Source organism: Pararge aegeria, chromosome 19 (assembly GCF_905163445.1).
Source record: "Pararge aegeria chromosome 19, ilParAegt1.1, whole genome shotgun sequence".
NCBI classification, from domain to species: Eukaryota; Metazoa; Arthropoda; class Insecta; order Lepidoptera; family Nymphalidae; genus Pararge; species Pararge aegeria.
Genome location: NC_053198.1, coordinates 11,403,205 through 12,250,481, shown reverse-complemented (window position 1 = coordinate 12,250,481; position 847,277 = coordinate 11,403,205). Strand labels below are relative to the sequence as shown.

Sequence of the window (847,277 nt, the reverse complement as noted above, 5' to 3'; positions counted from 1 at the left end):
TATAAAGATTTGTATGATGTGTGGCTAACTAAATAAGTACTCAATTTTAATGAGGTGAAATTTACACCAATGTATTTTGACCGAATTTACATTGCGAAACTAATGTTGAATTTGCTATTACAAAATTTTAAATGTAAAGATGGAATTACATTACCTTTTATGCATTGTGAAATAAGACGTAAAACTATAGATAACATCAAAGAATGAAAAAAATATAATATGTAATGTAAATCTGAATGAAATTAACACATATTTGACACAAATCTCACGCTATTAATTTCGCAATGTTTTGGCTTGCATTACATTACAAAAGTTTGGTGGAAGATAGATATAAAATATTATGTACACATTATACTATTTGGCATGTTGCACCCCTGTTTCCATATGATTTAAACTAGATTCACTTCGGTATTTTTAAGTGGGAGCCTCTTCTATTTGGTCGGGCACACTTTTTTCTTGAGTCCTGTTAAGTAAGAAATCTAGGTCGTTCGATATTTTGTTCAGCATACGATCCGTTTCCGGAGAATCGTAGGCCTTATTCCACTCTCTGTTGACTTGATCGATGTCGGATTTTGATTTATGCTCTTCTTTGACTTCCATGGACGGGAGAGATATGCTCGAACTGAACTCTTTCTTAGTCTTTTTCAAGCAACTTTTTATCGGAGGGGAGGTGAGTTTGGAAACATCTGGATTAGATTGCACGCAGATTGAGCACGCTTCTTTGGATGTGTCGAAATGTTTGTCTGTGTAGGGCTCGAAATCAACGGAGCATGTGAGAAGAGGGGATGGTTTTTCTGAGGGAGGTGTTTTTAGTACGCCTAGCTCTAAGCAGACTCTGGCCATGTATTCAGGCTGGGGCAGAAGGGGCGACGTGTGGTGATCGGCGTGCGGTATGAGGTCGCAGACCGCGTGCGTGGTGGTTATTCGGTGGGGGTCAAATCTATGAGGACTCAATAAAGAGTCTCTGTATTCGACGCATCGGACTATGTCTGCACGGCTGTCTGGTGTTGACTGTCTCCTGTAAAATATTAATATATATTGTAGGTAAATGATGCCAACTCGAATTAGAACAGCAACTTAACTTTGGAGTGAAAGAAATTTGTCAAATTTGTATGAAGTTGTCGAATCTTGACGTGAACGAAACTGATAGATTACGGAAGGACCTTCCGTAATCTAACAGATTTACGGATTTTCCCATATCATCATCACCCTTAAACATAAGGCATCCGATTTTGTGAAAACGTGCATAAATCTTTGTCCCTTACTATGACGTACATACTTATTGATTTCGACAACACACGAAAGATGTAGGTCTATGAAGAGGTCGCTATGTAGAGCTATAGGGAGGCCAAATTGTACCCTTTTGCTCTAATGTATTTCTTTTATCTTTGTACTTAACTACTTTTTCTTTGGTGTACAATATTCATTCATTCATGAATTGCTTATAATAAGATTTATCAATTTACCTCAATAAATAAATAATAATAAATAAATAAATATACTGCGACAATACACACATCGCCACCTAGCCCCAAAGTAAGCGTAGCTTGTGTTATGGGTACATGTTATGGGTCAATATCTGGACGTCAATGTGAACGACAAAATGTTAACATTTATTTACTATGAGTGTTTAATACCTATACTAAACTAGATGTGGAATTTATGGAAACAAACCAAAAAAGTTTAGTGAATCGCCATGTTATGTGGGACCTACTTACTCGTACATGGGCAAGTTCAAATGTGCAGCGTATTTATAAGTCCCATGAGGTCCGATGATTTAAGTTCGTAACAATAGCTTTGTGGTAGAATCTAACTGCGTCAGTGAGTTCTTTGTAATTGTTTTGTGGATGAAGTTTAGGAGAAAATGTCTGAAAATAAAGATTTCTAAAAATGTTTGGTAATATACGAAGTTCGTTTGCAAATGGTGGTTAAGTACCTGTGCATCTTAGCAGGGCTTTCAAGGCGAGGTGCGCGCCAGTAGGATGTGACCGGGGAGATGGGAGATGGTGAAGAGGCGGTTTCCATCACGCCGACACCTCCGCGGCTCTCCACCTCTCCGCCTTGCTTGATGTACACTGGAACAATTCTGTCATTCGTTAACCCGATAGTGCTCGTTTTCACTAACACCGAACAGGGTTACTCCTTTGATTAGGTGTTACTTACTAAGGCAATTCCTAAGTCACCTTATCAAAGGAGATTTCTTGAATCTCCTAGAATCAAGGGAGATTCCTAGAATCTCCTTTGATAAGGTGACATACTCGTACATACTGGCATACATTTAACTTTTAACAATCGAATTTCACCAGGCAACTCATATGATTCTTCTCACAAGGAACAAAACAATCGAATTTAATTTTTTTTTACGTTTCAAGTGTCAATTTTGTTCTAATGTGTTTATATCTCTGTACCTAACTACGTTTACCTTTACAATAGAAGTGTATTCCTTCAATAAATTATTCTCTTATAATAACCAGCTTTATAAATTTATCTCAATATTTGGACAGAATTTTCGTAAAATACAAAATGTTAACATCTGTATACTATGAGCGTTTAATACCTAGGTACCATATTTTTTCCTAATAGAGAATTTGAAGAAGAAGAAACACTTTATTGCACGTATTACATACAGGAAAAGAAACAGTAAGTTACAGTAGTTTACAGTACATAATGTAGACATGCAAAGGCGGACTTATTGCTGCAAGCAATCTCTTACAGGCAACCTTTATAGATAGGACTTACAGCAAGAGAACAGGATAGTGCCAAGAGTGTTGATAGATATACATAAATACCAAAATGTAAAGATACAAATACATAGATAATAAACTATAATTTTAATACATAATTTAAAAGAAAGAAATATGAAGAATTGAATTTTGTATTTATATGTAATATATATATATATATATATTTATTATACTTAAAGATTTTATTTATATATTTGTATAATTTTTAAGTCTTATTGATTGCACCTCCGACATCTTTTCTATGTTTTATCCTTTTACGCCTTTGGTTGCCTGGAAGAAATCGCTATGTAGCGATAAGGCCACCAAATTGTACTAGCTTGCTCTGTATTTATATCTCTCTGTAACTACTTTTTTTTCTTTGGTGTACAATAAAAGTGTATTCATTCATTCAATTTTGAATTTGAATTTGAATCCGTTACAAAATGTACAACTTTAATAATATTTGACAACGATGATGTTTTGATTGCCTGGTTGGTTCGTAGATCTAGGAATACGAGGACCATCTCGACCACGAATGGTTCTTGTGGTTAGTATGAATAAAGGACTGATACTTACAACTTAGTGAAGTATCTCCGACCGGCGAATCCTGCCAGTCGCGATGCGATGGCAAGGAAAGTACTCTTCGTGCTGACTGCAAGCATTCTTCGTCACGGATGACGTAGCATACGAGCATCGCCAAACCCTGTAAAGCACAAATATTAGAAATATTAACTAACAAACAGAGATTTATGTTTCGTTTTTTAGACGCAAATTTTATTTTTGCAATGACGATATTTACGTTTGTAAGAGTAGTAGGCGTGAAATGTAAAATTGATAACAATTATGAAAATAGTATAACGTAGAGGTGCGTGCTGGGATTCGAACTCGGGCCCCCGAAAGTTAGGTCAAGCTCCTACTCAATGCGCTATCAGCGCGACGTGTATGTGAATACCTTTAATATTAGTTATATCTTTAGAAATATTGTCTTTTAATGAATCTCTTATTTTAACGCAAATAAAAACATGACGTTGTTTTATAGTTATGTGTCAGACTCTTAATTATACTATTTTCATACTAAGTTATGTGAGTTTTAAGTAATTCAAATATTACTTGCTTCAACTGTGCAGGAAAACATCGTGAGGAAACCTGCATGCCTGATAGTTCTACATAATGTTCTCAAAGGTGTGTTGAGTCCACCAATCCGCACTGGGTCAGCGTCATTGTGGGAGAAGACCCGTGCTCTGTAGTGGACCGGTAACGGGTTGATGACATACATTAGCAAGCGCCGCAGCGGATAGCACGATGACTTGCGGCAGTGTCCGCAAACCGGGCTGCGCCCACCACACGCCTGCCGCCTGCGCGGCCGTCGTGGTACCCAAAACCAGCAGTGTGTGCCGCACTACGCGGCTTCTGTAGTAAAACATAGGAAGGTGTGCTGTAACGGATGCGCTGTACACGAGGAACTATTTAATTAATTCGGGGGGATCTATACCTACCTATATTCGTCGAACGAATCGCACAAAGGATTTTCACACGATTAATACATCCGCCTTTCCCTAAATACATATTACAATCTCCTCCCGCTAAATGAGAAAGACTCAAAAGAGGAAGAGTAAAGGAGTGCGACCTTCACACTATCAAAAACCGCAGCATATATTAGGAAAGCTGCTTCAAAGGCATTGCCAAAGACCATGCCGTATTTACAGAACACGGAAATAAAAAATCCAAATAAGGACTTTTCGGTTTTGATTGGATTTCCCTGCGTCCCTGCTGACGCATCAGAAGGACCTTCAAGGACTGTAGTTGATAACGACCATAAGGCCTGTAACAGCGTCCTTGTTAGGTAAGAGCGAGCGCGAAGTGCTCCTACATGCGAAGGAGATATTTCCTCCACGGGAAAGGACAAAATGTTTCTCTTCAAAAGTTTTGTTCCGTATATCAAACATTTCCAAACATTGAAAAGGAATGTAAATATCACGATTCCAAACGTTCGCTAGCGCCACCTACCTATCAACCTTTAAAATGTCATTCGCTTTCGGACTATTCTCGCTAACGTACAACGCGGCGCGGCGCGCACGTCCTTGTTAATTCGGGACTTCAACACTTTCTTATCATCCACGATCTTCGATTATCGCTGCCAGCATCTATACTTGAAACCGCCTATGAGACCTATGGAGCCAGGAGCGGGGTACCCCAAATAGGAGAATCCTGCATCGACTGGTAAGTGGCATACGTGCATACTTTCAGTGTTTGAACTTCAATACGTTACAAATATTCCATACAAGTTTTACCCGTTCTACGAGCATGGACGTAAATAATATCCAAATATTAAACGCGTAAAATCAATCATCGTTGCCGTGCTTCGGAAGGTAGCCGAGCTAAATATATCCTTGTAGAGTGGATATAATCGTAGGATGTAATTTTTGACTCCTGTCTATGCTTGATGTGTAAAAATTGAATCCCCAGGGCTCGCAGACATCAGAGGGGAAGAGAGAGAGACGTCGAACGGCGTTTTCTGGTAGAATTCACATTGCGGTGTTTATATTGTTAAGGCAATACCAAATAAAAACGTCTGAATTAGTGCCAACCCTTTCGATGTGTTCTTTGTGAAAAAAAGAACTATTTATAGACTTCTCAATTTAGTTTAGTAATTTAAAGATTTGTGTACAACAGTAATTGCCAATAAATGTTCATATTTACGTACCGTACTGCCTTAGATATCAAATTAACTCACCTTTCCTTTAAATAAGTGCGTCTTTCGACGGGCACTTTGTGCGTTATCGTCCGCAGCCTCAGAGTTGCACACACAGCCAGCGCGAAGCACAGCACAGTAAGCATAGCGCAGCCCGCAGCGCACACCGCTTGCGCCGCGGAACCTATTTGTAGCGGTGCACCGCCCCAGAGCCGCGCGGTTAACCACGCCAGTGTACACACCCCTGAAATTAAAGTGCCCGTTTTCACTAAGGTCGAACAAGGCAATGCCTAATTAAGTAACGCCTTATCAACCACCTTTCACCAATCGATATTCACTAGTCAACTCATATAACCTAACGTGCCTATGATTCTTGCCACAAGATGTGACATTTTGTGTTGGTTTTATAATATTTTAATTTTTCGTGTAAATTTAACGTTATTAAAAAAAAAAACAAATTTATATTTTTTTCATGTGTCGAGTGTACGAGTACCTTAAGCAATACGCACCGCCGAATCAGTGTCTTTTTCTCTACGCATCAACGAAATAAGGCATTCGATTAAAGCGTTTCTTAGGTTTAGTAAAAACGGGCATCAGACTCTGTACTGAATACTATGCCATATATCTATGTTCCTCTTACGCTCAATAATACTTGGAGGTATAACACGCGCCGTAAAAAAAAGGTTCTTTTTATTTCGCTCAATTTAGCCATTGACTGCAATTTCAGATTGTAAGTGATGATGCAGTCTTAAATGGTGGTGGAATAACCTTTTACAGGCAGTTATAGCCCGCCGTAGGGCTCCCATACTTTAAAACCTGGAATTGGAATTTATATGTAGTTATTTCTACATCAAAATTCCAATTCCAGGGTTTCAGTATGATTCTGAGTCCGCTATCATCAAAGATCAACACATCAGGTGATATTGCAGCTAAACTACTGAAAGGCTAACTTTTAGGGACTAGAATAAAATGTAACGTTTATTAACAAGGCCCATAGAATTAAAGTTTTACAAATACTTTACAACAGTTAAATAATAAGACCCGTTAGAGTTAGAGTTAAAGAAAACAACAAATATTTCCATCACGTAGTAAATTACAATACCTGCAAGAAGACCAACGGAGGGTGCGCGTTGCGCACGTCCAGCTAGTTCGGCTTGTAGCAGCAACGGTTGAGCACATAAAGCCGCACAGCCCGCGCACCAACAAGCTGCGCAAACCCAGCCCAATGCGCCTGGACACGCTTCTTCCTATGAAGAAAATCCAATGTCTTATTATCTTAAAAAAATGGTGGGAGGTCTCACCGTCTGCCGACCGACTTAGCCAAAGTACTAACTGCCTTGTTGCTCTAGTGGTCAGCACGGATTAGTTATTATAATTATTTTAATTGTTTAAACTGCACGTAACTCCGAAAAGTTAGAGGGGAGTGCCAGGGATCAAGACCCCCCCCCCCCCCCCCCCTCTCCGAAACTTATACAACTTCGCGTCAACCTTCAAATATAGTCATATATACTGTCACGGACTGGTTTTTAGAACATTTAAACTACTTTTACTATATATTTTGAAAAACCGGTTAGCTTAAACATAAAAGTCATACATATGCTGTCGCGATCTTTTTTATAGGCATTATCAAGCTCTACAACTTTTGTCTAGAAATCATCTCTCATAGTTAAGGCAGCGTTCGTAAGAAAAGTTTTCTGTTGACCGTCTTTTCTCCGACTTACTTTGCCAATCCGACTACCACGAAAGGACCTTCCAGTTTTCAGATTAATATATCGCCTTATGCATTCATTAATAATGTGGCTTTATATTGGTACAAGAATTTTCAAAATCTGTTAAAAAGATCCTGAGATTATCCCTTACAAACTCACAAACTCAAAAACTATACCTCTTAGAAAAATATAGTGACATTTTTTTAAATGAATACCATAAAAATAATAAGGCTTAAGCGACAAAAATCTTCTTTTTTATTACTTTATAATAATAACGATGATAATTAAAATATTGTAATGAAAACATCTTGTACCTCTTTTTATGTGAACAATAATCATCCCATGAGTTGTATAATATATACGGTGTACATATTTACAATGTAAATAGATTTATTTTTTACTACTATCGGCCGCCCCCAAAGACTGCATGTTTTATTTTTTAATCCAAAGTTAATGCACAGATATAAATTTTAAAGGCTTACCTGTCTCGTATCGCACTCTAAAAGAGTGAGCATGGCAGCAGAATGCGTGCCCGCTGTTGCTGCTTTCATGAAAACAGGCAGCCTCGCCCTTCTCCCCGGCACCAAACTCAACAGTTGTAGAGCGGCTGCAGCAAGGCACATTGCGCCGCCCAAGCCCACTGTAATCTTGACCACTCCTCGCAAATCTTTCTCAGCGTCCGTCTGAAATAGTACAGCTCATATATTATTAATTTTAACTTTGAGTATAGTTTTATGTCATGAGAATAGAGTACGTTTAAGTATTTTATTTAATTATTTTTATTTATTTTAATTTTTTTATTTAATTTAATTTAAACGCAGAAAAAGTACAGGACAAAATTTGAATAATTTTCAAGCAAAAAGCGACCTTATAGACCGTATAGTTAGACCGTATAGTGTATCTCTTCCGGGCTACTTTTACGAACAGAGCCAATGAGACACTTGAGAGGCGGACGCGGAGACAAAATAATAATGAAGATAACCAATAAAGTATACAGATAGAAAAAGCAGAAAAATAGTTCCTAATTTAAAAATTTATATATACAGAATAATTCCTTACACGATATCCAAAAACCGCTAAAGATTATTCATGAAATCTGTCGATAAGTTACTTATTTGTAAAATATTTGATAGAATTGTTTATAGTAAAATTATAATAACAAAATCTTATAAAATTAATATAATAATAGGTAGGTAGGTATAATAATAGGCAGTTATAGTTTTTTTCCCCATAGACAGTAACTAAATATCTGTCTCAGACAGCATTTATTGAATTCCTCGCTACGCTCCGGATTCTACTATAGAATCCTTTGCTTTGCTCTAAATTCAAAATAACGATCTGAATTAGTAGGTAATAAGATGATTTGATTATGACAAACAATGGAAATAAATAAACGAGTTTGGAATGTATCCGCATAATTATTATTATCGATGATACTGAAATAATATTAATCGCTCAAATAGTGATTAAACTATAGGATTAAAGCGAATTGGGTGGAGTGGTCCTTATATTTCATAGGATCCACCGTCTGCAATGAGAGGTATTTTCTCAAAAAGCAGGTACAAACAAGGATTAAACTAACGGTAAGATTCACTGAAGAGGAAATCCCTCAATGTTAATAACGATAAGCTTTGGGAAGTTCGACTTCTTAAGTCATTGGTGGGCTTATCTGTTCGATAATGTTAGATTATATCTAATAATTTAAGTAGACTCAAAAGTGGTGATAGTCTAGTGGTTAGAACTTCAGTCTCCCTTTCGAGCGACCGACCGAGTTCGATCCCCAGCACCTACCTCTAACTTTCCAGATTATAACCCTGTTTTTAATTTTATTAATTATAATATACTAGTTGTACCCTGTCACGCTGTGCTGTGGCACATTTTTATGGAATGGTTGAGAAATGAGAAACATAACAAAGAATACATTAGATACATATAGGCAGATGGCGCGGTTACTGGTATATCGATTGTTAAAAAAATAGTAGTTTCGCGGTCGCGGATATGTGACCGATGCAAAAAATAGAGATAAAACAATCCTTGATGCGGATTATATATCATGCTAAAATTACAGCTCGATCGGTGCAGAACTTTTTGAGTTTTTGATGCGTACACAAACCAACATAACATTTTTATATATATAGATATATAGGAAGCGGTGATAGCCGAGTTCGAATGCGTTTGTGTGTTTAAAGCAATTAAAATATCACTTCCTTCAACGGTGAAGGAAAACGTTGTGAGGAAACCTGTAGCAAGCCCGAGAGTTGTTCTTAAAAGTGCGGACTCCATCCACGAATCCGCTCTGGCCCAACGTGGTGGCCTTAGCCCCTTCTCATTGTGGGAGGAGACCCGTGCCCTGAAGTGGGCTGGTAATCGGTTGATATGATGACGATGATGATGATCATAGTTTACAATATGAATTGCTTTAAAGGTGAAGGAAAACATCGTGTGGAAACCTGAATGCCTGAGAGTTCACAGGAATTGTGAAGTCTTCTAATTATGACTAGGCCAGCGTGGTGGTCTACGCCTAACCCTTCTCATTCCGGAAGGAGATCCGTTCCCTGTACTGGGCCGTTAATACTTTGATAATGATGACGAATGTAGACAAGAGGTACCTGAGGAAGCTAGGATGTGGTGTCACATCACATTACTCACAAGGGTAGATCTGGCGATAGTAAATAGAGCGTAGGTGCCCAACCCTCGGCATCGACAAGCCACGTAGGTTGGTTCGGGTATCCGGACTTCACAGGACTTGATGATCCACGTTCTAGGTTCTGAAGATGTGCGTAGTCCACATGCAAGTTTGGAAGCTGCAAAACATGGTTTTGGAAATGTTTATATTGAGATGAATGCTCAAATATGACTACAGTATACGAAAGAAAACTCAAATACTAAAACGTGACTTAATATTTGAGGGCATCTCAAAAAAGATTAATGCTTAGTTATACAACACATTATGATGCAATATACGTATATTTCCGCGGTTTAAAAAGAACATACGTTTTTCCGCCCTTCTTTTTTCAATTTTTTTTATTGGATCATTAAACTGGTAACATTCAATGACATTATCATGAGAATAACAAAAATAAAAGAGAAAAATAGGAGATTGAAACTTTCTGGAAATGACCGCAGCATGCTTAACTAAAATAATCTAAAAGCTAAAAGCTAATCAACTTACAAAGCAAAGTTTAAAACTATATCTGTGTATAAAAAAATCTGTACAAAGAAAAGGGATGATAAAAAAGTAAAGAGGAAAATAAATAAATAAATTTAAGCTATGTAAGTACATGTTTGACATGTTTTTTGAATGAGGTCAAAGAACTACTAAAAATGTCACAGTTGTTTCATAGCATAGCATTCAGTTGTAAGCATTTAAAAGTGAGCAAATTCGAAAGACAGGCAACAGCATGTCTCCATTGATGACTTTGTAAAAAAGATCATGTCTTTATTTGGAGTGCTATAAAAATAGATTCAATATTAATCAAGGGTATATTATGTGGATAGTGTGAAATGTGCCTAATCGTATCATTCTATTCTTTTTACGGTCTTAACTTTAAATACAAGATTTTTTTAATAAATTTCGGTTTTTCCGCTACAAGTTTTAGTGTTTCATTCAGGTACTTAACCTTTAATTTTCGAAGATCTGCTGATCGGGTTCTTATATGTCTCTATATAACCAACATATATTATTTTATCATTGCGAAAACCTGTTATTACTGATATTATCTCGAAGTTAACTAATTTATGTACTGTACTATTTTAACAGCTGTTGGGTTCCATTTAAAGAAAAAATAAAATAAATAATAAATGATAAAGCATTTTCGTACTTCCTATGCGCCATAACTAAGCAACATATCGACTTGAATTTGGCATAGTTTGACGACCTCCTTGGCGCAGCGGTGAGCTCTGTGGATACAAGTGGGAGGGCGCGGGTTCGATACCCGGCAGGGGAATTTTGGGAATTTATAATTTCTGAATTTTTACTCTTGTCTGGTCTGGGAGGCTTCTGCCGTGGCTAGTTACCACCCTACCGACAAAGACGTGCCGCTAAACGATTTAGCGTTTCGGTACGATCGCGTAAAAACAGACTAGGGGTATGGGTTTAATATAACTGCCATACCCCTAACAGGTTAGCCCGTTACCATCTTTGACTGCATCATCACTTACCAGCAGGTGAGATTGCAGTCAAGAGCTAACTCGTAGCGGAATAATAAAAAAGTTAGCTAAAAGGACGGAGAGTAACATAGGCTACTTTTTATTCCGAACAAAAGAACGGTTCCCACGGGATTTGTAAAAACCGTAATAGATGCGGACGAAGAAAGCTGGCAAAAGCTAGTCAAATAATATTATTATAATATGCTAACCTATAGCTGTATAGTTCCTGGAGTGTACAAATAACAGTGTGACGGTGTGCTGCAGTGAGGTGTCCACTTGACTCGCAGTCAGCTGCACCTGTGCCGACGCCAGCCGATACTCGAGCTCGCGACCGCCCCTGGAAGCCAATGTGCTACACACACGCCAAAACACGGGAGTAAACAGAAAGTAAACCGAAACTAAAAAAAAATGAAAAGAACTCCAGAGGAATTGACAACAGTCGTGGAAGTTCGACGTGAAAAGGTCCTTTTTAAATCAAAAAGGATTAAAACATAATTTATAAACAAAAACAACAGAATACACATCAAGACACAACACAAGTTTTTTTTAATAAATAAATAGCGAGAAAACGAGCAAGTGGGTCACAGCACCATAGGATCCGCCAATGTGCCGCCCGACGGCCTTTGAGATATTTGTTTATGCGCCCCTTAAATAATCCCGTATTGAAATCACCGCGGATGGAAGCTGGTGTCCCAAACAACTCTCCAGAACACTCCTCATTATACAGATGGTAGAAAAACCCATAAGTTGTGCCAAAGTATCCAGCCTGCTGGTAATTTTGGGATTGTCAACAAGTCTAATTTGAATCCGACTAAATGGTTGAGTTGGTATTTCGATTTTCGTGCCCAGAATTGTGAGCAATACTCCATTTGAGGTAAGTATTGGATTACGGCATCATTGGTCTTGATGACGTTTTGCTTCAGGAAATTGGTGATGTATATCCCCGTTTTTTGGAGAGCACCTTAAGCCGTCGGTACCAGATTATTATCGATAAACGCGAACTTAAAAATTCTGGTTGGTCTAAGCTCTAAATGAGACAGGAGGGAAGCCTTTACCCAGTAATCGGGGTGAGGTGAGGATAAAACCAATCCGCATTTGTTTGAGAGGAGAACCCTGCTTTGCAGTGGGTCGGGAATAGGTTGATAATGATTGTGATAATAATTGATAATGCCCGCCCACTATATCGTGGCAGGTATAAATTCTCACTCTCTTACGAGCTAGGAGGATTTCAGTAAGCTGAGGTTTACAATGATCTTATTTAACTCAGAAAATAAATAATCAAATATTAACGGTTAAGCGAATCAAAAACTAACACCACTTCATCGATGTTAAAGTTGTCAGTCAACCTAATGGAGTACCAACTTACTTGAACTCTATAGATCTTCTCAACGAAGGCAGTCTGGCAGCCAAGTTATGGTATTGAACAGCGACCACTGAAGAGTTCCCATTTCTCGCCACTAACTCCACACCAGCTGATGTTAGTAACCATTCATCGGAGCTGGCTGTCGGTATGAAGCTGAAATGAGCTGCACCGTCTTCTCGTACTTGTTTACTCTTCACTGAAAACTCTTGTAAGTGGTAATCCACGCTGTCTCTCATTGCGGCTGTATCTACTAACGCGTTTTGGAGGTCGTAGATTTTCTGGTAAAAGACAAATGTTAAGTGTTTAACGTATGTGAATTTGGGCGGTTCACTTTGAAATTTTAGATGGGTAGTATGAAGCAAGAAATCAGGGGTCTAAATAAGAGCCTAAATAAAATTTACGCTACCTAACCATGAATACAATTGAGCTAAATTAACATACCCTTTTAAATATACTTTTTTTAGTTTTTCTTGTATTTTGAGGTAAGACTCAATAACGACACATCCAGTTCATCATTCCTGGCCGCTTATTACAAAATCCGAGAAGCGGTCGTGTCTGATATACGCAATTTTATTCTTTTAATTGACACAAGAGAAGAAATAGACTAGAAAATAAAAAAGTTATACTAAAAACAAGAAAGGTTGGATATTCCCAAGAAAGGTTGACGTCAGGCAAGCGGTTCGTCGCAAAACATAAGCCAAATGAAAACACCAATCCTTTCTTCAAGTTTGAAAAAGACACATTATGGTGACCCCATAAAACGTGGGATAGAAAGAAGGAAAGAAATTATTTTTTATTGGAGCAAGACGAAGAAGAAGTGTCAGAACATAATTCATTGCTTAACCAATTTATACTTTCAACTAACCTCCTCATCTAAGAACGTGTCAGGATGTTTTAGCAAGGTGTCGTATATTATCAGAAGGTGTTCGACACTGTCGTGTCTGTCTTTCGGTTTTCCAGCAGAAGAAAGGAGATAGTGCAGCATCTCCCTCGTGTGTTGAAGAGGTAGGGTTCCTTCTCCAGGATGAGCTGGTAGAGAGCGCAGCACCGCACCATATTGATGGGCTACGTTCGAGACATTGTCCCATGAGTACCCGTAGGATATTCGATTAAACTGTAAAGAGTAACAAAAAATAATAAAGTAACAAACTATTGCGAACGAAGGTCTCTGTTTGAAGACATTAATGATTGTATAACGTTTAAAATTTTGATATTTATTGTTTACTTTCTGTTTTTTATTGTTTGATATAGTTATATTGCATGATATGTTTAGAATTTTGCACGCCATGTATTTTAATATTATATATTTAGTAAATTTATTTGCAATAATAAAATAAACACAAGAAGAAACATAAATAAATATACTTTATAGTGTGCAAAAGCAAAAAAATTTGTGTATGTAATTCCAGTACATCGTAATATACCTATTCAGCAATATAGCCTAGGTATGCAATGCAAATAAAAATAGTCGATTCTTTATGGTATAAGGGTGGAATTGATAACCTCCTCCTTTTTTTTAGTTGGTTAAAAACAGGGTTTAAACCCAATCTTTTTATTTAAGCGGTACTTATTTTTATGAAGTTAAATGTACTAACCTGTTCATATATGTCACGTAACGAATCGGAAACGCAGCCAGAAAAATCTGGAAGCATCCACTTCACGCCGTGTTGAGTTGTCTTCGGCTCGCAAAACCTGATCCACGATAAATCCTATTAAAATCTACAGAACTTACTGCGCGAAATAACTAAGTAAGTTATTGAATTCGCTATCCAGTTTACGTTGCCTGGATATAAATTAGTGAAAACTTCGTTGTGGAAGTTTATTAAAAACTTAAAAGTAATCAAAAACGTGAGAGGAATGTTGCTTAACACAAACCCATCTTATACTATGATTTATTTTAAGTTCATATTTAATATTTGAGTTTTTAAATAAATAGCCCTTCCTTTACGCTATAACTTAGCAAACCAATCAACTTGATTTTTGGCATGGAGTTAGTTCAAAGAACGGAGAGTAACATCGGCTACTTTTCATCCTAAATAAACTGTTTCCGATTTCTAAAAAAAATATAGTAAAAGCGGACAGTAACAGCTCGTATTATATAAATAACAAATTTAATAATTTAATTCATCCTAGTCTGAATGTAATAAACACAAATGACTAATGCTGACGCCGAAATATCTGATCAAAAAACCTTTCTGTTAACCGACAAAGGAAGGCTTTGTCGGTTAACAGAAAAGGTTCAATACCAAAAAAATAGGAGTAACGTCTACAAAATGAAGGCCTAGACAAAATACCTTGTAGACTCTCCATTATGCCCAGGCGGGCAAGTGGCAGATGCATGGGCCCCCGGTGCTGTCTTCGGCCATCGCAGACCATGTGAGGCCTCACTTTCACAGGCCTCATCTTTGGGACCGAGGGCCCACATCGTTACTCCCCTCGCGTTTTTTCCAGCCACTGACGACACTTGGCAACGAAACTCGCTCGATTTCTGGAAAGAGTATTTTTATTTTATTTAATAAAAGTATACGACGGCCGATTGGCGCAGTGGGCAGTTACCCTGCTTTCTGAGTTCAAGGCCGTGGGTTCGATTACCACAACTGGACAATGTTTGTGTGATGCACACGAATGTTTTCCAGTGTCTGGGTGTTTATCTATTTGTTATAAGTATGTATGTAAACGTATTCTTCAGTTATCTTAGTACGCATAACACAAGCTACGCTTACTTTGGGACTAGATCGCGATGTGTGTATTGTCGTAGTATATTTATTTATTTATAAAGCCCTGAGAATTCATAGGTGGTGGGGTCCCAGGGAGCTGGAGTAGCGTTGCATTGCACCACAAAGCATTGCGTTCGTAGAAGTAGGTGGACAGATGAGATCAAAAAGGTCATCCAGCGACCAGTGTGCACAGGGTTTTTGACCAGGGTATGCATAAAGAAGGCAGATGGCATATATTTGAAAAATTATTCCCCTGAGCAATACAAAAATTGTAAGGGTAGGCAGTTCTTTTGTTCGCATGTACGAAGTGCACGACCGTTCCTATCCTCGTGTAGGGATAAGGTATCCGAGTTTAATTCCCGAGTCAGCGTACCGATTCAGCTAGCTTTCCAACTTGGTAGGTTTCCAATTTCCTACATCGGATAACTTTAAATGGTAGTAACTGATGATGCAATTTTATTTGTTAGCGGGTGAAATTTTTTGGGGGTACGCAGTTGATAAGAAACCAATATCCCAAATCGTACGTTATATAGTTAGCTTGGCGGCGCGTCTTAGGTCTTATAGTGGTAACTGGCCGCGGCCGAAATCATAATAGACTGTACAGTTTGAGTGTCAGGACCTACTTGTATGTTATACAGTTTGAGCACACTTCCGGCGGGATACAAATCCTCCCAGACCTCTCTTCCAGGTTCCAGGCGGAGCAATGTTCTCTCCCGCGCCCAACTGAACCCGAGAGTTCCGTGGACCCGACCAGCGCCGGCCAAACATGTGATGCTTACATTATCTCCCTGTGAAAAGAACAAGTAATAAACATTCAAGGAGATCTTCTTTTACGTTTCGCGCTTGGGAAAACGTCATTCAATAGGAACAAATTTTAACACACTTATAAATTTCGTAGGTAGCTATTTGCCGGCTCATAACAAAATCAACACATCAAGAAAGAATGTGACGGGAATCATTTTAAAATTATAATTACTAATAAGAACACTGAGTAGTTTAGATTTTTTTACTTAGTTACTATTAATTCTAGGGAAAACATTTTAGTAGTCGTGTTTTGTGGCAGAGCTCGTCCGGAGAAGTATTCGCCGTGTTTATTTTTGCTGCCAAGCAATGCTATATCCCGGTCTAATGAGTGTCGTTGCCGGTGTATTTACAGGCAGACGAGGCTAACCTACGATAGGTTGTCAGGGTGGCACTTTGTAGGACGTAATCCTTGCATGCCCATGGAGAAAGTAAGTTTTTTTTTTTTTAGAAAAAGGTAGACGATTATCTTAATTGTTTACGCATAGAAAATTAGGCAACCTGATGCTTGACAATACTCATGTATGTCAACAGGTCAGTTACTGTACTACCTCTTAACATGCCCGATTTCGCTCGGAGTACAACACTCCGCGACCTACAGACTTAAACCTCCTACATACCCCGACCGTCCTTCCCGGACCGTAATACGCATGACTTCAGAAAGGGGGCTGTCTGATCAGGCTTCGTCTGCCTTTTGCCGATCCCATTCGTCCTATACTCTTTTTGCATAATGTTCTGAAACTTCTGATTAAAACCATGAAATACGTATAATCACATCACACTTACCTTGGTAACAGTGAGACTGGATGGCACAAGTCTTATGCCAGGAGGACGTAAGATGGTCAGTCTGAGAGCACTGCATCTTCTCCTACCCGCGTCATCGGCAGAACAGGACCATCGTCCACTATCAGGTTTCTTGGCTTCTGATACACCCAAAACAGACATGCGCCGCCCCAGGGCGTCTTCTGCTACGGTTCGGGTCCAGATATCTCTGGAAAAGGAAAAGTAGAGTTCGGTTCTTGAGTACTCTCAAGAACCGAACTAGTTGGGTATGAATTTAGGTGGAGTTTGTTAAGCAGTCAGACCCTGTTTTTATCCCTCTCATCCCTCTCTACTATGGAGAGGAGGCCTATGGGCTGTGCTCAGCAGTGGAATATTTGGATGCTGTGAAAAGACTACACGGTGAGAGCGAAAAAATCTTAGTCACACGCAAAAGTGAATTGGTTTTTTTTACTATTTTCGTTGAATCGACCTTGATGAATTTTTTTTTTAAATTCATGTTTTATAGATTGATTTCGGTGCCGCCATCACCATTATACCTTAGAATAAGCAGACGCCTAGAGCAGCGGCGGAAATAATAAGTTCTTCACTCTCTAGGCACTTTATAATAAGTGCAGGCTAGAAACTTAAACCTCCTACATACCCCGACCGTCCTTCCCGGACCGTAATACGCATGACTTCAGAAAGGGGGCTGTCTGATCAGAAAAGAATGTATAATAATCATTCCCGTTTAACATAAAGCGCAAGCCAAACAATTATAAAGAAAGGATTCAAAGTACATACCTCGTAGTACCATTAAAGTTCACCTTGATACCGTCCTTGTACCAAGTAAACTCAATATCGGGGGATCCGTACGCCATACAGCTCAGAATAAACTCAGACCCCTCCCAAACTTCTGGCCGTTGGTTCACGATCAATGCCTGCAATAAAATGCTGAATTTGCATACGAATTGTAAGGAAATGCTGGAAACTAGACGAACATTTTTACAGCGTAATGAAACTTTTATACCCTAATTCATGATATACCCTTGTAGGGGAAGATTTTACGACTTCTTTCTTATTATATAGTCAGTTGTTTACAAAGTTTATCTACTTGAAAGTGATATAATGTTGATATATGTATGGAATATTTTAACGATATTGTTTACATTATATATTTACATAAAAATCGGCTACCGCAAGTTAGTGTCCGCAAAACTGAAAAAGTAGATAATAAATTGACGTTTAATGTATGCAACATGTTACATCTCTGTACAAGAGTGTTTTATATATTTTTTTATTAGTTCTCATTCCTCAAGTTGACATTTTTAGTTTCCTTTATTGAACGCAGTTCGTGTAATTACTTTCAGTAATTTTTTGTATCTTTCAGGATTAATTCTCGTTCGGACAATGCAATTGGTTTTCAAGGGCTCTTTTCTTTTCCTTTTTCTTATTTCAATATACTACGACAATACACATATATGGATACTAAGATAGCCAGTGAATATGTTTTTGAATATACACGTAAAGACATATAATATACAGATAAACACACAGACATTAAAAATCATCCATGTTCATCACCAAACATTTTCCGGTTGTTGGAATCGAACTCACGGCCTTGGACTCAAAAAGCAGGGTCGCTGACCACTGCGGTCGCTTCAGATGATTGATGATTTGTGCAATGTTGTTTTTTTACAACTTACGTAGTTTATTGCAATTTTGTGCAAAACAAACAGAGAAAACGACGTGCTGTAATTAGAAACATTAGATTCTTTTTCCGTTTCGTCTTTTGATCCAGTAACAAACAATAAACGCCTTAATGAAAGCTTAAGCGGGTTTTGGTGAAGTACGCAAGTATCCAGATTAAAATCCACTCAAAACGGGTACCGTAATTAAATACGAGTAAATCACTTAAATCATTGAAAGTATACGAGTATAAATTTTAGAGTCTATTTTAAGGGTTCCTTAACGAAAGAATCCTTAGTTACTTAGTGAAAATTTAAGCGGGTTTTAGTGAAGTTCGCAAATTTACATTAAAGACCAACCAAAATATTATGTACTGCAATTAAATACGAGTAAATCACCCAAAGCATTGAAAGGTTATTTGGGATCCGTATCTTATATAGGAAAAATAAAATTACATACTCTATTTACTTATCCCCTAGCTAATTAACGAGTTAATTATGTTGGAGAGTTACGCAATATTTTGTCTCTTTCTTTTGAATGGTAAATTACAGATGACAGATAGGGAGAAAACAATGTTTAACTAATCACAAGCAATACAACGTTTTCTAGCAAGGCCCTTAATCGTTAATGGATATGCTAGTGTTTAGAGTTGTAAGTTGACGACAGAACTAAAAAAATTTATTCTGATTTTTAGGGTCGATTTAAAAAACAAAATAAATAGGTAATTAAAAAAAAATCTTTTATATCTAAGTAACTTGTATAACTAAGAAGATAAATTGCTAGTAATAGGAACATATTATATATATTATATTAAAATTATTTTAAAATTCATACATCAAACATATTCAAGAAATAATATGTGAATAAAATATACAAATATGTAGCGTTTTTCCTTTCTTCCTGTGGCCCTCCAATCAAATAAAAATACGAATTATAGGACCTCACTCAGATTATGACCAGAGCCTCGTCTGCAAGGAGGTCGTCAAATCATACATTGAGAGCCGAATCGACCTTGATGAACGACCTTGTCGACTGCGCCAGTGAGCGGCGACCCTGCTTTCTGAGTCCAAATTCGTCGATTCTTGAAAATGTGTGATGAGCATAAAAGTTTTTCAGTGTCTAGGTGTTTATCTGTATATTATAAGTATTTATGAATTCATAAAAAAAATCATCTATCTTAGTACCCATATCATAAGGTATGCTTACTTTGGGGCTAGATGGCGATGTGTGTATTGTCGTAGTTTATTATATAAATTTTTTGCTACTCCTCTGCAATAAAAGACAAGTTGCTAATGAAAATAGATCTCATTGTTTGTTAAAGTGCAGTGCTCAGGTGGCTTCGGGATGCGTTATGAAGTAAGCTATCAAATACTTTTCAAGTTGAGACAATCTTGCGGACGTAGTTACTCCAAGTTGTTGAAATAGATAGAGTTTTATACTATGGTGAACGCGTACGTTTATATTTATATGCCATAATATTTGACATATTCTCATAAAAGTTTCCTGCTTACACTATCCGCACCGATCATTTTCATCGGACTTTGTTTCTTATTCTTGGTTAAAGTGCTGTTCTATGTTTACTTACATCCGTGCTCCAAAACACGCCTTAATGTTTAAATATTTTTTAAGTATTATATAATATTTAAATATTATGATATTGAAGCTTAAATAATATGATAGCCAATTAAATATTATGATAGCCAAGTGGGTAGGAGTTGGAATTCACTTTCGGTGGGCCAAGTTTGAATCCTAGCACGCACCTCTAACTTTTCTAAGTTATGTACGTTTTAAGCAATTAAAATATCACTTGCTTCAACGGTGGAAGAAAACATCGTGAGGAAACCTGCATGCCTGAGTGTTCTCCATAATGTTCTCAAAGGTGTGTGGAGTCCACCAATCCGCACTGAGCCAGCTTTGTGGACTAAGGCCTTAACCCCTTCTCATTGTGGGAGGAGACCCGTGCCTTGTATTGGGAAGGTAATGGGTTGCTATGACGATGATGATGATGATGATACTTAAATATAAAATCAGTACTGTGGAAGACATTTCCGCTAGAGTGGTACCAAGACACGGGCAAAGCCTCCGACCAGAAGAGACCATAGAAAATTCAGAAATTATCAACATGTATGTATATGCGTCTTTACTTTACTTCATTTAAACGTAATAAAAATTTTGATGCTAGTATATATATAGTAGACAGAATAATAGGCATACTTTGTATTTACAAGTGATGCGAAGAGGAAAAAAACATGTGAAGAGAATTTGTAGGTAGGTATGTCAAAGAAGTGCGGATGTAAATGTGTAAATTTTAAATCTAAAGCTATTTATTAAGAATACAAATACATTAATGATTACGCTTATCTTAACTATTAAAAAATACATTCTGTAATGTAAATGGAACTTGTAGGAATGGGCCGGGTGTACGTGTAAAAGGGCTAATAAGTGTAAAAGTGGATATTGAGTTAACCATAGGCGTACAGAGAGCGGTGGAAATCTCGCAGAAAGTGTTCAAACTCTCTTAAAAAATGTTAGGCAGTCGAGTCAGACATGCAGATATGAAAAAAAATACAGTTTTGGCTTCAGTGTCGATTATAGACGGCGATCTGACCTAAGATAGAATGCCGGGGGAGCTAGATCACCAGTTGGATACGTCCATGGAGATGATAGAAGAAGATAATAGAAGTTAGTGGAAAGAGAAGACATGTGCTGAGCGCACTTAGCGCGGGATAAAGGTAAGAAGAAGATTTTTTTTACATGTAAACTCAGAGCAGGTTGCATATCGAAGTGGAGCGTAGCGGGTAGGAGACGCAGGCGGTCGGTGCGCGTACGTGTCGCAGCCAGGCGAGCAAGTGCGGTCCGTAGTGCGCCCGCTTCTCTGCGTGCTCCCCAAACACGTAGCCAGACAGTACGTGCGCTATTTATGTCTGGTGAACTGGAAATAAGGCATGAATTATTCTCACTATAAATCACAATCCCTGTAGCATATTAAATGAATTGTGCAATGCGTTTCCAATGAACATACGACGATAAAAATCACTGGCGATATTTTAATAAGCAGACGACTTATATTATTTTATATGTATTAAATATATTATGTATGATGTATTTGTGTAACTTAGCTTATGTAGCTATTCGCAAAAAACGACCTCCACCTCTATCCTAGCCTGTTCTCTTTTTTCCTAATTCTAAGGTTGCCTGTTAGACACAGCTATTTAAGCGACAGGGCTACCTTTTTGTATTCTACGAGTACTCCTTTCTTCATGTTTATGTTTTTTTGTAATATTAATGTGTAAGTGTAAAAATAAAGAGTAATAATTATAGTAATAAATGATATGATGCATTTTAATTCAATTTCATCGGGTATCAGTAAATTTTTGTGTAGCTTTTATAAAATGGCAATAAGAAGAAAAAATTTGGACCTAGTAATGCGCAAGTTAAAACAAAGTATTAAAACACATTTAGTGTAACAAGGTTACTAAACAATTGATGAATTTCTAAATGTTCTCATTAAGAAAATCAAGGGTGTTTGGAAGCATGCTAGCTTTGCTTTTATCTTTCACATGATAGAATAATGTATGTGCGTTTTTATTTGTTGATATTGGAAAAGAGCAACTTCTGAATTTCTAGATGGCTTCTTCTCGTAAAGTCGGTAAAGTCATTCTAAACAGCCAGACTTGACGTTTCATAGTGCTTATATCAGGCCTACTTGAAATAAACAAATTTTGAATTTGAATTTACAATTGAAATTTTTAGAATCGTAGCTCTGGTGTTGTGTTATTAAAAAATAGCTCACCTTATATTTAATATTTCTATTTCATCGTGAAGAGTTATATTAGATGCCATCAAATAGTTTGTTATCTGGAATTGAATTAAATAATTATGAATTAATTAATTTCATGATAAATATCTATTTATTGTTTATTAATTAATAATAGTTTGTGTTACCTGTTTAATGATTTCTTCAGATATGTTTTGAGTTCCTTGGTCCATTATTTGTAGTCTTGTTTCAAAACGCGCTGATGCTAAAAACACAAATAAAAGTTTAAAAGAATTACTTATCAGCGCGAAAGCTAATTGCAAAGAAAATGGTGATTATTATAAAAATTCAAATTTCAAATTCTTTTTATTTGCATAAAACATTGTATTTTATATTATAAACAAAAACATTATAATTTATATTATAATGTTTCGGATATGTTTTAAACATCTTTTAAACTTTTTAATATTTTCAATATACTTACAAACATCTGTGTCTTTCGGATTACAGTCACAAGAAGTTCCCTTTTTACAACCCTCGGAACATTCTTCTATACCGCACTCTGCGAAACAAAAAATATTTAAGCCGTTAGGATCTAAGGATACAGTACCGCGATGGGGGAATTCTAAAGTTTCAGTATGAAACACCATTGAACCTATCAATGCATGTAATGTGTTAAGGTCATTTATTACAGCGCCGTTACTTGAAATTGATGAATTTCTAAATTATATTGTTGCTTAAAAGCCATCGGCTCCGCTCTACTCTCCTCTACTCTCCCGCAATATAGTAAAATGGCTGTAAAATGTTTATTTTGAGACACGAAGAGCAACTGCGGAGCTTATTGCCGGTTTCATATCCGAAATCTACCCTATGAACCAGTAGTGGAGTCGTTACAACCAGTCACTTACAAAAGTGCTTATACAGTAGACCTACTTATAAGAAACTGCGTAAATTAGTTATAATAAATTGCCTCATAATTCCCTAAATTATAATAATTTTATATTGATTTGAATTTCAAGACAGGAAACAGTATCAAACGCGTGTTCTATTTTTAAATATTATAAATAAATTTTAATGGTTATGTAAAAGTGATATTAATTTGATGAATTTAATAAAATGAATATACTCGTAATTTACCCAAAAACGACATACTTTTCATCATTTGTAATGAAATAGTTATCTGACTCATTCAACAATATAAAAAGGCGGAGCTCGAATTTTAAGCGGATTATTGCGTTTGAATGTTGAAGTATAATATAATTGCATACAATTCTACAATAAACTACCCATTGACATCTTGGAGATGTCTCTTAAAAAGTTCAAAGTTTGTATAAAACGTAAGCTTATAGAAAAGTCCTTTTATGGTATTAAGGACTACGTAATCGATAAAAAAGCTTGGGGGTGTGTGATTGCTCTAACTAGATTGCTCTTCTAATAGTTTTAAATAACAATATGAGATGGTGATAACAAAAAAAAAACACCCGACTAAGTTTGTTGTGGGCTTCTTCTTAGACCAGGAAGCGCTTGGAACCCTCGTAGCTTAAGTTTTAAGTTTACGAATATGGTTATGGCCATCATCTCACTACCGTGTAATTCTCATCTAATGTAGTTTTCAAAAGTGCCAACTATGTGCCTACTTAAATAAAGATATTTTTGACTTTGACTGTGAGTCTGAATCGTCTACTGTGAGAGTACTGACTATCTTATATAATTAAAAGAAATAACTTCTAAGAAGTATGACAGTTATATAATAATATTAAACCCATACTCATAATCGGTTTATGCGCGTTATCGTACCGGAATGTTCAAGCACGTGGCGTTGTCAGTAGGGTGATAACTAGACACGGTCAATGCCTGCCACTAGACCAGGTAAAATTAAAAAAATATAACCTCCCAAAGTAACCTGATTTATTTTTCGATCGAACCTGGTATCACAGCTCTAATTGCTGCGTAAGGGAGGGCGACAAAAATAACTTTATTGCAAAAGTGTTATGGAGATAACAAAAAACCCGGCTAAGTTTGTATTAGTGGGTTTTTCTTAGACCACGGCGCGTTTGGAACCCGCGTAGCTTTAGGTTTAAGTTGGTGAACGAAGCTGTCACCATCCCCTTACAATTATGTAAACATATATGTATGAACGCTTCAAACGTGCCTTTGATAGGCCTACATGGATAAAGAATTTTTTTTTTAAAATTTGATATGACAAAAAAACAACAAATACACTTTTGTATAACAGGTTATACTAGTGTTTATTGGCCTCTATTACCAAAACGTTCATAAGCTGACAATAAATTACCCCACAGCCGATTGAATACAGAAATTGTGGAGAAAACGAAGTTGTCTACGTATCTCACAGAGGCAATCACCTGGAGAGTTATTATCGGTACGTGGGATACCCTATATCGTGTTAAACATCTGAATTTATGATAAAAACAAGACCATATTTATATGTTAAAATAACTTACAATAACTATAAACAGATGACATAGTATATAAGAAATAAACACGATAAAATAAATACCACGAAAAAATGTACACGTAGTTAAAGCAAATATTTTAAATTGGGCGGAGGTTGTTGTTTTTGCTATAAACGAATGTTTACTGACTGAATTTACGGAAATGTTCATAAGTAGCTGGAGGAAAATGGCAGACGAAGGAAAATATTTGTGAAAACGACGCTGCTCTTTACGCGAGCCATATCTCCGAAGGGCTATTGACCAAACTTGGGTTTTACACAGTTCGCGCTACTAATGTTTACAGACTATATTATTGTATCTTATAGACCGAGATGTGTCCCAATGTAGAGCAAATGCCTTACTTACCACCTTTTTAGGCTATTTCTCTTTTTGGTCGTTTCTATAAATTATGCGAGTCTCATTTAGTAGGCGCGACTTTGTCTGCCTTAATCACTTACGTCTTGATGAAACGAGATACCTACTTGCCAAATTTAATATTGTTAAAAGGTTGGAGTGAGAAAATGAGTATTACGATATTCCTACAGGGTACCGATGTAAAAGCTCTCCTATTACCTAATATACATCGAAGTAATAAATTGTAAACTAGCAATTCTGCAATTTGCAAAATACACACTCGCGCTATTGCACGAACTTTTGCTTGAGTAACGTAAATTTCAATTACCGCATAACAGTTCAATTAAAAACTTGGCAATTATAAGGAATAAAAACCTGAAGTCAAACAATAAAGTTGAAAATACATCTAAAGCTCCTTTGAGATGAAAACGAGCGAAACAAACCCACTTTAATTTCCAAATGTTATATTCGGAAGCTTCCTGCATTACAAAATGTTAGCAGTAATGATATCCGTGAAATATTTTGCTGCTGCGATTAAATTTGGAAGGGTCAGTTTATTTGCTTCATTAAAATGAAAGCTTTTAATATACATTCATCAGCCAGAATTATAGGATAAGGTGATTTTTGTTTATTCTATACCGTTTTTGATTGAGGTAAATCTTGTGGTAAAAGTTTTGAAAAGCTGGTACGTTATATTGGTCTATAGTACGAAATGTAAGAAAACTTTACCAATTTATTAACACCTAATCAATAAACCTTTTGCTAGAACTTTTTCGGATTTCAATTACATTCCACTGAGACTAATAAAATAGATGGACTTCATTTGAATTGCTGAAGCGATCCATATTCGTGATTGACCTTGTTTAGTGAAAACGATATCTGCTTAGGTAGTTCAGGACAATGATGGTTTTATTCGTATATGTCTATTGTATACATTCAACAAAAAATTCAACATCAATTTGTTTCAAGTAGGGCTAGAATAAGTACTTTTGAAACGACAAATAAATCTGTTCGGACGGCAGATTTTACCGAGGACATACTGAAAAAAAAACTCAGCAGTTGCTCTTTTCAAACATCATTTAACAATTAAACAATCATTGTTCTATCTAGTCTGAGATGAAGGCGGAGCGGCTTGCTTCCAAGCAACCTTGTCATTAAGAAATTAATCAATAGTTATACTACGTAACCTTGATGTAGTAAATTGGTCTTGATACCCTCTTTAAACTTATGTAAAGGTATTTTTAATATTACCTTCGGTATCATGTTAATAAAGGTCACAAAGGTTTTCTGGACTTTTCTAAGACGATATATATGATATCACAATACTAAGTCACATATGAATTCTTCAATATTATATTAATAACAGCTTTTAGCGTGCGTGTAGCCGGCTCCATCGAATTATACTTCGTGCTTCATCCTCGAGATAAGAGAACAATTGTAGTCTCGCGTAGTGAGTCGCTAATCTTACACTATAGTTGAAAATGCATTTTATGAGCAATTAAAATTAATATAAAAGTAATTTTTAATTTTTATGCTGGTATTACCAAGCTCCCCGCCAATGTAATGCTACCTTGCGGTCGAACCTCATTCGCTTTTTAGTGCTGCGCTAGTCTACACGTCATAATTTTATTTCGTGTTTTGTATTTATACTACCCTACATTTAACGAAAAGTTATAATGCCAAAAAGGAAGAGTGATGAGGATAGTGATGAATACATTAGACGCAAGATGAGGAAAATAGAAAAGAAATTACGCAGGCGCAAAAAACGTTCTCGTCGTTTAAGTTCAAGTAGCAACGACTTGGAATCAATCTGTGCGTCGCCCGTGCTGTCACTACCTGAAGGTACCTTTCAATTTTTATATTTAAATAACTAAGGTTAATTTTTAATAGTCTATTTTAACAATGAGTAATGATGTTAAAAATTTTAGACAATTTCAAGATATAATGTACAAATACTAGCATAATATATTCCCTCAGTGTGAGTAATAACGTTATGCTTGGTGAATAATTTTGTACAAATGTGTCATTCATATTTTTACCATAATATTCAATTTTTGAAAAGACTATTTATAATTGGAATTTTATTTTTTATCTACCTCAATTACGATATAAACGAATACTTAGCGTTTATCGCTTTGTAAATAATTTTGTTTTTCGTAATCAGACATATATATTAGAATGTCATAAGTAAGTGCACAGTAATAAAATAAGAATTTATTTTATGCACTTCTTTCCAGATGGCCTACCTTTGATCATTAATGATGAACAACATGGCCTACCCACACAAAATGTGGATCTGGAAAATCTGGAGCCTCTTCCAGGACTATCCTCACCAGTTCTAACTGTTTCGGAGGAATATCCTTTAGACGACGATATCCTCGAGATGCTAGGCGCATCCCCGAATAAAGCCAAAAAAACGGGGGACAACATTCAAAAGGATATCGCAATCAGATGGCAGCATATTGCTACCTCAGGGCTTACAAAGGAAACTCGCAAAGAACTACTAGATAAACATCTTATTCCTAGTAACTGCACTAAGTTAGCTGCCCCGCTTTTAAATTTAGAAATAAAAGCGGCATTGTCAGACACTTTGATAGGCAAAGATAAGAGCACTGAGTACAGGCAAAATCAAATTGCATCAGCAATTTCGTGCATTGGAGTGGCTCTGACAAAGATATTTAAATCGGACTCAAAAGACTCCACGATAATAAAACCTTTACTTGAGGGTGCTCAATTACTGTGCGACTTTCAATTCTGCGAGTCAATGAAAAGAAGAAGCCTTATTTGCGCCTCTATCAAGAAAGAAATTAAGAGCCAATTGTATGAAACCGAAATTGATACCTACCTATTTGGCGAGAAACTGGCTGATACTCTTAAAGCTGCTAAAGCTATCAGCAGGTCGGCCTCTGAGATTAAAGCATCTAAGCCCAAGACCACAATAGGACGTCCTCAGTCTCGTGCTTTAAACTCCAAGCCTCAGCCGGTGACCAGCAGGCAGCCAGGCAAGAGGAGGCAAGAGCCTGCTGCGTATACGCAGATTCAAGCCGTGTATCCACCTCCTATCCCACAGCAACGGCGACAGTATATGGCACCACTGCCACCACCACCGCCGCCACCCCCTCCACCACTACTGCTGCCGCCGCCGCCATTGCAGTCACAACAGCGATCCAGGCAGCAGCGCCCCTATCAACGACGCTAGACTCGGTACGTTGCTCTGGTCGTCTTTCTATGTTTTATAAACAATGGTGTCAAATAACCAACGACGAAAAAATTTTGTCGTGGGTACAGGGCTACAGCATACCTTTCGATAGACCTGTGGTACAAAAATATATTCCCCAACCGCCGAAATTATCTACAACTGAAAGAGCACAATATGAGGAAGCCATAAATGAATTGCAAAAATCTGGTGCTATTTCAAAATGTGAAGACCGTGCAGACCAGTTTCTTTCAAGCTATTTTCTTATTAAAAAGAAAAATAGTAAAAACCGTTTTATTTTGAATTTAAAAGCTTTAAATAAATTTATAAAGACCGAGCATTTTAAATTGGAGGATCTAAGAACAACCCTGAAATTAGTATCCAAAAATTACTTTATGGCTTCCTTAGATCTACTCAATGCATACTTTCTAATTTCAATAAATCAATATTATAGAAAGTACCTGAGATTCAAATTTAAAGGAAATACTTTTGAATTTAATGTCCTACCATTTGGGTTGAGCACAGCTCCCTTCGTATTTACTAAATTATTAAAACCTGTCATGTCACTATTAAGGACAATGGGCTATTTGTCAACCATTTATTTGGATGACGTTTGTTGTATAGCCCCTACTTATGAGGAATGTACTAATAATATTACTCAAACCAGAATACTTTTCGAATCGCTAGGCTTTATTATTAATGAAGAGAAAAGTTGCCTTATACCGTCTAATAAATGCACTTACCTGGGTTTTATCATAGACACAAAAAAAAAAATTCCACATTAGTGTAACTGACTCTAAGAAAGATTGCATTTTTGAAGAAGTAGTCAGATTGAGTCGTCTTAAGCGCTGTTCGATACGACAATTTGCTCGTGTGATCGGTTTGCTTACCTCAGTTTGCCCAGGAGTAAAGTACGGATGGCTCTATACAAAACAGCTAGAAAGATGTAAATATCTTGCCCTTTTGCAGTCAGGTAGCTATGATAATTATATGAGTATCCCGACGTACTTGCAAGAGGACTTTAGTTGGTGGATGAATAGCATAAAGTGTGCAATAAATCCAATAAGAGTAGACAATTATACTCTAGAAATTTTCTCCGATGCTAGTAAAACTGGTTGGGGGATAGCATGTGGGGAAAGAACCGCAAGTGGTCAGTGGAGTGCTGAAGAATCTTCTAAGCACATTAATTTTCTAGAGTTACTAGCCGCATTCTTTGGTTTAAAAATATTTGTTTTTAAAATGAATAATTGTCAAATTTTACTAAGAATTGATAACACCACTGCTATTTCGTATATCAATCGTATGGGGGGAATCAGATTTCCACATCTTAATATATTGACTAAAGACATTTGGAGATTTTGTGAAAAAAGAAACATATATATTTATGCCTCATATATAAGGTCTCAGGATAACCAAATAGCAGACGCAGAATCCAGGCGGCTTCATCCCGATACAGAATGGGAACTTAGCGACAGTGCCTTTAAGCGCATAGTTAGCACGTTCGGTAACCCTGAAATAGATCTTTTTGCTACAAGATTAAACTCAAAGTGTCACAACTATATATCTTGGCACAGAGACCCAGGAGCATGTGCCGTCAATGCTTTTACCTTAAATTGGAACAATTTAAAATTTTATGCCTTTCCCCCTTTTTTCCGTCATTGCAAAAACTTTACGAAAAGTTATCACTGACCAGGCCCAGGGAATAATTGTAGCACCCTATTGGTGCACCCAAGCCTGGTTCCCTTTGTTCAATAAATTACTGATATCTGATCCAATCATCTTTGAACCAACTGAAACCCCTTTAATTTCTGTCTCCAACAGCACGGCAACGTTACCACAGTTCAAACTTATGGCCGGAAAATTATCAGGGAAGCTTATGCCAGAAGAGGTGTACCATCAAATTCATTAGACGTAATCTGTGCTTCTTTATCAAACAATTCAGAAAAACAATACACTGTGGCATTTAAACAATGGTTCAGTTTTTGTGATGGAAATAATGTAGATTATTATGAGGCGTCAATTCCCAAAATTATTTATTTTCTGACAGATGAATTTAATAAAGGGTCTCAATATGGGACACTTAATAGTTACCGTTCCGCCTTGTCATTAATTATAGGAACACGGGTGTCTTCCGATGATAGAATTCGAAGACTTTTTAAGGGCTTTTACAGACTCCGTCCGCCTTTACCAAAATACAATATCACTTGGGATACATCTATCGTATTAGATTTTTTGGCAAATTTATATCCTCATAACGAAATTTCTTTAGAACAATTAACAAAGAAAACAGTGACTTTAATAGCACTCATCACTGCCCATAGAGTGCAGACCTTATCGCTAATAAGGATCGCACAGATTACACGTTGCTCTAATATGATTTATATAAAAATACCGGATATAATAAAAACCTCAAGATTAGGCGCCCACCAACCGTGCCTTAATATACCGTTTTATCAGATAAAGCCTGAAATCTGTCCTGCACTTACCTTGTTTAATTATTTAGATATTACTCGTTCATTAAGAAGTGATAACGATGATTTCTTATTCATAAGTCATAAGAAACCCAATAAGTCTGTTACCAGTCAAACTTTAAGCAAATGGATAAAGAATACACTCTATGAGAGTGGAATTGACACCTCAATATTCTCTGCCCATTCCACCCGACATGCTAGTACCTCCGCTGCTAGCAGACTCGGTGTGAATATCGATGTAATTAGAAGTACTGCCGGGTGGAGTGGAAGTTCCCATGTGTTTGGAAAGTTCTATCACAGAGGCATTGATAATCATAATACAGATGACTTTGCTTTATCAATCTTAAGAAACTAATTATTATCATTTATATTTTTTTATATTGATCTCAATAATTAAAACGAAAATAATATAATAATTTAGATGTTGATATTAGAAAGTACTACTAATAAATAAGTACTCCTTGTAGAAGTAATCATAAATAATTATGTACTATTATAATCCTCCTGATTATTATAAGTTATAATATGATGGTCATCAAAAACTGTCAATATTCGTATAAACATAAAAATTCAACATTTACTTTATAACAAATCAGCCATTGATATTTTATTCAAATAACATTTCGGCACCTCTCAAGGTCTACAATTGTTCTCTTATCTCGAGGATGAAGCACGAAGTATAATTGATGATTAAACGAACTTACCTTAAGTGATGTTCTATCATAATTATACGAGGGCTTCATCCGAAGAGATAAGAACCCACCCTCCCAATGTGACCCGTTACTACGAAATGAATATTATTTGAATTGATTGTTAACTACTAAACTCATCTACGATGAATGTTATGGTTCTTTCAACTAAATGAGGTTCGACCGCAAGGTAGCATTACATTGGCGGGGAGCTTGGTAATACCAGCATAAAAATTAAAAATTACTTTTATATTAATTTTAATTGCTCATAAAATGCATTTTCAACTATAGTGTAAGATTAGCGACTCACTACGCGAGACTACAATTGTTCTCTTATCTCTTCGGATGAAGCCCTCGTATAATTATGATAGAACATCACTTAAGGTAAGTTCGTTTAATCATCAATTATAATGCGTTGTCACGTCAAAAGAAGAAGAAACACTTTATTGCACGTATAACATACAGGAAAAGAAACAGTAGGAGTATACAGTAAACAATGTAGACATGCAAAGGTGGCCTTATTGTTGCAAGCAATCTCTTACAGCCTTTGTAGAAAGGAATTACATCAAGAGAACGGGATAGTGCCAAGAGAGTAGTAAGGTATAGGCTACAGGTGATGTTTTCAAAACGTTTGTACTGTAGTGTGAGTATTTAAAAAATATAACTTAATTGGTTTGTTCTGTATGGAGCTTACATGATCACAATAGGGTCTGAAATTTGTATAGTTGATATCGATGCGTTGATATTTAAAAAAAGTGATGGAACTTAAGGCAGTCAGCCAATTTATATTGACTTATTAGACATTGCTATACGATTCATTTGTAATCTATTTCGAAAATTGCCACAGGGATTGATTGAATAAAAAGTTTCCCATTTTGTTTGATTACTGTTAGGAATAAATTGGGCAGTTAATTAAGCTGAGTTGACTGTTGCGTCATTTGTTTTTTTGTTCCAGCCTTCCACTTTACAGCAGTTTTTTTGTCAGGGGTTGATTCGAGCTATTTCACTAACATTACATTTGATCATTGTTGAAAAACGCCTCCTTTAAATCTTTTCTGAAACATTTGGATGCTATAGTCCGCATGTTTCGCTCTAAGTACTGTGTGCTGAGTGCGAGATTTTGTATATATTCGATCGCGTAAAAGTTAACTTTGATTTGTATGACATAGAAAGAGCGTCTCTATCTCCCATCTAGGGACCAGAGATGGCGATCTTTCGACGCCATACAAATCATAGTTAACTTTTACGCGATCGAATAGATGAGAAACTTCGCACTCAGCTCACTGTTGGCATAAATGTATTGGATTTAGTACCCGTTGTATTTAATGGTTTCTTTAAGTGTCTAGAAATCGCATCGATATCGAATCGTTATCACTAAACTAAAGCGTTTTTATTCCAAAATAGTGATAGAATTTAACTCAGCCAGTTTATATTTACTTAATATAGGAAATTGGTGTTCAATTAATTTGCTATCTATTTCAAAAGCTAGCTATTGGGATTGATTGATTGATTGATTTATAAAAGTTTTACATTTTGTTTGATTACTGTTAGGAATGAAATTGTGGACTTAATTAAGCTAAGTTGTTGCCTGTTGCATCAGTCGTTTTTTGTGGCATCCATTTTATGGCAGTAGGTATTTTCTGTAAGATTGAGTGATTTGATTGAAAAATATTATTGTGGCGAGATACTTGAATTGTCTTTAAACGTTTCTATGCTTATCTTGACTTTTCTTCCACCTTCTTTTGTCTGAGAGACGTTTAAAAACATTCTCATTTTCACACTCAGACAGAGATACGAGTTCTCACACCCCCACGCTACTGGGGGTCTCCAACGATTAAACATACACATAAGTGTTGACAAACGGGGCTTAAGATTTAACGTGCTCTTTAGAAGACACGGTAGAAGACAAAACGAATTTTCTAACTCCCGGCTGAGGCACAAAAACCTAATGCCTAACAATTTTATACCATACTCACTCTAGTAACGTATACAGCTGAGAACATGCCTCCTCACTTATATGAAAATGTTTTTAAGCATCGATTCACGACGCTGCTTCAACGCAGGTTGGTGGGCTATTCAGCATTAATTATTACGCGCAGTTATTATTAAAATTTTTAAAAATCTTGTGAACTACTTTCACGTTAACTCTGACTTTAAAATATACTAAAAGAACTTAGGACGTTTCTTTGAAACTGTTTAAAGTATCCAAGTCCAGATTTCCAATATCTGCTGCATCAATTTGCAGCGGATATTGGAAATCTGTTTCGTTCGGAGGTACTTTGGTGGCGTTGATATTAAATTTCGTAACAATCTATCATAGTTTTACAAAGTATTAAAAATTTCCTAATTTGTCATCCATCTTTGATATGGCTACCTAAGTATAATGACTGTTGCCTTACTTTGTTTTCGCAGTATTTCTGGTTTTTTTTTGCAGTTTAACTAGCATAGAATATTTCTAGTAGTCTTATGTCTATTGAACTGTAAAGGTTTTATCAAAATCAGGTGTTGAAGCCTTTTTACACAAGCTTTTGTATTACTATGCCACCTATCTCTCCATAGGTTATTAGAACGTTGAATTATTTATCTAGAAAAAACGTTATCCAAGTGTGTTGAAAATAAACTTATCGTACAACTTTTATACTTATTTAAATATTTTTTCATAGGCTGGCCTGCCCGGGCCGTTAAAACGTTTGCTTGGTTATTAAGGGTAAAAGCGTGAAAAAAATATAGCCATTATTTTTTATAAATTAATATACAATTTTATAAAATATACATTTACATAAATTAATATATATCTCTGTTTGAATAGAACTTTGTTAAGATTTTATGAGTTTCAATAACCATGCGCGAAACCCTAAGTCTTTTTCCGAAATAAAATAACTCATAATTGTAGTAACTCTTAATACATCCCAGTGAAAGTCCCGCCAACAGACTGACAAACATAGACAAAATAAAAAAGGAACGTTTTTTTTATTTTTGTCTATGGCTGTGTAGTTTTATCCATATTTGTAAATTTTTTTAGCATTCCAAAATAGACCATTTTATTTTGTAGAGTGAAGACTGTAATAACGATTTCTATTCTACAGATCTTATAGTCTTCATCAAACACCTGTTGCCGATTAAACTTAGTACGGCTAACTTCTTGGGAGCTTGATATATGACGTCCGCTGTCTCGAGCACTTTGTAGCGGAAATATTAGAAATCTGTTCGCTTTCACAGTTGGCGTTGATATTAAAGTGAATGTCAATCCATCTCACTAGTTTGCAGTTCAATAGCGTTCTGTAAGACTTGACGAATTGATTGTTCTTGAATCGACATTTCATTACTGGCAAATCAGAGGAGTTTAATATTTGAATATTTTTTTAATAGGACGTCATAGGACGTGCACGTCAGGTGTTTTGTCGAAAATAATTTTTTTTTGTACAGCATAAACGATTATTGATAAATAACAATTTTGGAAGTTTAGTAGGTATTTAATAACTGTGTACTTAGGTATATTTTGTTCCTGGCTTCAAAACCTTAATATCAACAGCTGTAAGTTTGGTATAATTACAGACATATCATGTAAGTAAACAAATTTTGTATTATTCTTCACATTAATAAATAAATATACAACGACAATACACTCATCGCCATCTAGCCCGGAAGCATGCGTAGTGTTAGGCAAAGAGTTAAGAACATACAGAAACCGTGTACACGACTAATATTGAAGCATCGAAAACCGCTCCAATTTAGAATGGTTTCTCGAACCAACAGTTAGTCACTTCATACCATTTAGCAGTTGATAGTAATTATTTTACTTCTAATATTCTAAACGTTTATCACAAACTGGGTAAGTTTGTGAGCTAGCAACATTCCGCGGGTGTAAAGTGAGACGTGCGCGGGGCGTTTGCACTGTTTTTGGACACAATACACTGCATACAATAATGGCTGAATCAGGATTCTGTATGTTCATAATTCAATGGTGATATTAATTTCATTGGTATTCTTTGTAATGTATCTAACTATCTGACTAAATTAAAACAAACTACTTCTAACGCAAAGTTGAAGTACGTTTTGCTTGTTTATTTATTAGTTTAAAGATAATTTTTATTTGAACTACTAGCTGATTAGTTATAATTTATATGAAACTAGCGGAACACAGCGCCATCTGTCAGGCTGATTTGTGAAATCATGCAAGGTGCCACCCAAACGCATACCAAAAAATTCATTCAAATCGGTCCAGCCGTTTAGGAGGAGTTCAGTGACATACACACGCACACAAGAAATATATATATACAGACAAGAAATATATATATAAGATAAGTCACAAATAATACCGGGTTTCGAGCGGGATTCTGTGCTTACGTTGCAATATATCTCATTGTCAGAGGCCACCGTACCGAATCCTAATTCTCTGGTATAACGGTTCTGTCAGTAGCGTGGTGTCCAGCCGCAAACGAAAGTCCACCTAACCTAATAAGATCTGAGCGGACCGTAATCAAATTACAGAATTCACGAAGGAAGCTATTTGATTTCCTATTCACATATAATTTAATGAACATTTCCAACGGTATATTCGTGAAGTAAAAAGCAGAAGCTAAGTATTGGAGTTTCGACTTTAAATTTAACCGCGGCACCTTTAAAAATGGAACGGAGCAGTATTTAGCCACTATTAGACTCGTCGAGTCATCCAATCAAACAACTTCAGCCAGCGACCAACTAGGAGGTAACCAATCTAGGAGGAACGACTTAAAATACACGCCCAATAATATAATCAGGGATGTCAATATAAGCGCTGATAGCCCAGTGTCTTGGGGGGGTGTGTTTTAATCTCTACATTTTGTATGCACACAATAGCGTAAAGGATTACGTATTGGGTGTATTATTGCTCATACCAGGCTTGCTCTTCTTATTATTTTAAATGACAATGATATGGTGATAACAAAAGGGAAAACCCGTTAAGTTTGTTGTGCGCGACGGTGCCTGCCGTGGCCTGTGCGGGCGCGTCTGCGTCGGTTCTAACTAATTTATTTTACCTGCGGCAGCGTGTGCGTGTACACGCTCGCGTATCACTTAACATGTTAGACTCACACCTTGGGAACGGCACGGCGTGAAACGTAATCAGCCGCACAGGCATCCACAGGCGTCGCACGGTCCGGCCTGGCCTGTGATAACACGGGCCGTGTGACCCCACCTTTAGGCGACGGCGCGTTTGGAACCTTCGTAGCTTCAGTTAACGAATACTGTTATCGGCATAATCTCACTACCATGTACACATTTTTCGTGTAATGTACGCATCATGAGTGCCATCTATGGCCTACTTTGATTTTAATTAATAATTTAAGTAAATTAAACCTCATTTGCAGCACTCAGCTCCTAAAAGTCTAAACTGGAAAGCGAAATTTATGATAATCATCCAAAATGCAGCTAACAAGAATGACGGTATTTAGTGCGATATCAAAAGGCAATAGCAGAAGTACTTACCCGGAGCAGCAATTAGCGACTCGCAGAGGTCCCCGGTGTAGCCAGGCGCACAGATGCAGCTCACGGCCGCGGGGCCCATTTGTCTGAAACAGACATCATGTTGTAATTATTACTGCTAGCTGTATTCAGGTGATATTATTTAATGCTTTGTGTAATATATTTGTTGATTGCCTCGACGGTCTAGAGGTTGGTATGTACAAGTTCGGATCGTTCGGACGAGGTCCTGGGTTCGAATACCGAGTCGGGCCAAAAATTGTTAGGTGTTGCGTTTAAGAATTTTTAATATCAGTTATCAGTTATGAAATTGGAGAGCACGTTAGGCCGTCGGTGCAATAGTCTAGCTTGTCTAGTCGTTAAAGTCTTCCAACGTATTGGAGCAGTATGGTGGGTGTCTCTAACTGGTCGCTCTAACAGCGTCCCTCCTATGCTGTGGCGTGCACAAGGTTTTTTGACCAAGCTATGCATGAAGAAGGAAGATGGCATGAAATGTAAAAAAAAACCTTTATGAGACATACAAAAATTCTAGGGTAGGCAGTGCTTTTGTGCTTGTATGAAGTGCATGCCACAATTCCTATGAGAGAGGAGCCCTGTGCCTAGTAGTGAGACCTTAATTTGCTGCAGATTATGTATATATTTGTATTGGCTTATCCATATAACCCGGCTTAGTTTGTTGTGGGATTCTTTTTAGACCATAGCACGCTTGGTACCCTCACAGCTTTCATTTTAAGTTTACGACACTATGTACATATTTCGTATGTAACGAACACATCAAAAGTGCCATCTATGTACCTATTTGAATAAAGAAATCTTTTACTTCGACTTTTATTATACGAATAAGTATATGTAATATATTATATTTTGCCTTGTGGTAACGGCAGATCTGACGGCAGACAGTTTTCGCCACCCTTCCTCTTCCCACGAGTGTCGTAAAAACGGGTAGAAGCGTCCTCCATGTTACTACTACGCCATACGCTTGGCGGCGGAAATAGGCATGGCGATAATACTTCCCGAACGAGCTCTGTCGTAAAAAGCTCTGGCACTACACTTTCCAGAACACTCCTCACTTTAGAGACGATAGAAATTACGCATCAGAACTGGAGGCGGTAATTTGATTTATAGACTAGTTGTTATCTACTTGAAAGTTGTGTCAGTGTGTTATATCACACTGATACAAATCACAAAGCCACCACGCCAGGCTGCATTACTGAGATACGACTTCATATAAGGAATTTCGCCGGGGGTAACGCCAGTGGCAAGCTATTATACACTTCAATGGTTCTAATCAGGCAATAGTCGTTTTCATAATGTAGCTTCCCCAGTATTCCGCCCCTGACCTCATTTCTCACTTGACACTTCACTGTCTGTACGAGCAAGTTTATGTCTAGACATAAACTTATCATAATTTCATCAATATCCTGGTATGATAAGTTTATGATGCTGTTTTTTTCTTTTTTGTCTACTTTCACTTTAATAATTTTCTGGGACTATCGAGGTTATTATTATAATTTAAATACTTCAAAGCATCATTATATGGTAAGCTGTGATCGCCAATTCGTTAGAGCTACGGTCTCTCTTACGGTGTCACCAAGTTCGAATTTGAGCTATTAAATATAATTGTGTCGGCGGTGAATAAACAAAGTTGTTGTTAAATGCAAACTCAAGCAAAATTGAGCCCTTCCATGATTCACGCGAGGTGGGACGGAACGGTCGCTAGCGGTTGACGACGACGATATAAAATCATGTGCAGTGTAGTTTTATCGAGGTTTCCCCTGATGTCGTCGAGCCCTGGGGCTCTTCGCATCGTGGGCCTTTCGCGCTCGCCCCACTCCCCCAGTGACGCCGTAACGACCCCTCAGGTGGTTATAAGTGTCCATCCGAAAATCCAAATCATTTTATCGAGGCCGTCGTTCCGTAAAAACCTCCGAGTCGTGACACGGTTCACACGTGATCTATTATTGAATTAATTTTGTTTACTTAACTATACTGACTATCAGTTTAATTAATAAAGTACTTTCAACTCACATTATGAAGTTTTATTTGTGAAGTGTCGGAGACTGACGAACAAGAAGCTGACCCTAGGGGTCGTGATATTCCTTTACTAGTTCTACAGTAACCGGTTCCATCTGAAATATGCTTTAACGGTTAAAGAAAACATCGAGGAAACCTGCATGCCTGAGAGTTCCTCAAAGCTCAAAGGAGTGCGAAGTCCACCAATCCCCTAGAGGCCCAAGCAACCAAGCGGGTTGACAACGGCCTGTCATTCTCAGAGGGGACATGTTCCTTCTAGTGGGCCGGTAATACGTTCACTATAATGATGATGATAATATTACATTTATTTATTACTTATTTTTTTTTTTATTTATTTGTAATAAACAGCGTTACAATAAAAAAACAGTTATAAATTGTCTCATATAAATCCTCGGAGCCACAAGGATTACATAAATATAAGACTCGAAATGCGGTCTCGGATTTAAATACTAGACCAATCGATCAAAAAACAATAAGACAAAAATTTTTTCATCGCAGCATGTGAAAATGAGCGTATACATGTGTTTACCATGTTTTTTTATTAAATTAAGTTTATAACAATAAATATATTATACCTATTTAAAAAAATGACAATTTGAATATTACTTTATATTACAACTGAATATTAAAACTTTCAGTAATAACGTGAATTTAAATAATGCCAAGTCTTTCTTTCCCGCATCTGTGAAATCGATGAAGACACAAACACTGCATAAAACTTTAGTACAGTGAAGATACACGCAACGTTGAATGACGTATCACATTAAAACAAAATTCTGTTTTGCTTCCGAAACGTAAATACTTAGTCAACGAGTTCAAAACGTGTTAATTCTTTATCTAGCTCCTAAAAAATATGAATGTCTTAGGGCAACTGCATAATGTGTTCATAAGATCACGCTTATAATACGCAAACCACGGGGTTGTATGGAAATTGATGCTGTTATCGCAGCGTCGAGTGCACTCCACGCAGCAAATATATTACGTCGCGCAAACAGCTTGAAAGCTTTCCACATTATGCGAACCACTTTGCATGCGTTTCATGCATGGACATGTTTTCAAGGTTTTTCAGCTCACATGTAATATAATTAGTAAAATTAAGGTTGAATTCGTAAATATGTAATTCGTAATATCGTAATAGTATGCCGCTTTGCACGTAAGTGTTACATGTTTGTTTTTACTCTCTACTACTCTGACTGAACTCACAAAGGTTGCTTTGTGGTGCATTTGCTACTCTGGTAAAGTTTAGTGTGTAGGTAGGCATCAGTATCTACGCTAGTGCATTAGGAAATTCCTGTAAACTAGTCGTAAGTTGGAAATAAATAAATAAATAAATAAATACTGTTTTTTTAAAAATCAATACTCGGTTTGAAAACCTTAAAGAAAATTGCATTTTAAACTGTAGAAAATTATATTCTTCTTCCAACACAATAATTCTTACAGCGTTACTTAATATTATAAAGACGAAAGTGTATTTATTTATTTGTTCTTCCATGACGCTCTAACTTAGCAACAAATCAATTTTATTTTGGCATAGAGTTAGTAGAAAGGACAGTACTTCCATCCATACAAGATTCCTCACTATGTTTTCCTTCACCATTAAGTTGAAAATACATATTATTACTCCGAAAAGTTAAGAGGAGCTTGCGAGGGGTCGACATCGTACCCCCGAAAGGAAAAACGAAGCCTTACCCTCTGAGCTATCACCGGATAAAGTTTTCAGACGGAAAGATCTTCCTCATTTATGGCACATTGAACGTCACTGCAATATCCAGTCTCTTGGGTTGTATGTAAATTGATGCTATTATCACGACGCTAAGTGCGGTCTACGCAGTAAATGCATTCCGCCGAGTAAACAGTTTCAAAGCGGTTTCACATTATGCGAACCGCTCATCATGCATTCCACGGAATGTTTCAGTGGAATGCTATCTCTGTTCATCGATAAGAATTAATTAAGGTAACTTTTCTGTAGGCAACATAAAGGGGTTATGGGCAATCCCGTAACTTTAAGCAAGTGACTAAAATTGTGCTTATTAAGTCACAACAAACTTACTTAAAAAAAAAAGTATGTGTACTTATGTATACGCGATAGAAGCTACGAGATGAAATCTTTTCAAAAATTTTATCTTTCGCCTTAGTCTACGTTTGTAGAACAAACTACACTAACAATAGAAAAAAAGGTATTGTTTTAATTATTCAAAGTCAACTGTCAAACCTTTTTTAGAAAAACTAAAATCTTGACTATAGCTAACTTCATGTTTCGTCGGTTTTTTGTGACGGCGCATCGTAAAAATTTACTCTCATCATTTTTCCCTGACGCGCCAAAAGATGTATAACTTCAAAAACTCTATTACTACTCGACTACAGGGTTTTTGGATTCTAACTTAACTATGGAACAGTTAAAGCTCAAAGTTACTACTGTCTTTTTTGATAACGCATTAAGCTTTCCATCCTCATCATCATATTACCGACCCACTACAGGGCACGGGTCCCCTCCCACGATGAGAAGGGGTTAAGGCTGTAGTCCACCAAGCTGGCCCAGTGCACACACCTTTGAGAACATTATGTAGAACTCTCAGGCATGCAGGTTTCTTCACGATGATTTCCTTCTTTACTTTATTTTATAACAAATTACCAAATGAAATCTTTGAGATGTCTCTCAATAAGTTCAAAGTTTATATAAAACGTAAGCTTACAGAAAAATCCTATTATAATATTAAGGATTATTTAAACGATAAAAAAGCTTGGGTGTGAATTGTTCTAGCTTCATAGCTTAATATATATTTACTGGAAGATGGTGATAACAAAAAAATAAATTTACCCGGCTAAGTTTGTTGTGGGCTCTTCTAAGACCAGGGCGCGTTTGGAACCCTCGTAGCTTTAGATTTAAGTTGGCGAACGATGTTATCACCATCCACAATTATGTAAACAAATATGTATGAACGCTTCATAAGTGCCTGTGATAGGCCTACATGAATAAAGAAATTTTGAATTTGAATTTTCACCGTTGAAGCAAGAGATATTTTAAGCGCACGTGACTTGAAAAGTTAGAAGGAAAAGTCGAGCTTCTACCCTCTGGGCTATCACCGCTTCTAAAGCTCTGTCACTCAATGCTTAAATTTATTGGCGTGCTTAAAACAGTAACACTGTTTCTTTTTATTTATTTTTGTACACACTTAAGAAAGTACAAGTGTTTCGCAATTATCAAATCTTTCGTTAATACATAATCATTATTTTATCAGTATTATCGAACCGCTGATAGCACTTCGACTTTCATATATGCGCATGATTTATATGATGCAAATAGCTTGAAAGCTGTTCACATTATGCGACTCATCTACGTGCTCTGCATAAATTTCATGCATGCGCGTCATTGGACTTTATCGTCGCGAATATTATACAATAATTTGATAATAAATAATATTACCCATCTACACTATTATATAACAGAATAATTAAAAAAAAAACTTACATGAATAATTTATATTAAATATACAAAAAGTTACAAATAAGAATTCCTGCTTCATTTAAGCTTGCTTCATAAAATTAATAATCGAAAACGAAACAAACGAATCTGGGCTGTTATTTTTATTATTCCACTACAAGTTAGCCCTTGACTGCAATCTCACCTGCTGGTAAGTGATGATGCAATCTAAGATGGTAACGGGCTAACCTGTTAGAGGTATGACAGTTATATTAAACCCATATCCATAATCGGTTTGTACGCGACATCGTACCCGAACGCTAAATCGCTTAGCGGCTGCGGTTGGTAGGAGGGTAATAAGCCACGGCAGAATCCTGCCACCAGACCAGACCAGAGAAAATTTAGAAATTAATTATTTCCGAATAGTCCCTTTTTTTATATTAGGAGAGGAAAATCCTCATGGACATCCCTATGGATAGTGCCGGACTCCTACCGACTAAAAACCCCTCCTGCCTTCTAAACGTTAGTGTACCTGCCATTTGGCCTACCACTAAACCGAATAGTCCCTGCTGGGGATCGAACCCCGGACCTCCCACTTCAATCCACAGCGCTCAACGCTTTGCCAAGGATGTCGTCAACCAACTGTTTTTCAAACAACACATAAAAATACATCACGGAACTGGTCTCCCGCACATGAGAAGGGTGGACTCCACACGCCTTTGAGAACATTATGGTGAACTTACAACCATGCAGGTTTCCTCAAAATGTTTTCCTTCACCGTTTAGGCAAGTGATATTTTAATTACTTGAAACGCACATAACTTTGAAAAGTTAGTTATATTACAATTGCTTTTTCTCTGATTTTATTTCACAAAAAGTTAGCAATTGAATCTGACTTGGACGTTGTACAAGTACATTTATGAAGTATACTTATGTTATTGGTGGAAAATTATACAATAATTTGCCTACGGAATTTGAAAATTTGACTCTTAGCATGTTTAAAAGTAAATTTAATAGATATCATTTGGAAAAAGTTTATTACGATCATAATGAATATATAATGTTATTTATTGTCTACTTTCATTTTTAAATTTGGATTTACTTTGACATATTTATTTAGAAATGGTGTTTTGTAATGTTCGAATTCTAGTAATTATTTTTACTTTTATTTTTATCTTGTAATAGCTGTTCCGGCGAACTTCGTACCGCGAATCTTTTTTTTTTTAATGAATGTAATATTTTAATACTTATTATCCTATTCCGGACTAAGAGAAATCCAAAAAATCTAATATCATAAAAATTGGTCCAGCCGTTCTTGAGTTATAAATGGCGTAACTAACACAACTTCCTTTTATATATATAGATTTGCACACTATTCATTTAGTTTAATGTTATGGCATATTAATAATAAAAATTGTATTTACCATCACACAATATAATGTACCAACATTCTGGCAAATAAATGATATTATTATTATTATTGGTAATATGACTAACCTTTAAAGGTCATGGCGATATATGAAATCCATAATTCTAGTCACTACAATCATTAAATCGCTTTATCTCTCTATCTAGGGCGTAACTAGCCACTGCCGTAGCCTACAATGAGATACATATAGAACCAGAGAGAATTCTTAAATTATTGCTCATACCGGCATAAATGAAACCGGGACCTCGCACTTATAGAACGACAGCGACCACTGCGTCAGAGACGTGTCTTGTACTACGCAACACCACACAGATCTCCCCAATATAAACTCTCTACGCAGGTTTTGCTCCGAAATAGAATCCATTCTCAGGATATATTGACTTCTGTTGGCTTCTATCCAATATTGTCTTGATACTTGATATGAGTTATAGATTATTGAATTGCTGTGAAGTGGTGATAGCCTAGCGATGGTATCTTTGGCCTCCCTTTCGGGGGGACCGAGTTCGATTTCCGGCACACTGTTTTAAATTTTAAAATAATCCTTGCTTTATCTGTGGTGGAAAATATTGTTAAGAATGTGTGAAGTTTACCAATCCGCACTTAACAATTATTCATTGTAAAGTCAACATCTCCTGAGGATGCTCCGGTTTCGGAGCGAAACGTGCGTAGAGGGTGAATTGCCGAAGATCTGTTTGGTTTGGAGTATAAGGATTGAAGAAATTATAAATTACACCACACAGATTCTCCTGCTTTTCGCGGAGTATAGCAAATTAAGCTTAATTTCGATATGGTGGATTACGGAGCTAGCTATGCTCTTCGCAATTCGAGACCCGCACCCTATAGTCGGCCGTTAATGGGTTCATGAAGTAAGATTGTCTATAGTTTTATTGATTGAAAGTAGATATATAATAATACAGCTGAACGAAGAGTTTGTTTTTAGATTTAAACGCGCCAATCTCTAGAATTACGAATCGGATTCGAAAAATCTTTTTTGCATTTCATAGACCAATTCGATTTTTTTAGTTTGACAATTGAAATGGGTTTTAAGAGTACCAGAGCTTTCTGTGGCAGAGATAATCCAGGGGAGTACTACCGCTATGGTTATTTCTGCCACTAAGCTGTATTGCGGTCTGTAGACAGGGTTGCCAGATCGATTCTTACTGTTATAGGGATCAATAACCGATTTTTCGGGATTTTAGGGCTTTGGTCGGGAGAAATAAAAAAAATAAATTAATAATATTAATTATACATAATATATTAAGTAAACAAACATATTTTTACATTGCACTGTAGATATAAGAAAAAAAAACATAGTAGGTATTTGTGACACATAAGATAAGAACCGAATGAGCATGTTTATTGTTTTTGTTCTTGCCATAAGTACTTGTCATTTTTTTTTGTGTGTTGCTTGCGAAAATGTGAACTTATAATTATCGAACTTGTTTTTGGGAGATTATTTGCTTTGTCGGGAGTCGGGAGGACATACAAAAATTCGGGAGAACCTCGCCAATTCCCAACCGTCTAGCAACCCTATCTGTAGAGCGTGGTAGCCGGTGCAATTACAGGCGCATGAGGCATAGCACTTATGCCCCAGGTGGACGGACACAGAGCGACAATTTGTAAAATGTGTTTCTTGCCTGCGAAGTGTCACTATGTTTATAGAACCTCGTTCTTCATCTACCATCAGGTGGGCCGCCTGCTTGTTCCGTCAACTGTTTCTATAATTAAAGATTTTAATAAAAAAAAACTTAAGAAACCTCCGCCAATAGTTGTTTAGTCTTTTCATTTGATACCCATATTGAGGGAGACGTGGAAATATAAATGTATTTGCCATTTTCTTATTTTGGCCATCTTGGATTTGAAATAAGATACCAATATTGAGGGACCTGTGATAGAATATTTAATCCGCCATTTTATAAAGGTGGCATTCTTTGACCGAATTGCATCAAAACACCGACTCCCCTGACCTATTCACCTTTCAAACGAAAAACGTGTGTGTACTTAGGTACACGCGTGCATTATACGTTCTTTGGCGTAACAAGATAAAAATCTTTTAAAAAAAATATATCTCTCGCCTTATTCTACACTTGTAGAAAACACGACAATAACAATAGAAAAAAGGTAATAAGTTAAAGGTTTTATTATAACGCATTATCTAGTTCAATCAAATTTATTTAAATGTAACAAAAAACATGTTTCTATAATAATTAAAGAAATGGACATAATTAAACTGGGCATACTAATAGACTCATTTTCGGAAAATCAAGTTTCATTCAACATTAAAATTTTTTGTACAATTGAATCAATTCAATCACCGGAATGAGTCCGCAGACTTTGTCAATTGAAATTTTACACTGTGAAACCTTATAGCTAACTTCAGGGTGTCGGTTTTTTGTATCGTTAACTCTCATCATTTTTCTCTAACGCGCTGAAAGAAGTATAACTTTGAAAAGACAAAATCAAAACTTTGAAAAGACAAAATCGGTTCATCCGTTCGGGAGGCTGATGCTTCGGGGATTCAAAAGTCGTTGCTTTACATGTTCATTGTTTTTAACACCGACGTTATTTACAAATATAATAAGTACTTAGTGTTTGTATTACATTTAGCGCAGCCACATTCCGAAAGTCATAGCAATTTCCCCGCCGTAATGAGTTTTGCGTCCGGTATGGTATCCTTCCGTAATATAAACTTTCTGTAGTTTTCCAATCAATAGGCATTGTTTGGAATACAATTTATAAATTAATAAATTGTAAGCTTTATAAAATAAACTAAACAACATATTCCTTCGTCGGCTCTTCTTCATACCTATTTCTATGTGTCATCATAATTGTCCCATTCGTGTGATTTTAAGAGACATGTGTATGATATGTCTCTAATTAACATTTAACGTGAATTTTATAAAGCTTACAATTTATAAAATTTATAGATTGTAAGCTTTATAAAATAAACTAAACAATATATTCCTTCGTCGGCTCTTCTTTACCCCTATTTCTATGTGTCATCATAATTATCACATTCGTATGATTTTTCTTCACCTTCACAATAAATGTAAATTAGAGACATGTCATACACATGTCTCTTATTTACATTTGTTAAGCGACATCCTACTTGCTGCGGATGATGGTCCCAAAAAGCTAGTAGGTACTGGCAAAACGTAGCACAAGTAGCTACAATCTAAAACGTGCCTGTAAAATTTATTACAAGTTGCCTACAGAATTTTAAAATTTGACTCAAATTAGGTATGTTTAAGAGTAACTTAAAGGCTTTGGCGATTAGAAAAAGGTTACTACGATTTCAATGAATATTTAATGTATTCTGTGTCTTTTTTTAAATTTCAATGGATATATACTTATAGATTACAATTGTTTTAATTTACCTTTGTGACACATTTTGATTTTGCAATTCGTTTTATTATAATCCGTTTCCATAATATGATTTGCACACTATTAATTTAGTTGGATGGTATGGTCTATTTATGAAAATTTGTAATATCCCTTTTGTACAAACATTCTGGCAAATCAATGATTATTTATTTAAGTCTGAAAAGTTTAAGCCGGGATCGAACTTGGCTGAAATCTCTAAACACTAGGGTATCAACGCTTTGTGATCACTGCTATACAGTAACTAACATTGTCCATCGTTTTTAACACCGACTAACTTTATAAATATAATACGTAGTTTTAGTTTACATATTCCATTTAGCGCGGTCACATCCCTTAAGTCTTAGAAATTTCCCCGCTCTAACGAGTTTCGCGTCCGGAATGGCATCCTTTCGAACAAGAAAGTTCCCCTTGTTACAACTTGTACACTAGGTATTCATACAAGAGGTCTTATGTCGAATCCACTTAAAATAAGAATGAACGACCAAAGTAATTAATGAATTACCGAATGAATGAATACACATACCTATCCCTACTAATATTATAAATGTGAATGTAAGTTTGTTTGTTACGCTTTCACGCAAAAACTACAAAACTGATCATCATGAAACTTTGTACACATATTTCTGAAGGTATTAGAATTAATATATGATGCTTTTTATCCCGAAATTAAGCTCAGTTCTTTTGGGAAAGGTATAGAAGGTGTTTGATGATTTTACACCATAACGCCGTCAAATGATAACCGATTTAAATAATTACTTTTGTACTTAAGAGGTAATAATGTCTGTTTAGTTTTGGCCAAATTTCGTGTAGATCCGATGAATGTGATTGGAGATAGAGGACACAACTCCTCGGCGGACGGCAGCCAACCCGTCATTTAAGGCTTAGCTATCCTAAATTATACATAAAGTGCGTAGAATTACACCTAAATCGAATGCCACATGTCTTTCGAAAAACAAAAACAGACGCAGACGAAGTCACGGGCAATAGTTAGTTTATTATAAACCATCATTATTGTGAAAAATCACAAAAAATGTAAATACCTCCGGCAGAGCTATATAGCAATATCTTCCGGGCAATCAAGGCGTAAAACGAAAAGAGCTCATTCAAGAACGGATTATATTTACATAGTTCACAGTTCATTCATGTACAAATCATGCGTTTTAAGTTCACAGCTCGTTCATGAATTAATTATATGTATGTATATTAGCTTATTTACAATCATACAAACATTGTTCACAGATCGACGACCTCCCTGGTAGTCTTGACCCCTGCATTCTTATAACTGGGAGCGCCCATTCGCCCTCGATTCCTGGCAGTTGTCAATTTTTGATTTCTGATTTTTTTCTGGTTTTGAACTGGACTTTGTCAGGACGGAGGCTTTAAGACATGCCATGCGATTTAGCGTTTCGGAGCGATGTCTTTTAGAAACCGATAAGAGGTGTAGATTTAATGTATCTATTACACCCCTAACTGTTTAGCCCATCCTTTTTACCACCAGTTCGTTTTCGAGTTTGAAATAATTCAACATCGGAGCAAAATTGATTTTATTAACATAGAGTTAAAGCTCACATTTGCCTACAATTCTTTAGCTTGGACTTTTGACAAAACGTTTGCTAAACAAAAATCAAAAGTACATAATTTGTCATTTTAAAACGAGTGACATTAGGTCCATTTTAATAAGACGATACAGAGTTTGATATGCGTAAACTTCTCTTCGATTACGAGCGTACAAATCTTGTAAAAAAGCTTTGGATCATAAGTTTATTGTTCACACTCCACAGGCTGTCGAAAACTATACGGTGATGCCAACAGGGTCTACGTAGCGTAGGCCGGTTTCGTAGAACTAAAGAGAATGTATTGTCATTTCGAATTGTCGTTCTATCGATCAAAAAGAATCCCGTCGTGGCATGGAACTCGTTATTTTGAGGAAATTGCGACGACTTGAGGATGTGACCTCGTTTCGAATATCAAAACTATAATATTCTAGCGCTGAAATAAATGAACAGAAAATACAGTGCAGTGTAAATTTTGTATAAAGCTAGAGCTTCTCTTATTATTAAACTGTGTATTAACATAGCAGTTTCATTCGCAGTCCTTGTGTTATTTAATGTATTTGATAGGTTAGGTTTGCTTGTTATGTAACTATTTAATAACTAACTAATAGTTAGTTACATAGAACTTGTTCTATATTTAAACGCCTTCTAAACTTATCTACCAACTTTTCGGCTTTATAAATATTAGGAGGTATACGTTTAGTAGGTATCTTTGTTGACTCTACGTGTGATTTTTGATTATTACAGAGAAAGGCAGGGGTTTAAATTTTATCAATGAACACACGCATGTGCCGGACTTCCGTTAGTATCATGTTTCGGATGTTTCCGTTTTGTACATTGTTAATTACTCAAATTGGAGTCTGAAATTAAACATTTGTGATGAATACGAAGAAACCATGCTTAACTTTAATCATTATTAGCCTATTGACATTCTACAGGTTTCCTCGTTCTTGAAACAGAATACTTCACAAGTGTATGGTTGTATTAGAAATATTACTTACGTCTACGGAATGTATGGAGATTCCTGGTAGTGAAAGATTTTCGTTCACTCTGGGAATAAGATTAACTGGACGTGTATTACATCATAGTGGGTAAATGCTGGCCTTATAAAACAGAGAATATAAGAAATTACACGAAAATCACTTTATTTGCATAAAAATTCGACGATCATAAGGCAATAAAGAGGGCAATCCGAACAATCATAAATATCAACCGCATCAGCTGGCGGACCGAAATGAAATGAAATTTCTAATAACTGTCATGAATTTTAATCGCAAAAGTCATGAATTTTGATTAGGGGATACAACGGAACTGTATTGCGGCTTCATTTCGAGTGTTTCTGTTTTCTGAATCTCGACGAATTTTCATTACTGCATACAATGAGAAAGATCTTTGTATTAATGTCATCGCTTCCTTTTCTCAACAATACTTTAATATTTTTTGCATAATAATGTACTATTTTCGTATGTTAATTATTGGTACCAATGACATAGTCGAGGTTATTTATTCTGACAACCTAAATGTATAAAAATCACAGAAAAGTTAGTAGTTTATATACCTAAAAAATAAGAAAATCCCTATTAAAACATACGTTGGTTCAAATTATCTACCTATAGTTGGACTAAAAGCGTTGAAGTCTACAGTACGATCGCTAAATAGTTTACATCCTTTGAAAGCGGCATTCAGCATTCGGCGGTGCGATATAAGTACTGTTTGAATTGCAAACACGTAATACAATAAATTTCAAGTTTGTGATTTCTTAATGTACCTAACACTATCTAAATCGATAGTTATAAAATGTTTTAATGATTGCAATAGATAGATGCTAAAAGTTAATTCAATAGTTTTAATGATTTCAAAATTTTAATTCAATAAATCTCAGGTGTCTACTTACTTTAGATTTTTTGTTTTGACTTTAGCTATCTGTGTGCTGAGTGCGAGATTTTTTATCTATTCCATCGCGTAAAAATTAACTATGATTTGTATGGCGTCGAAAGAACGCCATCTAGGGACCAGAGATCGTATCTTTCGACGTCATAAAATGATAGTTAACTTTTACGCGATCGAATAGATGAAAAATCTCGCACTCAGTGTGCTGAAGCAAAAAGTAAATCGTCTAGAAAGACAATAAATATTTCAATCTTTTATCAAAATAGCATAATACATCTACTTTGAAAGGTCGACACGGGTCGCTTACCTGCAGGTCCCTCCATTTTTGCACATGTTGGGGGTCCTCGGGCACAAAGGCCCAACGCCGCAATCGGTCCCAGAGTAGCCTTCGAAACAAGCGCAGTAAAATTCCCTGGGAAAGAAATATTGTATGGTTAGCCATAAATTATATTCTCTAGGATATTTTGGTCTTCCTACTTTATTCCTTAGCTAGATGAAAACAATAACCTACGTTCATTGGATATGATTACCTTAATCAATTGGGGTTTTGAGTTTTTCGTCTCTACTAAGACCATCTCTTTCAATGTGTTAAGGTTAATAGTCTGTGGTGGTTAATACTTTTAAAGTTAAAACTCCTTGTTGAAACATATTAAATCGATGACTTTTTGAGTGAACAAAAATAATGGAACTCGCGTTATCGTCAAAAAAACATTTTCCATGAGCTATATGTATACTATATATATATGTAGAATGTAGATATACCTTGAGTTTTATATATACAAAGAGTACAGCAAATACATGTAAGAACTAAGTAAATTGTAAATATATTATTTACAAGTTTCATAGTTTTAACTTGTGGGCAGTCCTGAAAGAGTGGGGTTTTTTTCTTTGTTTTAAGTGTTTTTTTATAGTTTTTGTAGTTCAGATGACATTTCTCAAGTTTTGTTTTCCCCATCGTATTTAAGAAGACGAAGACAGTTTTAATTCCTCCTCGATTATGGATTGCGTTATTTATTACGAAGCCTGGAATTTTAAATAGGTACTTTATTCGCAATATTAAGTTGTGATCATTATAAAATTTACATATCATTTTGACCCATAAGAATTGTGCTCCATATATTCAGATCATTTTATATTTAAAGGTATTAATAAATAAAAATAAATTTATTAATATATATAATAACAATAAACAGATCGCCATCTAACACCACAGTAAGCCTAGCTTGTTGTATGGGAACTATGATAGTTGATAAATATTTTTATGAATACATACACGTAAATACTAATAATATACAGATAAACACCCAGCCACTGAAAAATATTTATGTTTATTACACAAACAGTTTTCTAGTTGCGGGATCGAACCCACGGCGTTGGACGCAGAAAGCAGGGTCGCTGCGCCAACCGGCTGTCAAATGAGGTAATGTACAAAATAAGACAAAGTAAAACATAGCTAACATACCACCCCACTATTTTGTCAGGTTAAAAAAAAAACTTCAATCGACCACTACAAAGTCGCAATGAAAATAATCTTGCCGTGATTGGAGTTTTGGCCTCGTGATATTCCAAGTAACATAAAATTCATTAATCCGTAAGACAAAGCTTTCGACTATTTAATCACCAGTCAGAGTCAATAGCCGATTATACTAATTGTATAAGCTCTATAGTAATTTTCGTCGAAATCACAAATTGGATTTCGATGGTGCCGGGTGAAAAATCATGAATATTTTAAGTATTAATCTTTATTTAAATGGGGTTTCGAGCCTATTGATTCCATTAGTGATAATTGTAACAATTTACTTAAGCTTTAAAATATTTAAATTAGGTTCAGCTGATATTTTTTTTTGACGGCCGACTGGCGCAGTGGGCAGCGACCCTGCTTTCTGAGTCCAAGGCCGTGGGTTCGATTCCCACAACTGGAAAATGTTTGTGTGATGAGCATTAAGTGTTTTTCAGTGTCTGGGTGTTTATATGTATTTTCTAAGTATTTATGTATATATAATTCATAAAAAATATTCATCAGTCATCTTAGTACCCATAACACAAGCTACGCTTACTTTGGGGCTAGGTGGCGATGTGTGTATTGTCGTAGTATATTTATTTATTTATTTATTTATTTTAACCGCTATTGCTTTCCTTATTAGAACTTTAATTGTTATCGTTTCAATTCATAGCTTATGAATTTCCCACTGTTGAGCACATGTTTATTCTCAGGTTCTCCAACAGGGGAGCTCAATTTAGAGCTAAAATTTCTAGAGTTAGAGAGTTAGAGCTAAATACTCTTGTGATAATAACAACGCTAATCTCTTAATTAAGGATAAATACATAAAATATCTTGACATAAAATACCCACTACCTCACAATTACGATAATACGAAATCTACTAATCTGTTCTTAGTATCATAATCGTCCCTCGAATCTATGTATAAAATTACTCTTTAAGCAATTAAACATAACTTGCTTTAATGAATGAAAGCATCGTAAGGAAACCTGCATCCCTGAGAGCCTACAAGGCGTGTGAAGTCTACAAATCCGTACTTGGCCAGCGTGTAGTATGGCTTGAGCCAGTGACATCTGAGAGAGGAGGAGACCTGTGCGCTGTCACAGTACAAAATGGAGTACGAGTTTTAAAAATTTAAGGGAACGCTACCCTATATATGATGAGGAGCAACCAAGAAAAATGGGCTAAGGATATAACCGAATGGTGTACTGTGTACTGTGTGTGTACCACTGGTAGTGAACCGGTAATGAATTAATAAAACTTACTCATAATCATGTTTAGCGTAGCAATGCCCAAGTAGACGACACTCGATGGCACTGCAGGACGTGGGGCCAGGCATGTCGGTTGGGCCCTTCACCACGTACGTCATGTTGAAGCCAAACACTGACAATAAGCCCAATGCCCGAAGCTGCGTCCCTTCTAGCCTGTCGAGATTCAGTTCCACCACCAAGACTGGACTTTGGACCTGCGAAAGAAAATTTTCATATTCAGCGACTCAATTATGAAATAAATAAATAAATAAATATACTACTACAATAAACACACCGCCATCTAGTCCCAAAGTAAGCGTAGCTTGTGTTATGCGTACTAAGATAACTGATGAATATTTTTTATGAATAATATATATAAATACTTATAATATACATATGAACACCCAGACACTAAAAAACATTCATGTTCATCACACAAACATTTTCCAGTTGTGGGAATCGAACCCACGGCCATTGACTTAGAAAGCAGGGTCGCTGCCCACTGCGCCAATCGACCGTCCACCAATAATAATTCAGTATATATATTAAAAGTAATTAAAAGTATCACTCGCTCCGACGGTGAAGGAAAACATCGTGAGGCAATCTGAGAGTTCTACATAATGTTCTCAAAGGTATGCGGAGTTCACCAATCCGCATTGGGATTTATTTTATTTATTTATTTATTTATTAGGACTACCAACAAAATTAAATGTATTATAGTTATGAATAAAGCTAGCCTTAGGTTACTAATGACACATAATTTCACTTACAGGTAGTCACAGCATGCACTGGTTAGTATGTACGATAACTCAATTTTATACAAGCATTATTAAAAGATATGTATTTATATAATTATAAAATTTAAACAGAAATAAAAACTTACATTACCAATTTTAATACTTAAGGAACTTAGAAAACAAAGTTGGGGTACCTAATCATTAAATTACGAGTCACCTTCTAGCGAAGAGCCAAACGTTTTAATAATTTTAGTTTTAAAGTTTCCTAATGTATCGTTCAACAAATCGATACACTCACTTTTTGCACTAAATTCGCTATACACTCTACTGAGCCTAAGTAATAAGGAGTGGTGGCCGAGATTAGTTATATAAAATTTGTGAGTGAACAGTGTACCGCGGCATACGAGAGGGAACCTAAAGGTATATTTGGCTCAACAATTCAGAGTTATCAATGGTGCCGTTTATGAGCGTATATAGAAATACGTGTAGTTATGAGCGTATTTGTAACGTGATTTTACGGAGTATATGCTGCAAAAAATGCAATAGGTTCAGAGGTAAGTATTAATAAGTTAAATAAAGTAAAAGTTTTATCTGCGTAATGGCGTTTTTGCAAAAAATAAAACCATTTTTTGTTTCCGAAAAGTCTTAAATATGGACTTTAGAAGCAAATCCATATCTAATACACCATTTTACTCAGTTCGTAAAACCATTTTTGATATGCATGAAATATTGGGGATAAATAAATAAATATACTACGGCAGTACACACATAGCCGTTTAGCCCCAAAAAAAGCTTGTGTTAATGGTACTAAAATAACTGATGCATATTTTTATGAATAATATAGATGCACATAAATGCTTATAATATACAGATAAACACCCAGTGACTGAAAAACGTTCATTTTGGACTCAGCTTTGGCCTCAGAAAGCTCCCTGCTTTCTGCGTCGGGAGGGTATGGTAGTTTTATTAAACCTATTCCCCTAATCGGTTTTAAAATTTACCCTGCCAGGGATAGAAACCACGACTTCCTACTTATAAAACCACAGCGTGCACCACTGCGCCATAGAGGACATCATAAACCCGTGCCTCGCCAATTTTCAAATCCGGGCTCGTGTTGAAGCAAAAAGTGTATTACATCTACATTTCTTTATTTATTAGTCTAAGGTTATATACAAAGTGCCCCAGTAATACGATAAAACACAATTACAAAGCTGCGCAAAGTCGGTGGGATTTGCTCCTCTCCGTACAAGCGATTAGGCTAGCACTAAAGCTTTTATTATGCTAATTCCGTTGCTTACTTCTTACTAGGAGTGCCGCTATTACATGTTGATTTAAATAATGAGCGCTTCGGGAAAATACATACAGAATAGTTTTTGGGCTACCAAGCTTCACTCTTTTTTATCTCTCCTGAAATATTAACATTGTCTCAATATAATAACTTAATACATCAAAAATATTACTAATATTACTTTAAATATTACTAATATTAATACTCTCCTTAAATATTAACATTGTCTAAATATAATAACTTAATACATCAAAAATATTACTAATATTACTAATATTAATACTCTCCTTAAATATCAATATTGTCTAAATATAATAACTTAATACATCAAAAATATTACTAATATTACTTTAAATATTACTAATATTAATACTCTCCTTAAATATTAACATTGTCTAAATATAATAACTTAATACATCAAAAATATTACTTTAAATATTACTAATATTAATACTCTCCTTAAATATTAACATTGTCTAAATATAATAACTTAATACATCATCATCATCATATCAACCCATTACCGGTCCACTACAGGGCACGGGTCTCCTCCCACAATGAGAAGGGGTTAAGGCCGTAGTCCACCATCCTGGCCCAGTGTGGATTTGTGGACTCCACACACCTTTGAGAACATTACGTAGGACTCTCAGGCATGCAGGTTTCGATGTTTTTCTTCACCGTTGAAGCAGGTGATATTTTAATTACTTAAAACGCACATAACTTAGAAAAGATAGAAGCGCGTGCTGTGATTCGAACTCGGCCGCCCGAAAGTGAAGAAGAGCTCCGACCCAATGCGCTATCACTGCTATGCTATTGTTAATACATAGTATAGTGTTTTTGTTTCTTTGTTTGTTTGTCCTTACTTCACGCTCTAACTAAGATACCAAATCGACTTATTTTTTTAACATAGGGTTAGTTGCAAGAATGTAGAGTAACATGGACTACTATTAGTCGTGGAAAAACATCAAATTGACGACCGAATTGCGCAGTGGGCAGTGACCCTGCTTCCTGAGTCCGAGGCCGTGGGTTCGATTCCCACAACTGAAAAATGTTTGTGTCATGAACATAATGTTTTTCAGTGTCCGGGTGTTTATCAGTATATTATAAGTATTTATAAATTTTACTAATAAAATTAAAAGTTGTGAGATTTTTTTCTTTTGAGAAGGTATAACAGTAAGAAGAAGAATCAGCACAATGTAATATTTATATGAATGTGAATTAATACAATAATAATAAATTTTAATTTAAACATTATCTTAATAGGAAATTTCACACAGACTGTCTAAACACATTTCCAAATCATGGTAAGACTTCTATTTTTTTTTTTTTAATAAACTTAGATTCTTTTTAATTGTATAAAATAGCGCCCCTTAGATTTCCCGGCGGTAAAATTCTGTGGATTTTAGCAATATTGTCTTTGCTAACCGACTTCATTTAATATTGCGTAGTACGCTGTTTGGAAAGGGCTCAGTTGGACCCGGGTGCTCTGTAATAGAAAAGCAGAAATATAATTTGTTTTATCAGAGGTTGGGCCATTTTTACGCACGATTGAGTTTTGTTGAGGGTTGCCTTACGATAACAAAACAATCCAAATGTTCATTTCTCTTTTCTTTACTTACAATGTACTTAACTGTAACTGGATGAGTTCTGCACATTAAATGTATTTTGGGAGTTCTTATTGGGAGATGCTATAATAACTTTAAACAACTCAAATCAGTATTTTTTTTTAAGTTCTTGTCTGTATGTCTGTTTATAATTGGAGATAGACCATATAACTTCTCAAAGGTCAACCGCAAAACACTCACTTAAGACTCCCGATACATTTATATATTTATTATTTATGTACCATAAATTGTGATTGTGAACATATGATACATGAAGTGTACGAAGGAAAGCTTATGATCTGAATAAGATGATTTAATTGTGGTATAAAATTCAAAATTCAAAATTCAAAATTCATTTATTTCAAGTAGGCCTAATATAAGCACTTTTGAAACGTCAAGTCTGTCTGTTTGTAGAGACTCCACCACCGGTTCGGAAGGCAGATTCTACCGAGAAGAAGCCGGCAAGAAACTCAGCAGTTGCTCTTTTCCAACATCAACAATTTACATTTTGCATTTTAACATTCATTTTTCTATCTTGTGAGAGCTGAAACCCTCACCCTGAGCAGTATGGCTTCACTAAAGGTCGTAGCACAACGGACGCAGGCGCTAAACTTATAAAACATGTTTATGATGCCTGGGAATGTTCACAGAACGCCATGGGTGTTTTTTGTGATCTATCTAAAGCTTTCGATTGTGTTGATCATAAAACCTTGCTTCTTAAGCTAAGCCACTATGGTATCCAAAACGTTGCACTAAATTTGGTTGCCTCTTATCTCAGCAATAGAACCCAAAGAGTTTGCATAAATGATGCAAAGTCTCAGGGTTCAAATACCTCAATGGGTGTCCCACAAGGCTCGATTTTGGGTCCTTTTCTATTTTTAGTGTATATAAATGATCTACCGTACCATGTCAGTGGAACATGCGACATTGTATTGTTTGCAGATGATACATCTCTAATTTATAAGACTGATAGGAGTAAAGATAACTCTGACGAAGTAAACCGTGTTATGTCGCATGTGTCGCACTGGTTTACAGTTAACAACTTACTTTTAAATGCAAAAAAAACAAAGTGTGTCGAATTTATCTTACCAAATGTAAAGAAAATTGATAAAAATATAATGATAAATGGTGAATCACTAAAAATAGAGACTTCCACAGTTTTTCTGGGCGTGACCTTGGATAATAAGCTACAGTGGGGTGCCCATATAGATTCACTAGCGGGTAAACTAAGCTCGGCTGCCTACGCAGTCAGAAAAATTAGACAGATTACTGACGTTGAAATAGCTAGGCTAGTTTATTTTGCGTACTTTCATAGTGTTATGTCCTATGGAATCTTGTTATGGGGTAAAGCAGCTGATATCGAAACTATATTTATATTGCAGAAAAGAGCTGTACGGTCAATATATAAACTTAAATCACGCGGAGCCGGATGCTTCCAAGCAACCTTGTCATTAAAAAATTCATCAATTGTATAGTAACCTCGCTGTAATAAATGTGTTTTAACAAATTCTTTAAACTTGTGCATTGGCAGGTCCAAAATCACCTTAGGAATCATATTATAAAAGCGTATACTCAATCCCACAAATGATCCCTGTACCTTACGCAGACGATATGCAGATGACACTAATTTATGACCATTAGGGCATATAGGGCAAATAAAGATACAATATATTATATACAATATATGATACATTGCGCGCTTACCAAGTAAGCCACTGTGATAAACGACTAAGACCCCGGGAGGTATCTCTGCATCGTTCGAGTCCATGTAGGACTGGATTGCATAGAAAATGCACCCGTATTTATATCAAAATACCCACCAACTCAATGCCATGAACATAAATATCTGGCAAATATGAAGTTATAGTTATCAAAAATTATTTACCCACTTTATAAATTTACTGTAACAACTGCTACAGCGTAACGCTGAGGCGTTTCTCTGTTTGGAAAACCACCCCACAAATATGTTAACGTTAGTATTATGACACTGCCAGCATAGCATTATCTGAACTTAGATCGAGTCGTGCGCTGACTTTGAGCATGCCGTTCCACAAAACGAAGTTTTATAAGCATTCGTTCTCTGTCAAAGCTACTGGATTGTGGAATGCACTCCCATTGAACATAAGACAGTCGAAGTCATTGGGCATATTTAAAAATGCTGTTAAGGCTCATTATCTCGCTCAGTAAAGACGACTATTATTATTTATTTATCTACTCAAACTGAATTTAAGTATTTATGGTATATTAAGATATGTATTAGTATATTTATTTTTTATATTTATCAATAGTATTTTTTTTTATTTGTGTAGTCTGGTCTGTATTAGTATGTAGATATTCGTATGTACGAGTATGTACTAAATAGTGTACCCCACCTATTTGTTTTCTTTTTAGTTTTCCTAATCCTAAGCTTGCCTTTTGTATCCTGCTTCATTCTTCATGTGTTTGTTCCTTTTTTTGTCTCGTTTTTCTGAGTGGTGTACAAATAAAGAGTATAAATAAATAAAAAAAAAATTATATTAATTTTTTTTTAGTTTATGTTCTCATTGGTATGTGTGTAGCGTGTACTATATGTGTCGTTTTTTTCTAAAACAAAGATTTATTGCGAGCTGATCACAGCAAATGCCGCTAGCCGGCAGAAATAAGCACGGCGGTAGTACTTCAACGGATGAGCTCTACAACAAAAAGCTCCACTCCTATTCTTCGATTTTGTTAAATTTAAAGATCGTTCATGAAGGTATGTTTATTTAATGCCACTTTTTTTAAATAAAAGATAACGTATTATGTTATTAAACAATTTCCCCATCCATTGCCATTTTCAATTTAAAAGTTTACTAGCTGCCCCTAGCGGTGATATATCCGCGGTGAAAGTCATTTAATTGCTTTATTAGGAAATGATGGGAAGATGACATTTGGTGTAAAAAATCGAAAATTTCTGTAAATCGACATATAAATGGTTTTTCCGTGATTAAAAGTAGACGATGTTACTGACTTTGAACTAACTAAATCTTAAAAATCAATTCGATTGGTTTCTTAGATAGAGCTTTAAGGAATGACAAACAGACAAGCACTCTCTCGCATTTATGATATAAAGTATGTCATTATCCATTGCCATACTCAAGTTTGTTAGATTATGTTTGTGTACCCACAAAACTATGTTGTCAAAATGTTTTTGTGTAATAAAATTAACGTGATTATTTGAGTGTGACGCCCCTAATTCAGACAAGCTATCACTATGTTTCGGACAAAGACCTCGGACTAAACGCTTCGGTTGTCCCTTTTCATAGGTCTTAATGGGATTAGATTAGATAAAACACTACGTATTTGTTTATATATTTTTCGTTACAATATTCTGTCCTAAGGAATTAGTTTCGATATAGTTGATTAATCGTATTAAAACAATGGCGAAGTTTCTCAACCTGTATGTTGTACAAACAAAGGTGTTTTTATGTTTGTACAATCTATAATACAAGGTGCGAATCACGGTAGAGTCACTACACACAGACAGACTTGACGTTTCAAAAGTGCTTATAGAATTTTATAATTTAGAAAAAGTGATAGCTAAGTGATTAGGGCTTCGGCTCTCGATAGATCCCCGGCACGCATCTCTAACTTTTCCTTCACCGTAAAAGCAATTAAATATCACTTGCTTTAACGGTGAAGGAAAACATTGGAGGGAACCTCCTGAGAGTTCTTTATAAAGTTTTCAAAGACGCGTGAAGTCTACCGATCCGCACTTTGCCAGCATGTTGGACTAAGGCTTTTCGTTCTGAGTCCCGGGCCCTCTGTGGCGGGCTAATGGGCTAATATGGTGACGTTGATATAAAATCTTTCTAGTGTGTTTTATAAAAATGAATTTATTTTTCATTTTATAAGTATGCACGTTATTATCAATAACTATAGTCGTCAGTGAAAACGTGCAGTTATAAAAAAATACACTTTTGTCTCTTCCCCACTGACGTACAGCGCTCATATATTTTATCCCTATTATTTTTATTGTACACATTTGTTTTTATTCTATTTTTCAAAAGTTACAAAAAAACAATGAAAATATTGTTTATAAAGATGTCTCTCAGCAAGTTCAAAGTTTTTATAGAAAAGTTCAATTATAATATTATGGATTACTTAATCGTATTAAACGGACTTCAGCGATAATAAATAACAGTTTAAAAAGCTTTTTATAGAAAACCGAACTAAAAAAATGAAAATAAATTTTAATAAATTTAAATTAAGAATAGTGTTAAAAATTTCAATAAATATAAATTAATAATAGTGTGAATAAAAAAAAAAAATTTAAAAAAAAAAGCGTGGGGTGCTTTTTAAGATATGGTAATTATGTAAACATATATGTATCAACGCTTCATAAGGGCTTGTAATAGGCCTACGTGATAAAGCATATGTAGATTTGATTTTTTTTACCTTAGTAAAAGGTAAAAAAAATAAGAGTATGCGTCCAACGAATTAACCAAACCATGCCGCATAAATTGTTAGCAATCTAATGATGGAAACATTCCTCCCCTCTCATAGGAGAGAGGGTTTAGAGCGTAGATCGCCGAGCTACTTTAATGAGAGTTGGCGGGCTTATATGATAACTATCACATTTTGATAACAATGACCAAAGACTTAAGGTACTCTACCAGACATAGGGGTTGATACCGCCAGAAACCTAAATTATCAATTTATTTTACCTGATTTGGGAATCGAACCTAGCACCTTATGATCGTAGTTTAACATGCTTACCATGTTCTGTATGTCCAAAATGTACCTACAACATAATATGTAATGTATGTATCGATATCACGCTTTTCTTTTACGAAGAATATAAGGTACGTTCTTCGTAAAAGAAAAGTACCTTACTCTATACATGATTGTACCTTTCATTTCATTTTTCTCCCGCAACCTTTTCATTTTTGGTGCTATAAATGCAAAGGGGCGTCGCAATCCAGCGCTATAGCGCTTTCGGCCATTATCGTCAAGCGCTTCATTTGCTTCTGAATGTAATTCGCGTCAGAGGCGTAAATGCTTTGGAAATTTCACCATTTCTGTAATGGTGTTTTAAGGTATTTAGGTCTTCCTTAATTTACTGCACACGCCTAAAAGCGCTTTTGCCGAAATGGAGTTCGGTTTACCAAATACCGAACGAGTGTAGCTACACAAAGAATGCGGTGGCTTTAAGGAATTTGAGCAAAAAGCTTTGTCTTTTCAAGCAACGAGGTTACGATTTAAGCAGGTATATATCGGATAAAAGTTTGTGTCAGTTATATAAAAAAAAAAAAACTACTATTTCTTTTACTATTTATCTGTATATTGACTATAATATACCTTATAGGTTTGGCAAAATAACATTTTTGTAAACTTGCTTTGAGAATGTCATAATTGTCTGAAGTGATAGTTCACTACCAATAGCAGAATCGGGCACCTGGCCTTGTGTATGTGTGTGTGTATGTGTGAGTGTTTGTGTGTATGTGTGTATGTGTGAGTGTTTGTGTGTGTGTGTGTGTGTGTGTGTGTGTGTGTGTGTGTGGGAGTGTGTGTGTCTGTGTATGTATGTGAGTCTGTGACATCGTATTTCGTGATAGATGAAAGCGATTTTGATTTTGTTTTTTGTTTATTGAACGGTGAATTAGTTGAGTTTTCTTAATTTGATGAAAGTCGGTCCAAGGTGGCCGGCTGAATAGCGAATTAAATATTGTTTCACAACTCTCACAATATAGGTATCAATTTGCAAATTGGGCTTAACTTGTAGAATACATACACACACTATATTGAAGTCGAGGATTTTTAAATTAATTTGTATATAAAAAACCTCGACACTGCAAAAGCAATGTCCGATGTGAAAGTACTTCATAAGTTAATCACAAGGTAATCTAATCTTTTTTAAACTATTAATCTTACCATATCGTGTAATGCGGATATGTCCATACAGTAAAAACCAAAAAAAAAACATATGTAACGTTGCTATGTGAAACATGAAATTAAATGTGACTGAGTATTTCATTATTAAATGTAAATAAATATACGTTCATAAAAGCTCAATTACGTGTTAACACGATCAGTTTAATAAAGAATCGATGGTGGAGGTCGTTGAAACATTATGTATTTGTTTTCAATATTAAACAGAAATTCGGTAAATTAAGCAGTTATTTGTTTTACCGGATGAATATTATATGAAGTGGATTCGGTACTTTAGCTTCACTGTTAATGCATATCTGATGTAGAGTGAATTTGGGTATTTTCAATTAAAATCTACCACCAACCAATGGTTATAATTACATATTTATGTCTATACTAAGCGGTGATGAGAATATATGTATATGTAAATTAAAAAATATAATCATTTATATGCGTATATAAATTTCATCACACCTGCTCGTAATATGGACCTTGTGTAGTATATACAAGACATTAGACACAAGTGTTTTTTTTAAAATTACCGTACTTGTGCTTTATTTATGATGACCTAATTAAGTTTAGTTTGTACCTTTCTGCAAGTTATATATATAAACATGGACCATTTTTAATTTAGCGGGGTACAGATTTTTTTTTAACCAACAAAGAGGTTTTCTGGGGCTCGAAATAGTAGCCATTTCCTTAAATTTAAAAATATTTTTACCTTCTCAATTATAATGTTAAATGAACGTTAAATCAAATTATTCACAATTCAAAACTAGTTATGTTTTTAACATGTTTAAAATACGAAAATATTCCCTTGATTTTGATGTAGTCTATATGCAGTGAACGATGCTGGCTGTATATCGGCTTACCTTGGTGCGGGCAAATAAAACCAGCGCCCATTTTCCGTCATTAATATTTTGTTGATATTTTCGCTTTTTGGTCAATTATTAACTATTTTAAATGTCCAGTTTGAATTGGAAAAAAAGCAATAGTAGATTTTACGCCACCGGGAATAATAATCGAGGCAATCACGAGTGAATAACTTGTTCAAACCAAAATCTAGAGAGCGGCCCACGAAGTTTTCATACAGTGGAGAGTATTTATTACATAAAAGTTTATCCAGTTTTTTTCCTCGCAAGTGCGATAGAGATCATCGTATGAAACGCGTAAGGTAAATTACTTGTTACACTCTCGGCTTTCTTAGGGCCTACGCCTCTTAGCTCACGCGCCTAATACCGCCTCAACAAACAAGCATTGCAGTTTACTTGATGTATAATCTACTATAATAAATTAATTTATGGTGCTATGTATTTCAGTAATTCGGTTACGTTTACGTTCTCCACTTTTAATTTTTTTCAGGTTTTCATGATGATAATGTAGATGATTTTTTTTTCTCTTAGAGTAAATAACCAATAAGTTTTTAGTTTTAACAATCTAAATAAAATCCTGTCTCAGTAGTCCTAACTTTACTGTTAGCAACAGACTGACAAAGGTTTTTTATTCCGCTACAACTTATTGTGCAGTCTTAGATGGTAGCGGGCTAACCTGTTAGAAAGTATGGCAGTATGTTAATCCCATGTCCCTATTTGGTTTCTACACCATAGGGTGGTTACTAGCCTTGGCTGAAGCCACCCACCAGACCGGAAATTAATAAATTATAAATTCCTATATTGACTCTGCCGGGGATCGAACTGGGGAACTTTAACTCAAAACCACAGCGTTTACCGCTAAGCTAGGGAGGTTGTCAATGATGTATACGCTATACTTCTGTAAAACTGTAGAGTTTATATTGTTTCTGAATTTTGTATTATAAGTATGAAAAGTTTCTGCACAAGGCAGCGTAGTCAATTCAAACGAGCAAAATTCTAAAATTTCACACCGGAAGATCTTCCGAAAGAAAAAACACAAGAAACTATATTCTTTTCCGTGACCTGTCAACGATAAAAACCTAGTTTTCCACGAACAAAACGATCACCTACTGTTCGAATGCGAGAGAGCCCCATAAAGGTTTCCAACCTTGAAAGGAATAATCCCCTCCCGATGTCACGTAACGCTTTAGCGCGAACATTTCTAGATTTCATCTCGGGCAAAGTAAATTATTTCGCCCCGCTACGTTTCTATCTCAAATCCTATCTAACGAGTCAACATTGCCGAAGAGTTTTTAAAATTAGCCTTACATTTTCGTGACACTGTCTCTAGCGTCGCTTGGGGCCTCCTGACTAATGTTTACCCTCGAATAAAGATCGCACGAAGTTTAAATTATGAAACAAAGAAGAAACAAGGTAATTTTGCTGTTATTCTTAACTGACATAAAAAAACAACTCTGGAATAAAGGGCAGATTTTATTCGTTGAGTATGTCTAAGAACAAAGAATTAAGAACATACAGAAACCGTGTACACGACTAATATTGCAACACCAATAACCACTTCGCTTCGTAGTGGTTCTCGAATAAACAGTCGGTCATTCATACCATTTAACAGTTGCCAGTAATTCTTTACCTCTAATGCTCTAAACGTTTACCGTAAAATGTAAAAATGGGAAAAAGTTTGTGACCTTGCAACATTCCGCGGGTGTAAATTGAGACGATCGCGGGTTGTTTTTACTGTTTTTGGACACAATGCACTGCATACAATAATGGCTGAATGAGCAATCTGTATGTTCAAAGTCAAAGTCAAGTATTTCTTTATTTAAATAGGCACATAGATGGCACTTTTGATGCATAAATTACATGTAAAATATGGAATAGAAGTGAGTTGATGACGATAACTAAATTCGTCAACTTAAAACTAAAGCTACGAGAGTTTCCAACGCGCCCTGGTCTTAGAAGAAGCCCACAACAAACTTAACTTAACTTATTTTTTTTGTTATCACCATCTCACATTGTCATCAAAACTATTGAAGAAGCAAAATTCTTAATTCTCTGTCTAAGAATGTGACAAGCTAATTTAGACTATGTAATGCAATAACTTGTTCTTAAACCGGTTTAGTAATTAAAGAAAAATAACGCCGAAATAAAAAACTAAACGAACGCACTGACTGTTAAAATAAATCCACAGCGTGTCCCCACTTTAATCTGAATACAAATTTATTGAATGTTGGAAACAAAGTTGGTCAAATTTTACCTATTTGTTTAGTTTGGTTAGTGGAGGGAGGGTCTATTCAATCTATTTTTGAATACACAAACTCGGAACAAATGTTTACATGAGATTTACATAGATACTTGATATTTGATCGATATAGTCTGTATATCATCAACAGCCCACAAGCGTCCACTGCTGAACAAAGGCCTTTCCAAGAGCGCGCCACCACACACGGTCTTCCGCCTTTCTCATCCAGCCGCTTCCAGCCATCTTTTTAAGGTCATCCGTCCAGCGGGCTAGAGGTCGTCCCACACTGCGCTTACCGATTCGCGGTCTCCACTCCAGAACGTCTGCCCCAACGGCCATCGGTCCTACGACAGATTTGACCCGCCCACTACCACTTCAACTTGCTTATCCTTTGAGCTATGTCGGTGACCTAGTTTCTACTAAGGATTTGTGGATCAGGTCGACTGTCAGTGTCCACGTATCCGCTACATATGTCATTACAGACAGGACACACTCGTTAAAGACTTTCGTCTTTATCCATTGGGGTATCGGCGAATTGTAAACTTGTCGCAGTTTACCTAAGTACGCAGTACCAGTCGGTATATAAGCAGTTATAAACAAGAAATAAAATTAAAGTAAGCAGTGGTAAGTAAACTGAAAATATAATTAAATATATAAACTTTATCAGTCATATGTGGGGATTTATTATTTTAACGAAGAACATACAAAAAAATAATGTTTGCGTATACTTAGTATACACGAAGTGAAACTTCTTTATGACGTATTTCTAAAAAAATATTCTTCTGTATTTCTAAAAAAATATCTACTATATGCTACTTTAAAAAAATTGGCAAAAATAATACAATTACTTCATTTTACCTTATTACTACTAATATTATAACAGCATTTCATTAATTGGAATAAAATTATAACTATCATTTTTATCGTTATTATATATTTTTGTTATTAATGGCTTATGGTAACTGAAATTTGAAATATATTGTTTACATTACTCAAAATTGAGTAACCGAGTAAAAACTCCATCAATTGTAATGCCGGATCTTGTTGTTGACGTTTGAGGACTGTTTTTCATGGATAAATTCAATTTATCTTTCAAAAATAGCTTCAAAGATTTTCTGATGCAAAATTGACATTAAAATCTACACTTAAAATCATCGGTATTTTATCATTATTTTTAGCGAGTAAAGAGGCATCACCGCTTGTGTATGACAACAATGAATGGTGAAGAAAATTAATAATATCTTTTATTTTTTTTTTTACAATATCATCCAACTTTTGATTAGGATATATAATATAGTGCAACAATCTAAATTTACATCCTATTTTCCATTTGGCATTGAGCCATACATAAATCACCAACTGCTGAAGCTAGTGAAAGCCATGAAAGTCAGGAGAAAGAACCGAAAAATCTATCGATGAAGTTAAAATTTTAACAACATCATTAGAATTATGATATATTCCTACATCTCCCGCTCTCGTGTTCAGCCGATTAAATTTTGCGATGCATTTGAAGTTCGAATAAACTCGAATCAACCGTGGTAGGGACAAGATAAGATGGCGCGTAACGAAAAAATCTGATAAAGAAGTTTCACTTCAATAAAAATAAATACCATAATCACACCCACGTGTTAGTGTATTGAAAAAGATGGCGCGTAACGGAAAAATGTGACGCGTAAATTTTTTTTCCAACACTGATAAAGAAGTTTCACTTCAACAAGTTAAAATAATGGCAGTCTTGGTATACCTACATTAAATTTTCTTTGGTGACTTTTAGTATTGATACCTACTTACTCTGTAGGCATCAAAAACAGACGTCCTCGGTATAAAGAGCGTCCAGATCAGAGCTTACGTCTCATTTAACGATGAATAGCGCTTTTGTTAGCGCCATTGACAAAGGGGTTGTTTCTTTACTTTTCCGGCCTTGATCGGATTTTTTGGTAATAACCACGATATTCTCAGTTCCGTGGAAGCTATTCGGTTATTTTAGCTCTTGTAGCGTTAGTATAAGATTTGCGCGCTCGCAGTCAAGGAGTCGTTTTCGAGTATGGAAATACATGAACATGGCAGTAAAATCGATCTGGTTCGCCTTGCATTAAAGTTTAAATTTGCCTACGATTTAAAGTTTGTAAAACAAAAATCAGATGTACAGGATACGCGACTCCAAAACAAGCGAAATTAGGTCCATTTTACTTTGCCGATACTCTGTTTGATATACGAAAATGGCTCAATCAAAATATCCATGAACTTTACACATCGAGCCCATACGCGATGTCAATAAAAATATAACCATCTGCCAGAGTACAAAAAGAATACTGAAAATAAACAATTAAATATATATAACAAGCACATTCTGTGCTTGTTATATATATTTAATTTACTCAAATTAAATCGGTTTCGTTCCCTAATTTATAGCTTTTATAATATATATATATATATATATATATATTTATGTTATGATAAAATTACTATGGCTAAACTGGGCATTCATACTACACGTCAAATTAATATATAAATCTGAAGTGTTTGTTTGTTTGTTTGTTTACTTGAACACGATGATCTCTTGGGGGCTCAATTATTACCATAAAAAACCCTGATCCGGACATCGGAATACGTAGTTGCATATGCCAACCTCTATACCATCGAATAAGTTATTAGGAATAACTCTTTAATATTTTCAACCTTCTTTACTCTGTGGTAGACGTACCAAGTATTTTTACTACTATGAACATCCTTCTTTACTCTGTGGTAAACGTACTAGTTTGTATCCTCATTGATACCGGGTAGTGAGTAAAAACTTATTTGTGTACCAACTAATGAATTTCAAAACTTGCAGTTAGATTTACCCGATTCGCGGTCGGCTGGCACTAACTTTCCTTAGCGTTTGAGAGAATCCGCGTTAGTTAGATCAGCGGCATATGTTCGGCTTGCGGTTGCTTTCAACTCCGGCGATCGATGAACGATATAAATCATTACGCCCTGCATAAAGATTCCAAATTTAAAATTCTATTATTTATGATCATCATCATTGTAAGGCTGTTAACCAGAGCTTCAAACGCCATAAATTAATTTTGTCTGGTGAAAGGATTTACCGTGTAGGGGTATAAGTTTAATATAATTTACCCCTAACAGGTAAGCTCGCTACCATCTTTGACTGCATCACCACATACCAGCAGGTAAGATTGCAGTCAAGGGCTTGTAGTAGAATGAAAAAAAATCAATATTAATATGCTGGTGAAGGTAATGATTATGAATATACATCAGTTCTCTACCACTATATATCACTTTAAATTAGTGATATCTGCATATCGTCTGAGAAAAGTACAGAAATCTTTTGTGGGGATGGGTATATGCTTTTATAACATGATACCGAAGAAACACATTTAACAAATCGTGGTTACTACACGATTGATGAATTCCTTAACGACAAGGCTGCTTGGAAGCAGGCCACTCCGCTCTCATCTCTCACAAAACAGAAAAATTCTAAAGATTGTTAAACTTTAAAATGATGTTGGAAAAGAGCAATCTGCTGAGTTTCTTGCCGGCTCTTCTCAGTGGAATCTGCCTTCCGAGCCGGTGGTAGAGTCACTACAAACAGACTGAATTGACGTTTCAAAAGTGCTTATTCAAAAGGGCCTACTTGAAATAAATGACTTTTGAATTTTTGAATTTGATAATGCCGCCCTTGCTCCCCTTACACTATGTATGTATTGTCTTTATTTTTCGTTGTATTGCTTCTTTGTGTTTTATGGCAATAAAGTTATATCTATCTATCATTAAAAAAACTCTTTAATAGATATATGAACATGGTTAGTACAATGTGAATGCCTCTGGATAGATACTGGATACTGAATAAGATACTGGATACTGGACCCCTCTAGATGTCACTAACAACCATTTATTGCACTATAGGCTTACCAAAGAGCTTTGGAACAATTTTGGAAAGCAGTGCGCTCGGTATAACCTGAGAGATCGGTTCAGACGTCTTTTATCGTCGATTTTCGAGAAATCGAAGGAAAGCTTTTGTCCAATCGTGTGACAGCACCGCAAACTAGATTAGATGTGTCTAGGTATCCGAATCTATAGCTCAGTGAACTTCTCAATCCTTATACACAGAATGTTTAGAGGTTCGATGTTCTCTGTGTCATAGGAAAAAACATTAAAAATTAAACAATTCAGAATTGGCGCTCTAAAGGCACCTTGAAATAAAATTACTCTTCTATTATTTATAGGTAAGAGATAAAAACTGAAACTGCTGAAACGATTTAACAACTCCTTCACCATTCAAAAGCTGTTTTATAGGCATATATTTTATTTGAGTAATTATAAGATTTGACTAGATAAGATTCGTAAGTCAGAAGAAAACGTATTAACGTTGTGCTTGCTTGTGAAAGCCGAAGCTTTATCCAAAAGGCTATCCTAGCTTTACAAGGCTATCACCACTTTAGGAGATAATGAAGAATTAAAATAAAAATACGTAGGGAATTTAGGTACGTTTAAGAGTAAGGCACCCACGATTCTTGCTTTATTAAATCCAACATTTCGTTATGTCTACTAGTCAAAGCGGGACAATTAGTACGTAATTTCTCATCTCATAAATTACTCGACATAATTTTTTATACAAACCATTTCTCTCAAAGTATTTTTACTCTATTGATTGATTGATTGAAGGACGAATAAACAAGACACATACTTTTTCATTTACAATATATATGTAAGTTGGTACAGTAATGTACATCCTTAGATAATAGAGATACCAGAAAACGTCGCCCGGATGCGGCCATTAGATGGGAAACTAATATAGACGATGTCAACTTAGTGTCCCGGGGAGGATTTAAGGAAAATTGGAAATCGTGCAGCGACCTCCGTGGCCGGCATTACGTTGCAGCGTGGCCCCAGAATAACATTATACGTAATAATAAAACTCCTCCGCAGAAAATGACTTTATACAAGCTGTTAGAATATAACGAATATCCTAGTCTTTAGTATGTCATGATGTATAGTTGTCTGTGGTCATTGTTATTCCAAGCAGTACATTCTTATTGTTCACTTTAAAGTGCGACCAATTTATCCGTGGATCAAATGTAACCAATCAAACAAACAGATGATAGGTCGTTCGCCAAGTAAAGGGTAAAGAATATTTTAGTCTTGTGTAAAAATTAAAGTCAATTTCAGTTTTAGTCTTTTGTAAATATTAAAAGAGTACTAAAATAACCTAATCCAGGGGTAATTAACCTGATCTTAAATATTATCACTAGGTGATCGACCTGTCATTTGTTTGCGTACATCATTTGGTCTGCGAATAAAATGACCGTAATTTAGTAATTTTATTACCGTTCATTTTCTGTACAATGTTTCAGAAATTTTCATTAATAAATGAGGCAGTTGAATAGTGAAGACTGTATATCAACATAAGCGATTTAAGAAAATGTGTGAAAAACAGTGGTGAATGCTTATTCGTTGATAGCTGATATGTATGTTTATCCTCGGAAAATATTTTATCACGCGGAAAAGAAAATATTCAACGCCGAGGCATTCTGCCAGTAGTTTGCGTCGCGCCGTGTTAACAAACTTATGGCACAGAATCCTAAATGGTTTTAGACGGGCCTAAGCCATCCAAATACATGTGACTTAAGCTTTTAAAGCCGAATAACTTTCTATGGTGTTAAGTTATTCTTTGAAACCTCCTCCAGTAAAAAAAAAGGTTTATAGATAGCCTTGCGGCTTCGGCCCCTTTCGGGGGCCTAAGTTCGAACCCTGGCACATCTAACTTTTCGGTGTTATGTGCGTTTTTATAATTTTAGCAATTAAAATATCCCATGCTTTAATATCGTGAGGAAACCTGCATGCCTGAGAGTTTTCCATAACGTTCTGAGCTGCAGAGTGAGGATTGCCAATTCGCATTTGGCCAGCTTGGTGGCCTTCCACGTTCTGAGCTTCTCATTCTGTGAGTAGACTCGTGTCCTGTAGTGTATCGGTAATGGGTTGATAATGAGGATAATAATGATCTATTAAAAGTTGTCCTCGTTTTTGTCTGCCTCCGTTTTATGGTAGGTAAGTTGTTCTTTTATTCATACTATGGATATATTGTTTGGATGGATGGATGGTAGTTACTAGTAGGAAGCCTTTGCGTCTTCTCCGTTATATTTCCTTAGTCGCCTCAACGACACCTGCGAGAAGAGGTGGGGTGGCGACAGCTGTTTCTGATCAGCTGTATTCTGATCGACACAACAACGGAACAAGGAACAACGAAACCTTTCGTCAATACAAATAGTTGGGCTATTCAAAACAAAGTTATTGACTTAAGCTCAGTTATTGCTTAATTAACAATACGTTCGGACGGAGAGTAAACATAAATTGTGCTTTCAAAACAAAAGGGAAACTAGTCGAATGTGTAAATAAACCCATCGGGGCCACTGAATGGAATTTAAAAGTTTTGCAAACACAGCGTGAATCCTAAATATTTCGAATACATTAAATATTTGCTCCGGCCTGAAATGGAATGAATATCAAACTCGATTTTAATATTTTTTAGGCTTTTGACTGAAGTGAACTTTTAAAGCTAAACTCCGATCAAGTACTTACTGGCAGAATATTTTTTATCGGTAAAAGCATATTTTTATTATTAGGTCCTTAGTTATGAAATTGGCGTTTTTTCTTACCTTTGATCTCAAGTATCTCTTCTTTGGTTTGGAATCCGGTTAACGGTTCGGTGATTTTAAGTCAGTTAATTGTTATCCTATCCTATCCCACTAATATTATAAATGACAATGTAAGTTTGTTTGTTACGCTTTCATGCAAAAACTACTTAACCAATCCTCATGAAACTTTGTACACATATTTTTGAAAGTGAATGAAAGTGTTTGTATATATTTTTTGTACTATAGAGGTTATAATATGTATTTAATTTTGCCCAAACTTTGTGTAGATCAGATGAATGTGGTTGGAGATAGAGGACAGAACTCCTCAGCGGACAGCAGCAAACCCTAAGGCTTAGCGATACTGAATACTTTAATTTTTTTTAGAACTAAAACTAAATTGAATGCCACATCAAAAAAAAATCATAAGCAGACGAAGTCGCGGGCAATAGCTAGTAAAACTATATATTTTCATTTATCAAGATTGATTAACATTTTCAAAACGAATTGATTGATTTGATGAAGTTGCTACGGAATTGCTTGAAATACATCAATATTAAAATCATTCAGCCTTTGTTCTTAACATGTTACAAATGGCATTAAGAGAATTTTATGTAACAAATGGAATTTCATGGAAATTTATCTTCGAGGAGTGGTACACAAAAAGGTTTGGAGAATTTCTCGAATATTCCCCTGGGCATGGAAGCGTGAACAATAATTTAAGCTTTTGCCTTTATTTTGGAATGTCCGAATATTAGGAATAGAATATTTTCTGTGTGATCCAATTTGACAGTATCTACTTGTATGTGAGAACTAATGAATGTAGTTAATTATATAAGAAGAAACAATAACAAAGACGCACAAACACGCGATTTTTAAAACCTTTTGTATATCTGCATTCCCTTTAACCGGCTTTTTGTAGCGATACAGACTAAATCTATTAGAATTCAGATAATGCCTCGTGCCCAAGGGGTGTACATGTAAAAATGTTAATTTTGTTCGGACCAAGTAAATGCTAGATTTGAAATCAACAGCATTTAAAATAACTTTCCACCCATTTCCGGCATACTACGAGAGATACATTTGCACCACTACGACAATGTGAAAGTCATAATCTGAACAAATATGGTGTTCCATTTTTTATGCACTCAGCCACGTATAATATAATATTTTGTTTATTTACGTAGAGAAATGAATAATGTATTTTTTATTTCTCCACCGACCTTTTCCGTTGCTCTTGACTTTTTCATCGCAATTTCCCCGTGACAAGCTGTAACAAATTGTCTTTCCAGGAGGAAAACGTTTGGTTCCCTTGTTTTTTATTAACTGCCCAGCTGGGTTGAGTTGTTCCTTTATTTATTTATATATTTTTTTGCTTATATCATTCATTTAGTTGAGTACCTTTTTGTTATTTTATAAGTTTGGGATTCTTATGTCTTAAAAAGCTATAATAGCCAAGTGACTAAGGCTCCTTTTAACACTGAACGAAACATTGCGAGGAATACTGCATAACTGAGAGACCGCCATATTGTAAGAGAATCGTACCTTGCAGTGGGCCGGTAATGGGTTTGTAACGTCAATAAAATAGGCTTTTAAATAATACGAAATTCAATGTTTGTTGCAGTTAATCAGATATTTTATTAGGTTAAAGTTGATATTGTGCTTTCTTCCGACAGGTAGAGTATAATTTTGATTGTAAATTGGTGTCACTTGAGTACAGCATCAAAAATTTAAATTATTTTAAGAATTTAACATTTTGTTTCGGTCTGCGTTATTATTCTGGTAGGCTAAATCGCAATGAATTTCTTGCGTGCGCGCCACGTTCGGCTGTCCTAGGATCTTTTTAGGCAATTTTTATAGAAAACTTCATTATCCACAATGTTTGTCTCACCTATTTTTATGATAAAACTTACCGTTTGAATGCAAAACAGAATACCCAAATTTGCTAATTTACCCTAAATACCATTTTTTGACGGTGAATTCTACTTTAATTTCATTATAGTGGTGGTTTAAGCATTAATAGCAATTTTCAGCTTTATGCTACGTTTTGTAAGCTTTGATGTCAACTTTACCGAACTATAAGAATCGTATTTGTAATGGCCGGTACACGGCCAGTAGTAGGTACTTCTAATTCGCTGGCTCACTATTACACACAGTCACAAGTGCAGGCTCATGTCCAATCCGTACCTTTGGACGATGATACGTTCTTCACTTCACGTTTGGTTGTTTAGAATGCATGTATCTATATCACTTTATAAACTAACCATTCCGTTCATATCCCCTTATTAACAAGCGTGGCATAGTATTGGATTAGTTGAGCCATTGATTTAAAATGCTCATTTTCTATATTCAATCTATCCCTAATCTATAGATAGATTGGCAACGCTGTTATTGTAAAAAAATATCCATATTACAGATTACAGATGGATTGAATATATGTGCCCAGCAGTTGGCACGTACATTCATATTAATAGGCTGAGGATGATTAGTTAATATTCCCTGTTTTTTTTTAACTTTTTGTTACTATAATAATTGAAGGACCAAGCAAATGGCTCACCTGTAAAACCATCACCTTAAACAGAGCACTTTGCAAGGCATGCATGAAGATCGTCATACAAAGTGCAGCCCTGAGTCCATCATAAAGGAGGTAGAAATATGCATGACTGAGTAATTTTGGGAGGTGCATATTGGTGATAATGGTTTATAGTTTTCATCATATCGACCGATTACCGGACCACTACACGGCACGGGTCTTCTTGAGTAAGGGTTAAGGCCGTAATCCACCATGCTGGCCCAGTGCGGATTGGTGGACTCCACACACCTTTGAGAAAAGTGTGGAGAACTGAACCAACCTGGTGTGGTGAACCATTGTAACGATTTTTTTTTTTGATTTGTGAAGTTTACTATGGGACTGGAATGTCCCCAGGGACAACAGTTAAAAACATAATACATATTAAAAAGAACACTATTTAAAAACACAGCTGAAATAATTTGAAAAGTTTGAACTAAAACCTCGATTTAAGCTTACTAGGTTAGGTATTCTACATGCCTCAAGGCTTTATCCAGATTTCAAAATGGCCGCACTCGTTCAGAATAAGCAAACGCAGTAACAACTTGGCTGCATTTTATGCACGCTTGAATGTTAAATAAACAAACAACTCCGAGATTATCTAACTATGTCTTTTAAAATACTGCTTATGAGCTCGCTTGAACTGCCAAATTTTCAAGAAAGAGAATTTTATTTCACAGAAAATTTAAATTTCGATGCCAAGCAAAACATTCGTATTTTAATCCTTTTTATACGACTGTACGTATATGACTTTCGTTATTAACTTCGTAACTTATAAATATGTGGATTTATAACGTATTATATTAATCTGTTTGCACAATCCCGAGTCGCTTCGTCGTTAAATTATATTAAAACTATAAGCTATGGCGCGGTGATAGCCCAGCGGGCCCGAGCTCGACTTCACTTTCGTGGGGCCGAGTTCTAATCCCAGCGCGCACCTCCAACTTTTCTAAGTTATGTTCGTTTTACGTAATTAAAACATCACTTGCTTCAACGGTAAAGGAAAACATCGTGAGGAAACCTGCATGCGTGTAAGTTCTAAAAAATGTTCTCAAAGGTGGAGTCCACCAAATGCCAATCCGCACTGGGCCAGCGTGGTGGACTACGGGCTTAACCCCATCTCATTATGGGATGAGACCCGTGCCCTGTAGCGGGCCGGTAATGGGTGATGATGATGATGATGACTATTTTAATAAAAATAGGTTCATTTTAAAATTAAAGCACAAGGAATCATCTTATATCTGTGTAAGGTAACAAGGTGCGTGAATACTAAACATTTTCATATCATAATGTTCTAATTTCGGCGGTGAAATTGCCTGCGCCGGCTCTAAATCTCCGGATACTCTCATAGTTTAGTGGCTTTAAAATGAAATGAAATGTTGCTGAATTATGAAGCTTTAAGGATAATAAAAAGAATGAGCTTACAAATGTTGTTTAATTCAAAGAATTAAAAGCAAAAACCTCGTATATAAAAGTAAATGTTAGCTTTCATGGCGCACTGAAATGTATATTTAAATAGCAGTTCTTTTGCTGCGTAGGCCACAACGCTGCGAAGTTTAATAGAGGTGAACTGAAAGGTTCGCAAAAGCGGCTAGTTCAACTGGTTGCTAAAAAGTAAGATATCTAACACAAACAGAGTGTTGGTTTTTAAAGCAATTGACTGCTCCAGAGATTAGCGTGTACACACACTCACATAGTATTCAAGATTGATTCACATACAAAATTATTTACTTTTTAGCTGGTGTAACAATCATCGGTTTTTTTGTTAAAAAATATTCTATCTCGTATCAATATTGACGGCCGACTAGCGCAGTGGGCAGCGACCCTGCTTTCTGAGTCCATGGCCGTGGGTTTGATTCCCACAACTGGAAGATGAATGGTGATGAACATGAATGTTTTTCAGTGTCTGGGTGTTTATCTGTATAATATAAGTATATATGTATACCTATACTTATCATAAAACTGTAACTGGAAGATTTCTGTACATTTATATTTTGAAAATGTTGACCGGGGGATGCTTTATAATCGATACTGAGTCCAAAACAGATTTTTATTTAATTTTTGTCTGTCTGTGTGTCTGTCTGTCTGTCCGGGCATCACGTGAAAACTACTGAACAGATTCAAATAAAATTTGGTATAGTAGTAGCTGATATTCCGGGTCCGGGCTACTTTTTATTTCGATAAACAATAAGCTTCTCCCGGGAAATAAGATGAAAATTTTTATCAATTTTACTTCATAGCTCCGTTAAATTTGAACCAATTTTAATAATTCTTTGTTTAAATGAAAGCGTATACTATCAAGCATGTATTGTATGTATTTTAATGAAGATCGGATTAATATTGTCGGAGATAAAGGACATAACTATTCACAGATAACAGCGAGTCGCAAAGCATATGGAACAGCGATCGAACGCATGTGTACCATCCTACTTATATTATAAATGCGAAAGTTTCTGAGTAAGGATGTATGGATGGATGGATGTCAAAACACGGGTACAACAATCTTAAGGAGGTGACGTTCCTATCAGATAAATAAATAAAAAAATTCTCTTTAAATTTTTCAAATTGGACCTATCGTTTAGACGTTACTACGGTTATAGAAATGCTAAAAGATATTAAATCCGATAATAACCGATTTGATGCAGACGTAGTTGCGCGGGTCAGCTAGTTATTCATAAAAATATTCATCAGTCCTCTTAGTACCCATAATACAAGCTGCGCTTACTTTGGGGCTGGATGGCGATGTGTGTATTGTCGTAGTATATTTATATATTTATTTATTTGTAATATTATTATAAGATCTGTTTTGTGTGGAGTATAAATAATGAAGATTTGACATGGTTTTAGCGGTTAATAGCAAATTAAGCTTCATGTTAATCCTCTCCAATCAATTAAACACGTAGCTACTAAAACAGCAAAGTTATCTAACCTTAACCTAACCTATACTTCAGTATTTTTCAGTAGTTATCTGTTTGACGTAAGCCTGTCAGACATCGCCAATAACGATAAAAACCTTAGACAAAATAGAATATAAAAGTTATAAAATGTCTTACCTGTGAAATTATGTCGGTTTAGTATGCCTCTCACCCTCCGTATCCTCCAAGAATTAGGTACGTGACATCTGACACTGCGGTCCGTTGCAAGATCAAATATTACATCGCTGAGTTAGAGGAATTTTTGGTTTAACTGCCTTTTGCCCGTGGCTTTTTAATATTTAAACCCAGTGGCTTGACGGTAGTAGCTTAGTGGTTAGGGCTTCGGTTTTCAGTTTTCCGAGCTATGTGCATTTTTGATTTGAATCGGTGAAAATATCACTTAAACGGCGAAGGCAACCTGCACGCCTGAGAAGAGGCGATCAATTATTTTTAAAGGTGTGTGAAATCGAGCAATGCGTTCGTGGCCAACGCTTGGAATTAACTTTATTTTAACAATTATTGTTAACTCTCCGAGACGTGACGAGACGAGACCTGTGCTCAGGCGTGAGATTCTAATCCATCATTGGCTAATTCTTCTATAAGCAGCGTGACGTATTGTTACGACTTTTATCAAATATGTGGGATAACACTCAGGACTATCGGCTTAACGTGCTTATGTATGGATGCTTGCAACGTGCATGGAGGTGGACACAAGCAATTTTTGTACTCATGGTTTTTTTACAGAAAAACACAACACAAATATTTGCCCCAACCTGGGAATCGAACTCCCGCGTGATCTGTAGTAGGATCAACGAGTTTGTTACTCGATTCGACTACGCGCGTAGTGAGACGGAATCATATACTAAAAATTACAGAGACATCCCTCAAGATAATAAAACTTTAATGCACCTTTATTTTGTAAGGCTTTTAATATAATACGCTGAGCGCCCGTCGAAGTTAATCTTTACAGAAATGTAATATTTAACACGGTTTGCGTACAAAATGAAATTTCACATTTAAAAGCTTCTCGTACAACTTTTTTTCAGGGATTAAAATGGAGTGTCGTTTTAAGTGGTATGAAAAATATTTTGCTTTACCATTCCTGTATCACATTTGACTGGTCTATTGTTTGCTTAATTTAGTATGTCAGGTACATTTATTCGTAGACTTTGTATTTATTTATTATTCCAAAGGTGTAAGTAAAATTGTATTTAATAATTGTGGAAATTTTAATATTAATAGTAACCATTTAAACTCAATAAAAAACAATTATTTAAATGTTTGTAAACAAAAATGAGCGGTGTTAGACTTCATTTTGGGGGTGGTAGAGTGCGAATAGGGCCCCCCCAAAATTACCTATACTTGCTTTCACGGCAAAGGAAACATCGTCAGGAAACAGGCATGCCTGAGGGTTCCCCATAATGCTCTCAAAGGTGTGTGGAGTCCACCAATCCGCATTGGGCCAGCCAACCTATCTAATGAGATTAATAAAATACAGGGCACGGATCTTCTCCCACCATTGTGGGGGTAGTGGGCCGGTAATGGGTCGATATGAAACCACAATAAAAATAACGTTAAAAAAAAAATATAAAACGTCTTTGATAACAGGAGGTACAGTAGGTACTCAAGATTCCCCTTTGAATAGCCAAGGTAATTCCTTAGCCAAGGAAACTTTTTTTTTTATGTTACTCTCCGTCCTTTCAACTAACTCTTTCCGAAAAATCTAAGCGATTTATTGCCTAATTTAGGCGTAAAGGAAGGACAAACTTGCATGCAAACTTTCTCATTTATAATATTTATTGCCTGTGTCAGCACGCTATAGACATCAGAGTCTGAAAGAGATGTGAAAATGAAAGAATAACGAATTTCATTTAATTGTATCACTGTAATAATGAAAAATAATAGATACTTGCGAAGCTCGCGGAAGGGAAGCCCCGAAAAAGGGTAATTAAATGTAATGGGCACTAAATAATGGAATTTTCATATTCTTTTCTTGGAATTTGGCAGAAAATCCGAAAGAAGCCGTAAATTATTGCTTACACTCCCGTTCCCCGGAGATTGTCCCCGGGACCTTTTTACACGTTGAATAATTAATTATTCACGGAAATTCATTCATAGAAGTAGAATTTCCTTTTTTCGAGTGAAAGATAGAAAAGTAGAAAAGTTAATAATATAATTTAAATTTAAAAGTACGTGGCATTAACCTTTAAAAAATATTAATAATGTAAACTGTGAATATGCCATCAAAAACGGTTTCATTTAATTAAAAATAATCAGTGAAATTATAAGCCTCAATATTTTCACAAATTTTTCGCAAACACAACTAGGAATAAAAATTGTTTGGAATATTATTCTATCCAAATATGTTGCTGAAAAATATGATATTAAACACGACTAATATCATAATGTACCTACATCTGTTCTCATAGAAAAGATGGACCAATAGACCTCGATCCATTCTCATAAGAAAAGGTATCAGGCAACAGAAAAACAGGCTCTTCAGCCCGAAACATAGCAATGCTGCTAATGGCGGGAAAATAAACATGGCGGTAGCAATTCCCCGCACAAGAGCTGTTACAAAAAGCTCTACTAGATTTCTAACGAGGTTCATAGAAGACTGCCTCCAATGTAGGCGGCATAGACTTACTGTACGTAAACTTCATATAAAGTTTTCAAAGTACAATAATTAAGTTATCCACTTACACACTTCTTTCATAACAAAAGTTGGACCATTACGGAAGTTTCGCACACTTCGCCCGTCCTGGGGACATGACAATTTTGTCGCCCAACCTCTAATAAATTATTTGGAGAACCCATAAGTACGGGGACGGGGTAACTTTGGATCAACTTTTTCTAACATTATGTTAGACAATTAAATAAGGCAACAGTAGTTATTGACTAAGGCCTAAACATGCCATAACACAGCTCAAAATTGCGAGTGTCATTGCAGATTGCCCTAGTTAGTATAATCATTTGAATGTTTACATACTATTAAATTTGTTGAATATTTTAACACCAAAACATGTACCACATTCTAGCAAATAAAGTCATTTTATTCTATTTGTTATATTCAACGAGTCGCGAAGATGAAGTGGCAATGGGCAGGGCACAGTTTGGAGAACCCATGGACCGGAAAACGTAGCATTGGTAGAACCCCGACAAGGTGGGCAGATGACATCAAACGAGTCGCAGGGAGCCGCTAGATCCGGACGGCACAAGACCGCTAAATAGAATCATTTCAAATGTCCAGCCGTGGACGTCCATTAGTTTCTATGACATGTTTACAGTAAATGCTAAAATAATTTTTATTTAATCAAGGAAAATCAGACAAATCTGCATGGTGCCTATTTCTGTAACTGCTTAGATCTTCCAGAATGCACTATCTACGCACGTTTCCCTCCGAAACCGATGCATCATCAGGAATGATTTAAAACATATCCTTTCGTTGATCCCCTCATAAATAAATAAATAAATATACTACGACAATACACACATCGCCATCTGGCCCCAAAGTAAGCATAGCTTGTGTTATGGGTACTAAGATGACTGATGAATAATTATATGAAAAATATACATAAATACTTATAATATATAGATAAACACCCAGACACTGAAAAACATTCATGTTCATCACACAAACATTGTCCAGTTGTGGGAATCGAACCCACGGCCTTGGCTCAGAGAGCAGGGTCGCTGCCCACTGCGCCAATCGGCCGTCGAATGCCCTGCTAAGTGTTTGTTTAAACATAAATATGTATGTTTATAGGCAATGGTTTTCGACAGGTGAGTCATCTGTACCGACAATTCTTATTACAAAAAAAAAAAGCTTTAATCTTGACAGTCAAAGCCGATAATCGCATAGGCAATCGAAAATATTAATTACCTTCTCATTTCCAAGCGGACGGCTTCAGCTGTTAAAATGAATATGCACTATCGAGACGCAATTACCCCTTTGATCATGTGCATTGCATCAGAGTAAGCGGCTTACTGCGATTCCATAAGCGGTCGAACTGTAATAATTGATATTGAATTGCTTCAGTGCACTTCAATGTTTCAGCATGCAGGTTTTACGAATGATAGTTACAACGTGGATGATGTGTATAAGTTATCATCATTCGATCCCTGGAATTTTTATAAATGAATAGATGAGTCCTGCGGCTTCGCCCGCGTAATTTTGGGAGGCAGCGTTCTGCTTCATAGTCTACACCTATAGTCATATATGAGATTTTTTCTCAAACATTTTTCATGTAATTTTTTTTTAATGAAAGTATACTATGTTATTTCTAATACCTCCAAGAATATCTATAAAAAATTTCATGAAGGTCGGTTCAGTAGTTTTCGCGTGAAAACGTAACAAACAAACTTACATTCACATTTATAATATTAGTAGGGATAGGGATTGGTGGCGATGGCCTTTTAAGCAGTAGGTAGCGCTTTTTGTAACAGAGCTCGTCCGGGGAAGTACTATCGCCATGCTTATTTCTGCCGCTAAGCAGCAATGCAATGCTGTGTTCCGGTCTGAAGGCGCGTGGTTGCCGGTGTAATTACAGGCACCTGAGGCTTAACACCTACGCCTCAAATTGATGGACACAGGCGGCATATTGCAGGTCGTGCTCCTTGCACGCTCTGTGAAGTTTTGCTCTGTTAAAAGGCGATGGTTTTGCATTTTCCATCAGGTGGGCCATCCGCTTGGTCCGTCAACTATCCCTAATAACCTATCCCATCCTATCCTATCCTATACTATCCTATCCTATCCTATCCTATCCTATCCTATCCTATCCTATACTATCCTATCCTATCCTATCCTATCCTATACTATACTACTAATATTATAAATGTGAATGTAAGTTACAAAACTACTAATATTATAAATGTGAACGTAAGTTAAAAATACTAAGCCGATCATCACGAAACTTTGAACACATATGCCTGAAGGTATTATAAGTAATTGTACTTTATAGGTTATAATATCTGTTTAATTTCGCCCAAATTTCGTGTAGATCTGATGAATGTGATTGGAGGTAGAGGATAGAACTCCTCGGCGGACGGCAGCAAACCCGTCATTTAAGGCTTAGCCATCCTAAATATATAAAGCGCTGCCACATTAATAAGGCCCTCAGATTACACGTAAATGTTCTTCGTTAACTTTGTGAATCAACTAATAATGCTACTTCGATTACTATTCTTTTTAAGTGATAAGGGGAGCTGAGACTGATTAGATAGTTCTTTTTAGATATTGTTTATTATGTGAATTGAAAAAAATATTCCTAAAAACTGCACCAGTTCTTTTTTTATAGAAGAATACACAACTTAAACATTTCAGTAGAATTACACCTAAATTGAATGCAACATGTCTTTCGAAAAACAAAAACAAACGCAGACGAAGTCGCGGGCAACAGCTAGTTACTATATAAAAGGATTAGTGTCTAGGGTTTCGGCTCCCTTAGAGTAAGCGTTCGATTCCAGCTCCTCTAACTTTGTGTGCATTTTAATTTAAACAATTAAAAAAAACCACTAGCTTTAACGGTGATGAAAAACATCGGTGAGAAAACCTGCATGCCTGAGAGTTCTTCATAACGTACTCAAAGGTATGTAAAGTATACGAACTTGGTCAGCATGGTAGAGATTACAGCCTAACCTTCTTTCTCATTCTGTGGAGACCCGTGTCCTGTAATGTAATGTAGTGTAATATAACTTTTTAATTTGCACAAATTTTAAACTGCCCCTTGAAGTGTTAGCAAGATTAAAACGAAGTTCTATTTTCGGTTAAAGTTCTCTATGGTACGATATGAACTATACAGTTCATTTAGCTCATATCGTACCGTTCTTTTTTGGTTTCAGCGAATATTCTTTTGAGTATACCATGTTATTCCCGAGAGAGAATGAAAACCAAGAGGTAGAGAATTTAATTTCGAAGTGTCTTTTATCAAGTTCTACTTTTTATTGCTACCTCATTATAACGTAAATCACGGAGGTTGCGTTTCCACCCACCTTGAACTAAAAAACAAAATATCAATAAATAATCATTATCAGCCTTATAACGCCCACTGCTGGGAAGGCCACCTCTGAAAAAGGAGAGAGGCCACCAGGCTGCTCTGATGCGTATAGGTGGGTTTCGAAGATGATTATCACACATCAGTGTCAATATCGGGACACGTGGTTAAATCAAGGTTGGCTGGTAGAAATTGCTTAAGCATTAAGTCTGCATTTTGTAAGCCGATTTATGGTTGTACAATAAAGAGAAAAAAAAAGCTCTCTGAGGTATGGGGGTGGACACCGCTTTCCAACTCCAGAAGGTAAGGCGATTTATTCAACAAAAAAATTGGTTGTCTGTAAAGTCGGCTTACTGACGATAGTTGAACGTGACAACGTCGTAAGAAAATACTGATGGAATGGTTGCATTTTTCAAAAGAAAATTTTAATCAAACAAGATAGATTTTATCGTTGCTATAAACAATTGACACCACATTCACTTTTCACTGCAGTTCATCCTTGCCGAAAACATGTAAATGTATTATTGTATAGAAGCTGTCCACGCGGACGCATCGCTCACTCAAGTAGGAGAGAGACAGATGTCGAACGCGGAGGCCGACTCCTCTTCGTCGCTCGTTCCACGCTCTCGCTTGCACTTCAAGCCTTGAATGGAACGCCTCAGAGCGAGGTAACGCCGCATACGTCATGTTTTTTCGTGCGTGCAGCCGGCTCCATCGAATTATAAGACGTTGTCACGTCAATAATATTTCTTAACTGGTATTGATCAAGATTATCGTGTTTAAACATGGCTCGGATGCAAGCTCTTTTCAAACTAACCCTGTAAATATATCAACTTGGGATTTTGGTAAGAGCTTAAAAAGAAACACAGTGGGCATTAAAGTTTTACTATCTCCACAGTTGAATCGACAAGAGTTCTGCGACAAAGAGGTAAAAATGTGTTATACTATACCCAGTGTAGTGGATTTAACGTGAGTTTGGTACTTGTCTTTTGGCTGCTCTCCAACAGTAAGGTCAGTGCAGACAGACGAATTGCGGTAGGCGCGCGTAACTGTCGCTACACGACTCGTCACCGCTTTTGGTGTTTATTCTAAAGTTACGAAGGATAACAGTGCCGTCAAATAGTGGCAATAATGTAGCGACGAGTAAAGTCACAGAAAAAGTTGTCTAGACTCTAGGCGTTATTTCAAAGGGTGGTGTTCCGTGGCAGCCATCTTTACGGTGCTGAGTAGGTCAAAACACATTTCAAAGGCTTCTAAAAAATTACTGGAAAATCTTAAAAGAATTATTTTAATTATTTTCTCTTATCTTGTATCTGCGAATAGAATTATAATTTTTAAGGCATTTTAGATAAACAATAACTAGACAATAATTGTGAAGTGAAGTACCACGATGTATTTAATATATAGATAAACTGTACTGTGTTTGTACTTGCAGAATACGCACGTACCAATAACGTTTTCTGTAGGGCTAGCAAGCTCACCACGAGATAGTCATCTCTACCCGTTACTCGTATTTTTTCTATAAAGATTGACGAGATAATGGGTAGACATAACTCTTTCGTGGCGCAAATCCTAGGCCTACTGGAATATTACGACTTCATCTTCTAAAAAGGATGAATATCTCCAGGCCGCTCGCAGGGTGAAAGCGTACCTCACGACAGGCATGCAGTAAAAACTAAAGTAAAAATACTAAAGTGACGTTTGACGGCAAAGATTACGCCTTTCGCAAGCCTGTTTTCAGATACATAACCACCCTGCAAGTCTCTGTGACAGATGGACTGGTCTCCGCCACCATTTCGCCCGTCTACGCTGATTCTAAAGCCAATCGTGACTATCAAAAGAGGTAACGAGAGACAATAACGAGTTTTAAAAAGCTATATTTGTGTACTATGAGCTGTTGTTAACCCCCACAATAAACTGTACTAAAATTGATTCATTTATAAAAAACACTTTAATCGGTAAATTCACTATGAAATGGGGATACGTTGACTTTTAATTGGCATGCTCAAGCTATCTTTACATTAGTAAGGATAGCTTAAGCGTGATAATATTATTTACAAATGTGAAAGTGTGTTAGTCTGTTTGTTTGTTTTGTTGTCCTCCCTTCACGCCCTAACTAAGCTACTAAACAGTAGTTTATACCAGTAAAAAAAATAGTTCCCATGGGATTTGTTAGAAACAGTAATAAACGCGGACGAAGCATGCTGGCAACAGGTAGTATGAGTAATGCCCGTTTTCACTAACGACGAGCAAAGCAATGCTAAGGAAGAAGCGCTTATCTAAGAAATTAGCAGTCATGAATCTACCTTTGACCAATAGTTATCACTTAAGAGTTGGTGAAACGTTTTTAAAGTAAAACTTCTTTAGGCGCGACTAGGGAGTAACTCAGATTTTTTTCTGACAGAAGTAACGCTTACGTCAGATGTCTGTGTAGTTTTCGCTATTTAAAAATAATAATTTGGATTGGTCGTAAATATATGCCATATAACGCTTCTTGACTTATACGCCATCTAGTAGTTACACGCACACAATTTTCTATAGACATCGCTTAAGTCATTAGACATTCGATTTAGGCGATTCCTAGGTTTATTGAAAACGTGCATAAGTATCATAGGGCCGTTCCTTTATATTCCTTATTCATAGCTTACGCTTTAGAGAAAACAGCGAAGTTTGTGGAAGTAAATGGCACTTATGCTTCAAACGGGGTACCAGGTAAGTAATGCATGTGGAAACCAACTGCAGGCGGACATGTAGCGTTTGTGTCAGCGTCCAGTGACACGGGAAATATACAGCTGCCTGAATTTTATTTGAACTGCGCAGTTACTTCAATTGATGGTATTGCGTTTTAAAACGTTCGCCCGAGTTAGAAGTTTATCTTTCAAATGTACGAAACATGTTAGTTAGAATGTGCAGTACTAGATTGTTCAACTAGGGAGTAAAACATTGACTTAGGTTACGGGCACAGTAGTGTTGCCCAAATTCAGTCTTGGTCTTGCAGTCTTGGTCTTGTTCTTGCGTTTTTGCAAGACCAAGACCAAGAACAAGACCGCGTATTTTTAGCAAGACCAAGACCAAGACTGACCGTGCAAGACTTGAGCAAGAACAAGACATAGCCTGCAAGACTCTTGCGTCTTGCAGCTAGGACTTAGCGCTATTTCACGGAGTAGTTAGGTGTAACAGTTCGGTGTATAGGTAGGTAGGTACGCTTAGGAATTCTATGAGACGCAAAAAACTATATCAAAGAATATGAAAAACTGGACCTATGCGCATTACGACTAATACCATAAACATAGCGAATAAAAAAATATCTATTAAAATCAAACTGAGTGCATGCATAGTTATGTTTTAACCATCGGCACTTTGATAATGCGGCATCAAAGGTTTTGTACTTACTTCTCAAAGAAATTTGCCGCTTTTCGGAAGTACATGGTTATGATACACGCGCCGGCGGCTTCTTTTGAAATCTAAAACAATCGTTGCCGCCGCGCCGAAATCATAACATTTGACACTATTCATGCAAAATAATTTCGAATTTTAAGAGTACCTACAGGTGTTCCAAAGAATAAATAAGTTTCAGATTGGTGATTTTAGATTGGTGGAGGACGCATGAGACAGAGTATCCGATTTTATCGAAAATGGCCCGTGATTTTCTCTCAATACCTGCAACTTCAGTACCTGCTGAGAGGTTATTTTCTAAAGCATCATTAGTAATTAGAAAACATAGAAATAGGTTAAGTGATGAGTCAGCCAGATGGTTACTTTGTATTAATTCTTGGTCAAAAGAATTGATATAAAGTATCATAACCTAATGATAAAGCTGTTGATTTGTGTTGTATTTTATTTTTTATTCAAATAAATGATAAATCGTAAAACTCTTTTATTAAATTTCTTATAAGTTGAGGGTTCAATCTCTTTCTAGACAGATAAGTATTGTTCTTTAAAATACAGTCAAGTTATTGTAATTAATTTGTTTTTTTACATGTTTTAGCAAATGTAAGCTTATAAATCATAAATGTTTATTAAGAAACAGTTACTTCCATGGAAAACGACATATAGGTCAGTTGATTTTTTGAATTTCTTATCAAATCTTCAGTTATTTATTAATCTGCTTGATCTTTACTATGGCTATGTTAATTCAAGCTCACAATGTTCCAATTCTAATACGTTTTTCTAAGATTTAAAGTAAACTTTAATAAATAGTAATAGACTAATAGGTAATTGCAAGACTTGCAAGACTCTTGCTGCAAGACCAAGACCAAGACCAAGACTGGGAGCGCAAGACCAAGACCAAGACCAAGACCAGGTGTATTGGCGCAAGACCAAGACCAAGACTGGCTAAGTCTCGTCTTGTTCTTGCATTTGGGCAACACTAGGGCACAGGGATAAATCCCAAGAAAACGAGGGAGTTTGAGTAACTCCCGCGAGTAGCTTGGTTGTTGCGTCTAGAATCCTAAGTGTAGTGAGGTCTTTATGGTCGCCCAAAGTGAACGCAGGTTTAACTCTGAGGTGAACACTATACTTTTCACACCTCACGAGACAATAAAATCAAGTTTTGGGGCATTTTTTTAACTAAGTAGTTAAATATTATCTTCTTTGACTACTAATTTGTTAAATTAAGGAACATTTGCATCGAACTAAGCCATATTATAGACAATGGTAAAACTAAGTGCTAAAATCGGCACCCTGCTAAGTTTTTTTTGTGCTCTATTTTAAATCAGGCTTCGTTGTGTGACGAATACAGTCATCACCGTTCTTTTACTACTTATTTGTTAAATGAAGGAACATTTGCATCGAACTAAGCCATATTATAGGCAATGGTAAAAATAAGTGCTAAAATCGGCACCCTGCTAAGTTTTTTTTGTGCTCTATTTTAAATCAGGCTTCGTTGTGTGACGAATACAGTTATCACCGTCATCTCTGTACCCAGTAATAACGCATCAAATATATCTTATATCCTATTCCTATTAGAATGAAGCAATTTGGAAGTAATATTTGGCTTTGACTATATTACTAAACTAGATGTGCCTTGCGGCTTCGCCTGCCTTAATAACAGGACGGATTTAATCCTAGCACTGAATATGGTATATTATTATAACCGGGTTGCTTCTTTAATAGTTTTAAATGACAATGTAAGGTGGTGATAAAAAAAAGATATTACAACCGGCTAAGTTTGTTGTGGGCCAGGTAGACCAGGGCGCGCTTAAACCTTATCAGCTTTAGTTTTAAGTTGACGAATTTATTTATCGCCATTAAGTAACTTCTATGTAATTTTTACATGTAATGTATTCATCAAAAGTGCCATCTATGTGCCTATTTGAATAAAGAAATATTAGACTTTGACTTTATACATAAACGTGGCAATACTTTATCGTATCAGTATCGCTAAGTTTCTAGTTTATGAGATAAACATGAAATCTGGGCAAAACTAAACTGATAGTATAACCTATCCAATACAAAAATAATCTTTTAAATCGGTTAATATTACACGTAGTTAAGGTGTATCAAACAATTGTATCGTCAAACACTTTCGTCCCCTCTCCCAAAGGAACTGAGGAATTCAATCTGTTACAGTTTTATTATGAGTATAGAAGTCGCGTCAATACCCATCGCACGCCTTTATATAGAACTTAATCGATTTCCAGTTTGTAAATGCTGCCAAAGCTTCAAACGGCAGCACGAGGTAAATAATACACGTAGCATTTCCATCTGCTCTCGAGCACGTAGCGCTTTTGTGTAAGTTCCGTGACATAGAAATACCTATACAGCTGCAAGCGTTATATCGCACTATGAAAATAAGTGAATTTATGTTTTTTACTGCATTTCAACATGTGGGCAAGTGGTTACGCAGTCTAAGGTGGTCGGGCTAGCCTGTACGTAGTATAGCTGATAGCTGATATAATAAACCCATTACCACTAAAGGGCATGGGTCTCCTCCCACAATGCGTAGGGGTTAAGGCTATAGTCCACCACGATGACCCTGTGCGGATTGGTGGACTCCACACACCTTTGAGAACATTATGGAGAACTCTCAGGCATGCAGGTTTCCTCACGATGTTTTCTTTCACTGTTGAAGCATTGAAGGTGATATTTTAATTGATTAATAAACCCTTAACCGACACCAAGCTAAGTTTTTCTTTAGCTTCTGATTAAACGCTAAATTGCTTCGAGCAAGTTTTCTTTAAGCATTCCCAAATTGCCTTTGCTGGGATCAAACCCTCAATCTCCCTCCACTCATGAAACCACAGCACTCACCACTTTTTTTAGAATTGATTTTTTCTGAATTTTCTATTGCCTGATCTAGTTGGAACTTCGGCCACAGACAAAGATGTGCCGCCAAGCGACTAAGCGTTGCAGTGCGTTACCGTTTAGAAACCGCAGGGGTTAGGGTTTAACATTACAAAAGTCATACTTAAAACAGGTTAGCCCCCTACTGCCATAGACAGCATCCTCATTTACCGGTTACTGCGGTCAAGGGCTAACTTGTAGTGGAAAAGAAAGGAGCGGTTTTTTCGTTAGGAGCCATCAATTTAAATATGTGTGTTTTAACTAGAATATTAGGTAGGTATATAACATTTGAACATCATTTATGGAGACTGCGGGTCCCCTTAAGTTTACAGGCCCCGGAGTAGTGGAGGATAGTCACGACACTGAACTTGGTGTGGCGTAAACAGCCATGAATTACAACGATGGCCACGAGTTCGAGGGTCCGACTGCCCATGATGGACCTGATGGGCGCCCAGCAAAGGCAGCGCCAGTGATTTTAAGAGGTCCTATTGGCTCTTACGTGGATAGATCCAGGCGGTTAAATGGCAAGGGATCCCCCTTTAGCCCTTTATTAGCCCCAGGAGGTTGGGCCACCAGTGAACAGTTCTATAAAAGCCAACTCGATAGTAAAACCATTCAACTCTGTGTCTACAGCAAGTTCGTAATAAACCGGCTACGGAGACAAAGTGAATAGCATCGACTCATCGACATCGCAGTCCACTGAAGATTGCACAGAGAGTCGATGCTACTCACTTGTTGTTGTGACTTTGTAACTGACCGGAAATTATTATTTTCGCAAAAGTAGAAGAACCCGCAGGATTGGTGCGACGTCAGCAGAAAGCGAATAGGAAGTACCAAAGAGGTACGGACGATTTTTAACCAGAAACTAATAATAAAGATTGTTTTAGAATAGAAATATTTGCGAGTTGGAATATAATCAGTTTAAAAATATGCATTGTGCATTTCCCCATTATAACTTCTGATAGTTTTCGGCCGCGTCGCGTCGCGCCTTCCGCCTGCGTTATTTCTTCGTTGCTTGGCTACTAAGGTACGCAGTGGGATCTAACTTAGCTAATAACTGAGCGAACAAAATAGGGTGTAAACATATAAACCCAAATCTGACTTTGAGGTTGAAAGATAAGCGCGTCTTAACATAATATAAACTGTTGTCCACTATTCATATATAAAACTCTCCGTTAAATCAAAAAATAAAAAACTATGTTACAACAAACAAACAAACAATATATAGAGTGTGCGCAAACACAGGTGCACTTTCTATGTATATATCTCTATGAGAGATGCAGGATAGATAGCTTGACGTGCTCTCCGAGGCACGGGGGTTAATCATTTCTTAATAGAAAAACCCAATACTATTCATAAGCCCGACCCGGGTGTCAAACCCAGGACCTTGTGATCTGAAGTCGAATATAATAGCCAGACTAGACCAACGAGGCAATTATTTTATTATATTGATATTAATAATGCGAAGGTGTGCCTGTTTGGAACCTACGAGTATGTATGGCGGATCTTGTTGAAATTCGATACAGATATACTTTCTTGCATACTGGGTACTGAAGGATGCTTTTAAACCAGGAAAAATAAACGCTCCGTGAACTTTAAAGAACCAAAACAAATTCACGGGCAACTGTTAGTAATGAATAAGCTAGTAGATATGCAGAGAAATCTCCAAATAAAAAGAAATAAAACATGAAATATAACATTTCTTCCTCCTTCAGAATATACGTGACTCATGCGTAAAGGTCTTAACCTGTGAAATATCGCTTATTTCGTATGCACCGGATGTCGAGTCCAACATTTTATTATAAAGAATTATACGAGCTGTCTGATTCAGAGGAGCTGTCTGATACGCCCTGTCTACCCTGATGGTAGACAGGGCGTTCACTGGTAATTTTTGATTTATTAAATAAGATATTTTTGCGTTCATTTTGAGATTTGCTCTTTTAGTTTGACAAATATTGTTTGAGTTTTTTCTAGGTTAGCTATATTTATAAATAACATCCTGAGGCTTAATATAGATAATTATTTGATTAATATCAGTTTTAAGTGACACTATGAGATGGTGGTTAAGTTTATTGGGCTTTCTTAGACCAGCGCGTTTGGAACCCTAAATTAAGTCAGATATTAATTAATGTAGTTATCACCATCAGCACACAACAATCAAACAGTATATGTTTAAGCTTTAGACTTTTTTTAATAATTTTAGTAGGATAAATACAATCCTACTAATATTATAAATCCGCAAGTTTGTAAAATGGTCTCTTTCACGCAAAAACTACTGAACCAATTTGACTGAAATAGAGATAGATAACCACATAGGTTGCTTTTTATCCCTTTTGGTTTCTCATGAGTTCTCGCAGGACTCATGAGATACCAAAAGACCGCGTACAAAGCCGCGGGCAACAGCTGGTATTTTTAATAAAGATTTTGTTTTTATTTGGATATCATTTTCTATCAAGGAGAGTCAAACCTCTGAGCTCACTCTCTGTCGAAATGAAAAGGTGTCCAAAATTCTTTATTTGTTCATATCACCAAATCGACATAAATAAAAGCATTGTGTGCAAATTGAGCTTAGAAGTGAGCTTTGGGTAGGACTGCGCCTTTACTCTCGGGGGCCGAGTTCGAATCCCAGCATGCCCCTCTAAATTTTCTAAGCATTTTTGAGCAGTTAAAATATCACTTGCTTCAATGGTTAAGGAAAGCATCGTGAGGTAACCTGCATGCCTGATGTTCTCCATAATGTAAACGCAGGTGTGTAAATTCCATCAATTCGCACTCGGCAAGCGTGGTGGACTACGGCTTTGGCCTTCTCTTTATGGGAGGAGACCCATGCCCTGTAGTGGGCCGGTAATGGTTTGATGTGATGATGATGATGAGCGAGTGCCGATTATATCCGCGATTGCCACTATGTGACTTAAATTGAAACACCTCTTCACATAAACACTATCGGACGATTCCATAGGGAGTTGAATATGCAAAATACTGGATGTTGGCGGTAGCTTTGCTGTTCGGACAACATTAAAAATATCTCCAGAGAGCTTAATGCCCTCCTTAAATAGTATTATTCTATATGACGTCAGTAAAATAGGATCATTGTTCTGAACTCTTGTTTCAGAACAATGATCCTTCGCTTTGCAGGCTAAAATAACGATGTTATTTGGATTTTATTTCAATTATTCTTTTTTATATTAAGTAAGGTATGGCAATAATGAAAGAACAGAAAACCAAAATACCGAATCACAAGTCTTTGGTTTGGTTGTCATTTGGATATCATTATCAAAATTAAGCTTCATTTGGTATACTCCGCGAAAAGCAGGAGAATCTGTGTGGTGTAATTTATAATTTCTTCAATCCTTATACTCCACACCAAACAGATCTTCGGCAATATACTGTCTACGCACGTTTCGCTCCGAAATGAACAATTGTTAAGTCTAACAATTAAGTCAAGTTAAATGTTAAGTCTAACAATTGTTCATTGTAAAGTCAACATCTCCTGAGGATGCTCCGGTTTCGGAGCGAAAAAAATATTATTCTATATGACGTCGGTAAAATAGGATCATTGTTCTGAACTCTTGTTTAATATCAGAACAATGATCCTTGGCTTATGCTTTGCAGGCTAAAATAACGATATTATTTGGATTTTTTTTTATAAATAGGAAGCAATAGGATAGCAATAATGAAAGAACTAAAAACAAAAATACCTAAGCATAACAACTCTGAGCTAGGGAGGTGGACAAAGGCCGAGTTTGATGATGAATTCCACACGGGATATAAAATTAATGAGTTTCCCTTTTATTCCTTCACTCTTGCCAAAATACGAACGAGTATATTTGTGTCAAATTTCATGTATGTAGATCGCTCAGGAATTAGGTTAGGTCACGTGATAAGTCAGTGAATGGAGTATGAAGTGCGCTTTGAAATAGCATAACTTTTTATATAGCGCTGTATTTTTTGATGCTGTGATATCGCATTGGGTAGGAGCTTGACTTCACTTTCGGTGGGCCGAGTTCGAATCTAACGCACGTCTTTTTTCGATTTTCTAAGTTATGTGCGTTTCAAGTGATTAAAATATCACTTGCTTCAACGGTGAAGGAAAACATCGTGAATAAACCAGCATGGCTGAGAGTTAAACATAATATTGTCAAATGTGTGGAGTCCACCAATCCGCACTGGGCCAGCGTGGTGGGCTACGGCATTAACCCTTTCTCATTGTGGGAGGAGGCCCGTGCTCTGACGTGGACTGGTAATAGGTTGAAGAGCTGATAGATAATACATGTAACTTATCCTTCGTTATCCACAGATATTGACAATATGTGTTCTATAAAGTTTTGCTAATTTATTCCGATATTTCTTCCGGGTGTAAGGTAAGAACAGTTTAATGAAAATATTTTATACAACTGATTTATGATGACTTTAACTTCCGACTTGATATGTGTGCAATAACCTTTATTGTGTGGGAGTTAAGCGGGAGGTAAAATGTAAGTTTGCCAAAAGGAACATTAGTGCGATACTTAAAAGCCTACTTATGTTAATCAAATTGCCTAATAAATTAGGACTTGCTTAAATTATGAGCTTGACTTGATGACTATTGCCTAGGCATGTAAGAATAAAGTTATTTATGCCTAATTATTCATGTCGAAGTCTTTTTTCTGTACTCGTATTTTTAGATATTATAAAAAAAGGACCTTTTATTTGACGACCCAAGGCAGAAAATTTATTTCTATTGGAGGTACAAAGGTCAGGACCTTTAAGAATTGGAGGTCCGAATTAGACATTTTAAAAGCAAATAGTTAATAAATTGCCAACTTTATTTTAAAACTAGCGGACCCTTGCGACTTCGTCCGCGTATGAGTTAACTTTATAAAATAGTCGTATGTTGTCAAAGACTGTTTTTTAGAACACTAAAGATACGATTCCGACAATTCCGATACACTTTCTACATACTTTCGTTGTTTGGCGTAACGTTTACCGTCCAAGCATCGCACGCTTCGGAATTTCTCAAACATATATTTGTTATTTTTTGCAGTTTTTGCAACATTTCTCATTATTAATAGAGCGTAGTCGAGGTATTCATTTCTCATTATTAATAGAGCGTAGTCGAGGTATTCATTGGTCTTAGCGTAATGTTATATAGCCTTTAAAGACAATTTGAATTTTTGAAGACAAATGCGGAAAAAATAGCGATTCTATCCTGCTGTTGCTGTGAGCTGTTTGCTTTTCCTATGAGCTATTCTGGACTAAATTGTATGTCTCCACAAAATTTCAGCCAAACCGTTTCATTCTACATCATTCGTTAGACAGACAGAAAGACAGACAGACAGACAGACAGACAGACAGAGTCAGATAAATAAATAAATAAACAAATAAATAGATAGATAATTGTTTAAATTGAATGTTTGATTTATTACACAATTGATTTTTAGTAGTCTGTGGTTACTTGTTATGCGTGGCAAATACTTAGTGGGCGGTATCCATCAATGAAGTACGACAGTATCTGCATTAATTTTACCGGAAAAAACTACAAAACTTGACGGACAAACTTGGCAAAAATTTTATCCTAAATTAAACAAAGCTAGGCACCCTGAACTATGTAGGTGCACATAGATTATACCATTGATGAAAGAATTTTCTGTATTGGTATTTCAGTTTATCAATTATAGACAAACAAACACATAAACATATAAAAAACGTTATCTATCTTCTGTAAGTATTAGTCTAGACAATAATTTTGAAGAGAAAATAACTATATTCACAGTTGTTTAAACCGTTTGCCAATACATGCCAGTACTTACTCATAGAGAAGAATGTTCTTGGTTAACACAACAACGTAGACGATATGTAGAATAACTCTCCCTCAAATGTATTATGTAAGTAAGTCTTCAAACTTAGTATGTTTGCAAGTTGCCACAACTTTGTCCAGGAATATACTACTACTATGAAATACTCGAAAGGTATTCACTGTGTAACATTGTATTTTCTATAATTAACACTAATGATCGCTTTTGTTGCCTTACACGTATTTTGTATGCTAAAGTGTGGTATGTTTACCATTTTATCACGCACGTTGGATCAATAAATTAACATATTATTAATTTTAAAAAAGCCACAACTACATTTTTCAAGAGTTTATCATATGACGATACTGAAAACCTACTTACTATTTTAAAATAAAAAGCGCACCCTTTTTCTGTCAAAATTTAATTTATTTACTAACCAACCATTTAATTTAATTTGTACCCTTTACACACATTCATTCTCATGAATGAATACAGTAATACACACCCTCACTTAAATACATCACACACACACACACAACAGACATACCTTTATATTTATTATATTTTATAGAGAGGAACAAGTAGTAAGTTATATATTTATAATCAACCTTTTACAAAAATTATAAAATGTTAATGTTAATAAAGATATTTTGACTTTGACTTTGACTTTGGTTAAAAACTATGTCTTATATTCTACATCCATTTGCAGGATGTGCCAAATTTCTTCAAGACAGCTTAGAGTAGCACGCTCCCTGTATGTAAAACTTAATGTGTTTGCATACTAAAATAAAGTTTAACAAGATTTCGAAACTATTCCACTGTATAGATCAGTTCGTAAACAATCTTGATACTATTATGTTACTAAGTTTAAAATAAGAATGTACATACTCTCTCGTATGAATTGTACTCTACATTGCATTGTTATACCTATGATATAGGTATAATAATGTAATGCTAATCCTAGAGAGCACAATTTATAATAGCGAGTATGAGAAGTACACGTGGCACTAACTGTTAGTGCCACGTTTGTCTGGTGGTAAGCATGTCTACAGATCATCGGGTCGGGCTCCGGAAATTGACTCTGGCCAACCGTGCCTCACAAAGGACGCTAAGCCGATGTAATGATAATCGTTACAGCCAAAGCGCCACAACAAAAAGATTAGACATAAGCCTTCCTATAGTTCCTAACTTTACCGCGGGTCGTGCTATCGAAATTTTACAACATAATTTGGCTACTCTAGTCATATCCGTGCATACTCCAGACGCTAAAGCCAAGGTGTCGCCGTTGACGGATACTTATAGAGGACACCATCAATCATTACAGCCCATCAACCCGTATTATTGCAGCGTGGTGTTTCTTTGCTTTGGAAGCCTCTTTGCTATGAGAAGGACGTCTGTGGCCAAGACTGGTACGAGGATAGGCTGAGGATGATCACGTGAATTAGAAGGGTGAATAAAGGGATTGAGAGTTGGTAGATGCGTAAGTTTAGTGTTGCGAATATTATAAAGTGCTACAGTAATTTTATTAAATGAGTAAATAGTGATAACTATAAATACATATTTGCCAGATATTTATCAAATTTGATTAGGATTTTTATCAATACGCTGAAAATTATTATTTAGTTAATGAATAGGCTTCAAGAAACAATTAAAATAATATTTGATAAACAACCAATGTTCTCAATAACATTGAGTTGGTGTGTATTTTGATATAAATACGACTGCATTATCGATACACTTCATATACTGTACGGACTTGAACGATGCAAAGATGCGGTGTCTTAGTCGTTATCAAAAGTAAGAGTAAAAGTGTATTTATTTTTTCGTTCGCTTTAACCACCATAACTTAGAAAGAAATAAACTTGATTTCTGGTATAGAGTTAGTTGAAAGGACGGAGAGTAACATAGGCTTTTAATCAAACGGATCCCATCGGGTTAAGAAAAACTTAATAAACGTGGATGAAGAATTCGGGCAACTGCTAGTAGATCATGGAAAAACTATAAAAAAGAAAAACGGACCAAATGGACATTGAAGTTCCGAACCGATAAACCGCGTACACGCCTAAATCCGTAGCAGGCGCTACGGCTCGTAGAGAGTTGTAGATCGCTACAAGCAGATCGAACGCCAGTACATTTGTGTCTCGTTATTGAGAAAGCGGTGATAGCGTAGTCGTTAGGACTTCGGCTTTATTTTGAGGGACCGAGTTCGAATTCCAACCGGTAACTTTGGACGTTTTGACTTAACGATTTAAGCTTATATTAACATATCACTTGCGTTAACAGTAAAGAAATTACATCGTGAGGAACCTGAGAGTTCCCCATAATGTTCTCAATGGCGTGTAAAGTCCACCAATTCGCGCTGGACCAGCGTAGTGGACGGTAGTTGGTTGATATGATGATGATGATGAATATAAAGAAATAAATATTGTATCAGGACAAAATTTCGAGTGAAAAACCTTATATTGCTTTTTGTTTTGTCGTTGTTTGTGTAGATACTTGCGTTATATTAGTATTGGTTACTTTACCACGTTATTCCGGGAAAAAAGATTTGAATGTATTCCGGCACACAATTAAACTAATTTGGATTAGCCGATAATGCTCGTATTGCTGGAAATTATATAATTCTCTTACATTCTATACAGACGAATTCACAGGCGGAAACTAGTTATCATAACTACTTTTTGGATCTAGAAAAAGTGTACGATAAAATACGAGCTAGCTTTTTTATTTGAAAATGTGTTCTCGACCAGAAAATTCGGATTGTAATTTATTCTTTCCTAAAAATAATTTATAGGCCCTGGGGAAGCCAAATTGTCATGTTTTTCGCATTGGCGAAGTATGAGAAACTTTGCTAATGTTCCAGTTATGATTTTTGTTATACCTACATGAGGGACAAAAGAGCTTTGTTGTAGCACACTAATTTTTTGATATAATGTATGAATGAACGAATAAATTAATGATTACACTTATATTGCACGCCGCATAAAAATACAGAAAAATTAACAAGTATGGATTGGCTACTTATAAAATAAAACTTAATAAATATAATATGAAAAATTAGCTTCTTACTAAATGGAAGTATTTTGACGGCCGATTGGCGCAGCGGGCAGCGATCCTGCTTTCTGAGTCCAAGGCCGTGAGTTCGATTCCCACAGTTGGAAAATGTTTGTGCGGTGAACATGAATGTTTTTCAGTGTCTGGGTGTTTATATGTATATTATAAGTATTTATGTATATTATTCATAAAAACATTCATCAGTCATCTTAGTACTCATAACACAAGTTACGCTTACTTTGGAGCTAGATGGCTATGGGTATATTGTTGTAGTATATTTATTTATTTTATTTATATACAGACTTAATAAAAAATAATTTTGTTTGTCTGTCTGTTTACGTGTTCTGAATTATTCGCAAACAGGGAGAGGAATTAAACGACTGAATCGTTTCATTTCAGAAAAGCTACTTGTTATTAAAAAAAAAGTGGCTATTTTATTGACTTGCCCACGTTTTTCAAAGTAAGATTTTACAAAAGGAGCTTATTTTCTTTTTAGTAAAATGACAAAAAGTCGGCTTTTTCATTGGCAAAGCACATCTAGTAATACATTCAAAACATATAGATTTATTCCGACATACATGTTTCAAACCATTTGTCATGTACGTTATGATGCCTAACCTAATAAACAACGCGCTTCGTTATAAGGGTAATAATTCACCCAAAACTTGACTAACATCACTAAAGCACGCCTTATCATGTGGAGCTGAAACTTTGTGAGCATATTAGGGTTGGCGAGCCAATCACTAATACCGCTTTATGTTATAAAAGTTCTAGAGGTCTTTGGAATAAGAACCCTCGCACTTCACTACTTTTATCAACTCTTAATTTCTTGCCGGCTCATTGAGTTTCTTTCCGGCTCTTCTCAGTGGTATCTGCCTTCCGCACCGGTGGTAGAGACACAAACAGACTGACTTGACGTTTCAAAAGTGCATATAAACATGGCCTACTTGAAATAAATGTATTTTGAATTTGAATTTTGAATTTGAACTCAACACTGATTTGGCTGAAATTAAGACATTTGAATGTAATCTTTATGTTATGTGGCATAAAGCAAACTTTTTCATATTTTTGTGCCAGTAGTATACGACGATACGATAAGACAACAACCGAAAATTAAAGATATTTTAGTCTACGTAAGAGAAATGAATGTATGAAGGATTTAAATTAAAGATGTTTTTGTTCACCTAAGATAAATGAATGTAGATGGGCAGGTTCACATGATGTGGTGGCAGTTGAGGAATTACAACCACACCAGGGCGTTATGAAATAGCTTGCAGGAGGCCTCTATATAGAGTAATAAAAGGTTTTATTTTCTAAATGCGTATGCTATACGTCGAGTGGAATACATGTTGCTCTTGCGTCACACACTTCCAACAATTTCATGCCACATGACAATACGTATAGCGTAAAAACCGCTTGATATTAATCATTTTATAAATAAGAATTACTTGAAAATGACTTATTTATAAAAGTCTTCAAAAATAAGCAAACAGGAGTACTGTTAAGACTATAACCGTTCGTATAGTACTCGTATGGACCACTACACATACAGTTAGATAAACAGTAAGTTAAACTTTCTAAAAACTTGTAGACACCGACACAAATTTCAAATGATGACTAAACTCAGAAACCACCCCTCACGTCTCAAGTCATTTTGAAAAACGAGCATCCAACTTGATTTGTTGAAATTGCATGTCATATATCGGCATTTTCATCGCAAAGGTTGATTGAGTTTAATTACTATTCAAGATTCTTCATCACGTGGACCAACGTGTGTTTCGAAAGTTAAAGTGGAATTTTTAAACATTGGCTTTCTACACATATGTAACTTAAATTATATTTCTAAGCAATAAAATTAAAATAATCTAACTAAAACGCGACTGCCCTGATTATAACAAAAAAACGGGCTTGTTATAAAAACATTTACGGTATACCTAGTTTTTGCTGTCATAATTTATTGGATTAAAACCCGAAAGGATAACACATATTAAATGGATTATATTACGTAGAAAATACGTACTTTAGAGCGCTTAATATTGGGTATACACGTAAGTACTGGTTATGTGTCGGAAGTTCACAAGATACAAAGGCGTGAAGTCTACCAATCCGCACTTTGCCAGCGCGCTGGACTACAGCCCTTCGCACTTCCCTTGAGAGCAGACCCGTGTCCTGTAGTCGGTTGGTAATGGTTTGATAATGATAAATAGGAACTTTAGGTCACTTACAACTACATACGTATACATATATAGGTTTCGAAAATCTCTATACATTTGATCTATATAAATCCGAAACTGTGTCTGTTCGTTTGTTTTTTTATGATAGCTGACGCAATCATTGTCTGAATAATACACCAATACATAAATATAAAAATCCGGGATTCATATACTAATTGTCGCAAAACCTTGTAAGTACATATTGCGTTGAATTTCAATGTAATGGTGAGTTTGTAAATTTTGTTATATATTTTTAAACGGCTGTAGCGTAGCGGTTAGATCTTCGGAGACACAAAATTCGCTCCTTGGCACGCAGCTCTAACTTTTTGGAGTTATATCACCTGCTTTTGCGGTGAAGGAAAACATCATGCCATGCGTTCTACATAACTATTTCAAAGGTATCTAAACCGCGCCGGGTCAGCGTGAAGGAATACGGGCTAAACCATTCTTATATGGGTTGATAATATTATGATGATATCTTTTTAGTTTCCATGTAGTCGTCTTAGCCACATTATAGGCTCTGTAATAAATAAACTACAAGAGTGTTGCAGAGATGATGGGCAATAACAACATTAAATATTAACGCCAATACTAAAAATAACCGACTCGGAATCTCCCACAAGACCACGTTTAAAACCTCTTGATGTCTCGTACATATTCAGCGGGCCATCTTTCACAAGTGCCTTGTAATATTTTATAACAGCGTGAAGGGTCGAAGCAAAGAATAAACATTTTACGACAGGCCCGGGACTGGGAACGACAGATGAATAAATAAGACCAATGAAAGATTTCGACAAATTTCGCCGTATATACTCGTATCATAGGCGATATAGTTCTCGCACTTTCAAAGCGCCCGTCAGTTTATGCCAAAAGACTGGCGTCGGCTATTTCAAACACTCGGCTTTTACGGTACAGTGTTATACCCGCTGTTATATTTGTGTATCACGGTTTGGAGGATTCAAATGATTAATAAATCATTTTTTCGACGTACTGATTATTCATTTATTGATTGATATTGTACTGATTGTCACATAGTTGCAGGCTTCGGTTATCAGGTTTTGCAATTTCAAATCTTCGATCCTTAGCACGTAATAATATTCATAACGAAAGCTAGCAAACGATACATAATTAACTGTTGATCATATCGCTTAGTATATAATAAAATACCGCGGTGCGTTAAATGGGATCTAACGATGTTCCAACTAGCTGAAAATTTATTAATTAAATGGCAAGCTCACATAAGCTTGTTTAATGTAGCTAGCGCGTCGCGTCGTAATGCGAGTTAGAGCGTTTTCAGATGACAAATTATAATTTACTACGCGTATTTTACGATCCCGCGCTATTTTTGTTCATCATAATCATTATCATTATCAATACTCAGCCTACAGGGTACGGGTTTCCTCCCAGGGTGAGACGGGTTGACGGCTCAAAAATAAATCAAATAAAAAAAAACTTTATTGTCCACCAAAAACAAAGAAACAGAACAAAAAAAACACAAAATAAAAAAGATAAGGTATGAAAGGCGGCCTTATCGCTTAAAAGCGATCTCTACCAGGCAACCTATCAAAGTACATGAAGTTAAGAAGAAGGGTTAGGGTGTACACCAAATAATACTTAAATAATAAACAAAAATTACAAAAATGAATAAAACAAAATGAAATGTTAGTATATTACTTCATATAATATATCAAACGTACACTTATAATTTAAAATAAAGAATGCATATAACGTCATATCACACGCCCTTGAGAATATTATAGAAAACTCTCAAGCAAGCAAGTTTCCTCGCGATGTTTTCCTTCACCGTTAATTAAAAAAGCATATAGCGCCGAAAAGTTACAGGCTTGCTGGGGCTTGAACTCGATCCCCGGAAGGGAAGCGGAAGCCTTACCCACTAGACTATCGCTGACAGGCAGACATCGCTTTCTTTTGTGTTAAAGCACCTATTTTTGTTTAACTTATGTCTCTTTATATAAGTTTTGGAATACATTTTTAGCTACCCAAAAATTTCAAATGTATTTAATTAAGTATTTTTTAAGTAAACTAAGACCTATTGCAAAGTGCAGGTCTACTTTTTTTATTGGAGAGAGGGTTTTACATCATAGACGTCACACATAGACATCATAGACAAAGTGACGATGTAGATGACGATTGTAATAAAATTTGTCACAACACACTGTTTATTAAAATCAGTTTCACAGGGATGGTACTACGGGCTCCGATTTAAGATTGATCACAAGGTAGCAACCACAGCTAGTTTTGACCTCAAAAGAAGCACTTAATATTTATGTTAGTATCTATCTTTTATTTTGCTAAGTACGCTCTGACTTGCAATGTTAGCAAACCTCTTAATAGCTTTAAGTTTTCATGTAATTGAATATTTTTCTTATGGAAATAATAACATTTCTTAAACAACATCTTATAACTAATATGGATCGAGTGTTTTGATTGAGTATAAGCATTTATATGCAGGATGCCATTGCTGCTCCCACGGGCCCTTAGCTTAGGTTTTCATAAGCCAAATAGGTTCAACGCACGAGTAAATTGTGCATTCTAAAGTCCACATCTTTTGAGGATGAGTCGATGATGAGGCGAAACTTGCGAAGAGGAAGATCTTAGTGGTGTGGAATATCCCTATCTCTATCCCTCTCCCTATACCTATCCCTACTTCCCTACTATAATATTATAAATGTCAATGTAAGTTTGTTTGTTACGCTTTCACGCAAACACTACTTAACCGATCCTCATGAAATTTTGTACACATATTCTTGGAAGTGTTAGAAGAAAGATAGGATACTTTTTATCTCGACATGAAGCTCAGTTTCTTTGGGAGAGGGGATAAAAGTGTTTGACGATTTTACACCATAACTCCGACAAATTATAACCGATTTAAATAATTATTTTTGAACTATAGAGGTTATAATTTGTATTTAATTTTGACCAAACTTTGTGTAGATCTGATGTACGTGGTTGGAGATAGAGGACAGAACTCAAACCTCTCATTAAATGAGGGGCTTGCTGCTGTCCGCTGAGGAGTTAGCGAAAAACTAAATTGAATGTCACATCAAAAAAACAAAATTAAACGCAGACGAAGTCGCGAGCAACAGCTAGTAAAGAATAAATAAATAAATAAATATACTACGATTATACACATATCGCCGTCTAGCCACAAAGTAAGCGTAGCTTGTGTTATAGGTACTAAGAAGACTGATAAATATTTTTATCAATAATATACAAAAGCATTCATGTTGTTCGCACAAACATTTTCCAGTTGTGGGAATCAAGCCCACAACATTGGACTTGGAAAGCAGGACTGCTGCCCACTGGACAAATTGGTTTAACTTGTAGATCAATAAAAAAGGGACTGGTTTAAGCGGATTAAAGTATATTGAGCCTAATGTTCATTTATATATCATGGGATTCGGCAAAATAACGTCTGCTCACCATTTAAGTGCCAACAAGTTGAAAATACATTAATTAATTGCGGGTTTCCGTAAGCATGTGCCGCGGAGTCCGTACGAATACGGGAACGGGTTGGGGTTGAGAAATTGCCAACTATAATTCAATAGAGCCGCTTGAATACGACAGTTTGACTACAAGAGTTAAGCCTTAATCGCAGTGCGGTTCTTTGTCAGCGGTACAAGGCAGCCTGCACGACTAGATAAATACAGGACGCCGGCTTATTTAACACCATGTGTGTGACTTAGTTATTAATCGACTTCACTTTCGGGGGGCCGAGTTCGAATTCCAGCTCGCGTCTCTAACGAATCTAAGTAAGGTGAGTTTCAAGTAACTAAAATATCACGTAATTCAATGGTGAAGGAAAACATCAAAATTCGAAATTCAAAATTAATTTATTTTAAGTAGGCCTAATATAAGCACTTTTGAAACGTCAAGTCTGTCTGTGTTTAGTGACTCTACTACCGGTTCGGAAGGCAGAAGAAGCCGGCAAGAAACTCAGCAGTTGCTCTATTCCAACATCAACAATTTGCATTTTACATTTAAACATTCATTTTCGTGAGGAAATCTGCATGAGAGTTCTACATAATGTTCTCAAAGGTTTGTGGAGTTCACCAATCCGCACTAGGCCAGCATGGTGGACTACGGCCTTAACCCCTTCTCATTGCAGGAGGAGGAGACCCGTGCTCTGTAGTGGGGCAGTAATGGGTTGATAATGGGTGATAATGATGACGTGTGACTTAGTTATTAGGACGACAGAATGTCAGACTTTTATAACCCGCACGAATAAAGAATAGATTTATAGAAGATGGACATTGTGGCGACGGCAATTTATTAATTGGTTAACAACCTACTTATATTAATTTCAATGCTATCAAAAGTATTATGTGGCGGAACAAGCATATGGCCAACTGATAGTAAGTAGAATATCATGGCTCATAAACTTAGCTAAACTACGCAGGGAGCCAAGAACACGCCCTGCAACGGTTCGCCCTGTGCCCATCAACATAAGGTGTAGTTGTTAAGCCATAAGCCATTTTTGCCGCGGTTTCTGAACCGATTGCAACCTTACTTTTTTCTTAGAAGCTTTGCCGGCTTGTATGGCGCGGGAAACGGAAAAACAGATAGTTTATTATATGTGTAGCTAAAACCTAGATACGCTATACCTATATTTAGAACTATAGACTATAAGTAGAGTAGTTGGGGTTTCGACCAGCAAGTTTCGTAACAGCGCTATATATCATGCTTAAACTAAGCTTTCGAGCTAGACGTCTAGCCAAATGGACATTTTGAATACATAAGAGATTCTGTATGACGTTTATATGAGAACTGGCGTTTCCACGCGTCAAAATCTGATTAAGTTTTATGAGAAAATGCCCTCAAGAGTGTTTCAATCTACTAAGCTCACAAGGTCATACTCAACGCTCCTCTAATGCAGATATACTTGCCTTTCCTAAACACAACTCTAAGCTATATTCAGATTCTTTACATCTACATAATATGTTTTATGTATTATCTTTACTTCGTATTTTTTAATATTGCGTTTCCTAATCTAATCTTTATTTTGTTCTTATTTTTTTTACAATATCTCAAAATCTTTTTATTTTGTCATCTTTTCCTTTGAGTCTTCTTTCTCTATCTACGCATAATTTTTAAAACCCTGTCCACATTACTAAATGTTAGACTGGTAGAATGTCTCCACGCCTATTAACGCTAAAGTTTCACCTATGTTCATATTAGTTTTTAACTGTGCAATAAAGTTTCCTAAAAAAACTGTCATTCACTATACCACGACCCATCGTGTCCCATCTCCCACCCTTGCTATTACCTACTTCGTTTTCTTGGTGATGGTTGTTTGTTACTTATCTTCTGATCTATAACTTGTAGCTCAACTATTGATTTTGTATCCTGGTGATGACCATAACATACATTTTATCCCGAAAAAGTAACTAGGAAAATGTTTTTCGTTAAATTTTTTTTGACAAATCTAGGCAATAATTTTTTTTTTTTTTGTTATCTCCAAATATAGGACAGAACAACATTTGCTAAGAGATCAAAATTGCTGTGCTCCTTAGTTGGTGTTGAGTTAGTCCTACACGGCAGTTTCGTGAAGACAGAGTTTCAGACATCTGTTAGAACTGTAAAATATTCTAACCGCACTAGTTAATTTAACGAAGCTTCAGGTTTAATCAAATGTATGTAAGGAAGATAACAAGACTTACAAACTTTCTTAGCTTTAACAAGAATTTTGCTAGAGTAGCGGTCTGGCCACGACTTTCGACTGAGGCGTGCGCTTGCGAGCTGAGCGTTGTCCATGCAAGAGGCGGGTTGAAATTGCATTTGCGCGTATTGGTTTTGCGTGGGTTCATTCGAGGATAAGCATAATAATTTTAAAAAGCGATTATTTCACTAGTTGCTTCTATATAGTAACAGCAGTTAGTAACCGTGACTACTTTTGTTATGGTTGCAAAGAAATGCGAACATGAGTCTCATAACGAAGTAAGTAATAATGCATTGAAGGCGTCGATGACTGAGGTAAACGTATCCGGACATGGCTTTATTAAAGCGGGGTTACATTGCTTTGAAAATTGATCGAGTTTGGTGAATATATTATATGATTTACTTAAAGGTTCGGAAAAGTTTAAGGAGCACATCTTTCGATTACTAGCACCTTTTTCGAGGAGATTGCAAGTATAGTATTGCAATATCTTTGTTCTTACTCCAGTGTTGCAATTTTCTTCATAAAAAATATTTTTATGAAGTTTCGATTAGATGCCGCTCCATGCATCTCTAGTCTTCTATTGCGACACCATCAGTCGTAGTTTCTATTAATTACCTCAACAATTTTGTTGAAGTATGTAAGAGAATTTCGCGAATTAGAGCACATTACACTTAATGTTACTTGTATTTCAGCGAATGTCTGCTGCTGAAATACAAGCTGTGCATAGGCATTCTCATACAAGGGGGATATTCATGCAATGCGGATATTTTTCATACATCTCTACTCATTTTTAACGCTCCGCGCTAATCTGCCGCTGAGAGTGGTAAGGTCGTGGCCCTAGGCTGTGAATCTTTCGAGAGTTTAGAACATTTTCACGCTCAACTTGTTGATTACTATTTACTCAATTGCTTAGAATGTTTTTGATTGGATGTACCTACTAGCAATCGCTTCGTTGATTGCAATATTCTTAGAATGCTCAAGTCCATTCTTTAAAAGCTGATTTGTTGAGATGGAAAGCTAGCTTAGGCGTTAAAGAGATCTTAAAATATTATCAAATTTTAGCACGTTTAAAAACTGCAAACGGCTTAGAAAGGAAATTTTTGGACTCAAGGTATAGCGTTAATGACTAAACAATTGACTGAGCAACCGAGAGGTACCTTTGCATCGTCTGAGTCTCATACAAGTCGGAACAGTATCAAAAATGCACTTGTATATATATAAAAATACCAGACGCTACAATGTCATGAACATTGGCTGTGTATAAAATATAAGTTTAATTATTTCTTGAAACTATTTATTATTTAAAAATTTACAAGAAAATATTTATATATTGTTAGCAAATTAATAGGCTTATCTATTTAATAAAATATCTAGCAGCTTAGATATAGTTATTAAAAGTTTAATTATTTACCCAGTTTATAACTGTAGAAAGTACAGAAATCCTTTGTGGGGACGGGTATATGCTGTTATAACATGATACCGAAGGTAATATTAGATCTACCTTTACCTAAGTTTAAACAATATATTAAAACACATTTAACAAATCGTAGTTACTACACGATTGATGAATTCCTTTACGACAAGGCTGCTTGGAGGCAGGCCACTCCGCTCTCATCTCTCACAAAACAGAAAGATTCTAAAGATTGTTAAACTTTAAAATGATGTTGGAAAAGAGCAGTCTGCTGAGTTTCTTGCCGGCTCTTCTCAGTGGAATCTGCCTTCCAAACCGGTGGTAGTCACGACAAACAGACTGACTTGACGTTTCAAAAGTGCTTATTAATTAGGCCTACTTGAAATAAATTAATTTTGAATTTGTAACATTTGGTATACTATCATTTTATTATGATTATGTGTTTCCTTTTATATATTTTAATATAATTAAGAGGGTACTTATGAGTGTGCGCTTTTCGTAACACCAAACATTTATTTATTTTGACTCTGGTTATTTTTTCTTCATTTCATCAAGATATAAAGTGAGCGCTGTGGATTCAAGTGGGAAGTCCCAGGTTCAAAAATTAAATTTGGTTATTTATAATTTCAGAATTTTCTCTGGTCTGGTTTGGGGGAGGCTTCTGCCGTGGCTAGTACCACCCTACCGACAAACACATTTAGATTTCCGGTACGATGTCAATTTGAAACCGATTAGGGGTATGAAACCAATTTAACCCTAACAGGTTAGCCCGTTACCATCTTAGACTGCATCGTCACTTACCAGCTCGTGAGATGACAGTCAACGGCTACTAGCTTGTAGTAAAAAAAAACAATTTTTAATAGCTTACATGTAATATCTACTATAAGACCAGTGGTTAGGACTTCGACCACACTTCCGGGGGAGCAGAGTTCGAATCCCAGCACGCACCTCTAACTTTTCTTATTTAAGAAGGGAAAAAATTGTTTCACGATCTATTATGTAATATCTTACGACTTTAGGCGCCTTCTAAAGTAACGACAGCAAGTTTTGGAGACTCGTAAAATGACGTTTGACAGATGATAATAATATAAATTCTTTTGATAATAATATTTTTTAATAACCTTAATTCGATACGAAAAATGAAAAAATACTGCCAACACAAAATACCTCACCTTGTAGCAAGAACCATAGACAAGTTAGGTTATATGAGTTGCCTTGTGAAAATCGATTGGTGAAAGGTAAATGTATGTATGCCTAGGAATCTTCTTTGATTAGGAGTTACTTACTTAAGCATTGCCTGGTCCGTCGCGAGCGAAAACGGGAATAAGTGCTTTAATTAAGTATCATTTAAAAGTACGTAATTTTAAGTGCTTAGTAGTTCTTATGGCAAAATTTGTTATATTTCGTTATAAATAAATAAATATACTATGACAATACACACATCGCTACCTAGCCCTAAAGTAAGCGTGGCTTGTGTTACTAAGATGACTGATGAATATTTTAATTAATGATAAATTCCTATAATATACAGATAGACACCTTGAAAAACATTAATGTTCATCACACAAACATTTTCCAGTTGTGGGAATCGAACCCACGGCATTGGACTCAGAAAGTCGCTGCCCACTGCGCCAATCAGCCGTCACATTATACCGTTATGTTAGACGGCATCAGCTATTTAAATACGAAGAATAAAAGACTCGTTCAAGTAGATATGTTATAACATAGATGCAGTAATCTCGATTAGACAGCACACCTTTATACGTAATCTGTGTGTTTAATATAGTCGCTGAGGTGGTAAAGAATATTAACTCAGTAAAAGCAATTACGGGTTATATCCTGCACTAAGTTCTCAAAGTTAAGTTTTGCATCTATTCAGTCTTAAGTTACGCTACGCTGAGCTCCATTAATCGTTAATTTAACCGAATAAATGCCAACGTTTAGTACGACTTTGAAGGTTTCTAAAGGAATAAATAATTTCGGTACTATCGCTTTAATTTAATGAAATAACTGTTCGTCGGTTCACTTGTACTGCCAATCAATTTATAGAACCACAGTGCATACAAGAGTGTTTATATCACTACAAATTAGCCCTTGACTGCAATCTCACCTCATGGTAAGCGATTGTACAGTCTAAGATGGTAGCGGCCTTACCTGTTATCATTAACTGTTATGGCAGTTACATTAAATATAAATAAATATACTACGACAAGACACACATCGCCACCTAGCCCCAAAGTAAGCGTAGCTTGTGTTATGGGTGCTAAGATGACTGATGAATATTTTTATGAATAATAAACATCAATACTTAGAATATATATATAAACACGCAGACACTGAGAAACATTCATGCTCATCACACAAACATTTTCCAGTTGTGGGAATCGAACCCACGGCCTTGGACTCAAAAAGCAGGGTCGCTGCAAACTGCGCCAATCGGCCGTACATTAAATCCAATATCGGTTTCTAGAACGGCCGCAACCTCTTACCAGAGCAAATCGAAGTAGATTCAAAAATTATAAATTCCAAAATTGCCCTCGCGCGCATTGAGACCGGGCCTTCCACTAACAAAACACAGCGCTGCGTCAGGGACGCCGTCCAAATGACACTGTACAGTATAACCGTAGTTTGACGCCTATAATCTCGTGGCAAATGCCGACATCGTCTGGACAGCGTTGAGCACTATATAGGATCCTGACTTCTTAGGCCAATAAGGGTCATTTCCTCGCTCCGCACTTACGTTTTGCACAATTGCACTGTATGGACAGTTTCGGCGGGCCTTTATTCTTCTATCATATTAAATGACAGACCAAGCAGATGGCTGTCCTGATGATATGTCGAAACCATTCGAAACTTCGCAGGGCATGCAAGGTATGTGTCCTGCAAAATGCCACCTTGTGTCCATCAAGTGTTAAACCTCATTTTCCTGTATTTATAATTACTTCTAGTTTAAGTTACTCTTCTTTAAGTCTACTTAACAATTATTCATTGTAAAGTCAACATCTCCTGAGGATGCTCCGGTTTCGGAGCGAAACGTGCGTAGAGGTTACATTGCCGAAGATCTGTTTGGTGTGGAGTATACGGATTGAAGTGATTATAAATTACACCATACAGATTCTGCTGCTGTTCGCGGAGTATAGCAAATTAAGCTTAATTTTCATAATACTTCATAACTTCACCGTTCAGAGCATTGCAACAATGCTTGTTTTTATTTCAGTACCTACTAGAGCTGTTTGTGTCAGAGCTCGTTCGGGGTATTACCACCATGCTTTGTTCTGCCGCTAAGCTGGATGGTTGCAATCCTGTGTTCGTTTGTATTGCGTGGGTACCGGTGTATTGCCAGGCCATCTTTGCCTCAAATTGATGGATAGGACGTGTTCCTTGCATGCCGTGCAAAATGGTGCTCTGTTTATAGGCCTAAACCTCTTCTAGTAGACCTATTAAGGATTATCCTTACTCTGTGGTAGTTCATTTATAAATACCTTCTCTTGATTAAGATACCCTCGCCCATTCATCAAGTTTACGATGCCGAATACACGCGTAAGGTACTTGTAACTTTAGTTACCTTCAACAAGTTACATGACGAAGGCAATCTGAACTCACCCTTAACGTTATTAAACCTTGGTCGTACCGATAATCTTAATTATATCCATTCAATCATACTGTATTGTCTTCCGAATAAAAATTGGATTTTAATAATTGTTATATGTTATTGGAAAGTTTTTTATACATTCTACTAATAAAATTAAAGTACCAAGTAGATAGCTCAAATGATGCTAAGTGCATGTTCTACGAAGTGCCACCTTTTGTACATCAATCTGAGTAGTGTAGGCGCCTCATGTGCTGATGAAAATAAAGCTTAATTTGCTATACTCCGCGAATCTCTATAGCAAATTACTTATTAAATTATTTAGACGGCCGAGTGGCGCAGTGGGCAGCGACCCTGCTTTCTGAGTCCAAGGTCGTGGGTTCGATTACCACAACTGTAAAATGTTTGTGTTATGAACATGAATGTTTTTCAGTGCTGGGTGTTTATCTGTATATTATAAGTATTTATGTGTATTATATTCATAAAAAAATTTTCATCAGCTATCTCAGTACACATAACACAAGCTACGCTTACTTTGGGGCTAGATGGCGATATGTGTATTATCGTAGTATATTAATTTATTTATATATTTTAATTTTCATAATATATCATGGATTTCCGCAAAGTAACGCCGCCTGCTTTTATCCCTTATGTGTTTGTCATTACACCAAAAACCACGCCGATTTAAACCGGAATAGGCATGCAATGTCACAAAAATAGGCATGGCAGTAGTACTTCCGTGGAGCTGTCACAAGAAGCTTTACTACTAGTCCATGATATAATATGTATTATCCAGATAAATATTTCTTATCAATTATTCTTGAATATATTATAAATAAGTACGTTAGAAAAAACTCTTAACGATTTGGATCAAGTTATGTTTTTAGATAAATAATAATAATAATCTCTTTATTAAGACAACTAAGGTCCACCTTTGTTAGTAATACTACTTAAACGACTATTTTAGTATTAATTAATTATATTAAAGAATTATATTATATTTTAGGATAAATTTAAGTTCTAAATAATTTATATAAATAATATATAGATAACTTTAGTTTTCTGTTTTGTTGCAATAAAGGTTGGGTTCAATACAATAAAATAAAATAAACATACAGACGCACTCTCGTTTTTATAATACTAGTATGGATTAAGTTTATCTTATTTTTTAAATAATCGCGTAGCAAAAATGTGTATGCAATAAATATTTAAGGCATTCATCGTAATAACCCATTACCGGCCCACTACAGGGCACGGGTCTCCAACAAAATGAGAAGGGAGGAAGGTCCGGAATCCACCACGCTGGCCCAGTGCAGATTGGTGGACTTCACGCGCCTTTGAGAACATTCTGGAGAATTCTCCGGCTTGGAGGTTTCCTCACGATGTTTTCCTTCACCGTTAAAGCAAGTGATATTGTTGTTAAGTTGATGCGTGCTGGGATTAAAACTCGGCCACCCGAAAGTGAATCCGAAGTACTAACTCTCTATCTATCTAGGCTTTAACCGCTTATTTAAGGTATTTAAGGCACCATGAAATTTAAATTATTTGGATTGGTTTGTATACTCAATTTTACCGAAACTAAAGCGATGTTACCGCTTTAATTATTAAGCAAACCAGGGTAGTAATGTGTTGATTTATGTTATACTTACTCTTGATTAAGGGACCCTCTCCCACTTATCCAATTAACAGTAACGTATCCACACTTGTACTATAGATACAAGTCGGTACGCATTCACATTAAAGGCAATCTGAAGTTTAATTTCGACCGCATTCTCCGTTAATAATTCTGATTGTATCCAATCAATTGCACGGTAATTTTTAATTACTGCTCAAAGTGCCAGAATGAATATTTTTGATATTGATAATTTTGAAGACCAAAGCGGTCTTCAAAATTATTGGAAAATAATCTTAAATTACCTACTCTTAGCGTTATTAAATCAGAGCGGCAATTACCGATAATCCTAAATGTATCCATTCGATAGTACCTACTTCAATTTGCTTGCAAAATTACTTTTTGATTAGCTGCGCGATCCGAGGTTTTAGAGTTCATATATTTTTTGTTTTGATTGAAATTGCATTTAGGCCGTCTACCCGACTGGACCTTTGTAGTAGTGTGTCTGTCTATGGCATCGTATTTTCCGTACGAATGAAACAATTTTTATTAATTTTTTTTATTTTGTTTGAAAGGTGATCTAGTTGGGAGTGTGTGACTTAACTATGTTTGATAAAAATCGGTCGAAGATGGCGAATTACATTATTTTTTCTCATCTCAAAAAACACTATACACTATTTTGAAAGTCAGGGGTTTTGAGCATTGCAATATATGCTGTATGCCCATCTTCCTGAGGCGTAGGTGTTAAACCTCATATGCCGGTAATTACACCGGCAACCACGCCCTTCAGACCGGAACAGCATTGCAACAATGCGAGGAACGCGGCCTACAAAAAGCCCCTGTATGCCCAGCTGCTTGAGGCGTAAGTGTTGAACTTCATATGCCTGTAATTACACCGGCAACCACGCCCTTCAGACCGGAACACAGCATTGCAACAATGCGAGGAACGCGGCCTACAAAATGCCTCTGTATGCCCAGCTGCTTGAGGCGTAAGTGTTAAATCTCATATGCCTGTAATTACACCGGCAACCACGCCCTTCAGACCGGAACACAGCATTGCAACAATGCGAGGAACGCGGCCTACAAAATGCCTCTGTATGCCCAGCTGCTTGAAGCGTAAGTGTTAAATCTCATATGCCTGTAATTACACCGGCAACCACGCCCTTCAGACCGGAACACAGCATTGCAACAATGCGAGGAACGCGGCCTACAAAATGCCTCTGTATGCCCAGCTGCTTGAGGCGTAAGTGTTAAATCTCATATGCCTGTAATTACACCGGCAACCACGCCCTTTAGACCGGAACACAGCATTGCAACAATGCGAGGAACGCGGCCTACAAAATGCCTCTGTATGCCCAGCTGCTTGAAGCGTAAGTGTTAAATCTCATATGCCTGTAATTACACCGGCAACCACGCCCTTCAGACCGGAACACAGCATTGCAACAATGCGAGGAACGAGGCCTACAAAATGCCTCTGTATGCCCAGCTGCTTGAGGCGTAAGTGTTAAACCTTATATGCCTGTAATTACACCGGCAACCACGCCCTTCAGACCGGAACACAGCATTGCAACAATGCGAGGAACGCGGCCTACAAAATGCCTCTGTATGCCCAGCTGCTTGAGGCGTAAGTGTTAAACCTTATATGCCTGTAATTACACCGGCAACCACGCCCTTCAGACCGGAACACAGGAATGCTGCTTGGCGGCAGGAAAAAGCATGGTTATATAAATCTTCCATCAAGAACCTCACACCGCTAGTGCGTGCATAGAGGGTATGCACAGGTTATGCAGATTATATGTAATCTCCAGTACGAGCTATAAAAAACTTAAGGATAGGCATTGTAAGAGTTATAAAATGCCTACCCTCGTATGCCTATAATCTTTGTAACTAATACTGGAGATTTTCTTCATTTTATATCATCTGCATACAGTGTGCATACCCTCTATGCACGCCAATGTACACCGCTCACCACTCCACCAAGAAAGTCGAATAATAATTAATTGTATAATGAAAATATCTTTTGCTGTAATTTCCAAATAATTTTCTTATCTACCGTATTTTTCCTGTACTCCGTTTACATTAGTCTTTTTATTAAAAGCCATATTTCCAGTTTTATTACTTTCTCATATTGAAAATGTTTTATCCCAAACTTAATAACGGATTTATCGGGAAGTTGTATGATTTGTTTAATAAATTATTATTAAAATTGTGGATATTTGTTTGTTTATGTACGGTTCAGTCAATGCACAGAACGAGATGAAATATGCTACAAATATACAGTTAGTTTTTATTTGGTTGGAAAAACCATTACAAACAATAATATATTATTTCCAAACTGTGCCAACTCGGGAACCCAACTCAGGATCTTCTTCATAAATACTTACTTACCTACATATAATGTGTTCCTTTGGTTATATCCTTCGCATTAAGGTAACGTACCTGAAACAAACAATAATTACATTTTTAACATATTGTTAATCTTTATATACCAAAGCAAGCAAGGTCAACGGAATCTCATCTGATGGTAAGTGACGATGCAGTCAAAGATTTTAGCGGTAAAGTCTGTTTAGAGGTATGATAATATTATTATATAAAACCCATTTTTTTATTCCACTCATCGCACCGGAACACTAAATCGCTTAGTGGCACGTCTTTGTCGACAGGGTGGTAACTAGCCACGGCCAAAGCCTCCCACCAGACCAGACCAGAGAAAATTCAGAAATTATAAATTCCCAAATTGCCCCTGCCGGGAATCGAACTCGGGACATCCTGCTTAAATTCACAGCGCCCACCGTTGAGCCAGAGAGGTCGTCAAAACATCATAACTCTATTGTTTCTACACAACGCTTAATCATTTGTCGGTACGTCTTTGTCGGTGGGGTGGTAACTTGGTACATCAGAGGCCTTTCACCAGTCCGATAAATTACTGTACTGTAAACAATTTTAGAAATAATAAATTTCCAAATTGCGCTCGCTAGAAACCGAACCCGGCGAACGAAGTCCCAAACTTTTGAGGTGTATGTAGAAGGTCCCGCGTAGCGGAAAATATTCAATTTGTCGTCTAAATTATGAGTCTTCCCATAGCTATTGCTCGGACTGAGATATTTAATTTGGCGGCATGTCCCGCCTGCCTGCCTCCCAGTATTCGGAATAATTCACTCTCATCAATCAAAATCAATTTCACAACGCGCCAAAAGAAATAAGTAGATATGTTCTAATTCAAATCTTTATTTTCGTGATTGCAGGTTAACAAATTTGATCTTATAATAAAACATAACAAGTTACGTGCTACAATCTGCCATTCCATGTCATGCAAATTATAATAACACCTTAATTTTAAAATTATTTTTCCAATTTATAGAAAATGTCAGAAAATTGAGGTATCAAAATTTGTGAAATTAAATTACAATGTCAACTTAAAATTAAATAATGCAAAGTAAACCAAAATATAAACCTAGAAACAATAATTTAAGCCTTTAATTTAAGATATTCGTCTACTGAATCAAATTGACGAAGCATAAGCCATTCAATAATTTTAATCTTAAATTTAGTCAGAGGTATGTCAATTAAAGTTTTGGTTTATGCTCACAAAATATCTTTGTTTACTAGCACAACGTTCTCTGACCGGTACCGTTATGCTGATCTATTCATATCTTGAGCACGAAATCCATAAAATCTATTTGACTACAATTCCCTTACACCATCACTCTTTGATACGAACTACAAAAGGCATTTGTGGTGTCGGATCAAAAATCGAATACGTGGCTCACAAAAGGTACGGAGGTATTGGTAGAAATATTCTTAGCATTGTGATACCAAATAATCTTTCTTGTGTAGTGCCCACAAAAATAGGTTGTCGATCTCATTTACGAAATCTGTCATTCAATTTTGTATTGTATTCCGACACAAATTCGGTATATTTTAGCGTGTTAGAGCCACAAAGGAACCCATAAGTACCCGGTTGGGTATAATATCTTTTCAAGCGATTCTAGCAATGGTCTCGTTTTCTACTTGGTCGTAGAAACATCATTCACCTTTGTGCTATAAGAATAGTGATTGAATGATAAAGCAATGAAATAAATAACAAATACAAGATAAAATCTTAGCTTTGGTTGTGTTTGTAGTTTACGGGAAAAATGGAAAAATACAATAATACGATGCAGAAAATAAACGTCTTTGATCTGATATTAATGTTGCGAAAAATTGTATTCGAATCGGAACCGACGGCTATGAGGTTCAAATGTAAATAAAAATCAAAGAATATACTCGTAAATAGAAGATTTACTTTGAGTTCGACTATCCAAAAAGACAACATTATTCTGTAATGTAGATAATCTAAAAACGGCTAAGCTACTTTTGCTTCGCAAATGTGCTGCTTTGCCAAAGTATAGATGCAAAAAAAATAAAGAATAGATATTTAAAAAAAAAGTTGCCGTCGCGCTGAGGTCTTTTATTTTTTTTCGGATTATATATAGTCTGTAGTCATCTGTTTAATCCTAATGATAGATAGCGCTGAGCCTTAACTCATATACCGACTGGCGCAGTGGGCTGCGACACTGCTTTCTGAGTCCAAGTACACCCTTTCTGTCTGCAGGTGTTAAACACAGAAATTGTTACTATATTATTATAAGATGTACTGTTTGTAACACTTAACATGAACAAATGTATTTTCTTTCTTTCTTTTTTAACAATTATTCATTGTTAAGTCAACATCTCCTGAGGATGCTCCGGGTTCGGAGCGAAACGTGCGAAGAGACACATTGCCGAAGATCTGTTTGGTGTGGAGTATAGGGATTGAAGAAATTATAAATTACACCGTACAAATTCTCTTGCTTTTCGCGGAGTAAATCAAATTAAGCTTATATAATTTTCATAATATTCTAAAATTAACTCATCACACGCTATAAATCCTTGGTTGAGAAGCAGCCTAGTATCTCGTTAAATTATATTTTATACCTATTGTTTATTTTCGGTAACTTTGCCAAGTTGAATAGAAAAGCATTATGATTGATAAAAATAAATATAATAACAGCGTCTCTTTGAAATTTTGCGACAAACACGGAAAAATACTCGTCGTTTCATTAGGCTAGTCTTTTGATCTCACTGTAATGTTACGTTAAATTTATTACAATTTATATTCATCTTGTCTTTCGTACAGTCGTAAATAATATAATAAAGAAAAATTTGAATAGCTGTGTAACGACCATATTTCTTTTCAATGTTAAGCGCCAAAGAAATTTAGCATTTCTATTAAATATTTTATATGCGTAACATCTTCTAACAATCAACTGTTATGCAAAGTGTACAAAGCGAGAAAATGCTATCGAATGAACGGAAACAGTAGGTGTGTGTAGACGATTTAGCGAAAGCAAAAGAAAGCGAGCGATAGCCTTTGTTTTCACGTCATCGGTACATCAAAGGAGTATCTAGCGAAACGGCGGTCTGTGTATACCAGGGATCGTTACCGGAACGACACTGGAGAGTGGAGTAAAGTGTATCAACATTTTCATTTCCGTCTTCGGTGGTCCACTGTTGTACGTTGTAGTAGAACCAAAGAGCGCTGTCACAGCTGCTCATCAGCGTTCCTCATTTTTCAGACACTGCTCAGTTGCAAGAACAGCAAAGAATAAAATGTATACTTATGCAAAAAGACACGACTGATTTGAAGAGTCCAATACGTAAATGTTAAACATGTTAGGAAATAAGGGTATAAAATTTTACGTCGTGCGCCAACCACTAACTTACTTCAGTCAGGCCAAGAGTCCAATACGTAAATGTTAAACATGTTAGGAAATAAGGGTATTGAATTTTACGTTGTGCGCCAACCACTGACTGTCAGGCCAAACTAGTTTACGCGTACTGTACAAGACAATAGGCAAGAGGAGTGTGGTAAGGCATCAGCAAAATATTCAGGTAAGCTACGACATGCTACTGCCGATTGTTAGGGCACGTCCACAGGTTTTGCGGATGCTGCTAAGCGAAACATTTGCCTTGGGCGGCAAGACTTGGTGCTTGGTAAGGATTTATCTATAATGTCTAAATAAATGTGTGGAGTCCACCAATTCTGACTGGGCCAGCGTGGTGGACTACGGACTTAACCCTTCTCATTATTGGAGGAGACCAGTGCTCTGTAGTGGGCCGGTAATCATCGGTTCTCCCACTCGGTCGGGTCTCCTCCCACAATGAGAAGGGGTTAAAGCCGTAGTCCACCACGCTGGCCCAGTGTGGATTGATGGACTCCACACACACTCCTTTGAGAATATTATGTAGAAATCTCAGGTATGCGGGTTTCCTCACGATGTTTTCCTTCGCCGTTGAAGCAAGTGATATTGTAATTACTTAAAACGCACATAACTTAGAAAAGTTAGAGGTGCGTTAGGGATAACAACTCTGCTCCCGAAACTGAAGTCAAGCTTCGACCCAAAGCCCTATCACCACTTCTAATGGTTTAGTAAAAACAAACTGTCCATAAACTTCTAAATGATATAATAATGTCTGAATACTCACTTAGTCTCACTTCTTTTACGTAATATTATGTAACACAGAGATTACGAATGATATTTATATAGGGCCATGGAGACACTCCTTACTTAAAGGATTTTCCAATAATCCGCAGAAAATCTAATGATATATGGTTTTGTACGGAGCGAAGACTTAAAAATACAGAATACGGAATAAAGACCTTTGTAGGATAATGTCCATATAAAAGTAATTGTTACAACGACACAACGACGTTGATGCGATATTTTTCGAGAGCCGTATTTTATTTGCATGCCGGATGTCTTGATACCACCACAAGTATTTTTTTTTTCTATGTACTACGACAATACACACACAGCCATCTAGCCCTAAGTGAGCGTAGCTTGTGTTATGGGTGCTAAGATGAGTGATGAATAATTTTATGAATAATATACATAAATACTTATACATAAGGATAAACACACAACAGTATTCCTGATACTATGGTTCTGTGATTGGCCCGGTAGCACACCAGTATTGGTTAACCGTACGCTCGCGTCGGTGGCTCCCACGTGTCTACCTACCCAACTGGTGCTCAAGAAAGTATCATGTTCTATCATCATCATCAACCCGTTACCAGCCTACAACAGTGCACGGAGTATGAGAAGGATTTGTCCGTAGTCAGTGGCGTGCCATTCATTTATGCGCAAAAGCACTGCCTACCCTAATATTTTTGTAGGTCTCAAAAAGGAGAAGGATTTTTCCATTTCATGCCATATTCCTTCTTTATGCATACCCTGGCCAAGAACCTCGTGTACGACACTGTCCGTAGTTCACCGCACTAGCTAAGTTCGGATAGCATTACTTAATACGCCTTTGTGAAAATTATGGAGAACTCTCAGGCATGCAGGTTCCCTCGAAAAAGTTTTCCTTCCAATTGATATTAAATTGCTTAAAACGTACATAACAGCAATAAAAGATAAAAACAGGGCGGGCCAGGGATCTAACTCAGTCCCCTATATAGAGATCGAGTTCTAACCTGACCTAGGCTATCACCGCTACACCACTAAATAGTTTTTTTAAAATGCAAATGTTTACAATATTCGACGGTTTAAAGTACAACCGATTATAAGTACCGACGCAGGTAGAGCGGGCTTGTTTAGGAGATACTTACTCACTCTTGATTTTAAGAGGGTACCTTTAAAGCTAGAGTGATTAACGATCTAGTTTTGAAATCGAATCTCGAAGATCAATTTCCAAAGGTAATTCTTAGGTACTGAGTTTAATTGTCAAGAAATTATGAAAGACACAATTAGAATAGGAAGTTTAACCAATTTTATAAACTGTTTCAGAACTTTAACTACAAGTATAGAAAACATTTGAAATATTGTCTAAAAGCACTCCTTAGAGCGGATGAAATGTGAGGGCCGGGGATCTGGGACAGTAAAAAAAGTTAAAAAATGTACCATAATATAAAACGTAAGTAACTACTATGTTATAGTTTTATTATTGCGGTCTAGAGAACGAAAAGTCACAGTTGGGAAAAAATAAAAACTTTCCTCTAGCTTATACTAGTAAGCTTATCAGGGATATTTTATTTTCTATTACCTCTATTGTAGGGGGAGCTACAATCCGATCCAGTGCGAGGTTTATGGCAGATCAAGGGACCGTTTACTCGCTGCATCGAAGTTGTGCGCCATATTTTCCTAGTTTCCCGACACCAGCCGTAGCTTGTTGTTTTGTTTATTGCTACAGCTGGCTGGATAACAGATTTTACCTAGAATTTATCTGCATTCAAATTTTAACTTTTGAGTCTATAGAATTGGCTAGACTAAATAAATGGCATCGCTGTCGGACACCGGCCATTCAAGCTGATGGCTAGTCGCCAGTCAAGCGTGGTCATTGTTGGTAAATCTTGGTACAGATGACCACAGATAATTTAGAAATTATGAATTTCAAAATGCCCTAACTTCATTAGGGAGATCGAGGAAATCGCTTTTTTTTGTTGAATAGGTCAAAGCAATGCAAAATGCAGGAATCACATTGACTTTCATTTTTGTACACTTGTGGTTTTGATGGGATTCCATATTTGCCACATCTACCACGATATCTTAAACATTTCCGATATCCAGCTTGCTATTTTGAAATCCACGCAACCAAAGTCAAGTATAATAAAGTGTGATAGGAGACTTTATTAATATTAAGTTTTTTGAATGATGTGCTATAGATACATCTCTTGGCCGTTTGTCGCGGAAAATTCAAACCAAGGTTAGATCTTTTTACGAGGCGCTTATGTTAATTGAAAGCTCTAAGGCGGAACTTGGAGGATATTTTCCGTGTTTATAATGTCAGATAAATGTAAATTATTGTTGGAGGGTATTCGAGCAACAAGGATTCCCTCTTTGTGAAAGTTCTTGTCTTATGTTACGTACGTAATATGGTTTGAATTTGTTTACTTACAAAATATGAATTTTGTAAACAGATACATATATTAGTAATTAACTTGTAATTTTTTTTAACGTTAGAGGATAGTGCAATACCGATACCGACTCAGTGGAGTTTCAGGACATCAAGTCACGTATGTATACCTACGTAGTCAGGAGTCCTGACTGAATGTCAATGTCAATGTTAAATATTTCTTTATTCAAATAGGCACTTTTAATGCGTACATTACATGGAAAAAATGAGATAGAAATAACTTGATAATATATAAAACTAAATTCGTCAACTTAAAACTAAAGCTACGAGGGTTCCAAACGCGCCCTGGTCTAAGAAGAAGCCCACAACAAACTTAGCCGGTTCTTTTTTTTTGTTAGCACCATCTCACATTGTCATTTAAAACTATTGAAGAAGCAACCTGGTTAAAGCAATAATTTACACCCGAGCAATTTAATCGTTGACGTAGCCCTTAATACTATAATAGGACTTTTCCATAAGCTAACCGAGAAATAAAAAAATAAACAGTTGCAGACTATTTTAAAGTTATTGTGAATTATATTTGTTTTGGGAGTATTCTGAGAGCTACGTCTCAGGTTCATACACAGGGCGGCACGTTGCAGGACGTATTTCTTGCATGCCCTGCGAAGTATTGCTCTGTTTATAGGCGTTTTCGACAAATCATAAGGTTATTGGCTTGGTTTTGAGTTACGGTGCCATAGACAATATAAATACAGATTCAGATACTCACGTTAAACTTTCAACATCCATAAATTAGAGTTGGCTATTTAAAAAAAGAAGCGATTCTGTGAGTAGGTTGTACACAAACTCCTCTCTCGTACGAAAAGGCAGCCTTAAGCAAAGTTAGTTAAGTCTATACAGTTCGCAACCACTTAACCGCCAACGCAAACTAAGATGCATCCTGCCCACACGTAATAGTTTGTAATTATGTTGGCCGAGCTAAATAGGACCTAGAACCAAACTAACCGGACGTACCTACCTGAATATCTCTTTAGGTTAATGAACAATATCAATGGAAAAGTTTTAATCGATGGAAAGTTTATAGCCGAGGAAGTTATAATTGTTTTATCAAGTGACTATAAAATATATCTATATAAAGTTGAATTTCCATGCGTTCCTCGCCTCTAAAATGACTGGACTTATCTGATTTGTTTGTCTGTTTGATTGCTTCAATATACGATAGTTAAATGTATATTGAAATAATAAGCAAAAGGGGCCGGAATTTTGATTATTTTAATATATGGCGTTCTTAATGTAGTAAGAAGTTTATATCGCCTGAATGAGTATTCTGTTGTATTCTTATGTTTTAAATTTTAATGCCCTTACCCTTAATAGATGAACTAGTAGATAAATATCAATTGAGGACAAAGAGTACATTCGTAAAAGAACCCGTGTTATAGTTATAGTTAAAGTATATAGTTGAATAAGCTGTAAGTCAAAGTCAAAAATATCTTTTTTTAAGAAGGCCCATAGGTGGCACTTTTGATACGTACATTACAGGAAAGTACACCGTAGTGAGATGATGGCGATAACCATATTCGTATGCTTAAAACTAAAGCTACGAGGATTCCAAAAACGCCCTGGTCTAAGAAGAAGCCTACAACAAACTTAGCCGGGTGTTTTTTTAAAAAAATTGACGGTAACTTTTTTCGTCGTACAACGGTTAATAGTTTGGTGTATAAGAGCATCATATGTTGAGTGTGAGCTGCGCGGTGCAGTGGCGGTATCAATCGAACTGTTACTAAATTGAATCAGTTTTAACTTTATATTACTGGCGATGAAACTTCAATGATAAATGACATGTTCGACGAAAAAAAAATCACGGTGTATTCTCATTGTGTATATGACTAAATTAATTTATAAGTTTTTTGTGGCTAGTTTATCTCTATCCCTTGAATTTTGCATCGCATCCATGCGAGTACAAGATATGATAACCCTATAACTGTATACAGAGTGTCTGCACGAATACATTGGTCTGGCATTATAAACACAGAGAACTTACAACCTTACTTCGAAAGACCGCAATTAGCATAAACACATTGTAAAAACACCCCTAGAGAGTCTGCCACCGCGATAACATGGAATGAACAGGTTACTATAGTCCGGACTGCATTGGTTCAAACTTTTTAGAAACAAATTTAGTTAAGCTTACACTTACATTTTCTTATACTTTTTTTTTGTGTTACAAGCACAGTAAACCACATGTAGTCCTAGAACGTCTAATGTGTTCTATCTCATCTCTCTCGCCGGCTGAATCCTATACATTTATGTGTTCGTGTCTCTATGGACTTATTTTTTCGTTTCATCGAGTTTGAAATCACAACGATTCTAAAGAAGTTTCACTTAAAAAATTTTTTTATATTTTTTTTTTTTTTTTTGTTAATAAGCATAATCAAAAAATTCGTCAATATACGCCTGCATCTACAAAATATCAATCCTAACATATTATTAATGCTTAACTGTGATTCCTTTTCTTCCTTCACGCTCTAACTATGAAACTAATGAACTTTTGATCCTACGAAACGTTACGTTTCCCAAGGTAGTCACACAAATCTGCATGGGCCAGCGTTGTGGACGACGGCCCCCTCATTTTAAAAGGAGACCGATGCCTTATAGTGGGCCGATAATTGCGCTTTTCGAATAAAATAATCAGATAACTGTTTAATATATGATCTAAATGCTTTGCTACTTTTGACTAGAACGGTTTTGTTATTTAAGCGACGATAGTAATGTAATTTTTGTTTACCTATATGGAAAAGAGTAATGCATAATTCTGCTCAGTAGACTACAGCTTCATCTAGATTTGTTGAAGTTAGGGAAATCGAGCACCGTATTTACTTATTCAGACTTTATTCAGACAAAGATATTAGCCATTGTGATGTCAACATAACTTTGTTTTCGGTAAAAATAAAGCCTGAATCGCGTAAAGTTTATACAAAAATAAATCTCGGGGGGAAAATATGTATTTGTGATTTATTGCTTGAGGACAAAGTATTTGTAAACAAAGTAATAATTTGATTGTTATGATACAATTTTATAAAAGCAATGTTTTAAGGGTTCTCAAAACATTGCTTAAGTAACTTAACAATATACCCTATTTTAAGCACAGAATTAAGAACATACAGAAGCCGTGTATACGATTAATATTGAAGCATCAAAAACCACTCAGTTTTAGTGGTGTTTCTCGAACTTCATCCCATTTACCAGTTCACAGTAATTATTTTACCTCTAATATTATAAGCAGGGGAGAATGGGAAAAGTTTGTGACCTAGCAACATTCCGCGAGCGTAAAGTGAGACGTGCGCGGAGCATTTTCACTGTTTTTGGACACAATGCACTACATGCAAAAATGGCTGAATGAGGGTTCTGAGTGTTTTTAATTCTGTGATTTTAACCGGTTAAAGTTATTTATAAAGGAAGAGAGAAAAGTTACAATTTACAATATTGCTAAAATGTTTGTGAATGAAAAAATATGTAAAACTGTAATATTGACCACTATTATCACAACAAGATTCAACAGCAACTACAGATCGCATAGATTTTTTTATCAATATTTTAAACAAAGATTTTATTTCAATACAATTTAGCCAACTGTAATCTCTTAATGGGTTCGTTGTATATTTCATTTGAAAGAATGACGTTTTTTCGTTTTTATTTCAAGGGATTAAACCCTTTACTGCAGTCTGGTATGTTACAATGTTGCTTTAGATGGTATCTTAACAGCCAGTTACGGGTATCACAGAAATATTAAGCCCAAACTCCAAACTAGGTTCTACCAATTGGTCTAAAAAGGAAAAAAAATCTATCCCAAATTAAAATTAAATTTAAAATCCTTATTTGCGTGATTGCAGGTTAACAAATTTAACTTGTAATAAAACATAACATGTTCCGTTCTACGATTTGCCATTCTGTGGCATGCAAATTAAAATAACATCTTAATCATAAAATTATTTTTCCATTTTATACAAATTTTAGAAAATTAAATAACAATTAAAAATTATATAGAATATAAAGTAAACCAATATATAAACCTAGAACAGAATAACTAAAACCTTTAATTTATAGATATTCGTCTATAATAATAAAACTGCCAAAGCGTAAGCCATTCAGTAATTTTAATCTTAAATATGAATTAAAATGATGAGTACAGATTCCTCTTTAGATTTGACTTTGTTAAAATACATTTTCACGTATAGCTCTAAATCAAGCGAATCATCCGTCTGGGCAGCACCACAGATAACTGTGTAAACGGCAATATTTCAGTGCAGGCGGACATGCAGCCTAACGAAATACGCCAATGGTGATAAATTACTCAAAACAAAGCCTGCCATTCATTACGGTTTCTTATACTTTTTTTTTGTGTTACAAGCACAGTAAACCACATGTAGTCCTAGAACGTCTAATGTGTTCTATCTCATCTCTCTCGCCGGCTGAATCCTATACATTTATGTGTTCGTGTCTCTATGGACTTATTTTTTCGTTTCATCGAGCTTGAAATCACAACGATTCTAAAGAAGTTTCACTTAAAATTTTTTTTTATATTTTATTTTTTTTTTTTGTTAATAAGCATAATCAAAAAATTCGTCAATATACGCCTGCATCTACAAAATATCAATCCTAACATATTATTAATGCTTAACTGTGATACCTTTTCTTCCTTCACGCCCTAACTATGCAACTAATGAACTTGAATTTTGGCTACTTTTGATCCTACGAAACGTTACGTTTCCCAAGGTAGTCACACAAATCTGCATGGGCCAGCGTTGTGGACTACGGCCTTAACCCTCATTTTGAAAGGAGACCGATGCCTTATAGTGGGCCGATAATTGCGCTTTTCGAATAAAATAATCAGATAATTGTTTAATATATCATCTAAATACTTTGCTACTTTTGACTAGAACGGTTTTGTTATTTAATCGACGTTATTAATGTAATTTTTGTTTACCTATATGGAAAAGAGTAATGCATAATTCTGCTCAGTAGACTACAGCTTCATCTAGATTTGTTGAAGTTAGGGAAATCGAGCACCGTATTTACTTATTCAGACTTTATTCAGACAAAGATATTAGCCATTGTGATGTCAACATAACTTTGTTTTCGGAAATAATAAAGCCTGAATCGCGTAAAGTTTATACAAAAATAAATCTCGGGGGGGAAAATATGTATTTGTGATTTATTGCTTGAGGACAAAGTATTTGTAAACAAAGTAATAATTTGATTAGTATGATACAATTTTATATAAGCAATGTTTTAAGGGTTCTCAAAACATTGCTTAAGTAACTTAACAATATACCCCATTTTAAGCACAGAATTAAGAACATACAGAAGCCGTGTATACGATTAATATCGAAGCATCAAAAACCACTCAGTTTTAGTGGTGTTTCTCGAACTTCATCCCATTTACCAGTTCACAGTATTTATTTTACCTTTAATATTATAAGCAAGGCAAAATGGGAAAAGTTTGTGACCTAGCCACATTCCGCGAGCGTAAAGTGAGACGTGCGCGGAGCATTTTCACTGTTTTTGGACACAATGCACTGCATGCAATAATGGCGGAATGAGGGTTCTGAGTGTTTTTAATTCTGTGATTTTAACCGGTTAAAGTTATTTATAAAGGAAGAGTTCAAAAAGTTACAATTTACAATATTGCTAAAATGTTTGTGAATCAAAAAATATGTAAAACTGTAATATTGACCACTATTATCACAACAAGATTCAACAGCAACTACAGATCGCATAGATTTTATTTCAATACAATTTAGCCAACTGTAATCTCTTAATGGGTTCGTTGTATATTTCATTTGAAAGAATGACGTTTTTTCGTTTTTATTTCAAGGGATTAAACCCTTTACTGCAGTCTGGTATGTTACAATGCTGCTTTAGATGGTATCTTAACAGCCAGCTACGGGTATCACAGAAATATTAAGCCCAAACTCCAAACTAGGTTCTACCAATTGGTCTAAAAAGGAAAAAAATCTATCCCAAATTAAAATTAAAATTAAAATCTTTATTTGCGTGATTGCAGGTTAACAAATTTAACTTGTAATAAAACATAACATGTTCCGTTCTACGATTTGCCATTCTGTGGCATGCAAATTAAAATAACATCTTAATCATAAAATTATTTTTCCATTTTATACAAATTTTAGAAAATTAAATAACAATTAAAAATTATATAGAATATAAAGTAAACCAATATATAAACCTAGAACAGAATAACTAAAACCTTTAATTTATAGATATTCGTCTATAATAATAAAACTGCCAAAGCGTAAGCCATTCAGTAATTTTAATCTTAAATATGAATTAAAATGATGAGTGCAGATTCCTCTTTAGATTTGACTTTGTTAAAATACATTTTCACGTATAGCTCTAAATCAAGCGAATCATCCGTCTGGGCAGCACCACAGATAACTGTGTAAACGGCAATATTTCAGTGCAGGCGGACATGCAGCCTAACGAAATACGCCAATGGTGATAAATTACTCAAAACAAAGCCTGCCATTCATTACGGTGCACCCACTATTGAAAGTGAAAAACGAACGGCTTTAGTACTCATTCGCAGTAATATATTTCTACTCTTATCAACAAGAAGGATATTCATACGAATATTTTAAGGCGTTTGCCTGCGGATTCGTCTGCGTTTATTTACGGATTATCAAACGGTTATATTGAAGAATCAAAACCACTCCACTTTAGATTGGTTTCTCGAAAAAACGGTTAGTCATTCGTACCATTGACACACATGACAGTAATTATTTTACCTCTAATGGTTCACCATAAAATTTGAAAATGGAAAAAAGTTTGTGAGTTAACAACATTCCGCGAGTATAAAGTGTGACGTGCGTTTTCACGGTTTTTGGATACACTACATAATAATATGGCTGAATGAGGATTCTGGATTAATTCAATGGGGTTTATTAAAATTTCTTTATTTTCCGGGGATTAAAAATGCCGTCTCCAGTACACAAACAATTTTTATGCAAAATTGCTCCAAGATAAGTGGTCAAACCAAGCATAGGTGACAGATGCAAATTTTTACATTCAACTGGAAAACCCAACAACCATAAAAGAAAGGAAAGAAAATATGTCTGTTTGTTTGTTTGTTACCTATGTTAGGCATAACCACTGTGCCGGTCTTGTTTTAGTTTTACCGAAATTCAGTACAGGCATAAAGTAAAGAAATTCCCAGGGGCTTTAAAAAAACCTTTAATGCTATTTTACGGCTTTATTTTAAACCAACCTTGGCGTAACTTTCCATCCTGGAAAGAATCCTGAAATAGAGGATACTTTCAACCCTGGAAATCCAACAGGCCCCGCATTTTTTTTAAATAATCGAAAAAAACGCGGTCAAACCTGCGATCAACATTGTATAAAAAATATAATTATAAATGGCTACAACAGTTGCAGTTTTAATAAGCAATGATTAAAAATAGCTTAAATAATTGTAAAGCTATATATAACTTTAATGATTGTTCGTTAGAACATAACTTGAGTATGACGTGTAGTTATTTTAACAAGAGTTTCCTTGTTGTGTGGGAGGAGTAAGAACTAAGAAACTAGGGCGGAACTCGGAGGTTTAAATCAAACTTCGCGTTAACTTGCGGATGCGTTTTGTGTCCGTAAGACTGTCTAAACAATGTGAGTAAGAAGTACAGAGAGTTCTAACACTGTTGTTGAAGCTTGGCCATATTTATACATCCATTATTGGTATGGGGATATAACCCTTCTGACCTATAGGTTGGTATGGTGGTTATAGTGCTTTTTGTAACTGAGCTCGTCCGGGGAAGTTCTACTGTAATAGTTATTTTGGTCTGTCGGTTGAAGGTCACTGTTCAGCACTTTGCAGGACAAGTTCCTTGCATGCTCTGCATAGTGTGGCGCTCTTTATTGGCTATGGGTTTCCACTTATCAGATGGCACACTGCTGATACTGATTTTCTACATATAACAGTTAAAGTAAGCGTACATTACATGAGTAATACACTATAGTGAGATGATGGCGATAACCATAATATTCGTAAACTTAAAACTAAAGCTACGAGGATTCCAAACGCGTCCTGGTCTAAGAAGAAGCCCACAACAAACTTAGCCTGGTGGTTTTTTTGTTATCACCATCTCACATTGTCATTTGAAATTATTAGAAGAGCAACCTGGTTAGAGCAATCATTCACATGCTTTTTTATCGATTACGTAGTCCTTTATACTAAAATAGGACTTTTTTATTAGCTTAAGTTTAATAAAAACTTTGACCTTTTTAAGACTCCTCCAAGATGTCAATGGGTAGTTTATTGTAGTATTGTATGCGATTTCCTTAAAACGAATTATGAATTGTATATAACCTAAAGATAAATGTATCTAAATACTAAGCGCAGTCTACGAATGCACGGGGTTAAAAAGTATCCAATCTTCCAGGAAACCGCTCTATGAAAATGTTGGCCTAATTCTCAGCTATGAAGCTTTGCAAAGCTTCAGATAAAGTTTTTCATATGCATATGAATCCCGCGAAAACTATATCAGGAGCTTTACCGTGTTAAAAAGTTTTGTGTGTCCATCTCTACGCTGCAAGCTACATTGTGCCAAAAATCAGGATCACTACAACGGTTAAGCCGAACGTAAGTTATAGAGAAATGAACAAACAAATGTACATACTTTCCTACTAATGCAGATTACGAGGTTACGGATATGTCGATATGTGTTGAGCACAACATATTTTCATTTTGAATTAAACTAATCAAAGCAATAAAAAACACTCGCCATGACGAATAAGCAGTTGAGTTTCAGGAATCAATAACGTCAAATCAAAAGTGATATATTCATCCGCGTACTGCTGTTATCGATAACTAATCATATGACTGCTTTAAAATTCAAATTCAAATCATTGCTACTAATAATAATCACTCTAAATGATATCCCAATAGATACTGTTAAAATTGAAGCGCATGTCAATAGACGGCTGGTGCAGTTGGCAGCGACCCTTCTGTCTGCGTTCGAGGCCGTGGGTTCAATTCCCACAACTGGAAAAATGTTTGTGTGATGAACATGAATGTTTTTCTGTATCTGGGTGTTTATCTCTATATTATAAGTTTTATGTGTATTATATTGTTAAAAAAATATATATCAGCTATTTTAGTACCCATAACACATACTACGCTTACTTTAAGCTAGATAGCGATGTGTATATTGTCGTAGTTGTTTATAATTATTTAAAATGAAGTTCAATATTTAAGTGCCGTCTTAAAGACTACTATCTGTCTTTGAGTGAAGTAATTTGAACTAATATCGTAATTAATGTGTATTATTTGTACATTTTTTCCTCCATTATATAATGTATATATATATAATCTTTGTTTATGTGTGTCTATTTATTTTCCCAAATATATGTATATATAATTGCACTATCCCGCGTTCTTGCAGCTTTTCCTTCTGCCAGAGGTTGCCTGTAAAGATTGCTTGCAGCAGTATATAAAATAACCGCCTTTGCATACCTACAATTCTTGTTCTTTTGCTTATTCTTTATTGTATTTATATTTTGATGTTTGTGTGCAATAAAATATTTCTTCTTCTTCATTTAGTTAATTCGATAATTCCCATCACATTTGAAGTGAATTAGATCATTGAAAAATAAATATTGTACTTTTGGAATATATAAATCCATGAAAAAATAGAATGTTGTTTGACTAAACGAATAATAAACTATTATTATTTGTTTAGTCACACTACATACATAAAACATGCAGTTTCAGTAAGTTATAAGTAATGCACTTGTTGTCTTATAACGTCTTAATATGTCCAATTTATATAATAAAATAACTTAAAATGACAATTTTAGGTTATATAATTATGCAACTAGCGGGTACGTAAATATATTTTCCCGTGAAATATTTAACTATTGGAAACTTAATTTTTTTCTCCATGACAAATTGGAATGTAGAGTGACACGCATCAATAACGTTAAATCAAGAGTGAAATATTCATCCGCGTACTGCACCAACAGATAAAGTATTTGAACGGCAGTATTTTAGTAGAGGCGGACAAGTGGCCTGTCGAAACACGCCTGTAACGATTAATAACTCAAAATGGAGCCGGAATTGACACTATTCAAATAAAGGCGCATTTTAAATGAAGTATGCATTATTGAGGCTTTAAATTACTTTGATTACTTAACCATTAACATGGCCTGATGTCACAGACAATATTCAATATTCAATATTCGCAGAGTATCCCTATAGAACACTATATTAATATCATGTCTTTTATATATATGTCTTTTATATGTTTAATTTCATCATTCATTCATTTGTCGTATAGTTATCCATAAGTTATGTAGTTAGTATAAGTGGCCCTACCGTACTAACAAGATGTAGAATGAACAAATTAATAAATAGAAATGTTTTTACCATGAACTATTATTACACGTTGACGGTGCAAGGTAAGTGTTGATAACCTAGTGGGTACAGCTTCCGCTTCCTTTTCGGGGCTCGATCGACAGAGTTCGATTCCCGAAACACACCTTTAACTTCGTTGAGTTATGCTTGTTTTACGAGTAAGTAATTAAATATCAACTTGCTTCAACGGTGAAAGAAAACATTGTGAGGATACCTGAGTGAAGACCAATCCGCAATGGGTCGTGTGGTTGACAACCTAGTGCGGAATGGTATTCCAAAGAGGAAATGGTAGGGCCGTTTAAAACCCTTCTAATTCTGAGAGCCTGTGCCTTGTAGTGGGCCGATAAAGAGTTATAAATTACATTCGCCATGACAAATTAGCATGTAGAGTATCCTATATTACTTCTAACACTTCCAAGAATATGTGTACAAAGTTTCATGAGGATCGGTTGAGTAGTTTTTGCGTGAAAGCGTAACAAACAAACTTACATTGACATTTATAATATTAGTAGGGATAGGGATAGGGATAGGGATTGGAAACTTATTTTTTTTCTCCGTGACAAATTGGAATGTAGTGTGACACGAATCAATAACGCTAAATCAAGAAAGAAATATTCGTCCGCGTACTTCTGTCACAGATAAAACACGTGAACCGTAATATTTCGGTGCAGGCAGACAGGGGGCCTTACGAAACAAGGCCGTAACGATTGATCACAGCAATTCGAGCGCAAAGCACTTCAAAAGAACTGCATTTATAAAATCCAATTAATTGAGATGAAAATTATATATGTTACTCTCCCATTTGAATAGATGTGTGGTAGCTACCTAAAGAAATTTCTTGTATATTTTTTGCGTTTGGGAATATATACTCATATATTATAGAGATCAAAAGTTTGTGAAGTTGTAAGGGATAAACTCAGGATTTACTGAACCGATGTTGAAAATTCTTTTACCAATAGAAAACTACATGATTTGTAGTGTATAAGATTAACCTGAAAAATGCAGACCTTTTTGTGGTATTCAGATGGGCAAACTAAGTAGAAGAAGATAAGGGGCAAACGACAACTTTTATTACGAACGATGCCTTAACAATGAGTTAGTTTTAGAGAAAAGTTGCAGAGCTTGATAATGCATAGAAAAAAGTCATCGATCTCTAATATTTACAATAAGTAGTTTTATCTGAAAAAAACTGCTAGTTTTACTTAACTCTCCTAAAAAGTGGAGGCGTCAATTCGGTGGATTTTTTTTTTGTTTGTTACCTCAGAAATCTGTGATTTGTAATGGGATTAAAATAAAAATTGTATGAAACGATATACCTACTTCTAATGTGATCTCAATTTTTCAGGACAGAATCTGTTGAAGGAATCCTGGAGAAATCGAGAGAACTCTTCAAATATAAAATTTTTATAAAATTGACGTCAATTTTATAAAAATAACAATAAATAGTTCTCAAAAATACCAAATATACAACCAAAATAAAGCAAAATATACACAACTTTAGAGGGAGATTTTGACACCCATATATTTATTTTTTCTAGAAGCTTTCACTTAAATGCAGCATTCTTTACACAATACAATTCCAAATTCTTTTTATTTGCCGGCACTGAGACGGATCTCTATCTACCTTTGACACAAAATTACATTTATACTATTTCAGCTCGTGCACGGAAGCGTAAAGTATATGGGAGAGATACATCTGAAGCTACTTTAGCGGCGATGCTAAATTGTCGCCATGATCTTTTATGTAAATATATTGTATAATCTTAGAATACTACATTTTCAATGAATAAATGAATGATAATACTTTTATTTCACACGATAGAAAAAAATTAACAAACAAATACTTTAACCTTTTTGTTTCTTGTAACCTTTAAATGTTTTATTTAAGCCAAATAAGGGGGGGGAGGGGGTCACTCATGATAAATATAAATTAAATGTGCATTATTGCACATACTAGCTATTGCCCGCGACTTCGTCTGCGTTTGATTTTGTTTTTAGATGTGGCATTAAATTTAATTGTAGATCTAAAAAAAATTAAAGTATTCAGTATCGCTTAGCCTTAAATGAGGGGTTTGTTGCTGTCTGCTGAGGAGTTCTGCCCACTATCTCCAACCACAGTTTGGGCAAAATTAAACACATATTATAACCTCTATAGCACAAAAATAATTATTTAAATCGGTTATAATTTGTCGGAGTTATGGTGTAAAATCGTCAAACACTCATCCCCTTTCCCAAAGGAACCAAGCTTAATTTAGGGATAAAAAGTATCCTATATTACTTCTTACACTTCCAAAAATATGTGCACAAAGTTTCATGAGGATCGATTAAGTAGAATAGAATAGAATAGAATTTGTTTATTTACCAGAACAACACAAACAGACTTACATACTGAGTAACTTAAAATTTTGTACTTAATTATTAATAGCTTAAGTAGTTTTTGCGTGAAAGCGTAACAAACAAACTTACATTGACATTTATAATATTAGTAGGGATAGGGATACTGTAGAATTACTGTTAAAACCTATTAATTTGACATCCATATTTCAAAAATTCAAAATTCAAAATTCATTTATTTCAAGTAGGCCTAATATAAGCACTTTTGAAACGTCAAGTCTGTCTGTGTGTAGTGACTCTACCACCGGTTCGGAAGGCAGATTCTACCGAGAAGAAGCCGGCAAGAAATTCAGCAGTTGCTCTTTTCCAACATTAACAATTTACATTTTACATTTCAAAATTTTTTTTTCTATCTTGTGAGAGATGAAAGCGGAGCCGGATGCTTCCAAGCAACCTTGTCATTAAGAAATTCATCAATTGTAAAATAACCTCGCTGTAATAAGTGTGTTTTAACACATTCTTTAAACTTATGCATTGGTAGGTCCAAAATTACCTTATTGGATTATAAAACATATCCGTATCGTTCATCATCATAATCAACCCATTACCGGCCCACTACAGGGCACGGGTCTCCTCTCAGAATGAGAAGGGCCACAGTCTACCACACTGGCCAAGTGCGGATTGGTAGACTTCACACGCCATTACGGAGAACTCTAAAGCATTCAGGTTTCCTCACGATGTTTTTCTTCACCGTTTAAAGCAAGCGATATTTCAATTGCTTAAATTAAAACGCACATAACTCCGAAATGTCAGTGGTGCCGGGGCTCGAACAAGGTCTTCACGAAAGGAAAGCCGAAGTCTTAGCCACTAGGCTATCACCGCTTCCATATTAACATAACATTATGAAAATCTTACTTTTCGCTTATTGGCTTTGATTTGTTAAAATTCTTACGCTCTTACTCATACGAAAGCAGCAAGCTCTGAAGACAAAAAAGAGAGAGAGATTATGAACAAATAATTCGTAGGTTACTGAGAATTTGACTCAACAGCTGCGTATGTATTCTGGGAAAATCTTAATTAAATCTTATCCTCAATACCGAGATATCAGCGATCACACATTTTCTCATATATCTATGAATTCTGAGTACATACACTAGATGACTAGCAGAGTTTTCAGAATGCTCTAAGGATCCTTCGTATTGTATTTGGGATAAAAACCCACTCAAAGTCGAATTTCACCTCAATCGCGACTTTGCTGTAAATCGCTATAATCGGTTATCACTGCCTCGAATCGTAAACATATTCGTGGAAAATCGAGAAAATCGAATATCGAACGCGATTCACGAGTGCAATTCCGATTTGAAATGTAAATAGAATGTCGATATATTTTTATGAGGCCAATTTGCAAATAATAACCCTCATATAAACACAGATCGTCGAACTTATTGAACTCTGTCCTTATGAAATATTCATACGAATAGTTTTACATGGTTTTTGTTGTAAGTCAGTCGGTTTTGTGAGGCCTTTCAAACTCCACAAAACTGTGAAGAGACGCTGAATACCACCAAACGTATTAATATTTTCATTTCCAACGATGAAATAGACCATGAACTATTATGGAAGGCTTGAACAAGGAAATGAAAGCAGGGTCGCTGCCCAACTGCGCCAATTGGCCGTCAAACGTTTAATCTCTATTTTGTGTACGTCCTAATCTTTATCAAAAGAATTCCCCTTTTATTGACCAAGCGAATTGAAAAAGATACGAGCTTAATATTTCCATTATCACGGAATAGCCTCATTGTGTTTCTTAATTAACCAATGAATTTTGGAGGATACGAAAAGTTTTCAACTTGTTTAAACCTAATTTGGCCTAAAATTCTCGTTGTAAGTTTCGCTTAATTCTATTTGTGTTTATAAAAATAATTAATTATTAAGTTTTAAAAAGTTTCTTTACAACAAATTGTTGTCTTATTTGTGCAAATGAAAACACTTGAAAGGCTATTTTTTCTACAACATTGCGTCCCGATATTTCTTTTCATCGCATTTCTTGTTATATTATAAAATTTAAGTTTTATTTGCTATACTCCGCGAAAAGTAGGAGAACCTGTATGGTGTAATTTATGATCTTTTCAATCTCTATACTCAACACCAAACAGATCTTCGACAAAGTACCCTCTACTCACGTTTCATCAGGAGCATCCCCAGGAGATGTTGACTTTACAATGACTAATTGTTAAGACTTAACAATTATTCATTATAAAATAATTGTTAAATAAAATAAATAAGTATAAATATCAGATAATAAAATCTATTCTCTTTAAAATATAAGTATAGTCTATAGACATAGATAAAGCTTCTTAAACCTCACTAATACTGCATGATATAAAGAACTAACTCTATACAGAGGACGTCCAATCTGCTATAAACTCCATTTAAAGCCTCTCTAATACGATTTCCGGAGAGTTCATTCTATTTATTGTAGTTTACGAAGGGTTTAGCTGATAAATAGTTTTGTTTTAAACTTTAAACCGAAACAAAATCTTAGAAGAAAATAGTTATTCTTGTCTACATTTTATTTACTTACTAGCTTTTGCCCCCGACTGCGTGGACTCCAGTATTGGTTTTTAATCCTACCACGGGAACTATTTGAGAGATCGATATAGAAAGTAAGGTACAGTACAGGTCTTTTTTCATAGAGGTTGCATTCATACCAAATTTCAAAGCTGTCTGCCCACAGCTTAGCTCGTAAACAATTTTCAATTTTCCCTCGAGAACTTCTTGAGGAATCGGGATAAAAGGTGGCTTATGTAGGCCAAATTTCATCCAAATCCGTTCAGCCATTTTTGCGTGATTGAGTAACAATCCACACTTTCACATTTTTAATATGAGAAGGATTTGCTGGGGGCTTAAATTATATTTATATGTATACTTAATATGTAGATAAATAGATATCCTATAAAAATTAAAAGTTGATTTTGTTTGCTTGAGCGCACAAATTTTAGCAACTACTCGTACTAGTAAACAAACACTAAAGCTGTTTGCTTTTGCAAATAATTTATTCGCTAGAACTACATTTTATTTGATCGATCGATTGATTGATTGTCAATATAATTGCTGTTGGACGTAGAAAACTGCACCATATTGTTTCGTTTTTCTACCATTTTGGCGTCAGATCCCTTAAAAGAGACAAGCGAGTTAAAATCAAAAGTTAGCTTTATCGCTAAATTATCAGTTAACTTGCTAATTGTCTAATTGCGTAGCGAATAAGGAAAAGTGGTACTAACTTAACTTTGGAAATAAACTTTTCCGCTTTAAATATCAATTAACTAACTACTTAGTAAAGATTCCTTGTAATTAGAATTAATAACATTTATAATTTACAAAATGTTGTTCATAGGTGAAGCGAAATAACCTTTTTTATTAAGCTACAAGTTAGCCCTTGACTGACCTTAGAGTAACTCAAAAACTTGTTCTTACCTAGCATAATTTTACTGTTTAGCAATCATTTTTTTCTTGAGAGATAAACGCGGAGCGGCGTGTATTATATTGCTATAATTATATTGGGGTTATTAAAAATATACATATACAAAGTACTTTATGAGATGAACCACAACCAACGAATTTTCCAGCTCCATATATGTTGACGACGTCATATTGCACAGTTTAATAGCCATATAAATTTTAATCTATGCATATTATTAAGAGATACTCTATGCATACTTAGGTAGGCCATGAGCATCTTTAAATAATATGCGAAACCCTTTTTAACTTTTCAACAAGATAATGCAACTTATTTGCATGCAAGGCATAAACAAAATTGAAACTTCCACAGAGGAAACAGTAGACAAAACTGCAGTAAATTTCGAGATATGACCGGAACTTTTACGTGTAGAATATGAATGGTGCGCTGAACAATATGCATCATATTTTAGTGGCAAGCCGCAATACGGACGCGGTCGCGTTGCGCATCGGAAGTGCGAGGTAGCCATGCGAAATTCCATAGTGCTAGCTGTTCCCAGCCTAGTTGGTCGAGTGGTGACCATGATCGAATGAGGATCACAAGGTCCTGGGTTTGATCCCCGGGAAACTCATAGTACATAGTAGTACATGACCAACAGTTATTATGGATTAAAAATTTAAAACACCCCGCACCTTCCACCAAACCACTCATAAAATACGTAAGGGCACATATTTGGTGGCCTTATCGCTATATCTTTATCTTACTTGTATTCTCAACAAATTTACTTATTTTTTTGTGTTGTTTGCAAAGCTCACTAAAGATTTTCTCGAAAGGAGGTAGGTCCTTTAGTACGTTAAAATAGAGCAATGCTCGGCTACGGCTTCGTAGTTTGTATAACACTTAAACACGTTAACAATTAAACAACACTTAACAATTTCACGTTAAGTTGTCTGACTGTCAAGTGTCAAAAGTCAATGACATTGGTAATTACAATAAACGTCAATCAAATAATGGTCGATTTACGTTCCATATTTATATGACATTCACTGAATGTCAATTATCACAATATCAAAACATTACTTTCCAATGATTCCTTGATTCCGGTTAGACTTTTTTTTAAATATAAATAGAGATTACTGACTGAATATTTTTTACATGATTAAAATATAATATTATTAATAAACGCCACCATTGCTAGCGGGCACAAAAAAAACTGTCTTCTTTATGTGCAGTAAATCTCCTCATTCATAAAACATGTCAAAAATTTACTTGCGTAGCTTAAATTAATTTATTTTCCGTTTTACTTTTGCATCATCACTTTTCATTGTATAGTATTGCAGGTATTCAATTTTAAACTTTGCTTTGTTAGTTGATTAGCTTTTAGATTATTTTAATTGAGCATGCTGTGGTCATTTCGAGAAGGTTTCAATCTCCTGTCTTTCTCTTTTATTTATGTTATTCTCATGATGATGTCATTTATTGTTACCAGTTTAATGATCCAATAAAAAAAAAACTAACTATCTGGCGACCATTTAAGGAAATTCAAACTATCTTGCCCCAAATTGTTACATGGGTATCTTGTATTACGAGCCGGGTTGAGTTGAAACAAACTCGTTAAGCTATAAATCGCTGAGCTACTAAATATTCTATCTAGATGAGAGCGATGTTTGCGGAGTTATTTGCTCAATCGGCACTGCTCGACAACTGAATGTATTCCATGTGGAATCTAGGAATTTATCTCAGACCAGTGAATCAATGTGTGCGCACATAACGGATGAATAGTTATTTACCTACTTAGTCGTTTAGTAGAGTTTTTTGTGGCAGAGCTAGTGCGGTGTATTACTATCGCCATGATTATTTCTTCCACCATACATTGCTTTGTTCTGGTCTAGAGAGCGTGGTTGCCGGTGTAATTACTGGTAAAATAGGCTTAACATCTCAGGTTGATGGACACAGGGCGCCAAGTACAGGACAAGTTCTTTGAATGCCCTGCGAAGTATAGCTCTGTTTAACGCTAGTTCTCCACAAACATCGGGCGGGCTATTTGATCGTTAATTATTACCAAAGATAGAAAGTATGTCTGTTTGTTTATTTTGGTGCTTGTTACCTATATTTGACCTTCATATTATTAATTGGTGTTTGGATTCAACCTTCGCACCCTTTTTGATGATATTCGACACATATTTAGCTCCTGGAGATAAATATATCCCGGTAAAGCACCAGAGTAACGTTTAGGGGATTTAAAGACATATGTTTGATATTTAATTAAACATGATGATTATCTAAACATAAGTATATTGATATATATAATGATTTTACAATTCTTGAAAGATGTAAATTAAACTAAGACTCAAAAATTAACAAAGACGTTACGTCGCGTACGTTCGAATAGTATTCTTTCTCGTTATTTATGTCTATTTATTGGTTGGCTAAGACTCATAGGAGCATAGCCTCAATTAAGAATGTTTCAAAATCGGGTTTTTTCTCAAACAGGTAGTAGTCCTTCAGGCGACTCTTAAATACCGGAAGGGAATTACTCCAACGGATTTCAGCGGGCAGATTGTCCCAGAGCATAATTAAGAGACTTAAAGGTGAAAGCCTGAAGTGTATAAAATTATAACGAAAACCAATTATTGTCGCAAACTATTGTTATATTCATGTTCAAAAGCACTCGATAAGGTGTATACCTTATTTGAGCATTCATATTATTCATTGGTATTTGGAATATTCGCAGACATTTGCGCAATCAGCAAAGCCGTTTGGGAGCTCAATCTATTGGGTGGAAGCTCACAATTGATTTCAGGCAACCGAGACGAAATCCTGCAAGCATCTATACACCACTCGTAGAATATTATCTATTGCGTTTGTTAATATGTGTATCTAGATCACAGAGTAATATGGTGCTTGTATAGAGTAATTGAAATACCCACCAGCCGATTGGCGCAGTGGGCAGTGACCCTGCTTTCTCAGTCCAAGGCAGTGGGTTCGATTCCCACAACTGGAAAATGTTTGTGTGATGAACATGTATGGTATTCAGTGTCTGAGTGTTTGTCTGTATTTTATAGAATTGATGTATATAACTCCTAAAATATTTCAACAGTTATTTTAGTACTCATATCACAAGCAACACTTACTTTAGGGCTATATGTCGATGTCTGTATTGTCGTTGTATATTTTATATATTTGTTTGTCCCATTATTAAATAAGAATAAAAAATATACAAACAATATTCCACACCTTAAAGTCACTGACAGAAGCTTTAACTATTTTTCTTATCTCTATTTAAATAAAAAGGCCAGATCTTGTATTTTTTTTTTGGCAAAACTCATAAAGCTGAAATGATGATTAGTTGTTTTTACACAACTTTAGCTTTTTATTTAATCGACAATGTTTATCGGGTAAACCTTGTTGAAATGTTTCCTTACATCAGCTTATTCTATAATTTAAAGATAAAACGTATGCAAACGAAGTTTTTACTGTTGTGAGGCATGGGAACAAACTAAAAATTAAGAAACAAATTTGTAATAATTTAAACGGAATACCTGTTTAATTCTTATTTGTTACACGTAATGAAAGATCACAAAACGTTATCTTAGCCCATCAACCCGCATCGAAGAAGCATGGTGGGTTCAAGCTCCACTATGTGAATTTTAAAATGTTTTAGGTAAGGTTTACACTAGTAATTCGTGACTATTCGATAATCTATTTGGATTATGCTGACGTCGACGCTGACAAGCAAGCAATTTATGACGTCATAACTCAGTGGAGGCACCGTTGTTCAGAGTTCGTTTGCAATTTGCTGCTTATTAGCTGTAATGGCCGTTTTGGGACCGTAGATTCTCTACACTATGACATCGCCCTGTGCAAAATTACATAAAATGTTAAAAAGCCTATGGAAAAAAACTCGTTTACTACGTAGGTACTTTTAGCGTGTATCACATGACTCAGTTAAAGTTTTCAAATAAAGAATTTCTTTATTCGAATTATCTTTATTTGAAAATGGACTTCAATTCGCTCAGAGACAATTCCTATTTCAAAAAATAACAGCAAGTCAGTTTTACTCAAGCATTAGCTTGTCAAATATACGCAAAATTGTATGAATCACAACGGCTATGTCAACCAAAAATTAAATAAGTAGTACAAGCAAACACTCTACATCGCTGTAACGAGGTTCTAAAACTTTTAAGATATACGAAAAAGTCTCACAACGTTCTTTATATAATAAGTATTATATTGCTGTAATGGGAGTTAAATAGATATCTATTTATTATTGTTTTCACTAGGCAGCTTCTTACTTTCTACACTTAAGAAGATTTTATCATGAAGTCGAATCTAGAAGGGTGATCCGTGATCGAGTTCCAATCGACGAAGATGACCTCAAGTCTTAATTAATTTTTTTATGCAGTCTGTACTTTCATAAGTTCTACAGGTCATTTCTTAATCATTCTTCAACGGCACGGGGTATAGGATATCACGCTATTTTAGTCAGTCTCAGTGCTGCCTTCTGCGGAAAAAATAGAAGACAATATGTCGATTTCAATAACAAAAATAATAACAAAAGAGTTTAGTATTTATTCCTGGTGCTCTTTACTCTTTGATTATTATGCTGACGACGATGCAACATAAGCGACTAATATACAACGTCATAACTCAGTGAAGGCTGTCCTGATGCAGATTTAGTTGGAATTTGCTGCTTATTAGCTGTAATGGCCGTTTCGGGACCAGGGTTACAGCACGCTTTGACGACGCTTTATACAAGTTTACACGGGAAAACACGAGCGCTTAGCGTACGAGTAAGTTAGCTGAGTTTCGTAACTGCGTATTATTAGTTTTTGGAGTATGAACCAGTTTCGCTTTGAGGTTTATTTGAAAATGTTTTCTTGGTCCGATCCGATATCCATTGGGTTAAATTCATAGAGCATTCGCGATCAAAATATTATCATCTTTTATTTCTTTTTATTTTTATTATTTATGCACAACAAATTGTGATTAAAAACACAGTATTTTAAGTCAACGAACGTAAACTTATCTCTGTAAGAGATCTTTTCAAACCACCCTAAGATTTGAGTAAGATAATTTTATAAGGTGATATAGTTGAAATAAAAATACAATATAATAAATGCTAAATACTTTGAGATTACGAATGTAAGTAATTAAAGTATCACTTGCTTCAACGGTGAAGGAAAACATCGTGAGGAAACCTGCATGCCTTAAAATTCTCCATAATGTTCTCAAAGGCGTGTTTAGCCCACCAATCCGCACTGGGCCAGTGGGGGGCTACGGCCTACACCCTTCTCATTGTGGGAGGAGATCCGTGCCCTGTAGTGGGCCGGTAATAGGGTTATATGATGATGATAAATGATTGACGGCCGATTGGCGCAGTGGGCAGCGACCCTGCTTTCTGAGTCCAAGGCCGTGGGTTCGATTCCCACAACTGGAAAATGTTTCTGTGATGAACATGAATGTTTTTCAGTGTCTGGGTGTTTGTATGTATATTCTAAGTATTTATGTAATATGTATATTATTCAAAAAAATATTCATCAGTTATCTCAGTTCCCATAACACAAGCTATGCTTACTTTGGGACTAGATGGCGGTGTGTGTATTGTCGTAGTATATTTAATTATTATTATTTATTTAACTTCCAAAAATACACAATCCTTTCGCTATCAAACAGACCTTCTTTTGTAAACGGTATCTAATAGTCTTTTGTAATAGTCTTTTGTAAGAATTTTCGAATATTGTATAATAGCGTTACTTTGCGGAAATCCATGATATATTATGAATATAATTCAAAGAATTATTCATTGTAAAGTCAACGTCTCCTGAGGATGCTCCGGTTCGGAGCGAAACGTGTACATTGCCGAAGATCTGTTTGGTGCGGAGTATAAGGATTGAAGAAATTATACATTACACCATACAGATTCTCCTGCTTTTCGCGGTGTATAGCAAATTAAGCTTATATTTTCATAATACAGCATTTTCGAATTCCATGAGTCCATCGTGAGAGGCGCATACAATTATTGTGTGTCCAAATCGTGAGAATGGCGTTGCCATGTCAACATAATGGGATTCAAGCACCCATTGCTCCTTCCACTGCCAATAGGTTCGAAACCTAAATCGGCAGAAGAAAGTAATGCTTTTCAGAGTGGCTTTTCTTTGAATTTCTGATCACGTATATCATCGGAGATAGTGTACCATCGCCCGTTGAGTATCTCTCAGCATACCTATTAGTTGAAGTTTTTCATTCCCAACCAGTAAAACTAATCTATCTATTATACACTAATTATTCAAGTGTTCAGGAAAGCGGTGCAATGGGGCTTTATCGTCTATATGAGAATTGCATGTTCCCCAAAGTTAGGGGTTAAAATTCAAATTCAGAAAATAGGATTCTTTTAGGGTTTCGGTATTCTAAGAACGATTTAATTGGAAAACGTCTTTTAAATCTACTTTAGTTGTAAATAATTTTTAAACCAGCTTAGAATAGAAGAGTTCGTATGGGTAAAAGTATATTGTAAGTATTACTGATTGAACATGGACAGAGACGCGGAAAATCGCTAATATTTCATGAATCCTGATAAATATCATTCATTAGCTGTTGACGTTGAAACAAATTTACACTTTTCCCCGATGAGATATAAACTGGCTTTGTAGCCGGTATCGACTGATATACTCGTTAATCGAACTAAATTGCGCAATATTTTATATATGAAAACATAACAGGCTATATGGGGAGAGTAACACTTTTATTTACATGACCGTATGTTAAAATATATAGATAGAAATAGTGCCTAATCTCTTGAATTGCTTCAGTGTAAGTATTCGTAAACTAACCTCATCAAATCTGTAATTTTAATCGCAATACCAAATGTCAAAACTTGACAAGTTCATGCAAATTTGACAGATTAAATCGTTAATTTAATAACTTTTACTATAAGTTAATTAGACCTTAGATCTAGGTAGACCCGCAGTTAAAGAACGTCAATTTTCCGAACACCTGATAAGAAAATCCTAGCCTCAAAATGCATTATCTAATCGGTTGTATATTTTAAAAGTAGATAATAGGAAATAAAAAATATATACCAATATTATGTTATATAAAATTAAATAATCGCCTTATTTCAATTTATTTTCATGACATAACACAGTAATTTTTAACATAATTGAATGACTAAAAATTGGCTGATCAATTATTTAATATTACAATAGATTTATTACTTGACGATATTTACTAGTAAAATTAATCTGACTTCTGATATATATTTATAAGGGTCAAACTGTTTCTTATTTCTACGCCCTGACATGGCCTCATGACTATATAAATGCATGGAAGCAAGTAAATAAATAAATATTTGTGTTCCTCAAAGGCAAACTCATTTCGAATTCCAAAAGTAGACATTTGACACCACTTAAACCGAAATGTTGTTATTGAGTAGGTACGATTCTTATAGGATAACCATTTGTTTCCATTTGTTCGATAGGCGTTCGCGTGAAACGACGATTTGTTACCGAAACGAGCCTCATCCTGTTACAGACATTTGTGCCTATTGCCTTGTAGTTTGGAAGACAATATCTCAAGATGGCACATTTTGGAATTTAAGGAAAAAATATCTTTATGTGAAATGCTTAAGGATTATTCAAATTGAGCGGTAACTGTTAGGATGTGTTACTCTCAGTCAAGTACTTACGTGTGTATGAGTGTGTATTGTAATAATTTATTATGCTAACTTGTCATCTACATTTCGTAAATATAGTTCGACGGGTACATGCCACGTCGTGTCGTGGCCACGATCCACGCAACTGGGTCGAAATATCGACAAATACAAAAATATTATCGTGGTATGTACCCGTTATACTATATTTAAGAAATGTTGATTAACCAATCATAGTTTAAAATCTTTAATTGTCATCTACAAGTAATTACGTACCATTAGAAATGTGAACGTAAAATTTTTACGTACTTAGATAGATAGTTAGACTAATTCTTTATTGCGCATGATTAAAAAAAAAAACAATACATATGGGAATTGAGTGAATAAAATGTACTTATGCCCTTTCTTACTAAACCTAGGTATCGCCTAAATCGACCGCCTTATGAATTTAGGTCCAAATGTCTGTAGAAAAAAACGTTTTACCAACTCTTAGGTGAAAACTAATGGTAAACAGTTGATGTATGCCTAGGAATCTCCTTAGATTAGTTGTTACTTATTTAGGCATACATACATAAAAATATAACAAATTTTAAAAAGAAAGTGGACTGTAACAATATTAATACTAGAAGTAAAAATAAACTTGTAGTGCAGTTTACTAGGCTGCATAAAATTAGTAATTCATTTGAGGGTAATTGTATATCTTTTTGTAACAAATTACCAGATGTAATCCTTGAGATGTCTCTGAAAAATCTCAAAGTTTATATAAAAGTAAACTCATAGAAAAATCCTATTATAATATTAAGGATTACATGTATGATTAAAAAGCTTGGATTTGAATTTCTCTTACTTCATAGCTCAACATTAACTAGACTGTGAGATGGTGATGAAAAAAAACGCGGGTGCGTTTGGAACCCTCCTAGCTTACTTTTAAGTTAACGAATGCAGTTATCACCATTACTAACATTAGTGTAACATGTTAAATGTATGAACGCTTCATAAGTGCCTGTAATAAGGTCAACATGAACACAACATTTTTGAATTTTTAAATTTTTTGAATTTCAGGCATTTCCTAGTTCGGCGTTAAAAAGGGAATTATTTATTGATTAAAATACAGCTTTGCATAAGAAATGGATTACTTGCGGCCTAGTCACTTTCCTTTGACGAAGGTCGGACGAGCATCGGAAATACGCGGCCTAAATTCAGCCTGTTGGAACTTTGATGTAAAACAGTTATAATGCTAGTTTTCACACAGTTGGTGTTTTGAACCCGCACACGAGAACCCGATCAACAGATCCTCAAAAATAATAGATACTAGGAAGAAAAATAAACGAAAAAATCTTGCAGCGGAGTAAACGAATTTATTTCAAATTTTGGTATTTAAACTTTTGATCATAAACAATAAGGATAAGGCACTTTTCACACTATCTAGTCACAAATATAGGAAGTCCACAGTATCAGCTTAATCGGGCTGCTGTCATTGGCGTTGACACCTATCTATTTATCATTTTTGCATATACCTATACGAAAAATCATATATACCTGACTCCATAAAAGAACATCTGGAAGAAAGAATTGTTACGGCTCGAAATAAGTCACAAAAAATTTGACGGGCAACATCATTTCTTAACAAAATATTTATACGCCGTCGGGAAATCGCGAATTTGAATAGTAGATTTCCTGTGAGTAAATAAATTTTGTTATTTTCCCCGCTTTGTCGACAGACGTTGGTATAAATATTACCTGTGTATGAGTGATACAAATAGAATAAATAAATAAATAAATAACAGAGCAGGTTTCCTCTCAATGTTTTCCATAACCGTTGAAGCAAGTGATATTTAATTGGATAAAACGCACATAAATTAGAAAAGTTTGAGGTGCGTGCTGGGATTCGAACTCGGCCCCCCAAAAGTGAAGCCGAAGTCTTACCCACTGGTCACTCACTGCTTTGATGATGTGCCTAGGCTTATTCTTTGAACTCTTAACTCCCACTTTGCAAAAAAACATCTCTTGCTCTGTGAAAAGCAAGAACAACTAACTCTATCTCTCGGGAACCGTACATTTGATTTAAATCCGGGATAGAAAGAAGCCTATGTGCCAGACCTAATCTATCTCTATGCTAAAATTCATCTAGATCCATTCAGCCATTCTAGCGCGATTGACTAACAAACATTCATCCATACAAAGTTTAGCATTTATGTTATTAAATAAATAAATAAATAAATATACTTCGAAAATACACACATGGCCATCTAGCCACTAAGTAAGCATAGTGTTATGGGAACTAAGAAAACCGCTAGCACTAGCTAAGTTCATAAATTATATAAGGCGATCTTAAATAGCGGTAGGGGTCAACGTAATTATTATATTAGTCTTCTGCTCATTGCGTACTGTCGACTAGTCAGTATCTCAGCTACTTGTTTAAATAGTGAATCAGTGAATAAACAGAGAAAACAGAAAATGTTACGCTGATTAAACGTATTTGTTTATGCTATTAATATTAGCATTGTTTTTTATAAAATCTACTACGCTCTGAGGTAACAATTTTTTCACATTTACATTTTCTTGCATAACATATGTAAATATCAAGCTTGTATAGTCATAAATAATAAGGCCTTGACTGACGGACATGCGGAATGACGGTTATATGAACAAAGCGCGTATTTAGCGAATTACACCTAAAAAATCTCTTAAAATTGAAATAATACACGTCAGATAAAATTAACAAAATAGCATAATATAAAGTACCAGCAATGAACTTACCCCCCTACCTACCTAACCGATGGCCATAGATTAGCAGATTTTAGAAAAGTGCCTCTAAGCGAGGAGGTATTTAAGAGTTTTTATAAATATATGCCAATGATATAAGCTCGTCTGCGGAAGTTTTACAGTAACGAGATACATGGGTCTGAGGAAACTGTCTTGATAGAGCAATGCTCATACTGGCCTAGTAGTAAGGAACCGACATAGCCTCAATATATTGTCGCGAGTCGCTGTCAAGACGATGTCGGCATTTATCACGAGATCAAAATCGTCGAACTACTGTTTCTCTTCTTAATACTGTGCGACTAGTTTAAATTGTATTGTACCCAATCGACACAAACATCTACTGGATACGTTTCACTCATACGACGCAGTTTACATATTGACATAGATTGATTAATTGTTCAGTGTGTTTGTTTGCCGGAATCAATGGGAAATACACGTAACATTCCAATCATCGAGGGTATACAACCTGCAGAAGCCAGAAGGGTAATATATACAGTATACACTTGCCCCGGGGCCTAGACAAAATCGATTTATCATTTGTGTATGTAGTAAACTAAGCAAACAATATCATCATCATCCTAATAAAGACTCTTTTAAGCATACGTAATTATATGTTATGATAAATAATTTAAGGAGTATTTTGACATTAGAAGACATTAAAATAATTTATGAACTTAGCTAGGGCCTAGCGGTTTTCTTAGTTCCCATAACACTATGCTTACTTTGGAGCTAGATGGCCATGTGTGTATTTTCGAAGTATATTTATTTATTTAATATCATAAATGCTAAAGTTTGGATGGATAAATGTTTGTTAGTCAATCACGCTAGAATGGCTGAATTGACCTAGATGAATTTTAGCATAGAGATAGATTAAGTCTGGCTCATAGACTACTTTCTATCCCGGATTTAGCATACATTTAGCATAGGTATTTGGTATAGAACTATTCAATGTCAGCCTCCTCGTTTTCCTTGGTTTGCTAATGTAAGATTAAGTAGAGAATAAATAGTAATAGCTCATAGGTTGCATTCTGGACATTATCCATCTAATAAATTCGCATTTCTAATGAAGAAAGCTGATTCTGCCAACTGCGATATTTGCGGTACGATAGACGATGTCCAGCATGTACTGGTAGAATGTAGCAGATACAATTTGGAGCGACTAGATGTTATGCGGAGGTTTAACATCAACAGATTTGACGTAGGTGCTCTAACGAGCCTTCTCTCTCAACTGAACACAGATTGTTTGACTAAAGAGAGGGACATAGAGCTTGAACCTACACGATGGCCTCCATGATGTATCCGTCAACGGCGATATCTTGGCTTTATCGCCTGGAGTGTTCACGGAATTGACTAGCGAAGCCAAATTTAGTTTTAAAAATGCGATTGAACGACCCGCTTTAAAGTATTATTGTATAACTTGAACCCATATACAGCCGTACTGCTGAGTTTCTTGCCGGCTTCTTCTCGGTAGAATCTGCCTTCCGAACCGGCGGTAGAGTCACTACAAACAGACAGACTTGACGTTTCAAAAGTGCTTATATTAGGCCTACTTGAAATAAATGAATTTTGAATTACATAACTAACCAATTAACTAACTAACCTAATCCATAACTAACCACTACTCTATCACCCATTTTTCGATTCGCTTGTATATACTTCTATACTAATTTTGATTTTGTTCTTTTTTACCCAATAGGCTACCAAGGGACCAATTTGAACCATAACTTCGCCAAAAGAAACCATCATGAAGTAGCATCAGATTCGGTAAAAAAATGGCTATGTTTTTCCTATTAATTTAACTATATATACATAGTTATATCGTCAATATAGATATATAGTAGTATATGAAGTGGTTTAAAAAACGGGCTAAATTCAAATTTTAAAAACAAACCTTCCATTTATGTTGAGTGGTGTTAAATGAAGATTTTAAAACGCAGGTATATACGAGTATAACACTTTAAAATTGTTATCAGTAAATACAGTAGAGCTTTAGAATTAGCACATAAGCAACACTAAAATAAATTTCATCCAATGAGCCAAATTATACAGTATCGGACACAAATACCTTTTGGCTACATTACACACATTGTTACAAACTAATTTACATATTAAATACATAAATCGTCGGCCTGTATGTTTGCTTGTATCAGAAAATACACGCGATTAAACATCAATATAACTATTCTCCAGAGATATTATATTCACTGTGTTCATGCGTAATTAAAAGGAATTGTTTGATATATTATATTGTGAGAGTACGAGTAAATTCTGTCACCTCTATAATACGGACAGTATTATCTGTTTGAAGTTATTACCCCATCCCCATTTTCTAATTGCGTCGCAAAAATATTTAATTAAGGTAAGGAAGTATCATGTTAACTGTCATAAAAATGGAAACAAACTTTTCATTATTATTCAGTATAGTTTTAAAAAATAAGCGGTGACAGCTTTATGGGGCTTTTCATAACTAAATTAACTAAATAATAAATAAATAAATATACTTCGACAGTCACATCGCAATCTAGCCCCAAAGAAAGCGTAACTTGTGCTAAAATATAAGTTTGAAACTAGAAAATTTTACCCTGCTCAGTATAAATAGATTAACCCGAGACGTCATTACCAGTTAAGTAGAAAAGTGAATACGGTGTCATCACCGTATTCACTTTTCTACGTAACTCTTAGGTCATCCAAAGAGAAGATATGAGGAGAGGACCAAGAAGAAGGAAGAGTAAGAAATAGCGTTAAAACTAAACTGCAAGTGTCTTATAGTTTAAGTACATAAATAAATAAATTTACTACGACAACGCACACAACGTCGTCTAGCCCCAAAGTAGCTTGTGCTATGGGTACTAAGATAACTAGAAGAATAGTTTTATAATACTAAGATGAATAGTTTTATAAATAAAATACATAAATATTTATAATATACAAATAAACACCCAAACATTAATTATATAAATTTTCGAAATTTTAAGGCAATCAAGTATCATTTGCTTTGAAGGTGAGGATACCTGTGTTCTCCTCACTTCCACAGATTGTCCTCACTTCTACAGATATCACTTCTACCCGAACTTTAGTAAACAAAGCCACATACCAACTCTTGCAAATAATCCTTATTTTCTCACATCAAATCACAAAAAATCTTAAAGGACTGTGCGGTTGAGGCATTTCCCTAAAGAAATGACCGCAAAACGACTTATGATTTATTCTTACATCCTCTGTGTTCTGAACCAGGAAAATGAGTATAATACATTTTACTACGCTCTGGAAGTTTTTATTGTCTCTGTTTATTTGTTATGTAACAATATATTTTTATAGTTGCGAGAAATGGTAATAATAGGCGTCTTTAATCTCTTTTTGTAAACCAAATACCCAGCAAGAAGCCTAATAAAATATGTTCCTTTCGTTAAAAAGCTCTAGAATTACATTAGGATCGCACCAATGTCACGACTGAAGCCATGACCGTGGCTAAACCAGACAAAATTCACTGTACAGTGTAGAAAATTCTGGTACGAGTACCTGTAGTATGTACCTTTATTTGAGCAAAAGTTTTGCTGTCCGATTCCTAAATTCTAGCGCGTATATATTAGTATAGATTTCTTACCACAGTTCTGCAGTCACTGGGGATTATCGTTCAGTGCGTTTTATTGATGATCCGGTTGTTGAATCCCCTTGTAACCGGTCGGATTAATTCTCTCACGAAGCTTCTACACATCGGATTCTTGTTCCCACGGGCTTTACGTGTATTGCCCGAGAGTTTAAATACTTGTATACTATACATAGGTATCTGTTAATAATATACAAGTAGTTAAATACTAACATGCTACAATCAAATAATTTTTTTTTTATATTTGGAACAGTTACGATGGTATTTAAATTATGGCAATGGTGGCAATAGTACCTTCACGTCTATGTGTATGCATGTGTGTGCGCGCGTGTGTGTGCGCACGTGTGTGCGTGTATGCGTATGTGTATGTTTATGTGCATATATGGTCTGAGCATATTATATGTATATATTATAGGATGTCTCTACGTGAAATATTTGTGATTAATAAATTAAGATTAAGATTTTATCATAGTCAGATTAAAAGTTTATATTAATTTGGGATTTTTCACAAAAAAATACAGTAAAAATGTAAAGGAAACAAAAGTAAAATCACACAATTAAAAAAACTTGTTGAATCATCTAGGTACGAGTTTCCAAGGTTGATCTTTGAAGGGAAAATTACCGGGAAAAGAACACCTTGGAGACAGAGTAAGAAGTGGTTTGACGATAGACCGAGACGAGATTGGACCGGACATGCCTATTTGGAACTGAAGAAGATGGCAAATCATCGTACGATTTTTACCGGCTGACCTCCGAACTTCAATATGAAGATAGCACCCAGTGATGATGAGTTAATTAGATATTAATATCCGATATTAGTGTTTCTACGAATTTAATCTCGTACATATTCAAATTTAACTTAACGCCAAAAATTTACACAAATTGTAGAGAACCAAGCAAAGGTATGTTTACTTAGTGCCTCACTGCTTATTCAAATATGTTGACTGAACGCAATGTAAGAGGGATACCGGGTAATGGATCGTATCTTATGTACCTTTGAATTGGTAGCTTTAACGTTTCTAATGCGCAATGCTTACTGAATAAACTGCCTCATTGATCCTAAGGTTTGCATTTTCAACTGTTCGATTAACTTTTATATAATTCCCAGTTCAAACCAAAAACTAATTTGGTTCTATCAATACAAGATCGGAATTTGGATATCGGTCACTCACAATAATTTAATGATTGCCTAGTGGCTATCACCACATTTTTACCGCTTTTTACCGCTAAAGTCAAATAATAAACAGAACAATTATTAATGTAATTATATTATATCTATAGTAGGCGGTGTGGTGCTGCAGCGGTATAAATTGAAGAATGCATTCAGAAAAGAGCATGATGAATCCAGAAACGAAACATGATTTCCTAGTAGCTTTTATGTGGCAAACTCAAATTATTTTCAATATTGTTACGTGTTACCATAGATCGGATACATGTACACTGGTTAGGCATGAAGGAAATGTTCGACGATAAAAAAAAATACGGAGTATACAAAACTTTCACTGAAACCCGTCTTTTATACGAAATTACTTGATTTTCACCAAACTCTAACCCTCACTTACCGATATGTCAAGTAGCCGGACTGTTGTGTTGTCAAAGGCAAGCGATAGTATACTTTGGGGACAGTTTTACTTTACCGTGGAGTGTGGATGCAGAACTTAACCCTTGTCGAGTCAAATGTCACTGACAAACGAGCGTATTATCGCGCCGATGACTGTCAATATTGAACCTCTCGCGTTTGTGATTTATGACTGACATTTACGAGGTATGGATCACTCCTGGAGGATAACATTATTAAACAACCCTCAACTATACTATGGGCTGTGGATTAAGTTTTTGCTGCTATTTGCTTTGAAACTGCTTACTTATACATACATACATACATATACTACGACAATACACACATCGCCATCTAGCCCCAAAGTTAGTTAAGTGTAGCTTGTGTTATGCACATCATCTTAAAAGTATTAACGATCTATATTTAGAAAACGACTAACTAAATTTAAGCTAGGACTCCCCAAAAGTACTACTAGGTATTATGAGTGGTAAAACTGACAGCCGATTATATTCATAAAATATTCATCAGCTATCTTTGTACCCATAACACAAGCTACGCTTACTTTGGGGCTAGATGGCGATGCGTGTATTGTCATAATGTATTAATTATTAATCAAAGTGAAACGATATTCACTAATAATAAACTGTTCACAATAAATAAATAATTAAAAATATCCGGCCTTGTTTAGTGTCAGTTTCTTTGAAGATTAGGGCGCGTTTGGAATCCTCAGAGCCGCGTAGCGTCGTAGCTTAGTTTTAAGTTGTTGTATGTGTGTGTGTATATGTGTATGTGTTTGCGTGTGTACGTTAATGTGTGTATGTGAGTATGAGTGTGTCTGTCTATGGCTTCGTATTTCAAAAACAGATGATCCAATTTTGATTGAATTTTTTGTTTGAGAAGTGAATAAGAAGGGTGTCTAGCTAGCTTAGCTAAGTTTGATGAAAATCGGTCCGAGATGGCCGCCACCGCAATATGACGGATTACATATTTTTTCACAACTATCTCGATATGACTATCAAATTATTGAAGGGCTGTTTTAAGTTGTACGAAGATGTACCCTTGAAGAAAATCTGTTTTTATATATTCTTTTTCAGATTTTTATAATATTCTTAAAACATTATTTTAAAATAAAAAAACATGAAAACTATTCACATTATAAACCAAGAGAGACGATATAGACTAAAGTTAGCATATCCGCTCAAAAATGGAAAACAAAAGATTTTTTTCTTTGATAATGATTGGCGGACCAAGCAAGTGGCCCACCTGAGGGTAAGTGGAAAATCATCGAGACCCACGAAGAGCTGCCCGGTGTCTATCAAGGTTTTTAGCTTCAGCCTGTCATTTCAGTGGAACTACGCTCTTCAGATCGAACCATAATAATCGGTGGCAGAAATTAGCATGTTACCCTGGACTGGCTTTGTCACAAAGAGCTTAAAAAAATAAAAAAAAACACTAAAAGATCTAAAAACAAACATAGTACGAAAATTGTAGAGGTGCCTTTGATAGGCCTAACTGAATAAAGATTTTTTGCCTTCATTTGAATGAACCAATTGAGTTTGATATTCAGACAATAATTACGCTTTCCGGAAATTCAACGTCGTAAAAAAAGCTGTAATAAGATAATATTATATTACTTCCGGAGGCAAATTTAAAAGTAAATCCTCCCCAAATTAATTCGAACGAATAATATTCGCTAGGAACAGGTGGTAGGTGGCCGATATTAAAGAAGGGAGAATGTACGGAAAGTAATTGAAAAAAAAAAATCAATAACGTTTTGTTCTGCTTTTGACGTGAAAAGGTGTTCAAGGCAATCATTATTTTCTTTCTCTATTTACCACCTAGAACGTCTTGATATAAATATTGTGATAAGGAAAAGGTTTATAAAAATACATAATAAAATCCTTTGTTTGTACCAAATGTTCTTGTTTCTTTTTCGATTGAGATAATAGTAGAATTTTAGTCCGTGTTGGTATAGTCTATATACTCGTAAATAGATTTTGATGGCTTTTCCCATACCTATGGGACCAAGTAAGGCACCGCGAAGCCTTGTTCTCGCGTTGAAATTAAACATTAAAGCCCACCAAGCCTCATAAGAGCAGCGCGCTTTGGAAAACTCTTTCCTATATACCCTTTCATAATGACGTTCCAGTTTTGTGACGGAGCTTGTCCAGGGAAGACCTGGACAGATGCTTTATCTGTCAGATGCTTTATTTTTTCGTCAAGCAGTATTGTTGTGTTCCGGTCTGAAAGGCCTTTTTGAAGTTGCTATTAAAGGCACATCAGGCATAAATCCTACACTTGAGCTTGATGGAGAGACCGCTGCTCCAAAAAATGATTTGGTAGACTTTCCTTTTTTTCTGCGGCCAGGCCTTCTTCCGCCCGCCTCTTGACCTTGTATGATAAGTTAAGAAGGTCTTACTTTTTGGTGTTCTGCATTACATGTCCAAAATTTAGAATGGTGGTTGTACAAAGATGTTAATTGAACTTTTGAATTGAGCACACTTGCTAAAATATACCAATCCGACTATGAGCAAAGCTCGAAGTGAATAGGATAAAACCCAAATATTCATATCTAATACCAATGTTTCCCATAAATTATGTGACAATGTTACCAAAGAGGCATGAAAGCAAACAGTTTACGTGCGTAAAATCGAGATTGTATGTTCCGTAAATTGAGTTTCTACGTATCATAAAGGGACGACGTAAAAGTAAAAGCCTTTATTTTACATAAATTTTACTTTCGTTGATTGTAAAACTCGAATCGGGTAAAGTTGAACAACTTTGCGTAACACTGATGAAGTATTTGTTTTATATTAACAGAATACGAGTGCTTCGTTCAAATAAACAATTTATAATCCACGCAAGTCTACTTCTTAAGTGTTTCATTTGAAAGAAAGAACATATTATACTAACATAACTTGCATATGTACCTACATTTCTCTCTTCTTAAGGCAGGAATTTTTTCCTATAGGTTGCTACTTTTTTATTACGGCTTATAAAACCCTTAATAAAATACTAATGCCTTTGGTATTTGGTACTAATAACTTTGGTTGTCTGTATTCTTTCACACAGCAACGTAACAACGGATTGAGGTAATTTTTTCGTGCCAAATTGTACCTTGATATTTAATGGTGATCTTTCTCTGAAATACTGCTTTGGCCAAGGCTAGTGTCCAACCTACCGACAAAGACCTGCCGCTAAACGATTTAGCGTTCCGACATGATGTCGCGTGTAACCGTTTAGGGCTGTGGGTTAAATATAACTCCTAACACGTTAGCCTGTTACCATTTTAGACTGGATCATAACTTAACAGCAGTTGACATTGCAGCCAATCTACCTGTTGTAGTGAAATAAAAAGGATGAAAAGAAAAATATTCTCTTTTCTGCATGCATTCTGCAATTTATACCGCTGCCGCACCAGACATCCTACACTATATACTAATTTATTAAATTTTCTTAATATTTTGTTATCTTCCTTATTTGACTTTGGACAGATTGGCTAGGTCATTCTTTACGACAGCCATCATAGATGTCAAGGGCTAACTGGTGGTGAAGTGCTATGAAGTATTCTTCATAAATAAATGAATATATATTTTTCTGAATGTATGAGAGATAGAATTTAAAAGTAAATTTCAAGAAAGTATATAATAATTCAAAATTCATGAGGCATGCTCCATATTACGTAAGAATCCGTAAGAAAAATCATAAATCTCGCGGCGGTCATATCTTTAGGGAAATGTGCTAACCGCATATTACCTCTTTTCTAAAGAAATTTACTCTTCAAAAGGTCTTTGTGGTCTGTAAAAACGGTCCTCATGAAACCATTCTTCTCGAGAGGATGGCAGCATTGTTAAAACACTTTGTGGAAACGGTCCAATTTGTTTCAATATGATATAATTTCAAATATATTTTTTTTCAAATTTATCTTTTGTGTATAATAAATTAGCCTACCGGAAAGGTAGTTTCACGCTACAAAGGAATCAAGCAGAGTCAGTGCTTGGATTTCAGTTTTCAATAATTTTCCGTCCGTGTGCCGTTACATTCTGAGGGCAAATTAAAAGCAGTTCGTAAAAAAGTTATACTCGTAGAAAACTTATAATATTTATTCTAGTGACCGGTTAATTAGTGTTTTCCTTGTGAAAGCGATGAGTTGATTGACCATTCGTGTTCGAGCAACGTTTTACTAACTCATGGGCAAGAAACAGATTACAGAGCGGTTTATATATTGTTTCCAAATCAATCGGATTGAACGGAACGCAAATAAAAACGAGTTGACCTAAATAAATATCGGCTATTTCGAAAATTCGAGTTGTAAATAATAAAGTTGAATAATAATAAACTATTGTCAGCTTATTGCCTTTTTGGGAATTTGATAATAATTAGTTGTTAATTTATTGAATAGTTTAAAGTAATATTATTAATAATATTAGTTTTACTGCGAGTCACGTCACGTGATGTCTGGTGGTATTTTCGTATAAATATCGGCTTGATACATACGTGTGTCTATCTGAGAGACAGCAACCAGTTTTGGACGACCGAGCACTGTAAATTCGAGCAGGAGGGTTCGATTCCCGTTAGGGGCACTTTGGAAATTTATCTGGTCTGGTTTGGCTAAAGCTGGAGGCTTTAGCCGTGGCTAATAAAGTATTTCGTGGAGACCGAGTTCGAGCCCCGGCCCAATCCACTGAATTTTCGAAGTTATGCGCGTTTTAAATTTAAGCGATTTAAATATCACATTGTAAGGAAACATGGATGGCTGAGAGTTCTCCATAATGTTCTCACCGGCGTGTGAAATCTACCGGCGTGTGTAATATAACTACGGCCTAAACCCTTCTAATTCTGAGAGGAGACCCGTGCTCTGTAGAAGGTCGGTAATAGGTTGAGAGTAAGTTATTCGATAAAATAATAATTTGAATACCTTCTGTTTTGAGATATTATTTGTTAATTGCCAAAAAGTGGTCATACAGTAATTTATAAATCGAATACCTAATACTTATGATTTATGTGAATTGTGTAGTCCTTACATTATATATGTTTATTTTAAAAATAATTAGGCGGAAGTTGGATTATGCGGACGTTTTAGGACAGATGAATCTTTGTGCCTCGGGACGGTTCGCGTGGCGCAGGCACAGGCGTCCCTGCTGGCGGTGCTACGCGGCAGCACCAACTTGCTCAACAAGGCGCCGCTGACGAGCGCGTTTCGCACCTTTAACGCATAGCTTAGATACGAGACATAGCTTAGAGAACGGATATGTTTTGTTGTACTCTGACTGAACTCATAAAGGTTGCTCTGTGGTACAATTGTTACATTGATAATGTTTAGTAGGTAGGCTAACAAAATATACTTTATAATATCTGTAGATAGGTGCGTCAGAATTTACGCTAGTGAATTAGGAAAATTCCTGTTGTCGTAAAAATCCAGAATGAATTTTCATAATAAAAGACTGCACTTCACCCCCAATTTCCTCTTTCGGAGGAGTTCACGAAAAGTTGTAAGTCATACTTTATGTGTTCCAATGGTTTGTTTTACAATCGTTGGCCATAAAATGAAAACTTTATTGTTAAATGCTTGCGTGCTACACTTTGGTATTAACGGAGAATAAACCACCTAAGACCAAATCTGGCAAATTTTTTATATAAATTAAAATAAAAATAATAATATTTATTACGACAAAATTTAAATTACTTGTTCTTTTTTATTTATTTCTGTTTCGTCATCAATTCCCAAAGGAAGCGGAGGTTAGGGTTTCATCCCTGTGTGGTTAATATCCCAAAAACCGCACGAAGCGATTTGCATCTTCTTTTTTTATACGCATAGCTAGGGTTTGGACCACCCTTCCGAGTTATGTGTTTCCTAATTCTTACAACTTTGGTATCTTTTTTTATGAATAATAATATATACAGATAAGGCCAACACGCTGGCCCGGTGCGGATTGGCGGAATCCACACACCATTGAGAACATTATGTAGACCTCTCAGGCATGCAGGTTTCCTCACGATGTTTTCCTTCACCGTTGAAGCGCCGTTGATATCTAAATTATTAAAAACGCACATCACTTAGAAAATTTAGAAGTGCGTGTTGGGATGCGAACTCGGCCCCCCGAAAGTAAAGTCGAGCTACCAAATGCGCTTTCACCGCTTCATGCGCTATCACCGCTTCTTACTAATATCGTCTAGCTAGCTGAACCTTGTAGCCTGTATTTCGAAGAAAACTTTGTAAGCATATATCTTTCCGAAAGCGTCCAAAGACATGTAACAGCTCTAGCTCGTTTTGAATGAAATGGCCGATTTACGCTAGTGCCTTCGAAAATAGATACAATTGAAATTTATTGTTGCGATTCCGTATACGTGTCCCATTGTCCATCTTTGGCATTTTAAAATTATTGAATGCTATTCTTCGTGACTTATTTCTTTCTAATCATAGAAATGGTCCATTGCTCATAAATTCATATTCAATTTAAAAATTCTTTGTTCATGTTGGCCTATCACAGGCACTTATGAAGTTGCCATAATTTTGAGGCGATTGTGAAAACTACATTCGTTAAATTAAACCTAAAACTAGGAGGGTTCAAATGCGCCCTGGTCTATGAAGAGCCCACAACGAAATTAGCCGGTTTTTTATCACCATCTTACTGTCAATTAATATTTAGCTATGAAGTTAGAGAAATTCTTACCCAAGCTTTTTTATCGTTTATGTAATTATTATTTATTATTATAATAGGATTTTTGTTGCAAATTATGGAATAATCCTTTTATATCTATTGAAAATTTCTATAAAAAGCAGTCTTCTATTAATAAAAACTAAGATTAAAATAAAAAGTTGAGAGACCTGATTTGAAATTTCTAAATTTCTCAGTCTAAGGCTGCCTATGACCCGTTTGCTGTCTACTGTTTATTAAGTATGTTCAGTTGTTCTGACGATCTCCCTGGCGCGGCGGTGAATCCACAGTGTTTACCGCAGCTTCAAGTGGGAGGTACCGGGTTCGATTCCCGGCAGGGGCAATTTTAGAACTTCTAACTTCAGAATTTTCTCTGATTTTGATCGTGGCTGGATACTGCACTGCTATCGACTAAGACTGTCGCAAAGCGATTTAGCGTTCCGATACAATGTCATTAGGTGTATAGGTTCAATATAACTGCCATAATCCCTAGCAGGTTAGCCAGTTGTCATCGTTGATTGCATCATCACTAACCACCAAGGAGTCAAGGGCTAACATGTAGTGGAATAAAAAAATGTAGTAGTTTTTTTATTTCCTTTTTTAATATAATATAATTTTCAATATAATTTTTACACCTGCAAGTATAAAGTCTTTCTGGTAGAAATTTTCCGCAGTTACGAGTGACCAATTCGTCTGATATGTTATTTTAAAAATCAGCTTTTCCAAAAACAACACCATACAAGTCGATTACGTAAGCGTCTAAAGACAGCTCGTTCCAAATAAAAATGGCTCATTTACGCGAACCCCTTCGAAAATAGAAACAAATGACCCCTATCGACAACAATGCTTTGAAATGGCCGCGGTCCAGCAAGACTTACAAAATAGATGATAGCGATTTGTATGCACAGGAATAGAGGCTCCCAGTTTCTGGAATCTGAAGCTATTACAAGAAACATAAATGCTCTCTATAAGCTTTTTATATACTTACAATAAAGAGGTATGTGCTGTTTTGTAATCCTATAGCCCAGATATGCAGATGACAATACTACGGCCCAATTTAATACAATGGCAATAATTGTTTTGTACGATAAATTATTCGTACAGTATCGATTATAGGGTGCCCTCCAAAATAAGTTTTTATATATTTTACCAGAATAGGACAAGCTAATAAGTAATTATAAAAACTCATTGTTTAATTTATTAATTTTTGTATTAAATTCAAATTCGATATTTAAAATCCAAAATGCATTTATTTCAAGTAGGCCCAGCTTATAAGCACTTTTAAAACGTCAAGTCAGTCTGTTTGTAGTGACTCTACCATCGATTCGGAAGGCAGATTCCACCGAGAAGAGATAGCAAGAAACTCAGCAGATTGCTCTTTTTTATTTCTTTTATAATTGTCTTTAGCACAGTAGGGTATAACATCGTCAATTACCTTTAAGATGAGGACAAATAATTAAACCATCTTTTAGTGGTAAAATAGGGTAGTTTAACAATTGTTGCGAGATGAATAGAGTCATCCATAATATATTAATTGAGATATTTCCTACGATAGTTTAAACTTAATGGCAGAATATAATAGGTGACAGAAAGTGGCGTGCATAGAGGGTATGCACAGGGTATGCAGATGATATAAAATGAAGAAAATCTCCAGTACGAGTTATAAATACTTAAATGTAGGCTTTTTATAACTCTTACAAAGCCTATCCTTAAGATTGTTATTACTATAATATCTTTAGTAACGAAACGAATGTTAGATAAAATAAAATCAAAGAAAAATAGGCAACAAATTGTATCAATTCAAAAGTGTTTGCTCATAAACAATCACCACGCTGGGCAGACGTGTTTGCTGATCGCAGTGTATGGTAGTAGTAGCACAGAGGACGCTGCTGCCCGATCTCCGTTTTTTTTTTTTATGATCTTCGTTATATTCCCTTGGTCGCCTCGTAAACACCCACGGAGGGGTGGTGACAACGGTATTCTGATCTAGTAATAAACAATTATACTATCAGGCTTTTAACTAATAAATTTAAAACCACAAAAATACATCAGTTATCTCATAATTCCACATAATCCAGAGCAAACCACCTGAGTCTGGTTTCACTTTGCGCAAAAATTTAATTCTTTTGCCTAAATTCGATTCGTAAATATTTACGTAACACAGCGTGTACGGTTCCCATTACGCTTACGTCTCTCTCTTTTTCCTTAATATTCCCAAAAAAAGGGTGAATTCCCGCCTTAACGGCTTTTCTTTTTAAAATATTACCTTTAGCCGCGCGTAAAATGGTAATAGATATACGAGAATGGGTGGTGAAAATGGGATGGAAAATCATAATGGGAACTTACGGTATAAAATACGTGGGGGAAAGAAACCTGGTATTTTAATGAATACAAGTTAGTCTGTTGCAGAAACGAGCTAGGTAGGTAGGTAACTTAACAACGTTTTAGACAATTAACTAAAAAATTGATTTAAAGTTGTTAAAAAAAAAAAAAATCTGTCGAAACAGTGCGTCTCAGGTACTCTTTTTCACAGAAATTCAGATACAATTTTAAGCTTATACGCTGGCGTATACGAAATAATAAAGTTACCGGATGGTCTACTGTTATTAAGATTTAACAATTATTCATTGTAAAGTCAACATGAGAATACTCCGGTTTCGGAGCAAAACGTGCGCAGGTACATTGCCGACGATTTGTTTGGTGTGGAGTATAAAAAATTAAGAAATTATAAATTACACCATACAGATTCTCCTGCTTTTCGCGGAGTATAGCAAATTAAGCCTAAGTAACATTCATAATGTATCATGAAATTTAGCAAAGTAACGCCTGCTGCTATCCAATATTAAGACTTCGTTTTTTAGAGTGCCCTTTATTTATGGAGGTTGGCAATCATTAAGCTATCTTGACTTTGAATACCTTTTCTCTATATAATGATTTGGCGCTATTTCAAAACCGTTGTTGTAGGTTTTTGAGCCAAGATATTCTTCTGCGGCCAGGCCTCCTTCTGTCTGCCGTTTTACCTTGCATGATAAGTTGATACTTCTGGTTAAATATTTATAACCTCTGCCAGCGCAGCAGAGGTTATATTTAACCAGATTATTTTTCTTATCAGAAGAGAGAGGTAGATTCACTTCTCTGTGACAACACCGGTAACCACGCCATCCATCAAAACCGGAATACAGCATTGCAACATTGCTGCTTATTTTTGTAGTATAGGTCGCCATAATTTATAATAATCATCATTAGAGCTTGAAAAAATGGAGAAGCATGGTGATTCAAATGCTCTTAAATCCCTCTTATTACAGGAGGCCCGTGTCCACTAGTGTTACGTTGATATTTATCTAAGGATGATGTATCCTCAAAAAGAGTATCTATAGGCAATAATTCAAAACAATTTCAACCAAATAAAACAATTCAAAGATATGATATGATTTTCGAACCGAACTGAAATATGACCGTTTGATACAGCGCTTCATCGAGTCGCTTACAGATTAATTATACTGTCCATTTAAATGATGGCCGCTCGGAATGAGCGCAAATTAAAATTGAAAAGCGGGTAAGAGTAATAAAGGGACACCCAGGCGTCCAATTAAGTTTTGCGAAAGGGGAAAATTAAAATCTTGTGACATTTTCTCATTACGGTTTATCTCCAGAATACTGAGTGCTTGGTCATCGTCCATCCGTTTCCAGGATTTGTCAAAAGCTCGACAGACAGCGTTTTATTACAGTATATGCAGGCAATGGCTGGATTTATTAACCGGGTGAAGCGAGGGCTGCTAGGTGTTTAGCCTCATGTCCCTATAATTATTTTTTTTCCTAAAAAGTTTGCATTGGCAATCCCGCCCGGAATGCTGGTTGACGCTTAATAGTAGTACCTTCCTGCTACGAGCTATGTCACAGAAACTCTCCTGCTTATAAAAATTGCGATTTACAAATAAAGAGCAAGCTTCAGTCAATTGATATAATTTACTAGAAGGTCTTGAAATCTTTTTCCTCGTATCGCGAGATTCAAATTAGTGGAGAATCAATAGACTCTGATCTATACACTAAGTGAACCTCTATCCCAACTTAGTATATAATTTCTGGAACAATCGAATTGCAATGATATCATGGCACAAAGACGATTGTCAATATTGGATTACCACGGAAGATGATTTATGGCCAACGCTAATGGCTTTTTGATTAACATCCATGTATAATTTAATTAGGAACTCTAATCAGTGGAAACCAGCTGAGCTATTATCTATAGTGACGCATTCAGTAGCAAAAGAACTTTTTGTGACAGCGCTCGTCCGGGGAAGTACTTCCGCCTTGCTTATTTGTGCCGCAAAGCAGTTTTGCCGTTGAAAATCATAAAAACAAAATGTCTTCTTCTTCCACTCTCTTCTATTAGCCGTCATCTCACTTTCTTTTCCTTCTACACGCGTATCCATAATCTATCTATCGCTCCTTTGGCCTTCTTTTTCTTTATCCTTTCACATAAATAATTAACATTCTTCTGTTATCATATTTTCTTCCCTCTAATCTACTTTTAAATAAAATCTATATAATTGTCTTTAGTAATTATTTGTAAATCACCGCATATTTTTTGTCATAAAATTGATTATAACACTAAAAACTAATATATTGTTGAACGTAGAAAATAAGTAGCCAAGACTAGTTCTACTTTTTGTTTGGGGTGGTTCTATAGACGCTGTGGAAAAGTTCCAAGCGAAGTCATTAGCGAAAGTTAGTTTTGCTCAGTTATATACTTAAATATAATAGGGGAAGTTTAACACTCCCTTATTTGTATGCAAATGAGTTTAACTTTCTTCTAGCTTTTGTTGGGGTTATTGTTAGATATTAGAAACTTCATTTTCTAATTAATTAAAGTAAGTTTTAAAGAAAATAACTAACGATTTAATTAAGATTTTTGAGGAATCTGTTAGTAGACAGTTGGCATCTTCCGAGACGATACTACTACTTAACGGAAACAAATATTTGTTGTTTTTTTACTGCATTTTTACCTTGTATAATCGAATATGGAGTGCACCTGTTTGTATACACTCGTAAATGTATAGCGATTATACACTGGAAAATCTCTCTGGGAGATTTACCACCGTATCCGAAATCGGTCAGGGAAACTGGATTAATTGTTTTGATATAAACGATCAATAGCAATACTTTATTGACTTATATTGCTTATATAATTCCAATATGCATTAGAGTATCGCATATTACTGAGAGTAGCTCATTTTTATTTTTATTTATGTTGTGGAAATAAATCGTACAATTTTATTATTGCTGGTGATTGGAAAGAATATAAAACGGAAGACAGCTATAAAGTACAGTATGAGTTACAATTTCGTGTATCTACTCTCATGAATTATTATAAAGGAAATTGTTGGACGAAAGCGTCAGCAATTTATCATGAAATTTTGTAAAATTTCTATCACAGGCGTGAATGAAACCGAATGGTGTGTGTTCTCCATATTCATATTAGATTTATAGCTAAAATTTATAGTTTCTTTTAATACTTACTCTTCTTCTAGTCAATTTTAGCTTAATTTTGTTAAGGATTTTAGTTATATATACTTTTAGGTACAGGCTTAATTTTTGAATCCAATAAAATTAGGATTAATATCATTATATAAATTGTTATTATTGTTATAACATACTTCATGGTAGATGTGGCATTACATTTAGTTGTAGTTCTAAAAAAAATTAAAGTATTCAGTATCGCTAAGCCTTAAATGAGGGCTTTAGTGCTGTCCGCTGATAAGTTCTGTCCTCTATCTTCAGCCACAGTTTGGGCAAAATTAAACACGACTCTATAGTACAAAAGTAATTATTTAAATCGGTTATAATTTGTCGGAGTTATGGTGTAAAATCGTCAAACACTCATCCCCTCGCCCAAAGGAACCGAGCTTAATGTCGGGATAAAAAGTATCCTTTATTATTTCTAACGCTTCCAAGAATATGTGTACAAAGTTTCATGAGTTTTTGCGTGAAAACGTAATAAACAAACTTACATTGACAATTAGTAGTATATAATATTAGTAGGGAAGTAAGGATGATAAGAAAAATGGACCCGTACGATTATTTTATAAACCTACTCATGGTATACCTACATAGCTTTGATTTTAAATTTTTTTTGAACACATTGTATTCTAGTAGGAATCGCATCAAAATTTAAAGATATTTTTTTTAAATATAGATATAGCGCATTGGGTTCCCTTGATTTAGAATCCCAGCATTCACCTCTAACTTTTCTAAGTTATGTGCGTTTTAAATGATTGAAATATCACTTGCCTCAACGGTGAAGGAAAATATCGTGAGGAACCTGCGTGCCTGAGATCTATGTGGTGGAGTCCACCAATCCGTACTGGATCAGCGTGGTGGATTACCTGAGCCGTGCTCTGTAGTTGGCCGGTAATGGATGTGATGATGATGATAAAGATATAGACTGACAATGATTATTGTGAACATAATCATAACCATCTCTGAAAAAATTGCCAAGGTTGGATCGATACGATACCATCACAAAGCATTTCAAGTTCTGCTGCGGACGTAGCATTCACACACATTAGTGTACACAGAAAATTAAACCCGACGTACCGTAATAGACCCGACGATAACATCACCCTTGAAAGCAAGTAGGTGTGAAAGACAACTCACGTTCGCTCAGAAGCCGAAAGATAACTTCTAATCCAGTATGAAGAAGAAGAAGACATCACCACTCTTGCAAGGCTAGCCTGGACAGGAGACAATTATATCCCCGGGGAAAGGATAAAAATGTATCTTCTCCCACAGCTTTATCAACTCTCAGAGCACTCTGCACGCACAAGTGGAAATAATATCCATATAACATATGTGTATTAATAGAGGAGGTAAACTTCTCCCGTTCCATGTTCCAGTGATTTAGCAGGTAGGCACGCTAATTATAACCCTTGTCAGGGGACATAAGTTTTAACTCCCGCCCGTGCTAGCCCTGCTGATAAGGCTGTGGCCCATGTTATCCGATTGCTCAATATAAATTGGAAAAGACTAAATAAAACCAGTCCCTAATATTTGTACATCAAAATAGCACATGTGTAACAGTGGATACGTTACAAAGTTTTGGAATCCAAACAAGGTCTTAAGGCGAGGACGCAAGATCCCTTTTTAAAAATCTGCCAACACTTGTTTTGCTGCGATATATAGTATGTAGGTGTAAACTGATAATATTTGTCGACGCATTAAATCTATTGGTCACCAGTGGTAATTTAATACTGTGACCATCGTACCAGTTTTGAAATTAACAGGGGCAAAGCCAGGAGTGTAAGCCACCTAATTTTTTACCTATACTTTTATTAGTATACTAGCTTTTGCCCGTGTTATTTGTCGGCGTTTGTTTTTCTAGGATAAAAAGTAGCCTATGTTACACTCCGTACTTTCAACTAACTTTATACCAAAAATTTAGTTGAATGGTTGCCAAGTTATGACGTAAAGGAAGGACAAACAAACAAAAACACTTTCTCATTTATAGTATTAGTAAGCACAACTATTGTGCCTTCATAATAGATGAAATGAATGGAAATAAAAATATTTCTATTATGAACAAAACAAATAATGGCTTGAATAAAAATTCAATGTCATTCCTCAACAAAATATTTGGCGTAAACGTAAAATTGCTTTTTGAATTGCAAATTTTCATTCGGGCAACGTTTTTGTTTTATTATACTCCCAGATATAATTCGTTTGTATTACAGCATTACGAAACAAACCTTTTATTGGTGGTATATTTAATAGGATCGAAAAAACAAACGATACACAATACAATGTGCTATTATACTATGAAGAGAGTAATAAAATGATCAAAGAATATATAGATATCAGGAATCAGCACATCATACAGTCTAAACAACATCAATGATCCTTGAAACTGGCAACGTTCAAAACGCGCTCCATCTTACATTCTAAACTTTACAACTGTCAAATATATTGCTCATAGTTCCAAACAAGTTGATAGTTCATATATAAAGCTATGACGAGCTACGAACTAGTATTAGTTAGCAGATATTCATGTCATGCAAGTGTTAATGTAACTAGCTAGCAGTTTATCCTGGCATAAAATAATATTTTACTTTATCTATTCTTTATTAATAAACCTACGAAAATATATTTTTCTAGGGAAATAATAATTACAAATTAAAATTATATTTACAATAAATATAAGCTCTCACTACACTGTAACTGCTCACATATGGGCATGGTACCCAAAATGTTGGCGCGGTTGTCCATTTGAATTGCTAGACTTAGTCGTTGGGCTAAATAAGCGCCAGCTCTTGGGTCACCAGACGAAGGGGCGAATTTTTGGGACACGATGTTAATAAAATTGTTCGTGTCCGAAGACCATGGGCCCAGAATATCAAAATCGAAATCATTACAAATAACGGAGTATTTACGGCGCTTAAGCATTTGAGAAGATTTGTCGCTTTTTAGGACGTACTCGGAGACATGGGCTCAGTAAAGGAGGTGGGCATCTTGCGAGATAATTTTTACGTTTGTATTTTAAGGTACAATCTTTGGTTACCAATGTTAAAAACAACTTTACTTGTGGGTAACTTGCTTAGACATACCGATTGATAGATATGATAACTTCATTGCAACAAAACAAATACATAGTGTATAAAAGTACACAGTTTTAGGGTGTAATAGATCACTTAAAGTGACCTATATACCTAACTCGGTCATGTACTACTAAGGCCAATATAGGCCCATATAGGCCTGCTTCTCCCTGCTTCTCCTCGCACTTCCGCAGGATTGCTCAGTTTAGACAGCTTAATCGGACCTCTGTTTCGCTATACTCTTTTCTAGTGTTGCAGTTATTTTGTAAAGTGGGTAAATAATTAAATTTAACGATAATTAATAAAATTTAATAAATGAATAGTTTTCAAGAAACAATTATAATTGTAATTGACTTACAACCAATATTCATGACATTGGTATTTTGATATAAACACGGAAGTATTTGGTTGGAGACTCAGAAACTCAATAGTTGCACCGCAATAAATACTCTTTCTATTAAATGTAGCACATGTTTCTACAGAGTAGCCTTAAAATAAAAGGCTACACGTGAAGACGTCCAGCGAAACGTGCCTCGTTCCCTATTAAATTGCCGATGTACGTGAACGCCTTTGAGAATGGAAACTAATGTTGTTCCGATCGAAATGAATGCTCCAAAATGGCCACGATACAAAATACAAGATATCATATAAATATATTTAGTGCACACGAAATTGATTCTAAATCACTTGGTTTTAAAGAATAAAATCACTTGCATATAGTGAATAGCTCTTTTGTTTTCTATTGTCAAATATTTGAGTTCTTATTGTTTTTCTTGTTTTACAAAAACCTGATATACAGCGGTTTTTTTTTCTTTCATAAAATCATTTTTTTTTGGAGAAGATTATATGTTTCGACAAACATTAAGGGAAAATAAATAACATCGCAATCAACGAATTTTGCAACATTGCGAATAAATAGCTAATTTTTGCAGCCTATTGCGATATGCAAAATGTATGTATTTATTATACCAACAAGACAAGATTTGCTCGTTTTTTATTTTATTAGTTTAGATTTAGCCCGACTTATATTGACCATTACTCATAATGATTGATAGTGAATGACTCATGGCTTTGATACGTAGTAGGCTGTGGAACAAACGTGGACCTCATAAAAAAGCTCAGTGACTCAGCGAGAGATAGAGAAAGGGAATGCAAAGATTATCTTCACATAATCAAATCAGACATGAGGAGATCTGATCTTATCTACATAGAAAAATAATCTATATATGTTTCGAATCAACAGCTCGGACAGACTCTGGGATCCAAGGGAATGGCCTTTTAAAGGTTTTTGATTGATGATAGGATCCCGAATTGCTAGTAGGTTGTAGCTACGAGTAAGTCGCACCGAAAAAATTTACCAGGGAATCAGACATCAACAAGCGATTCGAAGAGCGCCGTTGTACACAAGTGGAACGAAGCCGGACCGAAGTGGGAAGTAGATGTGGAAATTACCAAAGACCATTGACCAGCATTGATGTCTATTATTTAAACATGTAGTGAGTCAACTTCTTACAACGGTACTCGCAAGTATAGCCGAGCCGAACCACTAAGCGCATGATAATAGATAAAACAGTTCTCCAATATTACAATGTCCTGGGATGTGATATTGTTGTTATAGCACTAGGAGACCTGTATGGCGACAACAAAAATGAATAAGAATGTTTTAGGTCACACTACAGGACTTGACACGCATTTGAGAACATCATGGAGAGCTCTCAGGCATGCAAGCATTAAATTAAAAAGGTATTATTTAACTTCTAAAAGTTAGAGGTGCGTGGCGGAATTCGAACTCGGTCCCTACGAAAATGAAGCCGAAGTCGTAAAATTTATGCCATCATCCTGTATACTTACCCATGTCAATAAAACTACCCAATATTTGCCAACCTTTGCAAACTGAATGAGTTAAAGCCGGATGGGTAACATTTGGTTGGATTCACGTTGGATTAATCAAAGCGCCTGTTAATGAATACCGCAGAGATTTTCGGGTATCAAAGACTAATGGATGAATAAATCGGCCGATATTTTATCGTAATTACCTTTCTGTTTTACCGATATTTATGCTATTTATTTATATTGATAGTAAACGATAAGGAAACTTATATTTGTAGTTTGCGTTAATGGTCACTTTTATTAATAACTAACGGCATTTTTTTGATATATAGTACCCTACAACAGATATTAGAAATTCTTAACGATACGTATGCTCTGAGTATGAAAATGAATGTATCGTATACTGTTATGATACATACTTACTAATACAATAAATGCGATAAAACTACCGCATGTTTGTTTGTTCGTCCTTCCGTCCGTTCCGTCAGACGCCCTTACAAAGCTACTGATCAATTTTTTTTGTGGAAAAAAGTTAGTTGATAGCACGCAGTGTAACTACTTTTTATCCCAGGAAAGCAAACGCTTCCCACTGGGTTTGTATAAATCTTAATTAACGCGGACGAAGTAATTTAATAATCCTCAGTACCAAACCTAAGTAGTTGAAAGATGTAGGCGTTGTCAGCCCCAGTGCGTCGGAAAGCATTTAAAACCTAGATTCTAGATTTTGTGTGATGAACATGAAAGTTTTTTTTGTATTTTATAAGTATTTATGTACAGTATTCCTAAATTCAATAGCTGATATTCAATAGTTATCCTAGAACCCATAATGCAAGCTACGCTCACTTTGCGGATAGATGGCAATGTGTGTGTTGTCATAATATTTATTTCATTCGCAATGTAGCTTCATCATCACAACAACCCATTGAGACGGGGTTAAGGCCATAGTCCACAACGCTGGCCCAGTGCGGATTGCTGGACTCCACACACCTTTGAAAACATTATGTAGAACTCTCAGGCATGTAGGTTTCCTCAGGATGTTTTCCTTCACCGTTGAAGCAAGTGATATTTTAATTAATTAAAACGCATATATTTTAGAAAAGTTAGGGGTGTGTGCTGGAATTCTAAATCGGCCCCCGAAAGTGAAGTTGAGCTCATACCCAATGCGCTATCACCGCTACTCTCTCTCAGAGGAGGTTTTCGCTCAGCAATGACTTGACTGAGATGTCTATTTGATGGCCTTGAGAATGGTTTCTCAAGACAGCATGACGATAGAAGTCTTACAGTCTAGTTTTTTGCCCCCATAACAAACCACAGGGTAATGAGGGCATAAACTAGTACTCAATCTGTACTTAGCATAGTGCTTCAAATGTACTGATAGATTTCCCAGTAATGTTTGTGAATGCGGCTGAAAATTCAACGAGAGGTGCCGCTGTCATGTTACCCACAATTCAAAATTTGGACCTGCCTCGTGAATTATGTTCCTAAAGGTGCCGAGACCGAATACGCTGCAAATTCTAAAATGGACTCAGTAGTATTGTATCAGTTAGAAAGTTATGACATCGTAAATTAGTCCCTTGTCATTGTCCCCGTAGGGTACTTTCAACGGTATTTAACCAGCGTATCTAAAGCGTCTGTTTTGTAAATGGATGGTTAAGATTTGGACGACATTTTGAGTAATTGGGAGGCACTTTAACAGATGTTAAAGTTGAAAACTACACTGGATTACGCTTGAGATTCTAGACACTTTCCTTTTATTGTAACTTTCAATCTGAACCTGTGATAAAGTCTCCACACACAACCTTTTAATTAAGTTATTGACGCGTCATAGATTTAAATAGATTATACTTCCACGTAAGATTGGCCCACAGGAATTTAATAGTATTTGTCTATACTAATGTTAAAATAAAAGATTTTATTATTTCTTACAGGAATACACAATTTAAAATAAGCTTTCAAAATCAAACGCGGACGAAGTCGACAAAATCGCAACAGACAACACATCTTATATTTTTGATCTTTAAACTTGCGTCCTTGTTTTAATGAATAGACATTGTCGTCAAGGGGTCATAATGGTTCAAATCCGTGGTCGGGCCAAATTTTAAGGTACAAAATAAATATGTTTAGCAAACTTTTTTTTTATTAACTACAGGTTAGCCTTCGACTGCAAGCTCAACTGGTGATGATGATGATGACTAAGTAGTCCTAATAGGTTTCTATGCGACTTCCGGTATGCTAAATCGCTTGGCAGCAAGTTTTTGCCAGTTGGGTGGTAACTAGCCAAGGCTGAAACGTCCCAAAATTCTAATTCTGTACCTCCACTTTAAGCCACAGTGCCCACCACTGCGCAAAGTGTTGCCAAAACTTTAAGTATCAGTCCGGATTTAGGAAATTGGTTTCGTCCGCCACCTTGCAACATGGGACACGTTAAACCAGCAGCGCCAGTCCGAGTTAATATGGACTGAGAATAATTGGACCTTTGAGACTTCATTTTAAACAAGATTGTTATTAGGAGATCAGAGTGAGTTGCTATGTTACAGTTAAGAGTGATGCAAAGCGTTGAGACAACATGAATATATTGATGCCATCCAAAGGTCAGCACGTTTACAAAGCTCCAATAACTTATGGCAGAAGCAATTATTCCAATCGCAGTATCGAGCCATGTTTCTGAAACGATTATATATTCTAGGCTTGTTGGTCTGAAATAATGCCCAGCTTGCCAAGTCGCATACTAAAAGCGCACTGAGCGTTTACATCCATCAAAGCCTATCAGTATAATATGAAAATTTTAGTTTAATTCTACATTAATTAAGGTTTAAATGATATCTTTAGACAGTTAATGCGTCCGCGTTGTTCTTCAATTTTCTTCATACAACCTTTTATTAGGTGCTAACAAAAAATAACTTAAAATTTGATATCATTATCATCAGTTTCAATCCATTACCGGCCCACTACAATATAAAAGAGAAAGTGTGTGGGTATGTTCCGTATAGGCTTCGAAACGGCTGAACCGATTTCAATGAAACTTTCAAGGAATCTCCGAATTGACCTGGCGAGTAATCCTGTAAAGTTTGGTGACGATCGGAGCATTCCTATTTTTGAACTGTCAAATACAGCTTTTATTTACTATGTTGATATTCTTTTGTTGGGTGTACATGGGTGTAGATAATGATGTTCACCCGCTCGAGAAGAGAATAGAAGACAATGAATATGGAGAGAAATAAATGATTTAATATATTATGACACTTAAATTAAAAATTTAATGATTTAAGTTTATTGTTTAAATAAAATAAAGCAAAAGCTAGCCCGGCAAAGCGGGCTGGGTACGCTAGTAAGTAATAAATAAACACACAAATAAATAAACGAGCAGACACGTTCACATTAATAAGTATATAAGTTTACATTTCAATTTAATGTCGATGTAAACTTTATATTTTCATATTTTAATGCCCGGTATTAACAGTTTGTTCGAGTCGTGAGAGTTAATAAATTTAACTTCTCCGCTCGCTGCGGCTGAGACACTGTAACTAGCTCTTTGAATTAAACATTGCTTTTGCGTTTGTTTTATAATAAACCACGTATTTACCAAATACACAAATTTTACAGTAGTTATTTTTGGAGTTCTTCGGAAGGAAAATCCGAGGAAGGAATTCAGTTTACTTTTATTTATTTTCCAAACTAAAAACTATATCAACAAATTATCATCAATCGCGACTTGAAAAGTCTACTAATCCGCGCTGGGCCAGCGTGGTGGACTACGGCCTAAACCCCCTATTGTGGGAGAAGATCCGTGCCTTAGAGTCAGCCGTTAATGGGTTGATATGATGAACTAATTACCGTTTCGTTATCAACACCTACGGCCACAGTCTATATTTTTCGCGAGAAAATAAAATAGAGTAAAAAATTGGTAAATTTCACACGTCCTTGAGAACATTATGGCGGACTGCATTAGGATTATATTAGGTCTTTCTTTTATATTAGATCTACTCCATAGATTAAGTCTATAGGATAGACCGATCTTGGCATATGACATAGAGGCCAGTGCGTACCTAAGGACTTATATATACATATTATAATAATAATAATATAATAAATATACTACGACAATACACACATCGCCACCTAGCCCCAAAGTAAGCGTAGCTTGTGTTATGGGTACTAAGATAGCTGTTGAATATGTTTATGAATATAATACATAAATACTTATAATATACATATAAACACCCAGACACTGAAAAACATTCATGCTCATCACACAAACATTTTCCAGTTGTGGGAATCGAACCCACGGCCTTGGACTCAGAAAGCAGGGTCGCTGCAAACTGCGCCAATCGGCCGTATAGTATTTATTTATTTAATGTAAAAAACGTAATGTATTTATTTATTTATTTTTAATAAATATAATGTATATCTTTTACAAACCTTTACAGCTATTAGTATTTGAGCAAGAATTTTAAGAAGTTCGACATTCGAGGGCGAAAGCTTAATTATATGAGAGTCTAGAAACCATTTTCTCTGGCATTGATAGATGAGTACTCTTATGTCAAGGTTTGGCTTCTAATTTTCAGCACAAATTTACTCAAAATTCTCATAGGATTTTTAAAATTAAGTACAAATACGCCTTAGCATGACCATTAATCTGTTAAATTATGAATTTTGTGAATACAATCTGACATTAAGGTGCTTGTAAAATGTGAAACACACAAAGCGAATCCAATTTAACGACTTTTAATTACAACGACATCCACGCCACACACAGCATCGCTGCTTGGCGGCACAAAATAAGAAAAGCGGTTATACATCCCCGCATAAGTTCTGTCAAAATAAGCGATTGGTTTATATTGTACCGATACCGCGTAGCATGAGATAAGAGCAAGGAAAAGAATCCATTTTTCTGACCTATATAACTGTGACTGCAAACTATGCTGTAATCGTATTAGACTTTTTGGCTTCGTTCTGCAACTATTTTAACACAACTTGGCATATTTGCAAATAAAATGTACGCACGCCTCACGATTGCATTGCAACTATGCTGTATTGCGGCAGAAATAAGCATGGCTGTAGTGCTTTCCCGGAGGAGATCTGTCACAAAAAGTTCTACTACTACTGAAAATTCATAGCTGTGACCGGGTCTCTTTGGTGGTGAGCATAGTAAATGGTGCGCTGAACAATATGCGCCATATTTCAGCGGGGACACTGCAAAGCCGGATTCGTTACGATTCCTGAGTATATCGGAAGCGAGACACTCGGGTTAGCTTGCACAATGTGCACACATTTACTACATTTGTGTGATGAACATGAATGTTTTTCAGTGTCTGGGGGTTTCAATGTATATTATAAGTATTTACGTATATTATTTATGCATATATTCATCAGTCATCTTTTATAAGCACAAGCTACGCTTACTTTGGGGCAGTAAATCTAGACAGCGTGGAAGCGGTAATGAAGGCACTGTGTTTATCCTAGATCACACTTAGGTCTGCAACTTGTAATGTATAGGTTGCAGAAAAATTGCGTCAAACATAGATACCACCACTAGAAACAGAATTTAGAACATACGTAATACCCGTAAACAAATAATATTGAGGCATCAAAAACCACTCCACTTTAGTAGTGTTTCTCGAACAGGCGTTTAGTCAATGCAATCCATTTAGCAGTTGACTGTAATTATTTTACCTCTATGTTCTAAACAATAAAATGGGGGAAATGGAAAAGTTTGCAAGCTAGCAATTTTGCGATGTTTTTTTTTATTATTTTTTATTATTAACGATAGGCCAGCGCTTGACGACAATCATGCCCTATTCACTCTAGCCTTGAAGGTACTCAAACTATACGTGGCAGGAAACACAGTTGCCGGGAGGGCGTTCTACATCATAGCGGCACGTATCAGAAACGTGGATAAAAAGCGTTTCGTGGGTGTTGATGGAATATCAACCACATAAGGATGCCACCGCTCACGGTGTCTCGCTGTTCTGTGGTACAACGGGGAAGGAGGAACAAGATTGTAAAGTTCCTGAGTACACTCACCAAAGTATATGCGGTAAAAAACCGATAAACAAGCAACATTGCGTCGGTGCTGGAGACTATGTAGTTTGGAAACAATGCACTGCAATAGACAAAATGCGTCGAAAGAGGTTATTAAGTTTTTACTCCCGTTTATTTCATTTTCATAGTTTAATTATTGTCTAACAGTAGGATGGTAATAGCCTAATGATGACGATGATTATGGTGCTCATATGACGCTTAAGGTTCAGGAGAGACTTTCACCGCTTTCAAAAGTTCAACATTCTTAAGGTAAGGCTGTTATTTAAAACATACAAAATTATGAAACATGGCAAACTAATGTACGTCTCTGAAAGTGCAGAACTTTAAATTTCTGCACTGAATTTGGCAAAAATCATTTCTAGTTTACAACTTTTGTTTGAATGCTGGTTTATAATAACTTTACACCACCGGTCCCTTCTCGCAATTGTTGTCCTAATCCTAAGGTTGCCTGGCAGAAATCGATACTAAGCGATATAGTTGTAAAGACGGAGAGTAACATAGGAAGCAGTATGTTACTCTCCGTATTTTCTACTAACTCTATGCCATAAATCAAGTTGATCGGTTGCATAGTTAAGTTGTGAAGGAAAAACAAACAAACAATCAAATAAACTGTCGAACTTATTCGCAGTTAGGATAAGGATAAGTACAGCTGTATACATAAAGACAGGGTAGAATGGAAGCAGCCAGCCTCGCTCTCATCTCCCGCAAGATAGAAAAATGGTTGTAAATGTTGTTGTTGGAAAAGAGCAATGAGTTTCTTGCCGGCTCTTCTCGGAATAATCTGCTTTCCGTACCGTGGTAGAGTCACTACAAACATACATTCTTGACGTTTCCAAAGTCCGGAGAAGATTCAGAAATTATGAATTCCCAAATTCAACTTTCCGAGGATTGAGACCGCGGTGCAGCTATAATGTTTATTCTATAAGATTTTGCAGCGTTCAAAACGACATAAAGGTACTCGTAAAATAGAAAACTTACAAAGCGAATTCAATTGAAAACTGCACAACGTACGTACGTTCCGTGCATAAATTCAAAGCTGTGACCGGATCTTTTTATATCGTGAGCATTGTAAATGGCACGCTGAACAATATGTGCCGTATTTCAGCGGCGACACCACAATACCGACTGCGCAACTAACACTGCATATCCGAAGAGACACTGGCTTGTATTTAGCACAATATCCTGCATTTAGATCCTGGGTTAAATCCCCCAGGTTGCTTAAACATTTCGGTACTAGATTTTTCTGTTTAGTACCTATTTATTTATTTTACATCTTGTAAGTACGGCAGGGCCACTTACACTAACTAGATGGAACTATTCATAAGCCAAACTCGAAATGGAATGTTTATCAACAAAACGTTGCTTGGCAACCGATGACACGCAGATGTTGTGAACCTATTGAAAAATATTGACATTATTTTTAATTAAATATCAGACTGCTAGAAAAAAATATATAATATTATCTATATATTTAATATTTCAGCATATTTCTGTTAATTAAAACAGTTTTAAGTAGAATTAATCACAGATCGATGGGCACGCTCTTTTCGTTTGCCAAGAAAATTTCACTACACTTCCAAGTCCTAGTGGACTACAGTCGGATAAAGCAGAATGACTCTTCATAATCAGGTTCGTTAATTGAAAAAAAAAAATTTCATACCTTTTGTAGTCAATTTAACGATTGATAGAAAAAGTACCAAATGTTACTAAAATATAGGGTTTTCAAAAATGTAGTAGGGGAGACAGGGGCTTGTTGTAACGGGGGTAAGTAGTAACAGCTTAATAACTCAGCCAGCTTATTATAAAAATTGTTTTGATTTTTAACTAAACATGCTCTTTAAGATACTGCCTACTACGTAAGCGCAGCCAGCACAGGGCGGAAGGCCGCCGTGACCGATTTTCAGCAGGAGTACTAATTTTTGCCTGTTAACCAAAAAAATATATGCTCGTAAAATTTGATTTCAAGGTCATACTGAGTGTAATTGAAAGAAAAATCTATTAATTTTCGTTAAGCATTTATTAAACTATTGCTAGATAGTACTTTCATATTACTCAAGCCAATGATTTTTTGTAATAAATAAAAAAGTTAATAAATTCGGTTCTGGGCTTGTTGTACCAAAATAAGGGGGGCAAGTAGTAACCTGTTACAAAAGCAAAAAAATCGTCTTGTATGTCATGTGTCATTGTTAAGATACATAAAAAAGAAGAACAATTTGCTCTTACTGTTGATAATATTGGTATTAACAACCTTGTCCATTATAAGTGCAAATTAATTTATTTTAACTGATGATTGAGTTTTTTAATAATGAGTTTAATTAACCTAAGTTTACACTATTGGTGTATTTTTGTTAAAGAAAATAATAAGTATTCACTACATAAGTTCGTAAGATATATAGTTTTCTTATTATTTGTTTGTTAATTTTATAATACAAGCCTTAAATAATGAAACCTGCATTTTGAATAAGAAGTTACTACTTGCCCCACCCTAGTTACAACTTACCCGCAACCTTGTCATTAAGAAATTCATCAATAGTATAGTAACCTCGATGGATTAAATGTGTTTTTATTCATTCTTTAAACTTATGTAATGGTCAATCTAATATTACCTTCGGTATCATGTTATAAAAGAATTTCATTAACCCCACAAAGGTTTTCTGCACTTTCCCAAGACGATATGCTGGTAATACTAATTTATGACCGTTTGCAGTACGTCGATTGTTTATAGATAAACAACCTGAAAAACATCCATGTTCACACAAAAATGTTCCAGTTGTGGCAATCGAACCCACGGTCATGGACTCAGAAAGCAGGGTCGCTGCCCACTGCACCAGTCGCACGTCAGTTTATATGGGAAATAAAGTATTAACATGCAATGCGCTTACTTGTTAACACATATTATAAAGCCATGTTCCCGATTATATTTCTGATCCATTGGTCTGCAATAATTCTCAGCTAGCCAAGTCCTACATACTAAAGGGGCACTGACCGTACTTCCGTTCATGAGGCTACATATGAAACTAGAACAGAAATATTTATGAGACTGCTCTACGAATACAGTAATCCCTTCTATAGTCGATATATAATTATCAACATCGTATTTATCGGAAGCGAGATAAACTGGCCTTTATTAGGACCCAGTTATCTAGATTTATTAAATAAGAAATACCCTTAACCCGCACTTGTTTTCGTTTCTTAAAATCTCTTGAGAACTGTTGAATTGTCTCTTGAAAAGGTATTGAAAGGTAAATAGTTTGGCAAGCCGTAGTAGGTACATAGATAACAATTTCTATTATAATAGTTTATTTTATATCCGTACTGTTATTTCTCCGAGACAAAGCGGCTAGGCATAGCACACAAATTAAAATATTAAAATCAAATTTCATTTATGTCTAGTAGGCTTAATTTCTTGTCATTCTGTTTGTATTGACTCTATCATTCACCATCATTATCATCACAACAAGCCATTACTGGCCCACTACAGAGCACGGGTCTCCTCCTACAATGACAAGGGGTTATGGCCGTACTTCACTACTGACCCAGTGCGGATTGGTGGACCCCACACACCTTTGAGAACATTATGTAGAACCGTCAGGCCGGTTTCCTCCCGATGTTTTCCTTCACCGTTGAAGCAAGTGGTATTTTAATTACTTATAAAAACGCATATAACTTGGAGGTTGGAGGTGCGCGCTGGGATTCGAGCTCGGCCCCCGAAATTGTAGTCGAGCTCCTACCCAATGCGGTACTCCTGCTTCTGACTCTATCATTAGTTTGGATTAATTTGATCTCTGATTGTCGCAAGACTCTTAGGTAATTTTGGCAGTAAGATAAGATCGTATCAAACGTGTTAGCGCGTTGCGCTTTCAATATAAAAAGAAAAAACCACAGCATCACTATCTTAACGACATTTTGCATATAGATAGCATGCATTCTGGATGCACGAATAGAATTCACTTTAAGGGTTTCTCAAAGTGTTCCCGAGAAAAATCGGTCAAAGTGCGAGTTGGACTGCGAATGGTTCCGCACCATTACCTATAAAAACGACAAAGAAGTCGTGTCTGCTGTATGGCAGCCCTTTTAAAATATTTAATTTAATAATTTTATTCCGGTTTTTAATTTGTTATTTGTTTATTCGTTATTATAGCGGCAACAGAAATACATTATCATCATGAAATTTTCAACTGTCCAACTATCACGGTTTATGAGATACAGCCTGCTGGACCCTTTGGGTACGGAACCCAAATAACGATCAAAATTGCGGACGAAGTCGTGTCTTTTTGCTCATATCAGTAAAAGTGGGTTATGCTATTTTTCGAGAGCATATATTTAATAATGAAATTAAGATTATCTATTTGAATAAATTCGCCGCGCTGCGACACTCCCTATTTATAAAACGACAGCGAAATGCAAACTCCTATTAGCTATTGTTTAATGAAATTCATGACGAGCAAAATTGCTAATTAGCTGCACTATTTGCATTCGGTTCGCCCGTTCTCTTTTCGTTTCCCTACGAATTTTTGCAGAAAAAAATATTAGTTCGAACTAATAAGTTTCAGTTATTGTTTTCAATGTATACTTTCAACTGAGGTTTTTTTTATTCGTATATAAAAGTTTATATTATGAACTACAATTTTACAAGTAAGAATAGTGCGTACCTTAATGTAGCCTTTTTCTCTACCTGTTTTTATTCCCCAGAGGTTCCAGAGGTGTACCGATAAAGTTAAAAACTTATATGATATCGTTATCTTACAATTACTTAACCATTTAATGTGTTACGGCAGACTTAGTCTCACTAGAATCTGCATTAATAAGCGATTGTAGAGTTATTATTCGTTTGATGTTTAAAAAGAATAAAGTAAGCGTACTTGAAATAAATAAATAAAATAAATATACTACGACAATACAGACACCGCAATCTAGCCCCAAAGTAAGCGAAGCTGTGTTATGGGTACTAAGATGACTGATGAATTATTTTATGAATAATATACACAATTACTTATAAAATACAGATAAACACCCACACACTGAAAAACATTAATATTCGGGGATTCATAGTTGTGGGAATTGAATCCACGGCCTTGGTCTTAGAAAGCAAGGTCGCTGCCCACTGCGTCAAGTGAGACTATACAACGAGAAAATGTTTGACGTGGACCTGTTTTTTAGTTCCTTAAAGGGAATTAAAACTGCATCTTCTAGAAAATACCTTCAATATACCTTCAAATTTTTTCTTGCTTGCTTTCGATTATAATTACCATGTACCTATTCTTTATTACTGTTCTGCTCCATGCTTTCAACATTGTTTCCTTTCATAAATTGATGTACTCTTTCGGAAATGTTTTGTCTAGAGTGTTATTATATCTATTAAGTTACTGCTATGTAATGACTGTTTTTGCGTAAATAAATAAATAAAATAAACAGAACAACACATCGCAGGGTATACGAGGGAAACTTTCTGCGAAGTACCGCCATGTGTTCATCGAACTGAGGCATAGGTGTTAAGCCTAATGTGCCTGTAATTACACCGGCAACCACGATCTTCAAACCGGAATACAGCAGTGGTCCTTTGCGTCTTATAAGAACTGATTTGATGTTTATTGACGTGACATCTTATAATTCGATGGAGCCGGCTGCACCTACGAAAAAACATGACGTATGCGGCGTTACCTCGCTCTGAGGCGTTCCATTCAAGGCTTGAAGTGCAAGCGAGAGCGCGGAACGAGTGACAAAGGGGCACAGTCGGCCTCCGCGTTCGACATCTGTCTTTCTCCTACTTGAGTGAGCGATGCGTCCGCGTGGACAGCTTCTATACAAAATAATACATTAACATGTTTTCGGCAAGGATGAAGTACAGTGAAAAGTGAATGTGGTTTCAATTGTTTATAGCAACGATAATATCTATCAAAAATTAAAATTTTCTTTTGAAAAATGCAACCATTCCATCAGTATTTTCATTCGACGTTGTTTGACGTTCAACTATCGTCAGTAAGCCGACTTTACAGACAACAATTTTTTTTTTTTTTAACTTCACGAGAGCTTGCAACTATTACTAGTATATAGTATACATAGCCAGTAAATTGGTTTTAGTTTTTCAGTCCACGTATCTTATTAAACTTCTAGATAGAACTTTGTATCGCATATCTCCGTTAAAAGTCCCAGTTAAAAAGCGTGTAAGTACACTGTTACTAACTTCGCAGGAGGGTCGGAAAACTAATAGAATTTCTAAACTAATTCTGTGCTACTAGAAAAAATAAATTGCCAAAGTTTTTCTGTAGCTACTTGAATAAATTTCCGATTCATTCACACCACGTTTCTGGTTACTACTCAACAAACTCACCACCTCACCACCTAGTCCATTCGGAATACCGAATGCCAATGATTTTAGTGGCACAGCTAACTAACTTCTCATTCAGTTCGAATCGTAGGCATTAATTTATTTCTTATTAATCTTTGTCTCTCTTTGGAAAAGCTCGCTGTGTAGCCATAAGGCTTCCAAACTGGACCCTTTTGTATCTTTTTCTATTTATATGTCCGTATATTTTTTCTGTGGTAAACGATAAATATGTATTTATGTCATCACCATCGTTCTACTAAGGTAAGGTGTCCTAATTACTGGTAGGCACATGGAGAGTGTTGTAGAGCAAATACCCACCATGCTGCATTAGTAAATATTAAAGAATTTGAACGATTATTATCACAGTTCACAGTTCGTAGCTTTAGTCTATATTTTACGAATGTGGTTATCACCATAATCTCATTACCATGTACCATTTATGTAATGTATGAAATCTATTGCAGAAAAAATTGTCTTATTAGTGATAATTACCGGGATTGACGGCTTAGCGTGCTCTGCGAGGTGTTTCTTTTTAAATTGTTAAAAGAATTGTTTGCATTGAACTGCGTCGCAAATTGTGTTATTTTTATTGTATAAATAAGTTAAAAAAATTACTAAAAAATAACCAAAATGTAAAAAAAGAACGAATAAAACGAAAATAATTAACAGTAATAATCGAAGCGTACATATTTAACAGTAGAAAGGTGTAAAAGAAATTGTAGAAAAAAAATAAAAAAAACAGTACAACAAATAAACTAATAAACTGGATGAACGAAAATTTATTAGCAGTGCAGCAGTTAATTCAAACAATTAGTAAACAAAGAAACAAACATAATATTAGCATAAACAAACGATCGCACTACATAACAAGTGCTGTCCTCTAGCTCCGAAGATCTTTCGCTTATAATTTGTTTTAGATGAATACCGCAGTACTGCAACACCAGACAAAACAAATTGCTAAAGTTAGTTGCACCTCCACTTGAATAAATTCCCCATTTATTCACTCGACAACCCTTAACGTTGAAAACGAGAGTTGGTATAATGCAAAGTTACATTACCATTGTGCAATTAAATTTACGGCACATAAAAATTGTGATTTGGTTTATTTGCATTTGTGCATAGAGCAAAATGAATTAAAATTTTCAAAACTCTCTGTGCTATGCGGTTGCACCCGCATAAACCACGGTTTGAAGCGTACTGCTACAAAGTTTACAACCTTTATCAGTGAATCAGCTTCCTAAAGTTATGATTTTTACAGATAACGTTGTACAGATAGCAGAGATATAAAATGAGTGAGCAGCACACGAATAATATATCCATTCTTACTCTTGAAGCTTCAATCCTCCACAATTTGAAACAATGTCAATCGTAAATGACCGCCGCGAGGGCCTACTTCAGTATGTACTAAGTATAGTGAAGCCTTATGTGGCAGGTCTGTTGCTCTCTGCTGAACAGTTCTGTTGATCTATGTCTAATAAATTGATAATACAACCTTTCCAATGCAAAAAAAATATAAATAATCGGTTCACTTTAGACAGAGTTATTGTGTTAAATCGACCAAAACCTTGAAGAAACCTTCTCCAAAGGGTAACTAAACTGAATTTCGGGATAAAAAGTATAATTTCTCCTACCTCGTAGTTTAAAGTCAGATCATGCCAAGTTTAATTTGAATTAATTCACTAGTTTCGGCATGCAGATGCGAGGCAGATAAGATACAAACAGACCGACAACAATGATACTACACAAATAAAAAAGTATGAGTAGCCCCTCGGCTGAGGACATATACCTACATAGGAAAAAGTCAGCTGCACCACAACGTGGTACGATTCCAATATCTACACTCGAATGACGAACTAATTTTACAAGTGGAACTCTTTCTGGCTATTGACATTTAATTTGCTTTCTATAGCCCAAAAATTGACGTAAAATCGTCGGGAAGGGATCTCCAGGACGTCAGTGAATGGTTGGACGACATAAAGGGGTGGAACTGATTAGTTACTTACGAGTAGATCTAAAGAAAGCCGCTCTTAATAGGAAGGCTTTTGATTGTTGACCGCCAAACTTGAATTTAAAGAAAATGGCACCCGATGATGATGGTCATCAACATAATGGATAAAACTAAACTAACTTTTTTTTTGGTATTTCATTGCAATTTTTTATCGTAGTCATTATTTATTTTTATTTATGTAAACAACTTTATTGCATAATAAAGGAAACACACACAGGAAAACTTACATTAACATAAATTATATGCAAAAGGCGGCCTTATCACTAACAGTGATCTCTTCCAGGCTACCTTAACTATTGGAATAAGGCAATGAGAGACGGGAAATTGCAATTATATATTGAAAAAAGTATATATATATATATATATATATATATATATATGATATACATAAAAAATTAAATAAAATAATAAATGTAATAATATAGTCATTATTTACTTATCTTAACAGTATTTTTTGGCCTGGATTTAAAACATCTATTACTATTATTAAACTGTAAAATTTAGTTTTTGGGTGCACGAAACGATTGTTAAACGATACTCAGGATTGATCAACTACTTTTTGTAGATAGAAAATAAATGTGGTCAAAATGTTTCCGGTATTCAATAAATGTGCACACACAATGAAACGAATTCCGATGAACAAATTATTTAAAACCACAGAATTATTCACGATCAATTTTATAAAGGTCTAATCAAACCGTTCAACACTCGACAAAGTAAATTGCCAAAGTTGTTGCACCTCCACTTGAATAAAGTCCTCATTTATTCGTCGTTTGTGAAACTCGAGCAGAATCTACCAGATGACCATTGTGTAAATAAATTTGGGGTGAATAAAAATGCTAATATTCCCAGAGTTATTTGCAACCGAGCGCTGTGTTTTTCTTTCCATTTCCTCTCTATGTTCGAAAATAGTCTACGTGGTTGCGGAAAAATCTCATCTAAAATGCTCTGCACAAATTATATTTCAATATATTATTATAGCGTACTATTGTTAACACGTAAATTAAAGACATTGTCTGATATTTAAGTGAGTAATTAAGTGTACTAATGTATAATAGTTTTTGGGGCATTCAATCCAGGTAAGTTTCGAACTTGACCCATAAATCTAAATGTTTTTTGCATCATTTGAATCATTTAATCTTTTTCATTAAGACCGTTTGCAGACCAGTGATTTATTAAAGCAATACATATTCAGGTTGTCCGTGGTTCAATCTATTTAGTGATACGTGCAAATTTATAAAATCATTTTAAAGACGCCCACTTCAATCCAAATTGGCGATGGGGATCATGAATTAAGTGAACTCATTCATTTTACATTTGGACACGTACGATACGATACGAGTACGATTTGAGCTTTCCTAATAAAGCGGTTCAAATGTTGGGAGCATTCGAGCGCAGTCAGGTCGTGTCGCTAGTTAACTAGTAGATTACGCAATAATTTTATAACTCACAACAACATATTTCCCCGTAATGAAGGACAAACCACAACAAGGTCACACTCGTAATAATAAATTGCCAAAGTTTGTAGCACCGCCTCTTGAATAAATTCTCCATATATTCGCCGTTTGTGAAACGGAGGCACACCCGGCACGAATTAACCGTTATGTAATTTAATTTATGTCCACACAAAACTGCTGATTACACTTATGTTGGCAATGGTCGCATGCAGATACATAATATTATTATAATGCACGAGAGCTTGTCAGCCAGTTGTCAGTCAACGGTGTACTTTATTTTTTGTTACTCGCAGTCCTTTCAACTAACTATGCCACAAAACAAGTTGAATGGTTGCTTAGTTAAGGCGTTAAGTAAAGACAAACAAACACACTTTCACATTTATAATATTACTAGATGTGCCCTGCGGTTTCGCCCGCGTAATTTTGTGAGGCAGCGCACTGCTTCATAGTAAACATAAGATTTATAGATTTTTTCACAAACATTTTTTTATGTTACGTAATTTTTTTTTCAATGAAAAGTATACTATATTATTTCTAATACCTCCAAGAATATGTAAATAGTGTTTCATGAAGATCCGTTAGGTAGTTTTCGCGTGAAAGCGTAATAAAGAAACATACATTCACATTTATAATTTTAGTAGGGATAGGGATTGTATTGATTTGCCTGTGTATTGTTACTTTAATATGGAGGAGCTGCAGTCACGGAGGACAACCTACTTACTAGCTAGAGGACAAACTAGCTTACAGGTTCGGCTCAAACTGAGGAACTGAAGAACACGAAGGATGTGTTCCTCAGTTTGGAATCTTAGCGCGAGGAGAGAAGAACTACTTACTGTTGAAGAGTTTGTCAATAGGTTTGAACGCGCTTATCTCCATAAAAAAATAGCCCCTTAAAATAAATACTGTGTGACAAAAAAACAAAAAAATTACAAAAATAAACAATAACTAATAAATAAAAACTAAATTATAACTCAAACATATTATGTTAATAAAGTAAACCGTTATTTTGTTAAAACATAATTGCAACCACATAAATATTTCCAATACCTTCATTTATAAATAAAAGGCAGAAAGTATCCAAAAAAAATAAATTGAGAAACACTATACAGTGCGTGCACATCGCCTGTCTAGTATTACATTATAGCTGACATCAAAATATTTCCGCGTAATAAAGTACAAACCACAATACGGTCACTCTCGTATTAATAAATTTTCAAAGTTTGAAGCACTGCCTCTTGAATAAATTCTCCATATATTCACCGTTTGTGAAACGAGAGCCACAATCCGGCACGAATTAACCGTTATTTAATTTAATTTATGTTCGCACAAAACTAATGATTACACTTATGTTGGCAACGGCCATAGGCGGATCAACATCGTTATCACCAACCCATTATTGGCCCACTAAAGGACACGGGTCTCCTCTCAGTGAGAAGAGTTTAAGCTGTAGTCCACAAAAACGCACTTGACCTTTTTTTTTTGTTTATACACGAGCGCTTGACTGCAATCACACCTATGGTAAGCGATGATGCAGCCTAAGGTGGAGCGCGCTTGCCTAGAAGATGCCTATTCACTCTTGATTTGAAGGTACTCATAGTGTAGGAACTGGGGAAAATGGAAGCTGGAAGAGTATTCAGGATCCTAGCGGTGCGGATCAGAAACGAAGATGCGAAGCGCTTCGTACGCGTCCGCGGTATATCGACCACGTATGGATGCAGATCGCTAGCCTATATTATTATTTGTTATTATTTTTCAGTGTCTGGGTGTTAATCTATATATTATAAGTATTTATCTATATTATTCATTAAAATATTCATCAGTCATCTTATTTCCCATAGCTGGAAGATTTCTGTAGATTTAATATATTTTGAAAATATTGACCGGGAGATGCTTTATAATCGATACTGAGTCCAAATCAGATTTTTGTTTAATTTTTGTCTGTCTGTCTATCTGTCCGGGTATCACGTGAAAAATTCTAAACGGATTAAAAAAAAATTTGGTATAGTGGTAGCTGAAATCCCGGGTCAAAATATAGGATACTTTTTATCCCGATAAACAATAAGTTTTCTCCGGGAAATGGAAAGAAATTTTGTATTAATTTTACTTAACATCTACGTTAAATTTGCACCGATTTTAATAATCCTTTTTTTATTTGACAGTGTGTACTACCAAGCATGTATTGTCTATTAATGAAGATCTGATGAACATTTTCGGAGATCAAGGACATAATCGTTCACAGATAACAGCAACTCACAAGGCATATGGGACAGCGATCGAATGCATGCGTACCATCGTACTAATATTATAAATGCGAAAGTTTGTGAGAATAGATGTATGGATAGATAGATGTATGTATGTATGGATGGATAGATAGATGGATGTTTGTTACGCTTTAACGCCACAACGAATGAACCGATTTGGCTAAAATTTGGCATAGATACCTACAATATAGACTAGAATAGCTCATAGGCTTCTTTTTATCCTGGAAAGCAAACAGCTTCTACAGGATAGTATCGCTATTTTTTCCGCATTTGTCTTTCAAAATCCGTGAAACGGAGTTTTAGATTGACGTGGTTTTTTGGATATATGTTTTAGACTGGTAGTAACAATTATGGCTTTGTAACATCACGCTTCGATCAATGGCTACTATCATTAATGAGAAATGTTGCAAAAACTGGCAAAAATATCCTTTTTGAGAGGTTCTGATGCGTGCGATGCGCGAACGGTAAACGTTACGCCAAACGACGGAAGGAGGTAGTAAGTATATCGGAATTGTCGGAATTGATGTTTCTTTAAATTCCTATAAAACAGTCTGCGACAACATACGCGACTATTTTATTAAGTCGACTCATTCGCGGGCGAAGTCGCGCCGGTCCGCTAGTCAATATAATATAAATATTCAGAGGGTAGACTAAATTTATTAGTGCTTTCCTTTATCTACTCTTCCGTTTAGAAAAGGGTAGCACTACTCAACTCAATCTGCCATTTGAAGATTTGGATTAGTTTGATTTTTAACTTCGGGCGTAAATCAAATGCAAAATTTATATCAATATTTCACATAAACTGTGCAATACATAAAACGGAGCAGGCTATGTTTTACGATGTAAACCCCGTGCGTTTGCCAAAAAGCACCATTAGCTGAAATGGGAAATAAAAGCCTACTTACGCTAAGTACGTGGACTAACTGTTTGTTGGGAAATTTATGTGACTTATTCTGGTAACAATTGCGCGCTAAACGGGGGCTTTTATGTGCTTGTGGTTTTGGGTAACTGAAAAAAAAAGAATGTCTGTACAAGTGAACACTGTTGAGTTATTGCTACACTATTCGAGAATTAAAGCGAATAAAACGATACTGCATATGAGACAAGCTGGAATTCTCTTCCAGAGAATATGTGTATTATATACTAAAGATCAGTGACGCCACTATGCACAAAAGCATTGCCTACCCTCAAAAAAATTTTAGGAAGAGGATTTTTCCATTTACGCCTTTCATCCTGCTTTATGCCTATCCTGGTCACAACCCTTGTGCACGTTACTGCTTAAAAATCGTGTCATCACCGGATTCGTGATCAGTCAGTTTGTAAGTTGCAATTTAAATATTTACACCACCACCCACTTCCCACTTTTTTATCGGCTTCGTACGCTCAGGTTGCATTTAAAAGGTCACTTTTAGTGATAAGGCCGCCTTTGCACCCTAACACTAAGTACTATTACTGTTTTCCTTATATTTTTCCTATTGTGTTGTGTTGCAATAAAGTTTTTGTATTCTATGCTATTTAATGTATTCACGGAGTCGTCGAGACATCATTTATTATTTTACACTGGAAGGAAATATCAGGAAATAGTTTTCAAACCAGAGAGAATACTTTTTATTTATAATAATTAGATGTTCAATTATAATATATAGTTTGGACAAAGACCTTTTCCATCCTACACTAGCGGTGATCGCTGTGGTCTTATAAGTATGAGGTCCCGGATTCGAACTCCGGCAGTGGAAGTGAACTCAATTGATGAATTTTCTCTGCTTTAGTTTGGTGTGAGGTTCTTGCCGTGGCTGGTTACCACACTGCAGACAACGACGTGCCGCTAAGAGATTTAGCGTTCGGCAATCACTGCTCACTCACTGCTTCACTTTTCCATACAATAAATAAACAAAAGTGACGTTTGACAGCAGTGATTGCAAGATTTACGCCTGTCGCAAGCCTGTCGCGAGATACGTAATCACCCTGCCGATACGATGCCGCGTAAATCTTAGAAGCCCATTAGTTCATATTTCTAACAGGTTGGCCCGCTACCATCTTAGATTTTATCGTCATTTACCACCAAGTGAGGAAAGCGGTTAAACTTGTAGTATAATTTAAAAAAAAACAGATTTCCACATACCATGTTTCGGATGGGTCATGAGTAATAAACACCATAAGGGTTGGTTAACCAAGACACTAAGGGGTATGGGGTGAGCGTCAACTTCGCCAAGAGCTAAGCCCTGGATTCGACGACATCGAGGGTGTATCGGGGGGACGTTGACCTATTAAGGGTGCCTCCTGTGAGGCTCGAACCTCACGTTTCGAAAGTGTGGGTTTTTTGATTAAGGTTATTCACGGTCACGGGTGCCTCCGGACTAACCGGATGCCTCCGTGACCGTGAATAAGTCGAATATGTCGATGATGCCAGAAATCGTAGTCCCCTTTTTAATACCAACTTGTATCAAGGGTACAGAACCAAATTGTATGTTCCTCAAAGTGCTGTGTCAACTTTAAATATATTATTCACTAGCTATTTCCCGCGACTTCGTCTGCGTTTGATTTTGTTTTTTGTAGTTCTAAAAAAAATTTAAGTATTCAGTATATCTATGCCTTAAATGAGGGGTTTGCTGCTGTCCACTGAGGAGTTATGTCTTCTATCTCCACTTCATTAGATCATCATCATCAGATCTACATTATAATTTGTCGGAGTTCTGGTGTAAAATCGACAATTTTCACACTTTCATCCCCTCTCCCAAAGGAACCGAGCTTAATGTCGGGATAAAAAGTATCCTATATTTCTTCTTACACTTCCAAGAATATGTGTACAAAGATGAGGATCAGTTAAGTAGTTTTTGCGTGAAACCGTAACAAACAAACTTACATTGACATTTATAATATTAGTAGGGATTATTCTATAACTATAACACCCCTTCGTTTTTGCGTCGGAGGTTAAAAACAAGAGGCGTTTAAATAAGTCAGTGGGAAAAAAGTTATGCACACTATCTTATGGTTACAGCGCTTGCAAGCTTACTCCACTTGGCAGCATTTCAATGCGATGTAATATTTTATTCCCATACTGCTGAGTAAGAGCAGCTTTTCGATTCGGAGGAAAGTTTTGACTGAATATGTGGTTTTAAAAAGATTAAATCTTAATTCGGACAAATACAATATTATAAAAAAAACGTGTGTGTACTTATGTACACGCGTTAGAAGTAATACTTCTTTGCTGTAGCAAAATAAAAATCTTTTAAAAAATTCTACGTTTGTAAAAAAAAGCGACACTAACAATAGAAGAAAGGGATATACATTGAAAGTTTTATTACAACGCATTATCTAGTTAAATAAAGTGTATTTAAATATCACAAAAAAATATTTCTACATAATTAAAGAAATGCATATAATAAACATAATTACATTGGGAATAAATAAATAAATATACTAAGACAATGCACACATCACCACCTAGCCCCAAAGTGAGCGTTGCTTGTGTTATGGGTACTAAGATGACTGATGAATATTTTTTTATGAATAATATACATAAATACTTAAAATATACGTATAAACACCCAGACACTGGCAAACATTCATGCTCATCACACAAACATTTTCCGGTTGTGGGAATCGAACCCACGGCCTTGGGCTCAGAAAGCAGGGTCGCTGCAAACTGCGCTAATCGGCCGAATACTAATAGACTCATTATCAGACAACCAAGTTTCACTCAAGATAATAAAATTTGAGATGTTTGTACAATTGAATCATTTAAATCACCAGAATGAGCCCGCAGACATTGGAAATTGAAAGTGTACACTGTCAAACCTTATAGCTAACTTCATGGTGTCGGTTTTTTGTGACAGTGTGCGCGCGCATCGGTAACATTTAGGTACTCTCATAACTTTTCCATAACGCGCCAAAAGAAGTAAAACTTCAAAAAAACGCTATATTATACGCTAATTCGTATTCAAACTACCCGCGTCATCACCAGCATACAACTGTGTTACATACTAAGTAAATTTTGTCTGTACAAACGTCCGCTATTCGTTCGGCCCTTCGCGTTGCATCGCGCTATAAATTCGCTTTCTCGATTATTAAAGAGGTAATATTAAAATGTATAGATTATTGCCTATAAGCTTTATTATATATTATTATCTATATTTATACTAGCTGTTGCCCGCGACTTCGTCTGCGTTTGATTTTGTTTTTAAAGTATTCAGTATCGCTAAGCCTTAAATGAGTATAGTTGTATATACATATAACATGTGACTGTAAATTAATTATAGACAAATAATTTGCAATAAAATAAAATTGTGACTTTACTTAAAGATCTAAGCTATCCTATCTCTTAAGTTCGACCAGACTGCTTACGGAGTGCCAATTTAATTTAAAATCGGTTCAGTAGTTCAGGAGTCCATCGCGGACAAACATCGTGACAGGAGATTTATATATATTAAGATATAGAAAGAAAAACCTTCATATTAAAAAAAAACTATTCAAATTGTAAAGCGTTTGAATATGCTTTCCTATTTGAATTGATTTTATTCTCACAAGTTTATTACGCACTGTAGGAGGACTTTATAGGTTCAATGAATAGTTATGCTGTTAGAAAATTATTTTGGAGTAGATACCCGACACCAAAATAGACTCAGGGTGAAAATATGATGTTTATTACTCACATCATAATCAGTGTGCGTTTATATTTCGTCGGACAAATACCGCTTTAGTAGGTAATATATTATTGCCCAATGTTTTCTTCCTTACCTTTTATTCGCCGATATCTAAGAATATAGAGCCTCTTATGGTTGCCTTATAAGAAAATATATGTCGCAATTTCAAGGATCCATGATACATAAAATGTTATTGAGGGTGAAATAAGGATGAAACGCTGCTTCGTCTCCTCAAACCATTCCACTGGACGAAATAGGGCACTGATTTCATCTAATAAAGGTTCAAAGGAATCCTTTTCTGCTCTTAAATGAACCTCTATAAAATACAGGCCACATCCTCTCATTTGAATTTATTTGCAAACTGGAGATCTTCCGGTTTATAATTGTTCGTTACATCTATGGCCGGAGGTATTTATCGTTTTCAATAAAATTCCAAGTAAGGATTCTGAGAGTCTAAAATCCTTTAAAGTTCAAATATTTTTATTAAAAAAAGTAAACTTTAAAACTATAAATTAAAAAAAAAAGTTAAAAAAAAAACACACGCGTAAAAAAACGAGAGGACGATCACTTGACTTCAAAATACGTGTACAAATAAATTTAAGTTTCACTGTATGCAGTGGATCTTTTCCAATGAAGATACGAGTTACTTATGAAAATTAAGCTTAATTTGCTATACTCTACGAAAAGCAAGAGAATCTGTATAGTTTAATTTATAACTTCTTCAATCCTTGTACTCCACACCAAACAGACCTTCAGCAATGTAGTTGTTAAGAAAATCATTGTTAAGAATTGTCTTACCATTTATTCATTTTAAAGTCAATATCTCCTGTGGATGCTCCGGTTTCGGAGTGAAAAGTGCGTAGAGGGTACATTGCGCAAGGTCTGTTTGGTGTGGAGTATAAGGATTGAAGAAATTTTAAATTATGGAATGTGATAACTGGAGACATATTGAGTATAATTCAGGGCGACTGTGCTTAAGCATTTTTTTCAAACTTTCCCGTAAATTGGATGGTTATAATGCTCATCGTCGCCCTTGTTGTCCTAATCCCAAGGCTGCAGAGATCCCTTCGAAGCGATAAGGGCGCATTTTGTATTCTTCTCCAGTCTTTGTGTTTCTCTCTACTCGTCCTTTATTTTCCCGACTGTGTAGTGGTGCATAAAGAGTTTAAATAAATAAATAATCCAAAATAAATAAAATAAAATATTAATTAAACACGGGTGTTTTATTTAACATTATCGCACTTGCAATACTTTTTATGACGGACAAAAGGATTTTTCCTACCCGAACCAGTATTTTCAAATATTATTTTATAATTTTTATTTTATATAATTGTGGACTGAAAGGGCTCTCTGTCAAATCTATGGAAAATATTGTTACCAGTCTGTTCCAAAAGAGCTTGTTTACTAAGCTGCTCCCTGTATGAAGAGGCTCAAAACAGTGCTCCTAGTGAAAAAGGCACAATACAGAGTTGAAATAAATCCAAATCAACAGTGTCAGACCCTAACGTGAGTACCCCGATCCATCAATGCCGGTAAAGAGGCAAACGCAATACTTCAGACTCCATTTATTAGGAATTTAGGAAAACTCACTAAGAATATACTGTACCTACTTCTAATATATACTGTGTTTCCTGCCACGTATAATTTGAGTATCTTCAAGGCTAGAGTGAATAGGCTTTTTCTAGGCAAGCGTGCTCCAACCTAGACCTCATCATTGCTTTCTAACCGGCATGATTGTCGTCAAACGCTGGCCTATCGTTAATAAAAAAAAAAATAAAAAAAAATAAGGATATTGACATAATGGTAAAAAGTAAGAAACTTTCGTACAAGGATTTTTTTTCGTATTTAACAAAAATAGCCCAGCGGGTAGGACCTCGACTCCAAGCACGCACCTCTAACTTTTCTACGTAACGTGCGTTTTAAGCAATTAAATAATCGCTTGATTTGACAGTGAAGGAAGACATCGTGAGGAAACCTGGATTCCTGTGAGTTCTCCATAACGTTCTCAACGTATGTCGGTGATGGTCATTTCTAACATTATTGACGTTATTGCCCCTTATCTAGCCGTAATTTTTAATGAATGTGTTGATATGGGTATTTTTCCGAACCTAATGAAATGTAGTAAATTAATACCCCTTTTTAAATCCGGTCATAAAAATGACCTTAACAATTACAGGCCTATTTCAATCTTGCCAACTCTTAGTAAGGTCTTTGAAAAAATTATACTTTATCAACTTTTAAATCATTTTAATGTAAATAACTTACTTCATCCGGAGCAGTACGGCTTCACTAAAGGTCGTAGTACAACGGATGCAGGCGCAAGACTCATAAAGCATATTTACGATGCCTGGGAACGTTCGCAGAATGCCATTGGTGTTTTCTGTGATCTGTCCAAAGCATTCGATTGCGTTGAACACAAAACGTTGTTATTAAAACTAAGCCACTATGGCATCAAAAACGTTGCACTCAATTTAATTGCCTCTTATCTAAGTGATAGAGTTCAAAGGGTATGCGTAAAAGACATAAAGTCTAAGGGATCATCTGCCTTAATGGGTGTCCCACAAGGCTCAATTTTGGGTCCCTTATTGTTTCTGGTGTATATAAATGATCTGCCACACCATGTCAGGGGCACTTGTGAGATTGTACTGTTCGCAGATGATACATCTCTCATTTTTAAGACTGATAGAAACAAAGATAATTTTGACGACGTAAACCGTGCTTTGTCACATGTGTCAGACTGGTTTACTGTTAATAACTTACTTTTAAATGCAAAAAAAACCAAGTGTTTGGAATTTGTTTTGCCTAACGTAAAAAAAATTGATAAAAACATCATAATAAATGGAGAAACACTTAAAATAGAAAACTCCACTGTTTTTCTAGGAGTGACCTTAGATTGTAAACTACAGTGGGGTACCCATATAGAAAGCCTAGCGAGTAAACTCAGCTCAGCTGCATATGCAATCAGGAAAATTAGACAGCTTACCGATGTTGAAACAGCTAGGCTTGTTTATTTCGCATACTTTCACAGTATTATGTCCTATGGGATCTTGCTGTGGGGAAAAGCTGCAGATATTGAAAGTATATTTATACTACAGAAAAGAGCCGTACGATCAATATATAAACTTGGATCACGCGAATCGCTTCGTGAAAAATTTAAAGAAATAGGTATTCTTACAGTAGCTTCGCAATACATTTATAATAATATAGTCTTTGTGAGGCAAAATATTACTCTTTATAAATCAAAAGCTGAAATTAACAATCGACTTACCAGAAACGGTCATAAATTAGTGATATCTGCATATCGTCTGCGAAAGGTGCAGAACTCCTTTGTGGGGTTGAGTATACGCTTTTACAACATGATTCCTAAGGAAATTCTTGACCTACCAATGCATACATTTAAAAAATGTGTAAAAACGCATCTAGTACAGCGAGGTTACTATACATTTGATGAATTCCTCAATGACAAGGTAGAATGGAAGCAGCCAGCCTCGCTCTCATCTCCCGCAAGATAGCAAAATGATTGTAAATGTTGATGTTGGAAAAGAGCAACTACTGAGTTTCTTGCCGGCTCTTCTCGGTAGAATCTGCTTTCCGAACCGGTGGTAGAGTCACACAAACATGCATACTTGACGTTTCAAAAGTGCTTATATTAGGCCTACTTGAAATAAATGAATTTTGAATTTTGAATTTTGAACGGCGTGTAAAGTCTACCAATCCGTCCTTGGTCAGCGTGGTAGACTACGGCCTAAACTTCTCATTCTCTCATCTCTCTTCTCATTCTGGGAGGGCACCTGTGTCCTGTATTGGGCCGGCAATCTGTTGATGATGACCAGCATGGTATGTATTTTATCCTTATATAGAGGGTAAATTTTCAGTCTTAGCTTAATAACTATATAGAAAGTAAATTTTCAATATATATATACTAGCTGTTGCCCGCGACTTCGTCTGCGTTTGATTTTGTTTTTTTTATGTGGCATTAAATTTAGTTGTAGTTCTTAAAAAAATTAAAGTATTCAGTATCGCTAAGCTTTAAATGAAAAATGTGGCAACAATTATGTATTCAGTATCGCTAACTTTTAAATGAGGGGTTTGCTGCTGTCCGCTGAGGAGTTATGTCCTCTATTTCCAACCACATTCATCAGATCTTCACAAAGTTTGGGCAAAATTAAACACATATTATAACCTCTATAATACAAAAATAATTAATTAAATCGGTTATAATTTGTCGCAGTCATGGTGTACAATCATCAATTTTCCCACTTTCATCCCCTCTCCTAAAGGAACCGAGCTTAATGTCGGGATAAAAAGTATCCTATATTACTTCTAAGTTCTAACACTTCCAAGAATATGTGTACAAAGTTTCATGAGGATCGGTTAAGTCGTTTTTGCGTGAAAGCGTAACAAACAAACTTACATTGACATTTATAATATTAGTAGGGATAGGGATAGGGATATAAGTATATTAATATAAAAGGAGTCCAAAAATATAAAGAGGTAGATTATATCCTGTATACAACGCTACAGACAGAACCGTGATACCAGAGAGTTAGGATTCGGTGCGACCTCTGACAATGAGATATATTGCAATATACGCACAGAATCCCGCTCGAGGCCCCGGTATTACTGTGTGTGACTTGTTTCATATACCCGTTATTTTTAATAAGCTTGTAGTAGTTCATATAAACGCCAATAATGAAGTATAAAATTACTGGTTGCTTACTAAGGGCGTTAAGTAAGGACAAACAAACAAACACTTTTGCATGTATAGTATTAGTATGGATTCTGATCTTCATTTCCAACATGACAGCAATATGATATGTGGAAGTGAGTGATTATGTGGCAATATGTCTTTGTGAGTAATTACAAAATTAAGTTAAATTCTGAAGTATCATATACCACGTAGACAATACGTGTAACGTCTCCAAGTCAACACGGAGTTTGATTAAGATTGCCGAACACGGAACTGCTCGCTTTAATCAAAACTTAAGCACATCGAAAACTTGCAAGTGTCTTAAGATACGGCAAAGTTTAACCAAGTCCCAGATTTTGTATACCATTGGAATTTTATAAACGAACAAAATGTTTCATATCAGCGCACAACGACTATGCTTAAACAATTTTTTCGGCTCATCCATGATATTCTGTATATTATAAGTATTTATGTATAATATTCATAAAAATATTCATCAGTCGTCTTAGTACCCATAACACAAGCTACGCTTACTTTGGGGCTAGATGGCGATGAGTGTGTTGTCGTAGTATATTTATATTAAGCACACGTGTTTTATTTATCATTACCGCAATTGCGTTTATTCATAACCAGCAAAAAGATTTTTCTCATTCAAACCAGTAGTTCTTGAGAATAGGGCGTTTAACCAAACCATTTCTTAAGTTTTATAAGTCAATTTCCAGATAAAATTAGGTTTGTACCTCACTGCATATGTATGAAGATATATGCAATTTAGCACTATCAAAGAGTTTTATGCGGCTAAAAATAGTGTACATTTCTTAAATGAACATATGGTTTGTACCATCTTCAAATTGTTTACCTTACTTCTCTCGTGAACTATTCTTCTAATTAACTATTTCTAGCGCTCTTAAAGAAGCTCTTTTAGTTAAAAAAAAGAATAAAAGCAGCGTCGTATTAGCTTTTGCAAATTGTGTTTGCAAAGGCGAATTAGACGAATCTGCGGTAGTTTGAATTGTATTGGCCCCCGAGTAATATAAATCTGCCAGTAAAATTACGGGGCACTCAATTTCTGCCTGTTAATATTGTATGGGTAAAATTCTCATGATTCAATAATGCTACCTTTATCAAAAGTACGAGTAGATTTTATTCGTAAAATTTCAAGATATTCCGTGGCAGTCAGATTTGCGTAAGTATTACGTAAATACAGTACGTACTCGTAAGTTCATTGTCCCAATAGATTACTTGTAAAGACCAGGAACGGATGTTACCTGAAACAATAAGAAATATTTTCTTCATATCAAGTTTGTTTATTCCTAGACTGATTAAAATATTCCTGGTTCTAAACGGAATATTCAACTTTTTCCTTTCGTTTACACGCGCCGACGAAATAAACATTTTAAAAATTTAGAAGAGTTTATAACGCTAGAAGTTCATAGTGCTGTCGTTATCTACAGGGAAGAGTAAGTAAAGGATAGCACTATTGAACTCAATCTGTTATCTGAAGATTTTGGGTTACATTGATTTTGAATTTCAGGTGTTTTTCATAGTCAACGAATGGACGACCACTGCCTGGTATTTGCAAAACTTACACACACATTGTTCAGAGACTCCCGGTGACTTTAGGTGGAATGTAGGTATACTTAGGGGGGGTTCAACTCCAGAGCTTTGGTTCAAACGTGACTGCTCTGCACATTATCTCTTCTATATTTTTGTTGAGATGCTCCGAGCATAGCTCTCCGAGTGCGAGAATAGCTCTCCCATCTCTCTCCCATTGAGTCTGACCCATTTTATGAGGCCAATTAATGAAAATTTCACATTATTGGTATACTTACTGAACGTTTGCAACCTTTTTAGTTCTTCGGTCGGATAAAAATGTACTGACGAAAAAATATCTTGATAGACAGAAAACTCGACTATCACATAGCGCAAATCAAAACGAATATTCATGCCGCTCTGATTGAGGCAGAGGATATATTTGATAGACACAGGCTAAAAGCAATATTTTTTCCCTTTTATTCCTGATAAATGTGACGTCGGAAATAGCTCAATTTCATGCTTTGTTACGTCAGGTCGTCCATGATTATGGGACTCATTGGAACCACGAGAAATAACACTTTAACCAAATGATTGAACAACCTAGCGAATTTGAACTCACGACAGACACATTAAGGTTCAATTTCGTGTAGTAAATAAGTAAGTCATAGCATATTATCATATTTAATTTTAATGATTGTAATTTTTGCGAATAAGATTTTTTTAGGGCCGGTTACCATTAATTAAATGATAGAACAATTTAACTTTTGTATAACGTTAAATTTAATCGTAAAATTAAGGATAACCTATACAGTTTTAAGTTTAACAAATTGTGTTATCGGAATTAAATTTGTATGGAGTCAAATCGCGTCTATAAGCCATCCATTGCATACGACAGGTTAACGCGATTTACGCGACATTGTCACGTTTGTTCACTTTCTAGTAAAAAATATATACGGGCTAGGAAATTAAATAGCAAAAACAGTTTGGTATCGGATATTCGATTTTTCCGGGCAAAAACTTGACATTGGAATTCCTTCATACGTTTGAGATTAACGATTTTAAAACGTACAAACAGGCCATATATTCATATGGGCTGTTTTTATACGAAACGAAAGGAAATCCTCTAGAAAACTATGCTCGTTAGATAAAAGCAACAGAGGATATTTTTTTAAAAGAAGACACCCGATGACATTAAGCCCCTAATTCTATGAATGGTGCGTATAGACGCTGTACCAAGTTTTATGGTACAGAATTATAAATTTAACGCCAACATTTTGGAACAAAATGCCAAATTAGGGCCAGGTGTAGTTAGTTAACCCCGCTCTAGGTTGCGCTGACTTACTAACTACTGACTTTCACAAACTAAGCCAGTTCCATAGGCAAATAAGCGACAAAAAAGTTGTCCATCACGGGAATTCAGGCAAATATGAAAAATTTTATTTAACACAAGAATTTTTAATTAATATAAACTATTAAAGAAAATATGGAGTATAAATTATAAAAAATAGTAGTTTCCTTAAAATCTTTTTATATAGTCGTAGCACTAAAATTATAATAATAACTTTAGAATATATATAAAGTCTGTTAATAAAAAAAAAATTAACTACAGTTAGTATTCTGTGGTATACGCGCACGGTTGTATGATGGCATAACATAGTGCCCAGTACCTACGTTTTATCGATCGAGTAAAAGTTAACTAAGATTTCGTATCGTAGGAGTGCCCTCCTACGATACCATATAAATTCGTAAATACCATATAAAATAAAAAAGTTCGGTTTCCTAATATCGCAACTAGATGGCAATCTAGTTGCGATATTAGGAAACCGAACTGTCACTAGATGGCGCTCTTTCTTCGTTGTTAACTTTCACGCGATCTAATACGAAGGTAGAAAATTTTATACTTGGCACTCTGTAACGCGATCATGCCATGCTCTTTGTGCGCGTATACCAGAGAATAGGTACTAACTGTATTTACTTGGCACTCTGTGCAGTATGCCGTGTCTAACATTGTTATTTAACACGTAACTATTGTGTTAATAATTATGAAATATTATACACCCAAATTTGAAAATATGGCTAAAAATGCGTGGGTTGGAATGGGTTACTGCGCAGATTCAATTGCCACATAGTCACTAATACCAAATGTTACGGGTATCTGTAAGTAGTTGTGCTCAGGAGAGGGAAGTCAAACAAATTTGCTTAACCTCCCTTTGCGTTTTTGACGATTTCCCTAGCGCAGTAGGTCACCCACCCGACAAAGACGTGCCTCCAAGCGTTTTACAGTTTCGGATGCCGCGTATAAACCTATTATAAAGGGTATCTTTATAGAATAGCATGACCCCTAACAAGCTAGGTTTCTAGGTTCTTTAGGATAAAAAAAAAAACTCCCCTCCGGCCACAGACGGTCTCAATCACATCTGGGTCTTATTCGGGTCACGTAAGGGTCACATAAGGGTCACATACGGGTTACGTCCATGCCACCTCGGAGTTACATCTGGGTGACACCCGTGTCACTGTGTCACCCCCATTGTAAGGACGTGTCAATGATACACCAGCGTTAGGCATGTACTGACTTTATTCTTATAACTATGCACCTCATACAATATTTATTATTAACCCACCCTCACATCATTCCCCTTAAAAATAAACTAAAAATTAACAATCACTCTCACCTTCCTCTTTCCAAAATTAATTAAATTACAAATCAATCAAATAATCATTTCATCACAAAATGCATTTGAGATTAATTAAATCGTAAAGATTTTAAAGACAAATTTACATTACATACTAATTTTTTCAGCAAAATTCTAGTGTAAAAATACAAAATCAATAAACACATTAACCTTATTACATCAATAACCTTATTTTTTATCCATGAATTTAAACTCAATATTGAACTTATATCAAATTTACCACATACATAATAATATTTTTCTTAACTATTATATTATGCACATTTTCGCCGTAAAGCTCCTTATTCCGAGCCAGACTGGTAGTTACGTAAACCCCCATCTATCCGGAGGCCTCACTGTCCTGCCAGAACGAGACACATAATTATTCTCTATCGTACCTGTACGCATATTTTGAGTTTGGTAAGGTTCTACGTTAACATCTGTATTTAAGCCTATATCGTCATACTCAAACCCATAGTGAAGCGTGTCTTGTCTTTCCGGCCTATCTACCGTAATATGTCGCCTGTTACGAACTATTTTTTTGCCTTTTGAATTTGTAACTTCATACGATCTATTATTCAAAACGCGGGTTATTGTACCTGGTATCCATCTTTTAATATTTAAATCATAAATCCTTACTTTTTGTCCTACAATTAATTTTTTTAAGTTTTTAGCATTCCGATCATAATAAAATTTTTGTTCGTCCTGTCTAGTTAATAATTTATGTCTTATGTTTTCGTGTACTTTTGGCTTTAACAATTTTTTTGATATGGGCAAAATGCTTCTTAACTTCCTACTCTGTAGTAACTCTGCCGGCGAAGGTAACTCTAACGATAATGGTGTATTTAAATATTCCAATATAGCTAAACGGTAATCAGACCCCGTTTCTTTAGTTTTAATCATTATATTTTTTACCGTCTGAATAGTACGTTCTACTTGTCCGTTCGATTGTGGATAGTGAGGCGAGGAAGTTACATGTTTGAATCCCCATTCCATAGCAAACTCTTTAAAGAAAGTTGAGTTATATTGGGGCCCGCAATCTGAAATCACCACAGTTGGAATTCCATAATGGCAAAAAATATTTTTTAAACATGTTATTATATGCATAGAATCAGTATACTGTAGTTCCACTATTTCAAAAAATTTACTATAGTAATCTACTATAATTAAATAATTGACACCCTTTAGTTGGAACAGGTCAGTGCCAACTTTAACCCACGGACTATCTGGAATTTCATGAGGCTGTAATTTTTCTTTTTGATTCAATTTCTTATGCGCGAGACAAACATCACAATCATTTATTACATTTACTATGTCATTATTAATGCCTGGCCAAAATATCGTTTCTCTAGCCCTTAACTTAGTTTTTTCCAACCCCATATGACCAATATGTACTCTACTTAACATTTCTTTTCGTAATGATTTGGGTACCACAACCCTTTCATTTTTCCAAATAAGACCATAAGCAAACGACAAATCCTCCTTATATTGCCAATATGGTTTCACTATATCCAACACAGCATTTTTTTCGACCGGCCAACCCTTTTTAATGTACTTTGACAGCTGTTTTAATTCACTATCATTCTCAGTGGATTTTTGTAACGCAGCAAACTGTGCGTTTTCAAAATATTGCGTAAGCGCCGATGCCGCATCCCGCGTGACGGCACACACCTCGTCATAAAGACTGTCTTGACTCGAGTGAACGGTCTCGGCAGGTTCATAAGCGCGCGATAATGCGTCGGCAATATAAAGGTGCTTGCCAGGCTTGTAGACTAACTTAAATGTATAGCGTTGCAAGCGTAACAACATTCTTTGTAAACGCCCAGGAGCATCTGTAATTGGTTTCTTTATTATACTTATGAGTGGCTTATGATCGGTTTCAATAATAACATTCGTTTTCCCATAAATGTACGCATAAAACTTCTCGCATGCAAACACACACGCAAACAGTTCTTTCTCAATTTGTGCATATCTCTGTTCAGCCTTAGTTAGCGCCTTGGACGCATAACATACCGGTAAATTATTTTGCATCAAGCACGCACCCAAGCCACTCTTACTCGCATCTACTGATATAACTATTGGTTTATTGACATCATAATATTGTAACACAGGGCGACTAGTCAAACAATGCTTAATATCCCGAAAACATTTCTCATGCCTTTCGTTCCAGTGCCAATCAGTTTCTTTTCTTAATAACTCTCGTAATGGAAGTACCTTATCCGATAGATTAGGAATAAAATTACCTATGTAATTAACTAAACCTAAAAATCTTTCCACATCCTTTTTATCATTAGGGATCGGCATTTTTGTAATCGCCGTGATATGACTGTCATCAGGATACAGGCCATTTTTTGTTATCCTGTGTCCTAAATATTTTATTTCTTCCAAACCAAACTTACATTTCTTTTCATTTAATTTTAAATTAATTTTCCTACATCTTTCTAACACTCTTCTTAACCTTTCATCATGTTCTTCTTTATTTCTACCATAAATTAGCAAGTCATCGATATACATGCACACTCCTTCTATGTCATCAAAATTTTCTATCATTTTTTTATGAAAGACTTCTGACGCTGAACAAATTCCATAAGGCATTCGCAAGAACTTGTATCTACCAAAAGGAGTGTTGAATGTGCAGTACAAACTACTCTGTGCATCTAAGGAGATATTCCAAAATCCTGAAGAAGCATCTAGCGTACTAAAATACCTAGCCCCTGATAGTCTCGATAGAATTTCATCCAAAGTCGGCAGTCTAAAATGTTCCCGTTTAATAACCATATTTAGTTCCTTGGGATCTAAGCATATACGCAGATCGCCATTAGGTTTTTTAACCACAGTAATACTGCTAACCCAGTCCGACGGCCCTTCAACCTTAGCAATAATTTTCTTAGTTTGCATTTCCTCTAACTTTTTCCTCACATCCTCCTTTAAAGCAAACGGTAATTTTCTAGGTGCATGCACCACAGGAATAGATCCCTCCTTTAAGTGTATTTTATATTGACCCGGTAAGCACCCTATTCCTTGAAACACATCTTTAAAATTCGTTACAATATCCGGTTTGCAATCAACGGTTTGTATCGACATGACACGTCTCACTACGTCTAGTTCTGTGCAAGCATAACGTCCTAATATCGGTACAGACTGAACATCAGCTATCTTAAATTCGAGCATATAATTCTTTACTTTATAAATCACATTTAAATATATCTTCCCTACGACGCATATGCTTGCACCAGAATACCCATTTAATCTCGTGTGTGTTTTTAATAAACAATCCTGTGGTATTTGCAATTTTTTCAGATAATATAACGGTAAAACATTAACATCTGCCCCCGTATCTAATTTAAATTTAATCAACGTGCCACAAATATTTAAGCTAAGATTCCAATCACTGTTATTTAATGAATATATTACCTTATCATCAGAGTCCTCAATATAATTCACCCCACAAACTCGGGCAAAATGATTCATCCTTAAACACCGCGCACACTTTTGGCCATAGGCTGGGCACTCAAACTTTTTATGCACTATTCCACAATAACTACACTGATTATTCGAACCCGCAACCGAACGCCACTGGCTCGCGCCACGGCCTCTGGTCGGCAGGGGGCGCTCGCGCGGCCCAACAGCGCGCTGGCAACGCGACTCCGCGCGATCGCCGCGCCCTCCACTCCATCGCTCGAACTTCGCTGCGTCGTCGGGTACCTGGCTTCTTATTTGTCCTCGTGACGATGATATCTTCGACTTTACAAGTGCAACGTGATTTTGCATTTGTTTTACTTGATGAACATTATGCATATCTTCTCTTTCAGGCTTAATCTTCTCCGAATAGGTCCGGGATGCCACGGCAGCACGGCAAATATCCATCGCCTTTTTTAGTGACAGGTCATCCTCTCTTAATAACCGTTCACGAATGGCTGCACTTGAAACGCCACACACCAGCCGATCTTTGATCAGTTCGTCGTGCAAATCACGAAACTCACAATTTTGAGCTAATTTTCCCAACTCAAACACATACTGCTCGATAGTTTCGTTGTCACGTTGATCACGAATAAAAAATCTATGACGTTCAACCGTTACGTTTCTTTTTGTTTTGAATTGTTCATCCAACTTTTTCCATATGTTTTCAACAGTCGTGCATTTCTCTGGCAGTTGATCTAAAATTTCTCGACACTGCTCACCCACCACGTGCAATAAAATGTTCACCTGTATTTCCAATGATTTTTTATTTATTTCACACGCTTTACTGTATATTTCATAACTTCTTTTCCACTTGATCCATTTGTCATGAATGTTATTTGCGTCCGATGCATTTTTGTCAAAACAAAACGAAGACGGCGGCGTCAATATACTTTCCATGTTTCCAGAGTTTTCTACTTTAATGTTAATTTCCCGACTGCGCCATGTAAGGACGTGTCAATGATACACCAGCGTTAGGCATGTACTGACTTTATTCTTATAACTATGCACCTCATACAATATTTATTATTAACCCACCCTCACACCCATGTTATGTCCGGACATATACAACTTCACATGACTTGTCATGATGAGCAAATTTCGTTTTAAGACCAACGTTCATTTTCCAAATATAATTATAATGATAAATCTTTATTTCCGGCGTTTGTCCATAGAGTTTTAGTACTACAATGTATTAAATTAAACCTTTTTAGTTAATACTCAAAAGCTAGCCGTTTGGGAGCTACGATGCCACTGAGAGAACCACACATACACACACACACACACACCCACCTAAAACTTAGAACACCTCGTCGTTGTTGCGTTTTGTGGGGGTTAAAAATAATATTATTATACGCACATGAATACCTTATATTATGTCATATAACCTACTTGAGTACATCCTGACGCATGCGTGCTCACCATCCAGAGCTGTCCAGCCTGAATGCCTGTGTACTGAGGAAGGTATTGGTGCTACTCACAAGCCTGCTTATCGTTGAAGCAGCATGCTTGCGGATGATGGCGCAGAAAACATCTACTCCAAACAGCTCTGACGCACTACAACCTCGTGGCTTCATCACGAATGGTCCGTCCACATACTGCACGTGTAATATCATTGACAGTACGCTCTAAATAAAAATATAAGAGTTCCTAGAAAACATTCCTGTTCGAGTATAAAATACTACGTTTTCGCCAAGTCAGATTGTCTACTATTTCCATTCCTACATAGCAAATTGCATTCGATAACGCACATTATCTGTAATACCGACTTCAATAGTTCTGACTATTACATGGACTGCTGTGAAAATTGAAAGATATTACTATTCTGAGAACTATCCAGTTTCTGTACGACGTCCAGTGAATCAGGATTACGACCGAGTAACCGTATCTATCTTGGACTACTTACTCGTATATTGGAATGTTTTCTACTGAAACTTTTTTTTGGTACGGTAAGGAGTAAATAAATTTTATTTTATTTACTAAAACAAACTTACATTCACAATTATAATATTATTTATTATTTTATTTATTTATTTAACTCTTTATTTGTACACCACAATGACGTTAGGAAAATAAAAAAACAAAAGAAATACAAAGACAGAAGTAGAATACAAAAGGCGGCCTTATCGCTAAGTAGCGATCTCTGCCAGGCAACCTTTGGATTAGGACAAGATGAGAGAAAGCGGACAGGTGGTGTAAAATTATTATAAACGTACATTCAAATAGCTAAATACAAATACATAAACAAAATAAATAAATATAAAATAATAAACTAATATATACTCAATCATACATATATGAACATATAGATAATAAAAATAAACATAATCAAGGTATAATAAATTAATATTAGTAGGTTAGTTAATTTAATATTAGTAGGGATAGTGTGTCAAAAACTTACCCAGCTAAGTTTGTTACAGTTTTAAGTTATCGAATGTAGTAATTATTACGATCATCTTGCAATTATACAAAAACCATGTTGGTATACATTATGATTCGTATGCACAATTGATAGGTCGAATGGTAAATAGTATACCATAGCCTTTTATAATAAATAAATAAATAATAAATAAATATACTACGACAATACACACATCGCCATCTAGTCCCAAAGTAAGCGTAGCTTGTGTTATGGTTACTAAGATAACTGATGAATAATATACATAAATACTTATAGTATATAGATACATATATTATATAGATACAGACACTGAAAACATTCATGTTCATCACACAAATATTGTCCAGTTGTGGAATCGATCCCACGGCCTTGGACTTAGAAATCAGGGTCGTTGCCAAATGCGCTAATCGGCCGTCAATATAGTTTTATAGGCGATGGTTTACCAATTACCAAAGAACAATACTTTGCAGGGCTTGTAAGGAATACGTACTGAAAATAACCATCCTGTTTCCATCTAACTAAGGCGTAGGTGTCAAACCTGGCACATGAGCCAGTAATTATGTCAACCTTTCCAGAAATATTTTGCATGCGTATTTCATTGATATAAATAGAAAGTTAAGCTAAGAAATATCTATTTATAACTGGACTTCCGTCTAGTCAAATATTAGTTGACATGAATCTGTAATGCTATAAATTTGTGCCTTGTGGTGATGAAACATTAGAATACAGTTGTCACCGAGGCGACTAGGGGTATTTAATGTAGAACGGGTAGCAACATCTTCCTTGCTACTCCACCAGTGGACTGCTATAGGATATTGATGCTATAAATTTTGTTCTGACCTTGAGTTGAATATAAATAAAACTTACATGGTAAACTTTTATGTAGGCAATAAATTAAATGAATTTATTTATTAGACACATTCTTACGCAACACGTAAGACACACATAAGTGTTTTCCTGTTTGTCCCAATTTGTAATAAATTAACGTAACTTACATAGAACAGGTTTTTATAGACCGCGTGTGCGATGGAAACTATGTTTTTGCAGCGGCCTAATTCCGAAACTAGGAATGACAAAGTTTATTTCTTTTTCCGTATACAGTGACAGTACGGTACTATTATTTTAAGAGTAATATTTTTTTATTTTCGTGAAGGCTCTTGCTAATTGGCCTTAGATCGGACACACTTGCGATAGAGATATATTCATTTTAGTTTCAAATAAACCTGTGTGCAAGAATCTGAGAACACATATAAGTAATAAATAAATATACTACGACAATACACACATCGCCACCTAGCCCCAAAGTAAGCGCTTTATAGTAGCTTGTATTATGGGTACTAAGATGACTGATGAATATTTATATGAATAATACAGACACTGAAAAACATTCATGTTCATTACACTAATATTTTCCAGTTTTGGGAATCGAAGGCACGATAAAAACTGCTTTTGTACGCACGGGGAGTGGAAAACGCCTAACCTAACCTAACCCTGAGCTGGTACTAGATATTTCGTAAGAGTTAATCCAAAAAAAATTGAGCGTCGATAGCTCAGTGGTTAGGACTTTGACTTCACTTTCGGGGAGGCGAGATCGAATCCCAGCACGAACCTCTAACTTTTCTAAGTTATGTGTGTTCTAAGAAATTAAAGTATCACTTGCTGCAACAGTGAAAGAAAACTTCGTGAGGAAATGTGAGAGTTCTCCATAATGTTATAAAAGGTGTGTGAATTACACCAATCGCCACTGGGCCAGAGTGGTGGACTACGGCCTTAACCCCTTCTTATTGTAGGAGAACACCCGTGCCCTGTAGTGGGTCTGTAATGGGTTGATATAATGATGATGACGATGAATCCAAAACTTAACAATTTTATCCAATTTTCATACCAAATGCTTAGTCGTACATGCCAGAGTAAACGGGTAAAGCGTCAGCTTTAATATTGACTGATACAGTTCTACTATTCGGTAAAATATACATTATCTGCGGGAGTAGGTACTATAAGTTATCCAATTACAATAATTGCGATAATCGCAATGAAATAATCACAAGTTTCGCAATAGAGCTATTTTAGCTCACCTAACAAATTACAAGGTAGAGGTATAACGATAAGCTATCTACTTGAAATTCGCCTTTATTATTCTTACATATTAGGAAGAGTTTTAGAGCGTCGACCCACCACGCTGCTTCGATGCGGGTTGGTGAGTTTTACAGTGGGTATTCGAGGCCAGTCCCGATTATTATGAAAACATGGTAATAACCGCGACTGACGCGACCGAGCTTGCTACTGGTATATGTCTTAGAGCCTTCGGGCGGATACTTATAATTTTAAACAGATTAAACCAAACAGCTTACACTTCGTGGCTCAACCACGTAAAGGAATCTAGGACCCCATTATCCGTAGTTAAAAGTGTGTTTGCAACTAATTTAGCCTTGCGTGGCCAAAAATTCATATTTATTTTGGGAAATCTTTATTTATTTACCTTAAAGTGTATAAGCTAAAAAACGAATATTTCACGAAAAAACACATTTTTTCGTAAAATATTGGTAGTTTAGCAGAAATAATCAACTATCGGCTATGGTAAAAAAAATACATTTTTTTTTTTACTTTCTTAAACTTGCATCCAGATTATTAGCAAAGATTTATGTATGTTACTTATTTTTCGTTGATATGGTCATTAATGATGATTTTCTTAACTCACATGTAAGTAATTCCCTAATAACGTTCTTTAAAATGTGTAGAAGAACTATGGCACGATGATTCTTTACCTAATATCTATTACTTAAATAATAATATAATTTTATATATATTTTTAGATTAGTATTGTTATTATTTTAAATTAAATATGTAAGTAACAAAAAAATTTTTGAAAACAAAAACATATTTTGTACCAAATCTTTATTTCGATGCCAAGTAAAATGTAAAATTAATAAGTAAAGATTTACTTTGTTACTTAACAACTCTGAAGTATATCTGACATCTGGTTGGCGCAGTTTGTAGAGATCCTGCTTTCTGACTGGAACATGTTTGTGTGATGAACGTGAAAGTTTTTCAGTGTCTGGGTGTTTATCTGTATATTATAAATATTTATGTATATTATTCATTAGTCATCTTAGTACCCATAACACAAGCTACGCTTACTTTGGGTTAGATGGTAATGTGTATAGCAGTAATAAAAAAAAAAAAAATATTGTAAAAAAAAAAACTTTTTTAATTCGCACTTTTATTAATTTATATTTATTGAAATTTTTAACACTATTCTTAATTAAAATTTATTAAAATTTATTTTCTATTTTAATTAAAATTTATTAAAAAGCGTGTTTTTTAGTTTTTTTAAACTACATATTATTTATTTTCTACTTTTTAGTTTGGTTTATTTTAAACTGTTATTTAATCTAATCTACTATCAATTCCGTGATAACTCTAAGTAACTGTAATTATTTTCCAAATTATTAATGTGTACCGTAAGAGCCCCATTACCCGCTCAAGAATCTATATTAAGACGTAACTACCATAACAGTCCCTACGCGGGTGCTGCTAAGCTGAGGGCCCGATCAGAGTGTCTCTCGAAATGCAAGTTCTAATAATTATTTAAAATAGCCCATTAAAAGTAATAGCTAACGCCCTCTACTATCTAGTAGCTTAAGGTTTTCTGTGGAATTTGTTAGGTACGCGAACGCCATCTATTGGTAATGCCATAGGTTTTTACACGCTTTATTTACATTTGGGTTAGATGGCGCTAAATTAATAGTTCGAAAAAACTAAAAAATCTTATTTTTTATATTGAAAATTGGAATAATCTTCTCAAATTTGTGTATTGTCATCGGTCCTCGTTTTGTCTACAAAGTTTGAACGAAATCTGACCGTTTAAAGTGGGTCAAAATAGCGTCCAAAGAAATCGGTTACAAACATACAAGTGAAGCTTATAAAAGCGTGTTAAGGAAGTCCAAAAATTGGTTGATAATTGGCGGAGTAATTGCATAACAGATATACAAAAAACACAGTCTAATTGAGAACCTTTTTCTATTTTTAAGTTGGTTGATAAAATCATACTAATTTTAAGATTTATAGGATAGTAACTTAGTCCCAAAAGTATTACCTACTTAATTATATTTTACATTTTAACCACGTAAAGTTGTGTTCTCCGTAAAATAAAGTACTTATTGCTCTTTTTTAATTAAACTTTTTTATATAGTAGGTACGCCATATTGAGGATACTTGATGTGTTAAGGCCAAAGTTTAACAAAGTTTTGAACCACTTAATTTAAAAAGTTAAAGCGTTGCAGAGTACTCGGTGGTAAAATTTTTATACTTCGCCTTTCCTGTATTAAATTTGCAACTTTGCATTTCGTCAAGTTTTGCAGATTATATTAATTTTGAATGCTCGGGAGTTTAAAGGAAAGCGCTTTCGAAATTGGCCTTCACAACGTTTGCCCTCTTTTTCCGGTTAACCTTCTTTACCTGAAACTTTTTATATGTCTTGAATGTGTAGCATGTCAAAGTAACAGTCAAAACTTTCTTGATTCAAATTCATCTATGGAAGGGAGTTTAGGTAAGTACATATTTACAATTATCCAATGCATTGGGAGAATCTGTGATAGCGCAGTGGCTCGACTTCACTTCCGGGGAACCGAGTTCGAATCCCAGCACGCAACTCTGAAAATACCGTGAGGAAACCTGCGCGCCTGAGAGTTCTACATAATGTTCTCAAAGGTGTGTGTAGTCCTCCAATCCGCACTGGGCCAGCGTGGTGGACCACGGCCTTACTTAACCCCTTCTCATTGTTGGAAGAGACCCATGCATGAATGCATTAAGATGATATTGGTGAGTAAGTACATATTGTTAACTTAAAACTTAAAACAAAGGCTACGAAGCAAAAGCAAAATGGTTGTGTCGATACCCTAGTCCAGGCAACCTCGTCAATGGTGGGTACGGCTGCTGCCAGTGAAGAGCAGGCCAAGAAGTGCAAATATGTAAACCTTAATAGCAGTTTCATTATTGTGCTCTAGCTCTTTTTAAAGGATTGTCAAAAAGGGTTAACGAATCTACAGGTGATCCTGTTAGGAGAGCGGCAGTTACCTTGTCCAAAGAATTTGGTTTGCCATTCAAAGGAACAATGCTGCCAGCATCTTAAGCACTATGCCTCGCTGGGATATAACCTATGTACCAAAATAAAACTAGATTTTTGATTATGAATAAAAATGTATAAATTCCATGTTATAAAATAATCATAATAAGAAAATACCAATAATTAAAACTTAAATGCTTGTTGAAACGATTTATTTGCTTTGTGAAACAAACACATCTTTCGAGATATGGATACATATTTTATACCTAAAGGAGCTATAAAAATATATGGTGTCCGAATGACACTAGTTTTTGGTGCAAAGTTATACTGTTTTTTCGGCTATATTATTTGGCTACTTACTTATTTTGGGGATCTATGATTTGGACATTTTGCTGTAGGCACTGTCGCTTCTTGGTTAATAGGAAACTAGTTATCACGCGGGTATGCCTTGTTATAACCCTCATTTTACTTACTTTAGTCAAGTATAAGTATACTGAATACTGGCTAAACAATAATTGGTTCAAAAAATTACTTGGTAAATCCTGATAACATTATTTTACTCAAGGAACTACAATGTTTTACTCTGGAACACAAGCTTAATCTGTAGAAGCTTGCGTAATGATCGGTACTTTCTTTCTAGACTCTTTCAGTTATCCTTATCCGTAGTTATCACATTTTATGATTTTAGTATCGATGTATTCGGAATGGTTTCTTTCGCCGTTAGAAAAAGTGATATTCTAAATTACTTAAACTTAAAGAGGAAACCTGCATGCCTGAGAGTTCTGTATAACGTTTTTTTAAATCAAATCTACAAATCTACTCTTGGTCTTGGTTGGGTGTAGGTAAACTATTTTGAGAGGAGACCCGTTCTCTGCATTGAGCCGGTATGATGATGATGTTCTCGTATTTCTGTGAGACTTAAATAAATAAATAAATATACTACGACAATACACACAATGCCATCTAGCCCCAAAGTAAGCATAGCTTGTGTTATCGGTACTAATATGACTGATGAATAATTATATGAATAATATACATAAATATTTATAATATATAGATACACACCCAGACACTGAAAAACATTCATGTTCATCACACAAACATTGTCCAGTTGTGGGAATCGAACCCACGGCCTTGGCTCAGAAGGCAGGGTCCCTGCCCACTGCGCCAATCGGCCGTCCGGTTCGTATATGGTCGGTAAGTATATGGTCTACCTTGTTTCCTTATTAAATTATCGAACGATTCCGAGGTTGAGAATCTTTACTGCTCCCAAACGTTTCAATTTTTACGAGTGCAAGTTTTATATTATAAGTTCAATGAACACGAAGCGATTCCGAAGTCATATCCCCAACGGCTTTACGGCTGAGGTGCTATGGAGAAACTTTGTCTATAAAATTTAATATTCTATCTATACTCAATATTGTGAAACTGTTCAAGGGTACGTTACAGTGTATATGCCTGGGTTCATCTTTCATAAAGGGTATCCTCGTAAAGTCCTCCTATTTCTGTTGGTAGATTGATAGAAAAATATTCTCTTTATCTATCTAGAAAAATCTCTCATAGTTTTCCCTTGATTCCTGAAGATTTCAGCCTCAAACGGGTGGGGCTACAATTGTTTTCAGCGGCTTCAGTTGGAGGCTATTTTTGCGATGGTGTAGAGTTTTGATGTTGATTTTGACATAATATTATCTTACTTCTAACTGATTTATATATTATGTATTCTCTAGAAGGACACCCTTGACGGCTTAGCCCATCAGGTTGGGGAATACCTTTTGGATCTTTTGCTTTGTCGCGGAAGGTTTTAAAGCACGAAATAAAAAAAAAACTGTAGAAATGCGCTAGAGTGTATTTGCGTAGGCACAATTTGAGGATGATACAATTGAATTTTTAACTTATATTTAAAATAAAAGTAATGGTTTCTAAATCTAATGTAAAGTTGGTTAGGTAAATTCTGTCACATTGAGACTTGAGTTCACATGCAACACGATTGATAGCGCTGAAATATACCAGAAGGGAGTTTTGAAAAGCCATTACTGATAAAATCTTCGGCCTAATCTCCGAGGATCTCGGGGTGATGTCGTTAGACGTCGCGACGAAGTCATTTTTGTGAATCCGTATTGAATAGTGCTTTGAACTATACTTTCAAATTGTTAAAATTTCGAAATAGTGGTGTACGTAGTACAATAAATTCGTCGGGGTGCAAACGATGAAATGGAGCAGTAACATGGACATTGACAGTGGTGGTGTCAGTTTCCACGTGTCCATTGCTAAATGTTAATTTGCTCAGTGTCCTTCGAGTCTCGCTGGGGGTCAAATTTAAAAGAGCGTGATCTGTAGTTGAACATGCTAACCACTAGATTAACAACTCAACAGTTGTAACTCTAGTTTAGTTAGTATTAAAAAGGCATAACTTGATAATTATTTCTAGAATTTTCTCGTCCTATTTTTATGACATAAGGTGAGATAATGGTGGCCCCATTGGTCTATGCAAACTGCAAACTCTGTCGGTATATATACTCGTATTTCTGTTAACACCATCTCAACGAGTCACTTAGGAACTAAGTGCTATAAAAGAGGGTTCGTTAAACGTTCGATATTATTAACGGTGATATATAACTCTAAAAGAGCGATCTAAAAAGCTATTACTGATGGAAACGATCGGCTTAATCTCCGCGGATCGCTGGGCGTTGACGGCGTAGGCACTTCGCAAGCCTTTAACGATTGTATTTGGTGAGTTAAACTTAAAGATTTTGAAATAAAAATGAGAGTATTAATAGAAACTTAGAAATTAATCTTTGATATGACCTTTGCATATCAAGTTGACACGATACCGTCTCGGCTGAAATTAAAGCACTGGAATTTGAACTTTATTATATCTGACATAGAATATGACTCCGTAAACATCGTACTTTCTCAACAACAGCGATGGTTAAAAGTAATACAAAGTGGCTATTCCATTAAAATAACCAGTTTATATTTTTTTGAGTTTTCGGATGCTCTTCTTCAAATTTTATTTATTACAAAGGCATCCCAGTATTCATTCCAACAAAAACAAGTTAAACCATTTAAATCGGTCAAGCCTCGTTTTAGTATTGTGAGACACAAAATTGATTTTTATGCATGGTGAATCACTAAAAATAGAGACTTCCACAGTTTTTCTGGGGTGTGCCCATATAGATTCACTAGCGGGTAAACTAAGCTCGGCTGCCTACGCAGTCAGAAAAATTAGACAGATTACTGACGTTGAAATAGCTAGGCTAGTTTATTTTGCGTACTTTCATAGTGTTATGTCCTATGGAATCTTGTTATGGGGTAAAGCAGCTGATATCGAAACTATATTTATATTGCAGAAAAGAGCTGTACGGTCAATATATAAACTTAAATCACGCGAATCCCTCCGTGAGAAGTTTAAAGAAATAGGCATACTTACTGTAGCTTCACAATATATTTATAACAATATAGTATTTGTAAGACAACATATTAGTCTTTATAAACAAAAAGTGGACATAAACAGTCGACTTACAAGAAATGGTCATAAATTAGTGTCATCTGCATATCGTCTGCGTAAGGTACAGGGATCATTTGTGGGATTGAGTACGCTTTTATAATATGATTCCTAAGGTGATTTTGGACCTGCCAATGCACAAGTTTAAAGAATTTGTTAAAACACATTTATTACAGCGAGGTTACTATACAATTGATGAATTTTTTAATGACAAGGTTGCTTGGACCCATCCGGCTCCGCTTTCAGCTCTCACAAGATAGAAAAATGAATGTTAAAATGCAAAATGTAAATTGTTGATGTTGGAAAAGAGCAACTGCTGAGTTTCTTGCCGGCTTCTTCTCGGTAGAATCTGCCTTCCGAACCGGCGGTAGAATCACTACAAACAGACAGACTTGACGTTTCAAAAGTGCTTATATTAGGCCTACTTGAAATAAATGAATTTTGAATTTTGAATTTTTATAGGTACACCAATATATGTACATATATTTATCTTTATTTTCATGATTTGAAATTATTTAAAGAAGTTATCTCAGGGTTGAATTCAAAAGGAACCGTTCAAAAATCTGGTAAGTTCAAATCTGATCTTAGATGAGTTTAAGCGGAGTATTATGGATAATATTATAGGAGAAGAAGATACGCCATATGACCGACGTAGAAACTGCGAGACTGGTATATTTTAGTTACTTTCACAGCATTATGTCATATGGAATTTTACTTTGGGGTAATGCTGCTGATATTAGCACTATTTTCGTGCTGCAGAAGAGGGCTGTTCGTTCTATCTACAAAATGGGTCCGAGAGAGTCATTGAGAGATAAATTTAAAGATTTTAAAATAATGACAGTGTATAGTCAGTACATATTTGAAAATTTAACGTACGTTCATAAAAACATCTCTAAATTTAAGAAAAAATGTGACTGCAATAATTTAAACAATAGAAGTAAGAATAAACTTACAGTGCAATATACTAGGTTACATAAAATTCATAATTCGTTTAAAGGAAATTGCATACAATTCTACAATAAACTACCAATTGTCATCTTGGAGATGTCTCTTAAAAAGTTCAAAGTTTGTATTAAACGTAAGCTTATAGAAAAGTCCTATTATAGTATAAAGGACTACGTAAACGATAAAAAAGCTTGGGTGTAAATTATTGCTCTAACCAGCTTGCTCTTCTAATATTTTAAAATAACATTGTGTGATGGTGATAACAAAAAAAAAACCACCCGGCTAAGTTTGTTGTGGGCTTCTTCTTAGATCAGGACGCGTTTGGAACCCTCGTAGCTTTAGTTTTAAGTTTACGAATGTGGTTATCGCCATCATCTCACTACCGTGTGGTTCTTATGTACGCATCAAAAGTGCCACCTGTGGGCCTAATTGAATAAAGATATTTTTGACTTTGATTTTTTGACTTGAGAGGTAATATTAGTTTAGCACTAATAAAAAAAACAATATTTATAAAAAACAAATAGTCCTTTAATTTATTTCATTCTTAATCACTTTATTGCCATTGATTCTTAGTCAATGCACATAATTGATCCCAGACCCGAATTCAAAATGAAACGAGAAACTCAATTTGCATCTATCTCCGTGATTACAAAGGAACTACTCGAAGGTCAATAGAAGTTTCCGTGGCATCTGTAAATTTCTCGAATCGATTAGCAATGAAAATCAACTCGGCAACGAAGCACTCGATCAACCGAGTCAAAGTGAATAATAATAGAGTTCGCGTGAACTTGTCGACGCAATCGAGTGGTCTTCACTGAGACGTGCCTGGCCAACTTCTTGGAGTAAATTACATCGAAGTAAATTCCAGGAAATCCATGAAGTGTCTTGGGAGTTATGAACTGAATTGAGATCAGGTGTTAGATACTATGGATAAAGGTTTCTAAGATAGTTAGTAAATATAAAACCAAGAGTTTGCGCACTTTTAAGTAGCTGGCTCATACCGAAAGGCGCGCATCGACTATTTCATAGACTAGGCACGTGGGCAGCAGCATTGTACATAGATTAGTTTCAATTTACAGAACCAGAGGACTAATATTTAGTATTTAGATTCTATGGAGCCTGTACACAACACGATATTTAAAAATTGACGCGCGAAGATACACACGCGCGTTTAACATCACGTCTGTATCGCTACAAACGCGCGTTTGTATCGATTCAAACGCATCTGGCTACCAACGGGCGTTGACGGTGCGTTTATAAAATGGTGTGTGCTACGGTATTAGGTATTCCGTCAAGAAATTCTAAGTGTCAGCTTAGAATTTTTGTTATACTTCTAATATATTTTCCGTCAAAGCCCGCTTTGAGAAAGTGTGGAAGGGTGAAGCTCTAATACACTCTTTTCAAGACAGACGATGCCAGTTCCCAGCTGAGGGACACTAAAAGCATAACGATGAAACGTTTTGCTAATGCAAGAAGATTTCGGACACTAAATTCTATCTCAACGAGCACAAAAGGTAGATAAAAATATTCTTTTTAACAATTGTCTCTCCTAAAAATTCAAGCACGACGTAGCCGTGACCTGTGCGCTTAGAGAAATCTTGTTCGTGTCCGAATGCAGCTGATGTCGATGCAATATGCATTCGCTATGCATTATTTATTTTCCTCCAACTTACTCGTAAGGGCCTATATACTATTACAAAAAAATATTCAACTGGCTCTTTTACCCGACTTAAAACAAAGAGGAGGTTCTTATTTCGACTTTGTTTTTTTCTGTACAACGAAATAATACGTCAGAAATTTCATCATCGCCATCAATCTATTACCCGCCTACTACCTGCATGGGTCTCCCACAGAATTTAGACAAGGCGGTAGTCCACCATGCTGTGCAAGTGCGGATTGGTCGACTTCACACGTCTTATAGAAGATTATGGAGAATTCTTAGGCATGCAGGTTTCCTCACGATGTTTTCCTTCACCTATAAAGCAAGTGAGCAAGTATTTAATTCTTAAAACCCATCCGATGTTAGGCTTTAAAACAATATGTAAACCGCCATTTTAAGGCGTTGGCCATCTTGAACCGATTTTCAATTAACATATCTATAAACACTCCCGACTAATTACCCCATAAAAAAAAGTCAAAATCGGTTCATCCATTCGGGCGCTACGATGCCACAGACAGACGCACACACACACACACACACACACACACACACACACACACACACACACACACACAAACAGACACACACAACACAAACACACCCCCCGTCGTTTTTGCGTCGGAGAGTAAGAAAGGCCGATAACAGTCTCAAGTAAAGTTTAGAAAGAGGGTCCTGCTTGTTGTGCTTTGGGCACGGAACTCTAAGCTAGAATGTAAGAACTATTTTTTATTCCTTAATCGTTGAGAAGATTAAGGCTTAACAGCCACACCTCAGGTTGATGGACACCCAGGGCGGCACTATGTAGGACATGTTACATACATACCCTGCAAAGTGTTGCTCAGTTTATAAGCGGTAGTTTTCCATTCACCGGGTTTTTTATGGGCGTCCATCCATAATACTATAAATAAATCTGCGTGGTAAATCCATTATCACTATAGATAAATAAAACCTACCAATTTAAGTTACAGTAAAATTATACTATATAGGCCTAAATCTCGTCTTTCAATTAAAAATCTATAGCTACGAGCAAAGTAATTTTGAGTTTTTGGAAGTATATCCGTGGTAATTTAGCTTCAAGTTATTGACTTCTTTAGGTAATATGTACTTACAAAATAACCAACTAACAAAAAATATTTTTAAAATGTTCTCTTTAAAAATATAAAAGTTCAGTCAAAGTTCAAATCAATTTTACCCTTTGCTAAAAGTTTGCTATCTTTAGGTACGCTGTTAACCTTCATGAAAAGGTTAAGGTTGTTTTAAACTTTTCCAACTTTCGGAGAAAATCAGTTATTGACTTGTACAAGTTAGAAAGTTACCATTCAAAATTTCCTTGTAATCAGGCTCAATTCTTGAAAAATAACTTTTTACGCCCATTTAAGGAGTTTAATGTTTTTATGGTTCATGTATGTATGTACGTCTGTATTATTATGTTACACTTAAAATCAGTTTTAGTTCAAAAAGTATTTTCGCAAGTTTTAAGGACATTAGTAATAGTATTGCTTTTTAGATGGATAAATTAAACCCAAATCCATTTTGTCTTCTGTTATTTTTTCTGTGGATACCTTTAGAGTATCTGTAACTGTTTTTCGTTACTAGGGCGTCGAGCATGCGGTTCAAAGATCCTATAAGTGCTACTAGATCTAAGAGGCTGCATCAGTTCGCAGCACGTTTCAGTAGCCCACACACTTCTTTGATTTAGTTTGTAGGTCATTATTTGTACGAATAAATTCTTATTAAAAGTGACAGAACTAAAATCAATATAATCTTTAACAATAAATCCAGGGGAAATATTTATATTTAGGTTATTAAAAGTTTGGTTCACGTATTTTTTTACCAAATCAGTTAGGCATCGTAAGGTATGCTATGTAATATTCTATAGGTCACTTACACATCAACGAATATGGTGAAATGTTATGTAACCAACAGTGCAGTTCGTGATTATAGTGATGATCTCTCAATCTCTTTCAAAATACCGCGATACAACGCAAGGTTACATGGTTCCCCATCAAAGATGTATCATCATTTCGAATAAGCCTTCACACGAGACTTATCTTAAGATTCGAAAGTAAGACTTATCCATAGTTTGTATTCGAGTTGCCATCAATATTGTACCTATAAGCACATACATAAAATATATTTATTTATTTTAACATACGTTACAAGTGCTTCCAGACTACCTTGCTAATAGATTAAAATAATAATGGTTTTACCAACGTCGCTAAAACTGTTATTTAAGGGGTGTCTAGGTAATTATGTGATATTAAACTGTAATTTTCAATATAATAATGCTTGAAGCGATTGTGGTAAGTACCTTGTGTATTATTTAGCGGGCTTCTAACACCGTAATGTAGAGCGAATCTTATTACAGACTATTTTTTAACATACTTCAAATTTAAATAAACTCGATGAAGCTTCATCTATTGTAATTTGAGACGAGCAAAAAAAGTAAAAGCGGGTGATGCGTCGCGGTAGTTCCGGGTATATTGTATACCTATTGTTTAGGTACCGGTTGAAAGTTTTTGTCGAAAAATGTTTGCTTATTAGCAATTATAGACAGACGAATTCGCGGGGAAATGCTGGTAAATAGATAAAAGGTATTATTTCTTTTGTTTAAAAGCTTCTGTAGCCAGTTTGTGTCCTCCACGAGTATAACATTGCCACGTCAACCATTGTATTATTGACAAGGGTCAAAGGTTAAAAAGTAGTGTTTATTTTCTCTTTGAAAGTGCTCTTTTGTTAAAAGCTCTATCTCTCAATGTCCCCTTTGGACATTTGCCAAGAGCCTAAACAATCCGAATAAGTCCAGTAGAAGTTTAATACCAACATCAGCCTGAAGGGAAAAGTAGCAGTTAAATATAATACCAAAAGACTTTTGCCTGATTGTTATGTCAAGAACAACTGATGGCTTAGTTATAAGATTATATCTCTTACAAAAATAAATAAGTCAGGTTTTTGTCACTAGATATTTTTTGGAATATGTTCAGTGTATGCTTATTTCTTTACTTTGAATATCATCATAATATTATTACAAAAATTCCGGGGAATCCCCTTTTTCATAAAACAGTAATAATTAACGAGCATCTAAATTCTTAGAATTAATTTCATCGATGTAAGAACATCGATGAAATTAATTCACTGAAAACGAAAAGATTATAGATAAGTAGGAAAGTTTAAAATGTATACATGAGAATTGAACTAAAATAAAGGACATATTCATACATACAAGTCTTGCAAAAAGACTCAAATGACTATATTTGACCCTTTATTAGTCAATGACGGTCCAGCCCTACCAAACAATTGATGTGAATCTTAAGTTCGGCTTGATAAATTAAATTAGCGTTCCGATTAAATAGGAATAACAGTAATATAAATCTTTATTTAAACCAAAAGCCTTTTTATGTTTCACCTGATAATATTAATGTTTCTCAGATATCTCATAAATTTCCAGCTTTCACTTCCGACCGAAGAACCACGATCCGTGAATTTGGAAATCTTTTGCACGAATTTCTGCGTAGATTAATTTCTAAATATTTCTTTCGCGTTAAAAAATTTCAGGCCGCTTTCCGTATTTATGAATGTAAGAATAATGAGAAATCTTTTTCCTTTGTAAGCCACTTATTTACAACATGGTTTAGTAGCACGCAAGTGCTTGCAGAATAGTTAACCAGGTTTCATAGTTCAGTGCGTCAGTAGATTGTACCTACTGAACGTAAATCCCCGGTGGTTGTAGTACAGTTGCAAACAAAGGGTATATACAACGTGTAAATCAAAACTGAAGTATTATTTCACATGCTTTAGAGGTACATTATTTACTGTCTCGGAGATTTATCTGTATAACCGATAAGCTTATTGTTTTAAGGAAAGCACTGCAATAGTTTTTACTGAAAGAAATCAGATGCAACCTTAACATCCCGTGCAAAATTAATATCAAGTGACTCGTAGCGTAGGTACTATGCGCGTGTCGGTCTTTTATCTCCAATATGGTTGTCATAAGTAAAAACTTAGTGTTCGCGCAGTTTACCTTCTCTGTCGATAGATGGCGCGATCACCCTCTGGGATCGCTATCGTTGTGTTTTTCCCAGAATAAAAGTAGGTACCCATGTCGATATGTACAGTCAGTTCAAAGCTAGATTTATGAAAATTACGCTTAATTTGCTATACTCCGCGAACAGCAGGAGAATCTGTATGGTGTAATTTATAATTTCTTCAATCCATATACTTCACACCAAACAGATCCTCGGCAACGGCCTTGAGGGTACATGGTGAAATTATAAATTACTTACCATACAGATTCTCTTGCTGTTCGCGGAGTATAGCTAATTAAGCTTAATTTTCTTAGTAATATATTATGGATTTCAGCAAAGTAACGCCTGCTTCTATCCAATCAAAACCAGATATGGTACAAATGTGTAATAAAGAAGAGTATAGTAAGAAATCGTGAATCGTGTTTCCTTTATGGACGAACGGCAGTGATTAGGTAGCCATTGGTCCTACATCCACGACAATATACATTTTGGTTTTCGGTAAATGGCCCAGTTTTTTTAAATTTCACCTCCAAGAATTAAAAAAGGACATAAAAGATTATAGAAAACTGTAGGTAATTCTTATGTAGGCAAATTTTGGTATTTCTATTTTCATTTGCTTTTAGCTTTGCCTGGAGCTTGCTTACTGGAGACAGGAATTTCTTAATCTCAAGGGATATTAGAAATTCTACGCAGTCGAACGCAGTTGCTGGATTTCGCTTGTAATATATATATATATATATATATATATAAATAAAATAAAAACACACCTTATTATGGAAAGCTAGTTAGGTGCGTTAGGTAGTTAGATGCAATTTTGAGCAATTGAAATATGACTTCTTCTAACTAATCAACTCTTCTTTAAGAATTCTTTTAACTAATCAACGTCATCTAATCAACCGATAACTGATTGATTTTACATGAATCGATACTGCACCTGCTGGCCACGAGATGCTAATCGCGGGCGCAAACGATGTACATCGTGCGCGCGACTGACGATGTGTCTACTGGTTGAAGGACACGTATGAAAATATACCAAGCATGCCACAAGTAGCTACCCATACTGCATACATAAGTTACGTCACGTGAAAATTTATGCAATTTGTTTAGCACGCAAATCATAAATTTCATCCATACAAAGTCGCGCGCAATCGCTAGTTATATTGCGATCATTTTGCATACCGCTTTCAGTTTTCATTTCGCACCAATGTTCCATTAAAATTATTTTGTAATTATTTGGAATCCGTGTTCGGAATGATTTACCGCTTTCGGCATTAGTGAAAATACGTTTTTAATTAACATTTCGAACGAACACAATTCATCATGAAATTTTTCATGATAATTGTCATAATACATTATAAACAAAATTACGTAATCAATTTTAATGGCAAATATTTTAATGATATAATTTAAATTGATAAGTGCTATGTGATTTTGTGTTCATTAAAGCTTGCGGTATTATTTACTTGTATTTCTTGCATTTTTAATACCCTACTAATAGTTTTAAAGTCTGGTGGATACAATGTTTTTGACGTGACAACGTCTTATAAATGGGTTTGCCGGGTGACACTTCAAGAAACTGCGTTACGCTCCGCTCACGTTATGCGCTCACAATGAGAGCAAGTGAGAGGCACGCGTCCCTTCCACTCGGGCATGGTTAGCCCGCCTAAGAGCGAGAGAGACAGACATAAAAAGTGAAAGGCACGCGTCCCTTTGTAGTAAACGCTGTTTCATTGTACGCAAATGTATTGCAAGTTATTGTATGTATATTTGTATATAAATACGTATGTATTTGTAAAGGTAAAAATAAAATTTTGTTAATATGAAATTCAGTGCGAGATTCTTTGTATAAATTAATGTTTTAAATATAATTCTTTGTATAAATAAATGTTTTAAATTGTTACTATTATTTCATCCTTCTTCCTACTATACGAATGAATATTCACATTAAAATTATTTTACCACTCAAAGTCGTTGTCACGTAAAACTTTCGCCCGTATACCGACTTTACAGGCAACCAATTTTTTTTTTAATTACGAGTATAGAGATAATAATTTTTAGTTGGAGTCTTCTGACACAGGGGTAGTAATACTACTCGATGAACTAAAGAGGACTAAAGGGATATATTCATACCACTTTTCTTCTTACTGAAATAAACTATGTATTTTTAATTTAAAGAAAAAATCTGTACATGGAAACCCATCGTCTTTAATCAGAGAAACGCTTCTCAGGATATGTCAGCTGCACTTTACAGGTGCCCCTCAGTGACGACCATCAATCTGGGGCGTAGGTGTTTAGCCTCATGTGTCTGTAATAAAACCGGGGTTCACTACTGATCCTGGGGTCAAATTTCGGGCCAGTCTAATATTGTTAACCTTTATGTTAAGAATTCAAATGCCTTATTAACAGTTTCGCCACTCGAGCCTCTGTCGACCAATGATAGTTCATTAATGAAAAATATTACAAAAACTGCAAAAAATATTCTTTTTTAGAGATTCTGATGCGTGCGATGCGTGAACGGTAAACGTTACGACAAACGACCAAAGTATGTAGTAAGTATATGGGAATTGTCGGAATTGTTTTACTTTAAATTTCTATAAAACAGTCCGCGACAACAAACGACTACTTTTTGAAGTCAACTCATTCCTGGACGAAGTCGCGCGAGTCCGCTAGAAGATAATAAGATAGCTTAACGATCTGTCTAGGGCAAGACGTCAATTTCCAAATTCCAGACTGGACTAGGTGGTTATTGAAAAGTGAGAAAAATTAATCTTCAGAACATTACCTGCCCACTACGAGGTGATATAAAAAGGATACCGCTGGCCACTTGCGGATTGGTACACATCAGACCTTTAAAAACTTAAGGGAGAACTCTTAAGCATGCAGGTTTCCTGAAGATGTTTTCTTTCACCATAAAAGCAAGGGATATTTAAATTGCTTAGATTAAATACGCACGTAAGTCCGAAAAGTTAGAGGCGCAAGCAGGGGATCAAACTCGGTCCCTCGAAAGGGTAACCTAAACTTAACCTAACCACTAGGATATTACCGCTTCTTAGAATAATATAAATAAACCGTTTTACATAAATTAGTTTTCTTTTTGCTAGTCTTAATAAAATGTCTGAAAGGATGTCACAGTTAATATAACACGTTTTGATAGACGCTCGTTTATTATTTTCGTCGCGTGTGCTGATGACACTCGTCCGATACAGCCGTAGGGGGTAGATAAGAGCCATATCAGCACACTTACTGAGAATAATAAAGATGGACGTTAATGTATACCACTTTTTACTTTTTACATCATTGGTTGTATGAAATAAAAATACGCGAGACCATTTCAAGCAACACGGTTTTGACGTAATTTTCACGCAAGAATTTACTTCTAAAATTATTATCAGCGACGTTTGCCTCCCTGCGATTATATCTCACGTCATATTAAAAACAACACGCTTAAGAAACAATAAAAGATCACGTACAATTCCCTAGGTAACAAATTGTACTTCTTTTGGCGCGTTAGGGAAAAATGATGAGAGTAACTTTTTACGATGCGCGCGCACACCGTCACAAAAAAGCGACACCCTGAAGTTAGCTATATTCGACATTTTAGTCTTCAAAAAAAGGTTTGACAGTGTACACTTTGAATTGTCAAAGTCTGCGGGCTCATTCCGTTGATTTATTTGATTCAATTGTATTAAAATCTCAAATTTTAATGATGAGTGAAACTTGGTTGTCCGGTAATGAGATAATTGGATATAATAAAACTTTAAAGTACTAAACACCTTTTTTCTGTTTTAGTTTTTTACTACAAACGTAGAAGGCGAAAGATTTTTTTAAATAATTTTTATCCTATTACACCAAAGAGGTATAACTTCTAACGCGTGTACATAAGGAAGCTTGTACATGTGTGTACACATGTTTTTTTTTGTAAATCCTACGAAATCTGTTAGTTTTTCCGGGATAAATGATGAAACGGGATGCAAGCTATCATAAATAGTTTACTGTATCTAACATAAGTCAGTTTATTAAAAACATAATTTGGTTTAGGCTCTTTTTATCCTATTACACCAAAGAAGTATAACTTCTAACGCGTGTACATAAGGAAGCTTGTACATGTTGTGTACACATGTTTTTCTTTTTGTAAATCCTACGAAAACTGTTAGTTTTCCCGGGATAAATGATGAAACGGGATGCAAGCTATCATAAATAGTTTACTGTATCAAACATAAGTCAGTTTATTAAAAACATAATTTGGTTTAGGCGGCACTAAAATTAATAATTCAAAAATATTCTTGTTTTATTTTATATTCAACAAACCAATTAAATATTCTAAATTTAATCAGAGTTAAGTCAATTATTGCGTTTCGCCACATTCCACTTTATCTTGAATCCTATTTAACAAGTAAACACTGCAGACTCCAGCGTACCTATTTCAAAATTAGCTCTGAATTCGCGATTCCAAGTTTTCACCCAGTTGAGAACTTTTAGATAAATTACCTCTAATTTGGTTCCTAAACTCGCTTTATATCTCAGAGCGGGATGTCTAGACTATTTCAAGTTGATAACCATCGGTAACGCTTTAATAGATTAAGGAGTAAAAAATCTTACATCTGTTATCGGCATCGAATCAGTTTTCGGAGATGACTTACGTAGCAAATGTAACGTTATATTCGTTAAATTAAAGAAATAAAATTCATTGATTTTAACAGTTATATACTAAGAGTTCAAAAATAATTAACTACCTTCGTACTAGGAACCAGTCATCACACAACTGTAATATAGAACATTGATCGTACTTGTTTATTGAAAAGAGAAGAAACGAATCCTTAAACGCGGGAAAAAAGATTGTATCAGTTTTTTAATACTAATTAGCGTAGACGTTTTTCAGATTTGTTGACGTTTATGGTCACATTATATAATAGCATTTAACACTTTATTCAATAAATAATCTATTTAACGACAGACTTTCAGATTAGCAAGAACAAATATACATACAAAGACAAAATTCATCAGACTTATACAATTAAGAGTCAAAAAAGATTATATAATAAACATAAAAAAAAGCTCGCAGGATGGTTAAAATTGTTGGTATGATGCTGTTTATTTTTAATGCGGGTATTAAACATACAGTGACGCATCCTTTCGTATCTTCCCCAGAGAGCAAACAACAAAGGATACTGACGTTCTTATTGTGTGTGACTGTACGATACCCGAGGCAATGCTGCGTTGTTATTGTGCCCGTTTTATTAAGTCAAGAAAAATAACAATATAATACGAAGAAAATGACGGGCTGAGATAATGGGAGACCAAAAAAAATAATAGTGATTTCTTGAAAATACAAGCTTTTTTGTCTCTTTTTTATATGTTAAGTGTGGTAGTTTGTTTATTCTAACTAAGCAACCGATAAACTTCATTTTTGTGCTAGACTTAGTTGAAAGGACGGCAACATTGGCTACATTTTATTAAAGTAAAACAAAGGTTCTCACGGAATTTGTAAAAAACCGGGTAGCAGCTAGAAGTAATATAAAACTCTTCCCTACCAGTAGGGACAGCAGGAAAAAAATCCCGCCCTTCCCCACCAGCAAGGCTAGAAAAGGCAGGAGACAAAAATTATATTCCCCTGATTATTTACCCCGACAAGGGGATATAACTAATGTTACCACCTGGTAAAGCACGGGAATAGTAGAAGTTTACCCACGTTTATCATGACACATATCATCATCATCATCATAATTTCAACCAATTGACGTCCAGTGCTGGACATAGGTCTTTTGTAGGGAGTTCCACAATGCACGGTCCTGGGCCGCTTGCCTCCAGCGGCTCCCAGCGACTCGCCTGATGTCATCTGTCCACCTCGTTGGGGGCCGACCTACGCTTAAGACCCCAATGTCTCCGAGCTATGTGCCCTGCCCATCTTCTACGGATCTCCTCATTTCTGATTTGATCCCGTATACTCCTAGCATAGCTCTCTCCATCGCTGCTCAGTGACATGTTTATTTTTTGCAAAAGTGGAAATAGCATGGGCAGGAGACAATTATCTCCCCGGGAAAAGGATAAAAAAATCATCTTTTCGCATCGCCACAGCTTTATCAACTCTCAGAGCATTGGTGCACAAGTGGAAATAATATCCAAATAATATATGACACATATATTATATAGAAGATTGGGGGGGACAGGGGAGATTTTTATGTAGGGACAACTGGAACAGCCCAACTCCACACCTCACGATTAAAATGAGATTGTAAAGTAATGTAAAGACTGGAAAACTAATTAATTTTTTGATGGCGATGTCCTTCATTTGGATGTTCAATTCACAGCCTCACTGGATGAAAGCTTTTAAGGCATTCGCGTTAATTAGCTCACGGGATTTCCTCAAATTTCCATTTAAAACGTTTAACCGTATGTCTATAATCCGAGAAAGTTTGGATAACAGTACTCAAAGCTAAGGGGCTTTAAGCTGCATTGCAGAGGAAACTTTGTCAGTAGCGAGAATTCAATCCATATGTTAATTGGTTTGGAATTCGGAAAGCCTTACTTTGATGGAAGTTCGAATTACCTGAAACAATAAAAAAAGATTAATATGTTAGTCACATAGTCGAATGCAATAGACATGATTTTATACAATTTTATATTTATATATTTTATAGATTTATATATATTGTTACACTTTAGTTTATTTAATGAAACACGTAAGCTAGATAGTATTACAGATTATTTATTGGCACAACAGGATTTCTACCATTTACTTAATATATAAGAATTTAGGTGGGTTCTTGCACACTCATAGGATTCCAGTATCCGGCACATAACACCACTTAACTTGCACTGTTGCGGAGAGTAGAGGATTCCCGTATCCGGCACTTAACACCACTTAACTTGCACTGTTGCGGAGAGTAGATGGAACGTAGAGGACCAACAAGACAGCCGAAGTATTATTCCGCAGCAGTAGGTGGGAAAAACCCTGAAATCCACAGAACCAGACATTTCACTAATTGTCTGATTTTGCAACTCGACTGCAACATCGCTACTGACTATTGATGTGACAATCTCAAGCATAGCAAGTGTCAAGCAAAGATCTAGATGAGGCAGTCCAGGCAAAATCAACAGGAATATAGAACAATTCGTTTTAGGTTAATACAATGATTGATATGTAGGTACATTGATTATAAATTACACAGTTGTAGGAATGTTGTTCTATTAACAAATACCGAACTACTCAATTAGGCATTTATTAATTATTATATATTTTAGATAATCAGTGCTTACATTTTATTATACTAGGCTGTGGTAATCAGAAGGGTTACTTTAGCATAAGGCAGCGTAATTTCAATTAGCAATTTAGCGGAGAACACAGTACACCCTTTTGGTTACGTATAATGACTCAATAACTATAATCTAATTACTATTAACTGAATTACTTATTAAACAAGAGTTTAATATTATAATGTTGACAAATAACAAAAGACTAAAGGCGAACAGTAGGCAAGTGAAGGTAAGCATTATATTGTTATGTTCGTTTGTAGCATGGAAAATTCTAGATATTAACTTAACTTAATCTTAGATCTTACAACACTTACCCAATCCGGGGTTATTTAGCACTATACTAAGGGCACAAGACTTCACACGAACTAATTATTATCAAGTTCAATTTGTATGTATTTGGTAGGAAGATTATAATTAACGCGTCCACCTCAGCCGTGAATCGCGATTACTTATGCACACTCGTACTCCCCTCTGCGCGGGAGTGCGCGAGTTGCGCGGGGGAAGGGTCGTAGCCGGAGTGTTACATACCCCCCTTTTAAGGATAGGATTTTACCTAGGTACAAATCCGCTACACTTATGTACTCAAGGTATCTATAGATATTATTCTTTAGAAGCATCATTCAACGTAATTTCTAAGTTTTAAATCCTTAATGTGCCAAATTCCTAAATTATTACCGTTACAGTCTTCAAGTTCGTAGACTAAGGGGGATTTTTTTGAAATTATACGACATTTTATAAATTTAGGGGCCAGCTTTTTTGCAAAACGATTATCTTTATCACTTTGGTAATATGTCCTTTTCCAGACGACATCACCAACATTGAATTCAACCGCTTTCCGACGTAAATTATATTGAGTACTACTTCTTGAATGAGCTTTTAGCAAGGCTGATTGGGCCTTATCGAAGTATTTATGCAAGTTACCAAGATTTTCAGCGTACTCATCGCGAGGTGAGAATATTATATCACTCGTTAGATCTTTATCAACATAGTAAGATCCGCAACTGACTAATTCGCGACCGAATACTAGAAATGATGGGGTAAAGCCAGTTGCTTCACTAACAGAACTATTGAGAGCAAATTGTATTTTAGGTAAATTCTTATCCCACGAGCGATGATCATTTTCAACATAAGATGAAACTGCAACCATAATAGTCCTATTATATCTTTCAACTGTATTTATTTGTGGTGTATATTTAGGCGTATAACGAACATTAGGAATATTGTAACTAGTAAATAAAGCTTTAAGCACGTTTCCAGTAAATTGCTTTCCATTATCCATTAAGATTGTGCTAGGAATTCCATGAATAAGAAAAACATTATCTTCTAGAATGCGTGCCATTATTTCAGAGGTAGCACGCTTTATAGGAAAAAGCATACAGTACTTAGAGAAACAGCAGGTAATGACAAATATGAACGAATTCTGTTTACGTGACACTGGTAATGGACCTATAAGGTCCATACTAAGCATTTGAAAAGGCCTGCAGCATTCTTTTGGTTTGCCCATCGTACCTAAGGTAGGGTGATTAGGATGTTTATAAGCGTTACAAGTGTCACAATTAAGTACAAAGTTGGTGACATCACGGTGCATATTGGGCCAAAAGTAATTCAAACTTACACGTTTCAAAGTTTTATAGACACCAAGGTGGCCAGAAGTAGGTTCAGAATGGTTTTTATGGATTTTTTTCAGTCCTGAGTTCTGCCGGTATAACTTCCTTCCACTGGAATTCTCTAGTTAAGGGGTTTAGGCTTTTAACGTATCGGTAAAGTTTATTATTCGATATGCGATAATTTAGAAAAGATGTTGGAGAATTTAGAGTACCATTATAAATATTCAGATACCAGGGGTCTGATGTATTGGGGGGGGCATTTTTACTAGAACTTTCATTTATTACAGCTATCGGCACAGAACGCGAGAGGCTGTCAGGAACGACATTTTCAGAGCCCTTACGATGTTTTATTTCAAAGTTGTAAGCAGATAACCGAACACCCCAGCGAGCTAGTCGACCGGTAGGATTATTTAAATTTAAAAACCATTTCAAGGAAGCGTGGTCTGTATATACTATGAATTTATGTCCGTTTTCTAAATAGCATCTCCAATGTTCGATAGCAGTAAGTACGGCTAAAGCCTCTCTCTCAGTTGCACTATAGTTGCGTTCTTGGTCGTTAAGAGATTTGCTCATATAAGCTATAACTTTCTCATTACCATCCAAAGTTTGCGTAAGCACAGCTCCTAAGCCAAAATCACTTGCGTCTGCGTGGACTTCGAATGGTTTTGAATAATCAGGGCAGGAAAGTACTGGTGCAGTCACTAGACATTCTTTAAGTTTTTTAAACGAACTCTCTGCTTCAGGTGTCCAACAGAAGGATGGAGCATTTTTCTTTTGAGATGTTAGCTTATTTAAAGGTGAGGCCAAGGCGCTAAAATTAGGTATAAATCTTCGGTACCACGATGCGGTACCGAGAAATCTTCTCACTTCTTTACGGTTGCCTGGTGTTTTATAATTAAGTATTGCTTCAATTTTTGTTGGATCAGCATGAAGTCCTTTGCAGTCTACTACATAACCTAAATAATTTAGTTTATTTCTAAAAAAATTACTTTTTTCAAAATTTATAGTTAGATTAGCGATCTTAAGTTTATTTAGAACACGTTTTAATAAGGCGATATGCTCTTCAAATGTAGGTGAGATTACTATTATATCGTCAACAAACACGAACACCATGTGTTCAAATTCTGGGCCATAGAAAAGAGTATCTACAAGCCTTTGTTGGGTAGCTGGTGCATTAGTAAGACCGAAGGGCATTGACTTAAACTGAAATGTACCACGAGATGGTATATAAAAGGCAGTTTTACATCGGTCTTCTTTTTTAATTAGGATTTGCCAGAAGCTCTTAGATAGGTCCAAACTAGAGAGATATTTAGCATCACGAAGGTTATCAAGTATATCTGATATATAGGGTAAACTGTAGGCATCCTTTTTCGTAACTGCATTTAATTTTCTACTATCCAAACAAAATCGAAGTTCTCCATTTTTTTTTGGAGTTAGCAGTACGGGAGATGACCATGGGCTTTCACATGGTTCAACGACGTCATCCTGAAGCATCTCATCAAGTTGGCGACTTAAAATGCGTTGCTTCTCTGGAGACATCCTGTAATATCTCTGACGAATGGGGGCAGCATCCCCAGTGTCAATCGTATGAGTTATAAGAGAAGTTCTACCTAAACCACGCGTTTCATATGAAATTTCTTTAAATTGGTCGATAATAACATTAGCCGTTCGTCTTTGGTTTTCCGTTAGACTATCGTAAGAACAAAGACGATCATTTTTATCGGTTATAGTTTTTACCAGAGTGGAGTTGGACCTTTCTACCATTTGGACAGCATCTAAGTTATTTGGGAAAATATTAAATGTTTTCCAAAAGTCCATACCTAGTATCAATGAATTTTTAATTTCTGGAACTATATAAATGTTTAAATTGTTAGTTTTATTTTTAAAGGTAATCGGTAATAGCGCTACGCCTGTAGGAATTAATTTTTGTCCACTAGCCGCTGTAAAAACTATATCGCTCGGACATTCTTGAATTTTAGCGTTAGTGTCTGTCAGTTGCTCATGAGCTCTATTACCTAATATAGACACTGAAGATCCAGTGTCCAATAATCCTATCATATCATGCTTGTTTGCAATACTTACTGTTACGTAGGGTCTAGAAAATCTATTATGACGGACGGAGGAAACAGTGTAGCAAGAAAAAAAATTCGAAATAAAACTTAACCATTCATTCCATTCTGATTTGTTAAAATGCTTACCCCTATTTTTGGCACGGTCTCCCCAATCCGTCACAATTAGTTTTTTTGTTGGTTATTACTGTGACATTCAGGGCAATCTGGGTATCGAACATCTTTCTTACCGCATTTAAAACATATGAGAAATCGTGGTTTGGTACACTGTCTAAGGGAATGTGTTTCTGATCTACATCTGGGGCAATAAACTTGTCTTTTTTCTTCTGCAACATTGGCTGATACTGCGGCAACTGCAGGCAAGTTCTTATTAGACTGATTTTTGTACGTTTGGTTGAAATTGAAAGGGTAAGATTTGTAATTATTAAAGAGTTTTGCATATTTGTACGTAGTATTAGCTGGTGAAGTCGAAGCATACGCAAATTCTGGTGCGACTGTATCCGAGGTGACTTTAGGAGGCTCGTGAAACTGGGTTAGGCGAGACTGAATGGTTTCGTAATTACGGCATAGTGTTTTTAATTGTTCAACATCGCTAATTTCCTTCGCTGATGCTAATGTGCTCGCGTAACATGGTCTGATATTATGTAATAAAATTTCTAATTTATCTTCATCACTAATTTTTTTTCCTAACCTTGAGAACATTCCATGCATTATAGATAAATACACAGCAATATTCTCACTTTCGCCCTGGGTTCGTGAACGGATTTCAGCTAAAAGACGGTAGTCATAATCTTGAGAACCGAAATCCTGTTTAAGAAGTAGCACTAACTCATTCCAGGAGGTAGCATTATCTTTAACGCAGCGATACCAGTGAAGTGCATCTTCAGTAAAAATTTCATAAGCAAAAGTAAGTAGTTTATCATATGTAATACTTCTAGAGGTAACAAATTCTTCCACTTTCTGAATGAACGCGCGAACGCAAGTTTTACCGGAATATTTTATTTTGCTTATCTCGGAAATTAGGTTCCTTTCACATGTTACAGACAAAATAGTAGAATCTGACTGTTTGTCTGATAATTCTTGTGAGGCTTGAGGTTTCAGGCCAAGCATATCCCTATAAAGAGACTTGAAATGAATATGGGTAGATTTATACAGATCCACAGTATCAGGTGTTTGGGAAATTCTATTAACCCTATGGTACAAATGATTCAATAAAGTCTCCGTTCTCAAATAAAGATTCTTGTCGAACTTAGTTTTTAGAGTAGATAAGTTATTACTAGCTTTTGTTAGAGACTCTTTTACACATTTAAGATCTTCACTAGGTTCTAAGTAAGACTCTAAAATATCCTCGGGTGGTAAATCATTACAAATTTTGACTATTTGTTTACGTAATTCTTGGACAGAGTCTCCTGGTGTATAGCCACGAACTGAAACTTCGTATTCTAATTCCGGTTTTTGTAATGACAGATACTTAATATGGAAGGACATTTTTAGATATAGTGCTAAAATCAATTTTAGGTATGTGTTGTAAAATTAAATTTAAACTATGTAATTAAGACTAAGACTACAATATTGTTGCTTTACTGCAACACTAAACTAAATTTAATACACCATAAAAATACAGAAAAGCCTTAGAGCAGCCGTCACCAAGAACTACCATAACACGGGAACCCAAATGAGTGTGTTGCTCTTAATATTAGGCGCCATATGTTACACTTTAGTTTATTTAATGAAACACGTAAGCTAGATAGTATTACAGATTATTTATTGGCACAACAGGATTTCTACCATTTACTTAATATATAAGAATTTAGGTGGGTTCTTGCACACTCATAGGATTCCCGTATCCGGCACATAACACCACTTAACTTGCACTGTTGCGGAGAGTAGAGGATTCCCGTATCCGGCACTTAACACCACTTAACTTGCACTGTTGCGGAGAGTAGATGGAACGTAGAGGACCAACAAGACAGCCGAAGTATTATTCCGCAGCAGTAGGTGGGAAAAACCCTGAAATCCACAGAACCAGACATTTCACTAATTGTCTGATTTTGCAACTCGACTGCAACATCGCTACTGACTATTGATGTGACAATCTCAAGCATAGCAAGTGTCAAGCAAAGATCTAGATGAGGCAGTCCAGGCAAAATCAACAGGAATATAGAACAATTCGTTTTAGGTTAATACAATGATTGATATGTAGGTACATTGATTATAAATTACACAGTTGTAGGAATGTTGTTCTATTAACAAATACCGAACTACTCAATTAGGCATTTATTAATTATTATATATTTTAGATAATCAGTGCTTACATTTTATTATACTAGGCTGTGGTAATCAGAAGGGTTACTTTAGCATAAGGCAGCGTAATTTCAATTAGCAATTTAGCGGAGAACACAGTACACCCTTTTGGTTACGTATAATGACTCAATAACTATAATCTAATTACTATTAACTGAATTACTTATTAAACAAGAGTTTAATATTATAATGTTGACAAATAACAAAAGACTAAAGGCGAACAGTAGGCAAGTGAAGGTAAGCATTATATTGTTATGTTCGTTTGTAGCATGGAAAATTCTAGATATTAACTTAACTTAATCTTAGATCTTACAACACTTACCCAATCCGGGGTTATTTAGCACTATACTAAGGGCACAAGACTTCACACGAACTAATTATTATCAAGTTCAATTTGTATGTATTTGGTAGGAAGATTATAATTAACGCGTCCACCTCAGCCGTGAATCGCGATTACTTATGCACACTCGTACTCCCCTCTGCGCGGGAGTGCGCGAGTTGCGCGGGGGAAGGGTCGTAGCCGGAGTGTTACAATATAATATACATATATAAATCTCCTGTCACGATTTTTGTCCGCAATGGACTCCTAAACTACTTAACCGATTTTAAATTAAATTGGCACACCGTGAACAGTCTGGTCCAACTTAAGAGATACATTGCAAATTATTTGTTTTTAATTAATTGACAGTCACATGTTATGTATATATAGAGGTCCTATCAAATATGATAACACCTCTCAGAATGAGTGGACTTCACATACCTTTAAGAAAATTATGTAGAACTCTATAAGCAGGTAAGGTAAGCAGGTTTTCTCACGATTTTCTCCTTCAACCTTAATGCAAATATCACTTAAATGCTTAAATTAAAAAAACAAATAACTCCGAAAAGTTAACGATCCCCGGGATCGAACTCGGTTCTTGCGAAAGGGAGGCCAAAGCGCTAAACACTAAACTATCACAATTTCATACAATAGCTTTGAATAAAAAAAAAGTGTTGGTAAGGTTAGGAGCCAGATTGGCGCAGTGAACAGAGACCCTGCTTTCTGAGTCCGAGCCTGTGGGTTCGATTCCCACAACTGGAAAATGTTTGTGTGATGAACATGAATGATTTTCAGTGGCTGGGTGTTTCTGCATCAGTATATTATATTCACATATTCATAAGACAAAGAAATTTTTAGTCATCTTAGCACCCATAACAACAAGCTACACTTACTTTGGGGATAGATGGCGATGTGTGTATTGTTGTAATACATTTAAGAAAAAAAAATGCTTTTATAGGAGTCTGACGTGCTCCTAAAACATTATGAATGATGCTAACCTTAGTCTGTGATATGATTATTAGACCACTCCAAAAAATCAAGCTCAGTTGCTTTTTTTTTATGTTTATAGACGAGCGCTTCACAGCAATCCCACCGGATGGTGAGCGATGATGTAGCCTAAGATGGAGCGCGCTTGCCTAGAAGATACCTATTCACTCTTGATTTGAAGGTACTCATATTGTAGGTACTGGGGAAAATGGAAGCCGGCAGGGCAATCTTTACTAGCATCCATTGTTATTGTTAGCTCTAATGAAATAACTACCTAAATAATGCCGTATAGTATCTTATAGTCTCTATGTGAGATTCATTCTTTATTTACTTGTATACGATTTTTAAAGTAAGTAATAATAGAAAAGTCGACTTAAAAATTATCAAAGTATTAAATAGCGCGGAAGCGGTTATAGCCCAGTAGATAGGACTTCGGCTACACTTTCGGGGGGCCGAGTTCGAATCTCAGCGCACACCTCTAACTTTTCTAATTTATGTGGGTTTTGAGTAATTAAATCAGCACTAGCTTCCGTGAAGGAAAAGCATCGTGAGGAAACCTCATGGCTTAGAATCCTCCATAATGTTCTCAAAGGCGTGTAAAGTCCACCAATCCAGACTGGGCCAGCGTGGTGGACTGCGGCCTGGACCCTTCTCATTGGGGGAGGAGACCCGTGCCCTGTAGTGGGCTGGTAATCGGTTGATACGATGATGATGATTTATTAGTCTTCGTCTTTTTAAAGAAGACAATGTCAGCACAGACTTATTTGTCCGCCAAGATAATGACCCCCCTCTATGCACGCCACTGCCTGAAGATGATATATATGAAGATGATATAAAATGAAGAAAATCTCCAGTACGAATTATAAAAAACTTAAGGATAAAAATTGCAAGAGTTATAAAAAGCTCACTCATACTGGAGATTTTCTTCATTTTGTATCATCTGCATACCCTGTGCATACCCTCTATGCACGCCACTGACCGCGGGTAGTAGGTATTGTAAACATGGTCTAGGCAGAAGCTTTTATTCTGATAGGTACTTTCTATAAAGAAAGTTTAGGTACATTTAGAAAGTAATGCTTTTAACTTTTACAATGCACTAAAAATGGTATATATTCTGTAGCATTGGATTCAATCGTACCACCATTTAGCCGTGCTGAGCGTTAGAGGCCACGAAAGGACTATTTGTGCCCACGTAAAATTTTATGTCCGCACTCGTCGACACAAGAAAGATTTTTATTTTTAACGCTATTGCTGGTTACTAGCTTTTATCTGCCACTAGCTTTGCACTACGGTTTCATGTTATATAGACCAAAACAATTCTTATTATATAGCTTGGGAAGTTCAAACATACAAACAAATCAGTTATTTTTTTATCATAATTTTTTTTATCAATAGTTGCACAAATGTAACATGAACAAATTTCTCGCCAAACTGGTTAACCAGTTTATTGGCTAGTTAGCGCTCGTCTTATGTATGCACCTAAAGCTAGAATATAATAAAAACAATAAAGAGTATATCTTATTCCTATTTAATAATATTTTAACGAAAAATTAAATTTATACAAATTCCGATAATATGTAGCGATAAGGCCGCCTAATTGTATACATCGTGAAGAAATTAAAGTAGGTAGGTGTTCCTTCAATTTCTTCGTAAGAACAACTATACTGACATTATTATCTATCCTAGGCAACTCAATCTTAGTAAAGATTTTATGCACAATGAATCGATTCAGCCTTTTACCATAGTAGTTCACAACTTTTGTTAAACCAGTTGAAGCAGTTAAACTTTTATTACTAATCGGTTGCTACGCGTCGTCATATCGGAACGATAAATCCATTGATGGTCTTCGTCATAAGCGAGTTAGCACGCGTGACGCAGTGGCACTTATGTCAAGTCTGAGACCGGCGTCGTGGGAAACGGCAAAGCGGGAACAATTCGTTGGAACTAGGAACTGTTGAAGCCTCTCAAGGTTTCAATGTATCAAAACACTGTAATACCTTGCATTCAAGTGCAAATATGTTCGCCCACACTTCTATGTCAGCCACAATAAAAAATCAGTAGAACAGAATGTTCGATCCATTTTACGTCGACTTTATTGTCTTTCGATACTTAAAACTACACGTGATTTCATACGTGCAAGTCTAATACTGAGTCAATTTAGAAATCATAAATATAAAAAAAGAAAAACCGAATCCTGAACTTTGTATAATAGGATACACACATCTGCGTCATAAGGTTCGTCGAAATCCGTTGGGAACTAATTTTCCATATTTTCTAAGCTGACATACGAAACAATAGGGAATGAAAAAGCATTCACGGCATCACAAAGGCTAAAGTTCGTCATGCATCGTCATCAAAGAACGCCACGGACAATTGGATGTCATAAAAACTAAGTCACTATGTCAACGGGCAAAGTTGCGAAATTAATTAATTGAAAACGTCAAACGCATGGACTATTTAGGCAGGTGACATTAAATTGATTATCAAGACAATAATTGTACTACTACGTAATACACATAGCTATTTGAAGTTATTTTTTAGTTAGTTAAATAACTAACAAAAGAAGAAAACAAAATCACGACTGTACAAATTTTCAGATTTGAAAATGACAACGGACATGGGTAGTGATATAAAACAAAAAAATATATAACTAGATAATGTAACGTTCCTATCAATACCTCAGTTCTCATTGATTCAAACCAGTTCAGGCATTTAGAAATTATGTTGGAATTAACAAACATATACAAATACACACACACACTCTCACACATGCACACACGCGCATACTTACAAAAGTACTATTAAATATATTTTAATGTGCTTTTGTTAACTAAATTTTAATTAAATTAATGCTTCTGTGTAGCATGTTTATTATTTCGAATATCATCACACAAATTATTTTCTGCTTGTATAGCTACTCTCCTTTTTATGTTTATTTCTTGTTATGGAAGAGCGGTGTTTACTGACACAGACATTAACGTTTACAGTAATTTTATTTACCCAAACAAACTTTTTTTATTTTTGTTGTTATTATTACCTATTTGTTTATATATAGGTAAGAAAATGGAGAAGAGAATGGTCAGAGAATGGCAAAGGCTATTCGGGATAACAAACCCAAGTGAAAATCAATGTCGTAAATTTTCCAAGCTGTTTTATTATTTATGAATTTGCAGAAAATTCGGGCAATGTCACCAAAAAATAATAAGGAACGTCCTATTTTCACTTTCATTATAACCGACTCGTATGCATTGCAAATATAAAACGTAGGTAAACAGCAAGAAAAAAAGAGAAAGTCGCGCATGTATGCATGAGGCTGGCAATCTGCTTTCGCATGAATAAATAAATAATACAAAGCGCTCTTTTGTGTTACCTGCCTGGTGTAAGCGTTACCGAGGTAGATACACCATTCTTTTGTTCACAATTTAAGTTAAAAATTCGCAGATTTTTCAAGTTATAATAATATATGTTAGCGTTATATTTTGTTGTGCAAGCTTTTTACGGGTGTAATTTTAAAACATGATGACAACATATTTAAAAAAGATCTTATCTTAACACTAGCTTTTACCCGCGATACCCCCTTTGCCCGCGTGGTAATTTGAAAACCTTAGCCAGGGGGAATGTTACACCAACCGTGAATAAAGAACAGTGCACTATTTAAGGAAGCATGTTAAAATAATAGTGTCTTTTCATTTACCGCTAAGACATGTTAAATTAAGAGCCTTGCTCACACGCGCACATGCCATATATAGCTGCCCATTTCAGACATGTAAACTGCCCTTGGGAATTTGATGTTCTTTCGGGGCCAAAAGTAGCCTTACTCTACGTTCTTTCAACTTACTCTGTGCCAAAAATTACGTCCATTGGTTGCTTAGCTAGCGCGTGAAGGAAGGGCAAACAAACAATGAAAAAACGAGGCATAAAATTTAATAACCCACCAACTTGCATCGCAACTTAGTAGTATATTCAAACGGTAGAGGTAAATACGATGGTAAATGTCATTCCATCAAAAAGCGCTCGAACCGAAATTCTACTTCACCGACTTAAAAATAAAAGGAAACATGTTTACTGTTTGCTAAAACCGTTAAAAGCATCCCGAATTCCCCGAAGTTTATTTTAAATGCCAAGTACAAAGTTGAAAAAGGAGCAAAATTTTAAAAGGATTTTTGTGACTCAAAGTTTTTAAATCCTTTCGACACATGATATTCGTAGAAGGTATCATTCGAACAATTCTGACTAGCTGATACTTCCCGGATTTACATGATTTACCTTTATATAAAAAATACCTAGGTTAGAACAAGTTTATTCTACTAGTCAAGTCCTTTTATTCAAAACGCATACTGAGGGGTTTGTGAAAAATATGTTATCCGCTAATTTGTGGCTGCGGCCATCTTGGTCCGATTTACATTAAACATTGCTAAGAAAACTCCCGAGTAATTACATCATTTGGTTGCTTACTTCAATTTTTAGACAAAAAAAAACATAATCAAAATCGGTTCATCCGTTCGAGAAATAGGATGCCACAGAGAGACTCATACACACATACGAGTACAAACACGTAAAACTTATAACACCCCGTCCTTTTTGCGACGGCGGATGAAAATAGTATATTTTATAAGCACCTTTTTGTCAAAATACTTGTCAAAAAGGTCAAGTTTATTTTAGATAAAGGGAGAGCCAACATGTGTTAGGTATTGGGGTTTTCGATTAACAAATTTATTTATTATCCGTGCTTGGAGTTAATGGTGGCCACTGTGCCAAAGATCATATTAAATCCATTTCGGTCCCATTTATTCTCTTTGAATAATGTTATGATAATAATTGTCAAAGATAGATAAACCATGGTTTGTAAAAATAGCACGCTAACGAGATGAAGATGTTGAGATGGGCAGCAGGTGTAACAAGACATAGATAGACATGTTATATAGAAATTCAGTTGCGATCAAGTAACATGCTTTGATGTGAAGGGCAAACTTTATCTTGACCTTCTTGACAATAGAGTGCCTTCCTTTGTAAAGATATAATATTCTGTGCCTGAAAATGTCGTTTCTAAATCACATTATAATCGTTAAAATCGGTCCAGTACTTTCGGAGTTTATTCGGTACAAACAAACAAACGAACAAAAACCTTTCGTTTTTACAATATAGTATTCATGTAGCAACCAAATCTGTCACGTGATATCAAAGTCAAAGTCAAAGTCAAAGTCAAAAATATCTTTATTCAAGTAGGCCCACAGGTGGCACTTTTGATGCGTACATAAGAACCACACGGTAGTGAGATGATGGCGATAACCACATTCGTAAACTTAAAACTAAAGCTACGAGGGTTCCAAACGCGTCCTGGTCTAAGAAGAAGCCCACAACAAACTTAGCCGGGTGGTTTTTTTTTTGTTATCACCATCACACAATGTTATTTTAAAATATTAGAAGAGCAAGCTGGTTAGAGCAATAATTTACACCCAAGCTTTTTTATCGTTTACGTAGTCCTTTATACTATAATAGGACTTTTCTATAAGCTTACGTTTAATACAAACTTTGAACTTTTTAAGAGACATCTCCAAGATGACAATTGGTAGTTTATTGTAGAATTGTATGCAATTTCCTTTAAACGAATTATGAATTTTATGTAACCTAGTATATTGCACTGTAAGTTTATTCTTACTTCTATTGTTTAAATTATTGCAGTCACATATCACTAGCGTATCCGCTACCGCTATCGCTAGTTGTAAGTGAACACACACACTTCAGGATCATTACACCGGTTTATTGAATTTAACTTTAATAGCTTCATTGCTAATGTGTGAACAGGGACTGCATTTGTTTCCCTCGTAAAAGCGCGCTGGGTAATAAAATAGCCAGGTGGTTTCATAGGCAATAAAACCTCATCTTGCGAGTTATGAAACACCTGCGTATGTAGGACGAGAGGAGCTTGGCTAAATTCTTCACCACCTTCATCAATGTTATGTTGGGCCCATACAGCCGGGTGGTGACAGCAGACCAGAAACACTTGTCAACACACCTCCTCTTCCTGAATGAATGAATGAATACACTGTGAGACTATATAACGATGATATTTTTGACGTGTACCTGTTATTTTAGCTCAATAAAGAAAATTAAACAGCATCATTTAAAAGCTTTTGATGTACCTTTATACTTACCTTTATCTTTAACTATATCATTTTCGAGCTTGCTGTGTTCAAATAAATACGCTGTTATTGTACACCAAAGAAAAAAAATATATTGTACACCAAAAATAGTTACAGAGATATAAACATTCAAAAATAGAGCAAGAGGGTACAACTTGGTAGCCTTTTGGCTACATAGCGACTTCTTCCAGGCAACTAAAGGCGTAAAAAACAAATAGACAAGAAATAGGTGCTGCAATAAATAAAATATAAACATTACACAAATATATAAATATAATCCCATAGTATTTTTTAAAAGATCCCAGGTGTCTTACAGCACCCTCTATGGTACTACTACCATCTACTGAGATCAATAACGCGTCCGCCAAGTTGAGTTGTTTTGTGCAATCCGTTTGAAATGGAATTTATCCAGCATTAGACTGATATAGGCTGATGATGATACTAATGGAAAACCAACGTCTTTAAACGAAGCAACACTTTGCAGGGCATACAAGTAACGTGTCCTAAAAAGTGCCACCCTGTGTCCTTCAACCTAAGCCTCATATGACTTAAATTACACTGGCAACCACACCCTTCAGAATGCTTTGCGACAGAATGCTTTTTTGTTTAATCTAGTTCCTCCCTCGTCTTTTTATCATCGGACCGCGAGGCAACGTAAGTATCTGCATCACTACGTGGTCGATATACCGCGGACGCGTATGAAGCGCTTCGCATCTTCGTTTCTGATCCGCACCGGTAGGATATGGAATGCGTTTCCAGCTTCCATTTTCCCCAGTACCTACAATATGAGTACCTTCAAATCAAGAGTGAATAGGCATTCTAGGCAAGCGCGCTCCACCTTAGGCTGCATCATCGCTTACCGTCAGGTGTGATTGCAGTTAAGCGCTCGTCTATAAACATAAAAAAGAGGCGGTAAAGAGGTAATTCCCCGGACGAGCTCTATGATGATTCCTAAGGTAATTTTGGACCTACCAATGCATAAGTTTAAAGACACACTTATTACAGCGAGGTTAATATACAATTGATGAGTTTCTTAATGACAAGGTTGCTTGGAAGCATCCGGCTCCGCTTTCATCTCTCACAAGATAGAAAAATGAATGTTAAAATGTTAAATGTAAATTTTTGATGTTGGAAAAGAGCAACTGCTGAGTTTCTTGCCGGCTTCTCGGTAGAATCTGCATTCCGAACCGGTGGTAGAGTCACTACACACGGACAGACTTGACGTTTCAAAAGTGCTTGTATTAGGCCTACTTGAAATAAATGAATTTTGATTTTTTTGAATTTTTTGAATATAACTATGAAGATAACGCGCTGTCTACGAAAGTGATGACTGACTTACCTGTGCGCCATACCGCCCATAGCTAGACCACATAATGTATTTACTGTGAAGGTAGACCAGCACCTACCTCGTCATCTAGTGACAAAATGAATTCCAATTGGAAACTATGCCCCGAACAGTAAACAAGCTTGTTTATAAAGTCGGCTACCGTTCAATACGGGTAAAACGGTACGGGCAAAACGTTTAACCAAACAATTCATGCCACATTCGAAATATTGAAATCTATTTTATTTGCATTTTGTCTGTTAGGGGTACAAAATTGAATTAACCAATCGAAATTCACTTATTTACGTTACTAATGAGATGAGGGTGATATCTCATTTTACAATCTACGATCTATTCCTACATCTGGCAAAAAGGAAGGCAAAAGTTTACGGTGCGCAGCCTGATGAGCTGGTCTGAACAGATTCACTCCACACCCCCGTAGATCTGGTACTTCTTATGCTTGGCTAGCCGCCTCCATCCACGACTTTTCTCGTCACGCTGGTATTTCATTCCATCACTTTGAGAGCGTCGCAGACGGGGGTGCAGCGAATCTGGTCAGACCAACGCATCAGGCTGCGCCCCGTAAACTTTTTCCTTCCTTTTCACTAGATCTAGAAATAGAACTTCACATCACCGAAGCGAAGCTAAAATCACAATAAACATATAAACTTTAAATTTAAAAAGTAATTCCTTAAAATATATTTATTATGAAATTAATGTGTGCGAGGATTTTGTCCGCTACAAGAAAACTTTACTGTGAAGTCTGTGAACCAGGGAAGTTTTATAAGTACGACTTTGACGGCAAGGTGGTTACGAGCCGCCCGATAGGACTCTAGCTTTACATTTTTGAAATTCCAATGTATTCCTTGTAAGGAATCAAACCTTACATTTATAAGGCCAAATACCAACCACTGCGTCAGATAGATCGTAAAAATTAAATAAAACTTCAGCGATATTTGTATTAGTAGCTTGTTCAAACTAATTTGTGAGAGGCTTTTGTACAGAGGGCCTGTTTCGTAACTCCACAAAACAAGAAAAGTTTCAATTGACGTTATTACCGAGTTGTACCGTTAAAAATCTATATGTATTTACTTGTCGGCTTGTAATTATTGAATTTGTTGACGCGTTGGTATCCAACACCTGTTGTACCTTTTGGTCTTGTACTTGACTACGAATCAGGAAGTCCTGGTTTCGAAACCGGGGTGTCTTTGATCCATAAAAATTCTTAGGTATTGGACTTATTTTTAACAAAATTTGCACGTCCAGCTCGGCCTATGACATGACAAGACCGATGCTCAGAAGTAGCACATCAAATAGATGATGCGGAGTAAGTCATGGGCAACAACTATAAAATAAAATTTGTTTATTTAGATATTATTAAACTTTTTTTTTTAGTCCACTACAAGTTAGCTATTGATTGCAATCTCAGCTGATCGTAAGCGATGATGCAATCTAAGATGGTAGCGGGCTAACCAGTTTGGTGTATCACACCCCTAATCGGTTTCTGCGCGGCATCGTACCGGAACGTTAAAATGCTTCGCAGCACGTCTTTTTCTGTAGGGTTGTAAGTAGTAACGGCTAAAGCCTTCATCCTGTCCAAAAGTCTTTCATTTGCTATACTCCGCGAACAGCAGGAGAATCTGTATGGTGTAATTTATATTTTTTTCAATCCGTATACTCCACACCAAACAGATCCTCGGCAATGTACCCTCTACGCACGTTTCGCTCAATAAAATACATATGAGTTTTGACTATAATGATAGCTATATTTAAATTAACTACGACTAGGAGCTCGACTTCACTTTCGGGGGCCGAGTTCGAATCCCAGCCTCTAATTTTTCTAAGTAATGTGCAGTTTTAGCTTATTAAAAATATCACTTGCTTCGACGGTGAAGGAAAACATCGTGAGGAAAGCTGTATGCCTGAGAGTTCTACATAATGTTCTCAAAGATATGTGGAGTCCACCAATCCACAATCCGCCAACGTGGTGGACTACGGCCTTAACCCCTACTCATTGCGGGAGGAGACCCGTAGTGGGCCGGTAATGGGTCGATATGATGATGATGACAGAAAGTCATTAAACTTACGATGCCTAACTGATTCGGTTACTTTACGAAAAGTGCTATGCGAATTAATTAATGTTAATAACAAAACTGAAATCTCTCTTCTGAACTCTTTGTGGGGACAGAACGTTAACTGGTAAACAAATTATAGTTTCCGTTTTGTCAAAATTTTGTTTGAGCTTCCACCTGGTAAAATTAAATTATTTATACTTAAGTTACGCTTGTTCCACAAAGTTCCACTCAGCGTTTTTCAATTTTGCAATACGTACATAGTTCTGATTGTAAAAGGATTAGTTGTACCGCTTCGAAGCTTAGATGCCTCGTTGGAGTTTTAATACGTCGGAACAGTCAGCAGGTGTTTTTAAAGCGCTTTTCTAAAGGATTTAACCGTGCACTCCGACTGCAAAATGCATCTCCGTAGCGAGAAACATCAAGTGTAAACGTTTTTTGGTTCACTTTTCACTATTGAATCAAAACAAAGAGGTATTTTTTCAGTGGGGCCTCGAGTCTATTTGAGTTGTTAGTCGGCATTCGTTATACACGAATACGATTTTCCATTTAAAGGAGGTTTACCTGCTCTTTCGAATAGTCAAAGTATTTTTCAAAACATTTCATTTTGAGTCTAGAGTAATCTTTGTAATGTACCGTGGGAAATTTGATATATTATTTAAAGTTTATATTAAGAAGTAGGATGAATAAAAATTACTTCTCCCCTCGCTTCACTCGCGTTAGCTACAAACGTGGTAACGAAATTTTATTTTGGCCGCGCAAACTTCTCACTCATGGAACCTGTACGTACGTCCCGTAATATTAAGATTTTTCCTCCTAAACTATGTGATGAAATAACATGCTGTAAAAAAGCAAGCGTTATATATATTTACGATTGACTTTATAAACTGACTTATATTAATATACCGTGCCTAAAATTTCATTTTATTTTATTTATTATTCTACATAATTCGTTATTTTGGCTTATTTATAAGAGATAAGCATATGGTTTCACAAACTTTTTTTTAATATACCGAAGACTGGTAATTTTGTAGTAAATAGTAGTATGACTGGTTGGACAGCGTAGGTGGATAAAACAGATCGCGGTCGTTTTTTCTTCTAGCTTGGTTTACGAATACCATTACTTCTGAAAAAATTGCCTTTGTTTCCTTTACAGCTTAAGCTATCTTGGAGAAATTTAGCTTACAGATAGCTTGCATCCAGAAGGGCACTGGATACGTCTGGGCCGGGTAAACAAATAATTCCGAGCAAATTAAAAAAATCCAAAACAAACGCAGTCGAAGTCACTGGCAACTACCTGTATAAAATACAACTCATGTCACTATTAAGGCGCGTACTTACTTGTGTGTGCACACAAAATGTATACGTACGGCTTAATGTCATTCTCAGTTGGCAATTTACCAAATGTTGCCGCTGCACAATGCATGTCAATATTTACGAAGACGTTACTGCTTGCTTTCAGGTTGGCTTATTCAATTCGGGCTGAAGGAATATCTTAGTGCAAAAATACGATTGTGATTTTCAAAAAAAGAACTTTTATTTACTTACTAGCTACCGCCCGCGACAGTGATAGTACAGGTTTTTTTAAAAACCTGTAGGGAATTTTAGTTTTTCCGGGCTAAAAGTATGCTAAATCCGTGTCTAGGATGCAAAGCTATCTCCAAGCCAATTTTCATTAAGATCAGTGCAGCCATTGAGCCGAGTATAAGTAACAATCTAGCAGTGGATTCTTATTTTTACGGCCGATTGGCGCAGTGGGCAGCGACCCTGCTTCCTGAGTCCAAGGCCGTGGGTTCGATTCCCACAACTGGATAATATTTGTGTGATGAACATGAATGTTTTGAACAGTGTCTGGGCGTTTATTTATATATTATAAGTATTTATGTTAATTATTCATTAAAATTATTCATCAGTTATCTTAGTACCCATAACACAAGCTACGCTTACTTTGGGACTAGATGGCGATGTGTGAATTGTCGTAGTATATTTATTATTTATTTATTATTTACTAGCTGTTGCCCGCGACTTTGTCTGCGTTTGATTTTGTTTTTTGATGTGGCATTTAATTTAGTTGTAGTTCTTAAATAATTTAAAGTATTCAATATCGCTAAGCCTTAAATGAGGTGTTTGCTGCTGTCCGCTGAGGAGTTCTGTTCTCTGTCTCCAACCGCATTCATCAGATCTACACAAAGTTCGGACAAAATTAAATACATATTTAATTGTTTGTTTAATAATTATTTAAATCGGTTATAATTTGTCGGAGTTATGGTGTAAAATTGTCAAACACTTTCATCCCCTCTCCTAAAGGAACCGAGCTTAATGTAGGGATAAAAAGTAACCTTTATTACTTTTAACACTTCCAAGAATATGTGTACAAAGTTGAATGAGGATCGGTTTAGTAGTTTTTGCGTGAAAGCGTAACAAACAAACTTACATTGACATTTATAATATTAGTAGGGATTATAGGCTATTGATTTAACTATTCCAGCTTGGATTTCGTCGTCGAAATAATTTTGGAGGTTAAAATGGAACTGAGATATTTGTAGCACTCGTTTTAAATATTTGATGGTAAATCCATAGCTGAAGCGGGGATTTCAAAAATCATTCTAACGATTGCACCAGCACAAAGCCCTTGGAGCGGACGCAGCCTTCCGGATGTCCATTCAAGAGCTCCGAGGAAATTACCATTTTAGCGGAAATTTTTCAATTGTTCTTGTAAATGCTTTCGTTTGCTTGCTTCTAAAAAATAATTTCTAATAAAAGGCAGCAGAGAAATACGCGCTATATTTTTCCGAGCATTCATTCCAAGATTCGCACGCTGGAATATAAATATTCGGTACCAACTTGAAAATGAAGATTGATATTACAAAGCGTTACTTTGCGGAATTATTTATAGTTTAACTAGCTATTGCCTGCGTTTTTCATCCGCGTCTTTTCCTATTTTACAAATCCGTGGGAATTGTTTGCTTTTCGGAAATAAAAAGTAGCCTATGTTACTCTCCGTCATTTAACCTACTAATATTCCAAAAATCAAGTCGATTGTCTTAGTTAGGACTTAAAGTAAGCACAAACAAACAAAAAACATGCAAAACAGTTTTGAATTCATAATATTAGTATGGATGGAATGCTATGTCGACCTCCAGGCGGTTAGGTGAATAAATACACCCCAGCCAGCAGGGTCGAGATACCATGACAAGAGGCGCATACGCATATACAGGTTGTTCTCAGAATAAGATATTAATATTCTTCTAATTTAAGAAAAAACTTTTTGTAAACATTCTTAGTGCTGTAGATAGTTATTCTACAGACGAAGATGTGCTGGTATGATGCAATTTAGGTTGGGTTTTAAATTTGCCTTTTAGATTGCATAGTCACTTACTCCAATGCTGGAATGGCAGCCTCGAACTGGTAGGCGCAGCGTTGGTCGACCCCAACGAGGTGGACAGACGACATTAAGCACGTCGCAGGTAGCCGCTGGATCCAAGCGGCACAGAACCGTGGAATTTGGAACTCTCTACAAATGACCTATGTCCAGCAGTGGACGTCTATAGGTTGATGTGATGATGATGATGATATAAACAGAATATGATATTGGGTGATCTTTAGGTAGCTTAAAGATTACTCAACGTCGGAGTGAAAAGTTTGAATAGCGTTCGTTTCTTAGAAGGTAATACTAGTCGAGAACCTTCTCCAGATTTTTCATAAATATCAATCCATTACCGGCCCACTACAGGGCTTCTCCTTTCTAGACTGAGGATGGTTTGAGTTGACATCCAGTACCCGTATCTGCTATATTTGTAGAAACGTCATGTTTCTATAATTGGTATTTGTTTGAATAAAATATAGAAAACAATGCGGTAAAAAACAGTGAAATATAACCTTAACGTTTCAACTTCATTTTTATAAGAACAAGATTCGAAAAGCTGCAAGTATATCATTTAAATCGCTTATCTAGAAACATAAAATTTCAGAAAAAGGGCATTGACAGTCTATGTGTCAAAACCTTAATGAATGGACGAAGAGGCAACAAAGTTGCGTATATCCATTACGAGGTCAAAGGCCTAATTTTGTCAAACAGTAGGTAATATTATTAGCACGTAGAACCACCGAATTTAATGAAAATCCGCTGGAATCAATGTTCCTACTTCCGAAAGAAAAAATTCGACAGAAAATAAAAAGATTCAACGGATTCAACGTAAAGTCTGATCATTATTGCATAGCTTTTTACATCATAGGGAAATCATTTCCAAGGAAAACATTTTCAAACAAACTCACTCACTCGAACTAAAAAGTTGTATTGTTAACGACGTGACTCAAGAAACTTGGTGTGCGTTTGTTTTGAATAACGATTTGGATTGGTTCAATTTCTAAATATCACGATGTTTTTCTGCTCTGATTAAATTGTAGTTTGTTTTTAAGTTGCAAAGTCGGTATGTATTCTCTGACGTGAATTTCTGAGATTAAAAGTCTGAAAAGTCCGAGCAAAATATATTTGCATATTATTTATATTACAGATTTAAGAACATACAGAAACTGTGTACACGACCTATATTGGAACATCAAAAACCACTCCACTTAGGAAGTGTTTCTCGAATAGGTAGTTAGTCAAATTGTTCATATAGCAATTTACAGTAATTAGTTTACCTCTGATGTTGTAAACGTTTACCATAAAATTGGAAAATGAAATAGATGAGATATACAGCTATAAAGAGTACAACTCTTTGAGCAATTTCATTGAATTTTTTATCAACTTAGCTAACTTCCATAAACAGTGTAGGAACTCAAAAAAAACAGCAAAAGTATTATTAGCTAACTCTTACCTGTAACCATTTGATCCTAGTGATATTTTCTTCAGTAACACTCAAGGCTTGCCTCTCACCCAACTTATACGTTTCGTCGTAGTACATGTACTCCGTAAACGTCAACCCACTTGTGGTGTACTGCTGCGTGAAGTAAATCGATATAGTTCCATTTACAATGTCATGTTCGATAATCCATTTGCACTTGATAGGGACGGGAAACGGATTGGGGAAGTGTGGGGTCTGGATCACGCCGACAGGCCCTTTCAGCCGACCCCCGCATGTCTGGGGACCCTGGTGTTCCCTGATGTCTCCATCAGCCGAAACGATGTCCGCTGTGATGGTGATTAGTGTGATGCTTATAAACTGCTGCATCGTCAGCCTGAAACAAAGAAATACGTATTTTTAGATTACTTTTTTTTAGATAAAGACTCGCCGTCAATTTTGATCTCACTACCGTGTTAAAAAATCTTGTGTGTTTGTTCATTTATTCTTCAGTTGCAACCAATCTACATGATATTTTGCATAAAGTAAGTTAAAAGGACGGAGAGCAACGTAGGCTACTTTTCGGAAATGTAACCTCCTGCAAGTCAACATCTCCTGAGGATGCTCCGGTTTCGGAGCGTAACGTGCGTAAAAAGGTACATTGCCGAAGGTCTGTTTGGTGTGGTTCTAATAATTTTAAATGACATTGTGAGATGGTGATAACGAAAAAAAACCCCGGCTATGTTTGTTGTGGGCTTCTGCTTGGAACCTTCATAGCTTTAGTTTTAAGTTTACGAATGGTTATCGCCATCATCACACTACCGTGTAATTCTTATGTACGCATCAAAAGTGCCACCGTTGGGCCTCCTTGAATAAAGATATTTTTTACTTTGACTTTGACTTTGACTATAAATTCCACGATACAGATTCTCTTGCTTTTCGCGGAATAAAGCAAATTAAGCTTCATTTTAATAATATGAAAGAACAGTTAGTATTGAATGAAGAGCTCGCTTGTACACACCTCTAAATTTTCAGAGTTATGTTCGTTTTTAACATGCTTTAATGGTGAAGTGCAGCAGGAGGAAACCAGCATGCCTGAGAATTCCCCACTATGTTCTCAAGAGCGCGTCGAGTCTAGCAATTTACACAGGGCAATCGTGGTGGATTATTGCCTGAACCCTTCTCATTCTCAGAGGAGACCAATGTCCTGCAGTGGGCCGGTACTTAATAATGATAATGAGTTAGTTGTATTTACCTTTAACCACGGGTTTTTAAACAAAACGAATATACTCGTTTGAAGTAGCGTGTTTTATAAAAAAATCACACGAAGCTGACATTTACAAACGACATTTCAGTCCTTTGGGAACGACGCCCAAAAACTCCCGGAAGCTCGTAATTTAAGCTATTTTTGGTGAAAATTAAACGAGGTAAAACTTTGAATAGTTTAATGAAAAAATATATGAAATCCTTATGAAAAATTACTTGCTTTAGCAGAGTGGTAAGCATCTGTGAGGTTCTAAGTTAGATCCAGAGGTAGAGCAGGGGTTATTTGGGATTTTTTTTTTATTGTGTTCTGTAGAATTTAGAATGAAGAATTGAGCCGTAGATTACTGTCAAAGTCATGCTATCAAGTGATTTAGCGTTCCGGTACATTACCCCGTACAAACCTATTTAGAAGTATATTATAACACTTCTATTGCCATATCCTAATAGGTAAGTAAATGTGAGTTATTGTTCTAACCAGGCTTGCCATTCTAATTATTTCGAATGACAGTATGAGATGGTAATAACTAAAAAAAACACTCGGTTAAGTTTGATGTGGGCGTCTTCTTAGACCAGGACACGTTTGGAACCCTGATAGCTTTAGTTTTAAGACTACGAATATGGTTATCGCCATCATCACACTACCATCAACACATTTGTATGCATCATTTATGACTTTGACTTTGACTTTGGTTTGCCTTCTATCATCTTAGACGGTATCATCACTTGCTTAGTAAAATAAAAAGAAGAAATGATTATTGATGTTGCATTAAAGGCGCTACGTTGCGGAAGGTCATACATACTAAACAGGAAGCTCAAGGTGTCATAATGGAAGATAACCTTACAAATATGTGTAGTATAAAACATATGTGTAGTATGTCTGTTTATGACACTGGTTATCAAATCGGATTTCTTGTTTTTTGTGATATAAAAAAAATTGCATTGTGATATAAAAAAATAAGTAGGTTTTATTCCTACTTTATCGCCTAACTGAATAAAAGATGAATTTTGGCTATTAGATCGGGATTTTCTTCCATAGAAAATTAGAAAATTCGTTTTAAAGTAAGCTCACAAACATATTAAAAGCGATATATTTTTGTAATTAATTTGATATGCTCCGCGAAAAGCAGGATAATCTGTACGGTGTTAATTTCATCAATCTTTATACTCCACACCGAATCTATTGGCAATGCACTGTCTACACACGTACGTTTACTTGTAAGACACTTAACAATTATTAATTGTAAAGTCAACATCTAATGAGGATGCCCCGGTGTTGGAGCGAAACGTGCGTAGAGAGTAAATTGTTGAAGATCGGTTTGGTGTAAGATTGAAATAATTATAAATTACACTGTACAAAATCTCCTGCTTATTTTTCTATTCCACTACAAGTTAGCCCTTAACTGCAATCTTACCTGGTGGTAAGTGTTGATGCAGTCTATTATGGTCATAGAAGATAATCATATTTCTACTACGCAGTGATTTAGTGTTTCTACGCGAAATCGCACCGAAACACTAAATCACTGAGCGGCACTTCTTTGTCAGTAGGGTGTTAACTAGCCGCGGCCAAAGCCCACCAGACCAGAACAAAGAAAATTCTTTTCGCGGAGCATAGCAAACTAAGTTTATTTTCATTGTGTATCATGGAATTCTGCATAGTAACACCTGCTTCTATCCAATAATAAAAGCAATTTAATATTAAAGATATTATATACTAACACTATCAGAAAAAAGAACATTTGCACGAACGTACAGTGGTTGCTATGAATATTAAAATCACAAAGTATTTTCCGGGAGTCCTAATTTACTAACGACATGTGCATCCTTTGGGAAAAAATGCCCCAAATAACTGTTTGCAATTAGTGCTAATTTTGTTTTAAGCAGAAATGTTTTTCTGGGGAGTCTATGAAAAATCTTAAAATGGTTTTTGATTTTTAACGCACTTTTAAATGGACAAAAAATTTAAATTTTTGAATTGCAGTACAATGAGTGTCATCTTAAATACCATAAAGTAGTTTTTAAGAAGTTCGTGGAGTACACATAAAATGAGAACTTAAATTTTTTTTAGAACTAATAGTTATAGTTCTAAAACAAAATCAAACGCAGACGAAGTCGCGGGCAACAGCTAGTATAGTATAATCTAAATAGTACCTACAACGATCTATTTCAGTAGTAGTAGAGATTTTGTGACAGTGCTTATCCGGGGAAGTACTATCGCCATGCTTATTTCACCGCCAAGCAGCATTGTTTCAATGCCGTGTTTCGGTCTGAAGTTGCTGGTGTATTTACTTACATGAGGTTTAACACCTACGCCTCAAATGTATGGACACAATGCGGCATGTTTCAGGACTTGTTCCATGCATGGCCTGTGAAGTGTCGCTCTGTTTATAGATGGTTTTCCCCCTAACATCAGATGTGTCATCTGCTTGGTTGCAATTATCTTTATATATATAATTCTTCTGAGTGTGTATGTCACTGAACTCCTCCTAAGCGGCTGGACCGATTTGAATGATTTTTTTAGTATTCGTTTGTGTGGCACCCTGGATGGTTTAGATTCACAAATCAGCCCGACAGATGGCGCTGGGATCCGCTAGTTAATATATAAAAAAACAAAAACAAAAAACATGAAAAAATATCTAAAAGTATAAGACAGGTTATGAAGGGTTTTAACAGAGCCTTGTGGACTGCGTTTCTTTGGATTACCAAAGAAACGCAGTCCACAAGGCTCTGTTAAAACCTTAGGCATTAGCCTAAAGTCTTCATTTTCATCTGCTTTATATAATGTGTCACCCACCCCGCTGCTTCAACGCGGACTGGTGGTTTTATTACTTATCCAGTATGGTACTTTTTAAGTTTTAATAATATGTAAAATACAGAATTTGTATATATTTTAAACAAAATGCTATGTTATACCTAACGAATTTTTAGTTGCAATTTAAAATTTTAGTTGAAAGCTCTTACGTAGTACGATACTCTAAGAGAAATAAAGCAAGTTTAAAGTAAATATAGTTTATAACCTCAGGGCGACGCTCGAGCAAAAATCGCGAAACGTACTATGAAACTACGCTTTTATATTATCTCCATATAAATGTGGGAGCTTTTTATTTGTACGAAAGTTTCATTGTGAGAATTTTAATGAAATCTAACATAACATATTTTTAGACAGGCCAATTTACTTCCATATCGGATCCGATTACACGTACAGTCACTATAATATATATTATTTGAAATCGTAATCTTAGCCACTGGTACGGCTAGTTTTTTTTAATATAAACACGAGCATTTAGTTGCAATCACAAGGAAGACGGTAAGAGATAGAAGCCCAGCCTAATTTGCCTAGAAGATGATATTCATTCTTGATTTAAAGGAACCGACATTATCGGTATGGGAAAGATAGGTAAGAATCCAGAAGGTCATTCTAGATACTTGCGGTGCGAATCTGGAAAGATGAAACAAAACGCTTCGTACGGATGAACGGTGTAACGAATCTACCTTTTTATGCTAAATAACGTAAAATAGAATGTAAATTGGACCTCATAATTTTAATTCGAAACCAAACTTTGCCTGATAATTAAGTTTTGAGACGGACTAAAACATGGCATTATTAAATAAATAATGTTGTGAAGTTTAATTTTTCATATCTGCATGAGGCCCGCCTCGTAACTACTGTAAGGGGCGATGCGATCGGACACACTCAGCACTCCGAAGCCGAAGTGTTAGTATTGTGTCTCACAATCGAACTTGTTTTTAATCCTAGCTCGGGTAGGAGTCCACCGTTGCGCTGCGTGTGTTGGAGCTCGCAACTGCCATTATTTCTATAAGAGATAATGGTACCATAAAAGTCTTCTTCCTGTACGAAGAAAAAAGAGTGATACATAGTAAATCCACTATGCCGTTAAACGGAGATATGAATGCCTGAAGTAGGGAGATGAAGTTGAATATGCTATGATGTATTGAAAGATGAGTGAAGAATATATTATCTTGATAATAGGACCTTGATAGTGGTTATCTAAATACTATTTTAATGCCATGCCATTTAAGGAAAATCTGGACTTGCTTCTGTCGTTCTCAAAGTCTTGAGTTATTATGGGCCAACAAGATTAGGGTCTTAATCTCTGGAGGGTCAGTGCTTTTATTATTTGGGACCTTTGGTATAGTTACAACGGTTGGGCACATTACTATCTTAGACTGCATGATCACATATTAAGCAATAGAATAAAAGATACTCGGAGCTTCGAATCATCAAGCGATTTATCGCTTGATGATTCGAAGTCGGTAAAACATTTGCCAAAACCTCAGTTAATTAAATAGTTTGTGTGTTTACCGTTGCGGTTTTATCTTTTATCTGTAAGCTTTTAATTAATCTGATTAGAATAAGCAGAGAGAAAGTTGGAAAGGTAATCACATTACTGTTAGCTTGGGGCGTTAGTCGATGAGAAACAAAGTGGGGATATGTACGGTTTGTCGGCTTGAATAGTTAGTTAGGCAGTACAACCACAAGCTGTTTGGAAACTGTTTGAATGTAAATAAATAATTACAAAAATCGCCTAATAGAGAAAATATTATACTTAAAACTATACTAAGCGGACTATAACTCTATATACTATATGCAATATCTATTAACATAACTAAATGCAGCTAAAAAGAAAATGTAAGTATGAGCGGATAGTTACACAAAATTTACCGAGCAACAAAGACTAAAACAAACATCATCGTCGTTTACTGAAAACGACTTATAGTTTCATACTATTTGTCTTCTTTTTTATCAGATAGAAGATTTAATACGATATTGTTTTAAAAATTTTCATTAATTATAATTTTTTTTTTATTACGAGTCCTACAATATGCCGCCTTTATCCATCGATCTAAGTCAAAGGTGCTAAGCCTCATATACCTGGAATAACGCCCTTCTGACTAGAATACCGCAACGTTTCTCTGCGGTAGACAACATGCATGGCGGTAGTACCCCCCCGGACAAGCACTGTCACAAAAAGCTACTACTAAAACCCTAAGGTTTGTTTGATTACTCTAATTTGTCATGTACATACTAGAAAAGTGGCGAAGTATTGTCAAGCGAGCCACAAAACCCAGATGACGACCACGACCAGTCTGTCAAGACTGAAACGACTAAGAAGAAGAAGACATACTAGAAATGTAGATGGCATCTGTGATTGATAGACCTTGTGATTATTCGCTTATAACCTACTTCATATCAAGTTTACATATTAAAAAGGTAATATAAGGTGACATTTATTAAAAGTAAGTGATTGTCATATTAATGCCAGCGAACGAAAAAAACATGCTCAGAAATTCAATAACACATTCCTAAACTGTAAATGGCTGCTCTAAAAACCTCTCTGGCACAGTGGTGAGCCGTATTGATTTTTGAGTGGAGGTCGCAGGTTTGATTCCCAAAAGAGGCGATTTGGGAAATTTTTCCGTTCAGATGTGGTGGGGGGGGGGGGGGGGGTGTTTAGTTACCAGCCTAAAGGAAAAGTGACGCAAAGCGATTTAGCGTTCCGTTACAATGTCGTATAGAAAGCGTTTACGAGTATTTAAATATAACTGCCAAACACATAACCGGTTAGCCCGTTGCCATCTTAGACTGCAAGGTCGCTTAGGAATTGCAGTAAAGGGCTAATTGTAGAGTAATAAGCCAATTATTATCTGAGAGACTACTAACGAGAGAAGCTCCAACGCTCGCGTACCTTTAAGCTTAAAGCACTGCATTTTAGTTCGGATTTAGTTTCGTCTTGGGTAGCTTTTACTTACCGTAATGTGTAGAGCATAGTAAACACGTGTGCACTCATAATTAATCCCTCAGCGCTATTAAAACTTGCGCCTCGACTTTAATACAAAGACAGCCGACTGGCGCAGTGGGCAGTGATCCTGCTTTCTGAGTCCATGGGTTCGATTCCCACAACTGGAACATGTTCGTGTGATGAACATGAATGTTTTTCAGTGTCTGGGTGTTTATCTGTATATTATAAGTATTTATGTTTATCATTTATAAAAATACTAGCGTACCCAGCCCGCTTCGCCGGGTTAGATTTTGCTTTATTTTATTTAAACAATAAACTTACATAATTAAATTTTTAATTTAAGTCTCATAATATATTAAATCATTTATTTCTCTCCGTATTCATTCTCTTCTATTCTCTTCTCCAGCGGGTGAAAATCATTATCTACACCCATGTACACCCTACAATAGAATATCATCATAGTAAATAAAAGCTGTATTTGACAGATCAAAAATATGAGTGCTCCGATCGTCACCAAACTTTACAGGATTACTCGCCAGATCAATTCGAAGATTCCCTGAATGTTTCATTGAAATCGGTCCAGCCGTTTCGGAGCCTATACGGAAATACCCACACACTTTCTCTTTTATAATATATAGAAGATTCATCAGTCATCTTAGTACCCATAACTCAAGCTACGCTTACCTTGGGGCTAGATGACGATGTGTGTATTGTCGTAGTATATTTATTTATTATTTATTTAATATCCAAGTATGCGCGCTTTAATTATCTCAATGGTTCATATTAAAAACCTATGACGGAATCAATATTGACGATCCGTAAAAATAAGTATATAATTGTATTGAATGTTAATTATTATGATATCTTAAGACCGATCTTTCTTCTTTTAGATTAAGTTTAACATAAATGAAATTATAAAACAAAAACTTTGCAAACTCATAGCTGAACTGGGAGATTTTTCAGCAAAAGAAAATTAAGCGAAGTGATTTAAGCCCACGACGCAAGAACGACGGGGGTGTTTTAAGTTTTACGTGGCTGTATGGATGTGTGTGTGTGTGTGAGTGCGAGTGTCTGACTGTCTGTCTGTCTTTCTGTCTGTAAACGTTCGGAGTGTTCTTTCGAGAAGCTATGTTTGATGGCCACATAATGGCAGATTACATATTTTTTCACAACTCCCATCAAATGAGAGGGACTAGTAGTACCATGCTAAATGACAAATTTCAAATCCTTCAATGTGGGTATCAAATGAATGGGCTTGGTTAGTAAAATAATTAACACTTTTAATAAAGCGTTATATTAAAGGTCGGAGGGTTTTTAAATTTATACTAGTAGAATATGAGTGACAGGCGGCCACATTATTTCTACATTAGCTAAAAATAATTGATAATTTCCAAACGCATTTATGAAAAAAGATAGGTGGTAGAATAGCACCCCTCTTTCGCATGGGTGGTTAATGGATAACAATTCCGCGGTCGACGCACTCGCGAATTTGTGCAATAAAACAACTTGCCTGTTTTATTCCTTCAAATAACCATAAATTAGCTCCTTTTTAGGGTTACTTACCATAATGATATAAACGAACCCTTTTGGTGAGAATCTCCATAACTACTATACTGAAATTGACTTGGAATAGAAATTTCTTGTCTAATCTTATTGTAAATTAAAATTGATTTAAGTAATTTTTGTTCAAAACGTTAAAGTGGGGTTATCGACGGTCAAGTGAATCATGAGGCATCTATCTTTGAAATTTATTAAGCAAATAATCCACAATCCGTGGATTTCATAAAGATTTACGTAAATCGATGTTGATTATCATAAAATTTTATGAAATCCAGGAATTTTGGGTTTATCGCTTTTATGAAATCCATTCACACCACGCAACAATTATATTGCAATATTATAATCCTTTTGACATATTTCATACTTGTTCAAGTCAGTGGTTTTGAGACGCTTGAATAATTAATGAAAATGATTAAAAATAATATATTAGCAATGTTATATCTTTACACATTTCCTTGTGAGATACAGAACCCTCAGTCCACGAGTCTGACTCGATCGGTTTTGTTTATAAAACATCTTGAACGCGACCTCGTATAACAAATAAGAATGAATAGCAGTCTGTGTAATAAATCTTTCTTGAACCACAAAATCGTTCTACGTATTTTTTAATCGAAACGTATCCAAATAATTTATTGAGGTTTGGCAATGTCACGTTTATATTAATGTAGTTTTTGAGATTAAATTTCTCTGTAATGTCTCGTAATTCTGTGCGACGATGTGATTTGAGATAGTTAAAAAAGCATTTATGTTATTAGAGTTTTAAACGTAACGTAGTAGGGGTTTGCTTCGAGCTGACACTCTGTGAACTTTCTACATTTCGAATTTTTTATTGTTTTGTTACAAATAACTGTTTTAAGTTATATTTGACGCATGTGAATGGCTGTTTGTGTCCTAAATCTGTGGTTTATTATGTGAAATTAAAAAAAAGATATCAAGTACCGCGTAGTTCCATGACGGATTTTGTAGTATTTATACTACATGAAAAATCTGTATTGAATACAAATATTATGTACGTATTTTAAAAAAATGATATCCGAAGAATTCAAATCTTCCCTCCCCTGGCTAAATAATAAAATTGGAAGACATTTTCACTGAAATATTAATACAACATAGAAAAAAAGAACATTAGGCACGCAGTTTAAGAATAATATCCGAAAAATTTAAAACCTTTCGCTTTTTTAAGTTGTCTAAAATACCGTACCAAAATTTTCGATGTCAAATCCTCAGAAAATACCTATGAAATAAAATGTTGCCGTAGCTTTCACGTATTGAATTCAGCGATAAAAGAACCTTTTCGATGCTTTTTGCAAAATAGGCGCGAAATCAAGCTTTTTAGTGGTGTTACCGATGTTGTACGGGGATTAAAAAATGCAGATTCTTTTAAATTTCTGTTGAAATGAAATGGGTTAAAAATAAATCAGAGCTTTAAACATTTTAATTCATTTTTTTTCCGATGCGAGATTTTATGCAGAGGAATATATGAATAATTATTTTATTTCAAGAAAGCTTTATGAGCTCTTAGTCTTTTTTTAAGTCTATACCCCTGGCATAGTCACAATAAATAGATCAAATGTAACTCTACAATGGGACTCTATCATCACATCCACCTGTTACAGGCCCACTGCAGAGCACGGCATAACTCCCACAATGTGGCCTCCACACACCTTTCAGGTTTTCTCACGATGTAAATATCCATCATACCACCCAGATGCGTAAAACACACATCAAGTGGCTTCTGAGACGGTACAAGTGTTTTGTCTACATGTCGTGTCGGTTCCCCTCGTCTCACTTTTCAGAGCCCTCATTTATATGTAGTTCGTGATTCAATGCTTTTTGTAGGGGAATACATATATTCTCTGATTAAAAATATGAAAGAGTTAGACTTTTAATGAATCGGTATAATTATAGGTGTCCAAACCGAGCTTGAAGAAGTTTAAATTTATGTTTACACATCTTAATTTTTTTTTTTTTTTCGTAAGACGTATGTGTCCCTTAGGCTAATTTCCACATTATCGAAAAAGGCTTGTAACCAAGCTTCTCGGTTTCAACGCAGAATCAGTTAGGTAGTTTGGCCTAATATACTTCAAGTATGTCTGTTTGTAGTGGCTCTACCACCGGTTCGAAAGGCAGATTCTTTCGAGAAGAAGCCGGCAAGAAACTCAGCAGTTGCTCTTTTCCAACGTAAACAATTAACATTTTACATTTTTAACATTCATTTTTCTATCTTGTGAGAGATGAAAGCGGAAGAGGCTGCATCCAAGCAACCTTGTCATTAAGAAATTCATCAATTTTATAGTAACCTCGCTGTAATAAATGTGTTTTAACATATTCTTTAAACTTTTGCATTGGTAGGTCCAAAATTACCTTAGGAATCATATTATAAAAGCGTATACTCAATCCCACAAATGACTTATGTAACCTTTCGCAGACGATATGCAGATGTCACTAATTTATGACAATTTCTTGTAAGTCGACTGTTTATATCCACTTTTTGTTTATATAGACTAATATGTTGTCTTACAAATACTAAATTGTTTTAAATATAATGTGAGGCTACCTATTTCTGCCAATTTCTATAAATTGTTCACGGAGAGAATCACGGATTCACGTGATTTAAGTTTACATATTGATCGTACAGCTCTTTTCTGAAATATGAATATAATTTCAATATCAAACATAAAACAACAGACTTCTAATCCTAGAGATTTTTATCACGTGCATATCATTTCGTTCACAAAAGCAATGGCCTAGGGATAGCAATAAAAGAAACTTTGCAAGTAACTGGCTATATACGCAGAGAATACTAATATTTCGAGGCTCGTTATTCGCAGGGAAAAGTATTGAAAACGTTTATGTACAAGCTTACATTCACGATAACATGTATGCCCTAGATGTCTTTATAGTCCTTCTATTGTTTAACTGTCATTTAGTTATTTTATGGTAAATATTACTTGCTTTAACGGTGAAGGAAAACATCGTGAGGAAACCTGCAATCCTAAGAGTTCTATATAATGTTCTCACAGGCATGTGAAGTCTAAGAATCTACCCTTGGCCAGTGTGGTGTGGAAAATTATATCCCCCGATTATATCCCCTGACAAGGAATATAATTAAAGTGCCCACCTGCTAAATCACTGGAACATGAAATAGGAGAAGTTTACCCCCGTCTATTACTACACATATATATTATTTTTATATTATTTCCACTTGTGCGCCAATGCTCTAAGAGTATATAAAGCTGTGGGAGAACATAAATAACATAAATTTATATCCATTTCCCGGGGATATAATGTCTCCTGCCCATGCTAGCCGTACTGTTGTGGGCATTGGTAATGATTACGATGATGATAAATAAAACAAGAGCACCGGTTGTTTGTGTTTTTTTTTTTTTATTTTGACTCTACTCAAAAAACGGCCATTTGTTCGTAGTGGAGCTTTTTATACTTGTCCGGGTAAGAACTCCCACCAGGGTTTTTTCTGCCACCAAGTAGGATCACTGAGTTACTAGTATGGAGGGCGCGATTGCTGGTGTAGTTACAAGCGCATGAGTTTTCACATCTACGCATAACATTGATGGCGGCATTTTGTAGCACTTGTTCCTTGCATGCCCTGCGAATTTTCTCTCTGTTTTCGGCGATTGTTTTATCGTATTTTAAGATTAGTGGATCGTAAATGGAAAACAATTGCCTAAAAACTCGTATGCATAAAACGTAATATATGTTTTTATAATACACTGATGTATACGCGTATGTGTAAAATATTATTGCAAGTATTGACCAAGCAAACGAAAAATCTTGCAGAAAATTGCACCTGATTCGTCTATCCGCCCATCTATCTGCCTAAAGTTGAATACATTTTAGGCCACTGATCGTAAGTAGTAAAGCTACCCATATACCACCAACCTATTTTCTGTATTTGTTTTATTCGCCATTGGTTGCCTGGAAGAAATCGATATGAAGCGATAAGGCCTTCAAATTGTATAAGTTTGTTTTGTTATACTTTTCTATTTTATGTACTTCTTGTGGTGTTCAATAAAAGTATATTCATTCATTCATTCTTGCCTTACAAGTAATGAGTTTCCTTTTAAGTTAAGGAAACAACGGGACGCCAGTTTGCACGTACTTAGTCTTTATTACAAATTGAGAGTCCAAAAACACAAGTAGCTCGCGATCATGTCAACAATTTTCAAACCATGCTCGGCAGTAAATTAGAAACTCCGGACCTAAAACCTAATTTCCCGTGAACACGTTTGCTCTTACCTCTTGTACTGCGATGTGGACACTCGATGCTAATTAGACTGGAAACCACGGGGGAGTATATTTTTTAAATGAACCGTACCTCAGGTGCTTCTCTCACTATTTTTTTTCAGTTCAAAGCACTCACAACGCTGAGCCATCGCGCATTTCACTCATTTAAAAACTAATTTCTAAAATGTACAGATGACATAGCGAAATATGTTATCTGTCGTAATTTTAAACCCCAGACGTTAGAAGAGACGGGTATTTGAAATTTGACTAAGTTGTCTGTTAGTCTGTGTATCTTTGTCATAGAAAGTAGATTTTTTCATTAAAATAAATAATTATTTTACTACAGGATTAATTAAATTACTTTTTAGAAAAGAGTTCTTAATGCCTCTGGCCAGCTTTATAACAACGAGGTGCCTTTATTTTAGTTCTGGTGTCGATTTGCGAATATTAAGTTCTATAAAGTAGCTTTTATAAGATGTCGCGTCAAGCCACTAGCATTTTTATACGATGCCGATGACGATGCCAGAAAACGGAAAGATATTAGAGATATAACTTTTATTAAACTGCCACACCCCTTTCAGGTAAGGGGGGGAGGTGGGTAAGTTGAGGGCGGTGAAACGTATATGGCATCGACACTGATCTGATGCTGCGAGATTTTACAATAGAAAGGTTTCCTTTTGATTCTTTTTTTTTATATAATAAGCATTCAAGTCCACAAATCAGCAATTGAACAGCTAAGCTCTACTATGCTATACATATTACTCATACGAAACTGAGACAGAAACGAGTTGTGTAGATATTTATTTTAAAATTTACTAATAAAAAACCAAAATATACTGTCAATGGCGTAGCAAAGGAGTGTTATTTTTAAATAATAGTTTCATGAATTAATGAATTACACTTTATTGCTTATCCAACAAAAAAAACAGGAAAAAAATTATAATTATACAACACAGTGTATAAAATTATCGGCCTTATCGCTACATAGTGATCTTTTCCAGGTAACCAATGATATAAATAATAATAATTATAGTACTATTGTTGAGTCGACCGTTATTGTTCCGATCGTCGTTTCAGCCAATGGTCTTCTCGTAAAAAGCCTCGACCAACATCTTAAGAAGCTTTCGCTTGGTTGTTGGATCACGAGTCGGATACAGAAGGCAGTAGTCCATGAAACGGCCTGTATTGTGAGGAGGTTCCTTACTCTGGAGCCCTGACCATCGGTTGCTTGGGCATTCAAAAGCCCCGACAGCGGAGGGTGGATGTTTTTCTTATAAAATGTTAATAATGTTTTTTATTTTTTAAGCATAGTTAAGAATTAAAAAAAATGAAAATCTATAAATGATAGGCTATAAAAAATTATACCACGACAATATACACATCACCATCTAGCCCAAAAGTAAACGTAGCTCGTGGTATGGTATCTAAGATGACTGATATATTTATATTTATGAATAATATACATAAATACTTATAATATACCGAATAAACACCCAAACACCGAAAAACTTTCATGTTCTTCAGCCAAACATTTTCCAGTGTGGGAATCGAATCCACAGCCCTGGGTTCAGAAAGCAGGCTGCGCAATGCGCTAATTGGTCGTCACGACTTGCCTAATATTATTCTGAAACTATATTTAACTTTAAGAACTTGCCCAGATGAATATCTGTATATATATGATATGAAAAATCGCAATATAATAGTAGCCAGTAGTTTTCAGGAAAACAGTAACAACTCGCACAATGAAATATATAAAAACCTTCCCGGATGTATATCCATAAATATTTTATGCAAACCACCGCACTATAATTAAGCCCAAATTCCTAAACCTTTAATTAAGTAATACGAGAAACCGCATTATAAAAGTAGGCAATAGTTGTTCCGGAAAACAGTATAAATAAAACGCACAAACACACAGGATAAAACTGCCCAGATGAATAACTATTTAATACAAGGAACGACAAATAGATTTTAAGAAAAACAGTAAAAAGCAAATGCACAAAAACACACATTTACAACCCCCAACCCCTACTACATAATTACCGCCTGTGTTTTACCGTGGACAACGTGCAAATAGAAACAAAGAAAACTTTCTTATTGCCTTATTTATTGTAGCAGTGCAACACACACACCTAGTAACTAAATCGTTCTCGTTATCAAACAGTAATAAAACCCTTGAAATACCAAATCCCGTGCCAAACTTAAAGTTTGTGTTTCAAACAAAACCTCCAATGGAAGAGACGTTTGTTCAATTTACTGTTAAACCGATAATGGTTGTAACTGCGAGTTAAGTTGAAATGTTACAGGATTTTGAAGTGTGCAAATGGCTGATCGTCAAAGTTCAATGAACTGCAACTAATGTTGGATTCTGACTGATTAATGACGATTGCAGGGGCGACTGTTTAGTGAATCGGTTTTCGACTCAGAGTTGGTAAATGGGTACATTTGAAAATATGATAACTGCGTTTTTTTATACACAATGTAAACTCTATACGGTACTATAAAAAAACATCATATTAACCGATTACCGGCTCACTCAAGGGCACGGGTGTCCTTCCACAATGAGAAGGGGTAAGGACCGTAGTCTACAGGCCCAGTGCTGATTGGTCGACTAAAAGAATAAATAGGCTTAAAAACAGATTTGGGATTTTTCCATCTAGCTTCTATGAAGCAATAGAAGAAATAGATACTATGAAGAAATAGAATTAAAAAAAAAAACTAGCTTCTCTGAAAAAGATTTAAAAAAAAACTAGCTTCTATAAATTATTTGTCTGTTAACCAAGCAAGCTATTATTTTCGTTTTAAATACCCACTTCCTAGTGTCCAAAGATGTTCGCTTTATATAGTTTGCACAGTTCTAAAAACATTTTAATAATAGTAAAGTCTCCGTTATTTAAACCCGTCTCTCCGAAATACCTTGACAAATTTGGCCATGGCTTTATATATCATGTATTTTTTGTTTTGCCCAACGGTCCATCCGTGCGTTAAAAATGTTTTGACGAATATTCATTAAAATCGGATAATAGCACTGTAACAAAGGGATCTACAAAATAATTTTAACCAAATCAAATTTAACGAATCGACAATATTGGCTTAATTTGACGACCAGTTTGTGAAACAATTGGTAATACAATTATTTAGACACGTTTTTTTTTTTGCTGACGCCAGCGAACGTTTTTCTAATGTCGAAAACGAACCCTGTCGATGGCCAACCAGAAACGCGCATAAAGTAACAAGCAAATCATTTTTGTCCAAATAAAAAAAAGGAGATTAAAAATTCGATTGGTGCGATGTATGTTATTTTATGGGGTTTACAAAATATTTAGTTTTTATCTATTAGGGCTTTCAAACAAGTATTAAAAATTCTACCCCCGAAACCATTTATCGATATTCTGCTTTACGAGATTCTACATAAGCTTAGAAAGTGAAAATTATCTATCTCTTGTATTCGAAGTAATTGTACATCTTTAACCAGTTGGTTTTATGATCAGAAACAGTCTGTCTCCTCCGTTAGCAAAACTAAAAAGGGCGTAATCGACTGATATAGTTCTTACATCATTTATATTAATTTTAACGATCAAAGTTAGCCGCCCTGCACAAACGTACCAACTACAGATCTCACCAACTATTCTGTCAAATAAAAATTGTGCCTTAAATAAAAAAAAAACTCACGTTACCACAGTTAATAGTAAGTGTTACTTCTCGCCAAGCGCGCTCTTATCACAGCCTCATCATTGCTTTCCATCAGTTATGATGGAATCCCGCATAATAAAGTCAGAATCCCTGCAAGATAGTTTCAATGTATTTATGATTTGCCGAGTTAGTTCAGAATGATAGCGCATTGGGCAGGAGCTCGATTGAACTTTTGGGGGGCCGAGTTCCAATCCTAGCACGTGCTAGGACGTACCTGTAACTTTTCTAGGTTATGAGCGTTTTAAGTTATCATAATATCGCTTGCTTCAACGGTGAAGGAAAACATCATGAGGAAATCTGCATGCCTGAGGTATCTTCGTAATGTTCTCAAAGGTGTCAAAGTCAAAGTCAAAGTCAAAAAATCTTTATTCAAGTAGGCCCATAGATGGCACTTTTGATGCGTACATAAGAATTACTCGGTAGTGAGATGATGGCGATAACCACATTCGTAAACTTAAAACTAAAGCTACGAGGGTTCCAAACGCGTCCTGGTCTAAGAAGAAGCCCACAACAAACTTAGCCGGGTGTTTCTTTTTTTGTTATCACCATCTCACAATGTCATTTTAAATTATTAGAAGAGCAACCTGTTTAGAGCAATAATTTACACCTAAGCTTTTTTATCGATTACGTAGTCCTTTATACTATAATAGGAGTTTTCTATAAGCTTACGTTTAATACAAACTTTCAACTTTTTAAGGTGTTCCACACACCTTGTGTCCATCGCACTGGGCCAGTCTGGCAGACTACAGGCTTAACCCCTTCTCATTGTTGGAGGAGACCCGTGCTCTGTAGTGGGCCGGTAATAGGTTGATGTGATGATAATGATGAGCTCGTTCAAGGAATTACGAAGTAAGGTTGACAAAATACCTTCGACATAATACTTCCGAAGACCAAAGGGCATTTGTAACCAACGTGCTGGAATCGCAAGTCGTATCCGCAAACGCAGCATTGGTGGTTTTTTTTATAGTAATAATTGACGGACTAAGCAGATGGTAAATAGAAAGTATTACCCATCGACTATAAACGCGCAACACTTTGCAGTGTATGCGCGGTACACGTCTTGTGCGTCACCAATCTGAGGCGTAGTTCTTAAGCCGCATGTGCCTGTAATTACACCGACAACCACGCCGTTCAGACCGGAACGCATCAATTCTACTTGGCGGCAGAAATAAGCTTGGTATGGTAATATTCTCGGACGAGCTCTGCCATAAAAAACTCTACTACTACTTATGCTATGGAATGGTTTACCATTAGGGGGCTAGATTACTTCAAGCGTCTCGTAAGAAACACCGCGCTGGTTGGAAGCGGCTCAAAAGTGCGATGTAAGGGAATTGGAGAAGTAGACAACGGTTAAGACGACAATTATATACTTTAAGATTTTAGTCGTAAAACGGTTTCCATACAACAACCTCTCGACGCTGAATGTGGGTGCCAAGCCAAAATTCGTGCTCAATTTACTGTGAAAGCGATGATAGTGAAAAGATTTTCAAATGGCTGTTGGATTGATTTTTGCGCCGAACTTTTCCGTTCTTGTTATTCAAATTGGTATTTTTCTTTTAGTGTTTTCAATCTGGTCACCCTGACTCATTTGATTCAATCGATATTTTATAGATTTCCAGCTGCTGACAGATACCATAATATTGACACCACGGAAAGATGTTATACCAAAAATAAAATAGATACTCTGTGACCTTTATAATATAATAACTAGAACGCCAGTGGCATGCAAGGCAAGGTGTTGATTAAAGTGAGCAATATACTCAAGTATAACTAATTACAATACGTTCGGCAATCATATCAGTTAACCCTTCGTTAATTATCTATGAGCACTGGGCAGGCTCATATAAATTTATTATGCAAACTGAAATAATCAAGTCAAATAAATTCCCTCAAACTAAAATCATACTTACAATCAAATTAATTGTGTTTTTCATTCGGTCAAAGAAATGCGCCCACTCAAAACGTACGTGAAACAATTTGCTCTGGTAAAACTGTTACGAAATATACAGTAGCAGTTCTTCGTTTAAAATGCAGTGAGCATTTTGCACCTCAGGCAACGAAGCCACTCAGTCGTAACAGCGAACAATATGTAGGATATTGCTGCTATGATACTCCAATGGCACCTCTAGGATTTTCGAGTCGAGATTCAAATGTTTATAGCATAGATTTTATTGTCCCTTATGTGATCGCAAACCTTTTGCTTTTAGTTTTAGCCGACTAGGATATACAGTCTAATATAAATAATACTTATTATTATTATTACTAATAACTGCCTCGTTGGTCTAGTTATTGACATGTTCAACTACGGATCTCGAGATCCTGGGTTCGAATCCCGGTTAGGGCGAATATTAATTGTTAGGTATTGTTTTTTCTGTTATAGAATTTTCAGTACCAGCCCGGAGTTTGGAAATCGGCTGTATAAATCCCCGTGCCGTGTTGTTAGTAATACAATCTATAAATACCTACAAATTAAAATACACAATTTACTTTAATGAATTACCAATGAATACCCTAAAGGTTTATAGAATTTACAATTTTTAAATTATACCTTTTATAATATATCGTTTAAATCAACAAGTAATTATCTAAATCCTTTTATAAATGATGGAGTTCTGAGATAACAAACAAACGTTTCAGTTACAAATTATAACGAATAGATCTATTATTTTTTTATCAACAGGAATATTTCTGCCGTGATATATACAGAGCTATATAATTAAAGAAAACGTTTAACATCTTACCTAACGCTACTGCACTGAAGCCTCTTATTATTGCAAGTACCGTAATATTCTCGAATAGCGCTAATTACGCTCTTAAAGCAGCAATATCCACTGACAAAGACATTGTCGTGTTCCGTTGAACATGGAGAACTCCTTCCTTTTACTTTGAGAACTTTTGCACTTACTTTTAAGATCAAAGTTAAAAAATTACGAACGATTTACTTTTAAAGTCAATTGTTGATTCATTTATTATTATTTATTTAAACTCTTTATTTGCACACTACTACACAGTTAAAAGCTAAGATAAAGGAAGAATAGAGAGAAACACACAGACTGGAGTAGAATACAAAAGGCGGCCTTATCGCTTAAAAGCGATCTCTGCCAGGCAACCTTGGGATTAGGACAACAAGAGCGAGAACAAATAGGTGGTGTAAAATTATTATAAACCTACATTCTTATTACTACCTACGAATACATAAACAATATATACACAAATAAAACATATATATATATATATATATATATATATATATATATATATCAATACCGAACCGTTTTTACGAAACTTGTAGTTAGGCAGTGATAAAGGCAACCCATCATCCTAGAAATCCCAAATGGTGGGTATGAAATGGACTGAATTGTATTAAATTCTTTTAAAAAGAAGTTGTTAAGTTGAGAGACGTTTAAATCTATTAAGTAAGCAAAGTACGCAAGATGTATTTCATAAAAACATAAATGTAAAATGGAAGCCTAGTTCAATATTAATATATTTCTTATATGGTATTGGCCACGCCGACAAAGATCTTCTGGGGTGGTGCTCTTCGCTTAAATTTACATTTCTAGAAATGTTAACTGCCACTTTAAGTAAAGTATCAAGAAAAAAAAGTGTGTGTCAGCTCCGACGCACGACTGGAGTTTATTCCTTATGTACGATTGTCGAAAGATACACAAAAAGAGTTTATTTAACTGAATAAAGATTGATACCATATGAAAGGGAAAATCCTGTGCAATTAATTCACACACGGCGGAAGCGTAACTTCTTAAAAGTAGCCTCCGGGAGATTGAGTTGGATGTAGATTATCAGAACTATTAGGATATATATTATTTAGTTTTCATGGTAACACGAATAGAAAAAAAAATGTATAATGTTTTCTATCTCACTCCGTCCTATATATTTATGTGTTCGTTTCTTTACCTAGAGAATATTCGGTTTTCTTGGTAAATTTAATAGGAAAAATAAGTTAATTAAACGAAAGCAAAGCATAAACGTAACGAGGTCATTCATCAGTAGATTGTAGTTATCACATTTTTCTCAAACCGGGCGCCTTATATATGAAAATCGATTCTTAAGGAGTAAACTCCAAAAAATAAATAGAAAACAAAACATTTTTATTTTGTCTACACAAAAATACTGTTTATGTGAGCTCTTTACATTTACAGTTACAGTTGTTTCCATAATTAATTGCTTTGAAGGGGAATTATTTATAACAAGGCTGTAAAGGCAACTAGGCTGTCTCTCGTATCACATGCGTTACAAATGTTGACGTGAATAAATATGAGCACTTCGGAGACACCTGATATAGCTACTGGTAGGTATAGTTACGATATAAAAGATACAAGGCTCACGTAAAGAAGCTTCAGTTTTTAGACTAAGATTTTCGTGGTTTGTTAAGATTTCTTTACAAATTGTTAAAAGGGTACATATTGCGGGGATATTTCGACCCAGTTATATGAATCGTAGTCAAGATGGGACTCAACCAAGTTCAAAATAATGTTATTCCTTATGTACCCGTTTAACCATTTTTAAGAAAAGTTTCAATCTTGTACATGTGTTTTGTAATAGAGTTAAACATTCGTGAGCGTGCTCATTAACTTCATAATCTCTCTTTCACAGATCACACATGTTCATCACCATTCTAATACAAAATAGCGAGACGGTGCATGCTTCTGTGGTTTATAATCCATTAACACGTTTATCTGTCGGTCTGTTTGTTATTGCTGTTCTTGAAAACATCCATTTTGACGCGACTTTTGGAAGTAGCTTAGGCTACTTTTTTTATTTCGTAAATCTGTGGTGAAATAGGGTTCGAAGACTAAGTGAGGGAGGTAGGTATGTTTTAAAAATTAGAGTCAATAAAATTTATGGTACACTCCTATTAATTATTTTATTTGGTAAGAACGAGTTTTTTTTTTAATCTACCCCTAAACGAGTTAAACGGGGGAAATAGAAGTCGTTATATGTTTTTGAAATTCATCATCTGGCTTATGGCTTATTACCGCCCCACTGCTAGGAACAGACCTTGTCTTTCAAATGAGTCACGGTTCGAGAGCTTATACCCAACACGCTGCTCCAATGCGGGTTGGTGGGCTTTAACACAATTTAGTAATAATAACCGGGACCGACGGCTTTACGTGCGTTCCGAGGCACAGGGACTAACACCCCCAAATTCCTAACACTTTTCTTTCTGGCACCGAAAATTCTTTATTAGAAAATACACACTACCTTATGTAACTTGGCCCGATCCGGGATTCGAACCCAGTGCCTCGTGATCCGTAGTTGAACATATTAACCACTAGACCAACTAGACAGTTATGTTTTTGAAGTAAGGGTATTAATATCTTCATAGTTTCAGACATACTCTAAGTGTGTTGTTGCTAAGTTAAGTTTGTTGTAGGCTCTTCTTAGACCAGGGCGCGTTTGGGACCCTCGTAGCTTTAGATTTAAGTTGGCGAACGAAGTTATCACCATCCCGTTAAAATTATGTAAACAAATATGTATGACCGCTTCATAAGTGCCTGTGATAGGCCTACATGAATAAAGAAATTTTGAATTTTGAATTTGAATTTTTGTGTTTTTAAACAACTCTTAATGTTTAAATGGAGGATAAAATATTATTCGATAAATTTTACGTATTACAAATTGTACTCAGACGAACATAATACCAAATAACTAGCTTGGCCTCAATCGCTTTCTTGGGGGATACCCATTCAATTTTCATTTGAAGTACAGATATTAAACGAAAGCGGAAGTCAGGAGGACAGGATATTCTAAAAGTGGAACTTTAAAGTTTCCAAGATTGTTAATACTAACTACCTTTGTGACAATGCCTTATTTACTCGTAACTCTGTCTTTTGTTAGAACTAAATTTGTTCGCCATTCCTGTCTCAAAGTAACTTCAAGTTGTTCTCTTGCTACAAGCCGATTCGCTCAAGTAGGTAAGTACTTACCCGCGGGTAGGTCTTTGTCAACTTAATAACTTTAGTTCTGTGTGTATTTACTTCATTATCAAGGAATTAAATCAAATGCATAACGTTTGTATGAATATTGCGCAGAATTAAGAACATAATAGATACTTTTATTGTACACCGTAGGGAATTTATATTTTTATATTATATTTATATATATATTTCTCTAAACGGCTGGACCGATTTGAATGAATTTTTTTGGTATGCGTTTGGGTGGCACCCTGGATGGTTTAGATTCACAAATCAGCCCGACAGATGGCGCTGGGGTCCTTTAGTATATATATATATATATATATAATATAAGCGCAAAATTATTTAAGAGCAAATTTTCTTTCTTTATTGGTTCGATTGTCCCTCCTTCACGTCCCTTTTTTTTGTTATCGGGGGGGAAATCTTCAAAGATACCCGACCTCAGAGAAGATCGGGTTATGTGGGATTTTTACCCACTAAAACCCCCTCGGTGGCCATACTCGACTCACAATTGGGAGGCTCCGGGATCTCTTAAGAACGCACTGGTGGAAACAGCGCATGCGCCTCGTACAGCGCATGTAGAGCTCGTCCCGGGAGAAAATATTCCCCCGACCTTATATATGTAATAAATATAAGAGAAATTTAATCTTTTCTCTTTATTAGTACACAAAAGGAATGGAGGTATATTTTTCATATTCGGAATAATGATGAGTAAATAATAATAGTTGGTGTAAAGCTACGCGTATGTTTACCCCATTTGTCACTACCAAGCTACAACTCCCCCGCCCACGCGACTACCTACCCACTTAAACGCAAATAGTCGTGGGCGTAGACTGTACTGGGAACAATAAATCATGGCTAACGTCTAAACTTCTAGCAATTGAGTGGATCATTGGCTCAATTTATTTTATGTCAGGCAAACTATACTCGTAAAACACGTTTAACTGTCACCCGGAGACAGCGAATAATAAACAAACCAATAGCAATATTATTGGCAATAAACGGTGTCGGGATAAGATAATTTGGTCGTTCCTGGACAGAAGCAATGCCCTTGCGAGACTGAGATGCTAAACGCAAGCTTTTCTTATACAAGAAAGAATACTGGACCCGTAGGTCGTAAATTTTACGAAATCTTATCAATGTGCACGAATTTCTAATGTTTGACTTGGTAACGTCTTATAAATCGTTGAACGCCGGCTGCACGTAAGAAAAAGCATGACACATTGTCACGTTCCACCTGAGTCAACCATGCAAGCGAGAGCGCGGAACAAGCAATAGATCAGAGACACGATGGTTTGACGCATTTATTTATCTATTACTAAGACGCACGTTATCACGTAAAATTATCTTCTGTCAACGGACTGTACAGGCAGATAATTATTTTTTTATTTTACTTTCTAGAAAGTTATTATTTTTCGTAGAATGATTAAAGTCCACTTTTGACTGGACTTTTAGAAACAAATACGTGAGACGCCTATCGGAAACAGTGTAGTAGTTCCATAAACTAATTTAGACGAACAGACGTTTAAAACGCTTTATAACAGATAGTAATTTTGAATTGAAATACAGATACTTAAAAAATATTTATTATTACTTAGTTCAATAACTCTTAAAAGTAAAGCATTTCACACAAGCATATGCATTTCATGAATCACGTAAATCAACTTTGCATCCTTCTTTTTATTATAGAAAACTTTGTTTTATAGAGAACTGTGTGTGTTCTTTGAAGTAAATTTGACGATGGAAATCTACATAGACTAAAGACGAAACTTATCGAAGTAAATTACTCGCAATTAGATTTCAGAAATTAATTAGTCTTTTAGAACCAAGTTCTAAAGTTCATTGTTATTTTATGATGGTGCGTACCGATGTATTGGAATGTGCTAGACTTGAATAAAGGAAACTGCTAACTGCAGCAACTATGCTATTAATAATTTATGTTTCCGATTGGTAAATACTATGCTACTTATTTCCATGCACACCTACGTTATTGGAGTGAGAGCACAATAAATATATAGCAAATAGCAATATAATTCCTAAAATAGCGAGCTCGAATTTAATTACTTTACAAGAACTTATTGCCCCTCCTAGACGTGTTTCTCTATATATAAGGCTGCGAAATGTCTTCGATACGGTCGTAATGTCAATGGAAATTGTTGCAAATCACAAAATAAATGAGTCCTCAGGAATCCAGTTAAGACGTAAATCTTAACTTGTCTTAGAATACAATAATAATTTGAAGTGTGGTGATTAAATTAGTTGCGGAAAGCCTCCATTTCAGTTCCCTAGGTACCATGGATTATATAATTTCAAACAGGTTATTTTACGTATACACAACGATTGCTTCACTATTTTTTGGTGATTGATCCTTGAACCCTTGAATATTTATGTAAAAATAATGTGTTCTCTAACGATGCCGTATTAGATGGTAGCGGGTTAACATTTAGGGTATGGATTAAATAAAACTGACGTACTTCTTAACGGTTAGCGCGCTACCATCTTCTGCATCATCATTTACCACCAGGTGAGATTCCAGTTCATTTGTTTCAGCTAATTTGTAAATTAAAATTTAAAATTCATTTATGTACTTGACATAAATGAATTTATCTGTTTGTAGTGACTCTGTGACCGGTTTGGAAGGCAGAAAAAGCCGGCAAGAAACTCAGCAGCTCTTTTACAACATTATTTTACAATTTAACAATCATTATTCTTTCTTGTGTGAGATGAAAGCAGAGCGGCTTGCTTTCAGGCAATCTTGTCATTAAGAAATTCATCAATAATATCGAAACATCGATTTATTAAATGTCTTTTTATACATTCTTTAAACTTATGTAATGGTAAATCTAATACTTAGTACTTTCGGTATCATGTTATAAAAGCATATCCTCAGCCCCTAAAAGTGGTTTTCTGTACTTTTCTAAGACGATATTCTGATAGCACTAATTTATGACCGTTTCTAGTAAGCCGATTTTTTTATATAAATATTAATGTTATGTTTTACAAAGATTAAATTACTAGGGGTACTGCAGTCATATATAAATTATATATATATATATATATGACTTCAGTACCCCTATATAGATTTATTTATCTACTGATCCAAAATCTTCAAATGGCAGACTGAATTTATTAGCGCTATCCCAATATATAAGAAGAGTAGGTAAATAATTGCATTGATTCAATTTTTCATCGTAAGATTATTTAAAGTAGAATATATTTTGAGCCAAGTTGAACCAAACTAAACTTGATACGAGACGTTTTCATCGCACGGATAATTTACATGAAGAGGATATAATCCGATACCTTGTTTGCTCTCAAAGGACTACCCTGCAGAATGGATCACTTTCAATCTCCTCACGAGATATACGGGCACAAATAATGCGTCGAAAACTGTGATATCCCTATTGAAACGGCTAAAGCTAGGGTAGAGACATACCATACCAATAGAATCAACACGAAATCGGGCCTATTGTTTTGTCACCTATGTATTTTGGCACAATTGTAGCTGGCCCTAAGATGGACTTTAGGTTTTATTATACAATGAGCGTATCAATGACTTTTAAAAAATGTTTTGAAGCACTCTACACTGAGTTTAAGAGAAGCCGTGTGGTCGAAAACTATTATTTTTCCGGGTATTTGTTAAGGCAAAAATAAATTCAAAAAAAAATCAAAATTCAAAAATGTTTTGTTCATGTAGACCTTATCACAGGCACTTATGAAGCGTTCATATTTTTAACATGTTAACAGTACAGTGCAGTCTTCTAAGTTAGTTGAACTAACTAAACTAACTTAGAAGAAGAAGAGCCAACAACTTACTTAGCCAGGTTTTTTTTTGCTATCACCATCTCTCACAGTCGAGTTAATGTTGAGCTATGAAGTTAGAGCAATCCATACCCAAGCTTTTTCATCATACATGTAATCCTTAATATTATAGGTTTTTTCTATAAGCTAACGTTTTAGGTAAACTTATAAATTCGAATTTGCACTTAGTCAGCTTCCAACAGTTTACGTCAGTATTTTTGTTTAAGCGTGGGGAATTCACGCACATACATTTTGGGAGTAATAGTTTGGCGAATAATTAAAAAAAACTCGCGGTATATGGGCTACTAGAATGATGCTTGAACTGCAAATTGCTATGTTTATATGTCTATCTCTACTCTAACTAACTCTTTATTTATCATTTAGCTGCCTTAAGACAGTATGCGCTCGATTTTCTGCAAATCTGCACCATATGTAAATTGATCATCTATTGCATATTTACATCTAGAATTGATTAAACCGACAAAGCACCGTGATAGTTTCGGTAAATATTATACAAAGGGGAGATCCGATCCTCTGTTTCGTCTCAGAGGAATGCCCTCCAATATGGATCACTCGGCCCCTGTGGGGCAAGCTGTTACGAATTCTGAATTCGCTATTGGATTATTTTGCAGTAGAATAATTAAAGCATATTTAACAATGCTAAAGAGTTTATACTCATATCTGTAGGTATACTAGCAGTTTCGCGTGACATTAGTAGCAGTAGTTAGTAGTAGTAGAGGTTTTTGTGACTCCGCTCGTGCATTCTAAATCCAAACGCTTCGCATTGCCCGGCCCAGTTCCTAAGGGTCGTAGCCGGATTTCAAAAACAAAGAATTCTTTAGGAATTGGGTTATTAAATGCAAAAAAAATAATGAATTTTAGAAGTAGTAGTCGAGCTTTTGGAGGTAGAGCTCGTCCGGGGAAGTACCGGTAGTTCTTCCCCGTCCCATGCTCATTTTTGCTGCAAAGCAGCATTGTTGCAATGAAATCTTGGACCGTCAATTATTACTATCAAAAACAGATTTTTTTAAACGGGTTGATATTTCCATAGACTTCTATACCAACTTTCATTCCCTATGACGTCCTCACGTAGGTCGCCACTTTATTTAAACCTACAACAAAAAGTATCTAATGACCTTACTCAAGGTCCATTTTATCTCTGTACCAATTTTCACCAAAATGGGGTTAGTTGTTTAAGCGTAAAATCGTAACAGACAGACAGAATCACTTTCACATTTATAATATTAGTAGGGATTATTATTAGCCCTAACTACATCGTGTGTTAGACTAAAGATCGGTCAAGAATGACCTCAGCTAGATTGCGTGCGGTAATTGGCTGTAGTTAAGACTTAATCATTAGCGTTTGGAAACCACATTCTGCTACATGTTACTTGGATAGAATTAACTGGCTTTGGGACGTGCCTATTAACATCCCACAGTTTAGGGGTATGATTTTATTATACCTGACATACCAATAACGGGTAAGTCTGCTATTATTTATGTACTGGAAATTTTACCATTGTACTCAACTGTAATACCTACAACTTTATATATACGAGTATAGTAAAATTAAATTACATTTACAGTGATTTTAGATTTTATTATTACTAATTATTAGTGAGATGTAGTCAAAGGTGTAGTGTAATAAAAAAGTAGTCTTTCTTTTTATTCCACTACAAGTTAGACTATCGGCCTCATAAGAATGCTCGGAGTCGTGGAGAGAGCTATGCTGGGTGTATCTCTACGTGATCAAATCAGAAATTAGGAGATCCGTAGAAGAAAGAGTTACCGATATAGCTCAGCGGGTCGCGAAGCTGAAGTGGCTATGGGCAGGGCACATAGCTCGGAGAACTGATGGACGTTGGGGTCTCAAGGTGCTGGAATGGCAATGGTAAACGCAGCGTAGGTCGCCCCCCAAGGAGGTGTACAGATGACATCAGGCGAGTGTCTGGGAGCCGTTGGAGGCAAGCGGCCGCAGGACCGTAGATTGTGGAACTGCCAACAAAAGACCTATGTCCAGCAGTGGACGTCAATTGGTTGGAATGTTGATAATGATAACCAGTTAGAACTTGACTGCAATCTCAACTGCTGGTAACTGTTTATGCAGTCTATGATGCAGTCTATGATTGATAACACATATTGTAAAACTTACACATCACGCGCAATGGAATTAAGAGGTGATTTTTAGCTGTACAGCAGGTACCCATACCCTAATCGGTTTCTACGCTACATCATGTCGAAACTGTCCAACCGTCTTCAGCGGCATATCTTTGTTGGTAGGGTGGTAACTAGCCACGGCCGAAACCTCCCAGAATAAACTGCTCATGTAGATGTACAATCGTTGCCTCTAGCGTAGTTCTATGAAAATATTTCTGAATTACTCTTAATTATTTCGTGCTTTCTTAATTAAATTATTTAGTCTGGCAACCCGCAAGTAATCTGCGAGTCAAGCGGTATTAGCATTATTACCGCGCCTAAAGTATTACCAGCTTAATTTATTTCGCCCTTTGTTTACTAGCTGTAAGCCTTTTTGCAAACACACAGGTTTACGAAAACAATTCCGCGGGTTAAAGAATTAAAACTTTTTTATTAAAACGTTATGTAATAGCAGTCGCGTGTACAGGGTTTTTAACCCTGTAAGGATTAAGCCGACAGGGTAAAGCATTATTTATCTCTTTTTTCGAATTTAAGGAATAATTATTAAAAAAACTTACTTAGCAATAGAAGAAGGAGAGGAAAGACATTATTGCAAGCAAATCATAAAGTAAAAGAGATTGTTACAAGTTTACAGTCAAGGGCATTGTTGGCATGCATGCTTAGATTGTAATATTAAAATGATAAAGCTTCTACGAATAGCTTCTGTTTTTTCGCGTTAAAAACTCAATAGTCTTACTACTGAGAAAAACGAAGAAGCTTAGCAGCATCGCTTAAAACAGTCCTATTTTAAAATCACAGTTTAAAAGGATAACAATTATGAAACAAAACTTATCATGAAAGTTAAGTCATTAAAGTTTGCTAAACTCCGCAAAAAGCAGGACAGGACAGGAGGAAAAGGAGTCAAGTCAACTTATTAGGTTCTCCTTTCGCGGAGAATGCAAATTAAGCTTAATTTTCATAATATATCATAGAATTCCGCAAAGTAACGCAAAGTAGCACAGGACAATTATTGTCTTAGCGGATCTTTAATTAATTGTAGCATTGTAGCTGTGAATCCATAGAACTATGTGTAATGTGTGGGAAATATGTGTGTAGAGTTATACTCAACACACATATTTAGGTCTAACAAAAGACTTTGTTAGAACGTTTAACTGGTGCCCTCATAGTCTTCTCTTAACTGTATCTCCAATAAAACGAAATTCCATATCTTACAAAATGGAAATCATTCTCCGATACAAGTAATACGAAACTTAAGGGAAAGCAGTGCTTTGATGCAAGATTCAATATAACTACATTGCACTATGAAAGAACGCATAATAAACACTGAGTTTTGGCGCCCTTCTAACGTTTTGTTGGATTAAATTCGTGGATTTTCTTTTATTCTTGCTATATCTGATAAGTGTATGATAAGTAAATTGGACTATACGCCCGATATTGCATAATCGGTACGGAAATTACTCATAATTTATTACCAATAAAGTTAAACTTTATAATAAATCCCTTGAGTCAGATTAGAGATTAGATTGTGTATAAATTTGTACATAGCTTGGTTTTTTTAAAAAACGCACTTGATTCAATTTTTTTGGATTATATATTTCTCTTAATGTCATAGTCATCGTTGCAATATACACTACATGCATATATTTTTCATGTAGTGCATATTGTACAAAGTAACTTTTAATCAAGAATTTAATATGTTCGTTAACTATGAATCAGAAGTGTTATAAAAAATTTGACTTTCACGATAATTAATAATAATTATAAATATATATTTTTTCCTTTTCAAGTTAGCTTTTGACTGTAATCTTACTTGCTGTTAAGTTTAAAGGGTACGGCAGTTATATTAAGCCCATGTTATATTAAATATATACCTCTAATCGGTTACTAAGTGACATTGTACCGGAACACTAAATTGGATAGCTCTTCTGACATATGTCGTTAGGGTGGTAACTAACCATGGCAGAAGATTTCCAGCAGACAAAACTATGAAACATTAAAAATCATAGAAATAGAAGGGAAACTGCCTATTTTGTATCTTGATTATAGAAAGTTTTGACTTTTAAGATTGAACTTATCATTATAAGTTAACAGGTAGTCAATTTTCTTAAGTAGCCTCAGCCAGAAAACTCATTCAATAAAAAAGGGCTCCTAATATTATACTCAAACATGCATAAGTTATAACGAGCCGTTAGCTCTTAATTGGCCTATAGCGACGGATGCGAAGCACAGATGCGTTGATGCAGATACTCCCATAATACACGTGACTGAAATCCACAGCAAAGCAGCGGACATAAACCCATTTGTTACGCACTATGGATTTTCGTTACATTTGCCTAAATTATATGAAATAAGAAGTAAAATAATATTATTTGGAACCGTTTGTAAAATCGAACTCAATTTATGTACTTTGGCGCACGACTTCGTCCGTAATCTTTTGTTATTACAGGTTAAAAAATAGGCTTCTAAACTCACTCTCCAGCTAACTTTAAATACTTAAAGATATATAGGAAAACATCAATTCGGTTTTACATTCCTGTGTGAACAAATATTTCCTGCGCGAAAGTACATAACAGGTACAACAAAATGTAACATAAAGTATGTATTGTACCGTTATGTAAAGTAATTAAAGCCATATGATGTGCAGTCATAATTTTACTGTTTTGCTTTGATAGTGTTTACAAAATACTAGGGTGGGAGTCGAAAATATTAAAATAACAAAGTGCTATATTTCGTTCTCAGTATTTATTAATCCTATTGATGTTTTATGATGAAAAGTGTTTATTTCTTAACTTTCACTAGACGAATAATAAAAAAAAAAAAAATTCAAGTCGGGCGTAAAAAAGATATAAAAAAACACAGATATAAAAAAAATGCAACTGACATTAAGTATTATGTTTAGTGCTAGTTTTTATATGTCGCTCTCTGTACCGTTGGTATACTAATCCAGCAGATAGCCCAAACAGTGAGTATTTGTCCATATCAAACTGCTCAATATTTCGCAAATGACGGCATTAGATTACTTGATATTTGGTGATAAGCACTATTTCGTAACATATTCCACGATTAAAGCAAAGCAGTAATACAATGATGCATCGGGAAACGTCCATAAAGATGATAGAGCGGTGTGTATAAGTGACTGTAGTACAAAAGAAAAGACGCCAAGAAGTGCTGGAAATAAAATAAGTTGGGAAGACGATAAACAGCAAAAGAGCGAACTCGATTAATGTCTGGAGAAGAACTATGCTACAAAACCGGTTGTTGATAAATTTAATTCAGATATTGTTGAAGTGAAAACTTCTATAGCCGCGTTTAGCGTTTTTTGGTTGTAGAAAAAGTTCTGGGTTCTCGTCACCGTCCTCAATATGCTCGAGATGAATCGCGATTGATTAGTTATGCGTAATTGTTAACACAGATTGACACTTATACAATGTTTGTACTCCATTGTAACATTTTCATGTTTGTCATTTATGGGTGAAATCGTCTACGACATTATGTCGTAGCAGTAAAGTAATATTTAACATAATATTGTTACTACTTTTTATAACTATACATTATGCAATTTGAACATCACTTGATTCAACGGTCAAGAATAACATCGTGAGGAAACCGGAATGCCTGAAAGTTCTCCATAACGTTTTCAAAAGCGTGTGGATTCCACCAGTACGCATTGGCCCAGCGGGGTGGATTACCTAAACCTTTTTCATATGTGCAAAACCCATGCCCTGAAGTGGGCAATGGGTTATGGGTTTATGTCATGATGATAAATAAATAAATAAATATACTACAACAATAAACACATCGTCATATAGCCCCAAAGTAAGCGTAGCTTGTGTTATTTGTACTAAGATGACAGATGAATAATTTTAAGAACAATATACATAAATACTTATAAAAAATACAGATAAACATCCAGACACTGAAAAACATTCATGTTCATCGCAGAAACATTTTCCAGCTGTGGGAATCGCACCCACGGCCTTGGACTCAGAAAGCGGGTGACTGCCTACTGCGTCAATCGGCCGTCGATGATGAAACGAAAAGAGAACTAGTAAAATTAGGAAGACCTATTGATTACACTTTCCAAAGTAACGCTTATGAAAATAGTCATATTAATCTTTTTAGTTTTACGAACTCCGTTACGGGAAGACATACTAGATGCTTTATACGCCTAAGAATCAAATACGTGGTAAATATCCGATACTACGGCTCAGCAGCATGATTTAGTGCGGGTCGGAGTAGTGAACTTCTAGTGTGCTCGGTCTCAGAAGTTAAAATCCTATAAGCTCAACAACCGACCGTAGATCAATCAAGAAGGAACTAAAACAACATAAACAACAACGTTACTTCTCATAGTAAAACCATCATCGGAAACTTGCTTTATACTTACTTGTTGTTTGTTGTTTGTTGTTTGTTTAACTAAACTAATTAAGTTAATTTAATAGAAACAATATTTTGTTATTAATTAATGGGATCACGTATTAATTTCCTTACAGTTTTTACTACTATAGATAGATACTACGTGATTGGTTTTTTCGTTGTATCAATTTGTGCTGATTTATAAACTTAAACTTATCTAATTAGAAATTAGTTTTAACTGAAGAACACTTTTAAATGAACTGACATGCCTAAATTTACTGCTGTCCTAGTAGTTACATTCCATGTTCTAGAAAAGGAAAGCACTATTGTTAGAGCGGTTAGTTTAGTTGAGAGATTTAGGTTCAACATTTTAAACAGTGGTTTTTTTTGGTCGTACAAAAAAGTTTCAGTAAATCTGTCCAAATTAATTTTCCAGGAAAAAAATGTTAAGAAATTAAATGAATAATTTTATAATCTCTATCAAAGTGTTTTAAGCCGCACTTGGAGGTAATATCTAATTTACAAATTTTTTAAATAGATACAATTTTTTTATATCAAATTAAATAAGTTTGATGTCAAAAAAAGCATCCTCTTGAATTGCTGTTGTTTTATACAGCAGAAAGAACTGTTTTCGAATATTTAATCAGCTGCGTCCAAATTTCTTAATTCAGAATTTAATTTTTTTTTTTTTATGACTGGTGTAGTCAACTTCACTTATTTTGGACATTATGGCTATATATTAAAACGTATGTCAGTGATCTACGATGAAAAAAAAAAACAGTGTGTAATTTTTGTATCTCAGAGGCTGTGTAGATTGAACCTGATAATAAGTAAAAATTAAAAAAAAAAATCCACCCAGTATGTTTAGCGAGTTTACTTTAACCATATAAATGGTGAAAGAGAAATCTACACTTTATAGTTTACTTGTACGCAATCTCGAGTAACAGCTGGTTTTAAATAAATAAAGTTAAGTCGGAGCTGAATCTGAGAAAACAAAATTTGCAAGTAGGCTATCCTAGTTAGTTAGTATTCGTGCTTATTTTTCGCGCCACACTTTTGTAACAGTATTTTTCACAAGCAAAAGACAAATTACCACTTTAATAGCAACAAAGAAAAACAAAGTGGCACTCGCCCAACTTCGCCCACAATAATATGGCTCGAGTTATCTCAAGTTAAAATCCTCTACACTTCACAGGCACGGAGATCAATCATGAAATAAACAACGAAATATACACAGCCTTTTCAAGTTTATTGCTATTGAGAACTTGTTTATTGCTTTGGGCCACAGAATTAGGAACATACAGAAACCTCTTTCAGCCACTATTACATGCAGTGCATTGTGTCAAAAACAGTGTAAACGCTTTACGCACTGCTCACTTCACTCGCGCGGAAAGTTGCTGGCTCACAAACTGTACCCATTTTTCCCATTTTATGGAGAAAAAGGAAAGAAAACATTTTGATTCTATTTTTATATAATCTTAAATGTCTTATAAATTGCATTTTCGAGGTAACCGCGTTCGGACGTTCTCAACATAATTTTAATGAGTTTGTATTTTAAATTTTTGGCTAAATGCTAGTGCCTGGCTTAAGAAGAAGAACTTAGATCTTAGACTGTCTACGTTGATGCTACGATTATGTGGGTTTACGAAATGTAATTATATTTCATCTATATAATATATATATTATTTTTAAACACTTTATTTGTACACCACAAATAGGAAAAAAAAAATGGACACTACAAAAATGAACTTAAAAAGTAGGATAAAAAGGGCGGCCTTATCGCTTATATTATTATACGTTACATTATATTATACGTTTATACAAAAAATATAGATGAGATGTTTATTTATTTTGGATTTGAAAGTCCGATTAAAATTACAAATATGAAATAAAAACCGGGCCGAAGATTTAACGTGCTCTCCGAGACCGAGGCGATTTTCTCGTCAAAAAGCTAAAACAATGTTAATTAAAAAAAACTAAAATTTCATATTCTTGTAATTTCACGAAATCGTGTTACGCATTGTGGGGAAATAAAATTAAGTCACAACGAAATTTAATCAGATGGAGCTCCATTTAACTATAAGTTTATGAAAAAAAATGAATTGAAATAAAAAACCGGCGAAGTGCGAATTGAACTTCATCTGGAAAGGTCCTTTGCGTACTTTGTGTACTATAAAGTGTAGTATTGAAATAATTGTCAAGATCGAGCAAAAAAAAAAAGAACGCGTTTCTGAATCATAATATTTCCCCCTTTCATTTTGAAATTTTATTTATTTGTTGTTTATAGTACACATACTCGTATGAGAGGATGTCTGTTGATACAATAAAATATACTTGTAACATAATGTAGCCAATAAATAACAAATAAGCATTCTGTAAAAAATTCAATTCTATTACTATTAGAGCTCATTAGATACATCAGGCATGTACGGAGAGAAGGATAGACAAAGGCATGGACGGATAGAAGGATAGAGAGACAAATCGACGGACAGATGGTCCAGCACGCTGCGGTTACGGAACCCTACAAATGTAAAATCGTAGGTTGAGACAGTAGGGGCTAGTTATAAATTTATATTGCGTTTTTCTAGCCGAGTCAGTATTAAGGAGCGTGCGCAGAATGCATTCTAAATTCATGTTCGTACGAGACACAATTTCTGTGGTTCGGCCATTATTCAGAACATAAATAAAGAAGCGAATAGCAATACAATTTGGCTCGAGTTACCATGTATTTTTATAGCGCTAAGTGCGCTAGTGCACAACACTCGATACGAGTGCGAGATACTACGGATATTTAACGTGATGGGTCGAATTTGGATCGTGTGCATTGCACAAGCGATAAACCATTATTGTTATTAAAAACTTCTGTTCTTTCAACTGGGAAACCACCCTATCACACTAATCGCACTACTGAAAGTACGTTTTGGTGCGATGCCGCGTAGAAACCGATTTGGTTAGATTTACAGTTGAAGTCTAATATTTCTTTATTCAAAAAGCCCATGGATACACTAAAACAAACTAACCTGTTACGGATATATAACTGCAATATCCGTAACAGGTTAGTTCGACGGCCGATTTGCACAGTGGACAGGACCCTGCTTTCTGAGTCCAAGGCCGTGGGTTCGATTCCCGCAACTGGAAAATGTTTCTGTGATGAACATGAATGTTTTTCAGTGTCTGGGTGATTACATGTAAATTATAAGTATTTATGTATATTATTTATAAAAAATATTCATCTGTTATCTTAGTACCCATAACACAAGCTACGCTTACTTTGGGACTAGATGGCGGTGTGTGTATTGTCGTAGTATTTTTATTTATTTTATAGGTTAGACCGCTACCACTATAGACTGTTATCATCACAGATTGTAGTGGAATAAGCCTAGCCAATCTTCACTGTAGGTCAGTCTTTAAATATAATAGTTTTTCAAATTTTGACAAACAGCGAACAGTAACTTCAACTATCAATCGTAATTTCCAATCGTAAATTGCATGTTTTTCAAATTTATGTTGTCATTTTATTTATTTTAATATTTTCAATTAAAAGATTGCGACCAGGCCGGCAGATTATGTAGAGATAAAAAAAAGTGTACCGAAAATTCTTCTTTCACTTTTTTGGTCTGGGAGCTAGATCCGTTCAAAGCGAAAAAAAAATCTGGCAAAGTTCCATCGCCTAGGTACATATTATACTAAGACTACTGATGGAAAGTGATGATTCTCCTGTACATGGGAATCCCTTAAAGATCTTATTTTAAAGATAGCCTTCTGTTTGGTGAAATACATACTTCTCTTAGCGTAAGGAAAATAATATGTTAGGACCTTCGAAAACGGAACTCGTTAGAACTGAGTGCACGACCTCTCATACAAATAAAACCAGACGGTGTTTTCTCGGATTCGAATCGGGGTAGTGCACAAACGCTCTAAAACCTTTTTGTGGTAAAAATAAAGATCCGGAATAAAATTTGAAATATGTGGAACGACGTGGGATGGTTTTATTTGTGAAGAAAAAATATGAACGATTTCTTTAGACGAAATTAATATTCGTTTTTCTGTAATGACGGAGACAAATAAATCGTTCGTCCTTTAGGTATTTAGCTTTGCAATTAGGGTCGTATCCACTTTTGAATACCTTCTAACGTAACTTTGTTTTTAGAATTTTTTATCCACGAAGGCGAAATTTGTGTGTAAGGTTTGTGTGTGAGTTGCATATTTGTGTGTAAGGTTTGTGTGTGAGCTGCGTGTTTGTGTGTGATTGCGTCTTGCTGTATCTCCCAAAGCACAAAGCGAATTTTAATGAGATTTTTTGCATAAAGTATAAAACACTTCTGAGCAAGACTTTTTAATGTTGCTATCCAGTGTACATTACAAAATCAAATCTGTTTTCATTTATTTTTTATTTGAAAGGGTTTCTGGTGCAGTTGGCTACATTTAAGTATTATCTTTATTAAAATTAGTGTCTGATCTCCATTACAGTAAATTCATAACATAGGAACTGCCTTCATCTAACTGTAACTAACCATAGAAAAAATCCCAAGGCTTCTTCAATATCATTCAAATTACTCAGAAATATTGTAAGAAGATCTTGTAAAGGTACACGAAAAGAATCCACTATGTTGAGCTTGCAAATTTATTCAACAGCAGTAATTGCATTTGCTTCTATCGTCCTAGATCCAGGAGCTTGAATAATAAACGACCATTCCGATAACACTGGGGGACGTCAATTAGTGGCCCTAGACTTTCTTGTAAAGCAATTTGCACTGAAGAGACCTATTGCAATTCCAACGACTCTGTTATTTTTTTAACATTATTTAGGCGCACCACAAACTTATGATCTTTACGTTACCGACACATAACTAGAAACTGCTACATTTAAATGTAGGCCAAGCCACAGTTCTAGACATACTTGTAGTGTTATTCCAATGTCTCTATAAAAATGTAAAGATTTTTATCTCGGACATAAGACACCATCATTAGCGTCTGAGGTTGCAGGAACCGGCTACGGTTTTTACAGTTGCCGTGCTCGAATAATACTGAGTTGGCAATAGTTCGCACTATTGCAATGTTACCTACACAATTTTTAAGTCAAATAAGTAGAACAAAGAGCAATTTTGAAAGTTTCGTCGAAATATGCATAAATAATTAAGAACATTAAATATTCACTTCTTGATACCAGATGTTGTACAACTTATCGGTAACAACTGTAATTCTATATTAATATCCAGCGTTCTAAGGATTATCTAAAAGAAGGCCAAAAAGTCATCAGAGCCTATTGTTATGAACAAAGCTTTTATAAAGTTTACAATTTGATGTCAACATATAAGATACGATAGTAGTTTTCGTATGTTACATGCGTAAATACGTGTCGGCTCAGATGTTTATATATAACTCTACATTATGTATATATTTTAATATACATTATATATTTGACGCTCAATTGACGCAGTAGCTGTATTTATTTATTTATTTTATATATTTTTTTAAATAAATTTTGTTTACCTGCTTTTAAATTCAAACTTAATAGATATGGCAGACTGACTCTTCTAAATTACTTATGCCTAAGTAGGCATTTTACAAGTGAGTTCTTGTGATTTCCTTATTAATTGTTTGTAATTATTTTCTTCCTGTCTGTTCATAACAGGAGTGTTAATGTATGTATGTTTGTGAGTTTCTGTTAAATATTATAGTAGCTGTATGGCACCAAATTCAATAAAAAACAGAAAAATTCTAACAGTGCTCGGTATTTTTTTTATCAAACATACATATACACATACTATTATACACTATACTATTTATACCCATATATGTTGCAAAAACGTATTAATCAAATTTCGGTACCGACGGGATTTTAATTCTCATTTCTTGGCAAAAAAGTGGCCACCAATGGTCGTTTTCTCAGTGCCGAATTTATGATATTTGTCTCAATATGTGATTAACGTAGATCGTGTAGCCGCGTAGCATTTCACGTAGCACCAGCGTCCAACGAATCACGGTCCGGGGTGTACTTATTTGATCACGTAGAGAAAATCCGAGCATTTTACATCATCTGCTATAATTGATTTAGTGCGATATTTGTAGTTACCTGTCAATTGTATTGAAGTCCCTAAGTACTGCTAATATTGCGAGTTCCCACAATATTTGAAGTCTTTAAGGCTCAAGATGTTATTAATTCATTTAATTTATGCTTTTTATATGTACTCGTACCTATATATATTGAGTAATTAATAAGCAAGAAGAAAACTCAAAGCTTTAAGAAAGAAGTAATGTAACGAAGGTTGCCTTAGAATCGATTTCTGCCAGGCAACTTTAAGACTAGAGGAACACGAGAAAAATAGACTACTACTAAAATTCTACTTTATACATTAAAAAAAATGTATTGAATATATATTATAATATTTTATTTGTGTTTATACACAAATAAGATATTCAATTTTTTTTTTTTTTGAAAAACAAGCACAGCATTTATAATTAATTGGCCTTATCGTTACATAAAGATTCCATCCAGACATATAAAACTGACTACTCCAGCAAAAAAGGATTGACATCAATTTTGAGAACACTGTCCAGCCTGCCTTATATATGTCGGTAGTAAATCAAACTAAACACCTCCTTTTTACAACAGTAAGCCGCACAAAATGGAGCAGTGCTAGTTCTTTGCTTAAATATGAGGTAGGTAGGTATTCTCACTTAAGATTTAAACGTATTCCGAAGCAATAATCACATTTGCTCCCAGCGTCGTCGAACCATTTAAGTGCTTGAATAATTAAGCGACCATCCTGGTAACGTTCTCGGACATCAATTAGTGGTTCCGTTGCTTTCTTGTAGTATAATTTTCATGAGTAAGGAAATGTGGTTAATTGGACTAGGTACCATGATTTTAGCGTGAAGCTTCTTAGAATTTTAGGACCACTTAACCTCGGTTGCTCTATACGAAGGAAGGTTAGGCGCAAATTCAATAAAAGTGCTATTTAATATTAATAAATAAATAATATATCGAGGATATATCTTAATATTACGAGAATTAATATTGTCTCGTACATCAGTAGGTAATTCATTAATAAGGCGAGGAACTAGGTAAACGTTCGTGCGCTCGCCATACCTATTGAACGCACCCGAAGTGCATAACCGGCCTCGACTGACGGCCCGCGTGCATACAGGATTTTACGCACATCCTTACATCCTTAGTACGTTAATTACTTATATTATGAATATTAATAATATAAGTATTCTTTATTATTATAATTTGCTTGGTGGTTTAGGTGTTTTATAAAAATAGATATAGGAGACAGGAAAAATTTGGTTTTTAAATTTATATTATTGGTATATTGAACTACTTATCAACATTATGAAAAAGACTAAATTTTTTTGTTTTTTTTTAAATTTAGATATATGTTATATATGTTATATAGACCTTTCAAATCTTTTATCAAAATAAAGCAAAATTGCAATTATTCTCAGTTTTTTGTGAACAGGCTGTCACTATAAACGTAATAGACCATCTCCTTTTTGGTTTGATTAAGATTAAAGCTTAGGTATTCATTTCATGTCTTATTTGTTAACTAAAGCCTTTAATTTTATGTTTTGTAAGAAAATGAGACTGCTTTGTCGTAAAAACTTTGCCTTACTCAGTTGGAGCTAGGCGGTGTAACGACGGTCGTAAAATGTTTTTTATTCCATCCTTCGTTCGTTTGCGTTTAGTAACGATTTTTCACATTCATAAACGGTTTACCTAACCATAGGTTTCCTTATCATAAAAATAATTTAATTCTATGAGCGAAAAATTAGAAAAACCCACAAGGAAAACAAAATTTTCGCAATACGTCCTCGCGGTCTTTTATCTAAAAACATAACTTTGATTTTGGCACCGGCGGTAAGAGAGCTGTAGCTTAGCCTGTCGAAGCTTAGTGATACAATGAGAGCGCAAGTAAGTGTACTAGATAATGCATTTTAATCACCAGACATAGAGTTCAAAATACATAAAGCCAGTATAGGATAGGCTAGGATAAACGGTTAGTAGTTAAAGCGCTCATTAGGCGCTTAGTAGGCAGCGATGACCAGAGAGAGACCAGAGACCAGATGAGAATCTTGACGGTTCCGAAATCTTAAATACATTTAAAAAAAAAAAAAAAAAATTATTAGGGCAAAAGCAATAAGCCCTATTAGAGCATATTATCTGCTGTAAGATGTTAAAAATTAACCAGTCTGCAGACTAATCTTCTGTAGAATGGGGAATACGGTGGAATGATCCTTTCATAGGACCGATCACCTGTCTGGCAATGGCAGGCGTCGCCTCATTAAATATATATATATATATATATATATAAGCTTGTAACACGATCTTCCATCATCATCAAAAGCGCTATTTTCTGCGGGCTACTAGATTATATAATCCTTCACCTTTCTCAACGAGTTCACTATCCTCTATCATCACTACCGTTAGCATGTTGACCTACGTAAGTATGCAAGTTGGCTTACTATAAATAATAGGACAGTGCCCAAGTTCAGAATATGCTCAGAATATACTCAGTAGAGCCACACCGAATTGCAAAGCGTAAACCCTACTCTTTTTATATTTTGACTGCCTAGCGGTGCTGCCCGCCTAGTACAAGAAAAGTAGAAAAATGAATAAATGTTTTTTTTTTTTCTGTATTATTTATCTTTTGTTATTATAAATAGTGTGTAAGTATTTGAAGCAATCTTTTTTTGATCAAAAAGTCGGCTTGGCCATTTCTTGGTTACAAATATTCTAGCAATGCCAAAGTTCTATTAAACGGCTATTATACTTCTAGACCAAAAGCTAGGATTTGTAGTCTGTTCTTGGTAAGGAGAAAGGGTCAGCTCTTCATAAGATCTGATTACAGCTTTTTTGGGTTATAACTATTTAGATCAACTAAAACCATTAATTTATTATTACCTTTATTACTTTATCTATCCTTAAACATCATTTAATTTTTAATAAATTCTATAATGCATGTAGTGATATCTGTAGGTTTCTCTTGAAAATAAAGATGTCATATTATAAGTTTTTGTTTAAAAGCACTCCAGAAAAACTCGGAAAGGATGGAGGGACTAGCAGTTCGTAAGAACAGAAAATTACTTGCAAACATGATTTCATTTACTTTTACTAAATAAAAGGAGTAGATAAAGATTTTCGTCTGGTGTTCTTCCATTCGGTACACACGAGCTCTTTGTGTCTTTCGAATTCAGGTCTACACCGTGAAACTATATTATAGTAACTGTTCAAAATTATAAATATTAATTATCAAAGTATTACAAATAATCCTAAAAAACGCATTTCTAGAGATGCGCCGTACGATTATTTTTTTACCTAAAAAATTAAAATACTACTTTATTTTTCGGTAAACGAAAACATCAGAAATCTAATTTCTCCATAATGTTTCCGGCATGTGAAGTTTAGCAAGCCGCATTTGGCCAATATGGTAGACTAAGGACATTCTCATTCAGCGTAAAAGTAATGGATCAGTAGTGATGATTATAACAGTGCATAACCTAACTGCCCTTATGTACAAATGACATGGTATAACTGACAACAGATCAGATAAGTTTCTGGTTTCATTCAGTACCATGCAAGATGAAAGTTGTGTTGTAAATTTTATTTTTTGTCTTCTAAAAGGCAGTTTTTGAATCATATCGTATGCATTTATGAACAATGTAAGAGCATAAAAGTATTTCCATTAGAATATAACACTGTAAATAATAAGTTTATTTTACACTGCAAACTGGTTCACAGAGGTAGAGCAATTTATTAAAATAATAGATATTGTAAATTGAAACTACCTTGTAAATATAGGTTTAATAAAATAACGATGCCTGATAGAGCCTTTCTAGTTTACCATGCACAAAGTGATGCTTTCACGTTGAAACCAGACACCTTTTGCGAGCGTATATTTACGAGTAAGTGAGGAGTGAGGAAACGCTGTTGAGCGTAGCCCGAAGATCAATGTCATATGTATCACATAATAATATTTACTATATCAATATTGTTATTAAAAAGATTGGTTGTCTGTAAAGTCGGTTTACTGACGATAGTTGAACGTGACAACGTCGTAAGAAAATACTGGAATGGTTGCATTTTTCAAAAGAAAATTTTAACTTTATTTGTTTGATAGATATTATCGTTGCTATAAACAATTGACACCACATTCACTTTTCACTGCACTTCATCCTTGCCGAAAACATGTAAATGTATTATTGTTTAGAAGCTGTCCACGCGGACGCATCGCTCACTCAAGTAGGAGAGAGACAGATGTCGAACGCGGAGGCCGACTGTGCCTCTTTGTCGCTCGTTCCGCGCTCTCACTTGCACTTCAAGCCTTGAATGGAACGCCTCAGAGCGAGGTAACGCCGCATGTGTCATGTTTTTTCGTGCGTGCAGCCGGCTCCATCGAATTATAAGACGTTGTCACGTCAAAATATTATTTCCTTATTATATAGATTTTACACTTTGTACAAGTACTTTGAATTTATTATGTAATCTAGATGGACACCGCAGGCGGATAATACAAAAATTATACCGATAAGACTGTTTTAAATGTGTAAAAGAATAACAAACGGGGATAGGTAAATAACATATATATGTATAATGATCCCCAAAATAATAATTATTCGTTTTTTTTTTTATAAATTTTAAAAAGCATGCGACTTTCTGCCAATCGCGGCCTGAGCGCTTCTTCCATTTAAGCTACGGCTCTCCTACCAACGATGCCGAAATTAGTATATGCCTTTTTACATCAGTCTTATAGCGACTGTAGGAAACGTTGCAGTTTCGATCTACGTTTTCAAAGGTCCATATAACGATGTGACACGTATGAAACAAGAGATGACACATTGCTTTTTATAATTTTTATTAGTGTTTTTACCTACACATGGAGGAATTATCAATTTTAAAAAAGAACAAAAAAAAACACTACAGTTACATACTCATTTTGTATTACTTCCAACAAAACATTCTCTTTCGGTGTGTTATAGTAGATTTTTTAACGAGATGGAAATTTCCTCAATCACAATCAATGTTTGTAAGCACGAGCGTAGCAAGGGCTGCATATGTGTTTATTTAAGGGCGTGAATGGGTTTCCCGAGTTGAACATACTGATTAAAGTATATATAATGAAGAAAAGGTTGCGGTGAGAAAACGGCTAAAATATTTAGAACTTTATTTTACTATTCTATCTTGCATCACAGTATTCAATATTTTATATGCATATTTTTTTCTTATGCCTGTATTTATATAGAACAAAGGGTTAAATTAGCGTTAGAAATACTTAATTAACATTTTACATAAATAAACGATGCATAAAGTTGTGTGCAAGAAGTTTTTAAAATTACGACGGAATTAAAATATCAAGTTTTTTTTTAAATTTTATAACATTAGATACTAGTGTGACCTTGATTGCAATCTCACCGGGACGTAATAGTTAATCCAGTCTAAGATGATAGAGGGCTAACCTGTTTGTGGTTTAATGTACGGGCAGTTGTATTAAACTGATACGCCTAACCGGGTTCAAGATAGCACCGTACTGGAATGCTAAATCGCTTGTTGACACGTCCTACCATTCTAGTCGGTAGAGTGGTAACTAGCTACGGCTTAAGCATCCCTTTATTCCAAGATGTTATCTGTTATCTATATCTAAGATGTACTGTCCAAAAGAACTTTTATCTTAGGCTAAAAAATAGACTTATCTATATATATAAAAAAAAGTGTGTGGGTATGTTCCGTATAGGCTCCGAAACGGCTGGACCGATTTCAATGAAACTTTCAGGGAATCTCCGGATTGACCTGGCGAGTAAACAACTGTCAAATACAGCTTTTATTTACTATGATTATATTCTGTTGTTGAGTGTACATGGGTGTAGATAATGATCTTCACCCGCTCGAGATTAGAATGAATACGAAGATAAATAAATGATTTAATATATTATGAGACTTAAATTAAAAATTTAATGATGTAACTTTATTGTTTAAATAAAAAAAAAGCAAAATCTGGCCCGGTGAAGCGGGCTGGGTACGCTAGTATTATATATAAGACTATTTTATGACATAACGTAATGCCTCGTGTCGGGAAATCTTTGATTTACAAAGGAGGATATTCTGAAGAAAAACTCTTAATCTGGAATCGCTTTATCAGTTGAAAAGGTATGAATATAACAAACCTCGCATTTTCACGTGTTTTATCCCTTTGGAAGATAGATCAAACGACTTATATTTGTTTACAAGAGTAACATATACGAACGTTAAACCGCTAAGCGGCTTTGATGCTTGTTGATATTTTAGAAAAGCAATTGTACAAACCTTGCTGGTATTTATGAAAAGAATGCACAAATACTTTTTTCTTTAGCAGCTAATTTCTTCGATTCGCATAATGAGAAATAAGGAAAAAAGGTAGACGATAAAACGGGTTGACAAGAAATTAAACTAATTCGTATTAGAAACTTTGTATCGGTTAACTTACCTGAATAATATAATGTATCTACAGCTCACGAGAGTTCAAGAAGAGTTGGTTAGGAGTAATAGTAGGCAGTAGGCTCACTAGAGTCTGAAAAGCTTTTCAATAATGTCACTAAGTATTAATGTAGCGTTGTGGCCTGAAGGTCTAAGCTCTATATCATATAGCAGAGAGCTACCTATAACCTAGAGTTTCTGGGATAAGTCGTGTAACATTATTGAGGTACCCAAATACATTTAAACTAGCGGTTTTCTGTGACTTCACACTCGTTATCTACTGGAAATGTTCAATTTTTTGCGACCCACCGCGTTGTCCCGCCCGCCAACTCCTAGGCTCGTAGCGTGATATTAAATACCCTGTTCCTCCTTCATCATATCAACCCATTACCGGCCAACTACAGGGCACAGGTCTCCTCCCGCAATGATAAGGGTTTTCGGCCGTAGTCCACCTCGCTGGCCCAGTGGGGAATGGTGGAATTTACACACATTTGAGAAGGAGGTACCTATTAATCGTACCTCCTTCCAAAATAATAATATATTTTTACTCCCATTTTAATTGTAAATACCAATTTACATCGATATAACTTAATAAATATGTCTGGCCTTTAATATTTTCATCCTGTGTTATATATTATGTATTATGGGATTGAAATTTTAATAGGTTATTTAACCTTAAGCGTTGTTTACAAACGCAAGAAGAAGCGCTGAAGATTAGAGCATACAAAAACAAAAACAAGCGATTCAGCTTTATTATTTGGTAAATTCTTAGACATACATGAAAAAAATCTGCACGTTTGTTTGTAAACTTCTGCCAAGTCCCAATCCCGTTTTTTCTTATATCTGTGGTTTATTGGTGATCCTGGTATCCTTGGTAGTAAAAACTTTGTCTTAGTCCGGTCGGTCGTCGAGGCGATCGACGTAAACAAAGTTTTTATTGCGTCCGTTTCCGTTCGCGTTTAGTCTCTCTTAATTAGAATTATTTCGTCCAATGAAAGAGGATTTGGAAGTTTCGATGTCTTATTTTTTCAAACAAACAGCAATTTCTGCCACAAAGCAGAATTGTTCCAATGTTCCGGTCAAAATCTAGTATTTTCTGGTATAATTACCAGCATATGAGGTTTAACTACGCTACTAAGGATAATGGACACATGGCGACCCTTTGTTTGACGTGCTCCTTGCAGGTCCAGCAAAGAGTTGCTCTGGTCTTACCATCAGGTGGGAAAGCCATGGCTGGCTCCATCAATTATTACGATAAAAAACAGAGGCAACTGACTTTAAAATGTGGTCAAAATCTAAAATAATCAAGAACAAAGAACAATATTTTAAACCAGTACCTTACCAAAGTTTGGTAATCAGTAAAAAAGAAAACTAGTTCCAAGCAATGACAACATATTGCCATTTTATAAACGCGGCTATTTAAACCTAGCCTTACTTGTACTATTATTATCGAATTATTCTTTGAAGAGGTCGAGAATTGATTACGGGCGCCCTCTCAACGTTTTCATAACAAGCTCGACAAGTCACGTAGACACTTTGCCAGGACACGTAGCGAGCCGTTTCCCTAATTGAAAACAACAAAATATATCCGGTATATTTTAATATAAATAAAATATAAAAATGTATTTCTATCTAAGGATAGAAGCTGGCGTTACTTTACTTCAGTGACATAGATACAACCATTAAACTCGTAATATATCTGTATCTGACCACATATATTCTAAATAATATTAAGACCTTTCTATAATTTTTCTCTACTGCACGTTTAACAAGAAAAATAACAGTCCCTTTCTTTTCAAATTGAACATACATAACAATTCAACCGAAAATAAAAAACGAATCCTAGTTTTTTAAATTTTTTTTTGAGTATATTCGCAGAAAAATGTGCTGTTAAATTTAAAAAATTATGATATTATGTTTTAACGCAAAATTGTTCTATTGTAAAAATTAAGTTACGCCAGTTATTGTCGTTATTGGCAGTAATGGTTCGTTATTATTTTAATTGTAATTATGACGACATTCAAGTTGGTTTCCCCTTTTATAGCAAAAGAATAGACTATATTATAGAATAGGAAGTTGCTCCTATTCTTTTTTGATTTCCTATTTTTTGATTTGCCAAACTAACTATTTTTAAAGATTTAGGTATTTTAACAAACGTACGATATTAAGTGGTTCCTGAACAAATTACAATCGATCGATATTAGTACGAGGATACGTGTCCTAACCTAAATTGAGATAATAATTTAAGATAGAAAAACGCGGTGGAAACTTCGCTTCCAAATAAATTGTGCTAAAAGTTTTAATGGTGGACAGAGAGTGTGGACCTTCCCACAGAGTGACGTCATGCTATAAAAAACATGTTGCAGTTGTACCGTTGCCTACACCTAAAATTGTGTGTTAACTTTGAGTTCGGTTTTAATATAAATTTTAAACCTCTATTTTGCCCCCTTAAGGTATGAATTTTCTAAAAACTTATTTATTTCTTAAATATAGTTCAACGGGTACATACCACGATAACATCGTCATGGAACTGCGTCGAAATGTCGACAGATCCAAAATATTATCGTGGTATGTACCCGTTGAACTATATTTAAGAAATGTTAATTAACCACGAAAATCTTAGTTTAAAAATCGTTAACTTATTTATTTATTAAGTGTAAGTATTAAGTTCAGTGATTTGACTTGTGCGATAATAGATCAGTCAGTCTCTCGGTCACCTTTGCCTTTTATATATCCCTACTAATCCCTATCCCTACTAATATTATAAATGTGAATGTAAGTTTGTTTGTTACGCTTTCACACGAAAACTACGTAATCGATCTTCATGAACCTTTTTATACATACTCTTAGAGGTATAAGAAATAATATAGGATACTTTTCATTGAAAAAAAAAAATTATGTAAGATAAAAAAATGTTTGTGAAAAAATCTCAAAATCTCATATATGACTATAGGTTTAGACTATGTTGCTCCCAAAATTACGCGGGCGAAGCCGCAGGGCACAGGTATAGATATAAATTTAAAATTTAAAAAACCCCTGCCTTTCTATAGTGTACTAGTAATAGTAAACTACTAGATAGCCGTAACTTGAAGTTCTGAAGACCGATAATTCGAGATAATTATCATCATATCAACCCATTACGGGCCTGCTTTAGGGCACAGATTTCCCCTCACAATGAGAATAGGTAAGACAGTAGTCCACAACGCTGGTCCACAATCAGCACGGATTGGTGGACTCCAAAATCCTTTGAGAACATTATGGAGAACTCTCAGGCATGCAGGTATCCTCACGATGTTTTTCTTCACCGTTGAAGCAAGTGATATTTAAATTGCTTAAAACTTACATAATTTAGAAAAGTTAGAGGTGCGTTCTGGGATTTGAACTGGGCCCCCCGGATGTTAGGTCAGAGTCCTTCCCACTGGGATATCACCGCTTCAATAATTATAATGGAATGCAAGGATGAACAGATGGTAAAGGTCAAACCACGGCTATGAGCACACCTGGACATTGTTTTAATTAATGGTAAAAGTTTTTTTTGGTTAGCCCAAGCCCTTAGTTGTGAAGTTCCCATGCCCGGAACTATTTATATGTGGGCAAACACAGGACAACAAGATCACGGAATTTTATCATACCTTATATTTCGGGCATGCATCACTCATCATGCAAAAGTAGTTCTTTGGTTGAGACTAATATAATTGTGAAAATAGCTTAAAAGCCCTAATGATATTATATATGTTTGCAGCGACCCTGCTTTCTGAGTCCAAGGCCGTGGGTTCGATTCCCACTACTGGAAAATGTTTGTGTGATGAGCATGAATGTTTTTCAGTGTCTGGGTGTATATATGTATATTCTAAGTATTTATGTATATTATATATAAAAATATTCATCAGCCATCTTAATACCCATAACACAAGTTACGCTTAAATTGGGGCTAAAGGGCGATGTGTGTATTGTCGTAGTATATATTTTTTTTTTTATTTATAATATGTGTGAGTACTATTAAGGACCTTATATCCTTGTCAGTAGGCGATGCAGAGAGCTATGCTCGGAGTATCTCTACGTGATATAATCAGAAATGTGGAGAGTCGTAGAAGAACCAGAGTTAACGACATAGCTCAACGAGTCGCGAAGCTGAAGTGGCTTTGGGCGGGGCAGATGGTTCCGAGAGAGGATGGACGTTGGGTGCCCGAGGTGCTGGAATAGCTGCCTCGCACTGGCAAGCTCAGCGTTGGTAGACCCCCGAAGAGGTGGACATGCGACATTAAGCGCGTCGCAGGTAGCCGCTGGATCCAAGCGTCACAAAACCGTGTAATTTGGAACTCCCTAAAAAAACCAATGTCAGTGGACGTCTATCAGTTGTTATGAAGATGATGATCCTAGTAAAAGGATCTATCTGACATCGGATCGTTTGTATACTGAGTATACCTACTTTTTGCTGAGCAAACGAGCGTGACAAGGCTGTTTGCAGATTCAACACAACGAGTTGCCTGATACATTTGTCCGCTTTATTACTTGGCACTCTCCAATTCTACACAATAGATCTACAAATAACTATCACCCTAGCAGCCTTAGACATAGAGTTGTAATTTCTATAGAAACGTTCAGTAAATTCGATACAAAATATAAATATTTGCTTAATTTTTCACGTATCCCGGGTTATGGTCGAACTGAATGAATAGCCGCATATACGATCGTAAATTTAAAATACGTGCCTCTTTCTAGCGCTATAATATATTTTGATAAATATTAAATATAGAATGAAATCATGTTACCAGCTAATTCAGAACAGGGGTATCGTATTTGTAATGTATTGTTTTACTTTTTCAACGTTCGATCAGCAGGTTTGATTTTTTGCCTTCAAGACTCTGGGCCATGGAGTATCGGGTTGGGATCTTTTAAGTTTAACCTTACTTCAGACTATAATAGTTAAAGCGAGAAGAAGTTATAGGTGCCCGAATTAAATATTTCTTTTTTTTTAAATCATCTATGTCTGAGCATAGTCAAAGTACACTCTATACCCAAATTTTTGATAAGCTCACCAAATTGTATGTGTATTGTTGTATTAACTTGTTTTTTACAAACAAATAATCTGTATTTTATTTGATTGTAAAAAACAAGTTGACATGCTGCATTGCATCTTATTGTGTGTGCTTTATTTAGTTAAAACGTAGAATATGTTGTCTGTGCAACATTTTGTTGCATTCCAAAGAAGTAAGTAAAAACAGAAACAATAAAAAATTGTAGTAGCCGTTAAAGAAAGGCTATTTGGATGTAAATGTCACTTGATTTTTTCAAAACATGTCAGATTACAATAGGGTTATAATATGTCTCATTGTCTGTATTCCTAATATAATTTGCGTCGCACAGAACAAGCGTGACACGGCAGTTTGCAGATACGACGCAACGAGTTTCCTGACACATTTGCGAGCTTTATTACTTGTCACATTCCTATCCTACGTCTATATTACAAGTACTTTGGCCTTTATCACCTTGGGCATAAAGTCTCAAGTTGCATAAAATTGTTAGGAAGCCATAATATATAGATATGTGCTTCATTATTCATGTTTCGCGTTATGGTGAAACCGGAGAAAAGCGTCACGTACGATCATGAATTTAGAATGCCGTTGTTGCCATCCAGCGTCTTAAAATAAGAGCAGGTATGAGGCAGGAAAATAGCCATGTTTCATATAAATGTATTTCAACCAAAATTAATCCTCAAAGATTTTTCATTCATTTTGTATTGATTTAAATGGCATGCTAATTAATTACTAAAGTTAAAAATAACAAAATTAAACAGCATTAATATATTAATGTTCTCTTTTCGCGAATGCGAATTTCAAAGAAGTTTGCTTCAGGATCTATCCTAGCGAACGATTGCTCTTCAATAATTCCAATTAATGTACTCTGTAGTGTGTTACGAAATATATTCTGTATTAAAAAAAGACCTTTTTTAAAGTCAACTCTGTCTGTTCGTAGTGACTGTAACAGCGGTTCAGAATTTATAATTTTGTGTAGAAATGCGGTAAAGAAACACGGGTGTTTAAAAATCAATGGTTTAAAATATCTTTATTAGGAATTATGTGAAAATGCAAGCGGAGCTAAAGGTTAGGATAGTCTTCTTTTCTTATAAAAACAACCCGTTAACGAGGTATCTTGTAACAAACTGCTAGTATAGGAGAAGAACAATATCTTAATAAGAAAGAAGATAAGTATTACAAATCATATATAATATATCCCCTTTAGAAGGAGATAATCAATTGTACCTTTGACAACGTGTTTGCAAAATTTCATGATGACCTATTTAGTAGTCAAGGCGTTGAGCAACAAACTCTCATTCGAATTTATAATTTAAAGTAAGAATAAAAACCCTTTAAAAATCTTAAGAACAGAGCTTTAACTTAGGAGGGTAATTTATGAAGAATATAATTTCTAATCCACTATAAGTGCCCGCTGGCTCCAACATCGTTAATACCGCGTAATTGTTTAATTACTTAAGCTTGTCTCTCCTTATAGTAAATTAGCTACCATTTCTCTACGTCCAGTGACGTCATGAACGGAGTATTATGAAGTGAAACGTCTTTTTCATCATTCTTCATATGTGTAAAGGAAGGTATTATTTTACCTTTAACAGGATTTAACAGATAGGAATCGTAAGGAAATAGCATTATGGCTTTTCCATGGGAGTCGTTCAGTTCCAGCCGGCGTAGTTCAAATATTATCGTCAAGCGATAGAACTTCGGTCTTCACGAAGTTTCCTGATTGCAAACGTTTTTCTGATCAAACTTTAACTTGACTTACCCTATATGAAGAAAATATTCGGACGTCGACAGACGCCTGGTTTGAAAATTTACTTACCTGAAACAAGATATTTAATTCATTATTTTGTTAAAACTTTGTTGATAGAAACATATTCTATATCTCTAGCCACCAGAGCGAGGGCTTTGCTCTACCACCATTTCCCTTTAATTGGTATGAATATTCTCCGCTTTGATCTGGTGGGAGTTCTCGGGCATAGCTAGTTACCATCCTAAAGAGAAAGATGTTATATATATATTATATATGGTATAAAAGACCGTCTAATTATATATGGTATAAAAATTTATTGTTGTTATTGCATATATTTTTTTAATGAAAAGTTTGGTTATAACATAACTTATCAGGCGCTATAAAAACCAGAATTAACAGAAACACTTATTTCCATTTTAATTTTGACAAAACAGCACATAGAAACTTCTTTATCTAACCAATTACAATCGAAATTCCCAATCATAATTGACCTTAATCTTAGTGTTTTACAAAGATACGTTGATATTATTGTTTGTCATTTAGCACATAAGAACGGTGACTTAGAGATCATAACGAGTTAAATTTGTCCTTTAGGTAAATGGGCGTGCTCAAATTCAAGACCCTAGGAGCGCCACTGAATGCCGTGCAAAAACGAAACTGTACTCATAGATACATATGTGTAACACATGAAACTGATTAGAGGCATGGGTTCAAATTAAACTGTCTTACCCCTAACAGGTTATCCCGCTACCATCTCAGACTACATCTTCGATTAGGTACTCCCAGGTGAGGTTGTAGTCAAGGGCTGATTTGTAGTAAAAATAAAAATTATAATAAACGAGCGATAGTTGGAAAATCCAAAAGCCCCATAATCTCATTTAATACATAAAATTGAGATTATTTGTAAATAATTATTAAACTACATTTAATATTACCTTGAAAGGTAATAGGCTTCTATTCCTCAAAATAATGAAGCCTATAAAAAAAACCTCGTTATCGTGACCACAAGATACGGGATTCGCACATACAGATACACGTACATACAAGATAGAACTTTTTTAACAATTTTTTAATTAGTTTAAATAATAAACCGAGAATTAAAAATATCATGAGTGTTAAAAATGGTGTTTTTTCTCAACATTTGTCGAGCAATTCGTCAATTGTATTAGCTTAATTTCAACTCAGGCATGGTACCATGATTTGACGTAACTGTCTAAGCCAGCCACTTATTTAATCTTCTTTTATGGTATAATAATGTAGAGTCATTTTGAACTAACTTGCACCCTACGCCGCTGTGTTAAGAGCGCTATTAATCAAGTTAATTAAGTTATTCAATTGGTTTCCTTTTGTTTAAGAATTTTGATTCGGTGGCAGTTGAAAGGCGATTTTCAAGAAAGGGGAAGGATGTGGTGATGGCATTATTTTATTTAATACGAGTATATATTATGAAAATAATATCCGAAGTAGAAGATTCTGGATTCTTAGTTATATAAGCAACGTGCTAAAGCTGTACAATTCATGCGATTTTTTTTTTATTCATTGTCATCTGTTAAGTGTTTAAGCAGTACAAAGCGGAGATACTTAACCTTTTGAGTAGGAGCTTGACTTCACTTTCAGGGGGGCCGAGTTCGAAACCCAGCACGCACCTAAAACTTTCCTAAGTTATATGTATTTTAAGTAATTAAAATATCACTTGCTTCACCACGAAAACATCGTGAGGAAACCCACATGCCTAAGAGTTTTCGATAATGTTATCTAAGGTGTGTGGATTCTACCAATTTGCACTGGTGGACTACGGCGTTAACCCCTACTCATTGCGCGAGGTGATCCGTACCAGTAGTGGGTCGTCGATAGGTTAATATGACGACAGTACAATAAACAGATCAACGTTACGCAGCCCATGCTTAAAACACATCTTATAAAGTGTTGCTAAGCTTGAGGCGAGGGTTTTGAGCCTCATATTCCTGTAATTACACCAGCAACCACGCTCTTCAGACCAAAACACAGCTATGCTGCTTGGCTTCAGAAATAAGCACGGCGGTAGTTCCCAGTTCGAGCTCAGTCACAAATATCTCTATTGCTTCAATGCTTTTTCAAGAGTTTGGAGACATGTTTTGCCGATCCCTTATAACGTGAAATAAAGGAGAGTAAAAGATAGTTTTATACAAAGCAATAACCACAGTCGTCCCTATGCAAAAAATTTAAACCAAGTCTATAACAAGAAATGGCAATAAATCGAAACGAAGTGGATATTGATAACATTTCGAGAGCTGATCTAAAAAAGTCTCTCTAGGAAAATGCTTTTAATCAAACGAGAAGGAAAATTTATTGCAAGATATCCTTTCAGGGCGAGACATAACAAAGCTTCGTCGATCGCCGACAACAAGGTCGTTTATAAGCGAACTGGAACAATCGAGCATCAATCACCATCTTGATTCCATCAACGAATTCCAAATGGTCGGCGATGATGGTGTTATGGATTACAAAGTAAAGACTTTTAAGGGGGAAAAGTTTTGAATAGTGGAGTTGGAATAAAAATAAATAAAAGAAAAAATAAACTTTATTTAAGAGATATAACTAGCTGCAAAGACAGCTGACTTTTTTCTCAACCCTGAAGTTTTAACTCGTAACAATATAGCTACCCTCCTACCTTACAAGTAGGCAGCTTATTGAGAAACGTTATATATAAAGAATAGTATAAAATAAATATCAATATTGCGCGTAGAAAGTAATATTTACCGTAATAACAATGATCGTTTGTTTTTATTTTTGGTAAGAGTAACATATCAACTTTAAGAGTCTCAAGATTGAGACCTTATCTTTTTATTGTTGATTTCAAATAAATATTTATTTTTGCCTTAGTAAGTTCATGAGAAGCTAATGGAAATGTAACAGTTTTTTTTTTATCGAGCCAACAAAGTTGAAATTATTGATCTGACAAGTCCATCCACCGTAAAGTTTGACTGAAGTGTTTTATGATAATAATAATAATTCTTTATTTGGTAACTACGACCCATCTGCACTTTTCTAGAACACAATAATAAAAAACTAAATCAAAAAAACTTACATGAGATAATAATGTTAAATATACAAAATAATTACAAATTAGAATCGCTGTCTGCAGGCAGCCCTATGTTATGATTTTATTAGTGTATATGCGTTTCAGGAATACACATAAAAAGCATAATTTATATATAATTTAAAGGTATATAATTTTTTACCTTTTTAAGCTAATTTCTTATATCTCTTCTTTATTCAGCTTATATCAATCTCACTATCTAGACTACAAATAATAGAATAAAAAATCTTTTGTTTAATTGCGATCCAACCTCTAGATACCTCCAGACTTTAATAAAACCTTTTTTGACGCCGAAGATTAAAAGTGAAGCAAGTAGTATTGTTCATCGAGTATAATGAAAATCGTCTAAAGAAAAATACTGAACGCAAAAATAATATTTTGGCAAATTAGTGCTATATAAAAATGTAAAACACAAAGAGCCTTTGTAGAATAAAATATTTTCTCCGTTCTAATGATAAAAGCAAACACATGCGCCTTGTTAATATTGTCATTCCAGCACTCATAAAAGAAGAATGAGCAAGACGCAAGAGAATTTCCCTTCGAAACGAGCCATTTGTCCCGAACAAATAAAACTTTATTCACGTCGTTTTAGAAACATCCAATTATAGACGGCGTCAAATGAAAACGTTTACATTATTAAAGGGTAATTATGTTAGTATAGGGAGTAAATGTTTTTACAATAGTTTGTGGTCTCGAAGCTGTATAATTTGTATTAATTTTCTGGCACTGCGATAGTACAATGATTTAAATATTTTTCAAAATAAAATGCTATTGATGCAAACTTCACTAAAGTCTTTTGAGTTTTCTTGAGATCATCAATTTCAATCAATCGATAAAAAATGGAGTGAGGTTTTACAATTATTATTTACTAAACCAGAGAACCAAATAACACTATTAATACTTTACACAACCAGTGTGCTATATTGGTCATAACTCGTGCGAGACAATTAGAGAAAGGAGATTTTAATGATTAATGTACACGTGTTTCATACCACGTTTGTCAACAGACTTGAAAGGGCTAAACTTTCAAACAGGTACTTCACGAAAAATGCGCATTTTGTAGGTATATCTGAAAAGATTTAAGTGGATCAGGCTACTCGCATTTTATTCCATAGTTAGTTGTCCCAGTAGATACAAATTTTTGTATCTATTATAGAGTCGATACTTTTGATAAAGATCAACCACACTTCCAAAAAGTTTTCAAATATTTAAGGTGAATGGCGCAATTTATTTTTTGTAATGCAAGCCTCAAAGCGATACAATAAGATCCAAGTATCGAGCAATTGTGATGAAAAATATGTTACAGTAAAACGTACAGTATTATATTATCTACTCTGGTAAAGTTTACTAGCAGATATAATATGTTCCAGCTTTGTGTAAATTATTCATTCATCGGTCGAATACTTGACTGATGATAGCCCCTTTAGTTGAAACAGTATCCTTTTGCGGCCAGAAGCCGGAACTTTGGTTAAGTTTAGATACTGATACGTAGAACAAAGCCGAACTTTGTGACCTTTGGGAAAGGTATGTTTTGGGAGTAATTCAATACTTGCTCGTTCAAATACTTAGAATTGTTACGTTTTAAGTTTTTCTGTCTAGAAACTCTCAGTACCAGCTCGGGATTAAGGCATTGGCGTTAAGCCAAACAATTGAATCAACTTGGATAGTATAACCTCTAAATCCCTTCTTCTTGTAACAGAAATAATCTCTTGTGTGAAGACGTGGAACATAATAAAAGATCTAGGATGATGAATATGGGATTAAAAATGATACAATACCAATCTGGATTTGCTCATACACTACTACATAATACATTTTTATAAGTTCAACTTCTAAAGGTTGGCAGTTCTAGTAACTGTTTGTTATTGCCAAAAAAAATGTTTCCGTTGCTGACTACCTTGAACTATGCCTTACTGTATACGTATCTACAAACGTACTAACGTTAATCAGGTACTCCTTTATGTACACAGTTTAAGTTATTTTATTTATGTGAATATATATTTCTTTATTATTTACAAAAAATATATTAACTATTACTAAATTGATAAGAGCTTAGAGACATCTTTGGCAATATAGGCAGAACTCAACGGATATTGTTCTGAAATTCCTACTGTTACAGATTATGGACAGTAAAAACCAAAAAAAGTTTCCATAAAATGGGCGGTTATCTTAAACTCACAGTAATATACGATTGCGGCGGTAACGTTACTTTATGGAAACTACAAGGATTTTCTAAACAACGTCATCATTTACTTTCCACAACAATTGCAACCGTACTTCATGCTTTATGCAGACTTTATGGTATAACAACTGATGTATGTGGTTTTTAATGCGCCTATTACTCGTGTACTTTATGGACTGTTTCTGCAGAAGTATGTTTTATATAAATATAAAGATTTATGCTTGAGTTATTCACCCCTTCTTAAGCTTATAAACATTCTTATATTTGAACTGGTTTTGTATCCGAAGGCAGTTTTGATGTCAGGGCTACATCTCGAAATGTACATATTTTAAGACGTTGAGATTTTGTGTAATTGAATACATAGCTATACATAAAACTTTTCTTTTGAATTTCTAAGATTAGGCCTTATCGTCACTCATTTTTTACCTTTGGGTAAGCATTATTCATCTGCTTTCAACTAAAATAACTCTTTCGTATGTACTAATTATTGAGTTATTACGCGTGTGTTTGATTCAAAAAAGCTTGAACTCGAATGTCGCAGTATTACTAATTTTACAAAAGGATGTTATTAATAAAATACATGATTAAATATAAACCTTTGTTTCATGGTTTTATTAGAATAGAATTGTTCTTTGGAAACTCCGGTTACTGCGGCCCAAGTTTGCACGATATTTTGTTGAGTTAAATTAATATATATTATTTCGAGTAAACTGAAAGCGACGGCAAACGGAAAACTTCTTAATTACTCACCGATTGAACAGAGTGATATAGGAAATTAATGAAATTAATTACTGCTCGCGGAAGTTTCAGTTCAAATTTAAGATATTAGTTAGACTAAATATTATAAAAGGTTTAAGGTAAATCTGCTAAATTTTTACGTAGAAGTTTTGTGCATAAATGTTAAAGGTTTCAAATAACTTGTTAGGTTCATGGAGCTCCTTGTAATCTTTCATCTTCCAACAAGATGTAGCAATAAAATACGCTACAAATTATATTTATATTTAGTAAAAAAGATTACGTAAAAGATCGAAACGCTAAACGATTGCTCTAACTAGGTAGTTTAAAGTGACAATGTGAGTTAGTAGTAACAAAACCAACACCGGGCTAACCTTGTTGGCGGGCTTCTTTGAAAAAAGTTGCGTTTGGAATGCTCGTAGCTTCTCATAGGTACGCAATATAAGTACCTATTATGGGCCAATTTAGTTTTGACTTGGCCTCCAAAAAGATTAGCTCTTTCTAGATAGCCTTAGTAGATTTGCTGCTTTTTGAAACGACTTAAAAATGGCCTGTCTCGTTACGTGAAAAAAACGATTTTTGTATAAATGCTATGTAATGAAGAGTGTATCAGAATTCTACTGCAGGTTGGGCTAATTTAGATATTGTAGGATTACCGTTTTTATTGCCTTTTAGCAGAGTCTAGTTATCGCTCGATCATCTTTCCGTCTGTCCGTAAAAAGAATAATACTTTTGGTAAGAACAATCTAAATTCCGGCGCTCAATCAATCGTTACAACTTTACTCGTCTAAAATTCTTTTTCTTTCATTAGGAGAATGTTGTCTAAAATTTGGAAGACCAGTATTTTATCAGTGTTTGCGTTAAATAATATCAGTTTAATGCACTGAATATGTCATTCAGGAGAAATGGCTGACGTTACTAACAATTTGTTTTAGAAATGTTCTAATTAAAGAATAAAACCAACTAGGAAAAATCTTTGAAAAGTAATTCCGTTAAAATGCTCCGTATCAATTTAGGGTTGTTAAAAACCTGTCACAAACAATACCATCTTATCTCTGTATATTGAATCAGAAGCAATTAGAAAGTTTTGCTTGATATTTCTGCCTTATCTTTATGTATACATTCATAAAGTTCTTTCCAATGGGTAGATACCGATATCTAAAAAACAAGGTCTTTACCCGAGTAAAGACCCTGTTTTTTAAAACCTTTTTGTATGCATGGTTGTCACCTTAAATAAAGGTTTTAACGTTTTTCGGTTTTGAGTTATATGTTTACAGGTTTTCAGCAATAGTAGACTTTGGGTCTTGTTCCTTTGTACATTTTCTATTACGTACATAGATGTAAAAACCAATATGCTGCATTTCCAGATTTCAAACGCTTGGCTTAGGTGTTCGGTATTTTTTTCTTGGAGTTCCTCTCGAACTAGCAAATGTTGATACAATTTTCAGCAGCAATCACGATTGTGATCTATGCTTAGGTGTTTTTATTATTATTGGGTTACAATTCATCAAGCTATTGAGATGGTTATAACAAATAGAATACCCGGCTAACTTTTTTGTGGGCTTTTTCAAGTGGCGTATAGCAACCCTTTTTCTGGCTTTTCATTTATGTAAACAAATGTTGTTATCGTCATCATCTAACTATCATCTCATTACACATTTCCTATGTCGTTTACGCTTCTATTGCCTATTTGAAAACAATAATTATTGACTTTAACTTTTATAAAGCGATGTTTCCACGTGTTGTACAGCTGATGCTTTATTTTATCAATGATTACGTACATAAAACTAAAGTCAAGAAAGAAAGTGCCATACAAGAATTTACGTTAAAAATTTATAACACATTCTCCTAGCGCAGCTAACTTGAGTACACTTTTAGTGCGCCGAGGTGGCCCTTAGCTTACTAATTGAGTTCATTGTACACCTCAGTCGCGTACAACGAGCACTTTATAACTTTGACGAAGAAAAAACTATTTCTTGTATGAATCAAAGCAGCTGTGTTGTTACTTTGCAAAAGTCCGCGATACACCAGTAACACTAAGGTTTTTTTTTTGCTTTAATCCACAAAAACTAGATAGATTTAAAATCTATTTTTTTATGATAGTAATAACTGTTGGATGATGTGGAAAACCATCGCCTATAAACAGAGCTACACTTCGCAGGGCATGCGAGGAGCACGTCTTACCTGCCGCCCTGTGTTTATCAACCTGGGCACTTAAGGCGTAGGTATTAAAGCTCATGTTCTTGTAACTAAACCTTCAGTAAACCTACCCTCAGACCAGCAGGGTGGTTACGTATCTCGCGACAGGCTTGCGAAAGGCGTAAATCTTGCAATCACAAACGTCACTTTTCCACACAATAAATAAACAAAAGTGAGGTTTGACAGCAGTGAATGAAAGATTTACGCCTGTCGTAAGCCTGTCGCGAGATACGTAATCACCCTGCGGGATACAACAATGCTGCTTGGCGGCAGAAATAAGCATGGTTGTAGTACTTACCCGGTACTTACCCGGAACCACTACTCCTTAAATTATTGGACTATGTCATTATACTTAATATAGCCGTGGTATCAATATATTATCCGCCTTAAATTGCAAATTAAATCTATTACACGCTAAGAAAAGAACAGTATATACAAGGATAAAGTAAAAATAATAAAAGCTCTCGGCCTATAGCTGTTTACATAAAAACTAACAACTTCTACTGTACGCCTTTTTTTTAAACTTTATAGTTTGTGTTATATTCAATATTCAATATTTTACATAGATATTCTACTTGTTACTACAATGAAATGTACTCTTTGTGCAGTCACTGACCCGACTACGCGACGTTGTCGAATCATATATATATTGTTTTCATAGTGTAATTTCTTTTAACCCTACATAGTGTATTTTCTATGAGCATTACTTTTAATCATGCAAATATTGTTAAGTAAATTTCTGTACAAACATAATTATAGCAATGTTCACTGCACTTTATATTCTGTACAGTTGAATTAGCTTTAATAAAAGGCTATATCGCTAACTCTCTCTTTATTCCAAAATCTACACGAGATACCTAGTTCATTACATAAATTGAACAAAACAAGCTTTGTATTGTTAGTTGTTTCAAAGAACATACCCTAATTAACGCAGCGTTAATTACTGCAGAGAGTATTCAATATTTTATACAATAACCGCACTGCAACCTCCCACTTGAATTTGTTGAAAAGTTTTGAAGGATAAATTATTATTTACTAGCTGTTGCCGGCGACTACTTCCGTGTTTTTTTTTTATTCCGCGGTAACCGTTATTTTTGACGTGACAACGTCTTATAATTCGATGGAGCCGGCTGCATGCACGAAAAAACATGACGCATGCGGCGTTACCTCACTCTGAGGCGTTCCATTCAAGGCTTGAAGTGCAAGCGAGAGCGCGGAACGAGCGTCAAAGAGGCACAGTCGGCCTCCGCGTTCGACATCTGTCTCTCTCCTACTTGAGTAAGCGATGCGTCCGCGTGGACAGCTTCTATACAATAATAAATTTACATGTTTTCGGCAAGGATGAAGTGCAGTGAAAAGTGAATGTGGTGTCAATTGTTTATAGCAACGATAACATCTATAAAACAAATAAAATTAAAATTTTCTTTTGAAAAATGAAACCATTCCATCAGTATTTTCTTACGACGTTGTCACGTTCAACTATCGTCAGTAAGCCGACTTTACAGACAACCAATTTTTTTTACCTGCATAAAAAGTATCTTAAATCAGTGAGCAAGACGCCAACTATCTCTATTCGATATTTCCCTAACATATGTTTAGACTACACTCCTTATTGAAGAATTAACAAACATAATACTAACAAAGATAATATATGCCTTGGATGAGTACCCTATTGGTCTCAAAAGGTCAACTGAATTCTGATTGATAAAATTTAGAATAAGTGGCTAAAAACCGTCCACTGCTGGTCCTTTTTTTGTAATAATTAAGTATACGACCATACACATCGCAATAGTAGCCCCAAAGTAAGCGTAGCTTGTGTTATGGGTACTAAGATGACTGATGAATATTTTTATGAATAATATACATAAATACTTATAATATACAGATAAACACCCAGCCACTGAAAAGCACATGTTTTATAAATTTTTAGTGTAATAATTCAGATTCACTTTATATGATAATTAATGGCAAGGTTGCTTGAAAGCATCCGGATCTCATCTCGCTCTTATATGTCACAAGATATAAAAATAAATGTTGAAATGAAAATTGTTGATGTTGGAAAATAGCAATTGCTTATTTTCTTGCCTTGTCTTCTGAATCGGTGGTAGACTAACCACAAACACACAGACTTGACGTTTAAAAAGTGACAGTTGAGTAAAACTAATTAAATTACTGAATTATGAATTGAATTACAATTACATTGAATCATCAGAAACCACTGAATCGGTTAGTAAAAAAACTATTTTCTTCTAGAGTAACTCTTGAAGATGACAGGAAAACAATATAATAAGCTTCTATTCCATAGTAATATAGTCAGGACTCAGCACTTCATTTAATTACAGAGTCAACGGCTTTTCAAGTCAACTAACTAACTTCAGAAACAATCTAGTCATTAAAGATAGAATGCCAAGCTAATTGAATAAGGCAGACTACATCTGCAGGCGTCAGTTGAGGTGATGATTTAACTAAATAATTAATTCATTGTTCACTAATGTCGTGAAAAATGAAATATCCAACAGTGTTGTGTTGCTAGTTATAACATATGAATATGGCTCCGAAACATGGTTGAGACTTCGATATGAATCACTAAGCACGCGGTAGAAAGATGCTCGTTGTTTCACTTCGAAATAATATCAGAAATAGGGCATTGAAGAATGAGTGGTTAGAATTGAACAATACTCCTTTTCACAAACCTCCCCTCACGCAGAATTTCCGTCTTTATCTCTTCATCATTATCAATACATTACAGACCTACACATTACAGGGCACAGGTCTATTGCAGAAGATATCACACGACGTTGAGAACGTTGAACTAGCGGGCATACAGGCTTCCTTACGAAATTTTCTTTCACAGTTAAAGTAAGTGATATTTAAATAGGTCAAGAACACACATAGAAAAAAGCTCGGTTACCCGAAAGGAAGGCCGATAATATTATTTTAAGATATTACTTTCTGGTAAATTATTTCACTAACTATATTTTAGTGATAAATCTATTTGAAAAAAAATAAATCACTAAGATTCAAATGATAACGAATTATATGAAGCAAAACATTACTATTTAAGCAGAATTTAATTAAAGTTGTAGTGACCAGCGAACGGATAAAACGTGACTGACAATATGTTATATGGCGTCGCTGTTACGTGTCCATCGCTACGATAGAAGTTCCGTAGAGGATTTATATTTACTAAGTAACAAAAACCGAGTTGACTTGCACAAGTAATATTCCGTACCAAGATACAATGCGAAACACTACATAGCATTTGCACATTTTCAACCGACTTAAAAAAATCTCTTTTCGACTGTTTTTTTTTATTTATGCATTTTTAGTTTTGAACAAAGACTGTTATTTTTTGACAATATTTTTTAATAAAACACGGTCTTTGTACTACGAGACTTTCCTCTAACTTACTACTACTATTTTTAATATAACTCACGATACATATTATTATTATATTTACATATTTCCATGTACTGTAAATATAATTCAAAATTCATCTACTTAAAAGTAATGAATTTTATTTTAGTAAATTTTGAATGAAACTAGACTTGGAAACATCGAGGTATCCGTGACATTTCCACGCCACGTATTGGCTAAGTCAAGTCAATCAAGCGTATCCTTATTCGTAAATTGAGAGTTAGCTTGAGACGCGGCGCATCTTAAGCGCGGCTGTTCAGCGAGATTACGGTGTCAAAGCGCCGACTGAGAATCGTAATTTAATTCACTCGAAGCGCCGCCTCAAGTACAGACAATTTGCTATATCTTAGTTGATTTTCACCTTCACGGTACTTAGCTGTACGTGATGCAGTCTACCTTTTACATATCATTTACAATCTCAGCATTCTAATGCCTATTTTCCGAGCTTTGTTGTCTCATGATATGATTGATTGAAATAAATTATAACCCAAGAAAACTACCTCTACTGGCCGTTTTGTTTAAACAACTGAAAAGATGTCTTCAGAATTTCATTTAAAAAGTTATAGCAATCGAAACACTTTCTCGGTACAGGGCTTTGCACAACATATAAATTTAGTTACAGGGTATGTTCAAAGGAATCCATACTTAATATCTGACGAAATTTTACCCAGATATAAGTAGCGTCTTGGAGACAGAAGAGGTTCTTTTATTAGCATGGTTTAGCCGCTTAACAAAACATGACGAAATTAGTTACAATAGATACTTTGTATTCTATTTTTGTGCTGGGAAAAAGGATAGGCGAGAACTTACTATTTACAAAAACTGAATCGAACGCGAGTAGTGGATATTGGTTTGAAACAAACTACTTTTATCCGGTTGGTTGCATCATCATATTCTATTTCGTTATGATTGCAGTCAAGCGCAACTTCATAGCCATTTATTACGGACGAGTGCCGTTTATTTGTTGCTTATGTGGATTTTTTACCATAAAAAAGGAATGTAAAATATGGAAGCTGCTGCGATATACGATACTATTGAAATGCTTTATACGGACAGAATGGGTGGAAGTAATTGCTGCGTAACGAGCGGCTGTGTGAGCGCTGTATATAAAAATCAAAGCCTTCACGCTTCAATAGAACACAGAATTTCGTCTCATGCCATAGCTATCTATAGCTACGGATCATAATATAGAAATGTAGTTTTCCAAACAACTGGCTCTACAATGCTTTCTTCTGCTTATCTCTCTCTGAACCATGTTCAGCACGTTAGCAGCCTCGCTTTTTGTACGTAGAAAATCATCATCGTCGTAATTGTTATTGCAGTCCAATCTGAAAATGTCTTATTACATGACCTGTTTTTTATAGTATCAACTGATGGTTAGTCAAAACCACGGGCATGACTTCATGAAGTCATGCCAAAGTCAGACAAAGTCAGGGCGTAGATGTCAAACTTCATGTGCCTGTAATTATACCGACAACCACGTCCTTCAGATGGAACACAGAATTGAAACAATGCGGCATAAATAAGCGAGGCGGTTGTAGTTTCATGAACGAGCACTGTCACAATTAACTCTTCTACTAGTACTAATCTCAATGTAAAGTTCGTCATTACATTCATTAAGTTTAGCGGGTTTTTATTGGCTGTAATGTGATACATTTTCTTTTCTGTTCTTTCAAATTCAGACTAAGTTATGTTAATTCTTATATTGTTATCCTGGTTCGACGAATGATAGCATCCATCTTTGTCGTTGTTGTTTATATGTTGCTACCACGATAACCTCGCTCCGGTTAAGTGTATCTAGTAGCATCACTAAATATGGAATTATTACGCACACAATATTCTAAGGCTATATATAATACTTCACAAGCGTATTTAGATTGAAAAAACGAGTGTCATCTGTTTTCCGTATTTTGGTCATGGAGAAAACACAGCGTAAGTGATTTTTCATGACACTCGAAACTTAAGACAACAGTGAAAGTGAAAACGAAATGAATGCCATTTAGAACGAAGCGAGCTCATTTAAATTTACGAAGCTACTGACACTTTTATAATGGTAATCAAGAAATCAACCTTATTTATGTTAGTTCCAAATACGAGGACATAATTTTGATGAAAAGGTTTTTTTTGTAAAAACTAAGATTTCTCTTAAGCTTATATTAAGCATTATACCATTATAATAAATATATGATACCTTTTGTTTGTACTCAAAAAGTGCCCTAAAAATGGCAACTTGTGTTACGAAAAAGTGTCATCATAGATTTTGTATAAACCACATAAGAATATTTTATAGTACGTTCCCGTGATTTAATAATTGATAGTGTGTCTTTACGAAATGTTATAATAAAGCCACTCGCGTGGGTACCTTACTAATAAGCTTAAAATTCATTTTAATTTTTGGTTATCTCATAAGCAAGACGTTATTTAGGTAAGGTTTATCTATTTCACTTTTTTTTGTAAATATTATTTTTCACTTTTTTTATTTAATTCCTAATAATGACAATAGAAAACAACGATTTAATCTTTAATTTATTTTCGTCATAAATTGCCATAATTTATTTTCGTGGCTTGGTTCTGAGAAATCGTCATATACTACAACGATTTAATCTTTAATTTATTTTCGTCATAAATTGCCATAATTTATTTTCGTGGCTTGATTCTGAGAAATCGGTATATAGCCTTAGATTATAGATTTTTTTAACCGCGATGAAAAATCGATATTTGGGTTAAGAAACCACTTAGTTATTATACATATAATAGCAAATAAGTGCGTTAAAGTCGGTTCAGAAGTTCCAGAGGCTCCAGAGATTACAAACAAATCTGTCCTCATTTTTATTATTACTTTAGTCTACTTACTAAAGTAATAATAAAAAGAGGACTATAGTAATAAAAAAAATAAAAAGTATAGATAGAATAGAATTTCTTATCTGTATCGTATATATATCATATCGCTGCATAAACTTGCCCGCAGTACGGCATATAATCTGCGATTTTCACACTTGGTTCACCCCTAATGAAGCATACAAGTGTATTCATTATAAGTAGGGCTGGCACCATATTATAATTGAGTGACTATTTTGTTTTATTGAAGTTGTATAGCTTAATATAGTTTAAAGCTCAAGCTAAAATAATGTAAGTGTGATTGTACCTACATTTCCTATTTTTCTATGGCTTACCATTTTAGACCAATTTCGAACCTAATTCGACCCATAACGTAATTATTTCATCCTATATCACGAGTACAAAAAAACATACCGGTGCATGTGTTGTATGTTATGAAGTGTTATATCATGGTTTAATACTACGAATAATGTATGTATAACAAAGAACAAAGACTACAAAAGTGGAGAAGACTCGCGCGGGAAGCCGTGCAATCCAATGATGCCTAACGCAATGAAATTCATCTCAGCGGCCACGACCACTCTGACAAGAGTGCATGACTAAGAAGAACAAAGACTTGAAGCGGATTAAAAAAAACATACCGCCTACGGTTCCCTAAGGCTCAGTCAGATATTGATTTTGATTAATTTGCTACCGTGACAAATGATGTATAAAAATTCATGATAATCTATACTTATAAAAAAAATGGAACTGGAAGATTTCTGTGCATTTAATATATTTTGAAAATTTTGACCGGGGGATGCTTTATAATCGATACTGAGTCCAAAACAGATTTTTATTGAATTTTTGTCTGTATGTCTGTCTGTCCGGGCATCACGTGAAAACTACTGAACGGATTTAAATAAAATTTGGTAGAGTGGAAGCTGATATTCCGGGTCAACACATAGGTAGTCTTTTTATCCCGATAAACAATAAGATTCTTCCGGGAAATGGGATGAAATTTTTTATCAATTTTACTTCATAGCTCCGTGAAATTTGAATCGATTTAATAATTTTTTTTGTTTGAAATTGTATACTATTAAGTATGTATTGTCTAATTTTAAAGAAGATTTGATAAATATTGTCGGAGATAAAGGACATAAGCGAAAAATATAGTTTGGGAATAGAACTGGACCTGGCGGGCGCTGCAATTAGTTTCTGTGTGTTTTTTAAGATGTTAAATGATAACCCGAATTTGGTGCAGACGAAGTTGCGCGGGTCAGCTAGTTTTGTATATAGAACTCATCTACGCAAGCTACTACTCTGCTTTCTGTGTTTTGCGGACAGGCATTCAGAATTACATTTTTGATGCCAGTAAATTATTAATTATTAATGCCTATGTTAGTACGTTGTACAACCCTGTTTAAAATTTATGTTTGAAATGACGCCAGTGTACCGACCGAGCCTCCGCGTGGCAATGGAAACCGCATTTTGATTGAATACAGATTTTGTTCCATATTTAAATTTCAATCTGTATTTATCAAACCAAGCTGTCATAAATAACGTATTGGTTTAACGTACGAGTACGATCTACTCTGTGTGTATTTATTTTATTTCTTCTTCTTTAGGTGCCTCTCCAACTAGTGAAGGTTGGCCGTCAGTTTTTGATATTTTTCCTTTTCTCTCGCGAGGCTAAACAGCTGGGCGGCACTCGCGATCCCAGTCCACTCCCTTATATTGCGCAACCAAGACTTCCTCTTGCGACCGATGCGTCTCTTTCCAGCAACTTTGCCCATCATTATCAGTTGCAGTAGCCTGTATCTATCATGCCGAAGCACATGCCCTAGATAAGCAACTTTTTTCTTTTTGACGGTCTTCCAAAGTTCGCGCTGACAACCAACTCGTCGCAAGACTTCCTCATTGGTAACCTTTTATTTTATTGTAAATCTGTATATTATAAGAGAAGCGGTGATAACCTACTGGTAAGGAATTCAGCATCTCTTTCTGGGGGCCAAGTTTGAAGTTATTAAAATATCAGTTGCTTCAACGGTGAAGGAGAACATCGTGAGGAAACCTGCATGTCTGAGAGCTCTCCATAATGTTCTCAAATGCGTGTGAAGTCCACCAAGCCGACTTTGGCCAGCGTGGTAGACTACGGCCTTAACCTTTCTTATTGTGGTAGGAGAGCCGGTAGTGGATCGTTAAAGTGATATTTCAATTGCATGAAATGCACATAACTTAGAAATGTTAGAAGTGATGCTGGGGTTCGAACTCAACCCCCCGAAATTGAGGCCATAGTATTAACCACTGGGCTATCACCGCTTGAAAGCCAATAAATAGTATTAGGTAATTCTATCAAGAAATTGTAAGTACAAGCGAGGAGTTTGGAAATTAGCAGTGATTGATCCCCGTGCCTCGGAGACAGTGGCGTGCACTTCATATATGTACAAAAGCACTGCCTACCCCAAAATTTATAAGTTAAGGATTTTTGCCGTTTTATGCAATTTTCCTGCTTTATGCATACCCTGGTAAGAAACCCAGTGCAAGCCACTGCTCGGAAAGCACGTTAAGCTGTCGGCCGTGAGCCTGAGATAATGAGCCGGTTGTTTTGGAGCTGCCATCCCATTGGACTATTAAAGTGACAAAACAGAGAGTGCACCTGCGTTTGCGAACACGTTTGTGCAATATAGACCGCGTAGTTGGAAAATTTCTCTGGATCACAGCTGCCGAAATCGGTCATTGAAACTGTTTTTCTTTCATGCTAAAAAATATATTCCTGAAGTGAAGATGAAGTATAATTGTGTTGCATTTTTTTTAAACGTTTATAACGAGCGCTTCACTGCAATCACACCTGATGGTAAGTTATGATGTCGTCTAAGGTGGAGCGCGCTTGCCTAGAAGATGCATATTCACTCTTGTTTGTTCGTTGCTCTACATGGTTCTGAGATCAATTTAAAACTTCCGTCACGTAATATGTAAAATGTCTGTGCGTTAACCCTGCCCGAAATGCCGGCTTGTCACACACAAGCCTTCGCAATACCAATGGAAACCACATTATAATTGAATACAAAATTCATTTCACGGTGTTCAAATTTTAGCAATTGCATTGGCCGATGTTCAAACCGAAAGCCATGCTGGTATTATCATGATTGCTAGGATAGTTTACTAAGCTAGGCTTTACTCGTTCGCATTCGATGCCATTCGATGCCTGTATGTACTTACATGTCGGGAGGAGAAGGGGGATGTTTGTATATGGCAGCATATATTTGTAGTAACTCATTTTGAAACATAATAGTATGTATTTATTTGTTTAGTACCGCAAAGTTTAAACTAACATAAAAAGGACCGGACGTGCACAAGCACAAATTATCTCTAATGAGATTTCTTCAGAATGTAAAAAAAATTTAAATATTTTTTTTTGTATGCATAACCTACGTAATATACATACAACATACGAGTATATATAAATATACACTACGTCAATAGACACATCTCCGCCATCTAGCTCCAAAGCAAGCGAAGCTTGTGTTATGGGTACTAAGAAAGCTGATGAACTTACAATATAGGTACAGATAAACACCCAGACACTGAAAAGAATTCATGTTCATCACACAAAAATTTTCTAGTTACAGGAATCGAACCCTAAATGCAGAAAGCAGGGTCGCTACCCACTGCGCCAACCAGCTTTCAATTAAATAAATAAATAAATAAATATGTTATGGGTACTAAGATGATACTGATGAATATTTTTATGAATAATATACATAAATACTTATAATATACAGATAAACACCCAGACACTGAAAAGCACTTATGCTCATCACACAAACATTTCCCATTGGTGGGAATCGAACCCACGGCCTTGGGCTCAGAAAGCAGGGTCGCTGCCCACTGCGCCAGCCGGCCGTCAAATAATAAATGAAATGAAAAAAAGTATCTAAGATGCTAGCGAAATTTAATGGCCAAACTAATGATTTGACAGAAAAATTAAGCTATCGAGGTTATTTAATTTACTTTATCCACTTATTAATTAAAGGGGAGGACAATGCTAAGGTAAATATGTAATCGTAAAGACAATTTTCGACGCCATAAACTTAAGTACCTTTCAGAGGCGACGAAACAGAACCAGTTAGCGTATATCCGCGTGGTTACAGTCGCAAAGCGACGGCTGAAAGTCGTAATTTAATTCACACAAACGCTCCAAGTACAGGCAATTTGGTATATCTCAGTCAATTTTCGCGTTTACGATTTCTGGTTGCGTGTTGAATACATAATATTATGTGAAAATGCTAACAATACGCGCTAAGATCCAAACCCTCAATTTACTAGATCTATAAACCACCGAACTCTTATTTACTCTTCTTTTTTTACTCGTATTTGTCTGCGAATCTAAAAATATTAAAGATCGGCAGGCCTATTTTGTATATCGGTGGGTATCAAATTACTTTACAAAGTATGTAAATTTCCCATGAACCAAATATCATACTATGCATTCTGTTACCACAGTTACCATCTGAGATGAAGCCACTATAATTTTCAACAGTCTCATTCCATCTTCCGTTTCCCCTTAGGCTGCAACATCACGTCAACAGGAGTGATTGCGACATTCGATTAAAAAAAATTTATGCTGTTTATTTTAAATAAAAAATCATTATTGTCTTCATCTCATATTACGCTAATCTTAATAAAAATAATATATATACTAATCTAAATACTTTGACCTTGCTCACGAGATTACCGCCCTGGCCGCCGGTTGCTAGGGCATACAAAAGCCCCGCAAGCGGAGAAGTAAAAGTTTTTTTTAAATTTTTAATAGTGTTGTTTTTATTTATATAATTAAGCGTTGTTAAGAATTAAAATGAAATCAATAAATTATAGAATAATAATTATAAGAACTAATTATAGAAACTCCTGTTCAATGTTTTATTAGGTAGGTACACCTGTTAATTGCAGTAAGGTCAAAGCCAAATCTATGTGCAGTAAAATGACTGAAACATAAATTCAGAAAAACTTTACCAACCACAAAAACTTTCGTCACTAGACTTTTTTACGTGAAAAAAAAACTGTAAAACGGACGTTTAATGCTTATTTGTATTCCCCGAAGCGCAAAGTGCTCAGGGTCAACAACTTGATTCATTCAAAAGCACGTAAACCACCAGCTCGGCTTTTAAAACCTGTTTCAATCCGTCGAAAAACGGAAATATTTGTACTATGGTTAATATTTCAAGAGAAAACCACGGCTCTGAGAGTACCGGTCATGGTTTTGACGCGAAAGTGGTAAACTCTGTCTGATATTGTACCCGAATAAGGTAAAATGAATGGCGTGCAGTGGCGTGCATTGAGGGTATGCACAGGGTATGCAGATAATTTAAAATAAAGACTATCCAGTACTCCAGTACTAGTCCACCACGCTGGTACAAGCGGATTGGTGGGCTTCACACGCCTTTGAGAACGCTATGGAAAACTCTGGGGCATGCAGGTTTCCCTACAATGTATTCCTTTGATATTATAATTGCTCAATAAAATACCCACATAACTTAGAAAAGTTAGAGGTGCGTGCTAGGATTACAACTCGTCCCTTTCGCGACGACGAAAATTTAAAAGAGTTGGTAAAGAGCCATTTGGATGTAATCAGAAAAAATCTAAGGTATTTCTCTTAAGTTACTCTATAAAATCATAATGAAGTACAAACGTAATTAATGAAGGGCAATTTTCTTAGAGCCCAAGTTAATTTGAGGCAACTTGTTTCAAGTGCCACCACAATTCAAATTGAGTTTTGTATTTAAGTTCCTGTTAAGGGTAATTAATGACTATGGCTTGTAGAACTTGGCCTCAGCTTAAATATTTTCATATAAAAGGGGTAAGTTAAATCTTATTCATTTTAAATTGAAGCGCTTTTTTGCGATGGTATTACGATTCATTTTTTAACCGACTGACTAAAAAAGTGAGTCAATAAGACTTGATTTTTTATCCACGTTTCTGATACGAACCTGCGCGGAACGCTCTTACGGCATCTTTGTTTTCAGCCACGTAGACAGTCCACCTAGCACCTTCAATGCAAAAATGAATTTTCGAAGAAGGTGCACCTGAACCTATATTCAATTCGTAATATCATAAGTCATAATAAAATATACAAAAACTGAAACCAGAGAAGAATTTAATTTTGATATAAGTATAAAAACTGGGCAGGTTAAAAGCTCAAAACAAGTAGGTACCTATAAAATAATTTAATAATAATTATCTTATATTTTTCAAAAGGGGATAGTCGGTGGCCACTATAGTGGTGTTGCCAACACAACTAACCACCAAACTCGGTTGAGTTTAGTTGCCAACCAATTCGACTAACCTAAGCTACGGCCTATTGAGCGAGAAAGAAAGCGCAAGGGAGAGAAAATACTACCTTAAAGTCATCTTAAAGTCTACTCCGAGGCAAAAAAAGTGTTAACTAAAACGTTCTTTTTTCTAAAAAACATTTTGTTTAAATTGAAAATTCAAAGAAAAAATATATTATTCATCTAAAACTGCAACATAAACATCGTAAACTTTAACATTTCAATATTTAAAGCGATTTAACAAGTTTAAAATGCCGTTAGTGGTTTCCGTCCTGTTAAACGAATTATACCCTCCCTTGAACATTTTACGCTCCAGGTACATGGGAAGCTGGGTCCGTTTAGATGTATTTTCAGTTTTTCTATTTTTGTTTCGTATACGTTTTAGTCAACCTGAGATAGTTGTATAACTGAGTGACTAGTGTGAGATCTTTTGCCAAAATCTACGTATTCGATCGCGTGAAAGTTAACTACGATTTGTATGGAACCGGAAGAGCGCCACCTAGATAAAATACTAGGAACTACTAAATACTAGGAAGAGTATTGTTAAAACATAGTAAGCTATGTACCAAGTTAGTATAAGTATTAATTTGGTTCAATGTTGCTTAACCAGTGCTTTCGTATTGATTTACTGGGTCATACGTATTGGACATTAAAAGTTTGACTACCACTGCGTAACGAATGATTTGATTAAAAAAAACATAAGCTCATAATAGTCGGTAAAATTACAAGTAACGAGTCAAATTCAGCCTTTCTGTACTGTCAGATTAGAACCCCATAGGTAACAACGGGATGAAAAAAAATCTAGGTAAAAATCAACTAAACTGATTTTAGCGAAACTTTTCATCCCAGAATAACTAACAGCTCCCGCGGGGTTTTAAAACGAACGCCGGCAACCGCTAATAAAATATATAGACCCCTAAAATACCACATTTCACATAAATACTACAATTCTGGACATATTATCAAAAATACTTTACTAGACGTAATTGACTTTTTGAGCCGTTACCAAAAATACATAAGCATTTTATAACGTACTTCCGTTTTGAATCGGTCGAATGACTTCATACATTGGCTTCGACCTTAGTACAAAGAGATCGGTGCCACAGTAAATAGAAAGTCGTTGATTCAACTTCAAAGACGAAACCATGCGAATGTATTGTGGAAATAACCCCTACATTAGTTAGAGCGTTTCATTGCAGACCCTATTTCAGGAAGCGTAAAATTTTTTGTAGCATTGCAATATTTAACATATTGTGTAACCCTCATGTAAAGTCATGAAACACTTTTAATTCATTCAACAGCACGGTAACCACACGGTTTTTAACCCAGTTAATTTTTATTTTTACACAAATAAAAACGTTTACAACGCTTAAAATTTACATGATATTTAAACAAAGGGAAATATGTGAGTGCCAAAGCTATAGTGCCACTTTCGGTTAGAAAATAATATCGTTTAGATTCTATATAGTTCTAAGTAGAAGCACACACTAATTTGCGGAATTTCATAATAAAAATTAAAACTTAATTTGCTATAATCCCGACAAGTACATCAAATTGTCGTGTATTTTTATACGCACATAATTCATACTACATCTAAATAGTCCGTTCTGATATAAGACCACAGTTAGCGGCGGCTTGTATATAATGACCGCGAATTATATCATTTAATTCAGTAAACTTGTCCTGTTGCCTGCGACCATGTCGCAGGCAACAGGACATGGTCGCATTTTGTCAAAATTTGATATAAAAAATAAATATATAAACATTAAGTATTATGTAAGTTTATAATAGCATAAATATATATCATAAATATCTATTTTAGAATATATAAATATATATCGGTATTTTAATAGTTAATATGTAAATGTTGTATGTATGTATGTTCATGTAAGTTTTTTTTTGTAACATCCTTTATGCACCGCCCACTTTTCACTTTTTTATCGGCTTCGTACGCTCAGGTTGCCTTTAAAAGATCACTTTTAGTGATAAGGCCGCCTTGTCACCCTAGCACTAAGTACTATTACTGTTTTCCTTGTATTTTTCCTATTGTGTTGCAATAAAGTTTTTCTATTCTGTTTACTTGGTATGTAATAAGTACATCTTATCCACTAACAAAAACGCAAACACACGATAGATTCAGAAAAAGAAAAAATATATAAGGACAGTAAAATTTGCATACGAATCGCCGAGCCAAAGCGGATGAAGAGAACGGGTGCGTGTAATTGGTCTCTCAGAGACATTCGAAAATCAAAGGATTTACACTCTACAAAAGTGTTACGTAAAGTAGGATTTTGGCCACGAAGGCAATTCTAGGCTATTCAGATTTGAATTAGGCGGAACACTTTCCGGGAAATCGTAGTTTTTTTTTAATTATAGAGGGAAATTCATATTTAGGCGTACCTCAAAAGTTTTTTATTTAAATCTTTATTCTCAAAGTCAAAAACTCAAAAATACGCTAAAAAGCCTTCCACGTGTCCGTTTTCCATTTCGAAAAACTAAATGCCAAACATTTACGGGTCCAACCCAAAAATCAAACCACCCGAAGTATATAAATATTAATAAATATACTACTACAATATACACATAATCATCAAGCCCAAAAGTAGCTTGTGTTATGGGTACTAAGATGACTGGTGAATATTTTTGTATGTTCATCACACAATTTTTTTCCAGTTGTGGGAATCTAACCCATGGCCTTGGAGTAAGAAAGCAGGGTCGCTGCCCACTGCGCCTCAACATTCGGCCGTCAACATTAAAATCGTATAAAAGACGGTATTTTATATCCCTGCTGGTTAATACGCTGAAAGACATTAAAATTGTTGAGAGAATGAGAGACCAGATAAAGACACTAACCTATGAAGAACTGAGACGCTTCTTCAATTTACACCCATTAAAAATACAACGAGTCACATGCACACACACACGCAAGAAGGAAGGTCATGCATTTTTTTTTTATTAAAGATAGACCAGCGCTTGACGATAGTCGACAACCATGCCCGTTAGAAAGCAATGATGAGGTCTAGGTTGGAGCACGCTTGCCTAGAAGAAGCCTATTCACTCTAGCCTTGAAGGTAGCCAAATTATAGGCATTCGTAAAAATTTTACTGCGTCCGTTGCACGGTTGTCACCGTAAGTCGAGGATTGATTAAGGTTGTGGTGACTTCCGGATTCAATATTGTTGCTGTGATACCTTGATTGGGTTGTGGTGACTCATCGGTTTGATATTGGACACTGGCTAGAGGTGTTGAGGTTAATAACTTCGCGGTTTGCACATGCTAGCATATTGTACGGTGTGCTGCATATCGTCTGCGAAAGGTGCAGAAGTCATTTGTGAGATTGAGTATACGCTTTTATAATATGATTCCTAAGGCAATTTTGGACGTACCAATGCATAAGTTTAAAGAATGTGTGAAAACACATTTATTACAGCGAGGTTATTACACAATTGATAAATTTCTTAATGACAAGGTTACTTGGAAGCATCCGGCTCCGCTTTCATCTCTCACAAGATAGAAAAAAGAATTTTAAAATGTAAAATGTAAATTGTTGATATTGGAAAAGAGCAACTCCTGAGTTTCTTGCCGGCTTCTTCTCGGTAGAATCTGCCTTCCGAACCGGTGGTAGAGTCACTACACACAGACAGACTTTTTTTGTGAAGTGTAAGCTAATAGGTTGGTTACTAATTCTCGAGTTACCCTCGACGTGTCTTTCAATTCAGTTGCCGCACTAAAGGAGCTATTGTTTTTAAGTTGAATGCTATCTAGTCGGAGCGCAGCGATGACTTATCATTAATCTACGCTCGATACATTTGTCTTTACAAGGAATTTCTTACATTTACCTATATATATTATGGTACCCGCAGATTCAACATAGTTAATATTAAACCAAAGGAATTTAATATTAAACCTACCTTACTCATAAACGTAAACTCCCCTACCGGATCTCATTCACAATATCTATTAAAATGTCATTGTCTTCAAAACGAGATATTAAGGAAAAAGTGTAAATAAGATATAACTCTCTTGGTAATAATAATTATGTAACGATGAATATTCCATGCATAATAAAAAAGTCTTATAATATTAAAAAAATACTTTGTACATAAAATGTATATCGTAATAATTCAACCAAAAATATAATTCCAAAAAATACTAGCAGTTCACGGTGACTTTATCCACGTTGCCAGCCAGGTATCACTTTCCTAATACCACCAAAATCAGCTAGCTGTGATGTGGTGTGTTCAGGTTACTAAAGGTAAGTAAGGTAAGGTAAAATTTTCCGTGTACGTTGCTTCGTTGCTTTCCCGGAATAATAATCATATTTTCGTCTCTAGGGTGCAAGCTATGTATATCCCAAATTTAGTCACTGTCCGTGCAGCCGTTAGCTAACCGATACCGTTGAGCCGATAGCTAACGAATAAATAACACACTTTCAAATCCATACTCAATATTATAAATGCGAAAGTATATCTGTCTGTCTGTTTTATGTTTGTTTGTTTTTTGTACTTGATGGATCAGCTTAACTATTGCAGTTCAATAGCAGTATCTTGAGAAAATTTGGCACGAATATAACTTACATCTCGCAGGATAGGATTATATTTATCTCGGAAATGCTTCACCTAGAAGTAACGGGACGTTAAAAAAAGCATTTGTTTCCGAATAATGTTTTGACTTAATATATAGGTGAAATGTTGTGTAGAAATATTTTGCATCCTCGAGACAGCAATAGGATCTATTAAATTAAACATGGACGAACTCACGGGCAACAGCTAGTTTATCGTATTAGTATAGATACATACGCAGACTGTAAAACACAGTTTCGTTTAATTACCTAGTCTTACATTGGGAGCGGAAATTAAACTATTCTCGCTTGATTCCCGCATTGGAAGCAATTCGGACGCTCGTTTGGCTTTGATTAAGTTGATTCATATCTCGCTATCACTGAGAATACTGGTAATTTCCAGCGAGGTCCAATTTCAGGATGACACTATTTCCAAATTGGTTCTCGTTTTGTTAGGAGGCTTACTACCACCGCTTAAAGAAGTATTGGTTTTAAATGACCATACCTTTGCGTTCCTGAAAACAATCGGCTTGATTTTTGGCATTGAGATATGTTAAAGTACGGAAAGTAACATAAACTACTTTGTAACTTACAGGGCACGGATTCTCTTGAAATGAGAATGGTTTAGGCCATAGCCCACCACGCGGGCCAAACGCCGCTTTTAAGACTTCGCAGGCTTATGTAAGCGTGATAAGGAACTCTTAGAAATACAGGTTTCCTCACGATGTTTACCTTCAACATTATGATATTTTATATTATGAATTTAAAACGCACATAAGGCTCCAAAAGGTTCGAGGTGTGTGTGGAGGATTGCACTTGGTCCCTCTAAAAAGTAGGCATGTGTAAGCCACAAAGCTATCACCACTCTCAGTCCGCTGACAAACAAACGGACGGACGGACGGATGAACGAGCAAACGGAGGAACGGAGACACCCGCTGACAGAGGATTATGTTGTCAGCCATCGGTGTCCAGAACCCTAAAAAGCAAATTTAAACATTTACTTACTATGATCGTTCTGTAAGAGCCTTATTTAAACAAAGCTGCTTATAAGGGCAATGAACTCTGCGAAATATCATAGTATTTTATCATGTTGTGCCTTGAAAGTACCTACAACTTAAACCTGTTATATTATTCAAAGATATTATAGTAATTTTATTTAAAATTTCGATTATAATAATTGTTTTATTGGAAAAATAGTAATGGCTGTCAATTCGATCAAATCATAAAATCGATAATCGAATATGACACTCCATTTTCAATATTCAATCTATCCGTAATCTATAGATTTAGGTATTACTTAGTAACGTCGATATTGTCAACCAAAAACCATACAGATTTAACATATAACAACTTTGCAAAACAACCTATCTACCGGTAACAGATAGATTGAATATAGAAAATGGACGTTAAAGAAGGGCTATCTTTTCCTTTAAACAAAATTGTAAAATTATAGTGTTAGTTTCAAAGAAATCAAAAGTTTAGTTAAGAGATATTTTACACACTTTATTGAAAAAAAAAAGATTATAATTATTCTTTTATAGAATAAACATCCTGCTTAATTTGCTACAATCCCCGAACATAACGGATTTAATAAATGCACTTTCTACGCAGGTTTCGTAAATTCAATGTTTCATCTAAAGACTTTGGATTCGATTTATTACTCATTACGGGCGTAGACAAACGAGACAGTTACAATGTTAAATTTAGAGGCATTATTGCCAAAAGCCATATACGCATATAAGAAACAGAAAGAATATCTAAATAGCATCTATGAAACGATAAGTAGTGAAGCTATTACTCAATGACAATTAACCATCCGACGCGGTCAGCCGCTACAGCAAACAAACTGATGAGGGTCGCTGGACTGAGCTCGATGCGGGCTAACAAATATCTAACTCGTGTTAGTACTTTCTTTCTTGGGAACCCTGTGTGAACAAACAATTTATCAGCGTAATTCTATAGCGGTTGGCCAACTCACACTAGGTAGAATAATGATCGGTTGAATAATGTTGAAAATGGGCTACTAGAAGTTTATTTTTTGCTGTGAAACGTGTTGGCGCGCCTGGGTAGTAGAATATCTGTCCCGTATGCCGTCATGGCAATCGACATGACGCTCTCTTACGCCGTGATGCCACACGCTTCTATATTATGTACCGACGTGTGCAATTTTTTATTTGCCGTAAATTGTAACTAATATTATAAAATTATTGGGCGATGTAATAGCCCAGTGGATAGGAGCTCGACTTCACTTTCAGGGAGCCGAGTTCGAATCCCAGCAAGTGATATTTTATGTAATTAAAATATCAACAGGGAAGGACATCTACCCCCCCCCCCCCCCCCCCCCCCCCGATTATCGTTAATACATCAAAATATTAAAATATATTTACCTACTACTTCCTAATTGGCCTACTGCGAGCACAATATTTTACACGGTTGCGTATACTTATAATTAAATAATATCATCAATTTATCAAACTCAAATAATCATGTTAACGGAACTGCGGAATTATCAGCATCCAAATTGAATTCGACAAGCAACGCGTCATTAACTCAACGTAGCGCTAAATGTATTCGTGCTAAGGGATAAGACATCAGTAGTCCAAGGTTGTACAAACCACAGATTAAAAGACCATGGTTTCAGACTAGCATTTCAAGAGGCTTCATCCAATCCTTCCAATCACTTTAACAGCTACAGAGTAATACAACGTGGAATTTATTGCCAGTGGACGTAGTGACTGCATTATCACTGAATCTGAACAAACAGCAAAAGTACAAAAAGCAATTATACAGGTGTATCAGCGAAAGCTACTAACAGCATAAAATGCGATTTTTAGAATGAAATTTGCATTAATTACTATCGTAGTCTTATACGTTATCAAAACACTCTAAGATTAAAGTAAAATCGTCCTAATGGCATTCGTTTTAAAGTTGTAAATTTAATTGTGATTCGTATGGCAGAATTTTTTTTCAAATTCAGGTATGTATCTTATAATCATAACAATTCATATGATTTATAACTAGAAACATACAGTAAGTGTAATAAAACATGTACATGGGACATCAACTACGTAACGGTGTTGATCCTTACGATGCCTTGCAGTTCGATGGTAGCCAGATTAAATAGTTCCTGAGCACACTCTCCGAAATATATCTTGTAGAATACCAAAAGACAGAACTTTGCGACGGGGTTCAAAATTTTGCCCTTTGTCGAGGTCTCCTCGCTCGGCGATCCACCGAATCCAAACTCTTTGTATACTCATTGGGACTACCGGCGCGCAAGCAAAACCGATTTAACTTATTACCAGGCAATCATGTTATCACATCCTTAGAATCTCTATTTTAAAGCCAAATTGGTAATAAATGGGTATGCAGATGCAGCCTGGTATGCTCACCTTAATGTTTTCTGCAAGAAACGAAGAGGTAGATCCCTAAATTCTGATTTCTTTAATCAATCACCTATCTAGTTACTGCAATAGACACAGGTTAAAATCACGTGTGCTTTCCGCCCAAACGTACTTGTTAACACTTGTAAATAGCCCTCCTACACTTGTAAGTATTTGACTTAAGGTGTTATGGGATCATTTGGGTCGAAACAAAATCCGTTGTTTGATATCCCTCACCTGATCCTTGTCAGGGTAAACGATATATCTTATTAAGGTCGGATTAATTTATTTCATAAACAAACATAAGCATGTTGTGTTATATTCACCTTATATAAATTCTTTAATTTTTTTCAAGCGTATATTTCTCGTATATAACGAGAAATATACGCTTAAAAAATATATTTATGTATTTAAGAAGGTTTTTTGCGTCAGAAATTTCAAGTTAAAGAATGAATTTATTTCCAAACTAACATATTAAATCAATGTTTAATTCTTACAATTTTATAATTGTATGACACTGGTTTCTTAATGTCCTGAAAATTACAATTCGTTGCTAATTTTATTGCATATTATTATTAAGGAAATGCACTGTTTTATCCATAATAACATTATTAATGCAAACATATCTATTTTGTTTGTTACCTGTGGTCGGCCAATCTTCATGAAAGGCATATAATACTATCCCTGCTAATATTATAAATGTCAATGTAAGTTTGTTTGTTACGCGTTCACGCAAAAAGTACTTAACCGATCCTCATGAAACTTTGTACACATATTCTTGGAAGTATTAGAAGTAATATAGGATACTTTTTATCCCGACATTAAGAGATAGAGGACAGAACTCCTCAGCGGACAGCAGCACACCCCTCTTTTAAGGCTTAGCGATACTGAATACTTTATTTTTTTTTAAGAACTACAACTAAATTGAATGTCAGTTAAATCGAATATATCATCTTGGAAATAGGATAATTTTTATATCAGAAAATCATGTGGGAAATGTTTCCACTGAATTTCAAAAATATTCTGTTAACAATGCACGGACATCGGATATATTAGATAGTAGTAGAGCTTCTTGTGACTGTACTCGTCCCGGGAAGTAGCGACATACTTGTTTTCCACTTACTATCAGCTGAGTAATCTGCTTCGTCCATCGATTAATGCGACTTAAAAAAAACTACGGGATTTTACAAAAAGAGTCCAACGCGGATAATGTTGCAGGTAATTGGTATAGATAGATAGATAGATAGATAAGCCATTCAATCCCAAGTAACATATTAAACATCTAATTACAAAAAAAAAAAGAAATAAATAAAATAAAAGAGAATCTAAATAATATACATGCATTAGTTAGTTGGGTACCCATCTTCGGGTAAAGGCCTCCTCCATCTTGCCCCACTGCACTCTATTGGTGGCGAGCCTCGTCCAAGTGGGCCCTGCGACAGCTTCAATGTCGTCTCTCCAACTAGCGCACGGTCTTCCGCGCGGGGCCACCTGTGGACGAACGGACTCGCTCGCTCCACCGGTCATCTTTCGAGCGCGCCACATGACCCGCCCATCGCCATTTCAGTTTGCACGCCAGTTCCGCGGCGTCAACTTACTGTGTTTTCTTTCTTAATGCTGCGTTTCTTTGGCGGTCAATTAATCTTAAGGTAATTGGTATACAAACCAAAAATACTTTTAGTGTAAAGAAAAACGCCGCTGTCCTGCGTGGTGGACTACGGTCTTAACCCCTTCTTATAGTGGGAGGAAACTCGTGCCCTGTATTGGTCCGGTAATGAATTGATGATGATCATAAAGAAAAAATAATATTACAATATGAACATTGCACATTTTCCCCGCTTCAAAATATTTTCCAAGAGTTTTAATTAAATAGTGTCGTTAGTGGAAACAAGTATAACTCCTTTGTTTCCACATCGCGTTTTTCCTTGAGCTAAGAAATATTATTACAACTTTCAACGGTAAAAATAAATTAAGCTAGGGATGAAAAAGAGAAGAGAGAATTGTCTTGTTACATGAATTACCGCAAAATCTGATAGTATTTTTGGATATTTCCAGCATTTACCTAAACTTTGAATACAAAAGTGAGTTTGTTGTTCTACTCTACTTTTACGCATTAAATTTCGGATTTAAAATACGAGAATAAAAAAAATTAACTGATATTATAACTTGTCCATTTTCTAATTAAAGTTTTAAACACTGAGAAGGAGCGTTATATTAAATTAACAAAAAATAATGTTTAAAGTAATTATAAGGTGGGTCGTATATTATGCAAGACATACATACTAATAACTACATACAAATACTTAAACCAGATTAAACACATGTAACTTGTAGTGGAATAAAAAAATTAGATTACCTTTGTAAGAACATACAAAGGTCAAAGTTAATAAAACACAAGGCTGGCAACTTTAGTGCTATTAGGTAGAAATATCTTAAAGGCCGAGAATACTTCACGCCCGTATCAAAGTGATTTACCTTTCTGTTTGTTTATGAATGTTTCGGTTCACATCGCTGCCTTCGCTTTTGAACCTTTTAATAAAACTGCGAACTACTCTTGGCAAGGCTCTTTTAACGAAAGTTGTACAAAAGGTTAACAAAATATGAAACTGTGAATTTATTCCTATTGTTTCATATTTGAAAGTATGGTAATTCATAATAGAAACTGTGCTCGAAACTTAACATACCGTTCCTAGGCACATAGCTTGGATAACCGATGGTCCTTGGGGTCCCAAGGTGCTGGAATAGCGGCCGCGCCGCTGGGAGCTGATGGAAACGAGCGGCCCAGAACCGTGGATTCCAATTTAAACCAATTTAAGTCCACTTGGTGTGATGATTCAATTCATCAAAAATGACAGTGCTATTTTTAGGTTTTATTTGATTTGAATTAAGAATCTGGATATTTCGATCAGAGTCTTAGTTTTAGTTATTTCATGCTCGAGTGGAGACCACGACTCGGCAAGCGGAGTGTAGGGCACCCCCCAACTAGATGGTTCGACGCCTACCGGAAAGTGACAGGTATCCATTAGATGCAAAAGCCGACGTGTAGAAAGAGTTTCCGCTGTTTAAAAAACGTCTATAACCAGCAGTGCATGTATATTTGGCTGATGATGATAACGATATGTACCAATCATATCAATGTCTCTCTATCATTTACACTGTCCAGACTCATTATTCACAATATTATAAACTTACAAACGCTTCCCGCAACTTCGCCTGCGTATAGCATCTGATAAGTTTACCATATAAACTTATAGAGACAGGAAATTTAATGTTGTCTACTTTAACATACCTCAATCTTAGTCTGAGGTTAACCTCTATTATTAAATTACACATTCGAAGTTCTTCATACGTGTAACTCACGCAGATGAATCTAGCAGACGTTAAATTACGTTGTCGCCACGTCCCCTTTATTTAGGTCTCCGTGATAATAAACTGGGGCCCAAAGCGGTCAAGTCTTTGTTTAATTTCCGGCCCGCTTAATTGTCGTGAAGTTGCGGCAGTCATAAACCGCGGCATCGGGATTGAGGGATAATAAACGACACAAGGGATAAGGGCGTAAAATGTAAAGCCCTGGAAAATGTTGTTCGCATGCCATTGTTTGTTTACGTCGCCCATTAATTTTTAGAGGAAGAGATTTTAATGCTTTTGATTAGTCTGTAAACATATTTTATCGAAACGTATTAGTCAGTTTATATAATTATTCATTGTAAAGTCAACTTCTCCTGAGGATGCTCCGGTTAAGGAGTGCAACGTGCGTAGAGTTTGCCGAAGATCTGTTTGGTGTGGAGTATAAGGATTGAACGAATTATAAATGACACTACACAGATTCTCCTGCTTTTCGCGGGGTAAATCAAATTAAGTTTAATTTTCGTAATATATAATGGAATTCCGCTAAGTAGCACCTGCTTCTATCCAACCCGGCCAACGACTAAAAGGCCCGTAGGACAAAGCGCGGGAAACCCGTCTAACACAAAATAGAATTTCAAAGTAATGGAAAAAGTTTAGCAACTATAACCCGAGGCGAATTATTATCAATCAAGCCAAACCAAAATCTTTAGATGACAAATTAAATTTAATTGTGCGTTCTTTATCTACAGGAAAGAGTAGGAAAAAGATAGCGGTACTAAGTTCTATGTGCCATCTGAAGCGTTTGAATTAGATTGTTTCTTCATTTCGGCCGTTAATCCACTCGTTAAAAGGTATAGATACGTCTAGCTTTCTAGAGTCATGTAGATTATCGGTAAAGCTGAATTTTGAATAGAAAATATGATACCTCGCCCCAACGCGTCACTTTTTAAATGAAACTTGAAACTTAAATTACAAACTGCACCCAATCAATTTATATAAGCCATCTCTGAAAAATCGTACGACCTTTTTTAAATCCTTTTCATGTAAAAATTTCTTCCAATAAAATTCATAGTGTAATAACGTTTTATCTTAATTGGTAACGAGTATGCGCCTGTCAATAGTCCCCAGATGATAGTGTCTGTCTGTGCAATCATGTGGTTGGTTGGATAGAGGATGGATTTTCTGGGTGTCGCTTATCATTGACAAGGGGATTACCGTTCCCCCTAGAATACCCCTTCACTTTACGGGTGCAATGTTGAGATTATGGCTGGATCGTGACTAGCTTTAATAATAATAATAATAATAATAATCTTTATTGAAAGGTATAAACCCAGTTATAAGAATATAAAAAGATAAATTAAATAACAAAATAATAATAATAAGTAACAGTATTGCAATATAAAAATATTGCAAACTCACGTCCGTCATAATAATAATCATTAATTACATAGTTTGTCATATTTTATGGGTTTTCTTATACCTAACCTTTACAAAAATCACTACAGTTTATTTTATTCGTTTATTAGCTTTAGTCAGGTTATCCCAAATTTAAGGGTTTAGTAAAAATATATAGAAGGGAAAAACATTTTAGAACAATTAAAATAAAAAATTTAAATTTATGTAAATAAATCTATTCGAAAAAAAAAAAAATTATTATTATAAGATTAAAAGATTAATTCCTTTGCTGGTACCGTTTTCCGATGAAATCAAAAATAACCTTATATACATTAAAATTTTATAAATTTGCAGTCTTAACTTAAGGAATTTTGCTTTAAGTTATATGTTTACCTACTCAACAAATTGCCAAAACAGACATGGTCTACGGTTTTAAGTAATAAATGGAGATTTTAAGCGGTCAAGTATTCCCGGCTTGCAAGTTCCATACGGTCTTAACTAGTTAAGAAGATTGCGAAGTTGTTGCGGAATTTTAATAGCACGTATGGGACAGCTGTTTTAATGAAGAGTTAATGTTTCATGCATATTTTTCTAAATTTAAATGTACCTAACTTTGTAAAACTTTCCTTTTTTCATATTATTATCTTCCCACTCCTATTTTCACTCCTTCATATATCAAATCCACCCCATTTTAGTAAATCCTTTTTAGTGGATGCTTACAATATGTAACCGTAGAAATAAAACTTATAAAATTAAATTTCTCTAACTTTACTTATTCATAACACATTCGTACAATTTTCAAACTCCCATTTTCAATTCTCTTAAGATTTCCGGTTTTAAAACAAGCCCTGTACGGGTCTCACACACTTCAATAAATAGGTATCTGTTTAAGTCCGTCAAAGTTGGATAAGCCGGTTCAAAGTTAATTTAAAATAACACTTCTATTATTGCTAAACTATTCTATCAAGATTCGTCACAAATTTCAAACAAATCAACGAATGGTAAAATTTCATACAAGTCTGGATTAACTTGTATGAATTTTATACCGGATCTCGCAGCCTTTACCATACGCGAGCTTAATTGGTTTTTCAATTTTACTTTTTGATGAAAACTGGAAGGTACAATAAATTTTGAAACGAAACGTTTACCGTATCTCGTCATTTAATTGTATTCGAACTTTTTACTTTTGATCCCTTTGTAAATTTAATTTTTATTTGTTTAATTTGGAACAGATTTAAGGTAGGCAATTATTGAATATGTATGATGATGTTAAGTTCTAAAAAAAAAAGTTAATTTTACTTAGTAATATAGGTATAGTAAAAATGTATTTTCTTTACAGTATTTTCTTAATTATAGCGGGGGTATTTATTTCAAAATGATTATTAATTCGAACTGCCGGAGAAACTATTACATCATCATCATCATCACTTTAACCGTTCACTTCTGGACACTAGTCTTTGGTTAATGGCGGGAGGTCAACCAACGATGCGTTTACCTGTTGTTTTTAATTATTGCACTGATTTTAAATTTGTTTGCTTGTTTTTTACATAAAACATTCTTTACAAAATTTGTAACATAAATAATGCCATCCCATGATGGACAACATCAAACTGCAAAAGAAGTTCTTTGAAGTTCTGTGAAGTCAAGTTCAAAAGACGTCCATTGGGTGACATGTTGATGATGCTGAGAACTTGCAGCTCCAAGATTAAGATTTACATTTATTTTCAAATTTTATGCACAGAGGAATTCGAAACACAAATTTATATTATTTATCACCGAGCGGGTGATCAATAATACCTGGGTGATAGTCCAATGGGTAGGACTTCGACTTTACTTTTGGGAGACTGAGTTAGAATCCCCGCTCGCACTAACCTTTCTAAGTTATGTGATTTTTAAGAAATTTTAATATCACTTGCTTCAATGTTAAATTATCGTAAGGAAACCATCGCCTGAGATTTTCCATAATGTTGTCAAAGGTGTGTGGAGTCCACCAATCCACACTGAGCCAGCTTGGTGGACTACGGCCTTAACGGAACTCCCATTGTGGAACGAGACCTGCTCTGTAGTGGGCCGGGTTGATATGATAATGATGACTGATGACTAATAGACAGTGTCATATCACCAAGTATACCCGGAGGAGGCGGAGAAGTCATAGCCAGAAAATTCCGCTGTTCTTTTTTTTAATTATTATTGGTTGGAAATTTTAGGTAGTTGTGATCACAATATAAATATATAACGATCGCATCTCATACAAGGTGGAGATCAGTTGTAACCGATAGATGCATTACCTTTATTGGCTTACGTCATGATATGCCTACACAATTCTCCGCTTCTTATTCTTTACCGAAGCCAATATTTTACTCGTATTTTACGCCTTTTTGGTAAATAAGGTCCGCTATAAACATTTCAAACCCGTATCAAAGCCAAAGGTGTTCCTTCAATTTTCTCGTTTATGAATGCCTCGCTTCACCTCGCCGCCTTCGCTCTCGAACCTTTGTAAACGTAAGGAATATTTCTTGTAGGAAATAAATCAGAACCCTCATTCTCTGTGGCATTTAAGTCATATCTAGATCGGAAATGCATTGCACTTGACGACTATAATGCCTGATAGCAGAAGTAATGATGAAGTCTAGGTTAGTATACTTACTTATAGAGAACAACAGTGAGAAATAAGCATGGCGGTAGGTAGTACTTCCCCGGATGAGCTATGTCAAAAGGCTCAACTACTACTAAAAGGTCTTTATTGAACTGACCACTTTTTGTGGACTCCACACCCCTTGGAGAGCATTATGGAGAAGTCTCAGGCATACCTATACCTTACGATGTTTTCCTTTACCTTTATTTTAACTGCTCAGAACGCAAATAACTTAGGAAAGCTAGAGTGCTGAGATTCGAACTCGGCTGAAAGTGAAGTAGCAGTCAGTCAGTCAGCTTACTGGGATATTAATAAGGGCCCCAAAATGGCTTAACCTAACAAGTCAGATTCTAATGCAGATGGACATTTCCGAGCCTCAAGTGACTTTACAAGTAAGCAAACTTGTTCACTGGTTTTGACATATCGCCGTTAAACTGCGAAAACCAATTATCTCTTGATAGGATTTTCGTAAATAGATTTGGTGAAAATTGAACTCGTTATTCTAGTGGTTAACATTTTCAATTAAGGATCTCGAGGTCCCGGATTCGATTCTATCCCAGACTTAGTAAATAGCGGTCTCTACTAACGTGGAGTGGTTTTTAATGCTTCAAAATTTTGGATAAGCAGGCGTTACTTTGCGGAAATCCATAATATATTTTGAAAATTAAGCTTAATTAGCTGTACTCCCTGAACAGCAGGAGAATCTGTATGCTGTAATTTATAATTTCTTTCATCCGTATACTCCACACCAAGCAGATCCTCGGCAATGTAGGGTACATTGCCGAGGATCTGCTACGCACTTTTCGCTCCGAAACCGGAGCATCCTCAGGAGATGTTGACTTTACAATGCCTTAATAATTAATAATAAATAATTATAATTATTAACAATTAATAATAATTAATTATAATTATTAACAATTAATAATAATTAATTATAATTTATGTGCGTTTTATATCATCGGTGTTGAGTCGATAAATGAGCCAAGTAAAATCCTTACTTGTGTTATTAAACACAATACCAATACAAGTTAGCCCTTAATTGCAATCATATCTCGTGGTAAATGATTATGCAGTCTTAGATGGTAACGGGCTAACCTGGTAGGTGTTATGGCAGTCATATTAAACCCGTAACCCTAATAGCTTTCTAGCCGAGATCGTACCGCTATATTGCCAATGCTAATTGAACTATAAATTTCCAATTTCCATTATTAATTAAAATAATTATAATTAATTATTATTATTAACAATTATAAGTCTTAACAAATTATTAGACTTAACAATTATTCATTCTAAAGTTAACATCTCTTGAGGATGCTCCGGATCTCCGGAGATTTTCCTGCTGTTCGCGGAGTATAGTAAATTAAGCTTAATTTTCATAAGCTTGAAGCTTATATTTGTCGTGTAAACGGTTTCTGTATGTTCTTATTACTGTGGTTATAATTGGCAGACCAAGCAGATGGCCCACCTGATGGTAAGTGGAAATCATCGCCTATGAACACAGCAACATTTCGCAGGGTATGCAAGCATCATGCCGCCCTGTGTCCATCAATTGTCAAAGCCAAGTTTTAAGCCTCAAAAGCCTGTGATTACACCGTCCAACCACGGCATCTACACACAGCATTGCAACAATGCTGCTTAGCGGCAGAAATAATAATGGCAATAGAACTTTTTGGTACGAACTTTGTAGCAAAAACCTTGACTTCTACAAAAATTATTGTCTCAAACATTTTAAGACAATGATAACTCAAGCCTTCCAACCCTTATTGGTGCAGCGCCTATGCTCTAGAACCTTCTTTATCATGTTAGAGGTGCCTATCGAACCTGATAGGCTTATCATTTGACGGCCGACTGGCGTAGTTGGCAGCGACCCTGCTTTCTGAGTCCAAGGCCGTGGGTTCGATTCCGACAACTGGAAAATGTTTGTGTGATGAGCATTAAGTGTTTTTCAGTGTCTGGGTGTCTATATGTATTTTCTAAGTATTTATGTATATATAATTCATAAAAATATTCATCAGTCATCTTAGTACCCATAACACAAGCTACGCTTACTTTGGGGCTAGATGGCGATGTGTGTATTGTCGTAGTATATTTATTTATTTATTTATTTATCATAAAGATTGTTAGTCAAAATCTCTAAGTATAACTAATTATTTACGTTACTTCAACATAATATATCACGTTAATCCAATCCTTTGCGTTTCGTGGAAGACGGACAGACGTTCGCATTTACAATATTAGAGGGCGGAGGTTTCTGGGACAAACTGACAACGGCTCAGGGGGATTTCGTTCTAATATTTATAAGGGTCGCATGTTTAGTAATCGGCTGTTCCCCACAAGTAATTTGTTCATATTTGAACAAAGTGCCCTTAAACATAAGGGGGTCTAATTTGAATAATTTCAATTACGGAACGATTTGGGACGAGACCCATCGTCGTAAGTAAGACAGTTATTTATTTCTGGTAAACAAACTTCCTGACCGAGTGATATATTCTATACTCTCTACTTCTATATTTCAATCGATTTAATAATTGATGATATTGCGTTGTTGCTACACAGTATGTTTCAGATATGAACCGATTTGTATATTTTATTTTTTGACGGCCTTCCTAGCACAACAGTGAGAGCTGTGGTTTTAAGTGGGATATCCCTGGATCGTTCCCTGGCAGGGGCAAATTGGAAATTTACAGTTCAATTAGCATTGGCAATATAGCGGTACGATGTCGGCTAGAAAACTATTAGGGTTACGGGTTTAATATGACTGCCATAACACCTACCAGGTTAGCCCGTTACCATCTAAGACTGCATAATCATTTACCACGAGATATGATTGCAATCAAGGGCTAACTTGTATTGGTATTGTGTTTAATAACACAAGTAAGGATTTTACTTGGCTCATTTATCGACTCAACACCTTTTCAAATGTATCTTGTTGTTCCCCATCAACTATAAGTAGTTTTGTAAGTTATGTGCGTGTTGGGATTCGAACTCGGCCCCCCAAAAGTGAAGTCTAGGTCCTGCCCACTGGGCTATCACCGCTTGATAATCTATACTTATAATAAAACTGTAACTGGAAAATTTCTGTACATTTAATATATTTTGAATTTATTCCAATAAATAGAGATGAGAGATCCAATGAATAGAGTCCAAAAAAGATTTTATATTTAACTTTTGTTTGTCCGTCTGTCTGTCTGTCCCGGCTTCCCGCGAAAACTATTGAACGGATTTATTTTAGCTGAATTTCTATTTAGCTGATATGTGCATCATATCTATTCTAGCTTCTTGATTAACTCATACGCGGACAAAGTCGTGAGGGTCCGCTAGTGTATTACTAAAATTAAATATTGGATGCATTTCCACCTCGAAAAGATCAATGCGAGTGAACGCGTACGACCACTAAGTATGACGATTGTTCATTGATGCTCATCGGAACGAAAACCAATAGCATTACTTCCACGCAAATGGATTTTTCATTGGAATTGTTTAATACTGTTACAGTGGTCATACCGCACGCGGATTATAGCATAATCGAGTTCTTTATGGTATCACAAACTAGCATATACTGCAATTATACTACATGGACAGTAAACCAACACCAGCTCCTGTTTCTTTCAAACTGCGAGGGTTCTAGTGTCTGCATCTTAACGCTATATCCCATCGTCTTGTTTTTTTATATGGCAGCTATTTGTTTTTTTTCTTTTGTGTTAAGATTCTTAGTTAGCTTTTGTTTTCCTTTATGTCCCGCTTATGGTATTATGGTAAATAGCTATGCTAAAAACGTACTACAAAGTGCGCCCTTAAATCAACTTTAAGCGTAGGTGTTAAATCTCATGTGCCTGTTATACGCTACACGGAATACAGCATTGTAGCTGTCTGCTGGGCAGAAATAAACATGGCGTTTGTGCTTCCCCGGGCAAGCTCTGTCACAAAAAGCACTGCTACAAATCCCTATCCCTACTAATATTATAAATGTCAATGTAAGTTTGTTTGTTACGCTTTAACGCAAAAACTACTTTACCGATCCTCATGAAACTTCGTACGCATATTTTTAAAACTGTTAGAAGTAATATAGGATACTTTTTATCCCGACATTAAGCTCGGTTCCTTTGGGAGAGGGGATGAGTGTTTGACGATTTTACACCAGAATTCCGACTAATTATAACCGATTTAAATAATTATTTTTGTACTAGTTATAGAAGTTACAATATGTGTTTAATTTTGCCCAAACTAGGTTTAGAGATAGATGCCAGAACTCCTCAGTAGACAGCAGCAAACCCCTCATTTAAGGCTTAGCGATTTTTTTTAGATCTACAACTTAATTTAATGACACATCAAAAAACTAAATAAAACGCAGACCAAGTCGCGGGTAACAGCTAGTAAATAATAAATGTTAGTTGTAAAGAGGAAGTAGTACCAGTCAGCGTCTTAACTTGCTAACCTCACGTGCCTACGATGCCCTGCCGAATTACCAACGAGACTCTGGTGACCGACTAATTAAAGTTTTCCAGCCATTCCTTATTCAATCCACTGACAGTACATTATCGGTGCGAGAGGACCTGTGATCACCAATGGGTATGCAAAGCGTTGTGATTTTTGTTGTAACTTTTTTGCCGACTACATTGAACTTTGGAAATAGCGTCATAAACCCCTGTGCCTTGGAGAGCACGTAAATCCATCGGTCCCGGTTATTACACTAACACGTGATTAAAATCGTAAAACTCGACCTACCCGCATTAGAGCAGCTTGGAGGGTTTAAGCTCTTAATCCTATATAATCGCTTCTCTGAGGAGGCCAGTGGGCTTACTACCGTCGCACAAAATAGTATTATTCTAAAACTACAGTTTTATACGCAATACCTTGATGCCCCTAACATAAGGGTTATAATTCTAAAACAAGATTATTGTCTGATGGAAGACTTTGGTCGTAGTTAATTAGCATCATCCTAACGACAGAGTATTTATTTATACATATAATTGGATAAAACGCACATAACTTAGGAATGCTAGAACGGTGAAGCTCAATAGCTATTACCGCATCAACTCTCTATTATTCCCTCCAGATAGCTTGCATCTTGGAGACAGCCAAACACTACTTTTGATCCCCATGAAACAATTCAGACTTTTCGTGAGTTTTACAACATATATTTCGTTATTTGCACGACTCATGATGCGAAGCATCAGAGAGTGCTTTACGATCGAAAAAAACACCAAAATAGGTCAAAAAAATTTCCTGTCCGTCATGTGTGAAACCCGAAAACACTCTAACTTGTGAAAAAATCCATTATTTGTAGTCGACGATTGTAGGTCACTGAATGCGAATGATTAATTAATTCAGTGTAGTTTAATTGCAATTAATAAAAAACGAAAACTGCAAGACTGTATATCTATATTTATCCATGTAAAATTAACATGGATGGTGATATATCTATGTCTATAGATATTATGTACATTTTATTCCACCAGGGGCGCCTGTGCATCACTTTCCTAGTACAGCTGTTTTAAAATTTTTTTTTTTTTTTATTATTATTTTTTTTTTTTTTCAATATTTGATAATTAAATGAGCATTATGAGTCGTGCACTTTTGGATTTTCCAAATTTTTTATATAATAATGCACAGCAACAGATCATGACAAATGTTGTATAGAAACATTTTTGCCGACGGCCGATTGGCGCAGTAGGCAGCGACCCTGCTTTCTGTGGTCCAAGACCGTAAAAATTTAAAATTCAAAATTCATTTATTTCAAGTAGGCCTAATACAAGCATTATTGAAACGTCAAGTCTGTCCGTGTGTAGTGACTCTACCACCGGTTCGGAAGGCAGATTCTACCGAGAAGAAGCCGGCAAGAAACTCAGCAGTTGCTCTTTTCCAACATCAAAAATTTACATTTTACATTTTAACATTCGTTTTTCTATCTTGTGAGAGAGATGAAAGCGGAGCCGGATGCTTCCAAGCATCCTTGCCATTAAGAAACTCATCAATTGTATAATAACCAACCTCGCTGTAATAAATGTGTTTTAACACATTATTTAAACTTATGCATTGGTAGGTCCAAAGTTACCTTAGGAATCATATTATAAAAGCATATTATATAAGCTTAGGTTCGATTCCCACAACTGGACAAAGTTTGTGTGATGAACATGTATGTTTTTCAGTGCCTAGGATCTATATATTATAAGTATGTATGTATATTATTCATAATATTATTCGTCAGTTACCTAAGTACCCATAACACAAGCTACGCTTATTTTGGGGCTAGATGGCGATGTGTTTTGTCGTAGTATATTTATTTTAAACCCACGACGCAAAAACGACTTATAGCATAAGTTTGGTGTTTCTGTAAGTGTATTTTGATTGTGTTTTTTTCTTTGATTAGTCGGGATTTTTCTTAGCTATGTTTAATGAAAATCGGTCCCAGATGGCCGCCGCGCCGGCACAAATGGTGAATTTCATATTTTTTTCACAACTTCCTCAATATGGGTATCAAATGAAAGGGTTTGGCTAGTAGAATACTAAACACTATTACAAATTTCTAATTCAAGATGGCCGCTACCACAAAATGGCGGATTGGCTCGGCTGCCATATGCTGATGTACATTTTATTTAATGCCAAGACCTCGCGACTTATTGAAAGAAAATTATTAGATCGACAAAAAAAGATACCTGTGGTTTTTTTAAAAACACGACTTAATCACTGACGAAATAGCACCATCTAGGTTATGTAAAACCAGCTGTTGCCTAAGGCTTCTTAGCTTTCTCATATATGCTGCGGCACGTAAATATTTCCGAAGTAAAAGGTAGCCTAAATGTTAATCCAGAGTATAATCTAAATACATTCCAAATTTCAGTCAAATTGGTTTTGTAGTTTTTGCGTGAAAGAGTAAGAACCATCCATCAATCCATCCTTACAAGCTTACACATGTATAATATTAGTGGATGGATTTGTTTTGGCCGACATACTATGAGTGTTATCATCACAAGTTAGTGTTAGAATAAGTAAGTAACTAAAATGTGTTATTATTATAAATACTTCTTAGATTATTAAAAGTGTTTTCTAATATTTAATTACAAAAACGTAGTGGAATGATGCCATGATGTGAAGACGAGCCGGATGATTGAGTGATGATGGCAAAAATTATAGCTGTCAACTGTCTTTTCACTGGAAACTTAGTTCCCCTTTATTCAGATCAGAGTTTTCGAAGGCCGGCTCCTATGGGACACATCTGTGTAGCAATAGTCTATTGAAGAAACGTGTACATTTAATGCGAAAAATAAGTCAAATATTCGGGATCCTATGAATATTTATACGTCAATGTTTTCGTAGATATATTTTTTCCCTCGAGTTTTATGAGCAGTCCTCATTTATGCGCAATTGTAGTTATGTGAAAGAATATGAAATATATATACGACGGATCGGTGGAGTTCGAATTTTTAGACTGACTGGTATTTGGTGCTGAATTCGAGAATTACATTTCTAACCTCTCTTTTGAGAATGTCAAGGATGGGCTTTGGTACCTCAATCACTTCATAACATATCTTTGTTTTTAATAGGAAAAGTCAAGTAATACGAATCATGATAAATCTTATTTAATAAATGGATAAGTTTGCGATCTTCTTAGAGCAGAATTGAGGGCTGTAGTCTTATATGTGCACATCGATTCGGATTTAGTTAATTTCTAAATTTTCTCTTGTCCGATCTGGTGTGAGGGTTCAGCACCTACTACGAACACGTGGCGCTGAGAAAGTTTTCCGGTACGATGCAACATAGAAACCTGTATGAGATATGAGTTTAACTTAGCAGCCCTCCTCATACGCGGTCAGCAAGCTATCATCTTAGACTGCATCATCACTTACCTCGTGGGCGGCGTTGAAGTCAAGTCTTTTTTTTTTTCTAGTGGAATGAAAGCAAAGTCCTAAGCTCCCAGCTCGCTATTCTTTGCTCTGGCAATGTTTACGAGAGCGCTAATCAATGAAACCAACAAAAAGGAAACAAATATGACTGATATTAGTTTTTTTTTTGGATTTGCTAGCTCAAATGTTAAGGAAGGCTGTATCGTATTTAACATCAAAAAGGTAGGATGCCAGGCGAAATTGAGCCGAACTTTTAGAGTCGATTATCAGGTTTTTTTTTAAATAATATAAAGCAGTCTGTTTTTTACAAGTAAAATTAAAACAGCACGCAAAATTGAAATTAATTTTAAATCTTCTTTCCAGAATGAAACTCAATAAGGCACCATTTGTTGGGAAAAAGCTCTCTATTCCATCAAACGAAATAATGATTTTTCTTTACTACAGAGGAAAGTTTACTTCGCATTCGAGCTATTACGCAAGCCAAAGTGGGAACCTTTTTTTTAATAACCCTTGATTTTGTTTACCGCAGCGCGCTAACGAGGCGCCCTAAAGCTTTGTTCACGCGGCAGTACGGAAGTATTGTACCTGTGCCGCTTGGCCTAGTTATTTTAGAGCAGGGATGGCAAACCATTGGCTAACTGGCCGATAGTGATAAAAATGGCATGCGATTGTAATTTCTAAGTATGCCATTAATTATATTACTTGTAGTTATGTGAAGGAAGAAAGGGTAAATGTTATGTGGTGAATAAGTTGATATAAGCTTTTCGTACACCACAAAATGCTGTGCAGGTGTTGAAAAATTGATGTTCACTGATATATAAGGCCGAATTTAAACTTCAGCAGGGAATTAAGAGCCTTTTTTGAGTATACTTGACTTTTTTACAACAAGCAGCGCCCAAAGAGCTTGTTTACGCGGAAATACGGAAGTATGGTACCCGTGCCGCTTTGCCTAGTTATTTCAGAGCAGGCATGACAAACCATCGGCTGAATAACCAAGCATGTAAAAGATGGCATTCGACTGGAATTTGTATGTCATGAATGATATTATTTGTACTTATGTGAAGGCAGATAATATAAATGTAATGGCGTTAATAAGTGTACATTAGCTTTCCGATTACACCACAAAACGACGGGCAGACGTTGAAAATTTGAGGTACACTGGTACATATGACCGAAATATAAGTTTAGCGGGCAATGTGGGCCCTTTTTTTTGACAATCCTTGTTTTTTTAGCGCAATGCCCTAGCGAGGCTCCCTAACACTCTGTTTACGCGGTAGTACGGAACGATTAGACTGGGGATTGTGAACCATTGGCCGACGCGACGTTGAAATTTCTGGGTACGCCATTAACGATGAAATTACGGTAACAAATAAAATAACATGCATATGTTAGTAATAAAATAAGATAACCAATTTTGAGAAAAGTTGGCCAAAATTAAAAAGATATACCGTTTTTAGTTTGCTGACTTTTTTTGCCAAAACGTTAAAGAAGTATTTTTTTCAATTGTTTTTTTCTTTTAAATTGCCATTCACCTTCCGATTAAAAAACTCATAAAATCCATAGACATATTTTGATTGATTAAAATATTACTAAGCCGTCTATTAAAAATAGCACAACTTACCTACATTTTTCTACCTAGATTTAAGAGTATCGACTTGTTGTAAACTTGACTCAGTTTTTTTAGAATACTGACAGCTGAATTATAATGACAGTTTCCTTTTCGAAGTTAGTAATTACAAGTTATAGTAGCATGTAAATTTGTAATTGGCTGATTTATGTCGCAATCCGAATGTTGTATTGAACAGTAATGCAATTAATTGCTATCGCGACAGATCGCTGGATTGTGGTTTACCGCTTCGTTTGCTACGATTTGAGGGGTCGAGTATGGATACAAAACAATTTGTAAGCTGATTTGTTGAATGATTAATCGTCCAACTTTCAAATCAATTAATATATTAATCTTGCTAACAAGTGTTAGTTGACGCCCATGGTGTTTGTATTATGATGAATCCAACAAGTGGCGTATGGTGATGGCAGATCAGAATACAGTTATCACCACACCGCCTTTTTCCGCGGTGACCCTATGAGGAGACTAAGTGAATGTGACAGAGAACGGCCAGAAGCATCCTCTGTGCTAAAACTTGCTACCATCTACTGTGATCACCAACTTGTCTGTCCAGCGTGTCCAAGCAAAGGTATTTAGTCTAGCAGTGGACTTTTATAGACATTGATATAATAGCCTAACATAAATAATTACAAATAAAAAGTTTGTTTTACATTGACTGATAAGAGCGTGTCGGATTCTATATCAGAACGATGCACACTAAAACTCAACCTTAAATGCTACGTGTCTGCTTGGCGCGCTTTTTGATTTCCATTCTTTTTTACTGTAGTTACCTATCTATCGGCAAGTTTCTTTTATTTTGTTTGAAACGGTCAAAAATTATTGGGTAGGTCCAGGAGAAATCGAGGGATTTCTTCAATATGTTAAGCACACCATATTTTTGAAGTAAAAACTTCTGCAAGCGCGTTGAACACTTGGGTAAACAAAAATCATGGAACCCGCATCATCGAACTCTTTCGATGAGCTATAATATGTATACTGTGTTTATAATATGTGTACATTTCTAGTGAACAAAAGGGTGAAACGCGCATGCTTCCTATGAGATATATTGTTTATAAATATATGTACATAGTTAAAACCCTTGATCATAAACACTTCTTTATAAACCAAAAATAATTTGAACATAACAATCAAAATGCTCTACAATACAATTCATATATCTCAAGGCACAAGTTGAGTAGTTTTCAAAAACGGCCCCGCATTTTTTTTCGCGGCGAAGAACTTACTAGCTTTTATAATAGTACCTATATATTTCTATGTTGTTAAAACCTCATTTTGAAATACTCAGCATCTTAACAGTTATAAATATCTGTGAAACGTTTCTCAGCTGTAAGCAAGCGCTAAAGTTGCAATGCGATTTTCACTACTTTTACTCGGAAACTATTAGAAAAGTTTTCGTTCCTGAGTTTTACTTGCTTACTATTCCAAGAAAGTTTTAATGCAGAAAATAAATACTTGCTGTTATTTGAGGCTCGCCTGGTATATGTGCGACATGACATGAAAATATTCACCAACTCAATTCATAAACACTGGTTGTGAATCAAATATAATATTAATTGTTTCTTGAAAACTAGTTATTACTCAAATAATTATTATTAGCGCATTTATAAAATTCCTAATCATTTCGATAAAATATCTGGCAAACATGAATTTATAGTTATCAAAACTTGAATTATTTACCCACTTTATAAAATTACTGTTACAACTGTCAACATTCTGAGCCTGAACCTTTTTATAGATTTAACATATCATAGACCTAAACTTCCGGTCGGATTTTGATAATCTTTTTTGTATTAGATAGCCTGCCTATTCTTGAATAAACGAAGCTTATAAGCTATTCACCATCACATCACTAACCTATGAATTTATGCAACAAGAAAAAAAGTCAGGAAATGCTTAGCGCAATCGAAGTGCGGACGGGCATATAGCATTGGATGAAACTTTGTATAAGAAAAAATTTCTTATCAGAAGTTTTTCGCTAACGAAGTTCCAACGAACGGATACATTCCAAGTAAAAACGCTGGCTTTAAGTTAAGACGTCAGTAAAACTACGACGTCAGTCGGTCTGAGATGTTTATGACTCGCTGTCAATTTTATGATATTTGTCCAAATTCGTTTGTTGTTTACCACCGACCACTCTGCTTACAATGGATGTTCCTTTTTTATTAAACTTTCTATTTTTGAAACTATTTATCTACATTTAAAGGAATTTGAGAAATCTTAAGTTTTGTTAACTGTCAAATTTTCTTATGATTTAGTTGGCAACCACCCTGGTACAGTCGCGGCTGAGGCCATTTGGAAATTTATAATTTCTGAATTTCTCTGGACTGGTCTGATCCTGGTTTGCCGTGTCTAGTTACAAACAAAACAACAAAACGCTAAGCGATTTAGCTTTCTAGTACGATGTGGCGTAGAAACGGATAAAAGGTATGGGTTTAATATAATTGGCATACCCCTAACAGGTTAGCCCATTACTATATTAGACTTCATCGTCACTTATCAGGTGAGATTGCAGTCCAGGATTATCATGTATTTAAATTTAAAAATATAGATAAAGGCATTGCCTAAATAAGTAATGCCTAATCTAAGAAGATTCCGGTCGATGTATGCCTAATACATCAACCGCTCACCAATAGTTATATACTATACTACGACATTACACACATCGCCACCTAGCCCCAAAGTAAGCGTTGCTTGTGTTATGGGTACTAAGATAACTGATGAATATTTCTATGAATATAATACACAGAATTACTTATAATATACAGATAAACACCCAGACACTGAAAAACATTCATGTTCATCACACAAACATTTTCCAGTTGTGGGATTCTAACCTACGGCCACGACTCAGAAAGCAGGTTCGCTGCCCTCTGCGCCAGTCAGCCGTCGAATTTAGTTTTTTTTCTATAGATAGCGCCAAAATCATTAGGCATTCGATTTAGGTGAAGCTCGTAAAAACGGGCATAAGCTGCATTTGTTCATTGTATAGCTGTTACTTTTCACGTCATGGAAACTAAGGTTACGAGGGTGTGCATAGAGGGTATGCACAGGGAATGCAGAGGATATAAAATAAAATGAAGAAACTCTCCAGCACAAGTTATAAATACTTAAGGGTAGGCTTTATATAACTCTTACAATGCCTATCCTTAGGTTTTTTTAACTCATAGTGGAGATTGTTTTCAATCCCTGTATGTACGCGACTGGTTATGAGAGTATTGTTCACAACAATGATAACCGATGGCTTAGCTTGTTGTCCAAAAGTTGGAGGGAAGGTAAATCCAGTAAGTTATCTGGGTCAAACCGACTAGTTCTCATCCACAAAACCCTTAAGCACTTTTAAGCTTAAATAAAACGTTTTCCACGCATAACAGAACCAATTCACTAATCAAACGTACATGAATAGCATTAATTGCGTATTTTATTTACCTTTTGATAAAACGGTATTCCAATTTCCGTGTGTGCCGGATATGAGTACACATTCGTTATGAGGTCGCTGCGGGAGTTCCAATTAAGGCTCCGATATAATTTGTAATACCACACGTCGGGGCGATAGTTCATTAACGCTCCACGCAGCTTCTGACATTAATCGGTCGGAAAATATTCCTTATTAATATCGCTTCGCAGAAACCAATTGACAATACTATCCCATTGTCCAGAGGTTGCTAGTTTGAATCGGCGTGCATACATTGTATGCACTAAACGATATAAAAAAATTAAAAAAAACTCCTGTACGAGTTATAAAAAATATAAGGATAGGCATTGTAAGAGTTATAATAAACAACCTTGAAGTTTTTATAACTCCACTGATAGATTGGCCCTACCGCCTTTCTTATTTCTCCCTTAGCACTATTACTGTGTTCTTAAGACCCATAGAATTAGAAACCATACAGAAACCTCATCCAGCCATTATTGCATGCATTGCATTGTGTCCGGCAACAGTGAAATCGCCCTGCTCATGTCTCACCTCACACCCGATGTTGCTAGCGTACAAACTTTTCCAATTTTCCTCATTTTATGGTAAACGTTCAGAACATTAGTGGTAAAATAATTACTGTCAGCTGCTAAATGGAATGAAGTTACTAATCGCATGTTCAAGAAACACTACTAAAGTGGAGTGGTTTTCGACGCTTCAATATTATTCGTAAACACGGCTTCTGCTTGTTCTTAATTCTATTGTCAGATCTTAACACAGCGATCGTTCTTGTTATTGTAATTACAGGTACATTGCACCTATGCTTGAGGTTACCGTCAACGTAAAGACGGCCATGGGGCGACAATTTGTAGGAACTGCCCAACGTAGTATTGCTCTATTTCTATATAGTCTTCTATTACTATCAAGCGGGCCAGACCAGAATTTAGAAATTATAAATTCACAAATTTCTCATGCACGGAATCGAATTCAGTTCCTCTAACTTATTTTGTAAAACGAAGCTCTTCAGTAATTCTTCAACCTTAAGGTAATTATGCTCTGGAACAATCTGCCTGCTGAAATCCGTGAAAGTAGTTCCCTTCCGATATTTAAGAGTCGTCTGAAGGACTACTACCTCTCTTTGAGAGATGGAATTTGAAGTAGATTCTTTATATTCTTTCTTTTAAATTGTGTGCTAAAATCTACTTATATATATTATGTTAGTTATATATTTATATTTATATATAACGCATATTTACTTAAATTATATATGTATTTGTATCTTTACATTTTGGTATTTATGTATCAACACTCTTGGCACAATCCCGTTCTCTTGCTGTAAGTCCTATCTACAAAGGTTGTCTGTAAGAGATTGCTGCAGCCTTTGCATGTCTACATTGTGTACTGTATACTCCTTACTGTTTCTTTTCCTGTATGTTATACGTGCACGAAAGTGTTTCTTCTTCTTCTTCTTATTTGTAGGGACACAGTGTTCCCCACGGCTCTCATAACTGCTCCAAGTTCTTCAGAAGAAGGTTCTTTATCTTTATTGAGAGTGGATTAAAACAATAAGTACTGCATTCATCTGACTCGTTAGTCGACAAAATGATACAAGTTTCAAAAAAATAAGCTTTTTTCTACAAGCGAAACCTTTGAGTACTCGATGAAATACAGAATACCGACCGCAAACGATTGGATTTATTTCTCACTAAATTTTATTTTTGAAGAATAGACAAGTCCATGCGGCTGGAGCTTCACCAATAAAACGTTTAACATTGTCGCTTTATATCGCCTTTATATGTTTCCGATAACCTAGTGGCGTCAACCAGCAATAATCCAAAGCGTTTATAGGTTTTAACTTAATCTTTTATGGGGTTGCATGTGTGTTTATCGTTTTGTTTTGTTATTAAGACCATTTTATTTTGTTATGGAGAGATGAACAATGATGTTTGCTGGAAGAAAAAGTACTTCCCCGGACGAGCTCGGTCACACAAAATTACTTAAGTCCTACACATATAAGACCTACCGTGTTGACTTACCCGCTCGCCTTGCTCGAAAATCCCACCTTGCTTAAATGTATGTATATTTGACGGCCGACTGGCGCAGTGGGCAGCGACCCTGCTTTCTGAGTCCTAGGCCGTGGGTTCGATTCCCACAACTGGAAAATGTTTGTGTGATGAACATGATCGTTTTTCAGTGTCTGGGTGTCTATCTATATATTATAAGTATTTATATGTATTATATTCATAAAAATATTCAATAGCTTGTGTTATGGGTACTGAGATGCTATGCATCTATGGGGCTAGATGGCGATGTGTGTATTGTCGTAGTATATTTATATTTATTTATTTAATCATATCGAATAGCATTTCGATCTGATGGCTGATATTAAGCAAGTAACTTTTGATTCGATGATTAGTTTACATTTTAATTACGCGAGTACCGATGCGTTGCCGGCTTTTAAGGAATCTGTTTATCCGCCCCTTGAATAACCCTAGATTGTATTTTCGTAGAAACACATCAGATGGGAGATTTTTCCATAATTTGCAAGTGCTCGGTAGAAATGAACTGGTATTTCGAACAGTAGAAGAATACCAGGCATCCAGATGATGAGGGTGGAATTTATTTCTACGGCGTGAGGTGCGGTCAGAGAACAGGGAAGGAGGTATCAACGCAAACAACTCTTCAGAACATTCTCCACTATAGATTCGATATTGATTACTTTCAGTTTAAAGTTTGTTAAGTGTCAAAAGGTGTAATGTTAATTGTACACCGAATGCGAGTATTTCGTGCTACTTATTTATGCTAACCGTGTAGTGTTTACGGTATAGATCAAAATTCTTATTTAACATAATAAATAGAATAGTATATCCGCGGAAGTCTACCGCGTTGCTTATTTCTTCCACCAAACATAATTTTTGTGCTACGGTTTGAAGTGATTGCCGGTTGCACATGAGGTTTAAACCCACAACACGGGTAGATGGGCACATGGCGGCACTATGTCGGACGTGTTTCTTGCCTAACCTGAGAAGTGTTGCTATGTTTATAGGCTGTGTATAACAATAAATATAAATTAAAACAAACCGCAAAGTCCCCCTTTGCTATGTGCGTTAAATTCTACAATAAAGTAGATGCAGATCTAAAAAATCAACCTACGCGTTTTTTTAAGAAAAATCTGACGCATTGGCTGAACCGACTTCGAATTAAAAAAAAATATATTATTTTACATTACTATGATACCATTGACATTACCTGTATATAATTATAATAATTTTTTGATGTTTGTTCAACAAGACTGTTGTGCACTTTACATTTCGCATGCTTAATAGTACAATATAAGGGTATACTATATTATAATAAAACCCTATGAAAGCTCATATTCAGCGAAAAAAATTATTTCATTTCATTTCATTTGAGCCATAATTTTTCGCTTACAATCAGCTAAGATATCTACTCGGTCTGTCAGTTATTACAATTAAAAAAACTTCTCACTTGATATGAGCAGAAAGTACTACTTTTTTACTTCACATTTTGTCATACTGAGAGACAAACGCGGGAGGTAATACTATCGGGGTACCTTGTTTGATTAGCGAACACTCAAATAGAGTAAGTAACTCGTTTTCCCAAAAAGCACTCAGCAAACGAAACAGATTCCAAATAGCTCAGTGTAAAAGCTTTGAGTTTCTCTAGAGGACTAGACTTTCTTTGAATAATTCTTTAAAAAGTTCACTACGCTCTAAATAAATACCAATAACAAAACTGTTTTCTCTTACCTAGTTCTATGTTCTGTTTAGAAGTAATTTATAACTTTTAACAGCATGTAAAAAAACATGTGTACTTAATGTTACTAGAAGTTGTACTTAACACATATAAACTCTCAGATCATTCTGAAAGTTTAACAGGAACTGAAAACATCTATGTTCATCACACATACATAGATGTTTTCAGTTTCTGTAATGTCTGTAATATACGAGGATTATAAGTATTTGTGTATATTACTAACTGATGATCTCATTCTCATTATCCATCTCATGATCTGTTGGTGCCAATTGCCATTCGAATAGAAAAGTAAGTTCGGGAAGCTTTGGGCCTTATAAGTGCTCACTTAGACCTGGAGCTGGGTTTGATTCCGCTATAATTACTGTTTTTTATGTAGTTAGTAACCTACCGACAAATCCCTGCGCCACTAAGAGATTCAATGTTCAAAATGATCAATAGAACTGACTTACCCTTAACAGCGTAGCCCGCTGCCAAGTTGGACTTCATCATCACGTTTAAAAAACACCACAAAGCGCAAACTTGTAGTTGATAGAAACAACCTAAAAACAAATATTTACCCTTGCTAGGATATTTACCGCGCCTGAACATCTATATTTTACTGAGACACATTCCTGCGAAAAGTTCTCACTCGTACGGACGTAGCTATGCATAAAGAATTGAGACCTTCATCGAGAAATGAGTGGCATGTCCCATAAAATTGTCGAGATGATCGGCTGGAACACCAATTTGCATATTATTGCATTCCCGACTGAATAATGAGGTATCAACGCAGATTCCGCAAATCTCGAGAAGGATGATTAGGGGCCCTTTAAGCTTACAACGACTTTTCTCATGTTTAGTGTAACGTTATTTACATCGTATTGGACTTATCCTTAACCCTTTCATGTTTTTTGCTACGAGTAACGAGTTTTCTTCTATAAATAACTAGCGTACCCAGCCTGCTTCGCCGGGCTAGATTTTGATTTATTTTATTTGAACAATAAACTTACATCATAAAATTTTTAATTTAAGTCTCATAATATTCTATTTTCTTCTCGAGTAGGTGAAGATCATTATCTACACCCATGTACACCCAAAAATAGAATATCATCATAGTAAATAAAAGCTGCATTTGACAGTTTGACAGTTCAAAAATAGGAGTGCTCCGATCGTCACCAAACTTTACAGGTTTACTCGCCAGGTCAATCCGGAGATTCCCTGAAAGTTTCATTGAAATCTGTCCAGCCGTTTCGGAGCCTATACGGAACATACACACAATTTTTCTTTTATATATATAGATTGCTCGATGAGGCCTAATTGTATACTCACTTTTGTGCGGTGTACAATAAAGGTGTATTTGTTGACGACCGCTTGGCGCAGTGGGCAGTGACCCTGCTTTCAGTGAGTCTCTGTGAGCCTGAATCGGCTTTGAGTTCGATTCTCACAACTGGACAATATTTGTGTGATGAATTGCTTTTCAGTGTCTGGGTGTTTATCTGTATTCATAAAAATATTCATCAGTCATCTTAGTACCCATGACATAAGCTACGTGTATTGTCGTTATATATTTATTTATTTATTATCTATATAAATCACAATAAATCCTAATTAGACATAAAATATTAAAAAAAAAAAAGAATGCGATCCTGTCAAAATGCTCTCTTCTAGGCATGGTTATTGAATCGCTGGTGCTTGTCTTTTTGAATAGCTTAAACAGTGCTAAGGTGCTAAGGTTACCAGACTCGTATAATAACTATCGGGACACGATACAGGAGAAATGATTATTGTCCAATGACCCTGGGTCTAGAGTGTGAAACGTTAGGTTTGAGACTGTAGGCTCAGGAATCAAGATCAACGGAACGAAACCGCAGCACCTTTTTTATAACTGACTTCGTGAACTAAAATTTTCTATAACACGTATTGAATTACGAGGAGAAACACTATATATTTTATTTATTTATACTCTTTATTTGTACATCACATCAGTCAGAAAAACAAAAAAAAATAACAAAAGCTTTTTTTTATATAGAAGCTCCATTCCAAACAAAATTGCATCTGCAACGAACACATTAGTAACGAGTAGTAAAGTAACGTAGAAGAATCCCTGCAAAGGCTTCTTGATATATAATATGATAATGAAAAAGTTCGACCGAAATAAGTTCAGTTATTCACGCGGTAAAAATAGCTTATTGTGTAACTTGCTAAAGTTTTGTCAAATCTTAAAGAACGTTTATGCTAAAGTCATTCAATTAGCACTAAAATATTAAGTTTTAAGACACATTTATTTTAAAACAATAGATAAGAGCTCGGATGCAGAATGATAAGAGATAAGATTAAAGTGTCCCGCACATCCAAGCTACTTACAGAACTTATAGAACAACCAGGGCTGGGCCTTTATATAAATCTGAAGCGTTGCGCCAACTATTTAAGGTAGTTACAAACTTTCAAGCATCGAAATTGGCTTGAGAATTTTGAGCTGCGTTCAAGTTTAAGGTTCAAACATTTATTAACTTTATCTTCGTTGTACTCGTATTACATGCCAGTTTCAAACGGTTTTAATTACTTATAGGTAATATGCATTCACTTCGCAATTGCAACGGTATTATAATGGAATTTATATATTTAAGAGAAAAGTAAATATACATACGCGTGGTGACAGCAGATCAGAACAGTTACAGTTGTCACCACCCCTCCTCTTCCCGCAGGTGTCGTTTAAGGCGACTAAAGGAATACAATGGAGCGATTTCCAGCAGTATCCTTTGTGCTACTACTACCATCTTATGCCCATTGGGAAAGGTTTTTAATCTACTCTCACTCGATCTCTCTCTCTCCCCCTCTCCCATTCCCTCTCTTTTTCTCCCTCTCTCTCTCTCGCGCGCTCCCCCCCTCTGTCTCCCTCTCTTTTTCCCTCTCTCTCTCTCTCTACTACGACTAGCGCACTTAAAGTTAATATTAACTAATATGGTTTTAATTCAACACATTTAAGGCAACACAGCAGCATCTATAATCATTCTAAACACTATTTAACTAGTGATATGAATCTATTCGGAAAAAATACTAAAATCTGGACTCTGTAAGTACATTCCTCAAATAATAACACATATTGCTCACATATTTTCAATTTACGTAATAATAAATACGAAACAGAAATTTAAGGTAATTATTATAAGGGTGCTTTATAAGGCAGTTTATTTTCGATAACCAGCCATTCGTGCTGATATTAGCCGAATTGCGGCCCAGCTACGGATCTGCCTGCCGGCTACAATAAGCTAACCACGTGAGCACATAGAGCCGTAATACCTTATTTAGGTGCACATCTCGAACAATGATTAAATAGAATAGATAGTGTTTTTTGTGTTTTTTATGTAAACCATGTGCCAGAATCTAACACAGCCTAAAATAAGTACAATTCAAAATTCCATCATACTCGTCCTATTGAATACTTTCAGTGGGAATTATCATTACTTTTAAAATTCTACTCAATTTAATTAAAGATCTGATACTAGTTTCGTTCAAAAATCGCCAACGAGTCATACCAAAAGCGAAATACCTCTGCAACAAAGCCATTTTTAATGAAAAATTCTCACTTCGTGGAGCACAAAAATTAATTTTTCGCTTAAACAATTGAGAATAGCGTCCACATATTTCAATTTTCAGCTGCAACTAAGCGCCAAAGTTGCAATGAGATTTTCAATACTTGCTAAACTGTGCAGGTTTCGTTCATTACGTTCCTCCTTTAAAGTAAAACTGATTTTTATATGTCTGAACATTGTACCTCAAACTAAATTATTTTTATAAAATTAATAGTATGAAAAGTATACTCAAAGTTGTCATTGCATCCTAAGCTATGTGAAAGTATGTCTTTTGGTTTGTCTGTTTGGTATTTATAACACAAACAGACAAGTGTACCGATATTATTGTAACTAAGCACATATACGAGTGTTTCTTGTATCCTGGATTAAGTCATAGGATGCTGTGTATCCCGAAAATGCAAACAAATTTAAATGGTTTAAAAATAATCTTTCTTTATATACCTATTTTGTATTATGCATGGTTTTACAGCTATACAGCAGAATGTTGAGATATCTTGCATCTTAAACAAGCGCGTGGGATACTGTTTATACTGGGAAAACTATCGGTTAAACTTTTTTTACAACACAAAAAAAAAAGAGTGTAAAACTTTAATATTATTTTGTAATCGAAAAGCAATATTATATTTTATTCAATAAACTTGCCCGATGGGTATTTGTCGATGATTTTTAATTTATTATACTGAAAAAGTCTCACGGAAAAACGGTAGTTCCTCTACGAATAGAAAATTTATTCTTGAACAGCTTTCTATTTCCTCATAAATTCCGATCCTATAATAATAAAGTGGGGTCCAAAGTGGTCAAGTCTTTGTTCAGTTTCCGGTCCGTTTAATTGTCGTGAAGCTGTGAGCTGTCGTAAACTACAGAAACTATTGCGGTACAAAGGGACTTATGGGATGGCTGCGGCATATTTACACAAAGCTAAAGAGTTTTATGTAGGCGCAATAAAAGTCTTCGCTTGCCTCAACCAAGATTTTCAATTGTTTTTAAATTACATATTTCAAGTTTGACGACTTCCCTGTTGCAGTCGTACGTGCCCCGGGAATCGCACCAGTCCTTTGTTAGACAAATTCTGAATTTTCTCTGAACTGGTCTGGTTGGACGGCTTCGGCGGTGGCAAGTTACCAACCACCCTACCGAAAAATACGTGTGGCACGTCAAGTCGGCAAGCGATTTAACGTTCCGGTACGATGCCGTGATTTTTTGTATATAAATAAATACCTACCAAACGAGCAATCAGGTCACCTGAAGTTAAGTGAATACAGCCGCCTTGAGAGATGTGAGACCGAACTTGCGCTCTTTATAACTGCAACAGTCACTTCAATTTATTGAATTTATACCGCCAACGCACCGCGCCACTGAAACTCGTAATAGGAGGTTCCTAATACAGAAAACGTTATTTTCTTATTTTTTTTTTTTGTTTTTAATGGTTACCGATTCATAGTAGACAGTGAAATAATTAACAAACGAACAAAGAAGAAAAAAAGTGTATTCATGAAAAACAAACGTACGGCAATCATAACATTTAGCAAGGTAAAAAAAACTTGGAACCTCGACGTCGGTACATGATGTTTGGTATAACAAATGATGTCAGGCCTTAATTGAGATTCCCGCTTTGATCTCATAACGTATGTGTTCACTGCGGATATTGGATACGCACGTTATCTGCTGTAAATTAGTTAGATTTGCCATTTTTTCGACATCCAACAAAGGTTATTTACCTTAATAAATGATACAATGGCAAATGAATTACGTACGCGATGATTCAGAAATACTTTTTGTTTAACAAATCAATTATTTTAATAATCTAAAAAAGGTTTTACGCAATCCTCTTTTAATTTTTATTTTAATTGTAGTTTTTACTTTTTTTTTAATTGTTAAGTGCGTTAAGGCGTAACAAACATCCAACCATCTATCCCTCCTTATATACATCCATCCATCCATCCATACATCTATTCTCACAAACTTTCGCATTTATAATATTAGTAGGATGGTACGCATGCATTAGATCGTTGTCCCATAGGTTGCGACTTGCTGTTATCCGTGACGAATTATGTCCTTGATTTCCGACAATATTTATTAGATCTTCATTAAAATTAGACAATACATGCTTGGTAGTACACACTGTCTAATAAAAAAATAATTATTAAAGTCGGTGCAAATTAAACGGAGATATGAAGTAAAATTGATACAAATTTTCATCCCATTTCCCGGAGGAAACTTATTGTTTATCGAAATAAAAAGTATCCTATATGTTGACCCGGGATATCGGCTACCAAATTACCAAATTTTATTTAAATCCGTTTAGTAGTTTTCACGTGATGCCTGGTCAGGCAGAAAAGCAGACAGACAGACAGACAAAAATTAAATAAAAATCTATTTTGGACTCAGTATCGATTTTAAAGCATCAAAATTTTCAAAATATATTAAATGTACAGAAATCTTCCAGTTACAGTTCTATTATAAGTATAGCTTAGAATGAGTTTTAAGCAGCTTTCCGTAACAGAACAAGGGCAAACTATTAGTGGAATAAAAAAAGATATAGTAACGCTTCGTTGCCAATGAGTTTTAATGGAAATGTCAGGAAAGGTGATTGGAGAATTATGATCCTTCAAAGACACCTGCATCGATCGATTTCTGATCATATAGCAAGACAGCTCGAGATCATTGTCTTCTCATGAAATCTGATATCCACTTGCCAATTCCGGTGAATTTCTTGTATGCAGGAAGCTTGTTCAGGCTCTCAAGTAACTCGGTCGAAAGCATTCGGAGCCTCAAGTGAGACGGTAACTATTTAAACCTGGTTGTATCATCAAGGTTTGGCCTCAAATGTAAATTGAATACACATGAAAGAGTCATGACTTCTTCCAAGTTTCTATTTAATAAGATATATATCTTATTAAATAGAAACAAATCATAATTATTATCTCACCTACAGCAGGTGCGCAAAGCGGTGATAACCAAGTGGGTAGGACTTCGACTTGGCTTCGCTTCGAAGGGCCGGGTTCCGAATGTCAGCACGCACACGAAAACGATTCGAATAATGATTCAATTAACGGTCAATAAACTTTGTTTGGCCGGCAATTTTATTGCTGTATCGCCCAATCCATATTTACTGTTTGATGCCGCAAACAATGATATAGGTACCAATAAAAGAGATATTCAACACAAAATATTATTTCATCGCCTGTATTAGTAGTGGGCGACACGTATCGTCAATTGCTCGGGCGACGGAACTTGTAAGAGTAACTTGATGTGTCGAATTTCTGGGTTCCAAATTTAACGGAACTTGTTCGAAATTGAAATAAAACCATTGATAAGTTACCTCCTTGGTTGCCATGTTTTGGAGTAAAAGATCGTTCCTTTTTTAAATTACACGACATATATGAGTTTAGTATGTAATTTATTTTGCCACTAAACCACGAGAGATATGGATTTTCGTACAACTTAAATTTGCCGGCCTCTGGTCGCATTTATTTGGCCAGTACAGCAATTTCGACTCGTCTCGAAGGAGGTTGTCAAAAAAATTCTCAGATTTCCAAGCATTTTGAGATAATAACTTATACCTGTCTTCGAGTTCGATACCAGAATAGATCATGCAACCATGTCGTTGAATAACGAAGAAGACGTGAGAAAGTATCGTTTCTTCAATTCAAATTTCCAATACAAAAATCGTGGCACTCCAACGATTAGAAAACAAAAATAAAAAAGCACTCTGATTTCCGGGTCAGAACGAATCCGGAGCGGGCAGATCCGGCGTATGCATATTAATACTTTATTGGACATAACGTGCCATTTAGATGTGCAAAATATGGATATTTCCGCCGCGATATGAATATTTATAAGTCGATATTTTTCTTATAATGTCCCTTCGCAATATCTTTTCAGTTCTTCCAGACATGTGGATATTATGTATTAAGCTTATCGCATATCCGTGAGTATTGCGACTGAGACACCAGGCAATATTCTTTGCGCACTTTGAGTCTCGATACAAGTCAAAAGTGCATTGCTATTGCAGACATATTTATACAGAATACTATCTTGACAATGCCAACTACTTGTCAAATCAAATATAACTTTGTTATTTCTTGGAAATATAATAAATAATAATTATTATTATTTTGTAGCATTTCCACAAGCATTTTTCAACTATACGCATTGGGCCAGCATAATGGACTACGGCCTCAGCCCTTAATTATTCTTTACCGGCCCACTACAGGTCATGGGTGCTACCAAAATGAGAAGGGTTTAGGCCGTAGTCCACCACGATGGCCTAATGCAGATTGGTGGACTTTACACGCCTTTGAGAACATTATGGTGAACTCTCAGGCACGCCGGTTTCCTCACGATGTTTTTTTCACTGTTTAAGCAAGTGATATTTTTATTAAACGCACATAACTTAGGAAAGTAAAAGAGGCGTGATGGGATTCGATCAGCAGAATCGGTGTAGTAACTTTAGACGGCGCCTTACATCGTTAGATATCACGTAGGAGTTCGTGAAACGATTTTTTCTCTACAAAACACTCAAATTCGTAGCCAACCGATTAAGGCGATTCCTAGATTTAGTGAATACGGCATAAGATCCTCACGATGTGCACAGTTTTATAGTAAAAAGGTGAGTAAGGATCATATCAAATTCTTTTCTTGAGCACACCTCTCCTATATATTTTTGGTAGAACATCAATGGACAGATCACCTATTGACATTGCTCTTGTGAGAGAGAAGTCGTGTACCCAGCCATTCCATCAAAAGTCAACCCTTGACTTCAATATCATCTGATAATTAGCGATGCTGCAACATAAAATGGTAATGGGCTAACCGTTAGAGGTATGGCAGTTATGAGCCGAACCCATAAAAACTAAATTTTTAGCGACACGTCTTTGTCGGTAGGGTTGTACCTATCCATGGCCTAAGAGCCTCCAACCAGACAATAAGGCTGATGATGATAGGAAGTCTTAACGTACCATCTGTTAAGTGAAAACCTATGTCAATGTCATATTAAATAACATTTCGAAAACGATTTATTGTATTTAATTAAATTATCCATTATTTACAGAGGTTCTTAATTAATAACGTTGATTAAGGTAACCTTAAGCCCATCCAGCGGAACGTAGGTACCTAATTAATACAACGAACTTGTACCAGTACGAACTGAGTATACTAATAATATTAGAGTCTGAGTTAATTAGCGACGGAATGATATGTCTCTACCAAAATATTTTTTTCTGTAGTTATATAAACGAAATCTTCAAAGAAATATGTAACAAGAAGAAATATTGAAGCGACTCTAATCGTAGGTACCTCCTACCTATTTATTTTAGCTCTCCCGCTCGAGCTCTTATGTTGTCAAGGGGCCTTACTATAGACGCTTTAATCAGTGTTACTTTAATAATGTTACGTCTCTTGTTTCAGAATTATAATTCTTACAAGCTGTTTATTATAATTCTTACAATTCGTACAAGCGTTAAATTATCTGGAATAAAAAAAGTCTATATTACTCTCCTTGCTTTCAACTTACTCTATGCAAAAAACAAAGTCAATTGGTTGTTTAGGGCTTGAACGAAGGACAAACAAACACACTTTCAATTTTATACTATGTAATAGTAAAAATAATGATTTTGGAGACGTCAAGGTATATATACAAAAGAGTTTCTTGCCGGCTCTTCTCGGTAGAATCTGCTTTCCGAACCGGTGGTAGAGTTACTACAAACATACATACTTGACGTTTCAAAAGAGCTTATAAAGTAGGCCTACTTGAAATAAATGAATTTGAATTTGAAATAGTTGAATTTGTCTTTTGAAAAAAAAAAATCTTAGCGATCGTATCAAATCCACTGAATATGTAAGCGAGAAATTCGACTCAACGATTTAACAGTATTTCATTAAAATCGATGAGTGGAACTTCGATCCTACTTAGTGATTCGAACCTTATTAAAAATGTTGGACGTTATAGTACGTCGTTAGTTGAGCGGTAAACTCCGAATTCATATCACAAGGTACTCAGTTCGAATCACTACCATTTGATAATAATCGGTTAAGTTCTCTAATCCATAGAAAAGCAGCGCGGAGGGTCCAAGGTATGAATCTCACTCCGCTATAAGTTGGAGCACTTAATTCTGTCCAATACACAAATTAACAACTGCAGTTATTACAAACTAGCAAGGAAAAAACCTGAAAAATATATTTATTAAAAAAAAAAAACAATAATTCATTTACAGTGCATATTCATCTCAAGGTAAAATAAGATTTAAATCTCTTGGTATGCTTAAATAAAGGCGCTACAAAATTGCAAAATAACTCTTGTTTTCTTTTGATTAAGGCGTGAATAAGTTGCATGTACCTGTAAGTATGCAATTTGTGTTCAAGAAAAATTGCCGTAGAAATTGAATTGCACAAGAGGAATTGTTTTAAAGCACAATTTCCTTCGTGCGAAGGAAACGAAATACGAGGTGAAATATTTTATAAAAGCTTTTCTTAAGGTCGGACTGTGATTTCATAATTCCATAAGAAATGAAAAACAACGGCCAAGTTCAACTCCTTGCCTTCTAAAGGTTTCGTTCCCTCGATAGGGATAAAAAATATTTTTTTTTATTGAATAATTATTCGACAGCTAAAGTTTGTTTGCCGAAATAGTCGATTTCTAATATATGGTTGCTAATAAGGGAAATTGCTTTATTTTTCTTTGAACATGCCGCCAAGAAAATTATGCGCTGAAAAAGTTACTAGCATTCGCTACTTTATATATAAAAAAAAACACGTTCAAATAAAATAAAATATGTGATAAATTATACTCAGAAAAAAACGAAACTACGCAGGTGTTATCTCCGAAAAGGTTAATGATGTATATAAAAACGGCACGAAAACCTCATTAAATATATCCAGCTCACTGCTCACGCTATACCAGAATTACCTATTTCTTGATTATTATTGACGGCTCGTCCTGCTCCTATTTCTTAACCGGGAGGTAAAATGTCCCGGGATCAATTCTTGTTTAGTTTATTTGCTTTCGATATTGTTATGTTCAAGGGATTTCCAAACGCTGCAATGCATTGAGCAAAATAACAGAATTTTAATATATGCATATGAAAATGTATTTTTACTTTTAACGAAAACCAACTCTTTATATGTTTGTTACAGATAATCTTCGAAACGGTAGGACCAATTTTGACAGGACTTTCACTGGCACATAGAAAATGTTATGATAAGGACTTAACTAACACTAATTTTTATTTAAGAAAATATTCTTAATAAAACCTCAAACACATTTAAGTATGAACAAAAAGTATAAATTAATTTTAATAATAAAAGGTTTTACTGTTCGAAGAGTTGAAAAATTTGAATAAATAATTTTCGGAAAAAGTCAAGAATTTCTTCCGGCAGAAGTCAAGGGGAACCGCTAGTACAGTAAATACATTAATGATGAAATCACGTTTAAATTAAAATCATTTCTGGTGATTTATCTTTGTCCAATTTATACAAAATTTATACCTTAACAACGAAATTAATAAACAATATAGCCTAGGCAAAAGATATACTAAACCACCTCAGAAACACTTAGCTGGAGGTCACATTATTTTCTTCAATAAGTATTCCAATAAGATATTGTGAAGGGGAATAATATTACAGCTGTTAAATTTAATATCTTTAAAAAAGGAATACGGTGGGCCACGACTGCGTTTGCTTTATATTTGTAGTACTTAGAGTTACATAAATTTTTTTGACTACAGCCTAAATCCCTCGCATTTTAAGAGAAGACCCTTGCGCTGTAGTGGGCCGATCATGGATTGATAATGCTGATGATGATGATGGCATTTCTGTTATGATAAAAATCTAAATTGGTTTAAGAAAACAAAGTGTTAATTTGTACAGATTTTATTGAATTCTTAAGTAAAAATTTAGGCTTAAAAATAACTCAAGCTAAAATTAAATAAACTAATCGTTCACCAGCTCTTTAACTAATATATTCAAACGATCACAAATCAATAGCAAAACGAGAGCGCGGAGAAATCAAAAGCGAAATGCGGAATCGTCTATTGAATGTGCCCCGTAAATAATCGGGAGGAAACCTCACAAAGTAGCGGAAAGTTAATTAAGTCCATTGTAATCCATTGTCGACTATAAAGCTAGATGCAAAGGATTTATTTCACTTTGCATGCAATTCATTGCAGTTGCCAATAGTTTTCCATTCTGCTGTTTCATGAATACGTTAAAGAAAAGTTGAAAGGTAATGATTGGGAGTATTGAGAGACTTTTTTTAATTATTCACTGGCATACTATTATCGTGAGGAATAATGTTTTTCCTACAATGCACCGAGAAAAGTTTTGTATACACAAAGTTATATACTGAGCTCCTTTATATTTAAAACCGTTAACAGTAAAAAAGTTTGATAGATAGTGGAAGGGGTTTAAAGCGGTTGAAAAAACAATAGATACAAGGTAAGTGGATGTATTTTTATTGTTTCTAGAATACAACAATACTAAAAAATAAGATGTGACAGTCTCATTTCTTAATACCAAATGAAATTGCAAAAAAGGGCTAACTTGTAGTGAACTCGATTGAAAAGAAGCCTTCTCAGGTGCGCAAAGAATATTCTAGCACAATGTCGAATTTCAACATTTAGTCTCTTTCTATGTTTCGGCTGTACATAGGGGGGGCTACAAGTTTTATGTTTTGATAATCGCCATCTTTATGAAATACATAAGATGAGAAAATGAACATATTCCAGCCTGTCCTCGCAATGACGTCTTCACACCAAAGTGAAAAACATTTAAATAACAAAATCTAATTATAAATTATCTCATTTATTAATTTAATTATTAATCTTTATTGCCAAAGAATCAGTTTGGCCATCCAAAGGTGCCAACATCTTAAGAACTGTGCCTCGCTGCGGTGGTTTCGAAGACGTTTCAGGTTTTATTTAGTTTTACATAGTTTATATTTATAGAAGAAATAAAATAAATATATTAAAAAAAAATTATAGATTGTAATTTTTTTTATTAAAACTTGAGACATACCTAGGTACGATTAAGGATAAACGATATGTTTGGAAAATAATAATTGTAAAGTTGGCAGATCACTATATAGAAAATTAACAAAAGGACTCTTAACTTATAAGTTTTATTCGATTTTAACACGGGTTATGTAAATACAATAAAAAATAAAAAGTTTAATGACAAGAAGTTGTGAAAATATTCGCAGCAGTAGTTGAAACTTTGAAAAAAATAGGAAAATTCTACGAGCACTGAGTGCGTCGAGTTAAAAAGCGAGATTTTTTGCATGCGCGTACGGTCCCTCAATTGAATACAAATAAAGGCGACTAATTTAAGTTTTAGTTCACTGTTGTCACCTTTTTTATTATTAACTTAACGTATATATTTTAACAAGATAATAAGATTGCAATAAAAAAGTATTAACTAAAGATGTAGGGAGTTTTATTCTCTACATCTTTAGGCATATTTACCAGTATTTAACTATGATTTTTATTGAAAATCCATTATTGGTTCTGGTAATAAAATGTCCTCACATGCATTCTTAAATTCTTTGAGTAAATCTTGACTCTGAGTATTGTCATGAGTTATAGAAACAATATAAGACATGTTTTATGTATAGCAGTAACTGAGAGGTTAATTAACTATGAAAAGGATATTAGTACATACATGGGTGGTCTGATGCATACAACGCGAATGGTGGATGTCCCAAGCTACAGTGCCAGTAATTAAAGCCAATCTATACGGACATGTATCTATCTTCCGCATAGAATCAACGAGGTTTAACTGTAATGATCAATAAATAAAGCAGTTAAATAGCTGTTAGATTCTTTGAAACAGGAATAAGGAATATTTAAGCAGGATGTATTATGTACAGTTTTTGGAACTCTAAGATTTTTGCCACAAAGAATGTAGATTAATGCCCTTTGTTCAGCAATTAATTAAGAGGGAAACTCAACGTGTTTAAAAGTTTGAACTCAAAGATCAATATGGTGTTACTTCATTATTTTACTTGGTAAATATAATTATAAGTATGCTTCGGAGACTCGGAGTCGCCATCATTAATATCAATAAAGCCGGCGGCGGAAAAACTTGAAGCCTCCAAACATACATTTGCTAAACGAGGTTTATTGCCAATGATTGATTTATTATTCAGTATGAAGCAGCGAGTTTTTATAGAAATATATTTATGCTGCCTTCCTTATTAACTGGGCGGTAAAAGAGCAAAATGAAAATTTATCACCCACTGTTTCGAATACCAGTATGAGATTTGTATGTGAAGAGATTACATTCGTATAATAATCGTGCCATTCAGTGTCAGTTTTTGTATATCAAACTGCTAAAATCACTTCCTTAATTCAATATTTCCTCCATTACTAAAATACTGTCAGTATTTTTTTTAAAGTTTATTTCTCAGTTTTTTTTTTAATGTAATGACCAGATGCTTGGTTCAAACTGTGATCACCATCCTTCCGAACTAGCCTGAATATAAAGATTATTATGAAAATTAAGCTTAATTTGCTATACTCCGCGAAAAGCAGGAGAATCTGTATAGTGTAATTTGTAAATTCTACACTCCTCAAACTCCACACCAAACAGATCTTCGGCAATGTACCCTCTAGGTACGTTTCGTTCCGAAAGCGGAGCATCCTTAGGAGATGTTGACTTTACAACGAATAGTTGTTAAGACATGGAATTTTGCAAAGTAACGCCTGCTTCTATCCAATCTATATCTATACTCTATACTAATATATAAATCTATAGAGTTTTTTACGGTTGTTCCGTTAAAACTATTAAACTATACATCCGACTAAATTGAAATTTTGCATCCGTGTAGAGGATACATTGACTTAATGGATCTCCGAAGTGTATAGCGGGGGCGTTAATGATTAGAAAAAAATCATAAAAAACTAAATTTTTAATTTTAACTCTTTTAGACATGAAATTTGGACAGAATTTTTTTGGGCTATGTAACAAGAATGTATTGAATGAAGTTTAAATTTATTAGGTGTTAAAATTATTTATATAATTATAATTGTTGATAACATCCTAAAGGTTTTTTTATAGTAATAAATGAACCAAGCTGTGGTAACCTAATGGTTAGTGAAAAACCATAATTTGTTACATAAACAGAGGAACACTTTGTATGCCATGCAAGACACCCTTCGGACTAGAACGCAGCTTAGCAGCTTAAATAGGCATGGGGGTAGTAGGGACTTCCCTAGACAAGCTTGGCCACAAAATGCTTTAATAGGTACTACTATTAAAACTTTAAGTGCGGAAGAGTCTATGTAAGATTTGATTTAATGATTGCAACTATCTGTAATTTCCAAATAATACTGGTTGCCTCTGGAAGTAGGAGGGACATCTTTAGTGCTAAAACACATATCTATATATATAAAAATGTTATGTTGGTTTGTGTAAGCTTCAAAAACTTAAAAAGTTCTGCAATGTTCGGGCTGAAATTTTAGCATGATATATAATACGCATCAAGGATTGTTTTTATCTATTTTTCTCAACCATTCAATCACAATGTGCTACAGCGAAGCGTGGCAGAGTACAACTAGTATTCAATATAACGACTCCAGTTAGTGATCATTTCCATGGGATTTGGGAAGATATTGACAATGTGCGGGCAGCCTGAGAGATTCATTTATAAATAAGACCGCCTTCACACATAATATACATCTTGTTAGATGTACATTGTTTGAGGATTAAAATATTCTTAATATAATAAAAATTACTCGCAGGTCGTAACATCTCATATATTTCAGGAAAATAACGAGTAATATCTGGGTACCCTTACCGATGATGTAAGAACCCTATTCCACCGATGATGTTATCGTAAAATAGCCTGAAATGACGTTAAACCTGAGGAACGGCCGTCCAGACCTATTTTATAGCATTCGGCCAGTAAGCCTCAAGATATAGGTATTAAATAGGAGTAGGTAATAAGTTATTAACTTGTGTACCTACTGTTTGAACCTTTTCGTTCATTTTGGTAAGGGCGTTTATTTTCCATACCTTTAAGATCTTCACTGACTTTTAACTTAATAATTTCTCATAGTTCGGTCGCTCTCAACTCTGAAGAAGACAGGGTTTTCATGTACTAGTAACTTCAGCAAAAGCAAAAAGTTAAGATAGACAAGGTGTTTATTTGTAGACCCCAAGTAGACAGACTATTAATAAGGTACGTGTGGCTCGATGCACCCACACCTACACACATACGCTTAATATAAATAGAATAACATACATTTTCTTTTTGGTTTGGCTTCAATGTTACTAGATGTGATGTTCATAGATGTGCTAATGAAAATGCCGAAAATATTATTTACTTAGCTCTTACAGTTACTCAAAGATAATGTTAGACTCCAGATATCATAAGTAACAAAATTAGCCTTGTACAGGATTTGCTCGCCATTGAGAGTCGTTTTCGAGTATGGAAATACTTTTAAATCGAAGTAAAATAGATTTCATTCCCGTTGAGTTAAAGATCAAATTTGCCTACAATTCTTTAGCTCGGCCTTTGAAACTCGCTCGCTCGACGTTTGTAAAACGAAAATCAGAAGTATAAGATTTGCGACTCTAAATCGAGTGACATTCGGTCTATATTACTTTGACGATACAGAGTTTAAAACCCGAAAACGAATCCTCAGCTCTAGCAAATCTTGTATTAAGGCTACAGTATCCTCAGCAAATTCATACTTGAGGCCTATTTCACCGTTCAAACAGGAACAAACAAACTTAAATCAGTGTACGCGGTTAAATGGCTGCAGTTTTTAAAACATGTGAACGAATAGCAAAACATGGTTTTATACTTGATTTTTGAAGCGAATGGTGGAATCAGCCATTAGTTTCTGAATATTTTATGTATATTATAAGTATTTATGTTTATAACACAAGCTACGCTTACTTTGGGGCTAGATGGCGATGTGTGTATTGTCGTAGTATATTTATTTATTTAGTTTCTAACAAGGTTACTAGGAAGGCTACTATGCCGTTAGATTACAAAATTTTTCATGATATTGAAAACTTTTGTTCTACAACTTTTTCCTGGTACCAATCTTTTAGAGGAGTAACTAGACAAAGTTTCACGAAAAAATACCCGGCAAAAATCATAACATAGGTCGTGTTTACATGAAAAATCTAATTGGGTTACGAATTAATAAGGCAATAGTAAAAAGATTGAGGTCACACCCCATGTACATATAATGTGATGTTTAGTAAAACAATAAGCTAGGGATATAAATAAAACTGAAATATACGATACTTGAAGTTCGAATCATTTCTCTAAATCAAGCAGGCCACATAAAAAAAAAATTACTATAGATCACTTGTAGTTAGAGCTTTTAGTGACAAAGCTCTTTCGGAGACGCTCTACCACCATGATTATTTACAATTTAAATGGCGTGGTTGCCGGTGTGATTACAGGTACATGAGGCTTAGCACCTACTCCTCAGGTTGATGGACACAGGATTAATCATCATGATCATCATCACTTCAACCGATTGAAGTCCACTGCTGGACATAGGTCTTTTGTAGAGAGTTCCAAAATCCACGGTCCTGGGCCGCTTGTTTCCAGCGGCTCCCAGCGACTCGTTTGACCTCGTATGTCCACCTCGTTGGGGGCCGACCAACACTGCGTTTACCTGTGCGGGGTCGCCATTCCAACTTCTCGGAAACCCAACGTCCATCGGTTCTCCGAGCTATGTGCCCCGCCCATTTCCACTTCAGCTTTGCAACTCGCTGAGCTATGTCGGTAACTCTGGTTCTTCTACGGATCTCCTCATTTCTGATTTGATCACGTAGAGATAATCCCAACATTGCTCTTTCCATCGCCCGCTGAGTGATTCTGAGTATTCTTATGAGGTACATAGGAATAATCCATGCCAAATTTCATCCAAATCCGCTCAGCCGTTTTTACGTGATTGAGTAACAAACACCCATACTTTCACATTTATAATATTAGTAAGATTATAGATTTATCGAAAAGCAAGTATTTTAGAAATCAACTATAAAAGGCGACTAAGGAGATCTTACTTCATAAGGCGATTCATGTTTTCAAAGCGGTCGAAACTAACCTAACTAACTAACCAAATAACTATTTATACGTTTCCTTAACGAATACAGTCGAATCGAAGACGCGTTAGTCTGTATGAAAGAATAGATAAATAATCACATATGGCACTTATTATGAATCCACCAAATTATTGTTTTGTTTGCAATTAATGTTTGGACACCGATACGTCCAATTATATTTGTTGATTGATATTCGCGTGGATGAGATATCGTCGATAGGATATTCTTATAATGTTTATATTGCGGTATTTCATACTATTTTTTGATGCGTGCTTGACAACGATACCAAAAGATATTATCGGTGATAATTACAGATATAACACGATAATATTGTATATTTTAACACCGTATTGAAATGTTAGCATTTTCTAACAAGTCTTATCAACGGAAGTGAATGTTTGTTGGTGGTTTTTTGTGTGGTTACTAGCATAGATCAATATAAGATTGTTACGGGCATTTGTGAATTTAGTAAGATTAGATCCTTCTTACTATTTTATGTACAATGTGTTAATGAAAACCGAAATAATACTTCACAGCCTTAAGAGATACATTATGTCTGGTCACTGAGATTTATCTGTGAAACCGAAATACTTTCTAAGTAAACCATTGCCATAGTTATGAGCTTACGCTTAAGGCTCACGATCGCGCTTACTGGCTTTCTTTCTTGCTTGCTTGCTTGCTTTCTTGCTCGCTTGCTTACTTGCTTGCATTTTTCCGTAATAAAAAGTAGCCCATGTAGCCCATAAACTATCTCAATGCAAAAAATCGTCATTGAGGGGAAAACCAATAGACTAACAAACAGTTGAGTAGTTGAGCGGACGCTACATTTGGTCCTGTAAAAACATCTAATCCCCATAAGGGTGGTTTACAGGAACATTAAACAAAAAACATGAAAAATCCTTCATTCACGTCCTAACAAAGTAGTTAAGCGACTTATTTTTGGAATAGAAATAGTTGAAAGGACGCAAAATAAAGGAGACACAAGCACGCACTGTTCTGTATTCATGATCGGGACCTATTCCTGCTGGCAAAGTTTTTCAAATTACCTCGCTAGCGAAGCCGTGGGTAAAAGATAGTTCTTTTTATAATTAATAAATATAAACTTAGTGCGAATTGATAGTCGTAACTGATATTCGACACGGCATCCATTAATTATTACCTTATTAATTATGACTAACAGTAATGTAAGATAATCTACAGGCGCTATTAATTTAATTTCGCCGCCATTCATTAAAATAACCTAAACTCCATAACATGTATTTAATACTTGTATTGAGTCTTTTTTTCAATGATAAGACCTAAATTTTCAATATCAAGTGAAATAACCTTTCGAATTGAGACATTTTAATAATTATTTTAATGATTTCTTGTAAATTCTATTTTTACTAGCCCCTTAACTTTCAAGACATTTGGACTAGAGTTCTAACATAACTTAACATTAACGTTGTAACAACATGGCGATTGGAGATGATTACCGCATTTACTCATAACCGATTCATTAACTTCTTACATTGATCTACTAACAATAGGGTAATGATCTGTCAGATATAACGAACCAGCCAACATGGCTGTTCTCTCACCGACTCGTTAGGAACTGTTATCGAATTCATAAAACGCTAGTTAATTACATAAAAGCTCGTAACAAAAATTATAAACTACTGTGGAAGTTATGAGTAAGGTGCTCATTGCTTTAGTTAAAATTGTTGGCGAAACCATATTTCACACAACTTCAGTGTGTTATTATCAGCAAATGGTTATTATTACATAATATCCTCGTAAAACATTACCGCTTTAGACCCTAGCTAACGAGTTTTGCAACTGTTTAATGTTTGTCTCATAATGTATTCCTCGGCCATTTTGGAGCGTTTGAACTGGCTGCTAATAAATGCCCCTCTAAGCTTCGAAACATCGTTTAGTTAGGCTGTACTCACAAAATTCATGCTCCGAAGGATTAGCGTTAATCGACAGGAATAAGCTGTGCAACAAGAAGGCTGAATTACTAGAAGCTTTTTTTTCTTGGAATTTTTTAGATTGTCTTTAGATAAACTACTTTTGAAGCGTTGATTGAGAAGCAATCATAGCCTAGTGGAATAATATTTATTTATTTGCCAAATTGTGGGTACATAACAAGTATATATTTCATTAAACAGACAATCAACTGTCACAGACAGTGGGCAAATGTTTTTTACAAATAAAAATAAAACATAAATTACAATTGCAAATTGGAAATAAAAATTAAATATTAAATAAAATAAAACATAAATTGAAATTGGATATCGACTTCATTTTAGGGGGGCCGAGTTCAAATTCCAGCACGCACCTCTCACTTTTCAAATGTGTGTTTTTAAGCAATTAAAATATTACTTGCCAAAACAGTGAAGGAAAACATGGTGAGGAAACCTGCATGCGTGAGAGTTCTCCATAATGTTCTCAAAGACATGTGAAGTCCATTAATCTGCAATGGGCCAGCGTGGTAGACTACGGCCTTAACCCTCTTTTTACTGTGCGAGGAGATCCGTGCCCCGTAGTATTGGGTTGATATGATGATGACATTGATGATGAACATAGTGGCTTTATTTGTGTTTTAGTCAGTAAACTCTTACTGGAAAGCAAACCAAGATAAAACATTAAATCGCTTGTATACGTCAGTCATAAAAAAAATTAAAAATAAATACAGGTGAGCATTTTTTAAATTGTTTAAATTTTTTTCACAACGAAAAGAATAACGCTACAACATCGCATTTCTCTCCCGCCTTTATGCTTTCATCTTCGGGAGTCCTTATTGCAGCTAAAACGGGATCTTTTTCCGTACTAGGTTTATAATTAACTTAAGAATTTTGATGTGAAAGTTCTTTAGAATCGTGATTTCAAATACGATGAAACGAAAAAATAAGTCCATAGAGACAGAAACACATAAATGTATAGGATTCAGCCGGCGAGAGAATGAGATAGAACTCATTACACGTTCTCGGACTCCATATGTTTAATGCATGTGTTTGCGCCTGCGTATTAAAAAGTTTTAGTATAAGTGTGTTGATTGTTGATGAATTTTTATTTGTCAATATTTTCATCTCCTTAAAAAATAATTTTAAATTATGCCAAAAACTAAAGTTGAAAAAAATCGTGAATACTATGAATAAAAATGAAAATATGTAACATTACAAAAAACGCAATACTGACCCGCTAACACTAGATGGCGTTAGTTGTAGTTGCGTGAAATGTAAATCGCGCTACAGAGATTTTTTCCCACTAGTACAAGACGGTGCCGCGGCCAACCATTGTCAATCACTAGCGGTACCTGCCTGCAGTGATTCAGCAAACGCTTTCCTCTCGAAGACACTTGCCGGACGCTGTAGTTAGGAACCTTGCTAGTGAAACCTACAGGACGTGCTTCCAGCTATTGCTTCCACTGCGTGAGACTTTAGCCAGGGACACTGTTCTTGCCTGTCAAGAAATTCTTAGTGAATTCTAAATACAACTTTGTTCTTCACACGTGTCTTATAATTCCGTCGCCACTTTTGCCCCGTCACGTAGTATTGGTTATAAATACAATTTAAAAAACCGCAAAAATTTCCACGGAACGTGTCCGAGAATTTCGTGCACGTCAAAAAAGTTATTTATGTACTTATAAATATAAAGTTTACATGTAGTGACTGTTAATTTTTTTAATCAGAGACTTTTTAAAAATTTCACTTTTACCGTGTGCAAACACACACACACACACACTTTTTGTCATTGTCATCCTTGACGAAACATTCTATATTGAGACAGACGAATAACCGGTACTTCGAAAGTACTAAGTCAAAGTCAAAGTCAAAAATATCTTTATTCAAGTAGGCCCACAGGTGGCACTTTTGATGCGTACATAAGAACCACACGGTAGTGAGATGATGGCGATAACCACATTCGTAAACTTAAAACTAAAGCTACGAGGGTTCCAAACGCGTCCTGGTCTAAGAAGAAGCCCACAACAAACTTAGCCGGGTGTTTTTTTTTTTTTTGTTATCACCATCTCACAATGTCATTTTAAATTATTAGAAGAGCAACCTGGTTAGAGCAATAATTTACACCCAAGCTTTTTTATCGTTTACGTAGTCCTTTATACTATAATAGGACTTTTCTATAAGCTTACGTTTAATACAAACTTTGAACTTTTTAAGAGACATCTCCAAGATGACAATTGGTAGTTTATTGTAGAATTGTATGCAATTTCCTTTAAACGAATTATGAATTTTATGTAACCTAGTATATTGCACTGTAAGTTTATTCTTACTTCTAATGTTTAAATTATTGCAGTCACATTTTTTCTTAAATTTAGAAATGTTTTTATGAACGTACATTTAATTTTCAAATATGTACTGACTATACACTGTCATTATTTTAAAATCTTTAAATTTATCTCTCAATGACTCTCTCGGACCCATTTTGTAGATAGAACGAACAGCCCTCTTCTGCAGCACGAAAATAGTGCTAATATCAGCAGCATTACCCCAAAGTAAAATTCCATATGACATAATGCTGTGAAAGTAACTAAAATATACCAGTCTCGCAGTTTCTACGTCGGTCATATGGCGTATCTTCTTTACCGCATAGGCAGCAGAACTAAGCCTGTTCGATAAATTTTTTACATGAGGGCCCCATTGAAGTTTAGAATCTAACGTTATTCCTAGAAAAACTGTCGTATCCTCCAGTTTCAGTTCCTCATTATTAAATAGTACAGTGGTTTTCACGTGTTTAACATTAGGTAAAGTGAATTTTATACACTTGGTTTTTTTTCCGTTAAGAACCAAATTATTAGCTTCAAACCACTGTACCACTTTAGCGACAGAGTTGTTTACGTCGTCAAAAGCTAGTTCACGTCGATTTATTTTAAAAGTCAGTGATGTATCATCGGCAAACAGAACTATCCCGTGTTTGTCCTTGGCAAGGTAAGGAAGGTCATTAATGTAAATAAGGAACAGAAATGGTCCTAATATAGACCCCTGTGGGACACCTATTTTCATAACTGATCCATTAGTTTTCCATTCACGTCGACTTTCTGAATTCTATCACGTAGATAGTTACTCATTAAGTCTAGAGCTACACCCTGAATTCCATAGTGGTGTAGTTTCCTATCTAACGTTTCGTGTTGAACACAATCAAACGCCTTAGATAAGTCACAGAACACACCAAGTGCATCACGTGACTCCTCCCAGGCTTCAAATATGTTTTGTATTAGCTCAACACCTGCGTCGATTGTTGAGCGACCCCGTGTGAAACCAAATTGCTTAATATGAAGTAAATTATACTTATGAAAATGGTAAAGTAATTGATTTAAAATGAGTTTTTCAAAGATTTTACTGAAAGTGGGTAGTACGGATACTGGTCTAAAGTTAGTGGGGTCAGAAGTACTACCCGATTTAAACAATGGAACTATTTTACTAAGTTTCATTAAGTCAGGAAACACACCACAATCTATACAATTATTAAATATTAAGGCTAAATCGGGTGCAACAATATCAATTAATGATTTGACAACGTTTACGGAAATGCCCCACAGATCATTTGTTTTTTTATTAATTAATAATTTAAAGGCTTTAATAACGTCAGAGCCACTAACATGCGTGAATTTAAAAGAATGGTTACACTCAGGCACATTTTCCTTTAATAGAGAGAGAGCCATATCTGGTGAAGAGTTTAATGATTCTGTTGTGGAGACGGGAATGTTGGTAAAGAAGGTTTCAAAAGCAGTAGCCACCTCGAAATCTGTTGTTAAGGCTTTATTATCTACATTAAGTTTAAAGTTAATATTTCGTGGTGTTACTCTTCCCGTCTCCTCATTAATTATGTTCCAAGTAGTTTTGATTGCATTGCTGCTATTTTTAATTTTATTTTTGATGTATCGCGTCTTTTCTAAGTGGCAAGGGCGTTTAAAATTCTTGGAAAACAATTTAACATAATCCCCAAACTTATCACAGTGTTAAATTGACGTTCAGCATACAATTCAAAATATAATATATACACAATATACAATTCAATTCAAATACTTGCGGCTGCGGTATCAATTCAATTAATTACGGTTGTTTAAAAATATTCTTATTTCTAATAGGTATGTACTTAATTTGTTTTGCTTTACTTAATTTGTTTTAATTATTGAATTTTTGGTCACTGGTGTAGTAAGCTTAAATTTTAATGTTACAGCTACTGTAGGTAGATCTGATGAATGAATGTGTCTGCCGATGTTCGTCGATAAAAAATCACAGTGTATAAACGATACAAAATATTTATAACATCATAAATTCTCGAAGCAGTTAAGATTTACAATATAATATACTTAACCTAGCTCATTCCCGGTAAACACCTAGGTCCGCCATATTTCCTTTTTATGAAGACGTAAAGTAGAGTGGGGCGCGAGAAAACGGGTGCCGTGAAATAATGTCCCAGTACTATGTCAGGGTAATTTACAGCTGTCGAAGAGACCCATTGGGGCTCTTATTGAATTGTACGCTTAAGAATGTTAAACTATGTTCTGGTTTTTAAGAAAATTTATATGTGTTTGAATTTTCTTAACCTTTCGGACCCCCTTTTTGGCTTAGTGTTGAACATTGTGGCTTAAAAGTTCGTGGTCCGTATAAGATTTCACAGATGTGTCATACTGAAAATATATATTTTCTACATTGACTCGAAACTCGTCTGATGTGCTACTTGAATTGCAGCTTTTTACCATGTAATCGTCAGCAAGTGTTAACGTTTGTAGGCTTTCGCTACCATGGAGTAGTCAAAGTCAAAGTCAAATATTTCTTTATTCAAATAGGCATATAGATGGCACTTTTGATGCGTACATTACATGTAAAATATGACATAGAAATAAGTTGATGGCGATAGCTAAATTCGTCAACTTAAAACTAAAGCTACGAGGGTTCCAAACGCGCCCTGGTCTAAGAAGAAGCCCACAACAAACTTAGCCGGTTGTTATTTTTTTGTTATCACCATCACACATTGTCATTTGAAACTTTTAAAGAAGCAACCTGGTTAGAGCAATAATTTACACCCGAGCATTTTTATTGTTGACGAAGTCCATAATACTATAATAAAACATAGCATTAACTGATATATACGCTTCCACAGATAAAATATTTAGTTTTTATCAGATAACGAGTACGTTTAAATGGTTTTTAAAAGTAATTCTGGTGGGGGATTTGTAACACATTCTGACACATTGATCATTACGTAAATAACTTCAAATCTATACTTTAAAATCGTCTCTCCTATGAGAAAGGGGGTCTGTGCTCAGCTGTGAGACGTTCATGGGCTGTGGATAAGATAAGGATGTCTAGAAAGAATAACTTGATCATTTGCCCTCTCAAAGAGAATAGTTTAAAAGGAGGCCGCTTCAATGATTCGGGAAGCATTCTTCTCAAAAGCTCACATAACTAGTCGGTCTATACCGTTTCTACAGTTAAGTGGCTGTTTTCTTGTTTTTTTTACAAATAGTACTTAAATCCATACAATTTATGCTAATATTATAAATGCGATAGTGTGTTTGTTTGCCCATCTATAACGCATCAACGGATTGATGTGAATTTTTGCAAAGAGATAGTTTATGGGCCGGAGATTGACATAGGTCACTTTTAATCCCAGAAAAATGCACAGTTCCTGTGGTAACGCTTACGATTACGTTTTGTTCTTCAATCGCACAGCAGCAGAGCAATGGATTGATGTGATTTTAGGCATAGAGATAGTTTATGAGCTTTAGAGTGGCATGGGCTACTTTTTATCCCAGAATAAAGCAAAGTTTCCGTGGGAAGATAAGCTTACCCTTACTCCTTACCGCTCACGCGCTCGCGATTGTTTGCGTTATTTAGTTAAGAAACCTATCATTAACCAGTTGAGTAGACCATAGGCCGTTTAAAAATATTTAAGATTTACCCAATCTATCAAAAACAATAAAAGAAAATCTTTTGTTTTTAGATAATTTCTAAAGCTAGCTAATTTCAAAGCGCACTCTTGTCTGAGTGTAAGCCTCAGAAAACTAGCTATCACACTTAAAAAACAGGATGAAGAATTTTCCCATTAATTTAAACAGGGTTCGCTTATCATTCTAACCCAGCGGGGCCGGGCTAATAGTTTTACATTTTATGATTCTACTTACGGTCGCAGCTAGTTAAGAGCAAATTAGCCATGCATAACTTACAATAATTTTCCATTATCACAGTTATATTTTATTATTCACCAGCTGTTCTCTGCGGTTTCATCCACGTTAATTAAGGATCTGACGTTTTATCATAAATTATAATATTACTAGCTGACCCCATCCGTGATATACCGAAAAATTCATTCTGAAAAATTCATTCAAATCGGTCCAGCCGTCTAGGAGTTCAGTACATACACACGCACACAAGAAATATTATATATATATAAAGATAAAAGACAACATTTCAAGTAGACCTAATAATAAGCACTTTTGAAACGTTCAAGTACGTCTGTTTTTAGTGACTCTACCACCGGTTTGGAAGGCAGATTCTACCGAGAAGAAGCCGGCCAGAAACTCAGCAGTTGCTCTTTTCCAACATCATTTTAAAAATTAACAATCATTGTTCTATCTTGTGTGAGATGAAAGCGGATCGATCAGCTTGCTTCTGGGCCACCTTTTCACTAAAAAAATTCATCAAGAGTATAGTAACCTCGATGTATTAAATGTGTTTTTATACATCCTTTAAACTTATGTAATGGTAAATCTAATAATACCTATAGTTTAAGAATCCCGTAACCTAGTCATAAAACGTAATACTCGACCCCAGTGAAGCCTAGTGCGAACCTAGCGACAAATATTTAAAGGAAAATAATGTGTGCCTAAAATGATGATTGAATTTATAGTTATTTTTTAAACGCTTTATTGTCAAAATAGGTAAAAGACTTATTTTTAAATGTATGACATACAATTCTGTCAGCGAACGCGAATAAAGGAGCTCGTTAACGGTTTTTCTTCTGGCTGGCTTAACGAATACTATTATTTCAGGCCGAAATGTTATTATTACTGACATAAAATAGGTATGTTTTTGCTGAAAGTGTAGCTTTACACAAGCGAAAGAATTATGAAGATCGGTAAAGTAGTGTTGAGTTTATCTATTAATTATATATAATCATTGCCTTTTTCCATTAGTTAAGGTAGCCTGGAAGAGATTACTTTCAGTGATAAGGCCGCCTTTTGCACTTATATTTAAGTAAATGTTCCTGTGTGTGTTTCATATCTATATTTATAAAAGGCAGAGGTGACTGACTGACTGACTGACTGACTGACTGATCTATCAACGCACAGCTCTAACCACTTGAAGGATCGGAATAAAATTTTGCACATAGATAGCTATTACAATGTGGATGCGTGCTAAGAAAGGATTTTTGAAAATTCAAACCCTAAGACGGTTAAATGAAAGTTCGTATAAAATCCTTCATTTATCAAGTTAATTCCATGAAACTTTGATTTTAGGTTTTCGATTAAAAAAAAAAGAAATATGTGTTTCACATATTTTGAAAATTCCAACTCCAATGGCATCAAATAAGGGATGAAAATTTATATGAAAGCTTCTGATTTTTCTGTGTGACATTTTTTTTAAACCTTTGTAGTTAAAATTTACCAAATCAAAAATTTAACTTAACGTGAGCGAAGCAACGGGCAAAAGCTAGTTATGCAATTTATGTTTCAGTTGTTTAAATAAATAAAAATAAAATAAATCACGCATAAACTATATGTATAAGCACACATATATTTATTGCTCCGTTGCACTTTCGCATCTACACTTCCATGAACTAATATTATAAATGTGCACAAGTATATTTATATTTGTTTGTTACCTATGTTTGTTTTCACCAATACGTATTTATTTATTAGGCACATATAATATATTGCATCATGGAAATGGATAGTTCCCAGTGGCGTGCATAGAGGGTATGCACAGGGTATGCAGATGATATAAAATGAAGAAATTCTCCAGTACGAGTTATAAATACTTAAGGGTAGGCTTTTTATAACTCTTACAATGCCCTTCAGTTTTTAATATCCTTTAGTTTTTTATAACTCGTACTGGAGATTTTCTTCATTTTATATTATCTGCATACCCTCTTTGCACGCCACTGATAGTTCCTGGGGCATTCAAAAATAGCTGAGCTAAACTAATCTTGGCAAAATATTTTTGAGACGAACACAGAATTCTTATAATTGCGAAAAAACTAACAGTTGCAGCGGGATTTTCAAAAAACCGAGTTAAACGCGAACATAGGCATTCAGCTTAACCAATCTTGGCAAAATATTTTTGAGACGAACACAGGATACCTTAAATTGCGAGAAAACTAACAATTCCAGATGGATTTTCAAAAAACCGAATAGAACGCGAACAAAGTCGCGGGCAATAGCTAGTTTGCAATACAAAGACAACGATAAGGATAGTATAATTATAGTGCCCTTAGAAAACGTCGTTGAGCCGTGGCACAATTGTCTATATCATATATTAATGTTACCAATTTATCCAATATTAAAAATATATCGCAAATATCCCCGTAAGCAGCTTATTGGATTCACGCTCCGTTGATCGGCAACCTTAAGTAGCTAAAAAAATCCCTTTGAAGGCAGGCGAACTGAAACGAATCATCTTATTAATAAATCCTCTTAAAACATGTATCGTTTTCGATAAGTTAAAAAAGAGCAATGCCCACGAAATTCTCTTTTTCCCGTATTGTTTTTAATTAATTCGAGATGTATTTAACCCGGGACACTCGTTGGCTATTTTTATGTTGGTATATTTTTGGCTATCTCACTAAGAAAGCTTTACGACACTTACGCAAATGTCTACCGTGAAAATTCCATTTGAATCGATTCAGCCGACTTAATAACAATCATGAAGCCTGCTTCTTAAATTTTTTGAATACAAAAACATACAAGATATATATAACCATACAAATGAGGTAACGCGATGTTTATTGAAAAAAGATAAATGTACTTACATTAGGGAAATCGTCAAAATATCAAACTCGATTGAGGGCAATCGATTCACATTTGCTTGGAAAAGTCGTAATCAAGTTTACTTGATCTAACTTAAGAGCCGAACGAATATTACCGACTGTTTTTGTTCCAAGCATTTGAGAATGGTGGAAAGATTTTTTAGCTCCGAATAACGCATATTTTATACAAACCGCTCTAGTCTTTTAGGAGCTTTTGCCCAGCAGTATAACACCAATAGACTAAATTATAAAACGTAAGCTTATAGAAAAATCCTACTATAATAATAAGGATTACAAGGATGTCAAAAAAGCTTGTGTATGAATTGCTCTTACTTCATAGCTCAACTTTAACAATACTGTGAGATGGTTATAACAAAAAAAAACCTGGCTAAGTTTGTTGTGGGCTCTTCTTAGACCAGGGCGCGTTTGGAACCCTACTAGCTTTAAGTTAACGAATGCAGTTATCACAATCACTAACATAAGTGTAACATGTTAAATGTATGTACGCTTCATAGGTCCTTTAATAAGGTCTACATGAATAAAACATTTTTGAATTTTAAATATTTTTTAATTTTAAAAAGTCAAGTCAAAAATTCGGTAAATTCGGCTATTAGACACATTCTAATTTAACTATAGTTATGTTTTAAATTAAGCATTATATACTTGCCACAGCGAGTGCCAAATATACTTTGCACTCGATGTGCCAAGTATTGTATTGTTTTTTATTAATTGTTCAATATTTTCCTTCAACTTTCGCAGTTTTCAATAAAGAAAATTATTACAATCGATAGGTCTATAGAATAATAGTATGTATCAAATAATCAAATCTGTCGACTTTAAGAAGCCTTTATGAATAGAGCAAGTTTTTGCTTTATTCTGAATCAATTTAAAAGCGTATAGTTAACGCTTGTACGTGTTTTTATACTCTCACAACTAACAATATGGCATAAAACAATTAATAGCAACAGTACCAATTACGAATTACTAGTACGTTTGAAAGGCCTTGACTAGTGCAATACTATAATACACTATGCAAAAGTTCAAATCCAAGATAGCCGCCACCACATTACCTACTCACTATGACTATCAAATGGAAGGGCTTGCTAATGGACTAGTAGAATAATGTACACCATATTGCAAGGTTTATATTTTTTTTTCATTAAGCTGGGGACATCTGTTCTTTATATTTAAACTTACCTATTTTGTTAGGAACAATCTTTTGTTATTCGTTTACGTGTCGCAAAATAAGCGTGAGTTGAAAGTCACATATTTTCGGTCCCGTAATTTGCAACTAAATTTTCGCAGACGGAACTGAAAAAAATGCAATATACAACTAGAAACATAATTTTTATCACACCCTTTCCTTTTTGTATGAAGCTATATATCTAACTTAATCTAAATTAATTTATAAAAACACAGCCTGCGTATTATTGTTCACTTCTTTTGGACTCGTCCTCCAGTTCCCGACAGAATTTCGTGTTCATTTTTTATTCGAATACAAGTAAGCACTTGACTGCAACCTCACCTGCTGATAAGAGATGATGCAGTTTAATATGGTAACGGGATAACATATTAGAAACTACGCCAGTTATAGGTATTTCACCCATACTCCTAATCGGTTTCTACGCGACATAGTGCCGGAACACTAAATCGCATATGTACACGTCTTTGTTAGTGGTGCGGTCACTAGCCACGGCCAAAGTCTCCCACCAGCCGAGACCAGAGAAATGTCTGTAATTATAAATATTTTCCCTGCTAGGGGATCGATTCCGAAACCTCCCACTAACAACTACAGCGCTGACCGCTGTGTCAAGGAGATCGTCAAACATACGTGCGTGTACCATGTGTAGTACTTTCGGACTTTATGATCAAAACTGATGTTAAAAATGCTCGACTCAAATCTGCAACTTTAGTGACGAGAGTCTGATGATCTTCTCATCGTTCATCACACATCCATAGATACATTTTTTTTTATAATCCAAAGATAATACCAATCTTCCGTAGCTTTCCTTGATGATAATTACTTAAGAAATCTCAATTCCTGCTCTGGGAAGACACTTGTGTAATACAAACAGCATATCTAATCATTAAAATACTGTTCGGTGTAATCACAGTTACGTGAGGCTTAACACCTACGCTTCAGGTTGATGGACACAGGGCGGCATGTTGAAGTACGTGTCTCTTATATGCTCTAAGAAGTGTTTGTCTGTTCATAGGCAATAGTTTTCCACTTCCACTTTCCAGCATCAGGTGGGGTATCTGCTTGGTCCATCAATTATTACTATAAAAAAATTAAAAACGATTTCATCAGATCTTCGACAATGTACCCTCTACGTACGTTTCCATCCGAAACCGGAGCATCCTCAAAAGAGTATTGGATAGAAGCAGGCGTTACTTTGCGGAAATTGATAATATATTATAAAAATTAAGTTTAATTTGCTATACTCCGCGAACAGCAGGGGAATCTGTATGGTGTAATTTATAGTTACTTCAATCCGTATACTCCACACCAAACAGATCCTTGGCAATGTACCCTCTACGCATGTTTCTATTTTCTTCTACTATTTTTAACCATTATTAATTGTAAAGACAACATCTCCTGAGGATGCTCCGGTTTCAGAGCGAAACGTGCGTACAAGGCGCATTGCCGAAGATCTTTTTGGTGTGGTGTATAAAGATCGAAGTATATAAAGATATAAGTGTAACTTATATCTTACCATACAGAAGCAGAAGAGCTTTTCGCGGAGTATAGCAAATACCAATTTCATTTGTTTATCTATATTACCTAATAAGTATTTGTCTATTTCCTGCCATTATTGTCCCCTTTTTGATGTTTTCCACAACACCCTTTTGTTTATCGATTTGCTTATAAATGTAATACTCACTGTTAATCAAATTAAAATTCGCAAGCCGATCGTAACGACAACATTGCGTCAAAACTGATTGGTTTTATGTTTTTCAGGTGCCTTTCAAATAATAAAATATTCGGTTTATATGTCGAATTCCATTACGTGAGGGCAAATTAAACCATTTGTGATATTAAAAGATAAAACTGTTACGCCAACGATTGAATGACAAATATGTTTACCGGCAAGCACTTACTAATAAATGCTCTTTTTGTAAGATGGCAAATAAAACTTAGGTAAACAAAGGTAATTTTATTTAATCGTTTTCAGAATGTTTTACTTGTATAAAAAGTATACTACATTAACAAAATGCAATATTATATTCTTAATTTCATAAACATATGTGCAAGAGTTCAGTAAATCTTAGGTAATAAGCCTTTAAACAAACATACACAGTTTTACATTTATGATATAAGTAAGCATGGGAGTACGGATGCCGCTCAATCTTGGGAGTCGATTTCCAGTTTTAGCACATTATAACGTAGAAAAAAAAGCCTCACAAATTCTAAAGGTATTAATGTTGTTTATTAAATCAACCTTCTGCTAAAAGCGCCGGCTGGCAGGTGGGCGAGGCGATGAGGTTTGTCGAGACAGTGTGTATAAGGCAAGTTTTGTACGGAAACCTATCAGTTATACAAAAATCAAGTCGCGGGAAAGCCCTAGCACTATTCATACGAGTATATTGCCAGTTTAATGAACATAACATTACTATTCTGAAATACTATTTACTTTCTCATTTTTAACCCCCGACGCAAAAACGAGGGGATGTTATTAAGTTTGACGTGTCTGTCTGTGTGTGTGTATGTGAATGTAGCATCGATGCGGCGGAACGGATGAATCTATTTTTATTTTATTTATTTTTGTTTGAAAGGTGCATTAGTTGTTCTTTTAACAAAGATTAGTTATGTTTGATAAAAATCGGTCCAAGATGGCCGCCACTACAAAAAGGCGGATTATATATTCTTTCACAACTCTCAATATTCGTATTAAATGTAAGGCCTTGACAAGTAGAATACTGGTGAATTACATGTATTCATTATCTGTCGTAGTTTTTATTTATTTTAATGTATAGCTATTTAAACAGTAATAAAATAAAGATAGGTATATTTAAAAATGACTTATCTTATGTCAAATCGACCCAACCTACCCACGAGCGTGTAGTAACTTTCCCCTTCCATGACGCCGGGTAACAGAGATACGAAATAACATTGAAAAAAACATGGAATTGAACCCGTCGGTTGAAAAGAGAAAATTCCAAAAATAAATCCCGAATAAAAAAACATTCGATAAATATATTTTAGCAGGGGCAGAATATCAACCCATTTTGCTTTTAGCTCTTCGATTTTATTAAAATTGGCAAATTTCGTTTTACGGGGAGTGAAATTAAACACGGCCGTTGTTTGTTTATTGCGAGCGGTGTACAATTACGTAACTTTACTCCACACAAATCAGATTTTTTGTCCGAAACTGCACACGTATATAAAAGTTTTTTCTTTATTTAATAGTAATAATTGACCTAGCATATGGATGGGACGGTATCGTCTACAGAGTAACACTTCGTAGAGCATGCAAGGGACACGTCCGTTCAACATGCCGTCATGTTTCCACCAAACTGAGGCATGCTGACGATGCATACATACGAGTACAACTAGGTAACTACATCGTCGAGACAGCATTGCAACAATGCTGCTAAGCGGCAGAAATAAGACACAGCTCGTCCGGGGAATTACTATCAGTATAGTAATTCCCCGGACGAAAGCTATACTATTATTACTGTTAAGTTTTTGAAGCTAAATATTCCTTGCAGCATTATCCTCAGCCTATTAAGGGCCACTGGACCCAAGCCTGCTCTCTCACAGTAGAGGGATTGAGTGCGTAGAACCAACATACTGCTTCAATGCGGGTTGGCGGGCTTTGTCGATTACTTCTTACATTATAAATGGAAACACAGTTGATGGTTGTCACTGCGTAATTTTGTATGACAACTTTGTGCAACTATTTATCTTGAAATATTGATTGAATTTTAGTATTATGTATATCGTATGTAATAAGCATAACTCATCAGCTTTCTAGCAACGCTTGCTTTTTCAAGGTTTTTATTTTTAAAAAAAAGTTACAGTTTGAATTGTATAAGCCGCATAAAATAAGCTGTAGGAAAATTATGAGCCAGCATGGAGAAAAGGAGAGAACTATTTAGCTCACAAATTAAATGAAAATTCAAGTTTGTGTAAAAAGCACTTGAATTCAACGAGCTTTGATTGCGTTGATTTTAGCGAGAAAAATATATTCCTTCATTTAGTTAATGAGCCACCGGGAATATATAAGAAGTGTTTATTCCGAGCGGTTTATTTGAAGTGTGAATAATGGGTAGAAGTTTTTTGAATTGTATTTATCTCTGCTATAAATTTATTATTCAGCCTGATGTTTTTTTTTATTTTAACATTCGGAGAGCCTCATAAAATTAAACATAAGTGTAATGATGTGGGCAACATCAGGTTTTTGACGTAACGTCGTCACTTCACCACTCTTTCATTATATTATCTGTGTTTGTATTTCTAAAAATGTACAGTTTCAACGCAGTAAGTAGCTGGCATTTCTCTTTGGCCGGTCTCCAATACAATTTTGGCGATGTAACTTATTGCTTTAAGGGTCTGATATATTACTTGACTGATTACCTACTTACATCACTACAGTAACTTTCTCCTAATTTTATTGGGTACAACAATATCGGAACACTTTTTTCTTGTTTCCAAGGTCTCACGTATTTAATTTGTCATACTTTTAGCGTAAAAGGGATGTGTAGTCTGTGGCACGGGTGTAGGTTAAGAGAGAAGTAGTTTTTCTATTCTATTCTATTCTATACATTACAATATATATATGTGTTTGTATATCTATTTTAATAATACATACAATAGTAAAGCAACAAGGCAATGCCTAAGTAAGTAAACACAATGTAAAGGAGCATTATCTATCGTTGTCATAATATATTTAGCACTGTTTACTTATTATAGATATATATTTATATTTATCTTAATATATATAAATCTCCTGTCACGATGTTTGTCCGCGATGGACTCTTAAACTACTTAACCGATTTTAAATTAAATTGGCACTGAGCAGTCAGGTCCGACTTAAGAGATAGGGTAGCTTAGATCTTTAATTATAGTCGCAATTTTATTTTATTGCAAATTTTTTGTCTATAATTAATTGACAGTCACATGTTATATATATATACTACTATACTCATTTAAGGCTTAGCGATACTGAATACTTTAAAAACAAAATCAAACGCAGACGAAGTCGCGGGCAACAGCTAGTATTATATAAATATTTATTATATTATTTTTATGTATTTTGTATATATAGTTTATTCAAATGTTATTGTATTAGTATGTAGAATTTTGTTATTATTTAGATATATTAAATATACTTAGTAGTTATGAAGTATATTGTACCTTTATTTGACCTATACCACAATTAAATCATCTTACTCACATCCTGGGGTAGCTGGAAGGCTTTATGTATCTTATGTTCACAATCACAATTCATGGTACATAAATAAATAAATAAATAAGTAACGCTATAATCAAATAAGATTCCTTGGCGTACGCGTACGGCATACCTTTCATCGATTGCTTTTCATTAGGCAGCTCATATAACTTAACTTGTCTATGATTCTGGCCACTTGTGTCGAATTTTGTGTTCGTATTATCATATATTTTGTTTTAAAAAACGAATTTATACTTTTTCATCGGTCAAGTGTCAGTTTAAGAGTTCCCTAAACAGTACGCGGCGCCGAATCTGTGTTATAACTTTAGATGGCGCCTAACGTCGTTAGTCATCATTTGAGATGGCCTAACGATTTTTCTCTACGCATCACCGAAATCATTGGGCATACGATTTAAGCGTTTCCTAGGATTAGTAAAAGCGGGCAGTAATAGTCCTTCAGCCGACTATTACATATAGGAAGGGAATTAATACTACGGATTTCAGCAGGAAAACTGCTCCAGAGCATGATAGCCTTATATATTAAACGTGAAAGAATTAACGGAGAACTTCGTTTTACAAAATCGGAGTACCAGACGTTTATCATGGCGAATATCAAGAAGATGAAAATTCTCAAACGTTTGTTTAGGTTATACTAATAATTATTCACGGGAGTATGGCTATTAATCTATATAAATAAAAGGCAAAGGTGACTGACTGACTGACTGACTGGTCTATCAACGCACAGCTCTAACCACTTGATAGATCGAGCTGAAATTTTGCACACAGATAGTTATTACAACGTCATCAACGGCATCCGCTAAGAAAGGATTGTTGAAAATTCCATCCTTAAAAGGGTTAAATGAGGGATGAAAGTTTGTATAAATCCTTCATTAATCAATTTATTTGTTTAGTTACATCCATGAAACTTTGATTTTAGGTTTTCGATTAAAATAAAAAAATACGGAAATGAAAATTTCAGTAATCTACGTTCATATTTTTCTATTAGCAGCAAGACTTTTTTTAACGGTTGTAGTTAAATTTACCAAATCAAAAATTTAACTTAACGTGAGCGAAGCCGCGGGCAAAAGCTAGTCATATTATAAACATTTTGTCATTCATTTCTTGGCACAAACAAAAAACCAAATATCCTTTTCTCTGTATCAATTTATTTGGTTGGTACCTAAAGCAGATCGGTCTTATGTAGAACGCTGCAACAGTTTACTGAACTGAAAGCAATTTTCACTTTATAAATCGCTAAGGGAGATCTTAATATGACGCTAGTTACGGATCGCCTCCCATCAAAAGCATTTTCCTGTACGTGCTTAAAGACGATCAACGGAGCGTAAAAGCAATAAACACTCGATATTTTGCCGCCGCTGGTACGTTAATATGGCATATCTAAAAGAAGGTCCATCTTTGATCATCGACGTACGTTCTTACCAGTACTAAATTTATTGGTTCCAATTCTGTTGGCACGAAAATCTCTAAACTACTGGGTACGGGCAATCCTCATTCGTAGAAATAAATATTTCAGAGCACATACCCACCGACCTGCTTTAAGATGGAATGACGAGATCAACGCTCGCAGCCCACGGCCCACGGCTGGGCCGTTAATAGCAGCGGCGTATCAAAGGAGAGACGCTATTAGAGCATGGACAACCACGTTGCTCCAATGCAGGTCGGTGGTCTTTAACGACTTTTATCACAAGTAAGTCATAATAACCGGCATCGGCGGCTAAACGTGCTCTTCGAGGCACGAGGTTTAAAACCGCCGATTTCTGGCGCTGTTACTGAAAATTCTTTCACAGAAAATACACAATACCTTATTATCAAAATGAAGCTTAATTTGCTATACTCCGCGAAAAGCAGGAGAATCTGTGTGGTGTAATTTATAATTTCTTCAATCCTTATACTCCACACCAAACAGATCTTCGGCAATATACCCTCTACGCACGTTTCGCTCCGAAACCGGAGCATCCATTGTAACACACACAGATTCCCCTGCTTTTCGCGGAGTATAGCAAATTAAGCTTCATTTTGATAATATATCATGGATTTCCGCAAAGTAACGCCTGCTTCTATACAATACAATACCTTATATACTTTTTGGCCGGCCCGGGATTCGAACCTCGTGATCCGTAGTTGAATATGCTAACCAATAGACCAACGGGGCAGTTACAACAATAATATTTACTTATTACCCAATACAACACACTTTCTGGCTTAACCTGGTAATTCAACCAGGGCCCACAAATTTAAGAACATACAGAACCCTCATTCAGCCATTATTGCATGCAGTGCATTGTGTCCAAAAACAGTGGAAACAACCCGCTCACACTTCACTTCACACCCGCAGAATGTTGCTAGCTCACAAAATTTTCCCATTTTCCCATTTTAAGGTAAACGTTTAGAAACTTGGAGGTAAAATAATTACTGTGGATTGATGTGACTAGCCACCTGTTCGAGATACACTACTTAAGTGGAGTGGTTTCATATTAGTCGCGTACACGGTTTCTGTGTGTTTCTAATTCTGTGCTATGACTACGTGTTTTGTAGTGAAGCATGCATGACAAACTAGCCAGAGAATTCCTCAATAACATCTACATATACAAAAGAAAGCTAATAAATAAATAAATATATTACGACAACGCACACATCGCCATCTAGCCCCAAAGTAAGCGTAGCTTGTGTTATGAGTACTAAGATGACTGATGAATATTTTTACGAATAATATACATAAATATAAACACCAGGACACTGAAAAACATTCATGCTCATCACACAAACATTTTCCAGCTGTGGGAATCGAACCCACAAAGTTGTGTTAGTTCCACCATTTATAACTCAAGAACGTCTGGACCAATTTTTAGGATATTTGTTTTTTTGGATTTCTCTTAGACCGGATAGGATAATAAGTATTAAAATATAACATTCATAAAAAAAAAAAATTGATCCGCGGTACGACGTTCGCCGGGACAGCTAGCATTCACTAAACTGATTGTACCTACCATCTTATAACTAATCGATGCAATTGGCTGATTTATGCCAACATTAATATTGTGTTGAACCGTAACGTATTAATTGCTAGTGCGACAGAGGCCTTCATTGCCACCGCTTCCGTTCCGTTCACCGTTCCCTACGTTCAAAGAGTCTACACGTTAGCCAAACTCGATGTAGAAACTTATTAAACAAACCCTATGTAATCATCATCATTCATACTTTTGATAATTGTATATTTTTTTGTAATTCTAATCGCAACTTTACCGTTTAATTTCCTTCCTACCATCGAACTGCGAGGAACCGAAAGAATCTGCACCGTTAAATTGTTGAAATACCATCAACACGTACGAAGCGTTTTGCTTCTTCCTTTCTGATCCGCACCGCATCTGGAATGCCCTCCCATCTTCTGTCTTTCCGGATACCTTCAAATCAAGAGTGAATAGGCATCTTAGGCTGCATCATCACGTATCATCAGAGGTGTATGCAGTCAAGCACTTGTCTATATATTAAAAAAAGATAAGTCCTAGACATAAATTGACAAATGTTAGACTTGGATACAAACTTTTTTCCCTAGTCATACCCTAACCACCAATAAAAAAAAATATTTAATGTAATTTTTGGGATTCTCGTAGAATAATCCGTCATAATCACAAATTACTTTGTATAGCGGTTTGGGTCTTGGGTTATAAAAAGTCTGTCAGTCAGGAGCCTTTTTTTTTTAATTTATAAGTTAGCCTTTGACCGCAATCTTACCTGGTGATAAGTTATGATGCAGTCTAAGATGCACATATAGATGGCAGTTATATTTGACGCATACCCTTAATCGGTTTCTACGCGAGATCGTACTGGAACGCTTAATCGATTAGCGGCACGTCTTTGTCGGTAAATTTTCCCATAACTAAGTTTTTACCATCTGCCATGGATACCGCCACTTCGCTTATAATTTGGTTTAGTTTTCGGGCCCATGTCCTAGTAGACTAGGTACATCTTAAACTTTTCCTGAAAATTTCATTTCAGCTCTCTCGAACTCTTATATGTCAACGTGGTTCTAAAACAAACAATACAAAACCTACTCATTCCATATTTAGAAAGCTTGCTGACGTCTAGTAAATGTAACAAAGCAACAAAAGGGAATTTTAAATGCCCTAAAGCTGATACGTGTCTTGTCATGCCCGCGGGATTCATATCAAAAAGGTCTTTTTAAGGAAGCTATACCAGAGCGAAGCGATGCTCGGAATACTTTTGAAACCAACAAAAATTAAAGCGTTACTTTCTTGGCTTAGCTAAGTTTAGATCTGCTGTAGGGAGGTTCACAATACACATTTAAAAAACGTGTGTGTAAACGTACACTCGTTAAAGTTATTCTTATTTGGCGTAACAAAATAAAATTCTTTTCAAAACTTTTATGTTTCGCCTTATTCTTTCGTTTGTAGAAAAAACTACACTAACAATAGAAAAAATACTTACGGTATTTAATACATTGAAACTTTTATTATAACGCATTATCTAGTTAAATAAAGTTTATTTGAATATCATAAATAAATACATATCGTGAATACAGTTGTCAGTTATATTGTACTTATACTTATAAGTAATGTGGAGAAATAAATAAATCATTGATTCATTCATTCAGTTCTCATCTTTCATCTTCTCTCTCCCCACTTTTGCTTTGTTAACTATAGCTAATTCAGGGTGTCGGTTTTTTGTGACGGTGTGCGCGCGCATCGTAAAAATTTACTCTCATAATTTTTCCCTAACGCGCCAAAAGAAGTATAACTTCAAAAAAATATTCCTTCTTTCTTTTCTTCTTATTTTCTTTTTACATTCATGTTCTCATGTAATATATATTTTTTTTCATTTAGTTTTTGATTATTACTGTTTATAATTATTCTGTTATATAATAGTGTAGATGGGTCATAGTTACCAAATAAAGAATTATTATTATTATGAAGGGTTTTTATATCAGACTAGCCTTGACCCGCGTGACCGTCCGCGTTTGTTTAGGATTTTAGAGAATCGCGTAGTAGCAATTAATTCAAACAGGCTTTAAATTATGCAATGTCTATCTCTAGGATGCAAGCTATATCTGCGTAAATTTTTCAAGATCCGTTTTGCTGCTAAGTAATTCGAAAATAAGCTAAGCACTTTTTTCATCCGGAAATTGTAGGGTCCAAGGCCGTGGGTTCGATTCCCAGAACTGGAAAATGTTTGTGTGATGAGCATGAATGTGTCTCGGTGTATATATGTATATTATAAGTATTTATGTATATTATTCATAAAAATATTCATCAGTCATCTCAGTAGCCATAACTCAAGCTACGCTTACTTTGGGGCTAGATGGCGATGTGTGCGTTGTCGTATATAAATTAAAATATATTGAAAATAATAAATGTCTAAATCCTTACGTACAATGAAAGGACTATGCCCAGCAGTGGACACAAATAAACTGCATAGTATAACTCTCGCGCACCTTCTTCGTACAAATACTTCATTCTCCGTTACCCATATTTAAAGGCTACACATTTTGACAGGTAAGTTTTTTCATCTCCCTCTTTCAGAAGCTACTTTTCACAGGTGCAGTGGAGAACCGGCCTAAGGCTAAGTAGAGTCCTCAACTAAAGTGCTCTTTATGTCTGCCTCTTTTATCTGTCACTCATAATTGACTCGATTTGTATTGTGGACTGAAAAGGTTGCATGGTAAGTTTTTCTTTGAACTTTTTACAAGTGATAAATGAAAATTTTTTAAAGGGCCAGCATAAAGCTAACTTCACAGCGCGTGGGCTTACCCAAGCCTGCTATTGCAAATAAATGAATAAACGTATCGTTGTTAAAATATAATGTCTAACCAATACTCAAATAATAGTATTTTTGTTACGCCATTCCTCCGCCAATTATGAACCGATTTTGACGATTCTCTTTCTGTTTGGTATGTCATACCGCATAGGTGGTATCATTTGGCGAATATCTCTTGGAGGGATCCTGGAAAAATCGAGGGAACTCTTAAAATAGTATACGAACCCCTATAGCGATTTGAGTATATTGTTTAATGTAACTTGAGCATTTTCTTTTGAAAAGCACCATTTGATCAAGTGAGAGTGATATGATATGAAGACGATGCATGAATGAATACACTGGTTGTGCTTCCTATATGGTATATAGTAGGTGCATATTTATGTTCGTCACAATAAAGGAGCTGAAGTTGAAGTAAACGCAATATTTTGTAAGTGGTAGTTGGTAGAACTTAGATATAATTTCAAAGTGCCCATTTGTGCCCAAAAAAGTTTTGACGAAAAAACCGACTTACTAAAACAACTAAAAAGAAAGTAGAAAATTACTAGATACTTTCCTTGCTACTATTTAAAAGGCAACCCTTATAGAAATTATATTTACTTTACCTGGCACCAACTTAAAAATTTTGTAGAAAATATTTATTTCATGCTTTTTAGTAAAAAATGTTTTGTCCATTTTTTTTCTTAATAAATTAATAGTAAGATAACCTAAAAAGTAAACATATAGTGTGCGTGGACACTAAATGAAATTTTATTTTTATTTTATTATAGTGTCAAATAATTAAATATTTTATATTTTTATTCCTCGTAGTACTTTTAGTCTTTAATCGACTGCATTTGCAATAGCAGTTTGTGGTTGAGCCCTTGGTGGCATTTAACCTTAAAACGCAGCGGTTTTATGTCAACCTAAATAAAACCACTATCTATAAAAATAGGTTTTATATTATGGCAATAACATTAGTTAAATGAATTAAAATTTTTATAATAACAACTGTATTAATATATTATCAGATAAACTTGCTTTTCATAGCATTTAATTTGGACACATAGTTTAGAGAACAATGTAAAACAAAATATTGCGCTTTCGAGTCGCGTGGCGGGAGGGAAGTTTACGTCTATGAGTAAGGTATACGTTCGGCTCATAATTGTGCTTAGTATAAAACTACATTACGACTCATTCGACTTCATTTCGACTAAACTACTGGTAGGTTTATAACACTACGCAACAACTAGGAATGATAAAACCTATAAAATAAACTCTATTCAATTTGAACAGGTAAATAATTAACACTAGTAGGAAGTAGGAACTATAATAATCGCCATAGAAATCCCATCAGCAGCTTTCATAATAAAGCACCTCTGAGCGTTAATTAAGCTTCGCAATAAGTAAAGTGTGAAAAAAACGACGTTTATATTGGCAGAACAAAATGAAGGTTATTGGTATAAAAGTATCATCAGATTGAACAATATATAATGTTACTTTGGAAAGTTTATGTGATTAATGCGATTATTATCTTAGTTCTAGTTTTTGTTAAAACCTCTAATCCTTTAATACTTTATTTACAAAGTCAGCTATTTTTAACTTGTTGTTAAGAAAAGCTAATAAAGATATTACGGTCGCAGTAAGGCAGTTGTCCCACCAACGACGAGAAAACTACTAACTATCGGCTATTTTCTCGCTCAAGAAACGTACAATAGATATACTTTCCGTGTGAACAAAAGAGATGCATATACAAACAGTTGATCGCTGACTGTTGACACTGCCGGCGACCACTCGCTTCACTAGTTTGTCGCTGAGCGACAAGAGCCATGAAAGATAACACTCGCTCGGCGATACTCGCCAAGCGATTAGAACTCACGCCGAGAGAGCAACCAGTGGTCATTTCTCTACAGTGCGTATCTGAAAGTACACGTTTTTTTTATTTAATATGAATATCGAAAAATCATTTGAATTATCATTGTTATCTAGTTCAGACGACGATGATGATGAATTCTATGATAGGATTTGAGAGTATATATACTATGAGCGAGTGATGTGAGTAATCGCCCACCTCACTCGCACACTCGCCTATAGCCGAGCTACACAAATATCGGAACTACGCACTCGCTCCCCGCGTCTCGCTAACTCGTTTCTAGTTCTAGCTCTACTCGTTACTCGTTAATCGTTGCCGGTGAGACAAGTGCCTTAGTAAGGTAGTTTAAATTATGCATAACTGTACAGTTATGGGTATGGTTTGGACAAGACAACATGGTTAAGCCATTATTATCTGTCGTAACTTGCTCTAAAAACCTCTGTTCCATGTAAAAGAAGACCTACGCACAGCAATGCCAAATATGCTACGGTTGATGATGATAAAGCCTTTATTGATGGTATTTGAAATATGGGATATGGAAACTTCAACTTGCTTGTAATGACTAGCAAGATAAAAGAATCGACTATACTATTTAATGAAATAGTATAGTCGATTCTTTTATCAAAAAGAGCACTTTTCATTAAAATATATACATATATATTTCGACAATAAACAAATCGCCATTTAGCCCCAAAGTAAGCGTAGCTTATGTTATGGGTACTAAGATAACTGGTGGATATTTTCACGAATAATATAAATAAATACTTATCATTTATATAAACACCCAGGCACTGAAAAACATCCATGTTCATCACACAAAACATTTTCCACTTGTTGGAATTGAACCCACTGCCATCGACTCGGAAAGCAGGGTCACTGCCCACTGCCGCCAATCGGCAGTCAAATCAAATCTACTGATCAGTTTCCCCCGATGTTCTTTTCGAAAAACCATATGAGAACAGAACATGGTTGTGTATTGGATAGAAGCAGGCGTTACTTTGCGGAAATCCATGATATATTATCAAAATTAAGCTTAATTTGCTATACTCCGCGAAAAGCAGGAGAATCTGTGTGGTGTAATTTATAATTGTTACACTCACTTAACAATTACTCATTGTAAAGTCAACATCTCCTGATGATGCTCCGGTTTCGGAGCGAAACGTGCGTAGAGGGTATATTGCCGAAGATCTGTTTGGTGTGGGGTATAAGGATTGAAGAAATTATAAATTACACCACACAGATTCTCCTGCTTTTCGCGGACTATAGCAAATTAAGCTTAATTTTGATAATAGAACATGGTTGCCTATGACATCGTCGGTTTATAAAACAAATGCAAAAACGCTACTTTCATATAATTAATCCTCCATCTCCATAGCATCTCATTACAGATGGATATTAATAAAATTCTTTTGCGGCAGATATTTTGAATTTTTCATTCAATATACCAATCCCCATAATAACCAACTTTAATTCTTGATAGCTACTTTGTATTCCGGAAATCTGGGTTGCCGGAATAAAAATTACTTTGTCCGCCCATAACCCGTATTGTCACTGGTCATCATATTATCCTCTGTATCTTGGTTGCGTGGAGATAGTTTTAAATGATAAAACCGCCCATTGTACAACTATAAAGCTTTGTGTGGTGTATAAATAAATAATAAAATAAATAAATATACTACGACAATACACACATCGCCATCTAGCCCCAAAGTAAGCGTAGCTTGTGTTATGGGTACTAAAGATGACTGATGAATATTTTAATGAATTATATATACATAAATACTTAGAAAATACATATAAACACCCAGACACTGAAAAACACTTATGCTCATCACACAAACATTTTCCAGTTGTGGGAACCCACGGCCTTGGACTCAGAAAGCAGGGTCGCTGCCCACTGCGCCAGTCGGCCGTCAAATGTTGTTGTGTATGTATTTATATTGTCACTGTCTCTACAGGTTTTTGACGACCTCCCTGGCCCAACGGTGAGAATTTAAGTAGGAGGCCCCGGGTTCGATTCCCGGCAGGGCCAATTTGGGAATTTATAATTTCTGAATTTTCTCTGGTCTGGCCTGGTGGGACGGCTTTGGCCGTGGCTAATTACCACCCTGATGACAAAGACGTGCCATTCGGACCGCTTTACAATTTGTCCGTAGAATGTTGTGTGTCATATGATTAGAGCTAAATTGCCATATTCGAGACCATCGACAATGATGACTTATGACTCCTAAAACAGGTCGCAACGTATGGGCTTGTTAAGAAAACTTAACCAGTCAGCGGGTATTACAGGGAACACCCAAAATAGTAACATCATGTTGAGGATACATACACATACATACATATATACATACATACATACATACATACACGTGCCGCCAAGCGATTTAGTGTCCCCCTGCGATGTCGCGAACCGATTAGGGGTATGACTACCATACTCCCTAACAGGGTAGCCCGCTAACATCTCAGACTGCATCATCACTTTCCACCGGTCAAGGACTAACGTGTAGTGGAATAAAAAAAATGAAAAAATCGGGACGCCTGGCCGATGTGAAACATCGAAATTGTTTTGTATAAGTTATATGCATAAAATAACAGATTACAACAGGAGTCAGATGTGGCATAGTGAAAAGATAAAGCATTACAATCATAGTGTTAATTTTCTTGCTTTGTAGGAGGCTGCACACTTTCACTTCCTGAATTATCGTTGTCAGACATATATTATTGTTAAAGTAGTTTTTTAAGTAAAACTGTGGCTATCCTGTCTAACGTAGTAAACAATACTGTATACACTATACACACTACTACCTATGGACTATGTACGTACATATGCGCGTGGAGATTCGTCGCCACGGCAAGTATCGCCACGCTAACAAACAGGTTTACCCCAGTCTATAGATGTTTCACAACAAAAAAATACAGTATAATAATACTTTCTTTCTTACTTTCTTTTAAGTGGTTAAAATCCTGTGCTTGGAATACTGTATCGTTCAAATAATTTTTGGGAATAGCTGTTGCTTGAGTTCTTCGTCCGCGTTTATCACGGGTATAAATTCCGTGGGAAACGATGGTCTTCCAGGGATAAGAAGCAGCCTCTGATACTTTAAACTAATATGCTATCATTAGTAAAAACAAGTTGATTGGTTGCTCAGTTAGATCGTTAAGGAAGGACAAATAAAATTATTGACCCAACACACTTTCGTCTTTATATTAGGACGTGATTTTTAGATAGGCTCATTACTTTAACTAGCGCAGTGGGTAGGAGCTCGACTGCACTTCCGGGGGGCAGAGTTCGAATCCCTGCACGCACCTCTAACTTTTCTATGTTATGTGCGTTTTAAGTAATTATAAATAACACTTGTTTCGACAGTGAAGGAAAACATCGTGAGGAAACCTGCATGCCTGAGAGTTCTACGTAATGTTCTTAATCCACCAATCCGCACTGGGCCAGTGTGGTGGACTTTGGCCTCAACCCCTTTTCATTGTGGGAGGAGACCCGTGCATTGTAGTAGGCCGGTAATGGGTCGATATGATGATTCGCATTTATTTATTACATATAATAAAAAATATATATGTCAATAGCACGGCAAAAGTCAAATTAGATCGTGAAGGCAAATGGTTTAAGCTGTCAAGAGGTGTAAAACAGGGAGATCCTATGTCGCCAAAAATTTTTAACGCAGTTCTTGAAAATATATTTCGTAGATTAAGTTGGGAAAACCAAGGAATAAAAGTAGATGGAAAATTCTTAAGTAATTTGAGATTTGCGGACGATGTAGTCTTATTCTCTGAAAGCCCTACTAAATTAGAATCAATGTTAAATGAACTACTGTATGAAAGCAAAAAAGTCGGCCTGGATATGAATATGCAAAAGACAAAGGCAATGACAAACGGAGATCATAAATGCATTAAAGCTAATAATATGGAGATAGAATATGTGGAAGAATACATTTATCTCGGGGAAATAGTGTCTACAACAGACGCAATAAGTAAGAAAATAGAACGTCGAACCACAAATGCATGGAATAGGTACTGGATGTTTAAAGAAGTGATGAAATCGAAAGACATGCCAATGAAATACAAACAAAAAGTTTTCGATATGTGCATACTTCCTATATTAACCTACGGAAGCCAGGCTTGGGCTTTAACGCAAAAGTTAGAACAAAAATTAGCAATTTGTCAGCGCTCGATGGAACGTAGTATGTTACATGTTAAACGATTAGACAAAATAAGAAATGAATCACTAAGAAAAGAAACGAACATAACAGATGTTAAAGTAAATATCCGAAAACTAAAATGGAAATGGGCGGGACACGTGTGCAGGTAAAAGCAAGACAGGTGGGCAAAAAGAGTTACAGAATGGTATCCGAGAGAAGGGAAGCGATCTAGAGGACGGCAGAGAATTAGGTGGAGCGATGATTTTGTCAAAATGATGGGAGCAACATGGCAAAGACTGGCGCGTGATAGAGATGCATGGAGAGAAATGGAGGAGGCCTTCGTCCAAAGGGCGTACTGAACTGCGAAACTGTCAAATATAAATAATATGTTAAGAAAAATAGTCATAAGGAAGATTGTGTTTTAAATAATAGTTTGAATATTTATGTTTTTTTTTTGTTAACAATCATGCTTTTTTCAGTAATAAAGGGCTTTATTATTATTATTATTATTATTATTATTATTATTATTATTATTTATTTATTTAAATATTACCAACATCTGAAAGGCATCTAACAAAAATAAACAAAAGAGCTGACGCGTTGGGTTAAGCACCGTCACTTTATTAATTACGAGTACTTGAACGCGACGTGTTCGTATATATTGAATTAGGAGTTTATTAGGGGCTTACGGGAACAAATAGCTTAATACTGCTCATTATTCTTGATGTTTTGAACCACAATTACGCGGTATGAGTAAATATTTACTACAATTTACTGGGCACCAACTTAAAAATGTTGTAGGAAATGTTTATTTCTTGTATAACGGTTCTTTTTTGTCATAAAAAAAATTTCTTCCTGTTTAGTGGGGAGATTTGCAATCATATCGAAGTTATTTAATATCGATCAATATTTTGTAGAAGGTTATGAACAGCCGAATGTCAACTGCTCATAACCTTCTACAAAATATTGCTTTTCATGAAGTCGGGGCGTTAATTCTTAGGGACTTCTCCCGGCACTTCACCATCAGCTCCTTTATTGTGACGAACATAAATTGCTTACCTACTTTATAACTACTATATACTAAATAAAAATTGAAGCTCAACCAGTGTAATACTTATTAATGTGCAGTTCCGGTGGCCATCAGTGTTCTGCATCGTCAGTTTCAACTTGACCAAATACTGCTTTTTGATAGCAAATGCTCAAGTAACTTTAAATAATACTCAAATCGCTATAGGTGTCTCTATACTGAGGGAACTCTTCCGATATTATAACATTGGAAGAGTGCCATCAATTTCTCCAAGATCCCTTCAACAACTGACTTGGGGAAAACGGGACTACATGGGAAGTATACCGTCTGAAATAAAAAAAAAAATTTTTTCAATCGTTTTATAAATGACCGAGTTCTGAGGTAGCAAATAAAAATAAAAAAACCGAATTGATAACCTCCTCCTTTTTTGTAAGCTGGTTAGAAAAACTCTAAAGTGCGATGAAATGTTCCATACATTTCATCGCACGCGGATTACGTACAACGTTAACTGTGCGTTTTCTTGTTTCTTAACAAATACTATTTTTTTTATTCTTAGGATCTTTTCAAATAATTGAAACCATTATGTTTAATTTAAGGCTACTGCAGGTTTACACGAAATCGCAAAGATCGTTTCCCTTTGTTTTCCTTTATCCTGGAACGCCTATTGTTGTCAGCATATTTTGGAGACCGCTTTTTAATCAGCGCATTTAACTCAATCACTCCTTTTGAACAAAAGAACTTGCAATGGCCCCTTTTACAAATTTTAATCTAAACACTTTTTATGCTACTGTGTAAAGGCTTAATAAAATATAAAAAGTTTTCAGACAAAACGTGAAATTGTAATAATTTATACTCGCACCAAAAAAAATATTTTTTGTTTCGAATGTAGTAGCCATTACATTATTTTACTCCATAATCACTCTTGTGACAGTACTTTTTGGAAATTTTTGACAATAATTGGCAATCATCTTGATCATGTAAACCCACTGGCCCACTACAGGGCCTGTGCCCTAAGCGATCAGCTAGTAGCTAGAAGACTCGTGTCTCCTCCCACAATGAGAAGTAGTTAAGGCTGTGTTCCACCACGCTGGCCCAGTGCGGATTGGTGGACTCCACATGCCTTTGAAAATATTATGTAGAACTCTCAGGCATGCAGGTTTCCTCACGATGTTTTCCTTCACCGTATCAAGTGATATTACAATAGCTTTAAACGCACATTACTTAGAAAAGTTAGAGGTGCGTGCTTGAATTCGAACTCGCACCCTCGAAAGTGAAGTCGAAGTCCTACCCACTGGGCTATCACCGTTTCGCTAACTTGTAGTGCAATGAAATATATATATTCGTTTATGAATAACTGGCGGTACATAATGGTGATCGAGTAATGGGCGGCATGACAACGACACCGACACAAACACGATTAGTCGCGGCGGCTTTATTTTTATTTTATTATTTGCTTTATTATTTTTAATCCCTTTTGTTATTTAATTCCAAATGGACACCATTTTTAATCTACTTTTCAAATTAGTGTAACAAAGTCATATTTAAAATTGGCTATAGTTAAAATACTTCACCCTTATCCCACGCGCTACTATTAAATAAATACAAAATAATTATACGATTGTGTGCATCACGGGGGTGCGGTGCGTGGTAACTAAATCATGCAACTCACACGCGTACTTGAAGATTTGCATGCGTACACAACATAATACGCATGCCGACACGACACCAGTCGGAGACTGTCGGCATGGTGCCGACACCGACATGTCGTTGTCGGGCTTGGCAAGCGAGATAACGTGCCATATATAGTATCATTGCCGTGCCGAAATCGGGCAGTGTAATGAAGAAACGCCCAATATTAATTAGAATATGCATGTAACTCTTGTTAATATAGTGTTGAAAGTCTAATTACCAGGACTCTATGAAATGAGAGTGGTTGCCTTTGTGTGGAAGGAGTTTAATGAGCTGCCACTTCACTTTGTTAGGTCATAAAAACACCAGGCTCTTAATCCCCAGGCCTCGTAATAGTCAAAGGTAATCTATTAATGAGCCGCAGACAAAGGCCTCTATGCTAACGAGCGGATTTCAAGCTTAACGGTTTCGATGCTCCAGTTCCAATTTACCTACGTGTTTTCGAATTGCATCCATTTACGATAACACTATCGGCTTGACCAAAAGTCATCATTTTGTTGAGTGTTTGTTACGTGTGTGATCGATCCAGAAGCTTCTGCACCTACGCAGGAATTCTAATTTGGAAATTAGTTATAATATCTCTGCATCGTCTGAGTCTCATAAAAGACTGAAGGGTATCGAATACACCCGTTTTTACGTATTTATATAAAAATACCCACCCACCAATGTCATTGACTGGGAATCAAACATAATTTTGATTATTTCTTGAAATCTATTTACAAATTAAATAAGAATTACGGTGACATTTGCTAAAATGATATACAAAACGGCAAATAACATTATTTAGTCACAACTCCCCCAATATGGGTGACAAATGAAAGGGCTTGACTAGTTGAATAATGTAGCCTGAATTAAATGTCATTAGTTTTTAAAATATTTTATATATATATATTTTTTATTTTATTTTTTAGTCCACTACAAGTAAGACCTTGTCTGCAGTCACCAAACAGATCTTAGGCAATGTACCCTCTACGCACGTTCATTAGTGCCTCTGAATATATTTAAGAATATAATCAGAGGCACTAATGAGGTGGGAGGGGCTTAGATAGATAAGGTAGGGTAGGGGGGTAGGGTTAAGAAAGGCCGAAGATTTGTTTGGTGTGGAGTACAAGGATTGAAGAAATTATAAATTACACCATACAGATTCTCCTGCTGTTTTGCGGAGTATAGCAAATTAAGCTTAATTTTCATAATATAAGTCAAAAGATATAAAATAGATATAAATAAAGTGAATACTCAAGTATAAAAATTAATCGGAAATGAAAACACTGGAGAGCTCAGATTCGTGTCATCACAGGGAAATAATGAAGTGATTACAGTCGGAAAAATTTGTCACGCGGCGCTAAGTCCGGGCCTTTCCGTTATTAATGACCGTTCCCCGCTTTAGATAATAAAAGAACATTGTAAATGACTCCTTAGAGGGTTCCGTATGAAAAAATGAGCCCCGCGGAGCGATTTATGTCCGTCGTTGCAAGCTGTACTAACTGTCGACGGAATGGTCTTACTATATTATCCTTATATTTTATCAAGTCTAATCAGGTTGAAAGGTTTATTTCTAAGACTAAATTTCTTATATACTACAGTAACATACTTAAGTTTTTTCCAGACTCCTGATATACATCTGCTCCTGAGATTGCTGTGCTTGTGACTTCACACGAAAGAAATGTCAGAGCGCACAACTAACCATCTTCTTAACTCGCCGACATTAAAGCCTTATTGTCGACGGGTTAGTCAACAGTTTTGGTGTTTAGACAGACACCCTTAGGGCCCAAACTGGTGACCTGAAATTTCAAGTTTGTGACCCTATTATAGTACAATGCTAGATTGATAGATTGTAGGTCATCGGTTCATGGGTATATTTTATAAATTTATTAGTCAACTACGGTCAGATTTAGTGATTTACGAAGCTTAAGATAGATTTGGCTTCGCTAAAGCTGTGTCAGTTATTGTAGTATCCCTACGGATAGATTAATCGCTGTTTGAGTATTTTTAAGGTCCTTTATACCATAGTAAACAAACAGGTTTCATAAATATCAAACCATTGTTTTTGAGATACTTATCTACTTTTATTTTCATATTGATCGCAATGTTTTGCACTACTTTATATTTATGGAATGCACTACGTTTTCTCTGAGACTTTTACTAGCTCATATCATATATAACACATAAATATTGTAGTAATTTCAAAAATTCGCCTTTATTATATACTATTATATACTACTGCGTTTATTATAAAATACTAGCTTTGAAATGGAAGTAATTCCCTTCCGATATTTAAGAGTCGTCTGAAGGACTACTACCTCTCTTTGTGTGATGGCATTTGCATGTCCGCCTTTGCATGTCTACATTGTGTACTGTATACTCCTTCTTGTTTGTGTTCCTGTATGTTATACATGCAATAAAGTGTTTCTTCTTCTTCTAGCTGTTGCCCACGGTTATTATGGGTTTTTACTAATCCCGTTTGAGACTTTTTTTCAGGGTTATAAAGTAGCCTATATTACTGTCCGTCTTTTTAACTAATTCAATACCAAAATCGAGTCGTTTGGTTGTTTAGTTAGGGCGTTAAGAAACAAAGGACAAACAAACAAAAACACTTACCCTTTATAATATTAGTAAGGACTAGCTAACGAATCGATTCTTATTAGATTCTCGCATTACTAATACTGTCGCAAAACTTAAATCTTCTTCCGATATATTATAACTTTCAGCAAACTTCCAAAGCACAAACTCCCACCCACAACAATACTTTCTTACTTGCAAAACTTTTTGCACATATTCAGTAGTTTTGCTTTAAGAATTCATAACGGCTTCCTCGGTAAATATTTGTTTGAATATGTTGAACGTGGGCATACTTTAAATACATATTCAAAACTTATAGTTACGTAAAAGTTTTTGAAATATTCGATCTACGCAGGAATTCTATACGAAACTTTATACTATATGCAAGTTTAAAGTTATTCGCGAGCTGAACGCGGTCGAAGTAGGTTACACTTGATTTAGCAAAGAATCATGTACAACGATTCCGATGAATTTGTCGGAACTGAGCGAGACTTGAAAGGAATAAATCGCAGGTTCAGGTCTTGAGAAATACTTTTTCTGTTTTAATGCTGGTCACAGATATGTTTTCTGCCTTAATATTTCGTCTAAATATCTCTAACAGGAAAGAACGCGACATATACAATATGTGCCTACCATCATATACAGTATGACCTTAAAAAGGCAAAGCTGCTGGATGAAATGACAGAAAGCTATATACTGCCGCTCTATCTGAAAGGCTTAGAATTTCGTTTCTTAAATTTTTTCACGAAAACCTTCATTTTACCAGGATAAGTTTTGTCGTTACTATTTTTTGACGATCTCAGTATTGCAGTGGTTGTTTTCGATCGATTTCGATCTTCGACGGTGGCGATTTGGAAAGTCGTAGTTTTTGAATTTTCTCTGGTCTGGTTTGGTAATCACCCTACCGAGAAAGACGTGGCGCCAAGTAATAAGCGTTCCGGTATGATGTCGCGTAGGAACCGATTAGGGGTATGGCTAATACACAGAAGGGGTTAGCCCACTACCATCTTAGACTGCATTATCACTTATACCACATGAGGTTGCAGTCGAAGGGTATCTCAAGGAAAACGTTTAATACCTTTTACATTTTAATTTTATAAAATAAATATAAAAATGTCCGACATATAAAATAGTGATAGAGTATAAAATATTCCAAAACAAAACGCATCAAATTGATAAAACACCTCTATTATTTTGGAGTTAATTAATGAACGAATAGAATGAACTATGAAGCCTCATTCATCATTATGTCAAGTCTTCAAACAAGGGTTGACCTACATTAACCCGCTCGCTTCTCAACACAACGTGTTATTTATATGATTAGGCATTGCTTCTTACTAAAGGGCTTCTTACTTTTTTTTTGATATTTTAATACTATTGAGAATGTTAAAATGACTTTGCAGGTGAGGCCAGGGTCAAATTATTGGTGTAACTTCTGGTAAGTACCTTTTTTCCATATAAACTTTCATTTCACTCTACACAATATGCTCCAACACACTGCGTTGCATCGTCCACTCTCTGTATTACTTGGTTACTCATAGCTTTCTTCTTACCTTTCTCAGCTCATAAGGCGATCCTTACGCTGCGATCAGCGTGACGTAAAATAGCCATAATTAAATTGCTTCAAGAATTGGATCGAGGTATATATTTTAAGCGTACGTATAATTTGAGTACCTTCAAGGCTAGAGTGATTGGCTTTTTCTAGGCAAGCGTGCTCCAACTTAGACCTCATCATTGCTTTCTAACGGGCATGATTGTCGTCAAGCTCTGGCCTATCGTTAATAAAAAAAAAAAGCATTTGTACAAATCCTTCTCTGCATTTATTGTAGGAAGTACGCATTCTTCTTCCCATTATACTACTCCCACTGGCAAAGTGAAGATACTCAATCTACTTGTGACACTATACTGCCGTGCTAATGAAGAAAGCGACTTTTCGACAATTTGCTGAAACTGAGTTCCACACCTAGCTTGCAGCGCCGAAGAAGGAGCCACCAACGTATCGTTAAGGAGCTCTGTTTTCTACTGCATTCTACGTCTTTCTTTAGAGCTCTTTTGCTGATGCAGGACCAGTCTGCAACTTAGTTTTAACAAAATGTCAAAAAGTTGCCATCTTAATTAGCTGAGAAGTGGTGATAGCTCAGTGGCATTCTGGACGACCGAGTTCGATCCCCGGCACGGACCCCTTACTTTTCGGGAGTTATGTGCTTTTTGATGTAGGTACATAATTATTATATAACTTGGTTTAACGATGAAGGAAAATATCGCGAGGAAACTTGCTTGCCTGCGAGTTCTCCATAACGTTCCTAAAGACGTGTGAAGTCTACCAATCCGCACGTAGCTTGGTCGACTACAGCCTAAACCCTTCTTATTCTAAAAGGAGACCCGGGCTCTGTTTTGGGCCGGTAATGGGTTGATGGCACCGCCGTGTACCCATCATATTTGGATAGAAGCAGGCGTTACTTTGCGGAATTCCATGATATATTATGAAAATTAAGCTTAACTTGCTATACTTTACGAAAGCAGGAGAGTCTGTATGGTGTAATATATAATTTCTTTATTACAATATATAAATGTTAACAATTATTCATGGCAAAGTCAACATCTCCTGAGGCTACTCCGGTTTTTGAGCGAAACATGCGCAGAGGATATTTTGCCGAAAATCTGTTTGGTATGGAGTATAAAGATCTTCGCCCTTCAGAAGAAGAAATTATAAATTACACTTTACAGATTATCTTTATGCTTTTCGCGAACTACAGCAAATAAAACCTAATTTTCATAATTAAAGTCATCATATTAAACACACTATCGCTACTGACATCTTAATTTCGCTGATTTGAAATCACATTGTTATCGATACATTGCGCTAACTTGAGCTTCTTCTCACGTTCCTACTTTAGCATTATCAGCAAATGCAGTCGTAGGCTAACGGAAAAAATGAGCGATAAAAAAATCCATTACCAACTCATTCTCACACTTCAAACATTTGTCTTATCACTCACATGTTCGAGACGTCATCAGTTGAACGATAAAATATGGAACACGCTGACAAGGGCTCGGCGTGACAAAGAGTTATCACGCATCCTTACGAGCCTATTTTTTGTTGTTTATGGGAGACGCTCTTGACATACTTGTGGATATATGTTTTTCGGAGCGGAGTCACTTACCGCGCATTCGTTACTTTTGGTCTGACAATACTACCTGACATATACCTATCTGACATAACTCAAGGAATTAACTAACAAATACTGAAAGTAGCCAGCGACCTATAAGTCTTTATCATTATTTTCACTTCAACTGATCGATGTCTACTTCTAAACATACATTTTCTTGAGAAGTTCCAAAATCCTAGGCCGCTTGCTCTTTCCAAACCATGGTTGTCGGTTTTTGAGCTTTGAGGTTTGAGGTTTTCAGGTTGAGCACTGAAAATCGTCTGTGGCCAGACCCTCTTCTGCCTGCCACTACCTATACAGTACTCAGGGATAACGTGTATGAAAGAAGATAAACCTAAAATAATCTATACTTTCAAACAAATCTATGAGCGTTTCAAACGCGCTTTAAAATGATAATAAGCCACGAGATAATTATGTCAACCCATTTTCTCGTCTTATATATTATATTATACAGTAATAATAACCCACTGCTCAGTATTCACCCTCAACCCTTATGACATCAACGCTGCTCAATGTATTTGGGCTACAAGGGTCCGTAGATCCCCTACGCTGCTAAAATGTGAAAGCGTTACTTATTAACGTTTTCTAACTGAAACTAAGCCTAAAAGTACTTGTCTGTATTTAGATGGTAATTTGTCTCTTAAGGTTTGTTCAAGAAAATACAAAGGTAAGGTACCGTAATTTTGTTTCGAGTAAATTAGATTCCTTACGGTGTACTGTGGCTCAATAGTCTTGATATTTGGATTACCCTGCGCAGACACTAAATAACTTTACACCTTCATTATCTATGCAAAAACAAAAATATAAGCCCCTTGGCAATCCAAGACATGTAAGCTAAAAAACAATAAATGAGAAAAGCATGCAATAATGATTATTGTCTCTCTCTATGGTCGTTCCTTCATGACTGAAGATCGTGGTCCTGGTGAGATCTCAACTTCGCGTTGGTAAACTGTCTCCATCGACTTCTGTTGGAGGCCATTTTTGCGATTTGATAGACGCGGTCTGAATTTGATTTTTTCAGCTGGTCTGCCCATCTTGTCGGGGACCGGCCTCTAGGTCTTTTGCCTTCGGTGTTACCCGTAACTATAATTTTTTCCAGGCTATCATTCCCCCGCCGCATTATGTGCCCGAAATAAGAAAGCAAACGTTGGTAACATATAGACGAAAGTCAAACACTAACTCCTAGCTGCGCCAGGATAGACACATTTGTGCGCTGGGCTGTCCAGGGTATTCTCAACATGCGCCTCCCACACCACATCTCGAACGCGTCTATCCTTTGCCTTTCTCTGAATGAATGATTATTGTATGTTTTTCTTATTAATGAGATTATAATCTCATGAAAATTAGCAATGAATAAAATAAGACTAATCAAACAGCGCTTTGTAGATTAGAATAAAAAACTGTTATCCTTTCATCATCATCAAATTGGAGTATGAATATAATGCATAGTATGAGTGAATCAGCGTCATTATCACATGAATCCATTACAGGGCACGGGCCTCCTACCACGAAGAGAAGGGTTTAGGCCGTAGTCCACCACGCTGATCCAGTGCGGTTCGGTAGACTTCAAACGCCCTTGGAAACATTATGGAGAACTCCCAGGCATGCAGGTTCCCTCACGATGTTTTTCTTTCTATTCTACTACTACTATACTATTCAACAACAACAACAACAACAACAACAATTATATCACAATAATTGATTAAAACGCACATAACTTGAGAAATTAAAGGTGCGTGATGGGATTCGAACTCAACTCACCGCTTTGATGTTATATAGACTATAAAAAATATAATGAAAGCATCAAGACTGTGTTTCCTCTGTAAAAAGATACCAAAGGGCCAAGGAGTCGAAAGGATTTTGAGATTAAGACAACCCTCGAATTGTATCAAGTCTCACTAACGTCTTTGTCTTTTTCAGGAGCCAATTATTCAACAACGAGAAAGTGGTGAAAATAGTAAATTATAATTTCTGCGTACAGAAAAGATGGTACGAACCTCGCTATTTCTATAATTGCTATTAACAATTATCTATACCTACTTATATTATACACAGGGTTTTTTGTACCCAATTGGCTCGGAAACTACTGAACCGATTGTGTCTTCTTGATAATTCATATCACGAAGTTACATAAGCTATAATTTTTTTTCCAAAAAAATTAGAGATCTTTAAGATAACTTCAATAACCTATCATACACATAGTAGCAAGATTTTAAACTATTGATGATACATAACAGTTATTTACTACCATTTGTTTAATATGTTACTATGCAAGCTCACTGTGTACTACATGATTAATTCTTATTATGACCTATGCAATATCCCCGGTAAAACTGACGATCCCCGCGGCATTGGTAACGCGGACGATCGCGGGCAACGCTAGTCTATCAATAAAGTGGTGCAAGTTACGTGTGACTACTGAGCAAAACTATTACAGATGACTCATATCGAGAACATACCCTCAGTTGTTAAACCGTACTTGTATTCAAGTTTTAGGTCTCCGACGCAGTTAATAGATGAAGAAAAATTTGGAAAATCCAAAAGTGCACGACTCATAATGCTCATTTAATTATCAAATATTGAAAAAAAAAAAAAAAAAGAAAAAAAAAAAAAAAAACATTTTAAAACAGCTGTACTAGGAAAGTGATGCACAGGCGCCCCTGGTGGAATAAAATGTACATAATAACTATAGATATAGATATATCACCATCCATGTTAATTTTACATGGATAAATATAGATATACAGTCTTGCAGTTTTCGTTTTTATTAATTGCAATTAAACTACACTGAATTAAATAATCATTCGCATTCAGTGACCTACAATCGTCGATTAGAATTTTAAAAAAAAAATTAACTCAAATAATGGATTTTTTCACAAGTTAGAGTGTTTTCGGGTTTCACACATGACGGACAGGAAAATTTTTTGACCTATTTTGGTGTTTTTTTCCAATTCTATTGCAGTAAATCAATTTTTTAAAAGTATGGAATTAATCTCCATTAAATTATCTCGACAATAGTATGCAAAATATCTTGATTCCGTGAACTGACAAGGCTATAATAATAAAAATAGCCGCCGAAATGAGGCGAAAAAAAATTTTTCGATCGTAAAGCACTCTCTGATGCTTCGCATCATGAGTCGTGCAATTTTAGAAAATATGAATGCAAATGGAGTTATATTCAAACTAGCTGCACTGTCATTTGCTCGTTTTCTTAGGACGTGATTAAAGGACGATATTGTAAACGTTCCCTAAGAATTTGATGTTTTTCCAGGACCAAAATTAGCCCATGTTACTCAGCCTCTTTTCAACCAACTCTGTATACTAAAATATCTTTTCAACTAACTGTATATACTAAAATATATTTTCAACCCACTCTATACACTAAAATAAAGTCGATTGGTTGCTTAATTAGGGAGAAGTAAGGATTAAAAAGTAATTGAAATACTTTACTTGCTTCAGCGATGAAGGAAAACATCGTGAGGAAACGTGCATGCCTGAAAGATCTACATAATGTTCTCAAAGGTGTGACCACCAATCCGCGCTGGGCCAACTTGGTGGACCACGGCCCTAACCCCTACTCATTGTGCGAGGAGACCCGTGCCTTGCAGTGGGCCGGTATTGGGTTGTATGATGATGATGAAGGATAAACAAACAAACACTCTTTCGCATTTATAACATTAGTATGGCTAAGCAAGGCTGTGGTAGTCTACGTACTCTTTGCTAAGATCTAGTTCGAATTCCCTCAGTACACCTTTCGCATATAAATCACTAGTTTCAATATTATGCTCTCACCACTCGCCCGTTTATAAATCCGTGAGTGGATTTCAAGATCACTCAAGCACTTGAGCTTTAGTGAAAATATATGTATGGAGTTTCTGATATGAAACTCATGTAACTTTATGCGCAAGGTTACATTTACAGCCCGAGTGCAGAATGTTTAAGTAGAGGAGACATTTTTGCACGAATTTAGCACTTTACTTGAAAAAAATAACTTTGCTTTCCGTGTTGAACTTATATTTTTCCTTTTTATTGTTTTTAAAATTTCAATGCATTTATTTGACGGCCGATTGGCACAGTTTGCAGCGACCCTGCTTTCTGAGTTCAAGGCCGTGGGTTAGATTCCCACTACTGGAAAATGTTTGTGTAATGAGCATGAATGTTTTTGAGTGTCTGGGTTTTATAGGTATATTCTAAGTATTTGTGTATATTATTCATAAAAATTTTCATCAGTCATCTTAGTACCCATAACACAAGCTACGCTTACTTTGGGGCTAGATGGTGATGTGTGTATTGTCGTAGTATATTTATTTATTATTTATTTCAAGCAGGCCTATAAGCACTTTTAAAACGTCAAGTTAATCTGTTTGTATTGACTCTACCACCGGTTTGAAAGGCAAATATTGCTCTTTTTTAACATAATTCTACAGTTTCACAATATTCAGAATTTTTCTATCTCCTTAGAGATGAGAGCGGAGCGGCCTTCTAAGCAGCCTTGTCGTACACCATCATCAACCTATTCCTTCTTCATCGTTCTACAGTTTTGTTATGCATTTAGAAGACACGCGAACGCGTATGAGCCAAGTTGAAGCCAAGAGAAACCATTTATAAATAATAAAAAAAAAAGAAAAAAAAAAGCCTTTTATTTCTTCATACATTTACATGGTTTCATATTTATCCTTAATTTTAGGTATATAAAGTGAAAAAAAAAAAAAATAATAATAGTTATAATAATTAAATAAAAAAACTCCGTTATGAAGAACCCTTTTACAAGGTCAAGGCCTCCTCCAGAGACAGCCAGAGCTGCCTGTTTTTTGCTTTCAGCATCCAGTTTGGTCCAGCCACGAGAAACCATTTAGAGCACACTTAATAACTCAAAAACTATTCTCAATACTTTTGTCGGCGATGTCGATACCACATTCTTCATACTAAACTTGGCTCACATCTTTACATTTATGTTTTTGATGGGATTTTTACTTACATAAATATAATTTTTTTACTTCATCATGATAAACTATAACTATAATATGAGTATTTTGTTTAAGTGAATATAAATAGCAACTAAAGTAAGTACAAAAATGTGAACCAAACAACTGTTTCTAAGCGTCTTAAGCGACCATACCCTTTAGTTTTACTTTTACCCTTGTCATTTAGTCAGTAAGTAAACGGGCAACTCGTTTAAAATACCATTACTATCCAACTCTGCCCGTCGGTGTGCGGAGATGTGTGGAGTAGAGAAATTTGCGGAGGTTGAGTTATGCTGATGACACATTCGTTTGCAAGCGCCGCTTTTATTATCCATCGGCGCATGCTTATCGCGCTTGTGACGCAATTAAAAAGTTTGTTTACTAAATAGGCAAAGTACGTCATCAATACCATACGTCATTAAATTTAGTTAAGGTCGTAATGTGCTTTTTGTTACTCTTACAATGCCTACTTACTCTTACGATTCCACTGTGGTCTTATAAGTGGGGGGAGGGGGGCGGTTTTGATTCCCGGCGTTGGAAATTTATAATTTATGAATTTTCCTTGGTCTGGTCTGGTCTGGTGGGAGGTTGGCTGTAGTTAGTTACCGCCCTCCCAACAATCCCTGCCGCGAAGCGATTAAGCGTTCCGGTACAATACCGCTTAGAAACCGACTTGGGTTGTAGCCGTAATATACCTAACTGCCCTACACCTAACAGATTAGACTGCTAATCTTAGGCCGCATTATTACATAACACCATGTGTGATTGCAGTCAAGGGCTAAATGGTAGTGAATAAAACAAAGTTATTTAAGAGTTACCTATACGGAACAAGGCTTTGGAATACAAAGACATCGATTTTTCATAGATAATTCCATTAATAAACACGTTTCGGTTGCGACATTGCTTGCATAGCATGTTGCGGTATGCGATCAACATTGGGAAGCCATTATAAACTTTGAGGGGAGAGCCTTTCAAAAGTACATGAAGAGATTAGAAGTAACTGCCCATCGCCCTACCGTTGACCCTCAGAGTTGCTTAATGTTCAGCAAAGTTGCCAACTTTGTGTATAACCCCAGAATTAATCATATTTTTATGATAATACCAACTAGCAGTTTTTCGGAACTTCTTCCGCAGAGAAATGTTTTCCCATCGAGTTACATAGTAGCTTTAATATCTTACAAAGTTAGTATTCTGCTTAGAATCAGTCCAAAGAGAGGGTCAGTGAGAAATAATATTATTTTAACTTAGCACCGGATTATATCGCCCGAGCCCACAAACCCGTTTGGTAGAGCATCGCGGACCTAAGCACACTTTTTCGCCTGAAAAGAAGTCGATTCCTAGCCTGTATCAGGTCACAGTTCGACTAAAGGCCAACGGAAATGTTTACCCAAATCCACCACGCTGGGTAGAGAGGTTAGTGGTCGCAGTAGATCATAGTAGTAGAACAGAGAACGGTGCAGCCCGTACTCAGTTTTATTTCCTCAGTCGCCTCATGTCACTCACGGAAAGAGGTGGGTGGTGAAAACTGTATTCAGATCTGAACACACTGCACGACATGATGAACAACAATTGTGAAAATCTCGCCCAACACATAAAAATCCAGATAGCATTAAAGCTAATAGCAAATGAAATTTTAATCATTAAATGTCGCACCGCACAAACTTCGTACCCAGTACCATTGAAACTCTTGAGCATAGAATTTCGCTCTAGCAACGAAAATATGAAATAAAACAGAGAAAACATGCAAGGCCGCTCATTAAAAAATATAGATTCTTTTTTTTTTTTTGCTTTTAGCAACATTGTATGGACTATGTAATGCACCAGTTCTCCATCTTTATGAAAACGTTCGAATCAGCGGCACAGATTTTTTAAATTGACTAAGCCTAGACAATGTAAATAGGCTGAGAGCTAATGATTGATTATTCAATTTAAAGCTATGTATTGTAAATTGTTCTGAAGCGCCTGTTACTTATCAATACTTTCATACTGGCATTCAATGCAATGCTATTGTATTTTAAGAGGCGGAGTAAAGGGTTTCGAGAACCATTCAAAAATAGTCCAATGAGGTGAGGATATGTATATAGATAAATCATATACCATTGGTTGAAAGCGAACTTTGCTTAGTAATACGATATTAAAAGAATACAGGTGATAATAATGATAAACTGAGTAGAATAAACAACCAATAACACTATTAAACCATTCACTTAAAATAACGTTTTACCTGTTGCATGCCAATATAGAACTGTATGATTTGAAGTAACAGTATAAATACTATGAACACATCATTGAATAGCTCTTAAACTATAATTGTGGTTCAGTTCATTTCATTCCTGAACGAGCACCACAGACAAGAGAGCAACACTCCGACATAATTTTCATAGACCAACGATTTTAAACATAAAACTAAGCGGAAAACTCGTCCTCTAGAGGTTTTTTTCAACGCAATATCGTTATGAATATGCATTGTTTGTCGGGAAAAATATTTTCTCGTTAACTCTAAGTTGCATCTACTTGAATTTTATTAAGAGAAGATTTATATTGGTTTTGCGTACACATTGATATGAAAGTCACTTTTTAATTTACGAACTTTAATTTCAGTTCTTTTTGTGATTTGCTGCGCGCGCTTCTTTCTTTTTCTTTGCAATTAGCTAAAATCGTAGACATAACATGGGATTTTTTATTCCTAAAATTTAGTTTTTTTGTATTTAAAAATCTTAATTTTTTAAGAACCGCCACAAGTCTATTTAAAAAGATGTATAATTGATACCATTCTTCTTCTTTGCAACGAAGTAGGATTCGCACACAATACGAACTAGGCTTAGCATTTATCAAAGGGACTAACTAGCGCGTATTGCATAAACCGGTTAATTTAGGTTTTAATAAACGCTATGTAATCGTTACGGTTCGTTCAATCAATTAGCCGGTTATACGTAGAACATTAAAATTAACCGGTTATTAACCAATTTATTCTGGTAAATTGAAACCGGTTCCGGGCCCTGATTGCCGGCATTATAGTTTTACTGACAGTGACGTAATTCATAAATAGTGTTTACAGATAAAAACCTACCGCCGATATGACATTCGTTTACTCGAGACTTTGACCTTGATATGCCTCGATAGATCCTCAATGGATGAGATCGGACGTTGTTGTTACAACATGACTAGAATTATTATTTTCAGTACCCTTTTTTATAAAGAAATGGAAATCGTGCCGAAAATGTTAAATAGGTTACTGTTTAATTCACTCTCTTTGTTTTGAAAAGGCGTTTTATCATATTCTTTAAAGATTTTTAGGTAAAATTATTATAGTTCGACGACCAAGTTGAAGTATTCGTGAAAACCTTTAATCATTTACTCACTGGCTCATAATCTTTGAACATGTTTAAATTCCCAGAAGATAAAGAGCACCTAGTGACGCTGCCGCGTGGTGGCAGATCGGAATACAGTTGTTAACACCCCACCTCATCCCGCGGGTGTCGTTTTGGGCAACTAAGGGAATATAACAGATACCGGGCAGCAGCTTTCTCAATGCTACCATTATCTATTGCGATCATCAACCCGTCTATCCAGAGAGATGATAGGCAAACCTTTAGTTTATAACTATAGTTATTATTTGACTTCTGGCACATTATGTGTGTGTGCTAAAAAGGCAACAAATGAGTTAGTATAACGGAGTCTGGGGGACTCCGTTATCTTGCTGAGACTCTTAAAAGAAGGCTGGCTTGACTTTGCTTGCACACCGGTACTCCCAATGAGTACACAAAGTTCACTCACTTTTTATTCATTAGGCTTGATATGCTTTAAGCATGTTATTAGATATGTATCAACACTAATAACTATTTTCCAGACTTTTCACCTTAGGATATAGAAGTAAAAATCCCGTTGCGTTATAAAGACGTGCATAAAATTATTACCCAGGGAAAATTTATTCTTATAGGAAATCGGTAATTTTACGCTGACAAGCTTGCTGGCTAGGACTGGTGTTTATTAAATAGATGCAAATAGAGACCGTAGCACATAGCCGATGTATAAAAGGGTCGCTATGAAATAATCAATAATTTAAGTTTGTCTCGCAATCATTACGGATTGAGACTCACTTCTTCACTTGTGCCTGTCGAACTGTCGATGTTGCTGATGACCAACATGTTGTAACTCCTTTCTATGAAAAAGAGTTAGAGTATGTTTGTATGAAAGTTCTCTGTTTTGGACGGTCGTGCCTTTTTATTGCATAAAATTAGTAGATCATAGATTAAGGTGGAAGTTAGCTAGTAAAAATCGTTACATAAAGAAAAACCGTTTTGTGTTCCCATGCGATTCGTTCGGTTCCGTCCGACGTTGTTCGGATATCGTCGAGCTCAGGCCAGTCTTTTTTCGTTGTGTAGTCGAATTTGACTTTTTTCCAATGTTCACAGTAGATTATAGAATTCCGTTTGTGTCCGGGGTTCCCCGATCACAGTTTTTTTTTTTTTAAATATAGACCTTAGCACCCTTTCATTAAGACTAAGCACCTCAAGCCATTTTCTAGTTTTGATTTCAATAGCTTCGCTATCGCAAGTAAAATATATTGTTTTGATGGACGGACAAATTGCCATGAATGAAATTATGTGTACTACCGTAAGAAACCCAAAGAAAACTTTTGAATCGAGAATCAAACCCTATTCATTCTTAATACAGAGTGGTCCTGTATTCTTCATTTGAACTTACAATATGATTTAATTTTGTTGAAAGTATAATAAAATAATATGTACTCTCGGGTTTTATATAGATCCTTGATTTCCTCATTAGGCGGCTATTTGTCTAGCAGTTCGATTCAATGCCCCATCCTATTAACTACCAATGTATGTTCTCGTATTTGTTAGTTTAGGCATTACCAAAGGTCAGTGACTGGACTTCTAACAAGAATGTAATGATGAAACTACCAGCTTTATTTCTAAGTTAATTTCGAAGTAAACTATCGAATTATTTTCTTTAAAGTAAAATATGAGAAGGATAGCTCAGATTTAATTTATGGTATTCAGCCGCTGGTAGATTTAGTAAAATTGTGAGTAATTCTGTAAATCAGTGAGCAGTGAACGCAAGACCAACCCGTGGCGTTCAAACTACGTTCTTAGCGACTGCGACCAATAAAAAAACCCGCGTTCCAGCAAGTGGCTTGTGGTTGGTCAATTTCAAGACGCGACTTGAACCCCGCCGCTGAGGACACTGGATTTTATTCCTCTACAAGCTACCTCTTAACTGCAGTCATATCTCATGGTGTAATGATGCAGTCTAAGATGGTTACTTTTTGTTTCATTTCATTCCAAGTTGTGTACGCACACTTTGGGTTTTAGCTTAGAACAAAATTGTTATTATTTATATTAAGATGTAACTATAGTTTTCACATTACTATTACCCCAAAAATAATTCAACGGAACGGAACTGAACTGCGGGTTGGTTGGTGCTTCAAAAACAATGGTAGTGAGATAGTCTTTACCCCTTTTGAGTAAATAAATAAATAACGCGCTAACCTGCTAGGGCTTTGGCAGTCACATCAAACCCTTAGGAGTAAGGCTTTTTTTTAAGGAATGCTACTCGAAAAATATTTTACGTTTGTGAACAGCGGTAGAAAGAATAAGAGTAGGAATGCCGCTGTAAATTGTATTTATAATCTTGCTGGCGCAAACAATAATATTGATTTACTTTGTCAAAAGCCGAATTATTTTAAACGTGCTAATATTTCTGCTTTGTCAAGCAAACCGAAATGCACTTTTGGTTAGTTTAGTTAGTTACTTTAGTTTGTTTTTAATTTTTAGTTTTTCTTATTGTAGTTTTTAGAACTTTTGTTTCATTTTATTTGATATATTTTATTATAGTTTGTAGTGTTAAAATCGGTTGTTTTGTATTAAACGCTGTGCACACCTTTAAATGGCTGAATAGAAACAAAATATTTGTAGCTTTCCTTTAATATGTATTTGGACAAGCTGTTGGTTCACCTTAGATAAAGCCCATTTTCGGCCCAGTACAGGCACGCTGGCTAAGTGCATCCCTACTAATATTATAAATGTGAATGTAAGTTGGTTTGTTACACTTTCACGCGAAAACTAATAAACCGATCTTCACGAAACTTTTTATTGATATTCTTGGAGGTATTAGAAATAATAAAGTATACTCTTCATTGAAAAAAAAATTACGTAAGATAAAAAAAAGTTGTGAAAAAAATCACAAAATCTCATATATGACTATAGGTGTAAACTATGTAGCAGTACGCTGCCTTCCAAAATGTCGCGGGCGAAGCTGCAGGGCACATCTAGTATTGGTATAAATAAAGAAATAAAAATAAAAAGGCCTTTTAATTCTCGCTTACAATACATAGATTTCATTGTAATATATATTAAGATTTTCACGCCTTTCATTCTCGCTTACAATTCATAGATTTAATTGCAGTATATATAAAATCTTAATATTTTAAGTGAAAATATAAAATACAAATATGAAAAACAAAAAAATTAAATATATAAATTAAAAAAGTACCAAGTGACCACCGGTCTCTATCTTTGGTTACTTGCATCCAGTTTTTGCCGGCAACTTTAACGATATTGTCTTATCATCTTGCAATCGGTCTGCCTGCCTTTCTATGGTCCGCTGGACCTGGCCATGATGTCTGCCTTGTTGTCCAACGGTCATCGCCCATCCTTGCTATGCAGCCTGCCCATCCCCATTTTAATCTTTGGCAGTAATGAAGAGCATCTGTTACCATTGTCTTTTGAATAAAAATATATTAATTTCGCTGATAAATCCTTCAATGTAACAAAAGACTGCATGTATTCTTCATTAGTGTGGCTTATAAAATTACGATGATGATGTACCTACAAGTGTCTCCATCGTTATTTTGTTTTTAATTACGTGAGCCGTACAAAGTTTGCCCTGATTTCTGTCACGACATGTCACGAGTCTGTTGAATTGTTGTTGAAAGCAATTTATATTATTTTTTTATCATTAATTTTATTTTATTCGTGGCTCTTGTTGGATAATTATATGATTTGGCTGTCAATGATCATTACAATATTAAATAGAACGCATATAATCGGTATGCGGTGATAGCCCCGTGGGTAGGAGCACGACTTACCTTTCGGGGGGCCGAATTCGAATACCAGCACGAACCTCTAACTTTTCTAAGGTAAGTAATTAAATATCACTTGCTTCAACGGTGAAGGAAAACATCGTGACGAAACCTGCATGCCTGAGAGGTCTTCATAATGTCCTCAAAGGTGTGGAGTCGACTAATCCGCACTAGGCCAGCGTGGTGGGCCACAGCCTAAAGCCCTTCTCAATTGATTTGATGATTATGATGATGATGACTTAGTCGGTAAAAGAAGATGTTCCGATAGCAATCAGAAAAAGGTCCCAAAAATCTTCTTAAATTAGAATCTGACAACAAACTAGATATTAGGTATGTTAAAGATGTTGTTATAAAGTTACCGAGATATCAGCCCCTCAACGAAGTCAAGCTGAAGTTACAATTGACGTGGCACATAGCTCGGAGACGTTGGTGTCTCACGGTACTGGAATGGCGACCCCGCAACGGTTAACGCAGCGTTGGTCGGCCCCCAACGAGGTGGACAGACGAAATCAAGAGAGTCGTTAGAAACAAGCGGCCCAGGGTCGAAAGTTAAATAACTCAATACAAAAGATCTATTTCCAGCAGTGGGCTTCAATGGGTTCGATGATGATTTATACGTCGTAAAAACCTCTTCCACGCAAAATCCTATTAAACGTATACGTAATTCTTAGAATTTTCTAAAGGCGGACAATAAAAGTAAATTTTAAGTGCTAATGGAGTCCTTCAGCCAATAGCATTCAAAAGTGTTCATTGCTAAACAAATGACTGTCTGCAACAACTTTAAGTTTTATTTTATTGTTACAATGTCGTTATTCTAATCTTTTGAAACTTTAAGTTGTAAGCTTTAATACGAGGACTTTGAAATTGAAATAAATGTTTTTCGGCTTGTGAACTAAAAACATTATTGGAAACAAATACTTTGCATTAACTACCTCGTTGGTTTAGTGCAAAAAAGATTACGATACGGTGATGGAGAGAGCTATGCTACGAGTATCTCTATGCTATTAAATCAAAAATGAGGAGATCCGTAGAAGAACTAAAGTTACCTCTGCCAATTACATGAAATAATTGGAACGACAATATAAAATTGCAATCGCTTTTCTAGAAAAATTTTTTAGCGATCAATTTTAATAAACGAGTTTCTCTATAATTTTATTTTTGTCCAAAACTCGACACGAACGTCAACGCTTTTTAAAATAAATATCAAAACTATAGTGCCAAAGTAAAAATGTCCTTTTAAAAGTTGTACATTCCGAAACTGCCGATATTAATATCACAAAGTGAACGTCAGTTGTCGATAAATAAAGAAAGTCGAGGATTAGTTCCATTTTTGTCGTTCGAATTGTGTGCAACTGTAAATGAACTGCAACAGTACAGTTGCAGTAGTCACTGGAAGGTGTGATCGCAGAAGTACAGGGTGCCGAGTTTAAGACGTTCTACCTAAGTTTACTTATCGAACTCTTGAAAGTTAACTAGAATTTATATGGCCATAAAGCGCCATCTAGTTACGAAATCGAGGAAACAGAATTATCAATAGCAAGTCTCGTACTAGGCTCTCTGTTTTAGGGCTCGAATCAGACAGGAGGAACAATTTACTTTGAATTTTAACTTGAAAACCAATATAATTCAAATCTCTATGTGTATGTAATCAAATTTTCAACGAAATAAACCGATATCACTACACGAATACACGGGAAGTGAGAATCTTCGTATTCATATCCTAATACTACTCTTATCGTAACCCAATTAAAATATTATTACTATGCGTGTCATGAATTTTGCAACAAACACCGCATTTAAAGCCAGTTTAAAATAATCATGTTGTATCTAAACAATCAGAACAACCAAGGCCATGAATCAAAAGGATAGGAAGCCGTCTAATATTGGACCATTAGACGGCTTTAAATTTCTCAGTGTTAAAGAAGCATAATGTGTAATGCAGTACACAGTTATCACCTAAGAATATATCATCAATAAACAGTTGCGGAGGTTGCAGGATATGCAGTCCGTATAAAAATGTGTCCAGCCAAATCTTTGAGATACGAGATCGAAGAAATAAGCAGCATTTTTCCATTTCAGGCACGATCTCAATCCATTTAAAAACAAGGGATCCTGGGATAATAATTCTTCATTGGATTATAACGGCGGCGTCGATATTTCATCCTTTGAACGAATTGTGCCGTACACAACATCCAAATATTTTTTTATTTTATTATCCGACTATGGAAGGTAATTCAAGCTTTGCGGGATAGTTTTCTGTTTATCCGCATATATATTTAATTGATCATCCATAATATCCCAAACATTTATAAAATTTTGACACAACTTTAAGGTATCTTAACCCATCTCCTATGTTACGCTACAGGTTCTATTAGAAAGACGGTAGGGAAAAGTGTTAAGATTAAATTGAAAAGTGAAAAGATAACCTGTGATAATTATTGATAAAGCAAACCTGGACCAAGTAATATAGAAGAACATGAACATGAAGAATGTTGTGGTAAAAAGTAAAACAGTCGAGCGTTATCATTATTAATATCCAGGTGAAACCGCGCGGAAAAATCACTTGTTAATAAAACCTCATAAAAATTACAGCGCAAAAACTACATGAACGTTTCCGTGCTTTTATGAAAACTCTTTTTTGAGATGCTCAGCATATCATATCTCTCTAGGGTTCAGAAATATCCCAGTGGAAAGGAAATGCTTACCTAATTAAAATTCTTGAGGCGTGGAGGGATTTGCGAAGAATATGACGGGTAATTAAGCTGCAGCTAATATAATTTTAACAAAGTTAGCGAGTTGTTTTTATTTCTTTCTTCACCAAGGTAATTAAGTTTATTAGCGATGTTGCTTTGTTATATAACGAAGTCGGACTTTTTGTCTCTGCATGCCAGATGCAGAGACAAAAAGTCCGACTTCGTTCAGGTCATTATCAAATGACCATTATCAAAACAAAAAACCTTATCCACACTACCAAAGCAATTATCGTAAACGAATAAATCCGGATTCCCCTTGCACCCACTGGTGGGAGAAGCCGATGGGTGCACGGGTCCCTTCCCAATAATTGTTATGTTCGAATTGTTATATTAGAAAACCAATTCGCACACACTTGGAGGATTTTTTTTTCAATTCTTATGGTAATCATTGGCGCACCTGATGTTAACTGGAAAACCATCGCATATAAACAGAGCAACATTTCGCAGGGCATGCGAAGAGAACGTCGTAGAACGATGCGTAGGTGTTAAACCTCACCTGCCTGTAATTACACCGGCAACTACGTCCTTCGAACCGGAACACAGCATTGCAACAATGCTGTTTAGCGGCAGAAATAAGTATGGTTATAGTATTTCCCCGGACGAGCTTTGCTACATAAAGCTCTCTAAAAATATATATCTACTTAAAATATTAACTACAAAACAAGCATTTTTTTATTTCACGCTTGAAATAAAAAAATCTTTTCACAGATAGGGGATCATACAGTGACATCGGTTTATGTTTATTCCAGGAATGCACTCCTAGAAAGTTGAAATAGAAGTTTAATTGAATAATACTTTTGTTGATTATAGTGATTGAAATTTGTATGGTGTTTTAAAGCTATTAATATGGTGGCAACCAATAAGAAAGATATTTACTCAAATACACCCTCACATAGGGGTCGGCATTTTGTATGGAAGTCCCTTTTCTCTGAGCCACAATCAAATTTGCAGTTGGATTATATAAATAAAAATAAATTAATAACAAAACGATAAATTATAATGAAAGGTAACATTATTCCAATCACATTTCCATAAAATTATTAGGGGTTAGGCAACAGAGAAAATAATTAGTTAGATATATTCACATTAAAAATGTTGTTTCTGCGAAAGAATTATCAAGAGTATAAAAAAGTGTACGCGCTAAGTATTCTGTAAAAATTATTGATTCTTTCATACGAATCGAATTGAAAACTTCCCTTTTTATTAAGTCTGTTAACAAAGTTTATATCGTAACAAAGAATTCAATTTGGTATGCATATGTAAAATGAATTCAATTTCCGAATTACCTTGGAAAGTCACGCTCGTCAATTTTTCATTTCCAATTATTGCTTCGAACGACTCCAGGGATTTCCACATTCTGCTTTCAATAACGAGTTTGGAAAGGCATAAAAAGTAATTCCTTTCACATAATGCGGGCGGCGTAGTTGAACGCATAATAAAAAAAAATTGAAGTTAGAAGCTCATGCATATGCAATACGCAGTAGGATAGGATTCCAAAAATTTACACCAGCCATGCATGCCAGCACATGTTCGATACATACAGACATATAAATAAATTGAAATGCCTGTTTGTGATATCAATTTTTTGCAATATTATATTTCGTGTACACCTTAACTCTTCTATTTAACATCATGTCCTTACTTTTTTGGTAGTTTGCCTGCTAGAGATCGCTTTTTAGGAAGAAGGCCAAAAATTGTTCCTATATTTATTACGAAAATGTATTTTTATTCTTCCTTAAAAGGTACTTATAACAACAAAAATATCCTGAACTGTTTCACCAACCATGACTGAATTTTAACTAGCAGATAACTGTTGACTGAAGAAGAAGTTACAAATGCTGCTATTATTTTAATTAGAGATTTTACTCAAGAAATTGTGATTTAAATCCTATTTAAACGGGTAATAAGTATTTTAATGATAATAAAATCCGCACTAGGCCAGCTTGGTTGACTACGGCCTTAGCCCCTTCTCATTGAGTGAGGAGACACGTGTATTGGGACCCAGTACGGGCCCAATACACGTGTCTCTATGATTATGATGGAATTTATAATTTCTGAATTTTTACTGGACTGGTCTGGTGGAAGGCTTCCGAATAAGATGTGCCGCTAAGCGATTTTTTATTTTTTAATTTTTTACTAAGGGTAGGTGAGCCCGCTATTATCTTAAGTCTAAGATCATCACTGCCACTGGGTGAGATTGTTATGAGGCGCTGTAATAAAATTTAAAAAAAAATACGAAGTCGTCAAAAGGTGATATAAAAATAGTAGGGGTATTGTTATTGCAGTGCGATTTTTACTTGTGTTTCAACTTCACTAGTTAACACGATTTCTAACGTCATCCCGACTTTAAATCAAAGGTTACCAATAGGCGATTCGAAAATGAAGATTTATTTACAATTGCAAAATATTAATCTATCGTCTAAATAAAATGAGAAAGCCAGAGTAAACAAAAAAGTCATTTCTAAAATAAGTACGGAAATATTATTACTAAAAAAATGTTAACATAAAATAAATAACGTTGGCCTCTGATAAGTTATTATTATTAATGAAACAAGATTCCCGATAAGCACTTCGAAAATGGCCCGTTAAATAAGCGCGTATTAAATCATAACCAACTTAAAATTTAGTTTTATTTGAGACTAAATAGTTTTGTACTTATTTAAAAAAATACTTTTTTATTTCATCAGCCATTTTTAATTTATAATAATTATTTTTGTTAAAATATCACAATGTTGTAGGTACATTTAAATGTAATACTTTTTATTTTTTTATTTTACAAGTTAGCCCTTGACTGCAATCTCACCTGGTTGTAAGTTATGATGCAGTCTAAGATGGTAGCGGACAAACCAGTTGGGGAGTATAGTAGTCGTACCCCTAATCGGTTTCTACGGTACGGTACGGTTGCGCACTGGAACACTAAATCGCTTAGCGGCATGTTTTTGTCGGTAGGGTGGTAACTAGCCTCGGCCAAATCCTCCCACCAGACCAGACCAGAGAAAATTCAGAAATTATAAATTCCCAGATTGACCCTGCCGGAAATAGAACCTGGGACCTCCTACTTAAATTCACAGCGCTCACCGTTGCGCCAGAGAGGTCGTCTAAACTAATCAAAAGTCAATGACAAAGTCAATTTCCATGTTGAATTTTGAACATACTTTTCTCAACACATCGTATCAAGAAATGGGATTCCTTGTAATCCATTTAAGCGGACGAGTAATATACTAATGTAAACACCGAATACATAAATTTATAATGAAACAACCTTCCCGGAATTAAGTTGAGCGCTTACGGGTAATTCATAAGTGTTCTCTTTGCAAACATTTAGGCTCCGTTTATTTTTAATAAACAATTCTTTTTGCGAGATAATAAACAATTTATTATGTGTTTTCTTTCTTAAGTTGTTTATAAAGGCGTTAGTCTGTTTTGCGTTAGAAATTATTATTCCGACAAAAACAGCTTCTTTAATATTTAATTTAGAATCCCGTAAGCCAGAACGGTAAAGCGAATTATATAAAAATCGCAATAGACTGCTGCTGCTAGTAATGTAAAATAAAGCAGTGAAGCTTTATTTTACATTACTTATATTAGCGGTTGCCAACCTGCTACCTGCGTTACGCCATATTACATGTTGTGACGTCACTAGAAGATTCATAAATATAGAATTGCTTGCATAGTTACAATTTGCTTTATATTATTCGTAATAATTCACATCTTATATTTAATATTTTCCAAAAAGATAAACAACTATATAGTTTCTGATATAACTTACCGGAAACTAATATCGTAAAATATTATTATTGGTTCGTTTTCGACCTGAGCCGTATAAAAGTAAGCATAGGTTTTATGGTGTAAACTTTACACCATTGGTACTACTCTATTGGTGTAAATAAAGTTATTTTTTCTCAACTAAATATCAATCGTCTTACTACCATCGCTTAAACCAGTATTATAACGTGGTCTTTAATAAATAATGAGATGCTGGATTCGATTTCCGGCAAGGGAAATATAGGAATATACAATTTCTGATTTTTTTCTGGTCTGGTCTAGTGGGAGGCTTCGGCCGTGGGGAGTTACCACCCTACCAACAAAGATTTGCCGCTAAGCGATTTAGTTTTCCGGTGCGATGTCGTTTAGAAACTGATTAGGGGTGTGACTACCATACTCCCTAACAGGTTAGCCCGCTACCATCTTAGCGTCTTACCATCAAGCTATTGCAGTCAAAGACTAACTTGTAGTGGACAAAATAAATTAAAAAAAAACTGGTTGTCTGTAAAGTCGGCTTACTGACGATAGTTGAACGTGACAACGTCGTAAGAAAATACTGATGGAATGGTTGCATTTTTCAAAATAAAATTTTGATTTTATTTTTTTGATAAATATTATCGTTGCCATAAACAATTGACACATTCACTTTTCACTGCACTTCATACTTGCCGAAAACATGTAAATGTATTATTACTATAGAGGTTATTATGTGTTTAATTTTGCCCAAAATTTGTGTAGGTCTGATGAATGTGGTTGGAGATAGAGGACAGAACTCCTCAGAGGCCAACAGCAAACCCCTCATTTAAGGCTTAGCGATACTGAATACTTTAATTTTTTTTAGAACTACAACTAAATTGAATGCCACGTCAAAAAACAAAATCAAACGCAGACGAAGTAGCGGGCAACAGCTAGTAGTAAATATATATTATCTTTAAATGACTTCTGCACCTTTCGCAGACGGTATGCTGACGTCACTAGTTAATAAAGTATGGCGGTCTAAAATTTATTCTATAGCGCATATTCAGCTGAAAATGGTAATTTGTATGATAGTTGCTCGAGTGTTGTCTTCGCAAACAACACTCTGTTTGCCTTTGTGGAGCTACTTCCCGTGATAAAAATGAAGCATCTTCTCTTGTTTACCATACAATGGTCGCGTTCTTAAGGAAGAGACAATTCAGTTAAGGTTTTTTTGCCGTGCCGCTAAGCGATTTAGTGTTCCGGTGCGATGTCGTGTGGAAACCGATTAGGGGTATGCCTACCATTCTCCCTAACAGGTTATCCGGCTACTATCTTAGACTGCTTTATCACTTACCACCAGGTGAGACTGAAGTCAAGGGCGAACTTGTGAGAAGTGGAAGTGGAATAACTATATATATATGTATATATATATAGATATATTAACCGGGATGATGGCTAAACCAACAAACTGCCGGACGTAAATTGAATGTGGAATTCGAAGCTCATACGCGTATCCTGTTATCGATTTAGACAATTCCAAACAAATGATTTGCACATCTAAAAACAGCAAGCAAACAGATCAAAACCATTAGTCAAAACTATGAATCTTGATAAATTAAGGATTCGCTTTTGCCTTAATTAGATAGGATACGCTATAAAACAAATTGTATTACATCAATGTTCTAGTTATTTAAAGGCGATAGGTTTACTTCATCACAGTTTATTACAGACAGGCAGTAACAAAGTCACAAAACTACAATTACATCGACTGTACGTCGCGTCGCGTCGTCAAGTGTTCTCGTATGCTCGTACATCATCTAAATGCAAATCCGTGCGAATTAAACCCTTCATTTGTAATCTGTATCTTCAATCTAGTAGCAAATCTAGTTAAGTCAACTGAAGCCCGTAGGTGGGTATGGCATTCATCCCGGAAATTTGAGACGTGTCTCATCATTTTAATAGATTAAATTCTATCACTATTTGGTTTAAATTGGGATTAAAGTTAACAGACTTAAGTTACGTGGAGCGTCTTTACATGTTTAGCAAATCAATGATTTCGATTCCTGAGTTGAAAAGCATTATCCTCTTTTGAATCATTGAAATTCTTCTGAAATCATTGATTGATACAAGGATTCAACACTTGTGCTAGAGCTTTGTTCCGTTATTCAAGATATGTCTTCGGGAAGTATCCGAGGATTTAATTATGAACACAAAAACTTAGTTCTATAGTCGCTTAATGGCAATTAATGACAAAGCGCTGTTGTTTTAAATAAGTAGTTACTAGAGTTTCGTTATTTCTTTCTATTATATTTAAATATAGGTTTATAAGAAACAATTGACATATTGAGGCAACAGACTCTTTTTTTTAGCAACATCTGTTTTTTTTTTTTTTTAATAACATTTTTTTTTTATAATAACAGCTCTACGTTTTGGTTCAATGGAAGTAAAAGGCTGTAAAGGTGAGTTCTGCACCGTTACTTGACATTTTACGGACATGCACGAAGCGATTTGCTCCGTCATTATAATAGGCATTGCGAGGATCTAAAATGTGGATACCTTTAAATTCTGAGTTGAGATCGTGACATTGCCGGATTTTATATAGCAACGTTTCAAACTAAAGCACGACCTAAAATGATACGTGGCTGTTCCGTGCACTTTTCTATTTCCACTGCTTTGACGTGACAACGTCTTATAAATTGGTTTGCCGGGTGACACTTCAAGAAACTGCGTTACGCTCCGCTCACTTTATGCGCTCACAATGAGAGCGAGTGAGAGGCACGCGTCCCTTCCACTCGGGCATGGTTAGCCCGCCTAAGAGCGAGAGAGACAGACATAAAAAGTGAAAGGCACGCGTCCCTTTGTAGTAAACGCTGTTTCATTGTACGCAAATGTATTGCAAGTTATTGTATGTATATTTGTATATAAATACGTATGTATGTGTAAAGGTAAAAATAAAATTTTGTTAATATGAAATTCAGTGCGAGATTCTTTGTATAAATTAATGTTTTAAATATAATTCTTTGTATAAATAAATGTTTTAAATTGTTACTATTATTTCATCCTTCTTCCTACTATACGAATGAATATTCACATTAAAATTATTTTACCACTCAAAGTCGTTGTCACGTAAAACTTTCGCCCGTATACCGACTTTACAGGCAACCAATTTTTTTTTGCAATTTTTAAAATAGGGTAAAGAAAAGATAAACAAAATTAAAGAAAGGCAAAATAATCAGAGATCGCCCCTATACAAGTATATATATTTTTTTAATTTATACCCAATTTTTTATACATATCTATCGAAACTAAACCAAAATGGCGTTACAGGTAACTTTAAAATTATTTTTCAGCGTATCTCGTATGCCAGTTGCAATTTTTTTAATTTTGCAATCAGCAATTAAATTTAAATATTACTATTTTTGTGTTTTTACGTACACTTGGGAGGAAATATCAGTATAAAACAGATAGTATAACATAAAGAATAAGTTTAAAACAGCCAAAATAATGTCTACATACATACATATATAGTATTTGGCTATAAAAATATAATATATACGTACAAATATATTACATTTACATTTTTTAACCTAATTTTGGAATACCTACTCAGTATATTAACGGACACAATATAGGCATAACCTGTAAACCTATAACAATAAACTGCACCAGGAAGAAGTATATAAATATATATTATTGCTTTTACTCGTCCGTTGTTTATTTTTTACCAATTTAAAGCCCAACCGCTGAACTAATATTGACGAAATTTGGCAAAGAGATTTTTAAAACCGAGGTGTTTCTGAAAGACTATTTTCAAATAAATTATTATTGTTAAGCCTCTAGCAATAATTATAAAAGTGGAAATTGTGGCTTTGTTGGTCCATATATGTTCACGCAGTAGGGAAATAAAGGACAACGACGTAGTGATTCTTTGCGTAAACATAGATTTTGCATAAACGAAATCAAGTAATGAAATAAAATTATACATAAAGCTCATTGCTCTTGTGCCAGTAGACATGGTATCCGGAAATACTCTAAAACTTTATTCATTCTCACGATATAGAGACAAAGTTATTTGCAATGTGTCATCCGGTGCCCTAACTTTGTATCGACGATGGAATGGGGATACAGACGCGAAATAATTTTGAGAAACGAGACTGGAATGAGTCGGTTTCGAGATATCGAGTTTCCCACTTCCCCAAACTTTAGCGTATCGTGAAAAACACACGAGTGAAAGCGATGACTAATATATCAGCTTTTACCAACACTTTCGTACGTGTTTTATCTTATTTATTTTCTTCTAGCTTTCGCACGCGACTTCGTACTCGTTTGTTTTTTGTTTTTAAAGCATCCCGTAGGACTCGTTTATTTAGGAGTTCTGTGGCATTAAATTTGGGTATAGTTCTATACATATTTTAAAATTGTGTATTTTTGAATAAAAAAACTTTTAAAAAGAACTTTTTCAATTAAGTGTATTTATAAAAAAAATTGTTTTGCTTTGGTGTATTAAAATATTACACCTAAACTATATACAAAAAAATAATACATGCATAAAAACTATTTTAGTTTTAAAATAAGTAATCATTACACAAATGATATTTGCAAGTCGTGTGTAATGTTTTGTTGATGATGAGTGCTATGAGCACAAAAAAAGTGTTTCCCTTCAAGTTTTGGTTTTGCATTTTGCTTTACCAAAGAATCCTCATATGGCTAGAGTTGTGTAACCGACTAACTTTACGTACACGTCTTATAGATTTCACTGTTTATTGAAAGAAAGAAAGAAAGAATAAGTAAATAAATGATTTATATACTACGGCAACGCACACATCGCCATCTAGCCCTAAAGTAAGCGTAGCTTGTGTTATGGGTACTGAGATGACTATAACATACATAAATACTTATAATATACATATAAACACCCAGACACTGAAAAACATTCATGCTCATCACACAAAAATTTCCCAGTTGTGGGAATCGTACCCACGGCCTTGGACTCAGAAAGCAGGGTCGCTGCAAACTGCGCCAATCGGCCGTCCAAGAAAAGAAGGAAAAAACTTTTATTTAGATATACATACACTAGAATAAAAATACAAATTATAGGTACGGTGTGATCCCAAAATGGTCTTCACTCAGCATGTTTGCTGTGCCTGTTAAAGACACAGCGCTGATCTTCTATGAAGCCAGACGTGACGTTTGGACGGTTTTGTTTTGTGATTTATGGATATTTATGTACCAAAGTCAATATTGGTGGTCATACACTAGAATAAAAATACAAATGATAGGTACGGTGTGATCCCAAAATGGTCTTCACTCAGCATGTTTGCTGTGCCTGTTAAAGACACAGCGCTGATCTTCTATGAAGCCAGACGTGACGTTTGGACGGTTTTGTTTTGTGATGGTACATAAATATCCATAAATTTATGTACCAAAGTCAATATTGGTGGTTATTTGCGCTCATGGTCTCAATAAAGAAATGATTCAAACATAAAAAACTAATATAATGGAACATTCTCGCATAATACGAAAATACTAAATACTAAGACGTGACTACTAGTTACCTGGAATTATTATTTACTGGCTTTTACAAATACTGCTACTTTTACAAATCCCATAGGGTCTGATTGTTTTCCTGGTAAATGTCCAGGGATAGCCTATGCTGCTCTCTCTTTTCTTTCACCTACTTGTCAAAAAACAACTTCACACAACTTGATAAAAGACGTAAATTACAAAATAAAGCTAGCTAATTCTTAGCCATTTTGAAAAATATCGATACAATCTTGTAATTGTTTAAAAAGCAACCTTATAAAATTAAACAAAAGGTGCAGGTAGCTAGTAAAATTGTGTTTCCCTTTTAAGCCATTTTAAAAAGTGCATAAAGTTACAGCACAATAGAGGTGGAAAATTCAGAAGCTTCTCTCGCAACGAAACGAGTTCATTTGTACAAAGCGGCTCAAAAATGAGCCAAAACAACGCTTTTGAACCCGAAAGCGGCATGTAAAGACTGACTGGGCACTAATTGTTCTGCCTTCCAAAGTTTTCTTTTGGCTGGTTACGTAAATTACGTTATATCTTTTCACTCTATGACACGGTTGCCAGCTGAGGTAATGAATGAAAAAGTTATTTTTTCGTAGTTTTGTGTGGGCGCGTCTATTTTTACACACGCAGCTTATTGCGTGGAATTATATTCCATCAATAGCCTATAATCTTCCATTGCTGGAATAAAGGTCTGTCTGATCATCACATTCAAGTTCCAATTAAAAAATTCTTTATTAATGTAGGCCTATCACAGGCAATTATGAAGCGTTCATACATTTATGTTTACTATTACTACTATTATAGTAAGGTGATGGTGATAACTTCGATTGCCAAGCTAATTGGGCGTTTATTAACAACATTTGTCAGACATTGGTAATCGCATTAGATGTTAGTAATTGCACAGAGGACGCTGCTGCCCCGTAGTCACCCAATAACACAACAAACCCCTGGGTGATTACAACTGTATTTTGATCGGAAGTCACCACACTGCAGAAATCCAACACATCTCCATAGCCCGCTAAGTGGCTCTGATGAAGCCTAGAATAAGCGACCACGTTTCAGATCACTAAGCCTTACCCTGCTCCGAACCCGGTACCTCCAGCTTCTTACTACAGCTGTCACCACTGCACCAGGGTAGTTGTCAAAAGGGAAATCGTTATACATTTAATATCTGTGGTCATTGCATCAACGAGTTTTCACTCCGATAGGAAAACATTATTTTAGTTTGAACAACAGCGTTATTTCAATGCACGCGCGTAATGTTTACGTTTACAAATACCACATTTACCATGTTTGTATATCATGTTACATATGATATAGTTGTCTAGCTTATCAATGGTAAACAGAAGCTCAAATGTGGGTTAATGTTATAATAGCACATGCTTGTTTGGCATTTTTATCTAGAGATTATATAAAACAAGTATAATAACTTTCCTCCTTGTCATATATTATTTTTTATAGAAGTATGTAATATGTTTATTGTAATATTGTTGCTTTTCATGAATAAATGCGCGCCTGTAACTTTTCTGAGTTATGTGCGTTTTAAGCACTTAAAATAACACTTGTGAGGAATCCTGCATGCCTGAGAGTTCTGCATAATCTTCTCAAAGGTGTGTGGAGTCCACCAATCCGCACTGGGCCAGCGTCGTGGACTACGGCCTTAACCCCTTCTTATTGTGGGAGGAGACCCGTGCCCTGTAGTTGGCTGGTAATGGGTTGATGATGATGATGTATAACGTAAAAGCCTTTTTTTGCCAAAAATAACTTTGTTTAACTAAAAAGCAAGAAATAAACTTTTCTATAACATTTTTAAGTCGGCGCCAAGTAAAACGTTCCTTCACCGTGAAGCAAGTGTTTTTTAATTGTTTAAAACGCACATAACTCAGAAAATTTAGAAGTGCTGGGATTCGAACTTCCCCCCCTCCCCCCAAGTCCTAACCTCATGGCTATCACCGCAATTTTTTTTTTTTTTGGTAAATGCACATCCATATTACAAAATTAGAAATTGAAGGAGTTTAATATGATCATAAGATGAACGGAAACGGGGTCAACGGCTGCGCACGGGCAATTTGCACCCTTAGTACGAATCGTTGCTAATTCGATAGTTATCGTAATTTTAGATACTAGTTACAATATCTTTTTTTTTTTTTATTAACGATAGACCAGCGTTTGACGACAATCATGCCCGTTAGAAAGCAATGATGAGGTCTAGGTTGGAGCACGCTGGTGCGGCTGAAGCGAGACTTTTTGAGTTCCCGCTTGTAGGATTTGGCGGCTGATCTGAATAAAATGAACATTAAAATATAACTCCTTATTTCAATTTGTATATTTTTATAAGGGGCTGGATTTAGATTTATGGGGGTACTTTTTGAATGATAAATTTTTAAGAAAACCTCCTTATCATTTTATCCAACTTAGTCAAAAGCATAAATGTTGCGTACTTCGACGTTGTGGTATCAAACTGCTACCGCATTTCGATACCACAGTTGAATATTATTAGTAGGTATACTCAGTGGCGTGCAAAGAGGGTATGCAATACTTAAGGGTAGGCTTTTTATAATTCTTAAAATGCGTATCATTAAGTTGTTTATAACTCGTACTGGAGATTTTCTTAATTTTATATCATATGTATACTCTGTGCATACCATCTATGCACGCCACTGAGTATACTAATACTAATCTTGTTAATCCAATCAACAGATTGTCGGATTTGCGAACTCGTACTGAGGATAATGTTTATAAATACGTTTAATATTAATAGCATTGCAAAATATCTATGTATACGATGCTCGTTGCAAATGTCTTGGCGAAGTTTATATAGAGGTGTAAACGTGGCGCGGACGCAAGTCTACCGAACATAGCGGACACGATGAAATATTTAGACGGCTCAACGGCTTGAGACTGGTCTCAAAAGAATCGATATTTACTGAGTCTTTCGGTTTCGTTCGAGTGATTGAATTTTTGGGTCATCGCACTTCGGGGGCGATAGGGCCGACCATTTTTTTCTTAGACCAATGTAAACACAACACAGGAAATTACCTATTACATTACGAATCTATTGAATTATAATAAACTGTTAAGTACTTCCTTAATTTAATTTCATTAATGTAACATTTTTGATATTGTGAAATGAATTGTGTATAATATACAACTGGTACAATGACTGGATTCTATTTAATATTATAAAAACTCTATGTACCTACATTCTTGTGGATAAATTATTATTATTCAAATTCAAATTTCAAAATTCATTTATTTCAAGTAGGCCTAATTAATAAGCACTTTTGAAACGTCAAGTCATTCTGTTTGTAGCGACTCTACCACCGGTTCCGGCAGATATATACCTTTGCGTTTGCTTATATTATCATTATATACCTTTGCGTTCCGCTCATGCTGTAGATGCTAAAGGACGGATACTGATTACCTAACATTAGGCGGCCCACCTGCTTATTGGCTGGCTGTATATTCATAAAAAAGAAATTATGCCAAACTTGTTTGAACACGACTTGTGTACCGGGTGGTGCCGCGTCACTTGACGTGATGCCTTACTGCGGAGACGTGGCGACGCCACATGGCACTGATAAGCCTACATCAAGTACAGTGGAAACGTGGCGCGCACACTTGTTTCCTTATATACTAAGTAGATATAGCATAAATTAAACACATGTGATGTGTCGCGAGCACCGCTAAGTCTTCGTAGAATTATCTCCATGCTACGTACTAATGGAATGGCGATCCCGCAACGGTAAACGCAGCGTAGGTCGGCCCCCAACGCGGTGGACAGATGACATCAGGCGAGTCGCTGGGAGCCGCTGGAGGCAAGCGGCCCAGGACCGTGGATTATGGAATTCCCTACAAAAGAGCTATATCCAGCAGTGGACGTCCATTGGTTGAAATGATGATGACAATGATGACGTACATCGCTCGCCAAGTGAAATGCGTGCCTCATCGTCTTGGTAGCAGTGGCGTGCACAGGGTCTTCCACCAGGGTATGCATGAAGCAAGTACATGGCATAAAATGGAAAAATTCCCCTCCAATACGAGTTATATAAAATAATTTGGGTAGGCAGTGTGTAGCAACACGCACCTGGTGGCCCGTGCAGTGACTGCTGCGTGGAATTCAGACCTCTAATTTTGAATACGATGACGATTAATCGATTCAAATAGGCAACAACAATACAATGCACGTACGTACCTTGGACTGCTGCTTGCACTCGCTGATCTTGATCAGATACAGGGACTTTAGCTAGAATATGCGACGCGACGCATTCGTTGCAACGGTAGGTAATTTTGAATTAACAAATGACAGCTGGTGTCACTTTTGAGTCGCACAGCTCCAACTTCCGACGAGAACGACGTGCATGACAGTTTGAAGCTGTGTTGCTATTGCATATAAAACTGTCTAACATCGATAATTTCGTGGTGCAAGATATTTAGATTGTAATTAAGTTTATGGTAACGAAACACAGTGCTTGGTAGTCTCGTCAAAGATTGATCACAGCTACACAGGCTAGTGCCTCATATTTCCATTGACCTTTTGACCTATAAGAATGATTGCCAAGACACTCATTCCATTCGGAAGCGAATTCGATCCTCACTGACTATAGAGCTTTGTGCATCGCTTGCATTAACGGTGAAGGAAAAAGTCTCATTCCGCTACGTGAATAAACAAGAACCAAACTTGTTAAGTAAAACATTAATTTAAATTTTGATCATTGAATTTCCAATGAAATATTATAAAATTCCTGAAGCTTAATGATAAACGAATTTTGAATAGCACACAGTAAGTTATATCAAAAGATCTGCTAATTACCACTTACTGAAAAGTTACTGCAGAATGGGTAGTTACGTACCTGAAACAAAGTAAAGTGTTAAAACAAAAAACTGCCTTAAACTTTTTGAGCCACACTAAAGCATGTCTTTCAAAAGTGTTTTTATAAACATTAAATAAAACGAAAGGTCACAAATAAATATATATATATATATATATATATATATGTAGAGTATATTAAAAGTAGCGTGCATAGAGGGTATGCACAGGGTATGCAGATGATATAAAATGAAGAAAATCTCCTGTACGAGTTATAAATAATTATGGGTGGGCTTTTTATAACTCTTAAAAAGCCTATCCTTAAGTTTTTTATAACTCGTACTGGAGATTTCCTCCATTTTATATCATCTGCATACCCTGTGCATACCCTATATGCACACCACTTAGTATATATATATTTATATATACTAGCGGACCCCAGCGCCATCTGTCGGGCTGATTTGTTAATCTAAACCATCCAGGGTGCCACCCAAACGCATACCAAAAAATTCATTCAAATCGGTCCACCCGTTTAGGAGGAGTTTAGTGACATACACACGCACACAAGAAATATATATATAAAGATAAATATTATTATGTGTCAGAATATATATACATATGATGAATATGATACATTTTAGCTTATCGGTTCAAGGTAGTGGAAGGTGGGTACTTGTACCCACTTTTATCGTAATATGATAGAATTGTTTACCTATGTTTTGACATCGTAAGCGCATATGATAAAAAAGTATTGTGTGGTTTTATGAAACCACGGTAAAATTCGAACTATTTTTCACATTATATCCACTAAACTAAAAAATTTCGGAATAACATTCCATTAAGGGTAAAAAAATCGCTTCATCAATCTTAATTTTATATTTGGAAAATAGGAATGATAATGGGAAATGATAAAAGTAGACCAGGTCTACGACTTATATTTTTATTGAACTCTGTATCTTAGAGTACGTCATACATAATAATCAACAATTTTTTAGATGATTTATACATATTATAAAACTAAAAACAATATTTTTTAATCGTTAAGTCATTTTGATTAGTTTTTCAATTATTTTCAATAATTCTATTATCAATTTCATCTTCATCATGAGTTTCACAGTTTATAAATGTAACCAATATTTCATGGAGCACTGGCACAAAGGAGTGATAATCTATACACAACACGGTCAGCTGATGCGAACAATAGGCGCCGCCATATTAGCCTCGGCTGATCTGACGAGTGCCTGTCACTTTATCGTTAATCCGCGCCCGACAGTCACGCGACATGCAACACACAGTCGAAATATTCTGAGACGATGTAATAAAAATTTCACTTTTCAAGTTTTAAACCCTTATTTAAGAAAAAAATATCTTATAATTTACAATAGGTGTAGTTGGTGGTAACATTTTCCACTATATATACACAAATAGTGGATTAACATGGTCACCCCGCAATACAGTGGCCACCGACTACGCTTTTTTTTCTATAGCTATATTTTTTAAATCAGAGCTTGAAACTTTTAAGAGCCTTTTTTTTTACTTTTTGTCCAGTTTTATATTTCTATATGAAAATAATATCTCCGTATAGTCAGATTAAACTCTTATTTTATTATGAATACATAAGCAATCTGTTACATGTCATTTGCAACAACTTTCGATCTGACCCGATAATACATTTCAAGGGCACAATAGTATATATTATCTGCTTTCTATAAGTACATAGTATAGTGATAATCTTATTCTTCTAATGTTAATACTTTTAAGATAGGTGGATAGTCGAGTTTCTACCCAATCATTTTGATCTCATGACCACATTTCAATGCACTACAGTTATTTGATATTTGCTTTGTTTGTGCCATCGAAACGTGATTAATTCTTGGTGGAAACGTTACAGTAGCAAATTACTGTCAGCTACGATTGTCAACAGTCACAAGGTTACGGACAGAAATTAATGCGTAGGTTAGTGTTCTACCTATTTCCGCAATCGCTCTATTTACACATGATTTAACCGTGCAGATTTGCTCGGAACTACTTTTACGCTCTAGGTCAAGTGTAGCAAACCAATGAAACGTGTGACGTTATTTTTAATCCAATATCAGGATCCCTTGACTGCAATATCACCCGGTGATAGGTCATGATTCTTCTGAGTAAGATTGCGTGGCACTAGGGAGGCAACTAGCCCCGACCGAAGCCAACTAGACCAGAGAAAACTCAGAAATCATTGATTCTAAACTGTCCTATCGAGAACGACCTCCCTGGCGCAGCGGTGAGCGCTATGAATTTAAGTAAGAGGCCTTGGGTTCGATTCCCAGGGGTAATTTGGGAATTTATAATTTCGGAATTTTCTCTGGTCTGGTCTGGTTCCTTTTCTATTTCGATAACGAACATTCTAAACATACCACTTTCCATCGCTGAGTGACTCTGAGCCATCTTATGGTGCCCTTAGCAAACGATTTACTTCGTATACGAGAACCTATTAGTTTTTCCTCGAAGCGATTGGTTCGCAAACATTTTCAGACAGTGTACATTCCACTTGAAAGTATTGCACGGCACGATTATTATCGGCTGTCAATTACTGTCAACGCTCGCAAAATGGTTCCAAGGTACCGTGTGAAGGTTAGCGACATCATTTTGCTAGTATTCTATTTGTGTTACGTAAATACTATCGTTAGAAACATGCTCCAACAATAACTCGGCATTACTCACGCGTGTCTTGGTTGGCGTATGCCCGACGTTAACACGTGGACTTTACGACTAAGGATCCCGGACGTATTCCAAAGTTGTCGGGTGCATGAAGTTTGTATTACACTCACGATAGTTTACATTCCTATATATTACTTTGCTATTATAAAGAGGCATTAGTAAATTATATATTATGTAAGAGTGTTTTTTTACTCCTCTACAAGTGAACTCCTGACAGAAATAACGCCTGATGTTAAGTGATGATGCAGTCTACGATGGTATCCGGCTTACCTCTTAGGAGTTTGGTTGTTTTATTAAACCCTATTACTTCAGAACAGAACAATGGATACTGAGCTATACTTGCTACAATTAATATACTAGGTTAATTTTATAAAGATTGGTGCAGTGGTGAGCCTAAAATACACAACAAAGAAACAACGAATTTTTTATTATTGTTTTGGATGGTTGTTTTGGATGTGCCTCCATACAGGAGAGGTTTAAAAAAGCAGAAAAAATAAAAAAATGTAGTGTATGTGAATTGCCACTTCAGATAAAGGTGGCGTACTTTAGCTGGTGCTGGACTCATAGATAATTAATAGTCTTTAATATAGACAAGGAAAGAGATGGGACGATCAACAAAAGGAATGCGAGCTCGCGCTCTTCCTGCCTGAAACATATACAACTTCGCGCGTTGGTAACAAAACGATAAAGTTGCGCCCGCGCAGTTAAATTAATGTTGTTGTTTTTACGACTGGCGCGTGTACTCCGATAGTTATTTATTTATACTTGCACGTGTTTTCGTTTTGTTCCGGACACCGTGTGAATTAGATATTATCAGCGTTTTTTTTTTCAATAAAAATGTTTGAGTGCGATTTTAATATATCGTGATTCATATGGCTTTTTCAATTCTTATCAATACAAATTCTTTAAATGCCACGTTTTTTCTTAACTTATTTATTACCTTTGTACAGATAAGTGTCTACAATCACGGACTGCATCAGAACTGAAAATTGCGTTTTCGATGCAGTTTCAGTGCATCAAAACGTGTTGTTATGCAGTCTTAGTGTAGGTAGATTCTTGATTCAACCGCATCCAAACCGCAATTGGGCAGCTGACGTGTGTGTAGAGTATATGCCTCGCATCCAGGAGATGCGAATTCGGATACCTGAGAAGTTTTGTATACTAACAAAACAAACCGGCACGGCTAGTTAAAACTTAATAACATAATAATATACGTTACAAAAATGGTATACCTACTAACTACGAGGACATTTTATTAGAAAATATATTGCGGCAATCGTGAAATTATGCAAAAGGAAAAAAAAAATGTTCAGGGGCAGTAGTCTGACCTTATTGGCCGCTCTGGACTCTGAAACTTTTTGGCCGCTCTGACCTACGAGCAAGGTCACTTTAGGGTGGCCATAAAGTCTTGAGACTACTACACCTCTATTTTCAACACATTGTACTGGCTGCCCATATTACATCTTAAGTTTTTTCCTATATGAAGCACAACATAAGACATACTCGATTTCCTCTGTAAATAATAGTAAATAGAGTTGTTTTAAGTACCTAATACTAAATTTAGTTTCTTTTGGTCTCGTATTATAAAGTCACACTTACAGCGCACAAATGGCGTCAATCAATTGGAGACTAAAACAAACTGACAGCATTCTGTCCACAGATAGGTTATAATAGAGGCATTGATTTAATAAGCTACTATCGAATAGATGTGAGTGACTGTGTCTCCCAAACAAACCGCGGAATTCCCTTAATAAGGCAATCCAACCTTGACTAATTAGGTATTGTCGAAACGTTTAAGCAAATGTAAACATTGTATCACTTCAACTGAAGATTTAATTACAAACAGCTTAGTTTTGTTTTATTATTAGAAGCGTAGGTAGTTGTCGTGTACAAAAAGGCTTAATCCAATTTTCGGCTGGTTCGATTAACGGAATAGTGACCTTTTGCAATGTTATTTGGCATTGGATTCCTGTAGGTTACAGTTGCAAGCGTGGACGTCGTCGCTAACTATGGGCCTCATAATTTGGCACGGAGTCGCTCAGTGGGCGATGAAGGGCTATGCTAGGAGTATCACTACGTGATCAATTTAGAAATTAGGAAATCAGAGCATCCGAGAATTGAGCAGATACTCGTTTAACGCGAGCCATTGTAAGTTTTCATATAAACAAATGTCCAGCCCGAGCGTAATTTTGGATCGCATAAAAGAGCAGAAAAATTAAAATCAAATCAGTGTACAAGTTGATAATTTGGTCTCTTTGGTGATAAGTTGGATCTTTCCAGGTAACCAATGATGGACGGCGCATATACAGACACAGTTATACAGTATGTATGTGCCACGCGATAATTATGTCTATCATTTTCTCGTCCTCCTATACATATATATAATGTATGAAATAAGAAGAGATAAAGGGTAGGAATATAATTTAATAGACCTACAGCACAATAGCGACTTTCTCTACGGAAAAAGGACAAAACGTAAATCCCCTCCCACCGAAAACATCGCAACCCACTTATTTAATATATTATTGCATGGTAGAGATAGGAAAAGTTTTCTTATTTACCTACTTTATAGAAATTACTGTGAGGTTACCTTCGTTTCACCATTAGACGCGTTGTTACCTCGCAAACAGGAGGTACTTAGTCCAATTTCCGGTTGGGTCGATTTGGGAAATGATCTTTTGTAATTCGCTTCAGGTTTGTTTGCTTTAGAGGAAGGATTTTAGCGATTTACTTTTCCTATAAAATGTTATTGACTAGCAGTAAATTACATGTAGTACTATTTATTCTATCATATATTTATATACTTTACTCTTAAATTTTCAACAGTGAAATTATAAAAGAAAAATAAAAAACAATATAATTTTTTTTTTTTTTTTGTTTAGTCAAAAGATATGTATATAGTCAAAAGTCAAAGTCAAAAATATGTTTTTTCAAGTAGGTCCATATGTGGCACTATGTATGCGTACATTACATGAGAATTACACAGTAGTGAGATGATGGCGATAACCATATACTTAAACTTAAAACTAAAGCTACGAGGGTTTCAAACGCGTTCTGGTCTAAGAAGAAGCCCACAACAAACTTAGCCGGTTAAAAATGATCATCTGAGTGGACAAACATACAGTACATGTTATAAGACTTATAATTGGTTAACATTAAATGAAAAACTACAAAACTGTTACCGAACTGCAAAAAATATGATAGAAAAGAACTAAGGTTTTGTGACGTGATGGAAGTTATATGGCGAGAGATGATTAAAATGGAAACGGTTCAAATCTGTCTACAGTCAATATCAGTTGACATGGGTTAGGATTGAGTACACAATGTTAGCATACGTCAACGCTAGAAATCCTTAGGCTGTGGCCAGTGTGAAGAGCGTTCAGCGCGTCGTACATTGCACTAACGTAGCCCAAAAATGAGTTGTTGAAAAAAACTTTGTTAGTATTATGAGTGCTGCTAACATTATGATACGCTACCTATTGTTAATGTACTGCAATGTTTTCGCTGTATCCTTAGCAACAAATTGAGGATTTTAAAGATCGAGTTCGTCCAAGTGTATTGGGAGACCGTACGAGCAACTCTGTTGGATAAAAAAGCTAAAGCGTAATATCGCCCATAAAGCTGTGTCCATAATTAAATAAATTGCCAGATCCCGTGTCCAATTTATCGTGCGATATAAATTAAATAAAAAAACCATAAACACCGTTTCTAGCCTCAGTGGAGCAACTCTAGTAATACGTTTCTATGAATCTTACTGGTTTGTGTATTGCAATGGAGCCCAAAAAGTCACATTTCATCTTTTACTTTGTAATAGTAATACCTAATCAGTACCTCTGTAAATATTAGTTGAAATATTGTAATAGGTCTAAAAAGTGGTTTAATTTATAGCCTTAATCCCTAACTGTTTAAAGGTGGTCTGAAATCAAAAAGTCAGAAATCCAGCTAAAGCTTATACCGTTCTTTTGATAGATTAAAAGAACCCTAGAAGCCTTATCTTATTTATTTAGATCTGAAAGCTGATTGGCGCAGTGGGCAGCGACCCTGCTTTCTGAGTCCAAGGCCGTGGGTTCGATTCCAAATGTTTGTGCGATTAACATGAATGGTTTTGCAGTGTTTGGGTGTTTATCTTGTTTATATATATTATAAGTATTTATGTATATTATTCATTAAAATATTCTTCAGTCATCTTAGTACCCATAACACAAGATACGCCTACTTTGGGGCTAGGTGGTGATGTGTTTACTGTCGTGGTATATTTATTTACTTATTTATTACCTCTACAATGCATACCCCGCTAAACGAGGCCCACTCAGGCCTCAGCTTAAAATCACAGCGTCGGTGATGATTGTACCTATACGTTGCAGCGTTATCACACGCGTGCAATGATTGCTCTCGGATTGGCACATCCATTTACACTTGGCATTGTTATATAAACAGTTCCAAATTCTGTTAAAGTTTCTGCATATTTGAAGCGAGTTTACTTCTCGCTTGGCGAGAGACTGTTTGTCGTGTTGTCTTTACTCTGTTACTTTTTTTATTCATCATATCAACCCATCATCGGCGCACTACAGGGCACGGGTGTCTTCCCAAAATGAGAAATGTTAAAGCCGTCACGCTAGCCCAGTGCTGATTGGTGGAGTCCACACACCTTTGAGACCATTGTTTTCGAAAGGATGATTTCCTTCATTGAAGCAAGTGATATTTTAATTTTAAAACTTTTAAAGCTTTAAAAACGCACTTAACTTAAGCTGGGATTCGAACTAGCCCCTCCGAAAGTGAAATCGAAGTTCTACTCACTGGGCTATCACCGCTTTTTTTATTCATCATCATCATCATATCAACCGATAACGTCCACTGCTGGACATAGGTCTTTTGTAGGGAGTTCCAAATTCCACGGTTTTGTGCCGCTTGAATCCAGCGGCTACCTGCGACGCGCCTAATGTCGTCCGTCCACCTCGTCGGGGGTCGACCAACGCTGCGTTTACCAGTGCTGTAATTCCAGCACTTTGGGACCCCAACATCCATCCGTCCTCCAAACTATGTGCCCCGCCCATTGCCACTTCAGCTTCGCGACTCGTTGAGCTATGTCGGTACCTCTGGTTCTTCAACGGATCTCCACATTTCTGATTTTATCACGTAGAGATACTCCGAGCATAGCTCTCTCAATCGCTCGTTGAGTGTCTCTGAGCCTTCTTATGAGGCCCATAGTACTTTTTTTATTAATACGGTAAAATGAGTACCAGAGTAATTTGTGGTGACTTTTTTTCGTGGTACAACAGGCCCAGTAAATCTACTACTCAGTGATGCAAAATAGTAATAAATTTATAAACAAATTTATCCTAAAATAACCTATGTGCCAGAATAAAACTAAAAAATCTAAAACGTCTTCGAAACCACCACAGCGAGGCGCAGTGTCTAAAATGCGGGCAGCACTAATTATGCCTGCTCTAGGATAACCGGTAGACTTTAATTAATAGAGTACCTAGTAGTTTATACAACAATTCATTAACCCTATATAAGGTGTCAGCTACGCGGTGCGGCGGCGGTATCGATTTAATAAATTGCGTTCTTTATATGCAGCAGAAAAGTATTCGAATAGATAATTAATTTGATCAGCTGCTGCCAAATATGTTATTGCAGAAATGAGTTTTAATTCATTATCACAGGCTAAGAATTTTTTTTTAATATTGCTTAGAGTTTGTTTAGTTTGTATAGATCAAAGGTGGATCCGATGGATAAAAAAAAGTTCCAAAGATGAAATGTGTTATGAATATAATTTATCTGAAATTAAGCGATTCACAATTTATTTACCTTTGATATTCCCATAAAGGTGCGGCTTTCCGTAATATTTTATATGAAAGCCAGTTTACCTTAATTCTGAATGTGGTCCGTATAATATCCAAGTACATTTAGCTTATCATGCTCGTGTTTTGTGATTGGATGAAAGACCCCGGGGTGGTTTTTAGAAAAAATACTCGTAGCATTAGATTTAATCCTAGAGACGTTTCTTAGAAACTGTAATACACTCTTCATTTACAATAATACCTACCGAGTTTGATCTCTGGCACGCACCTCTTACTTTTCAGGAGTTATGGGCGTTTCAAGGAATTAAATATTCAGTAGTATTAATGGTGAAGGAAAGTATCGTGAGATAAGATGCATGCCTCATAATGTCCACAAATAATGTTAAGTCTACAAATCCGCGCTTGGCCAGCGTGATAGACTACGGCCGAAACCCTTTTCATTTTGAGAAAACCCTTGTGATCTGTAGCCCTAGTACAAGTTTTGCTTGAGTAGTTTTCCAGTATTGAAACACTTGAAAATCGACGTAAAATGGATTTTACTTGCCTTCAATTCTATAGCTAGGGGCTTTTGACATAACGTTTTTAAAACAAAAATCAGATAGATTTACGTTCTAAAACGAGTGACATTAGGTTCATTTTATTTTAGAATAGAATAGAATAGAATAGAATGTGTTTGTTTACCAGAACAACACAAACAGACTTACATACGGTGTAACTTAAAAATTTTGTACTTAATTATTAATAGCTTAAGTCTATGATGTGTCGTGCCAATAAAAAGGTTCTGACTCAGCTTAATGTTCCGGATACTAATGTACCCACAACGCTGGCAACATTTTGACGATACATAGTTTAATACTCGAAAACGACACCTCGATTGTGAGCGAGAAAATCTTGTATGCTACTGTAGTCGGCCGTTGCGCAATTAACGCGGAGTTCTACTTCAAGTTAGCCCAAGTTCTATAATATCTGTCCTATCTCTAATTTCATCGCCACCTACATTTATGACATCATCATAACCAGCTTATTGTAGTCCCACTCCTAGTATAGGAGAGAGTGCCTAAGCATATTCCTGGTGGTGATGCCAATTCCACCTGCTGGTAAGTCGTGATGCAATCTTAGATTTGGTAGCGGACTAACCTTTAAGGTGTATGGCAGTTATAATATTAAACCCGCACCTTTGATCGGTTTCTACGCGTCATTATACTGGAACGTGAAAACTAGCCAGGTCGAGCCTGGTCTGGTCTGGTCTACAAAAATCCTCCCACCAGACCAGACCAGAGAAAAGGAAATTTTAAATTCCTAAAATGCCGGAGATTGATACCGGGACCTTTCCACTAACAAGACCTCACGGCTGTTCACTGCGCTATGGAGTTCATCAGGAAGATCTCCCTGTCGTAGAAATACTTACGTTTTATTACGCTTTGAAATTTCAAAGGTGCTGACGTTATGTCACGTTTTAAATGAGAGCGATATAGTTTTAGAGCGTATGCTCTCCACGCTGCTCCAGTTTGGGTTGGTGAGCTCTAATTATTATGATTAGTATGTGATAATAAGCGGAACTGACGGCTTATCGTGCTCTGCGAGGCACGTGGGTGGGCAACGCCAATACCTTTTCGGAAAAACCATCAGAAATATATGCGCACGTAGAACGGGCTAGTTGTTCATCTGTGTTACGTTGTTCAAATAAACATGAATGAACAACGTAACACAGATGCATTACAGATTTGAAAACAGTTATTTTAAGTTGTTATATATCAATAGCTACGTAATATATATTCGTTCATGCAATATGCAGTGACCTTCACTTACACGTGGATATCATCTAGGACGTGTTTACATTGTATTCAATTTCACCGTTTAACTTTGTAAGTAATCAAAACATAATCTTTATATATATATTTCTTGTGTGCGTGTGTATGTCACTGAACTCCTCCTAGACGGCTGGACCGATTTGAATGAATTTTTTGGTATACGTTTTATTGGTACCCTGGATGGTTTAGATTCACAAATTAGCCCGACAGACGGCGCTGGGGTCCGCTAGTACACTTATAATGTTGTCAGTAAATTCTGTTCGACAATTCAGCATGTTTTTATTGCCATTTAATGTAGTGTACTGTGTAGCGAAACTTCTTAGGAAGCGAATGGATATTTTTTCGGACGAGAATAAGAAGTCATCGTTCGTCACATTTATCAAAATAATTGTTGTTTTTTTGTCAAAAATCACACCTTTTAGTGGGTAGGTTAACAATTATCTTTTTGTAATAGCCAAATGCTAACTGCTCATAACCTTTAAAAAATTTGAAAAACCCGGCACTTCCACCATCAGCTCCTTTATTGTGACGAGCAAAAAAGGCTTACCAACTAGGTATATACCAGTGGCGTGCACTTCATACATGCACAAAAGCACTGCCTACCCTAAAATTTATATATAACTCTTACAAGAGGAGGATTTTTGCTGCTTTGCGCAACTTTCCTGCCGTATGCATACCCTGGCAAGAAACCCAGTACACGCCACTGGTGGTGCATCTGCCACAATCGAAACGCAACCCGTGTAATACTTATTGCTGTGTAGTTCCGGTAGCCATCCGTAGTCTTCATCATCAGTTTCACTTGAGAAAATGAAATGCACCCTAATGAAAACTGGACCAAATGTTAAGTATACCGTTTCAAACAAAAAAAAAATCAAAATCGTTTAATAAATGACAGGGGTAACAAACATAAAAAAAACAACATTATTAATAACCTCTTTGCTTGGTAAGAACCTGTGATAGGCTTATATGAATAAAGATTTTACGAATTTTAATTTGAATCATCACAATTTATAACACCTTAGGTATCCATTAAGTTACAACAATCAGGTGATACTCAGGCGCTTCAACTACTTGAGCAAAAATAATATAATCTTTGTCAACCTAGTAAAAGGTTCCAGATCAGCCTCGGTTCAGCCGTCCTCATTACGTGGACGAAAAGAGGAACAAAAGCTAGTTCCTAAATAACTCCAGTGGAATGCGGCTCATAACATTCTATTGCCTCTCATAAGCCCGCTTATGTATGTAAGTATAGGTACAACAAATATTATGAAATGTTGCTTACGAGATATGAGATATGTAATATAAATACTTATAATATCCTTATTATTTGATTTCCCAAACTTGTTGAACTTATTCAACAAATCATCAACTTATATATAGGACACTCGTGACACGGTGTTTGTAATCACACTCCTCCGAAATGGCTTGACCTGCTTTGAATGGTAGGTGATTTTTTGTTCCAGGTTTATTTATTTTTTTCGTAAATCCCATCCCCACACACTTAGAATATATTCGTTGTTTTTATTTAACTATTAAAATATGCAATAATGTATATGGCAGAAAAATGTTCGCCAGTTGAAGTTTTGTATTTTTTTTTATCTGTGTTTTGCAACATTCAAGAGTTTGCTCCAACTTTTCTAACATATTTTAAAATGTAAAAAAATCTTTTCATTAGATTTTAATAATGTTTTAATTTTTCTAAAACTTAAAACATTATTAAAATCTAAATTTTAAGCTAACAAGGTAACGTAAAAGATCCTTCATATATATTAGGCATGTGAAAAATGTACTAAAGATACATTTTCCTTTCTGCCTATAGCACCTTTTTCTTTATATTATTAGTTCTTTTCACATTATAAGCAAGAAATACATTCTAACTGTAATGAGGTTTAAAAGACATTATGTCAGGTAACAATCATGTCTGCTTCTAAACGGATACGTTTGAAATAAACGTGAATTCAAAGTAAATGTGGCATGCTTTGAAAGTAGCTTTATTGTTATTTTATTTCACACAGTATAATATAATGCCAATTTTACGTTCGCACAATCGTGTTGTACCGTGATGCATCGAAAGTTCAAACGAAGCTAATAGCAGTACCTAGAACGACCTAGCTCATGCAGCAGTATTACTGCATTTGTATCTGATGACAGTAAATATTTTAGTAGAAAACAAGAATTAATTTATTGCACACAAACATCAAAATATACCTATAATAAAGTAGTAAACAAATACAATTATTTTATGCATGCAACAGCTGCAAGAAAGCGGGCAATTATATTTAGCTTATGTTTGATGTGCCGATGATCAGTAGCCTTAAAAAAATGCAAGAATTTCTCGCTCGCAATCGAGATGTCGTTTTTGCATATCGAACTCTGTATCGTCAAAGTAAATTTGACCTAATGGCACTCGTTTAAGAGTCGGAAGTCTTGTTGTTCTGATTTTTGATTTACAAACGTTGGTCATAGTTCGAGCTAAGGAAGTGTAGGCAAATTTGAGCCTTTTTACCACAATACCAACGAGGTCTATTTTAATCCGATGTTGAAATATTTTCATACCCGAAAACGAATCCGCAATTGCGAGCGATTCTTATACATACAGATTCTATCTTCAAATTGAAGTTCAAAATGTTGTCGAAATTTTGATCTATTTCTTTCTCTGCCTCATCGATTCTCTTCTCGGTATTTTTTGCCTTCAACAATCCTCTTCAGATACTCGTGCCGGTTAACTCTTCACAGAAGGACGAAAAATGCAATCTTCCTTCGCATGGGGGTTATTATCAACCTACGTTTGGAGTTGGCCGTTTGTACTTGAGCATTCTAGACGTTGTCTCAATAGTATTTTCAAAATAATACCCGAGCGATACAAAGCAGCCGAAAATAGCACAAGTGGATCTGTTTAAATGTACTCGTACAATTTAAGAAAATATTTATAAGTAGCCTTAGTACAAAATTTGCTCTCGAAATCGAGGAGTGGTTTTCGAGAATTTAACTCTGTGGACCTAATGTCACTCACAGTAGTAGAGTCGCCAATCCTGTAGCTCTGATTTGAGTTTTACAAACGTTTTGTCAAAAGCTCCAGTTAAAGAATTGTGACAAAAATGCGAATGCGATACATTTTACTCCGATGTTCAAGTATATACTCGAAATATTTACGAGTGAGCAAATTTTGTACTAGGACTACAGGTGTAGGAGGAGGTATTTAAAGAGTATTTGTAGTTTGGAGAACAAGGAGTTTTCTGCCCTCTATTTGATTTTTCCCTAACGCGCCAAAAGAAGTATAACTTTAAAAATCTGGTGTAGTTTTTAAAAACAACTTTTTCATTTCGTACTTTTATTCATTTATTTATTTTATTTTATGACACAAAGTACTAAAATTAATATTCTTCGCATCCTGAGACTCATATGAGCTTGTTTGGACGCTGCAAAGTCCTCTTATATCTAATAAGTTTAAATAACACACAATATCATTTAACCTTTAGTAGCACACTAATAAAATAATCCAGTGTAGCTAAAACAACTTAAATTTTACAAACTTGCGATAACTTAGATTTACGATTGGATTTTTTCTCTTTTCATAAAGTTCCACGCACGCGTGAGACTTTATTAAAATTACAGTCTAGCCTTAAGACTAATAAGTAACATTTATTTTACCTAAACTCTAACATGTACTATACGATTGGAATAAATTAAAAAATATTTTACTGCTATATATAAATGAAAATAAATCTATTTATTTGAATAAGAATAATTAATACTGCGGTACTAATGTAACCCAATTTTGTTTTATTTCGCTTCTGTGGACTGGACCCTCTACAATGCTCAACAAAACCATTCAACCGTCTATTGAACAGTAAAATTAAACAGTCTATCGCTCAGTTATTTCATTTATCACTGGGGCTTAATATGTGTAGGTACAGTCGGTTATTCTAAAAGCATAAACACTTCAATTTTATTAATTTATAAGGAATTTCGGTCTTCAACCATGATGCGTGAAGGACTATAATTAAGGCTATAGGTACACTCTGTTTCATTTTCCTAGTCCATTAATTGTCTGACCGCCATTGTGGTAACAGTTAAGATCGCCTCTCTAAATAATGGCTAATGGAGCAATACATGTTATTTGTGTTGTTAAACTCGCGTTGGGTAAATAGTTTATGTTAAATGTTGTTGGCATGTCCGTTAAATGTTTAAAACACTTCAGCAGATTTTTTTTTTTTTTTAAATTAAACTACTTACTACTACAACTACTTTAGGCGCGACAAGGGAGTAACTCAGTTTTTTTTTGTCTGTATAGATGTATGTATAGTTTCCGCTATTTAAAAATAAAAATTTGGAGTATATGTCATATACTCCACGCTTCTTGACTCATACGCCAGCTAGTGGCAAATATCATAACCAAGTAGGATTATTTATTTTCAATATTTTAATTACTAGGTATAAATCCGCACAATATCAAAGGATTTCCGTTGAAATTTATGGCTTTTGGCGCGTACAATCCGCTTAAACTCCACACACATTTAGCAGGTTTTACCTATAACTGTGTTGTTATAGGTGAAACCAGCTCTTTCTCTATGAACGCAACGCGTGCATTATGCGTATACAGCCAGGTAAATCCTTTCCGCAGATAATGAGTCACCGCTTCTGTCACAAGATGAGGATTTTAAAAGAAGTGTATCATAAATCTGTTTTTTCACATTTAGGGATCTTGCTCATACAAAATGAATATTTGTAGGAAACCAGCTTACTGAGCTAGAAACCCACTGTATTTACTATAGCAGCTATATACGTTCCTTCGTCTTTCCTAATGTTGTCTGGAAGAGATCGCTTTAGTGATAAGACCGCCTTTGCACGCCCTATTTTCTATTCTAAGTTCTATATATTCTCTATTCGATAAATGTGTTTAATTCGTATAAAATGTGTGCGTGCAATAAAGTTTTCAAACAAACAAACAGCCTGCTATATATGTATACACATTTGATCGTCCGTTTGTTAGACCGCCATTATGATGGTTAAGATCGCTTCTCTAAATTACGGCTAATGGAGCCATACATGTTATTTGTGGTGTTGAACTAGCGTAAGGGCGCATAGTTACTGTTTAATGGACCGGTTTTAAGCATCCGGGTCCGTTAACTTGTACACGTAGTCCATGTCCAGAACTTTCAATGTTAACTCAAACCTTAAGGTGGCAATTTGAGCAATAAAAATAATTGAAGGAACACGCAGATTGAACACGCAGATCACATAATAATTTTAAATGACAATTTAAAATTATGTATGATGTATCTATTTACACGATTTATTTTTTTTCACAATTTTAAGTAATATAAAAAAACAGCATTATTAAAAATTTATATTCAAAAATATCAGTATCTCAGCTTGCCGAGCTTTTGGATGCCCAAGTAACAGGCGGTGAGGGCTCCAGAGTGAGGAACCTCCTCACAATTCGCGCCTTTTCAAGGACTACTGCCTTCTGTATCCGACCCTTGAGACAACAACCAAGCGAAAGCTTCCTAAGATGTTGGTCGAAGCTTTTCGCGAGAAGACCATTGATACATTTTAATTATTATGACAGCTACAGTAGAAGTCGGTTAAAATATTCTTCAGTGCAAAATGCAAATGCTTGCTAAAATAGAATTGGCACGAATTGAATAGCCATTGTTGCGTGCATTCACACTTGGCAAGCGGACGAAAACTTGCTTCCTAATTGCGTATATTGTAGAATAAAATTTGTAACCAGGTTAACCAACTAAGAAGAGGGCATTACGCACTGGTCGCTATTTATATGCTTTTATTTGTTGCTAGCACCCAAAGCGGTTATAGCCTAGTAAGGCTCGGGTTCCCTTTTCGGGGACCAAGTTCGATCTCCGGCACGCATCTCTAACTTTTCGGAGCTATCCGCGTTATCAATGCATGCCTGAGAGTTATCCATAACGTTCTGAAATGCGTGCAGTCTACCAATCCGCCCTGGCCAGTGTAGTGGACTACGCCCACATGTGATAATAGTCGTTAATGCCAATTGCGGGCATTATGGGTTTTATTTCTCACTCCCTTTGACCTATGAGAGAAGAGGCATATGCACAAAAGTAGGATACAGTGGTCTGAAGATTATAGCTAAGGCTATGAATGGCAAAGAAGGAAGAATCCTCTTTTTAGTCAATTAAAAATACAAATCTCCTAAATTTATTATAGATAAACGAATAAAAATGTAATCGTTAAATCCCGATTTGTTATTACCGTGGGTATGAATTAACATCATTGGGAAATGATTGCCCAATTTAGAACCCTCGTTTCAGGCAAGTCAAAAAAATGCAAATTTACCCTCCAAAGGGAAAATTATTAAAAGAATTTTGAGAAATTGGCGAAATTGGTCTCCCTCGAATACCTAGTTAATAATATCCGATTTTAGAATATCGATGAGGAAGATGGAGACTTTTCCCCCACGACGAATCAGCGACGGACAGATTTCAAAGGTTTGGTGTTTGTGCGTGTAAGTTTGTATTTTTGATTATTGCCATGTAAGTTGAAACTGAAAAACTACAAGATTTTAAAGCGTCTTAATTTTAATTTGATATGTTCCCACGTTCCCGAGAAAAAGGATCTTTACTGACACGCAGACGGGCAACGGAGTTATACTGCTGTGTCTGTTTTTCTTTTGAGGTACTGACCCTAAAAATGGTGAAACAGTCACGGGTCAATGACCTGATCTGCCTGAATAAACCACTATTTGGCAAAACTCCAAATTTAAGACGCGTATCCAACCCCTGTTTCGATGAGACTATGAAATGCCATCTTGTTAAATCTTTTGGTCAATAAAAGATCCCGAAATTAAATGAGCAAAGTTCGGTTATATCGGAAATCTTATTAGAAATCTTCTTCCCCAATTTAGTTGTTTAAAACTTTTATGGTATTTACTATTTAATGTCCGCATCTTCTCTGTCTTGACTTTTCGATGAAACTACTCGTAACACGAAAGCATCATTAGTTACCAGCAATCATCATCATCAACTCAATACCGCCCTACCCCAGGACACGGGTCTCCTCTCAAAATAAAAAGAGTATAGTCCCAAGTCCAAAACGCTGGCCAAAAATGGATTGGTAGACTTCCCACGCTTTTGAGAACGTTATTGGGAACTCCTAGGCATGCAGGTTACCTCACGGTATTTTTCGTTCACCGTTAAAGCATGTGATATTTTAAGTGCTTATACCAGAAACGCACATAGCTCAAAAAACTTAACGGTGCGTGCCGGAATCGAACTCGGACCATCTCAAGGGTAGGCTAAAGCCCTAGCTACTAGGTTATCCCACTCAAAGAGTATACTTACTAATTCCCACCGCCCACGCCGGCTCACAGAGCAGAGTTATGGGGTCTAAACTCTATATACATCTCTTATAATATATACTTTAATAGAATGATATTGTACAAGTATTACTAAAATATTTTTTCAAATTGCGTGATACTGCGTTGCGTTACGTGAATATAATGGAACGTACGTAGGCTAAGAGCTATTACATTATTCATTAAATTTAATTAAACAACGTGACCTTCGTACTGACCTGACGAGGCCATGAAACCATCTCGAATGCGAATAGTTGAGTAACATGTAAGTAGGTAATATAAAAAGCCGACTAAGCAATAGATTATGTACAAAGATACATCGTACATAACTAATAAAACTATAAACTTTTTTATAGTTTACTATTTTCTCGCTTTACATCGGTATTTCTTTGATGATAATCACTTTTAATACACTAGTCACAAAATTATTAACATTTTCATTTAGTTTCGAAAAACTATTCAAGTTTTTTTTATTGCTATAGTAAATGACTGGAAAGGTGATTGATAATGCCGCCGCAGATTTATTTGAGCTTCTAAAGCTCATTACTGCCCCACTGTTGGGCGCGGGTCTCTTCTCTTATGTAAGCGATCGATAAGAGATTTGATCCACCATGCTGCTCAAATGACAATAGCCGGAATCTGCGCACCAATATGCCCTCCGGCTCAACAGGATTGGATTGGATTACCAATCCAATAAAAAAAATTGTCCGGGCCCGGGAATCGAAATCAGAACCTCGTTATCCGTAGTTGATACACTAAACTACCACACCACTAAACGAGATAGTTACGACCACTTTTTTACTGAAAATAGTAATATTCCTATGGATGGTTCTAAAGCACATTTTTTTTCCAAATTCTATTGCCTATAATCCTGAAAATTTATAAGTTAACATTTGTCCGCAGGTTCAGTCGCGTTGCTATAGATTTTGTCAATCCCGTACTGACTGACAAAATATACAGTTTTTAACCTTAAAAAATTTTGGTTATTATAACTTAAACATGTCAAATACACCACGTATTTGACATGTTTATAATATAAATAACCAATTAATCTGTTCGAAATGCCTCGAGAGTTGAGGACCTGTCAGGGCATGTCAATGAAAGCAAAACTAAATAAATGAAATTAGTATTATAATCGCTTTCGTAGAAACATAATAAAATGGCTGTAGTTGACCTAGTCTGAATTTTTTTTTGGTTTTTTTAATATGTACGGGCGTATGACTAATGCTCCAGTGTAGTGTTAACACGAAGAGATCAACTGTCGAAGCCCGCAATGTAGCACACCCGACGAAAGCATGGACGTTCGCATGCCCGACGCACCCACGCCCGACGCACCAACGCTCGACGCACCCAAGAAATGTACGCACGCACGCACGCACGCCTGACGCATGCACACACTCACGCTCGCAAGCAAGCTTGCATACGAGAAGGTAGACAGAAGATCTACAGCAAAGTGAGAAGTCAAAACACTGTACACTAGTAAGGCTTCCAGTCTCGGAGGGTATTTCTGTTGCGGTCTAACAATATTTTATAAATGAATGCTTTCTTAAAGCAGATTAAGCCTATTACTAAAGAAGAACACCCATTTCGTAAATACTTTCAAGGGATTGCAGTTTATCAATAGCCGTATTGGCATCAGACAGGCTGTCAAAGTTTTTTATTGCTAGAATAAATGATACAAGTAGGTACTGCAAAGCCGACCAGGCTAGTGCAATGTGCACAAAATGCAATGTTTATTTTGTGTTCTGTCGGTGCCTCCTTAAGAAGATTTTTTTTAACAAATGAAAGACTCACCTATAGATAACAATGTATAGTAGGTATACGTCAGTGAGTATAATACACAATATTCCACATTGTAACATTAACGTATTGTAACAGGGGCAATGGATACATATTGTTTGTCAAAAGCCGGCAAATATATATGTTTTTTAACACTTTATTAACGTTCGATACTACTAATAAAGTAACAAAATATATATTTTTGTTGTTTTTTACCAAAAATATCTGCAACTTTTAGGGTTAATAAAAAATAACTGTTTTGTGATAATGAAGAAGTAAGCTCGAAAACAAGCGTGGATACCAACATCAGAAGTGCCGCCATTTTCTTGGCAAAAATCCAAGTATTTTCCAGTTACTGTCATACTGAATGGCACTCACTGTAGGTACATAATAGCGTAAAAGCAAGAGAACTATGCGTTCTAAGATTTTTATAGGTAGGTTATTACCTGGAATTTTTTGCAAACTATCAAGAATGATCTATGCAACTGGGAAGAAATATCGACAAATCCCGTAATATTATCTTGGTATGTACCCGATGAACTATTTTTGGAGCAATTACATTATAATTGTTAAATCTTAACAATTACTCATTGTAAATTCAACATAATAATAATATAATATTTTTTAACTCTTAACAGTTATTCATTGTAAAGTAAACATCTCCTTAGGATACTCCTACGATATTTTCCTTCACCGTTAAAGAAAGTGATGTTTTAATTGTTTAAAACTAAAAAAAATAGAACTCGGCCCTCCGAAAGTGAAGTCAAGGTACAACATACTGGGCTATCATCGCTTTCTAAAAGTATCACATACATTCCTATAAGTATCTATAATTATCGATATAGATAAATTAAAAAAGGGATCCTTTTTGATAAATTTCAACTTTTCAGTCTAAGGGTTTGTGAGTGTGTAAAGCAGTCAGTTCCATAGACATATTGATATTTCGTCATTATTGACTATTCCATAAAATACATTATTTCTTTGGAAAACTACTATTTAATACATCGCATACTTGGCAATATAATTATCATCGGCAGGTAGGTAAACCAATCGTGGTTCGGAATCTTCTTTTCGTTCGACAACAATTTGACGCTTGACTGCTATACTTGAGTTGACCGCATCTCTATATAAAAATATAAACTAATATAGGAGGTAAAGTTTGTTGGGGGTAATCTCCGCTACTATTTATACGGTTTTGAATATTTTTTCACTGTTACAAAAGTATACTATTGTTTAGTGAATATAGATTTTTGGTTAATAAATATTTTCAATGATTAATCGCAATATTAATTTTCACAATATATTTATAACAATTTAATCTTTGTAAAACAAAAAATTAATCTATATAAAAAAACTGGATATAAACAATCGACTTACTAGAAACGGTCATAAATTAGTGATATCAGCATATCATCCTAGGGTTTCTTGCCTGCTTCTTCTCGGTACAATCTGCCATCCGAACCGGTGGTAGAGTCACTACAAACCGACATTCTTGAAGTGCTTATATTAGGCCTACTTGAAATAAATTAAGTTTGAATTTTTTTAGTAATAACTGTGATTAAAGTCAGCAAGTATTCTATAATATGGCGTGTGCTGACATTTGGTTTTAAATAAAGGTATTAAATCTGTTGCAATAATATTCTTTCTTGAAATCGCAATCTAGCCTTAAAGTAAGCGTAGCTTGTGTTATGTACCCATATAAGACGACTGATGAATATATTTATGAATGATATACATAAATAGTTATAATATACAAATAAACACCCAACCACTGAAAAGCATTCATGTTCATAACACAAACATTTTCCAGTTGTGGAAATCGCTTCGTTCGCTGCCCTAATCGGCCGTTTAAGGGACCTTAGTTCCCGCGGGATTTTCTGTTAACCAAGAAAACACGGATGTGAACAATATTTTTTATCGAAATATATTTATTGCTATAAAACATTAAGCATATCGTTCACCAGCTATACCAAAGGACATTTTGTTAAAAATATTCCATCAATAAACTTAATCCCCCAAATTGAATTAAAAAAGTTTTCCCGTAAAGGAAACCAAACGTTATTGGGAAAGCCTTTCTGAGTTTAAGGTGAAATTGTTTTATACTTTATGATGAAAGTTACCAATTTTAAACCAAAAATTATTTAACTTTATGACGCTTACAAGCAGGGTCCACTAATGAATTTATGAGATAATGCTTTGAGAGGCTTTTTAGTCGTTTTGTTTTTATTAAAACATGCTTATACTTTTTAAAAACTTTGATCAGCCTCAAACGGGGAAAATTCTTATCCTTACAAATTATTATAAATGCGAAAGTGTGTTTGTTTGTTTGTCCTTCCTTCACGCACTATCAAAGCAAGCAGGTAATGAATTCTTGGCATAGAGTTAGTTGAAAGGATGGAGTAGCATAGGCTACATTTATCCCAGGAAAACAAGCGGTTCCTAAGGGATTTTTAAAAACTTTAATAAACGCAGCTCAAAGGCCTCAAAGCAATATTGTTATCCTTATTTTAGAAATCAAGTTATCAAGGGGCATCTCCTAAAATAGTAAAAGCAGGAGATAAAAAATAATAATTTAAAAACCTCATTCAAATAACTCATTGTTAAACCCTAAGAGTTAGTTCCTTTTATGATACCCAGTGGCGTGCACTGGGATTCTTACCAGGGTATGCATACAGCAGGAAAATTGCATTAACGGCAAAAATCCTCCTCTTATTCGCGTTATATATAAATTTTAGGGTAGGCAGTGCTTTTGTACATGTATGAAGTGCACGCCACTGGTGATACCTACACAGTGGTGAAAAGCGTTCAAGAACAAAGGAGCCTAAAAAAGTACCCCAAAGATCCGGAATGCCCTTCCGGCTTCCGTTTTGATATTAATGTTTTTTTCATAACCTTTCATTTAAATCGTGAAACAATGCAGTGTTTACAATTCATTTATTTTTATGAGTATAACATAATTCATATACCATTAACAATGCAACAAAGGTCCAACACGATCAATTACTGTTTTCGGTCGTTACTCACAATAACGGCTTGGTCAGTCAATAATGCGGTAATATTCGCTTCATTATAACGGCTTTTAAAACAAACATATCCATCAAAAACATTTTGTAACAATACGTTTTAATATACATATATATATAATGGAAAGCCTTGTAAGTACACAATTCGGTTTCAAAACCATCAAGTAGGTAGTTCGTTATTATTTATGAGTTGTATTATATTGTAACCTACCGTTGTTTGTTTTTTGCGGCATAAATACTAACTGTTGTAAAGTTGAAATTCGACCGCCTATATAATATATATTTTAGGATAAACAATATTGCCCTTTTGATAGTTTCTTTACATCATAATATAATATTCGGTGGGTGGGTGTGCTAAGAAACTTCAAAATCTTACGGATTACTTTCAATCGATGGCGTTTGGGTGCCAAAAAGTTACCGGGTCGACTAGTAAAAACATTAAAATAGCAATAAACTTAGTAAATTGTGATAAACTGCCGGTAGTTGACGTAGTTTTGGTACTCTGCAACAATATATGTGTTCGAGAGTCTCTTATAAAGAAGAATGTTTGATTGGGGCGCAACTTTTAATTGTGTTTACGCCCAAATTCACATTCAGACTATAGGTATCGAGGTAGACGGAAGATGGAAGGGCATTCCAGACCTGTGCGGTGCGTATAAGAAAGGAAAAATCAAAGCGCTTCGTACGTGTTGGAGGTATATCCACTACGTGACGGTGCAGACCAACCAATTTGAATAACTCCGGAGCGCAATCTCCGAAAAAATAAATGGGCAATGCAATGGGTGGTGATCGCAGTATATGGTTGTAGGAGCTCAAAAGACGCTGCGCCCCATTCTCCGTTACTTTCCCTTAGTACTTACGACACCCGCGGGAAGTTCATATTATAATTTTTTTTTATACAAGGTTGCTTGGCAGCTCATTGCTCCGCTTTTGTCTCACACAAGACAGAGCAATGAGTGTAAAATTGTATTTTAGAGTTCGAAAAGAGCAACTGCTGATTTTTTGCCGGTTTTTTCTCCTTAATTGACGTTTCAAAAGTGGTTATATTAGGCCTACTTAAACAACTATAAATACAAAATTGTATTCATTAACTCTAGCTCCGTCAGTAAGTATACCGACTTATCTACATTTCACTTGCAAATCGCAAATTGCAGTCATTTTAAACATCTTATACAATACTCACATTACGGATGATATCATAAGACAATAAAATTTTACATTATTTTCTATCTTGTTTGAGTGCAAATTTCCATTCCATTCAGAAAAAATAACAGATGTTATCAGAAACTCGTTCTTACAATTTGAAACCAAACTTCTTCGTTTGAGATTTTTTTTTAATCCTCCTTTAAAAACGGAGAGTAACATACGCTAAATTTGGTCCTGGAAATCATTGATTTGTTTTATTGCAATCAATTATATACGTGTACAGACTAAATTTACCGCGAGTAACACCACGGAGCACAGCTAGTAGGTACTTTCTTAAAAGCTTCGATACAACTTTCATGACTTTATATGGAAGAGAGAAAAAAGTGGTGTGCCTAAATAACTAAATAAATAGGTAAGGAAACACTAATTACGCTCTCTTGAGAGCAATTAATATTGAAATTAAGAAGATCGTAAAACTAGGGCAAATGAGTAAAAATGCCTTATTTAGAAATATTTTATTTATTTCATACAGATGGAAATGGAATAATATATTAGGCTCTGAGTTAGAGAAAACAACTCGCACACATTAAAATTATGAATCTGAAAATTAGAGTTGTTTGAATGTCCAGGTGCTTGGATGGATTTAAAGGGCAATGGCTACTATATAGCGGCTTTACATATTTTAGTCCTTAGGTTATCGGTTTAATACGCGACTTCGTACCGTAACGCTAAATCGCTTGTGTTGCTTCTTTGTCGGTTAAGTTGTAGTGGTAGTAGTCACGAACCATTTTCGAATACTAATAAAATCATTCAGTAGAAGGGCCGCATCTTTGGCGATCGACTTTATGTCGGCCGATTGGCGCAGTTTGCAGCGACCCTGCTTTCTGAGCCCAAGGCCGTGGGTTCGATTCCCACTACTAGAAAATGTTTGAGTAATGAGCATGAATGTTATTCAGTATCTGGGTGTTTATATGTATATTATAAGTATTTATGTATATTATTCAATAAAAAATATTCATCAGTCATCTTAGTACCCATAACACAAGTTACGCTTACTTTGGGGCTAGACGGCGATGTGTGTATTGTTGTAGTATATTTATTTATTTATTATTATTTATTTATTTATAATATTAATTAGGATAAGGATTTACAGAATTCCACTTGATAATAAAGAACCTTTATTAACTTTATGTTATTCATCTGTCCTATACTTGGGACAACGGGATTTAAGAGGACTTGAGTATTATGTTAACCATGTTATATTTGTAAACACTAACAAGCTTAAACCGAAGAAATAAATAATTGTATAAATGCAAATCCGACGGTCTACTGATCAAAAGTTCGCTATCCGGCCTTGGTGCCCTAAAGGGAAAACTAACCTAACTACAAGAACAATCTCCCATCTAGGATAACGACAAACATTAGATATAACGAGTAATTGATAAGGATGGAGATAGATTAGTATTTCGAGTAAGTTTTCTGAACCTAACCTAACCGAAATATGGAATAAGCTACTAACTTCAACATAGTCTTCTTATCGGAGGCTTGGATTGACCGCAAAACAACTGTCTTTTCGCGGTCGCGGATATGTGACTGATGCGAAAAATAGATAAAAACAATCCTTGATGCGTATTATATCATGCTAAAATTTCAGCTTGATCGCAGAACTTTTGAGTTTTTGAAGCGTACAGAAACCAACATAACATTTATATATATATAGATATATACATAAATACTTATTATATACATATAAATACCCAGACACTGAAAAACATTCATGTTCATCACACAAACATTTTCCAGTTGTGAGAATCGAATCCACGGCCATGGACTTAGAAAGCACGGACGCTGCTCACTGCGCCAATCGTAAAGCCCCTTCACAACCCAGACGGTCAAGTAACTAGGCTTTATTTTATAAGTCACAGGGACTAGCACCTACGACTTCGACACACCACCTTCGCCGCCAAGATTTATTGAGATCAGAAATCGATTCAGATATGACCTGCTTATTGCGGGACAGACTCTCTGGCAGACTGTCAGCGAGAACAAAAACGTCATATACACAAGTAGATAGTGTAAAATAGGTAGGTAACTATTTTTTACTCTAACGGATAAATTATGAACGACTAGCTGTTGCCCGCGACTTCGTATGCGTTAGATTTTGTTTTTTGATTTCATGCTTTAAATTTAGTTGTAAGTCTAAAAAAAGTTAAAGTATTCAGTATCGCTAAGCCTTAAATCGAAGGTTTGCTCCTGTCCGCTGAGGAGTTCTGTCCTCTATCTGCAACCACATTTCTACACAAAGTTTGGGTTTAATTAAACCCATAATATAACCTCTATAGTACAAAAATAATTATTTAAATCGTTTATAATTTGTCGGAGTTATGGTGTAGAATCGTCAAACACTTTCATCCCCTCTCTCAAAGGAACCGAACTTAATGTCGGGATAAAAAGTATATTACTTTTCACACTTCCAAGAATATGTGAACAAAGTTTCATGAGGATCGGTTTAGTAGTTTTCGCGTGAAAGCGTAACAAACAAACTTACATTGACATTTATAATATTAGTATGGATAAGTGATAAATCTTAGTTCAATGTCCCAGCATTGAAAGCATTTTTGTTTTCCATTTATAATTTATGATTTTTTTTGACTGACAAAAACGAATTATGTACCTAATTAGCTGCGAGACGCCATTCCTGATGTGTTCCACCGACATAAAATGCAAATGAATTGCTTTTATTTATTAAGTAGGTAACTAAGGCTCATTAATTAATTATTCATCTAACAAAATAAAATTATTCTTCTTACATAGTTCTTAATTTTTAAAAAATTAATAGTAGATATAAATTAATAATATATCTTGTTACGGGCGCCGCCGGGATAAATCTCAAGCAAACCAGGGATTTTAGAGTAACTCCCGAGCGTACCGAGGGTGTTGCATCAAGAATCCTGAGTGTAAAGAGGGTTTTTTTATAATCTATACTCTATGGTTCGCGCTTCACAGGTTCTCGTGAGTGACAGGGATGCCATCATAGGTTAGAGCGAGAAAGCAATATTGTAATGAATAGGTTTTATTCAGATACGCCGTGCAGGATATTCCTTATTCAAATCACCTAGGGACTCCAGTATAACATTACTTACCCACTAAGCCTATAATATGTATTGATGTACTTGAACTTTCAATACTAGGCTATGTAATAAGGCATTGCCGAGCGGGTGGTGTGAAAAATACTTTTTTTACATAATGCAGCTAAAAAATTAATGGATACTTTAGGGAGAGGCCTAATAAACTGTTAACACCCGATTAGATCGCTTTCCTCTTTAATATACCTATCTACCTAATGGACTGTATCTAACAGACAGACAAGATAGCAGTGAAGTACTAACTTGTTACCGAAAAGTAACGATGGTTCAAATAATTCAAATTTATTCTGAGAAACTCTATACCGTAATTAAATAATTACCTAAGCGTACAACTTGATCCGAAGTTCCGAATCCTTCGAAAAGACGTCTTGAATTCCATTGAATCTTTGAATCCACTGAGCTCCTTTCCTTTTTAGCTTGTTTACTTTAATTAAGTAGCATTTTCAATTATTGGAAACCTTTCAAAGCATTGAATGGGAGAAAGGACGAGCGTTTTCATTATTTATCAATCCGCCTCTTGAATTTAAACTGCACTTATTGTATTCTGATAATAAAAAAAATGTTTGGCATTCGAACGTCTCATTTGATAGATAGAATGAAATTTACGTGTTCCCAATTATGGTGATATAACGTAAATTTAATTCCTCAAAAGTAGGTATAGGTACTTCTTGTATCACATTTGTTATTAAATTTACGTGCTCCGAGTAACAAAAATCATAAAACTTGAAAAGAAGCGGTTATAACGCATTGAGTAGGAGCTCGACTTGACTTTCTGGGGGCCGAGTTCGAATCCCAGCAGTCACCTATAACTTCATTAAGTTATTTGAGTTTTAAGTAATTAAAATAACACTTGCTTCAACTGTGAAGGAAAACATCGTGAGGTAACCTGCATGTCTGATAGATCTACATAATGTTCTTAAAGTAAATCCGTGGAAGTAGTTTAATTCCGATATTTAAGAGTCGTCTGAAGGACTACTACCTCTCTTTGAGTGATGAATTATATTTGAAGTAGTTTCTTTATTACTGTTTTAAATTATGCATTAAAATCTACTTATATATATTTGTTATATATTTATATATATTATGTATATTTTATATTATGAATATTTATTTAAATTATCTATGTATTTGTATCTATACATTTTGGTATTTATGTATATCTAACTACCTTTCTGGGGTACTTCAGATCAGTCTAAGGGGGAAATTGAAACGATATGGTGTAATTAGGAACTATTTTGCATCGTTTTTTTTCTCAGTGGAGTTCGAATATTAGTTATTCTACTCTGTTGAAGACAATGTGATATGCAGTACAACAAACTACCAAAAATATATAAGAAACTCCGTTAGTTCGTTTAGGTCTGCCATTTCAATCGTTACTAAGCCGTACTGATGGAAAATGGTAGGTTTATACTACACAAATGTTTCGAGTTTGGTATTCCACCGTTATCATCATCATCATGTCAACCAATGGACGTCTATTGCTGGACATAGGTCTTTTATTGGGAGTTTTAAATACCAGAGTCTTGTGCCGCTTGGGCCCATTCTGCGACACGCTTGATGTAATCCGTCCACCTCGTAGGGTCTACCAACGCTGCGTTAACCACTCAAGCACCTTGGGACCCCAACGTCAATCGGTTCTCCGAGCTATATGTCCCGCCCATTGCCACTTTAGCTTGGCGACTCAGTCGTGGTAATCAATGTAAATTAATATTTGTACATTCGAAAATATGGCCGTGGTAATTCATTTGTGGTAATATTTTTAAAGTTTCCTAGACGTTTTGTTTTCTTATTTTATTTTGACACGCATATTATATCGCTCAACTCCAATAAAACTAAAAATATGCCGTCAAGCCGCGATCGAGAATTCACATGAGACGCTCCTTTGATGTTACATAAATAAATCGGGACCCCTCGGTAATAAATCAGGCCTATATATATATATATATACTATAAGAAGTTAGCTGCAGATATTATTGACTTGAAATTAAAAACGTTTTTTTTAGGATATTTTAAGTTTTCATTTAAAAACAAAAAAAAAAATTGATTAGAAAGAGACTTACTACTCAGTTTGTTATTAGAAAGCCTTCAGGTCACTGTAATAGAGAGATTTCTTTACCCCGACCTAGGAATCCCCTGGACCTCGTGATCTGTAGTTGGATACACCAAGTAGTACTCCGACCAGACAGTTTATTTGTTTATACTAAAGCACAGATATTCGTTCAGACCACAAAAGCTCACGCCCCGCGCGCTTCACAATATAACATGAGCTTAATTATAACATAATATCACGTTAATAATGCTCAAAACCAATTCACCCAATTAGGAAAGTGTTTATTGTAATAATAAGCAATCATAGGATCACGCTGTATATATAATTAAGCAGAGAGAGTTTAATTATTATTTAACACAACATTAGCGTTATGTTCCAAAGCTGGACACGGTCTCTCATAGGATAGAGGGTTCAAGAGCCACCATGCTGCTTCAATAAGGCCAATTCGAAATCATGTACAAGACGACAACCAGCGACGGGGACCCTCGCAGCACGCCTTGCATCTTTTTGCCGGGTCACTTGTTCAATTTCATGAATAGGAACGCCAAAAGTATACGTAACTAGTGGGGCATGTTGCAACTGTGTAATGCAATATTTCATTCATTTAAAATAGTTCATGGACATTCTTAATGTCAGAACATTAATAATACGCTATTCATTTTATTGAGGTTCTGGCATTCAGAATGTCCATGTTCAGCTTTCACGGCACGATAAATTTTATTCATTCAAATTAAAGTCATTTCAATAGTAGAGGAAGACAGAGAAAATACTATTGGACTGAAGCCAACTTTCTTCAGGTGTCTTTAAACACGTGGATTATTTTCAAGAGCTTATGACAAGTGATATTGACACATTGACTTTTTTATCATTTTGCATTGGCGTAATTGGAGAGGCGTTGTGGGTCTTTGGTCTATAACTCTCGCTCATATGAGAGATGCCTGCTCCTGGCCTCAGAGGTGAAATTGGTGAGGTGAATCCGGTTATTATTCGGTTGAAAAATATCTTTGTGCCAATAAAATTATCAGTTTACTTTTATTGCTACAGGATTTTGATGGAAACAGGTAGCGAAGGAAACCTCATACCTCATTTATTTTAATAAATTATATAGTCGGCATGAACCCTTCTCATTCTGAGGGGAGACTCGTGCCCTGTATTGGGCTGGTAATGAGTATACAGCCGGCACTGGGTAAATGTCACCATTATAATTTGTGCAGGTGCAGTGGGCAGCGACCCTGCTTTCTGATTCCCACAACTGGAAATTTTTTGTGTGATGAACATGAATGTTTTTCAGTGTCTGGGTGTTTATCTGTATATTATAAGTATTTATGTGTATTATATTCATAAAAAAATATTCATCAGCTATCTTAGTACACATAACACAAGCTACACTTACTTTGGGGCTAGATGGCGATGTGTGTATTGTCGTAGTATATTTATTTATTTATAAATATTAAGCAATAAATGGGAAAATCTCTTTATGGAGTACTGGGTTGTTACACACTCCTACACCAAGTGCTCATGAGGGTACTTACCTTGATTAGGAGATATTTAAATTTATAGGTTTGACCAAATTTTAATGTACAAATTAAAAAATAAGATAATTGTTACTACCTATGGATTTTTTCCGAAATAAACGTTATTATTATTGTATTATATTGCATTGTGCGTTGTGAGCATTCAGAACTAGTTTTAATTCAATATTAACAAACAATTATTCTATTGGTAGGTTCGTTCGATACATAAACTGGATTGCCTTCTCACTTTGGACGAAATCAAAGTAGCTATAACTGTATTTTTAACGCGAAAATCGAGTACCAAAGTGGGCTAAAAAGAAACATTTTATTTTTTATTTAATAAATTATCTTCTATGCCTATCAGTGATATATGTTAGGAATTATATGTGATTGTTTACGAACGAATAGCCTCATTAAAATTCGCGGCGGGATGCGTTGTCCCAGATAACACTGCTACGGTACGAATTTTTACCGGTACTGCACCATAAATTTAGGAACCCTCTGTCCAGAGCTTTTGGGTACCAATAAATTTATAAGATACAGAACGAATTGGTCTGTTTTATTACATTAATGATCAATTACATTTTAACTGGTATTTACAAAAATAATATTGTATGGTAATAAAAAACTCAGAGCCGGTGTCACAGACTTTAAAGTGATAAAACTTTGATTGGCATAAAAAATAATTTACATTATTTTAGTACTTTCTTTTTTATTTTACTACACGTTGCCCTTAATGGCTATCATCTATCACCTGGTGGTAAGTAATGATGCAGTCTTATATGGTAAAAGGCTAACTTGCTAGAGGCGTATACTGACGTCCTAAAGAAACGAAGCCATTTGATAGCTAATAAATATATAATGGCAGGGGAGGAGAGGGGAGGGAAGGTGAGGGGAGGCGATGTGAGGGGAAGGGAAGGGGAGGGGAGGTGATGTGAGGGTAAGTGAGGGGAGGTGAGAGGAAAGGAGTGGAGAGAAGAGAAGAAAAGAGAAGAGAATAAAAAGTCATTTCAAATATTAAACGTTAACACATTAAAGTCGATTTTGTTTTCTTATCAACTATTCTATGCCGTTAACTATTGCGTAACTAACATTTGTGGAAGAAATAATTAACTGTATAAGGAAAAAAAAATATATACGCGGTATTTGCATCATAAAAACTTTTTATTAGTGATCGATGGCTATTTAGCCATGCTGAGCTACTATTAACGGCAATATCAACTGTATCTGCGTGATTTGTAAGTGACAGCTAGGTCTGTTTTAGCCCAAGTTTTTCGTTTAATCATAAAGTATTTTATCCTTTGCATTCATTTCAAAATCATATATAAGGTAACGTTAAAACATAAATTCAATTAAAAATTTAGAACATCTATTATGTAAGTTATTCAACGGCAAATGACCGGACGGTGAATGAACTAATAAACATTAGACACGCCTGTGTTTTGCTGGCATTAAACTTCACAGCACAGCAAGGTCGGCGTCACATTTTCCACACGTTTTAGCACTACTTTACTAAAGCAGCGTTATTTATTGGTGCTTAGTTGTCAATTTTATTGGTTACGCTGACTACTAAATCATCTCTCATAAAATTTTACGATGTAAACAAAGGTGTATTTCACACGCACGTGGATTTTGGATTTATGGAGGGGAGAATAAGTTGTATATGCTTCACGGGGCTAATTAATATCCCGCTGTGTTTATTATATTCCTCTAGACCACCTCGTGTTTTAATCATAATTAGCTATACCTTCAAGACAAAACTATAAAATTCTAAAATTCAAAATTCATTTATTTCAAGTTGGATTTATAAGCACTTATGAAACGACAAGTCAGTCTGTTTGTAGTGACTTTACCATATATAATTATGATCATCATCATATCAACCCATTACCTACCCAACCAACTACAGGGCTCGGGTCTCCTCCCTCGATGAGAAGGGACTAAGGCCGTAGTCCACCACGCTGGCCCAGTGCGGATTGGTGGATTCCACACACCTTTTAGAATATTATGGAGAACTCCCAGGCATGCAGGTTTTCTCACGATGTTTTCCATTTCTAACGATGTTTTCCTTTACCATTTTAGCAAGTGATATTTTAATTGCTTAAAAAAGCACATAACTTGGAAAAGTCGCAGTCGTGCTGGGATTCGAACTCTGTCCCCCGAAAGTAAAGTCGAAGTCCTACCTATCTATATAGTGAAGGGATATCACCGCTAACCACACCAAACCGGCGCTCGTACCCGCTATACGACAAAAAAGTTACCTTGTAGCTTTATAATATCGATGGGGGCTTCAACATAAGTATTATTTTTAGTTAGAAAACATAGCACCAGATAAAAAAGGTAGACCGTGTTTTTTTTTTTTTATGTATGCAGACGATGATAAGTGATGTTGCAGCCTAACGTGGAGCGCTACCCTGCTTTCTGAGTTCAAAGCTGTGGGTTCGATTCCCATAACGTTAAAATGTTTGTGTGATGAATATTAATGTTTTAAAGTGTCTGGGTTATAAGTTATTAAAGTTAAGTTATTTATTTTCTAGGTTATAGGTATTATAAATATTTACTTATATTATTCATAAAAATATTTATTCATCAGTCATCTCAGTACTCATAACACAAGCTACGCTTACTTTGGAGCTAGATGGCACGTATATTGTCGTATTATTTATTTAAAAATACAGAAATATTTGACTTTGAATTTTACTTTGGTGCTTATAGTTACCACTTCATGCTATGTGTTATACTTATTAATGCACGGTTGCATGTTGCTGTTACATCCATCTCACACTTTTAATAAACTGGACCTGTCCCAAATAGATGGTATATTACCAAAAAAATAGCGCCACGCATTCAAAACTACGCCATTTAGAGCCATAACGGGTTTAAAATGCAAATTCCCTTAAAATGAACGCAGTATTTTTTATAAAAATGCCTATAAATACTAACAGTATTGTAAAAGGGCTGTCAGAAACATTTTAGAGATTTTTTCAATACAATTTACTGGATAGTTTTTACTTTTTATTCAATTATATTTTATACAAGTAAAAACGGTTTAATCCTAGGCCAGAGTTCCGCCTCTTCGAGTTCTAGCCTCGTCACGCACCTCTAACTTTTGGGAGTTTTGTGCGATTTTAATTTAAGAAATTTAAAATGTCACCGTTCAAGGTGTAAGAAAACGTCTTGAGGAATACTGAGAGTTCCCCATTAGTTCCATAATGTTCTCAAAGGTGTGGAAGTATAAAAATCCACAATAGGCCAGCATGGTGGACTAAGACCTCAAACTTTCTTGTTTCGAGGGGAGACCCCTGCAGTGTTGGTTGACAATGATGATGATTCCTATACAAGTAGGCCCTTGACTGCAAAGTAATGATTAACTGGAAAGAAATAATGTAGTTCATAATCGAAGCGGACTAAAATGTTTTTTATTCCACTACAAAATAGCCCTTCACTGCAATTCCATGCGTCGTGATTATATGATGATGCAGTCTAAGCTGATAAGCCAATCACCTCATGCACTAAGCGAATTGATCCTTCATAGCTTGTATCACCGAGTTTGAATCACAGCGGGCTAACCTGTTAGGGAGTATGGTCATACCCTATATACCCCTGATCGGTTTCGACGCGACGTCGTACCGGAATACTAAATAACTTAGCGACACGTCTGTGTCGGTAGGGTGGTAACATTTGGAAGGGATTTTCTATCAAAATTTGAAATTAAATTTCTTTTGCGAGTGGAAGCTACTTGTAGCACATAATAACCAAGCTTGAGTTATTCAAAAATGTTTAAACTTTTTAGTTTGTATGACATTTATTTCAGAAATCTTACTAATTCTGTCTTGGCTTTTGAAACATATTAAGCTGTCCTAGACCCAGACTGGTGACAAATAACAAACACACAGTGCCCTCTACTTAACAGTTATCAGTAATACATACTCATTTTCATGCTCGAATTTGCCTAAGCCTAAGCAATTGTTTGGAAAAATGGCATCAGATATATGTGCCTGAGCGTACCCAATGGCCGTGGTGTACCACGCGGCGTACGACGAATTTTAATGAGCCACGTACACCGTACACCCCCGTAAACAATCACTATCAGGGCTTAAATTAAACCGTAGACCGGCGTAATAGCTCTTAGATAAATCTATATTATATAAAAATCGGAAAATCTCCTGATTACGAGATACCCGAATTGTAAATAATTGGGTTATGAGGGATTCTACCCACTAAAACCCCCTCGGTGGCCGGCCTCAGCACATGAAGGGAGGCTCCGGGATCTCCTAAAAACGCACCGGTGCCTCCCGTGTACGACGCCCTTTGGGCACGTCCCGGGAAAAACACTTACATACTTTCCCAAATTTATTTTTCTGGAAGAGTGGACGGTCAGTTCCCCCACTCAGACCGCTTTTGACCCCAGATTCCCTTCGCCTGGGACAATTAAGTGCGCCGATCTAGCTGGTTGCTATCGTGACGTCGGCGCTTTCTTCTCCGGGCAGGATTAGCTCTCTCTAGATCCCGCTCTGCAGCCTCCTTTTTCAACATAACGGTTTCACAGAAAGAGGCCGCTGCCTTCCAAGCTAGCTTATTGAGTCCTATGAAGTCTAGATCTCGAAATTGTTGAAAATCCAAGTTTAGTGAAGCCCTTTCGAATGCCGCCAATCACGATCCAATCGATCAAGCATACAGACATGATAACACCATCGCAGGAATAGTCAGGAAAGCTTTCTAGGACCTCAAAACGTCGACATCTGATGAAAACTCGATTTCCGAAAAACGCGGTGAAACCAATAACTTCCCAACTTTTGAAAAAATTTAATTTTCTTAGCGGGAAATTAAAAAACATTTTAACTGCTCGGTTAAAACGTTTATAACCGGCTTCACATATATAGTCCGGACGCAAGCAGTTTGTAGGAAGGTTAATGCCCGATGCACTGTCGACTGGCCCATATAATTAAACTGGCTAGTTTATAAAGCAAACTACACGGCTATCCATAAATAACGCCCCCACAATCGCTTTTAAGGCCATTACTACACGCTTTATGACGTGCAGTCGTGTGATTATGTTGCGGCGAAAGATGGGTGTGGAAATTAACTTAAGATTTTAAGTAGTAGAAGAGTTTTTTTGTGACAGAGCTCGTCCGGGGAATTATCTTCATGCTTATTTCTGCCGCTAAGCAACATTGTTGCAATGCTTTGTTGCGGTCTAAAGGGCGTGGTGGCCGGTGTTATTAATAATAAATAAATAAATATACTACGACATTACACACACCGCCATCTAGCTCCAAAGTAAGCGTAGCTTGTGTTATGGGTACTAAGATAGCTGATGAATATTCCAATGAATATAATACACAGAATTACTTATAAATATACAGATAATCACCCAGACACTGAAAAACATTCATGTTCATCACACTTTTCACTTTTCACTGTTTCAGTTGTTGACTGAGAAAGCAGGTCCGCTGCCCACTGCGCCAGGCCGTCTAATACGTCTATTTCAGGCACATGCGGCTTAACATCTACGCCTCAAGTTCAGGGCGTTAACAGAACAATATATTGCGGACTTTGCAGGACGTATTCTTAGCGTGCAATAAAAAAAAGCCAGGCGTTTCTACAACTTGTAATCGAATTTCAAAATAATGTTGTGGAAGGCATAAGTTTATCTCACAAGGAATCACTCTATAAAAATATTAAATCAAAAGAGGCATATTTATTTTAACATACAAAGGCATTCGAAACATTCTCAGTGTTTACTTGAAGACAAGCCTATCGAAGATAAAAGACGCGCATAGTACCTACGCTACGCTGCGCGTTCCCAAGAAAGTGACAGGAGTCACATGATTTTAATTTTCCATGTGATGTTAAGGTTGTATCGGATTTCTTGACGGCCGATTGGCGTAGTGGGCAGCGAACCTGCTTTCTGAGACAAGGCCGTGGGTTCGATTCCCACAACTGGAAAATGTTTGTGTGAAGAACATGAATGTTGTTCAGTGTTTGGGTGTATATATGTATATTATAAATATTTATGTATATTATTCATAAAAATATTCATCAGTTATCTTAGTACCCATAACACAAGCTACGCTTACTTTGGGACTAGGTGGCGGTGTGTGTATTGTCGTAGAATATTTATTTATTATTTATTATTCTTTAAGTAAAAATTATTTCCAAGAAGACTCTATTTTTAATTTATTTCGTCTTTAGCCTACTTAACATAATAATAATTGTAGCCTCATCTCTGGTTAAAAATGAAGACGAATTAAAAGGCAAGAAAATTAATTTACCACTTAGCTGTGAAAATTAATCTTATGACTATACTGTCCATGTCTATACTGTCAAATCCAAATCTAATTAAGGCTTCTCATTTGGCGTTTGTAATGGTAACTTCAATTTTTTTTACCACTTGAAAAGGGTTACGACACACAAGATATATTTTCACCGTCATCATATCAACCCATTACCGGCCCACTTCAGGGCACGGGTTCTCTGTAGGTCGGCACCACATTGAGATAGGGTTAAGGCCGTAGACAGACACGCTGGCCCAGTGCGGATTGGTGGACTACACACACCTTTTAAAACATTATGTTGTACTCTCAGGCATGCAGGTTTCCTTTACCGTTGAAGTGATATTTTAATTGCTTCAAACGCACATAACGTAGAAAAGTTATGGGTGCTTGCTGGGATTCGAATTCGGCCTCCCGAAAGAAAAGTCGACTACCTATTTAACAACATTTTACATTTTAAATCACTGAAATGTTGGATTGAAATTTTTTATGCATGTTTGGAGGACGTTTTGCCGCTTCTATCAAATCGCCAAAATGGCCTCCGACAGTAGCCGATGGAGACAGTTTGTTAACCAACGCGAAGTTAAGATCTCACCACACCACGATCTTCGGTAATGAAGGAACGACCAGAGAGAGGAGTAAGGACGTTAAAGTGTCAGTTTAAAAAAATGCACTAAAGCGTGTTTTCGAAAAACAGATTGAATATGTGGATTAAAGTTGGTGGGAAAATTGTAATGTTAAACGCGAACTACGAGTAAGTCGTGACCAACCGCTTCTAGTAATAGTAATAAAACAAGTTTACAGTGCATTAAGAATATTGCTTGAGGCGGTAATTACCTACGTGAATATAAGACTATCATCAATTTATAAATTTATTCAATTTATAAATTTTATAAATTTATAAATTGATGATAGTCAGTCAGCATTTATAAAATGGTTCCGACTGACCATAACGTAAATTTAATCAATGAATAATCAAGACATCTGACTGACATCCACTGTTGGGCATAGGTCTTTGAAGTGAGTTCCAAATTCCAGGGTATTAGGCAGCTTGCATTTACCGGCTTACTGCAACTTTTATGATGTATAAAATTGATCTAGCTTATAGAAAAAAGCTATTATAATATTAAGGATTACATGACTAATAAAAAAAGCTTGGGTATGAATCGCTCTAACTGCATAGCTAAATATTAACTCGACAGTGAGATGGTGATAACAAAATAAAAACCTGGCTAAGTTTGTTGCGGGCTCTAAGACCAGGGCGCCTTTGGAACCCTCCTAGCTTTAGTTTTAAGGCAGTTATCACCATCTCCTGACAGTTTTTAGTGATAACATGTTAAATGTATGAACGCTTCATAATTGCCAGTGATAAGGTCTACATAAAAAAACATTTCTGAATTTGAATTTGATCGCTCACTACCGCAAAAGGCGCAAGAGCGAAATAGTATACATTTCCAATAATCCATTTATTTTTGCATTATTATATCAAAGCCACGAATCGGTCGCATCTGAAGCAAAAGATCATCGTCATTCCTTAGTCGTGACCGATGTTGACGTCTATACTTTTAACGTTCCGTGTAACTGATATCGGTCTACCATCAACTTTATCTCAAATGAAACAACACTAAAGACTATTCAGAAAATTATATTTCCTAAACTTATCGTAACAGGAATCAAACCCGACCTTACGCTTGCTAGGCGTAGCACCAGGTCAAAAGGTATACCGAGGAAGCACCAGATGAGGCTTACCTGTAACAAAATAAAACATAATTTTAATATAATCATCAACCCATTGCCAGCTGACACAATACAACCAGTGGCGTGCACTTCATACATGCACAAAAGCACTGCATACCTAAGTTATTTTATATTACTCGATTTGAATGGGAGTTTTTCCATTTTATGCCATGTACCTGCTTTATGCATACCCTGGTCAAAAACCCTGTGCACGCCACTGAATACAACACAATGAGAAGGGGTGACGTGGTTAGTCTACATCAGTGCAGATTGGTGAACTCCACATACCTTTTATTATTATTATTATTATTAAAAGAAAACATAATAATACATCTAATACGGCGTAACAAAAAACCTAATCGGGTTCATCCGTACACCGGTATTCATCGTTCAGCGCTCGGAATTATGAGTAGGTAAGTATTTTTTAAAGCTACATACAAAATATGATGTAGCTTTAAAAAAATATGGATGAGTGAGGGTGGTACTAAAAAATTATTATTGCGTTGGAGTTAGTACTATCTAGTACGTAGTTCAGCATATCGCACTTTATCGTTTGAGAACATTATGTAGAACTCTCAGGCATGCAGGACACCTCACAATTTATTCCTTCACCGTCTAATAATATTTTTTTTACTCAAAACGCACATAACTTAAAAAAAGTTAGAGGTTCTGGGATTTCAATTTGGCCCCCCAAAAGTGAATTCGAGCTCCTACCCACTGCGCTATCACCGCTTCTTTTTATTTTAATACAAAGCTCACTCATAAATATTTTAAGTTCAATCTGGCATTGAATCTACCCTTCCCGTGGCTAGCATACCACACAGCAGGTTTTCGTAATTTTGAAGCTAATGCCACGACGCCCTTTAAAGGAGTCGTAACACGGCCGGTTCTAAATTATTTATTGTAGCTCCTTGAAGCTATCTATCTATCTCTTTCAAATTAGTTTCACTTGGTAGAGAAAAAACAGGGACACAATATAAAAACCTAAGGTACGGCATCTAGAAGTTAAATAATTTAAAATTGAAGTATTATCCTTCGTTTGTGATTTTCTGCGACGAGTTTCATCATATTTTCAAAAGTGATTAATATCGATAGATTTTTACCTTGATACTGTTATGAAACTTAGGGACTACACTAAATTAAAAAAATAACGTTTTTTTTTACACATTTTTTATATTTTTATAATATCTTTTTCTGCCTCCTTTGTGACAAGTGATTTTCTTTAAATAGTATGAAAAGTAAACGAACATAAGGTTTACTTTCACTTTAATTAAAGTTTTAGAGATGTAATTATTCCAGTAACTCATCTTTGACCCGCCCGCGGTATAGCACGTTATGCTTGGCAGGTAACTGAAAACTTGAAAAATTCTATCTACTTTTTATATTGGCCCGGGAAGGGACCCAAGATTACCGCCAAAATAAGAAAAATAATAATAAATGTATTTCTTCTTAGCACAGCATACAATAAGCGCCATATTAATAATGCATATGCGTAACGTCAGAGTAGTTATGCAGTGTTTTGTCACGCTTTGACATTTGTAAGTTGGATAGAAGCAGGCTATGTTCTGCAAAAAGCAGGAGAACCTGCACGGTGTAATTTATAATTTCTTTAATAATCTGATAATTTATATTAGTGTATTTACCTACACTTGAAGGAATTATCAATTTTATAAATTTAAAAAGCATAATAAAAATTTTCAGAACTGGCAGGATTTTAACCTGCTAATCTCTGGCTCAGGCCTAGAGTGCCAAATTTTAAAAATATAAAGTAAAGATAAACAACAAACAACTTGACTGGTTTTTCAGTATTTGCAAGTTACGCTTGCTGCGGCAATCGGCGATCGACTCTTTAGAACGCTTGTCGGCTATTATTAAATCTCAAGGCCCTTTCAATATTTCAAGACTATATCTATTTATTTATTTATTCAATTACAAGTCCATTACAATGTCATATAGATAACATAATTATTATATTTTTCAAAAAGAATGTCAATCCAATGTTTACATTTGAAATGGAACCCTGTGATGGCGCTGAAACCAGATTGAGAGGCGGACTTATTATTGTCAATATTAAATATTCTCATTTATTCGCTTTCTCCAGCAAGTAATGTTTTAAGGATTTTGTAAATAATTTTTCTTTTATATGTTCCGGGATTTTGTTGTAAATTTTGGTGCACATGGGTGGTATATATTGTTTTGGGCTGGTGCTGTGGATTTTTAATTTTGATGGCGGTAGGACCAAGTTGTGTTTGCGCATGCGCCGCAATGTATCCTGCCGGGGCATGTCTTGGAGTTTTTTTTTTAAATTCGGGATGTTTTCTTACAAATTTGCATGTTTCTAATATGTATATACAAGGCACGGTCAAAATTTTTACCGATTTAAAATGAGGCGCACAGCTTTCCGTGTTTTTAACATTTTTTATAATACGGACGCATTTTTTTGTAGTACAAAAAGTTGATGTACCTCTGTACTATTTACCCATAATAGGATACCGTACCTTAGCCAGGCATTTGCATACGCGATGTAGGCTAACAGTGTCGCTTCTGTGTTCGTTGATTTTTTAGCTCTCTCAATGCGTATGTGAATCGAGACAGTATATCATGAGCCATAAAGATTACTCTTATCGGCGCCATCAATAATCTCGAAACTCTGTCCAGTTCCACAATTTATAGGTGGATGGAGAGTTTAGCAGACTGTTGATTTCATTTACGAGTTTTAAAACATTACTACAAACTTCTATCAAAAGTACGATAAACAAATTCCTTAATCTTATCAATATTGCGTCATGGAAAATGCTGAAAAAACAAAGGCGGCAGCTTGGAAGTAAAACCGTCCGTCAAACCGACCGACACGTAGTTGCCGTCACGGCAAACTACGTGTCACTTTCTTATGCCGTCATACCTCTGCGTCTTTATTTTCGACTTTCGACTTCAGTGTTTGTTTTCAGTCACTAATAAAGCAATTAGAAGAATAATGAATGAAATATAAGTATTGAACTATATTTTTAGTCAATATTTGTTTCATTAATTATTACTTCTACGGTCTACTATCAAGTTTCAGTGTTTCTCATCTGCCAAACGTTCTGTGACAGCTATATTTTATGTATGCAGGTTAAACTAGATGTCCGTTTAATATAATGGACTTCTGTAACGCCTGTTTCTGTCCAAATCTTTTACAATGTCGAAGAACATATAAACTTGCAATGTCAATATATATAATCTATACTTATAATAAAACTGTAACTGGAAGATTTCTGTACATTTAATATATTTAGAAATTTTATACCGGGGGATGCTTTATAATTGATACTAAGTCCATAACAGATTTTTATTTAATTTTTGTCTGTCTGTCTGTCTGTCTGTCTGTCTGTCTGTCTGTCCGAGCATCACGTGAAAACTACTGAACGGATTTAAATAAAATTCGGTATAGTGGCAGCTGATATTTCGGGTCAACATATAGGATAGTTTGTATCCCGATAAACAATAATTTCCTCCGGAAAACGGGATGAAAACTTTTATCAATTTTACTTCATAGCTCCGTTAGATTTCAACCGATTTTAATAATTCTTTTTTTATTTGAAAGTGATTACTATCAAGCATGTATTGTCTAATTTTTATGAAGATCTGATAAATATTGTCGGAGATAAAGGACATAACTCTTCGCAAATAACAGCAAGTTGCAAGGCATAAGGAACAACGATCGAATGCATGCGTACGGTCGTACCATCCTACTAATATTATAAATGCGAAAGTTTCTGAGGATGGATCTATGGATTGTTTAAGTTGATACAAACATACATATGTATGTCTCAACTAAAACAATGACAACTTACTAAGTCAGTATACCACGTCAAATAAAAATAGGTACCCGTACATAGCTAGCCACGATGATTATAATGTTAGCATCAGATCTATTCTAGATTCTCGATTGACTCATACGCGAACGAAGTGGCGAGGGTCCACTAGTGAGTAATATAAGTAATCCTTTCACTAAAATTACGGATCTAATTTAATCCCAAGATCTTATCAGTGATTCAAATTGCTTCTTAGAGACTACTTAAGACTGCGGCATTCAAATTGCAACCTCATTCAGTTCTAAAGCTTAATAGTCATTGCTTAATTCAGTTGCTGCAATCCTTTTATCTGAGACTTCTCGCGAACTTGAAGTACGTTTCTGCGGGTAAGATTTTTAGATGTTTTTCTATTCGGGTGTTAAAAGCAAATAACTAAGCGAAATAGGTAAAATTTCCATAACATGTATTCTAATATTAGATTATTAGATAGATATTTCTAATTTTAGTTATTATTTACAATATTCTTTTACAAATGAGTTGTAAATATTCTCACTATAGTAAAATTTAAATTTCTTTCGAGAAAATAAACGTCTTTAATAATTTGACACAAAATGTTAAACAAACATTGATTATTTAATTGCTGCACAGTCAAAAATTCGCTGCTAGCTTTTAGATATTTTTTTCAAATCGGGTGCTTATTAATTCGATGCCCATGACCAACGTGAGCTCGTGTCAGTCTGTAAGTAAAAGAAACATCTGATCATTGCTGTCCTTATTAAATTCCAAGAACTAAACAGAATTTCAAGTCGTACGCCATAAAGACTATTTTAGACGACAGAATTCAAATTGCAACCCCGTTCAGTTCGCAGGCTTAATGGTCAATGCATAATTTAGTTGACGCAAACCTTTGGTCTTAGATATCTTGTGGCACAAATTTACATCGCACAAACGTAACGTCCTGTCTGTGATCTAAACCAACCAGTGAATCATTAATGATGTAATTGAAGTGCCGTGATGCTAATGTCCTTAGGAGTCACTTGCGACCGGAAGCGCCGTAGCGTCACAAAGTCACAGACGATTGCATAATATCTTTGATACTGGAGCTTGATTTTTCTTAACGAAAGAAATAAAGGGATTCGAGTCCTTGTTAATTGTAAGAAAATAATTTCAATTGTTTCATTATATAACAGTTGCGTTTGTATCGGCCAGTTGCGTAAAGCCTTAAAACTATTATAACTTCAACGAATTTATTTGGATACATATTTTATCACACTATATACTGTGTGATTATATGATAAGTAAGTTTGCCTGGAATTATAATCACTGGAATTCAAAATCCAAATCCAAAATTCATTTGTTCCAAGTAGGCCTACTATACAAGCACTTCTGAAACGAAAAGTATGTCTGTTTGTTGACTCTACCACCGTTTAAAATCAGTTTCAGGGCCGGAAAGAAACTCAGTAGAATATAAGGTATACAACTTATTTGTATCGACGATATTGTAAGAAGGTTACGTAGATAGATCATATTTTGTCGATTTAGTCATAAAGCTAGAGTGGTAGTTGTACACCTTCAATCTTTGACAATGCGACCACGCATCACTGGCTTCTATTATTTATTTATTTATTTATTATAAGTACACACACTTTAGTTATACATTTAACCTACTTCATCATTCGCTGTTGACGTCCCACTGCTGGGCGCAGGCCTCGTCTCGCATAGGAGAGACGGTTTAGAGCATAGACCCACCACGCTGCTCCAATGCGGGTTGGTTGTTTAACTTTAACCACTCATTTATAAACACGTAAAATAATTACTTAAAAAGAAAAATTTGCCGTATGTTTGAGAAAATATTTGACTCCTAACTAGATATCTGTGTCGAGTATATCATAATAAATCTACCACAAATTTTCGGCTTATAAGTACGTATTATGTTTATTTTTTGTCGTAGCTAACCAGAATATTTAGTTATGGACATATAAGCAAATGCGAGCACTAATTATTACCATTGGGTAAGCTGTGTGCTATGTTGTCGGTTAAAAGACGCCATTTTGGCGCTGTACGTTGGGAAGCTGTAATACGAGTGTCCAAGGAACTAAAAATATCTATATACTCGTATATAAAAGAGAAAGTGTGTGGGTATGTTCCATATAGGCTCCGAAACGGCAGGACCGATTGCAATGAAACTTTCAGGGAATCTTCGGATTGACCTGGCGAGTAATCCTGTAAAGTTTGGTGACGATCGGAGCACTCCTATTTTTGAACTGTCAAACTGTCAAATACAGCTTTTATTTACTCTGATGATATTCTATTGTTGGGTGAACATGGGTGTAGATAATGATCTTCACCCGCTCGAGAAGAGAATAGAAGAGAATGAATACGGAGAGAAAAAAATGATTTAATATATTATGAGACTTAAATTAAAAATTTAATGATATTAATTCCAGGCACGCAAAATTTAATTTTTAATTTTTTTAAGGGCAGGCATTCGGGTTTTAATTCAAGCATTCTGTATAACAATACGAGTTGGACACGGCGCTTAATAATTGTCGTCCATGATACGTGCCATAACTGTTACAATAACCTCGTTAGTCTAGAGGTTAGCATGTTCACGGACCACGATGTTCTGGATTCTACTCCTAGTTCGGACCCAGAATTTTTAGGTATTGAAAGTTCTCAGTACTAGCTCAGAGTTAGGAAATTAGGAGAGTCCGCCCCGTGCTTCAAAGAGCATGTTAAAACGTCAGTCTCGGTTATTATCACTCACATGCGATAATATTCTTAAAGCCCACCATCCCGCATTGGAACATCGTGGTGCCCAGCAGTCAGTGGCGTGCACTCGTATTCTTACGGAAAATTGCATAAAACAGCATAAATCCTTCCGCTATACGAGATATATATCCATTTTAGGGTATGCAGTGCTTTTGTGCATGTATGAAATGCACGCCACTGCCAGCAGTGGCATGTAAATAGTCCTATGATAATCATGATGATTGAATAAATCGGCAACGTTTCTGAACTGCCGTCCATTATGCCCCATAGTTTGTAGAACTAAGGCTGTCGTTAGCTCAGTTTAAATTAATGTGCTATGAGTTAACAGTTTATTGCAAGATAATGAGATAAGTTGAGCCATTAATTTGATTCATTACCCAAGTGCGGGAAGATGGCCGTAGGGATTAATGTAGTGATTTACAAATGTCCACAATGTACTCTTCTGTGTAATGTAAAATTCAACAACTGTTTCTTACTCGACTGTAACTTATGTTGCACTTAATGAGTTCGCGCTTCCGATTTTAACCGTTAAGATATATATTTATTTATTTATTTTTCTTTAATTGGAAAACCAACAGTTGTAAATACTAAATAGTTAACAAATTGGTTGACTTAAAACTAATAACAGGTTTCCACAGATAAGTTTTATACTAGCGGACCCGCGCGACTTCGTCCGCGAATGAGCCGACTGATTTATAGAAATTTAAAGAAACAACAATTCCGCCAATTTCGATATACTTACTACATAATTCCGTCGTTTGGCGATACCCATGTTTATATGGGTATCAATTATTATTGATTAGATTTATGAAGAGGTAGTTATGAATGAAAAAATGTAGTTCGCCATTTTGAGGTGACGGCCATCTTGGATTTAAAATGTTACATAGTTTATTCAACTAGTCAAGCCCTTTCATTTGATTCATTTGATAGCCATATTGAAGGAGTTGTGGAAACATATAATATGTCATCATTTTGTAACGGCGGCCATATTGGACCGATTTTCACCAAAAATAGCTAAGAACAATCCTGACTGATTCACCTTTCAAACAAAAAATCGTTCGTTCGGGAAAAACGATGCTACAGACAGGCATACACACACATACACACAAACACATACATACACACACACACATACACACACACACACGCACACACATACACATACATACACACACATACAGACACACACACATACACACACACACAGAGACACACACACACGCACTTACGAACACGCTTATTATTTTACTAATTAAGCCCTTTCATTTGATACCTATATTGTATGAGTTTTCTATATCTTCCATAACCCTAACAAACCCGCTTCTTATCATCTTCCACTGCATCATCACTTACTATCAGGTGTGACGTAGGCAAGGGTCACTTGTAATGGAAAAAAATCATGTCCCTACCATACACCTAGATATTACTGCTATCTGCAATATTATATTTATAACAAACTTGAGATATTATATATCTCAAATATTAAAACTAGAGCAAGAAAATGAACGTAACAATTTCACCAACCATTATTATATGCTGTTAGTTTTGCACATTTATATTTCTGATATAAGTACGTTTATTTATCGGTCTGACCCCGGCCTTCTCAGAATATTCGGCAGCAAGCCAGGTCACATTGTAGCTACAAATAAAGACTGCCACCAGTATAAGTGTTATTTGTTTAAATACTGCTACTGTAGCCTATTTACATATAATCTTTGTCAATTTCAAAGTAAATCTTTCTAAGGTCGGTTTTAGTTAGGTTGAGGTGGTCCTTTTTCCGAGAAGGATCCTTTATTAAATTTTCTCATTTGCTTTCCATCGGACTATAACTTTACGTCTTACTAGGAAGTCTAATATTTTATCAAAATAATAATAAGAATGTTTATTTAATTTTTTGAATGGCTAAGCATGAAATACTTAAATTTTATTTAACGCCAATGTTTACCACACATTTTGTGTAAATTCTACTTTACAGCTAGACTCAAAAAACTTTTTATTTTTTTAATTGACTATTGACTTAAAACGTTGACATTATAAAGAAAAAAAAATATTCAGCGCCGCACACACAACCTGGTTTTATCGGATGGATAGTCGGCTCCTACGACACTCACAGAAGGAGACAACAGTATTTTAGACGAGGTTGCTTGGCGTATAAGTATAGTAGTAATACTGAAAAAAATTCAAATAAAACATCCTATTAAGACTTTGGTTCAGATTTCTCTACTACAATAAGATTGTGCATTGTCCAGAAAAGCTGTCTGTTACTAAAATTTAAGCTAAGTTCTGGCTTAGTCAATTTTGCTTTGAGAATCCGCCAGACACTGCTATGCAATTTCTGCTGAATAGCAACGTTCAGTGTTAATAATTACGGTTGGCATGTTGACACTACTCCAGAATTGAAATGTGGTTTACCACTATAAATATTAAATATATCATTCATTTGATTTCCAAATAGTGTTACTAAAGCACCAATCATTTAAACTATACAAATACCTACTATTTAAATATAGAGGAGATTGATCTAGAGAAATAATAATAATTTTAAATAAATAAAAAAATGGCAACCGACAAAAAGTGGGCGTTCATAAAATACGGGGGGGAGGGCGTCGAGTCAAAACTCATCTAATCTTACCCTCGAGAGGTCTCGGCAAATATCACGCATTTAAATTTTTATTCCACTTATAATTAAACTCTCAGCAATATTGACAAGTAGTCTAAACTAGTCGTAATTTAACGTTTCTTATGTAAACAATCCAGCGCATTTACGTAAGAAACCCACATTTTGAATAATCTCACTTGAGATTGGGGTATGGGAGAGGGGGTAGAATAAAATCTCACGACATCTCACCAGGGGGGAAGCAGGGACAGAAAATTAGAAAATTATTAATAGTAAGTGTAATGACTGTAAATCAAATTCACGTATGTGTTTGCGTAGGGACGTGTATGTGATTTTTTGTTATTATGTTATCTTGAAGCTTTATTTTTCTTCTTTTTATTATTTCCAACGAATATTGTGACCAAGTTGTTAAAAGTAAACACGGCTACAGAACAACTGTTATAGTTTCCACCGAGTACTTTTTTGAACAGGACAGTTGTTTCTCCAAAACGAGAAAGTTGTTCATACTGTAAGACCTCATTACCATAGAGTTCATACCTCTTTTTCAACTAGCCTTGTATACCGTTGGTTGCTGATACTGACTTCAGTACTATAATAATTTTACCACCGATTTCGTGTCATTTTGGCGATGTCGTTCCATATGTTTCCTTCTGAATTTGAGTCGATTTTCGTAATATATAAGATTTGATCATACAAATCCGTTTTTGGTTTAGTCACTGTCTAATTATTTTTTCGCATTAAAAATAAATTATAAGAGTAATGTTATTTATTTCATTCAGTACACTTAAACCATATAGTTATGTACAGAATAAAAATACTTAAAGGTTGTTTCAAAAACAATTGAACGGAGATTCAGATGTCTAGAAATCTAGGTCATTACCACCAGTTCTTACTCGTGTTAAAGAAGTTTAACCCATTAATATTTACTTAACAGTTAATCTATACTTATAATAAAACTGTAACTGCAAAATTTCTGTTATTTAAAAATAAGTTTATAATCTATACTGAGTCCAAACAGATTTTTATTTAATTTTTGTGTCTGTCTGTCTCTCCGGGAATCACGTGAAAACTACTGAACACAATTTGGTATAGTGGTAGCTGGTATTCCGGGTCAACATATAGGATACTTTTCATCCCGATAAACAATAAGTTTTCTCACAATAATTTTAATAATTCTTTTTTATTTTAAAGTTTATACTATCAAGTATGTATGTATGTGTAATATGTGTAATTTTAATGGAGATGTTATAAATATTGTCGGAGATAAAGGACATACTTTATACATAGGACTCTTCACAGATAACAGCAAGTCGCAAGGCATATGTGACAAGGATAGAATGCATGCTAACCATCCTACTAATATTATAAGAGCGAAATAAATAAAATTAAAAAATATAAATATTAAGTTTGATTATAACATAGATTGGAAATAAAACTGGAACTGGTAGGTAGCGCTACAGTTAGTTTCTAGGTTTTTTAAGATATTAAAACGATTTTGTGCAGACGAAGTTAAGCGGATCAGCTCAGTTCATCAGTGACCTTGGCTTCGTTTGCATTTTGCCACGAGAACCGTTCATGTTTATATTTTTGAGTGAAAGACTAATAAAACATCCATTTATCTGTATAGTATTAAATAAAATAACATTTATAATATTAGTAGCATACATTCGCGATAGTAAAAGTAATCTGTCCAATATCAAACGGACCTTTTATAGTTCTATTAAATCAACAAGCAAATGCGGGCAAGTATTTTGTTGCCACTGCGAAAGTACGGCATAAAATAAACAAATAAGCTTATTTCACCATACATTAGTCACGAGTTCAGAGAGTAAAAGTGGGTTAGGACGGATGCGGGATAACTAAGCCTTTGTAAACTCGGACTCACACGTCGTTGAGCTTTTGCAGTCACGCGCTCCGCTGACTGAGAAAATAGGAGGACGGTTTGAAAAATCCACAGTAATCACTGTAAAAGTAGAGCATTTCCCTCCTTTAACCGACAACAAAGAAATAGTCGGACCCAACGCGTGTTCTGTGGCTTGCCGTGCTGCGTTCCCTACCAAACTTTTTTTATAGTAATAAAATTGCAACTGTCTACTACCTACTCGTACATAAGTATAGTATAACTAGAGTTACAGACATAGCACAGCGAGTCGCGAAGCTGAAGATTAGTTCAGCTAAATAATATATTCAGAACAGAACCGCTGGATGTTGGGATCCCAAGGTGCTGGAATGGCAATACCGCACCTATAAACAAAGAGTTGGTGGGGCCAAACGAGGTGGACAGACGACATCAAACAGAACTCGCTGGAAACAAGCAGCCCAGAACCGTGGATTTAGTCCAGCAGTGGATTAAGTGATGACCAAGAAGATGGCTCACCTGGTGGCAGTTAGAAACTCATTGCCTCAAAAAAAAGCAACACTTCGCTGGGTATCCAAGGGCGACGAATTGCGTGTTCATAATCCATCCATCCATGCGTGTCATCCACACTGAGTTGTAGGTGCTTAGCCTCATATGCCTGTAATTACATTGGTAGCCGCACTCTTCATACCCGAAAACAACAATGATGTTTGGTAACAGTCTGCTTTCTGAGCCCAAGGCCGGGGGTTCGATTCCCTCTACTGGAAAATGTTTATGTGATGAGCATGAATGTTTATCGATGCTGGGTGTTTATGTGTATTTTCTAAGTTTTTATGTATATAATTCATAAAAATATTTTTCAGGCATCTCAGTACCCATAACACAAGCTACACTTACTTTGGGGCTAGATGGCGATGTGTATATTGTCGTAGTATATTTATTTATTCATTATTATAGTAATACTGCAGAAATAAGCATGGTGGTAGTACCTCCCCCAAGGAGCTCTGTTACAAAAGGTCTACTCCTACAAAAAACATTAAACGACAACTGAAATGGATGAACTGGTCAATTCCTCCGCCTTTTTTACACAAATTTAAATGACTTGTACCTTTGTTCTCTTTTATTTATTTATGTTTTGTTCTTGTGTGCCATAAAGTATTTGTTTAAATTTTAAACTTGACCCCAAGCCTCAAACAATATTGCCCAAACTCCTTAACGTCACAAATTATGAAAAAAAGTGCGTCACGATTTAAATGCAATAGACAATCAGGGCCGTATTAGCATTGAATCGGATCGTGAATGCAAAACTTGCTATCACGGCAATGATAAATCATTTCTACGTAATTTAAACAGAATCAGCGCAAAGATAATGCACGGGACATTAACTGCAGTAGTATTCATGCAATTTATTAAAACTTTTATGAAGATTTTTTCCATTTTAAATTATACTAAAATTTCGCTGCGGTGGAATGTTATTTTCAACCGAATTCTAAAAAGACAAGGTTATAAATTTAACGTATAATTTAAAAATTGTTAAATTTTTTCAAATTACCAGTCCAAAGTTGGCGATTGTCCAGCAGTGGGATGTTAATAGGATATGAAGATTTCAACAAATCAACAACCGATTTCGATGCTGTTTTATTTTTTCACTTACAAATGTACCTTTGTAGTACTTACCTAGCTATACGTCAGTTGGCCCTCATTTAATATTTATAAACATGAAGGTACTTCCGAGATTTAAGGGTGGAAGTTGAGGGAATAGTAAAAGGGAAGTAGTAAATAACTTATTAGTATAAAACATTGATGGGATATATAAATCAACAATTATTAACAATTATTTATATTAAAGTCAACCTCTCCTAATCCGGATTCGCAGAGAAGCGAGCGTAGAGGTTTCTGGACTATAATTAAATGGTAATGAGATGATGGCGATAACCACATTCGAAAACTTAAAACTAAAGCTACGAGGGTTCTAAACGCGTCCTGGTCTAAGAAGACCCCACAACAAACTTAGCCAGGCGTGTTTATTTTGTTATCACCATCTCACAATGTCATTTAAAATTATTAGAAGAGCAACCTGGTTAGAGCAATAATTCACACCCAAGCTTTTTTATCGATTACGTAGTCCTTTAGGACTTTTCTATAAGCTTACGTTTAATACAAACTTTGAACTTTTTAAGAGACATCTCCAAGATGCCAATTGGTAGTTTATTGTAGCGTTAGCGGTATACCAGTTATATCAAACCTATACCCCTAAACTGAGCCATATCGTATCGGAACGCTAAATCGCTTAGCGGCACGTTTTCAAATTCATTTATTTCAAGTAGGCCTAATACAAGCACTTTTGAAACGTCAAGTCTGTCCGTGTGTAGTGACTCTACCACCGGTTCGGAAGGCAGATTCTACCGAGAAGAAGCCGGCAAGAAGTTTTGTCATTAGGGTAACTAGCCACGACGGAAGCCTACCACAAGATTAGGAAATTCAGAATTCCTGAATATCCCCTGGAGAACCCTGGACCTTATATACACCCTCATATACCACGGTGTTCGCCATTGCGCCAGGGAGGTCGCCAAAATGATGATGATTTATATTTACACCTACAATGTACCTACCAAAAGTTGAACGAACGAATTCAATAGAAATTGATTCACAGATGATTATACGTTGTACATATTGTAGTAGTATTATGTAAATGTGGGATTTGCCTTTGTTCCCCGGAGGTCATATGTCAGTTTTGCAATTACACGTTTCATTGGCCGATATTAGAAATTAGCTTAGACAATTTAAAAAAAATGGTTGTCTGTAAAGACGGCTTACTGACGATAGTTGAACGTCGTAATAAAATACTGATGGAATGGTTGCATTTTTCAAAAGAAAATTTTAATTTTATTCGTTTGATAGATATTATCGTTGCTATAAACAATTGACACCACATTCACTTTTCACAGCACTTCATACTTGCCGAAAACATGTAAATGTATTATTGTATAGAAGCTGTCCACGCGGACGCATCGCTCACTCAAGTAGGAGAGAGACAGATGTCGAACGCGGAGGCCGACTGTGCCTCTTTGTCGCTCGTTCCGCGCTCTCGCTTGCTCTTCAAGCCTTGGATGGAACGCCTCAGAGCGAGGTAACGCCGCATACGTCATGTTTTTTCGTGCGTGCAGCCGGCTCTATCGAATTATAAGACGTTGTCACGTCAAAAAATGTTTCTATAATACCTTCTATATAGAAATTTCGTGTCGAAGAGTTGTGGTCTCCTAGAGGCGAAACGTTTGGAGCGATTTTTGCTAAATATTTTATGTACGTTTGGTAGGCTTCAGAATAGGTGTTAAACTACGAGTATATAGCATTCCGCTAGATGATTAAAATGTCCCTTTTAACTTATTATCATATTTTTAATCGTATTTTTTATTTTGAATCAAAAAATCTATCTGTCGCTGCTGCTGCCGGTGTGTGTGTTTGTGTGTTGCAAATTTTGACGACCTCCCTAGCGCAACGGTGAGCGGTGTGATTTTCACTGGGAGGTTCCGGATTCGATCCCAGGCCCGGGAAATTTGGGAATTTCCTCTGGCCTGCTCTTGTTAGTTACCATCCTACCGACAAAGATGGCAAGCGATTTAGCGTTCCAGCACGATCTCACGTAGAATCCAATTAGGGGTATGGATTCAATAGTAAGTTAATAATTTAATAATAAGTGTTTGGTTAAGAAATGATTATCTTTCATGTAAGAACATTGGGCAGTAGCTAATAAATCTTGTCGAAGAGCATACGTGTTTTATTCAAACCTATCTACAACCTGCAAGCAAAATTAAACCTTATTTCTTTAAGAGTAAGTAAGCTGTCATAACCCTAACGGATTAGCCCGCTAGCATCATCACTTACCAGCAGGTGAGATTACAGTCAAGGGCTAACTTGTAGAGGAAAAAAAATATCTCAAATACTTCAAGTGGCATTGGCTGGTGGGAATAATATATTTCTTTATAACAAATATACATTCATGCAATTTCATACCCTTTTACATTGTAACAATAACAACGATTGTAGTAGCAAATACACTTATTTTAGTACTTATTTTGTCGTTAATTTAATAGCCCTCGTACCTTACTAGTAGCCTTTTGTACAAGAGCCACTCTTATTATTTAAACACTAGCACCCAAAGACGGTAAAAGCCCAATTCCCGAAGCAATGTAAAAACACACTCATGTTAAGTGTACGACCGCTTAAATATTGAATGGAATAGTCTAGAAATCCGATGCTGAACCGAAATGGCCCCCGAGGGGCAAACATGGGTCTTCACCATACATAATTAAGCTGCCCAAAAATGTTTTACCATAATTCTAATTTAAAAGTTGGCAGTGAGTGCGCTTGTAATGGATCGCTGGTTTGTTTGATACAATATTAATGGTGTACTGGGAATCATGCTGAAATATGTAACCTATTATAGTATAAGTAAAAGGGAATTAATTTTAGTACTAAGACTAGATAGAGGAAGAATTAACATTGCGGAAGTCGAATATTTCTCTCTCTCTAGTCGTTTCTTCATTGCTTCCACTGGCTTCTATCCAAGGGGTTTCCCAGCTTGCCCATCCAGTCTGCCCATCTTGTTGGTGAACGGCCTCTCAGTCTCTAGCCTACGGTTTTTCTCGTGATAATAAGCTTTTATCGGGCATGTCCGCTAGTCAGTATATATAGTTTCAGTGTCACGATGGTTGTCCGGGTTGAACTCCGAAACTACTGAACTGATTTTAACTTTCTTTATTTTAAATGTATGTTGTGTTCTTACTTAAGAGATAGGATAGTTTATATTGTACTAGCTGACCCGCGCAACTTCGTCTGCACCGTATCAGTTATTAGAGGTTCTAATATCTTAAAAAAACCTACCAGGTCCAGTTTTATTTCCAAACTGTGTTATTCGCGGCCGGGCGGCCCGCTACTTGCTTTTTGCGTTTCTATACCCGTCGCAATTTCTAAGCGATAGGTTCAATTTGAAAAATTTAAAAAGGAATTTGCAGGTATAATCAAAATTAATAGTTATATAACTATTTAATTGGATAAGGATTAATATTATGATAGGAATGTCAACATATTAGAATTATACCAGTGTTTTGAAAGAAAATTAAAAAAAAAGTAGTTATTGTGACTTAACCATAACAGTTAGACATATAGCCTCGTGGTTTTTTTTATAGATACTCACGTTTACTTAAACATGTAGTACATTATATTCAAGTATCAACAATCATTTTTGCGGCGTACGCCAGTAAAACTCTAAATCAGTATTTCAGCCATTTTACAGAAAACCATAGTAAAATATACACTAAAACCATCCATCTATACTTGGATCCATCCAACCATACATCAATCCTCACAAACTTTCGCATTTATAATATCAGTAGGATGGTACACATGCATTCGATCGTTGTACCATATGCCTGCGACTTGCTAGTGTCTGTGAAGAGTTATGTCCTTTATCGCTGACAATATTTATCAGATCTTCGTTAAAATTAGACAATACGTGCTTGTTAGTATACCCTTTGAAATAAAAAAAGAATTATTAAAATCGGTTCAAATTTAACGGAGCTATGAAGTAAAATTGATAAAAACTTTTATCCCATTTCCCGGAGGAAACTTTTTATTTATCGGGATAAAAAGTAGCCTATATGTTGACCCGGAATATCAGCTACCACTATACAAAATTGTATTTAAATCCCTTCAGTACTTTTCACGTGATGCCCGGACAGACAAACAGACAGACAGACAGACACGACCGAAAAAAGCAGATATAACTTTGCAGAAGTCGAATATACGATAAGATCTTTATGACACCTCCCTGGCGCAACGGTGAGCGCTGTGGTATTAATTAGGAGGTCCCGGATTCAATCCCCGATAAGGGATAATTGGGAATTTAAAATGTATGGATTTTCTCTAGTCTGTTCTGCTTCGGACGTGGCTAGCCAACCTACCGTAAAGACGTGGCATTAAGCAGACTTTACTTTGCAGGAGTCGAATATACGATAAGACGAATGACACCTCCCTGGCGCAACGGTGAGCGCTGTGGTATTAAGTGGGAAGGCCCGGGCTCAATCCCGGGAAAACTGATAATTCAAAATTTTTGAATTTTTCTGGTCTGGTCTGGTCGGAGGCTTCGTAGCTAGCCAACCTACCGTAAAACGTGGCATCAAGGAATTTAGCGTTCGGGTACAAGACCTTGAACGTATGTGATTTAAAAATTTGTTTACGTATTGAAAGCGTTGACTTATAAGGAAGTTCATAGGTATTATATGTTTAATTTTGGAGAGGCTATTTTGCAAAACAACCTCACACGTGTAGACTTTTTGAAGCACTGTTAACATTTATTTGAGCAGAACTTGTCAAACATTCTTCATTTTCATTTTCATTTGTATTATGTGAGATCGTCGATAATACAACTTATAAGTATCTCATAATTTATTTGACAAAGTGTGAATAATGTGCTTGCCATCGAAAGCAGCACCTTTATATAAGGTAAAAAAGTGCTACGTTTATTTTTACGTAGGTGATAAGGTTAAGTTTTAGTTATTGTATTTTTATTTACTCATTGTATATGTTTACAAAGGTGTATTAGCCTAAACAACAAAACAATATTAGTTAGCAATAAGAACTTAAAATATATATTTTTTAACATTTCTTATATTTTATTGACAAAATAAAAAAATCAAATCAAACAACTAGACACGCTTTACAATTACATTTTGTATTGCTATTTATTATTCTAAAAATTATACCTAAACCATTTGCTATCTGTTATATAATATAAGTAACTAGTGCAGTCGGCGTCTTCCTTCAAGTTTTGTTTTAGTTTTTTAAAAGACCCACTGCAATTTTTTGAAAATTCTACAAAATCTGGTCAATTTCCCTAGTGAAGTCTGGAGGAAGGTTTCGGTTCTAGTTACCACCCTACAGAAAAAAAGACGTGCCGCCAAGCGATTGAAGCGTTCCGGTACGATGTCGCTTTAAAAACCGTTTAGTAGTAGAGTACCTAGAGTAGAGAGAGTATCTATGGCCATAATATAACTGCCATAGCTATAACAAATTAGCCAGTTACCACGATAGACTGCATCATTGTTGATGACTTACTACTTATTTGTTTATTCACTTTATTTCACAATCGAAAAACGGTATACAAAAGGCGCCAATTCTACCAGCCAATCTTCGGACGTGCGAGAAAAGCGAGTGAGGGTATGGCCAAAACATTTTAGGAAGAAAAAAAACATATATATACATGTAAAATACACAAAAAATATATATACATGTACGATTTATAGACATAACTGTACATTTAAATACCTATCTACTACTATCAGGTGAAATTGCAGAAAATGAATAAATTGTAGAAGAATAAAAAAGATAACACCAATATACCCCACCAAAAACGCCACATGCAAATAAGTAGCGCATAATTAACTTACAACACCAACAGATACAAATACTTTAACCACTAACGTAAAGCGTATTTTACATTATATATTAGGTTTCACTGTGAACAATATTAATTTAAACCCCTCCAGTTTTAAGACCGGGACGTCACAAACCCGTTTACGATTCCTGTCTGTTTCTATACAAAACGAAGTTAAACCGGCATGCATCAAAAAACTTGCATTTTTTAAGACTGCGGTTAGAAATGAACCACAATGAAAGCGGATGCGTTTTGAGCTACCCTAGACTCTTCGCATCACTGCACTAGAAATCAGAGAAGCCACAAAAATAACTGTTATCGACTTCGGCTATCTTGTGATTTCTCTAGAAGCTGGAAGCATTGAGAAAAATTGAGGTATCATAACATTTCATCACCATCTGGATTTGTCGAAATGTACATCTAATGTTTGTTGTGGGCTTCTTTTTAGAACAGGACGCGTTTTGGAACCCTCGTAGCATTAGTTTTAAGTTTACGAATATGGTTATTGCCATTAACTCACTACCGTGTACTTCCATGTAATGTACGCTTCAAAAGTGCCACCTTGTAGAATAATATGTTTGACTTTGACTTTACACCAGATAAAAGTTATGTTACCAAGAACTGTCGCGCTTTAACACAATATTTGACTAAGCCAATACAAAGTAGCCATCTCTATTTTATGCATGCCTTGTACAGGCGTCATTGCAAGTAGGTATGTAGTGCATTTTCAGAATTGAAATGACAAAAAAATGAAATGAGAAAGAAATGACGGCCGATTGGCGCAGTATGCAGCAACCCTGCCTTCTGAGCCCAGGGCCGTGGGTTCGATTCCCACAACTGGAAAATGTTTGTATGATGAGCATGAATGTTTGTCAGTGTCTGGATGTTTATATGTATATTCTAAGTATTTATGTATATTATTCATAAAAAATTTTCATCAGTTGTCTTAGTACATACACAAGTTACGCTTACTTCGGGGCTAGGTGGCGGTGTGTGTATTGTCGTAGTATATTTATTTATTATTTAATTAATTTTCTACAGCTCTAAACTTGAGTGTCACTCTACAGCGTCACAAATGGGGCCTGCGTGGTAGGCTCTGCAAAATATTGAGCCCTAGGACTAAAATAAATCAGGGAGAACGTCTGTGACTATTAGTGTAAAGGATTAGTACCACTTGGGTATGAAGCATTGCATGCACAAGTATCAGTCGTTGTTTGATCTTCATCGTAAAGGGCGTGTTTGGGGTGCCTACTGAGAGGTTGTGCGCTAGGGGCGTAAGGAGTGCATGAAAGCGTGATTTTAGGGGAGTATTTTCTTAAATTCGGTCGATTTTATTGTTCTAGTTAGGCACATTGTTTGATTACGGATGCGTGAAATTCGTCAATTATGATAAGCTTACGACGTTAGTTTCTTTCAAGAAAGCATAACATAGCGTTTCGTAGACACTCACCTCATGCACTTCAATACTAAGATGACGGGTAGCGTTTTATTATAAAGCTATTTAACGTCTTGCTATTGGAAGGTATTATCTATGAGCGTGGGGGGTCTATGCTTCAAAAACCGTCTCTCATATGGGAGACTAGGCCTGAACCTTGCAGTGGGTCTTGAATAGGCTGCGGATAATCTATGACGAACTAGGCTGGACGCTATCCAAGCAATTCCGAGTTGTTTTTTATTCCACTACAAGTAAGCTCTTGACTGCAATCTCACCTGCAATCTCATCTGATGGTTAGTGATGATTCAGTCTAAGATGGTAGCGGGCTAACCTGTTAGGGAGTATGTCAGTTATATTTAAACCATACTCTCAATCTACGCGAAATCGTACCGGAACGCTAAATCCCTTAGTAGAACGTCTTTGTCGATAGGGTGGTAACTAGCCTCTGTAGAAGCCTCCGCCAGACCAGACCAGAAATATTCTGAAATTATAAATTTCCAAATTGCCCCTGCCGGGAATCGAACCCGGGACCTCCAGCTTAAAGCCACAGCGCTCACCGCTGCGCCAGGGAGGTCGTCAAACATATTCTGGAGAAAATTTTATAGTATAGTAATAAAAACTTATATCTAGATATTTGGCTACTTCTTGCCAGATAATCAAACGCCCAAGATGGTAATTTCATCTAGATTCACTTGTTAACCGTGTGTGTATTTGCCTGTTAAACGCTATGTTATGCTTTCTTAAAAGAAACCAACATCTTAAGCCTATCGTAATTGACGAATTGCACGCATCCGTAATCAAACAATGTGTCTACCGAAAAACAATAAAATCAACCGAAATTACACAATATCCTCTCCTACAATCACAAGTTCAGTCGTATTAAGTAATCCCTACCAACAAATCACACTATCACCCTTATCAAACCACCCTATTAAAGCCAGCGTGTGTGATTCTTTATGGATGGGTTATCCATAAAGAACCACACACGCACGTTGCACAATCATCTTCATTATTAAAACCATGCGGAGCACAAGAAATTCTCTTACAACCTGTTAATATTGAAACGAATCGTGAATGCGAAACGAATGCGGTATCACAGCGATGATAAATCATTTCTGCGTAATTTAAACGGAATCATCGGAAAGATAATGCACGGGACATTAACTGCAGTGGAATTTATGCAATTCATTAAAAGTTTCATGAAGTTTTTTTTTATATTTTTTAAATTATATTAACCCATTTCGCTTCGGTCGGATTTTAATTTCAACCTACTTTCAACATCAACGGGTTGTCATTGATGCGTATATATATTTTTAAATAGTCAACCTACTTGTTGCGCGCAATACATTTTATAAGAATAATTTTCTTTTTATGAATGAGGTCGGAACTCCTTAACAGTAGGTACAAAATTACAAAAATTAATAATTAATAACATACAGAACCCTCATTCCAGTGTGTACGTGAAAACGCCCTGCGTGCGTCACAATTCACATCCGCGGAATGTTGCTAGCTCACAATCTCGTCCATTTTCCCCGTTTTATGGTAAACGTTTAGAACATTAGAGTTGAAATGATTACCGCCAAATGCTTCATGGAATAAAATAAATAAATAAATACATCAACATCATCATCATCATCATATCAGCCGATAGACGTCCACTGTTGGACATAGGTCTTTTGTAGAGCGTTACAAATTCCACGGGTTTGTGCCGTTTGAATCCAGCGGCTACCTGCGACGCGTCTAATGTCGTCCGTCCACCTCGTCGGGGGTCGACCAACGCTGCGTTTACCAGTGCGGGGCTGCCATTCCAGCACTTTGGGACCCCAACGTCCATCCATCCGCCAAACTACCCTGCCCATTGCCACTTCAGCTTCGCGACTCGTTGAGCTATGTCTTTCTGATTTTATCACGTAGAGATACTCCGAGCATAGCTCTCTCCATCGCCCGCTGAGTGACTCTGAGCCTTTTTAGGGGGCTCATAGTTAGCGACCATGTTTCGGAGGCATAGGTCACTGGCAACACGCACTGTTCGAAGACTTTGGTCTTCTCTCGCTTTAATATTATTAACGTATACGGTTTCTGTATGTTCTGAATTATGTGGGTAAATCATGCGTATCAAACAGTTTATTAAGCTCTTATACATTTTGATAAACTATTAGACAAAACAATTTTGTACAGACTAAAAAAGCAGCACCAAAGTTAAGTGAAAACATTCTATATTCAAACAGGTATATTTGTTTTCCCTGTAATAATTTTCCTTTTGTAATAAGGTGAAGAGAATAATTTTCTGTATTCGTTATCCTAAAACAAATCCTAAAACAGGAATTGCAAGAGGTCAGCAAAATCGTCGCAAAATGCATTTGGGCCGCAATAGACGTTGAAACCCGGCTAGAATCCAGTCCAATGTCCATTGTCCAGTGTGTCTCCAGCCCGATCCGCCGGTAAAGAGGGCGCTGGGTGAAGGACAGCGAGTACACTTTATGTGGTAGGCATACACCGTCGGTGGTTATAATACAAGAATAAATAAATAAATAAATAAATAAATATACTACGACAATACACACATCGCCACCTAGCCACAAAGTAAGCGTAGCTTGTGTTATGGGTACTAAGATAGCTGTTGAATATTTTTATAAATATAATACATAAATACTTATAATATATTTATAAACACCCAGACACTGAAAAACATTCAAGCTCATCACACAAACATTTTCCAGTTGTGGGAATCGAACCCACGGCCTTGGACTCAGAAAGCAGGGTCGCTGCAAACTGCGCCAATCGGGAATATATTTGTAAACAAAGAATAATTATCCAGCGGTGAAAGCCCAGTGGGTAGGAGCTCGACTTTACTTTCGGGGGGCCGAGTTCGAATCCCAACACGCACTTCTTACTTTTCTAAGTTTTTGTACGTTTTTATTTTCAAGTTTATATAAATATATGTTAGTTTAATTTATTATTATTATAGTTGTGGATTTATTTAGTTAGTTTAGTACAATTCGTTTTATTGTTGAATTTTTTTTTCGATTGATTTTTGTTAAACTAAGCATTTAAATTAAAATATTAAAATGTGGTCAGTCAGTGGATAGCTACGTTCCGTGGTGTTACCTGGTACAAGGTGCCAACTGAAAATCAGCGCTGTATGCACCCACTGGCGCATGCAGCACAATGCTGAGTTGGCACCTTTTTTTTAAGTTGTGCCACACTTAACATATGTGGTGTTGTGAATATTGTAATGTGTGGCGCAATGTAAAAAATATATGTTTTTTCTTTCTTTATGTGCGTTTTAAGTTATTAAAATATCACTTGATTCAACGGTGAAAGAAAACATCGTGAGGAAACCTGCATGCCTGCGAGTTCTACATAATGTTCCCAAAGGTCTGTGGAGTCCATCAATCCGCACTGGGCCATCATGGTTAACTAGGGCCTTAACCCCTTCCCATTTTCGGAGGAGAACCGTGCCCTGTAGTGCCCGTGAATGGTATAACTTAGAAAAGTTAAAGATGCGGCTGGAATTCAATCTCGGTCCCCGAAAGTGAAATCGAATTCCTTCCCACTCGGTACCACCACTTCACTTGACTAGATAATTTGTAGTGGAATAATAAAGAAAATAATAACAAAAAGATTCAGAGTTTTTTAGAGTCGGTATAAATAAACGCTTTTGAACGTGGCTTCGCTCATATTAAATTCCATATTCGTAAAAATTTCAAACCCAAATTTTGCTCCCTTAGGGGATTATGTTTCAAAATGCCTTTCTTAGCCGAATCTTACGATATTATAGCTGTCTGAACGCCAATCGTTGTTTGTTTATAAATCAGTCAGGTCCCTTTACCTTTTATATATACACAGTAGAAAATAACTATTCCCTCGAAAACAATTGTTACATAACTTATTCGGATCACGCTAAGCACGCCATGTTTACCAGTCGATGACGTCAAAGGTCAGAGGTCAGAGGTGGCCGAAATAGTTACCGCCTCCCACGTTCCGTATTCTAATTAATCAAGTCACATGTTTGTTAGGTTTCCAAAGAAAATTCTTCTTTTACGCAAAATGATCTCCTTTATCAAGAATATGCCGTTTAATACCATAAAATTGTAAAAAAAATACTAAAATACATCGTTCGTCTTGTCGTTTTGTTTTAAATTAACGTTTTTTTATTTTACTTTAATCTCCTAATTTTGTATATGGGTGCCCGACCTGAAATATTTTTTTTTTTTATAATCAAAGCTAGTTGTAATGTGCATTTACATAGTTTTCAATTAATCACGAAACCTGTCAAAACAAATATCTTCCCCGCTTCCCGCCTTGGAAGTTTTTGTATTAATAGAAGTTTATTTAAATGTAACAGAAACAATTTAATAACTATGCTTTGTCTTATTTGGTATGATAATTTTGACAGATCACAGAACTGATGTGATCTTATATTTTTATTAAATTATATTTAAAAGCTACACATCTATGAATTTTACATGCTACACGACTGGCAATATGCATGTAAAACGATTTCTAATTATATTTTTACAAAAATAATTTTATAACTAACAGTTAATTTTAACAAATAATTGCGTGATAAATTGGAAATAATTCATAATAACATTAATATTTCCAAATATCTTTATATAGTCACATTACTGTGTTTTTTTTAATTATTTATTTAACACAAAACAGATCATGACATAACATAAATATAAGAAAAACAACCAATAACAATAAATCTAGCCACTCTCCACCACATGCGCGTATAAATGCAGCTAATAGATGTGACGGACCTAAATTCTGGGATATTTCCCTAAAACAAAAAAAAAAAAAATACATATCATATAAAAGAATATAGTGTTAGAGTACAGTGTAGAGTTAAATTATGAAAAATTATTTTATTTTTTACATTTGTCAATTAGAGTGCAGAGATTTAATAAAAGAAACAGATTTATGATAAAATATGTCAAGATCACTGGAGGAAACCAACTCCTTATAAAGGCGCCACATTCTAACCACAGGATTGTAGAAAAAAGTGTACTTTTAGTATATGTTAAGACTAAAAGTTTTAGTGGTTTATTTGTATGCTCGATTTATTTTATTTCAAAACCGATTTTCAACAGTTTCTGTAGGTACTTATGCATACACTAAGCGGGTGCATCGATGAAGTACGACATTATCTGTATTGTATTTTACCAGAAAATTTACGAAACTTGCCGGGCCAAAATTATCATCCTTAATAAGACAAAGTCATAAAACTTTATATTATAATTAATTAAGCAACTATGAAACTATTAAAATTCACCGCATTCTGTGGTAACGTCCGACCAGTAGGCGATGTTCAAATAAGGCTTCCATTTCGCTATCAAAGAAGGAAGGTAAATATTAAGCCAACAAACAATGCAAACTTAATACTCTTAATAATACCCAGGATGTTGTCGACTCTACCCCTAGGTGCCAGGAATTCTCGCGCGCGCTTAGCCCCTGGATTCATTTTAATTAAAGCGAATATTATTTCCCTGGCTTAGTTAGAGCATTGTATGTTCCGTTTATTAGTTTATTTTGAGACCGAATAAGTAAATACATTCCGTACGGGCGTAATAAATGTGTTATTTAATAGAATTTAAACAAGGTTCATGATAATTCAGTAGTATAATGCGAGCACAGCCCGCCCGAAATGGGTTTAAGCATCGCAGGTAAGTAAAATATCACTTATCATTATATTTTACTGGTACTTGAGACTTGAGTGTCGTACAGTAAAACTGTTGGAACATTTCCAAATAAACCTTGAATTTTGAAACATAACACTTATGATTTTACATTACATCAAGGTGTATTCATAGTATTACATATTACCGCTTTCTTAAAATGAAAATGTATGTTAATAATGTCAAATAACAGCTTTTTACTTAACGCATATAATTTCAAACGTTACTTAAAATAATATAATGTTTATAACAAAAAAAAAATTTACTGTCCCTCCAATTGTTACAACAAATATCCGAAACGGTTGGACCGATTTTGACAGTGCTGACACTAGTAGATAACTGGAAAAACTTAAGCTGCGTTTGTTTTAGAAATAAATTCAACCCACGAAATTGTAAACAACTGTATATGCAAAAATATATATAAGAAAAATGAATATGTGTATTACACATATATACACATACATTTATATATTACATGTGTACATGTATATATTTTATACTTCCTAAAGTTGTTGGCAAAACCCTCACTCGTTTTTCTCGCACGTCCGAAGGTTGGCTGGTAGAAAATGATTTAGCATTAAGTCCGCCTGAAATTAAGTAAATATAAAAATAAATCTATCGCTCTTACCATGCCCTTCTTTTAAGACAGGCGCGTTTGAGCTCCTGGTAACTACAGTTTAATATTAACATATGTATTTATCACCTCACTTCCCTGTACAAATTTTATATGTACGCATCAAAACTTCTATCGGCTCATGGAACAAATACATTTTGGACGTTGCCTTTGACTTTAATAGGCTTATGACAACGATGAATCTCTTTAATATTGAAGTTCCAATAAGAAAAACGCTAACTATGCCTCATAAGATTGCTCAGAGTCACACAGCGGGATATGAAGAAAGCGAAAAGAAAGTATCTCTACGTCATCAAATTAGAAATGAGGAGATCTGTAGGAGATCTATAGTTGAGTTACCGACAAAGCTCAACGAGTCGCGAAGCTGAAGTGGCAATGGGCAGGGCACATAGCTCGGAGAACATTGGGGTCTTAAGGTGCTGGAATGGCGTCCCCGCACCGGTAAACGCAACGTAGGTCGGCCCCCAACGAGGTGGACATATGTCATCAGGCGAGTCGCTGGGAGCCGCTAGAGGCAAGCGGCTCAGGACCGTGGATTGTGGAACTCCCTACAAAGGACCTATGTCCATTAGCGGACGTCCATTATTTAAAATGACGATAATGATGAATAAGAAAAATACACAATAGAACATAATCGATAACAGAAGAGTTAACTACTATCACAGAGCGTTCATAAAGCAGCGAATTGATTGGACACATCGTCCATGAAAGGGCCCGAGGTCTTTGTTAGTTTCTCGGCCATTTCGCCCCATCCGGTAATGCGGTTGACGGATTACAGCCATTTCCGTAAATGCTGCACGTAGGGTCACTGCACATTGCAGATTACTGTCAATACAATTTTTAATGATAAACAATTAATTTTTGTAAGAGCAGAATTCTGCGAATGAATTTTACAAAATATGTGTTCCTTCCCTTTTTTTCTCCGACATGGTAGTCGGAGAACTCTAGGTCAATATAATAATAATAATAATAATAATAATAAGTGTCTTTATTGTGTCTCATTTACAACGGATTTTTATAATCTAAGGAACGGTAACAACTGTATTAGTTAAAACTGTGTTCAGCTATTAACGCCCACCTCCGGGTTTGCTTAAATATAAAAAGATTAAAACAAAGAAAATTAAAATATTACAACAACTAAAACAATACAACCTCCAATTTTAAAATGTATCCACGTGCTCGTGCATGCGTACGTGTGCGACGCACGTGTGTTTGTTTGTGTGTGTGTGTGTGTGTGTGTGTGTGTGTGTGTGTGTGTGTTAGTGTATGTGTGTGTGTGTGTGAGAGTTCGTTCGTGTATTTGCGTGTATGTGCGTGTAATAATAGTTAGGTACTATTTAGCTCAGTTATTGCATTTGCTCTGCGTTCTGTATTCTCATGTATATTGAAGTGCAGTTTAGTCATTCTTCTCTATAACACTTATTGATGCACTTCTTCACAGAATTAAGAACAATCAGAAACCGTGTACACGACTAATATTTAAGCATCAAAAACCACTCCACTTTAGATTGGTATGTCGGACAAACGTTTAGTCATTTTACACCATTTAGCAGTTGACAGTATTTATTTTACCTCTCATGTTCTAAGTGTTCTATGAGAAAATTGTAAAAATTTTGACCTATAAACATTCCGCGGGTGTAAAGTGAGACGTACGCGGCGTTTCCGCTGTTTTTGGGCACAATGCACTGCATAAAACAATGGCTGAATGAGGATTCTGAATTTTCTTAACTCAATGCACTACATTTAAATTACATCTATTTACCTACATATTCGTCTTACTTTTTTTTTTAATTTTTATTAGTGTACGCTACAGCCGCTATAAGACAGATGTGAAAGGCATATACCAATTTCAGCATCGACGGTAGGAGAGCCGTAGCTTAATTGGAGAAAGCGTTCAGGCCGCGATTGCCAGAGAGTTGCAGGTTCAAATCCTGTCGATACCGAAAATTTTTATATGCATTTTAAGTTTATAAAATTTGTCTTACTAATTTTACAGTACCTACAGGCTAATAATAACTGACTGGTAAATAATAAGTACTTGTTATAAACTAATAGCCTGATATACTGGTAATGGTTTACTCAAAATCTATTAGGTTTCGATTTCACAGATAAGTCTCAGTGACACAATGTACCTCTAAAGCCTGTGGAGAAATATTTCGATTTTTCATTTTAAACCTTTACTAAAACTTTTGTTTTGATGTTACAAACAGACACTAAGCTTCTATTTATTTTTAACCATAATAACAAACTATCCGTTATATATAAATATGTAAGCCGTGCTATATCGCATGTGTCGCACTGGTTTACTGTCAATAATTTACTTTTAAATGCAAAAAAAACTAAGTGTGTGGAATTTATTTTACCAAATGTAAAGAAAGTTAATAAAAATATAATAATAAATGGAGAATCACTAAAAATGGAAGATTCCACAGTTTTTCTGGGCATGACCTTGGATTGTAAGCTTCAGTGGGGTACCCATATAGATACACTAGCAGGTAAACTAAGCTCGGCTGCCTACGCCGTCAGGAAAATTAGACAGATTACTGACGTAGGAACAGCAAGACTTGTTTACTTTGCGTACTTTCATAGTGTGATGTCTTACGGGATCTTATTATGGGGCAAAGCTGCTGATATTGAAACTATATTCATATTGCAGAAAAGAGCTGTACGGTCAATATATAAACTTAAATCACGTGAATCCCTCCGTGAAAAATTTAAAGAAATAAGTATCCTTACGGTAGCCTCACAATATATTTATAACAATATAGTATTTGTAAGACAACATATTAGTCTTTATGAACAAAAAGTGGATATAAACAGTCGACTTACAAGAAATGGTCATAAATTAGTGACATCTGCATATCGTCTGCGAAAGGTGCAGAAGTCATTTGTGGGACTGAGTATACGCTTTTATAATATGATTCCTAAGGTAATTTTGGACCCACCAATGCATAAGTTTAAAGAATGTGTTAAAACACATTTATTACAGCGAGGTTATTACACAATTGATGAATTTCTTAATGACAAGGTTGCTTGAAAGCATCAAGCTCCGCTTTCATCTCTCACAATATAGAAAAATGAATTTTGAAATGTAAAATGTAAATTGTTAATGTTGGAAAAGAGCAACTGCTGAGTTTCTTGCCGGCTTCTTCTCGGCAGAATCTGCCTTCCGAACCGGTGGTAGAGTCACTACACACAGACAGACTTGACGTTTCAAAAGTGCTTATATTAGGCCTACTTGAAATAAATGAATTTTGAATTTTGAATTTTTGAATTTATCAAGTCACAGTAATTATTTAAATACATGCATCCAACCCATTTCATTCATTGACGGTCCATTGGCGCAGTGGGCAGCAACCCTGCTTTCTGAATCCAAAGCCGTGTGATCGATTCCCCCAACTGGAAAATGTTAGTGTGATGAACATGAATGTTTTTCAGTGTCTGGATGTTTATTTGTAAATAATTAGTATTGATGTATATTATTCAATAATAAATATTCACCAGTCATCTTCGTACCCATAACACAAGCTACGCTTTCTTTGGGGCTAGATGGCGATGTGTGTATAGTCGTTGTATATTTATTTATTATTTATTTATTTATTTAAAACCATAATAATTATTTTACACGTAAATACTCGCAACTAACAAACAAACAATAAACTAAAAAACATTTAATTTCCTAATGTTACGTAAACTTTAGGCGTGAGCTCATCACGATTATCTAAAGGCAACTATGAAAGGGCCGTAAATACAAGTAATCGTTTATTTGACCGTCTCTGACGTAGTAAAGATTAGGAAACAGTTTTCTTTTATGGGTGTTGTGTGAGCTTTTTTCTACACTTAAGTGACTCTTATATACGTTTGGGGAAACTCACTAATCGGTTAGATTTTACGAGATCGTTGAGACGTTTATATTTAGGGCTGCCGGACTTTCGTCAATAAAGATATTGGTAGTCTACCGACTACTTAGCACTTTCTATATATTTATCTTTCATCCATAGCGTATAAATCTTTTTTTTTATATAGTAACTAGCTGTAGTACCCTGCCACGCTGTGGCACATTGTTATGGAATGGTTGAGAAAAATAGATAAAAACAAAAGGCACAATCCTTGATGCGTGTTATATATCATGTTAAAATTTCAGATTTTCGGTGCAGAATTTTTTGAGTTTTTGAAGCTTACACAAACCATTTTTACATAAATAGATAAATAAATAGATATACCATGACAATTCACACATCGCTGTCTACCACCAAAGTAAGCGTAGCTATGGTTACTAAGACTGATTTTTATAAATAATATTCATAAATACTTATAATGTACAGGTAAACACCCCGACACACAACATGAAAAACATTCATGTTCATCACACAATCATTTTCCTGTCATGAGAATCGACCCCACGTCCTTGGACTCAGAAAGCAGGGTCGCTGCCCACCGCGCCAATCTGCCGCCGTAGTAATATTTGACGAAACAAGCAGATTGCCCACCTCATGGTAAGTGGAAAACATTCGCCTATAAACAGAACAACACTTCACAGGGCATGCAAGGAGCACGTCCGCACCTGTGTACGATTTGAGGCGTAGGTGTTAAGCCACATGTGCCTGTAATTACGCCAGCAACCACGCCCTTTAGACCGGAACACAGCATTGCAACAATGCTGCTTAGCGGCAGATATAAATATGCCAATAGTACTTCCCCTGCAAAGCCTAGCAACAAGGAAAAAGAGAAGTTAACCCCACCTCATGGTAAGTGGAAAACATTCGCCTATAAACAGAACAACACTTCACAGGGCATGCAAGGAGCACGTCCGCACCTGTGTACGATTTGAGGCGTAGGTGTTAAGCCACATGTGCCTGTAATTACGCCAGCAACCACGCCCTTTAGACCGGAACACAGCATTGCAACAATGCTGCTTAGCGGCAGATATAAATATGCCAATAGTACTTCCCCTGCAAAGCCTAGCAACAAGGAAAAAGAGAAGTTAACCCCAATTTGATTTTATTTAGTTTTAAATCGTTTATTTTAAGGGCCTAAAGTATTTGACCACTGTGTCCTACCCAATATGACATATGGAGCAGAGACATGGACCCATACAAAGAAGGTGGTGCACCGGCTCAAAGTGGCTCAGCGGGCAATGGAAAGAGCGATGTTAGGTTTGTCTCTTTTAAATAAGGTTCCCAACGTAGAGATCAGAAACCGAACTGGAATCACTGACATCGTTCAAAGAGCAGCGGCCCTGAAATGGAACTGGGCGGGTCAAATATGTCGAAGGGAGGACGGGCGGTGGAGCCGAGTGAATCTGGATTGGCAACCGCGCACTGGACACAGAAGCATTGGCCGACCACCAGCTCGATGGAGAGATGATATTGTAAAGGCAGTAGGCAAGAACTGGATGCAGCTAACCAGCAATAGACCGAGATGGCGTGCAAATGAGGAGGCCTTAGTCCAGCAGTGGACTGAGATAGGCTGATGATGATGAGTTTATTTTAGGTTATATTTATAAAACAAATTTACAGTGTACACTTTGAATTGTCAAAGTCAGCGGGCTCATTGCGGTGATTTTATTGATTCAATTGTACAAACAAAAATCTTAAATTTTAATGATGAAACTTGGTTTTCCGACGATGAGATACTAGTTATAATGCGTTATAATAAACGTTTCAATGTATTAAATACCTTTTTCTTTTGTTAGAGTAGTTTTTTCTACAAACGCAGAAGATAAAAAGATTTTTATCCTGATACACCAAAGCAGTATAACGTCTATCGCGTGTACATAAGTACACACACGTTTTCTTTTTCCTCCCGTGCGACCATGTTCGGAGAGTGGATAAAACTGAGTAAATAGAAATGTATCCTTATCCCGTGGAGAAATGTCACGTACCCATGTTAGCCGTGCTCATAATTGGCCCGGCCCGACCCGGGCATCGAACCCAGGGCATCGTGTTCCATCGTCGAACATACAAACCATCGAGGCAGTTACATCAGACAAAAAGAAGTAACCTATTTCAGATTTTTATTTTTACTTTCATTTGACTAAGGCAAACAAAAATATATAGAATTCAAATAAATTACTAATCAAAAAATCCTCTCTTAAGTAAAGTTATTTTGGACTTCAATTAACACCGGATTTTCGTATCGCGAGCGTAATTAAATAGGCTGTGTTTTTGTTTATTTGCCTTATTTTTTACTACATTATTTTTTAGTAAAAAAAGAATTTACATCAGTAATTAAAATAACCTTAAAACATTATTGGTACAAATACCCAATACCTGAACGTAGCGTCTGACTAGCAGTTATTCACTTAAATAATAAATAATTTATATACTACGACAACGCACACATCGCCATCTAGCCCCAAAGTAAGCGTAGCTTGTGTTATGGGTACTGAGATAACTGATGAATATTTTTATGAATATACATACGAGTACATAAATACTTATAAATATACATATAAACACCCAGACACTGAAAAACATTTATGCTTATCACACAAACATTTTCCAGATGTGGAAATCGAACCCACGGCCTTGGACTCAGAAAGCAGGGTCGCTGCAACTGCGCCAATCGGCCGTCAGACTTAGGTGGCCCACCCACCTAGTTTCAGGCCCATTCACCTGTTTAGTTTTAAGTTTACCAATATGGTTGTCGCCATCATCTCATTACCGTGTGATTCTCATGTAATGTATGCATCAAAAGTGCCACCTATGGGTTTCCTTGAATAAATATATTTTTGACTTTAACTTTATTCCAATGTTCTACTCTGTTCAGGCTTCTTACAGTGGGTACTGTAATTTTAGGTAAAAATCAATAAACATCTGCTTCTACTATTAGTATTAAATTTAAACTTACGTATTCATACTTCTATGATTTTTATGCGCGAAGTACCAGTAACAACAGTACCAGTACAAATTTATTGGTAATTCGATACCAGCGCACTTCGTTAACTATATGTTACCATCTGTTGCCCTCATTTTTCTATAGCGTTTATTTCGGTTTTCGCAAAAAGCTTGGGTGTGAATTATTGCTCCAACCAGGTTGCTCTTCTAATAACTTTAAATGACAATTTGAGATGGTGATAAAAAAACACCCGGCTAAGTTTTTTGTGAGCTTCTTCTTAGACCAGGACGCGCTTGGAACCCGCATAGCTTTAGTTTTAAGTTTACTAATATGGTGGTCTACATCATCTCACTACCGTGTACTTCTCATGTAATGTACGCATCGAAAGTGCCACCTATGGGCTACTTGAACAAAGATCATCTATCGGTAACACGGGTTCTTAGAATGTAGGTACTCTTTGTCCTCAGTTGACGTTTATTTACTAGTTCATCGTGACGTTTATTTATTAATTCTGGTTATGAGGGCATCTTGACATCGCAACCGTTGGGAACGGTTGATTAAAATTTAAATTAAACTGTCATATAAAACCACTCCCACTTATATTACGAGGTCTTTATGACAGTGTAAATGTTTGCGCCTCTTCACTAGGGAGTAGGGAAACATGAAACAGGGTCACTAGACGGCACTTGCTAATTAACTGAATTTGACGACCTCCGTAGCTTGGCGCAGTGGTTAATACTATAACTATAGTTTAAAGTTAGTTTTAAGTTGAGGGTTCGATTTCCGGCTAGGGCAATTCGGGTATTTATTTTTTCCAGATTTTCTTTGGACTGGTCTGCTGGGAGGCTTCGGCCGTGGCTAGTTACCACCAGCAAAGACGTGCTATACATAATATATAACAGCCATATTCCCTAACGCGTTAGGATGCTCCCATCTCAGACTGCATCATCACTTATCACCAGGTGAGTTTACAGTCAAGGGCTAAATTGTAGTGTTCTAATAATACCTTCGGTATCATGTTATAAAAGCACAAAGGACCCACCCCCACAAAGGATTTATGTACTTTTCTCAGACGATGTGCATATATATGTAATAATTTATGTCCGTTTCTAGTAAGACTATCGCTTAATCGACTTTCAACGACAAATGGGGCCTTATAGAATAACGAAGGAATATTCGCCACCAAAAACATTGACGTATTTGTGAAGCGAGGCCATTCGGACTAGTTTTAATTAAAGGAAGTCTTTAGGCGCGCTTAATTAATGGACTGCCGTTTGTTTTGTACACCAGATTCCGCCACGGGCGTTTTGATCACATTCTAATATTTTGCGGCCTTTTTTTGGTTTACTTATAACCCACATCCACTCCATTTTATCTTACATATCTTCTTATTATTTAAACAAACTTTTAATGTCAAGATCATTTTGATCTTTGATCTTTGATGATCAAAAACAATAAAAGCATACATTCATAGACAATATCTTTTTTTTTAATGTTTTTATTCATCAACATCATCAGCCCACTACAGAGTACGTCCGTTCTCTCAGAATGAGAAGGATTTAGGCCGTAGTCTACCACGCTGACCAACTGCGGTTTGGTAGACTTCACACGCGTTTGAGAACTTTATGGAGAACTCTCAGGCATGCAGGTTTCCTCACGATGTTTTGCTTTCTCCTTTCTTTACTAAGTTATTACCGTCGGAACAACGTGCCCCGGGAACTTCCTGCCCCGGCCTCCCCTACTTTATGACTTATAACCTACATCCAATCCATTTTTTTCTTATATATCTTCTTATTATTTTTTCATACACAATATCTCTTTTTTATTTTTTTTATACATCATCATCAATCCATTACTGGCCCAATACAGAGCACGTACCTTCTCTCAGAATGAGAAGGATTTAGGCCGTAGTCTACCACGCTGGCCAACTGCGGTTTGGTAGACTTCACACGCGTTTGAGAACTTTATGGAGAAATCTCACCGTTAAAGCAAGTGCTATTTAAATTGTTACGCACATAACTCCGAAGGGTTAGAGGTGCGTGCCCGGGTCGAACCTCTAACCCGTGCCGGGGGCCCAAGCGCGCTAGGCTATCACCGCTTGATAACACAAATTATAACATGTAATAACATCTTGTTCCGCGCGTTCTATGCAGTAAATTAATTAATAGCCTAACCTTCTCAACACGCTTCATTAGCTTATTATAATAGATAACATATGCAACATTAATAATAATGGCCTGATTAATCATCTCATAGTAAACAGTTGGTAATTCTATTGAGTTCAACTCAAATTAACACACTGGTTAGTTTACAGGACGCTTCATATAATTAACAGTATTCTAATCGATATTATGTAGTTATCGTCTTATAGCTTCACTTCACGTTGGCCATTATGTTCGAATAGATAGGATTTCAGCAGGATACACTATAGAACATAATAATAGTTAAATTGGAGAATCACTAAAAATTGAAGATTCCACAGTTTTTCTGGGCATGACCTTGGATTGTAAGCTTCAGTGGGGTACCCATATAGATACACTAGCAGGTAAACTAAGCTCGGCTGCCTACGCCGTCAGGAAAATTAGACAGATTACTGACGTAGAAACAGCAAGACTTGTTTACTTCGCGTACTTTCATAGTGTGATGTCTTACGGGATCTTATTATGGGGCAAAGCTGCTGATATTGAAACTATATTCATATTGCAGAAAAGAGCTGTACGGTCAATATATAAACTTAAAACACGTGAATCCCTCCTTGAAAAATTTAAAGAAATTGGTATACTTACGGTAGCCTCATAATACATTTATAACAATATAGTATTTGTAAGACAACATATTAGTCTTTATAAACAAAAAGTGGATATAAACAGTCGACTTACAAGAAATGGTCATAAATTAGTGACATCTGCATATCGTCTGCGAAAGGTGCAGAAGTCATTTGTGGGATTGAGTATACGCTTTTATAATATGATTCCTAAGGTAATTTTGGACCTACCAATGCATAAGTTTAAAGAATGTGTTAAAACACATTTATTACAGCGAGGTTATTATACAATTGATGAGTTTCTTAATGACAAGGTTGCTTGGAAGCATCCGGCTCCGCTTTCATCTCTCGCAAGATAGAAAAATGAATGTTAAAATATAAAATGTAAATTTTTGATGTTGGAAAAGAGCAACTGCTGAGTTTCTTGCCGGCTTCTTCTCGGTAGAATCTGCCTTCCGAACCGGTGGTAGAGTCACTACACACGGACAGACTTGACGTTTCAAAAGTGCTTGTATTAGGCCTACTTGAAATAAATGAATTTTGAATTTTTTTTTTTTTTTTTAAATTATTTAATAATACATAGAAGCGATGAGCCCAGTGGGTAGGACTTCGGCTTCTCTTTTGGGGTAGCCGAGTTCTTATCCCAGCACCTCTAACTTTTTAAGTTATGTGCGTTTTAAGCAATTAAAATATCAATAACTTAAACGGTGAAGGAAAACAACGGGAGGATACCTGCAAGCCTGAGAGCAGTGGCGTGCACTGAGTTTCTGACCAGGGTATGCATAAGGCAGGAAAATTGCATGAAATGGCAAAAAATCCTCCTTTTTTACGTGTTATATATCAACTTTAGGGTAAGCAGTGCTTTTAAGCATGTATGAAGTGCACGCCACTGCCTGAGAGTTCTCCATAAGGTTCTCAAAGGCGTGTGGAGTCAACCATTACGCACTCGGCCAGCATGGTAGACTACGGCCTTAACCCCAACCCCTTCCCATTGTGGGAGGAGACCCGTGCCCTGTAGTGGGCCGGTGAAGGGTTGGTATGATGATTATGATGTTAGCATCAGATCTATTCTAGCTTCTCGATAGACTCATACGCGGACGAAGTCGCGAGGGTCCGCTAGTAAATAATATATGTGTAATAATAAACGGAGGTAAACTTCTCCGATTCCATGTTCCAGTGCTTTAGCAGGTGGACAATTTTTAATTATATCTCCTGTCGGGGGATATAATTTTTATCTCCTGCATGTGCTAGCCCTGCTGTTTTACAATAAGTAATTTTGTTGTCCTGATTGATTGATTGACATTATTTTTGTCTGGTCTGGTGGGAGGCTTTGACCGTGGCTTGTTACCATCCTGAAAAAGTGCCGCTAAGTGGGTAGGTAAGGTATGGGTTAACTATGAATGCCATACCCTATATATGGTATGATGAATAATACAAAAATTTAAATAACCCTTGACATATATTATGAAAACAGACAGACTGACTCACTGTCACACACACATAACACACACACACACACACACGTCAAACTTATAAAACCGGTCGTTTCTGCGTCGGTCAGTTGCGTATTAAAATATACGTTGCCTCCTGGTTAACTATGAATGCCATACCCTATATAGGGGGGGATATCATACTTCAACTTTTTCTTGTTAATTTAGTATGCTGTTATTGCACACACTTGGTTCAACCTTTCAACGGTGGTGACCCAGCGTTTACTATGTTGACCAACGTGAAGCCATTACCGTCTATAGAACACTGGCTCATGAATCATCAAGATACGAAGCCGTAACGGAATAGACAAAGGCCGAAAGGTTATATCTCAGCTGAATTGGATCAGTAAGAACAATGTACTAACTACTAAACCTGTAGAACGAAATGGGTGCACAATAGCATCGTAGAATAATGCGTCTATTAAATTTCGATTGGTTTTCTTTGATTCAGTTACAGTAGGTCACCATTATAATGAATAAACATACTACGACAATACACACATCACCATCTAGCCCTACAGTAAGCGTAGCTTGTGTTATGATTACTAAGATGACTTATGACGATTTTATGAATAAAAATTCAAAAATTCAAAATTCGAAAATGTTTTATTCATGTAAACTTTATTACAGGCACTCATGAAGCGTTCATACATTTAATTGTGACACTAATGTTAGTGATGGTGATAACTGCATTCTTTAACTTAAAACTAAATCTAGGAGGGTTCCAAACGCGCCCTGGTCTAAGACGAGTCCACAACAAACTTAGCCAAAGTAAATTAAACCCACTGTATATGTTAAGGCATTCGGTCTAAATATGTCTCTAAAGGAATTTCATGTTGATATCTCTAGAAGTTAGTGGAATAATTGGCGGTGACCATAAGAATTTCGTTTCTACCGTTTTGATACGGAATACCAAAATTCACTACGCCATTTTGATATCCTCGCATACGGCAAACTATATGGGTTTTATGTCTTGATTATGTTCCCTTTTTAAATTTAGCTTAAACTTAATTTAGTTTTCTTTTTATTCGTAATGTAATGTTGACAATATTATTTATATATATACATAGCTCATAAATATCATATCATAAAATCTTGCTATTCGGTCATATTTGGCCTTCGCAAATATGACCATGTTTCCGAATTTCGACAAAAACTCAAGTGGCTTCCTATTCGTCGTCGCCGGGATATGCATGTACTTTCACTTCTGCACTGTGTGTTATTTCATCTTAAAACTCCCTCGTATTTAAAAGAGAAGTTCACTTTTCTTGGTGAGCAATCTTATTTAAGATCGTGCCGTGCGCTGACGCTGTGTATGCCTTATCATAGGAAAAAAATTTATAAGCGTTCGTTTAGCGTACGAGCTGTGGAACTGTGGAATGCGCTTCCATTGAGCATACGACGATCCAAATCACTAGCAATATTTAAAAGAGCAGTTAAGGCCCATTATATTGTTAACGACTATTAATAGTATGTATATACTTACTCATTTATTGTATGTTATAGTATTTAAATATGTAAGTGTTGTTATTATATATATTAGTTTATTTTTATTTATTAATTATATTATTTAATTTTTGTCTTTTTGTGTACACTAGTTTATGTATTAGCATGTAGTTATTCGCATGTATGTATTTTAATATTTGTACCACCAGCAGTCTATTCTCCTCTTCTTTTTTTTTCTAATTCTAAGGTTGCCTGGCAGAGATCGCTATTAAGCGATAAGGCCGCCTTTTGTATTACTACTTCTTTCGATATGTTTCTATTTTTGTTATATTTTAAATATGTTAATGTTATGGTATACAAATAAAGAGTTTAATAATAATAATAATAATAATAATAGCTCTAAAACTCTAGAAGTTAGTAAAATAAATGGCGACGATAGACGGACGATTAAAGTCGCACCATGAGAAGATCGTTTCTACCATTTTGGTACGGAGCACCAAAAATCACTACCAATGAGTATAACTAAAAATAACCCAAGTAAAAATAAAAAAATAAAAATATCAAGCTTCTAAATTTTCTAAGAGTTAATATTTAAAATTAAAGAAAATTGAGTTAAAGAGGAGCCCCGTGGCGTATTCTGAGCTCGGGTTACGAACGTTACTAAAGGTTCATTCTAAAGTATAAGACGATATTTATTAACATCTATACTGGCAATCTTTCTTTTAGGTGTTCCTTATTAATTGTCCCTATATAAATATTAATGTTTTTAATTACATATTTAAAATGTCAATGTGAGATGGTGAGAAAAAGAACACCCGTTTAGGTGCGTTGTGGGCTTCGTCTTAGACCATGCCGCGTTTGCAACACTACCATGTATATTCAATGAAATGAAATCATAAGTGCCCTCTATGTACCTGAGTAAAAAATATATTTGACTTTGAATATAAAGCTTTATAGCCAACCATATATATATATGGTTACTGCAGAATTAAGTCTGACGGACAAGCTGAGTTACAAAAAGCTTTCCTACTTCTGAAATTAATAGTAATAATTGTTTATCGTTTATCTAATGTCTGACATTCAGTTAACGAAAAAATAACACACAAGATAATTCACCGCTAACGTATACCTCACGATAACTGGAAAGTAACGATAATAGGACCTCGGTATCGTGAAAAGGAATATTTTTTTTCAAATAAACATTCCTCATGAGAATGGAAAAGAGAAAATGAAACAATAATAAAACAGCTCTTGATATTATATCCTGGTACAATATATTATCTAAATAAATCGTTTGTATTTACTCACCTTCCGGTCGAGAATGAAAGAATAGTAAATATAAGGTTCCGTATCGTGTATCTAATCTGCATCTGTTAATCTTAATCTATAAAAAAAATTGTTCTGACCACTAAGTTTTCTAATCAAAAAGCCTACCGAAACGGCTAAAAATAGAAATTTTGTAATGATAATACTATTCTTTGAGCATAGCAGTACGGCTAGCTAGACAGAACCATTTTTTTATCCCCCAGCTATATCCACTGATAAGGGATATAATTAACTTGTCCAACTGCTACATATTTTTCGTCTTCTCAGTCGGTTCCCTCCTGTCAGAGCGGTCGTGGACGTCTTTTAAGTGTTTTGGCACGCTTCTGTCCGTCGCCTCTCTTCTCTTCCGACTGCAGCTGCCTTTCAAGTACACTTATGTAGCTTCTACCTTTATTGGTCAGCCTATACGCCTTTATACGCCTTTTTTGGTCAGCCCATCTTAAGGGCGACCTTCCGCGACCTCTTCCTTGGACAACTAAACGTTCAATCGAGTCATCATCTCTTCGATACGCGATCAAAGAAAGTGAGAATATGAACCTATATAATACCTGTATAATGGAGGATAGACTTCTTCTTCTTATCTTCTTCTTCTCACTTTCCCGCAGGTTCCACGTTTCCGAAGCATAGAGGATTAAGGGGAAAACAAGCGCTCTGACTACTTGGATTTTTGTGGCTTTGGTGGTTTAACACGATTATTATTTGGATAATATTTCCACCAGCGCGCGTTCAAAAAGTGGATAAAAAGTGGAGAAAATCTCTATCGCCTATGCTAGCCGTGCATTTATTTTTAACTTTGCCCCTTGGAAGAAATTTTGCATGGAAGTCTCTAATTTTCCAAGAAAATCACATTTTAAAGATGGGCTAAAAAGGATAGGACATAGGATAAAAATATGCATTAATAAAGTATTTCTTTTTTCAAGTTGTACACATGAAGTTATTTCGTCTTTTATTTGCTGCAGGCAATGTTAACTTTCTGTAAAAAAGTTCTTAATCTCACGAAATATTAGAAATTCGAGAACTAATAACACTGAAAAGTTTGTTTCAACGCGCTTATGTTAGGAGTTACGTGTTTGGAAATCTTTTTTGCATTTGGTATCTCGAATATTAAATTGTTTGGAACGATCCTGAGGAGTCGAACAACAGGCGGATGTTGCGACGAGGAGGGTCGAAGAATGAGAGTTTACTTCTCAAAAGTTGTACGCAGACAATCCGATCGTCCGTCTGTCTGCTTTTCTAGTTAGAAAAAGTAAACATTATTCAGGCATTCCTAAAAACCAAATTGTTTTTGCTTATAAATATCCTATTTAAATATAGACATTGTTCTTAGTAGTCGCACAAATAACTACACATTATCTTAGTTTGCTCATATCTTGTGAGTTCGTCAACTCCATTGAGTTTACATAAGCTTATATAAGACTCTTATATCATGGCTATACTATAAGGTGGACTATTATCGCATATCGCATCGCATTATCGCATATTATTAGATAGATGAAAAAAAAACTCTGGGTTTATAAATTAGTATATTTATATTCTTTATGTATTCATACTAATTATAAAGCGATAGTGTTTGTTTTTTGTTTGTTTAATGTGTTAATCACTGACAATATACTCATAAACATATGTGAGGCGGTGATACACCAATGGGTAGGACTTCGACTTCACTTTCGGTGGGGCGAGTTCGTATCTCAGCACCTCTAACTTTTCGAAGTAACCTGCATACATGAGAGTTCTCCATAATGTTCTCAAAGGTGTGTGTGAGTCGACCAATCCGCACTAGGCCAGCGTGGTGGACTACGGCCTTAACTCCTTCTCACTGTGGGAAGAGACCCGTTCCCTGTAGTGGGCCGATAATGGGTTGATATGATGATGATGATGATGAAACATATGTCATATACTTAGGTATTTGGTCGAAACAAAACCTTATAGGAACGAAAACTCCACCACTTACTCTTGATAATCTAACTATGAATGAATTAATGAATATATACTTTTATTGCACACCACAAAAAGTACGTAAAAAAAGAAAAGTATAACAAAACAACGTATACAATTTGGCAGCCTTATCGCTTCATAGCGATTTCTTCCTGGCAACCAAAGGCGAAGATAAAAAAAACAGAAAATAGTTAGGTGGTGCGTCTATACATATACCTATAAAGTTAATATTTCATTACTCAAATAAATATACATAAAACAATATTTATAACTAAAGAAAAAAAAATGAATAAGTAACCAATATGAATATACTATATAAGAATGACATTTACTTAAAAATAATACAAAAAATCCTACGTGTTTAAAGCATTTTACAAAAGCAGTTCCTTTCGGGTAAACATCTTTTAATTTTTAGAAAAGGAATGTTGAGAGATACGACATTGTTAACGGCTTGCAGCGAACTGTTCCTGGAACTAATAGCTACATGTGTGACCGCCTTAATTACACTTTACCGAGTAACCGACATCCGGAGTAAGGGATTAATACAAATATTAGTATTAAATTAGTTTCCACGTTGGTGTGGATCGCTGGCCAATTAGCGTCTCTATTTGTTTTGCATATTAAACACCCTTAATTACGGCAGGTAACACCCGGGTTGCGCACTTGAATTAAATAGGGTTGGCGACTGAGATGTTTATAACTTTTAATATCACACGGAGACCTTTATTTTGTTGCGATTTCATTTTATACGATAAAACTTCGGCCGTGGCTTGTCACCACGAAGCGATTTAGCGTACCGAAACGATGTCGCGTGGAAACCGACCAATTCAGTAAACCCGTCACTCTTCTTCGATAAGATTTTTATTTGTAACTTTTTTTTATATTTTACTCCCTTGATTGCAGTCTCACCCAGTGGTATTTGAAGATGCAGTCTAACATGGTAGCGGTCTAACATGTAAGGGGCATCACAGTTATATTAAACCCTATTTGAGCATCATACTTTAATCGCTTGGAGGCACTTCTTTATCACTGGCATAATTGGCAACTTAAAAAACCTCCCACCTGCCAGACTAGAAAAATATAAAAAAAAAACATAATTTCATTAATTGCCTTTGCCGGGGATCCAACCTGGGACCTGTGGGGCGCTGTGGTCTTATAAGTAGGATGTCGACATAAATAAAGTATGTGTGCTTTCTCCGACTGTTGGTATTCGTAGGTGCTAGTTCTAAGTTATTTCACAGACATGTGGCGCTCACGCATTCTGCGATCCGAGCCGTATATGAGAGCGTGAGATTATTGTGAAAATGTTTCGCGAAGAACGCAGACGCGAACTGTAAAACGCGTGAATGGGTGTTAATTAGACTTATAAAGCTCGGCTTTTTAATTCTTTTTCAAGGCTATTTACAATCCATAGACGCCAATACTTAAAGTCGATTACTACATTTATAACTTTTATGATGAAACCTGTAGCAGGAGTATAGTTTTGTACAAAAATGATTAAAACGAACTAACTGTTCACGGTGCGTTTGTGTCCGTCCGTATCCTTTACATGACTGTAGAAGTGTTTATTTTTGAAGCACTAAGAAGATGGCCCTGGCCCATCTGCAGGTAATTGGCAAACCATCAAAAAAATTAAAAATAGTTTATTTTCAAATTTTTGAAGTTATACTTCTTTTGGCGCGATGGAGAAAAATGATGAGAGTGAATTTTTACGATGCGCGCGCACACCGACACCTGAATTCTACATCGTAAAGTTAGTTCTAGGTGACATGAAAATCGATAACTAAATTGTAGACTACTAAGAAAGATAACACAAATATTAGGTAGTTAAATTTAGTATATCCGGCCAATTAGTATCTATTTGCTTTGCATATTAATCATCCTAAGCCTAAGTGTACTTACTTCGAAGTTAACGTGTGCTTAACCCGTTTTAAGGGATTATTAAATAGGCAAATACTTATCTATTCATATTAGGGTTGTCTCAAATGGAACACTGTGTTGATAACAAACAAATGGGGTATAATAAGGGAAGCTATTAACATAACTACTTCATTGTTCTAGTAGTAAGCATGTATCACTACGGATACAAGGTCCACTTTTCAATGGATGGTCAAACTTGACAGGTTGGGTTGGCAAGAAGCGTCGGAAATGTCACCTTCAGACTGACACAGAATGTGATACAAACATTCGAAATTTGGATACCTTGAGTGTGAAATATTAACCCAAAACCGAATAATGAATATTAAATTTTCGCAGCTGTGTGTGCTGTGGTTATAAGTAGCAGTCTCCGGGTTCTATCCCCTTCAGGGGCAATTTGGGAATTTATAATTACTGATTTTTCTCTGCCGTGGCTAGTTACCACCCTACCTAAAAGGACAAGCGATTTAGCGTTCCGGTACAATGTCACGTAGAAACCGATTAGGGGTATATTATTATATGTCTGTCTGCCTTAGCCCTAACACGAAAGACCGTTACAATTTAGACTGCATCATCGCCAGCAGGTGTGATGGCAGTGAAAAACGAAATTGAAGTGGAATAAAGAAAAACAAATATTATTTGTATACCACTGTATTATTTTGTCCGACCCAGAAATCGAACCAAATACCAATTAACACGTGATTCTACACGCTGACCAACGAGGCAGCTAGTAAAAATAATGGTGCCCTTATATGGTTTTGTATGTTGGGTAATGGTTTTCGTAACCTCGATACAGATAATATCTTTACTGCACTCGCTAAGCAACAATGCCGTTATTCACCAATATTATGTTTCGAGTGAGTGTGTGACCAGAGTGAAAAATCAAATTTATGCTTACTTACTTAATAATTGTAAGTCGTTAACGCAAGTTTGAGCCATTAAAAATACGGGTTGCTTGGTCGACGATTGTTGACAAGACTGAGAAATAATTAAAGATTTTAAACTAAAACTTTCGTGGTAAATCAACATTTCTCAAATTATATTTAAGAAATCAACATTTCTTAAATATAGTTCAACGGGTACACCGTTGAACTATATTTAAGAAATGTTGATATATACAAAGAATGGTCACTACGGAACCACGATCCATGCAACTGGGTCGAAATATCGACGAATCCAAAAATATTATCGTGGTATGTACCCGTTTAACTATATTTAAGAAACGACAGAAATAAGTTAAAAAATAATATATGTATTACTGATTTTTTGGTGGTTTAACGCGTTCTAACTAAGGGTCACTTTTTATAGAAATAATTGACGGACCAAGTAGATGGCCCACCTTATAGGGAGTTGAAAACCATTGTCTATATGAGGATGCTCCGGTTTCGGAGCGAAACGTGCGTAGAGGGTACATTGCCGAGGATCTGTTGGGTGTGGAGTATACGGATTAAAGTAATTATAAATTACACCATACAGAGTTCCTGCTGTTCGCGGAATATAAGCTTAATTTTCATAATATAGTGAACTCGTAAATAATAAAAGTAACAATTTCATACAGAGGTAAATGTAAACAATCCGTATTCCATAGAATTACTATTGTTAATATTCTAAATAGCTTATTATACTGTTGTATTACCTACGATGCATTGCCTAGTTAGGTCTAATGAAAGTGCTTTCAGTGGGAACCACGCCGCAACAAATTGAAATAAATGAATTTTGAATTTTGAATTTTTTGAATTTTGAACAATGAAAATTACCAGATGAATACGGGCCATGTCTCCCGTTAGTGCGCTAATTACACTATTTGAAATAATAAACCTAATTAATGTCATTACAAAAGAATTACAATGTGAAGTTCGAAAACATAACTGTACTACTCACTAACTCGACTGTATCATCGGCACGGGTCTCTTCCCACAGTGAGAAGAGGTTAAGGCCGAAGTCCAACACGCTGGCCAATTGCGAATTGGTGAACTCCACACACTTTGAGAACATTATGGAGAACAGGATACAGGTATCCTCACGATGTTTTCCTTTACCGTTGAAGCAAGTGATATTTTAATTACTTAAAACGAACCTAATTTTGAAAAGTTAGAAGCCCGTGATGGGATTCGAACTCCCCCAAAATGAAGTCGAACTCCTACCACTGGGCTACCACTGGGCTATCACCGCTACTTGACTTTATCATCATCATTTTATTACGATCGTCTATACCTATATAAGAGTGCCTGTCTGATAATAAGAATATTAATATTGCGTATTTAACGCTCGACGCAAATGCGACGGAGTGCTAAATTTTATATGTCTGAGTGTGTGTCTATCTGAGGTATCGCAGCGGATATACGGATCAACCGATTTTGATATTGTTTTTTTTTGTTTCAAATGTGAATTAGTCGGAATGTCCTTAGGCTATGTTTGATTAAAATGGTCCAAAATAGCTGCCGCATCAAAATGGCGGATTGTATACTTAATGTAAGTTTATGTTACAAATAAATCGCTTTCCGGCCACACATTGACTAGTAGAATATATTGGTTGAAATAAATGATCGTGGACGACGACGTATAAATATCGCGGGTTGCTAGAACACAGAGAGTGGTATTAAAAAAACATCAAAAAAATCTATCTTACGAAAACGGTAGATTTTTTCAGTATAAAAAATTGGTTGCCTGTAAAGTCGGTATACGGGCGAAAGTTTTACGTGACAACGACTTTGAGTGGTAAAATAATTTTAATGTGAATATTCATTCGTATAGTAGGAAGAAGGATGAAATAATAGTAACAATTTAAAACATTTATTTATACAAAGAATTATATTTAAAACATTAATTTATACAAAGAATCTCGCACTGAATTTCATATTAACAAAATTTTATTTTTACCTTTACACATACATACGTATTTATATACAAATATACATACAATAACTTGCAATACATTTGCGTACAATGAAACAGCGTTTACTACAAAGGGACGCGTGCCTTTCACTTTTTATGTCTGTCTCTCTCGCTCTTAGGCGGGCTAACCATGCCCGAGTGGAAGGGACGCGTGCCTCTCACTCGCTCTCATTGTGAGCGCATAACGTGAGCGGAGCGTAACGCAGTTTCTTGAAGTGTCACCCGGCAAACCAATTTATAAGACGTTGTCACGTCAAAAAAAATATTTTTTTAATTAAAAATAAACTTAACTCTTTTAATCCGTTTATAGCGACGAACCTTCAAAGTGACAACGTAAGTAGAGAAAATAACTTGTAGGTAAGTAAAACCGCTTAGTAGGAAAATAATTACAAACAACAAAAAATTTAATCAAAGATAAAAATCTATATCAAATTTAAGTCCAACTTTTGAAACGGTAATCTTATAAAAAGCACCAATTAATTCACAATATTGTTCTAGTAATCTTATTAAACATTCTTTCCGATACAATACAATGTAAAATGTTTTGTCTTAAAATTCCAAAACCGTTTGTACAATATTTTTAATCGGATTAAGCGTCTTTATTCCTTGTAAATCTGTTATGCACAGGCAGCTTATGTCTTCCTATTTCTACGGGAATTTTCTATTACGAAGCACAAAATATGGGACTTTAAAGTTATGACTATAGTATTTACGAATATAGTGGTTTTAAATCGTTTAGCAAATCTTTACTAGGTAGTCATATAAAAATTCAAATTGCTTTTATAAGCAACGGTTGGATAGAAGCAGGCGTTACTTTGCGGAAATCCATGATATATTATCAAAATTAAGCTTAATTTGCTATACTCCGCGAAAAGCAGGAGAATCTGTGTGGTGTAATTTATAATTTCTTCAATCCTTATACCCCACACCAAACAGATCTTCGGCAATATACCCTCTACGCACGTTTCGCTCCGAAACCGGAGCATCATCAGGAGATGTTGACTTTACAATGAATAATTGTTAAGTCTTAACAATTATTCATTGTAAAGTTTCGCGGAGTATAGCAAATTAAGCTTAATTTTGATAATAAGCAACGGTCTTTGACCTGCGTGGCGCACTTGTAAGCCTTGTGATCCTATTATATTTGTAAGCTCCCGGGTGTGATCCACGATACGGTAAAATAGTTATTATGAAAATTAAGCTTAATTTGTTATACTCCGCGTAAGTGACTTAACAATTATTCATTGTAAAGTCAACATCTCCTGAGGATGCTCCGGTTTTGGAGCGAAACGTGCGTAGAGGGTACATTGCTGAGGATCTGTTTGGTGTGAAGTATAAAGATTGAAGAAATTATAAATTACACCATACAGATGCTTGTTACACCTGCTGTTCGCGGAGTATAGCAAATTAAGCTTAATTTTCATAATATATTATGGATTTCCGCAAAGTAAAGCCTGCTTCTATCCAATATGTAAATTAGTTATATTTATATACTTAATAGTGTTTACCATTCTTTACTAAGAGTACAATGCCTTCAGCTTTCACCAGCCTCAATCAGTAACGGCATACGCATATTTATGCACATATTACGTTCGTAAAAATAGTTTTTTATCCTTTTTATGTCACATCTTAAACTTAAGATTATTCATAATTAAGTATTAAATTATTAGTTACTCCGTATGTAAAGTATGTGTTTGTGTTGTTCTAATAAAGAAACATATTATATTTTATTAAAAACGAACTGATATAAAAATATATATTAAAGATGTTGTAACTATTAAATAAAAATAAAATACTAAAGACAGAATGTATTATGGCGACTACAAATCTTGAAAACAGTCACTATTTGTTGAATAATTATCCACAAAACCTAGTTCCAACAAAAAACAATAAAATATTTATTTTCTAACCGAATCTAATTTAACTGTAGTTATTTGTTGTAGTACGACAATAAGACTGTAATTTTATCACTTGGTATAAAATTTGCCCACACAGTATTCCCATTCGCCCAATTTGTTAATTTTTCGCAGTTCTATTTTAATGCTGCTAATTTTTATTCGCCCTATTCATTATATCCTTTCAGAAATAGTGTTTGTGGAAGTATTTGACGCAATCTACCATTTCGGAAATTCTTTGTAAACTCCTGAATTTTTTTTATTCGTTTCAACATTCCAGCATACACGAAAATCCTATGAGTGCCTACATTCAATATTTACAATATTGTTGACAAATGTATACTGTATTTTCATTCATTATGCATGTATCTTTTCATACTACCTGGCGCAGTGATGAGAAAGTGATCGTCCTTCGTTACGTAGGAAGTCTCGCATTGGATCCTCATCAAAGGCAATTAGGGAAGATAAAACTAAATTAAAATAATTGAACTAAATTAAATAGTTTAGATAAAACTAAATTAAAATAATTGAAAACGCGGCTTACGATTAAAAAAAAAACCCAATGAATATTCTTAAAGTCCCGGGAGTTCCCTACTTTAAGAGTTTGATTGTAGGCTGGCTCGTGTCCCGGTACTTTGAAATTGTCAGGAATTCCCAAACCTTAGTGGAAACCGATTGTACCCGTTAGGGGTTATCTTAGTATTCATCATTGTCCACCAGGTGAAATTGCAGACAATTGTCCATAAAAAGACAAAAAATATGTCATAAATAAAAATGGGAAGTGAATAATTTTGTCTCCAAAAACTTGAGACAATGGCTCTTAGACTATGCAATACAATCCGCAACACATTTGCTATTGAGGACAGTCATGCATCCAGCTTCTCAGCTACGCAAAAACGTACGTGCATCATCAAACAAGACTGACAAGTCACATTAGCACATTATAATGTTACAAAGTAACCAGACATATCACAGACTCAACGCAAACGATGGACGAAAATTGCACGATGATCACGATTCTTACGACGCGTCGGGCTTGTACATTATTTATTTATTTGCATTCACATCACTTTTCAGAGAATGCCAATAAAAAAGCCAGACCACCTATCATGGTTCTTTAAACGGCATTGACTTTCAAAATGATTTATAGAACCTGAAGTCTGAAAACAATTATATAATAAATTAAATAGTTCAAACAAACTAAAAAACACGCTTGGTATAAAAAAACTAAACTAATTTCTATATTTTAGTTTATTCATAATAGCGATTTTTTTTTAGTTTTTCTTGATCTATTATTTTTATTAGAGCAAAATTAATCGGTAACCCATCCACCACTAAAGAGATAAACTATAGATAAAATAATTTTTTTTTATTCAGTGTGCCCGTCTCTCGAAATGCAAGTTCTAATTATTATTTAAAACAGGACATTAAAAAGTAACAGCTAACGCCCTCTACCATCTAGTAGCTTAATGTTTTCTGTGGAATTTGCTAGGTACGCGAACGCCATAGGTTTTTTTTTTGGGTCTAGATGGCGCTGTAGTAATTAGTAAAAAATCTTATTTTTTATAGTGAAAATTGGAATAATCTTTTCAGATTAGTGTATTGTCATCGGTCCAAGGACCGATGACAATACACTAATCAAGATATGTCTACAAATTTTGAAAGAAATCTGACGTTTAAAGTGGGTCAAAATCGCGCCCAAAGAAGTCGGTTACAAACATACATACAAGTGAAGCTAATATAAAGCGTGTAAAAACGGAAAGAATGCGTCACGACTCAAACTTTCATCCTAATGATGACCTTAATGTCCTACAGATACAGCTTAGATTCGCTTGATTGGAATAGAATTTCGAAACTGCACTTTCTTGTGACTTTTGATCAGTGTTTTGAATAATTATTTCTTCGTGTTATTTTCAGAGCTGCACTATTATTTGAATAAGAACTATTGCAAATGAACTTATAAATAGCATAAAATTCAAAACCTAACCTAATCTTACCACTGAATGAAGATGTGATTAAGGTCTTCAGGTTAAATAAAATTACCAGTAAAAAGTTAGCTTGCATCCTGATAGACGTTTTCAGATCCGCTATAAACAGGATCAGATCTTACCACCATATAAGACTGCAAACAAGCGCTAAGTTATAAAGGAATAAGGCTTACGATTATTCTTATGATGATTAAAAATTACTTAAAGATACACGACCACACGCCGCCTTGCAAGTAATTTGTGAATAACAAACGCGGGGCTTAGTGACAAGATGTCCAGAAACAACAGGCGTTGTTGAGACACCTTTCGAAAAAAAAAAATAGATAGGTATGGTTATATGTTGCGGATGTTACTACACGATTGTACACTGTCGCGATGCAATTTTGTGTCTATGGAACTTACACAACTGGCTCCACTTTGTGTATGAAAAAATGTCGTTTGTGATAAGTCCGTCTTTCTAATGCCTTTAGTCTGCGAGAGATGCATTATTTATTTATAAACCTTGGGAAATGATGTTGCGTATTGTTTATACGAGCGACTACACTTCAATATCGATTCTATAAGCATTCTAAATAAGTCGATTATCGACTGCAGGCAGTAATTGCATGTTGCAGCTAATTGTTTATTCTATATTCCCGTAGGGTTGCGAACTAGCCAAGCCAGCCTGAGGCATTTATCATGACCGTAAATCCTCGTGTAAAGTTTTCAAACTAACTTAATATCGTCAACTTCGTTGGCGCAGTGATGACAGCTGTGGTCCAATAATTGGGAGGTCCCGTTTTCAATCCCCGGTAGAGGAAATTTGGGAATTTATAATTTCAAAATTTTCCCGACACACTACCCTACCGATAAAGAAGTGCCGCCAAGCTATATAATGTTCCATTACTACGCCGCACTAAAACCAAGTAGGGTTAATATAACTGTCATTTCCTTAACAGGTAAAGATATATAACTATTAGCGTTGAGTTGGCATCCGTACGCTCGAGCGAACTTCGTGTTTGGTGAATTAACGATTCCATACAAAGGCTTAGCGTAACTATGAAGCTACAATACTTTTAACTTAAATACTTACACTATGATCTCGGACTGGTTCTCCCAGGATTGACACAAGTGGATTTTATCATAATGCGAAGAACGATTTCAATGAAAAGATTATTTTATCATTAAGTAGGTACTTCTATTCTTCAAAACGCTGCGGACACAGGCAATATAATATCCCAATTTGGCCCTAGCTAAACAATTTGATTGATCAGTAAAATAATATTTAAATAAAAAAGTCTATATTAATCTTGATATTAGAGAAACGTATTTGTAGATAACAACTGTTACAGTAATATTATAATTCAAAAAACTTATTTTATGTAATAATATACGTAAATTCATACTTTAACGGCCGATTGGCGCAGTTGGCAGCGACCCTGCTTTCTGAGCCCAAGGCCGTGGGTTCGATTCCCTCAACTGGAAAATGTTTGTGTGATGTGCATGAGCATGAATGTTTTTCAGTGTCTGGGTGTTTATCTGTATATTCTTAGTATTTATGTATATTATTTATAAAAAATATTCATCAGTCATCTTAGTACCCATAACACAAGCTACGCTTAAATTGGGACTAGATGGCGATGTGTGTAATGTCGTAGTATATTTATTTATTTATTTATTTATAGTTATCTGTATAAACACCAGCACTGAAATGCATGCATGTTCATCATACAAACAAAGAATTCCCGATAACGTTCTCAAAGGCGTGTTAAGTACTAATCAGAAATAAGCCAGCGTGGTGGACTACTGCCTAACCTCGTACCCTGCAGGGCTAGGACAAACAGGAGACAAAAATGATATCCCCTGATAAAGCACGGGAACATGTTATAGGAGAAGTTTACTTCCGTTTATTATTACACATAAATTATTGGGATATTATTTCGCGCGTGCTCTGAGAGTTGATAAAGCTGTGAGAGAAGATCTATTTTTAGCCTTTCCCCGGGTCCCATGCTAGCCGTACTGTAGTGTCCCACTTCCCAGTACTATTGTGTTGATAGTCAAACTTATTTAACTATTGAAATCATATGCCTGTGTGGAATCGACAACCCTAGCTGGATTGAGGAGTGCCTTACAACTTTCCATATGTAGCTCTCAGACTGCGTCAAGTTTTCTCTGTAACGCTGTTATGTCAAGGGCATCAAAATAATATCATTTATCATATTTAATATGACCTACAGAAGTTAGTACAGAGGAGGGCAAGCTTTAATAACTATGTTATCTAATACCTTATTATAACCTTATTATGCCTTGACAATGCACGGTCGTGTGAGATTTAAATCTTTAAATATGCCTTCGTTTTTATTGCAAGTTTGAGGGACGAAATCCTCAAATCTGAACTAATATTATAAAGCTGAAAAGATTATTTGGTTGTACGAGCTAATCTCAGGAACTACTGGTTTGAATTGTTTTTTTTTGTTGAATGATTTTGGCAAAGTTTTGCATCGAGATAGCTTGCATGCTGTACGAGTAAAAATATGACACTTCCTCACCGGCTTCTGAGCATGCATGGAGAAGAAGAAAAAACACCAACGCACGTGTTCCTAATGTGTGTGAGAGGTCTTTAGATCCCTAACCACCTGGGTGACCTGGAGGACTTCTGGAACAAGCTAGTTTGTCTTTGGTAGCGAGCACAAAGGTCGACGTACAAAAAGCGAAGCACCTACTTATGGCCCAGTGAGATGTAATGATATGAGATGAGATGAAGATATTTGGTATCCATCGCAAAACCGTTAGTTCCTGCGAGATTATTTAAAAAATGATGCGAGATTATTTTATAAATATTAACGCAGAACAAGTTGCAGGCAACAGCTAGTAAATAATAAATTAGTGACAGCGGGGCAGTTTTTTTGCTAATAAAAAATGTTAGTTTCCATTCCTCGCAATATTTCTTTTCCCACCGGTAATTATAATTCAGTCAACCTATTAATGTATGAAAAGATCCGGTTTTGCATTCATGCAATGTTTTGATTAGTTATCTAACGAAGCCTGTAGGTTATGTACCAATTTTCCAACGCTAACTAATATCTTGAAAACGTTTTTTAATACATATGACAATTTTTCATAGATACAGCTTTCGTTTTTAGCAATTTCTTACTAAGCCTGTGAAATAGAGGATCCGGTTGTACAAAAAAAACCGTTTTGCCGAAATGTGATGTCAAATGTGATTGTCAGTACATGTATACAAAAAGAGGTAAAATAACATATACAAACTTAATAAATAGGCGTATAGGTACAACGAGGCAATCTTGTGGATAAACAATCGCTTAAGCGCTCTTTCAAACAACCTTAACGCTTTGGAAGTATTAAAAAGGAAAGTAGTGGTAGGTGGTTTATATTCTAAAAAATGTAAATGCGAATATTATCGAAATTAGCAGTAACATACGTTTATAAAGTTTGTGTTAGTAAATTATAAAATGATAATTAAAATATAATATTTCCGGCCCTGCTAATGAAAATACCATGTTGTTAAAAATGAGCTTCAGACTTTTCCTAAATGTGTCAAACTATGTAGGTACAGGTAGTTCTTTTAAAGTATCTTAGGAAAGGGTTGTTGAACAAAAGGTTAATATAGTCATAGCCCCGACGCCATAGTACGACAGAGTAGTCCCTTTCCAAAGGATCTTGTCATGAATTCGCAATTATGATATTTATCTAAGGGTGTTTATGAATTCATTTATTAATTTGTTCATAATGGCACCTAAATTCCAAAACTTACCTCTCCACTCATTATCGATTCGTTCATGTTGCTCGTAATTTGTCGGCCCGTAATCATCAAAATAATGCATCAATACATTCAGATCACGGCTTTGTATCGCATTATATCAGTAATCACAAACCGTATTTATGCTTCCAATACAATAATTATATACGGGTGTTGCGGGCCATATGCGCTAAGTGTAAACTCTTCACAACACCATAAAGAAATTAAAAGAAATCTTTCTGTTCAAACAGTACATCTTATCCTAAAATAAAAGTAGGTTTGTCTGTAACACCAATCAGAATGGGTGCCAAACAATAGTTTGTATTATGCAATACATACGGGCCTGATTTTACAGACCCCAGTGACGTTACAGCAAAATAACCAAAAGTATGATAAACCTTGCGAACTCTGTCCAAAAGCGCTCCTTTGTGGTAGAGTTCTTATTGCTAAACATAAACGATGTGTTTACATAAAACAATCAACTAATGTTAAAAAACAGATAAGCCATTTATGTTTTTATTATGGTACCATCATACGAACTTAGAAAACTTTCCAACTAACGTTTGGAACGGTTAATAACGCTGCGTCGATTATTGAAGTAAATAGGAAAACAACTGCACTTATCTAAGGGGTTAATCTGAGGGGTTTTTATAAATAAACCAAATTGTTTTTATAAATAAACCAAATTGTTTTTATAAATAAACCATGTGCTTATGTTACATTGATTTCGAGTTATTAATAGAGCAAAATTGCCTCTAAATGGTTCGTGTAATATGACTCAAGGTAACTGCGTCGCCAGTGACATATTCTTGGCTGAAACATGGCTCTTGGATTCTACGCCCATGGTCGGAGCAAAAAAGGAACACAACTTCACATATGTGAAGAATTCAAACAGATGTAGAGTAAAGAAAAAAGGTAAAAAACCTCTCAGATTATCGTTAGCCGGGATTTTTTTATTAATATTGTAATTATAGTGGGAAAAAAAGAAACACAACTGCACTTATGTATAGAAATCCAACTAAAACAGAGTAAAAAAATAAAACATTTAAAAGCCAAGTCTCAGCACCCTACCGACGTAGAAAGCTCTCCGACTATATACGACAAGGCCATTTATATAATACTACGTTTTTGATAGAAAGAAAACGAAACACAAAATCACTTATGTGAAGAATTCCAATACCTATGAGTAAAGAACCAGGCAAAAAAAACCAGTTGTTGTGCCGATCAACCGACTTAGAACACTCTCCGACTATTATGGCGAAAGGGCAATAAATAATTCTAAGTTTTTGGTCGGACGCAAAAAGAACAAACAAAAAAAATTAAACGTTCCCAATATGGATCAATTGCCATCCTAATGATTAAATATTTTTCGCTCTTACAAAAAAAACCTCTTTATTATGGTGAACAAGCGTAGATTTTTTTATTACCTGACTACAGGTGGGTAAAGAGTTAATAGTCACCTAAAAAACGTGTGTGTACTTATGTACACGAGTTAGTTATATTTCTGTGGCGTAACAAGATATAAATGTTTTCTAATGTTTTCAATAGAAATCAAATTCTCTCAAATTATTGAAAGTCAACTGTAAACTTTTTTTGAAAAACTAAAATGTTGACTATAGCTAACTTCATGGTGTTGGTTTTGAGTGACGGTGTGCACGCGTATCGTAAAAATTTACTCTCACCATACAAAGCAGTACCTATAACTTCAAAAGTACATGTGTAACGTAATTCGGTTTTACATTGTACGTACGTGTTCTACGTATATAAAACGTATAACCGAATTACGAAATCCTGTTCGATGCATTAGAATACTTCATAAGGAATCATCCTGTAAAAATATTGAATCAAAAGAAGCATAATAATGTTTCCATACAAACTATATTAATTCAAAACATTCTAAGTGTTTTCTTATGACAACCCTAGTGAAGAAAAATGGCCAGCACGTACATAGTACTAGATACATATTAATTTTGCATGTGTGAATTTGCTATATTTCATTTGTCTCAGTTAAAACTATAGCAGTTTCAAGATAGATTTACGTTTATAAGTTAGATTTACTCAAAAACTATTAGAGTTTCGGTTTCACAGAAAATTTGCAAAGACAGTAAATAATATCCCTACATCTTGGATAGAAGCAGGCGTTACTTTGCGGAAATCCATGATATATTATCAAAATTAAGCTTAATTTGCTATACTCCGCGAAAAGCAGGAGAATCTGTGTGGTGTAATTTATAATTTCTTCAATCCTTATACCCCACACCAAACAGATCTTCGGCAATATACCCTCTACGCACGTTTCGCTCCGAAACCGGAGCATCATCAGGAGATGTTGACTTTACAATGAATAATTGTTAAGACTTAACAAGGATTGAAGAAATTATAAATAACACCACACAGATTCTCCTGCTTTTCGCGGAGTATAGCAAATTAAGCTTAATTTTTATAATAATCCCTACATCTAAAACATGTAAAGTAATATTCCAGTTTTCATTATAAAATTTATACTACGATAACGCATACACATATACTTACCTGTGTTTTGGGTATTTAGCTGACTGATGAATATTTTTCTCAATGAATTTGTTACATGTCATTATTACCTACCCAGACATTGGCCCGTAACATAATATACAAACAAGCACGTTTAACATTTATTTTTAAAACTTACAACTTACCTATCGACAGTTTTGAAATTGTTTTACTGGAACGAATTGAAATCACTGTTTTATCGTTCATTAAATGCGTGCTTAATATTACAACGTAGTCTTATGATCAATTAAATTGATGAAATCGCAAGCTGTGCGCTGCGTTTTCGCCCGCAGTATGGTGATCCCGCCTAACATTCCTCTATACAGAACTTCAATTAAGTAGTTATGTTAATTATGATTTAACAACAGCTTTGAACTTTATGCATATAAAAATTAAAATGGGGGCGGTACTTAAATTTTTTTTTTTATTTCTGTCTGTCTCTTTGATCGAGCTAGTCTCAAAAAGGGCTGGATCGACTTTAACTGGTGAATAGACAGCGGGTGACAGAGGCTTACAGTAGCTATAAGAATATAGCTTTTCAAATAAAGGCAATATATTAATTTCAACATCGGAGGTATGAGAACCGTAGTTTAGTGGTAAAGCGTTTAAGCCGCGATTGCCACTACTACCATATACTGCGACGACCAACTCGTCTGCTCAGCATGGCGTTTATGGTCATTATTTTTTGTATGTATTTTGTATTTTGTATTAAATAAATATAAAATAAATATTCTACTACAATACACACATCGCCATTTAGCCCAAAATTAAGCGTAGCTAAACTAGTAAAGTAAGTGTTAGGGGTACTAAGATGACATAAAAATTCTCGTGAATAATATACATCAGTGGCGTGCATAGACGGTATGCACAGGGTATGCAGATGATATAAAAAGAAGAAAATCTCCAGTAGGAGTTATAAAGAACATAAGGGTAGGCATTGCAAGAGTTATAATAAGCATACTCTTGAGTATTTAAAACTCGTACTGGACATTTTCTTCATTTTATATCATCTGCATACCCTGTGCATACCCTTTATGCACGCCACTGATATACATAACACTTATAATATAAAGATACACACCCAGGTCCCAGACACTAAAAACACACTCTCCCGTTAGAGAGGCCTTTAGTCTACCGGTTTTTTACAGACTTATTGATGAGGATGATGAAGAAGATGATGATGATAAGCATACTGAATAAACACTGTATGTAAAAATCTCGTAAAATTAAGGAAATGTGGGCAAACACTAAGCTTAAATTTAAAAAAATAACTTTCTTATATTTGAACGATTGAATTACCACCTCATCAAATTGCAATTCACATTCAAACAAATATTGTAGAATTACAGTGCGGAGTATGTCGAAACAGGGGATGAAGTTTATATGAAAGTCCATCATTCTTAAATTAGGTTATATTGAAGAAACTTATTATTCAAGTTCAAATTACATGTGTAATAAAGACTGTAATCTATATATATAAAAGAGAAAGTGTGTGGGTATGTTCCGTATAGGCTCCGAAACGGCTGGACCGATTTCAATGAAACTTTCAGGGAATCTCCGGATTGACCTGGCGAGTAATCCTGTAACGTTTTGTGACGATCGGAGCACTCCTATTTTTTAACTGTCAAGTACAGCTTTTATTTACTATGATGATATTCTATTGTTAGGTGTACATGAGTGTAGATAATGATCTTCACCCGCTCGAGAAGAGAATAGACGAGAATGAATACGGAGAGAAATAAATGATTTAATATATTGTGAGACTAAAATTAAAAATTTAATGATGTAAGTTTATTGTTTGAATAAAATAAAGCTAAATCTAGCCCGGCGAAGCGGGCTGGGTACGCTAGTAGGCTTTAAAAATATTCTACCCCTAAAGGGGCTTAAATAAATAGGGGATGAAAGTTTTATTTGACACCCTAAACCCAGGAGATACCAATCCGATTCAAACCATATTTTTGTTGGCCAGCCCAATTCTCGAGAAAAGCAAGCGGGTGATTCGACTAGGTGGGTCGAGGTATATTCGTACAGCGGATGAAAGTTTTTGTGGGATACTTATCAGAATTATACGCGAACGAAGTCGCGGGGGACCGCTATTTATAAATATTTTCATAACATAGCGATGAACAAAAACACGTCGATAAATCCGGTGGCCGGAGAGTTTTTTTATCTCAAAGAACATTTTTATTATAAACGTTGCTCTCCAGATAAGTGAGAGCTTCTTGGGCATCATGGCTATATTTAGTGACAACCACTAAGACACACATATATATATATATATTATATATTTATATAATATTGAAACTGTCATTCAAACTCTATTATTTAAGTAAATAATTATTATTAGTATATTCGTTAAAATGCTTACTTATTTAATAAATATAAATTAATAGTTATATTTAATTTATCTAAAAGGTTTCGCACATAATCACTTACTCTCTTGCATACATAACACCAATATACACATATTTGCATGTTATAATTAATTATAAATGTTACTTTAAATGTCAAACATGTACACCTACTATACTACTCAAATTACTTTGCATACATTCACTACACACCCCTTATACATATCTACATATACTTAGCACCCCTAACAACCAACAAATATCTACAATACTGTTATTTAAATTAAATTACAAGCCTAGATTCTAAACTCATGTATTTAGTAGTAGTAGTTTAAGTAGTAAAAGGATTAAAACATTTGGTTCGGAAGGTAAATGTTACGGAAAACAAGCCGGCAAGAATTTCAGCAGTTGCTCTTCTCTAACATACAGACTTCAGAATTCTACAATCACTAATCTATCTTGCGTGAGATAAATTTGAAGCGGTGTGTTCAAGTAACCTTGTCATTAACTAACTTTAAACTTTATGTAATAAATGAGACAAATTGAACAATTCTTATAAAGGAATATGTAATAAATGAGTACACAATGCACACAATAAGTGAGTACATTGTTTAAACTTATGTATTGGTATGTCATCTACTACTGTATTGCGTATCAAAATCAAGGTCAAATATAAGGTATAGATGTGGATGTTTTTTTTCTTCTGTGTGTGTAATGTGTTTATACTGGAATTAATAAAACTTCAAAAATAGAACTGTTTGATGAAAATGTGCTATTTTTAAAAATGGAACACTTTCCATTCAGTTCGTTCGAAATTCACACTTGAGAGTCGTGTCGTCGTATTCACATCGAACCTATTGATAGCGTTGCACAAAAAGCCACTTTTTGTTTATCAAGCGGTAAGCTAATAACCTTGTAACCTACTTGTTTAGTGAACTCCAAGTTCATGTTTAATCCGACAGCGGAATATTTTTATTTATCGCTTACTAGTTATTGCCCGCGTTCTTCGTCCGCATTTATTACGGGTTTTTTTTTACAAATCCGTTTGTTTTTCTAGGATAAAAAGTAGCTTATTTTACTCTCCGGCATTTCGATTAACTCTATGCCACAAATCAATTGATTATCAATTAATCAATTTGGTTGGTTGCTAAGTTATTACGTACGACAAACAAACAAACGCATACGCATAACGCTCTTTATAACATTCTGAAGTTTGATTGCTTTATTGTTGTATTTATAGATAGTACCTAACCTAACCTTCAATTGCTCGTCGAGAATCACGATTAAAGAACCGTCAATATCACGGTCTTAGCAAAGGCACGTGATTGATTTAGTATTCGCATCATTTTGAATGGAACTACTAGTTGCATCTATTGATTTGAATACTACTACTATAAAATATAATTACTACAAATGGCTATACTAATCTTGACGAAATTATGCGTATTATGATGGCATCCTAAAGAATGGCTTGGTTAATTTTTCGGGATTAAAATAAACTACGTCGTTGGTCAGAGCTGAAGTCTGATATACATTAAAATATTGATGCAAAAGGTTTAAGAATAAATGCTGCTTTATAAATGTTAAGCTATGTTTTATAATATAAATACTGACATGATTTTAGAGTTTTATAGTCTGTAGCAAAAATTTTACAGATGCCAACTCGTATATGATTGGCCACTGAGAAATTACCGCGTTTCCCGCTGTTTTCCTTTGGCCAATCAGATATTTTCCCGCTGAGACGAGTGGATTAGGAGAAAACAAAGAAAATGTTGGCAGAAAATGGAAAAAAAAGGTTGGTTGGACGAGTATTAGCGCTGTTATTGTAGAAGGATTATTGTTACAGGTTTAAGAAGTAAAAGGAAACTGTCAATTAATTCGTCCGGAAATTTGTTAAATATATCAAATTTGAAAAATAGTGATTACAATTAAAAATAAAAATAAATCATTGTAATTAAGTAATCGTTTCAATATGACCACAAGGAAGTGGCTCATAAAAAATACTCAAACCAGTGATGATCAATTGATGATGACAATGGACTTGGGTACTTTCTTTATTACGAAGTAAATATTTTCCTTTTTGATTTAAATCACTAGCTTAAAGAAGAAGACATATTGACGGCCGATTGGCGCAGTTTGCAGTGACCCTGCTATCTGAGTCCAAGGTCGTGGGTTCGATTCCCACTACTGTAAAATGTTTGTGTGATGAGCATGAATGTTTTTCAGTGTCTGGGTGTTTATATGTATATTCTAAGTATTTATGTATATTATTCATAAAAATATTATTCATAAAAATATTCTTCAGTCATCTTAGCACCTATAACACAAGCTACGCTTACTTTGGGGCTAGATGGCGATGTGTGTATTGTCGTAGTATATTTATTTATTTTATTTTATATTTGACTGCCAGATAGGAAGCCAGGAGAAATGTTAAACATGTCATTTTAGCCGCCCGCGCCATTAATAAATAGTACCTATAGGTAATATTAATGTGCAAAAAAAATGGAAAATTTCATGGATTTGAACTAAAAAAACAGTATTTATTTGTATTTTCATTTAATTTGAGCACTGTACGAGGAATCTTTCCATTGTTGTATTAGGAGCTTTTTGTTTATTTCTGCCGCCAAAACATTGCTATGTTTTGATCTGAAGTACGCAGTTGCTATAGAAACGTGCGTAGAGATTGCCAAAGATCTGTTTGGTGTGGAGTATAAGGATTGAAGAAATTATAAATCACACCATACAGATTCTCCTGCTTTTCACGGAGTATAATAAGGCTTAATTTTCATAATATATCATGGATTTCCGCAAAATAACGCCTGCTTCTATCCAATGCGTAATTGCTAGTGATTTACCAAGCTTAACACCTATTTCTCAGGTTTATGGACACATTGCGGGACTTCGCAGAACGTGTTTCTTGTGCATACAAGAAAGCGAAGTCCTGCGATGTGCTGCAAAGTGACGGTTGAAGGCGATGGTTTTCAAGGCACAATCAGGTTGTGCCATCCGCTTTGTCCGTCAATTATTGCATTTATTTTTTATTTTACTACAAGTTAGTAAAGTTAGTTATTAAACTTATACACCTATCGTTTCCACACGACATCGTACAGAAATGCTAAATATCTTTGCGGCACGTCTTTGTAACATCTGTTGTGCGATAACAACGCCCAAAGCCTCCCACCAAACCAGACCAAACCAGAGAGAAAAGTCAAAAATGACTGTATGTATATTCCCAAGTGTTTACCGCTGAAGATCGGACCCGGGCCCTCTCTATAAGGTCTATAACCGCTCACCAATGAGGCGGAGGTCGTCAAAATATATATAAATATAAATGGACTGTATTCTTTATATTTAATTAGTAAACTCTGGGTTTTCATTTATAAAGTATGGATATAAATATGCAATGATATGTAACTCGACCAATGACCAGCCGCTTAGGTATCAGTGATAAATACTTTGGCGCCGCAATACTCGATGTAAATGCAAATTAAAAGCGTGTTAAGTCACTTTCAACCGAATTCTAAATATGAGGAGGTTATTCTATATTCTAAGTATAAAGAGGATATACGTTAACTAAAAAGTTGGTGGGACTGTAATTAGCTACACAGCACTAGCCCCAAAGTAATCGTAGCTTGTGGGTACTAAGATAACTGATGAATCTTTATAATAATATACAGATATCGATATCTTATAATATCCACATAAACACCAAGACCAGTTGCGGGAATCAAACCCACAGTATTACGGCTATAACCACTGGAATACGGTATAAGGTGGAATATATGGGTCTAAACTTTCTCTGTTCACGAAGATTCTCGCGTGAAAGTGAGTCTTGAATGATGAGAAATCTAGAATGCTGATGAGTGTGCGTGTGTCGGTCTGTGGCATCATTTTTCCCGAACTGATGAACCGATTCCAAATTTTTTTTTTATTTGACAGTTGGAAGTATTCTATATTCGATGAAAATCGTTCTAAGATTGCCATGGCCACAAAATGTAGGATTACATATTATTTCACAACTGCTATCAAATGCAAGGCTTGACTAGTAGAATAATATACAAAATTGAAGGGTTTTGATATTAATATTTTATATATCATTAAACACAGAACTTCAAACTGAATCTACGGTAACATGATATATACTTGTATATTAAATGTGTCAGAACTGCCTTCTCTGGAAACTCACAACACATACCAAAGCCGATCAGAACGGCCCACAAAAAGTATTCAACTTTCACACATTTAGACAGTAAGTATTTGTATATAACACCCTAAATTATATTTGGGTTTTTATTTCGTTATTTTAATTTCATTAAATTGTTGTGTGTATCTTTACCGTGTTATTTTCGTGGAATATGGAAATTGTCCTAAAATAACAGCGTCTCTTATCAATATTACAACTAAAAACATTAGCTATTCCGGTAACTAACTATTTGCTTCAGCTGGAAATTCTTAATAATTATAGATGCCTATTCATACGAATTGGCATCTTCTACGAAAGCATTGACCGCCTTAGGGTCACCATCAGGTATGATTGCAGCCAAACGCTAGTCCATTAATACAATCCCTTCTCAATGTGGGAGGAGACCCGTGCTCTGTAGTGGGCCGATTAGTCCGCCTAACAAATTTAAATGGAAAAGTTGATAGTCAGACTAATTTTGTCGTCATATTGGAAGGATCCACAAGCGAATGTTTTAAACAATTTAATAACGTGACTTATTAGCTTAGCACAGTTTTGCTTGGAATAGATGTTGAACGCGATTACGACGTTTGTCATTTACTCACTCGTGACTCATTAGATGAATTGAGTACGAGAATAGAAATAGACGCGAGTTTAGTTGATGCAGTGCGTTTGCGTGACCAGTAAGATAAATTTATCTTCCGTGCAAGACTATTTACTAGTCATACGCGTTGTAAAATATTATTTGACTTTTTGATAACTGACTGATATTTTTTATTGCAATTATAGTAAATCGATATGATTTTATTTTATTTATTTATGTGTTTATTTAAATAATTTTTTTTGTTTGTTATTCTTTTTAATTTTGTTAGCATTTTTTAATTATTATATTCTATCATTTATTATTTTTCTTTTTTTTTTAATTATTAACAATGCCTAAGAATAAATTAAAAAACACTATTAAAAATTTTTATAAAAAAAAAAAAAAACTTCCACCTTCCGCTTGCGGGGCTTTTGAATGCCCAAGCAACCGGTGGTCAGGGCTCCAGCGTGAGAAACCTCCTCACAATACGCGCCGTTTCAAGGACTACTGCCTTCTGTATCCGACCCTTTATCCAACAACCAAGCGAGAGCTTCTTGAGATGTTGGTCGAAGCTTTTCGCGAGAAGACCATTGACTGAAACGACGATCGGAACAACAACGGTCGACTCAACATTGTTAGCATTATTATTAGTGTCTCTCACTTTTCAATTTTTGTACCATAATTTAAAAAAAAAAATACATATTGTTGGTGTTGTTCATAAATATAATGAGAATAATAATGTAATTGTTAATTAGTGTAAGTGGATTTGTCCGTACTAATATTTTTTTTTTACTACGGCAATACACACATCGCCATCTAGCCCCAAAATAAGCGTAGCTTTTGTTATGGGTACTAAGATGCCTGATGAATATTATTTATGAATTATATACATATAAACACCCAGACACTGAAAAACATTCATGCTCATCACACAAACATTTTCCAATAGTGGGAATCGAACCCACGGCCTTGGGCTCAGAAAGCAGGGTCGCTGCAAACTGCGCCAATCGGCCGTCAAAATTAATGTAAATTGATAATAAATAAATGAATCATTTATATTCACGAAAGTTACTGATACTGTTAACTTGAAATAGTTCCATTGGTCGATTGCCAAGGCGTCGTCAGTCGGCCAGTCGGATGGCTACACAATACAGCACATGAAGTAGACCATTTGAAAAACGTGTAATTTTATCTTAGCACTTTTTTGGTCAGAATGTACTTTAAGATTACGTTCGACATTTATAATACACACGTAAATCATTAGCTGAATTGAGTAGTTATAGAGTTTATATAAAACGTAAGCTTACAGAAAAATCCTGTTATTATATTAAGGATTACTTCAAACGATAATAAAGCTTGGGTGTAAATTGCTCTAGCTTCATAGCTTAGTGTTAATTTACTGTGAGATGGTGATAACAAAAAAAAAATACCCGGCTAAGTTTGTTGTGGGCTCTTCTTAGACCAGGCCGCGTTTGGAACCCTCGTAGCTTTAGGTAAGTTGGCGAACGAAGTTATCACCATCCCCTTACAATTATGTTAACATATATGTATGAACGCTTCATAAGTGCCTGAGATAGGACTACATGAATAAAGAAACTTTTGAATTTTGAATTTTTAGATATAAATAGACGCAAGTTTTATTTATGCGGTGTGTTTTTATGACCATCCAGATAAAACCTACCATACGTTGATACTTGCACCTCACGACCTATCTACTACCCAAAGATCTACCTAATCATTACCCAAAAGCGACCCACTTCAGTCTCCGAATAAGTAAGGTTGGTTCCGTGGCCCACCACGCTGGTAAAGTGCGGATTTGTGGACTACGCAAGCCTTTGATAACATTTTGTAGCAGACATTTAAAATGCATAAACGGGGAACTGAGTGTCCCCCGAAAGTGAGGTATTGTACCTACTCATGTTTTGATGCACATAATTTTCGGTTCTTTTATATGTACCTGGACTAATTCTATTGTATTTTGGTATTAACGTATCTTAGGTTACTTTACATACACATGGCACTTTTTATCCCAAAAAAACAACTTATTTTAAAAACACGAATGCGTGTAGTACACGCGAATATTACACGTGTATAATACACGTAAACAGTACACGCGTACAGAAAACGCGTATAGAACATACGTATAGTAAAGTCCTATAGTAAACTCGTATAGTTCCTACATACGTATAGTGCACGTGAATAGTACGCGCGTACAAAGTAAAAAAATCTGTACAATGTTTATTTTTGATTCAACAAACGTTTGACCAATAGCGCTTGCCATAGTAGGTAGAACGAGTGTACACTAGTTTGACCTCTGAAATGATTCCGATTGCGATTCATCTTTATTTCGTCGCAGAAGTAAGCTGCGAGTGTAGTTACGCGTCGGTAGTCACTCTACCGCCCCACTGACTTTCTGATACCGAATTTTGAAATTCTGCGCTCCGATACCCATGAAGTTCGAGAAGTGAGAAAGTCATTTGACTTTTACTAAATAAATTATTGTTAGTGAAAGCTATAGTACCTAGTTACGGCCACTAATAAGCTTTAGCACGACATTGATCAATAACACAATACAATGGAATTAATACAAAAAAAGGACAACCCGAGGTTAAACGTATCATTAATTCGCAGTAGAACCAAGCTTTGAACTGTATCTGTTATTGTGCAACGTACGCCCAAATTCGAGCAGAAATTTCCAGTTTCCAATAGTTAAATAAACAATTCCGATATCTGTTAACTGTCACCGGTATACCGAATGGCTGCATTTGCAGGTTTGTCTGCTGAACGAGCGTCGCATTTTGTCAACGTGTCACGCAGTACAATACGTTTTAGAAAACGGGAAAATGTTCTCCAAAAAAAGCTTCATACGTTGCGATTGATTGCTTTGAAAACAGTCCCTTTATTACGAAACGTGATCAAAGAACTCTGTATTGGTTGGCAGTGGTGGTGCCCGTTATTCGAAACAAATCTTGTTTTTTTTTAACTTTAGTTTAAAAGCTTTTTCAACCCAATTAGGATTAAGTCGCTCTGTAGAGGACACAATTTATAATTACGAGTTCTATATAGCGTTTGTACTAATAATAAACAGTATTAAGAAATTTCTTTAATTTATAATTAGTACAAGCAGTATTAAAATAACATAACAAAATACAAATTTTGCAATTAACATTATTTTTTATTTGTTTTAGTAACATCGTGTCCCAAAAATTGGTCTTGACGTCTGGTGAACCAAAAGCTGGCGCTTATTTAGCCCCACGGCTAAGTCTAGCAATTCAAAGGGGCAATAGAGCCAGCATTTTGCGTACCATGCCAATAAGTGATTGTAATTTTTATTATGTATTTACTAATTGAATTATATAGTTGAGTTGAAATAAAATAAAAAAAAATGCAATTCTGTTACAAACATAACAAAAAACAAGTTCTACAGGCATTTACTTTAACTGCCTCATTGGTCTAGTGGTAAGCCTGACGAGGTACGGTTCACGAGACGAAAGGAAATGTTTAGTGTCTTCCCATATGCTTTGTGTCGGTCTCCATAATAATCGTTAAAGGACACTAACCTACATTAAAGCAGCGTAGTAGGTAAGTCTAGGTGGTGGCGTACGTGGCTATTAAGGGAGCATAACCGAAGGGAGGCAGCAGCGTTCTCTGTGGTACTACTACCATCTACTGCGTTTACCAACCCGTCTGCCCAGTGGTGACTATGGGAAACCCCTCACATTGAGAGGCTTTCAGTCCAGCAGTGGACTGTTGTTGATGAAATTCTAAATTCAAAATTTCTTTATTCATGTAGGCCTATCACATATATACAGGTTTACAAAAATCGAAAAAAAGAATCATAATTCCAAAAACTATAAAAAATCGCGCAACATACATTGATTCGGATGCCCAACAATATACCGGACCTAAATTTTTTTTTTAACGTCGATTGACTGGCCACCATGTATATGTTAACACAATTAAGATGATGAAGAGTAGGTAAAAAAAATGAAATTTAAAATATCAAGCTTCCACATATACGTTCGTCGTTCCAAATATCAGACTGAACTACAGCGAAGGATGGACTAGTTTAGCTAGTTTAATATAATCATACTTAATTACGGATTGAATTGTGTAAGATTATACGTTTAAAGGCACCAGTAATTATACGAAAATCGTTTAATGTAAATAGGCCTAACATTATTGTCTATGTTGAAATGTCACGTCGTCCCATTTATAGTGACTCTTTACTACCAGTTCGAAAGTAGGTTCTCTTGAGGTCTGTTAACTCAATAGGTGAGGCTATCATCACCAACCCAGTTGATGGGTTAGTCGTGATTATGATAATGAGACCGGTTAAGGTGACTTCACATGTCTTTGAGAAGGTTTTGGAAAGCTCTGAGGCGTGCAGGTACTTAAGACGCACATAACTTACAAAAGTTTGAAACGCGTGCTGTGATTCGAACTCTGTCCCCTGAAAGCGAAGCCAAACTCCTTTCCACTGGGCTATTACCGTTTCAATAATCTTTCGAAACATCTGAAATTGAATACAGACGCGTATCGGGGGCCTCTTTCATGAAATAAATTGCACAAAGTAGAACAGTTGTGATATTTATAGCAATCATCGCAGTTAGATGCATCACATAAATCACAATATTCTTAATAGACTAGTCTATGGATATATGATTTTTGTCAATCTCCCTGACACAGTGATCAGTCCTATGGTCTTATAAGTTGGACGTTCCGGGTGAAGCCCCGTCAAGGAAATTTTGATATTTATTTTTTCTAAATATTCTCCGATCGTGTCTGGATGTGTTGCCATGTTGGTGTGCCGCTAAACGTTCCAGTACGATGACGCGTAGAAACCGTAGGGGCATGGGCTTAATATAACTGCCATACCTCTAAAAGTTTAGCCCACTTCCATCTTAGATTTTCATTAACACCATCAGGTGAGTTTGCAGTCAAGGGCTAACTTATAGTGCAATGAAAAAAAAAAGTTTAAAAACGTATTCCGTTAATTATACTGCTCGCGTATAAAAAATTAATTGGAAACATGGTGGACCAGGACACTAACAATAAAAAGTACCTATTTTATATCCTAGATTTATTGAAATTTAATGCACATATACTTTTTTCATTCAAAAATAACCTTAACATAAATTGACAATCCTAAGTAAATGTGTGTATTGAAGTCGCATTCACACGTGTGTGTGTGTGTTATGAACGTGAGTGTGAATTATTGTTTAAATATTATGCAAACCTTTTACTTCCAACATGGTAATCTGTGACTTTATTGAACTATTAAAATAGAAATAGATAATTCTATAATTGTCACTGCGTTTTTTATGACAACTTTGTACCTACATTTATATCTCTAGAAGTATTGATCCTGGATGTAAGTTGTGGACTAAAAGTTTTTCTTCTGTTTATTATATTCTCTAATAACGTTATTGTTATAACTTGTACAAAGTTATTGACACAAATAAAAATTCCGTTCGGAGGCATTTCGAAAAACAATTTACCGAACGCGGCCTATAACCAAAAGCAATTTCGCAACAATTCGCTTTATAAAAAGCACATTAGCCAAGTTTCTTTACTTACGGGCTGTACGAAAAAGTTTGACCAAATACGCTTCCCCGAAAAAAGATTAAAAGGGCCTGCGGAGGGAACATAACGAAATAAAAGGGAATTCTTGTTACTCTGTGTTGAAGGAAGTGAATGCATTTGTCAGTCATGGATTATTTAATTATCCAATGATTTTATGTTATGCTGATTTCGACAGCAGATCTTCGGCAGAGACAATTTGAGAAAGTATAATTTATGAATTTTCTCAGGTCTGGCTGGTGAGAGACTGCGTCAGTGGCCAGTTTCTTTTTAATAGTGGGGAATCCATCGCCTATAAACATGCCGTTGTATGTTTCCTTCTTTCTGAGTCCATGACCGTGGGTTCGATTCCCACTGGAACATGTTTGTGTGATGAACATGAACGTTTTACAGTGCCTGGGTGTTTATATATATTATAATTATTTATGTATATATTATAAGTATTTATGTATATTATTCATAAAAATATTCATCAGTCATCTTAGTAACCATAACACAAGTTACGTTTGCTTTGGGGCTAGATGGCCATGTATGTATTGTAGTATATTCATTGAATTCGTATAACAAGCAAATCAAAGGATTCCAGAAACATTATATCTGAGAGTCTGGCAGTAGAGTTATCTCTTACTGAGTCTGAAAGTTTATTTTCTTATAAATAAGTTTCTAGACAATGCGAAAATATCACCTAAGTGGGATGAAATTGACGTCAGACATAATACATACCTACTAATGGCTTCCAGATGAATGACCAAACAAACGTGAGCACACTCTGAAACGATGTTACCTTTTAAACACATTTAAGGTTTTCACGACCTTATCAGCGAGTGTCCTGGTTTGGTGAGAGGCTTTGGCCGTGGCTAATTACCATCTTACGACAAAGATGTACCGCCAAGTCATTTAGCGTTCCAGTACGAAGTCGCGTTGAAACCAATTAGTTGTATATTTTGAAAATAATTGCAAAGTAAAAAAAACGAATAATACCAAACAGCAAATTTTTTATGAACTGATGTTTAGGATCATTTTGTTCATTAATATCATCATTAGCTGTAGACATATATACATATTAAGAAAAGTTTCCTTTTCATAAATTTCATCAATAAACTTCTCTTAAAAGGAAGCCTTTTAAGAGAAGTTTATTGTAGTGAAATGGATGTTTGACGATTTATTGAATTTATGTGTTTCAAGTAACTAAATAAATTATTGAAATCATAATGTGTATGGTTAATACTTTTAGGGTAATAACTTTAAGGTATAGCAAATCAGAGTTACCATAAGAAAATTTTACTCATCTAAAATTGTATGTGGACGAAGTCGTGAGCATCCGCTAGTTTGGGAATATAATTTCAAGAAAATATTCAAACATAAGATTTAATATCTTATGTTTGAATATTTTCTGAATACTAGAATCCGCTTGCTCACAAATATATACAAATCGAATCCAAATATACACTCAAAGTAGTTCTGCTTTCCGTACAAATTCAATATAAGATGGATGAAGTTCGAGAGGTGGCGTCCTTTGAAGGAATAAATAAAACGAAAATGGTGTTGGAGGTATTTTGCACTCATTTCAGTATGTGTCCCACTCATTCTGCACTTATCTTGAGTACTCTAACGACTTTGAAAGACCCTTTGTCGCTATATTTTACCGCCAACTCCCTATCTCCACCTATTTCTGCTTTTGCGTAATCAGATAAGATGTGTTAAAGCCAAACGGGAATTGGTTCTAAAAACAATTTTAGATTCGATTAGATTCCATTTAATTGGTTATATATGAGTGTTTCCAATTAAAAATCCGATTTTATAATTTATTTCTTATTCAATGTACGAATAAAAAAATATATTGGTGTTTTATATGGGTATACAAAAAACTGATATTTTATTAAAATTGGAAAGTGGTTGCACGGTAATCGCGAGTACTACTTTCGAAATCCTTAAAAGTTAATAAAACTAAAAGCAAAAATCCACATTCATTTATTTAAATAAGGCTTATTATGTATGCACTTTTGAAACCTTACTTGTGACTGTTTGTAGTGACTCTACCACCGGTTCGGGAGGCAGATTCTACGAAGGAGAGGCCAGAAATAAACTCAGAAGCCAGAAGGCCAGGAGTTATCCTTTTCTAATTTACAAATTGACATTCATTTTAATATCTTGTGAGAGGTGAACGCAGAGCCTCTAGGCAACCTTGTCATTAACAAATTCATCAATTGTATAGTAACCTTGGTGTAATAAACGTGTTTTAAAACATTGTTTAGCCTTATGCATTGTTGGATCGTTCGAAGTGAGTACGTTGAACTATATCGTACTTATACCTATTATATTTTCTAGTCTGTTATCATGGGAGGCTTTAGCAGTGGCTATTTATCACAAAGATAACCCGCTTAGCGATTTAGCGTTCCGGTACTATGTCGTATTCATCATATTACCTGTAAAATACTAGCATTAACTAATAATACGGGAATTCCACTGTCTTGCTAGCCATACCCCATAAGCACACACCGCACACCTCGTTCCCCGACCTTGGACCCCCAGTTGACAGTTGACAGTCGACAGCTGGCATTTGACTCTCCTCTACTACAACCTCTGTCGACTACCCTACATTATCCCAATGCCGGACTACTACAGGGCACGGGTCTCCTAAAACATTGACAAGGGGTTAAGGCCGTTGTCCACCACACACCTTTTCCATTATGGAGAACTCATAGGCGTGGTTTCATCACGATGGTTTCCTTCACCCATCCAATCCCATCTAAACATTTAAATCATCTAAAAGTTACTTTGAGTGTTTGTGGGAGACGCAGGTGCTAATATATCATCTACTAGCGGTGCCCCGCGACTTCAACGGCGTACAACTTCAAAATTCTGATAAGTAAATTAATCCCTTACAAAACTTTCTTACACGATCCACCGCGTAGCATAACTCGCCCATTGATAGACCTATAGGCGCCGAGAGGGCAAACATAATAATTAAAGAATAGACAAACATAATAATTGCTCTTCGGTTTGGCCTTATCAATTTTGAGATGCCTTACTATAGGTACGACCCGGCCAGTTCTTGAAAATAGCAGTGCATTGCTCTACTGGGATCGAACGATTATCACTGACAGGTATATTACAGCTAATAGACCTGATATAGTGCTAGTCGATCGATCAGTGCGCCGTGCAATAATTGTTGACATAACTATTCCACATGACGATAATCTGGTGAAAGCTGAAAAGGAAAAAGTATCTAAATACTTGGACCTTGCTCACGAGATTACCGCCATGTGGAATGTTGAGTCGACCGTTGTTGTTCCGATAGTCGTTTCAGTCAATGGTCTTCTCGCGAAAAGTTTCGACCAACATCTCAAGAAGCTTTCGCTTGGTTGTTGGATCAAGGGTCGGATACAGAAGGCAGTAGTCCTTGAAACGGCGCGTATTGTGAGGAGGTTTCTCACTCTGGAGCCCTGACCACTGGTTGCTTGGGAAACCCCAAGCAACCAGTGGTCAGGGCTCCCGCAAGCGGAGGGTGGAAGTTTTTTTTTTTTATACATTTTTAATAGTGTTTTTTAATTTATTCTTAAGCATTGTTAATAATTTAAAAAAAAAAAAAGAAAAATAATAAATGATAGATAAAAAAGAATAGGATATAAATTATCATTATCAATATTGTATGTTCAAAGTTTTTTAAATTTATCTAACCTCTTTTTTGCTTATTCAACAAATGACAAAGAAGTCTACTTTTTGCACGGATTTTTATGCGTTCAGATGTGCCGGCTATGAATCACAAAAAGTTGTACCTGCTTAACGTTTCTTAATGAGGCAATGAACTTAACTAGTGGGAACATTTTATGGTATCATAGCTATAAAATTAGTGTTATTACTTAATTACTTCCAGTAATTTTAGTTATGTATAAAATGAAATGATATGTAAAAGTTTATTGACACGAATAAGGATAGGACTTGTTCTTAGTTATAAAAAAAATTATCACTGAGCTTATTGTTGTTCTTGCTAGTTAAAATAGGTATATAGCGCGTTAAACAAAATCTATGAGCTCTAGTTGTCCTTGAACCTTCGTAATATTTAAAAAAAAAATTGGTTGTCTGTAAAGTCGGCTTACTGACGATAGTTGAACGTGACAACGTCGTAAGAAAATACTGATGGAATGGTTGCATTTTTCAAAAGAAAATTTGAATTTTATTTGTTTGATAGATATTATCGTTGCTATAAACAATTGACACCACATTCACTTTTCACTGCACTTCATCCTTGCCGAAAACATATAAATGTGTATAGAAGCTGTCCACGCGGACGCATCGCTCACTCAAGTAGGAGAGAGACAGATGTCGAACGCGGAGGCCGACTGTGCCTCTTTGTCGCTCGTTCCACGCTCTCGCTTGCACTTCAAGCCTTGAATGGAACGCCTCAGAGCGAGGTAACGCCGCATACGTCATGTTTTTTCGTGCGTGCAGCCGGCTCCATCGAATTATAAGACGTTGTCACGTCAAAAAGCTACAATGTAAAAAAATATTGTTAAAAACGAAACTAACGCTCGTGAAGATACGTCAGCGGAACGTACCTACCTAAAAATAAAATAAAAATCGTTTATTTCGGTTAGAAGCGTGGTGCTAATACATCGAATTTTAAGTGTTAAGTTAATATTTATATGCAAAATAAACTCATAGTAAATAAGAAAATTGCACGCCAGAAAGTGGCAAACTGTTGCCACTGTTCCCATTAAAAAAAATTGCTCACGTTTAATTTTTGGTTTTTCGTATCAACCTATTAATGCCCCAAATCCCAATGCTGGGAACAGGGCTCGTCTCCTTTCAGAAATTGGGGTACTACTCCGATGCGGCTTGGGGAGCTCTAACAATTATGATCACATGTTAAAAGCGTATAATAAAGAAGAACTACGACGTGATGTTTATCTAGTTCAATAAGTTCTGAATTCAAACTACGTATATATACAGTAATTATATAAATACCTACCTAGAGACCACTTTTATTATAAGTAAGATAAAATCAAATTATTTAAAATTCTCACTTCCTGCATTAATTAACAAACTTAATTATGTCACGATTAGTTATTTCTACCTAATTATGTGGCGGCTGTATGGATTTCAAAACTCAGCGGTCACTCAGATTAGTTTTGCGCGCTATTTTGACGGTTTGTGCCAATTACAAAATAAATTAACAATATTTTAGTAAAACGATGAATAATACTTTAATTACTACACTCTACCATATATAAGGTAATTTTTTTTAGGTTGGTAGGTATTCCTTTGCTTGAACTATTCTCATCTGTGTGTGACGGTGCACGAAAATAAGTTTAAAATTTAATCCCACGCCGACTGCTTTCTTTCATTGGGACTTTTAAAAAATAATTTATTGATGATGTTTTTACAATAAATTACTAGTAAGTATTTACTTTATTTCACACGCACCAATTTGCGATTTTTTAAATATGCCTGTCAAAGTTTTTGTAATTCGGCATTCATTAGTATTCTATATATGAATTAGAAAAAATATATATTAAACATACCACGCAGATTTGACTGGTTACAAATAAAATTACAAAACTCCCAAGATTTTTCGAAATAAATTTTCGGAAAAAAAAAAATTATTTTGAATATACCTACCGCCACAAATACTCCTATAATTTAATATATTTATTAATCCTTTCTAATATTAGAAATAATTTCGTATTTATAATATCCTTTGCGGCCTGGTAAAGCAACTTTGACGGCCGATTGGCGCAGTGGGCAGCGACCCGGCTTTCTGAGTCCAAGGCCATGGGTTCGATTCCTACAACTGGAAAATGTTTGTGTGATGAATATGAATGTTTTCCGGTGTCTGGGTGTTTACATTATTCATAACAATATTCATCAGTCATCTTAGTACCCATAACACAAGTAACGCTTAATTTGGGAGTAGATGGCGATGTGTGTATTGTCGTAATGTATTTATTTACTAGCTGACCTATGCAACTTCGTCTGCAACAAATCGGTTATTACCGGAAAACACGAATAAAATTACATTTTCTAAAAATGAATCTTAACTAGATCGATTCATCGCCCCCGAAACCCCCTGTATTTCATGAAAATCGTTGGAGCCGATTCTGAGATTCCAATTATATATATACGAGTATATACGACAATTGCTCGTTTAAAGGTATAAGATTTATTTATTTAACGAATTAACTTGAATTGGCATAGAATTAGCTGAAAGGATGGAGAGTAACATGGGCTACTATTTATTCCAGGAAAAGCAACAGGACCCACGGAATTTGTATAAAAAACGTTGGCAAAGAGCTTTAATTATATGATATAATTTTTTCTCTTAATAATACTGTGCCTTTTGTAAGTGTGATCTGAAAAAATATAAATTAAATATATACGTGCTACAGAGGCATTAATTAGGCTAATATGGCTCTGGAATAAAATACTAATTCATATACAAAATAAATTTTGATACGTCGCGGGCTATTTATTTTATTGATTTATTTATTTAAACTCTTCATTTATACTCCACTACACAGTTATGGAAATAAAAGACGCATAGAGAGAGACACAAGGATATGAGCAGTGCACAAAAGGCGGGCTTACCGCTTAGAAGCGATCTCTGTCAGGCAACCTTAGGATTAGAACAACAAAGCGAGAAAAAATAGGTGGTGTTTAATTATTAAAAAACTACATTCAAATAACTACATACGAATTCATTAACAAAAATTACACAAATTAAAATATATATATGAAATAAATAATAAAATAAACTAGCGGATTTAAGGAAACTAGGGGATGCCAGCTGCTTTTTCTGCGTAGAACGTCTGTGATGGAGTGATATTAAGATTTTCTCTCGGTAGGTACTGACCTATGCCCGTTGACGGAAAGCTAGCAAAATTAAAAGCAAATAAAAGTCAAAATACCCCAGCTTATAATAAAGTATAGTTTACTATAGTTATATGATATTTATATAATTTTTTTTTATCTTAAATAAATATGCGTATCTGCATTATGTATCTTCGAACAATATCTCTACATTTTGTAATACTTTATAATGTCATAAGTTTTGTTTTTAACCACACCCACGCTCGTTTTTCTCGTACGTGCGAAGGTTTTCTGGTAGTAAATGCTTTAGTATTAAGTCCGACTTTTGTAAACCGTTTTTTTTCAATAAAGATTATTAGAGAAAAAAAACCTGTGCAATTTATTCACACATGGTAGAAATATAACTTCTGAAAAGTAGCCTACGAGAGATTGAAGTGGATGTAGAGTATCAGAACTATTAGGATAAATGCGAGGTTTATTATTTAGTTTCCATGGTAACTAGAATAGGTTAAAAAAATGTATAATGTTTTCTATCTCACTCTGTCCTATGCATTTAAGTGTTTTTGTCTCAATGGACTTATTTTTTCGTTTCATCGAGTTTGAAATCACAACAATTCTAAAGAGTTTCACTTCAAAAAATCCTTTGTGTTCAAACTTTCTTCCCTTCTATATGGGGAAGAAAGTTTATATGTGGGATATTTATATTTGCATTCAAACTTTCTTGCCCTCGATATATACAAGTTTGTATGTATGTATATTAAGGGGAACTATTTTTCAAAATCCTTTCTTACACCTCTAGGGAGCTCAAAGAATATTCTCTCTTAATTTTAAATGTCTGATTTCAGCCGTTTTTGCTATAGCTTGCCGCTAGATTTAAGTTATTTACAGTTTAAGAAGATAGAATATAATGATTTCGGAGGTATTTTTGGGGCTTATCTTAAATATTTAAAAACACTTTTGTAAAAGTATTCAAGTTAAATATCTAAAAAGGAGTTGAAACAATATTCCACGTAAATTCCCACATAACTCAGCTATTCGTACCTCATAAAGTAGCTCTACTTCATAAGGACACTCAGAACTTTGCGCGGAGGAAATTTCCCTTTGGCGACAAGAAAGCCTTTTATTCAAGACGTATTTTCCTGCCTTTGATTATGTACCTACTTCGTGAGTAGTAGACGAGAAATTAAGTTTTTTTTTCTTGTATACAACAAAAACTTGTTAAAGAAAGTAGAGTTTTATGTGGTACAATGTGGCAGTGTTTTCTAACCTTTATGAACACGCGACCACTAAGGAATTAAATGAAAATAACTTATAGTTGATGTCGTCTGGGTACCTCGGTTACCTATTCCAGCATCTTGGGATGTCCCTTAATGTCCATCGGTTCGCCGATGCCCGCCACTGGACACAAGCGGCCTAGAACCGTGGATTCAAGGAACTCCCTACAAAGGAGCTACGAGTATGTCCGGCAGCACGTCAATCGTTGATGAGATGATGATGATGATGCTTTAATTGGTCTATTTTTTTAATAGTATTATGAAATATAAATAATAGAAACAGCAAATAAATAATTACTATTATTATTTCATTTCTAAAAAACGTGTTATCTAAGTGCATATATTATATGTTGATCTAAGTGAAGTAATATGTTAGATAGATAAAGGGCATAAAATATGAAATAACTCTTCGCAGCTTATCCGTTTACTATTCGTATTACTTCATCATTATCCATATCTATGCTATTATTATGAATGCAAAAGTGTATCTGTAAGTATAATAAATAAATAAATATACTACGAAGAATCAGCACGTAAAAGATACCAGCGTGATTAAAAAAAAATCATTTGTTATTAATGCATGGCTTGACCGCTTAACTTGGTTAAAATTTGCACGGTAATACTTGGATCCTGGCGACGGCCATATGATACTACCCCGGAAATATGTAAGTGTTGTTAACATGTAAGTGTTGTTTTTTGATTTATTGATTATTTGTAAAAACCATAAATACACGTTGACAAAATTGCAGGCAACAGCTGTAAAACAATATTATCTAATAATTTTATCACTAAACATACCAAACACATTGGCTCGTTTACAATATTAGTTGGTAATAGTACGTGGACTACATCGCAGGCAATCACTAGTTTTGTTTATTTTAGTTACTATTTTTGGATCCTGTCGGATGTTTTAAATTGACGGATATTTTTCTAAAATAGAGACGAAAGATAAAAGCCTTTAAACGAATGTTATTTATATTCATTCTACGTCCGGCCATTACCGAAGGTAAACCCTAGTCTTAAGATTCATGACCCAACAAATAACTTGTGAAAGTTCTCAGGGCTGTCAAATTTTTTCGAAATATTAGAATCAATCAAATATTAAACCCACGACGCAAAACAAGGGTTATATTGGTTCTAAAAATGTTAAAATGAGTATTTTGATAACAATAGAAACGTGTGAGCCGTCACGGGACGCCTGGCAGATGTGGAACATCGAAATTGTTTTCTGCAAGTTATTGCAGATATTGCACAATGAAAAGATAAACCATTTCTAATTTTTTTCACAAACAAAAAAAATTACAACCAAATCACCACTCCTTTTTGGAAGTCTGTTAATAATGACTTTTTTGTTACAAAATTAATACTCATTTTGATTGTTACATACTAAATACAAAAATTCAATCATATAGCATGGCGATGCGTCGCCACGGCCTGTGTCGCCACGGCCTGTGTCGCCGCGCCAACAATCAGGTTTACCCTCCCCTCCGCCTATAGATGTTTCACGTCAATAAAAATATAACAAAAAAAAACGCCGAATAAACTTTGATGTGGTAGATACAATTTATCAGAGAATCGGTTCCGAGAATTATATGTAACGAGCTAACCTTTTTGATCTGAACCAATTACAAGGAAGTATAATAAATAAATAAGTGCCTGTAATGTGCTTTGATCACATTAATATGTAAATTTATGGAGCATGAGTCACTTCTATCTTCTTGCTATCACTATCTATTTCATATTAAAGCCCTTTTAAAAAGACTCAATTCAAAGTTTAGACCAACGTTATTTAAAATGCTATATTTATCCCCAGGGCTCGACGACGAAGCTTGTTCTCATCTCTCACAAAATAGAAAAATTCTAAAGATTGTTAACTTTAAAATTATGTTGCAAAAGAACAATCTGCTGAGTTTCTATTAATTAGGCCTACTTGAAATAAATGAATTTTGAATTTTGTTTTATTTTTAATTTTGAAGAGATCTCATAAAAGCAAATCGTGACTTTAGTTTTGTCTTTCCAGTCATGCAATAATTAATAATTTCAATCTTTTAATAGTCAGTAGCACTTTATCTGACAATAAGGCATTCGAAGTTAGTGGATTTGTAGCAGTGGCGTGCACAGGGTATGCAGACGATAAAAAATTAAGAAAATCTCCAGTACGAGTTATAATAAACTTAATGATAGGCATTGTAAGAGTTATAGAAAGCCTACCCTTAAGTGTTTATAACTCGTACTGGAGAATTTCTTAATTTTTTATCGTCTGCATACCCTGTGCATATCCTCTATGCACGCAACTGATTTGCAGAAATCATAAAATAAGGGGGTCTAACCCATTACCGACAAACATGGCAATAAAAAAAAAGACTGGCTTAAACCTTGAGTTGGCAGTACATGCAATTTTTCTAGGAAGTTCTCCTTTCGAATGAAAAAGCCAATTGTGTAATTAACTTGATTGTTTAGTTTCAGATAATAATAATAATAAATATACTATGACAATAAACACATAGCCATCTAGCCCCAAAGTAAACGTAGCTTGTGTTATGGGTACTAAGATAACGGATGAGTAATTTTATTAATAACATATATAAATACTTATTATCTTCAAATAAACACCCAGACACTGAAAACCATTCATGTTCATCACACAAACATTGTCCAGCTGTGAGAATCGAACCCACGGCCTTGGACTGAGAAAGCATGGTCGCTGCCCACTGCGCCAATCGGCCGTCAAATAGAACCTGGTAATACCTACCTACTAGTGTTGCCCAAATGCAAGAACAAGACGAGACTTAGCCAGTCTTGGTCTTGGTCTTGCGCCAATACACCTGGTCTTGGTCTTGGTTTTGGTCTTGCGCTCCCAGTCTTGGTCTTGGTCTTGGTCTTGCAGCAAGAGTCTTGCAAGTCTTGCAATTACCTATTAGTCTATTACTATTTATTAAAGTTTACTTTAAATCTTAGAAAAACGTATTAGAATTGGAACATTGTGAGCTTGAATTAACATAGCCATAGTAAAGATCAAGCAGATTAATAAATAACTGAAGATTTGATAAGAAATTCGAAAAATCAACTGACCTATATGTCGTTTTCCATGGAAGTAACTGTTTCTTAATAAACATTTATGATTTATAAGCTTACATTTGCTAAAACATGTAAAAAAACAAATTAATTACAATAACTTGACTGTATTTTAAAGAACAATACTTATCTGTCTAGAAAGAGATTGAACCCTCAACTTATAAGAAATTTAATAAAAGAGTTTTACGATTTATCATTTATTTGAATAAAAAATAAAATACAACACAAATCAACAGCTTTATCATTAGGTTATGATACTTTATATCAATTCTTTTGACCAAGAATTAATACAAAGTAACCATCTGGCTGACTCATCACTTAACCTATTTCTATGTTTTCTAATTACTAATGATGCTTTAGAAAATAACCTCTCAGCAGGTACTGAAGTTGCAGGTATTGAGAGAAAATCACGGGCCATTTTCGATAAAATCGGATACTCTGTCTCATGCGTCCTCCACCAATCTAAAATGTCTTCCGAGCTGGCAGTTCTTGGTTTTCTCAGGTACTCCTCCAACTCGTCTATCACTAAGCCTTGAAGACAAGATCCAGATGACGTCGAGGGACATTCATAGAGTTTATCAAAGTCTATTACGTCTTCATCTTCATCACATACTTTATTGTCTTTTTCTGGTAATTCCAGAGATTTGTTCAGTGAGTGTAGACTTTTATATTCTTCATACAGTTCATTGAACTTGCGCAGACTTTCTGTTTTAAGTTGCTTCCCCCACATTGTCAGGTCAAAAGTCTGAGCCTTATGCCTTGGGTCTAAAATTAAAGAAGTACAATAAATCCAGTTGCTCTTCTTGTAATGTTTAAGCATTTTGTCTCGAGCTGCTTGGAAAGCTAGAATGAGCCTTTCATCCACTTCAGATCGATTAGGTTTCTCATCTAACTGTTTTACCATGGATTCAATTTTATCTAGCAAGAGATTAAATGATACAATGACTAGCGGTAACGTAACATATTTGTCTCCACCAAGTTTTGTACTTAAAAGTTTAAAGTTTATTAGAAATTTATGTAATTTTTCGAGTACCTGCCATTCATTAGCTGTGATTTGAAAATCATTCAATTCGGTGACAGAACTGCACAATATGTCAATGCCCGCTCTCACTTTTAAACCAAATCCAATCATATCATGTGTGGAATTCCATCTCGTTGGACAGTCAAGAATGGCATTTAGATTTGATGGCACGCCAGCTGCTTCACAAGCAGACTGAAACTTCTTCTTCACTATCTCACTTCTTTTTATTTTACTGGAAATACTGCGTAACTTTGTTACAGATGTACGCGAGTCAGCAATATTTGGTGCAGATTCTTCATCTTCCTCATCCTCAGTTTCGTCTGCATAGTCTTCGTACTGCTGATCTTGCGCGTTAGTGTCAGACTCACAGTGTAATGCTAAGGTCTTTAATAAATCTTGTACACCAAGGTTTAAAATGTGAGCAAAGCACCGGAAATGTTGATTGTCTGAATCAAAGTGTGGCGGCAGCTGTTTGCCCAGTTCATACATAAATTTGGTATTTGCAGTTGCGTTGTCGACCGTGATACCTTGTATTTTATCAATTATGCCATATTCCAATAAACATTCATGGAAAATCGTTGCAATATCTTCCCCAGTATGTCGACCGCGTGATGGTATAAAATCAAGAACTACAGATCGATACTTCCATTCGTTGTCTATATAATGAATAGTAACCCCGTAGTAACTCCTACCAGCAATTGACGTCCACCCATCAATGGTAAACGACATTTTAGATGATAATGGTTGAAGTCGTTCCTTGAGATTCAATTGGAGCTCTTCAAATCGCTCTTTGACTTTCCTTCTAAGTGTAGCCCTTTTAGGAAACACCATATTAGGGCAAATACGTCGAAAATATACTTGTGTAGCTTCGTCATCGAAAAATGAGAAGGGAAGATATTTTTTCACCACCCAATCAACTGTAGCTGTCGTGATGTTGTCACTGCTGTTTTCCGACTGAAACAAAACAATAAATCTTGTGTTATTATTTAAAACATACTAGGTTTGAGCGTATAAGAGGAGGAGGTTTGTTGTTGTTAAATCGAGAAAATCGTTAAATTGATATTTGTTATATTAAGGTTGCACTGTACTGTAATTTACCAAAATAAAGTACTTAGTTGTTACTGGCCGATTAAATGAAAATATGGGTGTTTATAAAAAATATTTAAGACGATAATTACATACTTAATATGTCGCACCCCTAGATGAAAACACCACTAACTCAAAAATACTTACGTAAGTTAATGGCGTTTTTGAAAGTATCGCATGAATAGCTACGCGGAGTTAAAATTCTTTTAACTGTTAAAAAAATATTCTTACCTGTCCACTTCTTCCAGCGGTTACTAAAAAGCTTGTGATATCTCCACTTAATTTTGGTTTAACAGGAAGAAATATTTCTGATTCCTTTTTGTGGAAAGACATTAGATGTTTCCTTAAGCCTGAAGTGTTTCTGTTTTTCATTTTTATTTCAATCTTTTTATGTTGGCACAATTTACACAAGGCAGTTTGGGATGCATGAATTATTTCGAAAAACTCCTCAAATTTGCTTTTGGGTCTTTTAGATCTGTGACTCAAACTCTCGTTACTCGGACTAGAATAATTTGAATCTTCGTCACTCATATTAAATTGTACACGTGATACGTTTTTAGAAAACAACGAGAATTAGTAAAAACAATTATTAAGTTAGAATCGAAGCACAGCTCAATTGGAAATGACTGGAATTAAAATAATTCCTTCATTTATAGTACGTTTCCTTGCTTTTTACCGCGCCGCCTCGCCACGTGCCGGCTCTATGAAAAGGATGCCGCCGCAAATCGAACGATGCCGCGTGCGGCGTACAAACACACACTAAATATTACCTACTTGTACAGACGCGACCCGTGAATAAAATATATGTAAAGAATTAGTGCCAATCACTATTCTTTACATATAAGTGAATGTTTTGGCGTGCATCTATACTAATATTATAAAGCTGAAGAGTTCGTTTGTATGTTTGATGACAGAAGTTTTAAAATAAATAAATAAATCCTGAACGTCACTATACCTCCAAAGTTACTATTCCTCGTGGACGAAGTCGCGGGCACAGCTAGTAAATACTTACTCTCATCATCTCTCTCAGAGATATTCGAACACTTTTTTGCTATTTTTTCTTGTAAAAACTTAAGAAATATAATGACTAAATGTACAATAATAGTACCTAAGTAATTAGTTTAAAACCATATAAGTAATCAATATTATAATTACTTACTAGAATGAATTATTATGACATCTACTACCTATCCTCACCATTTTATCCTAATCATAATACTACTTGCGTGATCAGTATAATGTATTCATTTTCATTCTAAGCACTCTGAAACTTATTTATTCTTTGGAACACCTGTAGGTACTCTTAAAATTCGAAATTATTTTGCATGAATAGTGTCAAATGTTATGATTTCGGCGCGGCGGCAACGATTGTTTTAGATTTCAAAAGAAGCCGCCGGCGCGTGTATCATAACCATGTACTTCCGAAAAGCGGCAAATTTCTTTGAGAAGTAAGTACAAAACCTTTGATGCCGCATTATCAAAGTGCCGATGGTTAAAACATAACTATGCATGCACTCAGTTTGATTTTAATAGATATTTTTTTATTCGCTATGTTTATGGTATTAGTCGTAATGCGCATAGGTCCAGTTTTTCATATTCTTTGATATAGTTTTTTGCGTCTCATAGAATTCCTAAGCGTACCTACCTACCTATACACCGAACTGTTACACCTAACTACTCCGTGAAATAGCGCTAAGTCCTAGCTGCAAGACGCAAGAGTCTTGCAGGCTATGTCTTGTTCTTGCTCAAGTCTTGCACGGTCAGTCTTGGTCTTGGTCTTGCTAAAAATACGCGGTCTTGTTCTTGGTCTTGGTCTTGCAAAAACGCAAGAACAAGACCAAGACTGCAAGACCAAGACTGAATTTGGGCAACACTACTACCTACCTAACCTAGTCAATGTAAGTTTGTTCGTTACGCTTTCACGCAAAAACTACTTAACCGATCCTCATGAAACACATATTTTTGGAAGTGTTAGAAGTAATATAGGATACTTTTTATCCCGACACTAAGCTCTGTTCCTTTGGAAGAGGGGATGAAAGTGTTTGTCGATTTTACACCATAACTGCGACAAATTATAACCTATTTAAATAATTATTATTGTAATATAGAGGTTTTAATATGTGTTTAATTTTGCCCAAGCTTTGTGTAGATCTGATGAATGTGTTTGGAGATAGAGGACAGAACTCCTCAGCGGACAGCAGCAAACCCCTCCTTAGCGATACTGAATACTTTAAATTTTTTTAGAACTCCAACTAAATTGAATGCCACATGAATAAACAAAATCAAACGCAGACGAAGTCGCGGGCAACAGCTAGTATATAATATATGGCAGTAATACTTGTTAACTAACTTAAAACCTTAACCTATTAATAACTAGCATCATGGAGTCTTAGTCTCGGCACTGATAAATAAAGAAGGCAAGTTGGCTTCTCTGGTTATAGAGGGGTTTTACAATAAGTATACAATTTATTTATTTAATTTTTAATTTAATTATGAATGTTTATGTATACTTTTGTACTTTATTGGGGATTTTACTGCATTAAAGAAATTAAAAACCCGCGGTTTAACGCGCGTTTACTAAAGGTCGTCGTAACGTAATGTTATACTGGCAACCTACCTCAATCTCATACCTAACTCATAAACCCCTCCCATAAGTCTTTTACATTACCTTCGAAACTATGCATTCAAATAACCAACTGTAAAATGCAAGGTTCATCTACTAAGATAGTCTTTTTTGTAAGGAAAAATATTTTATACCTAAAATGTAAAGCAAATTTTGACTTTTAATTTTAATTTGTTATTTTTATTATTAAACCACTTAGTTACAACAAATAGACGTATAGATTTCTAAATTTACTGAACACCAATATTTTTTAAAATATAATTTTTATTTGTTACTGGTCATTTCGAAGGCGTAAGCGTATAACTAATTGTGAGTAGTTATTTGTGTGTTACAGTTCTGAGGTAATACCTACGTAAATAAGAAGAACTGTATAGAAAAAAAAACAAATTGTACGTAGCAGACGGTTGTCAGCCCTAGTAAGTTCGCGAACTTGGGAGCAACATAAGCGATCCCCTTCGTATGAAAAATTACCAAGTTTCCGTTAGAGAATAAGTTTTTAGGCCACCATTATAAAAGGCCTGTTTGCGAGTCTTAAATCTGACAGCCGTTTCCAACAAAACGAAATAAGAGTTATTTTTTGTACACATCCATCTTTCACCCTTTGTGACTCCACTCTTTGTAGTGATGGTGTGTGTTGTGGCCGTAAGACCACTTCCAGCCACCTTCTTAAGAGCGTGACATTACTCAGATAGGTTATTTCATATCGATTGAAAATACACAGCTTTTAGTATAATTTGCATACTCTGGTTAACATTTCTGAGCACGGTGCTGTGATGCTACATACTACAAGTATATCTTCTTTGTGCAACATTGCCACTTGGAATAGCAATTTAATTTGTATACTTCAAATAAAGATATTACGCTATGTTATATATTATAGTATACATGATATGAGCACCGAAATTCAAAATATCATTCATTTTAAATTGGCTTACTCTATACTTTTCCATAATTTACGATTTGCAGACGATCCCGATCTTCAGGAATGAAGGAGCGACCAGAGAGAGAGAGAGACAGATTTGAACGACAAGTCAGTCTGTTTGTTATGACTCCACCACAATTTCAGGAGGCAAATTCTATTTTGTTCATACTCTTTATTTGTACTGCACATCAAGTTCGGAAATGTAAAAAAAGAGCAGACACTTCAAGTACATATTAGGATACATAACGCGGCCTTATCCCTAAGTAACGTTAGGACTAGGAAAACGAAAAGGTGGGACACACTGTTAAACCATACATACTAATACACAAACCAGAATGCACACATAGAACAATATTTATATTAATAAATATAAAAAATAAATAAACTACTATATACTTTAGCATACCCTTAGTAGTGGTAATATGAGTTGGAGTAAATAAATAATAGATTATACCGAGAAGGAGCCAAGAAACTTAGCAGTTGTAATGATTCCAACATCAACTATTTACAATTTAAAACCATAATTATATCCTATGAATGATGACAGCGGAGCTGGCTGCTCAAAATAACCTTGTCATAAAGAAATTTATCAATTTTATGGTATCTCAACTCTCTTTAATAAATGTGTTTTTTGCACATTGTTTGATTCCAGTTCCAAAAATCCAACATATGATTTCTGTACCTTTCGCAAACGATACGAAGAATAAATACAGTAGTTTGACGCCTTTCATCTCGCTGTAAATGCCGACACTGCATCGTCTAGAGAGCGTCGCGGCAGTGTACATGTACCTAGAAGTGGTTTAGGTCCCATGCTACTGGCGCGATCCCTTCCTCTTGCCGCACTTGCTCTGTCTAGACAGCATCGCTCGGCTTCTGTATGTCTATTCTTAGTCTTTTTTTTGAGGAGGAAGTTTTTTTTTTTTAAACGTATTTTCTCCCTTTTTGCTTCTCATCTTTCCTCGTTCTTCTTTTCTCAATATTATGCTACTTAGCATTCGTACTTATTTTACCATTCTTCGTCGCTGGAGAGCATGTGCGCTGTCAGGCTTAAGGAGTCCAAATAGCTGATCGCTCCCTGTGCCACAGATCTGCACAAGCTCATCATTTATCATTATCAACTGATTACCGTCCCACTATAGCGCACGGATCTCCTCTCAGAATGAGAACATTATGTAGAACTCTCAGGCTCATTATGGAGAACTCATGTACTTGTTTTACTTCACCTTTTTTCTTCACTACTCCATTTTTCCTTTATGCACACTAAAGACACTCACATTACATTTGATTTTAGATTTTAGTTTTTCATGTTTATCAGTTTCATTATTTTTGATTTTGTTTATTTTTACCTCTTTGATGATTTTGTATTTCATGATGTCCTTCAGGGGTTAATAAGCTTGTGTTAATGTAAAAAATATCTTTCGTTTGTTTATATATTATATTCTATGATTATTTTGTTATTGTTTAGTCGCGAGGATTCAGTGACGACGAAGATAATGGGGCTGGCGGAAAACCAGTGCTGCGCTTTTTAGTATGCAGCTATACTGAGCCAGCTCCTTCGTCACACATTTTTTTTTTATTCTTTAACAAATTTATGTAACATTTTACACAAATGTGTGACAGTAAAGACGATTTTTCTTTCTTTCTTCCATCTGATTGCTTTAATAACAAACGCAAATAACTCAACAATGGATGTATTCCGGGAATCGAACCGAAAGAGCGTGGTGTGTTAAATCACTACATATCTCCTTCAGTTAATAAGGAGGCCAGTGCTACAATTGAGCATGAATACATCATGTTCAATTTAAAAAAAATACTCTTACACGCTTTGATCATTTTTTCGTAGCTCGTATCATTTTCCTAGAAATTAACTGCTGACCTTAGCCAGGTAGAAATCATTCATCAACACCAATGGTCAATATGATTATGATGAATGATTTTCTAGAGTTTCATATAGGGCCGACACTGCTGTAAAACTACATCTACAATCCTACATACATAGGCAACCTTGCGTACATACACAACACAGTTTTATAAATAACCCATCGTTTGATCTTCGTAGTCGTATAAACAATAACGCATCAGTTAGTATTTAGCTTTTAAGACATAACAGCTTCACCGCAACCTCACTCAAGTCACAGTTTATTCGCAATTTAAAAGGACCTGTTGCTTTATAAATACTTAAGCAGATAATATGACCTTGTTTACGAATCAAATTCAAAAAAGTCAAGCTGGCCCCAGATTATAGGGTTGCCGCTTATTTGAACTGGTCTTAAGTTAACAAAACTTCAACTTGAAAGGCTAAAAATAAAATTGGGTAGCGCACATAGTGACATATTAATACTAGTAGTGTGTACTATCCAAAGCATAGTTAAGATGGATATACTATTTGAAAGTATATACACTCCGCAAGCAATCAAAAAACAGCACAGCTAATGAGCGTTTCACTTCCAATCAATGTTGATCAATGTAATGGTATGCCTTAAATGTATTATATTATATATTATTTGGAAGGTGAATCGTCGGGGGGCTGAATGTCTTTAGTAGTAAGAAGAGAAGAGTAGCCGAGGCTAAAGCCTCTTGCCAAACAAAACCATGCAAAATGCAGATATTATTAATTCCCAATATACCAGGGATTCAACTTGGGACCATCAGACCATTATCACTATGCCAATGAGGCAGTCAAAACCTATATTGTCTAGCTAACCAAAACTGTAATGAGCATCTAAAGTAGTAACGACTTATTTTAGGTTGACAACCCTAACATGTTATACAAGTGTATAAATTACGCCCACAGAGTACAGAGTTTATCAGTTGATACTGTGCAATTTATCTTAAAAACCGGTTGGGGAAACTGCGCACCCGACCCGTTGCCATTCTCCATAAGATGAATCGCTTGGCTTTACTCATAGCGAAGAGTATCTAGCATGTTTCTATCATACTTGTCGCCTCCAGTGGTCGAAATCATCAATTTTTGTCCAAATAAGAAAGTGCCAGCCAAATAGTTTGTTGTGAGTTCTTCTTAGACCCGTTTGGAAACTTCTTAGCTTAAGTTTTAAGTCAAAGAACGTAGTTATCACTATCACCTATGAAAACACATACATGTATACCTATATGAACATATGAACGCTTCATAAGTGCCTGTGATAGACTTGAAACAATATTTTGCGTTAGAACCTGTACGTTTCAAAATATCTCCTAATGATATCGGAGCTGTAGGACTATTAATCTTAGTGTTATTTCATTACTAAAATCTGTATTTCTTCTACCTTATGAAAGTTTTGTACACCTGTTTTAGAGGTTTTCTTTCTGAACCGAAATAAAAATACAGACTTCATCTGTTAAGAAAAATATTTATTTGTTTATTTTCTTGATGAATATATTTTGCATTGTATATCCCCCATTTCCTCATCGCCGGTATCAGCTAGTTGTTTACAAGTGCAAAGAACAGTGGACTCAATTATGTCATAATCATCATCGGTGTCTACATATAGATCTCGGTAGTTTTAACAAAACATACTGAGCAAGAAATAATCATGGAAAAAAGTTAACTGCAAAAAAAAATTGGACGTTTACACGGAAAAAAAAAAGTTTGTAGGGAACTTCATGATCAAATCAATGAAAACATAACCGCATTTTTATTCACCCAGAAAAAGATATCAAACTTTTAATGGAAATCTATGCATTTATTTAAATCGAATGCAGTAAAACGGATTGCATACTTAATAGTTTTAAAACTTCACTCTGGAATATCGTGGAAAGAAAAAGGAAGAATAACAGTCGTTGGTTTCTATCTATCTATATCTTAATACCTACTAATAAAAAACCTGAAGAGTTTGTATTTTTGGTTAGTTTGAATACAATAATCTCTAGAATTAACGGTCCTATTTGAAAATCTTTCTTGCATTTGACAGCCCATTTCTTGGGAAAAGACAATAGAATAACGATGGGTCGGTTAGCCATCACGAAGTCATAGAGCGGGAGGTCGATGTGATAAGCCATGCTTAATTCATGCTTAATTCGTTACGTTCCAGAATTCTAAAGGGTGTGGTTGCCGGTGTAATTACACCACAGGCAAATGGCACATGGGACTTAACATCTACACCGCCGGTTGATGGACACAGGGCGACACGTTGCAGTACGTGTTCCTAAGAAGTGTTGTTCAGGTGAGCTATTTGCTTGGTCAATCAAATATTGATATTAAATAAACACGGGGCAGTCTGTCGCTTGGCAAGCCGTCACAAGTGATATCGAAAGTGATGTATTAGGTATGTCTACACTCTATATACCTAAATGCAATTTTGGGGATCGCAAGCAATCTGGCATTTCCACATGTGAGTGCACTCGAGGGATTAAAACTATCTGTCCTCCTGATCTGTCCCCTCAGGTGTACAGATAGGAATAAAAAGTGCGATCTGTAACCGGGGGGACAGACCAAAGAAAATTTGTTTCTTCTGTCTCCCCGCTGTTTTATTAGGGAGACAGAGGAATCAGAAGTTTGATCTGTTCCCTCAACGGGAGCAGATCGAACCAGTCATTTCCAGTCTGTCCCACTTTTTCTAGAGGGACAGGTAGGAATAATCGATTACGAGTACGATACAAAAGTTACCGAATGGGGCTTCTACTTGCATGAGCTTTCTATGATGCCATTTACCTTTGCAAACGGGGAATAGCGGTAGATTGCCACCAGTGCGAGTGCGTGCGATGGAAGTTTTGAAAAGACGGATCGGTGCCATCTGCGTTCAATCGATCGTTGCGACGAATTGACTTAATGGGGACCTTTTTCATCTGGGCGATTACAGTACAATACTTACTTTTACTTTAAGCCTTTCTAATCTAGGCTAAGGCCTGCCGTCTTGGCTCGGAGCCTATAGGTTATTAATCGGTGTCACCAGTTCGGCCCTATATCGATATCAGTATGTCTCAGTTTTCTACAGATAGCAGCAATGACACGTTGACGTAACTGTTTTCTTAATAGCACAATAGCGATGGGATGGAAGGTTGCATCTACCTTTCGCAGTTTCACGCCAAGCAACATATTGCGTTTAGAAGCTATGACCCTGTATTCGAGAGGTTAAAGTTATAACACTGTTTGTGTAATTACTTAGTTTATAATTTTTATGAATGCTATTGATCGTGTTATTTATTTATTAGTGCTTTTTTAACCGTTTACATACACAATTTAAGTTAGTTCCATTTAAGTGGAAATTAACTTGTGTGAAAAACAATAAATATCTTAAACCAGAATTTTTGGTTAGTATTATTTTTCTATACTAAAATGTATCTATATATTTATTTAGGCCGTTTATAAAAACGAACCTTATTTAATTGATAATTAATTAAGCAACTGTACATCGTAATTATTTTTAACAACAAAAACAGAACTTTTATATAGAATATCATATAAATAAAAACGGTCTGTTCATCTGCAATCTTTTTTTTCTCGAAAAGATTGTTTGTTTGAATACCACCTGAAGTCACCGTCACCTGGGGATAGCGGCGAGCTCAAAACCTGGCCAGGAGTTTTACTCGATGACATCAGGAGGGTAATGAGTTACTTCGACCTAAGGGTTCCTCCTGTGAGGCTTGAACCTCGCTGGCGAGTGGACGGTTTGGGTTGGTTTGGCTGGAATTTAGTCCATACGGCCCGTGAATATGGATAAAACCCACGTGTGGATTATGTCAGAAATCTCGAAACCTACACGGCGCAACTTAAGGCAAGGCCAAACTGCGATATACAACATATGTCCTTAGCGGTGTTTAACGTTGCGAACTGCGTGTGACCAATAACAAGTAGCCCGCGCACAAGCAAGAGACGTGTGATTGGTCGCTTAAACGTCGCTAACGTAAATTTGCGTCGCGCGAATATTCGAGTGGCAAAGCGACTAATGTTTGAAACGAACATATGACGAACTCCTAAGAGAGAGGTTCGATCATCGACAGGGGCAACTAGGGAATATATAATTTCGGATTTTTCTCTGGTGGTACAGTAATTTTATAAAGTGGTTATATTCATATTGTCCAGATATTTTAATAAATTGATTAGATTTTTTTTTACAAATACGCTGATAATTATTATTCAATTAATAAATAGTTTTTAAGAAACAATTAAAATTACTCAAATATTCATGAAACAACCAATGTTCATGACATTGAGTTGGTGGGTATGTCGATATAAATACGACTGCATTATCGATACATTCCGTTCTACATCCCGGTGTCTTAGTCGTTACCACTGGTGTAGTCTGGTGGGAGGCTTTGGCCGTGACCACCCTACTGATAAAGACGTGTCGCTAAAAGATTTAGCGTTCCGGTACAATATCGCGGGGAAACCAATTAGGGTAATGAGCAATGTTACTGACATACATACAAATAGAAAAAAAATGGCAGTAAACCAAACAACCTATGGGCAGCGGCAAACTGCCATACTTTCGCGCGAAAGGTGCAGAAGTAATTTGTGGGATTGAACATACGCTTTTATAAAATGATTCCTAAGGTAATTTGGACCTACCAATGCATACGTTTAAAGAATGTGTTGAAACACATTTATTACAGCGAGGTTACTATACAATTCATGAATTTCTTAATGACGAGGTTGCTTGGAAACATCCGGCTTCGCTTTCATCTCTCACAAGATAGAAAAATAAATTGTAACATGAAAATTGTTGATATTGGAAAAGAGCAACTGCTGAGTTTCTTGCCGGCTTCTTCTCGGTAGAATCTGCCTACCGGTGGTAGAGTCACTACACACAGACAGACTTGACGTTTCAAAAGTGCTTATATTAGGCCTTCTTGAAACAAATGAATTTTGAATTTTGACACCATTTATTCCTTGGCCGACACTTTTCACAGCAGCCTAGTCCAATCTCAAGAGTGTTGTTTACCCCACGTAGGATAAGGCTACCGATTTCTGACATCATCTGGACGAGGGTTTCATCCATTGGTGCCTAAGGACCAAACCCTAGTCCAGCAAACTCAATTTGTCGAAAGATCAAAATAAACTGACGTCGCAATTCGGACGCCGCTGTTTGGCCTTCGCTTTATAGCTTACGCCCTAAAACAGTCGTCGTGCGCATATACAAGCCCTTATGCAGCGTGATATAGATCTGGCCGCAAAAACACCCGTCTTGCATTACAGCGCGTTTTAATTATCTTGGTGTTGTCTAAGTGTACACTTTAGTGCTGAGTGCACTCTCAACCCCGGAACGCGGTTCCGTACTGGAGTTTTTTTTACCAGGCTTCATAAGTTTTGAAGGTTTTTTTATCCGCCCTGTAGGTATGTAGGCTGTTTTGTTTATGTTCAAGCTCAACATTTTATTGGTAGACCCCATTTGAGGTTCTAAATGGTTTGACGTATGTAAATATATACTGAGAGAATATTAGTCTAGATAGGTCAAACCTATCTATTGTATTAACGCCACAATAACTTAACATGTTTTATAATGAAAATAGTTAAATTAAAAGGATTTAAAATAAATTTTAAAATCACGAGTAAAATAAAAGAGAGTAAAATATCAGGGTATTCGAAAGAGTACTTTTAAAAATAATAAAAGAAAATATGTCAAAAAAGAACCGACTTTGTTATGTAACAACAGTTTTTTTTATAGTTTTCAACAGCCTCAAAAAAGAAATTATAAATAAGAACCGACTTTGTTATGTAACAACTAAAAAGCAAGAAATAAATATTTTCTACAACATTTTTAAGTCGGTGCCAAGTAAAATGTATAATAACTAAGTATAGATATACTTTTTAAACGGCTTATTTTTTATAGTAGGTACCTGACAAGTCATTTTCTACATTTTACTGGGCACTCACTTAAAAATGTTGTAGAAAATATTTATTTCTTGCTTTTTAGTTGTTACATAACAAAGTCGGTTCTTATTTATAATTTCTTTTTTGAGGCTGTTGAAAACTATAAAAAAAACTGTACACGGAGAGAGTTATGTCTATAAAGTAAGGTTTCCGCGCGGCATGCTTTAATCTCATATATTGTTACTTTACTCTAACATTAGTAATAATAGATCCCACATTGCGGTGGGAGATAAAAAGAAGAAAATACTTTACTATAGCATTGTTCTTAATAATATTTTGACAGTGATCGTGGTTGTCACTGTTAACTGATTGAACCCCAGAAATACAAGCATATATCCTTACCAGAACCATGCATTGTGATATTAATCTCAGGAGAAAAAAATACGTGTCGACTTTTTAATTATCTTGATGTTTTCTAATGCACAACTGGCATGCGATGGTAGGTAAATGAACTGGCGGTGAGTTGATGAGTTCATTGGTTCATCTCGATGTTTTTATGTTAATTTTCAAGGTTGAATAGTACGTTTAGTGTTACAGGGCAAGGAACATAAAATATCACTGACGCTCGCTGCTGAGTGTTTCTAAAACGATATTACTTAAGTTCAACGACATCCATTTCGCCGATACGATATTTTAGAATTTGATACGGGATCATGATATGTTTTTTTTTTTGAGAAAAGTGTTGGTTTTGGATAATTACTATCCTAACGTCGTGTCGTGCTGCCAATCGATTCAGCGTTTCGGTGCGATCATCATTCCGCATCGCAAAAAACATTTTCAAGTTGTTGGATTCGTACCCGGCCTTTGACTCGGAAAGTAGGGTCGCTGACCACTGCGCCAATCGGCCGTCTAAAGTATATGTACCTTCCACTCTGCGAGGTAGGAGATCTATACACTCATAATCTAGTTTATAGCATAGATATATTTCACGCTATATCGGGGTCACCTAAAAGGTACTAGAAGGAAGGGCTGTATAAAATCATCATTTCGACCCATTCTCGGCCCACTAAAGGGCAAGGGTCTCCTCCCACAATCAGAAGGGGTTAAAGCCTTAGTCCACCACACTCGCCCAGTTCGGTTTGGTGGACTCCACATACCTTTGAGAACATTATGTAGAACTCGCAGGCGTGCAGGTTTCCTCACGATGTTTTCCTTCACCGTCGTAGCAAGTGATATTTTTTAATTATACGCACATAACTTAGAAAAGTTAGAGGTGCGTGCTGGGATTCGAACTCGGCCCCCCGAAAGTGAAGTCAAGCTCCTATCCACTGCGCTATCACCTATCTATCTATCACCGCAGGGCTGTATATATTTGATTATAATGACAACAAGATACCACAACCGTTTTGTTGCCGGGGCAAGGAATCCTACATCATGAAAATAAAATTTCACTCGCACTGAATATATAAAATAAAATAGCTATATAATGACTATGAGAGTTGAATAAATTATTTTGTGGTGTGCTGTAATTAACCCTTGTATTTTCTAAATGTACACTCGTAGTACTGAGGACACTCTCAACCTCATAAAGTAGTTTAATGCTGCATAATTTTAATTAAATACCGCGATGTTTTATTAATGTACTCAGCGCTATTTTATATTACACCATTAATATTAACAATACAATGTTGCGTTCAGATGCATTTCTTTTGCATATACATTGCGTTTTTTTTTTATTCTTCCTTCAGTCTATCCTGCTATATACAGTAACACTAAGCAATATTTAAATTTATAAAAGTTTACTGTACCACTGATACAACAATATAATATAATATCTTCAGATTCTACAAGATTTTATTGTATATGAAGAATTTTGAAAATATTTAGATATATTGCATATCTATAGCAGTTATCATTTAGTATATTGTACCTTTATTTGACCTACACCACAATTAAATCATCTTACTCACATCCTGGGGTAGCTGGAAGAAATCTCTTTAGAGATAAGCTTTCCTTTGTACACTTCATGTATGTTATTTTATAGGCACTGATAGAACAAAACTTAAAAACTTTAAACGCACTTAACTCCGAAAAGTTAAAGGTGCGTGCCGCGAATCGAAACAATTCCCACCAAAAGTGAGTCCAAAGCCTCACTTTTTAGAGTAATACAGCTTTTTGAGAGAGAGGTTTGAAGGGCGCGGTTACCGATGTAATTGAGTAATGCCGGTGCTTAAGACCGTAATTACGTCGGCACGCTGCACTGCAGGGCGGTTTCCTTGCATGCCCTGCAAAGTATTGCTCTGGTTGCGATGGTTTTCCCACTTATCATCAGGTGGGACATATGCTCGGTCCATATTCCAACCATAGAAAAAAAATCACGGCTTCAACACCAAACATAAAACAAAAGACTACCATGCATTGATTTAGTTATAATTTTTATTGTTTAATATTTATACCAATCATCACTTTTGTGCGAGGAAAAACAGTCATCATGTATGCATATAAATTCTTAGAAGGCAAACTTCTGAGATGCAGAGTTAAATCCACAACTGCACAAAATAAACAAAGATCAACGCAAATAGATTTGCTTGAAAGAGAAGGGCAGCTGTTAGTATCCATGTACTTATCCCTCGCACGGAAATAAAGTCAAAGTTTGTTCACATTAATTACCTGTCTCTTTTCGTTGACCTTTGTTTGGATTTCCTATTCTTAATCTGTTGTAGAGTCACAGCAAACATACAGCTAAGTTAAAAGTATCACTTTAAATATTACTAGCAAGATTAAGGGCCTGTACACACCACGTTTTGTAAACGCGCCGTTGATGTGCGTTTCAGAAACGTGCGACTTTTCGACAGCGCGCTTTTTCACCACAGAACAGTTTGTTGTTTGTGTGTCCTTGTCATGTGTATCGTTACACACGTGCATCGCGTTTTGCGGGAGAGGTATCTTTGTCATTTTTATTTATATAAAGGGAAATTTACCTCATTGTGCACCCGGCGGTAAACTATTTAAGTTTCAAATATGGTCAGAAAATAGAAATAACATAATATGTAAGAGGTGGGGTGTAAGTCGGAGGCTAGTACCAGTCTAGACGAGGCTCTGGCGACCGACCAGTATAAGACAAGGCGGTATAACCACTTCAAATTGGCTAGACTGAATTAATGGCACAGACCGGTGTCGGGCAGCAGCGACGCCGGTGCGATCATTGTAGCCCTGCGATGACCAACCCGCCTGCCCAGCGTGGTCATTACCGGGCAAATCTTTGTCGTTGGGGTCTTAAGGTGCTGGAATGGCGACCCTGCACCGGTAAACGCAGCGTAGGTCGGCCCACAACGAGGTGGACAGATGACATCAGGCGAGTAGCTGGGAGCCGCTGGATGCAAGCGGCCCAGGACCGTGTATTGTGGAACTCAAAATACCTTTGTCCAGCTGTGGACGTCAATTGGTTGACATGATGATGTGATGATGATGTTAGAGGTATGACAGTTATATTAAACCCATATCCGTAATCAGTTTCTACGTGACATTGCTCCCGTACGCTAAATCGCTTGGCGGCACGTCTTTGTCGGTAGTGTGGTAAGTAGCCATGGCCGAAGCCGCCCACAGAAATTATATACAGAATAATTAAATACAGAAATTATTCATTACAAGATTGCGTCTGCCAGGAGTTGAACCCACGACATCGCACTTACAAGACAGTACTCACCACTGCATCAGGGAAGGGACCTTTACCTTTTATGAGCTTCATTTTAGACTACTCAGCATCTTAAGTCCTTGTGCTCGGCTCCATGCAATTCAGGTCAAGTAGTATCTCGGTTTCTTTCTAAGCAAAGTGAATTAAATTGAGCTTAGTATGTAACAAACTGTATTGGATTGTTAGTTAGCAGAGTGGTAGGATACATTTTAGTTTTTAATCCGATATAAGCTAGGTCTTTGCTGTAATGTCACCTATCTTTCTATACAACGTGTAAATGAAAACCGAAATGATACTTCAGACGCTTTAGAGGTACATATACTGTCTCTGACACTTATCTGTGAAACCGATACGAATGAAATCAGATAGATGTAAAATCAAGTGACTACTGTCAATTTATTAGGAACGCGTCGCGTAGCGTCGGTACAATGCACGTGTCGGTGTTTTATCATCAATAGGGTTGACATACGTAAACACTTAAAAATAAATATGCTTCTTTTGATTTAAAATTATTACATGTCGATTCCTTATGAAATATGGGCCATTTTTTTTTAAACAGTATTTCGTAATTCCGTTACACGTTGTATAACAGTATTATTTTAGTACCTATAGTTGACGTTCCTTTAGGAACATCAAATAACGTATATTATTACAGCCGTATTACTGCTATCTACTGCGATCACCAACCCTTCCCTCTGCCCAACGTGGTGGTTATTGACAAACCCTCCTGCCTACTTGGGACAGGTCTTTAGTCCAGCAGTGGACTCCTATACGCTTTTATCGCCATCACCTCACTATGTTGTTCATGTACTTACATATATTTTTTTAACATACATGTCCAAAGTGCCATTGCTATCTAAGCCTATTTGAATAAACAAATATTTCAGTGTTTTTGTCTCCTCTGAAAATGAAAAATTGTTTTGGCCGTAGCCCACTTCACCGGCTAAGTTTGATTTGGTAGGCATCACACGTCTTTGAGAACATTATATTTATATACTTTTCATCAAGAACAAAAAACTGTTCCCGAGGTATGGAAAAACTAATTTTTAGAAAAGGGCTAGCTGATTTATTTTATCTAGCGAAAGCTCATAAGATAAAAATAATCATCGAGATAGGTTCACCGACTCAAGTAATGCAAGCAAGAATAAACACACATCTACATACGGATCGAATGGAGGACTTTCTTGTTTTACAAGCTTTTATTTAACTTAAAACTGCGTTCCCAGCTGGTTTAAGTTTCGAAATTGATTGCACAGTAACTTTCAATCTTCCGACCAATTTATAGAACTAATTACGATAGTGTTAATTTTGTTTATGATGATGATGAAACGCATTATATATTGGATCATATTGGACTTTGTAAACGCCACAAGTATATTTTATCCAGAAGTAACAAGTATTGTCAAGTGGAGGTATTTGCAGTTACTATTTTAAATCCCTATCCCTACTAATATTATAAATGTCAAAGTAAGTTTGTTGGTTACGCTTTCACGCAAAAACTACTTAACCGATCCTCATGAAACTTTGTACACATATTTTAGGAAGTGTTAGAAGTAATATAGGATACTTTTTATCCCGACATTAAGCTCTGTTCCTTTGAGAGAGGGGATGAAAGTGTTTGACGATTTGTCACCATTACTCCGACAAATTATAATCGATTTAAATAATTATTTTTGTACTATAGATTTTATCATATGTATTTAATTTTGCCCAAACGTTGTGTAGATCTGATGAATGTGGTTGGAGATAGAGGACAGAACTCCTCAGCGGACAGCAGCAAACCCCTCATTTAAGGCTTAGCGATACTGAACACTTCAATTTTTTTTAGAACTAAAACTAAATTGAATGCCACATCAAAAAAAAAATCAAAAGCAGACGAAGTCGCGGGCAACAGCTAGTCTACTATAAAACAAATAATTATAATTATTATACCAACCCGTCTGCCCAGCGTGGTGATAACCCTGCCGTTGGAACTTGGGAGGAGCCTTTAGTCCAGCGTTGGACTGTTGATAAACCAAAGTCCAAAATTATCGATACTTATAATTAAACTGTAACGGGAAAAAATCTGTACTGTGTACATAGAAAATAATACAAAGAAAAATTTGAGTGCATTTTTTAACCCAGCCTGACCACAAAACTGTATTTTTTTAACCCGTGTCTGTCTGTATCATGGCCGCGCTGAAATTATTAAATGAATTCAAATGAAACTTTGCACGATTTTAATTCATACATATGATATGATTTTAATTCATACATAGGACATATGATACTCTTTGTCCCGAAACTCAGCTCAGTTCCTTTGGGAGAGGGGATGAAAGTGTTTAACGATTTTGCACCATAATTACAATAACTAGGCGGTTGATAAAACCTCCAAGAGCAAGCACAGATTTATTATTCACCCACACCTCAGTCGTTCCTTTAAATAAGTTGAAATACCATCTGTACTTACTTAATATCATAAATTTGTATAAGGCAATTCCAGTACTATTGAAAAAACTTAACGTTTGGTTATTTGATTTATTCAGACAAAGTCAAGCAGTGCGCTGCGTAATTTAAGCGGTCGAAGCCGCAAAGTACATCTAGTACGGAATATATATTTAGTTCAAAAACAAAATTAACGGATATTCTCCCACTGAACACCAGAAGCAAAATACCTGCAAATTGCTCACGTAACCAAAATAGAAACAGCAGGAAAATTGTGTATTGCAAGCTATAAAACAATCCTGCGAAGTTATAAACCAGATGTATCTCCCCAGTAAGAGGTGCGCTTCCAACACAAAGACTTGCTTTATGGTGTGTTTTAATTATAGTGACATTGTCGAGTGTACACTGGCAGTGCTAAGTGCATTCTCCACCACGTCACTTACAACACGGTTTTGCTTTTTTCGGCTACATACTACCTGCAACTGCTAATCCTACGATCAGTCTAGTCCACAAGTTAAGTTATCAAGAATTAACACATTTGTGTTAATTCTTGATCATCATCATCATAGACATCCTTCTGGACATAAAAATGAATAAATTAGCACGTACAAAATTGAAATTGTTAACTAACTTTGATTTGATTGACGCCATTATTGGCAATGTCTGTTATGAAACAGTATGAGTGTTCAAGGAACTAAACTATTTATGACTCAAAACAATGTAATATTAATTTCAGAGTAATCCGCATGCTATAAAATTTCGTGCATCAAATAGTGACAAGATTTCAGCTGCCATTTGTTTATGGACAGCCAGCCAGAAAATACTGATAACAGAGGTCAGTGCACCAGTGTGAGGGATCTAAACTCTAAATTCTATGCGAGAAGAGAATTTCATAGGCAGAATATGAATATCAAGTCAAATTAATCTAATAAATCCAATGGAATATAATAACTTACGATCAATTTTGCAGGAAATTGATAATAATATCATACGTGATCAAAATTATGTCCGCGACTTTGACTGCGTAGAAAATCTGTTTTCTACTGAGATTAAGAGTTTTTTTAGAACTGTTATAAAGAAAACAATCCCGCTATACATTATCTTCGACTAACTGAAACGGTTTGAGTACATAATGCAGCGCACGACAAGATAGCTTTCAGATAGCAGAATCGTTTCGAATCAATTGACACTTTTTGTTATTTTTTGGCTAATTTACCAAATATCATTTATATATATAAAATATAAATTGAAGTGATGATAGCGCAGTGGGTAGGACTTTGGCTTCACTTTCGTGGGGCCGAGATCCCAGCACGCAACTCTAACTTTCCTAACTTATGTGCGTTTTAAGGAATTAAAATATCACTTGCTTCAACGGTGAAGGAAAACATCGTGATCAATCTGCACTAGGCCAGCGTTGTGGACTACGGCCTCGACCTCTTCCCATAGTGGGAGGAGATTGTGCCCTGTAGTTGGAAGGTAATGGGTTGATACGATGATGTGTTTGATGTATAAGCTGTATTACTGTTCAGTTTTATCGAATTCCATTCAGAATTTTATAACGGGAAACGGTAATCATAAAATAAAACAAGACGGCCGATTGGGGACTTGGGCAGCGACCCTGCTTTTTGAGTTCAAGGTCGTGGGTTCCACACCCACAACTGAAAAATGTTTGTGTGATGAACATAAATGTTTTAAAATGTCTGTGTGTTTATCTGTATATGATAAGAATTTATGTATCATTAAAACATTCATCAGTCAGTGTGTAAAACATTCATATATCTATCCATTTTTGGTCTAGCGGGAGGCTTCATGGCTAGTTACCACTCTACCTTTCGCGATTAGCGTTACGGCGAGATCTCGCGTAGAGACCGATAAGTGATATGTTTTTTATATCACTGCCAAACTCTCTAACAGGTTAGCCTATTACCATCACAAACTGCATCATAACTCACCACCAGGTGAGATAGCAGTCAAAGGCTAACTTGGAATTTAAAATAAAACCCAAATCGACCACCTACGTTTATAATATTAGTAGTATAAAATAAAATGTGTGGATTCACTCTAATGTATTAATTCTACTTTTGATGTGAAACATCTAGAGGGTAAACCTGATTTTCGGCGTGGCGACACAGGCCGTGGCGACGCATCGCCACGCTAAATGATTGAGTTTTTGTATTTCGTATGTAACAATAAAAATGAATATTAATTTTGTAATAAAACAGCCATTATTAACCGACTTACAAAAAGGAGTGGTTATCCATTTAGTTGTATTTTTTTTATTTGTGGAACAAATTTGTACAATGTAATAACTTACAGAAAACAATTTCGATGTTTCACATCTGCCAGGCGTCCTGTGACGGCTCACAAGTTTTTTTTTTAGTAAAATTTGATTCGTTAACCCGCCACACATTCATAACATTTAAATGAAGTGAATTGTAAACGATCCATAAATAATGGAATTCAATTGAATTAATGATGGGTAACGAGTGTAAGATGCATATAAATGCACTCAAATGAAATTATTAAACGGTACAACGAGGTAATAAAAAGTGAGCCTTGAAATTGGTTCAACCCAATAAAATCATTAGTGAAGATCGGATGACACACATCACTTGCATACTTGTAACGGACATAGGTAATTATAAGATAACTAGCGGACCCCAGCGCAATCTGTCGGGCTGATTTGTGAATCTAAACCATCCAGGGTGCCACCCAAACGCATACCAAATCATTCAAATCGGTCCAGCCGCTTAGGTGGAGTTCAGTGACATAGACACGCACACAAGAAATTTATATATAAAGATTTAGGGTTACGTTAGGTTATATAAGATAGGTTGTAGGTAGAGTTTATTTTATGTTATCAGATGGGAGGTGACATCATTTGGTAACATCACGTTTTAAAAAAAAAAAAGAACTGATCAGTCGCTATCTCATGTGAAAGGCATATACTAATTTCGGCATCGACGGTAGTAGAGCCGTAGCTTAATTGGTGAAAGCGCTCAGGCCGCGATTGCCCGAGAGTCGCAGGTTCAAATCCTGTCGGTTCCGAAAATTTTTATATGCATTTTAAATTTATAAAAAAAAACTTGGTGACAATAGTTTAGGTACAGATTTCAAACTCGGTTTTTAATTTTATAATTAATAGCCTATATCATTATACTAAAGGCCAAAGGCCTCTCCCAAAAGAAGGATTCGACTATAAATACCATTCTGAGCATGATCGCAGCAGATGGTAGTAGAAGCATAGAAGACGCTGCTGCCCGATCTTCGTAATTTTAGTGCAGTTTTTTGGTTCTATTGCTGCCATCCCTGGATTTTTAAAGTCATACCGATGTCGGTGACGTTATATATTCTTAATATTAATTTACTGTAAGATGTGTCATGATGTTAAATATATTATTAAGTTTGTCTGGTTTCAAATATATTAAGACTAGCTGTTGCCCGCGACTTCTTCCGCGTTTTTCAATTCAAAGTAATTCAATTCAAAAAAAATTTAAAGTATTCAGAATCGCTAAGCCTTAAATGACGGGTTTGCTGCTGTCCGCTGAGGAGTTCTGTCCTCTATCTCCAACCACATTCATTAGATCTACACAAAGTTTGGGCTTAATTAAACACATATTATAACCTCTATGGTACACCAATAATTATCGTCAAACACTTTCATTCTCTCTCCCAAAGGAACCGAGCTTAATGTCGGGATAAAAAGTATCCTATATTACTTCTAACACTTCCAAAAATATGTGTACAAAGTTGCATGAAGATCGGTTCAGTAGTTTTCGCGTGAAAGCGTAACAAACAAACTTACATTCACATTTATCATATTAGTAGGGATGTTATTGTAATTTTAAAATAATTAAGTAAGTAGTTTGATTAAAAATATTTGTATATTGACTATTAAAAATAAAAGGATTTCGTCTGAGTTCGCGTGGTCTGTTCGGTATTCATTCGGGTCAGTGCTGGTAAGGGGATTTGAGAGACCGAGCGGAGAACGCTTACTCGAAACGGTTTCCTTATTTTTAAAACACTTTGATTGGAACTTCAGAACCGAGAGGTGGTGTTAAAGATTTGTATATTAATTTAGCTTGTGTGTAAAATATATATTACTAGCTGTTGCCCGCGACTTCGTCTGCGTTTGATTTTGTTTTTTGATGTGGCATTCAATTTAGTTGTATTTCTAAAAAAAAATTAAAGCATTTAGTATCCCTAAGCCTTAAATGAGGGGTCTGCTGCTGTCCGCTGAGTAGTTCTGTCCTGTATCTCCAACCACATTCATCAGATCTACACAGTTTGGGCAAAATTAGACACATATTATTTTTTACCTCTATAGTACAAATATAATTATTTAAATCTGTTATAAATTGTCGGAGTTATAGTGTAAAATCCTCAAATACGAGTGGGGATGAAAATCCCCTCTCCCAAAGGAACCGAGCTTAATGTCGGGATAAGTATCCTATATTACTTCTAACACTTCCAAGAATATGTGTACAAAGTTTAATGAGGATCGGTTGAGTAGTTTTTGCGTGAAAGCGTAACAAACAAACTTACATTGACATTTATAATATTAGTAGGGATTTACTGGTATTTGATAAGGTGTTTTCATTTTAGATGGTGATAACAAAAAAAAATTACCTGTCTAAGCTTGTTGTGAGCTCTTCTTAGACCAGGGCGCGTTTGGAAGCCTCGTAGCTTTAGGTTTATCTTGGCCTCACAATTATGTAAACATATATGTATGAACGCTTCATAAGTGCCTGTGATAGGCCTACACGAATAAAGAAATTCTGAATTTGAATTTGAATCTAGTGGTTATAGCAAACGCATGTAGGAACAAGAAACATTTTGTCCCAAGCCACAAAGGCCCCGCTAGGACTTTAATTTAAGGTTTAAATGAACGCGCCAGGTAGCAAAACGCCGCCTGAGGGAAAAAGCCCGGGAAAGATAGCACAGCCTCGAGGCACGTATGGCTAATACCAAAAGACACCCGTAAGTAATCCCAGCACGCATAATAAATGAGAATACATTTTAAAATTTTTTTCTAATCGTTAAAACCATAAACGTTATACCTAAATACAACGTTGACGTGGATGCTAGATGTTTTGTAGTTAAATTTTAACTGCAAAAATATATATAAACTAGCGGACCCCCGCTACTTCGTCCGCGTATGAGTCAATCGAGAAGCTAGAATATATCTGATGCTAACATCATAATCAACGTGGGTATCTATGTACCTACTATTATTTTACGTGGTATTTTAGTTGATAAAAACATACATCCATCCTCACAAACTTTCGCATTTATAATATTAGTAGGTTGGTACGCATGCATTCGATCGTTGTCCGATATGCCTTGAGACTAACAGTTATTTGTGAAGAGTTATGTTCTTACTTCTTTATCTCCGACAATATTTAACAAATCCTTATTAAAATAAGACCATACATGCTTGATATAATATATTTCAAATAAAAAAAGAATTATAAAAATCGGTTCAAATTTAACGGAGATATAAACTAAAATTGATAAAAAATTTCATCCCATTTCCCGGAGGAAACTTATTGTTTATCGGGATAAAAAGTAGCCTATATGTTGACCCGGAATATCAACTACAACTATACCAAATTGTATTTAAATCCGTTCAGTAGTTTTCACGTGATTCCCGGACAGAAAGACAGACAGACAGACGGACAAAAATTAATAAATAAATACAATATATATCGACAATACACACCAAAGTAAGCGTAGCTTGTATTATGGTTACTAAGATGACTGATGAATATTTTTATGTATTACACATATTAAATACTTACAATACACAGACACTGACGACACACACATTTTTGTGTTTTGGCTTTTGGAAATCGAAGCCACAGACTTGGACCTAGAAAGCAGGTCAACTCACTGCCCGCTGCGCCAATCGGGCGACAAGATGTATTCTAATTTATATCTCCATTATTGTTTTGTTTTCATTTTATAAGTCAACAATCACTGTCATTATCTCTGAAAAAATCCCAAGACCTACCGATGTCGAAATCATAATAATATCAGTGTATATCACTGGTTTTTCTCTTAACTCATAAGATATAACTGCAACGCGGTTGCCACTAGCAAGATATTCTGTACACACTCATTAAATTCCGCCTGCAAAAAATACATACTCGTTTCGAATTACGATGAGATTTAATTAGGATCGTGAAGTTGTCCTATATGTATCTACAATAGAAATTCAAATTTTTATTTAATTATTAATTCAGTAAACACTCGGAAATCGATCCCGATACAACACAGCGGCTTACTCACAAAAATGATATTAGCAAAATATGAGTTTTATATTATTATGGTCTCGGTTAAGTTCAATGTGAAATTGCCTTTAATTTTTTTTCATATAAACCAACAATGTTGCTACCTATGAACCGATGTCGATACCATAATGTTTTAGTGTACCTATATCAATGCTTTTGCGCCTAACTTAAAAAACATAACTGCAACGCAGTTGGCAGACGAGCTATTTGCAAGACATTCTGTACACAGTTACAAATTCTGCCTGCAAAAAAAACAAACGCGTCCTGAATTACGATGAGATTTAATTATTCTGATGTTGCCTTAAATGTACACTTGGAAATATGAGTACACGCTAGAGACTCGACCTCGGTACAACGACGCGACGCGACGTCTAATCTAAATTCGCTAAATTAATATTAGCGAAATATGAATTTCATTTCATTATACCCTTGCGATATCTATAAACCTGTAGGTACTTGTAATTTTTCTTGTAATATAACATTTCTCACATTTTATGTGTATAAAAATAATTTGTTAAGAATTAAATATTATTAGAAGCGGTGATAGCCCATTGTGTAGGAGCTCGACTTCACTTTTCTAAATTATGTGCGTTTTAAGTAATAAAATTATCACTCGCTTTAACGGTGGAGGAAAACTTCGTAAGGAAACTTGCATGCATGAGAGTTCTCGATAATGTTCTCAAAGGTGTGTGGAGTCCACCAATCCGCATTGGGCCAGCGTGGTGGACTACGGCCTAAACCCCTTCTCATTGTGGGAACAAGCCCTATAGTGGGCTGGTAACTGGTTTTATGACGAAGAATTATTAGGCCGAAGTAAATGATCTTTAGATTAAAGATAAATAGAATAAAGAATAAAGCGTAATTTCTTCGTCGTGTGGTGACGGCCGATCATAATACTTTATTCAACACCGCTCTTCTTCCCGCAGGTCGTAATCTGAGGCGACTAAGGGAATATAACGATCGGGCAGCAGCGTCCTCTGTGCTACTTCTACCATCTACTGCGATCACGAAGCCTTCTGCTCAGCGGGAGACCCTCTCGTTGCGAAAGCCCTTAGTCGATTAAGCTATGACCAAGCAAAATTTCACATAGATTAGCTGTGAATCCGTAAGGTAACAACAGCTATACATCCCCGGAAATGTTACTCTGGTGCTTTTCGGGGATAAAAAGTCCTTCTCATAGATGAAAGCTTATCATTTGCAGACTTCATCTAAATCGATGCACTGAAGTCGAAAATAAGTAACAAATAAATAAATAAATGTAAAAACAAGCCCATTCTCGCAATTATAATATTAGTACGGAGTATGCAATGTTGCCACAAATAAAACATTTTCTTTCTTTCTAAAAATAACAATGTAAATGAAACTTTTGTAAGATCCTCGTGATGTGAATTATGAAATTCACCCAGCACAAATGCGCGTCTTGCATTACTATGTTTTAATTATCTCGGTGCAGTCAAAATGTACACCTATAATTATAAATACACACTGGAGACTAGACTGTTATTTTATTAAACCCCAACTCAAATAGAGCAGTTTTTTTAGTTTTACTGCTGTCTGTCTGCCAGTTCGCATGTGTGTTTGTGTCATCGTAAAATAGAAACAGATAAACAAATTCGAAGCAGTGCCGATGACTAACATTCAACTCTTATAAGAACTTCGCATATCGACTCGACTCCACAGGACTTAGGTCTCCTTTTTCAAAGGATCATAATGCCACCATGCTGCTTCAAAGCGGGTGGGTGGGATATGGCTATCAATGTCGCATGGTACTTATAATAACAAACGCGTAACTTTTTCTCTGAGGCATAATGGACACCACCAATTTCCTAACTCCGAGCCTACTAAGAATTTTCATATGTAAAACCCATCATCTTCATCATGATATCAACCTTATACCGGCCCACTACAGGAAACGGGTCTACTCATACAATGAGAAGGGGTTAACGCCGTAATTCACCACACTGGCCCAGTGCGGATTAGTGGACTCCACACACCTTTGAAAATAATACGAAAAACTCTCAGGTATGCAAATTCTCACGATGTTTTCCTTCACTGTATAAGCATGTCATATTTGAATTACTTAAAACGCACCTAACTTAGAAAAAGTTAGAGGTGCATTGTAGGATTCAAACTCGTAATAAAGTCCTACCCACTCGGCATTTACCGTTTATAATACCGAAAAACTCTTTTCCCGATCCAGGAATCGTGACTTGTGATCCATAGTTGAACGTGTTTACCACTTTACCACTGAGAGAGTTACTTGCTGGCTAAAAAAGGACAGATTTTTGGTGGCTTATTCTCAGAAGGGTCAACATTACAAGCGGGTGTGAGAGTCACTCAAACAGACTTGAGTTGAAATCCTATATCTTATACTAATATATAAAGCTGAAGAGTTTGTTTGTTTGTTTACGCGATGTTGAACGCGATGATCTCAGAAACTACTGGTCCGATTTTAAAAATTATTTCATTGTCGGATAGCCCATTTATAGAGGAAGGCTATATGCTGTATATCATCACGCTAAGACTAAAAGGAGCGAAGCACCAATGAATGTTTCTAAAATGGGGGGTCTATTGCCTTTTGAGAGCTTCCCAGCGTGCGCTGAGTAAACGGTTATAGCTTCGATATAATCATGTATCGCAAAGTTGTTTCTAAGCCGTCCGAGAAAGCATATGTCAATATTTTAAGGTTGACTTATACGCGGACGAAGTCGCGTGGGACCGCTAGTAATGAATATTTGAGTACATTTGACACTCAGTCAACCCTAACATTGTTTTTATGTTTTTGAAGTTATACTTCTTTTAGCGCGTTAAGGAAAAATGGTGAGAGTAAATTTTAACGACGAACACTGTCACAAAGTACCGACACCATGAAGTAAACTATAGTCAACATTTTAGGTTTTCTAAAAAAAGTTTGACAGTTGACTTTTAATTATTCAAACAATACCTTTTTTCTATTGTTAGTGTCGTTTTTTCTACAAACGTAGAATAAGGCGAAAGTTTACGTTACGCCAAAGTATAACTCCTAACGCGTACATAAGTACACACGCGTCTTTTTTTTATTTATATTATATAATTTCTTCAATGGAATTCTAACTTGCAATGCGGACGTGTCTCACGTAAAATCCCCGCAGGCCGCAACGCAATTAATTTCTCCAGACAGTAAGCACGCGTCTTGTATTATGGCGTGCTTTAAATTATCTTGGTTTTGTATATTCATGAAATATATGAGTGTACACTCAAGACTAGCCTATTTTACACAGTATGTATATTTATTTATTTATTTTGCGTCCACCAACCTACCCTGGCGCAGCGTGAATCGTGATGGACTACCAGACCCTGATGATTAAGATTTTGGATTAGGATTTATTTTTGAAGATAATCCCTGGGCTATGAATTTTCCACTAGCACTGGCACAGGCTTTCTATCTCGTGGAAGAAAGTGAAAAGTAGAGTAATATAGATTTTGTGAAAACTTTTACTCTCAAACTATTATGGACGATATATCATGTATAAATGAAAACAGACTTTAGAGGTAGGTCTCTGAAAATGTCTCTGGTACATTATTTGCTCTCCCTCTCCTTGAAACCAAAACACTAATAATTTTTAAGGAAATCACTGCCATAGTTTTTACTTAAAGAAATCAGATACAGCCCTAATATCACATGCAAAATTTAAATGAAATGACTCCGGTCACTTTATTAGGTACGCGTCACGTAGCATAGGTAGTAGGTACTATGCACGTGTGGGTATTTTATCTTCAATAGGGTTGTCATAAGTAAACACTTAAAATGTTTTTAATTAGTTAGTCATCATCATAAATATGTTTATTTTCATTTAATATTTTTACAGGACGATTCCTTATGAAATTTTCTTATGCACCCTTCCACGGTGTTTCGTAATTCGGTTAAACGTTGTATATGTATGTGGATGGACGGATGAATAGGACAGCGACGTATTCTTTCGGGTAGGGAACTCTAAAAAAACGAATGAATTAATGAATGAGCGTTTATTACATAGCAAACAAAATTACAGAAAAATAATAAAACAATACAACACAGCGTATACAATTTGGCGTCCTTATCCCAAAATAGCGATCTCTTCCGGACAATCATAGGCTTGAAAAACCAAAGTAAAGAGAAGAGGCGGTGCATATATACATATAAAAATAACAAAAATACTGACTAACTAAGGCGATGATGAGTGGTTAAGTGCGTAATTTCTAAAGGTGGTGATTAAATTCTTCCTGCCACTAACACGCAAGGTGTTATAATTATCTGTGTATAGACGTACTCTTGCACTTACGAGTGTACACTCGACCTCAGCACGCGGATTTCTTTTTATACTTGTCTCGTTCATATAAAACCTCTAGTGTAGTTGGCAAAAATGCGAATATGACCTAACTTGATTTCTTGAAGATGACCGTCCGTGGAAGTACTACCGCAAACATTATATCTGCCGCCAAGCAGCATTGTATGTACATATAAACATATTATCATATGTTTATATGTACATACAATGCTGCTTAAACATATTATCATATAAACATATGATAATATGTTTATATGTACCGTATAAACTAATAGTTATATCGATAGTTTATCACTTACCATCAGGCAGCTTGTAAAGTTGTACATGAAATGTTGCACTATCGCGTTTTCTGTACCAAACATACTTCATCAACCAAAGGTTTTCTGGAGGAGATCGCTTTAAGCGATAAGGCCGTTTTTGCGCATATATTTATTTACCTTTTGTTCTGTTTAATTTGTTTTTTTTCTGCATGTGATTTAATCTAATTATGATTTTATATCTATCTATCTATCTATCTATCTTGATCCGTCAATTATTACTATTAAAAAAAATACAGTTAGAGAACAGGCTTGAAATAACATCGCCTATAAACAACACAGCAACGTGCTCTGATGTTTATGGGCGTCGATAGTTTCCCACTCCTACTTACCATGGTAAATCTACTAAGTCAATTATTACCAATAATCAAGAGAGAGAAATAAGAACAGAAATTCTTTTAAATCACTGTTAAATTGACACTTATAAATTATTAAGAGCTACTGAGATGGAGCAATAATTCATATCTAAACTTTGAATCTAGACTATAATAGATTTTTTTATAGCGTGAGTTTAATATAAATCCTGTCCATCACCTCTCACAGTGTGGCTGCAGTTTTTTCCAAACCCGCGAACCCCGAAACTCGAAACGAGTTGCGGACTCGTACCAGACAGAAATTCCTGCTTTTACCTCCCGTTACTATTTTCACTATGTTACAGATGTGCCAAAAATTTGGCTGCCAAAACGCTAATGTTTAACTGGGCCTTAAACTAACTAGTCAACCGACCAGAGTAAAGACAGCGGCCGACAATTTCGAAATAAAAAAATATAAATATACCTACTTTGACAATACACACATCGCCATCTAGCCCCAAAGTAAGCGTAGCTTGTGTGATGGGTACTAAGATAACTGATGAATAATTTTATGAATATTACACATAAAAACTTATAATATACATATAAACACCCAGACACTGTAAACATTCATGTTCATCACACCACCATTTTCCAGTTGTGGGAATCGAACCCACGGCCTTGGACTCAGAAAGCAGGGTCGCTGCCCACTGCGCCAATAGGCCGTCATATGGATCAATTTGATGGAAACAGGGCCGCATGTTGCAGGACGTGCTCTTTGCATGCCAGCAATTGCTTGTTCGTCAATTATTACTATAACCTGTGTTTAAAGGCTGTGTTTAAAAAAACAAAAAAATAAACTGTATTACATTGCCCGTAGTAGATGCCAATCCAATCTAATAAAACTGCTTGGCTTGACATAGGTGGAAAAGGTGCGACAGCCTTCAAACCTACGTCATATCATATTGAGGTAATTGCTGATTGGTTAGAGGGGTGCCTCTTAATCTACGCCTCTTTTGTGAACTTAATGATTTCGCATATGGAAAGGTAATTGAGGCTCCTCGCCTGATAATTCAATAAATTGATGACCTGTCAAGTAACGAAACGAAGAACTCGGTAATTTATTTTATTCGGTCGCAGGTAAAAAGGTTGAAAACGTTCCAATTTAGAAGTAAAAATAGAATATGAGGGTCATAGCTATCATGAAAAGTACTGATTCTAAAGTCGCTAGCGTGTAATTAAATACGTAATGTGTAGACCATGAATTTAAAAATAAATGGACTACAAATTCTTCGGTCTCATTAAATTACAAACATGATTATTTTGATGAATGAGTAACAACAGAAGTTGGCGCTGAGAAATTAGGCTAAATGACTCTAAAAATAAATGAAGAATGTATTCCGATTCATAAAATACAACTCTTTTATAAATATAAAAAGTTATGCAATAAACGAACGAGAATGTTTCATTTTTACATCTGGCCAATTTATTTGTGTTTAATGATAATGACATTACACATACCTACTTAACAGCGACAGATGTTCGCAACAAACAAACAAACATATCATAAGGTAACCCGAGTGTAAACACCACCCACAGTAATTTAAGTTCCACAGGAACACATTTTAATTATAAATTTAAACGTATTCAGTTTATCATTAATGCATAACTTAAATTATCCTAAGATCCTTTTATGTAACTAAATTTAAATATTAGTCGCACAGATAAAATACAAACTAATTTTATCAAAAGTTTAAGTATTATTGTTTATCTTCTCTTTGGCAATGTTAAGTACCTACTTCGTTAAAAAAACTAACATGTCATTTTTATAACGAAATTAAACCTATTCACTCTAAGTACATAATTTACTTGATTGGGTGCGATCTGGATATCGTCAACGTCTGTTAAAATGTTAAAATCAGAACCTAAAAAAAGAAATTCAAAAAAAAAATCAAAAAAAATAACAAAGGTAAAAGTAATTTAGCATTGTGTAAAGGCAAATAAATAATAAAAGGCAGCTTTATCACTTAGTTATAGTGATTTCTTCCAGGCAACCATTTTGAGGAATTGACTCCCGTGTGAATTGTTTAGCGGTGCGCAAATTACGTACTAAAAGTATAATAATAAGCATTTTGATGAAATTTTTGTTACACACACGATTATTATTACTAAGTTCACATTATTTAAAACAATTATTAGTTTAAATATTTCATTTTCCTTTTTCAAACTGCCTCGGCATCCCCATCTGTTTGCCCTTGGTTGGCAAAGGCCTCCTCCAACTTTCTCCACAGTTTTCTATTTCTAGCCATGCATGTGCCACCTGCTGTAGTTTTAATATCATCGACCCATCTTTGAAATGGTCTGCCCTGTTTCCTTGTAAAGTGACCTGTATGCCAGTACATTACTGTCCTGCTCCATTTATCCGGTCCTCTTACGGTATGCCCGGCCCATCTCCATTTCAGCTTCTTAATGGTGATTGTAACATTCTTCGTTTTGGTGTATTAAAAATATACATACATATTAATAAAATGGAAAAGTGAAATGATGAGCTCGAAAAAGTTTGTCGGCCTAAAGGTGCGTCATGCGATGCCGAACCATAGCGATCTTAGTTGGGTGACACATGACTAGGATGTAAGAAAACGGCAACGAAAACGGACATCGCAGTTGTGTGTTCAGGTTGTGAGTTAGTAGGTAAATCCTTTAAAGAGAGGTTTTATAATCTGATCGTTAAGATCGTGACGTAGTTTCTGATCCTATGTCATTACGTGATGTCGCATGGTGAAAAGTACGCCCCAAGCACTAGTGAGCTATATATCGGAGGGAGACTACTGTACCCATTACAACGCCATGACATACTTGATTTATTGTGGCTTCTATTTTTCACTATTGTGTCAGCGCACGCAAATAATGCTGTAAGCTTCTTTCCGTTCCGTTCTACCACAGAACAGCGAGACACCGTGAGCGGTGACATCCTTATGTGGTTGACATTCCATCAAAACGCACGAAACGTTTTTATCCACGTTTCTGATACGTACCGCTAAGATGTGGAACACCCTCCCGGCAACTGTGTTTCCTGCCACGTATAATTTGAGAACTTACCTTCAAGGCTAGAGTGAATAGGCTTTTTCTAGGCCAGCGTGCTCCAATCTCGACCTCATCATTGTGTTAACTTCTAGATAAAATAGCTTTCTAATATTGTAAGAATTATTCAAGTCGTTAGAAAAATTTTTCGATTACAAATAATTGAAATTAAGAAATTCTGTATTCTTGTAGGTCTTTCACAGGGCACTTATGAAACGATCATATATAAATGTTTCCATTATTGTGAGGAGATAATGATTAACTACATTTTTTAACCTAAAGCTAAAGCTAGGCGGGTGTCAAACCGCACTGATCTAAAAACAAGCTAAAAACAAACAAACATGATACAATCAGTCAATTTATTCGTTAAATCGGATGCGGGTTCTTTGAATAAAGGGATTGTCCGCAGAAAGAATGCACTCGTTTGACGCGTCGCGTTTTGATACTGTGCCTATTTCTGCAAACTCGTTTACTGCCCGCGGGCTCCCGAGTCACGGCGTATAATGGCACGGAGCCATACGATACACGCCACGCGAGTTAAATTCAATCGTTTTATTTTTCCTGACCTTATCTCCAGTTCTGTGTAGTCTGCACGTGTCCTCTTCGACTTGAAGATGGACTTTTTGTTATGGTGTTCGCATTTTTTTAGACTCTCCATTGCCTGACGTCAGCTCTCACTGGGAACGTTTTTGTTGGTGGAATAACCGCTTGGTTGTTCATTGGTTGGATTGCAATTCCCTGTTCAGTTGTGTATTGACTTAAATTAGTTCTTAAGTACCCATTTTGTAACCGCAAGCATATTCCATCTAACACGACTGTACACTAATAAAATATACCGTCATGATCTTCCGAAGATAGACTTTTTGTTTTAGTTTTGGCTAATTTTTTGCGACCTGTTGGCTGCTGTTGCATGACGTCATGCCTCAGTGGGAACGTTTTTGTCAGTGGAACAACCACCATTATTCAGTAATTCCTATTCTGTAATTCCTGTCAACCTCCTATTTGAAAGAAGAGATTCAGTTAAAAGTTAAGGCTCCCCACATGGTGACTATATTCATGATTATAACACAGGAACTGACGACGGCTCCACTAATCTAACTCTAATTTCGAACTACACTGATCTAACTCTAAAATTGACTGTTAATTAATTGTACTTATATTAAAACTAATTTATGAACCAATAATAATTTATCCTCCTGACCCCATATACTAATGACACTGAGGCCACCTCGGACGACAGTTATATGATCCTGGAAAGTTTCTGATCCGATGTAATTACGTGATGTCGCATGGTGAAAAGTAGCGTGTTGTCAATGTGTTTCCTGCTTAAGCCGTTAGAGGACGAAGGCCTAAACCTGTTTCCATACAATGTTATCGGAATCTTAGGTGCAGCGGGCAACTAACTTTGCATTGTGGGCAAAACGATGGCCATATGGAGCAAAACAAACTGCCGTGTTGGTTTTGTGGTTTGCATGTTCGACTATCACGAGGTCCTGGTTTCGATTCCCAAGATGAGATAAAAATTGGTATTGGGGTTTTCTATTAAGAAAATTCTCATTTTCAGCTCTAAAACCGTCTTCCCCTCTCAGCAGAGGAAGATAAAATAGGCTGATGATGATGATAAATTGCGATAATGCCTTTATTCATTCAGAACGGAAAACGTCCTTCTTTCATGTAGCAACGGCGCAATGGATTAACGTGATTTTTGCATAGAAATAATTAATGGAGTGGCAACTTTTTACTCTGAAAAGCGGTCCGTAATCATAAGCGTCCGGTAACAATTCTGTTAACAGAGTTATATTTTGTTAAACTTGATGTTAAGTCAGTAAATAATGTACACAGAATAGTTTTAATCCCAAAAAGTCTACTGATAGGTAAAATAAATGTTTCGCATTTACAGCACGTTTTTTGGCATGTCGTTTTTTCAGCAGGAACAGCGTAACCAACTAAGATAAGAAACGTAAACTGGGTATTTGGAAACTTTTCATTCAGCAGTATTAAATAATATATGGTTGATCTAGATTTCTCCTACCTCAAGCTAGACCTCCGGAGACTGTCGCCGGGCAATAGATATTGCTTAATTAATTGCCCGTCTAAGTAACTGTAATTTGGTGCACATTTTAATTCTTAATTATTAGTTCGAAGATTTTTCGGATAAATAATATGCCTAAAGTAAGGCAACAAATCTTTCTTCAAGTTTAAAGACAGGCATGACGAAGTTCTAACCCCACATAACGTGGAATGAGAGCAAGAGGAAAAGAAAGCTAATAAAAAGAATGGTTTGAAAATCACTTGTATTCATTTGTGTTATAAATAACAATATTAACGTGTAAAAATCACTACAAACTACAAAAGTATGCGTGTTTGCGGATATTTAAAAATGCGAGGTTGATAAATAGGCTTTAAGTATTTGATTAACCGCATACGCACGCCAAGTCGCGTTCCAACTCAAATTGCTACGCCATTATACGTAGATTGCTAATGTATGAGTGTCTCCATCATTCCCTAATTAACCTGTCAACATTATCAACATCATTATTACCCTACTAATAAATAAATAAATAAATATACTTCGACAATACACATCGTCATCTAGCCCCAAAAGTAAGCGTAGCTCGTGTTATGGGTGCTAAAATAACTAATAAATATATGCATGAGTAATATACATAAATACTTATCATATGCCTACAGATAAACACCCAGTCACTGAAATACATTTATGTTCATCACACGAACATTTTCCAGTAGTGAAAATTGCACATGCAGTCATGTACTCTCAGAGCAGGGTCGCTGCCCACTGCACCATCGGCCGTTAGCTTTAAATAGTAAATATATTATTTTTGAGACCGGGTAAGCTAAAAGAGTAGAATCTAAGCCTTAGGCGAGGACTTCATTCATACGAGCCAGGCAATTGCCATAACCGCCGAAGCTAGTACTTTTACATCAAAAGCGTTACCTAGCGACAGTCCTTTGAAAAAAATCAACAGTTGTTCTTGTGTCGGAAAAGAGTAACTGCCGAGTTTCTTGGTGGCTTCTTTTCTTTAAAATCTGCCTTTTTAACCGGCGGTGGTAGAGTAGAGCACAAAAAACAGACAGACTTGGCGTTTACAAATGTTCAAAGCAATACTGGGAATATAAAACAGGAAGAATAAATAATTAGACTCTTAAACATTGTCGGTAAAACTAGTAGGTACAGTAATTGTTTTTCTTAGTAATTTTCTGGAGTTCTTTTTTTGCCAAAATTAAAGTCCTCTTCATACCCAGTATGTAAATATGGTATTTTGCGGATTCCTTTAACGAATATAATTTGAAGATTTCGACGCATGTTTGGGATACGATTAACAAACACGAGTGAGGGGCATGGGTGTAATTAGCTGCCATACTCCCTAACAAGTTAGCCCGTTACTACCAGCACGGCTAGCATGGCCAAGGGACAATTATACCCCCGGGAAAGAATAAAAATTGATTGTCTCCCACATCTGTATCACCTCTCAGAGCACTGGCGTACAAATGGAAATAACATCAACACATAATATATGTGTAATAATAAACGGGGGTAAAATTCTTTTTTTCCATGTTACCGTGATTTAGCTGGTGAACACGTTAATTGTATCCCATGTAAGGGGATATAATTTTTATCTCCTGCCTTTGCTAGCCCTGCTGGTGAGAATGCAGACAATAATAACACATTAATATAATAAAGTTTTTTATTAGAGGCATATAAACCCATATATAAGCTTTTATATACAAAGAAATCTATACTTTGACGGCCGAGTGGCGCAGTGGGCAGCAACCCTGCTTTCTGAGTCCAAGGTCGTGGGTTCGATTCCCACAACTGGAAAATGTTTGTGAGATGAACATGAATGTTTTTCAGTGTCTGGGTGTTTATGTGTATATTATAAGTATTTGTGTGTATTATATTCATAAAAAAATATTCATCAGCTATCTTAAGTACCCATAACACAAGCTACGCTTACTTTGGGGCTAGATGGCGATGTGTGTAGTCTCGTAGTATATTTATTTATATTTATTATTATACTTAAATGTATACATTAAAACTTACATCTAACTGAAATAGTCAATAAACTTATTTCAGATGTCATAGGTTCTTAGTTTATTTTCCGTTCCAGTCTCGATGACCAGACAGCCAATAGTCTGAAATAGGACTCGGCATACCCTCGCAGACGACCCTAAGTATTCTATTGTTAGAGTTCCTAATCCTTTCCCAAAAGGATGCTACACGAGCTCTAACAATATCTTACTTGTAGAGGAATAAAAAAAACACGGGAGTGAAAATTTTTGGCCGAAAAACACATCTGCTGGAATTTTTGGCTGAAAAACACATCTGCTGGAATTTTTGGCTAACCACAAACACTGACTAAGACCAACACCAATTACTATAAAGCCCAACCGCTTCCATGGATTTCGAAATAACCCTGCGACATACCTACTCTGTATAATATACCTTTTATTTTCATGTTATGGTGTTATTGTATATTTTCATATGCTGTGTTTACTTTTAAGAAAACATTACACTTAAATAGAATAGTTAAATTTTAAAAAACGGTTGTATTAGTGTAAGTGTTTGTAAGTAAACCTAAGAAATAAAATAAAATAAAATATATAAATTCCATGGTGCATAGCACAGGACCGGTTTCCTCGAGTGCACCGCCGCGCGGCTGGACCGCAAATCTTAATTTAATCTATGGAATATGTAGCCACTTTTTCCACATTAATAATACTTGGCAAACAATAATAGGAAACGTTTGTTGTTTTTTGTTTGAAAGCAAGCTTTTTAATGCGTCTGGATGAAATGTAGTTGATACATTTTGAATTTAGAGTGACGTGCAGGTTTTAAACAACACTAGCTTTTCTTATAACCATTTGACAGGTTGTTTCAAGACATTGACGCTTTTTTGGCTCTGTTAGTCTGACGCTGTAATGCGAGCGTCCAAGGAACTTAAATTAATATGGCTAAAAACCATTATACTATTAGTTCCATTATATTGGATTCACTTAGCAATCATTCACTCTTATCCTTAATGTTTGTGCACAATTTAAGATCAGTCAGGTGGGGAAAGTTCGGTTATCCCTAAAATGAGTTAGTGGTTATAATTACCTAATTACAAATAAGAAAACTTTGAAAACCTTTCTAAGTGTTATCCCGAGGTTTAAAATTCCCCACTGTAAGATTTAAAATTTCTATTTAAAAGGATTTGGCTTAGGTTTATTGATTTTGGATTTGACATCCATACTGAAAGAGTTGTAAAAAAAATATGTAGTCCGCCTTTTTTTGACGGTAGCCATCTTACACTTTACGTCAAGATCAATTGAGTTTATTATAATTCATCAATAGCCTATAGCAGTCCACTGCTGGACAAAATAGACCAACTTTTCCTAAGGGAGGGTTTGCCCATAATCACTATGCTGGGCAGACGGGTGGTAGTGGTAGTCCGCCTTTTTTTGACGGTAGCCATCTTACACTTTACGTCAAGATCAATTGAGTTTATTATAATTCATCAATAGCCTATAGCAGTCCACTGCTGGACAAAATAGACCAACTTTTCCTAAGGGAGGGTTTGCCCATAATCACTATGCTGGGCAGACGGGTGGTAGATCATAGTAGATGGTAATGCTAGGACACAGGACGCTGATCCCTTTTCTCCATTATATTCCCTTAGTCGTACTACACCCGCTGGAGGACGTGGGGTCGTGACTGATCTGGCATCACCACGACACTTATTATTATTATTAAACAACGTGTAACAGAATTACGAAATAATATTGAAGGAAGCATAAGTAAAGTTCATAAGGAATAACCCCCATATTCATTTTTCCGAACGTATTCTAACGAAGTGTTTATTTATGACAACCCAACAATTTAAAATAAAAGACCGACACGCGCATAGTATGCTGTGTTTATAAAATTTTCTGATTTCTTTCAGCAAAAACTATTAGGTTTCCGGTTTCACAGATAAGTCTCAGACAGTACATAATGTACCTCAAAGCCTATGAAGTATTTTTCGGTTTTCATTTACATTATGTATACTAGGATGGTGTTCCAACATTATGGAAGTAATGCTGAAGGTTAACGGACCGCCCGCGTAAAAAAACAAATAAGTAATTACAAAACAGACATAAGAAACAAGAAAAACACGTACCTTTTTTTACCGACGACTCCTTTTGTAAATTTGTTGCAAATTTGTAACAGGTAGGTACTTATTCTCGGCTCATGAATCATTTATTTATTCAACACTTAAATTAGCTCGTAACGTGTAAAACGTATAAGATAACAATGCGAGTTCAAACGCTTCTATGATAACGTACCTTCCAAAAGCATTGTTTAACGCGCGTTAGATATTTTTTGTTTGTTAGTATTTGGGAGATTGGATGCATTCCTTTCATAGCAATACTTAACACACGAGGAAGCTGGCTCACTTGATTTTAATCGCCTATAAACAGAGCAACACTTCGCAGGACATGCAAGGAACCCGTTTTACAAAGTGGCGCCCTGTGTCCTGCCGTACCAGCCAGTACTGTCCGGGACCTGCTCTGTCACAAAAAGCTCTAGTGGATTATAAAAAGAAATGCAGCAGCTTGACGTCTTTTGATCTTATGGTAAATATCGACATTGTCTAGACCAGATTCTCGATTCTTTGTTCTGCGTTTAAATGTATAATTTATTATGGTTTTATTAGCTTCATAATCGGAAGTATTTTTTACATTTTACGCCTATCTGCCTAACTTACAAGTACGCAGGCCTAATAAGGATGGGAACCAGGGGTTCCTAGACAACTAGACAGCATCTTGACAGTTTTAAGAGACTACGTAGGTAGGTCCCTACTGTGTCAATGAGGATGGCGGTCAAAAGTCTATACTAGAACGATTGTGAACCTACAAATCTTATATTAAGGTTACATATAACGGGTTCTCAATGCCACCAATGTCTAGTGAGCGTGACACGTCAAGCTTAAAATTACAAATATACAATGGAAACCAACCACTGAAACGAACCATGGGAACACGTCCTACAAAAACATAGGACTGCTTTGACATAGATACTAGGCTAGCATGTAACTCAAGAGATGTCACTCTCCAGTGACCATCATGATAACAGACTCGGTGCCCGAACTATCGGACTATCTCAGTATAAACAAGTACCTACACGGCGCTTCGAGTAAAAAGAGCTCTAGCGGTCTTACTTCGTTTCGCGATTAATGCATAAAACATTACATGAACACATAATAATACACATTATATATTAATTAAGTAGCACTCGTACTTACTATCTTACTTAATAAAAGTTATCTACTGTGCAGGTCCTTCGTCAGAGGTACTTTTTTACAAGATGTGAATTACTGGAAGCAACAGGCATGATGTATATTTTAGGCAGTAACAAAGAATCTCTAAAATAAGGTCTAATTATCTGATGATATTTTTTTTATTTATATTCTAGTTAGTTCAAGTTTCAATAAATAAAACTACAAAATTTAGAGATACGCCATGACAGCTGCAACGCGGAATTCAAAATTACGACGTCACGCTTGAACTTCTTTGCTTGAAAACTTTGAAAGTATTTTGTGATTCAAGTTTTCTAATATCAATACCAAAATTAATAATCTTTAGCTATAGAACAAGGACTTACTTAAAGCTTTTATTTGTCTATGACGTCCTGTGACATGACAATTTATATATTTTTTTGTTCTTCCAAACATCATAAAGCAGTTTTCCAAAAGTCATTATACCCATTCATTAAAATATTCAACAAACATGCTTGACCAAAATATGATGAAGGGATTAAAAAATAACGCAAATCGGCCAAGAAACCTTGATAACCCTGCAGGGAAACTGTGGGAGGATGCTAACAAAAGAAAACCAACTTTTATTGTGAGATTCTGCATAAACTTACTTATTTTCATCACAATAATGCAAAAAAAAAAACAACGATTTGTCAATTAGGTTTTGATTTAAAAGATTAAAAAATAATATTATAAAGAACTCATATAGTCGATAAATGAAATACAACGTCATACCTAACTAACAAGATCGATAATGTGTTTATTAAATTAAAATCACTGTCAAGTACAGGGGCCTTGAAATTGCATTGTAAAACAATGGACGTCGACCGGTTATTTAACTGATGATGAAAACAACGCTTGTTTTGTTTTAAACAACAATACAACTATTCAACTAGAGATGCAATCTATATAAGCTAATCTAAATATGCATAGGGAATGTATGTGCTGATACCTACTAATGACGTGGTGAATATTTAATAAGAGATTATTGTCGGACGCTCTGTTACGTTATATATATGTATATACCTATCTCTCTAACTTATTTACTATTCTTGGTACACATATTACATTAGTGGAAAAAGTAATAGTAAATTTTTCTTTACTTGTCTAAAAGTGTAAATAAATTTTTTCTTATTAATTTTACGTCGTAGTCGATGTTTGTTTTTCAATTTAAATCAATAACAAGTTGTACTACCTACGAGTATAAAATATGTGAACGAGAAACTTTTCGTTCGTTCTACTATACATTTATTGAATAAATTCATACTCTATACTTTTATTTTATACTAGACATAGCCCGCGTTCGTCATCCGCATTTATTACGGTTTTTTACAAATTCTATGGTTTTTCTGCGATAAAAAGTAGCCACTCTGTTCCAAAAATCAAGATTATTGGGTACTATACACTAACACATATTTATACATATTTTAATGAATGGGTATAATGAGGAGACGGGAAGAGTAACACCACGAAATATTAACTTTAAACTTAATGTAGATAATAAAGCCTTAACAACAGATTTCGAGGTGGCTACTGCTTTTGAAACCTTCTTTACCAACATTCCCGTCTCCACAACAGAATCATTAAACTCTTCACCACATATGGCTCTCTCTCTATTAAAGGAAAATGTGCCTGAGTGTAACCATTCTTTTAAATTCACGCATGTTAGTGGCTCTGACGTTATTAAAGCCTTTAAATTATTAATTAATAAAAAAACAAATGATCTGTGGGGCATTTCCGTAAACGTTGTCAAATCATTAATTGATATTGTTGCACCCGATTTAGCCTTAATATTTAATAATTGTATAGATTGTGGTGTGTTTCCTGACTTAATGAAACTTAGTAAAATAGTTCCATTGTTTAAATCGGGTAGTACTTCTGACCCCACTAACTTTAGACCAGTATCCGTACTACCCACTTTCAGTAAAATCTTTGAAAAACTCATTTTAAATCAATTACTTTACCATTTTCATAAGTATAATTTACTTCATATTAAGCAATTTGGTTTCACACGGGGTCGCTCAACAATCGACGCAGGTGTTGAACTAATACAAAACATATTTGAAGCCTGGGAGGAGTCACGTGATGCACTTGGTGTGTTCTGTGACTTATATAAGGCGTTTGATTGTGTTCAACACGAAACGTTAGTTAGGAAACTACACCACTATGGAATTCAGGGTGTAGCTCTAGACTTAATGAGTAAATATCTACGCGATAGAATTCAGAAAGTCGACGTGAATGGAAAACGGTCTAATGGATCAGTTATGAAAATAGGTGTCCCACAGGGGTCTATATTAGGACCATTTCTGTTCCTTATTTACATTAATGACCTTCCTTACCATGCCAAGGATAAACACGGGATAGTTCTGTTTGCCGATGATACATCACTGACTTTTAAAATAAATCGACGTGAACTAGCTTTTGACGACGTAAACAACTCTCTCGCTAAAGTGGTACAGTGGTTTGAAGCTAATAATTTGGTTCTTAACGGAAAAAAAACCAAGTGTATAAAATTCACTTTACCTAATTAACATTAGGTAAAGTGAATTTTATGTGAACAAACGTGAAAACCACTGTACTACTTAATAATGAGGAACTGAAACTGGAGGATACGACAGTTTTTCTAGGAATAACGTTAGATTCTAAACTTCAATGGGGCCCTCATGTAAATAATTTATCGAACAGGCTTAGTTCTGCTGCCTATGCGGTAAAGAAGATACGCCATATGACCGACGTAGAAACTGCTAGACTGGTATATTTTAGTTACTTTCACAGCATTATGTCATATGGAATTTTACTTTGGGGTAATGCTGCTGATATTAGCACTATTTTCGTGCTGCAGAAGAGGGCTGTTCGTTCTATCTACAAAATGGGTCCGAGAGAGTCATTGAGAGATAAATTTAAAGATTTTAAAATAATGACAGTGTATAGTCAGTACATATTTGAAAATTTAATGTACGTCCATAAAAACATTTCTAAATTTAAGAAAAAATGTGACTGCAATAATTTAAACATTAGAAGTAAGAATAAACTTACAGTGCAATATACTAGGTTACATAAAATTCATAATTCGTTTAAAGGAAATTGCATACAATTCTACAATAAACTACCAATTGACATCTTGGAGATGTCTCTTAAAAAGTTCAAAGTTTGTATTAAACGTAAGCTTATAGAAAAGTCCTATTATAGTATAAAGGACTACGTAAACGATAAAAAAGCTTGGGTGTAAATTATTGCTCTAACCAGGTTGCTCTTCTAATAATTTAAAATGACATTGTGAGATGGCGATAACAAAAAAAAAAAAAAAAAAACACCCGGCTAAGTTTGTTGTGGGCTTCTTCTTAGACCGGGACGCGTTTGGAACCCTCGTAGCTTTAGTTTTAAGTTTACGAATGTGGTTATCGCCATCATCTCACTACCGTGTAATTCTTATGTACGCATCAAAAGTGCCACCTGTGGGCCTACTTGAATAAAGATATTTTTGACTTTGACTTTGACTTTGACTTTGACTTTGACACATTTATAATATTACTTAGTGAAGATGTAAATATATTTTTTGACCCAAATGTTTTTTCCTCTACTTTTAAAACACACGACACTAAAAACTAAAGCAAATATTTTTCCTTAACTGTCTAATAATGTAAACAATATTTTTGTATACATACACTCATAAGTTTATTTTAAATTACTAAGAAAATAATAATGTGTTTTTATTATTTTCCTCCTACTACAAGTCTCGTTTTTTTTTTTTTTTTATTTTAAAAAGTAATGAAAAGATTGCTTACATTATAAGACAAGTTAGAAAAAATGGAGTGTATCAAATAGATTTGTTCGTTTATATAACAGGTAAGAAATAAGAAATAGAATCTAAAGAGACCCGTTACGACTTACGCCGCCTTTCGCCTAAAATTTGATTCCCTGCAAGATTAAGTTTTCCAGTGGATAACGCAACTAATAAAAGAAACGCTTTTAGTATTTAATCGGTCTGATTTTTTTTCTAAATTATGAAAATGACTGTTGATTAATATTATTTCCCTTGTCTAAATCCAAAACCCCTGATTTTATTCCAAATCCAAAAAACTTAACCTATGCTTTCGGAATTTCGAAAATGGTGGCCTTGTTTTTTTAAGCGACTACATTGTTTTCGTGACGACAGCTCAATATACAATTCAGACAATGGGTGATTCAGGACTTTTTATTTATTTAATTGTATTGTATGTTGATAGTAATACTTTGAGAATTGCAAAACTGATAACAGGGTTGCTGACAAACTAACAAGAGGGCATTGAACTAGTAAAAAAGTATGTGAATTAGTATTGATTAAGCACTGTGCAAAAACTTGCATAGGGGAATGGATGTAACAGATTGGCCAAGAACCACAGATAATAAATTTTATAACAACGTTGCCAATGAAATGTTCTAATTTGATGCTGTAAATTTCCTAGAGTATAAAAAGGCCAAAAGAAGAAAGAAGAGAAGTAGATTTGAAAGTGTGCAATACACATACATATTTATATAAACAAGTGCTTTGATTATCAACCCCTGAATGTAAGCAAAAGCAATACTATATGTAAAGGTAAAATAAATAAATAAATAAATATACTACGACAATACACACATCGCCATCTAGCCCCAAAGTAAGCGTAGCTTGTGTTATGGGTACTAAGATAACTGATGAATATTTTTATGAATAATATGCATAAATACTTAGATTATATATATAAACACCCAGACACTGCAAAACATTCATGCTCATCACACAAACATTTTCAAGTAGTGGGAATCGAACCCACGGCCTTGGAATCAGAAAGCAGGGACGCTGCCCACTGCGCCAGTCGGCTGTCAAAGGTAGCAATGCTCGCACAATAATGAAAGGACGAAGAAAGACTACGTTATGGTATAGGTAGGTTGACAACTGGGCCAGACCAGGCTGCGATAAAAAGTTGTCACCACTCGCTTTACAATGCCTTATTACAAGACCTTGTCTGAAGTTCGTAATTACATTTGTAAGGTACAGGGTTTTAACGTTGATTCTCTTTAATTTAACCCTTCACAGCTATCTCACCTAAATAAGTAACGAGACCGACAAAGACGTGTCTGAAGTGGTATGACTGCCGTATTCCCTGACAGTTTAGCCCGCTACCATCTTAAACTGCAGGTGAGATTGCAGTCAAAGGCTAGCTTGTAGTAGAATAAAAAAAATCTTTACGTACGATTGGTCATTTTACTCAATAACATTATACTTAATATCTGAAAACAACAACCGTGTACTATTCAGTATACTATTGTTAAGCTTTAGAATGCCTTGCCTCCTGAAATCCGAGAGGCACACAGTCGATTAGCATCTTCAAAAAACTGGTTAAAGATCGTTTTTTACTGAATCTTCGGAACTTTAGTAATGCCTATACTCATCTGTTTTGTTGGGGAATTGACAATATTGTTCCTATTTATTGATGTTCATTGTATAGATATTATATGTATATTAATTATTAGTTTGTTTATACAATGTATTGTGTAAAAGTGTTTATATTGTGTAAAAGTTTATTATATATAGTTTTTATGTATATATTATGTAAATATATTTATATGCACCACCTACCTCTTGTTTTGAGCAGTGTTTTACGCCACCGGTTGCCTGGAAGAGATCCCTATGTAACGATAAGGCCGCCTTATTGTATTTATTGTGTAAACTAGTTTTTTTTATAATTTTTCCTGTATTTTTATGTGGTGTACAAAATTCATTCATTCATTCAACGGCCTTGCCCCCTTCAGGGCAGGGGTCCCCTTCTCATTCTGAGAGGAGACCCGTGCCCTGTAGGGAGCCGGTAATGGGTTGACGATGATGATGACTTCAACTGCTTAAGACAGTGAAAACTAGTACTAAAAAGTAAAGTTTTGGAACTTCCTCAAAAAAAACTCAAAACACGGATATTAAGATATCAAAGACATGTTTTAATACTCGTAGTATTCAACTCACGGGTAACAAAAGTTGTTGTCGTCGTGCCGTTAAAACTGCTAGTTTCGCTTTCGCAGGACCATTTCGATTTGCAAGTTTAAGTTTTTATAGTCAGTAAAACACCTCATAAAAGTCATTCATGGCTCTTTGTTCACGAATAAAATGATTTACTATTCGATTATTTAGACTAATACGTACTCGATAAACGACTAAGACACAGGGAATGCACCCGTATTTATATCGAAATACCCACCAACTCAATGTCATGAACCATTGAATGTTTTTAATCAAATATAATTCAAATTGTTTCTTGTCAGCACATTTTTTTAGAATACTAATGAATTTAATAAAATGTCTGGCATAAATGAAATTATAAAGATAATATAATTTTCCAAAGTTTAATTATTTACCTAGTTTATAAAATTTCTGTAACAATAATACAGTTATATGTAAAAACACTCTGTTTTTATAGCGAGATATGTAATAAAAAAAGCCATGCAAATTAGTTCAGAAACTTCGGAGTAATCGGCAAATTTATTAAAAACCTCCGGTTTTATTGAGGTAGGTATCTAAACACATTCACGCAAGACGAAAGTTTCGGTTTACTTTTAGAGACTGCTTTATTAGCACAGTGCCGTGACCGCATATTTGAAACCAAATCCTTAAATAAGGAGTTTATAGATTATCGAAGCCATGAACCTGTTGTCAGTGGTCCAATTTTGATGGGCATTAGTCTCAAAATTAAACTAAATTTTCAGTTCTTTAAGTTACCTTTATTAACGTAGTTACCTTTTGTGTTAAAGATAAGACATTAAAAATAGCTTATATAGGTACCTTTTTTTTTTTTACCTTTTATATTTTATCCTTTTCAATATAACGTGCAATCCATAGCTAGAACATTATATTGAAACAGACCTTATCTTAATATAATACACATTATAACCTATTTAGACCGTACAAATAGTGGAAGAAAATTTTATAAAAGTACGTATTGAATTATTAGCTAGAAAGATTCTGGAGTGACACCATTGCACAATTATCTATGGCTCGATTGTATTGTGAAGGCAGCAGGGACCTTGATGGAGCTCACCAGTAATAGAAGGTGGGTGCTAACAAGACAGCCTTAGTTCAGAAGTAGACTGAAATGTGCTTAGGTACGATGATGGCGACGATGACGATGATTACATAATTTGTACTGTATTCTTACTATTATTTACGGGCAATCGGTAATATACTCTTATTTTTCTTACATGTGTAACATAAACAATCTTCGCATAAATTTTATGTAAAGTTTTTTTTTTAAATGAAAAATAACACGTTAAAATAAATAAAAACAATAGGCAATTCAGGCCAGGCCACTTCGTCAATGGTAGGTGCGGCTGCTTCCAGTGCCGAGCAGGCCAAGAGGCGTAAATATGAAAACCTGGATAGCAGCTTCATTTTTGTGCCTTTTGGAGTAGAGACTTTGGGACCGTGGGGTCCGGAGGCAAGAGCCCTTTTCAAAGAATTATCGAAAAGGGTTATCGAGTCTACCGGTGATCCTAGAGCGGGCAGTTACCTTGGCCAACGAATTAGTTTGGCCATCCAAAGGGGCAATGCTGCCAGCATCTTAGGAACTGTGCCTCGCTGCGGTGGTTTCGAGGACGTTTTAGATTTTATTTAGTTTTTAAATAGTTTATTTTAGGTTATATTTATAATTTTATTTCAAACTGTTCTAAATAAATAAACTATTTACTTATATCATTCAATAAAAACAAATAAAATAATTAAAGAGATTTATAAGTACAAGTACCTAATATTAGTACCTAATTGATTTTATGAATCTTTAATATTTTGAATGAAAACAGAGTAGAGTACTACCCCATAAAGTGTGAAAAGATTTTTTTAACATAAAAAGACGGGTAAGATGATATAGACTGAGTATATTGTTTTAAATTGAATCGTAGATAGGTGTACCTATGACCATTACATACGTAACTAAAACGAATAAAACTTGGCTTCATTTGTGATTTCAATGAGCAGACAATGTACCTAAATTTACATTCTCCTACCCCATGGGCGATAATAATAACACTCTAATCTACTATTTATTTCCACAGAATAGATTAGTAGTACTAAGTAGGTATCCATATCTGTAGCAATAAATACACATAGAAAGTATATCCCCTTATATATAAATAACACTAAAACTCACATTTTGCTGATGATGTTAGATGCAACACCGGATCCAAAAATAAGACACAGAAACACTCACAATTCACACTCGATAAATGCACTCATCGTAATAATTGCACTCGCGTACACAATAAATAAGCACAGATCACACGTCCGACCACATCGGCGGATGCCGGGGCACTGAAGCTGATTTCTATGGAGCTGTACTCTGTAATCTAACTAGAGGTAAAAGGACGAACTGTTTTTACCCTTTCGAGCTTTTCCCAAGTTGCAACAGCTTTGTTAAAGCTTCGAAGATTAAAAAAAAAGATCGAAGTATCTCGACAATTTACTAGTTTACTACGCAACACATGGCGTAGAGTAAATATTAACAATAAATTAAGTGCAAGAACGCACTTGCAATTAACCGCTTGCGGTTTTTTCCCGTACGATTCAAGGAAACATACACAAGCAAATGTGATGCGACTTTTCGTAGGACTGATTTCAGAACCGCAAATATCATATTGAAGTGCGGTTTACAGCCGCGAATCGATTTGTTACCTATTGAATACTATGATATTATAGATACTTAGGCGGTTTTAAATCACAGTGTTCTGCAGTATTGTTTCAGTTACGTTATGTCTGTTGCGGTTAAAAACACAATGTGCATACAAAATAAATAACATCGAATTTTTGTATTTTTAATGGCATTGTTTGACACGCTCCGTACTTCTCAAAACAGCATTGCATTTGCAAGTCGATTTCTGTTTCCCTGCTTCCCAGTGAGTGTTAAAAGACCGGTCAAGAGTGTGTCGGGCAACACGCAATGTATGATTCTGTAGTTATTCTTCACAATATCATCATGAGCGAATATATGACGCGGTTATAACCTAGTGGTTCGGCCTCACTTTCGGAAGACTGAGGTTGATTTTTAATTTAACTTCTTCTTTTTCTGGAGCCCTAGTACTTATGATTTAAATAAAGGTACAAATAACTGCCTTGGTCTACTGGTTAAGAATTTAAAATATCACTTGCTTTAACGGTGAAGGGAAGCATCTTGAGCAAACACACGCTTGAGAGTTCTCCATATCGTTTTCAAAGGAGTAGGAATTCTACCAATCCGCCCTTTGCCAGCGTAGTGGACTTCGGTCTTTGCACTGAATCAAAAAAACTTTCCAACGAAATCCCACACTTTGCCGTAAGGTTCTTAAGCTAAGCCGCAGACAGATGGACGCACTTCTACACAATTCCTGGGTTCAAATCCGTATCCGAAATTATTTCTATGCATTTATTATATTATGGATGAATCTCCCATCTGATGTATTTCCTCAAAAATACAATCTAGGGTTATTCAAGGGGCGGATAAATAAATTCCTTAAAAGCCGGCAACGCATCGGTGGCTCCACTGGTGCTGCAGATATTTATGGGCGGCGTTGATCACTTAACATTAGGTGACCCACTTGCTCGTTTGCCCGCTATTAATATTTAAAAAAAAAACCTACATACATAGTCTACACAAGATTATTTCAATCGGACTTGGTATTATTTCCAGGAATTAAAACTGTCAGGCTTTATAAAACTAAGTGCAGATAGCGATGCAACCTTATAATTGCCTAAGCTGTAATATTAGTACGCCTTTGTGGGAGCTTAAATCACCCATCATCAAAAAAATTACCAATAGCAAATGAATCCGTCGAGGGGACTAATAAACATAATTTTTGCTATAATACATTTTGTTCCATATCTGTTGTAGGACCGAGTAGCAGGACAAAATATTTATTGATCGCACTGGGTTAGCAAAGTAGACTCAATGGATTGGCGACCATTTTTTTATGAAGACCGCATTATGTGACATGTTAACATTGTATTAAAGTCAAAGTCAAATATTTTTATTCAAATAGGCACAAAGAAGGCACTTTTGATGCGTACATTAAATGTAAAATATGACATAGCAGTGAGTTGATGGCGATAAATAAATTCGTCAACTTAAAATCATCTCACATTGTCATTTAAAAACTATTAAAGAAGCAACCTGGTTAGAGCAATAATTTACAGCCAAGCATTTTTATCGTAAACGTAGTACTTATAATCGGACTTTTCTATAAGCTTACGTTTAATACAAACTTTGAACTTTTTCAGAGACATCTCCAAGGTATCAACTGGTAATTTGTTGGAAAATTGTATACAATTTCCTCCAAATGAATTACTTATTTTATGTAGTCTAGTATATTGCACTGCAAGTTTATTTTTGCTTCATTAAGTATCCTTAAGTTTTAAGTGTTGAGTGTTATGGATTCGCTGAGGAAGATTTAACCCAGAATGTCAGCTATAATTATACCGAGCTGTAATAAAATCCATTTAATAGTTTTAGTGTGAGCAGAGATACAGAAAGACAAAATTTAAAAGCAATTTAAATAAGTATAGATAAAGGTAAAAGAAATTTAAAGTCAAGAGTAGTAAAAACGAGAGTAAAACCAACCTCAGGAATAAATTCTGGGGAAAATATAAGATGGATTGAATTTGTAAAACTTTTGTCAGACAAGCCTTTTTAAAATTTATAATTTTAAATAAAAGGTCATCGATCGACAGGTGATCGGCGAGCCTTTTCTGGATAAAGTAAAGGAAACTTTTGAAAAATGGTAAAATTTCGTAACTTCCAGAAGAATTTAAAAAAATATATTATGGTAATTTTACAGCCTACACAAAATTATTCACCGTAATAAATTGTTTTAAGTCCCGTGCTTCTGTAAAATTTCTTTCAGTGAAGTCCAATTAGCCCCAAATTAAAAAGCTTTTAGGATTAATTTATTGGATTTTTATAATAATGACTTCGATCCGTCACCTTTAAGTAGTGTTGCCCAAATGCAAGAACAAGACGAGACTTAGCCAGTCTTGGTCTTGGTCTTGCGCCAATACACCTGGTCTTGGTCTTGGTCTTGGTCTTGCGCTCCCAGTCTTGGTCTTGGTCTTGGTCTTGCAGCAAGAGTCTTGCAAGTCTTGCAATTACCTATTAGTCTATTACTATTTATTAAAGTTTACTTTAAATCTTAGAAAAACGTATTAGAATTGGAACATTGTGAGCTTGAATTAACATAGCCATAGTAAAGATCAAGCAGATTAATAAATAACTGAAGATTTGATAAGAAATTCGAAAAATCAACTGACCTATATGTCGTTTTCCATGGAAGTAACTGTTTCTTAATAAACATTTATGATTTATAAGCTTACATTTGCTAAAACATGTAAAAAAACAAATTAATTACAATAACTTGACTGTATTTTAAAGAACAATACTTATCTGTCTAGAAAGAGATTGAACCCTCAACTTATAAGAAATTTAATAAAAGAGTTTTACGATTTATCATTTATTTGAATAAAGCTGAAGAGTTCGTTTGTATGTTTGATGACAGAAGTTTTAAAATAAATAAATAAATCCTGAACGTCACTATACCTCCAAAGTTACTATTCCTCGTGGACGAAGTCGCGGGCACAGCTAGTAAATACTTACTCTCATCATCTCTCTCAGAGATATTCGAACACTTTTTTGCTATTTTTTCTTGTAAAAACTTAAGAAATATAATGACTAAATGTACAATAATAGTACCTAAGTAATTAGTTTAAAACCATATAAGTAATCAATATTATAATTACTTACTAGAATGAATTATTATGACATCTACTACCTATCCTCACCATTTTATCCTAATCATAATACTACTTGCGTGATCAGTATAATGTATTCATTTTCATTCTAAGCACTCTGAAACTTATTTATTCTTTGGAACACCTGTAGGTACTCTTAAAATTCGAAATTATTTTGCATGAATAGTGTCAAATGTTATGATTTCGGCGCGGCGGCAACGATTGTTTTAGATTTCAAAAGAAGCCGCCGGCGCGTGTATCATAACCATGTACTTCCGAAAAGCGGCAAATTTCTTTGAGAAGTAAGTACAAAACCTTTGATGCCGCATTATCAAAGTGCCGATGGTTAAAACATAACTATGCATGCACTCAGTTTGATTTTAATAGATATTTTTTTATTCGCTATGTTTATGGTATTAGTCGTAATGCGCATAGGTCCAGTTTTTCATATTCTTTGATATAGTTTTTTGCGTCTCATAGAATTCCTAAGCGTACCTACCTACCTATACACCGAACTGTTACACCTAACTACTCCGTGAAATAGCGCTAAGTCCTAGCTGCAAGACGCAAGAGTCTTGCAGGCTATGTCTTGTTCTTGCTCAAGTCTTGCACGGTCAGTCTTGGTCTTGGTCTTGCTAAAAATACGCGGTCTTGTTCTTGGTCTTGGTCTTGCAAAAACGCAAGAACAAGACCAAGACTGCAAGACCAAGACTGAATTTGGGCAACACTACCTTTAAGTTGCCAATTTTATCATACACCTGGGTTTACCCATTAAAAGCCTATTTTCGGGTAAGCTAAGAACGGACACGACCCTTCGTGTCCGTTCTTAGCGACTTATAAAGTCAATATTTCAAGAACAGCGCGAGAAATAAGAAAAACTTAGATAAATAAGTTCTAATTGAGGCTGGACAAGGAATTGAAAATCCTGTTCTGGGGACGCAACTTTTGCATAGCACTTCATTTGACAGATATGAATGTGAGAGAGTGAAGAAAAAATCCTGTGCAATTTATTTACACACGGCAGAAGTGTTACTTCTGAAAAGTAGCCTACGAGAGATTGATGTGGATGTAGAGTATTAGAATTATTAGGATAAATGTAAGGTTTATTATTTAGTTTCCATGGTAACTAGAATAGGTAAAAAAATGTATAATGTTTTCTATCTCACTCTGTCCTATACAATTATGTGTTTGTATCTCTATGGACTTATTTTTTCGTTTCATCGAGTTTAAAATCTCAACGGTTCTAAAAAAGTTTTACTTCAAACCAGTGACCCAAACTGGATATTGAGCCCGAGACATTTAACTCAACTACCAGAGCGCAAACCGCTGCATTATAATTACAACTTTTAGGCAACTACCTAATAAAAAACCGATTAATTATTTTTTAAATATCCATAAAACAAATTTAGGCTTACTTAACCGTCAGAGCAACGAAACGTCCCGTAGGAGACGCGAGTCGATTTTTATTTAAGCCTTGTAAATCCATTAATCTGCTTTCGGGTAATTGATGCTTCAACAAACGATTACTCAAAGTCACTTACGCTTTCAAGAAACATGTCTTTATCGCCTTTTGCGAGAATACTGTAAATATAAACTCATGGACTGCAATCAAAACATAACAATCTTGTAGCCAATACGACCATTACAGTAGGCATGATGACAGTAACAAAGAATCGCTAAAATAATATTTTATTTATCTTGTGCTCGCGGCTTCGCTCACGTTAAGTTAAATTTTTGATTTGGTAAATTTTAACTACAAAGGTTCAAAGAAATGTCTTGCTGCTAATAGAATTACTTAAAAAATCAGACACCTTCATATACATTTTTATCCCCTGTTTGATGCCCTTGGAGTTGGAGTTTTTAAAATTTGTGAAACACGTTTTCTTTATTTTTAATCGAAAAACCCAAAATCAAAGTTTCATGGATGTAACTTGAAAAATAAATTGATAAATGAAGAATATTATACAAACTTTCATCCCCCATTTAACTTTCTTAGCGGATACCTACTTTGTAATAACTATTTGTGGGCAAAATTTCAACCCGATCCGTCAAGTGGTTGCGTGCGTTGATAGATCAGTCAGTCAGTTACCTTTGCCTTTTATTTATATAGATGATTCATGTACTATAAAAAATGTACATTATTTACATTCTAGTAAAGGCCTATATAACTGTGTACATTCAATTTGGGGGGGGTTGGGGGAGCGTTCGAAACCGAGCGTGCACCTCTAACTTTTCTTAGTGCGTTTTAAGTAATTAAAATATCACTTGCTTCAACGATGAAGGAAATCATCGTAAGGTAACCTGCATGCCTGAGAGTACTACATAATGTTATCAAAGGTGTATTGAGTCCACCAATCCCCACAGGGCCAGCGTGGTGGACTACGGCCTTAACCCCTTCTCATTGTGGGAGGAGACGCGTTCTCTGTAGTGGGCCGGCAAAGGATTGATGTGATGATGATGATGAAAGACCTATGAGGAGGTGAGGAGATCCCTAGAAGAACTAGAGTTACCGACATAGCTCAGTGAGTCGCGAAGCTGAATTGGCAGTGGGCAGCACTATCGCACATAGCTCGGAGAACCGATGGACGTCTTTAGGTGCTGAAATGGCGTTAACGCAGCGTAGGTCGGCCCCCAACGAGGTGAACAAATGACATCAGGCGAGTCGCTGGGAGCCGCTGGAGGCAAGCGGCCCAGGACAGTGTATTGTGGAACTCCCTACAAAAGACCTATGTCCAGCACTGGACGTCAATTGGTTGAAATGATGATGATAATGACTTATAATTTGTGATAACTAATTAGGTAATATAATAAAAATAAGACTAACGAGGCAATCACTTACCTATCCGTGTTACATTATAGTTCACAGCTCATCAATAGAAAAAATGTTTTTTTAATTCGTTACAAAGAGTTTTACGGTATCAACACTATAGAAAATTTATTATCATCCTCATAAATGGATAGAATCATCATAAATTCATAGAAATTGCTGCGGTACCACCATAACAAAAGTGTGGTTTCATTTGTGAACTCGTGAAGTCATAAAATAGAATGATAACAACTATGCTAGTTGGCTCACAGACTTTTTAATAAATATAAAAAAAAATTAAGTCTAATTCTGGGCCACAATTTTGATCTTTGCTTTACTGTGTATTCATTGTATTCATTGTTTTGAGGCAAATATCCTGTAGGACCATCTAAAAAAACACATAAAAACTCTTCGTGACATTCAAAAGAAATTATACTAACCTAATCATTGGCGTTAATACCAAAATATTTTTAAAATTTTCAATTGGATTTGATCTGAGTACAACGATAGATAACATCTTCTGTCATCATCACATCAACCGATAGACGTCCACTGCTGGACATAGGTCTTTTGTAGGGAGTTCCAAGTTCCACGATTCTGAGCCGCTTGGATCCAACGGCTACCTGCGACGCGCTTAATGTCGTCTGTCCACCTCGTTGGGGGTCGACCAACGCTGCGCTTACCAGTACGGGGCTGCCATTCCAGCACCTTGGGACCCCAACGTCCATCCTTTCTCCGAACTATGTGCCCGGCCCATTGCCACTTAAGCTTCGCGACTCGTTGAGCTATGTCGGTAACTTTGGTTCTTCTACGAATCTCCACATTTCTGATTCGATCGCGTAGAGATACTCCGAGCATAGCTCTCTCCATCGCCCGCTGAGTGACTCTAAGCCTTCTTATGAGGCCCATAGTTAACGACCATGTTTCAGAGCCATAGGTCATCACTGGCAACACGCACTGTTCGAAGACTTTCGTCTTCAGGCACTGAGGGATTTCTGACGAAAAGATGGCACGGAGTTTCCCGAACGCTGCCCATCCGAGTTGGATTCGGCGGTTCACCTCCTTCTCGAAATTGGACCTACCTAACTGGATCGTGTGTCCTAGGTATACGTATTCGTCAACAATTTCGAGTGCAGTGTTCTCAACGATTACTGGTTGAAGCGGAACATGAGCATTAGACATAATCTTCGTCTTGCTCATGTTCATTCGTAGGCCAACCTGTTGAGAAGCTCTGCTGAGGCCATCGAGCATCGTATTTAGGTCTCCCAGAGTCTCTGCCATTATGACTACATCGTCGGCAAACCGAAGTTGAGTGATGTACTCGCCGTTAATGTTGATGCCAAGTCCGTTCCATTCCAGAAGCTTAAAGACGTCCACCAACGCAGCGGTAAATAGTTTCGGGGAGATAACATCTCCCTGTCGCACGCCTCGCTGCAATTGGATTGGTCTCGTAGTCTGATCCTGTATACGAACTGACATAGTGGCGTTTTTGTACAAACACTGCAACACTTGGATATACCGGTAGTCAATTCGGCATCTCTGCAGTGACCTAAACACAGCCCAAGTTTCCACCGAATCAAAGGCTTTTTCATAGTCCACAAACGCTAAGCAAAGTGGCCGGTTATACTCTTCAGTCTTCTGTATAACCTGCCGCAGCGTATGAATGTGGTCTATGGTACTAAAGCCCTTACGGAAACCGGCTTGTTCGGGAGGCTGGAAGTCATCAAACCTACGAGCGAGACGATTCGTAATGACTCTCGAAAACAGCTTGTAGATATGACTCAGCAGCGAGATGGGTCTGTAATTCTTCAACAAGGTATTATCACCTTTTTTGAAGAACAGAACCACCACACTCCTGTGCCATGCCTCTGGCGTTGTGCCTTGGTGAATAACGGAATCAAACAATCGCTGAAGGACTCTCAGTATCGGTTTTCCACCTGCCTTCAGGAGTTCTGCCGTTATTCCGTCATCACCCGGCGCCTTGCCATTTTTAAGCTGCTTGAGAGCCACACTAATCTCGTATAGGCTGACGTCTGGGATATCTTCGGTATAGTGTCGAGTTAATTTGGCTCTAGGATCCTTAGCCAAATCTTCAACAGGCGTCTGTACTGTGGTGTACAACTGTCCATAAAAGTTCTCAACCTCACCCAAGATCTCAGGTTTGGAAGAGACAAGACTACCATTATTGGTCTTCAGTCGCATCAACTGGCTCTGACCGATAGACAGATCTCTAGCGAACACTTTAGAGCCTCTGTTTTGCTCGATGGCATTTTTAATACGCTCTGTATTGAAGTGCCGCATATCACGAGTCTGTGATTTAGAGATCTGCCTATTAATCCGCCGGTAAGCGGACGCGTCTGCTATAGACTGTAGTCTCATCTCTTGCCTCTCCGTCATAAGCTTGAGTGTATTGGTTGAGAACCTATTGGCCTTGTTTCTACGGTGGGCCTTGTAGAATTTGGACCCGACTGTTTGGACAGTTTCCACCAGCCTGTTGTTCAAATCGTCCACAGTGTCGCAATCTGCTAGGCAACCGAACCGGTTCTGTAGTTCTAGTTGAAAGCTCTCGGGGTTTTGAATATGGGCACGAGTAGGCCGGAGTGTAGACTTCACCAGTCTGACTCTTTCAAGTTGAACGTTTATACTCAATGTGCCTCTTACCATACGGTGATCACTTCCGGTTTTAACCCTGTTGATCACAGAGACATCATTGAATACATGCCGTTTGGTCGACATGATGAAGTCGATCTCGTTTCTCGTGGAACCATCGGGGCTTATCCAGGTCCATTTCCTGTGTGGCCGCTTCTTGAAGAAGGAGTTCATCATATAAAGGCCCTCCTTCTCCATGAAGTCAGCCAACATTTGACCCCTGTGGTTCCGTTGCCCATACCCAAATTGCCCCACCCTCAACTCTGAACCAGTTCGCTCGCCAAGCTTCGCGTTGAAATCCCCCATCACAATATTGTAGTAGGTGTTCGAGGCATGTATGGCTTTTGAAATGTCCTCATACAAAACCTCTACATCCTCGTCTGGGTGTGCCGAAGTCGGCGCGTATACCTGTATGACCTTCAACGAATACCGTTTGGTAATTCTGAGTATAAGGTATGCTACCCTGCTCGACACACTTTCGACTTTTACAACATTGTTGACGAGAGACTTGTGGACGATAAACCCGACACCACCCTGTGACTGTTGGTCACCCTCCCGGTAGTAAAACAAGTTGCCGGATTCCAAGATTATCGAGTCTTCCCCCTCTCGCCGGACTTCAGACAATCCTATAATATCCCAGCGCAACTTGCTCACCACTTCTTCCAGCTCAATCACCTTTCCATCGGTCCTCAACGTGCGTGCGTTGTATGTTGCCAGGTCAAGTCGTCGGGGTTGGCAGCGGAATCTCTGCCGGAGATTCTTAACACCCCTTGCCCCGCCGTTACCATAACCGCTGCCAGAGCCAGGAATAGCGGGGCCGCCGGGAACTAGGGGCTGTGGTTTTTTTCTCCTTCCCATTAAAGATATGCCCGATAATGACCACGCTGGGCAGGCGGGTTGGTCATCGCAGGGCTAGACTGATCGCCCCGGCGTCGCTGCTGCCCGACACCGGTCTGTGCCATTTGTTCAGCCTAGCCAATTCGAAGTGGTTATACCGCCACTTGTCGGTCGCCAGAGCCTCGTCGGTTAAACGGCAGGGTGCACCACGTGCAGGTGAGGTTGGCAATTTGGGAGGCTGACTGGTACTAGCCACACCCACTTACACCCCTTCCTACATCTTCTGTACATAATATCAAAAAGTCGCCCCAATTGATGCCAATTTGATATTTTAAACTACGCAAAGGATTTTAATGCACTTTTTTACAGAGACTGTGATTATAGAGAAAGGTTTATATGCAGTTATAGTTGAGATAAGCCAAGAAATTCAAAGATTTGTAATGTAAACTTATTTTCGTTCTCGTTTACGCCGCCAAATATAAACCGATTTTAATGATTCTTTTTTTGTTTGGCACGTAAGGTCCCAATTTAATGTGATGAAGATTTATTGAAGGAATCCTATCTAATATATATAACTAGAAATCGAGAGAACTCTTCAATATAAATAATATAATAATACAAGTAATAGCAATTTGAGTATTTTCTAAGTATTTGGCCCTCAAAAAATTCCTTTAATAAACTTTTATAAATACAAACTGCAAGATCACACACATTTTATTTCTTTATAGATTCAAATTGTGACTTTCATGTTTATTAAAGTGCTTAAAGCGTATTATTGATGTATGAAAATACCAGACTTTATATTATTTATTTCAAAGGCAGTCTCGCAATAATAATAAAAAAAAAAAAACGGGTGTGTACTTATGTACACGCGTAAGAAGTTACAGTTCTTTGGCGTAACAAGACAACAATCTTTTCAAAAAATTTATCTTTCGCCTAATTCTAAAACGACTTCGCCTTCGCCTTTGTAGAAAAAGCGACAATAGGAAAAAGGTAATAATAATACATTTCATTATTGAACAACCAAATTTCACTCAACATTTAAATTTGAGATATTTGAACAATTGAATCAATCATCATCAGAATGAGCCCGCAGACTTTGACGATTGAAAGTGTCACTGTCAAACCTTATGGCTAACTTCGGAGTGTCGGTTTTTCGAAAAAAATTACTCTCATAATTTTTCCCTAACGCGCCAAAAGAAGTATAACTTCAAAAAATGACATAGTGCACGCCTCCATAACCTAAAATTCTCAGATTTACATAACAGCGATAGCGACGATCGCAATGCGTCAACCGCGATGCGTTAATACACATTGCGAATGCATTGCGCAATTGTACCCACATCGTGTTCTATGTAAAACCGCAAGACCCACTAGCAAATAGGCTTTTCGCAACCAATCCTTACAGGTACAAATTGGAAAACCACATGTCCTGTTTTCAGCCATTAAGAGATTGATTCCTATTTATTGAACTCGTTCGATTTAACTCATACCTGCGTGAAATAGAGGTCAGTAACCAAACAACCAATAACCTTTCTAAGTACGGCTTTACGCTGTATTGATAATTTAAATTCTACAGAAAGTCTGTTTGCTTATTTGTTTTTTGCCCATGTTCGGCTCAAACACTGCCCGATACTAAAGATGTTATGGAGTTATTCAAGGGGCTGACAAATTGAGAGAGGTAACAAAGTGGGCAATGCATTGGCAGATCCATTCGAGCTGAAGATACGAAAGGTCTGGTCAGGATATCTGCCTACACGTTTGCTCTTTATTTTTAATAAAAAAAAATATCGCCAGTAGAGCAAAAGTTTAGTTCGTTATAAATTTGGGACTCAATTTGAATTGGACTCACTGTCTTTTTGACTAAAGTTAAAGTTTTCGTCAAAGCGTTAGTTTCATATTAACTACCAAATATCGGAGTTTCGTTTGCACGCGATAGATAGAGCTGCCTCGTTGGTCTAGAAGTTAATATATACTATTTACCTAAGTAAACGGGCCTAAAGGTTAAGAATTAGACTTTTCTATCTTCAACTCCGGGCTAATACTGAGAAATTCTTCACCTCACAGAAAACGCAATATCTAACAATTTATAACCCAACCAACTATCATTACAGATATATCATTATAGGTAATCGAGTTTCAATCGGCGAGTATCGCTGTCAGTATTCTACAAGATATATTTCAGAGAATGTGCTCAAGAACTATTTTTTTTTTATACCAGCGTGGAGGATCTGCCTCATTTTGAGTAAGAAAGTTAAACTCAAGAGTATGGTAAGTTCTACACAAACGCGATTCACTTTTTGCCTTTTGTGGCTGCATCATCCGTTGCTATTAGGTGTAGGTCAATTGCAGCCAGGCGCTAAAAATAAGTGATTTCTTAATTGAACGTCATACTAACGTAAAGAGGTAAAACGTGGCATTATTTGTATAATGCAACGTTACAAAGTCAAAGTCAAAAGTCACAGACAAATTCAAATATTTCTTTATTCAAATAGGCACATAGATGGCACTTTTGATGCGTACTTTACATGTAAAATATGACATAGAAGTGAGTTGATGGCGATAGCAGAATTCGTCAACTTAAAACTACGAGGGTTCCAAACGCGCCCTGGTCTAAAAAGAAGCCCACAACAAACTAAGCGGTTGTTTTTTTTGTAATCACCATCTCACATTGTCATTTAAAACTATTAAAGAAGCAACCTGGTTAGATCAATAATTTACACCAAAGCACTTTTATCGTTGACGAAGTCCTTAATACTATACCTAATAGGACTTTTCTATAAGCTTACTTTTAATACAAACTTTGAACTTTATACGAGACATTTCCAATATACTTACTGGTACTTTATTGTTAAATTGTATACAATTTCCTTTAAATGAATTACTTCTTTTATGTAGTCTAGTATATTGCACTGCAAATTATTGCAGTCACATTTTCTCTTAAATTTAGATATATTTTTGTGAACATACATTAAAAGTATCTTTAAATTTATCTTTCAAACTACTTACTAATTTTATAAACGGGGAGTATGTATATTTCACGGTTTTTGACAATGCGAATATATCTAGCATCCTGGAGACGGACATACGAAACTTTTTATAATGGAAAGCACCTGGATATGGTTTCCGTGGGCTTTAAATAAAAAAAATAAAAATAACTTATTTCGAGCACGAGGTCATGAAATTAGAAACACATCGATATCCTAACCTTGGTAATTACTAATCATACTAAATCTAAAACCTATGACATGCTTGATATGTCAGCATAAGATAATGGTTCGGGTACTTAAATTCCAACCTGTCTGCAAATGCATTCAGGATGCCATTGTAACTCGCCCTGCGCCTTTTAAAATAGCTTTTGTTACTTATTCTGCCGCGCTAATGAAACGGCTTTTTGACATTTTGCTGAAACTGAGTTTCAGACTTGTTCCGCATCTGCAAAAAGGAACTCTACCTACGTATCGTTAAGGAGCTCTACCTCATTTTTTTTTTTTTTTCGATTCCGGTTTCCGCAAAAAACAAGTTAAACTCAGTTTTAGCAAAATGTCAAAAAGTCGCAGTTTCATTAGCACGGCACCTTGCTTCAAAAATGCACCGATTTTGGCGAAATGTTGCATAAAGATTGTATATATATGTTACTTGCGTATTGGAGATACTTTTTGTCCTGGGAAAACTAACAGCTCTCGCAGCCTTTCCAACAAACCAATTTAAAAACGCAGGTGACGTCACGGGCAACAACCTGTTTCATACTTATAAATAAGGTTGATTATAGGATAACAACGTGGGTGGAGCCGCTGGCACAGCTGGTATAACATAAACAAATGCTAAATCAAATATGTTGACACGGAAAATAAACGGACGACGAGATAACGAGTCAATGGTCTGGTCAGGGCACTACACGCTCAAGGAATAAGGAATATTCATCCGCAACTGGGAATTACATCGCATTTAATCTCTTCCAACTCCGATAGGGCGTGACCGGAAACCTGATCATTTTGCGACTATTTCCCCGATGACAGCATACAGGCGATGTTTATGTACACGTTGATGGAATTTCAAGATGTGTAAAGCATTCATCAACGTATCGCTCACGCCCACTGCTGGGCATACATTTGAACGACCTTCCTGGCGTACTGGTCTAGATTTCAGTCGCGAAAAAATTTGCAAATACTACTAACTTTGATAGAGAATGTGGGTGCACCCCAGCCCCGTAGCAATTTTGAGTGCACACGTGATGTTATGTTGTGCGATTGCCTAAAGTATGCATGCGTATGCGTGATTCCGTCGTCTGTGTACGAAATTCTTGATCAGATATATATGTAAATTATATATCTTCTGTATATATAAAACCCAAAGGTGAATGACTGACTGACTGACTGACTGATCTATCATATCGATAGTTATTACAACGTAGGCATCCGTTAAGAAAGGATTTTTGAAAACTCCAACCCTAAGAGGGTTAAATGGGGGATGAAAGTTTGTATAAAATTCTTCGTTTAACAATTTATTTTTCAAGTTACATCCATGAAACTTCGATTTTAGGTTTTCGATTAAAAATAAAGAAAACGCAAATTTTAAAAATGCCTACTCCAATGGCAGCATATAGAGGATGAAAATTTGGAGGAGGGTCTCTGATTTATTAAGTAATTTACGTTCATATTTTTCTATTAACAGCAAGACAAATTTTCAAATCTTTGTAGTTAAAATTAACCAAATCAAAAATTTAAATTAACTAACGAAGCTGCGGGCAAAACTAGCTTTTGCCCGCAGCTTGACATAAAAACAAACATCCGAATTGATAACCTCCTCCTTTTTGAAGTCGGTTAAGAGCAATATATATTTATAATAAGAAAGTAGAGACACATAACATGAAGAGGAAGCAGCGGGAAGAGATAATTTGCTTTAATCTTGAAAACATTGGAAAGTTTAGATATTATACAAAGGTCAATAAACTGATCAACTCCACAGAAATGACTGTTTATTATTTATCCTTACCTTTATCAAGGTATATTGGCTATGAATATTTGAGACTGTTTTCTTTTTCATTTATTTATTAAAACTAAAAGGACGCCGGTTATTTCGCTTTACATGACTTTAACTCGATTATATGATTACGTAAGACAACGATTGGAAATTTACACTATGGATCGTTGTGTGAATAATTATTGTAAAGATGTTATGAATTAGACTTTAGAAGTCAGCTGTTTTTTGTATAGGTTGTTGCATAAACCCATTTTTACTAAATAACATATTATTCTTTGCTCTCTGATTGAGATTGTCCGCTGAGTATACAGTCATCATCATCATCATCACTTCAACCAATTAAAGGCAACTGCGGAACTTAGGACTTTTGAAGGGAGTTCCGAAATTCACGTTCTTGAGCCGCTTGTTTCTAACGGCTCTGGCGACTCGTTTGATGTCGTCTGTCTACGACGTTGGGGATTGACCAATGGTGCATTTACCGGTGCAATCTTGGGTTCCCAACTCCATCGTTCTACACGTTGAACTATATCGGTAGCTAGCTAGCTATATCTAGTTCTTCTCTCCTCGTTTCTGATTTTGATTTGATCACATTATCTCCTAGCATAATCAACAGTACAATTCTCATAATTTACATTGATGGTTTGGCAATATAATTGCAATTAATTGAAACTACTTTCATCTTTTTACAACCAGGCCCAAGATTGTATGGAAGCATATTGGTATTTTGAGCACTAAAATACAATTAGTCTTTAAATAATAAATATAACTATAGCCTCCCCGTCAGCCCCCCATTAATCTACCTTCTGAATAGAATATAAATATCTAACAGTTCAGTAAGAATATTGTCAACAAAACACAAATTGGAAAATTATCAGATTTCCCGTCACGTTCACTCGAGGTCTTCGAAGATAATGTGATGTAATTACTAGGTCCCGATAAATATTCCTCAATACTCTACACAGGCAACCAACTTCCCCTCAGACTATGTTCCAAACTTGATATATTATCAAGCATAAAGTTGGAAACCATTCAATGGTAAGACAGGTTAGCTTGACGCTCAATTTACGCAGTGGGTAATTTGAACAATTACATGCGAGAGAGTGTCATTAAAATGATTATTGAAATAATTATACAAAGCATAAACTAAGAAATAAAATAAATTAAAGCATAAATTGATTAGCCATAGCCATATACCATATTCTAAGCACAACCCGTGCTATACCAATTATTGTATAGTCCCAGTGGCCATTCATGGATTTCACCATATGGTGCTTTTCAGAAGAAGATGGAGATCAAGTTCCTTTAAAAAATACTCAAATTGCTACAGGTGTGGTTTCACAATTTGAAGACTTTCCTCTATTTCCCCAGGATCCCTCCAACAAATCTTCACCAAATTAAAACGAAAACAACTCTGTGGTATAACGTATAAAAACCAATAAAGTATCATCAAATCCTTATATAATTGACAGAGTAATTGAGTTACATATATACAAAGAAAATACATATAACAGATTTAAAAAACCTCCTCCATTTTTAACAACGTCTGAAAAAAATAAAGGACATGTTGAGATTTTATAGATTTAACATTATATTACTTCCGCCCTGGACATTATCTAATGTGGATTGTTTTTATTTTTCCTGCAGGATTCTTATACGAGTACATTATGTAGCTTAAGGTTAATACTTATCTAATAATATACAGATTATATTAAATATATAATAATAACAATAAAGCTTAAATTGGGAATGGTCCCAATTTAAGCTTTATTGTTTCGGAAGAGTAACAAACATCCAAACACAGAAACTTTCACATTTGAAATACTAGTAGGATTTACAGCCTAAGTATTCTTTTAATTATGACAAATTTATTGTTATTATGGTAATTATCAGTACTATCACGAATCTTTTCAACTTCTCTCTTATTTATCCTGAAAAATATTTTTAGTGATTTAAACTAACCTTGTCCTTTACTTGTATATTATATAGTATTTCTTTGTTATAAGTATAAGTCACTAGCTGACTTAACGTTAGTGTTTTAAATGACTTCACGCAAAACTAGGTTGGATCGAAAGTTGCGCTTTTATTACTCTTAGTAGAAGGTGGCTGCCCCACCCTGCGCTTTGGTTCGCTATCAACTCCGCCCTGGCGCTAAAACAATTGACTCAAAGATGGAAATTGATACCTTTAATTACAACTCACAAAAGGCATGAAAATACAGCCTAATTAAAGAAAGGTATTACGTTCAATTGTTTGGCTTGAAGCTATCGTGGCTAGACAACTATAATACAGAAGGCTATTTAAAATTATAAGGCTATTTATACAAAGGCGCCTCAACAGGGGATATTTCGAAATATATCTTTGAAAAGACTAAAGTGTTCAATTATCTCAGATAAGAATCAACAGGCAAAACGATATGAAGCTTATACATTTGGGACTTAACTTAGTTAGGAGATTCCTAATTTTTTATTATTGAGGTTTGACCAATTTTAGTTTAGAATATAGAAAATTAGATATTTGTTATTGTTGTAGCTATGGATTTTATCTTAATTAAACGTTATTATTATTATTTTCTTCTATGTTGACGAGGTATTGCAGTATTAAAAAATTGGTTGTCTGTAAAGTGGGCTTACTGACGATAGTTGAACGTGGCAACGTCGTAAGAAAATACTGATGGAATGGTTGCATTTTTCAAAAGAAAATTTGAATTTTATTTGTTTGATATATATTATCGTTGCTATAAACAATTGACACCACATTCATTTTTCACTGCACTTCATTCTTGCCGAAAACATGTAAATGTATTATTGTATAGAAGCTGTCCACGCGGACGCATCGCTCACTCAAGTAAGAGAGAGACAGATGTCGAACGCGGAGGCCGACTGTGCCTCTATGTCGCTCGTTCCGCGCTCTCGCTTGCTCAAGCCTTGAATGGAACGCCTCAGAGCAAGGTAACGCCGCATACGTCATGTTTATTCGTGCGTGCAGCCGGCTCCATCAAATTACAAGATTTAGTCACGTCAAAATGTTAATTAATCTCCTACAAATTATTACAACACTTCGAAGAGTAACTTCATATAAAGTGCCGCCCTGTGTCTATAAACGTGAGGGATCGATGTTAAGCCTCATGTTCCTGTAATTACACCAGCAACCACACACTTCAGAACACAGCAATGCTGCTTGGTAGCAGAAACAAGCATTGCAGTAGAATTTCCCCGGACGAAACCCACTACTTTTTACTGGGATCAATATTATTAGACTGTGCAAAGTTGCCATTAAAAATACGCAATGACAACCATAACAATAGGTGTGATTACATTTAACACCCCCCAACCCCCCACCTCCCACAACTGAAAATGTTTGTGTGATGAACATGAATGTTTTTCAGTGTAATCTTGACTCCGTCTTGCCCCAAAGTAAGCGTAGTTAGTGTTATGGGTACTGAGATGACTGATGAATATTTAAATTAATAAAATACATAAATACATATAATAAACAGATAAACAGCCAGTTTATCTGTATATTATAAGTATTTAGATGGTGATGTGTGTATTGTCGGAATATATATATTTATTTATTATTTAAGGTCAAATGAAGTCAAGATTACTATGGCATTAGCAAAAACCTTAAATTTATAATCTTAAATAATATTGAAGCGATAATTCACATACGTTCATACGCAGGCCCACGTTTACGTAACTTGGAGATTATAGAAGTCGATTGATTAATAAACTGCCTCTTACATTCTGAAAGATTGCTCAACGATTTAACAAATATGGTTTTCCAAGAAAAAGTCGAGCCACATTTTCGCCCGTCGTTTTTAATACCATATATCTGCACCGTTGCGCTTTGGTTTAATGAAACTAACTTTTCTATATTTCACTCAAGAAGTAAGGAGATCAAAAGTTTTAAAATCAAATGGTAAAATCTTGTTCGTTTTAAATTAAAGTCTATAAAAATAAAATGTTATTTTTCCCCATAAACGGATTCTTCACAATGTTCTCAAATGTAAGTGTAGTCCTGGTAACGGTCCAACCTTTGGTTTGGCTGAACCGATTTTGAAGGGACTTTCATAAAAAGAATTATACAGGAAGGAACATTATTATGAAAGGGGATTTAGTACCCTGGAACGCATGCATACGCTTTGTAGAAAAGTATAACCAGCCACTTAGTATCTCTGCACTATGAGAAATCCGTTAACCATTGGAAACATAGCTGTTTTAAGATCACTGCAGAGTGCCGAATCGACTATATACCTTACCTAAATCAATCCATATACATGACCAGACCACGAACCCAATATACAATCGCACCTAGAAGTGCGATCGAGAGATGTAATCTCCCCGAAGCTGTTTACCGCTGCTTTAGAAGCTGTATTGGAACGGACTTGGCATCATATTATAATTCAACTTCTACGCGAGTACCTTCCACATCACTTCAGCATGTTATTACAGTGCTCAATTACTTAAATTCTAACATCTTCTGCTTAAACAGAATAACTAACGTGGGTGGATTTAAAATCGAATGTGTTTGAATTTAGAACAGTATTTAAATGTTCTAAATTCAAATACATTGGTTAGAACACACAGTTAGCATAGTTTAAAATAAAATAACTATAAGCGTAAATGTAAGTACTAGGTACTATGTAACAACTTAACTTTATACAAAGTGTACGCGGACAACAGTCACAGTATAAAGAAAAATGCAGTAATTTGACGCCATTGATCACATGGTAAATGCCGAGAAAAACGTCGCGACATTGTATCGGGCCAAGAAGGGACTCTTACTGGAGTCCGTAGTAGATGCTTTCTTCGGTTCACACCACCTCAAACTTTCCCCAAAATTACTCTGTCTAAATAGCTTCGTCGGACTTCAGGACAGTCCTGACTCTACGCTGTATATTTTTTCATCAACCTTGCTCGTAAAGTTAGCCCTATTTCATCGGTATAAAGCTAATAATCCAAGATATAAAAACCCGCGTGTTTTATTTATGAAGTCTTGACTAAGTTATGTTTGTACCTCACTGCAAGTTGTATGTATGAAGATGGACCATTTTAAATTAAATATCCGGGTAATACAAATTCTCTTTTTAATACCAGGAAAGAGTTTTTATGCTGCCAAAAATTAGTACGCCTTTTTTTATGAAAATATATTCTATGCAGTATTGACAGTATTATAGGCAGTATTGACGGAAAGCTGATGTAAATGAAAAAAAATCGGAAAGTGTGATGACGGCCGATTGGCGCAGTGGGCAGCGACCCTGCTTTCTGTGTCCAAGGCCGTGGGTTCGATTCCCACTACTGGAAAATGTTTCTGTTTTTCAGTGTCTTGTTGTTTATCTGTATACTTTAAGTATTTATGTGTATTATATTCATCAGCTAACTTAAACCCATAACACAAGCTACGCTTACTTTGAGGCTAGATGGTGATTGTGAATTGTCGTAGTATATTTATTATTTATGTTTTATTAAATCTCTGTGCCCGGTAGCGCAGTTTTCTGGTGGCTGCAACGCGACACTAGATGAAATATATTCCTTCTTAATTATGAGAAATTAACGTCTAATTTGAGACAATTATTCAACACCTACGCCTCATGTTGATGGACACATCGCAGTACGTCACAGGACGTGTTCCTTGCAAGCCCTACGAAGTGTCGCTATGTTTAAAGCCGATGATTTTCCACTTACAATAAGGTGGACCACCTGCTGGGCCCGACAATTAATACTATAAAAAAAAATACAACCTAAAGAAACTAGATCAGACTCCTACATTATTACGTGAATAAAACGGACTGGCTGTATAGTTCTTGGAGTGGCATATCCGCGACCGGAAGTTCACAGAAGCGGCAACCTGAAAAGCCTTTCAACCGTCAATCAGAGACTTGAGTGGGTATTTGACGCAATTTAAGGGTAGGGTTGGCAACGGGTGACTTCAAAAATCCAAAGGGGTCGAGTGCATCCACTTATACAGGGTTGAGAATTTCTTTTTATCACGTAGTGAACGTGATGAAATAAATTCTTAACCCTCTACCGTACCTAATAGTGAATACTTGTGCATGCTAATGGTGGAACAGTGAACAATAGCCGCCTCGAGGTTTTCCGATTGTAATTCTAATACTTCGGTTCGAGGTTGCAGAAAGCTGAAAGAATTTTAAGTTCAAATCTGCTATTGGATAGCATCAGGCGTTACGGTTATTATGAAAATTAATCTTTATTTGCTATACTCCGCGAAAAGCAGAAGAATCTGTATGGTGTAATTTACAATCTCTTCAATCCTTACTGTAGTGTAACCAAACAGATCTTCGGCAATGTATCCTCCGCGCACGTTTCGCAAACCGGAGCATCCCCAGGAGATGTTGACTTTACAATGAATAATTGTTAAGTTACTTAATATATTGTATAGTGACATAGATTTATTTGTTACTTATCTTATAACTAAATATCAACTCCTCATGTGGTAACTTTCCAATTTTCCTGTCATTTAGAATCGGGGCACATCAACATTCTTATAGAAATAAATAAATATACTACGACAGTACACACATCGTCTAGCCCCAAAGTAAGCGTAGCTTGTGTTTTGGGTAATAAGATGACTGATAAAGACCCAGACAATGAAAAAGTTTCATGTTCATCACACAAACATTTTTCAGTTGAGGGAATCGAACCAACAGCCTTGGAATCAGAAAGCAGTGTCACCGCCCACTGCGCCAATCGGTCGTTTCCAAACTATACAAACAAAAGTTGTTTTGTAATGTAAACACTATGTTGTTTGGTAATTAGCCACGGCCCCCAACTTACCAGATCAGAACAAATCAAAATCAGATATAAATATTCCCAAATTGCGCCTGCTGAGGTCGAACCTGGGAAGTGTTGTGGTCTTATATGTGGGAACATATAAGACCACAACACTTACTATAGGACCACAACACTTACTATAGGACCACAACACTTACTATATACCCTTGGGAGGTTGTCATATTATTAAATCATTCGAGTATTAGTAGATTGTCAACATAGAATGAAATTAAAATACAGACTAAATAAATAAAGGCATTATATTTATTCTTTGAGAGCCTGCGTACGTTCTCCTAGCAAAATAATTTATGCCTTGCTCTACAATTCTCTTTGCTTTTAAATTCACTTAAGGCTACATTCTAATTAAAATATTTACGTGACACATATTACACCATCCTTCTGACTTCCTTAGTATCTTTTAAGTAAAAGCAAATTGGATGGATGCAGCGTTGGAGTGGCCAGTCATTTTAAAAATGTCAGATATGTCCCAATTTTTTAGGTTGCGCAGACTGATTTCCATTTTGTTTTATAATGTAGTGTTATCTTTCGAAGTGTAATGCCTAAATATTAAGCAAATGAAAATTAACTTGATAATTTTAAATTAGAAACGTATTTTTACTTTTAAACTTTATACTCTTTTCTTTCTATCATCTTTTCGGTACTCTACTTTTTCTGACATCTCTTATTACTCAAAAAATCTTTTATTCCTTGTAGGTAAATTAAAGTGACGTATTTGTTTTAACTAACATTTTTTTAAACACCGTTTACACTAGTATTTTTGTGACAGAACTCGTCCGGGAAAATGGTACCGCGATGCAGATTTCTGCCACCAAGCAGTATTGTTGCATTGCTGTGTTCCCGTCTAAAGGGTATGGTAGCCGGTGTAGTTACAGGCACATGAGGTTTAATACCTACGCCTCTGGTTGAATGGACACAGGTTGGTACGTTGATCACGCTTGCATGACCTGTGTTGCTCAGTTTTTAGACGATAGTTTTCTCTCTCCTTTAACCATCAGGTGAGCCATCTGGTTGTTCCGTAAATTATTAATAAAATGAACTCTTTAAAGTATTTTCACTTATTTTTTTTTAAATAAAAATTCAAGTGGCTAAATAAGTAAGTAGAGCCCTAACTGGCTCTATTCCAATTTCCAGAAACACTATATATGGCGACATTAATAGACGACGGTGTCGCGCGATTACAATATCGTCGAATGCCATTCGTGTTGATTATACGGTCATTCGAACGCTATAACTCTATCTGATGGCGTTTTTACTAACATATGTTAACTAACATATGTTGTTAGTAAAAAAATTGTTAGATAGAGCCAATGTCTAGTTGTATAGGTGGCCATTCACTAAGTCTTTTTTAGGGTTTTCCGTAGGCAACAACGAACACGTGAATTGAGAAGAGAGAATGAATTTGATTTGAAAACGTGAATTGAAAAAAAAAATTCAGGAATCCATTTGAAAAACAACAAGCCCATTATGCTTAAGGTAAGTATCATCACTTTCGTAAAAAATTTTAACAATTTAATCCCTAACTTTACAGCTTTATTTTAGTTAGCTGTACCCGCTCAGGAATGTTTTTTGCATTGTCTCTTTAAGGTTAAAAAGTAAAACAAACATTATTTATGATGTCAACAGTCTAATGCGGTAGTTTGGACCGGCTGTCGGGTTGGCGACGCACAGTGGATATAAAACCGAGTTTAAATTTTGTATACAATTTAAAAATAATAATAAATATGTTATGAAAATTGAGCTTAATTTGCTATACTCCGCAAACAGCAGGAGAATCTGTATAGATAGAAATTTTGATTAAAACCGTGTAACAAAACCATTACAAATAACACTGGTGTATTGATCAACGTACTTTGTTAGATGTACAAAAACAGCTTATCCCCCCAATTACAGACGCTTTGTGTAACAAGAATCATGATTCTCAAATTATTACAAGTCATCCGATTCTATAGCGAACTGCGAAACTAATTGTGGCACAAAAAATATAAATCATCTTACGATAATCTTCTATTGGTGAGGAAAAAAAACGCAATTATTGAGCACCCTTCCGCGTATTCAATACGTCTGAGAACAAGGAGATTACCCTACTAATATAGCGAAATTGGAAATAATGTTTGTTGGTTGTTGCTTTTTTAACCTAGTAAGTATTAAGTATTATAAACAAATTGATTATAGACTGTAGAGTCATTGGTGCCAATGCTGTTGTACATTCTCAAAATATGCTCTAGTCTAACTAAATTGCAAAGCTAAAGATAGTGAAAAGAATAGCACTACTTTTAGGAGTTGTCGATTTAGTTTAGTTTAGTATCTTTGACGATGTCCCTTTTTTTTTTTTTGTCGTGGTGGAAAAGCTTTATGACTACCTCTGTCCTTTTGGGCAGGACAGAGGTTATGTGGGACTCGTTTGCCCGAACTAAAAACCACCACGGCATGTCCCTCTCGTTGGCTTTATTGGACGTCCGGGAACCCGTTGTATACTTCCCAGACGTCTACCAACCACCCCAACCGATTGCCAGGGCTACTACGCTAAGGAGGGGATCAGGACAGCTTGACCCCCCTTCGGCGCAACGGTCAGCGCTGTGAATTTAAGTGGGAGATCCCGCGTTCGATTTCCGGCAATTTGAGAATTTTTAATTTCTGTTTAGGTTGGAAGCTTTGGCACCGACAAAGGCGTGCGAAACCGAGTAGGGATATGACTACCATACGCCCTAATAGGTTAGCCTGCTACCATCTTAGACTGCATCATCACTTACCACCAGTTGAGGTTGTAGTCAAAGGCTAACTTGTAGATTAATAAAAAAAAACGAACCGAACCGAACCGAACAACCGAATTATACACCACTGGCTAATTTATACATACAATCAAACATTCTTGCGCAAGTTGAAAGCGACGCGGTGTGCTTCCAAGTTACCTTGTAATTAATAAATCCATGAAGTGCCGTACCTAATTTAACTGCCATACCACTAATAGGTTAGCCCGCTGCCATCTAATACTGCGTCATCACTTCCCACCATGAAGGTGAGCTTGCAATCAAGGGCTACTTAAAATGTAATAAACTTTATTTTTTGCTTTGTAAGTAGGATGTTAAACGCAAAAAGAAAGAGGCAAGCAAAGCCGCCGGCTAATGCAGTAAAAAATACTTAGTAAAAGAATAAGAGATTATAATATATCGCTAAAGGCCCTTACATCAAGTGCATGATTAATCTTACATTGTCGGAAGTAGTTCAAGTGAAAAACGATTAGGGTGTAATTGTAAAAAAATATAGGCGCTATTTGCATAGTCATTATTTACGCCCTTCGTTTCAATAAACACGTAAAAAAATATTAATATTGAGTCAGTAGCTCTAGCGGTTAGCAGGTTCAATAACGGATTAGATAGGGATAGAAAAGCAGACAACTGAGTCTCCCTCAGGCATATATGAAAAAAATTATAGTAAGGGGTCGCACAATGTACTATTAAACCAAAAATATAATAAAAAATCTAATTCTAATTATATCAACTTGGTTCACCAAAATATTCAATGTATTAGAGGAAAAGACTTAGAGATTGAATTATTTTTAAATGATTTTAACATTAGCATTTTATGTATAACTGAGCACTGGTTGAAAACCCATGAATATTTGTTTAATTTTGGTAACCACCAGGTTGGTAGTTCGTTCACCAGGGTTACAGCGATTCATGGAGGCTCTTTAATTTTATTAAATAAAAATTTAAAATTTAAAAACAGAAACGATATTGTTAGCCTTTCTGTTGAACGGACAATAGAGAAAAAAAAAACAACGGTTGAACTAGAGCAATTTATAATTGTTACTGTTTATAGGCCACCCTTGTCAAACTTTGAACTTTTTGAAAAGGTAATGGATGAAGTGTTATTTAAAATATCAAAGTGTAATAAAAAGTTAATAATATGCGGAGATTTTAATGTAAACATTTTAGAAAATAACTCTTTAAGTATCAAGTTATTGAATTTATTTAAAACTTACAATCTATCAAATATGTTCATGGAGCCCACAAGAATAACTGCTACTAGCGCCACCTGTTTGGATAACATCTTTACAAATATAATTCCTATAAGCAAAAATATTATTAGTAAATTAGACTCTGATCATTGTGGTCAAATTATTCAATTTGAAAATGTGAAGAAAAATGTTTCTAAACGTAAAATAACATTTGTTCCTGTAACATCCAACCGCATAGAGAAAATGAGATATAGCCTAGTAAATGACCTCCCATTCCTACCCTCAGGGGCGACTCCAAATGCAATGTACAGCTCCTTTTTCAATACCTTTAATAGACTATTTCATTCTATATTTACTAGTAAGTCGGTTGTGATTACTGATACATTAAATTTTAGTGAGTGGGCGACAGTTGAACTTCATAAAAATAGGCAAAAGCTGTACGAATTGTATGCTGAACGTCAATTTAACACTGGTGATAAGTTTGGGGATTATGTTAAATTGTTTTCCAAGAATTTTAAACGCGCTTGCCACTTAGAAAAGACGCGATACATCAAAAATAAAATTAAAAATAGCAGCAATGCAATCAAAACTACTTGGAACATAATTAATGAGGAGACGGGAAGAGTAACACCACGAAATATTAATTTTAAACTTAATGTAGATAATAAAGCCTTAACAACAGATTTCGAGGTGGCTACTGCTTTTGAAACCTTCTTTACCAACATTCCCGTCTCCACAACAGAATCATTAAACTCTTCACCAGATATGGCTCTCTCTCTATTAAAGGAAAATGTGCCTGAGTGTAACCATTCTTTTAAATTCACGCATGTTAGTGGCTCTGACGTTATTAAAGCCTTTAAATTATTAATTAATAAAAAAACAAATGATCTGTGGGGCATTTCCGTAAACGTTGTCAAATCATTAATTGATATTGTTGCACCCGATTTAGCCTTAATATTTAATAATTGTATAGATTGTGGTGTGTTTCCTGACTTAATGAAACTTAGTAAAATAGTTCCATTGTTTAAATCGGGTAGTACTTCTGACCCCACTAACTTTAGACCAGTATCCGTACTACCCACTTTCAGTAAAATCTTTGAAAAACTCATTTTAAATCAATTACTTTACCATTTTCATAAGTATAATTTACTTCATATTAAGCAATTTGGTTTCACACGGGGTCGCTCAACAATCGACGCAGGTGTTGAGCTAATACAAAACATATTTGAAGCCTGGGAGGAGTCACGTGATGCACTTGGTGTGTTCTGTGACTTATCTAAGGCGTTTGATTGTGTTCAACACGAAACGTTAGTTAGGAAACTACACCACTATGGAATTCAGGACTATCTACGCGATAGAATTCAGAAAGTCGACGTGAATGGAAAACGGTCTAATGGATCAGTTATGAAAATAGGTGTCCCACAGGGGTCTATATTAGGACCATTTCTGTTCCTTATTTACATTAATGACCTTCCTTACCTTGCCAAGGATAAACACGGGATAGTTCTGTTTGCCGATGATACATCACTGACTTTTAAAATAAATCGACGTGAACTAGCTTTTGACGACGTAAACAACTCTCTCGCTAAAGTGGTACAGTGGTTTGAAGCTAATAATTTGGTTCTTAACGGAAAAAAAACCAAGTGTATAAAATTCACTTTACCTAATATTAAACACGTGAAAACCACTGTACTACTTAATAATGAGGAACTGAAACTGGAGGATACGACAGTTTTTCTAGGAATAACGTTAGATTCTAAACTTCAATGGGGCCCTCATGTAAATAATTTATCGAACAGGCTTAGTTCTGCTGCCTATGCGGTAAAGAAGATACGCCATATGACCGACGTAGAAACTGCTAGACTGGTATATTTTAGTTACTTTCACAGCATTATGTCATATGGAATTTTACTTTGGGGTAATGCTGCTGATATTAGCACTATTTTCGTGCTGCAGAAGAGGGCTGTTCGTTCTATCTACAAAATGGGTCCGAGAGAGTCATTGAGAGATAAATTTAAAGATTTTAAAATAATGTCAGTGTATAGTCAGTACATATTTGAAAATTTAATGTACGTCCATAAAAACATTTCTAAATTTAAGAAAAAATGTGACTGCAATAATTTAAACATTAGAAGTAAGAATAAACTTACAGTGCAATATACTAGGTTACATAAAATTCATAATTCGTTTAAAGGAAATTGCATACAATTCTACAATAAACTACCAATTGACATCTTGGAGATGTCTCTTAAAAAGTTCAAAGTTTGTATTAAACGTAAGCTTATAGAAAAGTCCTATTATAGTATAAAGGACTACGTAAACGATAAAAAAGCTTGGGTGTAAATTATTGCTCTAACCAGGTTGCTCTTCTAATAATTTAAAATTACATTGTGAGATGGCGATAACAAAAAAAAAAAAAAAAAAACACCCGGCTAAGTTTGTTGTGGGCTTCTTCTTAGACCGGGACGCGTTTGGAACCCTCGTAGCTTTAGTTTTAAGTTTACGAATGTGGTTATCGCCATCATCTCACTACCGTGTAATTCTTATGTACGCATCAAAAGTGCCACCTGTGGGCCTACTTGAATAAAGATATTTTTGACTTTGACTTTGACTTTGACTTTGATTCCGAGGTCCTGGATTCGATTCCTTGATCGGTCCAAAACTTCGGGAGTACTTACTTTCGGACTTTTTTATAAAAGTAAAATGTTTTAAATTTAAAGACTATGCTAAAAAACCCATTCAGTGATTAGAGCTTATAGAGTACATAATAAAATCTATTCCATACAAAACTCTCCGGTCCATAAAATATTAACTCTACGCAAATATTAAAACCTCAACTAACTGCTATATTGCTGCGTGAAATGGACTCAGCCAACATACTTTCGTGTAATTACTATGACATAAGTATACTAGCTATATATATATATATATACATAAGTATACTGCTATATATATGCTAGCTATATATATATATATACATAAGTATACTAGCTATATATATATACGTGTAATTACTATGACATAAGTATTCTAGCTTTCAGAAGAGCATATATTAAAAAGAAATGACTTGACTTCGTATAGTAATATAAAGTTTTTATTTTAATGCATTATTTTTAATTGAAAAACCTTTACTTCAAAATAATCTTAACAACATTAAAAATGAAGTTTAGGTACAATTTTTAATAAGTGGGAGGTCCCTGGGTGAATCTGCAGGGATAATTTTGGAGTTATTACATGTGGGATTCTTGTATGGTCTGGTGGGAGGCTTCGGCTAGTTACCACCCTACCGACAAACCGTTGCCGCCAAGTGATTAGGCGTTTCTAAGCATTAAACAAAACTGCCATATCTATAACAGGTTATCTCGCTGCCATCTTACGACTTGAAAACCGAAAGACAAACTCTCCATATGAAATGTGCAAAGCTTTCAGAGAAGCATAGATTTAAAAAAATTGAATTCAATTCGCGAAATTATAACACGCTCTTTTATTAAGGAAGTATAATAATAAAAAAATGTACCCTTTTAATGTAAGCAATGTAAGCAATAGAAGTAATTTAAGATTTTGAATTAAAATTCAAGGTAGGGTAGGTACATGCTATGATAATAATATGGGATTTGTCGATATTTCGACCCAGTTACATGGATCGTGGTCACGACACGTGTACCCATAATATTACCGCAAACACGAATACGTATAACAAATTTTAAGAAATGTCTTTTAACCACTAACATTTAGGTACAATCCTTAAAACCTCAATAGCAAACTTACCACAAGATTTGCTACGAAAACGCATGTAACACATTCGGTGTTTTGCTCCTTTCAGCGACTATACGTGTCCCATTTACCTTCAAGACACGGTACCCTAGATTTCAAGACATCTGCCTTAAAGGCATGCACATTTGACGTCACCATTGCCATCAATGCCCTCACTCGACCCAGTAAACCACCAACATCATTCCTCGTTTGAGCCACCTGCGATCTCAATAGCATATGAGATAAAAATTTCATGATGTCGCTCGTAGAAGCCGTCATTTCGAGCAAGCTGCCAACGTGATGGAAAATTGTGGCAAATTCGACTTTAAGACTACGGTATGAAGTGTGGAATTCAATATTGGTGTAGAATAAAGGTTCCCACACAAGGGCCACGTGTGACAGTGATTAGTGGCTGGCTTAAAATAAACAAAAATAACCGATTATGTAATAGGCCATGCACTTAGATAAGGGCATCAGTTTGTGTCGTTATTTTTTTTATTGTATTAGTTGGCAGACAAGCAGATGGCCCTCCTAATGGTCAATGGAAAACCATCACAGATGATGCCAACCACAACATAGCCACACTTCACAGGTCATGGACAAAGGCCAGGAACAGCGCCTGCTGCGTGCTGCCGTGTCCATCAACCTGTGTTAGCCTCATGTGCCTGTAATTACACCGGTAACCAAACCCTTCGAACCAGAACACAACATTGCAACAAGGCTGCTTTGCGGCAGAAATAAAAAATTGTCTAACAATTGCTAACTGGCGACCTATCATAGAACCTCTAACTGCACGCACCTCTAACTTTTCTACAAAGGCGTGTGCCGTTAATGGGTTTATATGAATGCCTTGAGATCCCCATACAACATTTGCAATGACTAAACATCTATAACGGAATGGCGAACAGCAAATATAACGATTTAAAAAAAATGGCGTGGTCCGTGTAAGCACTCCTATAAACGCATTCATATAGATCCAGTATGATGGCTGGAAGCGGTATCGCCGGAATGGGAGCGCGAGCGGACATTCGCCGTCCTTTTGAAGAAAATCATGATGCAATCATTCCCAGCGTCATAATTGCGGATGGGAAGGATCTCCAGCCTCCGAACGTGAAAGGATTTAACATTCAAATATAATTATAACGGTATTTCATTTACTGAAGCACTCTCACATTCATTTCGCCTCTTTTTAAAACTCCACTGCTTTTTGAAAACTCATTCCGTGGACATCTTTATTCGAGTTGTATGGTGTCAGAATCATTCAACTGGTGAAATATAAGATGTATTTGATTCAAGTACTATTTTTCATCACTATAATAACGGCTAAAATAAGATGGCGTCTATTATAAAACGTAGAACAAGGGGTGAACTCAAATCCAAAAAATCACGATAAAATTCCAAGACAAGTCGCTGGTGCTCTTTCCTCCAGAAGGGCTGCGTCAGCGTATTGGGCACCTTGCCTATGGAAACTGAAAATTGGATGGAGCATATTTCTTTTAAAATCGCTAAAAGCGTAGTGGGTAAGGAAGACCGACTTCCATGCCCTTTAGCTTTCGGAGTTATGCGGCAATGGCAAACTTTAATGGTAAAGAATAACATCGGGAGGAAACCTGTACGCCTGAGAGTTTTCATAACGTTCTCAAAAGTTCCCTGTAGCGGTAATGGGTTAATAGTGATAATGATGATGAAATTTTTATTAAATACTAGCTCTTGCCGCGACTTCTTCCGCGTTTGATTTTGTTTTTAAAGTATTCAGTATCGCTTCTTAGCCTTAAATGAGGGGTTGCTGCTGTCCGCTGAGGAGTTCTGTCCTCTATCTCCAACCACATTCATCAGATCTACGCAAAGTTTGGGCAAAATTAAACACATATTATAACCTAATCTTAATATGTAACTACTCGTATTTATAAGTTCACTGCTTTAATAATATTACACGCCTGAAATAGCAAATTGTAAGCCCCAAACATTCAGCTCATAAGACCATTATATGTACAGTTTATGCAATAAATGAATTATGAATTATGAACCTCTATAGCACAAAAAAAAATATTTAAATCAGATATAATTTGTCGGAGTTATGGTGTTAAATCGTCAAACACTTTCATCCCCTCTCCCAAAGGAACCGAGCTTAATGTCGGGATAAAAAGTATCCTATATTACTTCTAACACTTCTAAGAATATATGTACAAAGTTTCATGAGGATCGGTTAAGCAGTTTTTGCGTGAAAGCGTACAAACAAAAACTTACATTGACATTTATAACATTAGTAGGGATAAGTAGGAATAGGGATAGGGATAGGGATAGGGATGTTGGTAGCCGTTTTGCCAGCATTACGTCATCGAAATTTTAAATTAGATTTCCACGGAATTTAATAATAAAACTAACCCAAGAACTGTAGCTGGCAACATTAACTTACAATACAAGTGTACAGAACTCAGTATTTATACGCATTTTGATACCTACCTACTGAGTTTTAGCGTTTTAGATGCTCATTTGATTATGCGGGTGCAAACGCAAATAATTCTTGAATGAAACTGGCTTGGTGCGATTTGGAATTGCACAATAATGGTTGCGTACCGACACTGAAGTAATAAGAAACAATGTGCATTATGCAATACTACATAATATTACATTATTTTAGAAGATTAATATTGACCAAAGGAAACAAAAACCACGTTTCTTGTATTTTTGTTATTTATAGAAAATTAAAGGAGCGCTCCACACGGGCGCCAATTATTTTTGTCATTTGTTCTTTTAACCTTAGAACAATGAATAACACACGTTGTAAATATACAATCCGCTGACAAATAGACCGACGGACTGACGGACAGCGAAGGCTCCTCATCACGTTGGCGCCTACAATTGCGGAACTCAAAAAATAATTGAAAGTAGTTTTGTTTTAATTAAAAAAAACCATTTGAAAACTTCATTTGTACATGCGGGTACCTACAAGTTATCGTATGTCGCTGGATAAAACGGCGGCAACGCGTATTGAACAGACCGTTAGCCATCCGTACATGTGAACACGGAATCCGTCGCAAGCGATATCGCAAGCGACAAATTATCAAGCCACTAGTTCCACGCGACATCCTTCGCATGGAAATTTTGATGTATATGCCTATGTCACGCCCTGCCGCTTAGCTACCAATAAAATAAATGCGAAAAACCATCTGACGAACTCCCTAGCGCATTGTGAATGTGAATTTAAGTAGGAGGTCCCTCGTTAATTCCCGGCTGGAGCAATTTAGGTAATTATAATTTCTTATTTTTCTCTGGTCCGGCTTTGGCCGTGGCTAGTTACACCGACAAAGCGATTTAGTTTTCCGGTGCGATGTCGCGTATAAACCGATTAGGAGTATATACCATACTCTTTAATAGGTTAGCCCGCTACCATCACTTACTACCAGGTGAGATTGCAGTGAAGGCCTAACTTGTAGTGGGAAAAAAATCTATCCCACGGAAACCATCCATATTTCCGCGATAAAAACTAGTCTATGTGCTATTCCAGACTATAAATAATCTGTCGCTGTGCTAAATTTAATCCAACTCCGTTAAGCCGCACTGGCATGATTGACTTACAAAATAAATCCATCCAAACTTACGTATAAATACGTTAGTTTGGATATTTGCAATTCGTCGCAATCGATATCGCATGCGGCGGATTGCACGTGTGGGTATGTCAATATCGAGAAACTAGTCGCTCGCAACTTCGTCCGTGTGGAATTTCGAAGTGTATGTCTATCTTTTTCTCAACAATACAAACTACAACAATACAAAAAAACAAACACAAATAGGATATGGAAATAAGACACGTATAAATGTATTTATGTGTTTTAAAATAAACACATCAATTATCGTTTTTGGCGCGGAGCGGGCATCTCACCACGTGAATTAATGTGTTTTAAAATGTCTATTATTTCCATATATTTCCTATTTTAATGGAACAGTAAGACGTTTGCGCCGTAGCAGCTTCTAATTTCCTATATGGCCATGTGGCTTGCACCTTAGCATCAAGTACCTACTCAGTGTCAAATGATGTCGCGGCCGGAACCCGCAGGCTGCCAAACGTCACACAATAAGACGAAGAAACAAAAGTGACGTTTGACAGCAGTGATTGAAAGATTTACGCCTATCGCAAGCCTGTTGTAAGATACGTAATCACTTCAATCATCAGTTTTTTGTTTCCATGTTATTATCTACGTATTATTAGCTAGTGCCCATTAACAGCGTTCGACTACGGACCATGGGGCCCTGGATTTTATTCCAAGATCGTGCTAAAAATTGGTTTTTCTGTAAGAAAACAATCTCAGTAAGGAAATTGCCGGGGCCTACACCCGATGCCTCGGAGAGCACGTTATGCCGTCGGTCCCAGTTATTATTATTACGCATGATAATAATTAGTGGTACCGAGTATATGTTTCGCCAAGTTAGTACGGAGTTTTACTTGGTTTGATCGTCGCCAAACCGAGTACTCGGCCGAGTTAATCGGTTCAGATATTTACTTCTTGGAAAAAAGAAACCAGACTTATACTTGCAGGCACGGCAACCCGGGTCGGAAACGAGCGGTCATTCTATTCTCAGTTCAAATGCCTTTTGCAAAGCAAGTAGGTTTTGTTTACAGGTCGCAACTGTCTTTTATGCCAGTTTAGTACGTCACGACCAATGTCTTTAATGCAGATTTAGTGCATCTTGTATACAGGAATCAAGTGACGATTATGCAAGTTTTGTGCGTACCTATTGTATACAGGAAGCAAGTATCGCTTATGAAAGTATAGTTCGCCTCGTTTGCAGGTCGCAAGTGTCTTTTAAGTAATTTTAGTACATTTGGCATACAGATCTCAAGTGCCTTTTATGCAAGTTTAGTACGTCTCGTATACAGGTCGCAAGTGTCTCTAATGCAATTTTACATCTTGTATACAAATCGCAAGTGTTTCTATGCAAAAGTAAATCTCGTATGCAATTCGCAAGTATATTTTAATCAAGTTTAGTAGATAGAGAAGTAGTTTAAACGTGCCAAGGTTTTTGTCCAAACAAAGCTTAAAAAAGGAAGAATTATTTGGCCTAATGAGTTAAGTACCTACTATGGCAGCTGAGAATGAATTTCTATAAATTAAATAATAACAAATACACTTGTTCCTATTAAGTACCTACATACCTTAATTAAACAGGGAAAATGGTAGCTGTATTATATCCAGTACCATTCTGTCTAACTCGTGCTTAGCGCGTCGGAATAACGTAGCGCGGACAACTTTCCGATTTAATTCAAATCTCATACAAAATTCATGTAAATATGACGCGCTTAACATCTAATCTTAGCCTGTCGCCATTTGATGCGTTTTACTTTTATGTATTTTGTATGAAAATTAAACGAAATCCATTGTCTATGGTAAAACCGCACCACGTCATTTCGGTGGCGGAATTATTTACTTTAATAAATTTAATCTTTATGATTGAATCAGATTTTAGTCTTAAATCAGAAATATTAAAATTAACTTATAGCAAAGCAAACAATGAAGTGTTTCTATAGACTTCAACTTCGCCAGTTATCGGAAAGTTGGAGAAAGTTTAAAAAAACTGTTTTTGTTACATCTCAGTTAGTTATTATAATAGGTTTTTCTTTTATTATACTTAGAAAGTTGTCTGAAATTGTGTTATCCCTCGCTCGTAAATTCGAACTGAATCAATTAAAAAGAAAAGAGTTTTGTGGCTATCTGAACTTTTTTAGTGTTGGACTCTTTTCATATATAAGGGGGAAAATTTTAAATCAGCAGTCGATTTTTTACCATGGCTGGTCTTTTTAAAACGTTGATTTTAATAATAATATATTATCTTTATTGTCAGATTTTAAGTATACAAGGTGTTGTAAGTATATTATTATGTAAATATCATATATTTCGTTTATCTTTTTATATAGTAGCAAGAAAAGTACCAGTAGTTTCTACATTTTGCTCGGCACCGACTTAAAAATGTTTTAGAAAATATTTATTTCTTGCTTTTAGTTTTATAACAAAGTCGGTTCACGGATCAAGTAAAGGTAACAAACAGATCTTGACCTGACGAAAATGGGACCTGGGACATTAGTTATAACGTCTCAAACAAAAAGATAATTTTTCTAATCGGTTTATAAATGACAGAGTTCTGAGCTAACAAACATAAAAAAAATTCAACCGAATTGAGAACCTTCTCCTTTTTTGTAACTTGGCTAAAAAAGGAGTAGGTTCTAAATTAGATTGTATATTTTTTATCATTTCAAATATATTATTTATTTACTCCATTTACCAACACTGTAGGTACATCAAGAGCTGTAAAAAATAAAAAGATTACAAAAGTATGTTAACGTCGCAAAGTGAATAAAATGCAAATCAACGACGGTTCCCCGTCGAAGTTCCAACAAAGAATAACATAACGTAAAGCAATTCATTTGTAAGATTTGCAGTGGCAAATAAATCTTTAATTTTATGCTTTCCTCTCTCCAATATGGGTGAATACAATTTTCTCACGGCACTAAGGAAATTGTGGGAACACCGAAGTGTACTTGGAAATTTTCTTAATTAAATAATATTATGCTTGAATATTTTTATAGGGAAATTTCTGAGAGATATTTTTTTAAATTGACCGGCATTTTCTTACTTTAGTAGATATGTACTTACATTGATTTAATATCTTATAGGTATTTGTGGACCATTTTTTTATTTTCATATTTACATATTTAATCTGTTATTAAACACATTCCTTGCAATGTGTAGTAGGTAGACAGACACAGAATGCAGAACAAACTCTGTATTCTTCAGTCATATTGACAAGGCTTTAGGGTCCGAAGAATCTATATAGTTACTATAAATAATACTTTAATGAATAAATAAATGAAATATAAAATAAGCCAGTTTACAAGTGCTAGTAATTATTTTCCTCCTAAGGCTCCTATGATTTTATTGCTTTCTTAAATTGATAGATTGGTCGAATGGATAACAGGCGCTGTTAACAAGATCCTGTTTTATTTTGAAAACATTATTATTTTATTCCCTTAAAAAAGTAAACGAAATTTCTACATCAATAGATCAATCATGAAGATGTTAATTATACTTAAGAAACTACACTACCCATGAAAATTGGCGCAAAAAATACAGGAATGTGGACAAGTAGGTAGTTCTTTTATTTTTCTTTACTTTATTCCACTAGAGATAAGTAATGCTGTCTAAGATACTAATAATAATAAAAATAAATATACGACTATACACACATCGCCATCTAGACCCAAAGTAAGCGTAGTTGATAAGGGTACTAAGATAACTGATGAATACTATACACAAATACTTATAATATATAGATTACCACCCAGACACTGAAAAACATTCATGTTCATCACACAAACATTGTACAGTTGTGGGAATCGATACCCACGGCCTTGAACTCAGAAAGCAGGGTCGCAGCCCACTGCGCCAATCGGCCATCGTCGCTGTAAGATGGTAGTAGACTAACATGTAGGCATGGCAGCTTTATTAAACCCAAACCTCTGATCGGTTTCTATGCGAAATAATACGGCTCGTCATCGTCGGGAAGCCGACCAAAGCTTTCCAGAAGACTAGCGTAAACACAGATATTATAAATCCCTAAATTGCTTCAGCCGGTGGTCGAACCCAAGACCACCCATTTATAACACGACATTGCTCACTACTATGCCAGGGAGGTCGATAGGGTTCAAAGTCAAAGTCAAAGTCAAAAATATCTTTATTCAAGTAGGCCCACAGGTGGCACTTTTGATGCGTACATAAGAACCACACGGTAGTGAGATGATGGCGATAACCACATTCGTAAACTTAAAACTAAAGCTACGAGGGTTCCAAACGCGTCCTGGTCTAAGAAGAAGCCCACAACAAACTTAGCCGGGTGTTTTTTTTTTTTTGTTATCACCATCTCACAATGTTCGTGAAACTTGTCCAAGCAAAAAACTAACACATCGAAGGCTTACAGTTTAGTCTAAGGATATAGAATGTTGTATTTCTACTTACCCCGATACAATAAAGTTTAGACCTTAACTACAAGTTAATAGGGCTATTTTTAGATTAATCGAAATATTTTCAGTGGATTCGGTAATCAGTTGTCCGCATGCGAATCGCCCTAATTGCCAACTCCAAACTGTCCTCGGCTCGCTGCAGTTTTGTGGAGTTAGCACTTTGCCTTATCGCGGCTTACAAAAAGCTAATTAATTAACTCACTCCGGCTAAGTAGGATTTAGTAGTTTTTCTCGCTTGCCTTTAAATCTTCTGTTTTGTAACTGGACGAAGTGGTGAAGCAAAAAAACAAAAGGATTTAAAATGAGTATAAAATAAATATTCAACATATAAAAATGATTCTTAGACTCAAACTGAATCTATTAAATATTCTTTTTATTTGAAATTAATTACCGTGCCTGTATCGCGGCAAACCTCTAAACCGATTTGAACATTTTCTAATTTAAAAACATAGAAAAATAGGAAAAATTTTGAGTACCTAAACTCGAAATGTAGAAAAAATATTTTGCACACAAACTGACAGTTCGCTTTTTTAATAGATGGCGTTCTTAAGATCAGAAAAACAAACTTATAACATCAAAAGGATTACGCTACTTAACGGTAGGTATTTAATAGGCAATTTGTAATGGGAAAAAATATAATATATTTGCCCACATAATGCATTGGCCATTGAAAAACTAGGTAGCTAAAAATAGCCATGCTAGATACATTATAATTATTATTGTCTAATCCACAACACAACACAAACATCATCAACAAAGCAAGCAACCTCAGTAAACAAACTATGAGCATACACCTCTTTACGTCAACCCCTTCAGAGTTTATGTTTAAGTATGCTTTGATAAGCTGATCTTAGACTGCTGCAAGACCCGCAGGAGCCGCAAAGAAAGACGAAAAGACGAAAGCCGCAAAAGTAGCATGAGCAAAAAGGCCAGAAACCGCAAATGCAGAAGGGATTGGAAATGCCACACGCACCACATCATATATTAGGCCGTAGTCCACCATGCTGGCTAAGTGCAGATTAGGGTATTTCATAAGCCTTTGAGAACATTATAGAGATCTCGTGCGAGACAGAAATTAGTAAGTAGATGATAGAGGCGTGAAGCTTTCAGATGTTAAAATAATTATGCGCGACTCATGTGACAGTGTGCGATCAACTTTATGTTATAATCGCTGAAGACGTTTCACCGAAATCCAAAATGAGTTCTGCATATTACTGCATAGTTTATTTTACTTTATAGTGGTGGTGGAAACATTTCCGCCGGTTCTAATTGTCCCAATCAAGATATACCCTGCACAGCTAGCCTGGGCAGAAAACATTTTTTTCCGAGGGGAGGACAAAATGTTGTCTTCTCTCACATCTTTATCAACTCTCCGAACATAGACACACAGGTCGAAATAATATCCAAGTAATATACGTGTAATAATAAACAGGGGTACACTTCACCTATTTCCTGTTGCCGTGCTTTGGGAGATGGTAATGTTACTTTTATCCCTTGCTAGGGGATAATTCTCCGCGGCGCGACGTAAGCACTCTTTCCATGTTATCTCTCAACACTGTTTTATGTATTTAGTTTTTTTTTTCTCCTTCGTTTCACGCCTTTTTAAGATTTTGAATACACAATTATTTTTTTAAGTATTTTACATGTATATATATTTTGTTTTTTATGTGAAACATCTATAGGCTAGGGTAACATGACCCCCTGCAGGGGAGGGCAGCTGACTCCCTAGAAATCTCGCACAGACAGACACAAAAATAAAAAAATACAGCAATCTCACTTGCCCCTAGACCAGAAGCTGGGTACGCCCATGATCAACCCAGTTAGGTCTCCTCTCAGATTGAGAAGGGTTTAGGCCGCAGTCCACACGCTGGCCAAATGCGGATTGGTTGATTTCACACGCCTTTGAGAACGTTACGGAGAAGCAAGCCGTTAAAGCAAGTGATATTTAAATTGCTTGAATTAAAAACGCACATAACTCCGAAAAGTTAGAGGTTTGTGCCAGGATTGAACTCGGTACCTTCGGACCACAAGGCTATCACGTAAGTGATGATTCCGTCTAGAATAAGACGCTAGTGGGATAAGCTTACCTATATGGCAGTCACATTCAATCCCGTCCATACCCTTAACAGCTTTTAAGTAATCTTATGGGAACGCTGGATCGCTTGGTGGCATTTCTTTGTTGGTAGGGTGGTAACTAGTCACGGCTGAAGTCTTACCAGACCACCAGAGAAAATTCTGAAATTAAAATTTCCCTTTCCAGGAACCCGGATCTTCAGCAAGACCATGGCGCTTACTACTGAGCCGGAGAGGTAGATAGGCATATCTTATGTGCCACAGACAGTTCAGCTTTCGTTTATTACAATCCTAGCATGTACCGAATTTCAAATATTTCAAATATGGGAGTAATGATTACCAAAGTGCTTACCTACGACTTCGTTACCTACCTGCCTGCCAATTAACAGTGCATGAGCAGATGAGCAATTTGGTTTTCAAACACAATTGTAGGACATTTAAAATGTATTGTACCTTTCTTTTTATTATTGTATTCCTTTAATTAGTGTACCTAGGTATTTATTGTTGTAGTAAGAGAAACCAGTTAATAATTAATTTTTCTACAAACAATCATTAAACTGCCTCGTTTTTTTACTTGGTTAGGATGTTCGACTGCAGATTTCGAGAACATAGGTTCCATTTCTAAGTCGAGCCTTAAATTTTCAATGCTAGACCCTCGTGTATCGGGAAGTACCACAGTGTCGATTATTATGATAACTAACTTGTCATTATAAACGTGAAAGCTCGCCAATCCGCATTAGAGCAATGTAGTGGATTTAAAGGTCTAATTCCTTTCATGACAGAAGCATGTGCCCCCAGTGTACAATGGGACATAGAAATCTGTGCCCTGGATAATTATACTGGTCCACTACAGATCACTGGTTTCCTTTCAAAATGAAAAGAACTAAGGCCACGCTGGCGAAGTGCGGATTGGTAGACTTCAAACGCCTTTGAGAACATTATTAGCACCATCAGGCATGCAGGTTTCCTCATGATGATTTCCTTTATAGATGAACAGAGTGATATCTAATGGCTTAAGACGCATACAACTCCGTATAACTAAGGTGTGTGGAAATTTAAATTAGCCCCCCCCCCGGAAGGAAAGTTATCGTCTTACCCCGGACTTGCAGACGATATTCTCTAAGTCCATAAAAGATTGCAAATTAGTAAAATACACAAAATAGTGAGTTTATTTCTTTTTTATTGCCAAATATTTCTCAACACTATATCTACCTATCTATAGCTACAAATTTATCAATAGAAGGGATTACCAGTTTCCATAGTTTTAGTAGTGGTGGGTGATGTCAAAGTAGTTAATACTGTTGTTGATTTCATCGTAGTTTCTGTAGTACTTATTGTGGATGCTGTAGAACTTGTAGTAGATTCTGTAGTACTTATGCTAGATTCAGTGGAACTTGTGGTAGATTCTGAAGTACTTGTAGTGGACTCATTAGTACTTGTTATAGATTCTGTCGATCTAGTAGTAGGCTCCGTTGTAGTAATTGTAAATTCTGTTTTACTTGTAGTATCTTCTGTAAAACTTATAGTAGATTCCATCATACTCGTAACAGATTCTGACGTACTCATAAATTCTGTTGAATTTGTAGTAAAATCTATTGTGGTATATGGAATCGTACTAATAGACACTGTGGAAGTTGTTGGATTTGGATTTGCTGATGACGTTACGGTTTCATAGAACGATAATGTAGATAACATATTCGTTGGTTTCCCTTCTAATGAAGAAAGTTGAAACGTATGAGGTACTGCCAATACTGCATCCTTATGTAGTTCCGCTGGTGTATTCAAATCAACTACTTCAGAGGATTCCTCAGGATTCGCGCCTCGAGGTGAAGAGACTTTAGTAAGTAATTCTGTTGTGACTAAATGTGTACTTGTGCTTAAATGTATAGCAGTAGTATTTAAACCGTTGTGGACAAAGTTCTTATTCTTAGTAGTAAATTCAGTTATTAAAGATTCTACAAAAGCTATTTTCGGGACTATTTCTTTCATCTTAGACGTTACAGTTTCTAAGATTTTCGAAGTTGACATATTAACTATTGATTTTGTTGACATAACATCATGAGTATTTTCTACGTTCTTCTTATTCGTTTGATGTAAGGACAGTGGTTTTTTTGATGCAGCAACGTGAAACAATTTAACAAACTTATCCACATTTGGTTCTAATGTGCGAGCCCGTGTTTCCATGATTCGTTTAATGAGGTTTATCGGGAGCCAGTGGCCCGGGAATCCGGACTCTACCGGATTATCGAGATACGCTAATCCCTTTATCGGATCAGGCCATTTTGTGGTACACTTACAAACTGACATTGCACAAGCTATACTCGTAAGTAAATATAGACGCACTGTAACAAGAAGATATATTTTTCTTACACACGTGAGTATTTTTTTTTTAATTTATAGACGAGGGATTGGGTGCATTCCGACCTTATGATAAGTGATAATATAGCATTGTGACGAAAGCACTTGCCTAGAAGATGCCTATTCACTCATGATTTGGAGCTACTGATATAAGTATAAGTGGTGAGGAAAATAGAAGCTGGAAGAGCATAACAGATCATTTCAAGATTAATAATATATAAAAGTAATAAATACAAATATCACAAACACAAGTGCAATACTTACTTACAAGTCAGTAAAACTATTAACATATTTATTTATTTTTATATCATCCTCAAGCATAATGCATTTTGATATTTATTTTATTTTGTCTTATTTAATTTATCTACCACAAGTTCCATTATATCAAAGTTACCATACAAATTGAAAACTAACATCGACAATGAAAAACATCATAAATACTTACAGGCAGCGAACGGAAAAAACAGTTAGTTCATGCGTAAAATTGCTTTTATCGTTAATGACTTTATTGATGTACTAGGTGGTATGAGATAGGTTTATTGAAATATTTCTCTTGCAAAGAATTTTAACTACGAAAATGTTTAATATTATGAAATTGTAACTTTTCGTAATTTCCTTTGTTAGCAATTTCACCATAGCAATGCTCTGTTTTTTATTACTTGCTATGCCACTTTATTTGTAGAACTTTATTTTTTAACTTCCGCGTGTATTAGAGTATTTATTAATATTATTGATCACAGTAACTTCGTAGTTAAAAGTCATGGGTAACTATAGGTACGGGACGAGCAAAAGCTTTGAATGATAAATTGCATATCGCTTATTTTCAAAATAAAGTTCTCTGAGCACTTATGTTGGCGTTGTCGTAAATCTGTCATTTTCGCAGAATGATTTTTCGATTTTTTGGCCCAAATTCGTGATTTGCAGATAATGATGATTTGCCACTCTTGTGGCATCACTGGCCTCTATTATACTATAGTATTTCAGTGAGCTTATATATTAGTAACAAATTAAATCAATGAAGTGTGCATACTTTAATTTAGGGAGTAGATTCGGAGTAGCCGATTAGTACACTATGAGGGAATAAATAATACGTTACTAATATAATCTCAATTTAATTGAAGTGTTTGAATCCTCTTCGTAAATAAAAAAGAAGATACAAACACAATGTTTGTCATTTTTCTGTCGAAAAATCAAAGTAAAATAACTAGCTCTGTAATCGCCTTTACTTTACTAACGAAATTGAACTTTATACTAATGCATAAGTTAGACTTTACTCTGGCTTTACAGTGTTACTCGAAAACTACTGTACACTTGGAAGCGTACAAATCTTGTGCAAAGAAAGAGGTGAGATAATGAAGCTCTTAATCTCCATCACTATATTAACAATCGTTGGACGTCCAGAGCTGGAAATAGGTCTTATAAAGGGATATCCAAAACCCACGGTCTTCTGTCGCTTACGTTTAGCGGTTTCCTGCGACTCTTTTGTTGTTGTCGGTCCACCTTGTTGGAAGACTTCTAACAATGCGTTAAGCAATAAAAGGCCGCCATTCCAGCTCCTTAGTAGTGGGACCCCAGCATGGATCGGTTCTCGGACCTGTGGCTTTCGATTGCCTTTTCAGCTTTGCAACTAGTAGAGCTGCGTTCGTAGCGATGGTTCTTCTACGACTCTCCTCATTTCTTATTATTAATTTGACTGTGAGATGGTGATAAGCAACCCTAGAAAAGTTTGTCGTGGGCTCTTCTTAGAGCAGGGCGCATTTGGAACCCTCCTTGCTTTAGTTTCAAGTTAACGAATGTAGTTATCTCCATCACCTCGCAATGATGCTATCACATTATAGGTATGTATGAACACTTCCTGCCTGAAGTGCCTGTTATAGGTTTATATACATCTTTTTTATTTGAATTTAAATTCTTATTTGATGACCTTGAAACTCCAAGCTTACCTCTCTCCATCAACGGCTGAGTAACTCTAAGCAGGAAGGTAGGAAGGCATGAGGTCCACAGTTTGTGAGCACACATCATGTTATGACTAAGTTTGGGAGAATTGATGATAAGCACAAAGATAAAACTCTTAGTACTAATCAAATAAAAACGATATTTTATTCATTTCGTAGCTTGTAGCATATTCAGGTAAATAAAATAGTGACGAATTAAATTAAATTAAACTTATGCAATAATATTTTTATTAATACTTACTAACAATAACAAATTGTTATCTAATATAATTTAAAGTTACTTGTGTCCCCATTTTTTCGAAACGTCTATATATTCTCCATCGGGTGATTCATAGTTCTTTATTGGTGGTGTGGCATATGTCCCGGTAAAGGAACACGGGATCAGTTGAACATCAGGCTGTGAATAATGTTTCCTAATTAGTTTTCTATAGGAGACATTCTTGATTGATTGGTGATTTTACAAGGTTGATAATATATACAATATTCCACATATAAAGTTAAAAAAAAGATCAGTTATTTTATCCATTATATTCCCTCATTATATCTTATTTAAGGACTCACACACATACCTTGGTTAGAAGCCTATAAAGTAGAAAACCTTTATGAGAATCTACACTCACTGAGCCCTCTCATATTATACCCATCTATGTGTAGTAAACATAGCTTTAAATTTTGATCCCATTTCTGATACGGGAAACAACACATACCATGGGGATGATATCTAAGTATTAGATTTTTCATATCACTTGTGCTAAATGAACTATCTTCTTAGTACCAAAATTTCAGATTTTGGTCATGAGATAGGATCCTTTAGGTTAATGATAATCAATGAGGGAATTTTAGTAAGAAATACACACTATAAAATCTAAGGATTTAGGTAAACACATTGACAAGTAGTGTGATTATAATGAATCCTTAAAATTTCTACAGGAATCAGAGACAATAACTTTTAAGATATATGTTTTCTAGTATAAGTGCTGTTAAACTTGAATACTGACCATAATAGCTTCATTATACAATTCCTCCGACTCTTCATACAACATATCTAGTGCTCTTTTCTGTGCTGCCATGATTCTGTCTATCTGAGCTACATTTGCCATGTACTCCTGTTTTTTGTACCGAGTCCATTCCTTTACAAGCAATGCTCGGGTCTCTGATATTTCTGCTGATAGTACCACCGAAGGTCTTTTCCTTTTTCTAAAACAAAACCAAGAAATAACAAAAAGAAAGACATGTCATTGCAACAATTAAAAAGAAGTATTCAATAAAAGTCTCTCATTAACTCATTTGATTATTTAAAATAGAGCATAACCGAACATGTTTTTACAATTTGTCTATATTACTCTTTAAAATACCTTGAACAGATTTAGATGGAAATTTCTGTTATTCCAGATTAAAAGATTAAATCATACCCCATTTGATCCATAAGGTGCAATGGTGGTTCAACTTCCTCAATAGGCTTTAACTGTCTAGCATTTTTTTGCAGTTTACGAATTTGCTTTTCCAGTTTCTTCCGTCTCCGGTCCTCCCTAGCCTTGATGATTGCTGGATCCACTTTTTTCTTCTTTTTCAGTGGCTCCGCACTGGAATGTTAAACACTTATATGCACTAAAATCACTGCCTGCACAAGTAATGTAAATAAAATCCTAGGAGTATTAGCATTTTTATAAAATTGTTCTATTATTATATATTATTTGTATATGCTACGACATAAAAATCCTCCTTAACTCCAAAACTGCCATTTTGCTTCCTATAGGAGCCGAAATAGGCAAATAACAAACAATTAAAAGGATAATCTTACCATAATTGATCTGTGATCTTAAACTGTACAACAGCGGAACTACTAATATGTCTTGTGTTGAATGGTAGTTTCGAAGCTGAAGCTATCGTCAATCTAAAGAAAATAAAAAAAAATTAATCATATTTCGTTAAAAAGGTTACTTTTTGGCGAACTGAATTTCATGGCTCTTTACCTTGAAAGTTGTTTTAGAATTTGTGAGTGAAACATTATACTTTTATTGTTTAATACGGTAGTAAGCAAAATAACTTTTAGACCCTACTGGGTCTAATAGTTGAAATATCGATAATAACCTGCACCGATGATTTAAAACCCTAATTCCCAAATTCCCATATTACATGACAGCTGTCCTCGAGCTGACAGTGACACTAGCGTGACACAGAATACAGAATATTAAATATGTCAAACTGAATCTCCAACCCGTGACGATCCTTTAAACGCATGTATGCTTATCAGAATGGGAAAGAATAAAGAAAATAAAAGTATGCTTAACAGATAAAACGAAAAGTATATTTTTTTTTAATTCTATTGAGGAGAAGTAAAGTTCTTGAACCTTTATATTATTTTATAAACAATTAGTTATTTAGAAACTATGAGTGTATATTTACATGATTTATAACTCTATAAAGATTTTTTTTAATTATTAACTAGTAGTAAGATTTTAACGATGAGGAATAAATAGTGAGCATTTATGTGTAAGTTTAAACATGTCTAACTTTGAACACAGCCTGGATCTGGAGAATGCCTAAGTAGGTACCGCCAAATTTTTAAATGCATTTTCCTCCATCATTACTGTAATTGACAAACCTACTTGGTTAACTTATGCATTTGTATTCACAGCAGTACATCATCCGCATCATCACGTTGCTTTACAAAGAATTCGAATAATAATATTGTATGCTAGGTGCGGGTCAAGGTGCCGATTGTAATAAAGAATTACTTAGTTCGACGACTTTTGCTTGTTAATAGATAATTAATTATCAATCCAAATTCATCATTTTTCTTAGCCTCTAACGCGCTGTGGGCATTTAACGATCATTATTATATGACCATACTGATCATTATTATTTGACGGCCGATTGGCGCAGTTTACAGCGACCTTGCTTTCTGAGCCGAAGGCCGTGGGTTCGATTCCCACAACTTGAAAATGTTTGTGTGATGAGCATGAATGTTTGCCAGTGTCTGGGTGTTTATATGTATATTCTAATTATTTATGTAATATATTATTCATAAAGATATTCATCAGTCATCTTAGTACCCATAACACAAGCTACGCTTACTTTGGGGCTAGGTGGCGATGTGTGTATTGTCGTAGTATATTTATATTTATATTTTATATATTTATATTATATCATGCTCGTAAAAAAATCTTGCCATGCTGTCCGCGTTATAATACAACTTAACTCTTGAAAATTCATAGACGAAAACCGCTATATACCTAGCAACTTTCAGCCCAGTCTTAGTACAAGATTTCCCCGCTCGCAATCGAAGAGTCAATTTCGAGTATTAAACTCTGTTTCATCAAAGTAAAATAGACTTAATGAGACTCGTTTTAAAGTTGCAAATCCTTTACTTCTGATGTTTCTTTTACACACGTTCTGTTAGAATCCCGAGGTAAAGAATTGTAAATTTGAGCTTTCACTTTAAGCCAATGCAAGTAAGATAAATTTTACTCTACTCTACTCTCTCGATTGCGAGCGAGCCAATCTTGCACTAAGGCTATATCTACATCGAACATGCAAACCTCATAAAACGATCGAGGCGGTTTTAGTAAGGCAGGATTATAGATAATTGCAAAATAGGCTAAGTGTAGGTAACTTGTTATAGTGGTTCGGCGAGCTCCCAGGCTCAGTGGTGAGCGCTGTATCTTATAACTGGAGGTCTTGTAGTCGGTGCCCAGCAGGGATAAGTTGTAATTTCTAAATTTTCTCTGAGATGGTCTAGTGGAAGGCTTCGGCCGCGGCGTATTACCACCCTACTGACAAAAAAGTGTGTGTCAGCTCCAACGCATGCAGTCATGCGTTAAGTTTAATCCTTAAGTACGATTGTCGAAACATACACAAAAAGAGTTTATTTAGCTGAATAAAGATTAATACCGTATGAAAGGGTAAATTAAAAATCCTGTGTAATTTATTCACACACGGCAGAAGTGTAACTTCTTAAAAGTAGCCTACGGGAGATTGAGGTGGATGTAGAGTATCAGAACTATTAGGATAAATGTAATGTTTATTATTTTGTTTCCATGGTAACAAGACTAGGAAAAAAATTGTATAATGTTTTCTATCTCACTCTGTCCTATATATTTATGTGTTTGTTTCTTTACCTAGATAATATTCGGTTTCCTTGGTAACTTAAATAGGAAAAATAAGTTAATTAAACGTAGATCAGTAGATTTTACTCCTCACATTTTTCTCATACCGGGTGCCTTATACTTATATGAATATCGATTCTTAAGGAGTAAATTCCAATATGTGCTGCTAAGCGATTTAGCATTCGGTTACGATGCCGTGTAGAAACCGGTGGCTCGGATATCCTGTCATACTGAGAAGGGTTTAAGCCGTAGTCTACCACGCCCTTGAGAACATTACGGAGACTTACCACCAGGTGAGATTGCAGTCATCGGCTAACTTGTAGTCCAATCAAATAACCATAAATATGAAATGCCTTAGACCTACATCATGGTCCACGTGAATCTGTCCGAGGAACTACAATATGCAAATTTTCTTATAATAAACAAAACTGAAGTTTACCTTATTACGTGGTGAGCAATATTTGTGTACAACTCATTCTTTAACAAGAAACGGAGGCATTTAAATGTGCCATCAGATATAAAATATTTACCCAAACTTAAAAATATATTCACGGTACGTCTAACAAGTCACAGTGCTTTTGCGTAGATATTTTTTAACTCTCCAAAGTCGATATGAGATCGTCAAACTTCACAAGTAACGTTACAAGTGTGTTCAACCATAGTGACGTGATTACAGATATGTTCGATTTCAAGACGAACGAAAGTAAACAGTTCGTTATTTACACAGTGGTCGCGTATATATTCGGTACAATAATTTTTCTGAGCAATGTAACAGTTGTCATTTCTAGCGGACTTATCTTGAGGAAAGGTTGGTATCATTTATTTACTGACAAGGAATCTTTAAACAACGCGTAACGGAATTAAGAAATACTATTGAAGGGTGCATAAGTATATTTCATATGGAGGGTAGAGGTAAGGAGAGTCATCTGTGTATATGAAAAAGTGTCGTCAAAATGTATTAAATTAGGATGGCGCTACATTTGCATCAGGGTAACTCTTAAAAGAAGCGCCAAATATAAATATTGTTAGAGTAGGCTTGAAAAATAAACAAGGAAGTATGGAGATACAAGGAAGTAAGGTTATATTTACCACAATATTTTGTACAACGTAAGTTGTTGAAATTCTCAATAATTAACTACTTTAGTCGATAATGACATTAAATTTTTTAACTCGGCATACTTCAATTCATCTACGATTGCTACATTCATACCATACCCTGTGCATCCACCAGCGCCATTGTGGAGGATTTTTGAACTGTTATTTAGCGCAACAACTGGACACTTTTTCAACTTTTCTCCCATATAAGATGACTCTCCTTACCTCTACCCTCCATAATATTTCATAAGGAATAACCCTGTAAAAAAAATAAATCAAAAGAAGCATATTTATTTTTTGCATACAAACTAATACAAAACATTTTAAGTGTTTTCTTATGACAAACCTATTGAAGATAAAAGACCGACTTGCATGATTCCCTACCTAGGTAGTAAAAATAAACAGACAGGAGTCACTTGATTTTACTTTTGCAAGTAATGTTAGTACTGTACCTACCTACCTGATTTCTTTTAGTAAAAACTATGGTAAAAGTTTACTTGAAAACTTCGTGTTTCAGTTTTACAGATAAGTCTCAGAGACAGTATATAATGTAGGTACCTCTAAAACCTCACTACACGTTGTATTATGTAAATCAAACGCAATCAAATTGGTTGTACTCTTAGATCTTTTAAGCTTCGCAAAGGATTTCAATACAGTTTTCTGCTATACATGGAGTTATTCAAGAGGAAGGCTTACATTCAGTTAACATGCATGTAATGGTAGAGAAAAGCAAAAAATTTCAAAGATTTGTAATGTGATGTAACAAACATATTTTTGTGCGCTTAAATTGCAGATATGGGAAAAACCTAATAGAATATATTAATTCAGTACGGAACCGTATTATTAATTATTAATCAATCCAAGCAGCTTCACATTAGTATCTACATTGCGCCTGTGCGAAACTAAGGCGGGATAATAAAGGATATACTTTTTTTTAAACAGACCGCGCACAGGTATGATTGTTTGATGCTCCGATATTAGTTACCCTTTTTTTTTTTGTCGTGGTGGAAAAGCTTTATGGCTACCTCTGTCCTTTTGGGCAGAACCGAGGTTATGTGGGACTCGTTTACCCGAACTAAAAACCACCACGGCATGTCTTTCTCGTTGGCTTTATTGGACGTCCGGGGATCCCGTTGTATACTTCCCAGACGCGATATTAGTTACCCTTACTGTGGCCTCTAATCTTTTTTGCTGCCCTTAACTATTTGCAAACTTACTTGCACTGACGCATCAGTGCGCGTTCTGAATTAAGGTAGGAGGTCCCGGTTTCGATTCCCGGCAGGCGCAATTTGGGTATTTATAATTTCTGTAATTTCTCTAGTCTGGTCTGGTGGGAGGCTTTGGCCGTGGTTAGTTACCATTCTACTGACAAAGTCGTGCCGCTAAGCGATTTAGTGTTCCGGTGCGACGTCGCGTAGAAACCGATTAGGGGTAAGACTACCATACTCCTTAACAGGTTAGCCCGCTCCCATCTTAGACTGCATTATCACTTACCACCAAGTGAGATTGCACCTGTATTGGAATAAATAAAAATATATATGCATTATGTATGTATGTATGTGTATATATGTATTTATATTGGTATAATATGGAGTGATCACTGCTTGTGTGTAAGGTATCTTACTTGTTAGGTAGGTATTACTGTAATTTTAAACGTAAACGAACAAAGTAACGGCGTTTTGAGGTATTGTAAGGTGTTTATGTTTACCAAACAATCCGCCACAAACTACACATCAGGCATAATATTCTAGCTAACGAAGGCAGTACTGCCTTTATATTAGAAAGCTAGATAATATAATATGCTATACCTACATACCTCGTATTCGAGTTTTTTATTTAATTGCGACAACAAGTATCATATTATGTCCGTATATAATGAAAGCTCAAATGGAGTTATAGCGGTATAATTTTGAAATAAGTCACTTTCTAAGTTCCTAATGCCATTAAAAAACAAGACTGCCGAATTTTAAAATTAGAAAACATTGCTTTTTTTTTTCTTAAAGTTTATTATTTGCTTCGGATGATTTACTTATCCATGGATTTAACCGATATTCTATACCTACATCTATTCAGGCATAAAGAAGTTATGGTAGAATAATCAAGTAAAAACATAACATTACAATCTCATACTCTCCTAATTAGGGGAAGTTGTGTACAAAAATCAAAACGACAGCCAGTTTGTCCTATAATCCTTGGTCTATGCTCTAAGATTCTCTCTTCTATATGCGTGTAGGACTGTGGCCACAGATTAACGATAAGTTAATCTTACTTAAATTAAAAATACCTGTGGCCAGTGGTGGATCATGATATTACTTCTAGAGGTAACGCATTTTTCTAAGTATCTAATGTTTCCTATAGTATTAATACTTTCCTATAAGAAATGAAGGAATTGTTCGAAATGCCAACTTGGTAATCTTTGTACGTGCTTATATTACGACCAAATAGATGACAAGGATGTTGCTCTACAGTCTACACCTACTGTATGCACACGCATAATGTAGGTACACAATGGTAATTATTACGCAAATCCAAAAGGTTCTGCAATCACTGCCTCGGCTGGGTATTAAAAACTCATATAATGCATAAGCCCGCTAAATATTGGATAGAAGCAAGCGTCCTATAGTGTAATTCCATGATATATTACGAAATTTAAGCTTAATTGGCTATACTACGCGAAAAGCAGGAGAATTTGTTTTTTTATAGTTATTTTTGACGGTCCAAGCAGATGGCCAACATGATTTCAAGTGGAAATTCATCGTCTATGAGCAGATCAACATGTAGCAGGGCATGCGAGGAGCACGTCCTGCAACATACCGTCCTGTGTCCACCACTTTGAGGCGTATGTGCCTGTAATTACACCGGCAACCACGCCCTTCGGATCGGAATACAGCATTGCAACAATGCTGCTTGGCGGCAGAAATAAGCATGAAGATAATACTTCCCTGGACGAGCTCTGTCACAATAAGCTCTCCTGCTAAAAAGTAGCAGATATATATTCGTATATCTTTAAACGAGCAATTCTTGGCTCCAACGATTTTTATGAGATTTAGTATACAGGTGGTTTCGGGGGCGATAAATCGATCTAGCTAGGATTCATTTTTAGAAAATGTCATTTTATTTGTGTTTTCCGGTAATAACCGATTTGGTGCAGACGAAGTTGCACGGGGCAGCTAGTGTTATGTAATTGTGTATCTATAATAGGTATATCCCCTATCATTTTACGAAAATACCATACAATCTACAAAACATAATATGTCATCGCTGTTAACTCTTCACGTTGGTCCTACTCATATCTACTGCATGATGCATTTTGTTTATGTATAATATTTATTTATTTATTTCAAACAAACACATAAAAATTAAGCTAAAGAAAACAGGTAAATACACAGACGTGTATGATTGTGTTGGTGTGTGTGTATGACTACATATAAATATCATTAGTTAAACAAAATAATTTTATTTGTTTTGCAACTTGTAAAAACTCACACCTAGTAAATTACTTGGAACAATTTAAAATATTCATAAGGAGGTAACTTTTTTCCCATTTTAGCCGCCAATTTTGATTCTGTTGAAAAGGACAATTTTTTAAGAAAAGTAAACAAGGAAGTTAGCAATTGATAAAAAAATATAAATAAAAGATTTAACCACGATTCACGATACTTTTTTGGTCAAAATGTGTAAGTTCGGATCAAGAAAATATTTTTTAGCCTACTTTTTCATTTATCTGTGACTTACTGATGCTATTGCGGATACACGCATACTCAACACCCTAATTCTCAGCAAAACATTTTTTTTTACTAAAAATCTAAATATTTTCCTATATTTTTGCAGGTCAGAAGTTAAAAAGTACCTATTTGCTGCTAGGTAACGTCTCCCTCGCTGATACAATTATCGGAATGTCTGTCATTTTCGGCGTGAGCATAGAAGATCTCATGAGCAACAGCCGACTGTGCGTTTTTCAAATTGGTAAATATATCTTTTCTTCTTTGATCATGTGCTCCAATGTTATCACAGCTTTCTATAAAATACTTAAGGCTGCTACCGGCGATAAAATCGCGTTTGTTACAGTTTTATAAAAAAAACGGTAAGAAGTATATATTCCCATGTTAACCTATAGGAGCTATCCAAAAAAAAAGGGTTTAAAAGATCGGCTGTTTTGCTGATAAGCCATAGTACATAGGCAAACTGTCCGTCCTGCTACATGTCCGGGGTAAAAATTGTCCTATTTCCGTCTCCAAAATGTTTGTGTTAAATATGACCAAGATTGGTACAGTGGTTGCGCCGAACATAGGGAAGAACAAACAAATAAAAAAAAGATATACTTAGTAGGTGCATTATATAATAATGGTGCGATTAGATATAATATAAATTTATAGTAGTGAGTAGTTTAAGTGAGCAAAGACGGTTCAATTTACTGGAAAATATAAAAGTGCGCAGTTTTAACGAATGAATGTCCCAATTAATGTGCAATGAATGGATATGAACTTTGCACAATACGTGTATTTTTCATAACTCTACGCGATGACTTTCATTAGCTACTTTTTTGTTTATATATCCGCAGGTATGCTAGTGTGTCCGGCGATGGTGTCGATATTCACCGTGGGTCTCATTGCCGTCGATCGTTATATTTATATTTTACACGGACTCTACTATCAAAGATGGTTCAACACAACCAAAGTCAGGATTGGCATTCTTTGTATTTGGTTAATCGGTTAGTTTATCTTCATAACAACTTTATTTTGTCATTGAAAATGTCTCTCTTGTAACCGAAGGATAAGAAATTAATATCAAACCAATTTTTACAGGTATAATACTTGGATTCTTGCCCGCTAGTGGATGGGTTAACAGCGAATTGGAAAATTCTCGATGCTACTATGTCACTTTATTTCCCGGAATACTAATTCTCCTCAATTCACTTCTCAGTATTATCCCTATTATACTCGTTGCAGTTTTGTACTCTATAATCTTAATACGAGCCCTGAAAAATGTAAAGCAAATCAACGCAGCTGTTAAGACTGTTCAAATAAACGCAAACTCAAAACCTGAACTGAGAATTTACAGGGGTAATACTCATGTGAAGAAGAATGTACACTCTGTAAAATTTCCCACTAAAACAAACAATGGAAAAACTAAAAGAAGTGTGTCATTTAGTGGTAACTATCATTTCACAGATAATTGTAACTCTAATACATTCAGGCATAAAAGCAAAAGCATTGATGCGCTTAGCGATAGTAAAGCAGATTCTCGTAATTTAGAATATGACAAACCCCACAGTATCCCCAACAGTGAATCTAATTTTAGTATCTGCACTATAAGTTCAAGCGTACAAGACAATAATGATTTCGTATTCACGAAAAAGGAACTAAAAAAGATAGACACGAGAAATATAGCAAATGAAAAGCATAAAAATAAATCAAAATTCAAGGAGCCAAATAAATGGCGAGCGATTATTGTGGTTATGTTAACTTCAGGTAGTTTTATATTTACTTGGATGCCATTTTTTATTACTGTGATATTTTTTGTATTCTGCCAAGAGAAACTCACAAATCCCCAATGTATGCATCTCCGAATTTTGTTAAGTGGACCGATTGCGACGTTAGCTTTCCTGAACAGTATTCTCAACCCATTAATTTATGCTTGGTGGCATAAAGGGTTTAAAAAAAGTATAAGAACTTACTTTCGAAAATTTTTGTCAAAGTTTTTTCAGAAGGATGGACTACGATAAAACTTAAAATTTTTACCATGACAAACTCGGACGTTGTGATATATTCTGCTCTCACGCTTTGTTGTATTTATTTTTTTTCAAATAAAATTTTAAAAAATGTTTGCGATTTTTTCTTGCTACATGTACCAAAATCCTTCGGCTACCATAATATTATGAGTACCTACCACTACATAACAATAAAAATGATAAATAGTGAGCTAATATAAATTCAAATTACTATTATAAAATTAGATGAGATAATATACAGGGGATTAAGATTATGGGAAACTGATAAAGGCGCCAATAACTGTAGTTTAATACTGTTAGTAGGTTAAATTTTTAGCATTTTAGTTCGGAAAATGGTACGTGCTATAGCCTGCCTGCTGCTTCTTGCAGCAGCAGTTCAAGCCAAACATGAACAATATGAAGGGTAAGCCAAATTCAAACATTAAAAACCTTAGTATAGCAATTCCATTGCAAACAAGAGTGCAGCTACATTACCACTTTTCTACCATTTGATAATAGTAGTTTAATAATAACGAGTTGTATTTTTTATTTTAGCGGTAGGGTACTTATTTCGTAATTTTGTTCATTTTGTAGAAGTATAAGAACAATGGTATGTGAGTTGGATTTGTCATTACGATTCTCCACGCAATCTTCAATGCAGATTTTATCGTAACTCATAGCAGAGGTCAGAGGCCATATTCTCAGTGATCCTGCAAATGCAGTTAATTCCATTCAAACCTGTTAGATTGATATCCTTTACTACTTGATAGAGCCTACTCAACCGTCAATAACGGTTTAACTAGCGATTCCCCGCAACTTCATGGAACTGCTGCTCTTGACAATATATCCCGATCAACTACGTCGTACCGCCTGCATGTGCTACTTCGTTTGCTCAGCACTAAAGACCTAGCAGCGTGATGCTTGTAACCTATATTTTTAACTGAACAATAATCGGGCTATAAAATACCAAAAACATTCTGCATAGAAAATCTCATATTTAGAAAATCCGGATAGTTCTAACAAAAAACAAAAACATTGGAAATCGTCATTAGTAATTAAAAATTTAAAGAATACCTAAAGTTTAATTCGAAGATGCAGTTTTAATTGAAACAACTTGCACCATGCGGTTCTGAAATACGTATCAAATGTTAATAGATAACTATTTAATAGCAATTATTTTTATTTCCAGCCACTTCTTGTACCAAGTGTGGGGCCCATCCGAAGGTATTGCTAACTTGGAAGGTCATTTAGACATCCTTTCAGCAACACCCGCATATAGATCGGAATCTAAAAAACTCGAGGCTCTAGTCAGACTTTCACCTGAAGAAAAAGTGGAATGGCTACCATTTTTCGAGAAGCATCAGATGGGATACAAATTGGTATCAGACAACTTGGCACGGTAAGCTTTCGTACTTACTCTTAAAAATATTCGATAAAAGTAAAAGAACATATCTTAGTTTACCTTTTTATATTCCTCAGTATTCTCCAAAATGAAGAATTTGAAAATTCGCGAGCAAGGAACGCTACTGACCAAAACAGCACAATTACTTGGGATGCATATTACGATTCAAATACGGTAACTACAAACAAATCAAGCAATAATTAAACTTTCAGAATAAGTATTTGTAATGAAACAAATACAAGATGCTTTAAAATCCTTACCCCTATGTATCTTTCTATGTGTTCTTTTCTATTTGTAGATTAACAAGTATTTAGATGAAGTTGGTGCAAAATACCCTGAAATCGTGACCGTTATTAACGCCGGCCTAAGTTACGAAGGTCGACAAATCAAATATGTAAGGATATCCACGACCCGCTTCGAAAACCTTCGGAAGCCTGTGATCGTTATCGACGCAGCAGCTCATGCAAGGGAATGGGTCACCCCACCGGTAGCTTTGTACATAATCCAGCAATTGGTCGAACGCAGCGAGAAAGATCTTACTGATCTCATCGACTGGATTATTATACCCATGGCCAATCCGGATGGTTACGAGTATTCTATGAATGAGGTAAAGTACTACCGATAGCCTTCCGAGATTATTGAAATTGTTCATTTTGTGCGTGTCCCAGCGGATAAAAATCTTATGATACAAATGTTTTATTTTTACTAACTATAGTAAAAATAAAACATTTGTATCATTGCTAGTTAAAAATACAAGTCAAGGTCAAATTATATCGCTGTTTTAGGTATACTGACTTCTATAATACAGTCATAAGTTTTATTGCTTCACTAAAAAATATTTTCAACAAATTATCAAATATTTATTTATTTATTAGGACCGTTTATGGCGTAAGACTCGATCAAAGTCTCACAACGGTAGTGAAGAATGTCCTGGAGTTGATATGAACCGTAACTTCGCATTCAGTTGGGGTACAGTGGCCGCTAACTCCAACCCCTGTTCTATCATCTACGAAGGACCTGCCGTTTTCTCCGAACCTGAAACTCGCGTCATAAGAGACGCAGTCTTATCTCAATTGGACCGCACATACCTCTACATCTCCCTACACAGTTTTGGCAATATGCTCCTATATGCTTGGGGAAACGGTTTGTATAAGTTTATCTACGTTGTTTATTCCAAAAACATCAAATATTTTCTGATTTATAAAGAATTTATTATTTGTTAGCCTAGTGGTTAGGAATTTGGCTCTTCTTTTGGGGAGACTGAGATTGATCCCTGGCGTTCTTACTTTTCGAAGCTTTGCGTGATTTTAGCAATATAGCATCAATTCGCACTTGGCCAGTGTATTCGACTACGCCTAAACTCTGCGTGCCCTGTAGTGTATGGCTAATGAATAAATGATAATAATAATGATGAAAGATGACTTTTATAGATTCTTCTCAGGATCTACAAAAGCTGTATAATGCGTGTATTACGCAACGCTGAAGGATATTTTTGAGATACTTCCGATTTAGCATTCTATTTATAGCATCTTATATGCGGATTTAGCCCTGATATTTTTACTGAAAAACTAACATCGTAATTTCTTTTCTCAATTTTACTCTGAATTACAGGTTCCCTTCCATCTAACGCTCTGTCAGTTCATTACGCTGGTATTCAAATGGCATCAGCCATTGATAAGCTAAAGTTAGAAAAAGCTCCGATCTACATCGTCGGTAATGCGGCTAATGTTTTATACTTCACCACCGGTACCTCTCGTGACTGGACCCGCCTCGTTGGTATCCCCCTCACGTATACTATGGAACTGCCTGGCTATGAATACCAATTCATGGTCCCACCGACTTACATCTCACAAATTATCACCGAATCTTGGGCAGGCATTGTCGCTGGTGCCCGCTATGTTCTATCTCTTTAAAACTACCCGACCCAAACTGTTTAAACATGATGAAAAATAAATGAACGAAGACGCTATAATGATTTTATTTAAAGTTCCCAATAGTTTTACTAGCTCAACGTACTGGAATGGTTACCCCGATTCGTGTCCCTTCGTGTTTGTGTTAGGTGTCGAACAACTGGTAAAAGCAGGCAGCGTTGTTCGCAGTTCGACATCCAACGAGATAGACAGATGACATAAAGCTAGTCTGCGAGCCGCTGGAAACTAGCGGCCAAGAACCGTGGATTTTGGAACCCCTTACAAAATACCTATGTTCAGCAGTTGACACTGGACGTGATGGGTTGAACTGATAACGATGATGGTGAAACGTTTTATTAAGATTCATGAACCAAGGCCATTCGTGACTCTTATACAAAATTTAATAATGAAAATTTATCGCTCTACTATATCCAAAAACATACATCATTTGAAACGTAATCTAGAATGTCAATGATTACTATAATTCAAGTAATTTTAATTATGTACGTTTTCGGATATTTAGATTAAAATAATGTTTTATAGTTAGATATTGATTCATTAATAAAGATATTATGACGATATTATTACAAGGAAGTCAAATGTTTAGGATTGAAAATGTTACCGCTTGCGGTGCCCATTGGGTGGTGCCATGCAAATATTAAGTCCAATTTAAGGCTAAGTATAATTTGATTGAATTTTCTATTTACCATCACGTTGAATATAAAAATAATGATTAGTAGGTGTAGGTGAAGCGGTGATCGCCAAGTGGGAAGCGGTTATGGCCCAGTGGCTAGGACTTCGGCTTCACTTTCGGGGGCCGAGTTCGGATCCCAGCACGCACCTCTAACATTTCTAAGTTATGTGCGTATTAAGTAATTAAGATATCACTTGATTCAACGGTGAAGAAGAACATCGTGAGGAAACATTCATGCCTGAGAGTTCTCCAGTATGTTCGCTCCATTAGATTCTCGAGCGCGATCAATTTTTTTTTATTAGGAAGGAAATCAGTCACGTTTCACGGAAATAATATAATTTGCACAAGCCAAAGTAACTATATTTTTTTAACTAATTTAATTTTTGAACAAACTCCCGACCAGTGAAAGGGTAGGTAGGTACCTACTTCCAAAACCCGCGTTGCCTACCATAGACAAATAAAGATCAAAAAATGTACAATACCTAAATAGTCCATTGAAATGTTACATTTTTTATCCCTTACCTTGTTTTCGTGACCAAATGTAACTTTTCAATGGGCTAACACAGAAAGGAAAAACATGCCTTGCTCTATAATTGTATACAAAACAGGTTCGCAGTTCGCTAAGTAGGCAGAATTACAAACTACCTAACAATGCACTATCAAAACTTCAGCAATCTACCTATTCACATATTGTTGAGCGACAGCTTGCGGGGAATCAACACGTAATTATGAATACCAGTAAATGCATACTTTGCTTATACATTTTAATTCAAGGATCTGATGGTGTTATATTTGAAAGATTTATCGAAGCAATAGGATTTCCATATTATAAACTCTCTTTTATTTTAGGAAATTGCCAAGGTATGTAATTTCGCCGTAAAATAACGCCTCGTTCACATTTGAGGTTTTTATATGTAAGGAGTCCATCACATCGTATCTTCAACTGTTTGTGCACGTGATATCTTCAACTGTTTGCGGTCAGGATTTTGTTTGCAAACAGTCGTAACTTCAGCTGCAAGAATTCGGCTGCGGAGTGAAGTTAATCAAGTGGCACTTTTTGTTTAGTTCCTATGATTAACGCCCAGTCGTTACTTGAATAGTGAGTATAGTGTATGTTATAGTTGATTAGTTAAAAAAGTAGAGATATTTCTTAGTACCTCAACAACAAACAGGTAACTATGGACTAGGCTACACTTGAAAATAACTTCCAAGATGACATAAAGTTTGAAAGGAACTAAAAATTATAAAGGTATATTCCATATAGTGCTGGCACGGAACGCACGGCTGAAATTTTGGAGTATTGTAGTCAGAAGCGTGAAAAATCCATAAAGCGTAGAATCAAATGTAAGGGATGAAACGGGGGTTGTTTAAAGTTATAGGGAGCCTGTTATTTTTGAACTGAAAATCCGGAAACTGGGTTTTTAGGATTAAAATTAAATAGTCCCAGACGAAGGGAAAACAGGGTCGCGAAGGGTCCGACGGGGAATAGCTAACTAGGCATAATTGAAATAAATAAATTTTGAATTTTGAATTTTGCATGCAGTTGAACTTATTGTGGTTTGTCTGGTAATACCGAAGCGTACAGTCCGTCTGAAGGAGCTCTAAGATGCCCAGAGCTGGACGTAGTAGTTATATAGGTAGCTTTGGCGTTGGATTAGATATCCGGACAGAATAGTAAAACCTTTTATATCTTGATTATTTAATGGCTTTAAACCAAAGCTACTGAGAATATTCAAAATCAAATTGCTTTTACAGAGAGTCGCATTTACTTCGAAAATAAGGCGTGGCCTACCGCTCGAATGAACCGAATATTGGATATCTATTACAAAAGTGAAATAAGTAAGTTGTTTATAAAGTAAAATCTTAGTAATTATTGTGTTTACCGAGCTATGCAAACTTATATTGGTAACAAAATAGTCAGATGTCATCTGCTAGGCGGGCGAACTACTGGGATTGATGCAGAAATAATCATGTTTTTCCATTAACAAAATACTATCGACTATCTCGATACCAATCACCATCGCATCAACCCATTACCGGCCCACTACAGAGCACGCGTCTCCTCCTACAATAAGGAGAGTTAAGACCCACCACGCTGGCCCAGTGCGGATTGGTGGACTCCACACACCTTTGAGACCTTTGACATTATGTACGACTCTCAGGCATACAGGTTTTCTCACGATGTTTTCCTTCACCGTTAAAGCAAGTGATATTACAATTACTCAAAACGCACGTAACTTAGATGAAGTTAGATGTGCAAGCTGTGATTCGAACTCGGGCCCCCGAAAGTGAAGTACAATGAAGCAGGCAGTTCAAGCTTCATTTTTAACATTTTCCTAAATGTGTTTTTCAGATGACTTCAAAGTATCAAGTGTAAAAATTAAATTAGTTATCAACAACACAGACTGTGTGGGCTATTCCGAACGCGGCGTTGGCTATCCTGAATTTTCGGCTACAATATTTTTTGCAACCAATATGGCTGTTATTTTTTATTCTCTCTCAATATATACTTGCAGTCGTGCTTATGAGAAAGTTAATATAACTGTAGACACGGACTTAATACCCGATTTACCGTTCTTGAATGAAAAACAAAATGAAGACGATGATTAAACCTAAAGAGAATTTAACTGATAAATACATATCTTAGTTTATTTAACTATTAATGTACTTCCTGATAGCTGCCAAATAGTCGTAGCTACCATATAGGCGTAATACATAGTTTGCTAACCACCTTATCCCAGTGTGCTTAAAATTGTTATCTAGTAACCCACAGGAACACATGTGTCTTGATATATGAAAATTCCATAAGTATTTGTGGACATTTGTTTGCATAGACAACAGTCTGACTTGTCAAGACAAAAGCTAGAACCCAGACCCAGCAAGACAAAAAATAACTTGGGGTCAACTGACATTTGACACTTCACAAACGTGAAAAGGAACGCAATGTTTATTTACGTGCTCAAGTCAATCACACGCAAATCACAATAGTCATTACGCACAAAAGTAAAAAATTTAAAGTGTGATGATCGCAAAGTTTTAAAGATGTTGTGGTATCTGCCATGGTCTGAAAGCATCAAGAAGAGAGCATGCAGATATTTACTGCAACGCTACTTGGGGAATTTCCTTGAAGAAAAGCTCACTTTAGCCCAGCTGAGTGTCGATCTTTACAATGGGACTGGTACCGTTTCAGATGTTAGCCTTGACTGCGAGGTAATCAAATAGTCTACACAAAAATTAGACCATATGTTATCATATTAAGAAGATTAATATGCGTTGCATTTATGTGTATTTTAAATTTATAGCATTGTTGCCAATAAAAAGTGCGTTTGAATTTAGAACAATACAGCACGTGTTTCATATTGGTTTAACAAAGGAATCTGTTGAACTATTTCCTGAATCGTTTTTGTTATGATAAAGGAAGAGAAGGTTAATAATTTACCAACCTTATCTTATTTTTTGTCTTACACAAAGAAAATATATTTCATATGTTGCCCACATGTCATATTAAATTAATAATCAGCTGAGACAATACATATACATGTCATTGTATATATTAAAATAAATTAAAAAATTAAATAATTAATACATTGTGTTTGGTTAACATAGGTTTGTTCATCCTTATTGAGAGAACAGGAGGTAGCATTCACATAACATTTAAAACACAATCCCCAAAGTTATGAATTCCCAAAAGATTAACAACAATTGTGTCAGTATCAATCTCTGTATATTATGGAAGCTTTTTTTTTATGAATGCACATAAGTTTATATGCTATTTACCAACTTGTTTTTATTTGTCAGAGAGTACTACAGCTCAGATCCCATTAAACTACTATAAACCACATCCAATAATAGTTATAATGTAAAAACAATATGGTAAAATAGTCAAAGTTAACAGACAGATGTAAATATGCCAAAAAAAAAAATTGACCACCTAAATATAATTATTATTCTTTTAATTAAAGGCACTCAATGAACTTGGTGACAGTCAAAATTGGCCCCTCGAGATAGTTGATGGGCACATGAGAGAAATAACAGTAACAGTCCCTTGGTCCACTATACTTAAGGATGATTCCATTGTGGAGATCAATGGCCTATCCCTCACAGTGCAGCCTAAAGTGCGAGCTGAACCAGGTATTGTATTAATATAATAAAAATAGAGAAATTTTATACAAACTTATATTTAGCATTGCGTCCAGATAAAGCAAGTCAAAGATAGACTTTTTAATTGTGTCTGGCCAAAATAAATATTTCGCAAACAAACAAGCGCCGAGCATGAATTGAGGATGCAGGTCTTCTGTGACTAGTAATAATCAATAGTACAACAAAGAAATAGATTTACAGTCTAATATTTACTGTACCTATTAATACTGAGCCACAAAATCCTCAATAATGTAGGGTGTGTGGCCTTGTTACCCAATTATTCGGCCAGACTGTCCAGCTATTAGGTTTGGTAACCTGACCACCCTATCTATATTTATATACAAAATATCTCTCTAGGCTGGATTGTTTTTGTGTAAGCTACACTACAACCCAACCGCAGGCTAAAATTTTTTTATGTAAAATCTTTGCCCCATAGAGTTCTGATGTTATTCAGCTTCGGTTCAGTGTATTTACGCTTATCCCAGTTCTATACATAATATATCGACTCGACCATCCCGGCGCAGCAGTGCGCGAGTGTGTTTTTAAGTTGTAGGCCCCGGGTTCGAATTTGCTCTGGTATGGTCTAGGTCTATGGTCTGGTATGGGCTCTGGTGGCTGGCTTCGGCCTTGGCTAGTTACCACCCTACCGACAAAGACGTGCCGGTAAGCGGTTTAGCGTTCCGGTATGATGTCGCAAAGAAACCGATAGGAGTACGGATTCGATATAACTTCCATACCCCCTAACACGTTACCCGCTACCATTTTAGACTACATCAAATTTACTTACCATTGGTTCCATGAAAAATAATTTTATCCATAATAGTAAAGCTAAAGACTTTTTTTTGTTTATATATTAGCACAAATTGAACTTATTTCTGGAAATACCAAAATCTAAAGAAAATACCAATATCCCAATACTGATAACTTATTCTTGTAGAAGGTTATATTTAACTGAATGCTTTGTAATTTAGAACTTACAAAGGGTTGGGCGGACGACGCGAAAGTGTATGGTTTTCTATACCAGATTCTCTATGCAGACAAAGTTTATTATTCAAAATTTTAGATTGGCTTGGATTTTTACACAGCCAAAAAACAACATAATTTTTTACAGTTTCATCAATGTTGGAATCCATGTGGTCATCTATGTCATCTTCGATGCAGTTAGCAGCAGAATGTCTACAAGAAGAAGCTGGGCCCCAGGAGTCTAATCCAGTGGAAGGCATCGAAATGTTTGCCCATGCTATAGATTCAAGTGAGTCACATTTATTACACATTTAATGAATAAACTAGCCACTTAAACCGAATGGAATTCAAATAGGTTTATTCATTGTTAACATTTCCTGTGACCAAGGTTAAAATTATATGTTTACAAAGTATATAAGTACTCTTAAATTAAATATAATATTGCATGAAATTTAATTATCTGATCCTTCAAATTTAGACTATCATCACAGTGTACTACATTTTAAGTTATTTTTAATGTGCTAAAGCAAAATGTTACATTGTGCACTGTAAATTTCAGCTTCATATAGTATTTGTCACATTTTCAATGGCAATTGTAAATAAGCCTGCCAACTATAGCTGAAATCATTGTTTTTAATATGTTACTATATTTTTAATGCTGAAATGGCTTCCCTGATCTTTTTTACATTAAGGACCAGTGATCAGGACACCGACACCGAAGCGGTGATAGCGCATTGGGCAGGAGTTCGAATCCTAACACACACCTCTAACTTTTTTTTTACATTTTATTTTTACCCAATAAGATACAGGCGGGAATAAAATACAGATTTGACTGTTGCCCGCCCCAATGGGTTTTTCCCGGATTTATCTCTAAATCCGGGAAAAACCCATTGGGGCGGGATTTTAATTCAGGAAAGATGAAGAAGAATTTTTAAACCTTTCCAAAATTTTCTCTCAGGCAGTTTAACTGGTGCAGTTCCCTTTTTTCTATTTCTGATTTCTTTTTCAGTATTAAGCAGAGTGAAAGTTAAATTTGTCAATACGAAAATAAGAATAGAACATGTTCCTAAGAATGGAGATAGGGGTATAGCGTTGGAGATTCATATTAAAAGGTATGTTAAAATATATATTTTATATTCACTCCATTATCATATAGGTGTAATAGGAGATGTAATAGGAGGATAATTATTTTATAAACTATTTAACATTGAATTAAGAATATACAGAATCCTTATTCATAATGTATTGAAGTGTGCCCACGAGGGGGAAAGAGAAAGTAGGTGAAATAATGAAGAACACATCTTTACTTTAATGAAGTCACTTTAATACTTCTTTTATTACAACTAATATTCGTTACTTATACTATCTTCTGCACACCTCAGTATGCAATGTATTCTGTCCAACAACAGTGAAAACGCCTCCCTCACGTCTCACTCTACACTTGCACTCGCTAGCTCACTAACTTTTTTCAATTTTCCCATTTTATGGTGAACGTTGAGAACATTACAGGTGAAATAATTACTGTCAACTGCTAAATGGTATGAAGTGACTAACCGTTTGTTCGAGAAACCATTCTTAAGTGGAGTGGTTTTTGATGCTTCATTATTAGTCGTGTACACGGTTTCTGTATGTTCATAATTCTGCGCTATTTAAGATATCAAGTCAATATTTTGCTAAACATATTTTCCATAGTAATAAAGCAATGATACTTACAGCATTGATTATTTTGACGAAGCCGGATCTGAACCACTACCTGACACAACAGATACTGAAAAGACAAAAACATACATAGTAGCGACTTACACAAACAAAAAAATTAAATTTAACGGCGTAACATTCTACATTGACGAGTTCCCATCAAAATTACGCACTATGGCACCTAGTTTGATAATGGAGAAATCTCAGGCTTCTTCCCAAGCTGAGAAGTCTGAGGCGGCATCAGTTGAAACACCAGATTCGAACTATCAAAGTACATTGTCAGATGTTTTCTACGAGACCAGAAGTGTTATATCAACGTTAGATTCCGATCCTATTAAAGAGATTATAGAAGAAAAAGTTCACAGTGAAAGTGCCAGAGAACCTAGTCCAGATGAAAGGTCTTGTCAGCCGGATCCTATATTATTCGCAAAGTTAACTGGACAACAGGAGTTGGCATTGAAATTGAAGCATTCTGAAGAAGTTGAAGGTCCGAAGGTTGAAGTGAGCATTTTGTTGGGCTCATTTTTGCTATTCATAACTCCGAGGCAATTGCACACTCTGCTTGAAATAGTTGATGCGTTAAATCAACCGCACTTAGAAGACACGAGGTATGTAATAAAACATCAAGTAGCATAGAATTTAGGCAAGTCGATATCTGACCGCCGACTGGCGCAGTGGGCAGCGACCCTGCTCTCTGAGTCCTAGGCCGTGGGTTCGATTCCCACAACTGGAAAATGTTTGTGTGAGGAACATGATTTTTTTCAGTGTCTGGGTGTTTATTTGTATATTATAAGTATTTATGTGTATTATATTCATAGAAATATTCAACAGCTACCTTAGTACCCATAACACAAGCTACGCTTACTTTGGGGCTAAATGGCGATGTGTGTATTGTCGCAGTATATATTTATTTTTTATATTCGTATATATTTATTTATATGTAAGTGTTTATATCTTAGAGAGTACTTAGCTTTACAATCGAACGAACATATAACTAAAGTGGTATTTGATTAAAGTCTGTTTGTTTGTTACCTCAAATATTGCAAAACGATCTTGATAAATTATAAAAAAAATAGCCTTAAATTATCGTATAATTAAAAAAACCTAAACTGACGGTTTATTTATTCATTAAGGACACTAAAAACCTACGTATATACCATATACAGTAATAAACTTGTAAAATATTCTACACATTCACGTATATGTACATCGATAACAAGTGACCATGACATTCACAAAAAAAGTAAAATAATATTGACATGTAGACACAGCAAAGATAATCATAAAGACAGGAATGAATAGGTGTTGTGTACGTAATATCTATCTTAAGGGAGGACTCCCCGATAGGTAAGCGATAAGCGTTTTTTTTCAATACCGGGTAAGTGTTGTGAAATATGTCGATGCCAGGTATTAATCGTGATATTACTTTGTATTCAGCACATATGCGGGCTATGGGGGCATGTTTACCAAGATATATGAAAGGAACCTAGCGAAAGCTATATGAAAGGTTTTTCGTGTTGGAATCGTACAATAACGGGGATATCTACTTGGGATAGAAGGATAGATCCGTTCATGTAAATTACTGCACTACAACGGTGACTTGTTATCAATAAATGTCTTATAAGTTTAACATTCTTTTTTAGCATTTTATATTATTATTTAAACTCTTTATTTGTACACTACTACACAGTTAGGAAAATAAAGGACGAATAGAGAGAAACACAAAAACTGGAGTAGAATACAAAAGGCGGCCTTATCGCTTAAATGCGATGTCTGCCAGGCAACCTTAGGATTAGGAGACAACAAGAGCGAGAACATTATTGTTGTTTAATATTTAGTATATAAAGTAGAAAACTGTATATTTTGTTATTTATTGTTTTAAAGCCAATAGTTGCTATTTATCACAAAAATATCAAAAAATATCAAATGTAAAAAAAAACATAAAGAATTTTCTTTTCTATTTAAAATTACCCATATTTTAAATTTGGGTACAATAATAGTATATGTTAAGAAGAATTTTAACTTTATTTTATCCGCTTTTCAGCAATATACCAGCTAGGTCGAGTGGATCTAACATGCAATGTAAGCCAATGAAACATGCAGACTTCCAGCTTATAGAGGCACAGCTTCTGGGAAATCTTGAGAAACAACATTCCAAGCCTGCTGGGAATTTCGGCTGGTCTGGACCTAGCTTTGGTAAGAGAATTGGTTATTACTATATTATACTTTAAAAAAAAGAGAACTACTCAAATAGATACAAGAAATATACAACGTTTAGTAAAAAACCGAAATAATACTTCACAGGCTTTTGAGGTTCAATATGTTAAGTCTCCGAGACTTATCTGTGAAACCTAAAACCTAGTAGTTTTTGAGTAAACCACTGCCATAGTTTTTACTGAAGGAATTCAGATACAGCCCTAACGATTTATTAGGTACGCGTCACGTAGCGTAGGTCCTATGCACGTGTCGGTATTTTATCTTCTATAGGGTTGTCACACGTAGAATATTTTGAATTCTTGTTTATGGAAAAATAAATATGCTTCTTTTGATTTATTATTTTTACAGGATGATTCCTTGTGAAATATACTTATGCATCCTTCAACATTATTTCGTAATTCCGTTACATGATGTATATGTTATATCAACACGCTCCTCTAACTTTGGGGAGTTATGTGCGTTTTGAACTTAGTCATTAAAAACGTCAACAAATATTAGTTTACGTTAGCAATAAGAACTTTTTATATCTCTTGTCTATCACTTGTTACGTTTTAGTAGAGATGTTCAAACAAACATAAAACAAATAAAAACAACACTTTCTTTAACGGCGAGGGAAAACATCGCGAGGAAACCTTCATGCCTGATAATTTTCCATAACGTTCTCAGTGGACTACAGCCTTAACTCTCATCTCATTTTGTAAGAAGAGCCGTGGTCTAAATTGGGCCGGTAATTGGTTGTTAATAATAATAAAGTTTTTTATTAGAGGCATATATACCCATATATCAACTTTTTACACGCTTTATATTAGCTTCACTTGTATGTTTGTTTGTAACCGACTTCTTTGGGCGCGATTTTGACCCACTTTAAACGGTCAGATTTCATTCAAACTTTGTAGACATATCGAGGACCGATGACAATACACTAATCTGAAAAGATTATTCCAATTTTCACTATAAAAAATAAGATTTTTTACTAATTACTACAGCGCCATCTAGACCCAAATGTAAAAAACCTATGGCGTTCGCGTACCTAACAAATTCCACAGAAAACATTAAGCTACTAGATGGTAGAGGGCGTTAGTTGTTACTTTTGAATGGCCTGTTTTAAATAATAATTAGAACTTGCATTTCGAGAGACGGGCACACTGAATAAAAAAAAAAATTTTATCTCTTTAATGGTGGATGGGTTACCGATTAATTTTGCTCTAATAAAAATAATAGATCAAGAAAAACTACAAAAAATCGCTATTATGAATAAACTAAAAGAAAGAAATTAGTTTAGTTTTTTATACCAAGCGTGTTTTTTTAGTTTGTTTGAACTATTTAATATATACAAAGAAATCTATAATTAAATGTATACACTAAAACTTACATCTAACTGAAATAGTTAATAAACTTATTTCAGATGTCATAGGTTCTTAGTTTATTTTCTGTTCCAGTCTCGATGAACAGACAGCCAATAGTCTGAAATAGGACTCTGCATACTCAAGTATTCTATTGTTAGAGTTCCTAATCCTTTCCCAAAAGGATGCTCCACGAGCTCTAGCAATACAATAAATATTTTACGATTAATGACGATTTGTTATTTGTTCTTTTTAGAAGACAGTGACATAGAAAATGAGAAGTTCCTGCCAATGACGTCGCAAAGCAATCAAATGGCGGACAGTTTTAGCTCGTCAGTCAGCTCTATGAACACCAGTATGACGTCTAGTGTTAACACATCTACAGCGCAACCGAGGATCAAGAGAAACAAGAAAGGTTGGGTTTAGTACCATACCACCAGTAACCAAGCGTGAACTGTTTTTAACACATAAAACTAAAGCATTTACTCACCCACTCCCGAGCGTAACTTATTTCATAAGGCCAGTAACAAACTTTTCGGGATCCTATTTGACGAACTCTCTGGCGCAACGGTGAGCGCTGTGAATTTAAGTTGGAGATCCCGGGTTCGAATCCCGGCAGGTGGAATTTGGGATTTTATAATTTCTGAAGTTTCTCTGGTCTTGTCTGGTGGGAGGCTTTGGCCGTGGCTACTTACTGCCCTACCGACAAAGACGTGCCGCTAAGCGATTTAGTGTTCCGTTGCGATGGCTCGTAGAAACCGATTAGGGGTATGACTACCGCACTACCTAACCGGTTAGCCCGCTACCATCTTGGACTGCATCATCACGTACTATCTGGTAAGATTGCAGTCAAGCTAACTTGTAGTGGAATAAAAAAAAGACTCCACTATCCGTCAGTCTCTGTGTCGGTCAGTCTATCTGTCCGTCAGTCTGTCTGTCCGTCAATCTGTCTCACCGTCGGTCACCAGGCTGTATCTCATGAACCGTGATAGTTAGACAGTTCATATTTTCACAGATGAGATATTAAAAAACATAATAAAACAAATATTCAAGGTTGCTCCCATATCCCAGACTCCCAGACATGATTTTTTTTAAGTTTTTTTAGATAATGGAACGAGTCCGACTTGCACTTGGCCTTTTATCTGTTTATTATAGAAACTAATTACGTATCAACAGAAAATGCAAAAATTGCATGTAATTTTTACAAATAAACTTTTCGTAAATTATAGTTCCACACATCGACGGAGACCCTACTGCTGAAGTATCGCACATAAGTTTACGCGTTGCTTCATTTTCGTGTGTTCTACTTCATAAGGTGAGTTAGTTTTAGTCTAAATATTGTTTTAAACACCACCTGCTCGATAATGCTTCATTACAAGACATATTATCGAAAGAAGTCATTAGAAGAAGAAGAAATTAAGTCATTCCATTCAAAAGACATTACTCCTATTACATGTGAATTGAAATAAGAAACTTCCTGCATCCGATGAAATTAAAAACATATACCATACACTATAAATTGTGTGGTCTCCCGTGGTATCAGCAAAAGACCATCCAACGCAGGGATCATTCTGTTATTGTCTCTGGCGCCCCTAAACCCATCGATACACTATGGATTCTAGATGTATTATGTGATGTATTATTACGGTTTTCATTTACACGTTGTATTGATTTCAAATCGTTTCCTACAATATGCATAGAGTTGGTATAAATGTACATTTCTGACAAGATATTGAAACTGTTTTAAATGAAAAAATACAAGAAAACTATCCTCACGTAATTGAACTTAAACACTCATTATTGATTGGCTACCGTCAATCATCTTAATAAATATAACGTTATAATCGCATTTATGGTATCAGACGGCCGACTGGCGCAGTGGGCAGCCACCCTGCTTTCTGAGTCCTAGGCCGTGGGTTCGATTCCCACAACTTGAAAATGTTTGTGTGATGAACATGATTGTTTTTCAGTGTCTGAGTGTTTTTATTTAAATTATAAGTATTTATGTGTATTATATTCATAAAAGTATTGATCAGCTATCCTAGTACCCATAACAAAAGCTACGCTTACTTTGGGGCTAGATGGCGATGTGTGTATTGTCATAGTATATTATTATTATTTTTATTATTCCTAAAAGTCTAAAATAATGAGAAGAATTTAGTTTTCACCAATGAAAGATTTTATTTTAGGACATATTAATATGTACGCCAATGGCCACAGACTGCGTGTCGCCATCGTCGGTGACCAAAATGCAACAAATGTCCACGGAGTTTTTTAACCACATAGAAATATTCAGCAAATTCGATGACAAGAGAGACTTGAGGGGAATCAACGATATTTTAGATAAGGCTACGGAGAGAAATCATTTAAGGTTAGTTCGCAAACATAAAGAATTATAAGGCAAACTATATTATAACTGTTATGAAAATTAAGCTTAATTTGCTATAGTCCGCGAAAAGCAGGAGAATCTGTATGGTGTAATTTATAATTTCTTCAATCCTTATACTCCACACCAAACAGATCTTCAGCAATGTACTAATATAATGATCTATTACGCACGTTTCGCTCCGAAACCGAAGCATCCTCAGGAGATGTTGACTTTACAACAAAAATTTTTAAGAGTATAAGGATAAGGTAATAAGGATTGATGATATTATAAATTACTCCATACAGATTCTCCTACTTTAAGCTTAATTTTCATAACATATTATGGATTTCCGCAAAGTATATTCCGCCTGCTTCTATCCAATATCTCTTATAACTAAATAATAAAAGATTAATATCAGAAAAAATATTGACGCAAAAAGGGATTAAAGGCACGCGTAGAGCGTGCGAGAAATATGTTGAGTCCCACTCTTTTCCCACTCAATTTCCATTTCCATTTCATCAATTTTCATCTTGTGTTACAAAAATTGAGGTGATTGTGTTTCTTTTTATCATGAACTACATAATTGGCACATTGTGATTAATTGGTTGAGAAAAATAGATAAAAACAATCCTTGATGCGTATTATAGATCATGCTTCAGCCCGATCGGTGCAGAACTTTTTGAGTTTTTGAAGCGTACACAAACCAACATAACATTTTTATATACATATATAGATTATACTGTTTGAAATAGAAAACTACTCTTTACTAACCTGCCCGTTTTTGTTTCTTTTTACTTGACTCAAGTCTTAGGTATACTTGAAATAAAAAGGCTTGTAGACCACTACATCCATTTAATTTTTCAGACTACTAACATCAGAAATAAGCTTAGACGGTAGTGAGAAAGTGACTTCGCACGGCAGTCAAACTATCTGTGAAGCAGCCATAAAGACCCTTCTCGTTCGGGAGAGTCTGTACTACCAAGACGAACCGGACGATGTTAAACCTCAGAGCTTTGATTTGATACGCTTTGAGAAGAAAGGTATGTCACATTTTCTGTATTTTTAATTTGATTTGGCGTTTGATGTTTCTTTCTATCCATCCACTTCTATTTTTATTTATACTCTTTATTTGCACACAAATAAAAATACAGAAGAAGAATAAAAGAAAACACAGACAGAAGAAGTATACAAAAGGCGGCCTTATCGCTTTGTAGCGATAAGGCCGCCTTTTGTATGTAGATAATGACGACCTCAAAGGACCAGAGCTACCGATATCTGTTAGAGCATTAGCACAGGGGAACTAGAGACGTTGAGATCCCAAGGTACAGTCAAGGTACACAAGGCGAGCCCAAGCGCAGTGTTGATAAACCTCTCACTGGATAGACAGACATCAAGCGAGTCTCAGGGATTCGATGCAAAAACATTGCAACATGGCAAAATACTGTGGAGTGGTGTGGAAGTCCAAAGTATGTCCAAAAATGGACGTCTGTCGGTTGAAATTATAAAAATGACGTCCGCGTATTAACTAAAAGCGAGTTACACATATTAATAAATATGTCCGACAATACACACAGCGCCATCTAGCCCCAAAGTAAGCATAGCTTGTGTTATGGGTACTAAGATGACTGATGAATATTTTTCTGAATAATATACGAGTACATAAATACTTTTAAAATACAGATAAACACCCAGACATTGAAAAACATACATGTTCATCACACAAACATTTTCCAATTGTGAGAATCGAAACCACTGCCTCAGACTAAGAAAGCAGAACATGGACTTGACTCAGAAAGCAGGGTCGCTGCCCACTGCGCAAATCGCCCAATATATAGTTAATAATAAAAATAATTGCCCAAAGTAGCAAATTTTGATCAAGTGACCTTCAAACTTCAATCTGTATATTGCACCCCTAATTACGATTTTACTTGACCACCCTGAAGCTGTCTCTCGCAGGCGCATGATAACGTCAACCATGAATTCTTAATAACACATGCGTGACTTTGTACTAGAGAATAATTTCAGTTCAGCAAGCTTAGTTCGCGCGTAGAACATAAGTAGGAACCTTTGTGTAATATATGGTACAAATGTTTCATCTATATTTTAGAAGACGTTGAGAACGCCAGCGCGCCTCCAAAATCAAATTTGAGACTCAATTTTAAACAAACCTCAAGATATATGCGTATTTCTGGAGAAAATAAATTGGTGCATCCCACGACAGATATTGTGTAAGTAAATCATATTTTCCCAAATAAAGACCGTTTTTATAGAACACGAAAAGTATAATATTCATTGCTACTATTAGTTCGCTTATCCATCCATCAAATTTTAGGCCTTCGGAACTGGATGCGTTGCACAAGTTTAAGCTTATCGGATCTTTAGTCGGTATTGGATAGACGTTACTTTGCGGAAATCCATGATATATTATGAAAATAAGCTTAATTTGCTATACTCCGTGTTAAGTCAAACAAACAACAAAAACAATTATGCATTGTAAAGTCAACACCTCCTGAGGAGCGAAACGTGCGTAGAGTACATAGCCGAATTATAAATTACACCGTACAGATTCTCCTGCTGTTCGCGGAGTATAGCAAATTAAGCTTAATTTTCATAATATATCTTTAGTCGGTACCTGGAAAGTCCAAAAGGCAGTCTGCTTTTGAATATTTTAATAGTGCCCAACTGTAGGGCGCAGTCCACTTCTCACATCAGACAGAGAGATAAAGAGCTTAGACAATCAACGCTGCTCTAATAAGGGCTTGCGGGCTTTAACGAATGTACGACAATTTCTGCTCGTGATTTTCAAACAGCACAATTCTCTCACGCTCCTATACTTTCTCTCTTACTTTCCAACCTTCTGAAGTGAAACCGATTAAGTTTTTCTAATTAATGTAATTACTCAAAGTTCGTCACTTAAATGGACATTTGTGCTGCTGGTGTAATTACAGACACGTAACGCAAACACCTACCTCTCAGGTTTATGGACCGCGACCGGCAACTTGTAGGGCGTGTTCCTTGCATCTGCCATAGACTGACTGTTCCGTCATTACTATTCTAGCGGTGCCGCCCGTGAACCTCACAAGATAAATAAAAATAAATAAATAAATAAAATAAATATACTACGACAATACACACATCGCCACCTAGTCCCAAAGTAAGCGTAGCTTGTGTTATGGGTACTAAGATGACTGATAAATATTTTTATGAATTATATATATATAAATACTTAGAAAATACATATAAAAACCCAGACACTGAAAAACACTTATGCTCATCACACAAACATTTTCCAGTTGTGGGAATCGAACCCACGGCCTTGGACTCAGAAAGCAGGACTAAGCGTGATAACATTTTACCTTTACTTTTCCTCGATAAATGAGCTATCCAACACTGAAAGAATTTTTATAATCGGACCAGTAGTTCCTGAGACCATCGTGTTCAAGTAAAAAAACGAACTCTTCCGGTTAACATATTAGTATAAGATTTATAAGAAAGTAGATGTCGGCTTGTAGTTATTTTGTATTTTACGCCCTAGGAGAATAGGTAATATGTTTACGCCCACTATAAAGTTGCTATACCATTTCTTCAGTCCACTTCTACAATCAACAAATCTTGAAAAAGCTGGGACTTGTTTAACATCCGTTTAACCTTAAAAATTCGTGTGCATTTGTCGACTAATTATAGATTTATTTTGACAGGTTAAAATGCACTCCATTCCACATAGACTTAGATCTCACATTAATGGACCGTATGTCCGCGACGTTCTTCGGCGGAGTGAAAAATGCCAACACACCTTTAACGCCTTCGTCTCCGCAGAACCAAATGAACTTGTCTCTACAGTGTCCCAACCTTAATGTTATACTAAGGTAAGTTAATAAAACACTAATGCCCGTTTTCACTCACGACGGTGTGTGACACACCTCAAATTAATATGATTGCTAATCAAATAATATTCTTTCTCTGTAAGTGAATATAGTATTGTTAGGAATAATTTCCAACCTAGCAACAAAGAGGGTGCAATTTTCCTATAAAAGGAGTCATTTGGCGTCTACCATCGAATAGTGGTAATTAGTTGTTTTGTATTACTCATGCGGGGAAAGTAGTATCTTGACGCTCGCTGTTGCGGTTGAAAAAGAACCGTTTGCCCATTTTAAAATTTGAGTGCGACAAGTATATTTGTCGCACGTAAATTATTCTTGGCACACGCAAATTTAGATAAAATTGCTAAAATAAAAAAAAAATATCAAAAAAAAACACAATCGACATATTAAAACTGAATTGAGGTTGACGCGTCTGACAGTTTAATTTAATAAATAAAATTGTAATTAAATTAAAATTAGTTTAAAAACTTTCCCCGCATGAGTAATACAAAATAGTATGTGCGACTAGTGCGACGTTGTCGATTGCCCACGAAAGCGAAGTTGAACGCACGAGAGAAGCGAGTGCGGTCACTCGCTTGAGTGGCCGCTCTTGTCGCACTTGTTGCACAATATACTATTGTGCATTACTTTGTTTTTTTGACTGTAAAAACATTAATAGAAGTAAAAATAAACTTGTAGTGCAGTTTACTAGGCTGCATAAATTAGTAATTAATTTGAATAATTCTTGGGTAATTGTATATCTTTTTATAACAAATTACCAGATGAAATCCTTGAGATGTATCTTGGAAAGTTCAAAGTTTATATAAAACTTATAGAAAAATTCCTATTATAATATTAAGGATTACATGTATGATAAAAAAGCTTGGGTATGAATTGCGCTTAACATTATGTAGACTGTGAGATAGTGATAACAAAAAAAAAACCGGGCTAAGCTTGGCGTGGGCTCTTCTTAGACAAGGGCGAGTTTGCAACCCTCCTAGCTTTAGTTTTAAGTTAACGAATGCAGTTATCACCGTCACTAACATTAGTGTAACATATTAAATGTATGAACGCTTCGTAAGTGCCTGTAATAAGGTCTACATGAATAAAACATTTTTGAATTTTAATTTGAGTAAAATTAAATGTATAAGTGTTAGATTTCGTCGAATCATCTTTTATTTAATCATTTTCCCTCCCGATTGCCAAAAATATAATAAAATAAATCTTAAACCTGAAACTTATTTACACAGATTTCCAATAGCAGACCTACGTCCTGGTATCAATCGGGAAATCCGACGTGTTAGAGCAGATTACCTCAGCTTTAAGTTCTGCAACGCCTCAATAAGCATGCAACAAGTTCAAAGCACACGACCTTTACCTACAACCGTCACTGTCAAGGCCATTACCTTGGATCTATATTACCATGTGAGTATCGCTTTAAAATAAAACTAAGGATCTTTTAATTGTTAAGGATAAAAAAAAATATTATTATTAATACTCTTTATTTGTACACCACATGAAGTAAAAGAATTATACAAGAAAAATAGAAACAGAATACAAAAGGCGGCCTTATCGCCAGTGGCGTGCACTCCATACATACACAAAAGCAAATAAACCCTAACATTGATATATAACTCGTATAGGAGGATAATTTGTGCCGTTTTATGCAATTTTCCTGGTGTATGCATACCCTGGTAGGAAACCCTGTGCACGCCAATGCTTATCGCTTAGTAGCGATCTCTGCTAAGCAACCTTAGAATTAGAAAAAAAAACAAAAAGATTTGTACAGTAAATTTTAAAAAGTGGGTAAATAATTAAACTTTTGATAACTATAAATTCATATTGGCCAGATATTTTATTAAATTGATTAGGATTTTTACATAAAACGCTTATTATTATTATTATTTAAATTTTAATATATATACGAGTGCATTTTATGGACAAGTTGCAAAGGATATGGAGGAATCGTCATATAACGAAAGCCACAAAGATCCGGCTAGTTAAAGCACTGATATTCCCCATATTTTTCTACGCTTCGGAGACGTGGACCCTGAGGGAGACTGAGAAGAAAAGAATAGATGCTCTTGAGATGTGGTGCTGGAGGAGAATGTTGGGAGTGACCTGGAACATGTTTCGTACAAACGAATCAATTCTTGACGAACTCAGAATCAAACAGCGCCTTTCTTCTGCAGTTCAAGTGCGAATTCTTAGTTTCTTCCGTGAAGGCCACAATCGAGGCTCCTCTACATGAATGCGCAAGAAAGGCATCCGTTAGAGAAGAGTGGCGAAGTATTGTCAAGCGAGCCACAAAACCCAGATGACGACCACGACCAGTCTGTCAAGACTGAAACGACTAAGAAGAAGACCAGTGCATTTTAGATACAATTCCGTCCTGCATGGACTCGAACGATGCAAAGATACCTCCCGGTGTCTTAGTCGTTAATCAGATATTTCTTTTTTGTTGCGTTTAGAAGCGCGCCACGATATAATTATGTCTACCAATTACTCGACCTATTTCTATGAGATAAGACGACTAAATTGGCGAAGATTATTATCTTGTAGCCTGCTCAGCAACAGAAATTAAAACTTATATTCGTTTATTACTTTTGTCATATAATGATTTTTTTTTTTTATTATTATACTACAAGTTAGACTTTGATTGCAATCTCACCTGGTGGTAAGTGATGATGCAGTCTAAGATGGTAGCGGGCTAACCTGTTAGGGAGTATGGCAGTTTTATTTAACCCATACTCCTAATCGGTTTCTACGCGACATAATACCACAACGCTAAATCGCTTAACGGCACGTCTGTCATAGTGTGGTAACTAGCCACGGCCGAACCACCAGACCAGACCAGAGAAAATTCGGAAATAATAAATTCCCAAAACTATATATATATATATCGACCCTATGCTCTAAGCAGTGGCGTGCATAGAGGGTATGCACAGGGTATGCAGATGATACAAAATGAAGGCCTTTTATAACTCTTACATTGCCTATCTTTATGTTTTTTATAAGTGGCACTGGAGATTTCCTTCATTTTATACCATCTGCATACCCTCTATGCACGCCACTGGCTCTAAGCTCTGTAGTCTCAATCTCCAGTAGAATTTATTCTATTCACCAACCTTGCTGTATGTACACTAAAATATATACCAAGTTTATTATACATACATTTTATATCTTATATTAATAAAACAGGAAAACGAGCACCTACCGGCCACACACGTAGCTCAAACAAGTATGGACGATTCATCGTTCGAAGATAACGTTCTGAGGGGGAACGTTACCACGCCGTTACCTTTGTAAGTTTATTTAACATTTACAATCTGAAATCTAAAATATTTGTTTACACTTTAAAGTAAATATGAAAAAGAAACGTTCTTCAATGTCCTATTTTTTTATTCCACTACAAGTTAGCCCTTGACTGCAATCTCACCTGGTGGTGAGTGATGATGCAGTCTAAGTTGGTAGCGGGCTAACCTGTTAAGAAGTATGGTAGTCATACCCCTTATAGGTTTCTACGCGAATTCGCACCGGAACACTCAATCGCATAGCGGCACGTCTTTGTCGGTAGGGTGGTAACTAGCCACGGCCAAAGCCTCCCACCAGACAAGACCAGAGAAAATTGATAAATTGTTAATTCCCAAATTGCCTCTGCCAAGATTCGAACCCGGGACCTCCTACTTTAATTCGCAGCGCTCAGTGGCGTGCACAGGTTTTTTGACCATGGTATGCATAAAGCAGGTACATGGCATATAATGGAAAAAATCCTCTCCGTTAAGAGCTATATAAAATAATTTGGGTATGCAGTGCTTTTGTGCATGTATGAAGTGCACGCCACTGGCAGCGCTCACCGTTGCGCCAGGGAGGTCGTCAAATGTACAATAGTGCCAATCGGGTGGACATAAATCACATAATGATACTAAAACTAATCAAAAAGTTGTACTATACTATTCCACAGGAAACATTGTGAAAGGAATAAGACCGCTCTTAGACTTTCCAATTTAGTTTAGTTTAAGAGATATATATGTTAATTGAATCGTTAAACTATATATTCACAGCTATTCGTGACTTCTGACTTTGATCGTGCTTACTATATTTACAACTGAAACCATATTAGAATTAATATGTGCCGCAAACAATTTAAAACACATTAATAAAATCGTTATCAACCCATCACCGACTCAATACAGGTCACGGGTTTCCTCTCGGAATTAGAAGGAATAATTATTCAACACACTGGAAAATTGCGGGTTGTTTCACTTCACACACCTTTGAAAACATTATTGAGAACTTTCAAACAACCAGGTTTCCTCACGATGTTCCTCCAACCCGTTTAATAAAGTGATTTTTCATAACCTATAACGCCTATAAACCTATAACTCCGAAAGAAGCCGAAGTGTTACCGTTTATACCGAAATTAAACGAACTGAAATAAATTACGTTTCCTATAATGAATTTTAGTAGCTTTATGTTGAGCAAAAAATAAATTAACAATTCTGGTCACCTTTCCGCAACTCGTTTCTACAATAAAATTCGGAAACAGCCGCAGAAAGAACCGCGCTTATGTTCTAACTTAAGTAACTAGTTAAAATTATAGATACTTGTAAGTTAGGCAGATAGGCGCAAAAAACAGAACATCCTCATAATGAAACTAATAAAACCATAATAAATAATACGATTCATTAAGAATAAAAAAACTACCCCGACAATTGGCTGAGCTTGGTGATCGACACACAATTTTTAAAACGGTGATAGCCCAGTGGCTAGCAGCGATTTCGCTAAAGCGGTAAAGGAAAACATCGTGAGGAAACCTGCATGCCTGAGAGTTCTCCATAATGTTCTCAAAGGTGTGTGCCACCTGTCCGGACTGGGCTCGGTGGACTACGGCCTTAACCCCTTCTCATTGTGGGGGGAGACCCGTGCCCTGTAGTGGGCCGGTAATGGGTTGATATGATGATGGGACACCGCTACAGAAAGATCAACAAATTATTTTTCTTGATTTTTGTAAAGTGCATAAAGGCACCTCTGTACTATTGGATAGAAGCAGGCGTTACTTTGCGGAAATCCGTAATATATTATGAAAATTAAGCTTAGCTTGCTATGCTCCGCGAACAGCAGGAGAATCTGTATGGTGTAATTTATAATTTCTTCATTTCGTATACTCCACATCATACCCTCTACACACGTTTCGCTCCGAAACCTTAGCATCCTCAGGAGATGTTGACTTTACAATGAATAATTGTTAAGACTTAGCGAATTAAGCTTAATTTTCATTATACACCTATGTACTTCCTCGGCGCTCTAGGGTCGGAAAGCCCGGTTCTAACCTACGCATTGATTCCGATATATTCTAAACTATGTTTCTAGCCTACCCCTTATTTATATATAGCTTGTGTTTCGCAGGATTTCTATAACATTCCAACCCCGAGATTCCAGCAGAGGTCCGTTCGATTCTTTGCATGACGACCTAAGTGTTGAGCCCAAAGCAATGAACCCTATGACAACGTCAATGTATATTATGAACAATCTACGCAGCAACCTGCCCAGTCCCTTTAGCGGGAAGAAAATGGCACATCAAAGTACCAGCAAGCATGAAAATGATCAGCAAGGTATGTAATGCTATTTCTAACAAGTTTATCTGCAAGATAAGTTTTCCATGCCAACTTTCATCTGCTATTGTACACAATATACTCCGACCCGCCGCGTTACCTAGTCCCCACAGGCTTCTGGTTTGCTCGACTTGTAAGGATCTGAGAATAACTTATAACCTTCTTAAGAACTGAACGATCAAATGCAAAAAAAAATCAATCTTCTTCTTTCGAATCTTTTTATTAATATTATTCATTATAACTCTTGTATAATGTTCTTGGTAGGATGAATAAATGCTTAACATCTTGATTTACGTCAGATTTCTTATTTAAACCAAGCTTAATTGATGGATTGATTGCTAGCAGGTTGGACTGAAGGTATGTGAGTCACCGCTATGCTTTTTCAAATGGATTGGAGCGGCAGTGATTCGCATATTCAATTATAATCCATCAATTTTTGTTCATTATTTTTTATTATCTTTTACTCATATAGAAATAATGTATTTTTACTAACAAAAATATGAGCCTGAAATATATATTATATATCATTAATTTCAATCTCATTTTATAAATTTAAAATGCATATAAATAAAATTATAGATAAAGCAATGTGTCATCTGTTGTTTCAAACGTGTCTCATTGTAATATGGACCTTTGAAAAAGTAGATCGAAACTGCAACGTTTCCTATTAGATGACGCGATATAGCGACTGTATCGCTATAAGATTGATGTAAAAGGCATATAATAATTTCGGCATCGACGGTAGGAGAGCCGTAGCTTAATTGGAAAAAGCGCTCAGGCCGCGTTTGCCAGAGAGTCTCAGGTTCAAATCGGTTCCGAAATTGTTTATATGCATTTTAAGTTTATAAAATTGATAATTCTTTCAAGTGTAGGTAAATACACTAATAGAAATAATAAAATTTTAATCTACCTTAATTTCCTTATTAAAAACCTAAAATAAACTGTTGTATTAAGACGTTCTTTGGTTTAATCAAAATGGTATGACTAAACCCTGTCAATTTGTGATAAAGATTTAGTTCGAATATCCCTGTTTCATTGAGCTATACGACCATTCGGCCGTTTATTCATCATACCAATGGTTGCTGAATCATTACGTTATTCGTTTAAGGGCAAGAAGAGGATATCATAATACCGGGGACAGATGAGGAGATGGCAGAATTTACAAACAGTTCCGTAGAACATTCATCCATACATCTCGATTTTAATCTACCTATATTGAGTCTACAGCTTGAGTAAGTAGCTTTAGTTATGTACTTACAATGTTACGTGTTGTAATTTTAACGGAGAAACTATGCAATGTTCATCAGTTTTATAACTGAAATCCCTAAGTTCTTATAAAAAATAACTTCATTCTTTGGTATGATAAAAATACTAAAATTAAGAATTATTTTTCCTAATAGGAATTTGTCGTTAAAACCTTAATAATAAAAACTAATAAGGCAAAAAAACACAGAATTTGTATTTGGAAAGAGAGTGTACTGATTACCAGAATGGTTGATACAGTCTTATTGATCAAGCTTAAAAGCTGAGTCAGAAGTTAACGCCTGTAAGGCCCGTGGATCTACGCCGAAATGAGCTTATAAAAAGCTACCTGCTTGAGTCAACGGCGGGTAAATAGCTCCGGCTACAGCACCGTGTCTAAGAACTTTTAAAAGCATATATGTCTAAAATTTTACCGTTAACAAAACCACTATGCTAATGTGTAAATACCTTGTATGCCTGAATCAAAATTCATAATTAGGTAGTTGATTCTGAAAGCTGCATATTCTTATTCCTCAAAACAAATATTTTAATTATTATTCAAACAATATATGGTCAAATTTAGAGAGCGGATTTTGGGCGTTTTTTAAAAAGAAAGATTTAAATGATTATTATACTTTAATTTAAAATAAAACTTATAACAAATTAATTATAATGTTATAATGTTAATACTACGGAGCCAAGTTGGGGACTGCCCAATGTTATATCCCAACTCCAGAATTCCCAGCGCATCGGCGGTGGTCTGAAGACAATGGGCGCAATGTCAGCGAATGCGCAATTACCGCTTAAGAGTTACGAAACGCTGTTGGGTGTTCTTAGGGCTGTTACACATAACGATATTGTAATTATTTTTATTTTAAACGGTTCCGGAGCATTATTATCATTATTATCAAAGATTTATTCAATTGAAATACGCCCATAGGGGGTAGGTACTCTTGATGCGTGCTTTACATTGTAATTAGTAAAGTAACGTGTACATGGTAATTAGATGATGGCGATTGCTATATACGTAAACTGAAAACTAAAGCTACGATTGTTGCGTAACAGATTGTATCTGTTACATTTCTCTTATAGTATCTAGGTGTTATTTTAATACTTAAGTTTTTTGTTATTTATCAAAGTTACTTAAGGTATGATGGGGCTGGCTGGGATAAATGTACCAAATGATTAAAGATTAAAAAAAAAGCTACGATGAATTTAAACGCACCTTCGTCACCAAATTGTCGGTTTTCTGCACCATACCAAACCTTTTTAACCATATCATCATTCAGTTCTTTAAATTTCTTGCACCATATTCCCATCACCGTCACCTATCCCACACCATCTCTGTCAGAGCCAGTAACCTATTTAGATTCCAGTTAGCTCTGGCTGTCCATATAATATTAGCATTGTAGAAATACTAGGTAATACAGTTTACAAAGGTAGTCCGACTAATATAAAAAGTAGGAGGTAAGACGCGCAGTGTCCGTTGCATTCGTGAGTAGCCGCTATTCACGTAGTTTCCATCCGCTAGATTTGTATCCAGGCGCGCAATACTGTCTTGAACATCTCACATTGTCACTTAAAACTATTTTCAAAGCAACCTATTTCAAGGACAATAATTCATTCCTTTTCTTTCGTTTATAATAATAATATTGCCGTCCAGATCAAAACAGCTGTACGAGATAATCTACAATCGCATCAATTCCGATCTGCTGCTATGGGAGCCGCAGGTCGCAGAGCCGTTCGACATCAGTCCGCATATTTGCGCACCCATCTACCCCGCCTTTGGTCTTTGCAAAGGCATGGGATATGGTAACTATATTTATATATACGCACACGCTTTCACCCACAAACATATATTCACACGCTAACATTTAAAATTCCACTTACCTTTTTTATTTTTAAAGTGAAACTTCTTTAGAATCGTTGTGGGAACCGGATTTAACGGAAAAAACGACAGGTAACAGACACAAATTCAAAAATTTGTAGGATGAAGCCGGCAAAGAATGAGACAGATATATACATACTATTTTATCTGTTTTTTCCTATTTAAGTTACCAAGGAAACCGAATGATATCTAGATAAAGAAACAGACACATAAATGTATAGGACAGAGTGAGATAGAAAACATTATACATTTTTTTACCTATTCCAGTTACCATGGAAACGAAATAATAAACCTTACATTTATCCTCATAGTTCTGGTACTCTACATCCACCTCAATCTCCCGTAGGCTACTTTTCAGAAGTTACACTTCCGCCGTGTGTGAATAAATGGCACAGGATTTTGACGTGACAACGTCTTATAATTCGATGGAGCTGGCTGCACGCACGAAAAAACATGACGCATGCGGCGTTACCTCGCTCTGAGGCGTTCCATTCAAGGCTTGAAATGCAACCATTCCATCAGTATTTTCGTACGACGTTGTCACGTTCAACTATCGTCAGTAAGCCGACTTTACAGACAACCGATTTTTTTGTTTTGTAATGGACGGACCAAGCATATGGCCCACCGGATGATAAGTGGATAGTTATAAACAATAGAATAGATAAGCCTATAAACAGAGCAACACTTAGCAGGATATGCAAGCAACACGTCTTGTAACATGCCGCCGTGTCCATGAACCTGAGGGGTAGGTGTCAAGCCACATATGCCTGTAATTACACCGGCAGCCACGCCCTTCAGACCGGAACACAGCATTGCAACAATGCTGCTTAGCGGCAGTAATAATATAAGTATACTATGACAATACACACATCGCCATCTAGCCCCAAAGTAAGCGCAGCTTGTGATAACACAAGCTGCGCTTACTTTAAAAATATTCATAAAAATATTCTAAAAATATTCATCAGTTATCTTAGTACACATAAGTGTACTAAGATAACTGATGAATATTTTTATGAATAATATACATAAATACTTATAATACACAAATAAACACCCAGACAGTGAAAAACCACCTGATGGTAATTGGATAACCATGGACTATAAACAGAGCAACACTTCGCAGTCACTTCCACTTAAATCCTTATAATACACAAATAAACACCCAGACAGTGAAACACATTAATGTTCATCACACAAACATGCTCCAGTTGTGGGAATCGAGTCCACAGGGAATCCACAGCCTTGACTCAGAAAGCAGGGTCGCTGCCCACTGCGCCAATCGTCCATCAGAAACAAGCATGGTAGTACTTCTCTGGACAAGCTCTGTCACTACTAGAAACTTACTTACTTACTTAGCAGAGATAGACCCAATGGTGGGCTTTAACGATCATTATAGTATCTTAGTGCTTCTGATCGGTGAACAGTTTGACGTGCTCACCGAGGCACGGGGGTTGACAATACGAATTGCTTAACTCCGGCCTGGTACTGAGAATTTTCTATCCGAAAAACCCAATACCGAATACCAAATCCGCGATCTCCGTGATACCTAGTCGCCAGCGCTAACTACTAGACCAATAGCCTAAAATGTGCAGTAACTAAAACTAATATCAATAATACATTATTGGTTTCTTCTTTATATTAATTTTTGGATGGCTCTGTTTTGTCTGTTTTCACTAAGAATGACTTATCAGCTATACAAAACCCATTTTACAAGTTTTTACGAGAAATACTGGCAACCAATATGGTTATGCAATTAAGGAACTTAAGGTCTGCCGGTACAGTTTAGTCATGAAACTTTCTCTTATAGATTCGGACTCGGAAAGCACATCGTCTGAGGAAGAAAATCTTTACTACTCTACTTATGATAATAAACTGAAGAAAGGTATCGGAAATACTAAACCGCTGCCAGAAAATAAAGAGAGCGAAACACACAACTTCTGTCTCACGCTCAAAGTTGGTAAAGGACTGTTGACTATTTACGCCCCTGTAAGGGTGAGTTAACAATTAATAATAAAAAAAAAACTTGTGTGTACTTATGTTCACGCGTTATAAATTATATGTCTTTGGCGTAACAAGACAAAAATCTTTTCAAAAATTTTATCTTTCGCCTTATTCTACGTTTGTAGAAATAACGACACTAACAATAGAAAAAAGGTGTTGTTGGAATTATTGAAAGTCAACTGTCGCTGGGAGCCGCTGGAAACAAGCGGCCCAGGACCGTGGATTTTGGAACTCTCTACAAAAGACCTATGTCCAACAGTGGACTTGAATCGGTTGAAGTGATGACGATGATAATGAACTGTCAACAAACATTTTCCAATTGTGTGAATCGAACCCACCGCCTTGGACTCAGAAAGCAGTTGCTCTGAGTCTAAGGCCCGACCACTGCTCCAATCGATCGTGTACCTAAACATATATCTGCAATGACCTGTAATATGTTTTTCAGGATAGCAACAAACGTGTAGTGCCTGGCCAAATGGGAGAACTGGTTCTAGAGGCGTACAAGCTGTCAATGTGCCACGTTAGTGGGCTAAATGGACAAGCGAAAACCGCTCAGCTGTGTTTGAGAGGAGGAAAAACGACCTTATACCACGAACGTAAGTATTTCTCTCCTTTTTTCTTCACCTTCTACCGAAAAGTGCCGATTGACTTTTTGTTTTTTAAACAGGAATTTTAAATTGTATACAATAGAAATTATTGGGATGTTTATTATTTTGAAAGCTCTCTGATTAAAAAAGACGCGCGATGGAATACGCTTAAATGATTAATTTTTAAGTGACACGTTTTCATTTGTTATGTTGTTTCCTAACAATTTAGAGAAAAGTCTCTGCTATTTAAAATATCAGTCTCCATGAGTTAAGAATATTAAAATAGTTTAGTTCAAAAGGACTCGGCCTTATCAAATATACTCGGCCTTTAATTACTTTATTTCAGTAGGTAATCTCTTTTTTTATTCCACTACAAGTGAGCCCTTGACTGCAATCTCACCTGGTGATGATGCAGTACTAGGGAGTAACCTGCTAGGGAGTACGGTAGTCACATCTGTCTCTACGCGACATTAGCGGCACGTCTTTGTCGGTAGGGTGGTAAATAGCCACGGCCAAAGCCTTCCACCAGACCAGACCAGAAAAAAAATAGAAATTATAAATTCCCGAATTGCCCCTGCTGGGAAACGAACCCGGGACCTCCTACTTATAATTCACAGCGCTCACCGTAGTGCCAGGGAGGTCATTAAATCTACTAAAAACACGAACTTTAGAATGCCTTTATAATTTTTCAAAACTTTAATTTTGTTTTATAAACAAACCGCCTCACTGCAAGTCTGGTTTCTTACCAATGGGCAAACAATTTCATTAAGCGAATGAAAATAACATAGAAGCATAACTAAGGCTCAAAAATAGCCTAACGATAACATAGCCTCGGTGGGAGTGGCTTATAAAATGCGCCCCGCATGCGTTTAGTACGCTCGCGCTAGTCATAATGCTTACAGATTAACTGCCGGCCAATCAGGGGTGGTCTTGTGCTGCATAACTTAGTTGGCATAATAACATATTTATTTTTGAATCTATTGAAGGGAATCATCATCATCATAACAACCCATTGCCGGCCCACTACAATGCACGGGTCTCCTCCCACAATGAGAAGGGGTTCAAGCCACCACGCTAGCTGGCCCATTGCGGATTGGTGGACTTGAAGGGAATAGTCAATAGTCATTTATTCATAAATATTAATATTATACGTCACATAGCAATTATTAAATAATAAATTATCTCATGCAAATGTATATGAATTCATAAATTCATTATAATATTATTCTATATTAACAAATAAGTAAAGTCAATCTTCACAATATTTTACTTTCCAAGAATTCATTATAACTGTAAAAAGCCTTCTCTACAAGCCAAGTCTTCAGTTTTTTCCTGAATAAATTATTGTTTGGTGCATCTCTTATGCTACCTGATATCCTATTAAATTTTGGGCCCATGCCTGCTGCAGTCTTTGTTGCCTTTTTTAAGGCTAAGGATATTTGGATAGAAGTCTATGAGGAGGAGGGAGGGAATACTATAATCATTATTATAAAAAAAATATTAAAAGCTTTACTTCAGGTCTTTACATAAGGTGCATGCCTGAGTGTTCTTCATAATTTTCTCAAAGGTGTGTGGAGTCCACCAATCCGCACTGGGCCAGCGTAGTAGGCCGGTAAATGGTTTACATGATATGAATACATTGACTGTAAATATCACTGACCTTAAAGAAGGTTCGATATATGAACAGAAAAAGGCTCGTATGTTTATGCGTAAAGAGATTTTCTTTACATGAACATAATGGTTCATGTTATACAGCTGACAAACAGACAGACAGCAGAGGCTTAGTAACAGGGTCCCGACACCCTGTACTGAAACCCCGAAAAAATCCCTTAACCCCGAAAAAACCCTGAAAAAAACCTTTTCCAGCATTACATGTAACTACATTATGCAGTTTATGTATATTATCACTGGGTTTTAGCACTCCTGACAATACCATCTGACAAGCCACCACTAAGACTGTATGGAACGTCTTTACCCTGCCACCTGAAAAGTACTATCTACCCGTCAAACAAAGGAGTGGCCATAAAAGAACGTTTGCAAACTAAAGACATGTTCACCATGGCTCTGAAGACGGAACCAGATAATGAAACGCCTAATTTAAAGGTAAGTTAAGGATTGAAGTAAATGCAATTACAGTTGATCATTTTAATGTTACAATTATATGGTCTGTTCCTACGACTCGCTTAATCAATTCAATATATTTTTTTTATAGAAAAAGATACAAGAGCGAACTACTTAAATTCCTTTTCTGGTAAATTATTATGTTTGTAAACAAATGCGGATGCGTTACAAACGCTTCCGCAAATAATTTATGCAAACGAAATTTGGCGCAGCAAATCGCGGAAACTTTGGGGCACACAGCTCGGAGACGACGAACGTTTTCGTTTATACTATAATATGTTTTAACCTGACTGGTTTTGATGAGATTAAAAATTTCTTTTGTTTACTTTGTCATAATTAGTGAATCTAAATGAAGAAATTCGACATAATGCTACGCAAGCCGCGAAAAAAAAGTTATATGTGTGAAACCTAATGTAGAGTCCCCAGGGACACTTTTACTGATGCTACTCTTTAGAGTAGCGCAAACAAGAATATACTGTAATTAAATGTCAATAAACTTTGAATAAAATGTCTTGAGTTTTTATATAAAATGCGAAGAACCATTTTTCCAAACCTATTATAATGGTAGCTGAAATTTATACTGTATCATTGTCAAATTCAAAGATTTGTTACAGACAATATGCATAGCTCTAGGCATAGAGCAAGCGACACTCCGACACAGAGGTGACAAGGGCATAGCTTGGCTCAGCCAATTGATGGACGTGTTAGATGTCCTGGATTACCCTGTACCGGGCTACTCGCCGTCTACAGTGCTTTCAGAATTGCATGTACATGTATGGGACTGCGCTGTGGATTACAGGTAATGTTAAAATCATCAATAGCCTAAAACAGTCAATTGCTGGGCTAAAGGGCTCTCACGATGGGAGAGTTTGACCATAACCACGCTGTGCAGAGGGTTTGGATGCAGTAGATGGGAGAAGTAAAACAGGAGATCTGCTGAGGAGGGGGGAGGGGGGCTCCCGGCTTCTCCCGTGTGGATTTAAATTTATTGAAGTTTCCGCTTGAATCCGTTGATTTTCCGAGATAAAAAGTCGACTAGTGTGCCGCTACTTGTGTTAATCTAGGTTATAAGCTATGCGTGTGCCAAATTTCATCCAAATCCGTCCTGCCATTTTGTCATGTAACAAACATCCATCCATCCATAAATACAAACTAGCTAATATTAACAGGATTATAGACGCTCTTGTTTAAAAATTATAATCTATATTTTACGAAAGCTTTGTCTTTCCTTTAATAAGGTTTAAAATTCTAAAACAAGATGTGATATGTTATATGTTATATATAGTCCTCTTGGATATAACCCCACACTTATTAAAATTCTCAGTCTTTGACATTTAATAATATGCACTAATTGTTTATCAGGCCATTATACCTACCGATACGGACAGTAGTAACTCTGGGCAACTTTAGTGTCTCCAGCAACTTAATACCAGAAACGAACACGTCATACCTCCGGTTCTTAGCGCAAGAGTGCACTCTGTTCCTCTCATACTTAACCGGGTCCAAAGCAAATGTACCGGTACCGCAAGATGATGACAAATACCCCGATATAAGCAAAGATTACGTGTGTGTTATTGATGTGGGACTGTTTGAGCTGTCTTTACGTATGGAAGATAAAAATAGTGGCGTAAGTATATTCTTTACATTCATCGTCATTATAAACTCATTTCCGTCGCATTACAGGGCACGGATATCCGGCTCACAATGAGAGAGGCTCAGGCCGGAATCTACAATGGCCAAGTGTGGATTGGTAGACATCTCAGACATGCCGGTTTCCTCACGAGGTTTTTATATTGATCGTAAAAGCGAATAATATTTAATTGGGTAAATTAAAAATGCACATAACTCTGAAAAGCTAGAGATGCGTGTCGGGGAGCAAAGCATAACTCCTATACCTAATATACGTCCTTTTGATTTTCCAATCTCATTTGTTATGCAAAATCGTATCGACTTGAACCATTTCACTGATACAAGAAAATAGCCCTACTAATTATTGGCAGATACTTAAAAGGGTAATAATAGTTGAACTTTAAAGTAATATTTTGTGCACAGACAAACGACCAACCACAAGTGGACCTAACCGCGTCGAATAACATGGTGAATATGTACACATGTTGGGACTCCGCTTCGGCTCTATGTAGACTGGTCACTTACGTGGCCTCCGATGGGGATTCTCAAGTACCATTCGACAGGTCACGTCATACTAGTATATGTTCTGACCAGCCTTTGGAGCCTCTAGTAGGTAAGTATTCGCAAATAAAAAAAAAAATTTGAGAAAATAATTATATTGCAATAAATTTTGGGAAAAAATTCTGTAAGTATCCAATTGTTATTTATAGGAGGTTATTTTTTTTATTTTTGTGTAATATCTCTGGTTAGAAACAAAAAAAACTGGCATATGTCAAGGAGTGTAAACGTCTGTGGAGGCTCTTTTAAGATGATAAATTATTTATTTATGATGATAAATTTACTATCAGGTCTAGAGGAACGACCAATAGAAGAAATCAGAGAACTATCGCCGAGTGAAATTCAACAAGTCAACGATTTAATGGCTGAAGCAATGAAAGAAAGCCCAAATAACACAAGTAAGTACTATGACATAATTCACAACTCTTGATTTAACCAAAAATATTTAGTAAATCTAGTTTTTTTTTTTTGTAATGCAATTTAAAACTCCTTGCTATAGCGGAAGAAGAAGAATTAAATAGCTCAACTGAGAAGGAAGGCGTTGAAGTATTCTTCTTCCCAGACGAATCTAACATGAAACAAAAGCAACTTTCTTCGGAAACCATAGACACAGAAGTTGATCCTAAATCCATAGAGTATGAGGAGTCACCTAAATTGGAAGAAGCACTCGAAGCAACACCAACAAATATACAAGTCGCTAGGGATCTTGGTGATCCTACTTCAATGCCTAAATCTACTCCTAAAAAGTCTAAACGGAAAAAAGTAAGTAAATACTTATTTGTTTTTGATTTACCATTTAAGTATTATCATTATATTGCTTTGTTTTAGCATATAGATTCGAGAAAAAATAAGGTAATCCAGCACGCTAGGATGGGCAGGAGAGGATTATCTCCGCGGGGAAAGGATAAAAATGTATCTTCTCCCACAGCTTTATCAACTCTCAGAGCACTGGCGCACAAGTGGAAATAATATCCAAATAATATATGTGTATTATTAAACGGGGGTAAACTTCTCCTATTCCATATTCCAGTGATTTAGCAGGTGGGCACGTTAATTATATCCCTTTTGAGGGGATATAATTTGTGTCTCCTGTCTGTGCTAGCCCTGCTGTTAAGCTAATAGGTAAGGTAGGTAATTATTTTAGGACGGCTGACTGGCGCAGTGGGCGGCGACCCTGCTTTCTGAGTCCTAGGCCGTGGGTTCGATTCCCACAACTGGAGAATGTTTGTGTGATGAACATGATTGTTTTTTAGTGTCTGGGTGTTTATCTGTATATTATTCAGCTATCTTAGTACCAATAACCCAAGCTACGGTTACTTTGGGGCTAGATGGCAATGTGTGTATTGTCGTAGTATATTTATTTATTTATTGTTTGTCTCTAAATTTTTACGAAAGTTAGGAAATACAACTGTTCTAACTTAAATTCTTTAACATATTTAGTTTATATTTCTACGATATAATAAATAATAATATTCTTCATTTTGTTAATTAAAATAGAATATTATATACTAATTATCAAAAATGTTATACTAGATATTAAGGCTGTCATAGCATAGAGGTTAGGGCTCAGGCTTAAATTTCGGGGGGCCGAGTTCGAATACCATCACCCCTAACTTCTCTGTGATGTGCGTTTTAAGTAATAAAAAAACGGTGACACATAAAATCGTGAGAAAATCTGCATGCCCTCAGGCGTGTCATGTGAAAACGGATGTGCTGATTGCGTTTTGCATGCATTTGACTCTTGACATGTCAACTAAACAAACGCCACACGCGCCTTTCATATGCAAAGTGTAAATCAGGACTAAAACCACCTGTAGAACTTCATGGCGTTACAAATGCTGTATAGTTGAAACTAGTTATTCTTGGCTCTAAATTAGTGTATATTCCAATTTAGTCTGCCTTTGCGATGGACCTATTCTGAGACAAATTTTTCCCCTCTCATAGGTACTCTTTTTTTAACACCTATAAAAATATGGCTATTTAGCTTTTATAATTTGTGAAAGCTTTGTCATTTAGAAATGATTCTACCTCTTCGTTCAAAGTGGCAAGGTTTGAAATTGTAATAAACACTCATTAATGATAATGCAACCTAACTTTGACCTTATTTCCGCGGGTGCGAAGAGGACAGTGACGGTGTCCTTTTCTTCCGCACGCAATTATATATGAACTCTTCGTTGAGCACAGCTTAAATTCGTTCACTATACCTTAACTTTTCGAAACAGATAAAATCATCCGGAGAAAGTAGCAATACCGACGACGAGTACTGTATAGTAGAAGAACAGTCATATGGACAAGATAACGAAATGGATGAGCCCATAGTGACCTGGCTTGGCAATGGGCCTACTTTTATGGTCGATAACCATTTTACTGTACCAGCCGCGCGGTCTGATGTATTGAAGGCACCCAAAAGTTTTCCCCTGCCAGTACTCAGGTATGTTTTATAATTTTTATTTGTGTTTTTACCTACACTTGGAGGAATTATCAATTTTATATATTTAAAATGCATATAAAAATTTTCGGAACCAACAGGATTTAAACCTGCTACTCTGAGCGCTTTAACCAATTAAACTACGGCTCTCCTTTCAACTCTTTTTTAAGGTTCAAATCGACAGTTACGAAAATGTTTATATGCATTTTAAACTCAGGTATGTTATTTTTCTACTTAGTATTGATACGTGCTAGGAAAAGAGAATTTGTAATTAGAATAGCCATTTGACTCTGGTAAGACGATTAAGCTTTTCATCGCAAGATACCAGAACACCCTTCCAATCGATAAAAATATTAATCAGTTATGTTAATACCCATAACACAAGCTACGCTTACTTTGGGGCTAAATCTTCTTAAAGGCAATTTATTGTGACAGGTCATAAGTATAATTATTTCTACTATTTTTGATTTAACACAGGCTGTAATACATGAATATCAGCGACATAAAAATTCTAAAAAAAATCCTATGGACTTTCGTGTCTGTCACCATTTCAACCTAAGGACGTCAACTTTTGTAGTGAGTTCCAATTATCACGGTATTGCGCCGGGTCCAGCGGCACGCCCCGCGACACGCTTGATGTCATCCTTTCAACTCGTGGGGCGTCTACCAAAGCTACGTTTACAGGTCGCCATTCCAGAACCTTTGACCCAAACGTCCATCGGTTCTCAGAGCTATGCGCCCCGCCCGTTGACACTTAAGCTTCGCGATTTGCTGAGCTATGTCGGTCACTCTGGTACTTCTTGATCACGGAGAGATACTTCAGCATAGCTCTCTCCATCGCCCGCCGAGTGACCCTGAGCCTTCTTATGAGATCCAAAGATGATAACCTCGATTCAGAGAAATACTCTATTTTTTAGGTATACACTATGTGAAATGAGTTTAACCTGGAATATGTTCGGAGGCACCGACTTTAGGCAGACGAGTGAAACAACAAGCAACAAAAAAACAGTGACAATTGACGAATCTCGACAACAAGGGTCACCTACAACTTCAAAGTGAGTATAAAATTGATAAGAAAATTCATTACCGGCCCATTACTGGGCACGTATCTCCTACCTCCCCTCCTACCCACTAAGCTATCACCACTTTATATATCTTACTATTACTACGATAATATTATTTTTTTATTGGGTCCTAGAGTCAGCAAAAGATAAGCTTGCAATAAAGAGTGGAAATAATGTTAAAGGTTGCATTAATATGTTTAATAAGGAATAAATATTAAAATATCAAAAGAAGCATATTTATTTTTATACAAACTAATTCAAAACATTCTAAGTGTTTACTTATGTCAACCCCATTTAAAGATAAAATTCTGTAACGCGCATAGTACCTACGCTACGCGTCGCGTACTCAATAAAGTGGCAGGAATCACATGAGGGCTGTAACTGATTTTCAGTAATAATAATAATAATAATAATAATAATTAGATTTATTGCATAAATACACGTAGATAATCAGATGTTACAAATTTAGCTTTTGTTGTTGAAACAGTGTATTACCATTAATTTGGTGTGCAACTTACAATCATATTATATGTAATAAAAACATACAAGGAAAACATTACAAAAGAAATTACAACTACAATTTGGACGCAAAAATATTTAAATTAACAAAGTCATTCTTGAGTAATATACATTATATTGTTGATAGTACATGCATTATATTGTTGAAAGTCAAAAAATTCATTAGCAAATGTAAAATTTATGTCCGATTCAAGCAATTTTTCGTTTTTATTCTTAATGATAACGGTATGTCATCGGCAAATAATAAACACTGGTGTTCGGTTACGTTTGGAAGGTCGTTAATGTACAGCAGAAATAGCAAAGGACCTAAAATACTTCCTTGTGGAACACCAGAACCGTTATGTATAAAAGAAGATTGTGCATTAATATTTTCACCGTTCATTATTTTACTAATCTTTGTACATTGCATTCGTTCGCTAAGATAGCTTTGAAACCAATCATTGGTGATGCCGCGGATTCCATACTTGTCTAATTTAGAGAGCAATATATCATGATTCACAAAATCAAATGCCTTACTCATATCGAGAAATATAGTAACAACGGGTATTTTCTTATTCAAACATTCTGTGACCGTCTTAATGAGATTGAAACACGCTTTGGTTGTTGAACTATTTTTTTGAAATCCGAACTGTTCTTCCTTTAAAACATTTGACTTCGTAATGAAGTGATTCAACCTAGTGTACATCGCCTTTGAAAGATTTTTGAAAATGTAGTTATAAGAGCGATCGGTCTATAGTTACACATTTCATCACTTTCACCTTTTTTAAAAATTGGATTTATTACAGACTCTTTCAATTTTTTAGGATATCTACCCTGCACAAAAGACAAATTAATAAGATAACTTAGTGGGACGCTAAGCTCTTGGGCTATTTCTTTAACAATGTCTGTCCTTATGCCATCAGATCCCACTGAGTTACAATTTCGAAGCGATTTTATTATTTTTAAAATTTCATACGAGTTAGTAGGAGTAAGAAATAAGCTGTTGACGTTTAAGTCGATTTTTTCTCTTAGAGCATGAGGAATTCTTGTTTTACATTTATTAGTTAGTTGTACAAAGTAGTTGTTAAAAGATTCTGCAATTTGTGTAGGATTTGTGATGATATTATTTTCTTTTTTAATGTTAGCTATACTATTTTTTTGAGAAATGCTGCCGACATTGTTTTTAATAACTGACCATGTTGCCTTGGATTTGTTGTTATGGCGAGTTACATATAACGTATTCTGAATTTTATGAGAAGTATTTATACATTTTTTTAATAATCTATTGTAATTGTTGTATTTAAATTTGTTTCTTTTTTTATTACACGCTGTTTTTATATAATTTAGATATAAACGTCTTTTTACTATACTAGATCTTTTTATGCCTTTCGTCAGCCATCTTACCTTTTCGTTTTTAAACTGACACCTGACTTTTATGAATGGAAAACAAAGGTCGTAGAACAATTTAACGTCTTCCAAAAAATAGTCGAATGCTTCATCTAAATTCATTTTTTCAAATACTTCTGCAAAAGATAATGATTTCATGCATTCTTTGTATTTAAGCTTATTTTCTGTACAGTAGTCTCTTTTATAGTCGTACCAATAAGAGTTGATTCTTTGATTTAGTACATTTATTGATAAAGTTTGAGCAGTCTCATGGTCCGACAGCCCCAGAACGTGAACTCCATATCTAACTGATTTTACATTACTAGCGAATAAATCTAGGCATGCGTTTCGCCTAGTCGGCACATTAATATGAATTAACATATTATAATTACTTAAAATGCCTTTGAGTACTTGTGTAAATTTATTACCTTTTAATAATATATTTATGTTCCAGTCCCCGCAAATTACCACTTTGTATTTGGAATTGCGCGTCAAAATGTCTAGTGTTACGTTAAGTTTATTAAAAAACATTTGAATGTTTTCATCCTTTGGTACTCTGTAGATACAACAAATTATTAGGTTAAATTTGGGAAGCTCAATGGCACAACATTCAAATTCATATTTTTTTGCTAATTTGTTTATAGAATTAATCTTTTTGAATTCTAGGTTTGATAAATTATTTATTAGTATACAAGTTCCGCCTCTTTTTTCATTTTCCCTCGAATACGACGATGCTATCGAGAAATTATTAATTTTGATATTACGCTCGGTTCCCTTTTTCAAGAAAGTTTCACTAAGGCAAATTATGTCAATGTGTATATAAATCGCAGTTCATTAAGTGCAATTTCAATCGAGTCGGTTTTTTTTAAGACTGATGCTATATTTTGATGTAAGATTGTTATACCTTTATGCGTTGCTGGTATTGCAGTCACGAAAAAGCTTATTTGGTCTAGAAACTTTCGGGCGATTGATTATTTTTGGAAAATAAAAAGGTATAGTACCTTTTGAAGGGATTGGACTAGATACATACAGTAAAAACTATGTATGTGTATTCAGTATAACACAAAAACTATTGGGTTTTCGGTTTCACAGATAAGTCTCAGAGACATATTGTTCCTCTAAAGTCTGGGTGAAGTATTATTTCGATTTTCATTTACACGTTGTATATTCTACAATTATTATTGTAATTAAAATTATTGAAGAAATCACGTTTTATGTCTTTGATGTCCCGTAGACGTAGTAAAGATTACGAGCCGTACGAAGCGAGCAGAGCCATAACAGAAGCCTACAGACGCGGGGGCGTCAGTTGGTCCACGGGCGCTGAACGCGTCAGGCCTCAACAGAAAACGCAGAAGTGGGAATTGAGGTTGCGGGGAGGGAAACACCGTGACCATCACACCTGCGTCAAGTTGTGCCTCACTAAGGTATGACTAATATTGAAGAATCAAAAACCACTCTACTTTAGTGGTGTTTCGCGAACAAGCGTTTATTCGTTTTATTCCATTTAGCAGTTGACAACAATTATTTAACCCCGAACATTCTAAACGTTTACCATTAAATGGGGAAAATGGGAAAACTTTGTCAGTGCCAGTGTCAGTGCCAGTGTCAGTGCCAGTGTCAGTTACGCGGGTGTGAACTGAGACTTGCGCAGGGCGTTTTCCCTGTTTTGGAGACAATGCACTTCATGCAATGATGGCTGGATGAGGGTTCTGTATGTATTGATTTTGTTATATAATACACCGATCATAATTTAGAAGTGACACTGAATATTGCCTTATCATGTTCCACTGCTCACAACTGGCAGGAGACATTATCTCCTCGGGGTAAAAAACGAAAGTTTTATCTTCTCTCACAGTTTTATCCACTCTCTCAGAGCATGGACGCACGAGTGGAAATATATTTGTGGAAGAAAATGTTTTGTATGCACATAATTTGTGTGGATAATCTACACTAATACTATCCAATGGCGAAAGTGTGTCTATTTATTTGCTACCTATGTTCGGCTCAACCGTTGAACCGATTTTGATGGAATTTTCCACACATATAGCTTGAATATTTCTCACTGAAAAGCTGTTGATAAAAGTTAGTAGCAGCTTTTCCAGGATTTATTTACCTATGCTTGGCTTGACGTATCGTGGCAAAATTTTGCTAAGAAATTGTTTACATCCTGGAGATGGCCAAAGGATACATGTTATACTGGAACATAAAAGTTTTCCGTGGGATTCGAAAAACCGTGTCAAAAAAAAAAGTATTGTCCTGGGCAATACTAATTTTCTATATTGTGTAACGCTTTCAAAATTTGACCGTAGATAAAATTCCAACACGAAGTGTATCCACCTGGAGGCTCGCAGGCATCCAGACAAACGCTAGCCATCACCAAGGTCGAAGTCTTAGACAAATTAGTTTGCAGCGACATTAATAAATTGCTCAGTCAATACAAACTCAAGGATGAACCGGAACGGAAGAATGCTCATATGGTACGAATTTGCCTCACAATCTTACTACTATTATAAATGCGACTGTTTCATTGCATGTTTGTCACTCAATCACGCCTGAAAGGTTGGTCAGATCTCAATGAAAATTGGCACAGATATTATTGTCGTTTTAAAAGCACATAAGTTACTATTTTTACCGGGAAACTAACGGTTTAATTTTTAAAAAATCATAATAAAGTAGCGAGAAGAGACCTGTAAATTCTAATTACATATACAAATACAAAAAATATTTAAAAACTGGTAAACTTCAATACAATTACCTTAACGAGCGCTCTTCTTGAAATACATACCCATAAACAATTTTTGATTTGTTTCCATCTAATTACTTTGGATTTTTGAAAAAATACTCTTATCGCACCAGTACTACAGGTACCAAGCCAGTTGTTTTATCCACTTTGTGGTCCTGGGGGTGCTCTACCTTCTGGCATTTTTGATTAGCTGAATCCTCGAACCGCTCGGCTACTTTGAAAGTTGTAGATGAAAAGTGGCCTTACCCCAAAATAATTATGATTATCAACCCAATACCGACCCACTTACCTACTTACTTACTTTATATTTATTTATTCATTTACTATAGGGCTCGGGTCTCTTCCCAGAATGAGAAGTGTTTAGACCATAGTCCACCACGCTGGTTATGTCTTTCACACACATTTGAGTACATTATGGAGAACTATCATGATTGCGATGTTCCTCACGATGTTTTCAGCAAGTGGGATTTAAAAGATATCAAACCCCGAAAGGTGAAACCTATAGGCTATAACTATTACGTTGCTTTAAAATAGGCTTGAGTATCCCAACTTTTGTGAGGCTACTCAGTATATAATTGATCACTTCAGGTTTACTAGAATTGAACTTATTCAGGATAAGTTAAAAGTCATAAAACGTTTGTCTGACTTCATCAAACTGGCATACCTTATGTTTCCTTTCACATAGCCTACAGCATAAACTTTCGACTTTTAAGCTAATCGTGAAAGCAGTCCACCTTCGAGCCGACGCGGCGTTACCAGCTCAAGAGTGTTGTTTAAAAGTCTCCCTCCTACCGTTGCGATTCAATTTGGACCAGGATACTCTAGCATTCCTTGTTGGCTTCTTTTCTAAACTAGGAACTGATGAGACTAGTGGTGAGTGTCTACAAATTCATAGCATATTTCTGATTTGTTGAGCATTACAAAATTCATAAATTAGAAACTTAACTATGTACCCAAAATTTAATTACGGCCATTCCGCTCAATTGGTTGCGTAAATTTATTGGAAATAAATCAGAACCGGCACCCGTCGGCTATGTTTTCTAGCCAACATAAGTGCTAGGAAAGGTTGCGTGAATCCTTCAAATTTTTATCTAAATATCTAGTTGAGTGTGTTAATACGCCAACGCCAATTTTACATAAGTTTACTTAAAAACTGGAGAGAACTTAAATTATTGACAATATTATACTAATCCTACTAATATTATAAGAGCGAAAGTTTGAATGGATAGATGGAAGTTTGTTCATCTGTCACGTAAAAACTGGAGTTGAGATAGATTATATCCTGGATTAACACATCGGCTGCTTTTTATCCCGGGATAATGTACGGTTCTCGCAGGATTCATGAAAAACCAATAAACCGCTTACGAAGCGGCGGGCAACAGGTGATAGTAAATAAACCGATGGTAAATGTCTAGCTATCTTAGTACTGATTGCCGACAAACGATAAAGAGTTTTAAAAAATGTACTTGCTTAAATTTGTGAGTTTATTTGGGAAGGGTTTAATATGGGTATTGTTAAATGATCTATAATTGTAAATCTCGTGAGTTTCCCAAACCTAACATGACCAAAAAATTTTTTCTTCTAGAAGATGACACAAAAAGCGTAGGTGGGCTATCAACAGAATCAAGTGGTTCTCGACAAACAACACCCACGCATAGACCGCCTGTCATGAGTATCGGAAGCCATCTTCGTGATCCTCCACCCACGCCTACCTCTCTAGGCGATGGAGACTGTCTGTCCCTTAACGATACAGGTGAATAATAAATATATGTATTCAACACACATTTACTTATACATTTAACCATTCATTCAATTCACTCATCAAGGTCACTAAAATCATATTTCCTCTCATGAAACACTGAATCTAATCCAGAACCATCGAATCTCATTATATCTTATTAGATCAGTGGCGTGCACAGGGTTTTTGACCAGGGTATGCATAAAGAAGGAAAATGGCATGAAATCCTGCCCCTTTATGAGTAATACAAAATTTTTGGGTATGCACTGCTTTTGTGCATGTATGAAGTGCACGCCACTGTATTAGATATATATAAGATATGCTTAAAAGGTCTCCCTCACTATGTCTTGTGCTTGGGGTCGCGTTGAAACAAAAGCAAGTCACATAGACTTCGCGACCGTGACCTTGGGATCTTAAGATTGAAAGAGAGCTGTGGGTTTCAACTCATCAACATTATATGTCATTAAACCGTTTTCTACCAGGTTACAGAGGCTAAGAAGTTTAATAAAGTGATTCTTTTGTTGGAAATCATATTCCTTATCCCCCATTCCGTGATATTAGCTGAATTTATAGGAGACCTTTGCAAGCTTTGTATAGTGTTATATGAAGAAAATCAGGGATTGATATATGAAGAGATTAGGGACTTCAACGCAAGACTTCATACAATTCTAGACAAAGCAATCTGCATCGGTCACCTTACATATCTTTGCGGGGTGAACTTGTTTTTCCGAACCATATCCAAGTGGCCATTTGAGCGTTCCTTTTACTCTAATGAGAAATGGGTGTACTGACAATTAAATCTAATGTTATACTTTACTAGTCCTCCGGGATGATGAACCGTTGATGGAGACGTACGAAGCAGAACGCCTTGTGTCCGAAAATCTGATACAATTAGAACAAACATTAGAAGAAGACTTCCAACGTTTGGGCATTAATCAAGAAAAGCCCACAACTAAAGTGCCAGATTCAGAACCTGTGGATGATTCCCCTATATATTTCAGGTAAGGTCATAAAGTGAATCATTTTCTACCACTACAAAGTTTTCTTAGATAAAAACAAGGTATTTATTTCAGGCGCGTAGTGTTTTCGCCGGAAGTACCAATCCGTTTGGACTATGTGGGAAAACGAGTAGACCTTTCGGCGGGACCCGTAGCAGGCCTACTCATGGGTCTTGGTCAACTCAACTGCTCTGAACTGACACTTAAAAGACTAGACTACAAGTAAGTGCGCATTTTAAACACCGTTATTTCATTTTCTAGACACAGACGCTTTTTTGCTAGACAAAGCAGTTTCATTCCATACTATTAAGACTACTTCTTCGTTTATTTATCTTTAATAGATATGCTTTCGATTCTGTAGGACTTATTATAATTATTCACTCGCTTGGTCAATAAGTGCACTTAATTTTCTTTATCTCATTGAATGTACAATTTTTTTGTCGCATGTCACGGGGCACAGCTAGTAAAAATCTAATTTCGAGGAAAATTGTTATGACTATAGCATAGTTATAGCTCATCGCGACGTGTAATCCAGTTTTTCCTAATCGCCCGGGATTTCTCAGGGGTAAAAAGTAGCATATGTGTTCATCCGGGGCATAATCTTCTTCTAATTTCCCTGGGCTTGTCTCCGTACTTGGTCAACCGAAACTTTCCGTTGTGCGTAGTGCCACTGGTACGGCTCCCCGCTGGGTCACTTCAGAAGCTTAGCAGGCCGCCCAGGTCGCCAAGTGCTTCAGGGAGTGATACTGGGGAGCCAAGTTATGCTGCGCATTGCTCTGCTACTCCTCTATATCGGAGCAATACTTGTGTCGGTGTTCCATCTGCCATCTGGGGCATAATCTATCTCTAATCCAAATTTTAGTCAAATCCGTTAGGTAGTTTTTGCATAAAAGAGTAATAAACACCCATACATTCTCAAAAACTTAGACGTTTATATTATTAGTAGGATATTACAGGCACATGTGGACCTACGCCTCAAATTGATGGACACAGAGCGGCATGTTGCAGGACCTCCTAGCATGTCCTGTGAAGTGCTTTATATCTTATCGTTTAGGCCATCCGCTTGCTTTAACTATTTTTTTTATTACTATAAAAATATATATATAACGATATTTTTCTAATTTCAAAACTTTTCTGTTCGTTGATTAATATAATCGTCTTCAGAAACGTCAAAAATCCGTCAAATTGGAATCCAAAAAGTCTTATAAATTTTTGGCTAGAGGTAAATTTGTATATTTTTCTTTTAGACTGGGGCTCCTTGGCCTGGAGAAGTTAGTGCAATGGGCACTACACGAGTGGCTATCGGACATAAAGCGACACCAGCTGCCAGGCCTTCTTAGTGGAATTGGCCCTATGCACTCGCTGTTACAAATAAGTAAGTCATATTTTGTCTTATCATCATCATCGTCATATCAGCCCATTATCGGCCCACTACAGGGCACGGTTCTCCTCCCACAATGAGAATGGGTTAAGGCCGTAGACCACCACGCTGGCCCAGCGCGGATCGTTGAACTTCACACCTTTGAGAACATTATGGAGAACTCTCGGGTGTGCAGATTTCCTAACGATGTGTCCTTCACCGTTGAAGCAAGTGATATTTTATTTGCTTAAAACGCACAAAACAATGAAAAATTAAGAGGTGCGTGCTGGGATTCGAACTCGGAATCTCGAGAGTGAAATTGAAGTCCTACCTACTGGGCTATCACCGCATCATTTAATCTTATAGAATTTCTTGATTGCAGAATAGTTTCCGACGATGTCTTTTTTACGAGTTTTCTTCATACGCTGTCTATATGACATATAAAAATACTGGTATTTAGTATATTTTAATAATGTCGCGTAACCTTTTACGTAACTTTATAAAAAAAGTCACAATAACGTATTACTTGTTATATTTACGCATAAAATATTGATGCTTACAAAAGAGTCAGTTTATTATCAAGACAATCGTATGTGGATAGAACGTCATTTGCAGTGTGTTATTTGATGCATTTAAAGTATTTTATTTTTAATATATTTGTGATATTAAAAATAAAATACTTAGATAGAAAAATGATTGTAAATGTTGATGTTGGAAAAGAGCAACTACTGAGTTTCTTGCCGGCTCTTCTCTATAGAATATGTTTTCCGAACCAGAGGTAGTCACTACAAACATACATACTTGACGTTTCAAAAGTACTTATAAAGTAGGCCTACTTGAAATAAATTAATTTGAATTTAATTAAGGACTTATTTAATTAAGGACATTGATAAATGGGACATATAAATACGGGACGTACGGAAGGGGTCTATGAGTAAGATATCTGTATCGCCAATTTAAAATTCCGTCAGGACCTTTTTATCAAGATCATCAATATCCTATAACAGTCCATTACTGGAATAAAGACCAATAGCTAGCTAATAGATTGTTGTAGTAGCACAGAGGACCTTGTTGCCCATTATAAGAAGCAAAAATAAACTTGCAGTGCAATATACTAGACTACATAAAATAAGTAATTCATTTAAAGGAAATTTTACAATAAACTACCAGTTGATATCTTGGAGACGTCTCTGAAAAAGTACAAAGTTTGTGTTAAACGTAAGCTTATAGCAAGCCCTATTATAGTATAATATAGTATAACGACTACTTCAACGATAAAAATGCTTGGGTGTAAATTATTGCTCAAACCGGGTTCCTTGTTTAATAGTTTTAAGTGACATTGTGAGATGGTGCTAACAAAATAAACAACCGGATAAGTTTGTCGTGGGCTTCTTCTTAGACCAGGGCGCGTTTTGAACCCTCGTAGTTTTGGTTTAAAGTTTACGAATTTAGTTATCGCCATCAACTCACCTCTATGTTATATTTTACATGTAACGTACGCATCAAAAGTGTCATATATGTGCCTATTTGAATAAAGAAATATTTGACATTGACTTTGACTTTGACCGTTCTCCGCTGCATACCCTCAGTAGCCTCATACAACTCCGGCGGAAAGTCTAGGGGTGGTGACAACTATATTCTGATCTACCTTCACCACGACATACCTTTCCGCGACACTTTAAAAACGCAGGTTGAAAATGCGATGACAGCTATTGTCCGACCGTTTAACTCGCGTATCGCCTGCGCGGTAAGAAGGGAGCGGGGGCGGGTAACGCAACACACGGAGTCAATAATCCAAAGATTTATCTCGAGATAGACATTGTTGGTAAATAATAAAATAATAAGCATCTTTTTTTTAAGTATTTATTTTTAAGTTTTACAAATATATTATAATAGCTTCATGGGTACAAAATCGTAAAATAATAATGAACTCCGTTTAAGAAATATTTAACCACAGATAAAATTTATTATATATTTTTAGCTTCTTACCGCACAGGCGATACGTGTGTTAAACGGTCGGCTTATAGTTATACACTACAAATTTTGTTTCATTTATCACAGTAACCGGCATCCGGGATCTAGTTTGGTTGCCAGTGGAGCAATGGCGACGCGACGGTAGATTGGTTCACGGATTAAGGAGGGGGGCTGCATCCTTTACCGCACGTACTGCGGTCGCAGCTTTGGATATTACCGCACGTTTACTGCATCTCATTCAGGTGAGAAGTACATACTGAAAAATAAAATTGTCATAATTACCAACCTGCTATACGGCACGGGTCTCGTCTCGGAATGAGAAGGGTCTAGACCGAAGTCCGCCGTCCAGTCAGGCTGGTAGACCTTTACACGCTTCGCTCGAGATGTTTTCCCTAGCAGTTAAGGCAAATAATAAACGACCTTGACGGCCGATTAGCGTAGTGGGCAACGACCCTGCTCTTGGAGTCCAAGTTCGGTTCGATTCCCACAACTGGAAAAGGTTTGTGTGATGAACGTGAATCTTTTTTAGTGTCTGGATGTGTATTTAATAACTATTTATGTATATTGGTCGTTAAAATAATTAATCAGTCGTCTTAGTGCCCATAACACAAGCAACGCTTACTTTGGGGCTAGAATTTATATGGCGATGTATGTAATGTCGTAGGATATTTTTATTATTATCATAAAGATGAACATTTTTGGAAAACTTAACATGTATTAATGCACTATCTTTTTGTCTTGATATTTTAATTGCTTAAATAAATAACGCACAACTCCAAAAAGTGCGTGTCGAGGATCGAATTAGGTCGCTTCGAAAGGAAGGCCGAAGCTTTAACCAGATGGCGTTGTATCAAATTTAGTTAGCGCTATCGTTTTACCTAATTCATTTCATTTAGTCATCATCGTCTTCATATCAAACCATTACCGGCCCACTACAGGGCACGGGTCTCCCCCCACAATAAGAAGGAGTAAAGGCCGTAGTCTACCACAGACCCAGTGCTGATTGGTCATTTCATATAATAATCTAGAAATCTCATGGTATTATTGTTCTTCAAGCTCACTTATTACAGTATAAATGCTCTAACTATTAGTTTTATTTCAACCCGTAGTACGTCCTTGTACTAGAAGCGAGTTCAAAGTTGCAAGCTGCTATTAAATAAACTGTTCTTGTATAGGCCACTGCAGAGACGGCGTTCGACATGTTGACCCCGAGTCCGTCACTACCGCTCACTGAAGCTCACGAGAGGAGGTCGCGCCGACGTCGTCGCGACCCCTCACGGCAACCCGCTGACATACGGGAGGGAGTCGCGAGTGCCTACAACACTGTTAAAGAGGTCAGTCCCCCAACACAGTAGGTAAACTAGATAGATCGTTACATCTATTGACAATATAGTTAAAAAATGAATAAAAATTGCGGTGCTTCTTAAATCTCACTAATATACATTTTATAAAAATTAAGCTTAATTTGCTATACTCCACGAAAAGCAGGAGAATCTGTATGGTGTAATTTATAATTTCTTCAATTCTTATACTTCACACCAAACAGATATTCGGCAATGTACCCTCTACGCAGGTTTCGCTCCAAAACCGGAGCATCCTCGGGAGATGTTGACTTTACAATGAATAATTGTACTTAATTTTCATAATATATCTTGAATTTCCGCAAAGTAACGCCTGCTTCTATCCAATAGGTGGCACTTTTAGGTTCCATACAATTGTCATTAACGTTCCCACGGTCGAATAGGTTGAAAATCTCACACTATACTTTATCAAGGTTGATAAGTTTGGCAGCTATCGTCCGTAAAGTTGCGTATCTTTTACGGTGTCAAAATCCCTGGGGAAAAGATAAAAATGTATCTTCTGCCACAGCGTTATCAACTGGCGGACATGTGGAAATAATGTCCAATAATCTATATGCGTAATTATAAACGGGGGTAAACTTCTCCTATTCCATATTTCCGTGCTTTAGCAAGTGGACACGTTAATTATATCCTCTGTCAGTGGATAAAATTAGGGGGATATAGTTTTTGTCTCCTGCCTGTGCTAGCCCTACTGGAAATGGAACGAACTCCACGCATTTTTTACGATTCAACACAAAGTTAAACCGTAAAAAAAATCCTAGAACGCGCGAATAGCGCGTATAAATAAATTAAAAAAACTGCAGGGATTCGCGGAGACAGCCGCAACTATGGCAGTGGCAGCCCGTAGAGGTCACGGCGCCGGGGTGTTGCGTCACTTGCCCGGAGCGGCCGTGACGCCACTCGCGCTAGCGGCTGCGGGCGCCGCGGACGTGCTCGGTGGCGTACGCGCACACCTCGCACCTCACCTGCACAGGGACCACGCGGACAAGTGGCGCCGACCCACTGGTAAGTTTATGGAAGTTATACTTCTTTCGGCGCTTTATACAAAAATTATGAGAGTATATCCATTTCTTTAATTATGTAAAAATATTTTTTTGTGATATTCAAATACACTTTGTTTAACTAGATAATGCATTATAATAAAACTTTCAATGTATATCACTTTTTTCTATTGTTAGTGTCGTTTTTTCTACAAACTTAGAATAAGGCGAAGGATCAAATTTTTACAAAGATTTTTATCTTGTTACGCGTAAGAAGTACGTACACACACGTTTTTTTTTTTAAATAGTTAACTAATAATAAATATACTACAACAACACACAAACTTTCGCCATCTAACCAAACTGTTGTGTTTTGGGTACTAAGATGAATGATGAATAATAATAATAAAATTCTCTATTACACACAAAAACCTTATACATAAACTAAGGGTGTAATGGCCACCCTATTACTGATGGTGATCTCTTTCAAGCAACCAATAAGTGAAAGGAGAACACAAGATACAAAGTTGTTGGTGTACAGATTAAAAAATACATAACACAACAATCATCATATCGACCCATTACCGACCCGCTACAGGGCACGGGTCTCCCACTTTGAGAAGGGGTTAAGCCGTAGTCAACAACGTACCTTTAACATACCTTTAAGAACATTATGTAGAACTCAAGTGATATTTTTAATTAGTTAAAACACAACTCCCCCCCCCTCTCAAGTCTTCACGACAATAAACATACATAAAATTACGTATACTATAAGGTACATACAAATTTACATAACTAATAAATTTAATCGTATTGCGGTATTTCATAAAAACTCACTAATATACATTTTGTTTAATTTCAGATTCCACTGATTGAGTTCATTTCAATCTCCTTTAACAAAAATATACCAGAGTAAGGTCAGGGCGTACGTAACACAGAAAAATAAAACAAAAAAACGAAAATTTCTCTATAAATTTAAGCCTCTGTATTTAAGAATATATAACATTGTAGAGAATAAAGTATATATAACATTGCAGAGAGCAAGATTTTTTTATGTGATATATTTTTGTATAAATCCGATAGTAATTTTTAAAATTCATATCACTGTCAATTTTGCTTGCAAAAGCTTGTTTGTACATAAAAAGATGGTGCTTTATGATCGGACTAGCATTTTGAAGCATTTAGTTGCTTATTATTATTATATTATTACAAATAATAATTAGGTGTAAATATTTTTTTAATAATTGTATTTCATAATTGAATGATTGTCGGGTGCCATTTCAAAAACAAAAGTAATAATGTTAAAAAATTCAATTTTTTATTACATTTAATGTAACTTAAAAATAACAAATTTCGGGTATTTTGGAAAGTGTTTTCATTGGGATTCCCATGTACCTATGTATGTTTCTTTTTTATTTTTATCAAGCTAACGAGAGTAATTTTTAACGAGTGATGTATTATAGGCTAGTGAAGTAAAACTATGAAAGTTAAAGATGACTATCAATAAAAATTGTATCTTTTTTTGTAACGAGACTACTTATATAAACCAATAAATCAATATTATCTCAGTGTTGTTTTTTTATATACTTTCTTTTTGAAACTCTTTATTATTGTTTATTCAACTGCAAGTTAGTTACTCATAAAAAGCATCACTAAACTCAAAATTTGAGTGCAGTCTATTTATTGTTCTTAGGTACCGTCGTCAGACAAAGAAAATATCTTTATTCAAATAGGTCTACTTTTGGTGCGTATAGGTCGCACTTTTTTTGTTACATAAAAAATGTGTATAGGGTAGTGAGATGATGGCGATAACTAATTTCGTGAACTACTAAAGCTTGGGGTGTTCCAAACGCGCCTTGGTCTAAGTCCAAAACAAACTAAGATTTAGTTTGCACCGTCTTACATTGACATTTTAAATTATAACAAAAGCAATTTGGTTAAAGAAATAATTCACACCCAAGCTTTTTTGTCGTTTACGTTATCCTTTATTATATAAGTGTCCCCGCAACCGACTTTAAGTGGCAATAAACGCGAGGCAGATAGGTCGTAGGGCCGATGAACGTTAGGTTCAACGATTCTTGAGAACCAGTGGAAAACGTAGTGTTACTAGACCCACTAACTAGGAGGCCGGAAGACATACGACCCTCTGGAAGTAGCTGGTCACAAGAGCCAAGTTTGTTGTGGGATCTTCTTCGACCAGAGTGGGTTTGGAACCCTCCAAGCTTTACTTCTATGTCAAAGAATTCATTTATCACCATCACCTGACAACAATGCTAACATATATGTTACGAACGCTTCATAAGTGTCTATGATAGGTCTACATAAATAAAAATAAAAAATTGTTTTGGGGCAGAAAACCGATACAAAATATGTGCAAGATTTCTAGTTGTAAACCTCATTCGTTTGATAAGAAACAAATAAAAACACGTTTTAAATTGAATCCTTTATTTAAATATTTTACAACTATTTAATCTAAACTATGACTTATAATAAACTACGCTTCTTTCTCCTCCTTTGGCTCTGGGTACTTGTCATTTAAAAAGCTTTTAACTTCACCGTACTCAGTTTTTAAGTTTAATCGAATTTTCTCGTGGTTTCTGTACTTCTCGTACTTCTTGAGATAAATCTCATAATGTGGCATTGTTTCATAGAAACGGGGGAATTTCTTTCTTCTGAGAATGATTCTATCATTCATTACGTATTGACTGAAATCTAGCGTTTCGTCTTTGGGTATTTCCTCTTTGGTTCTGACGTAACTAGGGCTGGCGACTACTGTAGGATACTCCTCGTTTTCTGCTCTATATTCGACCAAGTGAAGTTTCTTCTCTTCAGCGAGTTGTTGATGTGTTCTCTGAAAGATTATGATATAATCTTTAATTTCGCTTAATGAATAATTCAATCTACCAAATTGAATGATTTAATCTGCTAAATCGAATTTTCCACTTTGATCTGATAGATTTAATAATTCAAACATTTAAACGAACTCTTCAGAATTAGTAAATGATCACATCAGTGATATTTTTTTTAATTAAAAGTATTGACGGGCCAATCCGACGGCGCACTCAACGGTAAGTGGAAATCATCGCCTATAAACAGATCAACACAACATGGCATGCAGGGAACAGGGAACCCTTCAAAGTGCTGTAGTACTTCCCCGGACGAGCTGTCACAAAAAGTTTTAAGAGCAAGATATAATTTAAACCATGTGTTATTTAACAAACCATACCTGTTGCAAAAGTCCAATAAAGAAAGCTTTAACAATATGCTGTAAGTTATTAGAGCCCTCCAGTTTGGCCCTGAGGTCTTTGATGCCTATCGCCTCACAGATCTCCTTGATTGCTCTATGACAGCTCAGTCCATAACCTTTGTTCTTCTTTTGGACGTATAATTTAGTTTTTCCAAATGCAGTAAAGAAGTCGTGGAATACTGAAAGAATAATATATATGTAGAAATGTTTTTTAATTGTTTAAATGAAAACAATGTGCCAAATTTCATCATACATCAAGCAGTTAAAGTATGACTTTCTTCAACGGTGAAGGAAAACGTCGTGAGGAAATTCTACATGCCCAAAAGTTTTCCATGATGTGGAAAGGCCTGTGAACTCCACCAATGGGCCAGCGTGGTGGTGGACTGCGGCCTAAACCCTTCTTCTTGCGGGAGGAAACCCATGCCCTGTAATGGGCCAGTAATGGCTTGACGGGATGGTGATGATGTTGATAATAAAATAACTGCATGTAAATCATTACATCCGATTGAACATTGCAATAATAAAGCCAAGCACACAATGCAGTAAAATCTATTGCCCCTTTCTTGATTTAGAGATTAACTATAAAGGTAAACGGTGGCTTTGAAGACATTACCTGTGTGACCATCACACACTTCAAAATCCATCAGTTTCTTTCCAGCCCTGTTCTTGGCTTTCCGTAGAGCGGCTGGGGCTTCTTTGGATCTTCCAATACCGAACCCTGCCAGACCTTGGCCATTGCCAGTGACAACCTTTAACATAGAAAAACATTATTGTAAAATTCATAAAAAATTAAACAGTAACATATTACAAATATGCTTGTATATCATTTTATACAATATAGCTATAATGTAAGTACCATAAAGAACGCAGTATACACAGGCGTATATTACTTCCCCAACCGTGTCTTGAAGAGCACGTTTACTCTTAACTTAACCGCGTCGGTGAGGCTATTCAGTAAGTTTTCTTACATTCACTAGTCGGTACAGAACTTTCATCTACATACAAAATTTGCTAAGAGGCAACAACTGTGGCAAATTATGCTTTTGGCTATGAAGATGACCATGAATCTAAAAGCAGGATCCCACTAATGAAGGTACCAGTATAGGTGCTATATTAAAATGTGAGCCGGTCCCTGCGGCACTGCAATGCCGGGCCGACCCGAGTCGGGAGTGGAGCGAGCCCCGAACATCCCGTCGATTATCAAAAATCAGTTTAATATACTGGTGGGAACTTTCAGATATTAAGCTGAAAAGAACAGATACTACACTTTGATCTTAGCCAAATGGCCGAGAAGCGATAACCAAAATTGCTTAGATCCCGGTAGTCACTCTACGACAAAAAAATCTTCGAAGCGCGACATAAATTTTCTAAGAAATAAACAGCGACACCTCACGCTGCATGAAGAAAATTATATTTAACTTCTAAAACGACATCTTTCGGACGACCTAGATATTGTACAAGTAAATTGACTGAGGCAAATTTGCAATAAAATGTAGGTGAAAATTCCCATTTCAAGATTAAAATAACTGCATTTTAAATGCATTGTACAAACAAATTGTTATGAAAAAATCATTAATTTTCGTTCTCGACAACTTTTACTGACACACTGAGGCTTTAAAAAGTAAATAAAGAATTGATAAAATTTTATTGAATGCCACAGAGTAAAATAATAGAAATCCTAGCAACATACCACAGCTTGGTAATTTCTGGTTCGACCAAGGGTGCCCTTCATGATAAGCAATGATCGGAGTTGCAGTACTTTTGTGTCAAAACCAGTAAACTCCTCTGTAAAAATTAAAAAAAAATCTTTGTTAATCCATGAGTAGAAAAACTTATTTTAAAAAAAAATGTGAAAGTACTTTTGATGATGTGTTTATAACCCTCATAGCTTTACTTTGAAGTTTCGAGTATAGTTATCCCCCATCACCTCCGAATAATATGCAAAAAATGCATGAACAAGCAAACAAACTGATTTAATGGGAGAGGTTTTAAGTTTCAAGTGGGAACACTTTATCAGGGGTTGTAGTTAGAAAATTGCAAAAATAAACTGTATAATCTAATCAATTGTCAAAATGAAAACCAAAAGAATTATTAATTGTATTTTAATGAATATAGAAAATATAATGTTTATAAAGACATAAAAGAGAATCTATCTCTATTGAATCTCTATCTCTATTTGAATACCTTATTCAAATATACTTATATTTATTTTGTAATATTTACCATCTCCAACTGGATCTGGTGGGCCTGTACTACGACCAGGCATGCGTGAGCCAGACCAACCTCTTTCTATTGGACTAAGTTTAAACCGTCGGAATTTTGTCATTGAGTCTCTGAGTTTAATCAACTTTTCCATTCTGCATTTCAAAAAGAAAAGAATTATTACAATAATTTAGTTGCTGCACACTTATATTTAAATTATTGCTGTATTACACACTCTTTGTGATTATAGTGATGCACTATGCATTACCTGCAATTTCATTGCCTCCTCACGTGGCATTTCCTTTAGTTTAGGTGTAATAATGTTCCATTTTGTCAGATAATGAATTAAAAGAGGCAATGTATCATGAGTCGTATTCATTCATTATCAATTGTCAATAAGCCTGTTATAGTCCATGGCTAAACTGCCTCTCCTAATGGGGGTGTTTGCACATAATCACCATGCTGGGTAGATTGGTGATCTCAGTAAATGGGAATAGTATAGCACAGAGGATGCTACAGCTAGCAAAGATAAGGGGTAGTGACAACTGTATTCTAATCTGCAGTCACCACACAGCACAGCTGTTTAAAAAGGCTAAGTTTGTTGTGAGCTTCTTCATATACCAGGAAATGTTTGGGGCCTTTTTAAGTTATGTTTGTTTATTATGTTGTCCAAGATTTAGAAATGGAATTGCAAGAAATACTTTGGGTGATACAGTAGCATATTATTGCTCATGTCTGGTTGGAAAAAGTAATATAAGTATGATGTGTTTTTAGTATAATAATATAAGTTTTAGATAGTAAATATCTCAAAATATTCATTTTATTTTGTGCATATTACTGAAATGCAGAAACCAATTTTACTAAAATTGTTTAAAAGGATATTGCCAATGAATAAATATAACACCATTTACTTGAAATACAGAAATTGTTAAAGACAGTAATATTGGTCATACTATACTTAGTATAGTAAATTTCCCTTAGCAGACTATATTTTTTACCTTTCAGGATCATCTGGTAAACGTTGCTGCTTTAGCAATTCTTTTCCTCTTATTACTGGTGCAGACAATCCAGGCCAAAGCATGTTAATCTTACCCACACCAATCATCTGCCCACGATTTAAATCTCTGGTGCGAATCCGCCCTGCGCCTTTACCACGACCTTTCTTAGCTCCTGCATTACTTACTGAAGTAACTGACTTCCACAATTTTTCTGCAGGCACTACAAGAAAATATTAAATCAGTATCAGACTTATATATAAATAGAAAACGAAAATTTGAGAACGAATTCTTACATTTGTTGAAGAAATTTAAACTGACTGCCGAAGTAGTACTAAAATTTTTGAGGTTATACACAGTATTTAGACATTGCGGTAGTTGGCCTAGGATCCCATTTAGGGGTTTATTTATAACACTTCTAAGTGCTAATAATTTGGAAGCCATAGTAAGAAGTTATTTATTTATAATTTAAAAAATTCCATTCCATCGATAATCAAATTCAAGTACTATTATAAGTATGGATTGACATTGACATTTGACAACTATCAATTTATCTTTTTCTTCTTCTTCTTTGGGTTAATGGCTTTTTGTCATGCCTGCAAGGCACAGTTTACTTCGCCAACGTCGGGTAGGACCAACGGCACTATTTAGTCTGTGTACTCAGAGAGTAGTGTCATGAAAGTGTACTATAGACAGTCTCTACCAGAAGGAAAGTAAAAAGGGTCGAGAGTGCAAAGGTACCATGTATTAAATAGCTCGAACTGGCTTGCCGAATGTGCATAGCCGGCATTATTATACCCGGATAGTGGATACTAATGCTAATAAACCAATTGGACCTACTCAGTCTAATGTGTTTTTATGCGATATAGTTTCCGAACAACCCAGAGCCGTAGAGAAGAAAAAAAAGAACCGCTAGATTTTCATTTTTTACTCTAGCTTTTCACTGAAAAATGACATTTAATTTACGTGGCTGACAGATGGCAACAAGACAAGGAGGTCCGGATACCTACATGATCATTCAATCCTAATTTAAATTATATAAATCACACCTACATGTATTAATTAATAATACTCTAAGTTTTCCGTAATAATGGGTCTCTGTAAATGTCCAAAGCGAAGGGTGACGAATCAATTTTGTTTCGAACACAGAGTAAATGTTTGTGAATATTGTATGGTGACGAACCACCCAAAGGTAACTAACGCTCTTTTTGATTATAATAAAGCCAGACAAGTATTATTATAAATTTGTATTATTGATTCTAGTGCATCATACAGTCATACCTTCAGTGGTTACAAGACAGTGATTATAATCCTATTTGTGAAATATGTACAAAACCTCTGTCGGAAGGCGAATGTATTCGGCTCACTTGTTATCGTAAGTATTTCCAATTTTCTATGTAGACTATAAGTTTATAATATCTAATATTTGATATAACTACTAGTACGCTAGGCCTAGCTCAAAGAAACTGGAATCTGATTGTAGACGCCGCGCAGGTGCCATTTCTTATCTTATCCGACTCATCACAATTTTATTTTATCAAAATCTATCCAGCCTTTAAGGAGGTGTTCAGTGGCATACACACAAACAGTTAAATATACCCTAGGCTAGCTGAAAATGTGGGGACACCACCCATAAAAAGTATCACTATCTAACTGGAAGGATTATAATTATAGTATATTCAAATAGAAGTAGAAGTAACTTTAAAATTGTATTAACTAGCTAACACATTTTAAGAAAGTATGTTTGAGCATGTACATGAGTGTGTTAATTATTGTTTTGATAATTTGGTGTTCTTTGTTGCAATATTTTATTTCTCTAGAAGATCTATCTTGAGAAGGAAATGTGGAACAAGAGTTTTTCATTATTATGATTACCGTAAACTCTACCAGATCTCCCCTGGCCACTCTCAAGCTTGCCTTGTGACATTTAAAGGAAGAAATTCAGCTTCCAAAAATAAGCATTCATAACCTTGTGAAGTGTTCCATGGATTGACTTAATAGTTAAGCATAATTCTGTATAAGTGTGTTCTGATACAGCAAAGCTTTGCCAGGTGGAGCTTGAAGAACACTTGTATACACACCTAGATAAACAACCATGTATTTTGTTACACATAACTGTTTTTCTTTTACATTATGTACTAATATGCTTCAATGTGTTCACTTGAACATGACAAACAAGATTGTGTTTCTATAGAAAGAAAAATGATATGACAACAATTTTCAAATCATTTTATTTTGACTTTGCAGCTACAAAGTTCTTTAGCATATTCTTTTGATGTGTTAGATATATATTTCAATTCAATTCATCATCATATTGTCAGCGAAAAGAGTTACACTAGGTCTCTTGTAGGAGAGTAGAAATTCTGCAGTCTTGTGCTGCTGGTTAGGTTAGGTCCACCACTAATGAAATTGCTATTCCAGTCCCATGGGCACTTCAGCTCAGTTATATCATCAGTGAGTTGTGAAGCTGAGGTGGTAATTAATTAGGTAATGCATATTTATCTTCTGTTAATACAGAGCACTAGGTTAGTCACGTTTGTGTGGACAATTTTTCATGGCAAAATAGATTATATTTACATGTATTTATTAATTTTTAATGCAACAGAAGAATCAAATCATTATTATTATTTAATTTGTAGATGTATTTCACTGGGAGTGTGCGGAGTCAAGATATCGAGCACTGCCTCACACTACAGCACCTGCAGGCTACCAGTGCCCATCTTGTGCTACACCTGTATTCCCCCCACAGAATCTTGTGTCCCCTGTAGCTGATGTTCTTAGAGAAAAGCTGGCTGGTGTGAACTGGGCAAGAGCTGGTCTAGGCCTACCCTTGGTAAGTATTTTTGTTTGTAGAAAAAATGGTGACTTTAGCCTGTTAGGCAGCCAATATTGCCTTTACAGAACTGTAATACCCTGCTTTTTGCAACCCTGCACTGCGAAAATTCTTTATAACGCGATTTTAAAAATTCACTACAATATACCCCTCTTCAAATACAAAACAATACATTATTTGCTACAAAAGACTTGCAAAACCAATAATAAATTGCTATTGAAGTAAAAGTACTATTCCTTAGTGATTAGTTACATACACTGGTATCTCTGTACACAGAATTGGCTGTAAGCAAATTTGTATGTAACATAGCTAGCTGATATAACTGTACTGTAACTATATATGTATAAAAATGCAAGCTAGAAGAGTTATGTTTTCAATTTGCCCTAGCATTCTAACTAAGTATACAATTTTAGCTTTCAGAGGACCAAGACTTGAAAGGTGCAGCAGGCAGGCGTAGTCAGTCACCAAACCAGTCACAATTTTTTATCAACTCAATTGATAATCAAAGGGGCATTCCCGTAGGAGCTAGTGATGACGAATCGACAAACCCATCAGCTGCCAACACTCCACATTCCATTGTACAAATTCCAGATGAGCCAGCTAATATTTACGATAGTACATCTGTCAAAAGGAGCGATGCATTGCAAGGTAAACAATCGTGAATTTGTCAATCAAAAACAAATTCGGAATACGAATTTTGTGCATAAAATCTTAAGCACAAAATTAGTAAATTAAAAGGTGATAGTGAATTGTAGAATTTCCTTGAATTCTCTGTGATCTAATTACAAAATTTGCGACTTAGGTAAAACCAGGCCATTTCATAAGACGTGAAATTAATAGCTTGGACAACTCTTGGTTGGTTAAAGGGATAATCCAATGTCTTGCTACATGCTGGCTATTGAGAACTATTTATTCTTTATGGCTATCACTTCTTCACTATTTCGGTCACTTTTTTACTTCTGCACCTCTACAACCAACACACTAGATATTAAACATAATAGGCATCAAAAGTCAGTTTTAAACAAAGTTTTAATTTTTATCAAACGTAAGCTGCAAGAATGGATTGATTTAATTTAGCAAAAGTTAATTTTAGTTATTACTATACTTATTATGTTATAGGTGGTCAAGCTACAAGAAAAGGATTCAAATCATTAGAACAAAAACCATTACTAAACTTTGACCATGATGAGAATAAATACAAGCAAAAATCGACATTTGCATGGATCAGCCGATGGTGGAAGTAAGTTAAACATATTATTAAATACAATAATAATTTTATTATAAAATGTTTGTTTCAAAAAACTGTACACTCATTTGACAATTTAGCAATAATATTATTCTGATTCTTTCAGAAATACCCTGCCTTCTTCTCATGCTAGAAGAGTTGGTGGCATTTATAGGAGATACTGGATAATGCTCTTCGTGCTTATTGCTGTTCTTGTAGTCTTACTCCTACTGAGTCACAGAGATGTAGATGATGATGACCCATTTGGTTCTATACAAGATGATGATCGGAGGATATTACAGAAAAATTGATGAACTTTCTTAAATTATTTATATATATGCTAGTAATACATTATGAATCAAGCAATCTTTAGTGATATAATTATAATTGTTGTCTTCTGTTCAATTTAAAATAAAATAATTAACAACTCTTTGACGTATAATTCCATTTAAACACTCCTGGATTGGACAAGCAGGTAACAATCTGACATAACAAACCATTCTTAGATATTTGTGATTTACTATATCTTAGTACATGTGCTAACAGTTTTATCTAAAAACAGTACTGAAAATATATCATTATAAAAATCAGGGTAGTATTCACAAGCTCTACGACAATCGGGCATCCAGTTAACTTCTAGTAATTTAGGTTGTATGAGCTCATCTTTATTACATTTCTGCCAACTCAGCATTATATCTGCAGCATACAATGCTCTTGATTGTGGACTTTTAGCAATCCCACATGGTGGCTCTTTTAAAGTGGCAGCTGTGAATAATTCTGAGATCATTTTGAATATAGACTTTTCGACTTCAGCCCAATCATAGTTTGCATACTGGCTTGACCAGGCATCTTTAAAGTCCTTACACAATAACCTGAATAGTGGTGCACCTTGAGTATAGTTCATCACAGTGAAATGTTGTTCATAATCTTCAAAGTTTTCCATAGCAAAAGCTTTATTGGAAAATCGTAAGAAAAAGTTATTATAGATATAAACTTCAGTAGGATTCACTGACTTCAATAAAATAACGTAACGAATGTCAAACTTCACTTTTCCTACATTGGGTCTTTCAAATAACACAGGATTTTCAATATATTTTTGAGCTATTTTGGGTCCAGATAATGGTAGACGGCACAAAAAGTCCAAATTGTCTGTAATGTATGTGTCTAAACCTCTTGCCAGATTGTATGGTTTACAAATCCAATAATTGTCCAAACCTTGGGTTCTTCTTTGCATGTAATATGCCACTAATTTAGGCAGTTCTGTTTTCATGTTAAATGTTGTTGGCAACCAAGCTGGTAAAGTCTCAAGCTCATTTCTATCACTATTAGATTTTTCTAATCTCCTTGCAACAACTGCTAAAAGATCTTTGATAGTAATAACATATTCAAAAGGAAATTGATTAACAAATTTTTGGGGTGAGCTCAAACTTAATTCCTTAAAAGTTTTAAAATGCTTAACATACCATAGAATATCTGCATCATTTTCATTATTGACTATTTCAAATTCAGGTGTAGTTAAATATTGGTTAATATAATCATACTCTGAATAGACTTTGAGTTTAGTTGGCAGAGTCTGGTTTGCTAATAGTTCTAATTCTGGAAGTGTTTCTACAATATGTCCTGATAAAAAGTAATCTACATCAGGCTCATCTTGACTGAAATTCTTATCAAAGTGCTCATAATATTTCCATGGAATAAGCATTGCCTCTCTCTGCAGGGGATCAGAATATTGGCCTTCAACAAAATTTATTGTCACAATATCCCCTTCATCAACATTCTCTATAGGAAAAAGTAAAGTGTAAGTAAGTTGTTCTGGGATGTTTATAAATGGTACCATACGGAAATTTGGATTATCTGAGTGAGTGACTCCTGAACCAAGTTCATCCATTACATACCACACTGGTACTCTATCTTCCACAGTTAATTCTTCACTCCCAACAGTATATGTGTTGGCATATTTCCAAATATTACTTGTCACCTCATCTATTTGCTCCTCCATCGTTACTGAAGTAATTTGCATGAGATTACACATTCTTTCAAGAAGATCCGGCACGTTTCTTAGGTTATTTCGAATGCTGTTCGCTTTAAAAGTCCATGCATGATCAATGAGATAAATATTACTGGAATCTGTTCTATCTATATCCCTAATTGCAATCACGCTCCATAGAGGGTCGTATGGTTCTTTTTCAATATCTTCATAGTCAATTTTCACCAACTGAAACGATGTACCAGAGTCGAATATTTGATCTTTAAGTTTCTTACACAAAATTGGCCAGAAATGCTCTGGTACGCCAGAGAGCACTAGTTGTGGTTTATGTGCCGCTAGAAATGCACTGTAGCTAGATATACCATCCATCTTAATATATTACACAAGAGAACATATGAAAATAACTCTGCAAAGTTAGGGAATGAAAATTTCAAAGTTCCAACCTCCACAGCAACAAAATTCACGTAATAAGAAAAATGACATTGACACAATAAGACTGACTGTTGACAGTGAAAATATGGAGGGTAGAGGTAAGGAGAGTCATCTTATATGGGAAAAAAGTTGAAAGTGTCCAGTGTATGCGCTAAATAACAGTTCAAAAATCCTCCACAATGGCGCTAGTGGATGCACAGGGTATGGTGTGAATGTAGCAATCGTAGATGAATTGAAGTATGCAGAGTTAAAAAATTTAATGTCATTAGCGACTAAAGTAGTTAATTATTGAGAATTTCAACAACTTACGTTGTACAAAATATTGTGGTGAATATAACCTTACTTCCTTGTATCTCCATACTTCCTTGTTTATTTTTCAAGCCTACTCTAACAATATTTATATTTGGCGCTTCTTTTAACAGTTACCCTGATGCAAATGTGGCGCCATCCTAATTTAATACATTTTGACGACACTTTTTCATATACACAGATGAATCTACTTACCTCTACCCTCCATAGTGAAAACTAAAGAAAACGACCAATGTCAATTTTCAACTTGTACAGATTAAAAAATGGTTAATGAGATGACACAGTATAAGACCGTTTTCGGATGACGGTAGTTATGCGTTATCGCTTTTTCAAATAGATTGAATTTGGATCTGAAGAATTTTCCTAAAAGATTGGTTTCCGTAAAATCGATTTGCATAACGACTTTGTATTTAATTAGAGAAGGGTACATGACGATCGTATGTAATTATTATTAGAAAATATGCGAAAGCATATAATATGTTTGTTCCTTTAGGCCTACAACAAATTAGGAACCTTTTTGAGATAACTCAATTCAGGAGTAATGCCAAACACTTGGAATCGTTCTATCGTTGTTCCTATCCATAAAAATGGAGATAAACACAACATACGTAATTATCGCGGTATATCTAAATTATCAGTCATTCCTAAACTCTTCGAAAAGATTATATATGACACGTTATTCCCAGCAGTACGACCATTATTGACGCCCTTTCAACATGGGTTTATAAATAAACTCTCTACGGAAACCAATCTATGCCAACTTCTTGATGTCACTTTAGAGGCAATGGACAATGGTTTCCAGGTTGATGCCGTGTACACCGATTAATCGAAGGCTTTTGATAAAATATCCCACGATATCTTAATTAGGAAGCTAGAGGCAATCCTCAAGGCATGGTGACCTCCTGAGATGGCTCACATCATATCTCCGTGAACGTACTCAAGCAGTTGCTGTCAAGGGATATACTGCTACTTTTGTACCAATTGCATCTGGAGTACCTCAGGGTTCTCACCTCGGGCCTTTACTTTTTAACATTTTTATCAACGATGTTGTAAATTGTATCAAAAAGTCGAACTTACTTTTATATGCTGACGACACAAAAATCTTTAATATAATTAAAACAGAAAAAGACTGTCAAGATTTGCAGAATGACTTAGACCATGTCAGTCAATACTGTATAAAAAACGGTTTAACTTTGAATGTTGATAAATGTTGTTTCATTACCTTTACGAGGAAAAAGAAAATTATACCTTACAGTTATAATTTACTCGGTACAAAATTACGTAGAGTAGATGAGGTAAGAGACCTGGGAGTCCAGTTGGATAGTCGATTATCGTTTGAACCTCATCTGAATATTATTCGTAATAAAGCTTATAGAATGCTTGGTTTTGTTTTGCGTCAGACCATTGATTTTAAGAACCCAAATACACTCATTTTACTTTTCAACTCACTCGTAAGATCCCACCTAGAACATGCTTCCATTGCTTGGAATCCGCATTACGCCATTCACGTGGATATGATAGAGAGCATTCAGCGTAAATTTTTTAAGTGTGTTAGTAAAAGATTTAATTCCTGTGACCCTACAAAATTAAACTCTTTACAACTTAGAAGAGAACACAAAGATCAGATTTTTTTGTACAAAATAATAAACGGCCTAATCGATTGCCAATATCTGACAAATAAAATAAAATTTTGTGTTCCCAAATCCGACAAACGTACTAATCGTAAAATGAATACGTACCTTCTCCCACGTGCTAAGACCAATTATAGCCGGAACAGATTTATTATAAGAACATGTGATATTTACAATAATAAGTATCAACATATAGACCAATTTTATTATAAGTATGGAAAGTTTGTATCTGCTATCAAAAAATGCACTTGAATGTGTGTTTTTTCTTAGATTAACTTTTTGTAAATGAGCAATCATTTTTGCGTTATTAACTTATTTTAACTAGTATTACTTAGTATAAGTTACTTATATATAATTAAACCAAACTCCCGTATCATTATGATAATTTTAATTAATAGTGAAAACTTTATTGGCTTGTGTAAGATCTATAATTAAGTTTATCCATTGTAGAAATTTATTTATAGCTTGTTTTCCAAATAAAAAAAAAAAAAAAAAAAAAATAACGGGGCACTAAAAGCAGGCAAAAACCGGTTGAAAATGGTTTGACCATAAATAATGAACATTTACCGTCCTCGTCCTGTGCTCAACCTGTGCTATGTAAAACGTACTTTTTATTTACATGAATCACTTTGTTGATGAAATGTAAATTTAATAAATAATGTTATGGCGCAGAATTTGACATTATAAATATTTTTATTGTTTTTTTTTTGACTTGAAAGTCAAATTGTGGATGATTCATGAAAAATCGTTAATGTTCAAATATCTCGACGACTATTGATTTCCGCTAATAAGTGAATAGGACAAAATTATTTTTGAAGTGAAACTTCTTTATCGGGGTTGGAAAAAAATTTAGTGTAACATTTTTCAGTTACGCGTCACATTTTTTCGTTACGCGCCGTCTTTTTCTTGTCCCAACAACGGTTGATTCGAGTTTATTCGAACTTCAAATGCATTGCAAAATTTAAACGGCTGAAGACGTAAGCATATATCATAATACTAATGAAATTCAAAATTCATTTATTTCAAGTAGGCCTAATATAAGCACTTTTGAAACGTCTGTCTGTTTGTAGTGATTCTACCACCGGTTCGGAAGGCAGATTCTACCGAGAAGAAGCCGGCAAGAAACTCAGCAGTTGCTCTTTTCCAACATCAACAATTTACATTTTGCATTTTAACATTCATTTTTCTATCTTGTGAGAGCTGAAAGCGGAGCCGGATGCTTCCAAGCAACCTTGTCATTAAAAAATTCATCAATTGTATAGTAACCTCGCTGTAATAAATGTGTTTTAACAAATTCTTACACAAATTCTTTAAACTTGTGCATTGGCAGGTCCAAAATCACCTTAGGAATCATATTATAAAAGCGTATAGGTACTCAATCCCACAAATGATCCCTGTACCTTACGCAGACGATATGCAGATGACACTAATTTATGACCATTTCTTGTAAGTCGACTGTTTATGTCCACTTTTTGTTTATAAAGACTAATATGTTGTCTTACAAATACTGTATTGTTATAAATATATTGTGAAGCTACATTAAGTATGCCTATTTCTTTAAACTTCTCACGGAGGGATTCGCGTGATTTAAGTTTATATATTGACCGTACAGCTCTTTTCTGCAATATAAATATAGTTTCGATATCAGCTGCTTTACCCCATAACAAGATTCCATAGGACATAACACTATGAAAGTACGCAAAATAAACTAGCCTAGCTATTTCAACGTCAGTAATCTGTCTAATTTTTCTGACTGCGTAGGCAGCCGAGCTTAGTTTACCCGCTAGTGAATCTATATGGGCACCCCACTGTAGCTTATTATCCAAGGTCACGCCCAGAAAAACTGTGGAAGTCTCTATTTTTAGTGATTCACCATTTATCATTATATTTTTATCAATTTTCTTTACATTTGGTAAGATAAATTCGACACACTTTGTTTTTTTTGCATTTAAAAGTAAGTTGTTAACTGTAAACCAGTGCGACACATGCGACATAACACGGTTTACTTTGTCAGAGTTATCTTTACTCCTATCAGTCTTGTTGTTGCTCAATGATGTTGTTAACATTGTAACTTCATCGATAGATTTTTCTGTTCTTTCTCCTGACTTATGTATGGCTCAATGCCAAATGGAAAATAGGATGAATATTTCGATTGTTGCACTTTATATATCTGCAAATCAGAAGTTGGACGATAGTATTAATTTTTTTCTTCCTCCTGCCTCTCCGTGCCTCTTTACTCGGTTGCAATAATGATAAAAATACGATCTGCACCAGAAAAATCTTTGAAGCTAGTTGAATTTTTGAAAGATTATTTGAATTTTATATATTATTAAAAAAAAAAGTCCTCAAACATTAACAACAAGATCCGGCACTAAAATTGCTGGAGTTTTTATGGAATGTAAACAATATTTGACGATAGACAATATTACAATTAAATTAAAGCTGTAATAATCTTAGTAGTAATAAAGTAAAATGACATAATTGTATTATTTGTATTCATGTCCATGATAATAAAAGCCTTTTGTTAAACTTTATCTAATTTAACTTTATTTAACCAGTTTCTGTAAAGTTGCAGTAGATCATTTTTCGAAAAATAAGGTCTTTAAGAAGTTTCACTTTTTACGTGTGTACACTAGTACACGCACACATTTTTTTTTATTCAGATTGTGTTTAGCTGATTCACCCTAATGATTTCATTAGCGTAACACGGGCTTGTTGGCGAGCCTCGGATTGTCTCCTCTTGGTAAGAGTGGCGCTAAGGTTAAATAAAAAGAAGCTGCAACTATAGGATGGTTGGGATGTCGGATAGACGCAGAATTGGTTGCATTTTAGCTCGCCTATCATGCGAGGAACCAAGGAGCAAGGAATACGTCGAGTTAGAAGAAACCCTGTATTGTATAAATAATATGATTTAAAAGCTTCTGAACTACTGGGAGAATTTCCAGAAGTGTCTTAGTCTAAGTTAAATAAAAAATCAGTGTATGTGTTTATTCATTTATTTATCAGCATGATTATATGCTAAAAACCGCTCAGATAACATCCTTGTATCTTACAAACTAATAATTAATTAACTTTATAATAGATCACATAATTATATAATTCAATATTCTACACAAAAGCAACTTTTGACCTCTCAATATAATAAGTTCATTATTATATTGAGAGGTATATATTAGTCGCCGATTTCACAAAGGTTTTTCAGAGAGGACTTTGAGGAGTAACGTAAACTGATGAGTACGGTTAGTAAATGATCATTAAGCAATGAGTTTGAGTATAGAAAATAGTTATAAAAGGTACATAATATACATCAAAAGTCAGATTTCCACAGCAATTTTCTAAAGAAGTTTTAGTCATTTCTAGAAACCAGAGAGAAGTATAAGTAATGTTGAATTCTTGCTGCTTATTTAATCAGTAAAAGTTCTTAAGCCACTACTGTCATAAAACCAATTTATACCACTGCCAGCAATAGGTCTTATATAGGGAGTTCCAAAGTCCACTGATGACGTCTGCCCACCTCCTTGGGGGACAGTGTAGTTCTGATTCACCATTCGAGCACCTTGAAACCTCAACGGCCATCGGCCGGTCTTCAAAACGGAGGAAAAGAAAATTGTAAACACTGAAACTAGCTAATCATGTCACTCTCGACTCTTCCTTAATTTCTTGATTTGACCTGGGGCTTAAGCCAATTTGACTCTATATGAACCAGTTCTTGCATTTAATTTACCATAGTACAACACAAGTGTATTCAAACAAACGAAATTTCACTTCTTTCGGATAAACAATTATTAGACTTTTTGAGCCTTCTCAGTTTCCACAATGATAAGATAAATATTACGTTTATTGTTCTTTTTCAATATCTTTTTTTATATTTCAATAAATATTTTGCTTTATGGGTGGGTCATTTGAAAGTACTTTAGTTGAAGTTTGGCAAAACACTGCATAATGCCAGACTTTTTAATGAGTCGCTGAGAATATTATCTCATATGTGTTATCAATAAATAATCACAATAAATAGTAAACATCAATTTTGCTCAAAACAGAGACACTTTAAATGCAAGTGACCTCGACTGTCTCTTCCCAAGTTATGACTTGTGCATAAGCACTGTCCTTTACCCAAGTTTCCAATAAACTTTGGGCAACGAGACTCGAGCGAGCGAGAGAGAAAATTCAATACAACAGTCCACATATATATTTGTATTGTTAGTTCAGTTGGAGTCCGAATCTATGTGATTTCTGTAATTTCGTCGAGCCTTTTTCACGCGTTGCCTGAACTTAAAAGCCTGATACTCTGGATCGTCGGACACATCATCTATGGGCTGTGGATTTCTCGTGGAGCTCCCGGCGACCGTTCCAACTCCACTGTCGGGGGTTCCTAATGTATTTGGAGTCTGCCATAAACTTCCCTCTGTACTACAACTGCTTTCTAGTTCACTTTCATTAGTTTCGTTCATCAGTCTTGCTACTGTCCTATTGTAGCCAACGTTAGGAGAAAGTCTATCCAATGTGACTGCATTAATTCTATCGGATACATCCTTTGGTGGTGGAGATTCGCTGGAATCTGATCTTTGGATATTAAGCCTTCCACTCCTTCTCACTCTTCTCATATTCCGTAACCGATTTTCCGGCGGAGGTGTTGAACGGTTGCTTTCAGAATCTAGGGGTTCAACTGTTAAAGAATCGCCTATAGAATCCCTTGAACCATTGATGGGTGTCGGCACAATGCCAATAAGGTTATTAGGAATGCTTTGGTTGCTGTTTTGTGTTCTGGGCGATATAGGCCGACTGCCTACGGATTGGTCGTCGTCAGAATCGACTTCTGCTATCCGGAATAATGATGAATTGCTTTGGCCACGGTAACCTAAAATAAATTTTATTTAATATTGGGTCCCGGAAATTGAGAGAAGTAGAGCTTTTGTTACAGCTCGTTCGGGGGAAGTACTACCGTCAAGCAGCAATGCTATGTTTCGGTCCAAAGTGGCACATGAGGCATAACACCAACGCCTCAAGTTTATGGACACGATCAGTGGCGTGCACTTGATACATGCACAAAAGCACTGCCTACCCTAAAATTTATATATAACTCTTGTAAAAGGTGGTTTTTGCCGTTTTATGCAATTTCCTTGCTGTATGCATACCCTGGTAAGAAACTCAGTTCACGCGACTCGACACGATGCGGCACTGTGGGATGTTTTCCTTGCATACCCTGCAATGTGTTGCACCACTTTGCACACAAATGATTTCCCACTTTCTATTAGATTAAAAATGTCAGCCATCCCTCTCAAAGTATTGAACCCAGCTAACAGTCAATTATTACGATAATACCCCATAAAATTTTATTTACGGCTACCTTTTAATAGTGTGTTTATTGAATAGCAGCTAAAATATGTAATGACAATTATTATAGCTGTTAGTTCAATGCCCTTTTAAAAATTGTTTTTAAAAATATTTGCTTCAATTAAACAAGTCAAAAAAGGATTTGGGCCATTCAAAATTTAACCCCTAATGAAAATTTTACCTGTACTTGTGCTAGGTAAAGCTAAATTGTCTTCGAAATTATTGTCAAAATTGGTAAAATTATTATTATCACTACTGTCTTGTGCCATTGTGTTACCTGTAACAAACACAATTTATATTTTTTTGAACATTATGAAACGTATGGAAGAAAATGGTTACTAAGTTTTGGTAAGGAGATGAGGTTCGTAGTAGTAAGAGAATAGACCCGCCATTCTGCTCTAATTATTATAACATTTTATTTGTACACCACATCAAGAATATATATATGAAACAAAAAAAAGAAACAGTGAAAAAGAAGTACTATACTATTTCTACCAGGCAACTTTAGAATTTGGATAAAAGAAATAATAAATAAATAAATAAATATACTATGACAATACACGAATCGCCATCTAGCCCCAAAATAAGCGTAGCTTGTGATATGGGTACTAAGATGTCTGAAGAATATTTTTATACATAACTAGCGTACCCAGCCCGCTTCGCCGGGCTAGATTTTGTTTTATTTTATGTACAATAAACAATAAACTTACATCATTATATTTTTAATTTAAGTCTCATAATATATTAAATCATTTATTTCTCTCCGTATTCATTCTCTACTATTCTCTTCTCGAGCGGGTGACGATCATTATCTACACCCATGTACACCCAACAATAGAATATCATCATAGTAAATAAAAGCTGTATTTGACAGTTCAAAAATAGGAGTGCTCCGATCGTCCCCAAACTTTACAGGATTACTCGCCAGGTCAATCCGGAGATTCCCTGAAAGTTTCATTGAAATCGGTCCAGCCGTTTCGGAGCCTATACGGAACATACCCACACACTTTCTCTTTTATATTTATAGATATGATATACATAAATATTTATAAAATACAAATAAACACCCAGACACTCAAAAACATTTATGTTCATCACACAACCATTTTCCAGTTGTGGGAATCGAACCCACGGCCTTGGAATCAGAAAGCAGGATCGCTGCCCACTGCGCCAGTCAGCCGTCTCGTAAGATGAGAATATTCATTCATGCGAATAATTACATACTAATAAATAAACTAATTTAAACAAATACATAATATGACTAGTAAATATAATAATTAACTAAAAAATATAGTAAAAACGAATATATAATATTATTTTCTGGTTGGTTTGCTATAATTACTATTATCTCAAGTTTGTTGATTGCTGATATCGCATAAATATGAATTATTTAAGAAATCACACTATATAACATCGCTAGTACACTCGAAAGGTTTGTGCGGACGCATTCAGTTAATCCGGGTACTGGGTTACCCATTGTTACAACTTTCAAAGTTATAGAGCAAGAGCCCGCGAACCCCAGACCTTCGTTATTTTATAAAAGCTGAAACGTTGTCAGCGCATGCTCCCAAAACAGGTAAGAAAGATGGACCATTATGAAATTCGGGTTGCCCGGGCATTGGCAGGTAAGCGGTACGGTGCAAAATACCGATCTAGTAGAAGTTGAAAGCGGTGGCGTGCATAGTGGGTATGCACAAGGTATGCAGATGATATAAAATGAAGTAAATCTCTAGTACGAGTTAGAAATACTTAAGGGTAGGCTTTTCATAACTCTTACAATCTAATCCTTAAGTTTTTTATAACTCGTACTGGAGATTTTCTTCATTTTTTATCATCTGCATACCTTGTGCATACCCTTTATGCACTCCACTGGTTTAAAGCTAGTTTTGTTAAAGCTTGATTTATACAAAAACGTATTTTCTTTTTAGTATAAAATAAATCATCGACATCAGTATTTTTTTTTGTTTCAAAGGTTAATAGAAAAAACAAACCGTTACTCCTTAGATTCATAAATTTTCTATAACTAGTTTTACTTTTCCTCTTAGTGCTTCTTGTGATGTTCATTCTTCTCCTAAGTGGTCTTATAATCTGAAATTAATAGAACTGCATTAAATTACTATAACTAATGTTATAAACGGAACGGAAGCGGTGATAGCCCAGTGGGCAAGAGCTCGACTTCATTTTCGTGGGCCAGAGTTCAAATCCCACGCACGCACCTCCAACTTTTTTAAGTTTAGGGGCGTTTTAAAAAATTACACTAGCTTCAACTGTGAAGGAAAACTGAGTGAGGAAACCTGCATGCCTGAGTGTTCTACATAATTTTCTCAAAGGTGTGTGGAGTCCATCAACTGGGCCAGCGAGGTGGACTAAGGGTTTAACCCCTTAGTGTGTGGAGACCCGTGACCTGTAGTGTGTCGGTAATGTGAGGATGATGATGTCTCATATTCAGTGACCAACAATACATTTCTTGTGGAGAACAGACGCGAGCCACAGGCCTTTTTTATTACAATATTTCTTACTTTTTCCCACACTATTCTGTTGGGTATGGTCCAATACATTTTAATTTTTGTTAATTTATAAAATTAAATTATAACTTGCAATGCAGTGACCAAATAAAATATGGCGGATTATATTGGACCGCTTATATTTTTTATCCACGCCTCTCATGTTATCAAATTAAACGTTTTGCATAGAATAATATAAAACGCTAGTTTTTAAAATAATTTTATAGTCAAATTGGTGTACCCTACCACGCTTCGCTGTGGCACATTTTTATGGAACGGTTGAGAAATGAGAAACCAAACAAAGAATAGTGTTTTTCTCGCTTTAGGCAGATGGCGCGGTCACTGGTACATCGATCGTTAAAAAATACCGTAGTTTCGCGGTTGCGGATATGTGACTGATGCAAAAAATTGATAAAAACAATCCTTGATGCGGATTATATATCATGCTAAAATTTCAGGTCGATCGGTGCAGAACTTTTTGAGTTTTTGAAGCGTACACAAACCAACATAACTATTTTATATATATAGATTTAATAATAATCATAAATAACTTAAAGAATGCTTTACGATAGTCAAACTCGTCTAAAGATACAGTGACCTCAGACTTACCCTTCCAGAATTTCTATACAAGCAATGCGCTGGTTCATCCGAGTCCGTCCTTTCGCTAGACGGTGCCGAAACCCTGGATCTAGTATTGGGTAGACATATCGTCCTGGAAGCTGGTCTGCGGGGCCCTCTAGCACGTCGCAATGGCGTCCTTTTACCCTTAGCGCTCGTCCCGGGTGAACATTTATTAGATTTGCTTACGCACGCACGGGACTGTTTGTTACGTCTGTGGGAAATGAACGGAAGTTTACCACAGTAATGAGGCGGTGAACCTGCATGTGGGGAATGCGGAATAATGATTAGATATTAGCCATCTCAGTGTTATACAAAGCTTGCGAGAAAACTTCTTATGAAATACCAACGCGATAAAAATGTCATACACATTACTCCGATCTCTAATCCATTCTCAACATTCTCACAATAGATTATGGCGAATGCAAACCTATGTAATGGATCAATCGGAATAGTTCTCGGCTGGCGTGGAAGCAATCATTAAAAAGTGGCCTGATTTAATAAAACTAAGAAACTGTGTTAGCATGTAATAGGATATTGACTTTATTATAAATACATGATTTTACATCAACACAAACGTGTCCAAAATGTTTCCATAATCCCAACATTGTTACTAGTTAAAATCTCTATTATTTATGACACTTCATACCACAACTTGGCAGTATATTATCGAAGGAGAAGAAATTCTTCATTGCACGTATAACATAAGGGAAAAGAGACAGTAAGAAGTATACAGCAAACAATGTAGACATGCAAAGGCGGCCTTATTGCTGCAAGCAATCTCTTACAATGAACCTTTGTAGATAGGACTTACAGCAAGAGAACGGGATAGTGCCAAGAGTGTTGATATATTTACATAAATACCAAAATCTGTACTTGTAATAAAACTGTAACTGGAAGATTTCTGTACATTAAATATATTTTGAAAATGTTGACCGGGGGATGCTTTACAATCGACACTGAGTCCAAAGCAGATTTTTATTTAATTTTTGCCCGTCTGTCTGTCCGGGCATCACGCTGATATACCGGGTCAACATATAGGATACTTCTTATCCCATTAAACAATAAGTTTCCTCCGGGAAATGGGATGAAATTTTTTATCAATTTTACTTCATAGCTCCGTTAAATTTCAACTGATTTTAATAATTCTTTTTTTATTTGAAAGTGTTTACTATCAAGCATGTACTGTCTAATTTTAATGAAGATCTGATAAATATTGTCGGAGATAAAGGACATAACTCTTACGTACCATACTACTTAATATTATAAATGCGAAAGTTTGTGAGGGTGGATGTATGTATGGATGTATGTAAGTATCAACTAAAATAATGACAACTTACTAACTGAGTATATCATGTAAAATAATAGTAGGTACATGCCACGATGATTATGATGTTAGCATCACATCTATTATAGCTTCTCGATCGACTCATACGCGGACGAAGTCGCGAGGGTTTGCTTGTACATTATAAGTGTTCAATGAAGCTTTTCAGTATTTAGGCGTAGGGGCATAAGCAATACATATTTTTAGAATGTTATTATGAATATTTATTTAGAGTGGCTTACAACTAAACGTGGCATAACGACGGACTCTTTAAAATGTCAGAGCGTGACAAAACACTGCATAACTATTCCGTCGGTATGCCACTTTTATTAATAATGCCCTGAGACTTTAATTACCTAAGAGAGCCACGTTTCTGTGATCTCATATTCTTTGGGTATCGCGGTGACACTAGACGCGCCAGTCTGTTTGGGCATCGCTGACTACGACTGCCGTTCGACGATGCTAGAAATAATAAAGGATTTTCGCTTCGGCATATCAGCATCCTTCCTGGAGCGGCGGTGAGCGCTGTGGTTTTAAGCGGGAGATCAAGATTCGATGCCTAGCAGGGGATGCAACCCGGGACCTTCCATTTAAAATCAGAGCGCTCACCGCTGCGCCAGGGCGTTTGTTAAAACTTCATTGACGAAATCGGCATAATGATAATGTTCATTTGTAGAACTTTTTAAGAATATTTTATTACTTACTGCCGCAGCAAAGTAAATTGACTTTAAAAACCATAATTTTATTGATGCACTGGAATTTTGGCATGTAAATATTTATTTACGTAACTATTATAACAATATTATGCGCGTTTCCATACTGAGTAAAGTAGGGAAATTAGTGGGGATTTAGATTATCACAGTTACATGCGAAAACAGACAATCGTGACATTGACAGATATCAATAAAATACAAATAAGTTCAAATGAAGCGGTGACAGCCTAGTTTAGCTAGTTTAGTTTAGATTGGGATATTGGCTTCACTTTCGGGGGGCAGAGTCCGAATCCCTTGTTATGTCTAACAATTATCTCGTCAATCTCCATAGACAAAATAAGAGTAACGGAGTAGATACAATTCTCTCGTTTTGCGCATACTAGCACCCTACTGCACGAACCACTAACTTTTCTAAGTTATATGCGTTTAAGCAATTAAACAACATCACTTGTTTAATACAAGCGATGTTTATTTGAAGGTTAACATTGCCTAGTGTTAAGCTTAAGTTAAGAAAAAGGTTATTGCTTAAGTTATTTTATTTCTACAATATTTTTGTCTTTTTTTTGTTTCCCTTTTCTTAGTAATTTATATTATTTTTTTTATATTATTTTAATTTATTTTTTTTAGCTCTTTGCAGCAGCTTTATGTACCCATCGGATTTGCATGCTATGTTCGAGAAGGCACAATTGTATACACATGCCAAACAGTCCTATAGTTTATATTAGAGTAAGCAGTTGATTGTCAGTTTTGCGAACTAAATAAAAAAAAAGGTGTGAAAGTAAAAACGGTGAAGGAAAACATCGTGAGGAAACCTACATGCCCGAGAGTTGTCTGTAATGTTCTCAAAGACGTGTGGAGTCTACCAATCCGCACTGGGCTGACGTTGTGGACTATGGCCCGAACCCTTCTCATTGTCGGAGACCCGTGCCCTGTTGTGGGCATGGGTTTATATGATGAAGTTAAGTTACTTTTTTTTTATTTATATATCTTTTTCTGATTATTGATTAAAACATAAATAATATAGTTTTAAAATAAATTAATTTAACATTACGTTAAAGTTTTGATAGTATTTTCGTTAGTGTACAAATGAGAAATAGAATGTCCCGATTCGCACCAACGCCTTTTACAAATTAAATAACAAATTATTACTTTTCACACCTTTTAGTACTTTTATATAGTTTTTCCTTTATACTAAGGACACACAGACAGTGGCGTGCATAGAGGGTATGCACAGGGTATGCAGATGATATAAAATGAAGAAAATCTGCAGTACGAGTTATAAAAAACTTAAGTATAGGCATTTTAAGAGTATTGAAAAGCCTACCCTTGAGTATTTATAACTCGTACTAGAGATTTTATTAATTTTGTATTATCTGCATACCCTGTGCATACCCTCTATGCACGCCACTGCACACAGATCACATAACATTTTATTTTACATTTGATTTTAGATTTAAGTTTTTCATGTTTATTAGTTTCATACTTTTTATTATATTCTATGTTATTCCTTTTTAATGATTATTTTGTTATTGTTTAGTCGCGAGGTTTCAGTGACGAAGATAATGGGGCTGACCGAAAACAAGTGCTGCGTTTTGTAGTATGCAGCTATACTTAGCCAGCTCCTTTGTCACACCTTTTTATTTATACTTTAACAAATTTATGACACAAATGTAACGTTTTACGTAAGACGATTTTTCTTTCTTTCTTTCTTTATTTTATAAAGTTATTTTTTGGTGTGTTATTCTTTCACTCAGCAAATAGTTTCAAAAGACTAACCTTATTCTTTCGGACGGAGTGTCGATAGCTATTAGGTAAGTTCTAATTTCAAGCCATCTTACCTCGTATAGGTAAAGTCAAAAAGTCCACAACAGTATCGCTAGAGTCGGAAACGTTGCCGTGGCCTGAACCGGAACTCGATCCGTCCAGCGAGTCCGTCTCTTCGGCAAGGCACTCCAGTTCCCTTTGCACGAGTGAGTCGAAGAACGCCATCATCCGAGGGTCTTCACTTGTCGACTGCTCTGCGTAGTTGTGTGTAAGGTACTGGGGACATACAACAAAAAGAACATGATATTCCGGCAATATATACTACACAATATTATTATAGAATCTCTGCCGGAGATTCTTAACACCCCTTGCCCCTCCCTTAGTGCCTGAAGACCATAGATACCATAGAGACCATAGACCACCTATGGCTCCGAAACATGGTCGCTAATTATGGGCCTCATAAGAATGCTCAGAGTCACTCAGCGATGGAGAGAGCTATGCTCGGAGTATCTCTACGCGATCAAATCAGAACTGTGGAGATCCGTAGAAGAACCAGAGTTACCGACGTAGCTCAACGAGTCGCGAAGCTGAAGTGGAGAGATGGACGTTGGGTTCCCAAGGTTATGAAATGGAAGCCCCGCACTGGTAAACGCAACGTTGTTCGACCCCGACGAGGTGGACGGACGACATACGGCGATTCGCAGGTAGCCGCTGGATTCAAGCGAAATTTCAAGGATTCAAGGAATTTGGAACTCCCTACAAAAGACCTATGTCCAGCAGTGGACGTCTATCGGTTGATATGTTGATGATGATGATTATTATTATTATTATAGCCTTTTTATTTCCATAATATATTTTTATCAATTATAATATGTGCATGCATAAAAAATGATATCTATATATATATTAAATTCTTAGTAATAAATAATAAAATCAAGTTTCACTATGGACCCCTATACGGGTGAAGGCCTCCTCCATTTTTCCCCACGACTGTCTGTCCTTTGCTTTAGTTAACCAATATTCACCGGTTTTTCTTATTATTTAGTCAACCCATCTTTCCTTCGGTCTACCTCTTTTCCTTTTGTTTATTGGACCTTGCCAGGTAGTTACTCTATTTGTCCATTTTTCCTTGTCCATACGTGCAATATGCCCGCCCATTTCTATTTTAGTTTTTGAGAATGTTCTAAAGCATCTATTATTTTTGTTGTTTTTCTTATTTCTGTATTTCTTATTCTGTGTATTCGTTTTATATTCAGCAAACTCCTTTCCATCGCTCTCATACATACTTGTATTCTATTTTTAGTTTTATTATTATAAATCCATGTTTGGCAGCCATACGTAAGACAGGGTAATAAACAAGAGTCCATTATTTTTTTCTTTAGCTTTAAAGGGATTTTTGACTTTAAAGTTTCTTTATTGCTCCAGAATTTATTCCAAGTTATGTTAACTCGTCTTTTAACTTCATCTTCGAGTCTGGTCTTAGAGAAAGATAATAGTTGATGATTATTATAGATGAGAAAGTGGTTCTGTTGTTTTGTCCTCACCCTAATTAAGAAGGACTCTAGGAGAAGAATACTAATGTTGTCAGACAGCACTTTGATATCCAGCAAGATACAAAATAGACTCACTGCACCGGAAGATATGAATCTTGATACGGTGCGACGACAGGATGATCGGGTCGGGCAAATGGTACATATGGAGCCGACTTTAAGCATTCACATGATTCGAGGCCTCTGACCATAAATCACATCGCTGGTCAGACGGATAGATGATCGCACTAGATAGTCGTAGTAGCACGAAGGACGCTTCTGCCCGTTCTCGGTTATATTTCCTTAGTCGCCTCGTATGACAGCGTTGGAAGAAGAAGGTGGTGTGGTGCGTATTCCGATATGCCGTCACCACAGGGTATTAACATCGTTATGCCCAAATTTACCATTTCTACCACCTTTTTTTACCTTTAAGGTATGGTAAGGTAAGGTCAAAATAAAAGAAAGAAAGGAAGGCAGAGTGTTAGATGGGAGGATGAAATTAGAAAGATGGCTGGTGTTACCTGGAAGAGGAAGACCTATAACAGGAAAGTGTGGCAAGCTCTAGGGGAGGCCTTTGCGGAAACGCAAGACAATCTTAAAACCGGTGTCAATTAGACTATTTAATATTTAAGTTTATTATTAAGTAAGTTTAGATTAGGATAGATTTCATATTTTATTTTTGTAAGATTGTTCAATAAAGGCTATTAATATTATTATTATAAGATAAGGTAAGGTAAGGTATGGAAGGGAAATCGGGTATTTTAATAGAAATCAAAGATAAGAACATGCGCGTAGTGAGCAACGGAACAGTTTTGATCATTATACTTACTAACCTGACCACTGTGGTGGACGAGTGATACATAATCTTCGTGGCTGTATATCTCGCGAGGGTTGTCTGAACCTTGTGCCTCTTCTAGCAGTGTTCCGCGCATTTGCGGATACTCCAATGCTGACCACACCTTAAAAACAATAAATAAATAAATACGACAATACACACATCGCCATCTAGTCCCCAAAGTAAGCGTCGCTTGTGTTATGGGTACTAAGATAATGGATGAATAATTTTATGCATAATATACATAAATACTTATAATATACATATAAACACGCAGACACTGAAAAACGTTCATGTTCACCACAAAAACCATTTTCCAGTTGTGGGAATCGAACCCACGGCCTTGGACTCGGAAAGCAGGGTCGCTACCCACTGCACCACTCGGCCGTCAAACAATATAGATAAGATCTCAATTTTCGACTACACTGCACTAAAATGTTTGTTTTCCGGGCTTCGTGGATTTGGTAATATCAACAAAAAATACCTTAAAGAGTTATGGTAACAATAACATAAGCGTGACTTAAATAAAATGTAGTAGTATAAGAACTTTTCATTTAAATTTCATTACAAGTTAGCTCTTGACTGCAATCTCACTTGATGATAAGTGATGATGCAGTAAATAAAGTAACGGGCTAACCCGTTCGGGATATGGCAGTTATAATAAACCCATACCTACGCCTAATCGGTTTCTACGCGAAATCGTGCCGGAACGCTAAATCGCCTAGCGACACGTTTGCGTCGATAACATGGTAACTAACCACAGCCGAAGCCTCAAGATTGAAACAGTAAACCATTCTCATGTCAACTTGTCGCAGACTTATATAAACTTGCCTTACACTCTCCCGCGTGTGATAAATTTTCGAACAAGTCAAAAGTGTGAATCTTAAACCACTGCAGAACCTGGTCCTGTAAAACCTACTTTGAAGTATGTAATGCAAAAACAGTATTAAAAAAAGCCCAGGAGTTTTTCAGGCTAGTGACTGCACTGATAAATGCTACCCATTTTTTTTTGTTAACAGGAGGATTGAATTTAAAAAATATATATAATTCAAAGTTACCTGACCCCAGAGAAGATCGGGGTATTTGGGATTTTTACACAATAAAACCCCCTCGATGGCCATCCTCGGCACATATTTAGGAGGCTCCAGTGCCTCCCTCGTACAGCGCATGTAGAGCACGTCGATGACCGGGAGAAAATCCAACGTATATCCTCTAATCCAACGTATCACTCTTTTGTGATAGTAAAAAATGTTAATACCTTTATAATTTTCTCCACTCCAGACGAAGCGATCAAGCAGTAATTGGGATTGAACCGCACTTGATTTACGATAGATCGATGACCGTACAACACCATATGGGGCGGCTCCACCACCATATCTGTAACAACAGATTATTATCAAGGCACGATCAAAAACAATGCGTCCTATACGCGTTCCGCGAACGTGTACTTACGTGTGTAAATTTCAGACCTTTCGATAGGCTGCTACCAGCGGTAAATATTATATTGTCTATATTTTTTTCCCAATATCAGTTCTTCAAGACGTCGCGCCCCCGTACAACAGCAAAATTATTGTAAATACGCAGAATATTGTCAACAATAACAACGGGGAGGGCGGGGGTCATAAAGTAAGAATAATTTTAAATAAATAAAGGATAAAGGGCTCCATATATATTCTCTAGAGGACAAAATATAGAGGAATGGAGTAATCGTATATAAGGCTGAAAAGTTTGTTTATTCATTGGTTTTTTTACTTGAACGCGTTGATCTCAGAAACTACTTGTCCATCGGTTCTGAGAGCTATGTACCTCGCCCATTGCCACTTCAGCTTCGCGACTCGCTGAGCTAAGTCGGTAACTGTAGTTGTCCCAAGATTTTTTTGTTTCTGATTTAAACACGTAGAGATACTCCCAACTTAGATCTCTCCATCACCCGCTGAGTAACTTTGAGCCTTCTTATTTGGCCCATAGTTAACGATCACTTGCAACACGCATTGTTCGAAGACTTCGGTCTTCAAGCACTGGGGGATTTTGGACGAAACTTCCCCAATTTTTTTGATTGTCACGAAGTTTCCCGAGTTGAGATTCAGCGGTTTACCTCTTGCATCATCGAAGAACTCATATTCACTCAGACTTTTTATATCCAAAACTTACCAAAATCTCCTCCATTATCTGGTATCTTCCACATGTAGAGATTGAAATCATCCGATCCGGAGAGCACGAACTGGTCGCTGGTACCAGCGAAGCAGCAACTCTTCATAGTACAGGAGTTATAATAATCCTGGTGGTAGAACTCCGCGACCGGCTCCGCGGACTGCACCGAGTACAGCACCGGAGGTAGACGACGACGCAAGGCGAGTACATGTGTTCCAGTCTGGTTGAACCGTACACTCATACTGTTTTGGCAGGATCCGTTGTTGCCCACGTACCGAAGAACCGGACTATGGGACGATAAAAACACTATGTTACTAGGTAATTATTACCCCTTAACTAAGACCTAATCTAATAATATAATGTAAAGTACGTACACCCAGTTTGGGCGCAGCCATTTTGTTTTTTCGTTAAATATTTTTATGAATTTTAAAAGTAAGACATCGTATAATAGGAAAACCGATTTTATTGGAGATGCTAAGAATATCAAAAATCATATACATAATCATCTTATATCTTTTAACATAAGAGTACATGCTCTATCAATCGACTTACAAGAAATGGTCATAAATTAGTGTCAACTATCGTCATATCGTCAACAACAACATATCGTCTGCGAAAGGTGCAGAAGTCATTTGTGGGATTGGGTATACGCTTTTATAATATGATTCCTAAGGTGATTTTGGACCTACCAATGCATAAGTTTAAAGAATATGTCAAAATACATTTATTACAGCGAGGTTACTATAAAATTGATGAATTTCTTAATGACAGGGTTGCTTGGAAGCACCCGGCTCCGCTTTTATCTCTAACAAGATAGAAAAACGAATGTTAAAATGTAAAATGTAAATTGTTGATATTGGAAAAGAGCAACTGCTGAGTTTCTTGCCGGCTTCTTCTCGGTAGAATCTGCCTTCCGAACCGGCGGTAGAGTCACTACAAACAGACAGACTTGACGTTTCAAAAGTGCTTTATTAGGCCTACTTGAAATGAATGAATTTTGAATTTGAATTTCTATCCACCCTTAACGGGTAAGCCCTTTGGTGAGGTTGGAGACAAGGACTAACTTGTGGAACAAAAGAACACAGACAAACTTTAATTCCAAAAAACACAGAACGACGGAAAAATTTCGCATGGAATCAAATAAAAAATGCCTTTGTGCATCAAGATTGGCGCAAAGGTTGAGCCGAACGAATAAATAAACAAGATACACCTTTTCTTAAATATAGTTCAACGGATACATACCACGATAATATTTTTGGATTTGTCCATATTTCAACCCAGTTGCTTGGATCGTGGTCCCGCGGGTCGAAATATCGACAAATCCAAAAATATTATCGTGGTATGTACCCGTTACTCTATATTTAAGATTAACGTTGATTGACCATGAAAATCATTGTTTAAAATCTTTAAGATACACCTTAGCAGTAACAATGGGTTTTTAGGTAGGTATTTGAGTAGTCTCTAACACACTTGACACACATTCCGACTCCATGGAATTGCTAGATTAATTATATACATATTCTCGTGCAAAAGGTATAGATTCTCGACTCAGTTTTAAATTAAGAAACAAAGTATCTTCAGATATTCTAGAACTTTATTTACATGCCAGATAAGTTTCTTCAGACCTTCTTACAACTTCATTTGCATTCTATATTGTTACTCACTGTTTCGGCACGCGTAGATCCCAAAGGCCAACGCCATCTCTCGCGTTTGCGGCCACGACTATGCCAGTCTGTTGCGGATGAAACATCACGCCGTGGAACGCTTTCCTGCTGCGTGATATAACTAGGGATTCTGGAGAATAACGAACTTTTTAACATTCGAACCGGGTTAAGACTATTATTATTTAAATTCAATTCAATTTCAATTTATTCAGCAAAATACATAATGTTACATATTTTATAATACAATATTTAAAATAAATCTATTAATATAATGTAAAGTACGTACACCCAGTTTGGGCGCAGCCATATTTTTTTTTTCGTTTAATATTTTTATGAATTTTAAAAGTAAGACATCGTATAATAGAAAAACCAATTTTATTGGAGATGCTAAGAATATCAAAAATCATTTACAGAATAAAAGCAGTGCTCTATGGGATATTTTAATAAATTCATTGTCATTTTCTGTGTTCCTAATAAAATCTGCCAGATGGTTGAATATTTTTATAGACATTGTGTATGGACTTTGCTTGTAGAGTGCTTATTTTGAAATGGGGGAATATTTAATTTATTTTTAGTTTTTTTCGGAAAACGCCGTTCTCTTTTCTCTTCACACTTTTGCAGATTTATGAAGGGAAGAGTTAGGATGTTTAATTTTTCAAAATAAGGTGGGGATGTGTCTGTTTTATTTATATTAACTATTATTCGTATGCATTTTTTTTTTGTAATACAAATAGCTTCTGTACATTTGTGCTTTTTCCCAACAAAATAGCGCCAAATCTTCAGTTAATGCCGTTTTTAAATATTATATTTAAATATTTATTTACTCTTACTTATGTTTAAATATATATGCTATGCTAACGTACATATAAGTTTATTTATTTTAATTATTGTCTTATGTATTAGTATATAGTTATTCGTATGTATGTTTTAATAGTGTACGCTCCATCATCTTTGTTTTCTTTTTAGTTTTCCTAATCTTAAGGTTACCTGGCAGAGATCGCTACTTAGCGAGCGCGCCGCCTTTTGTATCCTATCTATCTATATTTGAACAGAGATTTTTTTTTTAATTTTCCTATCATGCCGTGGAGTACAAATAAAGAGTACTAATAATAATAATAAAATAAACTAATAGTTAAGGGGAAATAATTTGCTTGTTAGTCAAACTTTAATAAAAATAAGTAAAGGACAATTTATTAATAATAGGGTTTAAAGTAGGCATCAAGCAATAGGAGTCTCTTGAAAAGTTCAAAGTTTGTAATAAAAGTAAGCTTATAGAAAAGTCCCATTATAGTTTGAAGGATTATGTGAACGATAAAAAAGTTTGGTTGTGAATTATTGCTCTAATCCGGTTGCTTCTTTAGTTCCAAGTGACAAATTGAGATGGTGATAACTAAAATAACACCCGAGTAAGTTGTGGGCTGCTTTTTAGACCAAGTCACATTTGAAACCCTCATTTATCATTTATATAATAAAGCCTCATTTTAAAGTTTAGGAATAAATTAATCCTCATCATCGCACTACTATGTACATGTTTTTTTATGTACCTAATTAACGCATATAAAGAAATCATTGACCTTGACAATAACAGCAAATAACCGCAGACGTTTACTGTGCCAAAGTTCGAACTCCATTATTGCTCCGTGATAACGCAAGACCTCACACTGCACGAGCTGCAGTTAGAAACCACCTACCTACGTCATCCATCATCCGACTATTTCCCACAGTGGTAACATATTAAATTTACGATTTCCTACAAAATAAAAAAAAATCTTCTCAGGAGACAGTACAAAATAATTTCACAGTTTGTAGAATTTGTATCCCCAGATCTCTATCGTGAAGTCAAAAACTAAATCGATAATGAGGGTAAGTAAAGAAATTTCATACTTTAATCCTATGGCGATGATAACGACCTTTATTAACATTATTAGCTTGATCCGAAACTAACCATGCACAGACTGTCGTGTATCAAACAGCAATAGTCTCCCATCATTGCCAGCTGTTGCGACCACGCGGTCGTTGAACGGGTCGATGCTGAGACTACATACTGCGCGTTGATGTTGAAGCACCTCCAGAGGTCTTGTGCTTTCTACGTGGTGCACAATAACCTGGATAAACCACAAAAAATACTGTTTCTTCATCTGTAATTAGGTGTATATTTGTACGCTCCCTCGATACTCTGTATCGTCTGAGTATAATGGAATTTCTGCACCTAGTTTTAAACCTCAAAACAGGATTAAAGAATTTGCGACTGTGAAACGAGTAACATTAGGTCAATTTTGCTTGTTCTGTTACTCAAAACCGACTCCACTATTGCGAGAATGCAAATCATATAATAGTGTAATCGTCAACAGCAATATCCACTGGGTCTCCACCCGGCAGAGGGTGCCCTAAGCGTTCCAAGGATTTGGGCACTCCCTTGAAAGGATTAGGGGTCATTTTCCCTCTCCCCTTCATTAAGGGGAAAATGGGGAAAATACCTAAAAACCAATGCGTATTAACTTTAGACGGTGAAACGGATACACCCAAATTCAGGGGCTCCGTCCCTTAACATTTCTACTTTACCACAACCCTATTGTTATTATTTATTTACCACATACCATTTTAATGTTCTAAGCGTTCACCATAAACTGGGAATCTAACAATACAGAATAGCAAGACTGTAATTGATTGACACAGACATTAAATCTAATGGCATATAATATTTCTTACCTACATTTTTGATACAAACCGCCAAGGGTTAGGCAACCCAAACTAGACATCATCATTAATGTTGATCATTCATTACACCTTTCTTATAACATCATCATATCAACCCATTACCAACCCTGCAACTACAGGGCACAGGTCTTCTCCCACAATTACAAGGGTTCTAAGGTCATTGTCCACCAAGCTGGCCCATTCCGGATGGTGGACTCTACACACTTGCTTATAACATAGCAAACTTATTTTATAAACAGGGAAAAATTGTAACTTACAATATCATCATTTCCACCAGAATAAATCTTATTACCATCCGGAGTTATACCCAAACAGAATATGTTGGATGCATGTAGGGCTTTCATTGGTTCAGGTTTGCCCTTGTCCAGGATAGCTTGTCCAAACTGCCATACCATAACCCGCCTATCATCTCCTCCTTAAATAAAACAGAACATTTTTTTCTTATAACCTTTTTATTAATTGCTAAAAAAAACAATTAAAAAATTAACACTAAAATTAGAGTTATTGTCAAGATGAATCAGAATGAGCCCAACCTCAATCAACAATGAATATCTTATATTAAAGAAACAGGTGTAGTACTTTGTAAAATGTTATTTTAGTTTAGTGGAATATGTTTAAATAATAAAAATAAATTCTTAGTAAAATTGGTATTGCTATTGTCTGGTGATGAGGGTCCAAAATAGGAATGTTCTTACTATGCTTGAGTCAAATTGGAGAAGGAATGTTTAATAAGAGATATGTGCCTAGGGGCATACATCAATAACCTTTCTTTATCAGGAAACATTACAGTTACAGGTTTACTTTAAGTGAGGAATTATCCATTTTAATTCTATAACACATTTAAATTCCCTAATATTCAAAGTAATTTACTTGTCTTACAATTCACATTTTTGACCATTACTGTTGTCTAGTTTAATATAAAAGCAGTAGTCATTAATAAAATTCTTGTAAATAATAGAAAGAAATTGAATGTGAACCATTTTTAGTTTTAAACATGGTTGGGATAAACAAAAAGTAGAAAAAAGCAAGGAAGTAAGGAAATGTGTATCAACTTTATTTGGATGAATATAAACCTCACCAACTTATAGGGGCTTCACTTAGCATAAATTAGCTTTTTAATTTATTTTTTTGTATTTATACAATAATATCTAAGTTGTAGGAGTGCTTATGGTGTAATGTGATAAAATAGTCATTACTGTTTAATTATTTTAATTTGTACGGAAATTAAGCCAACAAGACCAAATTTAAGTTATTTTTCATTCCAGAATTTTAATAACCCTAATTTGGTTTGTTTAAATTAATTCTTTACATATCTTGGCATATTAGTAAGGTTTAAAATTATGTGAGTTCCACACAAAACCATTCAGATGCATTGCAAATTTCAACTTAATTACTTATACATACTGTCCAATTTCGATCAAACAACGATTTTACTTTAAAGCTATTTTAATATAAATAGCTACAGTGTTTTCATCACACTCTGTTGTTATCAATATTGATAATGATAAAAAAGAATACAAGTTCTCGCAGTCAATCTATTATCGATATAGCTAATTTGAAACTATGCGCTTGTAGTAGATACGATAAAATGTTACTAATTCTTATTTATTTTACCTGATACAAGTAATTCGCCATTTGCCGAAAACTCGATGGCATTGACGCATCCAAAATGGCAAACCAAATCACGCCGATACAAGTTTTTAGCCGCAAAAAGCCGTTTATTAAATATCTCGGCTCTCAAATCATACAAAAGTCCACATTCCCTCTTCGTAATATAAGGTAGTGGATTCGATAAATTCGCCATATTTAAAGCTAAACCACCATTTTACAATGAAAAGAACGAAACACTTTACGCTGACAATCAGCTGTATTTTATTTTTAATAACAACTTACGTTCCATTCTTTAAAAAAAATAGAATTTGGATTGAGTGATGTTTCAAAAATATTTTTTCTTTGTAATCATTTCTAAATATCTTATATTTATCGTTAACGACTTTTAGATAACAATAGATCAGTTTAAACACTAGATTTCATAAAATACAGTACTGAATGAATACAAATTATCTCTTTGAAAATGTTGTTACTAAACGTAAAATGAAATTAATAGTATTACAAAAAAAAACCCACCTTCACCGTTTTGACATCAGTCAATAGTCATTTGTAAAATTGTCACAACAAAATTTAAAATACACGTGCGGATTGCGGAACAGCGAAACCTACCTATTTTGTGTATTCAATTTTGAAAGAAAAAACTTGCAGAGTTATTATTGTTTGTTATAATGGTTGTAGCAGAAGAAATGAGTAAACCGTTGCTTAAAGTATCAGGTACGAATCTATAGTGTTATTTTATTAGAATAAATTTTAAAACAGTAAATAATTATTTAATTTAATGTACATTTTAGTATCAAACTCAGATTCGTCTAGTGAAGAATCTGAAGTTTTCAACGAATCGGAAGTTTCAGACGAAGGGGATGACAAAACAGAACCTAAAAGTGAATCAAGTGAAGATGATGATGAAAATGAAAGTAATAAGGAAAGTGATAATGATGATGATAATAACGACGACGACGACGATGACGTCATAATAAGAAATGCAGGATGGGCAGATTCAGTATCTAAAATCCTTGGTTCCAGCAAACCTAAAAATAAAAAGACATTAGTTCTGTCTCGAGCCAAAAAATTAGCTGACACAATAAAGAAAGAAAATGAAGAGAAACCCACATTTGAAGTGGTTGGTGACAAAGCTACAGATTTAAAAACTGAAGTTAAGAAAGAGACATCTGTGTCTGAACCTCCTGCAAAGAAAAAGGTAAATAACCGTTTATTTTAAATAAAACATTAGCTTTGATACATTTTGCATATTTTAGAGTCTACAAGCAGCACCTCTATTTTTTTGATAAGTTGCATAAGTTTAGTGTTTTCTCCTGGATGTAAGCAGTTATTAGTTCTATGTTAAAGCACCTATCAAGAAGATGCTAAAAATGATTCCCTTTTGCTTTGCAGGAACGTAAGTTATATTTGGGGACACTTATTTTTTAATTTATTTTTACTTTTAATAATGATGGGAATTTAATCTGTTAATGTTCTTTGTAGAGAGTTGAGAAATCTAAAATAAGAATAAAACCCAATATTCTTGAAAAGGATAGAGAAAGAATTCTAACAAAAATTGCAACTAAAGGTGTAGTTCAACTATTCAATGCTGTAAGAAATCAGCAGAAGACCATTGAAAAAGAGATTAAAGATATACCAGAGGGGAAGAAGGAAAAGGTATTAAAGAAATTTGATAAAAGAGCTTTTTTGGATACCCTGATGGGCCAGTCAAAGTCAGTGATAGTTGAAGAACAAACAAAAACATTGAAAGATGAAGTTAAGTCGGAGTCTGAAAAACCTAGATGGAATGCATTAAGGTGTGTTTTTATTTACAATTGCTGTCATGTATTGAATAGACTTTCTTATTGACTTTGAACATATGAAGTAAAATTAGCTCTTTCTTATCATTTTATACATTTGATAGAATTTTAGAGAAACGTTAGACCACTTGCCAGAATTGATCCTGAATAAAAAAGTATGTTTTCTTTACATAGTAAATAGTGATAAGTTCAACAAGTTACAGATTGCAAAGACAAAGTGATATTGTTATAAAAGTTAAAAACATGACAAAATTAACCTATATATATATATATAGTACTTTAAGTCATTTGTAGAAGTTACAGTAAAAAATATTTCTTTTGCAGAGATGATTTCATGATGGGCGCAAAAATGAAAGACTGGGATAAAGAATCAGTAGATGAATAAATATTCAATAAATTATTTATTAGGAATGCTTAAATGTTTAATATTAATTTAAAAGTAATTTTCACAATTTTACAATGATATTTACTATTTTATGTACAAAGTATATGCATCATTTCCCAGTGTCTGTTGGCTAATCTGTTTGGGTAATGTAGAGTATATCTTGACAGGTAAGTTCCACACCATAGTTTCTATGGGAACACTGAGAGGGGCATTCCAATCCTTGTCATCTGGACCTGGCTGTAACCTCTCATTGCTTGTCACAAACTCAAAGTGAAGTCGCCAACTCAGTGACACTGGAAATAGCAATTTAAAAAAAAAACATTAGATTCAAAATAATAATGTGAAAGTACAAATGGGTTTATTTAAATTTGGAGACCTTGCTTTACCCAATTAATAAAAATCCAAATATATACCTTCGTCACCCTCAAAAGCAGGTGTTATGTGCAATGGTATTGGCAAAATGAGTTGTGAATGTGTAATTCCTAGAGTAACTTCATGATATCTGGCCACTGTCATGGATCTGCTGCTGTTCTCTTTGTTTGATACCTTCATTGGTGTTTTCGTTTTAGTTACCTCTTCAGGTTGCAGAGACACTGAAACCTGAAAAAGCATAGAAGTTGTATTGATAACCCATTTCATCCTACATGCAATTTATCAATGAATCAACTTAGGAATTGAATAACAATAAATTATATATCTGGAAAAGAACTATTGATGCTATCTATGCACTTGCTGTAGCTCTTGTAGTTTTCCATCACAACTATATTATGACTGCTATCTATTCAGTTCTTCTACAAGCAGACTAAATAAAAAAAAGTGGATCATTTGTTATATATTGTTATTGCTACCCTATGAAAAATGTGTACAAATAAAATATGTTTTGGTGGTTTTAAAAGAAGTTTTTCAAGAAGTTGTATATTGGTTGTTTGCCCAACCTATAACAATTTGAACATTAGTTCACAATCACAACTATTTCAGCAAGTAAATTAAATTTTAATTGGACCCTGTTTGATGGCTAAATAAAAATCTCAATACCCAATTGGTGTGCCTAGATAAAAAATAAGAACCTTCAATATTTTGGGAAGTTCTAATAATCCATCATCATCATACATCCAATATTATATTTAATATCACAGATGAGATAGTCTTTTTTGTTTATTTCAAATATTGACTTACTTGCATACAAGTGACAGTACCAACTGAAAAATCAAAGGTGCCAACAATATCTTCACCCAGTTTGTATGCTGATTTGAACAAGCAGAATCTGCCTACTTTGCCTCTTGCATTTGTTATCATATATGAGTTTGGACTTCTTCTTGCTGTGAGATTCTAAATAAGAAATATACCACTTTATGAGTTAATATTTATTAACTTTATTTTCTTAACTTAACTATATTGACTGTTTATATAAAGATAAATTTAAAATAAGTGCAGTTTCAAGTTTATCTATGGCAGGATTATGAATGCAATGGCCATAATCCTGCTAGTAAACATCAATGAATCTTTACAGATTAACAGATGATATACCATTTCCTCTATAAACACTCAATCACGTTTTCTCTCAGTAACCCTACAGAAGTCTTAAAAACCTACCTTTTTTTTGCATGCAAATTATTGATATATTTATTATGGTAAAAGATACAAAAAAAGGTTATCCACAGTAGATATCATTGTATATCAATGTTTTCATGAGTCATAAGAAAAGAAATTAACTTAACTGTCTCATTAAATTTTAAATTATACAACAGCAAAAATTACAAGAATTTATTCACCTGTAATACTTGCAAAGCCATTGTCAATGGTGTCTCAACCTTCCTTTCCTCTGAAAATGGATTAGTTGGCTGAAGATCTTCAGTTGTTTCATTTCCACATAATGCAGCTAAGTCTTGCATGTTCATTATAGGACTGATAGGGAGGACTCTAAATGGTATTCGTACCATTTTAATATGAGAACCTACCTTTTGTGTAGCAATTGTTATCTTATAGGAGTATTTAACAGCAGTGCCCCTGTATGAAGGTGGTGCTTCTATGGGAAGAGATTCCCTATACCAGACTGAAAAGAAGAGCTTTGTTACAATGAACAAGTAAGTATGAGTTTCTGGCATATAGGGCCTCAGAATTGGGACTAGATAATAATGTCTACGCTTCATGAGCTAATATTAATAGATAATAGTAACTTAGATCTCATACATTATTATTTTAACCAATCAATAATGCACTGTTACATGTCATCTCTACTGTTTGTTATATATGACTAACTGACATGTCCGGAATGCCCCACTGTAATAGATATTAGGTGCAGTTTAATCTTACAATTGCCAATGGGCAATCTCAATCTCAGTACCAGCCCAGACCAAACAAAATAAAAAAATAAGAATTGCTGTGCCAATGGTACTCAAAAAGGACTTACATGTTTTTGTTTCTCCAAGAGGTATAGTTAGATCACAAAATAATATTTTAGGTTTTGTGTGAAAAACAACATCTCCAATATCACATGATGTCACCTCTAAAGCTGTAGTCTTTTCAAACACAGAAGTTTTTTCACCAGTGCTTTTTGATGTTGAGTAAAAGCAATGTATTTGTGCTGAAGCCCAGGCCAAATTTTCCAAGATATCACTAAAACAAACCAGAAAAAATATTTAAACTCTTGTGTTATAGAAAGTGGAAAAAATAAACAAAAATTACCTGTGGCTTTGAGAATTTCTATGCTCTGGCTGAGGTGTGTGGTAAAAAGTAATACCACATTCCAAAGCCTCCCCAGCTAAGTAAACTGAGCCAGTTGTTAATTTAGCTGATAACTCAATCATGTTTTGTTTTAAATAAAACAGCGTTACTGTGGTAAAAACCTTAATTGTTCTAAAACAGTTCAACACAATAGGAATAAGACAATTTCATATTTAAAAAACATTACTAAAGTTTAATTTGTAGACAATCATAAAAAATATAAACTTTGACTGAGAGTTGAGTCTATATTTAGATATATTAACCACAGACCAGTAAAAATTTGACAACCAAATTTTGATGAGATTTTGTCTTGTCAATTTCGTATTTGTTACACATACCTACCAGGACAGTTTGTGAATTACAGATTAGATTTTAGTGTTGTGATTTGTAAATCCCTCATGAATTCTATGTGAATCCCTGAATGTATATTGAAAGCGGACCAAAGATAGTATCAAAATCTATATATAAGGGATAAGTACCTAGGCCAATGCATATAATATCATAAAACGTACTAAATTTTTTACATACGAGTTACGGTTTTCTAATTCAGGTTGTTCTTCTTTGGTCTGTTGTTCCGTTCTACGATACTTGTCCCGACTCTATCAATACGTTTTTATCAATTGTTACTTCGTTTATTTAAAATACCTTTGTTTCAGATACTTAAAAATAAGACTTTACAAGTAATCGCAGAAAATATGATAAAGTGTAGATTTACTATTATTACGTTAAAATTATATTTACTCAGCTGACATTCGCGTTAATTGAGAAATGAAACGTTAGTTAACGAAAAATTGCGATTTGAAATTGAAGTTTATTGTTGATAGTATTTTAAGAAGTGAATTCAAATAAACGAAATGTTAATATCAGACGGTATTAATCACGGGAAATTACAATCTATAATAGTGGGAGAGTTAAAGAAGGCGGGTTTAAAACATCGTCTGAAAAAGATTATTTTGAAAAATGTCAAAGTAAGTTTTTGATTTAAGCACCTATTTTATACATGATTTATCCGTAGTTTATACATTATATGAGTTTTTGCTGTCGATAGGATCATAAAACAGTGTTTGGAGCGCCTCTTGTAAAAGTCCCGTCGTGCAGTGTTATATGTTGTGGAAGCACTCTGAGTATACCAATAGTTGTGACTGAGATGTCTTCAGTGTTGAGAGCCAACGCTCATGTCGAAGGTCTGTTCCGTAAGGCTGGATCACAAACACGGCAAAAAGACATAAAGGTAAATAATAAATTACAATACTTCCATACTCCAAACTAATATTTTAAATTTGAATGTTACCCTGTTTTGTCTGCTACCTTTTCACATCTACACCACTGAAACAAGGAATGAAGTTGAACTAGGTAAAGATAGATTTCTTGGTTGGGAATGACTTAGTATATTATTTGGTTTACAAGAAAGTAGGGTTCCAACATTATGTACAAAAAACTAAATTATGGTGAAGATCTACTTATTGTCTACAACCTCTACTATGAAGGAGGATGCCTGTTCATGTGTATATATGTTGCTGTGCAATATTTGTATTTTTCAGCGTTTACTGGATGCCGGTGGTTGTGTATCAGAAGGCCACAATCCTATAGATGTAGCGAGTGTTTTGAAGCTCTACCTTCGTTGTTTACCAGAGCCTCTAATTAGCGCAGAGGTGCAGGACCTGTTACTGAGATGTAGAGTGACAGGAGGTGAAGATGGACTAAAGTCTATTTTGAACACTTTGTTGTTGTTACCAGTATTACATGTGCACCTTTTGCATTATATCATGGAGGTATTATTCTATTTATTTGATTGTGATTATGTGTGTTTAAATTAAATTAATTGAAATGGTTAAATTAATTTAATATTAATTAAAATATCACAGTTTCAACACAAGAGAGTTCTCCATAATGTTCTTCATCAGCTTGGTGGACTAAAACTTGGTGGGCACAGAAAATACACTTTACAGAAGGAAAATAACTATATCCTTTTTATTGATTAAAAACAAATAATAGGACTCAGTTTCAATTATAAACTTTTATTAATTATTTTAGCATATCTAGATGCAAAAAATAGTTGTATCCTTATTAAAACTGTAAAAGTGTCATTATATCTGTTCTGTTTTGTTTTGTTAAATGTGTATTAAAAGTGTATATTGTTTGAATTTACTAGGTTACTATTTTTACCAAACAACTGCACTGATAAATATTGCTGCTATCAATGTTTTATACACAGTTTTGATTGTAAAAATTATATTTAAGTGAAGAAACAGCAGAAGTCATAAATAGTACTATTTTAGCTAACAACTGATCATATACATAAATTCCTGCCGATGTCACTGTTTTTTAAGACATAGTTTTAACTGTAAGAGTTACATTTAAGTCACGAAATAGCAGAGTAACATAAATAGTTCTTGATTTTAGCTGTTAGGTTCAGGGGCTTACAACAACTGCATAAATAATCCTTATTTTAAAAGACATAACACAAGTATAGTCACACAAGTATAGGTCGCGTCAATTAAGTCTAGCGCTGAACGAAACGTGGAGGGGATAGCTGTGCATGGGTACTGTCGCGCAGGCAATACAATCATTACTTTAACTAATAAATAGTATTTAGCCATTAATTAATAAAGTAATGATTATTATCCAATGAAAATGATATTATCTAATTGTAATGTGTGTGTTTGTGTGTAGTGTAATGCATGTTTGTGTGTGTTTGTATTTATTATAGTATATGTGTTTGTAATTATTATAGTTTAGAGTTTCAGGTTCCAAAGATTTCTTGTTGTCTAGGCAATTTAACAACATTTAGGCATTTTAACAAGTTTATGGGGAATAGAAAAATAAAAACATTCATTAAAACAATAACAAAAATTAACAGTAATAACAATACAATTCAGAACGCGACTCTACACTGGAAGTGCGCGGGGTGTCGTGTCGGTACGGAAGACGTATTACGACTGGAGAGCCAATAAGCGCCTGCGAACGATACGCACACTCTCCCCGCGACCCGCTTACTCCCCCATGATACCTTATTTTCGACTTCTGCGCAATAACGGTCACCGCTAGACTTTCGTGCCGCTACTTATAATGTCCCAGGCAGACATACGCGGAGGGGGCATTGCTAAATGCTTCACCCAATGCTTGCCTATAATCACCACCCTGGGTAGAGAGTTGGTGATCGGTGCTAGTTATTGCAGAGGTATCACATTCTCCATTTTATGTAGCGAGAGCAGAGGTGTCGATTAACTATATTAGTATTATTATTTAATTTGTGCAAATCGACCATTGCGTTTAGTAAGAGTATGTCACAGATTCTACCTGTTTTTTTTTATAAAAAAATTCCTTGTTCTAATATTTATTTTTACCATGACGTGCCGCTCTAAATATTAATACCAGTTATTATATATAACCATTTATTACAATATTCAACTTTCAGTTGCTACATTTTATTGCATCCAAGCACAAAGACAATCTGATGGACGCGTCAAACCTGGCAATAGTGTTGGCTCCCAGCGTCATGCCTTTGCCTGCTACAGCTTCAGCCCAAAGACTAGAACACCATGTTGCTTTAGTTAAGGTAACTTCTTTTTAATCTAAGTTTCGAATTTAATGTTTTGTGTTAGTTACACCATTTATACTCAAGAACGGCTGGACCGATTTTTTTTTTATGATATTTATTTTTCGGATTTCTCTTAGACCGGAATACGATAATAAGTCTTAAAATATAACATTCATCAAAAAAAAAAAAATGATCCGCGGTACGAAGTTCGCCGGGACAGCTAGTTAAACTACCTGTCTCTCGCGACACCATTCGCGTATAAGTCAACTTTAAAAGATAAACATATGCTGTCGCAGAATTTTAGAACTTTTAAAGGGATTGACGATTTTATCGAAACCTATGCAGCGCACGCAGCGGAAGCTTTCAAAAGGAAAAAATAAACCACCGAATTTTAAAACATTCTTCATTGATGCTCTTTTTGGTCTTAGCGTGATGGTATATAGCCTACAGCCTTCCTCGATAGATGGGCAATCAAACACTGGAAGAATTCTTGAATCAGACCTGTAGTTTCTGAGATCATCGCGCTCAAGTAAACAAACTAACAAACTCTTCAGCTTTATATATTAATACCGTTCGTCTGAGAAGCGGTGGGAGGCGCCCGACGTGACGGCCCAGTTGTGGTATGCGCGTGAGCTTCGCCCTGTACTGGACAGTTATTTGATATTGCGACATTACTTCATTTTTCTAAAATAATAGATTTACCCTAAAATAAAAGTAGCCTAACTTACTCCTTTTTACATAAGCTGCCAGCCAATAAAAGTCCCGTCAAAATCGGTCCAGCCATTTCAGAGATTAGCCCGAACAAACAGACAGACAGACAAAATTTGTAATAAATGTTATTTTGTTGCATTTACCGTATATATTCTTATACAAGTAGTAAAAAACGGTTATTTCAATACAAACAGACACTCCATTTTTATTATATGTATAAAATTCAAAATTAGTTTCGTTTCAATTAGGCCTAATATAAGCACTCTTGAAACGTCAAGTCTGTCTGTGTGTAGTGACTCTTCCACCGGTTCGGAAGGCAGATTCTACCGAGAAGAAGCCGGCAAGAAACTCAGCAGTTGCTCTTTTCCAACATCAACAATTTACATTTTAAAATTCATTTTTCTATCTTGCGAGAGATGAACATGACTGTTTTCATTAAGAAATCTTTAACTTATACTTTTTCTTGTAAGACAGTTATTAACTTCTATTGTTTCAGATATTTTTAGAGAACTCAAAGTACATAGGACTTTTATCAGAAGATCTCATGACCAAGCTAGATGATGATTCAGATGTTAGCCGATCGAGACGAAAAAAAAGACGAAGTGGTTCGCTAAATAGTGAGTTAGAGTTAACCTTATCTAATGTAACTTTGCATTAGAAGAACTAGAAGTTCCGCTTTAATGCCCCACAATATGTGCCATACTGTTTAGAATATTATTAAGAACAACTTATATTATTTTGGTTTTTAGCACTTTACTGATAATGCAAATATTTATTACTAGCTGTTGCCCGCGACTTCGTCTGCGTTTGATTTAGTTTTTTGGTGTGGCATTAAATTTAGTTGTAGTTCTAAAAAAAAATTAAAGTATTCAGTATAGCTAAGCCTTAAATGAGGGGTTTGCTGTTGTCCGCTGTAGAGTTCTGTCCTCTATCTCCAACCAGTTTGGGCAAAATTAAACACATATTATAACCTGTATAGTACAAAAATAATTATTTAAATAGGTTATAATTTGTCGGAGTTATGGCGTAAAATCATTAAACATTTTCAACCCCTCTCCCAAAGAAACCGAGCTTAATGTCGGGACAAAAAGGATCATATATTACTTCTAATACTTCCAAGAATATGTGTACAAAGTTTCATGAGAATCGTTTAAGTAGTTTTTGCGTGAAAACGTAACAAACAAACTTACATTGACATTTATAGGATTAGTAGGGATGTAGTATTTGGGATAACTGCGTTCAATGGAAGTAGAAGCGAAATTAAGTTGTAATTATAAAAATAAATTCCTTGTTATTTACAGGAATGTTAAATGGATTACGTAAAATGGTATCTGGGAATCCAACCACACCAGCTCCAGTCCGGGATAATGGGAAAACGCCAGTGCTCAGTAAATCCGCTGCTAAAAGGAAGTTAGAGTCTTATGAAGGTCTTTCTGTTAAAACTAAGTAAGTTAATGTGAATGTGAATATTGGATAGAAGCAGGCGTTACTATGCAGAATTTCATGGTATATTATGAAAACTGAGCTTAATTTGCCATACTCCGCGAAAAGTAGGAGAATCTGTATGGTGTTATTTATAAGAAACAATTATTACCAATTATTTATTGTAAAGTCAACATCTTCTGAGGATGCTCCGGTTCCGGACTGAACTTCATTGTCGAAGATCTGTTTGGTTTTGAGTATAAAGATTTAAGAAATTATAAATTACACCATACAGATTCTCCTACTTTTCGCGGAGTATAGCAAATTAGGCTTAATTATCATAATAAGTTTGATATGCTTTGGTATTATTTAGCAGACAATGAAATATAAGCTCTAAGATATCTCTCTCTCTCTCGCTCTGTCTCTTTCTTATTAGTGAGAAGGCCTGGGCCATAATTGAGATAACCTACTATATGTTTCTTTGCAGGAAAGCGATAACAAAAGGCCTTCCTCAGAAGGAACTGTCGTTTACACCAATGAAAATGTAAGTCCATTGCCATTTTCCCACTCTTAAGTTTTGTCAAGTTCATTTAAAACTCTTTATAAAAAATAATCTCTTAAATCTCTTCTGATATTTAGACATACGTTAACTTATGAACTAAGACTTCATGTCTTGGATATCAACTCATAAGGATTACTTTTGCAGGGGCGTTACTGATCGGAAACGCTTACGACTTAGCTTCGTAGATGCAAGAAGCACACCCGTCATGAACACAGACTTCAATTCTCATAAAAACTCCGAAACCAGTATAAGTAGTGAAGATATGTTAACATCCTCGGAAAACTTGTTCAGTGCCCATGACACTATAGATTTGTCCTCGGACATGAAAGAAGTAGATAAAGACTATGTAAGAATATCAAAACAGGAATATGAAGAAATCAAAAGCAGAGTATCCGCTATAGAGAATAGACTATCTAGAGAGTTTACTGACGTAATTCCTAGAGTACAGCCATTACAACAAGTCCAGAATCACTATGAACAAACATTGGAAGAGGTGGCCATGTTAAACTGTCATGGTTCAGAGCATTTAGCTCGGCGCCTCAGCAAAGAACTGAAGATTAGACCAAAGGAAGAAGCCAAAATCATACGATCACCGAGCGCGAGAAAAATTGGCAATATAAGAAGGCGTTCGAAAGAAAATTTAACTAAAATTGTAAGACACAAATCCTGGAATGCAATGGATATGTTTTACCCTTACGTCGGACTTACTCGGAGAGAAAGAACAAGCTCCGCGAAACCAGAAACAGACGGCAGACATATCACAGCCGACTGGGATGTTTCAGTTTCAGAAAATTCTGTCAATGTCTCTAACTCTAGTCAAAAATATCATCAACGTAAAAGAATCAGTCTAGCACCAGATTTCGGTTTAAATAAAACTATCGGTAAAGTTCAACCGCGTCGATCGCTCAATATCTCAACCAATAACTGGAACGAAACTGAATCCGAAAATTCGGCGAATAATACGCTCAATTCTAATGAAAAAATTAGGAAACCAACTCAAATAAAATGTTACCAAAATATACGTAGTAATCAAGTTGGAAAAGAAAGTCCGGCCAACCAGCAACAAAAATGGCGTAACGCTGCGGCATTCTTCATGAATAAAACAGGCGAACTTGAAAAAAGCGGTCAGAGTGGGAGACCTTCGGTAAACAAACTACGTCGACAAAACGCAGGAGCCGTCCTCGCTAAAGCCAAACTTTTCGAAACCAGTTCTGACAAGTCATCCGAAGCAAACGAGAAGACCGCTCATACAGGTTTCGCAAGAAAACCAAGAGTTACCAATCATGACCAATTAAAATCACAGAAAATGTCAGTTCATCCTAAATCGAGGCTTCAGGCTTACGTAAATAATGACGTGCAACAAAAATCTAATGGGACTATTAAAGATTTAACATCTAATGTGACGAGATATAAAGGACCCATTCATCATAATAAAGAAGAAATTAATATCCGTGTAAATAGGAAAGTAACACCAGTTAAAAAAGTTGTTTCCCCACAGCCAACCATTCCATTAAAAACACCTCAAGCGCCGACCTTGAAGAAGCCCTTATACACGCCTAGAAGTTTACGAACGCCCGCATCAGTTAACGAACTCAGAAGAACAAATACTCCAATGAGAGCTGTTCACATTTCACCGAGAAGATCGCCACGCCAGAAGATACAACGAACATATAACTGAATTTTATCATCTATATTTATACCCGTTTAAAAGGCTTGACGTACTTAAACTCTTTATTATAGATAGGTTAATAATATTTGAATGTTTGTGATTAAATCAATTTTTGTAAATAAATAAAAATCTGATATAAGAGAGAATTAGGTTTTTATTTCAATAGACGTCCCCTTTTAGGCTACTTCTACATTTTTCATCAGTTGAGATAGTCTCATGCCTTTATCCACGCTTTTGCGGCGACGCGTCGGCTTCCCACGGATCTCTTAAGACCGTCGAACCCATACATTTAATATACGAGTCAATGAAAACTGAAATAATATCTGTCTTTAGAGGAACATTATGTACTGTCTCTGAGACTTATTTGTGAAACCGAAAACTAAGTTTTTGAGTAAATCACTGCCATAGTATATTCTGAAAATTAAGATTAATTTGCTATATTCCGCGAAATGTAGGAGAGGAATGTTGTATGGTGTAATGTATAATTTCTTCAATCCTTATACAACACACCAAACAGATCTTGTCAGAATGTACCTTCTACGCACATTTCGCTCCAAAACCGGAGCATCCTCGGATGTTGACTCTACAATGATGATAATGGTTAAGTAAAAAATTAGCCACATGTGTCGCCTTGTATAGGTACCCTTTTTACCCTCACCTTATCTAAGCCCATCCCGTCATGAGTACCTCTGAATATGTTCAATAGAGGTGAAGTTGATAAATTTATTTGTTCGTTTAGTATTTCGAACTTCTCATTCTGATGTTTTATGACTTTCAATTGTTCCCTCAAATCAAGTCTCACTTTGTCGCAAGTATGCTATATTTATCATGAATGATTACTGATAAATCATAGTCTCATAATATATTACTCTCCGTATTCATTCTCTTCTCGAGCGGGTGAAGATCATTATCTACAGTTTGACAGTTCAAAAATAGGAGTGATCCGATCGTTACCAAACTTTACAGGATTACTCGCCAGGTCAATCCGGAGATTCCCTGAAGGTTTCATTAAAATCGGTCCAGACGTTTCGGAGCCTATACGGAACATACCCACACACTTTTTCTTTAATATATGAGGCCACCAGAACCAGAGTGACCCAAACACAAGCTACTATTATGTGGATATGTGCCAAAATAGTTAAGGTGAAATTTTAAGTAGATGTAATTAAAAAAAAAATCATAGACACTGTATTCAAAATTTGTAAAATATGATATTAGTTATTGATAAAATTTAGATGAACTGTAAAAATAATCAGTATTTTTGTTATTTGTAATTTTTTTTGCAGATAGGCCACTATGGCACTTAGCATTGACAATATATTTATAAACAGTGTATAAATAATAGGCCAATATGTATGAACCTTATCACCTTTTTTATTAATTTAAATGCAAATTGTCATTTTTCAACTTAAATACTACAAATTAAACTCAGAACTAGCTCCTTTATTACTGTGTAATTTTTATTAAACTTTAGATTTATCTTAAACTCATATATTATTAATTTATTATAGTTTTTATTTCAACTTAAGACTATCTTAGGCATAACATGACAAAGTATTAAATTAGCCAGTCAGTTAATCAGTCGAAGAATCACTAATTGCACCATCTAGTTCATTCCCCGCATTGGAGGAGACTTTGAGTTGTTCATAGAAAGGGTGATAGATAGGTGGAACATATTCCAAAAGGCATAGAAGGTCTTTTTTTTTCTCATGGCTGATTTTTCTTCCCTCTGGAAATAAAATCTCGAGTTCAAAGTTTGACGTATCTTTGGATGACCTCTTGCTGAAATTAACCTCTGCGAAAAGAACTTCTGGCTCGTTGGAATATTTGAAGAACATCGAGAATGGATGGCTTTTATTGTACAAAAGCCACTGTATTTTAAGCCATTCAACTTTACTTCGATCAACGCCGATCTTCCTGTTTGTGATATTAGTTTCCAAGGCTTTGGTGGATATAAAGTCATCTCCTTTCATTTCCACAATTTTGAAAGGTTTCTTTTTTCTTGCTGCTAATATCACATTGTTCCAATGTTCGGGAACGTATATGTCTGGGAAATACTTCTTTTGTTTTTCCACCAAGCCAAAAGCCCGGTCGCAAGATGAAAAAGAATGTCCGCTGACCGTAAATTTGTGGTCTATATTTTCCACTGTAAATTGAGGACTAGAAACAATATGCATACATAACGCTGCAACTTTTATGTTGCGGTTTTGCCCGCCACACTGGTCAGAGTACATGATTAGCCTCTTTGTGTGTACATGTTCTCTGATAAATTTTAGGAGGCATGAACCTATTTCTTGTGGTCCCCTGGATGCTGTCGATTCATCCCAGACATACATAAACATTTCGTCTGTACCAGCATTATGAATGCCTAAACAGTAGGTCCACAACTGACGCTTGTAGTAGCAAATACCAGTTGAAATTACTGGTGTTGGGAGAGTCTTCATTAAGTCAAAGATTATAACGGTAGTATCGTTATCCTGCTTCGCATTTTGCATGTCAAGTTTTAAATTTTTCATCGCAGATTCTGCTTTTCGCAAATGAAGTTCTTTGGCGATAGTAAGCTCATTTTTTTTAGAAAGCTCGTTGTTATCGCAAGCGTCAATTTTTACTTTGAAATTGTCACATCGCTTACATGAGTCAGTTACTGGAGCATGAAATGTGAGGTTGAAATTTTCATTAAATATTTTTTCGAATATGTATTTTGAAACTGGTCCTGCAACCTTACTTTTGTATTCAGAGTACATTATTGACAAATTTAAGTGAGGAGGCAAGTACTGTCTCGATTCACTTTTGTGTCTTGTGTAGTGAGAATCATATTTCGGAAAAGTATTGATGAAATCCTTTACTTCGTTTACTTTTGTTTCTGGAGTTTTATTCGACGGAATGTGCCGGCCTCTTTTATCAATGGGAGCGGGATCGCCAAGAGGCTTATTTTTCAGAACCCTTGTAAGGCGTCCGTCCGATACTTTAAAAACTTGCTTAAAAAATGACTTACACACACGAATATGTTTTCCATTCGCCTCTGGTAAGTGATACAATCGAGAAAATTCCTTGGGCTTCGATGTGACGTTTCCAGCTACCCGATCCGATGTGGTATCTCTAACTCTCACATAAGACCTTGCTTTTATCACGACATGTATGAGTGAATATAGGTATGCACTTTGCAAATCAAAATTTGCTAGGGCATAAAACTTTGAAAAAAGTTGTTTTTGTCTGTCATGTACAATTTTGTCATGGCATTTTTGATTACAGGTGCATTGAAGACCTGTATCTATTTGTTTAGCAGGAATGAGAACGCCTTTTGTATTTACGTATGCCTCACCTCTAGCTCGTTTATTTTTTCTCACATTCTTTTTCCATAAACTTTCTTTGCGCATACGCTTCCTTGTATCTTTGTTTGTTGAAAAAGATGGCTGACCCTCTTCATTGTTTTCAGTAGACGAGTCCCCAAGAATGTCTTGTAAACTCCTCGATGAGCTCCTGCTACGTTGTTCTGGGACATACTCAGAACCCGAATCCTCATAGGGCTCCACCGGACTCAATCCAAATATATCTGCAAAAATAAAATTATTAACTAATTATTATAGCGTAAATTAATAGCTAAAATATATAAAAATCAGAAAAGTAAGTAACAACCTACATACATGACGAAAACTTAACATTAAAACTTCTCATAAGCACCCTCAATTTTTTTCAAAAGATCTATCCAAGAACGCCTCCTTCAATAGTCTAATACGCGAAAAAAAAATCCCACATTGTTTTATTACGGAACTCTAAAAACGTAAGCTTACCACGTAAGTCACCTTCAATGTTGTCAGTAGCTTCATTCTCAGTTGCACTCATTGTAGCTTCTGCTGGGTCTGGCCCAAACAAAAATAGTCAATGAAAATACAGTAACAAATTAAATAATAACCTAACGAAAACTCAACATTTAAAACTAAGAATTACCTAGTATGTCATCCTCAATGTTTTCAGCAGCTTCATTCTCAGTTTCAATCATTGTAGCTCCTGCTAGATCTGTTCGAAACAAAAATAGTAAAAATTAAGTTAATTTGTAGGTTACAATTTATTGACATCGAAAAAACAAGAAAATATCTGACTAATAACAGGTATTCTTACCTCTTAAGCTTATTGCTGTACCGCCAACACCTTTCCGCACGTTCACGTAGATTAATAACTAATCTATACACACTTATTGCGTAAAAACACCAGTTTTGTACCCACAACACCAAAAATGTTTACACGTAAGTACCAAAGACCAGAGTGGCCCATGTCACATGAGCCGTAATGGCGGCAGATACTATAGTGACTCAAGTGATCTGGGCCACTATGCTCTATTAATATTCATTTAAGAATCAAAATGCCAGAACAATTTTTTTAACGCCATCTATGATTGTTTACTGAAATTACCTTTGAGCCACTCTGGCTATGAACTTAAGGGTTTGAAAAGGAGCATTGCCGTGGTCAACTAATATATCACAAATTGTGGTTTGGGCCGCTCTGGTTCTGGTGGCCTCATATATAGATTAGTTTTGTTTGGACAAATAAAAAACCTGACAGTTTAGATTTATAGTTTTATTTTTATACCTTGATAAATTAATAATATGCACTGCAAACACATCACACCGACATTATCGGTGCACGACGCCAGTACAGCGCTACAATGTGTTACACACATTGCAAATTACGCTCATGTGAAGTACATTTTTACTACTACTTACCTTTATTTTTAATAGCCTATCTAGCTGTGTTTAAATCTACGGTCAAACCATTCTACAATCCCTTCCCGATGAAGGTTGCCACTCCAGAACCCAAAAATCTCAACTAGCAAGCTGTGCCCTTATTTCCCAGAATAAATTAGTAATTTAAGCAGTAGTAACATTTCAAAGCAATGATTCTGTGCTGCTGTTAGTATTTCTATTTGAGAATACATAAATTGATGATCATCAAGTCACACATAATTTTTCGCTTACTCCTACTCGTGCCAACAGTGAAAGCATTGTCATTCCTCGTCGTACCACCAAGTGTCTTGATGATGCTCAATTTAATTTCTCTTTAGATATAACTTTAAAATATTATACTCAATAAGTATTAGTTGGTAATTTTCTTGTAACTACTACTATAAATTTACTTATTATTAACAGACTTCAAAAAAACGAGGAGCTTATAAATTTTTTCTACATCTATTTCCTCAGCGCTGTGTCATTTATTAACACAGCACAATTTCAAAAAATATTTTTTGTTTGACACGGCATACTTCTAAAGTGGTGTGCAGTCAAGTGGTAAAACTTATAACAATACAATAATAATTTACAAAAAAAAAACTGAATTGATACCTTTTCTGAAGTTATAAAAAACTATTAAATTTTTAGTAGTTAAAAGAAAATTACAAACGGCTCTTTAAATGTAAATCTATAAAATTTATCAAGTATAATATAATAGATTTACATTTAAAGAGAAGTTAAGTGTGAACATTATCCGGACTCAGTGGTACGACGAGGAATGACAATACCTTTTCGTGCCATTGGTGGAACAAGTGACACGATGGGAATAAGCTGAATTTTTTGCTTACTAAAGATTTGTGTTTGTCTTTACTGTTTTCTTAAACATCTTTAAAGTTAACCCAAGAGTTGTGACACGAGGTTTTCTCTTAACCGATTCAATGCGGATGGCTCCGCAGAGGCGCCATGTGTATCTTTTGTGTATGGCGGGTGGCGCCCGAGAGGAGCCAAAATGTTTTCCTGTAAAACTCCGCTAAAAAAGCTTTATTCAGAGGCTAGCCCTAAATGAAAGTTTCCTTATTTGTCACGTAGATTACGATACTAGTATTAGTTTCAAGATATAGCGTGAAAAAAGACATTTCAGATGTTGTAAACCTTTTCAATAGAAACAATAATTATGAAAGGTAACTTTTGTGCATGGCGGGTGGCACCCCAGAGGAGCCAATATTTGAAACCAAAAAACTGACTAATTTAAATTTATCAATAGTACATATTTCAGTGTTCTAAAAATATTAGTGTCTTTATTTATCACGTAGATCCTTTCCAGAGAAATCGCTTTAAGGTGTAGCGTGATTTCACACTCTTCGGGGATGGTAAACCATTTTAAGCGTTATTTAAATGTTATTTAATATTAAGGGTTACAAACGAATAGCACTAATCATGACAGTTAAATATTTAAAAAATATCTGTTTTCACTTTTTTTGCTTTGTGGATATGCTCTTTTGCAAGTTTATGGTAATAACTAGGTAGTTTCTCGAAGTATGTCCAAATTTAACCGGACTAGTAATTGCATTCCTTAGGTATCAAGACAATGTACTTAGTTTATTTTTGGTGAGAAACAACAACAAAAACGATTCTCAGAAAAGCACTATCTTTTGTTGTTATGCTATGCAGTCATATCAAAGATGTTTTAAAGATTTTTAAGCTTTTTATTGCCCTACTGCTTATTGTTAATATGCCGTGCCGACCGACCCTTTTTATTGATGGGCTAGGGAAAGATGTTATTTAACTAAAAACAAAAGAAGTCGGTGCCATAAATCACTTAACAAGGTTTCTCACGCGCAAATTACTTAACTATCGATGATGTTTTTTCGTTTACTTCTGTTTTGCTATTTATGGTGATCAGACGTAAGCACGTTGTGACCGTTTAATGCTCGCTTCTGAAGTCTCTTAGTTTGCCTTTTAACAACTGTGGACTGTGTATCTGGACTTCGAGATTTTGCTTCAGTGACTACCCCGGCTAGTAATTTGGACTCTGTTTTGATTCTTGACTTTACAAGGTGAGTTTTTTTAACAATGTTCTTTTTTTCTTTTCTAGTCTTTTCAATCATTGAAATTTAACATGAGCTTTTTGAAATTTAACATGAGGGACAGAGTGATTCCATGTTAGAGGAAAACCTAGATAGGGCATGTAGCACAGGTCTCGTGCTACAACTTTTGTAGGAACACTCATATGCCAAAATAAATCAGTCTTGAGTTATTGAACATTTTATGGTTTTTGGAAAAAATCCCATTTCGTGACCAGTGTTCAGAACTAAAAAAAATACAAAATTTTCTAAATTGTTCGTTTATTATTCTGTCTTTAACTACACAATGTTAAGTAAGAGGTAAAACACTTAAAATTCTACGTTAAGCGGAAAGATAGGTACCCTATGTAAGGTGTTCTCTTGAAACAAATGAACAGACAAACACCCCCAGACTCATACATAGACACACAAACACCACATACACACACATAAGCGCTTAAATACATAACATTCGACGAAACAGATAAACACTTACACTCATACACACTCACATGTACAAACACTGTGTGAGTGTGTATGTGTGTGTGCTTGTGTATGACAGTGAATGTGAGAATGTATATCTGTGTGAGAGAGTGTGTGTGTGTTTGTGTGTGTGTTCGTCTGTGTTACAACACCTTTATAACGTATAAAATAAAGTGTGTTGACTGCTAGATAACTTATTCTACTATTTTTTTCAGTTGCTAACCAAAATGGCTACTCCTCCATCCCCTGAACCTGGCCCGTCAAATTGGGATCTCATATCTATGGAGTTATCCGGAATGATGTCTCCCAGCCATATAAACTTATCAGACATGCCATGCATTGATGCTATTATAAGTGATGCAGAATTGTATGGGATTTTGGCACAGGATGTGGATAACTTTCTGGAAGATTTGGTAAATGAAAACACAGAAGATGAAGAAGCCGTTTGTGCTGAAGATCAGTTAGAACAGGACGTTGAAAATACAACTGATTGTCCCCCTAGAGCCCCTAGAGCCCCTACTACCGATTGGTTCAATGGAAACCCCTCGAATATGGCCGAGATTCCTTTTACGGGCACACCTGGTTTATTACCGCCTCATAACATGAGTGGAAAAACACCGATAGATTTTTTCTTTTTATTTTTCAATAGTCGTATCATTGATTTAATTTTAAACTGTACAAACAAGTGCGGCAATGAATTGAAGATTGCAGCACGCACCGCACAAGCTCGTTTTACAAAATGGAAGGAGATAAGTCTTGAGGAGTTCACGGTATTTATTGGCATAATTTTATTTATGGGTACCGTGAAAGTTAATAGAATGGCCGAATATTGGTCTCGACATTATTTAATGCGCCTAAGCCCACATTCATTTATGGCTAGGGACAGGTTTTATTTAATATTAAGAGCATTAAATGTCCAAGATGAAATGAGGCCGGAAAGTATTTTTAAAGTAAAGTCGTTAATAGATATGTTCAACGAAACAATGTCCACAACTTATTACCCATCCAATAATGTTGCAATAGATGAATCCTTGATTTTGTGGAAAGGACGTCTTTCTTTCCGCCAGTATTTAAAAGGGAAAGTCCATCGTTATGGAATTAAATTATATATGTTAGCTGACATGAATGGCCTAGTAATAAAAATTCATTTATATGCTGGTTCTGGGGATCAATTGGTAGGTGGAAAAAATCATGTAAAAAAAGTAGTAATGTTGTTAATAGAAAAATATTTAAATAAAGGCCATTCACTTTATATTGATAATTATTATAGCAGCGTTGGTTTAGCAGAGGAGCTTTTAGATAAAAACACGTACGTAACAGGTACACTACGAGCAAAGCGCGCTGGTAATCCCACTTTAATTAATATAAAATTAAACACCGGTGAATCTTGTATTGTTCACAATTCCAAAAAAATTGTTGTTACCAAATGGCAGGATAAACGCGAAGTGCTGCTTTTGAGCTCGCAGCATAAAAGCATTTACAAAGGGACTAATAGTCGCCGAATACGCACTATAAAGTATAAGCCTGATGTACTAATTCAGTACAATAAATACATGAGAGCAATTGATAGGCACGACCAGCTTTTAAGTTATTATTCCTGCAAACACAAAACCTTACGTTGGTATAAAAAAGTTATAATCCATTTAATCCAAATATGTTTGGTGAATAGCTTTCTTTTATATCGAGAAATAAGCAAATCGAATATAGAATTATATGATTTTAGAAAAAGTGTATTAGAAAATTTATTAAAGCCACCAACCGTGCCACAACGATCCCTTGTTGAAAGAAAAATACATTTACCTAGTACTTTTACTAAGAGTGGTGGAAGGACAATGAGAAAGCGATGCAGAGTATGCTATAGCAAAACTAAAAAAAGAAACTTGGTTATGTATGGTTGTTCTGATTGCCCAGAATTCCCAGGGTTATGTCTCACCCCATGCTTCCGAGAATATCATAAATATTAACAAATGTATTAGAAATTTTTAATATTTATGATATTTTTAGCTTGCAGGTATTTCATGATTTCAATTAATACACACACTATATGTTATAATTTGTTTAATTGAAGATTTTTAAATACTTATAACAAACAATTCTCATTAGTAATTACTAAATCAGTCTTTTTAATGATTATAGTAAAAATCTACCTTATAAATAAGTACAATTATGTAATATTATTGCACAATGTTAATAAATAAACCTTAATATTATGTAAAACCGATGCTTTTCATTTAACTCGCCTCTCTCTCTTCATCTAAAACTCTTTTCATTTAAAACTTATGGTTTATTAATAAAATTATTTTTTTAGCGTTTCTATAATTTTTTGCATTATAATATATCTCTCATTAATACTAAAACGTAGTAACTCGTTAGATACGAATTTCCCAAAATATTTACAGGCGTGAATATCCACGACGGTTGTACTCGTAAATTGTTCTTTATCTTCTACCATTATATTTTCAGTAAACGTTGAAATATCTTTGGTGGATATTTCTGTGTACGTTGCACAATCTTTCGTAGGTTTTTTTGTACCTTCCGCCGCAGAATTTATTTCATCTTCATTTTCTTGACCAGGTTCCCAGTCATCATAAGTCTGGGAATTTTGTTCTAAATAAGCCTGTTCGACAAACTCGTAGTCAGTGTCACATTGCGTTTCCAGTTGTGATTCTGGGATATATTTTCTTTTTTTTGGTAATTCTAGAACAAAAAAGAATATATGTTTATATCAAGCAAAAAAAAAACTTGCTGTGAGCATTACGACGAATTTTTCTGTAACTACTTTTTGTTTAAAATAAAAAGTGCGTAAACTGAATTGTAAATCTTTTAAATTTATGTAAATAAATGTAATTAAATAAAAAATCTATCATGAATTTAAATTTTGTCGACAGACTAGAAAAGAAATAAGTATAGTTTTATAAATTCAATGAAAACTACAAAAAGGTTTACAACACCTTACATAAATGAGTCACTTACCTTCCATTTCCATTAATACACGTAGATAATCACTTTTTTATACACTAAACGAACAATAAAACCGCTTACGTTCGATTTTGGTTGGCGACTAAACTTACAGCAAGTGGAAACAACAAAAAAAGCGATACATTACAATACATGGCGGAAGGCGCCTTAGGGGAGCCATCAAAGTGCCTGGCGTTGGGCGCCCCAGAGGAGCCACGAAACATTTGTTCGTAGCCAGGCATGAAAGTTTGTCAAATAGTCCACCGCATTGAATCGGTTAAGTTTTGTCTTAGATTAACCGATATCTGAGAAACAGTTGTTAGCTCGGTGTCGGGCGTATAATATTGCAGCCGTATCGCATCGCAAGTAACGCCTGCTTCTACCCAATATGCTAGTCGTCAAGCGAACTATAACAGGAGGAGTAAATAAAATTCCAATTTATAATATTATATGATGTATATCACGGCTTTTACTCAGGTATAAAGAAAATATTATCCAGATTTAAATTCAATAAATTAAACATACTGACAATTCAATAAATAACAATTTCACATTCAATTCAATTATATAAAGCATCGGCGCCACGACAATTTTGCTGTTACAATAATAATTCCCATACAACTGTACGCGGAGAACTAAAATACTTCTCTTAAATATGTAATTAGCGATGATCACAGATTGAGGATTATAAAAAAGCAGATACAGAACATACCGTGCTATGGAGACGATTTAACAATTCGAAAATTGCAATAGTGATTACTGAGTAATTTAGATTTTCATTATAGCTTAACTGCTAACTTATCACTATCAGCGTACCGACCCCGGCTCCTAGCATTGCTTGTCGATCGATATCAATACCACAATTAAATAAACAATATAATAAAATATCAATTGTACCTAAGATCTTTTCCAATTAAATATGCACATTGGTTTGCATTTTATTATACAAAGGGTCCCGGACTGCGCCCGGGCCCATCCGACGCGATGATTCCCTCCCGATCATAACGTACGCACTCCATAATAATTAAACATACATGTTGTGATCAATAATAAAAATATAATGATACAAATACATTAATTCCTACATTTTTTTTCGATTATTGTGAGACATAAATATTTACAAAGCGCATTAGGAGCGCCAGAAGTATTTAGGCGAGGCGGACTCCCGCAAGAGAAGTCGACAACTGTTCCGCGGACTCGGCATCGCCCCAACGAAACTAACTGGTACAAATATCTTTATTAACTAAAACGAAAACACGCGAACGACCAACCCCCATCAGGAGAGCTAAATAATAAGTTGCTCCTATAAACAAAAAAACGAAATCAAATAGTCAAATAGTTAAAAAATACTTAAGGTTATTTATAATACAATTAGCTAACCTGACTGTGACAGCCGCTGGCTCGAATCGATCACGTAACTTAATTATTGACTCCACAAGTTGATAAATAAAAACGATAACTCCTCCATGATTATATAGTTAGACGTAACGATATAGTCGCTATTCAGTATTATCTTATAAACCAAATATTACACTCTAAAGTATGTGACACCGAAAGTGGGGTGATTACAATTTGGGAATGCATGATTTTTCTACACAACGAAATACATTATTTAAGTACCGATGATAAAAACGCCTCCTACATATACAAATAGCGTATTTGTCTCGTCATCATCCTATATAAAGTACATCGATAAAATACATAATTGAACCGATTAAATGTTTACAACACGACGAACATATATCAGCGACTTACGTGAATGTACATTGCGAAGTTTTAGGTAATAAAAATAGTTGCTAGAGTAGAGGCTGTTGGGTTTCCGGCCAGTGGGAACTTGCACGGTGTAACTAATGCAAGCATGTATTTGGCCTTATCTTTCACATTTCTATTTTATCTACACTAGATTTTTTCTTAACATTATCAAAATGTTACAGTCCGATGCAAACTTTTTGTCGGAAGTAGGCTGCGAGCGTGGCGTCGCGCAATTAGCCTACTGTGAAGTCCCGCTGACGGGTTGATTCCGCATTCTGCGCACCGAAAAAAACGAAGTTCGTGCAGAAAGTTTGATTGGGACTATGCCAATCTTTTTTTTACATTTTTAGTCGAAAATATAGTCGTATAGAAAACAAAAGCACCTATAACAAATATTATCCTTAGCCAAATTATATCCCATGGGAATTAACCCACCACGCATCTCAAATGTGGGTTGGCGGGCTTAACGATTATTTTCATTATGCTAGTGATAATAACCGGGATCGACGGCTTAATAATTAATAGGGATAATATTTAATAGTTTATTTAAATATGTATGCATATTTTTCATAGGCACATTTTTTTTCCTATTTTATACCATACTTACAACTAAAAGTATCGAACAGATGGTTTAACATTATAAATAATGTTAACAAGAAATTAACTATAGATACTTCAATGATTTCTAAGGCTGCATTCTGACTAAGTGGAAGTTTAAACAGGAACATAATTGAAACTCACGCGAAGTTTCAGTCTAAATCACAGAAAGCTTGCCTTTAGTCTGAACGCAACCTTAAGAGATTTTATATTTAAGTTCGAAAACCTTTATTTCATTTGGTTGCAATAATTTACAGCAACTATTACAATAAACATATTATTGTTTGCGAATTTGTTTGTAAACGAGAAAAGTTTTTTTTCCCCCAAATAACGCGATACAAACAGGGCCTTCATTTTCTATGACAGAGATCGTAACTTTCCGCAAAATGCAGTTTGAAATCACAAAATTGCAATAAATATTTGAGTGTCATACCAAATAGGGGCGTATAATTGGACGACACAGTTTCGTACTATAAAGTTAAAATAAAATATATACAATAATTGCCCCTGTATCGGAACTACTCGCGCCAATTTAAATACGTCCGTACAAGTTAGAGCGTTATGCTTAAACGAGTGTGTTAAATATCGTGTCGTTGTCTGTATTGAAAAATAATAGGCACAAGCTAACTGGCACAGGTAAGTTCTATGGATCTACACCGGACTAGAACCGATTAAACCCGTTCGAGTTAACGCCCCTAATTGAAACAATTGGCACGAGCGATTCCTGTCCCGTTGTATACCCCTCAGTATCAACAGAGCTTAACAGCAAATAGCGCAGCGATACACTCATAGTATGCGTGCCACGAGATCATTATTTCTACTCGTATTTTTTTATAGCTCTAGACGAGATAACGCGACAATTTTCTCATGGTGCGCAAGCTAGTCCTACTGGATCCTGAATGTTAGATGTGTTAGAAGAGCTCTTAAAACTTGTCCTAAGTAGCAGACACATGCCAGAGGGCTCATAGTGATTTGCACTGTCGCAATTGTAGTAGAATTTTAAGTATAGCGTCAAAATAGAATTCAAGTGACGCTCATCGTTTGAAGTCGGATACAGAATGAATTGTAACTAACAAATTTTTACTTTACGAAATATTTTCTGGGAGCGCTGATTGAAGAAGCGTAAACGAACTTTAGTTTAAAACAAGGTGAATTTAGGTTCATTTTACTCTGACGTTGTACTGACGGTACATCCGAAAACTCAATAACAACAGCAATTGACAGTTTGCATATCATAAGACTGAATATAAGGCCGCTTCAGCTTACTGCAGTTTAGCCCGAACGATTTCATACATTTTTATTACGAATAGTTCCATCTAGTATGGTAACAAGTTCAAACTACAGATCTCGTCGTGAAACTGGATTTCGGGGCCTTCAAATGAGTTTGTTGCATTAGTTACACAGTGGTATTTAGGGTAGTGCGAGGAAGTGGTACTGGACTATAGTTCAGTTGACCATAAGTGTGTGCGATTCCATCGGCGCGGCCGAATCGTATAGGGTGTCTGTGTCCTGCGTGGGCTCGCCCTGTAACTGGCATTGGTTTGACAGCGTGCCCGCTCCGCAGTCGCAGAAAAATCTGAAAAAAACCGTACATCTTATGTAAAAGTTTGGCCGATAGAAGGCTTCAGCCGTGGCTAGGATACCATCTTACCGACAAAGTTGTGCCGGCAAGAGATTACTGGTAGAATCCGATTTGGGGGTATGGGTTTAATATACTACGCCCGCTACCATCTTTGACTTACAATGTGAGATTGCAATCAAGGGCTAACTTGTAACCAAACTAAAAATTTAACATTAAAAAAACAGGAACTGCACGACAACGTACACGTTGTAGTTGAATGAAAAAAATTAAACTTTGCGAAGTTTCCTAGTGGACACAGCGTATTATGAAAATTAAGCTTAATTTGCTATACTCTGCGAGAAGCATAAGAATCTGTATGGTGTAATTTATAATTTCTTCAACCTATATACTCCACACCAAGAAGATCTTCGGCCAAGTACCCTCTAAGCACGTTTGGTTCAGAACCGGAGCGTTCCTTTATAGATTCTCCTGCCTTACGTGGGATATAACAAATTAAGCTAAATTTTCATAATGTATTATGGAATTAAACAAATTAACACCGGCTTCTGTCCAATAGTGCACACAGCCGCAATAATACCTTGTATTTCAGTAGCTATTACAATTCTTTAAATGCAATTGGCACTATACTTTTTAGAACTTGGATGCACAGGATTACGTGTATCCAATTTGTATAAAAATAGTAGCGAGGTATTTTTTTTCGGAAATAATTTATATCATCTATCAAATAATCATGAATATTACAGACTGAAAGACATCGATTGGCATTTTTGGATGTAACTAACGAATGTAAGACATACAAATCTATAGCTGGTTTCTATCGACGCATCGACTCTCGCATTTTTTTGTCTTTTTTATATTTTTAATGTTCATTTATCAGTGTCTATGAGACTTACACAATTATTTATTAGTTGCTTACCTGTCATGGCGAATAAATTCCACATCATGACCAGAATGGCAGGTTTTGATGCAATTGACACAAATGGCATTACGATCTGTCGTGTTACACGTCTGGCATCTGGAACATTAAATATTAACATAAAGGATAACACTCATAATTTCGTAAACTTTCTGTCTATCTAGCTAGTATTCCTAGTAACACGTACTTCAGGTGTACGTAGATAACCTAATATGTTAAATCACATCGATTACAGCGAGGTTACTATACAATTGATGAAATTTCATGACAAGGTTGCTAGGAAAATGAATGTTTAAATGTAAATTGTTGATGTTGGAAAAGAGCAACTATAGTCGTAAAAAAGTAATAGGCCCGTTTTGACATTTGTCATCGCGACGTAACTAGTTATGGAACCATAAGACTCGGTACTCGATACTCACGATAAATCAATTCAAGTTTGTATCATAAATGTGTGATTATGTACTGTAAAGTGTTCGTTCGATCAAAGTATTCCTTTAACTTCACAACCAATACGCGTGACAGGCTTTTGATTATACGTCCACTTTTCAACATGTTGAAACAGAGTTCGTACTATATAACAACAAAAACCGAATCAAATCACTATGTTTAAATCAATGTCCAATATAAAAGAGCAAAAGTTAACGTTATAGTAAACAATATATATCAAACGTAAACGAGCGCACAGTCAACTTTACAAGATGAGGAACGAAAAACTGCGCAGTGCGCGCGGGGACGCTTCAGTCATGTGCCGCTTGGTCAGATACATCAACTCAGACTCATTATTTAGAACCCATTTTGAGAACCAAGCTCATTCTTTGCAATAAAGATTACTTACACAATATTGAATTTGGAAATTCAGTAAAATGGTTACAGCTCTAGTATAAAAAAAACTGTTTTCGAAACGTTTCGCAACAATTATAAATTGCATGCTACTATAAAGTAAGCGCAAAAAGAATACTCGCGATATATCCTTTCATATTATTTAACGTCCCAAAAAAAATTACGTATTTTTTAAAACACTGCATGAAATTGATTTTTATTTTATTGTTTCTTTCACTTTCGTTCCAAGTTACATTCTATGCACAAATGTCAAAACGGGCCTATTAAATTTTTACGACTATACTAAGTTTCTTGCCGGCTTCTTCTCGGCAGAATCTGCCTTTCCGGTGGTAGAGTCACAGTAAAAAGTCAAGTTTGCTTATAGAGCCTACTTAAAATAAATTAATTTTGAATTTTTACGTAAATGGAAGTGTTGCCGTGTATGCTTAAGTCATAAAACGTATCTTGAGATATATATTGGTGGTCTAACCAACCAACCCTAATTAGGACTATATTTATAATGAATGACCGTAACGTTACATACGTTAACAACGGTAATATCGAATTTCATTTTTTATTTATGGCATGAGAATAACGTCCGTTTACCTGTAGAAATCGTGCATAGGGAAGGATGTGTAGGAGGAAATTTTGTAGAGGCACTGTCCACCGCCTACCGCCTTCTCCACCGCATCCTGATTGCTGAAGATCTTGTTTCCCCGCACAAGTGGCGACACTCCGGAGGCTAAACAAAGACCTGGAATCGCGATATTATTGTTAGTTTAAATATACAAGGCTAGTTGGGGGTCCCACTCAGCCGATGGTGTATTACAGTATGATACTGAAAAACTTTTGTTTCCCAACTATTTTCTTAAAGCAAATAAAAATACTAAATACTTTTAGGGAATTACTTTTCTGAAAGCAAATAAATACTAAATACTTTTTGGGTCAAATGGGGTCACGGATAGTACTATTGCAACAGCAAAAAGATTGTTTTAGGTAATTTTGCAATTGTCTTGTTTTACTCGCCCGTGTTTTTGTGATTATGTCGCATAAATGTAATACCTGTAATTTTGGAGTTTAAATGTTGTATGTGAGAATTATTTTATTCTATTTTTTAGCCCCATAACGACCGATGCCCGACGATTAGTCCCGTATGATTAGGAGGCCCATATTGGGTTGACCTAGTCGGGCATACTCAGACAAAAACTCACGTATGTCCGCCTTAATTAAAATACGATAAACTGCTATGTGGTAATTATAATTTGCAAAGTAGTCGATTATAATGGGCGTTATTACATAATTATTTGTATTGGTGTATTAATTCTGATCTAAAAATCTCAGTACCATTCTGTAGTTACAAATTTGCGATGACAATTTCCGCGCCTTGGAGAGCACAAGCCGATGTCGGTCTCTGTAATTATCACTAACATATGATAAAAATAGCTAATGCCTGCCAGACAACATTCTAGCAATGTCGTGGGTCTACGTTCTGAGACCTTTAAACCCAAATAGAGAAGTCCAGTACCCAGCAATGGTACTTCAATAAGCTATAATCGTGGTGAATGGCCCGGCCCTACTATAATCGGTCGGCCCTTCTGATACTTGTCAGCCGTTTACTGCAGTCTTGTGTCATTTCTGGTGTTAGGCTAAGAGTTGACATATCTTAAGACACAGTTCTAATTCAGCATGGCTAGCATGGGCAGGAGACAGTAGGGTCCCAGGGGAAAGGATAAAATGTATCTTCTCCCACAGCTTTATCAACTCTCAGAGCACTGGTGCACAAGTGGAAATAATATCCAAATAATACATGTGTATTTATAAACGTGGGTAACTTCTCCTAATCCACATGCGAGTAATTTAGCAGGTGGGCATGTTAATTATATATGGGATATAGTTTTTGTCTCTTGCCTGTGCTAGCCCTGCAGGTGGTTAGTGGGCATCCTCTGTATCTTTTGCCCTAATCTATAGCCATTACTTGCTGTGTAATGTGGTTTTTGTCATTACGCATTACATAACCATATCACAGTGTAATCGGACGCTACGAAAATCAGCGATTAAAATAATATGATCAGTGTATTCTTACCTCCAAATCTATTATTGAAAATCTGATTGTGTTCTAGGGTAGCTGTAGCGTTATTGGTAATCTCCACACCCGCGGCGAGGCCGTCGAAGATACGGTTGCGTCGCAGAACGGGGTGGCTCTGAGTTGAGATCAAGACGCCCGCTTGCGCGTTGCGAAATATATCGTTCTCTTCCAATATACCCTATAAATACACAATTGATATTAGAAATGCGACAATATGTCTATAACTCTAATCACAGGTCAACTCCTGTGTAATAAATAATAATTTTGTCTAGAGGCTTCGACAGATGGTAGTTACCACCTTACCAGCAACGTAGTGCCGCTAAGCGATTTAGCGTTCCGGTACGATGTCGCGTCGAAACCGATTGGTTTAATAGAATAGCTTTATCATTAGCAGGTTAGCCTGTTACCATCTTGGACTGCATCGTAGGGAATAACTTATGGTAAATTACAAAAAAACATTAGAAACACATTTGCAAATATTTTTAATGTACAATCGAGTCATTTAGACAGTGAGTGACGACAATCCAGTAATATGAAACTATTTACTATACATCCGTCTTATAATATATAGAAATATCTTTTAGATGTTTAAAAACAGAAAAAAAGGTTTAAAATACGAAAATAATTTTTTTAAAAAGATATTTTAAATGTTTTTATTAATTTTAAAACATACACAACTTTTATGCTTAAAAGTTAGAAAATGATTTCTTGCCTTCATAGGCTGGTATGAAAAACAGAATATACTTTGAAGACACGCCATATCAGTAAAAAAATTCAAGTCATTTATTTTGAAAGGTTCATAGGTATACTAAATTATGTTAAGACCGTTAGTTTGATCGTTAACGTGCGTGAAACCGCGGTTCACAGCTAGTACCTAGGAAGTAAAAGTATATAATAAAATCAAAACTAACCTTGCCGCCATTAAAAATACAGATGCCACCATCTCGCCCATCAAAAATTTTATTTCTCTTGAGCGTAGGATTTGAGTCAGTCTTTATCCATACACCGGCCATGGCATTATCGAAGATCTCATTCTGCTCCAATAAGCCTAGACCCCCGTTGTAGACTAGAACGCCACCATTCTGACCGCCCCATATCTTGTTGCCCCGGATGACGGGATTGCTTCCAGTCCTTATTTGTACTCCTGAGTATAGGTGGTTGAATATATCATTATCTTCTAATTTTCCGTGGCCGTTGTCGTAAAAGTATACGCCAACCTGTATTGCGAAATAACCATGTTTAGTCTGCAGTATAAACGAGCGTAGTGGGTACACACCTTTAAGCCAGCGTTCTATAAGAAGTCTGTGACAGACATTAACAGGATGAGGCTGATGATGATTTCATCTTCTTTATCAGGTAAAAGAAGAAGTAACATCTCTCGTTTTAGATTTTGTTCAATTCTCTTTATAAATATCAAATCTTTTTCTATCCTGCGACATGTCAATCTGCGACTGATAGATCACAGAACCAGTGAGTGGAACTTCATCTTTTTTTTAACATTTCATGAGACCTTATCATAAGGTTGACGATTCTTCGATTCTTATTAATAATTGTATTTAACCATTGAAACTAACCTGCTTCCCCGAGTGAATTCGATTGCGTCGCAACACAGGCGTTGAACCAGTAGTGATCCACACTCCGGCAAGTGTGTTGGCGTACACCTCATTCTCCTCGATAAGGCCCTGCCCCTTTTCATGTACATATATGCCGCCGTGTTGCCCGTGATGGATCTTGTTGTGCCTCACTATCGGATCACTATTTGTGCGAATCTGGAAATCATTTCTCCAATAAGATGAAATGAGAAAAACATTTATTATTGTACGAAAGAGGAAAATGTTTTCTGCTAATAACATATAATTATTTATATGAGTACACAATTCGATTAATAATGCACACATGTTTCATACTGTTTATCTATACAATGAATGTAAAAGCTACCGAAATTACTAGTCCATTTTATACAATAATTTAAAAATGTAAAATTTAAGGTTGTTTTTTTTAATATTAACAACAAAAATAAATGATTAGTTCACATGTTAAAATTAACCTTTCTAAAAAATCTACCTTTTCTCAACAAGGTATTAGATATTTAACAGGGAAATTTAATCAAAAATTTAAAGCTAATAATATTCAGACATAATGAGTAGACTGAACTTGTACTTACCACCATGTGCTAAAGGCTGAAAGGATAAGTTAAGGTAGACTGCTATCTATCACAATCTGCTACAATACTACAAGTTTGATATTTTACAAGCAAGTCTGTTGAAAAGTAAATTGACAAAAGGTATACCACTGATTATGGACCTAACATTATAGAAAATCATGAAATATTTTTACAGTGTCCCGCCAGTCTTCTACTGATGATGTCACTAACCTGTATGCCAGCTAAAGCGTTCCCATAAATGTTGTTATGCTCAATAAGTCCACGGCCCTCTCCGAATATGTACACGCCTCCCTGATGCCCGTTGTAGATCTCATTGCGCCTAATCGTGGGATTGCTGTTGGACGTGATCCACACGCCCGCGAAGTTATTAGAGTGTATCTTATTGTCTATGAACTGGCCGAGACCGGACTCGTGGACGTATATGCCTCCAGTCTGTCCATGGTGGATCTCGCAATGTACTACGGTGGGGTTGGCGCCGGCTTTAACTTCGAAACCGGCGATTCTGTTGTTGTGGATGTCGTTGGCCTCAAAATAGCCCTGTAAATAATTTTTTTTGGTTATACAGCAATCCCAAAACAATCATTTATTCTGTTAAAATGGCTTATGAATTGAGTTGAATTGTAAGCGTTCCTTAGATTACAGTCTAAGGAACGCATACAACATTATGTATGGAACTTAACTTTCTCATCATCATTATTATCAATCTATTACTGGCCTTCTAAAGGGCACGGATCTCCTCTCTGTATAAAAAGGGTTCAGTTGTAGTCCATCACGCTGCTGGCCAACTGCAGGTTGGGTTGGGAAAATGTACTAATGTTTATTATAGTTTATATAGAACTGCCTACAAACTGAATTACAGTTTGGCAGATTGGTAAGTCTAAAGTACGTACACATAAAAGAAATACGTAAAAAAATGCAGAAAAAACTTACCAATCCATTCTCGAACGTGAAAATGCCGACGTCACGGCCGTGGTGTATGTGATTGCGGCGCATGATAGGGTTGGCAAAGTTCTTCACCCAGATGCCGGCGAGAGCGTTGCGGGATATCTCATTATCCTGGTAGGCGCCCTGCGCGTAGTCTGTCACGTACAGCCCTACGTTCTCGCAGTCGCTGATATCACATTGTTTGATTACTGGGTTGGCACCCGCACCGCTAACGCACACCGCCGCACCAACTGTTAACAATATGTATTTTTATAACGCTTCAAATCTTTCTTAATATCATAAATGTGCAAGTTTGGATGTATTGACGTCTTTACAACAACCCATTACCACATACATTACCCATATAAGGCAGAGACCTTGTAATAACATTGAGTGTAAGGCAAAGAGGAATATCTTTGAAACTGTCCAAAATTATATCATGCAGATGTTGGTTGTAAAAAATATACCAAAACCTATTATGATGATATTTTATTTCAACCCCGCATAATGTGTGATATGAAATACTTGTCAACAAACCAACTACTGGCTAATTCTAGCCAAATTTTGGAATTATAGTACTATATTTATTAAAAATTAAAAATTTATACATTTCGTTATAATTACAATTGATTGATTATAAAAAAATCTTACCTGTACCAAACTATAATTTAATGTTTGACACTCATTTTTTAACATATGATGATTAAGTTTAAAAATGGCCTTAAATTATAACTTTAAATGTCCAACAAAAAATTTTTTATAAAATTACAGTTTTATCTTTAAAAGTGTTTCAAACTTATATACGACGATTTATGGTTTGCTTTACAAGCAGGCTTTAGTATCATCGAAGTGTTAAAAACACTGCAAAATTAGTAAACTATTTTGAACTGTTTTTGTGTGTGGCAAAACAATGTCTTACCAACACTGGCGCTTCGTATAATACAATGGTCGACGGTGGGTGAGCAGTTGTCGGACACCTCCAGACAGTAATGCTTGTGGTGTTGCATAGTACTGGTGGCGTCCGGCGAGAACTTGAGCGTCATGTGGCCTGCGTACGCCCGGTTGGCGCCCTCCGCGAACGTAAGAGTCGACTCGGCTTCACGTTCCAGGACAACGGACTCCGCTACGCTGCCTGCGGCACAACCTGGAAAAATTGTGTTGTTATATATTTTTTCATTTTATATATATATATATATATATATACGGCACGTCCTTACACGGTCACGTTAAGCCACATGTGCCTGAAATTACTCAGGCAATCAGATCAGAACACAGCAATGCTGCTTAGCTGCAGAAATAAGCAAGGCGGTAGTATTTTCCCTCATTAATGTCTCAAATAGCCCTACTACTACAACTACTCTGGTCTGGTCTGATTTGGTGGGAGGCTATGTCTGTTGCTTAGGACAGATGACCATTCAATCGACAAAGACGTGCCGCTGACCGAATTGGCAATTCGCTATGATGTCGTGTAGAAACCGTTAAGGGGTATGTTTATAACTGCCATACACCTACTACGTTAGCCCACACAGTCTTAGACTATATCGTCACTTACCATCATCAGCTGAGATTGTAGTGAATTAAAACTAAACTCAAACAAACTAATTTATCGCATAATACAGTTGAGTCTCAGTTCACGCAAAAATAATCCAGGAGATCTAAAGTCGATTATGCGAGACTTAAAATGTAAAAGTCGGGTCTTGAGGCTTAAAATGTGAAAAGTTGTGTCTCGAGGCTTAAAATGTAAAAGTTGGGTCTTGAGGCTTAAAATGTGAAAAGTTGTGTCTCGAGGCTTAAAATGTGAATAGTTGTGTCTCGAGCCTTAACGCGTGAATAGTTGGGTCTTGAGGCTTAAAATGTGAAAGTTGTGTCCAGAGGCTTAAAATGTGAATAGTTGGGTCTCACCAATGAGCTGCACATCAGTGTCGATGGCGAGGCACTCCTCCTGGTACAGACCGGCGTGCACGAACACGAGCGCGGGCTGCGGCGCGGACGCGGGCGCACGTCTGCACGAGCACGCGCCCGCGCCGCACGCACACGTGCACGCCGTCGCCGCGCCGCTAGACGCAGTACTCGCACTGCTGCTACCACTGCCGCTTGCACTGCTGGCGACACCGCTACCAGATCCACCACCGCCGCCCCGCTCCTCCACGTACTCCAGAGACGCCTGGTAACGCAAAGGACTATAGTTAGAGCATAGTATTGTCACAATATTCAAGTTTTTTGGCCACAAACAATGAGGGGTCGATTGAATGAAAAAGGTCAAGAGGGCGGTCACCTACTCGTTGCACGGATACGGTTAAATCGTTGACCAAGGCAACTGTGGGGGAATGCTTCAGACATGCTACCATGATACGCCAAAAGTAGGGAAAACTCGTGCGTGAAGTCGTGAAATCCAATGTTGCCTAACGTGCCATGGAATTCATCTAGCCACATCAGCCACAGCCACTCTGCCAAGAGTGCACGACTTCGATGAAGTATTGTCACATAAAATGCTTACAATGCAAAGGTCTTACGATCATTGATAGTTATAAAGAAGTATTAATTTAAGATGACAGTTTATCTGACACACTTTCTAATCTTAAAATAGGAATATATTTCAAAAATATATGAACAATATTAAAATAACACGCTACGCTTAGAAAACAGGAAATAAGTTAAAATTACTTAATCAAGGCATGTACCGGATACTGTTAATATAATATATATAATCTCACAAAGTGTCTACACTATGTTTGTCGTTTCTAGGTAGCCAGGAGAAGCAAAGACGTGACTTCTGCTTACCTGCTGACATGCGTCCTGTCGGGCTCTTCTAGTCGCTAGAGTACAAATAATAACCAAAACTCACCCTTATAAGTGGTTGATCCGTAAATTCTTAATAAGCCTTTAATTCAGTATCCATATCCTCAGGTAAGATTCAAAAGAGCTGCTAGACTTTTCTAGTTTCTTGAGAGTACAAACAGTGGCGTGCGCTGAGTTTCTTATCAGAGTATGCATTATCAAGTTAGAAAAATTACATGGCAAAAATACTCCTCCAATACGAATTATATATCAATTTTAGGGTAAGCAGTGCTTATTAGCATGTATGAAGTGCACGCCACTGAGTACAAACAAAAGCTAAACTCACCCTAATAGTGTTGAAGTGCTTGATCCGTGAATCCTTCTTAGGGCGGAAGTTGGGGCGAACATGGATGCCGTAGTAGAGCTGCCGAAAGCTTTCCTTCCACGGGTTGTCGGCGTCGCACTCGTCTGCGGCCACGAACTCAAACTGGCACGGCGCGGGGTGTAATAGCGGCGTGTCGTACTCAAACACCGACTGATACAGGCTTTTCCTATTCAAAGGGCATCAATGAAACAAAACTTTAAAACTTGCAGTGTGTATTAGCATGTAAACTGTTACATTGCGTATTTATTGGCTTATCGCTACACTACTCGTCTTTGCTCGTAGAATGTGGTCAAAGTAGCAATAAATTCTTACCAATAAAAGATAATGGTGAGTAAATGAAAAAGCCAACAGAACATTTTATTTACACATCTACGAGTTAGCCCTTGATTGCTATCTCACGTGGTGATGCAGTCTATATGCCAGTCAATTAAACCCCTAGTTGGTCAATGCAGGGTGGAAACTGGCTACTGACGAATCCTCCCACAGACCAGAGAAAATTTAGAAATTACGAATTTCTAAATTGTGTCTTTAACATTTAAAAGAACCCGGGACATATAAAACAACAGCGCCACCACTGCGGCGGGGAGTCAAAACATCTTAATACATTGTCAGCAAAATATGTCGAACTGAATACCGATGTCATAGTACGGGCCCCATTCAACGACGTAAAGAACCAAAGCTAAATTAATGCGCCGTTAAGCTAAATCGTAAATAATCTATGAACCCCAAACACAATATGATATTGATGCGATGGTGCTTCAAAACTACCCTACTTACAATTTACAATTAAGTTATTGTCCGCTCGAAGATGCAATTTTATATAATTACCATCTTTTTGTAAATTAGCCTGTAAGTTCCATTTAAGTGTAAATTCCTTTATGGAACAATAAATATCTTAAAACAGAATTCCAATTTGCTTGAAATAAATGTAACCATATAAATAAATAAATAAATATACTTCGACAATACACACATCGCTATCTTGCCCCAAGGTAAGCGTAGCTTGTGTTATTGGTACAAAGATGAATGATGAATATTTTAATGAATAATGTACATAAATACTTAATATATACATATAAACACCCAGACACTAAAATACATTCATGTTCATCACACAAACTTGTGGGACTCGAACCCACGGCCTTGGACTCAGAAAGCAGGGTCGCTCCCCACTGCGCCAATCGGCCGTCCGTATGTTTTAAACTATCAAATTAGAACCTTTTTCTTACACCATACATAATCACAGAACTTGATCATGCGATAAAAATTAAACTTACCACAGCTCAGTATCATTGGCAATGGTGTTGAAACGCTTGCACACTTGTGCAACCCGGCACAGGTCTCGCTCGGTGAGATGCGACAAGATGCACAGCAGCACCTCGTCCGGAAGCTCGTACTGTAAGTACTGCGATACGTTGCACACATCCACGCCCTGGGACAGCGATCTACGACAAAACAACCAATTAGTAACTTCTAGCTGCTTTTTATAGCCGAGTCCCACTCAATTTAAATGATCGGTATACTTGTTTCATAAGAAAAGATGACATATAGTGCCTTTAATAAAAATAAAAAAAAACAAATTTATATACGCAAGAAACACTCCCCATCGATATTGCCAAGAACAAACCTTTATTTTTACCATTATAAACAGGTTTATCATGCTATTTTTATATAAAATAATAAAAGAGTAGTAAATAAACGCGTTAACATTTGACTTGCTATATTAACTTGCGCGGTATAGGTAGCGACGATACCACTGAACCGTAAGTCAAAGTCAAAGTCAAAAATATCTTTATTCAAGTACGCATCAAAAGTGCCACCTAATGGCCTACCCATAGGTGGCACTTTTGATGCGTACATTAAATGAGAAATAATATGTATGTACACGGTTGTGAGATGATGGCGCTAAAGCTACGTTTATAAAAGGGTTTTTTTAATAAGCTTACGTTTAATACAAACTTTGAACTTTTGGACATGGGTAGTCCAAGATGTCAATGGGTAGTTTATTGTTAAATTGCATGCAAATTCCTTATCGGAAAGGAATAAAAGTGTGTTATTTTGCATTGCCAGACAGCCGTATGCTGATGTCGTAACTGATAGCCGACAGCCGTTGATTGTCGTCAGCATGGCACCTAGACGGCAAGAGTCACCTCTATAGTTAGCCAATTGACGACGCTGCCTATCCATGTCGTTAACCGATTGTCGTTAGTTTACAAGAGCCCTTATTAAAATTCGCATCCATCCTCTAGGTTTTGAAATTGTTACCTATTATAGAGTCAATTCGGCTAAGGAGGCTTAAAAGAAAGCTCAATCATACAGCGGACGACGTTAATAGTCGGGATCTGATTATTTACGTGATCAAATCAGAAATGTCGAGGTTCCAGTCGCCAACATACTTAAGTGAGTTACGAGTGTACGGGGCACATCGTTCGGGAGGACTGATGTTCTTTGCCGTCCCAAGAAGCTGGAATAGCGATCGCGCAGTATAGTAGTGTAGGTAGAATATAACTATGCGTAGTGTTGGGAAGAAATTAAAAATTATATAAATTTTCGGTAAAGTTATAAACAAGATGTACAACGGGAAAGATGTATGCAAATATTTTTTTCATATTTGACACACTAAAAATGTAAAATTTTACAAACATCAAGAAATTTGATGCTCATATGTTTCCCTGCACAGTCGGAGCGCCCGCACACAAACTTAAACATAAACTTCGCGAGTATAAAGATTCGAATTTGCGGAGTTAGTATTTAAAAACAAATGCAAACAACAAATTTTCATCGATCGACGTAGACCCTTAGGTGCGGTTAGTTAGAGCTTAGGTGACACATTCACAATTTCAAGTGTAACTTATTACGTGCCACGAGATAATCTATCGCTTACTCGTATTTTTTCTACAGCGATAGACGAGATTTTCTCACGGTGCACATCATAGCCCTTCGATTCTATCCCTAACATAAAATCATAATGGATAACGCCAGCCAACTGAAACTGGAGCAGCCAAGTTCTAAATTTTCGTCAATGAGTGAGATATTTAAAACCTGAAGAAGCGCTGGGTTGGAAATCACCTACTCTGATTATTGAGGCTTGTACTCACGTCCTGGGCCTCTTTCTGGCTGGCAAAGAGCAGGCGCCCGAGGGCCCCGGCTCGTGGTAGGCGGGCGGCGACTTCCTGCGTAGGTCGTATGGGCTGTGGTGGCCGGCGGTGGTGGCGGCGGCTGCGGCAGGCACCGGCGGGGACCCGCCGCCGCCGCTGCCGCTCGGGCCGGCGCAAGCTGTGGCCGCCATTGCGCTCCCTGTCACGTTATTAGGACACGGCACTGATTCACATGGCTCACCTATAAACGAAAATACTTTCTATATATCTATTTTCTTTCAATGCCAGGTATTGCACTTTAAAAAACTTCGCTAGACATAATGGCCAGGACTGAACCGCTTCGAAACCTAAATCAAGTGCTTCAATGAAGAAACTGAGGAATGAGGCTTCATTGGTGCTAGTGCTGAGCTGGAACAATCTATGGGGCTTTAGTTGAAGTTCACTGTGGACTAAATAGACATAAGCTCCAGGACATGGATTTATGCAGACTGTCTGTCAACTAACAGTGGGTTTATGGTGATTACAAAGATAACTGAATAGGCTTGTTTTCTTGTCTAATGAATGTCTACAAGAAAATTCATTAGACAAGAAAGTTTTAAGTAACCAAAAATACAACATGTACTTGCATATTTCTGTATAGTTTAACTTTGTTTAAAAATAAAAATAATAAGAGAAGATTATAAACATTATCAGAAATGCAGCATTCATATATATATGTGTTTGTAGAATCTTTTTTACTTTTCTAAGAGAGAAAATCAAAGAAATCAGTCTGGACTATAATCAGATATGAGGTGTACATAGAACATAAAAAATAGTTGCTTGACTTGTTATTTCTACACATTGCAATTCTGTATTAAAGTGTGTATCATAGCTACAAAAGCACACCATTGTTGGATTCAGTTGGTATTGTATCAACTTTTGCATTTATTGAATTGCAAACTTTAAACTTCGTGTTGTAGCATATTATTGTTGGTTTTATATAGTATAATTTGAATCAGTCCCAACACTTGTTAAAATACTGTTTCATTTAATAAAATGTCAGTTTCTAAACAATATGTAGTTACTTGTGTTAGTAAATTTTTTTGCTAATAGTTTTAACTAAATCTTATATTAGACCAAATTTTGATTTGCTGCCAAAACACTTGACCTATTTCAAAGATAATCTAAATCCCAAGAAAGGTATTTATATAGGCTATATATACGATGACCATATTATAATATGATATGCAAAAATAGCAGTATTGACATGATAGGATTTTTGTTTTGCCTTTCTATAATAGGATTTATATAATATAATTTTTTTTTTTAAGGTGGCGTAACAGTAACAGTTACAAAATGAAAGTACTCTGCACTTTTTGGCTAAAACAGTGTTTTGTACATATCTCTGGTACACATTTTGTACTACAAAAATTTATGAATGCCAAAAAACCTACTTCCCAGTGACTCAAACATAGATAAGTTACTGAATTTGACAATAATGAGTCGCTTAATCATTTTTATAATTTGCAAACAAATGCATTACCTGAACGTTTTGAAAAATGCCTGAAACTCAGGGACACAACAAGGCAACTACAAACTAAGCTATTAACTGACCTCAAATTTTTAGTTATTTCTAGTAACTTTATTACAAAAAAATGTTACAGCCTATACTGCTTTCTCTGCCACATAACATTGTTTTTAGTTGAATACAATATTATTTTTCATATTCAGTTATTTCTGCCACTAGGATGTTTTTAAGGTACATAAATGGCATTAAAAGAAATTTCAAATCACATGTGATGGGAAAGGCTATTATGGAACATTTGTGCTCTAATTGCAATCCGCAAGATATACTGGCATGTCTTAATTATAGTCTAAAATATACATTCAAGTCAACTTTTTTCCCAGACACTTTTGAACATTCATACATTTTTATTCCATTGTAGTGAGGTAATTGAGATAATTATATCTATCCAATAACCAAAACTTTTTGGCCAATTGTATAGGCTATAGAAGCTATAGCAGAGCATGTTGTGGTTTGTTGTTATGTTGGGTCCCAGGTTTGATACCTAGCAGAGGTGAACTGGGAGTTTTTATTGGCTGACTTTGGCAACTGCGTTTGGGTTTTACACAATGACCTTGACCTCTTAAATTGCATCATTGTTTACCATTCATAAGTTGACATGGTATTGAAAAGAAGTAGGTAGTTGTAGACATGTTCATTTTAATAAAGTATAATAAATTTTAGTCAATACCAACAAAAGAGATTGCAAAGCAAGAGTCACAAGATTAAGGCTACCATTTAATAATACTGTTATCATCAGCATTTTTGTTAATACATCGCTGGCCAACTACAAGGTATGAGTCTCCTGGCAGAATGAGAAGTGTTTCGACAGTAGTTAATAACGCTGGCAAAGTGTGGATTGGTATCTCTCAGGAATGCAGGTTTCCTCACAATGTTTTTCTTATTTGTTAGAGCAAGTAACATTTTAATGTTACTGTTGTAACAAAATTTTAAGTTTTTTATGACAATCATAATTCAATGAGTGGGTTATAAAACCTTAGTTCTATACCTATTAACCTGATTTATTTATTATTTTTAGTTTATCATTGTTCTAATTCTAATAATCTTTTCAATATTTGTAAGACTTTATTGTACTGTTATCAAACTATTTGTTTTGCCTCTATACACTTTAAGGTTAGTTCAGATTATATAGATTGACTAAAGAAGAAAAAGCTGATACAACTTTACAGATACGAGAATGTCAATCAATTTAAGTGGGACTAGAGAGAATCTTGTAAAACTACATGTTTAATACAACTACATATACCCTAAGTGTATGTAACTAAGTAATAAACTTTTAATTGTGTGTAACCAATTGTAAATATAAAAAGAGTATCTTCTTAGTAGCAGTATACTGCTAGCCATAAGCCTTCATACAGCTTCACCATAGTTCATAGTATGTCACAATAGGTATTGGGTTTTGCTGTTAAGAACTTGGAAACACTATTCTGGAGATGGCAATATGACACAGGTTATTATCAAAAAAATGTGTGATAATAATGATTAGTTTTAAACTTGCATGAGATAAGAGAGGAAGTTCTAACCTCAAGTAGTCACTTAAGACTAAACAGTTTATAGGTCTTTTGGAAAGATGTAAAAGACTGACTCTCTTACATGGATATAAAATATTCTATAATTCACACTGTTAGCTCATCTTTTTGTCTAAACCTTAGTTTCTCCTAAGATGTCAAAATGAATAAATAAACTACTTTACGACAGTTAAATATTAAAAGAACTGTTGCTGTTGGTATGAGTGACAAACACTTAATTTGTTATGGTTTTAGCATCACCTAAGTAAATATTAATAGATGTTTTCAAATAAATGTCTTTTTAAAACAGTTAACCAACAGTGTTATTATGAAAGAAACAGTAACTTCTCAATATTACTGACATTTTTAAATAACATGATGTACAATTAATAAAGAAGGTGCTGCAATGTTTAGAATAACTTTTAATTATGTTAATAGTTTGTAAGATGAAGAGAACATAAAGCACACAATAAGTTACCAACTGATATTATCTTCAAGCTAGAAAAGTTCTGATAGAGAAATCAACTATTGTTTACAGTAAATTTGATAAAGCCACTACAAATTTGTCATGTTAGCCAATATCAATGAAGTTCAACAGAATAATTGGAAGTAAAAAATTTACGCTTCGAAATTGAATGCATTAAAATACTACTCCATAGTTTCCGAACAGCTGTTTCGTCATGCTGTATAAAATTAGTCTTCATCTTCCAAATCAATACTCATATTGCGCAAAATGTCAATGAAATGCGCTATACAATGTTATCGACAGGTAACAATTCATGATTTCGGGAAGGATTCGTTCAGCGTTCATCTTTACAGTGATCAACGAATTATTATGATTTTGATATCAAACTTCGACAAAAGCTACGAAATAAATCCCAATAACACAAATGATTATAAACTTGACAGTTATTAGTCAGATAAAGGCTTAAATATTTGCACGTCTAAATAAAGTTGTTCATCAATAGAAATGTCGATAATGACTCTTTTGTAATACTTGGAGCGGTATGAGCCGACCCGGACAACTTACTCGATTGGGTTCTGGAAGGCAATGGTATCCGATGTCCACCTTTTCTTCGCGATCTACGGACGTAAGAACGCGAAGAAGAAAACGAGGCACTAGGCATAATTTCTTTTGTTTCTTATTTTCACTAGAATTCAGTCTAAACAAAGGAGACACCCGCACCAACACCGTCGGCCATTTTCTGTTTAGAATAGATTGGGGAACCGAAACAGGAAATCAAAATTGTACCACATCAGTCACCGTTAGGCGACAATTTTATTATTTCACAAATATTGCACTAATCACTAATACTAAATATAATGATTATTAACTTATAAAATCATTATTTAACAAATTAGATAAAAATTCACACTACCCTAAAAGCAAAGGGCGACTCTCTGTAAGAAAAATATGGCGGATTTCTAATTAACATGGCGGGGGCGACACTAGTGCCATCTAGCAAAAAAAACAAATAGTACTTTTTTTGACAATGCGTTCAAAATACGTGCGTTCGCTACGGTTACTCGATAAATAAAAATATCATCATTTCTCCATTTTTGTCCCAGTTTTTGCCGTGTTTTCGTCTATTTATTAACAATTAAAATAAACTTAAAATCGTAGGTATTTTGGTATGACTTGGCAAGAGTGTATAGTAGTAGGGTCACAGGCCAAAGTCAGCGTTTGTGTCCTCTTTAGTATTTAAAGGCTAAAAATAAAGCAAAACAAAACAATGGTAATACCATTATTAATCAAGACACACGATAGTGTGTAAGCCAAGGTCCAGCTAAAAATAAAGAACTGATGTGTGTAATATACAATGGTTCGTGTACCAGCCAGAGCCACTTTTGCCTTCTCAATAACTCAAAATCTATTTTACATAAACACATGAAATTTTGTTTATTTATTGATTCCTTATTCATTAGCTCACTGGGAAGTTCAAACTTTGCACCTGAGTGTTAACTTATATCATGTGCTTATAAAAAAGCTTTTATAACCTTGTATTTATAGTATTCTTATTACAATAGTCTTATTCCTCCTGTAATGAGTAATGTATACTCATCTCCACAATACTTTCAATGCATTTTAAGTGGAAAAAATACGGTAATCACTGATTTAATATGTTACTACTGAAGTTAAATTGTTTGTTTACCGTTTGTATCGTGTAATATTAATAATAAAAAAAAACAAAAAGTTTAAATTATCTTCTTCTTTTCATTGATGGCTTTTCGTTGTGCTAAATCAGCACAATGTACTTTGCCAGTGTCAAGTAGCTAAGTTTAAATTATATACCTATGCTATTGTAAGTGTAGACTATGGAGGTACGAGGTACCTCTACCCTACATACCTCTACCCTCCATAGTGTAGACAGAGAAATATTTGTCATATGGCATGCCTTTGAGGTCTGTAGCCTGTACCTTTATCTTTTGTTGTTGTATTTTAATCCGTCCCCTTCAGGACAGGCAAAGATCATTGACCATCCAGCCTCCTTCTTCTTCTTTTGATTTAATTTTAGAAGAAGGCACAGCCATTTAAGTCTGTGGCCTGTACCTTTGCTGAGCTGTGCTGTCATTTGTCAAATGTCAAAGTCAAAAGGCTTTCTTGACGTGCTTCTCATTGTCATTTGTCATACTAAATTCTGTGTTTCTTACCTCAGATTTTTACTTTACTACTTTCCTAAAATTTATTCCTTAACATAATTCTAACAAGAAATTCTTAAAGAAAAAGATAAAAATGGATCTTCTTAATGATAGTGATGAAAATACCTGCCTATATTCGGGACTGGCATGTATATTTCTAACATTTTCGTACGTTGGCAGTTTATATATTTGGAGATCCAAATTAAACAGGTATTTTTATCTTTCTTCAGTATATGCCTTTGCGTATTTTATTATAATATGTGTATATATATTTATGATAAGACTTTCTATTAAAAAACTGACTAGGTAACAGTAATTCTGTGAATGTCAACTATATTTACTGAATTAATTTTGATTGGGTTCTTTCAATGAAGTACAGTTTTCACAATTTTACTTAGCCAGGTAAACGTTGGCTGTGCAAGACGTTCGCGCAGGTGAAATTAAAATACCTATCTGCTCAAGCACTTCAATTAATCTGGTCAACTAAGATTTTGCATTAACTTAATAAGGATGTAACAAAATCGGGAAGGCATACAATTTTAATTTTAACTGTGTAATCTGTTTCTAACAAATGTTGGTTAATATTCCTCATGGCTAATATTATCATCAATTCTACCATAGTTAGTCTATTTGTGTTCCATTGCTGGGCACACGCAACCTCTAATAGGAAAGGGGGTTTTAAACATAGATCCTCTAATTAAAGATTTTAAACTAAGATTTTCGTGGTTAATCAACATTTCTTAAATCCGTGTCCTGTAGTGACCACAATCCATGCAACTGGGTTGAAATATCAACAAATATAAATTATTGTTGTGGTATGTACCCATTGCATATTTAAGAAATACAGATCCACTAGTTTTTCGACTACAAAATATTGCGGGCTTTAACAATTTATCATTGTTACATGTTCGTGATAATAACCAGGACTGACAGCTTATCACGCTCACCAAGTCACGAGGATGGGTAAGAACACATACAATCTATTGGTTAGACAAAAAATATGTTAGTAAAAATATGGTTTATGAGAATGAAAAAATCTGTCTTGTACTGTGTACTAGTAATGCAAAGGACATATTATTTTTTAATTGTAGTTGTAATGATTGTAAGATTAGTGTTAACTTTAGCAACCTTACATATAAGCTAACGCTTACAAATGTGCAACAGCGAAATTTACCTTATCTAATAATATACCTTATCTAACAGTGTAAACTCTGTATAGCTAAATTGAAATATATCTTATATACTAAGTATTCCATAGTTTTATGAAGAGTTTTTGTTAAGCATAAAAGAAAAATTTATTCAATATAAAAAATGACTAAAACATGACTATGGTACAATAGTTTTAAAGCAGATGTAATAATGTAAAACAGCCCATAGCCATAAGATTGTTGTTAGGGAGAATTAGTAAACCAAACACAATTTTTATCAAATAAATGATATTTCTAAGAATCCTGAATTGAAATATTACAAATCTTATGTTGATGTGTTAAATTAACATTTATTATGGTAAAAGTAATTTTTATTATTGTATTTTTTCATTCCAGAGAGTAATGCATGATAAGCAATCTAAACCACAGAAACCTAAACAATTTCAAAGTTTGACTATACAAAGTTTACACAGTAGTTTATAGTTATTTATTTAATATGTAAACTAGCTGAACCCTTCTATGCTTTGCTTTGTACTCCAGTCAGATATTCAAAACAATATAAATGCCATGTTACAAGTGATATCTATGTTCATCCAAAAATTCTATACTCTACCTCTGAAGATTGAAGTTTATGTATTGTTTTGCTGAGTTTATTGCATATTACTTGTGCATTTCTCCTAACCAAGTATTTATATTAAATCACGTAAAATGTTTACGTGATTTAATATAAATACTTCCAATCACAAATGACTTAAAGGTATGGCCTAGTAACAGCATGACATATTAGTCAATATTACTGGGTAAGCAACATTGTGGGTCAATGTTGCTTACCAAAAGAGCTAATGACTCTACTTTCATTTGGATTTTTGTAAGTGGATTTGGTATATGTCAGTCTCAGCTCCTATCACTTACAAAGTATAGTTATCATTAAAGTAATAGTCTTAATTGCAGTGATAGTAAATTCATGCCTTACTACTATTGAAGTCTGGCATAAACATCCTTACTAATAATAGGAATTTGAAAGTGTGTTGTTTTTTTTTGGTCTTCCTTCACATCCTTATTAAGCAATCAATCAACTTCATTATTAGCATAATAGTTAGGATGACGATTGCCTTTATTCGGACTTTGTTGGAAATTTTTGAACTGCAATTCCTACTTGCTCCAGTTACATCCTCTCTGCTATTCCACTTTTCGGCTTGTCAGATAGCATTCTGTGATTTCATTTCTGCATATCTAGCGCATGGCCAGGAGACATTTCCTCCTTGGGGAAATGGAATATTGTTTATCTTCTCCAATTTTTTTTTAACCACTCTTAGCATGGATGCATGGACAAGAATAATATCCATGTAATATATTATGTGTAATATTAAATGGTAAACTTTTCTCGGTTACTGCTGCTTTGATATATCACATACATATTTTAGCTTTACTGCCAAAAAAAGATTACTTTAAATTCTAATAAAATTTAATTAAATATTTGGTAATAAAACTGTAGGTGTTATTACAGGGATCACCCAAGAACTATCAAGAGAAGATTTTTCAGTGTGTTTTGCATGATGCTGATAGCTCCAATCTTTACATTCACTCTAGTAAAAGAAGAAACCTTGGAAAGAGGAACCCTCCGTGAATACATGGGATTCAGATTGTCAGGGATGATAGCAGCATTAATAATTCCCTTACTTTTAACTGCCACTTTGTTTTTGGGTCCACTGACTATGCATTTTATAGCTGGAACCTGGAGATTATATACAAGTAAGATTGTGGTATATGTGGTTTTTAGTTTTATAGTAGTAATAGAGCTTTATGTGACGGAGCTTGTCAGGGGGAAGTACTACCACCATGTTTATTTCTGCCGCCTGACAGCAATGTTGCAATACTCCAGTCTGAAGGATGTAGTTGCCGGCGTATTACAGGCACATGACGCTTAGTACCTAAGATGGACACAGGGTTGCATGTTGCAACTTGCAGGACATGTTCCTTGCATGCACTGTGAAGTATTGCTTTATTAAGTTTTTATTGTTGGTAATAAGATGCCAGGACCAGGACACATTTGGAACCCTCGTAGCTTTAGTTTTAAGTTTACGAATGTGGTTATCGCCATCATCTCACTACCGTGTAATTCTTATGTACGCATCAAAAGTGCCACCTATGGGCCTACTTGAATAAAGATATTTTTGACTTTTGATTTTTGATAAATATATCTAGCAGTTGCCAGCAATATGATCTGTGATTTTTTAGTTTCTTTTAAGTGTATGGACTGTTAGTTTACTCAGGATAAAAAGTATCCTATGGTGTAAGCAATATCTATTTTCGAAAATTTATCAAGATTGGTTTAGTTGGGAACCTTCAAGAATAATAAACAACAACCTGTTTTTTTAATTTTTCTTTTTACATTTCAGATCCTGTGATTTGGATTTCAAGTTTTCAAGAACTTGTGTGGCTGCGCAATCATGTAATGGCGCCTATAAGTGAGGAGTGGGTGTTCCGCTCGTGTATGATGCCACTGCTACTTCAGTGCTTAGATCCACTTACTGCTGTGTTTACTGGACCATTCCTGTTTGGTATCGGTAAGAATTTGTACTCGCTGTGCACGGAGAATTAAAAAAAAACTTATCTTTGGTCACATTGCCCGACGCCTGCTATTATTATTGGGTGGTAGCTGCAATCTTCCACTAAAACAAAAAGGGATTATATTCATTGTACCTCTATAATAGCTGTATAACCCTAAAACCCTTCAAAAATTACAAGACAATTTTAAAAATAAAACTTAACTTTAACGTTTCTATCTAAGAAACATAACGATATTTATTACCTAACCAACCAAGTAACAGTTTCAATTGTCACAGTCGTGTATGAATCCATGTTACCTATGCACAGTGGCGTGCATCTCATAGATGCAAATAAGCAGTGCATACCCTGACCTCAGGGCCTCTCAGACCATAAGGACGACTTAAAATTTAAAGATTGAAAAAAAATTAAACAAGTTATAGAAAACTATAAAAGCGCCATCTAGTTAAAACCGGCCGCACTTCTATGTAAATCAATGGACAAGTCCCGTGTCATGGTTTAGAACTAAAATAGACAAACTGCATAATATTTCGACTATATTTTAATTTTGAGTTGTAAACAGTATCCCTAAATAAAAAATAACGCTTTAAATATAATTTAAATCTCATAAAATTAGCTGGGGCTTTCACGATTAAGTATCCATTGCCGGGCAAATCGTTTATTCGTCGCTCGAATTAATGCGCCGCGCCGCCGCGGTCTCCATAGAAGCACGGCGATTGAATGCATCTGTCGTTACTTGTGTGCACCAGCACACAAGGAAGTTCTGGTGTGTAGTGATATAATCGCGTGCGTGCTTACACAAAATTTGGCTCTTTCTATGTGTGCGAGTTTTCCAGGTTTCCAGTATAGGGGTCTCGCTTGTGTGCAAATCTTAAAAGCACTGCTTACGGAAATTTGAAATCCAAATGTATGCTTTGTTTTTTTATAAGCACAAGTAATTTGCTTTGTTTGTTATTGTTTTAAAAGGCAATAATTCTTTTTTGTAGTTAAAAAATTTATCAATGAATTTTATTACATTCAAGGTCTTTAGAAATTTATAAGTACCTAATTTGTTCAAAAAGTATATTAAAATAACCAAATTAAAAGTTGCCGAATTATGTTAAATAAATTATTAACGTATGCCAGGTGCCATTGGTAACTGCTGAAGTAATATTCTTCAAATGACAACTTTTAATAGCATTTGTGTACTAAGAAAATATTACGGACATATTTTGACTATGATATTCTCATTATCGCTGGCGATCGCTCAGCGCCATTATTGTTTACCTTTTACCTTCTGTCATAACAACTTATATACACCGAATTAGAACTAATTGTTGAATTAACGGTTGTTTGTAAATAGTTACAATTATTATTGTTAACATTAACCTTTGTGACAGTGTACTGTTTGTAAATGAATGATGAAGTTCTTATATTCGGCGTGTGATCTGATGGTTAAGTGTGCTTGGAAAATGTAGGTAAGTTTAGAGCTAATTCTTAACTAACGTTTAATTGAGATTATTCGTAAAGGAAGGAATGCACCTACAAGGAGCGGCACGTAAAAAGAGCTCTGACTGACTTACAGAAACAGGCGAATAGCAGTGATCAATGTTTTGTTTCATTATTTATTTATAATAATACCTATGTTTGTTTATTGTTTACACTAAAAAACATTATTTAATGTAATTGCCGCAATGGCAGACAATTTTAAAAACTCGCTAGTCGGTCGTCTCAGAGCTTACTATACCTACTGGAAATAGGAGATGATGAGAAGATCTACATGGGTATCACAAACAATGTTAGGTTAGGTACCTATTCACAAATAAAATTATACAGTAACATCAAAATAACATGTTCAGTACCTATTTTTTTTTATGCATACCCTGACCGAAAACCCTATGCACGCCACTGCCTATGCAGTGAAATAGCCGCGGCTCGCGTCAGCAGTTGACCGTCGATATGATTTTGATGCAATGGTGCTTCAAAACTACCCACTTACAATTTACAATTTATTTATTGTGCGCTGGATGATGCAATTTTACATAATTCTACATTTTACGCTCCATTAAAGTTAGTTGTAGTAGTAGTAGTATGTTAAGTTCCATTAAAGTAGAAATTCCTTTTGGAACAATCAATTTCTTAAACCAGAACCCGCACCATTTACGAAAATATTAAAAAAATAGGTCAATTTCGTGTTATCTCATTGCAATATGCATAGCACTTCATCTACAGCTTTATATAAATATGTATATGCTTTAATCGCGCTGTTTATAGATTATAGTTAATTGACGGATTGACATCTCTATCTTTTCTAAGTTATGAGCGTTTTAGGATATTAAATATTTCAACGGTCATGGAATACATCGTGAGGAAACCTGAATGCTTGGGAGGTATTCATAATGTTCTCGAAGGCCAGGCCAGCGCCACAGCTTAAACCTCAAAGTTGGAGGAGTGTTGTTGTATCCATTACCGACTCACTTCAGTTGGAGACCCGTGCCCTGAAGTGGGTCGGTAATGGATAACGGATATATATATAACTTATTTCTTTTAATTATTATTTTCAGCCCATTTTCATCATGTACATGAGCTACTGAGCGGAGGGCATTCAATTAAGTCGGCATTGTTTATCTCATGTGAGTATTGTTTGTAGACGTTGATCCAATTTAAGTAACCTAATTATAAGTGCCTTTACACTTTGCTTTAGGTACATTTATCAAATATTTATTTTTAAATAACAAATCGAAATGTTTGTTTATTTTTTTCATAGTTAAATTTAAAAAAACTTAACTTTTAATTTTGGAACTTAAATTTCTTTTTAAATTTTTGTGTAGTATTTTAATAATTCGTGGACAATGATGTGGGTCTAGTGCTTTTTTATTTTTAGCTGTCTTTTTTGTTATTTAAGTGCATGACTGTTTGTTGTCCTAATAAATAAAATAAAATAGTTAGACTAAATATGAGTTTAGTCGTATAGTAGTTTAGAGTTATTAGTTAAATGAATAAAATAGTTAGTTAAATGTTTTTTTTTTTTCAGTATTTCAATTCTCATTTACAACCGTCTTTGGTGCTTATTCGGCGTACCTATTTTTACGGACCGGTGAGTGATAACTGAATAATTAATGGATCGTTTTCCGCCTATAAAATGTTAGATTAATTTTCAACACTAACTATATTCAATATCTCCCATCTCATATTTTACCGAGAGTAGACTGGAATGTGGACTAAATAGTTAAGAAATAATTCTTAACAGCCTTTAATGAATCTACCCACAGAGGCATTTAATTACGAATGCCAAAAATTTACTAACTTATCAAAAGTGTGGAAAAGCAAGATAATTATGAATATAACACAGTTTTTAGCATAAACAATATTTTTTGATTGTGTTGAATGTGTGTTTGATTTATTGTCGGTCGGGCTCCTCAGGAGGAGAAAGTTACATTTAAAAGTAGATTTAGTCTTTAAGTTAGTCGTGACTAAACCTCAGAAACTGTTTACATTTTAATTTTGCTTTATTTGCCTCAATTCATTTGCGGTTTAAATAAAAAAGGAAACTCTAGAAAACCCAAAGTTAAGTTAACAATTATTCGTTGTAAAGTCAACATCTCCTGAAGATGCATGCGAAGCGTACGTAGAAGGTAAATTGCCGAAGATCTGTTTGGTGTGGAGTATAAGGATTGAAGAAATTATAAATTACACCATACAGATTCTCCTGCTGTTCGCGGAGTATAGCAAATTAAGCTTAATTTTCATAAGTTTTCTTCTTTTGCGTTTATTACGGTTTTTCACATATCCTGTGCGACGAACAAATAAACAAACACACATGTGCACAATTAATGTGTGAATTTGTATATTACTAAGAAAGTAAGAATAGTAAGAATTATAAATAACAATTTTTCAGGTCACTTCTTCGCGCCACTGGTAGCCCACGTATTCTGCAACCATCTTGGATTCCCGAATTTCTTCGAAGTGCTCCGCTTTCCGCTTTTGCAAAGAATTATTATTATAATCAACTACTTCCTCGGTCTCTACCTCTGGATTTACTTGCTCGTACCGCTAACCAGTCCCTCCATTTACGGAAACAAACTAGAACTGCTAACTTGAATTTATTGTATTCAAGTTGACTGTAACTTTTTTGTTTTTGAAATCAATTCTAAGAAGACCTAACTTGTTCAAGGTCAAACCAGTGTGTCACGCATAAGCTTGTTATTGGTTGAAAATTTAAACGCCACCCCCGAAGTAGGTGACGCTTTGGTTTGGCCTTAGCTTTAAATATATTTTTTTTTACATTGCACGTGTAAACGAGATATTACTTGTTGGTAAGGTCAAACCGACTCGGCTAGTTTATGTACATGGTGGCTTACAAAACTGCGCTGATTGGGCGTTTTGTGATTGGTTGTAAATTTAAAGGCCACCGCGGATTCAGGCGTCGCTTCAGTTTGGCCTTAGCTGTACATATATGACTAATCTATAACGGCTATTTTTAACGCAAGTATATTGCTTTACTATATTCCCGGTAAATATGCAGGGTGTGCTAATAATGATAATCTATGCTTTAGAGTCTAGTCTACGTAACATGTTATAACGTGTTATTTATATAACAAATGGTATAACCCGCGACATTAAAAATAGATTAATAAAAGGGGGCCGATGTCGTTCTATCTCATTCACACTTTCTATTGTGCGAAACGGACAGCACGATATGGGTCGCCTTTTATAAATTTATTGTTTGACGGCACGGGTTTTACATGACGTGATTTGTAAAATACAATCTTAAGCGTACCGTTATATCATTATGCAGATACATTTAAGACGATAACCATTTAACATAGAACATGTAATTAAAAAATGGTAAGAAAAAAACTAGGAATTAAGCACAAAATAAGTACTTAAATAATTAATACAAATAAAGTAGTGCTGTTTTTCACTAACTTCTCACCAAAAAGGTGGCTTACTTTAAGAAATCTTTCTCTATGTCAATAAAATTGATGGATATATTATACCATATATTATATGCAATAGTTCAGAAGGGGAGGCACGAAACAGTATACAAGTTTTTTTAATATTATTAAATCTGTCTTTCGCTTAGAAAAGCTATGTAGCACAAACACATCGAGATACATAAAAACAACACGGTCTAAAATAGAACGGTGTTCAAAATTTTAAATCCATCAGGAATACAGGTTGTAAATAATCTGTTAGTGCAGGTAAGGAAGTGCTTTTTCGCATCTATGCAGGGCACGTCACTTCCGATTGTTCAATAGTCATCGCTCAAAGTGTCTGTCTGAGTGTAAAGTTTCAAGTAAACAAATGTTAAAAACGTTTGACCATACAATTCTTATAGGGGTATACAAAGGTAAATGTCGTGGGGGTAGTTTCAGTCAGTCACGTCCTACGTCACGTGTCCAGCCTCTCACCGCGCGATCCGTGCGCATTGTCTACAGACGGCACGCACGACATCTTTGTGGAATAATAATACATGTATGTATTTTGACGACCTCAAATACGATACGATATGTATACTTAATATATATGAATATTATTATAGTGAATCTATATATATGTAATTATGTTACGTGAGTCACCCACGCTTTTGTTAACTTGGAAACTTACACGAGAGGCTTTAGATTTATGGAAACTAGGTTAATATTACTTAAACTTTTATATATTTCAGTTGTTTGTGCCATTAATACTTGTGTGAATACTTTAGTTTATATATTTATACTCCGCTGTACCTCAACTGAGTTTTGTATGAACAATCAGACATTCTTTTGTAATAGGTATAGATTAGTGATGTTAACATAATTTTTACACAAAAGCATATGTAATTTGTTTTGGGTTAAAAGAAAAAGGTTATTCGTAAATATCTGATAGATGTCTACTTCTGGACTTTCCTAGATTTATTTCGATGACTTGTGGGCTTGACACAACTCCCTGTCACTTGCTTAATTTCCTCTATCCACCAGTTTCGCAGATCTACTAGTTTATCGTTTTCTGATTCGGTGTCGCCATCCAACGGTAACCTGGCCCCATTAGTTTCGCAACTCATTGAGTTATGTCGGCCGTTCTGTGTCTTTAACGGATATCTCTTTATGATTTGATCACGTAAATGTTTAATTTATATAAGAGGAAAGCAGGGGTGCACCAATTATATAAATTATGTTAAATACAATTGTAGACATTATACAACGTGTAACGGAATTACGAAATACTATTGACGGGTGATTAAGTATATTTCATAAGGAATCACCCTGAAAAAAAATTAAATCAAAAGAAGCATTTATATTTTTCCATACAAACTAATTCAAAACATTCTAAGTGTTTACTTATGACAACCCTATTGGAGAAAAAAGACCAACACGTGCATAGTACCTATGCTACGCGAAGCATACTTAGTAAGTTGCAGGAGTCACTTGATTTTACATTTGCATGTTATGTTAGAGCTGTAAATGATTTCTTTCAGTAAAAACCATGGCAATGGTTTACTCAAAAACTATTAGCGTTTTGGTTTCACAGATAAGTCCCAGAGACAGTAATTAATGCATCTCTAAAGCCTTTGAAGTATTATATCGGTTTTCTTTTACACGTTGAATAATTCTCCCTCTCGCTCGCGACTACGCATCGCTTTGACAAAAGTGTGACAGAGATAATTAATATTCATGACTGAACTTTTTTTAATATTTTATGACACTCGTGAGGGATTCTCGAGGAAATTTTTATATTTCCTAATATTTAACAACTAGTATTATATTAATAGTTTTAGCGTTAATTTACATAATGACATGTTATTTCAAAGAAATTAGCGTACAATTAAGTTAGGTAACATTGCTTTTCAATATAATTTAATGGTTTAATTTGTGCTGTTCATAATGATTAAAAAAAAAATAAGAATAAACTATTTTTGTCAAATATAATAGGCCTTAAAATATGAAAAAGGCTCACAGTTGAAAGTGACTTAGTTATTCGTTAGGAGATGCAACCCTGATTACTTGATGACTATATATTATTATAACAAATCGAACTTAATTGACAGCAACTAGACGATATACCAATTTTTAAATTTAGAAGGTCCAACTTATTTAAGATTTGTCAGAGATATCATCCTCTAAAAAACAAGTTTTCAATTTTTGCCCGCCTTTTATTGAAAGTCAGTAGTAAAAGCAATAAATTACAATAATCCGTTGACTGGCACTCGAGGTCGTAGCCACTGTTTCATTGATCTACTGGTTGGCATGTCTGATTTCCTGGTAAGGCCAAAAATATTAAAGTATTTCTGACCAGCCAGGAAATAAAAAAATGAGCTCGGCGTAAAGCTATCGGGACCTGCTTTTTTTTGAAGATGGCAAGTGAAAAAAATCCTATAAGACATTAAGCTGAAGATTGTGATGTTGGATGACAAAATTATATTGAAAAGCAAAGCTCCCAAACATGACGATGTAATATTGTTTGACTAGTCAACTGATGTAATTTGTATGTACGTAATATTGAATATTTAATTAAAATTATATGGGCTATTTAATGTTAAATTAAATGGTTTTGTAAGTTTTTTGTATTTTATGATAAGATTTATGCAAAGTTCTAACAATAACAAAATAAGGTAACGCTTTCTATATGCAAATATGGTTATTTGCATTATTTATTTTTCAATACATTTGTTGGTGAAGTGTCTCTTATTTCACTTTAACTGTGGTGGATTAGACACATACAAATATTTCAGCTCAGTTTCCTTTTTTACATTTTCAAATCCGCGAGAACAGTTTTGATTGCTAAAAATTAATGTATAAAAATGTGAAAACGCGTGAAAAGAAAGTTCTCGACAAGAAAACAAGAAAGGTGCTATAAATTCTAACAACTCTTCATCCGATCAATTGATAAACGGGAGCATCCAACAGCTCCCATTTGTTTTATGGAAATTGATGTCAAGGGATAAACATAGTCTGTCTTTTCTTCTCTTGTTTTATAGAACTTTAAACTGAATAAACTTAATAAAAAGGGTTATTAAGTTTTGCCCAAAATATTCCATAGATCCATCCCAGTTATTATCATGAGGTGAGTTTCCAAAAGATAACGTAACTAGACTGCTTCTATATGTCTGCCTACATATACTGTGTCCATATTTTATGTTCCAGCCAGCATCGCTAAAACTATTCATATGTGAGTCAATTCCTAATCGTTGCCTGAAAGAAATCACTATAAGTGATAAGGCCACTTTATTACACAAATTTAAATTACTTGTACTTTTGTTATTTTTTATTTATTTCTATTTTGTTATTATGTGCAATAAAGTATTTTTGATTGATTGATTGTTTGATTAGTAGGTAGGTAGGCGTACTTTTAATTGGCGTTTATTTACAAATGTATTGAAAAACGTAGCATTAGTCTTTGATTCTCTATTGACCTTGAAATCTCACTGCATTCGAAATTAAATAATCATAATACATCATATCAGCATTTTTGACACCATTTTGAGCTATCACCTAAGATGAAGGTGCTCACTTTTTCAGGCAAGAACTGTGTGTGGATCATGCGTCACAACAGTGTGTAACGATTTAAAAAAACAAAGAATCAGAGGCCGTGTGCGTTTATATTAGTAAAATCCCATACGGCTCGGGAATAAAATAAGCGTCTCGATCTATATTATTTAACTTACCATATACTAGGTATACAGGTAAGATAACTATTAAAATATCTTAACTATAAATATACAGATAAATGTATGTATGTGAATACTTGAAAATGTATGATCATTATATTATAAGTCCATAATTCAATTGTCAAATGAGTCATTAATTAAACTAATTTTATGTATATAGTTGTTTCTTTATTGACTCCATTGATTTTTAATAGTTTTGCTCTAATACGCGTGGATTTATTTCACGGCATAAAAACTAGCTTGCTTAACCTATATACGACTGCTAAGAATGACGTTTAATTGTAAAAATCACGTTGATGCGAGTCTCAGTTCCATTTTCAGCGTTGCCGTATTTCCTAGATTAAACACAGGAGAGTAGGGACTCTTTGGCCACATTAAATGTGAAATTATTATATTAAATTTAAATAATTTAAATTATTTCATGTAGGCCCAATATAAGAACTTTTGAACCGTCAAGTATATCTGTTTGTAGAGACTACCGTCGACTTACCGACTAAGTCAGAGAGTCATAGATCATCGTGACGGTCCGATTATGTCTGTCAGGTGATGTATTCCAGTTGCCGCTTATAAAAACATATATGTACTAAAAAAACATAATAAAAAAAATATTTAAGAAGGCTCCAATAATCACATATAATGGACATGATATTTTGCCGTTTTAAATAGATAACCGGCACCTTTTTTTTATCCTGTATGAGAATTTGCTCTCAAGCAACTTCATCATTTAAGAATTTCATGAATGGTTTTTCAATATTAGGTGTTTATGAGTTAAGTTGAATCGAAATATTTTTCAATATGCCTTTATTTTTTTTATGTTTATCTGTTTCAGTTTTCTTCTGGAAAAGAAATGTTGATAATGACGGTTTTATATACTGTTTATCTAATTCAGCAAAGAACGCTGGAAAAGGATTGCTAAGTTACGATTATCGCTGACCAATTTAACACTTGACATAATATGATTTTTAATGATAGCAATTTTTCGTTATTAGGGCAGAAAACTTAAAAAGGTATTGTTATCGTAAGGCGACGCAACGATAAATTTACACCCTACATTTCAATCTCTTGCAGCTACTTCTTCTGCCAGAGGTTGCCTGTGAGAGATTGCTTGCAAGATTTTTGTTCTTTTATTTTGTTTATTCTTTATATTTTTGTATATTTTGATGTTCGTGTGCAATATTGTGTTTCTTCTTCCACTTCTTCCAAGGATTGTATTAATAAATGTAACATAACGTTTAAATAGTAGTGCAGTTTGTCACACTTCAAATCAGCACCTTTCAAAAGTGGCAAAATAGAAAAGGTTAAAGCCCCTTCATAAAACACGTGGGGTGACAAAATAAAACAAAAACCTTACAACTTTAATTCGGAAATATATTTTTTTATTTTATAGAATTCATCACATTATCATTATATAATATAAACTTACACATCTACACCAGATTGCCACAAATAACAGATTCGATTCAAAACAGAATAGACAAAATGAGCAAATGCAACATTTTAACACCAATAATTCAGAATGTATGTCTAATTTTGAGATTATATGAATATTTATAGTAAAATCTGAACATTTAGAAATGTCTGACAATAGTTGGGCGTAGTAAAGCGAAAACAGTCTTAACTTTTAAGTAAAAAAATGGAGATTAGGTGTCTAGTCCACTACTTCAGCGAAAATGTTTTGGCCTGCAGTCATTTATGTAATTAATTAATATACTTATTATAGGTTCCAACCTCCTTTTATTGTAACCTGCTTTAATGCTGCTTTAAATAGACGTGTTGAAATAGTATTTTGTACAGGTAGTTAGATACGTTATAAGCCCACAAATTAGTCACGAGAAAAAAATGTTCCATACCCAGCCGTTCTAGCGGAAAGCACACTATTATTTTTATTCCACTACAAGTTACCCGACTGCAATTTCCTGGTGGTGAGCGATTATGACATGTAAAGGATTTATCAGTTATATTAAACCCATGCCCATCGGTTTTTACGCGCCAATGGTCTCGAAACGCTAAATTACTCGGCGACACTTTAATGAATCCTCAAATTATCGAACAGGGAGACTCATCTCATAATTCACACCACAATTTGTGTCCCAATGGGCCAGGAAGGTCGCCGTGCTTAACTAGCATGTAACTACATTGTCAAGGCCATCAATTTTTCATAAGTCATACGTTTACTGGGACCCTTACGTACCCAGGAGCCACTACGGGCTAGTGAGTGGCTATTAAAACTTTTTGACACTTCAGCTTTGAGAATGATAGATATACCTCTTTTTAAATAAATATTCTTATTTTACATTCCAATTAGAGTTATTATGTTTTGAATGTTTTTGCTTAACTAAGTCCTACGTCTTCACTTTGACGTTTTGTCTGTGGACCCATCAAAAGCGAAGAGTCAGTAATGCTGATACACATTAAAGAGCTTAATAACTACGTGAGCCAAATATGTATATTTTATTTTACACCTATGCAACATCGAAATAACAAAATAATTCGCTATTATACATTACAATATTCAAACCTAATAGTCAATTCAGTCATATCTACACGATATAATATATAAATGTTAATTTTATGAGCTTCTAACAACCTTGCTCCAATATTCATACGGTACACAACTACATGCAAAATTTGGACTATTTTTGCCTGTGCCAAAAATAACTAACTGCCTTTGCACTTGCAAAAAATAGTCTCAATGAATAAAATATAATTTAAAAGTAACACATTCTGCAAACTATTTATTTAAATTTATATTTCACATGATTTTTAAGAAACTTTATTTATATGATAAAGAAAAATAAAACGATATCTTACTGAAAATTACTAGAAATATACTTTGACGTCCACCAACAACACGAGATACGTGTGTTGCCGTATTAACTAAAAATATTTATAATATACCCAAAAATTTTTTAGAAAAATTTTCTACATATAGCTGTTAGAAAAACTACAGCACTTTAATAATATTAAACTTCATTTAGTTGGCTGGGTAGAGATGCCTACCTTTTTTATGGATAACTTGACAAAATTACATTGTTTGGCCAGTTTTATATTAAATTTGGAGATATAATTAACTTTTTGAAACCCATTTAAATTACAACATGGTTAAATTTAATTATATCTTTAATATTCAAAAGTACAATTTATCTGCTAGCGTAGAAAATCTATTTTATATAAATATATCTTCATTGAAATTTCAACCATATTACCTAGGCAATAGAATATAAATTATGTAATTGCTTCCAACTCGCGTTAATACCGTAAGTTTTATGTTTCGCACGGCAGGCATAAATATCGTCGTATTCCACATGGAGGAACTGATACTTCTATAGACTGCCGATGTGAAAGAAAGGGATAGAGATATACTTGAATTAACATAATATAGGCTTCATTTTATTTCTAAAAGTTTTAAAGGCAATAATGTGTTGATGTTTGTTTTTTTTATAACTCATCTTAATGAAATTTAGGCCTGTTTTGACTTAGACTTTTAAAATATCAGTAAAAAAATCATCACTCATACCTACTCCTGTACACGGACATCAAGAAGCGTTCATCGTTTGCAGTGTTAATATAGACGGTGTCAAATATTATATTGACATATTTAAGTTTAAATTGAGCTCATAACTACAAATTGCATGGGCACAACAACAATCATTTAGATAAATTCAAATATTTAACTATTAAATTTAGTTATATAAAATTTCAGTTCTATTAAAGTTTCATGCTGACGATAATATGCCACTTAATACAATTCAAACATACCGTTCCTAGATGTTAAGTTGATTTTACAATTAATAAGAATAATTTGCAACAATGTGACGCTGTTTTACTTTTTATTACTATTCGTAAAACAGCTTCACATTGAGTTCTAAACTCAAATGCGTGCCCCAAGATAATAACTGTCCACCCATTTTATCGTTTGATATCATTGAAACTATCTTTGGCAACATTTACCGTCCAGTATTAGTTTTCTTAAAACATATCTACATTTCAAATTGAGAACATATCTACATTTCAAATTGAAGCCCTCCTTTTTTTTAATTTCTGTTAAAGTTTTCGCATTCATAAATATCGGCACGAGTCGTAAGCACGGATACTTAAACTCCACTCGTAAACCTGAGGCCAGAAATTAACAGTACAATTTAAAAAAAATAAGTCTTATAAGGAATCAATCAATTTTATTTTCTATAGGAGTAAAGCAGTTTTGTTATCTTTTATCTCTTTATTCAGAGACTTTAAAATTTGGACTGCCGAGGTTTTGTTCCTTAGCTCCTCTGTAATAAACCATCTTCAATAAAATGGCAGATTATAGGGCGGCAATATGTATGAAAGTATGGTTTCGCAACTGCTAAGTTGGATTACGTTTTTATTATTGTTTCTGATACGTACTGCTAGGATGTGGAACGCCCTCTCGGCAACTGTGTTTCCTGCCACGTATAATTTGAGTACCTTCAAGGCAAGAGTGAATATGCTATTTCTAGGCAAGCGTGCTCCTAACTAGACCTCATCATTGCTTTCGAACGGGCATGAATTTCGCAGGCATGAATGTCCACGCAGTTTCACGGCAGTGCGTTCGACCTTAATACGAACGTCGAAGAAAAGTTTTGATGATGTCACAGAACTGTATTATTACCACTGGACAGGATACTGTCACTTTGTTTTTGTTTTGATTTGATTGACGCCATTCTGGCGCTGTAATACGAGTGTCCAAGGAACTAAAATTAGATTAGCTAAAACACTTATTAGTTCCGAAGAGAGCGCTTCAAATGGGGGCGAAATTTAAGCTGTAATTTGGCAGTTCAGTGAGTCAAATTTAACGAAGACAGCTGTTTGTAGAGCTTAGTCAAACCTGGCGGGAGTAAAGCACCGGACCATTTTTTAAACCAGTGACCCCGCTTTCATAGATTCAACCCCAGTTTTGCGTACACGTACACGCTTCGCGCCAGTAACTGACGCGTATCCGTAGTGCATTTATCGCAAATTTGTTTTCTGCCTACGTCAAACCTGTGTACACCAGCAGAAAATGCAGGAATTACTGGCCGCGTGTAAAAAGGGCCAATTGTGGCTTGTCTTTTAAAATGGCGCCAGCCTTGATTACGTATAAACCATGCTTTATTGTCAGTGGTCAGTGACCTATGTTATGAGTACTAACGACGCGTACCGATACATACAGCAATAAATTCGTTTAATCTACAACTAGTGAGTACAGTCGCAGTGCAATGTCGCATAGGGCCGAGCTTCACGGCTGTATGGGACGATTTGGTGACTGTGGTACGACAACGGGTGCGGGCGTTGCGTCCAGGTCGCACGCGGTCAATAAGCGTACCAGCTCGTCGGGAGTCGGACCGCCGTCTGGTACGGGAGATTCTTCACCTTCACCTGTTAGAACGGAAATAACGTTTGTAAAGTTTCCTACGTTCCCTTTGAATGAATATCTGCAACATATTAAACCACCAACTCGCGTTCGATAAGCGTTGGTGGGTATATAATCTAAAACCGTATCTCCCATGAGAGAAGAGCCCTTTGCCCAGCAGGGGACGTTAATAAGCTGTAGATGTGAAAAAAATGCATACGGAATATTGTATATAGATTAACAAATAATAACAATAATAAAAATTCTATATTACACACCAAAAAATAAAACATAATGCATAAACTGCACTGCTTTCTGAGTCCAAGGCCGTAGATTCGATACCAACAACTGGAAAATGTTTGTGTGAACGTGAATGTTTTTCAGTGTCTGGGTGTTTATAAGTATTTATGTATATTATTTATAAAAATATCCATCAGTCATCTTAGTACCAATCACACAAGCTACGCTTACTTTGGAGCTAGTTGGCGATTAGTGTATTGGCGTAATATATTTATTATTATTATTATAAACATCTTAAAAACTAAACTCGGGATTAACTAACTATCCTGTGCCAAATTTGCGAAGAGTTGTTGAGCCGAATATACTAAATTTTGTTTCCTAAATACGGCTTCACAGCAAAACCGATCTAGACAACATTTTGTATTGAAACAACTTGTATATTGAAGGAACGAAGCCTTTTTTTTGGCGTGGTGGAAAAGCTTTATTGCTGCCTCCGACCCTTGGGCAGGACGGAGATTATGTGGGACTCCGCCCTCTAAAGGGTTATACCCAAACTAAAAACCACCACAGCGTGTCCAAACTAATGAAGCCGAAAAAAAACGGAAAACACATGAATAAACGCCATAACTTTTATCATTAAAAAACAAAAGCAAAAAAAAAAAATCTTAATTTTGCCGCCATTTATGTAAAATATGATTAAAAAAAACATTTAGTAAACCAGCTAAATTTCAAATCAAGCCCATATTTAACATTTATCGAATAAAAACCTACATACCATAAAAAAGACATTTCTTTTTGGTAGTTTTAAACTGTCAAATGTATGGGACAAAACGTAAATTGTGTTAACATCCCTCTTGTTTTTGATGCCCCGTTGGTGATGCCCTGTTGCGAGTTTATTGGTGAAACTGGCCCTATAGCTTACATAACAAGTTAACAGTGTAGGTATACATACCACCACCATTGCCACTACTAGTGGTGGCGCTGGCGACGGCCTGCAACGTCTTAGCTGCCTTGTCTATGGGCCCGGTGAGGTCCCACATCTGCGTCGCGCCGGACCTGTGCCCGCATAGCAACAGCCTACGCGGCCTCAGTGCTCCCTCGCACTCCGCTACCACGAAGCACGATACCGCAGAGCCGTCCACTGATCGGATCGTGCATACTCTAAAAATATATATATTAAATCAATGTTTCCGAAGTGAAAACCTCTTTAGGCGCGTTGGGAGATTTTTACTAGGTATATCACTTATAGTTATTTAGGGAATGCCTTTTGACGGCCGCGACCCTACTTTCTGAGTCCAAGGCTGTGGATTCTATTCCCGCAACTGGAAAATGTTTGTGTGATGAGTGATTCCTATTTCATGTTTATTATAAGTATTTATAAATAAATAAATAATAATTTATATACTACGACAACGCACACATCGGCATCTAGCCCCAAAGTAAGCGTAGCTTGTGTTATGGGTACTGAGATGACTGTTGAATATTTTTATGAATAATATAGGTATATACTTATAATATACATATAAACACCCAGTAACTGAAAGACATTCATGTTCATCACATTACATTTATGTATGTTATTCAAAAAAATATTGATCCGCCATAACACAACACGCCTACTTTGGCGCTAGATCACTCCATAGCTGAGTGCCTCATGTACTCGCTGGTAAGATGGGAACTACAAGGCTATAGGTGATAACGTCCTCTCATTAAATATATAATATGTATTGGCGCTAGATGGCGTTGTCTGAGTTGTCGTTGAATATTTTTTTTTAGGTTCGCTAGGTTCACCGATGACCTTGACAAATTTGCTGCGCATTGCGCCAGACTAGCGACGCGTAGTAATGTGGCTTGTTTACTTGTATACGCATATATAAACTAATACATTGTATATACTTTACTATAATAATATTTTAATGGGTAAACGACTGATTCCATTTCTTTTATTCTAAATTTTGACTTCCCGTTTTTTTTAGTACTACTAACAGTAGAATCATAGGTTTACTTTATTGATTAATAATAATTACAGAAAAATTCTGCAAAGCATATAGAGTTGTATACCTATATTATTTTTTGAGCATTTACATAAGCACCGCTTTTTGTTATTGTACCTATACTCCTTCCTAAATCTGACTTCTAAATCCTAATCTTAATCTGTACTCTTTTGTATAAGAAAGTGGTTCCTAATACACATCTTTCTTGTTTTATTTATTTACTCGTACCTACCAAGGGTATGAATTTGTTTAGTATTCGAAAGACAAATTCGGGAGTTGATTTCTTTATTATATTTTAACGTTAACGAAGCGTTTCTATAGGAAAAGTATCACCAGGTAAGTTTAGGCCTTCCCTTACATGCAATTTGCTTTTATTTTCTATATTTTAAAGTAGATTGGTGCACTCACCTTTTCCCATTCGAAGCCAGTCTAACGTACAATGTATCCGTATCGGGCACAACTTTTTGGATAAATATCTGTTCTTCGTCCTGCTCCCCGTATGGACCTAGAAATTAAGTTAAGAAAAATGTTATAAAACTAAGAGAAAAGATTTCATGTACAAAAAAAACTTTCCTCAAAATTGAGATATTAGACTGGCGAAAAAACCTAAATTTGAAATGTTTTCTTTTACGGAGATATAAAACAATTTATCAAAATCACATCAACCTATTACCAGCCAACTACTGAGAATGGGTCTCCTCGTACAATGAGAAGGGGTTACGGCCGTAGTCCACCACGCGAGCCCAGTGCGGATTGGTGGACTCAACACACCTTTGAAAACATTATATAGAACTGTCAGACATGCAGGTTTCCTAACGATGTTTTCCTTCACCGTTGAAGCAAGTGATATTTTAATTACTTAGAACTCGAATTCGAATTCGGGAAAGCGAAATCGAGCTGCTAGCCACTGGGCTATCACCGCTTCAATAATTTATTAATGCACACAATACACTGGTTAAAATTGTTAGGATTTCCGACGAATGGGTAACATCTCCGATTATTAAACTACCCCTCAGGAATCACAGGTGAAACATGCATAGAACACAATTCACTGGTTAAAATTGTTAGGTTTTCCGACATATGGGTAACATATCCGATTATTAAACTAGGGTAGTTTAATATTTTTTAAATTTTAACCAGTGAATTGTGTTTCATGCATGTTTCAACTGTAATTCCTAAGGGGTAGTTTAATAATCGGATACGTTACCCATATGTTGGAAAACCTAACAAATTTTAACCAGTGAATTGTGTGCACTTTAGGAATTACAGGTGAAACATCCATAGAGCACAATTCACTGGTTAAATTTTTTTAAGTTCACCGACATATTATGGTTAACATATCCGATTATTAAACTACCCCTCAGGAATCACAGGTGAAACGTGCAAGCAGTGGCGTGCATAATACGAGTTATAAATACTTAAGGGTGGGTTTTTTTTAACTCTTACAATGCCTATCCTTAAGTTTTTAATAACTCGTACTGGAGGTTTTCTTCATTTTATATCACCTGCATACCCTGTGCATACACTCTATGCACGCCTCTGTGTGCAAGGATCAACAATCACACTGACATCACGCTAAAATAATGTTAGCATAAAGAAGGGGTTTTTTTTTAATAAATAATGTTTTTTTTCTTACCACAGTCATTATGCGGTTGAGCAGTTGGTGCTTCTAAAGCTAAAACCTTGAAAGCTGCCTTGGGCGTTGTTCCGGGCTGAGTTGAGATCATTCCTCTAAAGCGGGTCACTCGCCACGACCTCACGTGATTGTATTCGCTGCACACCGATATTAAGTAGTTCTCTGATAGAGATACCTGCGGAATAATAGCTCTGATAGATGCGGTACAATTACAACTTGGGCGAAACAGTGATAGCCCCCGGTGGTTAGGACTTCGGCTTCACTTTCGGGTGCCGAGTTCGAATCCCAGCACTCAACCGTAACTTTTCTAAGTTATGTGCGTTTTAAGTAACTAAAATATCACCTGATTCAACGGTAACGGAAAACATCGTGAGGAAACCTGTTTGAGAGTTCTTATTAATCTTCTCAAAGACGTGTGATGTTCACAATATTCTGTACTAAGACTAAGCTAAGCATTGGCTTGTTCTTAGATTGGCTTAAATGCCAAAGTCTTCTTAATTGCATGTACTTTGGTAGATTGCCTAGGCGGCCTTATCGCTTAAAAGCGATCTCTACGCTCTTAAGCGATAAGGCCGCCTTATGTACCTATTCTTTCCTTATTTCAATTGTGTTTTTTTCTTTGTCCTTTGTGTTAAGTGTATTTGATTTGAAAGAACCGTCTATTTTAGTGAAGGTAATGCTTAGAACAGATGCTAAGCGCTTACTTGGAATAAGCCATCGTTACCAACAACTATTTAAGTGGGCCTTAAAGTAGAACCTTTTTCATAGGTAACATTTATAACTTTTCATGAAAACGAAGCGTGAAACGTTTGTCTGCTACCTATTTTCTTACATTACTTTTGTTGTTCTTTGTTTTTTTTTAAATCTCACCTTAGTAACTGGACTCTGATGAACGGTGAATGTTTGGAACAGTTGGGGACCGTGGCCGACAGTCTCTGGATGTTGCACGATAACGCGTACCGAGCCATACCTTGTCCCGTACGCTATTTCTATCCAGTTACCGCATAAATCTATAGAGAAAAAAAATATCTCGGCGTTATTTTTTTTTATAGTTATGTTTTGAGCCTATAATTTTGTAACAAAAGATTCTTGAATTAAAACTTATTGAATTTCATTTGCTATGTAACGTATTGCAATAAATAATAAATGTTTCTATATCATGCTTTAGTCAACAATACGAAAATCCAATATAATCTATTTAAGTATACTATTAATCTTTGTGCGTAATTTGGTCAAGACGATAAAGGAGTATGGATTAACCCAAACTTAACAAAGAAGTTTTTATTTTCAAATAATAAATTACTTTATTTTGCTTTGAAGCAGCATTAAAAAAGCTAATGAAAGTAGTTGTGGAAGATAACTGATTTCTTATCAGCACGTAATGTACTAAAGAAGAAGCAATGAAGTTAAGAAAAATCTTTCAAGTATGTTAGACTGGCGTGGAGAGTACATGATTGTCTAAGTGGTAATTCATAAGTCAGTTATGGAGTCCTTATAAAATATGAACAGCCTAATAAGTAACTCTCACTTACTTGTTTTTGGCGTGAGATACACGGAAATTGCTGTGATTGGTTCTTGGTTGGGGTCCTTATACAGCTGCGTTACGAGGAGATCATTGTCTTTCATTCTAAGAGGAAACTTTTGCATGTCTGAAAAAAATAGTAGTTTCTTAAAATACTAAAAAAAAGGCTATCAAATTAATGTTAATGGCTCAGAGGATCGAACTTTCTGGAGTTATGATTATGCACCGAAAAACGTAGCGTTGGTTGTTAAACAAGTTTGAGCGATGATATCCTTACCGTACTAGGTACATGTAAAACGGACGTCCGTTCAATATCGGAGAAAAGTGTATTCGATTGTTCTATCAAAGCAGATAAGTAATATTTAGAACGACTTTCATATGTATCTATCTACGATTAACATATTAGAACTTTTATAAGGTTCTTGATTAGTTCTCCCTCAGCGGTAGTAGCAGGAATGCTGGCAGAGGATGAAGCATGGAGAGCGATGGTCTCTTTCTGCGTGATCGTAATGGTTAAAAAGGAGGCTGCCGAGCGCGATCGAGAGTAAGTCGCTTCTTCTCGGAGACGACCGAGGCGGGCGGATGGCAAACATCGCCCAATTCCGTCTGATCAATAGTCCCAGATGAAGGGACATCGGGTCGTGTCGGACAGGAGTGGGCTCTTGCCGTTCAACATCAATTTACACGACCCGGGTAGGACAGCAGCTTGCCGTAGCCCATAGCGAGGCAAATAAGGTTGGGGGAATATTTTCTCCCGGGACGAGCTCTTCATGTACGAGGGAGGCACCGATGCGTTCTTAGGAGATCCCGGAACTTCAAATTATGTGCCGAGGTGATCCTTGCATGCGTTGCGATTGCTGAGTCTAGTTTTCCACTTACCATCAGGTATGCCATTTGCTTGGTCCGACAATTATTAATAGTAACAAAAAAAATTACAAGAGTCATCAGGTTTTCCTGAACACACTTCCAATCATAGGTCAAAAATTGTAGTCCAGAATTATAACGCGCGATCATGAACTTTACGTCTCTAGTGAATAATTGAACTCACCTATATAATTAATAGCACCTGTTGCAGTACCAAGCAACAGGAATGAGCCGGCTGTATCGTAAGTTGTGAGATGAGCAACGTCTTGCGTTTGCCAGTGCTGGGTGCTCGTATGCCATACTCCAGCTTTGCTTCGGCTTCCAGCGCCGCTTAGCGCCACTAGTTGTGGACCTACGAATAGCAGATGTTCTACGCGAACACCCAAATTGAATGTACCTAAAATACAAAACAAATTCAAAATTCATTTATTTCAAGTATGACTACTTTATAAGAACTTTTGAAAAGTCAAGTATGTCTGTTTGTAGTGACTCTACCACCGGTTCGGAAAGCAGATTCTACCGAGGAGGGCCGGCAAGAAACTCAGTAGTTGCTCTTTTCCAATATCAACATTTTCAATCATTTTTCTATCTCGAAGAAGCGAAGCAGGCTGCTTCCAATCTACTTTGTCATTAAGAAATTATAATAGACTAGCGTACCCAGCCCGCTTCGCCGGGCTAGATTTTGCTACATTTTATAAAAAGCTGTATTTGACAGTTTGACAGTTCAAAAATATGAGTGCTCCGGTCGTCACCAAACTTTAGAGGATTACTCGCCAGGTCAATCCGGAGCTTCCCTGAAAGTTTCATTGAAATCGGTCCAGCCGTTTCGGAGCCTATACGGAACTTTCTCTTTTATATATATATATATATATATATATAGATAGATTAATAGATAATTATAATACTGTGTGTACATTCATTGAGTTATTGGGAGGACACAAAAAGATAACAATGAGAAAACAAAAACATATAGCGTGAGTTTAGTTTATTGAAAATTAACTTTCAATTAACTGATATCCATACTATTATTATAAATGCGAAAGTTTGTTTGTTCTTCTTTAACGCCCTAACTAAGCAATCAATAGACTTGATTTTTGTCATAGAGTTAGTGGAAAGGACGGAAATTTACATATGCAATTTTTTATCCCAGGAAACCAACCCACGGGATCTGTAAAAAACCGTAATAAAGTCAAACAACGACCGTGTGTAATAGATAGTTTGAACGATAAACTAAAGTTCCAATATCAATACGATCTATTAAGAGTTTTTTTTTTATAATATGGCATGGCAAGTGAGATTCGGAGTCACGCACGCAGGGTTTCGTTCCATGATCGATTAAATCGGCAAAAAAATCAAGTCTCTTAAGTATGGTAGCCCCTTTTAAATATTAAGTTTATACTGTTTTTTTAGTATATGTATTCGTTATAGCAGCAAGAGAAATAAATATATCATTTGTGAGAATTTCAACTGTCTATCTTTCACAGCTCATGAGATACGCCTTATGAAAGACGGACAGACTGACAGACGGACATATCCTTTGGGTATGGAGCATTAAAGAGATAAATACAGATAAACAAAGAAAGATAACTTTAAAAAATAACTTGCCTATTAAAGTTCGTCGAACCGGTTCACTATGTGTGGAGAATGCCCATAATCTGACGAGGGGTCCACTGGCAATGCCCAGCATTACGTCGGTGCCCGTTGTGTTATTTCCGCTAGATGTCGCTGAACCACCAGTTTTAGCGTTTAAAGCTATTCTCTCTATTACAGAGTCTTGTACTGGCGATTGAAATACTACGTACCAACCACAGGAGTCTGTTAATCTAAAAAAAAAAAACATTAAAAACAATTTTTATCTAAGAACACATCTGCTCACAGTCGAGGACTGATAATAACAGATAAAAAAAAAATCACTACTTTTATCGTGGAATGTAAGGAGCCTGTAGAAAAGGTGCAGATCTCCAGTGTACTGCTGCTTTTAGATTGTGAAGTCAGCACTAAACTACAATGCTGCCTGGTATTAGAGATGATGTATTCTAAGTTGGTTAGTGCAAACTTGGTAAGAATGAGGTGTACCATTAAACTGTATTGGCAACTTGACAACTCTAACTGGTACAGACCCATGACAATGTGTCAAGGTCAACCAAGAAATGTCTATCTTATTTCAAGGTTTACTAAGTTTTTGACGACCTTCCTAGCGCAACGGTGAGCGCTGTGAATTTAAGTGAGAGGTCCCGGGTTCGATGCCCGGCAGGGGTATTTTGAGAATTTATAATTTCTGAATTTTCTATGGTGTGGTCTGATATGGGGCTTTGGCCGTGGCTAGTTACCACCCTACCAACTCTAGTGCGATCTAAGCGATTTAGCGTTCCGGTGCGATGTCGCGTAGAAACCGATTAGGGGTATGACTACCACACCCCCTAACAGATACCATCGTAGACTGTGCTGACATTTACCACCAGGTGAGATTGCAGTCAGTTCAGTCGTACACTTTGTTGGGGGATCAAACAAAAATAATGCACTTTCGTAATATTGTTATATCTTGTTCTTCGAATTGAGTACCAGGATGGCGGATTGACGCAGTGGGTAGCGACCCTGCTTTCTGAGTCCTAGGTTGTGGATTCGATTCCCACAACTGGAAAATGTTTGTATGATGAACTTGAACGATTTTAGTGTCTCGGTATATTATAAGTATTATATTATTACTACAATATACATTATATTATTCGTCAAAATATTCATCAGTCATCTTAGTACCCATAACACAAGCTACGCTTACTTTGGGGATAGATAGCGATGTGTGTCTTGTCATAGTATATTTATTTATTTAAGTACTAAGGAAGAAACCAAATACTTAAAACTTAGTTGTACCTGTAACCAGTCACAAAGTGTGTGTACGCAACAGCCACCCAGTTGTGATGTGCTTTTATTATTTGTACTTTCATATTCTCCTGCCAGGTATTAGCTGTAAGAAAAAAAATAAACAATCTTCATTACAATCAACTATAGACCATTTTCAGTAATGAAGGTAAAAAGCAAGTTGTTGGTTGCAACTTCTGCCTTTTTATTTCATTTACCTAAACTACCACCACTATGTAATAGCCAATAATAATGTTGAAAATTTCCTCTATAAAACTAATCTAACCCACAAGAACTGTTCATTATTCGGGAATAATAATTAGCCTTTTTTATATTCAGCCATTAAACAAATATAAACAATAATAAATTATCAACATACTTTCAGGTGGACGTAATCCTTTGTGACTGTCTGTATTGCCCAGTGAAGCAGCTCTTGAATGACCCCTGCCGCATCGACTAAAAGAACATAACATGGTATTTTAAAAATATATAGGTCTTTTTAAAACCTTTTTGCCTATTCAATAGAAGGCTTACAATGAGATGACATAGGCTCAGATAGATATATGAAGATTCATAATTATTATATTATTAGCTTACAGTGCATTTAAATAGGAGTAAAATTAGATGGTTGATAGATGACGGAATTATGCAGGTTAAAGCTGGAGCATTTTAATGTATTGAAAGATTCTGCAGCATAAAAATATATCACAACTTTCATAAAAAAAGTAATAAATTAGTTGATGAAGCCTTTTTTTCATGATGTACCTCAACTGGTCCTGTGAGGGTATCCTGCCAACTGTGCGGAGGTCCAAAGAGGAATTTCTAGAATGTGTCCGATTAGCTGCTACATCTGTATTTGAGGCTGTTGAATTTTTTCTTGAAACATTGCTGCCATTTCTTCCACTACTGTTTGGTAGTGGACCATTCACTGAAATAGTAAATTCAAAAAATGACTTTTAATTGCTTATGTTTTCTTTCATACCACAGATTATTTTTTGAATAATATAAAGATAGTCTTACTACTTCTTCATGTTTTAGAAATAGAGTGTGACAATATTTAGCTAGGGTAATAATTTATATAATTATATAATATATAATTCTACAGTGAATTATGTTACAGACAAACAATTACAAATGTAATGAATAGTGAATGTTCTTTTTTAAGTACATTGAAATAGAAATAAAAGTTTTCTACATTTGATATTAATGAACTTTTTATAATCTATGTCTATTGCATTCTCAACACTACAAATAAATATTTAAATGGATTGTACCATTGTAAATCTCTTAATTGAATTAAGTACCTTTCTGACATTTTAATTAATGGACTTTAAAATAATATTTAAATGTCTTATGGACTTTAAAATAGTACTTAATAAACATAGTCTGACAACTTACATGGTGGTGGAAGATATCCGTAAAACAGCACATCCCCGCAAGATGAATGGTTCATTTCATCGCACAGAGCAAGCCTCCTGCTCAGTGGAGTGATACCAAAATAGTCACACTCATGTCTAAGTGATCTTATGTTTACATTAGTAAGGTCTATGTCTCTCGTCCTTAAGAAATTTAAAATTAGACCGAATAGATTTGGATCCCTGTCAATAAATATGGCTCCAGTTTCATCCCGCACCGTGGGTATCCGACCACTCAGGAGGGCCGTGAAAAATGTATCCGGAACCCATGTTAAAGTGTGCCACGACGTCGAAAATCTACAGGGAAGAACGCTTTTACAAATCACAGTACGATGGTTTATCAATTGTGTATTGGAAAAGAGTTAAAAAATTGAAAGTCTTTTGAAGACAAAGTAAAAGGTAAACACAATCCGTAAAGAAAGTAAGAGCGATTTTATCAAACTTGCCTTGTACCACCGATGTTTAAGTTTACAATTTCTTGATAGTTAGACATTTAAATAATAAAAATATCTCTCCGAAAACTGTATGGTACGGGATATTTAAAATTTTAAACAAAATTGGTTGAGACTTTCGAAAATAGTTCATTACAAACTTGACGTGACAGATGTCAGTCGGCAGCTGTGAGCACTGAGAGCAGCCGTTAATGATCACAGATTGCTGTTTCGGCCATAAGTCAAAACAAGGAGAAGAGCAACTGACCTCTATTATACCATAGGCTATTATACCTATTACTTATATGAAAAACTTGTATAGTGACTTGTAACAATACAGAAGAATGATAATTATTGAAATAATCCTACAAGAGATATTATAATCGTTTGTATTGTAAAGTATTTTCCGTCTTTTTACCTAAGGACTTCTGAAATTTAGAGTGTAATTTATTTTCCATCCTAATTCAATGCAATCAATTTCTAAACTTGAACACACTATTATTAGTTATTACATATGGCAACCTTCATTTGAAAGAGAGACGTGTCAGTCAGCTAAAAGTCAATTAATTTCAATAGAAATCATATTGTGGAAATTGATGTATGAAAATTCATTTATTGAATATTTAGGATAGGTGAAATTTTAATTCCTTACTAAGATGACGACGTTGGCGGAGCCGGATCTGGGCAATGGCCGCAATAAACCGATATTTAATAACACGACCGGCTTCAGTACACTGATCACGGTTACGGTTTTGCTGCTGGCTTGGTTGGCCGGTTTTGCATCCCGGCTTTTTGCAGTTATTCGTTTCGAAAGTATTATCCATGAATTCGACCCTTGGTAAGTTACCTTTCACTAAGCGCAACAACTTCTCAAGGTGTCTTCCCCAAGGATTGTTATAACTTTTGTAAACGTGTTTCAGGTTTAACTACAGATCAACAGCGTACATGGTGCAGCATGGTTTCTATAATTTTCTAAATTGGTTCGATGAGCGCGCTTGGTACCCCCTTGGGCGCATTGTGGGGGGTACAGTTTATCCTGGTCTTATGATCACTTCAGGGTCTATACATTGGTTACTGCATGCTCTGAATATACCAATACATATAAGAGATATTTGTGTGTTCCTTGCACCAGTGTTCAGGTATGTTAGTTTACTTAAAGTTCCATTGCTGATTGTTTATCTTGACAGTTTATCTAAACTGCTTAAGATAAAGATTAGTGAAATTCTTTTTTAGTCAGATCATAACGAAACTATGTATTTGCTGTACCAATGTTTTCTTTGGTTTAATGAAAGCCACGAAATAACGAAATATGAAATTGTGTAAAAGTGAATTAAGTTCAGAAGTTTTTGTACAATCCAATTTGCATCTGAAACAATGAAATATATCTGTGTGCCTTTTTAGTCCCACAAAGGATAATACCCATATTGATGGGTAACTAGGCCTATGTTACTAAAATAACTGTAAGACAACATCATATGGCATTATCCTCAACTTATTATTGTCCCACAGCTGGGCTTGAGAGTGTACTTATTCTATTAAACCAATACCTAACTACTAAGTACTAAGAATTTCTTGAAAGAACAATCCAAAATGGAATAAATTCATAACTCTTCATTTAGATTCAACTCAATGATTTATGTATATTTTTAGTGGTCTAACAGCAATATCTACATATCTGCTGACTGCTGAACTGTGGTCACGGGGGGCTGGCCTGTTTGCTGCATGTTTCATAGCCATAGTTCCTGGCTACAGCAGTAGGTCGGTAGCAGGAAGCTATGACAATGAGGGAATTGCTATATTTGCTCTACAACTCACTTACTTTTTGTGGCTGAGGAGTTTAAAAACTGGCTCAGTTTTCTGGTCCATTTGTACAGCCATCTCCTATTTTTATATGGTAAGAAAATACATAAATCCCAAACAATTCTTTTGTTTATATATCTTTTACTAGTAAAACCTGGCTATCCTTTTGTTTGTAAGGGAACTTACAGATATAAAACACTATCTAGAATTCCATCATTGTGTGAAAATTAAAGTTTATCTATTGACTATAGTCATGTTTAACAGACACATGTGGAAGCTGTATTTTTTCATTATATAGGTGATAGTTGACCTCTTTGTGACAGAGCTAGTAGGGTCAAGTACTTGCCTTTTTTCTGCCTCCAAGCAGCATCGCTGTGTTCTGGTCTGAAGGATGTGATTGCCTGTGTAATTACAGGCACATGAGATTAATGAACACAGAGTGGCACATTGCAGAACATTTGACCCTTTCCTCTGTTTATAGGCAATCGTAGTCCACTTGCCATCACGTGGGCCATCTGATTGATCCGTCAATTATTACAAAAAAAAATATATACAGACTATATCTACGTCACATTAATTGAAAATCTATGTCTATTAGAAATCTCCTTCCTTTATCATATTATTAATCTTCATTATATCTGAGTCTGCATAATCCCATTGAATTATCTACTTACTGTGATTGTTTTGCAATAATATAACTTTCATGATTTTCATTTATATTGTTGTTTAAAATAGAAATTTGTTTAGGTATCAGCATGGGGTGGTTATGTGTTTATCATCAATTTGATACCTCTGCATGTATTTGCCCTGCTGATAATGGGAAGATTCTCTCAGAGGCTTTTTGTCAGCTACAGTGTGTTCTACATTGTGGGACTTCTGTTGTCCATGCAAATACCATTTGTTGGATTTCAACCTATCCGCACAAGTGAACATATGGCTGCATCAGGTAATAATTATTTGTTATTTAACCAAGTGTCTTGCATGCAAGTCTGAGTGCGGGCATGGGAGATGGGCAAGATTTTATATTGAAGGAACCTTATCTGAATAAACCACCTTTTGTTTAAAATTTAAATAATCATTTTGAGATTACTTTTTTATGCTATGTAGTTATAATAATAAAGCACCTGCATACTCAATTCAAGCAGATAACCCAAAACATACACAATACCCTTCCCTTCTCGTTTTTAAAGATGCAAAAAATTACATTTAAAATGCATATTTGAGAAATAACAAACAGTATAAGCTACTTTTCATATTACGTAATTTTTTAAATAAATTATCACCATTATCAATATACTGGCCCACTACAGGGCAAGGGTCTCTTAAATGGGAAGGGTTTAGACAGGACTGAGTTCACCATGCTGGCCAAATACGGATTGGTAGACTTAACATGCCTTTGAGAATGTTATGTAGAACTCTCAGGCATACAGGTTAAGTTATATTACCTTTACTTATATTTTTAATTTGACCAAGATATTTTATGCTTAAATTAAAACACACAGATTGGTGGGAATCAAAATCAGTCCCGCCGAAAGGGGCTTCCCCTTCCTCAAGCTCTATCCACTAAGCTATCACTGCTTTTAAAAATATATAATTTGTTTATAGTAAATATTTGGTGACATATATCAAAATGTTTATGACATATGTGTTATTTTATCCTAAAATAATGGTTGGCAAATAGTAATAGCAAGCAAGGAATTGAGTGGCTACAGTAAAATTTTAATTAATAGGGTATGTGATAAGACTTCATTTATTAACCTTATCAATTTAAACAGTTGATGAATACAGATATCTCCATAAATGTGTAAATGTTTATGCACATAACCCAACTCAACTCAATGCTTGTAAATTGGAGTATTGCAGTTCAGAGTACTCCAATTCCAATAGAGAGAATTTCAGATAGAAAGTCTTAAGTCATAATACCTCTTTTTTGAAATTAATTATGTTTTTGACGTTTAATGGAGCTTATAAACTAGGCCTACTTGAAATAAATGAATTTTGATTTTTTACAAGATAACCGCCGAACAAGCATGTCTGATGGAAAGCAGTGATGATGTCTGTTGGGCCACAAGCTTTAAAAAATGCCTGTTAACTTTTAAAGTTGCCTATATTTTATGGCATAAGAACTTTACTTAATATAGAACCTTACCCCTACCTACACAGAGTTTAATTTTTTTATGCTGCTGTCATTATTTTTTTTATAATTTACATAAGTATTTGATGCTCAATAAAGAAAGATTAGTTTTTCTCATCTTAACTTAAGCTTTATCAGACCGAAAAATATTCAACATCAGAAGTGGGATTACAATTTCATTCTGTCTTTTATTTTGGTGACTTTAGACAGTAAACAATGTTACAATTTTACTCTGATAAATGATAATAATACTAAGAGTGGTATAATCATTTTCTCATAGAAATAATGATAAGATGACTGGTAATTATTCCCAAAAATATTTATTTTAGGTGTGTTTGCACTATTGATGGCAGTGGGTGCTCTGCAATATTTACACAGTCTAAATCCAAAGGGACAGTGGAAGAAACTACTCATAGTTGGTGGCTTAATGGCTGCAGGACTAGTTTTCCTTATGGTTGTGTTTCTTACATATATTGGTGTCATTGCTCCATGGAGTGGCAGGTAAGTTGTCATACCATTATAAGTATTAGGATTCCATACACACACTCATCATCACATAACTAAATTACTTCAAGCACTCATTAAGCTCTGACAGGGCAAAAACAGGGGAAACAATTCAAACTAAGAATGTTAAGAAATATGTATCAAAATATTTTAAACAATATACATATACAGGAATACTTAATCAATTGAATGTATTTTCCAGATTTTTTTAAAATATTTGAATCGTGAAAGGGCCCCTCCCCTAGTAGGGTGGAAAGGGAACAAGTATTTTATTTGTACATGCTTTATACCAGAGTTGTATAGATCTTTTTATGTTACAACATTAGAATACATCAAACTTTCATATGTGTGTATATTTTTTCCTTTCACGCATTATTTTTCTATTAATAAAAAAACTGATGTAAACCAACCTACACTGGAATTGAAAAAAAGTAATGTACATAATAGCATAGTAACTATAGGTGTTATCATAAAATCCTTGAAACCACAAGTAGCCTTACGTAATACATACACTTTTAAATTACATCCCACCTGCGCAAAGTATTAAAATAGGCTCTACATTAAGTACACATATGTTTCTATGTTGCTTATTACTTTGTTTTAAAATAGAGTAGATAATTTTACTTTCTATCCTACCTACGCTAGGGGTTAAATTATACGTGGCATACCGTGAGAATCCTACCTGTGCGTTAATCGAGATTCCTATCGGATATCTTGGTAGTTTAGCGTAAAACTTTTCTGTTTGCGAACAATTGAGCCGGCGCCAAATGCTCGCCAACGAATGTTTGAGAAGCTAATGCTCATAGTCTGAAGTAAAAGTCGTAGCACTTCCCCAATCCCCGGTCGGGGTCTATCACAAAATGCTATATTATTACTTTCTAGTAATAATAGCGATGCGTACATCCCTACTTCCCTACTTAATATTATAAATGTGAATGTAAGTTTGTTTGTTACGCTTTCACGCGAAAACTACTGTACCGATGTTTATGAAACTATTTATACATATTCTTGGAGGTATTAGAAATAATATAGTATACTTTTTATTGAAAAAAAATAATTGTGAAAACATCTCATATATATGACTATAGGTGTAGACTATGTAGCAGTACGCTGCATCCCAAAATTACGCGGGCGAAGCCGCGGGGCACTTCTAGTACAAAATATTATGGTGGTAAGAATTTGTTGGTAACTAGGTACATGCCATTTCTAAAACTAAAGCTACGAGGCTTTCCCAATTAAGCTATGGCTCTCCTTCCGGCGATGCCGAAATTAGCAGGTTCAAATCCTGTCGGTTCCGAAATTTGTTATATGCATTTTAAATTAATAAAAATTGATAATTCCTCCAAGTGTAGGTAAAAACACTTATAAAATTATAAAGCTACGAGGGATCTAAACGCGCCCTATTATAAGAAAATGCTTAAACTTTCGTTACGAAAACTGTGTACTACTGGTGAATATTATATTTACAGATTTTACTCCCTATGGGACACTGCCTACGCAAAGATCCATATTCCCATCATAGCCTCAGTGTCAGAGCACCAGCCTACAACCTGGTCGTCGTTTTTCTTTGACCTGCACGTGCTGGTGTGCACATTCCCTGTGGGGTTATGGTACTGTGTCAAGAATATCAATGATGAAAGAGTTTTTGGTAAGTATCAATTTGACTCTTCCGTCGCTAATATTACCGATCAAAATCAAAATTATCCGCCTCGTTGGTTTAATGTTTAGCATGTTTAACTACGGATCGCGATAAACAATATATTAAAACGCATTTAAAAAATCGTGGTTACTACACGATTGATGAATTCCTTAACAACAAGGCTGCTTGGAAGCAGGCCACTCCGCTCTCATCTCTCACAAAACAGAAAAATTCTAAAGAGTGTTTAACTATAAAATGATGTTGGAAAAGAGCAATCTGCTGAGTTTATTGCCGGCTCTTCTCAGTGGATTCTGCCTTCCGAACCGGTGGTATAGTCTCTACAAACAGACCGATTTGACGTTTTAAAAGTGCTTATAAATTAGGCCTACTTCATTTCTTCTTCAAAATTCATTAATTTCAATAAATTAATTTGAATTTTAATTTTGATACGCGAGTTTCTGGGTACGAAAACCGGGTCGAGCCAAACACTGCTAGGTTCTTTCTGTTAAAGAATTTTCAATTCCAGCCAGAAGTTAGAAAAAGGTTATGTCCGGGTTATAATATAAATATTTAAGGGGACTCCCATACAACAGAAATAATTATTTTTGCCATTTTTGTGCCGTTTTATTGACAATGTTACGGAATGAAACGAAATGCGAAATGCGAGTCCGATTCGCACTTAGGACGGTTTTTTTTAAATAAATATCTTGTCTTATTCATTATTATGTAATTTTCATTCGACCAACATTTTCCAGTTACATTATACGCTCTAAGTGCTGTATACTTCGCGGGTGTGATGGTGCGACTTATGTTAACATTGACACCCGTAGTGTGTGTGTTATCCGGTATAGCCTTCTCTATTCTCCTTGATCTCTTGCTAAGGGACGATGATCTACCTACTGCACCAGTTGAGCCGAATGATAAGAATCTCTATGACAAGGTATGGTATATTCTTCTTTCTTGTGTCAATACCTTTTATTTCAGTGAGGCTCGATGCTAATAATTTGAAACATTAATGTAAGTTTGAAGGTAAAGATTGCAAATTTGTAGTAAAATCCTCTCAAAGTCTATTTCCATATTAAGAGTCCCATTCAGTGATTGGTCATAAAATGTGTGGGAAGAGTAACAAATGAAGAAAAAAAATATCTGAAAATCAATCATTACAAATTTTATATTGATGTCCTTACTATTACTAAACTAATTTATATTTGCGGTATATCTCATAAAAGCTATGAAATTTACCGCATTCGTTATACCATTTGTGTTCTTTTGTAGTACTGGTTTTTATTTTGCATGCTTTAATAAAAAACTATTAGCGTTCCGGTTTCACAGATAAGTCTTAAAGACAGTAAATAATGTATCTCTAAAGGATGTAATGTAATATTTCGGTTTTTATTTACACGTTGCATATTCTTTCGCAGGCCGGTAAAGTAAAGAAGCGCGCTCCCGAGCCGACGTCGCAAGCTGATTTTGGCTTAGGAATGAACGTGCGATCAGGCGCTCTTATCGCCTTTATGATCTTGCTGATGCTTTTCTCTGTGCATTGTACCTGGGCAACTTCTAATGCTTATTCCAGTCCTAGCATTGTGCTGGCCAGTTATGGAAACGATGGGTAAGTTAAGGGTATCTCCAAATTATTATGGCCTTGGAGTTACTGTGCTACTATTTTCAATATTATTAATGACTTTTGTGTGTTATGTGCTATTTTTTTAAAATCTTAAATGTCTCAAAAGCCTCTATACTCATAAATGAGACGGACTATGGCTCACCACTCTACTTAAATGGGGGTTTGCATCGTTTAACAATGATCATATGTAAGTGATAGTACCTGGGACCGATGGGTTAATGTGTTCGAGAGCTGATACTGAGAGTTTCTAAACAGAATAACCCAACAGACATTTTGGGCTCGTCCCAGGGTTGAAACCCTTGTGATCCGTAGTTGATCATGCTGGTCGCTAAACCATCGAGGCAGGAACAACGAAGCATCAAGTATCTTGAGTTATTCAAAGATAGTGGAAAGCCATCAGTCTTTTTTTATCTAGGCTTCAGGCTTTCTGCTTGATGAAAAGTAATGAATTTATCTGTTGAAAGCTGGCCTAGAAGATGTTTATTCACTATTAACTTAAAGGTATTCCACATATATGTGGCATTAGACACAACTGAAACCTTAAAAAGTTTATATCACATGATTCCAAAAATTTAAAACTAGGCAGATGAAAAGTATTTAAGTAAGTGTGAGAGAGATTAAATGTGTTGACCAAATTTGTCTCTATAGCTCTGAGATGGATTTTTTATTGATCTATCACTGTGGGGTTTTCTTACGACATTTTTGTTTCAGATCACGTAAAATATTGGATGACTTCAGAGAAGCATATGGTTGGTTGTCACAAAATACAGCGGAAGACGCTAGAATAATGTCCTGGTGGGATTATGGTTATCAGGTAAAACATTTAGTTGACCTGACTTGTTTTATACTGTTTAATATTTCGGTTTAGTTGAGTTAGTTTCTTAAATTCTCTGTTTAGATTCTCCAACCTTGTGTTTTTAAAGATCTTTACTTTAGAAGGACCAAGTACAAATATTGTCACTTCCTTAGGCTGGCCCTTGATATTGATCAAGCGTTTTAAGATACCATATTTAACTAAAATAGAAAATAATTCCTACTGACTTCTGTCTGGAGGCAAGAAGATTTTGACAAGCATGGGCCAATAAAACCAACTTGTAACTGCCAGGCTTACACAGATTCGCATAGCATTTATTCGTGCCGTGTTTCTTCTCTTTCTTTTCTCTACTCTCAATTTTTTTTTGCTAGTTAGCCCTAAGTTTGAGGTGTGTCCGGCAAATCAAATGAATGAATGAACGCATGATAGTAGTAGAGGTTTTTGTGACATACCTCTTCCAGGGTAGTACTACAAATGTGTTCCGGTTTAAAGGGCGTAGTTGAAGGTTTAAATAAGAAAACAGAGCAGCAAGTTGCAGCTCTGTTTCTTATAGACCTGTTTCTGGCATGCTCTGCGATGTAATGCTCTGTTTATAGACGATGGTTCTCCACATAACGTCAGGGGGTCCATCAGCTTGATCCGTCAATTATTATTACAAAAAAAATTGTTTTTAAATTTTTACAAAATTACAAATACGATAGAGTATCACTCTCACTCTCAGGCGAAATTTTACGGTCTTTTCGCTGCATAGCGATCTCTTCCAGGTAACCAAAGCACTTCAGGAGTAAGTGCTGGATTTAAACCTATCTAGATCCTTTGAAACTATCTTGCTGTATAAAGAAACTATAAATTATTTTTGTTCAAAGTCAAAGTCAAAAATATATTTATTCAAGTAGGCCCATAGGTGGCACTTTTGATGCGTACATTACATGAGAAATGTACGCATCATTAACAAGTATGGTGTTGTGAGGTGACTTTTTAAAGACATGACGCAGTGAAGGACTAAACTGTTCTTTCTTCCCTAGATTGCTGGAATGGGTAATAGAACTACTCTTGTTGACAATAACACTTGGAACAATTCGCACATAGCTCTCGTCGGCAAAGCAATGGCCAGCAACGAGACAGCCGCGTACGATATAATGACTATGCTGGACGTTGATTATGTATTGGTTATATTCGGAGGCGCCATTGGTTATTCCGGGGATGATATCAACAAGTTTATATGGATGGTGCGGATTGCTGAGGGTGAACATCCTAAGGATATCCATGTAAGTCTTTTGTATGAACGTTCAAAATAAGGAGTCACTATTGTAATAAATATTATATTTCATTTTTTTTTAAACACAGGAAGCAGACTATTTCACGGAAAAAGGAGAATACAGAGTAGATTCAGAAGCGTCTAAAACGATGTTAAATTGTTTAATGTACAAATTATCCTACTATAGGTGAGACTATGAAACTTCATAATAATATATAAGGTCTAGACCCTAAATATTTTCAATAAATCTGAACTCCAATTGAAAGTCATTGGTAAAGTAGCAATTCCTATACATAATCGGCAAATTTTGATTTCCAATAAGATTTTTCTTAATTTTCTTTTATTCTAAACCACCCCAGTGTCTAATTTTATCCTTCAGGGAAACTCCTATTTTAGCTCTCTTCATAGCACGTTAAAATTAGTGAAAGATTGTCCAACAATAAAACCAGTAAGATAATATAGACTATGCACAAAGAGTCTTTATATGTTCGGCCTTCCTAGCGCAGTGGTGTTCGATGTGTTGTAAATGTAAGGTACCCGGTTCGATTAACGGGTGTAGCAATTAGCGAATTTATTATTTCTGAGGCTGGATAGAAGCAGGCGTTAGTATGCGGAAATCCATAATATTTATTTATTTCTTTGGTAACTATGACCCATCTACACTATAACATAACAGAATAATTAAAAACTAAACTAAATCAAAAATTAATAATATGAAAACAGAGTATAGCAAATTAAGCTTAAATTTCATAATATATTAATGCCCGTTTTCACTAACGACGCTCAAGGCAAACTCCGAGACACCAATCGAATTTCACTAGGCAATTCATATTACCTAACTTGTCCATGGTTCTTGCCACGAGGTGCGGTATTTGTGTTGGTATTATCATAATTATTATAATCGAGCAAATATGGACTGTGTACACATCTTTTTTCTTTGTTTTCCAGATATGATAGTGGCGGAAGTCCGCCGGGATATGACCGCACGCGCGGTGCCCTGCCCGGCAACCGCGGTTTTAAGCTAACTTACCTCGAGGAAGCTTACACAACAGAGCATTGGCTCGTTAGAATATACAGGTATTTACAGCCCTGTCTTTATTTAATTCATTTTTTTTTATTTATTATCACCAACCCGTCTGCCCAGTGTGGTGTTTATGGGCAAACCCTCCCATGAGAAGAGGCATTTAGTCCGGCGGTGGACCTTTACAGATGATGATGATGATGATGATGATGATGATGACGATGATGATGATGATGATGATGATGATGATGATGGTGATGATGATGATGATGATGATGATGATGATCCAAGACTGTGACTAAACAACAAATCAACTCGACTTTACCATCGAGTTAATAAGAAAGGACGGAGATTAACATACACAACTCCAGGAAAACTAACGGATACAAAAAAATGTAATAAACGAGGAAAAAGAACTCGTACCTAGTGAATGCAAAGCGTTAAAGTAATAATTCTATTTCAGAGTAAAAAAGCCGGATGAATTTAACCGGCCCCGATTGCCTGTGGCCAAGAGAACAGTACAAACAAGCAATAATATGTCCAAAAAGGTACGTTAGAGTCAAAATCTCAATTTACTAACGTTATGTTAAGCTTTTATCACCCTTGGTTATAATTTTGGGGAATCTTTAGTAGTTTTTGTTAACTGGCTGCTCACGAAAACATCCGTGTAGCATTTAAAATTTGTGACTAAAATAATCCGATATTTGAGAATAAAATAATCCGAAGACACGTAAGGCGCCTCAATAGATAATTATGTCTCATCTTTTCACATAGGTATAGAAGGAAAAAATTGTGGACATAAATATCAAGTGGCGCTCATTAACCCAAATCAATATTCGCATTGTACCAAATTTCAATGTAGTTGTTTCTGTGTATTTATTTAACATCCGCGCTTCGGGACACCTTTATAAACATCTATAGCTATCTGACGTTAAGTACGTCATTAGAATTTATACTGCTTATCTTAGGGTGGTAATGAGAATTAATTTATGAAACATCCCACATCCGAAGGATATTTTAATAAATAAATATAAATAAATATACTACGACAATACACACATCGCCATCTAGCTCCAAAGTAAGCGTAGCTAGTGTTATGGGTACTGAGATAGCTGATGGATATTTTTTTATGAATATAATACACATAAATACTTATAATATACAGATAAACACCCAGTCATTGAAAAACAGTCATTTTCATCACACAAACATTTTCCACCTGTGGGAATCGAACCCACGACCTTTGACTCAGAAAGCAGGGTCGCTGCCCACTGCGCTACTCGGCCGTCTTCGGTTAATCTTTCTTTTATTACTCTCTTCAACAAATGAGTAGTTGCGCGTGATTTAAATGTTGCTATCTCGCTTCCATGAAACCCGCCCGTTTCACTCACCAGAGCCCGTTAAGTGCAAACCATAGAGTAGATTGTTAAAAATTCCGTTCAAAACTTATCTTCAAAATGTTGTTTTGTGGTGTGGTTGAGGCAAGGAGTGAAAGAATTCGAAGCAGAGGTAATTTAATGTTATCTTTGTCTTGGGTTTTCGTAAACCCTTTGCCACACTACTCTCAGGATGGCAGGTGGAATACCCTTGCCAAGTTCGAGAGTTTCTCTAATAAAACGTGTTATTCTTGGGGTTTAACCCGGCGCTCGTAACGTAAGACATTGCATTATCCCCATGAAATGTTTACATTTATAATATTGGTATTATAAATTTTTCTACAATATTTCTTAAAACATTTATATTATAAGATAAAAACTGAATATACCTATTGTTTTGATTGCAGCTTGCGTACGGTGTAGAGTCGATGGTATAGTACAAAGTATATATTAGTTTTGACATTGATATTGATGTCGTGATTCGATAGAATAGTGTATTAATTAAATTAGCTTTTGTTTTCACTGCCCACTTGATAATTGAAGATGAAACAACTTCGTGTATGATGAACAGTGATTTGAATAGGAAGAGTATATTAACTAAACTTCGAGGAACAGGGACAAAATGTTGAGACTTACTTACGACTACATTTTTTTCGGGAAGTTTCGGAACATCGAAAGTATATAAAAAAATAGATATGATATTAATGCAGAAAAAAAAAGGAAACCAAAAGTTATGCAGTTCTAAAATTGATGAAATTATTATGGGTTCGGTTCAAATGCCAATTCAGCCATTGTTCATTAAAGCTAATTAAATTGCTACAACCATTTCAATGTAATATTAAGAAAATATTTACAAAAAACATTTCTTTTGAATTTTTATCAATTCTCGTAAAAATATATTAAGTTCGAGTATTTTTCTGTTTTAATAACATTTTTAAATATACTACTCAGTGATGTCCCGCAGCTTTCCCAATAAAAAAATCTAGTGGTAGGGATCTCTTCACTTTCTGCCTCCGTCCTTTGAAGTTTGAATAAATATTCTTTACTTATTCCGATCTCTTATGACGAATAATGCTATGATTAATATACTGATAAAACGTAGTTCGTTACATTTTTTTTCATTTTCAATGTCAAGTGTAACTACTAGAATGAATTAGCGTTGTAGTGTTTGCATAATCGATTTTTCCATTATCACTATCGAGGGGCAAAATACTAAATTGAATGTTGTAATGTACGCGCATGCCTTAACATTAATGATCCATTTTAAAAGTCACGAAAACACATTATTACACAAAAAGAACTTAAAATAATACAATAATATTTTTTAACAAGCGCAGTATAGTTGTAGTGTAAAATGTAGGTACGAGTATGTAATATGTTTTAGAATAAGAATATGTTACGCAACCCTTTTTTGTATAGCCAAGTCTTGACGAATTGCAAACGACTCAAACCTATTTTTGCTACTTTGTCTTTTAAACAATGAGTTTTAAATGAAAAGTATATTTAAAAAAAAAAAAAACTTAAGGTAATTTTTTAATTATATAACGAGGGAAATCGTTTCCTCGAAATTCATGATCAGACTAAATTTCTTAATAAAAACAGAATCAGCTTTTCTAAAAATTCAGCTTTTCCTATTGCCCTATGAAATGTAAAAGACAAAACTTAAATAGTAATCTATCAACCAAATAAGAATTTATAAAAAATTTAAGAATTTGCAGATTTTGCGAGCGATACAATTTTTACAGTTACATACTTACACAATGATTTAATTTTGCGCTATACTCTGTAATTGTGTTTATATTGCATTCGTAACAAGTTCAAAATATTTTCGACCCTATTGCTTGAGTGTTAAATGTCGCCTTGATTATGGGTCACCAGCGTAATATTAGCGATATTTTTTCGTAATCTTAACATGTTCGTGACTGTTCATTCGACACATTTAAAATAATTTTCATTTGTCGTTTTTTGTTTGTTATGTTTGCTATTAACCTCGCAAGTTCGTTTAGTAATGAGAAGTATGATATTCCGTGCGTCTTTATTAAAAAAATGTTTCTTTTTTTCATAACAGACGTCGAAGAGGAGAAAAGGTGTACTGAAGAATAAGCCGACGCTGGTGAAGGGCAAAAAAGTGACGAAGTTGTAGTGATGCATTTGAGCGCGCGGCTTAGTGATATGTCATTTCAGTGGTAAATATGCATTGGCCGATCACAATATTAATACAATTAGGTTGCGTCAATCGACGAATTTCCTCGGAATAATGTTTCTCGAGGTTCAGTAAAGCTAGCCAGAATAAAATTATCTGGTAAAGGTCGCAATTTATTTATATTAAATAAATTGCGACCTTTACCATAGAGACATATGTGCAATGTCCATGGTGTGCACCATAGGTAAATTTAAATATGGCGGGAATTCACTAGAGGAATTGTGAAACAAATGAGTTTGATTTCATTGTTTTATTTATTCAATCATTACTATATTGTTTTTTTATTCGTACCGTTTTTAATAATATGGCATTTGATTAAACGTAATATCATCGTAGTTAAATACTTGACTATTATTTTATTTGAAAATTAAATTTTTAGCGAAACTTAGACGTAAGACGTTCTTTTAATCTTTACCCAAGTCATTAAAATAAAATAAAATAATACGGCAGGGTGATTACGTATCTCAAGGCAGAATTGCGACAAGCGTAAATCTTGCGATCTTTTTCTGTCAAGCGTCACTTTTGTATTTCTTGTATGCCAAAGTGACGTTTGACAGCAAATATCGCTAAATTGTCGCCTGTCGTGAGATACCTAATCACCCTGCCGGTTGTTAAACTTTTCATCATTTACGATTCCATTAAGCGGTATTAGGAGAACTATCGAATGTCCATAATAACACCAGGCAAAATTTCAGGCTTTTTGAAATGTTCATTACTAGTGTACCTACGGATAGTGTTGTCTACGACTTTTTGACCGTTTTGGCTAAGAGAATTGAAAATTTTATGATGATAGCTGCAGGTTGCGGTTCGCGTTTAAGCTGAACCTAGGTTACAAACAAACAAATAAACCAACAATCACATTTTTAATATTAGTATGGACTTATAAATGTAGGTAAGTTTAAGAATATTGTCTTGATAAACCATTGGTATAAAGTCTCTTGTACGGAAATTTCTAAACTAAATTTTCAATTATATTTGGTGGAAGCAATCTTGCGTGGCTTCCAGCCTAACGAGTACCGACAACACCGTGCCTCAAGCGAGTTAGTGATACCATAATACAGTACGATGCCGCGTAGAAACCGACTAGGAGTATGGATTTATAATAACTGGCATACAACAACAGGCTAGCCCGCTACCACCTTGATTGCATCTTCACTTACAAACAGATGAAATTGCATTCAAGGGTTAACTTATGTAATAAAATATAATTGACGAACCTCGTTAACCACCAAACCAACATTGAAATTTGTGAAAAAGAAAGCTGATCACACGTGCACCCCTCAGGTGGTTATCGGTAAGTGTCCATCCGAAACAATATATTAAAAAAACATTTAACAAATCGTGGTTACTGCACGATTAATGAATTCCTTAACTACAAGGCTGCTTGGAGGCAGGCCACTCCGCTCTCATCTCTCACAAAACAGAAAAATTCTAAAGATTGTTAAACTATAAAATTATGTTGGAAAAGAGCAATCTGCTGAGTTTCGTGCCGGCTCTTCTCAGTGGAATCTGCCTTGCGAATCGGTGGTAGAGTCACTACTAACAGACTGACTTGACGTTTCAAAAGTGCTTATGAATTAGGCCTACTTGAAATAAATTAATTTTGTATTTTTGAAAATCGAAAATCGGGTTCGATTCCCGGCTCTAATTTACCTCTAAATTGGGAATTTATAATTTAGTTTAGAAATTTTGTAACTCAAGAGGTACAGTCAATTACGTGCAAAGTTCACTTCATAAGCAATAACGAATCGGTGTTTTAAATTAAGTTATATATACATATACATATGTGTCCTGAATATAATATACTGTAGCGTTAGTTGAAACAGCGCATTTAAGTGTTTTAGATGTTGTATAATGTATTTAATATAGTAGTAACCCGTTATTTTAAAAGTGCTTGCATACTTACCACTGTTATGGAGTATTTGATCTATGACTGACACCAATCCTTTATATATTTAGTTCATTACAGGTGTTTCTTGAATTTTAAGAAGGTTATATTTAAATTATTTTACACATGCTTGCATGGACACTGGCCTCATCCACAAAATGTTACACATTTTTTGCACAGTGCGCTATAATACCACGAGGTGAGGTGTGCTGATGTTTTTATTGTTGCTAGTTGAACGAAACTATCGGTGAGAATATTGTACTGTGTCGTAATCCCTTGAAAATTGAAGTTAAACGATAAATTAAAATGTTGCTATTGCTTGTAACAAACGATTATTGTCAATTCAATAACATCAAGTCTAGTCGACTGTTAACCTTTGAATTAATGATGGCTGGCTATTTATCAACCTTTTTTCTTCACAGTGCATTTAGTTCTACCCATGTCACAGTACAAATTCGAACTACAAAAATTCCGGTTTAGTTATTTCTTATATTAGTTACTGCCCACGTTCGTCGACCGCGTTTTATACAAAACCCGAAAGAACCGTTCGTTGTCCTGGGATAAAAAGACTAGCCTATGTTACTCTCTGATTGGTTGCTTAATTAGGGCGTAAAGGAAGGACAAACAAACAAACAAAAAGATTTTCGCATTAATAATATTAGTTAAACTAGTAAGACTCTCTCGAATGTCCTTACAAGAGAAGTAAACTAAGTATTAGCCATGACCATATCGGCTAGCTTTGAAATTGGAGCCTTAAACATGTCTAAGGCACTCTCCGTAATTTCAACTAACTCTATGACTAAAATCAATTTGATTGGTTGATTAGTTAGGGCTTAAAGGATAAACAGACAAACAAACAAACACGTTTTCGCATTTATAATATGAGTGTAAGACTAGTAAGTTAACTAAGAATTAGCTATTCCCATTTCGGTTAGCTTTGGAATTGGAGCCTTAAACATAATAAT

At 35.6% G+C, this 847,277-nt stretch overlaps 22 protein-coding genes and 1 pseudogene across 32 annotated transcripts; 10 read left to right on the top strand and 13 right to left on the bottom strand.

Moving 5' to 3' along the window:
• Positions 1–246: 246 nt before the first annotated feature.
• LOC120632363 lies at positions 247–610,582 on the bottom strand. Of its 2 annotated transcripts, none has more exons than XM_039902218.1 (25): positions 610,433–610,582; positions 253,158–253,518; positions 53,462–53,661; positions 51,003–51,107; positions 36,992–37,074; positions 22,844–22,921; positions 22,548–22,624; positions 22,396–22,460; positions 21,357–21,534; positions 17,718–17,854; positions 16,941–17,145; positions 15,977–16,141; positions 14,931–15,124; positions 14,232–14,328; positions 13,502–13,750; positions 12,640–12,914; positions 11,483–11,610; positions 9,774–9,928; positions 7,607–7,807; positions 6,518–6,662; positions 5,458–5,659; positions 3,998–4,133; positions 3,300–3,426; positions 1,937–2,075; positions 247–1,018 (listed from the first exon to the last, which is right to left on the bottom strand). In XM_039902218.1, coding segments are annotated over exons 1-25 (4,308 nt in total). In that variant the 5' UTR covers positions 610,435–610,582; the 3' UTR covers positions 247–414. The 2 variants fall into 2 exon arrangements, with proteins under 2 accessions (XP_039758152.1, XP_039758153.1); XM_039902219.1 differs by lacking the exon at positions 610,433–610,582 and adding an exon at positions 444,707–444,738.
• Positions 203,487–207,663, bottom strand: LOC120632364. The gene is made up of 2 exons (XM_039902220.1): positions 206,613–207,663; positions 203,487–203,559 (listed from the first exon to the last, which is right to left on the bottom strand). Exons 1-2 carry the CDS (start codon positions 207,555–207,557, stop codon positions 203,539–203,541), a joined length of 966 nt encoding a protein of 321 aa, XP_039758154.1. The 5' UTR covers positions 207,558–207,663; the 3' UTR covers positions 203,487–203,538.
• Positions 610,583–651,079: 40,497 nt separating the features above from the next.
• On the bottom strand, positions 651,080–652,679 carry LOC120632356 (cell wall protein DAN4-like). 2 transcript variants are annotated; one of them, XM_039902210.1, is made up of 2 exons: positions 652,546–652,679; positions 651,080–652,261 (listed from the first exon to the last, which is right to left on the bottom strand). In XM_039902210.1, exons 1-2 carry the CDS (start codon positions 652,565–652,567, stop codon positions 651,153–651,155), a joined length of 1,131 nt encoding a protein of 376 aa, XP_039758144.1. In that variant the 5' UTR covers positions 652,568–652,679; the 3' UTR covers positions 651,080–651,152. The 2 variants fall into 2 exon arrangements, with proteins under 2 accessions (XP_039758144.1, XP_039758145.1); XM_039902211.1 differs by having other exon boundaries at positions 652,542–652,606.
• A 1,676-nt stretch (positions 652,680–654,355) lies between these two features.
• LOC120632357 (39S ribosomal protein L40, mitochondrial) lies at positions 654,356–656,379 on the bottom strand. Its single transcript, XM_039902212.1, has 5 exons — positions 656,206–656,379; positions 656,034–656,126; positions 655,645–655,815; positions 655,231–655,429; positions 654,356–654,629 (listed from the first exon to the last, which is right to left on the bottom strand). Exons 1-5 carry the CDS (start codon positions 656,238–656,240, stop codon positions 654,510–654,512), a joined length of 618 nt encoding a protein of 205 aa, XP_039758146.1. The 5' UTR covers positions 656,241–656,379; the 3' UTR covers positions 654,356–654,509.
• A 2,474-nt stretch (positions 656,380–658,853) lies between these two features.
• LOC120632182 (glucose-dependent insulinotropic receptor-like) lies at positions 658,854–665,161 on the top strand. The gene is made up of 4 exons (XM_039901989.1): positions 658,854–659,149; positions 663,268–663,402; positions 663,998–664,147; positions 664,242–665,161. The coding sequence occupies exons 1-4, from the start codon at positions 658,954–658,956 to the stop codon at positions 665,159–665,161; spliced, it is 1,401 nt and encodes a 466-aa protein (XP_039757923.1). The 5' UTR covers positions 658,854–658,953.
• A 338-nt stretch (positions 665,162–665,499) lies between these two features.
• On the top strand, positions 665,500–668,461 carry LOC120632275 (carboxypeptidase B-like). The gene is made up of 6 exons (XM_039902099.1): positions 665,500–665,570; positions 666,336–666,545; positions 666,626–666,722; positions 666,847–667,155; positions 667,424–667,691; positions 668,160–668,461. Exons 1-6 carry the CDS (start codon positions 665,500–665,502, stop codon positions 668,459–668,461), a joined length of 1,257 nt encoding a protein of 418 aa, XP_039758033.1.
• Positions 668,462–669,880: 1,419 nt separating this feature from the next.
• LOC120631862 lies at positions 669,881–671,979 on the top strand. The gene is made up of 3 exons (XM_039901520.1): positions 669,881–670,013; positions 670,908–670,991; positions 671,506–671,979. The coding sequence occupies exons 1-3, from the start codon at positions 669,881–669,883 to the stop codon at positions 671,760–671,762; spliced, it is 474 nt and encodes a 157-aa protein (XP_039757454.1). The 3' UTR covers positions 671,763–671,979.
• Positions 671,980–672,115: 136 nt separating this feature from the next.
• On the top strand, positions 672,116–719,481 carry LOC120631861 (autophagy-related protein 2 homolog A). Of its 2 annotated transcripts, none has more exons than XM_039901519.1 (38): positions 672,116–672,362; positions 673,115–673,283; positions 674,404–674,544; positions 675,265–675,367; positions 675,971–676,561; positions 677,998–678,149; positions 679,770–679,928; positions 680,743–680,828; positions 681,703–681,884; positions 682,746–682,921; positions 683,989–684,109; positions 685,580–685,747; positions 686,992–687,166; positions 688,943–689,046; positions 691,151–691,356; positions 692,465–692,588; positions 694,262–694,410; positions 696,294–696,478; positions 696,933–697,083; positions 698,993–699,177; positions 699,810–699,994; positions 700,558–700,822; positions 701,248–701,437; positions 701,673–701,780; positions 701,882–702,144; positions 703,605–703,813; positions 704,728–704,865; positions 707,993–708,182; positions 709,068–709,235; positions 710,215–710,374; positions 711,090–711,254; positions 712,060–712,240; positions 712,313–712,459; positions 713,485–713,612; positions 715,659–715,813; positions 716,747–716,905; positions 717,736–717,937; positions 718,775–719,481. In XM_039901519.1, exons 1-38 carry the CDS (start codon positions 672,195–672,197, stop codon positions 718,786–718,788), a joined length of 6,522 nt encoding a protein of 2,173 aa, XP_039757453.1. In that variant the 5' UTR covers positions 672,116–672,194; the 3' UTR covers positions 718,789–719,481. The 2 variants fall into 2 exon arrangements, with proteins under 2 accessions (XP_039757453.1, XP_039757452.1); XM_039901518.1 differs by having other exon boundaries at positions 711,087–711,254.
• An 859-nt stretch (positions 719,482–720,340) lies between these two features.
• LOC120631914 (28S ribosomal protein S5, mitochondrial) lies at positions 720,341–724,889 on the bottom strand. Its single transcript, XM_039901604.1, has 7 exons — positions 724,653–724,889; positions 724,360–724,579; positions 723,383–723,516; positions 722,850–722,944; positions 721,773–721,908; positions 721,139–721,338; positions 720,341–720,763 (listed from the first exon to the last, which is right to left on the bottom strand). Exons 1-7 carry the CDS (start codon positions 724,798–724,800, stop codon positions 720,407–720,409), a joined length of 1,290 nt encoding a protein of 429 aa, XP_039757538.1. The 5' UTR covers positions 724,801–724,889; the 3' UTR covers positions 720,341–720,406.
• Positions 722,275–722,457, bottom strand: LOC120632457 (annotated as a pseudogene).
• A 426-nt stretch (positions 724,890–725,315) lies between the features above and the next one.
• On the top strand, positions 725,316–728,844 carry LOC120631915 (zinc finger protein-like 1 homolog). Its single transcript, XM_039901605.1, has 6 exons — positions 725,316–725,548; positions 725,620–725,731; positions 726,996–727,189; positions 727,603–727,837; positions 728,309–728,429; positions 728,542–728,844. The coding sequence occupies exons 1-6, from the start codon at positions 725,447–725,449 to the stop codon at positions 728,723–728,725; spliced, it is 948 nt and encodes a 315-aa protein (XP_039757539.1). The 5' UTR covers positions 725,316–725,446; the 3' UTR covers positions 728,726–728,844.
• Positions 728,845–728,897: 53 nt separating this feature from the next.
• LOC120631913 (tubulin--tyrosine ligase-like protein 12) lies at positions 728,898–730,883 on the bottom strand. The gene has a single exon (XM_039901603.1). The coding sequence runs from the start codon at positions 730,768–730,770 to the stop codon at positions 728,935–728,937; it is 1,836 nt and encodes a 611-aa protein (XP_039757537.1). The 5' UTR covers positions 730,771–730,883; the 3' UTR covers positions 728,898–728,934.
• A 4,870-nt stretch (positions 730,884–735,753) lies between these two features.
• LOC120632020 (DDB1- and CUL4-associated factor 5) lies at positions 735,754–755,787 on the bottom strand. Its single transcript, XM_039901768.1, has 13 exons — positions 755,542–755,787; positions 754,185–754,342; positions 753,155–753,314; positions 751,210–751,339; positions 749,546–749,832; positions 748,653–748,771; positions 747,393–747,518; positions 745,105–745,306; positions 742,910–743,015; positions 741,221–741,443; positions 740,099–740,195; positions 738,289–738,384; positions 735,754–737,631 (listed from the first exon to the last, which is right to left on the bottom strand). The coding sequence occupies exons 1-13, from the start codon at positions 755,729–755,731 to the stop codon at positions 736,979–736,981; spliced, it is 2,547 nt and encodes an 848-aa protein (XP_039757702.1). The 5' UTR covers positions 755,732–755,787; the 3' UTR covers positions 735,754–736,978.
• Positions 755,788–756,071: 284 nt separating this feature from the next.
• Positions 756,072–757,756, top strand: LOC120632104 (RRP15-like protein). Of its 3 annotated transcripts, none has more exons than XM_039901897.1 (4): positions 756,072–756,252; positions 756,390–756,736; positions 757,021–757,334; positions 757,662–757,756. In XM_039901897.1, exons 1-4 carry the CDS (start codon positions 756,207–756,209, stop codon positions 757,720–757,722), a joined length of 768 nt encoding a protein of 255 aa, XP_039757831.1. In that variant the 5' UTR covers positions 756,072–756,206; the 3' UTR covers positions 757,723–757,756. The 3 variants fall into 3 exon arrangements, with proteins under 3 accessions (XP_039757831.1, XP_039757830.1, XP_039757829.1); XM_039901896.1 differs by having other exon boundaries at positions 756,384–756,736; XM_039901895.1 differs by having other exon boundaries at positions 756,073–756,252; positions 756,330–756,736.
• Positions 757,757–757,767: 11 nt separating this feature from the next.
• On the bottom strand, positions 757,768–760,659 carry LOC120632103 (RAB6A-GEF complex partner protein 2). Of its 2 annotated transcripts, none has more exons than XM_039901892.1 (6): positions 760,408–760,659; positions 760,133–760,338; positions 759,495–759,775; positions 758,899–759,051; positions 758,136–758,322; positions 757,768–758,015 (listed from the first exon to the last, which is right to left on the bottom strand). In XM_039901892.1, the coding sequence occupies exons 1-6, from the start codon at positions 760,527–760,529 to the stop codon at positions 757,807–757,809; spliced, it is 1,158 nt and encodes a 385-aa protein (XP_039757826.1). In that variant the 5' UTR covers positions 760,530–760,659; the 3' UTR covers positions 757,768–757,806. The 2 variants fall into 2 exon arrangements, with proteins under 2 accessions (XP_039757826.1, XP_039757827.1); XM_039901893.1 differs by having other exon boundaries at positions 759,681–759,775.
• A 560-nt stretch (positions 760,660–761,219) lies between these two features.
• LOC120632213 lies at positions 761,220–768,490 on the top strand. The gene is made up of 8 exons (XM_039902018.1): positions 761,220–761,414; positions 761,495–761,677; positions 761,988–762,218; positions 763,865–764,005; positions 765,195–765,315; positions 766,000–766,144; positions 766,608–766,664; positions 766,827–768,490. The coding sequence occupies exons 1-8, from the start codon at positions 761,301–761,303 to the stop codon at positions 768,358–768,360; spliced, it is 2,526 nt and encodes an 841-aa protein (XP_039757952.1). The 5' UTR covers positions 761,220–761,300; the 3' UTR covers positions 768,361–768,490.
• Positions 768,491–769,408: 918 nt separating this feature from the next.
• LOC120632085 lies at positions 769,409–772,868 on the bottom strand. 2 transcript variants are annotated; one of them, XM_039901869.1, is made up of 3 exons: positions 772,300–772,868; positions 772,143–772,211; positions 769,409–771,904 (listed from the first exon to the last, which is right to left on the bottom strand). In XM_039901869.1, the coding sequence occupies exons 1-3, from the start codon at positions 772,349–772,351 to the stop codon at positions 769,926–769,928; spliced, it is 2,100 nt and encodes a 699-aa protein (XP_039757803.1). In that variant the 5' UTR covers positions 772,352–772,868; the 3' UTR covers positions 769,409–769,925. The 2 variants fall into 2 exon arrangements, with proteins under 2 accessions (XP_039757803.1, XP_039757804.1); XM_039901870.1 differs by lacking the exon at positions 772,143–772,211.
• A 1,137-nt stretch (positions 772,869–774,005) lies between these two features.
• LOC120632097 (piggyBac transposable element-derived protein 4-like) lies at positions 774,006–777,604 on the top strand. Its single transcript, XM_039901887.1, has 2 exons — positions 774,006–775,132; positions 775,837–777,604. Exon 2 carries the CDS (start codon positions 775,849–775,851, stop codon positions 777,583–777,585), a length of 1,737 nt encoding a protein of 578 aa, XP_039757821.1. The 5' UTR covers positions 774,006–775,132; positions 775,837–775,848; the 3' UTR covers positions 777,586–777,604.
• Positions 777,605–777,664: 60 nt separating this feature from the next.
• LOC120632098 lies at positions 777,665–778,857 on the bottom strand. The gene is made up of 2 exons (XM_039901888.1): positions 778,595–778,857; positions 777,665–778,318 (listed from the first exon to the last, which is right to left on the bottom strand). The coding sequence occupies exons 1-2, from the start codon at positions 778,605–778,607 to the stop codon at positions 777,918–777,920; spliced, it is 414 nt and encodes a 137-aa protein (XP_039757822.1). The 5' UTR covers positions 778,608–778,857; the 3' UTR covers positions 777,665–777,917.
• A 159-nt stretch (positions 778,858–779,016) lies between these two features.
• LOC120632096 (F-box only protein 11) lies at positions 779,017–800,172 on the bottom strand. The gene is made up of 14 exons (XM_039901886.1): positions 799,783–800,172; positions 795,681–795,921; positions 793,860–794,027; positions 792,544–792,748; positions 791,322–791,583; positions 790,339–790,563; positions 789,426–789,670; positions 788,706–789,032; positions 787,906–788,100; positions 787,243–787,548; positions 786,329–786,509; positions 784,852–784,999; positions 783,427–783,525; positions 779,017–782,504 (listed from the first exon to the last, which is right to left on the bottom strand). The coding sequence occupies exons 1-14, from the start codon at positions 799,877–799,879 to the stop codon at positions 782,375–782,377; spliced, it is 2,829 nt and encodes a 942-aa protein (XP_039757820.1). The 5' UTR covers positions 799,880–800,172; the 3' UTR covers positions 779,017–782,374.
• A 1,233-nt stretch (positions 800,173–801,405) lies between these two features.
• LOC120632114 (CAAX prenyl protease 2) lies at positions 801,406–811,241 on the top strand. 2 transcript variants are annotated; one of them, XM_039901911.1, is made up of 7 exons: positions 801,406–801,602; positions 802,317–802,355; positions 804,048–804,292; positions 804,940–805,107; positions 807,652–807,720; positions 808,122–808,184; positions 808,986–811,241. In XM_039901911.1, exons 1-7 carry the CDS (start codon positions 801,487–801,489, stop codon positions 809,186–809,188), a joined length of 903 nt encoding a protein of 300 aa, XP_039757845.1. In that variant the 5' UTR covers positions 801,406–801,486; the 3' UTR covers positions 809,189–811,241. The 2 variants fall into 2 exon arrangements, with proteins under 2 accessions (XP_039757845.1, XP_039757846.1); XM_039901912.1 differs by lacking the exon at positions 802,317–802,355.
• Positions 811,242–815,104: 3,863 nt separating this feature from the next.
• Positions 815,105–830,222, bottom strand: LOC120632032 (BTB/POZ domain-containing protein KCTD3). The gene is made up of 13 exons (XM_039901789.1): positions 830,064–830,222; positions 829,601–829,914; positions 828,968–829,130; positions 828,582–828,658; positions 828,215–828,308; positions 826,949–827,166; positions 825,528–825,740; positions 824,490–824,606; positions 823,828–823,967; positions 822,958–823,132; positions 821,730–821,826; positions 820,280–820,488; positions 815,105–819,113 (listed from the first exon to the last, which is right to left on the bottom strand). Exons 1-13 carry the CDS (start codon positions 830,108–830,110, stop codon positions 818,974–818,976), a joined length of 2,004 nt encoding a protein of 667 aa, XP_039757723.1. The 5' UTR covers positions 830,111–830,222; the 3' UTR covers positions 815,105–818,973.
• A 377-nt stretch (positions 830,223–830,599) lies between these two features.
• LOC120632058 (dolichyl-diphosphooligosaccharide--protein glycosyltransferase subunit STT3B) lies at positions 830,600–844,902 on the top strand. Of its 3 annotated transcripts, none has more exons than XM_039901824.1 (15): positions 830,600–830,886; positions 830,969–831,187; positions 831,699–831,942; positions 832,596–832,794; positions 834,312–834,483; positions 835,956–836,134; positions 836,881–837,065; positions 837,547–837,737; positions 838,464–838,566; positions 839,592–839,834; positions 839,914–840,011; positions 840,773–840,901; positions 841,309–841,393; positions 842,629–842,652; positions 844,290–844,902. In XM_039901824.1, the coding sequence occupies exons 1-15, from the start codon at positions 830,705–830,707 to the stop codon at positions 844,362–844,364; spliced, it is 2,328 nt and encodes a 775-aa protein (XP_039757758.1). In that variant the 5' UTR covers positions 830,600–830,704; the 3' UTR covers positions 844,365–844,902. The 3 variants fall into 3 exon arrangements, with proteins under 3 accessions (XP_039757758.1, XP_039757760.1, XP_039757759.1); XM_039901826.1 differs by having other exon boundaries at positions 842,629–842,664; positions 844,290–844,340; XM_039901825.1 differs by lacking the exon at positions 842,629–842,652.
• The last annotated feature ends 2,375 nt before the right edge of the window (positions 844,903–847,277 follow it).

Coding starts and splice junctions, on each gene's coding strand:
- LOC120632364 (XM_039902220.1), bottom strand. CDS start 207,557: ATGGAAAGTATATTGACGCCGCCGTCTTCGTTTTGTTTTGACAAAAAT. Junction 203,560..206,612: donor TTGAGGACTCTGATGATAAG/GTAATATATTCA, acceptor TCGTTCTGGCAG/GACAGTGAGGCCTCCGGATA.
- LOC120632363 (XM_039902218.1), bottom strand. Junction 53,662..253,157: donor CTAGGATCAAATGGTTACAG/GTAAGAGTTAGC, acceptor TTTCTTTCGCAG/GTCCAAAGTCCAGTCTTGGT. Junction 22,625..22,843: donor TCCGAAAGACACAGATGTTT/GTAAGTATATTG, acceptor TTGTGTTTTTAG/CATCAGCGCGTTTTGAAACA.
- LOC120632356 (XM_039902210.1), bottom strand. CDS start 652,567: ATGTTAATAGTTTTACTGACTT. Junction 652,262..652,545: donor GTTAATAGTTTTACTGACTT/GTAAGTAAGTAT, acceptor TTCTTGTTACAG/TGCGTCTATATTTACTTACG.
- LOC120632357 (XM_039902212.1), bottom strand. CDS start 656,240: ATGTTTCACTCACAAATTCTAAAACAACTTTCAAG. Junction 656,127..656,205: donor ATTCTAAAACAACTTTCAAG/GTAAAGAGCCAT, acceptor TATTTTCTTTAG/ATTGACGATAGCTTCAGCTT. Junction 655,816..656,033: donor AAGATCACAGATCAATTATG/GTAAGATTATCC, acceptor TTAACATTCCAG/TGCGGAGCCACTGAAAAAGA.
- LOC120632182 (XM_039901989.1), top strand. CDS start 658,954: ATGAGATCGTCAAACTTCACAAGTAACGTTACAAGTGTGTTCAACCAT. Junction 663,403..663,997: donor ACTGTGCGTTTTTCAAATTG/GTAAATATATCT, acceptor ATATATCCGCAG/GTATGCTAGTGTGTCCGGCG. Junction 664,148..664,241: donor TCTTTGTATTTGGTTAATCG/GTTAGTTTATCT, acceptor CAATTTTTACAG/GTATAATACTTGGATTCTTG.
- LOC120632275 (XM_039902099.1), top strand. CDS start 665,500: ATGGTACGTGCTATAGCCTGCCTGCTGCTTCTTGCAGCAGCAGTTCAA. Junction 666,723..666,846: donor CATATTACGATTCAAATACG/GTAACTACAAAC, acceptor TTCTATTTGTAG/ATTAACAAGTATTTAGATGA. Junction 667,692..668,159: donor CCTATATGCTTGGGGAAACG/GTTTGTATAAGT, acceptor TCTGAATTACAG/GTTCCCTTCCATCTAACGCT.
- LOC120631862 (XM_039901520.1), top strand. CDS start 669,881: ATGAATACCAGTAAATGCATACTTTGCTTATACATTTTAATTCAAGGA. Junction 670,014..670,907: donor TATTTTAGGAAATTGCCAAG/GTATGTAATTTC, acceptor TTGCTTTTACAG/AGAGTCGCATTTACTTCGAA. Junction 670,992..671,505: donor CTATTACAAAAGTGAAATAA/GTAAGTTGTTTA, acceptor TGTGTTTTTCAG/ATGACTTCAAAGTATCAAGT.
- LOC120631861 (XM_039901518.1), top strand. CDS start 672,195: ATGTTGTGGTATCTGCCATGGTCTGAAAGCATCAAGAAGAGAGCATGC. Junction 675,368..675,970: donor TTGGAGATTCATATTAAAAG/GTATGTTAAAAT, acceptor TGATACTTACAG/CATTGATTATTTTGACGAAG. Junction 680,829..681,702: donor CGTGTGTTCTACTTCATAAG/GTGAGTTAGTTT, acceptor ATTTTATTTTAG/GACATATTAATATGTACGCC.
- LOC120631914 (XM_039901604.1), bottom strand. CDS start 724,800: ATGGCTTCCAAATTATTAGCACTTAGAAGTGTTATAAATAAACCCCTA. Junction 722,945..723,382: donor ACCAGATCCAGTTGGAGATG/GTAAATATTACA, acceptor TAATTTTTACAG/AGGAGTTTACTGGTTTTGAC. Junction 721,339..721,772: donor AGTGTGTGATGGTCACACAG/GTAATGTCTTCA, acceptor TTATTCTTTCAG/TATTCCACGACTTCTTTACT.
- LOC120631915 (XM_039901605.1), top strand. CDS start 725,447: ATGGGTCTCTGTAAATGTCCAAAGCGAAGGGTGACGAATCAATTTTGT. Junction 725,549..725,619: donor TGGTGACGAACCACCCAAAG/GTAACTAACGCT, acceptor TATTGATTCTAG/TGCATCATACAGTCATACCT. Junction 725,732..726,995: donor TATTCGGCTCACTTGTTATC/GTAAGTATTTCC, acceptor TTTAATTTGTAG/ATGTATTTCACTGGGAGTGT.
- LOC120631913 (XM_039901603.1), bottom strand. CDS start 730,770: ATGGATGGTATATCTAGCTACAGTGCATTTCTAGCGGCACATAAACCA.
- LOC120632020 (XM_039901768.1), bottom strand. CDS start 755,731: ATGGCGAATTTATCGAATCCACTACCTTATATTACGAAGAGGGAATGT. Junction 753,315..754,184: donor CTGGTGGAAATGATGATATT/GTAAGTTACAAT, acceptor TGGTTTATCCAG/GTTATTGTGCACCACGTAGA. Junction 738,385..740,098: donor TATGAATCTAAGGAGTAACG/GTTTGTTTTTTC, acceptor TGTTTGTTACAG/GTAACACAATGGCACAAGAC.
- LOC120632104 (XM_039901895.1), top strand. CDS start 756,207: ATGGTTGTAGCAGAAGAAATGAGTAAACCGTTGCTTAAAGTATCAG. Junction 756,737..757,020: donor AACCTCCTGCAAAGAAAAAG/GTAAATAACCGT, acceptor TGTTCTTTGTAG/AGAGTTGAGAAATCTAAAAT. Junction 757,335..757,661: donor CCTAGATGGAATGCATTAAG/GTGTGTTTTTAT, acceptor TTTCTTTTGCAG/AGATGATTTCATGATGGGCG.
- LOC120632103 (XM_039901892.1), bottom strand. CDS start 760,529: ATGATTGAGTTATCAGCTAAATTAACAACTGGCTCAGTTTACTTAGCT. Junction 759,776..760,132: donor TCTTGGAGAAACAAAAACAT/GTAAGTCCTTTT, acceptor TCTTCTTTTCAG/TCTGGTATAGGGAATCTCTT. Junction 759,052..759,494: donor TGGCTTTGCAAGTATTACAG/GTGAATAAATTC, acceptor TTTCTTATTTAG/AATCTCACAGCAAGAAGAAG.
- LOC120632213 (XM_039902018.1), top strand. CDS start 761,301: ATGTTAATATCAGACGGTATTAATCACGGGAAATTACAATCTATAATA. Junction 762,219..763,864: donor TTTTGCATTATATCATGGAG/GTATTATTCTAT, acceptor TTCAACTTTCAG/TTGCTACATTTTATTGCATC. Junction 766,665..766,826: donor TCGTTTACACCAATGAAAAT/GTAAGTCCATTG, acceptor TTACTTTTGCAG/GGGCGTTACTGATCGGAAAC.
- LOC120632085 (XM_039901869.1), bottom strand. CDS start 772,351: ATGATTGAAACTGAGAATGAAGCTGCTGAAAACATTGAGGATGACATA. Junction 772,212..772,299: donor CATTGAGGATGACATACTAG/GTAATTCTTAGT, acceptor TGTTTGGGCCAG/ACCCAGCAGAAGCTACAATG. Junction 771,905..772,142: donor CATTGAAGGTGACTTACGTG/GTAAGCTTACGT, acceptor TTATTTTTGCAG/ATATATTTGGATTGAGTCCG.
- LOC120632097 (XM_039901887.1), top strand. CDS start 775,849: ATGGCTACTCCTCCATCCCCTGAACCTGGCCCGTCAAATTGGGATCTC.
- LOC120632096 (XM_039901886.1), bottom strand. CDS start 799,879: ATGCCTAGTGCCTCGTTTTCTTCTTCGCGTTCTTACGTCCGTAGATCG. Junction 794,028..795,680: donor GCCAGAAAGAGGCCCAGGAC/GTGAGTACAAGC, acceptor GTTTTGTCGTAG/ATCGCTGTCCCAGGGCGTGG. Junction 792,749..793,859: donor GCCAATGATACTGAGCTGTG/GTAAGTTTAATT, acceptor CCCTTTGAATAG/GAAAAGCCTGTATCAGTCGG.
- LOC120632114 (XM_039901911.1), top strand. CDS start 801,487: ATGGATCTTCTTAATGATAGTGATGAAAATACCTGCCTATATTCGGGA. Junction 805,108..807,651: donor ACCATTCCTGTTTGGTATCG/GTAAGAATTTGT, acceptor TATTATTTTCAG/CCCATTTTCATCATGTACAT. Junction 808,185..808,985: donor GTACCTATTTTTACGGACCG/GTGAGTGATAAC, acceptor ACAATTTTTCAG/GTCACTTCTTCGCGCCACTG.
- LOC120632032 (XM_039901789.1), bottom strand. CDS start 830,110: ATGTCTAACTATCAAGAAATTGTAAACTTAAACATCGGTGGTACAAG. Junction 829,131..829,600: donor CGGATATCTTCCACCACCAT/GTAAGTTGTCAG, acceptor TTACTATTTCAG/TGAATGGTCCACTACCAAAC. Junction 821,827..822,957: donor TCAACCGCATAATGACTGTG/GTAAGAAAAAAA, acceptor CTTAATTTCTAG/GTCCATACGGGGAGCAGGAC.
- LOC120632058 (XM_039901824.1), top strand. CDS start 830,705: ATGACGACGTTGGCGGAGCCGGATCTGGGCAATGGCCGCAATAAACCG. Junction 840,012..840,772: donor TACAAATTATCCTACTATAG/GTGAGACTATGA, acceptor TTTGTTTTCCAG/ATATGATAGTGGCGGAAGTC. Junction 842,653..844,289: donor CGTACGGTGTAGAGTCGATG/GTATAGTACAAA, acceptor TTTTCATAACAG/ACGTCGAAGAGGAGAAAAGG.